General features: G+C 46.1%; 6 protein-coding genes, 1 long non-coding RNA gene and 2 pseudogenes across 29 annotated transcripts; 4 read left to right on the top strand and 5 right to left on the bottom strand.

Annotated features, from left to right (window-relative positions):
• Positions 1-4,296: 4,296 nt before the first annotated feature.
• FOXO6 (forkhead box O6) lies at positions 4,297-25,683 on the top strand. The gene is made up of 2 exons (XM_059074228.2): positions 4,297-5,167; positions 23,469-25,683. Exons 1-2 carry the CDS (start codon positions 4,754-4,756, stop codon positions 24,732-24,734), a joined length of 1,680 nt encoding a protein of 559 aa, XP_058930211.1. The 5' UTR covers positions 4,297-4,753; the 3' UTR covers positions 24,735-25,683.
• Positions 25,684-113,210: 87,527 nt separating this feature from the next.
• LOC131754986 (large ribosomal subunit protein uL4 pseudogene) lies at positions 113,211-114,482 on the bottom strand (annotated as a pseudogene).
• A 13,058-nt stretch (positions 114,483-127,540) lies between these two features.
• On the bottom strand, positions 127,541-132,931 carry EDN2 (endothelin 2). The gene is made up of 5 exons (XM_059066249.2): positions 132,851-132,931; positions 132,332-132,494; positions 130,596-130,718; positions 129,524-129,622; positions 127,541-127,634 (listed from the first exon to the last, which is right to left on the bottom strand). Exons 1-5 carry the CDS (start codon positions 132,903-132,905, stop codon positions 127,541-127,543), a joined length of 534 nt encoding a protein of 177 aa, XP_058922232.1. The 5' UTR covers positions 132,906-132,931.
• A 26,852-nt stretch (positions 132,932-159,783) lies between these two features.
• On the bottom strand, positions 159,784-663,109 carry HIVEP3 (HIVEP zinc finger 3). 9 transcript variants are annotated; one of them, XM_067010052.1, is made up of 11 exons: positions 660,792-660,961; positions 558,782-558,892; positions 327,252-327,332; positions 258,087-258,284; positions 247,946-248,108; positions 211,694-217,294; positions 207,672-207,817; positions 173,648-173,823; positions 167,179-167,265; positions 161,960-162,858; positions 159,784-160,852 (listed from the first exon to the last, which is right to left on the bottom strand). In XM_067010052.1, the coding sequence occupies exons 6-11, from the start codon at positions 216,761-216,763 to the stop codon at positions 160,040-160,042; spliced, it is 7,191 nt and encodes a 2,396-aa protein (XP_066866153.1). In that variant the 5' UTR covers positions 216,764-217,294; positions 247,946-248,108; positions 258,087-258,284; positions 327,252-327,332; positions 558,782-558,892; positions 660,792-660,961; the 3' UTR covers positions 159,784-160,039. The 9 variants fall into 9 exon arrangements, with proteins under 9 accessions (XP_066866153.1, XP_066866158.1, XP_066866164.1 ...); XM_067010057.1 differs by lacking the exons at positions 247,946-248,108; positions 660,792-660,961 and adding an exon at positions 663,063-663,109; XM_067010063.1 differs by lacking the exon at positions 247,946-248,108 and having other exon boundaries at positions 211,694-217,297.
• Positions 522,904-523,877, top strand: LOC131745632 (transmembrane protein 59-like; annotated as a pseudogene).
• Positions 660,632-662,181, top strand: LOC136792294 (uncharacterized). The gene is made up of 2 exons (XR_010835921.1): positions 660,632-660,884; positions 661,188-662,181. It is a non-coding gene; the product is annotated as an uncharacterized lncRNA (long non-coding RNA).
• An 81,198-nt stretch (positions 663,110-744,307) lies between the features above and the next one.
• Positions 744,308-747,506, top strand: GUCA2B (guanylate cyclase activator 2B). Its single transcript, XM_059046248.2, has 3 exons — positions 744,308-744,400; positions 745,550-745,736; positions 747,445-747,506. The coding sequence occupies exons 1-3, from the start codon at positions 744,308-744,310 to the stop codon at positions 747,504-747,506; spliced, it is 342 nt and encodes a 113-aa protein (XP_058902231.1).
• Positions 747,507-750,098: 2,592 nt separating this feature from the next.
• GUCA2A (guanylate cyclase activator 2A) lies at positions 750,099-758,356 on the bottom strand. Of its 2 annotated transcripts, XM_067011865.1 has the most exons (5): positions 758,330-758,356; positions 754,487-754,537; positions 751,776-751,878; positions 750,538-750,727; positions 750,099-750,182 (listed from the first exon to the last, which is right to left on the bottom strand). In XM_067011865.1, exons 3-5 carry the CDS (start codon positions 751,848-751,850, stop codon positions 750,118-750,120), a joined length of 330 nt encoding a protein of 109 aa, XP_066867966.1. In that variant the 5' UTR covers positions 751,851-751,878; positions 754,487-754,537; positions 758,330-758,356; the 3' UTR covers positions 750,099-750,117. The 2 variants fall into 2 exon arrangements, with proteins under 2 accessions (XP_066867966.1, XP_058902232.1); XM_059046249.2 differs by lacking the exon at positions 754,487-754,537 and having other exon boundaries at positions 758,330-758,355.
• A 2,656-nt stretch (positions 758,357-761,012) lies between these two features.
• FOXJ3 (forkhead box J3) lies at positions 761,013-894,639 on the bottom strand. Of its 14 annotated transcripts, none has more exons than XM_067010024.1 (15): positions 894,414-894,586; positions 888,165-888,337; positions 884,345-884,465; positions 872,163-872,223; positions 852,701-853,137; positions 842,851-842,925; positions 816,725-816,808; positions 794,884-794,985; positions 781,857-781,985; positions 779,179-779,353; positions 775,986-776,393; positions 774,841-774,942; positions 774,266-774,457; positions 764,284-764,391; positions 761,013-763,980 (listed from the first exon to the last, which is right to left on the bottom strand). In XM_067010024.1, the coding sequence occupies exons 5-15, from the start codon at positions 853,022-853,024 to the stop codon at positions 763,865-763,867; spliced, it is 1,815 nt and encodes a 604-aa protein (XP_066866125.1). In that variant the 5' UTR covers positions 853,025-853,137; positions 872,163-872,223; positions 884,345-884,465; positions 888,165-888,337; positions 894,414-894,586; the 3' UTR covers positions 761,013-763,864. The 14 variants fall into 14 exon arrangements, with proteins under 14 accessions (XP_066866125.1, XP_066866088.1, XP_066866121.1 ...); XM_067009987.1 differs by lacking the exon at positions 888,165-888,337 and adding an exon at positions 883,830-883,977 and having other exon boundaries at positions 852,701-853,025; positions 884,345-884,526; XM_067010020.1 differs by lacking the exon at positions 888,165-888,337 and adding an exon at positions 883,830-883,977 and having other exon boundaries at positions 894,414-894,565.
• Positions 894,640-921,630: the final 26,991 nt, after the last annotated feature.

Here is a 921,630-nt window from a genome sequence, read left to right as displayed (position 1 = left end):
CTTTGGCTCCTGGGGACACAGCAGTGAACAAGATGGGCAGAGTTCTTGCTCCCAAGGATTATCATGCCTGGCAGGTACTCTGCAGGGGCTGGTACTTAGCGAGTGCTCAATAAAACTTAGGGGGATAAGGATATAGCGTTAAGTGGGATGGTGGGTGGGACAGGCTTGTCCTGTAAGAGTAGCTCACTTCAGCACTACTTCTCTGTCACTGTCAGTGGCGGTACAGACGCCTGGCCCAGGAGGACACAGGGCCCTCTTGACCTGGGCCCCATGCTTTTGGGCACTGACAGTCACGGATCTAGGCTTCCTCCCTGAGCCCGCAGGACTCCCTGGCCCAGGCCTGGACTGTGAAGGCCGCTGAAGGCCCCTTGGGTCTTGCCTCAGTGCCCTCCCCGGCTGTACTGTCCCCCTCGGCCTCTCAGCCTCAGCTCAGCCCCGCCCACTCCCTGACACTGTCCCTGGGCCAGGCCTGAGCCTGCCTTGGAGGCTCTCCCAGCTGTCCTGATGTCCCCTCTGGCTTCTGCAGACGCTCCCCCTTCTACCCCTGGAGGCCTCCGCTGGGCACCAGCCTCTCCCCCTCCAGAGGCGTCCCCAGACGTCACCCCTGTGCTGTTCTCTTTTCCTGACAACTGTGGCATCAAATGTCAACCAGGCTCTGCTCAGTACCAGCAGGTGGGGGCAGGGGGGTGGTTCTTGCTCTCTGTGCAGTTTAGGGGAGAGTCCCCTCGAGTCCCCCAGGAGGGGCTAGGAATGGCTGGCCCTGGTCTGGCTCTGCTCCCAACTCACTGCTCTGCCTTGACCAAACCCCTCCCCCCAGACTTCGGCTTATCTCATCCATGAAGGGGAGGCAGCCCTCTCTGGGCTTTTGAGGACCAAAAGGGACACAGGCAAAGTCCTTTGGGGACTGGGAAAATGCTGGGCAAGTGGCAGTGGGCTCCCCCGAAAGCTGTCTTCTAGGTGGGTTCTGGAAGGGGTTTCTCAGGGGTGCAGACCAGCTACGCCCATCAGACCTCAGAGAAGCCTGTCCTCTGTCCTCACTTGCCCCGAGTGAGCCGAGACAGCTGGCACCGTGCTGGGGAAGCGGGCTCTGGCGGGCCCTGACAGCTCAGCAGTGGCAGCAGTGGAGGTGGCGGTGGCGACAGCGGCAGGGGCTATTCTGAGAGCTGGGAGGGGCTGGGGAGCTGAGACTGGAGGAGGGGAAGCAGCCAGGAGGATACAGTCCTGCGGGGCTGGGGGGGTCACTGCGTGGCCCAGGAAGGGGTCTGCCGAGGGCAGTGTGCCTCGGGAGAGGTGGGTAGTGCCTGCTTGTCACTGGGAGGGATGGACAGCTGAGGTACCGAGGCTTGCCCTGGAATCATTCGGGTGTATGTGCACAGGTTTTGTGACCCAAGTGTAAGTTGACCGGGTAAAGCACGTGTCTGTGTGTGAGTGAGCGCGTGTGTGTGCATCAGAATGCGAGTGAGTTTAAGTACAAGGGAAGGTGTGAGAAGAAGCAAACGTGCCTATGTGTGGAAGGGGGAGGAAAGCGAGGGTGAGCAAGTGGGGGCTTGTCTGTGAGCAGGAATGAGTGTGGGAGTGGTAGGGAGGGTAACTCGGAGCTTGAGAGCCAGTGTGGAGGAGGGACGGGGGGTGGGAGAGCCCTGGGGTTGGAACCACAGGGACTGGAGGGTCTGTGGAATTGGGACACATGTGTAAGGGACATAGGCAAGTGTGCATGTGAGTGAGCCCGAGTGTGTGAGCGGACACCAGTGCGTGCGTGGCAAGAGCAGGTGGGACAGTGTGACCTGGGACAAATAGGGAGGGAAGATATGTAGGGGCAACACCAACAGTAATAAAAACAGCTAGGATTATTGAGCACTTACTCTGAGCCTGGTGCTGACATTCACGATTTTACGGAATTCTTCAAATAGCCTGTGAAGTTTGTGCTATGATGATGCTCGTTTATAGATTAGGAAATAGTGGCTTTGGGCAATTAAGGAACTTGTCCATACTCTTAATCAGTATGTTATACAGCCTCACAATGAACATGTGAGCAGGAACCAAGTTGTGAGTAGAGAAAAATGAGCGTTGGTGTGCATGGTAGGTGTGAGAGTGTGTGTGTGGCAGGCGGGGAGCGGGGGCTGAGTGTGCCAGTGTGGGTCCCAGAGGAGATTCCAGGCAGCAGCTGTGGACACTGGGAGGGGCACGGCCGGAGCAGAGCCTGAGTCAGCCTCTAGGGCATCTCTGCCAACCTGGCTTCCCAGCCCCGCAATGGCAGCCTGTGCCAGGGCCCCCAGCTAAGGATCCTCCCAGCTCTGGTATGGCCCCCAGCAGGCCCCGTCTCACAGAGCAGGCTAAGCCAGGGCTGAAGACTAGCAGGAGGTCTGCCTGGCTTCCAGGGTACCTGAGGGGGCAGCCCTCAGCAAGGGCTCTCCAGGCAGGGAGGGCATATGAAAACTGTGGGAGGGGGTCCAGCAGTGATTTCAGGGCCCTTCTGACTCTAAACAGAACCACCTGGAGGGTGTGTGTGTATATGTAAAAGCAGGAAAAGGGGGCAACCAATGGTTCCCATGCCCACCCTTGCCTTCGGGATGTGACTCAGGCAGATGCCACGCCAGGCATTTGCAAGCTGGACCTGCTCCCATTCGGGGTGGGGCGGGGTGCAGCGAGGAGGGGCCCCTTCAGCCCTGCCAGCACCCTCACCCTTGGCCCTACTCCTTGGGACCTAAGCTGAAAGGAAGGAATTTTTGAGAGGGGGTGACTCCTGTGGCCTGGGCCCAGCCTTCCCGTTGCCCAGAGAACTTTCTGCAAGTTGCAGTCTCCAGCCTCTCCACGAATGTGGTACTGGCTGGTGAGCTTAGATTGTAGTCCTGGCCATTCCATCTGGGCAAGACACCTGCCCACTCTGGGCTTCATTTTCCTGACTGGCAAAAGAGAAATATTGGGCTAAAGGGACATAGATATTACTGGCAGAGCAGCAGTGGTCTGGGCAAACAAGGGACAAGGACAAGTTCTGGGAGATGGGTTAAAGAAGGTGTCAGGGATGAGTTGAGCTGAGTTTTGAGGAATGGGAAAATCTTCGATGAGGACCTTGAGGAGGGTAAAGGGGGTTTTAGGCAGAGGGGATTCACCAAGCAAAGGCTGGCAGGTGGAGTGTTGGCTGGAAACCTAGCCTAGGGCCCTGTGGGATGAGGTCATGGGCTGCCCAACTGCTCAGCCAGCCTCTTCCTTCTGAGGCTGTATGATGATCTGACTTACATCTGACTCCTCCACTAGCCTATGAGGGAGGGACCTCATCTGTCTCTACTGCTGCTCTTGTCTTAGTAGCCCCAACAGTGCCTGGTGCATCAAAGGTGCTCAATAAATATCTGTTAAATGAACGAGCAACTTCTCCCCAAACAGGATGAAATTCGGGGCAAGTATTTGTTCCAACAGCCCCTGCAAGAGCCTCCCGCAGACTCTAAGGCAGTGGTTTGCAAAGTGTGGTCCAGGGTGCATCACCTGGGAACTTCTCAGAAATGCAGAGTCTCAAGCCCCAACCCAGACTTACCAGACTGGGGCACAGCAATATGTTTTAACAAGCTCGCCAGGTTGATTCTACTACACGTTAAACTTCAGGCACCCTGAAAGCCCACGAAAAACAACTTGCAGATGGAGAAGCCAAAATTGTGGCCAAGCCTGACCCAGAACGCAGGTATGCTTGACCTCTCCCTTTCTACAGCCCAGGGTACAAAGAAGAGAGCTCCATCATCCACCCCACCAGGTTTCTGGAATGAAGACTTGGAAACACCGGGGCAGGGTGGGGTATGTGTGTGTGTGTGTGTGTGTGAGGGGGGAGTGTCTAGAAACAGGGGCGGGGCATTCCTCCCAGGAATATAAGGCGGAGCCAAGTGCTCTGAGCCCCGCCCCATCCCCGTTGCCCCGGGAAACCCCGGGTTGTAACAATAACCCGCTGACGCGCTTCGGGGAGGGAACCTGCCGAGTCCGTGGGCGGGACAGCCCTGCTGGGGACCAATGAGAGCGCTCGGGCCTCGCCCCCGCGCCCCCTCCCCCTGCTCAAAGCAGGGGGCGGGGTCGCGCCCGCCGCTCCTCCCCTGCTCCGTAGGCGGCGCTGTTGCGTGCTGGGGCTGCTGCAGGGTCGCCCCCGGCCGGGAGCCCCGCCCCCCCACCTCCAGCCCGCGGGCGGGGCACCCGGCGGGCCGAGGATTCCGCGGCCGCGGGCGGGCACGCCCCGCCCTCTCCCGCGCCGGGCCCGCCCCCTCCCCGTCCCCCGCCCATCCGAGGTGCAGCCGGCGCTGAGCGCGGCAGGCGCGGGAGCTGGCGCTGGAGCCGGAGCGGCGGCGGCGGCATTCACGGGGCGGCGGCGGCGCGGGCTCCGGCACAGGCTCGGGCTCCGGCATGGTGCAATCCGGCCCCGTCCCGGGAGAGCGGGGCCCGCGTGCGGGGCCGGCGCCGGGGGAGCGGCGGCAAAGACGGTGGCGGTGGTGGTTGCAGGCGCAGGCAGGCGGCAGGTGCTAGAAGCGGGGCTGGGCGAGGTGTGTGCCCGCTGGGCTCCGGGGCCGCCGCTCCCTCACTGCCCCCACCTCTCCCTCCCTTCGGGCTTCCCAGCGCGTCCAGCCCCCTGTCTCCGCGACCCGGCCCATGGCGCCCCGCGGTTGAGCCGGCGCCGCCAGGGACCCCTCCCGCGGGCCTCCCCGGGGCGCGCAGATCCCAGAGCCGCCCGCCCACCATCCGCGGAGCCCCCCTCCCCTCCTCGCCCGAGTCGGGCGGGACCATGGCTGCGAAGCTGCGAGCGCATCAGGTGGACGTGGACCCGGACTTCGCGCCGCAGAGCCGGCCGCGCTCGTGTACCTGGCCCCTGCCGCAGCCAGACTTGGTCGGCGACGAGGACGGAGCGCTGGGTTCAGGGGTGGCCGAGGGCGCTGAGGACTGCGGGCCGGAGCGCCGAGCCACAGCCCCGCCGATGGCCCCAGCGCCGCCGCTGGGCGCGGAGGTCGGACCGCTGCGGAAAGCGAAGAGCTCCCGGCGGAACGCGTGGGGGAACCTGTCCTACGCCGACCTCATCACCAAAGCCATCGAGAGCGCCCCGGACAAGCGGCTCACGCTCTCGCAGATCTACGACTGGATGGTCCGTTACGTGCCCTACTTCAAGGATAAAGGCGACAGCAACAGCTCGGCCGGCTGGAAGGTGGGGGCGTCCGGCAGGGGAGGGGGTCTGGAGTCGTCGGCTGGGGCTTCCAGGGGCTGCTAGATGCGTCTGGGCTCCCGGCGGGCGGTCTAGAGGGAGGCCCTGGGGCACCCCCAGGAGTCACAGAGTGTGTGCCCAGGGCGTGGGGCTGGCCGGCAGACAGGCGGGGGCGTGCTGGGAGCAGCTGTGTGCATGCTCTGGATGCGAGGTGGGAGGTCTGGTGGGGTGACAAGGGACTGCCACTTTGAGGCACTCTCGAGGGACACCCTCACCCCATCCTTGGGGGCATAGCAGAAGAACCTATTATCAGGCCTCAGACATTGGGGACCCCCCTCTCAACCCCACGAGTTTGCTTTGTGTTTCTCTTGTTTTACCCTCTCCACCAGGGCACCCTCCTTAAAGAGCTGAAATAATGACTTGGGGTCAGTGGCTGCTTTCCTCCCAGATCTTTCCCACTACCCTCCCTGGAGCTGGCCTCAGGGTGAGGAATGCGACCCTAGGCCCACAGTTCTTTCTGTGGTGCCAGGAGTTCACTCTAGGGCACCAGCCAGCCTAGGGTGGGGAACTGGTCAGGTGACCTGAGATCTGAGTTCTCCATGGGGCAGCTGCTGCCCCCCTTGCCTGGATCAGCATGGTGGGCTGGTGATGATCCCTGCTGGTGTGAGGGCAAGGTATTGAGACCTGGGGATCTGTCCATGACCACCCCAGGCTGTCTTCCACTTCCCTAGCTTTCTGAGCCCAGATGCACTTGGGGGAAGGGGAGAGGGGAGGGGCAGCCCAGGGAGGCCTCAGTACCAACCAAATGGACAGGGGGGGAGCCATCTTGGGCGACGACAGGGTCTTGACTGGATTGTGGCCTCCAGACCCTGCCCTGGCCAACTTGTTGGGGCATGGGGATAGTCGATGCCTTTGGGGGAGAGGAGACTGGGGTGGGGTGGGGGTCGGGCCATGCCTAGGGCCTGTGAGCTGTGAGACTCCCTGTGGGAGAGGGGAGCCTCTATGAGGGATGCATGCCTGAATGGAGGGAAGGGGATCTGGCTGGTGGTGCCTATAGGCAGGGTCAGGGGAAGGAGGTGTGATGGTAGAGGAGGGGAGGCTTGCGGACATGGACAGCTCAAGATGCCCAGTGGCTGCACTGTAGGGGCCATGGTGCTCTGCCCTGGGAGCCCATGGCTCTCAGGCTTTACGCTGGCAGCTTCTCTGTCTGTCTCTGGCCACTACTGGGTGGGGACACAGGCTGGAGGGGCCGACATTAGTCCCCTTCTCCATCCTCTCTCCGGTCCCCTTGGGCTCAGCTCCCTCAGGAACACTTGTTCCTCCTAAATGAGTCCTGCCCTTGTGCTTTGCTGCCACCTCCCTCCCATGTACTGTCCCACCCTTCACTTCTCCCTGTAGATAGTCCCTGTCCTCAAGGGCACAGAGTTCAGATGCCTCTTCCAGGAAGCCTTCCCTAACCCTTTTTAGCTAGCTCAGGACTCCCTCTTCTCTGGCCCTCTCCCTTCCTGTCACAGGTCTTAGTCTTTTGTGTCCTGTCTCATTTCCCTTCCCCACCCCCTCTGGAAGACAGTGGCAGTGTCAGAACAATCTCTGTGCCCACGGCACTGAGCATAGAGCCTGGCACTGGGAACTACCAGTGCATGTCTGGTAAAAGAGTGAAGAAATAGATGGATAGTGAAGAGGGAGCAGAGGCCAGGGAGGGTACTATGGGCCAGAATAAGCCAGGAGGGCTTCCTGTAGGAGGCAGAGCTCCAGCTGGGCTTGATGGGTGAGGGATGATGGGGAAGATGGCAAGAGGGAACATGAGGCTTGAAGCTGGGAGAGAACTGCAGTTCACTGAGGGTCTCAGGGCCAAGCCCTGTGCCAGGCACCTTCAGGCATCTGTGCCAGGTGTCTCCTTTAATGCTCTCTGCAGTCCCTGAGGTGGGTTTTACTGTCACTACTTATAGGGCTGGGCACTGAGGCAGGGAGTGGAGGAGTGAACTGCCCAAGGTCACATAGTCAGCAGATGGGAAAACTGGATTCCAGTCCAGATGTGTCTCCCTCCAGGGACCCAGAGCCTCTGGAATAGTGTCCTGCTTGCACTGGATATGGGAGGGGGACACTGACAGCTTTCAAACAGGGGCAGATCTAAATCCTCGACTGTGATTGGGAAGGTACTTGGAGATAATTTAGTCCCATGAGTTCATTTCTCAGACTGTGAGACTGAGGCCCTGGAAGGGAATGGGACTCTTCTCAGGTCATCAGTGAGCGGCAGGCCCTGGATGATGGCCCAGGCCTCCCGCCTGCCCATTGGATGCAGTTTCCACTGCGCCACGCTGCTGGGGACACACTGGTTCTCCCTGCGCCTGGGCTCAGGAATGCTTGTCCTGGTCTAGGCCATTGGTGAGGGAGCCTCAGCCTTGGGCTCCTGACTTAGGCCCTGGCAGAGACCCCCAAGGCACTGGAGGAGGGCTGTTTGGAGAGGCCCCTGGCCTTTCCCATCTCATTCCCTCAGTGGCTGTCCTCCTTCTACCCTACGCCCCATCCAGCTCCCCAGGGAGCCTCCTTCCCCTCTCATTCCTGTCCCTCCTAATGCCTGTTCCCCCATTCCCAGTCAGTCCCTCCAGGGCCCTGGTGGCCAGGCCATTCCCAACTCCCAGCCACCCTCTGATTAGCAGAGCCTGTGGTACACCGCAAGTGCCAGGGCTGGGGCCAGGGACCCCATTGTTCCTTATTCCCTCCCCTCCCCCACGTAAGTGTTGCACTTGAGTCCCTGGGGTGTACCGAACCCTGTGTTAGATGGAGTGGGGGGACCGAAGGGGAAGGCCTTGCTCCAGCTTTCAGGATGCATCAGGGCTCAGCCAGTTCCACACGCAAGCCCTCTGTCTTGCAGGCAGGACTAGGGGCCGGGGAGTCGGGGTGGGAGTAGGGGTGTGGAGAAAGTGGGGTAGATCCCCTGGGGAGCCAGGCAAGCCCTCACAGAGAAGATGGCACTTGATCTGGTCTGTCTTCACTGGGTGGGGTGGGTGGGTAGAATTTGGGAGAAAGTCTTCCAAGGGATATTGACTGCATACGCAAAGGCAAGGAGGTGGAATTGCATATGTTGGGTTTGGGAGACTGTTGGGTGTGCCAGGCTGGAACGAAGGGCTCCTAGGCAGGGCTAGGAGCGTGGGATGGCAGGGCTGTGGCGTGGGAAAGGCCGAGTGAGGGCCCTGTGCTTGGCCTTTGCCCTGTGGTCCCACCTGTGATGTGGGAAGATACTTCAGAGGTGTTGCAGAGAGGAATTGGAGGAGGCAAGATCACCAGCAGGCCTAAGGCACCCAACAGGCTGAAGCCCGAAGAGAGTCTGGGCTTGGTGCTAGGAACTCCACCAGAGAGGCTGGTAGTGCTGCCGTCGGGGCAGAGGGTCTCCAGACCTGGGACGAGGGCTTGGACAGGAGTCTTCCTCCCTCTCCAGTGTCCCAAAAGTATGGATATCCCATACCCAGGTAGAGCCTCCTACTTCCTCTCAGACACTCTAGCCCCGCCTACCTCCTCCGGGAAGCCTTCCAGGCTGCTCTGGGTCCTGGTGCTCCTTCCACTTAGCGCCCTTGGAGTTATTCCGCCTGCTTTTGTGTTTCCAGGCTGCCAGCTCCCCTGGGAGCTCCCAGGCCAGGCCTGGGTGCCTCTCATTCCTGTCCCTAGGACTGGTGGGGGAGGAGCCCAGTGGATGGGGATTTCCCTTCTCCCTCAGTGCCTGGAGCAGCTTGGCTGTTGTGGGGTGGGATCAGGAGGTGGGGGTGTCCCCGCACATCCGGCCCAGGCGGGCCAGTAGGTCCTAGGTGGGGTGGGGGCTAGAGGGGAGGGACTGATCTGAGAGAGGCCGGGAGGAGGGTCCTGCTACAGCCCGACTGAGCGGTGGTTGTGCGTGCAGGGGCTCCCCCTTCTCTCCTCCCCCCAGCCCGTTCCAGCAGGGCTCCCTCCTTCTTCTTTGTCCTCCGGGGATCCCCAGCCCCGAGGGCTGGTGGAGGTGCGGGAAGAGGCGGTGTGAGCCAGGGTTGGGGGGTGTCCTCACCCCCCGCGCTGCACGAGCGGGGGGCTGGCAGCTGCCCGCCTCCTGGGCACGAGCCCGTGCCAGCCGCTCCTGGCACAGTTGCTGGCACGCCCGGCAGACTCCCACGGCCACCTGCTCACACCCACCCACGAGCGCTGGCGCGCGGCGGGCCCTTCCGGCTTCCCGGGCCTCCCGGCGCCCCTCCCTCGCCACCGCGCCCTCCCCCCCCCCCCCCAGTCCTCTGCTCCCCGAAGGCCCCACACTCTGCCAGCCGCGTGGCCCGCCCGGCGGCCCCCTCCCCGGAAACTTGGGGAGCTTGGGAGGCAGGGCCACCGGGAGGCCCCTGGGGTGGCTGCGCCTCTGCGGGGAGAAGGGGGGGACCTGGAGGCAGACAGACAGACCGACAGACAGGGTGAGGGCCCCGCCTGCCACCTGGCGCCGCTCCAGCGGGACGATGGCGGGCAGCGCCGTGCCAGGCGGTAATTGCAGACAGACTAATTTAAAGAGATGAGACGGTTATTTTTAACTCCTGTTAAGGTAATGAACGGCGCTTGGTGGGGGAGGTGTGTGCGGGTTCGAAAGTTCAGCGCCCCCCCCCAGTCGCCACTTTCTGCGGTTTGGGGCTCCCCTCTCTGCACGCCTTGAGGACCCAGCTCAGGACTGAGTGGAGTGGAGGGGCTCTGCCAGAGAAGGGAAGGGCTCAGAGCGCCGGGGAGCAGGCGCCCACCAGCCAAGCCTGCATCCCCTCAAATCCTGTCCTCCATCCTTCCAGGTGGGTGTTAGCATCCCGGTTTCCCAGGTGGAGAAGTGACTTGTCTTAGGGTCACATCCCTGAGAAGTGGCAGACCTGGGAATTGAACCCTGTCCTGTTCCCCAAACTCAAGCCTTTCTTCCTGTGCCATTGGGGATGGAGAGGAGGGATTTGGAAAGGGTGCAGGCTTGTTTCTTGCAGCCCACCTTCTCCCATATTTGAGTGGCAGCTGGTGGTGGCCACTCCCTGGGATCCTGGGGGCTACGGAAGCCCCTCTCTCTATGTCTTGTGAAGAGTGAGGGTGTGGTCGTGGGCTGCGTGTGTGGACGTGAGCCTCTGGGATATGGGTGCACCAGCTATAGCAGGGGGAGCCCCCTCCTCACCTCACTGTCTCCCTTAACTTGTGGCTGACTCCTCAGCACCCTTTTCTTATTTACAGCCTGTGGCCTGCCTCCCAACTTGGGAGTGGGTACCTGAGAAACAGGTACACATTGGTGCCCACTCCTTCCACCTCTGAGTCTGACTTTGGCTCTCCAAGAGAGGTGGAGCCCATCACCCTCTTCCAAGCCTCCTTCCCAGATCAATCCCTTTCTCACACACTCCCAGGGACCTGGAGCACGCAAGCTCTGGGACTGCCCATTCTGTTGCTAGACAAGACCTTCAAGTTGTTAGGCCTTCCTTCCTTCTCCCTGGCAATGACCCATCTCTCTGGAGCATCACTCAGGGTGTCCTAGTTCAGCCCTTTGGGGTCTGTTGGAGCTGTGGAGTCAGGAGTTGGTGAGTGGCGGGCAGAGCACCTGTAGGGGACCCTGATCTAGCGTGTGTGAGCTGGAGCAAAGCTCTCTCCCCTTCTGGTCCTCAGTGTTCTCATCTGTGTCCAAAGGGCCTTAACTCACTCAGTCTGTGGCCCTTTCGGGGATGTGACTGACAAACCCTCTGGTTCTAGGAGCCATGAGGGGTTAGTTGGGACCGAGAGCATAGAGTACCTAATGGGACTTATCGTGGGTGGAAGCATGTGAGTACAGGTGTGGATGGACTCGAACTGGGGACTCCTGCTTGGGGCTGCCTACCCTGCCCCTGGCAGTACCCAGGTGGCAGACAAACTCTGGGCACAGTGAAGGGAGTGCTCCTGGCAGTCCCAGCTGGCTACCAGAGCAGGCAGATGGGGGGTACAGGGTGTTAGGTGGGCATTAGCGGAGGCTCTGGGGCCCTGGTAGGGCGCTCAGGGGGACAGCTGGATCTGGATCTGGAGCGCCCCCCTTCCTCCTGGCATCCTGGTTACCATGGAGACCAACTCCTGTTTGGGAGGGTTTGGCTGTCTGCTGCCTCACCCCACCCCCCAACCCATATGTGGAGGTGGGAGGGGGGCCAGGTGGTGTGTGGGGGAGGGGCCGCCCCCCCCCCCCCTCTTTGCAGAGAAGCCTTTCTGGTCTCTAAGGGGGATGCCTCTTTGGGGAAGGGGAAAGAGAATTCAGAGGATTAACGCCTGGGTGCTAGGCAGTCAGTTGGGCACTTCACATAAATCCTCTCATTTCATCCTCCCTGGGTCCTGCCAGGTATGTGTTAATAGCCCCATTTTGCAGTTGAGGAAATGGAGGCTCAGAAAGATGAGGTCACTTGGCCAAGGTAGCATAGCTGAGACGAGGCTGAGCCTAGATTTAGATGCAGACCTGTTTCCTCCATGTTTCGCCATCTTCCAATGCCAGTGCAGTATCAGCCCACACCCCAGCCAGCCCTCCTGCCCCAGGGCTCACTCATGCTCGCTCCAGAACCCCCCAGGGCTCCTCAGTTCCCCTGGGAGCTAACCAAGCCCAAACTGCTCTGTTTGGACCCCTGGGCCCTCTGCCAGCCTTGTCCAGGCCCTGCCCTCCCTCTCACTTTCCCTGCTCCTCTGATCCCAGGCAGCCCTCCCACTGCCATCTTTATACCTGACACTGGAGTTCTCAACCCAAACCACTACCATTGTTACATGCTCACCAAGGCTGCTATCGACTCTCATGGATTGAACCCTGGGGACACCCCTCAGAAACTAGGCGGGTGCTTGGGTAGTTTGAACAAAATCCTACCTCCCAGTGACTCTGGAACCCAATGTGTCTTTCTGAGAATCTGCCTTAAATCCTTAGTTGTTGGCAGAGCTGGCTGATTATCAGAGTCACCTAGAAGCTTTTAGGTAGTACAGTCTGCAGCCCCTGTCTCAGACCCTCTGTATCAAACTCTCAGTGGGTGGGCTTTGGAATCTATATTTTAACAGGTCTGTCTGATGACTGGTCGGATTCTGAACCGACGCCTTAGATGGTAGCTTCCTCTGCTTCTGCTTGCAGAATCTTAGTTCCCTGACCAGGGACTGAACCCACAACCCCTGCGGTGGGAGCACGGATGCTTAACCACTGGACCTCCAGGGAAGTCCCCCTCCCGTCTTCCGCTCCCAGGGTGGACCACCTTCTTCTCTAAACAGGCTGCCCAGATTGAGCCCGCATCTCTCCTCCTCACTCTTTTCTGGGTCCTCCAGGGATTTGAGCCCCATGCAGTCAGCTCCAAGGGACTGAAACATCACAATACATTCGCCCGCCCTCCATGTCTGATGTGCTCTGCCACCGAGAGCCTTTGGCTGCCGGAGGGAGGGGAAACGTGGACTCAGCAGGCCTCTCTGGCGCTGGCCCACAAGGAAGTGGAAAGTCGCAGCCCCCGCTGTCTGCTAGCTCCCTGTCTGGTGGGGGAGGCGAGACCACGTGTACAGCGTGGTGCTGGTCTTAACAGGATCCAGTCCTGGGGCTGTAGCGTGCCACTCCAGGCCTTGGCCACCTGGCCCCAGTCAACCTGTACAGCCACATCACTCACCCCAGCTGTCTTCTGACTCTTGCTTCAGCCACACAGAACTCTTCCAGCTCAGGATGCAACCACCACGTGCCATGACAGGTGTGCTTCCATTTAATTTTCACAGCAAACCGTGAAGCTGGTACTGCTACTATCCCCAGTTTGCAGATGCAGAAAGTGAGGCTGAGAGAAACAAAGTAGCTCTCACAGTATCCCACTGGAAGGGACAGAAATGAAACTCCCCTGGGCTACTCCTCCCTAACCAAGTGCTCTGGCCAGGCCAGTCTAGTCTGGCCGCTACCCCCCTGCCCCCCAGCCCTTGCACTGTCTCTCTGATTTCCCTTAGAGTTTGGCCCTGGGGCTTCCAGCCTCGGGGGTGGCTCTGGGATCCCTGGCACCCTTTCTCAAATCCAGAGCTCCCAGAGGGAGGGAGCTGACATTGTCCGCCCCCCTCCATCTGCAGGCCCCAGGGCTGATGGCCACTTCCTCCACTCACTTTAATCCAGGCCTACACCCACTGGGCACCCATTGTGCAGCACTGCTCAGAGGAACCGGACTGGCTCCCTGCCCTCGAAATGCCTGCAGGTCCAGCTGGGGAGATAAGACGAGGATAAAAACTACCCAGGGTCATGATGGAGGGCTAGATAATGAGCTATGGGTATTTGGAGGTGAGGGGGGAGAACCAGGCAAAGGAGTCAAATCCTCAGGACTCTTTAGGAGCCCCACAGGGTCTGGCTGTGTTAGCTGGAGCCCAGCAGGACTTGAGGCTGGGGAAGCAAGCAGGGGCCGGATGGCGAATGGCCTTGAATGCCACACCAAGGAGCTGGCACTCCAAGCTGTGGGGAATGAGGAATGGCATGGGTAGAAAGGATGGTATGGAGGGTTGGGGTGGGGGGAGAGACTGGCTCAGGTGCCCAATGTGGGCCCAATACTGGGGTCCAGGGGAGAAGATGAGCCTGAGAGAGGGTGGAGGCCCCACGATTCCAAGATGCCAGGCCTGAGGTGCCAAGCAGCACCCTTTGGTGCCTTGAGGATCTCAGAGGTAAGACAAAGTGGTGTGGGTAGGAGTCTGGAGGCAAGCAGGGAGGAGCAGTCCTAGTTCTGCCACTTACCCTCTGTGTGGCCTTGGGCAACCTAGCCTCAGTTTCCCCCTCTGCAAAGTGGGATAATAATAAGACTTATGTCCAAGCTTTGTTGTGAGAATTGTATGTAAGGAGAGTTACATGTAAAGTCCCCAGTGAAATCTTAGCAAATATCATTATTGTTATTCATTGCTCTGGGAAAGGAAAGGAGATACCTCCAACATGTGCTGTGTAGGGTAGGGGTCCTGGGCCCTGATCCCTGAGAGACACTGACTTGTGTATGTGTTTGGGGTGGGGGGTAGGATTTCTTCTTCTAGTCCCTCCCTTTCTGTCCCTGGGGTGTCAGAAGATCAGGATGTCCAAGCTTCATCCTGCTCTTAGGTCCAACCACTGCTCTCTAGCCTACAGAGTCTTCCCCATGGCCTTGGGAGGCAAGCAGGCAGGTTTTAGGCACTGTATTTTTACAGATGAGGCCAGTGATTTACTCAAGGTCATCCTCGAATCTGGGGCTGCCTGCCCCTGGACGCTGGCTCCTCTTTGCCCACTGGCAGTCTGTGTGACCTTGGGCACAGTCCTTCCCTCTCTGGCCCTCAGTCTCATCTAGGGATCCGAGTTCACCTCCCCCAACACTTTGGGAAGTTGTGATGCCTCCTCCACCCCTCCAGTCCCCTCCCCCTGTCCTCAGCTGGCCTTGCCTTCTTTTGTAACCTGAGCTGGGGCCGTGGGGGAAGGGGCTTGCCCTCAGCCAGAGGCACCTGCCAGCTGAGCAGATGTGAGTGGATGGAGCCCCCACCCCCACAAGCCCCTAGGGGGTCGCCTGCTCCTGGCCCGGCAGGGCTGGTGCTGGGACAGGCAGTGCTCAGCACACCCAGCCCTGGCCTCTGGCCTCTGCCCCTAGAGCTTACCCTGAGCACTTGTTCATTTTTCAGCGGACATTCGTGCTCCAACATGCCTTGCAAGGGCCTCTCAGGCTCCAGGAGAAGACAGATGGCAGATGAGGGCTGGTGCCCCGGTCTGGGTGGGCTGCCCTGAGCTCCTGGAGCCCCTTGGCATGGGGACAGAGGGCCAAGGGCGGCCCCTGGGGACGAGGGCAGTGTCTATGCGGGTGGCCATGCCCCTGGGAGAGCAGATGGTCCTCTTGGCACCATGCCCACTCTTCCCCCCCCTCCCCCCCAGGAGCCAGCCTGTAGGGCTGGGGCACAGCTGCTGAGCCCTCCCCAGAGCCAGGCCCGGGGCAGGACTGGGTGAGGTCACCGCAGCTGCTCCCAGGGCCCAGGGCAGGGGTGTGGGATGTGCTGCCGGCAGACGGAGGGAGGGGGCTCCGATGGGGAGAGGCCTGAATGGCCTGGCATTTAGGGATCCCCTGTAGTCCTGGAAGAGGGAGGGAAGAGTCTGTGGAGGCGTTGCTGAGCCAGTGTGGACAGCTCCTGGCGCCCCTCCCCAGGGGAGCTTCTGTCTGGCCTGGGCTCCTCCCTAGAGGCCTCTCAGGGTAGGAGGAAGAGCAAGGGCCCTGGGTGTGAATTCCTGCCTCAACACTTACCCACCTGGGCAGGTCAGTTGTCTCTTGAAGCCTCAGTTTCTCAATTGTAAAATCAGGGTAATAAACCAACTCAGGGGGTTGTTGCAGATACTCAGTAAGATTTTAATTGTTGAGTGCCAGCACAGTGCACGAATGCTCAGCAAATGGTACTTTCTTTCCTTTCTCACTTTGCTGAAGTCTCCTGAGAAGCCAGGGGAGAGGGAGGGAGGTGGCAGAGGCAGCAGGAACTGGAGGTGAAACCGAGAGGGAGGAGGCAAGGCCTGGAGCTTGGGCCTGAGGTCTTGTTGAACAGAAACGGCACAGAGTTGCCAGGCCTGAGCGGTTCATGGCTGCTGAGAGTTCCAACCTATGTGTTGACTTACTGTGAGTCAAGGACTGCCCCACAGAGTTCAAGTGGGGAGGCAGACTCACCTACAGTTGTACTCCAGCGTGCAGGTAGATTTCTGCAGTAGCACTGAGGCGGGAGCAGCTATCTTTGGGGCTGGCAGAGGGGGCTAGGAAGATGCTGCACAGCTAGCCCTGATGGAGCAGGAGGAACCACGTGAGCAGAGAGCGAGGGAAAGGCACAGGGAACAGAGTGTGAGAAGGCATGAGGCGTGAGACATCCAGGGTGGCTGGAGTCCCAGATGGGTTTAAAGGGAATGGGGGTAATGAAGCTGGAGAGTATCAGAGGGCCCTTGAATGTCAGTCTGGAGTTGGACCCAAGCACTGGCGGGATGAGGAGCCATGGGCTTTTGAGTAGGGGTGAGCTGGGACTTCTGCTGCCGATTTGTGTGCTATCCAGGCTGGGTGTGTGGGTTCTGTTGTCTCTGGGGTGGCAGGGGTGGGGGACGCCAGGGCCTGTCCCTTGACCTCATGCCTTGCTTTGGACATTTGGTTCCTCCTGGCCCCTGGCTGCCCACTTCTGTTCCACTGCTGACCCCAAGCCCATTCACCTGTCAACACCTGTGGCTCTGATGCCCCCACCTGCCCTTCTATCCCTCCTTCACTATACACCCTAGTACCAAGGGTTTGCATGTGGCCTCAGGGCCCTGAGGTCATCCAGGTCACCCCTTCTGCCAGGAATCCTGTCTGGATTGAGTACTCCAGGCAGCAGAGCCAGTGACCCTTCCCCCTGCCAGCCACCCTCCCCCAGAGCCACCCCTGTGGCTCTCTCTGAGTCAGGTGTGTTCCTAGGCCAGAGGAGGTGGGGTGTGGTACAAGAGCTGCTCCTGGGGCTGAGACAGGGAGTCAGGAAGACTCTTGACATGTGGGATCTCATCCAGTTCCCAGCCACGCCCCCTCCCCCACGGACTTTGGGATAGTTACCCTCTTTTATGGGGGAGGCCCAAGGTCACATGGATGAAGCTGGGATTCCAACTCTAGCCCTTAACCCTTCTTTATGCAGGAAAGGAGGGAAGGAGGCGGGGAGGGAGGAATAGGAGTCATGGGGGGGTCAGAGCACTCACGCACCCCACGGGTGATCTCTGCTCAGGAAGGTACTAGAGGGGGAGGCTGGATCGTCATCCCCACTGGGTAGTGGGGGTCAGCTTCCTGAGGTAGGGGCCGGGCTGAACCTTGGACAGCGATGGAACCTGGAGAGGAATCCATACCTGGTTTTGGGCTGGATGGATGGACGCAAGACCCAGGACTGAACTGGGAGGGTCCTGGAATCCCCTTGGCGCCAGAGGCCAGGAGGTAGCACAGGGCTTGTGGGTGGGGAGCGCAAGACTTGAGTCTCCTGTCTCTGATGAAAGCCAGGAAGCTTGGGCTTGAGAACCAGGGCAGGGATGGCCTCTGAGGTGGGCAGCAGGGCAGTGTTCCCCGCCCCACTGGCGGTGTGGGTAGGAAGAGCCTTAGCTTTGGAATCCAACAGCCCCGAGACCCAGACCTGGCTCTGTCACTTCCCAGCTTCATGGCCTCAGGAGTCATTTAACCCACCTGAACCTCAGTTCTCCTCTGCCACTTTGTAAAATAGCATTACCTACTCACAGTCTGCATGGTTTTTAGGCATTCAAAGAAGAAACGTATCTAAAGAATCTAGCTTAGGTCTGGCACATGGTAGGTGGTGCCCTTCTCCTGCCTCGGTATTTGAGCACGGGCCAGTGGTGTGCGAGAGCTGGCTTGCACTGGCTCGTGAGAGCTGATCATGTACACTTCTTCCCAGTTCTGCACTCAATGACATCATGCTGCCAGCTTAAAATTGGCTATGATGGGAGTATCCATGCCACAGAAATCAGCAAATGCTACAAATCGAATCAGGTGGGGTTTTTTCCCCTGTTGGAGAGCTGAAGGAAATCCCTCCCGTGGGCCCTCTTTAGCTCTCGAGGGGACCAAATGGGAGGTGGGGCAATGGTCGAGGGCTGGCTGGGCCAAGCAACCTAGAACTCCAAGTCCATGGGCCCTTTAGGGCCTGGGGAGATTGGATATAGTCATAGTGCCATGCAGCCCTCTCTAGGCAGGGGACAGCAAATGATGGGACCCTTCTTCTCTCTCCAAACTCCCCCTCTTTGCCCCTACTCTTCAGCCCTGAGATCTGGTGGGCTCTGGCTGGAGAAGTAAGATTGGATGAGCTTGAGCTATCAGGGAATGAAGCTATGCTGGGAGAAGAAATGAGGTTGTGCTGGAAGATAAACGAGGTGTACTGTCAGGGAATGAGGTGGTACTTGGAGGCAAGGTGAGGCTGCATTATTAGATAAATGAGGTTGTACTATCAGGGGATGAAGTGTACTTGTAGAAGAGATGATGTCCCGCTGGATCAGTCGGGTTGCACCGTCAGAGAACACAGCCACACCACAGGAGGAAGGAGAGCCTCCGACTTGGAGGATAAATGAGGGTGTCCTGCTGGATAAATGAGGGGGCCCATCAGGTGAATGGAGTGCTGTTAGCGAATGAGGTTGTACTTGCTGGATAAATGGGACCGGTGTGCTGGATAAATGGGGTTGTGCTGTCAGATGAATGCATTACCGCTCGTGGGCGAAGGGTGTCCTGGGAATAGATGAGGGTGTCCTCTTGGAGAGATGAGCTGCCACTACCAAATGGCTCAGACCCTGTCCACGAGGGAGGCACCATCAGCAAGGACGAGGTTATTCTGTTCCCACAGGGGCTGCTGCAGCGTCTTCTGGCCCACGTGGTCCAGGCTGGGAGAGAGCTTGGCCACAGCAAGCCTTGGGTTCCCCACGTCTATCTGGGGAGCAGGAGTGAGCAGGTGGGGCTTGGGGTGGGCAGCTGCCTTGTTCACCCTGGGAGCCTTTCTTCCCCTTGCACAGAAGCCCCTCCTCCTCTCTGCGCTTCCTTCTGTGGCTCCAACCGCTCCTGCCTTTCTCCACCCCATGCTTGCCTTCCATTCTGTCCTGTATTCCCCCCTCTCAGCCCAGTTTGGAGAAGCCCCTATCATGTGCCAGCCTCTCTGACAGTCTCATTAATTCTCCCTGCCACACACTGTTCCCCCCCTTTTCTGTCTCTCCTTCATTCATTCAGCAAAAATTTATGAAATGCCTAGCATATACTAAACACATGGGGTCCGGTTACAAAAAAGAAACGGGGGGGACAGAAATCCCTCATGGAACTTATTTTCTAATATAAGGGAAACCAGACAATAAATAATAAACACAGAATAGAAAGAAATTATATGGTACTTTAGAAAGCGCTAATTGCTTTAGAAAAATTCAGAGCAGGCTAAGGGGGCCAAGAAACGGCAAGGCAGAGAAGCACTTGTTCAAAGAGTGGGCGGGATGGGGCTTCTCACATAGGTGACATCTGAACAGAGACTTGAAGGAGATGAGAGATGGATGTGAGTATCTGGGTGAACAGTGTTGCCCCTGCGACTGAGGCCCCAAGGTGGGATGGTGCCCGGCAGGTTCCTGGCAGCAGGACAGGGTCAGGGGAGGAGCCTGGGAGGTCAAGGAAGGGCTTGTGGGCTACGGCAAGGCCTTTGTTCTTTACTCTGAGTGAGATGGGGGCATCAGAGTGTTCTGGGCAGGACTGGATGTGGTTCACGTTATTTATAGGATCCCTCCAGCTGCTGCCTGGAGGGAAACAGGGTACAAGCAGGTAACTGTTTGAAGAAATGGAGGTTCAAAGCATCTTTTGCTCCATTGTTTGTGGGTGTTGAAGCCAAGACTGGAATCCAGATCCAACACCAGAGCCCGTGCTCTTTGTCCTGTACCAGCCTCTTCTCCCTGGTGCCTGAGACCCCAGGGGGCTGGCCTCTCGCCCGGGTTCTGAGGGAGAGTAGCATGGGCATATGGGATGTAACCTACTGTCCCTTCCCTCTGCCCCTTGATGGCCTCTGAGGCACTGAGTCAGGGAGGTCCCATCTCCCCTGGGAACCTGCCCCAGGCCTGCATGGAGGTGTGGGAGGTGTGAGGCCCCAGAAGCAGGGCCCAGCTTGCGCACCAGGGGAACCGGGGCATGCCGGGGCCGTAGCTGTGGTGGCGGGTTGCTAGGTGACTCTGAGAGGGAGCCCTGGTTACTGCTGCCTGGTAGAGGCGTCTCCCTCACCTCCTCCGTGGCCTCCGGCCTCCCAGGAGGCCTTGTGGGCGAGATGTGATCGGTGCTTGCCACTGGATCTTGGCCGGGAGCTCTGTGGGTAACCAGGTGGCTGGCACCTGAGTAGCCAGAATGGGCTGCAGGGCCTGGCCTTGCCTCCTGGGGCACAGCCCTGGTGCACACCTGGTGAAGAGCCTGGCTCAGCAGACCAAGGCCTAGGTCCTCGCCCAGCTCTGGGCCACCTCCTTGGGTGACCCTGGGCAAGGCACGGCACCTTTCTAGGCCTCAACTGCCCCCTCCATCTGGCCTGCAGAATCCCTCCCCAAGGGCCTTGTTTTCAGTGAGAGTGCCAAGGGAGGGTGCTGAGCAGGCAGGGCTGCAGGTACCCTGCCCCACCTCTGATGGCTTGAGTATAGAACACTCAAGTTTTGCATTAGATTCCATTCACTAAAAAGGTTCCACTACTTAAAAAAAAAAAAAAAAAAAAAAGTTTGAAAACCTCTGGACTGAATGATTCCAAGAACTTTTTATTGTCAGACTGAAAAGGTGCCTAGAATCCAGTGGCCCATCTCATCAATTTATGGGGAGGGAAACAGGCCCAGAGAGGAGGAGGGACTGGCCCCAGGTCAGCCTTGCCAGGGGAGGAGGGCCACCAAGCTGGGGGTCAGGAGGCCTGGGCTCGAATCCCTGGGTGAACTGGGGCAAGTCCTTTTTTCTCTCTGGGTCCGACCAGCTGTGGTTTTGGGCTGGGGCTCAGGGGTACCTGGCTGGGCAGGGAACAGAGTGGGGAAGGATACAGACCTTCATAGGCCTGGAACATGTGTTCTTGGTGGTAACCTAAAACATTTTTATTGATATTCAGAAAATTTGGAAGTATTACGGAGTACAGGGCAAGATTCCTTTGAATTCTACAAAGGAAGCACAAGACTTGTAGGGAATTTTGACCTTTCAACATGCCTCCAGCTTCCCATAATGCCAGCTTCTAGGGTTGGTTACATCATGGAAAGTTTCAGAAGAAATGGAGGACTGGTTTCCTAAGATTCTTTGGAAGTTCTCTGACTTGTTCCCTCTGCCATGGTGGAACGTGAGGTCCTTTAGACTCAGAATGAGACTAACCTAAAATCAATGCCTGGCTCTGCCACTTAAACTGTGTGATCTTTTCAACTTACTTAATCTCTCTGAGCTTCACTCGCCTCATCTTGAACAGGGCTCACAATCCCTGCGTTGTATGGAGACTGACAGAACGATCACGTGAGATCAAGTACTTCCAGAACTCAGGGCTGACCTGGCAGGTACTCTGGAGGTGCCAGTACTTGGCGGTGTCCTTCCTCCTCCCCCCACCCCCAAGCACTCAGAACCGGGCTGGCACATAGTGACACTGATAAAGCGGTGTAGCCTGACTGACCTCCAGCTGGAGAAGCTGGGAGGTGGAGCCTCTGGTAAGGCAGATAATCCCCCAGGGGAGGAGAACTGAGGCCTCCCCAACCAACACAGGTGTTGGGAAGGGGCTGGGGAGCCAGGTGCAGGGGCAGGAGCAGGAGAGGGGTTTTCTACTCCAGGGAGCACCACTCCCTGGGGGTCCAGCTCCCCTCCTCTCAGGGCCCCAGGAGAAGCCAGGCAGGACAATGCTGGGACAGACCTTGAAGCCCTAGCTGTTATCTCCCAAGACCAGAAAGTGCCAGAGATAGGGAGCCTGGGGCCCTGAAGAGTCTGGTGAGTACCTGGAACTGGGGGTGAGGGGTGGGAGGGTGTCCTGGGCAGCAAGGAGGACCCCTCCTTCTGGAGACAGGTGGGAAGGAGGCAGGAGGGAGAGCCCTCGCGGATCAGAGGTTCTGGAGCTGGGCGGATGAGAGCAGGTCCGTATGCCGGGCAGATCTGGAGTGGTACCTGGCATTGCCACCTGTGGGACCGAGGGCAAGTTATATCATACCTCTGGCCTCCATCCCCTGGTACATGACATGGGGGTAATGCCAGCTGCCCAGAGTTGTTCGTACCCAGCGCAGCAACACTCGGCCTGATACTAAGGATTGCAGAGACAGAGCGGGTCTGTGGAGTGATCTAAGAAGTGAGGTCTTCTGGCCAGAGTGAGGGATTTAACCAGCGTTTATGGGCACCTGGTGTGTTCACCAAACACCCACACACATTATCTCAGGTAATGATCTAACAGCCTTCTGAAGTGGTTACTGGATGTTGCCCATTTTTTTCAGAGGAGCTCACTGAGGCACGGGCTCCTAGAGATTGAGTCAATAGCCATGGTCACATAGCTAGGTGGCTGAAAAGAGCCAGGCATCCTGCCCAGCCCTGCAGATACCCCAACCCCTGCTGTTTGCACAGCAGTGCCTGAGCCAGGAGGTCCAGGCCACCAGCAGGGAGGCCTCAGAGGTGGGGCATGGTAGGCCCTGCAGAAGTTCTACTCCTCGAGGTTCTTGTGGGGAGCCAGGTCAGTGGAGCTGTGGACTCCCCAGCCTTCCTCTGTCCCCAGGACAGGCCTGGCAAAAGCAGGCAGTGATATGGGGCCCAACAGAAATTTAGAAGAGGATATGTATAGGTGTGCCTAAGGTGAAGCCCAGGGAAGGACCAGGGGCAGCCGAAGGGCTCTGTGGCCTTGGGCAAGCCACTTCACCTCTCTGAGCCTCGGTCTTCTTGTCTGTAAATGGGCCTGATGCCACCTGCATTGTGGAGATTTTGTGAAGGTCCCACCAGGAAGGGGCTTTGAGGGCAGAACTACTCTGCATCAGGTGGGTGGGGAGGGGAGGGGAGGGAGGGCTGCAGCCCAGAGGGGACCTGGGCTGACCTGAAGGTGGGCAGTGAGCAGAGGTGGGGTCTGGGGTCTTCATGGCCAGTGGATGTGCTTTGAGGGGCTTGCTGGGATCCAAGGCCTCTGTGGAGTTCACAGAAGCTCAGAGAAGTTGGGGGAAAGTCTGGGCCTCTACCCACCTTGGGGACCCCCAGCCTATTCTGCTTTCCCTGGTCAGGCCCTCCCAGCAAAGGGTTAACAGTCTTCTCTACCTGCAGTTGCATTTTAAAGACACGAAATTAAAGCAGGTAATTTATTCTCCCCACACACGAAAGAGCAATTAGTTCTAAACAGGGCTTAATCAGTCACCGCGAGATTGATTTCTGGAGCCCTGGGTTTTCGGGCTCCTGGCGCCATGCCAGGCTGGCAGGGCGGTGGGGAGCGGACAAATGAGCCGCAGCGGCATGAGCCCTTACATAATCTGCTGGGGGGCCCTGGCAGCCTGGCTAGCCCCGGGCGGGGCTTGGCTGAGTTGGGGAGAGGGGGGGTCTTGCTCCCCCTTTGCAGGTCCCTTAGGAGTTGCCTCCCTGGAAAGGCTAGACCCAAAGCTCTGGCCTCACCCTACAGACAGTGCCTGTGTGGGGCAGGGGAGCGGGAAGGATGGGGCGGGTCTCGGGTAGAGGATGGATAGTCTGAGTTTGTCCGACCTGGTACTTACACCTGTTCCCCCCTTCTCCCCTTTACCCTTTCATCTTCCCTATTTCCTCACCCTCCGCCTTTTGGCTCCTCTCCCGTTCTCTTATACTCTCACTTCTCTATTTTCTCCCACTCCTCTTCCCATCACTTACCCCCTCACTTCCCACTCCCCCACCCCTATCCTTGTCTCTGGCCACAGAACTCCATCCGGCACAACCTGTCTCTGCACACCCGGTTTATCCGCGTGCAGAACGAGGGCACAGGCAAGAGCTCCTGGTGGATGCTGAACCCTGAGGGCGGAAAGACGGGCAAGACCCCGCGGCGCAGGGCCGTGTCCATGGACAACGGGGCCAAGTTCCTGCGCATCAAGGGCAAGGCCAGCAAGAAGAAGCAGCTGCAGGCACCGGAGCGAAGCCCCGACGACAGTCCCCAGGGTGCGCCAGCCCGGGGACCCGTGCCTGCCGCGGCCAAGTGGGCCACGAGCCCGGCCTCGCACGCCAGCGACGACTACGAGGCGTGGGCCGACTTCCGCGGAGGCGGGAGACCCCTGCTCGGGGAGGCGGCCGAACTGGAGGACGACGAGGCCCTGGAGGCCCTGGCGCCGTCGTCGCCGCTCATGTACCCGAGCCCGGCGAGCGCGTTGTCGCCCGCGCTGGGTGCGCGCTGCCCGGGGGAGCTGACCCGCCTGGCCGAGCTCGGGGGCCCGCTGGGCCTGCACGGCGGCGGCGGGGCGGGGCTGCCCGAGGCGCTGCTGGACGGCTCGCAGGATGCGTACGGGCCGCGGGCCCGCGCCGGGACGCCCGCCTACTTCGGCGGCTGCAAGGGCGGTGCCTACGGCGGGGGCGGGGGCTTCGGGCCGCCGGCACTGGGCGCGCTGCGCCGCCTGCCCATGCAGACCATCCAGGAGAACAAGCAGGCCAGCTTTGCGCCGGCCGCCGCGCCCTACCGCCCGGGGGCGCTGCCCGCGCTGCTGCCGCCACCGCCACCCGCGCCCAGGCCCGGCCCTGTGCTGGGCGCGCCCGGGGAGCTGGCGCTGGCGGGCGCGGCCACCGCCTACCCGGGCAAGGGGGTGGCCCCGTACGCGCCGCCGGCGCCCTCGCGCAGTGCCTTAGCCCACCCCATCAGCCTTATGACGCTGCCCGGCGAGGCGGGCGCGGCGGGAGTGGCGCCGCCGGGCCACGCGGCCGTCTTCGGGGGTCCCCCAGGCGGCCTCCTGCTGGACGCGCTGCCGGGGCCGTACGCGGCAGCTGCCGCAGGGCCTCTGGGTGCCGCGCCCGACCGCTTCCCGGCCGACCTGGACCTCGACATGTTCAGCGGGAGCCTCGAGTGCGACGTCGAGTCCATCATCCTCAACGACTTCATGGACAGCGACGAAATGGACTTCAACTTCGACTCGGCCCTGCCGCCGCCGCCGCCCGGCCTGGCTGGGGCCCCGCCCCCCAACCAGAGCTGGGTGCCGGGCTGAGGGCCGCCTCCCGCGCCCCCGGTGCCCTTGCCCCGCCCCCGACCCCAGGGGCCTGTGTCTTCCCATCCTGATCCCCGGGTCCCCACTCCCATTCCCGCTCCACGGAGGGGATCCAGGAGGCAGCCCCAACCCAGCTAGAGACATCCCTCGGAAGCTGACCGCAGAGGGAAGTGCTAGGGAGGGGCTGGGGCACCCTGCCATTCTTGCCCAGACTCCTGAGACCCGTTCCCCCTCCTCCCAAGGGCGGGAAGCCTGGGAATGGAGGTTGGATTCCGGGCTGGGTGGGAGTAGGGAGGAATGAGGTGGGCCGTCCTGGTCTGGGAAGCCAACCGGGAGATGGGGCGGGGCGGGGTGGAGGGGGCGTCTCCGAATCTTCAGTTTCCTTTGCGGGGGGGCCCCCGCGTGACGAATCGCCCACCCCAAAGTCGAATCTGATTCCCAGTTGACACGTTCCCACTGGTCTTAGCCTCACCCACCCCAAGCCAGGAACCCCTCCCGGGAACACACTCACACCTACCTATTGGCTGTTCACCCTGAGCTGTCCTCCTTCGGCCCTAAACCACTCTCCGACCTCCAGCCCACAGTTCAGCCCCGCCCACCCATCCTTGCCCGCTTCAGTTTCTCCCCTCCCAGGTGGAAGTCCCTCTCCCTTTCCGCTCGTCCCCATCCCCCAGTACTGGTCTCAGCCTTCCCAGTGGGCCTCAGCTCCGGATCCACCCCCCAACCCGACACCCCCTTCTCCGTGCCAGTCCTGGCTCCTCTCTCCCATATTTATAAGTGTCCGGTCGGGGCGGTCTGTGGGCGCGGCGTCCCCGGCCCATATCGTAGGCAGTGTACCGTGGCCGTGCCGTCAGCGTGTGCGTGTGTGTGTGTGTGTGTGTGCCGTGTCGAGGCCGTGTAGAGTGCATTGTACAGCATATTTTCATGAATAAAATTGTTTTAAATATTTCTCGCGCCTTGGGCTAGTAGGGGGAGAAGAGGATAATTGGTAGGGATCATGGAGGCGGGGGTCCCTGTGCCCGAGCCCATTGTAGCTTTGAGTCTGAGTCTGTGTCAGCATTCACTGATATCTGTCTGCTCAACACACATTGGTTAAATGCCTACTGAGTTTTGGATGCTGGAGATGTGCCTGTGTGGAGCTCTGCACCTGTTTCTGTGAACATGTGCATGCAGGAAGTTTCTGGCCTGGGGATATTCTGTCCTGAATAAGCTTCAGAGTTGGGAGAGAAGGCACAGATATTAACTGAGAACGTGTTCATGCCAGGTCCTGTATTAGGTATAATTTTTGTTCCCGTTGTACAGATGAGAAAACGGTCAGAGAGGGAAAATGGCTTAGGAAGGCGGGCAACGATGGTGGAAAGGAGGCCTTTGAAGGCACACAAACTTCTGTTTGAATATATTCCCTGCTTTTTCCAGCTGTGTGACCTAGGGCAAGTTTTCAGCCTCCATAACCTTGCTTTCCTGGTCTAGACCACAGGCTAGTACACCTATTGCATGGATTTCCTGTGAGCAGTAAATGAGAAAACATGTAAAGTGGCAGCACAGGTTCTGCATCCATTCATTCATCCATGGAAAATTTAGTGAGTACTTGCTATGTGCCAGGTCTTATACCAAGCACTGGGGCTACCATGGAGAGCAAAAGAGGCACAACCTCTGTTCTCAAGGAATTTAGAGGCTCGAGGGGGACAGAGATGAGTAAATGGGCGATTTTAGATCAGAGATGTAATGAATGGAGGAGGCAGGGGGCTGTTGTGGGAATGAATGAGACAGCTGCACCCATCCCGGGCTTGAGGAGTCAAGGAAGGGGCCCGGAGGGGGTGCTGTCTCAGCTGAGCCTTGAAGGATGAGTTGGCATTGGGAACGGAAGGGATTCAGACAGAGGGAATGGCATGATCAGAGATCCAGAGTCAAGAGATCATTTGGGTTCCAGAACAAAAAGCAATTTAGCATGGCCAAAGCTCAGAGGTGGAAAGATGAACAATGATGGGAAGGCAAGTGGGCCAGAAGGGGCAACAATGGGAGAGGGTCAGTGGCCAAGCCAGAGATGCTGATGGTGACTCAAACCAGGAGGGACAGGGGAGGGAAGTGATGCTGGAGGGGGAAGGATGAGTTCACATATATTTTGGCTGTAGAGTCATTGAGACTTGGTTGTGAATTGGGTGTGGGGAATGAGGATCAAATGATGCCTGATTCTGGGGCTTCCCTGGTGGCGCAGTGGTTGAGAGCCCGCCTGCCGATGCAGGGGACACGGGTTCGTGCTCCAGTCCGGGAAGATCCCACATGCCGCGGAGCAGCTGGGGCCATGAGCCATGGCCCCGGAGCCTGTGCGTCCGGAACCTGTGCTCTGCAACGGGAGAGGCCACAATAGTGAGAGGCCCGCGTACCACTAAAAAAAAAAAAAAAAAGTGATGCCAGATTCTGGTTGGGCACTTGGGCAGACAAGGCCGTTCACTGAGATGGGGAACTTCAAGGTAGGAGGAGCCCTGGGGAAGATGGTGTGCTCAGCCTCAGACAGGCTCAATTTGAGTTATGCCTTATGGGACCTCTTGAGATTTGGGAGAGATGTTTGGGAGCATATGTACTGTGTGAATGGCATTCCCTGGCATTGGGCAACATGGTGGCCCAGAGGTGTCCAGCTGGATAATGGGGTCAGAAGCCCAGGAAGGTGTCTGAGCTGGAGAGGGAGGTCAGAGAAGTAAGAGTAGGGAGATTGTCATGGAGGTGTTGGGAGTGGCTTGGCGGGTGGTGCAGAGTGGGAGGAGCAGGCGACCAGGTCTGCTCAGAGGATCACCTTAGAGCACCTTGGTACAGGAAGAGAAATGCACTGGCTGAGTAGGAGCAGCGTAGGGAGGGGAGGAAGACCAGGACACTGTGGGCTCCTAGGGTCTGTGAAAAGGGCCTGGTCCTAGAAAGGAGTGCCCAACACTCTTACTTCTTAGAGCCTCACTTTCTTGGTCTGAAAGATGGGGCAGTAGCACCAGTCTCAGATTTGTTTTGAGGAGCAAATAAAATTGGAATTATTCTCTGAGGTCACACTCCTGGCGAGGGGCAGAGCTGGGGTTCCTGTCCGAATGTGTACCTCCAATGCCCAGGCTGTCCTGTGGCCCCCGCCACTGCCTCTGGGGAGGTGGCTGTGAGCAGAGGAACGAAGGAGATCAGAGCCAGCAGGACCTGTACTGGTTCTGGGCTCAGTTGGCGGAGGGTGGCGAGACCTCCCTGCGGGGTGTGGTAGGTGTCCTCGCTGGATGGTGAGCACAGAGATGAGCTCTCCCTTGGGAGCGATGCCCCAGCCCCACCCCACAACCAGACTCAGGGACAGCCCAGCTGGGTCTGGGCTCCATCTGGGCTGCAAAGCTGCCCCCACCCTAGGCTGATGGAAGGTGGGCTGCTGTTGTGTGTGTGCAGGTCTGTGTGTCCATGAAGCCCCATATGCATCTGTCCGTGTGGGCCTGTGCGTGTGCGTGTGCGCGTGCGCACATGCTGGGAAGGGGCAGGCTGATTGATGGTTGGGGTCTCCTTGTCTGAGTGTGCGCATGCCTGAGCATTTGTGTGTGTGTGTGTGTGTGTGTGTATGTATGTATGTATGTGTGGTGGGAATGACGGTGTTTCCATCTCCAAGTGTGCCCACGTGTGTGCCCGGGGCTGTGGAGACCATGCCTGTGTGAGCTGTGCGCACTGCATGCCTCCCTCTCTGGGTGTGTCTGCCTGTCTTGGCGCATCCCTCTCTCCGGGTGGACTAGAGCTGGTGTCCCCCTGCCAGGAGCATCTTCTGGGCAGCGCTGCTGCGAGAGGGGAGGGGAGGGGAACAGAGGAACACTCCCAACCCTGGGATGGGCCAGACTCTTGCGCAGGGAGCAGCGGACCACCTCAGAGTAATGGCTGAGCTCCGCCTGGCTCAGGCCAGTGGTAATTCCAGAGACAGCTCTGTCCTGCTGGGACCCATCAGGAGAAAGGGGGCAATACCCCTGCAGCTGGGGGTCCGCAACTGGCCCTTCCCTGCCAGACTTGGAGCCCAGCAGACGCGCCCCCCTCCATGCCCACTCCCTGGGAGGCGTCTGACACATGATTTATTCATAAAAAGCCATTATTTGTGCCAAAGAAGAACCGAGCTGCTCGCTTTTTAAGTGCTGATAATGCTCTCAGCCTCCTTGCCTCTCCGCCTCGCCCCTCCCTTCCCATCTTCTCTCTCCTCTTTTCTTCTCTCTCACCATCCTTTCTGCAACTTGCCTTTCTACCCCGTTCCCCTCCTGTTCTCCATCCCTTTCTTGTTCTTCTCACATCTCCTCTTCTCCCTTTCTTCATTCCCCTCCCCTCTCACCACATTCACCTCTTCCCCAACCACTGCTCAACAATTCGGGGAGGGAGGCAGGGTCACCAGAGCCTCAGAATCAGTTGTGCCCAGATTGGAGAGGGCCTGGTCCAACCCGGACCCCAGTGCACCCCATCTTCCACCTCAGCCTCCACCTCTTCAGGACCAGGGCAAGGTTGGGAGGAAGGGGAACAGGCTGAGAGAGGCTGGGGGTCTTTGGAGGCTGTCAGGATCAGCTCCACATACTACAGGGTGTGGACTTTAGTCCCCCCCCCCATCCTTATTAACACCAGACTCCCAAACGGAACATTCAGTCTAAATTAAAATAGTGTACTTGCTATACAAATGCAGGTTCAGGGCAACTCCCTAGGCCTGCTTTTCCCACCAAATGCCCCATGTAGAAATTATGGGGTCGCCATTATTTAGATGGTACCAGGGGAGGCTGGCTTCAAGGAAGGCACGTGGGGCCCCATCCCAGAGCACCCACAGAGCACAGGAGGCTGCAGAATGAATATCATAGATGTGAGTGTGCACACACACACAAGGTTCTTAGAAGCAGACAGCACAGATCCACACGTGTGTGTGCCCTTATGCCTGCATGTGTGCACATGCACGCGCACGCACACACAGGCACGCACACAGCCACACACCTACTCCTGCAGATGGAGAGTCATTCCTCCCCTGATCACCTGCAGCGGGGGCTGAAGCTCTTTCCCCATTCAGATACCCTTTTGTTCATTCATTCATTTTCTCCATAAACTTTGCTTTCACACCCCCTCTGTGCCAGCCCTCGTGCTGGGCATGGGGGTGGCAGAAATGAACACAATTGGGTCACAGGGAGGGGACTGCAGGCTTGGGCTGGGGGTTAGGCGCCCAGCAGGCAAGGGGTTAAGTCATTTGGCTTCCAGAGCTGGAGCCATTAGGCCTCCTAATTATGAAATTATCGAGGTCCTCAGGTGACTGCTAATTTCACACACACTGTTCCTCTCACGGCTAATGAACGCCCGCAGAACCCACGCCTTGTCTTTCCTGCTGAATGGTGACCTGCAGTTAATGAGCTCAGGAAGGCAGACAGGCTGCCGGCTGGATGGGTGGGGCACCAGCCCTGGGGAAGGGGGTGCTCGGCACTCCTGCCCCTCCTGGCTCCCTTGTTGGCTGCCAGTCCCCAGTGAGGACTTCAGGGCCAAAGCCCAGCCCGCAGTTTCTGCAGGACAGGCGAGGCCAAGGGCTCAGGGGAGCAGGAAGGGATGCAGATCTGGGAGGGCTTCAGGTCAAATGATCCTGGAATGAGCCTGGGAGTGGGAGGAGAAATGAAATGCAAAGGGTGGCAGAAGACCAATTCCGAGTCATTAATGAAGGGCTGGGGGGTAACGACAGCCTAAGGGGTGGGAATTGGTGGAATTGGTGGTGGGGGGCACAGTCAGACTGATGCTGGAGGTGGTGATGACTCTGGGGGATGGCAGTATTAATGACAGTGGCAATGTCAACTGGCAAGGGTGCAGTGCTGCTGCTGCTACTGGTAGTAATTGTTTTTGAAGTTTCCATGTTTGTTAAATTTAAAAAGTAACATAAAAAAATCACCCTGCAAGATATGAGGGAAAAAAAAGTAACACATAATGGTTGCAGGACCCCAGGTCTAGAGGCCATGTTCCCCCAAATGGGGACACAGTGGACTCTTGGGCTGACCGCCAGATGGGTTTGAAGGCCCTATGACCTGCCCGTGGGGAGGCCTCTGTCCCAACCCATGATTCACCACCAGTTTGGTCAGTGCCAGTTGAGGCTGCATGGTGAATGAGGAGAGCAAGGGGTGAGAATCATGGCCTGCCTCCTGAGGGCTTCTGCTCTCGTTCTTTTCTGTCCTATGGGCTTGAGCAAGCTCCTTCCCCTCTCTGGGCCTCAGTGTCTTGGTGAGTAAATGATATGGATCCACTAGAGCTGTGTTTACAGAAGGGACAGGGCTGGGTACCTTGGGGGATGCCGTACTCAGCCTGAGTCCCCAACAGGGATGCTCCCCTGAGGCAGGCTCCCCAGGCTGGGACAGGTAAGGAAACCCCTTTGCTCTGGGTGTGTGTATCAGTGCACGGGGTTCACGAAGGTGTGCATTACTCCACCCTCTTGAAGCCACCCCCTCTCCCTTGGAAATGAGGGACGTCTCGGCTTCCCACAACCCTGCTGTAGGCTGTCTTCTGACAGCAAGTCTCTGCTCTGCCACCAACTCCTACCTACTCCTGCACCTCAGTTTCCCACCTGTCAAAGGTAGGTAATAAAAGCGTGAACTCACTTTGGATGTGACAAAGATCTCAGAGGTTGTAGCTGTTACTGTGTGGTCTGGGCCTGGCCATTTCTCTCCCCAGGTGCCTGCAAGGTCTCTCCTGGGCAGCCAGCTCCATGTTGAGGCCAGACAAGGCTGGTGGGGGGCGGTCTCTACACACTGTGGGTGTTCCCAGCAGGCAGGGAAGATCAGACTAGCCCTCTGTGTGTATTATCTCATTTGATCCTCATAACAACAATATGAGATAGATGTTTTTATTATCTCCATTGTACAGATGAGCAAACTGGTGATTAGAGAGGTTCATTGATCATCCCAAAGTCACACAGCTGGAAAATGGCAGAACCAGGCCTCAAACCCAAAGCCTGTGAGCCCTTGACTTCTGTGTTACACTTTTTCTCCACATGTCATATACAAATGCCCAAGTACATTCATGCCACGTAGATACCCCAACCAGAGATTCCCTCATCCCTGCCTCCCACCTCTATGGACACAAATGCACATGTCTACCCTTCCCCGTGCTTAGGCATACAAGCCCACACAACTACAGATGCATTTGGGCATGAACATATACCTTATTAGTTGACTTGCAAAAATCCACATGAACATGCCTGCTTGCAAGCAGATGTCCACACACACACACACACACACACACACACGCAAAGCACATAAGTGCATGCCTAAACACACACAAGCTCTATCACATATGCACACAAACACACCCACCCAGGGAACTGCACACACACAAGCGCATACTTCCATGTGCACAGATGATAGTGTTTGCCTGTGCACGTGCACTGACATACAAACGCGTAGATACACAAGAGATATTCCAAAGGAGCATTTATACACACATGTGCACATAAATGTTCCTGTGTAGACACGTCCTTCACATATGAAACAAAGCACACGGGCACGCCCCCACGTGCACACAGGAGCAAAAGCACAGAGGCTGGGCACCCTGATGCAGTGAGGTCAGCAACCTTCTGTACCGTGGGTGTGATGGATGGACCCATGTCCTAAGTGACTACCAAAGTATCGTGGTGTGTGAGGTGCAAACACCAATTAGTGGGGCCTTTGAAAGCATCAGCTCCATTAAAGGGGAAGCAGAAGAGGTGGGAATTGGCATAAAACGCAGAGCTATTTAACTACCATGGGGCGGGGGTACATGTGCCGTGGAAAGGCCTTTGGGCAGAGCTCCCCCCTCCACTTGGCACTTGCTAGTGGAGAAGGACCCTCACGAGGGGCCTTGGCAGGCGGCTTTGATGCTCCTTGAGAGGGGGGTGGAGGGGCAGCCTCCTGCCAGCGCTGGGCTGGCACTGAGTGAGCAGGAGCTGCGCCAACTGGCGATCAATCTCATGCACATCGTAAACCTAAGTGCTTTCTGGAGAGTCAGGCAGATTGCACATAAAGTCCCCCTTCTGTCCCTAGTGCACGGGTGGGCGGGTGAGGCAGAGGCTCACCCTGGCAGATAGACCTCTACCAGGCTGCAGGAGACCTGGATACCCTGGTTCCCAGTAGGAGGTATCCTTGGGGACATGGGGGGGTTCTCTTAGGAGGGCTGGCACTTCTGAGCATAGCTGGAGATGTGGACAGTGCCTGAGCCCTGGGGTCTGCCAGACGCTGCTACCTAATGGCTGAATGACTTTGGGCAATTGGCTTCTCTGACCCTTGGTTTCTTCATCTGTGAAATGGGTTGATGTAAGAATTAAATGAGTTCCTGTCTGTGGCATGATGTGTCACAGAGCTGAAGGACCTATGAGCACGTGGGAGGTCACATTTGCATTTATTATTTTATTATTATGCCCAAAGGATTCAGGCTCGGAGTTGGTCCTGCCCAAACTCCTGTTTATGCCCATCTGCCACCCTTGAACATATTTGGAGAATTCTCCCCTCCATCTCTCCCATCATGAATTATCAATGCCAGGCCAAAGGGGTGACCTCTGGATATTTCACATCCCCTGTCCTTTGGATGCCAAAGTGGTTGTGGGCTCTGCATCAAGGCCAAGGTAGCAGGGAATGGGGGGTGCAGAGATGGAAGATGTAAAGAGTGGAGGGGAGGGCTTCCCTGGTGGCGCAGTGGTTGAGAATCCGCCTGCCGATGCAGGTGACACGGGTTCGTGCCCTGGTCCGGGAAGATCCCACATGCTGCGGAGCAACTAAGCCCGTGAGCCATGGCCGCTAGGCCTGCGCGTCCGGAGCCTGTGCTCCGCAACGGGAGAGGCCACAACAGTGAGAGGCCCGCATACTGCAAAAAAAAAAAAAAAAAAAAAAAAAAAAAGAGTGGAGGGGGCTGAGGAACCCCACAATGCCCTCATCCCAGGAACCCATATAGTAAAAGGGTTAAGAGCAATTCTGAAAACAAAATGCCCAGATTCAAATCTTAGCTTTGCTATTTATAAGCCACATGATGTTGGGTAATTTACCTATCTTATCTCTACCTCGATTTCCTCATCTGTAAGATGATATTTATCTCACAGGGCTGTTGTTGTGAGAAATAAATGAATAAATGTTAAGTAAAGGGCTTGGAGCAGTACCTGGCACATAGTAGCACGATGTGAAATTTTCTTGACATTATTATTATTATATTAATATTATGAAATTATAACCACTGTTCCTGTTTCTCCTGTGCCCTTTTCAAGCTCCCCTACCCCCAATTCTTCCTTTTGTAATAGCAAAATTAGTCTCCATGTTTATCAACGGGTTCAAAACAGCACTGGGACTGGGAGTACGACAGGGCTGCTACAGTTCACAGCTCCAGGGAGTGACTTCCACATTATAATCTTTGTCAGTGCCCCCGCCCCACCCCCGGAATTTTTCAGTACCCAACCTGAGCAGCTGAATGTAGCTAGCTTCTTTTCTCTCTGATAAATGGAGCTCTGCTGTTGTAGTCTGCTTGGGCTGCTATAGCAAAATACCACAGATTGGGTGTCTCAAACAACAAACATTTCAGACAGATCTGGAGGCTGGGAAGTCCAAGATCAAGGTGCTTGCAGGTTTGGTTCTTGGTGAGAACACTTCCTAGCTTGCAAGTGGTTGATGTTTCCTCTTCTCATGAGGGCACTAATACCATCATGGAGGGCTCCACCCTTATGATCTCATATAAACCTAATTACCTCCCAAAGGCCCCCCACCTCCAAACACCGTCACATTGAGGATTAGGGCTTCAACATATGAATTTGCGGGGGATACAAACATTCAGTTCATAACACATGCCGAGCTAAGATATCTCATAGTCGGGCACTTACACTGAGTCTGGCTTGTAGCAGGCACTCAGGAGCTGAGTGTGGATCTTTCAATACTTTAATCCTCACAACCACCCTGTGAGGAGCAGAAGGTTATCCTCAGACTAGAGATGGGTAAATAACACTCAGAAAGGGCTGTATTCATCTGGATAGGAGAGGCTGTATGATGCGGTAACCAATAACCCCTCAATCTCAGTAGATGAACACAGTTAAAGTTTATTTTTTGCTTATGCAAAGTCTGCTGCAGGTCCAGGCATCTGAGGGCTCTTGTCCTTCATGTGGTGAGTCAGCTTTCCATGCTGCTTTGATCTTGAGGCTCCATCATCTCAAAAGAGGCTTTCTTGGTTGTTGTAGCAGCTAGAAGGTCGTGCACTAACTCCTGTATGCTTTGACCAGGAAGTGACCATTTCACCTTTGTCCACAGCTCATTGGCCAGGAGCAGTCACATGGCTCACTTACCATAAAGGAGCCTGGCAAATGTAGAAGTATGTGTGTGCAGGAGGAAGAGTGGGGATGATGCTGTGTGTCCAGGCGTGGACCAGACAAGAAGGGTCCAGGAGCTTAGGGTGAGAGAAGATCCTGCCAGCTGGGGCAGAGAGGAGAGACTTCCTTGCAGGGGGCTGGAGCTAGGCTTTCAAGAAGAGGGGCAAGATGGATTTGGCATGGGTTATGCAAAGAAGAGAAAACAGGCATTCCATGTGGGGATAAAGAGTAGTAAACACCTACAGGTGGAGAAGCATAAGATGCCTCCAAGGGAATAATGAGAACATCTTGGCTTGAGCAGGTCTGCCTAGGGAGGATGGGGAAGGTGGGGGTGGACTTTCAAGGCCTTAGAGAAGAGAAATGTTTTGGAGGCAGACTTGATGACTCAGCTGTCTATGATCACCCCCTGTTTGGAAGTAGCGGGGGAAGGGGGCTCTGGCTTGCCCTCCAGTTTTCTGACTTGGGAAACTGGGAGATGAAGGTGCTAGTCATCAAGCTGGGGAAACCAAGAGGAGGAACAGGGTGTAGGGTCAGAGGAGAAGCTTGGTTTGGGCCACCCTGGGTTTGAGAGAGCCATGGAACATGCAAGGAGGGACCAGGAGGCAGTGGATAGTTGGGTCCCAAGCACAGGAAAAAGAGCTAGGCTAGAGCAGAAGGTCAGAGGTGTGGACACAGGTGGTGACTGAAGCCTGGGGGTGGGGTGGGGGTGAGGCATGGATTAAATTACTTAGGGGGTCATGTGAAGGATTAACAGAGAAGAGGACCTGGGACAGCTATGGAGAACAGCCGTGAGAGGCCAGGGCAGAGGTGGAGTCCAAGAAGGAACAAGCCAAAGGGGTGGAGGCAAAGCCAGGAAGGTGTCTTGGGAGTTAGGGAGAGTCAAGAAGAGAGGAGTGGTCAGTTGTTCTGATGCCGTCCTGGCATCCAAGTGAGGTGTGGTCATGGGAATGAGTGACGAGAAAGTTTCTGGTGACCTTTGGGAGGACAGTTTCTAGGGCACGAGGGGTACCGAAGCCAGCTTGGAGTGGGTCAAGAAGCAACTGTAGATAACTCTACCAGAAGCTTCCCTGGAGGCAAGGAGAGAGATGGCCGTTGTGGAAGAGGTTAGGCTGTCAAGGAGAGTATTTCTTTAAAATGTATTTTATTATTATTATTGTTTTTAAGAAGGGAGAGACTTGAATGTGTTGACAGCTAAAAGGAAGAAGCCAGTAGGGTGGGAGATGTCAGAGACTCAGGGATCCCCGGGGAGGTGAGGTGGAGCAGGGCAGTGGGGAGGAATCCAAGGCTGGAGGGGTGTTGGGATTTACCTCCAAGGTCAGTCTTAGGTGACCCCTTGGGGCAGGGTCAACCATGGACAGGGATGGGGAATTATAGATAAATAGCTGTGGCTAGAAGGTCCCAGGAGACCGAGGACACGATGAGGGATGAGGGTGGGTGTGGGTATAAGACACAGAAAAGGGAGAGTTTGGGAATAAAGGGATGAGACTGAGAAAAGAGGCAGAGAGAGGGAAGAGAGAGACCAGAGAAATAAAGATAACCAGAGAAATAAAGACAGAAGGAGTGGAAGCGAGACAGAACGGGGAGGATAAAAGGCCAGGCTGAAGCTCAGGAGAGGACTGCTGGCTCGGAGCCGGCAGGGGCGGGCCGGGCAGGGCCTGTGGAAAGAATGTATGCTTTTCCCAGTGGACCCTGAACTAGCTCAGAGCTCGGACGGTCTCCCGATCCCAGCTCGGGCCCAGCCCAGGAGTCCACCTGACTGTTGTCACACAGATGCCCAGGCCCCTTGCCGTCTGTGGCCTGGGGGTGGGGAGGGGGTTCTGCAAGTCCAGGGGCACCAGCCACGCCCTTCAGCCCCTCAGAGCCCCAGGTCCTGGGCAGAGGGGAGCCTGGTCTTCGCTGGGGCCATCCAGGCAGCTGGCCACCCCACAGACGCTGGGCCAAGTATGGACAGGCCCCTAGGGAGATGAAGTTTGCAGCCATGTCCCTGCCCCTCACCCCTCAGGGCCCCAGCCCCAGGCCCTGGTCGCCCCGTGGGGCCTAAGCCACCCTGACATTCACCTAATTGTCTTCCTGCTTTGATGAGTGGCTCCGCAGAGGCGCCGCCATGGATCAAATTAAATGTGAGCCAAGCAGGCAGCCCTGCTGATGAGACGGGAAATACCACATTTACATAGCCCAGCACCGGGGTAGGTGGGGAGACCCAGGCCCAGAGAGACCGAGATCCAGGGACCCAGCAAGGGACAGAAGAAGTCAGAGAGACAGATGGAGAGATGGGAAAGGAGGGGGAAGATGGCACCGAAGGTGGGGCAAGGCGGGCGGGGTCACGTCACTGTTGCTGAATGAAGGGCAATGGGGGAGGGGGAGAGCAATACAGCAGAGGCTCTTGCCACCTCCCAGCAGGTGACCTCCACCCTGCCAAGCCCAGCCAGCTGGCCCCAGAGGTGGGAAGGTGGCCTGGAGCCCAAGAGGCAGCTGAGAACCCCTCCTGCCTGACTCCCAGCTGGGGCTCCCAGCAGCTCCCCTCACCCACGCCAGATCCTGCAGCCGGGCTGCAGCTGCCTGCCTCAGCACAGCCCTGGTGGGTGCGGCCTTGAGTTTCCCCTCAGTTCACTCCGGGACGTTCTGGCTGCCCTGGGAAGGGGGTGTGTGTGTGCCTGTGCGCCTGTGCGACGCATGTACAAACGTGACAGTGAGAGCGCCATCAGGTGTGGCACGTGCACCGGCTCTTCTGTGTGCAGGTGTGTTGGCTGCCACCAGGCCTGGGCCCTGAGGACGTTAGTGAGCTGAGCTGGGTCTTCCCTCTGCTGCACTGGGGGCAGGGCCTGAAGGCCGGGGGGTGGCCCAGAGGCTCCCACCCTCACTCCCCGAGTCTGTGTGCAGGACACGGACACGGTGGTGGCGGGGAGGGGCGACTGTGTTCCAGCTTAGGTGATTGTGCCACCAGCCCCTCCCTCCCCTAAAGCATGTTCCAGGAGCAAATTATTGTCACAGCCTCAAAGCAACTCCTTGAGGAGGCCACTGCTCTCTTCCCACTTTACAGAGGAGAAAACTGAGGTTCAGAGAGGGCAGGTAGATGCCGTCTGACTAGCTAGAAAGGGCACAGCCCAGACAGGAGCCCAGGACTGTCCTATCTGCTGGTGGGTCCTTCTCAGCTTGGTCTTCTGTCCATCTCTCTGAGCTTCTGGGCCCCCGAGGAAGACTGGGTCTGGTGAGCCCAGAACACTGCGAACAGAGTCCTGTAAGCAGCCTCACAGGCCTGGTCTGGCTGCCTTGGATAGTACTTTCACCATCAGCTGTGTTTACTGAGCATGTGCCCTGGGCCGGGCCTGAGGCTCACCCCCTACACAGTGTCACTGAACCCTCGCTTCACCCCAGGCAGGAGGCCCCATCAGTAGCCTCATCTGAGAGATGTGGAGGAGGGAGGCTCACAGATCAGGGAGAGGAATTTGGCTGCGTGAGGCTCTCTTTGGGTTCAGTCCCCTTTTCCCTAAGAGCCCCCTCCCTGTGTCACAGGCACAGGCCTTGCCATGCAGGGAGGCAGAGGAGGTGGAAGGAGAGGCTTCCCGTGTGGGGGTGAGTGTGTGAGCTTGCACGTCCACACACGTGCGTGAGCCAGGGCCGTGCCGATGTCTGCCAGGCGCTGTCGCCGCCTCACCTCCTTGACTCTTCACCACAATTCTGCTACTTGCGAATGATGATTCCCCCATTTTGGAACGAGCAAACTAAGGCTCAAAAACGGGAAGGGCCAGCAAGTCCCATGGAGGCTGGTTCTGGGACCCACATGGCCAGATTCTCTGCCCTTTCCAGCCCCTTCCTTCCTGCCTTGGGAGCTCATATGAGGCGCCCCCTGCCCAGGGGAGCGGGGCCCACCAAAGTGCCTGTTGGCTCCACTGAGGAGCCCTTCCCCCTCACCCACCGGGTCCAGGGCGGCTTTTACTGGGAAAATAATTAGAAATCTAATTCTTATTTCTCCCACTCCGCTAATTGTCTGTGGACAATTTGATTGTAACAGTCGTCACTGAAGCAGAAAAACCACCTTATTTCTGCCAGACATCCTCCCTGCAATTAACACCAGCAACTGCCTGGCTCCCCTCTCACCTGCAGAGACCCAGGGCCTCAGGCAGCCTCACCTCTCTCCTCCCAGCTCTGGTGAAGGGACACCTGGGGGCCAGGGCAGGGGCAGGGGTGGGTGCCCAGAGACCTACAGGGCAAGGCAGAGAGAAGGGGGCGGGGATAGAATATGAATATTTGAGCATTCAGGGAAGAGAAGGAGGGAGAGATGGAGACCCAGGCTCAGGGAGAGACGGGGGCGGGGGGCGGGGGCAGCGGGCCAGACCCAGGGCGGAGAGTGATGGGGGAGAAGGGGAGGCAAAGGAGGGGAGGAAATGCCCTCTGGGAGCCAAGCTGAGGAGGCAGCAGCCAGGACCCCCAGCCAGAGACCGTCTCTCTGCCAAGGCAGGGGACACACCTCTGAGACAAAACCAGACAGTGTTTCTAGGAGCCTGCTGCTGAGGGCTCCCCAGAGAGCCCAGCCTCCAGTGGGATGTGGCTGATAAAGGAAGGAGGGGAGGGGGCAGGAGGGGTGTGGAGGGATGGGAGGGGTGAAGGACCCTGGGACAGACAAGAATGCAGAGGGGATGGACTGAGCAGGAGACAGCCATGCAACCAGGACTGACCTGTTGATCAAAGCTGCAAGGGCTCTGACCTCCCACCTGCCACCCAGTCTTCCCTCCCTGGGAGCACACCCCCGCTTGGGGCTGGGTGGGAGGAACCCTCCACTTGTACCCCAATCTCCCTACACATCTTATCTCCAGAGTCCTCGTCCCCATCCCTGCCCCCCACCCTGTCCCCCTCTCTCCCTTCCTGGGCAGGAGCTCTGATCCCACGTGGACTGAGCCCTTTCTCTAGAGGTGCAGGGCGAAGAGCTCACGGGGACCCCTTTTGCCACACTGAAGCCTGATGGCGGTGGGGGGCAGGAGGGATGGCCTGTTGGCTGTGTTGGCACCAAGCCGCTCTCAGATGTGCATCCCACGGCGTCTGCCCCCAGGTGGCTTGCTGGGCGCTCCCTGGAGGGGAAGGGGAGGGCAGCCTCACCTCGCGGAGAAGCCTGAGAGGCCGCCTCTGCCAGCGCCCCAGGGCTCTGTCCCAGCCCCCTATCACTAAGCCGGGCCAGGAGGGAGAGTGCAGGGGGGCCAAGGGGCCAGCGGCCACGTGGAGGGGCCTGGGGCCTGCACAGGGTGGGGGAGGAGAGAGAGAGAGAGAAAGGGAAGCTTCAGCCCAGAGCCTCCTCCGCCTCTTCCTCTCTCTGCCGGCTCGGTTCTCAGCCCTCTCCACTCCCGCCTCCCAGGCCCGTCAGGGGAGGATGTAGGGGGGTGCCGGGGTGGGGGTTCGGTGGGGGGGTTCCTGTCAGTCTCAAGCTGGAAAGCTCCCGAGCTTCATTAACATGCAAATTAGCAAGTTCTGACTGGCTGTGGCAGCGACGGGCAGCCACCCCTCCCAGCCCCGTAAGGGTGTGTGTGTGTGTGTGTGTGTGTGTGTGTGTGTGTCTTCTGCAGCAGGGCTGGAAGAGGGAGGAGCAGCTCTCATTGCCCTGGACTCCACAGACAGCAGTATACATATGTCTCACACACACACACACACACACACACACACACACACACACACACACACACTACCACCCCCACACATGCAACATCTATGTATATATGCAATACATACACACACCTCACATAGAGACACTCCTGGTCACAGCCAGCCAGCTACATAGCTACAGCTTAGGGACACCCATGGACACACAATCACACACATACAACTTCCCCCACAGTGGTCACACCCTAAAGTGTCTCAAACAGGCATGCCAAGCTCCGCCCCACTTCTAAACACACTATTTCACACCCTCACACACAGTCCCTCACAGAAACAAACCCACAAACGCACTGTCCGCCACACAGCCACACACATACACAATCGGCCTCAGTCCATCACGCAGAGTCATACCCAGGCACACAGTCTGGTGGGAGCTGCCACCCCCTGGGTCCTCCCCACCAACCTGTCTCCTGGCCCACCCTCATGGTTGAGTTTCTTGTACTGTTGGCCCCTCCGCTTGGACCGCCACCCTGAACCCCCTTCACCCAGCCCACTTGTACTGTCTTCCAGTTGTCGCCTGCCCCGGCCTCAGGTCCTGGCCTCCCTCCTCGGGGTCGGGCCCCTCCTTGTGCACACTAACCACGCCCCCGGCAGGCTTCCCTAGAGAGTGGCCCTGGTCATGCTACACTGAAAGTGCCTGTTAATGTGTCTGCCGCCACCAGGAACTCGAGGAGGCTGAGGAGGCCGGGGGCTGCAGCAGTCAGTCTGGGGCACCGCTCTGTCCCATCCAAGCTACCTCCGCAGCTGGGTGGAGTGGCAGCCAGCAGCAGAGAGAAGTCCAATAGCTGATACTTACACAGCCCGTGACCCCCATGAGGCAGAGCCTATTGTTAGAACGCCCATTGTTACAGATGAGGAAACGGAGGAGGCACAGAGAGGTTAAGGAACCTGACCAAGATGGCCCAGCCTTGAAGCAACAGGCAGAACTGGGATCTGCATGCACTCTGGTGGTCCAGCTCTGCACAGCCCTGCACGTGCTCTTCCCTAGGAAGCCCGCCAGGCAGAGACTCAGAGGGTTGGGGAGCAGTCACAGGAGGTGGAGAGTCTGAAGTGGGGGAGGGGAAGAGCAACAGGAGAATTTTCCCAGTCCTGAGGAATAAAGGGGGGGCTCTTGACCTCTGAGAGAAGGGTCCATGCTCACTCACGCTTATCATGCAGGCTCGGGGCCATGGGATCTTGGGGCATCGGGGCTGGGGAGATGAACCTGGACACCCACCCATTTTAGAGAGTGGGTGACTGAGGCCAGAGAAATGACTCCCATTTCTTCAGTACCTGCTGTGTGAGAAGCACTCTCATCTGAATGATCTCCTTTAATCCCCAAGACAGCCCAGTGAGGCTGCCACTCTCATTAGATCCATTTTACAGGTCAGAAGAGTGAGGCTCTTCTTCCACATGCCCAGGGTCAGTGTGGTGGACATTGGTGGTTTTGTCTTCAGGGAACCATTTCCCCACTGTGCTCACCCTGCTTTTGGAATGGGAGCTGCCATCCTTTACAGATGCCCCCTCCTGGGCAGTGCTGATTGGCTCAGTGATGGACGCATGATTCACACTGGGCCAGTTGGAGCCCTGGCCTGAGAGTTTTGAACTTGGGCCCAAGGTGAGTTTCTGGAGTTTTCAGCAGCCCAGATCCCCTTCTGCAGGAAGAAGGGAAACTGGCAAACACTCTAGGGGCAGGGAAGGGCAGCTCAGTGGCTTCAGCATGACCTTGTCTTGCTGGGCAGTCTCCAGCTCGGGCCTCTCCTCCCTTCCCCCACTGCCCCCAGCTTGTCTTGGGCCCACCTTCATCCAGGGGGCTCGCAATATCCCGGGGTACAGAAGCCAGGCAGGAAGGGGCTGTGTCCATTGGATGACGTGTGGGGGTGCTGAGACAAGACTCAGTGCACAGACGGCTTCACTCCTCCTGGACAATAGGTGGGTACGTGGCTGAGTGCCATCACTGAGTGACTCTCATGTCCTCAGCCTCACTCTGCCCAAGGCCAGGGTCCTTGTCGCTTGTCCACTGTGCCCAGAACAGTGTCTGGAGTACAGAAGGCACTCACTGTCCGTTTGTGAAATGAATGAATGAATGGGTGAACCGACGTGTATCTCAGGCCTTGGCTGGGCCCAGAGCTCACTCTCCAGTGTCAGGGCTCGGTGGGTGGTCCTCCCTGCTGACCTGTCCTCTCTGGTCCCTTTCACCACCCGCTTCCCAGCCTTTGGAGTCTTTTATCCAATCTAGCGGGTGGACGCAGATAGCTCTCCCCATGCAAGCTGCATTCAATTTTTTTCAGTCTGAACTTAGAATCTGAGTATCTTTTGAATGTAAAAGGCCAAGAGCACGCATCTACATTTCTCTGCGACCCCAGTGCCACAGAATATGGTGGATCAGGCTCTGTGTGAAAGTCCCTGAATTGTGTAATGCAGTGGCTCAAGCCAAAGCCTGAGTGCTGAGGTGAGGCTGGCCGGTGGGGTGGGGGCAAGGGAGTGGTGGGGGTGGTGGAAGAGCCCTGGAGAACAAATAAAGACATTCGGTGAGAGGGAGCTGGAGAAAGAGTGGCCTACTGATGAATCATTCCAAATGTCGTCAGACCCCATGTCAGTTCTTGGGCCTGAACTTGAACCCAGCACTCCGGACAACCAGGCCACCACAGTTGCCTGTCTAAATTCCTCGGAGAGAATGCTTAGACTGACCATTCGCTTCTGAAGTTTGAGCTGTCAGGGCTTAACGGAGTGTGGCCCGATGCGTCCTGCCCTGTCTCCTGGGCCCCTACCTTTCCCGGCGGGGTCCCCAGGTGAGGCTTGGCTGTGACCCACCCTCCCGGCCTGAACCTTCTTCTCAGGGGTTTCTCATCCAGGAGAGGGGCCCAGGTCTCTGGAGAGAAAAGAAAGGGCCAGGCCTGCCCTGTGGGCCAGAGCCCCTGAGTATCCTTGGAGACTGACCCCCATTTCCACCGAGGCTGAATGGAGGTTTCTGGCTCTGGTCCCTCAGCTTGGCAGCTGCTGCCAGCACTTAGCCCGGCCAAGGCAGGAGCACAGCCTCCAGCTGGGGGCTCCAGGGCTGCGCGAGGTCCGGCCAGCCAGGGCAGCCCCTTCCGGGCCCTGGAAGCAAAGGGTTAACAGGCTGGGGAAGGAGGGAGCAGCAGTCATTTGGCTAAGGAGCCTTGTTAATTGATTCCCTCATTCCCATTTGTTCCTGGTAAAGAGAGACAGATGAGAGGGAGTCCGCCAGGCCCGGCTTGGCACCCGGCAGCTTGGCTGGGCACAGCTGTGCTCCTGGCACTGGGATCTCTGTGGGGGAGGGGCCGGTCACAGTGGAGGTGAGGAGGTGGGGCATCTCATGGCCATCCCAGTACCCCTCTGTTCATACCTGGGCACAGGCAGAGACCAGCTCAGTGTGCTCTCGGAAGGACAGAGCTCTACTGTCACCTGTGACACCTCTTCCATCTTCTGGCCGGCGCTGTTGCCCCCCGTGGTCTGGGAGGGAACTCAGTAGCAGACACCAGAGGCAGCTCCCTCACCGCGGACTCACGGTGGGCCCCTGCCAGCAAGAGGCCCAGGCAAGGTTTCTGCCTGGAAGACGGTCAGCTCTGGCCTGTCCTGTTGAGTTCTGTGGCTTTGTGAGGCAGGCTGAAGTCCATGTCACAAAACTGGCATCCTTGTCATGGCTACAGGCTCTGTCTGAATCTCCCAGTCTTGTCCTGCCTCAAACTCAACTTTTTTTGCTCCTGTGCCACCCTCATCTCAGTCAAGCTCTCTGGTGCCTGTTAGATTGGGCTGTTTGGATTGTGCCCATTTCCCCCGAGAGAATGGAGCTTGAATGTCACAATGCAGTCGAGCCTGGAGACCCCTGAGTTCAAATCCTGGCTCTGCCACGCTTACTAGCTGCATAATTTGGGCAAGACATTTTTACCTCTTTGAGTCTCAATTTTCTTATGTGTGAAATGGCATTAATACTAGTCCCTATCTGTGGTAGACTGCAAGATTGGCCACAGTTCTCCGCCCCTTTCTGAGCATGCCCCATGCAATATAACTTTGAAGCTTCTCCACGTCCCCTTGAATCTGGGATGACCTTATGATTTGCTTTGGCCAACAGAATGTGGTAGAAGGGCCAGTGCCAGTTCTGAGCCCAAGCCTCAAGAGGTCTTGCACACTTTCATATGTTCTCTTGGAACCCTGCCCAGCTGCTGTGTGAAAAAGCTTGAGCTATCCTACTGGTTGAATAGAGAGAGACACATGGCTCAGTCATCCCCATCACCCAGATGACAGCCAGGCAACTCTCAGAAGTGGAGCCACTTAACTAGCAGTGGACTGCAGATTCATGTGTGGTCCCAGCCAAGACCAGAAGCATAGCCCAGCTGAATTTCCCAACCATAGAATCATGAGCTTTGTAGGTGGTTGTTGTCTTAAGCTATGAATGTGGGGGTGACTTATTATGCAGCAAAAGCTAACTGATACACTGTCTCATATCATTGCTGATAATGCTCAAAAATGAGATAATGGAAGTAAAGTACCTAGCAGAGTGCCTGGCACATGGAGAGTAAAGAGAGTAAAGTTGCTATTACAGTTGCCTGGGGTGGAGTCATGGCCACAAATTAAAGCCTCCTGTATTGAAACTCTCCTCTAAGAGGCACTCGAAAGTTAATGGAACGCTCTCTGAACTACCCCCTTCACACACCTACTCTGTAGCAGTGATGAAAGTATTAGATAATATTATTGAGCATGTACTATGTGCTAGGCTCTGGAGCAGGTTTTTTTAAATTAATTAATTAATTAAATTAATTAATTAATTAATTTATTTTTGGCTGCATTGGGTCTTTGTTGCTGCATGAGGGCTTTCTCTAGTTGCTGCAAGTAGGGGCTACTCTCTGTTGCAGTGCATGGGCTCCTCATTGCGGTGGGTTCTCTTGTTGTGGAGCATGGGCTCCAGGCATGTGGGCTGCAATAGTTGTGGCACGTGGGCTCAGTAGTTGTGGCTCATGGCCTCTAGAGTGCAGGCTCAGTAGTTGTGGTTCACGGGCTTAGTTGCTCCGAGGCATGTGGGATCTTCCCGGACCAGGGCTCGAACTCGTGTCCCCTGTATTGGCAGGCGTATTCTTAACCACTGCACCACCAGGGAAGTCCCTGGAGCAGGTATTTTACCTGCATTCTATCATCTACTCTTCACTTGACCTTATGAGAGAAGCACTCTCCTTCATACATGATTTCATTTTACACTTTACATTTACACTTTACATTTTACTTATTTATTTTTGTTTTTTACACATTCACCATTTAAAATCAGAGGAAACCAAGGCTCAGAGATGTGAAATCTAATTTATCCAAGGCTGCACAGCTAGTGAGTGGCTCCAGAGCCTGAAACTCATTAGAAAGCAATTGACTAACTTGCACTTTTGTCTGCTTTGCAAATTCAGCTTCCATCTGCAGCCCTTTTGCTGGCAACCGCAGTCTCTGGGGGAGATAAAGGTCTTTCTCAAACTTTTACCAGATATTACAGTTATGCATGGTTAGATCCCTACCCAACCAGTCCAAGAGTCTGGACACTGTTCCTCTGGCTTCTCACACAGACAAACTCCATCGGGACAATGTTTTTTATCCTCTGCTCTCAGTAGATGGCTTTGGGGCCATGGGTTTTTCTCTGGCTGCCCTTTCTGGGCCTCCAAGTAACAACTGCTCAGTTTTCCAAACTTTTGCAAATTTTTCCTCGTTCTCATGGTTCCCTTCCATCTCTCTGGTTGGGAATTCAGCTGACACATACCATGTAGAAGACATTGGGAGTATTATCTGCTCTGCACTGTCTCTTGGGCATCACAGCCCTTCTCTATCCCCCTCCAGCCCTGTGGCCATAGTGTGAGCTGCCATGTTCTTATAGAAACCCAGCCCCTGGCAGAGCTGATTGGCCCAAGTGTTGCACATAATACAAGCCTCACCAATTAAAATTTTCAGAGTTTTTCAGCTAGAAAGAGAGTCATTGGAAGTTATAGGATATAAAAATTGAGAGAATGCTATTATGAATTTTTTCATATTTTTCCTGTTATAGATTAATTTTATTGCTTTTGTATGTGAATCAGTTTTAGAACAGTGAAAAAATTTTTTTTAAGTATATGTGCTTTTGGAGTAGTCTTTTCCCTCTTCACACAGTTCATTGTCATATTTCTTAATATTTTTAGAACCAAAGTGGCCAATTGAAGAGAAAAATAATTTAAAATAAAAGTTGATTTCTCTTTTTAAAAACTCCAGAGGATTCGGTACTTCCTGCCTTGGGGAAGAAGTGGGTCTGCAGCTGGAATGGAAGACCTGGCCTGTGGGGAGAGGCAGAGAGCAGAGCAGGTTCCCATGGGTTAATTCCTTGCATTCTGCGAGCCGCTAAATCCTTCTTTGTGCCTATGGAATTCGGAGTTACGTTTCTGTCACTTTCAAAACAGAGTTCAAACCGAGGCCCCTTGCCATGTAGCTTCTCCAAACACTTCTTCCAGAGAGGCTAGGGCAGCCCCCTGGGGACAGGGGGAGGGAAGTGGCCTGTCCTGAAGGCTGCTCTGATATGAGTGTGGTTTTTCCCCTGGAGAGAGGACTTCAGTCCCTTGGACTTTTCTCATGAACTTAAGTCCCATCTTGGCAGATGTTTTACAAACTAATCAGTTTTCCTGATCTTAGGAATTGACATCACCAACCACCATATACTCAGACCAGAGGCCCAGATGCTATCTTTCTTTCTCCCCTTTCCCTCACCTCCCATATCTGCACCAGGAACAAGTCCTGGTGAATCTATCTCCCACAATTATCTTGAATCTGACCACTTCTCTCCATCTTTGTTCCTACCCCCACCTGGTGTTCACGCCATCCTCCTCTCTTCTCTGGACCTCTGCAGTGGGCTTCTACCTGGGCTGGCTGCCGAAGGAAGGCCCATTCTCCACTTGGCAGCAAAAGCATCCTTAGCATGTATGCGGAAATCAAATCACATTGCTTCTTTACTCAAAACTCCTTGGCTTTCCACTGCCCATTGCATTTGGGATAAAACCCCTGTTCACACTTAACCTGTTTGCCCTGCTGTTGCCACAGTCGTCCTCTGCCTGTGCTTCAACCGCACCTCAGGATGCTTGCCTTGCTGTCCCTGGCCTGGAACAGTCTCACTTTCATTTGAGAGTCCAGCCCCTTCTCATCACTTAGGTCTCAGCTGAGATGTCACCTTCTCAGAAAATCCATCCTGATCATCCTTCCTAAAATAAGCCCTCAGCCCATTTGCTCTGCAGCTCAGTTCCTCGTCTGCATTCTTCAGAGTCTCATCACAACCTGAGATATTTTGTTGGTCTGTGTGCTTGTTTAGGGTCTGCCCCTCCCACTAGAATGTAAGCTCAGTGAGGGCAGGAAATGGGTCTGCCTCGTTTACTCTTCTGTCCCTAGGACCTAACGAGTTGCTTGGCATGTAGATGGGGTTGATAAATATTAAATGGCTAAGTGAAAAGTTGAATCCAGTGAGGGAGGCAGTATTATCCCCATTCTACAGAACAGAAAGTTGGGGCTGGCATGGCTCCAGCAAGGAGCAGAAGACGGACTGAAGCCCAAGTCTGCGTGAGAACCACGCCTTTGAGCTCTCCCAGACAGCCGTTTGTGTCAGGTTTGAATTTACAAAGCAAGCCCCTGCTCATTATTTTATTTGATCTTTACCATCCAGTCCATTCTCCCAATTTTACAAATAAGGAAATAAGGGCTTGGAGAGGATTCATGGCTGGCCCAAGGGCCAGCCTCACCTTCATTGGGGACCTCTAGGGTCTCGCGGGCTTCTGGAGCCCCAAAACCTGTCATGGTTGGAGAGATTCAGCCTGAGCTCCCCTGCCCACAGGGCACCACCTCCCTCCACCTCTGTGCAGGCCACCCGCCTGTGTCTGTCACATCAGGTTCAAGTGATTCATGTGGTAGCAGCTCCTGGTCTGCCTGTCGGCACGTCAGCTAGTCCTGGTTACCATGACAACGGGATACAAGGCACCAGGGCATCAGTGGGCTGTGGCTCTCAGAGGGCAGTGCCATAGCAAGGGAGGGGGCTTTTGCTTCCTTCTCCTGTGGGAAGCTTGGCAAGGGCTGGAGCCTCCTGGGGGCTGGGTGGCCCCTCCCTACCTCCATGCCTTGGCATTTCCTTCCTGCCATCTGTGCTGGAGCTGGGGGAGGGGCTACAGTGCCATCCCTGGTGGGAGGGGTCCAGGAGCTGATGGGTGGGAGGAACAGCCCTTCCCATCTGGGCTGTGCCCCTACCACCCCTAATTCTAAAGACTCTCTTCCAGAAGCCCCTCCTTAGCTTCTCAGGCCCCCACTATCTGCCTCACCACACTGCAGTTTTTCTCTCCAGGACACAAATGGGAAGTTCAAGACCGAGTTTGGCCAGAAAATTGGTCTCTGGGTTTGAAGTAGAACCCTGGTATCCTGACTGCAAGGGGGGAGTCCTAAGGGAACTAACCCACTTTGTGCCAGCGCCTGGCTAAGACTTCATCTCAACTCGCTCTTCCTGGCAACCCTCTGGGTTCAGTATTCTCATACCCATTTTACAGAGGGGGAAACAGAGGTGCAGAAATATGAGGTGACTTGCCTCAAATCAGCCAGCTGGAAAGTAGGAGAACTAGGGTTCAAACCCAGGTCTATCCAGCTCCCAACCTTGCTCTTGCAGGAACTGTTGCTGCTGCCTTAGAGGGGAAGGAATTCCTCCCCGCCCCAGCCCCTCCATCAATAAGCTCATCCCTGCCGGAGAGCGGAGAGCGATGGCTGGGGGCTGAGCTGGTGGAAGGAGCACTGGCCTGCTAGTTGGCGCCTGAGTTTGGGGCCTGGCTCTGCAGCTGGTCTGCTGGGGGCCACAGTCTCCACAGGCACTGTAGGATGGCTGGAGTGAAGGTGCTGCTCAACAGCAGACTTGAGGCTGTGGGGTCCTGCCACAGGGAGAGGGTCGGGACTGGGACTGGGATAGGTGACAAGGATGGGGACGTGGCCAAAGAAGGAGTCGGAACCAGCTGGAGGAGCTGGGGCTTGCTTTCGTATCAGGCTGTCTGAATGGGACATGGCGTGCTTGGAGTGCTTCTGAGAGTAATTGGTGCCCAGAACAGCCACATTTTAAATCGAGATGTAGATCTCTTCAGGCCTTGCAAGGCCCAAAGCTGGTTCTGTGACCCTCAGTACCCACTTCCATGCTACATAAAGGGAGGTGAGAGTGACGAGGGTGGGGCAGGTGGCAATGGGCAGTGAGGATGCTTTTGGAGGGGTGGGGTGTGCCCCCCTACTCCCACTTTAATTGGGTGAGCAGGAGAACTTCGGGAAAAGCATCTGGGAAAGCTGACATGTGTCCCTAAGAATTTGGTTGGCACAGTGGCCGGGGCCTGACCCTGGCTTGAAAAGAGTCTAGAAGGAGGTGGTGACTTGGAACTGTCTATGATGGTGGGGAAGAGAGTCTGGCAAGCCCAGGCTCTTCTGTGGGTCGGAGAGGCCGTAGCAAGACATGCTGCATAAAGGGTCTGCCTGCCAAGGCCAGATGACCTCTTGGAGACTGAGTGTGATGAGCCCCCAGAAGAAGGAGCTGGGGACAGTCGTGAGATCTCAGCTATAGACATCATTGCCCGTGTCAGGGAAATACCAGCCGAAGGATCCCAGTGAGGGAAACTCCAAGGACCCACAAGAAATGCTCTACAGAGAAGGCCTGGTAGCCCCAATCTTCCTGGAGGACCAGGCCTCCCATCCCCTTTGAATGTTTCTTAGCTTGGGTTGGGCCTGAGCTAGAGAGGGAAAGGGTGAAATGTTTAGATTGAATGAGAAACTGAAATTCCGATGCTAGATTAGATTGGAAAATACCTATTTGCGGGGCAGGAATAGAGACACAGACGTAGAGAACAGACGTGTGGACACGGTGCGGGGGAAGGGGTGGTGGGAGGAATTGGGAGACTGGGGTTGACGTATATACACTACCACGTGTAAACTAGATAGCTGGTGGGAAGCTGCTGTACAGCACAGGGAGATCAGCTCAGTGCTCTGCGGTGACCCAGATGGGTGGGAGGGAGGTCCAAGAGGGAGGGGATATAGCTATACACATAGCTGATTCACTTCATAGTACAGCAGAAACTAACATAACATTGTAAAGCAACTATCTACCCCAATAAAAAAAATGAGACTGATAGTGCCTGAGAGTGTCCAGGAATATTATGGGCTATGCTCAGATATGGTCCAGGAGCAGGGTAACAACAGAACAAGCTCTAAAAAGAACCTCGGCAGTGCTAAGAATCAAGTGTCCCTTGCTTTAGGCCCCGCCAGACCTGGCCATTCCAGGCAACTGGTCCCCTTGATTGGTTTCCGGAGGCAGGAATGGGGGTGAGTGGTTTGACTGCATTCCGGCCTCCTCTTCTTCCCTCCTCCGAACCCGACCCCAGTTCCCTCCCTGGACGGCCTCCCACCCACTGCCCACGGCAGGGCCCCTGGCTTCCTCCTGGTTCCTTTAGCACAGCCCCAGAAGCTAGAACCCGCAGCCCCACCTCTGCTGGCTCTGGGACTTCCCTGTCCATCTCCTCCCCTGCCCACTCTAGAGCTGATTCTGGTTTCTTGGAACTGAGTTCACCATTGGAGCTGGGACAGGGCTGGGTCCAGTATCCTCAAATGGACCCATATATCCACTGGCTCCATATCTACCAGTACAGATAGGGAAACTGAGGTCCAAGAAAGCAAGGGAACTTGCCCAAGGCCATATGGCAACCCCAGCCATTCCTAGATTGGAATCTAGGCCATCAGCTCCCTAGTGGAGCACCTGGAGCTCCCAGGAAGAGAGAGCCAGGCCAGGCCCATGGCAGGTCCCACGTGCCACCCCTCCCTGGCCTGCAAAAGCACATCCAGAGGGATCAGAGGGGATGGAAGTCTAGAAAGATCCATTCCCAGGGGACCTCAGGCCCAATTCCCATTGGCAGAGATGTCAGCACCTGGCAGCTACCCTTCCCCCCACACCCAGCCCTGAGATTCAGGGGGCCACTGAGACTCTCAGGGGGCTAGCAGTCAGAGCCACTTTTGCCAAGGGCATCTGCAGTGGCTACTGCTGTAGACTCTAGCAGGTGTGGGGTTGAAAAAGTACAGGTTCTGGAGTTAGACCCGAGTTCAAGTCCTGCCTCTATTAATTAGCAGTAGTTGTGCATCTTTGGACAAGTCACGTGCCCTCTCCAAGCCACACGGTCTCCTGTGTAAAATGGGAATGAGGCACCAGGATTCAGTGTGAGGATGAGCTAATGCACCCAAGGCACGGATCCCAGTGTCTGGCCTGCCAGGCTGCTTGCCATCCCCTGCAGAGAGCTCTGTCACCTCAGACTTTTCCCTCGAACAATGTGGTCAAGACCAGGGTGGTGACCCCCTCCATCCCCCCCCACCCCCGCCCACTCACCTGGCATGAGCCCTAGGGTCACCCCATCTATTTTTACACTTCTTTTCCTCTCTCTGGCCCACCATTTCTATCCTTTTGATCCCCCTCCCCCTTTTCTAGGAATGACATAATTAGAAGGATTTAATGTTCTGCTGCTGAAATCTTCATTTTCTTGGGCAATTTCCACTATTTCATCAAGGAATAACTAATTGCATTGTCTTTAATCAATTGTTTTACAAATCCAGCAGCGGGAGGAATTCTCCCACCATCTCTGCAGCTGTTCTCCCCTCCTGGGTGAGGTGCCAGCTCCTGCCCACGAGAGAGCTTGGCTGCCAGAGCTGGCGTAGTGGGGGATGACTGAAGGGGAGGGACCCATAGTCTTCCAGCCCCCCCAGGGTGGGTGGCAGAAAGCACAGGCAGTTCGGAATCCATCCAGGAGCCGTGCAGGAGCACCCACCTGCTGTGGGGTAGGGGGAGAGCCTGTGCTCACCGGAGAGCGCGGGGTCCATCACCTAGACAGCAGGGGAGGATTGGTCCCACCTAGCAGATGCGGAAGCTGAGGAGAACATCACAAGGACAGAGAGGTGGGGAAGGACTCAGGTCTCACAGGCTCTGGGACTCAAGAGAGGGAAGATGAGATCCCTGTTAGAGATGGGTGCTGGTGGTGACCCGGAGATGGGGTAAAGAGGAAGGGAGGGACTTCTCCAGGCTGAGGAGAAAAGCGATTGCAATGACAGCCAGTGCTGCTCTAGTACTCACAATGCGCTGGCCCTGTTTTCAGCACATTATCATCACAATAACCCTGTGAGGCAGGTCCTTTTATTACCCTCAATTATTACGGAGAGGAAGCTGAGGCTCAGAGAGGTCAAGTAACTTGCCCAAGGTCTTGTGCTAGTAGGGGATGGAGCTGGGCCTTGGCCTCAGGCATTCTGGCTCTGGGGAGTGTTTACCCTTTATCCACTAAGGGTACTGCTTGCTGGCAGCCACCTGTAACATCTTATCTCTCTCAGGAAAGGCCAAACCCTGACCGACAAAGTGGCGAATGATCCGCTTCCTTCTCTGAATGCCTCTCTCTCTCCAACCCTGCCCCTGGCTCATGGCTCCAGCCCACTGGGCTCCTGGCTCTCCACCTGCCCCAGGACATTTGCTCCTCCTTCCCGTGTCCTGTGCTCTTCCTACAGGATTGCTCTGGACTTTATTTATGTATCTGTTCCAATGTGAGCTCCTCAGAGGGCCTTTCTCAGACTCCCTCATCGCCACCCACACAGTTCCTTACACTAATTAATTTTTTTCCTGGTACTTAGCCATGAATCTATCCATAGTGGGCATTAATGCTTTCCACCAAATACGCTGCACTTACATCTTCTGGGTACAGAGTAGGACTGCACTTCCCCGCTCCTTGGAGAAGATGAATGTGATCATGTGACTTGCTGGTGGGAAGTGAAATGGGACGGAAGTATCCTGTAGCACTCCCAGGACTGGGGCCGGGGGCGTTGGGACTTTGGTGCAATTTGCCATGTTCCCTTTTGTGGAAGTTGGGAATGGAGCCTCCTTCAGCCTGTGTCCCCAAATGAGGACAGTGTGGAGTGGGCCTGCAGGGATTTCCTCCAAGAGCCTGTAGTGTGAGTGAGAAATGATTCTCAGTGGCTTTAAGGCACTGATGGCAGCATAACTGCGCCCATTCTGACTGAGACACCGCTTGGTACATTATTACTCGTTCATGTGTCTCCCTCTGCAGAATGTCAGCTCTATGGGAACCAGGGCTTTGTCGTGTTCACGGCTACATCCCCAGTTCCTGAAACTTTGCCTGGCTGGCACATAGTAGGTGATCAGTAAGTATCTGTGGAATGAATGAATGAAGGCCATATTCCCTAGTGCCACACTAGAATTTACTAAGTTCTTACACATTATTTTTGTTAATCCTACTACAGCCCCATGATGTGGGGAATATCTCCATGTCACAGATTCTGAAACTGACACCCAGAGGGGTTAGTTGAGTTGCCGCTTGACATGCATCCAGTTAATAGTGGAGCTGGACTAGAATCCACGTCTCTTAGTTCATTGCTCCCCATTCTGCTCCCATCCGGTTGCTCCCAGGATAAAGCAGAGCTATTGCCACCTGTCCAGTCCCCCCCTCCCCACCCTGGCCCAGCGGTACTGTTTCCTTTTACCTCTCGCACCAGGCGGTTTGCCTCTGATATGGGAGTGTGAGAAGGCAGTTTCCTTTAGGTGGAGCCCAGGGTCCAGGAATTGCCTCTTTTCCCTCCGCTGTGGAGTCACCTGCGCAGGATCGCTTAGTTATGCTGACATTTCACTCAGCTAGAACCACCCCAACCCTTTCAGTCTTTTTTTTTCAACAGCTGTCATATCTGGGGCACAGTGGAGGCAGGAAGGCATCACAAAACCCAATCATCGCTCCATGCTCCCCAGAGATTTCAGGCCAGGGCCATAACTCTTCCTTTCCATGTGGCTCCATCAAGCTTGGTTACGTGGTTCTCCTGCCTCCAGTGGATCAGAAGGAAAAAATTAGAAGGGTAAGGTGGGGAACAGGTACACTGGCACAGTGCTGAAATGGGAAGATAATAAAACATGCAAAAATCTGAAAGGACACTGAATTTGGGGCCATTTAGGGCAGGGGCGAGGCAAGGGCTCAAAATCCTTCAGCAAAGCAGGGAGGTAACCGTCCTGCAGGCCAGACATTCATTAACATTCATCACACAAGGTGCTTGGGCAAGTCACTTGATCTTTCCAGACCTGAGGTCCTTCCTCTACTGTGATCTCCAAAGCTTCTTCTGAAAAACGCTGTGTCTGTATTGACACAAGTCATACCCTTGAGCAAGGTTCAATCATGTCCCCAAAACTATTTTAAAAAAGGCAGGGGAGTCTGTAATACCTTTTAGAGATATTCCCATCCAAAGTGGGTTTTAAATGTGTTGACTTTAAAGGTCAACCTAGAGTTCTTCCATTTTAAGAACTTTTAAGGATTCTGTATGCTGGGCACTGAGCAAGGTACTGGGAATATAGAGATGAAAAGGACACATCCTACTTTTGAGGTTGCCACTTCGTGGGAGACAAGACATGTAAGTGGATTTTTGCAATCCAACAAGATGCAGCGGGGCCGAGATCTTCTTCACGGAAGATCAGATGGAGAGGGCTTGACAGATTAGTAGGTGTTTTCCAGGTAAAGAAGGGAAAGGGAGTCCAGGTGGAGAAAGCAGTGTGAGCAAAGGCATGGAGGCATGAAACTCTTGTGTTCCAAGAATTGCAGGTGGTTCAGTATCAGTGGAACATTAATTTGAAACAAAGTGGAATTAGAGATGAGCCTGGAGAGGTAAAGGGCAAGGGCAGATGATAAAAAGCCTTCAACACCAGGCCGAGGAGTTTGGACCTTAGGCAACAGGGGAGCCAGAGAAAGTTACGGAGCAGGTGAGTAACAGGATGAGATCTATGTTTTAGAAAGTCCCTCCCTCTAGCGGCCAGTGTGGAGGATGGCTGGCTGGTAGAAGCTGCAAGGATGGAGGCGGGGAAACCAGAGAGGGGCTGCTGAACAGGTGAGAGAGAGCGCGGCCTGAGCTGGGGCAGGGCGCTTGGCCATGGCCAAGAGAGGGAAGATTCTAGGGATATGCAGGAGATAAAAGAGACCAGGTTTGTCAGTGACTGGGTGCTGGGGATAAGGAAGGCACTAAGGTACACCCACGTGTCTGTCTTTGATTCTGGGGGAGGTAGGTTGGCAATGGCTAAGTGTGGAAATAGAGAGATGGGGGGATATGATGAGCTCCCCCCTGAACTTAGTTGAGTCTGACATTGGCGACATCAATCTGGGGCTTTTCTGAAAGGCCAGTGAGTCAGACCATCAGGGTAGGCAGCAGAGGGTGGAGGATGGGAGGGGTATTCGTTACTTTATTCTGTGTAGCCAGTAACCTTAAAGCTTTGTGGCTTAAAACAATAAATATTTATGATCTCACAGAGCTTCTATGGATCAGGAATCTGGAATTGCCTTAGCTGAGCGTTTCTAGCTCAGGGTCTCTCATGCAGCCACGATCTCGGTGGGGGCTGGGGTCGTCTGCAGGTTTGTCTGAGGCTGAAGGATCTGCTTCTAAGGTGACTAGCTCCCACACCCGGCTGGTTGGTGCTGGTTGTTGGCAGGAAGCCTCAGTTCCTCTCCACTGGGCTGCTTGAGTGTCCTCACAGCATGGTGACTGGATTCCTCAGAGAGAGTGATTCGAGAAGGTACAGCAGAAGCCTCCCTGTCTTCCTGTGCCTCAGGAGCCACACTCTCATCTTCATGCTATCCCATTGTTTACGCTGATCAGCCCTCTTCAATGGTTACCCAGGGCTGTGAACACCAGCAGGTGACAATTGGGGGCCTCCGTGGAAGCTGGCTAGACAGAGAGACATCATCCTTTTCGACTCCCCTGCTCTGTGGGTGAGGAAGCTGAGGCTGCGATGGGCAGGGACGTGCCAGGGCCACACAGCAAGTTAGGGTCAGGGACTGGGCTAGAATCAGACTCTACGTGGGTCTAGGGGAAAGGGGCTTTGTCCCCTGCGGGACCTGGAGGAAGGAGGAGAGCCCTGAGGAGGCAGATGCCAGGCATCCAACCCAGAACCGGGGGTGGAAGGTGGGGATAGGAGGCCGAGGGACTGGCCTACTCCTCTGAGAGCTGGCTGGGGGTGCGTGTGTGAAACCTCCCCCCCCCCACCTCCCCTGGGAATAGGGCTGCTTCTGCCAGACCCGGGCAGCTCTCCCCACCCTCTCCACCACCCAGCTCTTCATTCATGCAGGCGTGGTGGGGGTACACCTTGCTTGTTCATCTCTCCACCCTTCATTTATTCACCCAATATTTACCCACACTCTACTATGTGCCTGGCTTCTTTATGACCTGTGTTGGACATATAGGGACATACGTGTCCCATTGACCTCAGGCAAGGAGCTTAGGCTCTAGTGGGGGAGACCGATATGAAACAAATAAAGACATAAAAGGATGTACTCAGGCAAATGGTGAAACGTGCCTGGAGACTGAATAACAGGGACGCTTAGTTTAGCTTGGGGAGTCAGGGAAGAGTCTCTGAGGCAGGGACATTGAGGTCTAGAGCTGAGGGGTCTGGCAGGCAAAGAGTTTATGGAGGGGGCATTCTAGGCACAGGGAGAGGAAAACCGTGGGAGTGATGAGAATTCAGAAAGAAACCAGGGTGGTCTGAGTGTCTGAGGGCCGTGAGTGAAGAGAAGGCAGAGGGTGCTGACGTGGGTGGGGTGGGGGGGGCAGAGGGGGTGTGGCTTGGACAGTGCTGGCTCTCCCCATGATCCCAACAGCAAGACCAGATTAATGCCAGTCTGACTGGCATGTACCAAATGAGCCACTGGGGCTCTGGAGAGGCAACACATGGGAGACTGGCAAGCAGGCTGGACTGTCACCCCGGTGGTCCTGAGCAGGACCCATGGCCCCAGGGGTTGGATGGAGGCAAGGTAGGTCTGCCAGGAGGTGGCTGCCAGGAACCTTGGGATGGTGGGTGGGGGCAAGAGGGAAGGAGAGGGGACTGCCTTGGGGGTTTGGAGCCCCAGGAGCTGAGCGGAGATCTGGCAGGGAGGAGACCCCCAAGATGTCAGAGCCCTAGGATTTGGAGTGTCCCCCAATGCACCACAATGCACTTCCCTGAGGCCTCAGGTATGGGAGTGGCCTGAGCAGAGAGAACTTTGCCACTGACCTGCTGTGTGACCTCAAGAAAGGCCCCCTCCCTCTCCAAGGCCTCAATGCCCTTCACTGTCAAATGTGCAATTCAAATCCCCACCTCAAAAGAGATTGCCTGGATCAAAGGGGTCATGGCTAGGAAAGGGGCTTATTGATGCACAAGTGTGCCTCTCAGCCCCCAGTGAGGATTTGGGGTTCATTGTTACCAATTATCCTGCTGAGGGCCGGCTTGGGAGTCCATTAGCCTCTGCCGTGTTGCCCCCCAGGCCAGCTGAGTGTGAGCAGGGGCTGCTTCCACCTGGGGGCAGGTGGGTTAAGTGGGAGCTAAGAGGCTTAGAGGGTCCTCGTGAGCGCACAGCGTGATCGTGGCTGCTGTCTGGGTACCGGGCAGCTGGGCCTCTGGGTCGGAAGGAAGCAAGGAGTGGTGGATGCTGAGGAAGAGGGAGGGAGGGAAAACGAGGCGAGGAATCAAAGAGGGGAGGGATTCAGGGGACCCAGGGAGACCCGCCTGCTGCGGCCCCACATGTTCGTGCATAGCCACACATATATGCGTGCACTCACACACGTGTGCACAGAGCGCACACATGGTGTACTCATATGACACGTACACAAGCACATGGGCACACATGCACACATGCATGTGTGTACGCACATGCACATGTGCGAGCACACACCCGAGCAGTGCACACAGCACATGTGTGTGCACAGAGACACACATGTGAGCACACATGCACACATGTGCATACTCACATCCCCCCACCCTCAGCTGGCCTGGCCATACCCTCCCACGCTCTCCCACCGTCTCTCACACACAGTCTGAGACCCAAGACCTCACCGGTCTCCGGACCATAACTGCATCTCAGATGCTCCTTTATCTTGCATCAGTCCCATGCACAGCCCTGTGACTTGCACAATGTCGCGTAGCCAGAAAGGGCCTGAGCTCACTTTGGAGGGTGTGCCTGTACGGGGGGCAGGGAGGTAAAGTAGTGGAAGGGGAATCCAGGAGCCCCCAGAGTCCCACACAGCAGGGAGCAGGAGCTGTGGGGTGCGATGCTGGTAGAAAGTTCACCCAGGAAACTACCTAGACACACGGCTGGCATGTGTGTCCCCCCAGTACATGTAGCCCCACCCTCATCCCTATCCCACACCATGTCCCTTCTGGCTCTCTCTCTTTTCAGGTCCCTGGACCCATCTCTTGAAGCCCAGGCCAGGCGCTTGGGGCCAAGGGCCCAGTGTCCCTGGAAAAGTATCCAGAAGTCTCCTGACCAGCCTGACTCTGTGCTTAGTGCCAACAGGGGGATAGAGGCAGAATGGAAGGGAGCTGGCGTCAGTGGACGGGCTTTTACTGGGTGCCTGGCACAATGCTGGCTTCTTTCATCTCATTACACTGTAAGTGAAAGGTCGAGGGTTTTGCAGTGTTCATGGGGCCAGAGTGGGAGAGGGCTGGCCTTGACGTCAGGCGTCTATCTCCACAAAGCCATGGGCCTGCCTTGAAAGGCATGGAGCCTGGAGTGGCCCCTCGTCCCCCAACCCCGCACACTGCCTCGGACTGACTCTGCTGAGGCCCGAGGCGACAAGGTGACCCCGGGGAAGGGGCTTTGGGCCGGATGCCTCTTGTATGGCCACAGGTCCTGGAACCCCAGAGCATCCTGGTGAAGCCCGGCCTTAGCCGGTGGTAAGGGAGGCCTGGTTCTTAGATCTCCCCCAAGAAGCAGCCCCAGGGCAGGCTGGGGAAGGGACTTCTCTGGGTGGCATGTTCTAACGTTCCCTAGAGTTGCCCCCTGCAGCCTGCCAGGGGCCGGGCCAGCACTGCAGCCACAGATTTATGGCTGAGGTGAGCAGCAGCCTGAAGGCAGATGGTAAATCAAAGCTTGGGTGGCCCAAGCTGCAGCCTGGCCTGAGACTGGCCTTCCCCTGCTGCCTTCATGGCTTCCTCACTGGCCCCGCCCAAGCCAGGCCCCAGAGCTGGGGTAGGGGCACCAGGGAGGAGCCCTGGCCCTCTGCCTTCCTGGGGAGGCTGACACCTGGGCTGGAGGTTCAGAGCTGGGCTCTGGAAGCCGCCTGCCTGTTGCCAGCTCCCGCACACCTGTTTGTGGGAGTTTGGGCAAAGGCATAGCACTGTGCCTCTGTGTCTTCATCTGTAAAATGGAGATAATGGTTGTACCTGCACACGGGCCCTTGTGGGTTTGCTAAGGTGCCTGAAACAGGGCCTGGGAGGTAAGTTGCTCTGACCTAAGGCCCCAAAGCAGCACACAGGGATGTGGGAATGGCTTTGCCCGGGCCCTGGGGTTCATGCCTCCTGGTGTCTGTCTGAGTTCCCTGGGGGAGGGCTCAGCTCAGGGCAACCTCTTCCCCAGACACTGCTGTGAATCAGACTCCAGCCCGCTCAAAGGAGAACAAGGGCAGGGCCAACTGGGGACTGCAGGGAGGTGCTCCCAGCTGCAGCCCGGGCGGCTCAGGGACAGAGCTTGAAACCAGCCTCCCATCGCCCCCACTCTGCGCCCCCATTACAGCTCTTCCTCCTCTGGAGGACCCTATGAAATGGATACTATTGTTATCCTTGTTTAAAGATGAGAAGCGGAGACTCAGAGGGGGAGAGTGACTTGCCCAGGGGCACACAGCTGGTAAAAGGCAGGCTGAGATTTGAACAAGCCTTCCTGCAACCTGAACCCGAGCCGTGGAGTCCAGTGCTTCTCGGGAGCACAGCAGGCCTGAGGCTTGGGACAGGAGCCAGGGTGGCCTGGCGAATGGTGGGGTCACCGAGTGTGCATTCCCTCTGCCAGCGCCAGGTGGGGTGAAAGCTGGGGGGACCCAGGCCCCTGCCCCACCACCAGGTGAGTGCTGAACCTCACCCTGGGAGAGGCTCAGGAGACAGGCTGGGGCCCTCAGCTGGATCTCCTAGCAACACAGCCCCAGGGACCCTGCCTGTCTGCCTTAGCTGCCCTTGGGAACCGGCTCAACCCCAAGAGGGGGTGTCTGGAAGGCAAGCCTTTCCCCGGGGTGTGGGGGGTGTGGGACAGAAGGGCGAGGGCAGAAGCTCTGGCTGAGTGCCCCGGGGGAGGGGACGGGGCTCATCGTGCTCCAGCCCGGAGTGAAGCTGCTTCGGGTGGCCTTGGAGGAGGATGGGTCTCTGCTTCCCTGCCCACAGCTCTTTCTTCCTGTGTTTGTCTCTCATCTCTCTCTGTCACGCGCCCCCCTTCTCTTTTCCTGCATCACTCTCTCTCCACCCTTCTGCCTCTGCATCTCTCTTTCTTCTCCCTTCTTTCTTTCTGTCCTCTCCTTCCTATGCCCATCTCTGTCTTTCTATCCCATGCACTTTCTCTTATGTCTCTTTCAAATGTCTTTCCCACTTCTCCCTGTCTTCCATGCCCGCCTGCCCCCGTTTCCCCTCATATTTCTTTGTCTCTCTCTCTCTCTCTGTGCACCTCCAGCACTTTCTCCAGCCCCCCATCCCTGAGGTCTCCCCACCACCATTAGATGTGCTTCTTCCCCTGGTGTGTCTCCCCTGGCCAAGGCGTGTCAGATGGACATGGGTGCTGGCTCCCAGCCTTGATTGTGGGTGGGTGGGGGAGGTCACACCCATGAGGTTTAGTGAGATGTCCAGGGAGGTCAATCTGAGCAGGGAGGCCAGAGGTCATCTCATGACCTGGAGCTGGCCTCTCTCTCTCTCAGGCTCCAGTTTCCCCCCTCTGTTGAATGGGTCTGACGACCCTGTTGGGAAGGTTTAGGTGCCCTTTGGGTTGCTCTTGGTCACAGACTGTGCTAGAAATGGACAGCATATCAAGCCAAGGTGGTGTCGGGCATCACCTGGAGAAAGTACCGCACGGGTCTCCAGGCCTCCGCCCTCGCCCTCTTGGCTGGCAGGCTTCTGGCTGGCACTGCCCCGCAGGATGTCAGGGAGCCCTTGGCGCACCTGGGCAGCTTTGGCTGCGTCATGGTGCCCTCTGGCGGCACCAGGTGGATACTGCTGCCACGCTTGGCTCCACCCGCTGGTTGCTGATGTGGACTCCAGGGCCTGGCGGAGCAACAGTGGGTGCTGCGAACACCAATGGGACCTAAACTCTCCTGAGCACTTAGTAAGTGCCAGGCGCTCTTCCGGCTGTTTCCATGCACTATCTCATTTTATTCTCGCCTGCCCTACTGTGATCTCCACTTTACAGATGAGAAAGTTGAGACCCAAGGTTTCCAACCCAGGCAGTCCGACTCCAGACTTAACCACCACACTTGGAATTCTGCCTCTAAATCACCTGCAGCTGATGTCTACAATTCCACCATCAATGATGACTCATTCTTTGGGGCTAGTTATTCGTCTAATAAGCATTTATTTACACTAACAGTGGGTGGTGGATCTGCAGAAAACATCAGAGCCAAAAGAGTGCCTTGGGATTCAAGGCACCCAGCCTGATAGGGGCCATTTCACAGACAGGGAAACTGAGGCTTGGAAAGGGAGCGTGCTCATCCCAAGGTCACACGTGTGAGACTGTGGGTGTGTGGGAGAGCTGACCTTCCACGGGTAGCTCAGTGTGGTGGCTCCAGGTCACTGTGCGGCCTGAGGCAGTGCTGGGACGGGGACAGAAGACAGCCTTCCAGGACGAGCGAGGCTACAGTGGATAGGGGCTGGAGGCACTGCAGAGAAAGTACAGATCCTGGAATTCTGCACACGTGTGATCCCGGAATTCTGGGAGCCAAAGCATGGGGGTGAGGTGGGGGCCCTGCAGGATAGAGGTGTCTGAGCATGGATACAGGCATGGCTAGGGCAGGTGGGGGCATTGTGTGTCCACCTTGTGTGCCCACGCATCAAGGTGTCATGCAGGAGGTGGTGGATGCTGAAGGAAGCTGGAATGATGGGCCAAGGAGCCTGGGCCTTATTATGGCAGCAGCTAGAGCAGGGGTGCAACCTCCAGCCACCTGATCCTTCTTGCCACAGCCCTTCCCGAGCACCTGCTCTGTGCCGGGCACTTCCAGCCAACGGGACAGCCCAGCTGCTGTCCTCAGGGAGCCTTTGGTCCAGCCTGATGAGCACAAAAGATGAGCTTAGAAAGAGGCCTCTCGTTTCTAATCTGTGGTGTTAGAGGTCTGCATAGTGGGGCAGGGGAGATGCATGGGGTGAGAGGCTTGACTGGGAGCTCTCTGGGGTGAAGGGAATGTTCTAGAGCTTAACAGGGTGATAGTTACATGGAGTCCACACAGGGACTATGCATCGAGCTGTTCACTTAAAGCCAGTGTCCTTTACTGTATGCAACCTTGAGAAGAAGAAGAAAACAAAAAGTAGGCTCCTGCCCTGGGTGGGAGGGGAGGTTCTAAGGGCCAGTAGCTGTGGCCTCTCCTAGGTGAAGAAGACCAAGATGGAGAGAAGCTGGTGGAGAATTCTATGGAGGAGTTGCTGCTGGTAGTGAAGGCTGGAGCCCAGCTCTGGGCAGGGGGGTCTCAGGAGACCCAGGGGATGAAGCCTTAAAGATTTTGGGAGGCTTAGGGATCCCTCAGTATCTTGTCTCTGGAAGACACCCCCATCCCCACCCCCCCACCCCCCCAGAAGTCAGAAGTGGGAGGAAGGCATGGATCCTGGGAACTTGCTAAATCTGCAGACTCCCTGTTCCCCATCTACTGATCTGCCAGGGATGGAAGGGAGCCCCCATATCTACATGTTCACACGTCCCCCAGGGAACCCTGACTTTGTCAGGCTGCAGACCAGTATTAGGAAATCATAGCCCAAAGTTCTTTCCAACGCTTGGCCTCTGTGATTCAAGATCCCGAGATTCTCTGGGTTGGAAGAGTTCTTTCAGCTTGTAGCTCACCCGTCCTTTGACCTGGAGAAGCTGAGTCCCAGGGATGGGAAGTCACTTGTCCTGGCCTCACAGCCAGCTTGCAGCCTGAGCTGTAACCAGAACCGAGTCTGTACCGCCAGTCCAGGTTCCCAGCCCTGAGAGGATGACTGGGTCATGCGGCAGGAATTCCCAGCTGTCAGGGGCCTCAGGAGAGATGGGTGGGGCCTGTAGGCGGGGACACAGAGCCTGGCAGCTGTGGGTGGGCCTGGGCACCACCCACCCTGCAGGTGCCCCGGGTCTTGGGGTCCGTTGGAGGCCACCTTGGGCTGTCGGCTGCTCAGGGCTCAGGCTGGCCTCCCACCCCTGCAGCCCAGAACAGAGCCCCTGGGGGGGCACCTCTGGCCACGGGGGTGGGAGGCTCTGCCGAACGCTGTCATGTGGACGTGCCACCCCCAAACCCCTGCCCTCAGGGCCTCATTAGGATATGAGTGGTACAGGCTGAACTGTAAAGGTCACTGGCCACCAGAGAACAGGGTGAAGGTGAGAGTGCCCACTGCCAGGCCGGGCATTGCCCCCACTGACCCCATTGGCTCAGGCCCTCTGCCCAAGGCAGTAGCTTACATCTGGCCTCGCCTCTGCCCTGGCGTCCTCCTGTTTTCTCTCCTCCCCGCCAGTTCCTTCCCCTGCCCTGGGGGCTCTGGCTTGGTGACTCCTCTTCCATCCTGACCCCGATGAGGACAAGCAGACCTGGTTTGAGCCCCAGCTCCTGCTCCCCAGGCACCCCACGCCCCGCCACCACAGCTCCAGAGCTCTGTGACCTTGGACAAGTTGCTAAACCTCTCTGAGTCTCTGTTTACTTAGCTGCAAAGTGAGAGTCATAGATCCTATCCCCCTAATGGATCTTTAAACTGTCTAACGTTGGTTGAGCACTTACCCTCTGCCAGGCACCAAGCTGTGTTAGTTAACTGCCCAGGGCAGCTACCATTATCATCCTCATTTTATAGATAAGGAAACTGAGGCTCAGAGAGAGGGTACCTGCTCATTCCTGATTGCCCACCTATACGTGCAGAGCTGAGCTTTGGGGCTCCAAGATCTTTGCCAGGCACTAGGGCATTGGGGGCGCAGGGCCATGGGCAGAGGTGTGACCTCACCAAGCCAGAGGTAGGAAAGGCTGGGGCCTGGGTCACATGCTTGTATACAAGTTAAGATGCTGAGTTTTGGAGTCAGGCCTCAGTCTCCTCATCTGTAGAATGGGAAAAGTGGGAACCCTCCCTTGGGGCGGCAGTGGTTGGTAAAAAGGCAAAGTTTGGGATGAAATCCAGCTTCACACATGCTCCCCTGCCTAGAACAAGAAGGACTCTTGTGTTGATTCCGTTGAGGTGGGGAACGACCTTGCTTGATGGAGACGGTTGTGTACACAAGCAAATATTGGTGAGTTTAATCCCATTTTTACTGCAACCACTATTACAGATCCTGAGATCTCTGCCCAAGCAATGAAAACGGCTGCACACATCATTTGAAATCCCCACCCCAGGCCCTGAACTTCCCTCTCCTGAGTCATGCATTGTAACCCCATAGGAAGAAACTGTAGCTCAGTGCTGGGCCCAGGCTTGCCCCAGATCACACAGCCCAGGGTGGCAGAGGTCCTGTCCTGCCTCATCCCACATGGCTTTCCCTCTCTCAGGGCCTGAAGGGAGGGCAAAGCTGGCTCCCCCACCTGGAGCAGCTGCTTTCATTAGCATTCCGAAGTGTACCCACCCAGGTTGCCATTGTGTGCCTGGGGAGATTCACATCTGTAGGTTCTAATTCACCCTAATTGACCCTGCAGAGAATTCTCCCAACTCCTGGGTTTTTACAGCTTCTTGGAGTTTTATTTTGGCTTAAGAAAAATAGTGCGTTTATGCCAAACATGCAGTGTCATAAATCGATGTTGCTTTGATTAAGGGCAAAAAAGTCCTTGTGCTGAGTATCCAGGGCCGCAGTGCTCCCCCAGGTGGCCGGGCCCTGGGCCTGGATGTTCCCCAACAGCCCCATCTTATACATGAGGAAGCAGAGGTTCAGAAAGGGACGTGGTGAAAATAGCAGCTGGCCTGTGTTGGCCACTTACTGTGGTTGAGCTCTGTGCTGAGTACTTCACAGGCATTAAGTAAAATTGCCCACGGTCCAGATGCTTGTAACTGTCTGGTCCAAAAGCCAGCTTGGCCAGGAATAAGAAGTTTAGGGCAGAGCCAATGAACGCGTTTTTTTTTTTTTTTTATGGTGAGTTTGAGGTTCTTGTGGGACCTCGAGGAAGGAGAGCTTGGCTCAGAGGCTTATCAGCTGTTCACCCTGGACAACTCACTTACCCTCTCTGTGCCTTAGTACACCAAGTCTGCAAAATGGGGATAATAATAGTACCTCCCTCATGGGGTCACTGTGTCAGGATTAAGTGAGTTACGTGGGTGGGGTTGACCCACACTGAAGAGGCGGTTGGAGCCCTGGGCATGGAGATTGGCAGCGGTGAGTACGGGAGCATGGGTGCCTGGGAGGGTGCGGGGTGAACAAGCAGGGTGAGGAGAGAGCCCAGCTCTCTGTGGAACAGGATGGGAGAGGGACCTACGAGGGGCGTAAGGAGCAGGCAGGAGGACCCTCACCAGGGCCTGGGGCCATGGAGCCGAGCAGGGTGCAGGGAGGCGAGTGGTAAGCAGGGTGCCGGCTGCCTGGCCCCACGGTGAGAACTCTCAGGATGCAGCACGAGTGATGGGTGAGAAGAGTTTTGGTGGAATACGGCATGGACGGCAGTGGGCTGAGGAGGCAGAGATGGGCACACAGGTCACATTTGAAGAGATGCCACCAGGCTGGGGAGAAGAAAGATGGGGCCCAGCTGGAGCCGAGTGTGGGGCTAAGGGAGGGGTTTGAAAGATCGTTATCAAGAGGTAGACGAAGTGAGAGAGTGGCATGGACATATATACACTACCAAGCGTAAAATAGCTAGCTAGTGGGAAGCAGCCGCATAGCATAGGGAGATCAGCTCGGTGCTTTGTGACCACCTAGAGGGGTGGGATAGGGAGGGTGGGAGGGAGGGAGACGCAAGAGGGAAGAGATATGGGAACATATGTATAGGTATAACTGATTCACTTTGTTGTAAAGCAGAAACTAACACACCATTGTAAAGCAATTATACTCCAATAAAGATGTTAAAAAAAAACCCTGAAAAAAAAAGAGGTAAGCGCGTTTGTTGATGGAGGGAAAGGGAAGGGAGGAGAGATGAGGCAGGGGAGGGGGGAGTCCAGGGCTCGGGGACAGTTGGGCTACTTGGCAGAGGGGGCCACTGATCTGCCTCAGGCTGGGCCTTTGCAGAACAGGGTGGGAGATTTTTGAGGGCCAAGGTGCCCAAGACTCTAGGTGCAGAAAGGCTCCTTGGTGTCTAGGCTGGACAGGGAGGGAGCCTAGGAGGAGGAGAAAGATGGTGAGATGAGGTCAGAGAGCGGGGTCAGGAGAGTAAAGCCGGCCCGATGGGGAAGGATGGAGAGCAGTGGACAGAGAGGCCAGTCCTGGGGGGAGGAAATATCAGGGGGCAGTTCTGTGGGGGGACAACGTCCAGGGTGGGGATGCCTGGGAGAGTGCAGAGGAGGAGAGGGTTGCTGGTAATGAGGGACCCCAGAACCGAGACGCAGGGGTTGGCTGAGTCACCAGGGGTGCTGGGAACATCACTCAGGGCTACTTGAAGGGGGAGGTCTGAGTCTTATCACTGGAGGTGGGGATGGGGGTGGGAGTGGGAGGGAGTCCATGATGCAGATCACTCAGCACTCAGTGACCCTCGGTAAAGGAGAACTCAGATCTAAAAGTCTTGGGACAACTCACCCAGCCTGAGGACATGTTCCTGCCCCCCTGCTGGCATGGGTGCTGGGGAAAAGCCTCCTTCACGGCCCCCAGGCCCCTTCCACACCCCACTCTCGGGGGCTGCTGTCTTGTGAAGAGTCCTGCTTCTAGAACCGTACAAGGTGCCCCAAGAGGCCAGGAGGGTCGGGGAGCCCTGGGGCTGGCCTCTCACTGCCCCCATTAGGGGAAGAGGCTCTCAGGGAGGTGGCAGTCGATTCCTCAAGGTGCCCTGAGGCACAGGTGCAGGCCCCGGCTGGGCTCCAGGCTGGAGATGCAGAGGGCAGCAGGCCTGGACGCTGGCTGGTGCCCTCACCCCCTCTCGCCAGGCTCTGCTCAGGCTCTGAGCTCTGGGCCGCAGGTGCTGGGCTGGTGGCCCAAGGCTCTGGGCTCCGTGTGCCTGGAGGGCGGTGCCTCTGTAACATCCATTTCTCGTACCCACAGACCCTGAGGAAGCAGCTAGGGCACCCATCCTGAGAGAAAGGGCTGGAAGGCTGGTGGAGAGCTTGGCTCCAGAGCACCCATAGCCCACCATGACCCAATGGCGATTCCTCAACGACTCCATCATGACTTTGCGATGACCAGGTGCTGGCTGCTGTCCGGGAACCAGCCCGGACCTGGCCTGCAGGGTGCCCACTCCCACCCACATGGGGCTAGTCTCTCCCAACTCAGGGGCTTCCCCTGGGCCCAGAATGGGAAGCCAGCATGGGCCCTTGTCCTCCATTTTCCTTGAGACTCAGCTCAGGGGTTACCTCTGTTGACACCCCTGGTTAGGGGCCCTCCTGCCCCGAATGAATCACATGCACCTCGTCTGTCTCCCCTGGCTGGAGCAGGGTGGTGTCCATGGGGCCGTGCCTAGTGTTAAGTCACCTCTGCCCCAACTGAGCAGGTGGGAAATGGTGCTGGGTGAACAGCATTCAGAGGGAGGTGGCCAGAAGCTCCTTCAGGAAAAACAGTTTCCCCGAGACATAGTGAGGGGAGTGTGGATTCTGGGGCCAAAGTACTGGAAGTCAGATGTGTGCCCTCTGGCAAGTTCTTAACCTCTCTCATGCCTTCTTCCTTCATCTGTAAGTCAGAGAACGAGGATGCTTCATAGGAGTGTAGGGTGCTCACAGCTGGGCCTTCTTAATAATTATGGTTATTAATTGGTGCTACCCAGAGAAGGGCCTGGTCTCTGTGACAAAAGGGGTACTGGAGGGAGCCAGGACCAGGGTTTGTCTCTATTCTGGGGTTTGAGTGATGGTAACCCCTGTGAGTTGGTTCTAGCACTTTCTCCAAAGCTCTGCCAGCACCCAGCACCAGAGGGAATAACTCACTCCATGCTTACTACTGTGTGACTTAGGCAAATCACTGAACCACTCTGAGCCACTCTCCTCATCTGTAAAACACTCATCATCATCACCATTATCACTATCATCACCATCACCATCATTATCACCATCAGCATCATCATCATCATCACCATCATCACCATCACCATCATCATCACCATCATCATCATCATCATCATCACCATCATCACCATGATCTTCACCACCATCATCATCACTATCATTATCACCATCATCATCACCATCAGCACCATCATCATCATCATCATCATCCCTCCTTCAATTACTGTATTCATGTGCTTACTCAGCAAACATTTACTGAAGCAGGTAGTGTTGCTGTCAGATGAAAAGAGCTCAAGTGTGGTTAGTGCCTTGCTGGTGATGCACACAGGTGTCTGCACCACATCCCCCAAGATTCAGCTCCAGCTCCCAGGCCCCCTCCCAGGGGCAGCCCCACTAGAGGCTTCAGGCCTTGGCTCCCTGCTGAGTGAAACTCAGGGAGATTGGCTCCCTGCTGGGTGAAGCTCTTATGACCACAGTCCTCCGAGCACCGCCCCTCACAAGGGGTCAGAATCCCCACTGCTGGATGTTTTGCATGGAGGGAGCCCTGGGACCCCCCTCGATTGCACAGAAGAGGCACCTGAGGCCCTGAAAGTGCTGCAGCCTGTCCCAGGCCACACTGCGAGTGGAGGGCCTCCAGCTTGGCGTCCTCACCCTGCCCTGCCCTTCCCCTCCTCTCCCCACTTTCAGGCCACCCTCCCAGAGGCTGCCTCTTCCTGGCAGGACTCCCCAGGGCAGCCCGGGCCCAGCATGCCCGCTAGCTCGTGGGCAGGCCCTGGAAACTAACGGCTGGTGCAAGTGGGCGTTTGGCGGCACTGCCAAGCCCAGGCACTTGCCAGCTGGCAGCCACAACTCCGCCCCCCACTTTAGGCGGTCCTGCCCAGTAGGCTTCTGTGGTTCCCTAGGCTGCCCCCTGCAGGCCTGAGTGTCTTAGTCTCAGATGCCCTGTGATGGAGGCAGGACACACATCCTCTTGGAACCTCAGAAAACAGGTCCTGAACTTTCTTTTAGGCTCAGGCTGAGTTGGGCTGTACCAAGGGGGGTGTGAGAAAAGATGGACCAACCTAGAGGCCCCCTCTGACCCTCAGCCTGTCTGGGCCACAGATGGCAAAGAGGGTACCCTGTGTGAGTGTGTGTGTGTGTGTGCTGTGTGCTTCTCCATGTGACCATGTCCCTCTGTAGGGATCCGTATTGCATTCACTCATTCATCAAATGTATTGATAATCCGAGTCTGTCCCAGGCTCTATTCCTGCTCACAGGTAGAGACAGGCCAGGGAACAGACAGATGTAGAGCAAGGTGCCAAGGGGGCTCTTGGAGCCGGAAGAAGGACCAGCTGCAGGGGCAAGAAGCCTTGAGCATCGAAAGTGGGTATGGAGAGGCAGCTGGGATCTAGCCAGTGCTGGTCAGTGCCAGGCGGTGAGACTGCTGCGAGCCAGGCACCCATCACGACCCCAACCTGGTACCTCATGAAGTCTTCTTGGTGAAGATCATGGCAGCCTTGTTTCCTAGGTGAGGAAAGGGCTCAGGGAGGTGGTGTGACTCATCCAAGATCACACAGTCACCAAGTGGCCCACCCAGGATGCAGATCCAGATCTGCTGTTGCGGAGCCCAAGTTTTAAGTTGCTCTGTTCCGATCTCAGTGAGGTGAGCAGGAAAGCCCCCACGGTCTCGAAGGCCAAGTTGTGGAGGGCAATGGGGCTGACCTGGCGAATCTGAGTTTGGGAAGGATTCCTTTGACAGTTCGTGGGGAATATGCGTGTGTGTGCGCATGCGCGTAGCATGCAGAGCAGGGAAATGGGTGACAAGGACTTGGCTGCGATTCAGAGGGACTGTGGTGGAGGCCTGGGTTTGGTGGGATGGGGGTGTTGGATTCCAAGGGTTTGGGAGGTGACTTGGGCAGGACTGGGGGGTGAGCAGGAGGGAGGCAGCAAGTATCTGGCTTGGGAAATTGGGTGGTTGATGGTGGGTATTCTCTGAGGAGGGAGCACATGGGGGAGGTAGTGAGCTCAACCTTGGACCTGACAGGTGGGGCAGGGCTCCAGCTCACTGGGTGTCCTGTGCCCCTCTCTGTGCCATCACACACACACACACACACACACACATCCTCTGCCCGTGTGCCTGGGGCAGTGTCCAGCCCGGCGCTGATGGAGAAGGGTCAGGGTCTGGAGGGCAATGGCTGTGTCTGCTTCAGCCTGAGCCCACCCTGACCACTCCAGCCCCTGATCACCTCTGCACCTGGGCTCCCAGTGCCCCTGGAGGTTGTGGGGAGCAGGGGATCTTAGACATTATCCCTTCAGAGACTTGGCTCTGGCCAAGCTCCCTGAGGTCCAAGGAGCCCCAGTGCTGGGCATGATGGTCCAAGCCCCTCAGGGTAGGTAGGAGCCCACCTCCCTCTATGCCTCATGCCACCCACTCCTTCCTTCTAGATTTGGCTCAGGTCCCTTCCTGCAGCCTAAAGTCACTCCCGATGTCAACCTGGGATCCCTCTGTCTAGGTGGTTAAGTTGCTGGCACCTCAATCTCTCCCCTGCCAGCTTTTTGAGGGCTGGGTTCTTCCTGCCCCCAGATAGCACCACCCCACTTTCAAAATGTCCATCTTCCATGAATACTACAGAGCAGATCCTGCCTGAGGCTGGGCCATTCTGGCCCCCTCTGAGCCTCAGTTTCTTCATCTGTCCAGTGGGGTTAGTTGGCCGGACCTGGCAGAGCCATTGTGGCTCGGGTCCCTATGATGGGGAATGGGCACATTCCTTAGTATCAGGGGTGATCTTGTCGTCCTATCAAGGTCCCTCCCTGCAAGGTGTGAGGGGCTCCTCCTCTGGCCGCCCCCTACCCTGGCAGGCTGCCAGCAGCTCTTTCAGGCTAATTAAGTTATCTTGGAGCCGCTGTGGAGGGTGGATTAACAAGCAATCGGCTGTGGGCTGTGATGGGTACCAGCCCTTGGCCCCCACCCTGGCGTGCGGCAGCTCCGGAAATGCCAGTGAGCCCAGGCCTCCCTCTCAGGGCTGAGCTGCGAGTCCCATGCTGGGGCTGCCGTGGACCGGGCACCTGCTCGTGCCAGGTGGGGGCCTGTTGACCCATCTCACGTCCCGGAGCCCCCCCCTTCCACCACCGCCCACAGCGCTCCTGGTTGGGAAGGGGGTGAGTGGTGGCCCTCCTTACAGGCGGGCTCAAAGCTGAGACATTCCAGTGAGGAGGACCCCGGGCCCCTCTGCAGCCACCCCAGCTCTCTGCTCTGACATTCCCGTGTGCCTGAAATGGCAAGAAAAGTCCTGAGCCCTTGCTCGCCACAGCCAGCTCCACTTTGGGAGGGGCGTGTGCCTGGGAGCCTTGTTCCAGTTTAACAGGAGCCGGAGCCGCTAGCCTTACAGGGCGGGGGGGAGGGGGCACACCGACCCACAAGGTGGCCCACGGCAGACATCATGGTGAGGGGCTCTGTGTGCCACACTCAGTGTCACAGGTGGGGCTCGAGGGCCAGCACCGGCCTGGAAGAGTGGTTCTGTCACTTCTCTGGGCCTCAGGTTCCTCTTCTGTAAAATGGGGGTGATGATGACACCCGCCTTGGGAGGATGCTGTGAGGTTTCAGGTACAGTAGCTGCCAGGCCAGGAGGAAGCGTCCACAACTAGCATCGCCTAGCAGACTGGTCCCTGAGGTTTCATACTTTCCTGCACGCCTGCCTGCTTGGACCTTCCCTGGGGTCTCCCTGTGGCCCTTTGACCGCACTCCCAGGGCCCCACCCGGGCTCTGGTGAGATGGGGGTACCAGGGCTGGGAGGCAGGAGCAGGCCAAGGCCATGTGCTCTCGGCAAGTCTGGCTCCTCGTGAGAGAGCCTGGGCTGCTGTGAGGGCAGAGCCCTTTCCGCTGGTTTCTAGCTTCTGGCAGGGGCTGTGCAGCTGTGACCAAGGGGAGTGTCTGGGAAGGGGCTCCTCAGGGTTCCAGGAAGACACCCACTCCCATAGACAGGTACACCCTCCTCCAGAAGCCCACCTCCACCTTCACACCCTGCCCCCCAGAGGCAACTGCCCACACCTGAACATCCCCAACTGCGTATGGCTTTATAATCTTGTACACACACACACACACACACACACACACACACACACACACACAGCCACCAACGCATCCACACAGGATACACACTTCACACAGCCCTGACAGTCTAGTACACCTACACACTCACACACCACCCATCTACCACGAGGGCTCTCATGCACACGCAGACGGCCCCCTGCACTTGCACTTTCCATCCCTGGGGCAGCCGGAAGGGGGTGGGGCAGCGCTATGCTCTCTTCGCCTCCCACCACGGGGGGTCCTGGCAAACCGGCAGACAGCTGGGTTCCCCATTCTCTCTCCCCCTCCCCACGGCCCCAAAGCTCACCCATTGCCCATGACCCTCACAGACCAGAGCAGCCCTCACCCTGGTCATACCAGGCAGTGTGGGCTCCGCACCAGAAATATGCCTTGTGATTTTAGATGCGCCCAGGCAGCTTGGGGAGGGGGCCCTGTGGCTTCCAGATCCGCAGGGAAAAGGAAATTTACATAAAAGGAGCACCTCCTGGGTGCCTCGTGAGCTCATCTGTTTTAACAACTCTGTGAAGCAGGATGGGAGTCCCCACGTTACAGAGGAGGAGCCTGAGGTTCAGAGAAGCCAGTGGCCCAGGACACACAGCTGGGAATGATGCAGCCGGGACTGGACCCCAGTGCTGTGTGACCCCAGATCCTGGGGGTTGGAATGGGAGGGGTTCTGTGGAAGTTGGAGCCGGCTTGTCCTGTAGAGCTGGAAACAGGCTTTGGCTTCCTGGAGGAAGAGGCTGTATCACCCAGAGCTGCCCCCAGGCCTCAGCCATAGGTAGTAAGTTCCCGATAGGATACCAGCAACATGCAAAGTAAATGACCACAACGCCCTCTGCAGTTGACAGGGTGCTCCTTCTCATGCAGGCAGGCTCATCTGCTCCCTGGCAACTCTGGGAGGCCGGAATCATTCTCAGCCCCCTTTACCCCTGGAGAAATGAAGACTCGGAGAAGTCAGAGGAAACTCTTCGGACTGAAAGGTCCCTGCAGCTAAAGTAGCCATCCAATGGTTCCACTGTGTCAGCTGCTTACAGTACTGTAGCCAAGACTGGGCTGAGGGTGATACACGCATCACTTCACTTCATGTTTACAGCCACTCGAGGGAAGTAGGTGTCATTATCATCTCCACTCTCCAGATGAGGAAACAGGTTCAGAGAGGGTAAGTAACTTACCCAAAGTCACACAGCTAGTCAGTGACAGAGACAGCAAGACACCCGTGTGTCTGACTGTGAGCCCCAAGGAGAAATCTCCAGTCGATGGGCTGCTTTTCCATATATGAACCTCTGTCTCCTCAGGAGCCCCAGTCAGCTTTCCAGGGCCATCGGGGTGACACCCCCCCATCCCTATGGGCCTTGAGCAGAAGGGAAAGTCTCCCAGGGATATCCTCTAGTCATTTTGGGGACAAAGAATGTGGAGGGCTCCCAGGTTGGGGGGCATGGTCTCTAGTTCTCACAGGCTCAGAGAATCATCCTTTAAAGAGGGTCTTTGGATAGAGAGCCTTCAACACTCTTCTGCTGTGTGACTGGCCACCCACTTCTGAACACCAGTCCTAAGGGGGTATTTCAGAATCTGGGAAAACCTTCCGGCACACAGGTATTCATAGCAGTTGTGTTTAGAATAGCAGAAATGGAAACACCCTTAAGATTATGAACCAGGGAGCGGCCTCTGGGCAGAGAAAGCACTCAGAGCAAAAGGAAAGTGCTCAGGAAGTCTTAGCAGTGCTGTGGCAGACAACGGAGAGTGTGCTAAAGCCTGGGGACAACAGGAAGTCACCAGAAGGCTGAAAGTGCTGGGGGAGACAGGGCTGTGTGGTTTTGCTTTGTTGTTTTTGTATTTTCCAAATTTATTTTATTACCCAGCGTTAATTTTATACCGGGTGTGGGGGAAGTACAGAGAGAGAGAGAGAGAGAGAGAGACCTTCCTTTTAATGCAACTAAAACTGCTTCCGGATGCAAACAGGTGGTGCCCTTGGGGCACCACTCTGGCGACAGCACAGGTTTTGCCTCCGCCAGATGCTGCCAGGCAGAGAGGTGTTTAATTCCCGAATGCTACCCTTCTCTGAGCCACCCTGGACGTCTTGGTGAAACATGAGGAACCAGGCTTGCCAGAAATTCCTTCCCCAGCACTTGCAGTCGTACCTCAGGCTTAGCCGTGAGGTGTCTTGCCAGTTCTCTCAGAATATGACTCTTCCACGATCTCTCCAAAATGCAGAATCCTTTTTTAATGGAAGTACCTTCCCCCTGCAGGATCATCCTTGCAGGCTGGGGAAGGGGAGCCATGTGTGTGACATTTTAGCTGACTGATTCCATGCTCATGTAAAGGCAATCCAGTTTATTTGAAGGCTTGATCAGGGAATTTTATTATAATTTGGGCATCTCAGGTCTGGGGGTCCCTTCCAAGTCCGGTTGAGCCTCCAAACTCCCCTAAGGCCAGGGGAACCCAGAAGTGCCTGCGACCACGGCAGGAGCCCAGAGCAGGCCAGGGCAGCCCTCAGCCCACTGCTTCTGCCTGCCCAGACCCTGCTCCTGGGTCTCTTAGACCCTCCAGATGCAGAACTTCCTTAGCTGAGCTGTCTGCTCCAAGGACCTGCAGGAGATCCTCAGGGAAAACCCAGTGCATCAAGAGGGCATCTCAGCTGGGCTCCTGCAGCCCCAATCCCGGATGGGGACCATGCTTCTGAGAAGTTGAAGCACCCTTCAGCACAGCAGCTTCTTGCCTTGTTTATGGGGGGTAATCTTGGGGGTTCCCTGGAGAGAAAAGCCTGGGGGTCAGTCTCTGGGATGGAGCAGGTAGAGGTGAGAAGCAAAGAAAGGCAGAGGATGCCATATGTCCGATGCTTAAGTAACTCTTCCCCCCATTTAAGGAGGGGGATACTGAGGCTTGGTATAAGCCTTGGACCTTGACCTTGCCCGAGGTCATCCAGTCTGCAGCAGAGCCAGGATTATTACCCAGGACATTAGGCTTCTGATGGAGCGGGTCAGGACCCCAGAAGGGCCCCTCATCACTGACAGCTTTCTGCGAACTATTCTTCCAGAGGACTCTTTTGGTCTCAGATGAGCCCATTATAGAGAAGGAACAATCAATCTTCCCTGAGGTAGTGTGTGCTCTAGAAAGAGCACAGGCTTTGGAGTTTGACGGCCCTGATTTATACTATGTGATATGGTGCAGTCACTTAACCTCTCTGAGCCTTTCCTTTGCTGTAGCTGGGTACCAATACCAACCTCACAGGGTTAGTTTGGAGCAGAGGAGCTTTCTTTATTAAAGGGAAAGAGAAATCATATAGCATAAATCATTAAAAGTGTTTCTTGTATTCTCCTAGCAGGCCTAAGGGGTCCATTTCATAAGTGAGGCACCTGAGGCTGAGAGGGTGGGAACGACCTCCTCAGGGTTCCCAGGTACCAAGTAGCAAAGCCTGGATGTGAAGCAAGTCTTGTCAGCTCCAGAGTCTCTGCGAGCAGCAGCCTTTGCAGGAGAGAGAGGTTGAGAACAGGAGCTGGCCTGGCTCTGCCACTAGCCCACTCCCTGACCTCCAGCCTTCAAGAACTTTTACTTGCTGAGTCACAGGTCACTTTATCTGTGGCAATAGCAGGGCCTTGTGAGGTCAAGCGCTGGACCTGGCACCAGGAGGTGCCAACCGGTGTTAACCTGGGACAGGAAGCACCCGGCCCCACCTGGGGTCAGCAGGAGGTGTCCCTGCTCCAGTCTGGAGAGCAAGACAAGTGTGTCTTCTCTCCTGAAACCTCTGTGCCTGATACAAGGCCTGCCAGGGGGCAGGTGCTTGATAAATGCTTGATAAGCTTGTTAAGCAAATGAAGCAAACCTGGCAAGTTGCCAGGGTCCCAGCCCCATCTCTGGTTCTTTGCCGGGCTCTCTGCCCCTGCAGCCCTTTCTTCCTGCTCTGAAGCCCCCTCCTCCTGCTCTGAAAGAGCTGGGTACCCACCCTAAACTGTGTGGGAAGGTAAAGGACCTTGGGTGGGGGGAGGGGACGTGGACATCCTCCTGCCGGTCCTGATGTCTGATTGTGTTCTTTGTCCCTTATGAAGGACTTTGTCCATTTATTGAGCACTTACTGCCCACCAGGCAGCGCGATGAGCATCTTCATTTTATAGAGGTGGAATCTGAAGATCAGAGAGGAAAAGACTGGCCCAAGGCCACACAGCAGAAATCAGGATTCTAACTCATCCATCCTTGTGGATTCTGAAGCCTGGGCTCTTATTCATGACACCATACTGGGTCCCTCGGGCTGTGGTCATTTCATGCCTTGACAGCCAGGTCTTAACACGAGTGGGTGCCTCTTCTTCCCTGCTCCAGAATCATGTTCTAGCCTTGGTAACCTCCAGACCCATGTCAAGGCCAGAAGGCTCCTTGCAAATCACCTGCTTGGATTTCTGCTGCACCAGAGCCCCCTGCTGGCCAGGACCCCTTCTGCTTTGTTCCTGCCCCCAGCACCCCACCCCCATATTTGGGCCTCCAAGCTCTGCCCCTTCCTTGTCATTCCTTGGGGTCTGCAGGGCAGCAACCGCTTCTGTGCAGCTGGACCCTCCCACCACACCCCCAAATCCAAGGATTCACAGGACAGGGTTGGCCTTCTCCAGGGCTTGGCTTCTCCAGGCTGGGCTAGTGATCACCCTTCCGTGGACCGTTCCCTCCCCACCTGAACTGGCTGCTGCTGCTTGGTCTTGGTCCCCTTTGTTCAGGTCTCTTCTGAACAAAGGGGCCAGAAGGTCTAACACTGGCTGGGCTGCCCACAGAGCGCCAACAGGAGAACTGAGTAGACAGCCCTGATGGGGATGAGAGGCTCCTATTAGCCTTCTCCCTTCCACTGCCTGGGCACGGGAGGCTGTCCTGGGCTCCAGGGGCTGGGGGGTGGGGGGTGGCAGGCAGAAGAGTGAAGAGATGCTAGCGGGATGCTCAGGTGGCCGCAAAGGCTCTTAAAAGCTTCCTAGCGGACTCACGTCCCGTCCCTTTTCCCCCTTCCCTCGGGCCTGCACCCCAGAGGCCCAAGGCCCACTGAGGGGGTGTTGGGGGACAGGAGGGATTGGGCAGCCCTTGAGCCCAGGGCCTCTCCGTCTCTGCCTCTACCAGCTGCTCACTAAACCTTCCCAGCCCTTGGAGAGAGTGAGCTGGGATCTTGGAGCCAGACCTTCCTGCATTCTGCCACTAACTCACCTGTGACTGTCCTCTCTCTGAGCCTCTCTTTCCTCAACTGAAAAATGGGAGCAGTAGCAGTTCTTCTTGGGTATGAAGGGCCCAGCAGAGGGCTTAGCATAAAGTCAGCATCGGTATAAATTTGTGCCATGCACGGAAGGGCCATGGATTTAGTGGCCTTGACCGTGAGGGTGGGGTCCCTGCTCACTTCCAGGCTGCCTTCCGCACCCTTTTCTCCTCTGCAGGGGTAACCCTGCAGGGGGTGCTTCCGACCAAGAGCCCATCAGATGCTCACAAGTTCCCTGCAGCCCCAGCTGCATATGTGCATGGCCCTGCTTTCTCCTCTGGGCTAGGCTCGAGACAGGGAGGCATCACAGCTTGAAGTGGGAAAACCTCAGGGAGGGCAGATCTGGTTCCAGCCTTGGTTCTGCCAGGTCCTCACTGTGGAACTCTGGGTAAATTGTTTTCCACTCTGAGCCTCAGTTTCCTCTTCTGGAAAATGGGAGCAATGGCACGTGCCATGTTAAAGGAGCTACAGAGAAGGTACAGCTCAGAGTAGCTGCCTCGTGCCTGCACCCACCACACAATCCCAGTGGCATCTCACTACCCCCTCACCTGTGGGTCTCCAGCTCCCCTGAGCCTCAGTCTCTCTAAAGCATCTTCAGCTCAGCTTATTCTCCTCCTCCCACACTGCCCCCATCTCAGTGGCTAACCTCTACCTCATTGCACAAACCAGAATCCTGGAGCGGGGTTACCTTGATTCCTTTCTCTCCCTCAACCCCTTTCCCCAGCCTGTCCCCCGCTCCCACCCCCTGCCCTGGACCTACCCCAGGAGATTCCATCCTCACACACCCCTTTCTCGACACTCCTTCCCTGACTGCCTGCTGGCATTGTGCTGTCCACACCACCATTACCTGGACTGTGCAGGAGCCTTCTGGCAGGCCCCCCTTTCGATGGCTCCCTTCCAACCCTTCCCCCATACTGCAGCCAGTGACATTCACCAGAACACACAGCTCCCTTGATGGTAACTCTGCAGAGGCTTAACTGTGCTTTTAGGATAAAGATCAAATGTCCTAGCCAGAGGTCCTTCATTATCTGGGCCTTACAACCTCCCTGCTGAACCTCAGGCCACCTTTTCCTCACTCCGAGCTCCCGCCATCCTGGACTTCCTCTGCTGGGCTGTGCACGTGCCAGTCTGGAACGTTCTTCCCCACCCCACTTCATCACTGAGTTGCTGCCTTCCACTCTCCAGATCGCAGCCCAGGCATAGCATCTCCAGAGAGGCCTGTCCTGGGTCCCAGGCTGGGTTAAACGTCTTTGTCACAAGGTCCCGCCAGCCTGGGGCGTCTTGTTTGAACCCTTTTCTTGGTTTATCATGGAACATACCTCTGGGTGATCCTGCGAAGTGTCCTCTGCTCACATAGACTGTAAGCTCCCAGAGGGCAGGGCCGTGTCTGTGTCTGCTTGTCACAGCATCTCTAGTCCCCAGCACAGAATCCAGAAGGAAGCAGATGCTGGACAAATGTGATCACGGCTCCTTGAAACCTCTGTGGCCCTCAGTCTGTGTCCTGGGTTTTGCACACGATGATACTCAGGTTGGCTGTTGGTTAATGAGCTCACAGTGTGGTGGAAAAAAACTTAGTTCAAGATTCAGGAGTCTCAGGTTCTAGTCCTGGTTCTGCCGTGGGACTCTAGAGAAAACATTGCCCTTTCTGAGTCCGTTTCCTCACCATAACACAAAGGGGCTGTGTTACGTGAGTTCAGAACTGTCCCTTCCCATAGGACTGGTCCAGGAAAACTTGGAGGAGATAGGGCCTGTGCAGGGGCTGATGGGAGGGCAGGATTAAGTGAGGTGGAGTGGAGTGGGAAAGGCATTCCAGGTGGGAGGAACAGCATATGCAAAGATGGGAATGAGCAGAGCCTGTGAATCACATGTGGCTGGACAGAGGTGGGGATGGGGCCTAAGGGAGACAGGAGTGGAAAGAGAAGGAAGGGAGGCAGGCAGGGCTGAATCCCCATCCCAGGGTCAGCGGGGCCCCCAGCTGAGCAGCATCTTCATCCCTTCCCTGAGAACCCTGGCCCAGCTTGAAGGTGCAGTAATTGTAGCGCCCCTTAATTACCTACCCTGCCCAGCACCTCCTGTCTCTGGTTGGTGGGTTAATTTCCTGCTCCCTGGAGCTGTCCTGTTAACAGCCTTGTCTTCCTGTAACGGACAGCTCCCTCATCAGAGAGCAGGGAGGACGAGTCCTCTGGGGGAGTGGGAGGGTCCTGCTGCTGCACTCCATTGCCATTGCCAGGGAGATGGCGTGATGGTCCAGGAACGCTGAGCCCAGACCCCCTCCCTGTTCCCAGCAGCTCTATCTAGTCTGGGATCTCAAGTCTGGCTCTGCCATCTCCTGCCATGTGCAGCCACTTGATACACCCCGCTCCACACACTGTCCCCCAGAGCTGGCTCCTTGGGTGGTTTGGGTCTAAAGGGATGGGCAGCTTGGTGACTGGAGCCCCTTTGGACCAGGGCTAGCACCCTGGCTCCTGGGTTGGGGTTGGGGTTGGTGCTGGGATCTTGGCTGGGGGATGGGCTGAGAGGCTGGGCTGCTTGTGCAGGTTGCAGCAGACTGAGTTCGCTGAGCTAAGATTAAGATGGGCAGGAACTTACTGCCAGAAAGAACCAGGATCCTTGAAGCAGTGGGGACTGGGGAACAGGAGTGAGGGTCTTACTCTGAACACTCAGCCTGCCCAGGAGGTCCAGCATCCAAGCAGAGGGGAGAGACTGGGGCAGGTGAGACCAGCCAAATATGGGGCGTTCTCCCCCTGCTCCCTACGCTTCAGCCACACTGGCCTCCTTGTGTTTCTCCATAATCCCAAGTTTATTCCTGCCTCAGGGCCTTTGCACTTGCTGTTCCCTCTGTCTGGGAACTACTTCATCCTGTTCTTTGCCTGACTATTTTCTTTGCTACTTTCAGATCTCAACTCACACATCACTTCCTCAGAGAGGAGGTCCCCGACCATTCTCCATTGTGTCACCTGGTTTTATTTTTTATAGCATGTGTAACCATCTGAAATGACTGCCCTCACTTATTTGTCTGTTTCTTATCTGCTCCCTCACTAGATTATAAATTCCATGAGTGTGGAGACTGTGTGTCTTGTTTGCAGTATCTTCCCAGGTCCTAGCCCAGTGTCTGTGCACAGTCTGTGTTCAGCAAATATTAGGCCCCCATGTTCTGGCTTTGAAAGTCAAGACGATTTGTCTTTTTTGCAAACATGTAGGTTGTTTTCTGTCTCCAGGCCTTTTCATGTGCCATTCCTTCTGCCTGGAATACACTTCCGTTGGCTTTTACCTGGGAAAACGGCTTCAACACACAGCTCAAACGGACAGGGGAGAAGGTTCACCTAAGAGTTCTCCCATAAGTGCAATTGTGTTATAAAGACAGATCTCTCTGTGCACATTTTCACCATCAGGCATTTACTACCTACTGAGTTAGCCTGCTCCCTTATTAGACCACCACCATTAGAAAGCTCTCTCTTCTTTTGGAAGTGGTGGGGTGGTCCCTGACTGCCGGCTCTGCAAAGTCACAGCCTCCTGAGAGAGGGGATAGTGGGATAGGTGAAGGGTGTGGATCGGAGACACAAGGACTGAGTGGACCCCGGTTGCTGCAGGAAATTGGTAACAGAGGAGGCTGGCCCCACAGGTAATGAGCTCCCTGCCAGTGAAGGTATGCTTTCCCAAGGATCTCACTTCCCCTCCCTCGTCTCCAACTTTTCTCCAGGAAGAAAGAAAGAATGTCTCTTCTCTCTGTCCCTCCCCTGCAAAGTTTAGTAAATGACATGGCCGGGGAATTTCTGTTGGGGTCTAACTTCAGTGCATCTTTCTGCGGGTTTAGGTCATTTCTTCAGACTCTGTCCTCAAGTAAAGACAGAGATTGGTTTTATAGTTTTGAAAACAGTCATTCATTCATCCATTCATTTCTAAGCCCCCACTGTGGGCTGGGCCTTGGGTTGGGTCCTGAGGTTCCAGATGAGGAGGCATAACTGCAGCCCTGGAGTAAGTCCTGGAGTAGCTGGAGGGAGGGGATGGGGCAGACGACTCCCAGACAGTCGCAGTGCAGCGGGCCAGTGCTGAGACTGGTGTGCGGGTGACAGCGGGGACTCACAGGGGACATTGGGCAGCTTCCCCTGAGTGCAGAGGATGAGAGGACACAAGAGTGGGGGGCGAGAGAAGGGGAAAGAGCATCTCAGGCAAAGACAGAGAGAGGAGAAGGGTACATTTATTGCACTACAAAATAATTCAGCTTGTCTGAATATATACAATTCAGGGGTTATAATGACAACAACAATAATAGCAATAGTTAATATAAGGTCTCTCTGGCTCCAAAGCACCAGCACTTACACATGCACAGCCCTTGACAGTTTACAAAGCCCTTCCTGATCTGTTAGCTTATTCATTTCTTCCATTCAACAAATATTTGTTGGGCCCATGGTACATTTCGTGTATTTTTCTAGGTGTTGGGGAAACAGCACGGAACAGGTAGATGAAGTCCTTGACCTCACAGAGCCTACCATCTACTGGAGGAACGTGATTGTTTTCCTTCACAAATAAACGTCTCATTACACACTGAGCTAAGTCCTACCCACGAGAAAAGGAGGCTGTGGAAGCACAATAGCTCAGTGAGGCTGGAAGGATGGATATAGTCCCTATTTTCCAGATGATGAAACTGAGGCCCATCAAGGGAAGGTGGGGGATTTGCTCAAGGTCACACAGCTGGGTCAAGTGGATGGTAGAGCTGAGATTCCAGCTTGGCATAGGCCACTTCTAATTTAGTGCTGTGTCCATTATCCCACAAATTCTGTAAGGGAGAGCAACTCACTGGTCTTCCTCTGCTTCCTACCAGCACGCGTGCGTGCGCGCACACACACAGATGTGACTCCCTTGAAGGGAAGAGTGGCCTAAGGTGCAGGGTCAGCGAGGATTGTCGTGGTGGAACAGGGACGCTGGTGGGATTAGCACTGGAGCAGCTCCTGGGGCTGTCATTCCTGTAGCAAGGCCTGGTCTGTGTCCCTGGACCCTGCCTGGTCTCCCTGCTTCTGTACAGGGTCAATGAACTCTCTGATTCCTGTCTGTTAAATGTATTTTCAGTAAAAGCCAACCAGCTTTTCTTTGTGTTGTTTGCCAACACGTACGTACCCTGATTAATACAGATCTTGGTGCCATAATTGGGGTACAGGCACAGACCCTGAGGGAATCCTGGGAATATTGGATTGGTTCCTGCCCTAGTTAGGGCTGAAGGCAGGGAAATAACAGCTCGTGTAAAGGGATGAGACCCAGAAGCTCATGGTCCCCAGTGCTGAAACAGCTAATTAAAGTGTCCCTTGTGGTCACCTAAGATGAAGTACCCATGGAAGGCAAGACATCAGGGGCTTGAACGACCCGTGCCATAGGACAGAATAAAGGGCAGGAGGAATTTGAGGACTGTGGAGTGGAATGTCTCTTTTTAATGGCATTGGATAGCTTAAGGAAAGAAAATAATGAACAAAAGTCCCTAGAGCCTTGGCTCAAGGCATGGACTGAAACTCAGGAACTTTCTGTGACTGGGAAAGAGTCTCATCTCTTACTGAGGCAGGGCTGGTTCGTTCTGGTGGATTGCTGAATTCTAATGCTTGAATCCTCACCCTTTGCAGGGTCCTTTCATAAAATTTAAAGAATTAATCCAGAAACGGTGAGAACTGAGAATCATAATGGGGTTATGCCTGAGAACGACAGACTCAACAATCCGGACTCCCAAACCCTATGCAGTCCACCATATTGGCCAAACTGGCCTTGTTCCGTTAGTAGACAAGACTGTCTGGCCTAAGTTAAAGACTCCTTGTCTAGGGTTTTACCTTACAAAGGGAAGCCAACATTCCTCACTGTTCCCTAGGCTTATGACTAGATCAGATTCCAGCATGTTCCTGGGGACCAATTATAAAGGCAAACCTTGGAGGAGAAAGTTTACTCACTGACAGAATTACAAGACTTTGCTAATTTATCTTGGCAAAGTCCTAGAGAATACATGTGGGGATGAGTTCTCGGAAGGAGCATCATTTTCAGTCTGGATGAATTTCCTGATGTTGCTGAGCTCTGGATTCAATGCTCTGGTTTGAGGCACTGACAGGACTTTCTTGATATATGAAATTCAGAAGAAAGAAGAATCCTCCTACTCCAAACTCTGACCCCTAAGAGAGCCAAAGGACTCCCTTCACCAAGACCTTGGAAAAAAAATCACTGATGAGGGAAATGCTAAACCCTTTTGTAAAACCCCTCCAATGACGGTGCTCTGTGGTCCAGGCATGCTGATGGATGTTGCCACAGTTGAATGGTGTCAGTGGAAATGGGAGGGTCCTGGCATGACAGAGGCCATGTGGCAGCACTTAAAAGTCAGAGGCTGGGTGTGTGTGGTGACCAATATAGGCAGCAGAGCCTCATGGTAATTAGAACGGTCCAAACAACAGGATTTTTGTTTGCACGTGGTTAATGATGATGGGTTTAAGGCGGGAAGAGATGGAGAGCCCACTGAGGTCCTATATTGATTCATATAATAAAATAGATGTGCATCTTATGAACAAAAAGTGACTTGAGCCATCACAATAACAATTTTTCAGAACCTCACCTAGTCAATATGCAGAACCACAGTCTGTTGAGTGAAAGAGAAGGGAAGTATTTCTTGAGGAAACACTCTTCAATAATAATACAACAAATAATCATTTAATTCCTTAAAGCTTCTCTTGTCCTTCCTGAAAGGGATCTGTGGCCGCATTTCAAGGTAACAGAGTACTGGCAAAGACCCTTGATCTTTGAGAATTATTCGATACTAGCTTTGAACGAGTGCTGATTCCTAAAGACCCAGATTACCCCTGAGATTGATCCAATTAGATTAGGGCTTTATCAGGATCAGATGATAAATGGAAGGTTGATCTGAGTCTGCTCCATGGCACACAGCAGTACTATATGTGTTTACTCACACAGGTTCTAAGTGTGTTGTTAGAATAGATACACTCAGGATTGGCAGATTTACTATACTGGCTCCCTGACCCATGGACCCTGGGTAGGCCAAGTGAAAACCGCTGTAGGTTTCCAAACCACATCAAAATGGTTAAGTCAGAACAATAACACCTCTTCCGTGGACCACAGAGATTAAAGCTACTATCAAGGAAAGATGCAGGGACGGTGTTTCCATTTAACTTTCTAGTTTGGCCAGTGCATAAGATGGATGAGTTTTAAAAAATGAAAATGGATTATTATCATTAATATATATTGGTGACTCCGATTACAGTTCCACGATGTTCCAAATGTGGTCTTGTGACTGAACATGTTAATGCATATCTGACACCCAGAGAATACTTTCCCTCGTCAATTCTAATAATCAGAAAACATCAGAAGTACTTAGATTTCTCATAGCTGGGACAGCAGTACACCTTCCATCTTGCCACAGTGCTATGTCAACTCTGCAACTCCATGTCTGGCCCTCTAACAAGTTAGTTCATAAGGACCTTGATCATTTCATCATGCCACAGGACATCCCACTCACCTAGAACATTGGTGATATCTTGCTCATAGGACCTAAAGATCACAAAATGACAAGTATCTTGAAATACAATTGTGTTTGTGGGGGCGGGGTGAGGGAAGAATAGCCTGAGAAAATATAGGGCACACAATTAGGCTTCTGGGAAAATATCAGCCTGGGAAATTCAGAATATCCCATTCAAAGTGAAGAACAGGTTGTTAAACTCTATATCCCAGATCACTAAGAAAGGGGCACATCACTTGGTGGGCTCCTTTGGATTTTAGAGGCAACATCTACCACATTTGTGTCTACTACTTCAAGCCAGTTCCTGAGTGATCAGAAAAGCTGCTGGCTTTAAATGGGATCTGAGCTGGTTAAGACTTCAAGCCAAATTCTTATGATACACTAGATTCAATGGTGCTGAAAGTCTGTGGCAGGTCGCGATGCTGTATGGAGTGTTTTGGCAAGACCAGATAGCAGCATCACAGTTAGAGACCCTTCATTTTTGGAGCAAGGCCATGCCTTCTCTGGCAAATAACTATTCACCTTTTGAGAAACAGTTCTTGGCTTGCCCCTTGGCACTGACAGAGGCTAAACACCTGGCCATAGACTATGAAGTAATTGTTTAGGTCAAGAGACCTGCCGTCTTATTGGGTCCACCTAGCCATTAAATTGAGCATGCCCAACAGAACTCCCTCATTGAGTGGAGATGGTATAAATTGTCTGGACCAAAGCAGGTCCTGAAAGCACAAGCATGTTGCATAAGAGGGGGCTCACACTTGCAGCATGCTACATCTTTCTCAGCTTACACCTTAGGCTCTCACAGGAATTCCCTATAGCCAACTTATGGAGGAGAAAACATTCTGAGCCTGGTTAACAAATGTCTCTGCACGGTGTGCTGGTACCAGCTGGAAGTGGGATGCTGTGCTATTACAGCCCCATTTAGAGGCATCCCTGGAGAACAGAAGAGAGGAATCTTCCCCGTGAGAAGCACTTTGGTGTGTCTCATTGTCTTGGTCTGGAAGAACAGAGGCTTACGTTCTACAGTGTTTCATGGGAAGTGGCTAATGATTTGGTCAGATGGACAGGGACTTGGAAGAGACAAGATTGAAGGGTTGGTGAAAGAGAAGCTTGGGGAAGAGGCGTGCGACTGGACCCTCAGAATGGATCCAGTGCCATAGGCTTAATTTCGTCCTGGGAGAGCACTCACTGAAAGTTCCTGAAGGCCCGGGAAGAAAGGGCTTTAAACAGGTGGTCAAGATGACCTCCTTGTGGATGCCAGTTCGTTTCTCTTCCTGACCACCCCAGTGCTTGCTCAATGACAAAGCAGCTGTGGATGTCACCTGGTGATAGGTAGATGACATTGGATTCCTTCCTTCATGGGAGGAACAGCAATTTTTCTTCATTGGAGTAGCTGTTTATTCTGAATTTGGATTTGCTTTCCCTGCCTGCCATAATTCTGCCGGGAGAATCATCTGAAGACTCACTGAATACCTCATCCACTGTCATGGTATCCCGTACACATTGCTGTAGACCAAGAAATTCATTTTACAGAGAGAGGAGTAAGCCAGTGGAATGAAGCTAATTGGATCCATTGGTCATAACAGGTGCTCCATTGCCAAGAAATTGATGGACCTATAGAATTATGGAACGACCTAATGAAAAACTTGGTTCCAGAGCCAAATGGAGCTAAAAGACACTATGATGTCGGGAGCCATCCTATAGGATGCTATATTCACTCTTAATCAGCTACCTATACATGGTATTATTTCTCTCAGAGTTAGAATATATGGCCAGGGGACCAAGGAACGAAGCAGGGATGGCAGTGCTCACAATTCCACCTAATGACCTTCCGCCCAAACTTGGGGTTTAGAAGTTTTGGTACCCAAGGAAGGAATGTTTCCACTAGAGAATGCAAGAATATTTGCATTCAGGTGGAAGTTACGAATGCCAGCTGGCCATTGGAAACTCCTTATGTCATTGGGCAAACAAGTAGAAAAGAGGTTACAGTGTGACTGGGGTTATTGATTCTGTCACGATGAAATCAGCTTTCTGATTCTCAGTGGGAGCAGTGAGTAACAGGGATGGAAAATGTCTTAAGCTAAAAGTTAACTGAAGACCGCCATAGCTCTAGATGGGCAGGACCTCCAAAGTCTCAGATCCATCGGAATGACTGGGTGACCTTCGTGGGTAAAGAATTCTGCCCAGGGGGCTTCCCTGGTGGCGCAGTGGTTGAGAATCCGCCTGCCGATGCAGGGGACATGGGTTCGTGCCCCGGTCTGGGAAGATCCCACATGCCGCGGAGCAGCTGGGCCCATGAGCCATGGCCGCTGAGCCTGCGCGTCCAGAGCCTGTGCTCCGCAAAGGGAGAGGCCACAACAGTGAGAGGCCCGCGTACCACAAAAAAAAAAAAAAAAAAAAAAAAAAAAAAGGAATTCTGCCCAGGGAAGGAAGAAATTGATCAGTCCCAACTATTATCTCATGGCAAATAGCAGAAGGAGATCTGTAGCTTTTGCCTATATTCCCTTTGTCACTCCATGTCAAGCATATGTTAATATATTTTAACCTAGTGGTTTTAACCTCTGATGTGCATGCAAATCCTCTAAGAATCTTGTTAAAATGCAGATTCTGAATTAGGAGGTCTGGTTTGAAGCCTGAGGTTCTGCATTTCCAAGAAGTCTTTCCTGACCTCTTTATATGAAATAATGCTTCCCAGGTCACTCTTTTCTAATTACCCTGCTTTTTTTCCCTTCATGGCAGTGATCACAATCTGAGATTATTTATTCAGATTATTTATTTATTCACTCATTTATTGCCCATCTCTTATACTACATGAGGAAAGAGCCTTTGAATTTCTTAGTCATCTCTGTATTCCCAGCACCTAGGACAACACATAGCATATTGTAGGCCCTCTAGAAATATTTGTGAAATGAATATATGTATATAACTCATGTAATCACTTGGACTCCCATGTATACTTAGAAACACATACACACAAGGGCACATACATATGCATGGGCACATAAGAGATGAAATTAGACATAGAAACATACACACATAAGAGAGTGTAAAGATTCACATACACAAACGCACAAATATGTGATTCGCATGTATATATAAATACAGATACACAAGAGCATAATATAAATGAACAGAAATGTACACTTCCTCCAGGAAACCCAGGCATCAGAGTCCCAGGTGCTGCTGGCCAGTCTTGCAGCACCTCAGGCTAGACCCTTCTTGACCACCTTCCGATCTCCTCTAGGTGGTCAGAGTTTCCCGGACAAGGGCAGAGAAAGAGCTCAGAGTATGGATCTCCCAGCTTCTTTCCGGAAGCACTCTGCTGATCCCCACTACCCCCCACCCCCTGCTGGGTGCAGAGTGTGCCCTCTTTCCTGGCTGCTTGGGAGGCAGTGTCGATGGCTCCCTCTCCCCAGTGCTGGCCAGGTACAGAGTGGGTGTCCAGTGGGTTCTCGGTCTGCAGATGGGAAGCCTGTGGCCAGCGAGAGTCTGGGGGCCTTGTCCACCATCATCATCACTGAAAAAGTTTCTGAGGCCAGAATCCTAGTCGTTCTGAGTGTGACTGGTTCCTTCTATGGCTCAGGGCCTGCTCCTGCGTGCCCCATCCCAAGCCCCTCTCTGTACAGAGGGGTTGTAGCTGCTGCCCAGGCCGCAGTCTATTTTGTTTGCAATTACCTGACCAGTAAGCCTGGAAGCTGCTACGAGCGAGTTTCAGCAAACAGACCCATGTCTTGGCCCAGAGATCCCTGCTCCTGATAATCCCCCAGGAAACCCCGCAACTCACTTCTTCCTTAGAGCCCCTCCACCTGCTTTGCTTTGAGTCCCTGATCAGTCATGACTCAGGCCTGACAAACCTGAGTTTAGCCGTCGTTGGAGTCCTGCCCAGGTAGGGGCAGGAAGAGGTAGTCAGAGCTTGCTTGTATCCACAGGGCAGGGAGCTCATCTCCTCCCAGGGGACCCAGTGTCCCCAACCACGGAGCGTTCTGCTTTTAAGTGACCCTGCTTTTGTACCTCCCATCCTAACTGGTCCTAAAGCTCCAGGAGAGCCCTTTAGAATTCAGAGATGGGGCCTGTGTCTCCCCTGGATCTTCTCCTCTCCCTTGTGATCATCTCGACTTTTCACTCCATCCAAAGAGGACATGCTTTCAGGTCCCCATTATCCATCTATTCAATCATTCATTCAACAAATACATATTGGATTCCCACTATGTGCTGGGCTCTGTGCTGGGCCCTGGGCCTCAGTGGTGAGCAGAACGTATAGCATGCTGCCTCATGGGGCTAACGTTCTCAGAGAGAGACCGAACGAAGGGAATTTTATTTTATTTTATTTTGTTAAAGATTTTGTTTTTGACCTGGACCATTTTTTAAAAGTCTTTATCGAATGTGTTGCAGTGCTGTTTCTGTTTTACGTTTTGATTTTTTGGCTGTGAGGCATGTGGGATCCTAGCTCCCCAACCAGGGATCAGACCTGCACCCGGTGCACTGGAAGGCGAAGTCTTCACCACTGGACCGCCAGGGAAGTCCCGGAAATTTTAAAACTACTAATAAAAATGAGGTTATGATCATTATGATAATTTTCTAAGAAAGAAAGAAATATTGTCTGGATGTATAGATGTAACGGGATGAAATACACTGTAGGTTCTGCTGCTCAGACGCCTCTTTGAGGAGGAGATGGGTAAGCTGTGATCTGAAGGATAAGAAAGAGCCACTATGAGAGTGGCTGATCCTGGTGTGGCCTCAAGTTTCTGTTCCATCTCGTGAAGCACTAAGTAGAGATCATTCCCGTCCCAGGTCCAACACTTACCAGCTGGGTGACCTTGCACATGTTTTTGACTCCTTGGAGCCTCACTGTCCTCATGTATTTAATGTGCATAGTTATGCCCACCTGATGGGCTGTTAGAAGGAACCAATGCGATAGTCAAGTTCTATGCTGAAACCAGAATCATGCACCTCACTAGTTTGGCGGTATTGGTCACAAGTCTCTTAATTTTGCAGTTAATTGCTCAAATACCCACCTGAACAACGTAATGGGAGTCTAATATCTCCTGATTGAAGCCATTGCCTACCCTTGTCCAAAAAGACCCAGAAGGTTTCTCTATCCAAAGGGAAGAATCCTGCTTCCAGTGTCAGGAAAAGAGAGACTAGTTCTCATCAGGCCGTTAGTGTTACTGCTTCTGCTGCTACCACATGGGGGCGCTGTGGAAGACATGATCTGCACACCCTCATGGACACTTGTCCTCCCTTTCAGTGGAGCCTGTGCTCCTGTGATCTCCACACTTTGGGTCCACGTTTATAGCTTTCTTAGACTCATATCCACACACTTGGCCTTTGGCCCCAAAGCAAACCGCCATGCCAGGGGCTTCTAGCCACATGGGAAACCAGAACCAGCTCTTCTACCAATATCTCAGACCCTGTGCTGAGCCAGGTCATCAGTTCAGACCCTCCCCTCCCTCATGGAGAGGGGGCCAGGTACCTGGGGTCTTTTCTGGACAATGTGTTATCTCAATCTTTAAGACACAACACTGAACATGGAGGTTTTTTGGTCCCTATGCAGATTTGCCTACCAATGCATCAGAGGCCAGCTCTGCAAGCCAATAGGAGTGGAAGAAGACTTTGTCAGGCCACAAGGGCCTCCTGGCTTTGTGTTTGGGGAGTTAAGAGGGGAGTGCTTCCTCCACCCTGGCCAAGGGACTTGTACTTGAACAAGGAAGGTCTGTTCTAAGGGGCACCTCTGTACTTCCACAGAGAACTCGCTGGCATCTTCTCTTGCCGTGCAACCCTAACGCAAATGCCTCCTTTCCAGGTACCCTGGTACAGATGCAGCTTCCCATTCTGTCCTCACAAACCACCCAGTGGAGAAGGAGCTGTTGCCAAGATTTTATTTATTTATTTATTTTATTTTTGGCTGCGTTGGGTCTTTGTTGCTGCACGTGGGCTTTTCTCTAGTTATGGCAAGCGGGGGCTACTCTTCGTTGCGGTGTGCAGGCTTCTCATTGTGGCGGCTTCTCTTGTTGCGGAGCACGGGCTCTAGGCACATGGGCTTCAGTAGTTGTGGCATGCAGGCTTCAGTAGTTGCGGCTTGCGGGCTCAAGAGCACAGGCTCAGTAGTCGCGGCGCACGGGCTTAGTTGCTCCACGGCATGTGGGATCCTCTCGGACCAGGGCTAGAACCCAAATCCCCTGCATTGGCAGGCGGATTCTTCACCACAGTGCCACCCAGGGAAGCCCTATTGCCAAGAATGACTGGAACGACGTGTGATTTGAGCCAAGGAGAGTGGCTGCTTAACGGATGGCAGGGCTTCCTGTTTTTGTTTTTCTCCAAGTGCAGTTTGGAGTCCCCTTCAGCCCTGAAAACACATCTCAGACCCCTCACCTACAGATTGCTTGAGATCTGCCTTCTTGACCCAGTGCAGTGACCTTAAACACCTCCCTGAGCAAGGGTTAAGATGACTGAGCTCAGCGGGAGAAGGGGGAGAAGACAGGGCCTTGTCTCTCAAGGTTCTTATTCCTGCAAAGTCCAGGCTGTGTCCACAGTGAACCCTGCCACAGTCCCCGCCTCCCGGAAGGACAGCAAGCAGAGACCACGATGTGCCCTGCAGCATGGTGTCAGTAGGGTCATGGCTGCCCCCAACTGGAGGGGGCTCACTTGTGACAAAAAGGCTTTTTGGTCACAGGTCAGTTGTTGGCATGGACCTCGCTGCATGCCCCACTTCAAGTCCCCCGTATCTGTGCTCTTCAAATCAAGGTAGGGGACCATCTCCAAGTCTGGGGGTAAGTGAGCAAACCCCTCTTGGTTCTCTGAGAGTTGTCAGGAGAAGGGGACTCAGCCTCCCCTCTTAACACAAGGTTAGAGGAAAAAGCACCCATCTGCTCTATGTTTTAGCCAAATCAGGCCACCTCTGCAGGCTGCAGTGTCCTCTCCTCCCAAATGACCTTTGAGGTTCTTTCTGGACCTGATATTCAATGGTATAATAGTAATAATAATAATAATAGCCAACCTTTTGATAACTCATCTAATGAAATCCTCCTGAGCTAGTACTAATACTGTCCCCACTTTATAGACAAGGAAACTGAGCTTAGAAAGCGTAAGTCGGTTGTGCAGGGTCACCCAGTGGGTTAGGAGCAAAGCCTGGAATAAACCCATGACTCTCTGAGCGCAGAGTCCAACACACTTAACCCTTCCAGCACGCCATCGGGCCTGCCTTTTGGACAGGGCTGAGATGATCTGGCCAATGCTGGTCCACAGCTGGCCTTTGGCTGGTGAGAAATGATTCATCCCCTTCTCTGGTTTTGTGCCCTGTGGCTTTAAGAAAACGTTTCCTTTCTTTCTGCTGTAGTTTCTGAAGAAACTGGTTGTGCTGGCTCAGAACCTCCAGCCAAAAGAACTGCGTGTGGAAGTCAAGCAGGCTCTTGCCTAAGAAAGCAGATGTGTGTGTGGAGGGGAGGGACCAGGGAGCAATTAGGGCGTTATCTCAGAGGGGGAAACATGCCTCCTCCTTGGGGAAGATGGCCGGGCCATCTGTCAACAAGGCCTCCTTGACTCCCTGCTCCAGGCTGGGCACCGTGTGGGGTACAGGGACGTCAGAAGCTCAGAGCTCCCTCCCAGCTCTGGATGCTCCGACCTGAAGACACCCCAGCTCTCCTTCCCCCGTACCACCTCCCGCATACCCTGAAGCTCAAACTCTGTTAGGAGAGATAAGATTTATACACATGAAAGTGAAGAACAATGAGAAGATTTGTGTCAAGTGTGTGGTCTATCTACTCATTAATAAGCATTATTGAATCTTCTTGGGACCAGGCACTGAGCTAGGCAAGGGGGATACAGAGATGAAAGAGACTCAGCCTCTGCTCTTAACACAGGACCCATGGGAGGGACAGGCTCTTAACCAGTTAGGGCCACGATAGAGGAAAGAAGCTCAGAGCTTCTCGGTGTCAAGCACTGAGCTAAATACTTCTTGTGGATTTCCTTATTTAATCCCTATAAAATGTGATGAGGTGAGGCCTCTTAACTGTTCCCACCTTACATGGGAGGGAACTGGGGCTTAGCAAAGTACTTGCCCAAGATCCTAAAGTTTGTAAGAGGTGGAGACAGGGCTTGAATCCAGGAAACATGGCTTTGAAGGCCAAGTCCTCCTGTGCTGTACTGTGAGGTGTCAGGTATGGATGGTGGGGAGCTGAGAACGTAGGCTGGGGCCAACTGGGAAGAACCCCAAGTACCTTGTGATTTCATCCTGAAGCTAGGGAGAGATGTCATCAATCCAGAGGAAGACGGGCTGTGTGGTCAGGGAACAGAAGCATCATTGAGGATGGTGGGCTTGAGCTGGCTATTGCTGGATGAACATCATTAGAGAAAGAGGGAGGAGGGGGAAATGGGGGCAGCAAAAGGAGGAGGGGGGAGGCTCCCCAGTATGGATGGGGAAGGTATGTGTGGGGGGTTAAGGACTGGGAATGTTGGAAAGGTGGTTCCATGGATTCCAGGCTGGAGTTGGTCTCTGGGGCAGTCAGCGCTGGCTGTGTGGACAGGGGGATGGCCTGGGCAGATGGGGCCCTGGGATGCTGTGGGTCACACGTGGTGTGGCTGTAGGATGAGCAAGACAGACGTGGTCCCCGGTCCTCACGGATTTGCAGTCCAGGAGCCAAGACAGACATGAATCAAGAAACCACAAGCACCCATGGGTGAGTGCAGACAACCTGGCAGCTGTTGAAATCCCAGAGGCCCCGGGGGGAAATGTGGAAGCAACCCTTGGCCTGATCTCTTGAGGATGGGTCAGGGGGTGAAGGAAAAGCATTCTGGACAGAGAAAACAGCCAGAGCAAAGCCTCAGACGCCGGAAGAAATACAGCAAATTGAAAGAGAAGCCAAAAGGCCAAAGTGACTGGTGCTCAGAGATCTGGGGGAAGGGTGGCACCAGATGCCAAACACTTGGGGGTTTTACTGGAGAACAACTGGCAGACTGTGATGAGTTTTAAGCAGGGAAATGACATAAAAAGATCTGTGTTCTAGAAAGACCCCTCTGGCAGCTGGAAGGAGAACGGAATGCAGGGTAAATGTGGCTTTGAAAGATCAGGGGAGAGGTGGGAAGTCTGGACTGAGGTCGTGGTCATGGAATCAGGAGGCCTGGATGGACTGTACAGGCATTTGGAAGGTGGACTCAGCAGGACACAGTGACCGACTGGGTGTGGGAGTGAGAAAGAGGAAGGACCAGTGACTCCCAGGTGTTCAACCCGAAAAACAGGGTGGATGGTGGGGCTGTATCTAGAGATGGGGGCTCGGAGGGGGAAGCAGGTTTCACAAAAGAGAATCACGAGATGGTTCTAGACGCGCTCGGTTGGAGTTGCCTTAGAGACACCCAGAGGAGGCAGTAGGGTGTCCAGGCCTGGGGCTCAGGAAAACAAGTTTGGGCTGGAGATGGGGCTCTAGGAATCACTGACTAGAGATGGAAATTCAACCTGTAGGAACGCCAAGTGAAAGAACATGGGAGGAGAAGAGGGCCCGAGACAGAACGTCATGGTTTGGACAGAGAAAGAGCTGACAAAGGGGACTGAGAAATTAAGGGCAGAGCCAACAGCCCCTGGGAGAGAGTGCTCAGAGAGGAAACTGACGCAAACAGATCAGGCAGCTTGAAGGTTACACAGAGCCCAGCGCATCTGGGGAAGTAGAGGCACCGTGGACTTGAACAGGAGGAGTCTGGGCAGAGGGTGGAGAGGCAGCAGAGACAGCCCTATGGGTTGGGGAGTGGGAGAGGAAGCCAAGGAGATGGGACCTGGAAAGAACAGGTCACCACCAAGGAACAGGGCTGAAGGAGAAGGAACGGGTCCAGGTTGAAGGAGAAGAGGGTAGAAGAAAGCTTGCTTTGTCTGCTTGTTGGTTGTTTTTTTAAGATTGGAAGAACGGGAATGGATAAAGGCTGGAGAGAGGGAGGTTCCTGTTTTCTTTTACAGAGTAGACCCTGGAGGCTAAGAGAAACAATAACTAAATCCAGGAGAGCCCTGGGAGAAAAGGAATTCAGCTTTTTAGCTGAGTAGCAAAAAGGCAAGCCAGCATTTGCCCTTTGGCTCCACCAGGGAAGGTCAGAGAAAGGCCTCCGTAGGGATGGAGAGGGAAAGGAGGTGGGGGAAGAAAGATTAGCTGGAGGAGTGAGTTTTGCCCAGGAGGAGGAGGGAGGGGAGTTCTCTGAAGGTGCCTAGGAGTATCAAAGGGGGGACGTTAAAAGTGAGAACAAATAATAAAGATTCTTATAGACAGCTAAGGTTTTCTCTCTACACATTGAGACTTTAATCATAATTAAAGTTTGGTGTCTGAACTTGGCTCTTAGCAGTGGCAGCTTGTAGGGGAAGAGTTCTGGCTTGGAAAACAGGAGATGTGGCTTCTGGTCTGGCTCCGTGCTGTTAACTGGCTTTGGGCCCCTGGGCCTCAGGTTCCCATATTTAAGTTGAGCTGGAGGTGAGTGTTCCTAATATTTTCAGGTGAAGTGGTTTGACAGCCTTGCTACCTGCTGGTGGTCTGGTGATTAGTATGTTTGCCGCATGGGACCGCATGAAGTAATAACAGCACTGATCTTGATAATAATAGCTAAAGTGTCTTGAGAGCCATGTCTGTGATCTACACTGTGCTCAGAACTTTGAATCCTGTGGAGGGATCACCATTCCCATTTTACAGATGAGAAAATCAAGGCTCACTTCCCCAAGGTCACAATTCCAGGAAATGGTAGGATTGGGATTCCCCTATACCATGACTCTACTGATTGGGACAGACACATGGGCCACCTGCCATTCAGAGGAAAAGCATGCCCACTAGCTGGGATCCCTTCTTTGACCACAAGGCTAAGGGCAAGGGCCAAACTGGGCTTGACAGACCAAATCCAGATTGAAATGAGCAGGTCGCATGGGGAGAGCACCACAAGACTGAGAGTTGTTTCTAGGGCAGAGGGGAGCAGTGGGGATTGACGTCAGAGACCAGATCGTGGAGATGCTGAGGGGTCAAGTTGAGGGGGCTGAATGGCACCTTGTAGACATGGGGAGCCATGGAAGGTTTGGGAGGAAGGGTCAGCAAAACCCTTCCTGGAGTCCAGCAAGGAAGGAGGGCAGGCAATAAACCCTGAAGGGATTTGTTGATGAGTTTGGATGGGGAAGGAACAGAAGTTCTGGCCTCTGCAGGTCCAAGGCTGAGTTGCCCCTTCCTTGGAAAGGGGTGGGGAATTTGAGCAGGCCAGCTCCGGCTCTGAGCCCATTGGAGAAATGGGTTAGGACATGTCTGAGGGTGTTTGTCTCTGTGGGATTTTGTTGTCTGTTTACAAGCTCATCTCCTGCCTTTGACTGTAGCTGGAAGCTTGTAAAAGCTCTTAACCTGCAGCTGGCCTGGCCTTCCTGTGTCTCTCAGTGAAGACTGCCTCTGGGGTATCTTGGTGGGTCACCTGGCCTCTCCTCTTTCTGCCACCAGGCCTCAGTTCCAAGGATGCTGCCTGCCTCCCTGCCACTGGCCCTGCAAGGCCTAGGGTCACTCAGACCTCGGTGGAGGCTTGTCTTGGGCTCAGGCTCCCTGGGGCCCCCCAGATGCCACATCAGAGTGTTCCCGGACACCACTCTCACCTACACAGGAGTCAAAGCTGAGCATCATTGAGGCCCCATTTAATTATCTTCCAGCCTGGGGAGGTGGGCAGCTGAGCCGTAGGCCCTGAGCCCGGTCTCCTGGCTGGTTATAAAACCAGACCCAGAGACAGGGGCTCCTCCTGCTACTGTTCAGGATGGACGGACCCTCCACTGCCGCGCTGGAAAGAGGCTTGCGACACTGGACACTGGGTTCCAGTTCTGGCCCTGACATCATTCACTGTGGGACTCCGAGCAAGTCCTTCCTCCCGTGGCGAGGTGCAGGTGAGGAAAGGTGGACTGGATGATGTTTACATTATTTTCAACTCAGAGCCTTTGGGAGATTGAACCAAGTCCTTTATTCCACAAACACCCCTCAGCCCTCCTGCATAGCTGCCTGTGGGGCTGGGGACACTGAGGCAGACCCACCCTCAGGGCCGGTGTGACCTGTGTGAAAGTCCTGGCCCCCACATCACTGGACACAATGAGGGGCCACTCAAAGGCCACCAATGTTAGTAAAGGGGACTCTGCCTTCAGCCTGGGCCTCCAAAAAATGTCACAGAGACCTCTGATCCCCTCACATAGTTTCTTTTCCTTCCCCCCAACCCTGCCCCAAGCCTCGCTCTCATCCAACCCCCACCTTCCTGTAAAACCATGCTCTTCACCCTCCTGCCCAGAGTGTTTTCTGGCTCTTCTCCTGGCCCTTCAAGGTTTTCTTTCCTTGCCTTCCTCTGCTTTCTCTTCACCAAGGTTTAGCATCTCCTCAGGGGGCTGGCAGGGAGGGGAGAGATTGAGGCCAAGGGGTAGAGGCACGCCCCATATGCTGAGGTATGAGGGACCCAGAGCAGACAATATCTGAGTGACCCCTAGGCCAGGAGCCGGGGCTGTGTGGGAGGGACAGAATGTTGGGTCCTCCTGGTTTAATGTCCATTTCCCTGTCCAAGGGCCTCTTGTCCTCCTCCAGTGCATGTGTCTTCAGGCCCAAACCTACTGCATCCCCTCACACCAGTGTGTGATGAGGGACCAGCAGGCAGAGCCCAAGGTTACTTCATGCACAGGGCAAACCTAAGACAACAGGGTTGAGGACCTTCAAGATGGTGGAGGAGTAAGACATGGAGATCACCTTCCTCCCCACAAATACATCAAAAATACATCTGCATGTGGAACAACTCCTACAGAACACCTACTGAACACTGACAGAAGACCTCAGACTTCTCAAAAGGGTCTTGTGCTCTGGCTGGGTGTCAGGCCTGAGCCTCTGAGGTGGGAGAGCCGAGTTCAGGACACTGGACCAACAGAGACCTCCCAGCCCCACATAATATCAATTGGTGAGAGCTCTCCCAGAGGTCTCCGTCTGAATGTTAAGACTCAGCTCCACTCAAGGACCAGCAAGCTCCAGTGCTGGACACCCCATGCCAAACAACTAGCAAGACAGGAACACAACCCCACCCATTAGCAGAGAGGCTGCCTAAAATCATAAGTTCACAGACACCCCAAAACACACCACCAGATGCAGTCCTGCCCACCAGAAAGACAAGATCCAGCCTCATCCACCAGAACACAGGCACCTGTCCCCTCCACCAGGAAGCCTACACAACCCACTGAACCAAACTTACCCACTGGGGGCAGACACCAAAAGCAACGGGAACTATGGATCTGCAGCCTTCATAAAGGACGCCCCCAAACACAGTAAGTTAAGAAAAATGAGAAGGCAGAGAAATATGCAGCAGCAAAGTAAAAACCCACCAGAACAAATAAATGAAGAGGAAATGGGCAGTCTACCTGAAAAAGAATTCAGAGTAATGATAGTAAAGATGATTCAAAATCTTGGCAATAGAATGGAGAAAATACAGGAAATGTTTAACAAAGACCTAGAAAAACTAAAGAGCAAACAAACAATGATGAACAACATAATAAATGAAATTAAAAATTCTCTAGATGGAATCAATAGCAGAAAAACTGAGGCAGAAGAACAGAGAAGTAACTGGAAGATAAAATAGTGGAAATAACTACTGCAGAGTAGAATAAAGAAAAGAGAATGAAAAAAATTGAGGACAGTCTCAGAGACCTCTGGGATGACATTAAACGCACCAACATTCGAATTATAGGGGTCCCAGAAGAAGAAGAGAAAAAGAAAGGGACTGAGAAAATATTTGAAGAGATTATAGTTGAAAACTTCCCTAATATGGGAAAGGGAATAGTCAATCAAGTTCAGGAAGCACAGAGAGTCCCATACAGGATAAATCCAAGGAGAAACACTCCAAGAAACATATTAATCAAACTATCAAAAATTAAATACAAAGAAAATATATTAAAAGCAGCAAGGGAAAACAACAAATAATATACAAGGGAATTCCCATAAAGTTAACAGCTGATCTTTCAGCAGAAACTCTGCAAGCCAGAAGGAAGTGACAGGACATATTTAAAGTGATGAAAGGGAAAAACCTACAACAAAGATTACTCTACCTAACAAGGATCTCATTTAGATTCGACAGATAAATTAAAACCTTTACAGACAAACAAAAGCTAAGAGAATTCAGCACCACCAAACCAGCTTCACAACAAATGCTAAAGGAACTTCTCTAGGCAGGAAACACAAGAGAAGGAAAAGACCTACAAAAACAAACCTAAAACAACTAAGAAAATGGTAATAGGAACATACATATTGATAATTATCACAAATCAATGTGATACACCATATTAACAAATTGAAGGATAAAAACCATATAATAATCTCAATAGATGCAGAAAAAGCTTTTTTTTTTTTGCGGTAAGCAGCCCTCTCACTGTTGTGGCCTCTCCCGTTGCGGAGCACAGGCTCAGCGGCCATGACTCACGGGCCCAGCCTCTCTGCGGCATGTGGGATCTTCCCAGACCGGGACACGAACCCGTGTCCCCCACATCGGCAGGCGGACTCTCAACCACTGAGCCACCAGGGAAGCCCAACAGACAATCTTGATCCCATTTTACAGATGAGGAGTTCAGGAAGCTTGGAGAAGCTGAATGACTCATCCATCCATAGTTTCCCAGTCAGTAGGTGGCAGTGTGGGGAAGTGGTCCCAGAGCTTGGAGTCCCAGTGCCTGAGGTCAAACTCCAGTCCTCTGCTTATCAGCTGTGTGGTGTTGGGTCACTTGCCCTCTCTGAGCCTTAGCTTCCTTTCTTGTAGGACAGAGCTACCTGTTCCTAACTGGGACGGGGCTGTGAACAGGCCTGGGAGCAACGCTAGTGCCTGGGCCCATCACTGGCTGTGTGCCCTCAGCCAATCCTTCACACTCTGAACTTTGAGGCCTCATCCAGGGATGGGGAAAGCAACATCCACTCTGCAGGGCTGGTGAGGGCGTTCCAGTAGAGTCACCGGCAAGAGCTGGTCCCTCCTGCTCCTGGTGCTCTTTTTCCACCAGGCCCATCTCTGAGGTCCCTCTTCCTGAGGCTCTCCCAGACCCCTCCATCAGGCTCTGCCCTGCCTGCCCCAGGCTCCAGAGCCAACCCTGAGCTCATTCTCTGCCGGAACACATGTCTGCCCAGCGTGGCATCGAGTTTATTTATGAGGCTGTCTGTCTGCCCCCCGGTCCCTGGAGCCCCGGGGGAGGGCCCTGTCTGATTCACAGCCCAGTGCAGCGTCTGGCCAGCATCGGAAGCGTGTGCTGAGCAGCGCTGATGGGAGCTGGTTCTGGGAGGAGGCATCGGAGGTCTGGCTGGCGCGGAGCTCAGGCCCACGGGTAGTGGGGGCTGGCTGCTGCCAGGGCTGCTGGAGAAAGCTGGGAACCCTCACGGCTCTCCCACTTTCGCAGCCTCGTTCACCCTTCCCTCCGCGCCACCCCTCAGTCACTGACTCATTCACTCAATAACTTCTTCCCTCGCTCATTCATGCATCTGCCTGCGCCTTCACGTACCCCTCACTAACGTGGAGCTCATCCATTCATTTCTCCACTCAGTCCTTTATTCATCCAACAGACAGCTCCTGAGCTCTGATATTATACCCAGTCCTGCCCTCTGCAGAAGCCCTAGATGCACACAGAGACTTGGGCCCCAGCCCAGCTCTGAAGATCTTCTATTCAGCAGTGCAGGGGAGGGAGGGCGATGGGGCAGGAGGCACAGACTTATAAACAAATGACTGCGGTGTGGAGTAAGAGGGGCCATGATCACGTAATATGCAACATGCCCGCAGATGTATCTGAGCGGGCTTCACAGAGGAGGTGACATTTAAACTGGGCCTTGGAGATTAAGAAATACTGAGTAAGGGCTGGCAAGGCTGGGCTTAGAGTTTGGGGAGGGGGAGGAGGAGGGACGACAGAACAGGGGAAGAGACACTTTCTACAGGACTTGGGGACTGCTTGGCTAGGTGACTGGTGAGGCAGAGGAAGGGACAAGAATTGCGTTCAACCCCACCCTTCGTGCAGATATACTGAGTCCACAAATACATAGTGTACGGGCAGCATCCCAGGGGCTGGGGATGGAAGAACAACACAGACACCCGCCCTCAAAGAGCTTACGTTCCAGGGTGGGAAAAAACAAACTGAGCATGTAATGTTAGATGGAGATACGATACGTGCTTTAAAGAACAGTGGAGCAGGGGATACTTGTTAACTCATGTGCTCAGGGTGGACCTTCCTGAGGAGGCAACACTTGTGAGAGATGCTGCATCTGGCGAAGGTGTCCACACAGATCGCTGCTGGGAACTTGACCTGCTTGTCGAGGAAGGGGGGGCTGGCGTCCATTCAGTATCACGTCCCCAGCTGGCATCGGGCTGAGCAGCTGTGCAAACTATGGCAGCCACAGTGGATGCTTTCATGTGGGCATCCGTCCACCTGCTGCCCCCTTGCTGCCCTGCAGCAGGGACCCGCCTTCATCTCTGAACGTGATGCCCAGCACATGGCCTGGTACATGTGACTCCCTGGTAACTGGGAAGCCACAAAGGGGTGAGACTGGGCAAGAGATTCTGGGGTAGCTGCTGTCCATCCAGGCAGGGGTCAGAGGGGGATGAGGAAGTTCAAGGCATCTGGAGGGGGCTGGGTACCCATGGGGAACAGGATGTCTTCCAGCAGGTGCCCAGCCCTTCACGGAGGAGATGAGCATGGGGTACATCCAGACCCACCCCACTCCCAGGCAGGGGTGGCAGGGGAGTGTTGAGGTTCCCTATACTAGCCTTTCTGAGCATTGAGATTCTAGAATTGGGGCCCGTGTTGAGGCTTTTTCTGAGCCTGGAGCCAGAGGCTCTAGAGAGGGACACAGTCCTGGGATGAGGTCCACAGAAGAGAGGGTGGTGGGCAGGGCTGAGCAGGTGCTGGAAAACTGTCTCTTCTCCAGCTCTTTCATCTTTCTTCCTCCTCTCCCCAAGCTTTGCGCCCAGAGCCCAGCCTCTCTGGCCCTTACTTGTGGGTATGGGATCAGCCCTGGGGTTTCTCCTGGCTGGGGCAGAGGCTTCTTCCATTCACCCTGGTGCTCCTGGCTTCACCAGCCTTGGGGAATGCCAGGGACAGGCGCATTGAGCTTGAACGCTGCATTAGGACTAAGCTTAGAAGAGGACCCTTAGGGAATGACGGGGCCCCTCAGGCAGATCAGGGTGCTCCAGGGGCACTGGGGTCTGGGCTGTGGCCTTTGGTCCCCAGAGCCTGGAGACCTCTCCGGAGATGCTGAAGGTCCTCAGCTCTGTCCGAGGAGGATGCGGCATCCTTCCTGCAGGAGGAGCATGAACCCATGCTGGGAGTTTGCAAGGAGGACCTTCAGAGTTCAGAAAGGCACATGCGCTTCCTGCCCTGAGACTCCAGGATGAAAGGGAGAGAGGGGCCAGGCCTTGGACGACTCAGAGCTGCAGCTCCTCTCCTGACCCCAGAAGACACTGAAGTCCTGACAGCTACCATTTGGCAAAGATTTGGTGAGGGCTTCCTGTGGTGGAGAATATTCACGCAGCTAGATCAGGCCAGTGTAAGTTGTCGAAAACAAAAAGCTAAATTTTAAAGAAATATTGTTACTACTCTTCTTGAGTCATTGCTTTGTCCTGCAAATAAACTTCCTGCAAAATTGACACCTGAGCCCTAACAGGCACCTGGGGAATTCTGGATGCCTTGAATGACTTTTTAATCCTCAGGATTTTAAATTAAAAATATAATTTATGCTTACTCTAAACATTCAAATGTTACAGTAATACCAAACTAGAAAGGGAGATCCATTTCCCCCAAGTTCTCTTCACCAGAGGTGACTACTGCTAACAGTTTAGAAGTTCTTCCCCCAGATTTTTGTACGAACATTAGGTTAACATGGATAATTTCTTTGAAATATAGTAATGTGTATTTTTTCTCATGCTTCCTTGGGCCAGAGGCATCCATTTGCCTCAGGGAGGACTCAAATTGTTAGAACAGTAATGTAAGAGGAATAAAGAACAATGCTTAGTTAGCTTTTGACTCCCAAAATAAGATCTCAAAGTCTGTAATAAGATAGTAGTCTTAAAAACTGACTTTGGTAAGTGACATATTGGTTAAGATGGTTTGGGCTGCAGGTAATAGTAAGTCTAACATACACTGGCTTCAACAATGAAATGTACTGGCTCAGGTAATCAGATTCCAGAGACAGGGTGGGCTTCAGGGCTGGCTTAATCCAGCAACTCTGGCCCATCTTTCTGCAGTCCCTTGACTATGCCCTCCTCTGTCTGATGGCTTCATCCATGGGTTAGCTTCCCTCAGAGTTGCCAGATGTCTGGCCCACACATTTACCACCAGGACACTTAAAGGAAAGGAGAGCACATTCCTTCTGGTGGTTCCTTCTTAAGAGCAAGGAAACACCTTTTACAGAAGCTCCCAGCACTTTCATCTTGGCTAAGGTCACATGCCTGTTCCTGTGGCCAGAAGTGCACCCTGCACTGGCATTTAGGCCTGAGTTTCTGGACCAAGTGGGATAGGATTCCATGACACCAGTTAGAGCTGCCCCTGGAACTGAGGTTGGGGTCAGTTTCCCCAGAAGCATGTGGGTGACGTGAGGGTAAGACAGACTCCAGAAATGAAAACCAGGGTGTTTTTAAGAGCGGGAGCAGGGAAACAGAAGATAGGTAGAGAATCAGCACCACCTACTCTAAGAGAGAGAAAGCAGAGTTCCCTGCTCCCAGAACTTTGTCAAGAGCAAACTTAGAGGACTGAACATGGAGTTTTATACTCTAAGGCACAGGTAGAAAGAATTTAGGGTACAATGCAGGGGAAACACCTGCCCACCTTGGGAGGATGTGGGCAGTGCTTCCATTTCTCAGAGGAGCCACTAGAGAGTTGGAAAAACAGATTTGGAGGAGGAAAGAGTGACGCGAAGAGGCTGCCTGAGGGATCCTGTGCCCCACCCTTCCCTCTGAACCCCAGCCTGGGAGAGGTTGTGGAAAAGATAGAACCCCAGAGGGGGTCTTCTGCCCACTTCTAGAACTCTGATGCTCTCTGGAGGGAAGTTTGGTCCACACCCACAGTAGAATAGAAAGGGCAGCAGGAAATGTGTATTGGTTTCTTGGGCTACCATAACAAGTGGTTTAAAACAACGGAAATTTATTCTTTCACAGTTCGGGAGGCCAAAAGTTTGAAATCATGGTATTGGCAGGGCTGTGCTCCCTCTGAAGGCTCTAGGGGACAGTCTGTCCCTTGCCTCTTCTGGCTTCTGGTTGTTGTTGGCATTTCTTGTGACCCCATCACTCCACCAGTCTCTGCCTCTGTCTTCACATGTCCTTCCCCTCCGTTTCTGAATCATCCCTTCTGCAACAGACCTCCCTCTGATTTTCTCTTTAAAGGCCACTTGTCATTGGGTTTAGGGCCCACCTAGATAATTCGGGGTGATCTCATCTTGAGACCCTCAACTGAATTATATCTGCAAAGCCCCTTTTGCCAAATCACATTTGCAAGTTCCAGGGATTAGGATGTGGACATGTCTTTGGGGGAGGGGGGGTCAGCCTTCAACCCGTTACTAAGATTTCAGGCAGAGAGAAGACCAGGGATAATACCCCTAGCTTGTCTTCTGTATGATGTGGAAGGGATACCTCAATTTCCCAGTACCCCAACAATGGGAGGACACAGAAGCCCACAGAAGGTCACTGAGGGTTCTGGTGGGTCACTTGCCAGTCAGGACCCTGGACAGGGTCACAATGTCCCGGAAGTCCCAGCCAGACTGCAGGGATTCTGATCAGCCCCCCTCTTCTGGAGCTTCCACAGTCTTTACCAAGTCAAAACCGGCCCTGGGCTCTGCCTGATGCACAGGTAATGGCATCTGGGCTGGAAACCAAGACTCATAACCAACAGGAGAAGACATTCTGACAAGAGAAACATGAGGTCAAGGAGGGACCCTTCCTTGATGCCTTGAGGACACCCAAGCTTCTAGTTCTTAGACCCCCATCTTGGGAGGGGGACCCCTTGTGAAGGGGAAATAGCTCTGATAGGGAACTGAAGTTTGAATGGACTGAATCCTCCAAAGAAACTGAGTTTACCTTTAATTGCAAATAGCTTATATTTTCCTTCCCTTCCCACCCCCCAGCTAATTGTATAAATGACAAGCCTTCTGCAAGAGATAGGAGTGCCAGGTATTTTTTTATTAATGGGCATATGCTATACATATTACTCTGCAAATCGTTTTTTAAAAAAACCACTTTATTGAGGTGCGATCGTGCAAAGCGCATTTAACCCTTCATACATTAGACATATTTTTATGATGGTATATTTTAGAGTTAACCTTACTCCTTTTTAAATCCATGCATTATAATTTATTTAACTAAACCCATATGGTTAAATAAATTTGGGTGGATTATTGAGCTTCATTGAATTAACAAACAAATCAAGTCCAGCAATGTGCAATATTGCCCATTCAAGCTGGAGTTGCAAAAATGCAATATTTTCTTTCCTTTCTCCTAAATCTATACAGCTCTGACCCCCACATTTCAGCAAATGAAAAAGTAATTAATTCTGACTGTTGGTCAGAAAGATGCACCTTCCAGAACACTCTGAGAAGTCAGGTGGAGGGCAGCTTGCCAGGACTCGGCCCTTCCAGTGGGAGTAGCATTCTGAACTCTTGAATGTAAACTGCTGGCAGTGTTTACTCCGCTGTGAGTTAGTCAATTGTCACTTGGGAAAGAAGGGCAGCAGGACAGGGATCTTTGCCTCATTGCACCATTCCAATTGCAAAGGCCCTTTAAAGAAACTCCCTGCACATCTCTGTATATCTCTGAGGTATGAAGGTGCAGAAGGGGCTTGGTTGTGTTCTCACCTAGTATTTTAATCAGAACATTTTAGACTGCAAGCTGCAGAAACCCTGATGAAACATAAGCACAGCAGGAAATGTGTTGGCTCATGCAAATGGAAGAGTCTGGGAACTTCAGACATGCTGCATCCAGGTGTTTAATTGACACCATGAAGACTGTCTCTCTCTTCATCTCCCAGCTAGGCCTGCCTGCCTTTTTTTTTTTTTTCCTGGGCAGATTTTCTCCATGGTGCAAGTTGTCCACCAGCTGCTATAATCTTTTCTTTACAGCTCATGATCTCAGACGATGAGAGAGTGTCCAGAAAGCTCTAACAAAAGTCTCAAGGAAGACTCCTATTGGCCTGGCTTGGGTCATGTGTTTATCCAGTCATGGTGTCTGGGGTCAGGGGCTCTGGCTGGCCAGGCATGGTTCACGAGTCCCCCTGTCTGGGTGTGGGGAGGCTGCCCAACCTGAGCCACACAGTCAGAGCAGGATTAGTGGGGGAGACGCGACTTGCCAAAGAAAGGCTGGACTGACAAACGGCTGTTCACGAGGCCTGGTCCCTGTCAGGGTTACACCTTTGTAGAGAAGATGCTTGTTATTTGGATACAGAATTGGATATGGCTGAACTCCAAACTGATAGCTTTGCAGAGCAAAGCAGACTTTGACTGCAGAGCAGTCAACCCTGCCCAGACCTGCCTTAGATTCCCACTTCCCAGTCCCCCTCAGGCCAAAACAGTGGTTGGGGGGTGATCATCCAAGCCCATGCCCCTGGGCCCAGCCTCTCCCTGACCCTCTACCTTCCTTATGCAGGCTCCACAGACAGTGCAAACACACACAGCTTTTCTGACCCGTGAGAAGACCTTAGAGAGGCAGCACAGTCTGAATTCAGGTAGCATAAGGTTAGGTACTAAGTGGGTCCTTCTCAGTGTTTCAGGACCCTGTACCTCAGCTCAAAGTCCTTTGTTAAGGTCAACCTTGGGGTCAGCCCTTGACTCTCCTGATTCCCACGCTGTGGCCTAGGTCTCTGCTCGCCCCTTCGTCTTTGCTCTGGCCCTGGCTTGCAGCCTCTCTGCTGGGAGTTGCATCTGTGTCTCCAGCTATGGGAGGCATCCTGGTGTTTGGGGGTGCTTGTGGTGCATCATCAGAGGACTGGGGGTGCCCTGGAAAACAGCATTCTGAGATGGTCTTAGGGACGCAGCCTAGCTTGGATGTCTGAGCGGATACACATATGGATGGCGCATCTTCTCATTCGACCTTCACGGTAGAGTCTCTGCTGACCCCGCCTCAGTCTCATCCCCCTCCCCTTCCCTATAGAGCCCGAGCTGGACAATATGGTCCCTCTCTCTAGGCCTTTGTTTACGCTGTCCCCTCTGCTGGAATGCCCTCTCCCCCCTGGTCAATCAATACACATCCTTCAAAATCCAGCTTCAAAAGAGTAACCACTTCACACAAGTGAGAATTCGACCGTGACTAGTATGCGTAGACGTGCTGTAACGTGTGCGCCCACAGCTCTGAGCCTCGGGGCTTCTGTGAGCCTGGGAGATGCCAGGGAGCTGACACCCTCTCATGCCTTGACATAGCCCTCAACCAATGAGTGACAGGCATCGGTGTATAAAAACCCAGCTCCCTGGTCCCGAGTGGGATTACTCTCGGGGGTGTGGCTTATGCAATTTCCCAGAGTCTCCCTGTGGGATTAAACTCCAGATGCCCGAGGTGGTAACCTGCTTGTGGACACACACTTCAGGAGCCTCCTCCCTGCCCCTCTGTTGCTTCTTCACTCCCTTACGAGTTTTTCTAGGATCGCCTGCTGTGATGGACTGAATTGTGTCCCCCTAACCTCCCATGTGACGGTATTTGGAGATCAGGCCTTTAGGGAGAGGATTAAGGTTAAATGAGGTCATAAGCTTGAGACCCTAATGTGATAGAATTGGTGTCCTTATAGGAAGAGGAAGAAACACCAGAGATCTCTCCCCCTCTCCACACATGCGCAGAGAAGAGGCCATGTGAGGATGCGGTGAGAAGGTAACCATCTGCAAGGCAGGAAGAGAGACCTTGCCAGAAACAAACCCTGATGGCACCTTGATCTTGGACTTCCAGACTCCAGAACTGTGAGAGAATAAATATCTGTTGTTTTGACACCCAGTCTATGGTATTTTGTTACGGCAGCCCTAGGAAGTGAACAACCTGCCAATGAAACTACTTTCTCTCAAATCCTTGTCTCAGGGTCAGCTCCTAGGGAACCCAAACTAAGACAGGGGCTCAGCTTCACTATGGACCAGGGAAATGCAAATTATTTCACACCTGCTGTAAGGGCTAAAAGACAAAACGCAACCATGCTGGTGCTAGTGATGATGTGAAGCGGTCATATACAGCTGATGGAAGTGTGCAATTGCAAACCATTTTTGGAAAACTGTCAGGGTCTAACAAAGTTGAAGATGTATATATCCTATGACCTAGCAGTCCCACCCCTAGGTATACTCCCAGTAGAAATACATACATGCGTCCATCAAAACTCAGGTGCAGGGCTTCCCTGGTGGCGCAGTGGTTGAGAGTCCGCCTGCTGATGCAGAGGACAAGGGTTCGTGCCCCGGTCTGGGAGGATCCCACATGCCGCGGAGCGGCTGGGCCCGTGAGCCGTGGCCACTGGGCCTGCGCATCCGGAGCCTGTGCTCTGCGACGGGAGGGGCCGCAGCAGTGAGAGGCCCGCGTACGGCAAAAAAAAAAAAAAAAAAAACAAAACTCAGGTGCAAAAAAAATGTTCAAAGAAGCACTATTTGTAATAGCTTCCAGACTGGAAAGAGCTCAACTTCCATCAACAGTGGAATGGATGAACACATTGCAGGCCATTCAGGTAATAGAATACTACACAGTAATGAAAAAGGAGAAATCCTGTTACATGTCACAGCATGGATGAATGTCAAAAACAAAATGTTGCACAAAAGAGTCCAAACACAGAAGAGGGCATACCATAAGATTCCAACATAAAGTTCAAGAGCATAATATTTGTACAGAAAAGTGTACAGATCATAGATGCCCAACTTGAAGGATTTTCACAAACTGAGAACACACATGCAGACTGTAGCTTGATCAAGGAATGGAACATGACTGCTACCCCAGAAGTCCCCTTTCTGTCCCCTTTCAGTCACTGACTGACCCCATCCTCCCAAGGGAAACCACCTTGCTGACTTCTAACACTACTAAAACTGTAGGTTTATATCTATGGAATCTTATGGGATGGAGTCTTGTTTTATACATTTTGTTTGTGAGATCATCCATATTATTTTGTTAGCTGTAGTTCAATTTACTTATTCATTCTGCTGTTGCTGGCCTTTTGCATAGTTTCTAGTTTGAGACTATTATAAATAGTGCTGCTATGAACATTCTAGTATACAGTTTTTTAAAAAAATTTTATTTTATATCGGAGTAAGTTAGTTGCATTAGTTTGAGGTGTACAGCAAAGTGATTCAATTATACATATTCATGGACCTATTCTTTCTCAAATTCTTTTCCCATTTAGGTTATTACAGAGTACTGAGCAGAGTTCCCTGTGCTATACAGTAGGTCTTTGTTGGTTATCTATTTTAGATATAGCAGTGTGTACATGTCAATCCCAAACTCCCAATTTATCCTCCCCTCCCTGAACTTTCCCCTCTGGTAACCATAAGTTTGCTCTCTAAGTCAGCAGTCCCCAACCATTTTGGCACCAGAGACCAGTTTCGTGGAAGACAATTTTTCCACAAATCAGGGGGAGGGGATGGTTTTGGGATGTTTCAGCACATTACATTTATTGTGCACTTTATTTCTATTGTTATTACGTTGTAAAATATAATGAAATAATTACACAACTCACCATAATGCAGAAACAGTGGGGGCCCTGAGCGTGTTTTCCTGCAACTAGATGGTCCCATCTGGGGGTGACGGGAGACAGTGACACCCGAAGTGTGTTGCTTATGTCCATCTACTCCGTAGTCTCGTTTTGGCTGCTGACACTGCAGAAAACCCAGCTTCACAAAGACGGGATGTTGGAAGTGGAAGCAGGCTTTTCAGTGCTTTTGTGGCAATCTCAGGATATTCCACCTTGACTTTCATCCAGAACGTATGGAGATTTGAAGTTGTCTCAAATATACTTTTAAGGCCACCATCATTTACGATCTCAAGCAGTTGATCCTCTTCTAGCACAAAGTCACCTGGCTTATTCACAAATGGGTTGCAGATCCATTTCTTCCCAGTTCGGGGGTCTTTTGTGGTTGGGAAGTAATGCTCAAACTCGTTTGAAAGCTGAGATAGGTGATCATGCACCAGCTGGGAGAAAGAAAGCCCTGGATCAGACTCTTTCAAAATCTCTGCTAATGTTTGAAACATGTCAAAAATCCCAATGTTCACTCGTCGTCCCCATAATTCCAGTTTGGCTTTGAATGCAGCCACTTTATCTGCAGACTTGAACACAGTTGTCGTTCTCCCCTGAAGTGACAGATTGAGTTCATTGAGCAGGTTGAATATGTCACACAAGTAAGCAAGTTTTGCAACCCATTCCACTGAAATGTGCTGCCAGTGGTGACTGTTTTTCTAAAAGAAACCGCTGGAGTGGCTCTCCTAGCTCAAAAACTCTGTCTGGTGATTTACCTTTAGAAAGCTCATACACTTCTCATACACTTCTGTGTATGAGAAGACGTGTGTGCTCTGCATCCATCTCCTCACAGAGCTGCACGAACAGATGTGAGTTAAGGGCATGTACTTTAATGTGGTTGATAATTTTAATCACGTCCTGCAAAACGTTGTTAAGTTCAGGTGACATTTTTCGGCTAGCCAGCAGTTCTCTATGGATGACACAGTGTGTAGACTCACAATCAGAAGCGACCTCTTTGACCCGAGTAGTGAAACCAGAAAGCCATCCAGCCGTGGCAGCCGCTCTGTCCATGCATATACCAACACAAAATGACCAGTTCAGTTTTCCTGATATGTAATTGTTCAAAGACTTGAATAGTTCCGCAGCTCTGGTGCTGGTTGGCAACAAAAGTGCACATAACATATCCTCATGCACATCCTCCTGAAAAATATATCGCACAAAAGCAAGCACTGTCACCTTTTTGTCAACATCGGTAGACTCGTCAACCTGGATTGCGTACCATGGTGACTCATTAATCCTCTCTAACAATTGTGCCTCAGTATCCTCTGCTATTTCATCAATTCGTCTAGTTATGGTGCTAGCCGAAAGAGGAACACGTGCCACCTTTTGAACTGCAGCCTCTCCTAAAAGTTCATGACAATGTCCTTAGCAGCAGACAGGATCAACTCTTCACCAGTAGTAAAGGACTTCTTAGCTTTAGCCATGCGGTTAGCCACTAAGAATGATGCCCTCAGTGCAGACACATTTGATGAAGTGGTGGCCTTCAATAATTGCTTCTGTTCTTCATGTTCATGTTTTTTTTTCCTTTGAAAAACTCCAAAGGCCTGTCTTTCAATGCAGGTGCTTGGTCTCCATGTGGCGAAGCAGTTTTGAAGTTTCATGGCTCCGTTGGATAGCCGGTGGCCACATATTTTACAAAGCAGGCTTGGAGAATGTGAATTCCCTGTTGCAATGAACCGGTAATTTAAGTAGGGCTCTTGGTATTTTCTTTTAAATGCAGATTTCTTTTTGTTGGCAGTCTTAAGAGTCTTCTGCTGTCTCATCACTGGGTCTTTCTCCCTTTTCAAAGGCTCTCCAGTGACGTTTGTTTTTTTTACTCATGCTGGCTAGGGTTAGCTTGTGGGCTTACCAAAACTGTGACTGATGCAAGTGCGCAATGCAGGAAATGCGGATGGAGGTAAATAAAATAATGGGCGGGCCACGTGCAGACTAAAAAGTGTCGGATTCTGACTTAAAGTCTGCCACCAGATGCAGCTGTACAAGTGAAGTAAATCAACTCACTTGCCACTATAACACCTGCCACCAGATGCAGCTTAATTGTCACTTGCCACTCACTGATAGGGTTTTGATATGAGTCTGCAAGCAATTGATTTATCATGGTCTCTGTGCAGTCAAGCCTCTCTGCTAATGATAATCTATATGTGCAGCCGCTCCCCACTGCTAGCATCACTGCCTCAGCTCCACCTCAGATCATCAGGCATTCTATTCTCATAAGGAGTGCACAACCTAGTGCCCTCACATGTGCAGTTCACAGTAAGGTTCACGCTCCTATGAGAATCTAATGCCGCCGCTGATCTGCCAGGAGGCAGAACTCAGGCAGTAATGTGAGTGATGGGAAGCGGCTGTAAATACAGATGAAGCTTCTCTTGCTCACATGCCACTCACCTCCTGCTGTGAGGCCTGGTTCCTAACAGGCCACGAACTGGTACCAGTCCATGGCCCGGGGGTTGGGGATCCCTGCTCTAAGTCTGTGAGTCTGTTTCCGTTTTGTAAATAAGTTCATCTGTATCATTTTTTTAGATTCTGCATATAAGTGATATCATATACTTGTCTTTCTCTTTGTGACTTACTTCATTTAGTATGAGACTATTATAAATAGTGCTGCTATGAACATTTTTAAAATTATTATTTGATTTATTTTTGCCTGCATTGGGTCTTCGTTGCTGCACCGGGGCTTTCTCTAGTTGCGGCGTGCAAACTTCTCATTGTGGTGGCTTCTCTTGTTGCAGAGCATGGGCTTTAGGCGTGAGGGCTTCAATAGTTGTGGCTTGTGGGCTCTAGAGCGCAGGATCAGTAGCTGTGGCGCACGGGGCCTAGCTGCTCCGCGGCATGTAGGATCTTCCTGGACCAGGGATCGAACCCGTGTCCCCTGCATTGGCAGGCGGATTCTTAACCACTGCGCCACCAGGGCAGTCTGAACATTTTTTTTTCCCACTGTCTCTTCCATCAGGTCTTTATTCAAAATTAGCTGTCCAAAATGATTTGACCTTTACGAAATAAACAAATTTAAGTTTAGGCAGCAGCCCTCTTTTCTGCTGTGGTGGGGCTTCTTTTCAGCTGTTGGTTTGTTGGTCACTGCCGCCTTTTTTCCCCACCAAACGCTTCTGCTTCTTAATGCCAACAGCCTTCTTTCCTTTCTTTCCCATCACAGGCTTCTTGCCTGGAACCTCCTTCTCATCTGATTTGTCTTCTAGTGCTGCTGCTGCCCTATTCATCTGGATTTTGTGGTTCTTGGCCTGGAGAAGAATGGTGTTCTGGCTCATGGTCTTTGCATGTGGGTTTAGCTTTACCATGATTCTCAGGTTTTTCCAGTGGATTCTTCCTCAGGACTCTGAGATGAATCTTCTTGCATGGTGCTCAGAGGGCTCTTTGGATCTCTGGGCTTTTCAAGATTCTGCTAAGGTCTGTACTGAGCATCTTGTACATGGGGAGGTTGTATCAATAGTTAGTCTTCAGGGAGGCAGCTCTACGCCAAGTGCCGTACAGCTCACCTAACTTGCGGAAAGCACTTTTAGTCCAAATGCAGGAGCGTCCCACATGCCCACCAAGAGCAAGTTTCAAAATGTTCAGTTTGCTTATATTAAGTAGACTAATCCCAGGGATGGGATTCAGAAAGTTTCTGAAGGCCTTGATGATACCACTGTCCTCATTACAGATGATGCAGTGTCTCCTGCTCTGGATATGGCAACGGTTTCTCATTTTGCCTTTGCCAGCTCTTCTTCTCTGAGAGGCGTAGACCTTTTTCACATCATTCCAGGCCTTAAGTTTCTTCAGAAGCAAAAGAGCCTCCTTGGTCTTCTCGTAGCCTTCAACGTTATCTCCAGCTACCAAAGGAAGTTCAGGATCTTCCTCTATATGATGACCTCTAGACATGACCAGCGCTGGTAAGGCCGAGGCAGCCAGTGCAGAGCGGATGGCATATCGCTTCTGCATTGTATTCACTCTGTGGTGCCAACGTCGCCAGGTCTTGGTTGGTGCAAACATTCAGCCTCCAAGACACATGTTTCCAAAACCATCCTGACCAGAACGGTGAGTCCCACCACCTCGAACCCTGGGAATTTGAGCCACAGCTCTGCCAGTACCCCAAGACGCGGCACTGGTTTGATGACCTGCTAATTCACTGATAGCATAGAGCTGTCTGTTGTTTTTGCACAAGTTGGCGTGAACAAAGTTTACAATATCTGGTCGAATGGGAGTCTTGAACACAGCAGGCAAAATGACATTTTTGTCAGATGGCTCCCCCTTTTTGGAGTACACTGATATCAGTGAATGAGCACACGCCATGGTGGGGAGAGGAGGAGACCAACACGCCTCTTAACCCGGTGGCTCCCATAGGAAGAGCTGAACATTCTAGTACACATTTTCTGATGAACATATCTAGACATTTCTTTGGGGTATATACCCAGAAGTGGAATTGCCAGTCCATCGCTTGCTTTGATTTCATTTTTCATCTTCTCCTGTCCTGATTCTTACTGAGGATAACCAAGGAGGCCTCTGGTTTTCTTTTCTGGATGAAGTCAGTGGCCCTCAGTTTCCCTCTGTGGCTGGGCCATGCCTGCCTCGCCCAGGTGCTGTGAGGCTTTAAGAGCTTCTCAGGGGAGTAGGATAAGGTCATGGACCCTTGACCTCCTGGCCCAGCTCCCAGCATTCCTGAGGCCAAAGGTATTCATCAAAGAGGAATGCCGATACTGAAGACCCAGCCCTGGCTGCCCCACGGGCCAGGTGCAGGAACCGGGCCGTGGGTGAGCCTCGGGTCAGGGCTGGGCCAAGCAGGGGAAGGCTGGAATGGACAGGGCACAGCCCAGGCCTCAGGGGTCCCTGGACAGGGGGCAGGCAGGTGCTGGACCACTGTGGACCCACATGAGCAGGGGCTGGCCTCCTTAGCACCTGCTTGCTCTTCTCTGGGTCTCTACTGCATCAACTGGGGATCAGAGTTACTTCCTCACCAGACTGAGGACTAAAGGAGATTGAAGATGCTTACCTGGATCAGTGGGCGCTGTCATCCCATTTCACAGCCAGCGAAGCTGAAGCTCAGAGAGGTTGAGGGGTATTTCTGAGTCACCAAGGGTTTGAGCCCAAGTCTGTCTGGCACTAAAGCCTGTGCTCTTTCCACTGCCTGCCTGGGGGTTGACATGGTGTAGTTTGAGGGGTGTAAGGAAGGCCAACCCCCAAAGTCAAGTTATGTCTTCTCCAGTGCTTGAATTTCCACCATTAGAATTTAACTCCTCTGCATTAAGTAATACCCTCTTCTGAAAGGCTTAGGGGTGTAAGATATGCCACATCTAATGTTTCGTGTGCAAATGATTTCCTGGCAGAATCAGAGAACAGGATCCCTCTGAGGTGTGCTGGGATGCCTTCATTCACTTCCTCAGCCCCACCAGGGCCCTGTGCCATTTCATGAATGGGAAAGTGAGGCCCAGAGAGGCACTGAGTTGCTCAGATCCCTGTCTAGGACCTTCCCCAGGCAGCCTCCCTGCTCTGCCAGGACCCAGACCAGAGCGGCTGAGCAGGAGAGGGTCAGCCGGGGGCCCTGGGGTTTTTTAGTCGGGATCTGCCCTGGGGCCTGCCAGGGCATAGGTGTCCCGGCCCCAGTTCTGCAGAAGGGAGGGAGGTACGGGTGTGGTCTTGGGCACTAAGATAAGCCCTGCTCCCGTCAGCTGCTGCACTCACACCCTGCTGCCCTCTTTACCCTGGCGCACCTGCAGCCCGCACCCCGACCTGACACTGCACAGCGCTAGAGCTGCAGCCGGGCTGGCCTCCCGCCTGCTGTGGCTCCTCCCATGGCCCCAGACTTGTGCTGAGGTGCTTCTGGCCCTGCACATGTCTCAGGGCCTCTGAGGCAGAGACCCCTTTGCAGCGAGGTCCTCTTGGCTTCCCAGGGACTCATATAGCCCCCATGGCTGCTGCCCCTCAGTCTTGGGTTGGGGCCCTCGGAGAAGACCTGAACTAGGATTCGAGGGCATGGATTTATTTTCAAGGTGATTCCAGGAAGCTATAAAGGACGTGGAAGTAAGACCAGAAGGGCAGTCAACACAGGCAAGTTAATGAGCAGCAGGTGGAAAGCAGGGCTCAGTCCCACTGGGGACCTCTGGGAGACGGTGTGGAACCAGCCTCAGGGTTGCCTCACCCATGGTGTGAGGAAGCTGCGGTATCTATCCACCACCCCTGTCCTTTATGATCAAGGGCTGCTCCTGAGGGCATTTTCCAAAGCCCCTGGGATAGAGCCACAGACTCCTGCTAAGTGCTGGGAATGTGGGCGGGGCTTGAGAAGGAGAGATGGAACAGGAGGGAAGAGCCTGGTGAAGGTGCTGAGTTAGGAAGTCTTGAGTCCCAGCTCTGCTGCTGATTCGTCTTCTCTGAGGGTCAGTTTCTGCATCTATAAAATGGGAAGAAAAATACTGCTTACCTCCCAGGTGTGTGGTGGGGATCAAGTGCATGGGTGATGCCGGCACCTGGTGGAGATTGATAAATGATGCTTTTCCTTCCGTCCTCCAGGCCAAGGGTCAGGCTGACTCATCCAGTCTTGGGGCACCCAACGACCTGACCTGCCGTGTTTACCAAACATTGCTCCTCCCAGAGCCCTCCTCCCTCCCCTACTCTTATCTTCAGTTTCTAAAATCAAATCTTGCCTGATACTAAAGCTGTGCCAGACTGGGGTGGGCTCTAGGGACCCAGGAATGCCTGAGCCTTCCTTACCCTGGGAGTTCACAGTCCAGCTGAGATGACAAATGTGCGGCTGGGTGGTGGCATGGGCGTGGGTTTGGACGGGCGGGTAGCAGTTCGTGGGTCAGACCTGGGGCAAGGAGGCAGTTCAGGCTGAGAGAGAAGCGGAGGAGCTGGGGTGGGGGGATAGAAATTGTTCTGAGGGGAGGAAGGAGGTGGGCAGATATCGGAGCTTATTCCTTGAGAAACCCCAAGTAGGTATGATTATCCCTGAGTTACAGAGGGAGGCTGAGAAGGGACCTGCCTTGCCTGGTTGCTGTCAGAGCAGGGGGTGGTCTGACACCCTCACTCCCCCACTCCCACTCAAGCCAGACTTGGGGGCGTCTGGGCCTAGGACAATATCTCCCTTGGTGGGGGTGGGGATGGAGGTCAGGGCTGGGCAGCCTTGGAAACGGAGGCAGGGGTTCTCTGCTCTGCCCCCTCCCTCTCCTGCCTTTCTGAGCCCTGCATGGTGGATAACCACCACTGCCGTCCCAGACTGGTGTGGGAAATCCTTCACTTTCATGCTTCTTTTTCAGATTCCATATGCATTTTGCACCTATGATATAACCGTGTTTGTACTTAAACTCAGTAAGGTTTATAACGACTTACTAATTACTAAAATAATCAATCTGCCTGTAATGAAAGCAATGACACTGTCCCTCTCTTGGTTCCTCAGTGTGCGCAGAGGAGAGAGGTCCAGGCCATGTGGGATGGGCCCTGGAGGAGATGTCATGGTTTGCAGACCCTGAGGTGGCACCTCCTGGGGTGCAAAGGCACACTTGTGTGTATCTGCATCAGCAGAGAGTCACACTGCAATAGTTCCATACACAGCTGTGCCCACACGCACACTGAAGCACCTCTAGATCCACACACGTGGATGCACTCCATCGACACTTACGGACACTCTATGCGTGTGTTTTGACACATGCTCAGGCTCAAATACACACAATAGCTCGTATGCTTGTGTCACTGGTGCTCCCACACACCTGTAATCCCTAATCATGGACTTGCATGCACATCCTGCAGGTACGCCTGCACTCTCACGCATGCACACGGATGTGGGCCCAGGTATGCCCACACATCTAGGCAGGCACAACCAGGCGAAGACTTACACTCTCAGGGACACTCAGGCACATGTACTTGTACGTGTCGACGTGCACACAGGTGGATTGTGTATGGACACGCATCACACGGGACCCAGACCTGAATGCCTGGACGCCAGCAGAAGGACCCCCAGCCGACACACAAGAATACATTTCACACGTTGGTGTGCCCTGCGTGCGTGTGCTCACACTAGCCAGGTGGGACTCCAGTGTGCCAAGCTCACCACGCAGCATCAAAATTGTAGGGAGTGAGCCTCCCCTCCCCTGTTCCTTGTGCTCCTCCCCTGCCCTGGCTCTGCCAACTCCCAGGAGGAGCCCCCCGCCCCCCTGGGGAGCGACTCAGTGTGGAGTCTCCAGAGGGAGCAGATTCAGCATCTACCCTTGTGAGAGGGATTTCCCCGGCCTGGCAGCTGGGAGCTGGGAGCCCAGAAAGGACAGTGTCCTGCCTGGGTCTACACAGCAAGGCCTGGGTAGAGGCAAGACCAGGATCCAGTCTTTTCTGAAAGGCTAGTTTGGATTGCAGGCTGAGGGGGAATCAGGACCCCCCAGGAACCCCCTCTTCAAAACATCTGCAGGTTCAGGTGCCTACCGTCCCCCACCACACGTGCTTTGCCATGACAGTGCTGTCCCCAGGAGCACCCTACTCAAAGGCGCACCTACTTGGGAAGGGTGGAGTCAGCTGAGGAAGAAGACTGGCCAGCTCCTCCTCCATCCTTAGCTCCCTGCAGGGCCAAACCACTGGGCAGGACTGAGAGGCTGGGGCTCACGCCAACCTCAGAGGGACAGGCCTGCAGCCAAACAGGATCCTGGAGAGCAGCGCTGGAAGACCCTAGAGGGGTCCTCTGCACCAGGGGATGGGGTGGGACATGGAGCGTCTCCAGGCCCCTCACCCTCACCAATCCGGGTGGCATCAGGCATATCTCTTTTGCATACCAGATTCCTTGTGAAGAAGTGGTTTTGCTATCAGAGCAGCAAACAATAAGAGATGGATAAAACCCTGTGCTGGAAAGCTTGTGAGGAAAGGGCACTTGCACCTAGTGGGGATAAGGTTGCAAATTAGAACCTCATTCTGGGCAGAATATTTAAAATGTGCTTGTCTTTGGCCCAGCAACTTCATGTCTAAAAATTGGTTCTTTGAGGACAAAGATGTATAAACAAGGTGTTTACCGCAGCATGTTTATGAAAATGATAAATGGAGGCCTTCCAAAAGCTATCAGCTGGTGATGGTCAAGTAACAACAGTCTGTCCATGCCAGGGACCACATGGAGCTGTTAAAATTAAGATGGGGGTGGATCTCTGTGTACTGGTCTAGAAAGTGAGAGGCCTTTGGAGAAAAGAAGGTCTCAGAATACGGAGACTCATGTCGCCATTTATTATTTTAAACACCTCTAAAACATTAGAAAACATATACCTGAATCCATAGGAAAAGGCTACTTACCCCACTCTCAGAGTAGTTGCCTTGGAGAGGGAGGTCAGGGGGAAACTTTTTATTTTAGAAGCTCCCATATTATTTTCATTTTTTTAAAGCCACAAGTTCTTGTGTATGTATTGTCCTAACTTTGTAATTTAAAAAAAGAGAAAGTATTAAGATTTCTTATCTCATTATTTAGTAGATGGAGGCCAGAGGAGGCAGTGACCCATCCACATGACCTCAACTGCAGCTCTGACCTTGACCTCACCCAAGGATACTACCTCAGCTGCCCAGTGGCAGGGCCTTGGGGCCAGGAGAGGAGCCATGGCTGCGTAGGTGGGGATGGGTGGAGAGATGGGCTCTGGAGTGCAGGCCAAAGGTGTGCTGCAGAGGGAGGGAGCAGCTCCCCCCAGGTGTGGAGAGATGTCCCCTGGGAGAACTACCTGTGTGCCGAGATAGCACTCTTTTATCACTGGGTGTCCTGACACCCCTGTTCTAGCTTGGAGCTCTGCCTGGCAGACCCTGGCTCTGCCACCTTCAGAAATGCTGCCGAGAAAAGCCACCTTTCGCTAAGCGCCCTATGGGTGCCACCTCTGGTGCAGTTGCTTGCTGTGCATGCTGACCTATGCTCTCTTACTCTGACTGAGGAGACAGTGATGCTTAGTGGTTAAGGCCGTGGTCTCTGTAGCCAGACTTCTGGGGCAAAGCCCACCACTGCTGCTCACTAGCTAAGTAACCTGGTGTGGGTTACTTAACCTCTCTGGACCTCAATCTTGTTGTCTATATGATGATAACACAGCATCTCCCCAGAGGGTCGCTGAGGGCTAAAATAACATGCTTAAACCAAAAAAGTGGAAACAACGTAGACAAATGGATTAACAAAATGTGGTCTGTCTCTACGAGGGAATATTAGTCAGTCACGGAAAGGCATGAAATACCGACACATGCTCCGACATAGGTGAACCTTGAAAACATTATGCTAAGTGAAAGAAGCCAGATACAAAAGGCCACTTATTGTATGATTCCATTGATATAAAATGTCCAGAAGAGGCAAATCCATAGCAATAGAAAGCAGATTCCTAATTTATGGGGACCAGGGAAGTGGGATATGGGGAGTCACTTCTAAAGGGTGAGGTATTTTTTTGGGGGGGTGATGGAGATGTTCTGGAATTAGATAGTGGTGATGGTTGTATAACTGTGAATATATTTTAAAAAACACTGAATTGTACACTTTAAAATGGTGAATTTTATGGGGTGTGAATTAAGTCCCAATAAAAAATATGCAGCAAAAAAGAATTAGGAATGAATATAAAATTTATGTATAAATGTAGCACACAGTGTTTATTGCATTGGTGGGAAATGGCCCAAACTTAAATATACACCTACAGAGTAACAAATACATATGGTACAGCCTTACGGTGATATGTTATATAGCCATGAATAAAATCTTGTTTTGGAAAATTTTTAAAAAGTAAATAGAGTACTTCGGACAGTGCCTGACACAAGAAGTACCCATAGTGTGTGAGCTGTTATTAATGAACTCCAGGACAAGCCTATAAGGTTGGTCCTCTTATCCCCATACAGCGGATGAGAAACAGGCTCAGAGAAGGGATGGGATGTGGCTACACTGCCCTCCTCCTGGTCTGCTGTCAGGGAAGGGCAGAGTCTTGGCTTCAGGCCAGTCTGGGTGACCATCTTGTCCTGGGTCTGCCACTTTCTAGCTGAAAGGCCTTGGTCCAGCCCATCTCTGCACCACTCTGAGTCTCTCTTGGCCATGGTGTACCCTCAACCCCCAGCCCATGGAGGGGGGATAGGGTCGCTAGGAGGAGTCTTTGAGAACATATGTCGCCCAGCTGGCAGTGCTGTTACCATGTCACTGGCACCAAATGGGTGGAGACTCCAGGAGACAGGATGGCTTCCTCCAGCCCCGCCTGCCTGGAGTAGCGAATCACAGGTCCCTGAGGGTAACCTATGGGCCAGGAGAGGAAAAGCCCCATAAGAAACGTCAGGAAAAGGCAATCCAAGCAGAGGACAGGGTCGTGGCCTTTCTTCCTGCAGGTACTTACCCCATTCACTATCCCAGGGCCTTTTTTTAATCGACTGTCCTTGGGAAAGGCATCCCACCTCCCTGGGCCTCGATTTCCCCTGCTGAGCCAGCCCAGCATGGTGGTTATGAGAATGTGGTCTTGGGGCCCAGACTCCCTAGGTCCAAATCTCAGCTTCCCCGCTTGTGCTTTCTGATTGCAGAATCCTGGTCCAGGATTCATCCGTCTGAGCCTCAGTTTCCTTACCTGCAAAATGGAGATCATAACGGTACCCACCTCACTGGTCCTTGTAATGAATAGATGAGAAGTGAGTACAACAGGCTTCGCACAGGGCCTGGCACACTTTAAGCCCTCAAGGCCTGTTGCTATTACTGTTACTATTATCGCGTTATTTACTGTGAAGGGGCTGGAGGACACGTGTGTGCCTGGAGGCAAGGGGCTGGCCCCCTGGGCCCCTGTCTCTGGGCCTCCCAGCCTGCTGTCCCCGCACACAGTGATAGACGGGCTGGGCCCGTGGCGTCCTGGCAGGCCTGTCCTGGCAGCTGCTCCCACAAGGCGAGGCCCTCTGAGCTTTGGAGAATTAATTAGGCCACATTCCTCTTCCAGAGTTCCTGGCGGGCCCACACATGGCCCCCTTCCGAGATGCTGAGGGCTCTTGGCTCAGGTCCCTGGCAGGCAGAGGAGAGGCCCACACTCTGCTCTCCCCTGAGAGGGGCTGGGAGGGCCCCTTTGAGCTGGAAGCACTGGCTGGGGAGGTGGGAAGGGCCAAGGGTAAGCCAGCCGCCCAAGGCCAGCTCCTGTCCTGGCTCTCTCCCCTGATTAGCCACCTTCGCTGGCTCCCCATCACTCAAGTTCGAATTCCTGGCACTGGATGCTGTTCTCAGCCTGGCCCTTGCTGATCAGGCTGGCTGCCTCCGTTCGGATTCTTCCATGCTCCAGCCCTTTCCCTCATCCCAGCATGTGCAAACCCTACTCCTTCTCCAAACCCTCCCCTCCTCCCGCCCCAGCTGGAAGGGCAGCCCATAACTTACCTACTTCCTGTCCCTTTGCTTTGCCCTTGTCTGTCTTCCCTGCCAGCCTGTGAGACGTCAAGGGCAGCAAGTGTGGTTTGATCCAAAGGCATGTTTCAGACATGGTAATATTCTCCAGGGAGAAATTGTCTGAGGCTGTGGCAAGGTTGGGGGCAGGTGCTGTGGATTTCCCTGCTTGTAGCCCCTCCCCCTGCCAGGAGCTCAGGAGGGCACTACCCATTCCTGCCTGCTCATCTCCAGCCTTCCCCATTGCCCCCTCCTTGTTTTGCTCCCTGAGAGGGGCTGAGAAAACTCCCTACCCCACAGAGCCTTCACCTCTGCTGTTCCTTCCACCTGGAACGCTCTTATCCCCCCCTCCGCCTTCACTTGACTGATCCTCTTGATCTTGGCCTAGACATCACCTCCTTCAGGAAGCCTCCCAGGTTCCCCACCAGGGGCTCCATCACACTGTGGATCTACCCTCTTAGAGCAGCAGGACAGCATACAAGCTGAGAGCCTGAGATTTAAATCCCAGCTCAGCCACGTATTAGCTGTGAGATTTGGGTGAGTTACTTAACCTTTCAGTTATCTCTTCTCTAAAATGGGAATAATAATGATAGAACCTGCTGCGTAAGGTTGCTGCGAGGAACCAAGGAATTCACGTGCAGTGAGCACTTAATGAGCACTCAATAAATGTTCGCTATCACTTCTATCTTCATATTAACAGGGCTTTCTTGAAGGGCTCTTCTCTTGGCCTGTGAGGGCAGGGGCTGTGTCTGTCTTGTTCACGAGTCTCTGAATGGTGATTGTTCATAATTGTTGAATGTATGGATGGCCACATTCCAACGATTCATTGCTCTGATAGGCAGATGACTTTTCTCAACCTGAAACCCTGAGATTCAGAGAGTGAGAAAGCAAGAGTGAAACTAATTCCTTGGGGTTCTTGGCTGAGTGAGTGGGTGGAGGGAGAGGCAGCCCAGGGCAGGAAGGGGCCGGTTTGTAGCCTAGATATGTATCAGGCCACATAGCCCTGGACATGGGACCGGACTCCCCTCTGCCTCTGCTTCCACGTGTGCATGTGACCCACATAAATTTGGGTCACCCTGTGCCCCCTTCTGGCCTATCTCTGCCTGGTGTTCCAATCAAAAGGAGCACAAACTTGGCTCAGAAAGCCTTGACAAAACCTGTGAGAGTTGATGGAAAAGGCAGAAAAAGGCAGGAAAAGAGGGAGATTTTGTCCCACAAAATCCAGACAAACTTTCTACAATGTTGACGCCTTTCTTCCCAGGGTTCAATTTGACTTGACAGCTGCTCTTTGTAAATTTTCCTCTGCTTCCTCCAAGCTCTATCCCACTTTCCCCCACACTTCTGGGGCCCCAGCTACCTGGAATGTGGTCTAGAAGCAGGCTCAGACTTTGAGTGCCCATGAGCCTTGACCCTGCAAACTTCTCATCTCGGGAGAGAGGTATGGCTGGCGGAGGGCTAGAGCAGGACTCTCTATAGTGCAGGGCCCAGGCCAGGGGCCCCTTGTTTCCTGAAAATCAGGATCCAGGGGATTATGTTATCCTCTTGCCTTTACCTGCTTCCTGGGCCTCCTCTCCTCCCTTTAATCATCTCTGTCACTTAATCACTTGGGTCGCTGATCTCTGAACTCTGGCCAGGGCAGTGAATGCCTAATTCCCTGGGCCTCTGACACACCCTCAACCTACGTTGCTCTGCCTGGCCTCTATCGCACCTGCCATCCTGGGGTTGTCCCACACAGCCGCCTAGCCTGGCCTTTGGCTGTTGCTTTGGGATTTCCAAGGGGTCAGGGTCATTTTGAATGGGATGCTGGGCCTCTGGGGAGTGAGGTTCCCCTGGCATCAGGCTCAGTGAGATTTAAGAGATGTGCTGGGATCCTGGGCTGCAGTAGGAAGTAAGTGACTAGGCCAGCTCCATCACACCAACCCTCACCACCCAGAATGGACCCCTAAGGGCCAGTAGTGAACTTGCTTCTCTGTCTTCTGTCTCTTCATTTGCTCTTGCCCTGTGCGGTCCTCTGGTGGCATTTTTCCAAAGCGGGGCTCTGAGCAGGTCCCTGGTGCTGGCAGAAATTTCATGGGTCCCCAGGGCCCATGAAAGAAGATCCAGCCTCCTTACTTTGGCCTCCAGGGTGTTCTGGCTTCAAGTCCTGCTGCTATCTCCCCCGACCATGTTCTGGCCACATGGGGTCCTCCATGGGGAATGCCATTGTCACTGCCACTGCCAAACCTTTACCCTTCCTATCTCCTCTGTCTGGGGCTCCCTCTTCATTTTCTTTCTATTGATTTGAATCTCACTCTTCTTTGAGGCCATGGCAGTAGCATCTTAGTCCTGAGTCTTTCTCTGACCACTCCTCTGCACCCCAGCCAGCCCCAATCTCCCCTCCCTTCAAGTCCTGCGGCTCTGTGGCTGTCCCACTCGTTACATCATCACCACTGACGGCCTGACAAGCAGCTCCTGCCTCTTACAAGGCCCACGGCTGAGCCCAGCACCATAACTTATCCATTTAGGGTTCACACCAGCTCTACAAGGTGGAGACTATTGTTTTCCATTCTATAGATTAAAAAACTGAGGCTCAGAAAGAGAAAGATTTGTTCAATGTCACATTACAGTGGTGATCCATGAATTCAATCAACATATATTTTTTCAATACGTACATACGTACATATAGACTCTGGATTCAAATCCTGATGCTGCCACTTACTTGCTGTGTGACATTAGGCAAGTCAATCACCTTCTCTATGCATTAGTTTCCTCATCTGTAAAATGGGGATAATAAAGGTACCTATGTCATAGGATTGTGGCAAGGATGAAGTGAGTTCATCTGGGTAAAGTGCCAGTATACAGTAGGAGTTTAATATGTGTCAACATGTTATTCTCCCATGAGGGGGTCGGGGCTGGCTTCATGGGCAAGGCAGGCTTACAGTAGTGTGTAAAGAATTATTTTTCAGTAGCTGGCCCAGGCCACAGCCTGCCATTACCAGCAGAGGCCAGCCGGGGGAAAAGGGAACAGCTTGCTTGCAGGGGGATTTGGCAGTAATGGATGCTATGAGTCTAGGCAGCTGCCAGCAGGGGTGGCCCTGGCTTCTGGCCATCCCTGGGACTCAGGTGGGCAGATTCTTGGGCCTTGGCATGATTGGCCAACCCAGTCCTAGAGCCCTGGGCTTCTTAAGTCAGAGAAGTGTTGAATGACCCCAGCAGGGTCTGTCCCAGGCCCAGGGTGAGGGATAAGGGCCAGGCTGTGACTCCATCACAACACCCATCACCGGCCAGTAGGGCTGCACAGAGCCTTGGAATCCCTCAGACCCCAGCCCTCACTGGAGAGATTTGCTCCAGACCTCATGGGTGGCCCCTGGCGGGACAGGGCAACTAGAGCAGAAGTGGGTCCTGGCACCCTCATAGTCTTGACTCCTTCCAAACATGCTTTTGGCAAAGGTCTGGCCATCGCTTACTGGCCTGATGGAAACATAGGTCCTGGAACCCTGGATGTTAAAGTTGCAAATGGCTGATTAAAAAGAATGAAATAATGCCATTTGTAGCAACATGGATGGACCTGGAGATTATCATACTAAGTGAAGTAAGTCAGAGAAAGACAAATATCATATCATATTGCTTATATGTGGAATCTAAAAATAATGATACAAATGAACTTATTTACAAAACAGAAACAGATTCACAGTCTTAGAAAATAAACTTATGATTACCAAAGGGGAAAGGTGGGGGGGAAGGGATAAATTGGGAGTTTGGGATTGACATGTACACACCACTATATTTAAAATAGAGAACAAACAAGGACCTACTGTATAGCACAGGGAACTCTGCTCAATATTCTGTAATAACCTAAATAGGAAAAGAATTTGAAAAGACTAGATACATGTATATGTATAACTGAATCACTTTGCTGTACACCTGAAACTAGCATAACATTGTTAATCAACTATACCCCAATATAAAATAAACTTAAAAAAAAAACCTGCGGGCTTCCCTGGTGGCGCAGTGGTTGGGAGTCCGCCTGCCGTTGCACGGAACACGGGTTCGTGCCCCGGTCCGGGAAGATCCCGCATGCCGCGGAGCGGCTGGGCCCGTGAGCCATGGCCGCTGGGCCTGCGCGTCCGGAGCCTGTGCTCCGCAATGGGAGGGGCCACAACAGTGAGAGGCCCGCGTACCACAAAAAAAAAAAAAAAAAAAAAACCTGCAAATGGCTGTCCAGGCACATGATAGACAAAAGTCGAGAGAGGGTGGGTTAGCAACCAGAGATGCCCAGCCAGGGCACAGAGGCGTGGAACTCAGGGCTTCAGCCACCTGTCCCAGGCTCTTTCCTTCCCCCTCCTGTGTTCCCTTCACTTCCAAGCAGCCCCTTCCTGAGAGATGCCTCCCACCCCCTCCTCAGCCAAGACGAAATACTAGAGTACCCTTTCATTGTTTATTACAAACACAAGTTCGCAGGTAAATAATTGAGAGTCTAAAAAAATACATTAAAATAAATAATCGGAATTTTCAAAGTTCTCAGAGCAAATAAGTTATATACAGACAGGTGAAGCAGACCAGGCCCTTCTCATCAGGAGTGTCCCCAGGTATGAGGGTACAAGGACTCTGGGGAGGGAGAGCTGGAGGGGACAGACAGGGGCCAACTGGGACTTCAGTCCTGGATAGACCCATCCAGCCTCTACAGCTGGCTTAGCTGTGAATGTCCACCACTGCACATCATTCCTGGTTTGCAGCCACTAGACAGGACACCTCTTGGAATGTGGCCTCCAGGTTAGCTCACTCCCCACGCTGTTCCTTTCAGCAGGGCTGTCGGGCCAGAGTCAGCACGGGGGGCCGGGCTGCAGCCTGGGGGCTGGTGGATTTCCTGGGCAGTGTGAGGGCATGGAGCTGCCTTGAGGGAGGCCCCCTCCACAGGGCGAAGAGGCCAGAGCTTGTGCCAACTCCAACAGGTGGGGTTCCTGGCCCAGGAAACAGGCGGAGGGCCTCCCAGCCCTAGGATGCCCCTTCTCCTCCTGGCTCCACACAGGCTTTCTTCCCAGAGTTCCTCCAGCTTCCAGAGCTATCTCTTCCTCCACCCGGAGTGTGTAGGCCTGGGCTCCCTTGTTGCTTTCTGCTGTTGCCTACCAAAGTGGATCTGGGCTGCACAAATGCCCCTGGAATCGAGAGAGGTCAGTTAAGCACCTCAGGAAATATAGATCACTTGAGAGTTCCCTGTGAGAGGCAGCAGCCATAGGGGGTGCATCCCTTACTCTCAGCCATGGGGTCGGCGGGTGGCCACAGCTGACCCTGAAAACAAGGTCTGAACATCAAGGAGAGGCCAGACCAGGTTAGAAGCTGCTCTGCCCACAGGGAGCTTTGGCAAAACTGATGTTCAACATCAAGCGTCACCAGAGTGACTGGACGGCTAAGAGCAGCCCAGTGGATTCCCCCAACCGCCCTCCCACTTCCACACCTCTTATCCGTGCTGCTCCTTCCAGGCTGCTACCTTCCGCTCACCCAGACTCCACCTCCTAACATTCCCATTCCTCAAGGTCCAGCTTAAGGTGGTCCAACCCAGACATGTACGGGTCCTAGCTGCCCTTTGAACTTGGCTGAGACCCTGGTGGGGACTCTGGTGTCATCCAAGTGGCCTCAGCCTGGCTCAAGGCACTCTAGACTGGGAGCTAGGAGGCTGGCTTTGGTTCCCAGCTATGGGAACTTGGGCAAGGGTCTCAACCTCCCCGAGCCCCTTTCTTGGTCTGTAAAATAAAATCAGGCCTCAACGTGTGTGAGGCTGAGCACAGGTTGGCAAAGCAAACTCTTTGCTGATGACGAAGTGCCAAACACTTGCAAAGTCCTATCTTGAATTTTTTCATCCTGAGACAGTTCCTAAGTATAGGCTGGGTCCTACCTATCCCACCATCCTGCCTTTTCTCCTGTGTTTCTGCCTCCCCACAGAAATGGGAGCACCCGAGGGGCCAGGATAAACCCCGGCACTGGCTAGCCCCGAGGAGCCCTCAGGGACAGAGGTGGGGATGGCAGACCTCCAGAGCTCCCTCAGGCCAGGCCCTGTTTGAGTGTCTTCATGTGTGTCAACTTGTCTAAACTACAACAAGCCCGTGAGGTGGATGCACTGCTGTCCCCGCCTCACTGACAGGAATCGGAAGCACAGAGAAGTTAAGTGATAAGACCAAGGTCACAAAGCTTGTTTGTGGTAGGGCTGGGGTTCAAGTCAGGAACTTCTGGCTCAGAAACTGCCCCCTTAGCCACTGTGCTGCATGGTTGCTGTGGGGTTTCTTTCTTTTTTTCCTTTTGGCTGCGTTGTGTGTTCATTGCTGCGCATGAGCTTTCTCTAGTTGCGGTGAGCAGGGGCTACTCTTTGTTGAGGTGCACGGGCTTCTCATTGGGGTGGCTTCTCTTGCTGCAGAGCACAGGCTATAGGCGCACGGGCTTCAGTAGTTGCAGCACGCAGGCTCAGTAGTTGTGGCTCATGGGCTCTAGCGCGCTGGCTCAGTAGTTGTGGAGCACGGGCTTAGTTGCTCCGTGGCATGTGGGATCTTCCCTGACCAGGGCTCGAGCCCGTGTCCCCTGCATTGGCAGGGGGATTCTTAACCACTGTGCCACCAGGGAAGCCCGGCTGTGGGGTTTCTGTTCTCAAGTCAGTTTGGTTGGACAAACGTTCATGGGCACCTCCTGGGTGCCAAGCCTTGAGCCGAGCCATGCTGAGGCCTCCAGGGAGGCAATCCAGTCTGGGTCACAGAGAGGGAGCAGGCCGGGTAGTTGGCCCCTCTGGACCCCAGCATGTGGGAGATGCTTGATTCAGACACAATCTGAATGAACACCCGTGGACCTTCCACAGTCACAAGCCCTCGAACCCTCTATAAAAGTCCACTTCCAGGTCTGGTGGTAACAAAGAGCATAGTGGTTAAGAGCACAGGCTCTAGAGTTAGCCAGAGGACAACTTGCTGTGTGACCTTGGGCAAACACCTTCACCTCTCTGAGCTTCTATTGGGAAATGTGCAAGGCATACAGAAGACGCTCAATCAGTGCAGATGCCCCTCACCTCAGCTGCTGGAGGAGCTCTCCTGCTGTGGCCCATGTCTTGCCAGCCTGGAACACAGCTGCAGAGGACCCGCTGCCTGGGACTGCCACAGCTTCAGTCCTAAACGAACAGCATTAGGGCCCAAGTGAGGGGCTGTCCAGGGCCCCAAGGCCACCTGGCTGCAAGCCTGGCCCAGCCGCCACCCCCCAACCCACCCTCAGGAGCAGATCCATTTTCACCCTGTGCACCTGGCATCCTTCCTTTCCTAGGTGGGGTGGGGACTGAGGAAAACTGAGCTACTGGGAATGCGTTCTTAGCCTCAGAAAGAGGCAGCTGGGTGGCCGGCCTTCCCAGAATCCAGCCACCTGCAGCTGAGCTGGGCCCTTTGCAGGGGAAACTGAGGCAGGGGTGGAGCCACAGCTGGAGTCTCAGGGGAGGAATTTCTCATAAACTGTCATGGGAACAGGAGACTAGGGATCGTGAAGTCAGTTTCTACTTTCCCAAATGCTCGAAGTGGAGGAGGGAAGGAAGAAAGTCTCTTATCCCTTTTATAGATGGGAAAACTGAGGCCCAGAGGGTTCAGAGACTTGGCAAAGGCTCTCCCAGCAGCTCTGTGACAGCTCTGGGATGGTCCCATGGCCTCCCAACTCCAAATGTTACTTCTCAACCGAGAAAGCTCCGAAGTTCCCTGAGCCTCAGGTCCGAACCCCGAACCCCTTGTCAGTGGACAAGGCTGAAGGCCCAGCTCTCCATCTGACTAGCTGTGTGGCCTGACAGGACAAGTCCTGTCCCCTCTCTGGGCCTGAGCTGCCTCAGCTGTCACCTAGTGAGAATACCCCCCGCCCAGGAGTAGGGACGTAATGCTCTCAGAAGCCCCCAGATCTGGGCAGTGAGGGGGGTGGCACTCAGGGGTGACTGGTTCCCCGCAGGAAGGTATGCTGCCCAACAACCCAGGGCAGCGTCTGGGCCCCTAGGACTCTGCTCCTCTGTTTAGCCACTCTGTTCCTCTGCTGGCCTCCCAGACCCCCTGCCCTCCAGGGCAGATCCAGGCTAGCAGCCACCCCTGGGCCCTGCAGGCTGGGTGCCCACTTACCAGGGCCTTCGATGGCAGAAGGTGGCACAGGCGGGGTCCCTGGCGCTGTAGCATTCACAGCGCCTTGGCAGAGAGCGGCGCTGGCGTCTTGGCGGGTTTCCCAGGCCGTAAGGAGCTGTCTGTCTGTGGGCGGGCAGCCAGCAAGGTAGTGGTGTAGGGTGGAGAGAGAGAGAGAGAGAGAGACAGAGAGAGAGAGAGAGAGAGAGAGAGAAATTGAGAGAGAGGATTAGATAAACCAGGACCACTGGCAAGCTGAGACTGTCCACACTGCACACTGGGATAGCCACCATGCCACCAGGGTGGCAGCAAAAGTAACCAGCTCCTGACATTAAGAAGTCCCACCACAGGCTCCTCCTTAGGTGCCAGGTAGCCCAGGGCAAGACCCTTCCCCTCTCTGGGCCTTTGCTCCCCCTCAACTCCCCAGGTCCTGCTCAGTAAGACCCTCAGCATGGGGAGGAGGGGGAGGGCAGCTGTCCCTCCCTCCCCTCCCCGCCTGCCCGAAAAGGAACGTGAGCTGATGCAACCAGGCTGGTCCCCCTGTCCTCAGAGAAGACCCTCAGCTTGTCCTGGAGGGGGGGAGGAAATGCCATCTCACAGAAGTAAACATGCAGGCTCACAGCTAAGCTGCCCCCACCTGGTCACCACTTGCCTGGAAGGGTGACAAATGTTTCTTAGAGTCTGTTTTTCTGTTGTTGTTGTTTTTAAAAGTTTTATTGGAGTATAGTAGCTTCACAATGTTGTGTTAGTTTCTACTATACAGCAAAGTTGTTTCTTAGAATTTTGACTTAAAAATGGTGTGTGTGTGTGTGTGTGTGTGTGTGTGTGATCAACTGAGATCGAGTTCAGATTCAATCTGGCCAAGGTGGGCCAGGGGCAGGGTAGGGGCCCTGTGGTCGGTTGGACCAGCACCCTGGGTGCCAGTGCTAATTTTAGACGATGTGGTTGGAGCTTTAAAGGCTCCAGGTAGACCCAGCACACAGGGACTGGCAGGGTTCCCGCCCTTAGCCAGTGTTTGGATGCGGATTAGCTCCACACACGCTTACGTGCCGGGCTTCTCTTGTCTTCTGTAATTTGGGAAAGGGAAAAAAAACACAAACACAGAGAAACTTCAACTTGAAGTATGCAGTGGCCCGGAGGCAGTGCGGGTGCAGACAGAACAGACAGCCCTGGGCCCGCACCCTGGCTCTGCCAGGTGACACAGAGCAGGTTTCTCATCTGTCATTTGGCGACAACAGCAGTACCTGCCTCATGGGGAGGATGGGGGTGGAGGGCGGCTCATGAGGTGATAATGCACAAGCAGTGCTTGGCATAGGGACTGCTGCAGTCAAGACGTGGGTGCTGTCATTGATCGTATTATTCTTGGAACATTATGCAGAGGCAGCATGGCAGAGCCACTGTGAGCTCTGGCATCCGCAGACCTAGGATGGAGCCTCCGCCTACCACTTACTCCTTCCTGTGTGATCTTGGGAGAGGCACCTAACCTCTCTGAGCCTCAGTACCCTGATCTGGAAAATGGAGCCAATGCTTTCTTACCAGGCTATTGTGAGGATTCTCATGAGACAGGCTTCTATACTGCTCAGGCAGCCCCCACGTAGGATTTGAAGCAACAGCTGATTGCTACTGATATTAGCCCAATACCCCCAGGGAGAGCTGTAGTGTGCCAGAGGTTTCCCGGCATGCCAGCACCCCCTACCCCTGCCTCCTGCAGCCCCACTTGGATCCCCACGGAAGCTCACCCGGGAGTGTTCACCCAGATGATGTCCAGGTGGCAAAAGTAGACGCACTCCTTGTCGAGCCAGGAGCTGCAGGAGCAACGGCGAGGCCGCAGGTGGGAGCCTCGGGCACGGGGCAAGGGCGCTGGCTGCTCTGGGGTGTGGGTGGCAGCGGCCTGGCTCTTGCCTGCATGCACAGGAGGGAGAGAGAGGTGGAGAGGTGGGTCAGGGCACCTGGCACAGCTGGGATGGGGGACCCGCCGGGCTCCTCCTCTTGCATAATTGAGGAAGTTGGCATTCTCACTGCTCAGGAGCTCCGGGCCAACTCCGGGGAAGCCCCAGAAGCTCTGGGGGTGGGGGGAAAGGCTAGTGGCTGCCCTGGGACTGCATCACCTCTAATTGCACAGCCCCACGCAGCCACTGTGCTGCGGGGCCCCTGCCCCTGTATGCCCTCAGCTGGCTTGGAGGGCACGGCAGCCCCAGGGGGAGACACAGACAAACAAACCCAGAGGCTGCTGCAGCAGCCGAGGCCAGGGGGCTCACCTTCGTGCAGGGCCACAAGCAGGGCTAGAACGAAGGAGCACCAGGCGGTGAGCATGGCGACCACGGCGGTGGCGGACTGGTCAGGCTGGACCGGAGCAGGCAGCGTGCCTGTTGCCAGCGTCCTGCTGCCAAGCTGGGTCGATAGCTCATTGCCTCGGTGCCCTGCTGCCACTTATAACACCAGGCACGGCCCCGCCCCTGCCCGTCCGCCCTGCCCCGCTGCACCGGTGGGCCGGGAGCCAGGGACAACGCCTCCTCCCAGGGCGCCTGGCCCGCCCCAGCCCCCGCGGTGTGGGGAACGGGAAGGGGGTGGAAAGAAGGGGGAAGGAAGGCCTCTGCTCCTCCCTCTGAGCCTGGAGCACCTCCCGGAGTCCTGAGGCTCCCCTGCTGCCCCCAGGGACCCCTCTCAGTCCCACTGGACCTCCTCAGATAAGGCCCCCAGTGTCCTGAGGCCCCTCCCTCACTCTCCGAGGCTGCTCCACAGGTCTTGCCCAGAGCTCAGAGTTTGGAGTAAGAGGTGCCATGAGCAAAAACCTCCCTTTCCTTGGAGGAGACCCTGCTTTCCTGCCTGCCTACTGCCAACCAGGTGGTGGGTGTCCCTTCGGTGGTGTGAGGGGTAAAAGATCTGCTCAAGACTGTGTGGCCTTGGGCGAGTCAGAGCCCCTTCTGGGCCTGCTTTCCCAAGTGAAGGACACAGCTCACCCCTGACCTCCGACCAGCCTGGAGTTGCTTCCTCCCCCTCCCGCCAGGAAGCTCCCTTCTTCCCTTGTTCCCCAGCCCCCAGCCCCCTCACCCCCACCCCCGGGAGCCTGGGAACAGGAATTCTGGTCCCCTCCAGAACCTATTCAGTTGAGCAGCCACCGCCAAGGACATCTCTCCTGGGCCTCAGTTACCTTGTTTGCAAAACAGAGCCAAAAGGGTGGGTGCTTAACCTGTTTGACTCATAGACTCCCTTGATACTAAGAAAGGGCCTTCAGAGCCCTTTCCAGAGAGATGGCTTGTGGGCACACACATCAAGTGCCCCTTAGAAGGCCTCCCATCTCGGACATGACAGGATGTCTTGGCTCACCTCTGTGACTTTCTGCAAAAAAGGCAAAGTGGTGGAGGGGCCCCCAGGGGACCCATGTTCTGCTCCTGCCCCTCTGCTGGCTCAGAAGCCACCCTTCTCAGGGACCCTATCTTCAGGCACAAGAGGAAAGGCCCTCTCATTTCTCGGAACTCCCAGAACCCGTGCTCTTATGCCTGACTCATGACATTGGGCTTATCTTCTCAATGATCTCGAGGTCCAGAACTCCAGAGATGGCTGGGCCTGGAGCCTGCCAGACACACAGGAGGGGCCTCTGAGTGACTGCTCTCTGATGGAGGAGGGAATGAATGAATAAAGGCCTGGACTTGAACTGTGGAAATTCAGGAACCCAGGCTTCCCAAGTTTTAGTTCCTGTGTTCAGCTGCTCTTTTACCATTAGACATTTAGGAAGGGAGAAATAGATGACCATGAAAAAACAGGCAGTTTTGTTTCTTCCCAGGGTTTGTGCATGTGTGTACACATGTATGTATGCGATCCTGGTAGAGCAGGGCAGAATGGAACAAAGAAGGGAGATACTTCCTTCCCCTAGCCTGGCTCAGGCTGCAGTGGAAGCAGAAACAAACATTTCTGAGCAACTACTGTGTGCTCAGGGCACTACAAACCCCTCTCCTTCACAGCCCCGGACACAGCCGTTCTCATCTGGGTACCAGCTCCACTGCTGCCCGGGAGAAAATGGAGACTCTGACAAGAACCCAGCCAGGCCAAGGTCACACAGCTGGTGGACGCAGAGCCTGGATCAGAACTTGGGTCTCGGTCTCTCCAGTAAACCACAGTGACTCCCCACCCAGTGCTCACGCCCTATCCTGCCTGGTGCCTCTCTAAGAATTTAGAAGAGTATTTCTGGAATGAGGTGAGCAATACTCTCAGTCATTTCTATGAGTCTCCAAGGGAATATAAATACGGAATTAAGCGAGGTTAGGCTTGGGGTCGGGGGTGGGGGTGGGGATGGGGAAAGAGGATTCGAACTATTGAACCGTGAAGAGAAGACAGAGGAAAAGCAGGTCACTGGGGAGAAGGAGGGGATCAGGGAGGGGAAGAAAATAACAGGGAGGCTGATAAAGACAGGTAGGGAGAGAGAGAGGACAAGGAAGCAGAGTGTAGCGAGAAAGATCTTGGATTTGAGAAAGTAAAAGAGAAAAGACCATCGGAGTGAGAGCGAAGGTTCTAACGTGTCTAATCTTTACACAAATGCAAAGTGCCTGCTCAGGACAATAGGCAACCAGAGGCTCCGAGTCTGGGAAACATAATAGAAGAATTAAACGGACCAGGAGACAGGATCCTTCTCTGGTGTGAAAGGAGGATGATGACAGGGCAGGGGCCACCACCCGGCAACACAGCTCAGGAAGCTGTGCCCGACTCCAGTTTCCCTCTTTCCCTTCCCTCAGCTCGAGCCAGGAAAGCAGGGCTCCTGTAAAATGGAGAGGCTGGACCTGGGAAACTGAGTGACCCCAGGTCTTATGGGGTGAAAGAATTCCAGGAACAACGTTACCCCACTGGCAAGAGTTGGTTTCCAGGTAGAGAAAATTAAGCTGAGTTAAAAATAGCCAGAGTGGCATGGACAGATATACACTACCAAACGTAGGGTGGATAGCTAGTGGGAAGCAGCCACATGGCACAGGGAGATCAGCTGGTGCTTTGTGACCACCTAGAGGAGTGGGATAGGGAGGGTGGGAGGGAGGGAGACGCAAGAGGGAAGAGATATGGGGACATATGTATATGTATAACGGATTCACTTTGTTGTAAAGCAGAAACTAACACACCATTGTAAAGCAATTATACTCCAATAAAGATGTTAAAAAAATCAAAATAAACTTAAGCTGAATTTCAAAAAAAAAATAGCCAGACCCATCCCCCTATGTCTCTTGGCCTGGGCCCCGACAGTCACCTCTATGCCTCCTGGCTGGTGTGATCGCACGGACCCCCCAATCCCACTGCTCTGGTTCCTTCCAACTGCCCCAGCCAATTGCTTTGCGGCTCTGCCTCAACCCTCACCTGGCCCCGCTACCTGCCTGGGCTGGTAAAGTCTACAGGTGGAGGGGCAGGGGTTCACGGAAGGTCACCCTGTCAGAAATTGGAGGGAATTGTTTTGCACACAAAATAATTTGATCCACTTATGCTTGGAACCAGCCTAATCCAGGAAGGAGAGATTTGTGGGGAGGGCAGTCTGGCAGAAGAGGTGTATTTCTGAGTGAGACACCATACTAGGAACTGGCCTCTAGAAATCGTCTCTGCTCTTCACTCCCATTTGGCAGATGAGATAACTGAGGTCCAAGAGGAGGAGCAACTTGCTCAAGACAGCGATGGGCTGGACATGTTCTCTCGGCTACTAAGCCAGCCCCACCCTTTCCTGCACAGCAGTGAAGTTGCCAGGGGTCCAAGCTGAGCCCAAGACCCTGGGTCCCTTTTTTTTTTTTTTTTTTTTTTTGTGGTACGCGGGCCTCTCACTGTTGTGGCCTCTCCCGTTGCGGAGCGCAGGCTCCGGACGCGCAGGCTCAGCGGCCATGGCTCACGGGCCCAGCCGCTCCGCGGCATGTGGGATCTTCCCAGACCGGGGCACGAACCCGCGTCCCCTGCATCGGCAGGCGGATTCTCAACCACTGTGCCACCAGGGAAGCCCCCTGGGTCCCTTTGAGAAGGACTGTCAAGAAGGATCCCACTGGGATCTCAGGAAGGCTGGGGCACTGGGATGGGTCTAGGCTACCTTCCTGTGGACCCCAAAGTTCCCTCGGTCACCCCTGCACTAGTAGTAAATTTGGTCCCATCGAATAGCTGTCCAGCTGAGTGGGATGGAGGATGCACAGGAGTGAGGATTAAATGTCCTTGTGGTGATGTCCAACAGGGCAGGAAAGGGCTGGAACAGTTGCCTGGTGTTGCAAGAGCGGCCCCAGCTCTGCTATTCATGCTGTGTGGGCTTGGGCAAATCCTATCCCTTCCCTGGCTTCCCTGGACAGCTTTCCTCCCTTCCCATTGACCGCGGGGGGCATTCTCAGCTCTGACAGCCTACAAGGGGCAGAATCAACCTGCCGTGAGTTTCCAGCTCCCCAAATGCAAGCCCTGCAGAGGCTGTAACTGCATCACTATGGCTCTTGCTCCCAGCTTGGAACCCTTCGCTCTCTCACCTTCTGGAAAACCAGTCACTGTCCTGTTGCCACCTGGTCCCACCAGGTTTCAGGAAGTTCTGTTTGCAGCCCCAGCAGCAGGGACACAGAGTCTCAACTGCAGGCACATACCGTGCAGGCAGCTTAGCAGAGCGAGCAGCAGGGCAGATGGGGCTGGTCAGGGGGGAGATGTCTGGAGCCTACAGGGAATGGGGGGCTGGGGAGGGTTTGGCTCTGGAGCCAACCTGAGTTGGGGATTCAGGGACTGAGGGAAGTAAGACATTCCCATCATGACCTGCCCCCAAGCTATGTCCCCATGGCTGCGGGTCAGGACTGCCCCCACTTAAGCCTGGGGCCACTCAGACTCAGGGCGTCTTTCCGGTGGGTGGTCTGGGCCTCCTGCCATCGGCCAGAGCTCACCCTGAGCCAGCAGGGCCCGCCACCACCCACAGCATCGTCCCCATGCTGGGTCCCTGCAAGCGCGGCCTCGGCCCTGCAGGGCCAGCTCCCCTGGTCTCTGCCTCTTCCCTCAGAGGACACCCCCTTCCTAATTCTCCTCCTCCCTCCAGCTCAGCCCATTGGAAAGATTTATAGGTCCCACATAAACTACGTTTAAAGGAATAATTCATGTGCCCTGTCTGTTATTAATCTGAGGGTAATCAGAACAGGGTCAGCGAGGCCCATGGAACTGCTGGAATTTCATCTAAAAACAGACACTGTTCGGTAAAGGCTCTCTTGTCAAGAGGCATGTGAGTCCTGCTGGACTTTTTGAAATAAGAAAACCAACCCAGGGACTCAGTATCCAGGATGGAAATCTTTGCACTTGAAGTTTTTGAGTTACCTCTGAAGTGCTAAGGGCCCAATTCCCCACTGGAGTAGGGTGTGCATTTCGTGAGCATTTAGTATATTCCAGGCTCTGCACATACCACAGGGAGATCAGCCTGGTGCTTTGTGACCACCTAGAGGGGTGGGATAAGGAGGGTGGGAAGGAGACGCAAGAGGGAGGAGATATGGGGATATATGTATACGTATAGTTGATTCACTTTGTTGTACAGCAGAAACTAACACAACAATGTAAAGCAATTGTACTCCAATAAAGATGTAAAAAAATATATATATATTCCAGACTCTGTGTTAGGGGATTTACATACATTTATCTCCATTAATTGTCATAACATACCTAAGGGGTGGGTACTATAATTAGTTCCTATTTTATAAATGAGGAACCTGAGGCTCATGCCTTGACCAGTGGTGTCAGACAGCTAGGAAGTGGCAGAGCCAACACTGTGTAACTCCAAAGCCCTAACCCCCAGGCCTGTGTGCTCCCCTCGCGGACCCTGTCCTGTTTACACTTAGATTAATAACAAACAGGACACATCAATTATTCCTTTAAAAATACAGCCCACGCAGAGCCCTCTGGCAACAACCCTTCTCCAGAGGTCACCTCTTTTCTCCTAACCCGGCAGAGCGCCCTGTGCAGCCTGGGGAAGTGGGAAACCCAGAAACAGGCCTGCATCCATGGGGGGTGAGGGGTGCATCACACCCACAGCTAAAACACAGCATGTTGCCTATGCCTGCGAGGCCAGTGGCCAAGCCCTGGTCACAGCCACTAGGTAGGCATGGGCAGTCCACACCTATTTCACCAGATACCCAAAACAGAATTGGGAGGCAGGCTGGGCTCAAGACTCTCACTTGACAGATGAGGTCTTTCCAGATAAGATTCTCACTTTACAGATAAAGAAGTGACTTAGGCTCACACAATGAACAAGAGTCAGGGCTAGACCTTCTTCCCTTATACTCGTCTGCTATGGGATCAACAGCCTATATCACACATATCCAATGATCCTCGCATCTATTCACCTACCCATCCATCCATCCATCCATCCATCCATCCATCCATCCATCCATCCACCCACCCATCCTTCCTTGTATCCAATGATCCTCGCATCTATTCACCTACCCATCCATCCATCCATCCATCCATCCACCCACCCATCCTTCCTTGTATTGATCCACCCGTTTATCCATTACTTAACCTTTTAGCCATGCTTCCATCCATACAGCTACACAACCCATCTCCCACGCATCCATCTTCCTTCATGACAGATGTGGTTAGATAAATCAGAAAGGTCAAAGAGCTTTGAATGGTGTGTTAAACTTGTCCTGTAAACATCTGGTTATTTCCTGGAGAGAGGTGTCACCTCACTGAGCCGATGAGCTCACTGAGACATAGTCTTCTTTGGAATCCCCACCCGGGGCCTAGCACATAGGCTTGGGCACATGGTCTGTGCCCAATGTGGGAGTGAAAGTACAAGATGACTTTATCTCACCAGACAAACCCTGCTCTTGCAGAGACACCCCTTCTGATGAAGAAGATTAGGTCCCTTTTTCTGCCTGATACCATCTTCAAAATGCTCTAAGGATGAAGACTTGACATAATCTTTAAGAGAAAAAGACAGGCAGCCAGAGAGGGAAGTGCCCTTGGCCTATACCTAGGCGAGGAAACTAAGGTCCAGGGAGGAGGAACAGCCTACCAGAGGTCACTCTACCAGACCTGGATCCTGGGAACTCAGAATGCCTGGACTCTTCTCTCTGAAGCCTAGCCCCTGCACTTGGAGGGGCTGGAACCCCAGTCTTCTCCTCCATCCACCACCACCAGCCAAGACATGCAGCTAATAGTTTTTCAGAGTCACACCCACCCCGTTGCCTGGAACCCATATTTTCCAGGACACACCCAGTGCCCGACCAGGAGGTTGCCTTCCCTCTGGAAAGGGGTGAGCCACCAGGAGGCCAGTGCACACAGAAATACAGTATTTTGTTCTTAGTTTAAATGTTAGCTAAATATAAGTGCCTAGTGCCTCTATCATCAGGCTGGCAAGGCCCGGGGTTCCCGCTGTGATTCTAGGCTGACGTTCCTGAGTAGAGATGGGCCTGGGATACCTCCTTGCCTAAAGGCCTCAGCCTGCCCACCCAGCTCTTGGGAATCCTGAGCCATGAACGACCCAGGAGGGGCACAGCTGGGCCCTGGCAGGCAGGAGGGTGGCCAGGAGCTGGAGCCACTGCCTGGGGCCGGCTCAGGGTATGGGGTTGAGTCAGGGGCCAGCCCACCCTGGAATCTCTGAGGTTCGGTGGACCTGGCTGCCAGCTTCAAAGCCCTGTGACTCAGGCTCCAATCTACCCCCATCCCCCCGTGGACAAGTGCCCAGCACTGTATCAGGCCAGAAGTAGTGCAGGGCAGGGGAGGCCAGTCTGGGCTCTGGTTTTGTTGCTCACCAACCGTGTGACCGAGGGCACACCACTGTTTAATCTCCCTGAGTGTCAGAGGCCACATCCATCAGAAGCGTCTAAGAAGAAAAATCCTATCTTCTAGCTGCTGGGAGGCTTTGTGGCAGAGCCCATGGAAGGTTTGGCCCGTTGCCTGGCGTGGGGGGTTCTCTTGGCTGGCATCTGACCTCCCTTCCTCACGCCGGGCTGCAGGGCATGTGAGGGCCTCTTGGTGCGGACACACTCCTGGAAAGGAGTGGTGTGTGTGTGACTGTGTTGGCGGGATGTTAGTAGAAATTGTGCCATCTTCACGCCATGGGCCAGATGCACCATGAGTGACCCTTACTCTGCCCTGGGTCACACAGTCCCTCCAAGCACCTGAGGCCAGCCTGGCTTACTCCACTCACCCATGTTTGCTTTGGCACACCACATGGTGCCACACCAGACATGAGGTGTGTTGAGATTTGGATCAATGCTGCCTTCCTGTGAAAACCAGGCTTCTGCAGCCAGGACCTGGCCTGGCATCAGGGTGAAGCATCTTGTTAAGCCCAAATGCCCACCCTGGCATCAGGCCTGCTTGGGATCTGACTTGGAGGTATCTTGCCTTCCTTCTTCCACCAGTGCTGACCTGGGTATCCACGGCTTTGGCCTACGAGCCCCCTGGGCTTGTCACTCCCTGGATACACTGCACACTTTCTTGCCTCCCCACCTGTGCAAGGTGGAGCCTCCTCTCCTCCTTCCAGTCTTACTTGATTTATTCTGCCCATCCTCAAGGCCCATCACAAATGTTGCCTCCTCCAGGAAGCCTTCCCAACTCCATCCAAGACATGAGCCCTAACCCACCTTTGAACACCCACATTATTCTCATCTATAGCCACCTCTGCTAGGCCTTATCTTGTGTCTCCGAGGGCAGGCTAATGGCTAAGGGCTCTGATTCTGGTGTCAGGCCTGCCTCTCATCTCATGTGCCTTTCCTCCTTCTTTGAACCCCAGTTTTCTCATCTGTAAAATGGGTATAATCACGGCACCATGGCTATGTAAGGATTAAATGAGGAAGAGCTCCATCAGTGGTCATCATAATTATTACTGACCACAGCTTTTTACAGAACCTGGTCACGCTCTTGCTCTCACTTCATCCTTACACTATAACCTTTCCAGGTATGTCAGTGTGTCCATTTTCAAACACAACTTCAGACTCTGAGAAGTTGGAGAGCTTGACCTGTAATGGTCAGGGTTCAAATCCAGGTCTGTCTGACCCCAGGGTCAGTGCTATTTCTACTCCCCCCTGCCCTTCACTTATGTGACCTCCCTAGCCTCTGTCCCCTCCTTCAGATCACATGCTCAATAGATACCCATTGAATTGGAAATGCGGAGGTTAGAGAAGATTTTCCTGGGTCCACTCTTCTTCCACTGTCCGCAGCCCAGGCTTGCCGGCTCCCCGTGGCCCAGGCAGCTGCCTCTCAAGCATAATGGGAGAAGATAAAGACAAAGGCTTCCTGGGCTGATGGCTGCAGAACTCAGTTTCCTGCCATGTATTGCAAGGAAAACACTGGTACCAGGTGGGACTCTATTACCAAATGAGTTTGGGAAACTGGGTTTCCAGCAGGGCCACTAAGAGCCTCCAGTGCGCAGATGAGCTCCTGAATCTCCCAGAGTGCTCTCTGAGACTGGGCGGTGAGGGTGTCCCTGGTCCAGGAGGCAGCTCCTGGGCTGGGAAGAGGGAGCCATGGAGCTTCATGCTGGGGCTCAGCTTCCAGCTGGATGGCTGCAGACAAGCCCCTTCTCTAGTCTGAGCATCAGCTTCGCCCTCCATGAAATGAGGTGCTTCTTGGGTTGCCCTGGAGACTGTAAAGTGTGAGGCCAGCCACATTCCAGAAAAACCTCTTCAGGGAGCCTTCTGGACCCACTGAGGGAAGTTGGGTGCTCAGCCTGCAGAAGGGACTCTGGAGCTTTCAAATCCGGGAAGCCCTTCCCTGATGCCACTCCATCATCAAAGGAAGAGCCAGACCTTCTCTCTCCATCTCCCCATGGCTCATTGAAACCATCCTGGGATCACTAGTGCCTGGCACTTGAAGAATTAATGACAGCTACTGTTTATCTAGATCTGCCTGCATATTTAAACACTATCCTGGCATCGGGATCCCATATGGAATCTTCATGGGATGCAGCTGATTATTTTTGTCCTCCTTTTTCAGATGGGTAAACTGAGGTGTCTTGTCGGAGGTCACCCATCTAGCAAGGAAGGAGCTGGGATTTGAACTCAGGTCAGTCTGAGCCCTTGGCCTGAGGCCTCAATCTCAATTCTAAATTTTCCTGTCAAGGCCAGAGAGTCCCCAGAAGCAGGTCCTGGGGGTTGACCTCGGGACCTGAGTCTGAAGGCAGCAGGAAAAGTGCCCCCATGCCTCAGCCTAGCTCCTGGGCTATAGGCAGCGGAACCCTGGGAGCTTGGGGGAGGAGAGTAGTCTGTTTAAGCAGTGAGCATGGTGCTGGGTGGTGAGGTGAGCGGTGGCTCAGGCTGGGAGGCCCTGAGCGGGTGGGCAGACGGTGGGAGGAGCCCAGGCCAGGCCAGACCATTGCTGGGGTTCCCTGGAGGAGGAGGTTTGGGGAAGGCAGGGCCGAGTCACAGCAGCGAGTTCCAACAGGGAGCTGAGATGGCCCAATGACCTCGCGCTTTCATCTGAGCCTGGCAAGGAGCCTCAGGCCCAGGTGGGCCTGGTGGGCCCACCCTGGCAGGACAGGCACACCTCCTCTTTGGCCTCCCATAGCCAGGGGGTGTCTGGAGACCAGAGGGCTTCCCTGCAGGCTCCCTGAGGTCTGGTGTTGCTGGAAACCTGAACTCCTGTCCAACTGGGAAAGCAGCTGGTATAGGCCACAGAGCAGAGGTATGGGAAACTGAGTCTCACCCCACCACTGTGCTGTGTGACCTGGGCCAAGAAATTCCAGTTCTCTGAGGTTTTACCTCCTCCTTTGTTTTATATTCATGTGAGGATCTCATAAGCTGGTGATTGTTGTCCAAACCCTGGCACAGAGCTGTTGTCCTAGGGTGTTGGGGGGCAGGGCGGGGGTGGGGGAGGGAGGCCGCCATCACCAGCCAGGAGCCCACAAGAGAATGGAGGATTGTAGTAGATGGTCCCCGATGACTCTGGCTGCAGAGCCACACACCAGTGTCCTGGCTATTGGCTGTGCAGCCTTGGGTGAGAGCCTTCTGATCTCTGGGACTCAGTTTCCTCATGTGTCAAATAAAAATAATCACCCCAGACTCTCAGGAGGATGCTGGAAGCTCTCATCACCATCTTGGGCCAGGTATCAGGGAGGGAAAGAGCAGGAGCCATTTCTCTGGGGCTCAGAAGCAGTGGGGGTGTGGGGTCCCCCCACCATGCCTGCCTAGAAGACATGCCTGAGAGCCTTGGGAGGCCACTGCCTGCCCCTGGCCCTGAACTCCCCAAGGCTGGTCCAGAGAGGGTGAGGGTTGCCAGGGCCACACAGAAGCCAGCTGAATGGATCCACCATCCAAGGGGAGGGAGCCTTTATCTCCCCAGATAAGAGGCCCTGAATGGGCCTGGAAGGCCTTGTGGCCTCAGATTTGGGTGACGCCTGGGGGTGGGAGGGGAGGGTCAGAGCTGGGCTGGCTCAGTCTGACCATAAAGCAACCACTTCTCCCAGTGCCTCCTCAGCCTGAGTCAGTCCAGGGCTGCTGCTGCTTCTCAGTTCATTGCCTGCCTGCCCGCCTGCCACCCATCCTTGGAAGCCAGGCCCCAGGCACAAGGCAGGTGCGTAATAATGACAGCTGTGTGGGAAGCTGTGCCCACATGCCAAGCATTCTCTCTGCCTTCATTCATTTGATCTTCCAAACAGGCCTGGGAAGCAGGCAAAGCAGGTCCAGGGAGTGAGGTTCAGAGAAGCTGCATGAGCTGCCCAAAGTCACACAGCCAGGAGCAGAAGAGAAGGGTCTTCAGCTCCCAAGGCCGTGCCCTCTGCCATCATGCAGTAGACAGGCTGAGCCTGCTCTGTCAGACCTGGGCTGGGTCTGTGGGTTTCTGGCCCAGCTGGGATTTGGGGAAAGGGGCCCCGAAGGCATTTCCCTGGAATAGGGACATGGGAGTGTCTGTGATGAAGGCCCTGGCCCTAAGCACCAGTGTGTGCTCTGTGTCTGGCTTTGTGTTGGCCAAAAGGGAAGGACAGACAAGGAGCTACCAGACCCCAGAGGAGTGAGTGCCTGACTCTGCCGGGGGGGTCAGGACGGCTTTCCAGCAGAAGAGACGTCCAAGTGAGGCTTTGAAGGCAGAGAAAGCATTCCAGGCAAGGGGAACGGCACGGGGAAAGGCTGGGAGGTCTGAAAGAGCATGGCATGTCCTAGGAGCTGCTGCAAACACTGTACGGAACCCAGGGATGAGAGAAGCTTGGAGGCCTGCCTACAGGCTTTGCACATCCTGCCGGAGCTGACCTCTTTCTGAGTTCAAAGTGGAGTCAGCTCACATCTGCGCCGCGGTGGCCCAGGCCCACTGGGACTCAAGCCAGTCCTGGCTTGGGCGGGACTTCCTTCTAGGGCCTTCCCTGGACTATCAGACAAGCCCCAGGTGGGGGACACCACAGCCCGGGGGAGAGCTGCCCAGTCTATTTCTGCACCTGAGAACAAAGCCACCTGGTGGCCACCTCATTCCTGCAAAATCTGGGCAGACCTCTGAGCCCGACATCCCACAGGTCCAAAGAGCTCCACTTTCTCTGAAACCAGGATGCAAATGGGAAAGAGGCCAGGATGGCAGAGGCATCATGGCAGGGATCCTCCCACTGCCTCATTTTCCCAAGGGGTACAGGCAACTCCGTGCTCCCCAGCCTCCTGGGCGCCCTAAGGAGGCCCAGCCCAGTATAGCCTGGCCTGGCTGGTGACCCCAGGCATAGCTAGGCTCCTCTCTGTACTTTGGTGTTGGCTCAGATGACCACAGGAACCGGTGGTTGGAAGTCTTGTGGAGCCAAATCTGTCTTTTCTTTCGCAGAACACACTTGGATCTTCACTTGTAATTCCCCTGACAACCCCTTGAGGGCGCCCTTCAGCAGGCACCCACTTTACAGGTGAGGGAATGGAGGTTTAGTGAGGTGAAGTGAGGGACCTGGTCTCAACCACCAAGGGACAGCGGGCGGGGAGGACACCCGCTGCGTGCCAGACACTGTGATATGCACTTTAGCATAAAGGGGATACATGCAGATTCCGAAACCTTACAATCCGGGTCCAAATCCTAGCCTTGCAGCTCACTGGCACCTGACCTCGTGTAAATCAGTGTCCATGCCTCAGGTTCCCTACCTGTAAAACGGTGATAATAATAGTACCTCCTCATTGGGCTGATGTAAGAATTCCGGAAGATAACTCATACCAAGTGCTTGCAACCATGCCTGGCACATCCCCATTTGGCAGATGGGGAAATTGAGGCTCAAAGATAAGCAGTTCCCTCGGGCCGGAATTCATCCCCAGCCCGCCGCCTGCGCCCTATCACCCTCCTCACTCCCACGAGGAGGTCCCATTGCCTGACGCTGCCCGGCCATCGCGGGAACCAGCGGGGGCCCAGGTATGTCTCGCTCTCCTGCCTGTTTTCAGGAAATCCTAGGACTGGGGGCCCCCGCGGCCAGCGCGGAGCAGGCAAGCGAGCGGAGGACCTGCAGCGGCTGCGCTCGGCCCGCCCTCGCCTCCCGACCAATTTTGGGCAAAGCAGCGGCGGCAGCGGGCGCTACGTGCAGGCGATGAGTCAGCGCGCAGGAATGCGCAGGACGCTTTGTTCCCGGCTCTGCCAACAAACGTGCCGGGCCGGGGCGCGGCGGGGCTTGACTTCACCGCGCGGGCAGCGCTGCCACGTGCCGCCCAGGACCGGTCTCAGCTTCCCCGCTGGGGACCCCAGGAGACCTCGGGGAGGTCGGTCCCCTCCCCAAATCTCAGCGGCTCTGCCTCTAAAAGGTCCTGGCAGCCCAAGCGCCCTGTGTGGGTCACAGAGCAGCAACCACCGGGGGAAGCGCCAGTTGGTGGCACAGAGAGGTTGAGAGGTCACTTAGCCACAGCAAGACCCTCAGGGTGCCCTGGGGACACTATCTGGGGTCCGGGGCCCGTTCTCTACATGAGGCTGGTGTGGGAGAAGGAAGCAGGGCAGGAGACCTCCAAGCCTTGACTCCTTCTTGCTATGTGTCTCCCCCAAGTCACTCCCCTTCCCTGGGCCTGGGTCTGTCCAGCTGACAAGTGGGAAGACACTGTCTTGCTTTTCCCCAAAGTCCTGTGCTGGGTAATGAGGTCTCAAGTCTAGATGTGCTTTGGAAAGGAGTGCAGGGGCCTTGAGAAACCTTTGGAAACTACAGGTGGCTACAGTGAGGCCTTTTGTGTGCCGTGCCAGGCCATGCTTTGACCGTTTTAAGTGCGATGCCATCTAATGATCAGAGCAAACTTGAGTGGTAGGCATTGCTGTTTATAAGAATTGGAGGCTCAGAGAAGCGAAGTCATCTGCCCCAGGCCACACTCTGGTACTGCAGAGCGGGTGGGAACCCGAGGCAATGCGACTTGGCCACCCTTATTCCTGAGAGTGTGGACTCTCTTCCTGGGCTGGAGGGCCAGGTGGGGCTCCCCAGGCTTCCAGGAGCTGCTGATGTGGCCAGCCCTGGTGAGCGCAGCATGACGCCTTGAGGCTGTCTGTCTGGTTGTCCCCAGCGGAGCAGTCGTGACTGGAGTCAGGGTCCTTCTGCCCTGTGTGGCCCTGGGCATGTCACTTACCTCCTGGTCCTCCCATGACGGCACTGTCATTTCCCCATTTTAGCTCCCCTAGAAAGTAAATGGCCAAGTCTGTGAATAGAACCTGCAGGGGGCAAGCAGAGTGGCTGCTGGGGTGTAGGGAAGGTCCCCAGATGGATTTTTTTTCATGCACTGACTCCTTTCTTCCTTTCCTCATTCTGAGGTCCCGGAGATCAGGGCATAGCCCTCCCTTCCCCCATAGTCCCACCCAGCAAATAGACAGATCTGGAGTGTGGAGTTCCTAGTTGGCCCGGGGGCCTTTCACAGGAGGCCACCAGCGTCAGCCCTGACCTCAGAGACTCAGCAGTTGGGCAGGTCCTCGTTGGGGCCCTCGCTAGCCCCTCCCCTGCTCAGTTTCTTCGGGAACTCTTTGGCTTCTGTCCCTCTTAGGCCATGTTTTCTATACAAAGAAGATGGAGGAAGACCTCTCTCCACCCCAGGGCTGAACTTGCAGAGGCCATGTCCCCACCTTAGTGCCTGTCCTCTCTTGGAACCCTGACATGGCCCCTACCCAGCCTCAGCTGGTCCCCAGGGATGGATGCTGGCAGAAGAGGCCAAAACTCCCAGATGACTCTCAGCCTGCTCCCCTCCCCTGCATGTAGCTGCGACCTGGAGAAGGTTGATGCTGCAGGGGCCTGAGAAGGCCTCGCTGCCACCTGGGCCAGAGATCCCTACATTTGGGACAGTGACTTTCATGCTGCCTGCCGTGTTTAGGCCTCACCTGCAAACCACTCCCCAGGGTGTGAGATGTGCCCTGCAGCAGAGGTCACACAGCACAGTGGTTAGAGACTGGTATCTGGAATCAGCCACTTCTGGGACCTGAGTAGGTTATGCCACGTCTGTTCCTAAGATTCCCCATCTGTAAATGGGAGCAGGCAGGCTCCCTTTGTAAGCATTCAGGGAGCTGATAGATGCAAGTGTCTTGCATAGCACACAGTGGCTGTTGAGTCTGCCTGAATCCTACCTGGAAAGTTCTAGTGACTTCCCCTTACATAGCACACAGTGGCTGTTGAGTCAGCATGAATCCTACCTGAAGCGTTCTAGTGACTTCCACATCGTCTCTGTCATCTCTGACTTGAGTCAATGACAACACTCCTCCTCTTGTCGATCTCTGTGGTCATAGATTCTTCTGTATCCCCAGTGAGTTAAACTCCCCAGTGTGGCCCCTCACAGCCTAGACCAGGCCACTGAAGCCCAGAGACACAGTGCCCTGCCATGCAGCAAGGCTGTGCAGGTACAACCTGCTCGCTGCCTTGGGTAGAGGATGGTGGTCTGTGAGACCCTTTGGCCGCCAAGTCCCAGAGGCTGAGGACAGGGGGTGATGAGAGAGGAGACTAGAGTGAGCCAGTGTCTGCACATGCCCTGCCCCTCGACACACTTCCTGGCACCCTAAGGCCCTGCCTCAGCTTAGCACACCTGCCCGGATTCCTGCCCGTGTGGTTTCCCCTGGGCCTCTCCCTCACGTCCGCTGGCAGAGCATCCCCAGCTGTTTGCATTGCTCTGTTTTGAAGACAGCCACTTCAGGGCCGGGCCTGGCTGGCATAACCCTGACTGTGGGAGCGTGTGTGCCGGCGAGGTGTGCAGGGACACACCTGCGCACACCTGCTTCTCTGAGCTCGTGCACAGCTGTGCCCTGTGTGTCCATATATGCATGCATGTGTGTGTGTGTGCAGGTATGTGGGGAAGGGGCACAGACACCTGTGTGGACATGCATAAGTGCATGAGGGGTGCAGGTGGAACTTATGGATCCCTGGGGGTCCCAGGGACCCTTGGGGAGGGACCTGCACTCGTACATGATGTGGGGAGTGGTGCATGTTTCCCATACCCGAGGGCCTTGCATGTGTGAGGGTCATGCACCTAGAGGTGGCCTCTCCCGGGCCGAGCTCATAGCCACTGAAAGAAGCTGGAGGAAACAAGAGAAGGGGCTCAGGATGAGCTCAACTGTGGAGAGACCATTCGCCTGGCTGAGCTGCGTGTTTCCCACAGGTTCCCCTATTTAACCCTCACACCAATCCCAAGAGGGATAAAAGTGGGATTTGAGGCTTGGAGAGGGCCAGTCACTTGCCCAAGGTCACACAGCCTGTAAGTGGTGGAGCCAGTGTTCAAATCCATGTCTGCCTGACTCTTGAAGCTTGCAGGCCAGGCAGGGAGGGCAGGGAGCTGCTGCAGGGGCCACAGCACAGAAGAGACCAGTGCACCATACATCTCAGGGCTGGGCTGTTCCCTTGGAGGGTGGGAGATTTCGAGCTACCCACCCAGGCCTCTTGTACCTGGCCCCCAACCTACTCTGGCTGGATATATCATAATACACATGCATGGAGTAGTTGCTCTGTACCAGGCCCTGGGTAAGCGCTTTACACTAATCTCATCTCATTTAATCCTCACCAACACTCTGGAGGCCAGTGCTATTGTTAGGCTATTATTATTATACTATATGTAAATAATACTATATATAATATTTATATCATAGTATAGAATAATAATTCTTATTATTCTCAAATTAGAGATGAGGAAACCGCGGCACCGATGTGTTAACTTCCCCAAAATCTCATAGCTGAAAATGGCAGGGCGGGGATTTGAGCCCATGCTGTCCGGCTCCAGAGTCCCAGTGCCTAAGCCCTACACATGCCGCTCAGGCCAGTATCTCCTAGTGCTTGAGACCCCAGTCTCATCCCCTTTGTGCTGGGTGGTCTCCAACTCGATCCTCCATGCAGGCTCTAGGAAGTTGAGGGCTGGGTGTACCAGGCCCCCATCTCACAGATGGGGAAACTGAGTCTGGGCTGCTGTAGTGCCTGGGCCTGAAAAGTTGACTCCTGATGCCAGGTGCAGCCCTAGCTTCACCCACTCCCACCTTACTGTGGGATTTGAGGCAAAGGCCCTACTCTCTCTGGGTTTCAGTTTCTGCCCCGCCCCCAGAGAGCAGGTAGGAAGGGCTGTCCCAAAGTTTGCAGTCAGGGAGTCCTGGCAGCAGGCACCAAGTGGGCAGGCAGGTGAAGGTGAGACTGGGCCAGGGCTGAAGCTGAGGCTCAGAGCCGGTTTTCCCTGGCTATGTCTGAGTAATCCTGTGTCTATATTTATCTCCTCCTTTCTTGGGTGAGCAAACAGAGCCTGATGCCAGCCTGGCCTGCCACCGCCCAGTGCCGGCACGTTTCCCTCACCTGCTGGGTGGCCCTGGGGAGTACCGCGGTCGTGGCCCTGAGCTCAGCTTGGCCCACATAGGACACACAAGGATGCTTGAACCCAGTGGCTTCCATGACAAACCTAATTGTCAGTGGTGGCCTGGGAAGCTACACAGGGGCTGCTGCACACGTGTGCAGCCGTGACCACGGCCTGGGAAATGGCGGTGCACTGGAGGCCTGGAAAAAGCCCTACCCCACTCAGGAACAAAGGACCCTCTTATCTCGGACAATGATTTTCGCTCCTCCATTCACACTTTGGTCTAAATGGCCGTCCCCTGTCCCTCCAGGATCTGAAATTCCTGGAGGAGGAGGTCTGCAAGCTACAGAGGTCTAGAGTCAGACCACTCTGGGATTGAATCCTGGCACCCTGACCTTGGGCAAATAACCTCTCTGTGACTTGGTTTCCTTGCTTGTCAAATGGGGCCAATAGTTCCCACTCCCCAGGGATCTTGTGAGCATTAAGTCAGAGGTGTTATGAGTTGACAGAGGGGATGGGCTTTGGTGGGCAGGGTCTGCCTGTCCCCACCTGCTTCCACCATCCCAGGCCCAGACCCATGGCAGGGACAGTGGACCCACAAAAGGCCTGCAAAGGGACCTATGCAGACCTGACTCTCACAACGTGCACTCAGTAATGGACACCCCAATTCCGAGAGGTGCATGCAGCCTTAGACCCAGGATAGATGAGATGAGTTGAAGCTTGGACCCCGAGAAGACCCCAGAAGGGACCAGATACTCACTTTGCTGAGACCCTTCCCAGAGGTGAACGGGGAAGGACAAGTAGCCATTCAGGCCAAAGGGTGATGGGAACAGAAGGTCATCTTACTGAGAAATGGCTCAGCCTGGACTAGACCTGGGCTCCACCACCCCTGAACCCAGCTCAGATCACCGTGGCTGGCTAGGTCTTTGCCCTGATTCTGGCCTCTGCCCTGGCAGTGCTACCTTCCTGACCTTGGGGAACCCTGGGCCTGGTGCATGTGCACTGCAGCCCTGCCTGCTCCCAGGTTGGATTAGGCAGAGTCCGAGGATGTGCCGGCCTGGCAGGCTCACGGGCGGGGCGGGTGCCGGCGCTGGGGCTGCCTTGTGCCGGCTCGGGACTGGGCTACAGCAAGCCTTGTATGGCTCTGGCAGAGAAACTCAGCGGCAGCACCCATTGGCTGGGCAGGCACTCCCAGCCAGGGCTGCCCGGGCCCCAAACTACGGTAACCAGAACCTCCGGGAGCTGGTGGATTAGCACGGCCACCTGCCTGCCCACCTGCCCACCACCAGGGCTGCTCTTTGCCTTTCCTAAAAAGGCAGAGCCGGGCAGGTGAAGTTGGGCCTGGGGTAGAGGAGGGGTGGGTGGAATGGTGCAGGTGCTTCTGCTGAGGATTCAGGAACCCTGGCCCTGGCCTTGGGCCAAGCTCCTTCCGGCTCCGGACATCATTTTTCTCATCTCTAAAAAGGGGAGGTTCGTAGCTGGGTCCCCCTAAAGTGGCCGATGCTATGACAAGATTGGGGGATACGTCCGCTGGGGTCCCCCAACCCGGGTTTGAGGACTACTAGGTAGAAAAGAGGCCCAGGTTCTCTTTCCATAGGAAACCAACCACTCCTGAATGTGAGGGCCTGGTTTTAAGTCTCTGCCCTGCCCCTTACCACTGTGACCTTGGGAGCAGTGTCACCCGTCTGAGCCCCTGTCTTCCTCCTCGGCAAGGTGATGAGGTGATAAGTCCGTCCGTGGCCCAGGGGCTCCTGAGCAGTTGGCCGTGATGAGCCTCATGCGGTGTAGCCCCCCTGTGCTCCTTCCTCAGTCGCCCCCTGTCCTCTCCTGACTCTTCCTGCTTCCTGTTTCTCTCTGCTCATGCACATCTCAGACTGGCCTGCCTTCTGAGCCCACCCTGCCGGCAACGGTCTGTCCCTGGGAGTCTCTAGGACCGAGCGTGACCTCCAGGTCCTGAGCCCAGAGAGCGTCCAGGCCTAGGGTGAGGGCCCAAGGGGGAGATCAAGGCTTGGCTCAGGCCTCGGCAGCAACAGGCAGCAGCCCAAGCCTTCCTGAGGCTCGGGGTCAGGGGTAACCCGGGTTGGTGGCCCTGCCACTTGCCAGGGTATGATCTTGGGCTCTCTTGTTCAGTGAAGTGGAGATAGGTGCCCCAACCTGCCTCGCTCCGAAAGGGAAACTACTTCGTGAACTCCAGAGCGGCCGTGGGAGGCCAGGTGTGAGTGACTGGTGGGCCTTGGGCCCTGCAGCTTGCTGGGGAGTCTGGTTCTTCAGAGAATTCACATTCACTTTCCACGCTCTCAAGCACTGGATTTCCAGCGCCGGGGTCTGCTAGTCCATCCTTGTGACTGCGGCCTCAGACACGGGGATCCAGTGGCTACCAGATGGCACTGCTGAGCAGCCAGGCAGCTGCTGGGAAGAGGCTCTGGCCAGGGCCCGCCTTGTCCCACTGGTGGCTGGCTGGAAGGAGGTGAAGAGTCTGAGATCCGGGGCTCCCTTGGGGCCCCAGCACAGGCTGGAGACCAGGGGGGGGAACCTGGGGTCCTCGGAGGTGCTGCATTGGAGTTGGACTAGAGTCGGTCCTCACTGCCTCTGACTAGCCCTGCACCTTTGGCTGGTGGGGGCCTTTTGGAACTTCTGTTTTCTTCTGTAGAAATGGGGACTGTAGCTCTCACCTCCCTGGGTTGTTGTGAGGACTACAAATAAGCCTTGTAAATGCTGAACGCGGGGCCTGGCTGATACTATGCTCTTCTTCTTCTGGGCCTGCTTGGGATTCCACTTTCCCACTCATCTCGACTGAGACCTGGGCTCTCCCCAAGGACTTGCTCCCAGGCAGCTGCTCCTTGCCTCCCACATCCCATGATTCCAACGCCAGGTGTCATCTTCGCTTGCAGGCCTCCTTCCACGCCATTGTTTTTTTCATTCCCTGTAAAAACCCAGCACCTTGGAGGCCAATGCCATCAGGCCCTGCCTCTCCCCTGTCCCATTGCTGACATCTGCTCAGCTCTTAGGCACTTCTGACACTATGTCCTAGCCTCGTGTGATTGTCATTAGTGCCGTATTCATATATTTCTCGTCTCTTCCTCTAGGCACAGCCATGTGACTTGCTTTGGCTGATGAAATGTGAAAGGAGGAATGTTCATTCCCGGGTAGAGCATTTAGTTGTCAATGCAATGTTTCACAGCTGTCTCCTTTGTTCTGCCTCTGAGGTCATGGGAACACGGGATAAAGCCTCCGTCAGCCTAGGTCTCCAAGTGATGAGGACGAGTACAATTCTGCTGCTGACCCACATCAGACATATAGCAGAAGGGAAAGCCTCAACTTTCATTGTTTTCAGCTCCTGAGCTTCTAGGTTGCTTGTTTCTGCAGCGTGACAGCCCCCATGCTGATTGACGGAGCCTGGCTCACAGCTCAGGCCTCCAGCCCAGCCCTGCAATCATCAGAGATGACTGCACAGGCCACTTGCACGACCTACTTGGCATCCTGGACGCTCGCTTCCCAGCTTCTTCATCTCCAGTCGTGTCCTCTTTCCTTCCAGCTCAGCACCCACACCTGGGGTCCACACCACCTTCATCCACCACTGTCCTGCCTCTGGAAAAATGAGCTAAGACAATTTCCAGCCTTTTCTTCTCTGTTCTCATCCAAATCCCCAGTCACTTGACCACTAGACTTGCTCTGTGGAAGCCACCCCTGTTTGCTTCCTTCCGAGCCCGTGACTTCAGGGGTCCATAACATCACCTCTTCATTGGCCAATTCTCTTACCTCCCGTACCCCACTCCTTCTGTCCTGTGGCCGGGCAACGCCCCCCCACCCCGGAATGAATCTACCTGGCCACCTTCTCCACGCTCACAGCGTGGCCTCTGAACACTGCTGGACAAACCACATGTTGAGCTGGACTGGTGCCACACCTGCCTTCTGTTTCCCTGGCCGGCTTTCTCCCACTCCCCTCAAAGGCCATTCACACCTTCTCAAGTCTCCAATCTTCCCCCACCTGCAGCTTCCTCCTCCCCTCTCAGCAGGTGACCTCACTCCATCGCACAGAGAAAATGTCCTCAACTTCTGTCACTGACGTCGCTTACGCCTCTTCCCTTGGGTCAGACTGGGAGAGGTGTCTCCATGTCCTCCTAATCAAGCAGGCTGGGGTCTCACCATCTCCTTCCCACACTCAACGTCTTTCTTTCCTGGACCCCATACACCCCTCCAGCTGCTGCCCCAGCTGTCCCCTGCCCTCCACCGCAGGCCCCTGGGAGGGTGTCTGGATCTGCTGTCCCCACTGCCCCCTTCTCCTCACTCCCCAGCCACCCGCCAGAGCCTCCACCATTCATTCAACACTCGGCAGTGTCTACCAAGGGCCTCCCGTGGGCCAGGCGCTGGGCTAGGCCAACTTTTCCCTAAGTCAGCAATGATCTCCCTGCTGCTGAAACAAGCAGGCCCTCTTAGGTTCTTAGTGCTGAACTTGTGGGCGGCATTTTACCTTGAGGACCTCTCTTGATTGTCCATCTACCTCTTCCTCTGCTCCTTCTCCTGGACTCCCCCGACCCCTGTCAATCCCCCACCCCCGCTGCCACACCCCCCACCATCCCCCCCATCCCCCCAGCCCTGCCCCCCACCCCACCCCCGCCCCACCCCCACCCCCAGGCCCTCAAGAGTTTTCCAAGAAAGGTTTCCAGATGACTCAGACTCACTCTGGACTAGAGCTTTGTTCTCTCCCGCAGCAGCAATTATGGCCACTGCGATTCAGTAATTCATTATGTCATTATTTGCTTAAGGATGGCCTCTCCTGTTAGAATGTAAGCTCTTTGAGGGCAGGACTGTCTGTTTTGCTCACTGTTCTATCCGATGATTAGTCCCTCACTGGCGCTCAGCAAGTCATTGTTGAATACAAAAGGTGGGGACCTGTACCTGTCTTTTTCATCTCTGTAACCCCAGCACCCTGTGCAAGGTCCGCTCAGAGGATATTTGTCAAAGGCTTACTATGTTCAAGGTTCTGTTAGTCATGCTGTATACACTGTCTCAGTTAATCCTCACAACAACCCTCTACTTTACAGATTAGGAAACAGAAGCCCAGAGAGGTTGTGTAACTTGCCCAATGTCACACAGGCAGTAAATAGCTGTGTCGTGATCAGTTTCCAGGTCTTACCTTGTAGTGAGCTGAATGGTGACCCCTCAAAATTAAGTGTGACTGATATAGCCTGGCTAACAGCTATATCTTAACCCCTGGAACCTGTGAGTGTGACCTTATTTAGATCAAGATACGATCATACTGAATTAGGGTGGGCCCCAAATCCAATGACGAGTATCCTTAGAAGAGACACACAGAGAAGGCAGCAGTAGGAAGGCAGAGGCAGAGATGAGAGTGATGCGGCTACAAGCCAAAGGCCAAAGATCGCCTGCAGCCACCAGAAGCTAGGAGGGAGGCATAAAATGGATTGTCCTTCAGAGCCTCCGGAAGGAACTAACACCTCGACTTCAGACTTCTGGCCTCCAGAAATGTGAGAGAATAACTTTCTGCCGTTTTAAGCCACTTAGTTTGTTAATTTGTTATGGCAGCACTAGGAAATGAATATAGACCCCAAACCACATGGCAATGTACCTGTGCCTCCTGCCAAGCTTGGCAGGGAGGGGCCCCTTGAATCCCAGGCTGTGTGACTGTGGCCGGCTCACTTGCCTTCTCTGGGCCTGATTCTCTGTAGCAAAAGAAGCACTTGGGACTCCAAGTGTCGCTCCATTCTACAACCCTAAGGAAAACCATGAGCCAGGCAAGCAAGCCTCTGTTGGGATTTTCAAATTTATTCCAACGTGCTGTTTTTTTTTTTAAAAATATCCTCAGGCTGAACACTCAGCCAGAGCTGTAATAAAGGCCATTATTATACTTGTAAAAACTTCTCATTCACAGTACAGGTGTAATTTACAACAAAGGTCACACACATCAATACTGAGCAGTTTTTTCCTTTTGTACATCAGACTCTGTGCTTTAGACCTGCAGGATTTTTTGTTGAGATTTTGTTTTTTCTTTTGCACTGATATATACCATACCAACATTGCAAGATGCAACTGGAGAAACTGGAGTTTAAATAAAATTACAGGCAAAACTACCCCATCCCAGTGTGGTTGCTGTACGTATCTACAGTACGATTTTTGGAATGTATTGCCATTTAAGAACATAGAAACTCTCTACAGACAATTTCACATACAGAATACATACACCTTTTAGAAAAAAAAAAGGCAAATTTTTATCTTACAGAGAGCATGTATCTTACATTTGCCTACACGTTTCTTTTTTCGGTTTCTTTTCTCTTCCTTTTTTAACACTAGGTTTAGTAAAGTGATCAGAAGTGCCGAAGCGGTTTTCCAATGGAAAGCGGACGGGATTCGCAATGCAGAAGCAGAATTGGTGGAACAGGTCTTTAGGAACTTTCTCCCCTTGGTCAGGGCTGCAGATCTGTCTCCATGGATGGCTGCCCCGGGAGGACTTTTGCTTTAAAGAAGATTTGCCTGGAGAAAGGACTAGAGAGCAATTCAGCTCTGTTATCTTGCTTGTTCTTATTCAAAAGGGCCGGGTGAGAATGGAGCAGGAGTTAGAGGGGTCCGGAAACTAATTCTTTCAGACTTTTTCGAGGAGGGACTGCTGGGTCTGGAAGTTGGAGCTGATGGAGGTGGGAGAGTGGGAACTTCACTGCTGTCAGCCTCCTGGAGGGTCGCAGGGGTCGGGGCTTTGATGGGGGGAGGGGGTGTAGGCTTGGAGAGGAGCAAGGTTAGTACCCAAAATGGCCCTGAGCTTGCTGAAGGTGAAGGGCATCCTGGAGGGTAGCCCTGGGGGGCAGGTGTCTTGGAATCCCCAAGCTGGCTCTGAAACCTCGGCAAGTTGGCCCACACCCCCAACCCTGCCGACACCTGAGGATCACAGCAGGCCTGTACCAAGGAATGGCCATCCGGCACATTTCAGCAGAGCACATGACAGGTGTCCGTGCCAACAAATCAGCACTGCTTTCTCTACCATGTCCCTTAACAGGGACAACAGGGTCATAGGCAAGCTGTAAATGTGCAAGAGGTTGGGAGCAGGGCAGTGGGTCCCGGGGTGGGGGGTGGGAGAGAGTGTGGAGTGAGAGTCTTTTCTACATTGTGAGGGTGGGTGTGTGGGCTGGGAGCTCTGTGCTTGGGGGAGCCGGAAGAGAGGCTGGCAGAGGGGCTTAGAGCCATGCTCAGTGACACACGGCCAGGGCTGGTGGCATCAATTCCATTTCTCTAGGCACCTGTGTGGGGCAGTAGCCCTTTGGCCAGATCGCTTGCACAGTGTGTCTCTGTCATTGAGAAATGGCTCTCCAGTGACTCCTGGCCCCCGTCCCCTCTGCCTGTGCCTGTGAGCCCGAGTGGCCCTAAGGACCCTCCCCTGATGGCCACACTGGCCATGACTAAGCCTCCAGGAAGGAAACCTTGGCAGCTGGGCTGTCTGAATACAGGGGGAATGATGCCCAGGAGAGCTGGGGCACAGGGCTTGGGGGAGGGGCCTGGCCACCCCCAAGGTCACGGGCTAGTCTAGCAGAGCTCAGTCTGCTGCTTTGTAGGTCTGGGGCTGGAAGATCTGGCCCAGGAATATTTCAAGCCTGGGCTGAAGCAGTGCCCTTTATCCAGCTCCCAGGCCTCAGTGCTTGAAGTCTCCAGTCCTTGGGCAGCCCCCTGGGGTGGGGCTGGAAGGTAATGATGAGGAAAGCCCTGGCCTCTGGCCTAGGCTGTGACTGGGGCTCAGGCTCCTTCTCACCTCCTGCCAGACCTGACCAGTGCCAGTACAGCCAAGGCTGGGCTCGTTGGCCTTCTTCCAGGGGGGCTGGGAGCCCCGGACTCTGGGTCAGACTGCCAGGAAGTGCTGGCTAACCCCACCCCCTGTACGCTGGAGCCAGCAGACCCCCAGGTAGGCCCTTCCCTGTTGTCCCCTTTTTGTCTTAGCCTAAGGGAAATGAACTAGGTTGTCTGGCTGGAGGCTGACCTGTGGCTGGTTTGTCCTGGCAGCAGAGGCCAAGCAGGGAAAGGTCCTGAACGGGCAGAAGAGGGAATTATGCCGGAGGGCGGGGAGCTCACAGAAGTGCTCCAGCCCTATGCACCTTATGGTGTCCTGTCTAAACAACAGCTCAGGAGCCCCTTATGGCCACACGATTCATGCAGCCTGCCTGAGGAATGGGGACTGGCCAAGGAGGTCTCTGCTCTGCAGCATTAGCACCTAGCCTGGCTGGGCCATGACCGTGGTCCCTGTGCTTTCTCCCCCTGGTAGAAACTAAAGAAAATGATTTCTGGATGTTGTGGAAAACCCCACCCATCCCAGGGCTGGGTAAACATGCTAGAGTTCAAGTTCCATATTTCAACTTGGGATTTTAATTTCTCATCTTTTTTTTTTTTTTTTTTTTTTTTTTAACAAAGCAGGTTTTTGCACCAGGAAACACAGGGCAGCTTCGTAAAGGAGGAGATGGGGATGAGGAAAGAGGCACTAGCTATTACTGATTGCTTTGGAGAAGAATTTGAATGACCTTGGACAATAGGAGGCTAGGGGAAATATCAAACACCATTGTCTTTCCAGGTTTATATATATATATATATATTTAATTTAATTTTTTAAAGGAGATTTAAGCCAACCAATAGGAGGCCTGGTCAGTTCCCACCAGTCATGGTTTTGGGTACTTCCTGGGGGTAGTGGAGGCCTGACGGTGTGTGGGACGGGGACAGGGGGACCAGTCCTGCTGCAAAGTGGTCCAGAAATGAGTCCTTGCAAACTTCCAGTGCTGAGCACTGGAAAAGCCCAGCCATGGAGGAAATAGGGCCCTTTGTACCCCAGGGACCAAATGTAAAATGAAGCCCAAGCCTGGCCTCAGGAATGGCAAGGCAACGCACCTTGGATCTTGACCCCCAGGGGTTGGGCCCTGTCACTTCAGCCTTGTGGGTAGTTTCTAGAACAAGGACGGCAGCCAGTGGCTGGGGCCCTGAGAGCAAGGCCGAGGTCAGGTGCTCAGGAACCAGGAGATGGATGGTCAGGACTCCTTTCCCAGCCCAGAGGTTGAGGGTGCGGGTGAGGAACAGAGGTGCTGGGGCGGAGGGGCATTTGTCTACCGGTCAAATGCCAGGATAGGATCATGACGCAGACCACCTGGACGTCTGGGAGTCCTGGGGAACCAACCAGCTCCTTCCTTCTACCCGTTCCAAATATTTTGTGTTGAAGTCCTAGGAAAAAGAAAGTCGGAGTTTTCTGGGCCTGTCCGTGGAGTCTCCCTGCCTGTCCCTCTGCCTCGGGCTGCTGGCCCTTCTGCTGGCAGCCGGGGGAGGCCACTAGCTGGGGTGGGATAAAGCAGCAATAAATAGGAACCATAAACAACTGTACATAGGAGTGCTTGCTTTTACATTTAATTATATATTTTTTAAAGTTTTTTTTTTTTTTCTCTCTCTCTGCTTCAGTGCATTCCCCTTTCTCTTAGCAACTGACTGCCTCTTGCCAGCCTTGGGGGGGTGGCTGCTGACCACAGTGGCCCAAGGTGAAGCCCCCACCTAAATATTCACAGCCTCAAATACCTCGTGGGGTTTTTTAATGTTTGTGTGTGTGTGTGTGTGTGTGTGTGTGTGTGTTGTTTGTATCTTTTCAAGCAACAAAAGGTCACAGAAAAAGGCACAGGTAACTGCATACATGGTGGGAAGATAAGACAGACCGGGGCTGAGCAGAAGCTTCTTGGACAGAACAACGGATGGGACAGGGAGCCCGTGACAGCAAGATGATTCGAGGAAGTCGGCTGGAAAACGTCTGTTGCCAAACACCGGAAGCCAGATGCTGAAGCGGTCGGGGAGAGGCTAAGTGCTCCGGGGCCCCGGGTCCTCGGGCTGGTGTGGAGGTGCCCCGGGTCCCCCACTTCCCGAGGGCTCGGGGGAGCCCTGACTGGTCCTGGGTTCCCCAGAGAGGTTCCTCCTCCGGGCTGGGAAGCGAGCGGAGGCCTCGGCCAGGCAGCCCACGGAACTGCTGCGGTCCAGCGGCGGGGTGGCGGAGGCCGGGGGGCTGGCCAGCGCACGCGGTGACTCCAGGTGGGGGCTCCGGGACCCTGCCCGGCGGCCCTGGGGTGGCCGGGGCGAGGCCTCGGGTGGGGTGCGGGGACTGTGCGTGGGCACGGGCTCTGCGGGCACCTCGGCTGCGCGGGGCTCCCAGTCGGGAGGTCTTCCCAGGCCCCCGCTCGTCCTCCCCCTCTCCTTGCGGTAGTCCCTGGCCTCCAGCTCCGAGGAGAGTGTGAATTTGGAGACCTTAGCCACGGGGGACACGGAGGCCGATGAGCTCTCGGTGGGACTCCAGCGGGCTCTCTCCTGGGCCTCCCGGGCCCCCGTCAGGTCGCTGCCACCCCCCGAGAAGCCGCTGACCCAGGCCGTGCTGGGCCCGGGGAGCAGGGTGGGGTGGGCCCCCGGCCGGGCCTGTACCATCTGGATCCCGCCGATGGGAATCAGGGGGCACGGGGCGCGGGTCAAGTGCTGGGAGTGCAGAGGCAGGTGGCTGAAGATGTTCTCCTCTGTCCGGGCCGGGGTGTGGCCGTGGAAGTCATGGGGGGCGGAGAAGGGTCGGGAGAAGAGAGGATGAGCAGGGCCAGGTGAACAGGAGGGACTTGGCGACTCGGCCTTCTGCTGGGGGTCAGAAAATAAGATAGAGTAAGGCGGGGATTATGTGCTGGGCACATGGAGACCCCAAGGCCTAGAGTGAGGAGGGGACTTGCTGAGATCACAGAGCAAGTCCAGGCTGAGCTGGCCCAGAACTGAGTCCCAACCCCTGCCTACGTACGGTGTTGCCCTGTGTGAGTGCCCTCTCTGGAACGGTGACCATGGGTACACTCAGGACATGGTCCCCCGCCTCCAGCCAGCTTGTCTGTCTTCCGAGGATGGGGCTGCCTGGTTGGCCCCTATGCACCTGGCCCTCTGTCTCGGTTCTGCGGCTTCTCTTGTTCCTCAAATGTTACTGACCCAACTTAACCCTAGAACATGACTTCCCACTCCAGGCTCTTAGCCTTCTCCCACCTCCAGGAATTTTCACACGACCCCAAAATTAAAAATCAAGTTAAGATTCCTAGATCACGTTCCCCCTGGAGCTTGAGTCTCTGCTGGTGGTGAGCGGCGGTGTTGGGTTATGACAATCTGGCGACAGAAAAGGTGTTGGGAGGGGAAAGGTAAGTTGACGATGATAATGATATCAGTGCGGGCGATCATGACAGCGGTGGTGATGGTGATGGTGACAACAGTGATCAAGCTGATGGGGTGGCTGGAGTGTAATGATGGCAGATGGCAGTGGTGATGTGACAGTGACAGTGCTGATGGTATTGGCTGCAGTGACTCTGAGGGTGCTGGTGGCAGTCATGCTGGAGGTGTGATGATTTTGGTTGAGCTCTGCCATCTGCTCAAAGCATACGTGGGGATGCGGATGGGGGTGCGGGGGGAGGAAATGGCCCAAGTATTTACACTCACATCCAAGGCCACACAGCTCATAAGTGGCAGAGCCTGGTTTTAATCCTGGGTAATCCAGCTCCAGAGTCCATGCTCTGCTGCTTCGGACACTAAACTAACTGGTTTCAGGCACCCAGCACAGTGCCTGGCATAGGAGGTGCCCAGTACATGTCTTCTTGGTAACCGCTGAGCTGGCAGGGGTGTAGCTCCAGGTCTGAGGCCTCAGGGAGGTGTGAGCTTACAGCCCCCCACCTGCTGGCGAAGAGCGGCCCAGCCACCCCGGAGACGGGAACTCACCCACGTGGAGGTGCAGGTCTCCGCTGGGCTTCTGCCGAGAAGCTTGTGAGGTAGAGGCGCGGGTGGGTAGAGAGCCCTTGGGGCCAGCCCTGAGCCTGGGCCGCGCTCGCCCGCCGAGGGGCTGCCCGGCCCCACCAAGGCCCACTTCCCTGGCAGCGCTGACCGTGGCGGTGACTCGGCCTGGCCTGGAGACCATCTCCTCGTGGGCGAGTGTCTGTGAGGGCCCGGGTCTGTGGAGCCCTCACATTCGGGGGGCAGTTCCCTACCCAGGGGGTGGGGGGTGAGAGGAGACAGCTCGAGTCTCGGAGACCCACGGGGGAGAGGGCCCGTCTGGGGGCCAGGTGGGCTCGGGACCGAGGCCAGTGGCTCTCGGGCCGGTGAATGTCGCTGGGGAGACGCGTCACTTTTGGTTAGTGAGTGTTTTTGGGTGAGTGGTGGGCGGCTGCCTGCTTCTTTGCTTGGGGACCATGGCCTTCTTGGGGACACGGCCTTGGAGCTCAGGGCCGAGCCTGTGTCCTTCTCCATGGGGCCCGGTGGGGCCGGTCCCAGCCGGGGGAGGCACAGGATGCTTTGGCTGGACATGGAGCAGCTGCCGGCTGCCAAGCGCTCGGCTTCTGAGACTGAGCTGCTCCTGGTGGCCTGGCTGCCAGAGGTGGCATCTGGGGGCTGGGGGCCCTGAACAGGTGAGGAGTCTGCCGGCAGCGTGGCTGGCGGGCCGGGCGGGGGTGCCTCCGAGGACGGTCCTGATGGCTCGTCCTGGCTCTCCTCCTCGTCCTCATCCTCATCTTCGTCCAGGTCCGAGTCTGAGTCCGAGTCGTCCAGGTCTGAAAACTGGTGCTCTGCCACGGCCTCTGTGCCCTCTCGTCCTTCCGAGTCCTGGAACGGGTCATCGCTTGTTCCTGAGGGGCAGACACAGGAGACCTGAGGTCAGAGCCAGCCCCAGGCTGCTCTGCTCTAAGTCCCGGAGTCCCAGTCTGCAAACTGGGCCTGACAGCCACGGCAATGGCACAAGATTGTGGAGAGGATGGGAACGCTTTGTAAATAACCACAGCAATTACCTTGTATTTACCATGTGCCAGGTTCAGTTCTAGGGCCTGCGTGTGCTAAGTCACTTAGTCCTCAAATAATCCCGCCAGGTCGGCACTATTCTTATCTTCACGTTACAGACGGGGAACCAAGGTGAGAGAGTTGAAGTCGCTTGTCCAGGTAAGGTAAGTAGTAGGGCTGGGATTGAACCATAGCAAACAAGATAGGTCTTTTCTTTTCTTTTTTTTTTTTTTTTCATTAGTATTTCAGTGCTGGCTCCACCATGAGCAAGTTAAGTGACCCGATTGTGCCTCAGTCTCCCCCTCTGTCAAATGAACTTGCCAGTCTCACCTCACAGGGTTTGCTCGGTGGAGGAAAGACACACCTGACACACAGCAAGGACTCAAATAATTATAGTCACTCTTAATACATCCATGAAGAAATCTATTACTCTGGGACACAGCAGCCTTGCTGGGCAGTCCAGCAGCACCGGGCAAGGTCAGTTTACATACACGTCTGCCCCTGCGGCTAGGCTGCTGCTGGCTGATACAATGGTATCTGGCAGGTGGCAGGCCCTGGCCTCTCTGGGGGTTTGGCTAAGCTGGCCTCAGGCTGGCTGCAGAGCAGGGCCTCATCCTAGCCACTCATGTCCAGAGAAGGTACTGCCTTTGCAGAACCCCTGGTGCTCCCAGCTCGGGGGTAATGGAGCTCTGAAATACCAGCCTCCTGCTCTGGCTTTTGGTGGGGTAGCCGCCCAACCAGCTGGGTCACCGCTAACAGGACACAGGCCTAGTTTGGGGATCTATGAAATCGGCAGCAATCAGAACTCCAGGGGGAGCTCCGCTAACATCTAGCCCACCTGGCAGGCTCCTGAGGGTTTGGGTCCTGCTGGCCCAACAGTAAGCTCATGTCAGTACCCACTCAACTACTGACCAAGAGAGCTGGACACACAAGCTGACTCAGGCCACTGGTGCAACCAGGCTTCTGGACCCCACCATGCAGAGCTGCCCTGGGGGTAGAAAGCCCAGCACTTGTGCTTCCAAACAGCTCAACACACAACAGTAAGATGCATGCAATGGTTGACAGTCGACATTCAAGAGGATGTAGGTCAAAAACTATGGGATGGAGTGGCAGGTGAAGGGAGGGCCATGGTGCCAAGGGCATGGCCTCCTGGCAGCCAGGAGCAGAACAGGGAGACTGGGGAAGGGACTGGGGATTGGTAAAGGAGTAGGGATGGCGGGGGGGTGCAAAACATCTCGAAGTTTTGTCCCACGCATTTACTTTCCCGCCTTAGACTTTAGTGGGGGCCCCGGAGCTCACCTCGCCTCACCTCTCATTTACATGTGGAGAAATCCAGGCCCAGAGCAGGCAAGTGCTTCCCCAAGATCACCCAGAGAGTCCAGGACTAAGGTTTACAACCCTTGCATTATGACACTGCCAGTTTAAAAATGTTTTTATGCATTGAGAAGCAGGAAATGGTCTGGGTTTGAACCTTAGTTCCACCCCTTCCTTGCTGTATAATGTTGAATAATTTAGTTTTTCTCTCTGTATTCAGTTTCCTTGTCTGTAAAATGTGAGTAAGACTAATAAAAGCCACCTCATGAAGCTGCTGGGAGGATCGTGAGGGTGTGACACCTAGTAAGTACCCAATAAACCTTAGCTATTCTCATCCCAAGTACCTCACAACCTCAGCAGACAGGCAGCAATGAGAGCATCTCATCTTGCAGTTGAAGGTCAGAGGGGTAGTGCTACTAGTCAGAGTCAGGACCAGCGGCTTCTGATATTCACCAGGAAGGATCCTAAAGTCCCTTTTTACAGATGAGGAAGTTGAGGGGCAGAGAGGGCCGGTGGCCTGCCCCAGGCACCCAGCAGGAGTGATGGAAGCCAAGGGTCCCTTGCCCAGCACAGGGTTCGCAAAGCCCCCCACATCTGGACTCGCTCAGAGCTCTATGGGATGCCCCAGCCGGACGGCCCATTTCCAACGCCCCTCACTGTCAAGGCTCCACAAAGCTTCACCATTCTGTGGCCTGGGACCGGAGGAATGAAGTGCGCTGGGGCGCCGAGGGGGTCCGGCCACACGGTGGCGCTGGTGCTCAACCTTCTCAACCTCAGGGGCGGGGCTGCGGCTCCCACCCGGCCACCCGTAGGCAGTGGTTCCTAAGCTGTGCTCCCAACCGTCACTTCGCGACTAACAGACAAGCTCCTCCCCGAGCCTTCCGCATCGCAGGAAGTGGCAACTCCATCCTTCCAGTTTCTTAGGCCATAAACCTCGGAGTCATCCTTGGCTATTTTTTTCCCTCATGCTTCCCCGTCCCCCGCCCCACTACGTCGGCAAACCCCTTCGGCTTTACTTGCGGAATGTATCCAGAATCTGACCACGTCTCCCCACCTCCCTCGGCCCACCCAAGTCCAACACGTGCTCAGCCTGGATCACTGCCTCCAGCCGCGCCCCCTACCGGCCATCCTCTGCATACAGCGTCAGGGAACGGTAGAGGGCGTTGCTCCAGCAGGCGGCCAAGTCCATCCCTTGGCCTTCACAGCCCCGGCTCTCTCAGACTTCATCCCCCCCCCCCCCCCCGACTCTGGCCCTCAGGGGCAGTGCTCCTCCTGCTGTTCCCTTTGGAGAGCCCTTCTCCAGGCTCCACTTGGCTTCCTGACACCTCGCCTCATGTTCTCTGTTTACACCACCGGAACAGGGAAGCCACTCCCCACGCTTCCCAATCCCTCACGGATGTTTTGCTTCATACTCATCACCCTTGCCCTATTCCGCATTTGTTCATTGCCCAGCCCCCCTCTAGAAAGCAGGCTTCCCGAGAACAGGAACTATGTTTTATTCATTGCAGAATCTCTAGCACCTAGAACAGGTCTTAGAACGGGTCTGGTGCTCAGTAATTATTTCTGGAATGAATGCATTGATTTCATTCTTAAATAAGGTCATCCTTTTTGGCCTCATTGGGAAAATGAAGCTGGGAGAGGGGCAGGGACAGCTCAGGTCCCTCAGTGGACCCCCGGTGCAGTGCTAGTCGGAATGCCCGCCTCCCACCCAGGGAGGGCTCTGGGCTTGGGTGCAGCTGCCCCATCCAGCCCACCAGGCACTGCAGTCAGCGTTTTTGTCTGACCTCGGGCAACTGCCTTTACCTGTTTGAGCTTTACTAAATGTCTTCAACTGAAAACGGGGCAACACAAGTTTCTACCACAGTTACGAGGACTCAGTGAGACATCTGTAAATGGCCTGATGTGCTTTTTTGATAAGAATGGTAACCCTACATCCTCATTTTCGGGGGTAGAGCCCCAAGTTCACTGCGTTCTGTTCAATAAAGGTGATTTATTTCACCTAAAAGGAAATGTGACCTAGCTCTTTTGTAAGATTGTAGATACATTCCCAAATCAGAAAAACAAAAACAAACGAGACACAGACACACACACACCTCTCCTTGTCACACTGTAATTCTTGATTCTGATTTTAGGGAATCTGGTCAAAGGTTTGCCCAGTGCAGGAGGAATACCTCTGGCCGCTCATCTACCTGCCAAAAAAGCCCCTCTGGCCTCCTCCCTGGATGCTGAGGCTGGGCAGGGCGCAGCCACACACACTGCCTTGTCTTCTCAGAAACTGGCTCTAATGTGGCTCTAATCTTGCTAACGGGGGACTGAGGTCAGGGTGCGGTGCTGGGATAGGGGATGGGATTGGGAGGTGACATGGGGCTGTCAGGTGTGTCTGAAAACCTCTAGCTCTAAAAGGCCCGGGTGTCAGGCTCATGCCCAGAGTGTGTAAGTGTGAGTGTGGGTGTGTACCTCACAGCGTCATCATGAGAATTTGCCAAGATAATCATGGCACGTGTCTAGAGCATGCCTGACACAGAGTGGGTGCTCAATCAATGTTGACTGTAATTACTCATGTGTTAATGTATTCACCATACATTCACTGAGCACCCACGGGGTGCCGGGCGCTCCACCTGCCTGGCAGACCTTAATGCACCACAGCTAAGGCTCCCAGCACATGCTGTAAAAGTCTAGGGGGTGGGGGCGGTCATCCTGTGAATTTAACCTTTGTCTCCCTGCAGTTGGGAAAACTAGAGGAGAGGGCACAGAAGAGGGAAAGGAGGAGGCGGAGCAGAGGAGAGGAGGACAGAAAGCAAGGGGAGGGCGAGGGGGACAGGAGGAGAAGGGGGAGGCGGGAGTTGGCAATTCATTACCTTCTTCGGCTTCCAGCTCCTCCAGCACCCCCGTCTCTTGGCACTTTTTGCTGTGGGCCTTCGACTTCATATGCTTAGTCAGATTCCCTGGAAAGGAATGAGAACAGACTCAGGTTTGGCTGGAGGGCAGGGGCCCAGGGCGGCGCCTGGCTGGCAGGTGCTGGGACGTCCCTCCGCCCAGGTGCTCAGGTGGGACGTGCAGCCACAGACCCCGTGCAGGATGGTACTGAGGAGCTGGCGTAGGGTGGGTGAGGGGTGTGAGGGGACAAAGGGTATAATGAAGAAGTGAGATGCTGATTCAAGAAACAAACAAAGAAGAAATTAAAAGACAAGTCATGTGCAATACGTTTTTCCTGCCTTTGATGTAACTCTGGGCCCAGGAGCTGGTGACACTCATCAAACAGGATTACCCGCCATCTCAAGTACCGGGATGAGATCAGGGCTCCCATTAACCCAGCATGGGGGATGGGTACTGAGGACGCCCTTCTGGCTGAGGACACTGTTAGGGCAACCCACAGGGAAGAATCTTAGGGTTTGGGAAGAGGAACCAGGACAAAGTTACTGTTAGAAATGGAGAGAGGGCAGAAGGCGTAGAGAAATCTGCTAGACCCGGACCTGGGGGCCACAAGGCTGGGGCCAAAGACTTGACTTCCTTAGAGAGTCATGTCCCCTTCCTGGGCCTCCAAGGTCACTGCCGTGCAGACATGGCCGGGGGTGGTGGTGCGTGCAGGGAAGGCCAAACGAAGGCTCTGCCCCTCCCCAAGCCTACAAAGCCCTCGGGGTGTGGCTGACTCTGTCCCCAGTGGGCTGAAGAGCAGAGGTGGCCGCTCTGTGGAATCAGGGGAAAGATAGCCACACCGATTCTCCCCCACGTGCGCACAGCACTTCACAGGCCACAGAGCCCTGTGGGCAGGCACGCTCTATGAAGAAGCAGCAGAGGGCCTCCAGCCTGCCCCAGAAGGATGCAGGCCAGATGCCTCAGGACGTTCCTTTGGGCTCAGCAATCACCTCCAAACTGCGATGTGCTCACTGTTGCTCGGTAGATTGCTGAATTTCCATATGGTAGTTCATACAATAAATTGTAAATTCCTTGAGTCACGTGCTCTGTCTCACTAATCTTATCAGTTAGCAAGTTTGAGCAGATAGATGGAAGAGAGAAGAATGGACTCCAAGAACAGACACATAGAGAGATGGATGGATGGATGGATGGATGGATGGATGGATGGATAAGTGGGTAAGAGGAAATGTGGAGTGATGAACAGGATGAGCGTGAAGGAGATGGACAGATGGATGGGATACTGGATGAGTAGATAAGCAGATGGATAGACAGACGGAGGATAAAAATAAATGGAAGGATAGATGGAAAATGGATCAATAAACATATGAGAGGATGGAGAATGGGAGAGGAGGAGACATGGGTGAGTAGGAGAATAGCTGGCTGTGGATGCAGCACACACAAATGCATGGGAGGACAAACAGACAGGAGGATAAAAGAATGGGCAGGTGAATGGAAGGATGGATTGGGGGGAGGACAAATGGGAGAGGTGGGGGAACAGATGAGAAAATAAATGGGAGGATAAATGGATAGGAAGGCAAACTATTCACACGAGAGGATGGGAGAAATGGATAAACAGGAGGATAGATGGGTGGATAGATTGGTGAATAGGGAACCAAAGGGTGCTTCTTAATCATTCTGAGAATTTTAAGGAAACTTAGGGTTTTGCTGAGAGAGTAAAGGGAACCTTAAGCTGAGATTGCCTGAGGTGTGCAGGTCTAGGGCGGCAAGGATGGAGAGAAGCTGTTTCTTTCCTCTTTCCTTCCCTTAGTCCTAGTCTGTGACGCCATCTTTCCCTTAGTCCTAGTCTGTGACTCCATCCTTCCCAAGTCAGATTTTCTTCCTTTAACTAGACAGAAACCTGGATCTTCTACTCCTGGTCAAACGGAGAGCAGAGACATAACTTCCAGAGTCATTCCAGGGCCGGAGGGTCCCCAACATTCCCTGTCCAACATCGTGGGTCTCTTCCCTCACTGTTGTGAGCAGGCAAAGCCTGAGCAGGACGTCAAGGGGGTGGTAAAGGCAGCTGGGGTCTTCCATGGGCCAGAGAAACTGAATATCCTCTGAGGTTCTGGGACCAGCCTGCCATCCCCTGACTATCCCAGACCCCAGGGGACTATGCACACTGCTCATTCTGGCTATGACCTTATTGTTGTACCTGTTCTGCCTGGAAGGTTCGGGTCTCTACTCAACCAAGTTAGATGCTGAGCACACAGTGGGTGCGTAATAACCATGAGTGAGAAATGCTCTTCTCATCACAGAAGCAAAGTATTGGAAGGAACCTCACAGACCATGTAATCCACGCCCACCAGGCCCAGGGTCTTCCTGCTTCTGTTCTAACTCCCGGCCCTGGTGCCGATGATGCCATTAGACGAGAGTATCAGGTGACAGGATGCTGTGGGAGGGCTCCCATTCACCAACACGGCGAACCAACCAGTCAGAGCCACACTGCTAGCTAGTGCAGAGCCCCACGTGGAACCAGGTCTCAGGACTCCAGAGACATTGCTGGCTCCACTCTGGCAGAACAGAACCAGCATGTGTAGGAGCTTGATGGCCTTGGGTTTGAGTCTGGGCTCTTCCACCTGCTAGCTGTGTGCTCTTGGGCAAGTTTCTTAACCTTTTGAGCCCCGGTTTCTGCAACTGTAAAATAATACCTACCTCTCGGGGACGCTGGGAGGAGCTGATGAGGAGACATGTAGAGTGACAGCAGAGTATGCCTGGCAGACAGCAGAGCCCACCACGTGGAACCTCCATCCTTCCCATACTGTGTGCCCCCACACCAAGTAATCGCTCTTTATTGAGCACCCGGGGGGCTCTACCACAGTCACGGGGGTGTGGAGGAGAGAGATGCTGAGATGATGCTTGTGTTGTAGCTGGCTTTACCAGTCAGTTGCGCTCAGGAACCCCCAGGAGAAGGCACCGGGCAGGCCCTGGACGCCAGCTTCTCCTCTGCCCCTGCCCTTGGAGGCTGCAGGGAGGAGGTAGGAGTCTGAGTGGCTGCCCGGATAGGCCACGGGGTTACAGGACCGGGTGCGCAGCCCTGAGTGTTATCCGGCGCCCTCTTTGGTTTCCCCTCCGTGGGCCTACCTCCCCCTCTGTGAACTGAAGGGGGTGTACCAAATCACCTCAGGTGTCTTTCTTTGGCCTGGACACCATTTCCTTGTCAAGGGTCAGAGCCTGGGCTTGCCAAGCAGAGCTCACAGCTTCTCACCGTCGTCCCAGCCCCCCACCAAAACCCCCGACAATCCTAGAATGAAGGAGGAAAGGCAAGTGGATGGAAAATGATGGGTGTCTGGAACAGAGGCGGACCCTCCACTGAGGGCATCAGCCGGTGACCCTGTCTGCCCCATTCAGCTTTGGGCTTTGACCAACCACCCTCCCTCGGTCCCTGAGGCCTGCCCCAAACTGCCAGCTCTGTCCCGAGGCGATCGGTGCAACGGCCTGTACCCAGCACAGCCACTCTGCTGGCCTCTGGGAACCTTCTGAGAAGATGACGTGGGACCCCAGACCCCCACAGGGACATCCCAGTGGGCCTTTCCTGGCCGCACCCACTGAGACAACCCCTTGCTAGCGCCCAGGGGCCGGAGCTGCTGCCACGATGTCTAACACAGAGACGGAGACACAGACAGGTAGACGGAGACAGACAGGAAGGGCTCCCGGGCTGGGTGCAGCCAGGTGGTGGTGACGGGGGGGCCTGAGGACCACCTGACCCAGCCTCATCTCTCACGCAGCCTGGCTGGGCCCGAACCCGAGGATGAGGGGAGGCAGGAGATGGAAGCAGCTGTATGGAGGCAGGAGCCCTGAGAGGAGGGGGCCTTTGGTATCTGGGCTGGTGGCTGAAGGGTCCATGACTCCAGGGAGACACAGGAGTGTCAGTGTCCTGTGGCTTCCCTCGCTCCCCGCCTCGTTCAGAGAGAGCCAAGAGGGAGCTGGCTCTGCTTCCACCTGCCACCACCCTTACTGGCCCCCCTCTAAGTCCCAGAGGTTGACATTCCATGATTTCGGATGCGCTCACTGCTCCGGCTCTGGAAGGTGTCATCTTCCAGAAGCCTCTAGGAGCATTTGCAGAGAGCTCAGCCCTCCCTGCATCCCAGGGTGAGAGCAAACCCTCCTGGGCGGGGCCTTCAGGGCTCCACCCCAGGCTCCACCCCCAGGGCACTCAGAGGGCCTGCAGACCCTCCCCTCAGGTTAGGAGCTCTGGACCCTCCAGGGCTGTGTGCTGGCTCAGAGGGACCCCGGGAGGGAAGGCAGATAGCTCGGCATGTGGCTTCCAATGCAGGAATGTCCTGGAAAAGGGGTGTTCCTGCCAGGGACCCAGGTGTCTCTCAAACCTGACAGAAAAAGAACCAGACCTTTCCTCTCAATAAAGTCAGAGGGAATTGAATAGGGATTGCTCTGGGAGGCTGCTCTGGCTGGTAACTCAGCCCCATGGGTCCTTCCAGTGTCACATGGCAGGATGACTGTTCTCCACGGTGGTGGGCAGCTCTTCATGGCCCTGGGCTGGGAGGCACTCTCAGGACTGGGCTCTTCATGCTGAGAACAGAATGGTGTGGCCCCCTGGACACACCCTGGGAATAGGGCCAGCAGTTGTGATCCACTCTGGAGGCCACCTGGTTGGCCACCTGATTTTGTCACTCCTTCCAGACAAGGGGGCAACTGCCCACAGAGAGGAAGGTGGTGGGGTGATGCCCAGGAGGCAGGGGTCCTGGCTTATAGTTACAGCTCTGGCTTTAACAGTCATTTCTGTTTTGAGGGACCCATTTTCTGCACCGTCAAGTGGGGCTCGGACAAAACGGTTTTTGGTGTTCAGAGTCAAAGGCCGTTATTTGAACTGTTGGTGGATTATTCCCATCTCTCTCCACCATAAAGTCCCAACTGGCGGCCTAAGGCCAGAGAAAGTGGGGTTGTAGGGGGCGTGGGTGGGACAGAGCCCACGACCAGGACCGAGGCATGCTAGGTGAGCTGTCCTGGACGTGGCAGGGCTCCAGGCCTATCAGTTCTCTCTGAATGCCCTTTGGGATGTTGCTGATGAGACACCAAGAAAGAAGAGGGTCAGGGCGAGGAAGGAGCATGATCACCTCTATTCAAGCCAAAACCTTGGTGGGCAAGTTTGAGCTCCGGTTGAGAATGATGGTGAGAGGACAGAGGAGGGCAGTCTAACGGGGTCAGGAGACCAGAGATGGGCACCCGGTCAGAGAGGGGGCCATGAGCGAGGGGATGAGATAAACTGCCCCCTGACCTAGCACCAAGAGAACGGAAGGGGCCAGCAAGAGGAGGAGGAAGTAAGGAAGGCTCAAAGACCCGGAGGGGCCCTCCTCAGAGCCACTGCCCACTGCTCTTTCTGGGAGCAGCTTTACCAACAAAAGGAAGGTCAACAGGCGTCAAAGCTCTCCAGTTCCATCTATTGAAAAACCACGTGGCTCTGGTGGGGGCTGGTGTTGGAGGCCCCCGACTGGCCCAAAGGAGAAGGCAGGACCTTCGTGCCCAACCCTGAGCCACGAAACTGCAAAGCACGAGAGGCTGAAGCCACCAGGGGTTCGAGAGCCCCAGGCTTCCCTCTGAGGCACCTCAGTCTGTTCAGCTACCGGGAAGGAAGAAGCGGGTTGCGATGCCTTTCCTGCCTGCCCTGTGGGAGCAGCCAACGGAAGGAGCAGAGAAGAGCTCGCTCCGAGTCTCGTGCACACAGACTCACTGGTCCACACCCGAGTCCTGGGTGGCTGCAGTGGCCCCGGCCACCGCCATCACCCATCACAGCGCTCTGGTTGCGTACCCTCACCGGCCAGTGTTCCTTCCTTTCACAGGTGACTGCCAGAGCCTGAGCTGACCCTGCTGTGCAGTGTCGTGGGCAGGAATGACAGGGCTGCCGTTCGGGGGTCGGGGAGAGCCCGGCCCTGTGTCAAGAGCTGCAGAGAAGCTGGTCGGGGCAGGAACGTGGCCTGAGTGGTGAGGCGGGGTGGAGGCAGGGGCAAAGTCTGGCATGAGAGGTGACCATGCGAGTGTGTTAAGTGGCTCGGGGTGGAATGGATTTCCAAACTCAAGAGCGGCAGTGACCAGTGTGGATGCTGGAGCTCATCAGGTCGGTGGAAAAAGGGCTAAGGAGACATGCAGAAGGAAGGGGGGATGAGATCAAATACAAAACCAGGAACTGCGTGGGAGAGTGCCACCGCCTGGCCGTGGTGGGAATCGCATGGGTGGAGGGTGGAGGGGCCGGCGTGGGATCCAAGAGCACGGGCAGGGCAGCCGAGGGGTGCCACTGTCCAGTCTGGAGGCGGCTGCTCTGTCACTGGGGAGCCCAGGAATCGGGGGTGCCCAGGCCCCAGGCAGAGCGGTCCGGGCCCCGGGCTCTGTGCTGGGGCTCCCAGAGGGGAGCTCCCTGCAGCGGGCAGGGCCAGTGCCCCGCTGACCGTCTCTTACCTTTGGTTTTAAAAGCAAAGTGACAGTGCTTGCACACATAGGGCCGGACGTCAGTGTGGGTGCGGATGTGTTTCTTCAGCATGCTGGGCTTCTTGCAGCGAATTCCACACTCCTCACAAACATATTTCCCTCGGCCGCGGCCTCGCACATATACATACTCTTCGTTTGATTTGTACCTATGAGCAACAGGCGTCATGGTAAAGGAACAAAAAAGTAGGAGAAGAGGCAGGTTCCCACCTCAGAAGATGCACGCGCTTCCTAGCTGCATCCAGCCCTTAGGGGCATCGGGAGAGGAGGACGCGGAGCAGAGAGAACCACGTGTGGGGGGATCCGCCATGGAGCCCTGCAGCTGCCCTGCCCTCACACAGGGGGGCTGGCCCCCTGCGCTCCCTCGGAGGCGGCAGACCCTGCTACTCCCTGCCAGGAGGGAAGCCACAGGGGCACAGAGGGCCTCTGGTTCGGACCTGGCCTCGGTTCCAGCTTCTTCTCCCAAAGAGCAGCCGCCCTGGCCACCGTGTAACAAAGAGAGTAAAACAGATAACGACCACAGCTCTGGCAGCCACCATTGACGGAGCGCTCACTCTGTGTTGGGCACTTTGCCCGAATTCAATCACAATCTCCGCGAAGAGCCCTTAAGAGCCTGAGGCTCCCACAGCCAGAAAGGGACAGAACTTGATCTGAACCTGCCTGCCCCAAAGCCTGTGCATCCCCCACGAGGGGCGACACACGCTGAAACAGTCTGCTAGGAGGCCACCCAGACACGCGTGTGAGGGGAGGGGCGAGGGCTTCATCGTTTCCCGGTCTTCAGAGTCTGGAGACCAGGGGCCCTGCACTCTCTCCCCCGTCCCATCTCCAGCCGAGCCGGAAGCTCTCAGGACCCAGATTCCAGCCACCTGGCCTCTCACACGGCCTCCAGGGATCACTTGGGGTCATAGCGGGAAGTGCCAATCGCTTTCAGGAGCCTCCTGGGGCGGCCGGCACACCCGCTGGGCCTCAGCACCACTGCACTCTTGGCCCAGAATCACAATGTTCTTATTTCCACTCGGAAGGAACCCACGAGCCTCAGGGGCTCACCTGATACCCTCCTCGTCAAAATGCCGTGCTGGTCTAATGCTGTGGCTGTGTGAGTGTCTCCATGGGGACGTGGAAGGCTGCGACGGGGTCCAGGGAGGGGATCCTGGCATAATTCCAGGAGAAGCGCTCTCTGACTTATGAGGCCTGGGGATCTGAAGGCACGGATGCCTTGGGAGAGGTGTGGTCTCTTGGCCTGCAGGAGGCTTGCCTGTGCCCACACCCACCCCGCACATCACCCCCTGGCCAGGAGATGGCACCCAAACTTGGGGGTGGGGTGGTGCAGAGAGGCAGGAAGGGGCTCGGGGGGAGGTGAGGACGTGACGGCGGGGCGGCTGGCACTCAGTCCTGCTCCGCTGGGGCCATCAGCTTACAGCTGAGAGGACGCCACAAGGATGAGCTTGCAGGGGGGAACTCTGAGGAAGGGAGCCGGCAGGCAGCGGCACAGCGATCACCAACACACATACACACACACTCACATCACCTCCCCACGCTCACACGCAAACACATGCACTCACACTCACACACCTACACACACACAATGGCACACTCACCCCCACCCACGCAGTGACACACACTCTCTCTCTCTCTCTCTCTCACACACACACACACACACACACACACACACACACACGTGCCCGCGCACTCACGCACGGACTGCTGTCCAAGAGTACAAGTGGATCGACTCAGCTTTGGCCAACCGGTGCCTCTCAAGTTGTCTAAAACCACCCTTTCTTCCTATTACGGGTCCCGATGGGCCAGTTTTAGGCGCCCAGTCCTTAGGCTGGGGGCCAACTCTTGCCCTGATCCAGGGCAAAGCACCATCTTGCTTTCAAGGGGAGGCATGGAAGGCCATGTGGGGCTAAGGGGAGAGGGACTCATTTTGCTCTTAGGGAGAGCAGCCTGCGGGCAAGCAGGGGGTGTCTTGCCTCTCCCCGTGCCAGCAGTTCACCCTCACGCAGCACGCCCCCCCAGACCTCAACCAGCTACCTGGGTTTTAATTCCTAGGTCCCTTTGCCCCCTGAGACCCAGTCTGAGCTGGGGCGCCCTTTTCCCATCTGGAGAAGAAAGAAGCGAGAATGGCTTGGTTTCCCCTTGGCACCGGACACCCGCCTCCACTTGGCTCTGCTTGGCGGGTCCATGACAGCCCCCACCTTCCAACGATGATGGCGCCATCGGGGTCCCCCTTCCTTCACCCCCTCCTACCCAGGCCCATAGCCGCCATGACTTCTACCACATGTGGGATTCCCCCTGTGCTTAAGCCAATTCAGAAGAAGGCATTAGAGTCCATCTACCTTGGCTGTTCTCAGCCCCTTCGTTCTCCTTCCATAGCAAGCTTAAACCACCTTCAGTCGCCTGAATGGAGACACACATACACACACGGAGGAAGGACTCTGCTTGGCCCTCTAAGGGTGGTGCCCTGACTTGGGGGTAGGGTGGGGAGGCATGTATGTAACCCCAGATACCATTTTGTCACACTCCATGGAAGGTGCACAACCTGCTGGGTAGCACAAAGGAGGAGCCTGGGCTGGAAGGGGCCAGAGAGGATGCTGAGAGACAGAGGCAGGAAGGGAGGACCCCAGGCAGGGACCCCAGAGGCAAAGGCACGGGTGCTAAGAGGCCTGGATGGAGTGTTTGGTGGGAGGGACAGGCTGGATCACCATCGGCCTTGAATGCCATGCTAAGAAGCTGAGACTTGATCAAAGTCTTATTAAAGATAAACAAAGTCTAAAGAGAAGATGCTTCCTCGGCACCATGGGGAATGGTCTGGAAGAAAAGAGACTTAGAATCTGGGTACAAGGCACGTGTTCTAGGACAGAGATTCAAGTCCTTCTGGACGTAGAATCTACAGGCCTTGGTGGCCATCTGAATGATGCAGGGGCCACCATGAAGGAGTAACAAAGATCGAACATTTTCAACTTGGCCAGCTCAAGTGGTACCATCCGCGGTCTTAGAGAGAAGCGATACAGGACCCCTGTCCTTAACTGCTGAGTGTGAGATGCTCCTGAGAGTGAGTTGAGGAAATGTCTAGTACACAGCTGGACATCCATGGGACTCAGGATGGGACATGTAGATTTGCGCTGAGGCCCAGCGGGTGGGCCGGCCACCCCAGGAGGCTCCTGAGAGCTATTGGCACTTCCCGCTATGACCCCAAGTGATCCCTGGAGGCCGTGTGAGAGGCCAGGTGGCTGGAATCTGGGTCCTGAGAGCTTCCGGCTCGGCTGGAGATGGGACAGGGGAGAGAGTGCAGGGCCCCTGGTTTCCAGACTCTGAGGACTGGGAAATGATGAAGCCCTCGCCCCTCCCCTCACACGCGTGTCTGGCTGGCCTCCTAGCAGACTGTTTTAGCCCGTGTCACCCCTCGTGAGGGATGGACGGGCTTTGGGGCAGGCAGGTTCAGATCAAGAGAGTATGAAAACAGGAAGAGGGCCCAGGAGGCACCCAAATGTAAGGGCGGGGAGAAAGATGGCACTAAAAGCCACCCACAAGCAGAGATCTCCTGGTAGAGAACCAGGAGAGAATGTGATTTGGGAGCCAGAGAAAAGTGGTTAGAGGAGGAGGCGGCCAGGAGGGTCCAGGTTGTGGATATATGGAGGAGGGTGGCCACTGGGGGTCCTGAGACTTGAAGAGGGCAGTCCTGGTTGGCCAGCCTGGAGCCTGTTGACTTCTCTGCTCCTTGAAGGCCACTGGGGTTGTACAGCTTTGTGGTTCCCAAAGGGTCAAGTCCAGGGACAGCTGTCCAGTGTGAGCTGGACCCTCTTCCCCTTCCCAGCTCACGGTCAGCCCCTCCAGCCTGTGCAAGGCCCCTCTCTATAAGGTCTCACCCCTTCTCCAGCAGCTTCAGGCCTCCGCCTTTGGACACATCCCACCAACACGGATGCAAGCTCAATTCTCTTGGTACCAACCAACCCCAAACTCCCCCTGGACCTCAGCCCGCTCCAGCGACTGCTCTGTCCGCTTCCCTTCTCAGCCCGAGTCTGGAAAGGGCCATCACGCTGGCAGAGTCACGCCTCCTCACCGCCCCAGCCCAGCTCCCCTGCTGACTATTTCTGCCAACAACACAGGCTGCTAAATCCAAGCGGCAGAGGCGTTATTGCCCTGTTGCCCGCCCTCTGGAGACCCCTGTTGGCTTAGTGACCGGGTTTCCTCCACAAGTTCCTTCTTTGACCCCTGCCTCCCACGCTGGTGCCCCCCAGGTACCAAGCTGCACTCTTTTCCCCTCACACCTTCCCCCAGGTGAGCTTCCCCGCACACACCTGACTTTCCACCTGGATGGCTCCCCTGTCTCTCTCTCCAGCTCTGACCCCTCTGCTCTACATCCAACTGCCCCCTCGGCATCTCCCTGGTGGTCTTTAGGCACCTCACAGCCCACATGCCCTGAACCATGTTTCCAGGTCCCCCCACCTGTACTACGGCCTCCTGGGTCCCTGTGTCAGTAAACGGCGTGCACATCCTGTGGTGGCCAGGCCAGCATCCCTGCTGCCTCTACTTCCTTCAGTCTTCATTGATAATCCATCACCACAGCCCGTCAATGCCGCATCCCACATATGCTCCAGGGAGGCCCACCTCCTTGCCACCACTAGCCCAGGCCACCATCCCCTCTCCTAACCCACAGCATCCTTTCCTCACAAAACATCCAGAGGGGGCTCTCCCCAAATACATCCGGTCCTGCCACTCCTCCCAGCCCAGGGGCCCGTTCAGTGCTCCTCCCACTGGTCTCAGGATAAAGCCCTGCCCCTCACTCAACGGGTGCAGAAGGCCCCGGGCACCACCTGGCCCAGTTACCTCTCCAGCTCTTCTCTTAACTGCACTTCCCCATCAACAACACTGAACATCATCCAGTGCCTCCGAGTCCCTTTCCTCTGGCCTTCTCCCTCCCCCCCGCCCACCCCTCCCACCGCCTGCTACTGTCTGACCAGCTCCTCTTTCCTTCAGGGCTTTGCCAAAAGCCCCCTTCCTTCAGAGCCCTCTCCCACACCCCTGGGCCTGGGGGTCCCTCCTTCACGGTGCCTGTCAAGCTGTGTGTACTGTGTGGCCTCTCACAATGTAGTCCCCATTAACCCCATGCGGAGGGCACATCTGCCTCATTCACTAGCGCATCCCCAGGGCCTAGCTCAGTGTCTGATACCAGCAAGTGCTCGGTACTTATCACTGCACAGAGGAAAGCCAAGCCAAGGCCTTCTTTCCTCGTGTCTGCTAGAGACTCTCAGCTGAGACGCTCCCACTCCAAGAGTCCCTGAGCACAAGTTCAGCCTGACACTGCGGGCTCCCCATGGACGCGGCACACAGCCAGTTCCCCCGTAACCACGGTGGACTGGCTGGCCAGTCCACTCCCCACTTTCTGGTAGGAACCACTGTGCTAGGAGTCAGAAGGTAGAAGTCAGCATGAGACCTGGGTCTGAGTTCTGGCTCCTGTGTGAACTTGCTGGGTGACCTTGGGTAAGTCACTTCCCCTCCCTTGGGAAGAGTCAAACTTTGCCCTTAGATACACCAACCACCGCCACATGCCTGACGTCATTCAGTCCTCCCATCAGCCCTTTGCCATTGTCCCCATTTTATAGAAATGTGAACCAAGGCCCAAAGAGTTCAAGTGACATGGCCAAGATCACACCACCAGCGATCTTTCCACTTATCCCCGTCCCCGCACAGACGCTGCATGAATGCTTTTAGGTGATGCTGACCAAGTTTCCTTAGCACCTTCCTTCATGGACATTCTCAGGGGCCTGTAACACCACAGACAGATGAGAACGGCATCACTCTCCCTGCAGCCCTTCCTGAAAGGCCACCAGCTCTGGGTGGGACTGAGGGTGTTGACAACTGCAGAGAAATGCCATGCAAAGAGCCAGGGAAGGAAGCCAGAAAAGCATGGTGGGGCCCCCAGGGGCATGGTCCTGTCTCCTAGGTCTGCTGGCCCATCCACCCTCCACCCAAGGCTGCCCTTGGGAGACCTGTGCCACAGGTTGCGGTGAAGAAGTGCCCGCCCAGCCTCCTGCCTGTTCTGAGCCTGCAAGACAGTTCACCGCCTGGGTACAGCTGACTCATGGCTCTTTGAGCCCCACCACCTGCCTGTCTTCTGCTGATTTGACAAGCCAGGGATGTCAGCCAGTCTGGAAAATGCTTGGTTTTGTTCTTAAAAAAAAAAAAAAAAAAAGAGCTGTTTCTGTGGATCCCAGAATGTCTTAGTTAAAGGGGCCTTGAGCTTGACTGCCTGAGGCCCAGGGCTGTGAGGGCCTGCGGTCACACAGCACCAGGGGTCCTGGACCCTCCTATGGAAGCAGCTTTCTGTTCTACTGCCTTGGGTCAGGAGGTAAGTAAGGCTGCCAAGAGGGGTGTGGAGCTGCCAGAATCTTCTGGGTCTCTTTTCATTCTTATGCTGCAGGTCTAAGACTCACGGACTCAAAGGGAAAAAAAAAAAAAGAATCTTGCACAACCCCTTAATCAGGAGGGTCTTATTATTTTCATCTAATGGAGAAGGAAACAGAAACAGAGAGGCTGTGTGTCTTTCCCAAAGTCTAAAGGTAGCTAGAAAGTGGCAAAGCAGGGACTGGAACCCAGGTCTGACCCCAGCGCTCTTATGTGTGACACAGTCTGCCCTCCTGCCTTCAGCCGCGTTTCTTCCAATCCCGCAACTGGAGATGCTGAGCTGCCTGACTCTTGATCATTCAGCATGTGACCCCTTGGGTTGTGGCTCTAGACTCTTGGCAGGCATTTCTGAAACCTGAAGCTTCCACCAAGCACTTGGGAACTCAGAGCACAGCTCCCAAAGGAGGTGACACATCCCTCTGTTCCAGATTCCAGAAGAGGGGATGCGGTGGAAATTAAATGGCATTTCAGGCAAGATGATGGGTGAGTTGTTGTTCTTGGACTCTGCATATGACGAAGACTCAGCGATGAAGCTGCTCTGTGAGGTAGTGAGCTCCCCGTCACTAGTGCTGTTCACCCAGAGGCCAGGCTGGGAGGCCCTAGAGCAGGAGGGAATGAGTGGTTATGGCAGCTCACTGATAGAGGCAGCTTTCAGTGGATTAGCCTGTTTGCTCCTGTAACAATGCTGTAAAATGCATATATTTATCCTTCAAATATTCCATATTTATCCCCCCAATATAACTAGATATATTCATTCCTGACCAAATGGAGGCTCAGGGCACTAGATGGGGGGAGGTGAGCTGGCCACATGACCGTGCAAAACAGAGGAGGTATAAGGAGGGGGGAGGGGTCGGGATTGAAGTGAGCTGGAAGGCAGCACACAGCCCCTCTCTAAAGGAACAGTGGATACACCTTTCCAGCCAAGTGTTGTATGAGGCTGTCAGATCTTCCAGGTTTTGAAGAAAACCACAAATCCAGATTTTTAAAAAACTAATAATATTAGCATACACTTATATAGCTCTTACTGTGTGCCAACCAGTATTTTAAATGCTTTGTATACCTTTCCTCATTTAAACCACAAGGCAGCCTCATGATGCAGGGACTCTAATCATCCCAATGTACACCTAAGAAAATGGAGTCAGAGAGAGGTAAGTAACCTGCCAAAGGAAAGGTCACACAGCCGGTAAGTTAACAGAGTCAGAATTTGAAACCAGGTCACGTGTTACAAAGTTCAGGTGCTTAAGTGCTATGAAATTCTAAGACTTAAAATCTCCTCTTTTTGGGACTTCCCTGGTGGTCCAGTGGTTAAGGATCCACCTTCCAATGCAGGGGGACATGGGTTCAATCTCTGGTTGGGGAACTAAGATCCCGCATGCCGCGGGACACTAAGGCCGCGCACTGCAATGAAGAGCTCACAAGCTGCAACGAAAGTCCCACATGCTGCAACTAAGATCTGATGTAGCCAAAAATAAATAAATAAATTTAAAAAAAACTCCTCTTTTAAAAACACAGTTTAAGGCAAATAAAATAGGAGAGGCAGAAATAGACCAGAGCTAAACTTCTGGCTCAAAGAAATTTCCCCAAGGTCATGCGGCTAGTAGATGCCTGTCTGACCTTCAAACCCATGACTTCTCTTTCCACCAAGCTTCATTTTTCTCTTAAATGAGGGGATAAACTCAATGACCTCCGAGTGACCCTCCTAATCTGAGCTCCTAGGAGGCTGCTCTGCATGTATATTATTGACGTTTTCATATATCAATATTTTATCATAAAACTGTCACCTCTTCTCCAAATTTGGATATTTTAAAGTCTTGTCAAATTTCTGTTTTTATTACGATCTTGTGGCCAAATATGCTTTCCCCCAGGGGCATACAGCTTGGATATAATCATGCAAAGCGAGAGGAAGATGCGACCAGAAACGTCCACGCTGTTGCTCGGAGGCCCACTTTTGCGGGCAGCCTGTGTCCCATGCAGTGAGGCTCAGGGTCGGCTCCTGGTGGTCACTGGCCCCCAGGAGGTCCGGCCACAGAGAGCCCACCAGCTTGTCTGCAGTGACGCGCTGCTCTCCGGGTGAAGCTCAAAAAGGAAGGGATGTCTGTGGGAAGAGGAGCAAGTGCCAGTTGGCACTGAGCTGTGTATTTGCTAAAAATATTCAGTTGCCAAGAGGTCGGGAACACACCCCTTGGTGACAAATGTACTGGGGAGGCTGAGCTGTGGGTCATGGGGGAAGTTCACCGGGTTCTGGGCACATCCCAGACTCTCGTTTTGTCAGGGTTCTGCAGAGATCATATCACATCACTACATCCGGGATGGGGGGCATTTAATGTGCTGTCCAGGGACAGGCCTGCTGTGCCCGGAATTCCACGGCACATATGTAACACAAGCACGGGCTCAGAGCCCACCAGTGGAGAGTCTATTTTAAGCAGTATTCTTTGTATTTACTCAACAATACTTACTAAGACCTGGTCTGAGCCTGGCCCAGAAACGCAAAGCTAAATAAGACTCTGACCTCAGTCTTGAGTGTGAATAACAGGTACTTAAAAGACTGTAAAACAAAGAGGTAGAATCCGTAACTCAGACAATGTACAAAGTGCCATGGAGGATCAGAGGAGGACCAGCAGGGTGGGCCTTAGGTGGCTTTTGCAGAAGAAATGCTTTTCATCCCTGTCTTTCTGGGTGAGTCGGGTCTGACTGGTGAGACTCCTGCTTTGGGAGCCCCCGTCTGGTGCGGGGTGGAGGATGGTGTGGGCTGACAGGCCTGGAAGCTTGGGAGTGGTGTTGTAGTTGTCTGGAGCCCCAGCTGGGGCAGAAGCAAGGGTGGGAGGAAAAAGGACACAGATTTGAGAAGTTGGGGCTGACCGAGGCAGGAGTGGAGAGCCAGTCAGGAGTCTTCTTTTACAGCTTCCAGGACTCCCACCACGGAGGCCAGTCTTCGTCCACTTTTCAGGTTTGCGTTTGTGCCATCTGGGCCCTTTCCTCACTTTTCCTGGTGTGAGTTTTCATTCTAGGGGGACATCAGCAATCAGCATCAGCCACCCGGAAGACAGTAGCTCAGGGGTCTGATGCCCAGCACCGGTCTAAGGAGAGGAGGTGACTTTTATTCTAAAGAAATTGATAAGATAAGCTGAGACACTGTGCAGTGCATGACCAAGTGCAGAAGCCTAAGAACCACCGAGCAGGCAGCCAACATGCGCTGAAGCCAGCTCAGGTCCAAAGAATGCAGCCAAGGCCCCGTTTCCGACCAGACGGCGAGATTAGGGAGGGAGACAGGATGCCAGAAGCCGGGCCTGTCGTGTTCAGAGAAATGAAACTACCGAGGAGGAGTGGACTTCTTAAAGGTGCCCATTACATGGGGGTGCCCCAGCCTTCAGCAGGCCCTGACCTGAAGGGTCTAGAACAATGACTTTCACACTGTGCTCAGGATTCACGGCGGGGGAGACTGAACCAGCAGGGTTCTGGGCCCTCACCTGCCCCACCACACTGAGCTGCTTTTCAGAATAGGCATCTATGTAAACCGAACTTTGTTAAAAAGAGTTCTGTGAATTTAAAATCAATTTGAAATTACTGTTAAAGCACATCCATGCCCCGAAGGACCTTAAAACCTCTGACTTCCTGGGTGGGAGGGGCCTCATGCATCCTCTGATGTGGTCATTCTCTGGGGAGCCCATCCACATCCCAACACGGGCACATCTACGTCTGGCACCTGGGGTCCCTCAGTGTCCCAGGCAGCACCTTCCACCTCTGGGCAGCTCTCCCCCTATTAAGCTAAAGTTGCTGACCTTCTGTAGTCTGAGCTCTGTTTAGTGCAACCCCTCTTTGCACACGACAGTCCCCAAAGGATGCTGTTCTACCCAAGATTTCTCTGCTCCAGGCCTCAAACAGGCACGCTCAAGATGGATTCCAGATTCCTCCCCAGACTTTCCTAACCTCTCCAGGTTGTCCTTCTTAAGATAGGATGGCCCAGAGCACCCAGAGGCACCCCCCACCCCACCAACACTGTGGCTGGAGCCAGCCCGGCCTGATGCAGGACTATGGTCAGCTAGTTTCCCAGCTTCACTTCCTTGTTCCCCAGACAGGAAACAGGCCCAGAATGGGGAAGTGACCAGATCCTGGAGATTGAATGCATGTCTTATTCTTTACTAAAAAAACACTAAAATGAAAGTCAGCCAGGGTCAGAGGTGTTTCTTTTGTCATGGAAAAAGAAACAGCTAGCATTTGTGGAGTGTTTATTCTGTGGTAGGCGTGTGTTACAGGAATTATACTGTGGAAGCCTTGGCATGATTCTATATGGCAAGAAGCAAGAATGGAGGCTGGCTTAGAAAAACTTCAGGGGCTGGCGCAAAAGCCTGGCCTGTGTCTTGTGGGCAGAGGGGGATGGGGAAGGTGTTCAGTTACAGCCCTGCTCTGGAAGCAGCCCTCTGGGGCTGCGTGCAACAGCAGCTTGAGGGAACCCTGACCGAGGCCATCTGTGGTAGCAGCTGATGAAATAGGTGTAGACACTGGGTGCCTGATCAATGCCTGTGGACCAATGGCTATGAGTTGCTGTGTCACCATGCCCTGGGAAACCTCAGTGTTTCCTCAATGCTCAGAGATTCATGTGCCTTGAGATGCAAATAAGATGAGAAAAGGCTGTGAACTGTATTAAATTCCCATAATAAATGCAAGGTATCATTTCGGTGCTGGGGAATACCTGTGAGGTAATGACTGTGGCAAGGCTGTCCCAAACATCTGAAGGCACTGGGGTAGCTACTGTGAGGCACATCAGACCCTTTCTCAAGAAAGGCCTGGCTGGCATCATTGGCTGCTTCAACCTGCAGAACACACAAGTGGGCTGTTTGTTCAGGCCTCAGACTTACAGACTCATATCTTAACGGGAGAAGGAAAGAGAGGCCATTCTAATTGTCCCATGATGGCAGGCACCTTCTTGGCCCTTGCTCTGACTGGGCTCATGGAAAATCTGCCCACAGATACCTTAGGTCACAGGTGCCACCACTGCCAGCCTCCTGGGAGGGAGCTCAGTCCACAAGCAGAACCAAGCCAGGGAGGAAGATCTGGGCTCATTTTAAAAAAGAATTTTCCAACCCCAGAACAACAAACTTGGAACAAAGCAAGCTTGAGTGGTAGTGAGCTCCCGGCCATGGACAGTGTGCAAGCAAGCACAGACTAAATGGCCTCTCAGATTTGGGGCAAAATATCAATAGATTCCTATGCTGGGAGGGAGGCTGGACTTGAGGTAAATAGGTCTAGTTGGAATCTAAAGGGACACAGCACAGTCACTGAAATGGAAATCAGTACGATAAAGAATCAGGGCCCAATAAAGAAAATGCAGGGGTCATGAAAGCCTCAGTGAAGCTAACCAAACTGTCAGATTTATATCAGGATGATAGAGGTGCAAGATGGGGAACAGCTTTAGAAGAAATTCCAAGTTCAAGAGTAAAGGGATTTGGTTATTTGCATTTGAAAAACAGGAAACAAGACTTCCCAGGGAGGGCTGGTAGACTGGACCACATGAGCTTTATGTTTACAGGTAGCCTTTCACCAACCCCTCACCTTAAATGACTGACCAAAGCTGCAGCCAAATTAGTGTCCTCACCACTGCAATGTGGGGTTGAGGTCAGGGCACAGACACAAGCAGGAATGGTCCATGGACGACGTGAGCTCCTGCCGACCGATCATATCTCATCTCCCCTTCAGTTAAAAGCTTTCTATGCTTTGGACAGTTCTTAGCATGACAGAAGGGCTGGATACTTTGCACAGAGGGAGACAGAGTGAGAGGCATGGCTGTTGAAAGCTTCCGGAGAGCGTACGTTGAGATCAGACTGTTGCCACCGCTGGCTGGGTTAGCCTTCAGAAATGCCATGTCTATGAAGCCTTGTCAGAGATTAGCAGATGTGCTGACCACTTGGCAGAGAACACTTCATCTGCTCCCAGCATAGTGAACCTGACACGACCAGGTGCCGGACGTGAGAAAGCAAACCCAGAGTACGAAAATGAGGTGCTGGTCCCCAGGGGCACGGGCCTTTTGGAATCATCTGATGTACAGGGCAAGTAGAAGCTTCTGAACCTCCTTGAAGACATTTTTCATGGACTGGGAACTACACCTCACACAGTGGGCCATCTCCTGTGTGGCCTTTGTCACGCTCTGCTCTCCTCAGTCCCCTTACAGCCTTCACCTCTGGGAGCCGGTTTCCTCATTTCTGTTAATTCCAGTGCTCACCCTGGGGCTGCAAGTCTCAAAAGATTACAGCTTCTGACACAGTCTCAAAAGGGTCTCCTTTATGGTCTGCCGGAGTATGAAGCAACACTCTCATTGGTCAGAGCTCCATGTCACCTTTATGATCAGGTCTCCAGTCTGACAGAGTTGCCCATGACGCCTCTGCCTCTGGCTACTGGACTTGACACTACTGCTCAGCCCTTTTCTGCACTGGACAGAGCGGCAGTGATAAAACAAACCAAACATCTGTGATCCTTCAGCACTTACTGGACATCTTCCAAATTATAGGACCTCATTTATCCCTTACTAGAAATCGGTGAGGTGGGTAATGGCATTCCTCTTTTTCAGATGAGGACACGGAGGCTCAGAGAGGTAAAGTAACTTGCCCAAGGTCACACAGCCAGTGAGCACCAATCTCTCAAGGTTCCTTTTTGGATTACACACCCTTCTGGCTCTTCTGGCTGTAGAAGATGCTGCTGATGGGAGGAATGTCCTCCAGCACATGCAGAGATAGTGGGAGAGGGGAGAGGACGCTTCACCCTGCCAACTCCGTCCTACACCATGGGCCCTGGGGAAGCACCACCATCATCATCATCTGTATCCATAAGCATTCACTGGGGTCCACTCAGGCTCTGGCCATGGGCACATGGAGGGGCAAGAACAGGGTTCAGCTGGGGTTTTCCCTGCAGGTGGCTGAGAGTCAGAGGATGCAGAAAGCAGGGTCCCCGGTTAGTGGCAGGGGGCTCTGAAGGAAAGAACACAGGATTTGGAGCCACAGAGGTCTGGGTTTGAATCCCTGATCTGTTTCTCACTACCTGAGTGACCATGGTCAAGTTTCTTCGTTTCTCTGAGCCTCAACCCCTCATCTCGAGAGAGAGAGAGAGAGAGAGAGAGAGAGAGAGAGAGAGAGAGAGTGTGTGTGTGTGTGTGTGAGTATATACATATAAGTACTATTCAGCAGGGGATGATGAGGATTAGAAATTATATTTGTGAAGTGCTTAGTGCTGAGTTCTGTACCTGGGGCACAGCAGGCCCTCAACAGACAACGGCTGCTGTTACTACAAAGGAGGGTAGGGGAGGTTGGTGGAAGGGTAGGGGCAGCAGGGCGAGGGGACTGCCAGGTGGGACAGGGCTCCATCTAGGAGGCCATGTGCTGCATCTCAATCAGTGGTCACCAGAGGTCAGTAAGTTGCCTGAGGTCCCCCCTCAAACGTACACAGGCATTGACAGTAGAGCCAGGACTACGACGGCCAGAGTCTGCTGTCCCCAAACTGGGTCGGGGACTGATGGTTCTGGGTGTGACCTCCTCACAAAGGACCACTCCAACCCCACGCACCTCCCTGCACCAGGCCCGGTGCCAGTAGAGAACTGAGTCAGCACACCGTGTCTCCAGAAAGCCCGAGGGCAGCTCTCCAGCAGCGCTGGCCCCGCCTGGCTGGAGCATCACTTACAACCGCTATCTACAGCATGCGAAGGGCCTTTCAGAGCAACCGTCAGCAAGAAGGCAACCCCGTGGCTAGAATGAAGTTCAGATGAGATGCAGAATCAGCTCGGAGCAGCTGAATGAGAACAGAGCCTGCTAAGGCTTCCTGCAGGTCTCCTCGGAGTTTGCTGAGAGTGGAGGCAGATGCCGTATGTGACCTCCAGCCTCACAACAGCCTGGGAGACGGAGACAGATGCCTCTGCTCCAGAGATGGAGAAACTGAGCCCAGAGATGCACAGAGACTTGCTCTCAGCCACACAGCTACTAAGTGGCACCACAGCATGCCACAGATCGTTCTGATCGGCCCACCTTCTACATTTTAAAATTTACACGTTGTAAACGGTACACGCATTGCATGAAATGGATTTCCCCTGCCCGTGGGATCTAACGTTGGCCATCAGGGGAAACATCCATTTGTCTGAACCAGACAGAAAATAATAAATGTCAACATAAGGTGAGATAACAGGTCCGGGGGCTTCGGAAGGAGAGGCGATGTCTGGCAGGCAGTGGCAGGGTGGGGAAAGGTCTGGGAGACTCCGTGGAATGGGGACCTTTGACCTGGGCTCTAAGGACAGTCCACTGTGGGGATCTGGAGCTGGAGAGGAAGAGAGGTCCCTCCAGGTGGAAGGAACAGGAAGGGCAGAGGAGCCTGGGACGTATGGAGGGTCGGGCTGGGGCCGAGAGAGGAGCCCAGGGAGACAGTCTGGGGCCTAATCAACCACAGCGTGCTTTGGAAGGACCTGGGGAGCCAGTCAGGGCTCCTTCTGAGCCAGCTCTAAGGCCAAATGTCTGGTGGAGTTATAGGAATACCAGGCTTTGGGGATTTAAAAATAGCCCCAAATGCGCGGAGTGTTTACAATTTATAGTTATTTTCATTTGTGCATTTCCACTTTCCCATCGAAAAAAATGAGATGAATGATATAGCTTCTTTTATTTGATGGAAAAGGGACAGTGGTCCTTCCCCATCCCCCACTGACAACTGTGACCCCATCCCAGGCCCCTTCCCAGCCCACCCATCTCTCTCGTCCTCTCAGGCCGCCACCCCCACTCACTGACACTCCCTTCCCCCTCCAGGCTCAGCCTCACCAGCACCCTGGTCCTCCAGCCTTGGGCCAGTTCGTCCCTCTGGAACAATCTTCCCTCCCCCCGCCTTCTGCCTTCGTTAACTGCCCCTCGTCCTCAGGCTCAGCTCACCGCTATGTCCTCAGAGGTGTTTCCTGAGCACTGCCCAGCCCTCCCGGTCAATGGACACAGGTGCAAAGCCAGCCAGGAGGTGCCAGAAGCACAGCTGCAGGACTCGCCAAGCTGCCATTTTTGAGCCTTCGGTCCCCAGAACAGCCCTTGGCTGTGTCATCAGTACTCTCCCCACTCTGCAGACGAGAAAGGGAGGCACAGAGGGGCTGAACAACCCGCTCCAGGTCACATACCCAGCAGTGATGGCGCGAGGACTCAACCCAGGTGGCCCGGCCCCAGACGCCATGCTCCCGAGCCCCACCCATCCCTGCCTCTGTCCTGCCCTGCCAGCTTCCCTCCAGGCATGCCAGGCTCCATCTCCAGACACATGCCGGTTCCAAGCTGCTGGGGCAGTGCGTTTGAAGCAGTCTTCTCGTTTAGTGCTCACCTCAACCCCTGGAGGTGGCACTGCTCCTATCACCCTCCGGGTGAGAAGCAGCTGCACAGCTGGGTTAACAGTCTGCCCCACATTACACAGCCCATCAGGGCAGAGCCAGGGTGGCTCCCAGGTCTGTCAGACTTCAGACGCAGTGATCTTCCCTGAGACCGTAGAAGACAGCCCAGGCCAGCGTGCCCAGTCTCCCTCCCAATTATCGCCACACCTGACCCACAGGAAGTGATCTTCCCATGAACTGCATAAAGGCCTGCGGTGATGGTCCTCAGAGTCATGTTTCAAAACCCACACCAGGGACCCACATCTCGGGCCTTCCAGGAGTCTGAGCTCAGAGACAGGCTTGCCTGAGCAGAAACCTGAGCTTCCTGCCCCAGCGAAGCTTCACCCCAAGGGCTCACAGTCACAAAATCTCAGGTTCACGCGCAGGTTACAAATTCCTACCAGACGTTAAAATAAAACATGACAAATGTAATAAGGAGCATTTGCCCAGGTGCCGCCTGAAATCAACCTGAGGGTTTGCATCACAGCCTGCAGGAGGCTCTCATCTGGCTAAGCAGGTGCATGATTCACCTGGTATGAAGTGGGCCAGGGAGGATGGGAGCCAAAGGCCCAGGAGTCCAGGGAGGGGACAAGACACGTGAGGGGTTCCTGCAAGGACGGAAGCAACCTTCCCAGCATGATATGGGCGCGATCACCCGGATTCCTCGCGAGCAGAGGGATAGCACCCAGGCCCAGCCAGCAGGTTGGGTGCTGAGAGGGTGCCCGGCCCCATGGTGGACGGTCAGGCCTGCGTGCAGAGCCTGCTGAAAACCAGAGCGCCTCCTCACTCCTTCCTTCGGGGACCCGGTGCTTGACTCTCATCCGGGCATCTCATGGTTGTACTAGGTAGGAAAGTGAGGAGGCCGGGCTCCTGCCAGGGCTGGCCTGACGTCTGGGGGAGCCCAGCTGGCTACTCTCAGTGTGCTGTCCCTGCTGGGAGGGCCCTTCCAGGCACACTGAGCAGAGGAGACCCAAGGAAGAGGGTGAAGGGTGAGGACGCTTTGTGAGGATCCGAGCAAGCACGATGGATGTCCAGTGCTGTTAGACCCCAGGCAAAGCCCCACTGCGTTCACAGTAGCGTCTCCCCCGCCTCAGGTAAGGGCTGGCTGACTAAAGGCACTCTGGTCCCTACAAGGGGGAAGGAAGAGAGCCTGGACCAGCGTGCGGATAGCCGCGGTCACTGCTCTGCCCTTTCCTGCAGCAACCGGACCCCACGGGCACCGCGCTGCAGTCCGGGCGGGGGACGGCCCCCTGCCCAGTATGAATCCATGGCACAGCTGCCTCCTTCAGCTCCAGCTGGAGCCCTTGGGTCACGGCTCAGCCTGTGGCTGGCTCCCTGGGGACACTTTGTTCCCCTGGTCCAGACCCATTCAAGTCCCCACCTCTACTCTGCCCCACGGGCTCCTCCCTCCTCACCCCTGACCATGAAGGAGGGGGACACAAGTCCCCAGCTGCCCTCCTCACGGGAAGGGTTTACCGCTTGACGGTGAAACCAGAGCTGCCAGAGGGCAGCCACTAGGAGGTTACAAAGCTCAGGAAAATCATGGTTTGTAGAGTCTGGACCTGAGCTCCCGAGCTAAGCAGTCCCAGAAACTTCTGAGAGACGGATTTGAGGCAGCCCAGTTGCTAGATCTGCTGACGCTTTGAAAGTCTACGGCAACTGCTCTCCTCCTCTTTACTAGGGGATGGCTCCCCTTCCTCCTGAATCAGACTGCATCCAACCTGGCCACCCTGGACGAGCACACTTTCCTCCCTGGTCCCTAAAGGTCCGGCCCCCGGGCTGAAGAGCACAGCCTGCGGACAAGCCTCCTTGCCCTCGGGCCCACCGGCTGCCTCCACTCCTTGCCGTCTTCTCTGGGAAGGTGCCCTGCCTGCTCCTGGCTTCAGTCCCCAGAAGCCCAGCCTGGCCCCTGGCTGGCGGCCTCCTGGCCCCAGTCTGCCAGCCACACTTGCCAGCGGGTTATAAGACCTTGCTCATAGCCTGGCTTCTCCCTGGCTGCCTTAGGTTCACTTTGGCTCCTGTGTCCACCCTGTCTGCTGCCACTATGTTCCTGGGAGCCTACCTGCCCAGCAGCCCCCTGCTGCCCGGGCTCCAGCCCAATCTGCCTTCTGCTGGCTGCTGTGCCCTGGGACACACTCTCCTGGGGACCCAAACTCTCCCGCCAGCTGGGATGTCCTTCTTTGGCCTGCAAGCCACCCATGGTGACAGACGACGCCTGACCACAGCACAGATCCAAAATTCTGCTTGGAGTTCAGGCCCTGCTCCTTCCTTGGTCTGATGCCTTTAGCTTCCTCTCTTGGCCCTGGCTGACTCCACTTGTTCAGAGATCTGCCCGGCGGCCCCTGGCAGCCTCTGCTCTTTTAAACTCCTCAATTCCTGGCTCTCCTGGTCTCCTTTCTTCTGAGCCAAACTGGTTCTCTCTCTTTTTTATTTTAAGTTTTTATTTTGAAACAATCACAAACATACAGAAAAGTTGAAAGTATAGTTTAAAAAAAATTCTTTTCCTGAACTGTTTAAGCGTAAATTGCCAACCCCATGAAGCATCACCCCTGAATTCTCCAGGGTATGTTGCTTCCATCCAAGGCCATGCCAGGTCTCCCTGCCTGGTCAGGCTCTAACTCCCCGTGCAGGGTCCTCCCCTAAGGGGAGGCCCTCCTTAACCTGCTTGGCTTTGGCTCCCCAACCAGGCCACCCCGTTATCTCTTGAACCCAAGGAATCCTCTGGAGTTGAACGTCTCTTTACACGGGAGCTGAAAGTGCTTCAGAATCCTAGCTTGATTCACCACAACGCCACCTCCCTGCCATCACCACAGTCACGGTGAGATGGCACAGGTCCTGTACCCTCATACACACTCACCACACAGCCTTCCTTCCTTCCTCCTGTTGGTGTGTTTTGAGTGAAGGCCAAGAGGCTGGCTTCTATCATTCCTATGCTGTGTTACCGCCTCCCTGGGCCATGGTTTCCTCATTGGCAAGGTGAGGAATTATTTCTAGGGATGCTTTCATAATAATGATAACAGTGGACTTTTATTAAGTGCTTATTATTTATCATGGACTGTAAATTCTTTACATGAGTTGAGCCTCATATGAACTCTTTGAGATGTAATTACTATTATCATCTCCATCCTACAGATGAGGAAACTGAGGCACAGAGCAATTACATAACTCACTTAAGATCAGCCGGTCACCGTGATAGAGCCAGGATTCCCATGCGGGTGGTTTGGCTTCAGTGTTTACACTCTGCCACAATGTGCTTGCAGAGGGGGAGACATTAGTTGACCCCTTACTTGAAGAGGCAAATCATGTAAGAAAATATTGATCATTCATGGCAGAAAAAGACACTGTGCCGGGTACCTTATACACCAACATCTTTGTTTCCTTTACTTCTCAACAACTTTGATCAATAGGTTACTATTATTATTCCCACTTTTCAGATGAGAAACCTGAGCCATAGAGAGGTTAAGTGACTTTCTAATCAGTAGCACAGCCAGGATTTGAACCCAGGTCTGGCTGATGCCAAAGCCGTGCATTTGTCACCATGTTCTGCTGCTGAACTGAGATATGAGCTCTGCTCAGAGGGCGGGAGTGAAGGATGCCACTCATCCCCTCTGATTGGCAGGGCGGTGGGATGGAGAGGGCCAGACCCCTGGACAGCTGATCCACGTGTCTGATTCTATTTAACATTCACAACAGCACCGAGAGGTATCTCCACCTCCAGAGAGGCACCAAAGAGCATGATTGAAGGCACCTAGGTGTGCAGGCGCAGGTGGGATGTGGCCGCTGGAGGGTATCAGTGTCTCCTGGGACTGGGCCTTCACCCCTTGGGCAGTAAGGTGCAGCTGATGCTTGGGGGGCAGACCACAGCAGGGACCCCTCCTCCAAGAGACCAAGAGACTCCAGACCAACTCTCTTCTCATTTTTTTAAGCTTCTCATTTTTCTAGAGGGTTCCGGAGATTTGGTATGTCTTTTGCTCCCTTCATCTCCTCACCTGTGTGTGTCCAGGCAAGCAATACCCAACACCCAGCTCTGGGCTCCAAGAGGAAATTCTTCCCAACAGATGTCTTATCTCAGGCCAGGGCACACTGTCAAGGTCTCCTGCCCAGGAAGGGGTACCTGCAGATGAGCTTGGCTTAGATTCTCCGACCTTTAGAAAAGGCAGCTTCTCTGAGACAGAGACAAGGGCTTGCAACCAGCCCGCACAGACCCCTCGCCCAGACCTTTCCCTGTAAGCTGCCTCTAAGCAACATCTTCCTCAAGTATTGAGTGCAGAGCTGAAATGGCTCATCGACTGACAAGAGCTGCAAAGATCCGACACAGCACATCACAAGAGCCAGAGATGGTTCACCCAAGCCACATGGCCATCATTCATGCTACAGATGAGAAACCTGGGTTTACAAGGAGCACAGGCCTGCCCAAGGCCTCAGCTCTAGTAAAGGCAGAGTCAGGACACAGTCCCCAGCCCTGGACTCCAAGACCCAAGCCCTTTCCCACATCCTCCAATTACCAATGGAGAGACTGCAATCCAGACAGGAAACATGATTTGCCCAAAGTCTCCAGCTCCAGGACTCACCCCACTTACCTCCCTCCATGTGAGGCCTCATTTCAAACAACACCCCAAAATGGAAAAGGTAGTTTCCTGTGATTTGCAGCTAATAAAATTCAGGTGGACCCTCATGTCAGACTCTCCATCTGCCCAACCCATGTGTCATTTTTCTTTCTTTTTTTTTTTTCGCGGTACGCGGGTCTCTCACTGTTGTGGCCTCTCCCGTTGCAGAGCACAGGCTCTGGACGCACAGGATCAGCGGCCATGGCTCACGGGTCCAGCTGCTCCACGGCACGTGGGATCTTCCCGGACCGGGGCACAAACCCGCATCCCCTGCATTGGCAGGCGGACTCTCAACCACCGTGCCACCAGTGAGGCCCTCATTTTTCTTTTTTGATTTCATTTTTATTGTCCATAGATCAAACTCCAACTCTTGCCCTCCTAATGTGCTGTCCACACACAGCCATCAGAGACATAGCCTGGCTTACACCTTCAGTGGCTTTCTACTGACTGGGAAGAAAGACCACCTGAGCCTGGGGAAGATCACAATCATGCTGGCGGAGGGAAGGGGGGGAAAGGAAGCTGGAAGGAAGTAAAGACAGTGACGAAAGGAAGCAAGGAAGGAAGTGGTCTCTTTGCTGAGCTCTTCCTCTACACCAGGCCAGGGAAAACAGCCCGGAGCCTGTAAAGTAGATACCACTGTCCTACTTTAGAGACTGGCCAGCAATTGCTGGAGGTGGGCCTAGAATCTGGTTCTGTCTCAGGCCAATGCCCAAGGACCTTCCAGACTTCCTACAACACTGGCCCTTTCCCCTGCGCTCCTCTGAGTCCTACAAGTTCAGGAAGGTGCCACAGGGGCCCCAGGAACCTGTGGGGGAGGTTGAGAGGGTGACCTTCCCTGAAGACTTCTTTGGAAGAATGAGTTCTGTGCCTAAAGCGTATTTAAAAACAACCTACTAGGAGTCTGTTATTGAAGATGGTGGGGAAACATTCTTTATTTCCCTTTCGTCTCCCTTCCCTTCCCTTTCCTTCTTTCTTTTCTTTCTTTCTTTCTTTCCTTCTTTTTTCTTTTCTTTCTTCCCTTCCTTCCTTCCTTTCTTCTTTCTTTCTTTCTTTCTTTCTTTCTTTTTCTTTCTTTTCTTTCTTCCCTTCCTTCCTTTTCTTCTTTCTTTCTTCCCTTCCTTCCTTTCGTCTTTCTTTCTTCCCTCCTTCCTTTCTTCCTTTCTTTCTTTCTTTTCTTTCTTTCTTTTCTTTCTTCCCTTCCTTCCTTTCTCCTTTCTTTCTTTCTTTCTTTCTTTCTTTCTTTCTTTCTTTCTTTCTTTCTTTCTTTCTTTCTTTCTTTCTTTCTTTCTTTCTTTCTTTCTTTCTTTCTTTCTTTCTTTCTTTTCTTTTCTTTTCTTTCTTTTCTCTATCTCTCTCGGCATAATAAACCCACAAAGAAGAAAGGAGCAGGAGAGGACACTGACAATAGAATTGTGGAAGCTGGAAAGAGATGGATGGGTGAAAAAGACTTTGCAGACTCAAGACAATGGAATCTAAGTTGACAGCAGGGAATATGAGAACCAACCCAATTTACACCACAGGGCCCCTCAAGGACTCTGCAGGTGGGGAAGGGGGGAACCAAGATAAGGATGACTAGTGGAAAGTCTTGTTAGAAGCAGTCAGACCCCATCCCTTCCTCAACTCCAGCAGCCAGGAGACCACCCCTGAGAAAGCCTGGAGGTTTATTCTCTGCAAAGGGGGAGATGGAAGGCATTTGAGGGGGACATCAGGCCAGGTAAGGGCAGGGCAGGGGAATCACAAAGAAATGAAGGGATGGGGTGAATGCATCACTGGAGGCTGAGACTCCTCTCCCTTTCCCCTCCCACCTTTTTCCTCTCTGTGGCTCCCAGGCTATGGGAAATGAACCCTGCCATCTTTAGGTGTGAGACTGGAGTCTTCACCCAAGAAGAACGACCTAAGACTCTGCCACTGCAGCCTCCCCAGTGGAACAGCCCAGATGGGCAGTCACGGGGAAGCCTCACTCTTACATCCAGGTGCCCAGCCGTCTCTGAGCCTCCCACTCTTAACATGGGAAGACAGCAGAGGTTATCAGACACCTGAGAGAAGAGACTAAACAAACACAAGGATGAAGGGAACCTGAGGGAAACAAACCAAGTGGAAAAGAACACTAAAAACAAAACAAAACCAACTAAAGTTAATAGCCTCTGAGAGAGAAGATACTGAAATCAACCAAATACGAATAGGATATTATTACAAGGAATGTTCAGAGAAAAGAAAGCACTCTTGAAAAATGAAAACATGAGTGGCTGGAAGACAAAATGGAGAGAAGTACCCAGAAAGTAGAGCAAAAATACGAAGAGATGGGGATTCTGACAGAGAGGTGTGAAAATTAGAGGAACAAGCCAGGAAGTCCCACTGCAATGAAGAGTAGCCCCCACTTGCCTCAACTAGAGAAAGCCCGTGCACAGCAACAAAGACCCAACGCAGCCAAAAAAAAAAAAAAAAAAAAAAAAAAAAACAAGCTAGGAGGTCCAACACTTGAATAATAGGAGTTCCAAAGAGAGGAGAGAGAAAAATGGAGAAGAGGAAATCATCAAGGAAACCGTTCAAGAAGATTTTCTAAAGCAGAAGTCACTGACTTGCCAGATTAAAAGAGTAGCTGAGCGATGAAAACAACCCCACGCCGAGATTCACGCCTGTGAAATGTCACTGCTCTAAGGAGGAAGAGAAGAGCCTTAGACACTAGCAGAGGACAGAGCAGAAATCAGAATGGATCTGGAACTCTTGAGAGCAACCTGGAAGCTTGAGGACAAGGGAGCAATGCTCTCAAAACTCTTTCAACCTGGAATTTGACACTTCAATCAACTGAGGAATTGACTATTCCAGTATTCTCAGTCATGTGACATATCAAAAAGCTCACCTCTCATGGGCCATTTCTCAAGAAGACCATGCTGAAGGATGGTCTCTGTGATGATGAGGAAGTAAACCGGGGAAAAGGAAGATGTAAGTCGATGAGGAGATCCAAAATAGGTAAGAGAATCTCCAGGGCGAGAGTGAAGGCAGCCCTGGGATGGCAGCTGTGCCCCAGGCAAAGGGAGCAGCCCGTGTGGCCAGGAGCCAGCTGGACCCCTCAGGGAGGGACTGTGTCAGCAAGATGAGTTTACAGAGGACCCGCTGCATCTGAACATCTGCAGGGGAGAGTTGGTGAGGTGAGAATTGGGCGGTTGAATTAGCAATACATATATAGAAAACTAATGAAATTAACACACACATACACAATTTTTATTCCTAGAGAAAATAAAAGCCATATAGGAAAGCCAAAGTAACTACAGCTCATTACGTGACATAGCTGTGAAGCATAAATGGTACAGTCTAATGAGAGGATGGGGGATGAAGGGGCATATGTGGACCAGGAAAGGCTCTTGAGTCACTAGCTAATACCTAAGCTGAAGCGCCTTGTAGTAGCAACCCAGGCACATTATTTAGAGATATGGAGGTCAACCAAGATAGTCAGCTAAAAGAGATGAAAGTTATTGCTTCTGGGGGTGGGGGGCCGGGCAGAAAATGTGTGGGAAAGAAGGGTGCTGCTGTTTTCCATAACGAAATTTGTAGAAGTATTTGGCTTTTTCAACTCTGTGCAATTTTGATAAAAATAAAAACTGAAAGAGAGAGAGAGAGTACATGCCACTGTTGGCTAAGAGGCTGCTTCGTCTACAGAAGGGGAGAAGCCAGCTTCCTCCTGGGTGCCCAGGCTGATTCCCAAGGACAGGAAGGAGGCTGGGACTCAGGCAGATGCTGTCCAGGCCCAGGAGATGCCTGGTCCTCGCTGTAGCCGCCAGGTGCCACCACCTGCTGGCATGGGGACTCCACTTCCCGCACCCCCAAACCCTCAGGCTGAGCCCCTTGCTGCCTTAGACTCCTTACAGCAACCAGAGGCAGTGTCTGCTTGAGAAATGGATTCTCCTTTAAATTTTAATAGGATGCATTTAGGTCTTCCCTGACCGTCCTCAGGGCTCTGGGGACTCTGGCCCCAGCATACTCAGACACTCAGTCTGCCCCGTGATCAATATGTCTTTTCTTTTCTTTCTTTTTTTTTTTTTTCCCCCCACTGTCGGTGACTTGGGTTTCATAGTGACATAATCAGCTTTCTCTAATGCCTGGAGCCAGTGTTCCCTGGGAAGTCTTTTGAGTGCTCAGGAGAAAGATGCTAGGCCAGTACAGAGAGTCAACCTAACTAGACAATATAAAATCTGAGATATTTATTTGGAGGATCATCTTTACAAAGGAATAACTTTTCCAAGAATCTAAGTGGCTTCCTAGGAACAGATATTTCCTGCTTTTGTTTTCAAAACAGCCATTCACAAATCTATTGCTGGGAATGTAGCTGACCAGGAACAGTAAGAAGAGGTCTGGATGGGGGCTGAGAGAACCCTCTCCACTACCCCCCCCAAACCATCCGTCTGCCTGCAGCGCACCCGCATCTTGTCTTGCCTCCCGTTACTCTAGGAGAAGCACCCCCTTCTCATCAGCTTAGCCCCACCCCTTGCACCTCTTCTAGAACTCTGCCCTGCGCTGGGCCCCTTCTCTCCTGGCACTGTCATCTGTGCCTACCACCTCCACACCCCCAGCAGCACTAGCACACTGAGGATCTCTCTGTGTAAACACCCACCTTCTCAGCCTCGTACACACGCACCCAGGTCCCACCCCTCAGCCCCTCGTTTTCTCCTCCTTCTCTCCATAGCCAGCCTCTTGGGACAGGTTTACTTACATGTGCTGCCTTCAGGACCCCCCAAAACAGCTCCCATCAAGGTCCCATCAGTGACCCACATGTGGCCACATCCCGTGGACACTTGCCTGCCCTCTCTGTCCTGGGTCTCTAAGCGGCCCTCAGCACAGATGACCTTGAACTCCCTCTTCCCTTGGCTTCCATGACTTCTCACTCTGCCAGGTCTCCGCCACTCCTCTGGCTTCTCCTCAGACTCTTGCAGCTTCATATCTACCCACCCTCTGACTGCTGGCATATTTCGGCTCAGTCCTGGATGCCCTATTCTTTTTTCTCCTCCCCTCTCCCTAAGTGGCCCCATCCAGTTCCATCCTCCTAAACAGCATCTACGCATTGACAAACGCATGTCCCAGATGTGTATTTCCTGTCCTCTGAAGGCCAGGCTCACATATCCAATTGCCACACGCCTCCCTGAACACTTGGATGTCTGACTGGTATCTCAAAGTGAGCATGTCCACCAAGCTTTGATCTCCCCTTCCCCGAGCCCATTCTTACTCTCTTCCCCATCCCTGCCCATCTCGGTAAATGGTAGCACCATCCAACCAGCTGTTACTCGAGCCAGGAACATGGCAGTCATTCTTCATTCCAAGCTTCTCGTCCTCACCCTTCATATTCAATTCACCAGAAGTCCTCTAGCTCCACCCCCATCTCCAGTGTGGTCTCCCTGGTCTGAGCCACTGGATGTCGCACCTGGACTCTGCAATATCCCACCCTCCCTACCCCACCCCCTTCTCAAAGCTCAGGTCACATTCCCTAGGAGAGATGAAACAACAGGATTTGGGGAAAACAGAAAGAGAAAAAAAACAGTGTGGGCGCATGTGATGGAGGTTGGACAATTCACTCCCGGCTCACTGGGGTCACACTCAGAGCTGCATGTCTACACTTCCAGGGAAAAGTCTGAGAATTAAAGAGAAACCAAGGCATTGGATCAGGAAGAAGACAGGGCCCTGGCAGCCTGGACTCACCCAGGAAGGACAGCAGCCTCTATCCAGCGTTGGGTGCCCAAGACCACTTCTCTCTGGCTCCCAAGACACAAGCGATCTGCTCAGAGCAGGCACTGGCCTAGGAGCTGGCAGCCCATGAGCCGGTCCTTTTTGGAATCATGTTTCATTTTTACCTGTAACACTTGCAAGGCAGGTCAGCAAGCAAACGATCTTGGCTCCCAGCCCCACGTGCTTGCCCCATAGCCGAGGCCACCTGACTTCACCTTCCCAGACCAAGCATGACTCCAGGTTCAGGTTGGTGGGTTGGTCCTGTTCGGCCTGGTTCAGCCCTGCTCCTTCCTGAGACCCAGAGCGTCCACCCTGTCACGGATTCTGATATCTGCTGAGTTCAGGGATCCGGCCCCTCACCTGAGGTCTCAGTTAAAGGGAGATTCCTTCATTTAATAAACATTCTCTAGCACTACTAGGCATCATTTTCAGCACTGGGGATACAGCAATGAATAAAGCACAATTCCTGTCCTCTCACAGTGTACATTCTGGTGGAGGAAACAGAAACAAATTGGCGACTTTCTGGGGAAAAATAAAGCAGGGAAGGGAAGGGGGATAAGAAATGATAGAGGAGGGTACATGTGGGAGGGTGGCCTGGGAAGGCTTCACCAAAGTGTGACTGAAGTAAGTGAGGGAGCTGCGGGACCCTGGAAAAAGTGTTCAAGGCAGAGGCTTCCCTGGTGGCACAGTGGTTAAGAATCCGCCTGCCAATGCGGGGGACACAGGTTCGAGCCCTGGTCCGGGAAGATCCCACATGCCACGGAGCAACTAAGCCCGTATGCCACAGATACTGAGCCTGCACTCTAGAGCCCACGAGCCACAATTACTGAGCCCACATGGCACAACTACTGAAGCCCACGTGCCTAGAGCCCGTGCTCCACAACAAGAGAAGCCACCACAATGAGAAGCCTGCACACTGCGGCGAAGAGTAGCCCCCACTAGCCCCAACTAGAGAAAGCCCATGTGCAGCAACGAAGACCCAATGCAGCCAAAAATAAATAAATAAAATAAATTTATTTTTTTAAAAAAGTGTTCAAGGCAGCGGGCACAGCAAGTGCAAAGGCCCTGAGGCAGAAGCATGTCTGACAAAGAGATCCTCGGCTGGAGCACAGGAAGCAAGGGGTAGAGGGGTAGGCAGAGGTCAGGGAGGACCTAGGGCAGGCCACTTGTGGGCTATGGAGGGTGCAGAGTGAGAGTGACAGGGTCTGCTGATGTTAAACAGGATCATTCTGGTTGCTGGGTTAAGAATACACTGTAGTGGGTAAGGGTGGAAGCAGGAGATTACACCAGGACACTGTGACAAACCAGATGAATCCTGGTAGTGGTTTGACGCAGGAGGTGGGAAAAATGGGCAGATTCTGGATATGGTTTCACAGGGTGAGTTGACAGGATTTGTTAATGGAGGTGAGACAGCCGTTTGAGGCCTGAAGACAGGAAAAATGAAGTTACCTGTGCAGAGTTTGAAAAAGTGATTTTGCTTCCTTCTTTCAAAGTATATCTTTTTTTCTTTGGCCACTCAAAAAACTTTCAAAAAGACATTCAGTGAATGAGCAAATGCACCAAGTTTCTCTGCCTATGTTTACATTTCACAACCTTTACGTTATGAACACTTCGGTAGCAAGCTTTTTTCGTTCCAGTTTGGATTTTTAGAGTGGTTTACCTGCGGAGTTTACTCTTTACACCTATCCAAAAACCTCCAACTTATTATTATGTATTTAATTCATAGTTTAATCAATTTGTTCCCCAATAAATATACAGAGGTAACAAATATTCCCAAAGGCATAATTCAACAACATCCTTAATCTGGAGTTCGCAGTAAGGTGGGGCTACACAGAGTAGAAATTTAGAAATTTAGGATAGAAAATACGCTGCACTTTTAGGTTTCAAAGTCCAAGAAGAAATGGGTTTGTGAAAAATTATTAGCAAACAAACTTTAAATTTTTTAAAATTAAAACTATTCTTTCCAAGCTACTATTTCATAAATACACACACACACATATGTGTGCGCACGCGTGCTTGCTTTTAAAAATATAGGTACACAATAAACAACATGTGGATATACTGCATAAACTCTTAGGCCTCAATAAAAATAAATGCAGCTATTAGAAATGAAAATACATGAGATAGAAAAGCACACCTGTTAAAAATATAACTCCTTCAAGTGGAACTGTACCAAATTAAGCAAACTTTCAAAATAATTTCTTTAACAAATATACCAAGAGCCCCAGGAGTCAGAGTGGTTCTTCAGCACCTGCTGTGCTGTGTTCTAAGGAGGAGTTCATTGGACGCCCAGGTGACCATCATACAGATGGCTGAGACCTGACACGGAGCTCTGGGGAGAAGTCCGGCGGGAAATGCGAGTCTGGGAGTCATCAGCCTATAGATGGTACACAGAGCCACCTTGGGAGTGAGTTTACACAGAGAAAAAGGGAAGCCCAGGGGCTGAGCCCTGGGGGCCCTCATGTTTAGAGATCAGGAGATGGTGGGAAATCACCAAAGATGACGAGAAAGTGCTGCTGGCAAAGAAGAGGAGGGTCAAGAAAGATGGCCACCTGGAAACCAGGGGACAAAATGTTTCGAGGAGGGTGGAGGGGTCACCTGTGTCAAATGCTGCCAGCAGGTCAGGAAAGAAGAGAAATGAGAACTGACCACGGAATTCTTCAGCGTTGGAGGTCACTGGTTGACCTTGATAAGTGCAGCTTTTGAGATGTGATGAGTCCAGCGCCCCACTGGCATGAGTCTGAGAGAGGATGGGAGGAAAGATGAGACATGAGCAAGTATAGTCATCGTTTTCCGGAGTTTTCCTTTTGAGGAAAACAGAAAAATCTGGCGGATAAGCCCTTTAGTCAAAGGAATATTTTTAAGGTGGGAAACTTGAAGTTTGGATGTACTGAACTGAATGGGCTAGGAGAGAGGCAGCGGCTGGAGGGTTGTATTGGGAGCTGGGAAGAGATGGGAGTCATTGCCCTTGGACAGGAGCACAGATGGTCCTCCCTCAATGGCTGAGTCCTGCCATTGGCGGTGGCAGGGTCTGGCATGGATGCCTTCTGCTGAAGGCCTGAAGGGCTTGGGAGGCAGCCCCGGACAGCCCCATGCCTGTGAGTCACCATATCCACACTCACTGGCCCAGCCCACAGCTGGGCTTCTGTCCCCTGCCCTGTATTCCAGTTCCAAGCTGAGGCTGGGCTGCCCCTCTAAACCCAGCCCACCCCTTGCCCCTTGACAACAGCCACCTTTCTGAGGACTCCCCACCCCAGCTGGGCCTGACCTCCATGGTTTCACCCTCTGATCTCATCATTCCCTTCAGGCCTAAGCACTGACCCCTCCCCCGCCACCCCCCCAGCTGGGCCTGGATGACCACTTTTGGCATCCAGGTAGTTCCTATCAATTCTAGCCTCTTCTTCCACACCAGCCCTTTGGGCTGAGCTCTCAGCTTTCCTTGCAACAAGTGAACTTGAGTTAGGACAACACAGGCATTACCCTCAATGAACCGTATAACTTTGTAGGTATAAAGTCAACATGCTCGTAACAAAGGAGCCCTTCTAAAACAACCGAGGCAAACGCAGGGATGCTGGGTGAGAAAGCCAACATGCTCTTGATGGGCACTCCCGGAGGCTGCCTGGAAGATGCAGACTGTGTCCGGGCGTGGAAGGGATGGGGAATGCCGGGCGGGGGCTGTGTGCCGGAAATCAACGCGGTAAATAGGAACGGATGCATAGCGTGGACAAAGCATGGCCCTAGGACCCAAGCCAAGAGGGGACTTGCAGGGGAGATAGGAATGGATTTCAGTACCACTGTTATTCCAGAAGTAACACAGAGAACTAGGGAGTATGGAGGGATCTGAGAGGTTAGTTAGAGGAGAGGGCTGAGTACTGCCCTTTGGAGGTGGCTAGGATTTGGCAATGGGCAGAGCCCAGCAGGCACAGAAGGTGAAGCACAAATGGGGTTGGTGAGACTGTGGGGCCGGGAAGACCAGCCTGAGTTTCAACTGGATCCGGCAGGTAAGGTGGCCACAGAAGGCTCTGGAGCAGAGGTGTGACACAGGCAGAACCATGATCAAGGACACCCAATAGCACCAACATGGGGGCCTGGAGAGAGGGGGTAAGAGCCGTGGTACAGGCAGTGCACCGAGACCACCTTTGAGTCATGGACCACTTGGTGTGGACACCAGACTCTGGGGACTAATTGGAAGGGGGGGGGTTGGGGGAGAAGAAGGTGTCCAAGATGACACTAAGGTCTTGAGTGTGAAGGGCTGGGCACATCATCTGGGCTCTGGATGTGGAAGAGATGTCGTTGGTGGCAATTGGAGGGCTTGGTCCAACTCATGCTAGTCTCCCAGGCAGAGGTGCCTGTGAGGCATCAGAAGCAATGGTCTATAGTTCAGGAGTGAGGTCCTAGCTGTAGACTCAGATTTAGTGTCCTTGGCACAGTGAGGTTTGAAGCCAAGGAGGTAAATGACGGCGACCAGGGAGACCACTCAAAGCCAGAAGAAACCAGTCCGACTGACCAGGTGCGTGAGTCACCATTATACCCAGACTGCCGACCGACCCACCTTTCCTCTCTGCCTGTCCCAGTCTCATGCACCCTCCAGGCCTAGCCCTCCCCCTCCAGGAAGCCATCTCTGGCTACTCCAGCCTTGGGAGTCCTTGCCTGCTGTGAGCATCTCAATATTGGGGGCCTCACATCTCAGCACTGGGCCTTGTGCTGCACCGGAACCAAGCTCCTTGAGAGGAGAACCACAGTTTACCCCCTTGGCTCTGGGCATCTTCTGGCACAGAGCACCCATAAGGCACTGAATAAATATCTCCTCCTGGATGGATTGGGTGATTGATCAACTGCTGGGTTGGAAGAATAGTAAGGAGACTAGTGATGAGAAGACTCCTGCCTGTTGGACTCATCCAGCATCTACTCTTGCTGTCTGGTCTCTTGACTCATGGCCATGAATTAGATCTATATGGATCAACCTGACGACATCTCAGAACATCACTGGGTAGAAACAACAAGTTGCAGATGCATGGTAAATCCTCTGGGGTAGTCAGTGCTATCTACCAAAGAGCCCTGGTCCTCCCCTGTGCGTGGCCGGGCTGTGCTTCCCCACTCTCAGGGAGCTGGGTGAGGCCTGCAGTTTGCTCTGGCAGATGAGATGGGAGCAGAAGCTTCTGGGTGGAAGCCTGAAGAGTCAGTGCACAAGGCACCACTGTCCCATCTTACCCTCTCAGCCTTGGCTGGCCTGGATCTCTGAGTGACTCCCAGGAACAGAACCCCATTGCAGACCCTTGTCAAACAGGTATTGGAGTGAAGTACAAATACTTGCTGTGTTAAAAAAAAACACAAAAGAAAGAAAGAAAAAAAGGGAGGGAGAGAGGGAGGGAGGCAGGGAGGGAGGAAGGTAGGAAGGAAGGAAGGAAGGAAGGAAGGAAGGAAGGAAGGAAGAAATGGGCATAAGGCAAAGCCCTGGTGACCTCAGGTGGGTGTGCCTGAAGGGTCTATTCAGTGTTTCCGGGTGGGGGCACCCTTGGCATTTTGGGTGGGACAAGTGGTTCTGTGGTTGGTGATAGGATGGTCACATACCCAGCCCTGTCCATGAAATGCCAGAGGTGCCCCCAGTTCTGTGACAACCCAAACTCTCATGCCCACATTTGCAAACGCTCCTGGGGGTGACACCAGCCCCAAGAGAGCTGTAAATGTTGAGGGGTCACCAGAAGGGAGGGTGGGAGGTACAGCGGGGGCCCAGATGGGACAGCGGGGCTGCAGGAGAAGATGACCTGACTGACGGCATTACATACCCCCCCCCCCAAGTGCTCAAATTAGATGTGACAAGTAGAGAGCGTGAAGATGATGTTCTTCACAGCTGACAGACAGAGTGAGATTATCCTGGAGGGGATAAAAGCAATGGACACAATAGTGAAAAAATGCTCCGATGCCCGTTTGTCAGCACCATGAACTGCAGCCTTTACACAGGGCGGCAACAGGATCCCCTGATAATCCACAAAGTATGTAATTATCCCCTTTTACAGATGGGAAGCAGAGCTGGAGAGGTGAGGGGATTGTCTGAGTGGAACAGGTAAGTGGGAGAGCTGCTCGAGGGCAGGGATGCTGAACCTGGAAAGACAGGGGGATTCTGAACAGAGCAGGTAGGATTAAATGATGACCTGGGTGGGACGGTGGGGGTAGGTTACAGTGAGGACCCCTGCCTAGGCTGTAGGAAGAGGAGAAGGGGACTCAGGTGTGGCCTTCACCTTTCAGTTGAAGGTAGACCGTGTGGCAGAGACTCCGGTGGCTGAAGCTGTGAACTAACTGCAGTGGGGAGAGGCTCCTGCCAACTGCCCTTTCGGGGCTCAGGCTTCTTCCCAGGGCGGGAATGAGGGCAGCAGGGAGCCGCCTGGAACCAGATCTCCAGTCTGGGGACAGTTGCCTCTCAGGGCAGAAGCAAACCCCCTCCTTCATGGCCGCTAACACTCAGCCACCCCCTGGGGCCCCACAGATGGTCCTTGAAACTGCTGGGAGAAGGCTGGGTCCGATGCACCAATCCCAGGATGAAGTCTTATGTGGCCTTTGGAGGACCCCAATGATGTGAGAACACAGAGACACACGGGGGCGCTCTAACCAAGTAGCAGAAGAGGATACCCGTCAGTCCCCAGATGGAAAGAGGGCAGATATTTCGAAAAACCTCTGGTCTAGTGTTTCCCAGTGGAGCAGTTACTGGAACTCTGAAAAGGATATTTCTCCCCCCGGGGGACTGTCCCTGCCACTGCAGGATGTCTGCCCTCCTTGACCCCCTCCTTGTCGCTATGACAACCCAAACCCCCAAGTTCAGTTTCCAAACACGCCTTCTCCTGAGAGCCCCTGCTGGTCAGTGCCACCGGAGGATGCCCACTGGTGGCCTTGGGGAGCTGGGTAGTGTCTGCTCTCCCAGCGCTACAGAGGAATCCAGCACCTCCCACTTTGACCGTGTGAGTTAGGCACCTGTAGGTGCTAGAGGATCGTAGGTCCCATAACATTCCGTGTTGGCTGGGGCTCATGGGGACCATCCTCCTTGGGAGGTAGGTTTTCCTCCGTGCTTTCATCCCTCAGGACTGGGTAGGACAAGGGCTGCATTGATCACACTGGGGACACAGACACAGGACCCTGAGACAGACACCACGGGACCTGCGTACAGACACCCATGTCCCAAGAAGCACACACGTGGTCACAAAGAACACAGCTTGCACAACACTTCCACAAAGCAGGTCTGAAACCAGGCAGCCTGCTGGAGCCCCACAGTTGAGAGTTCTGAGATGTTTCTATCATTAGGTTTACAAAGACAAAGCACCAACGGTGAAAAACCAGGGGTATTATTCTAAATATTTACCAACCAATGAGTCCTGGACTCCGGCCAGTCAGAACAGAGACCGGTGTACACAGCTGGTATGTGCAGTGCGCTATCAGCCCTGTAAACAGCCTTGTCAGCAGAGCCCGAGTCCCCCTGTGGGACACCAGGCCTGCCATGGTGGCTGCTTAGGCAGGACAGAGGTGACTTTGGGGGAACATACACCAAGGTTAACAGCAGTCCGGACAGGACCTGGGAGAATCACTATCAATCCCAATGTGGGGGTCTAGGAACCCAGCCAGCATGTGAGGAAAGAGGGGCTGGGGGAAGACCCAGGCGGCTCCAGTCCCCAGCACATACCTGGCATATCCCACCCCCAACCAAGGAGCCCGCATTCCTTATCAGAGGTGGTCGGCGAGTCCCACAAAGATGGCACCTCCTGGAAGGCCGGAGGCCCAGGGCTCCTGTGGGCACAGCCCTGCCCATTGAGATGCTCACCACCTCTGAACGCAGATGACACCACCCCCAGCCCTTGGGCGGGCACGAGCTCTTACTGCGCGGAAGCAGACATTGCAAACCAAAGGTGATTCTTACCCTCCTTCGAAGATTTTGATCCTCGCCGGCTCCCCTCTCTTGGAGGCAGGAGCATCCTCCTCCAGCTTCCCTCGCTTCTCCTCTTCCTTCTCCACTCTAGCTATCTCTTTCTGGCCTTCCGGGGAAACCAGCGAAGGGAGGCGAACCTGGCCCACCGCAGGAACGACAAAATCATGGCTGGTTAACGGGTGGTCATGGAATGATACCTTTGATGGCATCGCACACCTACACTTCATCCTCCCTCTACCCAGTGAAGAGGTGCTATTGGCGCCACTTGACAGAAGGAGGGAAACGGATCCTCAGAGAGGTGAAGTCAGAACTGGGACTCTGACCAGGTCTTTTTCAGGGGAAGACCAGGCCTTCCCATGAGAGCTGTGTTTGCTCTCTTTTTCACACTAGTCTAGGGGCTTCTGGGGACAGGTCCTCATCTTGGTCTCCTCGGTCACACCAGCCTCAGAGAAGGCATTTGAGGAATGCTGAATACATAAATGAAGGCTCCCCCTTTGGAGATTAACCAGCCCAATTCTCTTTTATAGATGAGAAAGTCAAGGGCACACAGCAAGTTAAGGGCATTGCTGGGAGCACAACGCAGGTCTCCTGAAGGCCCTGACCAATAGCACCCCCGCCAGTCCCCCCGCCCCCGAGCCGGACACAGAGAAGCTGTGCCGCCCACTGATGGGCGTGGGCCTGGTGGGCGTGCGTCTCAGGGAACCTGTTCTCTTCAAGAGATATGGGCCTCGGTGGTGAGAGCTTGCTGGATAACATGTCCCCTAGATCCTCTGATGGTGGCAGGGGTGGGTGCACCCTTTAATAGGGAGCAGCAATGCTGGGCTGGGGGCTGGGGCCAGCAGTGAGATTCTGATCCTACTTCATGCCACTGTCATTAAGGTCACGAGGAACTGTACTGTTGATAGCCAAGAGGAGGAGCAACCCTGTCTCCCGGTGCTGGGACAACCTAAGGACAGAAGTCCCTGTGCCAGAGTCACTGCACCTGTCCCTACAAGGAAGGGCTGGGGCTGAGCAGGAAGGTAGCTGGTTGGGAATCAGGGAATCTGAGTTCTAGCACCACACAGGCCACTGCATGCCGAGCCACCCTTGGGTGAATTACTTCACCTCTCTGGGGCCTCAGAGTCTGGGGATTAGACTATCTTGGAGATTCATTCCAAGGTCAACTTCTATGATTCAGTGACCGCCCCCCCCCCCCAAATCTCTTCAGAATTGGAGATGGGGAGTAGAAACCAAGTGAGGCTATGGACTTCTGCTTTGGCAGAAGGCAGGTGATTTTATGCAATACCCAGGGATTTCCAGAACATGCTGTTTTCACTTCCATCTCAGCCTGCCATCTGGGCCATCCATGGAAGGACCAGGACCAAGAGGTCTCCCCCAGGCTGATGAGTGACTTCTGTCTCACGACCAGCTGTGATGTCAGGGCCAAGCTAGAGGAGGCTAGTTTTGGTGGCAGGAGCCACTCTACTAGGAAACACTGTTGGAATTGACCAGGGGACCAGGGATCCACTTTAGCTTTTAATGATAATAATGTGAATAACTGCAGATAATGATGATCAAGTGCCAATGTGCCAACCACTGTTTTAAACACACTTTGCATATTTTAGCTCATTTAATTATCTCTACAGTCCTATGAGCCAAGTATTATTATTGTCTCTATCTTATAGATGAGGAAACCAAGGCACAGAGAGGTTAAGTAATTGGCCCAAGGTCAGTTAGCAAGTGAGATAGTGGGATTCAAATTCGGGCAACTTGACCCTGAAGCCCTTGCTCTTAATCTCCTTGCAATAGTGCATGTGGTTGTCAAAATGATCCCCAAAGAGAAAAAAGGAAGGAGAAACCTGGGGGATGAAATGTGGCTGCAAAGTGAACTCATGTATAAGCTTGGGTTTCTCCAGAGCTTAAAGTTGAAAAAAATGTATGTGACCAAACTCAAGCCTGATTGGGTGGCCTAGACCTGCACAAAGATGGCTAGGAAGGCTTTGAAATGCTGGTATAGCCCAAAGGGCCTTTTCAGAGCTACTAACAGGGAATGGAAGCTATGGGATGACAAATGTCAGCTCAGTATAACAGGGAACTTTCTTAAAGCACTGTCCCAAGATGGTTGGGTTGTACTAAGAGGTTGTGAGAGCCCAGTCACTGGAGATATGTAAGCAGAGACCAGAGAGAGGTTTAATTATAGAAAGGCATCAATCAGTGGGCCATGCAGTTACATTAACGGACCAGACTGGTGAGCTTCTGGTAGGAAACATGCCAGTGAATCAAATGGAATATTCCAGGAAAAAGTGGGCACGGTTCAGCTCATTTTAGGAAAGCAGCATTTTAAACAAATGATTGTCAAACCCAGTTAAGCCAAATTAACTCTTTGTTTTTCTTAAACCACCTTTCAGTGTTCAATCATTAAAAGAGAGGAGCTGTCCTGAGCATCCAAAAGAACTTTGGAGTGAGATCTAGTTTTGAATGCAGGATATTTACTGTGTGGGGGGCCTTGTGCAAGTTACCTGACTTCTTCATGCTTTGGTCTCTTTATCAATCATATAGTGATATAGAACCCTGTCAAGGTGGTTGTGAGGATAAAAGTAACACTGAGTACAGTACCTGGTACATAGTAAGTGCACTATAAGTTGTAAGTGTGAATATAATTACAACAGCATCTTGGGAGTAGCTATAGCCAGTAAGAGACACTGGAGAGAAAATCAGTCATGATGTTTATGGCGAAAGTGGAAACCTCATTTAAGGATGTCTGTAGACTGACAAGGATATTTAGAGAATAAATTTGGGAAACAGTTTGGTGAAGAATATCCAGTAGAGCTAAGGACAAATTCAATGCACAAAAGTCACTCAATAAAAGAGCAGGATACAAATATAGGAGAAGTTATCGAACATAGTTTTGTTCATTTATCTACGATAGGAATTTAGGGGACTTATTTGGTCAAAGAATCTGGTCTGAAGACACACTAATGAACATCTCTAAACTTGCAGTCATTTTTAAGGTTTTCTTTCCTCAAATAATTGAAAGAAGAAAAATAGACTCTCTGGAGTCAGACAGGTTTGGGTTCAAATTCTGGGTTTGCCAAGTATTTGCCATGTGACCTGGACCTCTCTCACCCTCTGACCCTCACTCAGTTCCCTCATCTACAGAATGAAGATGATACTGCTACCTCATAGGTGGAGATGAGCATCAACTGGATTCAAGGGCACAGAGCAATGCCTGGCACAGTGAGGCTACTCAACCAATAAGACCAATTGTTATTCCACAAATATCAAGTCAGCATAGCACGTCATGGCCTAAATCCTTACGTTGGCCTTGTCAGGATATGGAGGTGTCACTGGTCTGAAGCAAACTTGGAATTATCAAATGTCAATCTTCCTGAACTTGCAGGGATCAGTTCATTTTATGCCTCCTGATGCAGCCTCAAGTCAGAGGCAATGGAGGAGTAAACATGAGCCCTTAGTCGGGGCTGTGCGCTACCACCAGCATAGATGAGTCAAGCTGTGACATTACCACCTACTGGTAAAGAGGGATACTGCAGTCAAGCTCTATTTGCTCTCCTACTCACAGAAAAGAAAGAAGGAATATTTCAGGAGTCATTTGCGTCAAATTCTAGACTCTCTGACAATGGGAAGATTTCAAGTGGCACCAGAGAACAGAAATAGTAGATGTGGAGAATAGGAAAAGACTAGTCAGATAAGGGAGAAATGTATGTTGGAGCGGCAGTTTCCCAACTGTCTTTTGGCTGAGATTGTGTCTGATTTTTCAATAGAAGCTAATGGGAAAGTGGTTCACTTTAAAGCTCACTTTATTGAAACGTATCTAGTCCAGTGATATGAGGGACACTGACAAAGAAACCCATTAAATAAGGTGGTCAGTCACGTCAGTCACAGCTGATAGAGAGGAAATCTGCCCACTCAGTTGGTTCTCATTTTGCAAATGGAACTTGAGGAGAATGTGGCTGTAAAAGCTCAGCAAAGACTTTTAAAATCAGTGGGGAGAAGAAAAACAAGGCTGAACTCACCTCTGTCATGCGGGGCTTGCGGGAGCTGGATGGCACAAGCCTTCCTGTCTCAGGATGTGGAGCTGTGGCCATGGTGTATGTCTCTTTGCTCACCTTCTGCTTAGACCTCAGGAGGGACAAAGCAGCTTTAGTGGAAACCCCCGGAAGGTTGGGGTTGTACAAACTTATGCACCAACCAGCGTAAACAGAGGACCTCCTATCTGCATGCTGGATGTGATTTGGCTTAATGTAGTTTAAATAGCACCAACTGACATTAGTGGTCGTGTGGAGGCTGGGGAACTGCAGTACCTTCTTTGAGTCCGTACCTTCTTGCAACTTGGCTGGCCTGGGGGACGTTTCTGACAGAGGCTGTGAGCTAAGAGGTGCCAGTGGAGGGAGGTCAGGTTGTTCCTTGGAATCTTCTCTCTTTACACTCAGTGGGAGCAACCCTCTTCGGTGAGGTTTACCAGACGGCTGGGCATATTCCTTCAAAGCCTCTGAGCCCGGGGTGGTCACACGGGGCAATGAGGGCTGAGGAAGGGGGGGAATTTCCTTTGGGTCGGATGGATCTGAGGACAGGCTGGACAGTGTTTCTACTTCCCTCCTGCCCTGGCCCAGGCTGCCCAAGTGGGATTTCTCCAGTCTCCTGCTATCCTCGGTGCTGCTAAGCACCACACTGCACGGTTTCACCAGCTCGAGTTTTTCATCTGCCTTGGAAGCCTCCTCTTCCTTTACTCTTTTTTGCTGCTGGGTTTCCATGGTAAGTTCAAGGCTGCCAGCTGGTGAAAGGACACGTTTGCTTCCCCCCACTGTTGATGAACTCCCCTCCAGGCTCAAGACACTCTCTGATGACAGGGAAGTGCCTTTTCTTTCAGGTAATGTCACAGGCACTCTCAGGTATGGAGTCGGGAAACCTCTGCTTTGCTCTTCACTTACCCCAGCCGGTCTGGGCCCAACCTCGTACACATCTGCCCCACACACAGTCGTCCCCTTGCATGAGGGCTCATCAAACTTGGGAAGAGCCACAGTTGCTGAGCTGCCCTGGGACTGGGTGACCAGGATCTGGGAAAGAGTGGTGTACATGGCGCTCCCATAGGACGGCATGTTGGTCTGGATGCGGACAGGCACAACCAGAGACACCATGGTGTCTGGACAGGCAGGCAGGGCCAGCGGAGGGGCTGACGTGGGTGCTGAGCAGCTGGATGGGAGAGCCACAGGGGGCAGCTGGATGTCACTGCTGTACTCTGTGCTTGGGGAGAGGCCAGGGGTTCCTGTTGCCAGTGTGGCCAGGCTGGTTTTGATCTGGGGTACATGGCTTTCCACATCACCAGGGAGTTGAAGGGCGAACTGGGATTGCAGAGGCAGGAAAAACCCAGAAGAAAGTGCTGAGGAGGCAGGGTAAGGCATGGGGAGAAACGAAGGGGGCTGCCGGAAGGGGATGTTGGCTGGGTGAGGCATGAGCTGAGGGAGGTGGAGTTGGCCTGGGTGCAGAACAGTCGGTTGCAGAGGAAGTGGGGGGGCTTGAAATAAGGAGGGAGGAAGCGGGGGCATGGAGTACGGTGTGGAGAGCAGGCTGGACATGGCCTGGGTGGAGAAAAACTCAGAAGACTGCCCTGGCTCATGCTGTAGGAGGTGCTGGAAGGAGAAAAGGGAGACGGGCGGGGGCAGGTACGGCTTCTCCTGCAAGGGGAGCTGAGCAATGGGGTGGGGGAACACCTGCGGTGTTTCTGTGTAGGGTGGAGTGGCCCCCAGTGTGTGTCTGTCCTGCACCTGGCTCTTGCCTCCTGGGTGCCCGCTGTGTGAGGTGGCTGCAGAGGAAATCGAGGGCAATGGGCTTTTGGCCAAAGATTTACTGGATGAGGGCTTTGGTTCCTCACTCTCCTGTCTTCCCTTGTGGGTGGCCTCTGGCTCGGTTTCGGGAGGCCTGCTCAGAGAGGCCTGTCTCACCAAAAAGCATTTTCTTCTCTCTGCTGGGGCTGCTGAGGCTGCTGGGGCCGCTGGAGCTGCTGGGGCTGGTGCAGAAGGGCCTGTCAAGGACAAGCTGCCGTAGTCGAAGGATTTGCTGCGTGTCTCGGTCATATGGGTGGGGTGGGAAACATTGGGGCTCTGCTCCGAGGCTGACCTCCGCATCTCGCGGGTGTGCGGGTGGTGGCTGGGGACAGTTAGCATGTGGGTGCCCAAGGGTTTGGAGCGTGTGTCAGACGAGGGCCCGGCAGCCTCGGCTTTTCCATGGTCGTCCCTCTCGAAGGAGGCGGAGCGGCTGGACCCGCTCAGAGAGACACTGCTCTCCTGGCTGGGGCTGCGAGACAGAGGCATGGAGGACTCGAAGCTGGACTCCCCGGATGACTGGGCCATTTCCGCCAGGCGCAGTCTCTTCTTCTTGGGTGGCAGCTTCTCTGCTGGGAGCTGGGCAAGTGTCTGGCTGCGCTGGGGCCACTGGAACTCCTCCGTCTTCTCGGGCTCCTTAGGGGGCGGCTCCGGCTCTGTGTCTGGACGGCTGGGCTCCTCGGTCACCAGGATCTCGGGAACCTGAATGTTGGGCTGACGGACCAACCTGGGCTGCAGGGAGTGAGCCGAGCGTCCATGCGGGGTGGGTGGGGGTGATGAGAACGGGGCCGCAGACCTGTCTTCCCCCTCCAAGCCGCTGGGCTGCTCCAGAGAGTCGGATTTCTCGAAGGAGCTGGTGTGCTGGATGACAGAAATTTCTTTGGACGTGGTTCTCCTCTCCTTCCCTGATTCTGAACTGGACCCTGGCTTGGGAGTCCTTGGCTGGAAGCCGGCGGATCCCTCCAGGGAGGGCACTGACTTACTCGGCTCTGCTGGTGACTTGGTGGATTCCAAGGGAAGGTTCCGAGCAGCCTCAGATGGCCCGGGGCTGCTGAACTGACTCTCTGTGGACTCAAAGGTGGGCGGCTCCTCCTCGTCCCCGAGGCTCTTCTCTTTCCTCCTCTTCCTCAGTGGAGTGAGCTCCAAGGTAGTCCCCAGTTTGTAATGCATCATCTGGGACCAGGGCTCGTGCTCCGCCTGGCTCTTTTCGGCTTCCGGAGACGCGTGAGCACCTGCGGTGACGGGCTTTGCCATCTGAAGCTCCGAGCAGTAGTACTTTTTATGCGCTTCGTAGTTGTCCCTTTTCTTGTACCGAGCACCACATATGTTACATTCATAGATCACCCCTTTCGTTTTCAAACCCTTCTTGGTCTTTTTGGTGAGGTCGCTTTCCCTGGGTTCCGGTTCATCTGCGGGTTTGGAGGCTGCCTCTTTGCTGCTCGGCCCCGCCTCCTCGGAACTGTACTCCCCGCCCAAGGGTAGTTCGATGGCCGGCTGACGCTTGAGCATCCGGGGGTGGGAGGTAAACAGTTGACTGCTGCGGCTCAGGGCTTCCGAGTCGGCGACGTGGTCGTCGAAGGAGTAGCTGCCTCGGAAGGTGTGTGGGGGGGTACTGAGGGTGCAGGTGGCAGAAGGCATTGAGTGGCTTCTCAGCAGAGGCACAGGGGGGGTGGTGCTGGGCGGGTGCTGGAGGCTCAGCAGTGATTGTTCGGGCTTCGTCTTCTCGCTGTGGGAGGACAGGGGCTCCCGGTAGAGGCTGGATTTGGGCGACTCCATGCTGCTCCGCCGTGACAGGGAGCTCCTCCTGGGCTTCACGCTGTCTATCTCGCTGGTGTCCACCACGGCCTCGTTGATGGTGATGAGTTTGGTGATGTGCTCGATCACCTGCGTCCGAGGCACAGACAGAGGCACCAGGCTGGGCTTGTCTTCGGTGGGCAGGGGCAGGAGGGGCTGGGTGGAGGTGGCCGTCAGCATGGCGGTCCGCTGCCCGATCCGCCCGCACTTGCCGAAGATGATCTCGGCGTAGGACCTGGCGTTGGTGTTTGGGGGGCTGACCTGCTGCTCGGCGCTCTCGGAGCGGGAGAAATACCCAGATTCGGTGCTCCCTTTGCTGCCCGGGCTCAGGAACGCCTGCTCGTCGATCACCTTCTTCCTCTCGCTCAAGCGGAGGGCCAGCTTCTGCTTTATCGTGTGGGTGTCTTCGGGTTTATGGCTCAGGGGGTGTTCGGATGAGGCTTCTGCAAAGGGAGCAGGGTCCTCGAGCGACGGGGCTGAGCTGGACTGGGACAAGGAACAGCGTTCGTGGCTGGAACCCTGGCTCCCAGAGCTGTACAAACCGCTGGACAGGAGGGGGTGCTTGGGCCTCGGGGACAGCTCTGCAGGGTGAGTGGACGAGCTGCCCGTTTCCTCTTCCGAATCTGTGCTTTCCCCCTCAGTGGGTTCCTCAAACTCTTCCCCAGGGATCCTCTCCATCTCCAGCCCTGGGGGGTACATCTCTCCGCCCATTCCCGAGGCCAGGCCGGCTTTGATGCGGTGGGCATGGGACTTCCTGTGCTTGTAGAGGTTACTCTTGGTCTTGAAGGAGAAGCCGCAGGGGCCACAGGGGTAGGGCCTCTCACCCGTGTGCGAGCGGATGTGTTTCTGGAGCACGCTGGGCTTGGCACAGGGCCGGCTGCAGTATTGGCATATGTACTTGCCCGGCTTCTGTGGTTTCCTCTCCTTCTTGTGTGCCTCTTCTGTGGGCTTCAAGGAGACCTGCGAGGGACGGGGCACGAAGACTTTGGGGATGCCAGGCAGGTCCTCGGGAGGAATGATGGAAGCATGGGAAGGGAGGAGCTGGCTCTGAGGATGGAGCCCAGGGCTCACAAAAGAGCCTGAGGGTCCGGGTCTCATGGGGTCAACCAGCTGCCACGTGGACCCCTCCAGGAGATGCTCGGGTTTGCCGGGCGACATGAATGCTGGTGTCAGAGGGTGCTGCGGAATCTGCGAGATGTGGACCGAGGCTTCGATGGAGGACCTCTTGGGGGGCGTCTGCGGCTGGCCTGTTTTCTCCTGAGAGCCTTCCCTAAGAACCGATGAGGGGCCTGGGAAGGGCTGTGGGGCTAGGAGCTCTTGGAAGGGGCCCTCTTGGGTGGCAGCCGTGCTGCTGCCTGGGTACGGGGCGCTGGATGAGACACTGGTCTGAATGGCCTCTCCTTTGGTCAGCCGCTTCCGGGGACTTCCCTCAGCCTTCTTGGTGCCCTTGACACTTTGTTCAGGATCCATGACCTCCACGGGACTTCAGATGCTATTCAGGGAAGGTCGGGGCAGGCTGCATTTACGAATAATCCAAGCGTCCCAAGGAGGCGTCTGGCTTGGGCCACATTGGTCGAGAGCTATGGAAGCCAAACCCAAGATGGTTTTGGGAGTTTTTTTGCAAGTGTCACTGGGTGCAAGTGGACTCAGAGCAGGTCATCAGGGCCCAAACTATTCACGTCAGTGAGGCATGGCCCTCTACTTTGCAGACAGAAAACGCGCCAGCACTTTCTGCCTGAATGTCTGTCGTGGAAACGTCATGAAGGATGTCAGTGTTGCCATTGTATTGTTTCAGTTGGCAGTGGCAAGTGGCCCCCCACAAGTCCCCTGTGTGCTATGTGAACCGTTGACGGCTGGAGACGGCTGTGTGCATGGCCCAGGCATCCCTGGTCCCCACACGAGAGAAGCCACGCTGGATGCCGCGGGCAGCTCCGTCCCGCCTCTTCTCCCCTTTTGTCCCGTGTTGGAGATGAACGGCCGCGGAGGGGAATTCACGCTCTTCTACTTGACAAGAGCACACACACAGAAATACACACAGAAATAGAAGAGAAGAGAAGAGAGAGTTACTGCGACTCATCCACAGCTCGGGCAGCTCCGACCTGGTAAGATCCCTACAGGTTAACCAGGGAGACCCAACCTGAACCCAGAGCTCCAGGCACTGTGCATTGAAGCACTGCTGGTACCTCCCTTGTCTGCATTCCCAGTGATGCCCACTGTGGTTCTGAGGACTGTGGCTGTGTGGAGCCTTGGGAGCAGGGGCAGGGTGGGCTCTGGGAACCTTAGGGCACTTAGCGATGACAGGCTTGGGCTCCAGTCTCTGCTCAGAGAGTGACTCCAAGTGGGTTTCAGCTCCCTAAGCCTCAGTTGCCTCATCTATGAAATGGGATAACAGCAATTCCTGCCTCAACTGCATCTCGGGCTGTGGTTGGGTCCAACATGAAAATGGATGTGGATGTCGTAGGATGAACCCCGGCTGGTCCCATGGCTGGTGCAAGAGTTGGGGCCAGTGGGTTATTTGGAGGTGAGCTTTCTAAGAGGGGGACTGTTCTCGGGTTGGTATTTCTCTCTGGCCCTGGGTTCTGAGGGTGTCCAGGAAGGGCATCATTCATGGCTTTGCTAACCCTTGCTAACCCACCTCCCAAACCAGTGTTTCATAGAAAAGCTAAAACCACTGCCCCAGCCTGTGGGAGCTCACAGTCTAACACACCGTGACCACCAGATCTGCCAAACAATAGCTGGAGGGTCATTCTGGAAGTTTCCTCCAGGTATTCAACCTTTCCATGTCCAGTCAGTGCCCCAGGGATACCCTGGAAGTAGTTCAGAATGGAGGTCCTTGCCAAACTGAGGGGCAAAGCTGATCAGAGCAGAGCCCCAAGTGTGTGTGCCCTGCGAGGGCCAGCCAAAAGTCAGGCAGCCTAGGCTTCCTGGGCTCCAAGGGCATTGCAGAGCCATTCTCCCCAGAAGCATGGTGAGAATTTCAAAGCTGGAAGTCACTGTGAACTTTGTCTCGCCAGCCACCTTACTTTCCAGTGGACAAAACTAAGGACTGCAGAGGGAGGGTGGCCTGCTAAGGTTCTATGTTCCTAAAAGGCAGGGCCAGCACTTGAATTCAGGCTCCCCACGGCCAGATTTTATTCCCCAGTCACCTTGCAGGTGTCTGTCCCCTGGGTGAGGGTCTGGGGGGATGACCGTGTCTCTGCAGCCTTCTCCCCTCTCCTGCAGGCTTGCTCTGCCCCTGGCATACTGATCTTAGGCTCCCTTCATGACCTCACCTTTATTTTCATTGGGTGTTTGCTGACGCAGTGTTGAAAAGTTTCCTTCTACTTTCACAGAGTGCTCAGAAAGTTAACAAGTCTGAAAGACTCAAGTAATTTGCACTCAAATGGCAGGACCTCGGACATAGTAACATGCCATGGAAGGGCAGGTAGTTCAATAACTAACTAAATATTATACTCTATAAATTTATTCCTTTTTTGTTTCTTTCCATCTTGGTTCTATAGAGACTTCAATGTAACTATAACAAAATTTTATAAATATTTTTAAAAGAATGACAAGCTATAAATAGATATAAGAAAGTTGTAAATAAGAATAACAAATCAGAACAAAGGAAAATGTAAATAAGGCAGGAGGTCAGGATTGGTGGGATGGAAAAAATATTGGTATAACAATCATAACGGCTTACAGTGCTTCTGTAGTTCAGCTATACACTTAAGTGTCTGAGAGATCCGGTCCATTACAGAGTCTTTATATCCAGAGAGGAAGAAATACAGAAGTTCCTTGCAGGAAGCAGAGGATTGATTGAAAAGAACATTTTCATGTGCTACTGCAGACAGGGGCAGTGAATGATGCATGAGATCACCTATGTCTTCAAATGACATCCCTCCAAGGCTATTCTTTGAGCAGTCAAAGCCCTCCTTTGACTCAGGCAGAGAGCATCCTCCCAAAGCAGGGAAATCTCATTTCATCATATTACTGTCACTAGGGTGGCCATGTAAGATATCATCCAAACTAGGACACTTTTGAGAGTGAAAGAGGTCCAACTAATAATTATGGAAGAGCAACAGCAATAAACCAGGGCTGTCCCAGGCAAATCAGAACCAATGGTTACCCTTACAGTCAATATTTACCTTGTGACCCAAACCAGGCACAAGTACCATCTCTGGGGGTCTGGTACAAACTTTTGGTCTTTGCTGTGAGGACTGAAATGACACCATGGTCTCCTGTGGATTCCTAGAGACTGGTTGCCTAGTCTCATCCCCTCACCTGAGAGATGAGGAGACTGAGGCCTAGAAGGATGATGTGATTTTCCCTAAAAATTGCACAGTGATGGTAGCTGAGGGAGACCACCCTCCGCCTCCCACCCTCTGGCCAGGGCTCATCTCCACCTTGGTGAATAAATGCCCCCTAGGACCAGTGTGGCACAATGGGCACTGCAGTCTGTGGCTCCCTGTTCTATGGAGGCGCCAGCTTGGCTCCACAGGACGTGGCTGTATCCCTGGCAATGAGCATCAGTGGGCATCCAGAGGCTTAATCAAGGGGGCCTTTCAACGTACGTCCTAACCTCACTGTGGCTGCTGGAAAGGAGACATGGGGAGCAGACTGAGGTTGGGGAGTCCATCCTGGTGGCATGACCCCCAGGCCTCATTTATCCAAGCTTATGTGGGCAGAAGTGCTGAGTCATGGAAAAGTCAGATGAGGCAGCCAGCATCTGCAGTGTAGACGGAGAACTGTGGTCCGGACTGGTCTGCGACTCCCGGGCTTGGCTGTACCTGTAGGGGGGCTGGAGGGGGAGGCCCTCGGGTGCTCTGTACAGATAATAAAGGGTTGACTCTACCTACTATTTCTAGTGACCCTTTCATGCAAGGATCTCAAAGCACCCCCAAAATACTAGCTAGTGGTAAGCTTTGCTTCTTCCAGTGGATAGAAGGGACCCTCCACATGACTGGGTGGTGAATGATCAGTCTTGGTGAGGGTCAGTTGGCCAAGGAGGACTCTACATCGTCGAGTCCTGTGGTTCTCCCTTCACCGAGCCACAGGCTCTCCAGGGGCAGGTGGGGAAGTGCCCAGAGGCTGGGGTTTGGAGAATCCCAGGCCAGGTAGGAGGGGTGGGGTGATGAGGGAGACAGGTGACTATTGTGTCATCAGGTGACTCACTGGGCCAGCACCACATGCCTGGGGTCAGCATCCAGGCTGCACCAGTGAGCCGGGCTCGGTGCTCTTTCCAAGAGGGCCCTCCTGCCAGCACCCTCTGGGGCAGGAGCAGCCAGGACGTGTCAGCACCATCGGCGACCCAGAAGGAATGGGTCAGTGAGGGCCGAGAGCTGAAAGGCCCACCACTTCATTCTGCATAGAGGGCACCTGAGCTGCAGGGGGCAATGATTATTTCAGGCCACACAGGTCCTAGGGCTCCTGGGCCAGTGCTCTCTGCTGCCCTGCTCCACACCTCATGACAGGCCAGAGGTCCTTGACACAAGAGGCAATGGGACGGGGCAGCAGGACTGGGTGCAGACCTGGGGCAAACCTATGAGGGCTAAGAAGGCTTCAGCCTTGGAATGGATTACAGTTCACACTGGCATCATCACTTGTTTACTTAACTCTTTAATTCCTTTAGAAGGACTGTTTCCAATCACTGGGACCAAGTGACACTAAGAAAATGGCTCTTTTCTACCTTCTGTGCTTCTGAAGGTATGTGTAAAGTTTTAATATAAACTTGAAGTAACAGAAGAAAAAGCTGCCTCTGCAGAGAACTGGTGAGCACACCTGTAAAAGTCACCAGTGACATGAAGTCAGAGGCAGAGAGTTTTCTTGACCAGGCCCAGAAGCTGGGCCAACAGAGGCCTGAGCCTCAGGACAGAGGGAGGATGGATGTCCTCTGCTGATGGTGACAGAATGGCTATGGGGTCCACATTGCCTGCCACTGAGGCCACAGCCTTCAGAGCTCTGGCTTAGAAGCCAGCTTAGAACCATGAAGAGAACCTGAGTTTCAAGATCCAGTTGGCTAGCATATCAGACAACTTGGCTCCCACTTCTGGAAGCTTCCATAGGTCTAGCTATTAGGACAGCCCAACAAGGAAGAGAGCAGGGTGCTGGGGCTGGAGTCACAAAGGCCTCAGGGGAGTGGGAAGTGAGGGAGGAGCCAACAGGGCCGAGGCAAGAGGGCCTGAACCTCTGAAACCAAACTGGGAACCACTTTCGTATCCAAGGTGCAGGGACAACGTGGCCATGGCCCAGAGTGGATTCCCAGAGGGCTCTACCAAAGGGGAGGTGGGAGGTGGATTCTGTCAGGTGGTCAATTCCACCAGTCCTGGCAGGGGGCCAACTTGAATCTTCATGGGCTCTAGACTAGGGAGCTTGGGTCACCAGCCAAGTTAGAGAAGACTGAGGCAAGACAGGGACAGGAGCCTGATGTCCAGGGGCTATTAGGTCAATCTGCCCCAGACTTGGTGCATAAAGTTCTTATAATTTAGTTACACATATACATGCATGCATGCACCCCAATATGCCAAAATCTGGTCAAAATTTTACTGACCGTAAATAATAAAACATACTGATGTTAAAAACACCAGGAAAGCAAGCCTTCCTCTTATTTTCAAAAGCTGAAACCCAGCACAGAAGGCCACAGGCTGGATAGGAGGCAAACAGTAAGTGTTTTTACTTAAGGACCAACACCAAAATGAGTTCCCCTTCTAAGAATCTCTGTGTGTGACACTGTGTGTGTGTGTGTGTGTGTGTGTGTGTGTGTGTGTGTGTGTGTGTGTGTGTGTACAAGATGGGGCAGAATTCTTCTACTGCAAAGAAAAGTAAAAGTGGCTGGGGGCTCAGCTCATGGCAAGAGAGGGTGAGTGTGAAGATGTGGGTCTGGAGACTAATGGAAGAGGTTGTCAGAGTCACCGAAGGAAGTCTGGACACAGAGTGGCCAAGGCCAATGGTGGGGCTCTGGCTGGGAATGGGGAACATGGCAGAGACTAAAAATGTCTCCCACTAGCCGCTCCCCTTTGTTTTTGTAATTGAAGCCCCAGAGTATCAGCTGGACCTGTGGTCACTCAGTTGGACTGTATCTACCAGCTTCGCTTGCAACTAGTTCTGGCCAACAGATGTAGCTTGTAGGTCATGGCCAGAAAGAAAGGTGTCTGCCCTCCATGTCCTCATTTTCTCAGGAAGGAACATGGAAGTAGTGGTGGTGGTGAGCCAAATCTGACCACATGGAAGGGAACCTGACCTCAAGGGACGGCGTGAAGCAAAGCCACCTGCCCCCATGAGAGAACGACACCGTCTAGCTCGTCTTAAGCCACATCTACTCGGTCCCTTTTAGAGCAGTCAAACAAACACACTAACTCACACAGGTGGCTGCAGTGCAATAATAGTCCTGGGGAGTCTAATAAAAGCTTGACAGAGCCCAGGCCTGGGAACATTGGGATACAGGGAAATGCAGCAACACAGACCGGGGTCCAGGCCTAAAGGACATGATGGGCTCTAGCGAGGGGGCAGGTGTCCAGTCACCAAGCCCACACACATGGCAATACAGCATGCGACCCCAAAGGCAGCTTTGCAACTCAGCTTGCGTTTGAACCCTGGCTTCTCCACCTCCTAACTGGAAATTTTGGGAACTTCTCTAAGCCTCAGTCTCCCTACCTATAAAATGGGGACAATAAAAGTACCACATGTGGTTTAAATTGAGTTATTTCATATGCAACGCTTAGTATAGTACCTCCTGGAATGTAGTAAACAGTCAAGAAATAATGGCCATCACTGTTATCAGGGGAAGTCTTTCTGTTTGAGGGGTTGCCCTGGCCTTGTGGAAAGAGCACTGGCCTGAATGCCAATCCTGGCTCTGCTGCTTTTAGGCCTCAGACTGTTGTGAGCATTCAATGTGATTATCACGTATAGTAAGTACAGGCATAACTCATTTAACTGTGCTTCGCTTTACTGCATTTTGCAGATGATGCGTTTTTTACAATTTGAAGGTTTGTGGCAACCCTGCATCAAGCAAGTCTACCAGCGCCATTTTTCCAACACCATTTGCTCACTTCCTGTCTATGTGTCACATTTCGGTAGTTCTCATAATATTTCAAACTTTTAAATTATTATTATATTTGTTATGATGATCTGTGATCAATGATCTTTGATGTTACTACTGCAATTGTTTTGTGGCTCCATGCCTGTATAAGATGGCAGACTTAATGGATAAAAGTTCTGTGTGTTCTTTCTGACCGTCCCAACAGGCCATTCACCGTCTCTCTCCCTCTTTGGGGGCCTCCTTATTCCCTGAGACAACAACAATGTTGAAATTAGGCCAATTAATAGCCCTACAATGGCCTCTTAAGTGTTCAACTGACAGGAATAGTCACACGTCTCTCACTTTAAATCAAAAGGTAGACACGATTAAACTTAGTGAGGAAGGAATGTTGAAATCTGAGATAGGTCAAAAGCTAGGCTTCTCGTGCCAAAGAGTTAGCCAAGCTGTGACTGCAAAGGAAAAGTTCTTGAAGGAAATTAAAAGAGCTACTCCAGTGAAAACACGAATAAGAAAGCAAAACAGCCTATTGCTGATAAGGAGAGAGTTTGAGTGGTCTGGATAGAAGGTCAAACCAGCCTTAATGTTCCCTTAAACTGAAGCCTAATCCAAGGCAAGGCCCTAACTCTCTTCAATTCTATGAAGGCTGAGAGAGGTGAGGAAGCTACAGAAGAAAATTTTGAAGTTAGCAGAGGTCTAAGGAAACAAGCTGTCTCCATAACATCAAGAAGCAGAGAATGCTGATGCAGAAGCTGCCGCACGTTATCCAGAAGATCTAGCTAAGATAATTCATTATGGTGGCTACACTAAACAACAGATTTTCAATGTAGATGAAACAGCCTTATTTGGAAGAAGATGCCACCTAGGACTTTCATAGGTAAAGAGGAGAAGTCAGTGCGTGGCTGCAAAGCTTCAAAGGACAGGGTGACTTTCTTGTTAGGGGTCAGTGCAGCTGGTGACTTCAAGTTGAAGCCAATGCTCATTTACCCATTCTGAAAAATCCCAGGGTTCTTAAGGATTATGCTGAATCTTACTCTGCCTGGGCTCTATAAATGGAACAACAAAGCCTAGACGACAGCACATCTGTTTACAACATGGTTTACTGAATATTTTAAGCCAAGTGTTGAGATCTACTGCTCAGAAAAAAAGATTCCTTCCAAACTATTACTGCTCATTGACAACACACCTGGTCACCCAAGAGCTCTGATGGAGATGTTCAAGATTAATGTTGTTTTCATGCCAGTAACACAGCATCCATTCTCCAGTCCATAGGTCAAGGAGTAATTTCAACTTTCAAGTCTTATTGTTTAAGAAATATATCTCATAAGGCTATTGCTGCCATAGACAGTGATTCCTCTGATGGATCTGGGCAAAGTAAATTGAAAACCTTCTGGAAAGGATTCACCATTAAAATACCATTAAGAACATGTATGACATCATGGGAAGAGGTCGAAGTATCAACGTTAATAGGAGTTTGGAAGAAGTTGATTCCAACCCTCATGGATGGCTTAGAGAGGTTTAAGACGTTAGTGGAGGAAGTAACTGCAGATGTGGTAGAAATAGCCAGAGAATTAAAAGTGAAGCCTGAAGATGTGACTGAATTCCTGCAATCTCATGATAAAATTTTAACAGATGAGGAGTTGCTTCCTAGGGATCAGTAAAGAAAGTGGTTTCTTGAGATGGAATCTACTCTTAGTGAAGATTTTGTGAAACAATGACAAAAGATTTAGAATATTACATAAACTTAGTTGATAAAGCAGCAGCAGGGTCTGAGAGGATTGACTCCAAGTTTGAAATAAGTTCTACTGAGGGTAAATTGCTACCAAACGGCATTGCATGCTACAGAGAAACTGTTCGTGAAAGGAAGCAGTCAATTAAATGCGGCAAACTGCACTGTTGTCTTATTTTAATAAACTGCCACAGCTGCCCCAGGCTTCAGCAATCACCATCCTGATCAGTCAGCAGCCATCAGCACTGAGTCAAGACCCTCCACCAGCAAAAAGATTATGACTCACTGAAGGCTCAGAAGAGGGTTAGCATGTTTTAGCAATAAAGTATTTTTTAATTAAGGTATATAGATTGCTTTTTTTAGACATAATGCTATTGTGTACTTAGTAGACTACAAGTATAGTGTACACATAACTTTTATATGCACTAGGAAACCAGTACATTTGTGTGACTCGCTTTACTGCAGTGGTCTGGAACCAAACCCACAACATCTTCAAGGTATGCCTGTGTCTGGTACACAGCTGGTGCTCGAAAAATGAGAGCAGATGTTGAATCTGTAGGTCAAAGCAGGGCCTCCAAAGAAGCCAACACAATGCTGAACCACTCAGCTAGTGGTATAGCCTTTCTAAGTCCCCCAGACAAGACAGGGATTGGTTCCCAAGCTGGGCAGGGCCACGTGGTAACAGCAGTGGGGACAAAAGCATAGGCAGGTGATCAGGTGGTGACAGGTCTTATGGACCTGACTTTCTGGGACACTTTTCAGATTGAATGTTTCACACCAACCCAGGGCTCAAGCTAGAACTGAAGATACTCATGGATTAAGTCATTGCAATCTTGGCACACAGCTTTCCCAGATGGGCTGGTCCATCCCGCTGCCTCCATGAAAGCTGTACTAGATGGTTCTCCTACTGAGGCTGGAGATTTTGGAGCCTCCAGTGTACCTCTTGGTCACTGGCTTCCTGTGAAATGATGACTGGTCAGTGAGGCCCAGGGCAGGAGAGCTCTCAGAGGGGCCTGAATCCTGGCCCCCATTACAGCCAAATGGATGAATTGCATGAGAATATCCTGTCCTCAGACTCACAGCACTTTGTACCCATCATCTTAATTTGCTTCTGGGAGGATACTGAGGCCCAGAAGAGAGGCATGACGTGCCCATGGAGAGCCAGCTAGGAGGTGTTCAGGCCAAATGGAAGAAAATGCCTGAGTCCTCCAATTCATTCTCTGTTTGAGGCCATTTCCCCTGAATGGCAGGGACTGCCTAACTCTGATTCAGCTTCCCTGGGAGCTCCTCAGGAGAAGACAGATCTGGGCTGCAGGTAGGATGGCAGGTAGGGCACCTGAAGAGAACCAGGGGGCAGAACACCTGGACTCCTCACCATAGTTGGCTACCCTGTTTCTCAGGCTCTGTGTGTCTCCTCCAGCAAGGGCAGCGGGAGAGGCCTGGAGTCACTCTGCCTGCATGGAACTCAGTTACCTGTAGCAGGAAGCCCCTGGCACAGCTCTGTTGTGTGATCCTCAACATTTTCTTGTTTTGTCCACCTGCTAGAGGTCGCCTGCTCTCCTTGGCTCCTGGTCCCTGCCACCTTCAAAGCCAGCAGTGGCTGGCCATATCTTTCTCACATCGACTCACTCCAACACTGACTGCTCTGCCTCTCTTTCACCTATAAGGGCTCTTGTGATTATGTTGGCCCCACCTGGATAATCTCAAATAATCTCCCCACCTCCACATCCTTGATTTAATCTCCTCTACAAAGTTCCTTCTGTCATGAAAGGCAACAAATTCACAGGTTCCAGGGATTAGGATGTGGACATCTTTGGTAATCATTAGCCTGTTTACCACAGAGATACCTTATTATTTTTTAAATCTGTATTTCTTGTTCTCTAGAACAAGGCTTAGAACGTGCATAAGCTTATCAAACAATTATTTCATTCAGGGAATTATTTTTCGTATCTTTTGCATATGTTTCTAATGAATTATGTATTTATATGTTTATACAAACTTTTGATACTGGGGATATTAATCCTTTCTATATGAACTGCAAATATTTCTCTATTTATTATTAGTCTTCAACTTTGCTGAACAGAAAAATTTTGTTTCTATGTGGTCAAATGCATCATCAATCTTTCTTTTTATGACTTTTAGGTTTCGTGTCCAAGATTATTTTTTAGAATGTCGCCCACTTTTCTTCTAGTCCCTTTATGATTTATTTTTTTCTTCCCTCTCTCTGTCCCTCCACCACTCTGTTCCTCCTTCCATCCTTCCCTCCCTCCCTTCTTTTCCATTTCTATCTTGGCTCCATCTGGCATTTATTTTTGTGTCAGGAGTGAGGTAGAGATAAAGCTTAGTGTCTTTTCAATATAGCTAGTCAGTTGTCCTAACACCATTATTGAATAGTCCACCCTCACTCCACTGAAATGTCCTGGGGCATCTTCTAAAAGCACAGGTTCTAGCTCCATCCAGATCCACTGAAACAGAATCTCTGGGAAAACAGCATCTCTGGGAAAACAGCCTCAGAATCTATATTTTTATAAAACTCCCTTTGTAAAAATCTGACATAAACTTTTCTACAGCCCCATATTTGGGGAAACTGATGAAACTCCTCTAATTGCCTCCTGTAACTAATCACCTTACCTCTAGGCCCCCAATGTTCCTCCACCCCACCCCACCACTTACTGTGGAAAGTGAAATCTCTTCAATTGCCAACTTCACCAGGCCCCTCCCTCCGTCAGGAACTCTCAATAGCTCCCAAATGCAGGGAGATGCAGCCAATGGTGTTTCAGCTTCCTCACAATCAGGCCCCACCCAGCCTGTCCAGCCTCCTCTCTCCACCCAGAGCTTTCACTTTGCATTAACTCTAACCTACAGGCTCTTGACCTCTCTGCTTGAACACAGTGCTGTTCCCCAGGGAACAGACAGAGAAAGGAGTCTGGAGGTTGATTTCATAGAGTCAGGGAATGCTTCCTGAAAGCACATGTGCTTGAACTAGGCCTTGAAATATGGGGAAAATCTTGATGGTGAGACTTGAAAGAAAAGGATTGTAGTCTAGCGGGGAGGTTCAACACATGCAGTGCTCAGGAGGCCGGAATGTGGTCACAGGGAACAGTGAGTTTGCTGCTTCTCTCCCCTCCAGGGCTTTGGGGCTCCCGAGCCCTGTGTACAGGCCGCTCAGGGTGTGGGCAGAAGATTTCAAAAGTTCCCTCCTAGGTCCTGGAATGACAAGAAAAAGCCCCAAACTGTGAAGGCTCAGTTCTGCCAAACAGATCTTCCAACTGAGCTGGGGTCAGTACTGACCCTCAGAGAGCAGGTAGAAGGCACAGTCTGGTCCTATGGGGTGGCCCAGGTGTGCTGCTGGGTTGGATCAGGTTTCCAGGGTGACCAGCCCCTCACACCCTCTGGCCTGGAAACAGGCACCACCTAGGGTCTGATGGATTGCCTATGCTGGGAAGAAGAAGTTTTCCACTAGTCCGACAGGTCAAATAGTGCTGCTTCCCTGAGAAGCCTGAGATGTCTGCCTTGGGTCAGACCTGGCTTAACCAGTTCATCACTATCTTTCTGGGAAACTTGTCTCTCCCTGAATTGGGCAGTGGCTGGACCTTATTCACCTTTGTATTTCAGTGCCGGGCACTGGACCCAGCACTGAGTAAAATATTAAAAATATTTTAAAATTACTTAAATGAGCATCTACTGTGTGCCCAAACTATCCTAAACATTAACGTATTGATCCTCACACAGATGCCCTTTTGAGAGCACTGAGGCTCAAAGAGGTGAAGCTAATTGCTTCAGATGATACAAGAAAGGGCAGAGGTAGGATTTGAACCCTGAGTTCAGGCCACTGCCTAGAAAACCCCCAAGAGCACTGACCTTGGTCAGAAGGGCCCTGGGTGGATTCTGCCTGTTTTCCCAGCACCCAGCTCCTCCAGGAAGTCTTTCCAGTTAACCACAGCCATCTCCGCTTACACCACTCTCCTCCCTATGTGCAATCACTCTGCACAACCCTGTTAACCTCAGGGCTGAGATTCTTGATAAATGCTTTCAATCAGTGAGTGATAGATTATTCACTGTGTGGGCAGCTCCCAAATCATTTCCCTTAGATGATTGTCTCTGTGTTCCTACTTTCCCTTCGCCTCCTCCCTTCCAACCCCAAGACCCAGACAAGGCTTGGAATTTGTACACACTGGTCGAGAAACAAATTCTATTCATAGCAAAGAGAAATCTAGGTAATCCCGGATGAGTTATAACTGGCTGGTGTTTGTCTTCCTGTTAGAAAGCCCAGGGATCGAGGTGGAATTGACATCACAGGGGAGGGGCCATCTCCAGAGACATCTCCAGGAGAGCAGGAACAGGTTTTATAGTCAAGACCAAACAACAATGCAGCCAGAACTCCACTCCGCTAGACCTTCGGAAGCCCAGACTTAGCCTGATTATTTGTGGTTGTGATAAGTAAGGCAAAGATGGTCCTAACCAATGCCTTGTGTCTAGACCAAACAACTAAACCCTTAGTATGTATCAGGACCATTCTTAGTGTTTTACACAATAATTCTATCATGCAGGGACCATTATCATCTGCATTTTACAGATGAGGAAACTGAGACACAAAATCACAAAGCTGGTAATGGCAGAGCTGGAACCTAAACTTGGGCCATCAGGTGACTTCTGCTGTGGAGACCCTCAAGGCAGCTGGAGCCATGCCAGACTTGCAGACAGGACTCAGATATGAATCACAGTCCTAACACTTCAGGTAACCAAATACTGTTCCTAGCAGTATTCCTTCCCATCCTGTGGACTGGCCTTGTGAAGAGTTCTTTTTTCCCCTCTTTCACCAAAAAAGGTAGCTACTGTGTTTAAGTCTTGTTCCCATTGAGACTGAAAATGAAGTAAGATCAGGAACTGTAGCGTGAACTCAACAAGGGCCCAGTGAAACCCAGATGCTTGTAGTTAATTAATTTATGAAGTTACCTACTGTTATTAATCTAGTTATCTATCCACCCACCTATCTTGTTATTTATTTATAACCGCCTTGTTCTGGTAAGGATTAAAAGAGGCTTCTGGACACCTGTAAGAACTTGGTGAGCATCTGAGCTTAACTTGACCTGCTTATCTTAAATGGGCCAGGAAGTACTGTGGGTAAAAGAGCCTAAGGAAGAACAAGGCCTGAAATGAACACTGGGCACAGTCAGGCAGACTTTTCTTCCAGCCATTCGCATGCTGCCAGTCCTAAGAAACACCTGCACTCCACGTTTGTCCCAATGGCCTGCTCTCTCATGGGTGTCCAGCAGGTCTAGCTGTTCCTTTGATGTCATTTTGTTTCTATACAAATGCCCATGGTACAAAAGTCACATCTGCCTACAAGCTTCCTAAGTAGTTAAGGTCCTTTGGTCCACTCTAAAGGGTAATATATAGAACACACTATAACACACATATGCACACATCATAAACTCTATAAGCACAAATGACCAGAGAGAATGGGTGACATACAAAGTGTATTTCAAAGTGGACGATGACAAAAGTAGGGAATATCTATGATCTCCACCATTCTTGCCCATGTGGCAAGATGGCTATAAACTATACTAGTAATGTTACAGCAGTTACAATGATTGCTTTGCAACTCATTTCTTCATTTATTCACTCAGTCTGCAAGTATTACGTGGGCCTTCTCAATGCCAGGCCAGTAATATGAAAATAGACATAAATTATAGATCTTACTATAAAAAGCTACAGTAATCAAGATAGTGTGGCATCAACACAAGGGAGAGAACAACAACAACAACAAAAATCAGTGGAAATGACAGAGTAAGAAAACAGACCCTCACGTATACAGTCACCCGATTTATAACTAAGGTGTGATTGCATTTGGTGGAGGAAATGTTAGCCTTTTCAACAAATGGTACTGATGCAATTGGATATCCATATGGAAAAGAATGAACCTTGTCTACAGCATACACAAAAATTAATGTGAAAAGGATAATTGGTCTGAATACAAAAGATTAAACAATAAAGTTTGTAGAAAAAAAACAAAAGAACATATCTTCATAAACTTGGGGCCAGCAAAGACTTCTTACGCCGTTCACAAAAAGCAAAATCATATAATCATAAAGAAAAGGGCTACCTGTAGAAGTATGAAATTAGAACACTCCCTAATACCACACACAAAAATAAACTCAAAATGGGTTAAAGACCTAAATGTAAGGCCAGACACTATCAAACTCTTAGAGGAAAACATAGGCAGAACACTCTTATGACATATCTCCTATGGGTCACTCTATGACCCATCTCCTAGAAAAATGGAAATAAAAACAAAAATAAACAAATGGGATCTAATGAAACTTAAAAGCTTTTGCACAGCAAAGGATACCATAAACAAGACCAAAAGACAACCCTCAGAATGGGAGAAAATATTTGCAAATGAAGCAACTGACAAAGGATTAATCTCCAAAATTTATAAGCAACTTATACAGCTCAATAACAAAAAACCAAACAACCCAATCCAAAAATGGGCAGAAGACCTAAATAGACATTTCTCCAAAGAAGATATACAGATTGCCAACAAACACATGAAAGAATGCTCAACATCATTAATCATTAGAGAAATGCAAATCAAAACTACAATGAGATATCATCTCACACCGGTCAGGTTGGCCATCATCAAAAACTCTAGAAACAATAAATGCTGGAGAGGGTGTGGAGAAAAGGGAACACTCTTGCACTGCTGCTGGGAATGTAAAATGATACAGCCACTATGGAGAACAGTATGGAGGTTCCTTAAAAAACTACAAATAGAACTACCATATGACCCAGCAATCCCACTACTGGGCATATACCCTGAGAAAACCATAATTCAAAAAGAGTCATGTACCAAAATGTTTATTGCAGCTCTATTTATGATAGCCAGGACATGGAAGCAACCTAAGTGTCCATCAACAGATGAATGGATAAAGAAGATGTGGCACATATATACAATGGAATATTACTCAGCCATAAAAAGAAATGAAACTGAGTTATTTGTAATGAGGTGGATAGAACTGGAGTCTGTCATACAGAGTGAAGTAAGTCAGAAGGATAAAAACAAATACCGTATGCTAACACATATATATGGAATCTAAAAAAAAAAAAAGTCATGAAGAGATTAGTGGTAGGATGGGAATAAAACACAGACCTACTAGAGCATGGACTAGGGGGAGGGGGAAGGGGAAGCTGTGACGATGTGAGAGAGTGGCAGGGACATATACACACTACCAAACGTAAAATAGATAGCTAGTGGGAAGCAGCCTCATAGCACAGGGAGATCAGCTCTGTGCTTTGGGACCACCTAGAGGGGTGGGATAGGGAGGGTGGGAGGGAGGGTGACACAAGAGGGAAGAGATATGGGATCATATGTATATGTATAACTGATTCACTTTGTTGTAAAGGAGAAACTAACACACTATTGTAAAACAGTTATACTCAAAGATGTTAAAAAAAAAAAGAAAAGGGTTGATAAATTGGGCTTCATTAAAATGAAAAACTTCTGCTCATCAGAAGATACCAATAATAGAGTAAAAAGACAAACCAAAGACTGGGAGAAGATATTTGCAATACATATTCAACAAAGGACTCATCCAGAATATAAAAAATTCCTAAAAATAAATTTTAAGAAGGCACACAACCCAATTAAAAATGTCCAAAGTGAAAATGAATCAAAGATCTAAACATAAGAGCTAAACTATACAACTCTTAGAGGAAAACATAGGGGAAAAGCTTCATGACATTGGACTTAGCAATGATTTCTTGGATATGAGACTAAAGCACAGGAAACCAATGTAAAAATAAATAAACTGGACTTCATCAAAATTTAACACTTTTGTGTACCAAAGGACACAATCCACAGAGTAAAAAGGCAGTCTACAGAATGGCAGAAAATATTTTCAAATCATATATGTGATAAGGGGTCATATGAAGAATATATAAAGAACTCCTACAACTCAAGAACAAAAACCAAACAACCAGATTAAAAAATGAGCAAAAGACTTGAATTTCTCTGAAGAAGAGATACAAATGGCCAAAAAACACATGAAACTATGCTTAACGTCACTGATCAGTAGGGAAATACAAATCAAAACTACGAGAAACCACCTCATGCACATTAGAAGGGCTACTAAAAAAACAAAAAGAAAAAAACCCAGAAAATGACATGAATTGGCAAGGATGTAGAGAAACCTTACGCACTGTTGGTGGGAATCCAAAATGGTTCAGCCTCTTTGGAAAACAGTATGGTGGTTCCTCAAAAAAAATTAAAATAGAATTACCATTTGATCCAGCAATTCTACTTCTGGTTATATACTCCAAAGAATTGAAAGCAGAGTCTCAAAGAGATATTTGTACACCCATGTTCAAAGCAGCATTATTCACAATAGCCCAAAGGTAGAAATAATCCAAGTGTCCACTGATGGATGAATGAATAAACAAAATGTGGTATATACATGCATAGAATATTATCCAGTCTTAAAAAAGAAGGAAATTTTGACACATGCTACCATATGGTTGAACCCCAAGGACATTATGCTAAGTGAAATAAATCAGTCACAAAAAGACAAATACTATATGATTCCACTTATACAAAGTACCTAGAAGAGTTGACTTCATAGAGACAGAAAAGAATGGTGGTTACCAGGGGCTGGCAGGGAAAGGGGAATGGAGATTTGTTGTTTAATGAGTAGAGAGTTTCAGTTTTGCGAGATGAAAAGAGTTCTGGAGAGTCACCAATATTGCACAACCATGTGAAAATAATACTACTGAACTTAAAAAGGGTTAAGATGGTAAATCTTATGTTTTGTGTATTTTACCATGATTTTGTTAAAATGGCAAAAGATTTGAACAGGTACTTTAAAAAAGAAGTTATCTAAATGGTCAACAAGCATATGAAAAGGTGTTTGACACCATTACTCATTAGGAAAATACAAATTAAATCCACCACATGTTCACCAGAATGGCTAAGGTGAAACAAACAAAATGATACCAAACGCAAGAATGGAGCAACTGGAACTCTTCTTGTACATTGTTGGTGGGAAAGTAAATAGACACAACCATCTGGACAACTGATTGGCAAAATTTTCAAAGCCAAACCCGCACCTATCCCATGACCTAAAAATTCCATTGTTAAGAATGTTTCCTACAGAAATTCATGTAAATGTCTGCCAAAAAATGCAAACTAGTATGTTCATAGTAGCTTTATGTTATGAAACAGCAAAAAACTGGAAACAACCCAAATGCCAACAACAAAGAGAATAGATAAATAAGTTGAGGTATATTCATACAAGGATTATCACACAGTAATTAAAAAGAACAAAGTACTGCTATAGACAAAAATGCAGATGGATCTCACAGGTAAAATAATAAGCAAAGGAGTTCAGACACAATAGGCTAAATACTGTATGATTCCACTTAATTAAAGTTTAGCAAAACTAATTATTGTATTAGAAATCAGAATGGTGGTTAGCTCTGGTGGGGCACGTAGGAGATATTGGCTAGGAAGGGGCATGTAGGAGTTTCTGGGGTGATAGAAATGTTCTACATCTTGATTTGGTTACATATATATTACATGAGTGTATATATGTAAAAACTATTTGAGTTGTAACCATATGATGTGTGTTCAGAATTATATGTATGTTATGCTGCAATTTTTAAAAAGACATGGACTTTGCACTTGAAAAATACAAAACCTATGAGAAGAGAGACACAAACAAAAACAGATTATAAGGTGTGGTAGATGCCATGATAGAAAGAGGCTGCTCTGAGTACAGGCTGGGGGTGGGGAGAAAGGGGAGGCTTTAGAGAAGGTACACTGGGCTCTGAAGGATGCTTGGGATTTCACCAACCAGAAAAGGGGACCAGTGTGAGCAAAGGCAGGATGATGCTGGGGGAAACCCTGAGTGTGTGAGAAGGTAGGTCAGTGTGGTTAGAGGGTCGGGGGTGTAGAGCTTAGTGGTGGGACATGAAGCTGAAGATATGAATCAAGTCAGTCTTCAGATCTGTTTATTTAAATGAGCTCCCTATAAACACCGGCTGAGTGAATGAATGAGCCTTCCCATAGTCACGACACATCTGATGTTTGGAGTCACAGGCCCAGCATGTTTGCATGGCAACATGTACTGATGAGATACAGCCCCGGTGTGGCTGTGCAGCCCGTTTCTTCTAAAATTGTTAATTTCCCTTTGAATTTTGGTTCAATGTCTTCCAGGCCCCCAGAATTAGAAACCATCCTCACTCAGTTACAGTACTCACTCTCTATGAACGCTGAGGGGTTTTTTTTTTTTTTTTTGTATTTACCCTCTCTCCCAACTTCCTTCCACACCATCTCACCATTATATATTTTTGGTTGTTCTGGCAGTTGCCTTTAACATCTTCCAATAATATACTTAAATTGCTCTTTCCTGGTCTGTCAACTTTAGACAGGATCTATTCATTTCTATGAACAATGAAGAAATTCGTGCACTCTCCCACCTTTCCACCTCCTTTCTTCTGTCCACCTTTAAATTCCTGTTAGTTATACATTTATTACAGTATTCTTATATTGTCAAGTTTCATAACGTTTACATTTTCTTCCATATTATAATTAAGTCTAGTCTATAGGTTAATTCTAAAAATTGAAGCTAATAAAGAGATCATTTCCTGGGGAACCACTTCATATGAATAGACCCAAGAGAAAGAAATGTAATTCCACATGACTAAGACTTTGTTGCAAGAAGAAAAGTTTTCCACAAGTTAAGAACCAAGCAATGCTCCTACACAGTATGTATGGCTTCCTTCACTTCTTGAATTCTCTGTCATCATCTTTTTGGATTCTTTTTTATATTGATAGAAATAACTCCAGGGTTTTTCTTTTTCTTCCAGAAATATGAACAACTGACTGAACGATAAACTTTCTTTCTTTTGTCCACGCAACTTGCGGGATCTTAGTTCCCCAACCAGGGACTGAACCTGGGCCCCAGCAGTGAAAGCGCCAAGTCCTAACCACAGGACCACCAGGGAATTTCTGAACTTTCTAAATTCTTACACACAAAAAGTCTTTATTTTGCTTTCAAAGTTTGAGGAGATAGAGTTCTTAGTTCAAAATCATTGTCCTCCAGGGTTTCCCTGGTGGCACAGTGGTTGGGAGTCCGCCTGCCGATGCAGGGGACACGGGTTCATGCCCCGGTCCGGGAGGATCCCACATGCTGCGGAGCGGCTGGGCCCGTGAGCCATGGCCGCTGAGCCTGCGCGTTTGGAGCCTGTGCTCCACAGCGGAAGAGGCCACAACAGTGAGAGGCCCGCGTAATGCAAAAAAAAAAAAAAAAAAAAATCATTGTCCTCCAGAATTTTGAAAGCACTGGTCCACTGTCCTTGGGCATCTTGTGTTACTGATGAGAGATTCTGATGTTAAGTTTTGATTCTCTCTGGAAGCTTTTCATTTTTTATCCTTGATGTTCTGAAGTTTCAGTAAGGTTGAATGTCTAATGTTCCTTTTCACTGATTCCTGTCCTGAATTCAGTGTGGTTTTTCAATTTTAAAATCTGTGCATGTTTCTTCAACCCAGGGAAATTTTCTTTTGTTACATCTTTGACTATTTCCATGCCTCCCTCTCCCTCTGCCACTGTCTGTCATCACTGCTTCCAGATCTCCTATTTGATGGATACTGAACCTCCTGGATCTATCCACCAACTTTTTCTCGGGATATTTTCTTAGTTTGAACTTCTAGATTACCAATTTGGTATTCCTCTATATTCACTGTGTTATTCAGTTCACCCACTACATTTTTTTAGGAGTCATATTTAAAATTTTCAATAATTATTTCCTTTTCTCTGATTGCTCCATCTTCATAGCTACTGATTCCTTTCTATTAAATGAGATAATCTCTCAATTATTGCCAAGGATACTAATAGTAATTTATTTTAGGGTTCACTTACATTTGAACTCCCTTCCTTTGGAGTGAGCTCTTCTTTTTTTCCATTTTGGGCCTTCTTTTTCTGCTATTGGTTTTCTTCTAATGTTTGGTGACCCCAGTTGTCCATACATATTTATAAATGAAGAACTATGTTGTGAAGATAGTATACATGTTAGGATACAGGTTCTAGCCCCTGTAACAAGGACCCAACTGTAAGAGTGGCTTAGGTAAGAGAGAAGTTTACTTGTGTCTTGTGTAACAGTCTGAGTGTAAGTGTCTGTGGGCTAATATGGTGGCTTCACAGTGCGGCTTTCTTTGATCTATCTCTTCTGTGACCCACAGCATTTGCTTTCCATCTCCTTTGTCCACACCCTATTCAGAGGGAAAGAAACAGGAGAGGGCAAGCCTGGGAGTTGTACTTGTGATTTGGGTTCACAGCCGCCACAGAGCCACACCTAGCTGCAAGGAAGCCTAGGAAATGGTCTTTAGCTGGGTGGCCATATACCCTGATAAAATTTTCATTACTGCAGAAGAAGCAAAAAAGGATACTGGTGAAACAATGAACTGGATAGAGCTTCCTAGGAGGTCTTTGGTCTATTTTTCTGACAGGTTTGCCCTTGAATGTGATGATGGAATCATAAACCCATCCCATTTAGGGTTCTTTATAAAAGAGTAAAGATTATGATGGCAAGTCTCCCTGTAAGGACTGTGGAGGGGAAGCTGGCCAGTGGACTTCTGCAATTGCCAAAAGAAGGGCTTTACTCCACACTGGGCACAGTGATATCCTTCACTCCAAGGCAGAGCTGCCATATTTCCCTACTTGTCCCTGACCACAACACTGAGTTGGCTAGGGAGTTCTGGAACTCCCTCAGCTGGGCTTGTCTCTTAGATCCTGGCCCCACTACTTTCCTTAGAGAGCATTTCTTGGGATTCGGCCTGTCGTTGGCTGCCTGCCTCTGCATGTAGAAAGTGAGAGGGGTTGCACTGGAATTCCTCTTCTGAAAAGCTCTTCAAGGGACTCTGCAACCCTGGCAGCCCATTCCTGTTCTTTGTTTTGTTGGCTCTCGCTTGACCTATACTTGTCTTCTCTGGGATAAAAATCACTCAGGCTTCTAGACTCTTGGCTGTAGTGTCTTCTGCTCTGATTTCTCCATCTACCCCATCTCATGGGCTTCCTATCTTCCTAAGACTTATCAACATTTTTGGTTCATGGAAGGCATTCTATCTTGTTTTCCAATATTATGATGTCATCCTTTCAAATATGGCTTTCTCTGTCATCTAATAACTCTTAGGGTACATGTGGAGGTGGACACTTGTGCTCCAGCTGTTAGGAAATCTTTGGGCTGTGACTCATTGGCAGAGAGGCCAACGGCCCTTCTAGGAGACTGACACACCAGGGAAAGATGGGCCCTTCCAGCTGAGGGTCCCACAGTGTCCACTCTTGCAGAGAGCACATTCAGTGCTCCTAACTCCAGCCTCCCCACTGAGGTTCCATGAAGGGCAGGAACAGCTGGTCCTGTTCACCTGGGCAGCCTGGTGGCCCACCAGGTAGTGTCAACGACCTGTCTCAGAAGCCTGCAAGCCATTGCATGGGCACCTGGCATGCTCTTTTGCTTTCTCTCAGATTCTGGGGAGAGCCTTTGGAGGTAGCTAATTAGCCAACCCTTGTACCCTGCCACCCACTGTCACCCAGGAGCTGAGAGCCATGGAGCTGTCTACACTAAGTGTGCTGGGAGAAGGGGCTCCAGAGGCTGTTTCTAGTCCATAGTTACTCCCCTTCCCAAGACCCTCTAGGCTCCCCACATAGTTTCGGCTCCAGGGTGTGGCTTTAAAGGTCTTTTCAGTGGGCTCCTGCTTGCGTCTCCAGACTCTTCTCTCCCTTCTTCCTCCAATCTGTGCGTTCTAGCCACAGAGAGCTGAAGAGTTCTCAGAACACATGCCATTCCCATTGCCCCAAATGCCCTGTCCTTCCTACACATGTGGCAAATGTCTCAATGTCCTCCAAACCCACTTGTGATGGCGCCTTGGCTGGGCCATGGTACCCAGATGTATGGTCAAACATTGTTCTAGATGCAGGTATTTTTTAGATGAGATTAACATTTACAGCTGTAGACTTTGAGTCAAGCAGATTACCCTCCATAATGTGGGTGAGCCTCATCCAATCAGTTGAAGGCCTAACAGAACAAAGACTGACCTCCCCCAGAGAGAAGGAACTCTGCCAGCAGACAGCCTTAGGACTCCAACTGCAACTCCCCTGAGTCTGCAGCCTCCCAGCCACCCTGCAGGTTTGGGACTTACCAAGCCTCCACAATCGTGTGAGCTGATTTCTTAAAATAAATCTCTTTCTCTATATATTTAAGTCCTGTTGGTTCTGTTTCTCTGGAGAGGTCTGACTAATACATCACCCCAAACATCAAATCCTCCAGCAAGCTTTCTGCAACCCTCTTGCATTCAGTCAAACACTTCTGTACATCTCACACCATGCTGTAATTTATTTCTTTATGGGCTTCTCTCCCCCTAAGAGACAGATTTCTTCTAGGCCAAGGTCCTTGCTCATTCATCATTATATCCCTAGCACAGTAGTAGGCATACAAATAAATGGTGCTTAATAATTAATGTTGGCCAAAGGGTGGGTAAATTAGTGAGAACAAGAGAGGGTCAAGGCAGGTGGGCTAGGGGAGTCTTACTGGATAAAGGGATCAGGGCAGGCTCTTGAAAGAGATCCTGTAAGATAGGCCAGAGAGGGACAAGATAACTAGTTCCTGAAAACCAGGCTCACAGCCCTGCTCCTAAATACAGGTCACTGGTGGGGGGAGGCCTCTGTGAGTTTAACCTAGGGGAGGTTGACCCGATGCCAGTGTACAACCAGCCCAGCTTCTCAGGCCCCAGGGAGCTGGCTTTAATTTAATACTCACTGAATTCTAACCTCAATTTCTTGTTAGGAATCTCACTTTGTGTCCTGATCTGGGTCTTCCTTTTTTGATGACAAATGAACTCTGTAAGCACTTGGGGGGGGCACTGTTGTGTCCTTGAGGGGAGCAACTCTCAGCCTTCTCTAACCCCCATCCCCTAAATCTCTCGTACTCTGTCCTCACCAAGCAAGGAGACATAGTCAGGCATAATTTTCTAAGACTGCATTACAGGGGAAAAAGAAAAAAGGCTCTTGCAATCCACACATCCTTTTCTCCATCCAAACCAGATGATTTTGAAAATTCCACCTGGCAAAAGGTCATGGGCTGGGGATGTAGGGCAGGAGGTGAACCCTTTGGGAATCAGGGCTCTGTGTTTCCCAGAGCTCTAAGCACAGGTCACTGGCTGCCCAGGGAATCAGGCACGAACGAATGAGTGAATGAATAGAACAGAGAGATGCTAAATTGAATGGATTATAACATGCTCCAAGTTCCTCCCTATAAAACAAGCTCAGGCCAAGAGCATTTAACTCAGGAAAAAGGAGAAGAGCCAGAAGCAAAGATAAGCTGGAGACTGATAAAGGGACTGGTGGTTTAAGAAGGATGAATCGGATTTTGTGACAAAGAGACAAACAGGCAATCCACTGGGATAACGTCAAGGGCTGCTGATGTTACTGAGCGCTGACTACGTGCCGGGCACTCTGCTAGGCATTCACAACACACAGCCCCACGAGGTAGGTAATGTCTCTAAGTCCATTTGACAGATGAGGCAAGTAAGGCACACAAGGTCACATGACTTGCCGAGGGGTACACAATCAATAAAGGCTGGACTGGGAGTCCAGGCAAGCAGGTGGCTCCCGAGTGTGTGCTCTGCTTGCAGCCACCTCCCCATATAACCTCCACGCATGGCACCGGCACATTTAATCAGGGAAATAGGAAAGAATGGAGTTTTCCTTAAGGCGTGAATTTTGCTCAGGCCTGGAGATCTAGAGACTTGGCTTTGCCCCGCCTCACTGGGCTTCCTGAGCAAGTCGTCCCCCATCTGTGCTGCCTGTTCTCATATTTGAAAAAGAGGGTATTGACCATAGTCAGGCTCTAAGGACTTTACCGCCCTGGATATTTCTGCTCCCTGGCCTGGGTCTTACCAGCTGCCCTGAGGCCCACTCCCCCAGAAGGCCTGAGTCTGGCCCTCGAACAATCCTTCTGATGAGGCCTGTGTGGACACAGACCACCCCGCGCCCAGGACATTCCAGGCTTCTTGTACGGTACCTGACCCTCCTGCTGGTTGTGAGGCACCACCCTGGGCCCCATGCCCTCCCCCTCTCCAGCTTTCCAACCCCCTACTCCCATACTCCCTCTTACCTGTGCCCCACTCCTCCCACCCTTTTTGCCTCCTGGCCAGGGTTCAAGCCCCTCCCTCGGCCCTGCTGCCTGGTCCCCCCCCCTTCTTCCCTTTTGTTTTGTCTGGCCAAATCCTACTTGTCCACGCTGCCAGCCCCTCCCTGGGGTCTCCTCCAGTGTCCCGGACAGAACCAATTTCCCTCTTCCTCTGGGTTGTGCTTACACCTCTATTTCAAATAATAACAATAATATGAATAATGCTACCTTGTATGGGTGCCATGATTACAGCTCAGTAAAGGCTTTCATAGTCATCCTCTCATCTAATTTTACCAGGTTCTTCCCTGCAGAGACGACCTACTGTTTATGCCCCCTTCTCCCCCCTTAGATTGTAATCACAAGGTCTGAACATCACTTCACAATTGAAAAGTTCCTCAAGACCGCCCTCTGGTTAGGGCCTTATCATCTCATTTTGCAGATGAGGAGATAGAGGTTCAGTGAGGCTGAAGGACTCCCCGGACACAGGGCTGGAATATAACCAGGCGGGATCCACGGCCCAGGCCTCTCATTCTCGGACCAATGTTCTTCGAGGGTACCTTGCTCTCTGATCTGCACCCAGGATCTGACTCTGTGTTCCTGGCCCATCCTTAGCCGTGACAAACATGGTATCCTGAACTCAGGAACCAGGAGCGGTATGTTGATGTGAAAAATTAATTCATCAGGTCCTAGAATCATCTTCCTAAGTGCCCCCGTCCAGAGCCCTACAAGGCCAGCCCCCCCACCACCTTGCACCTTAAAAAAAAAAAAAATTTATTGGAGCATAGTTGCTTTACAATGTTGTGTTAGTTTCTACCATACAGCAAAGTGAATCAGCTATACGCATACATATATCCCCTCTTTTTTGGATTTCCCTCCCATTTAGGTCACCACAGAGCACTGAGTAGAGTTCCCTGTGGTATACAGTAGGTTCTCATTAGTTACCTATTTTGTACATAGTATCAATAGTGTATATATGTCAATCCCAATCACCCAATTCATCCCACACACCCCTTTCCCCCTTGTTATCCATATGTTTGTTCTCTATGTCTGTGTCTCTAGTTTTGCTTTGTAAATAAGATCGTCCATACCAATTTTTTTCAGATTCTTTATATATGCATTAATATACGATATTTGTTTTTCTCTTTCTGACTTACTTCACTCTGTACGACAGTCTCTAGGTCCATCCACGTCTCTACAAATGACCCAATTTTGTTCCTTTTTATGGCTGAGTAATATTCCATTGTATATATGTACCAATCTTCTTTATCCATTCCTCTGTTGCTGGACATTTAGGTTGTTTCCATGTCTTGGTTATTGTAAATAGTGCTGCAATGAACATTGGGGTGCATGTGTCTTTTTGAATTATGGTTTTGTCCAGGAAAAGATGCTCAACATCACTAATTACTTGAGAAATGCAAATCAAAGCTACAATGAGATACCACCTCACACTTGTCAGAATGGCCATCATCACAAAATCTACAAAGAATAAATGCTGGAGAGGGTGGGGAGAAGAGGGAAACCTCTTGCACTGTTGGTGGGAATTAAATTGATAGAGCCATTATGGAGAAGAGTATGGAGGTTCCTTAAAAAACTAAAAATAGAACTACCGAACTACCATGTGACACAGCAATCCTACTACTGGGCATATACCCAGAGAAAACCATAATTCAAAAAGACACATGGGCAGGGGTTGGAAGATGGGCAGGGGTGGGACCTTGAGAGCCTGAAATCCTGGTCTCTTTTTCCTTCACCCAGAAACTCAGGAAACCCAATGGTGTTTCTTGTTTGTCATGCAGAAACGGGGTGGCCTCTGCTAGATGTTGTCCCCACGAGTCTGGCAGGATTAATACAGTGCCCCCTTCCAGGGCATGGACCGGGAGGCTCTGGGGCACCTAGAAGGGGGAACTACAGGGATGCCCCGGGGAGGGAGTGGTGGAGGGTAGCCAGGACCATTGGTGGCTGAGTCACCTCCCTGGGTGCCAGGCAAGGCAGAGCCCTGCTCACTGGCCTGCAGGGACTCCCCACTCCCTTCCCAAGAACTCCAAGTCCTTCTAACAGGCCACAAACCTCTCCAAATGGGTTTCCTAATGGGTTTTGGCCCAAGTGAGCGATTTCTCTTTCCCAAACAGGATCACACCCATCTCCCTGTCCAGGTCACTCATAGCTCCCCTCTCCTGTGGCAAAGACCACTGCCAATTTTTGAATGCTTACTATTACATGCTGGGCTCAAGACAGTTTCTGTTGTACCCCTCACTGTACTGATGGTTTCACATATCATATCTCCAGCTACAGATTTTATAGAGCAGAGCTGTTTGTTTGTTTGTTTTAAAGATTTTGTTGTTGTTGTTGTTGATGTGGACCATTTTTAAAGTCTTTATTGAACTTGTTACAATATTGCTTCTGTTTTGTGTTTTGGCCTTCTGGCTGCGAGGCATGTGGGACCCCAGCTCTGCAACCAGGGATCGAACCCTCACCCCTGCATTGGAAGGCAAAGTCTTAACCACTGGCCCACCAGGGAAGTCCCCAGAACTGTGTTTTAACTCCCTTGACATTCTCTGTGCCTACTCATGGGTGTCTGTGAGGGAAAGAATGAATGAATGAAGAAGTTATAATTGTGGAAAACCTTAGCTAACGGATAGTTTACAGAAGTCACCTTGATTCCTTTCTGGAAAAGGGGGTGTATTCATTTTCAAGACTAGTGACTATATTAATCTATTAATAAATAGAATTTTCTAAACTTTGAGTGTCTCTCTCATGAACATAACTTTTTGGAACCTGCTCTATTAGACGGTATCTAGTATAATTCACATACCATAAAGTTCACTCTTTTAAATGTATGATTAAGTGGTTTTTAGTATAGTCACAAGATTGTGCAACCATCATTGTGTAACTCCAGAACATTTTCATCATTCCAAAAAGAAACCCCATACCCCTTAGCAGTCAATCCACATTCCCCTCCCCGCCAGCCCCTGGAAACTGTTAATGTATCTACTTTCTGTCTCTATGAATTTGCCTATTCTGGACATTTCATATAAATGGAACCATATAATACATGGTATTTTGTGTCTGGCTTCTTTCACTTAACATAATGTTTTTACTCATTTGCTTTAAAAATGTTAGTATTTCATGGTGCTTCTAAGAGCACCCTGGCCCCCAGAAGTTCTGAGGCCATAATGCCAGGGAGATCATACAGTTTGGAGTGGGCGCTGTGAGCCCTCAGGACAGCATAGGGTCTGGTAGCAGATGTACCGGACTGGGCAGTATGGGAGTCAGACAGAAGATGTTGTCACAGTCTGGGCAGTCAGGGGCCAGCAGCAGAACCAGCTGGTAGGAACCAATCACACAGGGAGACTGAGAGCCCTGAAGTGCACTCAGGAATGCCCAAGGGAACAGCTGCCTGCAAACCCGATTCTCTGGTAGGGAGAGAGCCATGCCCAGCCCTGAGTCTGGAGAGAAGAGTCCCATTTCTGAGGTGGCCTCAAAGTTCAACTGCTGGAGGAGTGGGTCCCCAGCACTTGGCTGGTTCAGATCTAGGGGTGCAGAACCGACAGTGGCCACCGTCTCTGTCTAACCCAGACATTAGCCGGGAAGCAGCACCTCCTGGCAGGAAATCCCAACAGGCTAGGTAGAGCCAAGAATGCTTTGGTCTTAGGCAGTTTGCACAGGAATTGATTAATTAATTAATTAATTTTCCCTTTTTTTTTTTTCTTTTTCTTTTTCAATTTTAACTTGCTTTATTCCACAGAGGAACTGAGGTGGTTTACACAAACAAAATAGGAGCTTGAGTTAAAAATGATGCATCAACCCAGGGGAAATGGAAAACGTAAGGTCTACAGCAGAAGGGGTAAAAGACCATGGATAAGTAGCTTAGGAGCCCCACGTGGTGGCTCTGTTTGGGCCCTAGGTTCAGGGTAGGGCTTCCTGGCAGTAAAAGAAGGAAGGACAACACAGTTAGTCGTACCTTCTCAGTGTCCTGACGATAAGCACAGCAGTTTCTCAGAAAAAGCGCAGCTCTTCTTGGCACTAAGATCTGAAGGGAATTTCTCTCCTGCTGTTTCAAAGAGGGAGCCATTCATGAAGTCATTCCTCCAATACTTCTTGGGCTGTGACGTGCCAGTTCCAGGCTGGCTCTGCCGGCCTCTAAAGATGCCAGGTGGGCCCCACCCTTTACATCATTAGCTCTTGTTTGGGAAATGCTGTGCCATTTGGTGACCACCATGCCACGTTTCGCCAGAAACACATACCATCTGTACGGTTATTTATATAAAACTTTAATTTACATTGACTTGAATTTGACTTGTTAAAACATAGCCTCATCTTAGCAGTAGGGATCATGGGTGTAACTGCCAACTCTAGGTTTTTAGTTAACTGTTTTAATAGTAAGAAATTACTCTTAAAAAATGGATTTCACCCATGTTCCCCTAAAACCACCTCATGTTCTACTAGTGGTTTGTGTCCTGCACAAAAGCCTCCCCTCACCATTTCACTTCGGATGCACGAGGGTGCATCCCCCTTTCATGAACAGCCAAGTTCCCCCCACCCCCTCCACCTGCCAGAGTGATGGAGCAGGTCCCCGGGCAGCTGTGGTTTAGGCTCCCCCATACCCCCCATAATCATGGAGCAGGAAAGCCCTTGAATGTCATCTAGTTCAAAGCTCATGTGTGACAGACCGACACTCAGGAGACTTGCCCCCAGTCACAAGGCTGGTGACAGGGCAGGCGTCAGGACTTCTTCCAGGCTCTCCTTTGTCATTGCCCCAGATGGACACGTGACCATTTACGTAACCAAAGACTGGCGCTCACCGAAGGCCTCTAATAGAGGTACCGGGGTCTCACCCAACACCACAAGTCCCATGAGGGTGGGAACTGTGTCTGTTTTGTTCCCCGGGGTGAATCAGCACCCAGCACTCTGCCTGGCACATAGTAGGTGTTCAGAGAACAACCCTGAGATGTTCACAGCAAGTTCTGGAGGATGGTCACCTCTGGGGGGCGTGGGGAGGGACCTGCGGTTATGGAAGGCCATGCAGCAGCTTCTGCTGTGTTTGCTTTTAAGCGGGTCAGTGGTTTTACCACTGTTTGTTCTATTATTGTGTATTTTGCTGTTGTTGTTTGGTTGGAATATTTTTTAAAATTTAAATGTATTTGTTAAATACATGAATAAATCTAGTACTAGCCCTTTAAACAAGCGTGCTTTCTCTCTGCTAATATAACGCTCTGTACCCATCTCAAGCGGCTCTAACTGGAGCGGAGGAAATGGTTCTGATTTCCACGTCAGGTACACCCCAGCTGGGGGTCTTCTCAGCCTGCCACCTCTCTCCCTCTACTCCCGAAGCCTGTGGCACTTGGGGGGTGAGTCTGAGCGTGTCTGAGGCCGACCGAGGCAGAGTCCATCTCAAGCCTAGGCCATGGCATCCTTGGTGTGGCTCACACAAGCCAAATGGGGTCTGGGCCCCACTTGGAGAGTCCCAGCTGGATCCACATGGGCCCCACTAATGAGCAGCGCACTGGGGGCAATAAGCATTTTTTTATAAAACCAAAGCCACCAACGAGTCCTTGCTCCTCGTCTGTGAAAATGACAAGTCTTTCCTGGCATATATATTGTGAACAGCAGACTATTTGGTTGGGTCAAATGCCAGGCAAGGATGTACACTGAGATTGCCAAGATGCGCCTACAAAGTCTCAGAGTCTCAGGGTTGGAAGGGGGCCTTCAAGAGCACTGTGCGCGCTCCTCTCCACGACGCAAGCCTCCCTTAGGGACTGCTCTCAGGAGGCCACTCAGGACCCGGGGCGGCAGCAATTGCTCTTTTTTTTTTGCAAGGGGGGTGGGGGAAGCATTTTTTTGTTTTTGTAAAAATGGAATCACCCTGTGTACACTTCTCCATACCTTGCTTTTCTCACGGCCAATCTTTCTAGGTCAAAGGCCAACATTTTCTGAGCAGTTCCTATATACCAGGCACCTGCATCAAGCCTATTATAATTCCTCCTTCACCAAGGAGAAGACTGATGGTCAGAGAGTCATGTAACACAGTTTGCGGGATCCAGATCTGAACCCTGGCACTCTGCCTCCAGCTTCTGTGTTCCTAACCACTGCACTCCACTGCCTTTCTAAACAGAGACAGGGTTGTCTCTCTCTCTCTTTCTCTCTTTTTTTTTTTTTTTTTTTTGGCCACACCGCACAGCTTGGCTTACGGGATCTTAGTTCCCCAACCAGGGATTGAACCCAGGCCCTCGGCAGTGAAACAGTGAAAGCGCAGAGTCCTAACTACTGAACTGCCAGGGAATCCTCTCATTCTTTTTTAATAGCTGAATGATGGGTCACGGGTTGAATATAATACCTTCGAGCCTTCCCTACTGTTGAGTTTCATATTTTTTTCTAATTTTTTTGCCACTGGAATTTTGCAATAAACATCCTTTGTACACATATCTTCACGGACTGGTGCTATTGTTCCATAGGCCGGATTCCCAGAAGTGGGACCATGGGTCAAAGGGTATGTGTGTTTTGGGCTGGAATATTATGGGGCCTATTGTTCCAGGCGTCTTCCTAAGGATGAGCCATGCTATTTTCACTCACTGCTTTTGATTCTGTCCCGAGGACCCCACAGAACATCTCTGACCCCTCTTCTCCAGGATGACCCCTAGGATGGTTGATGACAGCCCTCTCTACTCCAGTTTCCCCAAATGTTCCTCTGTCCACATGGTTTGGTGTCCCCTACGGCTGGTCCTGATACCTCTTAAAGTGCAGCATCCTCTGGAGTGACCTCCTCCCCATTGAAGGACACACACACAGAGGGGCAGCGTCTTTGCTGGTGCCAACGGTGCAGTAGGAGAGATCCAAGTCAGTAGTGTTCAGAGTTCTTATCTTCAGCTCCCCCCAATCACACACATGCCTTCCTGAGAAAAAGGCCCTCTGTGAAATATTAAAGGACAGACTAATTCTACCCCCACCCAATGAGAAAATGGGACTCACTCTTCACTTAGAGAAAATGCCAATAATTTTGGAGCCGGACAGACCTTCACGCATCTTCCAGCTCAGTGCCTTATTTTACAAAAGAGTCCTGGAGGGCAATGACCAACCCAAGTTCACACATGGGGTGTGCAGAAGCATTTCTCTGAGCCGGGAGCAGACTCGCTGGGGGGCACTTTTCTCTAGCTTCTCTGCCTGCTGGTTCATAGGAACCGTCTTACTAGAAAGGCTTAGTGTAAACATTTTGCTAAGCAGCCAAGAGAGGAAACTTACCCAGGCTAAGCTGCCCTGCGCTGGGTGCTGGCCATGGACACAATGCTCAATGAGGGCCATTATCTACGAAGGGAGGGCTGTTTGTTCCGCTGCGGGACGGTGCCAGAGCCCAGAGCCACCAGGCTTGCCACTCTGGCTGCCACACAGAAGAGTCTCCTTGCGCTCAGCAGGCTTTGCGGTTATGCAATGCCGGGCCAGGAGGTTAACTCTCCCCGGACAGCAGCCAAGCCTTGTTTCTTCCTGCCTGAGTGTATCCATCTGAAAAGGCTCAAAATTGAGGGCCTCAGTATTTGCAAAAAATGCTCGGGCCCTGAACCTGCTGGTTTATTCCGAAGGGCGTAGTGTGCCCATCCCTGTAGCCCCCGGCATCCTCCTCCCGAAGTCCTCAGCCCCAGCCATGGAGTCTGCTCACTGCTCCTCAGCATCGCTCTTGGGCCTCTTGACCCTGCCCCCTAGTCTGTGCTTCTGCCGTTCCCTCTGCCTGGAATGCTCCTCTCCCTTTTCTTTCTCTGTCAGTTGTGTCTAGTCTAAGCCCCCTTTTTAAAGCAAAAGTTCCACTCCACATCCTTAAAGCCAGCCACCAGTGACCTAAGCTGAAGTGGTGAGTTTTCAAGCCAGAAGAGATCTGGGAAGTTATCGATCCAACTGCCCCATTTTCCAGATGAGGAAACTGAGGCTTAGAGAGGTTGACTAGCCTGAGTGCAGAGTGAGCAAATGTGCATACCAGCAGGGCTCTCCTCCCTAATCTCTTTCTCTTACACTACACATCCCATCTGCTGGTGGATCACGTCGGCTCTGCCTTCAGACTATGCCCAGAATCCAACCACTTCCCACAGCTGCCACCCTGGTCTGCGACACTATCGCTTCCTGATGCCGCCACCAGCCTCCCATGCTGCCCTGGCTTCCTGCAGTGTGGTCTCCACACACAGCCGGATGGGCTTTCCAGAACATTCGGCAGATCAGGCCACTCCAGGGCTTGGACTTCCAGTGGCTTCTCAATTATCTGTGCACACTCACCCTCTGCCACCATCTTCCTCCTCCGCCCCCACCCCTGCCCCTCCAGCCACACTGGTCTCCTTGCTGTTCCCACCTGGCAGGATCCCACCTCTGCCCGAACACTCTTCCCCAGGTGCCCCAGGGCTCACTCTCTTACCCCTCAGGTCTTTGCTCAAATGCCACTTCTCTGGTGGGCCCGCCCTAACCACCTGATTCCTTTCCTTTCCTGATGTCATCTACTACATACTGTATATAAGTAAAAGATAATACCTTTATATTTATTTTATAGATAATATGTTCATATCTTTAATATCTCACAAAACAATATGTGATAAGCTGACAATATATTCAGAGGCAGGAATGTGTGTGTTTTGTCACTTAAAATGGTGAGCGGTACCATCTGTCCAGGCAGGGCTGATTTTAAAGGTGATCTACCCCTTTGACGATGGATGATGGTGATGGAGGTCCTAGTGTCACTGTGACATAGTGTGTGTGTGTGTGTGTGTGTGTGTGTGTGTGTGTGTGTGTGTGTGTTAGGGGTGGGGGGAGGGGACAAGTTTGGTGGCACAAGCAGGATCAATGAAAGGAGAGACTCTGAAAGCTCCAGGGAGGCCAGCTAGAGCTGGCCCAGATGCTATATTTTTAGGGCCTTATGGGGGAAACACCCTGACACCTGGGCCTCAGTGCCTCCCCGACCCAGCCCAGGCAGACTTGATCCAGAATGGCTCATTCACAGAGGCAGCCACACAGAAGCGGCCCAGATGGGGCTGTGAGGACCCAGGCATCGCTGGCTCCTTCTTGCTTTTAGGCAACTTGAATTTGCAAGTTCAGGAATTTTTCTATGTTTTTAAAAAAATCTCTCCAGTGGGTGACTTATAGGCCCCACTGTGTTTAGGGGCCTCCGCTGAGTTCTTCTGCACAGAGCTTTATTCCCAATAATAAATATCTGTTAGATGAATAAAGAGAGAGGTGGAAGGGAAGGGGGAAAGTGAGGCACAGGAGAGGAAGGAGAAGGCTCCAAGCAACAGAGTGATCCCCAGGAAGCATGCCAACCAAAACCGGGCAGAGACAAAACAGCAGGGCTTGTCCTGACAGGTGGGACAGGCGGGTCCAGGATTCGCCCACTCTCCCACACCTGCAGTTCTGCCGGCAGGGAGCACAGATCCCAAGCAAACAGAAACTCGTGATTTTGGTTTTATTTGGATTGACATTTTTATTTACCTATGGCACAATTTCTTTGAGGTTGGCTGGTTTTATTCTAAAGAGGGGCCCAAGCTGCGTTACCCAGGTGACTGGCTGTTGAAATCTCTCTTTTCTCCGTCTGCCCCGGCCCATCCTGACTCTGCTCCTGGCCCTCTGAGCACTTCTCTGACTCTTTCACCCAAACCTTTTTTTTCCTGGATGCCTGTGCTCGTTCCTCAGGTTTTGGTCCTTAATCCCCTACTTGTCTCTCTCTACATTTCTCACCTTGTCTTACTAGCAGCTTCCACAGCTGCACACATCACCTGCCTTATCCCCGGAACTCCCCAACCCTGCCTTTCCAGCTGCCAACCTCTTGGCTTGGCCATCCTGCTGGCCTCTCAAATTCAATATGCTTAGCACCAAACTCATCTTTTCTTCTCCTATGCTTCTGGTATCACTATTCTTCTAAACCTTCAGGCTTGCAACATCAGAACTATCTCAAAACTACCTCCACTCTCCTCTGTCCCCATACTATCCATCCATCCACCCACCCCACCCATTCCCTCATTTGTTCAGCACTTGCTGACCAAGTGCCAGTGTGCACCGGGCTGTTTTGGGCACTGGGACAGTCACCATGCCTGTCCCTCCTCCCTCTGTGGAAACTTCAGGACCACCCCAGGCCCTGTTCCAGAACTAGTTAGGCCCATAACTGCAAGTAATTTGCAGTGTGACCTTGGGCAAGTCACTTGCCATGTCTGAGCTTGGGGGTCCCCACCTGCTTTGGGAGAAGATCAAGCATCCCTACCTACCTCAACTCTACCCAGCCTGGCTGTGATGCCCGCAGGTGACGTCAATCTGAAGAATATTCATGATCATCACCCCCAACAATGTTGCAGCTTCTTATAGACGGTGGTCTTAACCCCTTGCAGCTCCTAGCCTCCAGTCTGAGACAGAGCCCCAGAAGCTGCATTTTAAAGAAACACCCCAGGCAATGCTGTTGGAGCGGAGGGAGCTGTGGATCACACTTAGAGAAATTCTGGCTCACAGGATAAAGTCCAAACTCACTCACCACCCACCCAACCCCTGATCAGACCCTCACCCTACTGGTCTGTCCATTCATCACCCTGAACCCAGAACTGAGTCTGCTCTTCTCTTGCCATTTCCCCAGCACAGAAAGCCTTCCTGACCTCCCTCTCTCTGATAGTCTTTTCCATCCTGTAAGGTCTGACTCATATGCCTTCTCCTTCCTCCAACCGGTCATCGATATCCCAACAAATCCATGCACTCTCGTCTCCTGCCTAGGTTGCTGGCTGGCTTTTCACCAGCTCACATCCTGGCTTCCTAACCAGCCCGTAAGCTCCCTGAGGGCAACCGTCTTCTCACAGATCTTTGTGTTTGGTCACAAACAATTACTGAGCATTTACAAAGACCAAAACATGCACTGCAGTGTCATAGGAGGATGGCAGAATTCCTGCCTGGGGGTGCTCTCTAACAGTAAAGACAGAGTAGAAGTAAAGATAGGGGACTGCAGAATCCCAGGGCAAAGTTTCCTAATGCCATGGGGGAGGAGCACACAGGAGGCAGAGGAGGAAAGTTCAGAAAGAATGCACAAGGGATTAAAGTGTGAGGAGTTCCCCAGGAGCCAGGGAGGAGGTGGAAGAGGGATGGAGGTGACGGGAACAGCTGGACTAAGAATGCTGAGCTAAGGAGTTGGACTCGACTCGTAGGTCAGAGGTTGGCAAATCCAGCCCGCTGCCTGTTTTTGTGCATGAAGTTTTACTGGAATACAGGCACGCCAGTTCTTCTACACACTGTCCATGGCCGCTTTCACATAGCAACAATGGAGGTGAGTAGCTGCAAGAGACTGTATGGCTGGCAAGGCTTAAAAGATTTACACCTGGCCATTTCAAAAGAAAGTTTCGTGGATCCTGGCCACAGGCTTTGAAAGCTCTGGGTGGATTTTAAGGAAGAGACAGTACGGTCAGATTGGTGCTTTATCTATTATTTTGGGCCAACATAGGGATGGGCTGGTGCAGACCAGTCGGCAGGAAGGAAAGATGGCTGGGAGGCTGCTATAACTAACTGTCCAGGTGGGGGATGGATATCACAATTGCTGTTGTGGATTAAGAGATTTATTAAGAGTTGCTGTGTGACCACCTTGGGCGAAGCCCTTCACACATACTCCCTCATTTAATCTGCACAGCCACCGCAGGTAGTGTTGTTATCCCCATGTTACAGATGAGGCACAGAGAGGTGAAGCAACTTGCCCAAGGTCACACAGCTGGTAAGCAGCAGAGGCGGGACGCAAAGTGCCAAGCTCAAGGTCTCCGGGATCGAGCCTGTTTGCTTGTTGATGGATCCCTTCAAGCTTCTCTGAGAATTCACAGAACACAAGTCCTCTGCAGGAGAAAATCTACCCTGAGTTGAGCCAGTCAGGAAGTGGGAGGCAGGCATGTGGCTATTTTGGAAAAGCGACACGAAAAACCACGAAACTTCCTACCTGTCCTGTTTTGCTCCCATCTGTCCTCGGAAACAAGGCTGCCCCTCTCTTAGATGAAAAGGTGTTTCTCCCCACACAGTGGCTCTGCCGCTGGTGGTGGGGGGAGCACTAAGCTTAGCACACGTTTGCTATTTCTAAAGGGCTATATAAACAAACAGGGCTATGTAAATAAGAAAAAAATGAGGTCACCCTTTTAAAATCTAACACTGTTCTTTTTCTATGGGGTGAGCAGCAAAAGCTCAGAAAGAACTTGTGCTTTTTTATCCCCGAGAGGCCTTCTCCAGCCCACAGCCTCCCGAAGCCACCAGCCTGCCCCTCCCTTCCTTGCACCCTCCGAGGGGAAGGCAGGGGGCCTGGGAGCCGGGACTCCTGGGTTTTACTCCTGGCTGTGTGGGCTTTGCCTCGAATGCCCAAAGCCACTGCCCAACACCAGTCACCACCTCCTTGGGGCCTTGACATCTGTCCCCATCCAGGTCACTCACAAGCACTGCACACGCTCACGTGTCTTCCTCCTGCATAAACCAGCTTGGCACGCTGACCCAGAGGACCCCTCTGCCATCCTCCTTCTCCTTTGCCCCCCTCCCCTGCCTGGATCTGCTGAGCGGCCTCAGAGGTCCTTGGCATGATGATTAGAAGCGATTTGTAAGAGCCTTCCACACTCTCCCCCACCATGTCTTTGAGCATATTTTAATCTTCTGGACCTCTTCTTCCAAGCCCATGGCTGGAAGTTATTAGAGCAGCTCCAGACAGCTGTGTTTAAGTCACCAACAACTGTTAGGAGACACCTCCAGCTTTGGCAGGAGCTCCTGGGGCTTCTTTGTGTTTTCCAAGTACTTTTCCCTCTACTGACCACCCCCCCGCTCCCTGCCCTGTGACCCTCTCCACCATGGACAGCAGCCCCTCACTTCTCTCCTCCACCATCTTTCACTACCTACTCCCCTGCCTCCCAACCCAAACTCTCAGCATCCTTAGCTCCTCCATTCTCCTTCAGCACAGAAACGAGAACCACTAATATTTGCCGAAGGGGCGGTTTTCAAACTGTGTTCTGCAGAGGTGTTTCAGAGGTTCTTCAAATGTCGTGTGAGAATTTTATTCTAAAAATATAGTTTGACTCCTATTAAAACTGTTACGGAAAACGGACCTGAACTTCTAAACACGTTCTACGGCACACTGTAACACGGAGTCGAGCCAACGGGCGCGGCCAGCTGCACGTGGTTTGTACAGACCTCGGACTAAGGCCTGGGTGGATCTTGAACTTCAGTATTGAGATGTGTCTTCAACGAGAAAGACTGGAGCTTCTAACTGGGCATCTTTATGTTGTTGCTTTAAAAATTCACGACTATACACACTTCTGTAAAACCACACAAACAAGTACATGCTAAAGCTTTCAGTGACATGAGAACGGATTACATGGATTATCATGAAGATGTCATAAATGTCTGTGTGCTTCCTCAGTGCTGTAATAAGAAGGAATCCAAGAAAATGTTTGACACCGTTAGTGATGCAAACCAGAATTCCCTTCTCCTCCTCCCTAAATGTCTATATAACATTGAACTGAAGTCCATCCTGGGCCACAAGATCAGCTATGAGAAATCTGTTACCAACTCACATTGTCTTATTTAGAATTTTCTTAATATCGTGCAAGCAAGCCAAACAAAACAAAAATGATAAAGCAATCCTGGATGTTACAGCTGATATTCCGATACAATGATCATCTAGCACAGAGATCAGCAAACTTCTTCTATACAGGGCCAAACAGTAAATATTTTTGGCTTTGTGGGACAGACAGTCTCTGTCACAACTACTCAACTCTGCCATTAGAGTGGGAAAGTGGCCATAAATAGTGTTTAAACGAATGGCATAGAGGCGTTCCAATAAAATTTCATTTACAAAAATCAGGCGGCAGCCTGGGTTAGGTCCATGGGCTGTAGTTTGCTGACACTTGATCTAGACCCTGAGCTTTCAATGTTTTTATGCATCAAAGCTGAGTCATTGCTCTGTTAATGGATTCTCATAATAAATAGATGTTAACATTTTAAACTTAGAAAATAAATGTGTGTTAATAAACTACCACTTTAACTTCACATTCCATGCAGGATTTGACTTTTTAAAATGGTTTCTAAAACTATAAACGTTTGAAAACTACTAGCAGAAAGCTTTGCTGCTAAGAAAATGCTTTCATATCCATCTTCAAATTAGATTCATCCTCCAATCGCTTATTCAAAAATTACCTTTACTCTGGAGAGAGCCCCAGTCCAGGCCTGTACTAAAGGAGAGGGGCCATGACTCCACAACTCCTTGCCCTGAAATAATTCCAACATACCCGTTCCCAAGCCTCAAATGGTATTACTGGGCCCCCCCGGCACGGGGGATTCTGCAAGGCCGCCGAAGACCGGCACGCGGCCAGCTCCTACCTGGCACCCCTGCCTGCCTGGGCCTGAGCCCTCCACCTCATTCAGATGCCATATATTCCAGCCTCCCCGCTGGTGGCTGGGGGAAGCTGTGCCAGCAGTGGGCCCTGAGTGCCTGGACACTCCAGAAGCACTGAGTCAGCACCCCATTAATCACGTATGCTTGTATTCCCCAGAGGGAGCACGGGAAGGGGTGGGGACCAGATTTCTCGCTGGAACTGACAGCTCATTTCCCTCTGGGCCAGTCCCATCCCCTACAGATGCTTCCATGCAGCTGCCAGGGCCCCCGTGGACAAAAAAGAGAGTTTGAGAGTGAAGTAGGGAAGGGCAGGTGCCAGGTCTGGGGAGGATTCCCCCATCTGTATTCCCCATGACAGTGTCCCCATTTCTCTGCTTGCAGCCCTCAGAAGTTTCTACTTCCAGCATAGTTCAAGTATCTACTGCACACCTAGCTGAATAAATTCAGACCCTGCCCTGAGACAGCTGGTGGAGGAGACCATGTACAGCTAACTGTGATACGTGCACAAGGAGACAAATGCTAAATCGAGGTACAATGAGGTATCCCAGGATGCCGAGGGAGGGGGACCCATTCGTTTGTATTATGGTGCTACTGATTTCTATTAAAAGGTAGATACTTTTGGGGGAGAAGTCCTCCTTGAAGCTGTTACTGCCTTTCTTTCGGAAGCATGTTAGTGGAGAAGAAAGTACTGGGTCTTTTGTAGCCAGAGGTTCTGCTCCTTACTAGCTGTGTGACTGTCTTTAAATTACTGGACCTCTCTGTTCTCAGTTTCCTGTACAAAAGAGGCAATAGAACCAGCCTCACTGTGGTTTCTGCAGGACTCAGTCTTGTCTGCAAAGCGCCAGGCCCCATGTGCAGCATCGGCCCTTAACTTCACCTTGACTCTCTCTTAGGAACTCATGTACCGGGACCAGATGGCAGAGTATGGCAGATGTGTCACAGGGCTGCAATGAGGAGGGCGGACTGGTGGTTGACCTGCCTGCATGAGTCAGAGGACTGGCTGCTCATGTTGGGGAGCCCTTGCTAGGTGTCTGACAACATCCCAGGGCCTCACCTGTATCTCGCCAGCAGCCCTGTAAGGCAAGAGCCATGACTCTCCCATTTGCCAAGCAAGAAAGATGAGGCAGAGAGTCTAAGCAATCTGCCTCCCAAAGCAGTAAAGGCTGGAACTGGAATTTGAACTTGGGAAGTTCCAGAGCCTCTACGATTAGGTACCACATCAACCATGCCCTCACACTGAGGCTCAAATGCCCAGTCATTCTTCATCAGAGTCCAGGGGATGATTCCTCCACCTCCTCTGGAGAACCCCGATCATGGCCTGGGTCTAGGGGGTCCACGTGGTATGGCAGAGCTGTGGGCAGAGGCCCAGGCCCAGACACTGGATAGTTCAGACAGCTACAGAGATGCTGTCTCTGAGGGCTGCCTGAGTCCCTGTCCTCCTCTCTGTAAGTGAGAACACTTCTGCTTGGAGGAAGGGAATGAGTACTGCTCACAGCACACCAGGCTGGGAAGCACCCACTGGGACTCACAGCTGAGCCCACAGACCCAAACACAGGACAAGCATCTCCAGAGGCCCCAGAGCACCCAAACCTTGGCTGCATCAGAATAAAAACACAGATGTCTGTGTCCCCACCTCCTGAAAGTCTGATTCAGAGAACATGCCTGGGTGGGCCAAGAAGTCTATTTTTTTTTTTTTTTTTAACAGAGGCACTCTCCCCCTCCCTCTCCTTCTCCCTGGGTGATTCTTATGCACTCCACAGCCAGACGAAACATCCAAAGACATATTCCTGACCCAAAGAGCTTCTAACACCACACACCTAACCTGAATCACAGCCTGAACTTCTAACCTGAAACCACAACTCATACCCAAAGAGCTAAAAACAAATTAAATGGGCATATATATAGCCATGCTGGGGCCCTCTCCCAGGGCCATTCAGGCAGCCTCTCTGGAGATGGGGTCCTGCTATTGGAATTTTTTAAAACTCCAGGTGATTCTAATATGCAGCCTGGGCTGAGAATCCAACATCCTTTCATTTCTTCATAGCCGGGAGGGCCCTGAAAGATGTTGCTCTGTCTTCAATACCCACTGGGATGTTCTAACTAGGGAGGGGGTGGCAGGGCCTCTTTAGGCAAGAGCCATCCTGGGAGGCAGAGGTGGGGCACAGAGAAGTGGGTGGAGCTGGCCAGCAGGACAGCATGGTGGGGGTGGCATGTAGGGAGGCCGTGGTTCCTTAAGCGGTGTTCTTGCCAAGGACAGAATGGACACTGAGGGACTGGGGAGACAGGACTGCATTTTGGGGGGGACAGTGTGGAGCAGTGAAAGAGTGTTGGCCCTCAAGGTTTCTACTCCTGACCAAGGAAGTCCTGAGGACGTCCAACTTTCACAGAGGCTCAAGGAAGGCAATCATCATCACCATCATCACCATCATCATCCATTTTAAAGAGGAAGGACTCTAGCAAGCTCAGGCAAGAAAGACCACATGGAGCCCCCAGCAAGCATATTCATTGACCGCCCGTTTCCTACCTGTGCTGAAGGCACCACTTTCGATGACCAAAACTAAAACGCTGTTCTCTTTGAAAACCAGCGTTCATGTCCACTCCTGCAGCAGCTGCCTCCTCTCACACTCTGCTCTTCCCCCTGGAAGGGAGAGCTCTCCTGGCCAGTGTCGCTTGAAGCTCCTCCATGAACTAGTTTGAGGCTCCCGGGTTCGTACCCCGAATCCTGCAGGGGACGGTCGAAAAACATGGTCAAAGAGTTTGTCTGGTCAACTTCTTTAGACACAGAACAGTGACTGCCTGGTCTCAGGAGCCCAGGCCCCAACTCCTCCCAGGCTGCTTGTCTTGGTTCCAGGCCAGAGCCCCATGATCCCTGGAGAGACAGTGTAGCGTGGCAGCCCTGGCGCCTAGCATATTCTACCTTGTATCTGGCACCTAACTTCTATAAGCCACTATTTCTTCACCAGTAAGTAGGCGGGATTCTAAGACGGCCCTCAGGTTTCCTGTCCCCCCTGGTGTATGCATCACGCATGATCCTTAGGCCTGTGACTATAATGGATTTTACTCTCACAATTAGGTTCTGTTATAGGGCGCACTTGATCTTAAAATAGGGAGATTATTCCCTGGCTTGACCTAATTGAGAAAGTCCTTTAAAAGCAGATTTCTCTCTGGTTGGTCACAGAAGACGAAGTCATAGGGCTTAGAATCAAGGGGAGGATTTGACATGCACTTGCTGACTTGCAGGTGGAGGGGGCCGTGTGGAAAGGACCTGAGGGCAGCCTCTTGGAGCTGAGAGAAGCCCCCTGCTGACTCCCTGCAACTCCCTAGCCCCTGGATTCCAGCAATTGAATAAGCCTGGAAAGGCGGCATTTCCCCTGAGCCTCCAGATGAGAACTCAGCCTACGGATACCTTGATTTCAGCCCTGAGCAGAGAACCCAGCGACTCTGTGCCCGACTTCAAACCTATAGGGCTGTGAGCTAACAAAGGAGGGTTGTTTCAAGCCACAGTGTTGGAAGTAGTTTGTTACATGGCAAGAGAAAAACCAAGACAACCTGCAAAGGTGACCCCTATTGGGGCCTGGGTGAGAATTAAACGCAATAATAGACATAAGTACGCATTGCATTCCCCAAACCATCAAACAAAACAGAGCATTCAGGGCCAAGGGAGGCAACAACGTTTACTGCACCAGTTTTTAATAATCAACTTACCAGGCTGTGGTTAGAATCAAACAAGAAAATACAGAGGAACATGTTTCATGATCTAGAAAGCCTGAGCTGTTCTAGTTGAATCTAGCATGGCATGTCACATCCACACTGCTGCCTTGAGCTGTACTCTGCTATGTCTGCTGGAGGTGGTGTGGAGTGGTGGCTGAGAACAGGGCACCTAAGGCTGGGATACCTGGGTTCCAGCCTGGGCCTTCTCCTCATTACCTCTGCTTTGGAAAGTTGCTGAACCTTGCTGTGCCTGATGTGGGGGGCTAAGAGTGGCAAGTACCTCCCAGGGTTTTAACGATTCAGTACATGTAAAGGGCCTAGACCCATGCCTGGCACTATTCCAGTGCATCCAGTGATCTAGGTCTGGGGTAACCTACACGCAGGCCTGGGGCACTGTCACCTTCCTTCTCTTGGGCACCATGCTTTATATTCACACAGACTTGGGATAGTTAATGTTTTGGCAACTACATCCAACTGCTGACTCCTACAAATGCACAGCTAACCAAAGCCCCTCTGCTGTCCCCTCTCTGCTATACCTGCTGCTCTCAAATCCAGCCAGCCCTGTCCCACACCCCAGGGCAGCATCGCACCACCACACAGCTGAATGGTTGAACTTGCTCTGTGGTTGCTGTCTATGATTTCCCAATTCTGCTGTCCAAGGCACCCAAACTTTTCACCACTCCATGTTTTTCCATCATCTCCAGATCTGACCTCATGCCCTCTAACAGATCTCAAATTATTAAAAACAGCTGGCTCTATCCCTCCAAGTATAGAAACACCAATGTCTCAGAACATGTTATTCTATAAACACAGTCCACAGTTTCCCACCTCTGAGCCTTTGCCCACATGCTACTCCCCTCCCCCTCCATAACCATTCTACCTGGCCGAATCCTACCCATCCTTCCTCAGAAGGCTCACCCAGCTCCCGCCAATCCCACCAAACTGGACTTAAGTCCTGCTTCCCCAGAATGCAGAGAGCACATCTGCTGGCCTCTTAGGGTAAGTAACAGCACCCCTTGTGCACAGAGACTCCAGGAGTCTTAAAGCCACGGTAGACAGCCTACACCTGGGACAGGTTGGTCTGACTCACCCCCCCCACCCCTAGAGCCAGGCATGGTGTGTCACACACAGCACAGAACAATTCCCTTTAGAACCTAATTCGGCCGTTCAGTCATTTAACAGATGTGCATTCAGTGCCTACTTGGGGCCAGGCTGGGTAGTAGGTCCTGGAGATAGAAGACAGCAAAGATTTATTCCCTCCCTTCAAGGGGATCACAGTTGGGGTGGGAATGGGTGAGGGGCAAGAAATCAAAGGAATGCATTACAGCATCGCTGGTTCTAAGCTGCTACATGGTGAAGGCATAAAGAAAAGAGCAGTCAATTCTGATGGTGTCTGAATGTGTGAGAAAGAGAGAGGGCATCTCAAACAAAGGAAGCAGTGTAAATAGACAGGAGATCCCAAACTGACTGAAGGTTCGAGAAATTGCACGCGGTCCATATGGCTGGAGGTAATGGGCAGTGATAGCTCATGAGGGAAGAGCTGGGCAGGGAAAGAACTTGGTAAAGGGCTTCCCTGGTGGCACAGTGATGAAGAATCCGCCTGCCAAGGCAGGGGACATGGGTTCGAGCCCTGGTCCGGGAAGATCCCACATGCCACAGAGCAACTAAGCTCGTGCACCACGACTACTGAGCCTGAGCTCTAGAGAGCCCGCAAGCCACAACTACTGAGCCTGCATGCCACAACTACTGAAGCCTGCACGCCTAGAGCCCGTGCTCTGCAACAAGAGAAGCCACCGCAATGAGAAGCCCGCGCACCACAATGCAGAGGAGCCCCCACTCGCCGCAACTAGAGAAAGCCCGTGCTCAGCAATGAAGACCCAATGCAGCCAAAAATAAATAAATAAATCTATTTTTAAAAGTATAAAAAAAGAATTTGGTATATGAGATAGTCTGGACTTGATCTTGTAGGGGAGTGAGGTCACCAAACCATTTTAATCAGTGAGGTAATGTGGTCAGGCCCAGCGGTGTGGCCTGGGAGATGGGATGAGGTGTGAGGAGTGAGTCACGGCTCTCCTCTCTTTCATTCAGTGTAACCTAAATGCCACTCCAGCTTCTGATGGCAGGTGGGAGAGCCTGGTGGACACAGCTACATTGGGGTCACCAGGAATGTTACACACACTTGAGGTTCTATATGGCAAACTGGGCCCATCTGTCTACCTCTTCTCCCCCAGACACCACTGAAATGAAAAGAGAAATGTACAAGTAAGAACAGATCCATAGTAGCACCAGCTGGCCAGCAAGTCTGAGGAAAAGCAGACAAGTGGGAGGGACAGAGAGTCTAATCAGAGCTCAGCCAGCCTCACCCAACATGGGCAAGGGAAAGGTCCACCTGCCAAACACCCAGGAAACTCACACAGAGGCAGCAGAGCTGGGGCAGGGCAGGAGGGATGGAATTCCTGAAATCCAAGGATAATGAGTGAATCCTTCAGGTGCCAGAGACACCAAAGTACAGTGGGGGGGGGGGGACAGAAACCACCTGCCCACACACCTTACTGTCTTCATGGGTATTACTTAGTGCTTCCACTAGACTCTAGCCCTGGCAAATGGCTTCACTGCTCATTACTGAAACGTGCTGAAGGCTCCATAAGTTCTTTGAATCCCTTGCCTTGCCTCAAAATTCCTCCTCACTGTTTCTACCTGTCTGCGACTGCTGTATTATATTTCTTACACAATCCTAGTCAGCTCCCATGCTGACATACCCATTTTAACGACTTCCAATCCTCAACAAATCCTGACCTTGCCTCACTCCTCCAGATATGCCGAGACTCCATGGAGGTGAAGTTCCCCCTTACCCAGTGAGCAATAAACTCAGCTTCCTCTCTGACAGTCTCTATACAAATTTTGAGAATCAAATTGACTTTGCACTTGACATCTGCATCATTAACTGCTAGAGGGCAACAAAGCCAAGATTACAGAGCTTTGAGGAAAAACGGTTAAAGCCCTAAGATCCCTTACTCAGCCAAGTCTCAAAGCCAAACAGAGAAGCACTAAAAATAGTACGCCACCCACTTATCTTTTCTTAAAAAAAAATTACTCCAGGAATTACTCCAACAAAATAAAAACTGTATCAGAATAAGTAATTCAAGAAAGGTCAAGACAGGATACACAGGAAACACTGATGAACACTAAGAGTAGAAAACCGCACAGTCAAATCTAAACAAATGTTGATAATAATGGTCTCATCTTGTTGGAAATTAGATACCATTTAATTCTTGACATTAACAGAGAAGTGTGGGTTATATTTTTTATTTAAGGGTAACCATTTCTGAAGAAAAATAAGATACAGACCTTTTAAAACACTGTTGGGGGGAGCAAAGAAATTCAATTATTCAGCAAGAGTTAGGAAAGGGAAAAGAAAACAAGAAAGGAAAAGGTATAACAAACAAAAGACATAAAGTAAGATGATGAAAGTAAGACCAAACATATCATAAATACAAGAATGTGAGTAAATGAAATTACTCTAGGACAGATTAGATTGGGGAAAAAAAATCCAGCCATATGCTGTTTGGAAGTAACACAAATTGATAAAGGTTGAAATCAAAGAAATGCCAAAGAGACATCAATAGGCAAAATGGTAACAAAAAGAATGCAGGAGAGTCAATATTAATATCAGTCAAAATGCAAAACTGTTAGAATAAATGGGGCATTTTATATTGCTAATGAGTCTGTTTCTCCAAGAAGACACAAAAACCATGAACATTTACTGTCACCCTGGACAACAGAACCATAAAGTTTATGTAATAACACACTCTTAGGACCACAAGAAGAAGGCAAAACAAACCAAAAACCCAGGAAGGATCTTGAGCTCATTAGTCAAAATTTGATGGTACATGTAACCTTATATAAGAAAAATATAGACTTTGAGTAAACCAGATTGCCCCCCATAATATGGGTGTTAACTGAAGGCCTGAATAGAACAAAAGACTGACCTCCCTCAAATAAGAAACAATTCTGCAGCAGACAGCTTTTGGACTTAAACTACAACATCTGCCCTTCCTTAGGTCTTCAGCCTGCCAGCCCTCCCTGCCAATTTTGGACTTGTCAGCTTCCATAATTGGGAGCCAATTCCTTCAAAAAAATCTATTTCTTTCGCTCTGTATATACAGATCCCATTGGTTTTGTTTCTCTGGAGGACACTGACTAATATACTATTGCAATAAATGGTATTGTTTAAAAAAAAAGAAAGAAAAATATAGAGGACTTGAAGATAGTAAGCTTAACTTCATTTATACTCAAGAAACAAAACACCTTTATCTCAAATGTCTCTGTAGTAGACAACAAGAAAATCTCAAATTCCAACATGGATATCACAGGCTCAGTTCTCAATACATCAGAATTGGAAACGAACAAGTAGCAAAGAAACAAACAAACAAACAAACCCCCCACCCCAAAAAATTAAAAAAACTGTGCACAGGACAATTTTAAAATGCTTTTCTAAATAAACTTGAGTCAAAGAGGACAGCAAAACTGAAACTATACATTGAGAATCCTACTTTAAAAACCTGTGGAATATAACCAAAGCTGCATTTAGAGGAAAATACAAACCTTAAATGCTTTTATGATAAAAGAAGAAAGATTGAAACTAAATGATTTAAGCATCTAACCTAAGAAGCTGAAAAAGAATAAAATAAACCAGAAAAATCTAGAAGGAAGAAATGAATAAAGTTGAAAACAAAAATGAATGAATGAGAAAAGTACAGCAACCACAACAAAATAAATTAGTTCTCTGAGACAAACAACATGGACAAACCACTGGCTAATCTGACTAGCAGTGAAGAGCAAAATCACAAATAAGCATTAAGAAAGGCATTGTAATCATGTATATTAACACTGTTTTAAATTTAAGAGGATGTGATACATAACTTGATGTCAGTGAATTTGAAAATTGATGATTTTCTAGAAAATCATAAATTGTAAAACTAAAGAATAGGGGGAAAATCTGAATAGATCAATAACAAAAGAAGAAACAGAAAAGGCTACCAAAGATAGAATTCCAAATTAGTGAGAAAGAATGGATTACCTAAAGAGAGCTGTGACAACTGGCTGTTTGTATATTCATGTGACAAATATTTACTAAGTGCCTACTATATATTAGGCACTATTATGGGCACTGGATATGCAGCAATGAACAAAACAGAAAGGGTCTCTGCCTTTGTAGAGCTGAGGGTCTAGCCAGGGGAGATGAGCAGGAAACAAACATGCAGGGATACAGAGTGAGGGAGGGTGTAGAATTCTATTTTAAATAGAGTACATGTACCACACTTACAACGAAATTTATTTGAATTAAAGATATAAACAAAACATATAAGCAAATCCATGAAACCACCAAAACTATTAGAATATTTACATAATTTAGTGTTGGAAAATAACGTTCAAAGCCTGACGTAGATCTCAGTGCTCTTAAAGGAGAATATTAATAAAACTGACTACATAAAAAAATTAAGCACTACATACAACAAAAGACCCCATTAACAGTTACAAAGCAAATGACAGACTATTTATGAATATCTGCAACATATATAAAACAGGGTCAATATCTATAATACATAAAAAGCACCCACAAAACAATAAGAAAAGATGCATAGCTAATGAAATGGAGAGGGGAAATAAACAGATCATTGCTCAAGAAATTAAAATGTGTAATAAAGATGCAAAGATGCTTGGCCTCATTAATAATTAAAGGATATATGTTAAAAGTCAATATCACCTTTTCCCCCGATTTGACTGGCAATGACAAAAATGACTGCTACCATCCAGTGTTGAAGAGAAGGATTGACCAAAATTTGTTGACCCAGCAGCTTCACAAGTGCACACACACAAACACACACACATCTTACACAACATATGCACAGATGCACACACACACAATGGCTGCAGCATTATTTTTATCAGTGAATATGGAAACACCCTTAATACCCATCAGCAGGGAATTGGCTTAATAAGTAAATGATGATAAATTCACCCAATGGTATAATAATGGGACAGTAACTTTTCTTAATTAAAAATAAATATATACTCCTACCAATAATAGAGATTTGTTGTGACTTTATCTATGTGTTGAATATTGGGTTCAACACTTCTCACGGTGACTTCCCTTACTTTTCACAGCCTGCTCAATGGAAGGCACTATTGCTGGTCCCATTTTCCACATGAGACTTAGTGAGGCAAAGAGACCTGACACGTGGTGAACCTTGGTTCCTGTCTGACTCCGGAGCCTACATACTTAGTTGTTACACACACTTCCCCTCAATGGGACGGTGTGAAAAACGGGGAAAAGCAACATCACAAACACACACATATCTGTGTAGCTTTTAATGCCACAAAGGACCTGCAGGATTAAGTAGTCAGCACATCCTAGGGGTGGAACTGTGCAGTGAGTGGGGTTTAGAGCATGCATTTTCTTCTTTATACATTTCTATACTGTTCTTCTTTTTTTTTTTTTTACAATAAACATGTATCACTTTTAGAATTTAAACATTTCAATTTTAAAATGATATAAAACTGTCTTCTTTTTAGAAAGCAGCTGAACAAGGAAGGCCTACTATGGCAAGAGGGGCCCATCTGCAAGGTAGCATATACCCAGGGCAGGAAGGACCAGGGCCAGCTCCTCTACAGGCCCCACCCAAAACCACAAGGAGGGAGGCCGGTCCTCTCCCCTCCCCACCCTCCTTGTGGAACCAAAGCATCACAGCACGGCCTCCACTGGCAGGTGGAGGGCATCTCACATCCGGCCTGGGCACTGGGGGTTGGTATCACTGCAAGGGAAGTTCAGCTGATGAAGGGTTAAAGAAAAACCCCGGATGCCTGCAGGGGCCAGCCTCACTGGGTCACAACACAGAGGCTTTCTAAGGGCTGGCAGGGGAGCCTGGGGGCTTGGGTTTCCAGCAAGGGGCCTCATACCCTGATCCCAGAGAAAGTAGACAGGCCCGCTCTGAGGCCACGGTTGCCCTCCTGACACACAGACTGTCCCTCCACTGTGAATGGGACATTTGCAGATGGGGTTGGCACACGGATAAGCTGAGTCTGATCTGCTTGTGGCAGGGAATTGTGGGACGGATCTTTCTAATTTTTATTTCTGTTACGGTGGTCTGTAAACCAATAAGAAAACACAAAAATCCAAGACACCGGGACTCACATGGCAGAATCACATGGCATAATCTCGGGGGATCATGTGGGGCTACTTAGCAATTGGGAGGGGAAATGGGGAGAATTGCTGCTTCATTTACCTAACACCAGGGAAGCAGCACAGGAAAGCACAGAGAGACAGCCCTGATATCACAGGAACTTGGTTTCAGACCCATTAATAGCTGTGTGACCTCAGCTAAATTACTTAACCTCTCTGAGCCTCTTTCCTCATGAGTAAAAAGTGAAGAACATCACCCCTCCCTGGGTTTGTTGTGAGGACTGGATGAGACAAAGTGTGTGAGAGATGTAGTGTGGACCCAGCATACAAAAGGCACTCAATTAATGCCTGTGCTCTTCAGTTACAGTGGGAGACCATCCAAGTCGTCCTCCCTCTGTCCACTTCTCCTCTTTCTGGATTCTGTTTTGGGGTTGGCTCCACAAGGTTTCCTGCCTCCTTCCCTGTGGTAGGCTTCGGGCTCTCCCTTTCCTGGGATGCGCTCCTTTGCTTCACGTTTCTGCATTTCAGTATGAGAACACTGCCACAAGCACTGGACAGCTCACGGGCTGCTTCTGAATCCTTCCTGGTTCCTCGCCCCATTCTCCAGACAAGAAGCTGCTCTCTCCCGTGGAATAGTGAGTGAGGTGTCCCAAACAAGAAAAAGGAGCAGAAAGAGAGGCAGTGGAGCTCAGAGCCTTTGATATGGACAGGACATTCTTTGAGAAGACCTGGGAAATGTTTTCCAGTAAAAGCAGAGTTTTTAAAAATAGGGGATGGTGATATATTTCCATTTGTACTGAGGACAGAAAAAGAGGAACTTCAAGTGCAGAGTAATGGATTCCGTTTAGTGATAGGCAAGAATATCCGGTCCCACAAACTCCGTATGGGGATTAGCAGGAGAAACATCCACGGTTTTAAGACACTGCAGGGAAGTGGGGAGGAAGGCCCTGAATGCACATAGAGGGTACCTAGCCCAGAAGTCTAAGAGAATAAAGAGTGACAGGAAGAGAAAGTGCAGATGAAACCCCAGGGCCTGCACGTGAGGTGGAGGTGCTGACAGCTGCCAGGGGTAGAAGGGTAGAGGAGTTGTTTCCTGCCATACCAGGCCACACCTAGTGATGGCCCTCTCTCACCGGAAATCTCCTGCAGCCGGGTGCAATAAACAGCCCACTGGACTGGTCCACATTTTCGGTCCAGCTGCATCCAGCCACCTTGGACAAGACACTCCCTGTCACTGGGCTAGACCCTAGGGTGCAAAGGTGAAGAAGGGCTAGCCCCTGTCACAGGGTGCTCTCAATCAAGTAGGGAAGACAGGCCAGCAAATCAGTGGTTACCTCCCTTCCACCCAAGGATCCCCAAACTCGGGCTGTTTCCCCACAAGAAGGCTCATCACATCCCCCCAGTTTGTAGAGGCAGAAGGGAGGGGTAGGGAAGGAAACCCACATTTGTTGAGTGCCTACCATGTGCCAGTGTTGTCCTCCTATTATCTCATTGTCACACTGATGCTACCATCTGACAACTGAGGAAACAGAGAGATGTAGACAGCTTTGCACAGCAGAAGGAGAGCCCCAGGCTTCAGTGTTAGATAAAACCAGGTACCACTTGGTCTCTGTTGCTGTGTGGCTTCAGGCAAGTCACTTAACACTTCAAGTCTCAGTCTTCTCGTCTCTAAAATGGGAGCAACAGTGCAGAGCTCAGGTCGGTGTAAGAATTAAATACTACAGAGTCAACTGTCCAAAAAATGGCCTTCTCCTCTTCCTTTTTTGGTTGTTTCTGATCTTTTAGCTTTACTTATATTTACAATGATTTTGTGTGCTAAAATGAGAAGATTTCAGATCCCATAACAAGACTGATGCAACTTCTTGACAGGGAGGGCACAGGGATAAAAAAGCAGGTTGAAGCCCTGGGAGACACTGGGGACTGCAAAACCTCAACCACTGGTCCGCAGAGGGGAGGGGCCCCAATCAAGGCCTTCGGAGGAGACTGAGAACCAGGGTGTGTGTTTGGAGGATGAATTGCTTTCTGCACCCACATGGCTACCTCCTTAGCTAAGAGGGGAAGCCTGATGACCCCGGGCCCTCAAGGGATCCAGCCAAGCTTCTGGTCTAGATTGCCACCTGTCCAGTGCTGCTGGCTTCCTCGCCCACCAGCTCAGAGCCTCAGGCAGACAGAAAAGGCTGCGCCAAAGGAAACTGTTTGCTACAGAGTCCTCTGGGTCTGCTCTGCTGTTCTTCCTTTTTTTGGACTTTGTAGCTGTTTGAGTGGGTACCTTTTTCCATAGAAAGTTTCCATTGCATCAGTTATTTACATTGTCACCTCCTATATGTAGGCTGGTTTGAATCGGTGAACCAATCAGGCCCAGAGGGGTCCCCACAGCTTATTGGGGTGAAGAGTACCAGGGTCAGCCCTCAGAGCCAGACAGCCCCACCATTCCAGGGGCTGGTCTGAGAGGTGGGAGAAACCATTTCAACCTTGCCAGGGCCACCTTTCATCTGCTCTGTCCCCTTGGGAAGCCATTTCTAGGGTGGAAGTTAAGAGGACAGGCTCCTGGGTTCGAATCTCTGCCTCTAACACTTCCTAGCTGTGTGACCTGCCTAGACAGGTTATTTACCTAATATCTCTGGTTGTGGTAAACTAATTTGTAAAATGGGAATAACAGTAGTACCTGCATGGCTGGACTTGGGGAGACTCAGTTCATCCACATAAAGTGCTTAGAACAGTGCCTGGCCTAAAGCCTCAATAAACGTCAATAAATATGGATAGAGTCCTGTTTTTCCATCACCCTTGCTAAGACCTCGGTAGAGTCATTCCTTCCTCTGGACCAGTACATAGCAGCATCTGAAAGGTCACCCTCTCCACTAGGCCAAATAAGCTGACACTCAGCTCTCACCATGCCCCTCCCTGTACCAAATTCTTCAGTGGTTCTTCCTGGACAGTAAAGTCTACACTTGAGATCTCCTCTACTAATAGCCAGGCTGCCCCTGACATCAATGCTCCCCTGCAGAACCCCTGCTCCTGCCAAACTATCATGCTCACAGCTGGTCTGCTTCTGTGCAGTTTTGCCTGTCTGGAATGCTTTTCTCCATTTCACTGTGGCCAAATCCAACCACATCCACCCATGTGAGCCCAGTTCATATGCCACCTCCTCCATGAAGCCCTCCATGCCCTCCCCTCTCTGGCCAGAAAGAATCTCTTACTTACAGCACGTGGTCTCTTTATTGTGGTCTTTCCCTTTTCTCCCCTGTATATGTGGAACATAATACTTATACAGATGTTTGTCAGCATCACAGACAAACGACATGACCTTTGAGGACAGGACTAGGATGTGTGTGATACATCTCTGTATCACTCACAGAGCTTTGAGCATAATTCATGACCATGAACGAGGGGATAAACCCTGAGTTCTCTCAGTTGACCACCCCTGAGTGTAGGTGTGTTGGTGAAGATGAGTCAACAGCCCCAGAGCATCCACATGTTCTCAGCTCTCCTTGAGGAAACCAGCAGATGGGCTGTCAGTCAGGACCTCAAGGGGTTCACAGCCCCAGCCCAGCCCTGGCTCTACTGCTGTCCCAGGTAAGCAGCCTGCCGCCCAGGGTGGAACCCTGAACCTCAGCATGGGGGGGCCTTGCAAAGCATCCGAGGGATGCTGAGAAGTCCAGGAGCTGTGGCTGACTGCTCCCTTTCCTGAGCCCCCTACATTCCACGTGTCCCCAGGTTCTCAGTGAATTGGCTCCGTAAGAGTCTCTCAAGGCCCTGGACTCCTGTCCACCCACTGTCGCTGGGCCCACTCTCCCCGCCACGCAGAGCAATGTTTCTGCACCTCAGAGTAAGCAAGTATCACGGTGCGCCATAACCACTTTCAGCGTTTGCTGACCGCCCTTAGAAATCCAGGTTCCTTAAGTGGGTGTCAGAGCCTCTTTCCCATACGGCCACCGTGACCTTCCAGATTCACCCATCACCTGACACTCCTCCTTACTCCTTGCTCTTCAGCTACCTAATACCTGGACACGCCACCTTCTTCCCAGGTTCCAAACCCTTCTTCAGGAAGATCCTCCCTCCCCTCTCTGCCAGGTGAACTCCCATCCATCCTTTGAAAGCTCGGCCCTGGTAGTTCCTCCTTCTCCCCCAGCCCCTCCACCATCCAGGGACCGGGCTGGAACCCCCTTCTCTCTTGCTCCTGACCCTCCAGCCAGAGCTCTGCTGCAACACCGACCCCGCACACTGTGAAAGTAACCTTCCTGTGTGTCCGTCTTCCCCACAGACAGCGAGCGCCTTTGGGGCAAGAACAACGTGTACCGTCTGTGTACCTCCGGTGCTTGTTAGCACAGTGCTTGGCGTGCGGAGTGAATGAGTGATGAGTAACAGCCAGTAAACACACCCCCACTGGCCTGCCTTCCAGGGTGTTGCCCCTGACATCACCACATTCAGGAACTCATTTTCCAGGACAAGCAACGTGTCACTCTGCCAAACCAGCAGGTCCATATGGTCCCCAACATCGCCCTTTGTGCAGCAGCCTCGGACCCCAAACAGCCTGAGGCTTACCTTTGTGGCGGCTGTACATCCTGGGAACCCGGAGATGGGCTGAGGCTTTGGGTGGTTCCAGGAGGAGGGGAACCTGAAGGGCACTCCGCCTCTGGCCACTCGGAACCAAGACCTTCCATGCTGTTGCCTCCCTCCTGCCCTTCCTGCCCACCCCCTGTCCGGACTGTGCCCACCTTCCTATCCCTTTACTCTCACCGGGATCACCCTCCTGTTTCACTGACAGGTTGTCTCTACCTACTGCTCTTTAAATAGCTAAATTCCCAGAATATGGGGCAGGGTGTGGGGTGGCACAGGAGGTGGGTAGGACCCCAGCCCTGTCATTAACCAGCCATGTGACTGAAGACAAATCATGTTCTCCTCTAGCCCTCAGTTTCCCCTTCTGTCAAACCAGAGACTAGAACAAGCCCATCTCTAAGGACCTCTTCTCTTTTAACTCCCTGCCAAGGAGTTGATTTATTTACCAGTCAGAATAATTTTTCCTTATTTAAAAAAAAAAAAAACAGAGTACCACGTGTCTTTCTCTGCTCCTCCTGAAAGCCAGGATGGATCTCTCACTCAGGAAATATGTTAGATGGCCTTTTTTTGTTTTTCCAAGAATAATTTAAATCTTTAGAATTAAGTTTTCAACTTATTGCAACTCTACAATACATTCTTTTTTTTTAAACATCTTTATTGGAGTATAATTGCTTTACAATGTTGTGTTAGTTTCTGCTGTATAACAAAGTGAATCAGCTATACAACAAAGTGAATCAGCTACACATATACATATATCCCCATATCTCCTCCCTCTTGCGTCTCCCTCCCACCCTCCCTATCCCACCCCTCTAGGTGGTCACAAAGCACCGAGCCGATCTCCCTGTACTATGCAGCTGCTTCCCACTAGCTATCTATTTTACGTTTGGTAGTGTATATATGTCCATGCCACTCTCTCACTTCGTCCCAGCTTACCCTTCCCCCTCCCCATGTCCTCAAGTCCATTCTCTACATCTGCGTCTTTATTCCTGTCCTACCTCTAGGTTCTTCAGAACTTTTTTTTTTTTTTTAGATTCCATATATATGTGTTAGCACACGGTATTTGTTTTTCTCTTTCTGACTGACTTCACTCTGTATGACAGACTCTAAGTCCATCCACCTCACTACAAATAACTCAATTTCATTTCTTTTTATGGCTGAGTAATATTCCATTGTATATATGTGCCACATCTTCTTTATCTATTCAGTTAACTGGCCTTTTGATTCTTGAAGGAATGCTCTCATTTGGTGGCAATTTCTGTGTCCTCATAAACCAGAGACTTAAAACACCCTTGCACACATTGGACCTTCTTTTCGATTTTAACAGTTGGGTGAGATAGGTCTTTCTCACTCTTGTCTTACAGATAAAGTGAGGCTCAGGGAGGTGAGGGGCTTGTTAAAGTCCCTCAACTAGTGTGTGGGAGGGGTGCTGCTGGCCCACAGGACATCACACCACGGCTGCCCAGAAGCTGGCCTTGCCTGACAGACAGGCAAGATACTTTAGTAAAGCAACACCCACCTCCCCATGCTTTTCCATACGCTTTCTCCATGCCTGTGGAAACATCCGGAGATGCACAGGGTGCAAAGCCATGCAGTGCACTGGTGGCAGGGAGACACCTAATTCCTACCAGACTCCTTCCAGGCCCACCATTCTAAAAAACAGGTGATGCTGAGAGGTGGACTTTGTCCAGGTACAGAAGGTTTTATTTCTGAAGATTCCAGCCTGTTCTGCCATCACAGAACTCCTTGCCTTTGAACCCTATCCAGGACAACAGGAGCTCTGCCCCCCAAGAGAGGGCAATGCCTCATTCCTCCTGGTCGCCCAGGCCCTACTGGCTGCAGGGCTCCTCCTCTGAGACTCTCAGTGAGGGCTGACTGCATGTGATCTGACTATCAAACAGGGAGGGAAAGAAGGTGAGGGCCCAGATCCCTGGAGAAGAAGGAACGAGGGCTGCAATTCTGGGCCCTCCTTCCAGCCTGTTGTTTTAAACACAATGATGGTGGTTAAAACCAGTACTCATGATTTCGTACTGGTACTTTAAGGATATACTAGTCCTGTCTTCCAAATTATACTGTAACCTCCTTAATGGAGGCCCCACGGTAGGACTGCTACATGCACTTGTGCAGTGCACAACCTGTACAACCATTCACAGCCCGTGACTTCCAACCCCTGGATAGCATTCATCATTGTTGTAATTAAAGAACTAACTGCCTCATTACTTACTCTTTCCTCACAGAATATAAATTCTCAGGGGAGGACCATACCCTGCTTGCCTTGTTCCCAAACTGAAGCCCAGCCCCTAGCACACTATTAACACAGAATAAGCACTCCATAAATATATGCTGGAGTAATAAAGTCATTCAGCCATTCACTCATGCATTTAATTGGAAGAAGAGCGGACCTGCCCTGGAGCTGAAGGGGAGAGACTTGGGTTCTGGTCCCAGCTCTACCGCCAGCATCCCCATGTGCCCTGGAGCAAGGCATTCCACTCTCTAGGCCTCAGTTTCTTCGTCTATTAAGGGAGTGCGGGCTTAGACTTCCCTACCACGTTTGCGTGACGCTGAGGGTGAGGATCTCCTGAAATTTTGCACCCTGGGCACTCAGCGAGTGCCTCACCCACATCCCAGCCCTGGTTCTCCATATTTCCTCTAGGCTTCCCCAGGTCTAGGCATGCAGGAAGTGTCTAAAGCAAGGGGAGAAGGGCTCCAGGCAGGGTGGTGACGTATGCCACAGTGGGAAGAGGAGCTATTGCTTCTGCACTCAGCTCTGGGAGAGAAAAGTAACACTGACAGCCACGCTCACCAGGACACAGTGTTGTCAAAGGCTTTCACACCAATCCTGTTTCCCTCCAGCCTCTCCATGAGGAAGGAGGGACGTGATCAGCCGAGGGCTGGAGTTACCGGATGCCACAGCCAGGACCGAATCCCAGGCACCCTGTGTTCAAGTCCAGGCCCTTTCAGCACACAGCACAGAGCATGGCTCTGACCAGTGGGGAGCACAACCAGCTTCAACAGGCAGAAGTCACTAATTCTTCCCCTAGGTTCTGGCAAAATGCCCAGCAAGTGGCTGGTGGCAGGATGGGGTGTGTGGGAGTAGAGGCAGCAGCAGCGTGCTGGTGGCTAAAGCAGACAACGCAAGGTCCTCAAGTGACAAGCCCCAGGAGTGGCACCAAGTGTCAGAGGAATGAGAAGTCACTTAGAGGGGACAGGACAGGGAGCCTAGAGGAAAAAGAGGGGACAGTCACTTGCTCACTCAGAGAGCAAGCTGGCCAGAGGTGACCCATGTACAGAGTGAGGCAACAGGCAAAAGAAAAGATCGTGGCTGCAGCTTTCCTCTCTGCAGACCTCTCCCCATGATAGTCTCAGCCTCCCCGGTCACTGCCTGCTGCTGCTGCTGTAACATACAACCATCAAACACAGTGGCTTAAAACAATGCAAACGCGTTCTCTTATAGTTCTGGAGGTCACAAGTCCAAAACGGGTCACTGGGCAATAATCAAGGTGCCGGCAGGGCTCTGTTTCTTCTGGAGGTTCTAGGGAGAGTCCATTTCCTCACCATTTCCAGTTTCTTGGGGCTGCCTGCATTCCTGGGCTCACAGCCGCTTCCTCCATCCTCAAAGCCAGCTATGGCAGTGGAGCCTCCCTCACATCACATCCCTGACACTGAGTCTCCTTCCCCTTCCACATCTAAAGCCCTTTGTGACTGCATGGGGCTCAAGTGGACAATCCAGGATAATCTCCCTATTTAAAAGTCAGCTAGGGACTTCCCTGCTGGCACAGTGGTTAAGAATCTGCCTGACAATGCAGGGGACATGGGTTCGAGCCCTGGTCTGGGAAGATCCCACATGCCGTGGAGCAACTAAGCCCATGCGCCACAACTACTGAGCCTGCGCTCTAGAGCCTGCGAGCCACAACGACTGAGCCCACATGCCACAACTACTGAAGCCCGCATGCCCGGAGCCCATGTCCCGCAACAAGAGAAGCCACTGCAATGAGAAGCCCCCGCACCACAACAAAGAGTAGCCCCTGCTCGCTGCAACTAGAGAAAGCCTGCGCACAGCAATGAAGACCCAACGCAGACAAAACTAACTAACTAAATAAATTTATTTTAAAAATTCAGCTAATTAGCAACCATAATTCCATCTGCAAACTTTTTTTTTTTTTTTTTGCAGTACGCGGGCCTCTCACTGTTGTGGCCTCTCCCGTTGGGGAGCACAGGCTCTGGACGCACAGGCTCAGCGGCCATGGCTCACGGGCCCAGCCGCTCCACGGCATGTGGGATCTTCCCGGACCGGGGCACGAACCCGTGTCCCCTGCATCGGCAGGTGGACTCTCAATCACTGTGCCACCAGGGCAGCCCCCTTCTGCAATCTTAATTCCTCTTTGCCATGTAATGTATTCACAGGCTCTAGGAATGAGGATGGGGACGTCTTCTGAAGTCCGTTTTTCTGCCTACCTACCACACTGCACAGAACACATCTCCCCCAAATACAGCTCCAGGAGAAAGGCAGCCCAGGCAGAGAGAGAAGGAGATGGGGGTGGGGTGGGGTGGGGAGGGGAGGGGGCAGACACACACTCTCACCCTGCCAGCAGCAGTGGCGGCAGCTTTCTGGCTGGCTGCTTAGTGTACATCACTCTTGAAAAACTCGTCATGTTTCCACACTGAACTGGGCACGTGCAGTTTCCACAGTGACTGCAGGAGCAGAGCCAGAAATAGTCCCACTGAGATGGCAAACATTCCTTCCCGGTACCACTCACTCTCTCACTCTCACTGCCCCCAACCCTGTGGCACTGCAGGCATGGGAGGTCCCAGCAGGTCCCTGCAGTGTCCCAACCTTTCCTTCTCTGACCTCTCGCCACCAGCACTGAGATCCACTGGGCACCCCCGTGGGCTTGAAGCCCATGATGCTCTGATCTTGCCCCATCCTTGGTCCTCTGGGATGTGACTGGGCCCTGCTCTGAGGTAGCAGGTCCCACAGAAGGAAGCAGCCAGAGGCCCACTCACACCCGCTCAGCTGTTCCCCTCCCTGACTCTGCTCCAGGTGAGCCCTGCCAGCCTGTTCTACATTCCCACTCTGGGACTCCCACCTGGGAATCTCGGTCGAAACCATGCCCCTCACTCCACCAGGGAGTTTCTCTCTTAGAAGACCTCACCCCCTGCAGGGGCTAAAAAAATTGTTGAAATATATAGACCCACAAATATCCGGGCCTCACCGTCCACAGCACTCACTCATGCTACATGGTGTTTCTAGGGCCCGGGGAAATCTCTGCCATGACTGTTAACTTCTCATGTTTTACATCCTATCCCATCAAAGGAAAACAAGAGTCACCATACCTTCTATAGATACATGCAAGGCACTGTGCTAAGTATTTTGCATGCACTAGTTCATTTCATCCTCACCTCAACTGCTATGGTCCCCATTTCACAGGGAAGAAACTGAGACTCAAAGAAGGGAAACAACTTGCCAGGGTCACACGGCCAGAAAGTGGTAGGGCCGGACGGGAGCCCGAGGGGCCAGACCCCCAAGGCTAGGCTGTAGCCATCTATCATGTTGGGGGGCGGGGTGGCCAGAGGACGCACACAGATGACCCATGCTAATGCTAAATGAGATGTTCCAAATTGCCTCTTGGAAAGCTCTGAGCCACTCCAGGCATCTCCAGTTTTGTCTCTCTGTACATGCTGTACAAGATTTTATTGGGGCCACAAAGAAGTGAGAACTTTCCAAAGAAGTTTGGAAATCACCGACCGTAGCCAACCCTATCCTGTACTGATGACAAGCCCGAGGCTCAGGAATAGACGTGACTCGCCCAGCAGCAGGGCAGGCCTCCGTGCCAGAACTGGAGAGCTCTGCCCATTTCTCCTGGTCCTCGAGGGAACAACCATTTTCCACCATTCAGCCCTTTGTGTCTCTTGGCACAGAATTTAGAACCAGATGTGGTGTGAGTCGTGGCCCCTGCTTTGACAGTGCTGCAGACTTGCCGGCTTGGCGGTGGGAACGTTGTCTCCGTGTCCTCGTCTGTGAAGCAGGGTGTGTGTGGATGCACAAGGGCAGGCACAGGCCTGCTGTGAATCCGCTGGGATCGAGAACAACAGCTCTCAGCCCTGAGCCACTGCGACCAGAGACGGCAAGAGCCCTACACTAAGAACCGAAAGGCTCATGCCAAGTCCCAGCTTTGATACTCGCCACTGTGGATCCTGAGCCACCCGTTTGACTTCTCTGAGTCTTTCCCTTGGAGATTAAAATGTCTCCTTAAGGGGTCTGTATGAGTTTGAAATTAGGTAACACTTGGAATTGCTGGAGGCACTAGCATCCCCTCAGAGGTGGAACCCAGACTGATGCTACAGCTGTGGGTAGGGCCCAGGAATATGCATTATCCGCCCCCTCCTCCCTACCCCCAGAATTCCACTGCAGGTTGTCAACAGACCACACTTTGAGAAATCACTCTAGAAAACGCTCAGTATGTGTTTGTAAAAGAGACGAATCCGTGAACATCTGTTGAGCTGCACATGGCTGCTGGAAGACATGGGCTGAAGGAAATAAGTAATTTTCTCCAAATACACTTCCTGTGAAGCCCAAACGATGGGAACTGGGTTGAGGCTTCTAGGACTGGGAGGATGAGGCAATAACAGCTCCCTTCCCAGGGGAGCAGACATGAACTCTACCTGTCAGACTGGGAGAGACCTGGCTGGAAGGTCATGCCCGGGGCCTCAAGGTCAAACGTTGGGTGGGGTGTTCCAGGGAGCCCTCTGGGGACTAGTTCCAGAACCCGTTCTCTTCGGCATCTCCATGCAGACAAGAAAAAAAAGAACTGAAAATATGCTCATTAAATCTGCATCTGGCACCCAATTTGGCAGGGTTGCCAAAATTCTGTAAGACTAGAATTAAATTAGCAAATTGGAAGTGAAATGATTTTAAGCAGACATGATGGAATTCATCAAAGCCAGGTGGAGGCTAGTGGGGGAAGGGACCCAGGAAAGCCCACACACCCGCCTGGGAGTGGGAAAGCCTGGCCATGAGTGGAAACAGAAAAGAAACAAACCAGTGAGCAGACCTGACCCAAATGATAAGATTCACCCTCGGAATGTGCTTGGTGACAAAGCCGGCCCCACGCTGGGAGGTGGTGAGAGGCTCCTTCTGGGAGACAGGAGGTGTGGCCTGCAGCAACCAGTGAAGGAAGGCAGCCTTTTTTCACAAGGAGACCAAGAAGAAAGGACCCAGGGAACGGCTGGGAAATGAAACAGGGTGGGTTCCCCAGACCAGGGGCTCCATGAGGGCAGGCACTGGGGTGCTTGTCCAGCTTGTGATCACCATTGCGTGTTTATTGAGCTCGCAGTCTGGGGAAAACACTGGGATGGACTCAGAGGGGCAGGGTGGCCCAGAGTCTATGGAGGGAGGGCCAAGAGGACAGAAGCATTTATTGGGTACTTAGTAAGCATCAGGCACTGTGTTAGATGTTTGCCAAGCATGATCTCATTTCATCTTGTCAATAATCCTGTGCTATAAAGATTAGTCTTTGCTCTTCATTTTCTTGGGCTTTCTTTTTTGTTTTCTTTGTTTAAAAATATACATATTTTTAAAAATACAGAAGTAATTAAAGGAAAATATGGACCAGTCCCCCTTCACCCTCCCAATTTCTACTCCCCAGATGAAACTACCACTAACAGTTCCCTGGTATTTTCCCATGCTCTTTCCATGAACACAGAAACACATCTACATGTGCACACACATATATAACTATTTGTTTCTGTATAAAAATGGGATCAGATTAAACATATCGCACAGAAACCTTTTTCCAGTTAAAAGCATGTTGTAAATGTCCTCCCATGTCAGGACCTATAGATTCACTCCTTTCTTTTTAAATGGCCGTAAAGTATTCCACAGTACAAATTCACCATAATTTTCTAAAGCACCGTCTCTGCTGTACATTGAGGTCATTTTTAAGCTCTCTCAACTGCAAACAACACTGCAAGGGAACACCCTTATGTGTGTGTGTGTGTGTGTGTGTGTGTGTGTGTGTATCTTTGTGTACATGTGTGTTTCCATAGCTGGTGAATTTCGGGATCAAGGCTGGTATGTGCCTTTATCATTTTCACTGATACCAATTTAGGCTCACAAGTCCCCTTGACCCTCGCCAGCACTAGATTGTCTCTATTTTTTCACATTTTTGCCATCTATAAGCATTTTTATTTATCATCCTTTGTTTTTTAGTACCTAGAGCATTAGTCATATGTTTATGAGCCATTTTCACTTCTCTGTAAACTACCTGTTTACATCTTTGCACACTTTTTTCAACTTCGTTGTTTTTTTAGTTGGTTGATGGAATTCTCATCCTAAGAATAACAACACATAGCTTTCTATGCAGGAGGCACTGCTCTAGGCTCCCCGCAAGTTTCACAGCATTGAATCAAAACCCCAAGAGGGAAGTAGGAGCGTCAATTCATGTTTACGGCCCAGGAAAGAGAGGCTCAGAGACTTCAAATGACGTCTGAGGTCACACATGTCTGATGAGGGACAGGCCAGAGTCTGAGGGCCTCGCTGAACCAACCGTTTCATCCTCAAATGAGATATCTGAAAAGCTCCCTCTCCCCGACATCTAATCTAAAGAGAAAGAAAATTCCTTCCTTAAATTTTCCCTCTTTCTGTTATTTATCCTTCACATTATTTGTGGAGTCTAAGTACATATTGATATAATATGCCAGGTAGGAAACTGAGGTTCAGTTCCTAACAGAGGCAATCACAAAATGGAATTGGACCCTGTACCTGAGACGGGACACGGACGTGTTGGGAACATGCCTGGAGGAGTGAGAAGCAGGGCTTAGGTGGGGGCAGAATTTACGCATATGGGGGTAAAGAGTCAGGGGACGTGGAAGCTGAGGTGGGACCCCAGCTGGGAAGGGGCTGGCAGGCAGTTTCCAAAGGTCAGGTCGGCAACTTACAGGACTCTCCCCTGGGGGCAACATGGGATGAGAAAGTCTGGTACCAGGGAGTGGGGTGAGGATTAGCTTAGCTAGAAATCATCACTTAGTCAAAGAGCGATCCCACCTAGCCTGGCATGTCCAATGACCTGGTACTGGGAGCAGTAAAGATGCTCATCTTACAGGGTGACAAACACACCTGTGTATGTGGAAGTGCTGGGGATCCCTTGTGTGAAAACCACACCTGACAGAGGCGGAATTTGGGGCTTCAGCAGCATTTTTAAAAAAGAGATTCTTTTTTAGCTCCCAAAATACCAATGTCGCAGGTGGGTTTCTGGGTTAGAGACCCATCACTGAGCTGTCACATGGCTTGGCTACCCTCATCTCAGGGAACACACGCAGTACTTCAGTCTCCCTTGGACACAGTACACAACGGAGGGGGAAGGATCATCTGCATGCCATTTGCCATTTTTCTTCTGAGAAAAGGGCAGTCAAGTTAACAAAATAGGAAAAAAAAAATGTGGGAAACTGACTTGCTAAAACGAACATGCAGAAACAAGTTTCAGAGTCACAATTTAGCATTCATTTTGGGGTGTTTTTTTTTCAGCTTTGACCTCAGATAACTTTAGTGTTTCCCAAAATGCTTCTGTATAGCACTCTAGTTCAGCGAACTTATATATGTATACATCTTCCGTATCAGACAGACACACACACTTATATAAAATCTATTCCTTATATGTACATATATAAGTATATATATAAAGCCATTTGTGTATATATATGAGTTCTCTGATCAATCAAGCTTGGAAAACTGCACACAGAGCACTTTTATTTTCTCCCTGTAACACATCTTTCCATCCATGGCACTTGTGTTCTAGAAAACACACTATGGGAAATGCCGGACCTCTTTATTTCACAAGATCAGAGCCTGCTTAAAATAAAGTCTATCTGGGAGTGGCTGCCCTACTCTTTTAAACATTAGATGCTTTCTAACAGACTCGTGGTGATGGTTTCCTGTCCATTTGAGCATCTTCTGCCTGTCCTATATTTCAGGGCTACACCAACCAAATGCCCACATGCCAAGGAACAAGCCCTCTGGAAACCATTAGGAGACCAGGTCACCCAGACAGGCTAAGCTGTGTCTCCCGGGCAGTTGCACAGTGAGGCTGGACCAATCACTTGCTCTGGACTCAGTGGTTTTCAGCCAGAGGGACTGATCCCCAGCCCGCTTGCTTTGTGAGTAGGAAATCATGGCAAGGAAGCCCTTGACCCTGCTCTCTTTCTTTCGTTCCAGGAGACACCATTCCCTGGCCCTGATGTTTTCCACCATAAGAGAAAACCAGCGTTACACCTTCCCTCTCTGATTCTGTTCTCACCACCTCCCGCCACTCTTTCACTGCCATTACTCACCCCGATTCATAGAGTCACATGAGGCAGCCCTACAAATAAAACTAGGTTTCCATCTGTCTGCTACAGCATCAAGTGAGAATGAGTTGGTGACCTTTCATCACATATAAAGGGCATACTTGGTATAGCCTAAAATATAGGTTATACGGTATACGAGAAGTTCACCTGGGGGCAGCCTCGGGGGGGAGACACCTCCTCCATTCCTCTTCCAGCGTGGTTACAGGCATTGGTTTATAATTTTGCTCCTTCTCACACAGGCAACTCTAGGGATGATTAGTAGCAGCAGGGATTCAATTACTTGATGACCCATTATGGCTCTCCTCATTAACCTGAGGAGGCTGGTGAGTCGGAGTGTATGTGGATTTATTCATTTATTTTTGGATAAATTTTTCACTTTGGAACAATCCTATATTGACAGAAAAATTGCAAAGATAGAAGAGGGTTCCCATACACCCTTCACCCAGCTTCCTTTAACGTTAATACCTTCCATATCCAAGGTACTCCTGTCAAGTGGAAATTGACACTCATACATTACTATTAACTCAACTACAGACTTTATTCATATTTTCACCAGTTTTCCCACTAACGTCCATTTTCTGTCCCAGGATCCCATTCAGGATCCCATATTGCATTTAGTCATCATATCCTCTATGGGGGGGTTTTTTGTTTTTTGGGGGTTTTTTTTGTTTTTTTTGCGGTACACAGGCCTCCCACCACTGGGGCCTCTCCCGTTGCGGAGCACAGGCTCCGGACGCGCAGGCTCAGTGGCCATGGCTCACGGGCCCAGCCGCTCCGCGGCATGTGGGATCCTCCCGGACCGGGGCACGAACCCGTGTGCCCTGCCTCTGCAGGCGGACTCTCAACCACTGCGCCACCAGGGAAGTCCTAGTCTATGGTTTTATTTTGGTTCTCAAAAAAATAAATATCATCCTCGGCTTCATGCAAGGTGGTATGCTGGTGCCCAGCTGCCCCGCAGGGAGAAACACTGATCTGATGGGTGGCAGAGTCTGGGTTTGAATGTCCACTTTGTCCCTCACTTGGGATATGGTCCTGGGCTTGTCACTCCATATATAGAGTTCTCAGGTTCCACATCTGCAACATGGAGATGATACCTTTACATTGTTAGAGGACTGAATAAGACAGTCTCTGTGGACAGGCGTTTTGAAGGTTTAAAGACCCATTCACTTAGAGTCGTATCCAGCTCACTGTTATTATCATGAATGCAGGTGTAACGAGGATCATGAATCAGACTTGGTATCCTGTGTCTAAAGCAGGATGGCCCAGAGACTGAGCTGCCTGACTGAGCTGACCATTTGAGCCTCAAGTGAGATCTTTCCATAGGCTCTCAGGTACACCGTAGAGAAAGACAGCTCTGCTTAAATTAGTGTATTCATTTCTATACTTCCTTCAAGGTTCTGCTCAAACGTCACCTTAGTGATAACTTCTCCGACCATCCTGCATACAAGAGCCCCCGTATCCTTCCCCTGGCATTCTCTGAACTTCTTACCCTACTTGCTTCTCCTCCATGGCACTTAACCCATTTGACGTCTTACACATTTATGAGCTCCTTTGTTCACCGTATGCCTCCCTCTGCTATAGTCCCTAAGCTCCAGGAGAGCACTGCCTGTTGTCTGTTTTGTTCACTGCTGCATATCCCTGTGCCTAGAACTTGGGACGTTCGGTAAATGACTGGATTCCCAGTGTCACTCTGCAACCTCTTGCCTCCATCCTGATCATCTGAAAACAAACTCTTCCCATCCAAACACACTATTGAATTCAAGTGAGAGAAAAGCTATTTGTCAAGCAGGTGGCTTTGAGCCTTCTGGGTCTTCTTTAAGGGAGAAAAAAGGAGTGACGCCCTTCTTTTAATTTAATTTCATGCTATTAATGTCCCTTCATCTGCCTCCCCTCCCATGAGCAGCTCTGCCAATTAGAAACCAGAGTCTGTCTGCTGGCTTCTCCACATGATCAATTCCAGTAGAGCCCAGGCTAGAAAAAACTGGTGAAACCCCCATACCCCACCAGCCCACTCCATTATTGAGGCGACTCAGTGTGCACACCAAAGGTCCATGGGCTTCTCAGGGCAGGAAGATGCCAGGGGATCTGGAAGACTGGCCTCAGTGAGGACACTGAGATTCAGAGAGGGGAGGGAACTGGCAATTGACACACCAGTGACCTGGTGGCAGGTCCTGGACAGAACCCAGGACTCCTGGCTCTGCATCCTGGCCCTGATTCCTCTTGGGCTGGAACCACCTCCCCAGGCCCACTTTTCACCAAGGGACATGTGCTTATTTCCTTGAGCTCCGGGCAGGCTGTCTGCCTGCCCCTGCCCATTCCCGGGGACAAAATGATCTTGGGCAGCAGTGGGTAGAGGTCACGTTCCAAAAGTATCAAAGCACAGGACAGTAAAGAGCCAGACAGAAAGGAAATGGGGGTCACATTTACTGACAGCCAGGTACTCTTTATCATCATCTCACCTCACACTCACAGTGCCCTACAACAAAGGTGCCATAACCACATTAGATAAGCGAGGAAAAGGAAACACAGAGAAATTGAAAAATGCAGCGACTCACACAGAGTCGCTGGCAGAGCCAGCAGCAGAGTGGAGTTCCTCCTGGTTCTGAAGCCCTGTCCTCTACCCGCCTGCTCTAGTAGAGACTCTAAAACTTTGACAGCACTCCAGAGAGGAGTGGGGCCTCAAAACACCAAGATCTGCCTCTGGTGAAGTAGCCAGAACAATCCCATTCTAGAGATGAGGAAACTGACATCTGGAGAGGAAATGCAACTTGTCTATGCCACATGGCTAGTGAGTGGTTGGATCAGCTAGACTCTTGAGTTTCGTGAGGACGCAGGCGCACTCCTAGTGCTCAGCCCCGCACTGAGCCCACGGAAGGACTCCACCCACTGCCAAAGAATAAATGAATGAATGACAGAGTAGGTTAGAAGTGCAATGTTCTGTGACTCCCACAAGCCCACGTGCTTGCCTCTCAACTGCCTCCACACAGTGACCTCAGGAACGGGAGACCAGGCTGACGTAGGTGAGCACAGCCTGAACTCAACACTGACCTTCAAACCCCACGTCCCCCCGCTCTGAGCCCATGGATCTGTCAGAGGTGTGCAGAGTGAGGCCGGCCCTGGTTCCCACGCAGCCCGTGGCTCCCCACCAGAGCCGGAGCTGAGCTACGAAGAGGTGTGGGAAGATGGAGGAGCTGGTAGTTCTTTGACCCAAGGGCTGGTGTTTACAATATGGAGTGGACTCTCTTCTCAGAAGTCTGGTGTTTGGAGAAAATTGGTCTATTTTTATTAAACTCTTTAGTAGCAACCAGCTCACAAATACTGTAGCTGTTTTTATTATTATAATTCATTTTTCATAATAATAACTGAAACTATTGTTTCCTGTTCACCTACTACGTGCCAGGCACAGATATCTCATAAGATATCTGACATAGATGGTCTCCTGTAATCCACCCAGCCACCCTGTAGGGAAGAGTGAGCAGTTGAGGAAACTGAGGCTTGGAAGAGATAAAGGAACTTGGCCAAGGTACCTGCTAGAAAGCAGGAGATGCAAACTCAGGTTTGTGGGGCTCTACAGCTCATGTTCCTCCCACATGGCTGATGTGAGCTGGGGACAAAGGGGTTAGAGCCACAGCTAAGGAGGCAGATGGAGGGCCTGCCAGACTTCCCAGGCATCCAGCCGGCCAGGCTTCTCATCCACAGGCTGAACTCCTAGCACCAGGGGGCTTCTCCACATGCCTAGATGCCATCCCTAGAAGCTCTGAATCAGACAGTGGGGGTAGAACTAGGAACTCTTCCATTACAAGCCCTCAGGTGACAGGAAAGGACACTCTTGGTTAAACCACTGCTCTCAACTCTCCTCAGGAGGTCATTCTTTCACATCTACATGCTCTTCCAGAAGGTTCCAACATGTTTAAGATATTCGTTGAATGCTTTACAAAGGATATCACGCCTCAGAACCTGAGACCTTACAATTTTAGGATTCTCAACAAAGCAACAATAATTCTGATCACCTACAGATGGGGTATGAAGGTCTGTCTTTATTAACCATGACAATTATTCCCAAACAGCGTGATGTTTATGAAAAGGACTTGGGAGCACAAAGTCCTGGGTTAGTCCTTTACTAGCTGTGCAACCTTAGGCAAATCAATTCAACAGCATAGTTATTCAAAGCTCTGGGCTGGGAAGAATGAAGATACAGGAGTGGACCAGAAAAGCCACAGTGCTTTTAGCTCTGGGTTCCTCATCTGTAAAATGGGAACCAACAGCTACCAAGTGCCTACGATGGCATGCCAAGCCCTGACATGCTGATTCTCACTTCACAGCCCCAAGGCTTCAGGAAGTAGGCTCTCCTGTGCACTGCTCTGCGACTGAGGAAGCAGGGATTCGGGGGTGAAGCGGCTTGGGGGTGAGCCTGAAGCAGCATGTGGCAGTATCTGACGTCTCTCTGCCCAGCGCTACCATCCCCCCTTCTTAACCCTCCCCCACTTGGCAGATGAGTCCACAGGAGAGAGTGCTCTGCAGCCCATCAGGAACCACACAAATGTATGACATCATGGTTATTAATAATGGAAGTGGCACAACTAATTCACGATCCCTCCAGATGGACCACCTGAACTGTTGTGAACCTCCTGCACACAGAGCATCAGATTCTATTATGGCAGAGCTGGGAGGGGTCTTAGGAGCCCAACCCTCTCCTCATTTATAGGGGTGGGGGGGCAGACAAGATGGGAAGGCAGCCCTCTTAGATAGCCGAGGCAGCCCTACACCCCAAAGCCCAGGATGCACCAAGTTTGGTTTTGTGATTGTACCACAAAGACAATCAGGTCCCAGACCAGACACCAGCCAATGCCCCCTTCAAAGGTGCTGGTAAGGGAATCAGCAGTGGCCACAAGTGTGGCCTCTTCACAGACCCTCAGCCCTGCTCCTTCATGCGGTGGGGCCTTTGTACCTGTTGTTCTTCTGCTTGGAATACTCCTTTCCCAGATCTTGGCATGGCTATCACTTTTTTTTATGGTTCAGGTCTCAGGATAAATGTCAACTCCTCCGAGAGAGGATGCCCTAGGGCCGTCTTCGGCTTCCCCCGTTCCTCCCTGACACTCTCCATCACACTGCCTGTTGGAGTTTCTTCACGGTGTGTATCACCAGTGAGCATTACCTTGTCCATTATGATTCATTCTCTCTTCCCACTGGAATGCAAGCATTGCCTTAAAAAGGTGCCTAGGTCCCAGTAGGCACTCAGCAAACATGCTCAGCGAATCCACCTGGATGTCTGCCTGGGTCACGGGCATCCTAGCAGCCAGTAGTCCCTCACTCTCTCACTCATTCACTCATTCAATAAATGCTTATTGAACGTCTCCTCTGTGCCAGGCGTACTCCTAGGAGCTGGGCATTCCAATCCAACTAATGAGACCAAGCCTTTGCCCTAACCGAGCTTTGAGAGTTGATTAAAACAAACGACACAATAGAAGCCAGAGCTGTTTCAGCCATATCATGTGTGACCAGACAATAGCTGATGGAAAAAAGGTGGGGGGATAAGTATGGCAGAAAATGGGAGAAATGGGAAAACACTGGGGAAATGCAAACATCAGACTGGCCCTGCCAGGGCCTCCAACGTGCTCAATACTCATCTTGGGGAGCTGGTGCCAGGCACACGCCCCCAGCTCTACGGACATGAGAAAAAGGGGACGTGCCCATTGCCACTAGTGCCTCCTGGCTGCAGCCTAGAGCACACAGGATGGCTATGTGTGTGAGTGTGTACAGGAGTGGCTATGTGCATGTACAGAGACAGGTGTGTGCATGTGTAGGAGTGTGTGTGCGGGTGTAGGGGCACAGGTGTGAATGAGTATACGGGGTCGAGTGTGTGAGCATGGGTGAGAGCGTAGGGAGACAGGGATTTGTGTTTGGAAGTGGACGTGTGAGTGTATAGGAGTGCGTGTGTGTGTGTGTGTGTGTGTGTGTGTGTGTGTGTGTGTGTGTGTGGACTCTGTTGCCATTACTCTTCACCACAACCTCCACATCTGGTAGAACTTTACATACTAAAGTCTCCCTCCGCCCCCAACAAATGACGCATAGTAGGTACCGGATCATCATTGAATCCATTTAAATCTTTATGTTTGCCAAATGTATTCTGCAGAGTGTCCACATAAAGCAGCAGAAGAGACCTGTCAACTTCTGGATGTAACCAAATGGGATGAGAGCACTGGATGAGGAGTCTGGGTTCTGGTCCCTGCTTTACCACTAACTACCGGGTGATCTTGGACCACTGTTTAGCTGTGATCTCAGATAAGGAACTCAACTCCTCTGGGCCTCTGCTTACTCTTCATTCAAGAAGGCAAGTAGAACTTAGCAACTGGACGACACCACATCATGTCTATTGGTAGCTCCAGAAGCACTGTTTCCTGGAAGAACAAGCATGTGTAACCCGAAAAGGGCTACAGGGTCAACCAGGGAAATGCTGGGTTTGACAATGTTAAACGGGTTTTTTAATTGCAGTACTTCTCAAAGCCTTTAATTTGCCAATATGGATTATGATTGGCCAGAAGGGTTATAGAGAGCTTGCAGAATTTGCCAGACTAACTAGGATAGGGAAATCTTACTCGTGGCACAGCTTTCAGAACTAATGTTTCACAGAACATACTTTGGGGAATCTGCTAGCAGGCTCACGGGACACTTGTTAATGCCCCCTTTCTTGCAGATGACAGAAGTGGCGTTCAGTCTCCCTAAATCACAGAGCAGAGCCATGGCAAACACCGGCCCAGAATCATCCAAACCACAGTAACTGGCATGTGCACAGGGCTCTATATCTACAGAACATTTTCACTTATATGATCTCAATTTTCCCTGACAACATTCCTCTGAGGACCCTCATCCCCATTTTCCAGATGATAAAATGGAGCCCAAAAGATATTAAGGAATCTGCCCAGAGCCACTAAATGATGGACCCATTACTTGCCTTTATCATTTTTCCCTATGACCTTGATCAAGTCGTCAATAACGACATACTATATTTTACAGATAAGCAACTGTAGCCATTTCACAGAACCCCCTGCCAGATGTCGAGGTGGACACACCTGCACCTGTTCTGCAGCAGCCACCACTGCTGTCCGGGATCCCAGGCAGCCTGCACTAGTTGAGAGGGGAGGGGAGGGTGCTCAGAGAAATGCCCATGGAGTGAGAGCTGCTCTGGAAACACCCAGGCTGGGAGGCCGGGACTAGCTCCCTGCCAGTCGCCACACCCTCCTGACCATGCCAGGTACATCCCCCTCGGCTATATCCCCGGTGCCAGGTGCCACTCTGCAAGGGGGCAAGAGGAGCCAGATCAGTGCTAGTTTAACTCACTCCCAGTAAGCCCGAGGAACCCAAGGCCCGTCTGCTGTGACAGTCTGAAACTGCCACCGCCTCCAGGGGGAAGCGTGGCTAGGGCTGCCAAAGTCATTCGGCAGTTCCCACCGGGGTGCTTTGTCCCGCCTTCTCCGGCAGTGCGAGGCCCAGGAGGCGCGGCGGGATGCGGGTCTGCTCGGGGCACAGGGGCCGAGTGAGGCTGTACCAGGCACGAGTGTGCGAGAGAAGTGTGAACGCGGGAACGCTGGTGTCAGCCCGGGGCGGTGACAGAAGTAGCGTCTGGGAAACGCAGGCGGAGAGCGCGTGCACCAGGCAACCCCAGGCTGCGGAGGAGTCCCGGAGGTCCGGGGAGTTGGCCCGACGCACTCCTGCCCGCGTGCCCGCGCCCAGCCCTCTCCCACCCACCCCACGCCGAAGGGTGCTCTCGCTGCCGGCCGGCAGGGCTGCTGGCGCGCTTGGCGGTGCCGGCTCCCTGCTGCCAGGCCGCGGCGGGGCGCGGGGCGCGGGCGCTCCCTGCTTACCTGCGGACGGCCGCGGCTCCGCGGCTCCGAGCTGGGCTGCGCCGGGCTGGTCTGGGCTGCGCGCCCTGCCTCCGCGAGGTTCAGCAGCGCCCGCTCGCTCGGCTCCGCCCGGCTCGGCTCCGCCCGGCGGTGCCCGGGGCGCTCGCTGGCGGCCCACGCGGCGCGGGGTGGGCGCGGGGCGGGCTGGCGGGCGGGCGCCGGCGGCGGGCGCGGCTCTGGGCCGCCCCGCGGCCGCTTGGAAGCTCCTTATTTGGGCAGTGATGTCAGGGGAAGTCGCAGGGGCAGGACCACCCACTTCTTTCCATTCACTCCCCAGAGTTTCCTGTCGCCGAGCCCGGGGGACCCCGGCGCCCGCGCGGGGCGCCTCTCCGGCCGGCTCAGCCCCGGCGTACCCAGCTTCGCTGCGCGTCGCTTGGGGTCCCCGGGCGGCCGGGTCCCGACAGGCGGGCGGCCGCCGGGGAGGGTCTGCGTCTGGGGAATCCCCGGCTCCCGGAGGCCGCAGGGAGGGTCTGTGAGGCGGCCTCCGCGGTGACAGGCCGTGTCACTCCGGGCGCCGCCCCTCCCTCCGCGCCCGCCCCGGCTCTCGCGCTGTCATTTCCTCCCGGGCCCTCCGGGAAGGGCAGTCAGGGAAGCCCCGGTCGCTGCCGCCGCCGCCGCCGCGCGGGGCCCCTACTCTGCAGCAGCCCTCCCGGCGGGCGTCCATCGTCGTCCCCAGAGTGCGCGGTCCCCGCCTTGCTCTCGTGTGCCAGCCCCACGCCGGGAAGCCCGCGCCTCCCAAGGCGGGAATATACCTTCAGGAGCGCTGGGCGGGGCAGGCCTGGCCGGGCTCCCTGGGCTCCAGCCTCAGGGTGAGGGTGGGGCCACCCCGGGGCTCCCCAAAGGCCTGACTTTGCCAGAAGCTACCTACCGGATCCCAGGTTTGGAACCTGAGCACATTGGTCCCCGCTTTGGCCAGCCCCCAGCCGGGCCCCCCACCGGGCTGCTTCCCGAGGGAGCAGAACGGCCAGGGCCTGGAGACCTCACCAGGATCTGTATTTTACAGATGCGGCACCCTGAGGTTCTGACTTGTCAGGTGATTCACCCGAGGTCAACTCTCTGCGGGACGGTGGCTCACCCTGGCTGACGCCAGGCTTGGCCTCTGCTGGCTGGGAACAACCTCAGGAAGTTCTGGGGCCTGGGGCCAAAGTCAGGACAAGAGTGAGGGAAGCTGAGTGCCCAGGGTGCCAGCTGAAGGAGGCACTCCCTCTCCAGGTCACAGAAGTTCAAGTACCCACAGGGTGACTGACTACTAAGCTGACCAGGGCTTCCACAAAGGCCTCGGAGGCCCCAGGCTTCCTCTGGCTCCAAAGTGATGGCCTCAAATTCAAGGCCCTGCCAGTCACAGGAGTAGGCTCCCTCTGTCCAGAGGCCATCTAGGCCGGGGCTAGTGGCCCTGGGGATCTGTGCCTTCTCCATACAACAGCTTCCGGCAGAGCCTCCACCTTCCCTCCAAAGCCAGGTTAGAGCAAACAAACCCCTCCCAGACCACCAGCTTTAATGGAGAAACCCCGACTTCCAAAGGGGAACGGCAGTCCTAGGTGCCCTGGGGAGGGAACCACAGCTTCAGGGCCTGCAGGGGGTGGAGGGAGGTGTGATCGCCGCTGGACACTCACTGGGCCTGCACACTCACGTACACAATTGCACACCCGCTGGCTGGTTGCCAAGACTCCCAGCTGTTCGGTTGATTACCACCAGCCCAGTCCCCCCCATCTTCCATCAGCTCCCAGAGCTCAGTCCCAGCTCTAATTGGGTCATCCCCTTTCTGACAAAGGCCCCATCGACCAGCTGCATCTCCCGCAGCTCAGCCCTCTGCGTCCTTTGCCAGCACTCTCTCCAACCTTCCACCAGCTTTCACTTTTGGGGGTCTTTGCACAGACTTTTTCCTCTGTCTGAAATGCCCTCTCTACCCTTCCTGCATCCTTCACACCCTGAATCAAGCCTGCCCTTGACATAAGTCTTTCTCTTAATTAGGGCAAGTGAGACAGGGTACCCCGTGGGATAGGACCCTGCCACAAACTCCACTCCTGCCCTGCCCTCTCTGCCCTGCTTACTGTTCCTGGCTGGGAGCAGCTCCAGGTGGGAGCAAGTGAGTGTCTTGTTATAATTCATAAGCCCAGAGGAGTGACATTTTGTGATTTGCACAAAGACTTAGATGACAGACTTGCTCCTGCCCCAGGATGAGGGCCCTCTCCTAGCTTTGAAGGGTGGCCCTGCCCCACCGGAAATTCCTAATGGATTCAGTCACCCTCCTATGTTGCCACAGGCAACTCAGCGGTTCCTGCCTCTAGACGCGAACCCATCACCCCAAGTTGCAGTCAGCTAGCTGAGAGAGGTCTCCCCTCTTTCCAGATTGGAAGCTGCCAGGGTATTTCCATCTTGGTTCTTCTCTCCTGCGAAGACTGAGAAGTTTACAAATGTTTGTTAAGTGAATGAATGATCCTGGGGGGCAAATCTAGAGACAAGCTAACCATAGGAGAGGCAGCGTGATCCAATTCAGAGCTGTACCTGAGGTTCCAGGGGCCCTGGCTAGGGGCTGTGGTGGAAGGTGGGTTCTCAGCCAGACTGGACTGGATGCTCAGGAAGCTGGGCCAATGTGCCAGCCCTGCAGAGGCTGCCCTGCCAAGGCCTTTTCCTTGGACCGCTCCTTTGTTCCAACTTTCTGTGGCTTGGGATTTGTCTTTCCCCTCCTTTCTCTTAGCAAACTCCTGTGCAGCTCCATCTAGGCAGCCTGGGACATTCCCATCCCAACCCCCGAACATGCAGTCCATACTTCCCTTCTATAGCAAAGTAGCAGGGAAGGCATGAGGAAAGTGTGTTTTATCAAGCACCTTCATTGTGCCAGAGATAGTCACTCTGGATTTTCCGGAACCCTGCAAAGATCCTGCTCTTTACCCCTCAAGCCGCACTTCCCATCCAGCTGTGGCATCCTCCAGGCCAGGCGTGTCGGCCCAGAAGCCTTCATTCAGCTCCTCCTACAACCAAAGCTCCTTGTCCCCTGTCTTGAGACTCAGCTCCCATCCCAATTCTGGTGCCAATTCTCACTGGAGGCTAGAAGGTCTTCAGGACTCCAGCCTCAGAGCTCAGGGACACAGGATGGAGGCAGGCAGCCCTGCTTCAAGGCTAGAAGCCTGAGCCCAATTCTGTTCCGTGAGCCACCACCCCTACCCTGGGGCCGCAGGCACCTTTCCCACCCTGCAGCTGTATGGGCCCCAGGTGAGAAGGCAGGTGGTGCCAGGTGCCAGTTCCTTCCTATCAGCCCTTTCCCTGCGTATAACTGGGCCAGGTCTTGAGAAATTCCCAGAGCTTGGCCCTGGGGCTTTCCCACATTCCTTCATTCCTCAAACATGAATCAGGCTCCTTCTCTGTTCTGGGAAGGTGCAACACCCAAACCTGTGCTCTAGGAGCTCTATGCAAGGATGGAGACTGGCAGGTAAACAGATCATCCCAGTGCAACTTGCTAAATGCTACAATGCTGTTTGCCAAGCTTGGGGCAGGGCGGGGGCACATGAGGTGAGAGATAAGATTCATTCTACTTCTGGGGCTACAATTCAGGGAGACTGTGGTCCAGGTGTCCCGGCTAGATTGCTGAATGCTTGTTTCCATGGAAACACTGCGTGTGTGTGTGTGTGTGTGTGTGTGTGTGTGCGCGCACACACACACACACACACACACACGCACTGGGCTTGGTTCTGCTGTGAAGCCAACATCACACTGTAGAGAATTTACAGACTAAAAGAGATTGGAGCAGGGGAAATGGTTGGCATCTGATCTGTCATCTAGGATGCTGTCTCTCTGTGAAATTTTGTTTCCAACTCCCAACAACCAAATTACAGATACAGTTTTGGAATACACCATGGTTTCTATGGGCTGGGGACTGCCATAGTGGCCTTGGGAGAGCTTTCAAGGTGGGGTTGAGCAACTCACCCAGTAGGCTCTGCAGGTAATTTATGTTTGGGTCTTTCACTTACTTACCAGCCACCCTCTCTCCACCCTCCTGACCCCATGGCTATGATTTCCTGGATTCAGATGCTTTGTGGTGTTTTACTGTTTGTAGATGTGTGTGTGTGTGTGTGTGTGTGTGTGTGTGTGTGTGTGTGTGTGTGTGTGTGTGTGGTTTGTGCTCTCTTGACAGATCTGTTACGTCAGTCCTCACTTCTCACAGAGGTAGCCATCTCTCTCCTGGGACAGAGAACTAGGGACTCTTACAGTTTATAGAGAACACTTCCTGGGCTGCCAGTGGACTCAGTCCCAACCTCTCTCCCCAGGCTGAGGGCTGTGTTTCCAGCTTCCTGACTCAGTCAGGCACTCACTCATCCTTCATCTGATGCCGTGGGTAACAGCATGGGCCTCGGAGCCACATGCTGAACTCTGACTTCAGTTCCCAGTCCCACTTACTGTGTGATCTTGGGCATGTTTACGTGATGTTGGTGACCTTGACTTCCTCATCTTAAAGGGCTGCTATGAAGATTTGACAAGAAACTGAAATAGAGCCCTTGATGGAGCACCCGGCACCTAGTAGGTGCTCAATAAATGGTAGCAACTGTTACTTTGTTCCCATACTGTGATCCAGAATCCTGCTCCTCCTATGTTGTTTATCTTCATTAATGGAGGCGCCCATCATCCCAAGCCTGAGCCAGAATCCCTTCTCCATTCCTGCTGCCCCAGTCTAGGCCACCATCATCACCCAGTTACAACAGCCTCAGTTCACCTGCCCAAGCCTCCCCCTCTCTGCACCACCCCATGCTCCCACCATGCAGAACTGCTCACTGTTTCCAAACCTGCTGAGTGCATTTTGCACATTTAGTCCCCTGTACTGTTCCCCTTACTCATATTGCTTGGCCGGCTCCCATTCAGCCTTCCAGGTCAGCTCAGAGGCCACTTCCCCTGTGAAATCCTCCCTGGTCCCCTGGGTGGCATTGGCTGCTTTCTTCTCTGTGAACCTCCAGCGTTTGGTACAGATGTCCTGGCTTGTGCCCCACTATGTGCAGTCACTTCATTCATCTATCTGTTGCCCCTTTAGTTTCTGCAACTCCATGCACAGTCATGTCTTCCTCATTGCCAGGAACGTCACAGGTATTCAGAGCATACTAAGGATGGACTTCTGTGCCTCTGGCCATCCTGTCCAGTAAACAACTACAAGAGGCCACATGGCCTCCAGCCCACTGAGTAGTTTTCCCCAAATGACAAAAGCATCCTTTTTTCCTACACTTTAGACTGAGGCTTTGGCTCAGCCTGAACACCATGTCTGCCTCATTCTGGCTTTGCACCAGCATTTCTGGGGACTCCCACAGGGCCCAGTGAACCCCAGGTGAGGAGGGTGGGGCCTTTGGTTCCAGGAAATCAGAAGATTAGTCACTCCTCTTGGCAGCTGTGAGAACAGGTTTTCCCCAAGCCAAGGGGCCGACTTGCAAGATCATCAATAACAAGCACTATTTACTCTGCGTATGGCTTCGTGCCTTTCAATGGGAGGTGCAGCAGGAGAGCATCAGCTTCTAAGTCTTGGATTAAAGCAGTCTGTGTGCGGGTCCTGGCTCTGACCCTTAATAGCTGCTTAACTCTCCTGAGTCTCAGTTTTCACGGCTGTAAAATGGGGAGGATAACACACCTCAGGGAAGGATGACGAAGATCAAATAAGAGCTGATAAAATTAAAGGAGTCAGTGCATTGTGAGTATCAAGCAGCTGGCCTGTAGTAGATGCTCAATAAAGGGAGCCCCTCCCCCACCTCCACTCAAGGTCTTTGGAGGGTACTTTGATACATGAGACTCAGTCTTTGACAGTAGCTCATAAAGTGAGGGAAGGGAGGAAATGAGAATTTAATCGGACCCCATAAACATTAAGACAAGAAAAATAGTAAAATGTCTGACAAGAAAAAGTTTCGGGAGCAGCAAGAAGAAAAGGGAAATTCTGGGATGGCCTTAAAGCTGTCTCCCCTTGCGTGACTTTTATCCAACAGTGATTGCTACCACCCATGTGGCCAGCCCAGGGTGAGAGACTGGGGATGGGCAGGGGGTGGTCAGGAAGGAGTCCCCAAGCAAGACCAATGAGGCCTGACGGGACCTGTGCATCTGACAGTCTGGCTCCAGAGAGGACTTGCACACTCAGAAAATAACTACGATAACAGTGAATAAAAGCAACGGATGATGAAGAAGGGATGTCAAAGAGACATGTGTATGGGAAGGGGTGGAGCCTGGTATGAAAGCTAACTTTTGGAGCCTCCATCTAACAACAGCAAAGAAATCTAGAAATGGTCTCACTCCACCCCTGCTCAGGCTCCCTCCCTCTGCAGCCTTTCTGATCTCTCAGGGCAGGTGGTGAGAACCCCAATCCTCCATCCTTTGGCCTTGGAGTCCTCCTGCAAGGAGGGCCTGGCCTGGGCAAGATCACTCACTAGTTCCCTAAATGCAACAGGAATGTTCACATTCTGTGTCTTTCCTCATACTCTTCCCTCTACCAGGAATGCCCTTCCTTCTCCTCCTATCCCCCCATCCTCCCTTCCCTCTCCTTTGAACACTCTGGTGTTATTATTTTTTCCTGACCAGCCCCCCCGCCATCAGTAGAATTAAAAGCCTCCTCCCCACAACGTTCCTGTAACTTGCTTCGCATACGTCATCAGAGCATCTACCCATTATAGTAAAATATTTATATCTGATGCCCCCACTAGGTTGGGAGAGCTCTGAGGGTCTATGCCTCGCACCTAGTAGGTGCTCGACATACAGAGTACCTGGACGGCTTCCTCCCATACATCCCAGAGCTGGGGAACACGGAAGCATCTGCCACTCTGGCTGGGGATACAGACGGAGCCCCCATTGATCCCTCAGGAGCTCCAGGCTCTTAACACGGCCATGCTCCTTCCAGCCTGAAAACCAGCCCTCTGAGGCCTGTCTCCCCCAGGCCTTCTGGCTGATTTTGTGCAACCTGCCCCTTCAACTCCACCCTGAATCTGACTGGATGAGAATTCCAGCAAGCATCCTGGGGCAACTAGTGGACCACTTAGAAGGGGCTGGGTCAGGGGAGGTTGGGAGCAGAGGCAATGTCTCCAAGGGTGGCAGGTTGGAAGAGCCGGAGGCCTGGGGATGGATTTGGTGGCTGGTTCTGAGCTTGGAGGTGAAGAGTCAAGAGCAATCTGGGAGTGGGGAGGAGGGGTTAATGGGTAATTTTATGTGGCAGATTGACAGGACCATGTGGTGGCCAGAATTTGGCCAAACATTATTCTGGGTGTGTCTGTGAGGGTGTTTCTGGGTGAGATTAACATTCAGATCGTTAGACTGGGTGAAGCGGATTGCTCTCCCCAATGTGGGGGGGCCTCATCCAATCCACTGAAGACCTGAATAGAACAATGAGGCTGAGGAAGCAGGAACTCCCCAGCCTGACTGAGCTGGGACACTGGCTTCTTCTAGGCTTTGGACTTGGACTGAAACATCAGCCCTTTCTGAGTCTCCAGACTGCTAGCTTTCAGACTGGAATTTATACCAGCGGCAAGCCTGGGTCTCCTGCTTGCCAATGCTAGGTCTAGGGACTTCTCAGCATCCATAATTTCACAAGCCAAGCTTTGTAATAAGTCTCAGTCTCTCTCTCTCTCTCTCTCTCTCTCTCTCTCTCTCTCTCTCTCGTGCACACATACACAATATACCTATATATATATATACAATTTCTGATATATGTGTGTGTGTGTGTGTGTGTGTGTGTATCCTATGTTCTGATTCTCTACAGAACCCCAACTAATACAGAAGGTGAAGGTATAAATTCCCCGGATCTCAGGAGGGTCCCACATTCCTTATTTGGCTTCTCTTTTGTCTAACAACTCTCCAATAAATGGGCATTTCCTACCTCCTCACATCTGGAGTTGGCTCCACTCACCTGGGAGAGCCTCTTTGCAGATGGACAGAAGCTGTCACTCCTCTGGGGAACCCCAGGACTAAGTATGGGCCTAGCACTCAGTGGGTGCTCAATGTACTAGCTGAACAAAATAGACACCTCACACTTATTTGGGTAGCCCTTGGTAGATTTGGGCACAATCACACCTGTACCTTCATGTCCTCTCCAAGGCTCTGCAAGAGGCAGGAAAGGGACTGTCAGCCCCAGTTGCCAGATGAGCAAATGGAGGCCCAAAGAGGACCTAGAAGCAGTCCCAATGGCAGAGGGGCCAAGGAAGGATGCAGCCCTGGGGCCAGATGCCGCCACCTCACCTGAACACATGCATCCTCTAACAGATGTTCAGTGAACACCTACTACAGGCTGGGCCTTATTCTGGGGACTTAGGGTAAGTACCTTAGTGGGCAAAATGGACAAAAAGCCATCCCCCCGTAGAGTTTACATTCTAGAAGGAAGAGCCAGACAATAAAGAAACTGAATAAATAAGTGAATTATATAACATGTTAGCAGGAAGTATATACAATGGAAAGTACAAGGTAGAACAGAGTAGGGAAATCAGGAATGCAGGGGTGGGAGGTGGGTCACAAATTTAAATAGGATAGTTAGAATAAGCCTCATTGAGAATGTGGCATTTGAGCAATGACTTGAAGCAGGTGAAGATTGAGTCCTGTACATACTGGGGGGAAGACCTATATAGGCAAAGAGAACAGCCAGTGCAAAAGCCCTGAGGTGAGAGTGGGTCAGGCATATTACTTGAGGTCTTGTAGGCCATTGTGAGAACTGTAGCTTTAGAAGAAATAAAGGCTATGGTTGGGGGCTGGGACCACACAGCAGGCCTCCAATGGTTACCACTCTTCCCAGAGATCCAGCTTGGGCAGTCAGTGAAAGAGTCTGAGGATGCCTGTATGGAGGAAGGAACAATAGACAAAGAAGAGGCAGGAAGAGATTTTTCTTGATTACCATCTTCCTCAGCTTCAGCCAGACACCTCCTGGCTTTTACCTGCATAATTCCTATGGGCCTGTCTTCTTGCTGCTGGAATTCGAGGTTAGGTTCCAGAGCAGCTTGGACCCCCACTGGTGGAAAGGATACTGGACAGGTTATCTAACCTCCTAGGGGATGTGTTCAAAGCCAAAGTCTGACCCCATTCCTAAGGGCTGTTTGGAGAAGTGGGGGGTAGCTCTCTGGGAATATGCCCCTCTCAGGGGATTTGTGAGGAGTCAACCAGATAAGGGGCAGGAAAGCACTCCAGGTAGACTGTAGAGTGCTGGCCCCCTGGCTGGCTGTCACTTTGCCACTCAGCCTCAACAGGGAGGCAGGGGCTCTGCTTTGCCTCCACTACACAATGACAGATGTAAGAAGCAGATCCATTCCCTCAGCCTAGATGGAGTCGCACTCAGTAGCCTAATTTTAGACTGAGCATCTGCTCTTCTGTCCCAGAGACTCAGCTCTGTCTGGGATTTGCTCCGTCTGGAATTGCCAGAGAAACAAATTCTGTTCTATGGGTACAGGCACTGGTGGCGTCCAGATCAGGGCTGGCCAACAGGCCCTTGCCATGCGGAGGCCCCCCAGGAACTATGCTACACCAGGACATCTGGGTCCTCCTTCCTGGTCTCCCATCTCATGCCCACAGCCACGAACTCCTGCAGGTGCCATCTTTGATTTCCATTCTTCCCAGTGGGTGGGTTAAGCATGGGTCTGCTTCCACCTGAACAGGAGGACCTCCTGGGGACTCTTTGCCATCCTTCTACCTGCAGCTCCCAGCACAGGTCCTGAAGAGTTCATCCCAAGTAAGTACAGCCCAGTAAGACCAAGACTAAGGACAGCACTAAGGAAGGTGCTGCTGTTGGCAAATCTTCCCAGAAAGGCTTCTCAGAGGAGGTGACTTTTGAGTTGGACTTTGAAGAGTGAGTAGGTGTTTATCAGTGGAAAAGGCTACCTGAAGAGGGGAAACAGGTGAAGAAACAAAAGCTTGAAAGAGCATTGAATGTTTGGGAATGGGCTGAGGGAGGGAGGGAGGGGAAAGTAGGGATTCTAGGTGTGTTGGGGACACAGGGCTGAACTCTAGGCCGAGGAACTGGGCTGGTGGCTGCAGGTGAGAGAGCCTGTGAAAGGGGTCTTTGGAGCCTGTGCTCTGACAGATGAGTGTGGGTAGCTTCCAGGTGTGAAACCCAGGCCCTTTAAAGTGGGAGGGCTGCCTTCCCTGTCCCCTCTGCCCATGGCCTGCCTGGTCCTGTGCGGCCTTACCCCCCTACCCCTTGGCACACCAAACGGAGGGTGTGCTGGGGTTGCCCACTTGCCTCCCAGACACCCCACCTGAGTGCTGGGCTGCGCATTTCCACGCACCAGGCCATTTACCTCCGGTGCCTGGGCCACTGCAGTCACTGCTCCGTCCTTGCCTCAATCCCCAGTTCCCATAGGCAGGATCCCCTTTTGCTTCTCTGGACTCGGCTTCTCCACCTGGTGTTGCCATCTAAGATTCCTCCAGAAGCAGCCTGCAGTCCGACCTGGCCTGCTCTCACCTCAGCCCCGCGCTGTGGCACAGGGGACAGCAAACCCTGCTCTCCAGGCTACAGGCGCTTTATGTGTCCTTGTCTAATTCCTCTTAACAACCCTTTCAGATGGTGATCATTTATCCCTTTTCACAGGTGAGGAAAAAAAGGGTTTGATGTGGTGGACTAGAGGCTGATCACACAGCCAGGAAGTGGTGGTAGGGGGGTGGACGGACCCCAGCCTGTCCTTCCTCCTGTCCCACCAGCCTCCCTCCAGCCCTGAGGGCAGGGCCTGGGCAGCTGGTGCCGGGAGCACAGGCGGTCACAAGACCTCTGGCCAACTTGGGTAGAGAGTGGACAACTGGCATTAAAGGAAGCCTCTCCCACAGATCTTACCTCGATGCCCTTGAGAAAGCAGGAGTTAAGAGCTTATGTAAAGAGATTTGCAAATATATCCTACAAAACAACATTTGGATGATTTAAGTGTTAAGGAATCAGAACCATATGGATTAAATGTCCCTGACGTTACGTATGGTTTTAAAAATTAGAAGGAAATGTACTGGGAACACACACACACACACACACACACACACACACACACACACACACACGCACACACGCACACACGCACACACACACACACAATGTGTAAGGCCAAACCACATTTTTAGCTTTGTGGACCGGGAGTTATTTGAAAAACAAGACACAGCATTCACCTAACTTCTACCCCAGCTGGCCCTCCCCCAGCCCCGCCCCTTCCCAGCCTCTGTCTCTTCTCCCCACCAAACAGGGCTCAGCTCCCGCCCTAGAGACCCAGCCTGAGAAAGAGGCTTCCCAGAACAGCCAGCCTGATGTTCTAACCACAGGACAGTTAGAGCCAAACAGCTGGGTCAGGAATGGCTGGGGTCTCCCAGAGACCAGATGGGTGGTCACAGGTGGCAGGAGGTACTGGCGATGCCAGTTTCCCAAGAGGGAAACTGTAAGTACTTTCAGAGAAGACACTGTGAAGCTCTGGGGAGGCAGACGCTCTGAGACGCAGCTCTACTTTCCGTTCGTAATTGCTTCTGTACCTCCCTCAATTCTCCCAGCCACCTGGCGAGGAAGGATGGATCACCCCCACTTCACAGGAGGGGAAACTGAGGCTCGGAAGGGCTGGGTACTCTGCACAGCTGGCAGGCAGGAAAGCAGACTGCAGCCTGGATTTCCTTGTTACACACCCAGTGCTGGTCCCACTGTACCTCACTGCTTGAAGCAAACCCAAAACGTGAGCCTGTGTCCAGTTTAACTCTGAAAGTTAAAAAAACTCTCGATTGTGTCAGCTGCTCAAAGTTGAAGAGTGTTTTAGGGGGACTCCCCAAATACAAATAAATCAGGTTTGGTTGTGACTCTAAATTGCACGTGGTGTTGAGCTGGGGGGAGAGTGTCTGTAATGATCAGGTGGGGAAAAATTAGACCATCAGAAATTGCTTGATCTGGTCCTGGGTGGGAAGAGAGAGGATGAGAAGTAAAGCCACTGCGTGCTGGGTGTCGTGCTGGATGCCAAGAGTGTGGTACCTCCCTGGACCTTCACCCAGCCTATGCAGAAGGTGGAGTTGCCTTTCTTCTGCAGAGAAGGACACACAGGTGCAGAGATCCTAGGTAACGCTCCCAAGAGAACACCGCTGCATTCCTAACCCGGGCCTCTCCGACACCAGGCTAGTGCTCTTGTCCTAAACCCTGCCAGCTGGGGTCAAGCCTCCCCAACAGTGGCCAGGGCTTAACCAGAAGCAGTTTTGTCAGGAGAATTAAATGCCACACAGACACAAGCCCAGCCCAGTCACAGGAGGTCTGGCACTGAGTCTGTCTCATGCATGGCCAAGCCCCTGTGTCCAGTCTCGAGCCTCATGTTTGTTAAATGACTATTAAACAAATCAATGGGCGGAGAGGAAGGAGGCATCCCCGCCCCTTCTCTTTCTTCCGTCCCTCACTCACACCATTGTTTTGTGGACACAAGTGAAGGCCTTCACACTGATGTATTTATCCTGGTCAATGGGACGCATGCTTAACAGCCTGTTCAGACCTCTTGGGGTGCTGATTTTAAGCTTGGGATATTCTGAGGACATGGAATAAATTCTCAGAGCAGACACCAGGGAGAAAAGGAGAAAGGACGCAAGGATGGGGCAGAGAGGGCGTGACTTTCAGCTCTGGAGCTTCCTCAATCTCCTGTACCCAGGACCTCTCCTCTTTTTTTTTTTTTTCCTGCGGTACAGGGGCCTCTCACTGCTGTGGCCTCTCCCGTTGCAGAGCACAGGCTCCGGACGCGCAGGCTCAGTGGCCATGGCTCATGGGCCCAGCTGCTCCGCAGCATGTGGGATCTTCCCGGACAGGGGCATGAACCCGTGTCCCCTGCATCGGCAGGTGGACTCTCAACCACTGCACCACCAGGGAAGCCCACTCTCCTCTTATATCTGGTTTCATCCCAAGCTGACCTGGCCACAGGCTGCCAGGACAGTGTCCTCATATTGGGATCAGATCAGTCACTTTTCAAGTACTTTGGGGACTGCCTTTGCCCTCAGCCTTTCTTATGGTCAAAATATGTTGGGAAAACACTGATTATTACACAGATCTCCTGGAGATTCCCAGTGTACACCCATTGGCAGGTGAAAAACCCAGAAGGGAGCAGGTAAAGAAAACAGCTCATTTTTAATCTGCTCTTATTGGAAAAGAACAAAGACTCCCCCTCCCTCCACCAGAGGTCCCATCCTCTGTATCCAATTTTTAAGCACACAGAGTTCTTACAGTTCTGGGCATGAGTAGCCTAGAAGGCCCCCCTGAGGCCTTCTGCTGGCTTATTTACAGAACCCATCCTCCCGCAGGCATCCCTGTTTTCCCACCAACACCCCAAATATTCTCTACTCCAGGCTTTAATCCACACCCACCCCCCCATGAGCCCCAGGCCTGTCCTGCTTAAATCTTCTCAATGGCTTCCTTCTGCTCTTTAGACAAAGACCAAATTTCTTCATGTGGTCTCCAAGGCCTCCTTCAGCAGCCCTGCCTGCCTCTCCTGCCTCATCTCCTCCTCACTCCACTCAAGGCACAGGGGTATTCTTTCAGTCTCCACTGCCTCAGGGCCTTTGCACATGCCATGTCCGTTGCCTGAAATGTTCTTCCTGTATATCCCTTCCTTACCAGTTAACTCCTCTCCAAACTTCCAATTTCAACTTGCACATCAGCTCCCCAAGGAAGCTCTCCTTGACCCCTGTGTACTGGTGTACGACTTCTCTGCATACTCTCTGTATACCTGTGTACTCTCATACCCCGGACACACTCACTCAGCACCACAAGCTTCGTCTTTAGAGCCCAACAAGTATCAACATTTGTAAAACTCCTTTTTATTTGTGTAAGTTTTTTGTCTGATGACCAACTCCCTCACTGAAATATAAGTGCCATGGTTAGGGTAACGTGTGTACTCTGCTCACCACTGAATCCCCAGAACCTGCCACAGTAGCTGCGCTGCTGGCCCGCAAGTTTTCCCAGCACTCTCTGGGAGGCCCTGAGTGAGGCAGATGATGGTGAGAGGGTCACTGTCACCTCAATCTCTTCCCCGAGCCGGGTGAGGTAGAAGAACAGGGGACCCAGATTCCAGCCTCGGGTGTCTCAGAAATTCACTGTCACAGTGTGACAAGGTCACATAATGCTTCTGAGCCTCAGTTTCCTAATCTGCAAGGTTGAAAGAGTGTGCCAATATAGAATGACTCCCATTTTTGTATCACATTATCGACTCATCTCTTTCTTCCAATCCCAGGGTAATGGGCACCATTACCCGTTCCTCAGGGAACTGTCTTCCCCAACTTCAGTCATGATTCTGGCAGGGCTCCCCCTCACAGGCCTCCCAGTGTGTCACACTGTGTTGAAGAAGAAGCTCAAAGGCAGCAGATGAGACAGGTCAGCACAAAAAAGAGAGTAAAGATGAGAAACAAAGATGAGAAATGTGGGGAAAATAAGAGTCTGATGACCCGATGACATTGTATCACTTCCTGGACCTAGCCATGCCTGAGGTCCATCCATCCAGTAAAATGAGACCATGAGATAACACCCAATCTCTCTCCTCCTCTCCCCCTCCTCTCTCTTTTCTTAAGTCAGATGGAATTCTATTTCTGTTCCTTGCATTTGAAAGAATGTTGCCACATACACCCAGGTCCAAAGTCATCCCATAGTACTAACCAAACAATCTCTGAGCAGGACAGTAGTGGTGAAGAGGAGCATGTGTCATGCTCATCTACTCTAACATGCCTCACATGTGTCATCCTCTCTAATCCTCACGACTAGCCTAGGTAATAACAGAGAAATACAATGGTGTGATGGGTGATAAGGAACACTAGAATAGGGTGTTAAAGACTTCAGTTCTAATCTTGGCCCTGGCATGCACTAGCTGTGTGATGCTGAGCTGGTTTCTTAACCTCTCTGAGCTTACCTTTCCTCCTCTATAGGTAATGATGCCTACCTCAAAAGCTGCCATGGGGAATGGTGAGACAAAACAAACAAGCAGTGTTTCTGACTAGGAGAGACTTAATAAACATTAGCTTAGTCTGTCAAATCTAGAAGTCCTTTCTAGAAGGATAGTTCTATATGTCTCATTTCTGAGAATTAGTGTTGGCCATGGGTAAAAGAGGAGAGGAATGTGTGAGAACCTCTCAGCTAGAGTTCAACATCCAGTTAATATCCGACATTGGCCACTGGCTGCCGACTGTGCAGTGACGCAAGATTGGCTGATGGGTCTACTTCCTCAGATGCTGGGCAGTAGGGTGCGTCCACAGGGATGGCAGCTCCAGCTGAGTGGTGACAGGTCACCACTTGCCCCAAGGCAAGGGGCCTATTTATGGCTTCCAGATGTGTCTAAGCTGCTTCCAGTTTCCCTGGACAGTGTGGAAGGACAGGCCAGTACTCTGCAAAGGCTGACCTTGACCCCAAGTCCCCATCTAATGGGTCATTGGCTTTATTGGAGTGAGAGTGGGGTGCGTCCCTCTGGGCTGGGCTGTCTGGGAAGTTGGAAAGTCTGTGTTGCTTTCCAAAGAGCAATTCTGAAAACTGCTGCTCAGAATAAATATTTTGGTTGCTTTTTGCGATGTGGCCGTGGGGGAGACTTCCACGGAGTGTGGTTTGCAAGTCGATTCTCCTGGGCTGTTTACTCCCTGAGATCCCCACGGCCGGTTCCTGGCAAACATCTGCCGCGCTCCTGGGCTGCTGGGACCGCTCTCCCTAGAGAGAGGCTGAACTGGCTGGCCTTTCCTGCGCATCTGATTGCGAGGATGTACTAGGCAGACGGCTACCAGACCTTCCCCACTGCCTGTCTCAACCTTGCCCTCCTTCGCCAGTGCTGGCCAAGCCTGGTGCTCTCCTAGGAGCCTTGTTCCCACAACTATGGGGAAACTGTAATTAGCTGAGCTGCTCTAGGCCAGGGGCTTGGAATTCCTGCGGGCCTAGAGATGTGGCCTTGTCCATTTCCTCTTCCCAGGGTGGCCTCCTGCTCCTTTCCACCCCCTCACCTCTTCCCTGGAGCCACACCACACAGTGCGCGCTGCGCAGCCTGAGCAAGGCCACTGTCTCCCACCCATCCCCCACCCATCCGAGCCCTCTTGAGAGAAACCCCATCCCCAAGGGCCAGAGCATACCATGTCTCTTGGTTACAGTGATTATGGTGACTGTCCTACCCCCCTGAGGCCAGGTTCCTAGCGCTGCCGCGGCCCTGCCTGTCCAATGTTTGTGCCTGCTTGGATCCTGGAGCCCTCCAGCCAAGAGGTCATTCCTAATTGCACAGAGGACGTAGGTAAAAGTGGGAACGTCAGGCCTGCTTCTGAGCCAGCCCAGCCTAGCGTCTGCTCCTTACTCCCGCCATGGCCAGATTTCTGGGGAGAGATAGACCCATGGGATCTGGGTCTGGCAATCAAGACAGAGAAACAACAAAAATGGGGGGAAGTAATGTTTCCAGGCACAAAGTTAGGTGTTTGCAGTACAGGACCCAGGGCCCGGGGAGAAGATGCTCCACCAGGGATGGACCACGAGGATCCTGGTTAAGGGAGCTCACGTCATGACTGGGCATTTGGAATGTTAAAGACCCTCGTCGAGGAGGCACACCCTTGAGGCTGGGTAAATATTGTTCTGTCTCCCATTGCTTTTTCACCTCCCCAAAGCCACTCCCCAATTCCTTTGACATGCATCCATTTCTGGAGGGTCCGAGAGTTACCACCATGTGGACCTTCTGGAACCCCACCCCATTTTGTGGGTGAGGAAGCAGAAGCTTCCAGAGGCCAAGGGCCATGCCTGGGGTCCCAGAGCAGGAAGAGGCAGAACCTGGATTTGGACTCATTTGTCAGAACCCAAGTCTAGGGCTCCCACCATGGCTGCTGTCAAACACAGAAAAGACAGAGCCAGTCGCCCCAACTGGGTGCCTCGGGACTCTTGTGCCTGTGCTTGCAGTGAAAGTCTCTGGTCTCTCCCCACCCTCTCCTAGTGGTCCAGAGACCAGCTGCATGCCTTTGGGAAGGGGGCTGGTGACAGGGCGGGGAGGCGTCTACACCCCTGGAACGGAAGGGAGCTGACCAGCCCACATAGCATCCATGTCCAGCTGGGGCTCTGCTGGTGCTGTGCAGGCCAGGAGTGTCACTCCTTCCCATAGTTCCCCTCAGCCCCAGGCCCTGGGCTCAGTACCTGAAGGTCCAGCCCCTCCCATTGCTGAGCTCATCCTACCCAAGCCTGGGAGGATGTGGGAAACCCAGTTTCACCAAAGGCTAGAATTAATTTTCTCACCATAAGCCACAGGCCCCGAGGGTGTCCTGGGCTTGCCTCTGTTCACCTGCCATGGTCTTATTTTACTGCTTTGGGAGGAGGGGGAGGGCATCTCTCTGGGGGCCTGACCTGAGGCTGGTCCCGCCGCTCTGATCACAACTTGAGTCCAGCTCACTTCACTGAGAGTCTGGAACCTGCCCCTTCCTCTGTGGGCTGGCCCCTGTGCCTCATACTCTTGGCAACCAGGTCTGGGCCCTGCCGTGAAGGGAGAGGGGCCAGGACTGCGGAGCCCCCAAGGGACATTGACTGTCACACCCAAAGCACACACGAAGGCCTGGACAGCCACAGCTGTGACAACAGCATTTCTCTGCGGGCCAGCCTGGGGAGCAGGCCGGAGACTGGGCCACACCTCTCAGGCCAAGCTGCTGAGAGTCCCCTATCCCACCCCTGGTCTCCTCGGTGTTGACCATGTCTGACCTTGGCCTTGGTCTTGGCCCCTCACTCTAATTCCTGTGTTCCAAACTCCAACTCCAGCAGGGTGTCACTCAGAGTGCCAAAACAGTGGGAAGGATTGGGGCACTGAGCTATACCCAGGCATGTAATGTACAGGGTCTCAGCCTAGTCACAGAGCCCACCTGGCCTGGCCCAGCCTATAGGCCAAGGCCATGTTCCATCTTATTTCTCTTTGAACTGACTGCCGGGCTGTCTCAGTCCCAGCCTGGGGTGAAGGGTTGTCTTTTCTGCTGGTGCTAGAGATACAACTTGCCCTTCTGCCCAGAAATGGCTTTGTGCCACCTCATTCTTATGCTGGTTACTTACCCTATGGAGGGCACCCCAAATCTTTTAAAATAGTATGCAGAGTATAAGGCAAAAAGGACAAACCCCTCGTGGAAGCTTGCCTTTTATGGAAATAATCACTGTACCAATTATTGAGCGCTTACTATGTGCCAGCCTCCAAGCTGAACATTCCACGTGTATTGGACCCTCACAGTAATAATCCCAGGAAGTAGTACTAATATTATTCCCACTTTACAGGTGAGGAAAATGAAGCTCAGAGTCCATCTAACTCTAAAGCCCTTCTTATTCCCCAGAAGCTGAGAACTGACCTGTGTGTTTTATCAATAGGCTTCAGGATGTTTCTTGGGAGTCCAGGGGCGATTCAAAGTGATGATGCTAAAATGTGATGTGCTCTCTCCCCAGCAAGCAAAGGAGAAGTGCTCAGCTGGCACTCACCTGCTTCAGGCCTCCTGCCCACCTGACCCTGGGGTCAGGTTAGGAGCCACAGAAGATGAGGAGCCCTTGCACCGCATTCTGCCATGGACAAAGCTCGCCCAGCACACATCTTCCGGGCCAGCGTGGTGCAGAGCTGGCCTGTCCCCACCCACCATTCCCAGAGACCACCCTGATGGGATGGGAAGATGTTCCAGCTGGCTAGGGGGGGAACTGAGGGAGGGAGGAGCAGGGAGAGACACCTTGTGTCCTGCTCCATGCAAATCCCATTGTCACAACCTGGTGGCTGATGTGTCCTCTCTTCTTGACATGGACTGGTTGCCCCAGTTTGGATGTTCCACTCTCTGCGAATCCAGTTCATTTACAAATCTGCTCCCAGCTCACCTCTGGGAACAGTGGAGCTCTGCTCAGACACATCGTCCTCCCTCTCATGCTTTCCCAGACGATATATCCCTGGCTGTTACATAATCAAGGGAAGTCAGCCTGTACCCGCCAAGCCTTTAATTGGAAAGCTCTTTCCCAAGGGCGTTGGGGTTATAACTTGTGCCAGCCCAGGCCTTCCTACCTCTCAACCCCCTCTGTGGTCTCTCTCTTTCTCACACAGAGACACACACACCCAGGCACCCTGGAGCAGCTGAGACCACATCTTCTTGTTCATGACATTGGCCACGCCCAGTGGCTTACATGCTTTTGTGCTCACTGCGAAATACAATGCCCTGGGTCATTCAGGCCCATCTGTACCAGGAAGTCCTCTCTGAACAATGCCACAGGCCAGCCTGGGGCTGACCTTCTCCTCGTTCCTATAGCACTGTGTGCTCACCGTGGATGCGTCTGTCTCCCTAACTAGGCCAGGACCTCTCCAGGTAAGGGATCAAGTCAGATTCCTCCCTGTGCGTCCAGCACCTGAATCGGCCTGCTCCTGAGTGGGCACTGGGCAAGTGGATGAAAGGGGTCAGTGAATTAAGGCAAGGATACCCTACAGTTAGTGGCTTGGGGAGCTCTGTAAAAGCAGCCTTACAGATTTCCCAGAAACATCACAAAATGTCATCTCTAGAAAGACTGAGAAATTAATCCACTTTTCAAGGGGGGAAACTGAAATGGAGCCCAGGACAGGTGGTGGCTAAGGGTGCCACCTGTTAGTGGCAAATCCGGGGACTCGAGCCAGCTCCCCCAGGCCTCTCCCCACCATCATGCTGCCTCTAAACCTCGGTAACAGGCTCTGGGGTATTCATTTCCTCAGCAACAAATCCACTACCCTGGGCTCAGCCTGGGACACAAATGCCACCAAGACACGGTCTGGTGCTCAAGGAGCTGTTCAGACATATACCCAAAGAGCTGTAAAATGGGGTGAAAAGGAAGTAACAGAAATGTTTACAGAGGTGCCACCCAGGGGGATGGGAGAGGCCAGGGGAGACATCTTGGAAGATGTGATATCACATGAAATGATACAGCAAGATGGGGAATGACAAAAGCCCAGTGGTAAGGCTGAAGCCCTCAGTACAGAGGGGACCTGCACTTGGAGGCTGGCACGGGGGGCAAGGCCACATCAGGAGGGGCTCAAAAGCCATGCTAATCCAACTGGACTCCAGCTTGCAGGTAAAGAACCTTATCTTTGGACTCCATATGCCCCATAATCCTCCTTCCTTTGTCTTCCCACCATCTCCAGAGCGGCAGGAAGCCCAGATAGATGCCATAACCCCGCTCTGTCATTTACCCAGGCAGTCCCTCAGGGCCCTGAAACAAGCTCTTCTCAACTCACAGGCCCTTGCATCTTAGAGCTGGAGGAGCTGTGTGTTGTGCTAAGAATTGCTACTTGCAGAAATGCGTTGACTTCAGGAATATAGTGTCTTTGGGGATAAGTCTCATCAACAGGTATGGCACTTTATTTAGCCAAAGCAGCTTCTCTTGGGTCTGAGTGAGTGAAAGGGTTATTGCATGGCCCAGGGCTCCAAGGGGACACTGCTTGGAGCTGAGAGAAGGCCCACGTTGGTCGTGCATTTTCCCACAAGATTGTACCTGCACTAGAATCCTGAAGGATCTACGTGGACCTTCGCCAGGGCCCAGGACTCAGTAAAAACTCAGAAACATGAATCACAGAAGGCTGGCAAAGGATGGAGCTAAGGAAGAAGAGGCTTCGGTAGCTTTGTGGCTGCTACCCCTTGCGGCCATCACCATTCCAGCATTTGGAGGGTCTGCCCTCTATCACCTTCCTGGTCCCAGCACCTGATGGTAACACTCGGAACCCATGGCAGAGCCCAGCAAGTTGTATGGGAGCACAGGGCTGTTTTCAGGAGGCCCCATGACTATTTTTTTTTCTTTCTTCTGTTTTTTTTTTTTTTTTTTTTTTTTTTTTTTTTTTTTTTTACTGAAGTATAGTTTATTTACAATGTTGTGTTAGTTTCAGGTGTACAGCAAAGTGATTCAGTTATGCATGCATATATATATATATATATATATATATATATATATATATTTTTTTTTTTTTTTTTTTTTTTTTTTTTTTTTTTTTTTTTCAGATGGTGGCTGTTAAATCCCTAACTGATTACCAGCTGAGAGGGCCTTGGTCCTGAACTGTCTTCCAGGAGGCACTGCCCTCTGCCTGAGTTGGGAGATCTAGTCAGGCCCCCTGTGTGACAGGTGTGGACACTGAGCCCAGACAAGGGAAAGCGGGCGCCTGAGGGTCACACGGTGAGGTGACGGCGAGGGTGCGGGAGGACCCAGGGCTCCTCTCTCTCCACCTCAGCGCCCCGACTTCCTGGAGGTGACTCAGTGGGACAGTCGGCACGGGAAGGAAGTGGGAAAGGGAAGCCCAGCCCGCTGGATTCCAGGTCACCACTTTGTTAGTCCAAAGCCACCAAGCACCTTGGCCATGTGGCTCTGCCCGGTGCCCGTGACCCTTTAGCCCTTCCTTCCCAAGGCCACAGCTGCTGACCATTTCCTCCACAGTCAAGCTCACTTGACCTCTCCAGGGTCTCCCATGGTGCTTCCCTCCTGCTGGGTCAGTGGGTCACTTCCACAGACTTGGCGAGTGGCCGAGCCTGTGTGGGTCAAAGGCTCACGAGTGAGATGAGATGAGGAGGAATTGCAGCCTCATGTTTAATAACTGGGGCTCTGGAGCCAGTATTCAGGGTTTATCAGCTGGTGTCTCTGGGTGCTGTGGTTAACTCAGTGTCTTTGTAAATCTGTAAAAAGCGATGATCCTACCTATTTTGCCGGTTGCTGGGAGGATTAGTTGAGATAATACATGTAAAGCTTGCCACAGACTAAGCCATGCAGGGTGGTCCTTGTCATTGCTGCCTTTGCTAGGTGGATTGCCATGCATCATCTCATTTAACTCTCACAGCCAGCCTGCGAAGTATAATAGGTAAGATTGTTCTCAGTTACCTGGTGAGATGGCCAAAGCTCAGGGAGGTGAGGGCACCCAGCTCACAGCTGGTGGAGGCAGGATTTGAACCTGGTTCAATCTGATTCCAGAGCCCAAGTGTTTCCCCGCCAGTTACGGCACCTTCCCTTGCTGTTAGGTGGTCCTTTGCTGGTGTTCGCACCACCAGCTACATGCCTGTGTGGGCAGGGCTTCTTCCCCCTCCCCCAGGATTCCAGTCCTGGCTCTGCCACTTCCTGGGAATGAGACTTGGAATCTCTGAGCCTCTGTGGTCCCATCCACTCCCTGGAAATTGGCTCTCTCCTGGCCTTCTGCACGCAGGAACAAATGAGATGCCCTGGAGCTTTGCAAACCGTGCTGTGCTGTCTGAACGCGAGGTGTTACCCCTGCAGCCAGAGCTACTATTGGGACTGTGATCAGTGCAGCCTGAAGCTGAGTGTCCAGGAGGACCAAGCCCATCAGCCACCAACAGGAAATGCCACAGTCTCTTTAGCCTGGGGGCTTTCCATACACTGAGAACAGGCCTCTGAGAGCGAGGAGGGAGGCACTGTAGATACATCACAGGTCTTTTCTTCACTGAACTAGAAGTTCCCCAAGGGGCAGGACCAGCTCACAGCACATACATTGGATGGAGGGTTGTCTGCCCCATGCTCCAGCGACACAGGCCACCTGCTGGGTCGCCAAGTGGACGAGCACCACTGTCTCTGAGACCCCCTGACTCCCCAGGGAGAAGAGAGCATCCCCTCCTTTGTGAGCCCCCATCCCCACCTCAATAACAGCATATTACTATATCTTACTTCCTATTTCTACCTAGAATCCTTGTTGGAGCAAGGGGAGGATTTGAATAAATAAATACACTTAATTGTTTTCCATCTGTTTCTCTAGCTGGATTGCAAGTTCCTTAAAGGCACGTTCTGTGTCGTATTTGTAAACCTCAATAACCAGCACAGGGCACCTGTGGGGGTTTGTGGTGTGGCTCTCCCTTCATCCATGCAGCCCGTGTCCTGTTTCACCATCTTCCCATACCCCCTACTCCCCCAGGCTGGGCGTGTGTTAGAATTATGAAGAAAATGGGCACCAATGGATTCCACTACGAGCAAAAGAACCGGCTTATGTATATGGAAGTGGCCTCATGTTGTGTCTATCTTGACACATTTCTGGGCTTACTTTTGGGTTCTGGGCTATATTTTCAAAGAGCAAAGTCCTCGTTTAAGTAATCTCTTGCAGCAAAGTGAGCTGATGTTTAAGATACATTACAGGATGGCAGTAAGGGGTAGGAATCCATTAAAAGCCCTATAAAGTAGTTTTCTTTTCTCCTTTACTTTGCTTCTGATAAGAGTGACTGGCCACTTCCAGGACATGTCAGACACTGTCTGACCTGGATACAGCTGGATCGTGAGAGTTTGCTGTGGACTTTCAACAACTGACTGTACCATGTACAAACCCGGCCTCTTGTCTGGCTCAAGGAGCCCTGGGGAAAGCAGTATCAAAGGCTTCCAGGAGTGGGGGTGGGGAACAAACAGAGAGCAGGAGCTTCTTGACCCCAGAGCCAGGAAGTGGTTCCAAGCTGCTATGAGTCTCTGGTTGTCATCTGTGAAGAGGGAGACTCAAAGCCTCCCTGCTGAGTTACTACAGGACCCTAGGAGATTATAGTATGTTAAAGCAACTAGCTCAGAGCACGGTAAGCATCGATTCATTCATTCCACAAATATTAATTTAGCATCTGCCGTGGGCCAGGCGCTGTTCCAGGCACTGGGAAATAATATATAGACAATGGCATGTGAATGCTATCAAGACAAGCAAAGCAGGGAATGGGGTGGTGGCCGTAGGAGGCATGGCCATTTTAAATAGGGGCCAGAGAAGGTTTCACTGAGAAGGACACATTTCGGTAAAGACCTGGAGGCAGTGAGGGAGTGAACCCTGTGCATATTTTTCCCAGCAGAGGAAACAGCAAGTGCAAAAGCCCTGAGGCCAGAGTTTGAGGAACAGTATGGAGGCCAGAGGATACAGGGTACGAGAAGTTATTGGTGGCCACATCACCGGAGCCTGTGAAGGCATTTATGTGACCTCTGGCTTTTACTCAGAGACAGGAAACCACTGGAAGCTTTCCAGGTTGACACAACCTGATTTTCATAACTGATCAATACCCTTCAGCTGCCCCTGCCCTTCAAAGCCTTATTCAATACTCAGACCCGTGCAACTCCAGCTCATGTGCTTTCTCCTTTCTCAGATTTCTTCCAGCTTGCTAAATCTACCCAAACCAGGAGGACCTCTGCACGTTCTACCAAGCACAGGCTGGAAAGGGGCCTTACAGAGAGACTGTGGCTGGGTAGAGAGAGAAACAGAGAAGTCTTCGGTTGGGGATCTTGCCCTCCCGAAGGCCTCTGGGCCTGGATCAGCTGCAGCAAGCACACGCACTGGGTGCACAGCGATGCCGGGGACACTGGCAGAGTCCCCAGCGCCACTTCAGCATCTGAGACAGCTCGCCACAGAACTAGGAATTTCGTCTGGCACTTCCTTGCCCTGCTCGTCTACCAAAAGGTGAAATCATTTGTATTAAAATGAAACAATACCCATCTCTATCAGTGGTTCTTAACCTTTTTTTGGGTCACCTGCCCCTTTGAGGATCTGCTGAAAGCTATGCACTATCTCTTCAGAAAACGAACACAGAATATGCACTCCTTCTCTTATAACTTTAGGGCTTTCACAGATCCTTGAAAATTCAGTGAGGCAAACATTACCTATGCCAGCAGTTTCTCAGTCTGCAGCTCCAAGGGAATGAATGAACAAACAAGGGAAGAATAAAGAAGCTGCATGCACGTGGAGGAACTCAAGGCAGGAAGAGGACAGACATGCAGCACCTCTGGGTACCGGGATTCTTGCTGATGGTTCCTGAAGCCTTCAAAGAAGCCAACTGAGATGTGACGTGTGGTCAGGCCTTGATGGACAGGTGTCCTCCAGAGAGGATGCCTTCCCTCCTTAAGCTTCCTCTCTTGCTCTTGTCCAGCCCCTCTGAGTGACCATCTTTCTAAAAGGTATCACACACTTTCCCACCATTCCCAGGCTGCCCTAAACAAAGGAGAATCTTTTCTGGGTAACTATGGGGCAACAGTGTAAACCTAAATTCAGACATATCTCTCCTTCTTGACATACAGCTGAGCTGGCTGAAGGCCAGGGCCCCAAGTCAGTTGTTTCCCATCAGTACCCTCCTGATGGGGCCCAGGCTTCCAGCCTCCCTGTTCATTTTCCTTTTCTTTTTTTTTTTTTTAACATCTTTATTGGAGTATAACTGTTTTACAACGGTGTGTTAGTTTCTGCTCTACGACAAAGTGAATCAGTTATACATATACATATGTTCCCATATCTCTTCCCTCTTGCCATTTTATTTTTCTGATACATGTCCTGAGAAGCTGGAATGAATTTTCATCTCATTCTTAATAGTCACACCTCTCCCTGTGAAGCTTTTAACATAATCTCATTTTCTTCCAATCACCGTGCTATGTTATGACACAGGGAGACCTTCAGATGTGACTGGAGTGGGTAGGAATCTCTGCCCAAACACACAGGAGCCCCAGAGAGTTCTTCTAATAGAGCAGAGCCTCCAAGGCCCCGGAGACGTGGCTCTGAGGCCTCGCCCACCTCTTCTCTCATCATCTCCCTTTCTTCCTCCTCCCCTCCCCCCTCCCCTTCCTCCCCCTCAGCATCACGCTCTAGCCACCCTAAGCTGGAAGTCCCCCAACAGACCTGCTGTTTCCCATCTCTGATCCTTTGCACGTGCTCTGCCTGCCACCTTGAACAGAGGCCACCACCTGCTTGGCCTCCAAGAGCTCTTATACCTCTGCCCAAGCCTCACCTTCCCAACCTCGTCAGAGAGATCTGTTTCCTTCCTTTGCAAATCCAGTGTCCTTACCTCAACCCTGGCACCTATGACATTGTATTTCTGAATTCAGCCCTTATAACATTGTCTTTCCATCTTCTTTTTTCAATCTTTTTCGGGGGAAACAAAGTTAGAGTTTAGATAAATACACTTACAATTGTTTATTTACCTGTTCATCCCAGGACCTGTGTCTTATTTATCTTTATTTCCCCAGCAAACAGGGTACACATTGATGCTTCAGTACATATGTGTTAATAAATGTGTCCTTTATAGAGTTGCTCTCTCTTTACTCTAACAGCTGGGTTGTCTGTTGTAACCTCAACCTCCTGCTGTTAGGGTCTCTCTGCCCTCCCACCCTCTACTTCTGATCTGCTGGGAACTTGTTAGACTGTGTACAAACCATGAGGAAATGGGTACTAAGGGACTCTCTCGGGAGTACACTAACCAACTTCTGTCATGGACTTAACGTTATTGTGCTTTAAGTGATGGTTGTCCTGGTGTAGTTGTGCCTTCTGAGATCCGGGTGGGTGAGGTCACTGGATGGGAACTCCTCCAGTGAGTTGTCATAGTAACCATGACTTTCAGTTTCATGCAAGAGAGTCCCTGAGAGGAAAACACACCAAGGGGTGGGGGAGGAGTGGTAGGAATCCATCAAAAGCCTCCTAACATTGTCCTCTCATACCCTTTTCTTTTCTTCTTGCTGGTTTACACGCTCAAGGTAGATGCCATTATGTGTGGGCATCTGAGTAGAAGCCGCTTAAAATAGCCACCCGACTATTTCAGGGACCAGCTGAATATGCATGAGGCTATTTTAGAAAAGATGTCCCTAGCCCAGCCAATCCAAACCCCATCCTTTCCCTTGGAAATGCCAAGAGAAGCTGAATGGGACCTTTCTCAGTCTTTCCCACTGGGGTGGGGGGGTTTTTCAGAAGCCACAGAAACAACACTCTGCCTAATGTTGGTCTTGCAGCCCTGTCAGCTCCACCTCCCGATCCTGTGGTCACAGAGGCTCCAGGGCAGACAGCGCAGCCCTCCAGAGCCCTCCAGAGCCTTGGCAGCCTTCAATAGCAACTGCACTACAATCCCATTGGCCTATTATTTGGGGGGAGGGCTCAGAATTTTAGGTATTTCCACTTGTTTGTTTATTTATTCATTTAACACACTTTTATTGGTAGATGAAATGAGACAAGTTCATTCGAGGGGGTAGATGGACAGGTGAGTAGAGATAATGGCTCCAAAATAGAGAGGTGATCGGGAGAAGAGCCCTCGCTTCTTCCTGATGGCTTGAGAAAGAAGATGACTTTTGTTTTTTTTTTTCTTTTTGCGGTACGCGGGCCTCTCACTGCTGTGGCCTCTCCCGTTGCAGAGCACAGGCTCCGGACGCGCAGGCTCAGCGGCCATGGCTCACAGGCCAAGCTGCTCCCGCAGCATGTGTTATCTTCCCAGACCGGGGCACGAACCCGTGTCCCCTGCATCGGCAGGCAGACTCTCAACCACTGCCCCACCAGGGAAGCCCAAGAAGATGGCTTTTGAGCTCCTTCAGAGAGGGGCATGGGTGCATGTGGCTGGGGGTGGGATGCCCTGGTGGGAGAGAGGGTGTGCCTGTAAGAATGTGAGAAAGGAAGGGGAGCCAGACTGGGGGGGCCTGGAGTGCTGGGCTGAAGCATGCCACCTTCTTTGAGCCCTCAGGCTGGGCCGGGAAGCCCCCCCACCGCCCTGCCACGAGCCTACAGTGCTGGTGTACCTTTGTTGCTGCCCTCAACCCAGACTGAAAGTTTCTTGGTCAGATTTTCCTGGGCATCTCTGCGACTCAGAGCCAGGCTAGGCACTGAGCATGCGCTCACAGAATTTTGGTTGAAAGCATGGATTCTGGAGCCAGACTGCCTGGGTTCTGATCTGAACTCTGCTTCTCACTAGCTCTGACCTTGGGCAAGTTATCTGACCTCTCTTTGCCTTAGTTTTCTCACCTTAAAATGAGGATAATATAATAATACTTCCTATCTCTTTCGGTGAGGAGTACATGAATTAATATACATAAAGGGCTTAGAAATCTGTGGGGTGCATAGTAAGCATTATCTAAAATTATTAGCTATTTTTATTATTCTACTGAGTTTGGCTTTTATCTTGACAATGGAAAGCCATCAGTGACAAGTTTTTCTTCCCAAAATGAAAATAACTTTACTGCTTTGCCTGATTTTACTTACACATGTCCACCATAAAAAAGTTAAAACATTATAAGTACGAGGAAGAAAGAGGGGGAAATTACCTTTCATGCTGACCGTCAGATAACTATCATTAACGTGACCATCTTTTTTTAGATACAGTGGATTGTCATGATTCAAGGTTTCTGCATTTGTAAATTCACCTACTCACTAAGTTGGTTTGCAATCCTGAAATCAATGCTCATGGTGCTTTTGTGGTCATTTGCAGACATGCGCAGAGAAAAAGATTTGAGTCTCCCCACAAGTGGCTTAATATCATCAAAACAAACAACCCAATCAAAAAATGGGTGGAGACCTAAATAGACATTTCTCCAAAGAAGTCATACAGATGGCCAAGAGGCACATGAAAAGATGTTCAACATTGCTAATTATTAGAGAAATGCAAATCAAAACTACAATGAGATATCATCTCACACCAGTCAGAATGGCTACCATGAAAAAATCCACGAACAACAAATGCTGGAGAGGATGTGGAGAGAAGGGAGCCCTCCTACACTGTTGATGGGAATGCAAATTGGTGCACCCACTATGGAGAACAGTAGGGAGGTTCCTTAAGAAACTAAAAACAGAGCTACCACAGGATCCTTCAATCCCACTCCTGGGCATATACATGGAGAAAAACATGGTCCGAAAGGATACATGCACCCCAATGTTCATTGCAGTGCTGTTTACAATAGCCAAGACATGGAAGCCACCTAAACGTCCATCGACACCGCCTTCTTGTTTCAGCTCCCCTATGTCAACAAGTGTCCTTTTTACAGTCTATTTAGTGTCATGATGTTTGCACTTTTGTGCTTTTTGTCAGTAATTTCACCATGATGTGCCTTACAGAGACAACGCATGTGTTAGATACGCTTCATTCAGGCAAGACTTACAGGGCTGTTGGCCATGAGTGCAATGTTAATGAATCAACAGTATATATTAAATAAGGTGTTTTGATAGAAACACACATACAACAAGGTTACGTACTGACAGGTTGACAAGAAAGTTGTGACCAGAGGCTCTCAGGCACCAATGCTGTATTTCTCCTAGGAACAATGGTTCACTGCTCACAAAATAAATTCAGTGTCTGTGGAACTTTATAGAACTTAACTACTGTTAATAACAAGAATGAACAGTACTTTTCTAGATACACAGATGTACACCATTTAGAACATACCTTCCACATTCTTTTGACACCTTTTAAAAAATATTCATATATTATTATGTGAAAAACACCTTTCCAGACCCATAAACACAGGTCTCTAGATGGCTGCATCTCCATGAGCATTCTTTTACTTATTAATCTACTGATGGACAATTTGGTTGTTTCTGATTTTTCACTATTATAAACAACACTATGATAAACGGCCTTATTGCTAATAATAAAATAGCCACATTTATTCAGTACTTACTATGGTAAGAGTAAGTAATAAAACTCTGCTAAGAGTTTTGTAAGTATTATCTCACTGAATTTTATTTATAAACAAGTATACAGATACATTTACATTTATATAAATCATATTTATGAATTTTATAAGTATCATCTCATTGAATATTATCTCACAATAAGCCTATGAAAGTGGTGTTATTATTATGCCCCCTTTACAGGTGAGGGCACGGATGCTTAGAGATGTTAAGTAACTCTTTCAGGGTCATATGGCATAAAACCAGGTCTCTCTGACCTCTGATGCCTCACTCTTAACCACTGTGCTCTGTTGCCTTCTTATACATACAATTCCAGGCACTTTTTGATTGTTTCCTTGGGATACCTATTCAGAAGTGGACTGCTGAGTTGAAGGGTATGCACATTTGAAAATGTTGGTACGTACTGTTAAACCTCCCCTCCAGAAAATGTATCAATTTACAATCCACTAACAGTGCTCCAGTGTACCTGTGTCCCATTCCTCACTTCCGCAGGTTTTTTCATGCTTTGGAATAGGCACCCAGACTTCCCTGGTGGCGCAGTGGTTAAGAATCTGTCAATAAAGGAGACACGGGTTCGAGCCCTGGTCCGGGAAGATCCCACATGCTGTGGAGCAACTAAGCCTGTGCGCCACAGCTACTGAGCCTGTGCTCTAGGGCCCACGAGCTACAACTACTGAGCCTGCATGCCACAGCTACTGAAGCCGTGCACCTAGAGCCTGTGCTCCGCAACAAGAGAAGACACCGCAACGAGAAGCCCACGCACACTGCAATGAAGAGTAGCCCCCGCTCACTGTAACTAGAGAAAGCCCACATGCAGCAACGAAGACCCAACACAGCCAAAAATAAACAAATTAATTTAAAAAAATAAATTTTAAAAAATTATTTAAAAAAAAGAAATAGGCACCCAAACGTACATCTTGATTCTCTAATGTACATCCTTTGACTACTGGTGACTACCCTTCATATGCTTAACATGCCCTTATTTTGTCTTTTGCAAATTGAAATACTTTTGTTAGCTTGTTATAATCTTTTAACCTTGATTATTGTGTTTTTTTGCCCATGGGGTCTTTAACTATTTTCTTTCATGATTTCTGGATTTAGTTTTCTACTTAAGGAGGCATTCTCCATCCCAATATGACATAAATGTTCCCTCATTGTTTTTCTTTTAGTACTTTTCTGGTTTCATGCTTTTTCTTCACCTAGGAAATATTTTGATGTGAGGACTGAATTATGGATCTAGTTTCATTCTTTTTTTTCCATCTACAAATAGCTAACTGGTTGTCTTTGTAGCATGTTAGGAATCATCGCCTTTTTGTCTCTAATTCTAAACACCACGCTCACTTACATCTACTTCTGGGTGCTCTGTTCAGGCCCACTGAGCTACACTTTACCAACACTGAATTTTTCTAGGCTATTCATCAATGTTTATTTTCCCAGATGTACTTTATAATCATTTTATTACAAAATTTTGTTGAGATTTTAATTGGGATTTCATTTAACTTATAGACTAATCCACAATGACTTCTTAAGTTTATTCTTGGAATTTTATGCTTCTATTTCTTTGGAGACTGGGGTCTTTTCCCTCTGTGCTTCCTAACTGGCTCATTTTGGTGCCACCTTCTTCATGGACCCTTTCCCAAACAATCCTTCAGGAAACGATCACTCCCTACCCCAACACTGTGCCTTTCCCGTGTCATTCCTACGTTTTTACCCTGAATGACAATTATTAGTGAGACGGTGGGCTCTTGGAAGGCAGGGGCCCTGCATGGCCTGTTTGTGCATCTCTTGCCACATCTGGCAGGTGGTCAAGGCCATGGAGATATTTGTAGAACGAATGAATAAATGAATGAACAAATGAACGAAAGACATCTTCCTAGAAAGCTGAAAGTGAAGTGAAACAACTGTCTTAAGAGTCTACTTTTCCATGGGCTTTCATTAGAAAACAAAATGTTTGTCTTTGGCTAAATCCCCGAGACCATGTCAGAATCAGAGAAGTGGTAGCTGCTAGATTGCTGTGCCATGTACACCCTGCCCCAGCACCTCTCCCCAGAGACCTCCACTCTCACCGAGCAGCCTTGGCACTTCTCAGGGAGGCTCTCGAGGCCCTGAGAACCCTCCAGAAGAAGGAGCACAGGCATTCACTGTGTGTTTGCTGCTCTGCTAGGCTTTTTGAAAAGCACTTTCCTGCAAGATACAAAAACCCTGAAAGGCTGGTATCACTAGTCCCATTTTGCAGATGGGGAAAATAAGGCTCAGAGAGATGGAGCCCTGAGCTAGTAACTGACAGGACTGGCAGGAGCTGAGGCTGTGGGACCCTAAAGGCCTTGCCTCTCTCACAATAATGTCCAGAGCTCAGAGTCTGGGAGGCTGAGGGGCCAAGCCCAGAGAGGAGCCCCACACGGAGTCAGAGAGAGAGGGTCCTGCCCTCACTGAGCCAAGATAGTCCCTGGATAACTTTTCTCTCCCCAGAGCAGCTGTGATGCCTATGGATTTTTCCTGAAGAGCATCGGACTTGGGTCAAAGAGCCACTGTCCGGGCTGCGGATGTATTACACAGGCTGTATTGTCACCAAGGGACTGGGGAGGAGAGGGGGTGGAGGTGGAAGGTTTGCCATGGGGTAAGGGGTTGGTCTCCAGCACACATCTGGGGACGCCCTTCCATTTTCCTCCTCCCAGCCTGCCCAGGGCTGGTGTTTCTTGACTTGGCCCTGCAGGCACCTCCTGGGAGTCCAGCCAAGCAGCCACTTCCTTATGGGGCTGGCAGCTGCCGGGCAGGCCTTGGCTTTCTTCTAAGCATAGATCAAAGCTCCAGTTTCTCATAAAGGACCGTGGGTTGGGGACCAATACATTTACTGGTCTTGGCTCCATGTCTGGCCATGGGTGGGCCCCAGGGACATGGAGATGAGTAACCCACTGGTTTCTTGCCTCATGGCTCTATTCTGCTCAGGAGGCAGATCATAAGGAAAGTTTCCAGCCCCACCTTGGTGCCACGGTAGAGCTATCTAAGTGCTAGGGGAGCCCAGACTGGGAGAGTGTGGGGAAGGGGTTGAGCAGGTAGCAAGCTGTGAAGATTCGATGTCAGGCTAAGGCACGTGGATTTCACTCTGTGGACAAAGGGAGCCGTCACACATTTTGAAGCAAGAGTCTCCCACGATCAGATTTGTGCTTTAGAAACAGACCAACTAGGTATATTTATTTTCAATAAACACGTATCAATTTTTTTTTTTTTTTTTTTTTTTTTTTTTGCGGTACGCGGGCCTCTTACTGTTGTGGCCTCTCCCGTTGCGGAGCACAGGCTCCGGATGCACAGTCTCAGCGGCCATGGCTCACGGGCCCAGCTGCTCCGCGGCATGTGGGATCCTCCCGGACCGGGGCACGAACCCGTGTCCCCTGCATTGGCAGGCGGACTCCCAACCACTGCGCCACCAGGGAAGCCCAACACGTATGACTTTTAAGGTGAAAATTAAAGTATCTCCATTTTGCAAAAACAATACCAAACCTAGGAAACACAGAGCAGATGCATATGAACCTGGTTGAAGCCGTTACCTGTACGATGCCAGTGAATGGAAAGAGCCCTGGACTTGGGGTGAGAGACCCACGTTCATGTTCAAGTCCCTGCTACTGACTTGCTGGGTGACCTTGAACAAATTACTTCCCCATCTCGACCTCAGTTCCCTTGCCTGTAAAATGGGAATTCTGTCACCCAATACACAGGGCTGTCATTCGGACAAAACCGGATGTCAAAGAACATTGTACGTTTGTACACACTTCACAAAGGAAAAGCATTAAGGTGAGGCTCTGGAAGGCTCTCTATACACATCCAGGGACATTTCAGACACCCAGCTGCCCTGCTGCAAACTCACCACCCAGCAATTTCTTGGGAAGTCTCTCTCAGCTGTTCCAGCTCAAATTCAAGCCTGTCCTGTAAAAACACGGCCCCATCCAGAGAAGCAATCGCCCATGTGTTTGGTGGGCCACCTGCCCGCCAGGTCCAGCCTGCTGGGCTGGGAACATCAACATTGGCCCCTTCCGGGTGAGAGAAGGAACAGGGAGCCGGCTTGTTCTCTGAGAGCAGAGGACTGGCCGGCGATGAGGAACATTTTAAGGTGGGACGGTTCTTCCTGCACTGTTGGCAGCTGTCTACATAAGCCGTCCATTGTGTGCAGCCCCCAAGGCCAGTGGGCCTGAGAGGCTAGGCTAAAATTAGTGTAAAATGTGCACCCGCCAGAGACACAGAACATCCGAAGGTCAGATGCCTGCAGCCGGCCGCCCAGGCAGGAGCAGGGAAGCGGGGACAGAACAGCTGTGGTAGCAGCTGCCTCTGGTTCCTCTCGGGCGTGGGGACGACAGCCCTGCCCAGAGACCTGGCTCCATAGCTCAGCTTGAGTTAAAAAATAGGATGCAGAGTACCATCCCAAATATGTTTTTGAAAAATCTGTGTATGTGCATAGGAAAAAAGGTGGGAGAGGAATTCCCTGAATATCTAAGAGGCAGTGTCAAATGTGGAATAGTGGCTGAATTTTTTTCTTTTTCTGTACTTGCCAAAATGTTCTCAGTAAATATGTATTACTTTTTCAATCAGAAGAAAACACAACAAAGATGCTATCAATTATATGTTTATATTAAATATAATTTAGTATACATTTTAAATTTATAAAAGTGATTAAATTGTATATACTTATAGTCATATAGCACATATGTGTGTGTAAATGTGTCTGCATATCTAGTCCACCAGTGTGGACAGCTTTGAATTCTAGAATGTCAAGCTGGAAAGATCAACATTCCCCAAGTCTTCCTTTTATGGAGGAAACTGAGGCCCCGGAAGCAAAGCAGGAAGCCGAGAAACTAAGTTTCACTGAGCCTCGATCTGAATGGGAGTTTCCCCAAACCTTGCTCACTTTAATTCTGTTGTTTTTATTCCCACTTTATGGAGATGGAAACTGAGGCACAGAATCAATTTACCCAACAGCACCCAGCTAGGAAGCCACAGAACTAAGCCCCAGCCCTCGTTTCCCATGCATAGCCCACAGAGGTGGAAGGAAGGAAGGATCTTTGAAAAACACCGGCTCCCTGAAGCTTCAAACATCCAGAAAGCCATCCTGTACAGGAGCACGTTTTAAACTGTCTTTCCTAAGCCCCTCTTAGGTGGTGCAGGCCTCCCCTGCCTCTGGGAGCCTTTGAAGGAATGGGTGACAGAGAGGTGTGGGGACACAAAGGTCAAGGCATCCTCCCTTTCTTGATGTGGGACAGGTTGGGTGGGGAAGGCTTGCAGGGGAAGGCGGGCAGGTGCCAGTTCTTTGGAACAGGAAGGGTTGGCCAGGGAAGCTCCCTTTCAAACTCTGCCTTCCTTATCCGGTCCCCTCCAGCCTTCCAGTGCTCCAGACCTGGCAGAGCCTCGAAGCAACCCGACGTGCTGGTACCTGAGGCCTTTGCTTCAGCTGCAACCTCTGTCTGCAGTGCCTGTCCCTGTGCCCATTTTCTGCCCCTGCTCTTTCAGGGATCAACGTATCCATGCATCTGTGCATTCTAGTTAGTGAACACATTTTTATTGAGTGCCTACTCTGTGCTAGAGCAAGACAGACATGGTCCCAATCCTGTTGGTGTCTCTAGTTCTTAGAGAATGCTTAGTGTTTAGGCTATGCCAGGTCATTCAAGAGTGGGCTCTGAGGCCAGACTGCCCAGGTTCGGCCTGGCTAGACCACTTCCCAGCTGTGTGTGCCTTGGACAGTTACTCAGCCTCTCTGTGCATCAGTTTCCCTCATCTGTAAAGGAGGATGATAACAGCACTTGCCTCATAGCATTGTTGTGTAGGTGAAACGTAAATCCATATAAAACTCTTAGAGCAGTGTCTGGCACATAGTAAGTGCTCAATAATCATTAGTTTTTGTAAGTATTCTTATTCTCATTGTCATCTGGCTCAGATTCCCTCCTTACGATGGCCCCCGGCTCCTGCCTTCTGACTGCCCCTCCCCTACAGCCCCTTAGCACTTTGAATGCCCTCCCCACCCCATTAGAGCATCTGTAGATATGTGATATGGGCCTTTAAGGTCTGTCCACCTCTTTCTCTGTACTTGGGGCAGGATCCATGTTTATTCATCTCTATCCCAGGCCCCAGCACAAAGACAGCAATAACGTTTCCCTGACTAATTCTGAGTTTGTGGGTAACACGTGCCCTCAACTCAAAGCAAGAAAAGCATCAGAAGCTCCTTGCTGCCCGGCCACTAGAAGTTGCACATCTGGCCGTATCTCAGAGCTCACTGATGTCCCTCTTAAACTGTGAAGCCTGGCCTGGATCTGACCCTCCTGAGCTGACAAGGGGGCAGGTGCAGGCTTCCTTGGATGCTTCTCTGTGACGGGGAGCTCTGCAGAGCAGGTCATCGTAAACACTAACACAGATGCCCCACCAAGCAGGAGGTTTCCCCACGGTGATGCCTGCGTACCCGCTGGCCCCTTTGCCTGGAATGCCCTCGCTGCCTTGCACGGTTCTCCTGATCTGACGAATCCCTCCCGATCCTTCCAGGCTTCCTCTTCCACAGCTCTGTCCCTTTCTTACAGTGTGTTGCTATTTGTTTACACATCCCTTCTGCAGAAGAGGGACCATCTTATTCCTGTCGGGGCCCTCAGTGTCTGCCAGTGCCTGGAACAGACGAGGTGTCAGGAATGTTGTGCTGAAAGAACTTTTCAAAGGAAGATTAAGTCCATGGGCCTGCCTGCCTGTTAAGGCAAAGGTGCCAACTGTTCATGCCACCCTTGAACCAAAAAAACCCACAGGCCTTTCCAGGTCACCTGCTCCATCACTGGGACACGAGCTGGTAGAGCAGCACAGAATATAAGTTCCCCATGTGACGGGCACCGAGCTGGCCTTTCACAGGGGCTCTGGCATCTGATTGTGGAGTCACCCGAGGAGGTGGGTATTTAGGAGATGAAGACCTGAGGCACAGGCGGTTACACTGGTCCCCAGGGGAGTGACAGGGCAGGCCCGGAGTCCAGCGCTCTCGGGTCCCAGAGCCTACTCTTTCTTCTGTCCCAGGAGACACAACAGATGTGAAGGCGTTCTAAGTTCTGCCAAGAGAGGAAACTGTAAAACTACGCGATTGCGGGGTGTTACCCACCACACAGAAAACGACTCTAGCGGGGGAGCTTCCTCGTTGTGTAGTGGAGAGGACAGGAGAAGGCTGAGAAGGGCCTCGGTGACAACACTGCATCCTTACATGACTGCTGACCTGGGGGAGGTGGCCCACCGTTCTTCAGGGGCTGGGGAGGAGGGGAGCTGCGTGGGTCAGGAAGAGGGGTTCTAATGGCCAGGCCAGCAGCCCTCCGCTGGACAGGCCCCCGGCACAGGACGGGGACCCCAGCACCCCTGTGGCTGCTCTTCATCGGGAGACCTGAAGCGCCCCGGTCGGGTACAGACCCTTCAGTGAGGGGCGTCCTGCCCTGGGCCTCCCGATGTTCAGTAGGTTCTGACGTGAGCCCCTCCTCTTTGCTCTCAGCCTCTCCCCGGGTCCCAGAGGCCTCTCTTGGCACCACGGAGCTGACCATCTCCTTTCCTTCCTTGATCATAAAGGGCCCACCCCGAGCTCCTTGGCCTGGCATTCAAAGGCCCACCCACTTCTCTCAGCCTCACTTCTCCTCACTCCTCCTCTGGGCCTACACCCCAGCCACTCCCCTTTTATACACGCTGTCTCCTTAGCCTAGAATGCCCTTCTTCCTTTCTTCCACCCCACAGCCAAACCCAGACAGAATGGACCCCTCCTGCCTTCACAGGTTTCCTGTACTGTGGCTATTTGCACATCATCGCCTCCTTCGGATGGGAAGCTTTTTCAGGGCAATGATGTGCTTTATTCCTCTCTAGGCCTCGGTGCCCTCCTGGTCTCATCTCCTGGGCAGCTCTCCCAGCCTGCCCTGAAGATCTGCCCATGAGCTTTGGCCCTGCACTCACTCCCACACGAATGAAGGTCTCACCGTTACGGTAACCTAGCCTCCCACCCTGTGTTGCCCGTCACCCAGCTTGATCTTCACACCCACACTCGGCTGCAGGACTGCCCATGCTCTCAGCATGTGGGCAGCCTTTGCCCGTCCCATCTGGGCACCACAGCCTACAGTGACCGTGGTGTGCTGTCCAGCCATGACAGGGCGGGTGCAGGGCTGGTGACTGTCCATGCTTGAGTTCGACTTCAAGCACAGTTTGCTGGAAGGGACACAGGTCCTGGGCCCAAATGCATACATGCATACGCGCGGCACACGCAAAGCCCAGACCAGGCTCTCCATGGAGGTCCATGGAGCGATCAAACAGGAGACGAGCCCTAGGAAAGTGGCAGACCGCTGCTGTTCCCACCGTCCCTCCTCCCAGCCCATGGCCTTGGCCGGAGGCTAGAAGAGCTGGCTCACTGAGTCTAGTTCACTGAGTCCTATTCCCTCACTTTCACATAGGGAAACAGAAACCCAGAAAGGCAGGTTCTTGCCTGAGAGTCTCCTGAGCAGTAAAGGCTGATACGGTGTCAGAAACAGTTCCCTGGCTTCTGTCCCAGGACACGTTCCTAGAGCCATATACTGCCATTGGTAGAAATGGCAGCCGCAGGACTCTGGACATTGGGCAGCTTTGTCCTGAAGTCCTGGTAGAGTGTGAAGCTCCATTCTCCTGCCAAGACTGGAGTCAGCCCCACCTACCTCTTGGCCACAATCGTGCCCATGGCCTTAGGGCTGTGCTGAAACTGCTCCATGCCCCGAGGTGTGATGGAGCAATGGGGGGCTTACCTGCCAAGAGCCAACCGTGGTCTCATGGTCGAGATATGACAGAGGTTTTTAAGAGCTCGCAGGGCTGTGTTGGAAGGAGGCCTGTGGGAAGTAGAGAATGTGAGAATATTATACCGCTGCCATCTGTCAACTTGCACTTGAGTTTGAAAAATGTATCCCCCAATAGGGAGTACAGCCTTGCTGAGAGTAGCCTCACAGCCAAGCTCCAGCCACCACCCCTTCTCCAACAGGGTCATCACAGGGTCAAGATCAGACACCCCTGGGGATGCCACCGTAGCCTAACCACCCACTCACAGAGCTGGAAGTCTGGAGTCAACAGCCCCTGCTGAACCCGCTGTGTTCTATTTCTGCTCTCTGGTTGAAAATCTCTCACTTTCAAGCACTCCTTGGGGAAAACATCCCCTCACAGGCTCCCTGAGCACCATTCGTCATAATTCACTCATCTTTTTCTTCCGTTATCCATTCATTCATGCCAGCATTCCATAGCCACTTGGGAAATCTCTTAGATGCTGGTGTTAGGTCTTATAGAGACAGCCATGGAAAGGGACAGCTCTGGTGTCGTAATTCACTTGTAGACCCAGGACAAATGCCACAGCTCCCAATCCCCAGCCTGGTGGGTTTCCTCTCTCCTCTGAGTGACCTCTGTGCCCAACACTGGGCAAAGCACTTCACACGACATGCAGGACCGCAGGACGCTTCCCACGATTTTTAGCACGAGGACCCCTTTTTGTGTGAAAATATTTCTCAAAACTCCTCCTAACTGTACACTTAGTATCTTTTCATTGAAAAAAAAATTAAGAACAATACAAAAGCTACATGAACGTAATGCTTTACAATTAACTTGTATTTTAGTGATCACAGCACCACTACATCTATTTAAATAACGGTTACACTTACTCACTTGAGACATGTTATTTCTGTCTTCTGGGTTTAAGGCTTTGACCCCTTGGGGATCCATTCATTCAATATTTGCTCAGTAGGTATTTATGGAGCATCTCTGGGATGCCCGGCCCCATGGCCCACGGGTTAGGGACCCTGGTATGGGAAAGAGCCGTGGCTCTGCCGTGAAGCGTGCTTAAGCTCCAGCCCAGCGCAGACTGGATGCGTGCCCTTGGCAGGCCACTCAGCCTGTCTCTAGCTCAGAGTCCTCATGGGTAAAATAGAGATGATGACCTTGACGTTGGAAATTGATTATGAGGATGTAATGAGATAGTAGGAAGCACCCAGGTCAGGGCCTAGCGTGAAGGAAAAGCTCAACAAATGGGCACTAGAGGATTATCGTCATCATCGCCATCCTCCTCATCACCATCATTGCCATTATCACCACCACCATCACCACCGCCACCATCATGAATACCCTCATCATTGCCATCAACAGACCATCAGCATCACCATTGTCATCACCACCATCATCCTGCTTCCCTTCTCTTTCTGAACGCCAAGAGGCCTGTCCTTGCCCCTCTAGTAGGATACACTGTAGTTTCCACCTTATAATAGAGTTATTTGTATGCACATATTCTTTCTCAAATTCATGCCCAGCTCCATAATTTCAGAGTTGTGTGAAATTGGGTAAGTTACTTAACCTGTCTAAATCTGGTTCCTCAGGTAAAATGGGACAAAAGTTTTAGTAACTCATGGAATTGTTGCAATGATTAAATGAAATAATGCATATAAAAACTCAACACAATATCTGGGATGTGGTAAATGCTGGTCATCGTTATTATCATTATTATTATTATTACTTCTCCTCCGAGCCCCTGAGAACAGAGACCATTCAAAATTAATCTCAGTCTCCCCACAGAGTCTAGCACAAGGCCTTTCTCCCAACAGACATTAATTAATGTTTGCCAAAACAGTCTTGGAGCCTCACACAAGACCAGATGCAAAATAACCCAAGGGACAGGAGCATAGGACATGGCCAAGGAGAGAGCCCTGATGAGACTCTGAAAACTTCCAACAGACCTCCCGAAGAGAGCCATTTGTTACCCAGGGAGCCAATCTGCAGGCCTGCTAGGACCATTCATTCATTCATTCATTCATCAAGCTGACCAAAATTTCACTTTGGTTCAATAACAAATGCTTGCCCAGTGCCTGTTTTTTTTCTATTTAAAATCTTCTTTCCATCTGCCACACCAGTTGGTCTTCATAAAAATGCCTGGAGGCAGTTAGAACAGGTACTGACAATCCATTTTGCAAACAAAGAAACGGAGGCTGAGAGGTGAGGAGACTTGACAAAGGGCACATGGCAGTCAAGGCCATGGTGGAAAATAGACCAGGGTCCCATTCATGACCTTGACTCTTTCCCACTGTCCCCATGATGTCAAGCACTTTACAAATCTGGGATGATTCATTCTCACTGCCCAGTTTGCTTCTTAGCAAACAAAACTGAATTAAGCTAGTTTGGTCCTATTTGAACATGCCTGTTAGAAAGGAAAGACTAGAAGTTCTGTGACTCAGGGACTATGTGAGCCACAACAGTGCAGGGGCAATTAAATGTATGGATGCTGACCCCAGACTACCTGGGTTCAAATCCTGACTCCGATCCTCATTAGCTGTGGAACATTGGGCAGATTACTTAACCTCTCTGTGCCTTGATTTCTTCATCTATAACTAAAGGCTAATACCAGCTATCTGTGGGATTGCTAGGATTAAATGAGCTAATCTATGTGCAGTGTCTAGAACAGTACCTGGCACATGGTAAGGGTTAGTTGTAATTATTATTACTTGTGATGCAGTCCCTGCACCATGAACAAGGCCTGGCACAGGGAAGATCCCTAAAAAACATTTGTTGGATGGTTGATGAAATACTCCCTGGAAAGAGGTCAATAACTGTGCCTCCAGTATGAATGAGTCAGTCAAAAGAGTAGCTGGAGTTCTGGTCTCAAAGAATCTAGGGTCCCCTAGTTCCTGGGTCAGACAAATCCAGAAGGAAGGACATTGGTCATTTCAGGACTAAAAGCCCTTTCTGCTTCACTGAGAGGTTTTATGTCCAATGAAGAGCAGTAAATATGACTAAAGGTTAAGAATATGGGCTCTAGAGTCAGATAGTTAAATTCAAGGCCTTACACTGTCACTCTGTTACTACTAGTTGTGTACTTACCTCCCCATACCTGCCTCAGTTTCCTTATCTGTAAAATGGGGATACTCACACCTTCCTTGAAGGGAAGTTGGGTTGATCAGATGTCATATGGAGGAGGTATAGCCTCCTATACCCAGCCCAGGTCCATAGCAGTGGTGATAGCAAGGTCAACAGCAGCTGACCGTGATGGAGCTCGTCCCATGGTCCAGCTTGTCCTGTGCTAAGTGCTGCTCCTACCACATGCTCCCTCACATGGGCTTTGCATCCCTCTATGAGGCCTATGGCTTGTTAGAAAAGCCTAGGCTGCACTCTCAGCCAAAAGTCTGCTGAGAAAAGGCAAATTCTCTATTTGGCCACAGCACACACTGGAATACGTGGAGGCGAGACAGCTCTTGGGAAATGGTCCCCTGGGAGAGGGGATTTCCAGAGAATCCACCTGGAGCGCTCCTCCCAGGCGCCAGTGCCAGCAACCCAAAGCCACCGTGCAGCAGCCTCTGGGGCAGTTCCAGTCCCTGAGGCGGCTGCAGACTCCCCCTGTGCTCAGTTTCCCTGGCCAAGACCCCCATGCTGGCAGACCAGCTTGCTTAAGGGAAAGAATGAACATTTATTGAGCCAGAAACTTTACAATCCTGGCTTCGTGTAATGCTAATAGCAAGCCGGCAGGTGGGCACCCTGAGCTCTCTGTGGACCAGCTGGGAGACCCTGAACAAACTACTCAGCCACCCATGATTGTTTCCTCATCTGGGAGCACTAGGTAAATAGCCTTCAGTAAACCCATTTTCCAGAGAAGGATGCTGAAGCACTGTAAGGAGGGAGGTGCTCTGTCCAAGATCGTATAACCAACAGGTGACAAAGCGGGAGCTGTTTGACTTCACAGTTCCATCCATTCATTCGTCATCAATTGTTTTCTGAAGGCCCACCCTGTACTGTGCACCGGATCCAAACTCTTTCTCTTTTAAAAAATATTCATATGATCTGTTTCCCGTCATTCCTAAGACCCTAGCATTCAAGCCAATTCAACTTAACAAAGACACATTAAGTCTTTTCTCTGTGCCAGGCACTGTGCAAGGGTCTGGTATTAAGGCTCTTGTTGAATCCTCAGGACAGTCCTGTGCAGTTGACTGTGTTATCCCCTTTACAGATGAAAAAATGGGCAAATTCAAGAGGTAAAATAACTTGCTCAAGCTCACACACAGAGCCTGATGGAAGCCTGCATCGTCTGAGCCCCAAATCCACTTTGTCCCTTCCTGCCACGTTGCTCCTTTCTCCCCATGGCAGTCTCATCTCCACTCTCCCACCTGACCCACAGTGATGCAGGCTCTGGAAGTTCTAGTCAGTGTCCACCCACCAGAGTGGGTCCCTCACCCAGCAGAGAAGGACAGCTGTCAGCCCTGCTGGCCAGTGCCACCCTCACTGGACCTTCAGGACTCTGTGCTTCCCTGGCTCCCCCAACCCCTGAACTTGACCCCTGCTTGCTTAAATCTTACCTACTTCCAAAAAGAAAGTGAGGAAGATTAAAGAATAAAAGTGCAGACCAAGGCATGAAACATCAGACAAAAGCAAAGTCCAGACATAAGGGAGCACGGGAGGCTGGAGGTAAATGTCTTGAAGGACAATGCCCAGTGCACACAGGGTTTGAGGAAATGGGTGCACCCACATCACTGCTGGTAGCGGAATTTGGGAGAACGCTTTTGGAAAACAATTCACAGCATGAACCAAGAGCTTTGCCTCACTAATATCCATACTTTGGGGCACAGTCATCTCAATTTCCAGGAATATAGTCTAAGGGACAAAAATTCTAAGAACTGAAGGCAAACCTAAGTGCTAACATATGGAAATGGATAACGGGTCTATGAAAACTAGACTCCATCTATATCAGGGGATGGCAACTACAGCCTGCAGGCCAAATCTCACTGGCAGCTTGTTTTTGTAAATAAAGTTTTATTGAGACACAACCTCACCCACTCATTTACATATTGTCTATGGCTGCTTTCCTACTACAGAGGCAGAGTGGAGCAGTAAGGACAGAAACAGTATGGCCTGAAAAGCCTAAATTATTTACTATCTGGCCCTTTACATAACAAGCTTGCTGACCTTTGATCTACCTGATGAAATACTCTGCATCCTTTAAAAATGTGATATTACTCAGCCATAAAAAAAGAATGAAATAATGCCATTTGCAGCAACATGGATGGACCTAGAGATTATCATATTAAATGAAGTAAGTCAGGCAAAGACAAATATCATATGATATCACTTATATGTGGAAACTGAAACAACGATACAAATGAACTTATTTTCAAAACAGAAATAGACTCACAGACATAGAAAGTAAATTTATGGTTACCAAAGGGGACAGTGAGGGGTGGGGGGAAAGATAAATTAGGATAAATTCTTATTAACATATACACACTACTATATATAAAATAGGGAAACAACGAGGACCTTCTGTGTAGCACAGAGAACTATACTCTGTATCTTTTAATAACCTATAATGGAAACGAATCTGAAAAAGGATATATATATATATATATATATATATAAATATATATATATATGTATGCATAACTGAATCACTTTGCTATATACTTGAAAGTAACACACCCTTGTAAATTAACTATACTTCAATTTAAAAAGAATGTGATAATCTTTAGATATCAGGTTGAGAAAAGCAAGCTATAAAGTTTATATACAGGATGATTTCACCTATGTAAAAAGAAAAAACCCTACATAAAAAACCACATGAAAACTGTACACAAAAAAACCCAGAGAAATAGATGAAAATATTAACAGTTTTTTGGGGAGTAGACACACAGTAAGTAATTTTTGGTTTTGGCTTCCTTTTACTTATCTTTTTTTCTAATTCTTAGGAAATACACAAGTACTATATAATGGAAAAATCACATTTTAAAAAGAGAGATGCATAGTTGAATATCTCAGCTCTGGGCCTTCTAGTAGCCAAGGTAAGGAACAAAACAAGATGGGTTCTATTGGCAGTAGTAGGAAGGAGCCAGTAAACTAGGAAAATCAAACCCTCCTGTCCCAGATTTGTTTTTAATTAATTAATTTTATTTTATTTTATTTTTGACTGTGTTGGGTCTTCGTTGCTGCGCGCGGGCTTTCTCTAGTTGCGGCAATTGCAGGCTACTCTTTGTTGCAGTGCACGGGCTTCTCATTGCAGAGGCTTCTCCTTGTTTTGGAGCACGGGCTCTAGACGCGTAGGCTTCATTAGTTGTGGCATGTGGGCTCAGTAGTTGTGGTGCGCGGGCTTAGTTGCTCCGCGGCACGTGGGATCTTCCCAGACCAGGGCTCGAACCCGTATCCTCTGCATTGGCAGGGGGATTCTTAACCACTGCACCACCAGGGAAGCCCCTGTCCCAGATTTCTGAGACGACTTGGTTACCATGGTCTTTATTTCAAAGGTCCCAAGAAACACAGTGGACAACTTTCTCTATTTTTTACTAGTGTGCTGAGGTATTTCCTGCATATATGGCTATTCCTGAAGTACTGGCCATCAAATGAGGTCAAAGAGAAAATGATAAGTTATGATTCCATAAGAAAATTCTAGTGACCAGGGTGATGCAGGAGTTTAGTTCAAGGAAAACCTTGTGGAATCTTGTGGGAAAAAACATCAATGTATCCAATGAACCCATAAGTTTTCTGCAGAGATTTTTTCTTAGAAAATAAAACTTACATTGAAGACCAGTGTGGAAAACAGATAAAGATGGGGTGCCCTGGTAGAAGCTGAGTGGGTTATGTTTCATGTTACCCCACAACCCCCTCCAAGGCTGCTCCTGAAGGGGTTCTGTGGCACCTCTGGGGGATCCTGGAGCCCAGCTGGCAAATGGCTCCATTAGACCAGCCCTCTGGGGACCTGTAGAGCTCCTGGTCCTTTGCCAGGTTGAGGGCACTGGCAAGGGCAGCAGAAAGGATGCTCTGTGCCAACAGAAGGCAGAGCCATGTCCTTGGAAGACACAACTACGAGGGCAAAGACAAAGTTTCATTGTGGACATTAAAAAGTACAACTTGTGGGCTTCCCTGGTGGCGCAGTGGTTGAGAATCCGCCTGCCGATGCAGGGGACACGGGTTCGTGCCCCGGTCCGGGAAGATCCCACATGCCGCAGAGCGGCTGGGCCCGTGAGCCATGGCCGCTGAGCCTGCGCGTCCGGAGCCTGCGCTCCGCAATGGGAGAGGCCACAACAGTGAGAGGCCCGCATACCACAAAAAAAAAAAAAAAAAAAAAAAGTACAACTTGTGACTGTGCTTTCATGAAGGGCCTTTTGGGTGGGGTAAGAAAGGACTTAGCATCCTGGGATGGCGTTCTGGAGCCATCCGAGGCTGTAACAGGTGGCAGGCTGATGCCCAAGGTGAGGAGGGTCTTTGGTGAGTGGATAAGCCTAGAGGACAAATGTGTGAACTAAGGTCACAGTCCCATTTCTCTTCGAAGCAGGAAGAACAAGATATCGACAGCAGTGGGGTGTGGGAGACAGTACGGTGAAGTGATTAAGAGGGGGCTCTGGATCGGATTTGAATCCTGCTCTGCTTCTTACTTGTCCATGGGAAAATCAATGACTCTTTCCAAGCCTCAGTTTCCTCATCTGTAGAAAAGGAAAATGGTAGCCGTACGATAGGATGGTTGGGAGGATAAAATGAAATACTGCCTACCAAGTGCTTAGCCCTTACCTGCCCCAGAGAAGGTGCTCCATAATGGTTTGCTATCTGCTGCAGTAGATCTGGGCAAGCCTGAAACCTGCCCTATCTGGAGGATGGTAAGCCTGGTCATTGGCCTCGGATTCATGCAGTCTTGAGGAAAGACTCGGGAATGTTCTGAGGCTGTCACCAGTTTCCTATCATTGGTGAACAGAAGAATTTCTAGAGCAGCTGGGCGGAGCCAGGAGTAGCCACCCCCCGGGTGAGTGGCCCAGGTTGCCTTTAGAAGGACTTGATGGAGTCCTCTGCTTGTCAGGGTGATGTCAGAGGGGGGCTGCCTTTCTGGGGGCCTGACAGGGTGCTCATGTGTCTCCTGCTCTGAGTGGCCATCCCCGTGAAGTTAAGGTCACATTTTATCCCCATGCGAGGGACATGTAGCCCGCCATCTCTGCTTTGTCTTCGGGTAGGTCAGGCATCATGGGTTACCGTGGGCATTTGCTGGGTTTTGGCCACTCAGTGCCTACCCCCTCACTCCCTACTTCTGCAAATAGCACCCTGATTTCATTTTGGTGGAATTAGTTCTCCCACTCTTGGTGGACAGTAGAGCAAGGCTCCCTGCTTTCCTGCAGCCGCCAGAGGGATGGCATGAGACTGAGCTAAGTATATCTGATGCTCCTTCCATGCCCCTGAATCTTCCATCTCTGCAGCCATGACAGGACTGCCAGCAATAAGTTCCCGTTTTCTGCTCCCTAAAGGGGCCTTGGATCCTCTTTTGAGCCTGTTTCTCCAACCTTCCTAACAATTCTATGAGATTCTCCTTCCATTCATTATCCTTCCAACTTGATCCTTTTTCACTTTAGTTGTCTAAAGTCAGTTTCTGTTACTTACACTCTACACCTACTGGGTGCAGAGAGGAAGAAGTCAAAATGGCTTCCTTGGCCACAAAGGACTGTGACCAGGTGCTCTGGCACCAAATGCAAACAGGAAAAGTTCAAATGGAATAGAGAGGCCTGCCTTTATTGGGATCAGCCCTTCCCCAGGCCCAGGGGGGAAACCATGATTAGTCCAATCCTGTAAGGGTAGTTTCATTTCACTTTCTAGTGAGTGGTTCAGGCATGGGCATGTGACTCAATTCTGGCTAATGGGACCTATTACTCCCATTTTATAGCTAAAAGAAGTATTTCTCAGTGTTTCTGGGACAAGAGAGAGATTTTGGAAAAGATGGTCCTCTTCTCCACCGCCTACCATCATGTCTGCAAATGGCACCCCAGTGTCATCTTATGACTTAGAGTGAAAGAATGCCGACTCGGTGGGAAGGCGGGCAGAGGAGGGAAAGCTGGAAAGTGATGGATCCCTGACATCATTGGGCCACAGGGTTATTCAGCTCTGAAACTGCCCCCACCTCCAGGTTTCTGGAGTTAATAAACCCCTACTGTTTAGGCCACTTGTAGTTGGGTTTCTGTTACTTGCAGCCCAAAGCATACCTGTACCCAGCTAGAGCTTCAGACCTGGGAACGTGTACCCACCAGCAGGCTGGGATTGTAGCATCAAGGAGCCTGGAGAAGGGAGTATCCAGAGGGTGGATGGGTCCAAGCAGGGCCACTCATGGGTGGACACAGGTAGTCTCTGGCAGTGCCAATCTCTGAAGCTAGACGAATGGCAGTGCCATTTCCTGGCCGTCTTCTTTGTTGGGGGCAAGAACCCAGCCAGAAGCTTGAGGGTATAGGGAATAAGATCCAGCCCCAAGTGGGGTTTGGGTGAAATGGTAATAGTTAGTCAGGGTCTCAGGGTCTGGAGTTCATGTGGGGCTCTGACCCTTGCAGGGAATTGGAGTTTGAGACAGGGAAGTAGAGGCAGAAAGAAACAAACCCAGTTAGGTAGAGTCACCAACATAGCAGAGTTTAAGAGAGACTGCAGCTCAGTAAATACTCCTCCTTCACTGCCCCCACCCACAGGAATGTCAGATGCAGAGTTCAGGGCAACCAGGAAAATTCTAGGCCCTGCCAATCCCTTGGGCACTCCTGCCTGCTTTGGCTCAGGTGTTGGACAGGCACGTTGGAGGGATGGTACCTAAAGAGGATCAGAGAAGTCAGGGACTAACAGAGGCTTAGTTCAGGAAGCAACTTCCATCAGGAGCCTGGAGAGCCCCAGAGAGATTTCCAGCTTATACCAAGCTGTGTCTGATAGCGTGCAAGCAACCCCCGTGCCTCAGAGAGACAGCCCTGTTCAAGTCCACACAGAAAGCAGCTGGACCGTTCTCCTCCCCCCATCCTGTTCTTTGCGCGCCAGCCAAGGGATCAGCCTCCCGATGTATCCTGGTCTGCATGCCTTGCCTCTTCACAGTCCCCACCACCCCTTCCTAGCACTGAACAAACCACAGGAACAGTCTTTAGGGGCCATTTTCAGGGCTGGAAAGATCCTAAACCATCATCTAAAGTGACCAAAGGGGAGACAGAAGCACAGAGAACAGGGCTGTGCTCTTAACCTGCTGTGTGACCCTGGGTGGTCAATATCACTGCCAGCTTGGACATGCCATGGTTCTGCTTCAAAAAGACAAGCACATGTGAAATGGTAATTTAACTCTTCAGAACCACACGGAATGGCTTTAACCTTAGCCATTAGCCTTAGTCGGAGTGAGAGTCTGACCCTCCTCCCCGACATCGCTCTTCCTCCAACAGCTGGGTCCCCTGCAAGTTTAGTCCCACCTCTGGTTCTTGAACCCATCATTATAATCATCTAAAGAACCCCCAGCTCAGACTTCCCTGCCCTGATACTGTGCCCTTTTCCTGGAAACTGTCACGGTCTTGTTCCCAAGGCCCGACACCCACCTTATTCCTCAGCCTTGGCCCAGCGCCCAGCTGCAGACCCACAAGCCCAGTGCTGGCACCGTGCAGGAGGGTGGTGACACGACGGTGGCCAACAGTGGCTTACGAAGCACGTGCTCTCTGCCAGGTGCTCATGGGATTACTTTATCAAATCCCCAAAGAGGGTTACGTCATTACTATCATTACTCCCATTTTATAGATAAGGGAGCTGAAGGCCAGCTTACCAAAGGTCACTTGGCTGGTAAGTGGCAGTGCCCGGGTGTCCCCCTGCCAGCCCGCGTTGGCCGTTTCTCTGGGCTCTGCTCTGCTGTGGGCCTGGACTGGATTCTCCTACTGCCACCTTCTGGGCTGCCCTTGAGTGCCTGCCCCACCCCCATGGGCATGGTTGATCTCAAGTCCCTAGCCTCTCTCTCCCTAGCACTTTAGGCCGCTCTCATGTCCTTCAGAGAGGATGTGAGACTTGACAGGACCCGAAAGAACATGCTGAGGGCATGGAGTGGGGGGCAAGAAGAGGCCAAAAATCAAACCTGGTTACTTGCAAACGCAGACCCTATAAGCACATCCATGAGCTGGTCCAATCTCTCACCCCCACTCACCAGCAGTCGCTGGGCTATAGCTTCAGGGTGCTGATGGCACCCAGCATCCAGGGGAAGCTGAGTGGCACGGTGAAAAAGCTCACCGGTCCTGTGTTCAGACCCCAGTCCTGTCCCTTAAAGTTCTGCGAGCTTGAGGCACGTCCAGGGGAATGGTGCCTCTTTCAGCATCCGACCCCCTGCTGTGAAATGGGGTTAATGATACCGATCTTTTGTGAGGCCTTCCTGGGGAACCTGAAACGCTTTCAACAAGTGCCTGGCTCTCAGGGGCCCCTGCTCCCCTTGGCATCGGCTGTCTCCGATGCCAGGGATGGCCTCTCGGTGCTCAGAAGCCTGAACAGTCCCAACGATGCCCACCATGTGGCTGGCAGGGCCCCGAGCACACTGGGCATATGCACGCTGGCGATAAATACAGGGTCCAGGCACCTGTTTCTGAACAATGGGCTATTCTGGGGTTTTAATTGCTCATCAAGGGGAAGTCAGACTCTGGCCAGTGACCAACCCTGGAGGGGTCAGGACAAGCACTGGGGTGGCAAACACACCCAGGGGCAGGTGCAGAAACGCCAGCCAACAGGTGACAAATCCCAGAATGTCACTGAGAGGGGGCACTTAAGAAGCTTCTGGGGTAAACACGCTCACAGTTGACAAATGGGGAAGCTGAGGTCCAGCGGGGAGAGGGCTTAGATTCACTGCTTCCACAAAGGTTCATCACAATACCTCTTTGAGGCTTGGTTCTGCGTTCAGCCTCAGGGACCTGACAGCGTACGGGAGACAGAAGGCACACGTGCAATCCCAGTGCCTTGTGACAACTGCCAGGAGGAGACACGGATGGGGCCGCGGAAGCAGGAAGGAGGCACACCACCCTAATCACGTGGCCGTGCATTCATTCATTCTCTCATTCACTATGTGCTCAGGGCTCATCTGTACCAGGCACTGCTTAGGTGCTGGAGGCACAGCCCTGAATAGTGTCCAGTCCCAGCTCTCATGTGGTTTACAGTCTCATGGCAGAGAAAGGGAGTCACAGATAAAAGAAGAGGGGTATGATAGAATGTCAGGGCATGTACTACAGAGAAAACTACTGCATGATAAGGGGACAGTGGGCACCTGCCGCTGGTGGATGTTTTAGGTAGAGATAAGCAGGTGGATGCCAATAATGAAAAATTAACTTGAGCATGTGAAATAGGCGGGGCAATGAATGCTCTGCCTTCTGAGTGAAGAGGGGAACCAAGGCGCAGAGATGACCTGCCTCAGGGGTCACAGAGAACCAACAACAGACTCAGGAACTGCCCCAGGTCTCTCGTCTCCCAGGCCAGAGGTGGTCCCCCGTACAGCACGGCAGCCCCTCTGTGCCTCCAGCCACTGTCCCTGCTCCGTCCTCCCTGGGGGTTGGGGAAAGCACCAAGGGGCTCTGGCGGGTGCGGGCTCGGCTCCCTCAGCCACCACTTCCTGGCTCACGGGTCACCCACACCAGCCTCAGGCAATGAAGACTGACAGCCAGACCCTGGGCCATCCAGACTCAGCAGGCTTGTCCCTCCCCCTGCCACCTCCCACCGATGTCAGTGGTGCCTTGGTGTCAGACACACGTGGTCCCTCCACTTCTGAGTTGTGTGACCTTGACAAATTCAGCAGAGCATGGAGCCGTGGGGGGGATTAAATAAAGTGAGGTGTGAAGTGTCCACAAGAGTCCATGGCCCACAGTGGGCTGGAGAGGGAGCCCACCTTCCCTTCCTGCATCGGGTCCCTCCCGCCCTGCGCCTGGCCCGCATCCCAGAGGCATCCCTCCCTCCTCAAGGCTCCCACAGCCCTCAGAGCACTCGCGTTCTCTTCCTGTGTATGTTGTTGGTCCCTGAAAAAGATCTCCAGCACCCGGCGCAGCTGCTGGCTCCTGCATGTCTCCAGGCCACCGGCTGTGGACTCAGCTTAAAGTCACACTCGGCTCTGCTCCATAAACACCCGCCACCATGCAGCTTCCAGCCAGGAAAGCTGAACTTGAAGAATCATGGGGCAGGTAGAACAGTGGATTCAGAGTCAGATTCCTTACCAGCCTACTGACCCTGGGCAATTTTTTTTTTTTTGTAAATGAGGATAATAATCAGTGCCCAAGGTTCTGCAAAATTATATGGTGATTTTAATATTATTGTTTGCATTATAGAATTATAGGTTGAGACCAGAGTTTATTCCACTTGTAACCTGGTACTACAAGCCTTTCCACAACATCCTGCCCACAGGCTTCCTTCTCTAGTTGAAGTCTCCAATGATGGGGAACTCACTACCTGCTGGGCAGTCCCTGCCATGTTTTTTTTTTTTTTTTTAACATCTTTATTGGAGTATAATTGCTTTACAGTGGTGTGTTGTTTCTGCTTTATAACAAAGTGAATCAGTTATACATATACATATGTTCCCATATCTCTTCCCTCTTGCGTCTCCCTCCCACCCTCCCTATCCCATCCCTCTAGGTGGTCACAAACCACCGAGCTGATCTCCTTGTGCTACGCAGCTGCTTCCCACTAGCTATCTATTTTACGTTTGGTAGTGTATATATGTCCATGCCACTCTCTCACTTTGTCCCAGCTTACCCTTCCCCCTCCCTGTATCCTCAAGTCCATTCTCTAGTAGGTCTGTGTCTTTATTCTCGTCTTACCCCTAGGTTCTTCATGACCTGTTTGGTTTTTTTTTTCCTGCCATGTTTTGACTGTTACTGAGCATTAGAAATGTTGCTGCTTGTTGTTTGAAGACCTGCCATGCTGAGCTCTGGAATGCAGAGAGATGAGTGGGTGGTGAGCAAGCCTGGGGGGAGGGTCTGGGGAGAGGTGCGGACCTGGAAATAACACCTGTAATCACTGGGCTAGGGAGCGCTCTCTGATGTAAGCCCCTCCACAGGTGGTCAGCTCCTCCTTCCCAGATAAGCTCCCACTAATGGTGTCTACTCTGTCCAAGGCTTCAGAGCCAGCCCAGCCCTTCCGGAAGACATCCGGTCCGGGCTGCCTCCTGCCCAGGGTTGCTCAGTGGCTGGACCACAGGGCCCTGGGTTCTCAAGCCATGATGTATGATTAATGACTCTGATGATCTCACCAGCCCATGGAGGGAGGGTCGATCTGAGGGGAGGCCAGAGGAAGGCTGGTTATGGATTTTAACCCTCTGATGTTACTGGCTGGGAATTTAACATCAATAATTCAAAGCAGTGGGGAGGAGGGGTTGAGAAAAATGCAAAAGAGAGAGGGAGGTAAGGACAGAAAAAGCAAAGGGAAGAAAAGGGATGGGGGAGGGGAAGGAGAAAGGAAAAAAAGCACAGATGTATTTACTGTCTCCCGGGTGCCACTTTCACCTCCTTTAGCTCCTTTTAAGTCCCATTGAAATCTGTGAAGCAGATACCATCATCCCCATTACCCAGATAAAGAAACTGAGGCTCAGAGAAGAAAAGTGAGGGTTTCACGGGTTGAGGGGATATAGAAAGAACCTCGGTTCTGTCTGCTACACCTTGACTCTGGAGTGTAATCAGGTGAGGGAACACAGAAGGTGGGCCCCTGTCAGCCTGAGGATACCCAGCCCCAGCTCATACTCTGGGGCTGACATCTGGTGAGATGAGTCTGGAGGACTCTACCCCAAGGAGAGAAACTAGTTGTTGGCCTTCTGGACAGCGCCAGAACTTTGTTTCTGGAGATGAAAAAATTAACTGCTATATTTAAAAGCATTGTTCGGTTGCTATGGCAACAGAGGGGCTAAGAATAATATAAAAAGAAGATGATATGCCAGGTTGTCACTGGCAACCCAGTTTTAAGGGTGTGTGTATGTGTTTTAAAAGGGGGGTGTGGGGAGGAGGGAGGTGGCGACGTTCAGACTGTTTTCCCTGCTCCCTCTGGCACCAGCTGCCCCAGTGACATGTCCAAGATGTAGCCAGCCTGGGATCTCACAGGTGTACCTGTGAGAGCTGGCACTTCCCGGCCCCGAGCCTAAAGATAAAGATGGTTCTCATTCCCTAATTGCTGGCCCCTCCTGGCAGCTCCCCATTGCCTGGGTAGCTTCCCTCAGCTGTGGAACCCCAGCCGGAGGCACCTCTCAAACAGATGGCCCCACGCTAGCTTCTTCTCTCCAACCTGGGAGCTTGCAGCCAGCCTGGCAGACTCCCTGGGGACCACCAGGCAAAACAGATGGTCGGGAGAGGAGAGCAGGAGACAGATTTATTGATCTGCAGCCTGGATGTCAGGGCTGGATGTCAGGCTTGGGCAGACATGGGCATGGGGTGGCCCCGGCTCTCTGAGGAGCCCTGGAGAGAAGCACGAGGTCTAACCTTGGTCTGGAGCCTGGGCCCAGGTGACCTGGAGGGGACCCACAGCAGGCCTGACCAAGGACAGGAAGGTGGATGGGGACTGTGACGCCTTGCACATCAGCCAGCTGCTCATCAGGGCTGAGATGGAAGCACCCATGGGAGACATGGAAGAGCTAGACAGCAAAAAGATGAACAAACAAAATCCTCAGGGCAGTTCAACAACAGTCACGTCTAGAAAGAGATCTGTTATTTTTACCTTTGTCATGGTCAGGCAATTTGGAGGGAAGCTGTGAAATCGGCCTGACCAGGGTTCCTGTGCCACATACTGCTGTGTGACCTCAAGCAAGGCCCTTAGCATCTCTGGGCCTCAATCCTACCATAGGTAAAAAGACAATGATCTTTTTTAGGACAGTGGTTGGGCCTCAGTAAACTGGAGTTTATAAAGCACAGGGCCTAGCACACAGAATATCTTCAATGGATCGCGCCTCCCACCAGGAGAAAACTTTACTTTAGCGCTTCTCTATTCAAGCCAACCCCGACGACCATGGAGGCGCCTGTGGGAATAAATGAGGAATGAGGTACAGTTGGGGAGGTGCCATCACAGAGAGATGGCCAGGGAGGCCCCCAGGGTGGCTGGATGTGCCTGGAGGGGTCAGGGGATTCTGAAGGAAGGGGATGGTCTAGCAGAATAAGGAGGAGAGGGAGAAGGAAAGACATTCCAGGAAGAGGGATGACTTGAACAAAGGCAGGGAGAAGGGAAAGCACAAGGAGGGTCTGAGAGCAGGGGACAAGCTCACTAGGCTGGAACCTACTACTGGCAACGAGGGCTCGCTAGAGAAGGGAAATGATCAGATCTGTGTTTCAGAAGGACCCCGTGTCTAGCTCAGCAGGGAAGCTAGATGGGTCAGGTGAACCAGAGGCAGGGATGCTGGTGCAAGAGTTAAGGCCAGAGATAAAAGGGCCTGGGCTAAGGTGGGACAGGGCTTTACAGTTTACAGGGTGTACCCATGCCCATTACCTCATTTGATCAAGCCAGGATGGACAGAGGGGACAAGCTCTCTCCCATCCCTGCCTACAGGGCTTCCCATAGGCTGGGGTCACCCACCATGTAGAGAATAGCTACATATTGATTGCCAAGCATCCTCTAGAAGCAGGCAAGTCCAGGAGAGCTGGAGAGGCCCAGACAAAGAAGTCTCATGGGTGGGCGTGGTTGGGGAGGGCTTCCTGGAGGAGGAGCAGTGGTGAGCCTTCTGGGCAGATGGTATGGTACAATTAAAGTTTGACGAGGGCACTGGTCTAGTGCACTGGGGAAAGTAGCTCCAGGACCCACTGCAGCTGAAGCCTCCTGTAGGAGAGTTGGGAGAAAGCGGATTGGAGATGTGGGCAGGGTTAGATCAAGGAAAGCCATGAATCCCAGGCTCAATCTGCATTCTCCCATGGGCCGTGAAGACCTGTGGGGATCTGAGAAGGGCTGGGGCAGGATGGGGAAATGTGAACAAAGCAGTTTCAGGAAGCCAATCTGGGTCGGACACCGAATTCCTCGTTCCTTTCCCCGATCCTCAAATGCAGGATGCTCCTTCTTCCCCAGCTGGGTGAGTGCCAGCAACAGACACCAGACTTCAAGCAGCACGTCATGGAAAATGGGTTTGTTTTCAACCCGGGCCTCCTAGGAGTTCAGGCTGAGTTAGCCCGTGGGCAGAGAGCTGACGCCAAGTGGCTTAGCATTCTGGGAACCAGAACTTGGGCAGAGGTCTCAGGGCCGGGGCAACCCCATAAATCTTAGTCTCTATCTTTTCTCCCTCCTTCAACAAATATTACTGAGCACCAACTAGGTGTCAGACAGTGTTCTAGGCACTGAATCAGATAAACAAAACCCCTCTTGGAGCTTAAATTCGAATAGGAGAAACAGACAACACTCAACAAAAAGTGGGGAAGAGTATTTCAGGCAGAGAGAATGGTACATGCACAGGTCATGAGGCAGGAAAGAGCTTGGTATGTTTCTCTGACCCCTCATCTTAGTGTGCTGGGGAAAAGAGAGGCTTAGAGAGGTTAAGTGATTTGCCCGGAGTCACGTTTCTGATTAGTGGCCAAGCAGGGCCAGAGGGCAAGTTTGTTGCCTGCTGGTTGAGGGCTTGTCCACCACTGAACAGGCAAATGGCCACGTTTCAGGATGTGGACTCCAGCCAGGGTGTGGGCACGGACTACTGACTGTGAGGGGGGAAGCAGAACTGGGAGTGGGTCAGTCATTTGGCCAACAGATATTGACTGATGGCCTACATGTCATGTGCTGGCTGGGCTGGGCCCTGGCATCTAGCAGGGCATATATGGACAGAAGTTTATGTCCTCATGGAGCCCACATTCTAGTGAAGATTGGAGGATATGGGGATCACAGGACTCCAGGATCCTAGACTTTATGGTCAGAATTTGGCAATTGCAGAATGAAAATGATTGCATCTTAACATCAGAGAATTCAGAATCAGCTTCTCAGCATATGACAGTTGGCAGGGCCCTTCAGCAGCATTTGGTCCATTTTAAGGAGGGAGGAACTGAGGCCTGGTGCATTGAATGTCCCACAGATGGCAACCAGAGGGAGAGCCAGGACCTTTACACCAAGGAGTCCAAGTTCCCGGGCCAACGTGATGTTTGTGGGCAACGGAGATGAGCATATGGGCTTGGGGGCCAGACAGCCTGGTTGTGCATCTGCACTCCTTGCTTGCTGTGGCATGGAATCTTTCTGAACCTTGGCTTCCTCATCTGAAAAATGGGACTAACAGGGCATCTACCTCAAGTAATTCTTGCAAAAATTAAAATAACACATGTAAAGTGCTTAGCATGGTAAATGCCCCAAATTCTTTCAGTTGTTATTAGTGAACCTTCAAGGACACTGGTATTTGTCTTTGTAAGTGATAGAGATTGGCCCCTGCTGGCATCAGAATGGCTGGCCTGCCCCAGCTCGCAGGCTTAGTATCCTGCAGAGGGTCTGCCAGGCACGACAGCTGATGGAGAAGAAGGCTTGTTTCGCTGTCACCTCGAAACAGAAACATGGTGCGTGTGGCCTGGCATGAGCCTGCTCCCTGCTCCAACACTCCCTCTTGGCTGTGCTGAAACTAGCCTTGATGGGACTAGGGCCTACCCGAAGTTTGGGTGGGTGGAAAGAGCCCATAGCCAAGTGGAACTGATAAGAAACACACCCTTGGTACGGTGAGAGACCAAAGCCAGACAGCTGCCAACAGAGGGATCAGAGTGTGCTGCAGCAGCTGTGGAGAGTAGCCTGCACGAGGGCAACCAGGCACCCCAGAGGACTTCCTGGAGGAGGAGGAAAAAGAGGAGGGTTTCATTTGAGCTTTGAAGAATGGGGAGGATTTGGCTAAACAGACTTCATTGTTTAATACGGGAAATAGCATTATAGGCAGAAAGCAAACTGAAACAAGACAAAAGTACAAAAGCACAGAGGCGGAGAACAACAGTGAGCCTCCATTGATGACCTAGGTTTTTTCTAAGTTGGAAGTAAGATGTGAGGGGGAAGGTGGAGCAAGAAGACCTTTCGTCTCCACTTTTCACCTTACCTTGAGCGAACAGTTATTCTTTCATTCGTGGGAAAAACTTGCCTATCTAAAAAAAGTTGAGGCAGCCTAAGCAAGTCATTTTTCCTTCCTGTGCCTCAATGTTTCCATCTCCCAAATGGGTGTATCCCTGTCATGGGAGGGAGACTGCCCCAGAGCAGTTGTTCCTGACCAAAAGACAGGCCTTGCTGGCCCATACTGCTCAGGAGGCCTGTGGCCAAGCCCCCACCAGGAAGGCTTAGCTCTTCTGAAAGCCTTGGGCTTCCCGAGACATCCATCTTTCTGGGGCAAAAGCCACAGTGACCAGGCTCCGAAGAGGAACACACAGACTCCTTCCTGAGCTTCATCTCAACTCATGGCAGCTCCAGGTGGGACAACTCACGTCCACACCACACTGGGGAAGTTAAGTGGCAGAACCAGGATCTGAACCCAGGACAGTGTGACTCCCAGCCCCCAAGTCCTTTCCACAAGGCCAAGTTGTTTCTTGCCTTAAGTTGCCCAGGCTGGGGGCACCTGCCACATACAGAGTACCTCCATATCTATTCCCAAGCCTCCCTCAGAGTAGAAGCTAAGGGTGGAAACAATTTATTCCCAGTCACACGGGACTCAGACTTTGGAGGCTGGCTGGGGGCCAGCCACACCCATCATGCCAGAGGTCCAGCCTCGACTCTGGCCCTGGTTTCAGCCAAGTGTCCCTTCCAAGCCATCTTGGATCTTCCTATGCTGCCCCTGTCCACCCTCAAACATCCTCCCAGGACCTCGTCTATGGCCCAGATACTGGAAAGTCTCCAGAGCAGCCAGGGAATTCCATTCCCAGAGCAGCTCGCTAAACCTGGTGTACTTGCAACACCACCTCTGTGCAGGCCCTCAGGGCTGCTCCCAGGCTGCAGACAGCAACTCTTGAAGGCTAAGAAGAAGGGAGATGCTGTAGTTTTCTTCACTGGAAACATCCCACAGATAGGATGGTTCATTCATAGGTTGATTCCATTTGGACGCACTCAGAATAGCTTTGAGTCCCTCTAGGAAAAAAACTGTGTTCATTCAGTCCTGGCTCACCCAGTTCAAGCGCTGAATTACTATTATTATTATTCCACTTTTTCCAAAACACATTCTGTGCAATTCCTATGCCAGGTGTTGAAGGAGCCACAGGTGGAACCGGAACCAGGCTTTGATGTCAAGGAGCTCATAAGTAGAGAAATTGGAACCCTCGTGCACTGGTGCTGGGGTGTGAAATGGCACAGCCACTATGGAATCAGTGTGGCAGTTCATCAAAAAATATAAAAATAGAACCACCATATGATCCAGCGATCCCACTTCAGGGTATTTATCCAAAAGAAATTGCAATCAGGATCTCACTCCCATGTTCACTGCAGCATTATTCACAATAGCCAAGATGTGGAAACAACCTAAATGCCCATGGATAGGTGAATGGATAAAGAAGATGTGGTATATACATACAATGAAATATTATTCAGCCCTAAAAAGAAAGGAAATCCTGCCATATGCAACAACATGGATAAATGTGGAGGACATTATGCTAAGTGAAAGAAGCCAGTCACAGATGGACAGATACTGTACGATTCCACTTACATGCGGTACTAAAATAGTCAAACTCAGAAACAGAGAGCACGATGGTGGTTGCCAGGGGGTGGGGGATGGCAGAAGTGGGGAGTTGCTGTATAAGGTTTCAGTTAAACCAGGTGAATAAGTCCTAGAGATCTATTCGATAACATCACGCCTATAGTGAACGGTACTGTATCGCACACTTAAAATTTTGTTAAACATGCTAAGTGTTCTTATGACAATGAAAAAAAAGCTCATAAACTAGAACAATAGATTCACAGGTGCACAGGTTAATTAATAATGCTAGTGGCAAAGATGTATATAATCTGTATCCTGTGTCAGACACGGTTCTGAGTTTTCAACCTGCATTAACTCATTTAAGACTGGCAATGATTCTATGAAGGATGGATTATTATCGTCCCTACTATACAGATGAGGAAACTGAGGCACCGACACGTTGAGTAACTTACCCACCATCACAGCCACTCTGCTCACGGGCACAGAGCTGGGATCAGAACCCAGGCAGTCAGCTCCAAGGCTGTGCCCCTAGCCCTACACTGGGCAGCATCTTGATCAACAGAAGTATATTCCCAAACAGAGCTGTGCATCGGGCAGTATAGAGGCAGGCGCGAATGACCCCATCCGAGGGAGTGATGCCTGACCTGGATTCTCCGTGGTGAGGAAGCCCCATCACCCTTGAAGACTAATGAAGCCAGTAGAGAATGAGCCCCAGGAGGAGCCCCTGTCCCCGCAATCCCTACCTTCCCTGCCCTGACCCAGTCGGGTCCCCTTCCTCCAGCTGCAAGTTCCCAGGGCTCTTTGTGTGTGTCCTTCACAGGGTGGACACCATCTGTTTTGCCCCAGCTGTAGGCTTGTCTCAACTCTCTCCAGAGCAGAGCCCTTGTCCTACCCACTTCTGCCTTCTCCAGCTCCCAGCACAGACCTGGGATGTAGCTGGTGCTTGTGAAATATCTGTTGAATTGACATGAATTTCTTGCAGATGCCCAGGCTGGGGCTGACTGGACAGTGACATTGGCAAAACAAATTTGACCTCTTCTCTCTTTTTTCCTTCCTTCCTTTCACTTTCAACAGGTATTTGTTGAGTATCCCCTACATGAAGCATCTGGGATATGGCAGGCCAGTTCCTATTCTCCAGGGACTCACAGTCCAGTGGGGGAGAGAGACTAGCAAAAAGACAATTACAGTGTGACTAGTCCTGGCATGGGGTGAATCCAGAGGGCATGGGAGCACATTGGATGGGCAACCTTAGGTGTTGAGAGGCAGTCAAGTCACTTCCTAGAAGTGGAATCTAAGCTGAGATCTGTAGGAATCTACAGCCTGAGTTCCTGTGTGTGTGAGTGTATGTGTGTGTGTGTGTGTGTGTGTGTATGCGTGTGTGCATATGCATGTGCCTGCCAGGTAGTGGGAGGGAGGTGAAGTCCGGAGCTTTCTAGGAAGAGGGAACCACATTTGCAAAAGCCCAGATTCACAGAACTGCGCTCTGGGGTGGGTATAGCACTAAGGTGGAAAAGGAGATGGAAAAGAGTAGGGTAAGATCCCAAGGGCCCTTGCAACTCACTCTAAAGTAATGTGGCATTTAACTCTGGAGGCCACAGGAAGCTACTAAAAGATTTTATGCGAGGGACAATGCAACCAGATTTGTGTTTCTGAAAGATCCCCCTGGTGCACTGTGGAGAACAGAATGGAAGGATGTGGTGGTGGCAGTTAGAAGAAGCTACAGAAATCCCAGTAAGACAAGGTTGTTAGCAGTGGGGGAGGGAGGGGGGGGGGACACACCGGAAAGATCTTGAGTCACCGGGACGTGACTACCTTGGATGGGGTGAAGGGTGTATCAGAGATGAAGCCTGAGTTTGGGGCATCCCGTCCCCTCTGGGGGCCCCATCTTCTCTTTGCCACCATCTCCATCCTCATTCCACAGCCGAAACTGGAAGTCACGGAATTCTTGGGGGCACTCCATGCAACACTAAACTTCTACTCCATCCCATGAACAGGGAACAATTTTACTAGCAGAAAACGCACCCACACTGTAAAATCATAGCCCACACATGCACATCCATCATAAAAAAACGTGCTGCGAAATTCAGCAGAATGGCTGATTCTGATAATTCTCATTAATATTTGTTGGCAACTTGTACATTTCACTTTATTGCTTGTGAGCACTCATTAGCTGTCAAGCAGTAGCAGGTGCCAGGAACTTAAGGAAATTCAATGGGAGAAAACCGTGAAATTGAGATAATTTTAAGTAGTAACTTTGTTCTCTAATGCAAATTGGGAAAAGACAGATAATCAATTTAGTTTAGCTGTGGAACATCTCAGCACAGCTTTCAGAACATGAGCCGAAGCCCTCCAATAGATTCCTCTTGGTCAGGGTTGGAGAGCAATCTGATTCAGTAGTTCATGCTAAAGAATGAATGACCAGCAGGGTACTATGACCCCTCCTGGTGGTAGGAGCAGTTTGGTTTAGGGACGGAGAGCAGCTAGCTTTCCCCACTTCTTTGAAGGCCATCATCTGCCTGTCCACCCAGAGAACACAGCCTTTAGTTTCTCCTGGGATCACAGCAGCCTCAGGGAAGCCCCAACATGAACCTTCCTCTCCAGGTTTGCAGGGGTAGCATCAGGTAGTGTCTTGGGGTGGACCTTTGCTCCCCCTCCACCACCACTGTCACCTTCTAAAGCCACTCCAAGAAGACAAACTGTCTCAATCCATCTGAACTGCTGTAATAGAAATCCATAGGCCAGGTGGCTTATAAACAACAGAAATTTATTCCTCACAGTTCTGGAGGCTGGGAAGTCCAAGATCAAGGAGCTTGCAGATTCGGTGCCTGGTGAGGGCCTACTTCCTGGTCCACAGATGGCAGTTTTCTTGCTGTGTCCTCACATGGTGAAAGGGACAAGGGAGCTCTCTGGTTCTCTTTCATAAGGACACCAATCCTGCTCATGAGGGCTCCACTCTCATGACCTAAGCACCTCCCAAAGGCCCCACCTCCTAATACCATTACATTTATTAGGTTTCAACATATGAATTGGGGGGAACACATTCAATCTATAGAACAAACACAAAATCTAGGTAAAAAGTGTGCTGACTCTGCAAATGCATCTTTAAGATAAATCGATATGCTCTCACCTCCACCAGAACACTGACTGCATGATCTTCCTCTGAGAGAGAACAGCTGCTGGAGAAGGGGAGGCTCGTTCCCCCAGGAGAAGGGAGCTACCTTCACATGTAAGGCCGAGGACTGAATGAACAAAAGGGTTGGGCTTTTTCTTCATGAGGTACAACTGCTGCCAACCAAAGTGAAAAAATGTGCTCATCGAAGAACACCATTCTGCAGATGGGAGAATGAGGACCAGAGAACGGAGACTTGCACCAGATGACCATACTCAGGAGTTTCCCGAACATCTGGCCACATCCACCCTCCCTGGCCCTTTCAGACACGGCGGAGGCTGCAGGCACCCCGTTCTGAGCGGAGGTCACAGTCTGGGAGGCATCTGGTGCTGTGTAAAGCATCAGAGGTCGGAGCTCCAGTCCCAGCTCTCACACACACACACGCCCTGCACAAACCCGGGCAAGTCACTTAACCTCTTTGGTTTCAGTTGGCAAATATAGACTGGCAACAAAGGCTGGGTTACACGGGATCACATCAAAGATCTTCTCTGGTTTAACAAATCCCTGTCTTTGATTATGGGCATGTCCAGGGGGTGGTAAGGGAACAGTAGAAATGACTATTTTTATCTGATCTGTGAGATGTATTTTTTCCTGGTGATTATTCATATTCTACTTTTAAAGACACAGTCTCTGCGGGGACAAGGGGGAGGCAGCTGGATCTGTGAGTTGTAAATAGAGGTGCTGACACCTGGTCTGCATTGAGGTCACCTGCTGGGTCTTGTCTGAGGCCACAAGCTCCATCCCAGGAGGGACACATGTTCCTTGATGGGGGCAGCCCCCAGGCCTGGGCCAGCCTGGGGTGGGAGTCAGGCTGGGGCCAGCAGAAAGCAGGGAAGCTGGGCCCTGACACCAAGACAAAGAAGAGGATGGGCATCTCCCCCTGCAGCCTCACAAAGCTGGTCTACCGAGCCTTTCCCACTCACAATCCCACATCAACCCAGAGAAGAGGTGGGCCAGCTGTTTACAGAGGAGGAAACTGAGGTTCAGAGTGACAAAGTGACTTGTCCGAAGTCCCACAGCAAGTGGTGAGAAAGGCAGAACTGAAACCCAGGACTCAATGTTTTCTACCCTCTTTGTATGAAACAGCCTACCCTAGGCAGACTGGGCACATATAAAAGCACCTCTCAGGCAATGAATAGCCACTCTGGGCCAAGAATGTTTCAGGAGAGGCAGAAATGCAGCTGGGTCTCTAACCTGGTACCACCTATCCAGCCGGCATCTCCCTGACTCTACCATGAGCCTCTCCCAGTTACAAAGACAAAGGGATGATGGTTTCTTACAAGGAAAAGCTGTTGAGGGGTGAGGGAGCAGAGACAAGTCTTCTGGCTGAATTCCGCTGTGGCTGGGGAGGGACGTCCGGACTTCAAGGGCTTGTGTGGAACTGGCTGATGCAGCAGCAAAGGGATAACTGAGAATCTCCCAGAACCATCCAAAGCCCAAGTTATTAACTGCTGCTGATGGTGCTGCTACTTTCCAAGTAGGATGTGTGGCAGCCTGGATGAAAGAGCCAGATGCACAGCCCTGTAAATAAAGCTAAGGAGCCAGTGTCTGTATGGAAACTGCTGAGAAGCCAGGGTCACTGGTCCTCTGCCCCCTTCCCCAGCAGTTCCCCAAAGACAGGAACTTACCTCCAGAGATCCAGGTGAGGATCAACAACTCTGGGAGGCAGGTGTATTGTCCCCATCTTGTAGGTGAGGAGCTAGTGACTCAGAGGCAAAGTGACCTGTCTCAGGGCCATTTTAAGATTCAGTGCTGATGCTTTTGGAGGCCTCTCCCACATGATATAAAACACATCCCATTCTGAAAGTATTCTTTGGCTGAAAAAAACCCCTGAATTTTTGGAATAATTTTTCTTTTGAAATTATTTGCAATGAGTAACTTGTAAAATTAACAATTGGCTCTGACTTCTGTGCAATCGTTGTCTGTAATCAGAAACCTTGGCAAGGCAAAGCACTTGGAACCCCCAAAGGAAGGGACGTTTATTTAAAAAAAAAAAAAAAAGAAAAACCAAACCAAACAATTAATTACGTTTGAATATATTAACTAAATATTCATTTTGATCAGCAGTTTTCATATTTTGTAATCCAACCTTTTTCTTTTCATGTCTTAGCGCTTAGGCCCAGGGTGGGTTTGGGATATGAACACAGGTCTCATTCCCAAACCATGGATCTATTTTTGATGAAATGCTCCCTTTGGGAGTCAAGGCACCTTATCCAAGTTGTAAGAGGGAAATTGCCAAGTAGAACCCAGCAGACAATTTGGCTTAGAAGGGGTCTGGGAATGATATCCTTTGATATAGCTTTGCGTAGCTGTTAAGAATTTGTGGATGTTTGGTCTTGTACAAGAATAACGGTAGCAGATGATGTTTACCAGGTGCTTATAATAAGCTAGCACATTACACATCCTCTCGCCTAAGTCCCACAGTTGCCTCTTTGGGGAGTAGAAGATACAATGGCACATAGGTAGCAAGGGGCCATGCTGGGATTTGAACTGGGAGAGCTAGGCTCTAGAGTCCAAGATCTTAACCACTCTGCCACACTGCCTCTCAGGCTTGGCCAGAGGGATTTGAGGGCTAGACTGGAGCGGCCCAAGGACAACATTCAAGCATCTGGAACAATGGGGGAGAAAAGAGTGGTCCCTTTGGGGATAACCAAAGGTGGAAATGGAAGTAAAGGCAGGCGGGTCTCTGCTCACCGGATGGAAGAACTTCCTAACGAGCAGAGCTGTCTGGCAGTGGATGGACTGCCCTGGGTAGTACCAAGCTCCTTGCCATAGGCAGTTGGCAAGGAAGGAGGCCTGTGCGCTGGGCAGGGTGGAGGGAATTCCTGCACTGGATGGAGGGCTGTACTGACTAGAGGGCAAAACTGATAATACTCTCTTCCTCTCCCAGACCTTCCTCTGTGCAGGCCTTGGTGGCTTGTACAGAAGGCACAGATGGTAATTTCTGCTTCTGGCCAGATGTGGGGCCCTGTGAAGACGTGCTGTGGGAGAGATGACCACAGACACAGGAGAGTGAACTCAGAGGCAGACCCTGGAGACACAGAACTGGTATTTACTGAGTTGTGCTAAATACTAGTTATTTGAGCTTTACATGTGTCACCTCCTTTTCTCCTCACATCCTCTGAGGTTGATATTCTTACCCTCATAACACAGAAGAGGAGCCCAGAGAGGCGAAGCAGAGAGCCTGGGGTGACCCAGTCCCCCCACCTCAGCGTTACCCTGCGGGAACAGAGGCCCAGGCAGGCTGGGCCACTGGGAATCCCAAGGTGGTAGGAGGGTTTGGGGTGGCCAGCCGAGCAGAAAGGATGGGTGGCAGTGGTGTGGGGAGACACTGACAGATGGAAATGAAAGTGGCCTTGAAAAAAAGGAACGAGGGAAGAAAAGCAGAAACTAAAACAAGCAAAAAAGTAAACGAGAGTGTCCAGAGGAAGTGGCCAGGGGGCGTGTCGCTGCCGGAGGAATCCCCCACTGCCTGGTGTTTCCTCTCTTCTCAGAGACTGGGGGTAGGGGGCCAGCTGACCAGCTGTGCTATCACCTCGTCACCTCGGGCCAGAGGCAGCCGGGCGGCTTTGGTAAGGAAGGTCTCCTCCTGCCAGCCCGGCGATGGGGCACCGACACAGAGCCCAGAACCCCAGGTCGGAGGTTGGACCGACTGTGTCCTGCCAGTTGCTCTGGGACATCGATTAGACCTCCCTGGGCCTGTCACCTCGCTATAAAAAGGGTATAACCACCCAAGCCCACAACACTGCCAGGAGGACTTCCTGAGCCAAAGCCAGGCACAGGGAGGATGGCACCTGGGGGGCCCTGCCTGGGCCTGGGGGAGCACGTGGGAGGCGAGGCAGCACCAGGATCCGCACTCGGCACTCCTGGTGGGGATCACAGGGGGGAACATCTGCCGTCTCATTCTTGAGCATTGATCTATTGGGCGCCTATTGGTCCTTAATCACTCTGTGCTCTGTTGGCCCTGGGAATACAAGGCTGACAAGGGCCAGTCTATTCCCAATACAGGGTCTGCGGAGGGACTCCCAGCTCCTTATCCTGACTCTTCCACTTGGTAGCTGTGCCACGTCGGGCAAGTGACTTGACCTCTCTGATCACCCTTCTTCATCTGTAAAGTGAGAGCGAGAAGCATACCTACCTCCTTGGTTGTGAGGATTCAATGAGACTGTGCGGAAAGCACTCAGTCCAGAGCCAGAAACAAATCCATCAGCCTCAGCCAGGCAGCGCCCAGGCTGGTGGGGAGCTGGGCGTTCTACAAGGGCAAGGGCAGCATCGTAATGACGGGTAACCCCAAGGGCTGGGGCACTCAGGGCTGGGCAGGGATGTGAGGCTGGCTCTGCGAAGGTGTCAGAACAGATGGAGAGGGGACGGGGCAGGAAGGGTCCAGCAAAGGGAACAGCAGGAGCAGAGGCCTGGAAGCAGGGCAGACGGTGAAGTGTCTGCGGACAGCGGTGACGCATGAGGCTGGGTATGTCCAGGGGAAGAAGCTCTCTAATCTGAGGCTCCACCAACAGTGCTCAGACTGGCCCCAGAAGTGAAACAGACATGCCGCTGGGGATGCTCTGGGCAGCCCCTGACTGCAGAGAGGCTTCTAGGGCTGGCTCCTTTAGCCAGACGTTTGCTCGGGCTGCGACTGCCTCCAGATGGGCCCAGGGAATTCCCCAGGGCATGCACATGGCTCTTGTGAACTGGTCTGGTGTGAGATTCAAGGCCGAGAACGAGGGCAGCTGCCGTGGTGAAGGTGTCATAAGTCACAGGCTGGGGTCATGGCTGGGAGAAGGAGGGGGTTTATCGGCCATGCCCTTGCTTGGTGCTGAAGGCCTTGTTTGCATAGAGGACAGCTGCTGCTCCAGGGCCTCATCACCTGCCTCTGTGTGGCTGTGTTCTCGCTCTCGGTCACAGCCCCCCACACCGACTGGGGGCTACCCAGGCTGCTGTGGCCACGTGGCCCCCCACAGAGCCATCCAGGAACAACGAGAAATCAGACAACTGGCTCCATCACCCTCAGAGCTTCCGCTCACTTGCCCAAGCATCAGGGTCTCCATGCGTGACACGGAGATAATAACCAGACCCACCACCCAGGAGGTCCTGAAGGGAATGCACTTTGCAGAGAACCCACAGAGGGGATCAGTCACTGGGGGGGGGGCCCTTCCCTTCCTCGCCCATCTACTTCTTCCACCACACTGGAGGGACTGGTAGACCTGGGCCCATTCTCTCCTTCACCGTGGCTCTGTGACTTGAGGCAACTCACTCCACCATCTATACATCAGCTTACTCATCTGCAAAGTGGGGAAGAAACTGAGCCGCACTGGCTCTCAGGCAAAAAGAGGCAGGTGACAAGCTCATCCCCTCATCCCCTCCTTCTGCCTCCAGGAACCAGGTGCTTCCCAGGACTCTGAACCCCCTTGCCAAACTTGCTGTGAGAAAAGGACCTGATGTTAGTCATTTACCTTTCAGTCTAAATGAGCTCTCCCAATGCCTTTTAAGCTGGAATATTTTTAGAAGGATTCTAATCTTCTCCCTCCTGACTCCATACCCATTTTACAGAAGGAGAAATTGAGAAGAGAGGGAGAAGAAAGGCTGTGACTGTAGCTTGTAAGTAGCGGGTCTACACTTGAGACCAAAGCCTCCCAAATGTTATGGTCCTTGGAGCCTCACAGCCCCTGTCCCAATTCCTCTTGTTATTTCAATTCAACTATAGGTCAACTAGCTCAACATCTGAGTTTTCATTGAAAGGTACGAGGCACTGGAAACCGGGAAAGAGAAGATGTGTTCTTTCTTTTGATGTGTAATCGTATGTCACATGAGCCTCCAGTCTCACTACTGCTGAGCCTCACACCAGCCTGAGCAGGGAGGCAGGGAGGCAGGGATTATTGTGCCTATTTTCCAGATGAGGACACTAAGGCCAAGAGAGGGAGAGTGATTAGGCCAAGGTCCTACAGCCAGTCGGTTTTAACCTTAGCAAATGCAATGGCAGACAGAGTAGGGGGCTTTCACCTTAGCTCCTCATGAAGAGATGAGGAAGGGCCCCGCCCGCGCAAAATTCCCCTCTGTCCACCTGGCGAGGTCAGAAGCTGACGTGGCTCTGCTCAAGGGGGGCTCAATGTGGGGGGAGCACCAGGAGCCTGGGCCTCTGCCCCACCTCAATGTGACCTCGAACAGGCTGCTTCCCTCCTGCAGCCTCTGCCCTCCTTCCCTGCAGAGGTGAGAAGTAGACGAGCTGACCCTTCAACCTGCTCCCCTGCCTGACGTGGACGTGCCAGGCCTGCCCAGTCTGGCATCTCTCGTGTCAATGCTGCCGGCTCCCAGCTGCCGCAGGTGCCCAGTACCCAGAAAGCCAGCTCCCCCATCTGCACTCACTCCTGGGGCCGATCTGGGAAGGGGGCATCACTGGGCCCCCAGAGGGATGCTACCAATGCTGCAAACTAATGCACAGGGGACGCCAGGGTGTAATACATCCACGTGGTTCTCTCTGCTCTCCGCACATTAATAATGCATGGACAGCCGGCGTGGGGACCATCAGAGACCTGAGGTCAGGTGGCATTAGGAGGCCTCTAATGGTCCTGATTATGTGGGGAAGGCTCCCAAGTGGGATGTGGGCAGCATGGGCGGGAAGCCAGGATTCCGGGCACTTAGATCCTATAGGTGAGAGGTTGGGGAGGGGGTGGCAGTATAAGAGAGCAACTTCCATAGCCCAGAGCCCCGTTCAGGGGGTCAGATGGGGGTGAGCTGAGGCTTCCCGCAGGGGGCTGGGCGTGTTTGTGAAGAGGAGCAAGGGCCCAACCCCTGTACATGGGTCACAAGGAAAGTGGGGGAATCTTAGAAATTCAGGGCTGAGAGAAGCCCTGTCAGAATCTCCCAGGGTGGCCCCTCTGCACAGTGGCTCGGAAGCCAGTGCCTGCATACCCCTAGGGCCAGGGCACTCACTACCCCCTAGAATGACACACAGCCCATCTCTGAGCAGGTCTGACTGTGGAAAGAGGCAGCTGCACACATCAGTCCAGACAGCACGCGCCACTGAGTGCTGGCTGAGTGAGCAAGGAAGCTGGATAAAGGGGCTGACACGAGAGACAGAGGTCCTGAGTCCTATTCCTGAGGGTTCTCTTTGTTCTTTAGCAATTCCAGGCAACCAACCTGGCCAGCTTTCTGGCCTACTGCAGTGGCAAAACCCCTACCAGAAGCCCTGAGCCCACCCAGGGCCCCATGAGCCCCTGTGAGCCTGTGAACTTCGCAGTCTTGAGTGGATGGGTGAGGAATTGAGGGCTGGGTGGCTTTGTCCCCAGGCGCAGCCTCAGCTCTACCTGAGCTCTACCTCTCTGCAGCCTGAGCTCTACCTCTCTGCAGCCTGAGCTCTACCTCTCTGCAGGATGCCCACCATTTGTTCCTGCTGAACTTTATGCCTGGGCCGAACAATTCTCTTCTACGGCTCTGCCCACTCCCATCACACAGTACCTGGACCAGGAAGCTGCATCCTCCAAGAGCAGGCCCTTGGCTCAGGCCTGCCCCTCAACAGAACCCCAAGCACAGCAAGTGACATTGCCCAGAGCTCTGTCTCCTCCAGAGAGCTCCTGTTGGGGTTAGATGGGGCCTGGGGTGAGCAGGAGGGCACAGGGCATCCAGGTTTCCAGCCCCACAGAAGGCGAGAGCACCCCAGCTTCCCTAGTTCCCAGAGTTACCAGGACCCAGCCCTGGATCTGGTGCAGAGCAGATGTCCAATTTGTGTTCATGGAATGAATGAACTGGCAGCAGCAAATCTCCATCCTGCAAACACAAAGTGTTCAGAGCATTCTGGGAAATCACACAGAGGAAATGCCGTGGCAATGAATTTTCATGTTGGCCCCTGACCATCCAAGTCTCTTCTGTCATCTCCCCTAGAGACTGCTGGTATCTTCCTGGCTGCACTGGGCAGCAGGCCATACGGGCTGTGCTGAGACCAAGTGATGGGGGCGGGAGCGTGGAGGATGAGAACACAGCAGAGGGAGAGCCAAGGGGTGGGATGTCCTTGGATTCTGAAACCCCAGTGCTGACAGCCAACTAACTGCCCGACACCCAGGTGCTAAGTGGTAATTACTGTAAAAAGCAAGGAGCTTGACAGTGAGAGTGGAGTGGAATGCCTTACTTTGTGTCCCCCTCCACCGCTTTCACATTGCAGGCCTCGGTGTTGGTGGGAAGGGCCCTCGGGGGCTACCACGCAGCCCTCCCTCTACCTAAGAGGAAACTCAGGCCCAGCCAGGGCAGAGCCTCTCAAAGGTCACGCGAGAGTTGGTGATGGAGCCAGAAATGGGAGCTGGAGCTCCCGTCTCCTGTCCATCACTCAGCAAACATGGATTGTGCCAGGAACTGGGACCCATGACTGGGCCTCAGCCCCTGCGGGGGGCACGCCTGTGCCTAAAGAGTCCGGGTGCTGAAGGGTAAGTGACGCAGGATGGCATGGTTGTGCCCGCGGAGAGGGCTCAGGCAGGCTTCCCAAGAGGTGAACCCATGCTGCCAATAAAAAGAGCAGCGGGATGGTGGCCGCAAAGGGATTCTTCACGGAGGACACAGAATTGGAGAAGGGTGGGCAGGCCTCCGTCGTTCCTCACTCTCTTTGTCCCTTTACCGTCCTTGTAACATCCTACTCAGCCACCAGGCAGGCGGCCTGTGTGCACACGTACCCTCATCATCTCTGGTTGCCCTTCCGTCCTGACCCCGGCCCCCTCTCTGTCGCCTGGGGTAGGGCACCTGGCCCTCGGTGGGTGCAGAATCCACCCCCGACTCCGCCCAGCTCACGCCCTTCACCCACGCTCCTCCCTGCCCTGCAGATGGCCAGGGCATGGTTTTGCCCCTACAACCGCAGCTCATGCCCTCATCCCACCACTGCTCACACAGCAGCCCTCCTTCCCCTTTCAGACAGGGGGCAGAGGTTACACCCGCCAGGCCCCCTGGCTCTCTCTATGGCTCACTTGTGTTGTCTGCAGTAATGAGTGGATGGTGCCTTTGGCTTCAGCGACCAGGGCACCGGAATCGAGGCTCCACCCCACAGACTAGCTGTGTGGCCTTGGCCGGCCCATGAAGCTCTCTGGGCTTCAGTTTCTCACGTGTACAATGAAGCAATGACACCTCCCTGACAGGTAGGATGAGCGAGCCGGCGGGCATGTGCACGGCACAGCATTTGGCCCAGAGAAGGCAAACGATAAACACTCATTCAGTGAATAGACAATGAGTGTGGGTTGTTAGCAAATGTTTCCAATCGTCCCCTCCTGTGCTTGGGGCCCAGGCTGGTGTGGGACACAGCTGACGGCCACTCAGCTGGTCGACGACTGATCACTTGTTTTCAATGAAGGGCATTCAGCAGGGGAGCTAAGGGCCATATCTGTGCCTTAGAAAGACCCGCGGGCTACCAGGATCGGGGGAAGCCTGGGAAAGAGGAGGCAGAGGCCAAGAGACCAGGGGGGAGGTGGCTTCATTGCTCCAAGGGCGAGGAGGGCATCCTGACGGAGGCTGGGCGGGCAGGGTGGACAGCAGGCAGCCTAACTAGAGACACTTAGGGGCAAAAGCAACGGTACCTGGGCCCCCTGGACTGGGACGGAGTTGAGTGGGGGGGAAGAAGAGAGGAAAATATCCACTGACACGGTAGCTGCTGAGGCTGCGGGGTGAGATGTAGCATGTAGGAGAAAAGCAAATTCAGGGCTGTGGGCAGTAAAGATGATGAAATGGTATGTTTGGCTTTGGGAGTGTTAAGAGGATGCTTATAGGGCATTAAGGGCGAATTGCAGCCTGTGAGGCACAACGTTTGTGACACCAGATGCATCCCTTCTCCAGTATCAAGTGACTGCCCACCAACATGCTCTAACACTAGTGAATAGCTCACCAGCACCATGACCTCTTTCAAGCATTCTGTGTGCTTCAACACATTTAATGCTCCAACAATCCTTTGCAGAGAGCTCTATTATTGTCTCCATTTGACTGGTTGAGAAACTTGGGGCCCATCTTGTCCAACAAGTTACCAACCAAGCAGAAAACTGGAGTCAGCTGCAAATAATTTCGATTGAGCTCCTACTGTATAGGCAATCCTTTCTTTTTATAAGCACTTTTAACAATGGCACACAGTAGGCGATATATAAATGCTTGCCCTGACGGTGAGGAAGATGACAGTGCTGATGGGAGTCGGGCTGAGGATTCACTTCTCTCTTTTGATTTAATCCTGTGAGGGGGTTAGGGTCCCCTAACTATGAGGAAACAGCAGCAAAGGCGCGAGAGGTGGTGGATTAGGAGGAGCTGAGGCCACGTCACACACACAGGCCAGCACCATCCCCAGGGCTTGCTCACTGCTCTAAAATAGGAGCATCCCTCCCCGCAACCAGCAGCCTGCTACTACTGTTCCCTGCTCCCATTAGGGGCTGCCTGCTGGGGCTCTCTTCCCAGCCCTGTACCTTGGGACCCAGGTATTGCCAGAGGATCGAACCTATCTGCCCATTCTCTGCCAACACAAGGCAAGCTCCGTGACAGGCGGATGGAGGATGTCTGCGTGCTCCCTGCCACCCACGTGCTATCTAAATTCACCGCCAGACAAAGCCTTCTCTTTGTCCTGGTGCCTCCCTCCCTCCCTGCCATTCATGCGCTGAGAGATTTCGTTTCCAGTAAGTGGAGGCTGGAGAGAGAAGCAAGCAAGCAGGAGAAGGAAGAAGAAGAAGAAGGAAAAAAAAAAAAAAAACCTAGAAGGGAGGCAGGAGAAAAGGCAACAACACTGAAACAGGGCCAAGACTCAGCCCCATTGTCCAAGTGACAATTCATTAGAAAAATGATTTGTAGGCTGTGTGGGGGAGATGCTGCCTCCGAGGAGCCTCCCTTCCCCGTTTAATGAGGCAGCATCACAGCCAGTACCCGCCCGGGGTGTCTGGGAGCTCCATGCTCCCACATAAGGGGCAAACTGAGGGGCCTGCAATTCTGATCCCACCCTGCTTAGAAGTAAGGAGCGCCCAGGCTTAATGCCTGAGAACTGTCCAGCTCTGGGCTGGGCACCCAATGGTGGCTTTCCCGCAGAACCTTAGAAGGTGCATCTCCCATGGATGACATCAGGCCAAGCTCCCTGGACAAAACGCCAAATGCTCAGCTCCCCCTGGAAGGGGTGGGGTCCCAGGGATGGCAAGGCACCCTGGCTTCAAGAGGAGAGAGGTGGGCTCACTGCTCACCCAGCTCCTTCTCCCCCAGGGAAACAGGGAGACCCCGGGAACACTGTAATCTGAACAGCGGTCTTAAGAACATTCACTCTCTGGATCCCAGCTTTGCCATCTGTGAAATAAGAAGGCTGAAACTTCCATGCCCCCCAAACTTTGTGAGCATTCACCACGGGCAAAGGCAGTACTGGAAAAGCAGCATACACATCTGTGGCTTCCTTTAGCAAACATTCATTGACTCCGAGACCCTGTCCTGGATGCCCAGGGCTAAGACACAGAGAGGACCACATGTGTGTCTTTCAGCAACTTGGACATAACAGCCCATCAGACAGTGAGGCCTTGAGGGAAACACTGAAGGACCAGAAGGAGTTCTGGCTCTTTCTCTACACAGAGAGGCCAACGTGGCTACCCGAGGCCCTCTGTCCCCCTACCCAGGGCTGACTCCTCCAGGCTCCAGCCACCCTCCACTTCCCAGACCCTGGTGCCCACCCCTACCCACCCTCCTGGCACCAAGCACAAAGTGAGGCCTTCTTCACTTTTTCCTTTATCTGCTGAGAAACATGGCCCCTTGTTTCCAGCTATAAGGGGCTACCCACTTAGGAGCACAGACTTTGGCTTCTGAGTAGTCTGGGTCTGAAGCCCATCTGAGCCGCTTACAAGCTAGGTGGCCTCGGGCAAGCTGCTTACTGGATCTCAGCCCGATTTCCTCATCTGCAAAGTGGGGTGAACAGTAACTACTGGCGGGTTGTCTGGAGCCTTAATTAAGATACTGAGTGCTCAGGGCGGAGCTTAGAGTGGTGCCTTGGCCTACATTCCTCTGTTCCCACTGTCTACGATGTCCCAAAGCCCCATTTTGGTTAGCTACTTCCTGCCATCCTTTGTATCTCAGAGGAGACCCCCCTACCTCTGCTTTGAAAGGCCTCTGACTCTCCAAGCCTGGCTGGTGTGTCTCTGTGTCCCCAAAGGGCCTGTGACATGCCCCGTCCTTGGACTTACTGTCTTGGGCTGGATTGGCCCCTTGACTCATCTATTGTCCCCTAACCTCTGGGCGCCATGAAAAGAGCCTAGTTTACAGCAACTTGTTTGCTCTAGCACCCTCGGCTCACAGATGAAGAAACAGAGGTTCAAAGGAGCAAATGACTTGCCGAGGCCACGTGGCTAATTACACGGAAAGTTGGGTGTGGAACTCTGCGTCAGCATTTCTGCAGAACAATTGCATTTTAACAAGGGCCGCCCAGGCCTTCACCTAAGGCCTTGGTGCCCTTGAGGACCTCAGGCTGGTGACGAAACTGGGGAGAGAGATATTTTTGGAAAAGGGGCTTTTTATGGGGAAATGGCTTACAGATTTGTGAGGCTCTGCGGTCCTAAAATATAGCAGGCATCATTAACCTGTCCTGGCACATCCCTCATGCCAGGCCCGTACTGGGACCTCTCCCACCCCTGCTCTCTCCTGTGCCACTGTAATCCTGTGAAGAAGGATCTGGATCCGTGCCTGTGTCTGTAGAGGACCAGGAAGCTCAGGCATGTGATGTGCCTAAGGCCACAGCTGGTAACATTGAGACTCGAGTTTGGTGCTGGCCTCCTCTCCGGAGGGCAGGGTCCTCGTCCATCCTGCTCTGGCCCAGGCCTGAGTCCTGTGCTGCTGATGGGAGGGAAGCCCAATGGAGCAGGCCTGCCCCAGGCCTTTCCCTCTAGAAAGGAGGAGCTGGTCAACCCAAGGGGGAAGCTCAGTATTGTGTCAGGAGCAGATGACACATCTCAGAGCAACAAGTCTACTTAAAGATTTAGCGGAGAAACAAACACAACACTTAAAAAAATTAAAATAAGCCCTGATAAAATCATGGAGAACACAAAATATTATGAGAACGTTTAAGGGAAAACACAAGACTCCCAAGAAATTCATTTAACCTTCTTTGTGAAAAGGTTTGAGAAATACTGAGCTAGTCCAATCCTCTCATGAAATAGAGAAAGAAACTGGAGCTCAGAGATATCAGGTGACTGGCTCAAGGTCACACAGCCAGTTCGCTCCCAGCACCTGGACTAGGACATAAACTAGCAAACCCAGGCTGAGCCCAACGGATCCGTGGTTGGACAACCCTGGATTCCAGTGAAGGTGATACTGCTTATGAACTGTCCTGCCTGGGGTTGGTCAGTTCTTTTCCCCAAGCCTCAGTCTCCTCATCAGTAAAATGGGGCAATAGTCTCAGAAGCACGTGAGCTAACACTGTAAGGATTCATAGGCTCACCACAAACAGCCAGCCTCCCTGCCCTCTGTTGTCCCTGTGAACAGTATAAAGAAACCCGTGAGCAGAAAAACGCCCATATCAGCACTCAGACCCCCAAGGAGGTGGATTCCAGCATCTCCCTTCTGCTTGTAATGGAATGTGGCACCATTACACCACAGCATTTCTGAGGCCCCTCAGATACACCATCTCTAGGATGATACTGTGCTCAGAATAATCTCAGAGCTACCAGAAGCCCCAATTCTCCCAGCCGTCCACTGTTCCTAGGAGAGGAAACAGGAACTTCTGACAACAGTGTCTGCATAGATTCCCCGTGTGGCAATACCCGAGGAGCCTTCACTGCCCCTGCCCCGTCGGCCCCACCGGCTAGGGGTTTCCGGGCAGCCTGGTGTGGGATTTCGACATCTCGAGCTCACATGAGCAGAGCGTCGGTGGTGACCAGGGAACTCCAGGAAGCCAGGCTGGGGGAGCACTGTGGCAGGAGCTGAGTGAGGTCAGAGAGACTCTGCTGACCTAGGGTGGTGGTGGCCTGAGAGGGAGACCCAGGGTCAGCGGGCCACTCCTTGCAGAAGCGGAGGTGAGCATGACAGGCTGTCCCAGAGACTGCCCACTGAGCCCTGGGCACATGTTAAGTCTTGTCAGATGGGAACACAGAGGCTCCGGCTGTATGAGTAATGGAACCTCGGTAGTTACTTAGCTCGTGAGAGAAAGAGTCAGGATTCCCCCCTCCCCCATCTGCCTCCCTCTCTCTCTCTCTCTCTCTCTCTCTCTCTCTCTCTCTCTCTCTCTCTCTCTCTCGGAAGGAAGTCAGGGCTTCTTCAGACCCTCCCCCAACTGCACCCAAATCCACCTACTGTTTAAAAAGTACTTCTCAACCACAGACTCGCAATCTTATCTCACATGCTTACAGCTGACCCTGGAGAGGCAGACAGGGTCATCACGCCCACTTTACAGATGAGAAAACCTGAGGCTCTCAGAGACCATGTGAGTTGCTTACGGCCAAGACTCAAGTTCCGGCTCTCTCGTCCCGCTCCCCAGGTTGCTTCAGAGGAGGGACCACCAGCAACAGCACAATGGCAGGGAAGCCACATTCCCACATGGCCATGACTCAGGTGTTTCCAAAGCGTCTTCACAGTCACCCCAACGTCCAGTCACAGACAGCCCTTTCCAAACCACAACCCTGTCATAAGCGGGAAATCGTGTGTTCTCACATTAAAGATGATAAAAAGGGATCAGAGAGTTAACGATGACTTGCCTAAGTTCACACAGCTAAAAGTGGTAGATCTAGGACTCAAGCCTCTATCGTCCAGTTCCCCCAGACTCTGTCCACCGAACCGTACTGCTGGCCAGGAGGTGGGATGAAGACATGGGCCCTGGTGACAGTGTGACCCTCCTCCCCTGTGCTCCCGGGCCCCACGGCCCTGAGCTTCAGCTGGAGGGAGGGAGTGCTCAGTCCCCGCTGGGCCCAGCCAAAGGCTGGTGCTTTTCTCTCTTCATCAGACTCGCCAGGGAAGGTGGGGGAGGAAGAGGAGCCAATTTCTGGCCAAGCATTTTCCGGATGGCATCTTGTCTAATTTCTAGGATAACCCGGGGAGGCCCAAACTGAGACTCAGAGAGGGAAAGTGACTGGCCCCTGATCACACAGCTGGGACAGGGAGAGGAACACAGATCTGTTTGCCTTCAAAGAAAGAAGGTAAGCCCCCTCTTCTCTTTCCTCCTTTCTTGTCTCCCGGCCCTCCCCCTCTTCCCTCCCCACAGCTAAATCATGTTAGACAGAACTGGGGCAGCAGTGGAGTAACCAGAGGGGAACCCCCTATCCTCCCACCCCCCCCCCTGCACTCTCCAAGCAGAGTCTGGGTCCCCAGCTGGCTTTCTGTGTTGGGAGTTTGCCACAATGCTGACCCATCCCCACATTCTCATCCACCCTCGCCTCAGTGACTAACTAGTGCTGGGGGCTGATGAAGCTGCCCTCTCTGGGCTCCACAGTGGAAATTAACCCAAGCTCCTTCCTCTTTAATCCTCACCCCCAATTCCTTGACCTTGGGTCTCTGGCAAGATGCTGCGTTGCACGGGGAGATAACCCACAGTACAGGTGAGTCACACGAGGTTGCAACCCCACAGGTCTGCTGCTTGAAGAAACATTGCCCTACTTGTCTGCTTTCCTGTTCATGCCAGGAGAGGAGGTGGGGCTGTAGAAACGGACAACACTGGTTTGATTTGCAGCTCAGCCACTGATGATATGACCTTGCGCCCATGCTTGGGTTATCTGAGTAGCCGAAACCTACTGATTTGTCAAATGCAGGGCTACTTTGAAAACTAAAAGTCATGATGTCTGTTAAATGACAGACACAAAGTAGGTCCTCAGCAAGTCTTAGATGTTCCCCTCAACTGCCTAAGATGTACTAAGAGGACTGAGGACCCAGGTGTTCGTTTACATTGGTCAGCCAAGAAAAGTGGTAGAAAATGTTCTCCTTATTCTTGATTTGATTTGAGGAAAGATAAACAAATGCTTTTTAGAATTGATCTTGATTTGTAATTTAGCCCTTAATTCTATACCATCTTGAATTGGTCCCGGAACACATCTGGCCTCTGAAACCAGAAGTTTCGTGTGGTACTGGCACCAAATTTCATCTGTCCTTCTGTCTATCCATCAATCTATCTACCCACCCACACATCTATCCACCTACCCATCCATCCATCCATCGATCCATCCAAACATCCATCCATCCATCCTTCCAATGTTTGAATAACTACTATGTGCCAGCCGCAGTGGGGACACTAAACAAAAATGCGCTTCCAAAGCTTCGCTCACCACCGAGGGCTCAGACCCACACCACAGGCAGTTAATAATTACTTTTCCACTGATTGGATATGGAGAGAGAAAGAGGGCTGCCTCCCTTTGGCCCAGAGTCTGGCTTGCTCAACTTTGCCTTTCCTCTGTTCCATGTATAAGTCTCCTGGTGAGTGACTTTCACATGAATAATTATTCCTCAATGAGCAGGATATTCCCTACAAGGGAGAGGGTTTCACTAAAGTACAGATCACTTATGTGAACACACATACCACCCCCACACACACTTTTAGTGGTGTGTTCAGAATGCCTGTGTGCAAAGCATAGCGAGGAGCCCGAGGTTGATTCTCATTACTCGGTCCTTTCTCCCCAGTGGGTTAAAACAATGCTTCACATAGGAAACACTTCATCTCACAATCACAACATCTTCATTTATTTTTAGCATTGTATCCCTCGCAGCCTAGAATCTCCCGTTTCTGTGCTTGTTTGAGAGGCTATGTGATAGAGCAGTGAAGAGTGCAGTTCCCAAAGCCAAGCTTCTGGGGTTCAAATCCATCACTTCAACTGCGTGACCTTGAAAGAGTTGCTGAACATCTCTGTGCCTCAGTTTCACTATCTGTAAAACTGGGGATCGGTAACAGAACCAGTTTCATGAGGTAGTTGTGAGGATGAAATGAGATCGTGTCGTGTTTCTACTGGGGGGCAGGACCATATCCTGATAAGGCGTATTTCACTGTGGGTGGGTGCTTGGGTGTTCCAATGACTGGCGTGGGTCGTGGGGAAGAGTGTCACTGACAATAGAGCACAGAACTAGAGATACTAAATCTTGCAACATTGTAGCCAGCCTGCACAACAAAGAGCTGCCCCTAAAAGTGTCAGCTGTACCCCACTGAGGAACTCTGTACAAAAAATGCCTTGACATGGTAGACATCTTCCCAACGTGAGCTGTGACTTGTTTACTGTCCCCAGCTGTGGAAGCTTCATAAGAGCAGGAAAGGACCTTGTCTGTCTTGTTCTGTGTTGCCAAATCTTCAGCACTTAGGACAGGGCCCAACATACGGCAGGCACTGGATGAACAAACAAACGAACGGTATCTGTTCAATCAATAATCGGTGTGTGGCCATTTGGTGAAACATGTCAATTCCAATCACAATTAGTGTTTGAGGAGCAACTCCAAACCACAGGATAAGGGGAGATGGTGGAGGAACAGCTACCCCTCCCTGCATGCCTAGTCCCACCCTTCTTTCAAGGCCTGAGCCTGCTGGAGACAGTCCCCGGGGGCTGGTAGTTGTCTTTCACTGGTGAATACTGTCTACTCATAAAGGTTTCTCTCTTCTCCCCCACCAGAATGGGGGGCAGGGTCCTCCTCACTTCCCTCTCTGTTCCTGGGCACAGGGGACCTGACCCTAAGTAAGGCTTGGCAGATATCTGAGCAGTTGCATTTTTCTCCCCTTCCCTGCATGGATGCAATCAGGCACCATCACATTAATGTGAACGCACCTGATCAAGCAGAGTCCTTGGGAAACGGAAGGGGAAGGGGCGAGGGGAGGGACCTTCTGGATATTCTGAGCAGAAATGGATTAACCAGAAAACTCTCATCAGACTTTTTCCCATCCTTAGTCTCCTCTCCTCCTTGGTAACAAATAGAGCCCTTCCCTATCGTGTGGAGCTCAGAGGCCAGACAGCCTTTTGAAATTTATGTCACTGAACCTTTGCTAAGTGCCTATTGATGCAGTGGAAAGAGCTGCATCAAACCAGGTCCCTGATGCTGGAGGTTCCCAGTCTTTGGGGAGAGAGCCAAGCACCAAGTAAAGCCATGATCTGAATGTGCTGGCCAGTCGGGCGGGATGAAGAAGCTTTAGGAGATTATGTCAAAGGGGGCTGAGTTCCTGACACTCCTCCGAAGCTATGTTTTAGGGGCTAAATGTTTCATAGGAGCTTATGTTCTTGCGTTGAGCTGCATTTTCTTGTTTGTCTTGGTTGTGGTTTTCTGCAGATTCTGTTCAGTAGATGGTATTGCTCAGTAAGATCCTGGCTCAGCCTGGTTTTATAAGGTGTGCTCGTTCAAGGAGAGCACAAGAAGACAGTCCATGCCCTTGCAGAGCTTACATCCCAACGCATACCTATCTAACCTGCCAAGTGCCATGAAGCAGGCCAGCTTTTTCTGAAGATAACAGGGTGGATGGCGAGGTGAAGGGGGAAGGGTGTCTGGAGAGGCTCTCTCTGATCAGGTGCCATGGGAGCAGGGCCTGAAGGGAGCGAAAGAGCCAGCAGCACAGATCTCAAAAGAGCTTCAACATCATCCAGGGTCTTAGGAATTCTAGTTCTGGAAGGTGCTGGGCTCTGGTCAAAAGCTGGGGGCTCCAGCACCAACCAAAGAAGGGAGATGGCTTCGTTTCCTAAGTTTCTCCTCTCTGTGGACTTTCAGCCCAAATGACCCCTAGACAGTGATTCCCTTCCATCCTCTCACAAGTCTGGCACCCTCCCTCCATGCTCACTCCACCAAGGAGGTGAAGCACAGGTCACCGTCACCTGCATGTCACCCTGGTGAAGTTCTCAAATCTTTCCACCAAAGCAAGCCTAAGGGGGGGAGGACACCGAAATGTTTCCCTGTGGGAGTTCCAGGGATATGACCCAAAGCAGGCCCCACAAGCCAAAACGCCTTTAGTCTCCTGTTTTATCCCTAAAATCCATGCACATATACAATTCTGCTCCACAATCTATGCATGTATCTCTCCATGTGATGAAATATGCATGCATTTAATTCTTCGACTGAAAGATCAGCCAAGTTTACATGTGGTTCCCTAGGACTTTGGCACCCTGCATGGACCCCAGGGACATGGGAACCCACCATTGAGAAGTACAAAGCAGAGGAACCCTGGCCTGGGGTTCTAATCATAACTTGCTATGGACACACCTTGTGGCTTTCCTTGAACAAAGGGAGGGGCTGTTGTGGCTCTCAGTCCCACCTTTCCAGGCAGCTCATGACTTGGAGGACCCAAAGCCTGAATGAGACTGGGGTTGCGAGAGTGGGGATATGGGAAGCATGTTCTGGCCAGAGGCTCTCCCCTCTCCACTGGAGGGAATACAACAAACCCCCTAAGAAGGGGGAGGTGGCACCTGTGTCACAGGCCTTCCAGCTGGGGATCAACAACCGCCAGTAACCTCTAGGAGATCTGGTACCTAGCATGGTGCTTGGCACATAATAATCCTCGATCAACATTTATTGAATGGATAGATGAATGAATGAATAAATGGCTGCATCACAAAGAACTCGTGACTCCCCTCAGCCTAGATGATGCTAATCCTTTCTGGCCCTAAATAGAATATCTGAGGTGGCTACACCACCCCTCCCGTCCCCAATCTAAATAAGTAATTTGATGTACTGCCTGCTGGCCCCATGGTTTCTCTCTGTGGCTAATGCAGTAAGAAGAGCCATAGATTATAAACCACTAATTATATTTAGACAAAAATTATCTTCCATAAAGACAACAGTAATAATAGGTACCAAATGCCTGGGCCTCTACTAATCACCTCACATCCATTCTCCATTTGCTTCTCACACCAACTTGTCATCAACCCCATTTTCAGATTAGAAACCTGGGACTTCACCAGGTGGCATATTTGCTGAGGAAACAGGGCCTGGGACTGGCTCTCAGTCTGTCCTCTGCATGGCTGTGCAAAGCAAGGGCAATGGGACAGACTCCCCTGCCCATTCCAACCTCCTGGTCACGCCCCTCCTGATAAGAATGGTCTAAGGGACTTAGTATTCTTTAAGCCCCCGAACATGGGGCACGACAGCTTCTGTCCAGGGAAGCTATACATGAAGGTGGCAGGTCTCAGTTGGGCTGCGGTGACGCCTGACTCAGGGCACCCACCTCTCCCTAGGTTGCTGTAACCCACAGGTGGTCTGGTGTGGGGTCATCCCATGGGGGTGATGGCACAGGCTAAGCCAACCAACCAGGTCTGGAGCAGATGCTGTCAATGCTCTGCCTATCCCACCTGGCCTCTTTGTCATTTTCTTGTACAGCAGCCTGACTTCTGCAGCCAGTATTGCGCTCAGCCACTGGAACTCACCTTCCTGCCTGCGCAGAGGGCTGGAGGGGCCTGGCAGTCTAGTGTGCTCCCGCCCGGGGGCCAGCTCCTAACTATTGGCTGATGGATGCATGGTATAAATCCCCCTGGCTCCCTCTCAGGCACTCAGACTAGGTAACGAGAAGGTCAGGCAGGGCCAGCACACGACCTGGTGCAATGGCGTAACCGCAGGCCAGGGGAGCTGTGGGCCAGGGAGCGCACTCAGCACTAATCACCCCTCGACCCTACAAAGAGGACACTATGACGCCCATTTTGCAGACGGGGAAACTGAGGACTGCAATAGGATGTGAACTCAGGTCTGCCTGATTTAAAGGTCAAATGCTTGCCACAGGAGAAGGGAAGGGAAGGTTAAGGAAGGGGGTAAGGTAAGCTGTAAACTGTAATGTGCAGACCTCAGGGTTAGGAAGAGGAGAGGGGAGGGGAGAGGGGAGAAGATGGAGTGAGGAGGAAGCTTCAGCCTCGCTCATGAGAACCAAGGCCAAAGATGGGGAGGGAACACTGGACCAGCAAGATGTTTGATCCTGAGGACACACGGGGCCAGTTGGGACCCAGAGGGTGCTGTGCAGCGTACCCCCACCCCCACCCCCGGGCCTGATCCCATCAGCTTCCACCATGCACCCATGTTGGTGCCGGTTACCCAGGACCTCATCTGGCAGCTGCCCACCACCAAGGCCGCTGGCAACTCCCACCCACATTTCTGGCAGGGGGATGAGGAAAGGGGAAGGAATCAATTTTTTTCTTGATTATAAAAATAGCACATATTGTGAGTATTTCAGAAAGTACAAAAAGAAAATTAAAATGACTTATAATCCCACCCCAGAGATCACCACTGTTCTCACTTGGTGTCCTTCCTGATATACCCTTTTCTATGCATGATGCAGTTTGGGTTTATTTCTTATGTCTATTAGATGTACCATGTTTCATTTATCCATATCAGTGCCTTTTCAAGTCATTGAATGCCCACCTATGTCACCCCCTTCAATAGCTGTGTGGTATTGTACTGTGTAGATTGATCACATTTAATGCAAATCATCCCTTACTGATAGACTATTGCTGGGTGTACAGTAAACAATGCTGGGGGCTTCCCTGGTGGCGCAGTGGTTAAGAATCCGCCTGCCAATTCAGGGGACACGGGTTCGAGCCCTGGTCCGGGAAAATCCCACATGCCACGGAGCAACAAAGCCCGTGCGCCACAACTACTGAGCCTGCGCTCTAGAGCCTGTGAGCCACAACTACTGAGCCCGCGTGCCACAACTACTGAAGCCCATGCGCCTAGAGCCCGTGCTCTGCAACAAGAGAAGCCACCGCAATGAGAAGCCTGTGCACCGCAATGAAGAGTAGCCCCCGCTCACCGCAACTAGAGAAAGCCCGCATGCAGCAACGAAGACCCAATGCAGCCAAAAATTAATAAATAAATAAAATAATTTAAAAACAAAAATATACAAGAAAAAACCAATGCTGGAATGAACATCTTTTTTTCCTTTTTTTTTGTCTGCATTTGGGTCTTCATTGATGAGTGTGGGCTTTCTCTAGTTGCGGTGAGCGGGGGCTACTCTTCGTTGTGGTGCGTGGGCCTCTCATTGTGGTGCCTTCTCCTGTTACGGAGCACAGGCTCTAGGCACACGGGCTTCAGTAGTTGTGGCTCGAGGGCTCTAGAGCACACGGGCTTAGTTGCTTCGTGGCGTGTGGGACCTTCCCGGACCAGGGCTCGAACCCATGTCCCCTGCATTGGCAGGAGGATTCTTAACCACTGCGCCACCAGGGAAGTCCCTGAACATCTTTAAGATGGTGTCTTTCTGGGGGCCAATTAAGAACATAGATCAAAAGTCTTAAAAAGATATCATTTCCCTTGACCCAGTGATTCCACTAAGGAGTGTTTGCTCATCCTTAGAAAGTAATCAGATGAGAGAAGGCGGCTGGCATGGAGAACCCAGAGGGCCTGGAGAAGCAGGTGTGTTATCAACACAGGGACCAAGGCAGCAATGGAAGGACATCATTCTTGAGGCTGGGGCCAGGCTAGAAACATGACTTCTATGTAAATATCACTTGTAATTTTGTCCTGAGTGCCTAGCATGGAGTTGGCACTTTACAAACGTGGAATGAAGTGTGAGATTGGTCTCAAGTGCAAAGTGGGAACCTAGTTAAAAGTCTGAGTCTTTGCAAAGATTGGCTTGACACTAGGACCCCGGCATACTGGCCTCAGGTTCCAAGGGGCCTTCAGTCTCAGGGAGAGCAGTGAAGAGGCCAAGGGCCAGGTTGGTGACCAGCAGCCCTGGCTTTATGGAAAAATGACACACCAAAACCAGATGTATCCTTGCTTTGTCCCTGATCATAGATAACCCATTCCCCCTCTCCCTGCCCCACTTCCTTCAACTGTTGGATGGGAAACTGTGGTCCGCCCACCTACAAAAAGCAATCAGGGTGGTAACATTTGAATACAGATCTTCCTCAACTTATGATGGGGTTATGTCCTGAAAACTCCATCATAAATTGAAAATACCATAAATTGAAAATGCATTTAATAAGCCTATTCTATTGAACGTCATCCCTTAGCCTAGCCTACGTTAAATGTGCTCAGAACACTTACATGAGCCTACAGTTGAACAAAATCACCTAACACAAAGCTCATTATTATAAAACGTTGAATATCTCATGTAATTTACTGAACGCTGTATTGAAAGTGAACAACACTTTCTGTAAACGTATTAGTTGTTTACCCTGCTGATCGCACGGCTAACTGGAAGCTGCAGCTTCCACTGCCCGGCATCAGGAGAGATCACGTACTGCACGTCACTAGCCCGGGAAAAGATCGAAACTCAAAATAAGAAAAACAGTTTCTACTGAATATTGCTCTTGCACCATTGTAAAATCATAAGTTGAACCATCGTTAAGTCGGGGATCATCTATCTAGACTCTAAAGTAGCACAATCATCATCACCATCATCACAGCAACCATAATAAAGGCAGTTAACATTTGTTGGGTATTTTTTACCCACCAGGTACTGTTCTAAGCGTTTTGGTCACGTTCATCTTCATACTAGCTCTCTGGCATTGACGCTATCACGTGGCATGGATGCTGGAGATGCGAAGCGAGAGGTCACTCAGCTGGCCCACCAGCTGGCCTGCTACATTGCTGGGGTCTAAACCCAGTATCTGCATTCTGAGCCAGGGCCACTAATCCAAATGCAAAACGCCCTCTGCCACCTACCAGTGGGGTCCTCTGGGTCGCTGATTCAGCCTCTTTGAAACTTGAGTTTCCTTACCTGTAACTTGGGGACACTGATTGGTGAGGACTCTCTGTGGACTGACGCGCACAGGAGCATGGGGCGGGGGGGGGGTACTGCTCAGCCCTTAACCCATGCAGAGCGGGTGGTTCTTCTCCTGGCAGAGAACCTCAGACAGGAGCAATAAAGAGGGCTGCCTGCTTTTAGCAAAACCTGATATTGGCGCAAAGGTGATAGGCTCCAGTCAACGCACACCACCCTCTCTCCTCCACTCAGGCCAGAGACTGAATGAGGGGTCTATTTTCAGTCCCAGAAGGGGCTCCTTCCAAACTTCCAGCAAGTTCTAAGTAGTGAATGTCACCATCTAGGAGGTGTGGGTGTAAAAAGAAGTTTGTTTGAAATGTGTGACTTCCCACTCGGCACTGCTGGTCCCAGTGGGTCACCCTCTGGCATCCATGGCTGGCCCTTCACCCAGCACCTATCTGAGCTCCTCTCACCTCCCCCTGCACAGGTTTCAGAAAGGACAGGAAACCCAGACAAGGATTCCTGACCCCAGAGTTCCGGGTTCCTTCTGGGCTTCAGGGGCTCTCTGACCTTATCACATACTGTGTGTGTGTGTGTGTGTGTGTGTGTGTGTGTGAGAGAGAGAGAGAGAGAGAGAGAGAGAGACAGACAGACAGACAGACAGACAGACAGACAGACAGACAGACAGATGAATGAGAATAATTCTGGCGGGAGGGCCTGTAGCAGTCAACATGATCTCATCAGGGTTCCTTAATTTCTAAGGCAATTTAGAAATGCTACAACAGAAGTCAGAAACGTGCTCTCTGGAATGGAATGGCCTCTGTGTGGAACAGATCTCACCTTTGCCCCACACAGCCCTGACTCACTTTGTCTTCATCTTCATTGGCTACGTGATCTTGGACAAGGCATCTCGTCTCTCTGGCCCCTGTTCCCGCATCTACAAAATGAAGAAGTTGGTCTTGTGAGCAGCTTTCAGCCTGTGCTCTAGGGAGCTCCAGAGGGCACAGAACCCGCATGAGATGCTACTTGAATAAATGGCCCTGTAGCTTAAAGCCACAAGTAAAACAAAGCCCCCGCAGAGCCGATTGCTCAGGCCCTTCTGCTCTGGTTCTTCTTTAATCCTTAGAGGAGGTCAAGCCTCCTGGTTAGGAGCCAGATGCTCGAGCGAATACTGGCTCTGCCACTTGCTAAGCACAATAATCTCAAGCATGTTGCCTGAAGTCTCCTGCTTCCCATCTATGAACTGCACATACCTACCTCATAGGCCACTGTGATGATTAAATAAACTGATACAAGAGACAATAAGTGTTGGTGAGGATGTGGAGAAAAGGGAACCCTCGTGCACTGTTGGTAGGAATGTAAATTGGTGCAGCCACTGTGGAGAACAGTATGGAGGTTCCTCAAAAAATTAAAAATAGAACTACCATATGACCCAGCAATCCCACTCCTGAGTATTTATCCAAAGGAAACAAAAACACTAACTCAAAAAGATATATGCACCCGCATGATCATTGCAGCATTATTCAAAATAGCCAAGACAGAGAAGCAGCCTAAGCGTACATCAATGAGTGAACAGATAAAGAAAATGTGGTATTTATACACAACAGAGTATGATTCAGTCATAAAAAAAAAAGAAGGAGAATTTGCCATTTTTGACAACACGGATGGACCTTGAGAGCATTATGCAAAGTGAAATAAGTCAGACAAATACCATATGATCTTACTTATATGTGGAATCAGAAAGACAAAAACTGGAAAGCAACCCAAAATGGACCTCATAGATACAGAGAAAAGATTGGTGGTTATCAGAGGCAAGGAATAGGTGGACAGGCAAAACGGGTGAAGGTGGTCAAAAGGTACAAACTCCCAGTTACAAAATAAATAAGTCCTGGGGATGTAATATACACATGGCAACTACAGTTAATAATACTATACTGTATATTTGAAAGTTGTGAAGAGAGTAGATCTTAAAAGTTCTCATGGGCTTCCCTGGTGGCGCAGTGGTTGAGAATCCGCCTGCCGATGCAGGAGACACGGGTTCGTGCCCTGGTCCGGGAGGATCCCACATGCCGCGGAGCAACTAAGCCCGTGAGCCATGGCCGCTGAGCCTGTGCGTCCGGAGCCTGTGCTCCGCAACGGGAGAGGCCACAACAGTGAGAGGCCCGCATACCGCAAAAAAAAAAAAAAAGTTCTCATCACAAGAAAAAAAATGTGTAACTGTGTGTGATGATGGACATTAACTGGACTTACTGTGGTGATCATTTTGCAACGTATACAAATATTGAATCATGTCCTACATCTGAAACTAATACAATGTTATACGTCAATTCTATCTCGGTTAAAAACAAACAAATAAATCTAAAACAGCTCTCTAAACACACAGCAAATAATTATAAGTGTTAGCTATTTTCTGTCTCAGATTCTAGCACAAGCCCTCAAATGTGGAAGTTAATCAATAAATGGCAGCTGAATAAATGAGGGAGTGAGTGAAAGAACACATTTACGGAGTCTAAAAATCCCACGAATTGATTCTCTAAGTGGGCACCACTCAGAGTACTAGGCCAGAGCTTCCTAAGCTTAACTATGTCCATGAGTCATGTGGGAACCTTATTAAAATACAGACTCTGGTTAGGCAGGTCTGGAGTCGGGCTGGGCCTCGGCACTTCTGAGTTCCTAGGTGAGGCCAATGCCTCTGGGCCACGGACCACACTTTGAGTAGCAAGGCTTCGGTCCATCCCTGGTCATACTCTTTAGTGTGCAGCCTTTCCACCTGCAGTTAGCAAACCACTCAGGACCCTGGGGAACATCTGCAGACCGGGTGTTATTTACCGGCCGCTGGACGACCAAGCCCAGAGCACTCTTGTGCTGCGTTCTTAGGAACTGAGAGGGGAGCCAGGGTGAAACCCTGAGCTTACATATGGGCTCTACCCCACGAGGATGCCGGGCAAGTCCCCGGCCTCTTCATTTGTGAAGTGACATCAGCAACACCCTCCATGCCCAGGTCTCAGAACTGCTGGGAGGGTGAAAAGGGATAACAGATGGGGCCGTGGAGGGGTGGAGGGCCATGATTAACCGGCAGGCTTCATTTCCAAGTTCTCATCTTCAGCCCTTGAAGTCCTCCTCGGTGGGAAACTGACAAGCATCCGTGTTTGCATAATGGCTTGTAAGGGGCCAGGAGAGGAAATCGGGCAGCTAAATTTAGCATGTGCTTACGCCCCCTCACCTGAGGCTCAGCCCACGCATTTCACCATGAGTAGGTGCCTTTCTATATTTAACTTCTGCCTGCACCTTCCACTTTAGCTCTGACACTGAAAACCCCAGGAGGATGTGGTGAGGAGGGAAGGGAAGTTGACAAAGTGTGATCGGGGGCTGACATCACATGAGGTCCCATCTGTACCTTCAGGTGTGTGTTCTTCCTGGAAGAAACTGGAAAGGTTCTTCAACTTCTCCCCTGTCCCCTTCTTGGAGAGGAAGACTCACAAAGTGCGGCCAGAGACCACAGTGCCCTTTAGAACAATGGCACTGAGTCGGGGGTGAGGGGGCTGCTGGAAAGCCCAGCAGCAGTCACCTGAGCCAGGAAGTCTCAAACACCCTCCGGGTACCAGGCACTGATGCTAGGCCCATACACAACAGTTGGCCAAGTTCAATTCACACAAAAGCATCACTGGGTTGGTATCATACTCAGGATACAGGTGATCAAGTAGAGGCCCAAAGGGATGAAGGGAGGTGTCCAGAGCCTGGGACGGGTGAAGAGCCGAGGCCGGTTTCCAAGTTCATGCTCCGTGTCCAGACTACACTCCCCTTCTCACCCCACCTCCTTCCTCTACAGGGGGCTGTCGAGGAAGCCAGGGGCTCAAGTCTCACCTGTGTCATCACTCAGGGCTGTGACCTTGAGTTCGGCACTCCCCTCTAGGAGTCTTAATTGCCTCACCTGTAAAACAAGCCCACTGTCTGAGTTTTCTGTTTCATTTCTGAGTGTCTTCTTGATGACATCAGAATCTGATGGTCAGAGGAAGTTAGACTGAATCCTGGGATAATTCTCCAACTTTCAAACCACAGGGTGACCTCCACCCTTTGCCTATCTGCTGGCCAGCACACACGATTCTTATGCAGTCACCAGGGGACATCACTCCATCCCTCCTCATTCTTGTGGGGGAATTTTCAATGAAGTCCTGTGTGCTGAGAAGTTCAACAGGCACTGGAAGGACTGAAATAAAATGTGGTCCCCATTCTAGGGCCCACCTTCAAATAGTGGAGGAAGACCCAGGAAAGACTGCACAGCCTTACAATGTGGTCCCTGCCTAACGGAGGTTCCACGGGGCACAGAGGCTGGTGCCTAATCTTGCCTGAAGGGAAAAGAACCAGCGGGAAAAAGACAAAACAAACATTAGTACTCGAGGCTAGCAATTCTCAAAGTATGGTTCCTGGACTTCCAGCATCAGCATCATCTGGGAACTTGTTAAAAATGCGAATTCTTGGGCCCCATCCCAGACCTACTGACTTGGCAGTCCATGTTTTAATGAGCCCTACGGGTGATTCTGAGGCTGTCTCAGTTTGAGAACCACTGGTCTAGGGCAGGCCTTTGGAAGACAGCAAAACCTTGAATCGTTGGCTCTCTAGGTCCTCTCCAGAGCCTGGCTGGGAAAAGACACAATTCAGAAAAGTGGCATATAAAATATATGCCCTCCATTCTCTCCCCTAGACCCCGAAGTGCCCCCTTTACAATGTATCAGACTCCTGGAAAGCTCTGTGTCTGGACAGCTTGTCACTTCTCCACTGGTTACATCTCTGGGCTCTTGCCCTTGGCTGATATCAAGGATGGTTACAAGAAACATCCACAGGAAGACCATCTCTCGGTTGCTGTAAAATGGTTGTTTTTGATCCAGCTATACAAAGCTCTTTCTATAAAACTCACATGGAGATTACAGTGGCAAAGGAACAACTTGGCAAATGCTTTCTAAAAATGACAACACCCTGAGTTGGTGAGTGTGTAGGGGAAAAGGCACGCTCACACATTTCTGGTAAGCATGGAAATTGATACTGCCTTCCTGCAGAAATAACTGCCAAGAGCTCTTAAAAATGTACATCTCCCGACCCAGCAACTGGATTTTAGAAATTAATCCTAAGGAAATAATCAAGAATATGTGTGAGCATTTTTGGGTGTTTCAGGAAGAGCAGGGACACTGTGGTGGTTAAAGCAGAGTGACTGACCGGGGGCTGTGAGGACATGGGCACGATGACTGGGCAGGCCATCCAGGAACTTTGGCTTTTACTCTCGGGGAGAAGGGAGGGTTGAGCATAGGAGAGACTGTGACTTGTGTTTAGACAACCCTCTGGTTCTGTATTGAGAACAGATGCTAGGGGACAAGTGTAGAAGTCGGGACACAGTTAGGAGGCCACTGGCAATCATCCAAGCTAGAAATGGCAGCATGCAAACCAGGGTAGTGACGATGGAGGTGAGACGTGGTCAACTTTTGAATGTGGTTTGAAGGTACATTTGGGCTTTTCAGTGGAGGGATGCCCACCTGGAGATGGGCATGTGCGGTTGCCTGAACAGATGATTTCACCTCTAGAAGCTGAGAAGAACACGTTAGGAAGAGGGTATGAAATGCCTTCATCAGAGGAAAAGGAGTCACCAATGGATGTCACACAAACCTGTCTGCTTTCTCTGTTGGACATTTCTGAAATCTTCAATGTGAAGCTTCCTGTTACAAGGATACCAAACTTTTATACCCTAAGATCTGGGGGGCAGTGGCTGCCTTCCTAGATTCAAAGGTAACCAACGAAATGCAATTGAAAATAAGGATGTGATATAATTTTTCAGTTCTCAGATAGGCCAAGATTTAAAAAGAATGATAACAGCCAGGGCTGGTGTGGGTGTATGGAAACAGCACTTCCCCACACCACTAGAGGAAGTTTAAATTAGTACCACCTTTTGGGGGCACTTGGGCAATATGTTACCAAAGGCCTTTCACAGGTACACGCCAAAGGAACTAGAACAGCTAAAACAATTTTGAAAAAGAAAAATTAAAGTGTGAGAAATCTCTCTACCTGATTTTAAGGCTTATTATATAAATACAGTAATTAAGACTGTGGTATTGGCAGAAGGATAGATATACACATCACTGGAACAGAGTAGCAAACCCAGAAATAGTTCCACAAGAGAACAGATCTTTTTCTTTTCTTTTTCAAATCTCATTTTATTATTATTTGGCTGTGTCGGGTCTTAGCTGCAGCACGTGGGATCCTTCGTTCTGGCGCTCGGGCTTCTCTGGTTGCGGCGTGCAGACCTCTCTCTAGTTGTGGCACACAGTCTCCAGAGTGCGCAGGCTCTCTAGTTGTGGTGCATGGGCGGGCTTCTCTCTAGTTATGGCGTGTGGGCTTCTCTCTAGTTGTGGCGTGAGGGCTCCAGAGCACATGAGCTCAGTAGTTGCGGCACGCAGGCTCTCTAGTTGTGGTGCACAGGCTCTAGAGCCTACAGGCTTTAATTGCCCTGTGGCATGTGGGATCTTAGTTCCCTGACCAGGGATTGAATCTGCGTCCTCTGCATTGGAAGGCAGGCTCTTAACCACTGTACCACCAGGGAAGTCCCAAGAGAACAGATCTTTGATGAAGGAGCAAATGCAATTCAGTGAAGAAAGGAGTCTTTTCAACAAGTGATGCTGGAACAATTGGCTAGCCATAGGCAAAAACAGTGGAACTCAACACAAACCTTACATTTTATTCAAAATTTAACCCAAAATGGGTCACAGATTTAAAAATAAGATGTAAAACTATAAAGGTTTTAGAGATAACATAGGAGAAAAATCTTCAAAACCTAGAGCTCAGTGAAGAGTTCTTAGACATAACATCAAAAGCATGATCCATAAAAGAAAAAATAAATCAATACATTGGACCTCATCAAAATGAAAAACTTTTCCACTGCAAGAGACTCTATTAGGAAGGTGAAAAGACAAGCTACAGACTGGAAGAAAATATTTGCAAGCCACATATTTGACAAAGGACTAGTATCTAGAATATATAAAAAATAAAAAAAACCTCTCAAAACCCAACAGTGAAAATAAATAAACATCCAATTAGAAAATGGGCAAAAGATATGAACAAACATTTCACCAAAGAGGATATACAGAAGGTAAATAAGCACATGAAAAGATACTCAATATTATTAGCCATTAGCCAGTAACAAACTAAAACCTCAGTGAAATATCCCTACACAACTAATGAAACAGCTAAAATTTAAAAAAAAATAGTGATAATACCAAATGCTGGCAAGGACATTGAGAAACTGGTCTTTCGTACATTGCTGGTAGGAATGTAAAATGGTAGACCGACTCTGAAAAAGTTTGGAAGTTTCTAAAAACCAAACATATACTTAGCATAGGATCCAACAGTAGTATCCCTGGGCATTTATCTCAGAGAAATGCAAACTTTTGCCCACATAACCTGTACACAAATATTCATAGCAGCCTAATTTTTAAAAAGCCAACAACTGCCTTTCAATAGGTGAAGAGTTAAACAGTGGTACACCCATACCATGGAATACTACTCAGCAGTAAAAAGGAAGAGACTATTGATACACATAACAACTTGTATGGCTCTCAAGGGCACTATGCTGAGTAAAAAAATTCTCAAAAGCTCATATAATGTATGGTTCAATTTACGTACCATTCTCAGAATGGCTGAATTACAGAGATGGAGAACGAATTAGTGGTTGCCAGCATTTGGGAAGGTTGGAGGGAGAGGAGTGAGAATGACTATAAAGGGTTAGCATGAGGGAGATCTTTTGGGTGATGGAATAGTTCTGTATCTTGATTTGGTGATGGTTACATGAATCTACATGTGATAAAATCATATAGAACTATACGCACACATTGTCACAATGTAAATTTCTGGTTTTGATATTGTACTCTAGTTATGTAAGATGCAAACATAGGGTTGAAAACTGGGTGAACGGTACACGGGACCTCTCTGTACTATCTTTGCAACTTCCTGTGAATCTGTATTTTTATTTCAAAATAAAAAGTCTTTTAAAAAAAGAGCTATCCTGAAAACAGAAAAAGAAGTACATGCCCCTTGACCTCAAAATTCCGCTTTTATGAATTTATCCTAAGTAAATAGTAGTATCTACATTAGTAATGTCTACAGGCATCAAAGATCACTAGATAAACACGATCATCTCAAAGTTGTTTATAATAGTGAAAAACTAGACCAAACCACTTTATGCATAATTGGTTAAATAGATTACTATAAATATAGTCAATGGAATAGTGTACGATCATTACAATGATGATATAGATCTATATTCATTGATAGACATGGAAAGACATTCGCAATATACTATTAAGGGAAAAAGATTGCTTAAAAGCTGCCTACAGTTCTTTTTATTTTTTTTTAAGTTTAAACAAATGTATATACTGCAAGCTCCTTAAGGGCAGGATTTTTGTCTGTATCATTTATACCAGTATTCTTAGCTCCCAGTACAGTGCCTGACATTGAGTAGGCACTCCATAAATATTTGTTGAATAAACACATAAAACACACACACACACACACACACACACACACACACACACACACATTTGCATAGGAAAAGTCTAGAAAGTTATCAACAAAATATTAATAATGGTTATCTAAGAGTAGAGGGATTTGGAATAATTAATTACATCCCCTTTCACTAATTTGTATTTTCTGCTCTTTAATAACAATTATGTATTGTTCAAGAAATACATTTTTAAAAAGTAAACAATCACGAACGAAGTGTAGAATGTTCTGTGGAACCCTCCAGTCCAAACTGGACAAATCTGGGGTTAGTACAACTGGGCCACATCCAGCCATGTCTGCCTGCCCCAGAATGCACAGGTTTTACGAGGCCCCAGAACAATTCCCAAGGACTGAGGGATACTATGTTTAAAGTGAGGACCTTCATAAGACGTTTGGACAACAGGGAGGACCCCTAGGAGCCAGAGGGTTGATGGGATGACATCCAGAGCAGGAGCAGTGCTGGATATGGGGGCCACGAGGAATGGGTAGGAAAGCAAATCTGCTCTCGAGACAGGCTGAGAGTAAACACAGGATGGCAACCTGCAAACACATCTCTCCACCAGGGTCATTCTCATGCATGGCTTTCTGCACTTCAGTGGGCCAGGTCAGTGGTTCCCAAAGACCCGATGAAGACAGGCTGCATCACAATTCCCAGGAAGTTTCATAAAATATAGGTTCCTGACCTCGGCCCGCTGAACCCGACTCTCTGGGGATGAGGCCTAGGAATCTGTCATCTTACAAAACCTCCTGAGAGGTTGTGATGCACAGGGGAGTCCGGGAAACTCCAGGCCGGGGGCAGAAATCCAAAACAGAATCACACTGGACAGACAAATGGGTGGTTGTTATGCCATTTGTGATGAAGTGACCTGGGGCCTAATGATTACTAATTTGTAAGAAGCCTTTTCTCTAAAGAGTTCAGGGAATTTTAAGGACATTCCCAGAATCATAGACACCTCTGCTTTAAGAGAACCAGGGATACTGTCTCCATTGCTCCCCTTTGCTGTACTGTGACCCTCTGCTTTCTCAGAAAGAAGTCCCTGGTGAATCCAAGGACTCCCTCTTTATTTATTGTGGTAAAATACACACAATGTACAAGTTGTAACCATTTTAAAGTGTTCAATTCAGTGGCATTAAGTGCATTCACAGTGTTGAGCAGCCATCACCACGATCTAGTTCCTGAAACTTTTCATCACCCCAAATGGAAACCCTGTAATCATTAGCAGTCACTCCCTATTTTCCCCTTCCCCCAGCCTCTGGCAACCACCAGTCTACTTTCTATCGCTATGGATTTACCTATTCTGGACATTTCACATAAATGGAATCATACAATATGTGAGCTTTTGGTGTCTGGCTTCTTTCACTGAGTATAATGTGTTCAAGCATGTTACAGCATGTGTCAGAATTCCATCCCTTTTTATGGCTGAATAATATTCCATTGTATGAATATACTGCTTTTGGTTTATCTGTTCATCTGTTGACAGCTATATGGGCGGTTTCCACCTTTTGACTATTGTGAACAGTGCTGCTATGAACACTGACGTACAAGTTTTTGTTTGAACACCTGTTTTCTAATCTTTGGGGTCTAGACCTAGGAGAGGAGTTGCTAGGTCACATGGTAACTCTATGTTTAATGAATTCAGGAACGTCCAAACTGTTTTCCACCCTCACTCACTCTTACAAGTCACCCGGCATTCTGGATTCTAGCCTGTGCCCTGGCATCTTGCGACTGCACCAGAATTTAAAAATCTGGGGGGTTAAGAGACCTGGATGTAGGCCAGACTGTGACCCCTAAGAGCTGTGAGACCCTGCGCTGGTCATTCACTTCTTTGTACCTTGATTGCTCTGTAAGATCTCACAGTGTGTTCTGAATAAGGAATCAGACATTAACTGAGATAACGAATGAGAAGAGAGGCGCCATATTAGAGCAGTGGAGGTGAGGGCTCTACCTGGCCCTGTCACTTAGTGATTGTAGATCCCTGGACCATTACTTAGCCCATCTGAGCCTCAGCTTCACCATCCATAAAATGGGATGAATAAGAGTACTTGCCTCACAGGACTGTTGTATTAAATCAGTCAATTCATGTAAAGCATTAACTGGAAAACCATACCAATTTAGCTACTGTGATAAAATGCTGCCACTGCTTAGCAGTACTAGTGGGGCAGGGCATGTGCTCACTTTCTCAGCCTGAGCCCCGTTCATGCTCTCCCCTCCTCCCCATCTTTTCTTCTCTCTCTAGGCTTCTCTGCTGGGACCCTTCTCTCCCAAAGGACAGGTGGGTGCACAAATGACCCATAGATTAATCTCCCCCCCGTGCCCCATGCCCTTTTGTGCAAACTTTGCTACATTCAACGTGAGGGTGGACTCTAGCTTATTCTTTTTGTGCATCTTCTCTAGGGCTTATCATACAGTAGGTATGCATCATACACTTGTTGGCTGAATAAATGAAAGAATGAGTTTCCTTTCCATTGAGGCATTGGCCCCAGGGGCTGATCATGGCATGGGGACCTGGAGCTTGGGAGTTCTCTCCCACAGCTGGACCAGGAACATGCCGTAATCCTCCCACAATGCCTTTCCCCAGTCCTGTAATCTGGCAAACAGCACAGTCAGGGCAGGATGACATGCAGAGCAACGTAGTGACAAGGCCCAACCAACTGTCCCCCAACCTTCCTCAGCTCTCTTGTGGCACAGAAGGTGGTGACGGGCAGGCAGGGGCCCTCCTTCCCCACCCTCAACCCTGCCCCATCTGTTTCCCCAAGTTACCTCCCCTCTCAAGGGTAGGCCACGCTCTTTGTAGAAAGTAAAGGATGCTCTGAGAGGCAGTGTACATGCCAGACACAGAGGCACTGAAGCCACTTTGATCAGGGAAGTGACAGGGCAGGGAGGTAACAGGGAGATCCTTGGGGAAAAAAAACTGCTGAAGGTGTCCTAACAGAGAGAGATCCCATCTGGTGCGTGTGTGCGCGCACGTGTGTGTGTACACGCGCGCACGCTTGTGTTTGGGGCCTGGGCATTAGCAGAAGCTGCCTCTTGTTCTTGGAGCCCAGCCAGCTCAGTTTTGCAGAAGCAGCTTGGTCTGAGCCGGTGGGGCTGCAGGCCTGTCGGTGGCGACAGGGGTGCCTCCTTGAGAGTGTGAACACTAACACACAAACTAGAGGCCAAGTGCAAAGAGAGTTCGTGCATCATCGGTGCCAGGGTCACCTTGGGCACCTTCCTTCAGGCTTTAGTTTCCTATCCATCAAATACCATGGAAGTCACATTGCATTAGCATCTCTGCTAGGAGCTGCCACTGCTGGTTGAGATGCATGCTTAAGGGGACACAGTGCTTAAGGGGGACACAGCCCACCCCATTCCCCTGAGGCCTCTATTCCCCAAGGACATGGCCTGGAATCTGAAGAGAGCCTGGAATCCCGAGGCAGCCACTCTGCCCAGCTGCTGTTCCCCTCTTGCCTGGTGGTCCTCTTAATCTTCTTCCAACTGCCATGCTTGGTCGGGTTTGCCGAGCCTTTTCCTGGAGCCAGTGGGCAGGAGCAGCCATCCAAGGAGCAGCCCTCCCCTCCCAGAACTGCTGGGCTCTCCTGCCTGCTTCCCCTCCTCCCTGGATGCTTCACCCCATGAACAGCCCTGAGTTCATGCCCTGCAGCCTGAGTCCTTCCCTTACTAGATCAGTGGTCTCCAAACTGCAACACACATGAAAGTTCTCTGGGCAAAGGAAGAAGACACCAGGCTTCTATATCTACTATTTTTTATCACATCCTTTCGTAAATTCCTATTCTTTGTGTGTTTCAGGATGTACAAAATATATTAGTACAGTGGTCTAATTTATAAGCAAATAAAGAATGTACATGTTGGTGTGCATTCTCAAACTTTTAATAAGGGAGTAAACAAATCAATAAAGTTTGGAGACCACTTTAGGGGAGGTAAGATGCATACAATGAAAACTATAATTTGGTGTTTGGTGACAAATGTCACAATAGGGGTGAAAGTTAGATGCTGTGGACATTCAGGATGGATGTGATTGCTATCAACAGAAGGCAGGAGGAGAATCCGGGAAGGCTTCCTAGGAGGGGTGGTTTTGTGGCTGAGTGTTGAAGGACAGGATGAGACCTGTGGCCATGGGATGAAGGGGTTCACCCAGTGGATGACACTTCAGGAGAAAAGGCACAGGGGCTGGAAAGCACAGAGCGGGTGCTCGGCCCAGGGCCTCAGTGTCCAAGGAACATACAGGAAAAGCAGTAGGAGATGAGATGGAGAGGGTGGGCTGGGGATAGATGAGAGAGGAGGAGCTCTGAATATGAGGGATGTGCCAGGAATGTACTGAAATGGGGAAAACAAAGGGGAACCAATGGAGGCTCCAAGGAGGGAAGAGACGTGACCCTACTGGGCTTTGGAATTTGAATGGAAGGGAAGTGTAAGATTGCTTGGGGAGACGAGATAACCAGTTGGAAGATGGAAGGTGAGCATCATACCCAGCCCAGTGGGCCTGAACTAAATTGGAAGAATGGAGAAAGGAAAGAAGGAGGCAGGTGTTGGAGATACCAGAGAAGCCAATTCAACTGAACACATAACTGATGGGACAAGGTGGGGGTGAAGTGAGGACAGGAGGGGCAAGAGATGACTCAACCTTCAGTGCCGAGTAAACCAGAGGGATGGCAGCAGAGGTGCCCTTGAGAGAAAAGTCAGGTGAAGTATTGCGTCCACTATCTAGAATGACGATTCTCGGGTTAGAGGGTCTGAGTTGGTAGTTTGTATGCAGAAGGTGAATTCTCAAAGGGCTAAAGCTTTTAGTCTGAACTTTTTTTGATGGGAATAGGTCTCCATTTTCATTCTACAAATACTTCTGCATCCCTCCTATGGGAAAGACATCCTGCTGGGCACAGAAGACAGAGAGACAAAGCAGAAGTTCGGTCCCTGTCCTCAAAGATCCCCAGTTCCGTGGGGAGACAACCACATGAAGAAGTCCTTGACAAGCTGTCAGCTGAGGGCTCTAACAGGGGGCCAAAGAGGTTGCACAGAGGGAGCATTTTACACTTGTGCCTGGCTCAGTAGACACAGCCATGTCCTGAGAGCAACCCCAGCCTTTCCTCATGACTCAAGGTCATCATCATAATCAGTTTTTAAGACCATCATCACAGGTGTGGGTGGCAGGGGATAGTGACTGAATTGGCATGGTTGCCGGGTGCCCGTGACCTTGCATTTTCAGAGGAACCATGATGTCAGTGGTGTCACCCTCTGCCAAGTAAGCCAGCCTCAAAGTGTGCAGTGCCATGGCTTTTGGATTTTGCAATCCCCCTCCACTCTTGCCTCTCAGGCTTCTTGGACGTCCCTTTGTTTGTTTCTGGATTTAGGGAGCTCCTGGAAATTTCAGGGGAGGAGGATTCCAGGCCTCTGAGTGCTGAATAAGTATGACTGAGAAGTATGGCTTGTTTTAATTGATTGATTTTTTTTCCTCCCTGGCCCCACCAGCCTTTATTTTCAGGCTTCCTCTTCCTCCTAGCTATTTATAAACACTTCTTCCCTGAGTCTACGTCTTGGTTCCTTTCTCACTCTTGAGTTCTCCTGCTGGAAGGTCTCCCCAGAGAGGGAGGTTCCCATCATCCAACCCCAGGACCATCTCATGTCGCTAAGCCTCAACAAGTCCTGAAACCTAGCCCAGCAGAAACACCATAAGCTTTTGAGTCAGTTGGAGATCGGTCAACACCTGGCTTCTCCACCTGGTAGCTGAGTATCTTTGGGTGGGTCACTGAGCCTCAGTACCCTTAAGAACAATATGGTTCCCCACCATATTCTTTATTAGGAAGTTAACATTTAGTGTTGATCCATTTTGTGATTGAGTCTCAAATGCTATGCTGGTAAATTTTAGGCAAAGAGCAAACTGAAATTGGATTGGACTTTTAGCTCTAGACCTCAGCAAGGCTATATACAATCACAACCCCACAGCTTCCCAGTTCCCTTTCCCGTCTTCCCTATGGTGGTTACCGCATATGACAGGCTGTACATCAGACTCATTTTCTTCCTAGTGTTGTCAATCTCTCCCCCTAGAATGTAAGCTGCATGAGGACAGGGAGTTTGTTTGTTTTGTTTCCTTTTGTATCCTCAGCACCTTGGACAGTTCCCCATGTGTCACAGACAATCAGTAAACATTTATTGGTGACTGAAGAAATGAATGGGGCTGTCTGAAAAGTCAGTGAGATAATGCTTGTAGAGCACCTGTTACAATGCTTGGCATACAGTGGGTGCTTAATAAAGACAACTCCCCCCACGCCTTTGCCTTTCCCCACCTGTTTGCCAGTGAGGACTCATGTTATAGCAACTTCTTTTGGGAGGATGCCCTTACCTGGGCAGTGCCTGGTCCTTCTTTCTTCCCAAGTGTCCCTCTGAGTCTGCACTGACCCATGGTGGCTGAGATACACCTCCCGGCTAGTGAGAGTTTGCTCCTCGCTTGGCCACTACTGCACCTCTGCCTCACAGAGGACAGAGAAACAAAAGAGACACGCCCCCCCACCCTCACCCCATGCACACACATAAGAAGCTCCAATCTCATGGGGGAGTGAATTTGCAACAAAGGGGCTAGAGTACAGTGAGTCCTTCCCTGCCCTCCTTGAGGGATGGGCGCAGAGAGCAGCGAGATGTGGGTGGGTTTGTGCAGAGGACAGGCTTCCCAGAGGAGGGGACACTGTACATTTGTCCCCCAACCTGTGAAGATTGCGGGGTGGACCCTACCAGCTCTGATATTCCAGAATTCCATGGGATGGTTCTTTGTATCCCTGCCTTTTGTCCAGTGGGCCTGGCTGTCACCAGACTCTGCCTCAAGACCTGTGGCATCTCAGCCTACATTTCTGCTGACTTTCCCAGAGCTGAAGGAATCTCCCTTTCAAACATCCGGACCAAACACACTGCATGACTGGCTCTCAACTCACTTCCTTCATTCAGCTGACGTATCTTCATTGAGTGCCTGGTGTGTGTCAGGAACCCAAGAACAGCCAGGATCATGGATTCTCTGGGCTGGCAGGACTTTTGTTCATCCAGCCCCAACTTTTCCATGCTTAGTGAAGTCTCTTTCCGCTCATTTATGTTTGTCAGGTGATGAACCGGAATCTTCAGGCTGAGTTTGCTCAGGATTCATTATTGCTTCATTCTTCTTCGCTCAATGTATGTTATTTTGTTGTTGTTGTTATTTTAAACATCTTTATTGGAGTACAATTGCTTCACAATGGTGTGTTAATTTCTGCTTTATAAAAATGAATCAGCAATATGTGTGTATATATATATCTCCCCATATCTCCTCCTTCTTGCATCTCCCTCCCACCCACCTTATCTCACCCCTCTAGATGGTCACAAAGCACCAAGCTGATCTCCCTATGCTATGCGGCTGCTTCCCACTAGCTATCTATTTTACATTTAGTAGTGTATATATGTCCATGCCACTCTCTCACTTTGTCCCAGCTTACCCTTCCCCCTCCCCGTGTCCTCAAGTCCATTCTCTACATCTGCATCTTTATTCCTGTCCTTCCCTTAGGTTCTTCAGAACCATTTTCTATTTTTTTTTTTTTTTAGATTCCATAGGTATGTGTTAGCATACAGTATTTGTTTTTCTCTTTCTGACTTACTTCACTCTGTATGACAGACTCTAGGTCCATCCACCTCACTACAAATAATTAAATTTCATTTCTTTTTATGGCTGAGTAATATTCCATTGTGTATATGTGCCACATCTTCTTTATTCATTCATCTGTTGACAGGCACTTAGGTTGCTTCCATGTCCTGGCTATTGTAAATAGAGCTGCAATGAACATTGTGGAACGTGACTCTTTTTGAATTATGGTATTCTCAGGGTATATGCCCAGTAGTGGGATTGATGGGTCATATGATAGCTCTATTTTTAGTTTTTAAAGGAACCTCCATACTCAATGTATGTGCTTGATTGCAATCTTTCATTCTCATGAAGGTATGTGAAGTAGAAAACAGCGAACATCACTCATTCTCACTTTAGAGATGGAGAAACTGAGGTCAAAAGACTAAAACAACCTGCCTGCCAGGCCTGGCTCTGAGCCATGCTGCTCTCTTTCCCCTCAGGCTTATTCTGTCTCGTGTAAATTTCCCATGGAGACCAACTGGGCGCTGCTACCAATCTGTCCATTTGCAGAATTATAAAACATTGGTGATGGAATTCATCTTCACAGCCAAATCATCTGTCTCAGGCCCTTGTTAACAAGTTTCCCTTCTTGTGAAGTGAAATTCCCCTTCGTGGGGATGAGAGGAACTCCTCTGGCGGGCTAGAAGGAAACCCACCAGTTCAGAAGAAGGAACTGTCTTTGTCTCATCTCAGCTGAAGAGCGGCTTCTTCTGGGAGTCAGCAGAGAGGAAGCTGGGGGATTTTTGCTTATGCCATTACAAATGTCACTTAGACAGTTCACTGGAAGTCTAAAACCTTCCCTGTTGGCTTTGCTGGGCCTGACCAGAGAGGTTCCAGTGAAACCTGATCTCTAAGCTCAGGGCTTTTCCTTAGGGCTGTGGGCCAGTGGCACGGTCAGGTGTCAACCAGGTCTCCCTTTAAGACCCCTCATTCCAGCTTTTACACGAAGAGCAGCCTCGTGATGTTAGGAAGTCCTGTTGACCTCATGCCCATTCTGCTGCCGAAGCACTTGGCCAGGGTGTTGCAATGCAAGCCCTTTCTGATCAGTATCTCTCAGCATCATGGTCCCAAGAGGGTAAAAGTCACATGGCAAAAGGTTCCCTTTTGTAGCAAGAATTTTTCTACTCCTTGATTGTCAGAGACCTTGGGCCATGAAACAACAGGTTATCCTAAGCTGACCACAGGCATCAGCCTTTGCACTTAGAAAGTGTTGTCCACTTTCCAAAGCATGTCACATCCATCAGCCCATCCGGTCAACCCTATGAGGGGCAGTGACTCGGGGTTACTGTTAAATTGGGCAAGGGGTTGTGTAGCACACAATTAAGAAGCAACTTCATTTTTACCTCCCACTGTCCCATCAGACCTGTCCTGAAGAGCTGGTTATCCTCTGACCTTTGGAAGAAATCTAGGGCACATCCCATGGCTTTTCTGGTCACTCTTGGGTGATTAAAAGTTTCTAGGAACCAGGGCCCCTTGGAGAAATGTCTGATTCTAGGGCCAGGGCACAGAAAATACAAGTAGAGCCTGGAGCATTTTGCAGTGCCAGAAAGTAAAAAAGTGCCTTAAAAAAGAAAAAGAAAGGAAGAAAAAAAGAAGAAAGGAAGGAAGGAAGGGAGGGAAGGAAGGAAGGGAGGGACGAAGGCATGTCAGAAGGACAGAGAAGCCAATCTGAAAAAGCTTCCTATGACCAAAGGTGGAACAATCTGAATAACAAAATAAATAATGATAGTGTTGTATTATAACTCAAAGAATAAAATAAATATCCGTGAGTACATACTAATATAAATAACTTACTGAATAAACTAATGGAAAGAAGGGCTATCTCTTTCTTACAGAAGAATTCCAAATAACAAATGAACAAATGAGGGAAATAAAAATCACTATTTTAGACACCACAGTAATAATTGCTGCAGGCAGTATCCACTGATGAATGCTAAAATTGGTGGGTAAGACTTAAAGGAGAAACAGGATATCTGCACAGCCTCAAAGCATCTCTCCCCACCAGATATTTTTTAATTACTGTCGTGATTTTAACAGATGTCCACAAATTCTTTGATATTCCTCCTTCCAGGAGGTGGGGCTTAAATCCCCTCTCCTTGAATGTGGGCTGGGTGCAGTGACTTGCTTCTCATCCACAGAGTATGGAAAGGGAAAAATGGTAAGTTCACAGTGGAGAAAGATGTCAGACACCATCTTCACCTAGGGATTGAGGTTAACACAACAAGCAGTAAGTTATGTTCGTGTCACGTACCCCTGATATGATGCAATGAGAAGGGGGCATCCCCTGTATGGTATTTCCCTGAAAATTCATAACAGTCTAATCATGAGAAAACCTTAGACAAACCCAAATTGAGGAAATTCAACAATATACCAGACCAGTACGATGTTCAAAAATGTCAAGGTCATGAAAGACAAGAAAAGCCCGAGAAACTGTCACAGAATGGAGGAGACTGAAGGAGGTATGACGACGAAATGCAATGTGGGACCCTGGATGGGATCTTGGAACAGAAAAAGGACACTGGTGGAAAAACTGGAGAAATCAAGATGTAATCTGTAGTTTTGTTAATGGTATTGCACCAATGCTAATTGCTTAGGTTTGACAAACATACCACAGTTATGTAAGATGTTAGCATCAGGGGCAGCTGGGTGAAGGGTGTGCTGGAACTCTCCAGAGCACGCATTTGCAATGGAAGGGTTGCCCCCAAGGGGTGAAAATTGGTTGTTGGGAAGAAAAAAATATCTTAACTATTACAGTGGTTGATGGCCCTCTAAAGGACACAGCACATACATGGATGCACAGCATATCAGTTGTATTAAAATTTCATGGGGGAGCAATTATAGAAATGAAAATCTAAAGAGGCTCCTGGGGTGGGGAGTGGGGTGATAATGAAGAAGAGGTTGATTCTTAAAAGTTCTCATCACCAGAAAAAAAGTTGTAACTGTGCATGGCGATGGATGTTAACTAGACTTATCGTGGTGATCATTTTCACAATATATACAAGTATTGAACCATTATGTTGTATACCTGAAACTAACATAATGGTATATGTCAATTGTACCTCAATTCAAAACATTTTAAAAAGAGGTTAAGAAATGCTATTCCCTGGTGGCGCAGTGGTTAAGAATCCACCTGTCAATGCAGGGGACAAGGGTTCGAGCCCTGGTCTGGGAAGGTCCCACATGCTGCGGAGCAACTAAGCCTGTGCACCACAACTACTGAGCCTGACGCTCTGGAGCCCGTGAGCCACAACTACTGAGCCCTGTGTGCCACAACTACGAAAGCCCGTGCGCCTAGAGCCTGTGCTCCACAACAAGAGAAGTCACCACAATGAGAAGCCTGAACACCACAACAAAGCATAGCCCCCGCTCACTGCAGCTAGAGAGAAAGCCCATGAGCAGCAACGAGGACCCAACACAGCGAAAAATAAATAAATTAATTAATTTTAAAAAAACAGAATGTTACCCTAGAGGTACTATCTTTGCAGCTATTCTGTAACTATAAAAGTATTTTAAAATATTTTTAAAATAATGTTCCTAATAGTTGGTCTGTGAGGGCCTTGACTAGATAGATGGATAGATAGATAGATAGGTAGATGGATAGATGGATAGATAGATAGACAGATAATGCATCCATCCTCTGGTCACTTGTACTCATAAAACAGTTTCAATTAAGTAATTAATAAGGCCAGCCTGGATTAATAATAGTAGTTGAAAAAAAGTCAGTATTTAACCAAATTGGAGCTTCTCCCCTCCCCAGCTCAGGCCTACTTCAAGCAAGCCGTGGGCAATGGGAAAGCATTTGGTTGTCATCTGTTTCCCTCCCTGCCCAGTGTGTCTGCCCCTCTTTACTGGGCTGCCTCTGGATCCTTCTTGGTTTGGGCGGGGGTTGGTGGATGAGGTAAGGGGCAGGAAAGGTCGCATTTGCCCGATGCTCTCAGGAGCTGATGGTGCCCCTCTCTGGGCTTGGCAGGCATTTAAGCTGACTCTTCCTCTCTTGGGCCAGTTTGGATTCTTCAGAGACTTCCACCTGTTTCCTACAGCCCCCTGCTGTGAGTGATGCCACTGGAGCAGGCCATGTGTGAGCACTTAATTCTCCGCACTCACTCCTCTAGGCCACAATCTTGGGGAAACCCATTAAAGATGAGTCTGACTCGGGCATTCTCTCTGCCAATATCTGTCCACACCCGGGCATGGAACAAGGAAACAGCCCCAGTTGCGAAACGGCATCCTCCTTCTTCTAATTTCAAGGGCAATCCTGCTGACAGGAGGGGAGAGACGGGATGAAACAGAGCCTTTATGGCTGGTTGGACCGTGAAACTCCCTACTTCCTTCTGTGTAACGTGTGCATTTCTACGTCAGCAAAGCCCAGCTCAAGGGAGTTTTCTGTTACCTGCAGCCAAACACATCATAGCTCTCAAAGCCAATCCCACAATGTACAGGGGTGGTAGAAAGGAAAAGAACAAACGAAGCACAACAGAAAATAAAAGAATAAAGAGGAAGGAAGATGACAGCCATCAGGAGAAAAATATATCAGAAATGAGAGAGAAGACAGTGTAGAAATGTCAATGGGGATGATTTCGGCCAACTAGTACAGAGCTCAGCGTAACAGAGAACAAAAACAGGATTTATTTGTGTGCTTACTACACATAAAGCACTGTTCTGAACACTTTACATGCACCACTCAAATGCCCCATAAATGGACCCATTTTATGGCGTTTATAAGAAAGAGAAGTTCACAGAATTAGTGTGGTAGATTTGGGACCGAAACTTAGGTCATGGGCTGATCAGGTTTGGATGCAGATTCAGGAAACACCTATTGGTGACCCAGATGCTGTGCCGGGCACGTCACTCACATTACCCCACTCATCCTTATGCCAGCTTTGTAAGGTAGAGACTGTTGCCAGCATTCCAGAAAAGCCGGGCACATAAGGGTTAAGTAATTTGCCAAGTAACTGGTAGAACTAAGCCTAGAGCTCATATCTTGCAATTCCTCATTTAATACTCTTTCTGCTTGGCAACCCTGCCTTTTTTCATCTGCAGGAATGTGAAAAAACATCACACAGGGCTGACATGCAGCTGGGGTGCACTGAAATGGCTGTGCTGGTTGCCAAAATGCTGAAATACCTCTGTACCAGTCGGTAACCAGTCATGCTCTGAGCATCCTCAAATGCTGCCCTGCCTCCCCCTGCCAAGACATCCCCCACAATCCAGCATCTAAAGAGTGAAGTGGGGCCTCCAGGATGCTGCTCTGGTGCCATGGCCTGTATCAGCCTTGGCCAATTGTTTCTTTGATGTTTCCTTCTGTTCTAAACACTTCCGTAGTCATTACCTCTGATGTGCAGAGATGAGAAAGCTGAGGCTCAGAGAAGGCTGCCTGGCTAGTTAAGAGTTGAGGCAAGCCTAAGCCTAAATCCTTGGACTTCCGGTCAAGTTCTTTCTGTATTATATGGCCTTTAATCAGAAAATTTTACACTATGTAGAGTTAAAAGTTTTTAAACAAATTAGAAAACGTCACAGATCAGGGATGAGTCTTTGTAAAAGAGACTTGTTAGTTAAATTCAATGCTATTGACAAAGATTCCTTAGGCTTGGGATTTAACCAAAAGACCAAGAACATATTACATGCATGGGTGAGTGTGGTGGATAGAATTAATATTCCCCACTATTTACTCCCTCCTTGCAACTAGGTTCTACATCCCTGCCCATTGTCATGTGACCTACCTGAGTGTCCTGGGAATATATGTTTCTGACTCACTGGCTTGGCCCTGTGACATGATTTGTCACCGTGATGACTGGGGATGTGATGTTTGCTGGGTCTGAGCAGAAGCTTTTCAAATGATGGTTAAGTTCACCTTGGCCTCTCTCAAGCCTGCCCTCTGCAGCAAGAAAACAGTATGTCTCAGGTTCTGCTGTTCCTTCAGCTCAGGTCCCAGGATAGAAAGACATGTGGGGGTCTTCAGGGCCCAGAGATGCCACAGTCTTCATGTAAAGGGAGTGAGAAATAAATGCTGATTTTTGTAGGTCAATATATTGGGTTGTTTGTCACTGCAGCGTAAGCTGACTGCTACACTGGGAGAAAAGAATGCTTTGAAAATTTTAAGAATAAAAATGAATTGAGTCTTAGATTTTAAAGGTCTGTTACTTCTAATTAAATGTTGTTTTTTGAGAGAGAATTCAGGCACATAATGGGCACTGACTTAGTAGATATTTGGATTTTCCAGAAATATTTTTACATAAACTTTTCAATGAGACTTGTAATCAATAAACCGTGGACTGTACATTTTATGGAACTCCAGGGTTTCTGGGGAGAATATTCAGAAATAGAAAAAAAATCACATCTTGCCGAAGAAAAGGAATGACTCAATTCAGAGTATGATTAAATAATACATTTTAGAGTAAGATGGGATCTTAGGAGCACTGCATCCAACTCAGAGCATGTGTGAATTTTCACTTAAGGTTTCACAACTACTATTTTCAGTAAATAGAATAACTAAATCACCTTCTCTTTTCAGGTGTTGAAGCAAGACAACTTTGAAACAAACCCACTCACTCCTTTTTTCTCTCTCCACCCATCCAGCTAGCCAGCCAGCCAGCCATCATGTTCTTGATAAAAGACAGACATCAAAAGCCTCTCCTTTTAGTAGTCATTGTGGGAGGAGAAATTTCTGTGGAGCATATAAACCTAAGACAGATTCTTGTAAGAGGAGCTTGAGACATTACATTATTCTTTCTAGTGGAGTTGTTGGCTTCAGAATCTAAATGTAAGCCTCAAGTTATCAGAAACTGGTATTCTTTCAGATCACCTGAAGACTCCAAGGGGATGGGGAGAGTGGTTTTGATACTTGAGATTCCAACATGGACATTTCATGACTTCATGGATCTGCTCTGTCGCAAAATAAGCCACATTGCTCCTGACATCAAACCACCAGAAGGTTACTCCTTCTGTGGAGCAGGTTACTCCACAGATAACTCAACATCCCCGGACTCTGCCTGCCCAGCTCTGGAGAGTTCCTGGGACTGTCCCAGGAATTACAGGGGGACACAGTTATAGGCCCATGCAACCAATCCCATGTGTTCACTGTCAGTGATGAATAGATCACAGAGGATCGGGTACAACGGGAAATCTACACATGTTTGGGCTTCCTGCAGTTGAAATAACAATGATGATAAAGGGATGAGCCCCTTGGCGTTGAAACAAAGCCTTCAGTCAGAATGTGGATAAAAGGAAAGAGGCTACCCAATCAGGCCCTGCCCCCGTGGTCCAGAAAAGAAAATCTAATGGACTCTAGAGTTTTCCAAAGGCAAGACCTACTCTTGTCATTGATGCTGGGGACCCAGAATTTAAACACCTGCCCCATGTCCATGGACAAAAATGAGAGAGCCTTCTCTTGAGAAGCGGTGAGTTCAGCTGCAGGGACATTTCCTGAGCAGGCTCTTTGCGCCAGGTACCACTGGGATGTGTCCACACTTGAGCCGGCATTCAGGGCAATGGCATGCACGCATGGGTGTGTGAGCATGTGCCGGGGCACAGGGCCAGGCTGACTTGGCCCCAGAGGGAGTCTCCTCCACTGCTGGCCCTGGAGGACCTGGGTCTGTCTTTGGGCCTGTCTGCCTATGTGTTTCTGAAATGTGGCCTGTCTTTAGCAGGTGAAGAAGAGGAGGCTGCAGGTGAGGCTGTGACAGTTATCCGGGTTGGTGGTGGCGTTTAGGTGCCCCCTTTACTTCACCCAGATCCCACTGCTTCAAGGGTTGGGGTGTGAGGTTGTGGCTGCCATCTGCTTGCATTTAAGGGTGTCTGCCTCTCGGACTCTCGTTCTGACTCTCATTCATTAAGAGAACTTCAGAGAAGGCAGCTCTGCAAACAGGCACTCACTCTGCCACCTTTCTGGAAACCCTGTCAACTACAAATTGTCATTCATCATTGGCACTTGCCATTGACCTCTACAAGGATAAAATCATGTGCTGCTGCAGCTGACTTTCAACACCCCCTGAAAGGGGTTCAGGTGGAGAGCAGAAATGAGGCCTTCTGTGTTCTGGGAAAAACTGGCAGAACAGGTCTTCAGATAGTTAGATATTTTCAGGAGCCCATTTTATGAGCTCAATTCTTGTATCTCCTCATATCTAGAAAAGCACTAAAATCCTTCATGGTGACATCTGCTCCTCGTGACTAGCAGTAACCCGCACGACACTAGCAGAAACCTTCTGTAAAAAGATTTGTGCCCAATTGCATGTATTGCCCCTTCACCAAAATCATGTATATATTGACCTTCCCCCCTGCCTCTTTGGAGGAGTTTCTCAGATCTATCTGGGATGCTGTCTCCCGGGCTGCAGTCCTCGTTTTGCCCCAGATAAAACTTAACTCGCAACTCTCACGTTGTGCATTTTTTTTAAGTCGACACCCCTTCAGTTGCTTTACATATTTAGGGAACAAGTTCTATTCCTCCCCCACCTCCCTACTTCATTACACTGGATCCTTATTGTGTACGGCATATACACTAGGTGGCAGATGTGGAACTGAATCCTTCCTGAGCTCCGGGGCAGCTCTGGGAGGAAACCCAGGGGGCAGGAGGAAGGTGACCCGCCCAAGGTCACACGACGCTGAGCAGCACGAGGACCGCAGCCAGGGACTCGGACTCCGGGTTCAGGTTCTCTGCCCTGTGCCTGTCCCTGAACCCGCAGGAGGGCTGTGGGGGCGAAGAGGCCCTGGCTCAGCTGGGCAGCCCAGGCTGCTGGTTGCCTGCCAGCCTCGGTGCAGAGGCCGAGCTGGGGCTCTCCCGGTGGCTCTCCTTGGCTGGGAGCAGGAAGCTCTGAATCCTGGGCTGCAGCCCAGAGGGAAAGGAAAGGGGTTATCTATGCTTCTGAATGTCCCCATGACCGTCCAGGGACAAAGCAGGGCCTCATACTGTCTCCTGCCACCAGCCTCCGCCCAGCTGTTCTGGTCGCGCAGCCCCATCTCCCCGGCCTGTCTGTGGGAACATTGGGCGTTTGTCTGCTTTCAGAATCGCGGCTGTGTGCCCATGGCTCTCTCGGGCCCCCCACCCTGGCTCCAGGCCCAGTGGGGCGGGCCAACCGAGCCACAGGCCCTCTTGCAAATCCCCAAACCCATCACCCAGTGAAGCCAAATCCCTGGTCCCTGTTAGTTCACTACTATGTAGTCGAACACCCCACCGGGGAGGTTTACATCCATCCCCGACCTCATCAAGTAAGTTCAAATGACAGGGAACCGTTCAAATGTGTGCACTTTCTGGGTGTGCAGGGGAAAGAGCTTTGGGCCAGAGGTCAAGGCAGGTCACTTACCAGACCTCAACAAGGCTCAATGTCATCATCCACCAAACAGGAACAGTAGCAGCTCATTACAAGAGCTAATGTCTGCTGAGGGCTCCTCCGTGTCAGGCACTGTCCTACACGCCACACGTATCGCCCTGTCATCCTCACCGCAGCCTACCCGGCCCAGCTCCCCACCCTCTGTGAAGACACCAGAGATGCTGGCCGTGGGTAGAAGATGGACCCACCACAGCGGTGGGCACCAGGGTTACTGAGTGCTTCGTCAGGGCCAACCCCAAATGATGCCCATCTGCCGGGATTGCTCTGGTCACAGCCCAGACCACGCTGCCTGGCTTGCCTTCCTCACACCCTCTTCTGCTGGGACCTTCTTGAAGGGCATGGGGAGCCCAGGTGCATCTGGCTGTTCTCCAGGTGCACAAGTTCTTCTAGTTCCAAGGAGAGGAGGCTGCTGGCTTTGCAGTCAGACTGCCTGAATTTAGCTCCACCTTTTCCTACCTGGGGAACCTGGGCCAACTGCCCTTTGTGACTTGGTTTCTTTAACTGGGAAATGGGGATACAATAGTATCTATCACAGGCGCTACTATGAGAGCAAATGAATCACATGTGTAAAGTATCTACGGAGTGATGCTCAGCAAGTATCAGTGGAAATTTTAAGGTAAGTCCTTTCTCCCACCCTTTTCCCCAGGTTAAGGTAGCCGGTTATGAGTGCTTGCTGTATGGGGAGAAAATGAAAATGGCACAGGCTTTGGGGTCAGAGATATGTAGGTTTGAGCCCCAGCCGGTGCCCTTGGGAAAATGATGCAGCCTCTCTAAATATCATTTTCCTCACCTTAATATGGAGATAATGGTCTTGGAAAAGAGTAAATGAAATGACATAGGCCCAGGGGCTTCCCTGGTGGCGCAGTGGTTAAGAATCCGCCTGCCATTGCAGGGGACACGGGTTCGAGCCCTGGTCTGGGAAGATCCCACATGCCGCGGAGCAACTAAGCCCGTGTGCCACAACTATTGAGCCTGTGCTCTAGAGCCCATGAGCCACAACTACTGAGCCCACGTGCCACAACTACTGAAGCCCGCGCACCTAGAGCCCATACTCCGCAACAAGAGCAGCCACCACAATGAGAAACCCGCGCAACGCAACGAAGAGTAGATCCTGCTCGCTGCAACTAGAGAAAGCCCTTGCGCAGCAACAGACCCAATGCAGCCAAAAATAAATAAATAAAATGAATAAATTTATTTTTTTTAAAAAAGAAATGACATAGGCCCAGGGATAAGCTCAGGACAAATCTTCCTGATGGGGAACGGGGGAACCAGCCTGACCCTGGAGCTAGTGACGAGGTTTCAGATGGACGATCAGGACAGAGAGAACGAGACTGCAGAGACAAAAAGACTCAGAAGCAGCAGCCCAGAGTCTCGAAGGAGGGTCCCAGGGAGATGGCAAGCAGATCAGACTGTGCAGAGAGGCCCCACCCATCCCCCGGGCCACAGAGAGAGCTGGGCCAGTCACAGGACCCAGTGTGGCATGGAGTTGGATGGGGTTGGGCCAGGTCACCATCTGCCAAGTGGAGTTCTGTGCCAAAGGGAGGACCAGGTGTTAAGGCCAGTGCCAAGGGGGAGCGGCGACCGCTGGGAATCCCACGAAGCAGAGTCAGGGGTGCCGATGGGGGAACCCAGACGAGCCACACCTGAGCCAGGTGAGAGCCAAACCAGGGGAGGGGCAGGAGGCCAGGGCAGGTCTGAGACTGACTCAGGGACTGATCTGTGTCTGTCTTAAAGCGGCCGTGGTCATGGGGTCTATATAATAGTCTAATAGTCCATATCAAAGCAGGTCCCTTTGACAGCCCTGCAGGAAGCTCTGGGGGAAGGATAGAGATCTCCCTCCTGCCCAGAATCAAACTAGAGCAGACAGTAGGAGCAGATGCAGAAAAGAGCTGGATTCCTATATGGGAGAAGCCACCGCAGTGAGAAGCCCGCGCACCTCAACGAAGAGTAGCCCCCGCTCGCCGCAACTAGCGAAAGCCGGCGCACAGCAACAAAGACCCAACGCAGCCAAAAATAAATTAATTAATTAATAAAAAAAAAGAATTTGAAAAAGAATGAATATATGTATAACTGAATCACGATGCTGCAACCTGAAACTAACACAACATTGTAAATCAGCAATAATCCAATAAAACTTTTAAATAATAATAATAATAATAGAAAGGAGCTGGAGGTGCCACCTGACCCCAGGAAGGTCGACCTGATTCTGTCTGGGGCCCAGGAGTCTGAACCGCCCAAATCAGCAACCGTAGTGCCACAACATGCATCCAGCGCTTCTCATAAGCCAGGAGGAGCTCTGGGTTAAGCCAGGCAAGGAAGGTAGCGTGGGGCTGATTCCCAAGACAGAAACAAGGGCACTCTCCCCAGAGACGACCAAGACAAGTGTCTGAGCAAGAAAAGTATGCTGGCTGGCTGAGCTCCACCAAGGTTTAATGAAGAGCAAGGATAACAAAAACTGAGGATTTTAATTACAAGTTCTTGCTTCCCCATTGTTTGTAATTTTGTTAAAGTCTCTAAATCTCGCAGGGGTGACTGGCAATAAAAATCTCTTAAAACAGGGCTCCCCTGGTGGCGCAGTGGTTGGGAGTCCACCTGCCGATGCAGGGGACGCGGGTTCGTGCCCCGGTCTGGGAGGGTCCCGCGTGCCACGGAGCGGCTGGGCCCGTGAGCCAGGGCCGCTGGGCCTGCGCGTCCGGAGCCTGTCCTCTGCAGTGGGAGAGGCCACAGCAGTGAGAGGCCCGCGTACCACAAAAAAAAAAAAAAAAAAAAAAAAAAAAAACCTCTTAAAACAGAAGGGGTGTGTAGTGGGAGGAGCCATTTCATGTGGATTTAGAGCTCACCTGAGGGAGGAGAGGAGCTGGCTGTGTGCATTTGGGTAGATCAGACACCTCTCTGAGCCTCTCTTCTCTTTTCTGTAAAATCAGAACTTGGACCAGACCACACCTAAGGGCCCTGATACCCAGTGAGTCCCCGCAACCAGGCAGGGAGAGTTATCCTCAGGACGATGTGCGATCCAAGTTAGATACCAAGAGTCACTCTCAATTCCGCCCTCCTGCCCATTCCGCACTAAAGCATAAATACCGTTTCTTGATGATCTCCTCACCCAGGTCAATAAACAAAACTAAAGGCGAACCCACCCGATGGCTCCTGGGTTCCATCTCTTCTACCTCCTAAAGAAAAGCTGCTGCATCTCCCCCACCTGACTGCTTCTGTTCAACTCTCTCTTTTTTCTCACTAGACTATGGTGGCAATTTCCTCTCCAGCCTCCGAGGTCTTTCTCACTCTAAGACTGTCTTCCACCAGCCACAGGGCGGACTCTTCCACCTCCTAAGGCTCCTGACAACCCTCCACTGGTTTCTCAGGGTTGATAGGACAGAGGAAGATGTGCCAGCCCTAGTGACAAGTCCCCCCTTCCATCAGCCACCCCAATCTCCTCTGCTCTCCCCGCCACGCCTCCTTGCCTGAAGCCAGGTCCCACAATTGGCAGGTTTGGAAGGAACCAAGATTTTCTTGCCTCTGAGCATTTGCACATGCTGTCCCTTTTGCTGCAATGTCCTTCTGTCACACATCCCCCTTTAAGTCTCAGTTCTGTGGTCTTTTCCAGCTGTTGTCAGCCTTTCTGCTCTGCCACCTCAGGGGAGAGCTCAGCCCTCTCCTCTGGCTCCATGGTGACCTCTGCTGTCGCCCTTTTCTGTGCTGAGAGTGGCCAGTCTTCCTCTCCTACACTAGAAACCCCAAAAGGGCAAAGAATGTCTGTGCGTCTGTACACACCCAGCATCAAGAACAGTATGACACAATAGCCAAAAGGTGCAAGCAACCCAAGTGTCCACTGATGGATGAATGGATAAACAAAATGTGGGAGAGACATACAATGGAATACTATTCAGCCTTAAAAAAGGAAGGAAAATTTTTTTTCAACATCTTTATTGGAGTATAATTGCTTTACAATGTAAAGTTTCTGCTTTATAACAAAGTGAATCAGCTATACGTATACATATATCCCCATATCGCCTCCCTCTTGCGTCTCCCTCCCACTCTCCCTATCCCACCCCTCTAGGTGGACACAAAGCACCAAGCTGATCTCCCTGTGCTGTGCGGCTGCTTCCCACTAGCTATCTATTTTACGTTTGGTAGTGTATATATGTCCATGCCGCTCTCTCACTTCGTCTCAACTTACCCTTCCCCCTTCCTGTGTCCTCAGGTCCATTCTCTACATCTCTGTCTTTATTCCTGTCCTGCCCTAGGTTCTTCAGAACTTTTTTTTTTTTTTTTTTTTTTAGATTCCATATATATGTGTTAGCATATGGTATTTGTTTTTCTCTTTCAAAAAGGAAGGAAATTCTGTCACATGCTACAACATGGGTGAACCATGAGGAGGACATTATGCTAAGTGAAAGAGGCCAGTCACAAAAGGACAAATATTGTATGATTCCACTTATGTGAGGTATCTAAAGTCATCTTATATAGAGGCAGAAAGTAGGATGGTGATGCCAGTGCTGAAGGGAGGTGGAGGCAGTGTTTCATGGGGACAGAGTTTCAGTTACAGAAGATGAAAAAGGTTCCAGAGGTGGACGGTGGTGTAGCAGCCCAACAATGTGAATATAGTTAATGCCACTGAACCGTACACTTAAATATGGTTAAAAGGGTAAGTTTTAGGTTTTGTATATTTTACCACAATTAAAAAAAAAAGAGCAATGTGAGCACAGAGAGGAGTTTAATGACTGTTCATTGAGTGAATCAGTGAGTGAATGGGTAATTAACGAAGGGAAATCGTTGGAGCCTCCACAAAGCACTTAGGGGATTATGCAAGCAGGTCAGAACTGAAAAGCCTGGAGGTAGGGGTGCGACAAGGGTAGCCTCCATTTCTATCACTGTCCCTCCCAACAAGAGGTCTTCACAGTGCCTGGGCCATGGTTTTCAAACCTAGACCTCCCAAACCAAGTCAAACCTTCGGGGCTGCAGCTGGATGTGAATCAGTGTTCGTTCTCAGGGGCCCTGCCGCGTCCTCCCAGGACCCGCATAGAATAACTCCCAGGGCAGAATCAAGGGGGAAAGCTTAAGCCCTTTGGCAGGGGCTGCCACTGGCTTGGTTTTCACGGGGTGTGGGGGTCAGGACGAGTGGGGAGGAGCCCGAGGGGGCAGGCTGGCAGGAAGGGTTCACTCCACACTCAGCCCCCGAGTGAGTGCAGGCTTCAGAAGTATCACATTAAAGAGATGAATCACACCCTGACTCAAAGGGAGGAGGTTGCAGGGTTGTAAATCAGAAGAATGGCTTCTATTTGTCAGAATGCTACAATAAATGACATATCCATGTGCCACTTGACAAAAGGAGAGTGGGCAGGAGGGCAGCTGGGCGCTGTAGGGCGAGGGGTTTGCAGAGCAATATACTGGGGGCAGCGGGGGCGGGGGTAATCCTGCAGCCACCAGGCACTTTCAGGACACTCTCCAGTCGCTGTTGTTTAATGCAAAGGGAAAAAAACGTAAAGGATCCTCTTTCCCCCCAGCTTCCTGAGAACACAGGGTCCTGAGATGACAGCATAAGGACAGCTGGAGATGGAGGAGACCCTCAAGGTCATCTGCTTCAGCCCTGCCTTGTAAGTACAGCTGGCTGCCTTGCTGGAGATGACGTTTATGGGTGTTCTTCAGAATCGCGGGGCCAGAAAATCACCCACTGAGGACAGAGACCCCTTAGAATGGGGGGGAAGGTAAGGCGCCCCCCAGAATTGATGAAGGTCGCTGTCCTTGCATTGGTCAGTCAAGGCAAGTGGCCGTGGCCAGAATCATGGAAGGAAGCTCTTCCTAAAAGAGGTGCAGGGTGGGGCAAGTAGCCCATTATCTGGGAAAGGACATAGAATCCGATCCTTTGGCTTCCAGGGCTTAGGAATAAAAAAGCTGCCTGGCTCTGCAGGGACCATGCAGAGGAAGGATGGGGGATCTGGGTCTGCAGAGGGGCACAGAGACATGTGACCAAATCACGCCGAGTTGCTCGGGGCAACCTGCAGCCTGTAGAGGCAGCTGTGCTTCTGGAGAGCATCATTCCGTCAGGAAGCCCAGTAGCCCGCCTCCCCTGCCTACCCCGCCTGCCTTGGGCTGTTACTGGGGAAGGTGGACTCCAGGCTGTAGGGCTGTGCTGTCTGAAATGGAAGCCACAAGCCACCTGTGGCTATTGAGAGGCAGCTGGTCCACACTGAGATTTGCTCTAAGGGTAAAAAACACTCTGGAATTCGAAGACATCGTATTTTAAAAAAAGAATGTCAAATAGCTTATTAATTTTTAATATTGATGACATGTTGCAATGATATCATTTTGGATATGTTGTGTTAGGCAAAATGTATTATTAAAATTGATTTCAGGGGTTTCTTCTTACTTTTTTTTAACATGGCAACCAGAAGATTTAAAATGATACATGTGATTCCCACTGGGGGCTCGCATCATGTTTGCATCAGTCGGTGCTGCTCTGGAGGAATCCTTGGACTCAGAACAGGGAGAGCGATTGCCCCAGACTTACTGCTCGTGTGCTGGCTGGGTGGGGCAGTCTGGGGATGTTCGGGGCTGCAGCAGCAGCGCTCCACACTGAGAGGGGCTGGGTCAGGCCAGCTGCTGACATACATAATGGGACAGAGACCTGAGTGTTTCCGTGACTTGCTCAAGCAAATTAATCAGATCTTGGCTTACAATCAAACTTCATAAATTCTAGTGTAGTCTTCTTACCATCACATCCTCGTTTACGGAGCAAATGCTCTTGTGAAATTATTAGTCATTTTGGTGAGGGTGGCATGAAACAGGCTCCTGCTTAGAGCATAAGCTTTTATAATTTTTTTTCTTTTTGGCAGATAATTCAAAAATCTCTATCAAAGCCTTGTAAGCCTAGATAAAACTGGACCTGAATGTCCATCTTGGCAGGGTGCTCCATCCAAAAGACACACACACCGAGCTCCCCAAGTTTGGGAAAGTACTGTTAATTCTTGACCGAGTTCTCCCAAGGAGGTAGCAAAGGGAAACGAGTAGGCATGGGTCACGCCAAGCTTCCTAAATACCCACAGCCCTCCTTCTCTCATGTGCAAGGGCCACTCCACAGGGCAGCCACTCAGATGGCTCCCTTCTGCCTCCTACACCTGCTGGACTGCATTCTTCAGTCCCCCCTCTTCTCTGGCCAAGTCCTTCTCAGCCCGTCTTCCCTCTGGGAGCTTCCTTTCCCGGCCATGCCTCCAGGCCCTTCTATATAAGAATCAGTTCACCTCCTTCTGCTGCTTTATTCCTCCTGTATGTCATCTGCCGCCATCTGATCAGCCCAAGAGGCCCTACAACTGGCTGAGTAGACAAGGAAGGGGGAGGGCAGGGGGCCCACATTCAGAATTGTACCCCCTTTGACTAATTCCACTCCTAGGAATCCTTTTCTTTGGCCTGTGATGAGGAGAGGAGGTGACATGGAGTCCAGAAGCCCAGGCAGCCCCCATGCCCCCAGGGGCTCCCACCAGCATCCAGGAGGAGCAGGAGGGGCATCTGGCTCCCCCCCCAAAAGACATCACCTTCACCACACGTGCCAGGGACTCAACGCCCAGAACAGGGAGGCATGGAGACCTGGCTTCGCAGACAAGAGCATTCCTTGCAAGGAGACACACGTCAGAAGGAGATCTTGCTTGGAAGGCAGGTGACCTAGGACCAAGGGCAGGCTCATGTACCGGGTGTGGAGATCAGGCAAGTTTGGTCCCCACTAAGCCCCAGGTGTTCATGTGAAATTAGGTTACTAACACTTACCTCATAAGAGTGTTGGGAGATGCAGAGAGGAAAGGGAACAGCACATAAGAAGCAGAGAGCACAGGCTCTGGTCCAGGCTGGGAATGCATCCTGGTACCTCATCTAGAAAACGGGTTAATTATGGTACTGGTATCCACCCTACAGTTTTGTTGAGAGGATTAGCATAGTCAATACAAGTAAAATATGTGAAAAATGCCCGGCACACATTAGGCACTCAGCAGATGTGAGTTTCCTTTCCCCCTGTTATCTTTCAGGACTTTTCTTACTCCATCCTCTGCTCAGAGCCTGCCCTTCCTTCTCAGCTCAGCCTTAAGGATGCTCCTTTAACCCTCATCACTTCCAGTTTTACATTTCACAGTCCACTTCCTATTGCCTGCCTAAAGCAGTTATCTGAAAACGAGAGCTCACAGGTCAAATTCAACTTGCCACCTGCTTTTATAAATAAAGTTTTATCGGAGCACAGCTCACTCATTCACTTCTGTATTGTTTATGGTTGCTTTAGCATTACAGTGTAGAGCTGAGTAATTGTGACAGAGACCAGATAACCCACAGAGCCCAAAATATTCACTATCTGGCCTCTTACGGGAAAGGATTGCCAATTTCTACTCTAGACCAATGCTGTCCAATAAAAATATAATATGAGCGATACAAGTAAATTTCTCATAGCCACGTTAAAAAAGGAAAAAGAAACAAGGTGAAATTAACGTTAGTAACATATTTCATTGAACTCAATATATCCAAAATACTATCATTTCATTGAGTAATAAATATAAGAAACGATTAATGAGGTACTAGAAGCAACGCTGGCATCTGACATACACACTATGACACAACAGTAACATCTTACTGGAGGTTAAAAAGTGAACTGTAGTACTTCCAAAACAATAAAGTTGTATGTCATGGGAAAATGTTCTATGCTGCTTTATTTCTAAATTCAAATGTAAATGAAAATAAAAAATCTAGTTCCTCGGCTGCACTAGTTACATTTCAAGCGATTATCATATTGGACAGCACAGACACGGACAATAATTCCTCCCCACATATGCATACGCCCCTTCCACACACACAGCAGACCACTTTGTATGTGGTTCCACCTGTGTGCAAAAGGTGATTTTTTTTTCAAGCTGGGAAAGGAGAAATTTTGGTGAGGGGCAGGACAGAGGAAGTGAGAGAAATAAGTAAGGAGTAGGGTGGACGTCCCTAGGTCCCCTGGCCAGTTCTGAGCTCCTGTGGAGAGAGAGGTCAGAGACAGAAGCCAAAGGAACTACTCGAGAGGGGTTTCCTATGACTTTGGGCCCACGCAATGCTGCTTTGGGGCTCAGGTGATAAAGTGCCACCTCTATCTCCACCCAGCTTCCCATCTCTCTCCAGAGTCCACACTGCCCTGTGCCTGAGGACTGGAGGCCTTGGGACCATCCAGACTGAGCCCCCTGGCAAGGAGTGGCCACCACCTGATAGGTGGCAGCAAGAATGAAGCTTCTCTGAGCAGCTTCAAGGGAGGCATATGTGCTTAAGTGGGAACCAGAGCAGGAAGGCAGGAAGGGAAAAGATGCCGCTGGGGACCACAGCTGATGCACAGCGTGGTGGGTATATAGGAGACCCCTTAGAGGACTCCTCAAAATTACTAGGAGACAGTTTGGGCTGCATCCAGATGAGCACAGACCCAGAGAGGCAAAGTAACCCAGCCAGTGACCCCTCGCAGTTCAGGAGCCAGGGGTCCCATGGGGACGAGGGAGAGAGAGGCCTGAGCGTGGGGGCATGGCCAAGTAGTCCCTCTTCCCAGTTGGGAACAAAGGACAGTGGATCCCGCAGCTCTGATGCGCTCTGGGGCCCGGCCAAGTCCATTTGTTACAGGGAAGCACAGGTGAGTCACCGGGCATCCTGCTAGCAACGGCGTCCTGGGATGTGGTCCAGGTAATTAGTGCTTTGGGCACAAGGGTTTCTCCATATTGCATCTCATCCAGGGAAGTGAAATTTGAAGAAAGCTGGGAATGATGCAAATCACTCTGCTAGAAGTGAATTGCAAATGGAATAAGGAAAACTCCAAATAAGTGCCTATAAACTTGCCTGTGGAAAGGAGGGCACGTCAGCCAGCTGCTCCTTTGTCCTCCATCTCAACTTGTTTGGCAGCTGAGCACAGCCTTCTTCCCACTTTAGCAGAATCCCGTATCCCCTGCCAATCTCCAAATCTTTTCCTGTCAGGGGTCCCTCCAGCTCTGGAGACACTGGAGCAAAACCCTGTAGCCACCTTACCTCTCTGCTCCCCATCTCTCCTGGTCCGCAGGGAATCAGCATCATCCTTACACACTCCTTCCCTCTTTGGGCACCACCGCCTTCCCTGGACCGCAATCATTGCGGGCCAGCTCACATCACCATACTCATGTCACCACACCCGCTGCAGCAAAATCTATTGTAGAATCGTGGCACCTCAGACAGAGCCAGGCCTTGCCTTGGGCTTCCCAAGATGGGGAGCAGGGACTGCTGGAGGATTATAAGTTTATTTGAAGTGGATCTAGCTGTGTGATCTTGGGCACGTTACACAGTCACTCTGTGCTTCGGTTTCCTCATCTGTGAAATGGGGCTAATAAAGTACCTACCTCATAGAGTTATTGCAAAAATGAACTGAGTTCATATATTACTCTGCTTAGGGAAGCGCTCAGTTCAACATTTGTTAGCTATTATTATTACTATCATTATAGACAAACTTTTGTGTTTTATTTATAGTTATGAGTTTATTTTAATGTGACTTAGATAAAATCAAATCAAAACAAACCCGTGATTTTACAGACCCATGTTTAGGTCAAGACTGGATGAAAAAAATACATCAATGTAAATATATTTAAAGAAAAATTTAAATAAATAATAGTCTAGGGGATAGGTTGGTGTGGTATGAATTGTGAGGGTGGAACACAGATGATTTGGGAAATATTCATTTAGTCTGAACTCTCTAGTTCACTGAAAAGGCAACTTTGAACAGGAAGTAAAGGGCTGGGACCTCAGCCGCCAGTGTTGTCACCGGCTGGGCTGGGACCAGACCACCCTCCTGTCTTCCCAGTCATGTTGCCTCAGTAAGAGACACATCAGCGATTCATTTGAATAAGTACATGTAAAAAGCTATGAATACGTGGCTTGTCACCAGAGAGGATCACACATAACATCCAGGTCAAACCCCATGTCATGTAAAACAAAATAACCCCACAAAGTAACAGCCACCAGTCTAGGAAACAGAGTCAGGTGTTTCTCCAGGGTCAGAGGTGACTGGTGGAACTGGCTTCTCTGGTTCTGCCACTTCCTAGCTGTGCCACTGTGGACATGTTGCTTAACCTCTCTGTGTTTTCATTTTCAGATCTGCAAAAGGAGGTAAGAGGCAGTGTAGAGAGAGTAAAGTGAGTTTCCTTTTTTCCTTCCACCAAAAGCCAGAGCAAGCATCCCTGCTGAAGACATGACCCCACTGGCCATGGAAAAATCCATAGTTAGGAAACCCGACTACCAAACCTTTAGTGGCTCCCTGTTTCTTACCATGGCAAGTCTCCAGGCCTCCACAACGTGGCCCTTCCCTCCAAGACAACTTCATTTCCCTGAGCCCAACACCCATCCTGGTTTGTCTCAATTTCCCTTACTGCCCCATGAATAAGGTGCACACATTCTGACACCAGTACCCCCAGCCCCATTCTCTCTCCATGACCTGAGTGTTCAGACTGACCTTTCAAAAACTCATATCTGATTAACTTACCCCCTGAAAGTCTGCATGATTCACCCTTTCCTGCAGAATCAAGTCCAAACTCACTCCAGTCTGTCATAGTTGCCCCATCCTCCCTCTCAGAACCCCTCCTAACCCTTCCCCATACATATGACACACATATGTATAGATGCACATACACATTTTGTGTACACACACACACACACACAGTCTACCTTTGAGCCAGTCACATCCACTCACTGTCCCCCCAATAGCGCATGCTCCTTCACACCTGTACACCTTTGCACCTGCTGTTGCTTCTTCCTGGAACACCCTATGCCCTTTCTTTGATGGATAAACTCCTTCTGATCTTTGATCATCTTGCTGAAATGAGGTTTTTTCATTCTTCAAACTCTTACCTCCCCTCATTTCTTGCAGCTAGGTGACTAACCCCTGGCCAATAAGATGTAGGGGAAAATCATTGGGAGGAACTACCAAAAAGTCTTTTTGAAAGGAGCACAGATGGCTGCGTGGCTCTTCTGCCTTTCTCTTGTTCTTTTATATAAATTGGATGTGATGGCTGGCACTTCAGCAGCCATCTTAGAACGTGAGGTGGCCTTCAGGATGGAAGCCATGCTTTGTGGTTGGAGGGCCTGAAAGAGAGGAGCTTGGATACTGTTTATATTGTGGATGCCACACAGTAAGCCTAGGCTGGCTACATTTGGTTCTTTTATGTGAAAGGAAAATAAACCCTATGTATTTAAACCACAGTCGTTTTAGTTTGCTGTTGCTGTTTTATATGCAGAAAATCTAATCCTATCCAATACAATAGCTATACAAGCCATTTTCTGATTTGGCTCCTACTCATCTCTCCAGACATACATTTCCTTTCTTTACTCCAAACCCACTTATTTATTTTTAGTTTCCTCAAGCATCATATTTTTCTCAGGCATCACACCCTCTGCCCTCTCCTCAACACCCCTTCTTCAGCCGCCTGGGAACACCTTCTCAGCTTTCCAGACCCAGCTCAAGGGACACCTCCTCCAGGAAGCCTGTGCAGACATGCTAGCCAGGTAGAAGTAAGCACTCCTCCTGTCCTGTATGCCCCCAAATCTTTACCATAGCACCTCTACCATGTCATCATTTTTTTTTGTCCATCTGCACCTCCCAGGTCCTAGATTGCTTGAGGCAGGAGCCATGTCATCCGTCCTTGTTTCTGACATCTAGCCCAGGACCAGCAACACCAGGCATAAGTGAAGTTGTTCAGGGAACGTTCTCCAAGACAGGATTCACCTTCTCAGGTCTGGGAGGCGAACTCAGGGGCAGGGCCGTGTCCTTGGGGGAGGATGGGGCAACAGGGCCTGCTCTTGGGCACAAGGCTCCCAAAATGTGTGTTGAGTGGATGAAAGAATGTGTAACACAGCCTCCCTTCCAGCTTCTCTGGTGCTCACAGAAACCTTGTCTAGAGCTCTGGCTTCTATTCGTGGTGGCCCTGCCAGTCACCACCTTCCACTCCCTAGGTCCCTCTCTCTGCTGCACTGAGCAGACACTCATGTCCTAATGCAGGAGGCTCAAGAAGTGAAGGGGAAAACACCCAGATGCCTGAAACCTGCCCTTCTGGAGCCACCCACTGCCCATGAGCACAGAAGTCAGTGCTGTGAGGAGGCCAGTGAGCAGGAGACAGGCAGTCCTGCAGAAGCCATCTGGCTGGGCCTTCGCTCCCTCCAGGACTCTGACTTAGAGAAAGGACACCTTCCAAGTGATTCAAGTCTGCAATATACAACAAACCCACAGCAAACATCATTCTCAATGGTAAAAAACTGAAAGCATTTCCTCTAAGATCAGGGACAAGACAAGGATGTCCACTCTTGCCACTATTATTCAACATAGTTTTGGAAGTCCTTGCCACAGCAATCAGAGAAGAAAAAGAAATAAAAGAATATAAATTGAAAAAGAAGAAGTAAAACTGTCACTGTTTGCAGATGACATGATACTATGCATAGAAAATCCTAAAGATGCCACCAGAAAACTACTAGAGCTAATCAATGAATTCGGTAAAGTTGCAGGATACAAAATTAATGCACAGAAATCTCTTGCATTCCTATACACTAACAATGAGAGATCAGAAAGAGAAATTAAGAAAACAATCCCATTCACCACTGTAGCAAAAAGAATAAAATACCTAGGAATAAATCTACTTAAGGATGTAACAGACCTGTACTCAGAAAACTATAAGACACTAAAGAAAGAAATCAAAGATGACACAAACAGATGGAGAGATATACCATGTTCTTGGATTGGAAGAATAAATATTGTGAAAATGACTATACTACCCAAAGCAATCTACAGATTCAGTGCAATCCCTATCCAATTACCAATGACATTTTTCACAGAACTAGAACAAAAAAATCTTAAAATGTGTCTGGAGACACAAAAGACCCCTAATAGCCAAAGCAATCTTGAGGGGAAAAAAAAAAATAAAAAACAGAGCTGGGGCTTCCCTGGTGGCACAGTGGTTGAGAATCCGCCTGCCGATGCAGGGGACAGGGGTTCGTGCCCCGGTCTGGGAAGATCCCACATGCTGCGGAGAGGCTGGGCCCATGAGCCATGGCCACTGAGCCTGCACGTCCAGAGCCTGTGCTCCACAACGGGAGAGGCCACAACAGTGAGAGGCCCACGTACCACACACACACACACACACACACACACACACACACACACACACACACACAAAACAGAGCTGGAGGAATCAGATTCTCTGACTTCAGACTATACTACAAAGCTACAGTAATCAAGACAATATGGTACTGATACAGAAACAGAAATACAGATCAATGGATCAGGATAGAAAGCCCAGAGATAAACCCATGCACCTATGGTCAACTAATCTATGACAAAGGAGGCAAGAATATACAATGGAGAAATGACAACTTCTTCAATAAGTGGTGCTGAGAAGACTGGACAGCTACATGTAAAAGAATGAAATTAGAACACTTCCTAACATCATTCACAAAAATAAACTCAAAATGGATTAAAGACCTAAATGTAAAACTGGACACTATAAAACTCGTAGAGGAAAACATAGGAAAAACACTCTTTGACATAAATCACAGCAAGATCCTTTTGACCCACTCTTAGAGTAATGGAAATAAAAACAAAAATAAACAAATGAGACCTAATGAAACTTAAAAGCTTTTGCACAGCAAAGGAAACCATAAACAAGATGAAAAGAAACCCTCAGAATGGGAGAAAATATTTGCAAATGAATCAATGGACAAAGGCTTAATCTCCAAAATATACAAACAGTTCACGCAGTTCAATATCAAAAAAACAAACAACCCAATCCAAAAATGGGTGGAAGACCTAAATAGACATTTTGCAAAAGAAAACATACAGATGGCCAAGAGGCACATGAAAAGATGCTCAACATCACTAATTATTAGAGAAATGCAATTCAAAACTACAGTGAGATATCACCTCACGCTGGTTAGAATGGGCACATCAGAAAATCCACAAACAATAAATGCCAAAGAGGGTGTGGAGAAAAGGGAACCCTCTTGCACTGTTGGTGGGAACATAAATTGATACAGCCACTATGGAGAACAGTATGGAGGTCCCTTAAAAAACAGAATAGAATTACTATATGACCCAGCAATCCTACTACTGGGCATATACCCAGAGAAAACCATAATTCAAAAAGACATATGCACCCCAGTGTTCACTGCAGCACTGTTTACAATAGATAGGTCATGGAAGCAACCTAAATGTCCATCAACAGAGGAATGGATAAAGGAGATGTGGTACATATATACAATGGAATATTACTCAGACATAAAAAGTAATTGAATTGGGTCATTTGTAGAGACATGGATGGACCTAGAGACTGTCATACAGAGTGAAGTAAGTCAAAAACAGAAAAACAAATATCGTATCTTAACACCTATATGTGGAACGTAGAAAAATGGTACAGATGAACCAGTTTGCAAGGCAGAGATAGAGGTACAGATGTAGAGAACAAATGAACAGACACCAAGGGAGGTTGGGGGGTGGGATGAATTGGGAAATTGGGATTGACATATATACACTAATATGTATAAAATAGATAACTAATGAGAACCTGCTGTGTAGCACAGGAAACTCTACTTCACTCCATTGTACAGTAGAAACTAACACAACATTGTACAACAACTATACCCAAATAAATAAATAAATAAATAAATAAATAAATTTAAAGTTAAATTTAAAAAAACATTAAAAAAATAAATCTGCACTGGAGCAGTTCCGCTCAAGCGTCAGTGCATATGTGAAAGATACATGGACAGAAAACAGAGAAAAGTGGGAGAACTACCCAAACCATACCAGGAAATGCAGAGGAACTTAAAGTAGCTGTGTGTGAATGCATTTCTTGACTCCTCTAGAGCCTTCAGGTTGTGTCCCTGAAGGACAGGGAGATGAATGGGCAAGAGAGAAGGTTCAGGGAACCTGGATTCCTTTCTTCCAGATATGGATGGCCACCACATTGTAGGATGATAGGACCATTCCCCCAGAAGGCTAATGATCAATGGGAATTACAGGGAGGAGGATTTCAGTTCAGCCTAAAGAACTCCCCAAGCATCAGAACTGGCACACACAAGAGTGGGCTGCCCTGGGAAGCTGCCACCCTGTGTGCCCTGAAGCCAGTGGACATATGCAGGATCACATGCCACCACAGAGACCTTGGGTTCTGGGAACTTGGGGCCTGAGACCTTCTAGGATGACCCAGGACATTCATATAGTCTGTTCTTGGGAAGGTCTGTTGCTCCTAACATCTTGTCCAGCTTTCTGGGCTTCTTCTGCCTCATCAGGGATGCTCTCTGCTGTAAAGATCCTTCTCTTATTCTGGCCACTCCTCTAGTCCTTCACTTCTCTGCCCACTGCTTGGGTCTCAATGTCCCATGACTGGTTCCTGTGGGTCTTACTCAGACGGGCAGGAAGCTGCCCTGCTGGAGAGGCCAGCAGAGCAGGTGGGAAGATGGTATGCTGTAGAGGGGGCTCAGCTGTGTATTTCCCACTTTGTCATAAGCATTCATTCATTCATTCATTCATTCATTTATTCATTCACAAAACATATATTGAACACCTATTATGTACTGGGCATAATTCTGGGAATAAAGCAATGAAAAAAACCTGTGATCAAATAAAGGGAAAACTGAGTTTATAAGTAGAAACGTTTCTGTCCTGCAGGAATCAGAACTTTTACTATGTTATCAGGCACTGTGACTACCCTCAAGGGGGCTTAGCATATAGGTCCTTTGCGCAAGAAACAAAAGTATAGAAAATTTTGAAAAAATATATAGAAAAGCACAAAGAGGAAAATCAAAAATTACTGGTAATCCCACCACTCAGAAATTACACTTATAAACATTTTGGTATTTGTCTTTTAAATATTTTTCTATACATGTACATGCTTTTTTCCTAAATTTGTATCATTCTGTGTATACATTCTCTTCTCATTTATTACACCAAAAAAAATCTTTCCATATATTAAACAGTATTCTACCATACCATTTTTTTGGATACATGGTATGTCACTGTATGTATGTATTAGAACTAGTAGAACAAGTGCCCACATTCCTGTATATATGGATTGTTTCTGGTCTTTCACTATTGCAAACTATGATATATAGAGCATCCTTCTAGGTAATCCTTATCCACATCAGTGAGTATTTTATTAGTATAAATTCCTGAAAGGGGAACTTATGAGTGAAAATGCACAACTATTTGATATATACTGCCATACTTCCCTTGGGATATCTGTAGCAATTTGTACTTTTTTAAAAAATTGAGGTACAATTGACAAAACATTATTAGTTTCAGATATACGGTGTAATGATTCAATATTTGTATACATTGCAAAGTGATCACCACAATAAGTCCAATTAATATCCATCACCACTGTTACAAAAAATGTTTTTTCTCATGTTGAGAACTTTCAAGATCCACTCTTCTACTCTTAAATGTGCAATAGTGTATTATTAGCTATAGTCACCATGCTGTACATTACATATCCATGACTTACTCATTTTATAACTGGAATTTTGTACCTTTTGATCCCCTTCACCCATTTCCACTCCCTTCACCCCCTACCTCAGGCAACAACCAATCTGTTCCCTGTATATATGAGCTTGCTTTTTTGTTTATTGTTTTTGTTTTGTTTTAGATTCCACATATAAATGAGACCACACAGTATTTATCTTTTTCTGCCTGACTTATCTCACTTAGCATAATGCCCTCAAGGTCCATCCATGTTATTGTGAATGGCAAAATTTCATTCTTTTTATGGGTGAATAACCATTCGTCCACTGATGAACATTTAGGTTGTTTCCATGTCTTGCCTATTGTAAATAATGCTGCAGTGAACATGCATATATATTTTCGAATTAGTGTTTTTATTTCCATCAGATAAATACCCAGAAGTGGATGCTGGATCATATGGTAGTTCAATTTTAATTTTTTGAGGAACCTCCATATTGTTCTCTATAGTGGATGCACCCATTTACACTCCCATCAACAGTGCACAAGGGTTCCCTTTTCTCCACATCCTCACCAACACTTGTTATTTCTTGTCTTTTTGATAACAGCCATTCTGACATGTGTGTGGTGGTATCTCACTGTGGTTTTGATTTGCATTTCCTTGATGATTAGTGATGCTGAGCATCTTTTCAGGCACATGTTGGCCATTTGTATGTCTACTTTGGAAAAGTGTCTCTTCAGATCCTCTGCTCATTTTTTGATTGGATTATTTCTTTGCTATTGAGTTGTATGAATTCTTTATATATTTTGGATATTAACCCCTTATCAGATATATGATTTGCAAATACTTTCTCCAGTTCACTAGGTTGCCTTTTCATTTTGTTGATAGTTTCCTTTGCTGTGCAGAAGCTTTTTAGTTTAATGTAGTCCTATCTATTTATTTTTGCTTCTTGTGTCAAATCTAAAAAGTCATTGCCAAGACCACTGTTGAAGAGCTTACCACCTATGTTTTTCTTCGAGGGGTTTTATGATTTCAGATCTTACATTCAAGTCCTGAATCCATTTTGAGAGTTAACTTTTGTGTATGGTGTAAGATAGTGGTCCAGTTTCATTCTTTTGCATGTGGCTGCCCATTTTTCCCAACATCATTTACTGAAAAGAATGTACTTTGCCCATTGTATATTGTTGGCTCCTTTATCATAAATTAATTGACCTTATATGCATGGGTTTATTTCTGGGCTCTCTGATATGTTGCATTGATCTTTGTGACTGTTTTTTATGCTAATACCATATTGTTTTGATTACTACAGCTTTGCAATATAATTGAAATCAGGGAGTGATGCCTCTAGCTTTGTTCTTCTTTCTCAAGATTGCTTTGGCTATTTGTGGTCTTTTGTCGTTCCATACAAATTTTAGGATTGTTTGTTCTCTTCCTATGAAAAATTGATAAGAATTGCATTGAATCTGCATATTGCTTTGGGTAGTATGAACATTTTAACATCACTAATTCTTCGAATCCATAAGCATGGAATATCTTTCCATTTATTTGTGTCTTCTTCAATTTCTCTCAACAGTGCATACTTTTCAGTGTATAGGTCTTTCACCTCCTTGGTTAATTTATTCTTAGATTATTTGTTCCTTCTGATGCAGCTGTAAATGGGATTGTGGGATTGTTTTCTTAATTTATCTTTCCAATAGTTCATTATTATGTATGGAAATGCAACAGATATTTTATATTGATTTTGTATCCTGCAACTTTACTGAATTTGTTCATTAGTTCTAACATTTTTGGGGGTGGTGTCTTTAGGGTTTTTCATATGTAATATCATGTTATTTGCAAAGAGAGACAGTTTTACTTCTTCCTCTCCAATCTGGATGCCTTTCATCTCTTTTTCTTGCCTAACTGCTCTGGCTGGGACTTCCAATACTATGTTGAATAAAAGTAGCAAGTGTGGGCATCTTAGTCTTGTTGCTGATCTTAGAGGAAGAGCTTTCAACTTTTCACCATTGAGTATGATGTTAGCTGTAGGCTTCTCCAAGTATGTACTCTTACAAGTGGTTGTTTACAGTGCCCAGGTGCCCCACATCCTACACAGCACTAGGAGTCTTAGGATTTATAACAAAAAGTTTGCCAATTTAACAGGTAAAAATGATTTCTCATTATTGTAACTTGCACCTTTTTATTATTAGACAAACTGAACTTTTTCTATGTTTATTGGGCTTTTGTATTTCTTTGGTGCATCACTTATTTTATCAGGGAAGAATTTTCAAAAACTTAGTTTTGAAACAATCTTAGATTTACAGGAAAATTGCAAAGATAGTACAGGAAGTTCCCATATACCCTTCATCCAGCTCCCATTAATGTTAACATCTTCCATAGCCATCATATGTTTTTCAAAACTGAAAAATTAACTTTGGTACAGTACTATTTACCAAACTCCAGACTTTGCTTGGATTTCACCAGTTTTTCCACTAATGTCCTTTTTCTGTTCCAGTGTCTGATCCAGGATCCTACATTGCATGTAGTTGTCATGTCTCCTCACTCACCTCTGATCTGTGACAGTTTTTCAGTCTTTCCTTGCTTTTCATGACCATAATATTTTTGAAGAGCACTGGTGCAGTATTTTGTAGAATATCCCTCAGCGTGGGTCTATCTGATGTTTTCTCATGACTGGACTTGGGTTATAAGTTTTTGAGAGGAATACCACAGAAGTGACGTGCCCTCCTCCTTGCATCATTTTTGGGGTCACATGATAGCAACATGACTTAGAACTGAGGATGCTAACCTTTGTCACTTGGTTAAGGTGGTCTCTGCCAGGCTTATCAACCATGAGTTACTATTTTCTCTCTCCATACTCTATTCTTTGGAAATGAGTACTAAGTCTAGCTTATCCACAAGGGGAAAGGAATTAAGCTCCATCTACTGGAAGGGAAGTAGCATATATTAACTGGAATTCTTCTCCAGAGAAGATTTGTGCCTTCTTCCCTACTTATTTATTTATTCGTTTATTTGTAATACATGGATTCATGGATTCTTTTGGTTATAATTCAATGTTATCATTATTTATTTTATTGCTCCAGTTGTTCAGCTTTGGCCATTGAGAGCTCTTTCTAGTCGGCCTGTAAGTCCTTTAGACATACCCTTATCTTTTGTTTTGTTTGGGTTTCATTTTAAGCACTTCCTTACCTTCTGGAACTACAAGATGTTTCAGGCTCATGTTGTAGCTTCCCTACCTAGCCCCAGAATCAACCATTTCTCCAAGGAGCTCTGGTTTCTTTTACTGGTGAATGGTACTCAGAAACAAAGATCTAGTAGTGGGTATGCTCAGTTCTACTGGAGTGTCATTGCTAGTGGGCAGAGCTAGGAAATAATTGTTTGTATCCTAACCCAAGCATAAACACACACCCCTATTTATTTCTGTATCTGTACATGTATTAAACGTACATTGAAGATACATCCCAGACCTGCCACTAACTTTGCCTCCTGACAGATTCTTTTCCTGTGAAATTAAATTAGGTGATGTCTTCTATGATACACAGAAAGCACTCAATCAATGGCGGTTGAGTGAATGAGTGAATAGGTGAAGAGAGGATTTGGGCACATGCTGTGGCCTCTTAGTTCAAATCCACACTCCATCACTTACTAACGTGGGCAGGTGATTTACCCTTACCAGGTCTCAGCATTTGTTATTTTCTTCTTGGTATGTTTCTGTATATTCTAAATTGTCTAAAATAAACATGTTATTTTATAATTAATAAAAGAAAACACTTAAAAAAACAACAAAATAGCATCTCCCACACTCCTCCCTACAATTAATATTAATAAGCACCTCAGAGGCTTGCACTGAGGACAACATGCACATGTGGATGAAAACACACACCAGCTGTAAGTCCCTGGCGTAAAGTAGACGCTTAATAGGTGTTGGCTGCCATCCTCTCTCTTATCTTTCACTGATCCTTCCAGAAGCTATGTTGTGAAACTGATGAAAAAAGTCTTCCTCTCCTTTTTTCTCCAGGTTTGAGCAGGGATGGCCATAGCAAAAAAGTCATTGTCAAATGAGCCCCTTTCTTTGTCACCCGGAGTCCTACGACCAGTGTCTTCTTATGGTGGAGGTTTCTGGTAGGAATATTCTTGAGGACGTGGAGGGTCCACTCCCAAAGCCCACGCCTGGGTGTCTCCCAGCCCAGCACGAGGCCCTGGCTAAAGCTCCAGGCTCCTCTGCTCATTTGTAACCAGGGTCCAGCCGCCGTCACTCTCCTGAATCTGCACTGGAAGCCCACAGCTCCCAGGGTTTGGAGCCTCACAGTGAGCACAGCAAAGCACCCAGCCTCCGGGCTACACGTCACCATCTCAGTAGTCCTGGCTTAACTTCTGTTCTTCTACCCTGGAGGAATCCTTCTGGGAAAGTCTTCCCTCCCCTTCTTCCAAGAGGAGGGAAGAAAGAGCATTTTTAATTTCCACACTTTTTTTCATTAAAAAAAAATAATTAGGGGCTTCCCTGGTGGCGCAGTGGTTAAGAATCCATCTGCCAATGCCGGGGACACGGGTTTGATCCCTGGTTCCGGAATATCCCACATGCCGTGGAACATCTAAGCCCATGCACCACAACTACTGAGCCTGTGCTCTAGAGCCACAACTACTGAAGCCTGTGCACCTAGAGCCTGTGCTCCGCAACAAGAGAAGCCACCGCAATGAGAGCCACTGCAGTGAAGAGGAGGCCCCGCTCTCCGCAGCTAGAGAAAGGCTGCACACAGCAATGAAGACCCAATGTGACCAAAAACAAACAAACAAAAATAATAATTTTTAAAAACTAAAGAGAACCACTCAGCAGGAGAGGAAATATTTTGCACTTTTAGAGCCGAGAATGCAGCGATGTTCAACCATGGCAGCAAAAGTCGCAAGTCTGGGAAAACGTATCATTTTCAGCAAAAGCCAAAGGGAACTGAGGCCTTGTCATGAAAACAAATCTAGAAATACTGAGTTCATCCCTCCCCCAAAAAACTTAGCATTTTGTCAGAGGGCTCACTTTCCACATGAACATTTTTTTCCACTTTCATCCCTTTCTACTGTAGTGGATTTACGACCAAGTCCCCCTCTTCTTCCCATTCGCTTTTCAAGAGAATTAAAGTGCTTTGCTTTTGTAACATCCTGCAGGACTACGGTAGGTAGGGAGGAAAACCTCCTTCTGAGCTTGTGGACAGAGAGCACCTAGCATTTCTCACCTGGAGCATAACTTCAGCCTCCCAGCTGGTCTCCTCCCATGTTTTCTTTACTGCAGGACTTCTCAGAGCCTTTAGTATCTTGGTGATCAGCCAAGAGAGAAATACATGATAATATACATATTTCCCAAACTTATGTGCTCATGGAATCCTTTATTCAAGGGGCATCTACTAGCATCTCTCAGGCCACTAGAGTTCCAGGAACCCAGTTTGGAAAACTCTGGCCTACACGGTACAATACCAACTCCTCAATAGTCACTCAAGGCTGTCCATTGTCTGGTGAGTACCTCCCATTCCATTCTCTGCCTCCCTCCTATACTTTTCCTGCCACTGACACTTGAACTAATTACCTGTGGGTCCCTAAACAAGATCACCTCAATTTTCAGTGTCTTTGCATATGCTTTTCCACCAGCCTGAATGCGTTTCCCAACTTTTCGTCTGAGGTCGACACTGCCAATTCTGTGAAATGTCCCCAGCTCCCCCAGGCTGACATAGACATACCAGCCCTGATGCTCCTACAGCTCTTGGCCTGTACCCTCTGAGCACTCCCCTAGACTATAAATGTGTTTCCAACCTGTCAGTCCTTTATTTTGCTTCTTGCTCTCTCCTGGCCCAATTCTTCAGCCTCCCACCAATTCCATGAGGTCCTCATTCCCCTTTAATACATTTCTTCTTTTTTTTTAAAGTTAGTGAAAATTAGTTTCTGTTGCTTGTCATTAAAACAAAACAAAAAAACTAACTTCTACACCCAGGAAGAAGAGTTTTAAAATATCTTTAGCCCAAGAAACAGATGTTGAAATGGCAAAAAAAAAAAAAAATTCAGGTCTATTTTCATAGGGGGATTAATGATTAATGCCCACAGGACTCCAGGGAAAACTTAGCATGATCTGAGTGGTGCCTGAGGTTACAACTGTGACTCCAATCCTGAGAAAGCCCTCCCTTCATGCAGTGCAGGGGCCGTGCACCCTAAGTTGTTGCTCATGTTAATTAAGAAGGTGGGTGTTCACATTCCTTAGAAGCAGCCATCCCCAGCTCCACTCTGCAAACAGCCTCTTCCAGAGCTTTGGGGCAGGCAGGGACCAGAGCATCAATTCCTGAACTTGACAATGCCATGTTCAGACGGCTTCCTTAGAAACCGTTTCACAAAGGTTTCCAAAAGGAGGATTTTCTCTCTCAAAGCAAACAAAGCAGGGTGTAGTGGATCATTGCTAAATAGTCCCAGAGCCTTTGCAATGTGACTTTGCCACTCCTGTCAACAAGGGGTGAGTCTATCTTCCCTCCCCTTGAATATGGCTGGCCTTGATTTTTGTTTTAACCCAAAGAATGTGGCAGAAGTGATGCTGTGCCGGTTCTGGCCTAGGCCTTCAAAAGCCTAGCAGCTTTGCCTTCACATCTCTGGGAACCCTGAGACCAACATGCTGTGAAGAAGCTGGGTCTGGCCTCCTGGAGGATGAGAGACCACATGGAGGAGAACCAACCAGCACTGAGACCCTAGGCATGGGGGTGAGGCTCTCTTGGACCTCCCAGCCCAGCCCTGCCACGAGCTGCATTCAGCTACGGTGCCCAGCGGAGAACTGCCCAGCCAGAACTGTGAGAAATAAGAAGTCATTGTTCTGAGCTACTAAGTCTTAGATTCGTCTTTTAGGTAGCAATAGATAGCAAAAATAGCAGGAAGGTTTAGAACGAAGGACAAAGCACAAATGTGGCCAGCCACAGGGGAGAAGATGCAGAAACAAGGTGGGTGCCCCTTTCACAAAATCTGCAAAGTAGTGAAGCATCAGCAACCCAAGTGACAAGACTGCTTCCTATTCAGAGAGATGACAGGCCCAGGGGTGGAGGATGGGCTTGAGCTGGGACTGTCCTTCCCTGCCTCTCCCATAATGTGCCAGCCAGAGCCTACCCTGAGACAAAGGAAGGAATTCACTACCCACCTGCCTACCCACCCAGCCTCCCTTTCTTCTACATTGTCAGGCCCTGAACCATGCCCTGGGGACAATAAACTCTAATTAGGGCATCTTCACACTCAAGGAGCTACAATTACCAAGTGGAGTTAAAGAAAGTCACAAAAAAACTTAAAAGCAAGTACGGTGAAGACAGGTCAGAAGAGAGGTAGTATAACCAAAGGCTCATCAGGGCTTGGAGGAAGGAGAAGATGCAAGGCTTTTTCGCTCTGTTCTAAGCCTGGAAGGAAGCGAGGCCTCAGCAGGAAGTGATGGGGAGAAGACATTATCCAAGGCAGAGGGAGTGGGAAGGAGGTAGGAAAGTAGGGGACACTGGCAGACAGCAAAAGCCCCTCGCACCAGGTCATTCTCACCGCCTCACCCCCAGGTTCGTCTCCCTTCTTCCCTCTCCAGGGCCCCTCAAGGCAATGCCGTCTAGGCTGATGGGTTTTCTTATGTCTCTACCCCACCCTGTGCCCAGCTCTGCTTTGGGTTAATCTGGAAAACTAAGCATTTGAGAAGATCTACTAAGACCTGAGAATGCCCCCAGGTACTGGTTCCAGTCTTGGGAATTTAAGAACTCTTGCAAGAAATCGATGATAACTTTTAGCATCTGTTGCTTGAGAAAATATACACGTGAAAATAGATTTCAGTTCTCCTCGCAATAATGCCCTCCGCTCCGGCATCCAGGAGGAGGTTGGAAAAAACACCAATAAAAGGGAATAACCAGCTAATAAAACAGACCTACACTTTTAGAAGGGCAGTCATTGTTTTACCCCAAAAGACAATGGGGGAGTCGCAGGATCTGGGATGGCATGTGGAGGAGTGAGGGGGAGGGGCAGGGAAAAACAGAACCCTATGACCCGGTCCGTCACCATCTAGTGGCTCTGAGAGAGAGGCAATGCTCACAAATGTAAACTCCATGGCTGGCTGGCCTGGGTTGCCTGGCTAGGAGTTCCAACTCTGTCCCAGGTCAGGCTGGCATCGTTTCCCTGCCAGTTTAGAAAGCATCTAAGGCAGTTTGGAAGACCAGTAGACCAGAAACCAGGAATTAACTAACTTTCTTATTCTTCTACTAAATAGCCATGTGAGTTTCTGCAAGCTTTTTTGCCTCTTGGAGCTTCAGTAAAAAGGTGTGGGGATAGGGATCAGAGAGGAATGTTGAACTTGCTCCCCAAGGCAGGTCAGACTGCCAGCTCCTGAGTAAGTGGGTCTAGTCAACTGAATGTGTCTGAGCCTCAGTCTCCTTATCTGTAAAATGGGAATCACATGCAACAATTGAGAGAGCTGTGAAAGTGGCAGCTTCCTAACAAGTACCAATTAACGTTAGTTTTTCTCTCTTCTTCCCTGACCCTTCTAACAATGGCTGGCTCTTTCTTCCAAGTCCCGCCCTCACGCTCTTTCTGAGTCTCTCATTTGACCCTTGGGTATGAAAGGTCTCCTCTTTGTGACACAGAGCTAGTCTTTCCAGAGAGAGGTATTGCAGAACTGAGTGTGGTGACTTCAAACCCCTGGGTGTCCCGGGAAGCAGCTGGCAGGGTGCCCCGTTTCCTTGCCCCCTCAATTCTGGGTTCCTCTTTGGCTGCTGCTCAGAAGGGAACTGGCTCAGGGGAGAACAACGGGCCTCAGCGGGTGAGGCCACCTCCCTCCAGGCCAGGCACAGACAGCGACAACCACCCATTTTGCAACAAACAGGAAACCAGTTTACCAGCCTCAGAAATAGAACAGACAAAAACCCCAAAATTTGAGGCTCTGACAGTGGGGCAGCTCAGGTTTCTCACATTGCTTCCTGACAGCCTGCAGAGTATGTGTGTTTTTTGTTTTTAATTTCATACAAGAAAAAGTCTTGCAATTTCTTTATAAAGGCATCCAGCCTCTGGGGACCAAGGGCAGGAGGCAGCCCAGCCAATCAGGCTTCCTGCACCACTGCCAAGGCCCCGCCTTCTGAGTCTCCAACATGATTGCAAAGGGTCGTATCACGCGGCCAGAGAAACCCGGACCCTTGTCTCATCCCAACAGGTCTCCACACCCCAGCATTGCCCTTCCTGTGCACCCATGCAATGTCATCCACCCCCAGACTGCTTCCACAGGTACCCCGAGGCCCCACTGGGTCACCCCATCCAAGAAGCATGCTGGGAATTGGCCAGCAGACATACCCTGCAAAGAACCCCTGATAAAGACTTGGAGCTGGGCTCATGCTGTTCCCTCTGCCAAGAACACTGTTCCCTACCTGGCACACTCCCCCTCAGAAGCATTCACATTGGAACAACATGATTATTGCAATGATATCATTAAGGACTATGCCACACAGAGCTCCCTTGTCGAGGGGTCCTGGGGAAAACATGTGTCAGTTCTTAGCCCCAGGAAAGCTGTGCACATCCTGGGCACCTGATTTGTTTTTATCCTATGAACACGATGACTGAGAACTGCCAACCTGATCATGTTCCCTTTTTGTTCTCATTGCTAGGAAGCTTAGCGCCAAATGTGTTAATCACCTCCAGCAGTTTAATGTCCTAACCTGCCCCATGATTTTATTTTAGTTCCTTCTCCTTATTTCCCTTGTACCATATTTCCTCATTTACCTTATTTTACCTTCATGTAGAATATCTATAAATCATATTACCTCTTTATTGGGAATAAGGCAGGGTATACATAAATAATTGAGTGAACAGTTCCTTCTTACTCTGCAAAACCCACCTTGAATGTCCCTAACTCTGACTTCTCCCTAACCACTCCATGAAAGTGGGGCTCCCCTTCTCAGGGCTCCCACAATCCCTGTGTGTACCTTCCTGGATTGGCACTCAGCCACAGTTCTGTACTTTCTGTTTTCACCTTCTCACCACCATCAGATTAGAAAGTTCTTGGGTATAAAACCTGAGAGCTTACCTTCTGCCAAGATTTGTACCCAGCGCTTCACATATATCAGCTTGTTTACTCCTTAAGACAAACCTGCCAGATTAGGAAGACTGTACCCATTTTACAGCTGAAGAAAACAAGACCCAGCAAGATGAGATGCTTATACAAGGCCACATACTATTAAGTGGCAGAACTGACATCAAACCCTGGTGTCTTAACCTAGTCTTGGGCTCATTTACCTAAGGTGACCTGACATAGGAAAAAGAGCTTCACATGAAAGAAAACATTATAAGAAAGAGAGAGAAAAGGAGAAAGAGAGAAGGAAATTAGATTTCCTTAGATTATTAAATAATTTACTGCAGACATCAAATTCATCCACACCACCTGAAGCATTTAAAATATGGCTTGGATTATAAAAATCCATCCTCTGCAACTGTCTAGAAAAATTTACACACATTTAATTGTGGTTTCCTCATGCTTACCCTCCCATAGGCTGGTTAGAACAAATAGATTACAGAATTTAATCACATGCTTGACTGTTTTCAAGCATCCCCATCCTCACCTCCCCCTGAAACATACACATTTTTATATTCTGGAAAGTGGCTACAGAATAAAATGAAACCAGAAGCAAGAGCTAATTCTGCAAGAAGCTTCCAGAAGAAAGTGAGGCCAACTTTCCTGATGAGCAAGTGCATGTGAACCTCGAGGCTGTTCATTCCCCAGCCCTACAGTGACCAGACTGTAACTAAATGATACGAAAGAATTTTTAATATTTTAAATATTTAATGTTCCAATTGGGAACCTAATTGGTCTGATGCCTTTAAATTAAAGTGCCCACTGGATACAGACCAGCGCACTTTCATTCAACCTGGGAGGCAAAAAAGCGGAGGGCTGTCTGGATCTGGGTCCAAATGAACTTGGACAAGCCCAGGACCCTCCCACTAAGCCTCAGTTTCCCCTTTTATAAGGGAATGATAATAGTACCATCTTGTAAGTTATAGTGAGGATGGGTTGGCACAGGTGGGAATGTTCCATATCACTGCGTTCCGGGTGAAAGGATATGCAAAGCAAGAACAGGCATCCTCTTTCCAGACCCTGTGTTCCCTCATCTTAAAATGAGAACAAAATTGGAAAGAAAAGGGAATAGGGCATAAGATGTGAGTAGACAGGAAGGAAAAGGGTTTCTGAGCCACTTCTTCTGCAAGAGCATTTAGCGTCCTGATGGAGATCATCTCTTTGAAGGGTCTGGTTTGTTTTTCCCATGGGCCACTTTATACCTTGTGTTGTGTGTGTGTGTGTGTGTGTGTGTGTGTGTGTGTGTGTGTGTGTATTTGTATGTGTGTGTGTGCCTCTCTTCTGTAGAGCCATGAGCTCTGTGCACCCAGTTGCTGTGCCTAATTCACCCCAGAGTCCCCCCAGCACGTGGTTGAGATCAGTATTTGCTGAGTGAATAAATGAGGGCAGCAGCTATCTCAGAGCTGGTGAAAACCACAAGCCTGGCAGAGTCCAAAGGCTCTGAGGTCAGAGAGGCCCAGTGTGCAATTCCACCTCACCCGCCGTGTGCCCTGGGGTAGCTTACTCATTCTCTCTGACCCTTCATTTTTTTCATCTTAAGTTTGAGCATAAGACATCTGCCTGGCAGGCAAAGCACCCAGCCTAGTGGCTGGCACAAAGCAAGCCCTCGACAAGTTTGGTCTGGCCTGTGTCCTCCTGCTTCCATCTGCAGGATCCTGGGCCACCCTGCTTCACCTTTTCCTTGGTCAGAACCCAGGAGAGGGAGCCAGGGGTGGCTGGTGCCACCTGCCCCGTTCGAGATGCCCAGATTCAGTGTGGCAGGCTGGGTGTCAGGTGTAAGTGTCAGCAGGACTCTCCATCTCTCATCCTCATGATAGGATCTCCCAGCCTCCCCATGAGCCCCACCCCCTCATTTGTCCATCTTCCACACTGGCCGTCAGAGTTGCTTCTCTGATACCAATCTAAGTGTTTATCAAAGTCACCCTCGGCTTCACCCTCCAGTGGTCCAGGAAGCCCCCATGGCTCTCCCCCACTGGACCCTGCTCACCCCTCCCCTGCTCCTTCCATAGGGCCCCAGCCTCCCTCCTGCCTTTGCCGTGGTGCTGCTCCGGCTCGCGGCAGCTTCTCCACACCGCCTCCCTTCTCCCAGGGGCTGCCTGGTGAACAACTGCTTGCCTTCAAGACTCAGCTCAAACGGGCATCCTTCTCTAGCCATCCCCACAGCCTTTACAGCCCGCATCCACTCCTCGCTCCCCTCTACCTGAGCATCTCGCGCATCTGTCTCTGGTAGCGCATCTCGCGTTACACCGCTGCTACGGCTCCTCACCGGCCTCCGCCACTCCGCTGAGCTTCCTCGGGCGGAAACCAGCCTTATTCCGATCTGGGTCCCCTGCTGCCAGCATGCGGCTTGGCACACAGCAGGTATCTCCTAGATGTCAGTTCTCTCTGTCCTCCCCGCCAGATAAAGCCCTGGTGCCTGCCCTCTGCCTCCCTTCCTGAAGGGTCCAGGGCCTCGGGCCGCTCCCCTCCGTTCTCTGGGCCAGCTCCCTCACTGCCCCACAGATGCTCTTCTCAGCCCAGACCAGCTGCGCCCGCATATCTGGCCTCCTCAGGTCTCCCCAATTCTTGTCGACAGCCTCGGGTGCCATCACCTCAGGGAAACCAGCCAGGGCGACCAACCTGACCACACGAGGGGACAGATGACCCAAGGATCTCCTCAGCATGTCCTTTGCTCTGCTCCCCTCACCCCCCGTCACCTCCTAAGAGAACGTCATGGTGATTGACTGCTTTGGGGGCCCACAGACTCAGGAAGGAGTCCCTGCTATGCCAGTGCCCTTTTGGACCTTGGGCAAATAAGTTCACCACCCTGAGCCTCTGTTTCCCCATATGTTAAATGGGGATAGAGTGGCCTCCGCCCCTGCAGGTCGTGGTGAGAATGTGAAATGCTTATCCTGCACCTGGCGCACAGCCAGGGGCCAGTGGTAGGTGGCTTCTGTCACAGCATCATTATGAGTAAAAGCTGAGCAGGAAGGGACACGTCTGTGCTTCCCCTCTGTAGCAGGGGCAGGGACGGACCCAGCTGGATGGCTCAGGCCTGACTCAGACTCTGGAGAGAAGGGGTATCTCGAGGGGATTCCAGAGGGGTGGGGGACTCCAAGCTCAACGCCTTCCCTGCTTTTCCCAAGAGAGATCAGCTGGACAGGACCCAGATTGTGATGTGCTCACCACCTCTACCCTCACCTCCTCTCCTACCCGCACACTCCCTACACCCCCAAGTGGACAGGGTGAATCATCCCCAGGTCACCCTGTCACTGAGCCAGCAGCTGAGGCTACTAGGGCTCAATTTCCTCTTTCTCTTGACTTATCCCACCCCCAATTCCCCTGCCACTCTCGACCCCTGCCCCTTTCCTGTGCTCAAATGTGGGAGGGATATTGCCCCTTGACATGTTTCAAAATCAAAAGTAGAGCACATTTAATTCTCCCTGTCATAGAGCCACGCTCAGCCAAACAGAGGGCCTGGGCCTGGCCCCCAGGGCCCTCCTCCATGGCGCTTGGACCCGGTTCCCTCACACTCCTCATCCTTACACCGAGGGCCCTTTCCCCACTATTTGATAGCCCTGTGCTAGAGAATGAAGACGTGAAATGAGAAGGGGAGAAGGGAAGAAAATACAAACATGCATTCACCACCACCCCTGCCCCCATGCGTTAGGCCTTGTGGTAGACCCCAGGGGCCCAGAGGACGGGCGAGGAAGGGTGCTCAGGAAACAGCGTGTGTGGCCTCTCTGGAGCGCCAGACCTCTCCCCAGATCAGGGAGACTGAGGTAAGGAGAGAAGGAGAGAGGGAAGGGACTCAGTGATGGACCAGACACGCAATCTCTACACACCCTGCCAGGCAGCTGTGCCCATCTGCAAAGACAAGAGGGGAGGGCAGGCGGTTTCCCCAGGGTCTCACCTCTAGCAAGTTGTGAGCCAGAATGCACATCCAGGTCTGCTGCCTCTAGCATGGTGGGCGATGGAGACACACGAGGAAGCAAATCACTGGGGCAAGAGTGGAGGGGGCTCACAGTGCAGGTGAAAGGTGCTCAGGGAGCTCTGAGACGGGCCGATCGGCCCTGCCGGGGGAGGCTGGAGTCCAGAAGGATTTCCTGACAGTCGTGGTGTTCGGCCTGGGTCTTGAGTGGTGTGAGTGTGGGAACAGGTCAGGAGATCAAGAGGGCAAAGATCAGAAGCAAAGGCGCAGAGACGTCCAGCAGTAGGGGCTGCAGCCAAGGGCAAGATCGTGGAGGAGGCCCCCAGTGGCCCCTGCTGCCTTCCCTGCTCACTTGGACCCCAGAAGTCATTCTGTTTTCAGATAACTAGAGTTATAACCCCAATAATAATAATGTCAAATATTTACACCATCTGCTAGATACTGTCCTCAGCACTTTATAAACATTAGCTCATTTAATTCCCACAGCAACCCTAGGAGGTAAGTATGATGATTATCCCCGCCTTATAGTTAAAGAAACTCGGCCCAACAAGGCTAAGTAACATGTCCAAGGCACACACCCCTGTAAGTGGCGGGGCTGGATCCGAATCGGCCGGCAGGCTCCAGCGGGCAACCCCACTGACCTCTCTGCTTTGCTGCCTCTGCCGACCTTACCCTGCCTTCCCTCTCCTGAACGGGTCCATCTCTGCTGGTCTCCCCCACAGACTGCAGGCACCTCGGCAGCAGGTGCTGTATCTCCTCCTGCTCCTGGGTGTCCCCCCACCGATGCCACACCTGGCCTTTGTAAGGTACTTGACTGGCATGTCAAGACCTGAAGATTCCAGCAGGAGAAAGCCCTTATTGCCATCCAGTTCGGGCTGGGAACCAACAATTTGTTGACTTAATCAGGCAGATGCAGAAAGGTGTTGTCATGGTGGCAAGGTTTCTATTCCAAGAGGCCAGCCCGTAATTTAATGTCCCAACCTGCACACCTCCAATTATTGCACAAGAGCTGGTTTCCTGGGCCTGTTAGCTAGCAATTATAGAACCTTCTGCTGAAATTCCAAATCATTTAGTAAAGGTCATCTCCTTTATTTATTTTTCAGATTTGGGAGTAGAAGTGAGATGAAATTATTGCCCAAAGTACAAGTGATATTCATTATTTAAAATAGGTTTATTCAGAGAGCCAGTCAGGAGCAAATGGCATAGTCCTCAGTCCTGATAAGTTGTTGTTGGAAGGGCTCCTGTTTATGGAGTATTTACTGTGTGCCAGGCACCACTGTAGGTGCTTTAAATGTGTTATATGATTTAATGTTTATAATAATTATTATTATTTCGTTTTTATAGAAGAATAAACTGAGACCCAGAAAAGTTATATAACCTTCTTAAGGGTCACACAGTACACCTGGAATATTCAGGATATATGGCCAAATCTGTGTGCCTCCAAACACCAGGTTCTTTCCATTAAACTAGGTTGGCTCAAGGTAAGAAACTCAGTTTGGGATTCAGAACAGGGCTGGCTATGTGCTTTGCAATGAGTGCTGAGAAGCCCCAAAATATCCCCTTCTCCTGGCCTATCTCTGGATGCTCAGTTGAGACATGGGTCTCTTCCACCCTCTGGGATGGTTACCACATTAGGGTAATAATCCCTCACCACTGATGACTAAGGCAGCTTTTTCTATGACAAGAGAGACTTGAAACAGCTTGAGAACAGAAGGATCTTGGAACAGAAATATCTTGGTGCCAAAGACAACACCAGTGGCCATATGATGCTCATGACAGACATCACTAGTCGATCATGACCCTCTTTCCCAGTACAGCCTGAGGCTCCTTTTCAACACAGGTGATTCCTCCAATGGATTGAACTGGCCCAGGAGATGAAAATTATTTTCCCTTTCAGTCTTTGACATATGGTGATGATATTTCCTACATGCAAAATTCAGACATGTGGTTTGACTGAAGATTATTTTCCTGATTTAGGAATGTATTTAGGTTTTACAAAAACAGAAAATGAAATCACATTCAGTCATACATTTAACAAATCACTTTTAATGAACAGAATGAAAGTATCCATAATCAGAATTGTCCCTGAGAATCTAGGGCATATGGTTACCACAGGGGACCACGGGTGCATACCTCAGCCCTGCACAGAAAAGACAATATATGCCCAGGGAAAACTGAAGACGAGGGAAACTGAGAGAGAAGAGAAAGAGGAAGAAGAGGAGCCATGACGATAAAATCTGTTGACATCACCAACTCACCAGAGTCCACACCTGGCTGGGGACTGAACCTATTAATTATTATTTTTAAATGCCTTGTTCCAGAAGAGAAATATCCAAACCACACCCCCATCTGTAAACGCACACACCAGACACGTGTGGGTGCATCTCCCCAAACTGCAGTTGGTCAGGTTTTATACCAAACTTAATCAGCCTGCACTGTTCAGGGTCCGAAGCCAATCACAAACGTGTGAAAGCCTGGCTTCGTTCTGTGTCTCACAGACAGTCCCTGGACACCCACAAGAACTGAATGGATCAATTGGAGAGATCCACACATCCATGAGGCTGAAAAAGCAGAACTGCCACTGAGCTTGTCCCAGTTCTTTGGTTCTGCCTTCAGGCAGCAGCAACCTTTTCAATGTCTTATCTCAAATAACTAAGTCACCTCCACTAGAGGAGAAAGGCTACCAACCGCCTTTAAGACAGCAAAATGCCACAAACACTCTAGCGACAGGACCTAATAGCTGACTCCAGGATCGGTGCAATGATCTCTCCTGGGTACCAGGAAGACTGCATCCAGGGAGAGGGCAGATACCCAGTCTCCATCCTGAGCCCTTGCTCCCCACCTGCCCGGCTGACCCGACTCTGGGGTCTCCACCTAGAGAAGCACCAGCCTTCACAAGTGATACCCACAGGAGATAAGGGCTGGCACCTCACGGGTCCAGCAGCAGGCTTCTGACTCATGCTAAACTAGTTGCCTGCCTCAGCTATTTGGAACCCCCTTGGAGCTCTCCAAGGTACTGACCCTCATTCCTGGCTGGGCCCCTAAAAACAGTCCCCTGGTGAACGGTGGTTATTCAGAGTTTATATAACATACGCGCATACCTTGGAGATATTGTGGGTTTGGTATCAGAACACTGCAATAAAGCAAATATCTCAGTAAAGCAAGTGACATGAATTTTTTTGGTTTCCCACTACATATAAAAGTTATGTTCATGCTATAGTCTAAGAGTGCAATAGCATTATGTCTTAAAAAAAAGTACATACTGTAATTAAAAATTACTTTATTGCTAAAAAATGCTAACCATCATCTGACAACACAGGTTTGCCACAAACTTTCAATTTGTAAAAATCAGTATCTGCTAAATGCAATAAGGTGAAGCACAATAAAACGATTACATTATTTTAAAAATGAATCAATTTAAAATAAATTTAGCTTCATTGTGGTACTATGTGTGCCTCTTAGGGAGAAAAAGGTATATTCTTATCACTTTGAGAAGCAGCTTTCTAACTTTTTACCCCCCATTTATAGTGTGGGTCTTTTTTTGAAGCCAGAAGGCCTATGTGGCATGCGGGTCATGGGTTTGCCTGCAATTGACCTGAACCTTTGATTTCACCAAGTTTTCACTCTCTTGGATCTTGCCTGTTCTGTATCTTGGTCTTGGGTACTTCCCACCCCCTCCCTAGTAACTCCAAACTCCTAGGATGCTGCTTTTTATCTTTCCTACTGGGTTGAGTCTTCCAATAACCAGATCCATTTTCATCCCTACTGTAGGGTGTGGCCCTCAGGGTCCTCAGTTAGCATTTATTGCCTTGTAGAAAGTTAATGAACAACCTGCTGGCTGTGACCCCATCTCTTAAACCCTTGGCTTGACCTGCTCTCCATGGCCCATTCTGCTGGTCAGCCAGCTGGCCTCTCCTCCTGATGGTGGGGACAGTGGCCTGTGCTGGTCTCACACGCAGAACAGACATCACTGGAAACTTCAGGATCCATGTTGTCTGTTTATTTCCTTGCTTGTTTGTTGCATTTCCTAGAGGAAAAGAGGCTGGTGGTGACTCTGGGTTACATTTGCCATCTTGCCCCGTAAGAAAGCAGCAATAACAAAATAACAACAAATGAACACTATTGCAACCATTCTAAGCACTTTACATGCATTTGTCTCTAAGGTAGGTGCTGGCATTATCCCCATTTTTACAGATAATGGAGTAGACACAGAGAGGTTATGTGATGCACCCAGGGTCACCCAGATGTCAGTGATGGACCCAGACCACACACCCAGGCTGGGCCCCTCCAGAGACACTACCCTTAACCATTGTGCTATGTTGCTTCCTGCGGAACTCAGAGCATCTTCAGGTTAGGGGTGTGGGGAGTGGCAAAACGTCAGGAGGAGGTGAGAAATAAGAGGTAAGGCAGAAAGTTAGGGAAAGGAGGAGTTCTTTTTCTTGGGGTCACAATAAATTTCAACAAGAGAGATAATACAAAAATAGCAGCCATTGTAATTGAAAAGGTAGATCCCATTCTATCTAGTTATCTATTTAACTCCCAAAGTGTCATATAATTTAGAGCTAGAAAAACTGCCTTATTTTAAAGCTGGGCAAGCAGAGGCCCAGAGAAGCCTCTAAGTGCCCAGGTTACAATGAGAAATTCCCAGAGGCACCTGCTTAAGAAGACAGATACGTACTCAGTCGAACGTTTCTTACGAAGGTATGACATTTTAATAAACAAAACAACCCAGATCATTGAAATATCTGCTACCTTAGGACAGACAGGAGCGCAGAGCAGAGGGGTATGCGAGGCTGCCTACCTTAACCGCAGCCAGCTGTCCTCCAGGGGGAGCCAGAGTCAGTCCTTGTCTCTAAACAGAGCCTCCTTCACACGCACTTACAAACACAAGAAACACAAATATAGAACTGTCTCGGCCTGAAACGGACAGATGTCTAATAGGATGCTGTGGATTTGGCACAAACAGAGGATAAGGCCAGCTGGGGAAATGTCTCAATTCCAGACACTGCTCAGCAGCTTTCTAGCATCCCCTCTGTGATAGCTGGGTCACATCTGTGTTGTGTTCCCATCTGGACACCTCATTTCTAAAGTGATAGTGACACGTGTCCCAGGGAAGGGAAATTAGCAAATACTAAGACCGTTGGGGGGACCCGTGGTCTTCAGCCCAGAGAAGGTGAACCACTGCGCTGAGAACCCACTACTCAAACGGTTGCTCCGTCTGTGAAATGAGAAGCATCCCCATCCCTGGACAGATGAGACAGAGCAGGGAAGTCTCTCCGCTCTACAGATGCAGCCCGTCAGGACGGGGCAGGGGCCCAGTCCTCAGCAGCACTTGGAGCACAGCAGGGACCTGGGTCAACCCGGCCACACCCATGATCCTGTGTTCTGTGGGGCCTCGGAGGCTCTTAGAGGAAGCACGAACGAGCCTTCGTGGTCTCGAGGTCCTGGTCCAATGCCTTCATTTTAGAGATGAGGTCTCTGAGGTCCCAGATCCCACAGCCAGTAAGAGACAGAAGTGGGACTCCAATCCAGTCATCCGGACCCTCATCTAGCACTCTTAACATCTGGCCTGCAGCCTCCTCCAGCTGTGGCAGCCACTACGTGTCAAACACATCTTGTCTTTCTGGTGACCCAGAAGCAGCACTGGCATGGCAGCCCCAAAACAGTGACTCATGCATCTGCCAGGCAATCACCACCAGCTGGTCCTCCTCTCAAACACGACAGGCAAGGCTCAATGACTTGGAGGGAGCTTAAGAGACTGCTCTCTTCCAGCTCTCTCTCTCTCGCCATGAACAGAGCTGCTATTTCTCTCCCCAGGACCGTGGCGAACAGAAATTGCTGTGGTAATCTCTTCTTTGCCATTGGCCATAAAGAATGTATCTTCTAGGCCAAAAGAAGAAGGCTTAGAATCACAGAGCCATCAAATAAGAAGGGCCATCGGAAGTCAGCCAGTGCCCTCCAATTCTGTGCATGGTGCCCAATATTTAATTCTAACACATGAGAGACTATATTAAAATAGGAAAGCTGACACCATGCCACTTAACACCTTCCCTTTAATTCCAGGTCAGAGCAGCAGGTCGGAACACTGGGTCTTTCCTAGTCAGCGCCCACCCTCGCCTCCCAAAAGAGGCACAGATAGAAAGAACCATGACAGTATCTGTCTCACAGATTCCTCAGCCACTCTGATGGTGGCCTGGGCCTCCCCACTTAAGGGGTGTTTGGGGCTCCTGTGCCTTCCTGCAGCCATCCACAGCAGCCCCCTCCTGACCCCCCACTCAGCCCATCCTCCAATGGCAGGGGCTTCATTTCTTGACATCCTGGACCTTGGGCACTGTAGTTCTGCTATCTGAGAAAATCCCCAGAAGACTCTGAATAGTGAGAGCTTTCTTAACAAGGACTGGTTTCGTTTGTTTGTTTGTTTTTGCTTTGTTTGGCCACGGATAAAATTCAAGCCCCAATACGTCACGTCTGTGAGCTTGTAGAAAGCTGGCTTCTGACCACAGAGGTTGGAGAAGAGTGTCCCTCAGCAGACACATATCTGGCATGACCTCTGAGCTCACACTACCAGGGCCAGAGCTGCCCAGAGCAGGGTCACATGATGATGATCCTTTTTGCTCCCTCCCCAGCCTGTACCAAGCCCATGTCTGTTTCACATGCACCATATCCGACACCTTGCTCAGTCCTCATAACTACCATGGCAGTTAGTATGCTCTCATTTTACAGATGAGAAAATATAGGCTTCAAAAGCTTAAGGGAAATGCCCAAAGCCACACAGGTAAGAAAATACAGAACCAGAACTTGAACTCAGGCCTTGCTTCTCCAAGACCAGTGCCTCTCACCACATGGTAGCCATGGAGCCTATACAACCTGGGTGAAACACCTCCTTGAACTCTATTTCAGAATCAAGAGCTGGCCTAAACTATGCTAGGCTCAATCCCCAGTGCTTCTCACAGCATGCTAGTCTTGCAATTATTACTCATTTACAATCGCTCTCCATGGCGCTCTCAACTAAAAGCTTTATTATGCATTAATATGATTCAGTTCCACAAATATTTATGTTTCAATTCCACAGGTATTTATAGGCACCAAAGAAATTAATTTCCATATTTTGAAATGGAGAGTTGCTTCTTCTTTCAGTAAGTCCATTTATCCAATTGCCCATGTATTCAAATATATTTATTGAGTGTATAGTGTGTATATAGCACTGTTCTGGGTTCTGGGTATATAACAGTGATCGGGACAGACAAGGTCCCTGCTAAGACAGAACTTATATTCTAGCAGAGGAGGCAAGTAAACAAGTAAATAAATAAATGAGATGACTTCAGGAATAAGTGCTACAAAGAAAATAATACAGGTGACTAGGGGGCAACAAGAGATGACGTTCGAACTGATAAAGGAGAAGAAGCCAACCCTCGAAAAATCAGGTGGAAGAAAGTTCTAGGCAGAAGGAACAGCAAGTGCAAAGTCCCTGAGGCAGCAATGACCTAACCCTAACCCTCTTCCTTTGGCCAGTGTTAACAGGACTTAGAGAGCTCAGGGAAAGCAGTGGAAGATGAGGAACGTTAATTCACACAAGGCCTCTTAGGCCAACGGAAGAGCTTTGGTTTTCAGTCTAGTTACACACAGCATGTGCCCCCAGAATTTAGGAATAAAATCACCTTCTGAATTAAACCACCAAAACCCACACACTATTGATGCAACTAGCCCCCTGTTGGTTCCTGGAGTGAGCACCCAAAGAATTGTAAAGCATCCCAAACTAATCAAGGTGGCCTTGGAGGCAGAGCCAGAACTAGTAAGTAGAAAGTGGCAGACCCAGCATTTGAACTCAGGTCAGCCTGACTCCAAAATCCTGAGTCTTTCTATGCTCCAGACTCCCATGTAAAGTTTAGACACAGAGCACACATCAAGATAACAAGAAGGAAAAATGAACCACAGCACTGAACAGAAAGTGTAATCTCATGCAGCTCTTTCCTTGTGCACAAGTGGGGTGGGTACGTGGAAGGCATCCAAGGAAGCAGGTCACCCAAAACCGGTGAGACAAAAGCCCAGCATTTCTCTTATTTCAGATCAAACCCCACAGGCAAATTTTTAATCAAATAGCAACTAATAGCACCCATCCGTACAGCACTTGTTGGCAATGCAAAACCATCCCTTGGTATCTGCGAGGTATTGGTTCCAGGACACCCAGAGGATACCAAAATCTGCAGGTGCTCAAGTCCCCTTCTGCCATCTGGAAAACAACATGACAATTCTAAGTTTAAATAAGTGTTTATCTTCCTTGTGACCCAGAGAGTTCACCCCCAGCTATAAATTCCAGATAAATGTTCACAGGGTTCTATAAGAGGGCATCTATGAAGAAATTCCCAAGTATTGTTTCTTGCGGCCAGGAATTAAAGGCAACCTAGGTTCCTGAGACTAGGGGAAAGGGTAAGAAGTGGTTGTGGCCAGATCTGGCTCACCATTGAGTATCACGCAGTCATTAGAGGCCATGAACTAGATGCATTACAGCACAGAGATATCTTGACATGTAATGCCAGTGAAAATGAACACAGCCAATGGTAGATAACATGGTTATCGCCTTTGACAGGAGGGAACAGGTGTTCATCTAGCACACCAGCTGATGCACTGAGGAGAGTTAGTAAATACTGGTTCTTTACCTTGTATTTTCCCAGCTCTGTTCCTCCTTCTACAGCCTCCTTTGACAAGCCCTCCCCTTCCTCCAAGGTGGGGTCTAGAGCACCAAGAGAACTTCCTAAGGTCTCCAGGGTAGTTTAAACATTCTTGTCTAAAGGTGAGGGAGATGCATTAAGCGATTCTAGGGCAAGTTTAAGACTAGAGAAAGAGTTTTGAAAATCAGTGTCAATGACACCTTGGCCTGAAATCCCAGCATCTTGAGAAGGAGGGCGTGTGAGCTGATGGGCCAGATGTTATTATTACCTTCATTTTACAGACAGGGAACGGAAGCATGGGAAGAATTTAAGTACCTTGCCCCAAGGCACTCACTAACAAAGTCTAGAATGCATCTTAAAGCTCAGGCAGTTTGAATCCAGAGCCCACACTCTTTTTTTGTTTATACATTTTATTTTACTTGTGCACGTGTGTGAGAGAGGAAATCTTTCAAACATACAGAAATGTACAGAGACTAATAAAAAGAATACATTGTGCCTATCTCCCGGCTCTATCCAGTCTGTAGCCATTTGACCACAAAGCAGTTTCATTCTCAATGGTGTTTACTTGTTCTCTTTTTTTTTTTCTTTTTTCCTCTTGGTCTGTCTTGCTGAGGGATTCTTTATCTTTTGTTTTCTGCTTTACTGGATCTTTTCTATTGGTTCTTTATTTTCTATTTCATTAATTTGGTCTTCAATATTTCCTTTCCTTTACTTTCTTTGAGTTTGCTCTTCTGTTCTTTTCCTTACTTTTGGAATTGTATTATTCTTTCAAATATAGATAATTATAGCTCTACATTTTCCTCTCAGAATTGTTTTAGCCATTTCCCACTCACTTTTGAAATGTAGCATTTTCATTATCATTCAATTCAAATGTATAATTTCTATTATGATTTCTTCGATTCATTAATTATTTAGAAAAATATTTTAAATTTCTAACTTATGGGGGGATTGCTTATCTTTTCATTATCAATTTCTGATGTAATTGCTTTGTGATCAGAGATATATGATATTGGTTTTTTTCTGTGGTTAGAGATATATATGTTATTGTTTTTTTTAAGTCAATATTTGCTACATTATCAATTTTTATCAATGTTCATGTGTGCTTGAAAAAAACATGTACTCTTCAATTGTTAGAGGCAGGGTTTTGTTAAATGCTTTAGATCAGGGGTCAACAAAAGTCGTATAAAAGGGTCAGATAGTAAATATTTTCAGCTTTGCGAATACTGTCTGTCACAGCTATTCAGTGCTGCCATTGTAGCACAAAAGCAGCCATGGTCAATACTAAATAGATGAACAAGGCTGTGTTCCAATAAAACTTTATTTATAGAAACAGGCAGTAGGATGGTATTGGCCCACAGGCCATAATTTGCCAATCTCTACCTTAGATCAAGCTTGTCACTTGTGTGTTAAAATATCCTGTATCCCTAATAATTTTTTTGTCTGTTTACTCTATCAGTTATCAAGTTTTAAGAGTTATGTTTAAATCTCCCTTTATGATAATGGATCTGTTCATTTCTCCTTGTCATTCGGCCAAATTTTGCTTTATGTATATTGAAGTTATGTTATTAGGTACAAGCAAGTTGAAAATTGCTATAGCTTCATGAACTCTTTTTTTAAAATCCTTAACAGCATTCTCTGTTAACAGACTGTTCTCTGATTACAATATGGTTATATCAGCTTTCTTTTGGTAGTGTTTGTCTAGTAAATAGCCATTCATTAAAATTCAAATGTTTTAAATATTTATTTTATATTTACTTATCCCCTCAAATTTCTACTCTCTTTTGGGTATCAGACAGTTTTGCAGTCATTTTAAGTCACAACATAAAATATCAACTTTAAAATGTCTAGTCCTCGATATTAATCCATTCAAATGTTAACTCCATGACAGAAGTTATTTTTATGTATCTTGTTCACTGAGAAATCCCCAGTGTTGAGCAATGCCTGGCACAGAATAGGCACTCCATACGTATTTGCTGCAAGACTGAACTCTTGAATCTTCATTTCAAAGTAAGACATCTGTCCCCCAAACAGGCTGGTTAAAGGTGGTTTCCTCCTTCCCTATATAGGGCCTATGACAGGTGGGAACTTGTGGTCAGGGAAGGGAGGTATGGTGAGCTTCTTTTTCCTCTTACCCTCTTGCCCCTAGTTTATAAAGCAGGGCTTCAAGCCCCTGAGTGACTGGGGTACAAAGGGGAGGAGAAGCAGGGGCAGTAAAGCTCTTACTTGGCTACTAGCTGGCCCTACAGACTTTACACTGTGGGCCAAGCAGAAGTTACAGCTGGGCTCCTCTGGCTGCAAGTTCCCTGAGGTAGAGGCTGCATCCCATCCCTCTGACTGTCCCACCTCTCTACCCTCGGTCCTTCAGATGTCCATATCACAGGATCTCACCCTGTCTTTTTGGGCAGGTCTTAAATATTAAGGCTCCCATCTGACTGTCTCTGCGTGATCCATATCTCATTCACAGAAACCATCCCCTTGGCCCTGCTGTAGTGGGAACGTAGGTACTTCCCAAATGCAATCTGTCTGCAATCTCTACTCTGCCTTCCCTGCCAAAGGCCACTTTAGTGTATCAGTCCTACGTCAAACATCAGAGCAGATCTCTCGCAACTGCAGGAGACAAATCAGGCTCTCTGGGTTGTCTGGTTGAAGAGTTTCCCCCACCCAACCCCAGCACGAAAGATAACTCAGGTTGAATTGAAAGGTTAGGCTCCCTCACCTCTTTATCCTCAAGGGTCTGGACTTCAACTTTCCAAAAATTCTCCTCACAAGATCCCTGCTTCAAAATCCTCACCCAGATCCCTTTTGATATACTGGATCCTGCTGACAGGCCTCAGAGTCAAGGAACTGGGGAATCAACGTTTCCGCTGGAAATTCTGCATCTTGATTTAGCACCTCGTTTTGAAAATAGCAGATAATTACATCTTGGTGCCCCTGTCAAAACTTCCATTTAACATCCTGTTTGATTTGTATTTCCCAATGCCTCTTTTTATTGTTTAACCTAAATTTTTTTAATGCACACAAAGACTTACATTAGCTCAATTCTTCTATCAAATATCACAGAAATTCAGAATGCTTAAATGTCTCCCCAAAACCTTTTCACCTTAAAATTAGCATTGTTCCGTATTTTACTTCTCCCCGATCTTCATACTCTCAAATTTGTGATTATCGTTGTTTTAAAAAAGTAAATGGTTATTTATATTTATTCACGTTTACCATTCTTTGCCCAATGTTATACCCTCTTTCTTGCTTCTAAGTTCCTCTTCCTTTTTCCTGAAGTTTGTTCCATAGTATGTCTTATCTTTATTCTTGAATAATAGGTTAGCAAGGCATAATATTCTGTATTAGTTATTTCCTCTCAGCAATTGACATATAATTCCATGGGCATGTGAGGATGGGGCTTCCACTGTTGTTATGGTATCTATAAATCTAATCATTTTCATTCATAGATGACTTGTTTCTCTCCAGTTATTCTGAGTTCTCTCTTTGTCTTTGGTATTCTGCAGTTTCACCACAATATGCATAGTTTAGTTTTAGTTTCGCTTATCCTGCTTGGGGATCATTATGATTCCTTTATCTACAGACTAATGTCTTCAAATATTAAAAGTTCTCAGCTATTATTTATTTGTTTATTGCTTCTTATCCATTCTCTCAAATATTTCCTTTTGGAATTATTCTGGTCATATTCTGGACCTTCTCCTTTCTTTCATATTTTTTGTACTTTCATCTCTCTGTGCTACAATTTTGATAATTTGGTAATTTCCTCTAGATTACTAATGTATTTACTAATACATTTTTCTTCTGTGTCTACCAAATGCTTAACTGATCTACTGATTTTTAAAATCAATAACTATGCTCAGATGTCAAAGCTCTGACTGAGCTTCTGCGTAAGTTCCTATTGGATTGACCTTCCTTCAGGTAACAATTACATATTCAAAACACAACAACAAACAATGACTCAAAGGGATTGGAGAGTGAAAACCTAAAGTCGGCAGTTCTGGAGGGGCATTGACATTTGGAAAAAAGGAGCTGCATGGGATGAATTTCCCATGTTTGTACCTTTTAGACTAATGGCAGGTCATACCACCTTGGAGTGGTTAAAATGCCAGTAGTAGCAAAAAAACAGAAAATAAAGGGGGAAATCCCAGAAAAGAGAGATCCAGAAATGCAGCCCCAAATTTTGTGTAAAATTTCTACCCCAATCTCTGGATCTATGAACCATGCATGCACAGATCAGACTCCAGGAAGACTTGCTAAGTCTTGCTAAGGAAAAAGAAATAGATGGATATTTAAACTTCAACCCAAGAGATTACATTTTCAGCTTGGATCCAACCAAGCTAATTGCCTGCTAAAATCAACCAACAACCAAATAAAATCAACACACTTTTTGGAAGAATATAGAAGGGCCAAGTCTGTAAAACATTAACAATGTCCAGGCTTCTTGATACTTGTTCAAAATTAGCTGATATATGAAAACAGGTAAGTATTATCCATGTTCAAGAAAAAAGACAATCAACAAGACCAGCATCAAAATAAGCCAGATGCTGGAACCAGTAGACAAGAATTTTAAAGCAGCTATTATAACTACATTTGATAATGTAAAAGAAAATGCAGTCACAATGAAGAAGATAGGAAACATCACCTGAGAAACATGAACTATAACAGAAGGACCAAATGAAAATTCTAGAACTGTAAAACACAGTATCTGCAATAAAAATTCACTGTATAAGCTTGACAACATAATGGAGATGACAGAAGAGAGAGTGAATTCATAGATCACTAGAAAATATCCAAATCTCAAGAACAAAGAGAAAAGAGATTTTTAAAAAATGAACAGAGTGAACTAATAAATGAATTCAGTGAAGTTGCAGGATATAAAATCAATATACAAAAGGCAGTTGTGAGGAGACATTCAAGATGGCAGAGGAGTAAGACATGGAGATCACCTTCCTCCCCACAAATACATCAGAAATACATCTACATGTGGAACAACTCCTACAGAATACCTACTGAACACTGGCAGAAGACCTCAGACTTCCCAAAAGGCAAGAAACTCCTCACATACCTGGGTAGGGCAAAAGAAAAAAGAAAAAAACAGAGACAAAAAGAATAGGGATGGGACCTGCGCCTCTGGGAGGGAGCTGTGAAGGAGGAAAAGTTTCCACACACTAGGGAAGGAAGCCCCTTCACTCGAGGAGATGGTGGGTGGGCGGGGGGGGGGGAGGAAGCTTCAGAGCCACGGAGGAGAGCACAGCAACAGGGGTGCGGAGGGCAAAGTGGAGAGGTTCCTGCACAGATGATTGGTGCTGACCAGCACTCACCAGCCTGAGAGGCTTGTCTGCTCACCCACTGGGGTGGGCGGGGGCTGGGAGCTGAGGTTCGGGCTTCGGAGTTCAGATCCCAGGGAGAGGACTGGGGTTGGCGGCATGAACACAGCCTGAAGGGGGCTAGTGAGCCACAGCTCACTTCCCTGGGAGAACACATGGTGCGCCTCAGGCTGGTGCAATGTCATGCTGGCCTCTGCTGCCACAGGCTTGCCCTGCACTCCGTACCCCTCCCTCTCCACAGCCTGAGTGAACCACAGCCCCCTAATCAGCTGCTACTTTAACCCCGTCCTCTCTGAGTGAAGAACAGATGACCTCAGGCGATCTACATGCAGAGGCAGGTCCAAATCCAAAGCTACACCCCATGAGCTGAGCAAACAAAGAAGAGAAAGGGAAATCTCTCCCAGCAGCCTCAGGAGCGGCGGATTAAAGCTTCACAATAAACTTGATGTACCCTGCATCTGTGGAATACCTGAATAGACAACGAATCATCCCAAATTGAGGAGGTGGACTTTGGAAGCAACTGTAGACTTGGGGTTTGCTTTCTGAATCTAATTTGTTTCTAGATTAATGTTTATCTTAGTTTAGTATTTAGAGTTTATTATCATTGGTAGATTAGTTTATTGATTTGGTTGCTCTCTTCCTCCTTTTTAAAAAAATATATAGGTATATATACTTTTTTCCTTCTTTTCTTTTTGTGACCGTGTAGGTGTATGCTTCTTTGTGTGATTTTGTCTGTATAGCTTTGCTTTTACCATTTGTCCTACGGTTCTGTATGTCCTTTTTTTTTCTTTTTTTAGTATAGTTTTTAGTGCTTGTTATCATTGGTGGATTTAGTTTTTGGTTTCGTTGCTCTCTTCTTTCTTTCTTTCTTCTTTTTTCTTTTTCTTTTTTTTATTACTTTTTATTTTTAATAATTATTTTTTATTTTAATAACTTTGTTTTCTTTATTTCTTTCTCTCTCTTTCTTTCTTTCCTTTTTTTCTCCCCTTTCTTCTGAGCTGTGTGGCTGATAGGGTCTTGGTGCTCCAGCTGGGTGTCAAGCCTGGGCCTCTAAGGTGGGAGAGCCGAGTTCAGGACATCAGTCCACTAGAGACCTCCCAGCTCCATGTAATACCACATGGTGAAAGCTCTACCAGAGCACTCCATCTCAATGCTAAGACCCAGCTCCACACAACGACCCACAAGCTACAGTGCTGGACACCCCATGCTAAACAACTTGCAAAACAGGAACACAACCCCACCACTTAGCAGAGAGGCTGCCTAAAATCATAAGGTTACAGACACCTTAAAACACACCACCGGATGTGGTCCTGCCCACCAGAAAGACAAGAAATAGCTTCATCCACCAGAACACAGGCACTAGTCGCCTCTACCAGGAAGCCTACACAACTCACTGAGCCAACCTTAGCCACTGGGGACAGACACCAAAAACAACAGTAACTACGAACTTGCAGCCTGTGAAAAGGACACCCCAAACACAGTAAGTTAAGCAAAATGAGAAGACACAGAAACACACAGCAGATTAAGGAGCGAGGTAAAAACCCACCAGACCAAAAAAATGAAGAGGAAATAGGCAGTCTACCTGAAAATGAATTCAGAGTAATGAGAGTAAAGATAATCCAAAATCTTGGAAATAGAATGGAGAAAATACAAGAAAGGTTTAACAAGGACCTAGAAGAACTAAAGAGAAAACAAACAATGAAGAACAACACAATAAATGAAATTAAAAATTCTCTAGAAGGAATCAATAGCAGAATAACTGAGGCAGAAGAACGGATAAGTGACCTGGAAGACAAAATATTGGAAATAACTACTGCAGAGCAAAATAAAGAAAAAAGAATGAAAAGAATTGAGGACAGTCTTAGAGACTTCTGGGACAACATTAAATGCACCAACATTTGAATTATAGAGGTCCCAGAAGAAGAAGAGAAAAAGAAAGGGACTGAGAAAATATTTGAAGAGACTATAGTGGAAAACTTCCCTAATATGGAAAAGGAAATAGTCAATTCCAGGAAGCACAGAGAGTCCCATACAGGATAAATCCAAGGAGAAACACACCAAGACACATATTACTCAAACTATCAAAAATTAAATACAAAGGAAAAATATTAAAAGCAGCGAGGGAAAAACAACAAATAGCATACAAGGGAATCTGCATAAAGTTAACAGCTGATCTTTCAGCAGAAACTCTGCAAGCCAGAAGGGAATGGCAGTACATATTTAAAGTGATGAAAGGGAAAAATCTACAACCAAGATTACTCTACCCAGCAAGGATCTCAGTCAGATGCCACAGGGAAATTAAAATCTTTACACACAAGCAAAAGCTAAGAGAATTCAGCATCACCAAACCAGCTTTGCAACAAATGATAAAGGAACTTCTCTAGACAGGAAACTCAAGAAAAGGAAAGGACCTACAATAACAAACCCAAAACAATTAAGAAAATGGTAATAGGAACATATACTGATAATTATATTAAATGTAAATAGATTAATGCTCCAACCAAAAGACATAGACTGGGTGAATGAATACAAAAACAAGACCCATATATACTCTGTCTACAAAAGACCCACTTCAGACCTAGGGACACATTCAGACTGAAAGTGAGGGGATGGAAAAGGATATCCCATGCAAATGGAAATCAAAACAAAGCTGGAGTAAAAATTCTCATATCAGACAAAATAGACTTTAAAATAAAGACTATTACAAGAGACAGCAAAGGACACTACATATGATCAAGAGATCAATCCAAGAAGAAGATATAACAATTGTAAATATTTATGCACCCAACATAGGAGCACCTCAATACATAAGTCAAATGTTAACAGCCATAAAAGGGGAAATTGACAGTAACACAATCATAGTAGGGGACTATAACACCCCACTTTCACTAATGGACAGATCATCCAAAATGAAAATAAATAAGGAAACACACACTTTAAATGACACATTAAACAAGATGGACTTAATTGACATTTATAGGACATTCCATCCAAAAACAACAGAACACACTTTCTTCTCAAGTGCTCATGGAACATTCTCCAGGATAGATCATATCTTGAGTCACAAATCAAGCCTTGATAAATTTAAGAAAATTGAAATCATATCAAGTATCTTTTCTGACCACAACATTATGAGACTAGATATCAATTACAGGAAAAAATCTGTAAGAAATACAAACACATGGAGGATAAACAATACACTAATTAATAACCAAGAGATCACTGAAGAAATCAAAGGGGAAATCAAAAAATACCTAGAAACAAATGACAACGAAAATACGAAAACCCAAAACCTATGGGATGCAGCAAAAGCAGATCTAAGAGGGACGTTTATAGCAATACAATCCTACCTCAAGAAACAAGAAACATCTCAAATAAACAACCTACCCTTACACCTAAAGCAATTAGAGAAAGAAGAACACAAAAACCCCAAAGTTAGCAGAAGGAAAGAAATCATAAAGATCAGATCAGAAATAAATGAAAAAGAAATAAAGGAAACAATAGCAAAGATCGATAAAACTAAAAGCTGGTTCTTTGAGAAGATAAACGAAATTGATAAACCATTAGCCAGACTGATCAAGAAAAAAAGGGAGAGGCTCAAATCAATAGAATTAGAAATGAAAAAGGAGGAGTAACAACTGACACTGCAGAAATACAAAGGATCATGAGAGATTACTACAAGCAACTCTATGCCAATAAAATGGACAACCTGGAAGAAATGGACAAATTCTAAGAAAAGCAAAGCCTTCTGAGACTGAACCAGGAAAAAATAGAAAATATAAACTGACCAATAACAAGCACTGCAATTGAGACTGTGATTAAAACTCTTCCAACAAACAAAAGCCCAGGACCAGATGGTTTCACAGGTGAATTCTATCAAACATTTAGAGAAGAGCTAACACCTATCCTTCTCAAACTCTTCCAAGATATAGCAGGGGGAGGAACACTCCCAAACTCATTCTACGAGGCCACCATCACCCTGATACCAAAACCAGACAAAGATGTCACAAAGAAATAAAACTACAGGCCAATATCACTGAAGAACATAAATGCAAAAATCCTCAACAAAATACTAGCAAACAGAATCCAACAGCACATTAAAAGGATCATACACCATGATCAAGTGGGGTTTATCCCAGGAATGCAAGGATTCTTCAATATACACAAATCAATCAATGTGATATATCATATTAACAAATTGAAGGATAAAAACCATATAATCATCTCAATAGAAGCGGAAAATCTTTCGACAATATTCAACACCAATTTATCATAAAACCCCTCCAGAAAGTAGGCATACGAGGAACTTACCTTAGCATAATAAAGGCCATATATGACAAACCCACAGCCAACATCATTCTCACTGGTGAAAAACTGAAACCATATCCACTAAAATCAGGAACAAGACAAGGTTGCCCACTCTCATCACTATTATTCAATAGGTTTGGAAGTTTTAGCCACAGCAATCAGAGAAGAAAAAGAAATAAAAGGAATCCAAATCGGAAAAGAAGAAGTAAAGCTTTCAGTGTTTGCAGATGACATGATATTATATATAGAGAATACTAAACATGCTACCAGAAAACTACTAGAGCTAATCAATGAATTTGGTAAAGTAGCAGGATACAAAATTAATGCATAGAAATCTGTTGCATTCCTATATACTAATGATGAAAAATCTGAAAGAGAAATTAAGGAAACACTCCCATTTACCACGGCAATAAAAAGAATAAAATACCTAGGAATAAACCTACCTAGGGAGACAAAAGACCTGTTTGCAGAAAACTTTTAGACACTGATGAAAGAAATTAAGGATGATAGAAACAGATGGAGAAATATACCATGTTCTTGGATTGGAAGAATCAACATTGTGAAAATGACTATACTACCCAAAGCAATCTACAGATTCAATGCAATCCTTATTAAACTAACAATGGCATTTTCCACAGAACTAGAACAAAAAATTTCACAATTTGTATGGAAACACAAAAGACCTTGAATAGCCAAAGCAATCTTAAGAGAGAAAAATGGAGCTGGAGGAATCAGGCTCCCTGACTTCAGACTATACTACAAAGCTACAGTAATCAAGACAATACGGTACTGGCACAAAAACAGAAATATAGATCAATGGAACAAGATAGAAAGCCCAGAGATAAACTCACGCACATATGGTCACCTTATTTTTGACAAAGGAGGCAAGAATATACAATGGAGAAAAGACAGCCTCTTCAATAAGTGGTGCTGGGAAAACTGGACAGCTACATGTAAAAGAATGAAATTAGAACACTCCCTAACACCATACACAAAAATAACCTCAAAATGGATCAAAGACCTAAATGTAAGGCCAGACATTATAAAACTCTTAGAGGAAAACATAGGCAGAACACTCTATGACATAAATCACAGAAAGATCTTTTTTGACCCACCTCCTAGAGAAAGGGAAATAAAAACCAAAATAAACAAATGGGACCTAATGAAACTTAAAAGCTTTGGCACAGCAAAGGAAACCATAAACAAGACAAAGAGACAACCCTCAGAATGGGAGAAAATATTTGCAAATGTAGCAATTGACAGAGGATTAATCTCCAAAATTTACAAGCAGCTCATGCAGCTCAATATCAAAAAAACAAACAACCCAATCCAAAAATGGGCAGAAGACCTAAACAGACATTTTTCCAAAGAAGATATACAGATTGCCAACAAACACATAAAAGAATGCTCAACATCACTAATCATTAGAGAAATGCAAATCAAAACTACTATGAGGTATCACCTTACACCAGTCAGAATGGCCACCATCAAAAAACCTACAAATAATAAATGCTGAAGAGGGTGTGGAGGAAAGGGAACCGTCTTGCACTGTTGGTGGGAATGTAACTTGAGACAGCCATTATGGAGAACAGTATGGAGGTTCCTTAAAAAACTAAACATAGAACTACCATACAACCCAGCAATCCCACTACTGGGCATATATCCAGAGAAAACCATAATTCAAAGAGTCATGTACCACACTGTTTATTGCAGCTCTGTTTACAATAGCCAGGACATGGAAGCAATCTAAGTGTCCACTGACAGATGAATGGATAAAGATGTGACACATATATAAAATGAAATATTACTCAGCCTTTAAAAGAAATGAAAGTGAGTTATTTGTAGTGACGTGGATGGACCTAGAGTCTGTCATCAGAGTGAAGTAAGTCAAAAAGAGAAAAACAAATACCGTATGCTAACACATATATACGGAATCTAAAAAAGAAGAAAGAAAAAAATGGTTCTGAGGAACTTAAGGGCAGGACAGGAATAAAGATGCAGATGTATAGGATGGACTTGAGGACACGGGGAGGGGGAAGTGTAAGCTGGGATGAAGTGACAGAGTGGCATAGACTTGTATATACTACCAAATGTAAAATAGATAGCTAGTGGGAATCAGCCGCATAGCACAGGGAGATCAGCTCAGTGCTTTGTGACCACTTAGAGGGGTGGGATAGGGAGGGTGGGAGGGACATGGAAGAGGGAGGTGATATGGGATATATGTATATGTATAGCTGTTTCACTTTGTCATAAAGCAGAAACTAACACACCTTTGTAAAGCAATTATACTCCAATAAAGATGTTAATAAAAAAGTCAGTTGTGTTTCTATACACTAATACCAAGCTATCAGAAAGAGAAATTAAGAAAACAATCTATTTACAATTGCATCCAAATTAATAAAATATCTAGGAATCAATTTGACCAAGGAGGTGTAATATCTGTACACTGAACACTGTAAGACATCAATGAAAGAGAATGAAGACACAAAGAAATGGAAAGATAGTCATGCCCATGGAATGGAAGAATTAATATCATCCATACTACCTAAAGCAATTGCAAATTCAATGCAATCCCTACAAAATTCTAATGGCATTTTTCACAGAAACAGAAAAAATAATCCTAATATTTTTGTGGAATCACAGAAGACTTTGAAATTCCAGTGCTGTCTTGAGAAAAAAGAATAAAGCTGGAGGCATCACACTACCTGATTTCAAACTATATCACAAAGCTATAATAAGCAAAACAGTATGATATTGTCATAAAAACAGACAAAAAGATCAATGCAACAGATTAGAGAGTGCAGAAATAAACCCATGTACATATAGTCAATTAATCTGCAACTCAGGAGCCAAGAATATACACTGGGGGAAAGGATAGTGTCTTCAATAAATGGTGATGGGAAAACTGGACAGCCACATGCAAAATAATTCAACTGGACTACTGTCTTACACTGTACACAAAAATCAAGTCAGAATGGATTCAAAACTTGAACATAAGACCTGAAACCATAAAACTCCAAGAAAACATGGTGGGTAAGTTCCTTGACATCAGTCTTGGCCATGACTTTTTTGATTTGATACCAAAAGCAAAGGCAACAAAAGTAAAACCAAACAAGTGGGACTACATGAAACTAAAAAGCTTTCTGTAGAGCAAAGAAAATCATCAGCAAAATGAGAAGGCAACCTACTGAATGGGAGAAAATAGTTGCAAGTCATATACCTGATAAAGGGTTAATATCTAAATTACGTAAAGGACTCATACAATTCAACAGCAAAAACACAAACAATTTGGTTAAAAAATAAGTAGAGGATCTGAATAGACATTTCTATAAAAAAGACACACAGGTGACCAACAGGTGCATGAAAAGGTGTGCAACATAACTAGTCATCAGGGAAATACAAATCAATCCCTAGTGAGATATCACCTCATACCTGTCAGAATGGCTATTATCAAGAAGTCAAGAAATAACAAGTGTTGGTGAAAATGTGGAGACAGTGGAACCCTTCTGCACTGTTGGTGGGGATGTAAATTGGTGCAGCCACAATAGAAAACAGTATGGAGGTTCCTCAAAAAATTAAAAATAGAACTACCATATGATCCAGCAATTTCACTTCTGAGTATTTATCCAAAGGAAATGCAATCACTATCTTAAAAAGATATCTGTATCCCATGTTCATTGCAGCATTATTTACAATAGCCAGGACATGGAAGCAACCTACGTGTCCACTGAAGAATGAATGGATAAAGAAAATGTGGGATATATATATATGTATATATATATATATATATATATATATATATATATATATACAATGGAGTATTATTCAGTCATAAAAAAGGAGGAAATCCTGCCATTCACAACAACATGGATGGAACTTGAGGGCATTATACTAAGTGAAATAAGTCAGATGGAGAAAGAGAAATATTGTATGACATCACTTATATGTAGAATATAAACAACCTAAAAACCAAACCATAGATAGAACAGATTGGTTTCCATAGGTTGGGGGATGGTGGAGGTGGTCAAAAAAGTACACACTTCCAATTATAAGATGAGGAAATCCTGGGAACGTAATGTACAGCATGGTGACTACAGTTAACAATACTCTATTGTCTGTTTGGAAGTTGCAAAGAGAGTAGTTCTTAAAAGTTTTCATCACAAGGAAAAAATGGTAACTAATTGTTAACTAAACTTATTGTGATAATTATTTCACAATGTATACATACATCAAGTCACTATGTTGTATACATAAAACAAATATAACATTATATGTCAATTATATTAGCTAAAAAAGTCCACCCATGGTCAGCTGAATTTTTTTTTTTAATTTTAAATAAAAGAAATGCCAAAAAAAAAAAAAAAAGGAATAGAGCCTCAGGAGCTAGAGGGACAATATGAAAAGATTTACATGTGTGTATCTGGAGTCCAGGAAGAACAGACGTGAGAGAATAAGGGTAGAAAAAAATTGAAAAAATGTTGGCTGAAATTTTCCTAAATTATGTAAAAGATATAAATTATAGATTTAGGAATCTCAGTGAACTTCAGGCAGGTAAAATACAAAGAAAATTATGCCTAGTTACATGACAGAACAACTGCTGAAAACCAAAGATAGAAAATCTTGAAGACAGCCAGAGAAAAATGACACATCTCATACAGAGGATCAAATTTCAAATTTTAGGTAACTGTTCATTAGAAAAAAAATGATATGGCAGCCGAGGATAATGGAACAACATCCTTAAAATGCTGAAAGAAAAAAAATTAAACTCAGAACTCTGTATCAAGTGAAAATACCCTTTAAGAATGAAAATGACCCAAATGCATTATGTTAAGTAAAAGAAGCCAGACCAGAGAGCACACCTGTATGGGCCCATTTAAACGAAATATCCAAAAAAAAGGCAAATTTATAGAGGCAGAAAGTAGGTTAGTGGTTGTTTGGGGCTGGGGTAGGAACAAAGATGCACTGCAAATGGACAGAAGGGGTGTTCTCGGGGGGCGGGCTATGGAGGAAATGCTCCCTGACCTGGAAACTTGGCCATTGCCCCCAATCCCTCCCCACAATGTGCTCCCAGAGCACCCTGTCCATTTCCCATAATAATACTCAATGGGTATTATAATCGTTTTTACTATCAACCTTCCCCATTAATTATGAACTTCATGAGGACAGGCCCTGGTTCCAAATTGTTTTTCTTGGTACCCCCCATCCCTCACACAGTGCCTGGATACAAACTTAGGGCTCAATACATACTTGGTGAATGGAATTAAGCTTCTAATTCCCTGTTGGTGAGCCCTTTCCACAAATTGTGGGCCCCTGGGTTCTCCTCTGTGTGGCCTCTCTCTCTCCATAGGGTCTCCTATCCTCCAGGGCCCTTCTCTCCAGCAAGAGAGCCTGGATTTCTTCAGTTTGCAGTGGGTTCTCAGAGAACAAAAGTGGAAGCCACCAGGCCTCACTGCCACTGCATCCTATTGGGCAAAGCAAGTCACAAGGCCAGCCCAGATTCATGGCACCTGCTTCTGGATGGGAGGAGCAGCGGGTACACAGAGGGCTGAGAGGAATTGTTGACAGCCAGATAGAAGAACTACCACTGTCCTCTTCTGCTCGTATTCCTTATTAATTCCTTAGAGATTATTTCCCATTCTTTGCATGGGGACAAAGAAAATAATGGTGTGGTTAGAGGTTCACTTGGCCTAGGCCTTAGGATACTAGTATTACCTGGAAGAGGGTCTCCAAGAAGGCTGCTCTGCATTTTTCCCAGTTCAGCTACACCACTGGAGTCCCCAGATTTGAGGGTATCAGTGTGGTTTCTCAAAATTTCCTACACTTACCTTTCATCACACGAAACTGCTTTATGTGGAAAAGCAAGCTCTGCATCAACTCAAGCATCTACCATTTGGTCTACACTGCTCTGAATCTGGAAAAGGTCTGCTAATGTTTGTAGAACGCAGTTGAGACTTGTGCCTAGTTCAAGCATTCATGTTCTATTCTTTGCCATTTTCACTTCCTTTTGATGATTTTGTCCAGTTCCACTTTCCCCAATGCTGAGGACTGATTTGAGACGCCCCATATTCATGTGTTAAAACACTAACCCCCTGTGGGATTGTATCTGGAGATAGGGTCTTTAGGAGGTAACTAAGGTTAAATGAGGTCAGAAGGGTGGGGCCCTAATCCAATAGGGCTGGTGGCTTTCTTAGAAAAGGAAGTTAAAAAAATCTTTCTCTCTCTCTCCATCATGTGAGGCAAGCCAGGAAGGGAGCTCTCACCAGAATTCAACCATGCCAGCACCCCAATCTTGGACTTCCAGCCTCCAGAATTGTGAGAAAACAAATGTCTGTTGTGTAAGCCACCCAGTCTGTGGTATTTTGTTAAGGAAGCTTGAGCTGACCAAGATGCTGCATCAACTGCTTAAATCTCCTCACAAGGACGCAAAGATGCAGGTATCACCTCTCACGGATGAAGAAAAGGGGACCAGTCTTAATTCGAGTAACGTGACCAAGGTCACCCCGTGAGTAACAGATCAGAACCCAGGATGCCTGGCCCCAAGGCCCAAGCTCCACCTTTCTGCCTCCCATGGATCTCCTGGTAACTTGCAGTTGGGGAAAGGAGGCTGAGTCTTGGACTTCTTGCAGCTGGTGGCTGTTTGCTCCTGGCTCAGTCCTCTACTTCATTCTACAGTCTCCTTAGGCACAGTCCACCCCAGAGTGGTGACCTCGGGGTGAAGGAGAGAAGAGGAATTCTGCTTGGGCTGCACATTCCTTCCCAGCCTTTGGGGAGGGCAACAAAGAAGCCCAAGTAGTGCAGAGTATGTAGGTGGGCGGGGAGACAGCAGCTTTTGTCTTCCCTTCTTGGGGAAGTACACACAGAGCTCCTTTCTAGGTCCTGGTCATTCCAAGAGGGCGCTAGGACACCAGCATGCACACTCCTGTCAGTTATTCAAAAGCCCTGAAACCAAATATTTTAAAAATCCATTTATTTCTCTCTTGGCACATAAAAGTCTGGTTACTTGCTATTTCAAAGTAGGCAGCAGAAGCAAAGAAGCTGGTTTGTGAGCTCTAGTGACAGATTTAATCTCTAGTGAAAAACCACCATTGTACAGCACTTTTCAGTGTTCAGGGCACGTTTATACCACTCCAGCTTTATCCTCACATCAGGTGTCAGTAGGGCGAGTATTTGAGTATCATGATCCCCATTTCAGAGGTGAGGAAATGAAGACACACAGGAAGTAAGAAACTAGCCCAAGGAAACACCAAGAATCCATGCCAGAGCTTCTAATTCTGAGTGCAACACTCTCTCCATCTCAGAAGGCTCCGTAACACTGGTGATAATCATCACCCATTTCCTAACTACTTCTAATAGAAATTTCTATTACTTTTCACTAATCATTTCTTGCTTTATCAAAACTACTATCTATCATTTTGTGACTTAATCATAGCCTGGTATAGTAGGAAAGGTAATACTCCCTTTTCAATTGAGGACAGGCTCACACAGCTAATGTTATAAGTGGCCTAGACCTTAGTCCTGACATTTTTCCTTGAGATCCACACAACCCACCTGCCAATCGACAACCTCAACAACCCCCAACCCCCACTAAAAAACCCTCTAATACCTAAGCAACTAGAAAAGATCTTTTGTGTCTGGTTTATGCTGTTTGTGAAAAGCTAGTCCTTCCCATGAACATGAGAAACATTAACTCACATGAATAAGAATCAGAGTTAACATGTATTGGTGATCACCAGATTCTGGGCCCTGTTTTAAACACTTGACATGTAATAATAACTCATTAAAATCTCACTACTTTTTTTTTTTTTTTTTTTTGCGGTACGCCGGCCTCTCACTGCCGTGGCCTCTCCCATTGCAGAGCACAGGCTCCGGATGCGCAGGCTCAGCGGCCATGGCCCACGGGCCCAGCTGCTCTGCGGCATGCGGGATCCTCCCGGACCGGGGCACGAACTGTATCCCCTGCAACGGCAGGTGGACTCTCAACCACTGCGCCACCCGGGAAGCCCAAGTCTCACTTCTTTTGACATGACCTCCAGAGACCCCTTGGTCTCACAGCAGCTCCACCTCCCTACAGCCCTGAAAGACTGATGGACTGTAATGTGAATGATTCATCCTTGTTGTGCAATGCACAACCTGTACAACTGGACATGGCCACCCTGATGGGCTATGCCACTGTTACCCCCTCACTCTGTTATAGCACTTACTTGAGGCCTTCTCTCTCACAAATGAGGCTGCCTCCTTTTTCTTCCAGATCCTGTGAGCCACCTGCATATTTTATCATTCATTAATAAACATTTTGTAAAAGGCTTATTTCTCTTTTGCACAGTGGCTTCCCCAGGGGTCACCATCACAGAGGTGAGGGTGTACTGCCCCTGGGAAAGACTGAATGAGGAATTTAGGGACTTGAGGAAATGGGAGATTCTAAACAGAGGACATGGCCTTGGATGGGTAGCAGCATTTACTCAGGGTTTTCAGTATGTGTGCAGGGGTATGAGGTGTCCTAGGCTTTTAAGTAACATGCAATTACAATGTGGTTTATCTCGTACAACAATTAGGTGGAGAATTAGAGAAGATAAAGGAAGAAGGGCACCAGGCACCAGTCCAGGTACTTCACTATTTGTGTACACAAACCATTCAACACCAAAGAAAACGCTGTCAAGTTCATACTACTGTCTACATTTTACAGAGGAGGAAATGTAACCTCAGAACTGGCTCATCCTTCAAAACCCAGCTCAGGGGTGTGAAATGATACAACTTTTTTGTTTGGCTACAAATATCAGGTGCCTTATCTTCCCTGTGACCCAGTAATATATTCCTCGGAATTTATCGTAATGAAATAATCAGAGATTGGCCTAAAGAATATGTAGAGGGATGTTCACTGCAACATTAACCACTGATATTGTTATTAATTATAATTGAGAATGGCAAAAAATATGGAACATCTTAAATGGCCACTGGGGAAATGGCCAAGTAGATTATGGTAGATCCAAATAAAAGGCTATCATGCGGTCACTAATAATCAGGTGTTCAAGATAATTGTGACATAGGAAAATGTTCATGACCAAAGAAACCAAAATTATATATAGTAAAAATCATTTATAAGTATATGTGTAGCTATACACAGAAAACAGTCAAAGGAAATGCACCAAAACGTTAACAGTAGCTGTCACTCGGTGGTGGGACAACGGGGGTTTTTTCTTCTTCTTTATACATGTGTATCTTTTTCAAACATTCTATAAAGAACAGGTATCACTTTAATAGTCAGGGAGAAGTGTCACTGACCTCAAAACCTGCTCAGGGGCTTCCCTGGTGGCGCAGTGGTTGAGAATCCGCCTGCCGATGCAGGAGACACGGGTTCGTGCCCTGGTCCGGGAAGATCCCACGAGCCGCGGAGCAACTAAGCCCGTGAGCTATGGCCGCTGAGCCTGTGCGTCCGGAGCCTGTGCTCCGCAACGGGAGAGGCCACAACAGTGAGAGGCCCGCATACCGCAAAAAAAAAAAAAAAAAAAAAAAAAAAAAAAAAAAAAAAACCTGCTCAGGCAATAGCAGACCAGACTAATAGTGCCTGGGCATCTCCACGCACTTGGCACTGAGCGGGCCATACAAACTCATTTATTCTTGAGCGGAGAATTTAAAACCTCTGTTTTATAGGTGAAGAAACTAAAGCTTAAAGAGGTGTGGTGTCTTCCCCAGGTCACACGGAACTCACGTCCTTCTGTTTGACTCTGAAGCCCCAGCTCTTTCCTCTAGCTGGAGCTCTTTCCTACCTCTACTGTATCTGGGCAGGACAAACAGCCACCCAGCAAAGGTGGTTCCCCATGGCTGGGGTACTGCTGACAGCAGAGATCAGGGAATTCTTCCTGAAATAGGTAAGAGACATGGGCCTGGATGGATGGAGAGGTGCTTTCTTGTCACACCCCCAATCCACATGACATTCTGCTTTTCCACTAGCTTTTTCACCAGGTGCTCTTCACTGCATGTCCTCACTGACAACACCTAAAACCTAAGAACAACCTGATTTTCTTTCTGAATCGGTTTCCATGCCTCTCCCTATTGGTGGACTTTGTGACACCTCTTCCTCGCTGCTGTGGTTTTTGCCAACTTTACCAATTTACCATCACCTGCAAATGAATGCTCCCTTTTGCCTAATCCTAGATGAGCTGATTTTTACATTGTTTCAGGATACCACAGAGGTTCCAGGTAGGATGTCTGAGGCACCACTGGAAAGGCATGGGCTGCGGACAGTGAGGAAGTGGCCGGGCCAGGCCTGCTCTCCCCTCCCCCACCCCCACCAGAGAAGCCATTATGCATCTTTGCGTGAATACTGGGCTTTGTTTGAAGAAAGGACCTGAGAGTGATTGAAGGCTACGGATCTAGATCATTAGTAGATATATTAAATATTCCATAATTAAACTATTCCTGTAGAACTCAATCACAGACAGAACATGAGGATGATTCTTTTCAAGATTGCACTTAAATCTCATTGATTCTAATTCACTGGGCAATTTCAGCAAGGTCTGCCTTTTCTAAAGGCCTTACTGGGGAAAGATTGTGTGTGTGTATGTGTGTATGGGGGATGGAGGGAGAGTAAAATAGGGAGGGAGAGGTGGGGAGAGGAGAGTCAGGAGGGAGACAAGAGAAGAGGGAGAGGGGACTGGCAGGGAAGCCGGGGACCTGGGGGCTCCTAGGATAGCTCTCTGGCTTCTTCAAACACTGACTTCAAAGAACACCTTTATTTTATTTGTAGTTTCCCAGTAAGCCATGACTCTGGCCTCCCTGCCTTTGGAGGTGCTGTTTCCTCTGCTCGGAAAGTCTTTTCTGCTCTGATTCTGCTCTGCTCAAACCTCGCCTGGGACCCTCTCCTTCACCCCCCTGGGAGCCACAGACAGTGTGCGGGCTGCTGGGATGATGTCCGGCTCCCTGCGCAAACCCCAGTGGGAACAGCCATAGTCCCGAGTCAGCTGGATGGCCCTCTGCTTGTCCTGCATGGCAGGCTGAAGTCTCCTTGAGGACATGAGTCCTCCTTGTCATCTCTGCACCCCAGGCCCAGCTCCAGGCCTGACACCTGGCCATACACTTTTCTCGCAGTCAGGCAGCCCTGCATCTAAGTCTGGGCTCAGTTAATCAATAGGTACAGGACCTTGGAACGTTACTAACCTTCCAGAGCCTCAGTTCCATTACCTGTAAAATGGGTATAATGCCACCCATCAGAAGCTGGTTGAGGAGACTGACTGGCCTCCTTACCTTTATTTGTCTCCACAGCACTCAGCATCATCTGAAAATTTATATACTAACTTTTTCTTTATTGTCTGTCTTCCCTCACAAGAAGGCAGGGATGTCATACGACAGGGACTGGCACCTGGTAGGGGCTCCATAAATATCACTGCATGAATGAATGCACTGAATATATACATGGACAGCCCCTCAAGTAATGCCTGACCCAGTGACTGTACTCATAAAGGAGAGAGAGTTCTAGCCAATGACACTGTGGCTCCCCCAGCACAGGCAGACTATCATCAGAAGAGTGAGGAGAAAGTCAGAGGAGCAATTAGAAGTGAACCAAATAAAACTAGAAGCCTGTGCACTGTCGGTGGGAATGCAAAGTGGTATGACTGCTAGGGAAAACAGTGTGGAGATTCCTCAAAAAATTAAAAATAGAACTTCCATATGATCCAGTGATCCCACTTCTGGATATACACAATAAAGAATTAAAAACAGGGGCTCCCCTGGTGGCGCAGTGGCTAAGAATCTGCCTGCCAATGCAGGGGGCACAGGTTCGAGCCCTGGTCCAGGAAGATCCCACATGCCGCGGAGCAACTAAGCCTGTGCACAACTACTGAGCCCACGTTCTAGAGCCAGCGAGTCACAACTACTGAGCCCACGTTCCAGAGCCCATGAGCCACAACTACTGAAGCCCGTGTGCCTAGAGCCCGTGCTCCACAACAAGAGAAGCCACCGCGATGAGAAGCCTGTGCACTGCAACGAAGAGTAGCCCCCGCTCGCCACAACTAGAGAAAGCCCACGCGCAGCAATGGAGACCCAAGTCAGCCAATAAATAAATACATCTAAAAAATAAAAGAAATAAAAACAGTATCTCAAAGCGATACATGCACGTTCATGTTCATTGCAGCATTATTCACAATAGCCAAGAGGTAGAAAAAACCTCCATGTCCATCAATGGATGAACAATAATCAAAATATGATATATACATTCAATGGAATACTATTCAGCCTTAAGAAGAGAAAATCCTCCCATATGTGGCAACATGGGTGAATCCTGAGGACATTATTGTTGCTAAGGGGTAACGAGCTGGTCACAGAAGGACAAATACAATCAATACATGATTATACTTATATGAGGTATCTGAAACAGTCAAATTCATAGACTCAAAGAATGATATGGTTGTTGCCAGGAACTCGGGGAGGGGGATATGGGGAGTTGCTGTTCAACAAGCATGAAGTTTCAGTTGAGATGAATAAGCTCCAGGGATCTACTGGACAACATTGTATCTAGTCAACAATACTGTATTGTACACCAAAAAAAAAAAAAAAAAGGTGTTAAAATGGTAGATCTCATGTGATATGTTCTTACCACAATAAAATAAATTTTTTTTAAAAAGTGACCCCCACGTGAGTAGGATTCCCCAGACTCACAATTTCTTCAACCACTCTCACCCAGCCAGTATCTGTGTCTCAGAAACACTGCCGGGCTATTTGGTCCTTTAGGCAGTTGTGTTGACTGGAGGTATGGGGGAAGGCAGGCAGCCCCAGCCAGACAACAGTTCTGAAGACCGAGTCCTCCCTAACAGGTGGACCTGGCCCATCCCAACCATCTGGCAAGAATGCTCACACCCAGGAGAGATAGAAGCCCCAGGCTGTAAAGCTAGTGAGAAAGGATGGGAAGGGGGCGGGTGAATGCAGGGGGATGATCTCCACCAAAAACTCACGCTCTCCACACAATGCCCTCCTTGAGGTCATACTCCCTTTTCATAAAGCTCTTTCCACATCACAGAATTTATCTACATCTGACCTCACACCCAGCTGCACATAATAGGAAATAACGCTTTTAATTCTTTCAAGTGCACTGCGGACTCTGGTCCAGGTCAGGCAGCTGAGGTGTTCTAGAGCTCAGAGGGTCCTTTGGAGGTCAGGGCACCGGGTGGGCATGGGCCACGACCCCGTGGGACTGGGAGACTCCCTGAGGCCCCTCACTGCTGCTCTATCAGGCCCGAAATCCGGAGATGCTCACAAAGGTATCTGGAAGGAACTGCCTTCATCAGAGCCAATTCTTAACCTCACCAGGGATTGACTCTCCTTATTTGGAAGAACTCTTAACTCACGTTTTGAAACAATCCAAAGAGCATTACCAATTTGATTTGATGGACTTTTGCCTTTCGACCATTTCCAACATGTGACCCCTCCTTAAAGGATGAAGAATGGCCTTCCCTGGGGAATCCTAGGAATGAACCCCAGGCTCTGAAGGCATTTCTGGGTAGTACTTTAAGGCAGTGGTTCTCCACCTTGGCTGCCACTGCAACCAACCGGGAAGACTGAAAACAAAATACAGATCCCAAATCTCACTCTCAGAGACTCTGGTGTAAGAAGTGTGAGTGCTGCCTGATGGAGATATATTTGCTCCCCAGGTGATTCTAATGTGTAGCCAAGGTGGGGAACCACTGCTCAGCACTAGGATCAGAAACACCGTACTGGGTACCCCACTTTGGTGGTGTTAGATGCCTACTTGAACGTTATAAATTTTATAAATTTGCAAAACCTTCATTGTAGAAGCTGATCAAGAATAGGTGGCTAGGGCTTCCCTGGTGGCGCAGTGGTTGAGAATCCGCCTGCCGATGCAGGGGACACGGGTTCATGCCCTGGTCCAGGAAGATCCCACATGCCGCAGAGCGGCTGGGCCCGTGAGCCATGGCCGCTGAGCCTGTGTGTCCGGAGCCTGTGCTCCACAACGGGAGAGGCCACAACAGTGAGAGGCCCGCGTACCACAAAAAAAAAAAAAAAAAAAAATATGTAGCTTGCCCAAGATATCAGAGCTGAAAGTGCCAACTGAGGCTCCTTCAATGATATTTGTCAAGCTCCTGTGCCCTGGTCAATCTCTTAATTCCCATCCAGAATCTCTGTCATGGTACCAGAGCTTGCATCTAGTGCAGCCCTGCAATCTAGTCTGTGCATCTGTTCTTTCTGACATTCACAGTCTTTTATAAAAGTCTGAATTGGTTGGCTAAGAATCAGAAGATTTAGAATTAAAACTCTGGATTTGGGCCCACCGCTATGCAACACTCCCACAAGGCAGAGCTCACCTGTTGCTGGCTGGGTGGTGCCCTCCCTTGGACACCCAGGCTCTCTAGGGGCTACCCCCTCCCCATCCCGCATGGTCTGTTGACCTGTCTGGCTGTGTCACATCCACTTTTGTGGCCCCTGCATTACACCATGAATAGAGGTGAAGCTTCAGAAAATGGGCGCAACACCCACTTAGATATCTCATGCTTTCTGGAAAAATCAGTCTTTGCTTTTTACCTAAAGAAATGGGAATCAGACATTTGATTCAGACATCTCATCTGAATTTCTGATACACAGAAATTCAGATGAGAATGACAGAAGGAAAATACCACACTGACACAGTATTTTATCATTCTCAAATTGCTTTCATGCACCTTAACTTATTTGAGTTAGAAAAATCCTTCCTTCTCTGTCTTCATCTAACCCTGTTGTTTAACCAGGTCCTGAAAATGGTCTGGATGTAAATCCAGATCAGTGGCCACTAGACAATCAAAACAGAAACCCATGAGCACAGGAAGCATTGCTCCTATTGCTTTTCAGAATAATCCTCAGAGATGCAGAATTAAAAGGGAAAATGTGATTCCAACATATAATAAAAATATCAAGGGACAGAATGCAATCTTGCACATATAAATGGATAGAAGCTATGAAGTACATTCATATACATGCAACAAAAATCAGAAGGAAATTTGAGGGGTCCACATAACTTTAGATTTGTTAATTAGCCTATTTCAAAAATGTTGCCTTTATGGTCCTAATTTTTAAAGAATGACTCAAGAATCCCTAAATTTCTTGTGATTTTCTCATCTGTAAAATGAAATAACAATGGTACCCATCTCGCAGAAATGTTGAGAGAGCTGAAAGAATTAATTCATACGCAATGCTCAGAATAGCACTGGCACAGAGTAAAGGATTCAACTAATATTTGCAATTTTTTACTATTATTCAGGTGTACCAGGCAACTGATCTCTCCTTTCCCTCCTTCCTTTGCCCAAAAGAAGCTAATCAAATGGGTCTATGGAATGCCCAAGACTTCTGTCCATTAAATAAAGGTGAACACGTTCAGGTGTGACATACTTTAGGCAAAGCTCTCATTGAACCCACAGATTTGAATATTTAAGTGACTATAGTGTCTATTACAGAAGTATTTTTGTACAACTCACTGGCTGGAAGAGTTACACAGAGATACTTGTTTAACTGTCTCTCTGTCTAATTTTCTCTCTCTCTGCAAAGGCCTATAAACTCCAGGATGGGAAATGTGCCTAATTCCTTTCTGCTCCTTCAGTGTCCAGCCCCATAGGTGGAAGTCAGTAAACATCTAGAATATTGTGATAAAGAAATGAATATTCAGAGAAGGCAAATATAAATCAGGATCAAGATGTCCTATGTCTGTCCGTGGGATAGTCCCACCAGCAGTAAGTCTTAGTGCCCTAGTGACAGGCTGTGGCACTGCCCAGACGCCCCTTCAAGATAAATGTACTCATTCTCCCAGCTGCCAGGAGCGTCGCCAGCTGCCAGCTCACAGCTGAATCCCTCCCCAGGAACTGACTTCACCAAAGGGAGCTGAATTACCCAAAATGCAATACCAAAGGGAGCCACACACCCTTCCCAAGGGCAGCCTAAATCCAATGATCCGTCAGTTGTGCAGGGACACAGACCTGGCCACTTGGCCTCCACATGGGACAACTCTGTAGTTCCATTTCAGCTCCAGAATGAACTCTATATTATTGACCTTTGTTGCAACTGCATCACAGCCTAACTTTTCCCTCGGGCCAACCCTGCTTCCCTCACTCCCCAGTAAGCCTTCTGCACACAGATCTCCATCTCCAAATCTGTTTCCTGGGGAACCTGGCCTGTGACAGTTGGTAGCAGGATTAACAGCTGGGAGGTGGGAGCAGGTTGGCTCTTCCTGGAAGTTTCTTATCCCCACACCTGCACAACTCACTGCCTCACTTTATTCATAGCTCATCTCAAATGCACCATCTCAGAGGAGACTTCTCTGACAGTCCTAATGCCTCCCTGCCCAAATCAATTGCTAGCACGTTGTCCCACCTATGCAGTAATCAACATCTGAAATTGTCTTGTTCTTGTTCTTTGCTTTCTTACTTGTTCACGGTCTTTCCCTGCCACCAGGGATGTAAGTTCCAGAGGACAGACACCTTGCTAGGCTGCTCACCACTACATGCCCAGCTTCTAAGCAACACCCAGTACAATGTAAGCCCTTAAGAAATATTTGCTGAATGAATGAATGAGAAGATGTATACACATTTGTAGTGGAAAGCATTGGGCTGAGAGTGGGGAACCCTTATTTCTAGCTCTGTTTCTGCCATTAACCACCTATGTGACCGTAGGCGAGTGCCTTGACTTCTCTGAGCCTCAGTATTCTCACCTGCAGAAGGAGGTGGCTGAATGTGGTGATCATTAGGGGTTCTGGCGGCTCTAGCGTGCTATAATTTTACATGGTTATGCAGCTTGGAATTACTCTGTCTATAAACTACATGGGAATCATAGAATTTTTGAGCTGGAAAGGAGCTTCCCAGAGCATTTTGCAATATCCGATGAGTATGGGCTTTCAGATGCCAATTTCGTGATTATATAAGTGCTAGAAAAACTTTCATGGGAGACCCCGCTTTTAAGGGTATGTTTAACACAGGGGTCATCAAAGCTTTAAACACCATGAAATAACCGTTCTCCTCTTTCCCGTGAAAAGTGTGAAGTCTCCTTCTCTAGTCCTATGAGGTAAGGATAAAAGCAAACAGTGGGGAAGGCTGCCCAAGTGGCAGCGTGAATCTGTGCTCACATGAAGCCCTAGGAACAGCGCCTGGCCTGGAGCAAGCCCTCAAGGGATGCTGGCTCTGAACGACTACTTCTTTGAAGGCAAACGACACTCATTTTGAGGTGGGTACTTTTACCATGTACCCTGGAGTTACAGAGACCGAAGCACGGAGAGATCACATAACGTACCATACATGTCATACAGCTGATGTGTGGTGGAGCCAGTGTTTGAATCTGGACAGTCAGGGTCCAGAGCTTTGTCATTTAGCCACTGCACAATGCTGTCACCCATGGGATTCTCATCTTTTTCTAAAAGAAGATGGGAATCCTGGCTTGGGGACAAGTCACCACTTGACTCACAACTAGAGGCGATGGGTCTGGTCTAGAGAAAAGTTTCTCAAACGTTTACATGCACACGAATCAGCCGAGCGACCTTCTCAAAATGCAGGTTCTGATTCAGAAGATCCGGGGATGGTTCTGAGACCTGCATTCTTAACTGTTTCCAGGTGCTGCTGATGCCACTGGCCTGTGGATCAGACTTTGAGCAGCAAAGATGTAGAAGAAGGAACTCCTGCTAAAAGTCAGAGACTAGCTGCTGGCCCAGCCCTGGCAAACCCTGGTGATGAGACCATGGCCAGGTTGTACCTCACCTCTCCAGGACTCAACGTCCTCACCTACAATATAGAGACGACCTCAGGATGCACCTAGCGCCCAGGATGGTCACGGTGACCAAATCACAGGGGGTGTGTGTGTGAAAGCACAACATAAGCCAGAAAACTCATAAACATAAGCGAGGGGGCTTGAATGGACAATACTTGTCCGCTGGTCTACAGCCCCCTAGGATACAAGTCCTTGAGGGGTCAGCAGCAGAGTGCCTGGTACACAGTAGGTAATTAGTTAGTGTTCAATCAAAGAGCCAAGCACCTTAAAATATTATCTAATTTAATCTTCCCAACAATCTCTGATTCCCATTTTCCCAGATAAGGAAACTGAGACGTTACCTACCACACCCCAAACCACCCATGCAGTCAATGCTGGGCCCCGGATTCAAACTGAGATCTGTCTGATTCCCAGGGCTGTGTGTACCCTTCACTCCTAGTATTTCCCTACCTGAGAGGCTTGGCTGAGCTCTCCCAATGGACCCAGATTTTGCTTCTGCACCTGTCACTTGGGCACTTAGAACAAATGAGGAGCCTCTGTGGGCTCTGAGGACCCTCTAAGGAACTGTGGGCTCTGGTCTGGAGACAGAACCTACAAATCCAAGTTGAGGCTCTTCATTTTAGGGGTAGGAGAAGGCACAGAAATAATAATTGAGCTAAAATAAACTCTTTAAGTATTCTGCAGTGAAAAACAAAGTCAAGGGCTTCTTATTATCAGGGCCTCCAAAAGCCAGTGTCCAGACTGTGTGAGTTTAACAAGTTAAAAAGTTAAAAGGAGCAAATGCTCAGAACAGTTGTTCTCAAAGTGGGGTCTGTCAGGGTCTCCAAATGGCCCTGCTGACCACACTACTTGTCCTTGACACCAACATATAGCTCCAGCACTGGCAGGTAATGTAGAGGTCACTGAATCCAGCTTCCCACACAATGCAATGCCGCATGGGAACGCTGGTTTTTGAGGCCTTTCATCCACTAACCAACCGTATTTGAGGCCCAGCCGCTTAAAGGAGGAAGAAAGTAAAATGAGAGGATGACATTATCCCTGTCTTAGAGGCAGGGAACTGATGCTCAGGGAAGCTAAGGAGTTTAGTCCAAAGCACAAAGGTATGAATGGTAGAGGTGAGACTTCAATCCAGGGCCACAGGACTCCAAAGTCTGTGTCCTTTCCTCTGCCTCCCTGTATCTGTAAAAGTGCAATAGGACCTGGGGCCCAGGAAAGAGCTGGGCGGGGCTCCAGGGGCTGCCCTGAGCACTGCTGGCTTCAAGCATCGCGGGGACAAGTGCCTCACCTGTGGCCACACAGTGAAAACGTGCTTCCCCCTCCATGACTCTTTCTGCTGGTGGCAGCCAGCTCATATGGACGATGACTAAACACCAACTGGCCACAGAGAGAAATGCAAGACCTGATGAACGCTCAAAGGAAATCAATTCTGAGGAGATGCTGCTGAACCCACTCAGCGTGGGAGCCTCCAGCTCGTGAACCAGTGGGGCCACGAGCCCTGGATGGGGACGCAACAGCTGGAGAGGGAAGCGGTGCTCTGACCCCAGAAAGGACCCTGCTCCTGGGGGTCTGCTTTCCCGTGTGTCAGAGGTATGCACAGCTGCCCCAGCACGGTCACAGAATAAGAAAGGCCAAGAGGCTGGAAGGTCATGAGACCAGCTGACGTTGTTCTTCTGGGCCTGTGGCTGGACCTTACATAACACACCCTCATTTAACCCTCCTCACAAATGGGTCAGAGAAGCCAGGAGCAGTGGAGGACAGGCTAGGTGGTGGCCTCTGGGAGCCCCATCAGCTTTTTAGATACTATCAGAACCTTTCTTGTTCTACCTAGAGCCAATTTCTCCTTGCTCAGTTCTCTGCAGAGACAGGAGACATCTTCACTGATATCCCCACTGCCCTGCTCTGAGTAGACAGCTCCCTGGACCCTTCCCCAGGGGGCCTTTTCACTGCCACTGTTCTGTGGGTTCTGTCTGGCTGCCCCTTAACCCTATAAAATACAGAGACCAAAATGCAGTTTTCATCAAAGTCTAGTGCATTCATTCTCTGGCACAAGTGCTCAGTAAATGCTGGCTCAACTGATAGTGATAGTGTCAGTTGGGTCTGACTCAGGAGAACACTGGGAAAGACACAGTTCCCCAGTCTTAACAGCATAAGACAATGATGCTGGAGCTTCTTCACATAGGTAGGCTAGAACTCTAGTGGGGACCTGCATCAATTCATTCATTAAGTAATTATTGAGCATCTACTATGTGCCAGGCTCTATGTGGGGATTTGGCAACCTACAAAACAGACACTGGCCCCTGCCTTCATGGAGCTTACATTCTACTGGAAGAGCTAGACAAGGACATTATATAGTGTCAGGTGGTGATAAATGTTCTGAAAAAAATCATAAAGGAAGGTATGAGAATAAAGAGTTTTAAGGAATGCTCTCTGAGATGGGATGGCCAGAGAAGGTATTCCAGGTGGAGAGAATAGCAAGTGCAAAGGCCCTGAGGTGGGAATGTGCTTGGAGCTGGAAGGCAGTGATAAAAGTTGAAGGGTTGGGAAGTGAAGCTGGAGCAGCAGGCAGGATTATACTGGTCATGGTGAGGTCTCTGAATTTTATTCTAAGCACCATGGGAAACACTGGAGAACCCTGAGCACAGCAGTGCCACTATCTGATCTATCAATACACGGTTTGGGGACCAGAATAACTGATCTCCAGCATGAGCTCCAAGGAAATCTAGAGACATTAAAGGAACCTAAGTACATAGAAAGAAACTTGTTTTGAAAACACTATTGTCACAGTCTGCTTAGGCAGTCATAACAAAACATCACAGACTAGGTGGCTTAAACAACAGAAATTTATTTTCTCACAGTTCTGGATGTTGGAAGGTCCAAGATCATGGTGCCAGACAATTTGGTTTCTGGTGAGAGCTCCCTTCCTGGCCTGCAGATGGTGACCTTCTCAAAGTGTCCTCACACGGCCTTTACTCAGTGCATGTACTCCAGGGAGAGAGAGAGCAACCTCTCTGGTGTCTCTTCTTATGAGGACACTAATCCTATCAAGTCAGGGTCCCACCATTTTGGCCTCATTTAACTGTAATTACCTCCTAAAGGTCCTATTTCCAAATACAGTCACAATGGGGGTTAGGGCTTCAAAATGTGGATCTTGAGGGGTACACAGTTCAGCCCATAGCAACTATTCTCCTATAGAACTAGAGGGAAAAAATCATTTTGGCTCCTTCATGGTTAACCTCAGAGGAACTGATGGAGAAGATCAATGGTAAAGTCAGAGTCAGCCAATATAGAGAGAAAGGAAGAGATCACCCCAGTATCTCCAGGGCAGCAGTTGTCTGCCCTGGGGTGGTTCTAATTCAGAAGAGCAGATGCGGTCCAGGGAAAGTACATGTTAACAAGCATCCTCCATGTACTGATGGATGGTGCGTGACTGCAATGCTCCCTGGGCCACACTAAGAAGCTGCACCAAAGATAAAGTTAATTCCAAGTCCCCAGAGATAGAGTACTATGCAAATAAAAGATAATTTCGTGCTCCTCATGCTTTCACCAAAAGATGCTGTTAACATAACCTGCCATGTTAGCTCCTTCGTGTCCACCTGACACTTGTCTTCCTAGATCATATGACTTTTGTACATAGTACAGTCCATGAACGAGTGAGTCTACAAATGCTGATGCCTGCATGTCCTCGGGGACCACACGCACATTTCACGTTCCACAACCCTCTACCCATGACTAAGTCAAGAATATGTGCACAAGCCAAAGACAATGACCTTCAGGAGAGATGTCAAGGACTCCAGCTGCCTGAGGCCTCTGCCCTGCAGACATGCCCTGTGGTGGACCAGCCAATCTAACCACATGTTCCCTGTTGGGAGCTGGGAGCCAGCATGCAGAGATTCTCTGGTCTTGAGAGCTGCCAATGGCCCTGGGTGATGAGGAACATGCTTGTAATTCTCCTTGGTGCTCAAGGAGCAGCTGCCAGGATGCTTTCTGGAACTTCCTCACCTCCCCAGTATCCTTACAATTAACCCCATCAACAAGACAATCTGAGTGTGTTCTCTGCAGTAAGAATGAACCGAAGAACCCAGACCAGTGAAACTGGTAGCATACCACACCACTGCAAACTTGCTGAATCTTAGCTGATCCTCATTTCTTTCCAGTGTTGTTCCCTGATGGCAATTCATAACGTCCAAAAGATGACCAGTTCCCTGGAATTAGATGTGGTAGGATGTGACTGGCAAACCTAGGGGTCATCCTGGCTTTTTTCCTTTCCACCCCACCTAGGTTTAGACTACCAGAAAATCCCTAAAAGCCTCACTTCCAAAGTATCCTCAAACCCAACACCTCTTTCCATTTCCACTGCCAAAGCCCTATCACGCCACTGCCATCTTGCCTGGACTATTGCAGTAGCATAGCATGTTCTCCTTTTTTCCACTCTTGCTCCTCTAAAATCCATCCCCACATGGCGGATCGTGTCCTTCCCCCACTTAGAAAATTCCAGGGGCTTCCCAATACCAACTCCTTAGCAAAGCCTACAAGAACCTATAGGATCTGGCCCTTGCCCATCTCTTCAACCTCATCTCCCTCCACACCATCCTCCTCAACTCCCTCAACTCTCACACACATACACACAATGGCTACTTTTCCTCAAACCCAACAAGCTTATTCTGTCTCAGGGACTTTGCACATGCTCTCCCTACATGGCTGCCTCCTTCTCATCATCTAGGTCTTCCCTCAAATGTCCCCTCCTCCAAGCAGCCTTCCCTGACCACTCTGGCCAAAGCAGCCCCTCAGTCACTCAGTCACACTGCTCTTCTGTCTTCTTCAAAGCACCCATCAGCACCTGATGTGTCAGATTCACTTACTTGTTCTGTGTTTAGGGCCTGTCTCCCATTCTACAGCATAAGAATTATAGACAGGAATACTGATCCTCTTACCGCTGAGTTCCCAGCCCTGGAATGGCACCTGGTACCCAGAAGGTGTTCAACGAGTATTTGTCACCTGCCTGACTGACCAGGATTTATCGGACTTCCCACCACCTCTGGGAATTCTGACTGGCCTCCATCACTCTTTCTCTCGCACTGCCTTCTGCCATGGCAGCTCCCACTTGGGGTGGCCCTCTCAGTTCCACAGCGCCCAAGCTAAGCCTCAATGCCTCTAGTGCAGACATGTGGATACCTCTTTGCTGCAGAAGACAGTGTTCAGGCTCTGCTTCCAGTGCATGAAAGGCATCAGGATTCTGTCCCTTTGATGCAGATGGCCCCATGAGCTCCTTGCTTTCTATTTTTCATGGTTTATATACATTTTTAATTAAACTTGTTGAGATCATTGTAGATTCACATGGAGCTTTAAGAAATAACACAGAGAAATCCCACATCCGCTTCACCCAGTTTCCCCCAGTGATAACATCCTGCAAAACCATGTTACAGTATCTCAATATCTGGATATTGTTGATACCGCAAGATACAGAGCATTTCCATCACCACAAGGATACTTCACATGGCCCTTTTAGGGCCACACCCACTGCCCTCTCCCACCCTGACAACCACTGAACTAGTCTCCTTTTCTATAATTTTGTCATTTCACTCTTGGCTTTCTTACCACATTTTCAGACCCCACGTCATTGCTGTTGGATGCCTGGCTGCCTCACATCCGCTTGTGGTCAGCCTCAGGTCTGGCCTCCCCTTCCTCCTGAGTCACATTGTCCCAATCTTTGCCCTTAAATGGCACTCTGATTTTTTTTAGCAACTTCCTTCTACTGTATCCAGGGTATTTCACATTTATCTCCATCTTCCTATGGAGGACGGCATATCTCTGTGCAAAAAGAAGGGGCTTCGGGCTTCCCTGGTGGCGCAGTGGTTGAGAGTCCGCCTGCCGATGCGGGGGACGCGGGTTCGTGCCCCGGTCCGGGAAGATCCCACATGCCGTGGAGCAGCTGGGCCCGTGAGCCATGGCTGCTGAGCCTGCGCTTCTGGAGCCTGTGCTCCGTCCGCAACGGGAGAGGCCACAACAGAGAGAGGCCCGTGTACCGGAAAAAAAAAAAAAAAAAAAAAAAAAAAAGAAGGGGCTTCAAAGACTGTCTCCACTTCTTTCAGCCTCGGTTTCCTCATCTATGCAATGGGGTCAGTAATACCAACCTCCTTGAACCATGGAGATTAAGTGACACAAGGAGGGGACTTCCCAGTACCTGGCATGTAGTGGGCATTTGATGCATGGTAGCCGGGAGGGGCAACCTTGCATAACTTAGGACCACCTACAAATCTCAGCTGCCGGTGGGCAAAATAAAAATAGCAACCAAACAAAATGCCATTTCCTGATGGGATTAAAGTCAGAAAGCGCATCCAGTCCAAGAACAGAATTCCCACAGTTTACTCACAGTAGCTGACAATTGGGCTAAGTTATTTTCTCTCAAAAGGGGTGTCAAGGCTTTGGGGAAAGCCCATGAATGGATTATCAGAAATCCGCTGATTCATCACACAACTTGCTGTGTGCCCTCCTCAAGTTTCTCTACCTCTCTGGACCTCCAATTCTTGGTTGGCCACAGGGGAAGCCAGCCCCAGCCTGTGGTTTCCTCAACCTGTGCTTCAAGGTCCAAAGAGGAGGGCAAGGTGGGGCCCTACGAAAGTCTCTGGCCTCCTCCTCCCCTCACCCACCAACCCAAAGCAGCCTTCTATTACTGATTCTACATATTAAGAGTCTACATATTAAGCTTTGAAGAAGCTCTGGTGGTTTAAGAACTTTTGAGACCACATCCTGATAACTGCTGAGGTCTCTCTGGCTCTAAAGGCCTGTGATTCTGAGTACTTGTCCTCGTGTATGAACACTGGGCTCTCTGCAGCAGAAATAGGTCTCAGCTTCAGCACCAAGTCCTCCAGGAGGCCTTCTCTGACTCTGAAGATGAGCACAGGGCCACCTGTGGGCACATGCATGGCATCTCCTTCCTAACTTGCCCACTGGAGCATTCTAGGGGATGTGGGACTAAAGAATCTCATGGTCCAGAGCATGAGCATCCCAGCAGCAGGGCGATGGGGATGCTTTGGGTGTATGAATACCCGTGAGGGGCCGGCCCTGCCCTGACTAATAGGCACCATTGGGAGTGAGAGGACCCCATGTGAATTGTAGCATGGCTTACTTTGTGACACAGTCACAGCAGAGGACTTTGTATGACATCCTTCTCCTAACCCAGAGGGAAAAGGAGTAACAGTCCATCTTGCTCAGCTTAGTAAACACCTGGTAACCACCATGGATGCAAATGACTCTGTCCAAGTCTGACATGGTAGCCACTTGTCATTTTAAATGATTTTAAATTTAATTTAAATTAAATACAATTTAAAATCCAGTTCTGCAGTTGCACTAGGTATAGTTCAATTGTGACTACCATAGCTGAGGGCACAGCTATAGAACATCTTCATCATCACCCAAAGTTCAACTACACGGTGCCACCGGAGCTCAGCCATTGCCAGACTTCCTTCTGTGAATCAGTATGCCATGGTCCCCATATCTATATCACTTGTTCCTAAAGGGCTTGGACTGGGGTGAATGGTGCCCCCGCCCCCAACAAATTCATGACCACCCAAACTGTGACCTTATTCTGGAATAGTTAATGTAACCAGTTAAGATGAGGTCATACTGGATTAGAATGGGTCCCAACTCCAGTAGGACTGGCGTCCTTATAAGAAGAAAAGACACATAGAGGTGGTGGTTCAAGATGGAGTAGAAGGAAATGCGCTCGCTCCCTCTTGCAAGAGTACTGGAATCGCAACTAACTGCTGAGCAGTCATCGACGGGAAGACACTGGAACTCACTAAAAAAGATACCCCACATCCAACGACAAAGGAGAAGCCACAGTGAGACAGTGAGGGGTGCAATCACAATGAAATCAAGTCCCATGCTGGGTGGGTGACTCACAGACTGGAGAACACTTGTACCACAGAAGTCCACCCACTGGAGTGGGGGTTCTGGGACCGTCAGGCTTTCCAGCCTGGTGGTCTGGAAGCAGGAGGAGGAATTCCTAGAGAATCAGACTTTGAAGCTTGGCAGGATTGGACTGCAGGACTTCGATAGGACTGAGGGAAGCAGAGGCTCCAATCTTGGAGGGTGCAGACAGGGTAGTGTGTGCATCAGGACGCAGGGGAGGGAGCAGGGACCCCATGGGAGACTGAACCAGGCCTGCCTGCTGGAATTGGAGGGTCTCCTAAGGAGGCATGGGGTGGCTGTGGCTTACTGTCAGGACAGGGACACTGGCAGCAGAAGTTCTGGGAAGTGCTCCTTGGCATGAGCCCTCCCAGAGTCCACCATTAGCCCCACGAAAGAGCCGGGTAGACTCCAGTGTTGCATCGCCTCACAGCCAAACAACCAACAGGGAGGGAACCAAGCCCCACCCATCAGCAGACAAGCAGATTAAAGTTTTACTGAGCTCTGCCCACCAGAGCAACACCCAGCTCTAACCACCACCAGTCCCTCCCATCAGGAAACTTGCACAAGCCTCTTAGATAGCCTCATCCACCAGAGGGCAGACAGCAGAAACAAGAAGAACTACAATCCTGCAGCCTGTGGAACAAAAACCACATTCACAGAAAGATAAACCAGATGAAATGGCAGAGGGCCATGTACCAGATGAAGGAACAAGGTAAAGTCCCAGAAAAACAACTAAATGAAGTGGAGATAGGCAGCCTTCCAGAAAAAGAATTCAGAATAATGATAGTGAAGATGATCCAGGACCTCGGAAAACGAATGGAGGCGAAGATCGAGAAGATGCAAGAAATGTTTAACAAAGATCTAGAAGAATTAAAGAACAAACACCTAGAAGAATTAAAGAACAAACAAACAGAGATGAACAATACAATAACTGACATGAAAAATACACTAAAAGGAATCAATAGCAGAATAACTGAGGCAGAAGAATGGTTAAGTGACCTGGAAGACAGAATGGTGGAATTCACTGCCACAGAACACAGTAAAGAAAAAAGAATGAGAAGAAATGAAGACAGCCTAAGAGACCTCTGGGACAACATTAAATGCAACAACATTTGCATTATAGGGGTCCCAGAGGAGAAGAGAGAGAGAAAGGACCTGAGAAAATATTTAAAGAGATTATAGTTGAAAACTTCCCTAACATGGCAAAGGAAATAGCAACCCAAGTCCAGGAAGCACAGAGTCCCAGGCAGGAAAACCCAAGGAGAAACACGCCGAGGCACATAGTAATTAAATTGACAAAAATTAAAGACAAAGAAAAATTATTGAAAGCAACAAGGGAAAAACGACAACATACAAGGGAACTCCCATAAGGTTAACAGATTTCTCAGCAGAAACTCTACAAGCCAGAAGGGAGTGGCATGATATATTTAAAGTGATGAAACGGAAGAACTTACAACTAAGATTACTCTACCTGGCAAAGGATCTCATTCAGATTCGATGAAGAAATCAAAATCTTTACAGACAAGCAAAAGCTAAAAGAATTCAGTACCACCAAACCAGCTCTACGACAAATGCTAAAGGAACTTCTCTAAGTGAGAAACACAAGAGAAGAAAAGGACCTACAAAAACAACCCCATAATAAATAAGAAAATGGTAATAGGAACATACATATGGATAATTATCTTAAACGTGAATGGATTAAATGCTCCAACCAAAAGACATAGGCTCACTGAATGGATACAAAAACAAGACCCATATATATGCTGTCTACAAGAGACTCACATCAGACCTAGGGACACATACAGACTGAAAGTGAAGGGATGGAAAAAGATATTCCATTCAAATGGAAATCAAAAGAAAGCTGGAGTAGCAATACTCATATCAGATAAAATAGACTTTAAAATAAAGAATGTTACAAGAGACAAGAAAGTACACTACATAATGATCAAGGGATCAATCCAAGGAGAAGATATAACAATTAAGAATATATATATGTACCCAACAAAGGAGCACCTCAATACATAAGGCAACTGCTAACAGCTCTAAAAGAGGAAATCAACAGTAACACAGTAATAGTGGGGTACTTTAACACCTCACTTACACCAATGGACAGATCATCCAAACAGAAAATTAATAAGGAAACACAAGTTTTAAATGCCACAATAGACCAGATAGATTTAATTGATATTTATAGGGCATTCCATCCAAAACCAGCAGATTACACTTTCTTCTCAAGTGCACATGGAACATTCTCCAGGATAGATCACATCTTGGGTCACAAATCAAGCCTCAGTAAATTTAAGAAAATTGAAAACATATCAAGCATCTTTTCTGACCACAACGCTATGGAATTAGAAATCAATTACAGGGAAAAAAAACATTAAAAACACAAACACATGGAGGTTAAACAATATGTTACTGAATAACCTAGAGATCACTGAAGAAATCAAAGAAGAAATAAAAAAATACCTAGAGACAAATGACAACAAAAACACGATGATCCAAAACCTATGGGATGCAGCAAAAGCAGTTCTAAGAGGGAAGTTTATAGCAATACAATCCTGCCTCAAGAAACAAGAAAAATCTCAAATAAACAATCTAACCTTACACCTAAAGGAACTAGAGAAACGAGAACAAACAAAACCCAAAGTTACTAGAAGGAAAGAAATCATAAAGATCAGAGAAGAAATAAATGAAATAGAAACAAAGAAAACAATAGCAAAGATCAATAAAAATAAAGCTGGTTCTTTGAGAAGATAAACAAAACTGATAAACTATTAGCCAGACTCATCAAGAAAAAGAGGGAGAGGACTCAAATCAATAAACTTAGAAATGAAAAAGGAGAAGTTACAACAGAAACCGCAGAAATACAAAGCATCCTAAGAGACTACTACAAGCAACTCTATGCCAATAAAATGGACAACCTGGAAGAAATGGACAAATTCTTAGAAAGGTATAAACTTCCAAGACTGAACCAGGAAGAAATAGAATATATGAACAGACCAATCACAAGTAATGAAATTGAAACTGTGATTAAAAATCTTCCAACAAATAAAAGTCCAGGACCAGATGGCTTCACAGGTGCATTTGATCAAACATTTAAAGAAGAGGTAACACCCATTTTTCTCAAACTCTTCCAAAAAATTGCAGAGGAAGGAACACTCCCAAACTCATTCTATGAGGCCACCATCACCATGATACCAAAACCATACAAAGATACTACAAAAAAAGAAAATTACAGGGCTTCCCTGGTGGCGCAATGGTTGGGAGTCCACCAGCCGATTCAGGGGACACAGGTTCGTGCCCCGGTCCGGGAAGATCCCACATGCTGTAGGGCGGCTGTGCCCGTGAGCCATGGCTACTGAGCCTGCACGTCTGGAGCCTGTGCTCCACAACGGGAGAGGCCACAACAGTGAGAGGCCCACGTACCACAAAAGAAAAAAGAAAGAAAGAAAGAAAGAAAATTACAGACCAATATCACGGATGAATATAGATGCAAAAATTCTCAACAAAATACTAGGTAACAGAATCCAACAACACATTAAAAGGATCATACACCATGATCAAGTGAGATTTATACCAGGGATCAAAGATTCTTCAATATACGCAAATCAATCAATGTGATACACCATATTAACAAATTGAAGAATAAAAACCATATGATCATCTCAATAGATGCAGAAAAAGCTTTTGACAAAATTCAACACCAATTTATGATAAAAACTCTCCAGAAAGCGGGCACAGAGGGAACCTACCTCAACATAATAAAGGCCATATATAACAAACCCCCAGCAAACATCATTCTCAATGGTGAAAAACTGAAAGTATTTCCTTTAAGATCCGGAACAAGACAAGGATGTCCACTGTCACCACTATTATTCAACATAGTTTTGGAAGTCCTAGCCACGGCAATCAGAGAAGAGAAAGAAATAAAAGGAATACAAATTGGAAAAGATGGCGTAAAACTGTCACTGTTTGCAAATGCCATTAAATTATACAAAGAGAATCCTAAAGATGCCACCATAAAACTACTAGAGCTGATCAATGAATTTGGTAAAGTTGCAGGATACAAAATTAATGCACAGAAATCTCTTGCATTCTTATACAATAATGATGAAAAATCTGAAAGAGAAATTAAGGAAACACTCCCATTTACCACTGGAACAAATAGAATAAATACTTAGGAATAAACCTACCTAGGGAGACAAAAGACCTGTATGCAGAAAACCATAAGACACTGATGAAAGAAATTAAAGATGATACAAACAGATGGAGAGATATACCATGTTCTTGGATTGGAAGAATCAATATTGTGAAAATGACTATATGACCCAAAGCAATCTACAAATTCAATGAAATCCCTATCAAATTACCAATGGCATTTTTTATGGAACTAGAACAAAAAATCTTAAAATTTGTATGAGACACAAAAGACCCTGAATAGCCAAAACAGTCTTGAGGTAAAAAAACGTAGCTGGGGGAATCAGACTCTCTGACCTCAGACTATACTACAAAGCTACAGTAATCAAGACAATATGGTACTGGCACAAAAACAGAAATACAGATCAATGGAACAGGATAGAAAGCCCAGAGATAAATGACGCACCTATGGTCAACTAATCTATGACAAAGGAGGCAAGAATACACAATGGAGAAAAGAGAGCCTCTTCAATAAGTGGTGGTGGGAAAACTGGACAGCTACATGTAAAAGAATGAAATTAGAACACTCCCTAACACCATACAGAAAAATAAACTCAAAATGGATTAGAGACCTAAATGTGAGACTGGACACTCTAAAACTCTTAGAGGAAAACATAGGAAAAACAATCTTTGACATAAATCACAGCAACACCTTTTTTGATCCACCTCTTAGAGTAATAGAAATAAAAACAAAAATAAACAAATGGGACCTAATGAAATGTAAAACCTTTTGCACAGCAAAGGAAACTACAAGCAAGACAAAAGGAGAACCCTCAGAATGGGAGAAAATATTTGCAAATGAATCAACAGACAAAGGATTAATCTCCAAAATATATAAACAGCTCATGCAGCTCAATATTAAAAAACAAACAACCCAATCAAAAAATGGGCAGAAGACCTAAATAGACATTTCTCCAAAGAAGACATACACATGGCCAAGAAGCACATGAAAAGCTGGTCAACATCACTAATTATTAAAGAAATGCAAATCAAAACTGCAATGAGGTATCACCTCACACCGGTTAGAATGGGCATCATCAGAAAACCTACAAACAACAAATGCTGGAGAGGGTGCAGAGAGAAAAGAGAACCCTCTTGCACTGTTGGTGGGAATGTACATTGCTACAGCCACTATGGAGAACAGTATGGAGGTTTCTTAAAAAACTAAAAACAGAATTACCATATGACCCAGCAACCTCACTCCTGGGCATATACCCAGAGAAAACCATAATTCAAAAAGACTCATGCACCCCAATGTTCATTGCAGCATTATTTACAATAGCCAGGACATGGAAACAACCTAAATGCCCATCGACAGATGAATGGATAAAGAAGATGTGGTACATATATACAATGGAATATTACTCAGTCATAAAAAGGAATGAAATTGGGTCATTTGTAGAGACATGGATGGATCTAGAGTCTGTCACACAGAGTGAAGTAAGTCAGAAAGAGAAAAACAAATATCGTATATTAACGCATATATTTGGAACCTAGAAAAATGGTACAGATGAACCGGTTTGCAGGGCAGAAATAGAGACACAGATGTAGAGAACAAACGTATGGACACCAAGGGGGGAAAGAGGCAGGGAAGGGTTGGGGCGGGGTGGCTGGTGGTGGGATGAATTGGGAGATTGGGACTGACATAGATACACTAATATGTATACAAAGGATAACTAATAAGAACCTGCTGCATAAAAAAATAAATAAATAAAATTCAAAAATTTAGAAAAAGAAGAAAAGACACAGAGACTGAAAGAGGGAGAAGGCCATGTGATGACACAGGCAGAGATTGGAGGGACACATCTACAAGACATGGAAAGCCAAGCTTTGCCAGCAACCACCAGAAGCTAGCAAGAGGCTATGTCCCTACTGACACCCTTGACCTTGGACTTTTGGTCTCCAGAGCTGTGAGAGAATAAATTTGTTGTTTTAAGACACCCAGTTGGTGGTAATTTGCTACAGCTGCCACAGGAAACTAACACAGGACTTTACCTGGAGAACTCCACATCCTCATGCAACTCTCTCCCTCGGTTCCTAGACATCTCAGACCATTGGATCCTTTGGATACTAACCTCTAGACATGACACCCACGGAGCCAATCAGATCCTCAGCCATGTCAGCCAGCCATTCGCTATGCAAGTTGAGGAAGCCTGGTGCTGGACGGGTGAGGGCTGACAGGTCTGACCAGAAGGAGCCGGGAGACTCCTGCAGAGCCCGCAAATCCCACGCGTTCTGTCTTTTCAATTCTAAAACAGTATCAGAAGGTTCCCGGAAAGCAACAAGCCCCGGGCGATCGGGTCAGTGGTTAAACAGTGGAGCCTGATAGCTTACTTTATTAACTTGCTAAATCAAAGGGCTGTTATAGTCTCTGTCTGGTAATAAAACTCAGGAAGGAGTTGAATCACCCACCTATTAGCTTGGTGTTGGCGTGGTTAATGGACATGGCCCGCCTGGGCCCACAACAAAGCCAGCCCGCATTTCTAACTACAAACCCCGCCAAGTCCTCTGCCCACCTGTCTGCAGCCCCCTGCCTGGGGATGAAGGCTGCAGCAGACTCTGTTTGCCGTGGCTTGCTTTGTAAATACACCCAGAATCATCCCTCTCAAATACACTTCCACCTAGCTCCTCCAGGGTCCCACCACGACCCCAAACAAACACAAAGAAACCAAACATCCAGAAATCCAGGCTTTGTTGAATCCATTCTTTAAGGAAGCAGCCAGCACTGAGTTTTTACAACGAATTGTAAGCAGGTGCAAAGCCCCCAGAGTCTGATGCTGGGCAGCGTGGATAAGCCCAGTCCTGATCCAGTATCACCCCCTGACCACACAGAGCCAGGAAAACACCCTATTTTCTGCCCTTCACCCCACCTTCTTGGGGCTGTTCCTCCAAGCACTTTTTCCCACTGCTTTAAAATGGGGAGGAAGGCACCGCTGTGAAAAGACAGGCCTCAAACCTCTGTTTTCCTTCATGCAGCTTACCAGCACTGTCACTCTGAACAGCTGATGAATGCTCTGAGCCTCAGTCTTTTCACACGTAAATGATGCCTCCAATGGGAGCTTCCTTCTAGGAATTACTAGGAAGGTATGTATCTAAAAGTGCTTAAGAGTTTGCTCTGTCATAAATGCTCCATTAATGTTGCTTGTTAATGATTTTGATGAATAATGTGCCTGGCGTACAGTAAGTACTCAGCAAAAATAATAATTACTGTTATTATTTCTATAATAACATCTAGCAAAACCAGGCTCCAAGTGCAATAAAAACTCATTATGAAAAGCTCATTATAACAGATTCAACTCTACAACCATCCAAATTACATCCTTCAGAACATTCCATGGATACCCAGAAAAGACTGAGCCTGAATGTCCCACTCATGTTAAAAGCAGGACCCACAGGGACTTCCCTGGTGGCGCAGTGGTCAAGAATCCGCCTGCCAATGCAGGGGACGTGGGCTCGAGCCCTGGTCCGGGAAGATCCCACATGCCACGGAGCAACTAAGCCCGTGCGCCACAACTACTGAGCCCATGCACCTAGAGCCCGTGCTCCGCAAAAAGAGAAGCCACCACAATGAGAAGCCTGCTCACCGCGACGAAGAGTGGCCCCCGCTCGCTGTAACTAGAGAAAGCCCGCGAGAAGCAACAAAGACCCAACGCAGCCAAAAATAAATAAATAAATAAAGCAGGACCCACAAAGACCCCCAGAGTCACAGGGAGCCAGGTTTGGTAGATCGCTCCCTGCTGTCCCATGACTGGCTCCTCATCCAGGCCACTTGATTTATTACTGCACTAGGACTGAGCTCTTCGACCAGGAGCTCAGCTCCATTACGCTCCATTACTCTCAGCCTCATTTGCAGGCAGCCTCTGGGGCTTAATCCACTTCCATCAGGAAGCCTTGGTGCGAAGAGTTCCATGCGTCCCTGTGATAATGTAATTCTTGACTCCCAAAGCTCCAACCCACTGAGGATCCTGAAGAAAGAACCCCACATAAGTTCATTCTCTTTCCCAAGAGAAAGGAGAGCAGAAAGAGAGAAAAAAGAGAGGCATTCATTCTTGACGTCTCCTGAGACAGTGACGTTCCTTTGCATTTGCTTCTGAGGTCTGCCAACTGGATGGCGATTTCAGCCCCACCTTTCTTGCCAGAGCATCGAGAAGGCACTAGGGCCAGCGGCTTCTTCTTCACCTGTGATTAGATCTACAGCTGGGATCTGTCCATGGGGCGCTGACCTGGGGTGACCTCAGATCCGATCTCTGTAGCTTGTCGGAATGGGGTTTCGCTGTGAGAAAGGTAAGGCTTTTCTTACACTGGAAAGCAATTCACCCTGGAATTGTTGCTATGAGGACAGGAAGGAAGGATGCATGCATTCAGCTACAAAGTCAGTCCTCCCTTCTCCCTTACAGAGCACCTCTACTTCCTCCCAGACCAAACACTAAGAGTGGCCATACGCACTACACAGCAAATCCCAAATTTCATGGCATATGTGCCTTTCCAGATGACTGCATGGATACACTCCATAACACATTGTTCAAGTGATAATTAGCGATAGACTTGTTATGAATATTCCAAATAAAATTTCTCTCCACAACAGTTGATAAAGACAAAGGGCATCACAGGAAATGTAAGAAGTAACAGAGGGGTTTTCGTATATATATATATATCTTAAAAAGGTATTGGGAGAATAGCATAAATCAGAAGTTCAACAAATTAAACATCGCAGAATCCATCCTCAATGGAAGGCACGTGAGTATGTGTATTTCTCCCACAATGCTGAGGGAACACAGTGCCCCCACTTTAAAAAAACCTCCAGTAAGGGAAGAGAAACCCAGCTTTGGAAGCCACTCTTCTCTTGCCCTGTTGCAAGAAAGGAACTACAACCAAGGTGACACATTTTAACAGTGAAAGAGAAAAGGCTTCTACTCATGCTTAACATGTTTCCTCCTAAATGAAATTGCTGAAGCCTCCAGCTCTGTCCCCACAACCTTTCACACACATTCCCATTCTGAAATTCACAGTGATTTTGCTCCACATGGAAAAACGGTGATGCCAATGACACACTCTCTCTCCTCCCCACTGCCTAATTCACCAGGGCAGGCGAAAGACTCCAGGCATCCAAACTGAAGAGAGTGAGACAGAGAGGGCACCTCTGAGGCCAAAAAGAACAAAACAAGGAGCTCCAGACCCCGCCATGGCCACGGCCGTGGCCACTTCAGACTGAGAATTAGTGCAGTTCAGGGGCATGGAGAAAACCAACCCTTCACGGGTGCAGAGGAAACAAGGAGAGGAATGCAATTAGCAGTGTCGCTGTGTCTCCTCTGTTATCATCAGGGATTGTGACTTACTCAGATGGAATATTCTATTTTAAGGGTGAAGCTGAGCTCTTCTAGTCCAAGAGGGGAAATCAGGTGGCAGTGCCCATTAGCACATGCACAGAGTCCTCTGCAGGCAGAAGCCCCCTACTGCCTCCCCTGCAGTATCACTAGGCATCACCTGACACCACTTCCTATCTAGTCTGAGGACAGCCCTAAAGCCATCTGTACACCCCCTTCAATTTCTTTTTTTTTAAATAAAGATATTCTTTATTTTTTAAAAAAATTATTTATTTTCAGCTGCGTTGGGTCTTTGTTGCTGCGCACGGGCTTCCTCTAGTTGCAGCGAGTGGCAGCTACTCTTCATTGTGGTGTGCGGGCTTCTCATTGTGGTGGCTTCTCTTGTTGTGGAGCCCGGGCTCTAGGTGCATGGGCTTCAGTAGTTGTGGTATGCAGGCTCAGTAGTTGTGGCTCGTGGGGCCTAGAGCTCAGGCTCGGTAGTTATGGTGCACAGGCCTAGTTGCTCTGTGGCATGTGGGATCTTCGGGGACCAGGGCTCGAACCCATGTGCCCTGCATTGGCAGGCAGATTCTCAACCACCGTGCCACCAGGGAAGCCCCCCTTCAATTTCTAAATGAGGAAACCAAGGCCCAGAGAGGTAGAGAAATGTGCCCCAAATGCTTGAAAATATGTGGCAGGATTTGTTTACAACCCAGGACCCTTGAGTCTCAATCTTGCTTTTTCTGTTGCAATGATGCTATTCCCCTACTTTCTTTATTCGGACTAAATTAACCACCAAACCATAGAATTATCTTGGAAGGAGTAAAATTAAACATTAGGATAAAAATTTAGAGAAAGGAGAAACTAACATCTAGTATAGAATAATCTTAGCACTGCACACAGAACCCACCAGCCTGACTTTGGGTTCTTCAGGAACTGAGGGAACCCAGCATCAGGGCAGAGGTCACCAGGTGCAACCTGAGGGTGGCTCCTGCTGGCAGCTTCCCAGACTCACTCTTCTGCCACAGGGCCTTTGCACTGTCTCTTCCTTCTACAGGTGCTCCTTCCCTGCATATCCACAGGGCTCACTCTCTTACCTTCTTCAGATCTGTACTCATACACCCGCTTCTCAAGCCCACCCTGACCACTCACTTTAAAATTGTTCCCTGATACTCTGCATCTTCTGAACCCTACTTAATTTTTTCCATAGCACTTACCACATTCTGACAGACTATAGAATTTACTTATTTATTATGTTTATTGTCTACCACCTTCCATTTTTAATGAATATTCATGAGGACAAGGAATTTTGTCTTTTGGTTCACTCCTGATTCTCCTGGATCTAGAATAGTATCTGGCATATAATAGATGCTCAATAAATACTGGTGGAATAAATGAATAAATAAAGGAATGATTACTCTTTCTTTTTGCTTCTTGTCCCTTCCCTTTGTCCTTCAGCAACGACAACCTACTCCCCTCCTACACACACACACACACACACACACACACACACACACACACACACACACACCCCAGTCTGTCCCTTTCTCTCTTCTTCTCCATCTGTACCCCAGGTCTGTCACTAAGATCCACAGGATAGTTTAGACTAAACTTACAATATTCAGTAATGATATTACCAAGCCCCCAATTAAAAATTCATATTTATATATATATCATTTTATATGCATGAAAAAACTGTAGAAAGATACACAAGAAACTGATACCCTTGGGTCTCTCTAGGAAACTAGATGGCTGGGGCATAGACTTTTCATTCTCTATGCTTTCATACTATTTGAATTTTAAACTACGTGAATATAATTAACTATTAAACATGTTAAATTAAAATGGGGAAAAAAAAACCCTCACATATTCCTCCACTCTTATCCTCAACACCATCTTAATAAACATTTTTCTGGGTGAAGTTCACCCAAATGCCACCAGCCCTGGGTTAGGATGCTGAGACAGAGTGAGAGTGGTCCTTTTCTCTAGTTCCCATATTTTCTTAAATGAGATTGTTACTTTCATAATGAAATATTTGAAAAAGTTTCCATCAACAGAAGGATATGAATTAATGCAAATTTCCCTGCATACATAAAATATTGACTCTGTTTCAATTCATGAATCCCTTTACCTTTAATTTTGTTTCTTCCCATTTGGATTTCACATTGAACAGATTTCTGAATAAGTTGTCTAAGATGGTGCCAGAGTCTCTGGAGGTGCAGATGAAGGACACAGACAATGCCTTCAAGGAGGCTGCACCCAGTGAGGATGCCCACAAGCCAGCAAGCCTCAAAGGACACACTTGAAAAAGATAGCTGTCACGAATAGGCCGGTGGATTATGTGTGATTTTCATGTTTTTCCTTTGAGACTTTCCGATTGTTCCAATTTTTCTGCCCTGAGATGTATAACTGATTTTACATTTTTCTCCCCTTACTATACTGTGGAGTAAATGTGTGTTATTCATCATTGACCTTTTCCAGGCTGTGATCTTCCTGAGGATGGAGTCCCTGTTTAATTCATCTTTGTCGTCTCAGACTCCAGCTTGACACCCTGCAACAGTGGCTGCTCCGTAAGTGGGTAATGAATGAATGAATGAATGACTACCTCTCAGCATCCAATGAGGAATCATGAGATATACCCAAGTAGCCAACCCAAAGAGACAACGTCACTCCCTCTTTCACCATCTGCTTACTTTAGACATCATTTGTGGGTGCCTTCTGTTCTGGGCAAGGGAAAGGAGGCCAGAGTTACCCAAGCATGGATGTGTGATGTCACCTTAGAAAGGGTGTGTGCAGCCTTCCAGTGGCCCAGCCGTTAATACATTTTGGTACCAAGCAGTTAATGCTGGTTGCATACTTGGAGGTCTTTGTAGCTTTCACTAACTGTCCTTTGATCTCCTTCTGGGCATTTACTTCAAGGAAATAACTGTAGGTAGATTAAACCAGAACCATGCTCATTAATGCTGCTTAAAATAGAGAAAAGTTGGAAACAACCTAAATAAACATTGAACCATATGAGATTAAGTAAATAAATGATGGGATAGCTCTATAATTGAGTACTCTTACATTACAATTGCTATAGACTCATATAACTCATGGCCCAGAAAAATGGGGGTGTGCATGCTTTGAGCTGAATCTGCTTGGCTTTATTCCCTTATACCAAATGACTTAGCATCCTCCTTTTTTTGTAAATTACTTTACATTTTGTCCTCAGTTTTCTCTTCTGTAATTAAAGACATTACTTAACCATTTTTTAAAAAGTTTGTTGATATAGAAAAGCTGTTCATTATAAGACATTAAATGTCAACATGTTATCAAAGAATATATGTGGTATCATGACATCACAATATGAGAAGTCATAGTGATATATGATATATATTAATATATATATGATACTATATGCCTAGAAAGGGATCTGGAAGGTTCTTCAACAGAGTCTCAATGGTTGCCTTTGAGGCAAGTAGGATTTGGGGCTGGTTTTTCCTTCTTTTGTTTGTCTACCTTTCTGACGTCTTTGTCATAAGCATGTGCTGCTTTGCAATAATGAAAATAACAACAAAAGTTGCTTCTAGTTGAAGAAAGAAAAGAAAAATTACCCCGGATTAAGGAAGACACTAAAAGGCAAAACTAAGAGTTAAGAGGGTAGAACCAGGGGGCACACGGAGATAAGGGCTGGCGTCTCTGAAACTACCTTCTCCCAGGAATAAAGTCCTGCTCCAGTGGCCTCCAAATTGACAAAGATGTTGGTTCCACCAGACCACACTTTCTCTCACACCTCCAGCCAAAGGCTGTCTGCCACATATACAGTCCTCACCAGGAAAGGTACGGTTGCCACTGAATGAGTCTCACCTGGGACAGGGTGGAGAAGGGGGGGAAAGTACCAAGGAGCCAACAGGAGACACAATGCCCAGGCCAGGTAACATCTGTCAGAAGTGGACCCCTGTTCACAAATGAAACAAGTGTGACGAACTTGGCAACTTCTGAGAAACGAGAATGTCCAGAGGTGCTTCTAGCCTAAAATGACCCAGTTTCAGGTAAGACAGTTCAATCCAGAATGTGGAGGGAGAAAAAAAAATGAACATTTTCTCACAGAGAAGGTTAACCAGAACTACCACAACTGAAGCAGGAACTGCATGCTTAAAGGTAGATATGAGATCTCCGAAGTCCACAAGGAAGGGCATCCAGATAGGATGGAACCCAGTGGGGGAGGGAAGGTCTCTTCTCACACATTGGTAAAACTGGTTGTCATTCAACAGACAATTTTCTCAGGGTGATTCTGAAAGCTTCTGGACTCGTGCTGCTTCGTCAGCTTCTCTGGCCTTTGTTTCAGCTTTTGTGGTTGTAAGGGGAGAGCCGCTGCGTGTCCTCCATTCGGTGGGTCCTGGACGGACAGCCGGGGAACTGCTATGGGTGGCCCTTGGTCATTGCTGGTATCTGCGAACAGGGAGAGTGCTTATCACGATGGGACTCTACCATTCTCCCGTTTCCGTCATGTCAACGATGTACAGAAGCGGACGAGGAGGATGGAGAGGGCAGTGGGCAGAGTACAGCAGGAGCATGGGGAGGGCAAGTGGTTAACAAGGGTGTCGGGGCCGCCAGGATGGCAGGAGGAAGGAAGGACCCCAGGATGGAACGACATGGTCAGAGATGAAAGAATTCAGGAAGAGGGGCAGAAGGCGTGAGCAGAGGGGCAAGGCCAGCTTGGGCTGAAAGGCTCATAGTCCTTGCCATGCCCTTGCCACCTCCTGCTTTGCCCATCTGCCTCCCATTCTCTGCCTTCTGGCCAGTAGAGGCTATCCCAGCCCCCCTCCCGATGCCTACCTAGTACTAACCCTCCTCTAAGCCCTACCAGGAAAATAAACTTACTTCTACCCTTCTTGGGCCTGCGTGTCTCCGGCTCCAGCATCCTTGGTGCTCCCGTGGGTGTGGGGCAATCACTCCAGGCATAGGTTTCCTCGGCCTCTGGCACAGTATTGCAATCTGTGCCTTCAGAATCTCCTCTCTTCCCGTTCTTCAGGAAGGTGTCAGGACGTTTTGTCCCTCGAATGGACAAGATCCAGCGGGAGTGGGCAACGCAGGGCCAAATCCGAGACACCAGACTGAGAGGGACAGGAAGGGGAAAGACGGGACAGTCCTGTGTGATTTGGACCATCTGGTCACCTCACTCTTGTTTTACGAGTGGACGTTTAGACAAGGAGACCAAACTGGATCAGAGCTCTAGATTCAGTGTACAGCAGGGTCACCAGATTACTTTTTATTTGAGACCCAAGGCTTTTTTCATCACCACTGATCTTCACGACACAGGTGCAGGCAGATCTATCTACCAGACTCTTATAAACCCAGGACAGTTTCATGCTTTAAAAATGTGTGAACGCTAACATAATCAACAACCGGCTCCGCTTGAATCAGCCTCCACCGAAGCACGTCCAGCAGCCCCTCTGCCAAGGCTTCCTCAAGGATGAGCACACCCCTTGCCAACACCCTCCTCTTAGCAGGTCCTTGCCTGGAGTAGTGGACAGGATATGATGCCAACCAGAAGATCTTGGGCCCAATCCCGGCAAAAGCCATGAGCTTCCCTTCTGCTTTACAGCCACAGGACTGTTCGCCAAGCCAAGCTGGATAAACATCTGACAAATGCAAGCATTTCCTGTGGCCACAAGAATGGCTAAAATATAAGAATCCATCACTGGTAGCCCCAAATCTTAAAGCACGTACTCTACACCAATGGCTCTCAAACTTTACTGTGCGTCAGAATCACCTGGAAGCCTTGTTAAAATCAGGTTTTGGGTTACACACCCAGGGTTTCTAATTCAGTAGATCTGGAGTTGAATTTGTATTTCTAACAAATTCCCAGGAGCCGCTGGTCCAGGGACTACATTTTGGGAACCACGGGTCTACACCAAGAGAGATCCATAGTAGCACCTGGCTTATATCAAGGAATCACTACCATTACAAATGACTCACTTAGACTTAGTACTCTAACCTCACTCAAAGCGGAGGCACCAAAAAGGCTGCAACACAGAGAAAACTAACTGCTGATAAATGCATTCATTTTAACGCATTAAAAGGGAAAGAAGAAGAGCCTCAGAGTTCATTTAATCTCCCTCCCTCACTTAATATAATATTTCTAAGTTTAGAGAGGTTAAGTGACTTGTTCAAAGAAACAATGAAACACAGATAATTGATAGCAGAACCCCAACTTGAAACCCCAGCAGCACAATTTCAAATCATAAATATGGAGTCTTAGAAAACCTGACTTTCATCATTACCAGGGTCACAAGGGCCAAGAGTTTCTATAGTCAGTGAATTTGGGCTTTCTTCCTGTCCTCCCCACTGAAGCACTCATTCCATGCCCTGGTCATTTCTTAGTAAGCCTGTGATGCAAGCAGTTCCTGGGTCTCCAAGTTCAACTGTGAGTCCACTGTCTAGCACCCAGCCTGGTTTTCTCACAGAAATCCCATTACCCGTGTGTCGGGTCCTGGGATAACTCCTCCCACTAGGCATGCTGTTGCTGAACCACAGTGATGACAGTACACGTAATCTAACCACCATGAAGAATATTATTTCCTTAAAAATCTCATTCTGAGCTTCCACTTGGACCTTTGCCCTTCCTGGTCCCTCTTCCTGGCCTGGTTTTCTCATGTAGGGTTCCTTCTGTCACCCAAGTCTCAGTTTGTATGTTTCTTCCTCTGGAGTCATTCCTGAGTACCTAATCCAAGCAGCTCTCACTCCCACCCTTTCTACCCCATCACCCTTCTCTATTTTCTTTATAGCCCCCAGCATGGTCTGAAACATTGTGTTCATCATTCACTAGCATGTGAGCTCCAAGAGGGTGAGGACTTGGCCTGTTTTGTTTACCACGGTAACCCCAGCACCTGCAACTGTGCCTGGCATAGAGCAGGTTCTTTAAACATATCTGCTGAATAAAAGAGTAAATGCACAGAGGAACAAAAGACCCTAAGGCACCAGGAGCATCTTCTTCCCAAGTGGATCCCAAAGTTGGAATCTGAGACTTTCCTTTGAATTTCTCTCCCTTTCAACAGTAGGAGTTGGACTCCTCGTGCTTCAACAGGATGTGGAGGAAGACAATGTCCCCTTAGGCTGGTGTCCTCAATGACAGGAGCAAGAAGACAGGAAGTTCCAGGGATTGGGGGTGGTGCGGAATCACTTCCCAGCTCTGGTGCCCCTTCACCTAGAAAGAATGCTAGTGAGTCAGGTCTATCTGGATACAGGATTTGGGAGGCAAAAAGTGTATTGGAATGATGAGATGCTTTAGAATCCAAAGAGATTTGGATTCCAACCCTAGGCAAGTCATTTCAATCTCTCTGAGATTCATTAGTTTCTTCATCCATAAAATGGGAATGGTAAAAATACCCAAGACGTGGGGTACTTGTGAAGATCAAGGAAATTAGCATATGTAGAAACTCTCTGTAAACAGTAGAAGACTATAACTTGCCATTAGCCGATCAATAATAAGACCAAATAGTCTCTGGAGGGATCCAAACCAGTGAAACTTCTCAGGGCGTGCATGTCCACCCACTTGTGCTCTGCCTCCCCCGTAGTTCTCCCCAGCACCCCCAGGCCCCGGGCTGCTGGGTGGAAACCCCCAGCCCAACAGCTGCAGCCTTGGGGTGCTGGCACGGGCCATTCAGAGCCCTGGTGCAGCTTCCAGAGGCATCACAGCCACAGGTGGTGCGGCCAGAAGGAAGCCCAGGAGAAGACCACTGTGGGAAGCCGCAGAGGAGCTTGGGGAAACCGTCAGTGGAACTGAAGCAGGGCAAGTGGTAGAATATAGGCTGAGATCCCTCGACTTCTGGCCAACATTTCTGAATAACCTAGAGTCCCATAGATGGGGACTTCAGAGGAGCTACGATTCCCTCTTATCACCAGGCCCTGACTTCTTGACATCCTTGTGGAGGGCGGGGATAGGAGGGAACCGGGTCTACACTCCTTCCCTTCCCCAAGCCTGCATTAACCCGTAGGATGCCTGAACCAATTTCCCATTAGCCAAATTTTAACACTCCAGGCAGAGAGGCTCTTGGCCACAAGGTGCCCTCACATTACAGGTGTCACCTCCTCTGACCCAGTCACTCCCAAACTGTTACCACTCTTCCTCCAGTGACAACCTTAATGACAAATCTGCGTGCAAAGAGTAACTTCTCATCCCTTCTACCAAGAATTCCATTCAGGGGGCAACTGGCTACCAACCACATATAACTGGGCACAGTCGTTATGCAGCGGTGAGCGCATCTTAGGGAAAACACGCACAGCAGCCAGCTCCTGCCCTCGAGCAGCAAACAGTCTGGCTGGGGGCACAGAATTCATTACCCCCACCAAACCGCTATGTTCACCGCCAAAAAAGGAACCCACGGGGTGGGGAATAAAGCGAGGGGGTCATCTTCAGCGGCTGAGTTCTCTTCTGGCTCTGCAATGCTGTATTGATTGGGGCATCCGGATCATGGGTGAGTTCTTGGATTTCTGGCAATGTTATGATGTGATTGGTGCTGGTGCTTCCCGAATCAGGGAGGTTCAGGGAGGCATCATACATCGAGGGGCTTAAAGAAGGAAGGATTTCAACATTCTGAAAGGGTGAGAAAGGGAGATCCAGACCGAGGGAAGTGAGCGAGGCAAGGGCATGGCGAAGACTGCGCCCAGGACAAAGCCAGGACTGGGGTGTGGAGGGGATGAGAGCAGGTAGGGTTGGAGGCTCCTGTGAACTCTCCACAGTGAATCATGCAGAAACTACAAGTCTCCTCCCACTGCTCCCGCTCTGGGTTGACGGTGCCGGCTGGGGAGACACCAGACTACCGTAAGTGATGATGATATATGAGTGCCGAGGACCAGGGGAACGCACGTGTTGAGGATCTCCAGCTTGTGCCAGAGAGGGAGGGGGACCATGGAGGCTTACTCAGCCTGTCCACTCACTGGGTCTGTGCCCAGGGCCACCTGCTACCCCCTGAGGGTGGAGACAGACCTGCCTTGTCCTCTCCCTCTCCCTCTGCACTCTCCCCTCCCTGGGTTCTGGGCTGGGGTGGGGAGAAACAGCAGGACCCTGTTACTCCAGACACATTTTGGCAGATGGATCGGAACCTGTTCACAAGCCGCCCAGCTGTCTGGGGCAGGCGCTGGGGGAGGGGTGTCCACTGGCCAGAAGGGTGTGAAGGACCCTGGGGTCTCTGGTTTGGGGTTGGGCAGAGTTGGGCAGGGTTGGCCGAGGAGCATCCCACTGAAGAGAGAACGGCCTCAACCCTATACCTGCGCTGAGGTTCGCCCCGCCCCCGTCCCACTGGACTTCTCTGCTCCTTCGTCCTCTGAGCTGCTATAAAGACCAATCCCTGTGTTGGGGGTGCCCTTCGCAGCTACATCTTGGCATATTCTTACTGCGTTTTCAAATTCTGGGTCCAAACTCACTTTCTCCATCAAGTCCCTGACTCTTTTCGTCAATAACAATCTTTCCCTCCCCCGTTCTTCCAAAGGACACTGTTCTCATGTACTAAAATTATCTGTGGCTCTGCCTCCTTCCCCCACTGGACCATAAAACCCCTCAGATTAGAATCTGCATCAGGGGTCACAGAGTCAAATGCACAGGGCCAGGCAGGTCCCATAAATGCGTGTAGCAGCTGATTTATGGGACCTGTATGGTTATCTGTCTTGGTGCTGGCCAGAAAATTGGGAGTCTCGGGATCCGTGATGAATCGGAGGGACTTGCCTCACCTAAAGGGGGCAGCTGCCCTTGTAGAAAATACTAACACGTGGGAGTGTGGGCCTGTATTGCCAGAACTTCAGATTTGGGGGGAGAAGTAAGTATCAGCATACTCATGTGAAATCGCCACATCTTTACTGTCAGCAGCAAGTCAAATTTAAGACACCATGTTGTGAGCCAAATAACATGCATCTGCAGGCCAGACCGAATCAAGTGCCACCCGTTTGCAGCCTCTAGATTTATTTGTACGTTGCCAGTGCCTGGCACATCCTAGACGCTCAATAAATGCTTGTCGATTGAAAAGCAAATGAACGAACGAATGAATGAATAGAAAAGAAGGAGCAGATGGCTGGGAGAAGGGAAACAGGATGGATGCCCAAGTGTCAAGATGCCAAGTGACAGGTCGGGCAGCTCAAGGTGACCCCACTGCCAAGCTGTCAGTGTGAACACTGTGGTGGTCTTACTGGCTGGCTGAGGGGGGAATGAGAGACTGGGGGCCTGTGAACTCAGAGTCAGCATCCAGCTCTCAGAAGGCACACCACTAAGAAGCTCTTGCTGCAGCCAAAACACAGACGCCGCACACAAGCTGGTGTGCGTACTCTCACAGGCACAAGGCATGCAAAAGCGGAGGCTCAGTGTGCCACGGATTCCACACTCCCAGCAAGGTCCACCTTCTGCCGTATGATACAGACGTGTTGAGGGAAGAAAGAAGAGACAATTTTACAATTTCGGGGTGCAAGGGGAAAAGAAAGGAGTCATCCAGCCAGAATTCTGTCTCTAGCCAGACATTCCCTCTCTGCTGCCTTATGGACTGCGCTGAAGGTTTGAGGGGCCGTGAGTGAGCCTGGCGTGGATCCTCGGCCTCCAGGAACTCTATCGGGAGGGAGTGGTGTGCAAGCCGCCCGGGTGGAATGCCTGGGGTTGCAAAAGAAAAGTTATTTCAGGTTTAACTGAGTTATAATTTATTTTTTCTAACTGATCATTACTGCTGCCGGCTCTATAAATAACCACCTAGGGAGTCTGCTTTTCTGCTCCCAAATCCTCAAAAAGCATTGCCAGGTTCTCTGTGGTTTCTGGCCTGCCAAACACACAGCACATTTCTTTTCTGTGCAGCCCTTCAGGGAATCCTTCTGCAGCGCATGCCAAGGAATCTGCTGAGTTCTGCCCAACTCAGTCCTCCCCTTCCTGATCCAATTCCTCTCCTCCAAACAGGCCGCTCAGTCCCCCTCCCCCACTCCACAAGAGGCTTCACTTCCTGGACACAGGTGGTTCCCAGGCCAAGGTCCCTGCTTCTCTCTGTTTACTCTGCTTCAAGCCAACGGCAATCCTCCATGCTCAGAAGACAAGAGTTGTCGGTCGTACAGAAATCCAGCTGCTGCAGCATCTAAGCTTGAGCCCAGGGAAGAAAAGAAGGTTAGCCTGATGGCATCACCAGCAAAATATCAAGGGTCAATACAGCCCCAAGAAGGATGGCTGTGGTTTACATGAAATCAATTTAAATTATTTAAGGAAGAACATATTCAAGCATGACTCAGTTTAATCAAGTACAAAAAGGCAAAAGCATGTTCTTGACGATGTTCTGAAGGACATATCGGTCCTTTCTAAGTGTGCGGCGTCTTCTCTTTAAACAGAGGAACTGGGAAGGAACTGATATTCACATAGACGCACCATGTACCAAGCACTGTGCTGGGTCCTAGATGCTCATTGTTCTGTTTCATCTTCACAACATGGTGTCTCTCAGGCAGGCATCCATGTGCGCATTTTGCAGATGAGTGATCCAAGAAAAGGGACATGCTCGAAGTCATGCAGAAGGAAAGTTTCAAGTCCGTCAGACCCCAAAGCCCATGCTCTTCCACTGCAATGCCCTACTGCCTCTCTAGCTAGGAGACCAGAGTTTGAAGACATGTTTTCTATTTTTCAGATTAATTTCGCAGCTCAGAAAGTAAGGACAACTTGGATATGTAACCCCAGTCATTAACAGCCATATTTAAACTTTTTGGAAACTACTCTCTCTAGCTGGTCAACTGTGAACTCTCAGGTGGTCTCTCACCATCTATTAGGAAAATGACCATAAGGGCCATGGCCATTTATGTCGCTTTAATTGTCTAAAAATAAGAGCTTGGGCTTCCCTGGTGGCGCAGTGGTTGGGAGTCTGCCTGCCGATGCAGGAGACGCGGGTTCGTGCCCTGGTCCGGGAGGATCCCACATGCCGCGGAGCAACTGAGCCTGTGAGCCATGGCCGCTGAGCCTGTGCGTCCGGAGCCTGTGCTCCGCAACGGGAGAGGCCACAACAGTGAGAGGCCCGCATACCGAAAAAAAAAAAAAAAAAAAAAAAAAAAAAAAAAAATAAGAGCTTGTGTATTTTGGGATAGTTTTTTAAAAATAGTTACAAATATTAACAAAACAATATTTTTTAATGTAAGTTTTCACAATTATTCAACCCCCCCCCCAAGGCAGGTTAGGTAACCCTGTACGTACTGCCTCAATGGCATTGCACACTCATGCTGTCGGAAGCACCTGTAACACCACATCAGATGGCCTGTTTCCTCACCTGTCTCTCCTTCTAAGCCAATGATCCCCAAAGTTTTTTGGTAATGTGCCCTAGCAGTAAACATTTGAGTAAACTGGCATATGTGCATATTTGTTTATTTATAAATTATATTCACACGCTGTCATTCACCAAAATAGAAAGAAAGGATGATATGTGTGTGTGTGTCTATACCTATATATTTACCTACCTATTCATCTACATTATTTCCGTCCTGCCCCACAGTGGATCATCTTGCCTTCCGTGGCCTCCAGTGTGCGTGTCTCACCTAGAGACCATCAGTCTCTCATCATCCTTCATTTATTCACTTCCCCCCTCTCTTCAGTAGCACCCACTATGTGCGGGGACTATGGTAGGCACTGGGGACACAATGGTGATCAAGAGGACAAGGATCTTGTTCTGCTAAGTCTGTTTTTGAGCAAGGACATTGGTCTTCTCCTAAATCTGTTTTTGAGCTGGGCCATTGGTCTTCTCCTGCACTTGAACTAGAATTTACCACTGGCTGGACCATCAGCTCTCCTGGTTCTCAGGCCTTTGGACTAGGACTGGAATTATACCACTGACTTTCCTGGGTCTCCAGCTTGCTGATGGCAGACTGTGGGACTTCTCAGCCTCCATAATCATGTATCATGTGAGTCAATTCCTTAAAATAAATAGATAGATAGATGACATAGATATAGATGTAGACATAGAGACAGACACAGATGTAGATAGAGATATATCCATTGGTTGTGTTTCTCTGGAGACTCTGATTAACACACTCCTCTATAAACTAGCAAGGGTACCACAGGACTCTTGGGCAGATTATAGGGGACAATGTATATAAAGCAGGTTAGCAAAGCACTGAATATGTTACTGGGTATAATTAAGTTATTACTACTGTTTCAATAGAGAACAATGATACTGACCATGGGTTCAAGGGCACATGGAGGTAAGTGAGAAGGGAATGCATAAATGGCATGTACTTGTCTTCCTTGATTCAATTTGACAAAAACACATGTTGATCATTGTTTGAAAGTTCTCCAATTTACTATTTAGAACCACATCCATGTTAATTCTGAGTCCCAAAACTCCATACTGTTGAAAATAGGTAGATGATGTCTGATCATATCTCTCCTTTACTGCAGGTATTGTATTGTAATACATCATATTAAATACACAACATTGAAAAATATATTTTAATAAATAAATAAATAAGACCTCTCATATTAAAAAAAAAAAGGACAAGGATCTTGTTTTCCATGGCTCTTACAATCCAGTGGGTGAAACAATGTCAGATAATGTCAGATGGCGATAACTGCCACAAAGAAAATAAAACAAGGTGATGTGATAGAAAATGATGGTGAATGACTGTGGAAATGAGAGGGAAGCCACATGGGGAGCTCAGGGAAGGTCTCTGTGAGCTGCATGATGAGGAGGCCACCATGCTAAGGTCTAGTGGGAGAGTGAGTACCCTGGACAGAGAGAATGTCAAGTGTAAAGGTCCTGGGGTAGGAGAGGAGGCCAGTGTGACTGGACTGTAATGAATTTGTAGTAGGAGAGGCTGGAGAAGTTAGAAGCTTAGGCTGGAAAGTCCCTGCCAGAGACGAATCCTAGCCCCACTGCCTACGGACTGGGTGACCTTAAGGATTAATGCCACATGCTGTCCAGGGTTATAAAAGGAGTTATGTAAAAGACTAAAAGAATAAACATATGAAACATCAATATTGGTTAGACGCATACGCAGCACACGGTTGGCATCAATAAATGGCAGCCCTTGGTATCCGTTCATTTGTTTATCATTGGTCTCCCCATGGCACAGAAGTTCTGTACCAGTTGGGCCTAACCAGTCTTCTACCATGCTGATCCAGAGCAGCTGTCATCATGCCCTGCCTATTGAAAGAGCTCAATGAAAATTTGGTAAATGAAAGAGTTGGAAAATGGGTAAAGGCTTCAGAGCTTGGCTGAATATAAAGGATAGATTATTTTTTAACCAAACTCTTTTCTAATTATAAAAGTAATGTCGGGCTTCCCTGGTGGCGCAGTGGTTAAGAATCTGTCTGCCAATGCAGGGGACACGGGTTCGAGCCCTGATCCAGGAGGATCCCACATGCTGCAGAGCAACTAAGCCCATGTGCCACAACTACTGAGCCTGCACTCTAGAGCCCACAAGCCACAACTACTGAGCCCACGTGCCACAACTACTGAAGCCCACATGCTTAGAGCCCGTGCTCCGCAACAAGAGAAGCCACCACAATGAGAAGCCCACGCACCGCAACGAAGAGTAGCCCCTGCTTGCCGCAACTAGAGAAAGCCCGTGCACAGCAACAAAGACCCAACGCAGCCAAAAATAAAAAATAAAATAAAATAAATAAATTTATTTTAAAAAAGTAACGTCATGTATATTCTGCGAGTCTTTGATATTTGAGACAAAAATAGAAGCATATTCTACATACCACCTAATACATATTTTCCGCTTCACATGTCTATTATGAGAGGCAGTGGAGCATACAGGTTAAGAATGTGTGGGCTCCGGAGAGACCACCTGGACGTACATCCCGCCTCCATCATTGGCCATCTCTATCATTTCACTGAAGTTACTTGCCCTCTTCATGGCTCAGTTATTTTCATCTGTAAAATTGCCAAAATAACAGGCCTACTTTGCAGTAGTATCATGAAAACTGAGTTGATAAAAAATGCCCAAGTAATGCTTAGGCCGTGGCACCCCTGACTTGATCAATCCCCCCTTGTTAGAGACTTGGCTAGTTGTCAGGTTTTATTATAAGCATCACCACTAGGAATATCCTTATAGCTAAATCCTTGCCACACAAACAGTATCATTTCCTTAAGAGAAGGCACTAGAAATGGCATTGCCAAATCAAAGGTTATGCAGATTTTAAGGCTTTTAACACATATTGCCAAACTGTCCTCGAAAAACAAGTGAGGGCTGATTTCCTCAAATGTTTGTCTATGCTGAGTACTGACCTTTGAGAAAATCCTTACCAATTTGTTGGGGGAAACAAGGGCATTTCATTGTTTTAATTTGTCTTCTTTTTAATTACCAGGGATGCTGAAGTTTTTCATTTGTGTTGCTTCTCTTGTGAATTGCTTGTTCACGTTTAAAATGGAAGTCCATTCTAGTAATTAGAGGCAGCAGAACAGGCAACTCAAAGTGAATTCCCTGCCACAGGGAACGGTCAGGCAGATTGGTTTGCACACTATGGAACTTGGCATCTCTTTACTTCGTGGAGGGTTGAATTAGGTGAGCGCCACAGTCTTTCCTAACACTGGGATTTAACTCTGGTTCAGACCAGCAAGGGCAGTAAGCAAACCTGATAGGAAAAAAGCCCTGCAAATCAACAGCTGGACTTAGGGTCCCTCTGAGATCAGTGGTCCCCACGCTTTCCCAGGATGGATTTAACACCTAAACATCCATCAGGAGCCTCTGCATAAGGATGCTCGAGTTTCATGAGGAAGAAAAGTTAAACTGACAAAGCTATGCCTCCAGTAGACGAAAACACACCACAGCAGGGAAAACTCCTTAAATCTCCCCCTTGCCAAGATGGAAAGCTTTGAGGGCCACAGACCAAATCCTGTTACAACAAATGCCTTCACACTCCAGGCCAATGGAACACGAGACTTCCAAGGTGTAGCCATGGCCTGCTTACCTCAAGCCGTAATTGTATAACTTTCTTCCTTGCTCTGCACCGGGTTTGGGACAGTAATTTGACATATAACTCCCTCCGTATCCCACTCCCCGACAAGTATTTACACAGCAATTTTCTCCTGAGCTGGTCAAAATCCCGCTGGATTTGGAGAGTCTACTGTGTTTGTAGTAAGCAGACACCTGGACCCAGATTTGCCCGTTGTCCACTCTTAGAGAATTACTATTCTTGGATTAGAAATGGGTCTGACTCCTTCATCCAGAATTCTGCAGTGTTTTCAGAGGACCATCTCCATTTTCACCAAGGGGATTTTCCTCCTCTAAAACCTCCCCCATTTCTGCTGTCGCAGTTGGAGTCTCTTGCTGGGTTTGGCCCCAGTGGCATAACGGCAGTTGGAAACAGAACACGCATCTCTTAAATTACAGCTCTGAGGAAGAAGTCACGTGTGGGGTGAGAACCCTGGCGAATTTTCCTGCGGGCACACAGTAAGCCCACAAACCTGAAAGCTGCAGAGTAGTAAAATCGGCAGCCAAAATAAAGCAAGAAGAAGAACACCTTCCAGGAGGGAGGTGGAATCAGAAGGAGGCAAAGCCAGGACTAGGTTCTTGGCCACAGGAGCGAAACCCCAAACTAAGAGGGAGGGGAGTGCTTATTGCCAGCCCCTTGGCACACCCCTGGCGGGGGGAGCTGCTGGGGGGAAGCTGGGCACTGTGCATGCAACCCTAAGCAATGGGCAGACTGGCTGATGACCCCAAAGAAAACTCTTATCCCATCGTCAATCCAGGACCACATTGTAGCAGAGGATAGAGTCACGTTGTAGCTTGCTTGAGCAGTGCGCGATAATCCTCCCAAACAATGTCCGGAGGCCCGCAAGCGTGCTACGCTGGGCCAGGCACTGGGGTTGATAAAAATATCCAGTTGCTCTAAGGGCTTGTGATTTCACCGAGGAGATGATGGTCATGACAGTAGCCGGCAAGTCAGGTGCCAAAAAGAGGTCCCAGCAGTGAGCACCACTAGACACCCCCAAGGGGAGCTGGCAGACTCAGGAAAAGGCTGGCTGGTCTTTCTGGGGAAATGGGGTGCCCTTCACCTTGGAGTGGGGGCGGGGGAGTTTAGGCGGGTGGATAAGAAGTGAGCTGGTTTGCGGGGGCGGGGGGGGGAGCGGTGAGGGCAGACTGTGAGAGCGGCTGAGCACCAGCCCCAGGAGGAGGGTTTGTGCAAGGGAGACAGAGACAAAGAGAATTTGATAGGGAGGAAGGAGGCCAGATTTCAGAGAGGTCTGAATCCCACACAGAGAAGTCTGGGCTTTATCCAATAAACAGTAGGGAGCAGTTGGAGACGTGTGAATAGCAGATTAACATACTTAAAGGAGAATCTTAAAGGCTTCAGCTTTCTGTGGGACTGCAGAATAGGCTAGGGTAAGGAGTGTACTAGTAAGTTTTTTTTTTTTTTTAAAGCATTGTATATATTTTTATTTAGTGAGTACTCAAATGGTGCATACATCTGAATTAAATGCCTGAAATATCTCAGTTATTTTTTTAACATCTTTATTAGAGTATAATTGCTTTACAATGGTGTGTTAGTTTCTGCTTTATAACAAAGTGAATCAGTTATACATATACATATATCCCCATATCTCTTCCCTCTTGCGTCTCCCTCCCTCCCACCCTCCCTATCCCACCCCTCTAGGTGGTCACAAAGCACCGAGCTGATCTCCCTGTGCTATGCGGCTGCTTTTACAGCGGTCCAGGCTGGCCCTGATCGGGGCTAGATCATGGTGTTGGCCATGGGAGAGAAAGAAAGAGATCTGGAAGGTACCACAAAGCAAATCTCTAAGGGAGAAGAATTCGGCAAGAGGGCTTAAGGATGAGTTAGAGGGAGTTGTGAATTTCGCAACTTGGTAGCTGTGAGGTGGAGGTGGCATTGTAAAAGGCAAAGAAACAGGTTGTAGCTAAGGAGGTAAGAAGTGAAGGGTTCGGCGGGACCTCCCCGGCGGTCCACTGGTTAAGACTCCGTGCTTCCAAATGCAGGGGGCACGGGTTCGATCCCCGGTTGGGGAACTAAGATCCCACATGCTGCGTGGCGCCACCATTAAAAAAAAAAAAAAAAAAAAGAAGTAATGGTTTCAGATTTGGGGAGTAAGGGCCGCTTTACAAGAACTTAAAAAGGCCCAAACATCCAAAAGGCAGGCAGCAAAACTGGAAGAAGGCCACGGATGATGCTTTGTAATTTCTGTTAAAGGGAATTAAAAATATAACTGGGGTTTCCCTGGTGGCGCAGTGGTTGAGAGTCCGCCTGCTGATGCAGGGGACACGGGTTCATGCCCCGGTCCGGGAAGATCCCACATGCCGTGGAGCGGCTGGGCCCGTGAGCCATGGCCGCCGAGCCTGCGCGTCCGGAGCCTGTGCTCCGCAACGGGAGAGGCCACAACAGTGAGAGACCCGCGTACCGCACACACAAAAATATATATATATATATATATATATATATACATATATATATATATATATATATATATATATATATAAAACTGAAGTTTTATCCAGCATCAATGAAACAGCTATCTGTCAAAACAAATAACCAGTTAGAGTGAATTCTGCACACCCCTTCTGCCTCCCCTGCCCTTGATCCTCCCCTGACAGTTTCTCAGACCAGAGGTGGAAATCAGCTGCAGAGAACAGGACCTAGAAAACTCAGAAATCCAGATTTCTAATCCTCTCTCCTGATGACAAACCGTAGGACTTAATTATTTTCACACGTATGCACATGCCTTCAGCTCAGTTTGTGAGTACTGAGTCACTTCTTCCTTTACCCTCTCTTCTCTGCTCTCCCTCCTCCCCTGCCACCAGCACCACAACCTCCTCCTCTGCCCCCCAAATTGCTGCTAACATCCCAACATATGCGGTTTTCTCCATCACATTACTGTGTGATGCTCCACATTTCCCATTCCCTCCAAGCTTGTCTCCTACTTCTTTAGAAATGTGGGGAGTCTACAAGATGAACTACAGATTCAACAGGACAGAGGACCACAGATTTCAACAAAGACAGGCAGCTTGTTGTGAAAGGAGCATTGAGGCAAGTCAGGAGACTTGAGTTTGGGGAGTCACTCAAGGGAATCAGATAAAGATCCTTAGGGACCAGGGGTCTTATGATTACCCAGCTCTGCTGACGTAGACAAGTTTTCTCACTCCACAGATACAGATGGGAGATAAGCAGCTCCCTTTCAGAGAGGTAACCCCAAGTGCAGCGCTCACAGCTGCAGTTACTCTGAATGACAGTGAGAGGGAAGGAAACAATGAATGCAAAAAAAAAAAAAAAAAGGGCAATGCTTAAGGTGGAATGGACATGGACAGTCTGAAATGCACACCTCCTCCAGTTCCTGGAAAACAAAGATGAGTCAAACAGAAGCTGTTTCACAGGCTTTCCTCCTCCACTTGTCACACACATTTCCAGACACAGAATCATCCGTCCCCATGTCACCCAGCATCTAGAGCTACCGGCCACCACCTCCTTGTAAATTAAGCTGGAGGGTCAGATCCGCTGTGGCTAGGGAGCTGAAAGCAACCTGGGCCACATGGGGATGATTCCAGTGACCTGAGGGCAGGTGAGCGTAGTAGAAAAAGCAGAGGAGGCTGGTATGACGTTGTTCTGAAGGAGCCGAGGATCCACCCGATCTGCATAGCCTGGCAACTGTCGTTATTTCTAGTTTCCTAGACAACTCTGCCTAAACCAGGTAGAAATTGGAACTCCAGCTCAGAGAATAAATAATACAGGTCCTGGGAATGGGACAAAATCAGAAAGGCAAGGGGATGATGCCACATGCCACTTCAGGGAATGGGGACAAGCAGGGAGAGGGAGGTCTTCCTAAAGGGAAGCTGAATTCCCATTAGGCTCCGTGCTTTCAATAATCTTGCAATTGTGGCCCAGAGAATGATTCTAATTCTGGTTCGCTGCTGAGGGTGTGGGTTACACAGGTGCGTGAATTCCTCAAAACTGATCTGTGCATTTCACTGTAGATTCCTTAGACCCCAGTAAATCTGGCTCTCCCAAATAATTGATTGTGTGACCTTGGATGAGTCATTTAACCTTTTGTGGTCCAAATTTCCCCATCTGTCAAACTGAAACTAAGAAGCCAGCCTCTAAGTGTCACATGGCTGTAAAATTTACAATTGTAAGAGCTGGTTGCCGCAGGAAACGGGCAGTACATCCAGATTAAGAAGCCATGACCATCAACGGAAGCTAAGAAGAATTTCTGAATGAGATTCGCTGCCTGCAGAAAATTCCCCCCAAATCATCCATCCTGGAACCAAATTTGGAGAGAGGAGAAGATGGCATCCTCCACACCAAGGAAAAAGGCCAACAATCACTCCCTTTGCAGTGTGTCACCTGCTCCTACAGGCTATCTAACCTCTTCCTCTTGAGATTCTCCAGTGGCCTCAAGATTGGGGCACACAGTTCTCTCCCCTTCCTTCCAAACTCCGTCTGGGTTTGTGATGTCCAGGTAGCTGGAGCAGGGCTCTTCCCAGTAGGGGAGGAGGGGAGGAGAGAAAGGATTCACACTTGGGTTCAGGCAGTGTGCAGAAAGAGCTGGATGGTTGCAGAGACTTAGAGGATGTGAGAACCAGCCAGCCATCGCCCCCATCATCCCCCTTCTCATGGATAAGATAATGAAGATCCAGAAAAGTGTTATAACTTCTCACCATTTCTAAAGCCCCCCAAAGAACAGAACAACGAAGCAGCCTCTGGCTAACCTCAGGCTGGTCCTATCACACTGAAGTGCATCTGCTTGCTCCACAAATGGGTGACCTTTGGACAAAGGGACCAGATCTAACATAAACAGACACTGAAGCATATCCAGGTGACAAGCTGGCTCACCTGATTCTCTTCTCAGAGGGGCTTTGAGACACAGGGAGAACCTCTGGATATACAAAATGGAGCAACGGCTTCTGTCAGGATGGAAAGGAATTTACAGAAATGTCTTGATAGCAGCTACCCTGGGACATAGCTGAGTGGTAGATGACCCCTGGAAAAACTCTGCATAAGAAAGACTATCAAAGGAGCATCAGATCTAGATTGCAAATTGCTTTAGCAGCTAAAACAGGCGTAATTATAAAGCAACTCACTCTAATCCAAGGGGTTTATGCTTCAGCGCTGGCTGCCTCTGACTCACCCTTGACCCAGCCCATTCATCAGTATTTTGATAAGTAGATTCCCTTCACAGAACTACTTAATCTGGGTTCCCAGAGAAGTCTTGCAGAGCTTAATGAGAGCACTGTGCTTGCTGCCAGATGTTGAAGCCAGGGCAGTTAGACAGCAGAAGGGAAGGGACTTGTCATAGGTGCACAAACTTTCCCATCACTGGACTTGACCCTACTGGGGGTTCACTCAAGTATCTTTTCAATTTAAATACTTGGATCTATTTTTTTTTTAATCCTCTTTCTCCTTGGTATCCAGGGAAATTAAAGCCCTGGCTCACATCCTCCTTGATGCCAGCTTTTAGTCAGAGCCATAACAGCATCTGGAGCTAAACAAAGATTAGCGGCAAAGGGGGTAGGAAGGACAGGGACGGAGAGGAGATCTGGTGCTACCAAGGGCACCACCAATGAGCTAGACCCGCCTGGCAGCCCTCCTGCCAAACGCCCTCTGGCCACGTCTCCTTAGGCCGTAGTGGTAGGGGAACCTGGGGCTGGAGCCCGGAATCCTGAGCCTCACAGACGTGCAACCAGCACCTGTCATCAGGCCCCTGCCCTCCGAGGATGCTCTGGGGAGTTGCCACACCCCGAACTTCAGGGACGGTCACTGCTCTTGGCATTACCTCTGTCTCTTCCAATTGTCTTTAAAGTGGGGCAGCTCTGGGTGCTGTGTTCCCTGTGAGAGATGATCTAGGGAAATTTCCTGGATTGTACTCTGGTGAGACGGGAATGATTTCAAAGCAGAGTAAGATATGACCAGGAAACTCTAGATTTGAATTCTATGAATCATTAGGTAGGGGTAAAATCAAGCTTAAGTAGTTGGTAGGACCTTACATTTGCTAGAAGAAAGAAGTCTTAAAAATTAAAAGTTACAGCTATGGCTGTTACCAACATTGACAACATTTGACCGTCACATGTAGTCTCAGGATTTGGGGGGAAAAAACCAGAACATGGAGCTTTGAGCTCACAAACAGGTCTGAAGGAGTTGCTAAGTCAACTAACAAAGGTTTTGTGGTAGAAAAAATGGTCAAAATCTGAGCCCCTCTGTGCCTTCCCTCCCCGCTACTGTGACCGCAGCCGGCGTCTCAGCCCTGCTACCCATGAACAGACAGGGACCCAGCTGAGTCAAAGTTTGCCACTGGAGGAAGATCCAAGGCTGACTTTCTAGGAATCTTCAGTCCCACTTAAACCGGCAGATCTCAAAGAGTGGGGTGCAGATGCCCTCGGTCTGTGAGCTGTGGACCGGGAGGATGGGGGATGAAAATATCTGGGGGTGGGGAGAAGTCCCAGGCCGCTGCTCTTCAGAGGCCGGTTGTTCGACCAGCCCCCGGGACCGGGGGTCGTGGTAGAAACCACTGCTGCCACTGCATTGGTAGTAGTAGGTAAAGAAGATCCTCCCTTCTTCAGCCAGAGCTGGAAGCCAAAGAGGTCAGGCTGATCTGCAGCCCACGGTCCGCCCCAGGCCAGCCTCTGCCTGGCCTACCTCCTGGCCTCGGAAGTGCAGCTGGCTGTCAATGGCAGGCTACTCGCCAAGGATTCACAGTGAACTTGGCTGCTCCTTGTGCGATTTACTGGGTCTGGACCCAGAACCAGCCTGCGGTAGAAGGTCAAGTAGGTTCAACAAGATAACCCCTGTCCCTACTTCTACCTTTCTTTCCCCCTCCCCTGCTACCTTTTCTTCTCCAAATTGGCCTTCCCTTGGATCACTTTCTCCCTGACCTTGACTGACTTCTGGTGTGCTAGGTAGTTTTCCAGGGAACACAGCTGGCCCATCAGGCACTGAGAGGGGCAGGAGCCTGGTCTCTTCCCCTGACTAACGAGCCACACGGGAGAGTGAGCAGCACAGAGAGTTCCTGATGTGCTAAAGTTTGTTCAGAGGTCACCTGAAGAGTGGGACAAGTCTCTAAAAGTCCCAACTCACCATACACGTCCTGCCTTAAACACAGACTCTGTCTCAAGTGTGATCAATGCCAGGAGACCCATGACAGGATGGGCAACCTCCGAGTAATTCAAACACAACAGGCAAAACTGTCACCTGCAGAGCTTCTATTACTCTATCTTCCCCCCAGGTTCCCACAGCCGCCTTGACGGAGAGCCAGGGTGGGTCTTTCCGATCATTCAGTCTTTAAATGGCTATTGAGGACGCTCCCTCTTAGAGAGGGGTGCTCAGCAGAGACTCCAGGGAGCGCGCTATTCTGTATCGGGCATTCCTGGACCAGATGCCCACCCACCGTTCTCAGGCACAATCTTCCTAAGGGCGGCATGAAGTGGGATGGATGGGGCGTCCTTGTCTCGGCCCCATCATCTGCCTACAACAAGCTTTTCCTATAAAGGACCGATAGAAAATATTTTAGGCTTTGCAGGGTCATATACCATTTCTGTTGCATACTCTATTCCTTGAGAGTTGTTTTTTGTTTTTTTTAACAACCCAACCATTCTTAGCTTGAGGGGCTGGACAAAAACAGGCAGCGGGCGGATTTAGCTCGCAGGCAGACTGCAGTTTGCAGACCCCCCTTGGCTGACAGGAAGAAGCTGCAACAATTTTTACTGGTCCCCACCCAGCAGCCCCTCACCACCTTCCCTCCCTGCCCTGATGCCTCCAGACCCGCCCTCTAGCCCAAGGACTGCCCCTGACACTGCTCCAGCTGCACTTGGCGTCTGTGCTCAGGTCCAGGGTGGCCTCTTTGCAGCACACGTTTCACTGAGAAGGCACGTGGTACGGATACAGATTGTGAGCTGTTCTGTCTTCCTTGTGCTTAACCTGAGATGCTGAAAGCCCAGACAACCTCATGCTGCACTGTGAGGTCTCACCTCCCTTGCTCAAGGCCCCCGGAGGCTTCCCAGCTCATGCAGAGTAAGTCAATGACTCTGAACAATGAAAGCAAACCCAACATCGGGGTCCTTCCACTGGCCCACTAAGTCCCCTGGGTCTGCACGGCCATGTGCCTGGCCTCACCTCCCACCTCCTAGAGTTGGCTCATGCCAACTCTAGCCATGCTGGCCTCCTTCCTTACCCAGCTTTCTGTTTTCTTCTTAGCACTGATCACCAACAGGTCCTGTAATTTTTCATGTTTCTGTCCCCCTTTGGTCTTGTTTTTTGTTTTTCTCACTAGAATATAAGCTCCCTCAGCGAGAGGTTTAACTTCTTCAGCGTTGTACCCCAGAGCAAAGTGCCCACCACAGAGTAGGGGCTCCACAGATGCGCAAATAGCTGTTGAATGCACGAGGACAGGGTCCCCTGCTGACGGGAGAGAGGTGGCTGCATTGCCATGACACTGTGTACCCAATTCGCACTTGGATACCTTTATGCAAATAAACATCATGCTCTGAAGCCCCCTCAGGACAAAACAATGAAAACAGATCCACCCTTGGAGCCAGCAGTTTCAAACTGTTTATATTCAATCCTAAAGCAGCAACAAGCCCAGATCTCAGCCGAACTAATCAACTATCCACGGGGGGAAAAAAAACAATACACGATTGCATCACGGTTTAGAACACACAGGCTCACGGTTCTTTTTCTCACTCACCTCAACCACCCTGCAGGCCCAGAGGGAGGAAGGGGAGCACGGGCTTTGGTGGCAGGTCAGATTTCAGATCCTAGAGCGGCCTTTACAAGTGGTCTGATTCTGGATGCGGCACCAAGCGCTCTAGGCCTCAGCTTTCTCATCTGTTACATAGAGGTACTAATACTTATTTTATAAGGTTGTTGTAAGCTTAAGGGAATAATTAGCAAACAAAATCAGACAGCTCCCAGCATAATGATTGTGCACCGTAATTACCCAATACACAATCATTTCTCCCCTTTTGTAAAGGAGGAAGCTAAAATTCAGAACGGCAGTGACTCGCCTGAGGTCAGAGGACTTACTCCATGGCAAGGCTGGGACTCCAACCAATGGTTCCTGTTGGTGTATGTTTTTCCTGTCATCCCGCCTCTCTCCTGTTCATGTTTCAGACATTACACACTGCTTATGTCAGTAGAAGGAAAGCCAAGTGTTGGCTCTCCCATCAGTCTGCTTGTTGAGAACTTTGGGACAGGGGTGTCCTGGAAGAATGCTCATATTAAGATGACATTCTTAAGGGGGTCACCCTGTGACATTGGGAAATCTGAGTGTCACAAGCAAGGGATCAAAGGCTAAGAGAATTCACCTGCCTTGCTTGCTGATCATCCCTAACAGATGCAAACAGGCGACAGCCTTCCTTTCACCGAGACATGAACAGAAACCACACCAAGACGAGGACCCACCAGGGATGCAGCAGAACCGGGTACAGCCACATCTGAGATGTGACATCAAAGTACAAAAGCCACCTTCAACATGAATGCTTCTCCAGAAGGGACTGTTCTTTCCACGCACAAGGGTTTTTCTTTATGGAGCACATGTACTCAATAATCCTACCGACAAAGTAAATTTTTATACCGTACAAGTGCTTCTCCCATTAGCCGTCACCATGAAGTTGAAAATGTGTTCTCCTTCTGGAGGAAAAAACAACTGGCCTCAGACATTATGAAAATGTGAATTATTAAGGAACAAACCTTTTAGGTAAAACATTTAGAGAACAAATAACGAGGAGACAGCCCAAACAACATCTAAACAGATTTGAAAAGAAGGAGAACATGAGTGTGGGTGACTGTAAGACAAAGGTTTGCTCAAGAGTGAGTCCCGAGTCCAGGACCAGAGGTGCTTGCTGTCCAAAAGCACTGTCCCTGCTCCTCCAAGGAGGGAGACGCTGCAGTCCTGACGACCACTCCCCACCCCACTGGCCCTACCCGCACCTCAGACCTTCGCCAAAATGTCCCTTCTTCAAAGAAGCCTCCCTACACTAGGTCGGGTCATTCACTCATTCATTGCCTCATTCATTCAACAAATGATTATTGAGCACCTACTATGGCTCAGAGTCTCCTTATCACTCTCTACTTTCAACTTTGCAATTAAATAATTACATTCACAATACTCCAATTTACTTCCCCTCCCCTTCCCTAGACTGTCAGCTCCCTAAGGACAGAGACTGTATCTGATTCCTCTGTCATTTCATCCCCAGCACCTGACACAGTGCCTGGAACAGAGTAGGCGTTCTATAACTATTCATCACATGAATGTATAAATGAATGTATCAAAGCATTCAAAAGCTCCCTTCCTATGCCCAAATTCCAAAATGCATCCTGCTGTCTGCCTTACACAGTTATAACTGATGTCGTAATCAATGGGACTTTTAAATTTAATGAAGGAGATTTATTAATTTATGCATACATTTCTGAATAAAGGAAAACAATAAGATGTACAGCAGTAGGCAGAAAGTTACTTTCCCTGAGGGGCAGCCCCGTGGGAGAGACTAGAGGATAGGCCTGTAGCTGTTCTCCCGGGATAGGCAGAGGTACTGAAGAGGAGTAGTTAAGGGGAAGGTGGAAAGAGCCAGACTGCCTGGGATAGGTGTCTGGACCCCACCACTGACTAGCTGTGTGACTCTGGGTAAGCTGCTTAACCTCTCTGTCTTCCAGTTTCCAAATTGGAAATTGGAAATAATAAGAATATTATCTTCAGATGACTGCATTAATAATGAAATGAGTTAGTACACATGAACTGCTTAGGACAAGGCCTAGCACATGCTAAGTAGTCACAATAAGTTAGTTATTTTTATATTCTGGAAGAATGAGAACAAAGGTAGGTTAAATCAAGGAGTTTGATATGCTTTCAGTAAGTCCACAAACAGAACAAGTCTCCAAGATTCCCTATTACTGAAATTAAGTAACTCAGAGGCAAGGGACCGTTTATCTACTTCAACTTTCCAGCCTCAGTTGCAGTTATAGTCAGCTGAGGCTATCATAACAAAATACCACATGCTTAAACAACAGACGTTTATTTTCTCACAGTTCTGGAAGCTGGAAGTCCAAGGTCAAGGTGCAGGCAGGTCTGATTTCTCCTGCAGCCTCTCTCCTTGGCTTATAGGCAGCCACCTTCTTAAAATGGCCTCATGTGGCCTTTCCTCTGTGCACTGCACCCCTGCTGTCCCTTTTTCTTAAGAACACCAATCCTATTAGATTAGTCCCCTTTCTCCCATAACCTCATTTAACCTTAATTGCCTCTTTCGAGACCCCATCTCCAAATACAGTCACACCAGGGTTAGGGCTTCAACATATGAATTTTGGGGGAGCGCATGATTCAGTACATAACAGTTGAAATGGTAAGAATGCCACATGCATCTAAAATAAGAGCCAGACCAAATGACCCCTCAAGGTGTTTCTAGACCTAGAGTCTAAGATTTTTTTTTTGTACATCCCACAGTGCCCAGCACAACAACAAGCATGTGTTTAAAGCTTAGAAAATGTTCTCTGGATTAATTTATAATGAATACTATTTAAGGCTGATAAAAGTGCATACCTTCCAAAGTCTATACATCTTATTGTTCACCATATATGTATATGTGGCTGTGTACACACACACACACACACACACACACACACACACACACACACACACATTTATTCCCAGGAGAATAAAATGCAGTGGTAAGGAAGAGCTGTTTGATGAAACTGAAACTAACTGTACAAAATTATCTCTGAGCTCTTGACACATTAAATGGACAATGGAAAAGTGGATGCAGAATCCCCTTGATAATGAATCCGATGATGAATACCCTTCCACAGAGGCCAGCATCAGGCTCACCTGCTGAAACAACCAGATTTCAGTGGAATGATTTCACTATCTCTGTGAAATATTGTTCTGGAACCAGGGCATTATTTGACAACTCAAGCAATAAAATAACAGTCTTATCAGTGATTTCAGAATGCCTTCAATGAATTGATAGGAGGAACTACTGAGAACAGATAGGAGGGGCTCAAAATCAACAAGCTCAAAATCCTCAAGTGCTAATAAAGCAAAACCCTGGCAAATCAATGAGCCCAAGCCATCAACAGGCAAATCCCTATGTACTAAGTGACTTTCTTAAAGAAAACTTGTTACATTTATTAGGTTCTTTCATAAAAATCAACTTTACTGAGGTATAACCTACGTATAATAAAATGGATACATTTCAAGTAAGCAGTTGGTTTTTGGTTTCTGTTTTTTTGTTGTTGTTGTTTGTTTTTTTTTTTTTGCGTTACGCGGGCCTCTCACTGTTGTGGCCTCTCCCGTTGCGGAGCACAGGCTCCGGACACGCAGGCCCAGCGGCCATGGCTCACGGGCCCAGCGGCTCCGCGGCACGTGGGATCTTCCCGGACTGGGGCACGAACCCTTGTCCCCCGCATCGGCAGGCGGACTCTCAACCACTGCGCCACCAGGGAAGCCCCTTGGTTTCTGTTTTGACAAACACATATACCAGGTAACCATTCCCCCCAGTCAAGATACAGGCATTTCCATAATCCCAGAAAGTTCCCTTGTACCCTTTACTGGTGAATCCCTGGTCCTACTTCCTTCACCCACCCTTCACCAGGGCAACCACTGTTCCAGTTGTTTCCCCCCATAGATTAGTTTTGACTGTTCACATAGGATTTCATATAAGTGGAATTATACAATATACACTTGTTTTGGCAGCTTTTCCAGCAAAATACTTCGAAGACTCATGCTTGTCCTTGCATGTATCCACAGTTTATTCCTTTTATTATTGAGTTGGAGTCCTGCATGTGAGTGTGCAGCAAGTTGCTTATAAATTCCCTGGTTGATGGGTGTTTGGGTTTGCGTTACTTCCAGTTTTGGATTATTATGAATAAAGCTGTTATGAACATCCATGTACCAGTCTTTTTGCCAACACAAATTTCTCCTGGATAAATACCTAGGTGGAAAATTGCTGGGTCATATGCTGTAGATGTTTAACTTCATAGGAAAATGTCAAACTTATCCTGAGTAATAGAAATCATCAATAGGTTCACTCTTAAAGCACTTATTAGAGAGATTTTAAAAATAAAAGAGGAAACCAGAGTAGGGAATGCCAAAAAGAGCATCCAAAAGCTCATTCAGCTGCTTTGCTCAGAGAGCTGGCAGGGTCCTCTCAGGACAGCTCTACTGGCCACCTGCCCCCCTGTGCCCACTTCACCCCGGGAAAATGGCCACCTTTGTCCCACCTTCAGTGGACGTGTTGTCCCTCCTCAGTTTCCTTCCTCTCCTCACTCTGCCTTCTGGGGCAGTTTCGACTGGCCTGTCGCCGGCAGACTCTCCTTGCTTTTCTAGGAGAGTCAGGACTTGGAAGGACCATCAGACCCAGGGGGCGTGAACCCAGCTCACCCAGGAGCTTCCACCCTGCTCCACTGCTGCAGCAGCATCAGGCCATGGAGCCCCTCATTGGTGGAAGGCTTATGGATGGGGTATCCCCCCTTCCTCCCCCTTGAGAGGGGCCAGGCAAAGCTCACAGTGGGGGCTCCAGTACTTCCCTCTGCCTGACGGGAACCAGTGTGGGCCACCCGTCAGCCAGGCCTGCACACAACCTAGCACGTATCTTCAGAACACAGGGGATCCCAGCAACCACTGTGCCCAGCTAGGCCAGGAAATGGCTCATTTAATGTCTTGTTACATAAACAGCATCCGAACTACAAAATCCTATATGTTAACAATCACATGCCTATTCTTATTATTTCAGAGGTGTTCATTCTTTTATACAAGATAACTTCCCAAGACACCAAACTGAATTTTGATAAATGTAGCTTTTCAATATGTTCACTGACTTATATTTTTCACATAGGCTTTATTTTGTTTTCTGAGAGATAATGAACTCCCCTTAAAATCCTTCCAGAATTCTCATCACCTTCAGTAAGGAAGAAGGAGGAGAAAAGGACAAGCAGGGCGGGGGGGTGGGTTGTAATTCCTCGAAGGCAGGGAATCTCAGAGCTTTGAAGCTTGAGGAGTCAGGAAGCTCAGGGATGAAAGAGATCAAACTGCAGGTCCAAGAGGAACGAGGAACCCTCAAAACGCAAAGAAGCTTCTCAGAGCTGCTGGCCCTGAGGCCTCACCCTGGCCTCGTGCTGGGATCAGGAACCCCTTTCCCATCCCCCCTTCCCTCCTCCTACTCCTGCCCCAATTCTGCTCCAAAAACAGCTGCTGCCACGAGATGGCCACCTCCTGAGCTTGTAACAACCATCTGAACAGCAGACTCTCCCGGCTTCATTGAAACCATTCTTTCTTGCCTTAGAAAGTAACCAGAAATGCAGTAAAGGTGCCTTAAAATTCCCTTATCACTGAAACGAGCAGATGACAGAAGTGCCTATCTGCAGTTTTCATCTTATTCACTGAGTTTTTTAAAGGGGAGCCAAATATATCCGGAGAAAACCATAATTTGAAAAGATACACGCACCCCCAATGTTCATTGCAGCACCATTCACGATAGCCAAGACATGGAAGCAACCTAAGTATCCATCGACAGAGGAATGGACAAAGAAGATGTGGTGTATATAGATACATATACAATGGAATATTACTCAGCCATAAAAAAGAATAAAATAATGCCATTTGCAGCAACATGGATGGACCTAGAGATTATCACACTAAGTGAAGTAAGTCAGACAGAGAAAGACAAATATCATATGATATCACTTATATGTGGAATCTCAAAAAGGACACAAATGAATTTATTTACAAAACAGAAACAGACTCACAGACATAGAAAACAAACTTACGGTTACCAAAGGAGGGGGGGAAGAAGGATAAATTAGGAGTTTGGGATTAAAATATACACACTACTATATATAAAATAGATAACCAACAAGGACCTACTGTATAGCACAGGGAAATAATACTCAATATCTTGTAATAACCTATAAGGGAAGAGAATGTAAAAAAAGAATATATATATTTATATATAGGTATAACTGAAGCACTTTGCTGTACACCTGAAACTAACACAACATTGTAAATCAACTATATTTCAATAAGAATTTTAAAATAAAATTAAAATAAAGTGGAGCCGAGTGAGGGAAGAGGCCCCACATTTACTTGCCGGGACTTCCCTTGGGCTGTTTGTCTGGAAAGCAAAATAAAGGCTGAAGGTGACCCACTGATTTCCTCTCACTCAGAGAATTCTGCCCGAGTTAGGCTTGGCCGGCTAGCACACAATCTGTAAAGACGAAAGTCCTTCTCTTCCTCGGGAGGGCCACAAAGATGCCGGCCACACACAGCGCAGATGAGGCTTCCCCAGCAGGGCCGCCGCCAAATGCTCTTCTGCTCTGGCAGAAAGCCAGGCCCAGACTCTCCATAGCCACCCTCCATGGCTTTTATCTGGGTGACCAGGCAGGGGGCGAGGAGGGCTGGATTCTGGGTGACTCGTAGAGACTCCCTATGAGAAACGCTCAGTGAGCCCCCCATAGGGTCCTCTAGGAAGACAGCTGGAAGGACTTCCCAGGTCATTCAGTCCAGAGGCTGCTTTTACAGAGGAAAACTCAGAGCCCTCAAGGGATTCAGTCCACGGGAACAGGACACCTTGACTCTCCTCCCCAGCTTCGTTTCCCTCCCCCAGTCTCTCCGCCACAGAGGAGGAGGGCCTCCCTCCACCTCGCTGCTCAGACGCAGGTCTGGGAATCGTCTTGGTGCTGGCCACGTCCTGTTTCCCACCAGATCTACCCTCCACCCTCCCTACCCGCTCTCTGCCCAAGGGCTGACCTGGAAGGACCACATCAGTGGGCGACCTCTGTGGTCTGGTTAGCAGCCAATGGGGCAGCCCCACAGGAGATCACAGGAGGGTGGAGGGAGGGGAAAGAGGTCAGTGGATTCATTACTCGGCTCTCTGCCTGCGAGGGAGAAATTCAGAACACTGGCCTGGCTTGACCTTCCACTGAAGGTCACTGCTCCCTTCAAGGCAGCCCTCTCCTTCAGAGTTCCAGTAACTTCCCCCCTCTCCTTGCCCCTCAGGCCTCCACAGTAACAGCTCCATCCTATCAGCCCAGCACCACCACTGTCGTTCCTCCACAGCCCTGCCTTTGTAGATGGTCCCTCCTGAATTGTCCCCCTAGGATCTTGCAATGGTTTCCACTCTCCCCCCCCCACCCCGTAAAATGAAAGCTCTTCTCCTGACTTCTGAGGGCACACCAGACCCGAACTGCTCTTTGCAGCCTCCTCCTGGGCCCTGAGCAGCCATGCAGCCTCCTCTCCTTCCTCCTGCCCCCAAGCGCTTCCCTGCACTGAGACTTCACATGTGCTGCTTTTCCTCTGCCCAGCATTCGTCTCCTCTCGTGGAAGAGGCCTTCCTTAGCAGGGCACACCCTACATGTTATTCCCCATCCCTGAGCTGTACTCACGTCCTTCCAGCACTTAACAAATCTGGGATTAGGTAATTTTTCATTTACTTTTTTTTTTTTTTTTTTTTTTTTTTTTTTTTTTTTTTGCGGTATGCGGGCCTCTCACTGTTGTGGCCTCTCCCATTGCGGAGCACAGGCTCCGGACGCGCAGGCTCAGCGGCCATGGCTCACGGGCTCAGTTGCTCCGCGGCATGTGGGATCTTCCCGGACCAGGGCACGAACCCGTGTCTCCTGCATCGGCAGGCGGATTCTCAACCACTGCGCCACCAGGGAAGCCCTCATTTACTTTTAAAATGACTATCTCCCCTCCCTAGCTCCCACCCATGAGAGTTCCACATGGGTGGGAGCTAGGTCTGCTTTTCAGGCCCCCTCCCTCGCCCACAGTGGGTACTCCAGGCACATTTGCCAGATGAACAGGTCAGTGTATGTTCCAATAAAGGGAAGGATTATCCTTTCATCTGAGATTTGTGTCCTTACTTTGTTGAGGGGTTGTTAATATTGTCCTTTCTTTCATGAAATGACTGTAAAAATAAATGACAGTTATCAAAAATTTTAAACGGCAACCTTATACAGTTCTCCAAAATATTGTTGAAATTTTATGAGTCTATGACATCCCAGATTAAGCAATATTTCAAGGGTCACAGTGCTGGGCCCTAGAGAGGTGACCTGGGTGATGGAGTCTGAAGTCAGACTCAGGGTCTGAGTTCAAGTCCCACTCTATTGCTTGGTAGCTGTAAAACTCTAAGCAAGTTACTTAACCTCTCTGTGCCTCTATTTCCTTACCTGTAAAATAGGGATAATAATAGGATCTACTTCAGAGGATTTTTGTGAGAATTAAATGAATTAATACTTGTGAAGTTCTTAGAACAGTACCTGGCACTGTTCAATAAATGTTGGACAACAAATTTGTTGAGCAAAAATGCTCAGCAAATGTTAGTGCTACCATCATCGTCATCATCATTATTACCAAACCCAGCTCTTCTAAATCCCCCACCAGGGCTCTTTTCTCTTTAAAATGTTATCTCCCAACATTCTCTCTTCAAATAGTATCTGACCACCCCTAAACGTCAAGCCAAAATTCAGCACTTGGAAAACTATCCTAGTCCAGCCAACCAGATTTTCTGGATAGCTAAGCACCAACCTTGATAACATGTGTTTCTAACATATGTTATTTCTTTCCTACTTCTTAACCAATTTTGATGAAATGAGCATCATTATGGAAATGCATGGTCCTGTGGATCCCAGAAACACCACAAGAAAAACTCCATAGGTCTGAGGCTCTGCAGCCCAGGTGGAGGTTCCACTCTGTCCCCGCAAAGCACTCAACACCCTGAGCTCCGCTCTCCTTGTCTGCAGAGTGGGAAGGTCATAGGCACTGAGAGGTCACTGTGGTCCTAATGAGTCATGTGCACACACCGCAAGCTCCTAAAACACTCCTTTTCTTTCTTATTTTTTGGTTAATAATACTATAATTCGCCCAGGAGAACGCCTTAATGTAGGTCTCCAGGCAGAATTCTCTCTTCCTCAAGATCTGCTAAACACCCAAGCCCCTGCCTAGAAGAGAGTGGGGTTAACGCCTCAGGGGGAACCGACCCCTCACACTCTGTACAGAGGGAATTCCTTCCTGGTGGTGTTCACATGACCGACAGAGCAAGTCACCCGCAGGCTGGCTTTTGAAGCTGTGATATTTCTGAATTTAGCCTTGGACAAAGACACCATATTTCCTCACAGCCATTCACACCCTGACTCAAGCAATCTTAACTGAATTCTATTTCCTTTCAACCCAAGGCCATTTGAAGATGCAAAAACCATATTTGTGAATGAATTCTAGCACTTGATTTGCAGAGTCAAGTCCACTGAATTCCATGCTTTATCCCAGGTATATTTCAACTTTCTGAGGCTCAGAACCATTTTCCCCACCCTCAACAATATCACACACCCACCTCCCAAATACACAAATGTATATGGGTTATATAGCCAACAGCTCATGTTAAAGGGGACCCATATTAAATAATATTGTTACATAGATATTAATAAGGCTAAGATAAAAGATGAGAAAATAGAAGAGAGTCTTTGTATCTTTTTAATGTTGTTCGTTATGTAGAAATTGGGAACCAAATCAATGAATTTTCTGACTACAGAGTCAACAAAATTATCTGAATTCTAAACAAATCCTGGAGTATACTTACAAATAAATAGCATAGAGAAAAGATGAAAGCATAAACTAAGGACAGGAAGTGAAACCGGATTCAGAAATATCATTCTTGCGTTTGAGATTAAAAGAAATATACGTACATCTATAATTCTACAATTCCCACAAAGCCTAATTTCATTTGTAAAATACGTCAGGGAATCCTGGCAAGTTTCTGTGGAATCATGCGACTAGGTGTGTCTTTTAATTAAATGCACATCTAGCAATCCACAAATATGAATTAAGCATCACCAATTAGTTAGCACTGTGGAGGATTTAGGTCTCTCCACCCCACAGAGTAAGCAATTTGCAAAACTTCACGCTACAACACGTGAAAACCAGGGCCGCAGCTACCAATTTTAACGACATTCTGTGCTGCAGGGGTTCATCTTCATTCTCTCCAAAAGTGTATCAAGGTCCTGCTGTGTTTCAGTGGAACCAAACGGCTAAGGCTCGGAAAGACACCATTTCAGAAGAAAAAGGGGTGAGATTATCTCTGAACAATCACTCTATTAGCATGAATCTGAACTGTGATATTTGGTCACTTTGTTTTAGTTTACAACCACCTTTGCAAGTGATAAGATTTAAATTGATTGATGGGGAGAGGGTGGGAAAGGAAAACAACACACACACAATAAACACGCAAACACATCACAGGATCCAAATTCACCAAGCAGAGGTGAATGCAGAACTGGTCTAAGCTGAATGTATGCAGAAAAGACTCCCTTCCTTCCTTCCTTCCTTCCTTCCTTCCTTCCTTCCTTCCTTCCTTCCTTCCTTCCTTCCTTCCTTCCTTCCTTCTTTCCTTCCTCCCCTCCTCCCTTCCTTCCTTCCTGTCCTACCTTTTTATTCCATCCACAAGGCCAGGTGACAGCGAGAACACCTCATATTCACCCTGCTTCAAGTAACAAGTTCACATCACAAGTGATGTGAACTTCCAAGGTCCAGTCCAGTCCTTCCTGTATCCGCGCCAGTCCCGTTTCAAAGTTTTACTTCCTAGGTCATCCCAAATTTGTAATTCATCCATAACACAGACCCCTAACTATCTCTTGAGCCATTCCTGGAAATCCAGAGATGAAAAAGGCCCAGCCTCTGTGTGTTCTCAAGTCCTCATGGGATTGGGCAGCCCAGTGGGAGGAAAAGCACTCTGGGATCAATGTGGGATTGCAGTTTGCTTGCATGCTCTGTTCCATGTGTTTTCTAGGGGATTCCTCCCATTCACCAGTTACCCCTCCATGAAGAGCTGCCTCTCCTAACTAGACAGGTGCACCATTCACCACAGGAAGCCTAGGCATCCCTTCCCATCGACGGGGCAGGTCTCAAATAATACCTTTAGCCCTGCAAGGCTTGTTTCTCTCCGTGGATCACACAAAACACAGTCCCCAAGCTTCCATCGTGTCTGTTACCTTGGGGCTGCTTGCTTCCTACAAACTTCTCTTCCTCTCTTCCTGAAAATACCACAGGTTTCTCAACTGAAGTATATTAAAACTTATTCCATTTTAACACATTCTGGAGCCCTTCACAGCATGCCTTAAATTAAGCAGGAACACTCTGGTCTCCAGATGACAGCCTCTCAGGCAAACCTCCCTTCGTTCCCAGGACTCCAGCAAACAGCCCCCTCTCAATCTCCCCAGCCCACTGCTCCCTGTCCAACAGCTCTGGTTTCCCCCACTTGGAAAAGTACATCTGACAGATTTTACATCCTTCAGACCAAGGATGTAAAATCCTTCACCTCCATGTGAAACCTCTACTTTTATTTCCTTTTCTATGACTTGTATTTGAAGAACATCTGGGCCTTTTATTCAGCTTTTAGAAAAATTAGGGAAGGTCACAGCCCAACTAGTTACTTGGTAAAGGTGAAAGGTAAAATTAACTACAATAGCAAACTCTGACATAGCCCTGATTATGTGCCTGGTAGAGTTCCAAGTGCTTTACCTATACTAACCACTAAATCTCACCACAGCCCTATAAGGCAGTCTTATTTCTTACCCCCATTTTACAGGTAATGAAAGTGAGACCCAAAGGAGTTGCATGAAATTAACTTGCCTAGAGTCATCCAATTAATAATTGGCAGAGCAGAGATCTGAACCTTTGTCATCCATCTCAGCGGTGCTGCTCACCAGGAAGGGAACGCTGTTGGCATGACAACAAAGGTACTTCCGTGCCCCCTTAAATGCAGCATTAACTCTATGAACACCCCGCAAGCCCTGTAGATTAGCTACCTTTGTATAAATGTGCATGTCACCTTCAGGAAGAGCAGGGTTTGCCTGGGTGAGGAGAAGGAAGAAGAGAGGAGACTTCTGCCCTTGAAAGATTCTATTTTAATTCTTTTAAAAAACCACTGAACAGACCCAGCCCTGGATTTCAAGATCAGTTTTCAAGGTCTCCAGGCATGAGGCAGTCATCTGAAAAGGGAAGCATGACAGGAGTTTGACCTCTGTGTGGCCTTCTTGTTCTCAAGGTGCTGCTTTCAGATCCGAAAGCGAACAGGAAAGCCAAGGAGCCAAAATCTCCCTAATCTTGGATCAGGTATCAATACCATTAGGCATTGGAAGCTTGTGACAGTAGAAGATGTCACACTCTCAAGTGCTAACACGGCAGCATTTATCTAAGTTTACTGATAAACAATCTAAGACATAAAAGGTCAATTAACTATTTCTAGAAGTTCTATATAAGACTCAGAAACTTGCTTGTTATCCTAGCCTAACTTCCTAGAAACACTGAGTCACAACATCACACAATGCAAGTCCCTCAAACCCAAGTCCCTTTGGAGAAAGGAGCTGGCTGCAGCAAAGGCCCTGACAGGTAGAGGACAATCATTAAGATGGTGATGACAATGATGATGACGGAGAAGATGGTGGCAGCCGTGATCACGAGAGCAAGCATTGGTAGCACATCTCATATGGGTCACGGACTGTGCTGAGGACTCTTCCTGCACTGTCTTAATCTTCACAGGAACCATGAGAGGCAGATACCAGCACAACACCCATTTTTAAAGGCAAGGAATTCGATGAGAGAGGCCAAGTATCTGGGTCAAGGTGTCGTGATTGTGGTCACGATATGAACCAGGGCCAATATGACTCTCCAATTTCACATTCTTATCTAATGCTCGACTGTCTCTTCCTATAAGAAAACCTTAGTATAGAAAGTTCTGGAAACAGGGTATGCTGATTACTCACATTTTCTGGTAAATATGTGTGCAATCAGTTCTAAATACTCATTTGAAAATGTTCCACAATGTTCATGGTCCTCTTTCCTGTCTTAGTAAGTACAGTATACTAAATATAAATCTACTTCTACTTTATTAATAGATAACGTTCAGGGCTATCTCTTAGCTATTTGCCATAACAATTAGGTCTGATTGTAGAGTATTTCAGATATAGGCACGAGAATTAGACACAGCCCAGTATATGTGTGTGTGTGTGTGTGTGTGTGTGTGTGTGTGTGTGTATACATATATAAATAAAATGTATAGAGCAACAAGCTGACCTGCTGTGACAGAGACAAACAAAATGGCGGCACCGAACGGGAGCCTCTGGGTCAGGGCCCAACTGGGGCTCTCGCCGCTGCTGCTGCTGCTGACCATGGCCCTGACTGGAGGCTCAGGGACCAGTTCGGCTGAAGCGTTTGACTCGGTCTGGGGTGATATGGCATCTTGTCACTGGGTCTGCCAGTTGACCTACCCCTCGCACACCTACTCCAAGGAAGAGGAGTTGTACGCATGTCAGAGAGGTTGCAGGCTGTTTTCAATGTGTCAATTTGTGGATGATGGAATTGATTTAAATCAGACCAAACTGGAATGTGAATCTGCATGTACAGAAGCATATTCCCAATCTGATGAGCAATATGTTTGCCACCTTGGGTGCCAGAATCAGCTGCCATTTGCTGAATTGAGACAAGAACAACTCATTGTTCCTGATGCCAAAAATGCATCTAGTCTTGCTTCTAACTCTGGTAAGGTCATTCTGGAGTGATATGATGGACTGTTCACAGAGCTTCTAAACCTCTTCGTGGACTTTTTATCTTCAAGCTGATGATGGAAAAATAGTTATATTCCAATCTAAGCCAGAAATCCAGTATGCACCACAGTTGGAGCAGGAGCCTACAAATTTGAAAGAACCGTCACTAAGCAAAATGTCCTATCCACAAATGAGAAGTTCACAAGCACACAGGAACTATCTTGAAGATGGAGAAAGTGATGGCTTTTTAAGATGTCTCTCCTAACTCCGGGTGGATTTTAACTATGACTCTTGTCCTCTCCATGATGGTATTGCTCTGGATTTGTTGTACAACTGTTTCTACAGCTGTGGAGCAGTATGTTCCCTCTGAGAAGCTGAGTATCTATGGTGACTTGGAATTTGTGAGTGAACAAAAGCTAAACAGATATCCAGCTTCTTCTCTTGTGGTTGTTAGATCTAAAGGTGAACATCATGAAGAAGCAGGGCCTCTACCTGCAAAAGTGAATCTTGCTCATTCAGAAATTTAAATTTTTTTTTTTTTAAAGAAAAGTGTATACACATCTAAATTCCCATTCCTCATAGTGCTTTTTAAAATGATTTCATTGGCTATAGGGCTTAAAAATCACCATTAAATGCAAATGAAGTTACCCAAATCTGTGAAGACTGTATTTGCTGTAACTTTACCTGTAATTTTTTTACTAGTAATTTAAGAGATGAATATTTGGGATTGTATTTTTATTTTACTAATATCTGTAGCTATTTTAATTATTATTTGCATTGTTTTTGTTTGTTTCCTTTCTTAGCCAAATTCTATGAGCTGATCATTGTTCTTCCCCAACTCCTACCACACCAATCACCTTAGTTAATAAGTTGAATACTCAGTAGGATATGACACTCTTGCTCAGAAATGACCCACAACCTGTAATTTGAAATTTAGTAGAAAATGCCCTTTAACACACTTCATTTTCAGTTGTATTGAACTGAAATCATTAAAATTTTATTTGAATAATTATGTGCTGAAATTTTGAGTTAATATACTCCTGATTTTCCAGATCTTCCCTTTCACCCCTACCCAACCCAGAAAATAATTAGAAAATGTTCTATGTCTATTTATTGCTATATGATGATCAGGGAGCAAATTAAAGCAAAAATGATTCTCTCACACAAAAAAAATTAAATTAAATTAAATATATATACATGGTCCCTGACTTACAATGGTTCGACTTATGATTTTTTGACTTTACAATGGTGCAAGAGCAATACGCATTCAGTAGGAACCATACGTCAAATTTTGAATTTTGATCTTTTCCCGGAGCTAGCGATATGCTGTCCTTTCCTCTCCTGATGCCGGGTAGTGGCAGCAGCCAGAGCTCCCACTCAGCCATGCGATCACAAGGGTAAAAAAGCGATACACTGACAACCATTCTGTGCCCAGACAACCATTCTATTTTTCACTTTCGGTACAGTATTCAATCGATTACATGAGATATTCAACACTTTAGTATAAAGTAGACTATATATTAGATGATTTTGCCCAACTGTCGACTAATGTGAGGGTTCTGAGCACATTTAAGGTAGGCTAGACAAAGCTATGATGTTCAGTAGGTTAGATGTATTAAATATATTTTCAGCTTACAACATTTTCACCTTATGATGGGTTTATCAGGATGAAAGCCCATTGTCAGTCAAGAAAGATCTGTATACTAGTAGATGTAATATATATTTTAAATATTTTTTCATATATTTACACTATATATTTTTAATAATTTATATTACATCTTATTTTTATAATGTATATTATATCTTTTTTTAATAACTTATATCTTATTTTTTAATATACCACTTTCAGAGCATCCCCAAGGCATGCTCTGAAAATGGGATGTTAAAAAATAAGATCTAAGAAAATTAATTTCACTATTTGCCTTTTTCTTGTAAAAATTCAATCCACATTATTTTGGTTGATAACTGCAGTGTACTGTCTCAATGACTGCCCACACATGGTGTGTCTACAGCATAAGAGGAGTGCTGAGAAACAGGAAGAGGAGCAAATGAAAACTTAAAAACAACAAAACCCAGCATAAAAACTAAAATGACCAGCCCCCTAATTCTAAGGAAAGTCCAGTTTCTCATAAGGGGCAGTCAATGTATTTTTATCTGTGGCTTAATGTTTTTGCAGACACATTAAATCATAAAAATCCAAGAAACCATATCTCACCTCCAAACCACATAATATATTTTAAGGAATGTGTCCCTTTTCTAAGAAACTGCTTGATTCGCAGGAAGTGGCAAAGTGGCAGGTGTGTTCCCAGGATCAGCCAAAGAAACCAAATAAACTTCCACTGGGCAAACCTGTTTCTCTCAGATAAACAGCCGCCTGCTGCCTTACAGGGGGAAAAGGAACCACAGGACTGTCTGTATGATTCCCTGGCACTTCTGTTTTTCTGCTTAAATTGAAAAGGAAAATGGCAGTCAACACCTATGCAGATACTGCCATGAAGCCAGGCCAATCCCAGGCCCTGAGTGGGCTGGGAGTTTCAAAGCCACAGCTCTGGATGGGGGCCTCACGGGTCTTCTGTACTTTAGGTAGGCATGGAAGAGGATGGCTAAACTAGGAGTTGCAGGAGAAGCAGATTTCACTTGGAAAAGAGATCATTATGCAATTAGCTGTATTACACAATAGCTAGGCTCAGGAGGAGTGCAGGTGGAAGGTGGGAAAGAGTGTCCATCTTTACTTGCTCCAAGGCAGCCCATTCCTTCCCTCTTGCACCACCACTCACCATGCTGTAAATAACCACCTGCCTGTCTGTATCCCCAGGAAGTCAGGGACTATCCACCCTGGGCACATAAAGAGAACCCAATACATGATAATTCTTGTTGCTACAGTGTGTCCTCAAGAAATATCTGCTGAATGACTGAAATAGGGGCAGGAATCAAAGAACATAACTTTCTATTTGGAAAGTGTCTTGCTAAAGGCTTGTCATTGGATAAGATTCACTATTTTGCAGCTCTGGTCTGTTGTGTTGTAAGCAGGGTTAAATAAATAAAGGCAAATTTGTAAAAAATACCAAAGAGGAGCAGAGCTGAACCGGCTTGCTGGAAGTTTCAGATTAAAATAAAGGACTGCCTAGAAGACAGCCAGCTGGCTGCTTAGAGGACGTGGAGTTTAAAGCAAAGTCCTAAGGGAGGTGGTCTGAGGGAGACCATCCAAGGGGTCCCCTAGCCACACAGCCAATGGTGGGGACAGTGTTCAGACTACCTAGGAGCTCTGAGGACTCACAGAGACAGACTGGCTAGGATGGGGCCAGAAGGCAGTTGCTGGGTCAAGGTGGGTCAGCTACTTAATCATCCTGCCAGTAAACATCCTCCAGGAATATTGTGGCTTGCAGTGAAGGAGCTGTTGTGAAAATGACCTAGGCAGACAATCTGACTGCAGCGCTGTAGGCAGGGCTGCATCCTTCCCCTTGGCTAAGAGGTCTCTCATGCTCCCTTCTCCCAAGCAGCCAAAGAATAAGAAAGGATAGACAACCAATGTTCATGACCTCCTGCTATGGACCGCTTCCTTCTCCCATGAAATGCCTATGAGGTTGGTGGTATCATTAACATTACACAAAACTCAGCTGAGAACTGTAACTCACCTACAATCCCACAACTGGCAAGTAGCAGAACCAGAACTTTTAGTTTTGGCCAGGACTGAAAGAGGACCTCTTGCCCCACAGGATGCAGCCTGCCCTCCCAGCCTCAGAGGAGGTCTGATGGGGCAGAGAATTTGACAGCAAGATGCTGCTGGCACAGCCTGCTCCTCTGAGAGCTTGGCAGGCCTGTCCTGACCTCTGTTCCAGAGCCACCTCCATCTGGAGACATAATCTTATTGGAGTCTCAGCTTGATCTGCTGATGTTCAGCTCACCTGCCTGCTTCTAGCTAGATCTCTCCCAACACTTCTGTTAACCCAGCTCCAAATAAAGCAAGAGTCCCCAGACCAACGCTCCTCAAAGGGTGGGGTCTCTGGGATGTTTGTGTAAGTGGCAGATTCCAGGCCCCAACCCACACCCACAGAGTCATAATCTCTGGAAGAGGGACCCAGAAACCTGCAGTTTTAAGAAGTTCCCTGTATGATCCTTATGCCAGCTAAGGTGGGAGAGAGACTCTGTGCCCGGTGTCCCAGGGCGGCAGGGGCTCCCAAACCCCCCCATGAACACCTTCCGTTCATCCCCCAACTCCAAAATTGCAATAAGTACATACTTAAGGTAAAAAATTGGGGGATCTTTTTTTAATTAAATTTTTTTTAAATTTTTATTTTACATTGGAATATAGTTGATTAGCAACGTTGCGTTAGTTTCAGGTATACAGCAAAGTGATTCAGTTATACATATACATGTATCTAATGTTTTTCAAGTTCTTTTCCCATCCAGGTTACTTTAATTTTTAAAAAATTAAGTGACCTATTATTTTACCACGTAGAGAGAAGCACTGATAACATTTTGGATTAATTCCTTCCGGTATTTTTCTATGTATATAGACACAGATACGGTTTTCCTGTGAACAGCACTACACCAGACCGTCGAGAGGCCTGCCTCTCTGCTCAGCTGGGCACAAACACATGCAACTGTGCCACCTAGAAGGGTACATGGGCGTCACTGCAGGCCATCGATGTACAATTCTCCATGGCTGCTGCTGACCCCCACAGGATGACAGGCAAGTCGCGTTGATGCAGAAGGAGGACGGGGCATTAGAATCAGGATGCCAAGGCATTGAACATTTGTGTTTCTGCTGACACTACCCGTCTCCCCAGCCTCAGAAGGCTACCACCTGGAGGTGGGTCAATTCCAACACACTCAAATTTTTTTAATCCTAAAAGGTGAGCAGTGGAAGAAATTTTAGAGGTCATCCAGACCAGTCTCCTCACCTGGAAAAGGGGAACCAGAGTCAAGACAAACCTAGCCTCTGCTGGAGTCTCATGGTGTCTCCTCACCACACCCAGGGTCCCCCAGCCGCCTGCCAGGCTTGACAGAGGGCAGCAGCCACCTAGGGCAGGCCCAGGTCGGGATCAGGGCCTCAGGACACACCTTTCAGATTTCCAGGGTCTCTCAATATTATCACCACAGCTCTTGACCCAGCAACCGATTTTCAGATCCAAGGGTATCTGTCTGGCTGTGGAACTTTGTCGAGGAGTGTCCTGGTCACAGCTATTGAATTCCAAAGGCATTAGGTCCCCACACTCTTGGCTGAACAGCCCTTGTACAAAGGAGGCTCTGAACCAGCTGAGAACCATAGTCCAGTCTCAGGCTGCTTAAGAATCTTCTCCAGCCTTAATGTGATAATGTGCCCCTGAATCAAAGCGCATGGGAGAGTCATGAGCAGCAAGACTTGGCTGAAGAAAAATTACCAAATTCTGCCCACTCAAAACATACCTTGAGTGTTCCCACTCATGTGAGCTTGGTTGCAGCTTCTGGCTCTCTACCCCCATTTCTGGTTGGAGTGAGGGCTCCCCTAGAACTGCTCAGCAATCTGGGGGATACTGTGAATTCAAAGAAGGCCAGTGAACTCGAAGCAGATGGCTAGCAAACATTACCTCTGTCCTTTACGTTTTAATCAGTTCTTTCACTCATCCATTCATTCATGCATTCATTCACTCATTCATTCTTCCACACTGAGCATCTCTTCCCCAGGCACAATGTTAATGGTTTTCAAATACAACTCATGATTAAGGCTCATGATGATTCTGTGAGATGGGTCTCATTCTTCCCATTTTAAAGGTGAAAACTCTGAGACTCAGCGCAATGAACAGCTGCAGGTTTACTGGGAGGCAAATGAAGAAAGCTTAGGGCGTCTCTTGCATGAGCCTCTTTCAATGACCTAGCAATGTGTTTGCAGAATCATATAACTGGTTTTTGAAATTTACACAATTAAGGTATTTTAGCTGCAATTTGTTAGGAGCACTGTCTCTTCCCACTCTGATGCCTCCTCCTCCTGTTGCATTTCCTTTCATGTCAAGTGGCGTTAAGGCACCTTCAGGCATTGCGCGATCCAGCTAAGGGGAACTTGATTTGGGGATAAATTTAGTTTGGGTGTAGTGGGATTGAGGACAGTGGTTTACAGACACTTTAATGCAGGGGCAGGTTATTGCTAGCTGCCTCTGTAGCTGTCCCCATGGCTTCCAGGAATCCGCCTACTGCCTACTGGGCCCACTCACTGTCGCAGAGACTCAAAGGTGCACCACCTGGTACCTGAGATACGTGTGAAGTGGAGGGAAAATGAAATTGAAATATACAGAGCCAGAAGCTAGTCGGTGGGCATTTCTTCCAGTCATGAGACAGGTGGAATTGTAGAAGGAGAAATTAATTCTCACTCAATGATGCTTACTTCAAAAGGGAAGTTTTCTCCTGTCAGAAATATATTTGATAACACAGCAAACACAGCTATAAAAATACCAAACACTTTGCCCCTTTTTGATGGGAATTATGCAAAACAAATTTTATCAAATTTTACACACTGTAGGACCCAAACCCGCAGCCATACAACAAAAAGTGGATGTCTGTGTATGAAGTCACGTTTTGTGACTGTCAGTAATAAAAAACAATTTTATCAACCATGCTAGAAGAAAATTAAATGATCTCTTCAGCCTCCCTTGAGAAAAATTATGAAATCATTATCACATGAAGAGGTGATCAAAGAGTTTCCAGCCAAAAGATGTTAAGAAAAAAAAAGTATTATAGAGGTTTGATAGACAAATAACTAATAAAAATACTTTTTTCTGGATTTTGTAAAGATACATAAGGCTTTTAAAACTTATGTTGGGGCTTCCCTGGTGGCGCAGTGGCTGAGTGTCTGCCTGCCGATGCAGGGGACACGGGTTCGTGCCCCGGTCCGGGAAGATCCCACATGCCGCGGAGTGGCTGGGCCCGTGAGCCATGGGTGCTGAGCCTCTGTGTCCGGAGCCTGTGCTCTGCAACGGGAGAGGCCACAGCGGTGAGAGGCCCGCATACCGCCAAAAAAAACAACAACAACTTATGTTGGATGTGATTTCTTTTCTCATTTTAAGGAAATTTTCACTATCATATCTAATTTTGTATTTGTAATTTTATATTCTTTCTCTTAAGGAGTGTCCCCAAATTACTTAAGCTTCAAGCCCTGTGAAATCTCGATCCATCCCTGGAGGTGAAATATGTTCCCCGGCCAGGAAGTAGCAGATGCTAGACTGGAAGACTTGGAACCCTGAGTATGTGATTCCCTGCACCTCAACCCATGTGGACCCAGTCACTGGGTGGCCTGGGCTGGAGTAGAGAAGGGTGGGGGAGGGTGATAAATTAACCACAGGCTCTATTACCGCACACAATATTAAGTTTCTACCTCACCTGGGTAGGCAGGCAAGAGCAAGAGGCATTTTGAGGACCTGAGCGTGCAACCTGACAAAACTTGACTCTTTTAGAACCAAGTACCCAGATTAAGGATAAATAACCCCAAATCATCACACAGCATCACTGAACCTGATGTGATTCTTCCAGGGGCTTTATTCCCTAGATCTGCACTAAAATGGCAGCCACTAGCCACATGTGGCTCTTTAAGTTTAATTATAATGAAACAGAATAAAAAATCTACTCAGTTGCATTAACTACACTTCAAGTACTCAACAGCCTCACGTGACTAGTGGGGGCCGTATTGGACAGTGCAGAGATGGACTGTTTCCATCACCCCCATAAATTCTACTGTTCACTCAACTGATTTAAATCTTCATTACCAAGACACAACTAAGCTCTCCTGAAACAGAGGGCATTTTCAGGTTAGTGTGGCAGACATGTGAGGAGAAGGGAAGGCCTGTTCAGAAAGAAAAGCAAAGTGGAGCAGCTTGTTTGCAGAGAAGGGTCAAGGGAGAGCCAGAGAGGAGAGAGAACCCGGGCCAGCCGAGGTGTGGAGCCTTAGAGACAGGAAGGGCATCACCAGACACACGAGCCAGGAAAATAACTCAGATCACACCCAAGAACGAGTAAGAAGTAGAAATTATTATTAGCTCTGGAATCAAGGTTATTTTTCTCTTCACACACACACACACACACACACACACACACACACACACACTTTTTAGAGTGTACTTTGCACTGGGAGTCTTTACTGGGGACTCAGTTACAGCTTTGCATGGCTGGAACATCTACAGGCCTGAATTGCAGAGTTACTGGCATGACATCATCCTCTTCCTCAGGCCTCCCCCTCCACTGTCACTCCCCACCCCCCCAAGAGCTACTGCCAACTCTAGTCCTCGGCAGAGATCTGAGGGGCAGCACCCCTTTCTCCTGAGGCTGAAGGGACCCCTTGCTTCAACTCTTCTGCCGGGCCTGACTCAGGGAATAAACCCTCCACCCAACCTCCCATATTCTGAGATTAAAGGACAGCTGGGGGCCTCCACCTCCTCTCATGGGCTGCCAGGGGCCCATCTGCAGTGAATTCTAGAGCAAGAAGGCCTGGCAGGGTGAGGGACCCACACTTCTCCACCATGTCAGGGTGTAGAGATGGAGACAGTGAGAAGTCCTGGGGAGGATGATGGGGACAAACTGTGCCCGTCACAAACTGTGACGTCTTCCCGCATCCCGATTTTTTAGCTTGTAAAAAGCAAGGCCTTCCGATGGGGAAAGAGAAGGAGTCAAACTCACAGCGACGGCTCCCCACACCTGGGGCAAGGCCGTAGCGTTTACTTGACAGTTATCATCCCATCTCTTCCTCATAATATTGCTCAGCCATTCAACTCTCAACAAACAACTCTTAAGAGGTAGCTTGCATAGTGGGCTCAAATCCTGGCTCTGCCAATTGCTAGCTGTGTGCCACTGGGCATGGTACTCATTCACTCCATGCCTCAGTTCCTTGTCTGTGAAATGGGAGTAATAACAGCAGTACCTACCTCATGGGCTGATGTGTGGATTAAATACATTTATACATGTAAAGTACACAGAACTAAGCCCGGAGTGTGACAAGCACCCCCGAAGTGTCTGCTGCCGTGTTCCACGCACTGGCAACGTGAAGACAACTAAACACAGTACCTGCCCTCAAGGAACTTACCGCCTAAGAGAAGGATGAACAAGTGCTAGAGTAACAAGGGTGCTCGAGGCACAAAGGAGGGACCCCCGAAGCCAGAACAGGCCTGATTCCTGGGCAAAGTGACAACTCCGTTAAGTGTTGAAGAGCTATGGGACAGCCACTGTTACAGGCCCTTTTTATATGGTTTCTCATTGAATCCTTGGCCCATTTTACAAACAGGGAGCCTGAGGCTCAGAGAAGTTAAGGCACTTCCCCACTGTTGCCCAGCTGGTAAGTGGTGGACCCAGGATTCAAGTCCACATGTATCTGATTCTAGAATCCTGACTCCAAGTCTGGGCAATGTGCGGGCCGGCCAGGCAGCTGCCTGGAGGACGGTTCTCTAAGGGGCTCTACAGCAGCGTGGGGGGAATGAGAAATGCGGCGCCAGTTAACGCTGGTCTTTGCAAAATAAAACGTCAACAGACCCTACAGGGGCCCAAGAAGCTAGTGCCTGCACCTGGAAATAAACAGTCCACTCAGACAGAGTGGACTCTTGCTCCTGGCTATGTAATTACTGGATAATCGGTAAGGAAGAGGTCTGAATCATTAGCCAGCCTGGAGGCCTACCTGGCTGTTTCCCCACAGCCATGTTCTCACCAGGTGGGAGCCCTGAGAAGAACGTGCAAGCTGGAAACGTGGGCTCACACGTATGCTTTCTTCACCCAGAGGCTCTGGGCTCCCTGGACTGCGTACCACCTGGTCTCACAGAAGCATTTAGCTGGAAGAAGGGCCCCAACTTTAGAGCCAACCTGGTCCTTCCCCAGGAAACTTGCCTGGTGTCTGATTTATGTGTCCCAACTTCAACCCTGGGCTAACAGGGACAAGAATTCCAGTACAGGGGCAGGATCACAGAGAAAACCAAGGAAACAGCAGGCAGGCCACACACTAAAAGCCCCAACTGTATCTCCCAACCCTGAGTTTCACATTTATTTCTAGTCACATTAGAGAGTTTGCATCCAAGCAGAGGTATTAAGAGTTTAATTAAACTTCATCAAAACACGAAACTCAGTTCCCTTAACTGTGCTTCCCAATCCCCAAATGGTGGCATCATGGGGACGGAAGCGATGATGGTGGATATGACCATGCCGAGTGCCTAGCTCTGCCCTCTCTTGCTCTGGGTACCCATTCCACTCGGGTCCCCTGGACCGGGAGGTCCTGCAGGCTGTCATGGGTGTGTCCCCAGCACAGTGTCCAGCTGGCACTCAGGAAATCTTAGCTGGCAGTTGGACGAATGAGTCTCCCTCCAGGTAAGGAGGGAAGCTCTTGCTCACAGAACCCTCCAGAAGTCCCTGATAATTCCTTTCTCTCCCTGTTCTGAGCATGCCTGTGGGCTGGTTTAGCATACAAGCTCACTCAAGAGGCAGCCCTCCAGAGAAGATCAGGGGTTAATCGTGCCTACTCAGGAGCCATCTTCCACAATCCCCCCCACCACCACCACCGTGACGTCTTCCCGCATCCTGATTTTTTAGCTTGTAAAAAGTAAGGCCTTCCGATGGGAAAAGAGAAGGAGTCAAACTCACAGGAAACAAGTGTCAGTGACAGATTTTCATGGGAATGGCACCTCCAGACCTATCAGCGCTTGAGAACTGCCTGTTTCTCAACCGCAATTCAACACAAGGGCAAATATCATCCTTCCGTTGAACAGGGGTAGAGCAGGCTGGGAACAAAGCTTGCATCAAAAACGAGGGGTGAGCGAGATATGGACCAGAATGAAAACTGCTGGACACCCAGGCTGTGAATACTGATGTAAAAGCGTCAACCTACAATAACAAATATTTGAATAGGACCCAACGTAGCTCTCTTTAAGTGGCCCAAACACTAGAGCTTTACTTTAAAAAAAAAAAATCTATCTATTCCCTCTCTGCTCTCCCTGCTCCCCAGCCTCCCCCCGCTCCAAGAGCCACACATGCTGCTAACTCTGAGAGTTTTCTAAGAAGCTGGTCAGAGACCCTGAGTGGCTGGCCAACAACATAGTTCTTTACAAATGAGGCGTAGAGAGCAGAGCTGGCAGCTGGGTGCCAAGAACGCATCAGCCCTGCTCACATCCCACATCTGACACTCTGAACCACAGCCCATCTCTGCCACACGGTAAAGTCTGTGAAACTGAGAGTGCAGAGAAGGGTAGACGGTGCAGAAAACGACACACAAATAAGTAAATGAGAACAGGAACTGAATGAGGTGGCATCAAGATGGGGCAATGAGGAATGTCAGTTCCCCTCTTCTCCGCTGACCCCTTCCGCTCTGGGACCCTTCACACTGACACCAATTAAACCCACCAGCTGTGCTTCCAAGGAATGCCTTCCCAGGTCGGTCTGGCTGCACAGACACTGGCGCTGACAGCCGCAGAGAGCAGCTCAAACCAGCCACACAGCTCAGCCTGCCCTGTGGTCTGGTGAAAACATGCCTAGCCAAGGGAAGAAAAGAAAACATCTCAAAAACATGCCTGAGAAGCTGCTGGCCTGGGCCTGGATGCAGGGGCTTCTCAGCTGCAGTGTATGTAGATACCAGCCACCAGGGTCCCAGCCTTCTCTGGCCACTGGTCTATAAAGAAAAAAGGTGAAAACTGGGAATTGGGCTTTTAACCTTGGAACTGAGAAATCAGCCTGCTGTTCCCTCCAGGGTGTTAGACCCTCTCACCCAGTGCTTCTCAGCCAGGAGTGATTTTGCTCCCCACCCCAGGGGACATTTGGCAATATGTGGGGACATTTCTGGTTGTCACAACCGGGGATGGGCTCTTGCTACTGGCATTTAGTGGGCAAAGGCCAGAGATGCTGCTAGATACCCTACGATACATAGGCCAGCCCACAAAACGAAGGACTATCTGGTCAAAAATGTCAACAGTGCCGAGGTTGAGAAACCCTGCTCTAGAGCCAGAGAGCACAGGGTTCGAATCCCAACTCCACTATTTACTAGCTCAGGGGTCTCGGACAAGTTACTTTGCTTCTCAGAGCTCCAGGTACCGTTTATATAATTAATAAATCTTGTGTAGCAGTTTCTAAGTGCCGGGCACTATTCAAAGCACTTTACATGTATGAACTCATTTAATCTTCCTAACCACCCCATGCCACAGTACTATCCTTATCCCCATTTTACAGATGAGGAGACTGAGGCCCAAGATTACCCAGCTAGTAAGTGGAACAACCAGGATTCGCACCCAGCAATGTGGAAACGCAGCCTGCACTCTCACATTACTCCATTCTTAGCTTGCCTTATAGATTAGAGCTCACATTTACTATCTAATTTATTTCCTGATACAAGGGCGTGCAGCAAATGGGGCTCCTCAGCCCTCCTTCAGCATTTAGCCCATATTGTTTGTATTGTCTTGAACAATGACACCAAGGATCATGCCACTTGCTTTTTCTCCTTCCCTTCCAGCATCTAAGAATGGCAAACATTCAAACATTCCCATTCCCCAAACGCCAGCTACACCAAGATGTTTATTCAAAAGTGCAAAATGAGCACTAGCCAGGCTGGCATTAACACACTCCAGCACAATGTTCCCAAACATCGTGCTGATTGAGGATGAGCACTGCAAGGTCACTGAGAACCACATCCTGGGCCTGACATTGCTCTCTGCCGGCCCCCTGATTCCTCTGCACGTTGGTTGGAAGGTCTCAAGTGTGTCTATTTGAAAACAAATTGTCAGATGCCATCTATATTTAACAAACAAGCAATCCTCCCTATGCAATCTGAAAAACACGCTCTCGAGAGCACGCTCTGAGGGCACCCAGGCCAGCCACTTTGCAGATGCAGAAACTAAGCTTGCACCAGCAAGTCAGGACAAAAAGAAAAGACCAGAACAAGTTTGAGTGTGGTCAGATCTGGAAGCACAGCAAGTGAGTAATTAGCCAAGCCAAACATTGGACAAGTGGATACTTTTATGAAAGGACAGACAGTTTCAACCCATTCATGTGGGAAAGAAGCACAGGGTCCCCCCCCAGGCCCCTCCCTTGCAGGCTCTTCTGTCTACAGCTCTAAGCCACAGAAAGGATTGCTCCTGGGACTCTGACACTTTCTCCTCCACACCCCAGTTTCATGTGGGAAAGAAGCACAGGGTCCCCCCCCAGGCCCCTCCCTTGCAGGCTCTTCTGTCTCCAGCTCTAAGCCACAGAAAGGATTGCTCCTGGGACTCTGACACTTTCTCCTCCACACCCCAGTTTCCTCCCATCTTCTCTTACTCTCCCCACACACATTCCACATCTGGTCCAAACCTTCATTCCACCCCCTTTTATTAGCATAGTTCCCACACTATTCAGATCTGTAGGGTCCAATGGTTATACTGAATATTTCAAATGACCCAACTTTTACCTGTGATGCAGATGCTCAGGTGAACTAAAACGCAGGGCTGGACTGTTGGCACCCCCAGTGTGCTAGTGCAGGCCCGCTCAGGCCAATCAGCAGTGCTGACCGGCAGAAAGGCACATCTCTGATTAAATTTTAAAATACATTTTTTAGTGACAAAGATTTTGATTGGTTTCGAGGTGTACCTGGACAAGAATCTTTCGATCCGGGATACAGAAATGGAAAGAATAACAAAGTGGTTCTTAGTGGTTTACAAACTGGGCTAAGGGATGCTATCCTTTCCCACTGACAAATGAGTCTGTCCTGGGATTCTGAAGGTGCCAGCCAGTTCGAGTGTGGCAGCTGATCCCCCCATCTCTCCGGGGTCCCATGAGCAGCCAGTGGTCTCAAGGCAAGGCTATTCCGGCTAATGGTAAGGAGGGAGAGGAAGTCAAGGCTGAGGAGGTCCTGGGCATAAAAATTCAGGACAGGGCATGGCTGTGACTATCCTCCAGTGACACTGCAGGTGACGAATAAACATGTATTTGTCTTAGACTAGGAGAATGAGGTCATGGTAGACAGAGCAATGGAAATGCTGGGGGCAAGGAAGAAGCTTAAAGATAGACTGGGTTTGGACAAAGTGCGAAGGACAAAAGAAGGCAAAGTAGAACCTTTTTGTGCTGTAGCAGATCCTTAGAAAACTGCCCCCAACTCTGGAATGATCTTTCCAGAAGTCAAGAAGAGCAGCAGGCAAGATTCCAAAGGAAAGACTTGGTCAAAATGCACCCTCAACTGTTAAAATAATATACACCATACCACTAATCACAGTACTGCCCCAATGAACATTAATTGGCTATTATATATAATTCATTATACACTGAATGACAAAAGTTGCTTTCTATACGTATTTTAACATATGTGAAAATAAGGTGTGGTGAAGGAGCGGGGCTTGCTCTGGAACCTGGCTTCCTGGGTAAATTCCAGCTCTGCCACATGCTCACTGCGTGACATTTGGCCAATCCTTCAACCTGTGTAGCACGTTTCCTGTAAAATAGGGATAAGAACAATGCCCATCTCAAAGTAAACTCTCAATAAATGTTAGCTTTTATTTTTAAAAAGCCTCAGGATTAAAATGGATGAGTGAAAGACCTGGGGTTCAACCAGTTTATGAAGATTCCTTTTCTTCTGAAGTTAATGCTGAATTATCTCATCTTTCCTTAATCACTGTGAGCTTGGGTTACCTCCACAGACACAGCCTTTCCTATCTGTCTGTGGAGGTAATGGTACCAGTTGGCCCACTGTTTCTCTGATCTCTATTCTGCCACACCTGAAGATTCCCTCAAGTCTGTGAGGTGCATCTCACTTTCAAGTCCCCTGAATACCCCCTCAAAAAGTCAGGCCTTTTCATTACATCCTACTCTCCTGTCTAAGGCCCTTCACATGGTCTTCAAGAAAAGGTGGCCCCGCCACGGCAGAGGATCCTGACAGCACACTTGTAGAACCTGTTGAAGAAAAATTATTCAATGACACCTGTTAAAGCATGTAAGGCAGACTTTATTCGGGGGGCCATCACGATAGGTATAGGGACCACTGCCATGGGGTTTTGCAGTGGAGGAGAGAGATGGGGCTCAACTCCCAGTACAATAAGGAAAAGGGGGAGTTTGTAACCAAGGAGCAGGGTGGGGGTCAGTGGACGGAAAATTACTGAGAGGAAACATCAGGGGTCAGGGGTCAGGGGGGTCCTGGCTAAGCCGACCTAACAGAGTTCTTGCTGAAGGCAGCCCAGGGTAATGAGGCATCACCTATGGGGGGAGGGGGGAGGATGAGGAACCTGATCAGATATTGAGGGTGGTCAGATATGAAGGATGGGGGATTCTGACTAAACCAACTTAGCAGGATTCTTGCTAAAACTGCACAATGCAGAAACACACAGAGGCTCAAAAGTCAAAAACTAATTGAAAAAAGAGCTCAGAAGAGCCTGCCTGAAGTTTGGTCATGGACAGAATCTTTGTCAGGCCCAACCCCCAGGACAGTATGTTCATGGGTGAGGCCCACACTCTTAAGGAGAGGTGATTCTTTGAATGAGCTACTTCTGTGTGGGGAGAAGGAGGACACAGGGGTTGGGAAGGGGCAGGGGCTGGGGAAGGGGCATGGTCCCGGGAGAAGGACAGAGCCTGAGTGCTTCCATCAGCACTGGCACCATTTTGTTCTTATATGGCTCCACTACTGTACAGGATAAAGCAGTCATTCAGCCTCCCAGCATCCCGGGGCCAGGAAACTTTGGTCTCATCTTTGGTTTTGTGTTTATTTGTTTCCTTCTTGGTGCACGCTGGAGTCAAAGTTTTCACTGTATGGATACAAAACTAATTCAGGCTCTTTCTATCCAACATAAGAAAGAAAAACTTGGTTTCCCGTGAGCCAGTATTGATGTATACAAAGCCAAGAGGACAGAAAGAAAGGCCTCACCTTCCCAGACAGTCTTCCTCTGTGGTGAGGTGGGGTGGAGCGGGGTGAGGGAGAGGAAGGAGTGATTTGGAATCCAACCCCAGAAGAACTGCTGACACCGCATCAGCAAAAAGCATCGCCTTGTACCCATCTCAACTTAGTGCCTTTCCATGGCCTAGAGCAAAGGCTCAGAACCCCTGTTCACAAGGGTTTCTGATGTTCTCTCCCACATCCCTGTCCTGGCTCAGAGGAGGACCCTCAGGGCCTCGGGGCTGAGCTATGTCTTCAGGTCAGCCTGCCCACACAATCAGGCCCGCTTGTTGACGTGCATACGCGCGCGCACACACACACACACACACACACACACACACACACACACACACACACACACACACACAGCTCTGCATGCTGGAGATAACACAGGAGAAGGAACAGGACCATTCTAAGAATTTACAAAGGCACTGGACCGCCATCAGCAGGGTTGCTCAGAGCCATATCTACATCTGACTCTCTGCAAGTAACAGTCTCCACAGGTAGGAAGAGACGCAAATGAAGCTGCCTTCCAGCTGAAGCAAACGGAGGCTTTGTTTTCTCACTGGACTGCTGTAAGAATTGATTGTTTGGGCGAAATAACATAAAATCTAAAAGCCCTGGTTCCCAGGTTGGAAGACAGGCCAGATCTATTCATTCAACCAGCATTAAAAACCCACTGCTTAATTAATACAGCAGCTAGCCGGGCTCTCTTTGCAGAGAGGCAGCACGGTGCAATCCCACGGGCCAGGGTCCTTGCTGAGGAGGCCCCCTCAAGACGGGGACGGTGAGCACACAGCTCCTGCCATTTTGGATGTTTCCTTGTATCCCTGATGAAGCGATAAAAATAAAAACCGTGAAAAATCAAACCTCTGCTGTGATGTCTTGAACTGTATCACTGAGTTCTTTTTTTAGCAAGGTGTTAGGTTCAGGGAACATATCCATTTACTGATTGTTCCTGAAGAAAGGCCCTCTCCACCAAGAAACTGCTTCAACCAGAAATCTGGTTTCCTATTTGATGGGGTTTGTGCACCTTTGGGCATTTTTAGTGCCCTCCTGCCTGTCTCATGACCTCACTGAAGAGTCGGGTGTCTCCCTAAGAATATTAATGTTGACACTACCCTGATGATTTTTGTGTGGAAGGAAACCATGTTTGTCCCATGTCCCTTACACATCATTTACTCTGCCCTGAGCTTGACAGACACTATAGAATCTAATATTTAATGAGTGCAGTGATAAAGGTTTCATCCTTATTGCATCATTTAGCTCTCCCAACAGCTCTATGAAGTAAGTTCTATTATTATCCCCATTTTAGAGATGAGGAAACTGAGGCTCTGAGAACAGTCTTCCCAAGGTCCCATTAAGCAGTAGGACCAGCATTCAAAGCCAGCTTGAATTTCTCCAAATCTAGGGTCTTGTCCCTGCACCAGAAAGCTTCTAGGCCACGGTCCTCTCCCCCGTCAGCAGAACCTTGGTGTCCTGGCAAGGTCAGATCATGTCAGGAGTGTTTTGGGGTTAATGTGGAATTACATAGCCCTCCCCTACAGCAGATTCCTTGGAAGCACAGGCCTTGTGAGGCCCTTGAGGAGAAATAACAGAACCAGATCAGAAAGCCCGTTTTGCATCAAGCCAGAGACAGCTGCCTGCTTCAGGACCAGCTGCCTCCGCTCACAGCTTCCCCGCCAGCAGCTCAAGATGGGTCTGTGCCGACTTTGCCTCTTTGGTCTCGGTTTGCCCACCTTTAAAGTGGATACAATCGTGCCTGTCCTATCCAGCTGCTGCGAGGAGCCAGGGTCATAAGAATCCTCCCACATCTAACAAGGTGCCTGGCACATGCTGGTCAGTAAATGATGGTTATTGCTATTAGTTCTTGGTGGAGTCCCTAGACTTATTCCTAGATCCACCTGAGGGAAGAGGAGAGCAGCCCTCCTCTGTGGGGAAGAGTATTTTATCATCAGTCCTTTATAGAATTTCTGGTGCATGGTGAGAGTAAAAACCAAACAGACTTTTAATGGGTTTTATTATTGCTTTTAAATTCTCTACAGACAATGTACCTCCTTCTTGGCTGCCCCTGTGGTAGATTTCTCCCACTCCCTCCCTCCCGCTCCCGGCCCCTTCCCCACCCAATGTGTGCCACAGCCTAGATTTCTTCCGATTTCCTCAGAAATGGACTAGAAAGACAGTGGCCATCTCCCCCGCCCCTCATCCCCATGGTGATAACAACACTTCAGGGATAAAGAAAGCAGCTCCTTCATACACCATGTGGGCCTGGCCACAGAGGGCCTCCCTGAAATGTTATCCAGGGAGAGGGAGATGCATGTACAAAGCTCATAAATGGAAAAGGACATGCTGGTTAGGAAGGCTGGGGTGCGGGGAGGGAGGGACAGTGCTGAGGCTAGGGAAGCAGTCAGGGATCCATCTTCTAGGACCACGCAGCCCGTGTTAAGAATTTTTTGTCATCTTTCATTCGGCAAGAAACCACAGACATGATCAGGGCCCGTGCAAAGAACAGCCTGGAAGGGTCAAGGCGGGGCTTGTGGGGGGGACCAGTTAGGAAGCTTTTGCCACAGCCAAGCCTGGACAAGGGAGTGGAACTCAGACTGGACTAGTGGTTGGATTCAAACCCACAGCCTTAGGAAGAGGAATGCAGAGGACGTGGTGATAGATTAGGTGTGACGGGTGGTAGAGAGGGGAGGATGAAGTCTGGTTTCTGGTCAAGCAGCTGCGGAGACAGGGGATGTCAAAGAGGAGAGACTCAAAGGCTGAGGTGAGGGACTGGTGGGGAGCGGGTGTGAGCAGATATTGAGCCAAGTTGTGCACACGGGGGGGTCACCCGGCGAAGATGCCGAGAAGACGGTTGCGTTTACAGTCGGGTGTTCCAAAGAGCGGTCCAGACGAGATGCACGGGAACTGAAACCAGGCGAGAGTCCACAGGAAGAAGAGGGTCCTGGGGCCACTCTGACTCTTAACGGCCAAGTAGAGGGGGTGGAAAAAGTGGCAAAGGAGACCACGCAGAATAAGCCAGGAAAGTGGGAAGAAAACCAGGAGGGGGTAGTGGCTCAGAAGCCGAGGGCAGAAAAGAAGATTCAGAGTTTTAATTAAACTTAATAAAATGCTGCCCAGAGGGCGAGAAAGATGAAGTCTGACCTCCACCGGCCTTGATGGATGTGCAGGTCAGAGATGTTCTGATGAGGAGTGGGTGTGGTTCACGCAAAGCCTGAAGCATGAGAGGGAGGTGAGACAGGCATTTAGACCTCTGGCAGCTGCCCCCAAACTTATCCTCCTTCACACCACTAGCATCTCCCTCCCATCCTTCATCTTAATGTGTGATTATCCTGCGCATTGATTTGTTGACTTGCTTGCTGCCTTCCTCCCTCCCTAGAAGGGTAAGGTCTGTTAGGACAAGTACTTGGTCTGTTTTCTGCCCAGCTGTATGTCCCCTACACTTAGCAGGATGTTTGGCACAGAACAGGGACGCAAGAAACACCTGTTGGATATTGAATGACTGAAACAGAAACAGAGAGTAGAGATAGTTTGGTTAATAAGAAGTGAGAGGGGGAGTTGGAAAGGCAGTGGGCTGCAAGCAGAAGCTACTGATGGAGTGAGCCCCTGATGAGAAGAGAGATGGGTGGGCGCCCCTGAGATGGTGGGGTCCCAGGTTTAGGGAGGTGGTTAGGGCGAATGCAGGGCACTAACATGAAAGCTTAAAATAGAGACTTAGAGGTATTTTTCTGGTCTAAATGACATCTAACCCACATGCCCTGGCCTTAGGACATGTTCCCCCGGAGTAAGACAAGGATCCCTGGGCAGGTGATTCATTAATGAAATTCTTCCGGGGTGGGGGGGGGTCAGGAAAGGAGAGGGGGAGCAGCACAGAGGAGGGAAGGAATCAGGCCAGGCTGTGACCTCAGGTGGAGCCCCAGCATGACCCCAGGAGACTTCTGGAGTACAAACTGCACCTCCTCCCAAGTCTGTCCCCTCCTCCCCCAAGGAGAGGCAGCTGAGTTTCACGTTCCCACACCAGTTAACACTGGCTACTGTGACACCAGCCCTCTTGACAGGCCAATCCTTTGAAGGGGCAAAGGCCACAGAAGTTTTGGGGTGGGCGCACAGAACTAGTCAAAGTGATCCCAGGGTGTCTGGCCAGAGCACCAACAACGTTTGCTACTAAAGCGGGACAGAGCACGGTGTGGGCCCCCCCGGGAGACCCCCCAAACAACCAACTTCATTCCAGGAGGCTGGAGGGTGCAGGGATAGTTACCACTTAGGATCATTTTTGTTCCAGAAAATAATCCTACAAAAGAAGATATCAAGGCTGCTGTAGTTACACAGAAGTGCTCTTGGAAAATGATAAGGGCATGAATTTAGTCCTGCTATACGAATACTGAATGTGATGTACAATTATTAAGAAAGCACTTAGAGTATTCCAAAATACTTAAAAGTCAAGAAATAGGAAACTTCTAGGGAACCTGTATTACATTCCTAGGACATATTTACTATTATCATAGTATGTGATTTTGTGACATCCTCGGAAATAAAATCAATTGAAATAAAATAAATCAACCAACTAGTATTTACTGAATGCCTGCTATACATCCAGCTCTGTGCCAGAAAAGGTGAAATGGAGAAATGTCTTCCATGCTAGAAGTTTCTGATCAGGTTGGGGAGCAGATGATATTGCTGACATAATTAAAGAACAAGGCAAGACAGGATCCATGGTAGGCAATGTAGTTTGATGATTAAGCGTTGAGCCCCAGAGTCAGACTGCCTGGGATTACTCTTATTACTGCCTCAGTTTTCCAATCTGAGTAGTAACAGTACTTCCTTCACAAGAGTCCAGTGAGGATAAAATGAGGTAATTTGTGTACGGCCCTTAAAGCAATGTCTGATGCTTACAGCAAGCACTGAGTCCTTGGGAGTCCCACTGATGCAGGTATTATTGGCGGTGAGGGATGGAAAAAACCTCTACTTAGCTGACTTGTCTCCTATCTGGCTCTGCTCAGGAAGGACCCAGACATTTATGCCTGGCTATGGGGTCACACCAGATAAGAAGTCAAGAAACATCCATCCTTGTTTTCTTGGACACGGTTGCAAACTAAGCAAAGACCAAGAGTTGAAGGGCACATGGCGTGTTCCTCTCCTGGGCTGGCCTGGAGTCAAGGCCGATGGCTTTCTGTCCTGGGAGCCTTTCAGACTTGGAGCACACACGTGCTCAGACTCTAGAGAGTGTTGGGTCATACTAGAGCATGGAGTTGAGGATATGGGGAGGGGGAAGGGTAAGTGGTGACGATGTGAGAGAGTGGCAGGGACATATACACACTACCAAATGTAAATTAGATCGCTAGTGGGAAGCTGCCGAATAGCACAGGAAGTTCACCTCTGTGCTTTGTGACCACCTAGAGGGGTGGGATAGGGAGGGTGGGAGGGAGGGTGACGCAAGAGGGAAGAGATATGGGAACGTAAGTATATGTATAACTGATTCACTTTGTTGTGAAGGAGAAACTAACACACTATTGTAAAACAGTTATACTCAAATAAAGATGTTTAAAAAAAAAGATATAATTTTAAAAAAAAGAGTGTTGGGTCAGTAAGGAAGCACTGGGAAAGTCATCAGCATCTTTGTATCCCTACTGATGGTTTCCTGCCCAGCACCTGGGAGCCACAGTGCTGACAGTTTTCTGATCAGCACCAGAGTAGGGCGTTCAGGCCCAAGCGGTGCAATCACACACACCTGTGCTCCCATCCTGCAACTCCACGCACAGCAGTGTGACCCTGGGCCAGTGACTTTGACCTCTGGAGGCTCAAGTCCCTAGTTTGTAAAACAGTTCCCTGGCCTTGGCTGCACTTTAAATAAAAGTCCAAATGCCCAGCACTCACCCCAGACCAATAAAGTCAGAATCCCCTAGGATGGGAAGCACTGCTCTAGGGAAAATGGTCATCTTCTACTCATCGGAGTGAATTAACTGAGATTACTCAGGGAAACGTTTAATAAAATACCATGTTTTACACAGAGTGTCCCGACCAAGGTGGTTAACACATCATACCACTCAGAGTTCTCCCCACAGACCCACAGAGGATCATACTTTGGCAACTTTATTCTTTTCATAGGAAACTTCGGTTCAGATACCTCACTTTGGCAAGGATCAAGGATCAAGCCCACATTTTGATTTCTCTAGTTGTTTGATCATCCTGGCCCTGAGTCATCTTATTCTTGGAGAGAAAAAAAGGTCAGACCCAGAAAGAGTTTCTCTGGATGTAGGGCTGTGAAGCTAAATCCTCATTTCCAGTTATGCACTCAATGGCCTCATATCCCCCATCCTAACGAGAGACTCACAGTCACACTCCAAAGGGAGCCTCAGTCCTTGGCTTACAGAGGTGACAGGAGCTGGGGATGGGCACCCACAGCCCTGGCTCCCATGGAGGCTGCCCGAACAGTGACATCCTTGATAGAGTTATAGGACAAATAGTTCTGGGCCTATGGGCCACCCCCCACACACACACTGCCATACCATTAATCAACATAGAGCTTCAAACCCTGTGATACCTGAAGATGCATGCAAATCTGGGATGTGAGGATTTCAGAGTGTGGCAGGGGACTTTCCAGGCCTTGCTTCCTACCTTATTTATGCGTCTGGACCCAGAACCCAGACAAGGAACTGGGACAAAGCAAACAAGTTGGATCCTCTGCAACTTGTAGTTGTGTTTTTCTGTAATAAACACTTGGAAGAAATGAACAGAGCTCCAATTCAAGGAGTAAAGGGGGGCAGCTAGCATCCCAGTTGGAGGAAGAGCTGGTTGGGTGACAAGGGAAAAAACTGCTGTCCACCCAGTGTAGAGGTAGTGTTTGCGGTCCAATGGGAGCTTGGATGCCAGGGTGCCAGGCAACAGAGCTTGACGGAGACTATTCCAATCTCACCATGAACTGAGAAAAGGAGATCTGACCATGTGCATCCCAGATCCTGAGATCCCTTTTTGTTGAGCCATTCAACAATACAGTATTTATTTTGGGCTAAGCATATCTATCTATCTATCTAACTATCTATCTATCAATCTATGTATCATCTATCATCTGATCGATATTTCATAGCCCCATTCGGTTAGTACTCTTATTATCCCACTTTGCAGAGGAGGAAACTGAGGCACACAGAGGTTAAGTCATTTGTCCAAGGTCATACAGTTAATATGTGACAGAGTGAAATATGGACCCTGGAATATGAACCTGGCAGTCTGGCTCCAATGTCCATGCTCTCAATTCCTATGCCATATTGTTTCTAGGCTAGTAAGGGTGTCAACAGACAATTAGAATAGAATGTCTACAGGATATACTAAAGATGAGCACAGGTGATGGTGTCCAAAATCCCATTATTATTTGAGGCTCACTCATAAGAAGGAAAATGGAAGGAGCCATCTGGTGACAGCCTGACAGTCACAAAGGCAGATAAAATGAACCTTCCAATTGCTGGAGAGATAAAGAAGAAAGGAAACTTGATTAGTATTCATCCAAGAGAAATGAAAATATATGTACACACAAAGATTGTGATTGCTCACGGCAGCTTTTTTTACAATAGCCAAAAATTGGAAACAACCTGAATTTCTAGCAAGAGACAAATGCAACTGGCAGTACGTCTGTACAACGGAATACTACTCAGCTGCACAAAGGATGAACAGCTGATGCTCCCAGTGTGAATGAATCTCAAAGCACTGGGCTCAGGGTACAAAGTCAGGAGCAAAAAAAAGTACCTGTTCTATGATTCTGTCTATACGGAGTTCTAGAAAAGGCAAATTCCAGTTTCAGAAACCAGATCAGTGGTTGTCAAGGGAAGAGGGTGGGAGGGGAGAAATGAATGCAAAGGAAATTTCCTTGCCAAGGAAATTTTGGGGGGATGACGAAAATGTTCTATATCTTAATTGTGATGTGGCTACACGGGTGTTTAGAGATTTGTCAAAGCTCACTGAATTGTACACTTAGAAGTGTGAGTTTTATTATATTATACTCAATTTAAAACGAGATCTGATGTGATGCAGTGCCCTCACCCTGAGGTGCTAGGAGTGAGAGAATATATGTTCTGCTTTCTTTACTTTCTTCTTTTCTTTTCCTTTTCTTTCTTTCCCTCTTCCCTCCCTCCCTCCCTCCTTCCTTCCATCCTCCCTTCTTTCCTTCCTTCCTCTCTCTCCTGAAAGCCTACTCTCTCTCCCTTTCCAATCCAAGCCTTGTGGCAGGCTGCTGAGCTCTGAGCATTTCCAGCGCTGCCATTACAAATTAGTGGAAGTGATCAGATACCCAGGCAGACCAATTTGCAGCTGACCTCAGAGGGGCAGATGTTCTGCAAAACTGGCCAGTGACCCACAGAGAAGGCTGGCAAGCCCACAAGGCTCTCCTTGGGCTCTTCTGTGGCTTCTGCCTCGCAGGTAGAAACTATGCATCTATTAGATGAAAAAGGGGGAGCACCTTTCCAAGATTTACTTGGCCTTAGGAAGGTGGGAGATAATTTGTCTCTGTCCAAGAAAAAATTTTCACTCACCCTTAAATTGCTCTCTCCAGAACATTTGGGGCTGGGGGTAGGGGTGAGGGGCTGCAGCAGGGGAGAAAGGGAGAGAACAGGGAAGCAAATGTCACACTGATCTGAGGTGGCAGCAAGATGAGCTCTTACCATCTTAAACCCTAGAAAGGATGGAGGAAGAGAAGGAACCCTTCGCCTACCCCTTTCTCACCTGGCTACCTGAGTAAGAAAGCAACCACATCAGGGCGCCCCTGCCCGGGCTGGATGAGAAGGGAACAGAGACATGGACAGGGCGGGAAGGCAGCAGGAATGGGGACAGAACACGAGACCGGCGCGGGTCCCTCCCCTGGACCCGCAGGAGGCTTGTGGCAGCCGGAATGTCCATCTGCTCTGCCCCATCACTAGTAGGCTCACAGGAAGGGAAGGGGACAATGACAACCTGAAGGCCCTTTGCTCAGAAGTCATACCAGGAAGTGAGCAGCAGTTCCTGCTGGCCTAGGAGTAAAGCACATCAGTGTCACCAGCCAGGACTGTCTTGGACAAACCCCTTACAACAACAAAGAGTTACAAAATCCCTTGGCCGAAAGGCCTGGAAGTTGAGTTCAGCCAAGCACAACCCAGCCACGTAGCCAGTGGGAGGAGCAGGGGATACCAGCTGCCATCCAAGTCCTTTGCTGGAAACTGAGAGAGCCAGTCTTAGAGAACGAGACGGTTGCACTTTTTTTTCTCCCAAAGAGAGTTGGTTTCCATGTGATAAGGCCTATCATTCAATAACAAGCTAAGTACAGAGAGATAAGGGTAGCATGAAGGTAGAACTCTGGCCAAAAACCAGGCATCCAGAAGAGAAGAGGTGAGTAATTCTGGACATCTAGCTCTTAGTAAATGGAAGAGGAAAGAGACAGTCTCTAATCCTAATTCACTGTGTTTCAGGTTTGGAAGAGAGCTGCAACCAGGAGAAATGTCCTAATGGAACAGGACTGCCCATGCGTGGAACTGAAAATCAACCAAAAACCCATCAGCTCCCCCAAGTTACCAAGAAAGAAGAATTAAATCCCTAGTAGTTGATGTACTTCTGCATTTAAAGGCTAAACTAACTGTTATCTACTCAATATCACTCATTTCTACTCTGGTCAGACTCTCTGGCAGGTTTAGAACATTCATACTCAATCCACTAGCACCAACTTGTCTTCTATCTTAGCCTGGAAGGAACCTAAGTTACATTTCTAAGAGCATACCATCTTATCTATGGAATGAATCATGGCATAAACTGAATAAACCATTGTAATAAACACATGCAAATATATAATACCTCCTGTCAATAGACTCAGCATTGTCTTTCACAGTTAACAAGTGTTCAGGTTTACTGTGGTATTAAAAAAACCCTGTAGACTTTATTTCCAGCGCTATGGTGGGCTAGGTATATAGGTAAGTCTACTGAAAACAACTAAGAAAACTGGATATTAGAGAAAAAACATCTTTTAAAATGGCTTACAAGCTAAGAAATTGCTAAGAAATTCTTTTATTGAGGTGAAATTTATGGAACATGATGGAAATTAATTTGGAATTATTCTAGAAGCTTTGAAGATGCCCACAGTTGTGACCAGTAATTCTACTCCTATGTATACTCCCTAAGTAAACTAATATACATGCTCACCAGGGGAACGTTCACAGCAGCACCATTTACAAGAGTAAAAAACTGGAAATGATTTAAGTGTTCACTGATAGCAGAATAGATATATAAAAACCACAATATATTCATTCCATGGAAGCACAGTTCAGCAAAATGAAAAAACTTAAGCTACAGTCAACAATATGAACAAATCCAGGAATGAAACATTTAACAACTAGCTGGGACAGGGATTGTATAGTCAGAAGGGATTCTGGCCACAGGACTGGAGATGGGTCCCAATACCCCCTGCTGTGCCAGGTGTAATCCCTTTAGGAAGGTGAAGGGACTGGAATAGGTTTCATGGGAGCACGGGGGGTGGGGGGTGGGGGGAGGAGTTAGGTAAGCAGCAATTTACCACCAACTGATATGGAAATATTAATATTTCAGTTGTTTGTCAACTAGTACAGCCTCTGGTATGCATGGGCTAACGATGAACACAAGAATATAAACAGTATTCCACTTATATGACATTCACAAACATGTACAACTAAAGATGTGGCTTAGAGATGCAAATATAAAGGGTGAGACAATAAAGAAAAGCATGGGGAAAAGAGACAGACATGTCCAGAAAATGATTATCCCTGAAAAGGGAGGGGTGGGATGAGATGGAGAGGGGTACCACTCTTCGAAGGTAACAGTAACATGTTTTTTCTTAAATTGACTGGTGAGGACATGAGTGTTGATCATAATATAATATGAAGAATGATTATTCTTTAAACCTTTATATACAGTATATAAGTGTTCTTTTGTATCTAGTGGCTATTTCATTTAAATTATTTAAAAGGATTTTATCAAGAAAAATTTAATAAGAAACTCTCATATCAAATGGCTGTGGTTCCTGCCATAGCTCTTCTAGGGGCTTGGCAAAAATGATCTCCTCAGTTGTAATTGGTGGAACTCTTAAACCCACTTCAAATTCTACGAGCTTCTCCCCAAATCACTCCAGAAAGATTCTTGTAAGAACATCTCCAATGAGGAGCAGGAAAGCCCAACCTTCAGAGTACATTCTGCTCTGGCTCTTTTCATTAAATATAATCATAAGCACAGTGGGGTTTTTTTTTTTTTTTTTTAATCTCCTGGAATCTTCTCAAATTTTGAAATCTTTAAAATGAGGGCATGGAGCAAATGACTACATTCTGTCTCTCTTGCCTAGATTTGTTCTGTCTTTCACCATACGCTTCAGCTGTGTGATGCCCCAGTTCTCTCCATGAGATATGCTGACAGTCAGGGGAAGTTTCTAAGAGTGTATTAAATCTATATTGAAGGCCAGGGAGTGGAGGGAGTTTGGGAGGTTGCGTGCCTGTGTGATTTTTTTTTAACCAATTCCAGCAGCTGCTTGGCATCTGTAGACACACCATTCACTTTTTTCAGTTATTTGTGAACCACTCCTAAGAGCCATGCCACATGGCGACCCTCCTTTTCCTAAAGCACAAGTGTGAACTGTGTAGCAAAGCTACACAGCACAAGAGCAAGTCACTTAGCCAAAGAGGGAGTCTTGTCAAAGCTCCCCCTCCCAACATACCACCAGGGAAACAGAAACTCTGGATTTGAAATTGCTTCCTTGAGTGCAAGTTGAAAAGGCAAATCATTGGTGGCCTGTGAATAATTATGGAAACCTCTCCTCTCTGGACAGAAATCTGATTCAGAAGGAAGTCAAGAGCCTATGCAAATTTTTCTGCATTTGCAAATTTTGGAATTTGTAAAGGGTTTGAGATGCATTTATAAAGAATGTCAAGAGTCTACTGTATTGAATCTTGACTAAGGAGATTTTTTCAGAATTCTTCTAATAAAATTAAGTCGGTTCATTTTTACCAGGGCTCCTCTGATTTTTTTTAAATACATCTTTATTGGAGTATAATTGCTCTACAATATTGTATTAGTTTCTGATGTACAACAAAGTGAATCAGCTATATGAATACATATATCCCCATATCCCCTCCCTCTTGAGCCTCCGTCCCACCCTCCCTATCCCACCCCTCTAGGTCATCACAAAGCACCCAGCTGATCTCCCTGTGCTATACAGCAGCTTCCCACTAGCGATCTATTTTACATTTGGTAGTGTATATATGTAAGTGCTATATATACTATGTCCCAGCCTCCCCTTCCCCACCCTGTGTCCTCAAGTCCATTCCCTACGTCTGCATCTTTATTCCTACTCTACCACTAGGTTCATCAGAACCTTTTTTTTTTTTTTAGATTCCATATATGTGTGTTAGCATATGGTATTTGTTTTTCTCTTTCTCACTTACTTCACTCAGTATGACAGACTCTAGGTCCATCCACCTCATTACAAATAACTCAATTTCATTCCTTTTATGGCTGAGTAATATTCCATTGCATATATGTGCCACATCTTCTTTATCCATTCATCTGTCGATGGAAATTTAGGTTGTTTCCATGTCCTGGCTATTGTAAATAGTGCTGCAGTGAACATTGTGGTACATGTATCTTTTTGAATTATGGTTTTCTCAGAGTATATGCTCAGTAGTGGGATTGCTGGGTCGTATGGTAGTTCTACTGTTAACGTTTTTAAGGAACCTCCATGCTGTTCTCCATAGTGGCTGTATCAATTTACATCCCCACCAAGAGTGCAGGAGGGTTCCCTATTCTCCACATCTTCTCCAGCATTTATTGTTTCTAGATTTTTTGATGATGGCCATTCTGACTGGTGTGAGGTAATACCTCATTGTTGTTTTGATTTGCATTTCTCTAATGATTAGTGATGTTGAGCAACCTTTGATGTGTTTGTTGGCCAACTGTATGTCTTCTTTGGAGAAATGTCTGTTTAGGTCTTCCACCCATTTTTGGATTGGGTTGTTTGTTTTTTTGATATTGAGCTGCCTGAGCTACTTGTATATTTTGGAGATTAATCCTTTGTCAGTTGCTTCATTTGCAAATATTTTCTCCCATTCTGAGGGTTGTCTTTTCATCTTATTTATGGTTTCCTTTGCTGTGCAAAAGCTTTTAAGTTTCATTAGGTCCCATTGGTTTATTTTTGTTTTTATTTCCATTACTCTAGGAGGTGGGTCAAAAAGGATCTTGCTGTGATTTATTTCACAGTGTGTTCTGCCTATGTTTTCCTCTAAGAGTTTGATAGTGTCTGGCCTTACATTTAGGTCTTTAATCCATTTTGAGGTTATTTTTGTGTATGGTGTTAGGGAATGTTTTAATTTCATTCTTTTACATGTAGCTGTCCAGTTTTCCAGCACCACTTATTGAAGAGGCTGTCTTTTCTCCACTGTATATTCCAGCCTCCTTTGTCAAAGATAAGGTGACCATATGTGTGTGGGTTTATCTCTGGGCTTTCTATCCTGTCCCATTGATCTATATTTCTGTTTTTGTGCCAGTACCATACTGTCTTGATTACTGTAGCTTTGTAGTATATAGTCTGAAGTCAGGGAGCCTGATTCCTCCAGCTCCATTTTTCTTTCTCAAGATTGCTTTGGCTATTCGGGGTCTTTTTTGTTTCCATACAAATTTTAAGATTTTCTGTTCTAGTTCTGTGAAAAATGCCATTGGTAATTTGATAGGGATCGCACTGAATCTGTAGATTGCTCTGGGGAGTATAGTCATTTTCACAATGTTGATTCTTCCAATCCAAGAATGTGGTATATCTCTCCATCTGTTTGTATTGTCTTTGATTTCTTTCATCAGTGCCTTATAGTTTTCTACATACAGCTCTTTTGCCTCTTTAGGTAGGTTTATTTCTAGGTATTTTATTCTTTTTGTTGCAATGGTGAATGGGATTGTTGCCTTAATTTCTCTTTCTGATTTTTCATGGTTAGTATATAGAAATGCAAAAGATTTCTGTGCATTAATTTTGTATCCTGCTACTTTAACAAATTCATTGATTAGCTCTAGTATTTTTCTGAAGGCATCTTTAGGATTTTCTATATATATCATCATGTCATCTGCAAACAGTGACAGTTTTACTTCTTCTTTTACAAGTTGGATTCTTTTTATTTCTTTTTCTTCTCTGATTGCCATGGTTAAAACTTCCAAAACTATGTTGAATAATAGTGGTGAGAGTGGGCAACCTTGTCTTGTTCCTGATCACATTGCAGTGGCTTCTCTTGTTTTGGAGCATGGGCTCTAGGCACACGGGCTTCAGTAGTTGTGGTACGTGAGATCAGAAGTTGTGGCATACGGGGTTAGTTGCTCTATGGCAAATGCATCTTCCCAGCCCAGGGCTCAAACCCATGTCCTCTACATTGGCAGGCTGATTCTCAACCACTGCGCCACCAGGGAAGTCCCTCCTCTGATCTTAAGATAGTTTCGGCATCTAATGCAGAGCCTGCAATTCCTGAAGAGACTAACTTTGGTGACAGAGGCTCAGCAGAGCATGTCATATATTTATAACACTGGTCTTATTTTTTTCCATCTGTATTATTTGTTTATCAGCTTTTCTTTGGATCCCAGTCATGTATATTACTCTTTTTTTTTTTTAAGTTTGCCCTGAATTCCAATTCAAGGACCCATGGACATCCAGAGACTTCCCATGATTCTTGAGATTGACTTCTGTATGTTTCTCCCTGGCTTCACTGCTGGATCTAAGGGGTATTCTCAGTTCATCTCTACTGCACATCTAGATGTAAAGCTCCACCCTTTTAAATTTTTTTTTCAGAAGAATGCCAGGCACACCTGGTATTTTGTAGCACTTAGTAATGAGGGGAGGAATCAAATCACTCATGCATGCATGGTTTTCAGGAACAGACCGGATCAATAGCCTAAGCACACATTCCCAAATGTGACCCTCCCAAAAGGGCAGCCCCTTGGAGAAAGTGGTTCAGTCACCTCCCACCATCAACCCCTACCTCCTCTGCCTTTCAAGCCCCCTGGGATTTCAGAGAATAGCGTTTTATCCATCTTATTACATCAGTATCCCTTTGCTTATATACGTGGAAACTCGGGACAGTTCTGAGCATTTCTGATCATATTCAGTGGCCTGTTATTGAGAGTTTCTTTTAATAAGTTCAAAACGTTCTTCAAATAATTTACCAAAATGATGAACTTATGTGTGTCTAGAAACTGAGCAATACTCTTCTGCTACTTTTTATTTTTTAACAACTTTATTGGAGTATAATTGCTTTACAATGGTGTGTTAGTTTCTGCTTTATAACAAAGTGAATCAGATATACATATACGTATGTTCCCATATCTCTTCCCTCTTGCGTCTCCCTCCCTCCCACCCTCCCTATCCCACCCCTCTAGGAGGTCACAAAGCACTGAGCTGATCTCCCTGTGCCATGCAGCTGCTTCCCACTAGCTATCTATTTTACATTTGGTAGTGTATATATGTCCATGCCACTCTCTCACTTTGTCACAGCTTACCCTTCCCCCTCACCATATCCTCAAGTCCATGCTCTAGTAGGTGTGTCTTTATTCCCATCTTACCCCTAGGTTCTTCATGACCTTTTTTTTTTCCTTATATGGAATCTAAGGAGAAAAAAAAAGGTCTTCTGCTACTTTTAATTAGGGCCTTCACGTTTTTGACATATGCATTAAATTTAAAAATTAAGTTAAATATACAGTACTCTTTAAAAAGTGTCAGCATTAATTTTCCTGTACTTGTGTCTTTCCTGTTGCCTTTGTTTTGGAATAAACTGTAACTAAGCAAATCAGCAGAGGGTCAGGCAAAGCTCAGGCAAAGCCCATGTTGTAACTCACATATCCTTCCAGTTTTGAACAGCATGTCTGAATTGAGTCAACACCACAGTTTAACATGAGGGTGTTGTCATGACACCTTGAACGTTTTTTAACAGCACACTGGTGGTGGGGAGTCCACGTTCCCTACACTGACATAAGAAGCACATACCTCTCCTGCCTCGTCTTTTCCATCATCCAGTCTCTTCCAATTAATTCCAGCATTAAAGTTGCCAAGTTGGAAGGTTCTAAATGTGTCTCTGGTCAGAGCGAGACAGGCTGAGGTTCCCATGCCTCCTTCTTAGAATTTTCTATAACATCAAATGTTAGAACATAAGTACTACTAATTCTAGCATAATAGTTCCCTGCCAAATTTCAGCAAAAGATCATAAAGTTCTCAATTAATTTCAAAAGCGGGGCTTTATAGTTATTATACAATTTTGATCAATAAGCCCTTGGCTGTCCAGAAACCTCAGGTGAAAAAAGTCATTTGGGGTATACTTCATATTCTCATGCCTTTTGAAGCTGGACACACAAAATGCCATTTAAACTCCTCTTGATGCATATAGGTCACTGTGAGCATCAGTTATTATGCTACAAGACAGTGTTCTGAAGACCTATCAAAATATATAAAATTTCACTGAATTGCTCACATTAAATACTTATGTTAAATAGTCTCAAAATTCTATACTTTGAATTCCTGTGCCTTTTAAATTTTATTTTAAACTTGTTTAGTATTTCTATTTCTTACATTACTAGTACTTCTTAGTGATATTTTACAAAAGAGCTATATGAACCCTTGTACACTACTTTATCAATCTCTTCCAATTTTCTGGGTATAATTGGCAAACTAATCATCGAACCTCTTAGAACTTTGTGTAAATGAAGAGTCCTGCAAAAGAGACTGAAATTTTCTGCAATGAAATTTTCCAGTGATCATAATACCTGACCTGAGCTCATGGACTTACGGCATCTCTCTTGCTTTACCATTTAGGTCCCAGATGGCTAAATAACCTCATATAAATGTGCATTCCAGATTGTCATGGTATCATCCTAACATCCACCAGCTACAGAGCACATGTTACTTTTTAGCCCAACTCATTTACTTCTCAAGATATGCCAGTGGGCTTGGTAAGGCTACAACGTTGACACCCACTTTACAGATGAAGAACGACCTTGGTCAAGGGCTTTGGCCCAGTCTGTCCTGAAACACCGTGCTGCCTATTCACGTAGCCAGTGTTTCCTGCCCTGCTTGCCCAGTGCATCTGCAGATTTGTAAATATGCTTTGATTCCACCAGACACAGAGGGAAGGACAGTATGTCTGGGCCTCCTTGATGGGCAGCTTGGAGAACAGAGAAGAACCTGAAAGGCATCAGGGAACTCACAGAGCAAATGAGAGACAAGATAAAAGCTATCCAGTTGTCACACAACTTTCTGAACATTATCTCCCATCAAGTCGGGGCCTGGAATCTGCCAGGATTTCAGACTAAATGCCTCTGCTTCTTGCTCGTACCTTTCATACACCAAGTGCCTCGATGGCTCACTTGGCAAGAACCCAAAGGCAACACACGCTCCTCCACTCCAGGAGGGTGACTGCCACTGAGACACAGCAGGCAGAGACAGTTCAGCAACAGCGCTGTTGGGGAACATCTTCATCCACTGCCACGGCGCACAACTTTGTCGCTGTCCCTTAGAGCAGACCCAACAGGGTGCGGAGGACAGTAAAACCATCTCAGCCTGAAAGGCCAGACTTCCTGCTAAATTAACAAGTCTGTCTAGGAGCCCTAGGCTGAGGCACCAAGGGGTGTGATAAAAGGGCCCCATGCAACAATTCTGTGTCCTGTGGGTACCTTAGCTAAACAGACAGAGTGGGGAGGAAGGAGAGAGAGCTGAGTGTCATGGACACCTTTCCCCCTCTGCCTGCAGATATCTTGATGGGACAGCTGTTCTCCTACCTTGCAAAAAAAAAAAAAAGAAAAAATCCCACAGTATTTAATGCAAGAATGTATAGGGCCTCCAGCAACTGCAAGTCATCAGAGCTCTAAAGAGCATATGTCGAGCAGCTCAGCCAGCATCTGGGTTCTACTCTTCAGCCCCACAGCATAGCCCAACCCCAGAGCAAAGCTGAAACAGCGTGCAGAAAATCTTTCCCTCAGCAGAAGTATGAAGAACAGCTAGAACCTGAAACAAATGAGCCTAGCAGTCACCCTGGATTCAGGATTCGTGTTATGCATCTAGTTAGGAACCCAGGGGTCTTGCAGGGACGATTCCAACCTTCTCCAGGATTCAAGAGGGGGGGGTGACATGACCAAATGCAAGTTCAGACAAGCAATGACTAGCTGAAAGGGATGTGGGAGAGTCTTTAGATCAACACCAACCCAAAGCCAATTCCACTGCTAACCCTAATGGACACGTGATCTTTGCCCCCCATGTTCTTCACATAAATTGCTCAAATCATTCCCCCTCTTCCCCACACTGTCCCTGCCCCGCTGATACACACAGTTACACAAAAACATCGTCAACATAGGACCCGACTTCTTCAGTCGGGGGGGGGGGAGGACGGGAGACGGTGGGAGTTGCTGGGGCGCACGGTCTGATCATTGGTTGAAGTTACATAATCACGCAAACAAGGGCTGGAGAACGCTGGGTGGAGATCAATTCAGGACACACCTCAGGCTCCCCCTTCTCCCCTCCCCCAACAACCAGAAAGCAAGCCAGTTTTAACACAACCGAAAACGAAGCACAAGACACAGCTGGGGGGTGGCGAGCACCCGGCTACTGCGGTTCCAATGCCTAGGGTGGCCGGAAACTTGAGGTGCGCGGCAGAAAAAGGGCCAAGGTACCGCTCACCCAGCAACCAGACCCCGCAGACCCTCCTGCCGGCATCCACGACCCCCAAAGTTCAAGGGCGGGCCAAGCCAAAGAAGTAGTCCCGACCTGCGACCTGCAACGTAAACCAAAGCAGCCGCAGTCAACCAAACCCACGCCTGGCCTCCAGCGCCTCTCCAACACTTCGGTCCGAGTCTCCGCGAGTTCAGGGTGTCGGCCACGCTCAGGAGTCCTCGGGCAGCTTGTACAGTCTCAGCAGGGGCCATTCAGCACCAGCGGTGTTTCTCATTTTAAAGGATGGTAAAATGTGGGGCACGACTGGGAGAGGGTTAAGGCGAGAATCCCCAACAGAGTAAGAGTTTGGGTTTGGTTTGATTTTCTTTGGAGGAGGGGAGGTTGTGATTTTGCTTTAGGAACATTTGGGGGCGGGGGCTAGGAAGATTTCCCCTCTGTCTGGGCACCCAGCGTCCTCTGATCTCATTTTCGGCAACACAGACGGCTCAGAGGGGTCTGAACAACCCCGGAGCCGCAGCCAGGGCAGCAGAAAAAACTGCAGGTGCTGCGGTGGACGAGGCATTAGCTCGACCGCTGGGGCTCAGAGGAGAGGGAGGCCCCACTGCGCCGGTGCCGCCGGACTGCCGAAGTGTGGGGAGCGCGCGGCGCGCAGAGGGTTACAGCCGCCGCTGCCGCCGTGATTGACGCGCGGGGGTCACTTGAGGCTCCCGCCGCTCCCCCGGCACCGGGCCAGGGAGCCCGCTCAGGCCACCGAGGGCTCCGCACGCCGCGCGGCCGCCCACCCGGCCGTTCCCGGCGCCTCCGCCACCGGACACCTCGCCCAAGAAAGGCCACGACGACATGGAATCGCAGCTCGCTATTTCACTTGCCCGTGGCGGCCGCTGGCAAAAAAACAATAAATAAAATAAAGCGCGAGGCATCCCTCCGCCGAATAAAAATCCAGAGTCCCCTACCTTCGGCCTTGGGATGGCAAACTGGTCCTGTGTTCTCTGACCCACGGATCCAGCCCCTTCTTCATGAATTATTCCGGTCAGTCAGGATTTTGTGCATTTTTTCCTGAACACCTGTTTCAAGTAAGGGGTAAAGACCTTATTGAAAGAATTGTCCTTAAAAGATAACCTGTGCACACATATGTCCATCCAGGCATGCATGCGCGTTTGTATACACACATATGTACACGAAATATACATGTACATTGAAGCACCAAACTAGGCAGTTGGATAATGGGAGAGTCGGCTGGTTGTGAGCATGCTCGCGCCGGGAACAGATCCACCCTCTGTTATTCCTCTGAATAAATATAAATCACGATCAGAAACCCAAACAGTAGCATCCCTCTTGAATTCCTGCTGCTGAAAAACACGGAATAAATGCAGCCCTCAGACACGGAATCAAATCAGCAGCTGTTTTCTGAATCCAGAGCCAACCCCTGCCTCGCCTGTATTTTCCACTATGAGTTCAGACCTTTTTTGAAAGGGTTTTTAACCTTTTAAAGATACAGTACACCAATTATCACTTCTGAATAGCTGTCACTCCAAGCGCAGGAAGCCAGTCCCATGCCTAAAGCCACAGGGCAGGCTTGCTCGCAGAGATGATTTCATTCATCAGTGCCTTTTTACAAACATATATATATATATATATATATATATATATATATATGTATGTATATATACAGAGAGAGAGAAAGATAGAGAGAGAGAGAGAGAGAGAAAGAGAGAGAGAGAGAGGGAGGGAGAGAGAAGGAGAGAGAGGGAGGGAAAGAGCAAAGGCAAGGCATAAAACTAGACCCATTTATTGCAGTGATGAGTTCCTCAGTGACTAATCAGCATGTTATGTAAACACTACCATCCTTCACTTCTGAACACACATGTTCATGGGGTCAGACAATGCCAGGGACACTTGTCAGCACGGGTGTCACCCCTCACGAACCCCTACCTGCTGATAAAGGACCAGGAAGCCTACCAGGGCAGCTGAAGGAAGTGGGGGCCTCCACCAGCTCCAGTTAACCACAGGGCACTGCCATGCCCTCAAACTAAAGAATCCTCTGGCACTACTTGCAAACTATAATGTAATCTAGGACCAGATCTTGTTCCAACACATGTTTTTTTTTTTCCAACCAGTATCTGGAATCAAAACTACCACCTGAACCTTTACAGTCTCTAAGATGCAAACTTAGGCCCTTCTTCAAGATTTTGTTAACAAGCTGGTTTTGTTTGGTTGTTGGGTTTTTGTTTGTTTACTTCTTTTTTCAGGACTAGGTTAATAAGCAAGGAAGTAGAAAACTGGGGGTGGGGCTTGAGGATAGAAAACAACGCCCCTGCCCCAATGGAAAAAAACATTATTCATTAAGTACTTCAGCCACCCAGGTGGTGTTTATTATTCCAGTGTTGGCTTTTCAAGAGGTAGCCCTGAGAAGAAACCAGAACTCCTCACCTCACTTATGTTTGAAAGGAAGGAAAATGCAGTTTCCTTCTTTTACAGTTTCTTTTACACCCCAGGAGCCCCAGAGCTTCAAAAGGGCGCTGGCTCCGCTCCCCTGGTTCCAGGCCAGCAGCAGCAACACCAGCAGCATGTCCCTCTAGCCGTAGGCTCGGAGCCCACCCTCCCTGAGCAAACCACTGAAACCAATGCACCGTCACCCTCTCACCTCATCACAGCCACTGCCTGCACTGCCCCCTCCCAGACACACACACACACACACACACACACACACACACACACACACACACACACACACACACACACACACACACACACACACACCCTTCTCTCCCAGCTCCCAGGGCTCTTTAGCAGAAAATTATCATATTTCGTGTGTCATCACCCAAGCTAGCTGGACCTGTCACTGATTGGCTGGGCACTGCCAGCCGGAAATGTCAACAGCCACACAGCTTGGAACTGGCTCTCCCGTGGCCACCTCAGACCTGAGCCCAGGAGGCTCTGTGACAAGGCGCAGACCTACCACAGGGAGCCTTTCACTCTGTCACTCCTCCCCCCACCCATCCGCCCCAGGCCCTCTCCTCCCGGCTGGTCTCTCTAGCCTGCCCTGGGGGAGGGGACCGCCAGGGGATGGGAGCGCGTCTCCAGTCACACTGGGAGCTGCGCTGCTTCCAGCTGCAGGAGAGAGGAAGCCACTGAAATTCTTGTTCTTCTCAGCAGGTTAGGGGAAGATGTCTCCATTCGGTTTTAAAGATTTGGAGGAAGTGTTCCTGATAAAAAACAGTCTCTGCTCACGCTGAAACATAAAAATTATCAGTAAGGCTGGGTGAAAACACTAATATCATATGCACCAAGGTATCATAATCATAATATCCCAAGGCTGTCAGGGAAACTGGAAGACAATTTAGCCCATCCTCTTCCCTTAAATAGAACAGCTCTTAACCCTCCAAGAAAACTCACCAGAAAAAAGAGGCTTCCTAACTTGGTTAGTCAATGCCCTGTGATGCCACACAAGTGTTTCAGAGTTAAATGGTCTTTGTAGTGACCAACCTGAATCACTTTGGCTGTAATTTAAGCTTAGTCTCTCCTGCTATATCTTTAGTCGTTTCAGTCACCATTTAAGTCTCACCTCACTCTGTTCTCCCGGCTAAATTAAAACCTATCTCTCTGGACTGGTATGTAAAAGTTGTTTCTTAAACCTTTAATTATGCTGCTTTATTCTTTAGACTTCAGAGACAAGCCTCCCAGAGCTAGATGTAGCTGAAAGGTCATTCCATCCAGCCATGCATGTGATGCTTCACTCACCTCTACTGTTTCCACCCTGGGACTTTTAATTTGGGGGGATAGCAAAACTGCACTCAGACATTTACTCCTTCCTTCTCCTCCAAAACACAAAACAAAAACAAAACAAAACCCCACATTTATATGACCAAAACACTAGAGGCAATGCTGGGACCCAGAGAAAGATGCCATCAGTAAAGCCTACATTTTTTTTTTTTTTTTTTTTTTTTTTTTGTGGTATGCGGACCTCTCACTGTCGCGGCCTCTCCCGTCGCGGGGCACAGGCTCCGGACGCGCAGGCCCAGCGGCCACGGCTCACGGGCCCAGCCGCTCCGCGGCACGTGGGATCCTCCCGGACCGGGGCACGAACCCGTATCCCCTGCATCGGCAGGCGGACTCTCAACCACTGCGCCACCAGGGAGGCCCCAAGCCTACATTTTAAAGAATATGGGGAAGATATAAAGCAGATGAGATGTCGCTGAAGAAAAGGTGATTAGTGCTGATAAGTCCATGTATGATTCTGCACAGGCCCCCTAAGAAGAAAGTGCACAGCCTTCCAGAAAAAGGTCCTGGAAAACCCCAAGCTCAGACGATCAAAGATCAGATGAGGGTCGCAGGCATCAGTTCAGAGGCAAATGAAAGGACATCAGGAACTAGGCATGTTTTCTCCACAAAGAACAGCAACGATTCCAGGGCGTCTTTGGAAAGTGTGAAGTTTGTCCCTAATATAGGAAGAAGTCAAAGTCTGAAAAGGGGCAGGACCACAGCTCATTTTGGTATGCCACATACACACACACACACACACACACACACACACAAACAAAAATGAAGAAAGAAAAAAACAGAGAAAGAAAAAAATTTATAATCAAACAAGACACAAGATATAACAGAGAAATCTAGAACATCCCATATTAGTCTAAATGAAGTTCTGGAAGGAGATGACATCATTAAGGAAGGGGAAAAGCAACAATCAAGGAAGAAATAGAAGAACATTTCCTTGAGCTGATGAAAGCATCGAGGCCTTAGATCATATGGGTCTGCTGAGTGCTGCAAGCAGGATTCTGAAAGAATACACAATTCTAGATGCAGTCTCCTACTCCAAGAGCAAAGAGAAACAACTGCAGGCTTCCTGATAGGGAAGAAGATTCAGGCTGCTTAAAAGGAAAGAAAGTCAGACTGACGTCAGACTTCACATCTGCAACACTAGGCTAAAAGACAGTGGCACAATTTTTATAAAATTCTAGGGAAATCTTATTGTAACTCGAGAATTCTACCAGCTGCCAAATTATAATTTCTCTCACACGTGATAACAAAAGAAAGGCATGTTCAAAGACACAGAAATACCCTTTATTAAATTTAAAAAAAAAAGATTACTTGAAGATCTGTTCCAGCCAAGGAAGAAAATAAGCCAGAATAATAAACTCAAGAAAAGAGAAGACATGTTATATAAGAAAATGTAATGAGGAATAAAGCCAATATAATATATGGTTAAGTACAAATATAACAGTTAATGTGGTTGTAAAGTTTAATTTAATTGTTAACATAAGATAGGTAGAAAGAGAGAGGATGAGAGAAAGAAATCTGGAATTTAACTTCCATATGATTTCAACCAAAAAACTGGAAAATCTCAATGGAGATGGGTAAGGAAAATCACTAGAATAAAAAAATAGGGTGGGAGGATCATTATGGAAGGCAATTAGAACTCCATTTATCACCTCTCTTCCCAAGACCACATTAAAATGATAATAAGGAATTTTTTAAGTTCAAATACACAATGACAAAGAAAACAGTAGAAGAGCCATTAGCCAAGAAAATTGAAAAAGAAGAATAGAAGGGGACTGAATTTTTTTTATATATATAAATTTACTTATTTATTTATTTATATTTGGCTGCACACAGGCTCTCTCTAGTTGCTGTGAGCAGGGGCTACTCTTCGTTGCAGTGCGTGGGCTTCTCAACGCAATGGCTTCTCTTGTTGCGGAGCACAGGCTCTAGGCACGTGGGCTTCAGTATGTGTGGCACGCCGGCTCAGTAGTTGTGGCTCGTGGGCTCTAGGGCGCAGGCTCAGTAGTTGTGGCGCACAGGCTTAGTTGCTCCGTGGCATGTGGGATCTTCCTGGTCCAGGGCTCGAACCAGTGTCCCCTGCACTGGCAGGCGGTTTCTTAACACTGCACCACCAGGGAGGGAAGTCAGAACGGGACTGAATTTATCAACAGTGAATATACACGCTACAGTAAATAAAACAATATAGCACAATTGCAGAAACCTAAAAATAGACGATGGAACTGAATGAAGTTAAGAAACAGCTTCAAGTATAGTGTTTGCTATGTGATAGGTGATAAAAACTGAATTTTAAATCAATGGGAGGAAAAAATGTTATTCAATAAATAGTGTCAGACTGTGGTATTCGGTATTGCTTCTAACTCATACCTTAAACAAAATATATTCTATCATACCCACACACACACAAATACCACAAGGCAAAACAGATACTATGATTGACCAATAAATCACAGAATGTTATAAAGTTGCTGTTTTTTTTTTTTTCTAATAGTGGGAAGAAAAGAAAAATAGTGGTTATCCAGTGTCTGTTTAAATACCATTGTGATAGGTTTAAAAATGCCCCCCAAAGACATTCACCTCTGGAAACTGTGACTAGTACCTTATATGGCAAAAGGTGTGGTTAATTGAAGGCTCTTGAGATCAGGAGGTTATCCTGGATTATCTGGGAGGGCACTAAATAGAATCAAAGTATCCTTATATGAGGGAGGCTGAAGGCAGAGAGGAGAAGGAAATGTGACCATAGGGGCCAAGATTGGTGTGATGCAGCCACAAACCAAGGAAACCCAGAAACCACCAGAAGTTGAAAGCAGCAAGGAACAGATTCTCCCCTTAGAGGCTCCGGAAAGCACAGCCCTGCTGACACCTTGACCTCAGACCAGTGAAACTGATTTCAGATTTCTGGCCTCCAGAACTCTAAGGAAATAAATATATTGTTTTAAGCCACAAAGTTTGTGGTTATTTGTTATAGTAGTCATAGGAAACTAATACAACCACCATGATGAGAAACAGTACTTCCTAAGGATTATAATAATAATTATTACCAGCAAAAATACTTACTATGTGCCTGGCACTGCTAAATTATATACATATCTAATCTCATTTAATTTGAATGCAAGGTAGCAGTAGAGAATTGTAGTTATTATGGCTCTACCACTTAGTAGCACGTATGCCTGGGCAAGTTATATAACCTTCTAATGCTGCTTTGTCTCATCCATAAAGTAGAGGTAGGAATGATACCGACCTGATGGGGTTGTGGAAGGTAAAGTGAAACCATCTATGTAAAGGACTTTGAACAATGCCTGACAATAAGGGCTCCACAAATGGTAACCAATAGTGAGAAAGTCCTTCCTTATGCTGGGCAGCAGTCTGTCTCCCAGAGCATCCTCTCACTGATTCTAGTTCTTCCCTTTGGATACATATAGAACAAAGGTCTCTCCTAACCACCTGACTGTCATTCAAATATCTAAAGACAATGATCATCTCATTAAGAGTCTCAGCTTCTCCAGACTAAAAGTAACCAATGCCTTCAGTTACTACTCTTGTGAATTCATCCAGAGACCCTTCCCCATCTTGACCACCTCCTCTGGACATATTCTTGTACATTTTTTTTTTTTAGGTACATGGGCCTCTCACTGCTGTGGCCTCTCCCGTTGCGGAGCACAGGCCCCGGACGCACAGGCCCAGCAGCCACGGCTCACGGGCCCAGACGCTCAGCAGCACACGGGATCCTCCCGAACTGGGGCACGAACCGGCATCCCTCGTATCGGCAGGCGGACCCCCAACCACTGCGCCACCAGGGAAGCCCTCTTGTACATCTTTAGACATGATCCCAGTCTTATCACCCTTTTTGTTCTAGAACAGAGGTTGGCAAACTATAGCCCTCCATGCAGGCTACATTTTTTTAATAGTCTGTGAGCTAAGAATGGTTTTTACATTTTTTAAGGACTGTAAAAAAGAAAAACAAAAAAGAGTTTACAATATAGACCATATACGGCCTGCAAAGTTTAAAATATTTACTATGTGGCCCTTTTCAGAAAAATGTTGCCAATTCCTGTTCTAGAAGCTCCTATACTTCTATCAATGCAATATAAGATTGCCCAGGACTGTTTTACAAACAAACTGCACTATTGTATCATGTCAACTTAACTGTAGGGCTGCTAACTGTTCAATCAGTATCCATTCTCTTTCTCCTTCTTACCTAGTAATAAAATTCTTAGCTAGGAAGATGGCTACCAGTTGAAGACTACATTTCCCAGTCTCCCTTGTAGGAAGGTGTGGCCAGGAGGCTAGCTTCTAGCCAGTGGGATGTAGCCAGATGTGACTAGGGTAATTTTCTAGTCTTTCTCTTAAAGGGGAGGAACATGCCTTCCTTTTTCCCTTTCCCATTGGCTGTAATGTGGACCTGATAATCCTGTGGATGAAGGTAGCAGAGCAACAAGATAGAAGGACCCTGGGTTTCTGGTGCTGCCATTTCACCCTATACTGCTTATTCTCAGTCTGTGAGAGGGAAATAAACTTGTAGTTTATTTAAGCCATTGTTATTTTAGGTCTTTGTGACAGCAACTGAATCTGTGCCCTAACCAATACAACTATCAGTTTTAACTCTCAAGTATTTTCTATATTTGTGGCTGCTAAGATGCACATCTCCCACATTCTTCAAGCACGCAATTAATTTTCTGGACATAATAAGACCTTGCACTGACCTTGTAAGAATCAGTCTATCATTTTACCCTGACATCTGGGACCCAATTCTGACATCCAAAGTAGCTTCTATCCTTTCTAATTTTATGTCACTCTTCAAGAAGCACTTTAGGTGTAGCACTGTATTTAGTTTTAAATACAGTGCTCGTCAAAGCACCTGATCAATGTTAAGCATAATGTAATGGAGAGGACTGTGATCTCAGTTTGTGGGGGCAGAAAATAACAGATTAAACTAACATCAAATGAAGGAGAAGGTGGGGAGGATGGGGGCAAGCAGTTGTGAAGAGATTACTATGTTCCAGGCACTCTTCTGTGAACTTCCTCATTGTTATCTCATTTATTAAATATTTCATTCTGGGCTTCCCTGGTGGCGCAGTGGTTGAGAATCCGCCTGCCAATGCAGGGGACGCGGGTTCGTGCCCCGGTCCGGGAAGATCCCACATGCTGCAGAGCGGCTGGGCCCGTGAGCCACGGCTGCTGAGCCTGCGCATCTGGAGCCTGTGCCCCACAACAGGAGAGGCCACGGCAGTGAGAGGCCCGCGTATCACACACACACAAAAAAAATTCATTCATTCATTCACTCATCCATTTATTTTTAAAGTACTCATTTTATTTTTTTGAAACAGTAACTATCAATACCCCCTGCTGGGGCAGAAAACTATTATCCATAAACACTGATGAAAACAGAGTCCATGCAAATCTCTCTTAAGTCTGTGTGCACCCACCCTCTCTTTGGACACCTGAAGAGTATGTTGACAGCATTCCTTACAAGACTTAGAGGCAAAGATGAAAATACTCCAGGCACCTAGTTCAAGAACTGTCCAGTGTAGAACAGTGGACAGTATTTTCAGAAATCTCTACCCTCGGCCATCTTAAGACAGATGAGAAGTAAGTACACGCTGGCCTTCTGCAGAGCTGCATGGCAGAAGGACTGAGCGGGCAGTCTCTGAGTAGTGTCAGCCTATCTGGGTCCAAACCCTGTGGGTTTGAGTCAACAGCTTAATCCTTTCCTGCCTCAGTTTCCTTATCTGTAAAATAGGGATATGTTATTCTTACCAAACCATCTAAGGCAGATTTTCCCCCTTTTTTTGCAGGTGATGAATATGATGCTTATGTCCTTGTCCGAGGTTAAACCCTCTAGTAAATGTCAGCATGAGGATTAAACCTTAGGTCTATTTGATTCCCACCTCATGCTTTTTCTTCTTCCAAAGATAAAGAAGGAAAACATGGGCCACATGATCAAAGACAAAGGTAGAAAATAAGTTACCAAATCATGCTGAAAATGATGACCTGCCCACCAGAGGGAAGGTTGGGTGACTCTTAATGTGATGCTCAAGACAAGAGTTGACTGAGGTTAATGGGGGTTTTCTTCTAACTTCCTTCAGAGCTTCCACCATGTAGAGTAAAACAACACCCTAGCATGGTGTTTAAAAAACAAACAGCTGGCTCAAGACCTACTCCCTTCTTACAATCATTCAGCCTGTTTGGGGATCTTGGTGGGGTGGTTTTCAATGCACAAAAAAATCAGTCAAGGCCAATGTGCATCTTCCTTCTTACTTCTGGTTACCTAAAAGTAAATTATTCAGATCTAAAATCACACACACACACACACACACACACACACACAACAAACGAAACCTTAGAGCACTGGTTCTTAACCTTTCTTTTGCCTCTTATACCTAAGATATGAGAAGCACCATCAGGGACCTCAGTAAACGAGGGCAGAATATTGGACAAGCTTCTAGTGCAAAAGGAGTGTGGTATAGCACAAAACAAGCTTCTCAGACCTGGTGAGACCCTACTTCGGGCAGCCAGTGACATGAGCCCCAAATGGGTACTCTGAGCACCAACCAATCCTGCACTGAGACGGACCTCACAGCTCCTGTTCTGTGTGACCACCTGGCTTCTGGGCAGTTTGCATATTCTGGCAACATCAACTTTACACGTGTGTACGGGGTGCAGGACAGGGAAAAGTTCTCTTCTGGCAACCCACAGCCCACATAAGAATGCTGCAAGGACGAACAAGGGAAAATCATAATAAAAAGCAGATCAGAGCCCACAAGCCCACAGAGGAATCTAAAGAACCATAGGAGCAGGATTAGATATTTTGGTCAGACTGGTAAGAGCACCGACTAGCACAGATCATGAGCAAACACCAGAAATTATATGTAACTTATTACATTCACCTGGGGTCAAAAACCCACATGTCTTTAGGGTCCCAGCAAACAACATAAGTGTGTGAAACAGCATGGTATAAATGACCAGGCTTCTCTGCAAATCCAACTTCAATATAAACAAAAGCCATGTTGGCTAGAAAGAGCTGACATCAGAAGATGGACTGCAAGTTTGCACCCCCTCCTCATGATGATCACAGTCAGTAAAAGAAAGGAGGGAAAATTTTCATCTTTCTTTGAGAAGGATAAAGAAAATTAGATTTTTTAAAAAAGCAGTTTTCTAAAAGTGATTTTAAGGTCATCATCACTTCCAAGACCTAGTTGAGACAGGATAAAAAGCCAAAGTAAGATATAGAGAGAGTTAAAGAACACCTCCCCAAAACTGGATGTCTTCAAATGAGTTGGGTTAGATGGCCCCATCAGTAACTCTCAGACTAAGAGCTCAGTGAATCACTTGGGGGCCCAGGTAGCATGCAAGATGTTCTTCTACAAGTCTCATTTACAGTCGAAAGGTGTCCATACTATTTCCTTATAACACAAAGGAGCCTTTACTTCTTTCCTTGGGGCTATTTCATCAAAAACTCTCCCAACTTTTGGGGTTTTTTATTTTGAAATAATTTTAGACTTACAGAAGAGTTGGGAAGATTACATAAAGAACTCCTATATACCTCTTACCCAGCTTTCCCTGATGTTAACATCTTACATAACCATAGTATCATGATCAAAAACAGGAAATGAATGTTGGTACAATACTATTAACAAACTGCAGAATTTTCTCTAATTTTGCCAGTTTTTCCACTAATGCCAATTTTCTGTTCCAGGATTCAATCCAGGATCTCACATTGCACTTAGATGTCATTTCTCTTTGGTCTCCTCTGATCTGTGACTGTTCCTAGTCTTTCCTTGTCTTGTCTTTTTGCCCTTGACACTTGAAGAGCACTGGTCAGGTATTTTGTAGACTGTCCTTCAATTTAGGTTTGTCTGATGTTTCCTCATGATTAGACTAGAGTTAGGGGCCAGAATACCACAGAAGTGACATGCCTTCTCAGTACATCAAACTGGGAGAAGGGGGGATGATGTCAATATGTCTTATTACCAGTGATGTTAACCTTGATCTCTGGGTTTAAGGTAGGGTCTGCCAGGTTTCTCCACCGTGAAGTTACTATTTTTCTCTGTAGTTAATAAATATTGGGGGAGGGTACTTTGAGACTGTGAAAATGTCTTGCTTCTCCTTAAACTGTCACCCACAAATTTTAGCACTCATCAGGTGATCTGTCTGCAGCAGTTATGACTATGATATTCTAATGTTGATTTTCGATATCCCTCATCCCTCTATATTTATTAATTTGGAATTCTTCTGGAAGGAAGAGTTGTCCTTTCTCCGTACAAGATAACCAGCCTACCCAACTTTAATTTTTATCAATATGGACTCATGGATAATCATTTTATTCTTTGAGTTATAACCAAATTTTAAAAATTTATTTATTTAGGCTAAAATTGTTCCAGTTTTGGCCATTGGGAGCTCTTTCATGTTTGTTCCTGTATTTGACATAATCCTGCTGTTGTTTTGTTGTTGTTGTTGATTAGCACTTCCTTACCCTGTGGCATCACAAGATGCTCCAGAATCTTCTTGTATTTTCCCTGCTCAGTCTTGGAGTTTATTTTTTCAAGGATTCTTCATTCCTTTTATTGGATAAAGGCATTTAGAAACCAAGATCTGGGCACTGGGTGTGCTCACTGCTACCAAAATGCACTATTTGAGGCCTTCTTAGTAGTTGTCAGTCTGACTAGAGGTTTATTAATTTCACTGATTTTTTTCAAAAGCAATTCTGTTTTCAATTCATTGATTGTTACACTTATCTTTATTATTTCCTTTCTTCTGTTTGCTTTAGTTTTAATTTGTTCTTCTTGCTCTAGTGTTTTTGGGGTTTTTTTTTTAAGATGGATGCTTCTATTACTGATTGGAAACATTTCTTCTTTTCTAATATAAATTATTTAACACTATCATTTCCCCCCAAGCACTGCTTTAGCTGCATCTCACAAATTTGACACACTGTATTTCCTTTTCATTCAGTTCAAAATATTTTTAATTATTCCTCTTTGACATATAGGATATTTAGACATATGTTGTTTATTTTTCATATATTTGGGGATTTTTCTAGATATATTTCTGTTCTGATTTCTGTTTTAATTCCATTATGGTTCATGAACATACCCCCTGAAATTTCTGTTCTTTTAAAGTTGTTAAGGTTGGTTTCATGGCCCCAAATATAGTATCCTATGGTGAATGTGCACTACAGGAAGATGTGTAGTTGGGTAGTGTTCTATAAATGTCAATTAGGTCAAGTTATTTGATAATGCCTTTCAGATCATTATACTTTTATTGACATTCTTCCTATTTGTTCTATCATTTACTAAGAAAAGACCACCGAATTTTTCAACTTTGTGAACTTGTCTATTTTGCTTTTCAATTCTATCAGCTTTTGCATTATGTATTTCAGAACTCTGTTGTAAAGTACATGCATATTTAGGATTATTACTTCTTCTTGGAAAATTGAGGCATTTATAATTATTTAATGTCCCTTTTTATCCCTGAGAATAGTCCTTGTTCTAATGTCTATTTTGTCTGATGTTGATGTAACGACTCCAGCTTTACTTTGGTTAGTGTTTGCACAGCATCTTTCTTCTATCCTCTTACTTTTAACCAATTGTCTTTATATTTAAAGTAAGTTTCTTATGGACAGTGTATAGTTTGTTCTTGCTTTTTTAATCCAATCTGATAATCTCTATCTTGTAACTGGTGTGTTTAGACCATTCATACTCAATGTGATTATTGATATGGTTGGATTAAAACCCACTAACCGTGCCCTTTCTTTTTCTTTCTTTTTCTTCCTTCCTTCCTTCCTTCCTTCCTTCCTTCTTTCCTTCCTTCCTTCTTTTTTTCTTTCTTTCATCTGTTCTTTTTTCTTTATTTTTTCTTTTCTTTTTCTGCCTTCTTTTATTTGCCTGGTTTGGGGGTGGAGCGAGGGAGGAAATGTTCTCTGTTGTTCCCTTAGTCTTAGACAAGCACTGCAACACTGAGCCTTCTCAGTGATCCCACCCCTCCTCTGGGTTACTTATGAACCCAACATTTATACCTGTCCTTTCCCCAGAAGTCAAGAGTTTTTTCCTATTCCCTTGCTCCAGAAATGATAAGATTTCACCAGTACCCTAAGGGTAATAGTGCTCATCCCCTTCCACACACACACCACACAATTTAAGGCTTTTGTTCATAGGAGAGAAGGATCCAGGTAGAGTTCCCTGCCTTCCCACAGCAGCTTTGTTCCTTGTGCAGCACAAGGGAGACTTTCTGTAGACGCTCCAAACGGTTTCTGTGAGTTCATGGTGGGGTTCATGGAAAAATGCCTACAAGAGGGCATGGACTTCCCCCCTTTATGTGTTGCCCCTAGATTCACCCTCTTTTGCCAGTGTGCACTCAGCCAGACTCCACCTACTCAACAACCACTCTAGTTGAGTTCTTATCTAGCTGCTTCTTGCCCAGGTAAGTCAGTGCTCATGTCTTGTTTCTCCCTGCAGATACCTGTCTCTTCCTAAATTATGGGTCTGCTGGTTTCCCAGAAACCTCAGTACTTCAATAGGCTCAAGAAAGGTTGTGAACTTGCTGTCGGTCAATTTTTTTTCATTGTAAGCTTGAGAGTAATTCTCTTTCTAGCTCTCTACATCTTTGAATAGAAACCAGAACCCTACCTTGTTTAATGAAGTACGTATGCATCTTTTGCAGTAGCAAGCAGGAGAAGATATAGCAGTTAGGATAAATCATTGTCCTCTTGGAAACTTCCCTAAGGGGATTTAGGAATGACATATGTCCCAGAAACACTTCTCTGTTGTTTTTTGAGAAATGTAAGGTGTAGGAAAATATCCCATAGGGGTTAAGTAAAATACAAATGATATACTGATTTTTCATAAAGTATAAACTATAGGTCAGGCAGCTGTAATCCAGGACAATTGCCTGGCTGAAAGCACCTACCAGTCTGCAATTGTCTGGCAAAGAATACGATGCTATACAGCAAACCTCATGGATAGCTGAGAATAAAATAACTCAAGAAGATTTCTAGCCAATTAAGCCAATTTCAGAATTTTTCACACATGTCACTATTCAGTGAAAAATATGACAGGTGACTAATTACTCAAAATTAGGCCAATGACAAAAATATCATGCCTATGTTTTATTACTTATTATATTTTCCCCAAAGGTAAGTCTTTCCATTAACCATTAACTCCAAAATTATTATTATTAACAATAATGGCAATGGAACAAAATCATTCAGTGATCACTTAGGACAAGCAAGAGATCTTACAAACATTTTCTCATTTAATCATCACAAAAACTCAATGAGGAAAATGGGGCACCAAGGGATTAAAAAACTTGTCCAGTGCACAGAGCTAGTATGTGCTAGAACCAGAATTCAAACCCAGGTCAGACTTCAAAGATCTTGTTTTTCACTTCTGAGCAAGACTGCCTTAGAATGATACTAGTTAAGATTTTGTGCGGCCCTTTGAGTATTTCCTTCTGTCATTCACAATGCTGGAAGTGGTCCACCCTTACATAAGAACACAAAAGCATCAGAAATGCCTTACTGGCTAACATCAGTTGTCCAACCAGAAAGACATTCAGTTTCAGAATAGTAATAAGGGACCATTTGTTGAGACAGGATGACAATTGACCTTTATGAGGTTGGTTTGAAAGGAGGGTATAACTGTTCTCCATGTTTTTGAATTTCTCCCCGGCCCCCTCCTTATACATATATATGCATATGTGTGTGTGTGTGTGTGTGTGTGTGTGTGTGTATCAAGTATTCTTTTCTTCAGTACAACACTGCATTATGATGCTGTCATCAGTAATTTATTTACAGTCTTCTTGAAATTATAGCTATGTATCTATGTATGTAAGTATGTATCTATCTATATTAACCACATCTATCTCTTAAGAATAAAGGGCTCAAAAATAAATAAAAGCTATAAAAATTTTTTAACCAGAAGTCAATTAATTAACTAAACAATAAAAAATAAAGAATAGGGCTTCCCTGGTGGCGCAGTGGTTGAGAGTCCGCCTGCCAATGCAAGGGACACAGGTTCGTGCCCCAGATCGGGAAGATCCCACATGCCGCGGAGCGGCTAGGCCCGTGAGCCATGGCTGCTGAGCCTGTGCGTCCGGAGCCTGTGCTCCACAACGGGAGAGGCCACAACAGTGAGAGGCCCATGTACCACAAAAAAAAAAAAAAAAAAAAGAATAAAAGACTCTTTATGGGATATCTACCAGCTCAAATGAGGAGGCATAATATGACATTCTAAACTTAGACATATGGAGTATAGCAACAGCAAAGAAATGAGTTAGTTACAAAGACAATGATGCAAACAGCCACTACTAAATCTTCAGCTGGAAGAGGCTAGCTCTATGCAAGCATAGTTCATTTTACCTAACAAACATGCATAAAATAAGATAGCAGATGAAACAGGAAAGACAATAAGAAGCAATGACAATCACCAGACATGTAAGAAGAACACCACAAAGAGCAAAGAGCAGTAGCCATCCAGGGAAATTCACCCACGATGGAGAACCATACCAGGTGGCCCTGCCAGAATCTCCAAATGGTAACACAAAGCAGTAACTGGCCCTTCCTGACATTTTACAAGATGCACATGGAAAATGAACCTATTTAGATGACACATTGGGGAAACAGCCAGAGGCAACTGATTCAGTGGCTTCTGTCCCCGCAAGCCCCACCTGGCTTCCCTGAGAGGTGGAGATGGTGGCGGCAGGAGAGGAGGGGGAGATCATATCTCCACACACCTGTAATCCATTCACAACACACCAGTGAGTGGCTGCCCACCAGGAGGAAGCCCTGCGATAACTTGTGTCAACAAGTACGTCAATCATGTTTGATTTACTCTACTTAAGAAGTTAGGAAAATATATAGCACTTCAGAGCAATATTTTCATCAAAAGTGGTTAATGTTAAAACATTTTGATGCTTAAAGGGCAAGCTTCAGTTATTAGAAAAATTAACTCTTAAAACACCTCGCTCCCTGAGGATGCAGAAACACCAGATGTGAATACTTGCCTTTTATTGGGCTGTATATCAAAATGTCGTATTATCTTAAGATATTGTTTTAAAGTCTGAATCAGCCTTATCAATACCCACCATGGAGTTAAAGTATTAGATTGAACCAATGCTGGGACATTTTTGGAAGTGAAGGGAGTTCTATTAATTACTCTGTAATGACAGGACTAAGCCAGGACTATCCTACACAAACCAAAACATTTGATCACTCAGGTATTAGACCACATCCCCATTTTAGAACAAGGAAATCTAAGTTTACCTATCCTCCTCTTTAAAAATAAAAATAAACTAATATATGCTAGTAGCAAGAAACTAAAAAATATGTAAAACAGAAAATAAAAGTGTGTGCTTTACAACTCTTGGAATCTCACTTCCCAGATATAACTTCCACTAACAGTCTGCCTTCCAGTCCTCCTCCACATGGGGAGGACAGAATTCCCAAACACTTCAATCTGAGGCCAGATGAATGAATACCAAATGGCCAAAACCAGCAAATGTCTATCCCATACATTGAGTTCAGGTGGGGCCTACCCCTTTCTGCACTTCTGGGTTTCAGCATATGATTTGGGTGATTTGAGGTCTAAACCATTGGGTGTGTCACTTTTTTCCCAGGAACGATGTTGTTTCAACATGGTCATGTAATTGTTTTAGAACCAATGAGATACAAAGAAACTTTTGCTCAGACTTCTAAGAAGACTCATTCTCTAGCTCACTCTCACATATATTGAAATTGAAAGGCTCTAAGGCCTTGACCTGCACTGTCCAAGATGGTAGCCACTAGCCATATGTAACTATGGAGTATTTGATAAGACTAGTACAAATTGAGACATGATGTAAGTATGCAAGACACACTGGGTTTCAAAGACAGTATGAAAAAGGAACGTAAAGTATCTCACTAATAATTTTTGTCGATTACATGTTGAAGTGATGATGCATGTGGCTCACATTATAACTCTTCTGAACAGCACTGGTCTAAAACAGTTGAATCCCTGGTAAAGCCAGGCCTAAGGGTAGCCCAACCCATGGACTTTTCAGCTATGTGAACTAATACATACTTATTTTGCTTAAGCGAGTTTTGATTGGGCTTTCTAGCACTTGCACCTGAGAGTCCTTCATAGCCATATGAAGAATCACACTATACATTCAGGATACTACTCTTCATTGAACAACAGATTATGGGCCTTTTTGTCCAAATTAGTCACCTTGTTAATAGTGTGTCCAGATCTGCACAAAGTATTCCACATAGGGACAAATCAACTACTTTTTTTCTGTTAACACCACTCTATGTGCTCAGTGTATGGCACCAGCTTTCTTTCAGGTTCTCTCATGTCAATGCTCTTTTTTGTCTCAGGCCTTTGCACATACTTACCCTTCTGCCTAAAACTTACCCTTCTGTCCTCTCTTTTCACTTGCCTGCTCCTTCTGGTTACAATTTAAATACCATCTCCTCAAAGCTGAGTTCCCTGGCCACTCAATTTAGAGTATGTCACCCTGTTTTTGCCTCTCATAGTCCTCATCTTCTCTATATATGTGGAGCAAAATATATATTAATTTCTTTAGATGTCTGTTTGATGTCTACTTTCCCCCTCCCCACTATACGATAACGTGCATTACTGCACACCATGGCTATGTGGTTCTTCCTTTTATCCCCAGCACCTGCAACAGCACCTGACACATAGTGGGTGCTCACTAAATATCTTCTGAATGCCAGGAGTGAATGTTAAAGGGGGCAGGAAAAACAGGAAGGTCAGGGGAATGTGAAGTAATGTGATAAGGAAGCCTAGAAAATCCAGTGTGACCAAGCCAAGGAGTTTCTTTATGGTTCACAGGGTCTAGCAGAACCATAAAAACAGTAAGGATGAGAACTGACAAATGAACAGCAGGTCTGGAAGGATTTGAACAGTTAGTGGCTCCCTGGACCTTCCCCCAGGCATAGAAGTAAGTGATCAGAGACTCAATGGTAAAGCCTGCAGTACAAAGCATTCCTGAACTTCACACGATAAAGATTCTGCCTGAGGTTTTGTTCTCTGTTAGAAACAATGTGGTTCTTAGGCTCATTCTTATAACTTGACTGCAAAAATATGGGAGGATCTGGGGTCTAGTCTAGGAGTTCTCATATAACTCTGCTCTAAAGACAAGATCACACTCTTGACCTCTGTTTTGTGGAACTTCTCATGAGCCTGGTTGAAATGCTGGTCAGGCCACATCCCAGCCAGCCTTTCTGGGCTCCATAAAAGTGGAGAATATCTGCTATTTTCCTGTTCACATTCTTGTTCTCACATGAGATCTAACTTGCATGGGATCATCTTACTTTACATGTCAGTGAAGGAGGAAGGTTTGTTACTGAAACTCTTTAGGATTGATACATAATAGCCTCTTAATTATTCCTCTGGATGTGCGGCCTCTCTTTAAATGAGAATGTCGCTTTATTTTGTTTTAATGTGATACATATTTTTAATTCGTTAATTTTATCATGGAAAAACTGATAGATGCAACAGAATTCATTTAATGTATGTTACAATATAAATCACAAGAGAAAAATGACTTTCTTGAACAAAGCACCCAATTTAAGATCTAGACTATTATCTTTGAAGCCCTGTGTGTGGCCCCTCCTGGTTTCATATTATTTTTTGGAAAGAATACAAACTACTTAATCAGTGAACTCCAGGAACCTGGGCTTAGATTACCACGTGAGGATTTTAGAGATTTGGTGCTGTCCACACTGCAGGTGCTGACGAGTCTCCAGAAAGGTGGGAGAGCCATCAACTCTCAGAGGAAGAAGGAAGTATTTTCTTTTTCTCTTTGATCTCTCCCCCCACCACCCCAATTTTTTTAAATTACCATGCCTCCTTTCTCTGCTGGAAGGACCAAGGAAGTCTACCTATAGAGGAAGCAGGTACAAAGCCCTGCAATTCTGTCTCCTTCCTTTTTTACCAGATGGTTTCCATTAGGGTTTACCAGGTATTTTTTCTTAAAGGAATCAGGTATGCACTAGAAAAGCAAATATCAGGATCATAGAACTGGAAGCTGTTTATTTATTACAGAAATACAGAAATTTGATAGCTTTAAAAATACTTTAAAGATAATTAAATCCAGTCTTCTTTTAGAGCTGAGAAAACAAAGGTATAGGACTTGCCCAAAGTCATTCAGCTAAATAGATGTCTTCAGTCTCCAAATCATTATCTTTATTTCCTGTTATTCAATTCCCATTATTGGTAGGTGTTCATTATTGAAAATTAGATCACATTATTGATCACTTTACTTTTAGCCTAAGCACCAGAGTATCAGTATTTTCATTTAGCAGTATTAATAAAAATAATTTTTGAGCCATACATAAAAAGGGAATATATATTCATCTCAATGGAAAATACTTTCTTTTATTCATAACAGCATTTCTGCTTTCAATCAAAAGTCATTAACTATTCTATCACACATTTTTGATATCCTTTGATATTCTCTGATGCTTTTTTCTACTTCTAATAAAATATATAATTGAGCTGAATCTTTAAAAACATAGATACTTCAGCATACTTTTAAATGGTGGAGATGATAATCATTAAGTTATTTGTTATATCAGGAACCTACAGATTGCTATTATTCAATTAGTTAACCAAACCCCCTGAATGGCCATCAGATGGCCAGCACTGTTCTAGATATATATCTTCTTCAGGATAAAAATGTTTTCAATTTTAGATTTTAATGAATCCTTGTATTTATTTATTTGTTTGCTTACCTTATTCAATAAATTTTATTTCTGTTGTTCTCAAGGCACTTTGCTAGGCACTGTTGAGAATAAAGCAGATGGAGAACCAACACTTAGAGAACATACAGTCAAGAGATAGAGGGACATGTTTATATAAATAACTACAATATATGGCTTAAGAGAGTGATCACAAACTCAAATGCCCACAGAAGCCAAGCAGACTATGTAAATGCATAAAACAAGGTCAGTATAAGGCAACAGAGAATGGAGAACTATGGGAAGGTGTAAAATGAATGTGTGCTCTCAGAGAATGTTATTCTTTGTTTTAGGAGAAAGAATTGGAAAAGAGAGGATACAGGGTGTGAGGAGAGGGGGAGGATAAGAGAGAGTGGGTAAAAGAGAGAGAAGAGTGCAAAGAGAGAAGAGGGGAGAGAAGGGAGGGGAAAGGACCAGGACTGAACCTTGAGGAACTCCAGAATTTCAACACTGAAAGATCAGGTAGAGGAGGTAGATAGAGGGAGACCAGTGTGATAGAAGAAAAACCAGGAAAGCAAGGTGTCCCAAAAGCCACAAGGAGTCAATGTTTCATGATGAATAAGATAGTCAACAGTGTCAAATTTTGCTGAAAGCGTCTATTGGATTTGACCACACTGAGGTCACTGGTACCCTTGACAAGAGTAGTTTCAGCAGCGTGGTGGAGTTGGAAGCCAGGCTGAAGTGTTCTGAGAAGTGGATGGAAAGCAGAGAAACAGAGGTAGTATAAAGGCAACTCTTGTAAGAAGTTTTACTCTGAAAGGAGCAAAGAAATTGGGAAATGGTTAGAGTGGGACAAGCAGTCAAGGAAGGTAGTTTATTAAAAGACGGTTGATATCAACAAATGCCAATAAGCACATGAAATGATGTTCAACATCACTAATCATTAGGGAAATGCAAATCAAAAACTACCTTTAGATTCTTCAATATACGCAAATCAATCAACGTGATACACCATATTAACAAATTGAAGGAGAAAAACCATATGATCATCTCAATAGATGCAGAGAAAGCTTTCGACAAAATTCAACACCCATTGATGATAAAGAGCCTCCAGAAAGTAAGCATAGCGGGAACCTTCCTCAACATAATAAAGGCCATATATGAAAAACCCACAGCCAACATCATCCTCAATGGTGAAAAACTGAAACCATTTCCACTAAGATCAGGAACAAAACAAGGTTGCCCATTCTCACCACTATTATTCAACATAGTTCTGGAAGTTTTAACCACAGCAATCAGAGAAGAAAAATAAATAAAAGGAATCCAAATTGGAAAAGAAGAAGTAAAGCTGTCACTGTTTGCAGATGATATGATACTATACATAGAGAATCCTAAAGATGCTACCAGAAAACTACTAGAGCTAATCAATGAATTTGGTAAAGTAGCAGGATACAAAAATTAATGAACAGAAATCTCCTGCATTCGTATACACTAATGATGAAAAATCTGAAAGTGAAATTAAGAAAACACTGCCATTTACCATTGCAACAAAAAGAATAAAATACCTAGGAATAAACCTACCTAAAGATACAAAAGACCTGTATGCAGAAAATTATAAGACACTGATGAAAGAAATTAAAGATGATACAAACAGATGGAGAGATATACCATGTTCTTGGATTGGAAGAATCAACATTGTGAAAGTGACTATACTACCCAAAGCAATCTACAGATTCAATGCAATCCCTATCAAACTACCACAGGCATTTTTCACAGAACTAGAACAAAAAATTTCACAATTTGTATGGAAACAAAAAAGACTCCAAATAGCCAAAGCAATCTTGAGAAAGAAAAATGGAGCTGGAGGAATCAGGCTCCCTGACTTCAGACTATACTACAAAGCTACAGTAATCAAGACAGTATGGTACTGGCACAAAAACAGAAATATAGATCAATGGGACAGGATAGAAAGCCCAGAGATAAACCCACACACATATGGTCACCTTATCTTTGACAAAGGAAGCTGGAATATACAGTGGAGTAAAGACAGCCTCTTCAATAAGTGGTGCTGGGAAAACTGGACAGCTACATGTAAAAGAATGAAATTAGAACATTCCCTAACACCATACACAAAAATAAACTCAAAATGGATTAAAGACCTAAATGTAAGGCCAGACACTATCAAACTCTTAGAGGAAAACATAGGCAGAACACTCTATGAAATAAATCACAGCAAGATCCTTTTTGACCCACCTCCTAGAGAAATGGAAATAAAAACAAATGGGACCTAATGAAACTTAAAATCTCTTGCACAGCAAAGGAAACCATAAATAAGATGAAAAGACAACCCTCAGAATGGGAGAAAATATTTGCAAATGAAGCAACTGACAAAGGATTAATCTCCAAAACATACAAGCAACTCATGCAGCTCAATATCAAAAAAACAAACAACCCAGTCCAAAAATGGGCAGAAGACCTAAAGAGACATTTCTCCAAAGAAGATATACAGATTGCCAACAAACACATGAAAGGATGCTCAACATCATTAATCATTAGAGTAATGCAAATCAAAACTACAATGAGATATCATCTCACACCGGTCAGAATGGCCATCATCAAAAAATCTACAAACAATAAATGCTGGAGAGGGTGTGGAGAAAAGGGAACCCTCTTGCACTGCTGGTGGGAATGTAAATTGATACAGCCACTATGGAGAACAGTATGGAGGGTCCTTAAAAATCTAAAAATAGAATTACCATACGACCCAGCAATCCCACTACTGAGCATATACCCTGAGAAAACCATAATTCAAAAAAAGTCATGTACCAAAATGTTCATTGCAGCTCTATTTACAATAGCCAGGACATGGAAGCAACCTAAGTGTCCATCAACAAATGAATACATAAAGAAGATGTGGCACATATATACAATGGAATATTACTCAGCCATAAAAAGGAACAAAACTGAGTTATTTGTAGTGAGGTGGATGGACCTGCAGACTGTCATACAGAGTGAAGTAAGTCAGAAAGAGAAAAACAAATACCATATGCTAACACATATATATGGAATCTAAAAAAAGAAAAAAAAATGGTCAGAAGAACCTAGGGGCAAGACGGGAATAAAGATGCAGACCTACTAGAGAATGGACTTGAGGATACAGGGAGAGGGAAGGGTAAGCTGGGACAAAGTGAGAGAGTGCCACGGACATATATACACTACCAAGTATAAAATAGATAGCTAGTGGGAAGCAGCCGCATAGCACAGAGAGATCAGCCCAGTGCTTTGTGACCACCTAGAGGTGTGGGATAGGGAGGGTGGGAGGAAGGGAGATGCAAGAGGGAAGAGATATGGGGACATATGTATATGTATAAATGATTCACTTTGTTATAAAGCAGAAACTAACACACCATTGTAAAGCAATTATACCCTAATAAAGATGTTGAAAAAAAAACTACCTTTAAATACTACCTCACACTCTTTAGGATGGCTACTATCAAAAAAAAAAACCCAGAAAATAACAAATGTTGACAAGGATGTGGAGAAATTGGAACCCCTGTGCACTGTTGATGGGAATATAAAATGGTGCAGCTGTTGTGGAAAACAGTATGGCGGTTCTTCAAAAACTTTAAAGTAGAATTATCATATGATCTGGCAATTCCACTTCAGCATATTTACCCAAAATAATTGAAAGCAGGGTGTCAAAGAGATGTTTGTACACCTACATTCATTGCAGCATTATTCACAATAGCTACAATGTGGAAGCAACCCTAGTGTCCATCGACGGATGAGTAGATAAGCAAAATGTGGCAAATACACGCAATGGAACATTATTCAGCCTTAAAAAAGAAGGAAATAGTGACCTACGCTACAACATGGATGAAACCTGGGAATATTATGCTAAGTGAAAGAAGCCAATCACAAAAAGATAAATACTGTATGATTCCATTTATCTGAGTTACTTAGAATAGTCAAAATCACTGAGGCAGAAAGTAGAATGGTGGTTGCCAGGAGCTAGGGGGAGGGGAGAATGGTGAGCTATTGTTTAACAGGAATAGAGTTGCAGTTTTATAAGATGAAATGAGTTATGGAAGTGGATGGTGGTAATAGTTGTGCAACATTTTGAATGTATTTAATACCAGTGAACTTTACAGTTAAAAACAGTTAAATGGTAAATGTTATGTTATGTATATTTTACCACAATTTAAAAATGGAAAAAAAGACAGTTGATATCAGATCAGGTTTTTCTACTGATGGGAATGATCCCAGAAAGATAGAGACATTGATGTTGCTAGAAAGATATGGCCGTGTACATATATATATACTACCAAATGTAAAACCGATAGCTAGTGGGAAGCAGCCGCATAGCACAGGGAGATCAGCCCCATGCTCTGTGACCACCTAGAGGGGTGGGATAGGGAGGGTGGGAGGGAGGGAGATGCAAGAGGGAAGAGATATGGGAACATATGTATATGTATAGCTGATTCACTTTGTTATAAAGCAGAAACTAACACACCATTGTAAAGAAATTATACTCCAATAAAGTTGTTAAAAAATTATAAAAAGAAAGATATGGCCAAAGAAGCTAAATTGGCCAAATCCTAGAGAAGTGGAATGGAATCCAGGCAGAAAGAGAAAGAGAGAGAGGAGGCAGGAAGGAGGGGAAGGAGGGAAAGAAGGAAGGAAAGAAGGAAGGAAGGAAGGGAGGGAGGGAGGGAGAAATAGGGAGGCGGGATAGAAGGAGGGAGGGGGGAAAGAAGGAAGGGAAGGAGGAAAGAAGAAAAGAGGTAGGGAGAGTTGATTTAAAGAGGGACACTTCTTCCATCCCACTCTAAGGAAGAAGGAAAAGATAGTGATAAATTTGGTGGTGAAAGTATGATGGAGTCCCCATCTAATGGCTTCTATTTTCTATATACATAACATAGGGGAGGACATCATTTGAGAATAAGCAGGGAGGGTGAGTGAGAGATTGGAAGAGGAGGGAGAAGGTATAAAATAATCCCTTGGGAGTGTGAAAGAAGAAATCCCACTAAAGAAACATGGTAGGAAGTATAGAGCATCCAGTTATGATTTGGGATCACAAATTTAAGGCACAACCAGTCAACTCTGCTTTTTAAATTTTCTCCAGCAAAGTTCAGCTACCCAAAGGGGTATGGAGAACGCATAAATCACCTGTGCATTGTGAGATTCTGAGTCATAGACCTGGGGAGGAGCCTGAACTTCTAGATTCCAAACAAGCTTGCAAGCGATGGCCATGCTACTAAATCACTGGGTCACACTTTGAGTGACAAGGGACCAGAGCCTTTTCCTTTGTCACTCTCTTTTCATGTATGTCAGTAGGGTAGACAGCAGGTCTGTCACACTAAGTCTGAAAATAATAATAACATTAATAATAAAAATTTAAACTTCAATAATAATTTAAAAAGAGGGAAGCATGGAGAAGACAGATGAGTTAATTTATCCAATCGTGTTTGTGCTGGAAATAGATTTTCTTTCTTTAAAAATCTCATTAACAGGTTTTTAATATGATTTTTTAAATTAATTTATTAATTTTATTTATTTATTTTTGGCTGCGTTGGGTCTTCCCTGCTGTGTGCGTGCTCTCTCTAGTTGCGGAGAGCGGGGGCACTCTTCATTGCGGTGTGTGGGCTTCTCATTGTGTTGGCTTCTCTTGTTGCGGAGCACGGGCTCTAGGCATGCAGACTTCCGTAGTTGTGGCTCGTGGGCTCCAGAGCGCAGGTTCAGTAGTTGTGGCACACGGGTTTCGTTGCTTCACGGTGTGTGGGAACCTCCCAGACCAGGGCCCGAACCCCTGTCCCCTGCACTGGCAGGCAGATTCTCAACCACCATGCCACCAGGGAAGCCCTTTTTTTTTTTAATTAATTTTTTAACATCTTTACTGAGTATAATTGCTTTACAATGTTTGTTAGTTTCTGCTGTATAACAAAGTGAATCAGCTATACGTATACATATATCCTCATAACCTCTCCCTCTTGCGTCTCCCTCCCACTCTCCCTATCCCACACCTCTAGGTGGTCACAAAGCACTGAGCTGGTCTCCCTGTGCTATGCGGCTGCTTCCCACTAGCTATCTATTTTACACTTGGTAGTGTCTATATGTCCATGCCACTCTCTCACTTCGTCCCAGCTTACCCTTCCTCCTCCCTGTGTCCTCAAGTCCATTCTCTACGTCTGCATCTTTATTCCTGTCTTGCCCCTAGGTTCTTCAGAACCTTTTTTTTTTTTTAGATTCTGTATATATGTGTTAGCATATGGTATTTGTTTTTCTCTTTCTGACTTACTTCACTCTGTATGACAGCCTCTAGATCCAACCACCTCACTACAAATAACTCAATTTCGTTCCTTTTTATGGCTGAGCAATATTCCATTGCATATATGTGCCACATCTTCTTTATCCATTCATCTGTCAGTAGACACTTAGGTTGCTTCCATATCCCGGCTATTGTAAATAGTGCTGCAATGAACATTGTGGTACATGACTCTTCTTGAATTACGGTTTTCTCAGGGTATATGCTCAGTAGTGGGATTGCTGGGTCGTATGGTAGTTCTATTTTTAGTTTTTTAAGGAACCTCCATACTGTTCTCCATAGTGGCTGTATCAATTTACATTCCCACCAACAGGCAAGAGGGTTCCCTTTTCTCCACACCCTCTCCAGCATTTACTGTTCGTAGATTTTTTGATGATGGCCATTCTGACTGGTGTGAGGTGATACCTCATCGTAGTTTTGATTTGCATTTCTCTAATGATTAGTGATGCTGAGCACTCTTTCATGTGTTTGTTGGCAATCTGTATATCTTCTTTGGAAAAATGTCTGTTTAGGTCTTCTGCCCATTTTTGGATTGGATTGTTTCTTTTTTGATATTGAGCTGCATGAGCTGCTTGTATATTCTGGAGATTCATCTCTTTTTAAAAAATATTTATTTATTTATTTATTTATTTATTTATTTATGTAGGCTGTGCCAGGTCTTTGCTGTGGCACACAGGATCTTTAGTTGCGGGATGTGGGTTTCTTAGTTGCAGCATGCAGGCTTCTTAGCTGCAGCATGCATGCAGGATCTAGTTCCCCAATCAGGGATCAAACCCGGGCCCCCTGCAATGGGAATGCTGAGTCTTACCCACTAGACCACCAGGGAAGTCCCGGAAATACATTTTCTTGCCCTTCTTCTCATCTACATTTCCAGGTTTGGCAACATCATATAATCTTACAGCTTCAATGGCCATCTTTATGTGGATATGATGACCCCTTTCTTGGCTCCAAAGGCCGAATGGACACATCCATATGAGTGTCCCATGAGCAATTCAAACAACAAATTGCCCCCTATATTTGCGTCTCCTTGGTCTTTCAATCCATTGATTTTTCTCACTCTCCTACTGGCCTCCACATTTAAGAAGGCCCACTGATCTATCCCTAAAATATTAGTAACTTCTATGAATGCAAATTAGAACTATACCAAGATACAATTTTCCCTTATCAGATAAGCAAAAATCTGAAAGTTTGACAACATAATCTGTTAGCATGACTGAGGACACAGAGACTTGCATGCATTGCTAGTGAGAATGAAAGATGGTACAATCCCTGAGCAGTGGATTTTTGTAGTAATGTAGCAGAATTACCTATGCCTTTACTTTTGACCTAGGAATCTATCCTAAAAACACACTGGCAACACATAAAATGATATGTGCACATGCCTATTCACTAAAGCAAAATTTATAATAGCCAATGATTTAAAACAACACTCAAATGTCCATTAATAGAGGATTGTTGAATAAGTTATGATATATTCATGTAATGGAGTATCATGCAGACATAAAAAGGAATGAGGAAAATCTCCATGTACTGATATGAAGACATTTAAGTGAAAATGCAAGAGGCAGAACAGCATACATAGTATTTGCTTTTTAAATAAAAAAAGAAGATTAATACTTATACATATTTCCTTATGTTTTCAAAAAGAAGAAATGGAAAGATAAACCAAAACCTAAAAAAATGAAGGATTATCTATAAAAGAAAGGAAAGAACAGTGAGAAGGGAATAGGCATGGAAGCTAGATCTCTCTTTATGTGCCATATCTTATAGTTTTTACTTGAAAGCATGTAAATGTTTTATATAATTAAAACATAAAATTAAATAGAAAAGAAACAAAGTAATCCATAAATAACAAACAATCTGAAATCTTCAGTGACTTCCCACTACCTACCCACTAGGTCCAAATTCCTCAGTCTGGTCTCAGTGCTCTGAGTCTGCCCCAGCCAGACAATCCCATCTTACTTCCTTATGCCTCACTCCCACCCCAACCCCGGCCCCATCTACTCTCTTCACATACTAACTATTAACATTTGAGTACCCAGTTTATTTCCCCAGCTAGACCATAACCTCTTGAAAATGAAATCCACCTCTGATCCATGTTGGAAAACTTCAATGCTCAATCTCTAGAGTTACCATAACATAAATTGGTGATAATTCTGGCATCTGAAAGATAGTGGCTGGAAAATTTGTATTTATTTTAAAATTCAAGGAGTCCAGAGCTCCTTGATAATATAACAAATATCTGACTAAAGCATAACTTTCTACCTACAAAACAAAGACAACAATGGAAGCAACCCAAGTGTCCTATGGGCGAATGTTTAAACATGTGTACCCATACAATGGATTATTATTCAGCCTTATAAAGGAAGGAAATTCTGACACATGCCACAACATAGATGAATCTTGAAAAATTATGCTAAGTGAAATAAGTCTGTCTCAAAAGGACAAATACTGTATGAGTCCACATATATGAGATTTCTAGAGCAGTTAAATTCATAGAAACAGAAAGGAGGATGGTAGTTGCCAGGAGCTGGGAGTAGCAGGGAGTGAAGAATTATTGCTTAATGGGTACAGAGCTTCGATTTTGCAAAATGGAAAAAGTTCTGGAGATGGATGTTGGCAATGGTTGCACAACAATGTGAATGTACCTAATGCCACTGAACTGTATACTTAAAAATAGTTAAAATGGTAAATTTTGTTACATATATTTTACCATAATTTAAAATTTGTTTTTAAAAAGCAAAGAAAATGAGCATGAGAACACCTTTTAATGGTGATCTTTTTTTTTTTTTTTTTTTTCTCGGTATGCGGGCCTCTCACTGTCGTGGCCTCTCCCGTTGCGGAGCACAGGCTCCGGACGCACAGGCTCAGCGGCCATGGCTCACGGGCTTAGTTGCTCCGCGGCATGTGGGATCTTCCCGGACCAGGGCACGAACCCGTGTCTCCTGCATCGGCAGGCGGATTCTCAACCACTGCGCCACCAGGGAAGCCCAATGGTGATCTTTTAATACCTTATGTTAACATAAAAACAATTTAACCAAGGCTATCCTCTCCAGAGCCATTAAACATCACCTAGGGAAGAGAGCATTGGCTTTTTGCTTTAAACATAGTACCACGTTCTCCCCTTAGGAGTATTTCCAACAGAAACATTCTACCCTTGGACTACTTTGCCCCCTGGGCTTTGTATAACCAGGAGTTACACATAGCTGATTAATTTAAAAGGTGTTTCTAAGACTCTGATAGTTGTTTCTAATCAAAGCTTTGTATTGGCATTGATCCATACATAATATTTATTTTGATGCTTCTGAGTAGAATGCTCTATTCTTTCCCTCCATTCCCACAGGAAAAGTCACTGTACGATGAGTCACTGCTGAGGTTGAGAAATGCTTTGGGAAGAATTTACCTTCCCAAGGTAAAACTCTGCATCTTGTACCACACTAATACAAGATGTAAATAATAGGGGAAACTGTGTGCACGGGAAGAAGCGGTATGTGGGAATGCTCTGCACTTTCCAATCAGTTTTTTTGTAAAACTAAAACTGCTCTAAAAAAATGAAGTCTATCAACTGAAAAAATAAAGCTCTGCATCTTAAATTCTCTGAGTTGTCAGTATAGCAAATGATCATATTGGTCCATGTAAGTAAAAATGATGCTTTCTTAGTAAGGAAATACATTCTCCTTTAAACATGCAATATATCTGGCCAGAAATTAAGGGATATGTTGCTGGCCAGTCATCTTTCTAAATATATTTTAACATTAGGGGAGGAAAAAAGGAAAAATCATTAGAATGCAACCCCCAAGTTATAACCCCCTAGTTTCTGCTCCTGATTGCATTGGAAACCCCAGATTTCTAACACATGGCTTTGTTTCTCTCTTGCCATTTAGAGAGTATAGACAGACATGTTGAAGCCCTTGACCTTAGAGGCAATTAAATACTGGAAGGAGTAAGTTATTGAAATGCCCTTCTAAGAATTATTTAAAATGTAGATAACAACCTTACACTTTCACCTATGATGGAATAGCTGGTATCAGACTAATCCTCCTGCTAAGAACATCTATAAAAGCTGGGGAAAATAACACACACACACACACACACACACACACACACACACACACACACAGAGTCCAGTTGCTTGAAGATAATGAAAAACAACCAAAACAGCCAATACTTGAGGGACAAAGATTCCAAAGAGCATAAATGCTCACTGAAGGGAGCCCCATGGCAGAGCCCCATCTTCTCCTCAGGACATTTAATACTATACAGTGCAGAGAATGAAGGTCAGAGAGAAATCAGCAGCCTAGAGACTGTGGCAGTCTCAGTGGGCTGGAAAGACAACAACTGGGATGCATGGACCACTGAGGAGGAGGGGGTCATTAAACACCAGGCTTTCAATTGAGAGTCTAGAAGAGCCATGATCTATGATTAAGAACAAACTAGAAACAGACCAACCTCAAGTGGCTCAAGATGATCTTCCCATGCTCTATCTGGGGAAATTAAATGCTCTCTGAAGGAAGATATTTTCCAGAGGCTCTACAATTTTTCATATATAATGTCCAGCATTCAAAGAAAAATACAAAACATTCCAGAAAATAGAACCAAATGATTGAAAACCAAGAGAAAAAATAGACAGAATAAACAGATCCACAGGTGACCCATATATTGGAGTTACCAGACATGGACTTTCCACTAACTGGCAAAATACTTAAACCAATACTTCACAAGAAAAAGAGAATACCTAAATGGCCAATAAGTATATGAGAAGAAACTCAATATCATTCAAAAACACAAATTAAAGCCACAATGAGATAACACTACAAACCTTGCAGAATGGTTAAACCAAATAAATACATTAAGTATTGGTGAGGACATAGATCAATTTCTACTGCAAAAACTGCTGGTGTAAATGTAAATTGATGCAAACACTTTGGAACGTTGTTATGCAGAAATTACGAAAGCTAAACATATATATAACCTGTGATCCAGTAATTCCACTGCTGGGTACATAAATAACGAAAAATGAGTGTTTATATATTAACTAAAAGATAATATCCATGAATATTCATAAAACTCTTATTTATAATAGCCCAAACTGCAAATAGCCCGAACATCCACCAACAGCAGAATGGTCTATTCCACTGTAGTATATTTATCCAATGCAATATTATAAGACAGTGAAGAAGAACAAATCAGCCTCATCCAGCAGAGGGCAGACAGAAGAAGCAAAAAGAATTACAATCCTGCAGCCTGTGGAACAAAAACCACATTCACAGAAAGATAAACCAGATGAAAAGGCAGACAGCTATGTATCAGATGAAGGAACAAGATAAAACCACAGAAAAACAACTAAATGAAGTGGAGATAGGCAACCTTCCAGAAGAAGAATTCAGAATAATGATAGTGAAGATGATCCAGCACCTCGGAAAAAGAATGGAGGCAAAGATCAAGAAGATGCAAGAAATGTTTAACAAAGACCTAGAAGAATTAAAGAACAAACACCCACAAGAATTAAAGACCAAACAAACAGAGATGAACAATACAATAACTGAAATGATAACTACACTAGAAGCAATCAATAGTAGAACAACTGAGGCAGAAGAACGGAGAAGTGACCTGGAAGACAGAATGGTGGAATTCACTGCCACAGGACAGAATAAAGAAAAAAAGAATGAAAAGAAATGAAGACAGCCTAAGAGACCTCTGGGACAACATAAAATGCAACAACATTTGCATTATAGGGGTCCCATAAGGAAAAGAGAGAAAGGACCCAAGAAAATATTTGAAGAGATTATAGTTGAAAACTTCCCTAACATGGCAAAGGAAATAGCAACCCAAGTCCAGGAAGTGCAGAGTCCCATACAGGAAAAACCCAAGGAGAAACACGCCGAGAAACATAGTAATCAAATTGGCAAAAATTAAAGACAAAGAAAAATTATTGAAAGCAGCAAGGGGAAAACGACAAATAACATACAAGGGAACTCCCATAAGGTTAACAGATTTCTCAGCAGAAACTCTACAAGCCAGAAGGAAGTGGCACGATATATTTAAAGTGATGAAAAGGAAGAACCTACAACCAAGATTACTCTACCCAGCAAGGGTCTCATTCAGATTCGATGGAGAAATCAAAAGCTTTACAGACAAGCAAAAGCTAAGAGAATTCAGCACCACCAAACCAGCTCTACAACAAAGGCTAAAGGAACTTCTCTAAGTGGGAAACACAAGAGAAGAACAGATCATCCAAACAGAAAATTAATAAGGAAACACAAGCTTTAAATGACACAATAGACCAGATAGATTTAGTTGATATTTATAGGACATTCCATCCAAAACCAGCAGATAACACTTTCTTCTCAAGAGTGCACAGAACATTCTCCAGGATATATCACATCTTGGGTAACAAATCAAGCTGCAGTAAATTTAAGAAAATTGAAATCATAGCAAGCATCTTTTCTGACCACAATGCTATGAAATTAGAAATCAATTACAGGGAAAAAAATGTAAAAAACACAAACACATGGAGGCTAAAAATACGTTACTCAATAACCAAGAGATCACTGAAGAAATCTAAGAGGAAATTAAAAATACCTAGAGACAAATGACAATGAAAACACGATGATCCAAAACCTATGGGATGCAGCAAAAGCAATTCTAAGAGGGAAGTTTATAGCTATACAAGCCTACCTCAAGAAACAAGAAACATCTCAAATAAAGAATCTAACCTTACAGCTAAAGGAGCTAGAGAAAGAAGAACAAGCAAAACCCAAAGTTAACAGAAGGAAAGAAGTCATAAAGATCAGAGCAGAAATAAATGAAATAGAAACAAAGAAAACAATAGCAATGATTAATAAAACTAAAAACTGGGGCTTCCCTGGTGGCACAGTGGTTAAGAGTCCACCTGCCGATGCAGGGGACACGGGTTCGTGCTCCGGTCCAGGAAGATCCCACATGCCGCAAAGTAGCCCATTAGCCATGGCCACTGAGCCTGCACATTTGGAGCCTGTGCTCCGCAACGGGAGAGGTCACAACAGTGAGAGGCCCATGTACCACACACACACAAAAAAAAAAACCTAAAAGCTGGTTCTTTGAAAAGATAAACAAAATTGATAAGCCATTAGCCAGACTCATCAAGAAAAAGAGGGAGAGGACTCAAATCAATAAAATTAGAAATGAAAAAGGAGAAGTTACAACAGACACCGCAGAAATACAAAGCATCCTAAGAGACTATTACAAGCAACTCTTTGCCAATAAAAGGGACAACCTGGAAGAAATTCACAACTTCTTAGAAAGGTATAACCTTCCAAGACTGAACCAAGAAGAAATAGAAAATATGAAGAGACCAATCACAAGTAATGAAATTGAAACTGTGATTAAAAATCTTCCAACAAACAAAAGTCCAGGACCAGATGGCTTCACAGGTGAATTCTAACAAACACTTAGAGAAGAGCTAACACCCATACTTCTCAAACTCTTCCAAAAATTTGCAGAGTAAGGAACACTCCCAAACACTCCCAAACTCATTCTATGAGGCCACAATCACCCTGAGGCCACAATCAAAGATACACAAAAAAAGAAAATTACAGACCAATATCACTGATGAATATAGATGCAAAAATCCTCAACAAAATACTAGCAAACAGAATCCAACAGCACATTAAAAGGATCATACATAATGATCAAGTGGGATTTATCCCAGGGATGGAAGGACTCTTCAATATACACAAATCAATCAATGTGATAAACGATATTAACAAATTGAAGAATAAAAACCATATGATCATCTCAATAGATGCAGAGAAAGCTTTTGACAAAATTCAACACCCATTTATGATAAAAACTCTCCAGAAAGTGGGCACAGAGGGAACCTACCTCAACATGATAAAGGCCATACACAACAAACCCACAGCAAACATCATTCTCAATGGTGAAAAACTGAAAGCATTTCCTCTAAGATCAGGAACAAGACAAGTATGTCCACTCTCACCACTATTATTCAACATAGTTTTGGAAGTCTTAGCCATGGCAATCAGAGAAGAAAAAAAGAAATAAAAGGAATACAAATTGGAAAAGAAGAAGTAAAACTGTCACTGCTTGCAGATGACATGATACTATACATAGAGAATCCTAAAGATGCCACCAGAAAACTACTGGATCTAATCAATGAATTTGGTAAAGTTGCAGGATACAAAATCAATGCACAGAAATCTCTTGCTTTCCTATACACTTATGATGAAAAATCAGAAAAAGAAATTAAGGAAACACTCCCATTTACCATTGCAACAAAAAGAATAAAATACCTAGCAATAAACCTACCCAGGGAGACAAAAGACCTGTATGCAGAAAACTATAAGACACTGATGAAAGAAATTAAGATGATACCAACAGATGGAGAGATATACCATGTTCTTGGATTGGAAGAATCAATATTGTGAAAATGACTATACTCCCCAAAGCAATCTACAGATTCAATGCAATCCCTATCAAATTACCAATGGCATTTTTTATGGAACTAGAACAAAAAATCTTAAAATTTGTATGGAGACACAAAAAACCCGAAATAGCCAAAGCAGTCTTGAGGGAAAAAAACGGAGCTGGAGGAATCAGACTCTCTGACTTCAGACTATACTACAAAGCTACAGTAATAAAGATAATATGGTACTGGCACAAAAAAAGAAACAAAGATCAATGGAACAAAATAGAAAGTCCAGAGATAAACCAACGCACCTATGGTCAACTAATCTATGACAAAGGAGGCAAGGAAATACAATGGAGAAAAGACAGTCTCTTCAATAAGTGGTGCTGGGAAAATTGGACAGCTACATGTAAAAGAATGAAATTAGAACACTCCCTAACACCATACACAAAAATAAACTCAAAATGGATTAGAGACCTAAATGTAAGACCAGACTGTATAAAACTGTTAGAGGAAAACATAGGAAGAACACTCTTTAACATAAATCATAGCAAGATCTTTTTTGATCAACCTCCTAGAGTGATGGAAATAAAAACAAAAATAAACAAATGGGATCTAATGAAACTGAAAAGCTTTTGCACAGCAAAGGACACCATAAACCAGATGGAAAGACAACCCTCAGAATGGGAGACAATATTTGCAAATGAATCAATGGACAAAGGATTAATCTCCAAAATGTATAAACAGCTCATGCAGCTCAATATTGAAAAAACAAATAACCCAATCCAAAAATGGGCAGAAGACCTAAATAGACATTTCTCCAAAGAAGACATACAGATGGCCAAGAAGCACATGAAAAGCTGCTCAACATCACTATTAGTGAAATGAAAATCAAAACTACAATGAGGTAACACCTCACATGGGTTAGAATGGGCATCATCAGAAAATCTACAAACAACAAATGCTGGAGAGTGTGTAGCAAAAAGGGAACCTTCTTGCACTGTTGGTGGGAATGTAAATTGATACAGCCACTATGGAGAACAGTATGGAGGCTCCTTAAAAAACTAAAAATAGAATTCCCATATGATCCAGCAATCCCATTACTGATTAAAATGGGGTAAAATTAGCCTACCATGTTAAGACCCAGAATAGTGGTTATATTCGATGGAGGCAGATAATGACTGAAAGAAGGCACAAATAAGACTTATGCTGCACTGATAATGATCTAGTCTTCTGGTGGAGACTGGAGAAGTGTGTTCATTTTGTGAACTGCATACTACAAACTGTGTACCTAAGATTTGTGTAGGTATAATGCACTTAACTAAAAAGTAACCAAAACATGCACAGTAGTTAGAAATAAATGATCTGGATAGCTAAACATTCCATAACAATGGGGGCAGAGGGCACCTGGACTAGAATGTTCTGAAGACAACTTCCAACTGGGATTCACTCATGGCAACTGCCTTCGGGGCTGTCTTACCGCTCTCTCTCTGGTCTGTCTTCCACATCCCATGTGGATTTGTAGCAAGTGGTTAAATCTGTTTTTATCAATTTAACCCCTTAGTTACCATATTCAAGACCAAACTTCACCATCTCTCATTTCTCCCTTTGTGCATTTCTCCCCAAAGTTTCTATCGCAGATATGAGGATCATCAACTTCCTGCTGCTGAAGGTAGAAATCTCATCCCTGGGGTGGCATTACGCAGTTTCTGGAGGTTCTCCCTCAGAAACTTTCCTCAAGTCCATGGTCTCTTCTCCGGCCACATTGCTTCCATTTTTTCTCTTTTGTTCACTCATTCATTCATTGACCTACTGTGTATTTGTGAAATGTGGAGGGCCCTCTCATAGAGGCTGAGGAGTGTGGAGGCAAGTCAGACATGGTCTCCACCATCCAAAGCCCTTGACTTTCACCTGGACTCTCTAGTTGCTTCCTAGGTAGGTGAGATTCCTACACAGTCTCACCAACGTTTCTCTCCCCACTCCACTCCTCTCTCTGCACTACCACCAATTCACGACTCCCTTCTCCAGCATACGTGTACATATGCACACATGGGTAAAGTACATACACATTGTTTAAGTAAGCAAGACAAGCTCATTAAAGAAAATTTGGAAAATATATAAAAGAATACAAAAGGGAAAGACCCTATCATTCATATTCCTAACACTCAAAGATTTTTAATAATGTGACCATTTTATTTGTCATTTTTGAAACGATGGCTGTCTTTTTAGTATACAAGTCTGACCATTTTCCTCTCTTCTTAGAAGGTATCAAGTTATTCCACTGCCTAAGGGACAGTAGTCATGGTCTGTGGATGCCAGGTGTCCTGTGCCACCCTGTCTCTGCTCATACGGTTCCGAATGCTCACGGTGCTCTTCCCTTCCCTCTCCAGCCTCAAAAACTCCCACTCACCCTTCAAGTCCAGGTTCAAATTTCACTTCTGCTAGACCCTACTTATGTGACACCCATTACAACGTGCTGTAATTACATGGGAAGCAGCAGAGCTGTTAATGCTGACTCTGGAGTCAAACTGCCTGGGTTCAAGTCAGACCTGTGACTTGCCGGCTGTGTGACTGCACCAATTATTTAATCTGCTTTTGCCTCAGCCTCATGGATAAAAGGATAAAATACTAGAATTCCACTCAGAGTAATTCTATGAAGACTAAATGAGGTGATCTGGTTAAAGGGTCACTTAGCACAATGCCGGGCACATAATAAGTTCTCAGAATATGTTACTTATTATAATTGTCAGATGTCTATCTCTTCCCCCTAGACCATGCACACCCCACAGGAAGGATTTCTTTTTCATCTTTTTACCTCCTACTCCACGCTCAGTTTAAAGTGATTTATAAATGTGTGAGAAATAAGTGAATGATCTGCCAAATCTTCTTGACATATCCTCTTGCTATACATACTTTAAAAGTGAAAAAAAAGAGGAGGAGGAGGAAGATGGGGAGAAAAAAGGAAGTAGAAAAGAGATGAAAGAAGAGAAGAAGAAAAAGAAAAAGAAGAAGAAGAGGAAGTAGGGAGAAGGAGAAGGGGTGGGGAGGGGGGAGGAGGATGGGGAGGAGAAAAAGAAATAAAGAGGAAAAGGAGGAGGAGGAAGAAATGAAGGAAAGCAAGGAGTTGCCCCTACTAACGATGGTATTTGAGTTTTGTGTGCACAGAAAACAGGCATCCATCACAGTACTCCAGCCTGCCACAGCTCTTCTTGCTGCTAACTCTTTGGAACTCAGGAATACATTGGTCCATAATCTTGGTACAAAGCTCAGCATTACATTCTGGCCCCTGGACAACTGAATTGCACAACCAGATCTCTTCCCAGAGAGAGGACCATCAGATAGAGGACCACCCCAGGATTCGAGTCTACAAAGACTGCACAGGGCCTACCCAGGAAGCTCCAGGTCACCTGGGCTAGAAGAAGGTGTATCAGGCATCCTATGCAGGGCATAATCTCATCCTCAAATTACCCAGGACAGATGCAGCACTTGATGTGTGCAATATTTAATGTTTCCCTTGCAGCAGAAGTACCTTGGCAAAACCTGCTTTCACTGACTCCAGATATACTGGCTTCTACTTCTATTCTAGAGTCGGTGATAAATCCCCAAGAACTCATTAGTGGTTTCTAGCACACATAGAAGTACAGAAAGCCTTTGTTTTTGATTAGGGAGGCTACATAAATTTTTAACTGATTATTAAGAAATAAACGCCAACCTTTGCAGAAAAAATACACTTCTCTCTGCCTCTGACTGAATACCAAAGAGGCCTTCAGGGCCTTCACCCCAGCTGAGGCCAGGCATGGGGGCCCGCTCCACCCTGACAGCTGTTCTCAAGGGCAGTTAGTTCACTCATCACTAGAGACCCGGAGTCTCTGAGCCAGGGGTCACAGTCCTCAGGGGTCAAAACCCACAAAGAGAACACAGGCCTTCCTGGTGTCTGGCAGCACCACAGCCTTGCAGATTTTTGCAAAACCATTAAACCATGGACTTGGAAAGCAGTCAGGTCTGAGTTTGAATTCCAGCTCTACCACTTACTAGCTATGTGGCCCCGGCCAAGTTGCCTCATCTCTCTGAGTTTCCTCATTTGTAAAATGGGGATAATAATAGCATCCACTCCTGAGGGCTTTGGTGAGGATTAAACAGATAATGCACAGAAAGGATTCAGGATAGCACTTGGTACACACAAGGTATACTTGGTCAATGAGAGCTATTGTTACTATTATTTAGGAATCATTTTCTCAGCCTCCGGATTTTTTCCCCTAATGTTTCCACTGAGAGAGAAAATCAAATCTGAGGCTGAGGATGCAGAATTGGAAATGATAATAAATAACAAACATTTGGGACCATTTACAATGTTCTAGGCACTGTTTAGGCAGTATTTACATATTTTCCCTCAGTTAATCCTCACAACAATTTATCACCCAAGTACTACCATGGACCCCACTTTACAGTGGGGTGTTTGAGGCCCACGGGAGTGAAATTATTCACCTTGGGGAGAGGGTGAGGAAGGAAATTGTTTGGTAGGCTGAGTGGTAATGGGCAGGGAGGTTGGAATGTTTTTTTTTTTTTTAATTGTGGAGGAAAGGAAAGGGAATATTAAGAAATATCTCTGTGGGTTACAAATTAGTTCCCTTTAATGTTCTTTCAGAGACACAAGTTAAGGTTGGAATTCCTTTTTAATTAGTGGCTCCATCATTGTTTTGAGACCTCCTAGGTTCAGAGGGCATAGTTAAGTAGGAGGGAAGCATTTTCACCAAAATCATAGGTGGGGGGGGTCTCCTACCAAGGCAAAAACTCATCTTAAAGGCAACCTGACCAATGAACTCCCTGCAGTTAGTACAGCAACCTGTGATGCAGGGCACATCCTAGTCGGAAAAGAGCTAACTGAGGTCTCCAGAGACTCAGCTACACTCAACCACGGTGATCCTCCCTAAGTTTCTCCCAGGGCACAGCCTCGTTTTGTTCCTTCATTCTTTCCCCCTCTCTTTAATAATGAATGTGTGACTCAGAGGTTTAATGAGTTACCAGGAGAAGTTAACCAGAAGGGAAGCCCAATGAGTAAATGCATAATTAAAATTACGAATGGACAGAGGAATATAATCATTGTGGGAGATGGGGAGCTCACAGGAATGACTCAGGGGTTAGACTGGTTAGAAAAGGGCCTTTGGGACTTAAATTATTTCTGGTGATGATCTGTATATTGAAGGAAAATTCTGGAACCCTTCCACAGTCAAAAGAGACAGAGGAGCCACCCAGGACCCCTCCCTTCCCTCCTCAAATGATCTAGACTGGTAGCCAGGAGTTACTCCCAGCAGAAGCTGAACAATAGCAAAGACTGAATTCACCAAGGGAGTCATTACCCCTTTGGTGCTGACAGCACAAGGCTCTAGTGTCAATTACTTCCCTGGTATAAATATCCTGCGGGAAGTTATAAGTTAGAAGAAGGTGCAAAGCTACGACAGCATCACACTGGATTTTCTCTCTTGAGCCCAAACCTAGAAATATTTTGCATTTGTGAGGCCTGGCTGGGGAGAGAGACCAAGCAAGATGAGCACACACTGCCTTTAGGGGAAGGAGGCTGGGCTGTTGTAGTTCCTAGAAGTCCACACACCAACCTGCAGCTGATTACCCGTTCCCGTATGGTCAGGATTAGACAGAAACAGTCCAGGGGGACTGTGAGTTTTTAGGAGAAATGCAGGCTGATCCAAAACAAGAAATATAACACTCCTTCTATCAGGATCTCTGTAAAATGACAGCAACGGAAAAAACGTTCTGCCTATGAATCCATTCCAGGAGTTTCTGTAACTACAGCCGCCCCAGGTCAGCGACGCTAATAGACCAGTGGTACAAATTCATGCCAAATATCAAATGATTTAAATATGATGTCTTATTCCCATCCAAGTGTGCTTGGCGTTCATAGCAGGCCAAGGCTACCCTATCTCTCCTTCTAGAACACAGAAGCAATTGCTTCGGCAATGTGGAGGGGCACAGACAACTCAAAAGTATTTCCACTATTGGAAGTAAAAAGAGGTATGGGCCCAAAAGTTATGAATGGAGTTTGAAAGTCATTTTTCATTTTTGTTTGAATATAAGGTGATACAGTTTTTGACATCTTTATTGGAGCATAATTGCTTTACAATGTTGTGTTCATTTCTACTGTATAACAGAGTGAATCAGCTATACATATACATATATCCCCATATCCCCTCCCTCTTGTGTCTCCCTCCCACCCTCCCTATCCAATCCCTCTAGGTGGTCACAAAGCACCGAGCTGATCTCCCTGTGTTAGGCAGCTGCTTCTCACTAGTTATCTATTTTACATTTGGTAGTGTATATATGTCAATGCTACTCTCTCACTTCATCCCAGCTTACCCTTCCCCCTCCAAAAAAAATTTTTTTTAAATGGTTCTGATGAAGCTAGGGGCAGGACAGGAATAAAGACACAGATATAGAGAATGGACTTGAGGACACCGGGACGGGGAAGGGTGATACAGTTTTTCAGCAGTACTGGAAACAAATTACTAAAGCTACAATATCAACTATGAGAGAGAGGGAATTACAAGGTCCTCCTGCTTCTGTGTCTTTTCATTTACATACATTCTCCAAACTCCTTTCTCTGTTCTCAGGTTGACAGGAAGTGAATCCCTCAGGTCGTCAAAAAGCCTTACAAGGAGTGGGGATGAGGCCTAAAATTTTCTTTTAGTCCAAATTGTATGCCTATTTTGTAAAAGAAAGAAATATATATATATATATATATATATATATATATATATATACATTTAGAATGTAACTTTATATATGAAATTAATTATATTAGCATGAAAGGACCCAGTGATTTATTTTTCTTTACTCAATAAAGTAAGGGAAGTTATTTAGGTTTTTACCATTGTTTCTAAAAATCTACCTCCCTCTAATCTGTAAGCCACTATAAACAGAAGTTAAAAGAACAGTCCTGTGTCCCAAGAAAACTTAGTTTTGCCAGAAAAAAAGATCTTTATGCAAGTAACTAAAAGTTCATTTTATCAAATAAAGTGGAATACAATCCAAAATTGTACTATACTAACCCTGATCCAATCACCAAAGTCATTAATTCCCTAAGACACTGCTAAATAAGTAGGCAGTAGTTTCTCATCAATAGCTCTCAATAAATACAAAACATATTTAGCACAGCCCTAGTCTGATACAAGCCCTGCCGCCTACATAAATAAATAGCTCAGACAAGTGAATGAACTCTGAGCCAACTGCGTCCTTAATGTTCCAGTCAATCCAGAAGCACCTGGGAGAACTCATCAACCGAGGACAAACTGTGCAAGAGAAAGCAAAAGTTCAAAATTCAGTGATCCCTATTGTCTAGATTGGACATTGAAAGAAAACTCAGAACTCTAGTGGAGGAGGAGGTTTCAGAAGGGTTTGTTCATGGTCCAGATCTATTCTTAGCTAAAGGGTAAGATGAATACCTAAAAGATTATAATACAATGCAACAATCCTCCCAGATTTAGCCAGCTCGAGGTCTGAATCACTCCCTGAGTCAGGGCAGGACACAGCGCCCGCCCCTGTCCTTGAACAATACAGTTACCTTAGTCAGAGCCTATTTTGAAAAACTAAAACCGATCTACATCTGACATTTCAAGGGCAAGCCAATTCACCCACATGGAATCAACCACAGGTGACTTTTTCTTCTATTCATAGATACCCTGGAAATAGGTCCGAAAGCATAGAAGAGGCAACATGGTGCGGCGGAAATAGCACCTATAAACTCCTAAAGTTACTGGCTCTGAGACCTTGAAAAATTATTTAACCCCTATGAACATACATTTCTCATCTGTAGAATGGGTGGCTTGGAAGGCCGCCAGTTTTCAGTGTGGCCCAAGAATGTGCTAGGGCAGGGTCATGAGTGGAGCTGCCACAATGGCAGAGACATAGGCTACACATGAGCCCACCATATGGGCTCCCACTCTCCAAGCCTTCTCTAGCTACTGCTGCTGCTAAATGTTCAATCTGCCAGGCACAAAGGCTAATACTGAGCCCCCAACACGGTACATCCTTAGAGGAGACCAACTGTCTAGCTGGCAATGAGCTGATTCCCTTCTACCCTGAAAAGGGTAATATTTCATCTTGATTAAGATTGACAAATATTCTGGGTACAGATTTATCTTTCCTGCCTGTAGGCCTCAGCCACCGCCACCATGCAAGGACTCACAGAGTGTCCAATTGACTGCTATGTTGAAAGTCTGATCTTGCATAAATTCAGTTTGGACAAAGAAATCCACTTGGCAGCAAAGAAGATGCACATGGACAAATGACCGTGTGATCCACTGGTGCTACTACATAGCAATCCTTCAGAAACTGATGGCTTGATAGAACATTGGAACGACCTTTTGAAAGCACAGCTGAGGTGGCTTAGACATAATACCTGCCCAGGTGAGACACTATTCTTTGGGAGGCAGCATACACTTTAAATAACGAGCCATTATATGGGGCCGGTTCCCAATAAACAGAATACACAGGTCTGGGAACCAAGCAAGGCAGAGGGAAGGAGTAAGAGTAAAACCTTAATCACTATTATTCCCAGTGTCACTTGTGAAATCTGTGTTTCTGGTACTCAACACTTTAGGCTTTGTGGGTCTAGAGATGCTTCCATCATGGGACACAGTCTTTGCTAAAATTAAAGCTATAGCTGCTGTCCGCCTGGTTACTCTAGGCTCTTCATTCCAATGGCAGGCAAAGAAATGGAGTTGCCTTACTGGCAAGGGGGTTTGACCATGATCATCATAAGGAAGTAGGGGGCTTCCCTGGTGGCGCATTGGTTGCGAGTCCGCCTGCCGACGCGAGGGACACGGGTTCGTGCCCCGGTCCGGGAAGATCCCACATGCGGCGGAGCGGCTGGGCCCATGAGCCACGGCCGCTGAGCCTGCGCGTCCGGAGCCTGTGCTCCGCAACGGGAGAGCCCACAGCAGTGAGAGGCCCGCGTACTGCAGAAAAAAAAAAAAAAAGGAAGTAGGGATGCTGCTACATAATGGGGCAGGAAGGAATATGGATGACGTGGGATAGCTATGACAGGTGATCCACGGGGTGTGTCTTGGTACTTCAATGCCCAGTCTTAACTGTAAATTGGAAAGTTACATCAACCACAGCCTGATAAGGGCATGGTAACCAGGGGCTCAGACACCTCAGGGATGAAAGTCTGGCTCACTTTATCAGACAAGCCACCTTGATCAGCAGAAGTGCTAGCCAAGGGAGGAAATTCTAGAAAGGATAGCAGACAAGGGAGAGGATGGGTATAAGTTATGGTCTCAGGACCCACTACAACAATGGAAGCTGTAGTTTATCCCACTAACCCCCAAATTCTGACCAAGAAGAATCCTGTAGAAGTTCTTTTTTGGTGTGTGTGGTACGCAGGCCTCTCACTGTTGTGGCCTCTCCCGTTGCAGAGCACAGGCTCCAGACGCGCAGGCTCAGCAGCCATGGCTCACAGGCCCAGCTGCTCCCGCGGCATGTGGGATCTTCCTGGACCGGGGCACGAACCCGCGTCCCCTGCGTTGGCAGGTGGACTCTCAACCACTGCGCCACCAGGGAAGCCCCCTGTAGAAGTTCTGACCAAGAAGAATCCTGGTCCAAATTCTGACCAAGAAGAATCCTGTAGAAGTTGTGAGAGGACAGAATAAACTTAAAGTAAGAAACAGGTGGGTCTGAATGATACAAGGGGTGGACTGTAGCAGACACTATTGGTGTCCCACTCAGATCCCCATTTACCAGGCAGGTGTACCCATCCTCCTGCTGATGCAGGTATTGGCTGCTTATGACTCACACCTGTACTCCTCTCTGGAGGATTCCTCTTAGCTAATGGGAGCTGCCTTTTCTAGAAATGCCTCTCCCTCCTCCTGCAAGAGACACCTATGACTAAATGATGCAGGGAAATAGAAGTTCAACCCCCTTGCCTCATGGTAGTAAACACTCTATGGTGCAATTACACTCTAGAAGTGCCTCAGGGGATTAAGCTGTCTTAGTCAGTTTGGGCTGCTATAACAAGGTACCATAGACTGGGTAACTTATAAACTACAGAAATTGGTTCTCACATCTCTGAAAATCCAAGATCAGAGTCCACGTGGCTGTGTTCTGATGAAAGCTCTCTTACAAGTTACAGGCTGCTGTCTTCCTATATCCTTATATGGTGGGAAAAGGGCTAGAGAGCTCTCTGGAATCTCTCTTATAAAGGTATTCCCATTCATGAGGATGATGATGTAGTTACCTCCCCAAAGCCCCACTTCTTTATACCACATTAAGGGTTAGGATTTCAACACATGAATCTGGGGGGACACAAACATTCAGTCCTTAACATAGACTGAAACCAGACTTCTAAAACCACCACTAGTTTCTTCCTGTCCTACACTGCTTCTCTCATCCCATTAGGTGTTTTCATAAGAGCAATCCCTCAATACATCTCTCGCACATGCTCCCATCTAGGCCACGTTTCTGGGTACCTAACCTAGTACAGTTATCCAGTATACATTTCTGTGCATCCCACATTAAGTGCTAAAGGCATATGATAATTTGGGTTTGTGTTTAGCAAATATCTACTCTCCTCCCCTCCACTGTGGGCAGAGAGTCACCCCCTGCCCCACTGCAGCAGACTGTATTTTCCCTAAACGGCCACAACACTGTCTCCCATCCCTCATGTGCTTCTTACAATGTGACCTTAACACCCCTCACATCAAGAGTTGGGAACTGTATCTCTTCCCTTGAAAGTGGGCAGGCTTTTGTGACTGTTTCAACCAAAAGAGAGTGGCAGAAGTGATGCTATGTGACTTCCAAGGCTGGTCATTAAGGACAATGGAGCTTCCACTTGGTTCTCCAGAACAAAGGTGCTAGAGTTCTAAACCACCTTGTAAGCAGTCTGACAACCCTACAGCCACCAAGTTGAGAAAGGCCAATCTAGCCCACGCAAAGAGACCAGGTGGAGAAGCCTGAGAATATCGGTCAGGCCCCTGCTATGCCAGCCCCAGGCATTATCTGACTGCTACTGTAGCAGGCACCCTGAGCCAGGACCACCCAGTGGAGCCCTTCCTGAATTCCTGACCCAGGGGAGCCATGAGAGACAATAAAATGATTGTTATTATTTAAGCCACGAAGGTTCAGGGAAATTTTTCCCATAGTAATAGTGACCAGGACACCTACTGATGTTGAGCTTAGTCACATCACTTGTTTTGGCCAATGGGATTTTGCATCTTGTACTTCTGCCATCACCATGAGAAGAGCATGTCTTGGACGCAAGCATGCCACAGACACAGGAGAAGTGAGAGATGTGTGTAGCAGACATAAACAAAACCTGCAACCTGGGGCCAGCCCTGCCCAGATCAGCCTGAGATGTTATGGGATTTTGCTTTGTTATATAACATTATGGTAATAACTGATCCAAGAGGAAATAGGAAAACATTCCCTGTTTCCAAGGCTAGGACACTTTATAATTTGTAATTAAAGGGGCTTCATGATGATTATCAATAAAAATAGTGAAAATAGCAGCATTTTCCAATGACATCTTTATCCTGAAATTTTAATATTCCTCTCCTTTCTTTTCAGTTAAGCCCAGTTAGTGACACAGGTCCATTTTCTGAGGCCCTAACGACACATAACAAATGACCTCATGGGCTTTCATTAATCGGCCTCCATAGAATGAAATGTTGTCAAGTGCCCTCAGTGCCTCAAAAAGAAGACAATGGATAGATAGAAAATCTTCTCAGCAACCATTAACCAGAATGAGAGGTACCAGAAGCCAAGAGTTAATTTACAAGTCCCTTGAGTTAAGAGATCAGAAATCCCATCAAAAAGGGACAGATAGTGATCCATCCTAGAAGTATGTTAGAGTTATAAGCAAAAAGAATCAATGATTTATTTAAGCCAGGAATATAGAAAATAAACTTAAGTCTAAAAGCGAAAGGACTGTAAATATTTACCCATGGATGATCAGGACCAAAGTGAAGAGCCATGCAAAACAAGAGAAGGAGCCAGGGACCAAGTGTCTAGACGAAACCAAACCTAAAATCTGGGACTTATTCAGGGTCAGTCTTGGCCAAAAGGGCTCAGCTTTCCTGGGTCCAGTGATCCAAATGAATATTTGAAGATAATTCACAGTACACAGAGAATAATTACTACCTAATGCCTTTTGAAAATGGAATATAAATTGATTGGGGGAAGGAAATTTCATATCAAATTATTCAAAAATTCATGTTTTGAGGTTAATGTTAACCTCATGAAACCCTTGTCATTTGTCAGAACTGTACTTACTGGGTACCCCTGGGCTTCACTGGACCATGAGTATATGAAAGTTATTATGTATCTTTCTTTGGTCCATAAAGTGGGACCAGTTGGGCTACTGGAACTCTTACTCATCTTTGAATGACTTTGGGGATACTGACTTGAGTCTACATTCAAACTCACTTCATCACACTTACCAGAGCAGCAAAGGTATTGAGAGTATCAGTGTCTTAGAAAGACAACCTTGAAAAGTTTCTAAGAGAAGGATGCACTAGAGTCTGGCCGAACTCAAATCAAGCATCTTATTATGACCACCCTAGATGTGGAGGCACACGAAACCCACCGTTGCAGGATTTCTCAACACCAGCACACTTGACACTCTGAACCAGACAACTCTTCATTTTGCAGGCCTCTCCTGTGCACTGCAGGATGTTTATTTACTAGTATCCCTGGCATCTACCAACTACTTAGATGCCGATAGCACCCTCACCCCACACACCATTTATCACAGCCAAAAATGCCTCCAAACATTGCCAAATGTCCCCTGTGGGGCAAAAATCACCCCCAGCTGATGACCAATGCATTAGTGTGGCCTAGTCTTAAAGGGCCAGCTTCCTAAGAATGAAAGAGAAGCAAAAAGTCTTTGAGATTTAAGGGGATAACCAATGATATGAGGTTATACAGCAGCAGTAGTTCTCAAACTTTTTTGTCTGCCTGATGGATTCAGATTCACAAGCATAACACTCTCATGGACATATTCAGAGTCTGACATACTATGACTACAGGTGAAGTGCAAAACTCTACCAGTTTATTCTGACTCTAGAAAGAATATTAAAATGCAAGGGGGTAAAAATTTTGTTTCTATGGATTGAATGGTGTCCCTCAAAAAAGTTGTGTTGATACAGATGGCCAATAGGCACATGAATAGATGCTCAACATCACTAATTATTAGAGAAATGCAAATCAAAACTACAATGAGTTATCACCTCACACCAGTCAGAACGGCCATCATCAAAAAGTCTACAAATAATAAGTGCTGTAGAGGGTGTGGAGAAAATGGAACCCTCCTACATTGTTGGTGGGAATGTAAATTAGTGTAGCCACTATGGAGAACAGTATGGAGATTTCTTAAAAAACTAAAAATAGAGTTGCCATATGATCCAGCAATCCCACTACTGGGCATATATCCAGAGGAACTCTAATCTGAAAAGATACATGCACCTCAATGTTCATAGCAGCGTTATTTACAATAGCCAAAACATGGAAACAAACTAAATGTCCATCGACAGATGAATGGATAAAGATGTGGTATAGGGTATTTCCTGGTGGTCCAGTGGTTAGGACTCCGTGCTTCCGCTGCCAAGGGTGCAGGTTCAACCCCTGGTTAGGGAACTAAAATCCGACAAGCCACACGGTGCGGCCAAAAAAAAAACGAGATGTGGTATTTATATACAATGGAATACTACTCTACAGATTTCAGAGGGAGCATGGCCCTCCTGACACCTTGATCTTGGACTTTTAGCCTCCAGAACCGTGAAACAATAAATTTCTGTTGTTCTAAGCTACCCAGTTTGTGATACTTCATTACCGCAGCCCAAGGAAACTAACACAGATTTGATCTAGGAAAAATTATAAACCTGATTTAATTTTTAAAAGTTAGTGATTTCCACACTAAGACCTGCACATGACTGTTTACAGTAGGCTTATTTGTAATTGTCAAAATGTGGAAGTAAACAAGATGTCCTTTGGTAGGTGAATGGATAAACTGTGGTACAGCCAAACAATGGAATGTTTTTCAGAGCTAGAAAGAAAAAAAAAAAGAGCTGTCAAGTCATGAAAAGACATGGAGGAAAATTAAATGCATATTAGTAGGTGAGAGAAGCCAATCTGAAAAAGCTACATACTGTATGATTCCAACAATATGACATTCTTCCTGGAAGAGGCAAAACTATGGAGACAGTGAAAAGATCAGTGGTTGCCAGGAGTCAGGGGAGGGGAGACGAATAGGTAGGGCACAGAGGATTCTTAGGGCACTGCAAACACTTTGGATGATAATATAATGATGGATATATGTCATTAGATATTTGTCCAAATCCACAGCGTGTATAACACCAAGAGTGAACCCTAAGATCAACTGAGAACTTTGGGTGATTAGATGTGCCAATGTAGGTTCATCCTTGGCAACAAATGTACCTCTCTGGTGGGGGAAGTTTATAACAGAGGCAGGGAGTATGTAGTATTGATATATCTCTGTACCTTCCTCTCAATTTTGTGATAAACCTAAAACTGCTCAAAAAAATAAAGTCTCTAAAGAATTAGTGAGTATTCTGAAAGCACCAATGTTTTACTAGTTGCAGTATATTATTTGTAATGCAATCCCAGCTGATCCAACGTACCAATGCGTCACCACACAAGACTGAAAACTGCCACAGCACAGGATGTTTGGTGTTGTGCCCCTGAGAATTACAAGGTAGAACTTCTTATAACAGTTATTCATTAGTTTGAAATCTATAAACATGTATATAAAGTCTAGCAATAATCTAAACAGGATTGAGGAGGAGACTGGAGGAGAGATGGTCCAACTACTAATGGCTCACCACTTCCTACAGGGCAAAAGCCAAACTTATTTAGCAGAGCATGGAAGCCCTTTGCAATCCACTCACAACCTTTTTTCCAGACTCATCTTTGCCAAATCCCATCCTACCTGCCCTGCTTCATCTGAAGCTGATGCAGTGCCTCCCAAACTTTTTCATGTCAAGGCACACCCAGAAAATAATAATGTTTGAGGGTACATGGGGATAAATAGACAAAGGTCAATAAGTTGGCAAATCTGTGCCTCTTCAAGGCATCCTGGGATACAACAGCCCACACTGCACTGGGAAATTCTGTTCTAATCCACCAAGATCCATCTTGCCTTTGTTTTCATTCAGGAAAGCCCTACCTCTCACTGAGTCCACCCAGCTCAACGACCATTTCATCTCCGATATCTTTCCTACCTCTGCTCTGCTATCCCCCCATTGCACCCAGTACCAAGACCTGTCATGGCTCTTGCCGTCATGCTGGACTGCCATTGCAGCTGCCCCACCCAGGAGGTGATCTTCTGGGGTCCAGGGGCAAACTGGGTTGACACTGATTCAGCAGATATTTATTGGCCTCCTATTAAAGGCAAGACATTGGACCAGTCATAAAAATTCAAGGATGAATGAAGAGAGCGAGGGTCCCTGGCCTCCAGGAGCCCACAGTCTAGTAGGGATGATGGATGTTAAACTTCTGCTCACACAATTAATTATATAATTACAACAGTGAGGCATGTTTCCAAATCAATGAATGCATCTAACAAGTAGACCTGATCTATTTTGAGAGTCAGAGAAAGCTGCCTCGAAAGGGTGGCACATAACAGATGAGATCCAAAAGATAAATAGGAATTAATTAGGTAAAGGATTAAACGTATGCGAAAGCAGTATTCCATGTTCCAAACCAAGCATTCTGGTTCTTGACATCTTCATATCCACAGAACCTGGCCCAGGCAGATTCTAAATAAATATTTATTGAATTAAGTTTTTTTTTAAATTTTGAGTACCTCTAAGCACTCTGTCTCTAAGTGGGCTCTTCCAAATAATAATTGTTATTTTAGAAATCCTCTTCAACAATTAAAATGTATAAATATTTACTGAAACATTATTATATGCAAGTGTCCAAGGGCTGAAGGCAAAAAGATGAACAAGAATTTTCCAGGTGAAGAGGATAGATGAAAGTCTTCTAAGCAAAGTAAAGACCACAGAAAAATCATGGAGGCAAGAAAGCACACAGTGTGGTTTGGAAAGAGCATGGAATTTAGTTCCAAAGAAGTATGAAGCCCTGGTAAGAGACAAAGAGATTAGAGCGTATATTAGATAGTAAGTAGTACTTACTTACTAAGTAGTAATAAGAAATTACCCTCCAAATTGAGAAGTTTACAACACACATTTATTTTTTCCATTTCTGTGGGTCAAGAATCCAGGCACAGCTTAGCTGGGTGTTCTATACCAGCTTCAGGGCTCTTCAGGCTGCAGTCAAGGTCTTGGCCCTGGGTCTCTCACAAGGCTGCCATCAAAGCATCTGCTGGGGCCATGGTCTTCTCAAGGCTCAACTGGGGTGGGATCTGATTCCAAGCTCACTCAGCAGTTGTTGGCACTCACAGCCTTGGCAGGATTCAATACCTTGTGGGCTGCTGGACTAAGGGACTCAGTTCCTCGCGGGCTAGAGCCAGAGGTCACCCTCAGTCCCTTGCCACACGGGCCTCTCTAACATGGCGGCTGGCTTCATCAAAGGCAGCAAGAGAGCTTCTGGTAAGCCAGAAGCTATAGTCTTTTGTAACCTAATAATCTAAGTGATAACCCATCAATTTTGCCCTGTTCTAGGTCCAGCCAGCCTAAGGGATAAGAGGAGATGGGGGTCACTGGGGGCCATCTTATAAGTCTAAGACAGCATTATACCATGTAGACTCTTAAATGCCTGTGAAAGGAACTTGTATTTTACTAGACAGTAGAGATCCAGTGAAGGTTTGGGGGCATAGGAGTGACAGGAGCAGAGCTTGTCTACAGAAAGATTATTTTGAGAGATTACACATTACTGTGTAGGATGGATTGGAAGCAGAGTATGTGTTTGGAGTTGGGGAAATCAGTTAGGAAGTCAATTCTCCAGTCTACATAATGAAGGCCTAAAGTAGGATGCTTTAGCATCAAGAACACCACAACAGATACTTGTATGGTATTTTATAAGTCACCAGCCACATTTAACATATATCACATATCATAAATGTAAGAACCCCAATGAGATAAACAAGCCAACCATTATCCCCATTCCACAGATAAGGAAATTAAGGACTAGAAGTTAAATGACTTGTCTCACCATCCAACATTGAAAAGATGTGGAAATTTCCAAAAGACCAAAATGCAAAGGAAGAGTCTGATAATCCTTGGAAACTGACAGGCTATGGGGCAGCGGGGGTGGGGGTGGGGGGCAGGGCACAGAAGGAGCAGAGAAAGGAGGGTTTGTCAAAACTTCAAATTTTCCAACTAGGATGAGTAGGAAGAATGGGATTCACAAAAATCAAAAGGCAGGAAGAAGCACCAGCGTGGATGAAAGATGAAGGATGATAGAACTTGGGGTTTGGGGTGTGAGGAGACAACCAGGTAGACCAATCAGCATCCCTTAGAAATGCCAATCTGGTGTTGGGGGCAAGGGCCAACCATGTGGAAAGGTCAAGTGAAGCCGTGGGAGTGAATAAAATGGCTAGAAAAGAGAGAAGAAAGAGAAGGCAAAAATCACAGGGACCTCCTACTTCCAGAGAAGTTAAGAGTAGAAGGCGGAGGAGGCAGTGTGGGTGGCAAAGAGAAGAAAATGGGGAAATCAGGAAGAGAATCAAGAGACCCCAGGTTCCAGAAACCCTGAAAAAGAACACTCCAAGAAAAGGGGGTCACCTGCATGGAATTCTGTAGGAAAATCCAGAAGACAAGGGCAAAGAAGGTCATTGAAAAGGGTCACCCATGCCACTTGAAGGAGATTCGGTAATAGGGAGGTGGAAACTAAATTATGTAACAGGCATGAGGGCATGCGAGGTCAGGGAGCAGACCGAAAACGAGGGTCTTCAAGGAAACGGGGCGGTAAAGACAAGATTGGCTGGGAGTAGCAGCTTGAGAAGTGAACAGAGGACCTCCTTAGGCTAGAATGAGGCAGCAATGGGGGGTGGGGGGATTGGAAAAAAGTCACAGGCCCAAGAAAAAAGAAAGGCTGATATCTACTGGTTGTATAATATTCCCAAAGGGCTCAGGAGAACACAAACATAGCAGGATTTATAACAGGAAGGGACAGTAGATGTCACCTGGTTTTCCTCCTATTCCCTGGCTCAGTTACTGCCTCTGGCTCTCTGTGCCAATCCCATGAGCTCTGGTTTCTCCTCCCTTCCGTTCCTTCCCATCCCTTCCCTTCTCATTCAAACCCTTGCTCTTGGCCAGCTCTCTACTCAGTGGTTTCAGGCCCCAGCTCACCCCTCCAGCCATAACCACCCCCTCCCCCACCCCACACAGACTGTACCCTTGGCCATTCTCAACCTTATTCATTCTTCAAATATGTGATGCTCTCCCTCTCTGGACCTTGGGATGTCCTGCATACTGTGCTCTCTGCTTGGGATACTCCTTTCATGCCCCTCTCAATACAGTCAGCTCCTTAGACTTCAGATCTCATCTTAGATGTGACTTCCTCCAGGAAGCCTTCCTGGCTCCCCCACCATGGAAGCCCACAGGACAGTAAGATCTGTATTGTAATTGCCTGTTTACTTGTTGGCCTTCCACAGGACAGAAAGCTCTGTGAAAGCAGAGGCTGTACCTATATTATGCACCATAGCCTTTGTATTTAGTACAATGTTTGGCTTGGCACAGATTGGTTGACGGGGGTAGTGGATGCTCTGCTGCATTGCCATTATCCCCACACAGCCCACCCCTCAGGATGGAGGCCACATTCCTCCCCTGCCGAGGGCTCTCAGCTGAGTTCATTTCTGGAAACTGCTCTGGACTGAAAAGAGCTGCCTTCCTTCAGGCCACACCCCCTTCCTGAGGGCAGTCCATGGGTCCGGTGACTGCTGGATACAGGTGTATAAAGGCTGGTCCCCTTGCATCAATTTGGGACAATTCTGAGGGGCCATCCCAGCTCCCAAGCCTCCTGTGGGATCAGCTGAGACCTTCACTGTGACCACATCACAGCTCAGCTTCCCCTCCACCTGGTCCTGCTTCCCTAACTCCCCCCACCAATGTTGATCCAGAGAACTTTCCTAAATAAACCTCCTGCCTGCCAATCTCCATTGCAGAGTCTACTCTAAACCAGAATCTCTGGTTCCCCAGAGAACCTGACCTGAGGCAAGTGAGTAAACAAAAATGAATTTTGTCCAAGTCACTCCCCAACACAACAATGCCCACTACAATATCTCTAGATCAGCTCCTATGGTAGCAAGTATTGGCCTTTGGTAGACACTGAGATTGAATGAATCAGTCTGGTCATTTGGTTCTTGAATTTTCTGGTAACTCTCATCACACAATTGGTGAGTGACTCAAATTACTTTCTTTCTTCGGAACTAAGAAAAATCAATTTATAACATTTTTTATAAATAGCTCCTTCAGTTGGTCTCAGGTACAATGCCTCTACCCGAGCACAGCACAGATGGATTCTGCTGCTAGCCATTGCTAGCAAAGAAAGAATAATGCCAATACTATTCTCAGGGGACATTTCTTTAGACTAAGTGAGTCAAGATTGAAGGCAGAGGTCCTCTAAGCAGCGAGAATGCAGACCAGGAACCTTGTGCTGCTCGTCTTGCTAGGGAGCACATCCAGAGATTCTGTGATGGCACATGTCCACTGGGAGTCATGCTCCAAAGGACAGATCCATCGGGAGCTGGTGAACTGGCAAGGCCACGTTCAGAGATCAAGGACTTACGAAGGGGCAAAGAGTGCACAGAACAGTCCAGGAGTGGAAGCACACCCGGTCAGCTCTCACAGCAGGGTGAACAGTCCTCATGCCAGAATCTGAACAGCATGTACCACACTCAGAAATTTATTTCAAGACCCATGAATTCACCCACCTGATTGATTTTCTCTTTGATCTGTCTTTGAGGTCACTTCCATATCAACAATGCTCACCTCCACACCTGTGACTGCAGCTATGACCCATGGAGATGAATGCAAAAGGGAAGGTCATTTTTCATGTCTATCCCAAGTGGTAATTGAAAGTTACTGCTACCCTCATAGGGCCTTTCAGCAGAGGATCTCCTAAACACATAATCCATTCACTCCTAACACTCCTCTCCAAGGCAGCATTATTCCATCTCCCGAGATGGAGTACTCTAAGCCTGGGAGAGAATGAACAATTGGCTCAGGCAGCAGCATTCAAGGCCAGAAACCAAACTTGGAGCTCCCAATTCTTACCCTGACTTGATGGGCTCGCTTGTTCCAGAATGCTACCCGGAAACAGGCAGCCAAAGGATTACTCAACCTCTGGTCTGTTCTAATTCTGCCTACAAGAAGTCACACATGCAAATGTCACTGCCCCTTTCTTTGCTTGCTAATGTAAATAAGATGTAATTTCCATCTCTTGCTATCTTAAAAGAAAGCATGATATAACAATGTATGGTACAGGGACTTCCATGGTGGCGCAGTGGTTAAGAATCCACCTGACAATGCAGGGGACACAGGTTCAAGCCCTGGCCCGGGAAGATCTCACATGCCGCTGAGCAACTAAGCCCATGCATCACAACTACTGAGCCTGCACTCTAGAGCTCGCGTGCCACAACTACTGAAGCCCGCACGCCTAGAACCCGTGCTCCGCCACAAGAGAAGACACTGCAATGAGAAGCCCGCACACTGCAATGAACAGTAGCCCCTGCACGCTGCAACTAGAGAAAGCCCGTGCACAGCAACAAAGACCCAACGCAGCCAAAAATAAATAAATTTTTTTAAATGTATGGTACAGTATTTATTTACAAGCATGTTCTTAGAAACCCTGACTCAGACTCTATCTAAAGTTATTTCTCATAGTAAGTCAAAACTACTGCTATGAATATAGGGTCACTGACGATGTAGCTTGTTAAATTAATATGAGATTATTCTGGAGAAGAGTGAGCCTCTAATCCAACATGACTGGCCTTCTTATAAAAAAAGGGGAAATTTACTATTTACAATAGCCAAGACATGGAAGCAACCTAAATGTGCATCAACAGATGAACAGATAAAGAAGCTGTGAAATATAGATATATAGATATATATACACATATACACACACAATAGAATATTACTCAGCCATAAAAAAGAATAAAATAATGCCATTTGCAGCAACACGGATGGACCATGTTTACTTATCATACTAAGTAAAGTAAGCCAGACAGAGAAAGTCAAATATCATATGATATCACTTATATGTGGAATCTAGAAAAATGATACAAATGAACTTATTTACAAAACAAAAACAGACTCACAGACATAGAAAACAAATTTATGATTATGAAAGGGGAAAGGGGGAGGGGATAAATTAGGAGTCTGGGATTAACATAAACACACCACTATGTATAAAATAGATAACCAACAAGGACCTACCATATAGCAATATAGCACAGGAAACTACACTCAATATTTAGTAATAATTTATAAGGGAAAAGAACCTGAAATATGTGTGTGTGTGTGTGTGTGTGTGTGTGTGTGTGTGTGTGTAACTGAATCACTTTGCTGTACACCTGAAACTAACACAACATTGTAAATCAACTATACTTCAATTAAAAAACAAAAACAAAAAAATTTTTTTTAATTTTACATAAAAAGGGGAAATTTGAACAGACACGCACACAGAGAGAACACCATGTGAAGCCTAGAGTTACACTGCCACAAGCCAAGGAATTACCAGAAGCTAGGAGTGAGGCCAGGAACAGATCCTTCCCTAGCACTCTCAGCAAGAGTATGGACCTGCCAACACCTTGATTTCAGACTTCTAGCCTCCAGAACTAGGAGACAATAAATTTTTGTTCTAATAAGCTAAGCCACCCAGTTTGTGGCACTTTGTTCCAGCAGCCCTTGCAAACAAATTCGACCACAGTGCCAAACTTATCTCCAAAGTTTACAACTTTAAAACCCCTCACAGCCTACCTGTTTAGAACCCAAGGAGCAAGGAAGTCGGTGAGCTGAGGAATAGAAAGAGGGAGTTTGGGCAGATGGAGTGAGTTGACTAAAGTGGAAAAGGAAAGACAAAGAGATAGAGCAAAAGCAAAAATCAGACAGGGAGTTCAGGACAGGGCCTGGCAGGGACAGCATGAGAATGATTACCTTCCCTGGTCCTGCAACTCTGCTCTCCGAAGGCTCCAGCTGGTTCTAGCTGCCACCTGCTGCTACCACCAAGTGAGGGAAATAGCCACCCCAGGAGAGGGATGTGACCCCCAAGTTCTCCCACCTCCCAGCTGCCTTCCTTCCTTCCTCTCTTAGCCTTGGGAGGTGCCGGCCTGCCAGCCAGGGGAGGAAGCAGGTGCAGGCAAAGAAGTGATCACCGTCCTCCTGCAGCTCCACAGCCAACTGATGCCCCTGCCTGAGCATGAACAAGAGAGGGGGACCAGGCAGTTCAGGAAACACCAGGCTGTCACACCAGTGATATCAAACTCATAAATCATAACATTTGCAAATAAAAGAGAGGCCTCCAGTGCAATGGATTTGTTGAGAATGTGCAATGTTCAGGGACTATGTCATAGGGGGACTACATGCTGTGAGACTCAAAGCGTAAGTGACAAACTCCATATTTGCCTCCCGCCAAAGGCAAAATAGTGAGATGCCCTGCTGCGTCTGCCCCATTGTCTGAATCCTCCAGGAATCCAGCTTTTCCTGACCCTATTCAGGGCAGAATACCTCTCCTCAATGCTTTAGCTCTAAAGTCAGATTTTAGAAGCATGGGAAGAAGATTTGGGGTTATGAACAACATGTAACTGAGGAATAATTTCACGCTTTAATGCTGTATAGTCAAGAAAAAAATTAATCATGCTGCCAATAGGCAATGGCTCTGGTATTTAAAAAATGAGTGGTTCCCTGCCAAAACTGTGTCTGTCAGTACTTTTATTCCTTTTTTTCCATTAAGACCTAAACCTATGTCTCTATTCAGCCTTTCAGTAAGGCACAAAGGAATCTACTAGATTGGGGGCTCTCAGCCTTTATGGAGCCCCAAGCTGAGAAATATGACCCTTCCAGCCTACAGCTATGGTTTATGGTGGTATGGACTAAATTCTGTCCCCCTAAAATGCATATGTTGAAGCTCTATCCCCCAATGTGACTGTATTTGGAGAGACAACCTTAAAAGAGATAATGAAGGTTAAATAAGATCACATGGATGGGGCCCTAATTGATGTCCTTATAACAAGAAGAAGAGACAGGAGAAAAAGTATCTCTCATAAAGAGAAAAAAAACTAAAAAAGAATCCACTACTAGTTAGGGGAGCAAGAATATGAATATTGTGAAGTTATATTTTCTGTGGCCATTTTAGACTGACTTTGGGGGAGCAGAAATGCCTGAATGAATAAATCTGCAGTCCAGTAAGGGTACAATGCCCCAAAAAGGAACAGGCAGAGTGATGGGGTTTCAGTAGGTGCCCAAGCCAACCTTTAAATTACAAGGGAATGTATTGGTCAGGATGTGGAGAAACAGGACCCTTCATACATTGTTGATAGTAACGTAAAATGGTGCAATCACTTGGGAAAACAGTTGGGTAGTTTCTTAAAAAGTTAGACACAGGGCTTCCCTGGTGGCACGGTGGTTGAGAGTCCGCCTGCCGATGCAGGGGATGGGGGCTCGTGCCCCAGTCCGGGAGGATCCCACGTGCCGCGGAGCAGCTAGGCCCGTGAGCCATGGCCGCTGAGCCTGCGTGTCCAGAGCCTGTGCTCCGCAATGGGAGAGGCCACAACAGCAGGAGGCCCGCGTACCACAAAAAAAAAAAGTTAGACATAAACTTATCCTATGACCCCAGCAATTCCCTCTCCTAAGTATCTACTCAAGAGAAATGAAAACGTATCCACATAAAGACGTGTGTGTGAATGTTCACAGAAGCATTATTCATAATAGCCAAAAGGCGGAAACAGCCCAAATATCCATCAGCTGGTGAATGGATAAACCAAATGTGGGCTATCCATACACTGGAATACTATTCATCAATAAAAAGAAACAGACAACATGGATGAATTTCAAAAACCTTATGCTTATTCAAAGAAGCCAGATGCAAAAGACTATAAATTGTACAATTCCATTTATATGAAATGTCCAGAAAAAGCAGCTCTGCAGAGACACAAAGTAGATTAGAGGTTTCCTGGGGCTGAGATGGAGATGAACTGTAATTGGGCACAACAGATCTTTTGGGGACGATAGAAATATTCTAAAACTAGTTGTGGTGATAGTTGCACAGCTCCAAAATCATTATATTTACATTTTAGACTGCTGAATTTTATGGCGTGCAAACTGTACCTCAATAAAGCTGTTTTTACAAAGGGGGCTGTGAATGGGACCACTTGAGGTCCACAGGCATGAGCTGTTGGATTTGGTACAACTAAGGCTTATTAACACTAACACATGGGTAAGCCCCAGTGAGAGTAAAGGCTGTCATCATTTTCTTCTCTGATAAATGTCTTGAAAGACAACCTGGGGGACAGTTCCACTGGGGCAGAAGCTCTGCACCTGAGCAAATACTACTCCCGAAGGGACACAAGGCAGGGCCGGGCCTGCTGGTGTCTCAGCTCGGGGCCCAGAACTTGAGATCAGACCAGGGCAAGCCATGCCCAGCAGAGCTCACCCTGCATGGCTGAGCGAGGCTTCGAGAAGCCTGTGTCAGAAGCACAGCCAGGATCCACTGCCCTGCGAAAGGGGAGGTACCTAGTGGTCACAAGGCGTGGGTGGGCCCTGGCAAGTGGGGCCCAGGAACGAGGGGAGAAGGGAAGCTCTGCCCTCAGAGGAGCAGCCAGGAGGATGAAAAGCCAAGAACAGGTGACACGAGGCTCGCCATCCCCGAGGTAGCAAGCTCTTCTAGGTAGCCTGGCATCACCTCAGCCTTTCACTAGGGCTGGGTAAGACCTCAAAAGAACACCACCTGGAAAAAGCTCATAGGAGCCTCATCATAAAATAAAGTCAAAAGATTTCAGGAGCCTGGACTACAGGGAGAAGGGAGGAAGTGAAGAGAAGGCAGAGGCTCAGCTACGTCAGGCCTGCTGGGCTGAGTATGGGGGGCGGGGGCTGGACTCCGGAGGCCGCCGTGAATCCTCCTGCACACCTTACTCGTTCTGTGACCTTCCCCAACTTACAGGACCACTGGGGCTCGCCCCCCACTCTCTCCTCATATGTGAAATGGAGACTTTATCCACTAGAAAAAGGTGTGTGAGGAGTAACAAGAAAAGGTAAGGCACTAAAAGAAAAGGGAATTGTATTCTGTTATAAATGGGAAGAGTTTTTCATGGCTCCACCACTGGATTCATCATGCTGGGACTCCCTTTCCTCTACATCCTCTGAAAGGTGACAGCAGAGACAGGAAATAGGAAAGAAAATATCCCATTTCACATTAGGTCAACATTAGCATGAACCAGTATCCAGGAACTGTTAGAAAAGTAAGCATGACCACAGAAGCTAGGTGGTCCAGTAAACTTACCATGATACTTTAAGATAAGACTCAATCACTCTGGAGAAAAGAAAAACCTGCACTTTGCCAGGATTTCATTCTTATGCCAATACTTCTGTGAGGGTAAAGCCCATCGTATGGGGCTACAAAATATGTTGAACATTTCATATTACTTCTTCAGAGAGTATGCCTATCTCAGTTGGCTAAGCACAGCCCCTAGCTATAGAAACCATTCCCTGTTGGGATTATATTTTAAAAACTTAAACTCGTTAATTTTGGAAGACTCCCAAAAGGCATATTTACTGTAAGCCATGCCTTTAATTCTGCACTGGGAATGCATGGAGGACCAAGATCAGCAAAGGGTTCCCTCTCACCTTTAGGGCCTAAACTTCTGGCAATTAGCAGCTTTAGGAGATAGGACAGAGGTGCACCTTACCTAAAATTTAAATAGAGGGAGGAGTGGGTATTTCTGGAGGTGAATCATTCAAAGTAATGTTTGGGGATGAAAGCATGAAGGGATGGAAATATATTTACCCCACTTGTGAGTACCCCTACATATACTTCAAAGCATATGCCTCCAAAGTGGATTTCCTCATGGTGGTATTTTATAAGCTTTCCTGTTTGCTTGTTTTTAATTAGCAACAAACATACAGCATTGAAACTGGAGCCATATATGTCATTCACGTCAAAGGGTCTGGAAAGCTCAGAATCGACTTGAATGACAATTATTACTAAAGTTTTCAGAATGGAAATTCAAAAAGGAATTCAAAGATAACAAAATCCTGCTTACAAACAAAAGCAGTTAAAGGCGTTATTGGAACTAATTCCTTGACTACTGTAGCGCTCAAAGTCTCTGGAAAACATGAAAGCCAGCTCTTATTTATTTTAATAAACAGCTCCAGCTAGGGTGAAAATCAACATGGTTTTGAAAATAAATCTGATGATTCTTGTCCTTCAAGGAGAGGAATTTACTTAATGCTGAAGGTTTTATCTTGTTTGACCTACCCATCATGAAACTGGGAAACTATAATTTATGTATCCAGTGAACACAAAATTGATTAACAGGTCAGTGTAAATGTCAGCTTGGGGGAATTTAACAAATGTAGTTCCAAAAGGGTCAGTTCTTGCCCAGTACTATTTAACATTTTCATTAATTACTTGCTGACAGAATAGGTGATAGAATTGGAGGTGCATCATTAAACATGCCGATTTAGAAAACAGCAGTTAAAATACAAATAGGTCTTGACAAATTGGAAGACAAAGAGGGAACATTTGGTATTCCCAGGGCTCTGCTTGGTACAAAGCAAGTGGCCAGTAAATGTTGGTTGAACCAAATAAATGCCAACAAAACAAAAGACCAGCATGAGTGATTCCGTGAAGGAGGAAATGATACTCATTAACACCATGCATTTAAAACTCAATCTAAAATTATAGTATTTGACAAGTGCAAATACTATAAAGTAGGGAACACACTCAATAGTTCAAAACATGGTGCGCACTGTTATCCTTTTCCTTAAGTAAAGACAGGCTGATAAATAGGGCCAACCCTCCCCCAGAATGTGAATGAGAAGAAAGGAAAGGGATGAGAGAATAACCAGAAAAGATTAACCATCTTAGCAGAAAACAGCAACAGCAAACAGAGGTGCAGGCAGGTGGAGAAAAAATACAGTCAGACCAGGCCAAGCCCTGGAACCACAAGTTCCACACTCCTAAGTGGCTGGCTCACCCCCAAGCAGGATGGAACAGGACACCAAAGCTAAAGAGACTCACTAGGACACCATGATTCACCTCTTTCTGTGCGGACGAGTGGCTCCTGGAGGTTTTGTTCTGTTTGGGGTTGGAGGGGGGGGCTTTATTTTTAACTAGAAAGAGAAAAAAAGAAGCAAAGTTTACTGATGATGACCACCCTCCAGAAAGGCTAAGCCCTAGACCCACCTTCCATGGGCTGTGGAAGGACTTAACAAAAATACAGACTTTCGGGTTTCCCTGGTGGCACAGTGGTTGAGAGTCCGCCTGCCGATGCAGGGGACATGGGTTTGTGCCCCGGTCCAGGAAGATCCCACATGCCACGAAGCGGCTAGGCCCGTGGGCCATGGCTGCTGAGCCTGCGCGTCCAGAGCCTGTGCTCTGCAACAGGAGAGACCACAACAGTGAGAGACCCACTTACCGCAAAAAAAAAAAAAAAAAAAAAAAACAGACTTTCACCTGCAAAGTGGAGGATTCCAGCATAGCCAGGTAAAGAAGTAGAGGAATCAACAAAAAAAATTTTTCATACTATTTTTTTGGACCAAATAATAGGCCTGGGTAGAATTTTCCTTGGTAAAAAAAAAAAAAAAGAACAAGCAGACAACAAATAAGGGCTCTTCAACAACAGCAAGAAAAAAAATATGTTTAAATAATGTTTAAGGAAACTTAAAAGGAATATCACCTGAGTGGAAAAGAAAAACAAAGAGATCAAAGCTGTCAAATCAAAGTTGACATGATAGAGTTAATGAGAAATGAAGAGAAAAGCAAAACGAATTCAGAACTTAAAAATGCCTGAGAAATATCCAGAAGAAGAATTAACATTCCAGAAAAACTAAATCTATGGTGAGGAGCCCAGCTTTAAAGGAGGGGAAAAAAATCACCTGGAAGGCAGAGGAGATGGATTAAGAGATAAAAAGGAAAATAAAGAGAAACCATGGAAGACGAGATAGCAGAGAAGCTCGGTTTATTGTGAAAAAAGTTCATTCACGTTTAACACAAAAATCTGATTTTGCTAATGGACAGATATGAGGGGGAAGGTCCATGCAAGACACAGGACAGAGAGTTCAGAGGTAACTCTAACTAAGAGGTCATTTCATCATATATTCATTCATTCAACAGGTGCTTACTGGTTGCCTTTTATATGCAAGCAGCCCATAGGCTCACTAAACCAAACACATGACTTTCCTGCCCTCCTGAGGCACACAATCTAGTAAAGGAGCAGAGAATGAATGAATGAATGAATGATAAAGAAATAAATAAAACTATTACAAACTGTCACAGGTGCTACATAAGAAACAAACAAGGTGCTGAGACAGAGAACAAAAGAGAGCCTGCTTTTGACAGAGCAGCAGGGAAGGTCGGGTGGGAAGGAGCCAGCCCTGGAAAGAATGGAAAGCTAGCTACAAGCTATGAACTATGAAAAGCATGGTGAGTTCCAGAAGAGGCTGGACTGTAGTTAGATGATAGTGCAAGAAAATATGCAAGAAGTAAAAGCAGGAGCCAGGTCACACGGAATCATACAGGCCATGGGAAAGAACTTGAATGGCCTGCTAAATATTTCTTCTAAGTCTGAGAAATGCTGAGTTGGCCCTGCTTGTCAGGTCAGGGGGAGGGGCAACAGCCAGAAGGAGGGGATGCCATGCCATCCCACTTAGCCACCAAGCATAGTGGCTCAAAGGAGGCCCGTCTTAGATGTCTGCTCGTGTCCGGTTGGCTACAGGGTCGTTTGCCTCCTAATACAGTAGGAAAACATTCAGCCCAGGGCTAACATATCAAATCTCTTCAGTGAATACAAAAGTGAGCTTTAAAAGCGATCCACACATGCTCAAGTTGTCACAGACATATTCTCTCTAGTTCAAAGTTAAGATCTTTATAGAGTAGGAGGCAACCATAGTGGATGGGAAGTCTGCTGAGCCAAGACCTGGGTCCCTTACCCTATTCTCGCTCTCCCTTCTCTGTCTGGGACTCTGAATAAACGTTTGTTGGACGGTTTCGTCTCTGTATCTTAATATCCTCTCTTAAGCATGACCTGTCTCATGTCATGCTATCTGTGCCTCAGTGCCCTCATCATAAAGCCTAGGGGAGAGAGCAACCTGCTCTCTAAGTCCCCTTCAGAATAGAAAACGTAAGAAATCTCTGAGAGAGGAGAGCCCACTTATATATAAATAGCTAGTTGTTGAGTGTTCAGAAGTGGAGGACAATTTTTATGCCAAACTGAAGTAATCTGCTTGGGTTTTCCTTGCACAAGACATGGAATATTATTTTAACAAAAACATTATCCTATTAATTTCCATAACAGCGAGTCTTCCATACATAACGTAGAAGTTCTGTATTTGTTGAACAAGCAACACAGCTCCCCTCACGTGGATACAATATTTTTCTGTTGACTAGGAAATTTTTAGCACAAATGTATTTATTAATCGCTGCCCATTTAACAAACTATTTATTAAGAAATGTACTGCCCTTCTGGCAGAGTATTCAATGAATACTATTCATCAGTTATATTTAAAATGTGATGTTTTTAAAAATGAGTTAGATTTGGGGAAAGGAAGAGGTTTTATTTTTTAACTAAGAAGACCTCTAAAGGGCAATAGATTATTCCAGATGCTATTTTGTACTTCCAATATCTCTGATTAAAAAAATATATATATATCTGCTATACAATACTGAATCATGTCTAAAGGATCCTGAGTATCTGAGACACTGTTCATTTAGTCATACATGATAGTGAAAGGAGAGACTCAATGAACAAATAAATGAGTAATTCCAGGGCATTCTCTGTGGTAGAGAGTACTATGAACAAAATAAGGTAGTTTAGAAAGTAGCGCTACCCAGGGGATGGTATTTCATATCAAGTGGTTAGGGAAGGCTCCGCTGATGCGATATTTGAGCAGGGATCTGCTGAGGGTTAAGGAATAAGTAAGAAGGATAACTAGAGAAAGAGAAAAGGCAGAAAGTAAATTCCTTTCAAGAATTTACTGCCAAAATGTATTTCCCCTGTGTAGGCCCCCCCAAAAAAATCAAGCTGTAAATTTATTTTAAAATGATATTGGAGCAGGAATGATCCTAGGCCCCTGACAGAAGCAAAAAATAAAAATAAAAATTCTCTCTAGAGAAGGGCACCTTCATCTTTGGCCTCAAAGAATTCCCACAAACTACTTTTTAAAGGACAATGTGAAACTCACAGAGAAAAAACACCCAAGCACCCTAGGAAACACCATATTATAAGCAAACAACATCAGCAGAAACACATCAGCCAAGACTAGTGTTATGGGAATTATGAAACACAAAGTATACAACAATCATGCTTACTTTGTTTAAAGAAATAAAGCACAAGCCTGACAATATCTGCAGAGAACAAAAATCTGGAAATCATGAAAAATTTGAAACCAAAACCAAAGAGAATCTCCAGAATAAAAAAAAAGCACAGAAGATCAATGTCGGGGTTTAACAACAGATTAGACATTGTTGGAGAGAGAATTAGCGAAAAAGTCCAAAGAAATTACCCAAAATATTTCAAAGAGAGACAATACCAGAGAAAATACAGAGAAGACATTAAGATACAGAGAGGATTCAGTCCAACATACATTTATTCCAAGTCCCAGATAGAGAAGAGAGAGAGAAGGGGATAAAACCAATATTTTAAGAGAATCATTGAGAATTTTTCAGAACAAATGAAAGATGCCAATCACAGATTCAAAAGGCTCAGTGAAACACAGTCACGGTAAGTGAAAAGAAATCCACTTCCAGACACATCATAGTGAAACTTCATAAAACTAAAACAAAGAAAACATCTTAAAAACAGCTGGGGAAAAAAGACAGATTACTTTGAAAGACTGGCAGTTGCCTTCCCAATAGCAACAATGGGGGCCAAAGACAATGGAATGATATCTTTAATGTATTAAGAGAATACAATTGCCCATCTGGAAATGTATCCTCAACAAAAACATCTTTTTAAAATGAGAGCAAAGGGCTTCCCTGGTGGCACAGTCGTTGAGAGTCTGCCTGCCGATGCAGGGGACACAGGTTCGTGCCCTGGTCTGGGAAGATCCCACATGCCGCGGAGCAGCTGGGCCCATGAGCCATGGCCGCTGGCCCTGCGTGTCCGGAGCCTGTGCTCCACAAAGGGAGAGGCCACAGCAGTAAGAGGCCCGTGTACCGCAAAAAAAAAAAAAAAATGGGAGCAAGATAAAAACATTTTCAAACAAAAACTGAGAGAATTTGCTACCAGGAGATACTCACTAAAAGAAATTCTAAAAAATATTTTTCCAAGAAGAAGAACGGTAGTCCCAGATGAAAGATCTGAGCTACAAGAAGGAAGAAGAGCTAAAAAGGTAACAAAGATGTAAACAAATCTAAATTGACACTATTTGCATAAACAGAAAAAATGCCTTGTGAGGTTTTTTTTTAAGGAATAAAATGCATGACAACATAATTTATAATCAGGAGGGAGGTAAATGAAATCAAAGTGTTCTGAGGTTAGTGGGTAAAGAAATTCAAGAGGGTAAAGAAATTTATTAGTTAATTTTAGACTTTGATGAGTGAAGCATGTATGTTATAACTTCCAGAGGAATCACTAAATATAAATAGAGTGCATACATTGAGAACCAGGAAGGAAAAAAAATGGAATGATATGAGATAACCAAAAATGAGGCAAGAAAGGAAAGAAAACAAAACATAGAAATTGGCAGAAAAAACAGCAAGCCCAAATAAGAGGTGTAAACCTAAATAGGTCAGAGGTAACATTAAATATGAATGAACTAAATATTCCAGCTAAGAATCAAATTGTCAGACTGAATATAAAACCAAATCCAGCTGTATATATTCCATTTGCAAAAGACCTGTATAAAATATAAAGATATAGAAAGTTGGAAAAGATACATAATGCAAACACCAAAAGAAAGTTGATATAAATACATAGATACAGATATCACTTTTATATATATATATATACATATATATATATATATATATATATATATATACACACACACACACACACACACACACACAAGCACACACACACATCATACAAAATATTTAGGGACCAAAGGCTTTATCCTAAGCAAAAGGAAGGATGGAGGTGGGTTTAATGAAAGGTGAAGAGAAATTAAGTTGAGAGAGATTATAACTGCTGGGTTACAGTTTTAGAGGTCAGAAGTCCCAAATGGATCTCGCTGAGCTAAAATTGAGGTGTTGGCAGGCCCGAATTTCTTCTGAAGACTCTAGGGGAGAATTCATTCCCTTGTCTTTTCCAACTTATAGAGACTACCTGCATTCCTGGGCCCATGGCCCCTTCCACTACCTTCAAAGCCAGCAGTGTACTGTCTTAAAATCTCTCTTTAACACTCGTGTCTCCCTCTTATAAGGACACTTGTGATTACACTGGGCCCACCTGGATAATCTTCCCATCTCAAGATCCTTACCTTAATCACATCAGCAAAGCCCATTCTGCCACATAAGGTAACATATTCACAGATTCTAGGGATTAAGATGTGGATATGGGGCTTTCCTGGTGGCGCAGTGGTTGAGAGTCCGCCTGCCGATGCAGGGGACACGGGTTTGTTTCCCGGTCCGGGAGGGTCCCACATGCCACAGAGCGGCTGGGCCCGTGAACCATGGCCGCTGGGCCTGCGCATCCGAAGCCTATGCTCCGCAACGGGAGAGGCCACAGTGGTGAGAGGCCGGCGTACCACAAAAAAAAAAAAAAAAAAAAAAAAAAAAAGATGTGGGTATCTATGAAGGAGCAGGGGAAGGGCATTATTCTGCCTACTACACACTGGAAGTCACACAGTGTCACTTCTGCTCTGTACTGTTGATCAAAGCAACCACAGCCAGCCCTGATTCAAGAGGAAGGGGCACAGACCAGCCTCTCAATGGAAGGAGTGCCAATGACTTTGTGGCATGTTTTTAATAATGTCCCACCACTGTCCCTGTTGTAGCTGCTCCATGGGCAGGAAGGAGCTCCATCCCATTCTTCACTCAGCAGCATAAGCACAGAAAGAGATGAACAGTCTAATGATTCCACAGACATGAGAGCGGAGGCAAAGGATACGCAGTGCAGTCGCAGTTTGGGCCAATTTTAGTGTCATAGAAAACAATAAATACCTCTTCTCTTTATGCACAGTCAAGCAAATCCTACTTTATATTTATCCCTCTGAGAGAATTAGACTCAAATTGTGTAAGTTTTGAATTATGTGAGTGTTTTCGGAATGCATCCCTTGCATAAACTGTGAACATGTTGTACTTGTTTTTATTCTGTAAGGGTCCAAAACATAATGTAACATGAAGAAAGAAAACAGAGGAGATGTGAAAATTACAACCAACTTTCAGCATGAGGATTAAAGAATCACCAAATGATTAACTTCCCTCAAAATACGAGTTTCCCATGTTGTTTGAATTGAAGGAATGTTTTTTTCTGTTGAAATCAAGCATTATTAGTAAACAGCAGTTGTGAGAACTCGAAGCGGCTAAATTGTAGGCTTTGTTGGAAACAGGCCTGAATAGAACATATTAGCATAAATTGTATTTTTTATGCTTAAGCTGCAGTGTTAAATATCAAACTGTGCTAAACGATTGCTCTCCATACAGCGGCTAAATTGAACTACCTGTTATATCAGTTTAGTAAATTGTCAAAACTGGGGAAATCAGCAATTTCAATGGATGTGTTTGTAAAATATCCTAAGGTACTCTGGCTTAACTTCAAGGAACAAAACGCCCCTTAGAGTGTTAAAAGCTTGACTATTAAAAATAAGGATTAGCAAGGGGGTAAAATATAACATTGATGTGAAAAAGGAAAGCCAGTATACCATAAAAAACGTAACATAAGACTTTCGGTTCACATTTCATGTCAAAAAAGTTTGTATTGTGTCTTAATTTCCTCTAAATTAAGTATTGTATTCAAGCATTTTTGCCTCCCTATTGTACCTTCAAGGAGACTGGCCATTGAATTTTGCCTCATTCAACTGATCATCACTGTTTGTTTCCTTCCACTTTTTTTTTTTTTTTTTTTTTTTTTGCGATACGCGGGTCTCTCACTGTTGCGGCCTCTCCCGTGGCGGAGCACAGGCTCCGGACGCACAGGCTCAGCGGCCATGGCTCACGGGCCTAGATGCTCCACGGCATGTGGGATCTTCCCGGACCGGGGCATGAACCCGTGTCTCCTGCATCGGCAGGCGGACTCTCAACCACTGTGCCACCAGGGAAGCCCTCCTTCCACTTTTAATCCTGGGTATTTAGCACATTTTATGAAATAAGGAGGGGAAATTAAGCGAAAGGTATACCCTCACAACTTCATGGTTTTTGCTCAACTTTATATATTCTTTGAGAATATTGAGCATTGCAGATAGGCCTCTGCCTTCTACTTTAAATGGATGTTTGTACACCACCTGGCAGATACATGTAACATCCTGAGAGTAAGTGGTTTGTATATGGCTTAGTTCTGCCAAATGTAAAATTGAGCATCTGTGTTAGACAGTGTTGGATGCCAAAGCTAATCGTTGAAAATAAGATCATAAACGCTTATTTGAGGTCTGACCATTCAAAACATTAGAAATATCTGAAATAATCAGGCATTAGTTAACAAATGGGTTTCTTATGTCTCCTATAGTACAAGAAGATTGCTAGAAGATAAAGTAAACTGTACCTAGCAATTCCCTCAGGCTATTTTGCCACTCTTATTTTGGTACCATCTACATAACTGGGAATCATTTTTCTTGTTTTTAATACTTTTTTCTAATTACAAAAGCAACACACGCCCATTGTAGAAAATTTAGAAAATATAAACCAACTAAATAAAAAATAAAAATCCTCCATGATAATTTTTTTAAGTCCCTGAATTAGATTCCCAGTCTCACTCTTTAAATCAAAAGAAATTAGAATTGAAGCAAAGGGGTAAATAAAAAAATTAACTCATAAAAGTGCTAGAGGGAGGTACAGGTGAATTTTTTATAATTACCTCCCCGGCAGTCCCGCCCAGGATCTCATCAGCAGGCCAGGTTTGCATCTCCTATCAATGGTCATTCAAGCCATTACCATTAGAATCTCAAAGCCAGGAAAACTCCAGAGGGCAAATGGGACATGTGGACAATTCATTATAACATAATGCAAGTTGAGATAAAAAGAGAAAAATTAAAGAGCTGGGGGAATTCACAGATGGAAAAGAAGGGATCTGACTAGCAGGGTCAGAGACGGTATCAGAAAAGAAATATTTGAGTGGAACTCTGAATGATGAATAAGGTATCAAGAAGCTAAGAAGTCAAAGGGGACAGCACTCCAAGGAGAGGGAACACAATGGAAAGGACATAGTTGTGACGTCCAATAAGGATAGTGATCAAGTCACAGAAGAAAAGCCTTGGGGACCCACTCTTCAATCACCAAGAAAGTCAAGCCAGACAGCAATTTGATCCATCATTTTTTCCATGTTTTCTTGGGGCCATGTCAGGGCACTCTAGAAAATCTAACATCTTCAAACATTTCTGAACTCTGCTAGACAGGGTTATTTTAACTGCAGTTAACAGAAACCCAAGTCAAACTAGTTAAAAAATGGTAACTTGTTAACTCACATATTGAGAAGCTTAGCTACCACTTGCTAGCATAAACGAAGAGCACCGTCTTCCCCACTAGATCTAGTAGAAGAGCCTCAGGGAGGCATCTTTGTGACCCAGATGGGAAAAACACCCATCCCTAAACCTCTCACCATGACTGAGGAGATGTCATACTAGGGTTGGTCCAGCATAGATCACATGTCCACGCGAGAGCACAAGGCCGTACACATCACCTTAACGGACAGCCCCACCAAGACCACATGAGGTGGGGTAGCAGCTTCCCAGAGGAAGAAGAGGAGGATGGGAGAGTATGCTTGTCACATACAGCTTTAACCATCACAGTCTATCTCCCAGGTATGTGGGGGGATTTCTTCCATCTCAAATGTGGGAATACATCTTCATAGTCCCCCAGACTTGAGTGTGGTGTGCCTCACACGCTGGGGAGAACTGCTGGTGGATGACAGCTCTCCTATAGGCTGCTGAGAGGTATACTAAAGACACATTCAAGCCAGCACCTAAACAATTCATCTGACAAAGATTCTCACGAAATGTGCAAAATGGAAAGCTGCACTGAACTGAGCCCAGGCAGTCCAGATCCAGAGTCTGTGCTCTTAACCCCAACCCTGCAGTGCCCCCACTCAAGATAAATCATAAAGTAAAAATGGAGAGCAAGGGGACAGAAAAAAAAGAGACACTGATGAATACTACACTGAAATGAAGCAATCTTCAAGAGAACAAGCAAGCAGATGTATAATACATAATCTAGACAGAACTGTCAGCTCCAAAGCATGAACCTGTGGGCATAGCCTCAACGCTGGCTAGGACACCAGGACACACTGTCAAGAGAGTCTGGGAGCGATCTGCTTTAACTAATCCAGATTAAGGGATCCTCCTACACCAGTGGCATGAAAACATCCTCTCCCTCCCACAGATGCCATGCCCACAAAGGCAGCCTGGAATGTGGGGATAACCTTTCTACACAGGACCCGAGGCAGCTCATTGTCATGTTCAATAGTGTTTCTTTAATATTGAGGCTTCTGTGGCCACCTATCACTGGGAGAGTCACAAGGGCTGAAAGACCAGGTTCTGGGATCAAGAATGTATTTATTGTGTACCTACTATGTGCCCAGCCTTGGGCTAGGCCCTGAGGACATATAGGATAATGATCAGATAGACACAGCCATGCCCTCACAATACTTTCCACCTACCCCTGGTTCGTTTCACACTCTAGCTGAGGTTAACTAGAGTTTTTAGCATCTTTCACAAGCAGACCTGATATCTGGACAGTATGCACCCCTACAGGCATACTGGTTGGTAAAATAGTGATTTTTTTTTTTTTTTTTTTTTTTTTTACTGTTTAGTAAATAGCCATTACCTAAGTCTCTTAACTGTCCCACCACTGCCTACCATATCCTGGCCCCCTTCCCAGAAACCCCCGGCACGTCCCCACAATCCATTAACTACAGCACTAACCCCAGTGAGGCAGGGGTTCTCCAGGACCACTCTCCAGCACATGACCTGCATAAGTTCTGATTGTGGGTGCCTGTGCCCCTGCTCATATGCACTAAAAGTAGCCAAATTGCAAACAGTGCCTTCCCCCTCTAAGCAAGTGTTCACCTCACACTATTCTGGTTGATTGCCAGTTCTCTTTAGAAACAGTAGGTCTTTATGTTTTTTTTTTTAAAGGAAACCATCAGGCACACAATGTGACAATCGGCAACTGTCTGAGCACCGCCCGTTGACTCAGAGAACGTCTTGCCAAGATGGGACCAAACTATCACCTCCACCCATGCCGTCCACCACAGCGCCTCTCAACAGACACCTTCAGAACAGGGGTCTCAGTGAGACAGACCCAGATGGCTCAGCAGCCACGGTAACCAGAGGGGTCTGTCTCATGGCCCAGACTCCTGCCGGCTGTGTCAGTCACGAAGGGGTGGCAAGTCACACCAGTCAAGTAGTTTCACCCACTCGCTCAGGTGACAGCCACACTCGCTGGGAAATCCCTCTACCTGCCCAGGTGCCAGGAAAGATGGAGACTGGCCCTGAGAGACGTCTGCAAAAGCAGACTCAGAGGCAGTCAGTTCTCTGTGATTACTGTGCTCTCAGTCCTGGCTGTACCTTAAAATCACCTGGTGGTGCTTTAAATATAGATGCCAGACCACAGCCGGGCACCATCAGTGTTGATCACCAATCCACTGGGACCTGCTGTGGCAGAGGGGGCTCCAGACCTGTGAACTGCCTCCATGGACCAGTCAGACCCCAAGAATTTCACTTTCCTACAGACAAGCCGGCAGCCCAAATGGAGAGTGTTCAGATGTCACTCTGCCTGCAGGTCCCCCCACCCGCCCTGCCCATGTGCTCATACAGCAGATCGAGCCATGGGCCATGAGGGGTTTCCCCCTTCTGCCTGGGGCAATTTCTGGAGGCTAAGCGACTCTGGCACTTTGCCCACACATGGTGGCTGGACAGTGAAAACAAGAAAGACATTTGTTAACAATCCTAAGATGAGACTGCAAAATTTTTATATCACAAATTATTTATCCATCCTAATGTTTATGGAAATCTGGTTGGCTTCCAGTTTGGAGCTATTAAAAATATTCTTGTACTTATATCTTGTGGAACAGATGTCCACACTTCTGTTGGATATGTATGTAGGGATGTGACTCATTGGTCACAGAATAATATGCATATATTAAGCTTTGGTAGATACTGCCAAAGGGTTTTTCAAAATGGTTGTACCAATTTATGCTCCCACCAATGGTATATGAGACTTCCACTTGTTCTAGATCTTTGCCAACACTCGCTATTGTTTGTCTTTTTTAAATTTTAAACTTCAGTGGGTATGTGGGTATTCGAAATTCCTGATGACTAATGCCATTGAGCACCTTTTCTTAATGTTTATTGGCCATTGGGATAGCCCTTATTGTGAAATTCCTGTTCAATGATTTTGTCCATTTTTCCACTGTGTTTTCCATCTTTCTTAATTGATTTGTAGGAGTTCTTTATATATCCTGATGTGAATCCTTTGTCAAATGTATTACAATTATCTTCTCCTACTCTTTAGACTGCCTTTTCATTCTCTTGATGGTGCCTTTTAATGAACAGTTCTTATTCTTAATGAAGTCAATATTTTCTATCATGGTTAGTATATTTTATGTCCTGTTTACTTATCTTTGCTTACCCTAAGGTCATAAAGAGGTTTTCCTGTGCCTTTCATATTTAGATCTGTAATTAATCTGGATTGTCATTGTACAGATCAACCACACACACACACACATATATATATACATATATATATATGCACTTAAGTGTCACCTTTGTCAAAACCCAGGTGACCATTTGTGTGTCAGTCTATCTCTGAACTATATTCTGTTACAATGGTCTATATGTCTTTTCTAGTGCCAAATACTGCCTTAATTACTATAGTTTTATAATAGATCTTGATACCTAGCAGTGTAATTACTCTAATTTTGTTCTCCTTCAAGATTGCCTTGGCTGTTTTTATATAAATTTTAGAATCAACTTGTCAATTTCTGTAAGAAAAATATGTGGCTGTTTTTTAAAATTAGGATTGCACCGAACCTATAGATCAGCATGGAGAGAGTTGACATCTTTAAAATACTGACTTTATGATCTGTGAATATGGCATAACCCTCCATTTACCTAGGTTTTCTTTAATTTATCTCAATAATGCTTATAGTTCCACCTAGAGCTCTTACATACCTTTTATTAGCTTTATTTCAGACTACTTTATAGTTTTGATGCCATTGTAAATGATTTTTTTTTTTTTTTTTTTGCGGTACCTGGGCCTCTCACTGTTGTGGCCTCTCCCGCTGCGGAGCACAGGCTCTGGACGCGCAGGCTCAGCGGCCATGGCTCACGGGCCCAGCCACTCCGCGGCATGTGGGATTCTCCCGGACCAGGGCACGAACCCGCGTCCCCTGCACCGGCAGGCAGACTCTCAACCACTGCGCCACCAGGGAAGCCCCTGTAAATGATATTTTTAAGCTCAATTTTTATTATTTTGAGGTTCGCATATAGAAATATAATTGATTTTTTTAAATATTATCCTGTGTCAGTGGCCTTGATAAAGGTCTATAGATTCTTTTGGATTATCTAAATACAAAATTATTATATTACTTGCAAATAATGATGGTCTTTATTTCCTCCTTTCCAATATTTGTGCCTTTTCATTCTTTTTCTTGTTTTATTTTACTGGCTAGGCCCTCCAGTAAAATGTTGAATAGAATCGGTGGATAGCAGCCTTTCTTGTAACATTCCTGGTCCCATCACTAAGGATGATATTTGCCACAGGGTCTTAGTAGATACTCTTTACCAGAATAAGGAATTCCTGTCTATTGTTAGTTTGTTAATAGATTTTTATCACGGCTGAGGAGATTGCAAATTTTAATAGTGTCATTCATTATTGCCTTCCAGGGATTTGGGTTTTTTTAATTTTCTTAACTGTTAACTAATATTCTAACTTTTTTAATATTAGTGACCTATATAGAAATTAAGATTTAATAGTTGGCTTCTAAATAGACTTACAGATATAGAGAACAAATTAGCCATTTCCAGTGGAGAGAGGGAAAGGGGGAGAGGCAAGATAGAGGTAGTCTATCAAGAAGTACAAACTACGGGACTTCCCTGGTGGTGCAGTGGATAGGACTCTACACTCCTAGTGCAGCGGGCCTGGGTTCAATCCCTGGTCAGGGAATCGGATCCCATATGCATGCCACAACTAAGAGTTCACATGCCACAATTAAGGGGCCCAGGAGCTGCAACTAAGGAGCCCGCTTGCCACAACTAAGACCTGGTGCAACCAAATAAATGAATAAATAAATATTTTTTAAAAAGAAGTACAAACTACTATGTATAAAATAAGCAGGGCTTCCCTGGTGGCGCAGTGGTTGAGAGTCCGCCTGCCGATGCAGGGGACACGGGTTCGTGCCCCGGTCCGGGAAGATCCCACATGCCGCGGAGCGGCTGGGCCCATGAGTCATGGCTGCTGAGCCTGCGCGTCCGGAGCCTGTGCTCCACAACGGGAGAGGCCACAACAGAGAGAGGCCCGCGTACCGAAAAAAATAAAAAATAAAATAAGCAAGCTACAAGGATATATTGTACAACACAGGAATTATAGCCAATATTTTATAATAACTATAAATGGAGTATAACTTTGAAAATTGTAAATCACATGTCATACACCTGAAACATATAATATTGTACATCAACTATACCTCAATAAAAAACTTGGCTTCTCAAAGGTAATATCATGCAAAAGGGGAGAAAAAATCATAGTCTAAATGAGTCCTCATTGTTTTCTGAGCCCCTCTGCAAAGTACCCTGTGCTTAATTCAGCAGAGGGGTCCTTGTCCACACACCCTGATGCCAGTGGATCCAGAGAGAGGGCCATGGCGACGAAAGAGAAATCGCTTTGGGAAGCAAGTCTTTCAGGCACTCCTTCCTGGCACAGATCCTGAAATCTTGCCCCTCCCCTGAGGCGGCCCAGATTGGCAGGGAACCAAGCCATGGTGCCTCAGAACCTCGCAAGGTCTCCTTTCTAAAGAAGGATCATGTCTCTTGCTTTGCTGACAAGGAAACTAAGGTGCAGGGAGGTTAAAGGGACCAATTCAATGAGCAAATGTCTCCTGAGGGCAAAAACTGTCACTATCAGTACCTCAAGAGCACAGTAAAGAGAAAAACCTCCGACATGCATTGGGCAGACATAAACTTGAGATTTCAGTTAAATTAAGCTGCTGTTAAATGTGTAGTCTTTCCACCTTTTAATAGCTTTGTTTAACCTATACATTCCGATTGAGGGGATTCATTGGCCTCAAGCTGTGTCCCCCGTACCCCCTGACACACACACAAAGTTGTTGCAAATAAAGTTCCTGAATTCTCTAAACAAAACAAAACAAAATCAGTGTAGTTTTTCTATCTCACGAATCTTGCCACCAAAAAAAAAAAAAGGAACAAATCAATGTAAATATTCCGGGTTAGGTACTAAATCTGGGCAAAGTGACAAGGCATCTTGTTCGGCAGGTCTCCCCTCCACACTGTCACTGCTGAGGAGGCCAGTCGTTGGATACAGCCTGGCCGCCTCTCCTGGCAGGAGGACCTCCTTCACAGAGAGGATGACAAGCAGGTGAGGAAGCAGGCCCCAGGTGGAACTGAGGAGGAAAGAGGAGAGGAAAGCAAACCAAGGAAATGAATCAGAGGACCAAGGGAGAAATCTAGAAGCACATGAGCTCCAAACAGGCAGAGTCCAAAGTGCATTCCAGGGCTAAAAATGTGACAAAGATAAAGCAGGGACTTGGGAGTTCCAGTTTTCTCTGTCAAAACCAAAATGTGCCCCTCCCCCAATTAGAAAGCAAACCATAAGTAGGTTTGCATCTCCTGGTTCTAGAAACAAGGAAGAGAAGGGAGCTTAATTTTCTTTACTTTTACATACCAGCAACTCTTCCAAAAATTAAGTATGTGACTTGGGTAAGCCGTAACCTCTTTGGATCTTGAGTGCCTCATTAGTAAAAATGGGGTTTTAAATGGTAAAAATGATTGCCCAAAAGGCAAAGAGTTGGACCAGATGACCGCTCGAGCTTCATAACATATGACTGTACAAACTACTGAGGAATAGACTCTATTTATGTAAAAGATATATCCCTAAACAAATTGTCAATAAACTATACCTAAGACGTACCACAGACTTCACTCTTAGAGAAATCCCATTGTCCGTGGAGCAGTGGTTCTCTTAGTGATCAAAGAAGCAGCATGGGCCTCAAGCAGGAACTTAGAAAAATTCTGGAGTCGCCACCCCAGACCAACTGGCTCAAAAACCCTAGGGGTACAGCTCAGCAATCTGTTTCCCGATGTGCTACTATAGCAACTCATTTAGTAAACATTATAGCTCCTAATATTTGTTTCAAATATTAGCTTTATCTGCAAGCATTCCTGTCACACAGTTCTAGAGTCTTCGCTTCAAACAGTATCTGTATCAGTGAAGAAGAGAAACCTCCTTGCTGTCCTGGATGTGCCCACCTTAGGGCCTTTGTCCTGGCCATTCCCTCTGCCTGGAGGACTGTCCCCTCCACCCAACCCCCTACAGGACTTGGCTCCAATGTCACCTTCTCAATGAGGCCTACCCTGTACCTCTGATTCCCCTTACCCTGCTCTACTTTTCCCAAAGTTTTTATCTCCTTCTAAAGAACAAATAATTTCCTTATTACTATATAGAGTTTTCTGAATGTCTCCCTCCAGTAGGAAGTAAGTTGCATGAATATAATTTGTTTTGTCCACTAAGAGAGCCTGGAACAGTGTCTGACACATAGTAGACCCTCATATATGTTTGCTGAATGATTAAATGAGTCAGGCAAACAAACATTTGGGGGTGCACAGCTTTCCTTTATTTTGTAAAGACTCAAGTGAGGGGCTACCTTTATGAACGCAAGAGAAGTTTCCATTTCTCACGGAAGGCTGGAGGACTGGTGCCCTAGCACCTCACCTAAGGTCCCAGTGCCACAGTACATCCTTCTGAAGATCATCCTTCTGATGATGTTGTTTTGCAATCAACATTTAAGAAAGAGTGAATTGTTAGAAGCACACTATGAATCAGTAGTGAAGGTGTTGGGTGTAGAAAGCTTAGCCATCAGTTGAATGCACCATGCAACTGAAAATATCTCCTCTCAAATAAAGCTTTCTCCAGTGTTTAAAGTTAAGACTATTAGTTAAATTGCACAATCATCAGAGTTAACTAAAATTAAATGCTTCTGCTTCCAGCTTAAAGTGGGAAATGTGACATCCTGCCAAACACCTATGACATTTTCTTGGCTGGTGATTTGGAAGTAAGGTATCCAGTCTCTCATAACTAGTTTCTTTTTTATGATTTCCCTGGGAATTTCCAGATCTAGATATTTTTCTATAAAGTGGTTCTACACAGATAGCTTTAAGGTCACAGCAGGGTAAAAGTGAAGACTTACCACTAGAAAAGATCATTGGATCATTGGTAAATGTTCCACAGTCTTCCCATCCCCCATTTCCTCCAAATAAACCATAATAAACAAATTTTCCATCATGTATTTTAGTCTGGAAACTAAGATCTGATGTACTAGTGCATGTCACAATATTCATTTGCTCCCACCCCCATACTCTTCCTAATAGGATCTTCTTTTATGCAGGGTATACTCCCTTGCCATGTATCCACAAGGGGTACCTCCTGACTGGTCTAAGTCAATCATGGCTATCCAGTGATTGGATATACCTTTCCAATCATGGCTATACTTTTCCAATGATCGGCTTAGGAAGAAGACAAAATTTTGGTCAAAACATGAAGGAAAGTCTGTTAGAGCTTCTGAATAAGAGACATTCTTGTCTTCCTCTGGAAACCGTTACTTCTGGATGTGGTGCCTGGAATGACTGTGGACATCTTGTCATCAGAGAGGAACTAGCCTGAGTACAAAGCCAACAAGCTAAGGATAACACAGTAGAATGAGAAGAATCAGGAAACTTGATTGCTATGTGCCATTATTAAGCTGATTAATTTACCAACCTTGGTGATGCCTTAACTCTGAATTTCATATAATGTAAGATAATACATTTCCTTCTTGTTTAAGCCACTTGAGGTTGGCTTTCTGTTCCTTCCAGTCAAAAACACACTAATTAACACAGCTGGGTATAGAATTCTTGGTTTACTTTCTTTTAGATCTTTGAAAGCATTATTCCATTGTATACTGACATCTACTGTTGTTGATTACTGAAGTGATATGCAAATCTATTTCCCATTTCCTTGTGAATATTCTGATCTTTCCTCCTGATGAAAGCTTCAACAGTGTTTGCCTTCGTTCCCAGAGTAGTGAAGTTTCATCAGAATGTATCTTGGTTTGAACCTTTTCTCATTTATCCTGCTTAGTATTCAGTGGCCCCTTTTAACTGAAGAATTTGATTTTTCAGAGAAAGTTTATTTTATTATTTATTTGATTATTTCTTTTGTGTCAATTATACAGATATTGGACCTTCTCAAACTATATCTATTGTCTTTTTTCATATCTCTTATACTTGCCACCTTTTTGCTCTAGGCCCTGAAAGAGTTTCTTAACTTTATCTTCCTATTTACTCCCTTGGAAATTATCAGCATCCTTTCTGTTATTTAGACATTTTTACTACACTTTCAGATTTTCAGTAATAATATTTTTAATTTCTGAGAATTTTTTTGTCCTCTTTTTACATCTCTTTCATAGCTGCATGTCATTGTTTCATCCATGTGAATATCTTCAAATTGCTTTTCATATCTCCTTATTCACTCAGCTGACTTGTTTGTTTATCTTCATCTTTATCTTTTATGACATTGATTTCCCTCAAACATTTAGTGGTCCTTAGTTAACCATTTATACTTACTGATGAAGGACTTTGTAGATTAGTGTGAGTAGCTTGCCTGATTTTCTTTTGTGGTTAAGAAGGCTCTATTTGCTCTGAATGTGAGGGCAGACTGTAGCCTTTTTGTAGAGAGATCCTTCTTTTCAGTATACCTGGGTAGGGAGCAGGCAGGTGGATTTGGAAAACCCACCGCTGTCAAAGAAAAGTAGGGCACTTAACTGCATTTCCCTCCTAGTCTGAGATGACTCTATTTTTTGACCCTCTGGCTCTACCCCAGAATTTCCATTTTATCCTGAGGACCTCCTTCAAATATTAGTCTGCCTTGCTCCTTTGCTCCAACTTCATTACTTGGACCGTCCTTTAGCAAATCTTTCACAAGTTCAGAGAACAATTCTTAGAATTCAAATTGCTCTATTCGCATCTAAGAAAGGAAGGAGCTACTTAGCAAAATGTCCTAAGGACATCCTTCTAGTTAACCACCCAGATTGCTGTCTCAAAGTTCATTCTTATCCTCTATATGTAACAGTTCTAGTACCTGTCTGAAGAAAGGCTCCCACATCCAACACAATCCCCCATTTGAAATCTAGGCCATGGATTCCTATGGTATATTACACTCTTGATATAATAGAAGGCAAGCCCATCTCATTTCCATCTTCCAGAAATTTGATAAAATCTCTTATCAAACCATGGCACGCATTCCTGTTTTCAGAGCTGTCATGGATTCATTATTTTCTACGTATCTTTAACTGTCATTTCAGTGGGTTCTAGGAAGGCAGGGGAAGCAAATAAATGTAAAGTCTATCATCTTAAACCAGAATTCTTAATATATTTCTATTAACACAAACCAACTTTTTATTTCCATTTTTTGACATTGTGAGAGGTTTCAGAGTATCTGGGAAGTCCCCGAAATTGTATGCCAAATTTGATATGTATGTGCATATATGCATTTTTCTAGGGAAAGCAGTCATAATTTTCATCACATTCTCAGTGGCCTGTAACCCAAAGCAAATTAGGAAACCAAGGGGAAATGGATAAGACAAACAATTGAGTGTTTTTGGTGCAAGTGAAATTCATATAATATGGGAGGTAATGAGCTAGAAGTAAAAATTAATGTGCTGTGTAAAAAAATTTAAATCTAGTAAAGCAGAAACTAACACACCATTGTAAGGCAACTGTACTCCAATAAAGATGTTAAAAAAAAAATCACTAGTGAGAGGTGGGGGAAGGGCTATTTGAATCTTAATGATTACAAGGTCATAAAAGCAAGATTAAAATTTGCATTCGGAGGACAGACTATAAAAGTGTGACTGTTCCCTGCACTCTTCTATAATGAATAAAACTGTTCTCAGAAAAAAAAAATTTAAATCTAGACTCAAATGTATAAAGTCAAATATGTTTTTCTCAAATTAATTCTAATCAGAGTTAATAATTTGTCTCCCCCACAATTCCCTCCAAAGTTAGAAATTTAATCTAGGTTATTTCCAGGTAAACCCAGTCACTTCTGGGTAAAAGTAAGCATTTCAAGCTAAAACTTGTCAATTCAAAATATCACACCATAATCATCCTTCTTGCCAGGAGTCTATCAAGCGTGGCTCAGGCATTTGGGAACATGGTGCCTGCTCTGGCCTCCATCACACTGCTTTCCTCCCACCTGATCTTTGGTCACTGGTCTCTCTCCTCACCAAATTCTTCACTGATGTCTTTGGTCCTCATGTTGGCCTCCAAGCATAAGGTCCAGAGGGGTCATATGCATTCTTTTCATCTCAACCACAAATTTATTCTGATTCACTGGCTCATTTACACTCAGTCTCTTACTTCATGTATCTCTTTCCTACTTCAAAACTACCTTGAAGACCAGGAGTTTTGGATGCTGTTGTGAGCTACACTCTAGTCTCAGACTTAGACATGCCACCCTTACCTTTTGTACCTTGCTGGTCCTGTACCATTATGATACAAAGAACCTCTCTACAGGGCTTCTCCCTGGGAAACAGTGGGAATGGGAAGTACAGTAGTAATGACCCTGCTCTTGAATTCACTTCACCCCACCTTCAAGGCTCAGCCCACTGCATAAAGATGGGACACTGGATCTCCTTCCATGAACCCATGGCAATATAAGCTCTATCACAGCTCCTCCAACTGATGACATCTCAGATTTGTTTTTTTAATGTATTTTTAAAATCTTTATTGAATTTGTTACGATATTGCTTCTGCTTTATGTTTTGGTTTTTTGGCCACAAGGCATGTGGGATCTTAGTTCCCCAACCGGGGATCGAACCCACACTCCCTGCATTGGAAGGCGAAGTCTCAACCACTGGACCACCAGGGAAGTCCCAATGACATCTTAGATTTGATGAAACATGATATTTCCAATCTTTTGCTTATGGCATAACTTTTATGTTTTGAGTCTTAGGTTGCTAGGGCTGCCATAAACTGGCTTAAACAACAGAAAGTTATTGCCTACAGTTCTGGCAGCTAAAGTTCAAGATTAAGGTATTAGTGAGGTTGGTTCCTTCTGAGGGATTAGGAAAGGATCTATTCCAGGCCTCTCTCCTTGGCTTATGGATGGACATTTTCTCTATGTCTCTTCATATCATCTTACTTCTATGAGTGTCTCTGTATCCAAATTTCCCCTTTTATAAGGACATCAGGCTTATTGGATTAGAGCCAATTCTAAAGACATCATTTTAACTTGAATACCTCTATAAATACCCTATTTCCAAATAAGGTCATATTCTCAGGTATTAGGGTTTAGGACTTATGAATTTTGGAGGGACACAATTCAACCCATAACACCTTGATTCCTTCATAGATTTGCTTTTTATGTTCAAAGCCCAGCTCTTACAAATCAAAAGTCATGCCTGTCTCTATTATGAATTTAAATTCATTTATTTATTTATTTATACTCTCAGTAGGATCCCTGACTGTTTCTTTATCTTTACATTCCTGCTGTAACAATCCAAATGCTCCCCAAGCAATAAATTAATAACAGAATAAGTAGGACATAAGGAAACTTTAAAGGGTGAGGAGGAAAGAAATCTCTATTAATATTTCAAAATTTTCTCCAACTTCATTAAATCAACCCTAGGTGCCAAATTCACTGGGTGAAACAGAAATCTGCTGCTTCCAAGGACTGCTTTATGTGCTGTTCAAAATTCTCGACTGAAGTACTACTTCCTAACAAGGGAGGAGTGGAAAGACACCACAGGAATTTTGAAGACATAACCCAAAGCAGCTTATCAGAAGCATAAAATTCTTACATCTCCTGTTTAATCTTTAAATGCCATTGTGAATTTTAGGTTGCCCTCCATAATATTCTTCAACTCATATGTGGCAATTGTTTTTATGAGGAAGAAGAATTCAAAACCATTTTCCCCCAAAGTTTCGAGTGACATCCAGGAAGGTGTGCCCAGTTTATCCTATGATTCCATGTGCCCCTGGCTTAATGCCCCATGTTTGAAAAGCACAGCTTTCAGTGGAGGAAACAGGAAGTTCCACAGATAAAGGGGTTTTGTTTGTTTCCAGTAGAGAAGGAGCTTCATTCTGGCACTGCTAGGAAGCCAGTCCTTTTCCACCCAAAGGACAGCATTTCCTGAAGAGTAGATACATGTTCCTCCCCAGCTGGGGGAGAGTCTGCGAGGTGAAGAGAAAAGGGCCTGCCACAAAATTAACAGTAGAGCTGCACTTGAGCAAGGATGCGCACATCACGAGGAAAGAAAGGGACCAGGGGAAAACAGGGTGAGAGTTCAGGGAGGAGAAGAAAAACCAAAGCCCAGTACAGAGCAAAGAAGTCAGCAGAGTGTGCAAAGCATAAGCAGGAAGGGAGAAAGAGCACAGGAAGAAGGGATGAGTAGATTAGGATTTTTGGCAAAGGTCAGCAAAGTCTGAAATGGTGGTGTGACAGCAGAGCACAAATACAGCTGGGCTAACCAAAAACATCCTCATCCTGAGCTTCATAGAGTACCCAGAACCGCTACCAAGAAACAACTTCCTTGGGGAATTCCATGGCAGTCCAATGGTAGGACTCTGCGCTTTCACTGCTGAGGGCTAAGATCCCACAAGCTGCCTCTACCACGTGTCCAGTGGCACTCTTCCGCCCTCTCATTTCCGTTAGTTTGTTATCTTGTGACACCTACTTAAGTGAAGATTCTGGGCACTGATGATCCTGAAGTCGCCAGGTATTAACTTTAAATTAACTTTAAATTCTATGAAAATTAACTTTAAATTAACTTTAAGTTCTATGAATCAAAGCTAATGTAGGTCAGAAAATTACTCAACCACCCCTTGAATTAATGCAAGTCAGTGATAAACATTTTACTTCACAATCAGTTAAAAAATGAGTCCTTGTTGGTTTTCATTTGCATCTCTTGGATTATTCAGCATTGACTTTAAATGTGTTCCAGTCTCGGTTCCTATATACTCTTGCTCAGAAAGGTCCCATTCTGCTGATTTCATCCTTCCCTACTTTGCTCACGTACAAATGTGATGGTAAACACATCTGTGGCTGCCAGGCCTCTGTTGGCCTCCAAAGGTCCATGGCAGCCCCCCAAAGCAGCAAAGCAGGGCAGAAGTGAGACAGCCTCCACAGACCATACTTAAGGAAATCCCTGGGATCATGGCCAATTACATCAAAACCCGACAGCACCACCACCAAAGCAAAGAAATAAAACTGGATCTCTTCTCTTCTGTTTGTAATGGAGACAACTCTCAGTTCTCAAACTCAAGTGTGTAAGGAATACAACTTTACTGTTCTCTAATAATCTGATGTGTATTGAAATCCTCCTTCCGGTAATTACATGCAAATCAAAGTCTCTCCCCAGCCCCATCTTCCTAGTGTAATATCTAAATTCCAGGGCCTTCCTTACTGAGTGCCAAGGTGCCAGAGGCAGAGAGGCACCTGATCCTCCAAGTTATCCCCCACCCCCCAGCCTCTGCCTGCACCTCCTCTCCCCTCTCCAGCTTAGATCACTGGTCCACTCCAGGTATCATGGAGACCGCCCCTCCTGACCATAAGGCTTCCTCAGCCACTCTCTAAGCCGACCTCCAAGTCTTCCACACCCCTTCTGGGAGCACTTTCCCTCCCCTGTGCTGTGCAAGGGCTCTGGGAAGTGCTGGGGTGGGGTTGGGGGGCTTCTCTGCCTCTGTAGGATTTGAGGCCATTTCTACTTGAATGTTCCAGGGCCATATTCATGATGCAAACTCGAGTCATACCTCCTCCCTGGGCTTTGCCTAAATGCAGGGCCACAGGTTTCCTCTGCACTCTGGTTCCCCAGGCTTGTGAGGGGTTTGCACTCACTGCCCTTCAGGACTCAGCCCAGACGCAGGGCACAGCCTGCCTCCTCAGGGGCCTCAAACATCTTCCTCTCCTCCTTCCCCTCCACCACACCCCTCCCCTCACCAAGGGCACCATTACCCCACTGGGAGCGGGGATGTCTGAAGAGCACTTCTCTTACTCATCAGGCATCTTTCTAAATCTGCTGTCTACGCGCTGAGTTCTTTGGTGCCCCCATGAGGACCAGGCTTTGGAAATGCAAGAGCCAAGCATTGATTCCTGAATTCCACTATGTCACTTGTCTCTTGAGGCAATGAATGTGAAATGCCCTAGCTGCCTAGGGCATGTGCCCTAGGGGAATGTGCCCTAACTAAAAGGAACCAAAGGGACAAAAACCTCAGTGAATAACTGAGGAAATAGTATCCTGCCACCTTCCCCATCGTCCTTCAGCTGCCCACATGGCTATGGCTCTGTCTGCTTTCTTTTCATGCTTTGTCCCTCTTGAACTTCTCCCCTCCAAAGTCCTTAGTAAAAGCATCAAATAATTAGATGTTGTAATTGCTGTTTGCGCAGGGACTAGAGGAAAGGGTAAAAGGGGCTTTTGGCTAGTCATGTAGGGGTGAAACAGCATGAATAGTTCAAGGAACAGCAAGTAATAGAACGTGGTTAACTGTGTAGAAGTAAATGGTATAATATCATAAAGCGTGACCAGAGGAGCATGATGCTTTACTTGGTCCAAGAAGGTCTTAGAGAGAAGGTGTTATTTTGAGTAATTATGAGTTTCATAATATTCTCATTAATTATGTTAGAATGCAAGTTTATTTTTAAAAATTTTAATCATGTAAAGCTTAATAAATAAACAGTATACATACAACAACAAAATAGAATGTGATTAAGAAGTAGGGAGCAGGGCTTCCCTGGTGGCACAGTGGTTAACAATCTGCCTGCCAATGCAGGGGACACAGGTTCAAGCCCTGGTCCGGGAAGATCCCACATGCCAAGGAGCAACTCAGCGCATGTGCCACAACTACTGAGCCTGTGCTCTAGCACCTGTGAGCCACAACTACTGAGCCCGCATGCCACAACTACTGAAGCCCGCACGCCTAGAGCTCGTGTTTCGCAACAAGAGAAGTCACCGCAGTGAGAAGGCCACGCACTGCAACGAAGAGTAGCCCCCGCTTGCTGCAACTAGAGATAGCCCATGCACAGCAATGAAGATGTAATGCAGCCAAAAATAAATAAATAAATAAATTTTTTTAAAAAAGAAGAAGAAGTAGGGAGCAAGTATCCCATTTATGTTTTAAAAAAGACTGTATTTGTACATGGACATACATATGTGAGCAAAGGTACAGAAGATGTTGGGAGGCAGTGGAATAAGGGGACTTCCATGCTTTTTCTCTATATGCTCTATTTTGTTTAAATTACTTCCAATGAGAAAGTATCTGTGTTCCATAGAAAAATGAAAGGCAGGATGCATGTGGAAGATGAGTAGCAGATAAAAATGGATAGACAGGCAGGAAGGATGGAAAGAGATGCCTTCACTAGGAGTTTGATTATTATTGTGAAGCTGGTAAAACACAGACAGAATCTGAGAGTCCTAATTAGCATCTTTTGATTATTAAATCAACACACACTTATTGTAGGGGATTTGGAAAAATACAAAGAAATATAAAAATAAAATGAAAATCATTAGTAATCCCATCCCCAAGAGATAGCCAATGTTGACATTTTGGTATATTTTCTACCAGTTTGAATTCAATTTCTTTGAATTTTGCTTTTCAAAGAAAATTTTAATTTTATACAGTCCAATTTATGGTTCCAAGATCATAAAAATGTTCACCTATTTTTAATGGTGGAACTTTCATTTTATATTTAAATATTAAGTCTAGCTACAATTTCCTTCGGTTTAAGAAATGAAGTAAAGATCCAGGTTGCTTTAAGGAAAAATTTTAATGAAGTATAAGATACATACAGAGAAGTGTACATAACATAAATGTACAGGTTGATGAATTTTCACAAGTAAACTCCCCCATGTACCATACCATCCAGTTCAAGAGACAGAACACAACCCACACGGCAGAAGTCCCCTTAATTTCCTCTCCCAGTCATCATCTCCCCTGGGTAGCCACTATCCTGGTTTATATCCCCAGATATTAGTTCTGCCTGTTTTGGTGTCTGGCTTCTTTTTCTCAGCATTATACTTGTGAGAGTCATCCACATTTTTGTATGTAGTTATAGATTACTTATTCTCATTCCTATATATATTACCATAGTATGAATATATCAATACTGTGATTTACTTATCCATTCTACTGTCTTTGGACATTTGGGTTGCTTCAGTTTAAGGCTATTATGAATAATATGAATGCTATGAACATCCTTATATGTGTTTTTTGGTAATCATATATATACATTTCTGTTGGGTACATACCTAGGAGTGGAATTTAAGGTAGAGGGTATAGAGTGTTCAGCTTTAAAAGATACTACCGAACAGTTTTCCAAAGTAGTTGTATCAGTTTACATTCCCACCAACAATATATGAGAGTCCAATTGTTCCATGTTCTTGTCAAGTATTGCCTGACTTTTTAATTTTAGCATTTTGGTAAATATATGTAGACATACTTATCACAGTTTTAATCTGCATTTCCCTGAGAATCAGTGAAGTTGCACACCTTTTATTGACCATTTGAACATCTTCTGTGTGAAGTGTCTATTCAAGTTTTTTTCCATTTTTCTATTGGGCTTTTTGCCTTTCTCTTATTGATTTGTAGTTCTTTGCAGTATCTTCTACTCTGTGGCTTGTCCTTTCATTCTCTTAATGATGTCTTTTGATGATGAGAAGTTCTTAATTTCAATCTAATTTAGTTTAGCAATATTTTTCTTTATAGTTAGTGTTTTGGTGTCTTGCCCATTCTAAGGCTGCAGACATTTTCTTACATTTTCTTCTAAGAGCTTTATTGTCTTACTACCATATTTAGATCTACAATGCATCTGGAATTAATTTTTGTGAATGGTTTGAGGAAGGGGGTCAAGGTTCATTTTTTTTCACATGGCTATTAAATTGAATCAGCACCATTTATTGAAAAGACACCCTTTCTCTACTACATTTTGGTGTCACCTTTGTTGTAAATCAGTGATCATCTGAGGGTCTCTTCCTAAACCGTCTACCATGTTCCGTTGGGCCATTTGTCTATTCTGGCACATACACCACACTGTCTTAATACTATGGCTTTATAATTAGTCTAGATATCTGATAGTGGAAGTTCTCTCAACTTTGTTCTTGTTCTTCATGATTATTTTGGCCCTTTTCCTTTCCATACAAATTTTATAATCAGATTGTTAATGTCCATTTTAAAAGCCTACTGGAATTTTGAATGGTGTGCATAATTTACAGATAGATTTGGGGGAAATTGACATCTTTACAATATTGAGTCATCCAGTCTATGAACATGGTATATCTCTCCATCTATTTAAGTCTCATTTAATTTCTCTCAATATGTCTTCTTGTATTCAGTATAGAAATCTTGTACATCTTTATTATATTTATTCCTATAAATATGATGTGTTTTGAGGTAAATGGTATCATGTTTAAATTTTCATTTTGCATTTTTATTACTAGTATATTGAGTACAATTGATTTTTATATACTGACCTGTATTCATCAGCCTTGTTACTTACTAATTCCAATAGTTTATCTATAGATTCTTTTGGATTTTCTAAATACTCAATCATGTTACCTCCTAATAATGACAGTTTTATTTCTTACTTTCCAATCCATATGCCTTTTATTTGCTTCTCTGGCCTTGCTGCAATGACTAGGACTTCTAATGCAATGTTATATAGAAGTGGTGATAGCAGACATCCCACGGAGAAAGTTTTCAACATTTCACCATTAAGTATGATGTTTGCTTTAAGTTATTTGTAGATACTCATCAGATTAAGGAATTTCCTTTACTAAGATTTTATTTGTAAGTCATGCATCAATATTGAGTTTTATAAAATTATTTTTCTGCATCTATTGAGGTGACTATATTCTTTTTCTCTTTATTCTGTTATTGTGGGGAATTACCTTGACTTATTTTGACTACTCTTGAATTCCTGAAACCTATTCCACTTGGTTATGATGCATTACCCTTTTTATGTATTGTTTAATTCATGTTGATTATATTTTGTCTAGGATTTCTCTACCTATGTCCATGAGAGAGTTTGGGCTTTAATTTTCTTTTCTCATAACATCCTTGTCAAGGTTTGGTATAAAGGTTTTTCTTGAGAATGAGCTGAGACATGTTACCTCTTTTTCTATTCTCTGGAGAATTATTTTAAACATCTTGAAGACTTTATTAGAAAGACCATCTAAGCCTAGAGTCTCTTTGTTTGATTATTTATCTGTTTGGTGGGAAGGTCTTTAAGAATGAATTCAATTCTTTAATGGATATAGCTCCATTCAGATTTTCTATTTCCTCTTGTGTTAGTTTTGGTTTTTTAAGGAATTTTTTTATTTCATCTAAATTGTCAAATATTTTGGCATAAAACTGTCCATAATATCCTCTTATTAATAATCCATTTCAGCCTTAAATGTCTAACCATTTTCCCAAAATCACTTGTTGAATAATAAATCTTACAAAATGATACATATGCTACCTCTCTTATATATGAATTTCATTTAATCAGTCATTCAAAAATATGTATTGTCTGAAACTATGATTCAGTCATTATTCCAATGCTGGGAATATAGCATTAAACAAGACAACATTCCTGCTTCATGAAGCTAACATTTAGTGAAGAAAACAGATAATAAACAAGATAATGATAAGGGTTCTGAAGAGGAGGAAGGGGAAGAACTGTTTTACATAAAATAGTCAGAGAAGGGTCACCTTGATGAGGTCATATCTGATCAGAGACCTGAATGATGTGAGGGAATGGTCCATAAAAAGACCAGAAGGAAGAAGTATAAAGGCCCCACAGCATAAATGTACTTGGCATGTTCCAGGAAGAGCAAAAAGGCCAGTGAGACTGTAGCAGAGTGAGTGAGAAGGAGAGAAGCAGAGATGTATTTAGAAACCTAGGCAGGGGCCAGATAATGCAGTGACCTACAGGCCATGGTAATGAATTGGGATATTCTAAATGTAATGGAAAAACAATGGTTTTGAGCAGGCAAGTTACATGATCTGACATGTTTTGAAAGATCTCTCTAACAAATATGTGTAGAAGAGACCATAAGAGGAAGAAATGGAAGTATAGAAGTCAGTTAGAAGCTATTGCAATAATCCAAGCAAAGGATGGTTATGGCTTGGACTATGGTGGGAACCACGGAGGTAAGGAGAAGTAGTCATATCCAGGCTATATTTTGAAGGTGGAGTCAAAAAAGTTTGAAGAGGACTTGCTGATGGCCTAAATGTGGAAGTTACAGGAAAGAGAAGACTCAAAGATAACTCCTAGGTTTTTGGCCTGAGCAAAAAGATGGTGGTGCCATTCTAGGGGCATTTTCAGGAAGGGAGCAGGTTTGGAGGAGGGGAGGTGGGGAATCAGGACATGTTAAGTTTCAGATCCTCTTAGACACCCAAGTGAGAATGGAAGTGGGCAAGTGAATATATGGGTCTGAATCTCAGAAGAATGATGAAAACCAGAAATACAAACTTAGGAGTCACGCAAATAGATATTTAATACTACAGGACAGGATAAATTCATCTAGGAATGAAGCCTGAGCCCTGAGATACTCTAGCTTCAGAAATCGGGAAGAGAGGATCCATAGAAAGAAGACAGAGGAGCATCCAGCAAGGTGAAATTCTCGTATGTATATGAGCCTGTTTCTGAATTCACTCTGTACTCCTGATCTTTTTGTCTGTTCTTGTGTCAGTTTTGATTCTTTAAATTCTGATTAACAGACAACCCAACTCAAATCAACTTCAGCAATGAAAAGAAAACCAGGTTTGACTCCAATAATGTCACTTAGATGCAATTTCTCTCCATTTTTCTGCTATGCTCTCCTCCGTGGGTGACTCATCCTTGGAGGCTGGGGTCCCACAATCAGGAAAAGAGTGAATGTTGCTGGGCATCAGAATCCACAGATGTCCACCACAATTATTGATTACAATGCCTCTGCCAACACCAAAGGGGTTTAATTACTTTACCTATGGATACATCTTTCATAAGTAGTAGGACTTTTATGTTTACATCACTATGATTCTTTAAAAAAAAAATCCAGCTATTCACTCATCTTTATTCTGAAAGAATCTATACTTATAATCTGTCTCCTTCTACTGTGGTCATATGGGCCTGTTCCTCCAAAGCACCTTAAATTTTTCTTGCCTAAAAAGCACATTTCATCCTCATTCCTCCCCTAGAATACTTTCTCCCTTTCTCTCTTCCTATCCATGAATTTACCCTCCTTCAGTACACAGATCAAATCTTCCCTCCTCCATGATATCCTTCCCAATTATCACATCTGGCAGTGTTATCTCTGTCCTCCTGTATACTCTACAGCATAAATAACGTTTTTTTAAATGGTCCAGATTTCTCAAGTATCTTTTTCTACTTGCCAATCTCCCAACTAGAGTGTCAATTCCTCCAGGAAGAATCCTTGTTTCATATTTCTATATAACCTTCTCAGCAATCTGCCCAACCCTAAACAAATAGTTTCTACACTGAATATTTTTAAACAATGGGCTGGTTAAGCTACTACCCCTATTTTCTCTCCTCTTATTTTCTAAAGAATGAACAGCAGCAGAAGAAAGAAATAAAGGAATAATGTTTGTGGTTTATGATGTGGATTCTGCTCTGTAGGTGAGCTTCATCATTTGCGAATGGTTGTAAGTACTTAGTATATAGTACCCTGGGTGCTGAAGCTTTGGTTTTAGGTACTCTGCAAGGTGCTGGGGTACAGTGATGAATAATATAGACATAGTATCTGTCCTTGTGAAGCTCAAATATTTCTTTTCCAGTGCTGTAATTATCACCTTATTTTCATAGTAGCTTTTAATTAAAATAAATTCTTTATTTTAATGTAATCAATTTTCTCAATCCTTTCTTAAGTTTGCTTTATGCATCTTATTTAAGAAGTCCTTCCCATGCAGGGATCATGAAGGTATTCTCTTGTATTATCAAAATGTTTATAGTTTTTCCTTTCATGTTTAAGTTTTTAAATCCCCTTGAAATTGATTTTCATGTATTGTATACGATGTCAGATGATGTTTTTCCATATGCATATCCATGAGTCGCAGTACCCATTTATTGGAAAATTCAATGTTAATCTGTAATGCATACTTTGCAATACATAAAGAGTCCATAAATGCACAGGTTTGTTTCTGGGCTCCCTATTTTGTTCTGTTGGATTGTTTGGTTATTCTTGAATCAATTTCACTCTGCTGTTATTACTATAGCTTTATTATAAGACTTGATATCCATAGAGCAAGTCCTCTGACCTAGTTCTTCTTTAAAATGCCTTAGCTATGATTGCGGATATTTCTATTGCTCCTTATAGTTCTGTCATCCTTTCCTTTATATACTATGCTATGTTATTAACATATATTTAATATGTCAAACTGATATTTTTCCTGGTAAAAATAACTTTTTACCGCTAGTGATGTTTTTAATCATAACATCTGCTTTATCTGATATTGTGCTTATTGTTTTGACAGTATCCCATCCTTTCACTTTCATTCTCTCTACAGTTTTGTAATAGATAAGTCTTTCTTGACTAGCTGTGATGTTATACACTCTGCTTCTATTCTTTCCCTGGTTATTCTAGAAAATACAATATACATTATTAACTTATTAGTCTAAGAATGACTATTAATCTTTACTCTCCTTCCAGGTAATATCAGGATGCTAGACTCCTTTCTTAACTTGTATGCCATTGTTGTCTTATTTCCAATTCTCTATATTTTAATGCATAAGATATTAAAATTCTATTTTATATTTCATTTTTCCTACATTTACATTTACCCACATATTTACCTCTTTTTAAAATACTTCATCCCTTACTAGCTCTCAGCTTTTACCACTGCAGTCACTTTCCTTCTGCCTAAAGGAAAAATCAGTGAAGATTTCCTTTAGGGAGGCAAACTCACAAAGTATTGGCAAACTCTACATTTTCTTTATATAGAAATGTCTTTATATTGCCATTTTCCTGAAAGATATTTTCTCTGTGCATAGAATTCTAGGTTATCAGCTACTTCACTATAGAAATCATTCCACTGTCTTCTGGCTTCCATTGTTGGTATTGGGAAGTGTGTAAATCACTTTTCAGGGCAATGTGTTTTTTTCTGGATGTTTTTAGAATTTTCTCTTTGCCTTTGGTGCTCTGCTTGTGAATTTTGGGCTTGATATGTTTTACTGATTCTGGAAAAATGTCAGTCACTATCTCCTCAAATAGTTGCTTCTACCCATTCTCCCTTGCCTTTTTGTACTCCAATTAAATGTACATTAGAACTTCTCATTCTATCCTCCATTTCTTTTTAAAAAAAAATTATTGGGGCTTTCCTGGTGGCGCAGTGGTTGAGAATCCGCCTGCCGATGCAGGGGACACGGGTTCGTGCCCCGGTCCGGGAAGATCCCACATGCCACGGAGCTACCGGGCCCGTGAGCCATGGCCGCTGAGCCTGTGCGTCCGGAGCCTGTGCTCCGCAACGGGAGAGGCCACAACAATGAGAGGCCCACGTACCATAAAAAAAAAAAAAAAAAAAAAAAAAAATTTGTTTGAAGTATAGTTGATCTGTCCTCCATGTCTTTCAACCTCTCTTCCACATTTTCTGTATTTTTGTCTCCCTATGCAGCATTTTGGATAATTTCTTATAATGTATCATCCAATTAATTCACTAATCTCTCTTTGATTTTATCTAATGGTAATCCACTAAGTTTTTAAATTTCAGTTTTATATTTTCATTTCTAGAAGTTCTATTTGGTCTTTTTCAAACCTGCCAAGTTGCTTTTAACTGTTACCCATTCCCTGAAAATATTTACAAGCTTGCTTTTATTTCTATGAACATAATAAACATAGTTATTTGACTCTGATTAAATACCTAAAGAATTTGTGAGTCTTTTTTTTCCTTTCTATCAGTTACATCTGCTAGTTCTCTCATCATGTTTTGTTTCCTCGTGTGCTTTGTTCTTTCTGACTGTACTGCTCATTGGCCCTGGAAAATTAGGAAGATGCTTTCCTTTAGAGAAGATTCATCTTTGATTCTGCCAGGTATCAGGGGAGGGGAGCGGGCAGGGAACACCAGCAACCTGGAACTACCTTAAAGCCAATATTTCCTACATTTACATTTACCCACTTATTTACCTCTTTTTAAAATATTTCATTCCTTGAAGTATTTTACAACCCAAAGACTCTCTTTTTTCCTTGCTGCCAAAGAGACAGAATACTTCCTACATGTATGGCAGCTTGCCTATGTGAGTCTTTATACAACCCTTCTTCTTTCGCAACTTTGAATCAAACTATGCCAGGAGGGTTTCTTCTACCAGCTGTACATCCTGTTTTCACAACAATTGCTATAAGCAAGGGATATAGCTTTTTCACATCAGGGTGCACTTTTCACCTTAAAGAATATGACTTTTCTGGTACTTTCTAAGATCTACTGCTGTTGATGTCTCTTGCCATCTCTGTGCTGCCTCCCTTCAGTTCTCCCCGCGTGGCTTCTACCTGATCTCATCTATTTGGGACAGTCTTAACACACATTTTGAAGTCTACAGATTAAATTTCTCTCCTAATTTTGCTGGAAATGGGGTTTGCAAAATTTTCATTATTATTTTTTCACCTTCCTTGTTGTTTCTAAATACTTTCAAGGAAGAGAGGGGGAAATGCCAACTATTGCAATAATGTTTATACACAAAGGTTGGAATCATCGTGACTCCTCTCTCTCATATCCAGTACAAAAATACATCATTAATTCCTGTCAACTCCACCTTCAAAATATATTCAGATCTTGTCCACTTCTCACCACCTCAATCTCTACCCTAGTCCTAGCCACCATTGTATTTTATCTGGACTATTGCATAGCCTCCTAATTAGTTGTCCTGAATACACTTTAGCTGCCTTGCAGTCTATTCCCATACAGCATTTACATTTATTTTTTTAATTGAAGTATAATTGATTTACAATGTTATGTTAGTTTCAGGTGTACAACAAAGTGATTCTGTTATACTGAGAATATATATATATATATATATATATATATATATATCCTTTTTCAGATTCTTTTCCATTATAGGTTATTACAAGATATTGAATATAGTTCCCTGTGCTATACAGTAGGGCCTTGTTGTTTATCCATTTTATATATAGTAGTTTGTATCTGCTAATCCCAAACTCCTAATTTATCCCTCCCCTCACTCCTGTTCCCCTTTGGTAACCATAAGTGTGCTTTCTACGATTATGAGTCTGTTTCTGTTTTATAAATAAGTTCATTTTTGTCATATTTTAGATTCCACATATAAGTGATAAAATATGGTATTTGTCTTTCTCTTTCTGACTGAGTTCACTTAGTATGATAATCTCTAGGTCCATCCATGTTGCTGCAAATGGCATTATTTCATTATTTTTTATGACTGAGTAATATTCCATTGTATATATGTACCACATCTTCTTTATCCATTCATCTGCCAATGAACATTTAGGTTGCTTCCATGTCTTGGCCATTGTAAACAGCAATATTTACATTTTTAAGACATAAGCCAGATCATGCCACCTATGCTCAAAATCTTCCAATGGCTTCCTACGTCACTAGAATAAAATCCAAAGTCTTTAGCATAGCTGTGAGGTTCTAATTCCTTCCCCCTCCCCTTCTCCCATGATTGTTGCATTCTAGCCACCATATCCTCCTTGTTGTTCTCCAAACAGGTCAAGCATACTCCCACCTCAGGACCTTTGCACTTGCTAAACTGCTCCACCCCTAGGTTCCCTCATGGCTCACTCCTCACTTCATTCACATCTCTGCTCAAATATCTCTATGTCGGGAGGTCTTCCTTGAACAACTCTCTCACACAGCATCACTACCTCGCACATCCACTCCACGTCTCCTTACCCAGTTTATTTCTCGTCTTGGCACTTATCACCACCTTACATATTTTATACTTACTTGCTTCTTTGTTTGTCATTGTTTGCTTTCCCCCACCAAGATATAAGCTCTATGAGAACGGGGCCTTTGTCTGTTTTTGTTCACTGATATATCACAAGCATCTAAATGGTGCTTGGCGTTATAGTAAGTGCACAATAAATGTCACTGAATGAATGCTGTGGCTACAGAGGAACCCAATTGCAGGAAGTACAGTGAAAGCAGAGACTGGGCAGCTCCTCCATCTCTGCTGCCACACTGTCTCTCACTACTTGCCGTCCAGCTTCTCTGCTCACTCAGCCACCTCCAACATCACCGTTTTCAGCCTGAGTCTACAAGTCCTTCCCACCTGAGGTTCCTCAGCTTGGTGTCTAAATACCAAATATCAGATTGGTCTGCCTTAGTCCAAGAACCCTTCCAGAGTCCAATTAGCCATTGTTGGGGGATAGACGGTGGGTGGGGTCTGTTCACATGCCAGGTAGAGTCACCCTCTCCAGGCTCTTTACAAATGGGAAAGATGCTGGAGATCTTTAATTCAGATACAGAACAAGCCTCCACTAACACATCCCTGACACTGGCAGAGAGAACAGGTGTGAGTTCTACAAGGGTGCCTCTAACAAATGCCTTCAGAGTCCTGGCAAGTGATATAAATGAGTGAAGAGGGCAGAATGGTAAAGATGGCAAACTAGGGAGTCTCTGCTACATCCAAAGAGGGGTGGCTACTATAACTAACTACTGACAAGGAGGAATGTGGACCCAGCGTTGCCAGACCTTCTGATGGTTCAAGAGAAACCAAGAAATTTGGCAATTTGGAAATTGTAGTGTGAAATCTTCCACTTTCAACTAATCCAATTTTTTTTTTTTTTTTTTTTTTTGCGGTATGCGGGCCTCTCACTGTTGTGGCCTCTCCCGTTGCGGAGCACAGGCTCCGGACGCGCAGGCTCAGCGGCCATGGCTCACGGGCCTAGCCGTTCTGCGGCACGTGGGATCTTCCCGGACCGAGGCATGAACCCGTGTCCGCTGCATCAGCAGGTGGACTCTCAGCCACTGCGCCACCAGAGAAGCCCTCAACTAATCCAATTTTTAAAAAATATAACACTGTGCAGACCAAATAAAACACATCTGCTAACCAAATTTGGTTCAGGGCTACCGGTGTGCAATTCTGTTTTATACAGTCAGCTCAAAAATAGGACACAGGTTATTTATCACCCTCAAAAGCAATGTTTCCCAGGGGGTTCAATATGAAGATTTCATTAGCTGGGGGAACCAGAACTCTCGGTCCCCTTTCACAGCACCTGCCTTCATCTTCTCTACCAGTCCTGGTACAAACTCCCACCAATTTTACCCATGAGAGACAAGGCTTAATGGAAAGAATTGGGGCTTTGGACTCAAACAAACTGGGTTAAAACCCAATGCTACCTCTTAGCTTTCCTTAACTTCTCCAAAACTCAGTTTTCTCATCTGCAACCTGGGAATACTAATTCCTACCTAGAAAGGTTCTAAGGAATGGAATCAATACAAGTAAAGTGCTTGGTGCATAATAGAGGCACAGAGTAGATAACTCTTATTAATAGACTAGGAGTCGCCCTCACCATAGAAAGGCATGATAAAATTTTCCATAATATAAAAGTTTTGAAAGAAAGGTTGCAGGAGGACACAGCTACAACCTGAAAACAAAACCAAGCGCTCTTCACTCTCCACTCTGTGTCGAGACACGGAAGAATCTGGGAAGTGCTCAGATCGACAGCCTACAGGGTTCCTGTACTCCCCGGACAGAGATTGTGTCTTTGAAGCATTACTCGCGGTGTCCTCAACAAAACCACCTTTAGAAAAATTTCCTAGAACTTTTCAGAATTATTCTGGCAGGACCCAGCTTCCCTTCTTGGCCTATAAACCCTTGTGCCTCCACAAATTACCCTGACAGCCTCCTCCCACTCCAAGGGCCTCTACTTCCTGTTCCAAACTACCGTGTTGAGCAATCCAGTTATGGAAATAGCTCCTGGGGGGCAGACAAACGCCTGTGTTCCGGAGGCTTGTTTAGCTGCTTCTCCCTCCTGCCTGTCAGAAAGGAGGGTGCTGTTATCACTTGCAAGGACTCAAGGAACACTTTATATTTCCTTCTTCCTCTTCCCTCTAGCCTCAATATGCTCCTAATAAGAAATTTTTTTAACATCTAAAGTGGAGTTTTTCATCCTCAACCCTATGAGCATTTCAGTCTGAACAATTCCTTGTTTGGGGGGCCATCCTGTGCATTGTGGGATGTTCAGCAGCTTCCTTAGTCTCTACCCACTGGATGCCGGTAGCAGGTATGTTGTCCCCAGTCGCAACAACCAAAAATGTCTCCAGACATTGCCAAGTGTTCCCTAGGAGGCGAAATCGCCCCTGGTTGAAAACCACTAGTCTAAAAGATAGTGGAAAACCAAGGCCAATATTGTCCTGGCAAAAAAAAAATGAGATTATACAGTTTATTTCCACATACACTATTAGACAAAGTATTTCAACTTATAAATTTGTAAATATGAATACAGAACTGAAGAAATGTCGCATCCTAAGCCATAAACATATAAAGGAACAAGAGAAAAATGAACTTATAATGCTCGCAACTATTTCTTCTGTCTTTGTGGCTTCCTGTGTAAATCTTATTTGTTTCCTCCAAATTATCCTGTTCTCCAGTCAATGTGGTAACCATTTTATGCCAAGCCTTCTCTGAAGTGCCATGCAATTTGCATTGGAAAGAAAAACTCCGATGCCTCTCTGAGCACTCCCCATGAGGTGTGGTGGCTCTACAGCACACACTCAACAGGTATCACTGGAGAACAGAAGCCCCCAAAGAAGATTTCCCAGTGAAATCAGAAGAAAGCATCATGTCCTCCTGGTATGGCTTCAAACACCACCAGATTCCCATCATGGCCAAGAAGCAAAACACAAGGCTAAAAAAGCAGTGTGAGCGGTTACAACACCCAAGGAGAAATACTATTCTATTTCTTCGTTAGGCAGAGGGCGTTTCCCATGGTACACTCCCCCTCTTGAAAAGAAAGAAAATCTGCTTTCCAGTCTGCACAGGGCTTACACTAGCCACAGTCTGCTGTTCAGCTTTGGGAGATATACATACAAAGCTGTCTCTCCTCCCCACAGCACTGGACTTCCCAGCTCCACTCCCAACACCCCCCCGACCCCAGAGAGATGTTGACATGTTCCTCCTCTCTGATGCTTGTGGACAGGCAGATGCTGGGTGCAGGGGATTCTGTCTCTTGGGGTCCATTACTTCTGCAATCCCAGGCCACCACCTGTCTCAGTCTGGATCCCCTCAATCCTAGATTCTGGCCAAGGCCTCCTAACTTGTCTCCCTGGTTTACAGTTTCTCCTCTAATCCAGGTTTCACACAGATGTTGATCTTTCAAGAGCACAATCCAGAGGGGCCCAGGATCCTTCTGTGGTTTCTTGTTCCCTATCACTGGATACAATCCCAGCTTCTTCTGTGCACAGATTTGTGAAACACACCAAATGGATGGCTCAGGAGGTGTCTGAGCGGTAGCAGGATAAGCACTGAGTGAAACAGGTACGCACACAGGGGGGATTCATCCATTGTATAGATGGTGAAGGCAGAAGGGGGTGGAGGCTGTTAGATGCAGTGACCTTAAGGTTTCCTTTCAACCCTGACTTGCCACGATGCTGGGAACTCCTGGATCCGCCATTCAGGTCCTGCCATCCAGGTCCTGCCATCATCTGACCCCAAGCCTCCTGCAAAGTGATGCCAAATGGTCCTCCACAAATGCTCCTGCATTGTCCAGCACATGATTACCCCACTTCCACAGCATGACTTCTTTTCTGCTTGTCTTTTATTTGTTTAATTACAAAGGAATGATGCTGGTGGCAAAAGAATAAAACAATACTGAAATATTTAAGATAAAGTCTCTTGACCACTGCACTCCCATGGTGCAGTGCATGGTGGCCACTGGCAAGCATACATCGTGTGCCCTCCAGTCCTTCTCCATGACACATACACATACGCATGCGCACACACCCCACTCATCTGATACTTGATCTTATACTGTGCCTTAGGGAGGAGGACATTTACTTCTTACATGCATTGACTCATCTCTCCAGCTCCCCAGGAGGTTAAGGCTAGTTAGTTCATCTGCTTCAATTGCTATTATTCCACGAATGAGGAAATGGGAGGCAGGGAGATCAGCTACCCTCCTCAAAATCACAGATTAGTTGGTGACAGAGTTAAGGCCAGAATAAGAACTCTTAGCACAGTGTTCGTTATTACACTGTAAGTGCTCTTCACCCCACAGTGCAGGGTGTATGCAGGCAGCAGGTAGAAATAAATACTTGCTGGAAAAAAAATAATAACCTACAGAGGCAGGATAGCACAGTGGTTAAGTACTTGGACTCTGAACTCAGGCTGCCTATGTTAGGATCTAGCTGTCGTTTACTTTACTATGTGACCTGAGTCGATCAACTGGGCCTCAATTTCATTGTCTGAAATTGGGGTAATGATAGTACCTCCCTTATAGGATTGTTTGAGAATTAGAGAAGTTAACATCTATAAGGCACCCAAAACAATGCCTGATACCTATGCTAATAAAATCATTATCATAGTACTAATATCGTCCCCAAAATACAGTAAATATCATCCTTCTTAAAATTTAAGCTGGCAAATCAAAAGTAAATCTTGTTAACTCAGTTCCTTGTTCAAAAAGAAATCAGCATGTGGGGAAAACTCACATGCTATTAGTCCACAAAATATTTAAGTGACACCGTGACTGAAATCATTTCTACAAGTAGGAATGACCTCATAATGACCTCATAGATCAAAAGCATTGTAACACCTACCGCACCAAAGAATAAAAAACCTTAACAGCCTCTAGCAGTAATTATCTAAGTAAAGTAGGCTGCAAAACTGTTGAAGAATTGTTTTTGCCATGATAATATTTCGAGTAAATTGCTGCTTCTATACTAAAAGTACTGGTGTTGCAGAACTGGCATACTAATAGAAAGATTATTATAGAAACACTATTAAAATGAATTAGACATTATTAAAGATTCAACACTACAACAGTGCCTGATTACAAGAGATTTCAAGCTGTATTGCTTAATGGGCAGAAAAAAGTGCTAATTAAGCCCACCCTTAGAGGATGTCCCTAGGCAGGTCTGTAAACCACAGGCAGCAAGAGGTCTATGGACTAAATGCAGAACCAGTAACGCCAGCCCAGATGGATACAGTCCTACCAGGAAGATAAGGAGAGAACAGGAAAAGCTAAGCTTTTCTGCACAGGAGGGGCAACCTGGTAAAGCAGACAACTATCCAAACTTATTTGAACCTCAGGGTTTGGGGGGTTTGTTTGTTTGTTTGTTTTCCTTAACTGCTTTGTCAGCAACACTTCTAATTCCTCCTCTGCTTAAGTGAAGAAATCCAAATAACCCACCATAGATTAGCGACCCTTAATAAACAGTATAAGCAGGGAGAGGCAGAGAAGCCTTGCCATTATCACCAAAGCCTTCTCAGGCAACCAGAAGACACTGAATAGCTCTACCGGCAGCACCTCGGCCAAAAGCATCTCTCACCGCCAACAGCCTAAAGCTCTCAGTGGTTCTCAGAGTTGCTAGACTAAAGGCATTAGCCATGCGTTTCAGGATCTATTTTGCTTTCCCACCTTGTTAATTAACTAATCAGGGATGGCAACGCGCCTCACAAATATAAAGTGTCAGGGAAATGCTAAGTAAATTCGTCTACACGTTCTGTCAATGCTCAATTAGGAAAGGGGGAAGAGCGAGGGGCTGAGCTTTCCCCAGAATGCTTCAAGCTAGGGGCTAGGCTCGCTAACGTACAGGCGGAGAGACCCGTGTGCCTTGCAGCAGCCTCCAGCCCAGAGCAAGGCTCTCGGCAGGACTTCTGGAAAGGAAACCTGGACCAGGGCCACCCCGGGGCAAAGGCAACGCTGCTCGCAAGGCGCATCCTCGCAGCTCAGCCTCCATCTCTCCCCATCTCTCAGATGTCAACAAACCCGGACCACAAAGTGAAACTTTCCGGGCCCCCGCTGTCGCGCTGGTTGTCTGTCCTCTGCCTGGGAGCGCGGCACGGGGACAGGTGTGGGGCCGAGGCTCGGGAGGGGCCCCTGCCCCCAGCCCCAGCGATTGTGTAATCGGCCCGAGAGGGGGGTGCTCGGGAGCAGCCCCACGCCGGGATGCGGAGGCGCGGCCCGGGGACCTGGCTGCAGGCGCGGCGCCCGAAGGTGTGGGGGGGATGGGGAGGACGGTCGTCCCGCCCCCCGGGACCGCCCCCGGGAGGCAAGGGGAGCCGCGGCGCTGACACAGCCCGGAGGGGGCGCCCGCGCGGCGGACCGCTGCCGAGTAGGGGGACGCGACGGCTCGGCAGCGCGGCCGGCCTTACCTGCGCGCCGGGCCAGCACGGCGGGAGGCGGCTCGGGATGCCGGGGCGACGGACGGCGGTCGGCAGCGCCGGCAGACACCGGGGCCACGACATGTAAGGAACCGCGGCGGCGGCGGCAGCGGCGGGCGCGGGACTGACAGCCCCAGGCCCCGCCTCCAGGCCCTGGGCCCCGCCCCCTCCGCGGCCGCACGGCTGGCCCCGCCTCCTCCGCCCACCGCCGGGGTCAAGCTCGGTCCACCGGCCCGGGGGGGGCGGGGATCCTCGCTTCCGATTGGTCCGGGAGATAACCGCCCCGCCCACTCCCCACCCCCTCCTTGGCGGCGAAGCAGCGCGTGCGCGGTGGCTGCGATGGGCAACGCATAAGTGCTGAGTGCTGGCGTTCTGGGTCCCCTACAGCTGGTATTGGGCATCCTTCCTTATCCGGAACGACTGAGAGCCTTGGGTGACCTGAAGAACCAGGAGTCAGACTCAGACTCCACGGTGAATTGTCTTTATTCACCTGTGAACGAATCTGCGGGAAAAAAAGTCAAACCGGAATGGGCCAAGCTCTAACCACAGGAGACCGCGAAACTAGGAACTGCAACAGAAAACGAACCGCTGGCCCGGACGTATCTGCGACAGGTCTAAGGGTTCTTTATCCACGCGCTGGATTCGCTCCCTGGTCAACAAGTGTGCTGGGTGTGCAGAAGGTCCAGTAGTTGTGAAGCGAGGTTAGGGCATTAAGGTTGTGCCGACAGAGGAAGTGAGGGATGTTGAAGAAAGTAGCCTCTCTCCGGCGCCTACTTCCTTCTCCCCACCCCCCCACCCCTGTATATCTCACCGCTCCCTCTGCGGTTCCCGCCACCCTCAGCCTGTAAATAAGACCAAGACTCTCCCAAAAAGAATCAACTGAGACCCATAAATTCCACTCCTAAGTATTACTCAAGGGAAACATATCTACACAAAAACTTGTACACAAATGTCGTAGCATATTCATAATGGCCCAAAATTGGAAATAATCGAATGTCCATCGTTTGATGAATGAATAAACAAATTATGGTTTATCCATACAATGGAATTTCATTGGGCTATGAAAAGGACTGAAGTACTGATCCATGGTATTATATGGACGAACATTGAAAACTTAAGTGAAAGAAGCCAGGCACAAAAGATCATATTGTATATAACTCCACTTGTATGAAATGTCCAGAATAGGCAAATCTATATAGACAGGAAATAGGTTGGTGGTTGCCAAGGGCTGGGGGAAGGGAGAATGGAAAGTGATGGCTAATGGGCATGGGGTTTCTTCTGGGGTGATGAAAATGTTCTGGAATTAGATAGGAGTGATGATTGCACAACTTTGTGGATATACTAAAAACCACTGAGTAATACATTTTAAGAGTGAATTGTATGGTATGTGAATTATATCTCAATTTTTTTTAATCAAGCTACAATTTTTAAAAAACCACACCTAACTCCCTTGAGGCTGTACCCTTTCCAGTTACCATGCACTTTCCCAGCCCTTCTCATCCAAGATTCTTGCAAGTGTGGTCTGCATGTTTTTACTTCTACTTCCTCATCTCCCATATATATATTAGTTCCCTAGAATGTGACTTCTGTCTGCACTAGAGCTCAAAACTGATGTCTCCCTTAATCCTGCGGCTTTCTATGACCCTGAACATTCCTGGTTCTCCCCCTTCTCTCCATTCTTTCTGTCTTTTGACCTTCATTTCCTTGGCAAACTTATTTTAAATATTGATGTTTTCCATGGCTCCTCCCCAAATCCTTCCTAGGTTCTATCAGCCACGTCCATGAGTTCAGTTACTGTGTTTCAAATTATTACATCCACCTGATGTCCCACAGGTTTCTCAAACTCAGCGTGCCCTAAGCAATTTGTCACCTTCCCTCCCCCTGCTCTACCATCTCTCTAATAGTGATATCTATCACTGCATGCTGGGACCTGGGAGTCATCCTTGATTCTTCCCTTGTTTTTCTTCTAGAGTCAACCACCAATCTTTATCCCATAAATGTCCTTACATCCCACGGTTCTTCTCTATTGCGACTACCACAGTGCTAGTCCACACTCCATCATCTTTTGCCAATTCCCTTCATCTTTTGCCGCCTTCACATCGAGCTCCCAAACAGCTGGTAAGGTGGATACCCACTGCTTTAGCTGACATAGTGAGTATCCCTCATTCTTATGAGAGCAATGCCCTGATTTTGCTTTAAGAACCCACCCTCCCCCGTGAGATATAGGCTTGGTGAGACTGCCAATCAAGATGCCGACTTTACCTGGTTCAGGCTGGGTGTGCCCTCAAGCTGGGACAATACAACATCCTTCTTCTGGAATTTGAATCCTGCGCAGAGCAAAATAAAAACAGAAGGTGGTTGGACCTGATTTTCCCCGACTGCCAGTCAATTCCTGATATTTCTGTCCTGGGAGCTCTTTTCAGAGCCTGGGTGCTGCAGCTTTTCCTTCGGTTTTCTGAATGATCCCAAAGCTCTCCAGTGAATTCCTTTTTTGGAAGTTAACCAGGGTTGCCTGCAACCATAGATCCAAACGAATACAGTAATATGTCTAAGACACAAACCATGTCTTTCCCTACTTAAAACTGTTTAGAGGCATCCTGTCACCCATAGGATAGACTCCAAGCTTCATGACCCTGCCCCTGCCTGCCCCTCCCACGTCTTCTCTCCCCACCCCCTGCCTGGCCCTTCTGAATTACTTGGAGTTTCATGGAAACTCACCGTAAGATTTCATGCCTCAGCGTTCATGAGTCCCCTGTGGGTAGAATAACCTTCCCTATTTTCCACCAGCTAACTTCAACCATTCTTTAAGGAGTTCTCCTCCTTCAGCAAGCCTTCCCTAGCTCTTCCCTGTTCCCAATATTCTGCTTCCTTTGTGTTCTCGAAGCACCCTATTCTTCCAGCTGTTACTGCACTTAATGGTGTAGTATTTTACTTATCCATTTAATTATCTTCCTTTTCCACTAAACTTGGAGTTCCTGGAGGGCTATAACCTTCTCTTTCGTATCCTTAGCGCTTAGCACAGTGCCTGGCACATGGCAGGTGCTCAGAACCCTCCTTTCTTCTTCTTTGCCTCTGTAGTTACTGAATAGGTGAATAAGACACTGAATAAGTGTCTCTCATTGAGGGACATTAACAAGGATTTTTCCCAGAAAGATAAAAAGCAGAAGTTCAGCTCTAAAGCATCTATACAGTTGCCCCAAAACTGAATACCAGTTCCAAAAAATTTTCCAGAAGATGGCTAAAACCTCAGTAAGACTAAAGAACATTTATTTAAATGATATAGTTCTCATCTCTAAAATCTACTCAATTTCTCCTGAAAGCCTTCATGGCTTAATGAGATGCAAAATTAAGTGACTCAGACAATTGTACTCATTACTGTGACTAAATAGCAAAGTGTGTTTTTGTGCTTATTTGTAATCATAGCAGAAGAATAAATTGAACATAACAAGCAAATCCATAGTTCCATCTGATGTCTATTGTGAAACATGTACTACCTTAAGAGGGATTATAGAACCATCCATATGCAGATGCTGAGTGAGAAGAGCTGGGTTCTAGTTTTAACTTGGCTATGACCAGCTACTTGACCTTGGGTAAGTCTCTGCCCTTGGATTCTTGCAGTCAGACTCCCCAGTATCCATTCCTCCACTGTCCCACCATAGAACCACAAAATTTCTTTGGAAAACCACTTTTTCTCCATTCTAATCCATATAGTCTTGCTTAACCTGACTGCAAACTCCGGGAGTTGGGCCTGATTGACTTAAAGCAATCATTCTATACCATTTGGTTACAGAAATTAGTTCAAAGGCAGAGATGAAACCCAGTCAAGGCAATGAGATTTGAGAAGACATTTTCAAGGGCTTCTGACAAAAAGAAGATTCCTCTTCCTTCTGTAGCTCCTATCAATGATGTAAGGTCTAGAATTAATGTGACCACATGTGACAACAAGGATAGAGACTAGATTGCCAGACAGTGGATGAATCCTGAGAAAGGCTTAATGGGAAAATGGAAAATAAACAGAACCTCAGTTACATTGTTGAGCAGTGGGCAGCTAGATCAAGCCACACCTGAAGCTGTTACCCCATACTTTCCAGTTATGTGAGCCAATAAATCCCTTACATTGTTGGAGTTTAGTTTTCTGTCTATAACATAAATTGTCCTAACAATAACACTTAACAATCTCTGTGGGCCTCCATTTTCTCATAAATAAAATAAAGGTAATATGAATAATCTCTAGGAATTCTTCCCGCTCTCATATTCTGTTAGTCTCCAAAGGGTTAATGTACTTATAAAGATGTAAGTGCATTATGATTTACTAGTAAACACTAAAGAAAATAAGACTCTCTAATTTAACCCAACCAAAGAGACTAGAAATGCAAACAAAAATCCTTAATTTTTAGCCTATACCAGGGGTTACCCTGATGTCCACCCTCTCCCCCTATACTTCAGCCACTTGTTCCTACGCTCTGAGAATAGTTATTGGGGGAGGGGTGATCTGGGAAGGAAGCACATAGGTTGCCCTGCTTTAGAAGATCTATGATTCTTGGTGGTGCCCATGGCCTTAGACCCCTTGTTCAGATTCTGACCTCTTCTACCTGAACTCTTTGACCTGAGCCTTCCCCTGTGCCTTCTCTCTCTCCCCGGATCTGACCTCTGAGTCATATGTTTAACATGCCAGCCTTCCCTCATATCTGCGTTCCCAGCACTGACCACCTTCAATCAGCTGAAAGTGCTGATATATTAGCCAGCAACTCCAGAGCACAGGTTTGTTTATCTGTAGCAACAGGGCCTAGAGGAAGGAGATCGGGATTGTTACTTAATTGAGGAAAGCCACTTAATAAAAGAGATTAAGCACCTTAGAAGCCTGAAGCGTTGAGCAAATTGTTTGATATACTGCACTAGCAATTATGTGTGAAAGGTTTCACATACAGGATATGTAGCTTGTATAAAATAATGCATTTGGACATGCAGTTGTAATCAACATCCTAATTCAAAAAGGCATTTCCTGGGTCCCTGTTAGTTATTGCATTGAGACACTGGGGCCATACCTGAAGGCACTGGGAACCCCGGGAAGAAGCGATGTGGAAAGAATCCGTGTTGCTTTCCTAGAAATGGAAATTAAGAGCATGCTGTTAATTAAGTTTGTTCTTTGTTCTACTTTGCAAGATTCATGGAAAAAGACAGATTTCCAGCACAGTTTTGATTGATTCATTTAACATTTTATGACCAAATCACCTTTACATACAGAGATGACTAAGATAATGTTCCTATCCTTCAGGAGCTCAGGAGCTGGGGCAGGAAATGGACACTGGATCAGGCAGGTTGCAGCACTGGCTGATCTGAACAGAAAACCACAAGAGAGTCCAGATGACACAGTTTACAGGGATCAGCCTCCCGGGGGAAGAATAAAGCAGAGAGGGCAGAGAGTGGATATAGAGCATAGACATAGAATAATCAGTTCATTTCACCCCATTTACCATCCAGCTTCCATTTACTGCCTTTCATTTTTTAGTAAAGAAATTCTCATCCCAAATACAAGGAGACAGAAGTGTCATCAGCCATCGTATTATTCTTGGTGATGTCATCTAAAGTGTACTCCCACCTGCATTCTAAATTTTGAGGTTAGCTACCACCAGTATTCTTCATGTAAAGAATAGGGAAAGGGGAGGGGGAAAGAATCAATTAGCATAAAATTGGTATGACTGTTATAGTCACCACTTCTGTAGCCTGTCCCGAGGCGAGAGCTCATAATCGTGGCTTCCTTCTTTGATTATCCATTCTGTGTTCACCTTACCCTCTACCAGCTGGTGGGAAGACCCAAACCTTCGTCTCAAGGTAACTGAGCCCTTACTAGTCCTCTCTGTATTGGGTTACCAGTTTTCCAATGAACTTTATTATTAGAGTGGAAATTCTAAGAAGTGGCCCCATGAATCCCTTGGATTCCAAGCAGAGTCTTCTCAGCCCAGTGCACAGCAGACCCCCAATTTCCCCTTGATAGCCAGGACAGTTATCTGCTTCTCTTCTTGTTGATTTAGTGGCATGAGGAGACCCCAGGTGGCCAGGGACAAGCTCAGTTTCCAATTCATCAGAACCATGACTGCATTCCTTAGTGGGAACATACCTCTCTTAGAACCAACACCCCAAACCTGTCAAACCCAAGATCATGGAGAAAGAAACCAAAGTTCTGTTAAAGGGAGTGTTCATTGTAATTGTTAGAAGGGCCACTCTTAACTCTTCCCTTTGGTTCCTAGCCCATGTGTTGTTGCTATGGAGACAACACCAGCTATTGACTGCTGGTTTAAAGCATACACTGCATCCTACAGGTAAGCTCAAGCCTTGCATAGCATCACATCACAGCTGGCCTACTGGCCCTTCACTTACAGTCATCTTCATTACAGTAGCCCTGTGTGGAAAAAGACAGAGGTGCTGTCAGTCTTCTTTCCTGGATGGCAGTATGGAGGAGAGCTGTCCGCAGATTTCAGAATTGTTATGTATGAGAGAAATGCATGCCTATATTCTTTAAGCCATTATCTTTGGGGGTCACTTTGGCTCTAAGTAAGATAGCAATCATGGCTGTTAGCACAGCCCCAACTTGTGCTCTTTCTAGCTAGGTTACAGGGAGGGGCATGGGGTGGAGAGTATAGAAAAAGGAGAGCCTCTGGCACTATAACCCACGTTCAAATACAGCTGAGGGCTGTACATTCCCCACCGGGCAACCCTCTGCCTCAGAAAACCACCCCTGTACTTAAATTCCAGGCACTGCTTTTGCTCAGGTGTTTTCCCTCAATGGCAGAGAGGGAAGAGTGGGGGAAAGAAGGGACACGCAGAGGCAGGTAGGACTGCTTGAACCTGCTCTGAATCACTCCCTGCCCCATCCGGTCCATTGCTGCCCTGACACAACTGTCCAACCTCAGCCAGAACTACTAGGGCCCTGCTGCTTCTCTGTCTTGAAGAGATGAAGATGTGAGCAGTGACCTGCCCAGGGAGAGAGAAAGAATTCAACTCAACTAAGACTTCCCTCTAGCCTAACCCCCCTAGGCTTCTACCCAGCACGCCTGCTCTGTGTGGGTTGTTAATCATACAGAGACACCAACTACCTTCTGTCTCCCTAGGGGATTCTCACCGTCTTTCTGCGGGTTTCTCAGATCCATCGACTTCCCTCTCCCGTCTGTGTTGTCAGGGAAAAGTTGAGTGACCAGTGCTGATTCCCTGTCCTATGCTGAGATGAGGTTTCAGAGGTAGTGGGGAGACAGGTCAGAAGAACCTGTTGCAGAAGGAGGTAGAGTATGAATAGGAAGGTGGTTACATAGTGTATGATCTCATTTATATGAAATTTCCAAAAATAGGTCAGTCTATGGAGAAAGAATGCCGACTAATGGTTTCCAGGGGCTCAGGGGAGGCAGGAATGGGGAGTGACTGCTTAATGGGTAGGGGGTTTCCTTTGGGGGTGATGAAAATGTTCTGGAACTAGACAGCAGTGATAGTTGCACAACACTGTGAGTGTTATAAATGCTGCTGAGTTGTATACTTTTGGCTAAAATGGTGAATTTCATGTTATGTGAATTTTATCACAATAAAAATAATAGGCAGTTGGACTTTATTCTGATTGGACAGAGAAGATACTCAAGAGTTCCAGGGTGGGGGCTTCCCTGGTGGCACAGTGGTTGAGAGTCTGCCTGCCGATGCAGGGGACATGGGTTCGTGCCCCCGTCTGGGAGGATCCCACATGCCGCGGAGCGGCTGGACCCGTGAGCCATGGTTGCCGAGCCTCTGTGTCCGGAGCCTGTGCTCCGCAACGGGAGAGGCCACAACAGTGAGAGGCCCGCGTACCGCAAAAAAAAAAAAAAAAAAAAAAAGAGTTCCAGGGTGAATCTGGTGGAGACTGAAGTAAACAGAGCTGTAAGAGATTTATTTGACCTTGGAGTCCGTCTTGGAGCATCTGTTCCCTTGGGCACCGGGACTGATGAGGAAGAAGGGAAGTGGGGGAGACAGCAGGATGAGTAGAGGATGCTAACTCCAGGAAGGGGAGGAGAGCAGGTGTCTGGGCCAGGTACCTTTTCTGGATTCTCCTGATGTCATGGATTTTCTGTTGTTTTTGTTCGTTTGTCTGTTTCTGAGTACTCGGCATTCTATCACCTCCTTATCTGGGGAGAACTCAAAGCGAGGGGTGGGTCATGGGCGGGTGGAATACTCCTTTGTAAATCTTGACTATAGGCAGGGAACTTCCTCCCAATCCACAGTCTGAGAAGGCCAGAGACTTTCCCTCTAAAACCCGCACCACCACCTGCTAACTTGCTTAGCTGATGGGATATTTCTTCTGGGACTTCAAATCATGGAGAGTGATGCAATGACACAAAAGCAGGTGAGAGACCACTCACAGCAGCCAATCCCAAGGATGAGAGTTCACCGGTGGCAGCAGTGGACCGAGTGTGGGGCTTTGGCATTGAGGGTCCAGGGGCAGCTGTACCTGGCAACATCTCCATCACACTGACCTTGAGTGTGGCCTTGGCTGTGGTAGCCATAGCCTGGCCTCTTGTTCTGGTTATCTTCTGAGTCTGGTTTGCCAGCCTCACTTCAATTCTCAAGCCACCTGACATCCTTCCAATAAATCCCTTGACTGCTCAAGTTAGCCAGAACTTGTTTCCGTTACTTGTAACTAGGAACCCTGGTACGTGGATGTGGCCTTACGGCCTCCCTTCCAAACAGAGAACGTGGTGCATTCAAATTAAATGCAGACGGCTTCTTGCAAAACTGAAGTGCTCTCTGCACCTTAATTCTTGTGTGTGTGCCTGTGTGTGTGTGTGTGTGTGTGTGTGTGTGTGTATTTCATTTTAAACGTTACAGATGTGAAAACAAAATGCATTTCCAGGCACTGACTTACTGCAACTATGGTGATAGACAGAAAGAGCACTGATCTAGCCATTAGAAGACCAAGCCACGTTAGTAATGCATCCCCGGGCAAGTCAGTTTCTTCTTTATGTGGCTGACGTGATCTATGAGACCTTCTCTAGTACTTAAGATTCTGTGATTCAGGAAATGCAAAGGAAATAATTTATATTAGCACCGTCTGCAGTAATCATACTACCAAGAGTTCACATTTGGAGCTCTCATTTAATCTCTACAACAACCCCATGAAGGAAGTGCTATTATTATCCCCATTTTACTGATGAAGAAGCAGAGGCACAGAGAGGTTAGGTAACTTGCCCAAGGGCCACACAGCTAGTAGGTGACAGAGCCAGGACTCAAACTCAAACTTTCTGGCTCCAGAATCCAACTGCCTTGTGTGTGTGTGTGTGTGTGTGTGTGTGTGTGTGTGTGTGCGTGTGTGTGTGTGTGTGTGCGCGCGCGTGCTAAAATTCACATAACATAAAATTCACTATTTTAACCATTTTAAAGTATACAATTCAGTGGCATTTACAACACTAACAGAATCCATGCTTTAAACAATACACTATATTGCCAAAACTATATATATCATATTACTCAGCCATAAAAAAGAATAAAATAATGCCATTTGCAGCAACATGGCTGGACCTAGGGATTATCATATTAAGTGAAGTAAGTCAGACAGAGAAAGACAGATATCATATGACATCACTTATATGTGGAATCTAAAAACATGATACAAATGAACTTATTTACAAAACAGAAATAGACTCACATACATTGAAAACAAACTTATGGTTATCAAAGGGGAAGTGAGGGAGGGGTAAATTAGGAGCTTGGGATTAACAGATACACACTACTATACACAAAATACATAAACAACAAGGACCTACTGTATAGCACAGGGAACTATACTCAATATCTTGTAATAACCTATAATGGAAAAGAATCTGAGAAATATATACATGTATGTATAACTGAATCACTTTGCTGTACACTTGAAACTAACACAACATTATCACTTAACTGTATTTCAATTTAAAAAACTATATATGTCATCAAATAAATAAACCCAATTTACCATCAGTTTTATAGACTGAGAGATCGTGAGATGAAGCAGTCATTTCTTTCATCCACTCCCTTGAATTCGATGGGTAGCGATGTACTTTCCCAATGATGATTATAGAGTTGTGGTATGATTCATGGTATTAGGTAGCTTCTACTTCTAATCCACTCTTTGCCTCCACAAAGGCTGCATCTAATCTTTTTTCTTTTAACGTTTTTATTGGAGTATAATTGCTTTACAATGGTGTGTTAGTTTCTGCTTTATAACAAAGTGAATCAGTTATACATATACATATATCCCCATATTTCTTCCCTCTTGCGTCTCCCTCCCTCCCACCCTCCCTATCCCACCCTTCTAGCTGGTCACAAAGCACGGAGCTGATCTCCCTGTGCTATGCGACTGCTTCCCACTAGCTATCTATTTTACATTTGGTAGTGTTTATATGTCCATATATACACTACCACTCTCTCACTTTGTCCCAGCTTACCCTTCCCCCTCCCCGTGTCCTCAAGTCAATTCTCTAGTAGGTCTGCGTCTTTATTCCTATCTTGCCCCTAGGTTCTTCATGACCATTTTTTTCTTTTTTTTTAGATCCCATATATATGTGTTAGCATACGGTATTTGTTTTTCTCTTTCTGACTTAGTTCACTCTGTATGACAGTCTCTAGGTCCATCCACCTCACTATAAATAACTCAATTTCGTTTCTTTTTTTTTTTTTTTTTTTTTGTGGTGCGCGGTCCTCTCCCATTGCGGAGCACAGGCTCCGGACGCGCAGGCTCAGCGGCCATGGCTCATGGGCCCAGCCGCTCCGCGGCACGTGGGATCTTCCCAGACCGGGGCACAAACCCGTGTCCCCTGCATCGGCAGGCGGACTCTCAACCACTGCGCCACCAGGGAAGCCCAATTTCGTTTCTTTTTATGCTGCATCTAATCTTAATCAACCTCACAAGATGCGTTTGCATCACACTTTAACACTTCAGTAGAGGATTTATCAAGGGAACTCCACACTTCCTCCCAGGGCTGGTCCCACCTTTTAACGACATTCCAACTCCAGAAAGTCCTGACCTATATCCTCTTTCACACATGGAAGCTTTCAACTTCAATGCTGACTTTGGGGACAGAGGGGGAGGTGTTGAAAAAAGATGGTCAGCGTGTCCTCTGCGGTGATCTTTCATGTTGATTGAGTGTCTGAACCGCCAAGACACGACTGTGGCTTTGGGCAAATTATCAGTACTTCTGAGGAGTCTCCCTTGTGCCATTCATTTACTCAACAGCTATTGGTGGCACCTGTTTTGTGGCAGGTGCTGGGCTGAGCCCTGGAAGCAGAGAGGGTTGGAGAGGTCACGGGGTGGGTATGAAGCCAGTGGTTCTCATCCTTGTTAGACCACAAGTCATCTAATGGAGCTTCTCAAAATACAATATTCACTCTCACTGGATTCTGATATCCATGTGGAGGCTGGAGTGGTAGGTGGATGTGAGGGACACGTGCTTCAAAAAATCTGTTACATAAAAGGTACCAACTTCCAGTTACAAGATAAACAAGTACTAGGGATGTGATGTACAACATGATAAATATAACTAACACTGCTGAACGTTACATATGAAAGCTGTTAAGAGAGTCAATCCTGAGTTCTCATCCCAGGGAAAAATTTTTTTTCTATTTCATTAACTTTGTATCTCTATGAAAGGATGGCTGTTCACTAAACTTATTGTGATAATCATTTCATGATGTATGCAAGTCAAATCATTATGCTGTACACCTTAAACTTATACAGGGCTGTATGTCAATATTAGCTCAATAAAACTGAAAGAAAAAAAATTTAATTTTGAAAATTCTCTCCCAGATATATCTCATCTCCCTCATCCTGCCCCACCCCCCAGCCTCCCACCACTGCCGAACACCTCACCCCAAGTGCATTTATTCTTTCAGAACCATTGGAATTGGCAATTTCTGAAACTACTCTGAGCTCGGAGTAAAATTCTGTGGTTCGTTCATAAATATACTTCTCAATTCAGCATTTATTGAGTGGCTACTATGTACCAAGCACTGGAGATACAGGTAAATCAGACCTAGGTAGACACCATCCCCACCTCCGAGAAGCTGTCCATCTGGTTGGGGCAGACAGACAAGCAAACCAAGAACATCTACAAAACATGAGGATCTTGGGACACAGGGGAGCATTTTATGAACTGAATGCCCCTCTGTTTATAGCTCAACTTTCTCTTCTCCAAAATAAATGATTCCTTTGTCTTCTTTTCAAAGTTCCTATTTCCTGATGATCAAAAGCAACCATATAAGAAACAGCTGACAAGTTCTAACCCTAATACATCTACCTTCCTTCTGGTTTCAGATGCAAAGCACATTCTCCATGGCACCTCACACCAGACGCAAATCCTGCCTGCTAACACTCCTCTACCCAAAGACTATTTTAATGAGGAGCTCGGTTCAGGCGTCAGCTATAGAACATTAATATTCATGGTTAGTATTTGTAAAAACCTTTATTTCAATCTTTTGTTTCTGTTGAAGGGGGAAGTCTTAAAGTGGCCAGAAATTCCCAATTCCTGTAAATTCTCTCTAGGCCTCTATTTTCAGAGTATTTTCTTTTTCGCTCTCATCAGGGTTGGCAAGGAAAGTTAGTTCTGCTCCTGTCCAAATGTTAAATGGATACTCATGCGTCTCTTTGCCACACTGGTATAATTAATTTTATTGCAAATAGGATTTTTCTTTTTTCCCCTTTGCATGCAAATGTGGTACCCTTTCAGTGTTTGCATAATAGCAGTAATTCTTTCATTTGTACAAAAGGACATGCATTATTTTGGCAGATAGATGGAGCTTTGATGGAGAGATTATTACATTTCCAAAAGCAAAGAGAATAAATCAGAATTTAGCCAGACGCTGACTAAACAGCCCCTTCCCCCAACAGCACTGATCATCTGCCAAGTGTCTAACACACTTACACTTTCCTCCCAGAGAATAAACCTTACATCCAGGAAGTAGGTCTCCACTCGCTGCCCTGCTCACCTGGATTTCCCTGCCCTCTGGCTTCTGTTTGGGTTTGGCCAATGGGAGGCAGCAGCATGAAAATGGAGGGTGGGAACAGAGAGAAGCTGAGGTATTTACTCCCTTCTTCCCTCCTTGTTTGCCAGGGCTCAGACCGTGGCTGTGCTCTCCCTAAGGCCACAGTCCAGCCCTCAGTGGACTCTGGTAATCCCCTTCCTTCTTCTTGCTGCTCCATGCTAGACCTGGGAACCTCACTACCGCATGTTGGCTACCCCTGGCCACATCTATCCATGTGGCCCTTTATGTTCAACCCCTTTCAGTGAGCCATCTACTTCCTTTTAGGACAGCGAGAAAACCACCATATTTCTGAGATGTCACTGTCACTTAGCCCACTAAGAAACATACACACACACACACACACACACACACACACACACACACACACACAAATCCATAGCACTGGGAAGTAATAAGGAAGCCCCAAACCAGAGGTATGGAGGCATCTATACATCTTCACAGAGTTTTTAGGAATTCCACCAAGCAGAAGAGGCATTTTCCCTAGGTGTGTCTAGCCTCACTGAAGTTATGTAGATGGTCAATACCTGCTGTTTTGACCGCCTGTCACTTGGTCCCCTTCTTTTGCTCACAGTCCCCTGACTTTCCTTGAGGAGCCATCTTTTCCCTTCTCTTGGTACACATGATTGGGTGGGGCTGTTCTCACCCTTGGCTCAGAAGAAATACAAGATCCCAGCTTGGCCACTCAGAATCTCACCTCCCTCAGGTGACAGTATTGGTTCAGGGATGGGCATGTGATCTAAGCCAGGCCAATGAAAACCACTTGGATGAAATTCTGGGAATTTGGCTGGGGCAGCTAGGGAAAAGGTGCTTTCCAGCCTCTGAGGTTGCTGAGGACAGAAATTGAAGTTTTGGTGGCCATCTGCCATGAGGGTCAGAGCCCACCTGAGAAGTGAACAATTGCAGAGCAAGCAGAGCTGGAAAGTGAAAAGAGAAAAGCTGGACTCTGATTACATCATTTGAGCCCTGGGTCAAGCTTTGCTTTGCCTTTGCAGTTACATGAGCAGAAAGTTCTCTTTTCTTATTTACTTAGGCTGGGTTTCTTTCACTTGCAACTGAAAGAATCCTAACTAGTACATTGAAGATAGAAGCTCTTTTTAAACTAGGAACTATTGTGGACTGAGTAAAGGGGAGATGGATAAGAAAACAGGATTTCTGGAGCAGCTATTGTGTGCTCTAGATTAAAGCACATATCAATGTAGGTTAATTTATTTAATTCTCAAAATAATTGTTCAGCTAAGTTGAGGAACTTACCAAGTACTACACAATTAGCATATGGCAGGGTTAAGTTCAAACCAAGAACAGTCTACCTGCAAAGTTAAATTTGCTCCACTCTGATGTGCTGCCATCATCATCATGATCTTCTTCATCTTCCTCCTCATTATCATCTCCTTCTTCAGGAAGCTCCCAGAGGATCTGGACCACAGAGTAGGAAGCTGAGTTTCCTGGCCACCAGAAAACATAGACCCTGACATATATATATGAGGGTACAAATAACTGAACATGAAGGAGACAGTAATCAATACCAGAGAGGAGCAGACATCATGTTGAGAAGGATTACTTCCATCTGAGACAATGGAAGACCAACATTTAAAGATGGTAGAAGGGAATCCAAAGATGAGGAAAGAGTCTGAGCAAAGACATCAAGGTTAGGAATGCCAGACCATAAAAAGATTTGGTTTGCACATTTACAAACTTATGTAGTTCTCTAGTTTTCCAAGGTTCTCTCTTTGGACCCCTTCTTTATTTTCTCTTATTTTATTTTATTTTTATTTTTTATTTTGGTAAGAACATTTAACATGAGATCTTAACAAATTAAATTGTTAATCCTCTTAAAAAGTTTTCCAGTGCACAATAGAGTATTGTTTTTTGTTTGGTTTGGTTTTTAAAGATTTTTTTTGATGTGGACCAATTTTAAAGTCTTTATTGAATTTGTTACAATATTGTTTCTGTTTTGTGTTTTGGTTTGTTGGCCACAAGGCATGTGGGATCTCGGCTCCCCAACCAGGGATTGAACCCTCAACCCCTGCACTGGAAGGTGAAGTCTTAACCCCTGGACTGCCAGGGAAGTCTCCAGTATTATTGACTATAGTACGATGTACAGCAGATCTCTAGAACTTATTCATCTTGCTTAACTGAAACTTTGTGTCCATTGATTAATAACTCTTCATTCCTCCTTCCCCCCAGTTCCTGGCAACCACCATTTCACTCCTTGATTCTATGAATATGACTATTTTAGATACCTCATATAAGTGGAATCATGCGGTATTTGTCATTTTGTGACTGGTTTATTTCACTTAGAATAATGTCTTCAAGGCCCATCCACATTGTTGCATATTGCAGAATTCCATCTTTTTTAAGGCCAATGGTATTCCATTGTATATATACAACATTTTCTTTATCCATTCATCTGTCAATGGACATTTAGGTTGTTTCCTAAACATCCTTGGCTATTGTGAATAGAGCTGCAATGAACATGGGAGTGCTAATATCTCTTCAAGATTCTGATTTTACTTCTTTTGGATAAATACCCAGAAGCAGGATTATTGTATCATATTATAGCTTTATTTTTAATTTTTTGAGGAATCCCCATACTGTTTCCATAACAGCTGCACCATTTTGTCTTCCCACCAACAGTGCACAAGTGTTCCAATTTCTCCACATCCTCACCAACACTTGTTGTCTTTTGTTTTTCTATTAATAGCTATCCTGACATATGTGAGGTGATATCTCATTGTGGTTTTGATCTGCATTTTCCTAACGATTAGTGATGTTGAGCATTGTTTCCATAAAGGAAACAATCAACAGAGTAAAAAGGCTACTTATAGAATGAGAGAAAATACTTGAAAACCATACATCTGAAAAGGGGTTAATCTCCAAAATGTATAAGTAACTCATACAACTCAGCAGCAAAAAAACCAGTAACCTGATTTTTTAAATGGACTCAGGACTTGATAGACATTTCTCCAAAAACGGCATACAAAAGGCCAACATAAAAGAAAACACAAAACTCAACATCTCGATTTTTTTCTTGATGTTCTTCCTTTCAGTAACAAGACCAGAAGGTTGATAACTCCAGTCTCCCACTTCCCATAGTGCGTGGTACATTCCCTCCAAACTTCAGCACAAGGAGGGGAGAGCTGTTGAGTCTTCCAATATAAATATACCTACTCTTCAATGGAGTTCACCTTGGAGACACAAGGAATAATGAACTGGTAACCATGCTGCCTGTTTGTTTTTTTTTCTTTTTTTCCCGGTATGCGGGCCTCTCACTGTTGTGGCCTCTCTCGTGGCGGAGCACAGGCTCCGGACGCGCAGGCTCAGCGGCCATGGCTCACGGGCCCAGCCGCTCCGCGGCTCGTGGGATCTTCCCGGACCGGGGCACGAACACGTGTCCCCTGCCTCGGCAGGCGGACTCTCAACCACTGCGCCACCAGGGAAGCCCGCTGCCTGGTTTTAAAGGTGAACCTACAAGCCTCTGAACATGTCTTTAAAATCCCAGCATGTTGAGGCTCCTATCCAGTTCCCAAAGAAAGAGGTGTCGTATGTTCAAACATTGACGCTCGTTCCAAATATTGTATGAATTCAGCCCTAGAGACGCAGCACTTTTTCTCTTCAGCAGAAACCCTGCTCTTTTTTTTTGCTGTACGCGGGCTTGTGGCCTCTCCCGTTGCGGAGCACAGGCTCTGGACGCGCAGGCTCAGCGGCCACGGCTCACGGGCCCAGCCGCTCCGCAGCATGTGGGATCCTCCCGGACCGGGGCACGAACCCGTGTCCCCTGCATCGGCAGGCGTACTCTCAACCACTGCGCCACCAGGGAAGCCCAGAAACCCTGCTCTTGACCTCTCCTTTCCCCTACTGTTGTCTCACTCCTCTGTGAACAAGTGACAAGCTTTCACACATGCATCAATGCCTCATTTTATCACACTTCCTGCCTACATCAATTAACGAAAGGTGTTGTACTGATGCTAAACCAGGCAGACAGACCAACACCCCTCAGTCAGTGTGTCTGCCAAGTAAAACACATGAAAATATGGTGCTCTATTTTTAAAAGCAAGTTAAATAAGGTGCCTTTAAAGTTGAGTCTCCTGGGATTGTATTGAGTCCCTAGGTTCTTGGTTTTGTGAGCCCAAGAGACAAAGCAGGTTAGCTTTAATTGTTTAACTAGGCCACTTAAGCCACTGAGCCCTTGTCTAATAGGACAATATTTATAGGCATTGCATCATGCATAGTTGAACTGCTCTTCTCAGACTGAGATCGTCCTTCAGTTTGTTGGGATCTTTTTTTTAACTCAGGAGGGAAGAAATGAAGAAGGTCTTTTCAGGAATAGAAACTACTGATAAAAACAGAAGAATAGAAAAATGTTGAGATGCTAACTTTTTAGAGGCATAAAAGGTAGATTCTCTCCTGGCAAGGTTTTGATTCATAGCCAGAGAAAATTTGAAGGTAATATTTTGACCATTGGAGACTGGGACATATTTGATTAAAATTTCTAATCTGGAAAACTCAATTTAGTCCAATTTTCTTCATAAAATACATTACTATTGTTTGATATAACTTTATTGTTCATGTGGAGATTGAGGTGGTTTTCACTGTTTGGACTACACATAATCCATTGTAAAAGAGAGTTTATTTTGCTGTTATTTTTTCAGATGAACTTTCCAGTTATGTCCTAACCTCATGATTTGGTTGTTTTATTTAACAAAATTTATTGACACATATACTCATGATTTAATCATAATGATAACAATGGTTAACATCTATTGGGCACTTACTATGTGCCAAGCACTGTGTGTAAACACATCAGGTGTATTATGTCAATTGATCCTCAAACAATCCTATTAGTTTCTATTATTACCACACATTGAAGATGAGGAAAATGAGGGTTAAAATGTTGTATAACCTGCCCAAAACATACAACTAGTAATCATTGGCCAGGACTGAGTGATTCCCAGGGATTCCCAAGGCTCTTAGCCACTACATTAGGCTGACTTCCATCAACAAGTGAGATCATGCACTTTCTCCATGTAGTTCCACAGGAATCATGATTTTCTAGATGGTTTGGTGGGGGGAGGTGCTGTGGTATATGAAGAGCACAGAAATCTCCATCAAAAACAAACAGACTTTTAAGTCGCTTTATTTTCATTAAAGCAATGAAAGTGTTTATAAATTTGGGGAACTATTTTTATAATAAATATAAGTAAAATTATTTAATAAAAATGTCATTTAAGCACGGAGTTATATAGCTATAACATGTAGCTTTCAGAAACTAAAATTAAATGGATTTCAAACAAAATGAAAAGCTTTACAATGTAGATTGGACTTCCAGCCAAGATGAAGCATCAAAGATGAATGCTTTGATCCACCCCCTTTGCTCCAAACACATTGCAGTGATTGATAAAGTATAAGAAGAGAGAGGGAAACAAGATAAACGTCTCCATTGACCAGAGCTGGCAATGAATTACAAAGTGTTGAGTGGGTTTGAAGGCACAGGTCTGCTTTGTTCCAAATCTGCAAGCACATGGTGGCAGTTCAAACTGTGGTTCCTACCATGCTATGGGAAGTAAAAGTGCTTCATGCACAATAGTGGATCAGAACCAGGCTCACCACTTGAAGCCAGAGGCTGGGATGGGGCTCCTCCCTCTACAGAAAGAAGTCTATTAAGAAAAAGCAATTATCAACTCACTTCCTGAGACTACAGTTTCACAGAGGATTCTTGGCTTAGAAAGCAGGCTGTAGATATAACTTCCTGGGCAGGAAATGAGCCAGCCACCTGCTGCCCCATGACTGAATCTGTATAGCCCCAATATCACTGCAGAGAAAATTTCACCTGGTGCTGTACTGGGGACATAGAGGAGGGTCAGATGGAAGCAACTGCAAATCCCTAAAACTGCTAGACAAACAGGATAAGAGAAACACACACACACACACACACACACACACACACACACACACACACTCACATTCAAAATGCAGCTGCCATAACAAGTAAAGAAGTCGAATACTAAAGAATACAGCCTGTAAAACCATCAAAATCGTTGATTGAGGGCTTCCCTGGTGGCGCAGTGGTTGAGGGTCCGCCTGCCGATGCAGGGGGCGCAGGTTCGTGCCCCGGTCCGGGAAGGTTCCGTCATGCCGCGGAGCGGCTGGGCCCGTGAGCCACGGCCACTGAGCCTGTGCGTCCAGTGCCTGTGCTCCGCAACGGGAGGGGCCGCGGCAGTGGGAGGCCCGTGTACCGCAAAAAAAAAAAAAAAAAAAAAAATCGTTGATTGAAGTATGAAATGCCTAGAGTTAAAATTAATTTTATGAAACAGTCTTACAAAGACTTTAAAATAAGTATGTCTGGAATGTTCAAAGGCATAAGCCAAGGTATCATGTCCATTAACAATGAGTAAGAAATTCTGAAACAGAAAAGAGACATATATGAAACAAAACCGGGTGAGTATTAAGAACACCCAAATATATATTAGAACTAAAAAAAAAATGTGGTTACCAAAATAAAAACTCAAAAGACAAGATAAACTCCAGATTAGATCCAAAGAGTAGTGAACTAAGAATTAGTCGTGAGATGGACACACAGAAGTTAGTGTTGAGTGACAATGATATTATTTTTAATATAGTGGTTAACAGGCATGGAAGATACCTGAGAGGCTCCTACCTATACCTGGTAGATATTCCAAAAGAAGAGGATGGAGGGAATGATGGAGGAGAAACATTTCAAGATTAGGGCTGAGACTTTTCATAATTGCAAAAAACATGTGTCCTCTGATGGAAAGCACACTCTGTGGACAGAACCTGACACATTCAGTGAAAGTGCAAATCACCAGTGATAAGAAGAAACTCCTGAAACCTACTAGAGAGAAAAAAAAAAATACCCAGAAGGAATCATAAGGCTGACAGCAACTGATTTTCAGCAACAATTGTGGCCAAAAGACAATGTAGTAACACATCCTTAACATGCAAAAGGAAAATAGCTGTCAGCCTACAAATTTGTATTCAGTTAAATGATTATTTAAGAGTGAGGGAAAAAAAGACATTTTCAAAAGCACAAAGACTGAATGGGTCCTCCCACATACATATCCACATTTACATACTTAGTGAAGTATATATATTCAATAAAAAGAAATGAAAAATTACTAAGGAATAGAAGAAACAATGAAATAATGGTGAGAAAAATAATTAAATGTATTTTTAGGCATAGTTAAATATTAACTGTGCGTACACTCTGTTTAGAAGGATACAAATGCCAAAGAACCGTATGTTTGTTAGAATATTTTAAATTCAAACAAGTTATGTTAAAATTTTAGGAAAATCACTAAAAGAATAGATTAACAGCCAACAAAGAATATAATAAAAGAAGTATTTAAAAAATAATTTGCAAACCTAATAAAAAGCCAAAAGGACTGGGATGGGGTGAGGAGGAACACAAGGACAATGTTAATAAAAAGAAAATATAAAATAAGTTAAAGTAATCAGTAATCAAAATAAATGCAACTGTATTAAATGCATTTATTACAAAACAAAGATTAACATATTGGATTGAATGAAAGTGAAGAGTTGGAAAAAGATATATCCAAATAAAACTAGTGAGGTGATGTTTAATGCACAAAGTTAATGGACATTAAGAGAGAAATTACATAACAATAACAGAAACAATCTACCAGGAAGATATTAAAAATCACAAATTTATATACATCTAAAAACAAAGCTTCAAAATATATAGAGCAAAATCGAATTACAGGGAAAAGGATAAATTCATAATTAGACTCCAAAAATTTCAAACACTTCTATCAGACAGAATCAGATAAATCAAGCAGGCAAAAAATTAGTAAGGCTATAGCAACTTTGAAGAACAAAATTTTAAATCATGATATAATACAAAATTTCCAAATTTTTTAATGTAGCACTTTTAAGAAATATATTTTATATCAAAGCCTAGTATACAAATGCACATGTGTACACACACAGAGAGAGAGAGAATTTTACAAACAATATTCACTTTTAATACAAGTGATGTATTCTGATACAATTTGTTTCATTCCATTCTATTTCTTTTTTCAGAAATGTGAATTGTCCCCAACTAAATTGATTTCACAACCCAAGAATGGATTGTGACCTACAGTTTATGAAACACTGATCTTATAAATATATACAGCCGTGTATCCAACAAGTAACAATTATACATTCTTTTCAACCTGAAGTAAACAGCATATACAATGGTGAAACCACAGAAGCATAAAAGTTGGCAACAAGCAAGGTTGTTTTCTATTCCACGGGTCAAAGTCAATGTACAGAGGAGGAAAAAGGAATCAGAGGTATATGAGTTTGAAAGGTTGAGTATAACAAACTACAGCTGATTTATTATCTGCACAGAAGACAAACTTTTAGTAGTAATATGGTCAACAAGATTCTAAACACAAGAATGACAAACATGAATTATTTTTCTAAATACCAGTAATGATAAATTAGAAAATGTGATAGAAAAAAGTTATCATTCATAGTAACAACAAAAACATAAAGAATCTAGAAGTAGATTTAGCAAAATTGCATAGCCTTTATGAAGAATATTACAAAACATTTTAAAAGATATAAAGGAAGACCAGAATAAATAGAGAGGCATAACATGTTGAAGGATGATGAAGACTTGATGAGGAAAGTGGCAATCCTCTCCAAAATACTCTGATATTGAATAAAATTCCAATCAAAATCCCAATAGATAAAGGTGATCCTGAAATTCATTTGGAAGAGCAAAGAGACCTGAATAGCTGACATAATTTTGAAAAAGAAGAAGGTAGGGGGACTTGCCTGCTAGAAAAGCTAGTTTTAACTGAAGTACAATAACTAAGGCAATGTGAAGTTGGCTTAGAATGAACAAATATATCAATGGAGCAGGACAGAGAGTGCAGAAACAAGCTACCATATGTATGAAAACTTGATATATGACAAAAGCAGCATTACAATCATTGCAGCAAGGGTGGGTTATTTAATAATTTATGCTGTGACATATTCAAAAGGAAAACTTACAATGCAATCCTTAATGCATTCTTCAAAATAAATTCCTGATAGACAATGTTAATTTTAAAATTAAAATGTTAAAATCTCAAAGAAAATATAGAATATCTGTAAGGTTGTGGAGAAAGGCTTTTTTAAAAAAAATAAGATTTCTTAAATGAGAAGCAAGAAGTACCAACCACAATGTGAAGATTGATATTTTTGTCATTAAAATTAAGTTGATATGTCCAACAAAAGTTATCATCAACAAAGTTAAAGATGCAAACTGAGAGCAAATATTTATGATGCATAGAATTAACAAAGGACGGGTGTCCAAAATTCAGATAGCATGTCTACAGTTTGATAACAAAATGACAAACAATATAATGAAAAAGTGAGGAAGGGACCTAAACAGACAATTCATAGAAGAGCAAACTTGAACAAACCATAAATCAATAAAAACATATTTGAGCACACTGGAAATCAGAAAGTTAAAATTATATAACGTTTCACCCCATCAGATTGTCAAAATTAAAAATTTTGATAACACCAAGTACTGGGGACTACTTATAGCTACAAGAACTCCAACACATTGTTTAAGGAAGTACAACTTGGTACAACAACTTTGGAGAATAACTTGACCTTATCTTATAAAGATGAGCTACTCTCCAACCCAGCAATTCCACTCCTAGGTATGTACTGCAGACAAACTCTCATACATGTATGTAAACAGAGAAGAATTCTCACTGCAGCACTGTAATGAAAGCATAAAATGGAAACAACCTAAATGTCCATAAATAGAAGAAAGGATAAGTAAATTGTGGCATCTTCCTTCAGTGGACTATTCTATAATAGGTAAGTAGATAAACTAAAGTTACAAGCATCCATGTGGATAAATCTTAATACATGATGCTGAATGCAGAAGTAAGTTGCATGGTGATATACTCAGGATGATAATATTGGCAACAATAAAATATGATGAAAGATGATGCTAATTTATGGTTACATATAAATGTAGTAATAGTACAAAAATATGCATGGGAATGATGAAACCCAACTATTGTTTTTCTCTGGGCAAGGAAAAGGGGAAATGGGATAAGAAAGAGGTTGTCAGGGGCTTCAACTCAATCTTTAATGTTTTTATTGTATGCCAAAAAGGGAAATATTAGGTTTTGACAGAGCTGGGTTCAAGGTACACAGGTGTTTGCTGTTACTCCCATACTTTTCTGCATTTCATCAGATCTCATCATCACAATTAACTCTGTCTACTTCCTGTTTTTATTTGTAGATTGTGATGTTGTTTGTTTAAATCAGTTCTGAATTAACAAATTGAAAAACCTAAACAAAACAAAATCTACCTCGTATTATCTGTTCTCAGATATTCTTTGTCTGCAAAAAAATGCTGTTGCTATGAAAACCTGTATTGTCACCTCATTTATGTCACTTCAATTCAGATAATTCCCACTGGTTCATAAAGGTAAATTTCTAATCCCATCAGAAATCTATTTTCTTAATTGGTTCTCTCTTTTTAAAAAGTATAGAAGTAATATAACACAATTACAGAAATTTGGGGAAATAGAATTTTTTAAGCAACTCAACATCCTCCTCTCCCCAAAATCCCATATAGGACAATTAGGATTTAACAACAAAGTAACAATAATTAGGATTTAACAACAATTGGGATTTAAGTATATCTCTCACTAGCCTTTTATGCCTGTGCATATTTTAATGCAGTTGCAACCAATTTGCACACATAACTTTGTAGCCTGTGTTATCCTCTTAAATCAATATTGCTACATGGTCTTCCTACTCTTCCTAACCTTCCTTTATATTGTGTATACAATAGTCCCTCAAATCTTTCTACCATTAACCTTTCTCTTATTTTTGGACATTTAGATTTCTTTCAGTTTCATATTTATGTAAATAAAAGCCCATGACAAAATTTTTTTGTAAAAATATATTTTATGTATGTTTTGGATTATGTTAGAACTGGGATTTCCAGGTTACAGAGCATGAGCTTTTCCATAAATTGCTTCCCAAAAGCGACCTTGCTGTTTCCATTGCTCCATGACAATGTTTGAAGGCCCTGAGAAGCTGATGGAGCCCTGGACTCAAGTTGGAATTCTGTGGCCCCAGAATCCTGCTAATTATTTTTTTCCTAAAATGTTAGCCTTTATCTTTGTGTCTATAGCAAGTGGACAAACTGACAGGTGCCTCTTTTGACCTATTTATAAAATTTTCTAAAAGGTGATCTGGGACAATGGCATCTCAAATGCCATCTATATAATTAGAAGTAACTCTTACTTCATGGTCATACCCTTGAATTTGCACATCTTTTTTTTATTGATTTTTTTAAAAATTTTTATTTATTTATTTTTGGCTGCATTGGGTCTTTGTTGCTGTGTGCGGGCTTTCTCTAGTTGCAGTGAGAGGAGGCTACTCTTCGTTGCAGTGGACGGGCTTCTCATTGCAGTGGCTTCTCATTGTTGCGGAGCATGGGCTCTAGGTGCATGGGCTTCAGTAGTTGTGGCACACAGGCTCAGTAGTTGTGGCATGCGGGCTTAGTTGCTCCACAGCATGTGGTATCTTCCCAGACCAGGGCTCAAACCCATGTTCCCTGCATTGGCAGGCGGATTCTTAACCACCGCACCACCAGGGAAGTCCCGAATTTGCACATCTTAAATTAAAACTATGTTCAAAATTTGTGGGGCAAGAGGGAAAGTTTTATTTTTTAATCTAAATTATTGTAGATAAACTTCTCGAAGGTTAAGTTTTTAATAACACTGTGCTATGGGTCCCGTATCTTTCCTTGAGTATAGGAGGAACATATTGAGAAGTAACAAAATATGAGAAATTAAATATAAGATAATGAAAACCCAATTTGTTTTCAGGCTGATTAAATAAAATTTTATTAAAAAATTACAAGACATTTTGTTTTTTCTACCAAAGTAGGTTAATTGGGGCATATTTTGGAACTAATTAAGTGGTAGTAACTCTTGCAGGGACATATGTACAAGGATGTTCTTTGCAGCACTATAGAGGAAAAAAAAAAATCTCAAAATAGAGTGAAAGGCTATCATTAGGGACTGGTTGAATAAGTGTCACATGCATGCTATGGAATGCAAGCAGCAAATAAAAAATAGGCTGCTTCCCTGCCCACTTTGTTGGAGAGATTTCCACAAGGTACTGCTAAGTGGGAAGCAAGATGTAGAGATTATATAATAAAAACAACAGAAAAAATAGCATGTTGTACATATAATTATAAATAAACAGATCATTAACATGGGTTATCTGTGGGTAGGAGGAGGTTGGAAGGGAGAAGGAAGAAGCAAGAAAAGAAAAATCTCCATTCTTACAGACAACTTGGGCAAGTGTTTAAGTAAAACACTATGAATGGGCAGTAAAGGAAGCAAGAAGTTATGCCACCAAACACAGTGGGAGAAGCTCAGTCCAAAACGTCCTCAGAATGAACCCCCAAGTTGCATCACCTAAAGGTCACCAGTATTGAAGACTGGTATCAGATTCCATGTTCTATCCTTCATATTTAGTTGTATATAATATAGTATAGTAGACAGCATTGAGTTCTCCTTTAAAATAAATTAATAAAAACAAAACTTTAGGGGATGAAAGTAGACACTCTAAACAAAAAAGTTGACAAAGGATTAATCTCCAAAATATACAAGCAGCTCATGCAGCCTTAAGATCAGAAAAACAAATAATCTGATCCAAAAATGGGCAGAAGACCTAAAGAGACATTTCTCCAAAGAAGATATACAGATTGCCAACAAACACATGAAAGGATGCTCAACATCACCGATCAATCATTAGAGAAATGCAAATCAAAACTACAATGAGGTATCACCTCACACCAGTCAGAATGGCCATCATCAAAAAATCTATGAATAATAAATGCTGGAGAGAGTGTGGAGAAAAGGGAACCTCTTGCACTGTTGGTGGGAATGTAAATTGATACAGCCACTATGGAGAACAGAATGGACATTCCTTAAAAAACTACAAATAGAACTACCATACGACCCCGCAATCCCACTACTGGGCATATACCCTGAGAAAACCATAATTCAAAAAGAGACATCAGGGCTTCCCTGGTGGTGCAGTGGTTGAGAGTCCGCCTGCCAATGCAGGGGACACGTGTTCGTGCCCCAGTCTGGGAAGATCCCACATGCTGTGGAGCAGCTGGGCCCATGAGCCATGGCCGCTGAGCCTGCACATCCAGAGCCTGTGCTCCGCAACGGGAGAGGCCACAACAGTGAGAGGCCCACGTACCACCAAAAAAAAAAAAAAAAAAAAAGTCATGTACCACAATGTTCATTGCAGCACTATTTACAATAACCAGGACATGGAAGCAACCTAACTGTCCATCGACAGATGAATGGATAAAGAAGATGTGGCACATATATACAATGGAATATTACTCAGCCATAAAAAGAAACGAAATTGAGTTATTTGTAGTGAGGTGGATGGACCTAGAGTCTGTCATACAGAGTGAAGTAAGTCAGAAAGAGAAAAACAAATACCATATGCTAACACATATATATGGAATCTAAAAAAAAAAAAAGGTTCTGATGAACCTAGTGGTAGTACAGGAATAAAGATGCAGACATAGGGTTTCCCTGGTGGCGCAATGGTTGAGAATCCGCCTGCTGATGCAGGGGACACGGGTTCGTGACCCAGTCCGGGAAGATCCCACATGCCGCAGAGTGGCTAGGCCCGTGAGCCATGGCCGCTGATCCTGCACATCTGGAGCCTGTGCTCTGCAACGGAAGAGGCCACGACAGTGAGAGGCCCGCATACCGCAAAAAAAGTAATAATTTTTTAAAAAAAGATTTAGACGTAGAGAATGGACTTGAGAACATGGGGGTGGGGGGAAGGGTAAGGTGGGATGAAGTGAGAGAGTAACATTGACATATATACACTACCAAATGTAAAATAGATAGCTAGTGGGAAGCAACTGCATAGCACAGGGAGATAGCTCGGTGCTTTGTGTCCAACTAGAGGGGTGGGATAGGGAGGGTGGGAGGGAGACACAAGAGGGAGGAGATATGGGGATATGTGTATACATATAGCTGATTCACTTTGTTATACAGCAGAAACTAGCACAACATTGTAAAGCAATTATACTCCAATAAAGGTGTTAAATAAAAAATAAATATAATAAAATGTTATCTCATTGTAATGTTAAAAAAAAAGAAAGTAGACACACTGTATTGCTCAGAGTTCTCTACAGAAACAGAACCAATAGGATCTATATATCTCTAACTGATATTTATTTATATTTTTATATATTTATACATAGAGAGAGACAGAGAGAGAGAAATTTTAAGCAATAGGTTCATGCAGTTATGGAGACTGGCAAGTGGCGAGTCCCAAATTGGCAGGTTAGGCCAACAGGCTGGAGGCCCAAGGACAAATTGGTGATTCAGTTTTGAGTTTGCAAGCTGTCTGGAGACCAAATTCCCTCTTCCTTGCGGGGGAGTCTTTTTCTCTGAAGGCCTTCAACTGATTGGATGTGGCCCATCCACATTATGGAGGGTCATCTGCTTCACTCAGAATCTACTGATTTAAATGTTCATCTTATCTAAAAAAAAACAAAACCAAAACAAACAAAAAACCCTTTCTGGCCACATGCAGCCTGGTATTTGTCCAGATATCTGGTTACTGTGGCCTAGCCAAGTTGGCACATAAAATTAACCACTGCACAGAGCAAACAATATCACTTCAAAACTATCAAGCCCATTTCACTTACCATTTTGAAAGGAGCCGGATGAGACGGCCACATTTTCTCTTAAGTTATATTAGAAAATACAATCAGAACACCCCACAGCATTCAAGGTTGTTGAAACTCTGGCCTTGATCCCAATTTCCCTCACTGACTTGGCTGAGTAAATGTTAGTGGGCACATATATAAGAACTCGACGGTGTATATATCAGCAAATTTCCTGAGTTTGTTATATGGATTTACCTACATTAAAAGCTCTCTGGGACTTCCCCGGTGGCACAGTGGTTCGGAATCCGTCTGCCAATGCAGGGGACACGGGTTCGAGACCTGGTCCGGGAAGATCCCACATGCCGCAGAGCAACTAAGCCCTTGCGCCACAGCTACTGAAGCCCCCGCACCTAGAGCCCGGGCTCAGCGATACACCACGGCAACGAGAAGCTGGCGCACCGCAAGGAAGAGTAGCTCCCGCTGGCCACAACTAGAGAAAACACGTGTATAGCAATGAAGACCCAACGCTGCCAAAAATTTTATTTTATAAAAATAAAAATTAAAAAATTTTTAAAAAGCTCTCTGCATGTGCCTTTTTATGGGATTAGTCATATTTCTCTGACTTACTCTTCCAGCCATTCTCGTCTCTCATTGTGGGCTCAGAAAACCCTGTGGCCATCAAGGCTCAGTTTAGATATCTTTGCTTCCTAGAAACTCCCCCATAACCTCTACCCTCTCCCATCTCTCCAAGTCCTGCCCTCACCCCAAGTCTGGTGGGGTACTCCTCTTTGGTGTTCCCGTTGGCCCCCTTCCATTCTCCCCCCCACATACACCCTTCCATCCGAACACCTGCCACGCTGTATTTTAATTTCCTGTTTATGCATTTGTTTTACCCCCAATAGACTGTGAGTTCCTTGATGGCAGGGTTGATATCTTATCTGTTATTGTATTCCTAGTGCCTCGGCAGTATTTATTAGAAGAATTAATAATTAAATTCTGCATTCATTATAAAGTTTTTCAGAGAATCTTGCCCAGCTTCTCCAGTCCGATATAGCTGAAGGCAATTTCACCTTGCACTTTGAAGGATCAGGATGGCTTCCTTTAAAGAGGGTCTGGGCTTCTTAAAGGCATAGCTACTAGGATGCTATTTACACATTGTGAATGTTTAGAAAGCAGCATAAGGACTGGGCAGTCTTCTGAGGGAAGAGCCTGCTGTGCTCTTTTGATTAAAGTGAAGATTGATGTCCCCAAGGCAGCCCTTAATGAGGCCTTCAATGCTCTCATAAAATTTCCACCTAAAATAAACACTTCGGGAGTGTTTGGCCCAGCTCCTAATCCCCCATCCCTTTTGTCTTGGAACTGCCTCTGATCCCCCAGGGCAGGCTGCTGGCAGCTATGTTTGTACCATGTGACAGTATAAGATTGGACCAGGGGCTAGCACCTGTCCCTGGGGCAATCCGATTCTCTCTGACCAGCTCAGAGAAACCAGCAAATTAGTCTCAGCCTGTAGCTGAAAGTCAGAGCCATATTATCTCCAGTGAATGGAAGAAATAGAGAAAGTTCGTCTACTGAGATGAGGGGTGGAGTGAAAGAAGCCTGGACTTTTCAGTGCCTGGTTTCAGTTCTCCCTCAGGTGGCTGTGTGCCCACTCAGGAGGTCCTTCAGACCCTCCTATATTTTAAAAATAAAGTCCCCCTTTCCCAGTTATGCTTACTCAACTGGATTTCTATTGCTCACAACCAAAAGAGCACTATTGAATTTTCCAGCCCAGGAAGAGCAAGAACCAAAAGGTATCCTGACTTACCTGGGCAAAGGAGCTGGTTACACAACCATCCTCATGCTTTCTCCCATAAGAAATGGACCAGGGAAGGGAGAAGAGGAAATGAATGGAGGAGCACCCTAGATATCCTATCTTCACTTCATGAACCTGACGTATGTCCCTGTAACTCCATCATGCTTCCATTGTTCCCACCTGTGAGACAAAGACAATGTTTGCTGAACCTTCCCCACAATCAGCAATATGAGGCTTAAGTAATAAATGTCTGCTATGCGTGTTGAATTTCTCAGATCAAAAAAAATGACAAATGAGACTCAGTCTGACTTGGAAATTTACTATTCAGGGAAATATATTTTCCAGTGACACCTTCCTTGAGCGGTTGGAATGCTCAGTGACATATTTTACCTAAATATGAACTAAGAATCTGGGCCTGTCTGTGTCACCCATTGACCTACAATTTCCCCATTTGTGAAATCAAGATTTGACACTTTCAGTAACCTCTGAATCACCCACAGTCGTATCAGAGAAGGGAAAAAATGAATTAGTACAATGTACATATTTTCCAGAGCTTTTGTTTCAGACAGAACCATTGACATCCTCTCTAGTAAATACTAGTTCCAGTCTCCATTATTCTTCCAGGGAAAGCAGGAAGGGAATAAAATCCTCTGCTTTAAGAGTATAGAGCCATTTGGGATATGAGGAGCCCACAAGCAAGACATGCCAACAAGAATTCATAGAGTAATTGCCGTCCTAGAGTTTTATCACCTAGGGGTCTAAGAATTAACTAGGAGAAAACCTGAGAAGACTTGCAATGAGAAAGACAATCAGCAGAAGCATAGTTACCATGAAGCTGATGCAGCTTAAACTTCATACAGATGGCCAACAAACACATGAAAAAATGCTCAATATCACTAATTATTAGAGAAATGCAAATCAAAACTACAATGAGGTATCACCTCACACTGGTCAGAATGGCCATCATCAAAAAGTCTACAAACAATAAATGTCGCTGGGCTTCCCTGGTGGCGCAGTGGTTGAGAGTCCACCTGCCGATGCAGGGGACACAGGTTCGTGCCCCGGTCCGGGAAGAGCCCACATACCATGGAGCAGCTGGGCCCATGAGCCATGGCCGCTGAGCCTGCGCATCCGGAGCCCGTGCTCTACAACAGGAGAGGCCACAACAGTGAGAGGCCCGCGTACCACAAAAAAAAAAAAAAAAGAAAAGGCACTTGACAAAATCAACACCCTTTCATAATGATAAAAATTCTCAGGACACTAGAGACAGAGGGAAAATTCCACAACATGATAAAAGTTAGTTATAAAAAATTCACAGCCAAAATCATACTCAATGGTGAAATACTGAAAGCTTTCCACCCAAGGTGAGGAACAAGACAGGATGCCCACTTTCACTGCTGCTGTTCAACATTGTACCAGAAATTAGACAAGACAAAGAAATGAAAGATATTCACATTGGAAAGGTAGAGGTAAAACTATCTCTATTAATAGATGACGTGATCCCATGTATAGAAAAATCTCAAAGAATTCACAAGAAAATTTCTAGACCTAATGAATAAATTCAGCAAAGTTGCAGAGTATAACATCAACACACAAAAGTTGGTTGTGTTTCTATATACCAACAATGAACAGTCAAATAGGGAACTGAGAAAGCAATTCCATTTACGATAGCATCTAAAGAATTAAATTATATCTAAAAGCATCTTAGGAATAAATAACAAGGAGGTGAAATACTTGCATGCTGGAAACTATAGAAAACTGCTGAAAGAAAGTACAGAAGACCTAAATAATTGAAAGGCATCCCATATTTATGGTTAGGAAGACTTAACTTTGTTAAGATGCCAATAATATCCAAAGCTATCTGCAGGTTCAACCCTATTCCTATCAAAATTCCAACAGCTTTTTTCACAGAAATGGAAAAACCAATGCTCAAATTCACATGGAATTGCAAAGGGCTCAAAATTGCCAACACAATCTTGTAAAGAAGAATAAAGTTGAAAGACTCACAGTTCCTGACTTCAAAACTTACTAAAAAATTACAGTAGTTAAAACAGTATGGTACTAGCATAAGGACACACATAAATATATACCAATGGAATTGAATAGAGAGCCCAGAAATAAAATCTCATGTATACTGTCAATAGATTTTTGACAAGAGTGCTAAGACCAGTCAATGGGGAAAGGACAACCTTTTCAACAAATAGTACTAGGAAAATTGGATACCCACATACAAAAGAATGAAGGTGGACACTTACCTTACACCTTGTAAAAAATTAACTAAAATAAATCAAAGAATTAAATGTAAAAGCTAAAACAATAAAACTGTTAGAAGAAAACATTGGAGAAAATCTTCATGACATTGGATTTGGCAAAGATTTTATGGATTAAAGCCAAAAGCACAGGCAACAAAAGTATAAATAGATAAATTGGACTTTATCAAATTAAGAACTTTTGTGCATCAAAGGTTACTAAAAAGAAAGCAAAAAGATAACCTGTAGAATGAAAGAAAATATTTGCAAATCATATATCTGATAAGACATTAATATCCAGAATATATAAAGAACTCCTGGGTTTTCCTGGTGGGGCAATGGTTGAGAGTCTGCCTGCCGATGCAGGGGGCACGGGTTCATGCCCCAGTCCGGGAAGATCCCACATGCCGCAGAGTGGCTAGGCCCATGAGCCATGGCCGCTGAGCCTGAGCGTCCCGAGCCTGTGCTCCACAAAGGGAGAGGCCACAACAGTGAGAGGCCTGCGTACCACACACACACACAAAAAAAAGAACTCCTAAAACTAACAACAAAAACAAACAAACAACCCAATTCAAAAACGAGCAAAGGATTTGAATAGACATTTCACCTAAGAAGATATACAAATGGTCAACAATCATATGAACTAATGCTCAACATCATTAGTCATTAGGTAATTGCAAATGAAAACCACAATGATATACTACTTCACACTTACTAGGATGGCTATAATAGAAAAAAAAAGAAAGAAAAGAAAAGAAGGAAGGAAGGAGGAAAGGGACAGGGAAAGAAGGAAAGGGAGAAAGAAAGAAAGAAAGAAAGAAAAAGAAAGAAAGAAAGAAAGAAAGAAAGAAAGAAAGAAAGAAAGAAAGAAAGAAAGAAAGAAAGAAAGAAAGAAAGAAAGAAAGAAAGAAAGAAAGAAAGAGAGAGAGAGAGAGAGAGGGAGAGAGGGAGGGAGGGAGGGAGGGAGGGAGGGAGGAAGGAAAGAAGAAAGGAAGGAAAGTGTTGGTGAGAATGTGGAGAAATTTGAACCCTCATGCATTGCTAGTGGGAATGTAAAGTAGAGAAACCACCATGTAAAACAATCCAGCAGTTCAAAAGGTTAAATGTAGAGATACCACAGACCTGGCAATTCTACTCCTAGGTATATATCCAAAAGAATTGAAACAGAGACTTAACCAGTTATTCATACACCAATGTTTATAGCAACATCATTCACAATAGCCAAAAGGTGGAAACAACCCGTGTCCATTAATGGATAAACAAAATGTGGTATATATTGATACATACCTTGAAAACATCCTGCTTAGTGACATAAGCCAGATGAATAAGGACAAATATTGTATGATTCTGCTTATATGAAGTGCCTAGAATAGGCAAATTCATAGAGACAGAAAGTGTAATAGAGGTTATCAGGGGCTGATGGAAAGGAGAAGGGGGAGTCATTGTCTAATGAGTACAAAGTTTTTGTTGGGAATGATGACAAGTTTGGGGTATAGTTAGTGGTGATGGTTACACACAACGATGCAAATGCATGCCACTGAATTAGACATTTACAAAAGGTTAAAGTAATAAATATTACAATATATATATTCTACCAAAATAAAAAAAAATTTAATTAGTAACTTTCATTCCTCACAAAACACCATTAAGAGAATGAAAAGGTAAACTGCAGAGTGGGAGAAGATATTTACAGAACATAGAACTGAGAAAAAGCTCACATCTATAGTATCTTAAGAACCCTTACAAACCAATAAGGAAAAAGACAACATAATAAAAAGATGGGCAAGAGACTAGAATAGGCACTTCACAAGAATATAACCAAATGGCCCCTAATAAACATTTGAAAAGATATTCAACTGCTTTAGTCATCTGAGAAATGCAAATTAAAATCTCAAGGAGATTATTCTACACACTCAACAGTGTAGCTAAAATTAAAAGGACTATTACCAAGTATTGACAGCGATGTGAAAAAACTGAAACCCTCATATACTGGCTGGGGAGAGCGTAAATTGGCATAATCACTTTAGAAAACTATTTAGCAGTATCTAGTAAAGTTGGACATATGCATATGCTAGGACCCAATAATTCCATTCCTAGGTATACACAATAGAAACATGTACATATGTGCCTATAGCATTATTCATAGCCCCAAACTGGAAAAAAAAAAAGGTCTAGTGATAGAATGAAAAAAATAAACTGTGGTAAAGTCCTACAGCCGTGAAAATGAGCAAATGGTACACAAGAGCATAGATGAGTCTCACAGACATAATGCTGAACAAAAGAAGCTAGACACCCAAAAAAATACAGATTGCATGATTCCACTTATTTGAATTTCCAAACCAAGCAAAGCATCATCAAAAAGAACACAAAAAATAAATGTTGGCCAGGATGTGGAGAAAAGGGAGCCCTTGCACACTGCTGATGGGAATGTAAATTGGTGCAGCCACTGTGGAAAACAGTATGGAGGTTTCTCAAAAAACTGAATATAGAACGAGCATATGACCCAGCAATTCCACTCCCGGGTATATATCCGAAAAAAACAAAAACACTAATTCGAAAAGATACATGCACCTCAGTGTTCATAGCAGCATTATTTATAATTGCCAAGGTATGGAAGCAACCTAACTGTCCATCAACAGATGAATGTTTAAAGAAGAATCATGGATATATATATATATATATATATATATATATGTGTGTATATATATATATATATATATATATATATACATATATATATATATACACATATACACAATGGCATACACTCAGCCAAAAAAGAATGAAATTTTGCCATTTGCAGCAACATGGATGGACTTGGAGGGCATTATGCTAAGTGAAATAAGTCAGAGAAGGGCAAATACTGCATGATATCACTTATATGTGGAACCTAAAAAAATACAACCAACTAGCTAATATAACAAAAAAGAAGCAAACTCACAGATACAAAGAACAAACTGGTGGTTACCAGTGGGGTGGGGGGTAAGAGGCAAAATAAGGATAGGGAAGTAGGAGGTACAAACTATTGGGTGTAAGATAGGCTCAGGGCTGTACTGTACATGGGAATAGAGGCAATATTTTATAATAACTGTAAATAGAGTATCACCTTTAAAAATTGTATTAAATTTTTTTTTAAAACAAGCAAATCTACCTCTGGTGTTAGAATAAGACGAATAGTAGTTACCTGTGAGGTGAGAGATTAGAGTCTGCCAGAAGACTGGGGACTGGGGGTGTTCATTATGTTCTGTTTCTTCCCTGCATGGTAGCCATGCAGGAGCATTCCCTTTGGGATGAGTCACTGACCTGTGCCCTTAAGACTTGTGCAAGCATGTAGTATGTTACTCTTCAATGAAAAAGCCTGAAAAACAAAAGTAGATGTATTTAACTACAATAGCATCTTCATCATGAGTCCATCCCAGCGGCGTGGTCCTGGTGTCCACTGACCTGCTTTCTCAGGTCTAGAGAAACCCATTGACCAGCTCCTCAAAACCCATACAGATCCAAATAGACACTGTGGTCTTTGCCTCGTAGCCCCAAGTCTACCATTGTCCAGTGTGCCCCAGTGCCTACGTGCAATGGCAGATAAGGGGCTTGATATTTGAGCCTGCCATGTCTTTCCTTTCCTTGGCCCCAGCCCTCCAAATGTATGGCCTCTTGCCTCTCCACACCTGCCTCCTCCAGTCCTAAAATCACACATGATTTTCTCCCAAACCATCTGAACTTTTTGGCCCATGTGCCTGAAAAAGCTTCCCACCTCATTCGTAAAGAGAAATTATTGCAGATCCCACACCCCATCTCCTAAGCAGGTTCATCCTGTATTTGAATCCCACCTTGGTGACTTGCTAGCTGGGGTAGTGGCCTTGAGTGAATCACTTAACCTTTCAGAGGTTGAGGATTAAAAATAACACCTGATTTTCAGGTTTGTTCCAAGGGTAAGAGATAGTATGTGTAAATACCAAGCACAGAGATTTGCACTTTGCTCTATAATTTCATTTTTGCTAAAAAGCAACGGCAGAAACAAAAAGAAAAACACCTCCTTTCTAAAACTCCTTACTGGCAAAGTGGGGAAGCCATGCCAGAGCTGAGAGACATAAAAATAAGAGGCAGGAAGGAAACACAGGCCCCGTCTGACCAGTCTTCCCAACAAAGTAGGGAAGTTCTCTGCCAGTTCACTTCAGGGACCACCTGCTTCCATCCTTCCCAGCACAAGAAACTCACCCCTTCACACTGCAGCCACTCAGCTTTATTAATATTGGGCTAACCAGAAAATTCGTTCGTTAAAACCAAACGAACTTTTTGGCCAACCCAATATTTATCAGTTCATCCAACAAATTATTTTTTCAGCAAATAGTGTTTTTATTTCCCCAAAGGTTTCCTTTTTTTAAAACATATTTATTGGAGTATAATTGCTTTACTTTGTGTTATTTCATTCAACATATCTTCCAATTCATTTAATTCTCATTTTAACATGTCAAATTCTATATTTTTTTAGCATCTTTATTGGAGTATAATTGCTTTACAATGTTGTGTTAGTTTCTGCTGTATAACAAAGTGAATCAGCTATACATATACCTGTATCCCCATATCCCCTCCCTCTTGCGTCCCCCTCCCACCCTTCCTATCCCACCCCTCTAGGTGGTCACAAAGCACCGAGCTGATCTCCCTGTGCTATGCGGCTGCTTCCCACTAGCTATCTATTTAGCATTTGGTAGTGTATATATGTCCATGACACTCTCTCACTTCATCCCAGCTTACGCTTCCCCCTCCCCGTGTCCTCAAGTCCATTCTCTACGTCTGTGTCTTTATTCCTGCCCTGACCCTAGGTTCATCAGAACCTTTTTTTTTTTTTTAGATTCCATATATATGTGTTAGCATATGGTATTTGCTTTTCTCTTTCTGACTTACTTCACTCTGTATGACAGACTCTAGGTCCATCCACCTCACTACAAGTAACTCAATTTCGTTTCTTTTTATGGCTGAGTAATATTCCATTGTATATATGTGCCACATCTTCTTTATCCATTCATCTGTCGATGGACACTTTTGAATACGTGACATACACCAGACCCTGCACCCAGTGTTGAAGATGCAGTGATGAGTAAGACAGAGACCAACCCTGCGCTCTAAGCACTTAGGCCCCAGGTAGGTCAAGAGCTCTTACTTTTAGGAAGTTCTTTATGTAACAGTGTGTTGAACAAGCAGGACTTGTGTGCAAAGCAACTGGATTTTTGTTTCCACTGTGCCTTCAGGTTCTGGCCACTCTTGGTGGCCACTCTTGGATAATACAAGGTCCCGCATCAGTCACTAGGGCTCTGTAGTTATCAACTCTCCCACACCCACTCAGCCTTACAGCTCCTCACTCCCCTCTCTGACCAGTTGTAGTGCAAAGCCCCAGCTTCTTGCCTCTTTCTCCCTCCCCCACTCGCTAACTGCTAATACTTTCTTCTCACCTGCCAGGGTCTGAGGCAGGTGGGAAGGGAGGCGGGTAGGAAGAAAGAGGAAGGTTCTTATTTGAAGAGCACTGTGCATGCTGCCTCTGGGCTGTCTGGGGCTGGAAGGTGTTTAAAGTCGACCCTTTCTTCCGTGGGTGTTTCTGTGATTCCGCTGGGGATGGAGGGACCCTCACCTGACATTCCGTTTGTCCAGCATCCCTGGCGTGTTTGTCCCTTCAGCAGAACTTACCCTGACTCCACCGCTGCTGCTTGTGCGTGTGGCCCAAAGCCGGTCTCTGCAAAACACTCACACTTCCTTCACCGTGAGGGCAGGGGGTGTGGGGCTTGTCTCCTGCATCTGCCTCTTGTCTCTCATCCATCTCAGCTGAGCAGCCCAATCCTTCCCTTCCCTAGATTTCCCACCGCCCCTCCCTGAAGTGCAGGAGCATAAACAAAGTTTCTGAATTCCCCTTCTCTCCTGATTTAAGAAAAATGAAGAATTGCCCCTAAGAGCAGCATGCTAAGGTTGAATGTGTGGCGAGGGTAATCCACCACGGCTGTGTCAATGGAGGTGCAGTGATTGTAGAGAATTTAAAAATCATAATAAAACCAATCAAATGCTGGCCTAATTTTTTATTACCAACAAGCTCTGACAATGCTAACAATATCTGTGATCAACACTTCTCTCCGCTGGGGCCGACCATTCCTGATACATCTCTCGATACACTGCTACCCCTGCCTCTGCCCTTGGTGTTGGGGGACAACTTGGAGCGCACGTACAACTCTCTCTAAAAACCCCCTCCGCCGACAGTTACACAATCTGGCCTTTGAGAGTCATCAAACCAGTTTTATTATATCGCCTTTGAAAATGAACATCTTGGGGCTTCCCTGGTGGCGCAGTGGTTGAGAGTCCGCCTGCCGATGCAGAGGACACGGGTTCGTGCCCCAGTCCAGGAGTATCCCACATGCCGCAGAGCGGCTGGGCCCGTGAGCCATGGCCGCTGAGCCTGCGCGTCTGGAGCCTGTGCTCCGCAACGGGAGAGGCCACAACAGTGAGAGGCCCGCGCACGGCAAAAAAAAAAAAAAAAAAACCTCGAAAATGAACATTTTGGACTGGCCCCTCACTATGAAATGTATCTTGGTGCGTCACTTTAAACTTCCAATTTAATAGGCCGTTGCCCTCACATCAAGCTGAGATACACTCTCCTGTAACTCCTACTCGCCTCCTGGAGATGTTCTTGCCTCTTGGGGGCAAGAACATTCTGAGGATTCAATGAGTTAAGAGGCAAAGCACCTGGTTCAGGGTTTGGCACACAGCAGGAACGCCCACTCCCCTGCCCCCTGCCTCTAGGGACTTGGCGGAATGATGGAAAAGGGTACCTTTCTCACCTGTGCTTGAGTCTCCCTCAAACAGTCTCACCTGTCCACCCATCTGCCTGTCCCACCCATGGAAGGCCTTTGCATTCCTTCCCACCTATATAAACATCACCTATTCTTTTGTTTTTAATTTTTTGAATTAAAAAAGCAAGAATGTTTTCCTCGAACACTTGGAAAATACTGACAAATGTAAAGAAATAAAATTAAAGCACATATCTCACACAGAGAGCTAAACACCATCAAATAACATTTTAGGGAATGACGTTCTTGTATGTTTTTGGGCATTTATCTACATAGAGATTATATAGATATAGATTATGTGCACACACACACACCTCTCCTTAGAGTCAAATTGTGCATCGAATCTTATATTCCGGTTCTTTTCGTGTAATTGCTTTGCTCCTTCTTACAGCCTCTCTCTACTGCTTCAATACTGGCTACCCTGCCCTCCCCCCAACTTCCATAGTATTTTGAAGTACCCCAAACTCTTAGCAGTTAGTCACATTTCCTGCAATGACATTGAACCGTTTAATGCTTCCTCTTTTTCAGGTCAGTTTTCCTCCAAAATCTGTATCTTTTATTACAAAATTGATGCACGCTCATAAACAAGTCAAACATTACAGATATGTATAAAGCTAAAAGTAGAAACTTCTCGGCCCACCTTCTGCCACTTCTGTGCCCTGGAATTACTCAGTTTCCATGCAGCCTTTCACATTTCCTATGTATATACAAATATATATGGGAATATATGCAAGCATATACATATATGTTTTTCACAAAATAATGGAACCTTTCTATGTATACTCTTCTCAAACTTGCTTTTTTTAAGAATACAACTTGGGGCTTCCCTGGTGGTGCAGTGGTTGAGAATCCGCCTGCCAATGCAGGGGCCACGGGTTCGTGCCCCGGTCCGGGAAGATCCCACATGCCGTGGAGCGGCTAGGCCCGTGAGCTATGGCCACTGAGCCTGCGCATCCGGAGCCTGTGCTCCGCAACGGGAGAGGCCACGACAGTGAGAGGCCCGCGTACCACAAAAAAAAAAAAAAAAAAAAAAAGAATACAACTTGGACATATTCTATATCAATACATATTGATCTACTGTATTGTTTTTAATGACTACATAATATTCCATTATATAGATACACCATCATTTTTAAAGTTGCTCCCTCTTGATGGGTCTTTAGGGAGTCCTGCTCACTGGCCATCACTGACGATGTTTCTGTGAAGATCCTCATAGGTAATTATCAAAGTATGTTGTACAGTGCTTCTGTGGGATGAGTTTCTAGCAGTGTGATTGCTGGACCATACAGGATGCATGTCTTTAGGAATGCTGGATGCTGCCAATTGCCCTCTAAAATGTTTGGGCTACTTTATACTTCTGCCAGCACTATAAGAGGGTCCCATGGGCCCACATACTCACCAATATTGGATGAAATCACTTTAATTTTAGCTACTCTAATTGGTGGTTTTTGTCTAATTTTTGTTGTGAAATTCAGCTCAGGAACAGAGACTGCCAGTTCTTCTCCTGAATCCAATCCCCTTAATCCAATTTTCCATCCCAGTACAATTTCTAGCTGGGCATTTGTTCACCCAACTAAAGGGATGTTCCTTGGAGTCTCTTGAAGCTGGGTGTGTGGCTGAGATCTGGCCATACATGGGGCCAGACGTAGGCATAAGAGAAGTGTATGATTTCCACATTACGCTCTAAAAGGAAAGGGGCATTCCCTCCCCTTCCCCTTTTGCTAGATTGCTGGACGCGGGATACTGTGCCAGCTGACTATGGATACAATGGCAGAAAATGGAGCAGCCATCTTGGACCATAAGATGGAATCTGACTGTTGAGGATGCAGAGAAACAAGACACCTGATACCTCACATCCCCGACACTCCAGAATCACCGTGTACTGGCTCTGGACCATCCACCTATGTTTTTACATGAAAAAGGAAAAAAATCTTCCTTCTTTCAGCCACTGTATTTTGAGGTCTCTTTATTACAGCCCCCAAACTTGACTAAAAGAAGTAGGAATTGGGAAGACTTTTAAAAATGCACTTACATGACTTTTTCCCCAGAAGTCCTGTCAGCCTGTTTTCCCAACTGGGTTTAAGTTCCTTGCGAGCAGGACCTTATCTCACGGGATATTTAATGATTGATTGCAGGTGTTCTGCCAGTTTTCTGGTCACTCACAGTAAGGGGTACCTACCTTTACACACTTGCATTACTCCTAGAGATGACCTATTGCCCAGATACTATGCAACGCTGCATCAGGACCAAAGGAGAAATAGAAAACTGTATCTAAAATGGGTGGCACAGCAATCACTGTGCTTTATGCAGTTTAAAAATTCTCATAGCATTCGTGTGATTTCTCAGAGTTATATATATTTTTTAAGTTAGAGATTCAATAGACAGTGAGCACCAATGTGATAAAACTCTTAACTGCCTTGTGGACAAGCATATGGCTCCTAAACAAAGCAGTCTGGAGTGCCAGGGGACATGGACAACAATAACAACCACATATGCTGATGTGCTAAGTCATCCCTGAGATGATTCTTCTAAACCGCACTCAATTCTCAGCTGCCGGACAGACAAACCAGCTGTGACAGAAGAATCCATGGACTCTGGGAAAAGTACCTTGGAATCTTCTTTTTTTTTTTTTTAATTTTATTGAAGTGTAGTTGATTTGTAATGTTGTGTTAATTTCTGTACAGCAAGGTGACTCAGTTATAGATGTATGATATATATTCTTTTTTATTTTTAAAATTTTTTTATTGAAGTATAGTTGATTTACAGTGTTGTATTAATTACTGCTGTACAGCAAAGTGATTCAGTTATACATACATACATTTTTTTTTAATATTCTTTTCCATTATGGTTTATCATAGGATATTGAATATAGTTTCCTGTGCTATACACACAGCACAAGTAGGACCTTGTTTTTTATCTGGAATCTTCTGAAGCCCAAATAATTCTAAGTCACAGCGCATGATGGTAAATACCAGGAAGGGTTTAAACTGGAATAAGCGTTCAGGGTGAGTTGGGGAAAAAAAAAAGAAAAGGTGTTCTACTAAAGCCTAGGAAAATTAGGGCTAAGTGAGAGCAGTTACAAAGCTTGTGCAAATTGTTGGGAGGTTGATTTCACCTCATTCCCATATTTTCAGATAATCTGTGGGCTGCCCTTGTAATGTGGTGAGTTTGCTGGAAGTTTTAAGGAGGAACTGGATGATCATTTTCTAGGAGACCATCAAGGAGCTCACCTCACTTATGAATGATCAGACCATGTGACTTCCACAGCCCCTGTAATTATAAAATTTCACCTCCCTACGCCTTACCCCAGGGACCCTTACTTTTTTTATTGAAGTATAGTTCATTTACAATGTTGTGTTAGTTTCTGGTGTACAGCAAAGTGATTCAGATACATATATGTATGTGTATGTGTGTGTGTGTGTGTGTGTGTATATGTATATATATGTGTGTGTATGTATTCTTTTTCAGATTCTTCTCTATCATAGGTTATTACAAGATACAGAATATAGTTCCTTGTGCTATACATTAGGACTTTGTTGTTTATTTTATATATAGTAGTTTTATCTGTTAATCCCAAACTCCTAATTTATCTCTCACCCCATTCCCCTTTGATAACCATAAGTTTGTTTTCTATGTCTGTGAAGTTTCTGTTTTGTAAATATGTTCATTTGTATCATTCCTTTAGATTCCACATAAGTTATATCATATGTTATTTGCCTTTCTCCATCTGATTTACTTCACTTAATATGATAATCTCTACATCCATTCCATACATGTTACTGCAAATTATATTATATCAATCTTTTTTATGGCTAAGTAATATTCCGTTGTATATATATACCACATCTTCTTTATCCTTTCATCTGCCGATGGACATTAAGGTTGCTTCCATATCTCAGCTACTATAAACAGTGCTGCTATGAACATAAGGGTGCATGCATCTTTTTGAATTAGAGTGTTCTCTGGATATATGCCCAAGAGAGGGATTGCTGGATCACATGGTAGCTCTATTCTATTTTTAGTTTTTTGAGGAACCTCTGTACTGTTTTCCATAATGGCTGCACAAGTTTACATTCCCACCAGCAGCGTAGGAAGGTTCAGGGACCCTTACTTTTGACTAAAGCCTTATGAAGGTCATAAGAAAGGCCTTTGTATGTCATTTGTATTCTTTTCTAAAATGTCTCTAAACCTCCCAGGGCCTCCATGAGCTATCACCCATCATCCACATGTGCTTCGCTATAAGACATAGTCTTTTAAAGTTCATGTATATTTAGAATGATGGATGATTAAAAATATCTGTGATACCTCTTACATCTCTCTTCCCTAAGCAACTTAGAAACTTGTCCCCTAAATTTATCAAGGTAAATACTTTGCCAACGTCTTTACCCCCAAAAGACAGAGTTGTACAATACATTGTATTGCTTTGGGCTAATAACAGCTTTAACTGGGGTCACTACATTCCCCACAAAATCTAACATAAAGGCAGATTCAGGAAGAAATCCATGATGTGGCAGAGACCATGTGTGGCAGGTATGATCTTTGTAGAATGAGCACCTCTCTTCAAGATTTAACTGTGGTTAAGTTTTTCGCTTGGAATCTCCCTCACCCCACCTCCATGCCCCAGAGGGAGCAAACATAACTACACTTTAACTTAGACTTTGAATGCACTGAAATACCAGTAAATGTAAAAAATAAACACTCTTAAGATGGACCCCTGCTCTCAAAGTACAAAATACACTCCCTCGTGACTGACAGTCGAAAACAGAAGTGAACAAATAGCTTCATCAAAATGAGTTCTGATTGCCCAAATCCATCAGCTTTTCTCCACTACCTGGAGGCTGCATGGTCAGCCTCCTCCCACCTTGTTCAGTAAAGCCTATCACTGAATCATTAAATTCCACCCATCCTTGTGTCACTTGAGGAAAAGAACCAGAGAGTCTAGGTGATTTTCCAGAGCTGCACAACCCTTAAGTGGTGGAATGAAGCAGGGAGTTGACATCTACATTCCCGTTCACAGCCTCTCTCCTGTCACCAAATAAGTACATTTTCTCTGTTGCCTCCACAGTTTCTTAGTAAAGGAAACTAAAGTCTCCTTCTGCCTTTGTGCTCCCTGAAATTCTAACATGCTTTGGTGAAATGATCCGCAGCAAAGTCTTTAGGTCCTATTATGGGAGTTTGAATATCACACGCTTCAGTTCTTATTGATTTTACCTCACATGCCTGCATAAAATAAAGAATGCATGCTAATTAGAAGAAAATCTGGCAAAGAACTGACCATAGCTATATTAAGGTTACATAACATCACATCAAATGTGTGGAAGTAAATATATAGATGTTAGGGAGAAACTCTCAGAAATCAGATCACCCAGTGGTGAGCTGGGCAATGTCTTAACAATAGACAGCAGGGTGGGGGTGGGGAGGGGGCAAAGGAGGTCCGGCTTGTAGCAGTTGCTGATTTCTGTGGTGTAAATGCTGCCACCATGGCTGATTTCAAGCTACTGTGACATCACTGAATGCAGAAATGGGGAAAGATGTGGATAACTGCATCCACAAGTAAGTATGAAGCAGCTCCAGTACACACCACAGACCATAATGAGATTTATGCTACCTTATTATTTACTTATTCTTTCTTTTTTATATCATGTGCCTACTATAAGCCAGACATTGTGCTAGATACAGGAGATTAATAGGAAGGAAAAGGAAACTTGGTCCTCATCCTATTGGAGCTCACAGTCTAGTGGTAAGATAGACATTCAATCATAAAAGTATGAAAAAATGTAAAATTTTAACTGTGATAAATGTTAAGGAGGGGCAGTATATGGTGCCAAGAGGTCATGGAGCAGGAGGATGGATGGGGTCAGCTTACCTGAGGGTGTGATCTCTGAGTTGAAGCATCATCATGCAGAGTGGGGAGAGACCTGATCAAGTCAGAGGCCAGAGCATGAGCAAAAGTCCTGTGGTGAGAGGGAAGTTGCCTATCACATGATAACATCAAGACATGATTGCCTTTGTTTTTTTCTTTGCCACATTTCCTTACCTGTAAAGGTTTCAAAAATCAGTCAGAAGCACCCTGGGTTGCTGCAAAGATCTTTGGGATTTTCGTATCAGGAATGCAAAGATAAATATTTAATGTTTTATTTTTTCAATTTCTTAAAATAGTCTTCTGTGTTGAACCTCATGTCAGAAACGATAGTTTTGAAAGCCAAAGTTTTGAATTTGCAGGAACTAGGTTTTGCTGGGAGAGAACAGGAACATCTCTTGAGACTCCCAAGGGAAATGATGTCAAATTTAAGGCATATCTGCCAAATGGACAGAGAATAGAAGAGATCAACCACACCCTTCCCTGGGCACTGGATGGGGATGTTGGATGAAGAATGATCCTCCAGGAAGAAAACTGGTGGGTCCTGGGCAAGTGGAACAGCGAGGACAGAAGGAGATAAGCGCACACCTCTCCAGCACCATGAGGCTGTGTGGAAGCCAAGGCAGTGCTCACAGACCATCATCCAGGGAGCTCCAGGGGTCTCCCCAGCTGAGGCACCACATAAGCAGTGCCATCACTGCTCTCTGAAGAGGACCTTTCATTGACAGTTCCTGCAGGTCACTCACGATGAACCAGAAAAGTGACACTCTCCCAGACCCCAAAGTTGTGTTGAGTGTCATTGGAGCTGCCCTGTACTCAGCAATCCAGGACACACATCAACTCCCAAACACAGGGTGGTGTTCCTGGCTCCCAGAGGGGCTGAGGCAGGTGTAGAAGGCAGAACCCTTAGCTGCACTGGGATGGGAGAGGGAAGTGGTAAAACCAGCCCCTGTGCACTCAGTTGAGAAACACGAAGGTGGACGGTGTGGCTGGAGAAGTGTGCAGGTGGAGGGATGGAGAGATGGAGGCCACACCAGAGGGCCTTGTAGACCCCACTAAGGCACATGTCTTTTGATAAAGCAGAAGCTCCCTGGAAGGTTTTAAGCACGGGAGAGCCAGGAGTTGCGGTGTGAAAAGAAGCTGGAGGCAGAGTGCTTTCTGCGAGGGCTGGATGAAAAGCCAGGTGGCCGGCATATCCCTGTCCTCACGCTCTCCCTCAAGTGCTCTGCCCAGCATTGCCAGCATCCCTGCTGAGTATCAGGAGTCCCAGGCTGATCCCGGAGTCATAATTCTCTTCCCACATTAATACACATTATTGGGGACAGTGTGAGAAAATGGACTTTGTCTACATGGTGGTGAAAATTAAAATTGTAAAAATTTATAAAAGTAAATTTTCCATATTTTTGAAGTTTATAGACACGTATCCCAAAGAAACAACCTAAATGTCCAGCAGTAGGGAATTACATAAATAAAATATGGTACACGGTACCTCTGTATATGGAATGTTGTACAACAGTTAGAATGAGGTTGTACCATTTATTGGCATGAAAAGATCCCCCAAAGAGAGTGTGAGGTGTAAATAGCAGGTTACAAAATTGTACATGTAGTGTGACTCGTGTGTGTGGATGTGTGCACATGTGTGTGTGTCTAGAGCAAAAAAATATGGAAGATTATTTCAAGCTGATGATGGTGACTTTCTTTAGAGGGGAAATTGGGGGGAACTTTCTCTTTTTATGGGGGGTATTTCTGGAATATTTGAATCATAATGTATTATTGCATTTGAAGACATGCAAAACAGTAAAAAAATTAAGGCAAATTGGATGAAAGGGAAGCTCTGACAAATGGTCAAGAGTCTCCCAAGGAGGGTGACCACACCTGGGTTTACTCTTTCCTCTGACCCTGGACAAGGCTTTCCATATCTCTGGCCTTCAGTCTCCTTATCTGTAAAAGACTGGAGGCAAGTATAAGTTTCCTGGGAAAAGCTCAGACCTGCATTCAAATCCCGATTCTTCCATCTACTAGAGGAGTGACTTAGGGCAAGTAACCCTGTTTGAACCTCAGTTTCCCATATGTGAAATGGGACCACCCCACCCCCTCAAGGGTGGTCATGAAGGCCAACACAGCAGCCTTGCCCCATCTTGGAGCAGGGTAGGCATTTACACAAACTTAGTTCTCTCATCCCTGGTATCTTTAGAGTTTCTCTCCCTCTGAAGTTCAATGATTCCATACCTCTGAGTGGTCTTGCCTGAAAGCATGACCTCAGGCAAACCATCCCCCTGATTCGAGAAAGCTTTAACTTATCACCGTGTGCTCAAGCTACAAAAATTCTTTATGCTGCTTTGTGTCCAGCTTCAGGAATTCAAATGAAATATTAATTTCACCATCCTTCCCTTAAAACAATTTGCAGTCTAATACAGGATTTGAGAACTCTTATTTCACCAACTTAAAATTAAAATTCTGTTTGCCTATAGCCATTTTTATCTCACAAAAATGTGATCCTTTTCTATCATATGAGAGGTCTTGTCAAAAAGGAACATTAATTATATCAAACTCTAAACACAGATTTTGAAACTATGAATTTTAGCCAACTAATTGAAAATAATTATATTTCAAAGAATTCTTACATTTCACCAAAGCTAATCAAGCCTAGTTAACTTTATTCATTCATTCAATTAATCAATGAGTATTTTAATTTTGAGCACCTACTGTGTGTCTTGGTGTTAGAGATCATTATTTTTAAAACATACAGAGATTTTAAATATCTTAACCTTCGTGAAACTTTTCTTCTAGCAAGGATGAGAGCTGAGAGATATGGATAATAAACAAATAATACTGTAAAGGAAAACAAAGCATCAGGAGATGAGAGTTCTGATTTTAAATACCAGAGTCAGGTAAAGAAAGCCTCATTGAGACCAAAAACCTGTAAACCTTGCTCTACATGGGCAAGTCATATGGGAATAGCAAGTGCAAGGCCCTGAAGTGGGAGTGAGCCTGGTGCCTTGAAGGAATAGTCAAGAAACAAGCCAATGCAGATGGAGCAGAGACACAAAGATGAGAGCTGGAGAAATGAGTTGGAGAGGCAAGTTCCAAGATGGAGTATCGTCTACCAGGTCAAAAAACGGCAGGGACACCAGAGGCAGCACAGAGGTCCTTTCGAGGAGCTGCCCTACCAGGAAAGATAGATGGCAGCTGGCATCCAGTGCCTTCTCCCAGAGAGAGATATTCATCAGCACCAAAGGAAGGAAAAGCAACCCACATCTGCCACTATCCCAGAGGGTCGTTGGAGCAGCATTTGTGCTCAGACATAGGGAATGGTCAGAGAAAAGATATACCCCTTGATGTTGGAGCCATCTATCAAGCATGAGAGTGTGCTCTAGAGGCATCCTAGCCTTCTGAGAACATCTCTGAGGACCTCTACATAGAAATATATCCAAGGACCTATGTTGTCACTGTGGATTCAAATGACTTAATCAAAAAGACTCATGTATAGCAGCTGATTCATGACAAAGTGTGGACTTGGTCCTCCCCATACGATGTTGACCATCATGACCATTACATCACCTTTCTGTTGAGTAGCAAGAATAAAGCCACAAGCTACCATATGATTCTCTTACCAAAAAAAAAAAAAAAAAAAAAGCAAACCACAGAGTGGGGACAGGACAAGCAGTAGATGCACACTTGGGGTGTAACTGAGACCAGCCTGCGTAGGGCTACACAGGTCACTGCAAGGACATCGGCTCTCACTCTGCAAGACAGAGGAGCACTGGAGGGTTTTGAACAAAGGAACAATGAGGTCTGAGTGAGGTTTTAACTAGGCCACCCTGGCTGGCGGGGTAGTGAGAAGCGGTCACATCTGGGTGTATTTTGAAGATACAGACAACAGGATTTACTGAAGGACTGGATGTGGCATATAAGCGAAAGTGAAGGGACAAGGGTGACTCCAAAGATTTTGGCCTGAACAATCAAAAGGATGGAGTAAGCATTTACTAAGATAAGAAAGAACACGTTTTAGGGGGAAGACCAAGAGTTCATTTGGGACATTTCACGTTTGAGATGTTTAATGGACATCCAAATGGAAACATCTTGTAGGAAGTTGGAGCTGCTATGCTGGAGTCCAGGGAAGAGGTCTGAGTGAGGGATAAGTCTTGGGAGCTGGGAGTGTGTAGATGGCATTTTAAATTCCACTGATGAGACCACCAAGCAAGTGAGTGAAGAAAGGAGAAAAGTTCCAAGCTCTGAGCCCTGGAACACTGCAGCATTTAGAGGTAGGGAGATGCAGAGGTACCAGTGAGGGATACTGAGAATGAGAGGCTAGTAGGATGTAAGGAGACTGTGGTGTCCTGGAAGGCAAGTGTCTCAGAAGAGAGAGATAAACAGTGACAAATCCTGCTAAAGGGATTCAACCCTATATCTGTCTGGCTCTGGGGTCCCCGCTCTCAAGCTCTCCCAACCTGTTATTTGGAAATCACATACAAAGCTACAGTGTTGATACTCAGCAGAACTTACTGGTAGGATGAGCACCGTGTGGACAGAGCTGGGCATGATTATGAAGACTAAGTGGAAAGAATAAAAGGATGCTGTCTGTTTAGAAACCTTGGACCTTCCTGAAGAAATTTACAATCCATAAATAAAAGTGTTCATGTGGTAATTGCACATAACACCGTATTGAATTTTCTTAAAGAAAGGCACATTTATATATAGAAATATAAAATGTAGAGAGTGAGTGTAGGTAAATTCAAAGAAAGAGACTTGCCCGGGGAGATTTTGAGAGGAACATTCACTACTCCCTGAACTTTGTTTAATATCCAGGTTATTGATTTTATAATCCTTTCAAGCACTTAGCATATTTTAAAACATTAAAACCATTAGCATGACTCAGTCACACATGATTTAAACAGAATACAAATCACAGCTGATGGATTTAACAACTTAGGTCCACAAACATGAAAAAACTGATTACTAACTTATTTAATTATTCTTCTGAGTGCTTAGGATCATAGCTCTCTCACCAGATTTTCTTAGATAACTTAAGCATCCCCAAAATATCACAATGTTTAAGATCTGATTATTACTGTTATATTAAATACCATTTAAAAATACTAATACCACAAATTTAAGTAATTTTCCCTTTTTCTGGGGTTACCTCCTAATATTGTAGTAATTTTACCAGATATGATAGCTATACCTGCCCTGATCCGGGAAGATCTCACATGCTGCGAAGCAACTAAGCCCACGAGCCACAACTACTGAGCCCATGCCCTCCAGAGTCTGCGTGCCACAGCTGCTGAAACCTGCGTGCCTAGAGTCCATGCTCTGCAACAAGAGAAACCACCGCAATGAGAAGCTCACACACTGCAACGAAGAGTAGCTCCCGCTCGCCGCACTAGAGAAAGCCCGCACGCAGCAACAAAGACCCAACGCAGCCAAAAATAAAATAAATAAATAAATTTATTTTAAAAAAAGAAAGACGGGCCCCCAAAAAATTGAACAGGTACATCACAAAAGGAGAAAAAATGAGCAATAGCATGTGAAACAATGCTGAATATCATTGATAATTAGGAAAATGCAAATTAAAATTACAATCAGACTACATGCCCTATGACCCAATAATTCTACTCTGCCTAGATATATACCCAACAGAAAATATGTACGAGTGCACCAGTGTTCTTGGCTGCTTTACCTGTAATGACCCCAAACTGGAAACTACCTAAATGTCCACCAAAAATAGAATGGGTTTGTTGTATATTCAAACAATGCAGTATTACACAGTATTGAAAAATGAAAAAAATTACAGCTGCATACACGATAGATAATCACACAAACATAATGTCAAGTGAAAGAAACTATGGCTCAAAGAACACATTCTTTTCTTTCATACATTTAAGTTTTCAAATTAGGCAAAACTAAACTACAGGATTTAGGGATACAAGTTTAAGTGGTAAAGTTATAAAGAAAAACAAAGACATAATTACCATAAAAGTCAGGATTATTGTTACCTTTGGGAGAAGGGAAGGAATAGTAACTGGCAAGGGGGTTGGCGGGGGTGGCCAGTGGCTGGGGATACTAGAGATGTTTTATTTTCTTGACAAAGCCAGCAGTTACACAAGTGTTTGATTTGTGATAAAGCACTGAGTTCTGTATTTTTCTGTACTTTTTTTGCATGTGCATTATATTCTATAATAAAGAATGTTGAGTAAAATAAAAAGAGTAGCATTAAACTTTCTACCGTGGTAGAAGGGCTTTGTCACTACCGGAAAATCTGGATGGTAGAATATAACAGAGCAATGCCTTCAAAATTCTAAGAAATAATTATTTTCAATGTAGATTATTACATTATTATAATCAGACAAGTTATTTATCAAATATATGGGTATTATAAAAATATTTTCACACATATATGAATGAAAATAAATTTACCTTCTGCACTCCTTCCCAAGGAAGTTTCTTGAAGATATGCTTCGGCAAGATAGGAGTAAAACAAGAAGAAACATTGGTTTCTAGAAATGGCAATGTAACCCATGAATACAGTGAAGAGAACTTCCACAATGATATCAGAACTACCACTCTAGATTGGAGTAGGGAGACTGAGGTCCCAGAAGGGAATTCTCCTGGGAAACATTTTCCTCAGTAGTATGTCTGATAATTACTAATAGTTTCGAAAGATAGAATATAAAAGGGGGGAAAAGCAATTTTAAAAATTTAAATTCAGGTGAGAAAATTAAAATCATAATACATCACTTGGTTGTGCAGGGAACAAGGTCTTTGTCATAATAATATAAAGTCTTGATATGTAAAGAGTTTGTTGACCTTTAGCTTCTAGAATCAACCTAGAGCTAAAGCGTGAATATTATAATTATAGAACTTACCATAAACATCAGTGATTTTGGCAATATAAACATGAAAGTATATAAATGACAGAACTTGGGGTATGGAATAAGGAAAGGAGGTGAAGAGAAGAGTACAGACACTGACAAAGAGGGGAATCAAAAGGTACTGTCTCTATTTGATAGAACAAGACATAAAGACATGTCCCTCCATGATCTAATCCCTGTCTACTTCCTTAATCTAGTCTTACACCCTTTTGCATTGCCGCCTGATTTCCTTCATCACCTCAGGTGTCTTCACTGTCTCTGCTCAAGTGTGAGTCATGGACAACTGGCACTCTGTCTTCCTCTTTGCTCACTTAACAATCTTCATCCTCCAGATCTCACTTCAGGCATCACTTTCTTAGGGAAGCCTTCCTATACTCTCCAGATTAGATCAGATTCTCCTATTAAATACTCATCTAGTTCACTGCACCTTCAAAAGATGCAAAAATGTTCAAAAGAAGGTGAAAAATAATTGCTCTGATCATAGTTATTCATATGTGTATCAGTCACCCTTGCCAAAATGATGCTGCATAACAACCGTCACCAATGTAAGTGGTACACCACAATAAATATTTGTTCTCTGGGGCAGTTCAACTAATGTGTGGTGGGACTCACTCATGCATATGTGGTCAGCTGCAGGTCAGGTAGGCAGGTTTGCTGATCTTGGCTGGACTCTTTGTCAAGTCTGGAACCTTGGCTGGGACAGTCTTTCTCCAAAAGGATAGCCCAAAATTATTCTTAGTGTCAGCATTCCAAGAGAATGAGCAGATAGGCACAGGGCGTCTGGAGATCTGGGCTCAGGACTGGCACACCATCACTTTTGTCTCATGTACCACAATGTTCATTGCAGCACTATTTACAACAGCCAGGACATGGAAGCAACCTAAATGCCCATCGAGAGATGAATGGATAAAGAAGATGTGGTACATATATACAATGGAATATTACTGAGCCATAAAAAGGAACAAAATTGGGTCATTTGTAGAGATGTGGATGGATCTAGAGACTGTCATCCAGAGTGAAGTAAGTCAGAAAGAGAAAAACAAATATCATATATTAACACATATATGTGGAACCTATAAAAGGGTACAGATGAACTGGTTTGCAAGGCAGAAATAGAGACACAGATGTAGAGAACAAACATATGGACACCACCGGGGGAAAGGCAGTGGGGGTGGGGGGGTTGGTGGTGAGATGAATTTGGAGATTGGGATTGACATATATACACTAATACATATAAAAATAGATAACTAATAATAACCTGCTGTATAAAAATAAATTAATTAATTAAAATTCAAAAAAGAGCTGGTTTAGCTCTCAGATACAACAGATTAATTTTAATATGTCCAGCTTTTCTCTCTGTCTTTAGCAGGGAGATTGACCTTTTATTACCAAAGGTGGACACTGTCCCTCAGTAAATACTTGTTCGATGAGACACTGGATAAATTTAATGGTCTTCATTCTTAGCCTTTTTGCAATATTTAAATATTACGGGAGGAATGAAAACACTGCAATTTTCAGAGGTGCTGCAGCTGTTTCTGCATTCTAGTGGTGGCAGCAAAATTCATCTTTGGGAGAGACTGTTCTTTTGTTTGGGAAAATGCTTTAATGAGCCTCTTGAGGATGCAAAGGTGAGGCCCAGAAATTAGCCTGGAAGGAGAGGTCAAGACACTGAAGAGATAACTGCACTGCCAGCAAACATAAAATATTCCTGGGGTACAGAATTTACAATGAGGCAAACTAAATGTTTCCTTTCTTGGGTGGGAATAAACAGGAATCTGGGGCCCCAAAACTTGGAGAAGGAGGATTCTGGGTTTAGCAGACTCTGAAGTAGGAAGAGCTTTAGACCCCCTATGCGAGGGCACAGCCAGTCCTGAGCTGTAATTCCTCTGTGCTACATTCACATCTCTGCTTCTTTGTTATTTCTGCAGCCTTGTGTCTGTGGCACTGAAGGGAACTGACTGGTCCACAACTGGGACAGCCTGGGGTGTAGCAGCATCTCAATGGAGGAAAATACCTCCATATTCCACAAACCCAGAGCAGCAATTCAGAGCTGGCAGTTGCAAATGGTGCCCAAGTTACAAGCCTCAGTCATTGACAATTCCTGTCACCACCACGCCATATGCAATTGCTCTCCTAATCCTGTTCATTTTACTCCTTAAGTAGCTCTTAAATCCTGATCATTTCTCTCCTAATCCTGTTCATTTTACTCCTTAAGTAGCTGTTAAATCTCACTCCTCCTTTCCAGCCCATGGCTCCTGCCCTTAAGGCCTCACCCATCTGACCTGGGCAATTGCAGTAGCCTTAAGCCAACCTCCAGCTCTTTCTGCCCTAGTTCATCATCACAGCTGCTAAGGTGATTTTTTCCAAAGTACAGGTCCGGTTGCAAACTCTCCTATGCAGAGTCTCTGCTACAGGGTAAGGTCTCAGCTCCGGCATTGGGCAGACAAAGCTCTCCACCATCCAGCCCCAACATATGTGCCAATCTCATCTACATGGCTTCCCTCCACCTCTGTGTCATGTGCTCAGGCTACATGGTGACACAGTGTGGTGGCAAAGAGTACAAACTCACAGCCAGCCAGCCAGCCAGGGTTTGAATCCCAGCTCTGCCACTAACAAACACTGATCATGGCTAAGTGACCCAATCTCGTCTGTACCTAAGATTGTTGTGGGGATTAAGTGAGCCAGTAAACCGAAAATCTAAGAACAGTCTGAGGATGTGGCTACATAAGTGTTTGCTAGTGTTATCACTGTTACTATTATTCCCATACTCTCCTGCTCTACGCTCTCCCAGCCACCCAACCCCAATGTCCTTCCCATCTCACATGCCTGACAAATTCCTATTTATTTTCAAAGCTTCTGTCACCTCCTCCATGAGGTTATTTCTAATCCTTCAAGGCCCTGGCATTCACTTCTCATTTGAGATCACAATTCTCTGTTCACGTGTCTGTCTTCCCATCAAGTTATGGGCTATAAGTGAATAGGCCCCTCCCCCATCTTATTGTTTCTATTTCCATAATGCCTGGCACATAGTAGATGTGCAATAAATATTTCTCAAGTTAATGTCCAACTCCCATCCAAAATTAGGATGCTCAACATGGGACCATGTCTCAGTCATCTTTATATTCCTCAGTTCTTAACCCAGCACATTGGATTTTATCTTCCATAACTACCAAAACACTCTTCAGCCAACCCTGTGAGATCCCCAGACCTCCAGCCAGTCTCTGAATAATTCTGATCTTAAACACTGGTTCTTGCCTGGTGAATGCCAGAATAGGTCACTGTTTGACCTGTCATCCACTCTTGCTATGGGCCAATGCTATGCTCCTTTGCCAGTAGCTTGCAGCCATAGGCAGAGAATTCAGAGTGTTTTGAAGATTGACACAAGAGGAAAATGGACAGCTTTTGTTGTGACCCCAGTTCCCATAGAATGCCAATATACATTTATTTATTCACATTGGGTCTGAGTTAGCAAGAGTCTAGAGAATTCGATGGGGGCATGGGAACAGAGCCAAATAGTCACTGGCCACAAAACACTTCATTGCAAAGGAAAACATCCACTTAAGTAAAAGATAAAACAAAGCAGCATGCCAACTTTATGACCTTGAATATTTCTTATTTCATTATACATTGGAGTTAAAATACTGTGCGTAATCTCAAAAGGATGGTCAAGGATATCCATTTCCGACACATATTCTTGGTCTTATTGGAACAGAGGAAAGAGATAAGTTCAGCAGACACTGAAAATAATAATTGCTTTGTCCTGCCAAATGGCCTGACGGTAACGTAAATCAACCCCCATCAGTGAGCTTGTGGAATGCACACAAGCCCACGCAATCCTAAAAGATGGCTTATTGCTGGTGAGTAGAATCCATCTGTATTTTCTATCACATAAGATCCAGAGGACTGATTACCCTGGCTTTTTCCCCCTTTCTCCAGTTTTTACTTTATTTTTTTAAATTGAGGTAACATTGTTTTATAACATTACATAAATTTCATGTGTACAACATTATATTTCTATTTCTATGTACCCCACAGTGTGCTCACCACCAAAAATTTAGTTTCCATCCATCACCATACAGTCGATCCCCTTTACCCCTTTTACCCTACGCCCGCCCCTTCCCCCTCTGGTAACCACTACTCTGTTCTCTGTATTTACCTGAGTGGGGGTTTTTGGAGGCTTGTTCATTTATTTTGTTTGTTTGTTTGTTTTTTATATTCCACATATGAGTGAAATTATATAACATTTGTCTGACTTATTTCACTTAGCATAATATCCTCAAGGTCCATCCATGTTGTCACAAATGATAAGATTTCACCTCTTATATGGCTGAGTAGTGTTCCATTGTATGTATATGCCACATCTTTTTTATTCATTCATTTCTTGATGGGTACTTAGGTTGCTTCCATATCTTGGCTGTTGTAAACAATGCCTCAGTGAACCTAGGTGTACATGTATCTTTTCAAATCAGTGTTTTCATAGTTTGGATAAATTCCCAGAAACAGAATAGCTGGATTGTATAGTATTTCTATTCTTAATTTTTAAGGAATTTCCATACTGTCCTCCACAGTGGTAGCACCAATTTACATTCCCACCAACAGTGTATGAGAGTTCCCTTTTCTCCACATCCTCTCCAACACTTGTTATTTCTTGCCCTTTTGATAATAGCCATTCTAACAGGCTTGAGGTGATCTCTCATTGTGATTTTGATTTACGTTTCCATAATAATTAGTGATGTTGAACATCTTTGCATGTGCCTGTTGGCCATCTGTATGTCTTCTTTGGAAAAATGTTTGTTCAGCTCCTCTGCCCATTTTTTAATCAAGTTGCTTTTTGTTGTTGTTGTCATTGAGTTGTATGAGTTCTTTATATATTTTGGATATTAACCTCTTATTGGATGTATCATTTACAAATACCTTCTCCAATTTAGTAAGTTGTCTTTTTGTCTTGTTGGTAGTTTCCTTTGCTGTGTAGAAGCTTTTTAGTTTGATATAGTCCCGTTTGTTTATTTTTGCTTTTGTTTCCCTTACCTGAGGAGTCATATCTAGAAAGATATTGCTAAGATTGATGTCAAGGAGCATACTGCCTATGTTTTCTTATAATAATTTTACGATTTCAGGTCTTACATTTAAGTTTTTACTCCCTTTTGAGTTAATTTTTGTGTATGGTGTGAGATAGTGGTCTAGTTTTATTTTTTCCATATGACTGTCCAATTTTCTCAACATCATTTATTGACGAGACTATCCTTTCTCCATTGTATGTCCTCTGCTCCATTGTTGAATATTAGTCATTCATATATGGGTGAGTTTATTTCTGGGCTCTCAATTCTGTTCCATTGATCTATATATCAGTTTTTCTGCCAATATCATGCTGTTTTGATTACTATGGCTTTGTAATATAGTTTGAAATCAGGGCGAGTGACACCTCCAGCTTTGTTCTTTTTTTTATCAAGATTGCTTTGACTATTTAGCATCTTTTGTGGTTCCCTATAAATTTTAGAATTGTTTGTTCCGTTTCTGTGAAAAATGTCCTTGGGATTTTGATAGGGATTTCATTGAATCTGTAGATTGCTTTAGGTAATATGGACATTTTAACCATGTTAATTCTTCTAATCCATGAACCCAGAATATCTTTCCATTCATGTTTATCTTCTTCCATTTTTTTCATCAGTGTCTTATGGTTTTCAAGGTACAGGTCCTGCACCTCCTTTGTTACATTTATTCCTAGGTATTTTATTCTTTTTGTTGTGATTGAAAATGGGATTGTTTTCTAAATTTCTCTTTCTGATTGCTCACTGTTAGCCTATAGAAACACAACAGATTTTTATATGTTAATTTTGTACTTTGCAACTTTACTATTTCATTTATTATTTTTAATAGTTTTTTGGTGGAGTCTTTAGAGTTTTCTATATATAAAATCATGCCATCCACAAAGAGTGACAGTTTTACTTTCCTTTCCAATCTGGATGCTTTTTATTTCTTTTTCTTGCCTAATTGCTCTGGCCAGGACTACCCGGGCTTTTCTTAAAACCAATAGCTCAATATTTCAGATGTCTCTTACATGAATAAAAACTGGATAACAGAGAACTCCAGTGTTTTAAAAAGTCATTTGTTGAAGAGAAATGAGCACAGAGAGAGGAGAACTGGCTGCTCACAGGAGCTTAGAGGACACAGTGATTTAGAGTGGTCACTCCATTCCTTGGTCTTCTCCCCATTTGGGGACACTCTTGCCTGAGCACCAGCTCCAAGGTGGACACTCAGTAAACCAAATCACAAGAACGCAGAATGTGGCCCAGAACACCAATCTATTTGTTTCCTGAGAGTTAGGGTGTGGATTGTAAATGACACCTATTGTTGAAAAATGTCTTGGGGTAAGTAATCAAAAAGGACTTGGAAACAAGGCAGTCATTGGCCTGGCTTCCCAGAGGTTCTGGAATGCAGGCTTCATGGAAAGAAGGTGGCTCATGTAAAGGTGGTTCAGTCCAAACTGGGGAAATATTTAAGGATCACCTCACACTCTAGCAGCACAGTTGTAGGAGCCTCAGGATAAGTTCCTCCATATTTCTTTATCTATTAAGCATGGCCACCCCATGATATCTGCACTCCCTTTGTCTTAGAATCTTCTCCACTGCACACATGAGAAAAAAGGAGCTCCAAGAAGGAAAACTGGGGAACAGGGTGGGAGGGGCACCTTTGTATTGTAAACCTTTTTATAACTTCTTGAACTTTGTGCCATGTGAATATATAGCATATTCAAAGAAAAAAATACGATTATAAAAAGAATACCCACACGCTTGGCCTTGGGAGCATTTCTGGGAAAGGCACATGCCCCAAACTGAGCATTGTCCCAACGTTTCCTGGAGCCCAGGAGAGAGGCATGCCAACCCTCTCAGGATGCCCAGTCGCAAGGGCCATCACTTCAAGCATGCGTATTCTATGCAGAGTCCTGCCAGAGAAAGAAGCTGACACTGGGGGTGTCTTCAAGACAATGTTGGAGCACCTCAGTCCATCCTCTCTTGCACTTTTCAGTACACAAACATTTTATGCTTTAAAAATAAATCAATAAAAAGAATGTGTCTGTCTTACAAAGTACTGAAGAACTCCTGAGCTGGTGTAGAGCACTGTCTGCCCAACCTTTTGGCAGGAATCAACATGAAGAAAATGCATGGCCGAGTGGTTAGGAGTTTGGGGGCCAGAGATATCTGGAACTGAATCTTGGCCCGATCAATTCCTACATACAGGATGTGGGCAAATTACTGGACTTTTTAGAACCTCAGTTTTTAAAATTACAAGTTGGAGCTAATAGTGATCCATATCCACTGGAATGTAAGCCCCGTGAGGGCAGGGACCCATCTTTCTTGTTATTGCTGTATCTCAGGGCCTGGGCAACGCCTGGCACAAGGAGGTGCCCAGTACATAGTTTTGCAATGAATGAAGAATGACGAATACCTCCTAGGGTTGTTGTCAGGATTAAACAGGAAAATGTATGTCAAGTGCTTAGCAAAGCATCTGGCCCTTGTTGAACACAAAGCAAATGTTGCCTTTTATTATTATTAATTTGGGAAGCAAATTGTCAAAATTATTTTCTTTTCATTTTTTTCATATTTTTACTTGTTATTGAAATCTAACATATACACATAAAAGCACAACATTATTTGAATTATTTGGCCACATCCCCACCCCACTTCTCTTTGGCTAAAGACACTTCTGCCACATGATCCACCCTGCAACATATTGTTTCTGAACATCTGTGCAGTGGTTACACCTTAAGCTAATTGGTTCAGTTAAACGATGGCCAGTTGGTTTCACTTCTCCAACCTAGAAACTGAAGTAGAAAAATCTTTGTTCCCTGCAGGTACCTGCAACAACCTGTTGGAGCATCCAGGAATGGGTATATGTCAGTGTGTAGACACTTCAATGTCAAGAGCACATCTTAGCTCTGAGGTCTTCTGTGGTTTCTGAGTACTACATGGAAGAGCAGCCACAAAGTTAATGGATTTCTCATCTCCTTTCTTAAATGGAGATCCTGCCTTTCTCAATGATGGTGCCAAGAGCAACTAGACAGTAAAACACCAAAGAGACAGGTATAAGCTAGGGAGTGGTCTTTAGAGTTACTTGCTCATTCATTCATTCATTCATTGCTCACCACTTCACTCACTGTTATCATGGAGTTACATGATGATGATAAAACCATCAATAGTTATGGTCCCTACCTTGTAGAATTAATGGTCTGGTCAGCTAAGTAGATACTGGATGAATAATTACAGGTATAATGAATGTTCTGAAAAGGAGAAGTCTGGAGTTCTTTGTAAGTATATAAAGCGGGGAGCTAACTTCATGCAATCAGGCAAGGCCTTCCTGAAATGTCATAGTTGTCCAAGCAGAGACTAGAGTTTGTGGGAGACCAGGTGAGGCTGCTCTCGGGCACCTTTCTAAGGAGTCCCTCAGCCACTTTGACTTGCTGTCACTGAACCACATTGGAGCCGCATCATGAAAATGCAAGGCTTTTCTGGATGCCTTGGAGTTCCCCAAGCTGTGCCCTTGGGCAGTTGGAAGTTCTGACCTTAACGGGAAGCCAGGACAGTCACATCTAAAGCCCATCCCGCCTTGCCTGCCTCAACATGAGAGGGACGTTCCCTAGTCCTGTGTGGCCAACACCTTCCTCATGATAGACCCTTGTCCTTCCTACTTTGCGGTAAGTTTCCAAGCTTTGGAACTTGAGATGAAAACTTCAGCTTCAGTAGTTCCAAGAAAATGCCTCCTCTCTCCAAAATCTGCCTTTCTAGACTAGGGTTGAGAAACTTTTTTCTATAAAGGACCAGATGGTAAATATTTCAGACTTCACAGGCCATATAGTTCTGATCACAACTACTCAGCTCTGCTGCTATAGTGCCAATGCAGCCATAGACAATTTGTACACAAACGAGCATGGCTGTGCTCCAATAAAGCTTTACCGAAACAGCCACCAGATTTGGTCCAAATGCCGTAGTCTGCTGACTCCTATCCTAGACTATTGTCTGTCTGTGGATTTAGAAAGTCTAGTTTGAAATTTACGGCTGGTGATGATTTCTTTGTTCTAGGCAGTATCCTCCCTCCTCTCTCCTGGGGCAATGAGCTTGGTCTCCTGGCCCAGCTTTAAGGGCAACAAGGGAGAGAAAAGTAAATTACTAAGAAGGGAAAATATGTCAAGAGGTTCTTCAAAGCATTTTCCTGCAACATATTAATGCAAAAAAAAAAGTCTTTATAGCAAATAGAATGAAATCCTATCTGACTTTATTCATGTTATACAAGCTTGGACAGCTTGGAACTAATCTCCTCCCTTCTATTCTTGCCTCCTTTCAACCCATTCTCCACTGTCCTGCCAGAGTGTCTTTTAAAAACACAAATCTGATCATGTCACTCCCTTACTTAAAGCCCTACAATGGCTTCCCATTGCTCTTATGATAAAGGCTCTGCAGGACAACAGAGTTCCTACCCAGCAGCGGCCCACTTCTTCCTTGCCACCAAGCCCAGCATGCCTGGCCCCAGGGTGTGAATCATGGCTGGTCAAAGCCAATCACGGCAACCCTACACCATGACTGGTCTGGGAGTGGACTCGTGACACAGTTCTGGCCAACAAGACACAAGAAGAGGTATGCTGGGGACTCTGGGGAAAGTTCTTCTGTGATGAGAGGGCATGTAAAAGAAAACTATGTTTTCCTCTGCTCTCAGAACACTTCTGATACCAAATGTGTGGAATTTTCCACACCAAGCAATTCTCCAGTTCTCAATGGGCACTGATTGTGTGCCCTGCAACTTAACTTGATTCTGACCCTAAATGCCAGGGGTTAGTATGGACCCCAAGGTTAAGGGCTCAGTCCCACAAGACAGCCCCCCTCTTCTGACTCGGTTTCAAATTCCAGGTGGTCACCTGTACTTTTGAACCACCAGCTATAAATGGGGAGTTCCCAGCACCCCCTCCTTCAGGGTCAATAATTTGCTAGAACATCTCACAGAACTTAGAGAAACATTGACTTATGTTTACTGTTTATTATAAAGGATATTGCAGAGGATGCAGATGAACAGCCATTTGAAGACATCCATAGGACAATACATGGGGAAGGGGAGTGGAACTCCCATACCATCTCTGGGCACAGCACCATCCCAGCACCTCCATCTGTTCACCAACCCGGAAGCTCTCCAAACTCCAGAGTTTAGGGATGTTTATGGAAGCTTCATCATGTAGGCATAATCAATGACTAGCTCAACCTCCAGTCCCCCACCCTCCCCAGAGGTTGGGAGGTGGGGCCGAAAGTCCCAAATTTCTCATCATGGCTTGGTCTTTCCGGTGACTTCTGAAGCTATCTAGGGGCCCTCAGTCACAAGTCATCACCTTAGCATTCAAAAAGACGTTCATAACTCTGGAGATTCCGAGGGTATTAGAAAGTCTTATGTCAAGAACCAGGGTCAAAGACCAAATATTAGAATAAAAGATGTTCCTAACCTCCCATCACTCAGGAAATTACCAGGGTGTTAGGAGCTCTATACCAGGAACCAGAGACAAGCACAAATATATCTCTTACTACACCGCATCAAGCAAGGAGAAAGTTTGTCCATAGCCCCTTCCTTTCTGCTTGGGAAACTGTCATACGGGGATGTGATGCCTGGAGCTGCAGGAACATACTGGATCATTCCACTCCCAGGCTCTACCTTAGAGAGAATGAAGTTGATCCAGAATCCCCTGGGAGCCCTGAAGCATCAAGTGCCCAAGCTTTAACCCAGGGTGAGCTAAGTTTCTAAGAAAGCTGGACCAAATTCAGCTCTTGACTGTGTAGGGAACAGAAAGATGGATGGACGGGTCCCAGTCTCCCTGGGTTGTGGCTGACAGGAGCCTCTCTTCCCTTCCTCAGTGTGCACTCCCAGGGGACAAACTCAGTGGATAGTCACCAAAGCTGTCTACTGATGGCAGGTCAGGCTCATGGCTGAGCACTGTTAAGAAACTTCAGGTTGAATTAACTTTCAGAGCTGCAGAAGCACTTGGTTTTATTTACCCAGCTCAGTACCCAGATGGATTTTCAAGACTTTGAGCTCTTCTGTATACATGTCACGCCGCCAAAGTTGCTATAAACCCTTGGGCAATTTGCAACATATCCTAAACCAGTCTTGGCTCCCAGGGGTCACCCTCCGAGGAGGCGCTGCTGGGTTCTTGGAATGTGGTCAAAGAACTCAACAATCAAGGACTTTTCCAAATAAGTGCATAAAGTTGTGAAAGCTGTACCTTCTCCCCGCCTTGGCCCAGCAGCTGGGGCTCTCCAACAGGCAGGAGCTAAGGGAAGCTCATTTTTCTTTTCTTTCCTGCTGGGATAGCACCTTTTTTTCACACTGACTTTAAAAGGAAGCAACAGTGGGAGAAACTGTAAGGGATCCTGCTGTTGGAGAGAAGTTGAAATCACGGCCCTGAGTGGCTTTCTCTTCCTGTGTCCCTTGACTGCCTCTCAACTCCTTCCTTTGTGGTCTCTGGGCCTCCATGTGTCAGAAACCAGGAGCGGAAGGCAAAAATTCTAACTGAGCTGGGATTTCCTCCTAGGAGAGGAAAAAAGCTCAAGGGAAAGAGAAACATAAAAATACAGGGCATATTTGTATATGCACCCAGAATGAGGAAAGCCAAGATTTCTAAGATGGAGTCTTCCCTGCTCAGGAATTAATATTGAAAAACACCTAGTGGTTACTATTTGTCCAGCCCTGTTCTACCATGGTCTTCATGTGATAACTTATTTAATCATCACAACAACCCTATAAAGTAAATGCTATTATTATCATCATCCCATGTTCCAGATGTGGAAGCTGAGGCCCTGAGAGTTTGAGTTCCTTGCCCATGACTACCGAGTTAGTGAGTGACAGAGCTCTGATCTGGACCCAGCAGTCCCATTCCAGAGCCCTCTGTGACTTCTTAGGGATGGAGATAAAACATCAAAGGCAGAGTGAGCTCTTTAAAAAACAAATCAGAGGGCGTGACCCCACTGCTTAAAATCCCTTCCGAGGCTTCCTACTGCCTTTAGGATGGAGACCAGCTCCTCACCCAGCCCACAGAGCCCTGTGCGGTCCAGCCCTGCACTCCTCCATGCTGGCTGCTGGCTGTGTCTCGGGCACAGTGCTCACTCACTCCCCCTACAGTGTCTTGGCACTAGTTGATTCCTCTGCACGGATTGCTTTTCCTCCTCCCCCTCCTCCCCTTCCCCCTCCTCCTCTTCCTGCAGATCTTCTCTCTATCATCACTGCCTTAGGGGAGCCCTCCCTGACCCCTGAGCATCCCCCAGTCCATGCTCTCATCTGCCACATCACTTTCCTCATGAGTGTACCCTCTCACCAACTGAGTGATTCTTTGATTAACGTTTGTCCCTTCTCTATACCAACACCATCTAATAGAAGTGGTGGAGGCACATGGGTCATTTCAGAGTTTCTCATAGCCACATTTTAAAAAGTAAAAAGGAACTAGTGAAATTAATTTTAATAATATATTTCATTTAGCCCGCTGTGTCCAAAATGTTATCATTTGAATATGTACACAACATGAAAATTATTAGTGAGATATGTTACCTCATTTTTATCCTAAGTCTTCAAAATCCAGCCTGTATTTCACACGCACAGCACATCTCAATTCAGACTAGCCACGTTGCAAATGTTCAGGCCACGTGTGACTCGTGGCCCCTGCATTGGACAGTGCAAGTCTAGTCCAGTCTCCTCTCCTCAAGGAGGTCAAGTATGGCCATTTCACAGGTGATACAACTGAGATCCAAAGTGGCTAGTCCCGTGGCTCTTGGCCAGAGGTGATTTCTCCCCCAGGGGACAGCTGGGGGCAGTTTTGATTGTTATGACTTTTCCAGGATGGGAGGTTAGGGTGGAGGCCAGGGACGCGGCCAAAGATATTACAAGGCACAGGGCAGCCCTTCACAATAAAGAAGATGTCAGTAGTGCCCAAGGCTAGGTGTGTGCTCTAGGACGTGTGCATGCGTTCACTGGTCGTCCTCTTTCCCTCCTGCTTCTGGAACCTGTTCCTTCTGTTGTCTGCACTGGCAACTGTGCCTCTTTGAGGCTCACAGCCTCAGTTCCTGCTGAGCCAGCCTTTATCCATCAGTCCAGCAGGTCCTTCGCAACAGACTGCCAAGCCAGTTGCCTTGGGTTTGTATCCTACACACACACACACACAGACACACACACACAAACACTCACCAAGACTCTGGGGACGGGATCCAGTGGTGATATCCATTGCCAACCATTTCTGAGCATCCTTTAAAATCTTCACTTGAGTCTGTGAAAGGAGGGCGAGAGCACCAGACCATGAACAGAAGCACTGTCTCCGCCTTTCCTGGTCCTCCGAGTTTGCCTCCTCAGGAGAGGAGCGGGAATATGCATGAGACAGCCCTACAGCCCCAGGGGAGTTTGAAAAGGATGAGCACACAGCCTGGGGCAGAGAAAACACCCAGGGCCTTGCCCTCCTCCCAGAATCCGCTTCCCTGGCTTATCTCTGAGCCAGGAAGCTGGTGCTGCCAACTGAAGGCATCGCAGAAGCACACTGATCCTTCAGCCCCCAGCCCCACACCTATCATTTTAGAAGGAAGTTTAAGGAACACAGCTCTGAGACCGGCTGGCACCTGGGATCTGGGAGTCTTTGCTGCATTGCTTGCACCTGGACGAACATCACCTTGAGCAACAAAATACAAAGAAACTACAAGGGACTAAAAATAACCACGTGCATTCGCAGTTGGGGCAAATTATGGACAATAAGATACAAAAAGACCAAACCCAACATCCACTTCAGAAGAGCCAGGAGCAAAACAGGGTGCTGCACATGCCCCCTGCACTCAGCACCACCAGGGGCTGGGCAAAACACCTAAGCCATCCCTCCAGCCCAGCCCCTGGGCCCGCCCCTCCCCTCACCCCATCTAAAGAACCAGGTCGGGGGCTTCCCTGGTGGCGCAGTGGTTAAGAATCTGCCTGCCAATGCAGGGGACACGGGTTCGAGCCCTGGTCCGGGAAGATCCCACATGCCGCGGAGCAACTAAGCCCGTGTGCCACAACTACTGAGCCCACGTGCCACAACTACTGAAGCTCGCACACCTAGAGCCTGTGCTCCACAACAAGAGAAGCCACTGCAGTGAGAAGCCCACGCACTGCAACAAAGAGTAGCCCCGCTCACCGCAACTAGAGAAAGCCCGCATGCAGCAACGAAGACCCAACGCAGTCAAAAATATAAATAAATAAATAAATTAAAAAAAAAAAAAAAAAAAAAAAAAAAGAACCAGCTCTCCCTGCCTTGGGGAGCAAGCGAGGGAACCTGTTATTTGTTTTCGCTCCCCCCTGCTGCAGCAGGGGCTCTCATAAAGCCTTGAATGAATTTCATGTCTGGCCTCTTATCAATTGCTATTGATTAAGGAAGGCCAAGAACCCTGATTGGTAATGGCTCCACAGAACTCGCTTCCTAAAAGAGCTAAAACTACACATTTGGAAAGCAGAAACCTGGACTGAGCTGTGAAGGGATTTCCCCAAGCTCTCCCCGAGCATCCTCTGAGCAGTCACCCCACCCCATGCCCTTTACAGAGCACGCTTTCTTTCACAGGCTCTACCCAGGTCCTGCAAGAACAAAGGAAAAGTGCCTGGTACAGGGCCTGCCCTTTACTGGAGATTTAATTTTTAAAAATAATTTTTTAAAAGGCAGCTGCCTAGAGGGAGCCTGAGTTGAATCGCTCAGGGCCTCCAATAACTCCCCAACCCCTCCCTTGTCACACCTGAATTTCACTTTCAACAGCTTTATTGAGGTATAATTGACATTAAAAAAAAAAAAAAAAACGGAAGATATCTAAAGCTTACAATTGGGTAAGTTTTGACAAATGTATACACCTGTGACACCACCACCAGATTCAAGATGGCAAATATGTCCATCTCTCCTAAAGTGTCCTCAGGCACCTCTGGAATCCACCCCACTCCCCACCCCCCACCCCACCTCCCCACCCCCACCCTCCATCTCCCCTCACCCCCAGGCAACTACTGACCTGCTTGCCATCATTATGGATTCATTTGCATTTCCTAGAATTGTATATAAATGGGATCATAGAGGTCTGCTTGGTTTTTTTCCGGGCTTTCTTCACTCAGCCCATTTTGAGATTCATCCATGTTGAATAGCATTTGCTGAACAGTATTGCATTGTAGGCATGTACCAAAGTTGTTTATCCATCACCTGATGAGCTATTACAACTAAAGCTGCTGTGAGCATTCAGGTACAACTCTTCCCATGGACACCTCCTTCCATTTCTCTTGGATGAATACCTAGGAGTAGTTACCTAGCAATGGCTGGGATCATAAGGTAGGTGTGAATTTAACTTTTTGAGAAATTGCCAAACTGTTTTCCAAAGTGGTTGTACCATTTTACATTCCCACCAGCAGTATTTGAGAGTTCCACAACCTTGCCAACACTTAGCATTGCCAGTCTTAGTGAAGTCAGTCTTTTTTAATTTTAGCTATTCTAGGGGGTGTAAAGTAATGTCTTAATGTGGTTCTAATTTGCACTAAAGCCATGACAACAGATGTTAAACATTTTTTTTCATGTGCTTACTTGCCATTCATTTATCTTCTTTGTTGAAGTATCTGTTCATATCTTCTCCTCATTGTAAAAAATTGAGCTGTTTTCTTATTATGGCCTTTTGAGAATTGTTTATATAATATGATTCAAATATTTTCACATATATAGGATTTACAAATATTTTCTCCCAGTCTGTTGCTTGTCTTTTCATTCTCTTAACAGAGTCTTTTGAAGGACAAGAGCTCTTAATTTTTAACTTAAAAAAATACTCACTTTACTGTGAGGTGGTCTCACAGATGTTGCGGGTATCATTAAGACTGCTCTGCTAGATGTTAAGAATAGGTTTTCTCATCTCATACCAAACCACCCTCTTTTTATTTTTTATTTTTTTTATTTTTTAGTGGTACAAGGGCCTCTCACTGCTGTGCCCTCTCCCGTTGTGGAGCACAGGCTCCGGATGTGCAGGCTCAGTGGCCATGGGTCACGGGCCCAGCCGCTCCGCGGCATGTGGGATCTTCCCAGACCAGGGCACAAACCCATGTCCTCTGCATTGGCAGGTGGACTCTCAACCACTGCACCACCAGGGAAGCCCCCAAACCACCCTCTTGTTGAGCAGCCTACAGCCCTCTCTGCCTCAGTTTCCTTCTCTGTGAAATGAAGATAATAATAATACCCACTTCATAAGGTTGACATAGGAATTAAATTAGTTAACACACCTAAAACTCTTATCACTAAGTGTCTGGCACTTAGTATGTGCTACATAAATGTTATCTAGTATTATTACTTCACACTAAGGATTTCCAAGCAGGCCAAATACACCACCTTGGGGCAAAATACCTGGACAGTTCTGGTTGTTTTGATAAACATTCATCTCTGTTCCAGTCTTGGGCTAAATGCATTACTCATTTACCCATCATAACAAAGCAAAGAAGAAGGTACAATAGTTATCCCCATTTTACACACAAGGAAACTAAGACCAAGACCGGTTTAGGAGTGGCTGAGCTAAAATTCAAGCTTTGGTCTGTTGGGCCCCAAACCCATTGCTAGTAACTGAAGGACTCCTTACCTATGAGTAGAGTGGGCCTAAAGTCACATGGGTTTTCTGCTGCTGGCCTTGCTGGCAGGACAGTGGACCAGCTCCAGGATGATTTCAGGTTGGGGAGCCTACTCTTATGGATGCCCCTTCTAGACGTGGCTCCTTTCTAGAGCAGAAATGGCACCACTTCAAGGGCCACTTGGATACAAGTCAGACATAGCCCCATAGGCTCAAGAATAGAAGGAACTCTCGGGGTCACCAGGTCAGCCTTTTGCTGACACAAACTCCCCATGACCACCTTTGGCCCTGCTCAGATGAGAGGAAGCTCCCTGCCTCCCAGGAAGCCTTTACCTTCTCCAGCTCCAACTGTTAGACACCCTTCCTGTCCCTCTGCAGCTTCCTCACACAGCAAAGACACTCAACCAATGTTTTTGAAATAATGGGCTGTCATGGAGTAAGATTTCTAGGGCAGCATTTGCCAAGCCTTTTCAATACTACACCTGTGGTCCACAGGAGATACCATGCCTGCCCCACACCATGCTCTGGAGTTGGATCCTAGCTGTACCAGTTCCTCCTGTGCCACCTTGGCACCTGACTTTATCTCCCAGAGCCTCAGTTTCTCCATCTCTAAAGTGGGGGAGACTCCCTCACAGAGGTGTTGAGAGGATTAAAGGACTGACAACTGCCTGCACAAAGTAAGTAGCCAGTCGCTGCTGACAGATGATGTGATGGCGACGATTTCCAGAAAGGTCCCCAAATCCAGATTTGCTGCCAAGTCTCCTTCCAAATAACGGTGAAAGAGGAAATGGGACAATTTGGGGATGTATGTTTCAGTAACACAGTGCATTTTTTTAACGTTTTTATTGGAGTATAATTGCTTTACAACAGTGTGTTAGTTTCTGCTTTATAACAAAGTGAATCATTTATACATATACATATATCCCCATATCTCTCCCCTCTTGCGTCTCCCTCCCTCCCACCCTCCCTATCCCACCCTTCTAGCTGGTCACAAAGCATGGAGCTGATCTCCCTGAGCTATGCGACTGCTTCCCACTAGCTATCTATTTTACATTTGGTAGTGTATATATGTCCATATATACACTACCGCTCTTTCACTTTGTCCCAGCTTACCCTTCCCCCTCCCCGTGTCCTCATGTCCATCCTCTAGTAAGTCTGCATCTTTATTCCTGTCTTGCCCCTAGGTTCTTCATGACCATTTTCTTTTAGATTCCATATACATGTGTTAGCATATGGTATTTGTTATTCTCTTTCTGACTTACTTCACTCTGTATGACAGACTCTAGGTCCATTCACCTCACTACAAATAACTCAATTTCATTGCTTTTTATGGTGGAGTAATATTCCATTGTATATATGTGCCACATCTTCTTTATCCATTCATCTGTCAGTAGACACTTAGGTTGCTTCCACATCCCGGCTATTGTAAATAGTGCTGCAATGAACATTGTGGTACATGACTCTTTTTGAATTACGGTTTTCTCAGAGTATATGCCCAGTAGTGGGATTGCTGGGTCGTATGGTAGTTTTATTTTTACTATTTTAAGGAACCTCCATACTGTTCTCCATAGTGGCTGTATCGATTTACGTTCCTACCAAGGGTGTATGAGAATTCCCTTTTCTCCACACCCTCTCCAGCATTTATTGCTTGTAGATTTTTTGATGATGGCCATTCTGACCGGAGTGAGATGGTATTGCATTGTAGTTTTGATTTTCATTTCTCTGATGATTAATGATGTTGAGCATTCTTTCATATGTTTGTTGGTGATCTGTATATCTTCTTTGGAGAAATGTCTATTTAAGTCTTCTGCCCATTTTTGGATTGGGTTGTTTGTTTTTTTGATATTGAGCTGCATGGGCTGCTTATAAATTTGGGGGATTAATCCTTTGTCAGTTGCTTCATTTGCAAATATTTTCTCCCATTCTGAGAGTTGTCTTTTGGTCTTGTTTATGGTTTCCTTTGCTGTGTAAAAGCTTTTAAGTTTCATTAGGTCCCATTTGTTTATTTTTGTTTATATTTCCATTTCTCTAGGAGGTGGGTCAAAAAGGATCTTGCTGTGATTTATGTCTTGGAGTGCTCTGCCTATGTTTTCCTCTAAGAGTTTAATAGTGTCTGACCTTACATTTAGGTCTTTAGTCCATTTTGAGTTTATTTTTGTGTATGGTGTTAGGGAGTGTTCTAATTTCATATTTTTACATGTACCTGTCCAGTTTTCCCAGCACCACTTATTGTAGAAGCTGTCTTTTCTCCATTGTATATTTTTTCCTCCTTTATCAAAGATAAGGTGACCATATGTGTGTGGGTTTATCTCTGGGTTTTCTATCCTGTTCCTTTGATCTATGTTTCTGTTTTTGTGCCAGTATCATACTGTCTTGATTACTGTAGCTTTGTAGTATAGTCTGTAGTCTGTGGGCCTGATTCTTCCAGCTCCGTTTTTCTTTCTCAAGATTGCTTTGGCTATTCGGGGTCTTTTGTGTTTCCATACAAAGTGTGAAATTTTTGTTCTAGTTCTGTGAAAAATGCCAGTGGTAGTTTAATAGGGATTGCATTGAATCTGTAGATTGCTTTGGGTAGTAGAGTCATTTTCACAATGTTGGTTCTTCCAGTCCAGGAACATGGTATATCTCTCCATCTATTTGTATCATCTTTAATTTCTTTCATCAGTGTCTTATAATTTTCTGCATACAGGTCTTTTGTCTCCTTAGGTAGGTTTATTCCTAGGTATTTTATTCTTTTTGTTGCAGTGGTAAATGGGAGTGTTTTCTTAATTTCACTTTCAGATTTTTCATCATTAATGTGTAGGAATGCCAGAGATTTCTGTGCATTAATTTTGTATCCTTCTACTTTACCAGATTCATTGATTAGCTCTAGTGGTTTTCTGGTAGCATCTTTTGGATTCTCTATGTATAGTATCATGTCATCTGCAAACAGTGACAGCTTTACTTCTTCTTTTCTGATTTGGATTTCTTTTATTTCTTTTTCTTCTCTGATTGCTGTGGCTAAAACTTCCAAAACTATGTTGAATAATAGTGGTGAGAGTGGGCAACCTTTTCTTGTTCCTGATCTTAGTGGAAATGGTTTCAGTTTTTCACCATTGAGGACAATGTTGACAGTGGGTTTGTCATATATGGCCTTTATTATGTTGAGGTAAGTTCCCTCTATGCCTACTTTCAACATAGTGCATTTTAAAATAAACAGGTCAAAACACATATCAATGAACTCTGCCCCATCAAGTGTATCACCTCGGACTAGTCAACGATGCTTGAAAATTTTTGGCATTACTGTCATTCCTGGGCCACTTCTTCAGGATCCCAGTAGTGGCAAGTCTTCAAGGGAAGGAAGGCAGGGACCAAGTTGGGGTGCCATTGGGGTCCAAATAAGATGTAGTAAAACACCACGAGAATAGTCTTCCGTGATTGCTGATTTGAGCCATATGTGAACTAGGAGCCAACTCTGGACTTGAACAGCTATTTCTTTTTTTTTTTTAATTTACTTTATTGAGGTATAGTTGATTTACAGTGTTGTGTTAATTTCTGCTGTACAGCAAAGTGATTCAGTTATACATATATATATATTCATTTTCAGATTCTTCTCCGTTATGGTTTATCACAAGATATTGAATTTAGTTCCCTGTGCTATACAGTAGGACCTTGTTGAACAGGCATATCAGCTTATACGTTTTGATCTTTTTTTCCCAATACTATTTCTGAGGCTTTTTTTGATTCGTTTATTCGAAAAGCATTTATGGCCTTTCAGCTGGAACCACCATCTTCCAGTAATTTCACTAAAATGATTAACACAAAGGGAAAGAGGAGAAGCACCCGCCGTATGTTCTCCAGGCCTTTTAGAAAACAGGAAGTTGTTCCTTTGGCCACATACACGTGAACCTACAAGGAAAGTGATATCGACATCCAGGGACTAGCACTGTTCCAAAGGGAACACCCATGAATGTGACCACAGCAAAACTGAAGGAGTCTGTGACGTGGCCCTGTGTGCTGCTGGCATTATTGTAAACAAACAGGTGAAGGACAAGATTCTTGTCAAGAGAAGGAGCATATGTGTTGAGTGTATTAAGTGCTCTAAGAGCCAGGATAGGAAGGAGCCAAGGAGAAAAGTACCCAGGTTCAAGGGAAGCACTGGCCAGCTCCCCCAAGAGAGGCCGGCTTTGTGAGACCAATGGAGAGGAGCCTGAGCTGCTGGGACCCATTCCCTATGAACTCATGACATGATGAGGTGACAAAAGCAAAACAAAATAATCACAGTGAAGATGCTCTGTGTGGTATCATAATGATGGATGGATGTCATTATCCATTTGTCCAGACCCACAAATACACAACACCAAGAGTGAACCCTAAGGTTAATAATGGACTTTGGGTGATCACGATGTGTCAATGTAGGTTCCTTCTTGGTTTTAAAAAATAAGTAACATTCTGGTGAGTGTTGTTGATGATGGGGGAGGCCGTGCATGTGTGGGGCCAGGGGTGTATTGGAAATATCTGTACCTTTCTCTGAATTTAGTGGTAAACCTGCTCTAAAAAAATAATGAGGGAATTCCTTGCTGGTCCAGTGGGTCGGACTCTGCGCTTTCACTGCCGGAACCCCAGGTTCAATCCCTGGTCAGGGAACTAAGATTCCTCAAGCCGCTCGGCATGGCCTAAAAAAATGTAATAATAATAATAATAATAATGAAGTCTTTTTTTTTTAACCCTCTGGAATTTTTTTCTTTAAAGGCACTTATTGAGCACATTCTTTTTGCCAGCATAGATTTAAGCACTTGGGAGATATAAAAATGAATAAAATATAGTCCCTGACCTTGAATAATTATAGCCTATGCTTTTATAACTTTCACCATATGTGAGGCTCTGTGAATATGCTTTACACATATGAACTCATTTATTCCTCAGAGCAACCTTATGAGATGGGTACTCTCATAAACCCCATTTTATAGATGAGGAAACTGAGACAGGGAGACATTAAGAAACCTGTCAGACAGATCACATTTGGTAAGGAGCAGAGCCAGAATTTGGGCCTAGGCAGACTAACTACAGAGCCCACCACCTCACTGGATGGCCACTTAAGAGCCTGAGCTGGGAAGGAAGGTTGAGAGAAAAATGAACATACAACTAGACAGCACCTGTGAAAGAGAGGCAGGTCCCTCATATGTCCTCACAAGCTCAAAGGTGTTCTGTTGAAAAGCCTTGGTAACCCTAGTCCAGAAAATGTTACCTACACCAACCCATTTATTCAAAAATTACTCATGGAGCCTATACAATGTGCCAGGTGTGTGCCCGATGGGAGGGACCCACCATGAGCACACCAGATGGGGTCCTGCCTCATGATGGAGAAGATGTACCTGGGTTGGGAGTATCAAAGGCACCAAGGACGTGCACAGGGATTTGAGACCACCTTAACAGGGGAGTAACCTCCTCTGAGAATTAGAGTAAACTTGCTGGCTGGGGAGGGGGTGGGGGTGGGGAATTTTAGCTGAGAGTTAGTTAGCTATGCTATGTGGTGAGGAGTGGGGTTCTAAGCAGAGGAAATGCATAAGATAAGGTCATGATATTGGAAATTTCCTGGGGCACTCAAGGACTTGAGGGAAATCCAGCGCAACTGGTATGCAGAAAGAGGAAAAGATATGCTGGATGGACCTGGAGAGATTTTTCCGGATCCTTCATCATGAAGCGATGGGCAAGCCATGCAAGAAGTGGGTTGTTTTAATTAGGGTAAGTTAAACTGCTATTAAAATTCAACTCCAAGATGTACAACCTTCCATCACAATAGAAGTTTCTCTCTTACTCACAGCAGAGTCCAAGAAATAGATTCATTCCTGGTTGGTAGACTGCTGTATCAGTTATCTAGTGTCCTGATGCTGTGTAACAAACACCACAAAACTTCAGTGGCACACAGCAGTAAGTGCTTACTGCATAGGCATCTGGAAGCAGATGCTTGGAGAGATAGCACTGCTGATCTTGCTGGGCTCATTCACCAGCTCGTTCAACCAGCTCATGGGTTGCTGGTTTAAGGCTGGTCTAGGCTGGCCTTGGCTGCACAACTGGGGTGTCTTGGCTCACTCCATGTGTCTCTTCTCCAGCAGACCAGTCAGAAATGTTCATATGGAGATGACAAAGGTGCAAACAAATAGACAGAAACATGCAAATATTTCTTAACGCTTGGGCTTGGAACTGGCACACCATCACTTCTACCTCATTTTATTGGCCAAAGCAATGGGAGATATATATATATATATATATATATATATATATATATATATATATATATATATATATATATATATTCCATTGATTTAACCAATGTACTCCACCTTTACAGGAGGTACTCCAAGTTCACATGACAATAGCTACAGGGAAGGATGAACCATTAAATGCACTCTATTTACATGGCCCCCTATCCTGAACATGTTGATTCAGGGACCCCGGCTCTTTCCTTCTGTGACTCTGCCATCCTGTAGTGCCTTGTCACCATCTGAAACCAATCAGTAAAAGGGGGAAATCAGGATGGGGAAGGTGCACTGCCCCTTAAAAGCCTTGAATTGTAAATAGCCCTCATTGTTTCTTCTCACATTTCAGTGATGAAAGCCAGTTATGTGACCAAGCCTAGCTGCATATTGCTGGCCAGATAGCTGCTTTCCATCCAGGACTGTGTAGTATGAGAGAGGAGAGGAAATTCTGATGGACAGCCAGCCATCTCTGCCACAGGGAATGACTCACCACCGTGCTACCCTCAATTCCTAAAGGGAGCAAGAGGAGAGTAAACACCTCCTGCATCATAGTGCTGCCCCAGGTAGAAGTGATGGCAAACCCTCTATTATAACCCAACTCACCCAGCCAGATGTTTCAAAGGGGCACCAGAGAACAGCATATATACTTGGGCATCAGCCGACAGGGTGGCAGCCAAGGTGCTAGCCTTTGCAGATCCCAATGCAACAGATTAAGGAGTAGAGACCAGACACATTCCTTTGTCCCTGGACTCCATCAACCCTCCTGAAGCCACACCCGGGATTCCAGTGGAGCTTACGTGAGTGTGTCCCCCTCCTTCGATACTGACCGCTCTCTCCCACAAAGAGGCTGCTACACAGGCACTTGGGACACCCAGCCAACATCTAGCTCAACCTACTCAGCCAGGGGGGCAGGAGGACTCCCAGCACCCCCTGCCCATTCCCTGTCGAACGGTACCCCAGGAGCATGTGCCTCTAGAAAGCGGCGGGTTGGCTTGCCAAGCTTCTCTCTGGAAAGCCGAGACACGAAACGAATGCCAATGATCCTCCACACCCGTGAGGAGGAGGACACAATTATAGAAAATTCTGCTTACAGTTCAGATTCAATATTTGGAAGGGATAATCCTGAAATAAGAGATTGTCTGATTTCTCTCCCCAGCCTGTGAATGGTTCATTAGCTCCTATTTGACATCTGATGGTTGAGTCTGATTGGCCTTATTGTGGGAGTTGGACTTTAAGAAGTCCCCAAGACAGAGCAATCAAGTTTCACAATGATCCCCAACTGCAAATTTCAAAACATAAATGGCAGCTGCACCTTGGACATCAATCCCATGAATGCTGTGGGGAATTTGTATTTCATCCCCACTTAATGAAACTCAATCCTGCTTGGCAAAGCGGGGGTCCCTGACTCAGCAGTTAGGATTTCCTTAGCAGCTCAGCCCATGGGCTGCAAACAAAGAACCCCCAACTGGAGCATCAGTAAAGATGGTGTGTCCTGGGCTTGTGTGGGACCACCTCAGGAATGTGAGATGGAGGCTGTGTGTCCTGGAGGGGATGCAGCCTAACAGTGGAGACGGGTCCCTTGCACCCAAACCGGAAACAATTAAGGTAGCAGGGGCTGGGTTCCACGGAGGGGGCACAAGGGCTGCGGAAGTGCCCAAGAAGAGGAAGGACTGCGATCTGGGCTGGCTTCCTGGAAGAAGGGTTCTGGGGCAGGACATGGGAGAGGGCCGCAGGAGCATCCCGGGCATGAGATGTAAGCAAACGGCTGGAAGGGCCCCCGCTTCCGTGCTGGAGACATGTGGGCCCTCCTCGGGGTTCCTGGCACCTCCTGAGCTTCCCCACGCCCCCCCTTCCATGTCTGTCACACAGCATTGACCTCACCTGTCCTCATGGACCATGAGCCCTTTGAGGGCAGGGACCGTCTTATCCATTTCTGAGCCCTGGTGCCCAGCAAAGAACTGAAGCTCAATAAATGTTGGCCGAATGAACGACTGCATCTAACCATTATGTATATGCATCTAGAGCAGTATGTTGTTGTTACTGTCACATTGCCAGTGGTGGGGATACATGAACCAACATCCAGGTCATTTCTTTGGCAAATTCCAGGACTCCCAGAACTTCTGAGAGGTAGCATTCATGGGGGATATGAAGAGGACTCACCCTCTCCCTCAACTGTTGCCTTTAACTCCTAGGAGGGACAGAAGGTAGAGGGGACGAGGGGACAGCTATTGAGGGTCTACGAAGTGCCCAGCATGGCAAGGGCTGCCTTATTCACACACCACTCACACGTGCAGATGCCCACACAGACGCAGACAGCCTACCCGTGTTCACATGCTCTCACACACACATGCACACGTACACACACGCACTCACCTACCACACGTGCACACACACACTCACCTACAGACACAAAGTGCACACATATATACACATACTCACAGCAGGCAGGCCTGCACACACGTGCTCACACACCTTTGACCACAGGGAGAGGAAGGCAGAAACACACCGACAGAAGCCAAGGTCAGAGGCACGCCATCTCCTCCCAAGAGAGCAGCTCAGCTCAGGCAACACCAGACCCTGGAGGCCCAGGTGTCCCAACCTTTGCTGTGGCTCCCCGCCGCCTCCGGCTGCCCCTTAGCCGCCTCCAAGCCCCAGTTTCAGTGCCATGTCCCACCTGCGGCCTGCACTTTCTCCTCCCTCCCCTCTCCACTGCAGTCTTCTTGTTTACCTCAGCATCCACTATCTGGAGACCACAGGACTCTGACACCAGCCAGCAAGCAAGGGCTTTTCCCTAACGACCTCATGCGCTTCCCTTTATGGAGACTGTCACAATCACATTGCCAGGACCCTCCACCCCTGGGAGGAGACATGGGGACAGAGGCTTTCCACTGCCCCTCAAATCAGAGAGTATGTGTCTCCTCATCCATTAACTCTCTAGGGGTGGCTCAGAGAAGGATGCCTTAAGGACAATGGCAGCTTGGCTTTCTCTGCCTGCAATGCTCCCTGCCTGACACCAGGGGACAGCCCTGATCCACTCATTTGTGTTTAAACACTTTACCCAAACCCCAGTCCATAAAGACAATTGGAGCTGGGGAGAACACAAACCAACCTGAAAGGACTCTGTGTGTGTGTGTGTGTGTGTGTGTGTGTGTGTGTGTGTGTGTGTGTGTGTGTGTGTGTGTGTCAAGATCAGTACAATATGGGTAGACTGGGGAAATGAGTCAAAAGGGAAGTCATAGGTTGAATGAGATTCAGTGTAGTTACTTATATTGGGGTACAGATGTGGTTCTGAGTCTCCCATTGGCCATAGCAAAAATAGAACCATTCACTAGGGCACCCACTTCTTCAGGGAAGGGCCCACATTTCATTAGGGAAGCTTCTGGAAAACCACCACACTTTGGTTTATACAATTCCCCATACAGGGTCTTCTAGATCGCCTCTGCTTAGGTGTGAAACCCAATACACCGATTTTTCTTTAAATTTGTCATCTCTCCATTTTACCCTCTAATTCAAAGTGAAAGGTAAGCTCTCTAGCTCTAGAGCCAGACCTGCATTCTCGCTGTGTCTATTTCCTGTCCTCCTCTTCTCTCTTGATCCCACTCTCATCAGGTTTACATCCACTACTTTCCTGAAATTGACCCTGTCAGGGTCACCAGCCACTTCTATGTAGCTAAATCCAGGGGCAGTTCTGTGTTCACCTTACCAGCGCTAACCCAGCATTTGACCCCAGGGAGCATGCTGCTGTTCCTGAAACACTTTTTTCGTTTGGCTTTGAAGACACAACCTTCTTTGGGGGCTCCATCTACTGCTCCTTTTCCATCGGCTTTTCTGGTTCCTCCTGCTCTATTTTACCTCCAAATACTGCAGGGCCCTGTTACAGCTTGGCCCTGGGACTGGCTTCTTCTCCAACCAGTCACTCTCTCAATCCAGTTTCAAGACTCTAAGTATCAGATCTTCCTTGATGACCACACATGTATATCTGTGGCCCATACCATATCTCTACTCAGAGGTCAAGCAGGCATCTCAAACTCAACATGACCAAACTGAACTCTCCAGACCCTCACCTGACTTGCTCCTCCCTGCTTCCCATCTCGGTAAGTGGCCACTCCATCTGATGTGGAACAACGTTGAGTTGTCCTTGACTCCTCCCCATTTATCCTCCACATCCAAGGGAACAGAGAATCCTGTGGGCTCTGACTTCAACGAATGTCTAGAATCCAACTTCTCAACATCCCTATTCTGACACCCCCCCAACCCACCATTTCCAAGCCACCAGCACTGCTCTGTGGGCAGTGGCTCTGTCTGTCCTGCTGGTTGCTGTACCTCTTGTGCCTAAAATGGTGCTTGGAACATAATAGGCCGTCAATAAATATGTGTGGATTAAATTATTATATACCCTAGAGTTTGCTATGCACATACGACACAAAAAGGATTTTGTTTCTTGATAAACAAATGATTTCGCAACTAGGCACGCTAGTTCACAGATGTCTTCACACTTTCTGAACAGTCACCAGGCCCCTTACATATGGCAGGAAGATGCTAAACAAGGTGAATGAGGCTCAGAGAAGTAGGACATTTTCCAAGACCAAACATCTAGTGGTTGGTGGCGTTAACATTTGACTCATATTCATTTATTCAACTCATCAGGTATTTATTAAGCACCAATTATGTGCCATATATTGTTTGGGAAGAACCAAATACACACCAATTCCTTGCATTCTAGTAGTGAGAGAAATGCAAGAAGTGAAATGTGTGTATATGACAGGTGCTACAAGAAAGCAGGTTAAGGGAACCAGGAGTGATGGGGAAGCTTTCTGAGGTAGGATGGTCGGGAAAGATCTCTTTGGGGAAGTGGCGTTTGAGCAGAGACCTGGAAGAAGTGACGGGGTGAGTTATGTAAGTGTGTGGGTAAAGAGCAGAGTCCCGAGGTAAGCAACTTTTGGCAAGTTTGGATGACAGCAAGGAAGTTGGTGTAGCTGGAACCCAGAGGGTGAAAGGCAGAACTTTTCGAGGTGAGCTCAGAGATGTGAAGGGGAGTCAAAGGGACCTGGAAGGCCAGTGGAGGCCTTTGAATTTTACCCTGAGTAAAGTGGGAAGCCATCAGTGGGTTTGAGCAGAGGAGAGACATGGTCTGACTTAAATTTTAACAGGCTCACTCTGGCTGCCACCTGGAGGCCAGAAGACAGGCAAGAGTGGATACAGAGAGATCTGTTTGGAGACCTCTCTTGGCCAGGCTGTGGTGCCCAGTTGTTTGGTCAACCAGCAGTCTAGATGTTGTTGTGAAGATATTTTTTCAGATGTGATTAATGTTTACAATCAGTAGAATTTAAGTGAATAATGTATGTGGGCTTCATTCAATCAGCTGAAGGCCTTAGAAAGACTGAGGTTTCCCGAAGAAGAAGAAGGCATTTTGCCTCAAGCTTGCAATATGGAAACCCTGCCTGAGTTTCCCACCTGCTGGCTTGTCCTGCAAAATTCAGACTCAAGACTGCATCTGAATTTCCAGCCTGCCAACCTGCCTTACAGATTTCAAACTTGCCAGCTGCAACAATTGAATGAGCCAAGCTTTTAAAATAAATCTAGACAACTTATCTACAAAACAGAAATAAAGTTACAGATGTAGAAAACAAACTTACGGTTACCAGGGGGTTAAGGGGGTGGGAGGGATCAATTGGGAGATTGGGATTAACATATACACACTACTGTATATAAAATAGATAACTAATAAGGACCTACTGTATAGCACAGGGAACTCCTCTCAACACTCTGTAGTGACCTATATGGGAAAAGAATCTAAAAAAGAGTGCATATATGTATATGTATAACTGATTCACTTCACTGTACAACTGAAATTAACACAGAATTGTAAATCAATTCTACTCCAATAAAAAATTTTAAATTAATTAATTAATTAAGTTTAATAAAATAATAAATCTAGACAGAGATAGAAGATAGATAGACAGAAAGAATATATATAAATATGTAACAGGATTGGTTCCGTTTCTCTGAAGAATCCTGAGTAATACAAGGGTGTTGCCAGAATCCACGAGACCAATGATGCATGGTGATAGCTTGGACCTTGGCGGTGGCAATGGAGATGATGAGATGTGGTTGGAGTCTAGAAATATTTTGAAGGTAGAGCCAACTGGATTTGCTAATGAATTGAATTTGGCAATCAAAACAAAGGGAGGCATCAAGGATAACCCCTCCCCCCAGATTTTTGGCCTGAGCAACCGAGTGAATGGTAGTACCCTCACCTGTTCTGGGAGATGCTGAGGAGGTAGATGACTGAGTCTCGAGCTGAGGGGAGATATCAGGCTAGGGAGTGAACAGGGTACCCATGGCACTAAAGTCCTTGAGACTGGATAAGATCTCCAAAGGGGTGACTATAGACAGAGAAAAGTAGTCCAAGGACTGAGCTCTGGAGCCCCGGGGGCATTCTAAGCTCTAGAGGTCAAGAAGAGAAGAAAAAAACAACAAAGGAAACTGAGAAGATGGGCCAATGAAATTGGCAGAAAATCTGAAGAACGTGTGTCCCAGAAGCCAAGTAGAGAAGGTGGGTTTTTTTTTGTTTGTTTGTTTGTTTGTGGTACGCGGGCCTCTCACCGTTGTGGCCTCTCCCGTTGCAGAGCACAGGCTCCGGACGCGCAGGCTCAGCAGCCATGGCTCACGGGCCCAGCCGCTCCGCGGCATGTGGGATCTTCCCGGACCGGGGCACGAACCCGCGTCCCCTGCATCGGCAGGCAGACTCTCAACCACTGCGCCACCAGGGAAGCCCGAGAAGGTGTTTTATTCCAAGAAAGATGGAGTGGTCAGGTGTGACACATGCTGCTGGGAAATGGTCAGTTTGGGGGCAGGGAGGTACCGTGGCAGTGAACACTGGGCAGGGAGTCCAGTGCGGAGAGAGGAGCAGCCCAAATACACACAGAGGCAAACTGCCACCCACTCTCCTCCGTGTTTGAGGTTTCCACACAGAGACCAGAGTCGAGGCTGGCATGACAGTCACTTCCCATGTCCCTCAAGAAGGCAGCGCCCTGAGAAACGTCAACACACACTGGCTGAATGGGGGCAGTGGCGAGGGTTTGTGTCTGCATCTGTGGCATGATGGATGGTGGGTCATTGGTGAAGAGATTAGGAAGGGCAACATTGAGATATGAATCTGAGTCAGATTAAGCAGACAAGGAAGTCACACCTTGTTCCCAGGGAAAGAGTGACACATGATGGGCCCTGGCTGGCAGAGCTGAAAGACAGAGAAGGGAAGACCATGGCTACCGGGGCCTCCAAACCTACAGGCTTGTTCTTTGCCTCTTGGTGTCTGGCCCGTGGGGCTGAGCTTGCCTGGTGGAGAGAGCAAGGACTGGGGATTCGAAGATCAGAAGTGTCCCATCTGCAGGTTCAGAGATGGGGCCTGTCAGGGAGGGCTGCATGGGGAAGGAGAGGCAGGGAAGCCACCACTCACGACATGGCCCCCACAGGCCAGGCATGTGCTGGGGAAAGGAAGAGTCACAGGCTCCTTTGGGATGGGACTGTCCAGTTTTTCCTCACAATAACCACTGTGAGGTTGTCCATTTTTTCCTCCACTTACTGATGAAGAAATGGAGGCTTGGAGAAGCCACACAAGGTCACACAGGTGAGAAGTGCTGGAGTCTGGGTTTGAACCCAGATCTCCTTACATGCAAGTCCTGTGTTCCTTCTACCACCAGCTGAGCAGGGGCAAGAATTCCAGAGAGAAAAGCTGCTGCTCACACAGTGCTTGAACTTGTTGGGCCTGTGAAAGGAATTTCATCTGTAAAATGAAGACAATTATTACACTGTCCCATCAGATTGAATGGGATTAGGCCCATAGAACAGCATGGCGCCTGCATATTAGAGAAAAGAGAGTTATTGTTACTGACAGTTATTTCAGTTTACAGATATGAAATCATGTAAGAAAGTCTATTAAATTCTTCATACTCATAGGAGTAAAGGTCAAAGTCCGTATTCAAAGCAAGACAAAGGAAATACCAAAGTTCACTTGAGCTTTTTTCATTTCACCCCCAAGAAAACAAAGAAGATGAGCATTTCAGGCAGGTGGAAAGCAGCAGCAAAAGCTGCTACAAGATGGGATTAGGCTCGTGCAAGGAGGATCAGCCTTAGGGAATACAATGACATCAGATTTTAGCCACAGGTTGGAGAGTGGTCCTGAAATAGCCAGATGGGCTATCTGGGCTTCAATTCAATGTTATTCACGGGCCACCTACTGCATGCCAGGCTCCGTGCCTGGCAGAGCAGAGCTCTGGGATGGACGCTGTTGACAGCTGCCTGGGCTGGCAGTAGTGATGACGCCCTTGCAGACCTTGCCTGCTTCTCCCTGCCCCAATCTTCAATCACAGAGGTCACAGGTCACACACTGCCCCGAATGGCAACTGTGAAATTAAGGGACCCGTGACAGCACGAGTTACCCCCAGACGAGGACGAGCTCAGGCGGGCTCAGCCCCATCACTCTCACAGCAACCTCTTGTGGTGCATTCTATCATTATGCCCATTTGATGGAAGAGAAAACTAAGGCTCAGTCAGAGTCGATGTGACTTGCCAAGATGACGCGGCTGCAGCAGGATCAGGATTTGAACCCAGGTCAGTCTGTCTCCAAGGCAGGTGCTCTTTCCTCCATACCGGGGTAGGCTACTGGCTTCTGAAAGGCACCGACAGGTGAGATGGACAATACCTGGCCTGAGTGTACCCATCACCATGGGAAATGGCAGGCAGAGACAGGTTGAGGGCCTGGGCAGGGACTGATCAGAAGGATGGTCCTTAAATAGAACTGGGGAGAGGGGAGAGGGAGAGACATGGGTCTGAGGGCATGGAGAACTCTGAGGTCAGCCTTGTGTCTGCCCACCTTGCCCTGGACCAACCTGTCTGTCTGTACCTTTCGACCTGAGAAAGAACCCTAGGCTGAGCTGGGTCAGATGCCTGAGGACCTGCTCTGCTACTGACTAGCTCTGTCACCTGGGACAAGGCACTCTACCTCTGGAGCCTCACTTTCCCTGTCTGTGAAATGGCCTCCCTCTCACCCAACTCGCTAGCTGTCTTGCGCACAAGGCAGGCGCTTAACACTGCATCATATGCTCCGGTGTGCTCTGGGCCTCCTTACCTCTATCATTCCCAACCCCTTTTCCGGAAATGGGCTCTGGGCTTGTCAGGATTCCAGCCAGCTGTCAACCCCACCCTGGCTGGCCAGTTAATGAGTGACCAGGGAGCTGGAACCCAACCTATAAAGAGCTGCCAGCTGGGGAAGCAGGTGGGAGCCTGGTGGACGGCGGGACCCAGAGGGAACGAGATGGCTCGCAGGGCGGCGTCAGGGCTGCTGCTGTGTGGGATTGCTGCGGTTTTCCTGGTACTGCTGCAGGGCGCACAGTCAGTCTACATCCAGGTTTGTCCTGAGAGTCCCCATGGTGAGAGGCTGGGATGGAGAGGGAACGCTGGGCAATTCACCGAGGATAGCTGAGGACCCAGGGCTCAGTCCAACACCCAGTCACAGCCCAGGGACACAGCGGGTGGGGGGGAGCAGCTCGGTTGTCAGTGGTGGCTATGATGGTGATGATAATAACAATAAATTATGGTCGTTCAGCATTGCTCTCCTCAAATGCCCCTCTCAGTCAGAGTTCAGATGTGGAACAAGACGTGATCCCTGCCCTTGAAGAGCCCGGAGGGCAGGGAGACTTCTTTTACGCTCCCACAACTCTCTGTATTCACCCATGTATGGGGAGGAGGGCGGAGGGTCACCAGAAAAAGTTGCCCTGGCTGGTAACTCGAGCTGACATTGCAGGATGAGCAGGAGGTAGCCAGGCACAGAGGTCACCGACTGCTCCAGACAGAGGGCACAGCATATGCAAAGGCCCAGAGAGAAGACAGCAGGGAATCTGGGTCTTCTTCCAGGGCAGCTGTGAGACTAGGAGTCTTCCGGAAACAGTGGCAGTCTTCCGGAAACTGTGGGTGTGGCAGGTTGCCGCTGGGCTCCTGGGTGGCACATTCCTGACTCTGGGCCGGACCTCCTGGGAAGGAATAAGGGAATCCTGAGAAGCAGTGTCAGCTTCCCCCTGCAGCCTTGGCTTTGGAGCCCAGCTGGCTAGACTAGGCATTGCCATCATTTTGCCATGTCAGTTCAAGGGCAATCATGCAGTTATCGAGGGTGCCCTGGGTACCAGGCACCAGGGAGCGGTGGAGTTTGATCATCTCCATTTGTCAGATGAGGCTCAGATTGGGGCAGAGATGGTCAGACAGTCGGGAAGAGCTAGGATTTGAACCGAAGTCCCCCGGCCTTCAAAGCCCATGCCTTGAACCAATGTGCTCCACGGCCCTGCTCGACCTCATCTCCCAGTTAGCCTGTGACACAGGGGGGTGTGAAGTGCCAGGCACCACCTTCCACGCAGGCAGTCTTCCGAGTGTGACCTTGACTTTCTCACTCCGTGAGAACAGGGAAGCTCTGGGGGCCCTGGGGAACCCTGGTCTCCTGGCAGTGCCCCACCCACTTCCTGCTCAGGTTTTGATGCCCTACCATCTCCTCTCCCTCCTCCCCCAGTACCAAGGCTTCCAGGTCCAGCTGGAATCGGTGAAGAAGCTGAATGACCTGGAGGGGCAATGGGTGCCCAGCCCTGACCTGCAAGCCCGGAGCGCCCGGCCCTCCATGTGCCACCACCCGGCCCTGCCACTGGACCTCCAGCCCATCTGTGCCTCCAGGGAAGCGGACAGCATTTTCCAGGCCTTGAGTGAGTCCCCCCACCCCTGGCAAGCCATCTGTCCCTCACTGTCTCTCCTCCCCAGACCCCAGCTCCTCTACCTCGTGTGGTTTCTGTTAAACACCCAGTGGCTGAGAACAGGGAGATTCAAGAAACTCAAGCCCCTGGCCTCCCCGGTTTGGGCACTGAAATCAGGCATGCCAGGAACTCCTTCAGTCCCCGGCCACCTGGACGGGGTGATCAGCCTACCTCCAAGACTACACAGATTGGGGGGAAGGGGACACAGGAAACGGACCCATAAAAACGACTGCAATGCAGTTGGATGATGGAGGAGGCACAGTGGGGACACGGGAGAGCGATGGCTCACGTCCACGGTGGCATAAGTGTTACTGAGTCCAACCGCACGACGGGCCAATAAATCAGAGACGAGGTGTTGAGGCATGGAATACAACTTTATTTGGAAAGCCAGCAGACCGAGATGATGGCAGACTAAGGTCTCCAAAAAACCATCTTATCGGGGTTTGGATGCCAGTTTCTTTTATAGAACAGAGAGGGGGAGGAGATGAGGAAGTAAAGTGAAAAGGCCATAAGTTTTGCAAATGCCCCTTGGAATGGCCGGCCTCTGGGAGGGGCTGTGCTAATTTCTTCTTTCTTGCAGGGTGGATGGGGTCAGGATGCTTCCCTGAACAATAGCACTTTGGTTTAACATTCAGGCAAAGGGGCGGGGTTCCCCAAGGCAGGCCATTATGTATAGACAGTATCCTTTTAGTGAACAAAAGCAGCGGAAAGAAAAGGATAAAGTAAAAGAAACAACAGATCCAACATGTAGTCAGACGTGGCTCTTCCCTGTTACATAACGGGATCTGAAAGGTTTCCAAGATGGGGTGACATCTGAGCTGAAATGTGAGCGATGAAACAGCTGGCCAGGAGAATGCGGCCACTGGCTAGTATTTGTTTGTTTCTTTTTTCCTTTTGATTTTATTGGAGTATCATTGATTTGCAACATTGTGTTAGTTTCAGGTGTACAGCCAAGTGATTCAGTTATACATACACATCTATTCATTCTTTTTTAGATTCTTTTCTCATGTAGGTTATCACAGAATATTGAGCAGAGTTCCCTGTGCTATACAGTAGGTCCTTGTTGGTTATCTATCTTATATATAGTAGTGTGTGTATGTTCATCCCAAGCTCCTGATTTATCCTTCCCCCACCACTCTTCCCATTTGGTAACCACAAACAAGTTTGTTTTCGACATGTTAAGTCTGTTTCTGTTTTGTGAATAAGTTTATTTGTAACTTTTAAAAATTAGATTCCACATGAGTGATAGCATAGGATATTTGTCTTTCTCTGTCTTACTTCACTTAATATGATAATCTCTAGTAGCTAGTATTTATTGAGCACCTACTAAGTGCCAGGCCCTGGGTCAATCCCAGGAGAGCCTGCGAGCGCTCCTCACAACCCCTCTGTCAGGCTGATACAGTCGAGCAGGCAGGAAAACTCAGGCAGAGTTTAAGTGACTTGCCCAGGCACTGCTAGGAGGACAGAACCTGGGACTTGAGCCCAAGCTGCTCACGCTTCTTCTAAACTTTCTTGCTCTTATTAATCTATGAGAAGGATGCCAGGCCCCTGCCTCAAACCCTCTCAGAAGCAGGCCTTCTCTGGCTGCCTGGTCAGTGGCTCCTTGGACCACAGAAGTTTCAGGTTCAGGTTCAGCTGACCAGTTTTCTCCTCTGCCCAGGGAGCATCGCTGCTGACGACTGTGAGCTGTGCGTGAATGTTGCCTGTACTGGCTGCAGCTAAGATGGCCTGGGTGCCCTGAGCCCACCCTGGACACCGTGCCTCCCCCCCCAAGCCCACTGCCTTCACAGCACCCACTCCCATCCAGGCTCTGGGGGTCCCCGCCCCCATGGGCATCCCCGCCCCCCACCCTGCCCTGCAGGGCCCGAGCAGGTGGACCCACGGTTGGAGGAGAGTTTGGCCCCCGAGGCAGCCCTGCTGCTGAATAAAGATTCCCCACCTATACACAGAGTCAGGCGTCCATTTGTTCATCCCCAGGAGCCATAGGCAGAGCTGCCTAGGAAGCTGGGTGGGTCGGACTCCTGAGTCAGGCATTTTCCCGGTTTCCTCGCCTGAGGAGTTGCTCCATTTCATATTGAAGGAGTGAGGCTCTGGGTGGAAATGAGTCGCCCATGATCACAGGGCTGGGAAGCCACAGAGGACCCAGACCCATCTGACCCCCCATGCTGAGCTCCAGGCCTGGCCCAGCCGCAGAGCCAGAGCTTCTGTGCTCCTGATGGGGCTGGGGGGAGGACGGGGGCCTCCGTCCCGTAGGTGGGACTGCGGTGGAGGGGGTGGAGGGAGGAACCACGTGGTGCCCCTTAGGGGCTGATTCTGCCCCCGGGCCTGCCTGAGTTCACCTTTACCCTCCTTCCTGGGCTCCCCGGGACTGCCTGGCCAGCTCCATATGGAAGGCCTTCCTTCCCTCCCTCCATCCTGGTGGCCCCAAGGAATATTAATAATACCAGCATCTATTGAGCATTTGCTATACCCTAGGTACTGTTCTAAACTCTTTGTAGGTATTAACTCACCAAGTCCTCACAACAGTTCAGTGAAGCAGATACTATTCTTATTACCTTTACGAATGAGGAGACCCAGGTACAGAGAGAACTAATTAGTCCAGGGTCACAGGCTCAGCAAAGTGGCAAAGCAGGCTTCTTCCCAGGAAGTCTGGGCCAGAGTCTATGCTCTGAACCATCATGTTATCACCTCCCTGTGACTCCAGGCCCCAGCTGCAGCTAATGACACCCAAGGGAGGATGCCCTGCAGCCACTGCTTTCCCCCAGGGGCCTTCAGTGCTCTAGTAAAGGCCAAGAGCCAGACTGGGAATTCCTGGGAGAAGGGCTTTCCACAGGGTGGCTTCCTCCCGGGCCTCTGTCCCGGGCAGCCAGAGAGGAGAAAAGCCAGGTACAAAGGGGCCATGCCCTCTGAACTCAGCTCCCAGGGCCAAGGCCATGGTGGATTCCCCCAGACCAGCTGCCCCGCCTGCCTGCCCAGCTGTGCTCAATCAACCTGTAACCTCCCAGCCTTCCAGGCCACACCCCTCGGAGCTCTGGCTCCTTCCTGTCCTCCCCCGACAGGCAAGTCTGGCTAGGGGCCTTTGCAATGCCTCCTGCGTCTCTCTGGGCCCCTCTCATCCCTCTATCATCACTGCCTCCCTCCCCGTCCCCATCCTCTCTCCCCGGTGAGGCCAGAGCTTCCTCCCTGCCCTGCATCCTGCAGGCTCTCCATGCCCACCAAGCCAGAGGAACATTGCAGTGCTGCTCCAACAGTGCCCCTCACCCTTCTGTGCCACCCTAGTACCAACTCTCAAGTCTAAACTGAGCCCACTCACCATCTGGCCTCGTCTCCCACCTGCCTGGCTGGGAAGGAGGCAAGAATGGGAACTGTCATTGAGTGAGCAACTGCTATGTGCCAGGCACAAGGCAGAGCCATCTAGACAGAAATAATAATAAAAATAACGGCATCAGCACAGTGCTCACTCACACTGGGCCTGGGGGAGCTCTAAGAGTTTTCCCTGTAGTACCTCATTTAATCTTCACTCACCCCTATGAAGTAGGGGAAAGAACAGGCTAAGTAACCTGCCCAAAGTCACACAGCTGGTAACAAGCAGTGCCTGGACTGACACCCAGAGAGTTTGGCTCCAGAGTAGGAGCATTAAATAGTTTTACCCCACCACCCAGCTCATCAAGCAACCCTGCAACCTTGGGAGGAGGGATCTCCCAAGAGATCAGGCGTGAGCAGGGGTGAGAGGAGCGGAGGACATAGTGAGAACTATGGCTTGGGGTGTGGGCCCTGGGGGGAGGGCAGGAGGCAGTGCTGAAGTGGTCCGCACGGGGCCAGATTCTGAGGCCCCTTGAACACTCTCCAGCCAGGGGCTGAACTCATAGCCCCTCAGTGCTTGTGTTGGTCATCCAAACCAGCACAGGAGCTCACGTGTGGCTTAGGGATCATGAAAGAAAAGCAGAAGTTCCACCTCCTCCATTGGTGGTCGTTGGATTCAAGTCTCCTCCGTGTCTGTGAGTGGCGGGCAGTACCGATGCTGGCTTAGCAGGAAGAGCAGGGTTCTTGCACTTAGCACACTAAACTCTGAGCTGGCGAGGGCAGGGTAGACATCCATAAAGTGGGATGAAAGAAGGAATGAAAGCAACACCAGGAGGACTCTGGAATCTGGTTTATTAGCCGCGGGTGGGGGTGGATCTTGGAAAGTACCGGCAGCTCCAGATCGTATGCGGGCAGGGGCTGGGCCTCCCCAGGCTGCCCTCTGGTTACTCCTCCATTCTGGGTAGGTGGAGCTGCGGGGAGGGGGAGCGGCCTGCAGGGGAGGGACAGAAGGTAGCGAGTACCCACCGCCCTAGCATCCAGCACAGGCAGCGTAGGCACAGATCTCACACGAGCTCGGATCCTCAGCGATGGCCTCTGGACAGGAGAAACGGGGCCCCGTGAGTGCAGCTTCCTCTGCCCAAATCTCCCGCCCTCCCTTGAGCCAGAGTTTGAACATCCACCACCCAGGAGAAACCCAGGCCTGTCCTCTCGGACCAGCGGTGCTTTCCACCCCAAACCAGGACACAAGTACTGTAAGCCAGCCAATCAGGGCGGAAAGCCTACCCAGAAAGGCGTTACAGCTGAGACCAGACAAACCGAGGGCTTAACAGACGCACCAAACAGAGCAGAGCTCATCCTCGGAATCCCACCAATCAGAACACATCTCTCCTTCAAGTGCCACCAATCAGGGAATTCCTGGACCCCGCCCTTCAGAGAGGGGGTTACTCACCGAGCCTCTCCAGGATCTCCTGTGCATTGGGTTCCTTGCAGAGAGGCTTGAGTTCTTCGGGAAACCTCGGGGAGCTACAGAGGATGGGAACGAGGGATCCACCAGTATTTCTAGGCCTCCTAGGCTCTTGGAGCTGCTGGAGGTCCTTGAGCTTCTTCACTGACTCCAGAGAAAAGGAGAACTCTCCATCCTGAGAGAGACATGTCCAGGGTGTGAGGCCAGGCTACAGCCTGCTCCCTGGCTGCTTCCCCAAGGACTGCCCCCTCTCCAGCCCCGGTGGCACTCAAACAGTGTTTGCAGCACACGGGAGCCAGGTGCTCCACTGCGGGGCAATATGAGATGGTCAGAGCTCAGAGCCAGACACTGGGTTTGAATCCTGGTTTTGCTCTGCGATCATGGACAGGTCATTACACTCTGGGAATCCTAGGGTCTGCCTGTTATATGAGGAATGGAGAAGACAGACGTGAAGCGGCAGGGACACAATAGGTGCCTATTAGTGGGAGTCACTGTGCTGATTTTTAGGGAGAGGCACAGAGCTGGGACCAAGGCTCAGGCATCCTGAAGCCACATGGCTCTCTCTTCACCCTTGCCTGAGAGCAGTGTGGGCTGATCCCTTGGCCCCCGGCTCCAGCCTGCTGCCTGGCTGATGTTTGAGAAGCAGTAAAAGGCCTCCTGGGGCCTGGCTGTGATAGAATGGGGCCCCTGATGAGTACCAGGCTGGCCTACGGCTGGCATCCACACCGATGGGCACACCCTTCTGTCAGGACCTCCAGGCTGTCCAGGTGATTCCTGAGACCCAGGTCAGGGCTTTGGCTGAGGAGGAAGGTCTGGAACTGAATCAAGCTCCTTCACTTCCCAACCATGTGCCCATGCCCAGTTACAGAATCTCTCTGAGGCTCTGTTTGACTCCTCTGAAAAATGAGACTAATAATCTCTCTTGCCACGGTGATCCTGGCATCTCAGTGACATACTGGAGGAGCCTGGTCATGGCAGGCATTCTGTAAATTGGCTAATCACCTGCCTTTCCCAAATTGTTTCTCTTTTCTCTACCTGATGTTCTTTCTCCAAGTTTGAAGAGGAAGGCGTAAGAGGCAGGACTGAGAAGGGGGTCCCTGGGGAAGAGTCAAGCCTTAGACATGCCCCCCACTCCATCCCCAGAGGGGTGCCCTCTCAGGGGACAGGCCCTGGGCCCTGGACATAGAGAGCCAGCTGGGCCACAGTAGGGACAGAGAACTTACCTTCACGGTGACTCCCCCTGCTAGGGCGGCCCAGGCCCCAAGGAGGCACAGTGCAGAGAGCAGGAAGATGTTCATGGCAGCAGCGAGAGAAAAGTGCTTGGCTCTGGATGCCAGGGGAAAACAGTGGGACTTTTAAAGAGGGCAGGGTTACTTAGTAACCCAGGAGTCTTTGCCAGTGTCTGATGTGCTTGCTTGTCAACTTAACCCTAATCAGATAAGGCTCAAGACAGCCCTGGCCAGTAAGAAATCAGTAGGGGGAGGCCATCAGAGCCCCAGCCCCTCCCTGGGCTCCCACTTTAACCCACGGCTGGGCTGGGTCCTGCATTCGAGACCAACCACTCACACTCACTGATGGCTCTGGGCCAGGCCATGTGCCAGGGTGGGGCTGCAGACCCAGCCTAGCCCTTAAAGAGGGAGGACCAGTGGGTGATTAGGGGACTAGGTGGGCATAAGGACCAGCCGGGTGGGGGGGGGGTGCAGTTCAAGAAGCTTTCCCAAAGGAGGTTTAGAGAATGGGTGGAATTTTTCTTAGAGAAGGGGCTGAGGGTAGAAGGCCATTTCTTGCAGAGGATACTACATGTGAGACAGCAGGGAGGTGAAATAGGCCTGGAACAATCAAGGAAATGTGAATAATTCAGCCTGCGGGGAGGAGGAGGTTGCCAGGGGGCTTCAAGTGTTAAGAAATGAGATTACCAAGGCAGGCATTAGGTTTGGCCCTGTGACTTTGAGGAAGGACTCAGCTCTGCCATCCACAGGCCTGGTTCGAGTCCCATCTACTGCCCCATTCCTATGTGTGTGAATCTGGACAAATTGTTTCCCTCTCTGAACATCAGGACCCCTTGTATCCTCTCTGGGGACCAATATAATAATACGTACCTCGTGGGGTTATTTTGAGAATTAAATGAGGTTATAAAAATGCTTACCTCAATGCCTGGCATACAGAAAGCACTCAGTAAAAGATCCTTCAGTTGTTATTACTTTGATCAACAGCCACAACAGCTTTTGGTCCCTGTTGGCACCTCTGGAGACCATCTGCCTATCTGAGCCACAGCCTGTTCTCATACGGTGCTGGGCCTGCTATCCTGCCTGTCCTGCAGCCTCAGATCATCCTTGGATGTGCTCTCCCCACTCCCTCCTGATTCCCTTGCCCCCTGCCTCTCTAACCATCCCCCCCACCACCTGCCTGCACCGTGTCCCTCCTCTTCCTGCTCTATTTCCCCCAACTAACTCAGCCTAATATCCCCCCACCCTGGCCTTTCCTGCCAGGCTCAACTCTCCCAGCATCCCTGCCTTTGAATATGCTACTCCATCTGCCTGGAAGGCTTTTCCTTCCTTGTCACTAGGTGAACTCCTACTTAAACTTTAAGGCCCAGATCAAATAACCCCCACTGCATCCTCAGCTAAATAACCTCTCTTTGTTCTCACAGAACAAGATACATTCCCCTACTGGGGATCTTGTTGAGTTGGATTACTTGGGTGTGTGTCTCTGCCCCTCTAGACTCTGACCCCCATGAGAACTATACCCCAGCATAGCGTGTGTTCATTGTATTCTTTTGTGAGCAGAGCCTCCAGGACATGGAGGAAGGGAAGCCCTGGGAGCTGCTTTGTTCTAATTTACAAACCAATCTGGCTGCAAGCCTGGATGGCTCCAAAGAAAGGGGTGGGGGTGGGAATCCCTGTGTGGTAAAAGTCAACACTGCAGGGGAAATTGGAGGGAACTTCAAAGGGGTTCAGCCCAAGGGATGGGCAGGAGACACTTGGTCACCTTGCCCTCTCAGGCTAGTCCTCAGAATCAGACTAAGATTCCCTCCCTTTTCTAGTGTGTGTGTGTACACTGAGGAGTGTGTGTAAATTGAAGTGTGTTAGTATATGCGAGGTGTGTGTGTGTATACGCTGAAGTCTACATGTCCCGTCCAGCCACATGGTGGCCGCTGCTAGCTGAGAGCTGGGTGGGAATGAGCCCCAGCAGAGGGTTAGGGATGGGATAGGGTACCTTAAGGTTACGGATGGAGTTTGGGTTGAAGGTGAGGCTAGAGATACACATAAGGGTAGAATGTATTGTGATTGGGATGGTGGTGAGCACAGGTAGAGATCAGGAATGCAGCTGAGGCTGGTGCTGGGGTTGGAATTGGGGTTGAGTGGACTTGAGCTGGGTTAGGGTGAAAGCTGGGTTAAGGTCAGTCTTAGGTTACCAACTGGGACTGGAGTGACATTAGGGCAAGATGAAGTAGCAGATAGTGATATGAGTTCAAGTTAGGACTCAGATTGGTGTTTGGGTCAGGGTCAGGATGGAGCTGAGCTCAGGCGTGGGGTAAGGGTCAGGGTTAGGTTTGGAATCAGGGGTGTAGCTAGGATTGGGTCGATGTGGGGATTGTAGCTGACACAGAGGTTGGTTTGGGGTTAGCTTAGGGTTCTGTGGTAGGGTTAAGGTGAAAGCTCAGTCTGCAGTTTAAGTTGGAGGTGTGAGTGGGGTCAGGTTTATGACTGGGGCTGGGTCTGGGGTTAAGTGTGGGGCTCAGGCTGGACTGGGGTTTGGTTTAGCATGAAGGATGGGGTTCGGCGCGGCCACTGTGGGCTGCAGGAGCCCCGTTTCTGGCTCCCTTTGGCTTTTCAGTCTTTCCCCTCCTAAGTTACAGTGGGATTGGGGGTAAAGGGAGGGGCCTCTGGTTCCTGAAGCCTCTTTCTCCCATAACCCCTTAGCCGGGGCTTACCTGCTGCAAGGCTGGGGTGGAGTGGGTGTGTGGGAGTGATGTAGCTCCACACTGTGGGAAAGAGGAAACGGCTCCTAGGTCTCAGCACTTTGGGCCCTGCCCTACCCAACCCTACCTATGACATCTCCCCTGGGAAATGGGAACAAACACCCCTCCCTCCCCTGCCAATTCCCTGGCCCAGCCTGGGCCCAGGTGTGAGTTCAGACCCCCTCCCTCCTCTCTGCATCGAAGCTGCTGGATCTTGGGGTCCTCTTGGAAGCCTGGGGTTCTGGATCGCCCCAGGCCCCCACCTGAGTCCTGTGGCCTTGGTTCCCCAGCACCCCAACACCCCTCATCATTTCTTACGGGTGGCGAGTGGGTCTGGGTTGTTTGGGCGCCTCACATCCAAGGCCACCCCTTCTGGCAAACTCTCACACCTCCATAGCCTCCCAGGCCATGCCACCTCTACCTGCCTCCCCACCTGAAAACCCATCAGTGGCTGCCCCAAACCTTCAGAAGGAAGCCCAGACTCCCTGGCCTGGCATTCGAGGCCCATCATGGTCAGGCCCCTGCTCTCCCTTTGCCCAGAATCCCGAAAGACTCCCTAGGAGTGGGCCAGGAAGAAGGGGCCCATACCTGGGGTGCTGTAGGTGAAAAAGCTCCAGCTTTGGAGCCAGGCAGCCCTGGGTTAGAGTCCTAGCTCCATCAGTGAACAGCTGTGTGCCTTTTCTGAACCTCAGTTTTTGCATCAGAAAAATGGAGACAATAGCAACTACACTGTGAATTTTGGGTTGCCAAGAAAACTTTCCTCACTGACTTCCAGCCCCAGCAAGCCTGTGTTAAGACCATCCCCACCACCTCTGGGCTCCACCAGCCTCCTATACTTTCCCCTTACAAAACCTACCAAACTATTTGTCCTGCCCACTTTCCTACGAGCTTCTGAGAGCAGAGCCTGTGTCTTGCTCCATCGTGGCCCCAGTACCCATACAAGGCCTAGCGCTTAGTGGGTACCCCTGATCTCTCAGGAGACCAGGAAGGCTGTGGTATTAGTAATAATCATAACATTAATGATAGCAGCGAACGTTGATCAAGCACTCTGTCTAGGCTATGTGCTTTACAGGTGTGAAAACCAGACCCAGCCCTGCAGCCCAGCCACCCCTCACCCGCTGCTGGCAGTTGCCTGCTGTCCGGCCGCCCTCTGTTCTCTGTGAGGATGCTGATGCCATTCCTTTTGGCCTAGAGATTGTTGAACTCTTGTGTTTGGGTGACCTCGTCATGGTTCCAGTGTGCCTGTTAAAGTTGGGTCCACTGAAGCCCAGCCCTCCCAGGCCTGGCTCTGCTTCCCTGCAGGCTGGAGGCCTCAGCTGACCCTAGGAAGAAAGGCCTGGAACAGAGCCCTGGTGGGAGTCTGAAGACTCCCATATTGATCTGTGTAACCATGAAGAGGGTGTGGCCCACATTTTACAGCCTCTGCACCCTGCTTGCATATGTGTCCTGGAGGTTCTTCTGAGAGCCCAGAACTGCCTGAGGAAGGCATCACGATGTATGTGAACCTCCCAATAGCTCTGGGAATACATAAGAAATCACTATAGAACCCCATTTTATAGGTGGGCACACTGACGCTCAGAGGCCCAGAGAGGGTAAGAAACCATGACTTTCCCGAGAGTGCGGACAGAAGCTCTGGGAGCAGTTTCACTGGTGGCTCTCTGCATGAGGGCACCCAGCCAACGGAGAGCGAAGCACAGACACAAGTGTTGGGCTAGCTCAGCCTAGAGGAAGGCACAACTTTTCAGACTCATTGCCAGGTGGACTTGGCACCAGCTGCAGTCACAAAGCTGTAAATTCCAGAACAGAGGCCAGTTCTCACAAGTGCCAAAGAAAAGCTAAACTATTCGGTTCATACCTCCTGTCCTGTCTTCCTAGCCCCAGACCCCCATCTTTGGGGAAGGAGAAGAAGAAAGGCACAACCACTGAGTCAGATCCTGTTTTACAGGGCAGCGATACCCATTGTACAGAGGAGGAAACCAGGCTCCTGGGAGAGTGCCCAGGGCCACAGAGAAAGTGGATGACCGAGTGGGAATTTGAAGCCTGTTGGCTTGAGTCCAAGTCCAGGCGGGGTTGGAGGGCTCTCTCCCCTCCCCCAGGCTCTGGGGTGGCCAGGATCTTTCCTGTGATGCTCTGGGGGGCAGGTGGGGAGTGGACAGAGGGTATGTCTGGTTGTTTGCTCAGCAGTGTCATCTCACATCCCCATGGCCTGGCCAGGACAAGGCACTGGGGGAGCTCCATTCACCATCTGCTCCCCACATGGCAGGGCTTCCTCCCCACACCCCCTGGCCTGCTCTGGGCATTGGCCACGAAAACAACCCATCACACCCAAAGGCTGTCAGGGAAGGAGGGAGACCCACCTGGAGCTCCTGCCATGTGCCCCAGAGCCCACAGGGTAAAGGGAGGATAGGACATGGGCACAAACTCCCTGGGGCTCCGCAGGGAGAAAAGGTCCCCCCGTGGCCAGGTCTGGGGATGCTTGCCAGACCAGGTGGCATTTGAACTGGGAGGATTTGATCAATGGGAGGATTTGGACCCACAGAGATGGGGGCTATATCGCAAAGGCCTGGCAACAGGAAGCACACAGGGGAAGGGAGGAAGGATGGGCTGAAGCAGAAAGTGTGTCAAGAGGGGCTGTGGGTGGGCAGCCAGAGGAGGCTTTAAACACCAGGCTAAGGCATTTTGCCCTTCACCCGGTGACAGTGGAAAGCTAGGGGAAGACCATGAGAAGAGCTGTGATTTAGAAAGATCATCGTGGCCCTTGGTGTTGGAAGCAGACTGTCTAGGTATGGCTGCTGCACTGGTCCAGGAGGGAAGGGGTGTGTTCCACCCCCAGCAGTACCCTGGGAGGGCCAGAGGTGATTGGAAGGATGGTGTGCAGGGGAATCCATGGGTCTTGACGTGTGCAAGAGAAGCAAGGGAGGAGGACAGACAAGGAAGGCAGATGGGTCATTGGGACCAACGGTGTGCCAGGGCCCGTGCTGGCTGCTTCCATCTGACTTCTCATGGATGACCCCATCAACACTTTAATCCCATTATACAGATGAGGAGACTGAGGCTCAGAGAGAGCAATGTCTTGCCCAGATGGAACTTTAGGTTCTTTTGACTCCAGAGTTCGTGTTCTTTCCATTGCCTCATGTATTTTTCTGGCCTTTGACGCCTGCAGAAAACACAATCAGCCACAGGCCAGCAACTCACAATGGACCAGCTTCTGGTCTGGCCAGGAAGCTTTGCGGGGTGCAAGGAGGAGGGTAGGAGCTGCCTGGGGGCAGGAGCAGGTATAGATAGATCTGGGATCCAGTCCAAAGGGCCACAGTGGGGAGGAGCAGTGACAGCGGCCAGGCCAGGGATGTGATGAGAAAAGGGGAAGAATTCATCTGTATTGGACTTGCAGGGCCTCACCCTGAGTGTGCCTGGGAACGCGGCTCTATCTCAGGCAAATGTCTCCAGGGACGTGGGCTGCTGGGGAAGACTCCAGTGGCTAACAAGGTTGGGAAGGGAGGAAGAAGCCAGAACATGAGTGGGGAGCCATCCCGCCCTCCCTGCCCTGGGCAGAATGCCTTCTCTCCTGTCTGTGGCTTATGATCATGTACAGACACACTGAGGCACATAGTCGCAATCACGCAGGCGACACAATCACATATCCAGGCACAGACACATGAGCACACAAGACACACAAGCACAAACATACAAGGTCTGGCTCACACACACACACGGAGGGCCTCATGAGCACAATCGGAGTCACACAAGCACTCACAGTTACCCTGACTTATAGGACCTACACCCCACCCCCCCCAGTCACAGAGTTCATGTACTCACATGCTCTCACACGGAACCAGAGGACCGTTCCCAGGAAGGCCTCTGCCTATGGACGTCACTCAAGCATGGGAAGGGTGGGAAGTGCCCTTGGACGTCTTTATTGCCATTGTTTGGGACAGGAAGTTGCCTCTCTGACATTCTGGGGGCTGCGTCATGAGAGGGGTGGCCTTCACCCAGTGACATCAGCTCAGGCCCCGTGCTAGGGTAGGGTGGGTTGGGATGGGTGTGGTGACTGGCCCTGAGGGAGGTCAAGGGCAACTGGGGAGTGCTGTGGAAGAGGCCATAGGCCTCGGTGGGAAGAGCAGACCGGAATAAGGCAGCTCTGGGTTCCCGTTCCCTTGCCAACCTCTCAATGATGGTGACCTGGGGCAAATGACTTCACCTCTCTGAGTGGCAATGTCCAGCAGTAAAAGGAAGATAATGACACCAACCTCCAAGGCAACTGGGAGTGCTAACTCAGATAACTGCTGTCAAGTACTGGGCACAGGGCCTGGCAAATAGTGGCAATAATCATGTTTGAGACGGCCCCGGGACTCGCTGTGTGAGTGTGTGCGGGCTCAGAGGCAGGGCTGGGAGGACAAGGGTAGACGCCCCTTGTCCACGTCTGCAAGGGTAGACGTGGCAAGGTGTGTGGCAGGCCCGGCCACTTGCCTAAACAAGACATCAACTGGTCCCAGGAATGCAGAGCCTCAGGAAACTCAGAGCCGGGGTTGATGGTAGGGTGACCTTCCCCACCCTAACCTCAGAGTAGCTGACAGTGGGCATCAGGAGGGCTGGGCCCAGGCAGCAGACTCAGAGGCCACTCTGCAGTGGGCCTCCCAGTATGTTTATCACCAAGGACTAGAGGGCTCCTTGGCTCCCTCCAGCAAGCTCTGATGTGGGAGCAGAGACTGAGGGCTGGCCGCTGGGGTCCCTATCTGTCTGTAGGAGCTCCCAGCTCTGGGGGCTGCAGAGGAAGAGAACACAGCCCCTGTGGTAAAGGAAACCTTCCAAACAAGGAAAGGCACACAGCTGGCAGCCCTGCGCCCTCTGGTGGCCTCCGGTGCTCACTGCAGCCTCATGGCTTTGTTCTAAGGCTCCCCGTTCTTTGCCCTGTAGGGGCTGACAGCACAGCGCACTGCAGTGTAGACACTGGGGCTGGATGGCCTGAGTTTGAAATCCCGGCTCTCCTGCTCCAGCTATTATTACCTCTACCACTTATGAGCGATGACCCTGAGCAGGGGACTTAATCTCTCTGTGGCTCAGATTTTTCCTTTGCAATAGGTTGATAACAATAGTATCTACCACACAGTTGTTCTGAAGGCGAAATCTGAAAACCCACAAGTACTTAGAGTAAGTAATGTGAAGTAACAAGGAATACATGGTGGCTGTCCTACTCTGGACTTCCAGGGTCAGCGTTGCTGAAGGCACAGCTTGAGAGCTGGGTCGAAGCAGCCTTGACCAGGGGTTAGACACCGGCTCTGGTGCACTTACCAAATGTGTGCTTTGCACATGTTGACTAGTTGCTTACCATGTGAGGGAGAGACACAGGGAGTTAAGTCCAAAATCCTCTGGAAAACGCTTTAGGAAGGCACCACACTGGGGAGAAACACACCATCTCAATAAGCCCAACATGGCCATTTTTCCTAATTCTTGGTTACAGTCCGTCTTTGAAGTAGCTGGCTTGCATCCAAGTGCAATGTTGTACAGAATGTGTATCTTTACCCACTGGAACGACACTCAGTGGTGAGATGCTCAGGCATAGAGGTACCTGGAAGTAGACATCAGTTACGGTCTCAGGTTTGAATCTTCCAACTCGTACTCACTGAGGGCCACACGTTCATCACAAGTTCATCACTTGCCCACCACAAGGCTTTCCTAAGCCAATGCCCTAGCCTCAGCATGACCTAACTGCTCACCACCAGAATCTTGCCTTGCCAGGAGGCATCTTCAAAGTAGCTTCCCTGGGCAAGTTCCCTGGGCTGGCATTTGCTCCCTGTCCTGGGTAAGTCTGTACCCCCTACAGCCAGGAACTGTGGCTTTTTCATCTCTAGATTTCTCATGGGAAGGGCTGACACAGTGTGGGCTCAGCAAATGTTAAGAAGCTCCACTTTCACCTTTTGGAAAGAGCACTGTGGGAAGGCAGTGCTGGGGACAAGACTAGGGTCCAGGGTAGGGGTAGGGACAGGGGTATTCCACTGGAAGTAATAGAGGATGGTGTAAAAAACATGACGTTGGAGTCAAATGATCTGGATTCAAACCTTAGCTCTACCACTTGCCAACAAAGGATCTGGGGAAGCCATTATACCTCTACTTGAGCTGTTCCCACATGTAAGATGAGGATAACAAGATCTACTTAGCACAGCATGTAGCACATACTGAATACTTTTTATGTTCCAGATGCTGTCCTAAATGATTATTAATTTAATCCCTCTACAACTCTAGGAGGTAGGTATTATTCTCATTTTATAGGCACTGTAAATGAGGAAAATGAAGCTCAGACAAATGAAATAATTTCCTCATGTTCACAGAGCAAGTGAGATGTTCAATAAACAGCAGCAATGACTGTTCCCAGACAGCAGTACATGGGACACAATCTCTGAGACCCCAAGGAATGACTAACTCCAGGCTTTCTGCTTCTGGACTAGCTCCAATCTTGTTCCCTCAACTGCAGCAAATGACACAGACCAATTGGTGTTGTAAATAGAGTTAACATAATATATTTATTTTAAGTGCCATTCATGCATATCACTTCTGGCAGCAACAATCCTAATGACACTTGGGATATTTCTTTACAGCACTAAACAGTTACAAAGAATGGGTGCCGTTCATCATAGAGGCAAAATATGAAATCGTGCAATAGCAAAACTGTAGAAACATTAAAACACTGACTGTCCAACAGCAGTACAGAGAGCAGATTGTGTTTGCACAAAAAGCCAATGCATTTTCATCACATATATACAATATAGATATGTACACATCACCCTCTGAATGAACAATATCAAAATACTCTATTCCATTTGAAATAATCCCCAGATTGATTCCCTCCCACTTCAAAGGACATCTGAGAGACATGTATTTACAAGAACATACATGAATACATTTACATTTCAAAAACTGCCACAAATGCCAGTCGGATTATTCTCCTGGACAGAGTACCCCCATTTGATTGTATGTATTTATGATTCTTTTCCCCAAAAGTCTTCAGTCAATTTAAGCCCAAGACAGAACTTGCTCTGCATTTACAACTACCAACTGAGATGGCCACTAGAGGGAGTGCTCTGCACCTCACTAGAGAGCCTTGTCTGGCTGGAGCCCGTGAGAAAGCCTGTCCTGGGCTCCCTGGCCACATGAATCACTAGTGTGGGATGGGTCTGGATGGAGGCTCTGCCTCCAGGGCCATTCATGGTAAGTTCAAATTCTCACAAAAATATTGATCACTGCAAATCAGTAAATAACTGCCAAATGGGAAATTAGCTTCACACAATTTGTAACATCTTCATCAGCGGTTTCTACTTGAATCACTCAGTATAAGCTACTGCATTCTAATACCCAAATTTTTTAAAGTGCACACTGCTACCCACGCAATTTATAGTTTCAAAACAGCTATTTTGGTATCTAGAGAACTGTGACTTGAGCAGACTACTGAGAATCGCCCCCTTTTTTCCAAGCTTTTACTCTGCAGGCTGCTATCTCATCTTGATTGGCTGCCTTTCCAGAATCCTCTGATTTTTACTGATCCAAGAGGCTGGAACTGAGTTTCCTTTTTCATGCCAAGCAGGATCCAAACAACAGGAATATAAAGCCCTTCCCTCCTCCCCAACCTCACCAGCCTTTACCATGGCTGGCTTCCCAGTGATTCATTCAAGGCAACAGTCCACTAAAAAAAATACCCAAAGACATTCGCAAACACTCTCACATACACACATAGAGAAACAAAGGTGTTTGTTTAGTTCAAGTAGAGATTACTCAACCACAGAATCAGTAAGGGTAATTAAAGTGACTTAATAAGCATGGCTGATGAGACTAGAGATGCTAAAAAGCAACCAGTGAGCAGTTAGTACTCCTTGATTTGATGGAACATCGTTTCCCCATTAGAACTGAAAACTTCTGTTTTTCCCGGTCTAAAGAACCAATTCAAAATCTATTCATTAAAAAAAGAAATCTCATTTCTCTTAGTTTCATTACAAAACTAAGACAATCAATCCATGCAAAGTAACTGCGAAATAAAACAAACAACTAATAAAACCCCCTAAGAGGCAGGCTGCATTTCAAAGAAAGGAACCAAACGTCATGCATACATAGACACAAAGGACAAAAGAAACAGCAGGCCACTCAACAGTAACTGCACTGAAGACTGAGGCAAAATAAAATCCATGTGTGGCTCTACCATCCTTTCAGTGCTTCCTAAATGGAAAGAGAATGAGGGGGAAACTTGCTATACAAACACTGCCCTGCTGTTCTGTTGCCCAAATGAACTCTGATTCAAATTCCAGAAAATCCTATTTAGCAAATAAGTCTCAATTAGCAGGAATGCAAAGATAGAGAATATACTCACATGGCAGGAGTAATGATAAAGAGAATGACACAATCTCTCTCTGATTGTCTTGTCTGTAAACTCTTATCAAGAAAAATAATTCTGTGCTTTCAGACACTGCATTTCTCCTTAATGAACCCAAGAGGAGTTGACCATTCACAAAAGATAGCAATAAATATTAAAATAACACTTTTGAATAATAAATACATAAGTGAATGTGGAGACATTGATTTGTTTCAAAAGCCAAGCAGTGCCCAGCTTCTAATCAAACACATTTAGAACTGGCATACAATGCAGACTTAGAAAAACAGATGCTGACACGGTGCAACATGAACTCTAGAATCCCCCAGGCATCAAGAAAACATCTGGTCAGTCCTTCATGCTGCTCAGGAACAACATGCCCCTTTGGACTGTTTGGAGAGTATCAAACTCTGGGTTCTCTGGCTTACCGAGTAGAACTCAATACTCACATTTCCAAAAAAGATTAAATAAGGGGAACTGGGCTTTGAAAAATCTATTTCCTTTCAGTTGCCTACATCAGTTAAAAGCATCCTGCCAAAAATAGCCTAACAAGGAATAAAAACTCACAGTAACTTTCTTTTCAAGACATAATAATCCAATTAGAAAAAATTGAAGCCTTTCAATAATTTTTGTACATGTATTTACATATATGCATCTATAAACTGCTTGCAGCAAAATAGGCTCTGTCTGAAAAATCAGTCTGGCACTTGTGGTCAACATCAAACTGACACAAATATGCAAAAGCCGTTCAAATCACACAACAATTAGGAGCTACATAGGGCAGCTGGCAGGGAGACAAACATGTAGTACTTGTCTGGGTCAGATAAAAGCAGTAAGTTATCCAGCTAAAATCTTTTTGATTGTCTTCAAAAAAAATTTCAATAACATTGGTAAAATGATTAGAAACTTTGTTTTCTCAACTGGATTCTCTCAAACCTTTCCCTTCACTGCACAGAAAGGTAATGCTTGGGTCTGTCTGGTGCCTTGAGAAACAGGCTCTACACAATTGAATCCCAATCAAAGTCATCCTGGATGTCATCTGGAGGCAGAGAGCGCCGCATTTGGAAGGCTTGGGAAGGCATCATGTGCTGCTGGTTCATGGCTCCGTGATGGCCTGGAAGGAAGGAGGCAATGTCAGCAGTGACTTGGGAGAGAATAAAGGAAGAAAGAAACACACACCTATTGAACACTTCCTATGTATGCCAGGAACTCAGAGCATATGCTCTCACTTACCCACCCAAAAGCCTCTACAAGGTGGCTCTTATGATCCTTATCTTACAGGTATTCTGCACCCCACCCCTCTGAAACAGGGAGTTCACCCGCTCCTGAGGCAGCCTCCTTCCCTGTCAGGACAGCTAAAGCCTTTTTCAATATTAAACTCCAAGTACCAACCCCAACACACCACACCCCAAATTACCTGCAATTGTTGTTCCTGGAGTGCTGAGTGCCTGTGGGATGTGAGGATAACCAGGGGGAGGCATCACTGAAGGAGCGAGATTTTGCCTGGAGTCTATGTACAAATTTCCTAATCAGATCGAGAAGAAGACAGAAGGAAAACATAGTACCATAAGTAAAGCAAATCAAACATAAAAATCTTAATAGAATTGTTACCTAAAACTAAATTAAGCTGGTAAAGTGAGGAAGAAAAGGGAAGGAAAAATCACTCCTTTTAGATGCTAAAACTGCCAAAGGTGGTGCTGGATTTTCAAACACGGTGCCAGGCTGGTTGTGAGTACAATGGTACTAATTCTGTCACTGCCTCTAACTCTCTGGAAGCTCGTAGGTAAGTTATATCTGTTGTTGTTATATCCCTCATTATAGTTCAAGAGCATTTTCATATCCCATTACTTCATCTGAGTCTCCCCCTAGACTCACAATGAAGGCAAGACAGGGATTATCCCCACTTTATGGATGAGGCAACAGAGGGTGAGAAGGCTGAGGAGACTTGCCCAAAGACACATCAGTTTGACAGGGCCTACGGCTAGAATTCAGTTCTCCTAACTCATGGGCTCTTTCCAGTAATGGTTGTCTCTATTGCCCTGATTTTCTCATCCTTAAAGCAGACAGAAGTGTGCCCTAGCTGATTAACAAAGTGACTGGAGGCACAAAGTGACAGGAAAGAGTTGCATAAAGTAAAAGAGCTATATCAAAGGTGATTAAAAACATATTATTTAGAAGATGTGTAGATGGGAAACACAGATCTCATTTAAATAGCATTTCAGAAGGTTCTTAAGTTAATATGCTTTCACTGACAGCAGCCATCAAGTATAATAGCTCCAGAATGTCAATTACACTGCATCCTACCACAAAATAGAAAGGGAGGGGAGGAAAAATCATGCAACCTCCCACAATAACTCCTGGGGAAGAACCACTATAACACTGGTTTATATTATATGAAACATCCAGAATTCTGGAAAGGCTATTTCCCTAAGGTATTCTCGTGTTTCACACAAACTATACTTGCATTCTAGGAACACTGTAATCAAACTAGAAAACAGCAATCATTTTCCCAGAGGAAACTAGAAAGGGAAGAAAAAAATCTTCATTTTATATTCATGGTAGGGCACAATATATTTGGCTGCTCACAAGTTTCCACCTGCCACTGGAAAGTCAGACTGTCCAAGTTTGAGATAGTCTCAGAGATAATCTAATCCAGCCCTACTTCTGTTCATGCAGGTGAGGAAATGAGACGAGAGAAAATGAGAAAGAACCAGGAACAGAACCCAAGAGTTCTGACTTCCAGCCACTGCCTCCCAAGATAACATGCCTTTTTATAGTAAAGTTTAAAGTCAGAACCGATCTCTCTGACCAATTTACCATACTGAAGATTTAGGAAGAAAAGAAGAGAAAAGTTATACTAAAAAAAGTTATACTAAGTTACAGCTCTAGTATATTTTTGCAGGAGAAAAAATGTGATCAGCCTTCACATTCGTGGCTGATGCACCTTTTAAAGGCTGCATCCGGCTAGAGGGGCTGCCCCTCCTCTGACTAATATGGTCGTTCACTTATCAACGACTTCCCAGCCTCCATCCTGCAAAATCTTAGCTCTCTTTCTACTTAACAACTCAAGTCATAAGACAAAACCTAATATTTATTGGAGATTAATCTGTTTTTATATATTTTTTTTCATTTCTCTTTTTTTGGCTTAGTAATTCTTACCTTAAAGGAGGAGACAGGTGAGAATTAGAGAATTATGGAAATAAACAACATTATGGGAGTAAATAGACACCCACATTAAACAAATGGCCTTAACTTTTTGAAACGTCACATTCATAAGATTTTATTTTCATATAGAGATTCTCGTTACTCCTCATTTTTTTCCCATGTTCTCATTACAGACTGAACAATGAGAGTCTACTTGGACTTTTAAGCAAGAAATTAACTTATAATGCAGTTTCCAAAGATGTTTGAGATCCTATAACATTGAGAATGTAGTTATGAGAATTTATAAATCTATACTGTGCTGTACACCTAAAATTAATATAATATAGCAAATCAACTATACTTCAAAAAAAATCTAATCACACAACATATTTCTTGAAAGTAGACCGTTGTTGAATGACCATTCATTCATTCAAGAAGTATTTGTGCTAGGCACAGCTCTATGCACTAGAAATATATAAATAAAGAAACAAACTCCCTGTCTTTTTGGAGCTGGTTCTCAGGGGATTGGGAGGGGTGAAGATGGGAGGGAGGAAAATAAAGTAAATTATATAGTATGTTATACATGCTACAGAGAAAAATAAAGAAAGGAGAGGGGAAAAGGAGTGCTGAGTAGGTGCCATTTAAGTAGGATGGTCAGGAAAGGCATCACTGTAGTAGGTGCTTTTTTAGGGAAAAACTTGAGTCATGTGTCTATCTGGGGAAGCTTACTCAAGACAATGGACAAAGTATGGTACACCTGGTCTAGGACTTCAAGCAAGCTAGAAAAGTGATATATCCTGAAAGGGACAAATTATAGGCTTAGAATCTATCAGAGGACCAAAGATAAGCTGTCCACGTAGAAGAACAGATTACAAAGATGGAATGGAAGAAGACAAATAAGTAAAAATACATGCCAAATCATAAAGATCTTGATACTTAGACATGAAGATAGGGAGAATTCTGGGAAAATGGTGGAACAGAAATCTAGATAAAATTGCATGGGTAAAATCTAACATAACTAGTTTGCAACTCTGGACTCTCTAAAGAAGGTTCACAACTTGCAGAAGAAGGCTTGGTTGGCAAATTGCAGTTAATTTTGGTGAATTTCACCTCTTAGCACAGATATAGCTACCTATCCCCTCACTCCTACCCCCATGGCAAGCAGCTGGAACAGCTTATACAAACCCTACAAGAGCCAGTGTGGGCAAAAAGGGTACTGTCCACCAAATACTGGGGATCTGTGCTCTGATTGTTGCTTCTGATTACAGAGGTGCAGACAAAAAGGAGGGTGGCCATTATTGCTGCATCTCCCCCCAACACTGCAAGCGCCTCTCCTCTGGCTGAACTGATTTCCAGGAGATTTAAAGGGCTGCTGCCCCCTTTCCCCTCTTTCTTCCTTTTTCCCCCCTTGGGAGCCAGGCATTAAAGACTAGGATACTGAAAAACAACTGCATATCCAGGGAAAGTTAGAAAGTGACCACCCATGCCAAAAAAAAAGCACAGGCTCAGAGAAAACCTGAAAAGATCTTAAGTTTAAACCTTAAGTTGATCCTCAGCACAAGGACAGACTGTAACAATCAAAAAAACAAAAACAGTAACAAAATCCTGCAGACCCTTGAGAAGAGGAACTGATTTCCACAGGTATCACATTAATAGATTCAAGTGTATAGTTTTCAACAACAACAAAATCACAAGGCATAAAAATAAACAGGAATGTATGGCCCATTCAAAGCAAAAACAAATCCACAGAAACTGTCCTTGAAAAAAAGTACTAATGGCAGATCTACTACACAAAGATTTTAAAACTTTACAGATGTTCAAAGACTAAAGGAAGATGTGGAGAAAATTAAGAAAGCAATGCATGAACACAATGAAATATCAACAAAGAGACAGAAAACATAAAAAGAAACCAAAAAGAAATTCTGGAACTAAAAAGTACAATAACTGAAATTAAAAATTCACTTCAGGGACTCAAAGAAGAGCAGGCAGAATAAAGAATCAGCAAATGTGAAGATAGGATAGGACAATGGAAATTATCAAGGCTGATTAACAGAAAGAAAAGACTGAAGAAAAGCAAACAGAGCCTAAGGGACCTATGAGACACTATCAAGCAGACCAATTATGCATTGTGGGAGTCCTAGGAGAAGAGAGAGAAGAGGGGGCTGAAAGAATATCTGAACAAATAAGAGCTGAAAAATTCCCAAATTTGATGAAAGACAGGATTATAAACATCCAAGAAGCTCAGCAAACTCCAGGTAAGATGAAGTCAAAGGGACCCACACCAAGACACATTATAATCACATTTTCAAAAGCCAAAGATATAGAGAGAATCCTGAAAGCAGCAAGAGATAAGTCACTTGTTACATATAAGGGATCCTCACTAAGATTATAAGCAGATTTCTCATCAGAAATTTTACAGCCCAGAGGTAGTGGGCCAATCTATTCAAAGTGCTAAAAGAAAAGTGTCAACAAAGAATCCTATACCTGGTAAAAGTGTCCTTTCAAGAGTGAGAGAGAAATTAAGACATTCCCAGAAAAATAAAAGCTAAGAGAGTTTGTTACTGTTAGACCTGCCCCAGAAGATAACTCTCAAGAGAGTCCTGCAGGAAGAAATGAAAGGACACTACACAGTAACACAAAGCCGTATGAAAAAAGTAAAGATCTCAATGAAGTTAAATACATGGGCAATTATAGAGACAGAATTATCATAACAATGATTTTAAACTCCACTTTTTGTTCTATACATGATTTAAGAGGTTAAAATGTTTTCTAAAAACTATTAGTATAAAAGCTCATATTATTGTAACTTTGGCTTGTAACTTCACATATTGTTTTCTACATGATTTAAGAGATTAATGCATTTGAAATAATTATTAGTATATGTTTTGGGCCACACTATGTAGAAAAATGTAATTTTGAGACATCAACAACCAAAAGAGGTGGAGGTAGAGCTGAAAAGGAGCAGAGTTTTTGTATATTACAGAAATTACATTGGTATAAATTCAAATTAGAGTGTTGTAACTTTAGGATGTTGAGTGCAATCCCCAAGGTAACCACAAAGAGCTACAGAATATACACAAGAAGAAATGAGAAAGGAATTTAAACATTTCACTACAAAAAATCAACTAAACACAAAAGAAGACAGTAATGCAGGAAATAAGGGACAAAAAAGCTACAAGGCATAGCAAAGAAATAGCAAAACACAGAAGTCACTCCTTACCAGTAATTCGTTTAAATATAAATGGATTAAGCCCTCCAATCAAAAGACAGAATTGGCAGAACTGGGTAAGAACACATGATCCAACCATATGCTGACTATAGAAGACTCACTTGAGATCCAAAGACACAAACAGATTGAAAGTGAAAAGATGAAAAAAGATATTCCATGCACATAGTAACCAAAGGAGAACAGGGATTGTTGTACTAATATCAGACAAAATAGACTTTAAATCAAAAAATGTTACAAGAGACGTCTTGTGAAGTCTTACTTCTTGTAAAGAAGGACATTACATATCAACAAAAGGTGCAATACAGCAAGAAGACAGAACAATTACAAACATTTATGCACCTAATAACATACTGCAAAACATATGAAGTAAAAACTGACAGAACTAAAAGTACAAATAAACAGCTCTACAATTACAGTGGGAGACTTAAATACCCATTGTCTCAATAATGGATAGAATAACCAGACAGAAGATAAGCAAATAGAGGATTTAACACAATAAATCAACCAGATCTAACAGGCATATATAGAACATTCTACCCAACAACAACAGCATACACATTCTTCTCAAGTGCACATGGGACATTTTCCAGAACAGACCATATGTTAGGCTACAAATCAAGTCTCAATAGATTTTAAATGATAGGTACCATACAAAGTATCTTCTCTGACCACAGCAAGATGAAGTTAGAAATCAAAAACAGAAGTAAAAATGGAAAATTATCAGATTTGTGGAAATTAAACAACACACACTTAACCAATGGATTAAAGAAGAAATTACAAGGGGAATTAGAACATACTTAGAGATGGAGGAAAACAAAAATACAACATACCAAAACTTACAGGAAACAGCAAAAGCAGTGTTAAGGGGGAAATGTATAGCTATAAAGACTTACATTAAAAAACAGACCTAAAAAAGAAGAAACCAAACCCAAAGCTAACAGAAAGGAAGAAATAATAAAGATTAGAGAAGAGATAAATGAAATAGAGAACAGAAAAACATTAGAGAAAAATCTTTAACACCAAAAGTTGGTTCTTTAAAAAAAAAAATCAACAAAGTTGACAAACCTTTAACTAAATGGACTTAAGAAAAACAGGACTCAAATTACTAAAATGAGAATTCAAAGTGGTGACATTACTATTGATTCTACAGAAATAAAAAGGATAAGAGAGTTCTTTGAACAACTGTATACCAACAAACTGGACAACTCAAATGAAACAAATTCCTAGAAACACAAAATCAACACAGAATGAATCATGAAGAAAGACAAAAATCTGAATAGACCTATAATGAGTAAGAAGATTGAATACTTAATCAAAAATTTCCTGTACAAAGAAAATCCCTGGATCTGATGGCTTCATGGGTGAATTCTACCAAACATTTAAAGAAGAACTAAAACTACAGACCAATATCCCTTATGAACCTTGATGCAAAAATTCTCAAGACAATAGCAAAATGAATTCAATAACATAATAGAAGGATTATGCACACCATGCATGACCAAGTGAGACTTATTTCTGGAATACAAGAACAGTTCAACATATGAAAACTTACCAGTGTAATATATCACATTAACAGAATGAAGGGGGTAAAAACCCACATTATCATCTCAACTGACACAGAAAAAGTATTTGACAAAAGTCAACACCTTTCATGATAAAAACACTCAACAAATTAGGAATAGAAGGAAACTACTTCAACATAACAAAAGCCATGTATGAAAATCCCAGTGAACATCATATTCAGTGGTGAAAGACTGAAAGCTTTTCCTCTAAGATCAGGAACAAAGCAAAGATGTCCACTTTCACCACTTCTATTCAACACAGTACTGGAAGTTCTAGCCAGAGCAATTAGGCAAGAAAGAAATAAAAGGCATCCAAACTAAAAAGGGCGAAGTAAATTTATCTCTGTTCACAGATATAATCTCATACATAAAAATCCCTAAAGATTACACACAGAAAAACTGTTAGAATAAATGAATTCAGAAAAGTAGTAGGATACAAAGTCAACATGCAAAATTCAGTCACATTTTTATATACAAACAATGAACAATCTCAAAAGGAAATTACAAAAACAATTCCATTTTTCAATGAGATCAAAAAGAATAAACTACTTAGGAATAAATTAATTACAGAGATGAAAAACTTGTACAATGAAAACTAAAAAACACTGCTGAAGAAATTAAAGAAGGCAAATAGAAATGCATCTCATGTTCATGGACTGCAAGACAATATTAAGATGTCAAAGAAATCTACAGATTCAATGTAATCCATATCAAAAACCTCAATGACTTTTTTTGCAGAAATAGAAAATCCCATTCTAAAATTCATATGGAAGCTCATGGGACTGTGAATAGCCAAAACTATCCTGAAAAAGAACAGCAAAGCTGGGAGACTCACACTTCTTGATTTCAAAACTTACTACAAAGCTACTACAGTCAGACAGTGAACTGGCATAAAGACCAATGGAAAAGAATAGAGAACCCAGCAATACACACATATATAGTCAAAATGATTTCTGACAAGGTGTCAACACCATTCAATGGGGAAGACAGTTTTTCAAGAAATGGTAATAGGAAAATTAGATATCCACACACAAAAGAAACTGGACCCTTATATAACACCATATACAAAAATTCACTCAAAATGGGTCAGACTTACATGTAAGACCTAAAACTTTAAAATTCTTAGAAGAAAACAGAGGGCAAGAGCTTCATGACATTGAATTCCATAATAACTTCTTGGATACTATATCAAAGGGCATACACAACAATAGAAGAAAAAAAAAGACACTAACAACACAGTAAAAAAGAAAACAAAAGAATGGGAGAAAATATTTGCAAATCATGTATCTGGTAAGGAGTTAATACCCAGAAATATAGAGAATTCCTAAAACTCAGCAGCAACAAAAACCCAATCAAGAAATGGGCGGGGCTTCCCTGGTGGTGCAGTGGTTGAGAGTCCGCCTGCCGATGCAGGGGACATGGGTTCGTGCCCCGGTCCAGGAAGATCCCACATGCCACGGAGCAGCTGGGCCCGTGAGCCATGGCCGCTGAGCCTGCGCTCCGCAACAGGAAAGGCCGCAACAGGAAAGGCCACAACAGTGAGGGGCCCACGTACCGCAAAAAAAAAAAAAAAATCAAGAAATGGGCGAAGCTATTAAAAAAAAGAAAAGAAAATAACAAATGTTGGTGAGGATACAGAGAAAATGGAACCCTTATGACTGTTAGCATAAATGTAAAATGGTACAGCTGCTATGAAAAACAGTATGATGGTTCCTCAAAAAATGAAATATAGAATTACCATAAGATCTAGCAAGTCCACTTCTGAGTATATACCCAAAATAATTGAAAGCAGGGTCTTGAAAAGATCTGTACACTCATGCTCACAGCAACATTATTCACAATAGCTAAAACATGGCAGCAACCCAAGTGTTCATTAACAGATGAATGGTAAGCAAAATGTGGTATATATTATATATACAATAGCCTTAAAAATAGCCTTACACATACATTCAGTGTTAAAAATGAAGAAAATTCTAACATATGCTACAATATGGATGAACCCTGAAGACATTATGCTAAGTGACAGCCACAAAAAGACAAACGTTGTATGATTCCACTTATACGAAGTACTTAGAATAGTTAAAACTCAAGACACAAAAAGTAGAATGTTAGTAGTTGCCACAGGCTGGTGAAGGGAAGAAACGGGTGGAGATGTCTTGTTGAATAAGTATAGAGTATCTGCTTTACAAAAATGAAAAGAGTTATGGAGATGGATGGTGTTGATAATTGCACAACATTATGACATTATGAATGTATTTAAATACCACTGAACTGCACACTTAAGGATGATTGGGACAGTGAATTTTATATGTATTTTACCACAATAAAAATAAATTTTTTGAAATTTATTTTAAAATGAACCAAAAAAGAAGTGACAAAAGGAGAGAGAGAGGGAGAGAGAGAAGCTAAAGAGTTATTAAAAAAAAAAGTTTAGTGGCTTAGTATCTGGCACATAGAGGGCATTCAGTAAATTCAGTTAATACTAAGTACCTCCTATATATGCCAGGCATTGAATGAGGCTCTTCTATGAATATGATTTATGAAATGAGTAAGTCACCAAAATCACACAAACACTGAGACTTTCAGGTTAGGTAAGCTATTCAAGTGGAAGAAGCAAAGATGGAAGATTTCTTTTGTATCAAAAGACACAAATGAAGATTTCACAAAAAGGACTAGGGATCTTGAGAACTTAGAAAGACCAAGTATGTGAAATAATTTAGGATAATGACTGAAGGAAGCCACTCAGGATAGAAGAGAGCTTTTTAGCATCAACTCTAAAAATAAGACAATGTACAGAAAAGATTTCAACTTGGAGATAAAGGCATCAAGAAATTAAAATGAAGAGAGAAAGAACTTGGATATGAAACACAGAATGTAAATTTGAGAAAACTGTAGGCTCTGCAATCAGAGTAAACGAGATGGCTACAAGGGTAAAATATAACAGAAGAAAGTGAGATGAAAAAATACAAAGCACAAATTTTGAGTTCAGAGTAAAACATAAATGAGACTACCGTTAGGTATACTCTTCATATACACTCTGAACTTTAATTTTTTTTAACATTCTTACAAGATATATAAAGATGTGTTGATTTTCATTGCAAGTCTATACAAATTTAAATTGGTAACACCTCATAACTATGTTCTTATTAAAATTAAAATGTACACATCTTTAAGACATTTAATTCTTGTTTGGTAACTTGAAAGGTTAAAGTTCACAAAGGAAAGTCAATTATAAACAATAAAATAATCATGTAAATCATGACAGAAAAACAAACAGTCTCTTTTATCTCAATTTTTCTAAGATATATCTTAAATAAATTACTTGATTTCATTCATTTCTTAGAAATAAAAAGATATAAATGGATCACTGCTATCATTAACAACATATTAACTTGCCCCAGACAGTTACTGAACTTCATATGAATGAGAAAAAGAGAAAATCAAGAAGATAATTAAATCCATACCTGTTCCAATGTGTTGGGAAGGTTTTGTTGGATGCATGGCACCATGACAGACATTCTGCTGAACATTACTCTGTGAGTGAATAAGGCCAGTTTGTGTAAAGAACTGATTAAGAGAAGAACAGAGATCAGCAAATTGAACCTGATCTAAAGACCAGTTCTTGAGATCTGCCTGTCTCATACTCTCCATCAAACCTATGAGGAAAGCATTAGAAATACAGTTAGCATGGTTCTGCAAACACTGCAAAGAAAACAGCACTTCTTTTTTCCAGCCCTCAAAATTTCCACTGGTAATCTTCTACCCATGCAATGAAGAATGACATTTTAAAAATTATTCAAAATCTGATTCTTTTAAATGTGACTAAATTTCCTTTGGAACTCATCTGTGAACCTCTGCTACATCAACTGGCTGAAAGGCTTAATTACGAATTTTGCAAAGTGTTGTTTTTAAGCATACTACCAACTGCAAAAGAAACACTATATAAGGCGATGCTTATTTCCACTAAGAAGACTTAAAATCTATTCAAAAACACATGCTATATGTATTTGGTTGTAAGTAAGAAGGAACCAATACTCACCTTGGAACTGTGAAAGGTCTACATCTGACCAATTAACACTGCTGGCGATTCGACAGCTTTCTTTTAGCATATCAAGTGTTGCATACCAATCATTTGAAACACCTATAAAAATAATATTGGCAATATTATAAATCTTGGATAGCAAAAGTTTGAGCTGGCCTTACTCCTGATATTGGCCGATCCCAATCCAGTTTTACAAATGGATTCAAACCCATTATATCATGCATTGGGGCAATCTGCTCTGTGAGACAGGCAGGAAAGGTATTATTTCCCTGCATTTTACAAACAAAAGAAATTGAACCTAGAGAGGAGGCATGACTTAGCAAGGCCACTATGATGAATCCAAGACTTGAACCCAGCTGTACTCTGCACCATTCCAAGAGGCCCCATTCACATTGTAGTCTATGTCTGGGGTACCCTCTGGAGTTCTGCAGTGCAGAGACTGACTGGTCTGTGAGCAATGTCAGTTAAGCATCTCACCAGAAACCATCAAGACCTATCTTAAGAGCAACAAACATTTTATTTTCTTTTAAAATTAGGGTATGAATCTATCATTCTAAACGAAATACTTGGCAGGAATATGCAAAGAAAGAAAAAGTGGGAACATTCACTGAATACATAAATGCAAGGTACTAGACTAGGCATTTCATATTTTGTATCCTCGATATGATCCTCATAACAACACTGTATACCAGTGTTGTTCTACAGCCAACAAAATAATAAGACCAAAAGAGTTAATGCACCAAAGGTCATAAAGAGCCATAATGAGGATTCGAATACAGGTCTTTCAGATATAAATCTATACTCTTTCTTCTATACCACACTAAATCACAATAGATTGCAGACAGACTGTGCATTCCACTCTTCTTTCAAACGCTCACAAAAACACTTGTTTTCCAGAAGGACAAAAGAGTTAAAACCAAAACCTGCAAGGGTTGCTGAGTTTGCCTATGTTACCACATAAATTGTAATCAAGACAATATCCAGGTGAATCTACAGACTGAAGGACTTACAACTCTAGGACTATGGCAAGGAAACACAAAAGATGGATAAAAAGAGTACTGGTAGAAAATATATATAAGCCCCAGAGATAACAGATCCAAATTCACAGTCAGCCAAACACACATCAGAAGACAAAAACTTACCAGAATTACAGGATACCTGTTGTGGGGGAGGGGGTGCCTGATGTGTTAACGTCTGATGCTGATGGTTCGGATGGTGCTGTACATGCTGGTGTGGAGACGGGTGCTGGGGGTGAGGGGACTGGAGCTGGCTGTGTTGCTGCGGGTGTGGTGCTGGGTGCTGGGGACGCTGTGGTAAACCATGCGGTCGATGGGACGGATGTGGAGACGGCTGTGTGTGCATCTGGGGGTGGGACAGTGAGACCTGTGCAACCGAATTACTGCCCGTGGTGTTGAGGCCACTGCCATGACTGTTGGTCAGGCTGCTTTGGTTGCTGTGTGGGTGAGAGCTCACTGTACTGCCGGGAGAGTGCTGATAGGAACAAGAAGTGTGGGACTGCTGGGAAGATTCAGAAGGGATGTTCATCAAACCTGAAAACAGACAAAGCAAGATCACTGATGGTCAATTTCAGTTATACCTTATGGCAAACATTTGCAAAATTATTTACAGAGCAAAGGTATATGTTGTCAGGAAGCGATTTTGGTTCAGTTTAACAAGTATTGATAAGACTATCCACCATACCCTGGGCTCTGGGGCTACCAAGAAGAAACATTATTCTCTGCCCTCAAGTAGCTCGTGGTCCAGTGGAAGAGACAGACACTTGAAGAGATTATGTCCAACACTGTAAGTACTAAGGCAAAAGTATACAGAGGGAATACAGGAACTCTGCTTCTTCCCTTCTTCAGGAAGGGGCTCTGAAATACAGAGAAGCCTTCCTTGAAAAGGAAATATCTGAGTTGAATCTTGAAAGATGAGTAAAATGTTAAGGGAAAAGTGGGAGAGATGTTGGGTCACCTTGAGGATGGTTCTCTATAGGTCTGAAGACCTTTGACAGAAGAGGAGGGTAGAAATAAAGCCCAGTTATTTCTGATCTCTTTCTCTGACTACTCCAAAAACTTTAAGTCCAAGATGGCTAGAATCCTTAAGACTAAGCAAAACAAAACAGCCATCTCCACTGCTCTTTTTCATTACTCTTATGGAACATTCTTGAGACAGACAGAGTTTAGGGGTTAAGATACATATTTCTTAACACCAGAAAAGAGGAATTAAAATCTCTGCACTAAAATTTACACACTTGGTAACTCTGGAGAATTACTAACCTCTCCAAGCCACAATTACCTCAATTTAAAATGGGTATGATGATAGTACCTGCTTCGTAGAGTTGTTGTGAGGATTACACGCCATGATACAAGTGCAGGCTGCAGGCTTAGCTCAGTAAATATTAGCCACTATGATGATAATGATGATTAGGCCAGAAGTGCTTAATGTTAAAAATAATGTACGTTTGGCTTGCAGGTAGACACTCACTTTAACAAACCTTATTGCAACATGTGGTTCTATATAACTACACTATTTTCATATCCCAGAAGATAACATATAATGTTTTGCTGACCCAAACACAAAAAAGTTTTACTTGAATGAAATGAAAATAAAGTCCCATACCATACTGTCAGTCAATAAAAGAATCAAAAAATTTAAACCAAAATTAAAGTATTCTCATACTTGTTATTAGGAGTAAAATTATATCAGAGTACATTATAAGATAATCTCAAAACATAATAAATTAAGGGTTTATATGTAGAAGAGTTAATAAAAGTGCTTGCCTTAACCCTGGGAAAAATGTCATTTATAGGGAATCTATAGGGTTACTACAATAAGATGAAAGAAAGCAGTTATTTCATTATGTTTCCAATAAAGTCCTAACATTTTAAGAGGGCACCCAGATATAATCTCTACCAACATTTTTAATCCCAAATTGTTTTTAAAATAAAACAAAACAAAATATCTTTCAGAAGCCCAGTATGTAAAACTAATATAAAGTTGTTTTCTGGGAAGCTATGAAAAGAAACCTGTTAGGTCTCTCTCTTCATCTGCACCCTTCTCTCTGAAACCTCAAGAAAACCCAACAGCTCCAAAGACAACAATTTGGAAAGCACTGATCTAGCCTAATCTTCTTCACTGTACGATGGGAATGCTTAGGTCTAAAGAGGTGAAGTTAACTAGGTTGACTTTATGGTAGAACCTGAACTAGAATCCAGAATTCCTATCAATCTTCTTTTTTTTATTAGTGTAATGAAATAGCATTATGGGTTTCAGATATTGTCACCATTGTTATTTCAAAGCCAGTATTTTTCTACTATGATCAGTAAAGCTGGATCTGCTTAGCAAAGTCTTAGGGTTTTTTTGTACTTTTATAGAAAGAAAATTTAATATAAAATTTGAGAAAATACACAACTCTTACTTTAACCAGAAAACCAACTTCCTAAACAAACTACTGATATTCATCAATATATATAACACTTACATGTAACATTAACTTTCATAATATCTGACAATGATATGTATTAAAATGTAAACTCTTTAAAGGCAGGGATTTTTGTCTATTTTGTCTACTGCCATGAACAGGTAAACCCTTTGAGTTGGGGTATAAATAGTCAATCTGCCAAACAAAGCAATGCTTCAATGTTTGAGTTCCCAACAATTTCTGAATAGTGTTCGTTCTATGGTGGAACAACAATGAGACACCTTGATCCTACTAAATGACTCTGATTAAAATTAAACCAGCAGCTAATAGGACAGTAATACATAATAGCAACAATCTAGCATTTGATTGAGATGTAACAGTACATCTCAACCAGTATCACTTTAGTGTTAAATTTGATTTAAGTATGTTGTACAAAATAATGACCGCTAACTAATGTGTTCACTTATAAGTGCCATACATGAAACTGAAAATCTGGTGCTACCATATTCCAAAAGTTATCTCTTTGCTAACAGCAGTCAGAACAGAAAAGCAAGGCACATCTATTCTTGTGGTGCAACATTTACCACTCAAACACTTCACATGCTAGACATCACTAATTAATCATGGCAGTCTTCCCCACATGGCATAAATGCAGTGTCAGAATCCTTTAACACAATGCTCCAGGACACCACTAGTAATCAAACAAAGTAGGCATGCATGAGGAGACAGATTTATCTGCCATTCATGTGCTATGATAAAAATATATACAGACTATAATAAAGGCACAAAGAACCTTCAATCCTTATCATGATGGTAATGTTCTAAGATTAAGGAACTGTAACAGCTGCCATGTGAAAATAATTCTTTAAAAAATTTCAATAAAAAATTACAAGAGATATTAAAAAACTCACCTTGTTGACTAAGTGACTGCTCAAAAACTGACTTATAAAGGCTCCGAAATGAGGCACTGAGATCTTCAAAATTATATTCTGAGAAAAGTAGTTGTTTGTCTCGGTCTGGAAGGTTGTACTGTGGCTGTTGTTGAGGAGTTAATGACTGAGAGACTGGTTCTGGATGATTTGTCACCTAACATTAAAAGAAAAAAACTACTAATTTAGTAGCTCTATATCAGAATTGGTTTGTTACATATGATATAAAACTGAAAATATCAGAACAGTTTCTAGAATCCAAAGGAATTAACTTCCCTGTCTTTGGCTTTCCTATCATATACATAAAAGGACAGACCACAAATTGTTAACTTAGGTCTTGAAGAATCTCAGAAATCTAATCCAACCTCCATATTTCACAGTAGGGGGGAGGAATTCAATGTTAAAGGACCTTCCCAAGGTCATAATAAGTGATAAGCTAAGCCTGGAACCCTTCCAGTTTCTGTGGAGTCTTCATCTTGATTTCCACAGAAGCAATTTCATCTCAAACTCACTATATTCTGAAACTACTAACATTTCTCATTCATTTATTCAATTAATCTTTAAGTATTTAAACTCAAATACTGTGAGTCAGGTTGTATGGCACTGCCCAAAGCAGCAAGGAACTCCAACACACCTAACTCTTCACTGTAGGTAAATTTTTCTTTTTTAAATGAAACTTAAGGAAAATAAGAAATGAAGGGTAAAAGACAAAGGAGATTCTGAGAAAAACAGAATAGATCAGGGCCTCGAGCTATGCAAGGAAAAAGAGCACCATGAACACCTAAAAAATAAGAATTATCTCTGAAGACAGCACAACTAGAAAAAATAAAACATGATCAGCAATATATATATATATATATATATATATATATATATATATATATATATATATTTTTTTTTTTTTTTTTTTTTTTTTTTTTTTTTTTGCAGTACGTGGGCCTCTCACCGTTGTGGCCTCTCCCGTTGTGGAGCACAGGCTCCGGACACGCAGGCTCAGCGGCCATGGCTCACGGGCCCAGCCACTCCGCAGCATGTGGGATCTTCCCGGACCGGGGCATGAACCCATGTCCCCTGCATCAGCAGGCGGACTCCCAACCACTGCGCCACCAGGAAAGCCCAGCAATATATCTTAAAAATCATATCAAGCAGTAACAAACTACCATTTGGTTTAGTGTTTTGAAAATATTAAGATATGAACACTGGTTACAGATTTATATAGCCTTTCAAAATGATGCTCACAAGGAGTCTACAATGACATGGAAAAATACGAGTTTTGTGTAGGGGAATGGCTCAACCACTGGCACAAGACTTCATCATTACTGAGTACTTTAATTCACCACCTGATCAGCTAAATACGTAATTTTTTTCAGGAAGGGTGCATGAAAACAAAGTGTAGGATGCTTTCTAAACTGTGTATCAAAGAATTAATGTCTTTTTCTTGACTTCACAACTGAATGAAAATTTGGTGGGCATAATATTTATAATTCCAAACCTATTCCCTTGACACTCTGTATAAAGTGTTCCATCATCTTCTGGCATTTAGTATTATGGAAGAGAGGAATGATTTGTGTTTCTCTGAATGTACCTTATTTCTTCTGCTAGAGTATCTATGATTACTTCTGAAATTTAAAAATTTGTCATGATGTGTCTAGATATAGTTTTTTTCCCATTAACTTTTCTTAGAACCTAGTAACTCTTTTGTTCTCTATTTCTTCTGAAAACTGCTTCTGTACCAACTATTTGGGGACACCTATAATTCGCAATTCTCCATATCTATCGTATTCTTTTACAGAATTGGTATTCCTTTATCTGTTTCTTCTGCATTCTTGAAAAATATTTTAAATTTTTTCCCCCAGAGCACTGTTAACAGTTTTGCGTTGTCTTCTTTCTCTTCTCCTACATTCAAGGTGAGTTTTAAAACTGCTCTCTGAATTTGTTTCCCTCATGTTATTTTCTTATTTCAGGTCCCCCCTCCCCCTTACATCTTTTTTCTGTGTAAAGTTTTTACCTATTACTCATCTTGGAACAGGGAGAGATCTGATGAGATCAAATTTATATCATGAACAGTGTGGCGTATGGCTCTCTCGGGCTCTGTTCTGTCTACTGGGGAGGACAGTTGCAAGATGATTTGAAAAGAAGTATCAGATAACGGAAGGGTCAGCACAGGAGCAAGAATACTCACACAGGTCCCTTTATAGCATAGCTTTGTTTTCCAGGCCCAAACTGAAAATACAAGACTGGTTAACAACTGAGTACCAGGTCATCCTAACCTTTGGGATTTGTAGAATCCCCTTCTTAGATCTGCTTCTGGGAAACTAGGTGATACACATATCCTCTAAGCTCTTTTACCAAGGACTGTAAAATATCATCAAACATAGCTTTAGAAGACTAAAGTAAAAATTCTTTTCCTATTCCAATTGTGTTTCACTTGGACAGACAACAGATGAAGTAGACCAAAATATATAACATAGTATAACAATATATTTGTATCTAACTTGCTGAAATATAACAGAAATCTGCTCTACTTATCTAAGCTAATGATCAATTTGATCAGTGAGAAATATACATCTTCACTTTTTATTTGCATTTCAATTATGTTTGGTTCCGTTTTAAACTCTAAATGAGTACTCAACAAAGGAGTTAACTTCACCAAGACTTACCGGTGTGTAACTATGCACACTTCCAACACTGTTCAAATTAACAGATGCCAAACTCTGATCTGAGAGACTGTTGTTAAGGCTACTGCGTGGGCTATCACTACCATCCTGATCAGTGTTGTACAATGTTACCTACAATGAAAAGAACAGCAACATTTGAATAAGTAGTTCCCACTATAAAAAGTACTTTTTAAGCAACTCTACAAAAATACAACCAACCTGGTAGATGGAAGGGAAACAAAATGTTACTGGTCTTTCCTTTGGTGTTTACCTACCCCAAATCCATGCTCTACATTGCTAACTCCATGTTCACTGTGAAATATTGATAATTTACTTTCAAACTGAAGGATATATCCCATCCAGAGGTACATAAATTCAATTTTCTAAAAGGTATAATTAGTTCATCGACATTTAATAAGAGGGGATTATAACAGATTTTTACTGTTAAATTTTCTATAATGCATAAACTTATTTTTACTCAAGCTTTAAGCAAAATCAGTTTTCTTCTTTCAAAATCTTAGGCATAAAAAAAAAAGAACACAAGAAATAGAATTTAGGCATCATAGTGTTTATAATATTGAAAACTGTAAACTTAACTGTCCAACACAATTGCAGAATCATAAATATGTGATCTGATTTTAAAAATAACAATAATATGCTAACATATGCATTAGACATGAAAGAACTATGTATCAAACTGTTACTGAAGACTTCTGTCACTGATAGTGTATATTTTTACAATGCTTGAGTATGTTTATAATGTGCATTATCATTTTTAATTAGAAACAACAAAAAAGATATTTTTAAAACAGAAAACTAGTCTAACTATCCTTTAAAGTTCTATTCAGATGCTACTACCAATTTTCCTTTCTATGCTCCTATTTTCATGGGAAAAATTAATACTTTTGATTTTATGGTGTAACTAATTTTTATCAAATTTTTATCCACTATTAGACTGTTAGCAACTTGAGTTCCCCAATAAATAATCATAAGTAGCATAATGTTTTCTACTCAGTATAAACATAATAAATACTTGCTCAATTTAATGACTAATTGAGCTATTACCACCCTTCTGTCTGTGCTGAAAATGGGGTCACGCTCAATGCTCATTTGCCAAAAGAGGCCAAAACCTGGAAAACTAGGCATATAGTCCTCAATACTTAAGGCAAAACCAAACTGTCTCACATTCACATCAGCTAGGAACAATTATGTGTCTAGGAACTAATAAGGGAAAGGAGTATAAGGAAAAATGAGAGGAAATAAAACTATGGCAAAGATTTTTCTTTCTGGTCAGTATTTCCAGTGTAAATTTCATTTTTTAAAAAAACTCAACCTTATGGGCTCTAAAGCAATACAATATCAGCAAATTATAAGCATCCTATGGTCATTTTGTTGGCTGCTCATTCTTTCCTGTCCATGCTTAGTTACTTATCACTCAAGTCAGAAATACTTCCCACCACCTTGGACAAATCCTCATAGCTAAGGAGGATACGATTTTTATTAAAATGTAACATATTATGGAGAGGAAAATACACGAGTTGTTATAGTTTATTAATTATAAAATGGGCGTAACTCATGGAATCAAGGAATCAACAGCAATTCTCAAACTTTGATCTTAGATCCCTTTTGCAGTCTTAAATATTAAGGAGTCAAGAAGCTTTTGTTTATTTTGATATATTTATCAATAACTGGTATATTAGAAATTTAAAAAATTTTAAATACTAATTTAAAAATAACTATTACAAACTCAACTATACTTTAACAAAATAAATATTTTCTCTCAATAAGTAAAATTAGAAGGGTGCCACTGTTTTACATTTTTGTAAATTTCAAAGCCTGGCTTAACAGGAAACAGCTAGATTCTCATATCTGCTTCTGCATTCCACCTGTTGCAATATGTTGTTTAGATGGAAGTATAGAAAGAAAACCCAGCATCATATATATACATATGTATATATGTGTGTGTTTGGAAAAGGGAAGCATATTTTAATAGACTTTTCAGATAGTTGTGGATAGTCTTTTTTGATACTATACAAAAATATGACAAGTGACAATTTTTTAAAGATTAGTTGCAATGTAAAATCTGAAACCATATGAATAAATTTTCATACTCTTTTACATTATAATCCACTTTCCACCTCAGACTTTGAATGGACCATTTACCCATGCATGATTTTATAACATTATGCATTGGTCATTTGGCAAATATCATTCACTAAATTATGTAGATCTTCCAAATATTCACATATTTCATTACACAACATCAAAACATCACACGTGTTAACATTACCAACAATCTCATTGGAAAAGTGTGTAAAGACTGTGAAGCTATCAGACTCACTGTGGTGGATGTAAGTTTTCCGAACCTGTATGTTTTGCTTAAAAGCTCAAATTTTACCATTGGCAAGAGATACTGTCAATTGTTTTCTTTTAAGTGAGAGGCTTACTTTATTCATTTTCAAGAAAATATCTGCCAAATACCCAAATCTGAATAATAGTGTCAGTTGTTCTTTCAAGTAAAAATCAATGCTCCATGAACAAAGTGGCTAGTTCAACACAAATGCTCTTCCTTGAAGCAACCACTGTACTTCGGTATACACAGTTTAAGGGTTTTATGCATACTTCCCATTTCACCACACGGATTCTTAAAAATGTATACTCAAAGGCCACAATTTAATAAAATTATTTTTCCTGCATCACCAAGTATATTCTTAACTAGTACTTTTTTTTAAATCTGAAGGGTGTGTGGCTGTGAAGAATACAATGACTACTAGTACAGTCAGGTGTCACTGCCTTGACTTGTGCTAATGTTTACATATTATTGCTTTTGCTGCATCTGTGAAAACACAAAGGAAAAGGCAAATAGCATTTTAGTATTATCATGGAATCCCCAAAAGGGCATTGGTTACTCAGGTGTCCACAGATCACAGAACCACTGATACAGAGCATACCTGAACACCAGAAGGCCCACTCATGAACTCTCCCAATCATCATTCACAAGCCAGTCATTATCCATCCGTATATCTCCTGTTACAGGTAACCACCATACAGACTTCTACCATTAATGACTGGTTTCATACAACGTATATATCCTTTTCTGTCCTTTTGCAGTAAATTTAGCTAAAGGATTATGTAAAGCTTTGTTGCATGTTGCAACAGCATAGGCTCTTAATCTTTTATTACTTCTTCATTCCACTTTTAAAAACATTTTATTCTTTTTCATCCAATTGAGAACTTCATCATTTATATTAAGGTCTCAAATCCATCTGAAATTGATTTTTGTGCATGAAAAAAATCTCACTTTTCTATTGATTCAGCACCATTTGTTGAAAGACATCACTGAACTCTGTTCCATAATTTTATGTGTCTATTCTTATGCCAATATTATACTTTCAATTATTGTAGGTTTACTCTTGATATTTGGAAGTATAAATCCTCTTTTATCTTTTTCTTCAACATTTTCTTCAATTACTGTTTACCATTTGAAGTCTCATTTATCTTTTAAAATCAGCTGGTCATTTCCTACTATCTTCCTTCCCCTAAAAAAAGCATTGTGGAATTTTGATTGGGATATTATATCTGTAGATAAACTCAGGAAAAACTGACTTCTTTACAATAATCTTCTCTATGAAAATTATATATCCACTTATTTATACCCTCTTTGTTCTAATTTTTTATAGTTTTCTGTGCAGAATTCATCTTTCATTTAATCCTAGCTACCTCAGAGATATTGCGGGTTTGGTTCCAGACCACTGCAATAAAGCAAGTATTGAAATAAAGCAAGTCACACAAATTTTCTGGTCTCCCAGTGCATACAAAAGTTATGTTTACAATGTACTGTAGTCTATTAAGTGTGCAATAGCATTATGTCTACAGAAACAATGTATATACCTTAATTTAAAACTACTTTACTGGTTAAAAATGCTAAACATCAGCTGGCAACACAGGGTTGCTACAAACTTTCAATTCATAAAAAACCCAATATCTGGGGAGTGCAATACAGCGAAGCACAATAAAATGAGGTGTCTCTGTATTTGATGTTTCTGAATGCTAATGTAAGTATTATCTTTTAAATTGTATTTTCTAACTGTCCATGGCTAATACACAGAAAAATAACTGACTTCTAAAATCCAACACTGATCTAATACTGACACTTTGGTAAATTCACTTATTAATTCCAAAAGTTTATCTGTAGATTCTTTTGAATTTTCCATATAAATAATGATGTCTTCTGTGAACAATGGCTTTACTTTTGCCTTCCCAAATTTAAAACTTTTTCTCTTTTCATAGCTTTCATTTCTCCTCTCCTTGCCTGAACACTACTGTCATATATTTTACTTCTATGTGTTATAAACCCACAATGCATTTTTGTAATTTTTGCTTTATAGAGTTATCTTTTAAAGAGATTTACATTTTTTTAAAAAAAAGCTTCATATCTACCCACATAGTTACCATTTCTGGTGTCCTTAATTGCTCTGTGTAGGTCCTGGTTTACATCAGGAACTTCAATTACACATATTATAGGTTGCCTGAAGCTGTCCCCACAGCTCACTAATACTCTATTTACTTTCTTACAGTCTTTTCTCTGTTTCACTTTGGATAGCTTTTATTGCTATATCTTCAAGTTCATATCTTTCCTTCTATAATGCCTAATCTGCTGTTAATCCCATCCAGTTTATTTTTCAAGTGGGACATATTTTTATCACTAAGGAGTTTGATTTGGGTTTTTAAATATCTTCCATGTGTCTATACACATGATCAACAGTTCCCCACACCCCCTAGCCCCCAGCTTGAGATATAATTGACATATAACACATTGTATAAATTTAAGGTGCACAATGTACTAGTTTGATATACTTATGTATTACAAAATCACTACCATCATTAGCTAACACCTCCATCACCTCACATAATTACCATTTCTCTTTGTGATGAGAACATTTAAGACCTACTCTGCTGGCAACTTTTCTCCTAGCAAGTGTTGTAGTATCACGCCTGTAATCACCCTGCTATATATTAGATTCCCAAAACTTAATCATCTTACAATGAAAGGTTCTCTTTGACCATCTCCCCACTTCCCCCCACTCCCTAGGCCCCCAGTAACCACCATTCTATTCTGTTTCTCTGAGTTTGGCCTTTTAAGATTCCACATATAAGTGATATCATACAGTATTTGTCTTTCTCTGCCTGACTTATTTCACTTGGCACAAGGCCTTCAAGGTCCATCCATTTTGTCACAAAGGGCAGGATTTCTTTCTTTCTCATGAACATTATTCCATTGTATATTACATACCACATCTTCTTTATCCATTCATCTATTGATGGACACTTAGGTTATTTCCATATCTTGGCTCATGATTAACTGTTTTAATGTCCTTTTCTACTAGTTCTATCATGTGTGTCATTTCCGGGTCAGCTCTGATTGACTGATTTTTGCCTCATTATGGGTTGTTTTCTACTGCTTCTTTGCTTGGTAATTTTTTATTGTATGCCAGACTATTGTGAATCTACATTACTAAGTGCTGTATTTTTAGATTCTTATTAATGTTTTTGAGATTTATTCTGGGACACAGTTAAATTATACAACAACAGGAATGAAATACTGACACATGCCATAACATGGTGAACCTTGAAAATGTGTTTAGTGAAAGAAGTCATACATAAAAGGTCATATATTTTGTAATTCCACTTACATGAAAAGTCCAGAATAGGCAAATCCAGAATGTTAGAAACTAAATTAATGGTTACCAGGGGATGGAGGAAATGGGAAATGAATGCTAATGGGTATGAGATTTTCTTTTGGGAGTAATGAAAATGTGTACACATATCACATCTTCTTTACCCACTGATCTGTCGATGAACATTTAGGTTGCTTCCATGTCTTGGCTATTGTAAACAGTGCTGCTATGAACACTGGGGTGCATGTGTCTTTTCAAATTACAGTCTTCTCTGGATATATGCCTAGGAGTGAGATCACTAGATCATATGGCAACTCTATTTTTAGTTTTTTGAGGAACCTCCAAACTGTTTTCCACAGTGGCTGCACCAATTTACATTCCCACCAACAGTGTAGAAGGGTTCCCTTTTCTCCACACCCTCTCCAGCATTTATTATTTGTAGACTTTTTGATGATGGCCACTCTGACTGGAGTGAGGTGATACCTCACTGTAGTTCTGATTTGCATTTCTCTAATAATTAGTGATGTTGAGCATCTTTTCATGTGCATATTGGCCATCTGTATGTCCTCTTTGGAGAAATGTCTATTTAGGTATTCTGTCCATTTTTTGATTGGGTTGTTTGTTTTTTGTTGTTATTGAGTTGTACGAGCTGTTTGTATATTTTAGAAATTAATCCCTTGTCGGTCCCATCATTTGCAAATATTTTCTCCTAGTCTGTAGGTTGTCTTTTCATTTTGTTTATGGTTTCCTTTGCTGTGCAAAAGCTTATAAGTTTGATTAGATCCCATCTGTTTATTTTTGCTTTTATTTCTATTGTTTTGGGAGATTGACCTAAGAAAACACTGCTATGATTTATGCCAGAGAATGTGTTGCCTATGCTCTCTTCTACTGTTTGTTTGTTTTTTTTGTTTTATTTTTTTGGGGTACGTGGGCCTCTCACTGTTGTGGCCTCTCCCGTTGCGGAGCACAGGCTCCGGACGCGCAGGCTCAACGGCCATGGCTCACGGGCCCAGCCGCTCCATGGCATGTGGGATCTTCCCGGACTGGGGCACAAACTCGTGTCCCCTACATCGGCAGGCAGACTCTCAACCACTGCGCCACCAGGGAAGCCCTCTCTTCTAGTTTTATGGTGTTATGTATTATATTTAAGTGTTTTTTTTTTGCAGGCCTCTCACTGTTGTGGCCTCTCCCGTTGCGGAGCACAGGCTCCGGACGCGCAGGCCTAGCGGCCATGGCTCACGGGCTTAGTTGCTCCGCGGCATGTGGGACCTTCCCGGACTGGGGCACGAACCCGTGTCTCCTGCATCAGCAGGCGGACTCTCAACCACTGCGCCACCAGGGAAGCCCTTATATTTAAGTTTTTAAGTCATTTTGAGCTTACTGTGTATGGTGTGAGGGTGTGTTCTGATTTACATGCACTAGTCCGGCTTTCCCAATACCACTTGAAGAGACTTGTCATTTCTCAATTGTGTATTCTTGCCTCCTTTGTCAAAGATTAATTGACCGTAGGTGTGTGGGTTTATTTCTGGGCTCTGAATTCTGTTCCCTTGATCCATATGTCTGTTTTTGCACCAATACCATGCTGTTTTGATTACTGTAGCTTTGCAGTATTGTCTGAAGTCTGGGAAGCTTATGCCTCCAGCTTTGTTTTTTTCCCTCAGGATTGCTTTGGCAATTCTGGTTCTTTTATGGTTCCAAAGAAATTTTAGGATTATCTGTTCTAGTTCTGTGAAAAACATCATGGGTAATTTGACAGGGATTGCATTAAGTCTGCAGATTGCTTTGGACAGTATGGCCATTTTAACGATATTAATTCTTCCAATCCAAGAGCATGGAATATCTTTCCATTTCTTTGAATCATCTTCAATTTCCTTTACCAATGTTTTATACTTCTCAGCATATTAATCTTTCACCTCCTCCGTCAGGTTTATTCCTAAGTATTTTTTTTGATGCAATTTTAAAAGGGATTTTTTTTTTTACTTTCCCTTTCTGACATTTCATTGTTAAGTGTAAAGAAATGCAACAGATTTCTGTATGTTAATCCTGTATTCTGCTACCTTGCTGAATTCGTTTATCAGATTTAATAGATTTTGTGTGAAGTCTTTAGGTTTTCTATATATAGTATCATGTCATCTGCATATAATGACAATTTTATCTATTGGATAGAAGTGGTGAGAGTGGGCATCCTTGTCTTGTTCCAGATTTTAGCAAGAAGGCTTTCAGCTTTTCATGGTTGAGTATTATGTTGGCTGTGGGTTTATCATAAATAGCTTTTATTAGGTTGAGATATGTTCCCTCTACACTCACTTTGATAAGAGTTTTGATCATGAATGGATGTTGAATTTTATCAAATATTTTTTTCTGCATCTATTGAGATTATCATGTGGTTTTTGTCTTTTCTTTTGTTGATGTGGTGTATCACATTGATTGATTTGCATATATTGATCCATTCCTGTGACCCTGGTATGAATCCAACTTTATTGTGATGTAATATCTTTTTTATGTGCTGTTGGATTTGGCTTGCTAATATTTTGTTGAGAATTCTGCATCTGTATTATCAAAGATACTGCCCTGTCATTTTCTTTTTTTGTTATTATCTTTGTCTGGTTTTGGTATCAGAGTGATAGTGGCTTCACAGAATGACTTTGGGAGTGTTCCCTCCTCTTCAGTCTTTTGGAAGAGTTTGAGAAAGACCATTATAAGTTCTTCTTTGCATGTCTGGTAGATTTCCCCAGTGAAGCCATCTGGTCCTGGACTTTTGTTTGCAGGATAATTCACCTCTGGTGAATTATCTATTTCTTCTTGATTCAGTTTTGGTAGGCTGTTATGTTTCTAGAAACTTGTCACTTCTTCTAGGCTGTTCAATCTGTTGGTATATAACTGTTCATAGTATTCTCTTATGGTTTTTCGTATTTCTGCAGTATCAGTTGTTATTTCTCTTCTTTCATTCATTATTTTGTTTATTTGGGTCCACTCTCTTTTCTGCTTGGTGAGCCTGGCCAGAGGTTTGTCGATTTTGTTTGCCCCTTCACAGAACCAGCCCTTGGTTTTATTGAGTTTTTTCTACCTTTTAAAAATCTCTATTATTTCTTTCCTTCTGCTGACTTTACATTTTGTTTATTCTTCTTTTTCTAATTCTTTTAGGTAGTAGGTTAGGTTGAGATTTTTCCTGTTTTTTGAAGAAGGCCTGTATTGCAATGAACTTCCCTCTAAGAAATGCTTTTGCTGCATCCCACAGATTTTGTATGGTTGTGTTTTCATTGTCATTTGTCTCAAGTATTTTTAAATTTCCTCTTTGATTTCATTGCTGATGCATTGGTTTTTTCGTAGCATGCAGTTTACTCTCCATGTAATTTTTTTTTTCGCTGTGACAAACTTCCTGTCAGATCTTTTTATTGGTGACATATGAAAAGCAAGTTACTTAAAATACTACTAATGAGCAGTATATTCTGTTCGCCTATTATTCCTTATGGTTAGACTACAAACTAATGTGTAATCATTTTTTTTTCAGCTCTCTTTCTAAGGTTGATTTCTACTTTCATGCTGTTGTGGTCACAAAAGACTCTTTAGCTTTTAAATGAATATTTAGCAATTTACATTTAATGTATTCCTTAATGTAATTAGATTTAAATACTTTTTATTTTCCTGTGTTCCCATCTTTGCTCATTTTTTTTTTTCTTTCTTGCCTACTTTTGGGTTAACCAAGGATTTATTATTTTTCCTTATTTGGTAATATTCTTTTACTATTCTTGTAGTAATCTAGAGCAGTGGTTCATAAGGTAAGGAACTTGGACCAGTACATGACCAGTATCTGAGAACATGTCAGAAATGCAATTTTTCAGACCCCAACTCAGACCTAGAGAATCAGGAACTCTCAGGGTAGGGCCCAGTAATCTGGGTTTCAACAAGCCCTCCTAGTTATTCTGATATATGCTGAAGTGTTAAGAATCACTGCCCTAGATTTTTACCACATGCCCTTGACTTAGTACTTTTACCAATTCCCATATAATGCAAAGACATTAACTGCAATATATTTCCTAATGCCTTACTCTAGTATTGTCATGTACCTTAACTTCTACAAGTATTTTAGACTCCAAAGCATTGCGTTCTATAGCAACACTGCTACTGCTATTGTTTTAATCACTCGATACATATTTTTATTTACTGACATGCATACTCTTTTGGTGTTCTTCATTCTTTTCTGCACAGGATAATTTTCCTTCTATCTGAAAAATTAACCTCCTTTAATTTTTTAATACTGTAACATTCTCTCACATTTTGTTTCTGTAAAAGCCTATTTACTTAAACTTCATTATTCATAGAAATTCTAATTTTAGAATTCTGGATTGGCAGTTATTTCCTTTCAGCACTACAAAACTTTCATTCTGGTGGTATCTGACTTTTATTATTTTTATTCAGAATTCAGTGTGTTCCTTTGAAGTTGCCTATTATTTTCTTCTGATTTTAAGATTTCTTTTTAAAAAATCCTTGTTTTTTAGCAGTTTGACTTTTATTTGCCTGATAAGGTTTTCTTTTAATTAGTCCTTCTTGGGGTTCTCAGAACTTCTTGAATCTGTACTGTGTCATCTTTCATCAGTCTTAGAAAATTAAAATATTGCTTCTTCTCTATTCCCTTTTTTTTTTTTTTTTTTTTTTGTGGTATGCGGGCCTCTCACTGTTGTGGCCTCTCCCGTTGCGGGGCACAGGCTCCGGATGCGCAGGCCCAGCGGCCATGGCTCACGGGCCCAGCCGCTCCGCGGCATGTGGGATCTTCCCAGACCGGGGCACGAACCCGTATCCCCTGCATCGGCAGGCGGATTCTCAACCACTGCGCCACCAGGGAAGCCCTCTATTCCCTTTTGCTTCTCTTCTGGAACACTAAAGGCAAGTTTGCAAGATCTTTTCCCTGTATCCCATTTATCTCTTAAGCTTCTCTTAATTTTCCATTCTTTGTTTCTCAACCTGCATATTTTCTATTGACTTATCTTCCAGTTCACTGATTCTCTGCTGTGTCTAATCTGTTAAATCCATCTATTTAATTCTTAATTTCAGTTATTATATTTTTCAGTTCTCTTGATTCTTCCATACAGATTCCAATTCTGATAAATTTTCTATAATTCATCTATTTTCTTCAACATATTAGTCACAGTTATTTAAAAATCAATATCTAGATCACTTGTGGATATGTTTATACTATCTTTCCATCTTGGCATTTAATTATTTGGTCTTGTTTCCTGAAATGTCTGAAAATTCTGATTGAAAGTGAGACCTTACCTTATGAAAACTTGCAAAAGCTCAGGATATGTTATCTTCCAGAAAGGATTCAGTTTTCTTTTGGCAAGTGAATATTAGCATACCACCCTAATAACAGTTTGAGACTGGTGTTATTTTGATTTGCTCTTACTTATAGAACATAATCTTTCTTAAGTATCAATTTGAAAAACTGGGGTGTTTACCATGGCTCCCTCTTAAGGAACTACAACTTCTGTCCCCCCACCCCACCCCCAGGAGACTGCTGAATTCTGGCTAGTGAAAAATCCACATGATTTGCCTGTGTCTGAGTCGAAGCACACACAGGTTAGGGGTTAGCAAATGCCTTAACTGGATATTGCTTGCAAAAAGTTGAGGTCACTTCTGAGATTCCTCAGGATCCTGGTCCTTAAGCCCTGGCTCTTTGGTAGCCTCCAACTCTGGTTTTTACATCCCTAGCTCAGTGACTGCTCTAGGTTGTAGCTTTCTATGCAGCCTCTATGCCATGCACTGAGAAGTGGGAAATATCCCAAGGGAAAACATGTAGGGCTTATCGCAATGTGCTTCCCTTTTTCCTGAGATCTTCACTTCTGAAGTCCTGCCTGTCTTTTTCTCCAATGCCTTTCTTTTTTATTGGTGGGCAGCGTGTGGGAGGCAGGGTGGTAATTTTATATAGATAAGGAGAAGGATTAATCTGATACTAGCTATTCTATCATATCTGAAAGCAGAAGTCCAAAAACTCCAGCTCCTTTATTTAGTCACAAAGTCCCAGTGTTACTACTTTCTAATTGCTTCCTAATAGCCACAACTGTCTGTTTAGGCCTCAGTATCTCCTGCTTGGACTATCGCAAAGAGCAGTACTGGATACCTCTGATTCCAACCTGTCTATTTCACTAGAAATTCTCAAGTCTAGCTGGGTATCATTAGGGATGATTTTTTAAAGTACAGATTTCTGGGCCCTACCTACAAGGATAAAGTAACTGATTTGGAAGGCCTGCAATGGCATCTTGGAATTACTACCACCACCAAACACACGTACACACTAACAACCCCACCCCCTCCCTTAAGTGATTCTGATGGAACCAATCCATGTATTGCTATTTGGGAAAAATTATTACTTTACACCTCAGTTGCCAGTTTCCTATTTAAACTGGAATTCTGATTAGTCACTCTGATTATAATCTGTCTTCTATCTGCTTATTCATTGCCTTTTACAAATACAAAGATACTACGTATATTAGTGCAAATGAGTATGCATACATGTTTGTGTTTACGTGTGCGCACAAGAAAGTAGAAAAGTGAGATTTTTTTTAAAAAAAAAAGCAAGTGAAAGAAAGGGAGATGGGGAGAGGGTAAGAGAAAGACTGACAGACCGTATGAGTACAAGAGTGAGAAATATTATGGCTTCAAGGTGCTCATCATGGTCTAGTAAGGGAGGAAATAGATGCACAGAACCAAGTTATTTCATGAACCTCCCAGAGGCTTTTTAGGGTTTTGAGATATGAGATTAAGAAATTACCTTGTAAAGAAGAGATATTTGTACCCTACTAGGTATATAATGACTTAGCACAAAGTTTTGACTCTTGCTTCAATAACAAAAACAAAACAAAAATTGCAGCAGACTACCCCATAGTACACTTCTGGGTATGTACCTAGACTTGAATATCATGAAAGAGATTGACCACCGTTCTAATGGACTCTGAGTTTGTCTGAATTATTTATTTTACTGGATTCTGTTGATGCCCTGGTTGTCAATCTCTTTTTAAATCACATATTTAGAGGGGTAATCAATGAATTTGAAACAAACTGATTCAATAAAATGCTGGACTCAAAAATTCAATGGGATTGGTAGTGTCAAGAATTTAGATTTAATATAGAGCTTCCCAATAAGCATCTTCCAATTTTTCCAGAGAATTATTTATTTACTTCTAACTTGTGCAAAGCTAAAAGCATTGTGGATTCAGCTTTCAAACTGCCATGTATGGTTTGGTCAAATTTATATCATCTTTAAACTCAACCATACAGAAATCTACTGTTACTATAAGAGCAAATTAAATGTATTACTCAATGACATTTCAAAAGTGTTCAAAAAATAGAATTACTTTGTTAGTCACAGTGTTGATTGCCAGAGTTGGAGAGGCACTTCCCGAAATAATACACTCCATTCCCAAAGAATCTGAATCTATGCTATATGGAGTTGAGGCCTAAAATACAAGAACAAAATAAATAATTATTAGCTCATAAAACCACCAACTTTAACACAATTTGAAGTTATTTCATCAAATCCTCCAACATCCAGTTTTGTGCTTTGTTTCTGAAAATAAACTTAAAATCATTACTGAATTCTCTTCTACTATATTTTATTATGCTACTAACCTGATAATCACAAAGTCCATTGGTATGGCTACTCCTTACCAACTCTTAACTGGTTGTGGGATAGGTTTGCAAAAATTAGAGATAAACTTCTGTAGTGGAGGTTACTAACAATCAGGTTAACACTCATTCTCCCATCTTCTCCCTTTTAGTAATAGATCCCTGTAGTTATCAACTCATCTCTGCCCAGCTAAAGACCACCTTTTCCAGACTCATTTGCAGCTAGTTGTAGCCATGTGATTAAGGTGCGACAAATGGGATGTGAGCAAGAGTGATGTGTGCAACTTCTGGGTCATGTCTTTGAAAGGAACTTGCTTGCCCTCCATCCTCTTTCCCTCTTATTGCAGGCCTTCGACACAGATGTGCTGGTGGTGATCCTGTATAACCAGAAAGCTGAGGCTAATACCCTGGGGAATACTGGAAAGATAAGATTAGAAGGAAACATCTGAATGACCTTGTGGAACAGAGCTGGTTATTCATCTGATCCACCTCTCAGCTTGGACTTTTACCTAAGAGAGAAATAAATCTCTCTGGTTTAAGCCTCTCAGGTGTAGCTTTCTCTTCCTTTGTCTGTTAATGCAACTGAACAATATCCTAAATAAAACAATTTCATATACATTGTTTACAGAGCTAACATGGGTGTCAAAAATCAATATAGGTTTTCTACATTTAGAATTTTGGATGCAGATTGTGACAATTCCTTTCTCTCTCTCAAAATAAAGAGTAATTTCACTGAAAAACATTTCTAAGATTGATTTATTTATCACTTAATCACTTGGCATGAATTTCTTTCATCAGATAATCCAAGAGGGTAGGGCACAGATATCTTGAAAAAAGGAAAAGAAAAGGGTCACCCCGAGAAGGCAGAATCTAGTACTTACGTGCTGGGTACACACTGACAGTTCGGTGAACATGGAAAAGCACTTCAGAAATACAAATGGAAGAACTACAAAGACAGCTCTGTATGCCGCAACTTTGGTGCCTGTCAATTTAGCTACAATTTATGCCCCAACTTTGGTGCCAGCTAATTTAGCTAAATTAACACAGAAGATTACTTTAGAAAGCTGCAAATCTCAGGTTCCTTTAACTCAACTCAGTCATCTCATTCCAGACTACTGGTTCACTATCTAATTCTCACTCCTCCCCACTGGTAACAAGAGGCAAGCCTGTGTTGTGTGACTTCATGCAAATTACTCAACCTTTATACTATTTTCCTCATCTATAAGAGGATTATGCCACCTCCTTTAGAGGTCTGTTAAGAGCATTAATGAAATAATTCATGTAAAGCACTTAGCATAGTACCTGAAATGCACAGTAAGTGCTGGCTTCTATGATGACTACTAACATGTGTCTACTACTGATGCTGAGAACCTACTGATAGAGAGGAATATTCAATGGTGATTAATGAACAAGGAGACAGCTTTGGTATGTGGCACTGTATTCCCACAAGGCCAGATTCACAGCTTTAGCTAAAAAATCTTTTAATTGGATATTCTTCATCAACACTAAAAATCTGGTTCAATCAAGAGAATAAAGGGCATTCACAGAAAGACAAACAAGATGAAAAGGCAGAGGGTTATGTACCAGATGAAGGAACAAGATAAAACCACAGAAAACAAACTAAATGAAGTGGAGATAGGCAACCTTCCAGAAAAAGAATTCAGAATAATGATAGTGAAGATGATCCCAGACCTTGGAAAAAGAATGGAGGCAAAGACCGAGAAGATGCAAGAAATGTTTAACAAAGGCCTAGAAGAATTAAAGAACAAACAAACAGAGATGAACAATACAATAACTGAAATGATAACTAGACTAGAAGGAATCAATAGCAGAATAACTGAGGCAGAAGAACAGATAAGTGACCTGGAAGACAGAATGGTGGAATTCACTGCTGCAGAACAGAATAAAGAAAAAAGAATGAAAAGAAATGAAGACAGCCTCAGAGACCTCTGGGACAACATTAAATGCAACAACATTCGCATTATAGGGGTCCCAGAAGGAGAAGAGAGAAAGGACCTGAGGAAATATTTGAAGACATTATAGTCAAAAACTTCCCTAACATGGGAAAGGAAATAGCCACCCAAGTCCAGGAAGCACAGAGAGTCCCACACAGGATAAACCCAAAGAGAAAAACACCGAGACACATAGTAATCAAATTGGCAAAAATTAAAGACAAAAAAAATTATTGAAAGCAACAAGGGAAAAACAACAAATAACATACAAGGGAACTCCCATAAGGTTAACAGCTGATTTCTCAGCAGAAATTCTACAAGCCAGAAGGGAGTGGCATGATATACATAAAGTGATGAAAGGGAAGAACCTACAACCAATATTACTCTACCCGGCAAGGATCTCATTCAGATTCGATGGAAAAATCGAAAACTTTACAGACAAGCAAAAGCTAAGAGAATTCAGCACCACCAAACCAGCTCTGCAACAAATGCTAAAGGAACTTCTCTAAGTGGGAAACACAAGAGAAGAAAAGGACCTACAAAAACAAACCCAAAACAATTAAGAAAATGGTCATAAGAACATACACATCAATAAATACCTTAAACGTGAATGGATTAAATGCTCCAACAAAAGGACACAGGCTTGGTGAATGGATACAAAAACAAGACCAATCTATATGCTGTCTAAAAGAGACCCACTTCAGACCTAGGGACACACACAGACTGAAGGTGAGGGGATGGAAAAAGATATTCCATGGAAAGGAAATCAAAAGAAAGCTTGAGTAGCTATATTCATAACAGATATAATAGACTTTAAAATAAAGAATGTTACAAAAGACAAGGAAGGACACTACATAATGATCAAGGGATCAATGCAAGAAGAAGATATAACAATTATAAATAGATATGCACCCAACACAGGAGCACCTCAATACATAAGACAAGGGCTAACAGCTATAAAAGAGGAAATCGACAGTAAAACAATAGTAGTGGGGGACTTTAACACATCACTTAACACCAATGGACAGATCATCCAAAATGAAAATAAATAAGGAAACAGAAGCTTTAAAAGACACAACAGACCAGATAGATTGAACTGATATTTATAGGACATTCCATCCCAAAACAGCAAATTACACTTTCTTCTCAAGTGTGCACGGAACATTCTCCAGGATAGATCACATCTTGGGTCACAAATCAAGTCTCAGTAAATCTAAGAATATTGAAATCATGTCAAGCATCTTTTCTGACCACAGCGCTATGAGATTAGAAATGAATTAAAAGGAAAAAACATAAACACATGGAGGCTAAACAATATGCTACTAAATAACCAAGAGGAGACTGAAGAAATCAAAGAATAAATCAAAGAATACCTAGAGACAAATGACAATGAAAACACAAAGATCCAAAACCTATAGGATGCAGCAAAAGCAGTTCTAAGAGGGAAGTTTATAGCTATACAAACCTACATGAAGAAACAAGAAAAATCTCAAGTAAACAATCTAACGTTACATCTAAAGGAACTAGAGAAATAAGAACAAAACCCAGAGTTAGCAGAAGGAAAGAAAACATAAAGATCAGATCAGAAATAAATGAAATAGAAACAAAGAAAACAAGAGCAAAGATCAATAAAACTAAAAGCTGGTTCTTTGAGAAGATAAACAAAGTTAATAAACCATTAGCCAGACTCATCAAGAAAAAAAGGGAAAGGACTCAAATCAATAAAATCAGATATGAAAAAGGAGAAGTTACAACACACACTGCAGAAATACAAAGCATCCTAAGAGACTACTACAAGCAACTCTATGCCAATAAAATGCACAACCTGGAAGAAATGGACAAATTCTTAGAAAGGTATACCCTTCTAAGGCTGAACCAGGAAGAAACAGAAAATATGAACAGACCAATCACAAGTAATGAAATTGAAACTGTGATTAAAAATCTTCCAACAAGCAAAAGTCCAGGACCAGATGGCTTCACAGGTGAATTCTATCAAACATTTAGAGATGAGTTAACACCCATCCTTCTTAAACTCTTCCAAAAAAACTGCAGAGGAAGGAACACTCCCAAACTCATTCTATGAGGCCACTATCACCCTGATACCAAAACCAGACAAAGATACTACAAAAAAAGAGAAAATTATAGACCAATATCACAGATGAATATAGATGCAAAAATCCTCAACAAAATACCAGCAAACAGAATCCAACAACACATTAAAAGGATCATACACCATGATCAAGTGGGATTTATCACAGGGATGGAAGGGTTCTTCAATATATGCAAATCAATCAATGTGATACAACCATATTAACAAATTGAAGAATAAAAACCATATGATCATCTCAATAGATGCAGAAAAAGATTTTGACAAAATTCAACACCCATTTATGATAAAAATTCTCCAGAAAGCAGACATAGAGGGAACCTACCTCAACATAATAAAGGCAATATACAACAAACCCACAGCAAACATCATTCTCAATGGTGAAAGACTGAAAGTACTTCCTCTAAGATCAGGAACGAGACAAGGATGTCCACTCTCACCAGTATTATTCAACATAGCTTTGGAAGTCCTAGCCACGGCAACCAGAGAAGAAAGAGAAATAAAAGGAATACAAATTGGAAAAGAAGTAAAACTGGTCACTGTTTGCAGATGACATGATACTATACACAGAGAATCCTAAAAATGCCACCAGAAAACTACTAGAGCTGATCAATGAATGTGGTTAGTTACAGGATACAAAATTAACGCACAGAAATTTCTTGCTTTCCTATACACTAAGGATGAAAAATCTGAAAGAGAAATTACGGAAACACTCCCATTTACCATTGCAACAAAAAGAATAAAATACCTAGGAATAAACCTACCTAGGGAAACAGAAGACCTGTATGCAGAAAACCTTAAGACACTGATGAAAGAAATTAAATTGATACCAACAGATGGAGATATATACCATGTTCTTGGATTGGAATAATCAATATTGTGAAAATGACTATACTACCCAAAGCAATCTACAGATTCAATGTAATCCCTATCAAATTACCAATGGCATTTTTTACGGAACTAGAATAAATCATCTTAAAATTTGTATGGAGACACAAAAAAAACCCAGTAGCCATAGCAGTCTTGAGGGAAAAAAACGGAGCTGGAGGAATCAGACTCCCTGACTTCAGACTATACTACAAAGCTACAGTAATCAAGACAACATGGTACTGGCACAAAAACAGAAACACAGATCAATGGAACAAGATAGAAAGCCCAGAGATAAACCCATGCACCTATGGTCAACTAATCTATGACAAAGGAGGCAAAGATATACAATGGAGAAAAGACAGTGTCTTCAATAAGTGGTGCTGGAAAACTGGACAGCTACATGTAAAAGAATGAAATTAGAACACTCCCTAACACCATACACAAAAATAAAATGGATTCGAGACCTAAATGTAAGACCGGACACTATAAAACTCTTTGTGACATAAATCACAGCAAGATCTCTTTTGATCTACCTCCTACAGTAATGGAAATAAAAACAAAAATAAACAAATGGGACCTAATGAAACTTCAAAGCTTTTGCACAGCAAAGGAAACCATACACAAGACCGAAAGACAACCCTCAGAATGGGAGAAAATATTTGCAAACGAATCAAAGGACAAAGGATTAATCTCCAAAATATATAAACAGCTCATGCAGCTCAATATTAAAGAAACAAACAACCCAATCCAAAAATGGGCAGAAGACCTAAACAGACATTTCTCCAAAGAAGACATACAGATGGCCCAGAAGCACATAAAAGCTGCTCAACATCACTAACTATTAGAGAAATGCAAATCAAAACTACAATGAGGTATGTGGTATAGATGAACCAGTTTGCAGGGCAGAAGTTGAGACACAGATGTAGAGAACAAATGTATGGACACCAAGGGGGAAAATCCACGGTGGGGTGGGGATGCTGGTGTGCTGAATTGGGCGATTGGGATTGACATGTATACACTGATGTGTATAAAGTTGATGACTGGGGCTTCCCTGGTGGCGCAGTGGTTGAGAGTCCGCCTGCTGATGCAGGGGACACGGTTTCATGCCCCGGTCCGGCTAGGCCCATGAGCCATGGCCTCTCAGCCTGCGCGTCTGGAGCCTGTGCTCCGCAACGGAAGAGGCCACAACAGTGAGAGGTCCACGTATCGCTTAAAAAAAAAAAACAAAACTTGATGACTAATAAACTGCAGTATAAAAATACAAACAAATAAAACAACTAATACTAAACTTTCTTTGGGTTATTTATAATAGTTTCAGATATTACATGAAATTTCTAGAAATCTTATATGTTCTGGTATAATGTTATAAGTCATAATTCTAGTTATTACTTTAAACTTTTTTTTTTTTTTTTTTTTTTGTGGTACGCGGGCCTCTCACTGTTGTGGCTTCTCCTGTTGCGGAGCACAGGCTCCCGATGCGCAGACTCAGCGGCCATGGCTCACGGGCCCAGGCGCTCCGCGGCATGTGGGATTCTTCCCGGACCCAGGCACGAACCCGTGTCTCCTGCATTGGCAGGCGGATTCTCAACCACTGCGCCACCAGGGAAGCCCTCTAGTTATTACTTTAAAATGTGTATCTCAGAAATAACTGTATTTCCTTGTTAACAGCATTATTATGAACTTTCATCAAATCTTTAACTGTGGTCATTTTAAAGTCTTTTGTCATTTACAGACAGTTCTGGGTGTACGCTGATGCTTTTGCAAAAATGTTCCTATAAAAGGGTTTCATCTTCAAGGAATTCATGGAAAAGACTCTTACAAGTACAGGTTTCTGGTAACTGACTATACTGCTGAACTGAATGAATAAGCATTTTCAGAACTCTAATGGAAAACTGATGAATTCATAAAAGTGCTAACAAAAGATCAAGATAAAAAAAAATTAAATACATGGGACTGAGTGAACTGATGAGGATGATTGTAATTTTTGTGACTTTCTATTTGGAAAAAAAAAAATCCCACAAGGACTCAGAGGCAAAAAATATACAAATCAATTTTCACTACACAGTAAAGGAGCTGTAACAGTGGAGGATTACTGGACTGAATGTCAATATTATGACATAGTACGAGTGTGTTTCATGTTTGGTAATTGCAATCATTGTTGCTTTTGTTGTGGTCATCCATTTACAATGCTTGGTGTCAGTTTATTTATCTGTTGTTAAAATAAAATACAATGTGTGTGTGTAAAAAAAAAAACAAAATACAAGAGAATAAAGGACATTCTCTTTATATGCACTGATATGCTCAATAGTATGGTATATATTTTTATTTGTAGATACAATGATTTGATGTTATTATTAGACAAGTAGCCTGATTAGTAAAGCTAATTTAACTTGGAATCTATAGACCCCCAAATGTATTTGAATAACTGTTATTATTGCAACCAAAACCCAAATTCTGGACAAAGAAAAGTATCAATGAATCTAATCTAGGTGGCACCTCTCAGCTTATGAAAGATCCTTTCTGGAGTTTCCTCATACCCCATGTCAAAATCCTACTCATTCAGGTTCTACTTCCAGAACAGTAGTGTGACACCTACCTTCTGCTGGTAACTACCAATTTGGGATGGGGGAAGTGGAAAGAGACATGGGATGACAACCAGCTGAGGAGTCTGATGGATAAATAAAATAGGTAGATTGTGGAGAGAAGGCAAAACTTGGGAGAGACCTGCTTGAATCTCCTGTTTTGCTGTAGCTTTGTCCCAAGGTCAGGCAGTAGTTGTGGAGTATGAGCAGCTAAAGTTGTCTTTCTGTCAGGAGCAACTAGGGAAAATAGCCCAGGTACACACAACCAGCTACTAAAGAGAGAAAGGAATCCCACAGGGGATAAAGTCAAAAGAGATCCCCTAAAACTGTATATGAAACACCGCAAAAGTCTCAGGCTGACCCCCAAACCATGCATATGTAGATTAGAATAAGGCAGAAGCTTAAAGAATCAAATTGAAATTGGAACCACTGCCCACAGACAGTGAGAGAGAACTTACAGTTTGAGTCTAACATGGTTAACTGCCAGCTAAAATAAAAATACCAATATTCTACAGAAGATTATAACAGAACCCAGAGTCTCTATAACATTCATAATGTCCAGGATACAATCCAAAATTACCTGATATATAAGTAATAGAAAAATGAAACCCATTCTCAAAAGAAAAGATAATCTACAGAAGCCCACCACAAGAAGACTAAGATGTTGGAACTATCAGAAAAGGATTTTAAAGTAGCTATTATAATTATGCTCAGTGAGATGAAGGAGAAAAAATCTGAATGAAAATAACAAAATAATAGAAATATCAGTGGAGAAATACAAAAAATATAAAAAGAACAAAATCAAAATTTACCAGTGAAAAATATATCTGAATTTTAAAAGTCAATGGATGGACTTAATATCAGAATGGAGATTAAAGAGGAAAGAATCAGTGAACTCAAAGGCAGGTCAACAGAAATAATCCAATCTAAAAAACAAAAAGGAAAAAGACTGATTCTTTTTTAAAAAGAAAAAAAAAAAGCCTCAGAAAGCTATGGGATAATCTCAAAAGGCCTAACATGTATACATGAGTTCCAGAAGGACAGAAAAGAGAGAAAACATCAGGAAAAAATATGGAAGAAATGATGACTGAACACTTAGGAAATTTACTGAAAGACAAATTTACGGATCCAAGAAGCTCAGTAAACCTCCATCAGGATAAATTAAAAGAAAAATCACACTTGGATATATCATAACTGAACTGTTGAAAAATAAAGGTAGAAAGCAGGCAGAGAATAATGACATATCACATAAAGAAAAAACATTGATTGGAAAATGACTGAATTTCTCATAAAAATAATGGAGGTCATTAGACAGTGAATATCGCTGAAATACTGAAAGAAGAAAAAAATTTCAATTTAGGCTGTATATCTAACAAAAATATTTAGTAAGGCACATTTTCAGAAAAGGAAAACTAAGAATGTGTTGCCAGGAGATCTACAACGTAAGAAAGTTCATTAGGCTAAAGGGAAATTAGAGCAGAGGGAAACTTGGACCTTGAGGAATGAAAGCACCAGAAATGGTAAACATCTAGGTAAATTTAAAAGACCATTGTTTTCTCTTAGGTTTTAAAAATCATGTATATTTATTTAAGGCAAAACTTATAACACTGTCTTCTAAGATTATCAGTATACACAGATGTAATACTATGGGGAATGGTGAGGAAAGGGACAAAGGAGACTTATATGACTGGAAGATCTCTATATTTTATATGTACAATATTAACTCTGAATAGACTGCAGAAGTTAGGAATACATACTGAAATCCCAATATATAAATATTTTTTAAAGTATAGCTAAAAAGCCAGTAGATAAGAATACAAAAATATATCCAAATAATCTAAAAGGCAAGAAAGGTGGAAAAAAGGAACTAAAAATACAGAGTGTTACCAGAAAAACTGGGTTCACCTCTTGCTGGGTGTAGAGCTAAAAGACACAACCAAGACAAAGAGTGAGAGAAGGAAGGATTTATTACTTGCAGCAAGTAAGGGGAACACTGGGGATCTTTTCCAAAGCAGTATCTCTGCCAACAGCAAAACTGAAGCAAGTTTTAAGCTACGGGTACATGCGTATTCATGAAGGGGATGGGGGGGTGGGGCCAGAGAGTCCAACCTTTACTTGACTGAAGTCATGAGGGTCAGAAAAGGTCAACATCATCGTCCCTTAGGTTCCAGTTGATCTGGTACTTGAGCGCCTGCCAGAGGGGTTTAAATTCTGCAAAAACAGCCCAAGAAAGCACTCGGGCTAGCCTTTGAAAAAGAATTGGGAATGTTACAACTGAGTTATTATCTTTGCTATTGTCACTTCTCATGACTGGTAACAGTTTGTTCTTTTGTTCCCTTAAAGATAATTATTACTGAGACCTGTTCAAGAACAAGCATTATGGCCAGGCTTAGATCACAAAATGGCTTAGGCCAAAAACACCTTTTCTTGTGTCAAGAAAGCCATGTCTGGTTCTCTTTCTCTGGGGACCCCCACCTGTTTATGAGAAACCAAACAAAAAACAATATCATTAATTACATTAATAAAAATATCGATAATTATGTTAGGTAGCTAGTCAGACAGGAGGGGGTCCCACCCCACCCTGGATGGTTCATCTTTCCCTCCCCCACTTGGACACTGGTGATTGGAGCGCACCCAGAGTCCTCCCTCTTGTGGTCAAGGACCATCACTAGGTTTCTAGCCATATCAGGACCAAGCAAGATGAAACCATCAGCACAGGTTGGCACAGGCACACCAAGACCTAAAAGGTAACTCAAGGTAACATAGGGTTCATTATGCTTCATAGTAATAAATTAGCATTACGATTTTTGCATCCCCGCCCCCTCACTGTGAGTTTCACTTGGGTGCTTATGAGTAAGCACCTGCGCACTAAGAGAAAAGTGATATAACCCTAAAGCTGTCAGTCAAATGATGCAAGACACAGGGAGGAAACACCACTCTAAAAAACCCAACCCTAGCACTCATGAGGCTGCTTCTGGTTTCTAGACAGCCTGCTTTCATCCTTTCTCAGGAGTGTACTTTTGCTCTACTTAACAACACTCTTGCTACTTCAAACCGTTCTATGCCTTCTCGACTGAATTCTTTCCCTCAAGAGGGGCAAGAACTGAGGAAATCACCCATTCTAACAGTGACAACTGCATTAATGTTGATGGTCTAAACACTCGAATAAAAAGGCAGAGATTGTCAAAACGATGTTAAAAAAGCAAGACTAAGCTAAATGCAGCCTACAAGTCACAACTTCAAATGAGACTAATAACAAAGCTTCAAAATATATGAAGCAAAAACTGACAATTAAAAATCAGTAAAGGGCTTCCCTGGTGGTACAGTGGTTGAGAGTCCGCCTGCCGATGCAGGAGACACGGGCTCGTGCCCCAGTCTGGGAAGATCCCACATGCCGCGGAGCGGCTGGGCCCGTGAGCCATGGCCGCTGAGCCTGCGCATCCGGAGCCTGTGCTCCGCAATGGGAGAGGCCACATCAGTGAGAGGCCCATGTAACGCAAAAAAAAAAAAAATCAGTAAAGAAAAAGAACACTGGAATAAATTAGTAAATGCCTTGATCTAACTGATATTAGAGAACATTATATTGAACAACTGTAGAACACATATATTCTTCTCAAGTGCACACATTCACCAAGATACAGTACATGCTGAGTCCCAGAACAAGTCTCAATAAATACGTACAGACTGAAATGAAAAAAAAACTATATTATAAAACAGTAAGATACCTAGGAAACCCCAATATTTGGAGTATTTGGAAAAAGTAATTCATGGGTCAGAGAAGACTCAGAAAATTCTTTTAAACTACTTTGAATTAAATGATAATGAAAATGCAACATACCAAAATGTGTGAGATGCAGTTAAAGCAGTGCTTAGAGGTAAACCTACAGCTTTAAATTCTTATATTATAAAAAAGGAAAGGTCTCAAATCAATTATTTAAGCTGGAAACTGAAGAAGCTAGAAATATTAATAAGAAAAACTGGTAACTAGAAAGAAGTAAATGATAAAGATAAAAGTAGAAATAAAACAGAAAACCAACAACAGAAAAAAAATTTTTAAGACAAAACCTGGCTCTTTGAAAAGACTAACAAAATCAACAAACCTTTAGCTATACCAAATGAAGAAAAAAAGAGAAAACAAATCATCAATATCAAGAATGAAAGAGGATTTATGACTACAGATTCTATAAATATTAGAAGAGAATATTATGCTCCACTTTACATCAATAAATTCAACAACTTAGATGAAAGGCACAAATTTCTTAAGAATATAATTTACCAAAACTGGAATAAAAAGAGAAAATTTGAACAGTCCCATAACAAATAAATATCAAAAGCCTTCCCACATAAAAACAACTTCAGGTCCAGATGGTTTCACTGAATTTTCTCAAACATTCAAGGAAGATATACCAAACAACAGAAACTTTTTCAGAAAAGAGAAGGAAAATGGCCCAACCAATTTTATGAGACCAGTACAACCCTAACATCAAAACCTGACAGATACTACTGCAGATGAAAAATATCACCTGCCATATCAGTAAACAAAGGATGTTGAGGCCAACAAGCCATCAGCCACCCTCAAATGTGCACCTTGAGGTGAATCTGGAGAAAAACAGGACACTAGCCCGAGATAGTTAAGGTGCACATCAAAGGAATGATTTCAATAAGCCCAGACTCTTGCATCTTCCCATATACAGAAAAGCACTGAATTCATTAACTTGAGATGTCGTTTTCTTTAATTAACAGTAATCTTTTGATGTTCCAACTACCTGGTTTTTGTTGCAAAAACTAAATATTCTGGCTCCTCCCTTACCTCCTCAGAGCAGTCCCTCTAAGCTATCTGAGAAGCTGCCTCCAGGGCTTAAGCCCTCATCAAGTCCACCAAATAAAATATAACTCTCAACTTTAACGTTGTGCATTTTTTTCAGCCGACAAAGAAAAGAAAGAAAGAAAGAAACAAAGAAAGAAAATTATAAATCCATGTCCTTCATGAACATAGATACAAAAACACTTAAGATATTAACAGAATGAATCCAGCAATACATGAAAGGGGTAATATAGAGTGACTCAGTAAGGGTTTATCCAAGGAATACAGGTTTAACATTCCAAGTGCAATCAATGTTATTCAACATGCAAACAGAATAAAGAAAAGCTATATAACCACTTCAATGGTACAGAAAAAGCAGTTAACAAATTCTACACCCATTCATGATAAAAACTCTCACCAAACTGGGCTTACTAGAGAATTTCCTCAATGTGATAAATGGCATCTACAAAAGCCCTACAGCTTATGTCACACTTAGTGGTGAAAGACTGAACAGTTTCTTCCTAAGAATGGAAATAAGGCTGGAGGCCCACTTTCACCAGTTCTAGTCAACACTGTACTAGAGATTCTGGTCACTGCAATAAGGTTCTAGGAAGGGACAGGGGAGGAGAAAGGAAAGGCACAGGAAAAGTGTCTATTTGCAGATGACATAATTGTTTATATAGAAAATCCCAAGGCATCTTTAAAAAATACTAGAACTAACAAGACTGTAGAATACAAGGTTAATATACAAAAATTAATTACATTTTTATTACTAGTAGCAAGCAACTGGATTTTTAAATATATAGCATCCAAATCCAAAATACTCAGGATTAAATCTAACTGGAAACATCCAAGTCCTCTACACTGAAAACTAAAAAACATTCCTGAGAGAAATTAAAGACATAATGAATAGAAAGATACACTTCCATGGCTTGAAATAATATTGTTAAGATGTCAATTCTCCCCAGATCAGGTTGCCTGGGGATAAGAATGGAGGGAGGCACAAGTTACAAAGGGGCATGAGGAAACTTTGGGGTATGACAGAAATGTTCATAGTGTCAACTACTAATAACTTCACATGTCAAAAATCCTCAAACTGTAAACTTTAAACATTCAATTAATTGTACATAAACTATCTCTCAATAGTACTGTAAAAAACAGAGAACAAAATCTTACCCATTGATCAAAATAACCCCTTATGAAGCACTTTCTGGTCTACAACTCTAAATGTGTAGCATTTCTCCTGCTTTAAAAAGAAATTCTATTTCTACATATCTCCTAGAGGCAACATGTAGTGCCTCCCACCTAATGTACACTCAGTATGTCTGCCTAATTGAAATAAATGTTTTTTTCGTTCTAAGAATAAGTATGTAGACTGCATTCCTTCCTCTGCTCACTTATACCTTTAACTGAACCCTCCCTCATTCAGACTCAGCCTCAGAGAAGGAAGGCACACAGTGGGGGATCACTTAAACAACAAAACCATTCTATGTAACAATGTGGGATCTCAGTTCCCTGATCAGTGATGAACCATGCCCCCTTGCAGTGGAAACGCTGAGTCTTAACCACTGGACCCAGGGAAGTCCCCCATCATTTGCTATTTCCCATGCCAAAAACTTACACTTCTGTATCAAATTCTAAGTCTCACTCCTCTTCCTATAGCCCTTTCCAGGGCAGCGTTAGCTATTGATATTTTGAGTCACTTTAGTTACCACTGTTTGATCTAACATGTTGATTAATTACTTAGTAATTTGCTCTGTCATTTATAATAATATTTATGACAATTATATATATATGAAGATTAAATGTGGGGGAGTCTCTTAAAATCAAGGACCGTTAACCAAAACCAGACAAAGACACCACAAAAAGAGAAAATTACAGGCCAATATCTCTGATGAATATAGATGCAAAAATACTCAACAAAACATTACCAAACTGAATTCAACAACATATAAAAAGACACACAAAAAAGCATTTGCTGGGAAAACTGGACAGCTACCTGTAAAAGTATGAAATTAGAACACTCCCTAACACCACACACAAAAATAAACTCAAAATGGGTTAAAGACCTAAATGTAAGGCCAGACACTATCAAACTCTTAGAGGAAAACATAGGCAGAACACTCTATGATATAAATCCCAGCAAGATCCTTTTTGACCCATCTCCTAGAGAAATGGAAATAAAAACAAAAATAAACAAATGGGACCTAATGAAACTTAAAAGCTTTTGCACAGCAAAGGATACCATAAACAAGACCAAAAGACAACACTCAGGATGGGAGAAAATATTTGCAAATGAAGCAACTGACAAAGGATTAATCTCCAAAATTTATAAGGAACTCATGCAGCTCAATAACAAAAAAACAAACAACCCAATCCAAAAATGGGCAGCAGAACTAAATAGACATTTCTCCAAAGAAGATATACAGATTGCCAACAAACACATGAAAGAATGCTCAACATCATTAATCATTAGAGAAATGCAAATCAAAACTACAATGAGATATCATCTCACACGGGTCAGATTGGCCATCATCAAAATCTCTAGAAACAATAAATGCTGGAGAGGGTGTGGAGAAAAGGGAACCCTCTTGTACTGCTGGTGGGAATGTAAATTGATACAGCCACTATGGAGAACAGTATGGGGGTTCCTTAAAAAACTAAAAATAGAACTACCATACAACCCAGCAATCCCACTACTGGGCATATACCCTGAGAAAACCATAATTCAAAAAGAGTCATGTACCAAAATGTTCACTGCAGCTCTATTTACGATAGCCAGGACATGGAAGCAAACTAAATGTCCGTCAACAGATGAATGGATAAAGAAGATGTGGCACATATATACAATGGAATATTACTCAGCCATAAAAAGCAATGAAACTGAGTTATTTGTAATGAGGTGGATAGACCTGGAGTCTGTCATACAGAGTGAAGTAAGTCAGAAGGAGAAAAACAAATACCATATGATAACAAATATATATGGACTCTAAGAAAAAAAAAATGTCATGAAGAGATTAGTGGTAGGACGGGAATAAAACACAGACCTACTAGAGCATGGACTTGAGGATATGGGGAGGGGGAAGGGTAAGCTGTGACGAAGTGATAGAGAGGCAGGGACATATATACACTGCCAAGTGTAAATTAGATAGCTGGTGGGAGGCTGCTGCATAGCACAGGGAGATCACCTCTGTGCTTTGTGACCACCTAGAGGGGTGGGATAGGAAGGGTGGGAGGGAGGGTGACGCAAGAGGGAAGAGATATGGGAACATATGTATATGTAAAACTGATTCACTTTGTTGTAAAGGAAAAACTAACACACTATTGTAAAACAGTTATACTCCAATAAAGATGTTTAAAAAAAAAAAAGCATTTGACAAAATTCAAATCCACTCATGATAAAATCTCTCTTCAAAGCTGGTATAGAGGGAAAATATCTCAACATAAAAAGGTCATGCATGACAAACTCAAAGCCAACATTGTACTCAATAGTGAAAAGCTGAAAACCTTTCCTCTAAAATCAGGAACAAGAAAAGAATGCCCACTCTTGCCACTTCTATTACACACAGTACTGGAAGTTCTAGCCACAGCAAGCAGACAAGAAAAAGCAAACAAAAAAACCAAGGCACCCAAACTGGAAGGGAATAAGTAGAACTGTCACTCCTTGCAGATAACATCATACTATACATAGAAAATCCTAAAGTCTCCAGCAAGAAAACTATTAGAACTAATAAATGAATTCAGTTGTAAGATACAAGATTAATATACAGAAATCTATTGATTTTCTATACACTAATAATGAACTCTCAGAAAGAGAAAGCAAGACAACCCCATTTAAAATTGCATCAAAAAGAATAAAACACCTAGGAATACACTTAACTAAGGAAGTGAAATATCTATACTCTGAAAACTGTAATACGTTGATGAAGGTTTGAAGATGATACAAAGAAATGGAAAGATATCCTGTGTTCCTGGATTGGAAGAACTAATATTGGTAAAATGGTCATACTATAAAGCAATCTACAGATTTAATGCAATTCTTATCAAATACCCATGACATTTTTCATAGAAGTAGAACAACTAATCCTAAAATTTATATGGAACCACAAAAGATCTTGAATTGCCAAAGCAATCTTGAGAAAAAAGAACAAAGCTCGAGAATCACACTCTGGCTTCAAACTATACTACAAAGCTACAGTAATCAGAACAGCATGGTACTGAGACAAAAACAGACACATAGATCAATGGAGCAGAACAGAGATCCCAGAAATAAATCCATACACTTATGGTCAATTAATCTATAACAAAGGAAACAAGAATATACAATAGAGAAAAGAGTCTCTTCAAGAAATGATGCTGGGGGGCTTCCCTGGTGGCGCAGTGGTTGGGGGTCCGTCTGCCAATGCAGGGGACACAGGTTCGTGCCCTGGTCCGGGAAGATCCCACATGCCGCAGAGCGGCTGGGCCCGTGAGCCATGGCCGCTGAGCCTGTGCGTCCGGAGCCTGCGCTCCGCAATGGGAGAGGCCACAACGGTGAGAGGCCCGCGTACCACAAAAAAAAAAAAAAAAAAAGAAATGATGCTGGGAAAATGGACAGCTACATGTGAAAAGTATGAAATTAGAACATTTCCTCACATCATATACAAAAATAAAGTCAAAATGGATTAAAGACCTAAATGTAAAACCAAAAACCACAAAACTCCTAGAAAAGACCATAGGCAAAACATTCTTTTACATAAATCATAGCAATAATCTGTCTCCTAAGGCCAAAAATTTAAAAAATAAACAGGATCCATCAACAAAACGAAAAGACCGCCTACTATATGGGAGAAAAAAGTTGTAAATGATATGACCACTAAGGGGTTAATACCCAAAATATATAAACAAGCTCATACAACTCAACATCAAAAAAACAAACAACCCAATTAAAAAATGGGCAGAAGACCTGAATAGACACTTTCCAAAGATATACAGATGGCCAACAGGCACATGAAAAAATGCTAAACATCACTTATCAGAGAAATACAAATCAAAACCACAATGAGATATCACTGCACACCTGTCAAAATAACTATCATCAAAAAGTCTACAAATAAATGTTGGCAAGGATGTGGGAAAAAAAGGAACCCTAGTATGCTGCTGGTGAGATTGTAAATTGGTGCAGTCACTATAGAAAACAGTACAGAGTTCCTCAAAACACTAAAATAGAGAACTACCATATGATCCAGCAATTCCACTCCTGGGTATATATATGAAGAAAACAAAAACACTAATTTGAAAAGATATACGCACCCCAATGTTCATAGCAGCATTATTTACAATAGTCAAGATATGGAAGCAAACTAAGTGTCCCTCAACAGATGAATGGATAAAGAAGTGGGAGATATATATATGTAAAATACTCCATTATACATATATACATACATATATTATGTGTAATGGAATATTACTCAGCCATAAAAAAGAATGAGGGACTTCCCTGGTGGTGCAGTGGTTAAGAATCCGCCTGCCAATGCAGGGGACATGGGTTCGAGCCCTGGTCAGGGAAGATCGCACATGCCGCGGAGCAACTAAGCCCATGTGCCACAACTACTGAGCCTGTGCTCTAGAGCCTGCAAGCCACAACTACTGAGCCCGCATGCCAAACTACTGAGCCTGCATGCCTAGAGCCAGTGCTCCGCAACAAAGAGAAGCCACTGCAATGAGAAGCCCGCGCACCACAACTAAGAATAGCCCCCACTCGCTGCAACTAGACAAAGCCTGTGCGCAGCAACAAAGACCCAATGCAGCCAAGATAAATAAATTTTAAAAATAAATAAATTTATAAAAAAATAATAATAATGATGAAATTTTGCCATTTGCAACAATGTGAATGAGCCCAGAGGGTATTATGCTTAGTGAAAAAGGTCAAATATTCTATGTCATCACTTACATGTTGAATCTAAAGAATAAAACGAATGTATACAACAAAACAAATAGACTCACAGATACAGAGAAAAAGCTAGTGGTTACCAGTGAGGGGAGGGAAGTGGGGAGGGGCAAGATAGGGGTATGGGATTAAGAGACAGAAACTACTATGTATAAAATAAATAAGCAATGAGGATATATTGTACAGCACAGGGGAATATAGCCATTACTTTGTAATAACTTTAAATGGAGTATAATCTATGAAAATACTAAATCATTATGTTATACACTTGAAACTAATATAATAGTGCATATCAACTATACTTCAATTTAAAAAAATTTTAAATAACACTGAAGAAAAAAATTAGTATTCAAATCCAAAAATAAATAAAGGCCCATTATCTCACAATAAGATATGCATATATAAAAAGAAATCTGATTCAGTCTTGTGATCTTCAGCACAGCAAATACTAGTGGCAGTATAACGCAGTTGTAAACAGCATAGACTCTGAAGGCAGACTACCTGAGTTCATAATCCTGGCCTTGGTACTATTGTCCTTTGTACCCTTGGATAACAACATCCGTGCCTATCGGTTTCATCATTTGGAGTTACTATAAAAATTACATGAGTTAATATATATAAAATTCTTTAAGAAAAAATCTAGCACATAAACTCATTTATCATTATTATTATTACTCTGTTATCTTAGCTCATGTTGCTGTAACACAATACCATAAATTGGGTGGCTTATCAACAACAGACATTTGTTTTTCACAGTTCTGGAGGCTGGAAGTCCAAGATCATGGTGCCAGCATGGTCAGGTTCTGGTAAGAGCCTTCTTGCAGGTATCTTCATTGCTATTCTCACATGGTAGAAAACAGCTAGCCAGCTCTCTGGCTATTCTTATAAGGGCACTGATCCCATTTATGAGAGCTTCACATTCCTGATCCAATTACCTACCAAAAGCCTCACCTCCAAATACCATCACACTGGGATGAGGGTTTCAACATAAGAATTTGGGGGGATCACAAACATTCATTCCACAGCAGCTGTTAAGACTTCTATCTTTTCCTTTCAAATAGCTGAGAATACTGAAGCTCAAAAAATCTAACAACTTGCCAGATGTCACAGAGAAGTAAATTGTAAAGCCAGAAGAAAAACACAGGACTCCTAGTCAAGGAGCCCACTCATCTTCACAATGCTAAACTTTATCAATAATTCTTTTTAGGTCTTCAGGTCTACTTTATGATAAATACAGAAAACATGGTAACAAAATGAAAGAAATCAGAAAAAGGAAAATGAAAGGCATTTACATATTCAAGGATTAAGAAAAGAAAGGAATACCACAACGGCCAAGAGAGAACAAATGGAGGGAACAGGAAGGCAGTCCAGACAACTGCATTAAGAATACTAGACAGGTGATAACAATCAGGCTTTAATTTTTATTTAAGACATAAAGATACTTTTACTTGCATTTTTAAAAATTGCTTCTCTTTACATTAAAAGCTCTTCTGTCTTCAAAAATGTGTGAAATACTTTGATGTTTCAGGTATAAATGATGTTTACACAGGGACAAAGAAGTAACATTTCAAAAATTTAATAAGGAAATTTTAGGGACGTCAACATATTTACCATCTGCATTTTAAAATCCTTTGAAGGTTCAACTTACGGGTCATGTTCATTTTTGACAAAACTTTAAATGTTTAAAAATTGTACTCACTATTTGACCATCTTAGGCATTTCCTTAGATAACCCAATGGTTACTTAAATACAAACTCTGTCCTAATAAAAATACTACCCCCCCAAAAGCCTCTAAAAAAAATACAGACATATCAGTTTATCAGGACACAAACTTATGTTTTTTAAGAACAGTATCTTTCAGAGTGTGTTTGTTAAACAATATCCGTCTCCCTGTTTAGACATACTCTGATTACAGTTGTTCTCTTTCTATAGGTTTCTCTCCTACAGTAGCAACCAACATAGCTCAGGCCAAAATAAATATCAATATACTAACTGAAAGGCTCTGGTACTGGATATTTTATGGAACTATACTACAAAGGCAAATTGTTGAAGCTTTTACATGCTGTAAACTTAAAAGATAAAAAGATAAACAGCAGGAAATACAGAAAATATATGTCCAAAATGCACACTCAAGAACATACATGAAACATAATTCTGTAATCAGAATTCTATATTTCTATATAGACTTCATTATAAAACTAACAATATGGTCTTCAGGAAAAAAAGGGGGCTCTCAGAAATAAAAAAGTATTGCTCTAAGAACCATGAAACAAAGCAACAGAATAAAAATCAGGCTTAATATCCAAAAGGAATACCCAGTTGTCAACCCAACTAAGAATTCAAATTTCCAAAAATAATTCAAGTTCCAGGAACTTCAGAAGAAGAGAGCAAATGGTAGAGAAGACCACAATTCCTCAGCCCTTCAAGATATACATCCTTGCTAATGATCTGGGTTAAACAATGTGGATTTTTCTCCTCTTCCTTCAAAATCTGGCAATAGATGCTAAACATTTTATACTCCACTTTTTCACACAATTAAAGTCCATGTGCTCAATATGTTTTAAAAAGCAAAAGATGGAGAGCAATAAGTGAGGTTCATTCCCTCTCAAATTTTTACATACATATCTCAGCCTTAAAACTCTATTACCAGAAGACTATGCCACCAATACTAAACTTTATCTTTTTAAATTTTGGTTTGTATAAAACCAGAAAGTGTTCTGACCTAAGAGTTCACTTCTAATTCTGCAGAGCTCAGTAACTGGAGTACTGAATTCCCTCTGCTGGCACCATAAATCTGCCTGATGAAATCCCGTTGCTGCTGTATCTCATGGCTCACCCAATCCCAACTTAAACTCAGCTTGAGGTCCTTAGAGACTCTGTGTACAAAATAATTATTACATGGTTGGAAGCAGGAAAAAACACTTTGAGGATAATCAGGAAAATTCAATATAAGAACGATTATCTTCAGTGAAAGGGAACGGTTTTGTTATATAAAACCAGTCATCAGTGGTGTAGACACAGAGTAAAGGGTACCAAATTAAAACTCAAGAGACCTGGATTCTCCCTCAGTTAGACAACAGCTGTGCCCTAATTACAAAACAAACAAAACCCCTTTTACTTAATTCCTAAACTGCCTACCTCACTCAAGAGTTGTTGAGATCAAATAATAAGTCTGAAAGTGCTTTGAAAAAATAGAAAATGCTATCCAAATAAAATATTACCTTCATTATGGTTATACTTACTGTATTACTGGAAATGAACTTTTAAGATCTATATTTCTGACATAATAACCCCATCACACTAAATTTGTGATAAAGAGCTTTTACCCGTTCTACAGATCGTGCTCTCTTCTTTGGCCGAGTAGGCAGCGCATCTTCCTTCGGATTGGTGTCTATTGCCCAATAGGACCCCTAAAGGTAAAGAAATAAATTATATTAACAGTATTTTACAGGAACTCTAACATTAAAATGGACTTTCACAATCCTCTGCTTCAAAAGCAAACATTCTGCACTTACAACAATGGAAAAGTAGCATGAGAAGAAATACTAGTTTTGAATGGAGAAAAGTAAAGTTTATACAAGGAAAAAAAGTCACCATTTATAACTATGTTATTAAAGAGAGAAAAAAATCACAATCTGAAGAAGCCAAGTCCCAGAAATCTGCCACAGCCAAATTAAAAAGGGAAATGATCAACCGAACACATTTAAAACATATATATATATACTAATTCTTAATTGAACATATATGATAATTACAACAGCATATGACATTCAAGTCTAACAGAATTTTATTTTATATGTAGTTTCTGCACCCTGGGACCTCACAAAACTAAACAGGTAAGTGAAACAATTTATAAAAACAACTTTCTTGACCACGTTTTATACAATAAGTGCAATGGTCTGTACATAAATCTTTTATTGCTTATTCTATCACAGTTAATTTTAACTATTTATCCTCTCTTACATTTTGATACAAGTTCTCAGACCACTCTTTCAAAAATACATACTGAGGACCTACTGTGTTCCAGGCACTCAGAAATTGTGACTCCCTTGAAAAATAACTTGAAGAGCATAGATCATATAGTTTGCACATATACAAATGTGACCAAAGCTCAGAAAAATAAAAGTGGTCTGTTCAACCAAGGATTTGAGAGTCAGGACCAGAATCAAGTTCTCTGCCTCTTCATTAATCTTCCTAGGCTGCTTTTTCAGGCAATGTTTGACAACAAGGGGAAATACAGCTTTCATCTACCAATTTTCACACTTTGTGCCCAACATGAATTATCTCCTTATATCTCCTTAAACATACCATGTTCTTTCATGCATCTGTGCCTGTCCTACATACTTATCTCCTTGCCTATATCTACCTTACCACTGACAAACTCATATTCTACCTCCAAAACTTAGCTCAGATGTTATCTAAAGGAATCCTTCTCTGATCCTCCTACAATACTCAAAAATTAATCTCTCTCTCCCTCTGTAAGATTTCTATACTATTTATACATTTAGATGATTATCTGCACTTAACATTACAATTTTATTTACAGGTCTGTATCCCTTCTAGGCTACAAGTCCCTTAAGTGTAGAAACTCATTCCTAGATCCACAGTGCACGGCAGAATATCAGACACAGAGCAAGTACTCAATAAACATGTGTTAAAATGGCGGGGGTGGGGGTTGGGGGGGAGATGTTGGACAAATTGTGCCAAGAATGTCAGAGTACAAGGTATAATGCCAGGCCTCCCCAGGTCCTAATCTAGGTAGTATATGAACTCAGCACTCACTTCACACACAGCCATACTGGGGCATTCTTCCATGTTATCTTTTCTGCATTTCAGCTAATGAGCCTACCGGACCTGATGTAAACTTGCCAAGAACCATGTAAAATGTTAAGCACTAAAAATTAAAACAACAATTATGAGTATGGTTCAGGCTAGCAAGTTGCAAAATAAACAAAGCAGGAAAATGTGCTACACTCAGTTGTTGCTAAAGTTGAAACTGAAGCAGGAAGAAAAATACCCAAACTCACTGGACAACAGTTTAAAAACCACTGTTTATGGAAATGATAAATTTCAGTGTTTAGTTCGTTTTGCATGGTTGTGTATATTTGTATTAATCTGGGAAACCACTCACTGTCCAAACATTACATTGATTTGTTATTAAACATTTTAATAAAACTACAAAACCAAATATGTATCTGTCCTTCCACACAAAATATAATTGGCTGTAGCTTATCACAAATAGATCAACAAGAGAAAAAAATCGTTCATAAGCCTAACCCATCCATTATGTACTTACAAAACCCTGAATGCCCATATATCCGAACAAAACTGTATTTCAAAAAGATACATGCACCCCTGTGTTAACAGCAGCACTATTCACAATAGCCAAGACAGGGAAACAACCTAAATGTCCACTGACAGATGAATGGATAAAGATGTGTTATATATATATACAATGGAATATTACTCAGCCATAAAAAAGAATGAAATAATGCCATTTGCAGCTACATGGACAGACCTAGAGATTATCATACTAAGTGAAGTCAGAAAGAGAAAGACAAATACCACATGATATCACTGTTACGTGGAATCTAAAATATGACACAAATGAACTTAACTACAAAACAGAAACAGACTCATATAGAGAACAGATTTGTGTTTGCCAAGGGGGAAGTGGGGCAGGGAGGATTGGACTGGGAGTTTGGGATTAACAGATGCAAACTATTATATATAAAATAGATAAACAACAATGTCCTATCATATAACACTAGGGAACTATATTCAATAACCTGTAATAAACCATAATGGAAAAGAACATATATGTATAACTGAATCACTTTGCTGTACACCAGAAACTAACACAACATTGTAAATCAACTATACTTAAAAAAAAACAAAAAACAAAAAAAACCCTGAATGCTCAAATGCAAAAACAATTGAAATGATTCACAAAAGAAGTTGTAAAATCTTCCACCTAGTGGCTCTTGCTAACCTATTATCTGAGTTTCACCTGTGAACTTACCAGTTTGGATTAAATGACTTAAAACTTCCCTTCACAAATCAAAACTGCAAAATAACATTTGATACCCATTAGGATATCTATCATCAAAAAACCCCAGAAAATAACAAGTGCTGGCAGGGATGTGGAGAAACTGGAACCTCTGTGCATAGCTAGTGGGAATATAAAGTGGTACAGCTACTGTGGAAAATGGTATGGCAGTTGCTCAAAAAATTAAACATAAAATTACCTTATGATCTATCAATTTCACTTCAAGGTATATACCCAAGAATCAACAGCAGGGACTTGAATAGATATTCGTACCCTCATGTTCATAGAAAGTTATTCACAATAGCTGAAACGTGAAAGCAACCCAAGTGTCAATCGATGGATGAACACATAAATAAAATATGGTACACACACACAATGGAATATTATTCACTCTTTAAAAGGAAGGAAATTCTGACACATGTATGCTATAACATGAGTAAACCCTGAAGACATGCTGAGTTAAACAATTTAGTCACAAAAAGGAAACTACTTTGTAATTCTACTTACATGAGGTTCCTTAGACAGTCAAAATTATAAAGACAGAAAGTAGAATGGTGGTTGCCAGGAGCTGGGGGGAGGGAGGATGGGGAACTATTGTTTAATGGGTACAGAGTTTCACTTTGGGAAGACGAACAACTTCTGGAGATGGATGGTGGTGATGGTTGCACAACAGTATTAAATGGACTTAATGCCACTGAACTACACACTTAACAACAATGACTACAACAGGGAGATCAACTCAATGCTTTGTGATGACCCAGAGGATGGGATAGGGAGGGTGGAAGGGAGGCTCAAGAGGCAGGGGATATGGGGATATATGTATACATACAGCTGATTCACTTTGTTGTACAGCAGAAACTAACACAACATTGTAAATAAAGCAATTATACTCCAATAAAGATGTGGAAAAAAAGTTAATCAGAAAAAAAATGATTACAATGGTAAATTTTATGTTATATATATTTTACCACACACACACAAAAATCCCTTTCAGCTACCTCTAAAAAGCAGCTACCTTTTCTCTTCCGTATTAAACAATATTTCTCGCAGAAACTGAACTGCTTAAATACAGTCAATCAACAAACACACATTCCTTCCCAGAGTAGGGCCTACTCCTCTATGTTTACGTGGAGTAAGTAAGAAACAAGGGTTTTCTGGTTTTATTTTTTTCAAGTCAACTTTACTGAGTATATTTTTTAAAAAATAAAGTGCACCCATTTTAAGCATACAGTTAAAGGCGTTTTGACAAATGTATACATGCACACAACTAACACCAAAATCAAGATAAAGAACATTTCCATCATCCTAAAAAGCTCCTGTGTGATTCAAAAAGCAACCCCTCTTCCTTTGCCCCCACATGTCCATCCCATACAACTACTCATCTGCTTCCTATTATAGTTTTGCATTTTATAAAATTTCATATAAATAAACTCAAACCGTCACACTATTTTCTACTACTATTAGCAATGTATGAATCGAGCTGCTCCATGTCTTTGCCAATACTTGGTATTTTAATTCTTTTCAATTACAACCATCCTAGTGGATATATAGCTGTACCTCAGTGATTTTTGTGTGCATTTCTGTAATAATGTTGATAGGCATCTTTGCAAGTGCTTATTGGCATCCATGTGTCCTCCTTTGTGAAGCAGTTATTCATAAATTTTGCTGCATGTTTTATTTGGGTTATAAGATTTTTTGTTTTTTGTGTTACAAGGATTTTTTTATACTTTTTAAATAGCAACTCCTTTGTCACAGATAGATACATAGTTAAGTTTCTGTGTAAGTGTGAGGTAAGGATCAATATAAATTTTTCTTCCACCAAGGTATACACTATTTCTTGAAAAGACTATGTCCTTTCCCCATTGAATTACACTGGCATCTCTATCAAAAATCAGCTAGGGCTTCCCTGGTGGCACAGTGGTTAAGAATCTGCCTGCCAATGCAGGGGACATGGGTTTGAGTCCTGGTCTGGAAAGATCCCACATGCCGCGGAGCAGCTAGGCCCGTGTGTCACAACTATTGAGCCTGCGCGTCTGGAGCCTGTGCTCTGCAACGGGAGAGGCCGCGACAGGGAGACGCCTGTGCACCGCGATGAAGAGTGGCCCCCTGCTCTCCGCAACTGGAGAAAGCCCATGCACAGAATCAAAGATCCAACACAGCCAAAACTAAAAATAATAAAAATCAGCTGAATATATATGTGAGTCTACTTCTGAACTCTAGTCTGTTCCACTGATCTACATGTCTACCCTTGTGCTAATACCATTTTGTCTTGATTATTGTAGCTATATAGAAAGTCTTGAAATCAAGCACTGTAAGTCCTACGACCTTGGTTATTTTCAAAATTGTTTTGCCTGGTCTGGGTCCTTCGCATTTCCACATGACTATGAGAAAAAGAAGTCTGCTAGGACTTTTATTGGGATTTCATTAACTCTATAAATCAATTTGGGGAAGACTGATATCTAACAATATATGTCTTCTTTTCCACAAACATGCTATATCTCTCCATTTACTTAGGTCTTGTTTTATTTCTCTTGGTAATGTTTTACAGTTTTCAGTAAACATGTCTGCATATATTTTGTTAAAACATATCCCTAAAGTATTGCATTATTTTGGATGCTATTGTAAATGAAATTGCTTTATTTTCCAACCATTAATTGGTAGCATAAAAAAATTATACTGACCTTGTATCTTGTGACTTTGCTAAACTCACTTATTAGTTCTAGTGGCTATTCCATAGACTCCTTAGGATTTTCTACATGTGCAATAAAGTTGTTTGCAAACAAATTTTACTTATTCTTTTTCAACCTGGATGTCTTCTATTTTTTTCTTGCCTTATTCCATTGGCTTGGACCTCTAACAGAACGTTGAATAACAGTGAATGCAAGCATTCTTGTTTGTTCTCAGTCTCAGAGGAAAAGTATTCAGTGTCTCACCACTAAATATGATATAAACTGTTGGTTTTTTATAGATGCCTTTAATCAAATAAAGGAAATTCCTTTTTATTCCTAGAGTGCTGAATGAGTGTCAAATTTTGTCAAATGTTTCTACACTTGAGATAACATGATTTTTCAGTTTTCTTCTACTCACATGGTGAGTTAAATCAATAGGTTTTTAAATTATAACCTTAATTGCACTGCTGGGACAAATCCCTCCTGGTCATGATGTATTCTCCTTTTCATATATCAATAAATTTAATTTGCTAATATTGTGTTAAAGATTATTGGGTCTATGTTCACAAAGATATTGTTCTGTACTTTTCTTATTATTTTTTTGCCATCATAGTGACAGTGACCTCATGAAATGAATTGAAAACTGTTCCTTCATCCACTTTTTTTGGGGGGAAAGGGGGGTGGTAAGAGTTTCTGTAAGACTGGCATTGCTTTTTCCTTAAATATTTTAGCTTCTTTTTTCTTAACATCTTTATTAGAGTATAATTGCTTTACAATGGTGTGTTAGTTTCTGCTTTACAACAAAGTGAATCAGTTATACATATACATATGTTCCCATATCTCTTCCCTCTCGCGTCTCCCTCCCTATCCCACCCCTCTAGGTGGTCACAAACCATCTAGCTGATCTCCCTGTGCCATGCGGCTGCTTCCCACTAGCTATCCACCCTACGTTTGGTAGTGCATATATGTCCATGCCACTCTCTCACTTCGTCAGAGCTTACCTTTCCCCCTCCCCATACCCTCAAGTCCATGCTCTAGTAGGACTGTGTTTTATTCCGATCCTACTCCTAGTCTCTTCATGACATTTTTTCCCTTAGAGTCCATATATATGTGGAATTGCTTTTTTCTTGTTTCATTGCTTTTTGTTTGTTCATTTTCTGTTTTACTGATTTCCCTTTATTATTTCCTTTTTTCTACTTACTTTGGACTCACCTTGCTCTTATTTTTCTAACTTCTTAAGATACATGCTCAAGTAACTGATTTTGGACCCTTATTTTTCAAATAAAAGCATTTAAATTTTGATATTTTCTCTCATCACTCAGATCAAAATACTTTCTAATATCCCTTATGATTTCTTCTTTGACCCAGAGGTACTTTAAAACTATATTAATTTCTAAACTTTGGGGATCTTCTAAGCATCTTTTTGTTTTTTATTCCTAATTTAATTCTGTTAGTCAGAAAACATGCGTCTGTAAAATTGCATCATTTAGAAGGGATTAATATCAACTTAACAGCTCATACAACTCAACATAAAAAAAAAAACCCGATTAAAAAATGGTCGAAGACCTGAATATTTTTCCAAAGACATACAGATGGCCAACAGGAACATGAAAAGATGCTCAACTTCACTAATCATCAGGGAAATGCAAATCAAAACCACAATGAGATATCACTGCACACCTGTCAGAACGGCTATCATCAGAAATACCACAAATAACAAATGCTGGAGAGAATGTGGAAAAAAGGAAACTCCTGTACACTGTTGGTGGGATTGTAAATTGGTGCAGCCACTGTGGAAAACAGTATGAAGGTTTCCCAAAAAAGCTAAAAATAGAACTACCATGTGGTCCAGCAATTCCACTCCTGGGTATATATCTATTAAAAAAATGAAAACATTAATTCAAAAGATACATGCACCCCAATGTTCATAGCAGCATTATTTACAATGGCCAAGATATGGAAGCAACCTAAGTGCCCATCAACATAGAAATGGATAAAGAAGAGGTGGCATACATACACAATGGAATACTACTCTGCCATAAAAAAGGATGAAAGTTTGCCATTTGCAACAACATGGATAGACTTGGAGGGTTATTATGCTTAGTGAAATAAAACAGAGAAAGACATATACTGTATTTTATCACTTATATGTGGAATCAAAAAATAAAACAAACTAGTAAATATTTAAAAAAGAAACAAACTCAGAGATATAGAAAACAAACTAATGGTTACCAGTGGGGAGAGGGAAGTGGGGACAAGCAAGACAAGGGTAGGGGTTTAAGAGGCTGGAACTACTATGTATAAAATAAATAAGCTACAAGGATATATTAGACAGCACAGGGAACATAGCCAATATTTTATAATAACTATAAATGGAGTATTACCTTTAAAAATTGTGAATCACTGTGTTATACACCTGAAACTTATATAATATACCACATCAACTACACAATTAAAAGACTGTGGATTTGTTGATTTCTCTTTTTAATTCTGGTAGTTTTTGTTTGGTTTTTTTGAAGCTCTACTTTTGGGCACATACATTTATAATTCTTAGATGTTTCTGATCAATTGATCTTTTCTTCTGCTATATGCAATATTCTGTTAAGGCCATTCAGTGAACTATTCATTTAGTTATTGCATTTTTAAGCTCTACAATTTTCATTTGGTTCTTTTTATAGTTTCCATCTCTGTATTCAAATTCCCTATCTCTTCATTCATTCATTATTAGAATATGTTTTAATTCTTTCAACATATTTATAATGGCTGTTTTGAAATTTGTGTCTGCTAAATCCACTATCTGGGCCACCTGTTCCACCTGATTCAGGAGCTAACTCCAACTCTTATCATCTAAGCCATACTGACATCAATCTCTTTCACTTCCTTCACTTCAAGGCAAGCTCCCCATAAAGGTTTCTCTAAGTAATATACAATGCTGAATTCCAACAAAAGTACTACAGGCATACCTCAGAGATACCGCAGGTTGGGTTGCAGACCACTGCAATAAAATGAATATCGCAATAAAGCAAGTCATGAATTTTTTAGTTTCCCAGTTCATATAAAAGTTATGTTTACACTATACTGTAGTCTATTAAGTGTGCAATATCATTATGTCTAAAAAACCAATGTACCTTAATTTAAAAATACTTCATTGCTAAAAAATACTAACCATCATCTGAGCCATCAACTAGTCATAATCTTTTTGCTGGTGGAGGGTCTTGCCCCAATGTTGATGGCCGCTGACTAATCAGGGTAGTAGTTGCTGGTAGTTGTGGCAATTTAATAATATAAGACAATAATGAAGTTTGCCATATCAATTGATTCTTCCTTTCATGAACAATTTCTCTGTAGCATGCAATGCTGTTTGATAGGATTTTACCCACATAATTTCTTTCAATAGTGGAATCAATCCTCTCAAACCCTGTTGCTGTTTTCTCAACTAAGTTTATGTAATATTCTAAATCCTTTGCTGTTGTTTCAACAATCTTCACCTTCACCAGGAGTAGATTCCATCTCAAAAAACCATCTTCTTTGCTCATCCCTAAGAAGCTACTCCTCAACCATTTAAGTTTTGTCAAGAGTTTGCAGCAGTTCAGTCCCATCTTCAGGCTCCACTTTTAATTCTAGTTCTCTTGCTGTTCCCACTCCACATCTGCAGTTACCTCCTCCACTGAAGTCTAGAACCCCTCAAAGCCATCCGTTGGAATCAACTTCTTCCAAACTCCTGTTAATGTTGATGTTTGACCTCTTCCAGTGAATCCATGAGTGTTCCTAAAAACATATGGAATGCTGAATCCTTTCCAGAACACTTTCAATTTCCTTTGCCCAGATCCATCAACGGAATCACTATGGCATCTATATCTTTATGAAATATATTTCTTAAATAGTAAGGTTTAAAAGTCAAAATTGTTTGTTGATCCATAGGCTGCACAGTGGATGTTGTGTTATTAGCAGGCATGAAAACAACATTAATATCATTGTACATCTCCACCAGAGCTCTTGGGTGACCAGGTACAATTTCAATGAGCAGTAACAGTTTGAAAGAAATCTTTTTTTCTGAGCAGTAACTCTCAACAGTGGGCTTAACGTATTCAGTAAACCATGTTGTTAGCAGATGCACCTTGGTGGTCAGAATGGTAAACTGGCTTCAACTTAAACCCACCAGTTACATTAGCTCCTAAAAAGAGAGTCAGCCTGTCCTTTGAAGTTTTGCAGCCAGGCAGTGACTTCTCCTCTTTAGCTATGGAAGTTCTAGATGGCATCTTCTTCCAATAGAGAAGGCTGTTTTGTCTACACTGAAAATCTATTGTTTAGTGTCACCATCATAATGAATTATCTTAGCCAGAACTTCTAGATAACTTGCTGCAGCTTCTGTATCAGCACTTGCTGCTTCACCTTGCAGTTTTATGTTACAGAGACAGCTTTGTTCCTTAAACCTCACGAAGCAATCTCTGCCAGCTTCAAACTTTTCTTCTGCAGCTTCCTCACCACATTCAGCCTTCATATAACTGCAGAGAGTTAGGGCCTTGCTCTGGATTACACTTTGGCTTAGGGGAATGTTGTATCTGGTTTGATCTTCTACCCATACCACTAAAACTTTCTCCATATCAGTAATTTTGCTTTCTTATCATTTGTATGTTCAGTGGAGCAGGACTTTTAACTTCCTTCAAGAACTTTTCCTTTGCATTCACAACTTGGCTAAGTGCTCAGCACAAGAGGCCTAGCTTTTGGTCTATCTCAGTTTCAACATGCCTTCTTCACTAAGCTTAATCATTTTTAGCTTTTGATGTAAAGTGAGAGATGTGCAACTTTTCCTTTTACTTGAATACTTGGGGGCCACTGTAGGGTTATCAGCTGGCCTAATTTCAATATTGGTGTGTCTCAGGGAATAGGGAGGCCCAAGGAGAGGGAGAGAGAAATGCAGGAAAGTCCAGTAAGTGTAAAAGTCAGAATACAAACAACATTTATCAATTAAATTTGCAGTCTTATGTGGGCATGGTTTATGGTACCCCAAAACAAGAGTAACATCAAAGATCGCTGATCACAAATCACCATCACAATTATAACAATAATGAAAAAGCTTGAAATATTGCAAGAATTATCGAAACGTGACACAGAAAAGTGAAGTGAGCAAATGCTGTTGGAAAAATGGTGCCCAACAGACTTGCTTAACACAGGGTTGCCACAAACCTTCAATTTATTAAAAATGCAATATCTGCAAAGCACAATAAAATGATGTATGCCTATACAATATTTAAAAGGTCATGTGATATCCTGAAGAGAACATCTATTAACCCATAGACCTGGATTCAAATCCCAGATCTGGTTCTATAACCTCGGACAAGTTACAAAACCTTTGATCCACTTTTCTCATATCTCTTTCATAGAGTTATCATGACAATCAGCCCTAAGTGTACACCAGGAAAACAAGTCATCAGTATTTATCTACCACCTGTGTCCAATAGACACTCCTCCTTTATAGTTGTCATTTTGCAAATAATTTACAGAATAAATAATAAAAGGATTGTGGGAAGAAACCTTGTATGAGATATTTTAGTAGGAATTTAAACATAGCAAACCCAAATTTTCTATATTTTATATATATAATACATATTTAAAATAGTCATTTTTTCTGGTTTTGAAGGTATGTATATCAAATGGTAAGTATCTTTTGAATGTAAGTGCTTAAACTGTTGTGCATGAAACTAAAACATCTATCTCGTAAATACTGACTCCAGATTTCCAATCTCTAAAATGTTCTACTTTATTACTTGTGGGTTTTTTTTTCTTATATTTTGCTATCAAAAGGCAATGCTGATTCCAGATTATAAATATATATTTAATAGATTCTAGCATATTATTACTTCTTGTTCTACTTTTCAAAATGCAATACATTTGTAATTTTTGATGGCTCAGAATTTTGTTGAAGGACGGCCATCTCTGCTCCATAACTGCAAAAACCATTTTCATATTTGGTTTATAAATCCCCAATAGAATGATGAATCCAATTAATTTTTTCATTTCTATATCATTTATTTCCTTGTAAGCACTTTTGTTTACACATCAGACTTCAGGATCTGTCCACTTATGAACCATATCAAGTGAATTTTGGTGCACAAACATCATAAACAATGAAAAATACTGTAACATGACTTCCTAGGAAAAAATGGGATGATTCAGATTCTAGTCACAAAGTACTGCATGATGAAGACCTTCTTGAATGATTAAATGGATGAGAATAGCATGTATCTTTTTGTCCTTAGAAATATATCACTAACTCAGTATTTCTTGGGTTTGGGAAAACTAATCTATAATATCATCCACTCAATTTCACCATCATAATTAGAGTGTTGCTGTCTGTATTTATCTTCTGATTCTACCGATAACAGTAAACAATTTTCCTCTGTCAATTTTCATCTGTCATTATGAGCAGAAAAAAAATACCTGAACTCTCAACTATGTTCAGTGAAAACTGAAAGGGAAAAAAACAAAAAAAGACTAGACTTAAATGGCATCTACAGACTTTTATTATACCTTCTTGAAGGATGCTATACTTTGGGCAACACAATAAGAAAACTGAAGGATAATAGTGATAATTTCCTTACTTCATTGTCCTTCTAGGTCATTCAATCATTCTGCTATATTCTTGTTATTTTAGTGGTTGGGCATGATGGAGAAAAACTGATGGGTAATGATGAAATAATTCTTAAGATGATAAATTTTCTAATTGTGCTTTGGAAGACTTCTTTTAAAGAATAAAAGTCATAAAGTAAAAATCTTAACAAATTAGAACCACTCAAAATACATACTCAAAAACGAAATTGGGTCCAACAGACCCTGATGATATACTTACTAAGGGTTAAATAAAATATATATGAAATATTCCCTCCTCCATTATTTGATCACATATTATTTTGTATTAATCTTCTAGTATTCTTTCTCATCTCCTACAATTTCTATCAAAGAGCATGCTAATATGCACATAAAAAGATGATGATCATCATCTGCCATCAGGGTAATGCAAATCAAGCCCATTATACAATGAGATATCACTTCACATCCTAGGATGGCTATAATAGAAAAGGCACACAATAAAAGGTGCTGGCAAGGATATGAAAAAACTGGAAGCCTCGTAATTGTTAGAGTAAACTGGTACAGCCTCTTTAGAAAACAGTTAGGGCAGTACAAAAGATTAAACATACGACCCAACAATTTCCACTCCTAGAGAAATGAAAACATGTCCAAGAGAAATGAAAACATTATGCCCCTACAAAACCTTATACACAAATGATCATAGCATTTTTCATAACAGCCAAAAGTGAAAACAACCCAAATGTCCATCAGCTAATGAACAGATAAACAACTGTGATATACCCACACAATGAAATATCATTCAGTCATAAAAAAGGAATAAAATGCTGCTATATGCTACAACATAGATGACCCTGAAAGCCTTACACTAAATGAAAGAAGCCAGACACAACAGGTCACATATTGTATGATTCCATTTACATAAAATGTCCAAAATAAGCAAATCCATAGAAATGGAAAGTAAATTACTGGTTGCCAGAAGTTTGGAGGATGAGGGAGGATACCTGTTAATGAGAAGTGGGTTTCTTTTGGGACTGATAAAATGAAAATGTCAGACTTCCCTGGTGGTGCAGTGGTTAAGAATCCACCTGCCAATGCAGGGGACACTGATTCAAGCCCTGGTCTGGGAAGAGTCCACATGCCGCAGAGCAACTAAGCCCATGCGCCACAACTATTGAGCATTCACTCTAGAGCACACGAGCCACAACTACCGAGCCCACGTGCCACAACTTCTGAGCCCGTGTGCTGCAACTACTGAAGCCCGCACACCTAGAGCCCGTGCTCCACAGCAAGAGAAGCCACCGCAATGAGAAGCCCACGCAACACAATGAAGAGCAGCCCCCCCTCACCTCAACTAGGGAAAGCCCATGCACAGCAACAAAGACCCAACACAGCCAATAAAGAAATTAACTAATTAATTAATTAAAAATGAAAATGTCCTGGAAGTAGATAGTAGTGGTGGTTGCACAACTTTGCAAATATACTGAAAACCACTGAATCACACATTTTTAAAGGGTAAATTTTATGGTATGTGAATTACATCTCAATAAAAATATTTCTTAATTAAGAAAAAAACTGGAATCAAGGAACTCTAATCTAATATAGTAGTATACCCAACAGAGTCAAAAGTCACTTGTCACAAAGCAAAGTAGGTGGTAATGTCCATAAAGAATTCAAGTTTCTTGATTTCAAGCTGTTTCCTGGCTTTCCTTTGGACCACGTTAGTCTTGATAAAAGTTCTAAATAGTCATTAATGTCAGAGTAAGTCAAGCAGTTCACCTACCAAAGAACAGGAACTCCAAAGTCTCTCAAATTCAAAGTATATGTGAGTTAATACTAAGAAGTGAAATAAATTATCTTGACCCCTGGCTTGCTGATCAAAAGAAAAGGTCTGAGTGAAAAGAAGCAAAGTGACAATTTCTAGAACATCTAATGACCAGCCTTTAAAACAGCAAGAGAATTAATATACAATTAGAAAAGTTTCCTTAAGAACACAACAGCTACTTCTTAGTTAACTAGGAAAAGACGTGTTTATTCTTGTGATAAACATGTATTAAACATCTGCTATGTATCAAATATTATGCTAGGTGCTATGGGCCTGTGAAAATGAAAAAGATCCAATCCTTGTCAACGAAAAACTCACAACTGAGTGGAAAAGATCAAAATGCAGACAGCTACACCATTTAGGAGCTATAACAGTGGTATATTCAAAGAACTATGGTAATAAAAAGAAGAAAGAGGTGAAAATAGGGAGGGAGGGAGGAAAGAAAGCAGAAATGGAGGAAGGGAAGGAGGAAGGAAAAAGGTGAAACAAAGAGAAAAAGGAAGGTTACCCTCCTTTCAGAGTAATGCTGACACCTGAGCTGGGCATTAAACAATGAATAAAATAGAAAGACTACCTAGATACAATGAAGAGTATGGGCAACAACATGAAGATATTTAACTGCATCATAAACCCAAAAACAATGGTGCAGTATAGCATCAATATAAAGTTCAGGGAAATGAAGCTGAGGGCTAGGGTTGAAAATGTGGCATTAGAGGTAGGTCTGTGTGTTTATTAGTGTACCATAGCTTAAGGCAGCAATGTAATAGATGGAGCAAAGGTAAGCAGAGATTAGAGGAAGGAGACAATTGGAGGTGACACAATAATCCATGTTATTTATTATTAAAATAATTATTTTTTAATCTCATTTCTTCTAATTACTTTGTTTTCATATAAAAACCCAGAATCTCAAAACATCAGTGATGATGTAAGCAATCAGACGAAAGAATGGATTAGGTTCTAAACCCTATATAGATCATGACAGTACTACATACCTTCTTATTATAAAAATCCACAGTGAAGCAGAAGCTCCTAGGCATGTCTCATGTCCACAAACTGGCTGGAGACAACACAGAAGCCCTAATGTTCCAGCATCAAAGCAAATGGTTAAACTCATTTCACCAATTTTCTCTTAACATACACAAAAAAGGATCAAATGGAAATTCTAGAAACAAAAAGTCCAATAATTCACCAGATGTGAAAGAACAGAGTCAGAGAGCAAGAGATCTTGAAGACAGATCAGTAAAAATAACCCAATATAAGGAACATAAAGGAAAAGAACAAAGGAAAATTATTAAAGAAAGCCAGAATGACCTATGAAACAATGTCAAATAGTCTATCATATTTCAATTGGACACTAAAAGCAAAGCAGAGAAAATGGGGTCATATTTTTTTAGAAGAAATAATGACCAAAAATATCTCAAATTTGGATGAAAACCCCTTCTTATTGATCCTAGATCAGCAAATTCCAAGCAGAATAAAGAAAACCACACTGAGGCACATCATAGACTGCTTAAATCTAAAGATAAAGAAAAAAATCTTGAAAGCTACCACAGAGGAGGTAGGGTTGGGGAAGGGCATATTACATACAAGAAAAGAAAAGTATATTATAAATGACAGTTGACTTTTCTCCAGAAATAATGGAGACCAAGGATGATGGAACATCTTCAAAGTCTGAAAGATGGGGAAAACCACAAAAAACTCAATATTCCACATCCTCAAAAAATATGAGGATGAAATAAAGACCTTTGCAAGTAAACAAAAGCCTACAAAAAGTGTTGCCTACAGTCCTGCACTACAAGAAATGCCAAAGGATGTTATTAGGCTAAAGAGGAAAGATATCAGATTGAAATTTGGATTTATAGAAAAGAACATCAGAAAAGATAAAAAATTAGGAAAATATTTTAGTCAAAATAACTTCCTTAAAACACAACTAGGGCTTCCCTGGTGGCGCAGTGGTTGAGAGTCCGCCTGCTGATGCAGGAGATATGGGTTTGTGCCCCGGTCCGGGAAGATCCCACATGCCACGGAGCGGCTAGGCCCATGAGCCATGGCCGCTGAGCCTGCGCATCCGGAGCCTGGCTCCGCAACAGGAGAGGCCACAACAGTGAGAGGCCTGCGTAACGCAAAACAAAACAAACAAACAAAAAAACACAACTAACATTTTAAAGCAAATAAAACAAAACCTAAGATGGGATTTATGATGCAAGGAGAAGTACAAGATACAACAACAGCACAAAGAAAGGGATGGGTAGATAAATGGAATTATACTGTTGCAGGGTTATTATGCTTGTGAAACGGATGGGAAGAGGTAAGTAGTAAGTGGTATGAAGTGTGAGGTGTAAAGTGAAAAGTGGTATAATATTATGTCAAAATAGACTTTGATAAGTTAATAATACATACTGTTAAGCTCTAGAATGACTACTGAAAAATTAAGAAAAGGAGCACAGAGCTAAGAAGTCATTAGAGAAAATAAAATAGAATACTATATTTGATTAACCAGAAAGGTTGCAAAAATGAAGCAACACAGAAACAAAAGAAAAACAAAGAACAACCAAACCAATAATCATATTAAATACAGACTAAGCACTCCAATTAGAAGGCAGAGACTGTTAAACTGAATTTAAGAAGGAAGAGTCAATGGTTACATGCTGTTTATAAGACACACACTTTAAATACAAAGACATTTATAGATTAAAAGCAAAATACTAGAAAAATATATACCATGAAGTTGCACAAGAAAGCTGTAGTAGCTATATTAATATCAGACAAATAAAGTTTCAAGACAGAGTATTTGAAGAAATTAAGAAGAACATTTCGTAAAGATAAAAGAACAAACAGGAAGATTAAACACTCCATACATAAATATTAATTTGAAATGGATCACAGACCTAAATGTAAAAACTAAAACTATAAAACCTACAGAAGAAAACAGAGGAGAAAATATTTATGACCTTGGTTGATTTTCTGGACAGGACACACAAGTTGTTAATCATTAAATTAAAAATTAATAAATTAGACTTCATCAAATCTAAAACTTCTCTTTTTAAGTCATTATTATGAAAACAAGAAGGCAAATCACATTTTGAAAAAATGTTTATACAATAAAAATCCAAGAAAAGACCTATCTAAAATATATATAAAACTCTTACAACTCAGTAATAATGACAACCAAATTTTAAAAGAAAAAAAAATGCAAAAGACTTTAAAAGAACTTTAAGAAGTGAAGATATACAAATGACAGCTAAGCACATTAAAAAGATGCTCAAAATCAATGGTCATCAGGAAAGTTCAAAATAAAACCATTATGAGATACTACATCACATCCTCTAAAATGACTAAAATTAAAAAGGTAGAGGGAACTCTACTCAGTACTCTGTAATGACCTATATGGAAAAAGAATCTCAAAAAAAGTGGATACATGTATATGTATAACTGATTCATTTTGCTGTACAGCAGAAACTAACACAACATTGTAAATCAACTATACTCCAATAAAAAGTAATTTTAAAAAAGATAGGTAATATCAACTGTCAGTTAGGATATGAAGCAACTGGAACTCACATGTCTTGCTACTGGGAATGTAAAATACACAACCACTTTGGAGAAAGATTTAGCAGTTTCTTATCAAGTTAATGTTCCATCTACCCTTTGACATAACAACCCTTCCATTATTCAAGAGAAACAAAAGCATATGTCCATAGAAAACTTGTATAAGAATTTCTTAGTAGCTTGTTCATAATAGCCCTAAAATGAAAACAACCCAAATGTCCACCAACAGATATATGGACAAAAAATTGTGGTATATTCATACAATGGAATACTACTTGGCAATAATAAGAAACAACTGACATAATGCAATAGCATCACAGACATTATGCTGAATGAAAGAAGCTAGACATAGAGTATATACCAAATGGTTCCATTTATGTGACATTCCATTACATGAGATTTATGTGAACTAATCTGTTATGGAAAAATCTACTATAGACTTAAAGATCACTATCTAAAACTGAGGCCTGAATACAACTTTGTTTTAAAGATTGAGATAATGCATGTAAAAGAGCCCCCTGGTCTGTAAAGCTATACACAAATGCAGACATTGTTATTAACTTATATCAACAATTTGGTACAGCAAGTTAACGTCCTCCTGGAGAAGAAAGCAATGTCCTAGTCTGTAAAATCCCAAAGAAAGATCACAAACTAGAATTGTCCAGCTCTGAACACATCTTCCAAAACCGAATCACCTGCTAACTTCAAGATGTGTCAAAGATGAACAATGGACTTAAATGTCTTTATTTTCATCATTACAAAATATCACTTCAAATAAAGTACATTTTAATTATTCCAATAATTTCTGACTGAAATTTTATGTCAATACAAAGTCCCCTGCTCTATTACACACTGATATGACCTTTCTTTAACAGCTCTTAGATTAGAAATAGCCTAAAAAAATGCCATTATCTGATTAAATATAAATAAACCCAAGAAGTTAATATTAATTTCATATTCCTGGGGAAAGCAGTCCCTGTCATAAATAGCTAGCCATTCCAAATGGCTAAATCTGTGAATTTTAGGTTTTAACTAACCATATTACCATGTATATATGCCCATTGGTAAAGTGAATCACCACAGACTATTCTCTGCTCCTCCTTTGCCCTGAGTGTACACCATATCAAGAGCCTCAGACAAAGTACTGGATCCCTTTTGTTCCTGACTTCTTTGGCTTCAGACCATGTGTCCCAATGTTTTTTCTGTCCCAGGTTAGATATGGCAATCCAATTTCAAAGGGTTTTTTTTTTTTTTCTTTACCCTCCATCATCTTAGGGTGCTGCTCCTGGGTAGCTGCCCACAACTCCAAGGCACAGCATTTGCATGCACCATATAGATACAGTGAACATCCTTCCCGGTTTTAGTCTTGGTTTATACCTATTGCCTATATATAATTGAGAAAAACATCCTTTTATTCTCAGAAGTTTCTAGTTTGGGCAACAAGTTAAATAATCACTCTACTCAGACCACAAAAATAGGCTACGAACAGTCAATACACAGTAGGCACTCAAAGGCAGGTAGCTTGGGTGGCTAACTAGCTGAATTAATGTATGGACAGAAACTATTCCAATGCCAGCTCAGGTCTCTGGAACATTCTTGTTGAACAAATACAGTCTTTTATTACTTTTACATTGATTATCAAATTAATCTAAGTGGGGCTTCCCTGGTGGTGCAGTGGTTGAGAGTCCGCCTGCTGATGCAGGGGACATGGGTTCATGCCCCGGTCCGGGAAGATCCCACATGCAGCGGAGCGGCTGGGCCTGTGGGCCATGGCTGCTGAGCCTGCACGTCTGGAGCCTGTGCTCCGCAACAGGAGAGGCCACAACAGTGAGAGGCCCGCGTACCGCAAAAAAAAAAAAATTAATCTAAGTGTTGCCCAGAAAAGATTATTAAGGAACTTACTCTTAATCAATGGATTAAAAATACTATGTAAGAGTGAAGTCAGTCAGAAAGAGAAAAACAAATACCGTATGTTAACACATATATATGGAAGCTAAAAAAAAAAAAAAAATGGTTCTGAAGAACCTAGGCGCAGGACAGGAATAAAGACGCAGATGTAGAGAATGGACTTGAAGACGGGGAGGGGGAAGGGTAAGCTGAGACAAAGTGAGACAGTAGCACTGACATATATACACTACCAAATGTAAAATAGATAGCTGGTGGGAAGCAGCCACATAGCACAGGGAGATCAGCTTGGTGCTTTGTGACCACCTAGAGGGGTGGGATAGGGAGGGTGGGAGGGAGACGCAAGAGGGAAGAGATGTGGGAACATATGTGTATGTATAACTGATTCACTTTGTTATAAAACAGAAACTAACACACCATTGTAAAGCAATTATACTCCAATAAAGATGTTAAAAAAAGAAAAAGAGGGAGGGGATATGGGGATATATGTATATATATATAGCTGATTTACTTTGTTATACAGCAGAAACTAACACAACACTGTAAAGCAATTATACTCCAATAAAGATGTTTAGAAAAATTAATAATATGTAATCAGTATACTAATTGTAGTATAGTAAATGGTTTCTCTAAATGTTAAGGATACTTAAAAACAGTATCTTCTATTAAGCAATTAATAGTTGGCCATATCTTATTTTTAAGTCAGCAGTGCCTTAACCTAATCTTTTTAGAAATTATTTAAGTTGAAGATAAATAAGGTTTTACTACATCACAACTGATTTCCAAGAGACAGACAGCTCACCTATATTTACTATAACTCATATAATATTTACTATAACTCACATATGAGATAGTATGACATATGTTACTAGTTTAGGTTAATTCAACACTGTCTTATATCTCAGTATTTATCAAATTAATTATTGAATCTAAGCCTAAAAGAAAAAAACTTGATGCTCAAATGAACTTATGACTGGCAACAACCCACATGCTCTTCAAATGGTGACTAAACTGTGGTAAATCCGTAAGATGAACTATATGAAATAAAATGGAACTGCTGATACTAACAGCACAGATGGATCTTAAATGCATAATGCTAAGCGAAAGAAGTCAGACTCAGAAGGTCACCTACTGTATGAGTCCCACTTATACGAATTTCTGGAAAAGGCAAAATTATAAGAACAAAAAATAGATCAGTGGTTGCCAGGAGTTGGAGTGGGGGGCAGGCGGGCACTGACTACCAAGGGGCAATACTGTTCTGTATCTTGACCATGGTGATGCTTACACTGTATGCGTTGGTCAAACTACTAGAATTATACGCCAAAGAGTAAATTTTACCATGTGTAATTTTTTAATAAATTAATCTGAGGGCAAAAAAATTATTTTTTAAAAAGCAGTTTAGATCTGGAAAAGAAAAAAGAGGCCAAGAGCAACAAACTGTTATCTCCCACCCTTAAGAACAGAGACTACTGCATGTGCAAGTAAAAGGCAGCTCTAACTAAACTGCTTTGATTAACAGTGTATTGTCAGGGTTCTGTGCCAGCACTACTTTCTGTTTCTGCAGTGCTGTCTCTCTGAATCAGACCCTCATCTCTTACCTAACCCAATTTTTCAAATCCTCTCTGAATGCCTCTCTCAATGCTTAGCCTGGGCTTTCTAACCCTGGTTTGTCTAACTGACCGCCTTACATTCTTAATCCACTTCTGCCTTAACATGCACTCTTGGCATCAAACCATTTCTTCACTGTTGACCTCATGTTAGTACTTACATTAATTCCCTTAATTCCTGATTCAATCTCAACTTTGTTCTGATGGGTCGCTCTTGATCATGTCCTCTTCTCAGCCTTCAAAAAAAGGGGGTTCTTACCTATCATGAGTTAAAACTATGAAGGATAATAATTTCTTCTTTCCTTGAAGTGCTTTAGAAGTGGCAAACTCTAAAGCCTCCCTTGGGAACCCTATGAATATTTTTTCACTCCAATAATATGATGTACTTATTTCTGTCCAACTGAACTCTTGCCTATCTTTTAAGTTCTACTTCCTGTTTGGTTTTATTCAGAGACACAGATAAGACGTCAACTTCTTCCTTACAAAAATCATTCATCTACTTTAAGACTACTATTAAACTTAATACTATCTTCCTTCTTCAAGTACATACCTATGATTCCTGCAACACTGTTTATCACTTAATTCTATATCTTATGTTCTCTCAAACCTCTCCAGTCTTTCTATAACCCTTTACAAATGAAATGACCAAAACAGGATACTAACAAATAACAGACAATTTACAAATAAATACAACACAATACTAACATGGCCAAAAAAGAATACCCTTTGAACAAAAGCAATCAGTCAACTATGTTATGGTCTCTTACATTACGACAGAGGAGAGTAGTAGAAAATAATCACAACCTCAGAATTTCCAAAAGTTAATTCTCTAGCAGTGAGCTGCTGTCTCCTCACAAACCAGGAGACCCCCAGTCTCCACAGCCATTGAGCATTTACACCCACCCCAGGGAAGAAAAAGCATCCAAAAAACAAAAACCTCTTCTTACTATGAATTCACTGTAGTTATCTCTCCCAGGCCAGGCCTTCACGGGGTCTTAAACTTCTTAGCTATCATCTCATTTCTCTTAGAGCCCAATTGCTGCTATTTAATTATGCAATTGTTAAAACTACTTCTTATAATCTTTTATTTCCTTTAAAGTCAAAGTATCATTTTCCTGAGCTAGAGAAGAGGCAACAAGGTTGAGAAAAGATTAAGCTGGAAAGCAAAAAAAAGAGAACTCTATTTTTTTTAAAAACTGAATTTAGCTGATAGGATTTGTCTTTCCATAATGTGAGCAAAATACTTACCTTGAAGATAATTAAGAGGCATTTGTGAATTCCAGAATAAGAAGGCTTTTATCAAAAAATTATATCAAAAAACCAGACAAAAATAAAGCTAATGATAAGAGAGGAGATAAGAGACAGGAATTTTTTAAAAATACAAAAAACAAAACAGACTGCAGGATACAGAAACAGGGCTATAATCAAGGGAAAAGAAAATAGAAATCTATCCTAAAAAAAGCAACAGAGCTATGGATGCAAAATACAATTTCATTTTGGGTTTCTTTTTAAAGAGAAGCAATAATGTAGCTGTTTGTATTTAGTTTCAGGGAACTGAGAAAAATGGATTTCAGACCATCAATGTACATGGGAGAGTATCAAATATTAAGGGCTTTTATGACAAAAGCTTCTAGAAAATAAAGGACTGAGTCAGGAATAAATAATCATGTAAAAACACCTGTAATTAAACAATACTTTTCAAGTTTAAGTTGGCTTCTACACCTCTCCAGTAACACACTGAACAGAGAGTTTATACCATCAAGTATAGGGAAGAAGAAGTTGTATGAGCTACTTCTAACTCTGCCTCTTGGACCCATCTGGATCATGGCAGCAGGTAGCAAAATCCTAAGGGGTTAAAGTACACCCATCACCCAAGACCAAATACTACTCCCACCCCACCTTGGCTCAATGGTTTTCTCCCACTGTGGTGAGGGTGGTTTTGGAAAAGCTCCTCAAATGCCAGGAAACACTGTAATACAAAAAGAAAAAACAATTCATAAGTACCAAAACTTAACTAACATTTTGGCTTCCTTTTCAAGGAAAACTGGTATAGTGGAAAAAACACCAGTCTAGGAACCAAGAAACCAAGTGTATTCTGCTCGTTTGGCACCCATTCTAAGATGTTTGTGGTACTTCCGAGGATTTGGTGGGGAGGGCACCACTCACTCACTCACTGCTAAGGGTTACTAAACTAGTAGAATATATGCCAGAAGCTGCTGATGGCCATCTCTGTCAAGAATTAGGCTGAAAATGAAGCCATCACAGAAGCTAGCAGAACTAAGGGATGTAAAGAGACATCTCCAGCGATACAACTGAAGAATCCTCTCCAGTTCCAGCCCTTCCTGAAGATATTTTCTCCCTTAAGTTAGTCTGTAATAGGTTCCGGTGACTTGCAAGTAGTCTGGCCAATACACTTGGGTTCTAATTCCACACTGAACTTGGGCAAGTCATTCCTCATTTACTGGCCTTACTTAGTTCCTCATCTATAAAGTGGGCTAGATATGAGGTTTTCAAAACTTTTTTTAAGCAACAGAACTCTTTTAAACAAAAATCTTATTTTGATATCAAAAACTAAAATGATTTCATTCATATAAATGTATTTTATAAGATCAGATTTACAACATTTACTTCTGACCAAAATCAATAAGAACAACAGGTATTTAAATCTCACCTTGAGACTGAAAATAAAAATGACTCTATTAGTAGAAATGTATTATCAAATGTATGATATTTATCACATCAATGATAAATGCATGATACTTATCATATCAAATGTATATTTACTATAATCACCAAAGTCAATGAGAACAATGATGTGTTTTGATAAAAATGAAACTTTAAAATTAGAGACTAATGGTAAAAGTTGAAAGCTTTTATTAACCTCCCAGGATTCAATTTATTTCTGTACTGTTTTGGTTGTATAGGAGTAAGACAACCCTGATTCAAAATGAATAGTTGCAAAGAATAACAAGGTATTACTTATTCACCTGCCTTACCCCATGATATTATTTAATTAAAGGTAGAAAAAGCTTTTACGTTCTGCACAAAAAAAAAAAAAACCTAACAGCACAAGATTTTTAAAATAGATATCCAATTGGTTAAAATTTAGTACATAATATAGTTAAGCATTCATGGGTGTTAGTTTTTTCTTTTTTAATGATTTAAACCTCATTTAAAAATCAAATCTGAATCAAATGCTTACAGATTCCAATTAGTATCCTCACAGAACTCTAATAAAACAGCTAATCTCTAAACTCTATTAAGAAGATTTTTAGTCAGATTCACATACACTTACTACCCATCAGAAATTGTAATGAAGCAAATATAAAAAGTTATAATTCCTCTTTTTTTTATAATAAGCCTGCTTTAAAGGAAAGAAAAATTTCACCAATTCCTATTCACAATCTTAGAGAGTTATGAATACAGACAAATAATAAACTGGGTCAAATAAGACTATTACAATAATCTATTCAATCTTATTGAGAACCAACTTGATGGGACAGATTATAGAAGGTGCTGTAAAACATTCATTATTCAAGAGTGCCTGCTTTACAATTGAGATGAGTAACTCTCCATGCCCAACCTCAAGAAGTTAACAGTCTAGCAGAGGATACAATACAGCTGACCTTGAACAACACAGGTTTGAACTGCACGGGTCCACTCATACATGGATTTTTTTCAACATTAAATACTACAATACTACACGATTGCAGTTGGTTGAATCTGGAGATGCAGAACTGTGGATTCGCAGAAACCGTGTATACCAAGGGCTGACTACAAGTATACTTGGGATTTTCGACTGTGCAGAGGGTCAGTGGCTCTAACCCACGCATTGTTCAAGGGTGAACTTTACATTCATTCATTCAACAAGGGTGTCTCCTCAGTGCCACCAGCCACTGCAAGAAACAGGGGCTAAAAAGTGAACAATATACATACTATCCCTACCCTCTTAAGTTCAGACTTTAACCTAAAGGCAATAGATAACCAATGAAGATTTTAAACAAAGAGACCATATGATTAGGGTAACCTTTCTGAAAGATGGCTGGCTACTATAAACTGGAGATAGTAAGCCCCAGGATAGAGAAACCAGTTAGGAACTACTACAATGCTGACAAAGTAACGGGGACTCAAAAGCTGGAACAACAAACTCAGTTGAAGTATGTGAAAACAAAAAAACTTCAGAGGGTAATGTTGCAGCTCAATCTTAAAAAACAAGGAGTACGCAGACAAGTAGAGGGAGTTTGTACAATAAGAGAAAACCATAGGAAAGGCATTCTGGGAAACCTCAAGTACCAACAGTTCCTCACAGTGGGTCTTGAATGAGCTGAAATCATTGCTAGAAAGGCAGATTAAGGAAAAGATAGTAAAGGATATTTTATAACAAAGAAACATCTCCAGAACACTGGGGAGTGCTTTTAAGCAGGGCGATAACATGACCAGGCTTACATTCTAGAAAAATTCTTCCAGGGACAGTAACCTGAAGAAGATGACAAGAAGTCTAACCATCCAAAAAAGAATGCGTGCTTGCCAACAGATAAACTATCTCAAAGTCCTAATCTAACTAACAATTTATCATGACAATCAAATATGGTCCAAGCAAGTACTCTGTTTAGAAACCAAGCAACTAGTACCAAGTTCAGGCCACAATGTATTTTACACGGCTTTGAAACCAAAAGAAAGGGATGTTTCTGCAGATAAAATACTAAAAATGTAACAATGGCAAAAGATAAATGGAATGAAGAGGAAAAAACAGCAACTAAGAAAACAAGGATATAACAGAGAAAATTTTACTTCAGGGTAAGAGTTACTTCCACTTGTCAATTACATACAGATTCACTTCTTCTATGCAATAATAAATTGTGGTTCCAACAAGCAATTCAAAAGCCAAATTTAATTTAATACATAACACTTAAGAAAATAACCAAACAAAAACTAGATTAGAAACAGCAAACTATAACAGAGGACCAGCTCTATACTAGCTAGCTAGCTTCTCACTGCTTAAAAAGAAATCTCTCCCTGTCTGGCTGGTCCTTCAAGCATATCAACTAAAAGGGTAAGGTGAGGTGAGGTGGAATAGGGCGGGGTGGGTAAAGGAGGACTTGCTCTTTCACAAAGGTTTCTTATCAATGAACTAGATGAGTTTCCTAAATGCTTTCATTCCAATTTTCTTTCTTTATATAACAAATATAACTCAGATTCAAACATGCCAACAGATACAATGAAGAATCCAATTATTTTATCTTAAGAAAATGAATCCTACCTTTCCGGGGTCATCCTTGGATCGAGGCACTTTAAGGAAACACTTGTTCAGTGACAGATTATGTCGTATGGAATTCTGAAATTAAAAAAGAAAGAAAAGCCATAAGGTCATTGGAATTCAGAAACCAAAACCCCCTTTAGAAACAGAATCAGAAACCTAAATATCTCTATGCACCGGAATACAATTACAAATGGAATAAGTTTTTTAAATGAGCTTTAAATTTAAAAATTTCTGATTTTCAAATTATGAATGCTACAAAGGGGGAGTAGTTATTGGAAAAGACAGTTTCTAGTGCATTTTGCAAAACTCCAAGTAATGGACTACATGTCCCATTTTAAATGTTTAGTAAGACCTTTCAATGATGCAGGAAGATGTCTGTGATTAACGTTAAATACCAAATATAAAATTGTATGCATATTATGATTTTAATTGTGATATATACTTATTAGCTAATTTATTTATTCTTGGAAACAAGCCATAATGAAAAATGCTAAGAGTTATTCTACATGGAATTATAAGTGGTGATTATTTTCTTCCATTCACTTTTCTGCAATGTTCAAATGATATACAAGGCACGGGCCTAGCCACTCCGCAGCATGTGGGATCTTCCCAGACCGAGGCATGAACCCGTGTCCCCTGCATCGGCAGGCGGACTCTCAACCACTGTGCCACCAGGGAAGCCCAACCACTTTTTAATGTTTAAAAGTTATAAACAAAAAAAATTCCACTGCTCCATTACAAGAGTACATAAAAACCAATTAGGTTCTCACTACAATATTTAAGAAAGAAAACCACATGGGAAGACACTGACTAGAGAAGCCAGCAAGAACACGTAGGTTCCTCAATGTAGCAAGAAAGAATAAACAACTTGGATGGAAGGAAAATGCACTTAAGAGACCTGGAGAATCTGTGAAACAGGAAATCTTTCATGAATAAACAGGACTATGCCACAATTTTTACAGAAAATACCCAAAGGCCATTTCTTCTTAATTAAATGCTCTAAAATCCATTTCATAATTTTGTTTGTTCCAAAATGGCCAGGTATCTGGTGGAGGGGCTCCAACTGCATTTAGCCACTACTTAGAATTGGATGTTGGGCAGGGGGTTATTTTTTGGCATAATATCATTTTATTTTTAACATAAAATTCAGAACTCTAACAATGCCTACATTAAAAGTCGCCTCTCATGAGGCAATACTGGGATTAAAGAAGTTTTTAAAAGATGACCAGAGAACGTAAATTCAAGCCTATCTTATTACCAAACGTCAATAAAAACTTATGAATGGGAGTTCCACCTCTACTTGGAATGTAAACAGCTACAAAGACTGATGATCCCTCCCAAACAATGAGAAACCAATGGATAAGCCAAAAAAAAATGTCTATTTTTAAGCCACATCAGAGAGCTGAGGTTGCAAAGCAGCCCAACAAATAAAATTCCTAAGAGGGATAAGCCCATTCAAGGAGAAAGGGGACAAACTATCTCACTCTTTGGCAGAATATGGGAGAAAGAGGTGGCCACCATCCAAGCACCCAAGAAATTAGCTAAAATTTGAAAGGCCAAGCATGATATCAGTTTAGAGTAGCAAGGATCCCAGGCACAAGGGAAATTTCCACTCACTCTCAAGCTCAGAAGAAGCTCTTGGACCTTCACCGTATGCTCACAAGAAAGATTGGGGGCAGGAAAGGATAACAGAGAAAGTCTCCTTTGTGGCATAAGCAGGAAGGAGATAACTGATGGCCATGAAGGGAAAAAAAGCCACACCACCTTCTACAGATGTTACAAAGCAAAAAACTTAAGTTTGAGGTAGGGGTAGCAAAACTTCTCACCCACAGGGTTCTGGCAAAGATTACTTCTGAGGAAAGAATGGAAACAAAGCCCTTCTGCCTCTAGGGAGGGACAGGAAACACTTTCCCAGGATACAGGCAAAAATCTGCTGATGGGGGCTTCCCTGGTGGCGCAGTGGTTGAGAATCCGCCTGCCGATGCAGGAGACACGGGTTCGTGCCCTGGTCCGGGAAGATCCCACGTGCCGCGGAGCAACTAAGCCCGTGAGCCATGGCCGCTGGGCCTGTGCGTCCGGAGCCTGTGCTCCGCAATGGGAGAGGCCACAACAGTGAGAGGCCCGCATACCGAAAAAAAAAAAAAAAAAAAAAAAAAAAAAAAAAAAAAAAAAAATCTGCTGATGGAGGAAGCAAAATCCTTTTACCTATGGGACAAGTGTCAGAAATTACCCAGGGGCCAGTATCCTACACCAATACACCATGCTGAGGTGGAGGGTGACTATAGCTGGGAAAGGGACAGGAAACTCCCACGCAAAGGTAACTGGATAAACAAGGATAACTAACCTGGCTCAGGGAAAAAAAAAACACTGAAAAAGCCACACCCCCAAGTCCAAGGGCCTGAATAAGACTAAGGCTGGATCAAGACACAACCCTCCCAAAAAAACACCAGCCCCTACCACAAGCCCAGCAGTGAATAACAAGTAATGACAACCTGCAGAGAGAGGAGGGGCAGGAGCATGGACAGAGACCCCTATCTGTAGCAAGGTGGGCAGACAACTAAACCTAAAGAGAAAACAGGAAAACTAACCCTACAGCACCCAAGCCTCCCACTCCAAGCACGAGGTAACAGGAGTCTACTGCCAGAGAATGTAAAGTCTGTGGTATACTAAAGGCAAAGATGGCAACAACAAAACCCAAATCCAGCTCAACTACTGATGAGTGTAATTCGACTCCCCACACAAATGGCCTGTGAAAAAAGATGCTGGTCCATTTACAAGTACAAATAGTATTTACCTCTATCTCTACCATTCTTCTACACATGTAGCTGGAACTCAATCAAAAATTGCAAGACACATGGAAAAGCAAGAAAAAAGAAAAAAGCCCATTGTCAAGAGATAAAGTAATCAACAACACCCAACTGAGAGATGACGCAGATGTTAGAAATATCAGACAAGAACTTTTAAAAAGCTATGACTAAGATGTTCAGGCACCAAGTAGAAAAAAGTGCACAACTTGCATAAAGAGATGAGGAATTTCAACAGAGATGTGTAAGCTATAAGAAAGAGTCAAATGTCAATGATAGAAATAAAAAACATGATAAAAGATAAAGGATTCCCTAGATAGTTCAACAGTAGACTGGATCCAATTAGGGAAAGGCTCAGGTATCTTGAGGCTAGATCAATAGAAACTATCCAAAATAACACACATGCACGTGGGCATGCACATATACAAAAAAAAAAAAAAAGATCATCCAAGAACTGTGGAACAATACATGTAATTAGAGTCCCAGAAGGAGAAATGGAAAAGAATACAGTAGAAGAAAAATTTGAAGATGTAACAGACAAGAATCATCCAAAAGTAATGCAGGACATCAAATCACAGATGCAAGAATTTCAGAGAACACCAAGCAGAAGGAATTAAAAATCCACACAACTATATTCATTATAGCCCAAAAGCTGAAAATCAAAATGAAGAGAACATCTTGAAGGGCAGCAAGAGAAAAAAAAGAAAGATTATGTACAGAGAAATAAAGATTAGAATTACAGCGATGATATGCGATGTCTCGAAAACCATGCAAGTTAGAAGACAACAAAGTGACATCTTTAAAACACTAAGAGAAAAAAAAAGTCTATTCTATATGCAGTAAAAATATCTCTTAAAAATGAAGGCAAAATAAAGACTTCTAGACAAACAAAAGCTGAAACAAGTCATTTCTTGTACCGCCAGTTGGCTGGCAATATTAGAAGGAAGTTCTTCAGGTAGAAGTATGATACCAAATGGAAACCTGGATCTACAAAAAGAAATGAAGAGTTCCAGAAATTGTGAAAATGAAAGCAAATTTTAAAAAATCACTTTTTCTTATCTGTAATGCCTTTAAAAGATAACTGTCTAAAGCAAATATAACAATTATTTATGAGATTTATAACATGTAAAAGTAAAATGTACAATAACAATAACACAAAGGTTGGCTCAAGAATCAGAAGTACAGCTGACCCTTGAACAACACGGGTTTGAATTATATGGGTCCACTTATATGTGGACTTCTCCAATAAATACATACTACAGTACTATACAATCCAAGGTTGGTTGAATCCGCAGATGAGGAACCATGGACATGAGGGGCCAATTGTAAAGTTATATATTCGACTGTGCAGGGGTCAGCACCCCCTTAGTCCCCGGGTTGTTCAAGGGTCAACCGTGTAAGGTTTATAAAGTTCTTACACTATACATAAAATGGTATAATGAAGGTAGAGTGTGATAAGTTAAAGATGTGGGTGGTAAACCCTAGAGTAATCACATCCTAAAACAAAATTTAGGAAGAGGTATAACTAATAAAATAATAGTGAAGATAAAATGAAATCATAAACAATACTCACTCGAAATCCAAAAGAAGACAAGGAAAGAAGGAACTAATCAGAAAAATTACCCATCTAAAAAGTTCAAGATGGGAAAAAAACAAAATCAAGATGGTCAAAAGAAGAAATCAAAATGGTCATGTTTTCTAAATGGCTTCACAGTGGAAGAACACATCTCTACTTAGATCTTCCTCCTCTACAAAAAGCTTAAAAGCTGGAAATCTTCAAGACTCTGCCACTGTCCTTTTTTCACTTCTACATTTGCTGCCTAGGCAATCTCATCTACAGCCATGGCTTCAATAACCATCTGTGACTTTTCTCCTGAGTTAACATGTATTTTCAACAATCTACTAGACATCTCCAGAAACACCTCCAACTCAACATGTTTAAAACTAAACTCAATCTTTATTCCCAGTATGGTCTTCTGCCAGTTTTCCCTTCTCTATTTAAAGACAGTTATTCATATAACTGTTCCAATCAGAAACCTGTAAGACCTGCTTAACTCCTCCCTCCTTCTCACCATCTAAAACAAATCTGTCACCAAATCTTGTAAGTCTACCTTCAATCTACCTACTTTATTCCAACTCCTCTGTTACTAACTCGGTCCAGGACACCAGTCTCACCAAAACTAGTACAACAGCTTCGTAACTGGTATACACCCTCTACCTTCCTCTCTTTACCCCTCCTCCACCATTCTCTACCCAACAGGCAGTTACCTCTTCACAAGGCAAATCTGACATTACTGCTTCAATTAAAACCTTTCAGTAACTTCTCATTGCACTTAGGATAAAACCTAAAATCCTTAAAGCCTCCACAAGACTCTTCATAATCTCACTCTATCCTGCTGTCATACTCTCTACACTAACCCCCTCCAATGTTCTCTCTCACCTCTAGGCTTTCCATTTATTGCTCCCCCTGCAAAAGTTACTGTTGAAGGCCTTCCTCCATCCCTTTCACCTAACTGAGTCTACTTAACTTTCAATTCATTCTTGGTTTAAACATTAGTTCTTTAAGGAAGTCCTTTCTGACTTTCATAAATTATTAGCTTAGGCCAAGTGTGGATTTCTCACCACACAGTACTTTGTTTAATGGTCTTCCTCCTCCATACTGTATTCTATATCAAAATGTAAGTAGGCTCCATAAGGGTAGGGATCTTGTCTACCAACTCAGAACCTAGAATATAATGCTTTTCATATGGGAATCACAAATCTGTTGGAAAAAATACCAAAAGCATATATAGAAAATAAAAACACCTGGAGAGATATGAGAGCCAAGACATGTATTTACAACACACAATGAAGAAAAGAGATGACTTCAGACCTCACAACTTGGGGAGACACTACCTCTAACAACCCTAAGAAAAGAAGGTGGGAGAGTAGAGGTAGAGATAACTAGGATGGCAGAGTGTAAGCTGTAGAAAAATGGCCCAGGTTAAGTAACTGATAAAGGCATATTGCTTGGCCTTGAGAACCCAGCTTCAAAAGTAGTTTCTCAAAAGTACAGTCTACTTACACCAGAATCACTTGAGATTAATTTTAATGCAGATTCCTAGGCTCTAAGACGACTAATTCAAAATCTGTGGAGTTGTGACCCAGGAATCTGAATTTAAAAGCACTCTCACTGATTTTTATTTTCACTTGAGTTTAAACTGGCATCTCTCATTCAAATCAACCACCACATTCCCACCTTTATTTCTCTTCTCCCACTGTGAGAGCCCTGCCTCCCCAAAACACTAATATATTACTCATTTGTTCTATCCTACCATGCACATAAGATTGTTTCAGAATTGCTCCCAACTTCCCAACTTCTTTTCTTGTGGTTATACGAGGTAGAGAGACTGCCTCTAGCAAATTACCACTACCAAAGACAAATCTACTAAATGAAGTCCATGATTCTTTTGTAATTCTTTTCAACCTTGGTATGCTCTTTTCAAAACTTCTTGAATTTTTCTGTTTGATTATGTTATACATTTGATATAAGGCTTATTTATTTCTACTTATATTCAGTTTTAAGGTTTTCTTTTCTCATCCTTTTCGATTTCCTAACATATTTTTTTGAATGTGTAAAACACATGTTTCAAAACCCAAAACTATATAACTAAACTATATAAAAAGGTACACTCACAATCTTATTCCCTTCTCTTCTACCTCAGTTCTGTCCATCCCTATAGGTAACTATGTTTACTATATTTCTAGTTTATTGTTCCTAATTTTCTTTTTACAACAATAAGCAAACACATAATATATTCTTATTTCTCTTTTTTCTTCACATAGAAAAGTAGAATACACCCCCACATGCCCATACCACTCTTTTATATTTTTCTTTTTATTACCCTAAATTCCAATAACTTAATAGGTTAATTTTCTTTAGAGTAAGGTGAATAGCACAAAAAAAATTCCTTTTCCTCTAGTTCAGATTACAAAATCATTCAATTATGGAAATTCAAAGAGTTCTTATAACTCTTATGGACTAGTCAAACTGTTTTTAATATGTAATCTCCCTTCAATGCCCTGGCACAAAATGAAAGGGAGTTCATCTAAATATTAAAATTCTATTTGAATCCTTTTAAGTGACCACGACAACATTTTCTCCTCTGGGTGACTTTAGTTGGCTCTACATTTCTGGAAAGGTGGTTGACAACTGCTTTAGGATCTTTCTTCCATCCTCTCTTCAAACAATACAAGCTAATTTCACAAGTTCTATATGACCTTCCATTTTCACCTAACCCATCTCTTCCATACGTGAAGAAGAAACAGTAAGCAGCAAGTTGTACAAGTAATGCTAAACAAATCTTAGGACAGTGAATGGGAACTAAAACATGAAAACAGAGATAGGACCTGAGTAAAGGAGAAGATAAACCACTTTCCATTTGTCTCCATGTGAGATGTTCAAAATATTTCTATGTTTACAAAAATAAAATTTAAAGTAATCATGGTAAGTTCTAGGCTCCTAAAATTGGGTGGAAGAAACATTTTTAAGAGAATAATTATGAAACAGCAATTCCTGGGAATATTAAAGGTCTGCCTAAAGCAACAGACTGGACCAGATAATCTCCTTGGTGCATCTTTTAGTTCTAAAAAGCAACATTATCCTTCTCAACCTATTCTCATTTTTCGCTGTCCATCCTTCCTTCTTCATTATATCCAAACCATGTATCTTCCAGGTGAAACTGTATCACTACTTCTAAACCAGTTTCAGACCATAACTTGGGGTGGCCAGAAGCAAGAAACCCAGCAGACTGAATCTGGCACTCTCAAGGTGGACTTAGATGAAACGAGATCCCTGAACAAAAATCTGTAAGTTCTATAATAGAGTTATTAATAAAACATATGGAAACACAAAAGATTAATTCTACAGGGAAAAGAGAGGTTACATATGAGCTTAAAGAATAAACAGGAAAATGCCAACTGGACAAAGGGCAAGAGAAAGTCCAAGAACAAGTAAGAGAAAAACAAAAGCAAGAAAAATCAAAATATTTATTTCTAGGAAAACTAATAGGCTGGAATATGTAGAAGAAACCGTACATGAGAGGGAACTAGCAAAAAGTAAAGCTAGGAAAGAAAGCTGGGACAGGATTCTGGCTTTCATTCAAGCTGCATTTATTGAGGCTTACTAAATGGAAGTACTGTGCTAGTGCAGGGAATAGAGGAAAAGATACAAAAAAAAATCCTTTCCCCTAAGGTACTTGATTATCTGGCATGATACACAGCACATATCACTGGTGCACAGTAATTCAGTAAACGCCTTTAATAAGTATATTCAAACAAAAAAGACAAAGGTGTTGAGACATGAAAGCTTAAGAGAAACAAGTGGAACTACCAGCTGATGGTAGACCTAAAGCTCTGTAAGTCCCCTTCTTCCACATGCACACACACAAATACACACACCCCACACAGCACACAACTGGATAACTCCTACATAAGAATATGAATGTAAAATGTGCAGATACAAAAGAAAACTGAATTATTTGTCGTACAACAGATTAGGTAGGTAACTAATTTGAAGGTTCCTCAGAAAGCTTAGATGAGGAGCTAAGGCTGCTTTAAGAAGTAGCTGATTCTAGAGCTGAGGCAGGAAAGGTACGAGGCGAGCATGGAACATCTTGTGGTGCCAGAAAGTTAAGAAGTGGTAAATAAACAAAAGAACTGTACCGTTATCAAAGGGCACAGGAGCCAACCTGTAAGAGCTCCCAATGCCAAAAGCAGCAAAAATCTGAGCAACAAATAACAATGACAGTGCAAAAAATAAATATCCATGAGTGCATACTATTACAAACATATGATTGAATAAATAAATAAAAGGGGAAGAAGGGACAAGGCTTCCATATTAATTGGGAAGAATCCCAATTAATATAGAAGGAATAAAGGAAAAGAGAAAACCACCACCAGAAAACAATAAAAACTGCTGTAATGATCTACCAATGAACACTAAAATTAATGAACAAAAATTTAAGACATACAGGGTATTGCATGCTGCCAAAGTATCTCCCCCAAAACATTTCATAATTTACAAAGTGATAAATAGTAATTTTATAGTGGAGAAACCTGGCAGACACCACCTTAACCAAAGAACCATGGTGAACATTACCAGTAATAAGACATACTGACATCAAGTTCCCCCTGATATGACAAATAGACAGAGAAGGGCACATCACCTCTGCATTATTCTTCCCCAAAATGCATTACCTCAATCTAACCGAGAAAATATCAGACATATCCAAACTGAGGAACATTCTACAAAATACCTGACAAGTACTCTTCAAAAGTGTCAAGGTCATAAAAGACAAGAAAAGATTGAGGGACTATTACAGATTGGAGAAGACTAAGGAAACATAACAAATGACAGCTAAATGTAATGTGGGATCCTAGATTAGATCCTGAATTGAATCCTGGAACATAAAAAAAATTAGTGGGAAAAACTGGTGAAATCTGAACGAAGTCTGTAATTTACTTAGTAGCTAACAGTACTGCTTAGTAGAAAGTATTAATTTCTTAGTTTTGATAATGGTACTATGGTTGTTCTATAAGGTGTTAACAAAGAGGAATCGGTTGAAGGATATATGGGAACCCTCTGAACTACTTATAAAACTCTTCTATAAATCTAGAATTCTTTCAAAATAGAGTTTTTTTAAAAATCTTTGATGACAAAAACAGTACTAGTTGCAATACTATACTGTTTTTTTTTAAACCTCACACTATCAACTTAACTGAACTGTGGGTATTGTTTTCTAGTGAATGCTACATTATCTCTACTCCAATACTTTATGCTATGTCAGTCCTCTAATATAAGAAAGCTCTAACAAATTAATATTCTACCCAAAATAAAGTTATTCATCTAATTTAAAACATTTAATTTCCTTTTTTAATCCTAAAAATGACTAGTAATCAGAATTCCATCTTTAATTACATAAGCCTCCACAAAGCTTTATCTTCAATAAAAGCCAGTACTGTTATTGTTTACAGCATAAAGATAAAAATTTAAATAAAATCCTTACCTTCCATCCACTGCCAGCCTCTCTATAATATGGGAAGTTATCACAAATCCACTGGTAAATCTCACTTAGAGTCATTTTCTTTTTGGGTGAGCTATTAATTGCAAATGTAATGAGGCTGGCATAACTGTATGGAGGCTTTCCATCTTTGTGCTGTTGGACTTCTTCCTGGTCCAGGGTTGTATTTGGGTCAAGAAGTGTATTCTTCTTGGAAATTCCTGTTCCATGTGCATTTTGTGTAGCATCAGATTTTTGGATGGCTGCTCTCATGGTGAGCTGTGGTAACCAGTCCATAGATGTTAGGCTGCTCTCCAGTTCAGATGTCATCCTGAAGGTAAATAGACTCCTTAGTCAATATCAAGGAAAGAACCCCTGCTTCTCAAAATATCCAATATTCACAAATCTAGGAGTTCCAAAGTGAGGGAAAGCCTGAGTTAAATCTGGAGGAAAAAGATTGAGTATATTAATGACCAAACCAAATATTTAAGGGATCAACATTTCCAATCTTTTTTCTTAATTTCTTCCTCTCCAAACATAACAAATTTGGTTTCATACTGTTTAAGAGATAGAACAATACATACACACAAAGTGATTCTAAGGCCAGTTTTCTTAAAAAGATTATCTGTTACTTTAAACAGGGAGACAGGATCATAGTATGAAAAACTCTGTCTGCAGTCCAGCTCTTTACTCATCAACACTGCAGGCCCTTTTAAAACTGAAGATTGTATATCTGGCATTTCTTTTACACAAATTTTAGGGAAATCATACAAAAGAATACCAAAATTAAAGTGTAGGCAAGAGGTCAGAGAAGTAACTGAGAAATAAGCACAGGAATTTACATGGAGGAAAGAAGGTAAAGTTGAGCAAGTGGAGATAGGAAGAGTAAAGGAGGGTAGACAAGAATAGCAAGGAGACAAGCTAGCTGGGGGAGTTGACTGAAAAAAGAAATGCAAACTCAAGGACACTGATGAACTAGAGAAAAGGAGAACAGGCAGTACCAGGAAGTTTAAAAAAAAAAAAGTCAAAGAACAAGCTTAAGAAAACTAAAGATCTGGGAGTGTAGGATATGAGATTAAATCACATAAATGGACAGCAAGAAAAGAAGCATTAAAAACTCAAGGACAGGCTTACAAAAACATCCAGTGATCTGGATTCTGTAATCTATTTCTCTCCAAGGCTAAAAAATTCAAACCATTATCACTCAAAGAAAGAAAAAACAACATCTGCCAGGTTAACACATATTCTGGAGAAAGAAGGAAGCTGTTCTAAAAATGTTAGATAAAAATATAAAAACAGGGTTTCCCTGGTGGCACAGTGGCTGAGAGTCCGCCTGCCGATGCAGGGGACAAGGGTTCGTGCCTCGGTCTGGGAAGATCCCACATGCCGCGGAGCGGCTGGGCCTGTGAGCCATGGCCGCTGAGGCTGCAAGTCCGGAGCCTGTGCTCCGCAACGGGAGAGGCCACAACAGTGAGAGGCCCACGTAACGCAAAAAAAAAAAAAAAAAAAAAAAAGATTGACACCTCACACTGGAATGGCGAACTTTCCACAAAAGGTACAAACTTTCCTATCCTGGGATCAAAGAAGCAGGAAAAGTGAGCCTGACAACAAAGCAGAGAGGAATGAAAGGCTTCTAAGTGACATAAAAATAAAGGGAAAAAGAAAACAAATTAAGAAACTTAAAGTATCTCAGTAAAAAGAAAAAAATTGTGGCTAAGAATCCCATATATACCCTTCATTCCAAATGGCTGCAGGCAAAAAGCAACCTGGAGTATGTGTTTAGGATCTGAACTTCTGGGAGGCAATGTAGAATTAATAAAGAACATAGGCTCTGGAGTCAGGCAGACCAGGATTCAAGTACGTATTCTACCAGTTTCTATCCGTGAGACTATGAAAGTGTTACTATCTCTAAACCCCATCTCATCTGTAAAATGAAACAATAATAGTACCTACAGTTAAAATATTACTTTGAGAAATAAATGGGATAACTTATGCATAGAAGAAACATTCAGTAAGTATTAGTTAATAATATTACTCTAGGAGTATCTTGGGAGGGTACTAATGAACCATAAAGTAAACAAGATTAAGCAATAGCAATTATAAATCAAGAGATAGCCATGAGGATTCTATCTGCATTGCCAGTAGAATATTAACTACTGGCAATGCAGATAGAATATTTTCCAATATTTTGATTAACAGTTTTACATTTTTCATTTTCCCTCCCCATCTCTGCTGTATGCATTCCTCTCAAACCTGAACTTTAAATTCCTCTATACAGCACCTTGCTCTACAATCTCAGCCAGAAATGCTTGTTCCCATCATGAAATAAGTTATAGAAACTTGTGGAATAAGAAGCCAAGATAATTTAGAGATCACAGAATGTCAACAAGTGGGCAAAGTACCCTAGAGATTAGAGAACAAGGCCTCCAATCTAAAGATGAAAAACTAAGGTCTACTGAAGTTAAAGACTTGTCCAAATTCACACAAATAGTTAACAGCAGAACTAAAACCAGAGCTCAGAACTCCTGATGCCCAATCCAGCAGTTTTTCTACCATACCTTACCTGTAAAATTAAAATAATAGTACCTACCTCTCACTGATATAAAGTACTCAGAACAGCGACTGGCAAATAGTAAATAGTCAATAAATGTTAGCTACTGGTAGTGGTGATAACAGTAGTTGCTGCTATTATTATTCACATTTTATTCTACGAACTTTGGCTATTATTATACCATGCTATCATCCTATTTGCCTCAATTAAGTCTCCACCGAGTAGCTTTATTTTGTTCAAATTCCCAAAGCAGCCAGTCACATACATTTTCAAAGATAATGTAAAAGTACATTCCAAATTGGAATATAACTGATACAGCAAATGCTCCCTGTTGAGAACCATCTTAACTTCTGTTTCCTTCCACCAGTGCCACTAACTGAGACTTTAGGAGAATCTCAGTAATATAACATGAACACACACACTAAGTAGGTACTTAATACTACTGTTATAAAAATAAACAAGAATTTATAATTACACACGTGTACAAGGTTATCCTAGAGTAAAATTTTATACACACAGCAAGTATGATAAAATTTCTGTCCTCTAGAAACCTGTACTCCAATTAGGAAAGTCAAACACAAGAAAGAGCTGAAAAAGAGCTCTGGGTGCTGCAATGGCTCAGAAAAAGGTGGAGGACAACATGCGCTGCAGCCTTAAGAGGTAGAGAAGGAAGAACTTCAGCTAAAACTTAAAGAAAGTTAAGATCTAAATAGACTGGAAATAATTTGGTGCCTAGCCATCAAAGGCATCATGAGTGAAAATTATTCATTGAAGTAGAGTATAAAAATCTTTCTTAAATTTAAAATCTGAAAAAGCAGGGCTGCTGTTTTCTTTGCAATTTGTTATATTTTACATATTCTTGGTAGTGAGGTAAAAAGTGCCTCTACTGTTGCTGCTTAGGCTGGTTGTTGCAGTGGTTCTCCACTGAGAACACAAAAAGCGACCATTAGATTTGACCAGATCATCAAGTAACTTTAGAAAGAAACCTCTTAGTGGAATGGTGATGACAGAAGTCCACTTGTATAAGAGAACAGATGGTGGCAGATTTAAAAACAGCATGGGAGGCTCTGAGGAATCTGGTTATGGAAATCTGGTTAAGAAATGTCAGGCCCTCATTACCTCACCTCATTCCAAAAGCTTCCTAGCTGGCCTCCTAGGCTCTGATTTCTCACCACTCCTCCCTGCTAATCACTTCCAGAGTCCATGTATATACTCCAAGAGAAATGCCAGCAATGTTTTCATGTCACTGTGCCCAAAAACTTTAAATGGTTCCCCTTCTATTATACTAAATCTGAATGCCTCATTTTCAACTACTTTAGCTTCATTAACCTTTTATTAATCCTTCTCTATTAATTCCTAGAGCAATTATAACCTCAGTTTGGCTTTACCATGCTGTTTCACATGTATAATTGGAACATAAGCTTTCTACCCTCACTCCCTTTTCCCCCACCTCCCCAATGAGGATAGTGACTGTACACTAGTACTTCAGATGTTACCCAACACCACGCCAGGTACACATTATCTGAAAAATAACACAGTATTTGGATAAGGAATGAGTCTTCCTTTCTGGAATGCCTTTTCCTTCCCACTCTGCCTAGCTGGCTTCTACTTTTTCATCAAGACTCAGACCAAACACCTCCCCCTCCAGAAAGCCTGATCAATCCACTCTTCCCATCCTCCATCTCCTAAATTGAACTAGATCCTACCCCCACTGACTATAAATACTTCTATCACAGAACTTACACACAGGATCAAAGTCCTTTATGAACTGGAAAAAAGCATGACTCAGCACAGACTGACAAGTTAGCACTACACAGGAACACAGTTCTACTGGAAAAGTAGAGAAAAATGGGAAGATGGAAGCCAAAGATTAGAAGATAATGTCAGTTGTGGGATAAACCAAGGCATGAAAAAATTATGTCTGAAGTTCTTAAATTTATGATGGTATCTATTGCTTAAAAGAATAAGGAATTTTTTCTGCATACAATGAAAAGGTAACGAGCATCCAGATATAACAATTCCATACTAATTTATGACATAAGAGGTGGGAGGGGGTTCTGACCTCACTTACTGAAATACCGCCACTGATACGATCCCAAATATGCATTTTAGCTACTTTAGCACATTGCTTGGCTTCCCTCTGTAACTTCCCTAACAACTGAGGAGTAGCCAAGGCTTACACAGAAAGTTTTCAACAGGATAAAAAGGTGGGAAATGGGTAGAGATATTGTTGGCTTTCCTAAATGGAGGTAAGATGAAGACATCAAGGAAAATAAAATAATAATGAGGGTAATGATGATGTGACCTAGATATTCCTGAATCCTCTCCCTCCCTTCCTAGCACTTGGCATTTTGTCTTAACACTTGGCATGTGAAAAGCTGAGCAACTGAGAACTCAAAAGAAATCCTTGTAATTACCACAGCAGTAATTCTGATCACACACATCTCAGGAGGTCAAAAAGATATATACTTAAACATAATACACATATATAAAAAACATAATTCCTGTTACTGCATCTCAGCACCCGAGGCAGCCAGAAGCAAGGCCTACGGCAGAGACCACTAACTGCCACTTAATATCTGTTTTGGCCTTCTTCCTTAAGAATACAACCCCAACTGTATTCTGGATGGTATTATGCCTTTTGCCCTTCCTGCTCTCTGGAATGTGGATACAATAGCTATTGCTCCAACAGTCATCTTGGACCATAAGGTGACCTTTGAGAATGGAAGCCATACACTGAGGACATGGGAGCAGAGAGAAGGGATCTGGGTCCCTGATTTTTTTGGTGAAGAAACTGTGAAGCTGCCATCCCAGCCCTGAACTGCCTACCTTCCAGACTTTTTATGTGTTTAACTACTATAAAAAGATCTCTACCGGCAGGTGAATGCAATTCCTAACAAACATGGAATGTGGGACATGGAAGTGAGGTGATACAAGTAACAGGACCTAAAATAAGACACTCTCTTAAAGGAGTTGATGAGGTAAACATTAAGAACTCTAATACTGCAGGATGGAAAGCTGGTTATACTTATTAAAGAGTGACAAAGGATTTGGTCAAACTGTCACCTACTGTAAGTGGAAATCAAACCATATGCCAACTGAGGCTATACAGCAAGGAGAGAAATACTATAGGAAAAACTGAGAATATTGGCATGTGTTGGTTCCTTCTAGCCGCTTAAAACAAAGTCCTAAAAGGGAAATAAACTTCAATTAGAGTTGCAAGCAGAGAAAATGCAGGTTTGCTAAGGGAGGTACTCCCTGCCTATGGCCTGCAATTCAAGCTAAAATTCCTATAATTCAAAGCCCTACATGGTTGAAAAAAACACCAACTGCCTCTGAAGTAGCAAACTGAAGTAACTGAGTGATAGCTGCAAAACTACAGCCTTAGCAGTAGAGAAAACTGGTGCCTGGCCACACAAAAGCAATGTTGTGAGGATATTGACTTTCCACCCAAGACTATCACTTCAAATGGCCCCACCCAGAGCCATCATTCCCTCAGGAGCTAAAAGAGGTGAATGAACTTGGATGGGGGAAAATATATTCTTTATTTCCACTAACTTGTAACTGAAACTTAGCATTTCCTTTAATTACAAAAGTAGACAACAAATCACAGCAGTATTAACAGTACCTGTGACTTTGCCATCATAAAAAATCATAAATATATTCATATGTGACAAATGCTGCAGAATCTCAACTTTTTAAACTCATCGACTACTTCAAATTTATGAGTGTATTAGATTTGCCACTAGATTTTTTATTTAATGTGTTAATTCAAAGGCATATATATTACTATGTTATAAAGTTAATATTTTGCTAACCATATTTCAATATAATTGATTGGTTTCTTATGTAATCCTAAGTGTTTTATTTTATGAATTTTGAGACCTTATTCTGAGAAAGGTCCACAAGTTTCACCAGACTTTGAAGGGGTTCCATGGCACCAAAGGTTAGAAATCCCTGGGGTAAGTAGAGCACAAAGGGCAGAGTTTTCATATTAAAAAATTCTGCCTAGGCATGTCCTTTGGCTGAAAGCAGCAAAAAGTCTAGAAACTAAGCTTTTTAAGTAACTGTAAAGGGGCAGAGGGGTGTCTAGACTGCAAAAGCCTCTTAAGTTTCCAAAATAATACCCAAGCTAATCAACAAGAAGTGAGCTATAAAGCCTATGCATTTCCCAGATAGGGAATCTTCACCAATACCCACCACAGATGTGGCCATGGAGGATACTGGACAAGGTGAGACCTTTCAGAGGGCACAAGGGACAATGGAGAGCCCATCAAAGAGCATAATCAAGGAACTTATTATACTGTCATGGAGTCTCTGCCACGGCTACCCAGGAGGATTTTATAATCGATATGGCCTAGTGACTATTTTGTGTTTCCCATTATCCTGTTTTCTGAATAAAAGATTTTATTGCTATTATCCTATTCCTTCACCACTGTAAGCCAAAGCGCCACTCTGGGATCTAATGAAAGTGAATGCACCCAGAGAGCTTAGAATTTCAGCTGGATATAATAACTGGATGAAACTCTGGGTTGTTTCCCTTGGGAAAAGGGCAAGTAAGTTCTATTTATAGGAAGAACAGTACATGTGGATATTTGGGTACCCAAGGCTGATTGTGACAGAAACCTAACAAGAAAGAAAATAATCTACTACAGATTGACCTTACATTTTGGAAGCATGTGATATAAAAAAACAATTTTTTTAATTTATAAATGAAGCAATAATTTAAGCTATTTCCAAGCAAAAGTAGCTGCTGTTATTTTTCAAAATTAGTTATCATACACCGGCAAAGCCAAAGTTTCTACTCTTAGTTCAATTTCAGGAAAATAACACAAGGTCCTACATTAGGAAAGATACGGTAATTAAGAACACAGGCTCTGGAGCAAGACTGCCTGGATTGGAATCCAAGCTCTTCCACTTTTAGCTATGTGACCTTAAACGAGTAAATTAGCCTCTCTATACCTCAGTTTCCTCATTTGTAAGGTGAGGATAAAAACAGTATCCACCCCAAAGGACTGTTGTGAGGATTAATTGAGTTATATATACAAAGCACTAAGAAGAGTTTCTTACACACAGTAAATAAGCATTCAATAAATGTTAACTATTATTATTCCTATCAAATTCATACTCTTCAGAATTTTCTCAATTTTAAATGACTATCACTCTTATTCAGTGGTTTTAGACTTACATGCCCTAAATCACACAATAATCATTTATCAACCTCAATGGAAATGAGCCCCTCATTCAAGTATTTACTCTACAGAAATGATCCAGAAAAGACTCTGCTTTTAAATTTCGTTTGTAGATTGCATATGAAAATTGAACATACACCTTTCCCACAGAAATAAGATTCTATGATGATGATTCCTGAAGCAGCCCACAAAATCCTACCTATTCTATAAAGGAGTTCTATAAATCAAAGTTCTAAAGTATAAAAGCCCCAGTTGGATACTCTGCAGCAGAAAGACAGAAGTGTAACAAGGAAAATAAAGAAATAAGTTTTTTCATTTTCCTGGTGTAGGACCAGCTTCTTCCTGATAAAATTTCAATACACGTAGTTTATATCTGGCATACCTCTAAGTACCTTCTATACCTTGGCTCACCCATCTCACACTGCCATAAGCCTCCAAGATTGGCCCCTAAAGTTGGTATTATAAACTCCAAAATTAATTACTTGCTCTTCTCCAGTAAAAACTCTTAACCTTTTCAAAGCAGTTGATCTCTGCTCTATTTAGGAAGAAAGTGGACAGCATCAAACTAATCACCACTAAGGTATGAATAACTGAGCCTTTAAATTTCCTATGAGCAATGATCTTTTTAAAGGACAAGCCCAAAAAATCCTCATTGGTTTGAAGTGAAAATATAGGTAGAAGAATCATAATTTAGGATAGACAATCCAATACACAAATAGAAGTTCACATTTCAAAATTCTTGACTTTCACAACTTTTGTTTCACCCCTAAAATTCCAAGAATATTCACAATACAGCTTATGCAAAAACTTGGGGGATTTAGTGAGACAACTGTCATTTGTAAACAGAAGTGTGGTTTCAGAGCTATTTATCATAAAATCAGAGATGCAAAAGAACCTCATTATGTCATTTTTAAAAGCCTTGCTATTATCTATTTTGGAAACCAACAATATTCTTTATCTCCAAGGGAAGAAAAGTTCACCAAATGTATACAGTAATTCATTTTGTTTAAAATAATAATAATAGGGCTTCCCTGGTGGCGCAGTGGTTCAGAGTCTGCCTGCGGATGCAGGGGATGCGGGTTCGTGCCCCAGTCTGGAAAAACCCCACTTTCCGCGGAGCAGCTAGGCCCGTGAGCCATGGCTACGGAGCCTGTGCTCCGCAACGGGAGAGTCCACAACAGTAAGAGGCCCACGTACCGCAAATAATAATAATAATAAATTTTAACAGACTAATCTATGTATGTCCCTTGCTACAGAGAAGAAAATTTCTTTAAATTCTATCCTGGAAAATGAGAACTGGTCAGAGTTCTCTTCACAACAATGCTTCACATATTTTACAATATTAACACCATTTGGGTTCCTTCTCAAAAGTTTGAAGTCCAGAACTCCAATAGGATCTGATTTAAGAACCATAATATAGTTACTGCTCTTCTCTAGATTCTCTCCAAATTACTCTATTACTCAAATATATAATCTTAGATTCATAAAAGTATATTCTAAATTCATAAAAGCCATACTCATAGTTAGAACTCCGTTCAGGCTAAAACTTAGGGATCATATGGTCAAAAGACATCTTCATGCTATAAATGTAATTTTTATCTTAAAAATATTTTACAATTTAGGGAGGAAAAATAAATATTTTTGGACATTAACCACTAAACTACATTCTGTTATCAAGTAAGTACCGTATTTTGCATTTAATCTCTATCTATTGGAATCTCTATGTCTCTTGAGTAGCTGGAAAGCTAATAAACAAGAGTCCCTTTGATACAAGAACACTCACATCCATCTTTGCAGATGTTATTTAAAAACCCAGACAGAATCTGCCATTAATACTTCTTATACTTAGTTTTTAAAAATATGTGTATATGTAATAATAAACATCCTCTGAGTAACATGTATTTACTTTGACTCATTAATGTGTTTATCCTGACCTCTCTGCAACCATACTGCTTCAACTCACCATAGGACATTTACTGGATATCCTATCTCCACACACACTGCCTCCATGACATTATACCAGTAATATGGCATCAGTGTTGGCAGAAGGCTAACATCATGGAAGGTGATCCTGATGTGATACACATAAAATGCTAAAAGAAACAGCTTAAGCTGCTACATATGATGTTCACAGTTCAGTGGTCCTCAAAGTGTGGTCCAGGGACACTTTCAGGGGATCTGAAGGATCAAAACAATTTTCAGAGTAAGATATTATTTGCCTTTTTCACTGTCATCCTCTCATAAGTGTAGAGTGGAGCTTTTCAGATGCTATGTGATGGGTGCTATCACAACAGAGTGAATGCAGAGGCACAGAACAAAATCCAGCTGTCTCTATTAAGCCAGATATTTTTAAAATTTTGCAAAAATGTAAGGCAACACCACTCTTCTAAATTTTTGTTTTGGAAAATACAATTATTTTTCATAAAACATGTTATTTATGTTAATATATAATGGGTTTATTATTATTTCTATGTAAATTAATAAATATTTTGATTTTTTTCTTAGTTTTAACTTCTAATACAATTTTGATAGATATAACTCACAAACGCATGCTCCTCGGGCACTAAATAATTTTTGAGACCAAAAAGTTTAAGATGCTATAAGTCAACATCTCAAAGACTAAAGGTCACTGTTTCTAATATACTATAATGCAATGGAAAGTGTAAAGGGTTTGAAATCACCCAAAAGGGCTTGAATTCTTATTCTTCTCCTTATTAATTGCATCCTTGGACAAGTCAAACCTCTAAGCCTCACAGAATTGCTGTGAGGAGTAAATGACAAAATATATGTGAAACACTGTAGTACAGAGTTAATGCTTGGCACAGAGTAGACATTCAACAAATGATAACTATTAGAAATCCCTTTTTAAAAAAAGACATGCTATCCACATGACTGTAAGGAAAGGCTCTGAATCCTAAGAATATCCTCTCTTGAAATCCTAACTCTTCTCACCCAACACTGGACACGTGCTGCTTTTTATCAGAAACTTTTTGTAGCATTTTGCCTAGCTCACCAAGCCCTTTCTCAGCATTGGCTCCATCCCCAGGGCCCTGAAAAGTCAGTACTACAACAACAAATTAAAGGATTTGAACCAGGGTTGGTACCTGACCCAAATTGTTCATCTGAATTTTCTTCTTCAGGAATTTAGTAATAGGACTTAAAACAGTCTGGGCTGGTCTCCTGAATGAAAAAGCTATGAACTTGAGAGGTATGGGATGGCCATGTGCCAGAAAAGCAAAGAAAGTCAGTTTATAGAAATGAAAAGATATTACATTCAGCGAAAAGCAAGAGAGAAAATATACTGCCTAGGTTCCTAAGAACCTAAGTTCTATTCCCTTAAGAGACCTAGCTACCTCTGGGTTCTGTGAAATACCCTAGTATTCACCAAATAAATTCCTTTTCTTTTTTTGTTTGATACATCCAGTGCTGATTTCCTTTACTTGTAACCAAGCAAAGCTTGACTAAAATAAACTTACTGAATCAAATCATATAATTTCTTTTTTATTTTTCAGTATTTTATATTCTGTGCACTGCTGGTAGCCACAGATTTTATATTTAACTCCTTTATTTTGCCAGTATATTCAGTGATGCTTTTTAGTCTATTACCTCTGATATTATTTTCCCCCATGTATAAGAATTCATGACAACTCCAATTTCTCCACCACCTCCCTATTTAAAAACTGCTGACTTTCATAACAAGATTTTTTTTTTTTTTTTTTTTGGTGGTACGCAGGCCTCTCACTGTTGTGGCCTCTCCCATTGTGGAGCACAGGCTCCAGACACGCAGGCTCAGCGGCCATGGCTCATGGGCCCAGCCGCTCCACGACACGTGGGATCTTCCCAGACCAGGGCACAAACCCGTGGTCCCCTGCATCGGCAGGCAGACTCTCAACCACAGTGCCACCAGGAAAGCCCCATAACAAGATTTTATTTTCAATTTTAGACAATGTATTTCAAAATTAAATCACTCGTTTTCTATCACTTATTTCTAGTTTCCTGCATTGGTATTTCCCATTTGCACTTATTTCTTCATAGTATCCTCAATTAAGTAGAATATTTTTTGGCACCCCTCATTTAAGAAAAAGCCTCAGGGCTTCCCTGGTGGCACAGTGGTTAAGAATCCACCTGCCAATGCAGGGAACATGGGTTCGAGCCCTGGTCTGGGAAGATCCCACATGCCACGGAGCAACCAAACCCGTGTACCACAACTACTGAGCCTGCGCTCTAGAGCCCATGAGCCACGACTACTGAAGCCCGCATACCTAGAACCCGTGCTCCACAACAAGAGAAGCCACCACAATAAGAAGCCCGCGCACCACAACGAAAGGTAGCCCCCACTCGCCGCAACGAGAGAAAGCCCGTGCACGGCAACAAAGACCCAATGCAACCAAAAATAAAACAAATTTTTTTAAAAAAGAAAGATGTTTAAAAAAAAAAAGAAAAAGCCTCAAATTTTGATAAATACTGACAGCCAAGAGGCAGAATTTAGTGCATGGGCACTGGAGCAAGACCTCTGTAGGAATCCCAGCTCCGTCCCTTACTCACTGCATGTCCTTGAGTTGCTGAACTTTTTAATCTCAGTTTCCTCATTTGTGAAATTAAAATAATCCTAACACCAACCTCAAAGAGTTGTTAGGGGAAATTTAATTAATATACCATAAAATGCTTAAATAATGCCTGGTCTAATATATTAGTAAGAACACCATAAAGCTAGTTATCCAAGTCAATATTTAGTCCCATGAGTAACTTTTATAATATGTCCTTAAGTCAGTGACTAGTCAGTGGTACTCTTCAAAACCTTATGCTCAGAAATGGAAGCCCAATAAGTCAGCTTAAAGATTAAATTACATTTAGGATGCTCTAGACCAGCACTGTCCGACAGAACTTTCTACAACAATGGAAATGTTTGTGTGTTATCCAATATGACAGTCAGTAGCCATGCATAGCTAACCAAGCACTTAAAATGTGTCTAGTGTCACTGAGGAACTGATTTTTTTTTTTAGATTTAAATAGCCACATGAGGCTAGCGGCTACCATATGAGACAGTAAGCCTTGGAAGATAAGACAAAAAGTTCAAAATACATTTTAGAAAAAGTCTCTGTAATGGTCAAAATTAAGACGGTTTCTCATTGCTCTTCATTTAACTGGAACATGTCCGAACTAAACACGCAAATTAATAGATTTTATCAATTATTAAAAGTTTGATAAATATGATAACAATGATGAACTATGGCATATAATGAAAGTTATTTCTGCCACTGTGTGGGACTGACTTAAAAGCATAAAACTATATTAATTATAAATATGATAAAAATGTAATATTAAATGTCAGCAACATCTTTAGCCTGAGGTCAGTTGCAAACCTGAATACTACTGGTAGATACTCTAGAGCCTAAGAATTTAGATTATCATACTAGAGATTATCAAACTAAATGAATTAAGCCAGACAAAAAGGCAAATATCACTTGATATCACTTATATGCAGAATCAAAAAAAATCACACAAAACATATTTAACAAAACAGAAACAGACTCACAGACATACAAAACAAACTTATGGTTACCTGAGGGGGTAAGGGGAGGGATAAATTAGGAACTTGGGATTAACAGATACACACTACCATATGTAAAACAGATAAACAACAAGGTCCTACTGTATAGCACAGGGAACTATATTCAATATCTTGTAATAACCTATAATGGAAAAAAATCTGAAAAAGAATTGTGTATGTATAACTGAATCACTGCTGTACACCAGAAACTAACACTGTAAATCAACAATACTTTAATTTTAAAAAATTTTGTTCTAATTTTTAAAAATAAGAATTTAGGGTAAAGGGGAAATAGAAAGAAGGGGAAAAAGAAATCCTCTTCTACCCCATGTTCTTGAGCTGAGAGCAAAGGATACAAACATGTCCTTTTTTTTAAGTCTTTTTCATTGAATTTGTTACTCTTTTGTTACTCTTTTTTGTTTTAGGTTTTTTGGCCCCGAGGCATGTGGTGTCTTAGCTCCCCAACCAGGGATGAACCCGAACCCCCTGCATTGGAAGGCAAAGTCTTAACCACTGGACCGCCAGGGGAGTCCCCAAACATGTCCTCTTTTATTCTAAAAACAATGATCCCTTTTGCTTTCTGCTACAAGAAAATGCAAAAAAGGAAAAAATATGCCAGATGCTTTATGTAGTCAATATATATTTTATCCCATGAATCCTAACAGGCCAAGGAGGTAAACATTAACATCCCTATTACAGCAAAATCAGGAAAAGTGAAGTAACTTAGCCATGATCTTACGAATAATACGCAGCAGAGATATTAACCTGCATCTACCCAATTCTAAGACTAAATACCAGAGCTGCCTTAACAATAACAAGTCTGCTACTAGAAACAAGACAGCAAGAAGCCTTAAAATAAATCTACCCTCCTCTGGTCATTCTAAATAGCAGGGTTATCAATATCAAATGGAGGGAAATGAGGAAACAGATGGACAGGGAATTCACTTGGGACACTAACACACAAGCTTCTCTGGTGCTAAACATCCCTATGTGTTCCCCAACATATCCTAAACAGACTGGATCAATAATAAAAGGCATCTTTAAGGGAGAAGCGTAACAAAAAGGAAAAGATAAGTGTGAACAAGAAAGAAAGAAAAAGATAACAAAAGGAAGAGGTCTCAGGTAGAAGATCAGAAACTACTTAAAGTACTACCGATAACTCAGCGTCCTAGGCTGAATACACATGTGAACCATAAAATCAATCCTCATAAATGTTAGGCAATTCAGAAATGCAGAAAGGGCCCCATTTTAACAAGTCCAAAGAAATATCAAATTTTATTTTGCTTTAATCAAACTGAACTATTACAGTCTAATGCTATAATATGTGAAAGAAATATGTTATATACATATATGTGTTTACCTGTCTACATAAAGCAAATGTTCAAGGAAAGCTTTTGCTCTTTTGGTAAGCTTTTGCTATTACTGAGTCTATACCTGGAAATAAAATGCAGGTAACCTCAGGATTCAAATTCATCTTATATAAACTCAGTAACCAGATTCTGCTAAATTTTTAAGATTCTACTGTCTGACAGAAACTATATCCATCATTATCTGAACTCTCACTCTTGCCTTCCAAAACTCAGGAATTAAATAGCTGTAGATGACCCAGTATTCACTATCCAGACTTACAATACAAACTCAGGATATGAATGCAATAGATTCAGATTGCAAGGAATACTTGCAAATCTTATACAAATTTTTAATATAATTTCACATGATTTACAAAATTAGCATTTTTAGCAACATGCAAGTATCCTACTAAAATCACATAAACACTGGCTGCAAAACAGATCTGAGAAAACATTTTTTAATATATTTTTATTTATTTGGCTGCGCTGGGTCTTAGTTGCAGCACACAGGATCTTTGTTGTGGCATGCATGTGGGATCTAGTTCCCTGACCAGGGACTGAACCTAGGCCCCCTGCATTGGGAGTGCAGTCTTAACCACTGGACCACCAGGGAAGTCCCAAGAAAACACTTTTTAATACCATATTTCTTAGTAGTTTGCTGGAACAAGTTATTAAGTTATTGCCCCTCAGTTCCAAACCTGCATCCCTTCTTCCCAATCTGCCTTAATGACACTGGAACTGGGACTCTGCAAACCACATTTCTGCTTTGCCAGCTGATTTCCTATACGGCTCTGCCAAGAGGGAGCACTAAAGATGGACTGCAAGCCTGGAGAAGTAAAAAGATACTTGGGCTTTCCTGTCTATTCTTTGGGCTTCATAAGAGCATTACCCCAGCAAAGGTTTCTTCACCCCTGCAGCAGAAGGTCCCCCTCACAGTAGTAAGTGAATAAAGTTTGCAGTTTTTCTAACACTATGGAACTAGCTTAATCATACCCCACTCAAAAGACCCCAGCACCAGCCAGCACCCTTCCCCAGAGTTCTGAGTTTCAAACCTATGGGATTTCAATTCTGAGCTCGACACAAGCACTAGCATGTAGTACCTTCTCCTTGGAGATCTGAATTTTGTTTCCACAGGACCCTTCCTCTAAGCCTCTAGGTTTTCCCTTTAGTCTCCAAGCCCTTAGGGCTCACAGCTGCTTCTGGAAGTGTCTATCTCCATGATAACTTCAAGTTTTATTTTTATCCTTTCTGTTACCTAGTTAACAACTTTATATCTAGTTAATGATTCTATTAAAGTCTCCGTTCAAATAACTGGTGTGGTTTCTGCCTCCTGATAGAACCCTGTCTGATAAAAGAAAACAGTCTCATTATACTGTAATAGTATATGATGTTATTACAATAACTTTTGTTAAAATGCAATTCTACCCATACTAGCAATTAAAGAAGAACAAAATGTTAATTAAGAGCAATTTGATTAAAATTAAAGAGTATACTTAGCTATCACTACAAATTCTTTTGCAACCATTCTTTTAAAAAAAATTTGGGGGGGTGCCTTTTTCTAACACACATAGCATCTACTGGAATAAAATTACATGATAAGACGACATTAACAAGGGCTATCTCTGCCTTCCCAAATTTTCTACAATAATTGGTTTAAGATTACTTTTTAATCATAAAAATACAGTAAGTAAAATTTTAAAAATAATTGTAACATGTTCAGATTAAACAAGGATCCAATATCATCTATAGAAAACAATATTTAACTTGTTTACCCTAAATATTTAAAGGGCAGAGGAAGAGATTTAATTCATTTACTAAGTACCCTCTCCTACCCAACAAATTTTTTAAATGTCACATACTTTCATTCCACCCCCTATCTTCACTTCACATAAGTCATCTACTCCCACTCCCACCTATGTTTACAACCCCCCACCTGCCTACCCATTTTGTCATTCCTAGCCACACGGTCCAGTTCTTCTCCACCAACTCAAATGCTTTCCTGTCTTGAGGCTGGCCACTTTCTAGATATATAGGTAGTATATGCAGGTATATAAAAGATATAAAGGTAGTATATACAAAGAAAGCTATGGCAAACAAGCAATGTTTGTCAGTGGATTTGAGATTTCCTGGGCTTCCCTGGTGACGCAGTGGTTATAAAACTGCCTGCCAATGTATGAGACACGGGTTTGAGCCCCTTGTCCGGGAAGATCCCACATGCCGCGGAGCAACTAAGCCTGTGAGTCACAACTACTGAGCCCACGTGCCACAACTACTGAAGCCCAGGCACCTCTTCAACAAGATGCCACCGCACCACAAAAAAGAGCAGCCCCCGCTCGCAGCAATCAGATAAAGCCCGCACACAGCACTGAAGACCCAATGCAGCCAAAAATGAATGAATGAATGAATGAATTAAAAAAAATATTTTAAAGAAGATTTCCTGCTCTACTTCTATTTGGATAGTGTAGTTGGGAGGCCATTTCTGGCTTGGAGAAGACTCTATGGGAAAGTAGACTAAAATTTATTGTGATTTTAAGTAATTCAGTTTCTCTTCCCTTTACCAAAAAAATAGTTATTCTTTTCTTTTCCTTATATCAAACCAAAGCTAGCCTTCAGTTAGAAAAATCAATGACAAACAATGGCCTTCTACCCATACATCTGAGAATGTGAATTCTCTGCTTCACAGAGGGACCATATAGAATATTACAAAAAATGAAAGATTAGGATATAAGGATACGAAATATCTCAACTCAAATGCCATATCGTTTTTCAGTTTATTAACTAAATGCTAAACTTATTGGTATATCCACAAAAATTTGATTCTAGGATATTATACATTAGAATTATAACAGTGAGCAAGTTATAAAATAATTCATGGTATCTCTTTCATCATCTCTTCCAATTATATAATTCTATCAAGCAAAAAAAAGTTAGGCATATATCATTCCTAACCCAATGTCATATACAATCTTCACCTCAACATAACTATTCAAATAAAGGGATTTAAAATCCCAGTAAATGACTTTAATATATGACTGTTTTGGTATAACCCACAAATAAAATATCTTTAAGGAACTCTATGATCAGTGGAAGAACAAAGTCTGCAAAAATATCCTGATATGGTCATATCTAAAGTTTTAAATATTCAAAAAAAAGGTAAAATGATTCCTCCCACCATATTAAACAAAAGAACTCTTAAGTGAAATTAGTTCTACAGCAGCTTTGGGGATTAAAGAAAAGAAGTCTTTTCTTTTTTTTTAAGTTCTTTTCAAAACTATACAGGTGTCTCTTGTTGGGAGGTGGGGGTGGGGGAACATGGACTCCAACAAGGTAGAAAAGTAATCACTCCACCTACTTCCATTATAATCTGGAAGATGTATTCTCAGGGAAAGAAATGCCATAAGGGCATGGAGTAAAGCTCTCCTACTGAGGAAAAGGAAAGCCAGCCTTAGTCTCATAAAAATTCAAGTATATAAAAACTAAAAAGGCAACTTTATTTTTCTTTGGTGGCATTCTGAACCACCAGAATTTCTTTCATGCCTAAGGATTCCTTGACTTCACACTCATGGCTCTAATAATTTTGTATCCCTCCTCTCTCTCTTTCCTGCCCTCCAAAGCTGGTCAATTCCAATTCTCTTCATCACTTACTCTGTTCCAGCCACAGTGACCTCTGTCATTGCTCCTCCAACCTAACGAGGAAAGTCTCCTGCCCCAGCAGCTCCTGAACTCCCTCTGCCCAGAACACTCATCTTCTACCTATCCAACATATGGTTCATTCCATCACTCTTTCAGGTCTCCATTCAAATATCACCTTTTCAGTAAAGCCTTCCCTGGCTTCCCTATCTAAAATAACCCTACCTATATTTCCTATTCCCCTTCTCTTTTTTATTCTTCATCTTAGCTCTTATCACTGTCACTATCTAACATATACTTCTTACTTTTTTAAATTAATTACCCCATCACCAAAATGTAAACCCAATAATTACAGGATTTTTATCTGTTATGTTCACTACTGTAGCCCCAGCATTTAGAATAGCTCCTGACAACACATTAGGTGCTCAGTATGCTGAATAAATAAATGATACAGCTAGCTACAACACCACATGTAACTGGTAGGTGCTGCCATCAACAATTCATATTCTAGTCTGAAAGATCCCAATTAACAGATTAGATTTAGGTTATTTTTTCAAACTGTGCACCGGGAACTAGAGTAATCCCTCAGGGGCAACTGCGGGGGTAGAACATGGAAGCCCAAGCAAGCTGAAAAGCCGGGCATTTATCTGCTTTATTCACAGGTTTTCACTTAAGATTTAATTTATAGAAAGGATTTAGCAACTTCGAAAAAATCTAAAACCACTGGGTTGAATACAACTTAGTTCCTACTTTTTTACATTTTACTTATTTGTTGTAAATGAGGATAATCTATGTATCACATTTATATCATCCTTTAAAAAGAGATTTAAATTACCATCTAGTCTTATTTAATAATCTGCTACAAAGGCAATAAAAATTAACTATGTATTTTCTAATTAAAACAAGTAGAAACAAGATTAGTTTTTTTAAAAAAAGGAATAACAAAGAAGAGTAAAACTCTTATTTCATGTACAAGAACATATGTAAATTCACTAAGTGGAGATTAAGACCCAAATCCCACTACCACAAATATCTCTGTAAGCAAAAATATGTCCCAATCTCACAAAATAGCACTATTTACCAAAACAAACTACAATATTTTATTCTGAACCTTACAGTAAAACTGATTCTAATATGACTTGACCAGCATAACTTTTAAAATGTTTCATGTTCTAATAAAAAGAAGAGCACTAACCTTAATGAAGTTACAGATGGACAAGCCTGTCCATACAAACCCATCTGGCCACAAAGAGAATCTGAAAAGCAAAGGAGAGTTAGTTATCAGATGCTCCAAAATAAATTAAACTATAAATCACACTACCATTCTAAAACAGAAATAGAACGCTAAAAAGATTCACCATTATTTGAACACATACCCACAAAATTTTAAAATGCTGTTGAGCAATAAGACAGATTACACTGAGGAAGACTGACATACGAGGAAGCACAAGAAAAATAGGCACATTATAACTGTAACAACCAAAAAAGCTAAAAACTCATAAAATTTAAGAAATTGTTATGCTTAGTTACAGATAGAGAGTGTCCAAACTGTTTTAGTAGAATCCCAACGATTCCAGAGAGGTGCCTAAAGGTTACCAAAGAGCTGAGCATGCAGGTTCCCATCCCCACATAATTGTCTCCCATCCCATCTACCCTTCAATCAAAGCAGTGCTATCTTTGTTGGTTTTGCATAATGGACTTCACTAAAACTTCATTTGAAGAACAGTTCCACTGCTTAAAAAAAAAAAAAGTTAAGAATAGCATTGAACAGAAGGAGCTTTGCTCAAATTCTAGCTGTGACACTAAGAGACCTTGAAGAATTTATATAACCTCAGTGAACCTCCATTTCTTCATCTGTAACTTGGGAATAATACCACCTGTAACTTTATTTATTCATCAGGGATAAATTGCAGGTTTGTTATTAGAATTAAACAAATCACTAAACAAATGTGAAACTGTCTATTAGCACTACTACCTGGCACAAGGATGATCCACAAGTGTCTACAGGTTAACATGAATGAGAGGAGCTGGAATGGGTATAAATATGCATACACAGCACAAATGGAGATTGTGTGCCTGCAACTAAAGAAAACAGGTTCACTCTGAAAGGATCAGCTGCTATTCCCAGTTCTAGCCAATTGCTGCTAAGCAGGATTGAAATCCCAGTACTGTTAAGAACTTCTAATTTTTCAAGAGAAGCAAGATACCCAAAATTTTATCTGAAATCTCCTGATTTTTATTTTCTAAATACTATGTGGGCCAAACAAACCACTGGATGTTGTCCCAAGTTTATAACTTTTAACTTAGCGGCTGACTGAATTCCCTGCATCCTACTGTCCCCTGCATGCACTGAAGAGAGATGGACACTTCTACTTCTGCTAGAACAACAGAATAGATAGCTTGATCAACATGCCCACTGGAAATAACAAACAGTGGATAACTTTTTTTAAATCTTTACATATTAATCAATAACCTGAAAGAAAATAAAGTATGATCGAGCCTAAAAACTAAGTGAAAGAGGGACACTAGAGACATATGCAGAGTACTGAAACCAGCTTTCATTCATCTTCAGGGCATTTTGCCAAACCCTATGAATTTCAGCTTGCAATTCCAAGGCCTATTAGGGCTCAAGGTACAAGAGGCAAAGTCCAGAGGCAAAGTCCAGGTGTTATCCAAGAGAACTGCAAGGAAAACTTAACACATTGAGTGTTGGTGAGGGATTGGGGGGCTATGAGAGCAGTTCAACAGTATCTCCTCAAACACTCACAACCAGAAGCTGACCCTCACCTAGATTATGGTTTAAAAAGCTTCATACTTAGAATTTTGCTTAGGGTAGTCCTAGAATGGTAATGTCTCCCACCCAACCTTGACAGAAGGAAATGCAAATCCTCTCTGGGGAATCTGCCTTTGATCTAGGCCTGGAAGAATTCTCAAGGATAAGGTCCCAAAATAAATAAATTCACAATCAAAAATCACAAAACCAGAAGGAAACAAGCCACTCAAAGTAAGATACAGCTGAAACATCAGCTGGCAGACTCAAAACCTCAAAGACCTCAGATACGGAAATTACTAGACACTTTTCTCTACTGTTTTTTACTTTATGGGTGACTTACCTACTCTTGTATTTCAAACGCCTATAATGCAGATGAATCTCAAATCTATATCTCTATCAGGGATCAACCTCCTGATCTCCAAACATAAATATCTAACATTCCCTCCCAGAAATCCCAAATTTACTATGTCTATAATTGAATTCATTATCTTTCTTTAATGTATTTCCTATCTTGATAAAATGGCACAGTCCTTTACCTAAGAATGGCTTTCTTTTCCTTTGTTAGAGCAGAACACTTCTTTTCAATTCTTGATTTCTATGAAGAATGACTTCTCTGAACACCCCTGGGCTCCCAGCCCACTCCTCACCAAGTACATAGAGCTAACGCCAGGACTCTACATCCAGTATTCTACAAGGTAGTTACCTGGGTATGACTGCTCTGTTGACTCTAACAACCTACACATCATGTAAGCTGTCCAAATTGGGTGGGCAGGGACAAGAGAATGTGGAGAGTCAGCCAGCCCATTTGTCTCTTAAACCTAAATCACATTCTACAATATCAACTTTATCAAAAACAAAGGTAAATTCTTACAAAAGATACCATAGGGTCCAGCAATTCTACTCTTAAGGGTATGTGTGTGTATTTTTATGTATAAAAAATTTATATATATGTATATATACATACATATATATAAATCCTCTTGGGAATACATATATACGCACATATATGTATCCCCAAGAGAACTTAAAACATATGTTCACACAAAAACTTGCATACAGCTTCCTTTTGCGGTAAGCAGCCTGAGGTGACCTCTAAAAATGGTTCGCTATTCACTTGACCCAGAGAATCCCACAAAATCATGCAAGTCAAGAGGTTCAAATCTTCGTGTTCACTTTACGAATACTTGTGAAACTGCCCAGGCCATTAAGGGTATGCATATCCGAAAAGCCACCAAGTAACTGAAAGATGTCACTTTAAAGAAGCAATGTGTGGCATTCCATCATTACAATGGTGGAGTTGGTAGGTGTGCCCAGGCCAAACAGTGGGACTGGACGCAGGGTTGGTGGCCCAGAAAGAGTGCTGAATATTTACTGCACATGCTCAAAAATGCAGACAGTAATGCTGAACTTAAGGGCTTAGATGTAGATTCTCTGGTCACTGAGCACATCCTGGTGAACAAAGCCCCCAAGATGCAGCACAGAACTTACAGAGCTCATGGTCGGATCAACCCATACATGAGCTCTTCCTGCCACATTGAGACGGTCCTTACTGAATAAGAACAGATTGTTCCTAAACCAGAAGAGGAGGGTGCCCCAAAGAAAAAGATATCCCAGAAGAAACTGAAGAAACAAAAACTTATGGCCCGGGAATAAATGCCACAAAAAATAAATGCAAATAGAAAGAAAAAAAGAACAAAACAAGCAAAAAACTTGCATACAAATGTTCATAGCAGCATTATTTATAAAGCTAAAAGCGGATATAAACCAAATGTCCATCAACTGATGAACAGATAAACAAAATGTGACATATCTGTAAAATACCCATATAATATACAATGGATTATTATTCAGCCATAAAAAAGGAATGGCGTACTGTTACATGCCACACATGAATGAACTTTGAGAGCCTTATGCTTAGTGAAAGAAGTCAGACACAAAAGACTACATATTGTATGAACATTTATACAAAATGTTCAGAATGGGGCAAATCCTAGAGATGGAAGGTAGATAGTAGTTGCCAGGAGATAGGGGGATGGGAGGAGGAATGGGGGTAGGGAATGACTGCTAACAGGTTTCTTTTGGGATTGATGAAAATGTTCTGGAATTAGTTGTGATAGTTGCATGACCTTGTGAATAAAAACCTTTTGTATTAAAACCACCAAATTTTACACTTTAAAATGGTGAAGTTTTACTACCAACTCCAGCTCCTAGATATCTTTCTAATCTACTGTGGCCGCAATGCCTTAGTTTCCGTTTTCTCCACTTTTAATTTAGATTACTGTACCTAAATGGTGTCTTGAACACCAGTCTGGTTAACTGGAAGAACAAATATACCAATCATCTTCTCCCTACCCAGGCAGATGTCCAGCAACATGGAACTCTCACAAAAGAAGGCTATGATTCACAGTGAAACCAAGAAAATCTCAAAGTGTCCTCCAAATCACAAACTCACATTTCTGAAGCCAACTACGTTGAACAATTATATTAATTTGTTCAATTACATCCAAAATTTATACAGTTTAAGTTGGTGCCAACAGTACCTAGTAGCATTTTCTGCAAATCCTTTGAAAATCAACATACAAGAAACTCTGCATAGCATGACACCACCAGAGGACGGGGAGTAAAAACCAGTCATTCACTGATGGGTATGCTCCAAGAGAAACTACTGCAGTACATCCCATCACCAACAGAAAGAATATGGAATTCCTTTTAATATAAGCAGTCTTCATGTGTGCATTAAAATGAGATACAAACTATTCACATTTAGGAAGCAGATGTTTAACAAACTAACAGGTATATAACAATACATTATCTGGGAGCAGGAGGTGAAATGGGACTAAGTATTTTGAAAAAGCTCCCAAGTAATTCTTATTAGCCCTTCTCTCCTCTTTCCCACCACACAGATATAATGCTTTATAGTTTACAAAAAACTTGCAACATTCATGACCTTGCATCAAGAACCCAATTGAGAATCCCAACTGTGACCTTGGGAATATTGTTAAAAGGAAAAATTCATGCCTCAGTTACTGTGACAGTAGCTTGAATGAAAGCAATACCATATCAGATAAAAGTAAGAATTAAAAGTTCATTGAAAATGAATACTATAAGCACTAGAGGTCAAGAGATTATACTTTCTGTTTCTAACTTCAGAATTCAGCTCTTTCCAAAGACCTGAAAGTAAAAATTTCACTAGCATCCGTGAAGGAACAACCCCTCTGAATCAGGTTCCTTGACTGAACACTGTGAATTGTTATACCATTAGTCACAGGTAATCATTAAAGCAGTCATGGAAATAACCTGTGTTTTAATCAGCCTAAACAGGAAAAATCTGTCAGAGAAAGGCGTAAAGGGAAAAGAATCCTAATGAGTAAGTAGCAATCAAGCTGTCCACTGCAGCTTCACTAGTTAAACCTGAAGGCAGTGATGCAGCTATAGCTAGAAAATGAGAACTCAGAGTCACATGCTCTCAGAAAGCAAAATATCATGTGAGAATGATCAATCCACCATGTTAATGTTAGAGGGAGAAGAGAGGCAAAAACTTAAATTTGGAGAACTCTAACAGATTTAGAGAAGACGAACCAGTTAAGAAAAACAAAAAACTTGAGAAAACTGTACTAGAGGTTGCAGCAAGTGATTTAATGGATAGAAAGGCAATAGTGCTACACAAAGATTAAGATAGACATAAACTGAAAAGACAATATTGGCTTTTAATAGAAGATCATTATTACTATAGAGGGTGGATCTTGTGGACTAGTGAAAGCAAAAAATTAGACTGCAAGGGTATTAAGAATAAGGAGAGAGAGTGAAGTAAAAGTTTAGCTACAAACTACATAAAATGAAAATAAACAGAAAGCGCAAAAAGGTCAAACAGAGCAGAGAGGAACAGATTAAGAAATCAGGAAAGGTGAAGAATATGTTAGAAAGCTCATCACAGTATATCCCCATTGTCCTGTTTCATTCTTCATAGCTCATCATCATCTGATATGATTTGATATGACTTTTGTTTCACTGTCTGCTTCTCTCCCACTAGAATGCAGATAAAAGTTTCTGTTTCATTCTCTGTTATATCCCCAAATCCTGGTATATAGTCTGCAGTCATATTTGTTCAATGAATGAATAAACCAGGTTCCTCAAGAGTTGGAAAAAGAGAATAAACATAAAATAAGAACTAAAATCTAACTGAAAACTCACCAGATTTTTTTTAATGTAGTCTTTGTATCCATTACTTCTCTCTGCCTCCAAGCAAGTAATTTCGGACAAATTCAGTTAGAAAAGCAAGTTAGGTATCCAGAATATATAAAGGACCCTTACAACTCAATAATAAAAAGACAACCCAACTTAAAAATGGGCAAAGATTTGGAGATACAGCACAGAGGAAGAGCATTTGACTGAAAAAAAAAGGGAGGGCAGAGATCTGAATACACATTTCTACAAAGAAGATATTAAAATGTCCAACAAGATATGAAAAGATGTTCAACATCATTAGTTATTAGGGAAATGCAAATCGAAATCACAAGATACCACTTCACACCAGCTAGGATGGCTATAATCAAAAAGATAATAACAAAGGTTGCAAAGATGTGAAGAAATTGAAGCCCTCATACACTGATAGTGAAAAATGTAAAACAGTGCAGCCACTTTGGAAAACAGTTTGGCAGTCTGTCAAAAAGTTAAACATAGTGTAATCATATGACACAGCCATTCCACTCCCAGGGAATATACCCAAGAAACGAAAACATACCTCCACAGAAAAATCTGTACACAAATGTTCACAGCAGCATTAAATCATAATAGCAAAATAGTGGAAACAATCCAAATGCCCAGTAACTGACGAATGGATAAATAAGATGTTATAACCATACAGAATATTATTTGGCAATAAAAAGGAATGGTACGTGCTACAACATATATGACCCCTGAAAACATGCTAAGTGAAAGAAGCCAGTAACAAAACTACACATTACATGATTCTATTTATATCAAATGTCCAAAACAAATTTATATTAATAGTTCGATTATGGATTAGTAGTTAGATTAGTAGTTTCATAGGGCTGGGGAGGCAGGTAAAGTGGACTGACTGCTACTGAGCATGGGGTTTCTTTTAGAGGGAGAGGAAAACATTCTATAATTAGACTGCAGCAATGATTACACAACCCTATGAATATGTTAAAAAAAAAAAAAAAAAAAAACATTGGGGCTTCCCTGCTGGCAGAATGGTTAAGAATCCGCCTGCCAATGCAGGGGACACGGGTTTGAGCCCTGGTCCAGGAAGATTCCACATGCCGCGGAGCAGCTGGGCCCATGCACCACAACTACTGAGCCTGTGCTCTAGAGCCCGTGCTCTGCAACAAGAGAAGCCACCACAATGAGAAGCCTGTGCACCGCAACGAAGAATAGCCCCCACACACAGCAACAAAGACTAAATAAAGCGCAGCCAAAACTAAATAACGCAGCCAAAACTAAAAAAAAATAAAATAAATTTATTTTAAAAAAACATTGAATTTTACACTTTAAACAGGTGAAATTATATGGTATGTGAATTTTATCTCAATAAAGCTGGGTGGGGTTCCTTTGGTTTTTTTTTTTTAAAGAGCAAGTTTAAGAACGATCACACACAAAATGTTCTCTTGTTCTGTAAGCTGCTGCTTCACTAGTGCCATAGGAGCCCCCCCACCTCACAAAATGGAAAAGGGGAGAGTAAAAATAGCGACTTCACCAGAAAGCAACTCTACTATAGCAATTATTTTGAAATCTATAACCCCTTGAACCATTAGTGGTTCAAGAAAGTTTGTTTTCTGGTGGGCTCCACCATTTCCAAACCATACTGTTTATTAATTAAACATGTTTAATGAAGATATACTTATGTATACACCTCTATATACCCTGAAAAATTTCTATAGGAAACCACTCTAACACTATCTATAAATCAACTACTTAGGTTATACCCCTCTCCTCCTAAAAACAACACTAGGGCCAGGTGTTCTTATTCTCTTATAACAGAAGATGAAAAAAAGCATGCCAACCAACAATCAGCTCCAGCTTTATAAGACTATTCCTGTAGCAGTAGGAAGTGTAAGGCTGAACTGTCTCTTTACCCTCCATAGTTTATTGACTGCTGTCAATAAAACAGGTGGTAAACGTGGGTGAGGGGAGCTTCTTGACCAAACATCACAGAGCTGTAACTTCTTCCAAACCCCAAACCTTACTTCCTGAAATTTATGTAAGCAGATCACAGGCCACCCTCTTCAAACCAAATCATAACCCAAGCAAATAACACAGGATTCTATTTCTGGGTCTGTCATTAACTCACTGGATAATCCTGAAACTTCAGTCTCTCTACTTTGCTCAATAACTTAACCACAATTTCCAGTCTCAAAATCAAATCATGTGGTCTAATAAAGAACATTTCCCCAACTTGTAGATGTACTTTTATGGAAAATCTAACAAAGGTGTATGAAGTTAAATCACATTATATGTTTAAATAACCTTTAATGAATATACATGAAGTATGAAAAACTCAAAAGACTGTTTACTCCAAAAATGTTAAACTCTTCCACTTTAAACTTTTAAAGGTATTCACTAAACAGAGAAAGAATAAATTTCCAGAGGGCTGAAGGGTTTTGAGGCTTTAAATTTAAGCTCAGTTATATTTAGAAAACCAAGATGCCACCTCTCTGGATCCCATATCTTTATCTTGGGCATTTGATTCATGTGCTTCGCCTGGTATAATTCAAAGCAAGAGATCCTACCATATCTCTGAAATGTAAATTGAACATATCAGGGATTTCCCTGGTAGTGCAGTGGTTAAGAATCCACCTGCCGATGCAGGCAACACGGGTTCGACCCCTGGTCCGGGAAGATGCCACGTGCTGCAGAGCAACTAAGCCCGTGCACCACAACTACTGAGTCTGCACTCTAGAGCCCACGAGCCACAAATACTGAAGGCTGCGCGCCTAGAGCCGCGCTCCGCAACAAAAGAAGCCACCAAGAGAAGCCTGCGCACCACAATGAAGAGTAGCCCCCGCTCACCGCAGCTAGAGAAAGCCCGCACACAGCAAAGCAGAACCAACGAAGCCAAAAATAAATTAATTTTAAAAATAATAAAATAAATTGAACATATCAGAACATATTGGTTGTCAGAGGAATGAGATGCTATACACCTGAAAAGATGGGCAGCTATAGTCTCCACTGCTAGAGCTGTTTAATAAAATAAGAATTACCTGCCTGGTCCTCAAAGCAAGTCTACAAACCATGGCCAACTTTATAAGAATCATTTCTATCCAATTCCCGGAAATCCTGATTCAACAGTCTAGAGCAAAACCTAGGAAATCTATTAATTACAAGTATCAGGTGATTCTGATACACAGCTTAATTCAGGAACTATTGGTTTAGGACAAGGATAGCAGAAAGGTTTCATATCATTTGCCAATTATACTCGATAGGTAGTAGCTGCCTGAAGTGCTACACTGCGAAGGTCATGTCTAAAAACAAGAAATTAGTTTGCCATGGACATGGTGATGGGGAAGTGGCAAAATCCAAACCATGTATCTGCCGTTATGTGATTCAGACCACTGAATGGGCTTTTTTCTTTTTTTAAGGAGGCTTTTGGGGTAAAAGAAGAGACCCAGAACTGGATTATTTACTTTTATTTTGTTTTATTTCTTTTTAATTTTTGGCTGCATCAGGCCTTCGTTGCTGCACACGGGCTTTCTCTGGTTGCGGCAAGCAGGGGCTACTCTTCCTTGTGGTGCGCAGGCTTCTCATCATGGTGGCTTCTCTTGTTGTGGAGCACAGGCTCTAGGCACGCGGGCTTCAGTAGTTGTGGCTCGCGGGCCCTAGAGCGCAGGCTCAGTAGCTGTGGCGCACGGGCTTAACTGCTCCGCGGCATGTGGGATCCTCCCAGACCAGGGCTCGAACCCGTGTCCCCTGCATTGGCAGGAAGATTCTTAACCACTGCGTCACCAGGGAAGCCCCTGGATTATTTACTTCTAACTGGCAGAAGCTCTGTCTCTGGAAAGGTAGTAGGCAGGAAGAACAGGCCTACTGGCATATGTGCCAGGACTCTCCAAAAGTTAATTATTAAGCTTTCCAATTTATACAGAAAGAGACAAGACTTTTGCTCTCAAAATGTCTATAATCTTGTTTGAGAAATGAAAATTCTACATGACAATATAAATTTAGCCCCAAAAAAAGGATATTTGTGCCTTGAGAAGTTCCACGTTAGGTAAAGGTGGGAATTAGTGGAGCATTGAGTGCTAGGCCCAAAACAGTATAGTTGGATTGATTCGAAAGGCAATCAACTGTGGGTTCCTGATCAGGACATGCCTGAAGTAATGTACTAAGAAGATACCACTAGCAGCATTTTCCAGGAAAATATATGGGAGGATATATAATCAAGGCATGACCCATCCGAAGGCAGAAAATCTCTTTCGTATTGTTTCTGTATGTACCTGTCTCTGCCACTGGACTGCAGGCCTCCTAGTAGGCCAGGCACATGTCAAATTAACCTTTCTGCCTCCCATAATGGCTAGCACATGTTTTGTACATAACAGTCCAAAATGTTTGCTGAATTGCTGTAAATGAAGGAAAACTCTTAGAGCTATTTCAAAAGGAACAGTAACAGAACTTGGTATAGAGACACGAAAGGTCAAAGAAGTAGTGGACACAATGAAATTATGCCAAAAAGGGGGGAACTGTGTTAGGCTAAAAGAGACAACAAACATAACTATATGTAATGTGTAGACCTTGTCTGAATCCTGATTCAATTAAAAACCTACTGTAAAAAGACACAGTCAAGGACATTTTTATTATGAACTGGATATTGTGATAACACTAGTAGCAAATATTGTTAATTTCATTAGCTACAATAATGGCATGGTTATATAAGAAATGTCTATATTTTTTAGAGATGCATACTGATATTTGTAGGGGTGAAAAGACAATGCCTATGATTTTCTTTAAAATACTTAAGCAAAAGATAGTTGAGGCATATACAGCAAACAGCTTAATAATTATTAAATCTGTAATGGGTATAGAGGGATTCATTACATTTTATCTAGTTTTGAGTGTACTCAGCAGTGGTAGACGTTTATGTTACTCCAGCATTGTACCATTAATTCTTTTTCTTTTCTTTCTCAGAGTGCAGGAAACTTAAGAATCACTAGTACTTCTGAGAAAATAACCTAGACTCAATCAGAAAAAAAATGGGCATTCATGTGTTAGCTCTACTAATAGGAAATCAGAAAATCTACTCAAAGAACTTCTTGTAAATTAATATGAGAACTGAATATGAGCCAAGACAGTGACTCTGCTGCTAAAAAGAAAATACAGTCTTAGGGTTCATTAGAAGAATAGTATCCAGATCAATGAGGGTAGCAGTCCCATTCACTCTTCACTGGTTAGCTCACAACTGGAGTATTGTGTTCTGTTTTGAGTACCACGTTTTAAGAACACTTATGAGCTAGAATGTTTGCAGGGAGGGAAATCAGCCTAGTGAAGAGTTTAGAAGCCAAATGGCAAGTGTAGAATGAAGAAAATGGGTGTGTTTAGCTTGAAGAAAACACTTTCCAGCATTCCCTGCCACCTCTACCGTAGAGACCCAGTGTAATATTTGCCAGAGCTGTTAACAGGCATTCCATAATCAAGTAAGTTTGAGTCAAGTATTTTTTTTCTAAGGGACTTATCAAAGTGTTCAATATCCTAAAGCACTTTATGACTCTTCAAGAAGTTGTTCAGCATTTCCCAAATGTAACCATTCATTCATTCAACAAATATTTACTGAGCACCTATTATTTGCAAACACTCCTCCAGGCGCTGAGAATAAACAAATGAACATTTTCAATATCCTTGAGGATAGTTTGTCAAACAGCCAGGCTGGGCCTCTTGTTACTCTTATAACTTACATTATTCTTCCTCATCTCTAGGTTTTTGATTATGCAGTCAGCCTAGACTACCCCATCACTAATCTTAATTCAAACGTTATTGTTTCCAAGAAGTTTCCTGATCATCATAAGCAAAACCACTCTTTTCAACAAACCCATGACTTTCTCTGTATCAGTTCTCTGAGAAGAGACTATGCCTCTTAATTACCTTTGGATCTCTCACAATGCCCAGGACCATGTCTTGCATATGTAGGTGCTGACAAAATATTTGCTGAATGAACAATCACATTCATATATGTAGAGAGTTATCTTGTCAAAGAAGGCAAACTAGGTCTCTAATGTTCTGCAGAGAAGGACTAAGAAAAAGAGATGAAGTTACAAGCAAATTTTGCCCCAATTAGAGCTAACAACAAACAGGCTACCTTACAGCTGTCAGTGACTACAGGTGTTCTAAGAGTAGGCGAATGACTCTTTATCAAGTGTTTTAGTGTGATATCTCGCTGGCCTGAATAAAAGATTAACTCTTAAGATGTTAGGAACTACTATATATATCTATATATTACATATATAGACATACATACATATATATATTAGACAAAAGGTAACTTTTGATACAATGTATTGATATTAATATTCTTAAAGTTAAGCTCAAATATGAAATATCCTTCCATTTACTAGTACAGTTGATCCTGGAACGTGGGGGTTAACCCGAGTATAACTTACAGTTGCCCCTCCATATCTGCAGTTCCTCCGCATCGGCAGATTCAAACCATGGACTGTGTAGTACTGTCGTAGTCACAATAGAAAAGTAGCCTTCTACAAGTGGTCCTGTGCAGTTCAAACCCTTGTTGTTCAAGGATCAACAGTAGAGAGAATAAAAGACAAAAAAAGACACTGTCTCCATCCTAGAAGAATCAACACAGGTTTCTTAATTATGCTCCCAAAGCAAATCAGATATAAATATAAACGCCTGGGTCATCTACCTCAGTACGCAACGCTCCTTAGATAAGGCAATTCTCTAGATCAAGGATTTTCAATATTTTGGAGTCAGAAAAATAATTATGAAACCATCAGCTCCTCTTAAAGCCATTTAACCACACCACCAAAAGCATTAAATTCTTCAAACAAGCTAGTCATGCTGCTTTTTAGTTAAAAACTAGAAAAACAGAAAAAATGGATATATCCATATGCCTAGGATCTCTCTTCTGATGTCTCTCCCAAACCAAAAGCTGTAGTCTTTGATGGCAGGGACCCTACCAGTTACTTGTGTCCCCAGCATTTAGTACAGTTCCCAGGACATAACACATGGTGAATAAATGAGCAAATGAATGAGAGAAACTGAGTCCAATGTCCCTGGATGAAAACAAGCACCTTAAAAAAATCACTGACAATTTGGTTTTTCTTATTAGAAATCTGTCAAGGAAATGAAAGCAGATGAGTAGATTCTTAAATCCAGTTTTCACTGTAGGTCAGAGAGCTATTTTTAGGTCATTTGTTGATAAGTAATTACTATATGTAAACCTAAATTCTTGGTTGCTTCTGGGGGACTAAAATTAATTTATTGACCAGCAGAGCTAAATGACCAATTTCTAATGCAAAGAAAAACCCAAAACACTTAATACACCCACAACCTGACCTATAAGATTATAATCAAATAATTTACCAAACTGATTTATTAACATAACTGCCTAAAAAGCAAAATACTTTGATAGCACCAGTGTTTAAACTACTCTTCAAAAGTGCTACGATTCACGTTTTTCCAAATTCTCATTTGAACCATAAAAATCATATATGTTTATTTTTTAGTTAAAGACGAGAAAACAGAAGACTATAAAAATGATATATGCTCACTGTAAAGAATTTATAGAAAATATAAACAGGTTCAAAGGCAAAAATAAAGACTACCCAGCGTGATGCTTTCTTTCCCAGTCTTTTTTTCTGTGGGGTTATAAGTTCTTTATATACTGTCACTCTTCCTGCCCACCGGCAAAAAACAATATGTTCGCACTATGGCAGTAACCCAAGTATCCTCAATCTCTAAATGTTCCAGGTACAATCCCTCATTCTCTAAATTTTTATAGATGTATACTTTCATAATAATAAGACCAAATCTGCTATTTAGTAATCCTTAAAAGTTTCCCTTCTGATTCTATCTCCTCCTTACTTCCAGAATTCACAAAGAATGCAAGGTGAAGTAAAAATGCATCCAACTACTGGAAATGGACCCAAATTTAACAAGGGAAGAAGTTGCTCTCAACAGTTTTATGTACCCTAGTCTGACATTATCACAAGACAAGCTCTGCTCCAAGGAGCCCAGGTCCTCTGGGGTTTTTAAACTTTAATTTCTACCTCAGAAATCCAAGTGTGTGCTGCATAAAAACCTTGTCAGCTGGGTTTCCCTGGGGGCGCAGTGGTTAAGAATCCGCCTGCCGATGCAGGAGACACAGGTTTGAGCCCTGGTCCGGGAAGATCCCACATGCCACAGAGCAACTAAGTCTGTGCGCCACAACTATGGAGCCTGCGCTCTAGAGCCCATGAGCCACAACTACTGAGCCCGCGTGCCACAACTACTGAAGCCCGCATACCTAGAGCCTGTGCTCCACAAGAAGAGAAGCCACCACAGTGAGAAGCCCGCACACCACAAGGAAGAGCAGCCCCCGCTTGCCACAACTAGAGAAAGCCCACGTGCAGCAACGGACACCCAATGCAGCAATCAATCAATAAATAAGAATGCAATGTAAGTTTAAAAAAAAAAATCTTGTCAGCTTTCTACTAAAGAGTACAAGACTAGAGACAGAATGCAGGATCTAGGCTGCTGTCTCTGTTCTATTAAATAACTGAGTGACACTAAGTCAATCTTAGCTTGTATCTCATTTTCTCCATTTGTCAACAGGAATACAAATATAATTTGCCTTACCTATATCACAGGACTGTTTTTCTAATAGATCAGAGAAAAAGCTTTTCACAAAGTATTATTCAAATTAAGGTGGAAATCTTTCCAACACACACATGCCCTATAATAGACATAAAACATGACTTCCCCGATACACAAAGATGCCATTTCTGATGGTGATTACTATCTACGTATACACATGTGAGGCAATACCATCAACAGGTCCTTACACAGGGTAGACAGGTAAAGCATGTCACAGATTCACAGACCCAACCACATTAGCAAAAACTGATGCCATATATTGTTTACCTCCTGCCATGACAGTCTGCTCCATCTTCAGTCAGAAGAGTCAACCTGCTCCTGACTGCAGCATATTTGACTGTTGTGTCTGTAATTAATTTCCCAAAGTTCTACAGCCAAGCCACAGAAACTTTTTAGTTCTTTTTAATAATTTAATAAGCACCCATATACACACCAGCCAAAATCTAGGATATTAATAACTTCTTTCTACCATACTGCAGCCTCTCCCAATCCCATCTCTCTGTAAGCAAACAGAATTTGAAATTGTTATTAATGAGTTCTAGCCATCTTCCTCCTTTCATCCATTCTCTCACAAATCTATGTTTCACAGTAAGGCCAGGTCTCAGCCGTAGAAAAAGCCAATTCCAACTTCTGAAATCTTTAATAAGGTGACACTGGCACCACACTTTACCAATCAATCAGAAGATCAGTCTTATATCCTTTATACCACTGGGCAGGACTCCATCTAGGTAGAATTCATTTACAGGTTTTAGCTTTGTACTCCAGGCAAAAACTTTAGCTAAAACTAAGTTACTAGATAAAGTCTCCTTCACACACAGGGTCATCCTAGGATAATCAGTCAAGTCTTCAATGGAATCCATGACATATATATTATTTGAAAATAATGAAAAAATAGCCAATGCCACAGTTTAAATGTTTGTGTCCCCCCAAAATTTGTATGTTGAAATCCTAACCCCTAAAGATGATGATATTAGGTAGGTCATGGGGTGTTTGGGAGGTAGTTAGATCATGAGGACACAGCCTTCATGAATAGGACTAGCCTCTTACAAAAGATCCAAGAGGGATCCCTTGCCCTTTCCACTATGTGAGGACACAGCAAGAAAGTGCCAGTTATGACCCAAGAAGGGGACCCTCACCAGAAGGTGACCATGCTGGCACCTGATCTTAACTTTCCAGCCTCCAAAACAATGAGCAATAAATTTCTGTTGTTTATAAGTTACCCAATCTGTGGCAATTTTGTTACAGCAGCCCAAACAAAGACGGTCAACATGCCAGATTTCTAGACTCTCTCTAAAAACTTCCACCCAAGGACTTTGCCCATCTCCAAATTGTTAGCATTCAACTCAGAAGCGTTTTCTAGGACTGTGTTCTAACAAGTTTCTCTTATTGCATCCCATAACAGACTACTTTACCTGTTGATGGGAAATAAGTCAGATATGGCAGTGTTAATGTAGGTCTGATTATACCAAAATGAAATCACTTTAGATTTACAGTAAAATTCTTAGAGCAACCAGAGTAGTTTAGTAATTACTAGAAACTAAACTTAATGGTGCCAAAGAGTTCTTATTGAAAATGGTCCTAATTAGCTTATATCATATTCATACTTACCCAGTATTTTCTCTTGTTATAGCATTAAAGTTTGACACCATATGAGTCTTATTTGCTCTCCATTTCACTTGTTTTGTCTCAATTCTATAGAAAAGTGATAACCACTTTGAAAGACATTGCATTCTCAGGTTATCAGCTGATATGCCAAGTAAAATAGCAGCCAAGGTCTGTAACTACAAAAGATTACTTAAAATAAGTAGAATGCCATTGTTATAAACATAAATACATCTGGTTCCATATAACAAAGCTATTTCCATGTCCCAGCAGATGGCTCACAGTAATAATGCTTTGTTGATCTGGTTATAACAAATTCTATTAAATCCAAAATCCTGTATAGCAGATGCCTTTTCCAATTTCAGTATAAGTCAATCTCTTTAACCAAAACACTGTGCTTTGGTTGTTATTTGTGCACTAAAATCCAGTTATGCCAAATAAGATGGTCAAATTTTTTGACAGTTGTTATAAAATGCCTCTGTGGTGTTTTCTGAGTTTTGGGGTGGAGGAGGTAAAGAGTACCTCCATCTAGGACTGAAAGGCTAACTGTTCAAAATGGAAAACAAAGATTCACAGTTAAAGGGAGGCTCAGGAGAGGTTAAAGTAAGCTTTAGCTGTCCTAAGCCAAGGTTTCTGAATAGCGGCAATGTGAAAAGCTAATGACTAACAAAGCTGACAGTGAAGAGCACTGAAAATAATGCAATTTCTGAGTTCAGAGGCTTTAGCAGGGATAAACAGAAAAAAATGTACCTGGATGCCTACACAACACATGTCTCTGTACATGAAGTGTTAGATTGATATTTAAAAGAAATGTGGATGCAATGTCAACTTAATTTTGCTGTTTGTTTCCCCAACTACATTCAAAATCCAATCTTCATATTCTGGTCATACCCTTACTTGAAATAATACCCTCTATTAATTCATAACACAGTAACAGTACAGTGATTAAGAGTCACTGAGTTCTGGAAATAAACTGCAGGGGTTCAAATCCTGGTTCTTTCCATCCCTAGCTACATACCCTTAGGCAAGTCACTTAACCTCTCTATGCCTATATCCTCATCTGTAATTTTTTTTTTTTCTTTTTTTTTTTTCTGTACGCGGGCCTCTCACTGCTGTGGCCTCTCCCGTTGTGGAGCACAGGCTCCGGAGGCGCAGGCTCAGCGGCCATGGCTCACGGGCATAGCCGCTCCGCGGCATGTGGGAATCTTCCCGGACCGGGGCAGGAACCAGTGTCCCCTGCATTGGCAGGCGGACTCTCAACCACTGCGCCGCCAAGGAAGCCCCTCATCTGTAAATTTTTGATAACAAAAATACCTACCTTTTAGAGTTGCTGTGAGGATTATATGAATAATAAATGAAAAATAGTTAGAACACTTTTGAGCCCATCCTAAAGCCTCAGAAAATGTTAGCTATTATTATTTCCACTACCACTATCACCATCATCACATTAATCCCCAGTAAAGTTCTGAAAGAAAGGCAGAAATATGAAATGACTTATCTAAATCACAAACAAGTGACAATGCAGTAAGAAAAAATCTCATTTTATGTCCTGAAGATCAAACATTACAAGTTACTGATTCCCTAAGCAAGGGGACTTTCCAACCTCTCTAATTCTCCAGGAATTCACAAGAGGCTCCTTTAAGTTAGAACAGCAGCATAGAGAAGTGGAAATAGCAATGGACATGCACGAAGATGATCTAATTGCTCCAACACTGACTTAACTGGGCAATCTTGGGCGAGTCACCTAATCTAAACTTCAAATTACTCATCTTAAAAGACGCTTTGCCTACATCACAAGGTTGTTCCATGAAAAAACAGATAACACATGAGAAAACATATGTAAACCATAAACACACCACATGAATGTTCAAAAGCCATGTCGTACTCATCTTTATATCCCCAGGGCCTAGCAGAATGCATAGTAGAGGTTATAATCTAAAAGACAAGCCACGGGAGGGATGGAGTTGGCAGGGTGAAGATTAAAATGAAGATAGGGAGGATTTTTAAAAGAGTAAGAAACCCCAATGCCCATCAACTGATAAGTGGATACATAAAAGGTAGTAGAGCCATACAATGGAATATTCAACAATAAAAAGGAATGACATACTGATTGATACATGCTACAAAAATGGATAACCCTTGAAACACTATGCTAAGTGAAAAAAGCCAGACACAAAAGACCACATGTTGTATAATTCCATTTATACAAAATGTTCAGAATAGGCAAATCTACAGAGATGGTAAGTACATTAGTGGTTGCCTAGGACTGGGAATGAGGGGGAAATGGAGTGACTGTTAATGGTTACAGACTTTCTCTTTGGGGATGATGATTGTGGTGATGGCTGCACAATTTGGTGAATATACTAAAAATCACTGAACTGTACACTTTAAATGAGTGAATTGTATAGTATGTGAATTATCTCAGTAAAATTGTTTAAAAAAAGAATAAGAAGTGTGAGAGAAACAGTATAAAATCACTGGCTTTAGAACATGTTTCTTTTTTTTGAAGAAAAAAAGTGAGTTTTCTGATATTTGAGTAGCTTGGACATGTGGACAAGAATGGGACTGGAGGAAGCAATAGGAGAAAATACTAAGAATTACCACACCAGACCACAACATCTCTACAAAGCCTTCTGTGGAAAGCAAATCTGGCATATCTTTTTATCCTTCCTTTCAAAATTCTAAGGTTACAAATCACCTCCTGGTCCTACTAGTTCAATACTCTTTTCATCATGATCACTGTTTCTGAACTTTGAGACTACATCTGATACTGTCTACCACACTATCCTTCCTATCCTTGGCTTCTGTGGCACTGATGTACTTCCTGGTTCTTCTCAGAATGCTTTACCTATTAGCCTATAATGTCACCCACAGTTCCAAACCTCAAAGGTCTTTTGCCATCATGCTACTAACCTTCCAACACTCATCTACTCACATATTTTTTTTTACTACCAAATACAGCCCTGGCAAGTGCACAATCTACATTGCATCTCTGTTAATCTTATAGTGATATACTACAGGATTCCTCTATTCAAATCTTGATTATCTTCACTAAGGTTGGGAAGCAGTGGTATGACTCAACCAAAATAATTCCTATATACTTTTTCTTTTGAATAGATCTGTTTTTCTAATTGTTTTGCTTAGATTAATATTAAACTAGCCTGCATTTCCAGAGCAAAACCAGCAAGGAGAAAAGGCTATCGGGAGTTGCAGAAGACTAGCCTTTTATTGAAAACTTGATTGTATACAATCGAAGTGTGGACCATAACCCACATTAGCTCATTTATCTTCACAGTGACACTTTCCTAATTTCCTCATCATTATCAGCTATTCTCCCAGGATTCTAGGCTTTAATCTTTTAATGTTTAAGTTGCTCTTTTCCCTTGGCACACATTCAATCATCACTAAGTTCAAATTAATTTTTACTCAAACATACATCCTCTTATATATTCTATACACTCTTTCATAGAACAATATAAAGATTAAATGCATAAGCTCAAAGGCAAGACTGCCTGGGTTCAAATCCTGGCTCTGCTGCTTACTCTCTATAGGATTTAGGGCAAGTTACTTAACCTTTCTGTAACTCGGTTTCTTCATAGGAATAATAAGACCTTATTATGAAGATTTTATGAGTTAAATACACATAAATAGCTTAGAACATTGTGCCTGGCATACAGTACTCAATAAATGCTAGCTATTATGTTATTCCAAACATCACCATTTTATCTCAGACTCTCATCATCTTGTTCCTAAAATTCTCCAAGAGCCTTCTAGTCAGTCTTCCTACTTCAGGACACTCAACTAATTATGAAAACCTTCCTCAGGAACGATATGCATCATCTTACTCTCAATCTTTAGAACCCACTGTGGTACCCCATCAAATTAAACCCTATATCCTTAATAAGGTCCTCCACCAATACACACTCACCAAGCCTAAACTCATTTATTCTTACTCACCAATACAGATTCCCTATGCCAGTCAAACTGCTCAATATCTTTTGTACATTGCCACGTCTATGTCTTTGCAAATACCCCTTCACTAAATACATCTCTTGCCCTTTTAAAATTCCAAATTTTCTAAATCTCACTTATAACTTTGACTTTGGCTGCACTGTTATCCCAACCAGGATCTTGATGTTGCTTGGAATTATGAATGATGCATGTTACATGTTGTTTCCCCAACAGAAATGTGAAGAGACAACATATTTTATTCCTTGTGTCTCTTCATACAGACCACTTCACACGTAGCACTGTATTTTGCAGAAGTACACAAATGCTGACTGACTTAATAAATATGCCTCAGAATGTATCAGAACAACATTCTATATTTTCCACTGCCCCACCCATATTTACCATGGTGAGGGCGGACAAAATCTGTATTCAAATATTTTTATTTTACATACCTAGAAAAAGAATATACTAACGATTGTACCAGATAAAATAAAAAAGAAACAAACATACACTCAAAAAGAATGCACATGTGAAAAACCAAGAAAAAGTGAGAACTGGCCATTTGGGAATCTAAAAAGTGACTTCAAAATATAAGGATTTTTCATTTCACCAAACTAATGAATCAAAAAGAGCCAAAATAAACACGTCCTGACCCCATCCAAAAAAAATACCTAATAAAAGCATGAGGAAGACCCCAGCATCTTCAGCAGCACAAAACCAAGAAAATGATTCACCTTAACTCCAAGGAACACGAAAAGAAAACAGACATCTAAAAATCTAAAAAATTGAATCAAATCTCTACATGCTACCCAAAGAGAAAAATAGAGAGGAGTTATTGCTTTTCTATAAATATCTGCTAAAGTCTAGGAGGAATACAAGGCTACTCTCATTGCTACCGTGTCCTGTTCCCAGTTACGGGAGCAATCTGTGGTCACAAAAGAGCAAAACACAGGAAGATGGAAACCTTAACCTGGAAGAGACATTAAGGAAAGAAACTACTCAAAACACGTTTCAAAAACCAGAGAATGCAATGATACTCAACAGGAAGAGAGGAAAAGTGAAATAAAAAAGCTCCCACGAAATGAGTGACTCAGTGAAACTACCTAGCGCTGCCTTGCAAATAAAGAGCTATGCATGTAACACATCCATGACATGCACGCCTGCTTCACTGGCAAACAAAACAGAAGGAAAAAATAAAGTAAATGTTAGGAAAAGACAAGGAAGATGCCCACCAATCTCTAACTCCCTGGCCAGCCCAACTCAGCTCATTCAGAAATCCAACTAGGAACAACTGAGACGTGGATTGCACAACACAGAAAAGAAAACCCTTCGCCAACCATACACACAAAAAGTAGAATGGAGAAGTGAAAACTATGCACCTCAATGCGTCAGCAGCTAAAGCTTATTATTCTCTCTTTAGGATTAAATGGTAGAGAAAAGAACAAGAGCAGCTAAAGGAAGAGGAGAAAGATGTCAATGAAACCAAGTCCCCTACTGGTCTCAATTTCAGAGTACAAGTCTTGCTTCTTCCAGCTGACCAACAGTATGCGTCGGCAAAGCAAACTGACCCTAACACCTTCCACACCACCCGGAGGAAATCACAGAGTAAAAACCACCCCGCTTTAACCTCCCTCCTCACTAGCTGCAAAAATGGAGGGAGGTGGGGGGGGGGGGTAGACACCCTACCACGTGGGCAAGATGCAACACACACAGAACAGCAACACGTCCGCATGGAACGGCTGCCTCTGCCCAATGCCGGTAAAGGACACGGCGACAGGATGGGTGGGAACTCAGGCCCCCGCACGGGCCTCCTCACCCCGAAGGGCACCCCCGACGCGCGAGATTCTGGCCGCCTCGCCGGCCGAAAAGCACCCCAGAGCTTGAAGGGAAGAAGCTGCATCGTGCCGGGAAAGGGGGCTAGCCCAGGCCAGGGGCAGGTCACGGAGGGAAGACGGACACTGTACTCGGACTCGACGCCCCCGGGAACCCAGTCTGGCTCCCCTGGGCCCCGCCTGGGGGAGGGGCGGGAGGCGCGGAGCCGCCGCTTCCCAGCTGAGGAGCAGCAGCAGCTGAGAAGCGCCGCGGGGGAGGGAGCGACCCAGCCCTCGCCGCCCGCCAGGCCTCAGCCTGGGCCCGGGCCCCCTGCCCCGCCCCGCCCGCCGCCCGCCCCGCGACGCGACCGCGGCTGTGAGAAGGGAGAGGGCGTCTCGCAGAGAGCAGCCCCTGCCTCCGTCCCGGGAGATGCCCGGGCCCCGCCTCCTCGCCCGCCGTCCCGGCCCGACCACCCCGGCAGCGGGCGCTCACCTCAGGCTGCGCAGGCCGGTACGGCCCGGCCGAGCCCCCGGCCGCTGTGTGCGTCTCCGCCGCCCGGGAAACGTCCCAACGGTGCCTGGTGCGAGCGGCCGAGGCCCGGAGCAGCGCCGAGAGCGGCAGCAGCAGCGGCAGCAGCCAACATCCGGGGCCGCGCACCCGGAACTACTTCCCAACCCGCTCCCCTCCCCAACCCGCCCCCGCCGCCCCCGCCTCCTGCGACGTCGCTGCGCCACCGGCACGGCGTCAGCGGCGTCACGACTCCTTCGCGGTCACACACCCGTGACAACGCGCTTCTGATCCCTCCGCTGGAACAAGTAGTGCCCCGGGACTCCCGGGGCCTTGGTTCTGTGCTGCGGGTATCAGCCAGCAGCCGGCACCTCCGAGCGACTTGGGGCGGGGATGATAGCTTGGACCAGGTCTCTGCTCCTCAGAGTGGCGGCCGGGGAGGGAGGGCGGCGGGGGCGGCTCTTTAGTTGAGGACAGCAGGGACCTCCGCCTGGGATCCTGCCCAGGGATTCCGGGGTCCTGTCCCCCGGGGGAATTGCGCCTTGTGACCTCTCCCCTAACCCCCTCCACCTCACCTTAGTGATAGGCACCTTAGCCTCTCCGGAAGACCGGGCACCACGAATTCTACGACCCCCACAAGGGCATCTTGGACCTTCAGGACACTTCTTCCAGAACGTCACAAGTCCCGGGTTCTCTACACCCATCTCTGCCGAGGCCTCTCCCATGCCTAGCCTTGGTTTCCTACTCCTTAAAACAAAGGATTTGTAACTCTGAAAGACCTTCTGATTTTAAAGCTGCTGCCCATGTTATGGTCCTTGCTATCAACAGGTGGAGCGCTTAGAAGGGTAGTTGGGCGACTTGTGAACTTTGGAATTTACTTCTAGTCAGTCTTCACTGATTCTTTCTCTAAGGTATCAGCACTGCAAATCTGCCCTGTAATTTCACATTTAATTATATTCAGACTTATTACTTGCTGTTGCTTCTTTCGCGTTAGTCCCATATAGCACCAAGCATGCTTTTGAACTCATAGTAGGTACTCAATATTTGGAAAGTCAGATAATTTGTTAGATGAATACTAGGTTGATTGGGCGAGATGAGAAGGAGAGGCCTGAGTGAATTGACCTTGGGAACCTCTTTTGATGTAGTCTCATATAGATCAGATGAAGACCTCCGGTAAAGAGCTGAGTACCCAATTGCTTCAGCAAACATTGAACACCTGCCATTTACCAAGCATTTCTAGGCACTGGGGATTCAAAGTACTCCTATATTCCTTTTCTACATAAGACTCCAGCAAGATTCTGAAGATTAAAAGATTCACTCACTCATTCATCCAACAAATATTTGCTGATCACTACTAAGGTTGTCAGACCCTATTTTAGTGTTTGGGTTGGGTCAGTGAATAGAAGAGGGGGGCAGGGTGGAAATACCCTTCCCTCTTAGAGCTATCATCTAAGTATGGAGAGAAAGATGATAAACATAACAAGAAAAGAATTTGGTGTGATAGAAGGTGTTTAGTGCTATGGGGGACAAAAATAGACCAGGGTAAGAGGTATGAGGAAAACTGGAGGTAGGGGGGTGGGCTTTTTTTTTTTAACATCAACCATTTCTTCATCAATAATGTGTTCATTTACTTCAACTGAACCATGCGTTAGGTGCTGGGGCTTCAGTGGAGCATAAGCCAAGCTTCTGCAGCTAGTAGAGACCACATGCCAGGTGCTTTCACTTGACCTCTCATTCAGTCCTTTCACCAGGTCCCTAAGGTAGGACTCCTGTGTTCATTTTTACAGCTGATGAAATTGAAGCTGAGAGGGCTAAATACTTGAGCCGGGACTCAAATGTCTCAAACGTCTCAAAAGTGTCTAACTCAAATATCTCAAAAGTGTCTAACACTCAAATGTTAGAAGACCTAATGTCTTCTGAGTCCAACTCCCTTTCCAGCTTCTCCTCAGCTGAGAACACATATTTTTCTGTTTCAATACACCTCACCTCTTTTGTCAAGTAAACTCATGCATTAATATAGGTGAATGGCCTTGGATCTGCACTGGAGCAAAAGGAAGGGAGAAAGGAAAATATTTAGAGGAAAAGAGGGGGCAGTTATCCAAAAAATCTAGACTTGTAGAGCAAAGTAATAGGGGTAGCAAAGAAGACTTAGTGGAAGAGAAATGAAGGTAGATTCATAGTAGCTATTCCAATTCCAGTTTTACAGAATGGGATTTTAAATAGAGCCATCAGGGAGAGCCCAATTCATAAGGTGACTTTAATGAGAAACTTGAAAAGATGTGAGGGAGTGAGCCATGCGTTGTATGGGAAAGAGTGGCCCAGGCGGAAGGAACAGCTAGTGGAAAGGCCCTGAAGTGAAAGTATTCCTGGAAGTATTAAAAATAGTGGAAGCCAGGACAACTGGAGCCGGGTAAGCAAATGAAAGAGGAATAGGAGATAAGGTCAGAGAGTGGGGTCTTGTAGGCAATTGATCTTGGCTAAAGAGGAACCACCACAGGGCTTCGAACAATGGAGTGATATGATCCGATTCGTGCTTTCAAAAGATCACCCTGGCTACGTGCTAAGAGTAGATGGTGTATGGACATTGGTGGAAGCCAGAGCCTCCATTAGTTAGGTGCAAGATGATGGCTTGGACCAGGCTGGTGGCAGTCGATACAGTCTCTATACTTTAAGAACTCACAGTCTAGTGGAAAGCAAACAGATAATTACAGTACACTGTGATAAAGGAGATAGAAGTGGCCACCCTTGCCAGCTTGCCTGACAGAAGGGTAGAAGTTCCTCTTCTACCAAGTTGCCAAGGGAATTGGAAGTTCCTGGTTCTTTGTTGGGCCACTGGGTGGATCCTTTATAACACAGGTAACACTTGTCTTCTTCTCAGCCCTTTAGGTCTCAAAGCCCACTATCATCTGAGTGGTGCTATAAGCAAAGAGTACTAAAGGACAGTCTGGGTCATGCATTTACGAGATGGGCAAAACTGAGACTATACCTATTTGACAGAAGAAGAAACTGAGGCCAATAGTCACCAGGTTTTAACCTGAGACTAGGAATCAAGGTTATCAAAGTCCCAAACCAGGAATCTCTCTGAGCCACTTGAATGGAGTCAGCCGATGATGGAATAAGAGAGTAGAAAGACGTTTCTGGATAGCTGCCAGAATGGGCTTGGGGGCTTGGGGATCAGCAGTCTTTGAGAATGAAAGAATCACAAGCCCCAGAATGTCAAAGGCTGAGGAGCACCCCGCCTCCCACCCCCCCTAAAAAAGTTGTAAGGGCCATGGAGACAGGGGGGATTCTGGAACAGTGGGGGCAGGGTTGGGGATGGGCAGGAAAAGCTTAAAGCTCAGATTGGGAAGACAGACTTGGGTTCAATCTCATGTTTTACATCTTACTTCCTGTGTGCCTACGTCAAGTTATTTAGTTTCTCTTAGTCTCCATTTCCTGGCCTATTAAATAGGAGCTATAATTATAGCTCTGCAGCAAAAGAGATCAGGCACAGGCTGCCGTAAAATAAAGGCCGCTGAAGACAATCATCATTATGGACAAGGTCTAGTGTCAGCACAGAAGAGTAGTTCATAGTCTCCGGAGATGAGAGTGGTCGGGGAGGGAGAGTGTGGAGCAGGTGAGCCCTCAAAGAGAAAATGGTATCCGACTCAGGGGACAGATCCTTAAGAGAAATAGATTGCTCAAAGCAATGAGATAGAAGTTTTATTGTTTTGTGTTGTTTGCAATCTTTTCCCAGCCTCGCCTGGATTATAAATTCCCTAAAAGAAACACAGTCCCAAACTGGACTGCAATAGCCCTACAAAACCTTGATTTGACATTAGCTGTGCATCAACAGTGGGGTGTTCAACACTTCACATGACCCACAGCCGCCTTCAGACAAATAAGGCTTCACACGATCCTTTCTCCCTCTTTACTTATGGTAAGAGGAAAGCAGAAAATGAGAAATGAATTTAAAATGAGCCAAGACCTGCAAAGGGGAGAAAGAAAAACATGAGAGAGCCCTTCCTATCGTTCCCAGTCCTGAAGGAGCCTTCCAGATTCCCTCGGTATCTTTCTATAATACTTTATATTTCCTGTATTAGATTTTCTGAAAATACAGAAGCCACTGGGAAGCTCTCAGCACCACTAACTGCTATTTAATGATAACACTTGGGTGTTAGGTGTTGGTCACTCTGCATAGTTAAAAAGCATTCAAGAATCATTTATCAAACAACTACTCTATACCAGGTGTTGGGCTAAACACTAGGGAATCAAAAGGGGATAAATAAATTCCCCACCTTCAATGGGCTCCTAGGCTTCTGGAAAAACAGACATGTCAAAAGTTAATGCCTGTGCAGTTTATAGAGATTTGTACTTGTGCCCTGGGAACAACAAATAAGCAAGGCTTAACTCTGTCAGATTGGATGGGGATGGGGGCACCAAAGAAAGCTTCACTCTTAAATGTAAAGTTAAGGCTAAGTCTGACTAAATAAGTAGGAGTTTGCCATAGAGACAGAAGCAGGCCTGGGAGTAAAGAAAGAAAATTTTGGGTAGAGTAGGAAAGCTTGTGCAAAGAGATTGGGTGGATATGAGAAAAGTAGAGGCCACAGAAATTACAGTCTTATAAGTGGTCATTAAACACTAGTGGCTGATGAAAAGAACTAACTGACGAACCTAGACCATATTGCTCTACGTAAACCATCCATAAATTGAGTTCCTGCCCTCTAGGAGCTTGGTGTTAACCTCAGATTTTATCAGTAAGGCAAAATGGACCCTTCCCAAACACTCTACTGCTTAATCATTCTCGCAAGAAAGGGGTAACTTAGACTATTTCTCCCCAATAGAAGGCAGAAGCCTAAATTATTTTCATAGTTCTGGCAATGAATTTGCACTAGTGCACTCATACCACCTACCTCCCCAACACCTCCTCCCGTCCATCTTCCTTGTAACCACCTGGCTCAAACCTTGGCTTACCTCCACTCTCAGAATCAACCGAGCTAATTAAAAGCATAATGAAAGACACAACAGCATGGAGACAGCTGAACAAACGTGAACAAATGCGTAGATTAAATAAAGTCCTTACATTATGTACAAGCAATGGTGAAGATGAAACTTGGGTGGCGCTAGGAAGAGTGAGTCAGAAGATGTTCAAGTAGAGTGGAGCAGAGGAGATCTCCTCTCTTCCAGTGAGTAAGCAGCATCTTTTGGAATCATAAAATGAAAGGAAACTGGTGAGTAGGAAAGAGCAGCCAAAATTTGCAACCTGAAGGATCCTGAAATTCTGGGTACAAACATGGTATGTAAGAAGCAATTATTTGATTTCAAGTTGTGAACTTATTGACCTACTCTGTGCCTAACGGGCTGAATAAGAATGATCAAGAAACCCCAATGCTGGGTGGAGAGTGGTGGGGAGTGGGTAATATTTATTGAGCGTTTCTTGTGTGATTAGGAACATGATAGACCCTTGGCAAATGTTTTCACTTACCCCTTAGAGCAAAACTACAAGGTGGTCGTCCCCATTTTAAAGAAGGGGAAAAACAGAGGCTCAGTAGTTTGAGAGTGGTAGAGTGAGAATTTACCCAAGAAAGTTTACCCAAGAAAGGGTAAAGCGACCATATTATTGTTCCTGAACATTTCCTGTGTCTCTGGTGGAAGAGAGGGGGTGAGTTGCTTTTACTTCTCCAACTCCCTCGACAGCAGGCTTGGTTATGTGATTTGCATTAGTCAATGAAATGTGAGTGGCTGGATGAGCCACCTCCAGGTGGAAGCTTTGAGTCATGCTGCAAGGTTTGAGTCAGAGTGTTTCACTATGTTTTCCTTTCCTGCTGCCCTGATGACCAGCAACATTCAGGATAGAGACTGATCCTTCTGCCTCCATCCCAGAGAGAAGACCACGTGCAGCAAAGCTGACCTGGGAAGGACACACAGCATAAGTGAGAAAAACAACTTTTGGGGCTTCCCTGGTGGTGCAGTGGTTAAGAATCCGCCTGCCAATGCAGGGGACATGGGTTTGAGCCTTGGTCCAGGAAGATCCCACATGCCGCAGAGCAACTAAGTCCGTGTGCCACAACTACTGAACCTGTGCGCCACAACTACTGAAGCCCGCATGTCTAGAGCCCATGCTCCGCAACAAGAGAAGCTACCACAATGAGAAGCCTGCACACTGCAACAAAGAGTAGCGCCCATGAGCCACAATTAGAGAAAGCCTGCGTGTAGCAATGAAGACCCAACGCGGCCAAAAATAACAACTTTTGCTGATTGGGCCATTGAAAATTGGGAGTTACTCTCATAGTGTAACAGCGCCTATACTGACTAATGCAGACCCTTACTGATTTTTTTTTCTTTTACTTATGCAAATTTCTGGTGTCATCCCCAGGTAAAAGAGGTTGCTTGGGAATTATGAGAAAATATAGGAAATGGGATGGTTGGTGTAATGTAGTGAAAGGCTTTAAAATACAGGATTGGAAATTCAATCCTGATCTGTGGGATCAGACAAGCCTTTATAAGACAGGTTCCATGGACCATGTCATGTCCCAGAGGAAGTTACAAAGAAGGTTAAGATACAGTCCCTGTTCTTCAGGCAAGGCCCACCTCATTCATTTTTAAACCTAGCAGCCTACTGGATACCTGGCACCCACTAGGTACTCAATAATTTTTTAAAAAATTAATGCTAAGGAATGATCTGGAACCATAACGCAGGTCTCCTAACTTCCCAAAAAGGCTCTTCCTGTGTTATGGTATATTGCCCACTTGGGTTAAGGGATCTCAGAGGGAGGGGAAGGCTGTGGTAATATTGTTAGCCAATTTTTAAAAAATTAATGCCAATTTTTATATAATATTTTACAAGTTATATGCACTTCATTTATGTGAAATGCCACATAATTGAAAAAAAGCTGGAACATCAGGATCTGCAGGGCTGGAACAGAGTAGGCAGTCAGTAAAGGCACACAAATCTCCCTGAGGATATTACAAAGAATAGAAAACCTTGAAGGAGAGCCCAGGGGACTTGGCAAGGAGAACTCTAGCTTGAAGTGCACTGTGGATCAAGTTTTTTAATGGGCCAGATTAAGAGAATATGCAGGTGAAGGTTAAACTCAGGCAAACAAAGGAGCAGGGCCCCAAGGCATCTCCAAAGAGTACAGGGCAGTAACTGGAAAACCTTCCATGAAATATCCTTGAAGCAAGCATTGAAAAAAGTTCTGCACTGAAGGAGAAAAACCATATGATCATCTCAATAGATGCAGAAAAAGCTTTCAACAAAATTCAACACCCATTATGATAAAAACACTCCAGAAAGTAAGCATAGAGGGAACTTCCCTCAACATGATAAAGGCCATATATGACAAACCCACAGCCAACATCATTCTCAATGGTGAAAAACTGAAAGCATTTCCACTAAGATCAGGAACAAGACAACATTGCCGGCTCTCACCACCATTATTCAACATAGTTTTGGAAGTCTTGGCCACAGCAATCAGAGAAGAAAAAGAAACAAAAGGAATTCAAACTGGAAAAGAGGTAAAACTGTCACTGCTTGCAGATGACGTGATACAATACATAGAAAATCCTAAAGTAGCTACCAGAAAACTACTAGAGCTAATCAATGAATTTGGTAAAGTAGAAGGATACAAAATTAATGCACAGAAATCTCTGGCATTCCTATACACTAATGTTGAAAAATCTGAAAGAGAAATTAAGGAAACACTCCCATTTATCACTGCAACAAAAAGAATAAAATACCTAGGAATAAATGTATCTAAGGAGACAAAAGACCTGTATGCAGAAAACTATAAGACACTGATGAAAGAAATTAAAGATGATACAAATAGATGGAGAGACATACCATCTTCTTGGATTAGAAGAATCAACATTGTGAAAATGACTATACTACACAAGCAATCTACAGATTCAATGCAATCCCTATTAAACTACCACTGGCATTTTTCACAGAACTAGAACAAAAAAATTCCACAATTTGTATGGACACACAAAAGACCCTGAATAGCCAAAGCAATCTTGAGAAAGAAAAACGGAGCTGGAGGAAGCAGGCTCCCTGATTTCAGACTATACTACAAAACTACAGTAATCAAGACAGTATGGTACTGGCACAAAAATAGAAATATAGATCAATGGAACAGGATAGAAAACCCAGAGATAAACGCATGCACATATGGTCACCTTATTTTTGATAAAGGAAGCAAGAATATACAATGGAGAAAAGACAGCCTCTTCAATAAGTGGTTCTGGGAAAACTGGACAGCTACATGTAAAAGAATGAAATTAGAACACTCCTTAACACCATACACAAAAATAAACTCAGAATGGATCAAAGACCTAAATGTAACGCCAGACACTATAAAACTCTTAGAGGAAAACATAGGCAGAGTACTCCAAGACACAAATCACAGCAAGGTCCCTTTTGACCCACCACCTAGAGAAATGGAAATAAAAACAAAAATAAACAAATGGGACCTAATGAAACTTAAAAGCTTTTGTACACCAAAGGAAACCGTAAACAAAATGAAAAGACAACCCTCAGAATGGGAGAAAATATTTGCAAATGAAGCAACTGACAAAGGATTAATCTCCAAAATTTACAAGCAGCTCATGCAACTCAATATCAAAAAAAGCAAACAACCCAATCCAAAAGTGGGCAGAAGACCTAAATAGACATTTCTCCAAAGAAGATATACAGATTGCCAACAAACACATGAAAGAATGTTCAGCATCACTAATCATTAGAGAAATGCAAATCAAAACTACAATGAGGTATCACCTCACACCAGTCAGAATGGCCATCAACAAAAAATCTAGAAACAATAAATGCTGGAGGGGGTGTGGAGAAAAGGGAACCCTCTTGCACTGTTGGTGGGAATGTAAATTGATACAGCCACTATGGAGAACAGTATGGAGGTTCCTCAAAAAACTAAACATAGAACTATCATACGACCCAGCAATCCCACTACTGGACATATACTCTGAGAAAACCATAATTCAGAAAGAGTCATGTACCAAACTGTTCATTGCAGCTCTATTTACGATAACCAGGACATGGACGCAACCTAAGTGTCCATCAACAGATGAATGGATAAAGAAGATGTGGTACATATATACAATGGAATATTACTCAGCCATAAAAAAATGAAACTGAGTTATTTGTAATGAGGTGGATAGACCTGGAGTCTGTCATACAGAGTGAAGTAAGTCAGAAGGAGAAAAACAAATACCGTATGCTAACACATATATATGGAATCTAAAAAAAAAAAAGGTCATGAAGAACCTAGGGGCAAGACGGGAATAAAGATGCAGACCTACTAGAGAATGGACTTGAGGATACGGGGAGGGGGAAGGGTAAGTGGGACAAAGTGAGAGAGTGGCATGGACTTATATATACTACCAAATGTAAAATAGATAGCTAGTGGGAAGCAGCACATAACACAGGGAGATCAGCTCCGTGCTTTGTGACCACCTAGAGGGGTGGATAGGGAGGCTGGGAGGGAGACATAAGAGGGAGGAGATATCAGGATATATATATATATGTATAACTGATTCACTTTGTTACAAAGCAGAAACTAACACACCATTGTAAAACAATTATACTCCAATAAAGATGTTTTTTAAAAAAAGAAGAAAGAAAAAGTCCTGCAAATGAATTAGGACTGCCCAGATTTGTAAATCAATGTTTCATAACCAGGAAGAGATTCACCTGTTACTACCACTCACTCAAACAGTTAAAATGCTGCAAATATGACATGCATCTAATTCCAAAGTATAACAATGCTAGGCATAATTAGTATATTCAAAGGTCTAACGCAAAGCACAGAAATGAAGAATGATCCAGTGAACCTGTTAGGGTTAACCTTAATATGTTAACCAAACTGAATAAGATGTGCAAAACAATTATTTTTTTTTTCACCAGGAGATTACATTGGGGTTTCTTTTGTGTAAAATAACAGAAATCCTTGCAATTGAAATATTTAAGATGAACTGACATGTCTGAGATTTGCTTTGAAATACTCCAGAAAAAAAGAATGTGTGGGAGATCTATGAAACAAGACAGGCAAAATGTTGATGTCTACAGAAGTTCAGAGGTGGGAACAATGGCTTCCATCAAGAACAGGAAGTAGAAAAAGGAAGTAATATTTTACCTTACTAAATCCCCACAATGATCCTAAAAGTTAGAGATTGTTGTCCCCAGTTTACAGGCAAGAAAACTGAGGTCACATTGCTAGCAAATAGCAATGTAAAGACTTGAGCCTCAATCCTATGGCTTCCAAATCCTTCCTTTTGCTAATATCCCATACTGATTGTCCAAGTATATTTTCTCAGATTCTGATATTTTAATGGAAAAGGAGAAGAGTTTTTCTATATAATGGAAACATTTATAATTCCTGTATGTTCTACTGCTCCTTATAGGTTCTCATCTCCACTTTTGAGCAACTAGTTTGAATACTTCTTGACTCAGGAAGTTGTTTTAATTTCATTTAATCTAAATTCATGCTCTACCTGTGTCTTCCCCCACCATTCAGTGTAGTAAAAGGAATGTGGAATGTTTCTTTTTGTAATGATTCTCAAGGCAAGAGGTGACAAAAGGCCTGCCTGCACATGTATGCACACACAAACACAAAAATTATGTTCAAGTACCTAAGTACAGTTTTTCCTTTTTAACCATTTAGTAGTTAATTTATGGCCTACATGCCCACTCACCGCATCTGTCTCTTTTTCTGCCACGTTGAGTAGCGCCAAGCATAGTTCTTCTAGTGGGGTTTCTTGCTCCTTGTTACCTTGAAATATGTCATCCTTGTGCCGGATCAAATTGCATCTGGATTTGATCTGTTTCTAAAATGAAATTTGCTAGAAATGCTGATCAGATGACTCTCCATTCATTCAGTCAACATGTATTAAATGCTAATTCTAGGCTGGGTACTGTGCTCAGGGCTTGGAGTACGAAGATAAAAGCAGTAGCTAGGGGGCAGTCCAGCATAACAGTGATTGAGTTTGTGCTAGTGATAAGTGAATAATAGTGATAAGTGAGTAAGTATGGGCTCCCTTGCCTGGCATTAAATCCCACTCACTAGCTCAATGACTTTAGCTGGGCAAAATTGCTTAATTTCTCTGAGACTCAGTTTCCTCATATGTAAATGCAGGTAATAGTATCAACTGCAAATGCACATGTAGAGTCCTTAACACCGCACCTAGCACGTAATAAATGTTATAAATGTGAGCTCCTCCTATTCCCCTGTATGGTTCATAGAGAAGGAAGAGGGGAGGAAGGAATTGGATCTGACTGGGGATGGATGTTTTAAGGAAGAGTTCTCAGACACAGAAATATTTGACCTCAGGCTTGAAGGATGAGTTCAACTTTGTTGCGGTAAGGAGGGTGAGTCCAAGCACAAAGGCCTGGCCCCGCTGCTCAAGGCGGGACGTATTGGAAGAGCCCTTCCATTTCCTGAGCTCCCAAGGGGTTGGGGGTCTGGCTCAGATGAGATCTGTTTGGCAACTGTATCACTGTTCAACTCCTTCCTCTGCCCGTTCCTCTTTACTTCACTCCTCGACTAGGACTGATCACAAAAGCATACCTCTCTACCCTCCCCTTAAAAAACATCTGGTCCACACATTCCCTCTCAGGGAATGTTTCTCTAGGAATATAACTTACAACATCGTGAGTGATACTGATTGTAATTTGAAATAGAAAAATATCATTGATGTGTCCAATGTAGAAACCGCACTTTGGAGGACTAGCTAGGGGAAATATACATTAATTTATTCATTAAACCATCACAATACATTTGTCCACCACTGTACCAAAGAATAGTCCTTACATCTGAGCATCTTTACTGTGCATACAATCTTGGATGAATGCACTTAATGTTTTAAATATGATTCCTTAATCTTTTCCAAACTTCTTTATTTTCTATGAAAAACTTCAAGCAGATGTGCAAATAAACAAATAGCACAATGAACCTTCATAGCCATCATTCAGCTTCAACAATTATCAAGTAGTAGCCAATGTTTCATCTAGATTCCCACCCTCACACTCACATTGTCCCATCTGTGTTATTTTGAAGCAAATTCCAGATATCATACTTCTTCAATACATACACATTTAAAAACTGTTCTCTCCAAAAGATAAGAACTCTTATTTTACTAAGACATACCATTTTCTTATCTAAAAATTAATGAGAATTTCTAAAGTCACTGGTATCAAGATGTATCTTTGACCTATCCTGTCAGTGTTCAAATTTCCAATCACCTTATGAATTTTTAAAATATTTGTTTGAATCAAAGTTCAAATAATGCATGGAAATTAATGATATTTCCCTTACATCTCTTTGTTTTTTGGGTTTTTCGTTTGTTTGATTTGTCTCTTATAGGGGTGTATATTTCATGTATTTCCTTAGACTTCCACATGGAATTCCAAACCTGCGTATCATTCAGCAACTTCTGTTGACCACAGTGCATTTTATTATGCCATAACAAAACTCTTAAATATTTTTTAATTTATAAGTTCCCTCTCTGCTCTTTTTTTCTTTCAAAGTGTTTGTTGAAGAAACTACACTATTTTTCCTATAGTATTTCTCACAATATGGATCTTGCTGATTGCTTCCCCGTGGTGGTTTTTAACATGTGCTCTGCCCTCTGTGTTTCCTATAAATCAGTAATTGGATCTAGAGGCTGAATTAGATTCATGTGTGATTTTTTGTTTTGTTTTGGACACAACTAGTTCATTAGCAGTATGTTCTTCCCTCAGGAGGCACAAAATACTGGTTATCTCTTCTCTCATTTTTCCTAAGTAAATACTTTAAATTTTTTTTCCTTCCAAGATGTTACAATCAGCATAACTTTGATTGATAGTTAAGACTGCAGCTGACATATAGTTGGGCCACCATAGGGCCACCACAACTGAACTTTAAGGACCCTGAAGATTAAATCTAGTCCTACTGTTATCCTATCATCTGTCATCATTATTTTATTACTCATCAAGTATTACCAACATGGGCTGGGGACCATATTATAATAATTGGGACCATTTACTGAGTCCCCACTGTAGGCCAGCTACTTTATGTAGGTTATCTGTAATCGTCACAACAATCTCACAGTGCAAGTTTTTTTATCCTCGTTTTATAGAAGAAAATGAAATCTCAAGAAGATAAAATGACTTTCCTAAGGCCACACAATTGGCAAACAGCAGAAGCAGGGGTGATAAGTAAACGCAGATATGTCTGGCTCCCAAAGGTCTGTCCTTTTCCACTAATCCCCGGTCTTTTAAAAACACAACTGGGGCTTCCCTGGTGGCGCAGGGAATCCGCCTACCGCTGCAGGGTACACGGGTTCATGCCCCTGTCCAGGAAGATCCCACATGCCGTGGAGCGGCTAGACCCGTGAGCCATGGCCGCTGAGCCTGTGCGTCCGGAGCCTGTGCTCCGCAACGGGAGAGGCCACAACAGTGAGAGGCCCGCGTACCGCAAAAAACCAACCAAACAAACAAAAAACACAACTGAATTATATGATCTCTGCCTTCAACATTATATCTGTGTAGGAGAGTTAAATTAATAAACAATTAAAGGGGTTTCCCTGGTGGTCCAGTGGTAAGACTTCACCTTCCAATGCAGGGTGTGTGTGTTCGATCCCTTGTCGGGGAACTAAGATCCCACATACCTCCCCGCTAAAAAAACAAAACATAAAACAGAGGCGATATTGTAACAAATTCAATAACGACTTTAAAAATGGTCCACATCAAAAAAATCTTAAAAAAAATAAATTTAAAAGAACAATTAAAGACTATCAGATAAGGAAACACTATATAGAACATGAACAATGAAAATGTGTGCATTTTGCAAGCAATGATTGCTATAAATGAACAGGAAGAAGGAGGGAGGACATCGATGTTCATTGAAGTTCCTGGGGGAGGTTTCATCAAATGATGCAGAAATTATTGCAAATATAAAAGCTTTACCAATGAGCAAAGGGTCCTTTGCACAAGCATCCTCTCCCTTGGGATCCATGTCACACTGACACAAAGATTTTGTCACCATGGCAACTGGTCATTGAGCCAATGAAATAATCAGTTGTTATAGCAACACGATCTCCATCTTACTCCCACCAGGCACCTGTTCCAAATCATCACATCCTCCAACAACCTCGTACCACTTTAGTTCTCCTTTCTTCTTCCCCCTAGTCACCCTATGATCCCTAGCCACCTATATCTGAGCCCCCAAATTAATGGCTAGATGTATATGTGAGACTATTAAAGGCAGAGCAAAGGAAAATGTAGTGTAAATCTTCACTACAGACAGGGGGAATACCCCCAAAATGTAAGAGTTGAATGAGCCAGAGCATTGAAGAAAGAAATCATGTGATGCTTTTCCCCCCACTACATTTTCCTAAGTAAAATTCCTTTGGATTTTGAAACATTGCACTACCTTTGTCTACTCCTTCACTGGCTCATTTTCCTCCTCCTGTCTTCTAAATGCAGAAGTATCTCAAGGCTTCATTCTTTGTGCACTTTCTCTAAACTGCACTGTCCAATATAGTAGCCACTAGCCACATGATGGTTAGAGCCCTTGAAATTAGTTATAGATGTGCAGAACTGAGATATGCTGTGATTGTAAAATGTACAACAGATTTTAAAGACTTTATACCAAGAAAAAGAATGTAAAATAGCTCATTAATAATTTCTATAGTGAGTGCATGTTGAAATGATAATTTGGATATATGAGTACAATGAAATATATTATTAAAATTTAATTTCATCTGGTTTTTTAATATGTTTTTAATGTGGTTACTGAAAAATTTAAATTGCAAATCTGGCTCACGTTCATGGCTTGTGTTACATTTCTGTTGGACAGCACTTCTGTAAACTTTCTCCTTAAATCCATCTCACCCATTCTCTAGGTGTCAAGCATCTCCTCAATGAAATTATTACAGAATCCCAAAGCCCAACTTATTTTCTGAGATCCAAATGCACATTTCCAATGACCTTCTGGCCCTTTCACAGATAACCACCAGCTCCTCAGCTCAGCACCAGCAAAGCCAGAAACTTTCCCCTCAAAACCTGTTCTTTCTCCTGATCACTTTTATTAACTTTTTAAAAATTACTTTCTTATTGCTGCTATAACAAATTACCGCAAGCTGGGTGGCTTAAAACAAAGCAAATGTATTAGCTTATAGTTCTGCAGGTCAGAAGTCTGAAATGGGTAGCACTGGGCTAAAACCAATGTGTCTCAGGGCTGCATTCCTCTGGAGGCTCTAGGAGAGAATCCATTTCCTTTCCTTTTCCAGTTTCTAGAAGCTGAAGGCATTCTTTGGCTCATGAACCCCTTCCCTCTTCAAAGCCAGCAATGACTCGTGAAGTCTTCCTCACACTGCATCACTCTGGCTCTGCTCTCCTGTTTCCTCTTTCACTTTAAAGAACCCTTTTGATTACACTGGGCCCATCAGGATAATCCAGGCTAATCTCCCAATCTTACGGTCAGCTGATAAGCAATTTTTTTTTCATCTTCAGTCTTAATTCTCCCTTGCCATGTAAAACAACACAGTCACAGTTTCCAGGGACTAGGGAGTGGACATCTCATCTGAAAACGCCAGGCAGAGATGGAGAATCTGTGTGTAAGGCCAATAAGAAAGGAAATGGTCATGAGAGGAGATCAGAGGATAGTTCTGCTTTCAAGGCAATTGCTAAAAGATAGGGAGCAGTTAAAGCAGCCGATTGGTGTAGATATCAATGGTCCAACTCCTCTCAGTTCATAGCAGAATCTATCTCCTCTTAAACTCTTTTCCTGATCACTCTTTTCCCCCAGTTACACCTTCCCTCCATGATAGCTTTTGTACCTCCTTAGACATCCGTCTTACTCTTTTTATCTCATTGTGATGTATGTAAGCACTTGGTCTTAACCTCTCTACGAGACTGCAAAATATTTTGTGAACGGGAACTATCTGCTTCACCTTTGTGTTTAACCATGATGCCTATCATGGTACTTAATGCATAGTAATTTCTCAAGAACTATTTCTTGAACATGGTTGGATGGAGACAACTCATGTTGACTTACAGAGCATGTTCTTTGTCACCCTGGCCACTGCTTTCCTTAAACAGTGAACACTTTGTTAATTGATTTCCACTTAACTGATACTCTCCATTCTCCATTCTGTCTTAAAAGAACCATCAGTGTAATCCTGGTAGGTAATGGGCTGCTGTGCACTTGAGTTTTATACTTATCCAGGGTCAATTGTATTTTATTTCATAACCTACTGAGGCCAGGTGCACTTGATATTGTAATTATATAATTTAAATTAAAATTATGTCAAACAATGTAATATGAATATCAAAAGAATGAGGATTGTTTCTATAAAGAATACGTTGATTATCCTGGAAATACAAGGAAATGCAGCATCCTAAAATCTACTGACCATTTGAACAGATTAAAGGAGAAAAATTGACCATTCCAATGATTGTCAAAAAGACATCAACAAAATTTAACACTCATTCATGATTTTTAAAAATCCTTAAAACTGGGATTAGAAGGCAACTGTCCTTATTTACAGATAAATATGATTGATTACATATAAAATCCCAAGATAATCCACAGAATAGAATCTTTTAAAACTAATAAGGGAGTTTACCAAATTTCCCATATTCAAGATCAATATGAGGAAATCAGTAGCCTTTCAACATCAGTAAATAATCAGAAATTGTAATAAGAATGAAGATCCCATTCACAATGGTGACAAAAATAACAGGATTCCTAGGAATCAATCTGTAAATGTGTAAGATCATTGTGAAGAAAATTATAAAAATTGAAAAAAAACACACGTGGGCTTCCCCGGTGGCTCAGTGGTTAAGAATCCGCCTGCCAACGCAGGGGACACAGGTTCCAGCACTGGTCCGGGAAGGTCCCACATGCCACAGAGCAACTAAGCCCACGTGCCACAACTACTGAGCCTGTGCTCTAGAGCCCATAAGCCACAACTGCTAAGCCCACGTGCCACAACTACTGAAGCCTACACGCCTAGAGCCTGTGCTTCACAACAAGGGAAGCCACCAAAATGAGAAGCCCGTGCACCTCAAGGAAGAGTAGCTCCCACTCGCCACAACTAGAGAAAGCCCGCGAACAGCAACGAAGACCCAATGCAGACAAAAATAAATAAATTAATTAATTTTAAAAGATAAGAAAAAAACACACGCAGACCTGAATAAAGGGAAAGATCTATCAGGTTCATGAACTGGAAGAGTCAATATCATAAAGTTGTAAATTCTTCTCAAGTTAGTTTATAAGTTCAATATAATTCTAAATAAAATCCAAATATGACTATTTGTGGAACTAAACAGACTGATCTTAAAATTCATCTAGAAGAGGAAAAGGACAAGGCAATTTTGAAGATACAGAACAAAATAGAAAGACTGTCCCACCAGATATCCACTCAGTTTAAAGATACAGGGTTTGAAATGGCCTGATATTGTGTAGGGATAGACAAATTGGTGAATGGAACAGAAAAGAGACCCCAGAAAGAGGTTCATGAATATATGCAGATTTGATATATTCCAAGGTGGCATTACAAATGAACTATTCAATAAGTGAGAAAATTTATTGGTAAAGATCCAAATAATGCACCTGGACTCACCTCTCCATTGGGAGCCCCAATCGCTGACATTTCTTCATCTCCTAACACTTCTAGTTGTCTCAGTCTTACCACAGAGCAAGAGTTCAACTTTGGTGTGGCCTCCATTGCTCCCAACACAGCAGAAGACACAATGGCTCTGATGCTCAGGTCCCACCCTACCAGACTCATGGAGGATATGGCTTTTCCATCACTATCAGGCTCAAAAAAAGCATCAAGCACCATATAACAGCCCTGGAGACTGGCTTCCCCACTGAGTTGGTGTAACAACACAGAACTGACTTAACTTCCAATGGAACAAAGTTCAACCGAGAACAGGGAGGAGAAAAGAGGAGGCAGAAGATCAATTGTTCAACCTTCCTCTTCTCTCTGATGGACTGTTCTGAGGTGTGGTGCTTCCATAGAACCTGCTAGGAAGATGTCCTGGGTGACCAAGGCTGGATTTCCTTGGGAAGCTGTGGCCAGCTTGGTAACATATCAACTTGTATTTGCTTTCTTTTCTCCCACACCTTATTTCCCTTTTCCTTAATTATTGCTGCCTGGGCATTGCCCCTCTCTGTACCTTAGCATGTAGGTGGTACCTCAGGCTCTGTTTTTCAGAGCCTGGAGTAAGACAACTGTATATAGAGGAAAAAACAAAGTTAGGTTCCTATCCCCAAAACATACCAAAAACCATATCTAAGTGAAACAAAGACCTAAATGTGAAAAGTAAAGGTTCAAAACATTTTGAAGAGAACGTAAGGAGAATCTTTCTCTCAGAATAAGCAAGTATTTCCTAAAACCCAAAAGCATAAACCATGACAGAAAAGATTGATAAATGTGATTAACTCTATTTTAAAAACATTTATTCAACAAAATAGGACATGAACAAAGATAAATTACAAGCTGCAATCTGAGAAAGATATTTGCAATTCATTTAACTGACAAAGATGGGTATCTAGAGTTTAACAAAATTTCTGCAAATCAAGAATAACAGATAAACAATAGAGAAATGGGCAAAGGACAGAAGTAAGCAATTTCTAGAAGAGGACATCTGTATGGCCAATAAACATATGAAAAGATAATGAACCTCATTATAGATAAGGCAAATCAAAATAAAACCACTTGAGATAACATTTCACACCACCTAACTGGGGAAAAAAAATTTAAAAAAATTTAAAGACTGATAACATGAGTGTTGAATACAGAGCAATGAACTCACTCACTGCTAGTGAGAGCATAAATTGTTACAACCATATTAGAAAATAATTTGACAATATACTTGTGAAGATGTGCATGCCCTTTGTCCCCCAAATTCCATTTCTTGTTATATTTGCTAGGCTAGAGAAGCTCTCACATATATATACAATGATCACTGCAGTATTGTTTGTAATGGGAAAAATATGGAAATAACCCAATTATTCAACCAGAGAGAAAATAAAATAAATAAGTTTTGGAATATTTGCAAAATAGAATACAATGCAGCAGTTCAAATGAGTAAACTAGAGTTACAAATATCAACAAGGATAAACCCCAAACACATAATGATGAGAGAAAAATACAGTATGATACAGCTTATACATAGATTCAAAACATGTAAAACAAAGCCATATATATATTTATTGGTACACATATTACTAAGTATAAAAATGCATAGGGGAAAGCTAAACACTGAATTCAGGATAGTTGTTACAGATGGGGAGAATGGAATAGAAATGAAATCAGTGTGGAGTGTGCAGGAGGTTTCAACTCTATCTGTAATATTGATTCCTTTTTGAAAAATCTGAAGCAAGTATGGTAGCATTCATACAGCTGAGTGTGGGAACAGGTGTCCTTTCTATTCTTCTTCTATGTCTGCAACATTTCATTAAATTGTTTTTAAACTTAGTGGAATGCTTTGAAAAGACAATAAAGACTGAATTACTGAAAAACAAAAAATAAAAACAGAAACCATCATTGAAATAAGTGTGGGCAAAACAATTGTAAAAATTTGGGTAAATAATTCTAAGTAAAGATTTTATTTTTTTTTCGCACGCACAGGCTCAGCGGCTATGGCTCACGGGCCCCGCCGCTCCGCGGCACGTGGGATCTTCCCGAACCAGGGCACAAACTCGCATCCCCTGCATCGGCAGGCGGACTCTCAACCACTGCGCCACCAGGGAAGCCAGTATAGTCTTGCACACAGATTTCTTTCCCAGGTGTGTTTAAGCTCTTGCTCCACTTTCAAGAAACCCAAACTGGAAATCATAAAAATGCATGCTGTGAGTGTGGTATGTTCAAGAAAGATAATGCAGAGCTCCAATCCATGGACTCATTCTCAACCTTGTTTTACATTGAAACATTCGTGAATGAATATATATAAATATGCTCAAAGTTAAAATAAAATATTTAAAGTAAATATAGATGACATTTTGTGGTTTCTGAGTTTAAGTGAATGATTCCATTTACAGTCCTGATCCTGTTGAATAAGAAGGTTTCTACTGCAGTCATTCCAGATCTATTCACACATAGTAAAAGCTTCCATGCTCTGCATCGAACTAGATGCTAGTGGTCCCCTGAACCAAAGAGGTGGGGGTGCAAACATCTTGGGCAGAGGATTAAATGGGAACAAATTGAGCAAAACATGGGCAGGAAACAGCATGGATTTCTCCCACTAGAAGGTGTAGGAGGAGGGGAGAGAGAAGGTTGGGAAGATAATTTATGGTAAGACTTAAGAAAGAGGTACTTGAATTTTGTCTTAATCTCAATTTTAACATACTGTAGCTTCCAAATTGAAAGCATTTTATTCATTGTTGTGTCAGAAAGTTGTCATGTCAGACAGTAGTCATCTCCAGTTTTCAAAGCACTCTGAATAAGCTTACGCTGATGTCTTTTCTAAGACTAACAAATTAAGTGCAATAAGAGTTACCTCTTTAACCTTCTATGATAATTGGTAAGTTGTCGTATTTCTTTTTAAATAAATTTTTATTGACTCAAAAAGTTCATGCACCTTAAAAAAATAAAGACATTACAAATTAGGCCATGATTTCATTTGACCACCACCCCAATCCCAGTCCTCCCTTCCCACATATAATTAAAGTTAAGACAGATAACTCTTGGAGCTAGAGTATCCAAGCTTGAGTCTGGATTCTGCAACTTACTCATGACTTTGGACAAGTTATTTAATCTCTCTTCATCTTAAAGAGTTGTTCTAAGGATAGAATGAGTTAAGTCTTACAAAGGGCTTAGAGCAATTTTTTTAATATTATAGAAAGCACTCAATACCATGTTAATGGCCATTATTTGCTATTATTTTCAGTTCAGTAGTATTGAAGACTTTCTCTTATGTTTAAATGACATACCTGCAGATAACATTGTTTTATGTGTTTATTTTTTACAAAATGGTATCATATCAAACATATTGTTATGCAGCTTTGTTTTGTCACCCAATAATAAATCCTGGAGGTCATTCTCTATACACAGAAATGAACCTTTTCTTTTAAATTTTACATAGTCAGTCCACTTCTGAATAGACCTTAGACCTTTAGATTGGCCCCAGTTTGTCCTGCGATGACAGTACTACAATGAACACCTTTGTACAAGCGTCTTGTGCACATAGGTAAGTTCTTTACTCTGGTAGATGCCTAGAGGGGGAATTCCTAAATCATAGTATACACCCATTTTTTGTTTGTTTGTTTGTTTGTTTGCTGTGGGTTTGTCGTATATGGCCTTTATTATGTTGAGGTAGGTTCCCTCTGTGCCTACTCTCTGGAGAGTTTTTATCATAAATGGGGGTTGAATTTTGTCAAAAGCTTTTTCTGCATCTATTGACATGATCATATGGTTTTTATGCTTCAATTTGTTAATATGGTGTATCACATTGATTGATTTGCATATATTGAAGAATCCTTGCATCCCTGGGATAAATCCCACTCTATCATGGGGTATGACCCTTTTAATGTGTTGTTGGATTCTGTTTGCTGGTATTTTGTTGAGGATTTTTGCATCTATATTCATCTGTGATATTGGTCTATAATTTTCTTTTTTTGTAGTAACTTTGTCTGGTTTTGGTATCAGGGTGATGGTGGCCTCATAGAATGAGTTTGGGAGTGTTCCTTCCTCTGCAATTTTTTGGAAGAGTTTGAGAATGATAGATGTTAGCTCTTCCTTAAATGTTTGATAGAATTCACCTGTGAAGCCATCTGGTCCTGGACTTTTGTTTGTTGGAAGATTTTAAATCACAGTTTCAATTTCATTATTTGTGATTGGTCTGTTCATATTTTCTATTTCTTCCTGGTTCAGTCTTGGAAGGTTATACTTTTCTAAGAATTTGTCCATTTCTTCCAGGTTGTCCATTTTATTGGCATAGAGTTGCTTGTAATAGTCTCTTAGGATGCTTTGTATTTCTGCAGTGTCTCTTGTAACTTCTCCTTTTTCATTTCTAATTTTATTGATTTGAGTCCTCTTCCTCTTTTTCTTGATGAGTCTGGAGAATGGTTTATCAATTTTGTTTATCTTCTCAAAGAACCAGCTTTTACTTTTATTGATCTTTGCTATTGTTTTCTTTGTTTCTATTTCATTTATTTCTGCTATGAACTTTATGATTTCCTTCCTTCTACAAACTTTGCGTTTTGTTTGTTCTTCTTTCTCTAGTTCCTTAGGTGTAAGGTTAGATTGTTTATTTGAGATTTTTCTTGTTTCTTGAGGTAGGCTTGTATTGCTATAAACTTCTCTCTTAGAACTGCTTTTGCTGCATCTCATAGGTTTTGGATTGTCGTGTTTTCATCGTCATTTGTCTCTAGGTATTTTTTTATTTCCTCTTTGATTTCTTCAGTGATCTCTTGGTTATTTAGTAACGTATTGTTTAGCCTCCATGTGTTTGTGTTTTTTACGTTTTTTTTCCTGTAATTGACTTCTAATCTCAAAGCGTTGTGGTCAGAAAAGATGCTTGATATGATTTCAATTTTCTTAAATTTACTGAGGCTTGATTTGTGACCCAAGATGTGATGTATCCTAGAGAATGTTCTGTGCGCACTTGAGAAGAAAGTGTAATCTGCTGTTTTTGGATGGAATGTCCTATAAATATCAATTAAATCTATCTGGTCTATTGTGTCATTTAAAGCTTGCATTTCCTTATTAATTTTCTGAGAAGAAAGTGTAATCTGCTGTTTTTGGATGGAATGTCCTATAAATATCAATTAAATCTATCTGGTCTATTGTGTCATTTAAAGCTTGCATTTCCTTATTAATTTTCTGTTTGGATGATCTGTCCATTGGTGTAAACGAGGTGTTAAAGTCCCCCACTATTATTGTGTTACTGTCTATTTCCTCTTTTAGAGCTGTTAGCAGTTGTCTTATGTATTGAGGTGCTCCTATGTTGGGTACATATATAATTGTTATATCTTCTTCTTGTATTGGTCCCTTGATCATTATCTAGTGTCCTCCCTTTTATCTTGTAACATTCTTTATTTTAAAGTCTATTTTATATGATATGAGTATTGCTACTCCAGCTTTCTTTTGATTTCCATTTGCATGGAATATCTTTTTCCATCCCCTCACTTTCAGTCTGTATGTGTCCCTAGGTCTGAAGTGAGTCTCTTGTAGACAGCATATAGATGGGTCTTGTTCTTGTATTCATTCAGCGAGCCTGTGTCTTTTGGTTGGAGCATTTAATCCATTCATGTTTAAGGTAATTATCAATATGCATGCTCCTAGTACCATTTTCTTAATTGTTTTGGGTTTGTTTTTGTAGGTCCTTTTCTTCTCTTGTGTTTCCCACTGAGAGAAATTCCTTTAGCATTTGTTGTAGAGCTGGTTTGGTGGTGCTGAATTCTCTTAGCTTTTGCTTGTCTGTAAAGCTTTTGATTTTTCCATCGAATCTGAATGAGATCCTTGCCGGGTAGAGTAATCTTGGTTGTACGTTCTTCCTTTTCATCACTTTAAATATATCATGCCACTTCCTTCTGGCTTGTAGAGTTTCTGCTGAGAAATCAGCTGTTAACCTTATGGGAGTGCCTTTGTATGTTATTTGTCATTTTTCCCTTGTTGCTTTCAATAATTTTTCTTTGTCTTTAATTTTTGTCAATTTGATTACTATGTTTCTCGGCACGTTTCTCCTTGGGTTTATCCTGCCTGGGACTCTGCACTTCCTGGACTTGGGTGGCTATTTCCTTTCCCGTGTTAGGGAAGTTTTTGACTATAATCTCTTCAAATATTTTCTTGGGTCTTTCCTCTCTCTCTTCTCCTTCTGGGACCCCTATAATGTGAATGTTGTTGCATTTAATGTTGTCCCAGAGGTCTCTTAGGCTGTCTTTATTTCTTTTCATTCTTTTTTCTTTATTCTGTCCCATGGCAGTGAGTTCCACCATTGTCTTCCAGGTCACTTATCCATTCTTCTGCCTCAGTTATTCTGCTATTGATTCTTCTAGTGTATTTTTCATTTCAGTTATTGTATTGTTCATCTCTGTTTGTTCTTTAATTCTTCTAGGTCTTTGTTAAACATTTCTTGCATCTTCTCGATCTTTGCCTTCTTTTTTTTTTCCTGCGGTACACGGGCCTCTCACTGCTGTGGCCTTTCCCGTTGCGGAGCACAGGCTCTGGACACGCAGGCCCAGCGGCCATGGCTCATGGGCCCAGCCGCTCCGCAGCATGTGGGATTCTCCCGGACCGGGGCACGAACCCATATCTCCTGCATCAGCAGGTGGACTCTCAATCACTGCGCCACCAGGGAAGCCTGCCTCCGTTCTTTTTCCGAGGTCCTGGATCATCTTCACTATCATTATTCTGAATTCTTTTTCTGGAAGGTTGCCTATCTCTACTTCACTTAGTTGTTTTTCTGCAGTTTTATCTTGTTCCTTCATCTGGTACATAGCCCTCTGGCTGTTCATCTTGTCTATCTTTCTGTGAATGTGGTTTTTGTTCCACAGGCTGCCGGATTGTAGTCCTTCTTGCTTCTGCTGTCTGCCCTCTGGTGGATAAGTCTATCTAAGAGGCTTGTCTACACACATTTTAACTTTCAGTCTGTGCTGCCAATTTGCCCTCCAAAGAGGCTATACCAATTTATATTCCTACCAGCAGTCTCTGAAAATTACCCATTTCACCTTTGTGAAAGTTTTTCATATCCTTTTTAACACAATATTAACAAACTTTTAAATTCCTTAAAAATCTGATGGGTGAAAAAAAATTTTTTTTTGGTCTCACGGCTTATGGGATTTTAGTTCTCCGACCAAGAATCGAACCCAGGCCCTCAGCAGTGAGAGTGCACAGTCCTAACCACTGGACTGCCAGGGAATTCCCAACATTTTTTATTTAAAATTTTCCTGATTCCTAGGAGAGTTGTTCAAATGTACATTTTAATATGTATATCAGCCACTTGTGTTTTCCCATTTGTAAATTGTCTGTTGGCATCCTGTGTTCTTTTCCTTTTTAAATTAATTATAGCAGTTTTTTATATATTTTGAGTCAATTCTCTGATACTTATACTATAAATATTTTCTCTCAGTTACCTGCCTTAAGCTTTAGATACCATAAATGTATTTATTGTTTTACAGAAGTTTTTATGACTGATATAGTCAAATGTATAACTTTTCTTTTAAATATTTTTTCTATTTGAATTTTCTTCCACAAGATTTTCCTTACTCCAAAGGCCATAAACATTTTGCTATAGTTTTTTCCTAATAAATTCATAGCATTTTTAAAAAACATATTTAAAAAAAAATTTTTTTAACTTATTTTTTGGCCGCACTATGCAGCATGTGGGATCTTAGTTCCCCAACCAGGGATCAAACCTGCACCTCTGCATTAGAAGCACAGAGTCCTAACCACTGGACCAACAGGGAAGTCCCTCATATCATTTTTTATATTTAGGTTTTTAATTTATCAGGAAGGTATATTTTTAGTGACATTGGTAAGAATCCACATTGAGACTTTTCCTCAGTAGGACTTCCAACACCATTTTTTTGGTATGAGCTTTATTGAGAGATAATTCACATCTTTATTGAGAGATAATTCACACTCAAAATGTACAATTCAGTGTTTTTTAATAGATTCACAGTCATCACTACAATACATTTTGGAATATTTTTATCATCCCCAAAAGAAACCTCATACCCTTTTTACCCCAACTCTTCCTGCTGCCCTAGTCAACCATTAATCTACTTTCTGTCTCTACAGATTTGCCTGTTCTGGACATTTCATATAAATGGGATCACACAACATGTGGTTCTTTGTGACTGGCTCCTTTCACTTAGCATGATGTTTCAATGATCATCCATGTTGTAGCATGTATCTGTATTTCATTCCTTTTTATTATCAAATAATATGCCACTGTATGGTTATACAACATTTTATTTATCCATGCATCAGTTGATGGACATTTGGGTTATTTCTATTTTTTAGCTATTATGAATGGCGCTATGATGAACATTATAGCCCCAAACAATCACTGATCTTGTTCCTGTCACTGTAGGTTAGTATTCCCTTTTCTAGAATTTCATATAAATGAAATTATATAGTATGCATTCTTTTGTGTCTGGCTTTTTCCATTGAGCATATTGTTTTTATGATTCACCCATGTTATTGTACATATCTGTAGTTCACACGTTTTTATGGTTGAATAGCATTCCATTGTGTAGAAACATCCCCAAATTTTTAAATTTTCATGAAATCTAATTTACCAATTTTTTTAAATTTTATGCTTTTTGGATCTTATTTACAATGTGCCTTTAAAATTTATTCATTGGGACACTTTCCCTCCCACTCCAGATGAATCTTGGGCATTCACATGACGCTTAGATAATAAAGGGTCCCATGGTCATGACAGTCTCTGTTCGGGCATTAGAATGCCCAATTATATAGTAATCAAAATGACAAACTTTATTTAAAGTGAAAACTCCTCTCCTCCCCTAACTTGGACCTTCTGCATGAATACTTATAGCAGGAATGGAGAGTGGTAGGGCCATAGTTATATTCTCATTTTCCACCTTGGGTATCTATCTCCTTCTCTCCTAGCTGGCTCTCTCACATTTGGGAGAGAAATACTCTTGTTAAATAGTCTCATGTTCTCTGGGATTGGCAAATACTAAAAGCTGACTCTTTTTCACTTGAGGTATGTTTGTGGGTTCTGCAGAGGCTCCCAGTAGGAACATTCTGTTGTTCTTGCCACTATGCGGGTGACACCATTTTCCTTCCATTGGCCTCTCCCATCTCAGCTTTTGGGTTTTTGTGGTCCATGTTACACTGGGTCATTCTGTTGGAGTCCATGGGTCTTCCAGGCAGTTCTCTTGGGCAGGATTTGAAAGGATTTAAGCCAGCTCTCCCTCCCAAGAAATCTTTCACCCTGACTGACTCTTGGAGTACAGGCCACTTGACTCACTTCCCCTTTACCCTTGTGATAGGATCAGCTAGCCAGCCCATCTCTGCCTTTCACATGTTCCAGGCATGAGTCAGGCACTTGTCTACTACATGGAGGAGTTATATATCAAGGTATCCAGATTGTCCCATTGAAATGGCTCCCTCTTAACTTGAGGAGAATGGGAATGCATCCCCTACCCCTGCTCACTGAGAGAGACGAGGAGAGACACTCACAGCGTAGCTCTTTCCAGAAAAGTCCTCTTTACAAAGTCCTGCACAAACAACTTTTACACCCTGA

Source organism: Kogia breviceps, chromosome 1 (assembly GCF_026419965.1).
Source record: "Kogia breviceps isolate mKogBre1 chromosome 1, mKogBre1 haplotype 1, whole genome shotgun sequence".
NCBI lineage: Eukaryota > Metazoa > Chordata > Mammalia > Artiodactyla > Physeteridae > Kogia > Kogia breviceps.
The sequence above is the reverse complement of the archived record's forward strand: the minus strand, read 5'-3'. Positions and strand labels throughout refer to the sequence as shown.

Coding starts and splice junctions, on each gene's coding strand:
- FOXJ3 (XM_067009987.1), bottom strand. CDS start 883,914: ATGAATGTGATTGTTCATTCAGCAAATATTTTGTCAGCACCTACATAT. Junction 764,392..774,265: donor TTCCCAACACATTGGAACAG/GTATGGATTTAA, acceptor CGATCTGATTAG/GAAATTTGTACATAGACTCC. Junction 763,981..764,283: donor TCCAGGAACAACAATTGCAG/GTAATTTGGGGT, acceptor CCTTCCTTCCAG/GCCATCACGGAGCCATGAAC.
- EDN2 (XM_059066249.2), bottom strand. CDS start 132,905: ATGCTCACCGCCTGGTGCTCCTTCGTTCTAGCCCTGCTTGTGGCCCTG. Junction 130,719..132,331: donor ATCTGGGTGAACACTCCCGG/GTGAGCTTCCGT, acceptor GCCCGCCCACAG/ACAGACAGCTCCTTACGGCC. Junction 127,635..129,523: donor GAGCTCCTCCAGCAGCTGAG/GTGAGGGGCATC, acceptor TCTCGATTCCAG/GGGCATTTGTGCAGCCCAGA.
- FOXO6 (XM_059074228.2), top strand. CDS start 4,754: ATGGCTGCGAAGCTGCGAGCGCATCAGGTGGACGTGGACCCGGACTTC. Junction 5,168..23,468: donor ACAGCTCGGCCGGCTGGAAG/GTGGGGGCGTCC, acceptor CTCTGGCCACAG/AACTCCATCCGGCACAACCT.
- GUCA2A (XM_067011865.1), bottom strand. CDS start 751,850: ATGAACATCTTCCTGCTCTCTGCACTGTGCCTCCTTGGGGCCTGGGCC. Junction 750,728..751,775: donor CAGGGGGAGTCACCGTGAAG/GTAAGTTCTCTG, acceptor TGTCTCTCTCAG/GATGGAGAGTTCTCCTTTTC. Junction 750,183..750,537: donor GGAGATCCTGGAGAGGCTCG/GTGAGTAACCCC, acceptor TCTCCTGTCCAG/AGGCCATCGCTGAGGATCCG.
- HIVEP3 (XM_067010057.1), bottom strand. CDS start 216,763: ATGGATCCTGAACAAAGTGTCAAGGGCACCAAGAAGGCTGAGGGAAGT. Junction 207,818..211,693: donor GCAAGCCCCGCATGACAGAG/GTGAGTTCAGCC, acceptor GCGGTGGGCCAG/GTTCGCCTCCCTTCGCTGGT. Junction 160,853..161,959: donor AGACCTGCACCTCCACGTGG/GTGAGTTCCCGT, acceptor TCTGACCCCCAG/CAGAAGGCCGAGTCGCCAAG.
- GUCA2B (XM_059046248.2), top strand. CDS start 744,308: ATGGCTCGCAGGGCGGCGTCAGGGCTGCTGCTGTGTGGGATTGCTGCG. Junction 744,401..745,549: donor CACAGTCAGTCTACATCCAG/GTTTGTCCTGAG, acceptor CTCCTCCCCCAG/TACCAAGGCTTCCAGGTCCA. Junction 745,737..747,444: donor CAGCATTTTCCAGGCCTTGA/GTGAGTCCCCCC, acceptor TCCTCTGCCCAG/GGAGCATCGCTGCTGACGAC.